This window comes from Phaenicophaeus curvirostris, chromosome 7, assembly GCF_032191515.1.
Source record: "Phaenicophaeus curvirostris isolate KB17595 chromosome 7, BPBGC_Pcur_1.0, whole genome shotgun sequence".
Taxonomy (NCBI): Eukaryota; Metazoa; Chordata; class Aves; order Cuculiformes; family Cuculidae; genus Phaenicophaeus; species Phaenicophaeus curvirostris.
This window is the reverse complement of record NC_091398.1, coordinates 1,955,345-3,094,710: the sequence shown is the minus strand read 5'-3', so window position 1 is coordinate 3,094,710 and position 1,139,366 is coordinate 1,955,345. Positions and strand designations below refer to the sequence as shown.

The 1,139,366-nt window shown below is 45.3% G+C and overlaps 3 protein-coding genes across 15 annotated transcripts; 2 read left to right on the top strand and 1 right to left on the bottom strand.

Annotated features, from left to right (window-relative positions):
- Nucleotides 1–159,811: 159,811 nt before the first annotated feature.
- Nucleotides 159,812–183,865, bottom strand: LOC138722419 (sperm-associated antigen 16 protein-like). The gene is made up of 8 exons (XM_069860493.1): nt 183,719–183,865; nt 183,206–183,301; nt 178,030–178,157; nt 172,246–172,383; nt 166,638–166,745; nt 165,263–165,380; nt 164,126–164,195; nt 159,812–159,936 (listed from the first exon to the last, which is right to left on the bottom strand). The coding sequence occupies exons 1-8, from the start codon at nt 183,863–183,865 to the stop codon at nt 159,830–159,832; spliced, it is 912 nt and encodes a 303-aa protein (XP_069716594.1). The 3' UTR covers nt 159,812–159,829.
- A 50,389-nt stretch (nt 183,866–234,254) lies between these two features.
- On the top strand, nt 234,255–358,342 carry IKZF2 (IKAROS family zinc finger 2). Of its 10 annotated transcripts, none has more exons than XM_069860609.1 (9): nt 234,911–234,944; nt 238,198–238,233; nt 239,529–239,577; nt 240,290–240,394; nt 303,746–304,012; nt 314,840–315,007; nt 341,246–341,383; nt 349,753–349,896; nt 356,945–358,342. In XM_069860609.1, exons 3-9 carry the CDS (start codon nt 239,544–239,546, stop codon nt 357,667–357,669), a joined length of 1,581 nt encoding a protein of 526 aa, XP_069716710.1. In that variant the 5' UTR covers nt 234,911–234,944; nt 238,198–238,233; nt 239,529–239,543; the 3' UTR covers nt 357,670–358,342. The 10 variants fall into 10 exon arrangements, with proteins under 10 accessions (XP_069716707.1, XP_069716710.1, XP_069716708.1 ...); XM_069860607.1 differs by having other exon boundaries at nt 240,287–240,394; XM_069860612.1 differs by lacking the exon at nt 234,911–234,944 and adding an exon at nt 237,726–237,791 and having other exon boundaries at nt 303,746–303,934.
- Nucleotides 358,343–474,177: 115,835 nt separating this feature from the next.
- Nucleotides 474,178–1,074,980, top strand: ERBB4 (erb-b2 receptor tyrosine kinase 4). 4 transcript variants are annotated; one of them, XM_069860561.1, is made up of 28 exons: nt 474,178–474,288; nt 726,173–726,324; nt 813,446–813,632; nt 899,817–899,951; nt 920,426–920,491; nt 928,934–929,052; nt 932,715–932,856; nt 934,760–934,873; nt 935,350–935,476; nt 938,750–938,823; nt 939,315–939,405; nt 940,837–941,036; nt 945,714–945,846; nt 948,459–948,552; nt 949,979–950,133; nt 956,631–956,705; nt 973,670–973,802; nt 975,685–975,807; nt 977,152–977,250; nt 993,269–993,454; nt 1,049,452–1,049,607; nt 1,053,410–1,053,485; nt 1,055,575–1,055,721; nt 1,057,367–1,057,464; nt 1,059,170–1,059,340; nt 1,069,135–1,069,182; nt 1,070,467–1,070,758; nt 1,073,349–1,074,980. In XM_069860561.1, the coding sequence occupies exons 1-28, from the start codon at nt 474,198–474,200 to the stop codon at nt 1,073,783–1,073,785; spliced, it is 3,921 nt and encodes a 1,306-aa protein (XP_069716662.1). In that variant the 5' UTR covers nt 474,178–474,197; the 3' UTR covers nt 1,073,786–1,074,980. The 4 variants fall into 4 exon arrangements, with proteins under 4 accessions (XP_069716662.1, XP_069716663.1, XP_069716664.1 ...); XM_069860562.1 differs by lacking the exon at nt 956,631–956,705 and adding an exon at nt 956,466–956,510; XM_069860563.1 differs by lacking the exon at nt 1,069,135–1,069,182.
- The last annotated feature ends 64,386 nt before the right edge of the window (nt 1,074,981–1,139,366 follow it).

Sequence of the window (1,139,366 nt, the reverse complement as noted above, 5' to 3'; positions counted from 1 at the left end):
GAAAACTCAGTTTATTTTTGATTTGGCAACTGCAGCGCAGCTTAAAATGGATCCAGGGAAGAAAATAAGTCTGTTGGAAAGATAACAGGTAGTGTATTTCATATGGATTTGGTTATTTGATCTAAATTATTACAATGCTTTACTATTTGTTGAATATCAAAAAGTATCTCTGAGTTTACTGAAGTCCCAGGAGTAGATTAGTTAAATAGATTAAGTCTGGAGTTCAGAATTAAAATGCAACAATGGGGAGAGGAATCATACCCTGTGTGTGTGCCTATTTCAACCGTGTGTCAGAACAGACAGTTTGCAGAGACAAACGCTTATTAAATCAGAATGAGAGTAGAGAGAAACGATGCTAAACAGCCAAATGGGAAGAAAAGTGAGGTCTTGGAAGGCACACTATTATAAAAATCTCTTTTTTAATAATACCTTTCTCCTGCACTGAAATTATTTCATAAAATTCCTAAACCAGAACCACAGCTTCTACTCTACTGGGAAAAATAATTCCCTCTATCAAATCCATGCTAAAAACATATTTATGTCAATTAGATTTTCATCAGCAAACACATCTATTTTCTATATTCAGTTTAAGGCACTGTCTAGGAAGATTCCTACAGGTTCACCACTCGAATTCATCTACTTGACTGAGGAGCAGATGGATTTTACCCATTCTCTAGTTTCTTAGAGAGAAAAAGAATGTTTTCTATAACTGCCTAAAGAAGAGAAACTTTCTTTGCATTTATAGGCAGAAAAGAGGAGAAGGGAATGATGCCATTTAAATTCTCCAAAGATGCACAGAGAGCAATTGTATCATTTAGTTTGGCCGCAACAGATATCTAGAAGAGCAAGGAGGGAATAGAGATAAAAGGAGAGGATTAACGGCTGAAAAAGAAGGAATGCCAGTGGCCTGCAAATTACAGGATGAGAACAACTGTCCCAGAATCCCTCTAACACACCAAAAATCCCACTGCTGCATTCCGCAGCACACATAGGCTGAGGACTGCTAAAAAGGAGACCAGCTTCCCAGAAAAATGAGTGGGTTACAACTTATCAAGGTAAATCCAGCAGGGCTGCTGCACATACCCACTCTTCTCTTGGCCTCTAACAGAGAGGACCTGACCCACCAGCACATATCTAGACATGCACCACACAGAAGTGAGACCAGTGCACGAGTGTCTTTTGCTTGCTAGCAATAAGATCCTGAGCTCCTCTGGAACCTCCAGGGGAATGGCAAGGGAAAATGGGAAAAACCAAAGAGAATTAGATTCAGGAAGACCAGGGAATAGGATGCCTGCTGCAAAACCCGTGACAGCACAAGCTGCTGCAGGAAGCTTAATCAACGACTCTGGTCTGTCTAAGATGCAGTTATAAGACTGAATTCTTCTGTTTGGGAAACAACTTTGTCATTGTGTTATTTGGAGAAAACAAACCAGCAAACAGGGCCATATGGATACAGCTTTCAGTCTTCTATTAAGCTATTGCAAATACCCTCAGTTCTTCCCTCCAGATATTTCTGCTATTAGCTGAGTGCATGCCTGCTGTGAAGACTCTCCATCAGTTCTCTCACATCCTTCTGCCTTCTCAGTTCCCAAGATGTGTCATGCAGTCTAACTTAAATCGTCTCCATCCCACCTTTCATCCAAAGCAAAGTTAATCCCACTGACTTCCTCCAAACCCCAGCTCCCTTTCCAACTCTCCTTTCCCACTGGCTTGGCTGCAGCTGCCTACAAACGCGAGTTACACTGTCATTCATCCTCAGCTCCCAGGAATAATTTTTCCATCTTAAACCCTCCCAGCACACTTCTGGTCCACCTTTTGATACGTCCAAAATACTTCAGTGACAAGACCTTCCTACAGGGCTTTGAGACAATCCATGAAGTGAATTTCATCCCAAAGACAATATCTTGCTGCCAGGCCCACAGGTCTATTTTTCACAGGCTTTTCTTTTAATTGCAGAGCTCATGTGAAACGCTGCTGCTGTCCAACATCTCTTTTTTTCCTCCATGCCATTTTACAGGCACACAGTGAACACTATTTAATTAACAGCAAATTTGTGACATAACCACTGTTGAGCTGCTTCTCAGAAAGGGAAGCCCATTCATCCAAAAGGCGTTCTATATGCAGCATTAATTAGGCACTCTTGTCTTCAACTCTGGCAATCCAGCATTGTACAGATTTTTGCTTCATCTCTGCTCACAGGGTCTAATTATTTCCAGCACAGAAGACTTTGGGTAGATGAGAATGGAAATCAATAATGGAACATGTGTGATAGGAACATTAGTTTTCTCCTCCTCCTCCTTTGGGATAGAAGTGGGATCAGAGGAGAATCAGCCAAGGAAAAAAAACCAACAAAACAACAAAAAACTCCCAGAGATTTCCTGCTGTTGAGTATATAAATACTCATGTTTACACAACTCGTTCTAGCATTAAAAGCCATTCTCATCTCTTCAGCACTTGCCATGGTAGATATATAGCATTCCCAGAAACTTGCTTTCAAAATAATCATCGATTATTTTAATTTATTTTGACCAAGCCATAAATAAAAATATGATATCTGCAGATTCAAAACACTTTCAGTCTCAGCATGTACTACATTTGATCATTTCACACCAAAAAAATCAACCTGCAGGTTAAGAAGCGTTAAATCCAAAGCTGCATCACCTTCACTGTGTGTTTAATAAAAACACTGCATCACACTGAGGCAGGAAAGATCTCCGTTAGATGTGAAGGAAAACTTTGTAGCAATAAGGTCTCTGAAACACTGGAACCGATGCCATCAGCCATCACGAGCCTGTTCTCAAAGCTCTGGGCACACCTATCACGAATTACCTAGCTGGATTGCTTCCATCACAGTTAGAAGAACGGACTGGTTGGTGCCTGGAGGTTCCTACAAGTCCTAAGGTAGCAATGTTCCTACTGAGCCCCAGTTCATTTGATGCGCAAAACAGACAACGGCAATAAAAGCATCACCTCAAACCTCTGCTAAGGGAGCTAAACCCAATCTTGCACACGCATGACAGCAAGACATACAGAAACTCCTACAATTTTAAAGTTATTTTGGTGACTAAAATATTTCGCAAAATCACCACATATTCAGCCCTCTTTAGTAGCTTCTTACAGATCTCAGTAGACGGCAGGAATAGCAGGAGCTCAGAAATAAAAACCTAAACTAAATAGCCTCAAGATTAGGCACTCTGAGAATGAAGGATGCAAAATTCATGACCAACTTAGTCCTCTAAACGACTTATCCACTCTAACCCAATTGTTCCGTGGCAGAAATAAAGGCAAAATCCAGTTTTCTATGGTTTCACAGATAGGATTTACACAGAAACGTATGTTCTCAATATAGACAGCATTTAGCTGCCCAATTCTAATACAGCATTGTACTGAATATAACTTGTGATATGCAATTTTTAGAACTTCATGATTTGATCAAATTTATTTGCATCCCCGGAAACTGGCAAAGAGGATTGTCGTTAATGCCAGTCGCTGCCTTCAGACCAGAAAGCTCTTCTCCTGGATTTCTCACTCCAAAATGAGAGCAGCAGAGTTCCTCCAAGATTAAAAAATGAACAAACACATTTTTCTTAGTCACAGAAACATTTTAGCTAACCTTTCCTCACAAAGAAATCCAGCCTTACTCATAATACCTAGCATGGGAGACTTTAGCCTGAGCAATTACATTTGGGTGACATTATAAATGGCTGAAAAAATTAGTTTTACAACAGACATTGTTGGGAGATTGCAGGAATTTCTTCCTCTACCATCAGGCTTTCTAGGTGTGTTGGAATGGAAGAGTAAGGTGTGGTTTGAAGGTAAAGATGAAACAGTCTTTGTGAACAGTCCCTCCCCAGCTTTCTTGTAGCCCCTTCAGGTACTGGAAGGTCACTATAAGGTCTCCTCGGAGCCTTCTCTTCTCCCAGCCGAACAACCCCAACTCTCTCAGCCTGTCCTTGTATGGGAGGTGCTCCAGCCTTCAGACCATCTTTGTAGCCTCCTCTGGACCTGTTCCAACAGCTCCATATCATTTTTAAGTTGAGGGTTCCAGAACTGGACACAATACTCCAGATGAGGTCACAGAAAACTGCTGGACTGCACCCTAAAACTTTTTTTGATTGCCAGAGTTGGCATCATCTATAAGGCAACAGACCCACCACCATCCAGCCCGGTCCCAGCTGTGGGACTGCCCGTGGAAGATCCGTGTTGCTTCCTCACCTCTGCAACTCCAAGAATATAGAATCATAGAATCACCAGGTTGGAAGAGACCCACCGGATCATCGAGTCCAACCATTCCTATCAAACACTAAACCATCTCCCTTAGCACCTCGTCCACCCATGCCTTAAACCCCTCCAGGGAAGGTGACTCAACCCCCTCCCTGGGCAGCCTCTGACAGTGCCCTGTGATGCTTTCTGTGAAAATTTTTTTCCTGATATCCAGCCTGAACCTCCCCTGGCGGAGCTTGAGGCCATTCCCTCTTGTCCTGTCCCCTGCCCCTTGGGAGAAGAGGCCAGCACCCTCCTCTCTCCAATCTCCTTTCAGGTAGTTGTAGAAAGAAATATAATTTACATCCTAGGTCAATGTCTAAAATGATGACAAGCAAAGTGGTAAAGGACCACCCAAACCCAAATCCGATCCATAAAAAAGCCGATGATTACCTCACGCTGGACTGAAAGGTGACAGCTGCCAGCCATGAAATCCCTTCACTTTACAAGCAGAAAGGGAGCGACAAGAAGAAGGTTGTAGAGAGGAGGGTGCTGGCCTCTTCTCCCAAGTGACAGGGGACAGGATGAGAGGGAATGGCCTCAAGCTCCGCCAGGGGAGGTTCAGGCTGGACATTAAGAAAAAATTCTTCACAGAAAGGGTCATTGGGCACTGGCAGAGGCTGCCCAGGGAGGGGGTTGAGTCACCTTCCCTGGAGGGGTTTAAGGGATGGGTGGACAAGGTGCTGAGGGACGTGGTTTAGTGTTTGATAGGAATGGTTGGACTCAATGATCTGGTGCATCTATTCCAACCTGGTTATTCTATGATTCTAAGAAAACATGGAGCGAGTCCCTTGGTTTACAAAACCTTTAGGCCCATCTCTTTTTTTCATAAATACAGTTCTTATCGACATAAAGACTGAGTCAGGGAGGTGAGAAACAGAAAATACCAGAGACAAAGAAGCATTTTGTGGAGGGTGTCAGTGAGGGGAGGTGGCAGGGAGCAAGGGCAGCGGCAGCTTCTGTCAGGAGGGGAGGGCAAAGACGGTTCCCACCGGCTCCGCAATGGAGCCACCATCAGATTCAGTGCAGCCCTTAACCAACACTGGGGGTACCACTGGGAAAATGGGATAAAAACAAGAGAGAAAGTGTTGGAGAGAGAGAGAGAGAGAGAAGGTGGGAACAAAAGTAGTGAGAAACATGCAGGTCAGGGAAAACCATGATGGAGCGGCTTTTCCTGACAGGAATTGTGGCCCCTCAGGGCATCACTGAGGGAGGGAAGCAGCAGGAAGGTGCTGCTTTTATTTTTGTCTTTGTTTCTCTTTACGGAAATCTATTTTAATTGCCAAGAAACAAAATCAATTTTCCCCAAATCAAGACTATTTTGCCCACGACAGTGACTGATCTTTATCTCAAGCCGCACTCTCTCTCAGCCTATTTTCTCCTCCCGCCCTGCTGAGGATGGAGAGTGAGTGAGCGGCTGGGTGGGCGCGTGGCCTTCAGCTCACGCTGACCCACCAAGAGATTAAAACCAAACCCACTGGAAGGGTTCAAGGCCAGGCTGGATGGGGCTTGGAGCCCCTGGTCCAGTGGGAGGTGTCCCTGCCCATGGCAGGGGTGGGACTGGATGGGCTTTGAGGTCCCTCCCAACCCAACCCATCCTGTGGTTCTACGATCATTTCACCCCCTAAAACTTATCCCAATGTGTATTTTTTTAACAAGATCTCTCTAATATAGTTATTTCTGCCACCTTTTTTTTTTCTTGGCTTGTGTTACCCAGTCCCACCTGCCAGCACACTACAGCAATAATTATAACCCTGACATGTAATTCAGGGTTTTATTATGCAAAGGTAGCGTAACTGAAAAGCTTTGCATTCCTGTCCAAGGCCTTAAAATTTATCTTTTCATGACAAAATGGAAAAGGGAAAAAAGCTTTTGAAAGAGAAAATAAGAGCTAAAACACACAAACAAAAAGTGTAAAGAAAAAAAAACACAAAAAGAACATAAGTAGGGGAAAACACTCATAGCAGAAATCTCCAAAACTCATATATTTTGTTTTATTTATGTAAATGTCTGTCTGGGAGTCGGTGATAGATCTCACTCACAGCAGTGCTTAAAAATCACTACCCTGCCTACTGAAATTCCTGGCTGCTTCCCAAGCTCCTATGACTCAGGATTTGGGAGGAAGAAAACTTGTTAGGATCTCAGCATACCCATAACCTTCTAGACTGCCCAGCAGATCTGTTTACACCTTAGAAAATAATTAGAAAATAGTCTTCCAGAAACTCAAACCCATATCTCTAAAAGCCAAAAGACTTCATAATTTATAGTGCTAGCTAATTTACTTGTTCACCACGCACACAGAATCTTCAATCTTAGCTGTACAGCAGTAGCAAACATATTTGTTCTGGTAAAGTAGCGGAATAAATTCACACACTTTCTAACTTGCCAAAACCAGTTCTCCCAGAAAAAAAACACCTTTGGGAAGCGACCACTCCATATAACACAGAACACCTCAACAAACACCTGTACTAAACACATTATAACTCACAGGTACAGACATAGCTGTAGTCATACATGACTAAAATCCATTGTGTGCTGCTCTGTCTTTGATTACTTTCTGGTTATCCCTTCTGTGTGCAATTATCAAAACACACTAATTTGTGTTAACTGAGTATCGTATCCTACGGAGGTTTTGCTGCATTAAGAATATGCTGGGCCAGTGTAAAATCATTTTCTTTAAAATGAAGCTTGGCCCTGCATCAAACCTCAGAAAAATCTCAGAACTCTCCTGTTGATCTGTGTATGTTTTAATTAGGTCTTGGATTTCATAGCATATTAACTTAAGACAATATTAAACATAGTCCATTTCAAGATAGAGCTCTTAATCAGATCAGAGAAAAAGGATTTTTCTAGAACCTATAAAATACCATGCAAATTGTTTATGTCATTACAGTTTTGTGTACTGTGAACCTCTGTAACCTAACGTTAAGTCTTTTATCTAGAACAGTTGTAAATAACAACCGGCATGACTCTAAACCAATCTTTACTTATTCATTCCTTCCTTTTGCTTACAAGGTTGTTGATAATTACTACTTACTAAAAAGCAAATCACTTAGTCTACAATGTCATCTGTTACACATTACAGAAACAGCACATCCTTAAGCTGTCCTAAACCAAAGCAGCAGGCAACTAACAGGTCTCCACCTTACTCCACATCAAAATCCACCATTTATTTTCAGACTGCAGAATCTATATGGGGGTTTGGTATGGGTTTTTATCTATTTAAATTGTCATTCAGTTTAGATGATGACAAAGGTGTGAATAAAATGGTAGAGAGATCAAATAGTTTGGGGTATGTCTTTTAAGGCTGAGAGTGCTTTTAAAAAGCCCAAGTAACTCAGGAGTCATTCTCTGTGATTCCAGTAGCTGACAAGCTCTTATTTCATATACAACCTGATCCAGTGGAATGTGTGTCTGCCCATGGCAGAGGGGCTGGATGATCTTTAAGGTCCCTTCCAGCCCAAACCATTCTATGGTTCTAGCTGAATCAATTTTTCAAGTTTAGTCAGCTTAGTAGGTTACACAGTGTGCTTAAAGGAAAAGTAATTAAGCCCAAAGGAAAAAGAGAGAATAAAAGTAGCCACAAACAAGCAGATGAAATTAAATTTCAAAATCATTCACGTCACTTCCTCATATGTTCCCTCTGGAGTGAAAGCTGCCCTTCCTCAACTGAAATGATTTATAGGATGATTCATGCTGCCCATCACCATGTAACTAACTTTTTACTACCGCTTCCTTTATAAAATACGCTAGATTAGTTTCTTTCAGAGAAAGGCAGTCTCCTATGAGCATTAAATTGCAGCATTCAAAATGTTTTTGAAACAGGATTGACTTAGATCTGCACAGTCTTGAAGCCAGTCCTGAAAGAGATCGCAGCTCACAGGACAACAACCAGAGTTTGACCATGCACAAACCTTGATTAAGTGACAGCTCATGTATTTTTACATGCATCTGTGGTTAGGAACAGTTTCACAGGCAGAGAAGCTAAAGGAAAGGCAACATAGGCAAAACTTCTATCTAACCTCTAACAATTATATATATCCAATATATAATTATATATTATATATATCCAATATATAATTGTTGCCTATGTTTTGACCTGTGTATTATGTACTCTTTGGGTACTGAGATAATGGCTTGTCCTCCTTTGTAATGAGAGACGAACTGCTTCTCTAAACCTTCTATAAACTGCTTTCATCGTCACCCTTAGCAATTCCCAGCCTTCTGTTGCACAGCAGCTTTTTCACAGATGAGTAGGAGCAGTGTTGTGGTACAGAAGAGTTTGGAAGGAAAACTACTTGAAATTTTGCCAGTTGGTAAATTCTGTTTAATTTTCAAGCTTGATAAGAGAAAATATTTGAAGATGTAATTTGCAATTAAAGCATCAAACTGTCAACTCATATCTAATTTAACAAGAAACCAAAGCATTAACTTTTTAAGGTCAGTTGGACCAGATGATCCTTGAATCATAGAATCATAGAATAACCAGGTTGGAAAAGACTCACCGGATCATCGAGTCCAACCATTCCTATCAATCACTAAACCATCTCCCTTAGCACCTCGTCCACCCGTCCCTTAAACCCCTCCAGGGAAGGTGACTCAACCCCCTCCCTGGGCAGCTTCTGACCGTGCCCAATGACCCTTTCTGTGAAGAATTTTTTCCTAATATCCAGCCTAAACCACCCCTGGCGGAGCTTGAGGCCATTCCCTCTTGTCCTGTCCCGTCACTTGGAAGTCTTCTCTTAAACTTGTCTTAAACTAAGCAAACTCAGTTCTCTAACTTCTTTAAAAAGTCATGACCACACATGGATACAATATCAGAGAATCATAGAAAGGTTTAGGTTGGAAGGGACCTTTACAGGTCATCCAATCCACCTCCCTGCATGAGCAGGGACATCTTTAACTTGATCAGGTTGCCCAGAGCCCCATCCAACCTGACCTTGAACATTTTCAGGGATAGAGCCTCCATTCCCTCCCTGGGATTATGTCAACCCAGCTCTCACTAACCCTAATTTGGAATAATTAGGTAGAATTATAGACAGTACATCCCTCTTTGAACATTCCAGAATTATATTTCCTTAGCTTGTAACAGCAATGCGTTGAAGACTTCGTTACCCATTTTCTTCTCTTGACAGGTATTCCCTATCCTGCATTTGTGTTTCTGAATTCTTTTTCCTAAATATCACATAAGGCATTTCACTTTATCGAGTTTCATCTTGCAGATTTCAGACCATCTCCCTGATTTGTCTAGTTTATTTTGAATTCTGATCGGATACTGAAAGGTGTTTGCAGCTCCTCACAGCTTGGTGTCATCTGCATATTTTATAAGCTGCTCTGTATTCCATCACCCTCACTGCTAATGAAAATGCCGAGCGGAACTGATTTCCTAAGCAAATCCTAAAACTGAAACACAGGCTGTGGATTTCAACCGAGAGGTTCCTGTGCCCAATCCATTACACTGGTCTGTACTAAAACTTACCCTTTAGAAAGGCACACAATACATACTTTAAAACCTTAAATCCAAGAAAAGCCACCATTTGCTCTGCTGAATTATTGCAGTACTTAATTATTCTCTTTTTATTTCTGCAGAACCCTATAATCAGACCACCTTCACTCTCCAGCTCATATTATACTGTTTACTATATCAGAGAATACTCATAGAAAAGATTGATTTATAGCATTATAGACTTACTGACTGATAGATTCTACCATAACATTCCTTAAAACTTTTATGGATTAATCTTCGCAGACAGTATTAACTGAGTTTAAGAATTCCTGCAATGTTGTGTGAGACTTGAACGAAGTAATGTTGTTCCAGGAGAATCAAGTCATATTTTTTGTTTGCAGTTCCTGGCTCTGCTATGGAATTATGTACAATCACTTGCAGAAAATTATTACCCTACCGGGCAAACCTAAGCCCTTTAAGACTATGTAATTTCTAGAATATTTGCTATGAGATATTTGGCATATTTGGCAAATCCTCTCCCTGCCTGCCCCTACAATTTGCTGTCCATAGGCATTATGGGGAATGAAGCAGAAAGCAAAAAATCTTCCATACTAGAAAACAACCTTAGAGAGACCCAGATCCACATTTCTTTGTGAAAACTAGAAAGGGGTCTCAGGATTCCCCTCAACTTCTAGCATATGCAGCGAAAAACAGGTTGGGATAGAAGAAACCATAGACATTAATTCTGGTACACAGACACACACACGTACTGAAGACATATTCCAAGTGCCATCAGAGATTAAAAAAACCCAGAACAGAAGCAAACTAACAGCAAAACAAAACTTTTATCTATTTTGTAGCAGTTGTGACATTTATCCAGCCCTACAAAGCATAGAAATGGGGCAAATGTCCCAATTTCTTGAAGGCCTACAGTTCTTCAGTGTAATACACACCTGAAAAAGTGGAATGGAACCCAAACATTCCATTGAGGTGGTCAGGATTCAAGTAACATTTCGGTAACAAGAGTGTCTTACATGAAAAGAGGGTTGGAAATGGATGATCTTTAAGGTCCCTTCCAACCCAAACCATCTTATGAGAAGATAATCATGATCAAGTCTATCGTGATGTCTGGACAGGCTGTGCTGCCCTCACTGGCATGGGAAGGTGTAGGGCTGCTTTCCCACTTTTCTCTCAGACTATTCCATTTCTACCATTACCAACCTAACGTTTTAGCCATGAATGTATCATTTACAGTTTGACAAGTCCCTGAAAATATTCTTTGTAACGCATATTGACCGCACACACAATAATAACCTTCATGGTTGAATCTCCTGATTGCAACATATCTCTCTCTCTACATCCTCCTAGAGAGACTGACAGAAGAATTTGAAATAATAAACAAACATATTAAAAATTACTTCTGGTACACATGAGTCTCTCTGATACACATCAGAGCCTTATAGTCAAGCTGCAGGAGTTCTCTCAAAGGAGTTATCTGAAAGTTGTCTTCATGCTATTAAAAATGCGATGCTTTTCAAGGCTTACTGACATCTACAAACCAAACCTCTGAAGGCTCAGAGCCATGCAAGATATCAGTTTTCGATTCAATGTGTATTCAGAATAAAAAGTCTTTTCCCAAGTCACATCCAAATGAAAATGATGGAATTCCAGATTTCAGCTTTTCATCTTTCTTAGCGTTCTTACAACATGCTACCATTTACAGAGCCCAGCTGCGTGCTCAGAAGTGGTTCTAAATCTCATGATGGCCTCAACAACCTAAATCTTCTCCTGTGCCATGGAGCGAGCCTATTAACTCAACAGCTACCATCAGCCTCCTCGAGCACACTATCATAAAGCATCAAAAGGAATTTCTAGCCCTCTGTGTAACTATTCTGTTAGGTGTTACCATCTGTACTAAGCATCCAAAACCCAGACTCCTGCAAACACTGTAAACTGTGCTGGAAAACGAAACCACACAACTCAAATGATTATTTATTTGCAACAAGCACAAATTTATAACAATATGAACCTCACGGCTCGACTTTTATCCTGTGTTCAAATGGCTTTTGATGCATTTCAAACTGGGCTATAATGAAGGATAAAGATCAGTCTCAAAAGAGAGCTACTGCTTTCTTCAGTTCTCATTAATGAGAAGTAACACAAACGTACTCCTAATGTACACTGCACAGTCCTGCTTCTGGAGCAGGAAAGAGGGAGGAAGTTGCCTTTCACAGAGCTGTGAGAGTCGAAGTCATTACTGCAACGAAAAGCAGCATAGAGTCCATTTATAGAAAGACATACGGCTTTCTGAGTGTTTGCCATCCTATAGCCGAGTCTTAAAAAGAGCTAAAACCATCTTGGTTTCAGCAGCTCTGAAGAGAAGGATTTGGGTGTGTTGGTGGATGAGGAAGATGCACGTGACCCAGCAATGTGTGCTTGCAGGAAACCAACCGTGTCCTTGACTGTTACCCAAAGCAGTGGGACCAGGAGGGTGAGGGAGGGGATTCTGTCCCTCTGTTCTGCTCTGGTGCGACCCAACCTGGAGCCCTGTGTCCAGTTCGGGAGTCCTCAGCACAGGAAGGACATGGAATTGTTAGAGTGAGTCCAGAGGAGCCCACAGAGATGATCCATGGGCTGGAGCACCTCTAATATGAGGACAGGCAGAGAGAGCCGGGGTTGTTCAGCCTGGAGAAGAGAAGATTCTGGGGAGACCTTAGGGCAGCTTCCAGGACTGAAAGGGGCTCCAGAAAAGCAGGGCAGGGGCTCATTGACCAGTCTATATTTTTCAGCAGTGCTGATATGAGCGACATTTATATAATATTTCCAAAAATTCCATGCAAGTTTGGGGTTTATTTTAAACCCCAGCTCCTCTAAACACAAAATATATTGTACCACTGAAAGCAAATACTGTGTAGAGTTAAAAACCAGCAGCCTAAAAGCCAGTTATTAGAATCATAGAATAGTTTGGGTTGGAAGGGACCTTAAAGATCATCCAGTTCCAACCCCCCTGCTATAGGCAGGGTCACCTCCCACTGGATCAGGTTGCTCCAAGCCCCATCCAACCTGGCCTTGAACCCCTCCAGGGATGGGGCAGCCACTGCTTCCCTGGGCAACCTGTTCCAGTCCCTCATCGCTCTCATCGTGAAGAAATTCCTCCTAATGTCTAGTCTAAATCTGCCCCACTCCAGTTTATACCCATTGTCCCTCGTCCTATCACCACAAGCCTTTGTAAAAAGTCCCCTCCCAGCTTCCTTGTAGCAACTTGAGGTACTGGCAGGTCACTATACGTTCTCCTCAGAGCCTTCTCTTCTCCAGGCTGAACAACCCCAACTCTCTCAGCCTGGCCTCATATGGGAGGTGCTCCAGCCCTTGGATCATCTTTGTAGCCTCCTCTGGACCTGTTCCAACAGCTCCATCTCCTCCTTATGTTGAAGATTCCAGAACTGGACACAGGACTCTGGATCAACTTTATGAAAACAGCAGATCAAGTACAGTATATATGTTGCGCTCACACGTTCTGCTTTAAGAGCTGTATAACAGCATTTACACTGCAGCCTGCTCCCCTCTATCAGGGCTACTTCAACCTCAGTTTTACTGTGAATTTAAGAACTGCTAGGAAACAGAGAGCACAACAGAACTCCTAAGCCTATTTGTCATATTAAAAAATCATCAATATGGTAATTCTAGAAGTGCAAAATGCAGTTTAAAGACCAATGTTGGCAATTTTTTTATTCCATGCAGTAGGAAAACTAATGAGGCACATCTTAGATTAGTTTTGTGTAATACTAAAAGCAGTAAATAACGCTTCCTATATAAGTACTTTAAAGTAGGCTGCTTGAAGTAAAAGCAACAGAAAAGATTCTGTTGCAACATGACAAATGCAGAAACACAAGAGTGTAAATCACCATTAAATCAGGATTACATGGACTATTTTTATTACCATTAATTACTCCAATTTGGCAGAATACGTCACATCATATTAACTTCAATTTCAGTATGAATGTTGTTTCATTTTCTAATTAAAAACCATATAACTAAAAAAAAATACCACAAACAAATAATAATGTCCACCGGAAAGAAACATAAAAAAAAAAAAAAAAAAAGGATTTTAGGGGAGCCACTCTATATAAAGCTGTAAATCAGCTCCCCTACCATAAGGAGTGAAAAAGGAAGCAATCCGAGCATGAATGGCTTTAACTCTCTAGCTTAAAATAGCAACTGTATGGCAAAAAAAACCCCTCATATAATAGCTACAGAGAGCCAGAAGCAGAGTCTCAGTCAGTAAAAGAGCAACACCAGTATTCAAGATCTGCTTGGCCCTTGAAGGAGACGCTGCTCTCTCCCACATGGAACTGGATGGGGCTTTAAGGTCCCTTCCAACCCAAACCATCCTATGACCCAGCAGTCTCTTCACAGCTCATAATTGGTCAGCAAGAGATATGCTTTCAAAGCAGTGTTTGCTGCTACAAACACAGGAAATCTCTTTAACATCAACCGATTTCTTTATGAACCATAGTATTCTTTTCCTTTGCATGTAACATAGATATAGTTTTGCAGCGTTCATGCTTGAATTCCTCCAGCCAGACTAAACTAACGCAAATCGATAGAAATCCTTTGTTCATTTAACGGGACTTGTACAGAGAATGGCTTAGAAGAAAAAAAAATACCATTAAAGTTCATGGGAATCTGGACTGACTTAGTATTTCAGCCTATAGCACTCTGCAAACAGCTGCTTAATGTGCTCGGTTCTCGCTCTGTAAATGCCACTGATCGGCTGTGTGTGCCAAGCTGCAGTGCAAGAGGAAACAATACCCTATGTCCTATCCCATGAAATACCTGCACGTACAGTAATGAAATGGGGATTTATAGGAACATCTACTTTAAACCGTTTTCAAAGCTTCTGAAATTTATCTGGTCTAGTTTATTTTACCCCTGCAAACCTGTACAAATAAATGTACTCAGGCCATTAAGGCTTTACAAGACAAAAAATACAGAAGGTAGCTGTACCATAACATGTCAGTCTGTTAAACCAGACCTAAAATCCCTCTTGAAGATGATAAATCCATCATATGTTATGCATGTACATGAGCATGTAACAGCTGAGCTTTATAACGCTCTATTTAAGATCTACTCCTGCACGTATAACAAGCTGAACAGAGGAATTTGGGCTCTTCGGAAAGAGCAAACGCAGAAGAACAAGGCTAATGGAGGGGGATAGAGAAATGGGATGTCATTATGATATCTTAAAATATGATCCTGCATTGCGCTTTAAGTTATGATTGCAATGAAGTCAAACACTTATGTTACATGCCTAACTTCATGCACACAATTAGCTCCACAAAGCAGAGCTGAGCCACAAACTAGGGCAATTTCTTTTGGCGTCAGAAGGATTAATTACATCCTTAAACTTAACTGCTGCCCTGTCTACTTATATCACTTGTGCAGAAGAGCAGTTGAGATCAACACAGCACTCCCCACTTAGGAGCCCCTATTCCCAGCTCCCTCATATCGGTTGAGCAGTTATTCCAGTTCTTGTCCGAGTTATACATGGTGAAGAAAAATATGTTTTATGAACCTGAAAAATAATGCATCTTGCCCTCGTTATTGTGTGTCTGTGTGTATATATATATTACCCAAGCTTGCTACTGCAGCCGGCCTTTGCATTTGTATATAATAAAGTGGAATATTGAGAACAAGTATCTGTGTAATTAGCACATCAATCATGTTGTTCTTTAATATAAACGAAGTATTAATTCACTTCTCCATAAACTCCCTCGCCATAACTAATGCAAATTCTTAATTAGCTCACCACAAGAGAAAAAACATATAAAGAAAACCACTACAAGTACACAGGTTTCCACAGCCGCAGCTTAGGCAGCGACCACCGTCCCACCAGGTGTGGTTGTGCTGAGGCATGCGGCACACGCAGATACATTTGGCAGCCTCAGAATCATGTTGTGTGCTTCCTTACCTGCTGATGCACAAAGTTCTCTGAGCTGTGATTCCCTGAATCATAGAATTGTTAAGGTTGGAAAAGACCTCTGAGATCGTCCAGTCCAACCATCAACACAACCCCACTGTGGCTACTAAACCATGTCCCGAAGCATCACGTCTACACCTCCAGGGATGGACAATCTACCACTTCCCTGGGCAGCCTCTGCCAATGCTTCACCACTCTTTCAGTAAAAAAATGTTTCCTAGTATCCAATCTAAACCTCCCCTAGCACAACCTGAGGCTGTTTCCTCTCCTCCTATCACTTTGTTACACGGGAGGGGAGAAGAGACCAGCACCAACCCCACTACAATCTCCTTTCAGGGAGCTGCAGAGAGCAATAAGGTCTCCCCTCAGCCTCCTTCAGGCTAAACAACCCCAGTTCCTTCAGCTACTCCTTATAATCCTTGTTCTCCAGACGCTTCACCAGCCTTGTTCCCCTTCTCTTGATGCTCTCCAGCCCCTCAATATCCTTCTTGTAGTGATGGGCCCAAAATTGAACACAGAATTCCAGTTTCAGCCTCACCAGCACCGAATAACTACTGCTATACTACTATTAAGAACTCTCATCTTTCTTGTTACTGAGCCAAATATTCCTTTTCCACAGGAAGGGAGAAAGGCTTAAGATGCGTCTTTAACATTTTTTATGAGGGCCCTGTGATGGTTCCTGCAGGAATACCATACAACCATCTTTCTAAAAGGCTTTCTTAAATTCCTCCAAAGCTGCTGAGCGAGGGCATTGGGCTTCCCCGCAGGTAACACCAGGGCTGCATCCAGGAAAGGGAGCAACTCTGGAGGAAAACCAAAAAAAGGAAGAGCAAGACTGGCACAGACACCCAGCACAGGTGACATGTGCTACACAGTCCCACTGATCCAGTGCTTAAATAGAGACACTTAGAATCATGGCATAGTTTGGGCTGGAAGGGACCTCAAAGTCCATCCCCTGCCTTGGGCAGGGACACCTCCCACGGGATCAGGGGCTCCAACCTGGCCTTGAACGCCTCCAGGGATGGGGCAGCCTGTTCCAGTGTGTCACCACTCTCATTGCAAAGAAATTCCTCCTTCTGTCTAGTCTAAATCTGCCCCTCTGCAGTTTATACTCATTGCCCTTCCTCCTATCCCTACAAGCCTTTGTGAACAGTCCCTTCCCAGCTCTCTTGCAGACCCTCTTCACTCAATTTAATGACTTGTAAAGCTCCTGGTTTTGTAGCTGCAAGAACTGTTCGAGCACCTTGCCTGAAACCCCTTCCTTCACCTCCTCTGTGCTGTGGCAGAACCCTGGCTGTGCCTCATGAAACATGCAGGTGGATGTGGGACTCAAAGCTTTTCTAAACACAGATGCTGATTTGCTGCAACCCGCACGGGAAAGGCATGATGGTTTTTGCCATTTTGTTCCACTGTCCTTGATGCTTAATTACACAAGTGTTTCTCTACCTGATAAATGCAAAAGTTGTCCTAAGGTGAGATGAATGCCTGAGCTTCCTCCTCCTTGCATCTTTCCTGAAAAGCAAACAAAACAAACGAGAGCAGCTGAGTACACGGAGGACGACCAGGGGCACCTGAGATACCAGCCCTGCGCTGTGTTCAGCTCTGACTTTGAGCACTTCCACATCGCAAGCGGATACCAACTGCAGGGAGGAGAGGAGTACAAGAAGAACAAGGAATATAGTTGCAGGAGCAGAGGTAAAACGCCGGTTGGCTCGAGAGATCATCATTGTAAAGGAAAAAGTAATACTAGTTTTGATGCTGTGCATTCACAGAATCATGGAATGGCTTGGGTCAGAAGGGACCTCAAAGCCAGTTCCAATCCCCTGCCATGGGCAGGGACACCTCCCACTGGATCAGGGGCTCCAAGCCCCATCCAACCTGGCCTTGAACCCCTCCAGGGATGGGGCAGCCACCCCTGCCCTGGGCAACCTGGGCCAGGGCCTCCCAACCCTCACAGGAAAACATTTCCTCCCAAGATCTCATCTCAATCTCCCCTCTTTCAGCTGAAAACCTTTCCCCCTCATCCTATCCCTGCCCTCCCTGATCCAGAGCCCCTCCCCAGCTTTCCCAGAGCCCTTTTCAACGCTGGAAGCTGCTCTAATGTCTCCCGAGAGCTTTCTCTTCTCCAGGCTGAACAACCCCAACTCTCTCAGCCTGTCCTGTCCTCATAGGAATAGTGCTCCACCTCTCAGACCATCTCCGTGGCCACCTCTGGACTTGCTCTAACAGATCCATGTCCTTCCTGCGCTGAGGACTCCAGAAGTGAACACACAACTCTAGGTGAGGTGACATCAGCAGCAGCAGGAGGGATGCTGGAAGCACAAAGAGTGGCATTTGGGTGGGTAAACGGGGCAAGAAATAAACTGCATGTGTTGGAAGAAAGAGGAACTGGGAAGGGAAAGGCAAAGCAAGGGTAGCAAATTTCAGCTATAACAAGGCGACAGGGCTGTGAGCTACTGTGCTGCACTTCACAAACATCATCAGTACATGCTGTGAGCACAGAATCTGTTGTCACAAACTAGGAAGGCTTCTCTGAGGCACCTTGCTGTAAAAATCATGAGGTGTCTCTACTGAGTCTCTGAAGGTTGAGCCCAAAATCACATCACGAAATGCAGTACAATATGCAAAGAAGGACTTATCAGCAGAAACAAGGGGACAAGTAAAGAGATGGTAGGGAATCCCTGCCTTGTCAAAGGGCCAAGTTCCATCCAAGCTGTAACCCCACAGGAACATGAGCAATCACCAGAGGGCAGAATTCACTTACTAAAAGGAAACCTATTCCCCACACCTTTCCAAAGCGGAAAGGGAGCAGATAAGCACACAAGTTGCTCACCTACCACAGTTACTAGCTAGGGACAGAGAGCAGCTGGAAAAAGGGAATTCAAGGTGCACAGTGCTATCCGTATCTAATTGCATTCTGTACTATGTACTCCTGTTCATACACCCACAGCTCAGTCACTTCTTTCTACTCATGTTCATCTGTTAGCTCCCTGCAGGATTCTACATGATGCTTCCACACAGAAATATATAACACAAACCAACTTCCAAAAATCTCTTTTTCCTTCCCTTCTCAGATGTGCAAAACAAAGAAATACAGTGAAATACTTTACATTTTCACCTTGGATTGGTTGCAAGAAATTCTGAACAAACACCAAAACCTGTTTTGCAAATCAGGTCTCTTCTGTTGTCAGCTTTCAAATTACCAAATGATGAATGTTCAGGCAATGGGGGGTGGGTTGGCTGGTTATTTTACAATTCCCTTTGAAGGGAAAAGGCTCAGCACAAAGAATTCTGTGATTAAACCAACGCTGCCATTTCTACCTGCCATTTTTCACATTTTCCCACGTCGAGCATGGAAGAAACACTGGCTGTTTAGACAATTTTTGGTATCATACCCCAAAGGGTGTGAAGAGGAGTTGTAAAGCATCCTCTCCCAGCGAGAGGATTCAGCTTCCTCCCTGATGCAGAAGTAGCAGCTACAACACAGGGAGAAGGGAGAAGACAAAGTGCATTTGAAATACAAAATGAAATCTATGTGCAATCAACACATAAAGGACGCCCTGACAGATACTTGAGCAGAAAGAAATTTTTTTTTTTCAAACAAACAAAACTATGACAGCTTTTTTTTTTCAAGAAAGAGAGGAGGAAAAGGTAGGCCCAGCAGAATAAAGACAGGAAGATGGAATCGTGTTTCATAGTGATTGACATGGGAGATAAATGATCACAGGGGGAAAAAAATTCTCAGAATGAGAGCTACAACAGAGTTGTCTCTCCTGTACACTGACACTGCTGTAACAGCTAATTACTCTGATAAAATATTATGTTATTTATACATATAAATATGCACACACAATACGTGCATATACACAAGAAATTATCATCTACTAGTGGCTTTGCATGAATTCAAAACACAACAACACACTTCAGTACAATCCATTGACACCAGAGTAAGCAATCCCACAGACCCTTCCTCCTTTCATGCTAGTTTTACACTTAATTTTACATATCCTACAGGAGGAAAAAAAGAAAAAAATGAGCATTTTTGCATATTGTCTATAGGGCAGCTTGTTACAATCGCATCACTCCAAACAACAGGATACTCTTAAAATCAATGTGCTTGCGTCAGAGAGAAAGAGAAATTAATGTAAAGGTTTGGATTCTGCAATGAATGTTCTTTTCAACAAAGCGCATCTATGCATATGGGTTGTTTCCAGCCCGTAAAAGGGCTGTGTGGCATTTTTTGCCCCCCATTTATTGATACTTGATACCTGATCGCTGCTACAGTGATGCCAGAGCTTGACAACGGTGCCACAGAGAGAGCCTGACACACAAACTCGCGGTGCTGCCTGGAGAAAAGAGTTTGACTGCACGTGACACACAGAGAGGATTCCCTGCAGGCAGAAGATGAGGAAGATGATGGTCTAACTCCTGTGGGATACAGGCGGCCTTGGAACCAGGCAGCACAGAGACAGTGGAACTCTCAGGGCAAGAAAACTGATACATCACACTAAATCTGGGACAGTAGAGAGATATGAAGAGAAAACATCCTCATATTTCACACAAATTGGAATCGGTTTCTCCTGGCTAACGCTTAGGGGTTTCCAGTGTCAGGCTTCTTGCAATTCCTTATGCCAGGAGAGAAGAGACAGGCAGGATTATCAATTTCTTGTTGATCTGTAAACTTTAAGAAGAATTCAATTGCAAATTGGACAGGAAACATTTCACACACAGAAATTTGTGTTTTCCAACTGTTCTACAGCACCTGGAGCTGTAAGTTGGTGTCCTACACATTCGATAAATATATAAAAAACTTCAAATATTTTACTTCCAGCAAATCTTTTTTTCTGAGCCTAACACAGTAAATTTTCATTAATTTCTCCCTCTAGGTTAATAGAAACCAAATTACACTTCAGAAAACATTAATGGAATTTCCCTACAGTTCCTCCCTTATGTGCTGCCACCTGGAAATGCTGAAATTTCATAAAAATACAGAAGTAGGGTGAGACAATAGATAATTTATTCTACTGTAAGCACGGTGATGTATAGGATGGATTGAAAACATGAAAACAAGTCAGACCTTTTAAGCTCTCTGAAAGGTCTAGTAGGCTCAATGCAGCAGTTTGTTCTGTCCTTAAAAGAAACGTTGGAGTAATAGAAGCATTAGACGGGGTCTTAGAATCATGGAACAGTTTGGGTTGGAAGGAACCTTAAAGATCATCCAGTTTCAAACCCCTGCAATGGGGAGGGACACCTCCCACTAGATCAGGTTGCTCCAAGCCCCATCCAACCTGGCCTTCAACCCCTCCAGGGATGGGGCAGCCACCCCTGCTCTGGGCAGCCTGTTCCAGTGTGTCACCACTCTCATGGTGAAGAAATTCTTCCTTACATCCAGTCTAAATCTGCCCCTTTACAGTTTATAGCCATTGCCCCAAGTCCTATCACTCCAAGCCTTTGTGAACAGTCCCTCCTCAGCTTTCTTGTAGCCCCTTCAGGTACTGGAAGGTCACTATAAGGTCTCCTCGGAGCCTTCTCTTCATCTTAGGGTGTCAGAGCAGAAGCGTGTGGGGATGAAGGGCTCAGTAGAGAAAAGCAAACAGTACCAAGTAGACAAATAACATCAGGAAGACAAAAGAAATAAGGTTTGGGGTGGTTCATCTATAGCAGAACATGCAGAGGAGATCAGTGACAGTAAATTATGAAGGCCGGTTAGTACTTGCTGCTATAGAGATGTAACAGGGCACGATATCATGTTGCATTTAAAGAGGATATAGTTATGTTCCTCCAAACCTTGGGATAAACTACTGAGTCACTACATGACCCTTCAGAATGAGCTCTCTGTGTTGTGATAATACTGTCATCTATTTTTTACATTTTCTATTTTGACACATCCACCCACGACAAGAATGATTGCTAATAGATAGCTAAAATTAAAAAGTAAAGCAGCTATCTTCAAATGTACTTTGTGTTCTTTTTTGACACTCTCTAGGATTTTAAAGCTCCTCATTTCCATTTCTTGTCCACAAATGACAGTCAGGAGCACGAGTGTCAGGCTTGCAAAAGGAGGTTTCCCTACAGGTGATCAAGGGCAGAGGCTCCAGCAGCTTTTCACGTGGCCAATATAGGAAGTCTCCTGATGACTGGTCAGATCTTCAGTGAACCTGAAGAATTTTGTTTCAAATGGCACCTATTTGTAGCAGCCCCTTCTTTTCCCTGGTGCTCCAAGAGGTAGAATTTCCTATAAGGATCCCTAAGGGGCAGCACAGCTCCACCAAAGTGCAACCCTCTAGACCAGTGACAAACCCATTTTACAGGGATCCTTTTGTTCTGAATCTTAAAATACCAGCCAGTTCCCAGAGTGATGCTGTTTCGGTTCCCATAGGCATGACACAGAATCCCTACCGTACACATTAACCAGATCACGCTCCACACAAAAACTTGTTGCGATGCATTTCTTTGTGTGCTATCAAACAATAGTAACCCACTTACTGTCACTTAGGAAAGACAGCCAAGTAGGGTGAGTATTTTATCTTGAAAAATAGAACTAACAGAGTAAAACAACATCTTTGTAATATTTCTACTAATTAAAAGGAGAATTCTGAGAGTCCAATGCTCATTTCATTGCAGTCCAAAAGCAACTTCGATGAATTCAGTTATATTCTGATGCCAAACAAGTACTCATGACATACAAGAGAAGCTCCATTGATTCAAGATTTAATACTTTCCAGCAACAAAGAGCCCATAACAACTTCCTTGAGACATACACAGTAACACTGAGTCTGGTGCTTTCTTGACTGCAAAGCTATAGTCTTCCTTACAAGACAATCCAGAGTATTTCCTCACACTGGCTTGGAGCAACATGTAGGACTGGACACAGACTGTACAGCTCCTCATCTGATGTTCTTGCATGCCTCCACCAGTCTGGGTATTGTTAATGACGCGGGCAAAGGAACTCCAGCTTATTCCCTGTGTTCAAATGGCATTCCTATCCCGCTTAGAAACCAGCCTGTTACTCTGAAACATGGATTTCATCTTGGTCCATGGTTGCTTGACAGACAGTTTGCCTTAATGCAGAAGGAAGTGATCAAATTATGTCCCTCATCCTGCTCGCATTAGTTAGAGCAGACTTTTACTGACCTCCCAGCCTTCACAGAGGGACAGGCTCCCTCTGTCAAGTGATGCTCAGGATGCAAAACTACTCAAGGGGGTGTGTGTATCTATTCACCGACATCTGCGCACACACACACACTTCCCCCTCCAACCAGGATCCACCCTGTATACACAGAATCAATGAGGTTGGAAAAGACCTCCAAGATCATCCAGTCAAACTGTCAGCCCAACACCACCATGCCTGATAAGCCGTGTCCTGAAGTGCCATGTCTACGCGCTTTTTTAACACCTCCAGGGATGGTGACCCCACCACTGCCCTGGGCAGTTCCTGTTTCAGTTGCTTCGCCGCTCTTTCAGTACAGAAATGTTTCCTAATATTCAATCTAAACCTCCCCTGGCACAACTTGAGGCTGTTTCCTCTCGTCCTATCGCTTGTTGCTTGGGAGAAGAGACCAGCACCCACCTCACCACAAACTCCTTTCAGGGAGCTGTAGAGAGGGATAAGATCTCCCCATAGCCTCCTCCAGGCTAAACAAGCCCAGGTCCCTCAGCCACTCCCCATAAACCCTGAGATCTAGCCCCTTCCCCAGTTCTGTTCCCCTTCTCTGGACAATCTCCATCCCCTCAATGTCCTTCTTGCAGTGAGGGGCCCAACAAAACAAAACAGAATTCAGAAAGTAGAACTCTCCCAGGAGATTTATGAGTCTCAGTTCTGCTCTTCTGTTTTCCCCTACAAACACCCACATTTCAAAAGCAAATATAACAAAGGCAGAACAAGTTATAGAGTTCAAAGAGTTGGGTCTGGAACCTTGTTTCAATTTCAAAGACAAAAGTTGCAATCGAACTGGTTGTAACACAAAATCATTTTTACCGATGCAGAAAACAAAACTATTTGAATTTGTATTTCCTTGCTGTACGGGCCATAAAGAGAATCCATAGAAAAGAAGGTATTTTAAGACAGAATGAATTAACACTGCTTACAAAAGCCAATGAAACTATCGAAAAAACAGTCAACATGCCACATTTTAAAGAAATTGTGTCAATTCAGTACAAGAAAACTACTGGCTTACTTATAGTTAAATTCACTTTCCTTTACGCTAGGGCCTTTTCTGCCTTTCGTAACACTGGCACATAAATTACATGCTATTTCCCACCCCCCATCCAAAAGAACAACATATCAGATTGTGCAACTAACGTAAAAACCTGCACTTTTTTACGGCTGAAAAGAAAGCCACAAAATTGGATGGTTCACATCTACAAACATTAACATTTCTTACACCAGATTCTGGAAGTAAAATTATGGATTACAAATGCTAAACTCTGTTTTATTAATGTTAAAGCTCAGCTGAATTCTTCAGGCTTTCTGAGCTATGTTAAAATAGCAAATAAAAAGTTATTAAAAGATAATCATAAAGCAGATAATGGGCAAGATACAGTGATAAAGTACAAATTCCAAGAAAAGAAGAATGGACAGAGTATGGAAATGGGTATGGAAATATCTGCCACTTATAATGCAAAATTCTTGGCAGACAAGGAGCTAAAAGGCTTCCATTAAAACTCACACACGAATGCTTAGTTTTAAAAATTCCATTGCTTTCACCATCACTCCCACAATACAATCATAGAATCACAGAATGGTTTGGGTTGGAAGGGACCTTAAAGATCACCCAGTTCCAAACCCTTCCCATGGGCAGGGACACCTCCCACTGGATCAGGGGCTCCAAGCCCCATCCAACCTGGCCGTGAACCCCTCCAGGGATGGGGCAGCCACCACTGCTCTGGGCAACACGTTCCACAGCTTCACCACCCTCATGGTGAAGAAATTTCTCCTTATGTCCAGTCTAAATCTGCCAGTTTATACCCATTGTCCCTCGTCCTGTCACAACAAGCCTTTGTGAACAGTCCCTGCCCAGGTTTCTCGTAGCCCCTTCAAGTACTGGAAGGTCATTATAACATCTCCCTGGAGCCTTCCCTTCTCCAAGCTACTAGCGTGACTGAGCCTTGGCTAAACCTACATCAAAAGCTTTGGACAGAAAGCCGTGAGTCTTCTCAACTCAGGAAAGAGAAAAGCTTGGTGTGAAATTCTGCCCCAGCTGACAACCACAGCAACACCTCCCACTAACCTCCTTGCAGTCGGAATTGCCCTCCAACTGCTTTTGCTTGGGAACTGAGCAGCTCTGAGTTTTTAGAACTTTGAATTCTAAACTAATCCTTTAGGAACCCAATCCAGGCGATGAGTTTGTTCTTACAAATATTTATTAGCACAAATCTTCCTGCTCACGTGGATAATCCTATCAGGTTCAAACCCAGGAACAAATGCTGTGCTGCAGTAAGGTTCTTAAAATGGAAAATAAAGGTGGTCACACAGCAGTGGAGGTAAGGAAAACAGAGCAGAACTGGAGAAAGCAGGAGAGCAGAAGGCTACAGTGCTGAAGGAAAGAGATGAAAGCCTGAAATCACTGACAAATTGGTCACGCAGCCCTGAGAGGGGGAGAAAACGACAATTCTGGCAGCAATGTTTTCTTCAGATGGCAAATTGGGAGGGTATGAATGAGGCGATGAAAAGCCAGGATGGCAGTGGTTTTAATTTGCACAAATCTGAGTATTAAGACCCCTAACTGTTGTCAGACATCATTGTCAGACATCAGCAAATCTTCAATAAATAGGACAGTCTTAATGGAAAAGAAAAGGGAAGATGAGGTATCAAGGTTGGGAACAAACGTGGAAGTATAATGCAAGATTTATTAAAAAAGAAAAAGCCAAATAGATGCTTATATTTAATATAATGAAAAAAGCTGATCTTTTTCAGATAGCTACAGCTCTTTACTAGTGCCATGAAAAATAAAACAACACAGTTGAAAATGCCAGCACTGAAAGGAGAATTCTGGAGCCGATGTGAGCAAAGACATATACCAAAACTGATCCCTCAAATTCCTCTATTTTCTAACATGGTTATTAACCCCCTTGAAATACCAGTTAGGTTCTGATGATGTGCATGACAAAGCACAAGAGAAAAATGTACGTGCATCCTGTTCCAAGGTCCTGCATTTCCACAAGGAAGGTAGGGAAGAGATGCACATGGAAGAATGTGGATGTTTTAAGTTAATGTTTAAGCAAGTCCTATGAATAATACTTCACAGAGGTGTAAAATTAAATAAATAAATTCAGGAAGGGCTCGATGAGATTCAGAAAGTTTGATCAGCAAGAGAAACGCAAGGTTATCTGTTGCAATTCAATACACCTCAAAGAAATGGCAAAAATTACCAAAAGGCAACTAAACACAACCACAGGGACTGTATCTGTATAAACCCAAGTCAAATATAGATTAAAGACAACGAGGAAGGTAAGAATTTCAAGTGACTGTTTAAGCATTGCAGTCAATCAGGTTAAACTGGAGTCTCTCTTTTTGTCCCCTGTGTCTCCTCAGTATCTTATTAGCTGCAATTATCAGCTGATTAATAACATCCAGTGAAGCGGACAACAAAAGGCTTGGGGTTTTATTCTGTTTTCATATAGGCTGATAAATGCAAGCATTCTCATCGTACCACGTACAAGCGCCACTACACACAAGTACAACAAGAGACTGGAAAAGACGAAGTATCCTGAGCCCCCTTGATCTGATCAGATCCTGATCCACCCCAGGATGGTTGGATCACTTCTACATCTCCTCCCTGCCAGCAGCACAATATACCTGGGGCAAATCAGTGCCTGTAGCTACATATAAATTAGAAGTCACTGAACCCCCCTTTCTATAACAACACAAGTTGATAGCTATGTTGGGCGTCCAGGCATATAAAAGCACCTTCTGCCCTGTTCTACACCATTTCTGGTACACTCATTCGAGCACCTTCCAATGAGATCACGTGCAGAAGCCTGATCAGTGCAAACTCGTTTTGCCAAGTATGTCAAGAATCAAGAAAAGGCCAAATGTGTCATCTCAAGGAAGTACCAAGACACTCCAGCAGGAGTAGGGAAGGGATCATGACCCTGTGCTTGGTGCTGGTGAGGCCACACCTCAAATCCTGGATTCAGTTTTGGGCCCCTCACTACAAGAAAGACATTGAGGGGCTGGAGCGGATCCAGAGAAGGGAACGGAGCTGGGGAAGGGGCTGGAGAACAAAGGTTATGAGGAGCGGCTGTGGTATTTGGGTTGTTTAGCCTGGAGGCTGAGGGGAGACCTCATTGCTCTCTGCAACTCCCTGAAACAAAGTTGTAGCAAGGTAGGCGATGGCCTCTTCTCTCAAGTGACAGTTGATAGGAGGAGAGGAAACAGCCTCAAGTTGCACCAGGGGACTTTTAGATGGGATATTAGGAAACATTTCTATACTGAGAGAGTGGTGAAGCACCGGCAGAGGCTGCCCAGCGCAGTGGTGGACTCCCCATTCTCTGAGAGGGTCAAAAAGCTTATAGATGTGGCACTTCTGGACATGGTTTAGTAGGCATGGTGGTGGTGGGTTGATACTTGGAGTGGATGAGCTTAAAGGTCTTCTCTAACTCAGTGATCCTACGAACATACAGTCATAGAGTCACAGAATCATTCGGGTTCCAAAAAGACCTTGAAGATCATTGACTCCATCCATAAACCTAACACTGACAAGCTCCCCACTAAACCATGTCCCTAAGCACCACATCCACATGCGGGATGTGCCTCACCGTGGTGGGTTCCACTGTCCGTGTGCCTCTTCTGTGAGAAGCACACAACTGGCAGGGCAGGTTCCACAGTTGTGCCACAAAAACCTTGGAGAATCACATCTTGGCTGACAAGCCCTGAAGTCTCTGCATCACAAACATTCTTTTTGAAGTGGTTTGGGACCTGACTGGCCACTCCTTTGTAGGGCACAGTGCTCTTGCTCTTCATTGCAGTCACGGAGCTCATAAGTAACGAGAGGGGAGAAGGAGGAGCACTAGGATGGGAAGGAAAGACGGGAACCGGTTGCTTAAAAAGTCAGTCTCACAAAAGGAGCTGCCCCTTTCCCCTGTGATACCTGAGGTTACTCAATAAAGGTCTGCAGAGTCAGTGCTGGGGCATGCGGCTTGTACAGAATGACTGCTAATTAGATCCTTCTCCAATTGTAACGTGGTAATCGTAACTGCCTCTGGTTTTTTTAAAGCTCCTTCAGCTCAGTGGTAACGTGGTAATCGTAACTGCCTCTGGTTTTTTTAAAGCTCCTTCAGCTCAGTGCTGGGGGGCTAAGAAAGTTCAGCGAGAGCTGGGTCTCAACCGTCTTGTCCTGAAATATATATATGCATGTATTAAATCCTCCGGTGTTTGCACCTCCTTCCTTAGAGAGTAAACTTATTGTTGAAATCTTGTTATTCCAAATTGACTTTGCAAGCACGCAATTTAACAGACATTTCTTTCTTGTATATCCACGGGGCACAAGAGATAATCTCAAAGCGAAACCTTTGAAGGAGCTTTATTAAGATTTCACATATTCTGACTACTAATAAGCTAATGAGAAAAAAAATAGATTACTTAAAGAAGTTCCTCCTATACTAGAAATTAGTGATAAAAACGCCCAAAGAAAATCAACATTACATTCATCACGATGCAACAACAGCCAGACTAGGGATGAATTTGGCTTGAAGGCTCAAGCATTTATAAGGTTGCGTGTCGATTTAGAAAGGACTTCTGAATGTAATCTCCTTCCCACAATACAGGCAGAGTTATAGTTTTGCTTAGAGCCAAACTGTCATAAAATAGTTCATCCTAACGCACAACCATTTGGTGACAGAGTTATGGGGTGTTACATACCAGAGAATAACAAAAGAGTATAATCTTCTCACCAGGACACTGCAGAATCAATTTTAAATGTTACACCTGAACTGCCTGGATTTAATTAGAGCATTGCAGTCTCTCAGCATTGCTGGTAATAACAATATCACCAGTAAACAGATACCGATAGTATAGGACCCAGAAAAACCCTACTATTTACTGCTTCTAACTAATCACAACGCAGAGACAGATACACGCTATTTAATCACCCTGCAAGAGGTAACAATTTTCCCTGACTTGGAAGCAGGAGTTACTGCTTGCTCGTACACGGAACCATGGAATGCTTTGGGTTGGAAGGGACCTTAAAGATCATGCAGTTCCAGCCCCTGAGATGATCTTTAAGGTCCCTTCCAACCCAAAGCATCCTATAATTGAGTTCCAGCCCTCTTGCTCTGGGCAGGGACACCTCCCACTGGATCAGGGGCTCCAAGCCCCATCCAACCTGGCCTTGAACCCCTCCAGGGATGGGGCAGCCACCCCTGCTCTGGGCAACATGGGCCAGGGCCTCATCACCCTCACAGCAAAATATTTCTTCCTAACCTGAGTTTTTTCCAAACTTTTTATTGTTCTTCTCCAAAGAGCTGAAATAATTCATGCATTTTATAAAACTATCATTCCCTCCTTCTAAAATAATCACCTTCTTTGTTATCTTTTTTTGTGCTTTCAGCAATATTTACTTTCCGAAATACACATTTGTAAAGGTGACTGATTCTGAGGGGCAGCACTGCCAAAGCAGCAGTAGCCTCAACAGTTTGATTTGCAAAGCCACAACTCCGAAATCCTCTCCCAGCTGTCACTACTTCAAACCTAATATTAATCATCAGCTTGAAAAAGAAAACATTACATTTCTCTAAATGAACCACTATTTCATAAATAATTACTAAGGAAACTAATAGCAGAAGGGCAACAGTAGCAGTTGTTGTTTGTTTTCCTTTAAACTCATCCACCTTTCAAGCACAATAGAAGTACAAACGTCATACCTTTAGCTTAATAACACTTAGGCTAATATTTGTACTAAGCCTCTGAATCTGCCACTGTAAACATGGCTTTTCCCAAATCTGCAACAATCTGACGACACTTCGTGCTTGCACAGTTAATAAACCTCCTCTCGATAAACTTGACTCCAGAGTTCTCGTTACGTCTCTACAAGACACTGTGGAGCATTTATTTTAATCAGCATTTAGATGAATGGAATCTCCAAGAAGCACATTCTGCCTACCTAAAAAAAATACCCAGCTCCCCTTTCTCCAAGTGTTTTTTACGTCTACATGATTAATGCCAAAAGAATCCTTTAAAATCAGCATAATTTATCGATATTTTTGAACACTGCCCTGATTAATTTTACCATAGCTGACATTATTCATCTGTCAATAATGGAATATTAACAACACTGGAAGCTGTGTAATTAAAAAGAAAAGAAACACCTGCCATAACATCAGAATACTGCTGGCTGTGTGTTAGAATTTCAACTCACTCATCAGATAAAGTACGTAAGCACAATTTTATATAGAATGAGCTTCATAGAATCATAGAATCACCAGGCTGGAAGAGACCCACCGGATCATCGAGTCCAACCATATTCCTTAGCCAATCACAGCAATTGCAATTAAATGTTCACATAAAGCAGACTCCCTAGGTTTGTGACCAAGGTAGTACAGATTCACCCCTGTTTTGTAGACAAGAACTTATCCTGAAGTAATGATTAATTTTTGAATGCTAAAACACTAGAGCTTTCCATGTTTGAGGATATTTTTTCCCCATAAAATCACAGACTGGTTTGGGTTGGGTTGGGTCTTTCGGTTGAAAACGTTCCCCCTCACCCTGTCCCTGCACTCCCTGATGAAGAGCCCCTCCCCAGCTTTCCTGGAGCCCCTTTCAGCACTGGAAGCTGCTCTAAGGTCTCCCTGCAGCCTCCTCTGGACTGTCCGAAGACAGCCAAGACCAGCAGCCCCTGTCACACACCTGGATACCATTCTGCTTTTTATATATGAAAAACACCACTATCAAGACTTCCCTACTGGTGGCTTCAGTACAAGACAGAGAAAACTCCTTTTTGTTTGGCTAAGCTGCTTCTTGCCTTGTTCACACAGAGCTGATGCCACTGGAAAACAGAGAAGAACAGCACAAGAAAGGCAACCTCAGCCTGGGGAGAAGGTTGAGGGAAGTTCTTTGGGCTTTCATACAGATGTAAAGAAAAACACATTTTTATGTGCAAACGGTGAGTGTTTCCAAATCTGAACATGATCTCCTCACCCTCAAACCTCATTCCAGCCCACGTTTACACAGTAACAGACTGGAGGAAGCGAGTAAACACAAAAATGCAAATTAAAACTAATGAGATCTGAGAAAACAGGTAAAGCTGAAGTTGTGAAATGTTATCCTTCTCTGGCATAAAAAAATGCAATATATCCCCAAAGAATCAAATCATGCGCTCCTGGAGAAAACAGATAAATAAACAGTGAGACGATATAGAAATATTCCCAATTAATATTCCACTCAGCTCTCGCTCTTACCTAGGAGAGGCAAGATGCCCGGTTTCCAAAGGATGTCAAACAAAGAACTCTCACAGGTAACAATCAAGTTTTCACTTGCATTTCAACACACAGGGAGAGAATCAGCCTATTGTTTCCCTGAGAGAACCTTCTAGATTTCTTAGTGATGACAGCTGACACATTTTAGATGGGCAAACTGTAATAAACTTCAGGAAGAACTGCTATTTGCTATGTATTTGCACAGCAAAACAAACAAACAAATCTAAATTTTGTTCCATTAGGCTTTAAATAATAATAAATACAATAATTTATTGCTGAATAAAGCCTTTGTATCCTCTGTACTGAAACATATACTGAAATTAATACGAAACCTACCTCATGAATTTCAACAAGGCCAAGTGCAAGGTCCTACGGCTGGGTCAGGCTGAGAGAGTTGGGGTTGTTCAGCCTGGAGAAGAGAAGGCTCCAAGGAGACCTTATAGTGACCTTCCAGTACCTGAAGGGGCTACAAGAAAGCTGGGGAGGGACTGTTCACAAAGGCTTGTGGTGATAGGACGAGGGGGAATGGGGATAAACTGGAGAGGGGCAGATTTTGACTAGACAGAAGGAGGAATTTCTTCACCATGAGGGTGGGGAGGCCCTGGAACAGGTTGCCCAGGGAAGTTGTGGCTGCCCCATCCCTGGAAGTGTTCAAGGCCAAGTTGGATGGGCCTTGGAGAACCTGATCCAGTGGGAGGTGTCCTTGCACATAGCAGGGTGTGGGACTGGATGGGCTTTAAGGTCCCTTTCAACCCAAACCATTTTGGGATTCTATGATTAAAATGGTAGGGGAAAATATGGGTAAGCTTTTGGAGAAAGATGTTTCCTTTCTTCCCTTCCGATACAAAAAAAATGGAATAAACACCACGTGACCAGTGAAAATCAGTCCTCAATCAAGTCAACTAATAGTTTGCTTATACACCATAAATAACGATTACGACTATCGCTAGTATAGCTGCAATACAGTAATAGAAATGCTACTGTCATATTTCTCTGAAATAGCTCATCACAGGTAGTAACAACCTTATTCTAGGTGGAGGAACTCCACTCTTGGAATAAGTCCTTGGCTTGCGTACAAACCAAAGCTGGATCTCCTTGATTGAATTATAAAAACACCAGCACCACTCTATAGCTTTAAAAGGTGTTTTTTCTGCTTTTGTGCTGCTGAAGGAATCCTTTATCAGGTGCTCTGAGGCATACAAATTGCTGCACATTGCAGCAAATAGACCTTGGCCAAGCCTTGCCACTGGAAGAAACGCTCTAGAGCAGAATGGAAAAATTTAGCTTTGATCAGCAGCTCTAGCAGACGTCATCGGTGACGTGGTCAGCCAGGTGAGCAGAGCTTCACGTGGTGCTCACCCCCAAATTTATATACGCATACCCAGGACGTGCCTATGTCCCTTGTATATGCTGTGACACCTCTCTCTCTCTCCCCCCTTGCAATTTTAGGCTTAATATCCTCTTTTCCCCCTGGCTTCTCAGAGGTGTTTTTCCCTTCTACAGAGGAGCATCGTTACACTCCTCTCTCTCCAGAAGGAGGCCCAGTGTGGCCCTTTCCCCACTCAACAGCTACTACAGCTCTGAGCAGAGCCAGAAGAAGTAACCCAGCATTCCATTTCATCACAGAACCCAGTTAAATCTTTTATTTTACCCACCACTTCACTTGAAAAGAACTTTTATTTCTTAAAAGCCCAGATCCTTCTTGCTCCCCAAGGCTCTCGGTTTCTACCAACTTTTAGGGTCCCAGCATTCATGCCAAGAAACACCTACAGGTGCAGATACTTTTGCACATATTTTTCTTCTTTTTTAACTACACCCTGCATTTTGGCTGTTTAATAAGCTTCAGAAAATGCTCCATTTCTATAGGGAAACAACGTGAATGCAAACCACACACGTTCTTAATGATACAAAAAGTTACCTAAAACCCTCAGTGAAAAAAAATACTCCAGCCAAGACTAGAGGAAACTGCTATGTGTTGACCTTCACTGATAGCCTTTTAAAACCTCCAAACGGTTGCAGCTGCCACACTTGCTTTTACGGGTCAACAACCTTTTTTGATTAAGTGTTAAAAGAACCCTTCTCATTACTTTCGGAAGACAGGATTTCTCCAGGGTTTGTTAATTTAGATGAACATTTGAGTTTCCCTCTTTTAAGGGCCATTATTTTCTACATCCATTTTCTGAACTTAGAACAGAAGATCCCTTTAACTCCTTTAATCTCCTTGTTAGCCAGACCCATCTGTCCTTGCAAGAATCTCACAGAGCAGCAAGGAACGCAGCTGGCAATTTGCAACCAACATGTAATCATTAGTTTCAAAGTCGCATTGTAAGATCTTCAGCTTTAGAGAAAAACCAGTTTTTCTTCCCTTGACTTTCGAAACTTACTTTAATTCTGACAACACCGGAAACTGTGATTACGCTAAAAGCATTTAGAAAGTTGAAATTAAGTGCATTAGTAGAAACTCTGGTCCAAACATTCCTCAAATCAAAGAGAAGGTCTGGAGGGAAAACCCATGGAGAACATAAGAAAGGAAAACATTAGAGGCAAACAAAGCAGCACAGAGTTTTCCTGTCCTTTGTCTTATTGCAAAGAAGCAAAGAGAAATTGTCTTGGTACAATAGCCACTACTTAGCTTACTGACATCAACATAGAATCATTCGGTTGGAAAAGACCTCTAAGATCACCGAGTCCAACCATACCTGCCTGCTACTAAACTGTATCTCTGAACAACTCATCTGCTCATCTTTTAAACCCCCTCAGGGATGGGGACTCCACCACCTCCCTGGGCAGACTCTGCCAAGGCCTGAGAACCCTTTCAGTGAAGAACTTTTTTCTAATAGCCAATCTAACCCTCTCCCGGCACAACCTGAAGCCATTCCATCTCTTCCTATCCCTTGTTACGCAGGAAAAAGTTTCACATTCATTTCTACCGACCCAGGAAACTTGTGAACACAGGAAAGAGCATCAAAAACTCTGCTGGCAGCACGACTGGATCCACTGGCTTTGCAGGGTTGCAGTTCAGGGTATCCTCATCCCCACTACAGCTTATCTTTTTAAAAGAAGAACTGACACAGCTCCTTGGGTCACATAGTCCACCAGCAGTAAAAAGAAAGCAGAGCAACACAAAACCCATTGGCATTTGAGACCCTCGCTGTTTAAGACTGTGCTAAAGCCACTGAGGGGCAGCGATTTATCAGGCAAAGATAACAAATATCAAGTAAATGTGTTTTGTTTTTCATGAGAGGTCTGTGACTGAGCGAAGGATTTGGCGTGTAATCCAGGCAACAAGACAGAATGGTATAAACCAGAATTTACTAATGAACCAGCAGATGATCCTGTTTGACCCCAGACAGGAGGCCTCTGGCCCTAGGAGAGACCTGTCCTGCATGAAACCACAGGCGAGCTAATGAGCACGGTAGAGGCTGGGAGAAGGCTGCAGGTCAGCAGTGCTTCACAACACAACTGATCTCCTCTTTGAGGAGGAGTACGGGCAACTAGATATTTTAGAAAACAGAAGCAGCACGCAAGCACATACAGCATGTATACTGTACAGAACTCACGTGCCATACTTAAAGCATGAGGTGATATTTATAGCTTGTTTTGGAGTAAAACCCTGTGCCCTGCTGATTTTTATACTAAAACTAAAAGAGTCAATGATGTTTTGTCTTGATACTTTCTTAACAAACTAAATATTAGCTGAAGTCCTCTATTAACTGGATTGTTGCACCACAGGCGAAATTTGCTTCTCATAGAATCATAGAATCACCAGGTTGGAAGACACCGACCGGATCATCAAGTCCAACCATTCCTATAAACACTAAACCATGTCCCTCAGCACCTCGTCCACCCGTGCCTTAAACACCTCCAGGGAAGGTGACTCAGTTGACAAGCTACCAATAATGAGGGAAACTTTGTCTTCGCATATTTCTTTACCACCTCAGAAGAATCCATTTATCGAAGAAAGACCAAGCGTCCTGAGAATGCACAAGTTCCAAGCGATTCGGTTTCATTCTGGCTTAGGACAAACCAGAACAAACTCTGGGATGGTTTCCAAACAATGCATGACTATAGGATCACACAAGAAAAATCTATTTTACATCACAGTGTTGCTGATTGTAGAACAATAGAATGGTTTGAGTAGGAAGCAACCTCAAAGCCCATTCAGTTCTGACCCCCTACAGTGGGCAGGGACACCTCCCACTGGATCAGGGGCTCCAAGCCCCATCCAACCTGGCCTTGAACCGCTCCAGGGATGGGGCAGCCACCACTGCTCCAGCCAACGTGGGCCAGGGTCTCCCCACCCTCACAGCAAAATATTTCTTCCTAAAATCTCATCCCAATCTCCCCTCTTGCAGCTGAAAACCCTTCCTGTCCCTGCCCTCCCTAGTTAAGAGCCCCTCCTCAGCTTTCCTGGAGCCCCTTTTCCTGGAAGCTGTTTTAAGGTCTCCTCAGAACTTCCTCTTCTCCAGGCAAAACAACCCCAGCCCTCGACAGCCTGTCCTCATAGGACATTATTTAGCAACTACTTACCTTTCAGCCTCAGAACGAGTGACAGTAAAACTAAAATACATTCAATATTTCTTGTCTTTCTGTAAGATTACTCAGATCTGTCGAGTACATTGTAGGACTTCAACAGAAAATAAGCCCAAATAACACCCTCAGTTAATTTAACTACGCATTAAAGTAAAAGAACGTGTTAACTAAAAAACAGGTGCAGAAATACAAAATCAGATTTACAAGCAACGCACACAGCTCAAGAAATCACAGCAGAAAGCACGAGCTGCGTGCTAGCGGCACTCTTGGCTTTGACTGCTCCACTACAAATCAGAGCCTGCAGACACGGAGAGCTGTGAGTGATGACGGTGCTGCTCCAAACACACCTACAGAGAGGTAATTCTGAACGCAGAAATAAAATACTGATAGCATTTGTATTGGGAGAAACTTATTGGAAGCCCAAACAGCTGCGTCCCTTCAAAAATATTTTCCCTTCACAGAGATAAACTGAAATGTTCAGAACTGCACAAATTAAATTACAAAAATTAATTGAAGTACAAATGCAAATGAAGGAGCCGTGTGCCGATACAGTTATTAGCAATTTGCAAAGCTTCCTCTGTGAGCTGTATACACCGAGGAAACATGTTCTTTGACTTATTTTTCTGCTGATTCTGTTTAAGATTTGTCTTCCATGCACACTTTGTTAAATTTAATCAGCTGCTAAGTAACAAAGTAGATTGCTCTGCGTTGTTTCTTTTTTTTTCTTAGAACCACAAAAAGAACCACAGCTCTCTAGTCCTGCTGGAGGCAGGAGTATCACCAACAACAGATCAAATCAGCTGTGGCTTTCTCTAACTAGCTCTTGGGAACCTTTTAGAATAGGTTTTCCCCAACCTCTCTGGATACCTGTTTCTGCACTGCACTGTCATCCTGGTGACAGTATTTTCTAGTGTCCAGCCTACCCCTCCTAAGCTACATCTTGTGGCCACAGTCCCATTTTATCATCTGCCACTATCAGAAAAAAATTGGCTTCATAGAATCATAGAATCACCAGGTTGGAAGAGACCCACCGGATCATCGAGTCCAACCATTCCTATCAAACACTAAACCATGTCCCTCAGCACCTTGCCCACCCATCCCTTAAACCCCTCCAGGGAAGGTGACACAACCCCCTCCCTGGGCAGCCTCTGCCAGTGCCCAATGACCCTTTCTGTGAAAAATATTTTCCTAAAGTTCAGCCTAAACCTCCCCTGGTGGAGCTTGAGGCCATTCCCTCTCATCCTGTCCCCTGTCACTTGGGAGAAGAGGCCAGCACCCTCCTCTCCACAACCTCCTTTCAGGTAGTTGTTGAGAGCAATGAAGTCTCCCCTCAGCCTCCTCTTCTCCAGGCTAAACAACCCCAGCTCTCTCATCATCTTGTAACCCGCCCAGAGTAGCTGTAGGTCAAAGTCCTCAGCCAGTCTCATCTTGGAGGATACCTCAATAAGACCAGCTCCCTCAACCTCCCTTTCCAGGCTGTGCCCCCTATGACCCGTGCCCCCCCACTTTTGGTAACCACCTGCTAGACCCTCTCCGGTGTCTCAAAACCCATTTGCGCATGAGAGGCCAAAAGCTGGATAAAATTTTTCAAGTGTGGCCTCAGCAGCACCAAATGAAGGGAAGACAACTGCTTACCTTGGAGCTGCAGGACACCGCCCTCCCAGCGGCACCCAGCAAGCTGTTTCCCTCCTCTGTGATGACCCCACATGGCTAAATCATATTCAGTTGTGTCTTTTCCAGCAGGGCTGTGATTAACCTGGCTTCCAGCTGGAACCAATTTGTAGGTAATTTACCCCAGGACAGAATTTCAACCCTGACAGATACGTCTCAAGGTTTTGTTGTTGGTTTATCCCTCACTCATACCAGTTTCTTCTCTGGCTCCCCTGTCCCACGCGATTCCCTCATGCATTATTTTCAGATACCTTCATACATCCAGAAAGATGATGAAGATGCATTACGCCAGGCAAGGAATTCCTTTGTTTTTTTCAAGTATGTCTGAACACTGGGTTACATGAGTACATAAGAGAGAGCTAGCATATATTCATCATTTAAATCACCTGGAAATGGTCACTGATCACCTGGGTAAGTTGTCCCACCTGCCTCAGGCAGCACTGAAACACAAACTGATGTGAGTCAGTAAATGCTTTTTATTGACTGCTACTTCTGTATATTCTTCTTGCCATGCCTAGCACTACAGTAACAATATGGAATATAAAATTATGATATTAAACCAGTTTATTTTGCCACCATTTTAATGGATTAAAATACTCGTTAGGCACACCTCCCTGAAAACTAAAAACAGTTAGGAAGGAGGATATTTAGGAAAACAAGGAAGAAATCTACAAATGGGATACTGAAATCAAGTTCTGGATTTCTTACGTCACTGGTTTGGGGACTTTCCATTTCAGGAACCAAAATGAACACAGCGATAACCACCACAAAGCCTACGAGTCTGAAGCCATCAGTCTAGGGCCTGAGCATAGATTTTATTTTGTAATTTTATACACACTTTACAACTTGCTGCAGAGGTTCCACCCTATTATCAATTCATGTTCTGAGCATCAAAGAAATAAATTCTGCCAGTTATTTGAATTTCCATCACAGTATCTGGATGAAATAGTATTAAGACTGAGCTCAAGAGAAAGGTAATGAATTTTTGCAAGACACTAGATCAGTGATCATCTTCACTAAGCAGAGCAGATAGGTCAGAAATATGTCAAAAAGAAGAGTAGATCTTTCATCCAAGCTGCAATTCATCTTTGTCAGCATCGTAGGGATTTGTTGTCTGTTGGCACCAGTGACAGGATTGCTCATTGTAACATTTAAATTCAAAGCAGAGCATTCACTCATTAGGAGGAAAGCTGGTTTTTTCAGTTCTTCAATTCTTTCCTTCGGTATTTTAGGTGTTCAAGGCCAGGTTGGATGGGGCTCGGAGCAACCTGATCCAGTGGGAGGTGTCCCTGCCCATGGCATGGGGGATGGAACTGGATGGGCTTTGAGGTCCCACCCAACCCAACCTATTGCATGATTCTATTATTCTACAATTTTAGATCTTTGGCAAATAAATTCCACTCTTATTTTGAAAGCCAGAGCTGCCAGTGCTGGCAGGAGATGGAAAAAACCCATAAATCAACTACCACCTCCGCATTTATGCGCTACACAAGAACACCACCAGTTCAGCCAGCCTTCCCAAGAAGACAGATAAATGGAGTAGAATCAGTCTAGCATCCAGCTATGGTTAATTACACAAGTAAATTATCCCTTCTGAATATGACTAATCACTCTGAGACTGGAACTTGAGCCATTTGATGCAGTGTAGGTCCGAGTACACAAGTGTGATGCATTACTGGCCCTTAGAGCTGTACATCAAGAGAAGCTGCGTGGAACCGGGGAGCTCAGGGGTACGCACTGTAGCACTACTGGACTGTATAAAGGCAGACAGACAGTATTTTTGACAGCAGCACTGACTGCAGATCTCATTTATCAGTTTTTATTGAAAAGCAGGGAAGTTTTGGTGCATTTTTTTTTGAAAGCCAAGTGATCTTACTACCCATGTAAATGCTGCCTGGTTCACTGACAAATTCTTTGGCTAAATGAGCTTTCTGCTCAGCTGATCTGCCGTTATGTGGGCATTCCTCCCCTATGGATAGATAAGAGATACTGTTTGTGTAACCTGGTGAGTCCTCCATTGATAATCCTTTGCTTTTCAGGTTACAATGAACTATCCCTTCCGTGTTACTACACGTTTGAGGGTTAGTTTTCCCAGTTTCTTTAGTGCTTCTTCTTTCTGCAGCGTTAGATGTATGATAAAATTATAAAATCACTAGGTTGGAAAAGACCTTTGAGACCATCAAGCCCAACTGTACCTGCCTGCTATGAAACCAGATCCCTGAATACCTCTTCTACCGGTCTTTTAAATCCCTCCAGGGATGGGGACTCAACCACCTCCTTGGGCAGCCTCTGCCAGGGCCTGAAAACCCTTTCCTCATTTCTCAACCTCTCTAGACTGCAGAGATAATGCTTCTCCTGTTCCAGCCACCTTTAATGCAGGCATTGACATCTGCAATGCCAAGAAAGCTGCTTCCAGTTACAATGCCCCCTCTCAAGGCAAGAGGGCTAGAAACAAAGAGGATCAAAGGTTCCTATAACTCGTCCTTCCTTTTGGATATATTGAGATATATTATCCACACCGTTTAACAGCAAAGAGTAGAATTGTGGAGGCTCATCCATTTCTGACAAAGAAAAGGCTTACCGTGCAGTTACTGCAACCATCTGTCCTGCAGAATGGACTCCTGGGCTATCAAACGAGCTCGTCCTTCACAACATCTGGGCCCCCTTCCAGCTTGCTTGCTCTACTCACCCCATCAAGGCACCCATCATTTGGAGACAGCTAGCACGGCTTTCCAAGAAGTCAAACCTTCCTTTGCCTTTTCAGTAAGCCCAACGGTGAGGTTTGTAACTTCCCTTAGGAGGAAGATCGCATCCATGTCTGATGCTGTAATCCAGTCAGTGCAATAAACTGAAGTATCAAAACACGTACCATTCTTTGCCTTTCTCCAAGCTGCGCTAAGCAGATTTCCACTCCAACAGTTGTAGTATTAAAATCAGATCACAGCAGGAAAACACCACCAGTGTGCACCTGACAACACAGAGATCAAAAAAATAAAGTCTAGAAATACTATTTACCTAAGAAACTGACGTTTACCATACAACCGTTTTAAGCATCACTGGGAAAATCATAGAATCGTAGAATGGTTTGGGCTGCAAGGGACCTCAAAGCCCATCCAGTCGCACCCCTGCCATGGGCAGGGACACCTCCCACTGGATCAGGGGCTCCAAGCCCCATCCAACCTGGCCTTGAACCCCTCCAGGGATGGGGCAGCCACCACTGCTCTGGGCAACCTGAGCTAGGGCCTCGCCACCATCAGCATGAAGAACATCTTTCTAATGTCTAGTCTAAATCTTCCCCCATCCAATTTAAAACTATCTAGATCTAATTATATCTCACAGAAAATCAAGTGAAAGCCAGCCATTTTGAACATTAAAGTGGTGGCAACATTCATTCTGTGATCTTGGTATTATGGTAAACTATAAAAACACTTCAGTTTTTGTTTAGTGCTTTTCAGGGTGACGACAGAAACCTCATAACAGGGAGACCCAGTGAGGAATCTATTGCCATCTGTAATTAGCTGCAGTGAGAACACCAGAGTACAGCGCTTCCATTAAAAAAAGCGCTATTCCTGTATAGCCAATCAAAAAATAACCCCCATTTTATGGATTAAAGAGCAACTAAGCTGGGGAAAGGGCTGGAGAACAAGTCTTACGAGGAGCAGCTGAGGAAATTGGAGTTATTTAGCCTGGAGAAGAGGAGGCTGAGGGGAGACCTCATTGCTCTCTACAACTACCTGAAAGGAGGTTGTGGAGAGGAGGGTGCTGGCCTCTTCTCCCAAGTGACAGGGGACAGGACAAGGAGGAATGGACTCTAGCTCCACCAGGGGAAGTTCAGATTGGACATCAGGTAAAAAATTCTTCACCAAAAGGGTTATCAAGCCCTACCAGAGGCTTCCCAGGGAGATGGCAGAGTCCCCATCCCTAGAGATATGTAAAAGATTTTTAGATGAGGTACTTAAGGATATGGTTTAGTGGCAGATAGGTAAGGTTGAATTCGATGATCTCAGAGGTCTTTTCCAACCTGGTGATTCTATGATTCAATGATTCAAATCAGCTGGGACATCTGCTGGGTTTTGAAGCAGGGCTTCACACAGTCAAGAGCTGTAATTTGCATTTATAAGAAATAAAGGCATCATTTTCTTACTTTGATGTGCTAAGTAAGAAGTTAACAAGCCAGTCACTTCAAAGATACCTTATTTCCATGAAGGACCTTCAATTATGCCATCAGCTGGACACCATTCCTCTGCCCAGCAGTCTCTGGTTATTGGGTGACACACTTCTCAGGCCATCGGTGCTCAGAGAAACCACACAGCCATTGGTGGAAACAAAAGTAAGAAACACACGTTGCCAAGGAGGTTATCCTGTAATCAATTTTTGTTCCTCCTCTATTTAATGCAGTTGTTTTGATCTTGATGTTTCTGTAGAGAATAAAACACCTTTACCACCACTGTTTATCTCATATAAGCATATTCCAGTTAAACTCACAAGAGACAGTAATTTTGGCATTAGTGGCCAAGAGAAAAGCACAGGAGTCATGGGCTGCTACATCTTTTAGCCAAGTTATTTTTCCTGTGGTCACTGAAGCCAAGGAAACAAAGGATCTAGTTCTAAGATGGCTTTATAGAGACAGACATGAGAAAAAGCAATTCCTATGCGCAATCCAGCAATGCAGAGAAATATAAATCCTAAAGGAATGTAGATTGAAAGTTCTAAAGAGTTCTTACAACCAAGGAGGGTTAAAATCCATTGTTTTCAATTCTGTAATCTGCACTATTGTAATTCGGTTTTTATGTTAAAAGTCTTGAAAAGTAAAAATTATACTTCATAACATTTAAAATCATAAATGGTGCACGGTGAGATCAAAGAAGTTTTATGGATTAGTGCTGTTACATAATACTTTATTATAGCTCTTTGGGTTTTAAAGTATTAACATTCATAATCATTTTCCAATCCGTTATTTCTCATACGTGCAAGGAGTCTAACCTCAGGCTGCTGCGTCATCTGAATTAACACAACCAGCAACTTTGGGTTCTTCCATCCCATGGCAACCTCGTACCTGGAGAAATCATCTTAGATGACAATAAGTAAAAATATCCTATGGTCATGGACGCAGTTCTTACTAGCGAGAGGTGCCTGTGTCCTCAGGGAACAGGACAGAAAATGGGAGAGCAAAGTCACCTCAAAATGCAACAGGCACCCTTACCCACCCCAAAACAATTCACCATTCCGTACACCACGTGGTCACAGTTGCCCAACTTACAATTTTAGGAGATATCTTACGATAGAAACTTTGGTAACAGTAAAAGCAGAGTTCTATAACTGCACCCCAAGAGTTAAACACAAGGCTTTTGATCAGGGAGTGCAGAGACAGGGTGAGGGGGAAAGGTTTTCAGCTGGAAGAGGGGAGATTGAGATGAGATCTTAGGGAGAAATATTTCCTGTGAGGGTAGGGAGGCCCTGGCCCAGGTTGCCCAGGGAAGCTGTGGCTGCCCCATCCCTGGAGGGGTTCAAGGCCAGGCTGGATGGGGCTTGGAGCCCCTGATCCAGTGGGAGGTGTCCCTGCCCATGGCAGGGGTGGGACTGGATGGGCTTTGAGGTCCTCTCCTACCATTCTATGATTCTAAGGTGACATTTACCTCATTTTTTAATTTTTAAAGAACATACAATTTTAAAAGTTGTTTCTGAAGGATCTTCTTTTTAACGCCAAGATGAACAGTTGGGTGTGGTAAATTCTGTTAAACACTACATGCATAATTCAAACATCATTTGAGGTATTCATCTCCAAAAACTATTTTTCACCCAAAGAGAAGCTCTGACATTATTCCTCCAGACTAAAATGGATGTTTTCAGATGGAATTTTCCTGGGGAAACAATGAGAAATGAAGCATCTTTCAGCCAAGCCTTATGCTCGCTCTCCGTTTTTCTGCTTGAAATAGCCAAGACTCACATACATTCCATCCCAGTCATGGAAAGGGGTACATGTTTCACGACTCAACTGCATGAGAAGGTGTGTTACATGAGCGCTGATTTTTAATAGACATCCTTAGCAATTTACCTTGCAGTTCATTTAATAATTATTCGCAAAATTAACAGAATAATAGAGATTCAACCAAGTCTTAAAACTAAATTACTTCATGTTGACAGAAAAAAAAGGCTGCATTGTTAATTACTCCACTAGCCTTTAGAATCGTAGAATCATTAAGGTTGGAAAAGATCTCTAAGATCATCCAGTGTGACCGTCAGCCCAACCCCACAGTGACCACTAAACCATGTCCTGAAGTGCCACGTCTACACGCTTTCTAAACCCCTTGAGGGATGGAGACTGCACCACGGCCCTGGGCAGCCTCTGCCAGGGCTTCACTGCTCTTTCCATAAAGAAGTTTTTCCTAATATCCAATCTGAACCTCCCCTGGTGCAACTTGAGGCCATTTCCTCTCATGTCATCACTTGTTCTTCAGGAGAATTAATTACTCATACAGTAATTGCAAAAAAATTGGAAATACTCTATTTTCTTATAAAACAAAATGCAATATGTTTTCATTTTTCAAAATTCTTGCACATTCCAAGCTTCCTTCAAAGCAACCCAAACCCCAAGAAACTATGACTGATTTTTACAGCGATACATTTTCTCCTGGAAGCGATGTCTGTACTCTCAGATACCATAATGGGAAAGGTAAAACTGTTCTCTGCTGCTTTCTTTTAAAACCTCCCATTTTTCACGCAAAAAAAAGTGAGGAAAACTTCTAACAAAGTTTGTAAGAAAACCAGTTATAAAAATAAAACAAATTTCACCTGCTCTGCAATGGGTTATTTTTCATTTTCAATGCTTTACACTAATGTAAATCTACCTGCTGTAATTTAAGCAGCCAGAAAGTTTATATCAATCTGACAGCATTATTGGCCTCAACAGGAAGGGAAAACAAAGAGGAGGGAGGTAATATGAGGCACATAAGTTTTCTGCATCTTTCCCTTACCTTACCTAGCTCCACCTCAATATTGAAGGACTTTAGGACTTGTAAGAAAACCTGATTAACTCTTATAGCTTCTTACTTGTGTCCATTCTGAGGCCATCTTTAAATTAGTCAGGCTCTTACACAAATGTTAAACACTGTTCTGGTTTAAAAAAGCTAACAGAATAATGGGATAATAGGTTCTTCTCCTTGTGTAACCTGATTTTCTCTATTTTGTTCATTATAAACAAGTATAAAACTAACAGAAGAAAATGAACAAGGGAACTTCTTGGACTGGAGGTCCCTTCCACCACGGCACCTTATGATTCCATGGACTTTTTCATCATAAATACATTGGTTTCTCCATTTATTTACACACAAAAAAAAGAGAGCAGCTGCTTCATTTACCTTCTCTGACCTTCCTTGACTTTCTCTGATTTTCCTTGGCCTTCTCTGACTTTCCTTGGCCTTCTCCAGTTGTACCCATTGCTTCATGCTCAGGAGACACTGTTGTCTGTGAGGAGTTGGTCATTAATTCACACTCTTGGGATTATTTACCAGGAAAAAAGGGTTTATCTCCCACCTCCAGCCAATAGTCTTTAACCAGCAGTTATACATAGCTTCATGGCCTCCAGTCATTCAGGAGTTATTACATTTATTTTTATTTCACCTCCTAAATAAATGAACAGTACTATTATTAACAAGTAATTATTAATTATTAACTTCCCAGAGGAGGAGAACTAGGCCTACAACATAATAACCTCAAAAATTAAAATGAGAAGCTATTTTCAGGCCAACAAGGTTATTTTCAGTAACAGATACTATGAAGTCACGTTCATGATCTTTAAGTCGAAGCTCCATGCAGCTGAAGGAGATAAACACAACACAACCTTAATTCCTTTAACTGAGTGATGTCGGAAAACTACAAACACAAATACAGAAGCTGCCCTGAATTGTTCCAGCTCCATTAATTTCCACTTTCCACCTGGAAATGTTCTTACCTTAACACTTAGATAGGAATGTCTGCTTTGTTTCTCTCCTTCTGAATTTCAAACAGCCGCGCTGCTGGTTCAGGCATCACATTTAATGCAAATTCACTTATTCTCATTTGATCTGTTAAAAACGAGCATAAGCTTCTGTAGTCCAATGCCAATCTGTCTGGGGTTTGATTTTCTAAAATATAACTATAATGCTACAATTTGCAAATTCCTGAGCTCTCCTTTCTTCTTACTAATAGCAAAGGCACCATCTGAATTAAGCACCCTGTTGGAAAACCTCAAGGTCTATTATGGCGCAGGAAACATTCAGCTTTCAGTCACTTATGAAGATAATTAAGCAAAAGTGGTGAACCTCCAGCATGAGTTCATCATGAAGGAGGACTCAGATCACTTCCTATGATATGCAGATTATGTCAGACAAAGAAAGTAAAAGCAGCAACATTACTTATATTAATAAGATCTTGTTATTTAAAAGAAACGTGAAGAATTCATGCAGCCTGCAGTGGACAGATGAAAAATACAGCAAGATACTGCTACTGCTTTAAAGAAAACCTGTTGGAGTGAAAAATGATACTGCCATTCTACTTGCACAGATGAAAATAAAACACATCTTCCACGCATTTACTGTAGAGCCTTCTGTGTGCAAATGAGAACATGGCACCCAGGCAGTCCCAAAGAATCACAAAACCATAGGATAGCCTGGGTTGGAAGGGACCATGAAGATCATCCAGTCCAACCGCCCTGCACCGAGCAGGGACAACTTCAACCACAACTGGTTGCTCAGAGTCCCATTCAACTTGGCCTTGAACACCTCCAGGGATGGGGCATCAATGATTTCTCTGGGCAAACTGGGCCAGTGTTTCATCACCTTCAGCAAAAAAAAAAAAAAAATCTTCCTAATATTTCATCTAAACCTCCCCTCTTTTAGTTTTAAACCATCACCCCTTGCCTATTGCTAGGTTTGGCACTGCTTTCCGTTCACATATCTCCACGTAATTTAATTTCAGCAAGTGCATTTTGTATATATTATCATCTTTATCTTAACAATTATGCCTAAAACCCATTAAAGTATATTTGTGGAGAGAAGAAAAACCGTGAAGTATTACTGATAACGATTTAAATATCTACGGTGTCTTAATAGCATAAAAACTTGCAATAAAAGAGGACACAGTAACAACTAAGTTCTTGGCCTTATCTTATTAAAAAGATTAGACAAATGCTGCACAGATGGCAAACAAAAGAGATATTTATGCAAGAATATGCAAAAAAGTCTCAAAGCACAAGATTAAGAAATTAAATTTGAAGGGAGAGAAGTATTTGAGAAAACATGAAAGGACAAAGAAAGAAATACCAAGAATAGAATAGTTAGGAAAGCATTTTAGAGAATTAGAGGAAATTAAGGCAGACTCCTCGCTCTGTAAGAGATGTCTCAACAGCTTTTTAGGTGAAAAGAGCATGAAACCGTTCACTGATAATTTGGAACAAATACAGAAGTTCTACTCCGGTAAGCAGAACTGGCTCAGAAAAAGGTGATGCCAGTGGGAGTGGCTGGAATGGAGGAGACTAAAACCACCGATGGTAAGGAAGGCAAGTAAAATAATAGACGAGTAACTTAAAAGCGTGGCTGAAGAAAAGCAAGGAAAGCAGAGAGAGCTATAAGGAATCTAAACAGAAGTTTGAAGAGGAAAAAAAATGACACCAGAGACACACATTCGAGATGATGGAAGAGATAACGGTGACATTAAAGCTAGAGCAGAAGGATTCATAACTGAATGTGTCCAGATAACAAACATCAACTGACTGCGGATGTTGTTAATATGATGAGGGGAGGATAAAAAGCGAGGGACATAAGAGAGTTTTGTAGGGGGAGATACAGAGCTTGGCTCCACCTTTGTTATCACAAAGCTGTCAAGCCAGAACTGCTGAAGATGCTAGATGAAACGCATACTGAACAGAGGCAAATAAACCGTGGGCTGACAAACGGATTTGTAAATGATCTGCATAAAAATAGCACCTGGCCACGGATGAGAAGAGGAGGTCAGTCAGTGATAAGATTCACAGAGAGAAGACAGTCAACAGCAATGCAGCGTTCCTACAAACTAAAGAGAGGAACAAGGAAAATATCAACAAAAACGATGCTGCAAGAAGCTGGAGTGGTAGCTGCAGAGAGAGAAAACTCTACAGTGACAGAAGAAGCAGGAATTATGAAAGAAAGGTGACTGAGTGATCAGCATTACTAAAAGGTACAAGGAGATCTATGAGAAAGCATGAGTCAAAGCTTGTGATCTTTGATCAAGAAATCGTTATTTTAACTTTACTGAAACAGTTTGTTGTTAAAAAAACTAAACTAGTGTGTAATTTGGAGTAAATTTGAGGAGCACAACATTTTTACAACATATTAATATGGGGGAAGGGGAAAAAATGGAGTAGAAATGTAGAAATTGATAATGAAAAACAGAACTGAAAAACTTAAGTGATATGGCACGTTATAAATTTAGTTTCTAGGAGGATGTAGAGAAATCTGTGGCAACTAGAGGTTCAACCATGAAGGCTATTATTCTGTGTACGGTCAATATTCATTAAAAGAAATATTTTCAGGGTTTTGTCAAATTGTATATGTTGAATTCATTGCTAAAACGTTAGGCTGATAATGGTAGAAATGGAACAGTCTGAGAAAAAGGTAGGAAAGCAGCCATACACCTTCCCATGCCAGTGAGGGCAGCACGGCCTGTCCAGATATCACAATAGACTTCAACACAGTATTGTGTCCAGTTCTGGAATCCTCAACATAAGAAGGAGATGGAGCTGTTGGAACGGGTCCAGAGGAGGCTACAAAGATGATCCAAGGGCTGGAGCACCTCCCACATCAGGACAGGCTGAGAGAGTTGGGGTTGTTCAGCCTGGAGAAGAGAAGGCTCTGAGGAGACCATCTCAGGACCTTCCAGTGCCTGAAGGGACTACAAGAAAGCTGGAGAGGGACTATTCATAAAGGCTTGTGGCAACAGCATGAGGGGCAATGTGTATAAACCGGAGAGGGGCAGATTTAGATTAGACATTAGGAAGAATTTCTTCACAATGAGAGCGCTGAGGCCCTGGCCCAGGTTGCCCAGGGAAGTTGTGGCTGCCCCATCCCTGGAGGTGTTCAAGGCCAGGTTGGATGGGGCTTTGAGCAGCCTGATCCAGTGGGAGGTGTCCCTGCCCATGGCAGGGGGGTTGGAACTGGATGATCTTTAGGGTCCCTTCCAACCCAAACCATTCCATGATTGCCTTGTATGCAATACATTCTTGTCACCAAAATGTTACTGCAGCTATACGGGATGAGGAGATGGACTTGAGCGGGAGCAGCTAAAGCCTAAAGAAAAGTAGTAGCAGTAGTTGTTCCTCAGAGCAGACGGGAGACAGTAATCTCCAGTGAATTGTAAAAGTAAATGGATGCAGAGGCAGACACTAGCACTCAGCTGGTTCTGGCAGGCTGGTGGAAACACATAAGCCATGAACGAAGTATTTGACTGTGAAGGAAGAGAAACAAAATCGAAATGCAGGTACTGGGGAGCCTGTACGCTAAGAACACTAACTTACCTCCGTGAGAAAATCATAGTGGCCTTGGAAGAACAGCACTGAAAGCAGCTGTGGAGGACGAGTTTCGGGTCTAGGAGGAAAGTGGGAGAAGCAAGTACAAAACTATTAACTGGACCATGCAAAGTGAGGAAGAAAGAACCAAGAGATGACCCGAAATCAAAAAGATTAGTGATTCATTAAAAGATATTCTATTCATTACAGATTAAAGAGAGGAATAACTATGAAAAAAAATTTGAATCATGAAAAGAAAAAAAAGTCTATTAGCGCAAACAGATGAAACCAAGAGAGAATTCTATGGACATAACAAATCCAAATTATGACATCAAACAATGAAGGTGGGAGCAAAGGCTTAAACTGTCAGATAAACGAAGATGAGCGATTAAGGACTCATCCTAAAGCCAGAACCTGGCTAGGCTCTCAGAAGACCCAGATGCCCTCTGGAGTTTCACATCACAATTTCTACCAGTGGCTCAGGGAGATGACGTGCTCCATCGGAAAAGGGAAGGGCCCAGGTACAGCCAGAAGTCAGTGTGGCTCTCATATTACCAGACTACAAGAGGCAAGATGACATGATCAATTTGACTCATTAGAGAGTTTGTCTTTAAGATTATGCAAGACCTCCATGTGTTAACTGTGGTAAATCTGCTGAAATGAGGAATGCTACATAGATTGCAGGAGGCAACACCCAGTTCCGTGTCTCCTAACTCGTCATCCTGTGATTCTGTCATTCACCTTCTCACGCTCAAATCATGTTGTCTGGACTGACAATACAAACTTCTTCCTTCTACAGCATGAAATCTGCTCTTTGGCACAAAAACATCCTGCTAACAATAATGAGCCTATAATTTACACATGTTCTCCAGTCCCTGCAGTCAATGCATTTTCTCATTACCTAAGCAAGATTTATTACAATAACACTTCATTAATGAGCCTCAGAAAGGATACGCAGCATTGCAAAGGAGAAAGCCTGGAGCTTAGGATCCCTCAGGTGTTCTTCTGAATAGCTTTTGTGACTCGTTAGTCAACATGCCTAAAACACGCTGGCTCAGACTGCAAACTATGAACCTACCGACTTTCTCAATATTATGAAGCAAGGTGCTATTCAGCATGAAAAGGAGTCAAATATTACTGCAATACTTGTATTAGTGCACTGCTGCAGCTCCCTCCCACCAATGGGATGGCCGATAAACTTTAAGAACAAATAAGTTTTCAAATAACTGATTACTTGCGACTACAAACTGAAAGCTATAAAGTCAGTGATAGCAGTTCTGGAGCAATTCAGTGAAAAGTTTCTATTACTGATTCTAAAATGAATCAAAATGCATACTGGTATTGAAAGGCATAACATTTCTATCTCATTTTGCTTCCTTGGTAGCAGGCAATTTCTCTTGCCATTATCTTTTCAAAAATATATTAAATTAGCATCTTGGAAGCTTTGCTGTAAGCTGATACATGGGTTTTATACGCTACAAGAACAAACATCTAAAACCCCGCAGATTTCTCTCCCATTTCACTAAACACATAGAGCTCATCTCTATTATGAGTTACGCAAACAGTAACGCTTAAAAGAAGCCACGAACAGCTTGATACATGAAACTTTAATCAAAACCCAGAAGCTGTAGATTTACTCCGGTGTAAACGAACCTCATCGCTTGTTCAAATCACTTCACTGGAGAGTAAGATCGTGTTAATCTCGAAGCAGGAGAATAACTGAGCTCTCTGTGGCTGTTTTCACTCTGTGTACAGTTGTTTTGCATGACTAGAGCAGCAGAAAACTACTGGCGCATGCTAGTTAATCTGGCTCATTTATTTGTTTGTTTGTTTTGTCCACTGTAATTTGTTTCACAACATTTGTACTTTAACATAATTCTATAGCAAATGTAATATAGAACACTCCATCAAGTCAATAAAATCAAGTGGAACACGAGCCCTCAGTACAACATCCTGCTGTTAAACCTTTGTTAAACAGCAGGAAGAGAACGGCACGACTTGCATGTGGTAATTACAACGCGAGAGTATTAGCGAGGTGTCGCTGTAACGCGCAGGCTACGCTCAGCAGCTCCTGGGCGTTTGCTTCCATCATGAAAAGGTTTAATTTCCTTCAAGTCAGGTTTGCTTTCTCAGCATCCTGTTTTCCTCCGCTATCTGTGGACTCTTCAGTTAGAATAAAACAACACTGAGAATCTATAAGACACTCTGGTTTTCTTCTTTTACTACAGCAGTAGTACCTCATATCTAACATCAGTTAAGTGCCACCTGCTTTTGGCTCATCAGTAGGACCCTCTTCCAAGACAACCCCTAAACTCTCTCAGAAAGCAGCCATCTCCGAGCACTATTTCTCTCCTTCTCTCTCTTTAGAGTCCATTGGAGCAATCAGCAGTGGTTAATCAAGTTTAAAACATCCAGGATACTCCTGTAGCACAGTTATGCGGTAGGCGGAGATGAGTGACGAGCCGTAGAGTGGTGCTGTTCAGAAAGGCTCCACCACAGCCATCAAGAGAAAAAAGAACTCTATTGTTTCACTGACAAACCATAAATTGGACTAAGAGAATTAAGACACCATTTCTGTGTAAGGGTGTGCCATAGTTTTGCAGGTTAGTGTAGACTACGACGCAAAGACATACTTGATGGAAGGATCAGAGTAAAGGTCATGGGCTGTGTTACACATAAATACACGAAGGGCTGTTCTTATTCAGATAAGAAAAGGACTTCTAAGACGTCTCTGAATACTGGAGTCCTCAGCACAGGAAGGAAATGGAGCTGGTAGAGCGAGTCCAGAGGAGGCCACAGAGATGATCCAAGGGCTGGAGCACCTCCCGCATGGGGACAGGCTGAGAGAATTGGGGTTGTTCAGCCTGGAGAAGAGAAGGCTCTGGGAAGAACTTAGAGCAGCTTCCAGTGCTGAAAGGAAACCTGCAAGAAAGCTGAGGAGGGGCTTTGGATCAGGGGATGCAGGGAGAGGAAGAGGAGTAATGGTTTCAAGCTGAGAGAAGGGAGGATTTCAATTAGACATTAGGAAGAAATGTTTTCCTGTGAGGGTGGGGAGGCACTGGCACAGGTTGCCCAGAGCAGGGGTGGCTGCCCCATCCCTGGAGGGGTTCAAGGCCAGGCTGGATGGGGCTTGGAGCCCCTGATCCAGTGGGAGGTGTCCCTGCCCATGGCAGGGGTGGGACTGGATGGGCTTTGAGGTCCCTTCCAACCCAAACCATTCTATGATTGTATTTTTACAGGCGGCAAAGAAATTCCTTTCACATTTAAACTACATGAAGGGGAAAATTATAATGTGTGACTACGAAAAAGAGATAATTCCATAATACTTTGGGAATTAAGTGATCAAGCATGTTGAGATCAAATTACTTCCATCTCTTACTGAAAACCAGATAGATAACTGCTCCTTTCCCTCCCCTGCCCAAATACATGCTATTGCTCTGCAAAAAACCCACACTGAAACCAGAGGGAAACTACCAAATTAATAAATCAAATGACACACTACAATTATCCCAGGTGAAAGCTATCATATGCTTTATAAAAAAAAGCCTTCTGGCTTTCTTAATTTCAATGATTTGGGAACTGTTTTGTTAAAACTTCAGTGCTCCATTTAACAATAAATCACTGACATATTTGGGAAAGAGCTTGACTCTGCCAGGGCTTGTTTAAAGTAGATTTTATTATCGATTCACGGACAGATCTGCTCAGGATGGGTGCTGTGATACAGTCCCGAGACAGGGCTCCTGGCAAACTGATCTGTAAGGACAAGCCTTTCTCCAATATAGAATCATAGAATGGTTTGTGTTGGAAGGGACCTTAAAGATCATCTACTTCCCCACTCTCACAGTGAAGAAATTTCTCCTTATGTTCAGCCTAAATCTGCCCCTCTCCAGCTACTACAGATGTCCTCTGGTTTCAGAACAGCATAAAGCCAGGAAATTTTGGAATATATCTTATGGTAAACACCGGGGGAAAAATTACTTTTAAATACACATAATGGAATAATAAGATTGCAGTATATGGGAACTCTGGGAAGTTTGAAATGCTGTGTGCTGCTTGGCTTAGTGACCTGTACAAGAAGTGCTCTTTGGGACAATGAGACGTGCAGATCGGGTGCAGCAGCTGTGCTGCACTTGGAGAGTTTTACTAGTAACCCTACAGCATAAAAAAAAGATATTTAGAGGCATCTATGGACCCACTTGGCAGGTTGCCCGTGGCAGCATCCCTACCGTCCCCCACGGAGCCAGCAGTATCTGCTTTCCCACACTAATATCTCCTATACCGACTTCTCCTGCAGTTCTGCACTAAACAACGATTACAAAAATCCTCCAGGGGAAACATGACTTGGGGTCATCCAGAAGTTTGTAGGATATCTTAAATATCCCTTTTCAGAGCCACAAAGCACTGCAAGCAGCAGAATGAGCCCAGCCTGGCTGCAGCCCAGCTCATCCCCAACCGCAATTTGTTTAGATGCCGGCTGGAAAATAAGCAATTTCTCATTCTCTATTGTTCCAAAGACCTTTGTAGCAGGCCAGTAATTTCTTCCAAGTTTAGTCTAATTGAAACTGGAACTCAATGTAATTGAGAGCCTAATCCAAAGGCTTTAATAAAACTGGTGTCTTCAAGGTGGTGCTGCTGGGAAAGCACTACCCACCAATTTAAAAGCTGCAGTCCCACCCCGAGGTGATCAATCAGAATTTGGAGGTCTCAACTATTAATTGTCAGCTGCAAAGCGTTCACTTTCAAAATACACGCATGATAGTATAACGTCAGCACGCGTTGCCTGGTGACTAACCAAGAATTATGAGGTGATGAGGCAAAAATGCTGCGCAATTCCCCTACCTAGAAGAGGAGACTGGTAGGTGGGAACAATAAACACCTTTTACCAATAGTTCTCTCTTCTCAAGACTGAACATCCCCACGCCCCTCAGCCGCTTCTCATAACCCTTGTTCTCCAGCCCCTTCCCCTGCTCCGTTCCCTTCTCAGGATGCACTTCAGCCCCTCAATGTCCTTCTTGGAGTGAGCGACCCAAAATCCTGAACCCAGGATTTGAGGTGTGGCCTCACCAGTGCCGAGCCCAGGGACACAGTCACTTCCCTACTTCCCACCCCAACCTCTCTTTTCTAATTTCAGTGCACTATGTACCCCTAACAAGAAAATTATTATGAAAGAAGGTTTTGTTTGGTTTTGGTTTTCCTCTTTTCTTATCAGTTTAGAAAAAATTAAAGCAATTTAATCCTAAGAATATACATATTAGAAATTATTATGTAGATGCCAAGGTGTAACTGCAGCTTTCTAGTGTGGAAAACCAGAAAGACATCACAAAAGACTGGAACAGACGGGTTCATTCTCAGTGGAGCCTTGTGCTCCATTTAACCCATCGCTTCCCCATGCATACTGGCAATCTTCTTGCAAAGAAACAACACCGTAAAGGGACATTTGTGAAATGTCCTGTGTATTTTCTCCAGTCTCCAATTGCTAACTCCTCTGCCTACGGAGAGCCTCAAGGATGACTCTGGTGGGTTTAGAGATCGACATGGAGTGAAGAACAGGGCTTTTATTGCCTCATGCAAATGGAAAAGGCAAAGCACCTCAGAAAGTTATAAAACATTTGACGTACGACACTACCACAATGCACTTTAATTACTCGAGACTTATTCCAGTTGGATCTTGGAAACTTCCAAGATTATAGACTGGTTCCTCTAGACAACCCCTCCCAAGGCTTCACTGTCTTAATGGGGAAAGAGGTGTCTCCTTATATCCAGTCAGACTTTGACCTCAGGAACACAGATGCCCTTCATGACCTGCATTATGGAATCCTTTCACAGAAAAGGAGAAGGGCAGCGCATGAATATTCTTTTTCCCAGTTCAAAGGCCAAAATACATTTTGTTGGCTGGGACCTCAGGACCCAGGTTCCAGTTATTTGCATGCAGGCAGCTCTTGAGGATTTCAAAGGTAAAAATACTTCATGCTCAAGAGCAGGATATGACTGGAAATGACTAACTCTATTTGACATTAATATCACAATTACAGTTCAGGCACTGTAGCGAGTCAATTCTCTCAGCTAAATTACTTCATCTTATTTACTAATCATCTGGAGTAGGATTCAGGATTTTATGATGATGGCAAAATGGAGATACAAGGGTGTCATTAACTTTGCCTCTATTTTCATTTATTTTGACGAAGCGTGCTCAAATTTAGAGAAAAAAAATTAACTTGGCATATTTGATAAAAAAAAAAAGTCCTAAGCACTAAATCACTAAAACATTTCTTAAGGAAAGAAAAGATTGATTTTAACTCAATAATTTTAAGGTCAATCCAGCGGGAGGTGTCCCTGTCCATGGCAGGGGGTTGGAACTGGATGATTTTTAGGGTCTCTTCCAACCCAAACTACTCTCTGATTCTATATTATTTCCTATATTTACAGATGAGTTATATTAAGCACATGCAGTGCAGACAAAAATGCTCTAGACAACACAGACAGAGTTACAGACATCACTTTCTTATTGACCTAAGCCTTTCTAAACACTGATGGTAACAAAAAAGCACATATAGTTTCTGTTTAACCAGCACTACTGGTGCTTGGGATCTGAAGGTGCCTCATAAACCACACAGGAGGTGTCAAAATGCACCTCTCTCAGGGGAGAGATGAGATGCTCAAATCAGTCTTCTCCAGTCTTAGCATGAGCACGCACCTACAGAGCAACTCGTGTAAGGTAACCAGGACACCCTGAGGAGCAGAGAGCGAGTCAGTGATTCTGAAGGACATAAACCCTCTATAGTAAATATTCCTATTAAAATTGTAAAAATCTATTTTGCCCATATGCAAAACACGCTGTACTTTGCTGCTTCCTCTCTTAGCTGAACAACAGATAGGCTGCCTTAAGCTGAAAGAGGAAAGGATGGTACCGTCTGCCTGTTCAGCTCTCACATGCTGAAACCTGCTTATTGACATGAAGCTCCAAGTCAATAAAGATATCAAGGGGAAATGATTGCTCCCGTAACAGCAACAATGCAGCACTAAGAAAATGATTCTGTGATCCTGAACAGCAAGAGCATACCAGAACAAAGCACATTCCAAGGCACGACCATCCAACTTTCATTTAGAGCCTTTGCAAAGGCGCTGAAGAAGCTGACGACATTGACAATATGCCAGTAGAACACCTTTATTTCTCTCCGATGGCCCCCTACCCAAATGTCACGTTGCTCCCTGTAAGCAGCATCCATGCATCTCGCACACCTGGTGAGCACCATCTCTGCTCTTTCCATTCCTCTGTGATACATCTCCACAATTCTGCCTTAACATTGTTCCCCATTCTAACTGTGTCAGGCTTTCATTCACTTTGAAAAATACCAAGAGAATGAGTTGAGAATGTCAATACAAATTTATGGAGGTGGCAGTGCAATGTCAAATCAAGAATATGGTATCAAGATGAAATACAACAGCGTCAGGATAAATGTACCAAGCTGACAGCACAAAGTCAAAATGGAGCAATGTCACTGCAGATCTACAGAAACAACATTAATCTGTCAAAACAAAATCATGTCATCACACATTAAAGAGTAGCTTAAATAAACTGGAACACAAAACCATTTGCTCAGATTAGCAAATCCTACCCACGCTCTCTTCCCGACAGGGAAAATCCATGAGTGTTTGGCAGAAGTAGGCAAGTAAACCTTAACATGGGACTTAAAGCCCCAAAACCCATTATACTTGGAGCAGAAAAGCACGCTAGTATAAGGAAGCCTCCAAGCATGGGCCAACAACCAATGGTCAAAGCACCAAAGCAGTGGCCAAAAAATGACCCCCAAAATGAGTAACAACATGGAAGCATCTGTGCTTAGTCAGCCATCTCCAGAAGAAGGCTATGCTCATTCTGCTATGGTCAATATTTTAAGTGGATCCTCAACCTGTGGCCATGAACACAGGGTAGAAAACTAGAAGTTGCATTTATACCCTCCTAAGACACTTCATTGTACTGACTGGTAATTTAATCTAAGTGTGTGTATGAAGAAACTGAGGCTCTGACCTTCAACAGAGGCACTCAACTCTACTGGGTGGTTTCTGAGGCAGGACAAACTAGGTTTCTCCACGGGGATGGTGACAGCACTTGAGATTAAGATTCAGACTTCTTCCTTTCCCCAGAGTTTCAGAGACTGAAAGCAACTGAAGTTTAATCTGGATTCTTTCCTTGGAGGGGTTGTTTTCTCAAGCAACATTGATATGAGACAACTCACATTCCATTAGTAACGCAGTGTTATTCCTTCATCTCTCCATCCAATGTGAAGCTAATAGAAAAGCCACTAAGATATTCCAACAGTGAAGAGTTAAAACCCTGTAGACGGGTAAGAAAAGGTGTACAAATGAAATATTTTAAAAGCATAAATCCACACAATTTCTGTCGATTGAATCACAGTCACAGTAACAAACAAGAATGTTAATCTGAGGCTTTAATTATTTACTCCCTTATGTGATGAAACATCACAAAAGCAGGAAGGCGAGCAGCATTAGAATGATTTATTATGTGAATTCTTTCAGACAGAACTCGACTACCTGCTACCTATCACCAAAGACAAGGGAAGCTATTTTTTACAGTATCAGGAATTCTCTTCCTCCTTTACAACCATTTCTTTTTAAGTAACAGCGTCTCACTTTTCACCAACATGCTATCTGATTCTGGGACCAACAGGAATCAGCAGGGGAGCTTGTTAAATAAAGATGAGACTCTTGCCAAAAAAACAGAGAATTTGTTAGGGAAATAAGCACAATGCATAGACACAAACACAAAGCCTCAGAAACCATGTTCTCATATGGTCTTTCAAGTAGAGAGAAGACCAAAGTAACAAGCTATATTCCAAACATACTCCTACCTCTTGGCTAACACCATTATCTAACCCGTCCCTCCTACAAATCCAAAACCTACTTCCCAGGAGATACTGAATCCAAAACCTACTTCCCAGGAGATGCTGAATCCAAAACCTGCTCATCATACTCAGTCTCTAGATAGCATAGAAGCCTTCATTTCCACTACCATTTTGAGCAGAGGATCAACAGAGTTCAGTGACTCCTTAAGACATTCCCAGAAGCTCTGCCTAGCTGGTACCAATTCTTCCTAACTCAGGTTAGGCAGAAATGTTTTGCTGTGAGGGTAGGGAGGCCCTGGCCCAGGCTGCCCAGAGCAGTGGTGGCTGCCCCATCCCTGGAGGGGTTCAAGGCCAGGCTGGATGGGGCTTGGAGCCCCTGATCCAGTGGGAGGTGTCCCTGCCCACGGTAGGGGCGTGTGAACTGGATGGGCTTTGAGGTCCCTTCCAACCCAAACCGTTCCATGACTCTATGATTATGAAGTATGATAATAATTTTCAATAAGTTTTGGTTCCCAAAGTTAGCAGTGCATATAAGTTTTAGCGCTGCAAGAAATGTGAATAAATTCATTTACATTACAGAAACCATTACTTATTAATAATCTGGTCGGAAAGATTGCTTTGTGTTTGCCAGTTCAAAGACACAGTCTTTCAGACTCACTGAGCAGCTTCAATTCATGCACAGCTTTTGCGGTTTGCCTTGATATCACACTGTGAAATGGCTACCTGAGACTTTAAAGTTACGTATTACTTGGACATTTCTCATGTGGAACAAATACAAAAGAGAAGAGGTCACTACCCAGACTAAAGAAGGTGTGTGTGATCACGTTCTGCTTAAGAATTCAGAAGAACCAGTTCAAGCTGCTCAGTCTGCCTTTTGGTTTCCATACACAGGCTGCAGATGGCCCTGTCAGTACCAAGTAGCTCGGTTTGCACGGTGCTGGGTAAACAGGTAAAAAAGTGCCTGCCTTGAGAGCTCCCACCTTAAGATTATGAAAAGACACAAAAGACAAAGCAGAGAGAAGGCAGAAGCAGCAGCAAGATGAATATCATGTGCATAATAAGCAATTCCCCTAGTGCTACCAACATTTCTACTGAGAGGAATTATGATGAGCTGTTCAACCCAAGCCCAGAGCTAAGCATGGAATGAGAAGAAAAAGCCTTTCTTTCACAAATCAATTATCATATTTGTTGAGGAAACCGCGGGTTTTATTCATTTTCCCCCAGCTTCTTTAAATCTGAACAGCCCATGGGAGCAATATCAACTTAGCAAAGTTCTGCTGAAAACCAGGAAAATCCTTGCTGGATTTTTAATTCTTTCCTCCTACCTTGCCCACCAAGTTCCTCAGTGCCCTGTCCACCTGATGAAACACTGGCGTCTATCTGCCCCTCCACAGCAGCCCCAAACAGTTCTGCTTTTGTGAATTCCATAATCTTGGCTTTCCTCTTAAAACCAGTTCAATCTAACATCCTGAAATACTGATACCCTTCATGATCATAACTTCATTTTTATTCTTTACTCCAACGCTAATTGTGCCTCCACACAAATCAACTCGTGAAATAGGAATAAGCAATGAATTTAAATTCCTGCATTGCAGATCATCCCAATGGTTTAACTCTAGAGAGGATCCACACAGTGGTTGTGTCTCTTTTCCATACGCATAAAAGAAAAGGCGTATTTATGACATCTAAATAGATTTTTAAGATAACAGCCATTCTGAGATGTTTAATGGTCTGTACAATAAATACTTGTTCACGTAAACATCTTCATTAACCCAAGTCGACTGTAGCTTTCCTTGATCAATGTGCCCAGCCCTAATCAATGTCAAGTGTAGATCTTTGTTGAATAGTCTCCTTCATGGGGCAGCTCCATTCTTGAAACCAACCTAAACTGCTAGACCATCAGGTGCTCCACCTGAAAATGTATCGGCAAGGAAGGGGGAAAGGTATCATACAACCATAGGATGCCAGGTTGGAAGGGACCTCAAGGATCATCTGGTCCAACCTTTTTAGGTGATCGATAATTTAAAGGAGATGGCCCAGCACCCGGTCAGGCTGAGCCTTCAAAGTGTCCAGGGTAGAGGAATTCATCACTTCCCTGGGAAGATTATTCCCACGCTTTACCGCTCTCGTGGGGAAACATCTTCCTTTGGAGTCTAATCAGGATCTCTCCAGGAGCAACTTGTACCCATTACAGAGCAAACCTAAGCTCTGCCTAAAAACATCCCAGCAACGATAAGCACTGTAAGGAGCCCCAGCCCACACAGACGGGCAGTGGAAAGGTACCAAGGGGAGAGGAAAAAGGTGCTGCTCTCAATTCAAAATCAATTGCAAGTCTAATACTTGCAAACCAAGCAAATAAACTGAACAGATCGCTACCAAAGCTACCGTGAAAATAAATTGTATTCATTTTGTATATTATCATTTTATTTTTTTTAAAATTGTACAAACTTTCAGGGTATAACTGCTATTGTTTTCATTCTGAGTATGAAATACAGGTATTTTGGCTGAATTGCTGAGTGTCTGGGGATGGCTCCAAGTCTATATAATCTCAGTGTGCTCTTCAGGAGGAATTTCTTCACGGTGAGAGCGGTGAGGCCCTGGCCCAACAGGGAAGTGGTGGCTGCCCCATCCCTGGAGGTGTTCAAGGCCAGGCTGGATGGGGCTTGGAGCAACCTGATCCAGTGGGAGGTGTCCCTGCAGGGGGTGGAACTGTATAGGCTTTAATGTCCTTTCCAACCCAAACTCTTCTATGATTCAGTGTTGAGTGTACACTTGAAATTACAGGATTTAGTTGGTGGCAGGTTCTCTGTTTTGTATTGTGCATGTTTTCCACACAAAGCCCCAACAGCACAGCCTCTTCTGCTCAGGACACCCTCCCGTCACCCATTTATGAGGAATGAGGTGAATTGCACTCTTTTCTCAGGTCCAAGTTCTTTACACCACATCCCACAGAAGGCAGACCTATACCAGTCTACTCAGGGAACCTCCCCCTCTTCATCATCAAGCATCATCTCTTTACATCTTAAGCTGCAAGATATTTTTCCTGAACAATTAATACATGTGTAATAGATGGTAAATATGCTACAAGTCTCCTTTATATAGTTCACAAACATGTCAGAAATATCTTTAGGGAGATATATATCAGAAGAAACCATCTGCTAAATAGCCCATATAGCAAAATAACTGACTTCGGCTATTGATAATGGGGTATGAAAAAGGCTTAAGATACAGCAGTTGTTTTCCTCATACTTGATACAAGAAAACACAATTTCATGACACTGCTTTTAATAAAGAACATCTGCACATTTTGTTTTCATGACTGATATGAGCCCCTCATTTAAAGTGTTACTGCTTCCCCTCTCATTAGGATCAAGTTCAGCCCCTGCGAACTGCCAACTCCATAGAAGATGCTTTACACAAGGGAGGAAACAAAACATGAAAGGCCAGCTGTTCATGGGATAACGTCTTCACATTGCCATTTTGCTGTCAACAATAATTAGAAGAGCTTTGATATTTATCACACATTTGGGCGAACTTTGCTTTCACTTCTGCAAGAGCGTGAACAACTACACCGATACGGAAAGTGCAAGTCACTTACGATCATTTAAAAGCGTGTTAACTTCTGTAAACTAGTAGCCTGTGGTTTGTTTCTCACATGAAGTGTTGGGTGTTGATGTTAAAAATTACAGCCTACAGATACTGGAACTCCAGTCAAAAGCATTTTCTTGACGGGGAGATTTATCGTGTGCTTAGTAGTGATTCTGTGCAAACATACAGCTCAAAAGCTGCAATGTAAAGCATTGAATTGCTATCACTTCAACCACATCACTGTGCATTTGAATGCCTTCTCCAGCAAACAATTGAAAGTTTCTTGAGAAATGCTTCACCTATGACCATTGTTGCTTTCTGATGGCTGTTCAAGAAGAAACATATGGAAGTTGGCATTGTTACCACTTGCGTCGTGATGCTCACCTGAGCTCAGACAGTAGATATCAGATGTCACTTAGCCAAGACTGTTGGTAGCCACCCATGCTCTCCTGGCACTTTACCTCCTTCATTACCGCAGGGCACCTCTGTCCAAAATCTGACACAGCACAAGACAAAACAGACAACCTGGCACCAACTAAATCCTGTAATTTCAATTGCACACTCAACGCTGAATCATAGAATCATAGAAGAGTTTGGGTTGGAAGGGACCTCAAAGCCCCTCCAGTCCCACCCCTGCCATGGGCAGGGACACCTCCCACTGGATCAGGGGCTCCAAGCCCCATCCAAGCTGGCCTTGAACCCCTCCAGGGATGGGGCAGCCACAGCTTCCCTGGACAAACCTGGGCCAGGGCCTCACTGCTCTCATCGTGAAGAAATTCCTCCTGAAGAGCACACTGAGATTATACAGACTCAGAGCCGTCCCCAGACACTCAGCAATTCAGCCAAAATACCTGTATTTCATACTCAGAATCAAGAAAATTCCAATTATACCCAGAAAGTTTGTACAGTTTTGACAAAAATAAAATGACAAACACATTTTTAGACTAGATATTTGGAAGTATTATTTTATCAAAATGGTTGTTAAGCACTGGACCAGGCTGCCCAGGGATGTGGTTGAGTCACCATCTCTGGACAGATCTAAGATGTAGACGTGGTGCTGAGGGACATGGTTTAGCGGTGAACCTCGACTTAATGATCTTAAAGGTTTTTTCCAACCTAAACAATTTTATGCTTCTGTGATTTAAATCCAACATTCTAACGTCAAAGGACTTCTTTTTATCTCATTGCTTGCTTTTAAGAAATAAGACCAAGAAAGTAACACAGTGGATTTGGGAGATACTGCTCCAAGCAGCTTGGAGCTTCTAGTCACCAAAATCTCTGTGCCTACTAGAAACCCTGTCAAGCATTAAATTACATTTATGTATTCCATGAGAAGATGACCGTGAGGTAATACAGTGCTGAGATACCTTTAAATGATCATGCAAAAAAGAAATAAAATTCATAAATAATATTTTAAAGTCTAAACAAGGTCTGTATAGTTTAAGCGATTAAAAAAATGAGCAAGAACTTGGTTTTGCAATGCCTCTGAAATCAATTACGTTGCAAGGAGATTATGTCAAGGATGAATATTGTTAATGTATTTACTCAGCATACAGATTGTCTGTGGTTTTATGTAAAAATGACTATGAAACAGAACCCAAACAGTGTAAGAAATGCAGCTGCGTATACCATACATTATCCTGGACACTGAAACCTGCAGAGAATTGGCCTGGAAAAGGATAGTGGCAGAGGCGCAGTTATGTCAAAGCAAGTTATGAGCACGGAGTGAAGGTACAGAAAAGGTACATGACTTGCCAGCTGCCAAAGAGTAAAAATGAGCAGTCAGATCCATGAATCCTTACTCTTCACATCAGCCTCGGTAGCATCAGCATTTCACAACCACACTGAAATCGGGAACTAGAGGCAAAATCGTACGAAAACTTAACATTTTGGATTTACGTTCCTATTAGTTGTCCTTCATGCCCACGTTGCCTATTGCCACCATCTCCTTGGCTATGCTTTACCATCCATTTTTGGCATAAGCAACAAGTAAAACAGGTAGAGACTGAAGACATGCTAAAAACAGCCTGGAGAGCTTAAAAATAAAGAGGCAGAGACAGAAATTAGCAATGGCATGAAAACATAAACCTCTTGTGTTGAAAGCACAATGCTCAGACAGAGCTACTACAAACGTTTGTGGGTGCCAGCATCACATACATCTACCCTGTCTCTCTGAAGACTTAATTTATTGATTCTCTTGCAATTTAAGTGTATGTCTGCACCCAGATATGATGACGCTGGCATAATGACCTGAATGGGCTTGGCGTATACACAAGGCACGGCAAGTTCCGCAATCCAATTTGGGGCTCTGACAGTAAGTTTTTCAAAGGAGAGATGTTTTCCTGCCTGTGTAGAGTACCTGCTTTAATGGGGCAATAGCACCACGCAGGGTCTTATCAGGTCTCATAATGCAAAGATGATTGCATTAGTAAATCAGTGCTGTCTGGCGTTGCCGTCTGGATGAAACCACTGAGAAATGCGCCCATCCTGTCAAATCAGAGAAACACAACCCAGCAACGTGTCAATTATGCATTGCACCCAGGTTAAACGCTAACAGAGGCAGCTGCAGGAGCTGCTAAAGAGCAGGAAACACAATGAAAAGAAAAGAATGAGAGGATCTGCTGTCAGTCTGATAAAAGAAATAGTGTGTGATATGTGACACCACAGATCCTTATTGTTGTTTTACATCTTTAATCCGCAAGGGGCTGGGTCCCTGCTTTTACAAACATGTTATTGCTGTAACCCTGATGAACCAGCCGCTCTCCAAAGCTGCTCCCTGCTCAAGCACAAGCGCTAAGCTCACTCTTTTCCTCCGGAGGCTTCTTCCTCCTCAGCTAGTCATTACAAACAAGCTGCAAGTCTGAGTTACGCCAGCCTGCACAGCCGCTGGGTCTGTTTTCCATCAGAAACCAAGCATGTAAAACAAGGCAACCTGACTGGCCAAGATCCCGTGGCTATGATCATTGGGATGAACGGCTCCAACTGTGGAGCCCTCGCTATTACCCTCTCAGTTCAGGTTTCGCATTATCTGGTTTGAAGCCTCGCACTAACACAGCAAGATTCCAGCGTGAGAACTGTCACGTTAATTCACTCCTGCTTATGCTGACAGCCCTCCGTGGCCCCACGCCAGGCAGCAGGCACAGATTAATACATTTTATACCTGCCATCCCTAAGAAAGGCTCCGCAAACATTCCACAGACTGCAACTCCAATCCTTAGTTTTCACTCATACTCAGCCTAAGAAATTTCAATTAAGTTTAATAGAATTTTGACTAAGAAATTACTTTAAGAGGAGAGTTCCCTCATTGTATGCAGGGTGCTGAGTACCGAGAGGTAAAATTAGTTTAAAAGCACCTTTAACTGCTCCGATCACATTGAGTAAACTCTGATTATGTGTACGTTAAGGGTGTGTATGTATACAAGTTACGTATTCTGAGTAACACAGTCATAGTATGGAATCATAGAATCACTAGGTTGGAAAAGACCTTTGGGATCATCAAGCCCAACCATACCTGTCCAGTTCTAAATTATACCCCTAAGCACCTCATCTTTTAAACACCTCCAGGGATTGTGATTCAACTGCTTCCCTGGGCAACCCATTCCAGTGCTTGAGAATCCTTTCGGTGAAGAAATTTTTCCTGATATCTAGTCTGAACCTGTTCTGGCACAACTTAAGGCCATTTCCCCTCATCCTATCACATCGGCAAAGAGACCAGCACCCACCTTGCTACAAGATCCTTTCAGGATCAGCTCTAAGACAACAATAAGGTCTCCCTTCAGCCTCCTTTTCTCCAGGCTAAGCAACCCCAGTTCCCCCTGCCACCTCTCATAAGACTTGTTCTCCAGCCATTCCCCAGCTCCCTTGTTCTTCTCTAGACATTCTCCAGGACCTCAATGTCTTTCTTGTAGTGAGGGGCCACACAAAGCAACACAAAACCAACTGGTGCAAATACATGTACATTTGATAAAATTCTTCTTGAGGCACTGAAGTAGTTAACAACAGACCCACCAGATCTAATAAAGATGCCCAGCTGACATATCCATGGGTGAGCTTGAGCAAAATTCAGGTCTAATTACAGATGCAAAGCTGACAAATCCACAGGACAGCTTGAGCAGAACTCCTGGCTCTCGAGGTGTTCTCAAACTAGAGTTTGAGAGTTCTAGACATGTCTTATGCCAGAATCAAACAGCATTCTGAGAAAACGCTGCAGACCAACTCTTTGCTTCTCTCCATCCCCTTCCTTGTGTATAAGGCATTGTTGGTGTAAGACCTGGACAACAAGCCTGGTTTGGGGAACTTGTCTGTGTTAAAAATAACCTGATTTCATTTTACTGGGCTCTTTTTAACTTGTACCAGCCAGTTCACAGTGCAGCCATATGAAACTGCCCCTACAGGCACGAGAGCAGGGAGAAGGCTGGAAAAGGAGCTGAGAAACAAATTGGTCAAGGTTTGTAGGCAAATACAACTCCTCCCCTTTCCAAATTTCCCGTAGCAAAACATGCTAACCCTGGAGTCACTAGGAAAGTGGTTTGAGGTAATACTGAGGTTTGTCCTCCAAGCAGCTCAGCTGCAGTAACTGCACAGAGCCTTCTTGCAGAACGCAAATCTACTTCCTTTCTTCCAGGTGCTCGTTCTTACAGGGTGAAGACTTTGAATGGAGAACAGGTTTTTAGACGATTTCTCAGCACATTAATAACTCAAACAGTGTATTGGATGTACTTGTTCCATGGGACAGGGGATACTCTTTGGACATTGTTTTCCAGAAACAAAAGTTAAGAAAAGCATTGAGAAAATACTTTCTCTCTGTGGGACATAAGAATGAGGGGCAAAAAATCCCCCAGATAGCGAAGATTCAATCCAATAACTAACCATTTCATCTGATATTGTCCCATCACAGAAAAACAGAAGGGTAAATAGATTCTTGCTGCTCAATCTGTTCTCTGAAATTGCTTCCCTCCAGAGCTTTTGTATTATCTCTGAGCAGCACAGGGCTTGGGGGCCAGTGCCACAAGACTACTGGGTTTCTGAAGGTTTCTAATTTTTTTGCAGCTTGGAAATTCAGGCACAGGCCTGAAAAGGAGCATGCTGATCTGAAGATGTCCTGGCATTACCCACTGCCACAAAAGGGACCATCTCCAGGATAGCAATCACTCATTTTCCCTATGAGGTGGACACAAAGTCTTCCTGCTACAAAGCAGACTCTGTAATATCGTTCCTACACTGCCAAATCATCAGAAGTAAACAAACTGTAAATTCATGTCTTCCCATCAGAGCCTTCAGCCTGGGAGTGCTTATTGAGCCCTCTTAAGATATTAAAATTTAGAATCATGGAAGGATTTAGGTTGGACGAGACCTCAAGGCCCATCCAGATCCACCCTCTGCCATGGGCAGGGACACCTCCCACTGGATCAGGGGCTCCAAGCCCCATCCAACCTGGCCTTGAACCCCTCCAGGGATGGAGCAGCCACCACTGCTCTGGGCAACCTGGGCCAGGGCCTCCCCACCCTCAAAGGAAACCACTCCTTCCTAAGATCTCATCTCAATCTCCCCTCTTTCAGCTTAAAAATGTTTTCCTACATGCTATCCCTGCCCTTCCTGATCAAGAGCCCCTCCCCAGCTTTTCTACAGCCCCTTTCAGCACTGGAAGGCTGTGGGTTACATTTATCAGTGCAGATCAAGAAATAAACCCTATATTTTCAAGCATGATCCTGCAGAAAGCTGCTGCTTAGAAAGCTACTTTCCAGTAAATCTGCCTGTCACAACTCAGAACTGAAGTGATTTTTTTTCAGAGAATAGTTCTGTTCCAAGATACCAGTAATTCCCCTCCAGTATAAAGATATTTTCTGTAATATTCCACGCATGGAAGATGCCCTTGAATCAAAAGGGAAAGAGATCGGGTACAACATCTGAAGCTCGCTTTGCATGCTAGCTAAGTGAATCACAGAAGTTATCTTGAAAAGCAAAATGCATCATCCATGCAAAAGCAAAGCACAGTCTACCACGCCGGGAATTATGGAGCACTGATAAACTCTTACTGTAAACGTGGTTTGGACATGAATAGCTACGGGCAAAGCCACTAGACAGAAAAACCCAAGCAAACAACCCAGGAAATAGGCATCTCTTCCCATCCTTGTAACGTGATTTCTAATGTAAGATGCTTTTAGCACACAAAGACTGAACTCAGCAAAGTACACATTTGCAAACCACAAAGAGAACAAGTTCTCTAAAAACACCCACACTGGCTGAACATGAGGAATAACCTGACAACTGCAGGGTGCCTTACCTCATTTTAGAGAGCTTGGGTGCCTTTAGGGTACTCTAATCCTGCTGTGTGCCTACAGCTTTGGCCTAAATGGCACAGACCTACATCAAATATCATAGAATCGTTTAGGTTGGAAGGGACCTCAAAGCCCATCCAGTCCCACCCCTGCCCTGGGCAGGGACACCTCCCACTGGATCAGGGGCTCCGAGCCCCATCCAGCCTGGCCTTGAACCCCTCCAGGGATGGGGCAGCCACCACTGCTCTGGGCAACCTGTGCTGGGCCTCCCCACCCTCATCATGAAGAATTTCTTCCTACTGTCTAGCCTAAATCTTCCCCTCACCAATATATAGATGTACAGCCATGATTTACCTGGGCTGCAGTGTTTCCGTGGGGTACTAACTTGCATGGATTTTTTCCTATATAGTTCCAGAAGTTCTTTTTGAGCTCGATCTCAGCACAGGATGCCAGCGTCTCCCTTCCCCTAGTGTAAAGGCAGAGAGCATACGGCCACAGCACAATCATCCCTCCAGTGCAGCAGCTTCCTCCTCATTTAGAGAGCTTCTCCCAGGCACGCTTGGACTGAGACTCATTCCTGAAGAAGTCAACACTTCAGATTCAGGTGGGGAATAGGACTGGATGAGAGCTCTAATTTCCACACAGATGAGACACTGCAGTGCATATTAACTCCATATTATCGCGCTCCTATGAAGTCAATGATCTCTTCAAGCCCCATCCCTGCAGCTGCTCAGAGTTCAGAACCCAGCATAAACAAAATTAGGAGCTAACAACTAACAAAAGAAAAACAGTTTTAGTGCTATTTGTTATCTTCTCAGTTTGGCTTATGTTTGCATCTTATGTGATTTTGATTGCTAACAAAACTGAAGTCACAAAGTCACACTGCAATCATCTCCCGAGGGAAGTGGTGGATTCCTCTACCCATGCAGGTTGCTTTAAGATCTCCTCAGAGCCTTCTCTTCTCCAGACTGAACAACCTCAACTCTCTCAGCTTGTCCTCACATGGAAGGTGCTCCAGCCCTCTGATCACCTTTGTAGCCTCCTCTGGAATTATTCCAACAGCTCCATCTCCTTCTTATGTTGAGGATTCCAGAACTGGACACAGGACTCCAGATGAGGTCTCACAGGAGAAGGACAGAGGGGCAGAATCCCCTCCCTCGCCCTGCTGGCCACACTGATTTTGATGCAGCCCGGGACACGGTTGCCTTCTGGGCTGTGAATGCACATTGCTGGCTCATATCAGGCTTCTCATCAACCATCACCCCCAAGACCTTTTCCACAGGATCTTAAATGAACATTTAAAAAAATATTACTGAATAGTTCTTAATTAAATTACTGAGATTTTAAAAGTACTCTGCTATTTCCTCTTCCAAAACAAATACTCAAAAGAAGACCATACTATATTAAATATGATTTACCTTACAAAAAGACAACGTTACTTTCCTTCGTATCACAAATTCACTTATGTAAAAAAATAGCTGATAGGTTCTCAAAGTAAAACAGCACTTAAGAAAATAGGATGACAGCTCTTTTATACAGAAAGTAATTTGAGCTAAGCATGGGCAACTACTGAAAAGAAAACGGCAACTGGCTAATAAATATTCCTTTTAGATGAATGGTTCTCTATTTCTTTCCATTTTGTAGCTTGAATATGATGATTCACTACTAAATATTTAACTTAAATGTTAGTACTAGATTAATTTAAAAGAATCAACCCTAGGATTACTTGTGAATAGAGTTAATATATAAGTTCAAGGGATACCAAGTCTTTCGTTGCATACGATTCAACACAAACTGAAAATGCTGCCTCAAGTCATCTGACTTAGATCTCTGCTAACCCAGCTTTGGCCTCAGACGTGGGATTGAGTCAAGAAAAAACTTGCCACTTCCAACACCAAGCTCAATGGAGCTCTGGGATCCCATTTTGTTCTTATGTGATCTACTGACAGGGGTTTGGAAGCACCATCTTAATTACTGGAATTTAGAAGTCACAAAGAATTTCATTTGGAAGCTGATGAAGGGGAAAAAAAATCCCTCTTTTCCCATAGCCTAGGAGAAGGAACATAGAAGTGGAAGTGGCTTCCTTGCCACAGGAGAAATTTAGGAAGCAATTGAAGCTACAGTGAGTGAGTTGGCTTCGCTTCAGATTTGTCACTTGGTTTGAGCAATGATTTCCCAGAGGACACAACAGTTGGGTGGGTTGGCTCTACTTTTTCTGGCTGTGGCAACTGCATTTCCCACGATGCCTGACTGCAGTTCTGCAACGCTACCGCAACATCTTGCCGACCATAAGGAACTTCAGAAGCTTACCAGCTTTCATCAGAAGACAATCTTTCCCTCTCAACCCACTAGGGTGGTTAAATCGGATACTAAGATGATGTTATAGGCTTAACCCCATAGAGATCATAAAATATAAACAATATTTTCCTTAAGGGTACTAAAACCCACCTCTCTATTATAGACCACAGAGAAAATTCAGCATTTTCCACACCTGTAGAGCACACCAGTCTTGCACTTCTGCTGCATGAAGACCTGGTTACTTTCTAGCTTTAAGAGGACTATAATACCAAGCAAAGCCGCAGCAGCCTCCTAGCAGTGACTCCACATCAGCCTCACACCAACAACCTCTTCAGCTCGCTGTGTCTTGTTACAGTACTGAATATCTAGCATTTGGAATTCTTGCTTGCCTTCTCAATCCAGGCCAACACAACAGACCTTGATTTAGGAGCATAAAGCCTTTAAAAGTCTCAGAACATCCTGCATCAGAACTGAACTGGAAGCCTCAGCCAGCACAGACTTAAATGTCACAGAAAATGAATGTCTAGCAGTGAAGTGGAGGCCTCACTCTTCTACATAATAACTCCCCTCTCTAACCACAAGCTGTAGAATAGAATCACAGAGTTGCTAAGCTGGAAAAGACCTTTGAGATCGAGTCTAACTGTACCTGTCCACTACTGAACCAGCTCCCTGAGCACCTCATCTGCCCAGCTTTTAAACCCCTCCAGGGATGGGGACTCCACCACCTCCCTGGGCAGCCTCTGCCAGGGCCTGAGAACCCTTTCAGGGAAGAAACTTATCCTGGTGTCTAATTCTGAGCCTCCCCTGGCCTCTACCTGAGGCCATTTCCTCTCGTCCTATTAACTTGAGAGAAGACACTAGCACTCACCTTGCTACAACCTCCTTTCAGGTAATTTTAGACAGTGATAATGTCTCCCCTCAGCCTCTTTTTCTCCAGGATAATCAATTCCAATCCCCTCAGCTGTTCCTCATAAGACTTGTGCTCCAGCCCCTTCAACAGCCGCGTTGCTCTTCTCAAAATAGTATTAATTGAGTTGTCAAACTTCCACATTTTCTGCACTGCAGCTTTTAATATCACCGATGCATCCTCCCTCTCAACACGGTGAGGGCAAATGGCAGAAGGATGGTTTGGTTTCTGAGAAGGAAAAAACATGGATATGACATTACAAAAGTCCTTGAGGCCTTCATGACCCTTGTAAAATCATGGCCCCAGTGGACACTCAGCTCATAGGAAAAGTAAACAAAAAGCATGCAGGGTGAATAATCACACCTCTGCAAAAGGATCCGTTTCCCTAGAGACCCGTGACATGACTTGGGTCCACATAGGTGCAAAAAACAGTGATTAACACTGTTTTTGAGTGTGTCAATTAATAAGAACTCGGAACTTGCAGTCACAGTTGAAGCCTGCTTTTCCTCTTTTTACACAAAACACATTCACAAACCTTGAAATAATAAGACAAAAAGAAACAGAGGAGAGAAAATTCGAGTTTTGCTTTCTCAAATTTAGTATGCAATCCATCTGCTTTGATATGGAGTCAGGCTTCTATTTCCCCAAACAATAATAGTTAGAAACATCCCAGCTACGCCAATAAGATACATAGGCACATCCAATTCATAACATATTTTAAGTTCTTCCCTACTTTATTCTCTCGATATTGTTTGCTTCTCCTGACTCATTATTTCACATCTAAAATAATGTTGGAAAGGTTTGTGCATGGCAAGCGTTCTGTGCTCTGTCTGCAAAGCACGAGGCATTTGAAATACTGTATTAATAACACCCACCGCTAATAAACACAGAGAGACACTCGGGTTCAGAGGAGGTGGCAGGTATTGATTGATCCAGGAGGCAGATTAGTAAGGAAAGTCAAATCAGATTTAATTAACAGCTACTCAAACATCTGTATTGATGGAAAAGATTTACTCTGTCTTGTGGTTTGGAAGCTGACACAGAGACGGCGCTGACAGAACTCTATTTTCAGCTGTCACTTAAATATCATCAACGTGACGCCAAGGGAATGCCCCGGCAGCCAGGCTGCGGACTCCAACGCCCCGCAGCAGCAGGGGTTTGACATGCACATTACTTGTGGCTGTGTCAGACGTTATCGTTCCCTTGACAATTCAAAGCAGGTAATACTCAACAGCATGGATGGCAATAAATGTGAATGTACCTCAATGTTTCTTAAGTTGCAACCCAAATCTGATTGCGCTAATGTTCTTTTCCTAAACTCCAGCTGAGAACTTGCCTTACCACCATTTATCAACGTTATAGGGTCGGTTATGCAGGCATAATCCCTGATCCAGAAGAAGTTTTAGAATTAAGAAGTTATAGAATGGTTTGGGGCAAAAGAGACCTTAAAACCCATCCAGTTCCAGCCACTGCCATGGGCAGGGACACCTCCCACCGGATCTGGTTGCTCCAAGCCCCATCCAGCCTGGGCTTGAACATCTCCAGGGATGGAGCAGCCACCCTGGGCAACCTGGGCCAGGGCCTCCTCTCCCTCACAGGAAAACATTTCTTCCTGAGATCATATCTCAACCTCCTCTCTTTCAGCTTAAAAAGGTTTCCCTACATCCTATCCCTGCCCGTCCTGATCAAGAGCCCCTCCCCAGCTTTCCTGGAGCCCCTTCCAGCACTGGAAGCTGCTCTAAGGTCTCCCTGGAGCCTCCTCTTCTCCACGCTGAACAACCCCAACTCTCTCAGTCTGTCCTCGTACTGGAGGTGTTCGAGCCCTTAGATCATCTTCGTGGCCTCCTCTGGACTCACTTCAGGTCCCATGTAAGAGCACATAAACAGAATAGCATACATCATTTTGGCAACCAGTAAACCCAGAGTCAACTTTTCTCTGTAATATAGATGAAACAGCTGCAGAATGATTCTAAATTAACTAACCAGAACAGCTTTATGAGGATCCCTGGCCTGACTGTTCATCAGGAGATAGTTTTCTACCCACACCATTATCTATTTCCACTCCAGCCCCACTGCTTATTTACTGTGTTGCTAGAAAAATAGGTGACTTGGATCTAGCCTTAAAACTGGGGAGGGAATGTATCTACATCATGAGTCCTTTAGAGGCTGTGCAAGGCAAACTAACCCAGAACAAGAGGTTTGATCATAAAATGCAGTCTGCGTACTCAAGAATAAGAAATAATCTAGAACAAAAACTGGCAAGAGTAGACTCTGACAGAATTAAATATGTGCTATTCATCGAGAAGTACTAAAAATATTAATTTTACAATAGAAAGAAAAACAGAAAATGAATAAAACTAAAATGTGGTTTTCGCAGAAGGGGAAATAAATTATAAATATGTCTTTTAATAAAAAAATCTTATTTCAACTCTAAGACCATTGTGCTCTAAAAGGCACAAAATTTGATTTCTTAAGTTCTCTGTATAGACTAGATAGAGACTATATGGAAACATTAAGGCTAACGTAGACGTAAGATTATAGGAACACAAAACGCAGGCTTGCACCACAGCTTTAGCCCAGAGGTGCAGCTCCATGCGGAACACAGAACTGCTTTCTCAAGGCAGCTCTGGGAAGCAAAGCAAAGGATATTTGTGTGACTGATGTATCTGGAACCATTATCGTATTCAAAGAAATAGAATATAGAATAGTTTGGGTTGGAAGGGTCCCCAAAGCCAACCCAGTTCCAACCCCCTGCCATGGGCAGGGACACCTCCCACTGGATCAGCGGCTCCAAGCCCCATCCAAAGGACAAAGGACAGTACCTGAAGGGGCTACAGGAAAGCTGGGGAAGGACTTTTTACAAAGGCATGTAAGGATAGGATGAGGGGCAATGGTTATAAATTGGAGCAGGGCAGAATTAGACACCATCCCTGGAGGTGTTCAAGGCCAGGTTGTATCGGCCTTGGGCAGCCTGATCCAGTGGGAGGTGTCCCTGCCCATGGCAGCGGGCTTTTGGAACTGGATCATCTTTAAGGTCCCTTCCAACCCCAACTATTATGTGGCTCTATGACACGGCATTCCCATTTTCCATGCAGCAGCCTGCCTCTCCTAGACATTTTCCAAGTATTAAGACATGCCTGTGGGAACGTGGATACAGACACATAAAATATAACTCCTAGGACATTAAGGAATAAACAACAAAATGTTCCCAGCTTTTATTTAGTGTGTAAGACACATAACTTGAGGGTATTTATGTGAGAGAGCGCTAAGAAAATAGCTCATTCATTATTTAAATTGGGGAATGGACTCAGAGGTTTTATTAATGCTCAAAGAAGTAAAAAGCCAGAATCTCCTTACGCAGCCCATATCTGTCTAAATCCTGTTTACAGCACTGGCGTTTGACAACACTATTGAAGTTCTGAATTATTTCTAGAGCATAGCAGTACTTTAGGTAATTTTTCCTGCCTTTTTTCCCTTATGCATTAAAAACAATCATGAAAACATCCTTCCAAGGTCATTGTACCCAATTCCTCATATAAGATAAAATGACAAGTCCATAAATCATTGAAACAGGAAAGTATTGTAAAGCATATTCAGAGTTCAGTCCCACAACTTGCAGTGAATCATCTTCAATCAATTAACAGATTACCTTAATTCAGCAAAATCCAATACCTGCGTTTTCTTGATTAATACTTCTTATGCATCTTAGTAATTATTGCAAGAAGTATCTACTGAAGCTAAAGGTGGATTATACATTTGTGGAGACAGAGTGTGCAAGCCTGCGAGACCAGCAGAAACCTCAGTTAAAAAGATAACAGCAATAGTCAGAGCTGTGCAAGTTAGTTTCAAAATTAGGGTCCCCATACAGCTTGAATGCAATCATCTTCTATTCGCTTTGAAGGCTTAGTACCGAGATTCCTAAATTGTACACACACAGGGTAAACACACCAGCATGGACTCACAGTCATGATGGTTTCTGTTTGGGATGGGGAATCCCAGCGCAGAGGTCCCTACAGCTCTGCTAACCTGTCCAGAAGTCCAACAGGATTGGTCTGGGTGCAGATACTTCTTTTAAAACCCCCAAATTCTAACTCAGTGACGTTCCAGTACCTGAAGGGGTTACAAAAAAAGCTGTGGAGGGACTGTTTACAAAGGTTTGTGGTGATAGGATGAGGGGCAATGGGGATAAACTGGAGAGGAGGCAGATTTAGACTAGACATAAGGAGAAATTTCTTCACTGTGGGAGTGGTGAGGCACTGGTCAAGGTTGCCCCGGGAAGTTGTGGCTGCCCCATCCCTGGAGGGGTTCAAGGCCAGGTTGGATGCGCCTTGGGCAGCCTGAGCCAGTGGGAGGTGTCCCTGCCCATGGCAGAGAGGTTGGAACTGCATGATCTTTTAGGTCCCTTCCAACCCAAACTGTTCCATGATTCTATGTTAGATGGTTGCTTCTGCAGAACAAGCTCACCTCTCACACACAACTTGGGATGACAAGAGGCTCCAGTCGGAGTAACTGCAGCCTTTCCATAGCCATTTCTTTGCCAAACCTTCCTAGAAGTTCCCAAGTTAAAAGGTCTACAAAAGGATCCAACTGCTGTTCTGCAGGGAAACAACAGCTGTACGTTCCCAAGGAAATGCCGATAACCTGTGCTGAAGATGGCGTGGCAGGAGCTGAACACATTTCCATGAATAAGACATGTGAAGAGAGACAGGAGCAAGGTGAGCAGAGCAAGGTGGAAGGAACTCAAGGCAGCAGGAGGGGAGCGTTCGGCAGTGACAATGTTGGAGGACGGCAGCAGCACCACGCACAGACAAGCCTTCCTCGGTCCTGCTAACAGCACAGCACTTGACTCATGCTCATCTAAAGCTGATGAGACGATTTTCTTCTGCAGACTGTGATTAAGTCTCACTATAGTGATATTCGGGACAACATCACCAGCATCTAAATAATCACCCAGCAGACTAGAAACAATGGTTCTTGTAGATAAATCGAGCCTGATGCTGTACCTCCCAATACCAGGTAGCAGCCAGGACACTGATGATGAAGATGATTGTGATGATGGCAGTGCTGTGTGAAAACACCAGGGCTCGTTTCCAACTTGATTGTACAACCTGTAATTTCACTTTAGCAGTTTAGAGATGGGTATAGCTGCAGCCTAAGGACATTCACGGTAGGCTACCCAAGAAAATGGATAACAATCAAACACTTATCCCGAGCTAAACTTCACACTGCCGGAGTTCAAGCTAACTACTTTCACACAGTTTCTCCTAAGTGTACACAATACAGCAATCACTGGAGGAGGCGTAGGTGTAGTTTTAGTTATCTGTGATTTCTAGCTTTACATTTAATAGGAAAAGTGTAGTTATTCTAAACTATACAGCAAAATACACTAAAATAGCTACTGACTCCTACAGTGACCACACAGATGTCTGAACAGCACTAAGAAAACTCCAGCAGGTGCTGTTATTTTACTGCAAAATCAGATGAGCATTGTTAAGATTCAGAGCACAAGTTAGTTCCCAGATAGCATTAATGTGTACAGGAGTTTCAATGTCCCATAAAGATACCAAACTAGAAAGGAAAGCTGGGGAGGGGCTCTTGATCAGGTAGGGCAGGGGTAGGATGAGGGGGAATGGTCTGAAGCTGAAAGAGGGGAGATTGTGATGATATATCAGGAAGAAATGTTTTGCCGTGAAGGTGGGGAGGCCCTGGCCCAGGCTGAACCCTGGAGGGATTCAAGGCCAGGTTGGATGGGGCTTGGAGCCCCTGATCCAGTGGGAGGTGTCCCTGCCCATGGCAGGGGTGGGACTGGGTGGGCTTTGAGGTCCCTTCCAACCCAAACCATTCTGCGATTCTACGATTCTGACAAGCTCCAGTATAGCAGTGGAGTTAATAAGAAAGGTGAAACCACAGTGTACTACAAAAACTGTTCACTTTCATGCATGAAATTTGTCTTGGGCAAATAAATAAGAGACTTTAAAGTAAACAGTAAATAAATAGAATTTTTTCTAATTGGTTAGACTTCTAGGTTTTATATATTTTTCCTACCCATAAAAAACCTCACACTAACAAGGCTATGTACTATCAAAACAGCTATAGCAATATTAATTACATGAAAATAAAAAGGAAATATAACATTCTAAAGTCTTAGAAGTTATCTAAGCTATAACTAAAATTGTATTACCCTGCTTTAATTAAGATATTATACATGCATTTTCCTAGGATGCCCACAATCATAATTACTGCATGCGTGGGTGAGCGCTGGAATTACTTTTAATAGAATTTAGCATGTGTACTGGTTCCCCACAAGCAATAGCATATTAATAAAAAAGCCACCTCCTGTCAACAGTAAAAGAAAAGTGAAGATAGAAGCTACTTTTCAAAAAAAAAAAAAAATCCACAACAAAACAACTCTGAAGACAGAAGTTTAACAGAACTTAACTTGAAATCTTTTTTCCAATATTTTATATGGGGCTTGGAGCCCCAGATCCAGTGGGAGGTGTCCCTGCCCATAGCAGAAGGGTTGGAACTGGATGGGTTTTGAGGTCTCTTCCAACCTAAACCGTCCTACGATTCTATGATATGACAAGCTCAAGACTTTTGAGGCACTCCTCATGCTTTGCAGTATATAATTTTCTCCAGTTTCTGAGCAGTTTTGCATACAGCAAAGACAGCTGTATGCCAGTTGGTGCTGTTGGTAAAATATGACATCAGTTTCTTTAACACCTGCAAAGCGAGCATGGCAGGATCTTACAGGAGCACACGCTGCTGCTAAGTCTCCTGTCAAAACAGCTGCCAAGAGGAGGAGATGATTAAGCTGCCATTATTCACATTCTTACTGTTTCAAAGGAAAGCCAACAAGAATTACAGTAGTAAAACCCTCAGTACCGTATATAATAGACTTAAATACACACGCCTACAGCAGTATGTGTATTTTAAGTAAGGAAGTATATGTAATACATATCTGTACACAGATGGAAAAGCAAAGAAGAAAACAGCACGAACAAAGTCTCCCACTGACCACCAGACAATGAATTCTGTTGTCTCCGAAGGCAGAAGATGTGACTGCCCTCTGACACAAGGTGGCTGCAAGAGGATGCAAGGGAAAAGAAAAACCAAGTGCAAGGCTGTCTTTCCTTCCTGCATTTAGCTTGGTTAACAAAAAAACCACTCCACACAAATATCAAAGCATTAGCTACAAAGATGCTGGGTTTGAAAGGCTGTCAGGAACGTGGACTGTAAGAAACACAGGAAGGCTTGTACACCTAGCAGACTGAGCCATGGCAGATTTCTGATGCTCTGACATCTGAACAGTTCTCCCACCTCTTCTACTCTGAGTTGTGTCAGCTCCTTCAGCACCAGCTGGGCTGTGTGCTCCATCACCTTGCTGTTATGTCAAACTTAACCTGTTTACTGCTGGTCCCTGGAAGAACATTTTATTCCTGGGTCTGTCTAAGAAGAGATTTACAACGTCCATCACACCTTCTGTGCCCTCAAGAAGTTCTTTAGGGAGCTTAGATATTTAGTCCCAACATCCCAGGTTTAAAAACCATGAATAACAGTTCACTCCCAGTCTTATTCCCACATTAAAGATTAAAAAAAAGAAATCTTTATTTAAAAAGCTATTTGTTAAACATAAGGACTGAAAGAACGCAAAACAACATTGACTTCACTTACCACAGTTGTAAAATATCTCAGAAGGGACACAGGAACTTTGTAACACATTGAATGCCTTCATCTGCAGGGCCACAAATATTTCTCGGGCAGTTAAGCTGAAAAGGAGTCAGCACCTTCAGCAAGCATGATGATTGAGTGTATATGGCCAGTTACTTGGGAAGAAAACCTTTGGGGCCACAATATTCAATGACAACCCTAGAATCCTGGGCCACCTCAAACTGCATTTACTTCCATTGAGCGCAGTAAATGGATTTGTTGTTTTCAGCCTTTAGAGAACATCAGATACTTCTGGAAAAAGTTTAAGACCCAAGCAACCAGAAGAGGATGCTTCAGAATCCTTCAGGCAGGGAGATTTGAGGAAAAAGCTGAATTTTTCACATGTATCTAATGTTTCTTCCTAGAAGCTTCCACTAAGACAAAGGAAAAAGCCTCTTAAGAGGAAAGTATCAGGACTGTTTCCCTAAAAGAAACACATGCTACTGTTTAAAGAACCGTGATTATGAGCCCCTTTCACTGCCTCACTCTGTATCATTCTGTCTACCAGATAAGGATCACCTTTTCTTGTTTATACAGTGTTTTTTGTAGCTGAACAGCAGATAAAACAAAAGTATCATCACAATTCCTGAACTGGACATACACCCACATATTCTGGTTTCTCCACGTTTTTAATTGTGGAATCATTACTCAGTTGCATTCTCCTCTCCAATGCCCTTGCCTGAAAGAAAAAGGCGTGGGGGTTCTGCTTCTCAATTTCTTCTACTAATGTGGTAATTTTGCAAGATATTACCTTAATTTAGCACAACACAAGGTGAGCAGCTGTCTAGTTCTTCATGGAGCACGTCACTACCAGACTGATGATGGCTACATGTGTCACTCCAAAAATTTTGCAATTGATATTGCCTTTCCTCTGATTTATGAAGTTGTTTTGCTTCAAGATCATGATGACTGATTTAACGGTGAGCTTTACTCCTTCATAAATAAATAAATGTTACCGAAGCTGATAAAATATGACCACTACTACCAACAGGAGAACTTCAAGAGCAGACAGGACCTCGACACAAGCAGAGGAAGCTCCACAATCCAACACGTACCACATTTATACCAGAAAGGAAGCTCACAGCCTTCAGTTCTTTGAGAATTTCAATTCAAACTTCATCATAGAAAACTAGCACTAATACCTATATTAAGAACATTAACAAAGCAATAAAGCTCTCCAAATATTGAATCACTTGCCCAACAAAAATACTCTGTAGATTTTCTATAAACCAAGATAAACAAATGAAGCACGTAAAGCCAACCATTTATAAAGGTCCTTCAGGCAGAGAGATTAAAGAACACATACAACGTCCTAGAAGCACAAGGACTGCTAACCATTACCAATTTCTCTTCGCTCCTAATACCTGCAATTCCAAAATGTATTTACAGACCATCAGCACAGGAAGGACATGAATCTGTTATAGTGAGTCCAGAGGCCACAGATAGGATCTGAGGGCTGGAGCACCTCTGCTATGAGGACAGGCTGAAAAAGTTGAGCTTCTTCAGCCTGGAGAAGAGAAGGCTCTGGGCAAACCTTAGAGCAGCTTCCAGTATTGAAAGGGGCTCCAGGAAAGCTGGGGAGGGGCTCTTGATCAGAGACTGCAGGGAGAGGAAATGGGGTGGAATGATTTTAAGCTGTAAGAGGGGAGATTGTGACGAGATTTTAGGAAGAAATGTTTTCCTGTGAGGGTAGGGAGGCCCCGGCCCAGGTTGCCCAGAGCAGGGGTGGCTGCCCCATCCCTGGAGGGGTTCAGGACCAGGTTGGATGGGGCTTGGAGCCCCTGATCCAGTGGGAGGTGTCCCTGCCCATGGCAGGGGTGGGACTGGATGGGCTTTGAGGTCCTTTCCAACCTAAACTATTCTATAATTCCATGCTTTTGGAAAATGAGTATCTGCTCATCATAGGCCTCTTCTCCAGTGATTAAGAGTCAGTTTTGAAGACCATCAACTGTTGGAATTGCTTTCCCCACCAGGAACACAAGAGCAGCCTACCCTGTCAGTGCTGGGAGGAATCCCTAGCAGCTAAGGAAGAGAAAAGGCAGCCTAGGATTTGTGTCTCCTCAGCACTTGGATTAGCTTTTATATTCCACAAGTTTTATGCATCTCCATTTACTAGCTGAAAAAGATTGATTATAGGCTAATTCTTGCCAGTGATGTCTCTAATTATCAAAGCCAGGCTGCTTTACTAAGTGATTTTTAATTTAATAAGGCCTTTCCATAGGTAGTAATCATCTCATTATGTGACAGCAACAGCGATACTGTGCTTGACTCCCATGCTAACGTTAAAAGGAAGGAATAGGAATTGTCACTGTGCTTAATTTCATACCTCTAAAACCTAGCTTGAAAGGGTATCATTTGTTTAAATAAAGGGGAAAAAAGCATTTGAGTACCAACATCCCCCTGTAAAAATGTCTCATTCATCAAGGCAATAGAAGTGCTGACTTCCCAAAGTTTGTTTTCTTCTCTAACTTGTATTTTCCCACTTGAAAAACAGCCAAAAAATATCCCCATTCTTTCCATGGGAAGTGAAAGCCCTTGTGATGTTTTACATGTTCATAATTTCAGTGCATACAAGGGAACAAAAGTTGAAGAAGAACTCAAGTGTTGAAGCCGGCTCTAAGAATACAGCGCTAATGAATTTCCCAGGTCGGTTTCAGCACTTAAAAACCAGGAAAAAATTAAGAACTGCTGCAATTCTGAGTATAGGATCCATCAGCCAGAGAACCCTCAGCAGAAAAAGCAGTTTTATGGGAAAGTCTCTTCTTGTGAGCCTCAGGTTCGAAGCCCATTACATCCCAAAATCATAGTGGTCCTCTTGGTGCTTCCATTATTTCCAGGTTGTTACAGAGCACAAGAGAAAGACGAGCTGTGGGAAAGAGGTCACAACATCGCCTGCTTCAGTTTTTATCCCCACTTTAATTGTTGAATCAATAATAATTTTTAAGGGAAACTAAACACACGTACAGCATGAACTATGATATTTGAAACCATGATATTTGAAAGATGCTTTCTTAAAAACACACATAAGAACAAAATTTCCAAGGTAGTATCAATATCTAAAATTTTAGCAAGGATTTTGTTGTCTCACCTTGCTCTGGACTTTGAGCTACAGTAGAGAATGGGCTGGAAAGGCTGAAATCAGGTGATGTCTCCCTTTCTTAATAAAATGTCTTCCAGGAAAGAAAAAGATAGGAAGGAAACAGGGGAAGAAGGAAGAGAAAAAGGGACAGAGAACTATTATGATTTATGTATTTTCTTCAGGTTAACTCCAAGGTAAATTGTTAACAGTGCTATTTGTTCTTTGAAGAGATAGCAATGGCTGGTTATCTCTGTTGATTACATTGCTCATGGAAACTGATGAACGCATTATAGGGAAAAATCCAGTAACTGCCCCATGAAAAGGAAACTCAAGTTCTGGGTTCAAAAACCCCATTAAGGCAGGAAAAGCACTGGCTGACTTGGAGGAGATGTACCCACAGCCCTGGCAAAGTGCCCCTACAGAATCATAGAATGGTTTGTGTTGGAGGGGACCTCAAAGCCCATCCAGTCCCACTCCTGCCATGGGCAGGGACACCTCCCACTGGATCAGGGGCTCCAAGCCCCATCCAGCGTAGCCTTGAACTCCTCCAGGGATGGGGCAGCCACCCCTGCTCTGGGCAACCTGGGCCAGGGCCTCCCCACCCTCATAGGAAAACATTTCTTCCTAAGATCTCATCTCAATCTCCCCTCTTTCAGCTTCAAACCATTCAGCCTTGTCCTCTCCCTGCCCTCCCTGATCAAGAGCCCCTCCCCAGCTCTCCTGGAGCCCCTTTTAGCATTGGAAGCTGCTCTAAGATCTGCCCAGATCCTTCTTTTCTCCAGGCTGAACAACCCATGTCCTCCCTGCATTGAGGATTCCAGAAATGAACACAGGTCTCCATGTGAGGTCTCATGAGATCAGAGATAATACTATTATGTTCTCAGAGAAACAGATGTCCTTGTATAGCAGGTAGCTAATAAAAAGAAAGTTATTAATGAAGGCTTTTAAGTGAAGAGTAATTTTTCACAGTAACTGCAAATGTAACTGAGAACTATAAAGACCAGAAATAAGTCTCTAAGGCTTCCTATTCCTCACTTTTCCATTGCACCAAGTACCCCACATTTCTTAGTGTGTGCGTGAGCGGGAATCCTTTAACACTCACCCTCACTTAACTTCACTGTAACACAATAAAAGCCTTGCAGTCTTAGGTGCTGTTTTGTTATATGCAGATTAGTTTACATGTGGGTAATTTATAATTGAATTACTCCATAATAATTGGAAAAAGATCAAATGATTTCTGCCTTTATAGATGAGCTAATTAATTGTTATTTCTATGGTAATTTGTCAAGGCACAGCTGGAAGAATTAGACAACTATTCAGCTCAAGTGCACATAATCATTTTTGCATTAGCATAATCTGAACGACACAACTCTTTTGGCAGTTGTTGATCGCTGCAGGAATCCTTCCCCTGTCCACTGACCTCAGGTGGGTCGATGTTGCTTAAGATGTTCCAGTGGGCACTTAGAGGGGTTATCAGCTCACCTAAACACAAAATAAGTGAAAGCAATCCTGTGATTATTTAAAAATTGAAACTGCAGCACTGCGGTGCCAGAGAGGGAAGGACAGACTGCAGAACTGGAGAGCTAGGCTGGATAACAGGCTGCAGTCTGCCAGCAGTAGATCCTGTCCTTTACCATCTACCACATACAAGCCTTGACAAGAAAGCTTTCTGACTACCCCTGTTTGTAACAAATGTATTTGGCACAAAGATAAGCTCTGCGACATCCTCCCTTGGTTCCATTTTAACCTGTAACATGCTAGGAGTTTTTTAAACACTAGCCTTGAGAGAAGGAGGCTGAGGGGAGACTTCATCACCCTCTACAGCTGCCTGAAAGGAGGTTGTAGTGAGGCGAGGGTTGGTCTCTTCTCACAAGAAACAAGCGATAGGATGAGAGAAAATTGCCTCAAGTTGCACCAGCGGGGGTTCGGACTATGCATTAGAAAAAAAAGTCTTTACTGAACGAGTGGTGAAGCCGTGGCAGAGGATGCCCAGGGCAAGGGTGGAGTATCCATCCCTGGAGGGGTTAAAAAAGCATGTAGACATGGCACCTTGGGACATGGTTTAGTAGGTACAGTAGGGATGAGCTTAAAGGTCTTTTCAAACCTCAATGGCTCTATGACTTGCTAAGTAGAATTGAATTTAAGAAGGCAGCTGTTAATTTTGTCTTCTGTGCCAAGGCAAATATATTAACATGCCAAAAAGTCACCTTCAAGTTAAAACTAAATTTCAATGATCTCTATATATTGTTTTTTCTCCACTTGATTTTCAAATGAATCAACCAGAGTTTCTTTGTTTCAAAGATGCCCCTGAATGAGTTTGCTGAAAATAAAGTAAGAGGGGGGGGAAAAAAAGAATATCTGAGTCATGAAAAACACAAACAAAACTCATTGTTTCAACCTGGTATACTAATCACACCAGACTGAGCTAAACTCTACCCAGGCCAGGATCACATGGGTTAAAAGCAATAAACCTACTGTCGCGCTTCGCTGTACACGAACACTTAATACATGGCTTCTCTATAGCGAGGTCCAATTAATTTTGAAACTACTTTCTAGAAAGATGACAAGTATTATTCATTTCCTCTTGTGTCAGAAGATTTACAGTATTCCATTATGAACGGGGGGAAAAGGCAGTGCATCCAAATTAAGTTTTCCAGTTATTGAATTTACAGCACCAAACCCAGGCACTTGTAGAGTCCTGTGGAAGATGAGACTTTGGACTCTTAAGTTAGTCAGGTGTGGAATTTGAGCTTCACCCAAACACACCATTTATGACTTTTTTACTACTGTAAGCAGCAACACGCACGATTCACCATGAATTTCATCTTAGAATTATAGAATGGTTTGGGTTGGAAGGGACCTCAAAGCCCATCCAGTCCCACCCCTGCCATGGGCAGGGACACCTCCCACTGGATCAGGGGCTCCAAGCCCCATCCAGCCTGGCCTTGAACCCCTCCAGGGATGGGGCAGCCACCCCTGCTCTGGGCAACCTGTTCCAACTTTTTCTTTGAATTGCATTTCTGGAATTAACTCCTCTTCTAACTTTCTTTGTTGTTTATTTCCCATCAGCTCCTTTTACTAAAAGCACTCGATAAATATCATAGGGACATATGTGAGTGACACAATGTACAAGAACAATCTTGGGAAGGCAATATATTGCTTTTTCACTTTTACAGAGACACAAATAAATGGTGATGAATTGATCTGCAAAATGAGGACCCTATATTGAAATAGGGAAGAGTTATGATAATGCAATTTTTTCCAGGTCGAAGGCACTTCATGCTGGCACAACATTACAGATCTGGCATCAGTATCTTAAATCCATACACGCTCCCATACTTGTGTCTATTTATAACACGATTCATTTATAATACAACAGCCACTTATACTTCTAAGGTGTGCAAAAACTCAACAAAACAGCTGTCAAGCAAAAAAACCACCAAGCTAAAAACCAAAATCACTCACATTATGCAATTCCTTAGGGTCTTCGCATTTGAAAACATTTTATCAGAGTGACAATTATTACTATAATGCTTTTTCATGCCCATTTGTGGTGTGACTGCATATTAAAGCTGACTGCCAGCTGCTGTATTCATGGGAATCCAATGGCCAGTTGGGCCAGGGATTCCATCCGGAATAAAAGAGCCACGACAGGCAGCAACATCCCCATCCAGTTTTCAGTTAAACAGAATTAGAGGTGTTTGACCCATTCTAAGGGACTCTTAACTAAAAGCACAATTAAATACTTTGCTAAAGCAAAGATTTTCCTAAGTGAGTGTATGCCATGCTATACGATAAACTTAAAACAGTATCTGCTAGACAGGGAAATCTCAAAGAAACAGGATGTGAGGAGACACATGTTGGGTTGTACAAATCATTCATCTCATAAGTGAAAAAGTTCACAATAAGAATAAACTTTTATTCCTTCCTTGAGCCCCAGCTATACAAATTCTCATTCAGAGTGGAGTGCAGCCCATCAAAGAAACAAGGTTGAGGAAAAAAACAATTTGCCTTCAGCCTAGAATAACAAACCTGCTGGAAAAGAAAAGGTAAACTCATTAACTAGGATTTTTAAGAACACTAACCTTGGTCCTGTCTGTCTGGAAAATAGCAACTCACAGTACAAAAAATGCTTGCAGTGTAGTTAAGGCAGAGGGAGCATCTGGGCCATTCTAAAACTCAATGTGATCTTGAAAGCATTAAAAGCTTTGAAATAGCTTCTACAGAAAACAATAATCAAAATACAGAAGTGTTTGAACAAACCCCACCGATTTTACCAAACACACTGTTCAGAACTCATTCAGCAAGGCAGGAAGCGTTGAAGGCAACGCTGGTCAAAGACCAGCTGAGGAGTCAAATAGTATTGGGTGTTCCCATACACAACTCTCACACGACTACTGGTGTCCAGTGAAGATCATTGCAAGATGAGACTGCGCTGCCAGCACAAACTGGAGTAATAAATCTGGATGTCACAGTGGGTCAAAGCAAGAGAGAGGATGTAGTTCAATACCACAGACCGAGAGATGATTTAACTGTCTACAATAATTTCTGTTAACTTCTGGAGACACTAACTGCTGGAAGTGAACAACATAACTTAGATGAAGAAAAGCTGTGTAACGTGACCATGGAAAAGGCTGCCACTGTCTTGGGCTGTAGTTTCACAAACAGCTAAATCAAAAGAAGTTTATCTTAACCCCGTTTCTACCTTCCATGTTCCCTATTCTTTCCTCACCAACTCCAGGCCATGCGGTCCTGCCTATTCCCTCTAGCAGGTGTCTCGGGTCCGTCCAGGACTCAATTCGACACACTGCTGCAGTGGCTTCTTTTGGTACCACAGAAGCAGAGACTGTTTGAGGTTGGACAGGAGCTTTGGAGCTATCTGGTCCAACACCCCTGCTCAAGCAGGGCCAGCTGCCCAGGACCGTGTCCAGACAGCTTTGGAAAATCTCCAAGGATGGAGACTACACAAACTCTGTGGACAACCTGTGCTACTGCTTGGTTGTACTCACAATGAAAAAGCATCTCAAGTGTTAATCCATTATCCCGGGTTTCACACAAACAGTATAAACCAAAGCTAAGCAGAGCGAGAGGAGCAGGACCTTCCTCTTTTAGCAGCAGGAAGCTACTACATTGGCTCATCCCATCTGAGAAAATAAAGCCTGGAACTCTACCAGATGAGGAGGGAGCGTCACTCACAAAGCCTCGAACCCTCTTTTAAAACATACGTAAAATTCTGGTTACTTAAACTGAAGACTAACTAGAAGAGAAGGAAGGAATAAATGGTAAAGTGCACAATGAAATGGATGCTGGGGTTACAAGAGACTTAGCTCAATAAACCAAAGGCTGAAGGAGACACAGATTCTTGCATTGTTATCCGGATTAAATTATGAAAGCAAGACAACAACGCTGTAAAATAAATAAGGTGTAGCTCCTGATTAAATCTGAAAAAATAGTGAATCATGGACATGAAATTAATTTGATTAAATAATTTAAAACCTTGCTTTCAAAAGAAATTATTGTTAAGTTGCAACATGGAAGTACCAACCTCTGTGACTGCCTGTACCAATACTGGAAAGCAACCTGAACTCCTCCTCTGTGTTCTTGATCTCACACTGTGCTCACAGAACAAGAACTGCAAGGCTGTGTAAAATTACAAACAGAACACTAGCTACCTCACACATCTCCGCAGCAGGCATTTTCCAGGGACTGATATAATCTCACAGAATGTATTATAAAAGTTTCTCTATTGAAGCACATATTTATTCTCTATACGCAGAGATATGAACTATCTGTTTGTGACCTTGAGTTTGGGGAGGTTTCCCCCTCCCTTTCTGCTTTTGGTTTTGCTCCTTTCTCTACCTCCACTGTTAGTCACCATAAAAGAGAGCATTTTGAATCTGATTACCATTCCGCAGTCCTGAATGCCTGAAAAAACCAGAGTGAAGCATTTAGTTCGAAACCCTGCTCTTTCTGTCCTTGCTGAACAATGCATTCTTGATGCACTCTGGGCAGATGAGATCAGATACCCCTTCCACAAAACTCAGCATCCAATTACTAAGAAGAACAAGAACTGGCACTCGGGTTTCTCCCTAACATATTAATCTCCTCTCCAGACAAGTGGAGCTGCGAGAAAAGCAGCAAGGGAGAATGCGGCTGAAACAGTTTCTTTTCACAATGAGATGGAGTTGGAATTTCCTTCAGGTTGTGAACTTAAGGGCTCAGTTTATCTTTTGTAAACGAGTGCATCCTGCAGTCGAATTGGAGACCCATTGCTGTAAAGCATGCTAAATTCTTAGGAGAGCAGAGCTACACAAATATCAAACTACTTCATTTACACAGCAAGCCTGTATACTGTTGGCATTTTTGGTTAAAGCCATCAGAAGATGAGGACACAGGAGCACAAACCTAAGACTTCCAGCTCAGTCGATGTTAGTTTTATGTTTCCACGGTGTGCATGAGATCAATATGTGCAGTGCGTAAACTCAGCCCTTAAATTCCAGGGAACAGAGTAGCACTTGTGTGGAATACTGATGACTTCTCCACGGGTCTAAGAAGATAACACGATTGTGCCAGTTCTCTTGTGATCCAGCTAGTTTCAGTAATTTAAGTAGCATCATTACAGTGAAATCCTGAAAGTACTTATTGTTATTATGCTGGTTTACTTTTTTCCTTCTCAAATATACCTGTTTTTAAACCTATCACAGAATTTATGGATGATGTGATAACCTGATCCACACACAAATTTTTATCTCAGACATCTCCTCCTTCCAAAGCAAGAAAAAAAAAATTATTCAAGCAAATAGCTTCTGAAACTGTGGTAGCTTGACATAAAACAAGCATTTCCTATTCAACAAAGAATGGCTTCCTGTTCCAACTCCCTAAAAACACCTTCACAGAAACATGAAATAGCTCTGTCAACCAATTTTAATTCCTGATTTATTTTTCCTGTATCATTTCTTGGTAAGCTGTAAAACCTTATCTGTTTGCCCATGACTGAACTTGCTGATAATGTCAGGGAACAGAACAACTCCCGCTTTTCCAGTAAGCCCTCGATATTTCAGTGTCCTTGTTCAAAACCTGTCTTGGTCAGTCATGACTAATTCCATGGGATGCATTGTTGAATTGCAGAGTACCTCATTTCTCTGCATCTGAAACAAAACTCTCACCTGGGAACACCATCTGTGAGCCAGTTTGCTGACAAATCTCTCTTTCATTATAATGTCCCATCATTAAAACAGAGATGGACTATTTCAGATAGGACTTTGTATCCAAAATGCATTTAGGGAGCCAACCAGATGCCTCCTCATCCTGCCCAAGTTAAATACTCATTTTTCTCCTTACTAAATCAGAGCAAAGCAGAAGCTCATCAAAACTTTACTTTTTTCACTCTAACTGAAAGGAAAGAATTGGAGCCTTATTCCTAATAAAATATCTGTTCATTAATTTCCACTTACAGGATAACCTAAAATAAAGCTGTTATTGCTGATACCTTAATGAATCCATCTGTGCAGGACTGGCAAAGGCAAATAAATGAAATTCATGCCTCTCATTTTCTGCTCTCCCAAAGAGAATCACACTTGTGGTATTTTAGGGCAAAAGCTTTCCTCTTAAGTATTTGGTGGACCCTGCTTCCAGATTCTGAAAGATTTCATAGATTTATTTCATAACTATGAGAAATCAGGAAAATTACCTAGTTAAGCTTGCACACTTCCCATGTATTAATTAGTTTTTCCGCTTGGTTTGAGGATTTAACACACAAGCATGTTCCACAGCAGAAACACGGTGTCAAATCAGGATGTTTAAGCTTTGCAGTCAGTATTAATTATAGCATAGGAGAATTAACAACATCTTTATTAATGCATTAAAATACTCTGATGCATTAACGCATTTTGATGGGAAACTATCAAAGGCCTGAGCTGAACTCATGTACTTTTCAGACACAGCCTGGAGCTCACTTCCACAGTTGAATAAAGATCTTGCAGAAGTGTTTCTGGGCTGATGAATAACACATTTTCACAGGCACACCCAGGCAGGTCTTTGGTACAGAGAACACTCTAACAACTGAGGTTGGAAGGGTACACAGGAGATCACCAAGCCCAAGCCTCTGCACTAAGCAAGGTCATTTCAGACCAGGTTGTTTAGTACCATTTCTGTCAGATTATTAACATGCCCAATGTTTGTGGGGACTCTGCAGCCTCTATGAGCCCCTACGTTCCAGCTCTTGAACATGCTCAGCATTAAAAGGTTTGTTCTGCTGCCTAAATAGAAAGTCTTGTATTTCCACGCGCAGCCAGGTTCCCAAGTCTGACTGTAATTCAATTCAGCTCCTTTTAAAAACATTCCTGCACAACTCATTTGGTAGCCTTGAGCTGATTATCAATGCAATGAGGTAATTTTTGGTCAAAGTTTCTTCTACAGTGCTTTTTGAGATCATATTGATAAATCCCACTTCTGCATTCAGCCTAAGACTGATGGTATTTATCATCAGTGACAGCCTTGAAACTTCCCTATCTGGGAAACACCAGTTCATTAGGAAAAAGATTTCAAGCTGTAATCATGAGCGCTGTCAGAGCCTATATTTCAGTGTAGCTGATAACCAAACAGAAAGGTTTTTAAATGCCTACTGACGTTACGGGCTCCCACTTTCCCATGCTCAGGCAAGGCAGAGTTCTTGCTTTTGCACCTTCACAGAGCAACTGAAGTAAAGAATACATGAACTTGGATACAGAAAATAAAATTCATAATTGACTGAGTGGATTAGTAGGGCTGGTTAAAATGTCTACTCAAAATACTTAAAGATTTTCTGCCTGTCCTCCAGCTCAGGGGGCTAGAGACCAAGCCAAACATTTCAGAGCACTTATTTGCCACACCTAATACAACCACCTGGATAACGTAAGTCCTGGCAGCCTCCCAGTACTGAAAGGAGCTTCAGGAAAGCTGGGGGGAATCTTGATCACAGAGGGCAGGGAGAGGATGAGGGGAAGGGTTTGAAGCTGCAAAAGGGGAGATTGAGATGAGATCTTAGGAAGAAATGTTTTTCTGTGAGGGTGGAGAGGCCCTGGCCCAGGTTGCCCAGAGCAGGGGTGGCTGCCCCATCCCTGGAGGGGTTCAAGGCCAGGTTGGATGGGGCTTGGAGCCCCCCTGATCCAGTGGGAGGTGTCCCTGCCCATGGCAGGGCTGGAACTGGATGGGCTTTGAGGTCCCTTCCAATCCAAACCATTCCATGACTCAGCTGCAAGGTATTCAATGAAATCTCTTGGTTCACTATTAAACCTTCTTAGGAGTTTCCCTTGGGGACAAAGTTTTGTAGTTCATATGGGATATTCTGAGTCACCATAAAGCATAAGTAATATAAGTAATTAGACAATTAGCTCTACTTTTCATGCAAATTCAGATGACAACTTGGTGAACACTGCTTCCACTGCAGTAACTAATAAAGAAGCTGGAAGTCTAATTGCTAATACACTTGCACTGCATATTAAAAAACCCCAATCTGTCACACAAAACACTTCTTATAAATCATACTTTCAAATATTCAGAATGTATTATACAGCAGTGCAAACATCCCATGATAATATTGTATTCGTGCAGAAAGTTAAGTCTTTCATCAATAAAAATCTCAAATTTCATTACACTTCAACGTCTCAACAAGTGAATTTGTCTACAGAAACATTCTTCCAGTCTCCACTACTAGCAGTCAAGAAGAAGCACTGTCCTTCAAGTGCCGACTTCCCTGCAATAAAAGGAAATTTTATTTCTCCTTTACTCGGTTTCCTTGCAGTACATCAGGATGTGAGACAATAGTTATGCTGCTATAATTAGATTTTCCCTTGATTCACAGCATACTTCAGTCAGATGTTGAGAGCTCAAAAGTGAGGACACATTAGAAGATTGACAATCCTATTTTTAAACCTCTCCTGCTAGCTATGTACTTCTCCCTAGATGTATTGCAGTCAACGTTAAAAAGAAATGTATTTGGATTACAAAGGCAACACGCCTGGCTCTGTCAAAAACTCCTTGGTACAAGTCTCTCTTCCTGGCAGGTAAAAGCCTTCAAACTTCCAGATGCAAATGAAACAAGGACCCTGCAAACCATCATTTACTGTCTGTTTATGCAGAGAGCAAATCAGCCTATACATTCTGTTTGCTCACAGGTTCTGTAAAGAGATCTATATTATAGATTAATTATAAACAGAACTTCTAACTCTTTCTGGACAGGACCGGGTTTGTTAAATAGAAACATGCTAATAGAATGCAAATGGTATTTGTATTCCCATTGCAATCAACAATAAATTGAGAAAGTACAATTTTGCCCCTTTACTCTGCTCTGGTCAGACCTCATCTGGAGCCTGCATTCATTTCTGGAGTCCTCACCACAGGAAGAACACGGAGATGTCACAGAATGCCTTCTCTGAATTTCAAGAGGAGAAGCCACATTTCAGAGAGCCTGACGATTCCTTTGCAGCAAATACTTGGCATTAAAGCAAAGCAGTCCAAGCATTTTGTTAACACTTACCTCCTAACTCTCAACCAAATGTGCCATTTTAAAGCTACAAATGAAGAAAAGTGAAATATTAGACATTAAGAAACTTGCTCCCTTTCTCATTCTGTAGTCTTTCCTACCCAGCAGACATTTAGCATTATAGGAAGGAGAAGAGGAAATGGAGCAAATAATGCAATAACAAGTGCAAAGTCCTGTGGCAATTCTTCTGGTTCCGGCATCTAGAAGTTGTTTTATCGACTCCTTCAGCATTCTGAGCTAAATGTAAAAGAAATCTCAAATCACTACCACCATTCAGACTCAGAAAAAAAACCCAGAAACCAACTTAAGAGTGATCAAGGTAGCTGCCTAAGACCTCATATATGCAACAGATGAATACAGCCAGCAATGACAATTTCTCCTTGCCTGGAGGCTTTCCAGCCTAATATCTCAGTTATTTTGTAAGTTGTACTGGGAAATAAGGCCCCTTTGTGACCATTACTCCCTGCAGAGAGTTACTGAGATGGAACAGCGTTTGAGAGGCTCAGTTATGAAAGCAACAACAGTTACATCTATATCACACACTGATACCTTTGCAAAACAAGTGACCAACTGGTGAGAGGCGTTAGGGCAGCAGCCACACAAAATGATACAACAAAGCATAAAATACTTGTTATTCTTATCCTCACCGCACAGAAGGCCAAAAAAATACCCCCACAAAATTAAATAAAACATAAAATATTGTAGGAAGTGATCATATTTTTAAACGATTGACACCATCACTAATGTAAGACATAGATATGCTTGCAGTTCAGAAAACCAGCCTGCATCTTGGGCTGCGTCAGAAGAAACGTAACCAGCAGGGCGACCCCTGTGCTCTCATGAGACCTCACACCTGGATTCCTGTGTTCAGTTCTGGAGTCCTCAGCACAGAACATGGAGCTGTTGGAACAAGTCCGGAGGAGGCCACAAAGATGATCCAAGAGCTGGAGCACCTCTGCTGTGAGGACAGGCTGAGAGAGTTGGGATTGTTCAGCCTGGAGAAGAGAAGGCTGCGGGGAGACCTTAGAGCAGCTTCCACTGCTGAAAGGGGCTCCAGGAAAGCTGAGGAGGGGCTCTTGATCAGGGAGGGCACGGAGAGGATGAGGAAGGAACAGTTTTCAGATGAAAGAGGGGAGATGGAGATAAGACATGAGAAAAAATTATTTTCCTGTGAGGGTGGGGAGGCCCTGGCCCAGGCTGCCCAGAGCAGTGGTGGCTGCTCCATCCCTGGAGGGGTTCAAGGCCAGGTTGGATGGGGCTTGGAGCCCCTGGTCCAGTGGGAGGTGTCCCTACCCATGGCAGGGGTGGGACTGGATGGGCTTTGAGGTCCCTTCAGACCCAAACTATTCTATGATTCTACAAGGAACTGTATTCCCATGAAAAAAGATACCTAGTAAGAGAGGTGAGGAAATAACAACCAATTATTTCAATAAACTCTATAACTAAGGACTTAGGATATAATCAGGTGAACTACACAGCAGCACTATAAGCCATCAATGAAAAAGCTGAGTCTGCCTAGTCAGAGTATTTAACAAAAAAATCTGTTTCCCTGGCTTCCCTACCAGGATTATGTAAAAAGCAACAGCCTTGCTCTGTCCTGCCTGGGTCTGGACACTTGCTGGAATCAAGGTCAGAAGATGAAATGACTTCTGAATGTTACTGAGAAACTCTGTTCAGCTCTTAGGTCACAGCTTTATGATTAAAGTTGGAAGAACAATATTTTCATGCCCTTTTGATTTGTAGGTATTTTTTTCTTATTTTATCATGCACAAAGATCTGTATTTTGTAGCACAGAAAAATGGCATTAAAATTGATGATCTTGGGTAGACAGAGGAGGAGACTGAAAATGAAAAACAAAAAATGGAGAGGGATTTTCCATATGCTAACATTTCAAAGAGATCCCTCTCCTGCTGTAAGCATATCAGCGTTTTCTTATTTAAAGAATGTCATTGCCTGCAGGAAAAAAAATAAAACAAAAAAAAAAATCCTCCTGAAAAAAAAGCCAGCTCTGTGTAATCCATCAAATGGTTTGGGTTGGAAGGGACCTCAAAGCCCATCCAGTCCCACCCCTGCCATGGGCAGGGACACCTCCCACTGGATCAGGGGCTCCAAGCCCCATCCAACCTGGCCTTGAACCCCTCCAGGGATGGGGCAGCCACCCCTGCTCTGGGCAACCTGGGCCAGGGCCTCCCCACCCTTACAGCAAAACATTTCTCCCTAAGATCTCATCTCCGTCTCCTCTCTTTCAGCTCAAAACCTCTCCCCCTTGTCCTGTCCCTGCCCTCCTGGATCAAGAGCCTCTCCCCAGCTTTCCTGGAGCCCTTTTCAGCACTGGAAGCTGCTCCAAGTTGTCCCTGGAGCCTTGTCTTCTCCAGGCCAAACAACCACAGCATAACAACCACTGCCAACTTGGATGTCAACGTCAGAACTACTTAATTTCAGAACTTGCCAATTAAACTAATGCCAGCCTAGTCCTTTACGTTCACATGCCAGCAACAGCTGTTTGCACTCATAGTTCGTACCCATAGCACACACAGGTATTAATACCAAAACTTCCTGCTTAGGTATCTTTATGCCACCAATCATGCAGAGAATTACTAAACACTCTAGGTAATTAATAATCATTTGAATTTTGCAAGCAGACATAAATGGCATAATAAATTATGTTTTATCTTTAACTACCCGAACAGATAGGACTCTCTGCAGAAAGTTGCGTTCAGTCAGAAGTACCAGCTGATAAGTAAATTCTAAACGTAGTGAGAAAACTGAGTTGGCAATATAAATACCATTCCAGCAAAGCAGAATGACAGGAATATTTGTTACGGAGCACTTAGAGCACTATGGGTATTGAACTTCACTCCTTACATTTTAGAACTATGGGATCTTGGAGATCCCTTAGGCTGGGGAAGGGGCAGGTTTTATGAGGAGCAGTTGAGGGAACTGGGTTGTTCAGCCTGGAAAAAAAGAAGTTGAGAGGAGACCTCATCACTGTCTACAACTGCCTGAAAGAAGGTTGTAGTGAGGTGGGTGCTGGTCTCTTCTCCCAAGCAACAAGCGATAGGATGAAAGGAAATGGCCTCAAGTTGCACCAGGGGAAGTTCACATCAGACATAAGGAAAAATGTCTTCATCCGAAGGGTTCTCAGTCCCTGGCAGAGGCTGCCCAGGGAGATGGTGGAGTCCCCATCCCTGGAGGGGTTTAAAAGATGGGTAGAGGAGGTGCTCAGGGATCTGGTTTAGCAGTGGACAGGTAGGGCTGGACATTATGATCTCAAAGGTCTTTTCCATCCAAGCAATTCTGTGGTTCTATGATGAAATTACCAGATGCCTGCAAACACACACTTCTGTCTACACACATACACTATGTTGCATTCCTCTATCTTCAATCTAAACACTCACTTTGTATCCTGAAAATAAAATGCTGGCACCTTATCTTGTTAAATGTAAAAAAGCTGTTGTAGTCATTATATCTCTTGCAGCAAGGCCTGTCACATTTCATTAAACAATATAATACTGTGATGGGCTTAGTAATAAAAACCCAATAAAGTTTCATATTTGCATTTCTTCTGTGGAAGATGCTTATGATTTATGTGGCTTCTCCTACAGAAAGTGACACCTAATGGAGCACACAATTGATGTATATCAAGAAGGCCAAACTGTCTGGTTTTTAAGCAGCTTATTTGTGTAAGGATATATCTTAAAATCAACAGTTTACTTAGGACTGAGATTTACAGAAGGTTAAACAACATCTTTTTGGCACATAAACTATAGCTTATAAATCTTGACGTTCTTTCAAAGATTTGCCGTCAAACTTCATTGGTAGTTTAAGTTTGGGGTGTATTTATCAGTACTGCTCCATCTAACAACTTAATAGACATGAAGAAGTTGAAGACAAAAATATGTTCTGACTCCATTATTTACATACAACACAAAACAGAAATGTGCTGGATCCACTGTAACCCCCTACTGACATGGAACACCTGAATCACTTGTGTCTTTCAGACACATCAGTGCCAAGACAACAGCAAATCTACCACTGTAGATCCTCTGTACTCTGCTCCTGGAGCAGAGATGTCCACAGAATGGCTTGATTCTAAAAGACCTTTGAGGTCATTGAGTCCAACCATACCTGTCTACTACTAAACCAGATGCCTGAGCACCTTATCTACTCTTCTTTCAGACAACTCCAGGGATGGAGAGCCAACCACCTCCCTCCCTGGCAGCTGTTCCAGTGCCCAAGAACCTTTCTGTGAGGAAATATTTCCTAATGTCCAATCTAAACTTCCCCTGGTGCAGCTTGAGGCCATTCCCTCTCATCTTAACACTTGTCACGTGGGAGAAGAGCCCAGCACCCACCTTGCTACAACCTCCTTTCAGGGAGCTGCAGAGAGCAATGAGGTCTCCCCTCAGCCTCCTCTTCTCCAGGCTAAAGCACCCCTGGTACCTCAGCCTCTCCTCATAACCCTTGTTCTCCAGCCCCTTCCCCAGCTCTGTTCCCTCTTCTGAATGCGCTCCAGCCCCTCAATGTCCTTCTTGGAGTGAGGGGCCCAAAGCTGAACCCAGGATTCGAGGTGCAGCCACACAGGGTGGGGTGCAGGGCCATGATCCCTTCCCCTGCTCCTGCTGGCCACACTGTGTCTGATACAAGCCAGGATGCCATTGGCCCTCTTGGCCACCTGGGCCACCGCTGGCTAATATTTACACTGCTCCCTTAGTGCAATCCTAAAGCTAAATGATTGTACAAAAAAAATAAGAAATGCAATCCTTCTTAAGACAGACTTCAGCTTCAATAGTTGTTTCAGATGTTTCCTCTACTGAGCCCAACGTTTTCATTTGTTTGATACTCCTCCCAGTGCACGTTAATACAAGACAGCCAGAGTTTTATACTCCAAAGAAGTTTGCATCTCACAGTCCCAGCTGCTTCCCACTCAGTGCCATTTCACTTGACATACTATTAATAAACATTAATTTTGTTACTACAACATGTTTGAAAGCTATTCAGTGAGCAAGAAAAAAATGCTGTTGGTTGCCACCATGCCCTTTCGTAAAGCGATATTTGATAGCAATCGTTTGCATATTTTGAACTGAGAATTATCTCTACTGCAAGATAACAGCGACTGTTTTCACAGCTCCTCAGACACAAGGATCTGTGGGGTTTTTGACTCTTGCTGCTGATTCCACACGCTACACATCCAAGCCCAAGTGAAACATGGGACACAAAAGCTACTGAAGACAACTTCAAAGCAGAAGCGTGATGGCACTCATAGAAGAGAAATCACACCAATTTTAAATTGATTTCTTGCCTAAGTTGGAATACATTAAGGAAGGCAGTAACTCTGTCCAGGCACTGTAGAAGTATCAAATGTTGAAAAGGAAACTCAAAGCCTCCCTCAAGCATACAAAACATTTGCCCAGTAGGCAAGAGACTAACAAGCCTTCGTGATTCCTGGCTATCCTGTATACTGTACAACTCAAAAATTCCTTGAGACCATCCTAATTAATGCCAAACTGAGTACTACACAACCCAATTCTTCTTCATCTTTCTCCATAAACATGTATCAAACTTCAAGAGCTGTCAGAGTAACATCAGTAATTTGTCATTAACGCTGACCACTGGAGCAAGAGAAATTCAGGGGACTCAGGATGCCAAATATCACCTCCAACTTCTCCGCCCTCTCTCTGGAAAACAGATATCTTGACAGAAATAACATGAATTAGTTCTTGGCATAATACTTTTCCAGAACAAAATGTTAACAGTTCTTTAGAACCAATAACAACCCCATCATTTTCCCAAAAATGCAGGCATATACCTGCATGCATACAGTTAAACGGGTCAGGACCTTCCCCTGGGCCTCAGAAAGTTTAAACCCACCACTCACAAGGATGTGCCATTCTGGATACTACTGGCAAGACCCCATCCTGAGCTATTTTAGTTAATGGTTCTCTTAATACGCATCTCATTGCTTCACCTTGAAATAATTTGGGTCCATCCAGAGCAGCTGCTCCAGATCTAGCACCAAACACACCACTGTGGTTATTCAGATCACCAACATCTGCCTCTCCTTTGTGCCCACAACTGCTGCTGAGAACCTGTGCCACACAACAGATCTTGGAGAAGGCTAAGAACCTACTCCCCTTTAAAGAGCTGAAATTGCTCACCACCACTGCCATCAGTCGGAGAAGAGCTTACCCCCATCCCATACATGAGCAGCACTTCAAGGAAACGTCAAACAGAAGAAAACAGAAGAAAAGAGAACAATAATTTTATGCTTGCCATCAACACTGCTGTACCAGCCGCCATGCTGTAGCCATCAATAAAGTAATCAGTCCCTGGTTACTTGCAGATTATAACGAAACACTTATTAAACAGCTATCATTTAACTTCATCAGTCTGCTATAAGCCAAAAGAATGAAGAAATTATGAAAATAACTTCCAATCACTTTCTAATGTGGCAGCGAGCACCAAACCAATGCATCTTCTGGAGACTGACACCTGATGATGGTTTACTTCCAGCCAATTACTACTTAATGAAGCGAAAAACCACAATGATGAAACACACAAGGGCAATTGCAGAGTACATTTTCAGTAGCACATCATTGAATAATTAATGTTAAGATAACTTCCTGTACTATTTCAGCATGGGAAATACAGGTAACCAGGACTTACAATAACACAACGCCTGCTTGCGGCATAATAATGATTAATTTGGTTTGCTCCAGTGATCAGTGCTTAACCAGCACTCCTCAACCACCAGTAACTCAAACACGCTTCACTGGGAAGTTTTGATTGCCAAGGGATGTATTGACATGTGTGCTGACATCATTTAGCAGTTCATAGCTATGAAATGAAACCCACACTATGACACTAATTAACTGCATGTCACTTAAAGTCCTGTTGGAGATAGACATTTTACAGAATGGCCAGACCAATAAAAATCTATAATGCTTGCTTAAACTTTTCGTAGAATCATGGAACAGTTTGGGTTGGAAAGGACCTCAAAGCCCATCTGGTCCCACCCCTGCCATGGGCAGGGACACCTCCCACTGGATCAGGGGCTCCAAGCCCCATCCAACCTGGCCTTGAACCCCTCCAGGGATGGGGCAGCCACTGCTCTGGGCAACCTGGGTCAACCTCCCCACCCTCATGGTGAAGGATTGCTTCCTAAGAGCTCATCTCCATCTCCCTTCTTTCAGCTTCAAACATTCCCCCTGTCCTGCACTCCCGGATAATATTTGTAAAGCTGAGGAAAGGGCTCTTTAATACACATCAACATATTAATATCTCACCAAACATTAACAGTGATTCTGTTTTTTCCCTACAATTTCTAGCTCTTTTGGATTGCTAAAGCTATTTATCTTTACAACAAGAAACAAACAGCAGCTCCCATTAAGTCACAACCATTGTCCTGCACAACTACCTCTGTATTCCATTAGTCAAACTTCTGACAGCACCCAGAGACAAAGTTCTTAAAGTGAACCCAAAAAGTGAATAAAATGTCAGGTTTGATGTATTTAAAAAGCAAAGCTGCATTTCTTTTTAAGTCAATTGACAGTAAACAGACTTGCCTGTCTATCTGTCTTTGTCTAACTTTTTCCAGCTGAATAAACCCAGTGGCTATTAAAGTTGACAAAAGACAATGATATTATTAATGAAAGCAGCTACATGATGTTAGACTTCTCATTACAGGCTCCTAGTAAGTTTCAATTAATTGCTTGGCTGCAATGCCTGAAACGGCTGCAGACGAAAAGAAGGGTTGGGGGCAGGGGAAGTAGGTATTTTAAACTTTTTGCTTTAAGCAAGGTGTTCAATCTATCATTTTCCTCCTCAACTGTAAATAAAACATTGCTTCAGAAAAAGCCTCTTTAAATGAACCACATGTTTTCTTCTTCTAAGCACAATCCATATTAAATTGCACATCTGTATTTGCCAACTACTCGGACACCTCCAGATACAACGAAGGTTTATATTCTGCTTCAATGATATCATGTTTGGGTAACAGATTTAATTTTGTACAAAGCATTTCTGAATAGAAGAGAGAAATTGCACTATCACTGCCACCCACGCGCTTAGGAAACCTTTACTCCTGCTCTGCTGTTTCCAGGATGCTTTTCCTCATCACCCGAAGGCATTTCCTCTGCACAAACATTCAACTTAGCAGCTGGCAAAAGCAGCAAAATCATTGAATCGGAGATTGCCTTGAGCTGGAAGGGACCCAACAAGGACAACTAAGTCCAACTCCTGTCCTTGCCCAGGACACCCCAACATTCACACCGTGTGGCTGAGGGCGTTGGCCAAACCCTTCTGGAATATTGTCAGGCTTGGTGCCCTGACTGTTTCCCTAGGAGCTGTTCCAGGGCTCCACTACCCTCTGGAGAAAGAACCTTCTCCTAACATCCCACCTAACCCTCCCCTGGTGCATCTTCCTGCCCTTCCCTCAGGTCCTGTCCTTGGGCACCAGAGAGAAGAGCTCAGCGCCTGCTCCTCCTCCTCCCAGTGTGAGGAAGGTGCAGAGCACAATGTGGTCTCCCCTCGGTCTCCTCCTCTCCAGGCTGAACAGACAAACAACAGCTCTGCTTGACTGAGTAGTTCATAAATTACTATTCATTCACACTGCAAATCCTCTTTCTCACCCAGGAAGGCACCGTGAGTATCTCCCTATGAATGTTTTCCATACACTGTGCTGTGGGCTTCCTTTATACATCCACATCAGTAATTCACACAGACATATAAATGCAATTAATCATCACGCTTAATTACAGACTCTTCATTACCAACACATCCAAATTCAACTGCACTTAAAAATCGCTGCCCTTCTACCCTCTTCTTTGATACTTATCAACAGATATCTAAGAGAAATCACATCTAATATCTTGCTCTTTCAGCACAAACTCAGGTAAAGACTGAAGAAATTAAGGTTATTTCTTGGGTCATGGACTCCATCCTTTGTAACAAGGGCTACGGTTAACCTGTCCCACTCCTACAAATGTTAAATCCAATTGTCTCTTAATTAAAGTAACACGGTGAAGCTTCGATAGCTTCTAAGAGCACTATTCTTTCCTTCAGTTAACCTTACTTGTAGGTTTGTGAATTTTACCTTTTCTGCTAGCACAACCTCATCCATAACGATCTTGCAGTGACCTCAGACCATCTTCTAAGTTGCACTTGATGATTCTTACATAGCTATTACCTTTCACCAAGCATTCCAGGCCCAGAACAATTTATTGATAGAGAGACCACTTCTGTCCAAACAACCAGCGTGAACAAGTCATTAACTCTCGCTTTCTTTCTCTATACCTTTTCATATTCATCCCACTTTGAGAAGGCCTTTTATCCTTTGTACTGATTTTCATTACAGTCTTGCTGAAAATGGGATGCTACAGGCATCTTCAAATGTCAAATTCTGTTCTGCCTTGAGTTTCATTTACCACGCTCTCCTTTCCATCACTGATTTTTATTCATCCTGTCTATTCTTATGAGCAGGTAAGAAGCAGTAGTTCAAAGTTCTGTACCTCAAGGGCAGGAAGGTTGGAACTGGATCATCTTTAAGGTCCCTTCCAACCCAAAATATACTGTGGCTTTATGATTTGCGCAGTTGTATTAATACTGTCGTGTTCTGTGGCTTGCATAAGTTCAATGAGTTTTAGCTAGCCTTACAAAAAACAACCATCAATTATGTGTCCCAGTGGCCGAATCTAAAATTGTTAACTCTGCCTCCACTCACATTCAGCAGTTGGATGATCCAGTGTTAAGGAAAAACCACCTCAGACTGAAGCCTTTAAGAGTTCTTCAGGAAATATTCCAAGAATACGTAAAAACATTTAAACCATGGATGGTGTCTGGAAAAAGAAAGGTCTCCACGCATGCGTGACAATCAACACTTCTCAGGAAAGGTATTTGGCTACTTGAGTGCAACCAGAGGAGAGTAGAGCTGGGAAAGGTTCTGGAGAACAAGTCTTATGAGCAGTGGCTGAGAGAAACTGGGGTTGTTTAGCCTGGAGAAGAGGAGGCTGAGGGGGAGACCTTATCACTGTCTACAAGTGCCTGGAAGGAGGTTGTAGTGAGGTGGGTGCTGGTCTCTTCTCCCAAGTAACAACTGATAAGATGAGACAAGATGGCCTTAAGTCAAACCAGGGGAGGGTTAGATGGGATTGTAGGAAAAATTTGTCTACTGGCAGAGTAGTGAAGCCCGGGCAGAGGCTGCCCAGAGCAGGGGTGGAGTCTCCATCCCTGGAGATGTTGAAAAAGCATGTGGCCATGGCACTTGGTGACATGGTTTAGTAGGAACGACACTGTTAGGATGATGGCTGGACTGGATGATCTTGGAGGTCTTTTCCAATCTTAAAGATTCTATGATTCTCTAAATTTGATTTCACTCTCTCCTTTTGGAAACACATACAAACGCTCACATACACAGAGATTACACGAGCAGCTCTGAGCAATGAAATGAACTGCACGTTCCATTAGTAAATGCTGAGAGCTGCTTAGTGCTGCTGTCTGCAAACCACAGCTTACACACACGAGTTCAGGAGTCATCTAACAGTGTCTCAGCTTCTCAGTTCTGAAAGCAACGCTCTCATCCTCAGTTAATGCTTATGAAATCCCCCATGAAAAGACACCAGTGAGTATCTTTGTAACCTTGCAGAAGGCAGCAGGTTGCTCACGAGCCAGTTACACGTACCAGAATCTCTTATTTTGAGGAAAGAATATCCAACTGCAGAGAACAGATTTTTATTTTCTGCTTTTTTTCTCCTTTACTACAGTGTCTCTGCTAATTTACTTTTGAATAAATCACTCAGGCCAGAAATACTATGCTGATCAGAGAGGAAGCACAAAAAGCAAGGCTAAGGGGAGCTACCTTCTCTTATTGATTCCATTATTCACTGCAAAAAGAGATGAAACTAATGAAGTTAATGATGTGGTTCTAGGAGGGGGGTTCTGCACACACTACCCACCAGCTCTCCCACGGTCCAGTATAGGAAAGCTGGGGAGGGGGATTGGATAAAAGGGAATGGTTTTCAGCTGGAAGAAGGGAGATTGAGATGAGATCTTAAGAAGAAATGTTTTGCTGTGAGGGTGGGGAGGCCCTGGCCCAGGGTGCCCAGAGCAAGGGTGGCTGCCCCATCCCTGGAGGGGTTCAAGGCCGAGTTGGATGGGGCTTGGAGCCCCTGATCCAGTGGGAGGTGTCCCTGCCCATGGCTGGGGCTGGCTCTGGGTGGGCTTTGAGGTCCCTTCCAACCCAAATCATTCCACAACTCTACAATTCCATGATTCACTAAAACTACTTTTCACAAAAGCCCTAGGGAACTGCTGTTTACATATGGAAAGCAGGCAATGTTTAGAAAAAATGCTAAGACAAATGAATTTTTTTTTCATGTCTTTAAACAATTTGATTTAACTTTGAAACCAGATTTTTACGACAGGTTGGACGGGACAACCTCTTACGATCCTTTCTAGCCTAAATTATTCTGTGGTTCAATAATAATCTGGCCACAACAAAGGGCTTTTCAATAGCAATAAAGGTGTCTAATGCATAAACTGGATGAAATACAAAAATTATAAACATGGTTATTTCCTTACACAGGTAAGCATCATTCATTTTATTGCATGCACATCTGCTCTTCTGTCATTTCTCTGGGCTTTCTTAAACCTTGTCATGTACATAATAGACTAAAAACAACACTGAAAGCACCCTGAAATATTTCATTCTAATCATCAAGAAAACTGGTCCTTTCCAAACCACAGTGCCGCAGTTGTTACACCTTAACGTTTAGACACACGATACTTTAAATCTTAACAAAGTTGTGATACATGGAATGCTTAAATAGGAGATCACATATGGCTCTCAAGTTAAATTAGCTTTAGGAAATACTTAAATATTTATATGTAGACATGCTAGTTACTGAATAAGGGAGATAATCTACCAGAACCACTGAAGTACTTCCAAAAAACCTCCAACAAAGGGATGTCCTGCACTGAATCCGCACACAGTGCAAGGTAAATCTACATTGCTACCTTATCCACCTTACCATGCCTCAAGGAACACAGAGCATGGAGTCAGTTCTTATCTACTCTTTCAGAAAACAAGATGCAACAGAGCCATGCAGGCTCCTCACACTTGCAGGAGACAGGATCTTAAAGGATAACACTAGTGGCTGGTACAGCAAGATAAACACCATCCCTGAAGGGGTTCAAGACCAGGTTGGATGGACCTTGGGCAGCCCCATCTAGTGGGAGGTGATCCTGCCCAGCACAGGGGGCTGAACTAGATGATCTTTAAGGTCCCTTAAGCATCCTGCATTAGTGAGGCCACCGCCTGGCCAGAAGTGAAACAAGGACAATAACACACACCCCACTTCTGTTTCTTTCTGTGCTCACCACCTTCCCAGCTCCTAGAATTCACTTATTTGAATTTCCTGGGTTTTTGAACTCAAAACAGGAATTGGCAAGGCTCTTGTACACACACTATCCCCCCACGTAACTTATATTCCTGCGACTACTGCTTGAATAATAAAAGTACTTGTGATAATAAGCTTTGTGCCGAGTGATTCTGTGTGCTTAAGTGTTCGAGTGGAATACAAGAGAAAACAGAAAGCATTAGCACAATGTCATCTTTTCGCACTTCTGAATTTTATTACACAAAGTCTTAGCGAACGTGGGATAAGGACAGCACAGCTCTGCAAAAATAACATTAAAAGCTTTCAAACTGTCCAAATAGCACAGTTAATAAATGTTAGCACAGGTCTACATTTTGATAGGTTACATTCAATTTCCTGTTAAACAAGCATTATATTACCATGAGGAAGCTAGCCTTTTAATAATAGGGAGTGGAAGACATATAAATGGTCTATTAAAGGATACAAAGAGGAAATGAAATAACTGAAGGTCTTTTAAATCACTTGTGTGCCATTCAGATGCATTCAATGTGGTACTTACGTTAAACTCTTTATTTCTTAAAGTACACCAAGTTCATGAGTGAAAACAAATTCCCTAAGAGAATGAGTTTTCTTCTCACCTGTTTCATCACCAACAGCAAAGCTGTGGGATCAAAAGATGTTACCTGAAACTTGCTAACTCTTATGCTAAACGACTTCATTAGTGAAATTCCAATTCACAATCACAAATAGACTTTGCTTAACAGCTTTAATGATTGCAGGATTGAACGAATAGATTTTAAAAGACAGCAATTAATAAAACTATTTAGTGATCCTTATGGTCTATAACAGACCTGAAAATGAATTTACTAAGAATGAACTCAATGTATAATATCCTATAGGTCAGCTGCTAATCTGCCTAAAATTGCATGCATATGTTGTAAATTCACAAAAAAAATTGGTCTTTGAATCAAGTTTTGTGGAGTTTCATGTTCAGAACAGAAGCAGTAAGCCCATCGTTCCCGCCAACATGGCACTTCACCTGATGATCAATAGAAATCAAACTTATGCAGGAATCCTTAAACTAATTTATTGAGTAGTGAAAGAACATTTCATTTCTATCAGGCTGCCATTTCATTATTTCAGATTTAATGGTATTATAATCACAACACCATCCTTTTCAAAGGTGGGCATGGTGCTCTCTGACAATCAAAATTTCAGCAACTAAACCTCCATAAAACTTTAAAATATACTTATACAGAAAATGCAGTTACTTTATCCAGTTAAAGCAGTTGCTTAGGAGAGCCACTAAAAGGTGCTGAGACTCCTGAGAGCCTATTCAGATGCAGCTCTTATGGGGAACTTGGAAAAGAAGCCTACAGGCTTACTTCCTACGTTTCAGTCATGAAACATGTTGGTATTTAGAGTAGAGAGCTACACACTGGTATCACATCACTCAACTTTTCCATTCATGAGAAAAAATGCACAAAACCAAGAAACAGAATATTCATAAATACCTGTCTGGAGAGAGAGATCATAGAATGGTTTGGGTAGGAAGAGACCTCAAAGTCCATCCAGTTCCAATCCTTTACCACGGGCAGGGACACTTCCCACTGGATGAGGGGCTCCAAGCCCCATCCAACCTGGCCTTGAACCCCTCCAGGGATGGGGCAGCCACCACTGCTCTGGGCAACCTGGGCCAGGGCCTCTCCACCCTCACAGGAAAACATTTCTTCCCAAAATCTCATCTCAATCTCCCCTCTTCCCCATCGTCCTGTCCCTGCACTCCTCAGTTTTCCTGGAGCCCCTGGCAGTACTGGATATATCCTGAAAGACCCATCGGGAGAGACAGAAGTGCTTCCCGCAGCTGTTTGTGCATCGGGGGAAAAAACCTCAGCCTTGGACCAAGAAAAGAATTATGATTATTTCATTCCACAGTTTTGTTTTCTGGGTGTTTTTATCACCTTTGATCTCATATTATTATTGCTTGTATATCACGAACATTCCTCCATTTCCATTGGGTTTTCCTTAACTGTTCTTGGAGCCCAAAAATATGACTTGTGGAAAGAAAAACTTTATTTTACAATATATACTTTCATGTTCTCAGAACTTTCTGTACATCTTCAATTACTACATCTCTTAGTTGCTATGGAAAACATGTTTCTTAAAGAAAAACTGTGGAGTTAAAGGTTATAAAACAGGAGGAAAAAACAGAAGCCTGAAGTGTAAGTTAAATTGATTCTCAGACTTAACAGATTCAAGACTAATAGCAAACCAGCATTAATGATGAAAACAGAATTCCAACTCCCAGCTTGCACTTGCCCTCTTAAAGCTAAGATTTTGCTGCTCTTCCATTGTCAAACTTTCACTATTAAATCATAATATGATGTTTACTAAATATCCAATGCTAAATAGTTGCTTATAAATACAGGTTACTAATACTCACACACCAGCTACATAAAGGAAAAGGTATCTTTTCATGATTTCTTCAAACTTGAAAGTGTTCCTTTACTTGAAATAAATTATCTTATGCCTCAGTAGGAAGATTAATAACGGGTGTGACTGATACAAGCCAAATGCACAAACCTAGCAGACATTTTTGTGTTAAAATTACATCAAGTGTATAATTGTTCATGCAATTTTATACATATATACATAAAATCTTGAGCCTCTGCATACACCAGATTCTTACTATTTAGACAAAAATATGTCAAATTAAACAAAAATGAAAGCATCATTTAAACAAAACACCAAAGCAAATAATTAACTTCTCAGTATTGACTGAAGTGATATTTTTCAGATCATAAATCCCAGCCTGCCAAACTGAACTGTAAGTCACGGTCACTATAAATACCTGTTATTCACCTACAGCCTTTTTCAGCCTTCACAACACTTGTCATTTTCAACTCAGCCACTTGTGCAAGGGCCAGTAGGAAATAACCTTATTTTACAATTCAAAAGTAGGCACAAAGAGTAAATATTTACAAAGTAGCTCAGCTCTAACAATACCAAACTGCACCTGCACTGAAAACTACCAAGCTTCTAAACCAAACAGAATTGATACTGACAACTGGGATGACAACCCTTGCTTCTGGACATGAAAGCAAACACAAAAATTACCCTAAAACACAGCCAAAAATTGCATCCTGTATGAACCAAATGATTTCTGTCATGCCTTGCCTCACCTCCGAAGCATTACACCTCCTTCTCCTCTTAGGCTTGGACTCCAGATTGTGAAGGTGAAAAAAATAAACTTGTGAAACTTAGGTTACAAACAAGAAAACTTTGCCAGCACATGTTTCCTTGAAAAAGGTAGGAGAGAGGAGAGATGCAGATAGAAGTGAAACTATAGGGTCAGTACATAAGCCATTTTCTTAGCATGAAAGTAGCATCTTAGCATTACAAATTCACCTGCTGCTCTGTCAGGATTTAGAGCTGATCAAGGAACAATTTGGATTTTAGAAGCCAACCCACAAGCAGGCACTGCATCTCCTGCACTTCCACAGGCGCAGCCGTTGCTGTGCCACACATGGGTTACAGCACTGCATGCTGAAATCAATCATCTCACTTTCTAGAATGTACTTATCAGATGGAATAGCAATGAAAAGCAAAAAAGGAATTGGGAAGATTGAATAAAACACAAGAAGAACATTGAAAATGCGATATCATTTCAGAATTCAAGAGAATTCGATTCATATGTGGTCATTCCACCCAGAACAGATGAGCTACAGAGGAGAAGATGTAGTAGATATAGTTGGCATTTAAAGCAGGAAAAAGATAGAATTTTTAACTGCCTATAGAGCACCAACAACAGCACAAAATAACATACCTAAATGTGAAATGGGCTTTGCCATATTACAAACTGAGTTCCCTGGCCCCATTTTTAAGGTCAGAAAACCACTGGTGGCGGATAAACAGAAGAAGGCGGCGTAGCTGTACTACTGTAAAGAAAAGAAACAAACCTTTCAACCTGGTTTAAGGAGAAACTCTCCTCTGTGTTCCCATTTTTCTTCTGTGAGACAGCAATGAACTCCCCATGGAGAATAACCACTGATGAAAATGATTTTTAACAGTAAAGTTTTACAACATGATTTACATAAAACAGCTGTTGAAGCTGCAGGAGTAGATGCATGCGATGATAAAAGAGTCACAGACACTGCGATTCTAACAGCACTTGTGAATCTAGATAAAAAGAAAAAGCCCCCTCAGCTCCACCAAGCTATAATTTTGCTCTTTAAGGCCAGAAAGATGAAGAGCAGACACCTACTGCTGTCCGTGGGGCTGTGTCAGTCCCCAGGTATCACACGGGGCTGGCTCGTCCTCCGTCCCCTTGTGTTTGCACCAGACATAAGGTTGAGAAGCCACTTCAAACCATTGTCTCTTACCCCAGAAGTCTTCACACTTCTGGATTTTGGCCACAATTGTCTCTCCCAGGTCAAACTCTTCCAAGGCACATGTATGAGTTTGTCCTGCTGTAACATTTACGATCACCACAACAGCATCACTGCAGTGCACCATCCAGTTTCATTGCATGCAGCATAATCCAGAAGCTGCACAAAAATAATTACAGATTCTAATTGATTTTCTCTCAATAGACAAGAGCCTAAACATTCTGTACTGAGTTAAGGTCAGTATCCTTTTGTCAAAAATTACTCTGAAGCACAGTAATTTGCTCATAATTATCACACACACAAAGCTCGGAATTCAATTTAGCATACTGGCATGCTCAACACAGGGTTGGATATTCATCATATAGGTTTTTTTTTTCCTTTAAACAAATGTTGTCTGACCAAACAAACCTTTACTTAAAAGCAGTTGCATCGGGTCATGCTGTCAATCTTATCACAGCAGAAACAGCCAATGCATTTCACACAGTTTCAGAAGCGCTGATTATATCAACTTACCTTTCTTCCTACAACAAGCCAGTGCTGACCTCAACTACACTACTGAAAAATCTTAGTTCACACATTTAAATAAGAACAGATACTTGACTTACAACAGTTATACCATCTAATAATTCTAGTATGATTCACACAGACGGAATTTGTTATCAATATAACTCCGTACATGGCAAAACTACAGCCCCGCAATACCCTACAGGGACACTACAGAATCATAGAATAGTTTGGGTTAGAAGGGACCTTAAAAATCACCTAGTTCCTGCCATGGGCAGGGACACCTCCCACTGGATCAGGCTGCCCAAGGGCCCAGGGGTGGGGCAGCCACAACTTTCCTGGGCGACTGGAATTTATCATGGGCAACCTGTACTGCACTTGTGCTAGGGAGAGGCAGCCCACAAACTGCTCCAGCCCTGCAAGAGCAATGCTACTAGCCTGCAGTTCACATAGTCCCTAAATGCAGTATCAAGAGTGGATCTTGAAAGTGATTTCCATCTAAGCACATCCCTGATTTTCTCATGACTACACTGAAGTGATACAAGTACATTAAGGAAGTTTTCTATAATATCTCTTAAAAATAAACATTCATTTCAGTAACAATGAAGAACACACAAGATCTATCACTGCCCAATTCATGCAACAGGATGAAAATCCACTGAGACAATTACTCAGGGCTTCTGCAAAGCAGGTCCCAGTAAAATACCCATGACCCAAAGACAAAGTATCAAATTATTTATGTTGCACATAATCATTGCAATACTTGAACCACCTTGCCAACAGCAACAAAAAAGACTACTATAAGAAAAACGTGCTAACAGAACACCACCCGATGCTACTTCAGGACTCCAGGAGCGACTTGGAGTCTACATACAAAGCTTCTAGACAATATTTTAACACATAAGCATCAAAGGAACAAAATATTAAGACCTAACAATTCAGCAATGTGATTTAGAGTGCCTATTGAACTGCAACGCAGCAGAAAAAAAAAACAAAACCAAAACCATATTGTGACAGGAAGCTTCTACTATCTTTGGCCACTGGGCCAGCAAGCTCCATTCCTCAAGCTACGTCCTTCACACTTACTGAAGAAAGTCACTGCTTCAAGATGACATTCCAGACCTCAGAGTAATTTTGCAGGTATTCAGGCTTTAATTATGAAGTCAGACAAACATAAAATCAGCTCACCTTCACTACAAAATGAAATGACCCAGCTGGTGTTCAGAACTTGGGCCCATCATCACCAGAGACTCCCACGTTACCTCAGTCGGGCCACGTTGGACACGCACACGCTTCTTGCTTCACTGGTTCATTCATCTGTACTCCTGTTACTCATCTGTAAAGGAGAAACAGAAAAAAGTTCCGTTTAAAACAAAATTGTTGAAATGTTGTGCATAAGTATATCCGCTGGTTTGGTCAACCCTGCTGAGTGGAAGAATTTCTGAAGTGGTACGTGAAAAACTACTTTAAGTCAACTATCAAAGCAACACCAAAGGGCAAATGTGTGTTTAAACACATTTAGTAAGGGTCACTTTCTCAGAAGCTTTCCTTCAGTCTTAAAGGAATATTTGTATACAATGCCAAATTCACAAGTGCCTGTAAATTTTATCACCTGACGTACCCAACTAACTGCAGCCTAACTCAACTGAGCCTTACTGATACAAAAAAAAAGTGACACTGAAAATTCCAGTGTCTGACAGAGTAGACAATCTTAACAGACAAATGATTGCAAACCAAAAAGAAAGGCTGCCTTGAAAACCCATAAACAGGCACTGTAAACGTCAAAGACCAAAACAATAACTCAAAACCCACCCAAAAACCTTCATAGTCTTCTGAACATCAGCAACCATTCACAAAGTGAATAGGAAGAGGGAAGAGGAAAGTTTATTTTCTCACCTCGTTGGACAAACAAGTTTCAATCTGAGAATAAAATCAGCTTGAAGATGTATTGTTAATCAGTCCTCCCCCTGTTGCTGTTTACTCTACAGCATCCAGCTGATTTTGCCACCTTTACCCCCCCCAGGGATCTTGAAACGCTTTAGATAGAGCTGGGTCTGGAGTCAGAGCAGTGACTTCTGTAGAGTTATTAGTGATGAATATTCCTTTCTAAGGAATGTTCATGTTCTCTTCCTTCTTTAATTGGTGTCTTTGCGGTCAGAACATTTAATCTCTGGCACCTCAGAGTTGTTGTACACGGCTTTTTCATCCAGTGCTAAGTAATTACATTCCATGCACTTCCACAGTTTGGCTTGTTCAAACCCAGAAATTTCATCTTTTATGCGACCTTAGCAGATGTGGTTTGGTCATTATTCCCCGAAGCCTTTGAATATAAAGCACACTTAGGCTCATTTTCATCATTCATCTTTGCAGCAGGTGAAGTTGAAGTCTGCTCTTTTAATCCCACAAAAGGCCTTTTTAACAGCTTTTATATACAAAGTCTGTGCCATTGAACATCTAACACAAGATTTATGGAAGAAGCAGGGCTACAGAACCTACAATACAACACTTTGCATCACTTGTGAGGTTGTTAGCCTGCTGCGCCAGATGTCAGTGTCCGGGACAGGGACACCTTGCAGCGGTGACACTTGTAGATGTTGTTCCATACTGTATCTCCTAGTGTCCCCTTGACTTTAGCATACAAGTATTTCTTCACTGGCTCATGGCTATCAGAAGACGGCTACCTGGCGAGCAGCCTGAAGGAGTTAGCTTGGGCTTATTTCTCCTTCCTTTTATTTTTGTGTTCAGAACAAAATCAAGATGTTCAAATTTCCCCAAGGCAGACAAAAATAATTAGATTCAGCAGCTGAAAAATAGCCACCGAGATAACTGAATTCATTCTTATTAACCAAAATACTAGCGGCATAGACAGTTCATTTATGTCATAGCACAATGACACGTACAAAACGCATCGACTATGATTCAGCATACACCATTTCTGTAGTTTTTACTAATTTCGTGACATTTAGAAGATGAAGCGCAGGTATGGAAAGGAACCCACATCACTTCCATAAGCAAATGCACATAAAGCCAAACCATATCCATTCTAACAGCTGATATATAAAAGGCAAGCTTCAGAAAGTGCTGGTTACAGCTCCTGAAGTCACTGGAAATCAGATGAACACACAAGAAATAGCGTGGTACTGAAAAATAGAGTTTTTCATTCCTTCCTTGCACAGTAATAGCTGAAATGTCAGGTAGAAGAAGGCATCCAAAATACAACTGCACACACTGGAGATTTTTCATCTACAATTGCGATTAGTTCTCGATCCTAGATACAAGACACTGAAGGGAATCATGTGGAAATTCCTTCTGAGGTCTGAAAACCACGCTTCATGAGTCATTAATTGGACTTGACTTGTACAGCAACACGATTTGTGTGCAGCACAGAAAACTGATACCTAATTTTTTAAGAAATAACCCTGAGTGCCCCAACCAGGCATGTTCTGCCAAAAATCTAAACACCAACACAACGTGGTTTTCACCAAAATACATCAATAGACACATACACAGGTACAGGCCAGAAGCTGTTCAAGTTCTTCAAGACAGGTCACTTTTACTTGCTGAATGTCAGTAAATAGTTTCCTTTCTTTTTCTGTGAACTTCTACATCAAATATAAAGCTTGTAAAAATTGCAGCACTTGAAAAATAAAGATACAATTATTGAAATACTTCAACAGGAACACAGCACAGATAGAAACAAAAGCATTTCCAGAAGCAAAGGAATTCACAAAGCCTACAAATGCCCATGTCATCACTGACTGAAAACTGACTCCAGTTCCTTCCAACTTTTCTGACATTAAGAGAAGTCATGGATTCTGTCATCAATAAATGTAGGATCACAGAGCAATCTCTCCCTATTTCTGCACTTCACATGATCTCTTTTCCATCTATTCTTGTTTTTATGTGGCCGCCGATTTCTAAAGTGACTACAGTAACAGACACTCTGTTTAGACCCAACATTCCCACACATACATCAAGTCATTTCATACAACTCCTTTTCTTCAGGAAATAAAAATAGTCAGTACAATACTGCCAACAGAATCACATTACGCACCACACCCAAGTTTATTTCACCTTCCCTCCCAATTTTTTTCCTCCTCCGCTTGCTTACTCTTTCAACTCTTGCTAAGAAGAGAAATGAAGCCCTAATTCAATAGCAAACAAGCAAAACAAAAAAATCTAGAGACAGCTCATTAATTTCACAAACTCAACATCTGATCAAATAGCTATATTCCCATGAGAGTACACTGCCATTTTAGTAGAAAGGATGCAGGGTGCTGCCCTCTATGAAGCAGCGGTGTTAAATCAGATGGAACAGGAGATGATCCATCCAAGAGTCTGCCCATAGGCCTAGTGCTGGTGTGGTAAAAGACACCAGCAAAGACTCAATGTTTGCTTTGGGGCAGCTGAAGGCTGCATTGTTTCTGCCTTTTGCATCTCTGAGCTCCCTGCCTTTGCAGGACTCACCACATCCCATTTCAGAGCAGCAGATGTCTTCAAAGATGACTTGAGCCTGTCCAGTGCTGCTCTAAAGAGCTGGCTTAGACCTGTCACCTCACCGAAGCAAGGAAAGATAATCCCAGTTACTTGGTATCTTGTCCAAAACAAGATTTTGCCCCAGGCAGTTTTACTTTTAGGGTGTTATTTCTGTCAGCATTATAACCACGGGTAGTAACTCAAAGTATGGTCACATTGCAGAGTAGTGGAAGATCTTCTAGTCAAGCTCCATTCTCCAAGAGGAGGAGAAGCACAGGAGCCCACTTTTCATCAATAAAAAAAGGTATTGTGAATTAAGTCAGGACTGTGACTTTATTTTAATGCAATTACTTGTTAATTTAATAACCCTGAATCATTATTGCTCTAGGGCTTTTGCCTGTAACTCCATTAATTCTTCTCATTTTATAGAGCTCGTAGCATACTGAACTATACTAAGCTAATGGGGAAGTTGCAATTATTTATTTTGTGCATTTCCTGCTGACTGAGGTTATTGCACCATGCAAGAAATGTCAACATGTTCAAATAAAATACAGATAATGGCACAACATAAAAGTAAGAATAGACTGCAGTTCCATAATTTGTCACGGAGTTTGTGCCTTTTGGGTAAGCAGAAAGGCATTAAGTTTTTAGAGTGAAAGCACAGCATCACTGAAAGCCTATCCTTAATTTTCAACAAGAATTAGATGTCTTTTTTATTAGTCAAGTATTCCAAATACCATTTAATTTACTTAACTATGAAATGCGTACAGTTAAGTTCTTACTGTTTAATCCAGCAACAGCTAAAATGTTTATTACAAACATGTTCAAAAACTTCAATGCATAGAGGTTCATAACAGAGATTAAAAAATTAAACCACTTCTCTGTTAAAAACCTAAATTAAATTATATTATTTTGTACTACTACATTATTTAAACATCAATAATATGAAGAAGAATGAAGGAATAAAAAAGGTCACACTGCCCCGTTCTACAGGACCTTTACCCAAGCTCTGTAAGGGCAGGGCCTTTCAATGAAGAAAGATTAATAATTAAAAAGGAGTTAAAAGTGAAGTAAGTTTTTGTGTGTCCACTGATTAGCATATGACAATTCATCACGCTATAACATTTTATCCAAGCCAAATGGTGCCTGAGGTAAAACTTCTGTGAGAGTCACAGGATGGGATTGCTCTCTGAAAAGTCACAAGGTGAACACCAGAACAATGTTCTGGCCATCTACTCAGGCTATAATTAAACTGACTCCTGTGGTGCCAAGGAAGTTGCTTATATTCAGTGTTGTTTTTTCTATTTTTATATATATTTATTTATATATTTTATATGTTATTTATATTTATATTCAGTGACCATATCAATACATCAACACCACCTTACAACCTCAAAACCCTCCACCCTATAAAACGCAAAGAAATGAAACATCAAAGCCAAAAACCCCAAACCACCACCAAGCCTTGCATAGATTAAAATATAACATGGATCCATAAGAAAGAAAAAAAAAATGTTTACTCAGGTAGGGGGGAAAGAAGAAACACATAAAATGCTTAAAGGAATCAACAGAAAAAAAGCCAAAGGCCAAAAGATGACATGGAAGGCTCCTGCACAGATTGAGATGAGATCTTAAGAAGAAATGGTTTCCTGTGAGGGTGGGGAGGCAGTAGTGGCTGCCCCATCCCTGGAGGGGTTCAAGGCCAGGCTGGATGGGGCTTGGAGCCCCTGATCTGGTGAGAGGTGTCCCTGCCCATGGCAGGGGTGGGACTGGATGGGCTTTGAGGTCTCTTCCAACCCAAACCATTCTGTGATTCTCATGCATTTGGTCACAATCAGTCACACAATATGACCTAAACCAACAGAAAAAGACAAAACCCAAGACCTTTCCACAAAAGGTGTCATGTAATTACGAGTCCCCAACACTGCAGCTGGATTACTACAAATAATCCCTGGAGTTCAAAGGGTTGATACGTTGTAAGTAGGAGAACAATGGTTGGGGGACTGCATATTCCCTACTCACACTGCTGAATGACAGAACAAACTGTTCTGCCCCTTACAGTCACTGTCACCACTTAAAAAGCAACAGATATGTGCATGTGCAAAAGCAAATCTCCAGATATGACTCCAGAGGACTTGATTGGATAGAGGCATTATAATGCTTATTGATATGTAAGATCCGCTTAATTTCATCTCATTAAAATCATTCTCCCCCTCCAAACAAACACCCCTACTCTACAGGCAAGACGTTCCTTTCAGCAAATTTGTATAAATCTGGATAATGAAAACACGAAAGCCTCTACGGCCAAAACTCTCCTGTTAACAGATACTTGATCACCTGAATTTTGTAAGCTTTCCCATTTTCTCAGGATAAAAAGTCACGATTTTTCAGCTCATGGACTTTTTGTGCTGTTTAATTCACAGAAGTTCCTAAACGCCTTGAACATCCAATTTTTATAACGAAAGCGCTTTCATTTATCATCCAATCACCTTCCACTAACACTATTCTATTACTTTCAAATGCAGCAAGAAGCATAAAACACTCTGCAGGGCTTGTAACAGCACAGAATGAGAACTGGAATAAAGCTGGTGCCTCTTGACCCAGAAAAAAAATACTCCCCAACTGTACCTTTCGCTCAGGGTAGGAGCTGTCAGTCACTTTGCTCAGCAAAAGAGCACATCACTCGGGAAGCAGCAGGTATTTAGGACTTGCAAAAGGTTTGGAAACATGTGAATTTCACGGCAAATTAACATCTGAAATCAAGTTTAAAACTGGGTTCATTACTTTGAAATCCAAAGGTTTTGCTGATGGTACCAGTGGGCCACAAAATCAAAGTCAATGTGAAAATTGAATTCTAAATTTGGTGATAAAAGTTAAACTGTGGTCCTAAATTAAAAGAGTACGAAAGTTACTGACAGCACCCGAGAACAGAGCTCCATAAAGCCTTTGACACAGTTGGACTTCAGCAAAGCCTTTGACACAATTTCTCACAGCATTCTGCTTCGGAAACTGTCACCTCTGGGCTGGACAGGCACACACTCTCCTGGGTGGAAAACTGGTTGGCTGGAGGGCCCAGAGAGTGGTGGGAAATGGAGTTAACTCCAGCTGGAGGCCAGTGAAAAGTGGGGTTCCCCAGGGCTCAGTGCTGGGTCCAGCCCTGTTCAATGTCTTCATCAATGATCTGGATGAAGGCATCGAGTGCACCCTGAGCAAGTTTGCGGACGACACTAAGCTGGGTGGAAGTGTGGATCTGCTGGAGGGTTGGGAGGCTCTGCAAAGGGATCTGAACAGGCTGGACCGCTGGGCAGAGTCCAACGGCATGAGGTTTAACAAGGCCAAACGCCAGGTCCTGCACTTGGGGCACAACAACCCTGTGCAGCTACAGACTAGGAGAAGTCTGGCTGGAAAGCTGCCTGGAGGAGAGGGACCTGGGGGTGTTGGTTGACAGCGACTGAACATGAGCCAGCAGTGGCCCAGGTGGCCAAGAAGGCCAATGGCATCTTGGCTTGGATCAGAAACGGCGTGACCAGCAGGTCCAGGGAGGTTATTCTCCCTCTGTACTCGGCACTGGTGAGACCGCTCCTCGAATCCTGTGTTCAGTTCTGGGCCCCTCACCACAAGACGGATGTTGAGGCTCTGGAGAGAGTCCAGAGAAGAGCAACAAAGCTGGTGAAGGGGCTGGAGAACAGGCCTGATGAGGAGCGGCTGAGAGAGCTGGGGTTGTTTACCCTGGAGAAGAGGAGACTGAAGGGAGACCTCATTGCTCTCTACAACTAACTACCTGAAAGGAGGTTGTAGAGAGGAGGGAGCTGGCCTCTTCTCCCAAGAGACAGGAGACAGGACGACAGGGAATGGCCTCAAGCTGCACCAGGGGAGGTTCAGACTGGATATCGGAAAAAAATTTTTCACAGAAAGGATCAATGGGCCCTGGCAGAGGCTGCCCAGGGAGGTGGTGGAGTCACCTTCTCTGGAGGTGTTTAAGGCATGAGTGGATGAGGTGCTGAGGGACATGGTTTAGTGGCAGATAGGAAAGGTAGGATTCGATGATCCAAGAGGTCTTTTCCAACCTGGTGATTCTATGATTCATATGACTTCATTTCAGCAGATAAAACACAGTTCAAAGGGTGAGCTTTTACCTAGAAAAGATGGCTTTCAAACTGATAAGCATCCATCAGTGCATACTCCAAAGTACAGCAAAGAGAAAATTTCAAAGGCAGGAAGGACAGCAAAGAGCAGCTCCCAGCGCAAAATTAGTGCCAGGGTGCTCAAAAAGCCCACAAACCTGACTCTGTTCCTAATAAGGCACTTGAAGTTGTTACAGCAGCACGTATCAGTGCTCCTTGTTCTCTGTGGAACAGTGTGATGCTGTCTCAGAACTGGCCTGACCTCAATCAGAGAGAAAAGCAGTTATAAAGGAAGGACAAACAAATGAATCTGCTCAAGTTTCTTTAATTTACCTGTTTAACCGTTGTTTACCCAAACAGGACAGAACCTACAAAAACATCGCAACCAAAAGGGGGCTGCAGAAAGAATCAAAAGAGGTTATACACCAGAGAACTCCAGAAACATCTGGTTGGAAAAGACCTTTGAGATCAAGTCAAACCATACCTTTCCACTACTGAACCATCCCTGAGCACCTCATCTACTCATCTTTTAAACACCACCACAGGCTGCAACTCAATCCCATCCCTACGCAGCCTCTGCCAGTGCCCGAGAACCCTTTTTATGAAAAAATGTCTCCTAATATTTAATCTAACCCTTCGCTGGTGCAACCTGAGGCCATTGCATCTCACCTTATCCTTTGGTACTTTGGAGAAAAGATCAGCACTCACCTCACTACAACCTCCTTTCAGGTAATTTTAGATAGTGATGAGGTCTCCCCACAGCCTCTTCTCCAGGCTAAATAAGCCCAGCTCCCTCAGTCACTCCTCATAAGACCTGTGCTCCAGACCTTTAATCACCTGAAACAATCAGCAGGTAGAAAAGTAAAAAGAGGGATAATGTCTTCAAACTTCATTCCGAATTAGACCAGAATAAATGAAAGTGTTCAGCACGCATTCAAGTATGGAAGACTTGGGTCATCAAAAATGAAAACCAAACCACCTTTCAGACTACCACAGGGCAAAGTTCAGCTCCAAACTTCAATGACATGCAAAGCAAAAGATGAGAAGTACGCATGGTGGTTTGGGGATGACAGTTGGACTGGATGATCTTCCAAGTCTTTTCCAGCCTTAATGATTCTGTAAGACTTGGACAATAAACAGCAAAAGTAAAGACTACAAAATTAAAAACATGCTGTAAGACATGCCTGTAAGCATTGCTCAGGTATTCTCCGTATGTCAAAAATTTGACATTAACTATACTACTCAGTTTTTCCAAAGACAACAGTGATGACTGATTGGAAGTGACGAGAGCACAGATCAAGGCATGATTAGAGTAATGTGGATGAATTTAAAGATCACATCAACAATTCACAGTCTATTTAATAGTAAATTAAGGATTGGAAGACTGCTTAGGTTATGACTGGTAAAGAATACTAATTCATTCTACGGTTTCAAGTGATAATCTTCCTGCAAACATGTTGAGTCAATGCAGAGGTCAAAGAAGTCTAGATCACTAAGTTACCTAAAAGTGAGGAGAAATCCAGTTCTCTAAAATTACTATAGGCCCAGTTTCTTGCTCAAACTGCCTCTGATATCACTCAGTCTGTCACAGCCTGCTCAAGACCAGTGCTGATTTGATCCTCATATCCAAGTTATGAAGACTCCCTAACGTATGCTGGAGGACTTCTCTTCCTGGGCAAGTTTTACTTTATCAGTTGTTCTATGATTCTGTCTACCTGAAAAGAAGTTGTAGCAAGGTAGGTGCTGGTTTCTTCTCCCATGTGACAGGTGATAGGGCAAGAAGGAATGGCCTTCAGTTGCACCAGAACAGGTTCAGGTTAGACATCAGGAAAAATCCCTTCACTGAAAGGATTCTTGGGCACTGGAAAGGTTTCTTCACTGCCCAGAAAGGAGATGGAGTCACCTTCCCTGGAGGGATTTAAAAGACAGGTAGATGAGGGGCTCAGGGATATGGCTTAATAGCGGACAGGTACAGCCGGACTCGATCTCAAAGGTCTCCAAACTATCAATTCTGTGACCCCTTTTGGGCTTTATTTCAATATGTTTCCCTCCCATTTCAGTATTTCTAAATCACCCTGTTATCTAAAACAGCATTCTATTTTGTGTAGATAGGGAAAAATAAAATGAGTGTAAATGGTGGTTTGTCTTTACCATGCCTCTTGTGAATTTCTGTCCTTCCCCCATCAACAGATAACATATAATGTAGTAAACTTTGGCGTAATTTAAAATAGCATTCATCTCAAAAGTCTAGCAGATCTCTTGCATTTGCAATGTTATTCTTCAGGGAACCCATTAATCTTCACAAAGAGGGCTCACAGGGCTATATTAATTAACAGATCCAAGTAATCTACAAAAACTGAACTACTGCCAAGCCACTCTGCACGTACTCCCAGCTCATTAAAAACACCAAAAATCCTCAGTTTAACATTAAATAATTCCCACAGGACTTGAAAAAAGCTTACACAAGTGTGATATCTAAAAATTGTTTTAAATGCTAGGGAAATTTACTATGATTTATTATCACAATTATACATAATAAGCCTTTCAGAGCAACGGTTCTGACATAGTTATAACTGCTGCTCTACGATAACGTCCTTCATCGGAGTGTCCTTCCCAGATGGATTTTGTGCTCCCACTCTTCCCTGCTTCTTCTAGAGCGTTTTCTTCAACCTGTCCCAAAGAAAGGGACAGGCAAAGAAATGGTGAAAGAAAGCAAAACAAAAACTGTTTCTGTTGCTTCTCTCGTGCTTGAATTTCAGTAGCTACCAGAGCCACTCCTTGCACTTGAACGATGTTTTCCTGTGCCAGTTGGCATACTGAGGCAGCTACAGGATGTGCTGTATTAAATAGTTACAGATCCCTGGGAAATGACAACATAGAAACAACTCACAGTCCTTTCTCTGTTCTTGTTCCTTCCCTCTACAAAACCTTTACTAATCAATAGCCATGGTTATTTCATAGAATGATTTGGGTCAGAAGGGACCTCAAAGCCCATCCAGTTCTACCCCAGTTACATGGGCAGGGGCACCTCCCACTGGATCAGGGGCTCCAAGCCCCATCCAATCTCGCCTTGAACCCCTCTAGGGATGGGGCAGCCACCCCTGCTCTGGGCAACCTGGGCCAGGGCCTCCCCACCCTCACAGCAAAACATTTCTCCCCAAGATCTCATCTCAATCTCCCCTCTTGCAGCTTCAAACCGTCCTCCCTCATCCTGCCCCTGCCCTCCCTGATCAAGAGCCCCTCCCCAGCTTTCCTGGAGCCCCTTCCAGCACTGGAAGCTGCTCTAAGGTCTCCCTGGAGCCTTTTCTTCTCCAGGCTGAACAACTCCAACTCTCTCAGCCTGGCCTCATATAGGAGGTATTTGAGCCCTTTGATCACCTACATGGCCTTTGTTACAACCTGTCAAAGATAAAACATGTCTTCTATTTCAGTTTAAGAAAAAACAAACCACAACCAAAAGATGAATCCAGAACTTACAAACTTTGTCTATCCCTGTTTTCGCTGGCTTTCCTATTTCCTACTTCTTGGACGCTGTCTTGACTTCCTCAAGAGAAGGTATTGACAGCACCTCTTGGCCTGCATTTTACTAAACAGTCTTTGGGCTTGTCCCTTCTGCAAACACACACTTAAACTTGTATGAGGGAATTCAGAGTAACTGCAGCAGTGCAGAATTTCTCACAAACATTCACACAAGAAGCACAATCAAAGACTCTGCCATAAAGTAAGTTTAAAATGCACAGATCACGTATTGTCAAAGTGCATCATTACATCGGGTATGACACGCTCTGCACTGAGACACAGAATAATTTCAACGTCTGAAACATCCACTGCAGTGTTTTGCTTCACCCCATCACCATATGCAAAAGTAAAGGGCAACATTCTAGTGTTAAAGGTGCCAACTGTAATACAAGCAGCATTAAACATTCACTATCAAGCAAGTGAGTTAAAGTCAGCCCCCAAAAAGTATTAAATCAAGCACTACTGCTTCATTTTCTGAGGCACAAGGAGCTCCACACACATTTAACTGCTTGCGTGGACATCAGGATACAGCGTTAAACCAATATTTTTTCCCATTTCTTCCTGACGATAGAGAAACTCAGAGAAGGTATTTTTAGACAAAAATCTCTCTGATCTCAGAGGCTATCAATCTTTCTTCATTTACTGTTGTCTTGTTTGTCCTTTCCCTGCCACCATCTGTCTTGTGACAGACAACTGATGCATTTAAACACTGTTGAAAGAACAGAGAGGTTTTATTCACCTCCCTAACCATGCCCAAAGCCAGCCAGTAACTCTGCACTTAATATTGTACTTTGGTGTAATTAAAGGATGCAACACAACATGGTTTAAAAAACTACACAGAGCTGCAGCAGAAACAGTTCCGATTGTGTGAAACAACAAGCACTACTCAATTTCTGGTTGATGACACCTCTGCTTTGGAAAGCAGCTATACAAATATGCACATATTTTACCAAGAAAGATGTTTTTATAAGGAGGACTACATTAAAATAACAGTGCTTGAGAAAGCACTATAATATTTGGAAGCCATCGATTCCTGTAAAATTTTACCAACCACCTTAAAGATGTCTTAAAAGTTGATTTACAGTTGTTTAGACAGCAGAATTATGAGGTTTGGTTTCCTAGTACTCTCCATCCATAACTCTGAAATACATGGAAAAACCAAACAAATGCCCAACAGAAGAATGATGTGTAAGCTGCGATAGGGGAGATTGAGATGAGATCTTGGGAAGAAAAGTTTGCTATTGAGGGTGGGGAGGCCCTGGCCCAGGCTGCCCAGAGCAGGGGTGGCTGCCCCATCCCTGGAGGGGTTCAAGGCGAGGTTGGATGGGGCTTGGAGCCCCTGATCCAGTGGGAGGTGTCCCTGCCCATGGGACTGGATGGGCTTTGAGGTCCCTTCCAATCCAAACCATTCTATGATTCTAATGATTATATATCATTAAAATGAGATCAATAAATTCATCAGTCCAACTGGCAACAAATGACCCATTATTAACCAGAAGTTGGTGTTGGAACACAATCTGCATTCACCTGCTGATCATTTGATGTGCATGGGTGTGCAACTTCAAGTGATATTCATGTGTACTGAATAATCTCATTGAGCTGCGCATTGGAAAGACCTGAGCTTCCCCAAACCAAATCCTTCAGGGGAGGACCTGAAATATTGTTTTAAAAGTTGACACAAAGTATAGAAATTAAACCACTGGAAAATGAGGTTTTCGGAAAAAGAAAGTCTAACTTTGGAAAAACACTCCAAACAAAGGATGCTCTGTCGCTTGATTTTCTGACCAATCATACTTGGACATTTTATAGCACAACACCTGCAAGTCCTCCAGGGAGAGAGTTCTGCAAGGTTAAGAATGGAAATTAGAAACAGAAACAAGAAAGGAGTTGTACTGAGAACAGGCCAACAGGTGAAACAAACTTTTACAAGTCAGTATCAGCATTCCAAGTCATAAACCCAGGGGAATTCACTCTCTCCTCCCATAGGACTGTGACATGTTTTCAACATTTTTAAAACTTCACCTTTCAAACAGAGTTGAGCTCTTGCTTTTTCTATCAATCTTAGGCACAGCTCAACGTGTGTCAATACTAATATTTTGAAGATGTACCAGAAAATACTGAAATTAAAATGGAATAAAAAGAAAAATAAAATCAGGAGTGGCAAAAAAAAAAGGGAAACCAATTGTATTTTTTATGAGTCCAGCCAACACGTACACTTTGCCACATGAGAAAAATGAAATGGGAAAAGACATAGCCAATCCTGAAGACAGGACAGAAGCGGAATCATAGAACTGTGGAATCATTAAGATTGGAAAAGACCTCTAAGATTATGCAGTACAACCATCAGCCAAACCCCACTGTGCCGACTAAACCATGTCCCCAGGTGGCACCACCACAAGTTTTTTGAAACCTTCCAGTGATGGAGACTCCATCACTGCCCTGGGCAGCCTCTGCCAGGGCTTCACTATCCTTTCAGTGAAGAATTTTCTCCTAATATCCAAACTAAACCTCTCCTGGCTCAACTTGAGGCCATTTCCTCTGGTGCTATCACTCATGACTTAAGACAAGTGTGGGGTCATTCCCATAATCTGATTTACAAAGAAATCAGAAAGGCAGCATTTAGCAATTATATGAGATGTTTCCGAACTTGTATATCTTCAATTTCATCCAATTATAATTCTGCCTTCAATGCACAACTCTACAATACAGCTATTTTCAAGTGCAAGAGAAGTAGCACTTGTTCAAGAATGCAGAGCCCAAGATCCTGAAGCTGTAACCTTGGAGATGCTTTGCCTGGGCAGCTCAGATCACCCTGAAGTGTGAAACCCCAAGGGAGTGTTGCTTTACCTTCTCTCTCAGGCAGGCACTCCTGGTAATTGTAAAGAAAAAGGCTCTCCCCATTATTTTAAGCACATAAAACTTAGTCCTGTGTCCTGTCTGTCCCTCACATGGAGCATACAGAATTGGCTAAGATCATTTCTTACGCTCTGTCTTTTCCACTGTCCTAGGCAAAAATTTAGAACATCTGTCTTTGTGGAAAAATCCCAACCATTTTGTGACAATTTAAAGGTTATCCCATGATATACAAGACCATATCTGCAAAAGCTCTATAATGAATATTAAAGCTTAAGCTTCCTCTTAACAATATTGAAGCACAAATGACGTGAATGTCCTGAGGGAATACTTCTATCATTCTTGCAGTGGCTCCATCAGTTCAGTTTTCACAGGTATTTCTACTTACACTTACTGCATGCAGAAACTTTCATCACTGCAGCCAGTCTACCCACAACCCAATAGTTCTTCAGGGGCTACTGGCTATTTACTCTCTCAAACAAAAGCGTAACTGAACGTGTTTTGTTCTGTGTCTCTCTGGCATTTGTCTTGCTTTCCTTGATAGCCACTGCACCTACTACAGTGCACGGAGTACGTTCACTTGAATAATTGAGATCTCCTTTAAAATGACTTAGAAAGTCAAAAAAAACCCCAAAGATTCTTCTTAAACTTCAGCTATTAACATCCCACAGGATGAAACATCATTGTGAGATTTTCCAAGCCAAAGTGATTAGGAGATAGAGTTACACAAACAGACACTGCTGTCTTTGTGTACCTATGAGTTAGTCTTGTATCTCTAAATCATCACAACCATAAATACCCAAAAATCTTCAGTTATTTTACAATCAAGTTATGAAACGGGCCTGCAAATGAATAGTAGGTGAGTTTCTACACCTTCAGCCCATAAAAAGGGAAATATTCATAGAGTAGGTTTCTAATACACGCACAATGTCTTTTCCTGGGTCAGACTAAAAATCATGGAATGGTTTGGCCTGGAAGGGACCTCAAAGCCCATCCAGCTCCAACCCCTGTCCTGGGCATGGACACCTCACACTGGATCAGGGAGCTCAAAGCCCCATCCAACCTGGCCTTTAAAAGGAAATATCAGCAGCATTACCCTATCAATTTATAATTTCCATAAGACAGTCACAATCAAAGAGAATGAGAAGGGCTTTATGGTGTTAATTGCAATGCATTAAATGTTTTGGAAAATAGAATTCTTCATTAACATACAGCACGTGCAACCTCACACACTTTCAGAGCAGCAACTGATCTCTTTACATCATGCATTATTCTTGTGTTTGTTACTTCTATCTATTAAGAATACATTTATTTTACTTCAGTATTATCTTCCACTTCGATTTTCTGTATCACAACATATTAACCATCGAACATTGGTTCTCAGAAACACCATTCATCAATGCTCCTTATTTTCCCAGAAAACAAACTGTTTCGCTGTAGGCTAACAGTGTATTTGTTGCTGACTCTGATATTTATAATGCCATGATGTCAGTGCCTAAAAACTTTACTTTTTAAGAAAATGTACTTTTCCTAGAGATATTTCTTTATATGGAAAAATTAATTGCCAAATATATAAAAACTTTTAAATTGACATATGGAATCGAGACAAAGTTATTAGATAAACACTTCCTTCTGAATTTCTTAAAGAGTAGTTCTGAATGGGTGCTAAAAATACAATAAAAATGGAAATGGACTTTCAATTTACAAAGCTATTTCGGTACTGTACATTAATTGAGGATCTTTTTGCAGGTAGCTGTTAGAATGGTATCCAAGCCAATCAAGCATCAAGACAGATACTATTTACCTTTTGGAAATCCTCAGGTTCAGCATTTTCTATTCCAAAATAGATTGAGCCTTTCAAAAAAACAACCAACTATGTTTCTACAATGTAATTTCCCCCTCAAATCACTATCTTTAAGCTCACAAAAATACTTCATTTTAAGAAAAACCCAACACCTTACTTACACTTTGGAGAAGAGGAGACTGAGAGGAGACCTCATCACAGTCTACAGCTTCCTCAAAAGAGGAGGAAGAGCAGGCACTGAGCTCTTCCCTCTGGTGACCAACAACGGGACCCCAGGGAATGGCAGGAAGATGTGCCAGGGGAGAGTTAGGTTGACATCAGGAAAAGGTTCTTTCCACAGAGGGTGGTGAGGCCCTGGAACAGCTCCCAGGGAAGCAGGCACAGCACCAAGCCTTACAACATTCCATAAGCATTTGACCAATGCCCTCAGCCCCATGATGTGAACGTTGGGGTGTCCTGGGCAGGGACAGGAGCTGGACTCAATGGTCCTTGGGAGTCCCTTCCAATTCAGGACATTGTGATGCTATAAATTTATTTTCAAAATAACTTTCAGTTAGCACTTCAACCTATCTGACAACTGTCAAAACAATATCAACTTTATTTATTTTTTTGTAAATGACATTTGTTCAAAATAATCACAGTGCTATTGAATATTTAGTTATTATTGCTCTGAGTGTTCAGAATATTTGATAACCACACACCAACTGTTGTCAGTTTAACACTTCTCAGAAATTTCCCAACCAAATCTAATCAACCACTTCCTTGTCCATGAAATATTTGGAATAAAAGGAAAGTAACCCAAATGTAGAAGAGCTGACAGTTACCTTTCAGCGTATGGAGAATATGCAGGAACCTTAATAAAGCAAAGGCAATATCTTTTTACAACCATGGTTTTGTAAACAAGCACTTACAGGGTCTTCTGCACAGTCTGCTTCAAAAACTACAAAAGGAAATCAGTTAAAAAAAAAACCAACCCACACACTCTATGCTTCTGCTGATCTTCCCTGAAAATTGCCTGGTTTTCTCATCAAGATGCTTGTTCACTAACAAAGTTCCAGCGATACCCAGCTCATTTCATGCGTGCATCATAAAAACACAATACGACTTCACGTTATGACTGCTGCGGTTCCAAGCTGCCCGTTAAAGCGATGGCCAAAGCCTTCCCCCAGGAGTAAGCACTTGTGGCCAACGTTGCAGACAAAGCTAATGAGAAATAAAGCAACTTCTTAAGGCTATGATAGCCAGAAGCTTATAGAGAGTAACGGGAAGGAACATTTACCAGCGAAAAAGTGAGTAGGGGAAGAGGCAAATGTGGAGCTAAGGGAACCATTTACTTCTCTTATTATTACTGTGTTAGGCAGAGAAAGCTACAAATGAAGTTGAAAGGGTCATAGCCAGGAGCTGTGCATTCATACCGACACTGCAGCAAGGCCTCACAGAGCTTATCGGAGTGTGATCCACACAGCTCGTGCCGATTATTCACGGAGAACTCACTTTTTCTCCTTATTAAACTGCATTACAGGGAGCTAAACTACATTTGACATTTTCCTGTGAGTACTTCTTCCCCATAAACTGCATTAAAGCTGTTACAGAGACTGTACGATAATGAGCAGACCGAAGTCCATGAAATAATCTCTCCATTACAATGTGGACCTTAATACAGAAAGAAATTAAGAACTTAATTTCTATCGGAAACAGCGATACTCTGAAATCGAAGGTTAAAGCGCTGAACTGTGACTTGGAAGACATGAATTTAATTTCCAGATTTTCCACTTAGGTAACCTTGCTGGAATTATTTTACAGGAGGATAATGCTGCCTCGTAGGACTGTTGGGGAGATAAGCTCGTGCGTCAAGTCTCAGCTCGCAGGACAGCCAGAGCCATACAGGCACACACACAGATATAGATGCCTGCTCTGTCTTTACTGAACATTAGATCTAAATTAAATCTGCGCTGCCCACTGCAGCCTGGCACTCAGCACACCCTGACTCAGCTTTTGAGTTCCCAATCTGGTGTTTGCTGCTTGGGCTGCAGGCATCCACGTCTGAGAGCTGCTCGAGCCCAGTCAGCAGCATGGACATCTTCAACCACATCAAGTTGCTCAGAGCCCCATCCAGCCTGACCTTGAATGTTTTCAGGGATGGAGCACCCACTGCCTTCCTGGGCAGCCTAGGGCAATGCCTCATCACCCTCACTGGAAAACATTTCTTCCTTATATCCAGTCAATATCTCCCCTTCCTGAGTTTAAGGCCATTACTCCATGTCCTGTCACAAAAAAAGTCCCTCCTCAGCTTTCATTTAAGTACTGGAAAGCCATTTTAAGTACTTGCACTTTATTTATTTGCAGTGTAAATATATCTTCATATTTCTCATTAAGGCCAGGGAAATGACTTCTCAGTCATGAGAGAGAGACACATTAAAGTAAGGACTTATGGAAGCAAATCACTCAAACGCCCCATATTGAAAAGATAGATATAACAAATTTACTATTAACCTTAATATTAAAATACTTAACAAGTTACATCAGATGAAGATAACAGTTTAAAACACTGCAAAATAAGCTTGCTGATTCTGAGCTGGCTGGAGTAACCCAGTCCAAGCTGCTCCTTTCCCTCTTGTGCCAGGAGGATGCACTGAGTGACACCTGTTAACATTTACCTGCTTCTTGCATTAGCTCCTTCAAACACATTCAAAGCTTGTTCAGGTAGAGAGAGTAGAACAATAATAGGAAAAATAGTAATTTCTTTGCATGCATACAAGGAGATGAGGATCAATCCAAGCTGCCACTCGTATTCCTTCTACTTTTGACCAAAAAAAAAAAAAAGCAGAATTTGAATATTTAAAAAGAGGCAGAATTGAGTATTTGAGTATTTCAGCACACACAAAATCATCAAGTCCAACTGTACCTGTCCACTGCTAATCCAGATCCCCGAGCACCTCATGCGCTCACCTCTAAACCTGTCCAGGGATGGGGACTCCACCACCTCCCTGAGCAGCCTCTGCCAGGGCCTAACAACCCTTTCAGTGAAGAAATTGTCCTTGATAACCAATCTAAGCCTCCCCAGTGCAATTTGAGGATATTTCCTCTTGTCCAATATGCAAGATACAAAATACAGTGAACAGAAGAAACCCCAAGTGGCTCCTGAATCACTGAAGTTGTAAGGCAAGGATTGTCATGCTGTCCCAGCAGTCAATGGAAAACACGCTCCCAAAAGCTTCAAAATCTGCTGTGCTGGAGCTAAACTGATAAAAACAGCTACAACACAAGGAATTAGGATATGCAGAAGCTACTGTTCTTGTCATATTCCTGTAAAAGCGGGTATAATTTCCACAGGAAAATTAAGCTGCAGCTAATGTTGCTAATGCAAATCTCCAATTTACTGTGGCCACTCATGCAAAAAAATCAGCACACAATGGCACAATTAAAAAGTTTTACTGTTAATGGAAAAATGTAGTTTAATACAAAAATATCTTCTCTAATGCTTTAGGGAGGCAAGAAGACGGTTTAAATTATTAATAAGGATTTTCTTTACCTCCATTTCAACAGGAAATTTCAGCACATGAATTTTGGACTTGGAATCCTCCATTTTATAGCTGGTGTTACACGAGGGCATGATACGATTCATATGACTGATCACCTCTTGGTAGACGGACCATATTTTGCTGGGTGTTGTTCAGACATGGAACTAAATGACATTACTTCACCATCTCTAAGACAACAGAGAGGTGGAAATAAATGGGCAGAACACAGGAAAGGAGATGGCATTTGTCAGTCTGACAGGCAGCAGCCTCAGCAAAGCATCGGGGTAACCCTTATCAACACTCTACAGACACTGCGACAAAGAGGAAAAGCAAGGAGCAACAGGAAAGACTGTAAGGAAAGTTAGTAAGCGAATGGCAGCAAGATGTGCAGTGGACGGTTAGGTTGGACATGAGGAGAAGGTTCTTCCCCCAGAGGGTGGTGGAGCCCTGGAACAGCTCCCAGGGACAGTGCCAAACCTGCTAACGTTCCATAAGCGTTTGGCCAACACCCTCAGCCCCACGGTGTGAATGTTGGGGTGTCCTGGGCAGGGACAGGAGATGGATTCAATGGCCCTTGTGGGTCCCTTCCAACTCAGGGCATTCTATGATTTTATAAAAGTTGCTTTGAGGTGTTAATACAGAGTTGTCTTCAAATGGGAGGGGTGACAGGAAAAAAAACAACCAAAATGTTTGCTAAAAATACCCTACACTACTTCTGTGACTGTTGATGTGCAAGACAATCTCAACGGGCTGCTCTTCACATAAGCAACACTCTGAAATCAGAAGTATCGGAATGAAATGGAAAAATGGACTAAAATAGAGAACAGCTCAGGAATTTTGAATGACAAGAAAATGCATGATTCTTCCCTGCTACTGTCAAGTCCTTCACCAGAAAAGGGAAAACTTGAAACTGTGGAGAGACAACACAGACCAGTATCTTCTTTTTCCAGCAAATGTGAGGCTATAAGCTATTTCAAAATAAGTTCCTCATGTGATTCTATCCCTCTGTTCTTCTCTTGAGACCTCACCTGGACTGTTGTGTCTAGTTCCGGAACCCTCAACATAAGAAGGAGATGGAACTGCTGGAACCAGCCCAGAGGAGGCTACAAGGATGATCAGAGGGCTGGAGCACCTCCTATACAAGGACAGGCTGAGAGAGTTGGGGTTGTTCAGCCTGGAGAAGAGAAGGCTCCAAGGAGACCTTAAAGCACCTTCCAGTACCTGAAGGGGCTACAAGAAAGATGGGGAGGGACTGTTCACAAAGGCTTGGAGTGATAGGACAAGGGGGAATGCCTTTAAACTGGAGAGGGACAGATTTAGACTAGACAGAAGGAGGAATTTCTTCACTATGAGGGTGGGGAGGCCCTGGCCCAGGTTGCCCAGAGCAGTGGTGGCTGCCCCATCCCTGGAGGTGTTCAGGGCCAGGTTGAATGGGGCTTTGAGCAGCCTGGTCCAGCAGGAGGGGTCCCTACCCATGGCAGAGGGTTGTAACTGGATAGACCTGAAGGTCTCTTCCAACCCAACTATTCTATGACTCCGTTAACATTCAAAGAATGCTCTTCCCAGCAAAGATCATTCCTCTGTGAGTGTGTCTGCATCTGTGTGTGTCAGCATATGCATCTGTTACAAAGAAGAAAAAGTAGCTGAGGGAAACTAAATAAGGGAAGAGTACAGAGTTCTACAATAATTCCTACGCAGCCTTACATCCATAACTTTGCAGAAGACACAAGACTAAGTTTAATCTCAATTTGTGAATAAGTCTTATATAATCACCTCCCCCATTTTATACGGTGAGGCAATTTGCATTCCTCCCAAGGACATAAGATTTTAAAAATCTTCTCTGGAACCCACTGATAACAAATGGGGGAAACGAGCATAATAAGATATCCTGATGAATTAGTCCCTATAGAAAAAGTTATCTTTTACTGAGCCCATCAGGAAAGCCTAGATAATCACTAAATATTTTGTATTCTCTTTTCTTTATTATCTCCTGCTTTGTGTTTTCACTGTGCCCAGGCAGAGTGTTTGCGATTCCCTATCTTTTTCTTTTACCAAATGGTGAACAAGGATAAAGGACTTGGGAACATCAGGTACAGGTAAACAAGAATCATGTATAATACTTTTCTATTCATACAGGTTACTTAATAGGTAAAGCATTCATTTAAAATACTAACCCGTCTGTTTTATGAATTCTACCCACAGAAGTGGCATTTTTACAGCAATTACTACATGATAAGCATCAAATAAGCTTTAAGTAAAGAACTGTAACCTGTAAGGCATGGAAGGAAAGAAAGGGGTCGAGGCAATATCTTATAAAATTAACAAGAACAGAAAGGTGATAGAGCCTTCACTCATGATTCTGCTTAAGTTAAGGGGTATTTAAAAACATCACCATTAAACAGCAAATAGCCAGTATTTTCACAACAGTAGTTTTCTGATCTGAGATGTAAACCAGAGAAATAAAACCACTTTACATCTACAAAAAAAAATTAAATTACATGCCAAATAAAGTATATAATATATTGTACTAATTCGAAACTCCCATGCCAGTTCCGCTAATTTTTTAGCTGCATCCGAGATAAGCATCGCCAAAATAATCCATGACGTTTTCCAGTGCTGTACTAACAACGAATAAGGCCCTGAATAATGTTTGCACGGGCATCTATCTTTTCCCCAGTGAAGAAAACATAAACCACAACAGCTGTATTGCATATGGTGACTGTGGAAACACTCTCCGTGGAAAGCCAGGCAGAGCCCTTGGCGTTACCAGAAAGATGTGGAGAGCAGGTGGGAAGAAAGTGAACAGTAAACAAGAAAGGCTGGGAGATCGTTTAGGCTTTATATAACAGATCTTACAGTGAATCTTGGAGGCAGAGTAAGATTTACAAGGATATTTAAAAGAACACCAGAGAAATGTGAGCTTAATGCAGACAAGGAACACCAAAATGCGATGATTTGAAAAGCAGGAAACGTTCAGCTTAGCAGAAAACAAACATGATTCCCCAAGGGATTTTCCCTCTTAAACAGAAGTTTTGATGGATACCAATGAAGGGCTAAAGAACTAACTGACAGCAGCATTAAAGCATGTAAAAACTGAATTTAGAGTTGCAGGTGCTCCAATTTCTTGAGTAACACAAAGAAACCTGGTAGTATACATACACAAACCAGGTTCAGTTCTGATCATTTGGATACACTGGTTCTGTTGAGAAAATCCTAGCTCCTAAACCCGCCAATTTAGTCTTCTAAGTCAACAGAATGTTTCCTATCTCTCTTACGAACTACAAGAAAGAATAAATTCTCATCCACTGGATTTTGATTTCCACCTTCTGTCTGAAAAATCTAATAGACAATCATAATGACTATCAATACATTTAGTGAAAGCTCGGGATTTTTATAAATGGGCCATTTTTATTTAATTCTCTATACAGATAATTTAATCTAAGTCACTCTTACCTGAAAAATCGCAATTTATGGGTTTAATAACCTTTTGGACTTCCAAGGAAAGCCAGATTCAGGACTCAATAGCCGCTGTGTCAAACTAAAAATGATAACCCAAGCTCGGTGTGCATCAGCAGTGCCTCGAAACTGGATGCCACAGCATCTAATAAGGCAGGAGCTCCATTTGAATCCCTTTCACAAAAAGAGAGTATTTTCAACTTCTGTCTCCTCTTTGAATTCTCAGCCACCTGCAGCCGAGTGTGTACTAAAAGTGACCCTTTCTTCAACTCTGTTTCCTTGAAACACATGGAGCCTCAGTACTTACAAGTCCATTTTTCCTCTATCAACCTTGTTTGAAATTGGGCAAGTGTTAAACTGCAGGACACGCTGTCAATAAAAAGCTACTTTCAGCAAACCAGGCTTTAGTATTAACAAGGAAAACAAAAGATCACTGATTTTAAGTACTGGTATTCAGATAAGAAAACATCTTTGTTAGTTGAAATGAAAAACTTGTAAATGCTGTTTTTCAAACACTGTTGGACGCATGGAAATGATGATCCAGCATGCTCACAAAGATTTTAAGTGAATGAAAAGTTCAATCGCAGTGTTCACATTTTATCACAGGCGGTTTAAAATCCTTATTTTGTTCTTCACCTGCTTTCATTTTTTCCCATTTTGAAAATAGGCATTTCAGTTAATTTTAGAGCACTATCCTAGCCTCTCACTTTCTTCAAAGCATTATCTTAACATGAAAGCTAATATCATACTACCAGGATATGAAATTAAATACACATCCTCGCTGCCTTTTTTCCAGTTTAGTTGCTGTTTCTCCAAGCAAGTTCTAAAGTGCTTCCAAATACATTTAAAGGCATTGAATTTATTTTTATTCCAGTAAATTGCTTTAAGGATACAAGGCATTGTATCCTTAAGGTGTGATATCCAGTTATTAACTGTAGAAAATAGTTACAATTCCCCAGTACAGGGTTTTTTTTCCAGCAATAACCAGAAGTGCTGGATATAAGGATCTACAATAACACTTTCGGTAAGGCATAAATAGAATTCAAGAAAGGTAAGGAACACAAGGAATAGTCTTACATGAACAATATTTAGCTGTTTTGTTCAAATATAAGATAACAGACAAATTTAGGTATGTGTCCTTTCTTGACTACCCAATGAGCATTTATTACTTTCCATTATGTGTTATATAATTTAATACACAAATCCTTTGCAACAACATCTAAAAGTAATTTGCAACCCAACCTGGCTTCTGGCTACAATTAAAGGCAAGCTTAAAGCAAACTTTCAGATAAACCATTACTTTAGACTTGCCCCTCTACAGTCTGTCACACATGCAGATGCCAGATGACAGAGCCAGTAAATGTGACATTTTTATCATTATCCCACCTGGTCCACTGAAAATCTTGTGTAGAAACATCTTTCTCCTCCAAGCTGTTTGGCTTATTTTGGTTTTGGAGACTTTAATATTATAGGGGGATTCACTGCAGCCTCCTCAGAGAGGCAGCACAGAGATGCCATTTACAAGCTTTCTTTCACGATTGGACCAAATTTAACAGTCCGTACAAGATTAAATTACTCAGAGTATCACCTTAAGAATAGGTTAGGCATCAGCCAGACAGAAAGCCAGAACTGAGTGTGAGAGACTAAGCAGAAACCAGTCCAGCTCAGTCAAAATCCAAAGCAGTACTGCGGGCATGCGTTGCAAAATGCATGCAGTCATAAAAAGAACAGACCCATAACCACTACATTGTCATCATTAAATATGTAAACATCATTTCCATTTTCACAGACAAAATCTACCTGACATGGACATCAGTGTAGTTTAATTTGTGCTGCTGCTTTCCTTGGCTCCAATTCCCTGCACTGTTTCTACAAGGTACCACTCCTTCTGCACAACACTGATGTTTCCAGCAAGTCAACCAACTTCCCAACTCAAACTGCCTGAGAGTTACATAGCTCAAGCCCTTGGACTCTTAAAGCATAACTACTTTGAATCACATTTGTCCCATCCCTGGATCAGGATCAGGTCAGATGGGGCTCTGAGCAGCCTGATCCAGTGGGAGGTGTCCCTGACCATGGCAGGGGATGGAACTGGATGATCTTTAAGGCCCCTTCCAGCCCAAACCATTCTATGATCGTATGTTTCTTCAACACAACAAGTAATTAAGCTTCTAAAATTAAGAGTAGGAATACAGTTTTTCTTTAGGGTGGTACCTCCAGAAGCCATCTACTGGCAGTCTGAGTGCAGCAAGAACAGCATCAAGCTACATAAGTTTTATCTTAGAGGCAAAAGTAGGGGTTATTTTTAAAATGAAAACATTGTCATAACTAGACAACATGTCAGAATTGTCTGAGTTTTGCTACTAGTTCTAACTGTTTTAATATATTTATGCTTATTCTTCCTAGCAAGCCTGGAAATGTCACTGCTTACAGACTATTTTCACCATCAAGCTAATCTAAATTTAAACTCTTCTGATTTTTAACCCAAGGGAATAAACTGCAATCAAATCCAAACTGCAAAAATATTCAGCATTATAATTCAGTTCCCCGAAACCTGAGTTTATAATCTGCTCTGGTTCCCATTTTTATATCTATTAACCAAATCCCACCCTTCTTACATAAAAGATCAATCTCAGCCTCTGTAAAACAGTTCTGCTCTGGTGTTCTACTGCATTTACGCTCCCGCCAAATATTATGATCCTTTTCTCCACCTTCACAGCCTTCAGAGAGGATGTCCCCCAACTGCTACAGTGTTTTTTCAGAAATGTACTTAAAGCAAGTGTTTCTCAATGACCTGTTGAAAAATAATACTTAAGGATGAAATTAATGTGCTGTTAATGGTCCTACCAGCTCACTGCTAAGTCGTGCCCTTTCAAAACGCTTCTCAGTTTATACTCCTCAGATTTCAGGGGTTGAGTATATTCTTCAGCACAAGGTCTGGGCTCACACGGAATTTTGAGGCCTGAAAGAAAAAAAAAATTATTTATTCTCAGAAATGCTGCATGAGTTCATTCTGCGTAGTAGAATCATAGAATAGTTTGGGTTAGAATAAAGCGTAGTCCTACTACTAAGCACAGCACAGTCCATGCTGTAATTACTGAATCCTTAGCTAAATTAAACAATTTCCACTATGTTATAAATGGGTAAAATCATAGAAAAGAAAGAAGAAGAGGGTTGTGTATGCACATAACACAAAGCAAAGGAGAGAAGCTACAGGTAAAAAAACCTTCGTCCTCCTCTGGCTTCATGTATCCATGCAGATTTAGAGCATAACCCCAGATAGTGTTTCCCAAAGACCACTTGGATAAAAAGATCTCTTTCTCTACTTAAATACAGACTGAAGGACCAGTTTCACACAGGCCATATCACCCTCAATAACATTCACCAACACAGTAACCCTCATTGGAGAAGGAACTGGAACTCCCGGCTCTAGATCAGAAGAGATTGTCCAAGTCAGCTGCTAGTGCTGTTCAACTGCACTGACTACACCAGCAGGCAGCTCCAGATTTGCAGCTTTTTAACAGCTTCTCAAAAGCGGCAGCCTAGGGAGGCAGCATCTGCCTTGAATCTGTTTGTCAGTAGCTGCACATGAGGGTATGAAATACATTTGAGCATCAAGGTATTACTAACGTTTAATAATGTGCTTGAAAATAGTGAATGGATTCTCTAGATCTGGAGAAAAACCTACTGCTACGGAACTGGATGATAAAGTGACCTGGAACAAATTAAATGGGTGAGGCCCTGGCCCAGGTTACCAGAGCAGTGGTGGCTGTTCCATCCCTGGAGGAGTTCAAGACCAGGTTGGATGGGGCTTGGAGCCCCAAATCCAGAGCAATGTGTCCCTGCCCATGGCAGGGGTAGAACTGTGTGGGCTTTGAGGTCCCTTCCAAACCAAATCACTATGATTCTATGTGAAATGCCAGTATTTTTAGCACCGAACACACAAAGTCTCTGACCTATCACAGCTCACTGCACAGCCCGAGCAGAAGCAGGTCAGCCTGAAGCCACAACTCCTCTGTCCCCTGGGTCTTGCCTGTGCACGGTTACATGTCCCAGTAATGGACTGTTCAAGTATGATCAAGCAGTAAGAAGCTGCAAACATCCAAGTCTGCTGGCTTTACAGTCTGCTCCAGGGATATTCTTAGGAGAGCTGAATAAACTCCCTTGCGAGTTCCACAAGTGAATTACATGCGCTTATAGCACAATGTAGTAGAATGTACCAGTTTAGGTGGGATTAACAAAGATCTACTCCAACCCGAGACTCGAGAAGGTGAGGGCAAGGACAAGAAAGCTTCTGGGAATGCCAGGCAGAGAGAAGCAGCTGGATAACAACACAGCGCTAAACTGTACAGAAAGAACATCTACAAGAAGCCTCAGGATAAAAACTGGATAATAGAAATGGCATGGTACTGACATAAAACACCAGGCTAGAGCTGGGAAGAAAGGCTCATATCAGCCCCCCCTGTGTGACATGACTAGCATGGGCAACTCCCCACTTCTACAACGCATGTATTTTTCTCCACCGCCCTTTTCCATGCAGGTGAGCTCTGTGACCGGCATCAACAGGCAGATCTATATTCTTCAAAAGACTTTTCTGGCCAGTACAGTGCTGACATATATGAACAGTTAACCTTGCAGCCACATCTTCAATCAGTGCAGTCTAAGATATTTCCTAAGATTAGTCAGCAGCCAGGGAGATTTATTACTAACTCTAATTAACCAAGCTAAATGGCTTTATTAAAAATACATTGTCATTAAAGAATGTAAGAAGGGGAACTGTGCACTATATATTTTAAGAACCACACTAGACATTACAAAACCACTTACAAAGCTGATACAACTTCGCTGAGGACTTGGCTGATCACTCATGTCTGCAACATTTTCGGGACATCCCACTGTGAGAAGCTTTAAAGGAAAGACTGAAATTACCGTACACTTTAAAATGCCCATCAACCACTAAGATTACAAATGGAATAAAATCAATGTATTTTAATCTGAAAATGCATGCACACAGCAGGGATAACCACTAACTTTTTTCTCGAATTGGTTTGCACTTAACTTGATGGCAGCCATTCCGTTAATTTGTAGGAAGGAGTGTAGAGCAAGTTTCAAAACTACAGACTATCAAGAACAGATCACTTTGTTTCCCATTTGAGAAGCTTTCAGCACTTCATGTTCTATAAGGATGCTATTAACCTAGCCAAACTCTTTAAATTATAACAAAAATAATTAAGCTAATGGCTTTGTGATCAGTGCAAATGCATCTATTACAGACCCAAGTCCTAGAGGATATTTTTCAGTGGACTTGGCTTCAGTCACATATGTGATTGAAAACCACTCTGAAAGCTAGCGTTACACTTATTTAATTTTATACTTGATTATAAAAATGCAATGATCCAGTGGGAGGCCCTGCCCATGGCAGGGGCTTGGAACTGGATGGGCTTTAAGGTTCCTTCCAACACAAACCATTCTATGGTTGTATGAAAAAAAGTAAGACTGGGTCTGACAGAAGCTGGAGATGTTCACTGCTACATTTTGTTCCATCGAAACCGTATTTAAGTTTCCTCTTTGAAGCTAAGAATCTACATACAGAGTTTTGTTTGCAAAAAAACTTCTCACTATTATTACTCTGTGCAGTTATTTTGGCAGCTTTTAAAGACAGGCAAAGCTTTATTTTCAAACCACCTTCATGATGCTCAGAGATCACATTCTCAGAACACTGGACTCAGTATCCATGGAACGGTAAGGACTTAGAACAGTGACTGATGTAGCACTTCAGCCTGATCGTTGCCCTCTGACTGGAGAGGAATACAAAATCTGGGAATGACACAGAGCAGATGATTAAAATCCTCCTGTGTTGTCTTAACTCAAGCATCAGCAAAATACCTCTACCTTATACTAAGATGTTAACTAGCCACGTCTTGATCTACCCATTTCACACAGATGAACCACCTCTTTCAACAGTTTTCCACATGCTTTTGTGTACTTTGGGGTGCACTGAAAAGCAAAGGGAAGCCCACAAAGAAAAACAGCCTCAAATAAACACCTAAACTCCTAAAATTCTACTTAAAACATGCAGACAATTGTTGTTACAGAATTAAAAAATTTCTCTCACAGAGAACACAGTTTTAGAAAGAAAGGTTAACTATGTGGAGAAAAAAGCTAAACAAAACCTGAGGATTAGGAAATAAATACATAAACTATATGTAAAGATAAAAAAACACCTCGCATTGTTATTGCGGAGAGGAAGATGTACATTTTGATAGAAACGCACGTCAAATTCCAATTGTGTTTCAGCCATAACATTCCTGCAGATCTCCAAACCCAGCAAACAAGTCTGCAGCATTTACACTGTACAAAGTAAAGAGCAAAGAGGTTAACTGCAACTGACATAATCCCAATATATGCCACTGCCTTCAGGCCAGTCTTGGAAGCTTTATGCGCGTCCTGTCTTAAAGTTTTACCTTTTGAGAACTAAATCTGAACAACTAGAATTATTGTGTTAAAAACACTTACAAACTACATGCTTTTACTTAACTTAACTCTCACTCATTTCCTAGAACAAACACAATTCCTCATTGCATTACTCATTTCACAGTGAAACAACTCAAGGAAAGCCTGAGCGCTCTGAACAGAATCATGGAATGATTTGGGCTACAAGGGACTTTTAAGATCATCCAATTCCAACCCACTGGATCAGGTTGCTCAGTCTCATCCAACCTGACCTTGAACACAGCTCATCCAAGAAAGAAGAAAACAATCTACCTATGAAATAACAAAGATCGGATTTCTTTTTGTTCCCAGATACAAATGTTTATCTCTATCAAATATATGTGGTATCTTTATCCTAAAAAGTCACTGCGATACAAAGCTAATACAAAGATAGCTCTCTTCCCCCCAACAAATTTCTGCAATGAAGTCATTATTTCATCCTTATACTATTATTTTCAATTGCCAAGTCCTATGGGTAACTACCTCTATTCCATACATGGAGATCTTGCATCACAAGGCTTTGTAAAACATACTTCTCACAAATATTGATTGCCAAGACTGACACTGCTGCAGCACCAGCAATGGTAATTTGGTGCCAAAATCCAAGGAATGCCCATGCTGAGGAGACAAAGCGATCCGTTATGGCTATATTCACTCTTGTATCTGCAACGTCCCAAACACTCCTACTATGACGAACGTAAAAAGCTATTAAGTTTTCCTCTTACATCAGTACAAATGAGAAAATAATGCATTTCTTACCTGTGAAATTAAGCATCATATTACTTCAAAGGCAAGTAATCTTGCATTGGAAACAGTGTCCTAGGAAGGATCTGCAAAGCACAACTATTATGAGTGAGTGTCCTCAGTCATTGGCAATGTTATATACAAACAGCTCATAGTCTCTGCCCAAAACACCATTTATAAACTACACTCAATGTTATCTGCAGCTACAGGTAGGACAGACCGTCAGCCACTCATGAGAAGTCAGGCACGACCCTCAATCCATTTGCGTGTAGTGTTCCCATAGCTCTCAAAAACACAGATGGGAGACAGCACCGTCGTCTCCTTTTATCGCACAGAGAAGACTCAAATGGTAGGTCCCTGGCAAAGGTAATAATACCAACACACCTGCACCCCCAAGAAAAAAAAGACATCTGTTACTGATTCTGATGATCTACCCAGAGAGACCTGCAGGAATCCACAAAAGCATCGCCAGCCCCAAGATCTCATGGGTTCATGTACAGAAACAAACCATAAGAGCAGAGGAATGCCTCTTTTTTTAAGATCCTGAACCACATAAGGATTTAGTGATTTATCCCAGATCAAGCTGCAAGTCTCTAGGAGAGCTTGTAAACCAAACTCGTATCTTCAGAACTACAAATCATTATTCAGTTCATCATAGTAAGACACATATCTTGATAGACTTACCCCTGGAGGTGTTCAAGGCCAGGATGGATGGGCCTTGAGCAACCTGGTCCAGTGGGAGGTATCCCTGCCCATGGCAGGGGTGGGACTGGATGGGCTTTGAGGTCCCTTCCAATCCAAACTACTCTATGATTCTATGAAAATGGTTACACAGTTAAGACAATTTACCCTTAAAAAAATCTTAGGAATCTACCGTAAAAATTCAGGACAGGAAAGAAAATTATTTCTTACAGCTTCTGATAGCAGGGCTCTTCAGAGTGAGTCTACAACTTTCGTTTTCCTTGAGGAAGACACAAGAGGCTCATTTGTCAAAACAGAGAAGGCAATGAATAGATAAGTGGAAGTGATCTAAATCATCCCCCAGCTGAGAAAAATGTAGTACAGTTTAATACAAAACAGAAAGCATCCAAATCAGTTGATCTAAATCACAGCTCGGCCTTGTCTAGACCATCATTACACAGTTCTCAGTTTCTCTTTACTCAGATGTCAAAAATGGAAATCAAAAAGACATTGCTTCGCTACACAACTGCGAGCAAGCTCAAGCCTTGTTAATTTCTTTCTAAGAAAAAAGCAATCTTAACTGAGGCCAAGATCATCAGAGAGGAATCTGGTGATTCATCCCCTTGAGAGAGGGAGGAGGAACAACAACTTTTTCTTTGTTGGCAAAACTCGATGACTCTAAGCAGCAGCAACTCAATGGGGGAACTATCAAGGTCACTCTAAAACTGCACTTAAGACACTCAAAAGGGAAACAATCACAGTCTCACACACTGGTCTCTCCATACATTCAATTTAAAAAGCAAATGTTAAATATTTTATTCAGAAATGAGAACAAAGTCAAGATAACTAAATGCTTCTTAGGGCAGAGCTACTGTATGTGTCCAAAATTCAGCAAGATGTCCTGACCTGTATCACTAAAAGATTTCAAGGAACTAATCTATCCTCTATTCTCACCCTTCGTGTACGTGGAAAAGTGCTGCAGTAGACATTAACAGACACTTATGTAACATTACCTCTTACTCAGAGTTTGCAAGGAATAGCTTTAGTAGCTTTCCCCAAAAGTCTAACATGTTTCTATTATAGGAGATATATTTTATTACTTTTTCTTTTTAGATTAAACACATTGCAGTATCTTGAAATTAGCATACTTGAGATCTTAAATATCAAAAGCAATGCCATGAAAATCAGTACTCCAACTCAGAAACTCCTTATATAAATACATAGTTCTCATAATAAGTTTTTTGGTTTACACTGTATCTCAGTTCTTGTCCAGACTCCCACAGATTTCAAAATAATCTCAGGATCACCAAGAGCCTACATACTCAAAGAGAATTTTTTGAACAGAAGTACGTAAGAAGGAAAACAATCCTGGCTGTAATGGCTCACAAAGAATGAATCTTAATCATCAAAAATAAAGTAAATCAAGTTTGTGAAGTAAGCTACAAAACAAGCATACTGCGGTATGAGATGTCTAAACCCTATTGTGCTTTTCCTCAGCTTCTAGTTTTCACAAGAATCTGACAATTCCTGATGAAAAATGTGAACAACCACCACTATTAAGATGACCTAAGATTCTGATTTATTTTAAGATCCAAAATAAGTTTTTAAGACAGATTGAAACCTGATCCTGATTCTCTTTCTCCCATGATGAAAATCATGCTATTCCACACTGTTCCCCACGTAGCTCAATTTTGGTGCAAGGAAGATTGTTGGCTTCAAAAGGAACCAAATACTAAACAGGAAACTATTGCTTTGCTGCAAGAGAGATATGGAGTTAATATCAAATATAGTAGCCAAACCATCAACTTTTTTTTTTCATGTTTTCTGTGATTAAAGGAATAAGGTATCCCTTTCTAGCAAGCTATGAAAAAAAAAATCAATGAAGATACTTTGTGCATCCACTGAACAGAATGCCATCAGCAGAACACTCAGTAGCCAATGCCATATAACTATTAATACTGAAACAACTCAACTCCAATATATTCCAGTGTCCATAGTAACTGTAGTACAACACACTGGCGCTTTATTGTGCTATTTTAATCACCATCACAATTATTTTTTTCAAACATCTGATTTCTAAGGAAGGCAACTTGAAAGCAAGCACAGGAGAGCACAGTAAAACTTTTACTGCACACTGCATCTTGCTCAGCATGCTAATAAAAAACAAAAATCACCTACAAAGGCTGCAGCCACGTAAATCCTCCTAATTCAGTTTATAACCCTGAAAATATTTCAATTTTTTTCAAGTATAAAATAAACATGAAGATAAAAATGTAATCGGCAGTAAAAGATCAATTAAAAAGCGGTGGTAGAAGTGTTCTGCCTCCACATTCAGGGCTAGGGTAACCACACAGCCCTCCAGACAGCCTGTGACCTGGTGCCAACAGTAGATTTAAAAAGGAAACTGCTCCTGACATGGTCAGTTTTAAGGGTCTGTCAAGTCAAGTCTCCCTACAACCATAGTTTATGCAATAAAGAAACTAGAAGTAGTATGTACGATAGGAATAGTATGGTAGGAGACTTTAGAGCAGCTTCCAGCACTAAAAGGGGCTCCAGGAAAGCTGGGGAGGGGCTCTTGATCAAGGAAGGCAGAGACAGGATGACGGGGAACAGGTTTTCAGCATAAAGAGGGGAGATTGAGATGAGATCTTAGGCAGAAATGTTTTGCTGTGAGGGTGGGGAGGCCCTGGCCCAGGTTGCCCAGAGCAGCAGTGGCTGCCCCATCCCTGGAGGGGTTCAAGGCCAGGCTGGATGGGGCTTGGAGCCCCTGATCCAGTGGGAGGTGTCCCTGCCCATGGCAGGGGTGGGACTGGATGGGCTTTGAGGTCCCTTCAGACCCAAACTATTCTGTGATTCTATGAGTGTGGCTATTAAGACCATATTTCTAAATTATTAATAAGATGACGGCTTTAAAGAATACAAAGAAGCTGACAATTATAACAAGATGAATCACTGAAATGTAATCACTTTCTTCGGAGTTTTAGTACTACAGCTTGTTTAACTTTTATTGCCACCATTTCAGAATATATAGGAAATCAGTATAATAGGAAAAACATCCTCTATGCAAAACTAAGTGCCCAGCCCTAAAGAAATAAAGCAACTTTAACACTTCAGCTTCTGCCAAAACTTACAATGTTCTTAGCAAACACCGAAGTAAACCACATTCCTTGGTTTAAAGCAACATGATTGTGGATGGTGCTGGAAGAAATAAACACACCACCCAAATGTTGGGACTATAACGCTATTTGTACTCTAGAGACAAACGGAAACATTCACTTCAGTGTTTAAAACTCAAGTGAAGCACAGAAAGAGAGCAGGGAACCAACAGGCACAACAGGCATCCATGGCATTTCAGAATATTTTGCTAAAGAAGTCCACATCACCCACAAATTATTCTATAATTCCATGATCATAGATCTATACCTAAGTACAGGACACCTGGCACACACAGCGACTTTGCAGCCTGATGAGCTGTATAGTTGCTTAGAGGCCCGAGAGCCTGAAGTCTCAGGGAATCACAGAACAGCTCCTTGAGCTGCTCTAGACTGACCACAGAACAATTCATAAACTCTGTTCCCTCACTAAGACAAACACAATTACTTAGAAAGATCAAGAGATGATTTTTTCCAAAGAAAGAAGAGGTTAAAAAAAAAAATCACTATTTATCAAAGACCTGATCTATCTTCAAAAGGACATCTGTGATGTGCAGAAATACTACAGGCAGCTTTTCTTCCATCACTTCTACCACCCCAGCTACTTCATCAAATGCATTTTAACCCCTTCTTTTGATTAACCTAGTCTGCTACTGGATGCAGCATGACCAACAACCTCCACTGAGTCAATGAGTTAAAGAGTCCTGGTAAAATCATTCCAGTGTTTGAATGTTCTAATAATTCAGTGATAAATTCCTTACAGTCTCAATAAAGTGATATAATGATCATCCAACTTTAATTTACTACTCCTTGATGGTGGGAATTTAACTTAAAACATGCAATTAAAATTAATTTCTTAATTTAAAATTAAGCAATTCAATATTACAACTCTAAGGTACAAAATCTATACTCGTACTGATACATGGATTTTAAATATCTGCTTCTGACTACCATTAACAGGACTCACAAATGTAAAATTATGTGGAAGAATTAATTCAGCACCACTGTACGCATACCACTGAGCTCTTCTCTCTGGTGAAGAATGACAAGACACAAGGGAATATCGGGAAGATGCCAGGGGAGGGTCAGGTTGGACATTAGGAGAAGGTTCTTCCCCCAGAGGGTGGTGGAGCTCTGGAACAGCTCCCAGGGAAGCAGGCACCACACCAAGCCTGACAATATTCCAGAAGCGTTTGGCAAATACCCTCAGCCCCACAGTGTGAATGTTGGGGTGTCCTGGGCAAAGTGAGGAGATAGACTCAAGGGTCCTTGTGGGTCCCTGCCAAATCAGGATGTTCTATGATTCTACCAGTTCTGAAGTGTGGACCTGATCTCTGTTAACCACAGCATCTTCACGTCATGACAACAGAATCTGCTCCTGTTGGGTTTTCAAAACGCTATTACATTTCATATAGAAAATCAACCCCTTCCAAGGCACAAACCAGTATCTCTGTTACTACAACACAGATGTACAGCACACCCACATATATTTACTTAATTACGCATGAAGCAATGAAAACACCATTACAAAACTCAGCTTGATCATTTGCCAAGGAGAAGTAAGACAAGACGAATGAAAAAGCTGCAATAAATTATGATTCAAGGCATGCACTCCATTGTCTGGATTTTCATAGCAGTTCCGTAAGCCACAAATAATCATGTGATACTTGCAAACGTGTTCCCTATCCCTTCCTTTAGAAGGCTTATACTTGGAAATGCAACCACATTTATGATCAACATTAAAATAAACAATGGTGCAATAAAATACAGAAACTTCTATCAATTATAATTTTATTTTTTATATTTAAATTTTTATGACTGCAATTGAACTTTAACAACATTTTCAGTTACAGCAGCACATGCTGCATGTGCCAAGCTATTCAATTCAGCATGTTAGAGGTAATGCCAATTACACAACAGGCATCAAATTACTTCAGTCTTGTGAAGCACCTCAAATATATATATTGTCCATATATTTAAAAGCTGTTCATAATAAGTAATATATATTTTCCCTACTACATAATGATAGAATGGTTTGGGTTGGAAGGGACCTCAAAGCCCATCCAGTCCCACCCCCTGCCACAGGCAGGGACACCTCCCACTGGATGAGGGTCATCAAAGCCCTATCCTCAGCTATTGGGCACATTTACCATGATGCTCAAAACCCATTCAAACAAAAACTACTGCATTCCAGTACCTAGCATGCAGGGTTACCAGCCAGTTAAGAGACACTTTTCACACCATCTATGTAACCTAAGCAGCAGCATTACAGGTGGTTAGAGTCTCAGACCTGTAAGCACTGTCCCTGAGAGGATGAAAAAGTGCCAGAACATCCCGAAAATATCACATGAGTGCAAGCAGCACCAAAACAGAGGACAAATGCCCTAGAAGTCTGTACAAGATCACTCCTCCATTTATGGATGTTCTAAAGTAAAAGTCATCCCAATTCATTTCGATCTTATTTCTAAAGCATGCAATGTAAAGAGGTTTGGAAAAACTTATTTTGGACATAATTTAGTCTGATATTATCCTATCTTGCACTTGTAATAAGAAAATCTATCTTCTCCTCAAGACTCTTAAAGTAATGGTGTTCAATATTGATAAGAGGCTCTCATAAGTTTCTCATTTACCAATTCTTTTACTAATGTAAATATTAGTGAATAAGCTGAAAGCCTCATCTCTGCTGGCAGCTCCCATAAAGGAGGTTGTAGCAAGGTGGGTGCTGGTCTCATATCCCAAGTGATAAGGGATAAGATGAGAGGAAACAGCCTCAAGTTGCACCAGGGGAGATTCAGATTAGACATCAGGAAAAGTTTCTCTGATGAAGGAGTGGTGAAGCACTGGCAGAGGTTGCCCAGGGCAGTGAAAGAGCCATCATCCCTGGACAGATTTTAAAGATAAGTGGACCAGGTGCACAGAGATGGTTTAGCAGTGGAAAGGTATGGATGGATTGTATCATCTCAAAGGTCTTGCCAACAAAATGATTCTGTGATTTTTCCTCAAATACATGCTCTGCTTTTAATATGCTGTCCAGAGCCTCAAAGCCTGCATTTTTAACTTCAGTATCTAGTATACAGTGATTTTTTTACATGACTGAAGTACAAACTATAATCATCTCAGTAACTGCTACAGGACGCATCAGGTTCACAAATGTCCGTATATCACTGCAATGAACAAGTAAACACATCCAAGTACCATTAGCTATTGATTTATTTGCAATTATCCTTTGCAGATGCTGTCCATATTACTCCCTTTTGCATTTAATCATATAGATTCTTTTTGAGGACAGGTAGTAACCATTATTCCAAGCTCCATGTAATGATAAATAATGAAAACAACGCTGTAAGAGTACTTTGGCATGCGAGTACTAAGCACTCAAGTTGCCAATACTGAAGAGTAATGGATTCTCTATAAAGAAAAGCTAATTAATTGATTACTGTAGTTATTAGCAGTAAGCACTATATCAAATAGTGAGAACGCTGATTATCTGTCACTGTTAACTCAACACAAATGTTTGCAGCGCCGCAGGAAGCGGATACAACAAAACACGTAAGTGAGGCACTGCCAGATGGACTTCACAACCATGCCAGCAGTGGAACCAAAGCTGCTAAGAACTGCCTGAAGGTGTAAGGAAGCCTGTCTGTTCCACGTTCATCATGACAGAGACAGATGACGAAGCCAGAGCAGACAGCATCTATACTTGCACCACTTAAAACCCAGGCCGTTGCACTTTCCTGAATTAATTTGTACTTGAGACAGACAGAGCTTTAAAAAAGCCATGATTCAGACATTGTCTGTTTTTTCAAGACTGAATAGTTTACTGTAACTGCTGGTACATCCGTGAAATGCCCAACTACATTCTCCATTAAAGACCAACACTTTGTGTCTAACCCAGAATGTCCTTAGACTCCCTTTTCCTCTACAGAATGCTGTTCTCCTTTAGTCTGCTAAGTAAACACTCCTATTAGGAGCATACTTTGTTCCTCCTGTAGATAATCGCAGTCGATGATGGTGAGACTCCTTAATTTTTTGAAACTAAAGATTGCATAGTAGGACACTCTTCAATTTCTCACTAGCCTCCTATTCTCTACGCTGATCATACCATCACCATAGACAGAAAAAAAAAATAACTTGCCTACCTATCCTCAATATTTCTTGCCTTAGACCTGCATCTCTTGAACCATCTGCAATATTCACCAACTCACAGAATGGTTTGGAAACAATCTTAAAGATCATTCAGTTCTCCACATCCTCCTCACTTAATACTAATTCTAGAACTTCCTAAAAATCTCATCTCCATCTCCCCTCTTTCAAATTAAAACCATTTCTCCCTCATCCTATCCCTGCCCTCCCTGATCAAGAGCCCCTCCCCCAGCTTTCCTGGAGCCCCTTTCAGTACTGAAAGGCCGCTATAAGGCTGCAACAATCCAATGACTTACAGTGATGTTGAAATATATTTGGCTTGGAAGAGAAAAAAAAAGTCTGTTTTTCCTTATTTCCTCCTATTACTTTTGTTACAGTAACTTACTTCTGACAGAAAATTCATGATGGAAGAACTCCATTAGGAAAAAGATTTTTAAAAGTAAAAGACGACCAGGATTTGTAATATTATGAACACTATTTATAGCTCCAAAGACTCCAAATAAAAACCCTTCCTGACATTCATGAACTTAACAAACTTTTTGATTCCAAAGAAACAAAGAAGAATTGTTTAGGAGGTATAAGACTTGAGATCATTAAGCACAGCCAAGAATCTGATACAGCAGAAGAAGAATAGCCTCCTACACAGGTGTTAGCAGGTTCTAAGGTCCCAACCACAACACAGACACCAACAGCCTCTTTCACAGCCTCTGAAGCTGGCAGCTCATCCACATCACCAGATGGCAGCTAGGAACTCACCGCATGTGCATCCTGATGAGAGTGGAAACTAACTATGTACAGATCGGAAAAAGCTCCTTGCTCTGATTCTTGGACCAAAAAAATCATTTAACTTAGCACCAAGGTTAAGAATAAATGCAACTATATTCATTGGTTTGGTTGTGTTTTTCTAAAGAATCCTGGAGTTACAGAATACAACACAGGATTAACTTTAAACATGTTCCAAGCATTGTCAGCCTTCCCCTCTCATTCTTCTTAACATTATACAGTTTCTAAAATAATTAATTAGTACACAATACTGTCTGCCATTAAAATTAAGCAGAACTATAAACAAACAATAGTGCCAGCAAAGCCCTATCAGCTTCTCTTCATTGTTTTTTCCATAAGAATCTTGGCCTGGGTGGATTTCTGAGATCAAAGCAAGTCTACACACACTGGTTGTATAAAGCTTTGTTTGCAGGCTAAAACAGGCTGTGAACTATTAGTCTGCAAAACAGAGGAGAAGCTGGAGAGGCAAGATCAGAACAACGAAGCCAGGGAACACCAGATCAAGGGCAGCAGAAAAAGCTGCCAGAGCCTTAGACCTTAGAATTCCAGGGAACATTTCTTACAAATCACAGCTATGCTTGGACAGAAACAATCACGCAACAGACTTGTTAAAATTACAAGTACAACACACCCAAAACGACGGTTTCTTTTTTTTCCAAAGGGTAATCTTTATAAATAAAAAACAGCTCCTATGTAATTTCTATCTTCACTACTCTTTCTTATTTGTCAAAATGCAAAACCAAGAACAACATATTCACACTAACCAACCCTGTCATCTATGCTTAAACACGTAGTTGGGGCATTTTCCCTATTAATATTAACATGGACAAGTACTGCTCTATTTTATCTGCTGGGTTCAAGCCAGGGCACAGCAACCATTTTAACATCAAGCATGAAGGATAAGGCTTGTGAATTTCTTGACTATTATAAAAACCTTTGACAGCCATTTTCTTAGGCTATGGGCATGCAAAAATGTATATTAACAGCTAAGAGACACTACAGCTCTGTGAATCTTTCATAAATTACCTATAAGAGCTAGGATATTCTAAACGAAAATTAAAACCTAATAATCAGTATGCATTAGAAGAGTGAAAATTGAGTGTACGTAAAGAATTCTCACACTTGCAAACACCACTAGTACATGTGACTAAACTTTTAACAACATTATGTGTAGTTCATTGTTCTTCTACTTTTTAATCACTAAAATTTTTTTTTAAATTGCTCGACAGATTTGAATCACAGCAAACAATTTGGTTTTGCTGTATTGCTTCAAGAGAACAATTACTTCGCAGAAGCTACAGAAACATTGGGCAGTTCACCTGCTCCCATGAGCGAAACATTCCTGCAGAACTGAAAAAGAGCCTCAGATGTGCAGGAAGTTAAATGTCTGATTGGCTGAGCTGCTTTGGGTGATTCACAACATATGGCACATGATCTGAACTGTACATGCACAAGAAAATAAAAACTTGTAAATCAAACACAGAAAAATGGTAAAGGATACAAGAGTCACCAACTGAAACAGTCTGCTGAGGGTATGGTAATATTACGACCGCTGCTGCATGGTTTGGGCTGTGTTTTGAGTAACAGAATTCCATTCTTATTAAATTACTGAAAGAGCACCTTAGCTGAAAGAATTAAGTCTTTACAAGGAGAGCAGAAGTAGGAAAGAGAAAGAGAGCTGTTAGGGACAAGAAAGTAGGATTGAAAGGCAAGAAAGAAATTTATTTGAGATGAGATGTGAAACCATTTGATGACCAAACAAATACATTTTGCTTTTGCCTCCCAGAGACAAAACTCTGAGATCACGGCCAGACTCCACAGTAAGACATTAGACTGCAGTTGCATAAAAATCAAAATACCTTTGCAATGTAACATGGAAACATCCTTAATGCATACACAAGACTATTTTTTGTTGTCAAGTGCAAGATATCTAGCAGTTGAGCTCTACATAAGCAGTTGTGTTCAGCCTCAGCAGCAGATTTGATCCACCGTTTTCTTGCTTAAACATCACTCGGATGTTATTTCTGTTCAATTGGCATAAAACCCCACCTGTACGTACATCGCTGCAGGTTAGTTTCCAGCAGAACTACTTCTCCAAGGACCTCATACTTGACAGGACTGAAGGTGTTACCATTTGACATCGTGCAGCGATCTGTGTAAACCAAGCTGGTGTTAAGAATAAAGAAAGGACAAATCAGGGTGGAAGGCAGCAACCTGTAAGGGTCTGAGACACCATGCAAAGGCCAGCCAAAGCTTCTCTCCATCCCATCTGTGTTTCTCCTGAAGACTGAGAGATGACAGATTTTCAGTGCTCTGTCAGACACCAATCTCCTCACTGAGTGAGATTTCACTTTGGTTAGTGTGTGTAGATGATGATCAACAATTCCACACTTAAACAATGAGTTTTAATCCTTATCAAACCTCTCAGGCCTAGATTTGAACTGGAAATTCCATTATGAAAAGTCCTGCAACCCATTAACACTATCTCCATAGAATGTGACACTCCAGTGAAAAATAATTGAATTTCCTGAAGGAAGCGGTCCGATTATTAATTCATTCACTGCCTGCACTACAGCCTTAGCGTTTTACTTCATTTCATTGTATTCGAACAAAAACAATTAAGACTTTGCTTTGTACTCCCAGAGGTACCGTTTGGATATACAAGACAAACAAGGCTAAATATGATGAGCAGTGTGTTCCTACCACAGTACTTAGGTTATGTTTGAGATTCGTTACCATGAAAACTAAATGCTAACGGTGAATTTAATTTTTCTTAAAATGATGTTTACATATGCAAAGGCTTTGTTTAAATATTAGCAAAGAAGACTGAAACACCAAAATACATAATTTTGTATAGAACAGTTAATTTTAAGTATAAATACCCCGGTCAGGTGAGCACCTGAGCCTTCCTTCCAGATTTTAGGTGTCTTTGAGTGCTTATTTTGTATTTCAATCACATCTCACTAACTTGAAAGATCTTGTTTTGTGCATGAATAATTTACGCTGAACTACACTGAAATGGAAAAACACAATTAGTACTGTTAACTTTTACCTCATTTGAGGTCCTTCTATTTCAGTTGGTGTATCATGCAGTTGATCACACACCATCCACCCTTTTAGACACATTCCTCAAGCCCAGCATAAGGCAACTGCTAGCTTTTACACTACAAAAGTTGCTTCTGCAAGAATAATTCTTCAAAAATAAAGCTTTGAACATTCCCCCACTTCCATACATTTACTGCATGGAAAAGACAAATGGTAATGGGTACGAGTTGCTCCCAGGGAGATTCTGATTGGATTCTCTAAGTGTTTCCTCATGAGAACAGTGAAACATTGCACTAACTTCCCCAGGGAAGCAGGGGATTCCTCTACACTGGACACTTGGAAGGCTTCACATCACAGGATGCTACACATTGGACCAGACGATCCTTGAGGTCCCTTCCAACCTGGCATTCTATGACCATTATGAACCTTTTGACTTGCAATTGTGTTCTGATGACAATTGACTAATTCAGATTTTATGTATTTCATCAATACCCAAAAAGCACCAAGTGACTCTACTGGAAACAACAATTACATGCACAGGCTTCCAAAACTATCAATGACTCCTTCCACTCCCACCTCCTGCATTATATAATTATTAGTAAACAAGTATTAATAAACAGAATTATAACTGGAAATAGACTTCCGTAGAATTCAGATTTTTCCTCTCACAAAGAAAAAAAATCTCATTCTTAAAATCAACCAACATTTTCCAATCATAATGCAGTTTGCACCAATAATAGCTTAACCAAGGTACACAACCAACGGTGCGCTACTCAGCAATTTCCCTTTTCTCCAGCAGAACAAACAAATTGGGAAAATCAAAACATTCTGAAGAGCACTGCTATTGCAAGGTTACAGAGGGAAATGGCATCTGCAGAATTCCAGGTGGTGGAATTCCAAAAACTGTACCACAAACACCATACATCCGTTGGTGAAAGGACAACTACAACTGAGCCTTTCTCCTCCATGAACCCTCCAAAACTACCAATTTCCAAGAGAAACTTTAAACGTCTTGATACTCGAAAGAAAAGGAAAACGAAGTGTTATTCCAGAGCTAATGCAATCACTCAGTTATAGTCCTCGAGCCCATCAATGCTGACAGAGTGTTGTTCAAACATGAGTTGCTCACCTGCCGCGTGTGCTTTGTACATAGGCCCTTGCTCAGTTGTCAGATTCCATCTTAAATCACACAAAGTCAAATCCCACCACAAAGCCCTAAGTGAACAAGGGAAAGCATTGCACGGACTCCGGTGGGATGTGGAAACCCTTACGCACAACACAATTCCCACCTCGCTCCATTTGACAGGAGCATCTGTTCTGCAGAAGACAGCAACAGCAATCAATGAAAAAAAAGCACACATTTTAAAGTCTTTTTTTGATATTTACATAAATTACTTGGTTTTTTTACACTTTCTCAGCAAAGTTACTTCTTAAATTAATTTCCAGCAGATCCTTTTTCTAGCACAAAGAAGCATTTACTTATTAAAAATTTGCAATTTTATGATAAGTAGTGTTTTCAATAATTCTAGTGTGCAAGATTCAGTCTTGCAGAAGACAAGCTATTATTCTAAAATCTGTCACTATTTACACTCAACCGCAGAAAGAAATATATGAATATATGAAGCAAATACACAATCAGACTTAGTCAAATGCATCTTACTTGCCAACATTCTTCCGTATTTCTTTCCAGTCTCAGGGGCCTGTTATTTTATTATTCTTAGCAGTAATGGCTCAAAATAAGCCATGTTCTTTGGCACACAAACTCCTTGGATGCTCTGCAAGGTAATTTTATGAAGGACTAATGGCCTCACATATCAAACAATCTATTTGTAGAAATGCACAGCTTTTGGTGTCCCTATTAAAAAAGGAGCAATGATGGACGAAAAATTATTTTTATGTTGTCTTTCACAAAAATGTATTAACATTTTTATGTACAGCTTGATTTGTAGGTAACATTATTAAGCATTTCCTTATTTTTCTCAGATAGATCTGTCATTCCGAAACACATTTAGGCAAATCCTAAAACTAAAGCCACCACTCACATCATCCATTATATATAGAAAATAACACACAAATTAAAACAAAAGCATGGATTTACTCTAAACAGAAGCTTTTTTCCTTTCTGCCATTTCAGTCCATAGTAGTTTTTTGAAAAATAGAAATACAGCCTAACAAATTACACAATTCTTTTCAATGAAATCCCCTCAAAATCGACTAAAGAACACTTTTTAGCTTACATGAAGTTAATCTTGGATCATATTCTTAATACTTGGGCCATAGAACATTAATTCCATAAGTAGGAATAAAGAGATACCATATTCTAAAGATACACACGTTCTTTGCTGCTTAATATCCACTATCATGGCAGTAAGGCTGGCTCCCCCTGTGTACCTGGTGACAGCCCCACTGCACAAGAAGCTGCATGAGCTGTATTTGGTTCTAGAGCTACAACCATGCTCATTGCTTCCCAAATACCCGTTTACTGACTGGCACATTTCCTAGATGCTTCCTCAATAGAGCAGGCACATACATGAACCTCCCCCTTGCCCCAGCCTAGTCTAACAGGAATTAGGAGAAACTTATTCTGATATTGCTGTTCTTTAATAGAAAGCAAAAAAAATGGCCTGTTATTCTAGAGCAAGGCAGAAAAGTGTTTTTTCCCCCCCTTAAGGGCAACTTGAGGGCACAAATGGATAATAATGACAGCTAAACAAATCCTCTGCTGGTCAATCAGTATGTTCCCAGTCCCAAGGGGACACCGCACCTATGTTATTCCCCAGAAAAATGAGTACCCTATTCCAGTAACACAGAATTCCCAGGCAATATATTCATAGAATCATAGAATGGTTTAGGTTGGAAGGGACCTTAAAGATCTTCCAGCTTTAGTGCTACTATTCTATCAATACTCGATTATCCTAGTGCTATTCCATTCACTGTACTTACTTTCATAACTCTTATTATGGAATCTTAACCTTTCTTGTCTGATCTCTACTTTTACTTCTAAAAGTTTATTTTGGGGGTTTGGTTTCATTTTTTTAACCAGTAACCCCCTAGTTTTAAGGATGTCTCCCCTTAGCACTCTTTAACCACATAATTTCACTCTTCACCTTTATAGTTATAGTTATGCGTCACAGACTTCTAATGATTCTTATCACACTATCATAGATGCTCCACTTATCCCCTGAAGAGCTGTGACCAAAGTGCACACAGTCCTACATGTCATCTGAACAACGCAAGAGGAACATTCCACAGGCAACATAACTCCATACAACATTCTCTGTTCGCATCACAGTACGGTGTTCAGGTCCTTTGCAACTGCTGGCTCACGCTAACCTTGTTTTGCACAACACACGCTAGAGCCTATCCTAAATAAAAGCTGCTTACATCAACTGCTTCTAATTCTGTTCTGTATTTGCGCATCTGATCAGTTCAAAGGCAGAATTTGGTGCTTTTTCCCCCACACTGGTATTTCTGCAGATGAATCCTTCCAGTTTCGAATTGCACCCCCATCCACAACTATACTTGCAATTCACTCCCCACCAAACTCAGTTCACTTGGTCTGCAAGGCTGATCAACATATTTTCTGCTCCATTTTCCAGATCATTGAAGAAAACAGATCCCAGCAGAAGCGTATTCAATGTATTTCCTTGTTTCCAATCAGTTTTCTAGGAATTAGGGAAGTTTGTCAGGCCAGATTTCCACAGCTGCTGCTATGAATGATTCATGAGACAGGATCCAAAACCTTATTAAAACAAAACAGCTCTTAGCATAAGAGTGAGATAAAGTTACAACATTTATTGCTTCTCTTCTATCCCTGTGAACTTTTATCCTCTCATGGATGCAATTTAGACTGGATTGAAACATTTTTTCCTTGAAAATCCATTATCACGATTAGTTCTTTTCCTGGTTTCTTCCAGATAGCCAATAAAATTTCACTTATGCCCTACAAATTTCTTCAGGGATTTAAGTTACACTCTCTAGTCTATAATTTCTTAGCTTTTACTTTTTATCTCATTTGAAATAGATGTTGTATTTCCTTTTCCCTTCTCTAGACTGCAGCCTTATATCTTTGTAAGTGGTATTAAGTCTGCCTGGACTTTTACTGTCCCAGTGAAGGGCTGCAGAAATAAGCATTCCCAGGATGATCTGTCAGTCATCTCTCTATACTCACTATCAATCAGAGATTCCTTAGTAGCCTTACTAAAAACAAAATGATTGCCTACTCCATTTACAACCCTCCCTACCTATTTTGGGATCTCATCTTTCTCATCCTGTACTAACATGCTTGGGCTCATTTATATTCAAACTCCATCCAATTAATTATTTGGTTTTAGCTTCCCTTCTCTTTGAGAGCACAGAACAAGTAGTTAGTTTTGCACACTTGTCCACAAAACTGCAGAGAAAATTGGGGTTTATACATATACACAGTCTCAAAGTATTATCAATTACCCAACCTATTATGTTTGAATGATAACAGGATTTTATTTTTTTTACTATTCCATTGGCCATAACTACACAAACCGTTCCACAGAAATCATGCTTCAAGTCCAGAAATGTTCAATATAGATCTTTTGATAAAGTTTAACACCAAATAAAACCTCAGAAAATGAAATCACCTTGTAATACATACATGGAAATAGAATTTACCAAAAATAAATAAGCTGCAATCGCTCTGCTAATAAGTAGTAAACGATAGAACATAGATCATATTCTGTGAGCAAACTAAGGGAATAAAAACACAATAATAGGAAAACGATTTTTCAATAGGATAATGAAAATCACATTATCAAAGATTCTCAACAATTTTAATGACCTGTGAGTTCATTTGAATTCATTTAAATATTTAAAGCAGTGTTCTATGCACTTTCTTAATCTAAGAATATTTATGCCATTGATACTGGCTTATTAAGGGCTAGATATGTAAACAGCTTAGCCTAATTGCTTGTTATTGTGTAATTTAATTGAGTCTGGTAACAAAGATTTTAAGATCAGGATAATACATCCTCGCTTAGAAGAACTCCAGTCACTTTTTCACTGTTTTGGTGGCAAACTTCACATCAAAGGGACCTGAGGTTTAAATTATGTCTCAGCTTTTACAGGATATTACAATAACGCAATATATGTCTGTCCTTGAAGTAGGTGTTCTAGCTTAGCTATGAGTCATATTTGCATCTACTGAGCAGCAAAAGCACAGGTATTTGTTAGATCACTATTTAGCTACATGACACAGAAATGATTTTAAATCATTTTCATGACCATAGTTCACTCCTGTGTATCAGGGCAGTTAAACATTTATCATTTTGTCTCAAGGATACAATTTCATTACAATAATTTGTTTTTTACTGAACGCGATATAATCCAAAAGCCTAAATTCAAAAACTGGATAAACTGTTCAACTCTGAATTTTTCGAAGCTTCACACATTCACTTATCCTTACTGAAAAGGGCTAAACAATACCTGACAGTGAATTTCACCTAGATTTCCCACACTTTGTTCTCATTTTTCCTATTCAGTCATAAACACATTGTTTAAACGCATGCTTTTTATCTTCCTTTATTTCTTTTATATTTCCCTCACCTGAACTCCGTAGAACTCACCAATTCATACTCTGAGTCAGACTTCCTTCATGGTATAAAGAGAGTGTGCATGTATTAATATTACTACGACACTTCAAATCAATTTAACTTCCCTCCAAATAAACAAGTGAAGGTTTTTTTTATTGTAAATAAGACTTATTTATAGTACACTCCTCAATAAAGACCTTGTCCTGTTGAATCACTGCAAGAAAAAAAAATATGTCATAGTCAAATTCATAAGATCTCTTGATACAGGTCAAAGGAGATGAGGCAAACAGAAGTGTGAATCCACAAGTCACAAAATGATCTAAAGAAGGCAAAGGCACTCATTTACACCTAATCCTTTCGACTGGAATAAACATTCAGACAACTAAACTGTTAATTAAAAATGAACTATTTCAAAAACGTGATTTAAACTAGAACTGTAGTTCAATAAACACATACTACAGGACAGAGTTCTGAGAGTATCTTTGTTTTAAACACAGCTCTAACTCACCATTCCCTCTGCCATTTATTTCAAACAGCCAAAAAGTTAGACAACTCACAGTCAAGATCAAGTAGCACAACAAGAAAATATTTAGAAATGATAGCTCCAGGAAATTTGAAGTGGAAAAATGGTTTTGTTCCATTGCTGGAAAGATCGTTAGTTACACACCTCGAGTTCTAGAATTGTGCTTAGACATGGTAAAAATACAGTACATTCAAACACAACCATATTTTCTGATGTCTTATTTCTGGAGCTATTCCAGTTTTCTAATCCATTGATTAAATAAATACATCGGGGCCTCTGGTAGGACTCATTTGGGAAACATAAGAGCTGCAGAAATACAGATGCTTGCCAGAACCAGTCAACTAACAGTGCTCATGAATTTCAGAGATCAAGAAAGACCCAGGCAGGCTACCTGTGCAAGGTTTACGTATTCTAAGAGTGAAAACTCCACTGAAGTTTACTATAAAAATCCTGATGACTTCAGTAGAAACAGGAACAAAAACAACAAGATTTCATATGCCAAGAAATAATCAACTGTTCTCAAGCTAGAAGAAGAGTTACCTACGAGAGTCTGAGACAGATGTTTCTAACCATTGAATGGAGAACAGGAGAAGTGTGGATGGGCTGAGCAGCACATGACTCAGTAACACTCAGATACTGACAGGTAGGAAGAGAGCACAAAATTATTTCTGATTTGTGGTGAGAAGCGTTTCAGAAAACACCAGAGCATACACGATTTTATTATTGTACTATTTTATTTGGAGGTTCAGGAGAATGAGAAGTGATGAAAACAAATAAAACTGTGTTTTTCAGAGGAGAGGTGCACTGCTGGCATCACACAGAAGAAATGCCCTTGCAAAAACAGACAAACATACAAAAAAGTTAATCACCACAGACATACACCCGTGGAGAGAAGGAAAGGAAAGATTGAAGCCAATTCCAACTACTACAGCTATTTTTTCTTCCCAAAAAAGTTTAAGCTGGTTCTTAAATAAAATTAGGCCTGTGTAACAGCTGCAAAGCAAATTCAGCAATTAAATTCATTTAGGTATTTATTTTGATTTTGCACAACTTCCAAGCTGAAACAGCAACACCCCTTTTACATCATCAAGTTTAGAAACCTTGATTGACTACTAAGAAAGCTGTAATTTATTGCCCTTAGTCTCCCAGTTGTTACAGTTGTTCAGACTTAGCTCAACCAGACAGGTTGAAAGGCTTTAGACATCTGCAAGCACCAAGGAATGGGTCAGGGTTTCTCCAGTTACAAAAAAAAAAAAAAAAAAAACACCACAAAGCAACAAGCATTTAAGGCCAATGCTCCTTCTCCAGTGTGTTATCTCAGGGTCTTGAAAAGGAGCTTGCAAGCTTCAACTAATCAAAGTTCCTCTTATTCGCTGAAAAATTTGTTGCAATAGTAACTCATTAAAACTAAAAGCCTGCTACCTACCTGTCCTATTTATTTTTACCAACCACTCGTGGCTAGATGACAGGCTCCCTGCTTCCATATTGGACAAGTGTTTTTCACCACAGCTTAATAAAATGTTTAAAGTGGACTTTGGATTAGATACTAAGCAACTGCAAATAATGCTGCATACCTTTGGGTATCTCCTACCATCTTCCCTGTCTCTTTGAATCATTTGAAGGGCTTTCGGCCTGAAGGATTTCTTTGCTGCCTGGCTTCCCGAAGAGCTCTCTGGGTGGGACCTTCAAACTCCTCCTTCCTTTGACATTCGTGGCCTACTTTAATATAAAACCAAGAAAAATATCAGAGTACATTTCTTACTCCTTTGAAAGACGGCTTTTCACTTAATATTAGTTAGAAAAGTGAAACTCTAAAAGAAACACCTTTTCAAATAAAAAGGTATTCAGGTTACTGTGCCACGCATACAAAGTATTCCAAGAGTACAACGATTTTGAATCCGGCAGTACAGGAAACTTCAAGTAAAATGGATGCAATTCTTCCTTCAGACACAAGGAACATGATCTTGCTGCATACCATCCAATATCTACCACCGATGGATTACTCCAGTGGACAGCCTGTGTTGCCTTTCGCTTCACTGCACTTTCTCCCAACCCACCTTTCTAGTTATGAATAGGTAACTCCAAGAAATGCTGAGCACTAGCATCACTTTAAGCCATCAAGGAAAGCTGAAAGGAACAGGAGGAACAGTACAACACACATGGACCACCATACAAGACATGTGCCCTGATCCTACAGAAAGGATTCTACACTGACAGCCTTGGTGCTGGCAGCTCACGCAACTTAAAACAGCCCCTTGCGATCCCTGTATCTCCTTACAGTGTGTCCATGGCTCCACAGGAAAAAGAAAGGAATTCTGATTTCCATCACTATTTGGCCGCATCTTTCTTTTTAGTTCTGTGAGAAAATCTCCGGTTGAAAAACAGCATTTTATACAGGTAAAATCTTGATGAAACAAACGTACTTTGCACTGTAGATTTCCAAATGCTTGCCCCTGTGAAATAGTTGTATTAAGACTTGGACATCAAAACGTAAGCTTTCTGACTTCAAGGGGTGAAAAACCACCCTCTCCACTCCTGAGAGGGGGGGGTGAAGCAGATCAAGCCAAGGTAACATTCCTGTAGAGCCAACATGAGTCAAACTGATAAAAACAACTGTGCCTGGTCTAACAAAACATCTATATTCTCACTGCTTTAAGAGTCAAAACTACTGCCGCAAATATCCCAGATAACAACTTACTCTGAAGAAAGTGTATACAGCAAAACTGCTCCGTATGTCAAATCCTTTCTACACTGCTACCCACTCACGTTGCTCACAGAGCATTTGCTTAGTTGGTGCTTGTGAAATGCACATAAACCAACGTTATGACAGCTGAAGGGCTCAAAAAGTCAGCAACCATTAAAACAACACAGAACAATCTAAAGAACTGTTGCCATTGCACTAAGATGTCAATAGCTCGTGTTTTAATTTCCTATTCTCTTAGACAGAAAGGAGATAAGCAGGTTCAAGTAGTTTGGTGCATTTTAAATTTCTTTTTGCGTGACCTTCTAACAGCAATTACATCGGATCAAGGAAAGGAAAAGCACAGTTAACAGGCTTAGAAATGAGTTAATTCAACCATGAGTAAAGAAACACATTGAGTTCAACTTCTGAATATAATTGGGTAATAAATAAGCAGCTGTTGTTTTTAGAAAATACAAGAAACATACTGAGCAAGGAACAGTTCTAATACATGCTTTTAGAGCCAGCTGTTATAGCAGAGTTCACTAAAGTTGAGAAGCAAGCCGCGATCAACACTGCTTAATTCCTTCAGGAAAGCCTTTTTTCAGACCACCTCTCAGCACTGGCTCAATCTGTAAGTAAGGGTGCACATGCTCAGTTAATACACACCAAAAACAACTAAAAACCATTTCTCTTGGATAATTAAATCTCTATGTATGATCTCGTTACCACATCAAGGAGGACCAGGTTTAAAACAGAAACAAACCCAGTTAATGAAGATACAAAACATCCAGTCCTTCTGAAAAATAAGCTGAACTTAAAATACAACTTTTCTTTCAGAGCTGGCTTCTGAGTGAACATGACAGGGACAGAGAAAGTGCCTACAAGATGACAGAGTCCTAATCCTAATAGGTGTTAACTAGTTCCTCCCCAACTATTAAGTGTACTTTATGCTGACTACGCACCAGAAATTAAGTGATAATTCAATTAATTTATGATACACAGTGTATGAAACAAATTAAGGCTTGTACAAGCACGTGAGCAGCTGATGAGCTTAATTTTTATTGGAGACTAAGTCATATTTTTTTCATACTGTTATTTATATAGCGCTCCCCTGCTTGTCACTTTTTTGTATGATAAATGGCTCTTGAGCTTTTTGGAGAACAAAAAAGTACTGTGAACAGCCGGAGAGTGGTTTTTAGAATTGCTCAAACAACAAATGAAATATGAAAGAGACAGATGGGGCATCTATACTGTAAAACACTAGCACAGAGGACGAACCCACACTATATATCCTCAAGCCAGATAATGAAAAGCTGAATGCTCTATGCCCCAAACTAACATAAAATAAAAAGCCTGTTCTCTATCTCCCTGTGTGAAGTGGATGAAAATGAGCACTGTGCTCTTCAGTGGGGCAGAGGTTTACACTTGTAGTTTTAACAAGGTCTAAAGACTACAGCAGAGCATATCCAGCACATGAGACAACAGAAAGGTACTTTGGGGGCTTGAAACATGCCTTGCTGAGGAGTACAATACTAATTAATACAGAGAAAGGCAGCAGAAATCAAAATCAGAGAGATAGTGTTAACACTGAAGAGACTTGCTGCAGTACTTCAGTATTGCACTGCATTAACTCATCTCAAGTCTGTATTTACCAGTGTTACTGGAGTAGCTACTTGCTTGTACAGAGAACAAAAATTATAGCTTGGTTCATACTGGGTAAGACCACAGAACCCTTCCAGGTTCTGCCAGACAGTAACAGCTACACCCTTAACTACACAGCAGCTTAGAAACCCAGCAGGGTGTGCTCCAAGGAACTCCTCAGCTATGAAAACACAGTTGCATAGAAACCAAGACCTCACCTATGATGAGGGGCTTTTTTCAGACAATTAGATCCTACTCCGTCTAGCACTCATGACATTACAAGACAATTTAGGAGACCAACTGCTTCAACCTACATTAGATAGAATTTGAAGGAAAACATTAAACTGAATGTGCTGTACTTATAATAAGCAGAGAGTAGCAAATGGTAGTAGAAATATCCACATTAAAAATAAATAAACCATCTCAGCAGCCAAGGAAATGTTTGTGATCCTCTTCACTCAACTACAAATCCAGAAAGCAATCAGAAAGTACATGGTTACTGTTGTCCTCAGCCTCCTTTTCCACATGAATTGCATACAACAGAATTAACTCCATGAAAGTGGGAACTAATGAAGCTCTATGGTCAAAGGCTGGGGTAATTTAATGCCTTTTTGCTTGGTATATATTAGCTGTGAAAAGGAAAGTTTATGGCTTTAACATGCTGGTAAACACACCCCCACAAAAAGAAAAACATAAAAATGTCCTAATTGCAACAAACGCTTCACCTGTAAGTTGTATAACACCTGGTCACTTATGTGGCATAGAAATCTGGGGTTCTTGAATGTCAAATAAATTGCCATCTCTGCTTGGAGTTCTGCTCAGAACTACGGCAGGTGCAATACCCTCTTTTCACATGAAGACTGTTTTCCAATCAATTACGACTCCTTGTTTCTCCTTTTTCATTATCCCATTTATCTTCAGGAGTCTTAGAAACCACAATTTATTTGAGACTTAACTGTGAAACATAGCTGAAACTGAAAAACAGGTTCAAAATTATTAGTGGGAGTGATGCTCAAAGAATGTGATAGCATGGGCTTCCTTTATTTCAGAACAGTAAATTTCATGGAGTTAGATGAACAATTCAATAATTATGCATTTATTTAAAACACCAGGGAAGTAGTGAAGTACCATACAAATAAAGATATTATTTCAGCAGGGACTACATAACCTTAGTAGCCTCCTGCAAGTGAGGCACATTGAAATAAGAGGCTCTAATTCATTACACCCGTATTTTCAAAGTGTTTCCCAACCACCATATAGAGCTTCTTACCATGAGCTGACACTTGCATGAAAATAAGAGGATTAGCAGAAAAAAACCAACAAAACCAGATGTAAGATAGCTGTCTAGGATGAAGTCCTTCCATAGTTCCTCACATACTGCCTCCAGCAGCCTCGCTGTCCTTAGTGGATACAATTTTAGAATAAATATTCAAATGATCACTGTTGCTTTGTCACCAGGACACCTGATGAAATGTTTATAGCACAAGTAGCTTTAATTTACTGTTACAGCAGATTTTGAAATGCATCACAAAAACAACCAAAAACCTCATACCCAGTCTGAGCTTGGCAATGGGAATATTTTACCTTTTCTCACAGGAATCCCATGAGCACGTTCGAGGTCTAAGTTACGCAGAGTAGCCAGCAAATCTGCAACCTTATTTCATAAAGGAAGAACAAGAAGAGGTGACATGAAAACGCTGCTTTTGAACTGCCTCTTCACAACACACAGCATTTATGCCTACATTTTTAATACTAAATTGCATTCATAATTGTTGCATTTTTTCACTGCTGTCTCTAAGTTATAGACATGACTCCTAACTCAAGATTTTGGAAAGGACTAGTGAAATAATGGCACACAAGCCATCCTGAACCTCTCAAAATGCCTTTAAGCTCTATTAAAAGAAAGCAGACATTGACTACCAAGGCTCTCACTGCTTTTAACCACTGCACCCATCTTGACCTTAAGAGCACAAAACAACATACAGCTGTGACAAAAAAAATCAAGACAGGATGTGTTACAAAACCATCATCAGCAGTTCCTAACTAGATCAGTCTTACAAATGTTCCTGAAATTCCATAGAACTGGAGCTGTTTTAAGTTCTGAGCTCCTGATTCAGCGTAACTGCATGTGACAGCAACATGTCTTTTTCCACAGATTTTTACTCTTTAATATCTCAAACACATCATCCCCAGTCTTTTATAAGTAAATTCTCAGTTGATGTAAAAAAATTGAAGGCTGAGGAAAAGAGTGAGGGAGAGTTGCAGGAAAACGTCACCACCTCAAAGCCAACCTGGAGGATCTTGCAGCAGCTCAGGCGGTGGCGACTGAGTTGCTGCCCTAACCATTGTGTACAGCAGGACGATAGTGGAAGGCATGAGGGTGTGGAGGAAGTTGTCTGCGTGCTTGCAGAAAATGAACCATGTTGAATTCACGTGTTTGCGCAACTGTTGACAGAGCAATCATAACCGCTTTGCAGGGTGTCTTGGCAGAGCCTCCTTTGTTTTGCAAGCTCTCCTGCTGCCTGTCCTGAGGTGTTGCCCCGGTTCAATATTAACATTTCACCAATATTGATGAACATCATTAAAATGAGACTTGCTACAATGCTTTGCTTCAAACTCTTGCCTAAGTGAGTTGCTTTAACTGAAATACCCTAAATAATTAGCAAAGTAAAAACCAAAAGCACTCCTTATAGCTTTGCAAGTAGCATTCACCAGTTTTACCTGCCCAACTGCTCTGTCTCTCTCCAAACTAACTAACATCTTCTGTCTCAGTGCAGTCTGGTATTTTTCAGTCAAACGGCTCAGCGTGGATTCATAAAATTCACCATGTGTCTTCAGCCTGAGAAGAAGGACAAAGGATGCCTCAAAGGTGAGTTAAAATCAGAGGCCACATAACACTTAGCCTCCTCAAATAAATGAATTAAAGTGCTAAAAGATCAACAGAGAAGAGAAAGTTATTTAGGATGCAGCCACTCAACTGGAATACCACAAGAAAAAACAAACATCGGAAGATGAATCAATAAGATGTTTCATAGATATAGTCATATCTTTTCAAACAATCCATCTAGTTCCGTCCTCTTATTAATCCTTCATACATACATTGCATATTATTTGTACTTAATTTATGTTTCCCTGTAGATGAACGATACGTCATTGGAAGGAAGAATTACAGCTATTATCCGATTATCAGCCAAGATCCTAATCTAGACTAAATAGTCATAACGTAACTGCTATTTATTTTTTCACTGCACATAACATTTAGAATACTTAAACACTTCTTCATAAGAACTGCAAGTGTATAAAATACAATCTTTCGAAAGACACAGGACAAAGCTTCAAAAATGGAGTATTTCATGTGATGCTGATGGAAAGGTTAAGCCAGTGGGCAGAGCTCTTCTGCACTAATGTGCACAGGTTTTAGAGTTTAAGATGTACAACATGCAGTTGCTACCTTGTTTGGAGCCACAAATGAAAGCCACTTCCTAATGTTATTTTAAAACAAGTGCTAGCATAAACATGAAATTCTTATTTCAACTCATTCACTCAGACCAGTGAAGTTTAGATTGACAATAGTTAAGTCCTACTTGTGGAGGGAAAGAAGCAGAAAAGTTGCTAGCAAACTTAGAATTCCAGAATGACAGAACTGCAGAATCAAAGATGAAGTGAACTATATTAATAAGCTATATGAATTAAGAAAAAGCCTACAATGAAACTGGGGAGGGGCAAGGAAAGAATAAGAGGGAACAAATAAAAGCTGAAAGAGGGGAGATTGAGATGAGATCTCAGGGAGAAATGTTTCCTGTGAGGGTGGGGAGGCCCTGGCCCAGGCTGCCCAGAGCAGTGGTGGCTGCCCCATCCCTGGAGGCCAGGTTGGACGGGGCTTGGAAGCCCTGATCCAGCTGTGGTGTCCGGCCCATGGCAGGGGTGGGACTGGATGGGCTTTGAGGACAGAACTGCTATACACCAGAATATTCACTAAAAGCAGCTAACCTCATCTTAGTCCTTTCACTTCCACAAAGTTATCTCATCAGCAGTCAACACTTGAACACATTAGAGATAGCGTTACATGTACAGTAATTAAAAAACATTTTTTTACCTTCTAATGTCTTTAATAATCCCATTTTTCTCCTGGACCACTCGCTTATGACGCATTCGATGGAAGTCACGTTCTTTCTGCATTTTTAGAAAAGCCTCTTTCGCTTGGCTATATGCAAACAGAAAATGCAAGAGAAGAATTAGTCTCCTATTAATTGGTCATTAGGATACATTGAGCACAGATAGAATTGATTTTCAGATACACAAGCACCTACTGTATCGAAGTCATAAATGCAGTGCTGGAGAAAATGTACTTTTGAGGTCTTCTGGTGGTGCAGAAAAACCATGGGTACTCTTCACCACTATCTTTGCTCAGTTGCTTTAGATGGAATCCATAAGTATTCTGGCATTATGAATCTGAGGTGTCAACCTTACTTTAAGATCAAAAGATCTTGTGGTGGTACACATTCAAATGACAGGTGATTAGAAAACAGCACTCATGTGCGTTTCAAATTCAACATGAAAATGTATTGCCATGCTGATTTTCCATCAGCTGCATCACGTCTGGAGCCCAGTGTAATGGTACTCGCTAGAAGGTCACACAGAAGTACAACTGTGTCCTCGTCTTGCAAATATACACATTTAGAGGGCTTCCAGGAAAATACGTGCTAGAAGAGTTCTAGGCTTTGTTCAATCACATTTGAAGCCTATTCCCAAGTCTCCTGTACATGACAGCAGGAGGCAAAAGGAATCCATTTTGCAAGCATGATAGTCTGTCATTCTTTAAGTACATTCTACAGAATCGGGGGACATCCTGAGGTACTTTGCTCCATAAACATAAAAGACTCTTCATTCCAGACAGTTTCTCCTTGCCTTGATATGGGTCTGACAGGGAAGATTAGGAGGGTGAATTGGTCAACCACAAAGAAAGATTGAAATTATATTTTGCTGTATTTATTCCTTAGGCAGACTACCATATTTATGTGTGAATTGTTGTGTGTAGCTGCAAGAGTTAGAAAGACCTGCAGAAGAGCACAGTCAATTAATACCAATAAACATCAGTCAAAGCAGAGGAAGAGCTAACAGGGAACTGAGCGCAGACAGGGCTGTCCCTGCAGTAACACCGTGAAGACCTCCAATGAGCTGCAGGCATGCCAATGGTTTGTGAGCACATGAGCACAAACACCAGCAGTTGCAAAACAGCTATTTTAGGGTGTTGGGATACCAAGTACAGATCAACAATCCTGCTCAAGCTCCTACTAACAGTGAAACATCTGAATCCGTTGTCTCAGGCTCGTTCTGCACAACATACACATCGTAACATCGCTCACAAAAATCTGACTTGCCATCAATGATTACAAAACCTCCCCCTTCACAGCTAAGCAGATGGCTTTTTCAAAGAATAAGAGATGCTGCTACAGTCACAGCAAAGCCAATGCCCATTTTTTCTAGTTAAGATACCTGTCAGACCGCAGGTCTCTCCATTAAACTTCTCAAGCAAGTAGTTTCATAAAAACAGCAGAAGAGCGCAGGGCACAATAAACCAAAGGGATTTTCAAAGGTGAGTTACATGCCCTGTTCCCACTGAATTTAGGTGGGACTTAATTACCCAAAATGCTGCAAGCTGTAGCCCTGAATTTTTAATCTAAATAAAGAGTTTAAGGAAATAAACTCTTAAACTTTTACTCCATCTAGCTTACACAGCTTTTAGCAGCAAGGTTGTCAGATCCACCACATAAAGAGATGCATTTACATATGGTATGCAATACAAAAAGGGGGCACTGCCATTTTTTCATGGTGTAAGTGGAGAAATCTGTCCTGAAGTCTAACCATTGCTACACATCAATAGGAGATCAGCTGAAGATTTTATTGCTGGTGACAGCACTAACAGTAATAAACATGATTTCCAGGACTGCCTCATATTTTGACTGTTACTGTGACTAAACTAGGTGCATGTTTGTGAGTATACTTCAAAAAATCAGGACAAGTTACCTATCAAGGTTGGAATTTCCTGACTAATGTTTGTGAATTCAGTTACAAGCCTCAGACAAGAGCCACTCATGACTTGCATCCCATCTACCTAATAAATGCCTAAATGTTTTAAAAGTTTAAAATGCCTCTTAGCAGTCCCAGTGATTCACACAATCTTAAACCTGACACATTGCTGCTTTGTCTATCTAGATGTTTAAATAAAAAAAGCAGTAAAAGTGGTCTCATCATTGTAAGACAGCAAAATATATGAGAATCAAGCTATTTTAAATCATCAGATTGGCAGAGTTTAATACAGCTATGAAATTATGATCTATTATTCAACTCAAGCAAATATTACTAGAATATTAATTGCTTGAACGACAAATCATCACTGAAAGCAGTGAATTTAAAATAACCAGTCTCCTGGAAGAGTTAATAATTTTCAGAGATCATAGAATCACAGAATAGTTTGGGTTGGAAGGCACCTTAAAATTCCATCCAGTTCCAACCCCCCTGCCATGGGCAGGGACACCTCCTACTGGGATCAGGGGCTCCAAGCCCCATCCAACCTGGCCTTGAACCCCTCCAGGGATGAGGCACCACAGCTTCCCTGAGCAACCTGTTTCAGGGCCTCCCCAGCCACGTTGTGAAGAAATTCCTCTGTCTGTCCAGTCTAAATCTGCCCCTCTCCAATTTATACCCATTGCCCCTTGTCCTCTCATCACCACAAACCTTTATGAACAGTCCCTTCCCAGCTTTCTTGTAGCCCTTTCAGTGACTGGAAGGTCACTATCAGGTCTCCTCAGAGCCTTCTCTTCTCCAGGCTGAATAACCCCAACTCTCTCAGCCTGTCCTCATATGGGAGGTGCTCCAGCCCTCAAATCATCTTTGTAGCCTCCTCTGGACCCATTCCAACAGCTCCATATCTGTCTTAAGCTGAGGATTCCAGAACTGGAACTTCAGACATGGGACAACCAATTAAAACTACATACTCATTGTGTACTGACAAGGAAGCCAATTGTGATTTTCTCTTTAAATAAAATGCCACACTTCATGTCACCAGCTTGCAATCCACTCCCTTGGCCCTCCTGCTGGCAATGCAATCATGCAAATTCTATATTAAAATGCCCAAAACACAACTACAGTTACCTTCTAGACACTGAATCTCTTACACTAATTGCTAAACAACATTAGAGCAAGAGGTAATTGGCTTGCACTCATTTATCCTGGGCTCCAACACCACCCCAGAACCAAACATCATCTCTTTTGTGCAAGAGCACTATCAGGAGTACCAAGCTCAGAAATACAAAATGTAATTAAAAGCTTTCTTGTAATACACTTCACAGCACGGTATCTCACAACGAAAGTTTTCTGATTAATCCAAAAAACACAGGGAGACTTTCTTTGCTCATAAATCCTTGGTTTCTAACCAGCCAAATCAAGTTTAGCCCTCTTAAGCATTTCATTTTCAGCACAAACTTGTGAATTCTCTCTCAATACCTGAAAACTCAAATTGTTCTTCAGGTAATTTTGGCTCCTGCTGGAATATTTGCCTTATCACAGTAAGAGTACTGACTCCTGTTATTGAATGAACAAGAAAAAACACTTTCAGGAGTCACTGCAGTAAATGGATTTAGTGTAGAGTATTATGATCTGTTTCTCTGAAAGACACAGGAACACTAGCACGTGGTACATACAGCAGAAATGCTCAATTTAACCCATTATTCCAGAAATGTTACTGATTTAATTCATAAATTCTCCAGAACAAATCAAATGAAATCAATGTCACAGAGGTGCTGAACTGTAACATCAGTACGGATGAAAACTTTGAAAGTTATTTGAAACAAGAGGGTTGAAAACTAAAGCAGTGGTGATTAGTAAAACCAGGTTTTACATCTACGTATACTCCACCCTTATATTAGCAGAAAGACAACAAAAATAAAGCTCATGCTACACGTGAGGAAAGGAGGAATAGAGTTTTAACAAGCTACACACAGAAGTAGTGCAATATTTAGCAGCTAATGCCAAAAAATAGAATCTGCCCACCTCTGCTTTGTCTCACATGGAATTGCCCTATACCTGACTGGAATACCAAACAGGTGACACAACTCAGTCATAAGCCACCAGGGCACTGCTATTCCAGGTTTTATCACACATTGCAGTGTGAAAAAAGCCAGGCACAGTTCATGGATTTATTTTTAGCATAGTTAACTTGAGCATTGGGGATTTTATTTAACGGATAACCTGTAGTAACCTGGCACATTGACAGTCTTTCCCCGCTCCTGCTTTCTTCCTGTTGCAAAATATCACATCATCTCAGCCTTTCAACTAGACATCTGCTATTAAAGAAATGTTCTGGCACCCTGTAGAGCATATAGACAGTCTTACAGGGAAAACCCAACTCACTCATCACCACAGTGAAATGGTTTTGAGCTTTATGTTCTTAAACAACCATACAGCAAGGCAGCAAACCCATGAAAACTCTTACAGAGTCGTAATGTACTCAAATTATCTTGTTGTAGTATTCTATTTCATCAGGAGGAGAAGAAAGATAAAAAGGAAGACAAGGAATGGAAAGCCTGTTTTAACTTCTACCAACAATAATAAACTTCAGAAGGGCTAGATTGTGTCTTTCTTGTTCTTTATTGCTTCTTACTTTCCCACTCAAGTGAGAGGGACAATCCCCAACTCTCAAATATCCAGAAAAGCCACAACTAAAGTACAAATACGTTTTCTAGATGGCCCATCTCCCAGCATGACAGTGTATCTACACAACACAGTATTCACCTTTATTATTAAAGCTCTTCACTTAACTATTAGCCTATGAGCAAATAACTTAAAAATCTAATAAATCATTATTATAAGAAAGAATTTGATAATCATTATAATCAGCTGCAATCTTTACATAACAAGTCACTATCTTTCTCATAAAGGAACAATCCATGTGAAAATTAGGAGCTTGAACAATGTTGAGGAAAATCAAGGAGATGGAGTAATTGTTTTACAGCTCCATATTTCAGTACTATGCACTAGGAGAACCAAAACGAGTACATTATTAGTTCTCAGACAATTCTCAATAAGCAAACCCACCACAGCTGCACTGCCCTTCAGAAAACACTTTGTTACATGGAGACAGTGCATCACTGCAGCTCAACATTACACCGCCTACCTATATTAACTCTTAACACTGATGCACAGCCAATTCTTCAAATCACCTTCTACAATGTACACAAGTACGATCAGTGATGATTATTTGCACTGACATCCCATTTACCAGTAAGGCCAGAGCAATAAGGCTTTTTGCAATTAAACAATAAATGCATAGTGATTTTTCCTATGCTGATGTTTTGTGGTAGCTGTAATTTATAGTACTGTATTTTAATACAAAACACACAACCATTTATTTTGTAGTTCTACATATTATACGCTTATGATTCTTCACAGTAATTTGTTGTGATTATTGAATATAGAAAATTATCTTCTGAAGCCCAGTAAATACAACTAAAAGAAATTAAGATTTAGGTTTCTAAGAGAGCTCAGAGAAAATTGAATTTTAATTATAAACGTCACCTAGAAGTAAAAATATGTGCAGACAGCATAACAAACAGGAACTTATTATTTCCATTAAGTACTTGAGTTTACTTTAAATAGCAATTTAATACCGTATATCCAAGTCTCATTAAGATCAAATAACATACTTGGCAGCAAGTTTATAGTCTTCCAAATCTTTCCTCAAACGCATAATCTCATCCTGAAGTTGCTGGTTGTGGGTGTACACAGTTGGAACCAACCCATTATCTTCAGCCTTTAACAGTCCTCTCTGTATGAGTTCATACCTAGTAGAATAAACACACATTTAATTTCATGTTTCTTTTTTCTTACTTTATCCATGTCTCCATTCCAATGACAGCATTTACCTAAACTAGAATCACAAAGGTTATTCATTAACAATTTGTAGCAGTACCATCTTGCCAGTGTTCTACTTACTGCTTTTCATTCCAAAACATATAATTGTGCATAATAGTCAGAAGACATGTCCTGTTAAACACAGTGCTTCAATCTAAACAATTGTTCTTTTCCTTTACTTCCAAACTTATTAAGCAAAAGACAAAAAAATACTATTGTTCAAGTAACATTGGTATATACTCAGTCCTTTTTATCACATATGCTTAAATACACGCAAGACTTCAAAGACTGAAATATGAAAACAAAGCTGTTGATAAACTAGATGAACAATTCTATGAGCTGTCTTCAACATGGAATACTGTTTACATGTGTTGCCTTCTCCTTATTTAATTCTATTTCCCAATATTTACTTATTTTACCAGCTCCTAAGAAAACATGACTCCATGATGCAGAAGCACAAAGACAGCTTCAGTTAAATAATTGCACAGACTAAGCTTGCATTTTGCAATGTAAAAGAGAGCCTGGAGCAGCATCTAATGCTGCACAGCAGCCTGGGGTCCTCTATAGCCCCTGGCACTTAAGTCTCTTCAGTCAGTCTCATCTTTTACGACTATCCAGCTTTCAGTAGGTTGTCAACAAAAGGAAAGAATATTTTTAAAGGCAGTAGAAAGGAGGTAGGCATTGATGCTACTCATTTTAGGCTTAATTTAAAAGCATTTAAGCACTGCAAGGACAAAAAGAACAGAGTGATGTTATGTTGAACTCAGAAAAGCTAAATCTGATTAAAAAATGTGACGGTCACTACACAAAATAAATGCTTCTGCAGATCCATGCATGTTGAAAAAAATGCTTATAAGTTATGACTTTCTATCAAACTATTTCAAGAGATCAAGACTCAAGTCTACGTATGCAAGCATAGGATGTTGCTGTGCAGACATTGCAGAGGTGATTCCAGAAGCCAGTACACAGACATACAGAACCTTTATTTCTTCATCTATTTCTGTACTAGAAGACAAAATAAAAAGACCTTCAGTTGTTACAAACTTTTATAGACCCACTGAAGAAAAAGACACTGTGCACTTCTGTAGCTGTGGTACTGGTTCAGCATGGGTACCACAGAGCTATAAATAATTTAGATCAGACAAACTAGAGCCCTACAATCATCTTCCCACTGACCGTGACTACAGCTGGACACAAACAGCAGATGTGACGTGTGTGTAACATAAGAGATTCTTACCTGACAAGCAACTCTGAACACCTCCCAAAAAACTTGAGGGGAATGCGGGATACTCATGTCCAAAGAGCTTCCTACAGCCAGCTGCTGATCTGCATTCTGTGGATATTTCTCAGAATTCTTATCCCTATGATCTAAGCTGTCACTCACATTCACCACCAGCAGATGAAAAGTTTTCGAAGAGTTAAAATGAACACGTCCAAAGCAAATTTCATTCTGTCAGCACTTCGTTTTCCTAAGCCAATTACAGTAGCAACAGGTTTTAATACCAAGAAAGAAGCTCAGTCTTTTTTTCCATATGAACAGACTGATGAGCAGGTACTATTCCTATTGGAAACAGAGCAGATAAGGGCACTTCTCACTGCAAATGATCACACCTCTACAAACTCGCTTACTGGAAAAAATTCTCCACTGACTATACCTCATGAAACCCATCACATCACACATGGATAACCGATGAAATTGACCTCCAGCAGAGCTAAGAACTCCAAAATTCAATTTTAATGAAATACAATTAACATTAATAAATTCACTACACCCTTGTCTAAGAACACAACTAAAATAAAGGCTCTTGTGTGTGTAGCAGGAATGGAATAGAAAACCACACAAGAAGATTGCATTGTGAAATCTCAGTGTCTTTCAGCAACCTAGTCCTCTAAAACTTAGAGAAGCCCTACATACCAAGCCTGCTGCTAAACAGTGATTCTCACTTCTCTCCATTACCAAAGGGAGCTGTGACCCAAGTTAAATCAGTTCATCCGATGCACATACAGGTAATTTTTCTAAGCTTTTCAGGACAAGAGTTATATTCTTGAATCACTATTTATAATTAACCAAGAATTTGGAAATCTAAGGAACATATACTCAACTACAATTTTGATTTTATGATCAAAACCCAGAGCAGACTGACTATAAATAATGTGTTTTTATCACGTACATGACACTGAATTCAAGCGTAAGAGTTCTAAATAAATCAAGTTGCAGAGAGGCCCTGCAATGAACTGAGACATAGCTTGAGATAATCCTTTATCAAGAGGTAACTCCCCTAACCTAGAGATGCATTAAGAACTCTAGTTTCAAGTTTTAGCTCTTGCAAAAGCTTCTAACTGAAAATGATCATTCTAGCTGTTAACCTCTTAAGCAGTTTCAACAGAAGGCTAAGAAATAGGCATGGAAAAATAAAGCGCCTCTTGGGCTTAGTGCACTCCTCCAACATATTGGGGCATATAATCAGAAAACTTACATTATCGTGTTGTGTTTGTTACAGAGACAAGAAGGTAGATATGTTCACATGGCTTCTTGCAAATCAGACTTATTTCCTTTGTATCCTGAGCCAAACCCACTTTTTTTTTTTTGCATGAGGCTGTCCTAGAATAACCCTCTTTTCTCAGCATTTATTAAGTCAGAAGACAACACACATCAACACGACCACATAATTTCCAAGCCAGATGATACAGAGCAAAGAAAAGTTACATTCTCCTGAAATAAGCCAATCGTTTTCACTCTTCAGCAAGTTTTGACATGGAGAATCACCACCTCTACCCATATCCTTCATTTTGCCAAAAGGAATTTTTTGTAATGAGTCTACATTTATGCTTGGAAAAGTCCTAGCAGTTTTGTTGCATGTGCTCACAGACTCTGTTTTAAACCTTGCTTGGTTATGTAAGATTATTCACAACTTAAACCGCAAAGAACGAAGTATTTTCAAACCATGTTTCTGTAATTAGTCTGCAGCTCTCCTTTCACTCCCAAAGTGAAACACCTCCAGGTCTCTAAGAATGTTTAGCCAGAGGTTACCAGCCCAATGAGCAAACCAAACAGCAATGGCCCTCTGTGAACTGCAAAGGATTCAGCTGCTCAGACTGGCAACACTGCCAGCAGCAGCAAGATTTTTTGGGATTAGGGTGTAGAGACCAATAGACACATGAAGCTACAGGTGATCAGCCCTCACACTTCCAAGCTTCCAGTCCGGTATCTTTAATAAGCAACAAAAGCACTATCAAGCTCTGTGCATGAAAGGAAAAGAAAATGTAGCAGTACCTTAGACACCCTAAAGATAATCTAAGTCTAATTTTTATTTTCTTAAAGTGTACCTGGAAGAAAAAACTGTGTGTGCAAAAAAAGCACTTAAGTGAAAAAAAAACACTACAAGTGTGATAGAATTATTCATCACATAACAAAAAACAGGTTTGGCTTAAAGATAAAACAATCAATGATTTTTTTATAAAGCTGGACAGCATAGCAGACTTTTCTCAAGCTCTGAAATAAAAACATAACTCAGTCCAATTTCAGTGACCTTTAGATCTCAGACAATTATGTCAAAGCAAGGCTTTTGATAAATTTTCTTTATGTTAATTAATTTCTCATTTTAAATTCCATGAGTACTTGATAACCACAGCATGAGTGCTGTGTCATCCCAATACTTAATGAAGAACTTGAGTACACTAATCTGCTCTCACTTTCATTAATATTGTAAATTACCTCTTTCAAACCAACATGTAACATTTTGAAATAAGGTATTAATGCAGGAAAAGTCTCAATACAGTAAGATTAGATCCTGACATCCTGAGCTCATTTGTAATGCTAACGAAATTAAAAATAATACTTAGAAAGAAAAAAAATAGACATGTAGCTAAGGATTTACAAGATAGAGCCTGCTAAGCTCTGCTCTTGCTCTGTTAAAAAGCAATTTGGATTTTGCCATTGATATGAATTCAGACTCCAAGTGCTTCAAAGAAAGATGAAGTTTCATAAAAAAGGCACTGTTTGTGTCTATCTAGTATTAATTATCTTTTTCCATAAAAACCACTAAAAAGAAAGCTGGAGTATCATTAAAACATCCCTGTTTGTATCTATCAAGTATTAATTTTTTTTTTTCAAAAAAACCACTAAACTTCTTGGAAGTTAATGCTATTTGTACCTGTTCTTTTCTTGAGAAAGGATACAGAACTACATTACCTCTTCACCAAGGAATCTTTTAAGTCACATTTTTATGCTATCAAAAAACACATAATATTGAGGCAATAAGGCAATCCCTGATTGGAGAGCTCTGCACTAACACAACCACAGCCTTGCAAACAACAGCAATTACTGCCCATTAGAGAATATTTCTAGGAGAAATTAAAAGCTTCAAGGCTTTTTTAAGAAAAAAAAATAGGGTGTTTCTAACTCTGCAAGTTGACTCATTTTCTAATTAAACAATTTTAAAAGACCTTATTAACAAATGTCTGGACCTCTGATGTTTAAAGACTGACAACTTAATTCAGGGAGGTGCTTCCACTTCTCAGAACCCTTCCAAGATGATTTGCGCATTCAAAGCAAGCTTCAAACTGGATATATGTCAGTACAACTTCGACAAGCACAATCTTTTGCTCCATAGCTAAAGTCTTGCAGCACTTGTTGCATATAATTCTTAATCAGTATCGGAAAAGTCTATTCCCCATGGAATTCCACATACGAAGAGAGTGATGGAGGAAGTCAAGTATGTAGACAAAGCAATTATTATGTACAAAGTCTCCCCAGCCTTTAAAAGACAGGGAAAAGATGACAGCAACAGCTCGAGAGTGAAAACTCTTCTGATTACTATGAATTAAGATTTTAAAATAAAATAACCATAATAAAAAATAAATAAAAATAAAAACCAAACCAACCATACTGTTTTGACAGATGTACCAAAAGCTACTGAGTATATGATTATTCTACTTCAAAATACAAAGCTACTATGACAAACGTCCAAAACCACCCACAAGTAAGGTAAAAATATTATGTCATACTACAGAAGATTCAGTTTTTAAGCAAGCTCCCGGGTTCTGGAAAAGCAAGACAATTATAAAGCCACATCATTTCTCAGCACTGCTGAAATGAAACGCCGGCCTTTTTGCATTGGACTCCTCTGATCTAATTACTTCAGTGTGGCAGCTGGTTTCTCATTTTTGTTAGTGAGTGGAGAGCAGAACATACTTCAAAAAATATAACTGAACTCATTTCATCTTAAAGGATGGGAGTTAAACAAGTCTGATGAGTTGCATCCTGAAAATAATAATTTCTCTTCACTGGTCACAGAAAAGGCCCAAGGTGACCAAGTCAGGCTTATGAGTGTCTGGAATTTGGTGAAATACACACAGACCTTCAAAGGTACCTGTTTAGGGGATCCTCAGAGTCAGCTTTCTTGAAAGTCTGTCCTTTAAACAATAGTTTGCATATATTTATTTGGTAAAACACATCATATTTAAGAATTACTTGTACTCAGATCAATATTTCAGGATACATTTTCATAATATTGGAAATGCATGAATGTTGAGCATCTATTTCCTAACTCTCAAGGTAATATAGTCACTTTTACCATTCTGTTTGGAAGCAGTCAAGGGTTCTGGACATTCCCAATCTGACCAGGAAATTGCAGACAAAGTCATCCACTGCTTCAGGTATTTCAGACACCGATTTCTCAGAAGTCAGAGCTGGCTGCAAAGCCTGAAATTCAAGTTGGACAATTGTTATTAAACCTACCAGACAAATGTAATTATCCTAGCTTCTATTTCTGAAGTAATCTAAAATCACAGATCTACTGGAGCACAGCTGGCTCTTCACCCATCACATCTGTGATTACTGATCCTTTTAAGGTCAAGGTCTATAAAAGGTTAGAGAAGTAACTAAGATATCACCTGATGTAAGCAAGTGCTCTGAACCTGATGAACTGATAGGGACCTGAAACTGTTCAAACTGATAGATAATCTTCTACCACTGATCAGAGGGAAATGTTAGTTCTACTCCTGCACCTTTCAAAACCACTGATGAGAAAAATCAGTACTTTATCTAGAGAAAAAAGCAGAAGTCCAAGATGCCAGAATGGCTCATATCGGTTTTGTAATGATGCATGGAATGGGGACACTAAAAGAACTGCGTCTCCATCTCCTGGTCTCTTAAGAAGTCTCCCAAAGATCAATTCTTCCTTTTCTTCCCAACATCCATCTGCAGACACTGAATGAAGCTGCCAGGCAACACTGCTACAAGCGTTAGCAGCGTGCAGATGGTGCTCCAAGGCTTCACACACTGCTCCTCCAGCACTATCAAGACAGACAGCTATTCAGACAAGATCAGTGCATGGGTCAAGCACAGTTTACAAAAGCAAAATCAAAACAAATCAGAGCAATCCTACTATGAAGGAAAAAAAATCTTTCACAGCTTTCTGTTGAAATGCAAATTTCTCACCTTCACCCAACCCTGCTCAGCCCACTCCCTACACAGCTTGATACTTGAGCTCTCCTAGAGAGATTTCAGGATGCAAGGAGACATGAGAAAAGCTAAGTATGACCCAGATCAAAATGATTTCCCCCCTCAAAATGCATTTAAAGATTATCAGATGAGAGAGACTGCCATGACTTGGAAGCCAAAGAGACAGCTTTAACTCATCCATTCAAAAGGATTAGTGACATGTGACATCCTTAAACATAAAGCTGTCAGCATTTGCAAACTCTGCATGGGCACAAAGCTACAACAGAGTTACTCAGCAACACGGGCTGCTGTGACAGGATACTGCACATGCCTGTCCTCTGGGTGAGAGGATGACAGAACTAATCTTGAGCTCAACAACTATCACTTACTGCACTCTTGAATGAGACTCTGATTCTGCGGTAATGTGAGCTACGTAGTATTAAAAAAAACACTTTAGAGAACCAAAAGCCGCTTGCATACATGCCTACCTTTCCTTCATTTCAGTACTAGCAAAACTGAGAAAAGCCCAGTGAGATATTCATCAAAACAAAGGCTGTGACTGCAAATTATCTCCTCCATCCATTTAAAAAACAATCTGTATGCCAGGAATCTTTGATAACTCCATCCATTTATGGCTTATTCATGTCCTTAGTGGGAGCTCTATCAACACAACTGCACATATTACCTGGAGATAAAGGCTCTTGATAAAATAAAAACACGCAGTATTCCCTACATGGGAAAAATCTCATTGCCATTTCGTATCAGACAGAAAATGTTGTGTTTCATCCAAACAACCTATCTAATATGAACAGAAAGAACTCTACGCATACCGTATGTAGATCAAGGCCATGTATAACTGTTATGAATAACAACGTGCCAAGTGCAATGTAATATTTACGGTATTTTCATTACTAGATACACAGTACATCAGACAGGTCTATTTACTAATTGTAGTAATATAGGAACTGAAGAGTACATCTGCAGACATGCAGCTGCAGCCTTTCACTTGCTCCTCTTCCTTCATTATTCCGAGTGAAGCGAATGCCTAATATTGTTGGGTATAGTTTCCCAAACACACCTATGAAGGCAATCTTAAGAAGAAATGACACAGCTTCATTCCCCTAATAAACAGAAACACAACAGGAATTCATTTCAGCCGTGCAGAAGAGAATTTATTAGCTGGATACTAACACTGAGAATCATTTCAGGAACAGAAGCTCAAGCAGGGAACAATATAGGGAAAGTGAACGCCGTCTAGCAGGCACAGCATTGAAGCAGGGCCTCAGGAAACCAGAATTAAATGCCCCACTCTTCTGCAGACTTCGTGAGCAATATTAGGCTAACCACTTCATTTAACTTAATCATAACATCTTGGATGACTACCCAGAGATTACCATAACAGTAACCCTTTTTTACATATTTACATATGTAGAAATGAGTAAAATACAATCTATTAACATGGTGCAACATGTTAGCTACATAGACAAAAGCACCTTATTAAAGTATTCTGACTTTAATTCTGACATTAGGTCCAAATAAATCAACTAAATACTTGCTTTGCTCAGTATTCATTAAAATTTCCTTGTTTAATTTTTAATTAAATCTTCAGAACATTTTTATTTTTAAGACTGCAAATATGGCCAGTAAAATAACTGCTAAGAGCTTAACCTTAAGGACTCCAACAAACTTGCAAATATTTCTTGCCAATGAAGAAATATTAACACCAAATAAATTAATTTCTCTAGAAAACAAAATAAGATATCTTCGCAAAACTTAAACTAAAAAAATTAAAAAGGCAATTCTAACATTTTTAACAGGATCAAACAGGTTATAAATCAAACCTACATGAAATAAGGCTGATCAAGGGTAATGATTTCAGAGTATCATTTGGGATATTAAGAACAAAGATCCTGGAAAGAAAACTTAAGAGATGTAACTATTGAAAAAAAGTAAATAAGCCAGCTTCTGTGTGTGTGGTTCTCAAGAAGTTGTACCCTTTCCCTAGGGTCCCCCACCAGCTGAATTTTACTTAATATGCAAAATGTGCTGTTGCTTATGTTTAAATATAATTTATGTTACTTAAAATTATCTCAAAACAAAGACAACAGAGAAAAACCCCACAGTTTGCAACTGAAGAGGTTAAGTTACATTCAGAACAGGAACAGCAGGCAGAACCACTGCTCCCCAAAGCAGGTTTGGGATCCAAACAAAAACTTGAACAGTAACTGGTGAGAGAGCCCCAAACTCCCTAAAGCCCAGTAGTTTTGCAGCATCTATGCAGAGATCCAGAAGAAAAGAAAACATCACAGTAGGCCCTGCAGAAATATTGCTTTAATTCCTCCATACCAATTTGATTTAAAGAATAACAAAAGGTGAATAGCACCATCTCTCACATGCTTATGTTTGCTCTTCTTCATTTAGTAATTAATGCCAATTACTTCATAACAAAGTTTGAAAATAAGCATTTTACTTAGATTTCTGCTGGTTATACTTGACCTTTTTTTGGGGAGTAAGAAAACTGCAGTTACTATAAATATCCATAGTTCCTGAAGTGATTCTCTGCATTTGCCAAATGGCCTAAATATTTTCGGATGCTCACTTGACCTGGGCCTTCTCTATACAATTTAATTTCTTAACCAAGAGACTTGCGTCTCATATTGAAATGCAATCTTTAATATGGAATTAGATACACAAGTTACTACAGCAACAAATATACATAAACATTTTTACCATAGCATAGCTATTCCAGGACACTATTTAGCCTATTTTAGCCAACATTTTTTATCATGTGATGAAAACAGGATTCCACTGTGCTTCTTAGCACAGACTTTAGATATTAATTCATTACTAATTCACAGGACACAGTGCTTCTAACTTGGGTCACCAAAGCATTCGCTGCAGCTCTTGGGGTTTTTTCCAGTGAATTAGCATCAAACAACCTAGTCAGCGAACCTCACAAAACACACAGTAAATCGTTATGAAAGCTGCCAAAGAACCTACAAGTGCATTAAAGCTTTTTCTATTCATGTCTTCCTGTGTAAAGGCTAGAAATATTATTTCAGTTTCAAAATTACAACTCAAGACAACTGGCATCTCCTAGCATAAGCACACAAATCAAAGAGAAGTTGAGTTTAAGGACACACAACCTCCTTGTTTTAAGGGGAGGTAACACCTCCTCCAGTTTGATTAAATGCGGTGGATGTTAGCACATTGTTTCCTACCACTCAGCATTCAACAAATGAACAAAGAGAGGAACAATCACTTAAATAGAGCAGTGCCAAACAATCAACAGATTAAAAATACTCTTCCTTGCTTCGCTTTTAATATGGATGTCAACACTTGCAGTAACACATAAAGAACTTCAGTTAACCCCAAAGAAAACTAAGCATTTCCACTACCTCATTAATATAAAGCATGTTCAGTCATAAACTTCTGCCATCTTTCTCTTAATTTTCAGGCACACTCAGTTTCAAAACATGTAAGACTCCATTTTGAACATTTTCACTCCAAGTTTCACATGAAAACACCAACCTTGTCTGTTGATACACACCAGGGCAGAAGAAAATGCACATCTTACTCCCATTTTGATCTAAGAATCACGCAGATAATTTCATCCTTTCATTATTAATCATTTGCTTTCGCAAAACAAAGACTATGACAATAGCCTACTGATGAGGCTAGGAGATAGCAGTGATATTAGAAACACAGCAGGGAAAAGCACTTCTCCATTACATTCTTATAAGCAAGTAAATTCAGGTAAATTATGTTTTGGAAAATGCAATATAACAATCCCATTGTGTAACTCTGCACAACTACATGACCCGTTTGAAAAAAGGGTGTACATGTCAGAAGTTATAGTTTTGCGCAATTTCATTAATATTTTGATACAACAGTTTAACAGCCCATTCTTTAATTTTGATAGATGAATAAACTTCTTCAGTGAAATAATAAGAAACTCCTGTGGGTCCTAAGCATATGTAGTTTCTTTCCTCTGCCAGGGATCACACCATCTAAACAACAAACCCTAAAAAAGATGCACTGTAATAACATGGATATATTTTAAATCACCTGTATCTATTTCTTACACATATTTGCAGTGTCAGGTTGTTTGTAGAACAAACTTAGACGAAGAAAAAATCCAGGTAACATAAGTTGCCTCTTCCATTGCATACATTTAACTCTAGAAAAATCTAAGAAATAAGCAAGTATCTTCCCCAAACAGATATTTCATTACTAAAATCACTTATGATGTATAAATTTAAGCCAGTAATGACAAATTAGCCTCATAACATTTAGGAAGTTCTTACCAAAATGCGGGCATCCTCAGCTTGCTCTTGAACAGTCTGCAAAGCCTGCGACAGATCCTCATCTTCGTGAAGACTCAATTCATCACCTGTTGAAACCTAAAAGAAGTTCAAGTTCAGTATCAATAAATTTCATACATCTTTTGCAATACAACTGCTTCCACTCCCAGTACAACCACTTAAAAAAAAAAAACCCTCACTCTCACTAAACTATTTCACCACATTTAAATAGAATTTACGTTACTGAAATATTCATTACAGATAAGCTGAGACATCTAAACAGACCTAGTTGCATCTTGAAAAATGGATTTAAAATTCAAATGTAAGGAAAATATAACCAATCAACTGCATGGAATCTTCTCTTGACAAATGAAGTTACGCCTGGCATCATTGCACTTCATAGGAGGAGATTCATGTCATTGCTCCTAGGATATTTTTGACTGATGAAGTAAAGCAAGAGAAGGAAACATGAATACTCTACCATTTCTATGAAAGACTATCTACTCAGTAAATTACCTCTTCATACTGATAATCATCATTGGAGTCATCTGTTAAAACAAGTTCTGCAGATTGTGTTAAGTCTGAAACAGCTGATGCACATGTTCTAACTTCAAGGTTCTTAAAACAACGATCTACAGATCTGTTCTCCCCACCTTTGCCCATGTTCTGCACAATACAGGATTTTATATGCCCAAGGCTTCCTTCACTGTTCAGGTGAATATGCCCAGCCCCAGTGAAAATTATGTGAACAAAGACAGAATTTGGATTCAAAGTGTTCATAGCAGGTTTAAACATCATTAAAATTTGCCTCCTCAGATCTGTCAAATTTAGAGGTCAAGTACTGCTCTGAATTAAACAGCAGTGAAGTTCTGCTCTCACCCAATCATCAGTTTTTACAGGGGTTTTACTGCACTGAGACTTACACAGACTTCATGCTTCTAAGCGGAACTAGACACGCTTAGAGAACAGCATTTTTAATCAAATTCAGATGCACAAGTTCAAACACTAACATCTGAGATCAAGCACTGCATACCAGAGGACCCTTTAATGAAGCTGAGACAAGTGCCTTCATAATTACAACACAGCTACAACAAAAAGATAAGGAACTTTCAAAGCTTAAAAACTCATTTGGCAATCATCTACAGTTCCTCCAAATGCTTCAGTCAAACTTTTCATTAAAAAGAACCACAAATGATGTAAACTTAAACCCAAATAAACATTTTTCATCCATTAGCCTCACGGCTCATGAAAACTTAACATAATGAAAATGATTTTAGCAAGATGCTCTGTTGACAGTTTTGCTTGGAAATCAGTTAGCCTACAAATGACCCATGTAAATAAACCAGAAGTTATCTTCTGAAGAAAAGCCAGCAATTCAGTATTTCACACAAAAATTTAAATGGTAACTTCTCTTTATAGAGAGAAAAAAAAAATATTTTTCAGCTTTGCATGAAGTTGTCTAAATCTGAATTATTCTCCTAAAAACCAAGTGTTTTGCTACAGTACTGAGTACAATGAACACACTTTATTAAAACTATCATCTGCATTCAAGGCCCCACCCTCACAGCACCAACAAAGCTAACAGTTAATCTGCAACCACCTGGAAGGCAAACAGCTGAAGATCATGTCCCAAAAAAAGGATAACCACCACATTTCTCATAGATGTGAAGTTTGAGATAAAAGATAGAGATGTTATTTTTGTCTTGTAAACAGAAATAAATAGGGAATTCATTGAGTGAATGAAGGCAAGTTTTTCACTAACCAAGTCAAAGCGCACCTGTGTACCCCCAACTGCAAAATAACACTACAAGCTTACTATAAAAGTGCATAAATTAACAGCCAACTGGCACAAACACTTCTTAAGAATCTCCTGTCTAGGCTTAGTACATGAAAGCAAACATACAGGCTCCTAAGTTTGCTTCCTAAATCACCACACGCTGGACTGCAGAGGTGGAACACAGGACTTAAACTCAAGTGACCACCTCCCTGCATCTGAAATTTTGTTCTCTGCAGAAGCTTCATCTTCTAAGCTGAATGATCGTGGAATGCTCAATTCTAAAATCTGAACTATGCAGAAACTTCTCTCTAAAATATCCTCACTATTCTTTCCTACATAAGGGAAGGAACCAAAGGCAGGAGCTCCCAGACCATTATGTTTAACAGTCTTGGTCTGTTCTCTATCACACCAGAAGAAACCTGACTTTAACAGGAGGACAGAGACTGTGTGGTTCAGCAAATGCTCCTTTTCTCAGCACGGTACTCCAGGAGCACATGCAGATCCCCTAAGGTAAGCAAAGAGATAAGGGATGAATATCGAGCACATCAAGACATGAGTTTCAAGAACTCACCCAACAGACCTGAAATAACGATCAGGGACTTGGGCATCCATCCACCTCTCAAAGGTCTGCCTGCTCCCCAGTACAAAAGGAACATCTCTATCCTAGTCAGGCTCTGACCATATCTTAATAAAACGGCACTTAAGTCCTGGCCTTTTCAAATCAGAGGGAGAAAAGCTCACCAGAAGCTTTCCAGAAAAAAAAAGGGAACAACAGCAAAGTCTGAGTGCAAGGCAGGAGGAATAGGTGTCCTCTAATGCTTGAAAAAGCAAGAAGAATGCCTGCAGCAGGGAAACCATAATAAAAGACAGTAACACTGATTAGTTAGGGTAATGTCCTAAAAAGGCCCTATTTTTAAAGGCATCCTAGCACCACACATTCCTTCTTAAAAGAAGGAGACTTCTCTAAGTGTGGTCACGTTTATATTGCATGAACAATTACAACATTGTTTGTACAAAGCAGGAGGCAGTTTCCACGTACAGTAGTAATTAAAGCACAAACTGAACTGCATACTCCTCTAGAACCCTTAAGCCACTTCATTACTTGACAGCACCGCACTTTAAGTAAAGACTCATTTAAATAAAAGTAGATTTTAAATAACATGCCCTGTGATTTTCCACACTGCATTTAGTGATTTGATCGAAGACCACATTTTTCCTAAAGCTACCTTTTGTATGATGCTCCCCCCCAACTGCTAAAAGCCATAAAAAATCATGCCTAAGTTTTTATTTCCTCATCTTTACAACTCAGTCACACACAGCACTGAAGAAAACCATGGACACCTACAAAATTACTGGGGGAACTTTCAGGGTCACATGGGAAGTGCAAGCCTTACTGCTAAGTTTTAATCATCCATTCACAGGTATTTTGCATTCACTCATCATCCACTGGCAGAAGTGGCAAGAAGAGTCCTCCATTTTAGCATTTTAACCCCTCCTTCGGCTGCTCCATCTGCAGGGGATAATAAACCCCCCCTGCTTTTGATACAGACAACACCAGCAAATAAATTCTAATACTTATTTTGGAGTTTTAGAAAGCAAGCACCCTTTATCAGACCTGAGCAACGTGCAGGAATGAGCTCCATCAATCACGTGCAGCAAGACAAGAGCTGGGGCCAGAACATATTTCCCATTTAAATGCACATGCATAAATTTTCTCAGTAGTCTTACACTTATTCTATTATTTTAAGGACTAATTTTAATGCTATTATGAAGTTCACAGCAGTCAAAATACTTGCTGAGTTGGAGATTGCTCCAGCTCTGCTTGACCCTGCATTTGATATGGGGATAGACTGCAAACAGGGGGGATTACAGAAAACAATGCACCTGTTCCACACAAACCAGACTTAACACAAGACATAACAGTGTCTAGAAAAACACTGCTTAAAAAAAAAACATGCTGTCATAGGGACATTGTGTCTTCACTTTCAGAAAATACAGTTATCTGGATGAACTTTGCTTTAGGTTAAATCAAATTATTTCACTTTTTGTAGCAAAAACTAATTTTGTATCAAGCTATACCCCTCTTTTTCTAAAAGCAACTATTTTTTATCCAATCATATCCCCTTTTCCAATAGAAACTACGTAACTAAGCCTTTTATCAAACTATTATCCCTCTTTTTCCAAGAGCAACTACTTTTTACATCATATTATATTCCCCTTTTTTCTAGTACTAGCTACTTTTTGTAACAAGTCATATCCCCTTATTCCAATAGCAACTACTTATTGTATCAAACCATAGCCCCTTTTTCCCATAGAAACTACATTTTGTATCAATTATATTCCTCCCCCCCTTTTTTTATTTTTCCAACAGCAACTACCTTTTACACCAAACTAGAGCCCCTTTTTGCAATAGAAACTACTTTTTTATATCAAATGAGAGCCCCTTTATCCAATAGCAACAACTTCTTGTAACAAACCAGAGCCCCCTTTTTCCAATAGAAACAACATTTTGCATTAATTATATTCCTCATTTTTTTTCTAATAGCAACAACTTTTTACACCAAATTAGACCCCCCTTTTCCAATAGAAACTACTTTTTTACATCAAATAATAGCCCCTTATATCCAATAGGAACTTTTTGTATCAAACCAGAGCCCCTTTTTTCCAACAGGAACTACTTTTTTATATCAAATGAGAGCCCCTTTATCCAACAGCAACTATTTTTCACACCAAACCAGAGTCCCTTTTTTCCAATAGAAACTTTCTCTATCAAACCAAAGACCCTTTGCCCGATGACAACTACTTTTTGTACCAAACCAGAGCCACTTTTTTCCTATAGCAACTACTTTTTGTATCAAGCCATACACCCCCCCCCCCTTTTTTTTTTTTGCAATAGTAACTACTTTTTCTATCAAACTAAGGCCACTCAGGGACTAACAGCAAAGGAAGCAAACAGCACTAAAGCAGGCAAAACCCTACAGGTAAAAAAAACCACAAGTGAGACCTTTTTAGCCTCCCAACCCACCCCAAGGTGGGGTTTGATGCTTCCCCCCCCCCCCCCCAACCCTCTGCAAAGCCCTTTGGCAACACGCAGAGCTGCTGCCGCCCCGGGAAAGGCTGGAAAGCTGAGGGGACAAGCTCAGCCTGCACATTTTCCCCTCAGAAAAAACCCAAGAAGACAGCTCTCCTGAGGAGGAAAGGATACTGTGCAGGCCGAGGGAGCCCCGCGCCTCCTCCATGGCCGCCGCCTCCTCGCGTCCTCGCGGTTGCCGGGGGCGGCAGAAGGGTGACCACGCCTTTCTCCCCCTTCCCCTCCCGCTCAATTAACTCGAGATCGTGTAATTGGGAGCCGCTCACGCTTCTCTGCCTTCCCCCACGTCCCCCAGCCCCAGACAAGGGTGGTTTTTCTGTCGAGGGCGAGAGTTCCAGAGCCGTGACCCCTCAGCCACCTGCCCCCATCACGTTCCCCTCAGGGGAAGGAGAACAACAGGAAAAAGGGAGGGTAAAAAAACCTTCCAATCTCCCACAAAGGAACTTGTTTCACCCATCTTTAAGTTCCCTTCCAACCCAACCCATTCCATTCTATGACTTCTTCAGAGGCAAGACTTTTGTAGCTAAAATTAGTCTTCGCTGGCTCACCTGAGCTCAGCCCTGTGGGACTGATCGAAGCAGGGATAATTCACCTTCAGGAAAATAAGAAAGAAAACCCACCATTTCCCAGTGCTGAGGGTACTGTGTTATAGTAAAAGAGGCTTAGAATCATTTGGTTGGAAAAGACCTTTGAGATCAAGTCTAATCGTACCCGTCTACTGCTAAACTAGATCGCTGAGAACCTCATCTACCCCTTCTAAACCCCTCCAGGGATCGGGACTCCACCACCTCCCTCAGCTGCTCATTCCAGTACCAGAGAAGGCTTTCAGTAAATAAATCTTCCATACTATGGCTCTTGGGAGTTTGAAAGATGTTAGATTGAACAGAAAATTCTAGAATAGAATCATAGATTAGTTTGGGTTAAAAGAGACCTTAAAGATTATCCAGTTCCACCCCTGCCATGGGCAGGGACACCTCCCACTGGATCAGGGGCAGCAAGACCCATCCAACCTGGCCTTGAACCCCTCCAGGGATGGGGCAGCCACAGCTTCTCTGGGCAACCTGGGCCAGGGTCTCACCCCTCTCATGGCGAAGAAATTCCTCCTTTTGTCTAGTCTAAATCTGCCCCTCTCCTGTTTATACCCATTGACCCTCATCCTATCACTACAGAATAGAATCATAGAATAACCAGGTTGGAAGAGACCCACCGGATCATCGAGTCCAACCATTCCTATCAAACACTAAACCACGTCCCTCAGCACCTCTTCCACCCGTGCCTTAAACCCCTCCAGGGAAGGCGACTCCACCACCTCCCTGGGCAGCCTTTACCAGTGCCCAGTGACCCCTTCTGTGAAGAATTTTTTCCTAATGTCCAGCCTAAACCTCCCCTGGTGGAGCTTGAGGCCATTCCCTCTTGTCCTGTCCCCTGCCACTGGGGAGAAGAGCCCAGCACCCTCCTCTCTACAACCTCCTTTCAGGTAGTTAGTTGTAGAGAGCAATGAGGTCTCCCCTCAGCCTCCTCTTCTCCAGGCTAAACACCCCCAGCTCTCTCAGCCGCTCCTCATAAGGCCTGTTCTCCAGCCCCCTCACCAGCTTTGTTGCTCTTCTCTGGACTTGCTCCAGAGCCTCAACATCCTTCTTGTGGTGAGGGGCCCAGAACTGAACACAGGATTCGAGGAGCGGTCTCACCAGTGCCGAGTACAGAGGGAGAAGAACCTCCCTGGACCTGCTGGTCACGCCATTTCTGATTCAAGCCAAGATGCCATTGGCCTTCTTGGCCACCTGGGCCACTGCTGGCTCATATTCAGTCAGCTGTCAACCAACACCCCCAGGTGCCTCTCCTCCAGGCAGCTTTCTAGACCACAAGCCTTTGGGAACAGTCCCTCCCCAGCTTTCTTGTAGCCCCTTCAGGTACTGGAAGGACTTTGTTCCTTTTCCTTTAAAAATAACCTTAAGAGGTCCCAGCCATGAATTTCCATTGAGTTCATGGGCTTTGTGTGCAATATCAATTCATCTCTACTGGCAAGCACAGCTGATGAATATTATAAGTTAATACCACAACAGGTTTGCTCTCAGCCACTACTTGAATAAAGGTTGAACAAAAGGCTAAGGAGCACCTATTACTTCTCCACTCCACTGAGTGGTTTTTTTCTGTCTCTGCAGGCCCAATCTCTCACTACACATTTTTCATAAGACATCTCCATCTCACTAAAAGACAGAAGTCTATGATACCCACAATTGAAGAAGGCTGATGAAAGCTTAAGAAGGGGTCAGAGATGTGCTCCAGGGAAGATTAAGAGGGGAAAACAATTAACACTGAAAGGCAAAAGGATCTCAGTCTTCTTGGTTTGTTAAAAGGAATAAACAGCTTGATCAAAGTGCTGAGGTAATAGATTTGATAAGAGGGGTCATGCAAAGATAGAAACATATCCAACCGTATTGAGGTTTAAACCAAGATAAGTTACAAATAAAACCACAGAAAAATTTTTACCTAGTTGGATAATTTTCAAGTTCGATGGAAACTGTTCCTAGACAATCTTAGCAATGACAGATCTTCATAGTAGTTATGCTCCACATTGAGACACCAGCTAGCTGAGGATGTCTTATGGCTTGCATTTTCAAGTAAGTCAGATACTGTGGTTTCAGTGGTACTTACTATGAAAGCCAAAGAATATTGACATAAGATGACAGGTTCTACCCATTATTTACATGGATTTGCCACTATCCTCAAGGACCCACAGAGTTTATTTGCTTTTAAAGAAGAATTAGTTGGTCACTTATTTTTCCAAAGGTTTAAAGGTTTGTTTGGAAACAGTATTTAGTTGGCTACTTCTAAACTGTTTATGCTACCTCATTGTGACTATATAAATGACCTGACAGAGCAATAATTCTCTTTCAAAAGGCATAAGCCAACTAGTTTCTCCCTACCTTGTTGAGAGCCACCTACCATAAATACATTATATTTGGTTATTGCTCAGCTGAAATCCAAACACCCGCTTCACCCTGCTTTATAGCCTCATAACAGTCCGAGTTATAAATGATTATCGTCTCCTAAATGGCAATAACCAATGTTGTTACTGTATCCCATAACTTCTCATGAGAAAGACACAGAAGCAGCATCTGCCATAGCGCAAACATTTCATGAGAGGGGCTGTTTATTTTTCTGACACAGCAAAGGCCTAGCCACACACCTCAGCCACATAACAGCCAGACAAGTTATGGTATTTGAAAAGATAATTCATGAGAATTGGGTAAACTGGAAGGCTCCCAAGCCCTAAAGAACAGATATTCTTCCAGCTTCATCCCACCAGCTGAAGCATTGCAAGACTATCCTCTTCTTCAGAGCAAAATACCTCCTCCTACTGAATTCAACAAGCAATCTGACAGTAATTCTGACAAGTTGGTTAAAAAACACAGAACATCCATCCAAACTGCTTTCAGTGACTTTCTCTTTTCTGCAGGAAGACTTCCAAAAGGCCCAGTTTATGCACTTCATTCCAACAGGCAAGCAGCCAGCAAAGAATTATCTGTCCCACTGATTTTATACATCCGTTCCTGATTACTCTTCAGTATAGATTTTGGGGAGAAGGGACAAAGGAATGTCATCAACTCAGCTTCTTGAATGAGGATATTGCCTTCATAGTAGCAGTCAAGATGCCACCATCCACATGGTCATGGTGGAGCACAGGACCACAGCTGGAAGCCAGACTGAGTTGGCAAACATCCTGCTCCAACTTCTGCTATGCCATCTGCCTTCCAGTGAGGTGACTGACATTAAATGTATTTTCTCCGTATTACCATCTGGCAGCTGCTTGTACAACAACAGAGGAACATGCGGAATTTGGCTAACAGTTACCCAAGAAACAAATCAAGGATTCTTGCAACAGACTCTGAAATGAGGGGAAAAAAGGTTACATGCAAAATTTCTTTACCTGATGGCATTATATGTGCAGAGTATAGAGGGTAGGGAACAGGGAGTGCGAAGTTACACACCCTTACGTTTCACATGTATTTATTTTAGAGTTCCTGTAAAAGTTACTAAGGGAGGGGTCACAGAAGTTTCCAGAGGGCATGAACATTTTATCCAATGAAACATCCCTTCTTGAGAAGTATCAACACTTCTACCGCGTTATAGAAATACACACTTCTCCAGATTAGAAGAGCAGGACTTTTTTGCTGTAATGCTGAACACGAGAGTTAGCTCTGGTAAAGAAAGCAAATTAAAAGAGTTGATTAGAACAAACAGTCTCTAAAAGATGGTATTTTAACAAAAAAATTATATAAAAATGTAAGGATGGCTAAATACAGCGTAACTACAGCATTGAGGACAATGTAATAGCTGTAATGCCAGGGCTTTCTACTTATAAAAGTCACATTTGCAAGGCTTAGGAGCCATAGTAACCTCACCAGGGTTTAATTGTAACAAAACAGGGTGCTTTAGAAATGGAGTGGGATTTTCAATACATACAATCCCATGACAGCTTAAATCGGTCATTTCTCTACCTCCTTCTGTTCATTCCTGTCTTTCCTTGCTCCTGTGCTGGTGCTGATACTCCAGTAATGTAAAACCTAAAAAAAGCTAATTCAGATCCAGAAGTTCTAGGAAAAGCACTGCTAAAACACTAGACATTCGACATTCAGAGTTAGGGTGGAATTATAAAATGTAGTACCAATGTCTATAGAATACATTAGTTTCCACTATGTTTCCAGATGTTACTTAATATATCCTAGATCCAATACGTAGCATCTGAAAGGAAGGATTTCAGACTGTATGAATACAAGAAAATATTTTTTCCCAATGCATAGCACTTCTGATGTTCGTTCTCCTAAGAATTTATTGAAAGCCTAAGTAGCATTACCTGGAACACTGGTTATGCTATTTAATTACTTAAGCCAAATGCTGTTTTGACATGATAAATTCCTAAAATTTAGTCTGGCTTCAGCCTCACACAGCTCTTTCACAGGAAAGACAACGCACTGTTGACAACCATGAGTGCAAAACAGGAGCAGAAAGAGATTTGACTGCATTTAGAGGAGAATTTGGGAGTGGAAGTTCAAGTATTTTGTCAACAATGCAAAGTGATATCAGTACAATGCAATCACAGCACAGGGCTTACAAGGCACAGGGCTGCGAAGTACAGGTTTGCCACTGCAGACACCGGAGTTGTGATGTTTATTGTCTAGCCTATCCACTGCAAAGTAAAATAAGAGTTATTCCGTCCACACTGATGCTGCTATTTCCCAGAACTACCGTCTCCATGTCTTCTGCTGTTGTTGCCTTTGAAAATTCTCAAGAGCATTGGACAGATGGTACATTTTGGCTCTCCCTGTACCAATTCAGGAGCATTTCTGCATCACAAACAAGAATAAATCATGCTAAGAGAGAGAAGAGAGGGGGCACAGTCATTTTTTTTTCTTTTAGAAGTGTAAATGACCTGTGTTCTCTCTAAGCTCCAGTTCCATGAGCACAAAGTTACTTATGCAGCTTATAGGCACTAATGATCATCTGTTCCTGATAATGAGAGCCTTTTCATTTCGTATGTTCTTCTCTTTGAAATTCAGTTTAGTTAATATGCTTTTCAAATTTGAGTAACTTTGACCACAACACAGCCAATACACGCCTACTTCAAGCTAAAAAAATTCTTTATAACTGTGACAGTTGTAAAAACGAGACATGAACACGAAAGATCAAAGAAGACAGTGCTGTGTTGTCCTAATCCATGTTTAGTAACAGAAGCAAGAACCAAGATGCCATCAAGTCAGAAAACAAAAACTGAAGGACAAACAACAGAAAAGCTAGCAGGAATTATAACTTTTGTTTATTTTAGCATGCTTCCAAGCAACCCACGGCTTGTTACATAGGTAATGTAACTCCCATTGGAATTCAGAGCCTCATACTAATCAGCACATACTAGTATCATTTTAGCTGTCTCCCTGCTTGATTTTTTTTTGTTGTTGTTGAGAGAGCAAGCATATATGTATGCACATTAAGTCCTAACACAACTAACATTTTCTCTGTCAAAAATCAGCTGAAAAATATAAAGGAGGCTATCTAGCAAAAAAAATAATTTCCTGAAATGGCTGGGTGCTTGAAAAAATCTTTTAAATCTGCCCCCAGTTCTCCCTCTGTTAGCTCTATCTGAATCTGCTCAGTACAGAGCACTTAATGTCCTTTCACCCTTGTTGCCCTAAAACGCATTTGTCTGCTCTTTGCTGCTCTCCTTGCTTGGACCCATTGCTTCCTTCTTGCTTGGATTTTCCCTGTTCTGATGAGCCTCCTTTAAACCTGACCATTTCCATTTCTGTTTTTAGCAGGTTTGACAGTCCTCAGACTTTTCCTCAGCATGTATCTTCTCAAAAATAGCCCTAGAAGATGCCATGCATCCCTCTTACAAGAAAAGAGACTAGAAATCACAAAAAAAAAAAAAAATGGCCTGAAAGAGGTCACAAATGCAACATGGGCAAGGACTAACAGGTCATTTACAGCCAAAAGCAACATATGCCACTCGAGTACTTAACCAAGCCTTTTGCCAAATGCTTAAAGCCAGCCATCGATCAAGACAAAGCAGGGAATTTCAGCTTCCTCCCTACATTAATTTCTGTTCTTAGTGCAGCATCATTTTCTCACAGACAAGAGGTGAAGATGTAAGTAATAAGGAGTCAAACCATCCACCTTCTATCTGTTTTAACTCAGCTGAAGCTGGCAGTGTATACTACATTCTTTATTAATACATGACTGAGACTGCACACATGTCCATCTTCCAGTTTCATTATTATAAGCCGAGATATAGGACTCTGGCAACAATTCTGTAAAAAATCCACTATTTTCAATAAAAAAAATCTTCCATATCCACTGATTGCCGTTTGTGATGTGCACGACACATTTTGTGGGTTTCTGTTGCACGTATCTCTGATGGAAGCTGTAGTACAATATTGATACCCTGCACTTAAATGTCAGAGCTTGCTTTGTGGGTTCTCTAATGTTTTGTTTAAATATTGAAGTGCTACAAAATTGAAGTCTGAAAATGCTATGTTTAAGTCCTTTGCTTTTACCTTCATACCGCTTACAGCACAGCCACAGCTTTTGCTGGGGAGCCATTTGCTCATTTTGATATAGAATAGAATGAGTAAATATTGGTAACACAGCTCTTCTTAAACAAAGCTAAATCTCTGGCATGCTGTGTTATGTTTGAAGATGCCCAAACTGGTTTAAAATGTGCTCGCTCACACACTGCAAGCTTAACTTAATATAAACTCTTACTGTTATTCATGCTACTTTATACTTCAGAGATATTCCCAGTAATTTAGAGCCAAATCCCCAAGATAAGCTGAGAATCTAGAAAGGCCTAAAGGGATCCAGGCACCTGAAGCCAAGAGGAAAATCTCTAGGTCTTCACCAACTGTGAATCCTTACAACTGTCTCTGCCAGTTCTTTCCCCCTCTGAAAAGGGGTGATAGCAGTGCAAGCGTCTAGAAGACACCTGCTGTCTATGGGCTGCCTCTCTTTTCCAGTCCACTCCCTCAAGCCAGTGATGAGGCACTCGAGCCCTCCAGAAGGATGCCATTTCAGATCCAACTCTTCCCAAGGCTGAGTTTTAACCAGATGAGGCAGTTCTCCACTCTGTCTGTGACTCTACTACCATCCTGAGGCTGCCAGCTGTCCAAAACACGCAGTCTGAGGGCTGTTGACTCCTCTCCAGCTCATCAGGAACAGCAAAGCGTAGCCTGACCTTTAATAGCAGTTTACCCCAGTGGAAGTTAAGATGCTACAGCTTTTGGAGGACCACAAAACTTATCTGTTTAAATTAACCACTTGTTTTTTTTAACAAATACTTCTCTGTAAATGCATTTCTTGCCCTCCAAAATATAGGGCTGGTTCAGAATAAAAGAACCAGAAATCTCTTCCCTAAATTCACCTCTAAACTTCTGAACAGGTATTTATACTTCACTGGGACATAGCCATCATCTCCCTTACAGAAGATCCTTGCTGCACTTCATGGAGGTGAAATGGTTCTATTAAGAAAAGACTGTTCATAGAAATATAGAGTCATAGAATAGTTTGTGTTGGAAGGGACCTCAAAGCCCATCCAGTTCCAAGCCTCTGCCATGGGCAGGGACACCTCCCACTAGATCAGGATTTTCCAAGCCCCATCCAACCTGGCCTTGAACACCTCCAGGGCAACCTTCCCTGGTTAACCTATGCCAGTGCCTCACCACTCTCACAGTGAAGAAATTCCTCCTTATGTCTAATCTAAATCTGCCCCCCTCCAGCTTACACCCATTGCCCCTAGTCCTATGGCTGCAAGCCTTTGTAAAAAGTCTCTCCACAGCTCTCTTGCAGACCCCCTTCAGGTACTGGCAGGTCAATACCAGCTCAGCAATACGCAGTTTCCTTTCCCAGAGCCAGAAGAGTCCAACCCTGCATCAGAGACTAGCTCCTTATAGTCCATTCTGGATGATAGTGAGAAATCTGAAACTAAGTATGAAGAGAAGGAAAGTAGGCTGAGCAACCCATACATATCGCTCTTTACATTTCCATCATAGATGTGCAATTTTCACTTCCTATGCTTTTTTCCAAGTTTTCCAAAGCAGAAGGAAATGTTAGTTTTTACAAGCTGGGGTCAACAAATCAGTGTTTTGGCACATAGGGCAAGCGACCACAGTTGTAATTTCCACTCCCGCAGAGGGCAAGATCACTCACTTTCACTGCAGAAAAGAAAACCAAACAACGCTGTAGACAAACATCTTTACACATGAAGCTATGTTCTGAGTTGTTGGAGATCATCCATATTCCTCCTCCCTCTGCTCAGGGGGGAGCACGCATGTATGGTGCAATGCAAAGTATACATGTCTTCAGCCATCCTAGTAGGTTTAACATGATATGAGACCACTGGTGTCCCATCATCTCAAGCACTTCCACCTGCACAGCCTTTTTTTTGCACTCCCATTGGCAAGGCAGAGCATCCTGCCAAGCCTTTACCCTCCTTAGCCCATGCCCAGTGATTTCACAGCAAGACAGCAATTACTCAGACTGGCATGTGGTCAGGTCATGTGTCAAATACATTTATCTCATTTACAAGCAGAAGACTGCCCAATGAATAATTCAGAAAGAAATAATCACCTTCATGGCCTGTTTTTCCCACCTAAGGCTTTGTCTCTAACAAGCACCCACTGAACCTAGTGAGATGTGTTGACTACAGAATTACCTATTTGAAAATCCCTGGTGTACCTTGCATGCAGACCTCACTCAGTGATTTTTACCTCCTGCTAAAGGCAAAAAGCAACCTATTGGCCCAATCCTCAACGAAATCACATGAGATTTTTCCATCAATTTAAGATGAAGCTGGACTGGATCTAATAAGCTGAGCCCATGATGTCCATCATTCACAGGCTCTCATCATCACAAGTTAAATCACCAGCTTTTTGGAAGCTACTCATTATTTTCAACAGCCAAAGGGCACTTTGATTGCCACAAAGCTTATAAAAACAGCAATAGCCACAATATAATATTGCCCAACAAATCTAAGGCTAAGGAAAGTGAAGCAGATGTCAGCAATGTTTTCTTCATCCCTCCTCTTTTAAATGAAATTTGCCATACTTTGTAAACACATAGTTAAGTCTGTTTTCTCCCAATTTGTGCACAAGTCTCTATTATGAATATATTAAGGCAGCACAGAGATGTACTTCTTACATCTGTCTAACATCCCCTGGGTTACCTTACCTTGTGCAAAGGAAATAGCTGAAGTTCTGGCAATTAGATTACACAGGAAAAAGATAATTTGTGTTAAATAGCAACTGCAATGAAGTGTAAAAACATAACATTCCCCTCCAAACCCAAATCTCTTTGCATGTTTCGAAAGGCCAGCAAGATCAGGGCAATTGTGATGCTTATCTCAAATCCTGTTGCATCTGAAGGATGATAGGTAGAGCCAAATGTAACTCCAGTTTTTCCTTACTGCATCAGCTAATCTAATTAATTAACTCCTCCCAAACTGTGCCTAAAACCCAACAGTTTTAAACACAGGAGGAACGTCAGCTTTGCCCACAAAAGTTCCCTGTTTTGTCTGTAATTACATCAGTGAAAATGAGGGCCCTGAATAGGGATATTTATAGTCTTTTTCTGTACAACCCCCAACTCCTTAGACACTTATAGTGAAGACCTTTACTTCTGTACAAGGATTTGTCTTCCAACTACACCATTTCCTCTAAAAGTATACTGGCTGATCCTTTATTATTGGAAAGCTTCAAGATCTCTTAAAATTATGGGAACTATCTCATGGGGGCAAGCAGTCTTTGGGTTAGGTGCCCGTGAACACATTTTTCTCCTGACAGGGTCCACTTCCAGAAACCACACATTATTGAAGCAACCCATTAGTAGCAAAAAAATTAAATACTTGCAATTCTTCTCCCATCTCATCTTCTCAGTTGTCACATTACCTTGCCTCCTGTGGCTGTGACAAACCACGGCCACCACAGACACGCGCATTGTCCACAGCTGAAGGAGAAACAGTGAATCTCTAACAAAATGTTTCTTTCCACCAAACTTTTCAAAACTTCACCATTCATCACACATAGTCCTTTTGTTTCACAATAATATAGGTTTTTTTAAAATATTTAAATGAAAGAAAAGCATTTTCAAATTCTCAGATAGTTTGGTCTTAATTGTGAGGCCATCTTGCAGCTCATGCCTTGAATTCATTGTGGTGTTTCCCCAAGGAGGTTGTGCTGCCCAGTTTTTCTCCCAACCAGCAACTTTACAAATTGACAAATTATAAGAAGGGCTCCTGCTACAGAAGGAAGAATCAATAGCTGTCTACTTGAATGGCCTCAAAAAGTGCTTAACTTTTAATTGAACGCTGGAAAAGAAATTGCAAAGCGCAAGAGCTCAAAACAGCATGAAGCCTGCATAATTATCTTTCTCCTTGCAGTTCCTTAGGTAGACTGGAGACTAATTAAACACATGTGCAGGCTAAAAAATGATTTGCAAAGATATATCTTTTGTCAACCTGCAAGGGGACCTAACCAGAAGGAAAGTGCTAGCAAGGAACAGGAGCCACTGCCAGCTGTCCTAGCTGTCTTATGCTGTCTTTTTCACTAGGACCTTGGTTTTTAATTTCATCTATCCAGAGCAAAGATAAATTAGATTTTGCATCTGCTTTACAATGAGATGAAAAAAGTCCAGGACAACGGATAACTCATGCCCTAGGCTTCAAAAGGAACATAAGCGCACGTAGTTTTAAATCATATTGGTTCAAGCTTAATACCCTGTACGTTATTTTTTTCATTATAAAGCTACCTACTCCAACATGACCCACTTACAATATAGAAACAAATTAAAACAAGCATTTTTCTTCCTTCTGTTGCAGAAAGGGAAAACCAAGTAAAGCCTTCAATCCTAAAATCCATTCATTAGTATTTACCACACTAACAAAAAGGCCTAAAACATCCATTAAAAACACATTTAGTTAAGTATTTCTCCAGCATACAATCAACACCTACCTCTTCTCCTTCCTTTCCAAAAGAAAGAAACAACTCAGCCTCTTCACCGGGGCCTTAAATCAAGTGTCTTCACATCCAAAGTGAAAGCACCTGCTCAGGCTGGCTCTCAGCTGGCAGGATTGAATTAGAGCCCAGCAACCATTGCCCTAATAGGAGGCAATATTATTAACTTTAATTCATTCACATCAGCATTGATCAGAAGCAGTTACTGAGTACCAGGAAGACATCGGGATGTCAGTACGTGGCATTCAAGGCCAGTGCAATTACCACAGAAACGAAGGATGCTGCGATCAGTCCAAACAAGCCTGTGTAATTATAATGGAAAATTCTGATCTTCTGTAGTTTCCATCCCTCGTGCACCATCTGAAGCCTCATGTTGTTCAAAGGGCTACGGTTTCTCTGATTCTAGAGTCCAAAAACAAGTCTCAGCTGCTCCAAAAACTGTAGCTGGTGAGAACATTAAGGTGATGACAGCAATCTTCAAATGATATTTCCCACCAGTGAACCACTGTAAGGCAGGAGAAAGGAGAATATGCTGCTCATGAACGGTGCTGCCGCAGGTGTTCAAACCCCTGTGCAAATTAAAATGAAATTTTAAGTACGTTATGGCACTGCATGGATCTGGCAGAGTAGTTCAATGCCACTTTGGGATCCCAAGAGGGCCCAGTCTCTCCAATAAAGCATTAGTTTTAGATATCTGAAAGCCTAACATCCTACACACCTCCCTGAAAACCCATTTGGTGCGAGAAAGGCTGCGGTAGAAGTTGGGAGCGGAGCAGTTTTCCAAGATGAATGATCATTTCTCATCTTTACCAACCCCACCATCATTTTTAAACCTCCCATGTAAGTAAATGCACTGCTATATCCTGCCTCCAGTTCTGCTCCATTTTCCCGGCTCCTTTCCTCCTGCCAGACGCCCCTTTTATACTTCCATGCCTGGGAAGCACAGGATGGGCTGGGGGGACACAGCAGATGACTGATCTCTTTTGCTGTCCCTCAAGTGCCCTGTGGATGAAATCCCTTTCATTAGCATCACTGCCTCACTGGGGATGTGCACCACCTCAGAGAGAACCTTCTGTCCCTAGACTACATCTGTCCCCTTTCCAAAATACTGAAAGCAGGAGATGAGAAGGCTGGTCCCTCACATGTGTCCTCACTATGGCAAGTATCACGCTCAGGTTCAGCTCGATGAATACCAGCTGGCCACATGTGGCTGCCTGGGGCCACTTAGCAGAATCATAGAATCATAGAATAGTTTGGGTTCGAAAGGACCTTAAAGATGATCTAGTTCCAGCCTCCCTGCCATGGGCAGCAACACCTCCTGTCCAATCAGGCTGCCCAAGGCCCCATCCAACCTGGCCTTGAACACTTGCGAGGAGGGCGTACCAACAACCACCCTGGGCATCCTGTGCCAGTGCCTCACCACCCTCATCATGAAGAATTTCTTCCTAATGTCTAGCCAACATCTTCCCCCCTCCAATTTAAACCTATTCCCCCTCATCCTCTCACTCCAGGCTCTTGTAAAAGGTCTATCCCCAGCTTTCCTGGAGCCCCTTTCAGCATTGGAACCTGCTGATGTGTCCCCAGAACCTTCTCTTCTCCAACCCCAGCTCTCTCAACTTGTCCTTATAGCGAGGTGCTCCAGCCCTTGGGTCATATTCATGGCCCTCATGCCATAAAATATCCCAGAGCTGCCTTCTAGCTTGCATGTGGTGAAACATCAGCTCTGGAGGAGCTTTGCAGTGGTGTGTGCACTACTGGAATGCTTTGTGTCCCCACGCACAGCTGGTTGTGCACTCCCCTGCTTGCACAGCCCTTGTTTCTCAGCACCTTTAGCTGGTGCAGGATGCACAGCTCCTGCAAGTCCCCATTGCGCGGCCAATGCTGCCACCCAAATGCAAACCAAAGAATAGATCTGCAGCAGGTAGAAAGCCTCCATCCTCGTGTATGTGCAGAGCCCATGACGGAACCACGCTGGGGGCACAGAGCTGGGGGGTGTTTTATCTGCTGATTTTCAGAGAGTTAAGAATAGGCGCAATCAGCCTCCTGCGAGGCGCAGGGGTTTATCCATCCCTGGCTGGTAAAAGGGATGCGCAGCGCTCTAGGTGCTGCCCTCACTGAGGGAGGGTAGGGAGAAGAGACATCACTTGCCCTTCTCAGAACCTGCATGGCCAAATGAAGGCTAAATCATTTCTCATATGGTTTTTCTCACAGACGTCTGATGTGACAAATTGTTGAAAGGAACCTTAAAAGATTGTCCAGCCGAGCATTAAACTGATGGGAAAAGACTTAGCACTGTCATTTTTATCCATCTGAGTACATTAGGTAACTTGAATATTTTATGAAAGCGCAGAAATGTGCAGAATAGCTAAAATAATAGTTTAATCTTTTCTCTCTGTGGCCATTTCCCTAATTCCTCCTCCCAGGTGTCCCACTCCCGTCAGGCACAAGGCAATGCTGACATCTACTGTCGGCAGCAAAGAGTCTCTTGGTGCCATGGAGAGCAAGGCTGGCTGAGGGCAAACACCCCCAGGAACCCAAGGCAAGGCAATTCATCCCATGCTGTGCCACCCCAGGCAAAGATCCCACCCGCGGATGTTTCCAGAGGGGTGAATTGCACTCAGCTGGTTTGTTCCTGAGCTAAGGTACCGACAAAATATCCATACTCGGTGCACGCAAAGATATATTTTCTTTGGGAGACTCGCAGGACTTTTATGTGTTAATTCTTTCCCCTTTCTGGATTTGTGTTTCCCAACAGAAGAAGGAGATGGAACTGTTGGAACGGGTCCAGAGGAGGCTACAAAGATGATCTGAGGGATGGAGATCCCATGCGAGGACAGGCTGAGAGAGTTGGGGTTGTTCAGCCTGGAGAAGAGAAGGATCCAAGGAGACCTTAGAGCAGCTTCCAGTACCTGAAGGGGCTACAAGAAAGCTGGTGAGGGGCTGTTCACAAAAGCTCGTGGTGATAGAACGAGGGGCAATGGGTATAAACTAGAGAGGGGCAGGTTTAGCCTGGACAAAATGAGGAATTTCTTCACAATGAGAGTGGGGAGGCACTAGAACAGGTTTTCCAGAGCAGTGGTGGCTGCCCCATCCCTGGAGGGGTTCAAGGCCAGGCTGGATGGGGCTTGGAGCCCCTGATCCAGTGGGAGGTGTCCCTGCCCATGGCAGGGGATTTGGAACGGGATGATCTTTAAGGTCTCTTCCAACCCAAACTATTCTATGACCCTGTGATTCTATTTTCTCTATTAAGTTTTACACTGTTTCTTTGATCCAATTAATACTAAAACCATCTTTCTTTTCATCACGGTGCATGTAGGAAACATGTTTTATTTTCTGCAGCAAGAAAGAATAAACTCAAAAAAAAAAATTACAAATGAAGCTTTTAACAGTGTCTGTGCCTCTGCTGCAGCATTCGAGTGCCGGGCCTCCAGTAACATTTAAGTGACATTCAGGAGCCCCTTGCTGTGTGCATTACAGGAACCATCAGCTGGGGGAGGAATACACCTTCAAGCTGCAAACCAAACGCAATACTGAGAGACGCTGGCAATTAATAGAAACAGAGAAATTGGCTGTGCATACATTACGGAGGACAAGCAGAACCCACCTCCACGCATGGCAAAGCAAGCAAAGCAGCTTTTTTAAGTGTGTTAAAAAGTGGTACAAGTTTGTTGTGAGGTGAGCTGTTCCTAATTCCATTTTTTGAGAGCATTCCCAATGATAAGCAACTAATTTATTAAAAAGCTGGTACTACAGCCTTTCCTGCTAACATCTCCTTGATGTGTTGTGCACAGCAAGCAGCTACTGGTGTAAAATACAACCTACTTCTGAAATTATTCTGCTATTTCTGACGTAGCTCATCAAAAGTCACTTGGAAATAACAGAACCTCGAGGCTTGTCTTTCCTCCTTCATCCTGATCAATATTCAGAGCTGGTGTGAGTGAGGCCCAGCTGTGGTGCATTGGCACGAAACTGTGTAAGAACAACACCTGATGAGCATTTTAACTATAATACAAGGTGTATTTAAGCAGGGGTGATGGTTATGGTGAGGCTCTAGGGAGGAAAACAGCAGATGGGTTGTTGAAAGACTTCTTTATGAGAAGAAACTTCTCAGGCAGGTTGGTAATGGTGGGGCTCTCTGGTATGCTGGAGTGCTTGAGCCAAGCCTCTCTGTTGCTCAATTTGGGCTCAAATCTCTTTTGTGCTTCTTATAGTGTTGGTTAATTGGGAGGAGCACTGTTTTTTCCACTTATTTCAACAATGCTGAGTTCTTTTCAATCAGAAAGAGAGAACCTCAAAAAAATAAAAAGTTTGGGTTTATTTTTTTTTCAAAGAGGGAAAAGTGATATCTCTTTGAGCTGTTCTCTAGCCTAGTATTTATATTGCAACACCATCTGTCTCTTGCAATGTGTTTGTTCTACATATGTACCAAAAAGAGCTGTTTGCTTGGTGGATGGATGCAGCCAGGCCAGTGAGGTCATGGTTTTGCTTCCACCCTAGTTGTAACTTTGTGATTAGCTCTGATTTTCTCCTTATAGGAGGCTTTTATGTCCCTCCTGCAAAGAAGTGTGATGTCTCCTGTGGCGATGCTCATTTGTTTTGGGGGAAACGTTTGTAGAGCTTCGCTTTATGCTCTGGATATGGAGCAAGTTGAGCTCCTGGGTAGGTGGTAGGGAGGAGGAGGAAGGACTTTGTGAGCCAGCAAGTTGGGCTCCAGTGTTCTGTGGGATCCTCATGGATCAGACTGTTCTGCCACCACTCAACAATGAGGATCTGAGCTAACAAGTTGCCAGCTTGACTGAAGTTACTTGGGGGAAGAAGGGGCTTGGATAATTCCCAGGAATTTGCAGTGTAGGAGGTCCCACCTGTGACCCCTGAGCTAAGGGAGACTAAGGTCTTTGTGAAAAAGCTGCTTTGAGGGAGATGCATTTCTTTCCAACACAATAATGAAATAAAATCCTGCTGTCTCTAAATGGAAAGGAAGAAAAAGCATGGAGAGTGATGTTCCTCTGCCCTAGGTCAGAGTGTTCAGCCCTACCTGCGTGCCAGGGTGCTAAAAGCGGTGGTGCATCAGCAAATTGGAGACAATGTGGTGCTGGCCTAAAGCTGTCTGCTCGAATCTGGCTGTCTCCAGGGGGTTTGGGACTGCCTACACCTTCTAACTTGACTAACATTTGAGGGAGAGTAGGGGAAAATGTTTTGAAGTAATGATATAATTCCTCTTTTTTTTTTTTTTCCAATGCATGAGGTAATGAACATTTTTAGTGCTCAAAGGTGCTGTGAGAAGCTGCAGGGCATGTGTGAATGCCAATGTTTTATGGAAGGGGTGGTTTTACTGCCAGCAGACTTAGAAAAAAAAAATCTTGCAGTTTATATTAATAAGACTGGATGTTATTGCGTGTCAGAAGTTATTGTGATTTATAAAGTACTTCTTACTTGGTGTGTAATGAAAACACTTGGCGCTCGGTCCTAGTCACTAAGGGGAGATGATCGTAGCTTTATCTGCAATAGCCAACTTGACCTAGAACCTTCCATCATTTTTAATGATGTTTTAGTGCTGCCTCTTGCTTCCACCTGAGCTTAGGGTAACCTCAGCTTTCTGACTGTGAATAAATAATAGGATCCTTCTTATAAAAGAAGGAATTCAAGAAAAATAAGGGAGGCAACGGCACTGCTTGGTATTAATGCCCCAAACAGCCCTGTTCCTGAGGGCAGGTCCTCAAGGTGCAACACTGCAGGGCTGGTCCTTCAGTAACACGCTCTGCTTGCTGTTCCCAAGCCTCCAGTTCAGGACTAATATTCATCTGTTGAGAATTTGGCACATTAGAGATGCCAAAAATATAACAGGGAGAAAGGGGTGGAGATGGGTGTAAGTAGATGGATGGGTCCAGAGCCAAATAATTGTTCCTAAGTGTGCTGCTTTGAAAACTCCCCCTGTGTTTAACAGCAGAAGTGTTACTTGCAAAATAGCTACGAGTGGACAAAGTTCCCTTTCATGAGGGAACTAGGTAGAACCACACTGGATTTTTCTTAGCCCAACAAGTGTGTGTGTGGAGGCATGAATTTCAAAAAGCAAGAGAGCTGAAGTGTACAGGGCTACCTTGCTGCTACCCTGTTCAGCTGTTCTTTAAATGGTTAGGTATGGATATAACCTGATAACTGGGGATCAGTAGCCCTGTGAAGGTAGGGCTGGCTCCCAAGATATTCATAGAATGCCAAGTTGGAAGGGACCTAAAGGATCATGTGGCTCAACCTTTATAGGTGATCTACGGTTTAAATGAGATGGCCCAGCACCCATTCAAGCTGAGTCTTATACGTGTCCTGTGCAGAGGAATCTACCACTTCATGCCTTCCCTTGTCGGGTCCTATTGTCTTCCCATACAGCAACAGGCTGAGAGAGTTGGGGTTGTTGAGCCTGGAGAAGAGAAGGCTCTGAGGAGAACTTATAGCGACCTCCCAGTACCTGAAGGGGCTACAAGAAAGCTGCGGAAGGACTGTTAACAAAGGTTGGGAGTGATAGGATGAGAGGGAATGGGTCTCAACTGGAGAGGGGCAGATTTAGACTAGTCTTAAGGAGGAATTTCTTAATTGTGAGGGTCATGAGGCTCTGCTGCAGGTTGCTCAGGGAAGCTGTGGTTGCCCCATCCCTGAAGGTGTTCAAGGCCAGGCTGGATGGGGCTTGGAGCCCCTGATCCAGTGGGAGGTGTCCCTGCCCATGGCAGGGGTTGACCTAGATGATTTTTAAGGTCCCCTCTGACCCAGACTCTTCTAGGATTCTATGAATGCAACCCAGTATAAAACTTTCTACTTGTGCATCATCTTTGCAACATAAGCTATTTCAGTATATGATATCCCTAGGGTTAGAGTAGATGGGAATTACTGGGAAGTCAAAGAGCTCCACAAATTCCTTGTGTGTGGAGACAGCTGCAGCCTGAGAAAAGCCTCAGTACATGCTAATGCTGCACTGGCTCCATCTCACTGCAGGAAAAGTTTTATTTAACAAAGAATTGGAAGAAGCAAATATATCCTGCTGGTCTAAATGCAACAAAGCTGCTTCATCCCTCTGGGAGTAGCCATAAAGCTGGGCACAGAGATCCTCTTCTCCCCCAGAGCTGCATTTCCTCACTGCATGTGGCTGCAGGTACAAGGAACCCTTTCCTTCCCTGTCCTGCTTGCAAAAAAAACTGTCCCTTCTGGCAGAGAGCCTGCAAAAAGCATGGTGCTTGGGCTGCTTGTAAGCTGCCTACTGGCAACAAGTGCAGTGTAACTTAATTCCAGGGGTAGGGAAAAGCTTCCCACCTGGGGGGGTGAAAAAATTATTTGTGGTCACTTTTGGCAGTGGAGAGGAGTGATGTCACCTGATCTGCTTTGCATCTCTTGTCTTGTCCCTGAGCAAGAAGGGCCCCATCCAGCCTCCCACTGCATGGAAAAAGCTCCCATCAGCCTCTTGCTCAATTTCCACCCCTACAAAACCCCATGAGCTCTTTCACTGGCAGCCAGAACATAGGATGGGGCCAAACTGAGAAGCTGGAAACACCTGGGTGAAGGGAATTGCTGCTAGAAATATTGTCCTTGTGCTTGGCAATCCAGTCTTCCAGGATGTGCTTATTTTATAATGAAATGCAAGACCGGGTCCAAGGCAGAAATATGATATAAAAGGAGAATAAAGATAAAATATGCTTAAGTTTAGGTGATGAATGCTGTCCTCCTTTGAGATAGGAAGGCATGCCAGGGAAGTGGCAAGGGGTAGTCTTCTATAGAATCTCTGAGCGGCCACAAGAGCTGAGTACAGGGATGGTACAGTTAGCTTAGAGCATGGTGAGTGTTTTACAGGCAGCCTCAGTCTGAAATGCGGGTGGAGAATGACCACAGATGCTTACTGGAGACTTAATTGTCCTTGCCAGCAAGGCTCATTATCCATACATAAACATATGTGCTGCTTCTTAACAGCACGATGCACGGGTTTTTTTTTCAAGAGAATATTTTAAATCTGAACTGCTTGAGTGTCAAATTAGTTGAGTCTGGCTTGGTTTTAATTACCCCAGCCATTGGATTGTGCAGGAGGATGAAGCATGTGCTGCTTTTGGAAGCAGAAGAAGATAGGTTTGCAGAATTACTACCTATAAAACATTGCTCCATCTTTCAGCATTGCCACTGGAGCAGTGTCAGAGGTCAGTAATGAGTCCTGGTGCCTGTTTCAGTGGGGTTTTGCCGGGGGGCCTCAGCCAGGGTTATCTTTTAAAGAGATTTCTGCCTCATTGATTGAAACTGTGAAGTGAGAGCTGCCCCTTTGGATCTGTTGCCCTACACCTCCTGGGGTCTCTTATACCAGAGCAGGCAGGTGGAAAACGCAGCCACGTTAGACTAATAACTTGTTAAATTCTCCTCTTGCATTTGTGCAGAGCTGGGCCCCAGGGAAACAGGCAATTTCCTGCAGGCTTTTAACAAGGTGTGGCAGGAAAGTAGGGAGAGGGCACCAGCTCTGGAGGCAAAACTGCCAGCAAAGGGGTTTTCTGTCCTCAGGTTCCATTTATAACCCCCTTGCTGGTGATGAAGATGAGGCCCAGGGACTTCAAAGCATGAATAATGTTGGGAGTGGGCTCAGAGAACAGCCTTTTAGGCATGAATTGAATAGTGGGTTGGGGATGGGATGAGAGGAGGGAGTATCCTGACAGGTGGAGCAGGTTGGGTGAAAGGAGGGAGGGGATGCTTTTCCATGGTATTGATGTTAAACAGGAGAATGGTTCACATCTCTTCAGTTTGTCTAGATCTTTCAAAGAATAGTGTCCTGTGGCAGTACTCAACCTGCTGGGTGTTTTAGCGGGTGTAGCTGGTGGCTGCTGCTCACTACACTTGTCATGTCACTTATGGTCTGGCCTGAGTCCTAATTTGGCTCTCCAGCCATGAGCAGAGCATGAATAAGGACAATAATATTCCTTGTCTGTGCCAGTTCGGATATTTTTCTCACCTTGCTTGCAAAGACACAGCTTGTCCAGCTTTCTGTGGTCAAGCAGAAGCACTTGGTTTTGTGCACCACAGGGCCCCATCTCAGCCCAGTTATTTTCTGGGTAGCCAAGCCTCAATCATGTGAACAAGGTCAGAAATCTTCTCCAGCCCCACACTGGGCTGATTGCCCTTTCTGAGGAGTTTGCTGGGAGCCTCTGAAATTGCTGGTGTCTCCCACTGTGTGTGGATCAAAGGGAGCAGCTTTCTGTGATGGAAGTTAATGCTATCAGGACATCAACAAATAAATTGAATTTCTGGCTGAACTGTTGGAGCCTGTGAATCAACACAGGGTGGGTGACAGCCAGGCACTGTTATTATTTTGGAAAATATCATATCTGAGATGTTATCCCTTGACCCTGTTCTCCCAAGGGCCAGACGCAAAAAGTCTCTGCCTTGAACATCTTTCTGCTTCAACAGGGTTGCATGAGGAGGAAGGGAATTATTCCAGGTTACAGGCTTGGGGCACAGCTAATGACAGACATGGGCTTTTCCCCTCATTGTCCTAGCAGAGCTTGCACACAGTTCTTGCAACAGGAGTGGGCTGGCAGCTCCTGTCATCCATGCAGGGGAAGGAAACCCTGTGAAAATAATCAATAGTTTTGCTTTTCACCCTTTCTTGCTCACTTTAATATTTCCCTGAAAATACCCAAGCTGTCATGTTTGTGCACATGGCACAGGCTCTCTCGAAGTCTCATCCTGCTGAATCCATCTCCCATCAACCGTTTCCTCTGCTCTCCTTCTGCACTCCTTCCTGGGAAGCCTCTGCACCTCCTCCAGGTGTGCTGCCTGAAAAGGCTTTGTGTGAATATTCCATACAAATTTGCTGCTGTTGAGGTTTTCTTTGTTTTCCCTTAGCTGAATTACTGTTAAAACATGAGTTTAGTAAGAGAAGAGCCTTGACAGTGTTGGCTTCTGTGCTTGGGGAGGGAGCGTGCTGCTGCTTCTAAGGTTTTCCTAAAAAGTGCACGTTGCAGAAGGTGAACTTGTGTAACTGTGGCTGGCAGCTGCCTGCTTGGCTCCTCCTGGCTGCACTTGGGATGCTCGAGAGCTGTTTCAGGACACACCAATGTTGTGTTGCTGTGAGCCTGCAGAGAAAGGCTGCTCTGCGTGGGTGACTGTTTTCTTTCCTTTTTTCCTCTCCCCCACCCCAGCCAGAGCCTTGGCACAACTTCTGGATCTCCTACATTGCCATCTGACTGTAGTGAGTTCCTTGCACAGTGCTTGGCACTTGCAGAAGGGCATCTGGGGCGTTTCTGCTGGTGAGGAACCAGCTGCACCGTGTGAAGGATGCTGTGCGGCAGCGTGTGGCCAGCGCTGCGTTCACACACGATATTCCTCCTGGGCCTTTGTCTCACTGCCCTAAAGGGGAGATCTCCTCTGCAGAGGAGAGAGCAGGGAAAGGAAAGACAAAACTCAGGCTTCTGCAATGCGTACTGTGCATGACCTACCTTGCTTTAAGTGGTTTAGGGGGATATCAGCTTTGTTTTACCTCTTGCTTCTTTTGGAGAGCAGGCAGAAGTCCTTCCTTGTGTAACATAGAATCATAGAATAGTTTGGGTTGGAAGGGACCCTAAAGATCACCCAGTTCCAACCCCCCTGCCATGGGCAGGGACACCTCCCACTGGATCAGGCTGCACAAAGCCCCATCCAACCTGGCTTTGAACACCTCCAGATAGGATGCATGACATGCATCACTTCCCTTCCTCCCTTAAAGATGTTACTTTAAAGACCAATTTTTCTCTCAAGTAATAGCAGGAGGCAGCTCTCATTACTGACATGTAGTTGTGTTTTAACTGTATGCATGAGTGCTTCTGACTTTGCTCCGAGGGCTGTGATAATCCCCAGATCTGCTACCGAAGCCAGCCTGGTTTTCCCATCCTCTCCCCAGTGAGCAGGTTGTGGCAGCCTGAAGTCTGGGGGCACTCTGGGATGGGCAATCAGCATATTTAAATGTTTCTCCTAATTGCTTGTAAAGGCCAGGGCAGAGATATAGTTTCACCTCCTGTATTAAGGCTGGGGTGAGGATGCACATGAGGTGTAAAGCCCTGGTTGAGGGACCTTGCAAGCTGGGAGGAGGCTGATGGTATTTAATCCCCAAATATCCCTGGTCTGTGGATCCAGCTGTTAAAAAAGAGTGGTAAAGGTATCCCCTGCTCTGAATGAGGCTAAGAGAAGTCTTAGCAGACTGTTTCTTATAGCTGGATTTTTCTTTTTTTTGGAAGAAGCAATCCCAACTCTCTTAAAGCATCAGGACTTCAAGTATTTTCTGCTCCTGGCCAGAAGAGGCTTCCTGCTCAGGGCAGAGCCTGTTCCTGCCTGAACCTGGCACGCCTGGGGTGGTGAATGGAGATATGGAGCTTCACCAGGTGCCTTTGGGGAAAGCATTGCCAGGCTTGGAAGCTGCCAAGCCTTCCCTGTGGGCAGACTGGAGGTGAAAAACAAGCCGGTGTGTTCCACGCTGAACATGCCCACGTCTTGTCGCACAAATGTGCAGCATGGATGAAAACAAAAAACAAGCTACAGATGGACACTGGCAACCTGTTGCTAAGCACAAGCCTCTAAATGCAAAATAAACATAATGCAGCAGCTCATGTCTTCTGAATGGGATCTGCTGAATTTCCATTGTGGGTTCTGTAGCGTCCTGTTAGTTGTTAAGAATCAGGGCTTCAACTCAGAATTCAGGATTTGAACTCAAATTTTATCAGCACGTGGAATTCCTGAATGTGTCATGAATTTTTATATTGGTTTTTGGTGCTGTAGGGGGGTGACTTCTGGAGGGCAGGAGCTGAGGGCAATCCTGGGAGGTAGTGGTGAAGTCTTCTCTCTGGAGCTGCGGCTCCTCTGGGCTGGCTCCCAGACAGAACTTTTTTTCTGGAGGCACTTAAGAGGCTTTAATTCGAGCTGCTCGCTGCTGCCAAGGCTTTCTTCTCCTACCCAAGGAGATAAGAGCAGCTGCGCTTGGCCAGACCTGAGCTCCCTTTTGCCTGGTGTTTTTCTTTGAGATCAGAGGTGGCTGTGAAGAGGGGAAGACAGACGTGTTCCCTTGCCTGACCTCCCTGCCGGCAGCACAATATGTCTGTGGCTCCTGGAGCACCAAAAACCTCTGTGCCCACCACTCCCTGGAAGGGGCTCCCAAACAGGGATGGGGAAAGGTTCTTGTTGATAGCAGTGGAGTCCTTGCAAAGTTCACAGAGCTCTGAGTAAATAATTGTGGTGCACACGTGTCTCTGTGTGTGCCCAGAGTAGTTAACTGAAGTGAAATGCATGTATTTCCAACCTTAAGTGCTATGGTTAAGATAGAAATGAAGATGATGGTCAGATTGAATTATTTCTTTATTACCAAGGCTCAGGGACATCTCCATAGCTATGTAATTAATTTTAATTGTGCGTAGGAGCAAGTCCTATCAGGGTTCCAAGTGAGATGCTGCATCTGTATCCCATGAGGAAGACAGTAACTCTTAGTGTATAGGGAGGTATATGGAGAGGGAAGATTAGGTGACCCATTTGCTTTTTGTGTTTGAAGATTTTCATGCTGTGGAAAACAGAGAAGCTTCTCCCTCTAACGTCCCTCTTCACCGATGGACTGGCGGAGGGGTCTCTGCACAGCAAAACAGAGCTGACTGTTTTATGCTTGGGTTTACACAAAAAGAGACTGAAAACACAATTTCCACTCTGCTGCTGCAAAGATTTTCTACAGAGCTCCAAGTGATGCCAGTGGTGCCCCAGTGGGATGCAAGGACCTCATAGATGCTCACACTTCACCTTGCTTGGACCATTTGGGTTTATGACCCTGTCTCTGCTCCCTGAGGTGGTGTGTAGCCTCCAGGTATGCTGAGGAGTCCCTCGAGTACCTTAATATGCACGCAGAGAGCGAGTTATGGTACAGGAAGGAGGAGAGGCCATGGAAGAACTTCATTTGGTTGTTCTCTCTACCATGAAGTTGCTGAAAAACCTGGACCAAGCCAGCAGCAGCTTGATGGCTTTCCCTGCTTTTGAAAGTTGCATCACTTCAGGATCCCCATGGCATCAGGTAGGGATGCTCCAAGCTTCATTAGGGAAGTGTTATTTGTGGATAAGCAGATGGAGGAGATGGATGTGTGAGTGTGACACTATTAGAGATGGGGTCAGGGAATGCTGAAATGGACAACTCGGGCAAAGCAAGGCAAGTCCTGTGCTTCTCTCGCCTTGTGACACGAGTCCAACCTTTGTGCGACACAGTTGTTACCTGCAGAATAATTTCACTTAAGCTGCTTTTAGAAGGACTAAGAGCTAAAGCACAATTACAAAGTCAAGTCTAACCATTATCGTGGTGGGGAAAGCTTTGATGCTGTCTTAGCTTTCATTTGCTGATGAAATACCATGTAGGAACAAACCAACCAAAAACCCTCTCTAGCTATGTTACACCTTAATTGCAGCCTGGCTTTAGATCAGATGTGTATTTGGGGGGTGGAGGGAAAGAGGAGGACAGAGAGAAATGGGGCTTTGTTTGCGTTCTGTGTTACGTTATTATTCAGTAAGCCCTAAACCACAAAAGCTCCTATGGGTAGGTTCATTATTGCATTAAGCATGAGCTAGGGAGGGGATGCCTTGCTGGCAGTTGCAGACTGATTCCCTTTTGTTGGGTTGGTCCTCCCTCCCCTTTGGGTGCTGTGTGCTCTAGAGAAACAGTTTAAGACACAGTTGGATGGAAAAAAAAAACCAAACACAAGAAATGCAGAAAGTGTTAAGTGACTGCAGTATGAAGTGCTGTTTTGGCAGGTCGGAGATTTCTAATGGCTCCCATCTGACTTAAAAACCCCTTTGGGTTGATAGGCTCCCCAGTGAGAGATGCTGTGGTGCTCAACATCCCCCAAGGGCATCTCCTCATTCCCCTGTGGAGCAGATTTCGCCACAGAGTTGTTCAGATTGGTAAAGACCTCTAAGATTGTCCAGTCCAACTGTCAGCCCAAGACTACTGTGCCTACTAAACCTTGCCACAAAGTGCCACATATACATGTTTTTTGAACCCCCTCTAGGGAAGCAGATTTCACCAGTGATCTGAGCAGCCCCTGCCAATGGTTCATCACTCTTTTGGTAAGGAAATTTTTCCTAATATCCAAAGTAACCTCACTCACTGCCCCCTAGAGCAACTTGAGGTCGTTTCCTCCTGTTCTGTCACTTGTCTCTTGGGAGAAGAGACCAGCACCCACCTTGCTACAACCTCTTTTCAGGGAGCTGTAGAGAAGGGTGAGGTCTCCCCTTGGCCATCTCTTCTCCCAGCTAAACAGTTCCCTCAGCTGCTCCTCGTACCCCTTGTTCTCCAGCTCTGTTCCCCTCTGGATGTGCTCCAGCAGCTTAGTGCCCTTCTTGTACTGAGGGGCCCATCTGCCCCGGGCATCTCCACCCTCTCCATCTGGTTCTTTCTCCTCCTGCCTTCTGACAGCTTGTCTTGCTTTCTTCAGGGAGGTGGGCGGTGGGGAGGGTGATGGCTCTGCTCTACTAGGTGAAGGATTTTCTTGGGAGAAGTGCTAGTGGAGCACCCAGTTTTCCTTGTTACAAGTAATGAGGATGGGAAAGTATCTTCCTCTGTGAATTGCTGGTTTATGGTGGCTCAGCTTGCGGGAGAAGAATCTGAGCCAGCCATGGGGGGAAAAAAAGGAGCTGAGTTTTTGGAAACTTCTCAACACCTGCCTTGTGACAGGAGGTTCCAGGCACATCGTATGGGACGCTCGCTAATGAACAGCCTGGCAAGCGGGGTGGGTTTGTAATAAAAAGTGCAGGCTATGTTCTCAACGTGATGATTTCTTTTTTTTTAATGTATTAAAGCCCATTTATTCCGCTTTGAAAACTGAAATCCATGCGACAGAGGCCCTGCCTGGATTGTTCTTTTGGTTACAAAACCCCGTTCTTCCTGCGAGGGAATTCCGCAGTTTCAAGACTGACTGGTTCCCTAATTTGTGTCTTTAAAAGAAAAAACAAAACCAAAGATACATCACTTGCGAGTTACATTTTATTGATGTTACTGTAAAATACATATTTGCTTGCATTCCTAATTGGGGAAGCACAGATGGCAGTGGCTTCTGCTGCAGCGATATGCTCTTTAAAATATCTGGTAGCATTACAACAAAGTAGAGTCATTAAAATGAATGTCTGCTGTGCGGAGAGGAGTTTTGTTCTGGGGAGCAAGGCTCCTGTTTTAAAGGAGGGCTTGGTTTAACCCTTCCCTGGGCTGGTGCCTGGCATGGCAGGGTAAATTCTGGATTCCTTGACACAGGAGGGACATGGAGCTGTTGGAGCAGGTCTAGAGGAGGCCACAAAGATCACCCAAGGGCTGGAGAACCTCCTGTGTGAGGACAGGCTGAGAGAGTTGGGGTTGTTCAGCCTGGAGAAGAGAAGGCTCTGGGGAAAACTTAGAGCAGCTTCCAGTGCTGAGAGGGGCTCTTGATCAGGGACAGCATGAGGGGGAATGATTTGAAACTGCAAGAGGGGAGCTTGAGATGAGATCTTAGGAAGAAATGTTTTCCTGAGAGGGTGGGGAGGCCCTGGCCCAGGTTGCCCAGAGCAGGGGTGACTGCCCCATCCCTGGAGGGGTTCAAGACCAGGTTGGATGGGGCTTGGAGCCCCTGATCCAGTGGGAGATATCCCTGCCTGTGGCAGGGAGTGGAACTGGATGGGCTTTGAGGTCCCCTCTGACACAAACCATTCTGTGAGTCTATAAAATCCAGCATGGTTTGCCCGAGTGGGGTGGTGCTGTAATTGCTTATGGGAAAACTTGTCCTCTTTGCATGGAGTTGTTCATCAAGGGGTGATGTGCCTGCAAGGTCTGAAGCTGGTAGGACTTGCAGATAAATGTGTTTTGGTGTTGTGTTCTGTGTGCGATAACAGGGAAGATAGGGAGGAGTGACCTGCTCCTTAAAGATGCATCAGTGCTCATGGTGTCTTGAGGACTTGGTCCTCTAAAGGGTAGCGCTGCCTTGGAAGTAAGAAAGCAAGAAAAGGCAGAATTGGATGCAGGTCATTCACCTTCCTCAGAAGGCTGGTTTAATTCTCCCTTCTCATCCAAATCAAGCTGTCACGACAACTGCAGAGCAAGTGAGCGGTGTTTTGCAGAGCACTTGCAGTGTGTGTTGGCAGCAAGCATGTGCTGGGACAGCAAGGGAAGCTTTTTTGGTTATTTCACCTTAGGAGTAGTTTTGTGAGGAAGCTGCCAGCAGGTACCTGATGCTCCTTGAGGGGCATCTCTTCCCCCACTGCCCTTCCTGCCCCAGAGAACTCATTGCAAACAGGGTCTTTTACTACTGACACCTCAGCTTGGGGGTGCCTCTGCATGTGGCAGTGCCCTTATACCTTCCTTTATTTAACGAGAGTTGAAACAGCTCGTTAGGAGCTGGAGTTTCATTAACTTGATGTTTTGAGAGGCTCCACTCCAGCCATGTGTTTGTGTGCATACCTGGTGTTACTGGTCTTAGAATCACCAGGTTGGAAAAGACCCATCAGATCATTGAGTCCAACCATTCCTATCAAACACTAAACCATGTCCCTCAGCACCTCGTCCACCCGTGCCCTAAAGCCCTCCAGGGAAGGGGACTCAACCACCACCCTGGCTTCTTACTTGTGAAGTCTCGGTCCCCACCAGCTGAGGTGGTTTTGGGTTCCTTCCTGAGCCTTTGCAGAGCTGCATGGGTTGTGGTGGGGGGGACAGAAGAGCCCCTTCTCACAGCCAAGAAGGCAGCAGGTATGGTGAGACTCTTGAGACATCAGCTCCTGTGGTTTAGCCAGAGTGGGCTGACAGGGGGAGGGTGCAGTTGAGTCAAGGTTAGCAAATGGGATGCTCATCTACAGGAAGGGCCAGAAGGATGATCGGGGGAGGTCCAGCCCTGTCAGGCTGACTTTGGTGCTGGGGAAGGCTATGGAGCAGAGGGCTTTGAGTGCCATCACGGAGCACATGCAGGATACCCAGGGGACTGAGCCCAGTCAGCATGGGTTTGTGTGACCAACCTGATCTTCAATGAACAGTGACACACTTAAAGGATGAGGGAAAGGCTGTGCATGTTGTGTACCTAGACTTTAGTAAAGCTTTCAATGCCATTTCCACAATATTCTCCTGGAAAACCTGGTTGCTCCTGACCTGCACAGGCAGATCTTATTGCTCTCTACAGCTCCCTGAAAGGAGGTTGTAGCGCGGGGGGAGCTGGGCCCTTCTCCTCAGTAAGAAGAGAGAGGATGAGAGGGAATGGCCTCAAGTTGCGCCACGGGAGGGTTAGATTGGATATTAGGAAATATCACTTCAAGAAGGGGTTGTCAAGCACTGGAAGAGGCTGCTCAGGGAGGTGGTGGAGTCACCATCCCTGGAGGGATGTAAAAGACATGGATGTGGTGCTTAGGGACACGGTTTAGTGGTGGCTTGGCAGTGTTCGGTTTATGGTTGGACTTGACGATCTTCAAGGTCTTTTCTGTGGTAAATGATTCTGTAGTTCTAATTAGATGCCCTAACTACCCCACTCGCAGGGCCGTGCAGTCAGGAGGGCCTCCAGATCATTGTTTGCTGTGGAAATGAAGGTTGGCTGGTAAAAATCCAAGCCTGTGGTACAAGAGAAAGTGAGGAACGTGATGGCCACGTGTGGAAGCGAATGGCCCCTCCCTGCCTGCTCCCCTTTGTTTGAGTGGAAAAAGTTGCTATAGGGTGATGTACAACAGCAATAAGGTCGTGTTATACCTTCTGCTGGCAAGGTTGCCTTTTGCTCAGTTGAAGCAGGATTGAATGAGCCACAGGGAATGCCAGGGATGTAAATAGGTCTCAGTGTCTTACACAAACGGTAACTAATAAGTTGTTCTCCCCCACTGCCCCTGTTTGTGGGTTGAGGCATGTGAGGATTTGGGAGAGAGGGAGAAAAGCAGGTGGGTGAAACTGTTAGGAAGAGTTTCTCTTACAGCAGAAACACCTTCATGTTTGCTGTCTGGAGAGGGTCATGTTTGTAGTGCCCCAGACTGGTGAAGCTGGGCCAGCTGATAGGCTCTGAGCTTCCTACAAGCTACCCATGTGCTGTGAGGGAATAGGTAGCAGGGAAGATGATGATGCCTCTAGCTCCCTGCTCTCCCCAGCAGCATCACCTGTGGGATGGGGACTTTAGGGGAGCGCTCCAGCATTGTTTAAGTGTTCACACAGAGCAGGGAAGCAGCCGTAGCTGCGTGCCCAGCGCTGGTTTTATCTAAGGTATCGATACACCTCCAGCCAGGTGAGTGCAGGGAAAAGGCAGGAGAGAGGGGGGCAAGGGACCCGCTGTGTGGCGAAGCCTCATTCCAAACCCTATGAAGTCAATAGAAAAATCATCCTTGACTTTGATTCACTTCAGTTTGGACCTTTTAAGTCATGTGAAGACATTTGTGTTATTAAATAGCAGCAGAACAGCACTGTTGGTTACATCTGCTTTTATTTTTTAATGGCAATGGTAGGTTTAGCCTTGGGCTCTATCAGAGCCTCATAAATAACCCATGTCGAGTGTAACACACCTACTGAACAGCCACGGAGGACAGAGGACTTGGCTGTTTATCTCCCTGCATTTTTCAGTAACGAGCCACTTGTACATCAGGAGGGGTAGATGTCCTCTAGCATTCATTAATAAAGCATCCTTAAACAGCCAGGCTTCTCCTTGATCATGCAGGGCTAATGCGATAAATATCTTCTTTCCACACTCTCCTGACAAGCGAAAGACAGGAATGCAGTCTAACTTACAGCGTCGGGTGGGTGAGGACGTTACAGGACTCGTTTCTCGTGCGCATGTGTCCCAGGGAGGTGCAGCACCCGCTCGCTGCTGCGATAACCAAGCGAAGCAGGGAGGCTTTCTGGAAAAGCATTTCCAGCCCATGCCCGCACATCAACTCGGCTGCCGCGAGTACTGTGTGTAGATGCTTTTGTTCTCCCTTTTTTCTTTCTCTTCCCACCTCTGCCACCTGCCACTCCATAGCCCAGCAGCTTCAGGGATGAAATGTCTGGGGAGTGTCTTTCCTCCTGTTTCTTTCTGTTGATTTAATAGGCAAGGCTAGGGCTTCGCTTTTAGGACACTGAAGATGTTTGGTGGAGAGCAGCCTCCCATAAGCTGTGTTTGCTGTTAAACCAGCAGGATTACTGGGGACACCGGGTCTGGAGCAGCCTGAAATGCTGATCTGAAGAGTGTTTGTTTCTAAGCTTTTTAACCCCTTAAAAAAAGAAAAAATGAGGTCAACCACAAAAAGGAATTTAATAAATGCAGCTTGTGCATAAAAATTTGCTTTGGCTCCCAAGTGCCCGATTTCCTCTACTTTCTCTTGTTCAAGAGGGATACCCATGGGATGCCCACAGCTAAAGATGTTTCTGTTTCCAAGCTTTTTAAGGACCTTATGTCCATGCAGTCTGCACTGCGCTGGGGAGAGGGGACAGAAGGGACCTGTGTCTGCAGCAGCAGCTCTTTGAGTGGGTAGAGGACCAGAGGAGAACCCTCCATCTCTCCCATCGAGTTAACTGCTTTCCTCCCCTCCCTGCCCTCTGACCTGGCAGCAAGCTGAGGTCCGTATGGCTCTTCCCTTGCGTTGGGAGGGCATCCACCCTATCCTCAGGGCAGCCAAGTTCACTGAGGTGTGCAGTAAAACAGCATCTCTTGAGCAGTGAGGGTCTTTTAAAAGAGGCTAAAAGGCAGGCACTTTGCTGCTTTATCCCATGGCTTTGGATTTTCAAAGGAATTTGAGTATACAGAAAGGTTTTTACTCTGGGAGGCATTGTGTTCTCAGAGGCCTCCTTTTCTCATGCTGTCTTTTTATCTCCCTGATCCCTCTCTCCCCATCAGTCTTTCCTGACACCGAAGCCATGAAAAAAGACAGTTCAGGCATTCGACTTGTTTTCCTTGATGGGACTTGGACCTGGAAGTGACAATCCTGAAAAGACTGAAACCTTAGCAAAATGGTTCCCGTTGCTGCTGCAGGTTTGGGGTTTGGTTTTGCTAACCACAGTGCAAGTGGAAACAGCCTCGTAGGATACAGTTGCGCGGCGAGCTGGCAGGTGTTAAATAGCACACCCAGCGCTCCAGCACCCTCTGCTCTGCAGCTTTGTGGTGGTTTCTGACTAATAGGCACCAGCTTCATTCTTGCCTTTGAGAGCCTTGGCAGATACTCGCTAACCCCCTGGGGCACCAGCCCTGCGAAGTTAAAGCCTTAGTTAAACCCTCGGGGGCACAGTCCGTGCCACAACCCCAGGTATTAAATGTGGCTGCTCCATCAATGTCTTAAAAGCAGCTTTCCACCCTCTTGCATGTGGGCAGAAGCCCCAAACACTCACAACATCTATGTGAAACCACCGCTTTCATGTCGAGCAGTTTCCGTGCAAGACATTGAACTGAACTTTTATTCTGAGGTACCACGCGTACCTGAGGTTGGTTTCTTCCCGGGGCAGGGGGTGGTTGCTGCCAACCAGCGAGAAGCTGCTATGAGATGGTTGCTTCCATTTTCAGCAAACAGATCTTGCTCAAAGACCAGTTAAACATCTCCCATCTCCCCTCAACTTCCTCTTTCCACCTCCCCATCTGACTTGCTGCGTTTCCAGCCCCAGCTACTCCAGTGGGACGTGTGCCAGTTGGGAAAGCCAGACCTGGACCTGCTTTGTTTTTACAAAATAGGCAGTTGGCTTGAGCTCACACGTGATCCTGTGTCCAGACTTAGCACGTTCATCACCCTCCATGTGCAATGTGGCTTAGTGCAATGAGTTGGCTACTGGGCCTTTCAAGATCAGGGATGCTCTGAGTTACCCTTCTAACTTCTAGAAATAAATCATAGAATCACCGGGTTGGGCAAGATCCATTGGATTGTCGAGTCCAACCATTGAGACCCAAATGGAAAAGCCAGGAAGCTTCTGATTTTGCCAAATCTCGCAGCATTTCAGTATTTTGACAGTTGTTTTTTCCCATGCTCTCATGCTTCCATCTGAGAGGCTGAGTGCGAGACCTCTGTGTGTGCCAGAAGCCCAAACCAGAGTGATAACAAGGACCAGGAGCACAAACTGAAGATGCATTTCTAGGTGGGTGAAGGGAGAATGGTCTCCTCCCTAGTCCTGGCAATTCAGAGCGATGTTAGTCCAAATGCAATCAAACCAGCATTAAATACAGGGAGAAGGCATCTCATCCCCCCCGGCACTTTGCAAGGGGGACTCAGCCGAGGCAATGCCAGCTCTCCGGCCTCAGTGCCATGAGCAAGGATGGCTCTGTGTGCTTCTCCTGCCTGTCTCAGGTATAAAAACTGCTCCTTAAAAGCAGCATTTCCTACTGAGTGCCTCACCCTGCCCCGTATCTCCCATCTCCTCACCCTTCCCCCTGTACACCTGCCTCTCTCTTTGGTTGGTTGGCTTCCTTCCTCTACCCACGTGCCTTGTTGGGGCATCCCAACAACACGCTTTCTCCCTTTCCCTCTCCCCCCGGAACCCCCCTGGGTGCCCCCAGCGGCGTTTTAGCCGTGTTTGATGGAGGGAGAACCACGGTCAGAACAAGCAGCGCGCTCTATTTTCATGACTTGGGAGCACCTAGGGAGAGGGGAGGCTCTTAAAATGCCTTGGGAGGGGAAGAGGTGAGCACTTTAAGTGCTGTTAGTACAGCAGTTTTGCATTGGTAGATTTTCTTTTTTAAACAGGGGACTGGATTTTATCAAAATGTCCCTTCTTGCCCACCTGGCAGGAAGGAATGCAAGAGACTGGTGGTTTTTTTTCACCTGCAGACAGAATGTAAAGGAATTAAAACCTTTCTGCAGATCCTAAACCCTTATTACTTCTGCATTCACTCCGAAGCCGAGCGCAGAGTTTAATTTTAAAGCCCTTTTTCGGTGCCTTTGAAACAAACACTCTCTTCCTTTTGATAAATGATTAAAGTACCAGCAATTTATTTTTTAAAGGAAAAGATCACAGGAATTTCTAAGCTCCACACCCTGACTCAGGTATAAATTTGCTCTCACCAAGGTGATACTTGGTACTTTCACCGTTGTGCACTTCCCACCAGAGTAAGACAGGGAGCAAAAAGGTGTTGAGCCAAAATAATCCATCCAGAGACAAATTGTGGCTTTAGTTTTCCTGGTGTGCTTGATGTTCTGATGCCCTATGGTGACTTTGTGGCACTGAATCCACTAATGGTGAATTTGGCTTTTCAGGGTTATTTTTGGGTGCTTTGGCTTTTTAAGAAGTTATTACAACCTATGTTATGGACAAACCCGAAGGTGTAAGATTTTATTCTCCCTCTGCCACCACAGATAATGAAGTTTTATCAACTGCCTTTTATTATAGTAATCTACAACTGTATCCTGTAATAGGGTCATAAACATTTAATGAAACTCGATGCTGTAGGGATAAAAAAAAGACAGAGAAAGAGAGAGAAGCTTTAGGGTGGACAAACAGAGAACAAAAGGGGAATCTGAGTAGCTTGGGTGTCTCTAGACCTGATCCTCCATCCTCAGCTCTGGGCACTCTTGCTTAATTCCTATTAGTGGGATTCTGCCCCGGCATTAATCTTTGCCATCCTCAAAGTGATGAGCTGAAGCGCAGCCCCCATTTTATGACTTTTTGGGGTTTTTCCTACTGTTTAAACCTTTTCTGGTATGTTCTGAGGGGGCTTTTAATGTATTGTTTCATCACATACTTAAAACGAAGGGGATGTTAATTGCTCTGACACCAGGAAAAGCGTAGCTACTGCCTAACTGACACTCGCCGTTGCATTTCAAAGAGCAGATGTGTGTTGTTACAGCATGGCAGTTACACTCGCTCTGTGCAATGACAATAGGAAAAACTGATAATAAATAGCAGACTCCTCTGCCTTTTACCACAGAAAAAAAAAGAAATTTCAAGCGTAGTGGAAAGTTTTGGGGGTTGTTTTGTAAACTACCCCTCGCTTTGCTGCTCTAAAACCTTTTGCCATGGTTTTCAGGCTGGAGAAGAGAGCAAGAAGCCCATGCAGAACCTAATGCTCCATCCTTGGAGAGGTTCAAAGCCAGGTTGGATGGGGCTTGGAGCCCCTGATCCAGTGGGAGGTGTCCCTGCCCATGGCAGGGGTGGGACTTGATGGGCTTTGAGGTCCCTTCCACCCCAAACCATTCTAGGACTAACGTGATACACAGTGATGCGATGGCAATGTTATTCCTTACCTCCAGAGGTTTCCCTTTAGGAATATCACAGCTGGGATTTTTTTTTCCCCCCTCTTTGTTTTAGTGAAAACAGGGAACGTCGTTGTGAAAAGGGAAGCATTAAAAATAACGTGTGATCTGGAAGCGTGAGCACATAAATTATCAGAGCCAACTTTCAAAATATGCATTTGCAAGTGTTACTATCAGACACGTTTCCCAAAGTAAGCTGTAGTAGTTTTAAGATAAATGGCTCCCCAGAGGAAAGCAATAAATAGTACAGCCACACGCTTACTGCGCCTGGGCTGTGCATTTCCATTATTTATGAAAAGGTAGAAAGCAAGCCACAATTCCAGAAAGCTTTTTGATCAGTGTATTTATTATCTTCAAATACCTTTAAAAATAATAAAAAATCCTGAAGAGAAGAGTCAGTGAAAGCCTGGAAACCGGCTGCGGATTTTAAATCTGTGAGGAAGGGCAAAAAGTTGGGATGAGTACACAATTTCTCTTGAAACCTCTCCCTGACATTCATGATACTGCAAAAAAAGTATTAGACCACTGGAAACCAGCTCTTTTTCTGCACCTGATGTTGCCTTTTCTTTCTCTGTCCTTGCTTCTTCCTTTGAGTGGTGTCCCTCAAGGGTTTGTTCTGGGACCGGTGTTGTTTAATATCTCCATCAATGACACAAGTGATGGGATTGAGTGCACTCTCAGCAAGTTTGAAGATGAGTGGTGAGGCTGACGCCCCTGAGGGACAGGATGTCACCCAGAGGGACCTGGACAAGCTGGAGAAGTGGGCTTCTGAAAACCTCATAAGGTTCAACAAGGCCAAGTGCGAGGTCCTGCACCTGCGTCAGGGCAACCCAGGTACCAACACAGGCTGGGGGATGAAAGGTTTGAGAGCAGCCTTGCCAAGAGGACTTGGGTGTCCTGGTGGCTGAGAAGCTCCATGTGAGCTGGCAACGCGTGCTCGCAGCCCAGAAATCAACCGTGTCCTGGGCTGCATCCAAAGCAGCGTGGCCAGCAGGGCAAGCAAGGGGAATCTGCCCCTCTGCTCTGGTGAGACCCCACCTGCAGATCTCGAGTAAGCAAATACTCAGGAGGGTGAGCAGGTGGGTCCTTTATCAGAAATTGCTTGGGAAATTAAAATTTGAAAGCTAAACAAGGCAAGGTTCGCCTATATCAACAACTCTCTCCCCCAGGAATCCTGCTATACAGAAACAAATCTAGTCTGAGCAAGGAAAAGACTGTTCAACTAGTAGCCAGAAGAGGAAGCAAATCGTTTGTGTGGGGACTGACCCCTGTTCTCACAACCCCATCATTACCTAAGGCGTAGCCTGAAAATCCCAGGAATCTTTATTGAATGCATTTTTTTCTCCCTTCCTTTTTAACATAAAAACCAAGTTACTGACAAATCATTCTGATGTATTGGATTTTTGCATGCCTGAAATCATGGCTAAGCTTTAAACAAGAGAAATCAATAAATGATGTGTAGCCGTCAGCCATGTGCACGGCAGCGTAGCTTAACTTTAATAACATTATCACTGCCGATGGAAAGGCAGGAGAGGGATCTGCTGCCTCATTCCAGGGCCGAGCATGACCCCTTTCTGCAGGGGGAGCTCAGGGAGCCCAGTCCCCTTTAGGGAAGCAGCAAGGTGTCCCCTCTGTCCTACCAGCAGCCACCACCTCTGGGAAATGGGGATATCTGGGGCTCTTCAAGTAACCACCCCATCCTCTGGCCCCGAGGCCAGTTTTAGTTTGGGAGAAACTGTAATCCAAGCAAGACTAGAGACTAAAGTGAGATGCAATAAAGAACATTTGTACTGTGATGGCCAGAATCCCAGCTGGTGCTTTCTTTAATAACTCTGCTGAAGCTGTCAAGCCTTCCCCGTATGCCTGTTCTTGGATGGGACCTTCCCTCCAGCTTCTTCCTGCTGCTCCCAGTTGTCTGGGCAGACGGGCATCTTCGATACTCTCAAAGAACATTAATTGTTGTGGCCACAGTGGTTTTGTCTTGTTAATCCAGACCCATGACTTGCCCCTCACAGACCCTGGAAAGGTTAATGCTTTGGAGCCAGGTCTGGACTAACAACAAGGCTGTATGAAAGCAGTTGGACGCTTGGGAAGTCAAGGTGGGATCTTCCTCCCTTGTAATATTGACACTGGGTATCCAGCCTTAAAATCTTCGTCTGGTTCCCCTGAGGGCACCGACAGAGGTATTTGTGAACAGCCCGGCCTGGGAGCCAGCCTGTCCTGAAGTCACGCTACAGGCAGGAGGAATGTGTTGAGGTTGAAGCGGATATAAATAGCATCAGGGAAGTAACAGAGCAACACTGTGGCCTCTATTCATCTCAAAGAGGTTGCTGTCACACGTTGCCTTCAACTTATTAGTTAACTAGCTATTCAACATCCTCAAATAACTCTGTAACTTCACTGAGCTCCTCTAAAGCAATACAAGGTGGTGCTTTGCTCACCTGGAGAAATCAAAAGCTAACAAAAGCGCTGTAAAATAAAGCCGCAGTATTAATTTATTTTGAGGGTCTTCAAAAAATATTTCAATTATTAGAGGACCTTGCCTGTTCCTGAAAACCCTGGTGAGATGATTAGAATGTGGGAGTGTTCAGAAAGGGAAAGCAGAGTTTACCCTGGTTTCCTTTTCCCTTGAGGCAGAGGCAGGGAGAGCGTGCAGGGATGAAGCTGCTCAGTGATGAAAAACATCTTCCCTGCTTAACGACTTGAGTTACCTTGCACTGCCTGGAAACTGTGATAAGAAACAGGACAGCGCTTTGTAGATACCATGCTTTATATTTTGAATAATGTGCTACCGCGATGTTTAAAACAGCTAAAGTGCAAACTGATCACGCAGGCATAAAAGGGCACGGTGCTTACATCAAATATAATAATGTACCCTTCAGCAGAGTGACATGTTCCATGCAGGATATAATGTGCTGTATGAAATCAGTAACACGTAAGAGAGCAGAGAAGTGTTTTAAAGACCAGATGAGGGCGAGGAATAATATCAGAGAGCAGCACATGATGATAGGTGACACGTGGAGGAAACAAGAGAATTGGATCCGACCTTGGGGAAGAGGGAAGTTCTCCATGAGGGGAGAAATATAATCTAAACCAAAGGCACTTGGTAGGAAGGAGCTGCTTGCAAGGCAATTGTGTTGGAAGTGCCTAAGCAGGTAGCAAATCAGATAGGAAGCTGCGATGCGATGTGAAAATGAATGTGTAAATGCCAATATGATTCTGGCCTGTGCTGTGACAGGGAGGCAGACAAGGATGCTGCTGCACACAGCACCCAGGCGTCAGGACTTGGTAGGAAACATTACCTGTGGGAGCCTTGATGATAAAGCTCCAGCGATCAGAGGTGACAGCGTGACAAGGAATGCGGACACCGTGGAGAAATTGGGGACGCGGAAGAGCCAGACCTCCACCGGAGCAGAATTGAGTGAGTCTGGCTGAGTGGCAACCGGCACATGGATGGCTGCTCGCGAGCAGCTGATGCAGGGAAGCGTGCTGGACCGTGGGCACAGCAAGCCGGAGACTGATCACATGAAATGTCATCCTGAATCTCAGGGAGGAAAAGGCCAGAGAAGGCCGTCCATCTTCCTACAGCAAGGGATGGGAGCCCTGCCATTTGTCATGGGCAAGGGGGTGATATGAGTGATTCCCTAAGCAGCAAAGGCGAGCCCGAATTTTACATCATGCATCCTCCCAGTGCACGGCAGTGGGGTTTGGGGGCTGCCACTGAGAGGGCTGAGGTCAACCAGGAGCTTGATCCATCTCTAGTTTCTCCTGCTCTGCCCCGAAGCAAGAATTGCTCAACATCTCAACGTGCTTCAAATACTGGGGGTGGCCAGTGGGTGTCAGTTGTGCTCTATGAAGCAGCTGATGGAGCTTCCCTTGTCTAAAGTAACAAACCACCTCTTAAAAGAGGCCGTGGTAAAAAAAAAAAAACATTCCCATGGAGAAATGTGAGGTCAGCCCCACAGTTTGGCATTTTGTGTTTGTTTATAGCTCTGTCTAATTCAAGAGAAGCCACAGATAATAATTCTTAGCGAAGTCATCATCATAGTTTTTCCTCTCTCGGTATCTCCGATTGTAGGGCAAGGACAATGCACTGGGGGGTTTCTATAGAGCTCTTCTGTTTTACGGAAGAAGCATCATCTACAGCCAGACAAACACTTTATTTCAAGGGGCTGGCATGTGCAAATGTGCACAAGTCTTGCAGGAGCCACCTATTGTAACCTCACTGGAGGGTCATGATTTTGTTGGCAGCCAATTAAGACAACTCGATATAGCGTGGAAATCTCGTTGGGGTCAAGTCAACGCTACAGACCTATAGCCAGTGTGGATACAATTTCCATCTTCAGATTTTAAGGATCGTTTTCAATAGCTATTTTTAACCAAACTTGAGGGCTGAATGTAAAATTATACCCTTGTTGAATGAAAACCCATCCCAACAAACCCAAACCGGCAGCAAGCCACTATGAAAAGCATTTGCCTTTCTAATGCCATGAGTAAGCCGAGTCCTTCCACAGGGTTTCGTAATAAACTCTGTGAGCATGAGGAAGGTTTTGGTATGAGAACACTCTTTAGGAGCGCACAGAAGCAATAAACTGGCACAACCAATTCAGAGAAGAATTAATGACAAAGATGATGATGATACCTGCAAAGAATTTTCTCTTCATGTCCTTACTCATAATGCTGTAAAATTTGCATCTCTATTTTTTCTTACTTCTGTAGATTTTAGACGGGGTCTTATCAGCTGAAGTCAGTGGGAGAATTTCTACTGATATCAGTGGTATAAGCTCCAGCCTGTGCAGTGAAAAAAAGATACCTGGTGAAATAACACCTTCTTTAGCCATTGTTCCACTATCCAAAATCTTAATAAGAAGAATCCCTCATGTTGTTAATAAACAGAAAGTAATGTTTGTTCTTCCAGATCTTAGAAGAAAAATGACAGTGTATAGGAGTAGCCAGGAGTAAAAGATTGTCTTTATGTTAAAAAGAGTCCGAATTATGTCTTCATTGATTTAAATCTCTGAAGAAATAAAAAATGGCAACACCTCCCTCTTAAAACCAAACAAACAAACAGGGAAAAGGAGGCATTTTCAAACCACAAGAACGAAGTTATGTTTTCTTTGCTTGCACAGTTATGTGCGGGTAAAGTCTGAATGCAGAGAAATGTTATTCCGTTCCTGGAGTCAAATAAGAATAATAAATAAAACTCTGAAAAATAAAGAAACCCTTTACTAGTGAATGAGCCAGTCTCCTAAAAAAAGGCTGTGGAGCACAGCATCAGCTCTGCTGCTGGAGTGAGACAGCATAATGCTTTGCAATAAAAATTAACATGCAGCTTTAAAAGGCTGTGGTCAAACGCTGTTTCATTTAACACCGACAGCAGCATAAGAAGATGCTAACATTTTGGTTTTATGATCTGAATTGTTTGTTGTGGTTAATCAAAGTTAACCTGGCTCCACTTTAGAACTGATTATGTGGCCAGTTAATTGAGGTGATTGTTTTTACTATCAAACCCCCAGGACACGTCTCTGATGACACTTTGCTTATGGGCACAGAAGAGGCCCACAACTCCCTTGTTTTTCAAACATCTCTCTCGCACGGCCTCCGACACAGCTGAGACCATGTCCCTGCCCCTCTCACCGATGTGTTCCTGATTCCCAACACAGTTGACAGAGGAGAAACTGATGTCTACCAGCTCCTGCTGGCAAGAGCATTCTCAGTCAATTGGACCATCTAACTTTGTGATAGCGTCTGCTATGTGTCTCCTCATTTGAAAACTCCCACCCATAGCTCTTTAGAGTTGAAGCTTGGCAATGTGAGGATGAGGACCCTCCAGGGACCTTAATGACCCTGCCCAGCCTCAGCTGGGGCCTCCACCCCCACATGTGCTATTGGGCCAGGAGCCTATTTAAGCTCACCCCTAGGCTTTTCTTGGGCTACTTTAGGGAGTGCTGTTCCCCTGTTTGGTTGTAGTTCTGTGTCTGCCTAGCTATGGACGTTATTAATCTTGACCAGCTCCTCAGGGAGCCACTGGTTTCTGTTGTGCACTTACAGGTAAGCTGGATACGAAAAGAAAATGTCCTTATTCATCAATTCTTTGCCAAGCTTGGAAGAGCTGTAGTGGAAACTCTTTTTAGGTTCAAAATTGTATGCGTAAGGTGGCCTTGCCTATTTTATATTTCACCCAGGATAAGAATTGTGATTATAGCTGTAGCGTATCAGCTTGAACCCAGGAGGCTAAGTGTCTGAAGCCTTCCAAGACCTCCTCCCATGATGTTTGTAAGCTACTTTGGCAGAGGTCTTCTGTATTATAGAAGCTCCTTCAAACGTAAAAGGCAACCTTTGACTTTTTTGATTCAATCTTCTTCTTAATAGAGGAATGGAGGAACTCCATTCCCACCAAATGTTCAGACGTCGCAAAGCCACACGCCTGGCTGGTTGTTGCTGAACGTTCACTGGTACTTTGCAATATTCAACAGAAATGACACCTATCATTTTGCCAAATTTCAGCTCAAATAACAACTATCTATTTGCCTGAATGTCTCTAGCAGCTCCAGTAATTCAAGCGGATCCAGCACACTTTTGCATCAACTGCTTCATGAGCTTGAGAGTTCCGTGTGGTTCACGGCTCAGTATGGGGTGTACATAATTCTGTTGCGACTGTGACCTCCAGCCACAAGCATAGCAAGAGTTAATTCTTATTTTTGTTGAAGTACTAAGCGGGAAGCTAGGTCACGCATAAATCCTCATTGTGCTAGGTGCTGTACAAGCAAAGAATAAAAATGATCCCAGGCTCAAGGCTTCTCTGTTAGGAGCATGTGTCATAATTACATTTTGTTAGGGTGCTTTAGAATTGCCCTTCCTCATAAATGATATATCCATATACATTTATATCTCCATAATAAAAGAGAAAACCTGTACACTTTTATTATTGATAATAAAAGAGAAAATATAATGCTGTTTTCCAAGTAACTCTGATATAGCAATGGCAATACACAGGGGTGAGGGAAAGGATCTTTGTTTCTTGTGTTCTTTTGGGTTGCATACACCTAAAGTTGTCTGTTTTATAGAAGTATTTGTTTTGAAAATCATCTCACACAGAACACACTGAATTGAGGTGGAGATTATGGAGCAGGAGCCGGTCTCCTTTTAAGAATCAAATATTGTGTCTTCATGAATAACGCTCTAACAGTGAAGACAAGAGAAGAAAATACAGCAACCATGTGATATATCAGCAGAATGTTTTACACAGTCCCCCACAAAGCATCCGCTGCTCTTGAAAAGCTGAACAAGCCCAAGTGAGAAACTATTCACAAATTTAGTATTCAGATTACATACTCTGCCTTTTCAACTGCTCTCTGTACAATGAATGCCTGTACAACTACAGTAACAGACACAGATCTACAGTTTCTGTGGCCTTTGAGCTATTATGAGTATTGTGCCTCTCCATAAATTACATCTGCATGTCCTGAAAATACCAACTGTTTTAATAGGAATTAATCTATAGGCTTTTATCTTGGTGAAATACAAGGGGTGCAGTATGTTGTGTTCCTTTTAAAATTAATAGGGTATGCTCTGAAGATATTCAAGGATGTTCATTATTTTCTTTATAGGTCCCTTTATTGATGCATACAAGCATAAAACAGTGCTTTATTGTAGCGAAGAGGAGGGGCTGGCATAATGAACAGATTACTGCTTATATGGCTTTTAGATTGCCCAACGCACAGTTAAGTCAGGAAAGGTCTACGTTTGTCCTCTTCAAAGGATGTTGGGATTTGATCCAGTTTGCCTTCAAAGTGCCCCTTCAGTGCGCAGAGCAGAGAGGGATCGGTCTAAAGGCAAGGAAGCTGACACAGGGGTCTGCGGCTCGGTGCTGTTCATAGCTGTGCAGGCAACAGTGCATTAGAGGTGTCTTTTTAAACCACTGAAGTATAAGTAAATCTGGAGCTTATGCCGCGGTGAGCTGCTGTTTGTGACTACTTAACGGGAGCATTTTGGAAGTGAACTCCTAGAATACCTTGACCTGATAGAAGCACATAAAAAAGGAGAACTAGATAATTTAAACCAGGATTTACATAAAAGCATTACGGTTGTTATGAATACTAATTCTCAGATGCGTGCGTGTGCATACGCACACCTCTACAGGGGCTAAATGTTTAAATATTTCAAGGAGAGCAGGCTGAGCCCATCCCTGACCTATCAAAGCATGTTACTGACAAGCAATGAGGAATTAAATCTTCCCTGTGAGATGGGGGAGTTCTAGCCTCTCCAGCAAACAAGAGGAAAACTGAGGCCCGTGGAGACTGACCTTTCCTGGAGGAACGTCACGGGTCTCAAGAGTAGGTGGCTGTTGGCACAGCCTGTGAAATCCCAGGGCGGCTGGGCTGGTGAGGCAGGATACCGTCCCAGGCCAGGCAGGGCCACGTGAAGGCTGCTTGGGTCTTGTTAATGGAATTGGAGGGGCAAGGGGTTCCTCGCTGGGCTCACAAGAGCTCCAGAGATGTGCTGAAGTGACTTCTACAACGAGGCAAAGCTGAGAATGACTCTTGGGGCATTGCTTGGCAGGAGGAAACCTCTCATATCCTTATTCACTGCATTTCAGAAACGGAGAACTGAAACGCAGAGAAGACTTGGCTGAAGTTATGTGGAGGAACTCTGACCACGGTTGGATGTGAACCCCAGTCTCCTGACCCCCAGACTACTGCTTGGTCCACAAGATCATCACAGCTGCTCTGCCAAACATCATTTGGTGTATGGTTAGTGTAAACCCCCCCAGAGTCACTGCTGCAGCCCCCGAGAGGAGTTTTGCATCGAAACCAGCGATTCACCTCCATGTCCCTACACTGAAGAGGCCCTCGCTGCTACAGCCCTTAGAGTTAACCAGACTATTTTTAAAGGCAAACCCTTTCACTTTACTCCCCGTCCCTTACTTTTCCTTTGGTCGCTCCTCCTTGTTTTCACAGCTTCATTTGGTTTTGAAAGCTTATGGAGCAGCAGGATTAAAAAACGAGAAATAATTACTGGAGAGGATGGGTCTGGCTTTTCCCATCAGCTACCCTGGTTCCAGCAGCTTTGGGAGAAAAGCTGTTAGCTATTAAATTATTACCTGTAAGGAGAGCCAGCTGGAAGCTTTCAGTTTTCAACATTTTGATGAAAAGCACCATAAAAAATCTTGACAACAAAACTTGTAGCACTTCAATGACATGCTTTGCATTTGTCCCTGCTTTTCAGCGGTCCGTAAAAGTGATCAAAGGCTTTAAAACACCACTGAGACCCGCACCTCGGGAATTTTGACCCCCCAAAATGAAGAGGGAGGAAAAAAAAGGGGAAAACCCAAAGCGCGTGCTGTGAGTGAATTCATTTGGATGGCTTTTGGGAAGTTATTTCCCACTTGGAGGAGAATGTCCGCAAGGAGAGTTATTCCAGCATAGACTGTTCTAGTGTAATCAGGCAGCTATAGCTGTGCCAGTCTATTTTCTGGTGTAGGCAAGCCAAGTCTAGTTGTCGAAACGTAGGTGTGGGAAACAAGAATTCTGCTTTCTAGGCTCAGCTGAGTGCTCTTTGTGGCCTTGGGCCAGTCCCCGAACCTTTCTGCCTCCTTCCTATGCAAAAATGAGGAGAGTTAAATTAACCCACTTCACAGATGTGGCGCAATGACTAATTGGCTAAAGTCTGCAGCGCCGGGGAGAGTGCTCTCTATTAACTTCTGGCTAGCTGAATAATACAATTTTAAAAGTGGGGTTTGTGTCCCTCTCTCTGGACAGGGCAGCTCTGCCACTGCAAAGCAGAATGCTGCTTGATGAGAAGCGGCCAAGCCAATAAAACTTGGGATTTACTTTCCTGCCTCTAACAGCAGTGTTGCACTCGCACAAAGCTGCAGCAGGAGTTAAGGCTGTAGTGTGTGTTATTCCCTTTCACAGAACCTAGATTTCTTTGGTTGGAAAAGACCTTTGAGGTCATTGCATCCACCTGTACCTGCCAATTCCTGAAACAGATCCCTGAGCACCTCGTCCACCCATTTTTTGAACATCTCTGGGGATGGGGACTCAACTGCTTGCCTGGGCAGCCTCTGCCAGGGCCCGAGAACACTTTTGGTGATGAATTTTTTTTTTTAATATCCAATCTAAACCTCCCCTGGCAAAATTTGAGACCATTTCATCTCGTCCTATCACCTGTTACTTGGGAGAAGAGACCAGCACCCATCTTGCTACAACTTCCTTTCAGGGAGCTGCAGAGAAGGATGAGGTCTCCCCTCAGCCTCCTTTTCTCCAGGAAAAACAACCCCAGGTCCCTCAGCTGCTCTTGATAACCATGGTTCTCCAGCCCCTTCCCCAGCTCTGTTTCCCTTCTCTGGACCCACTCCAGCCCCTCAACGTCCTCCTTGTAGTGAGGGGCCCAAAACTGAACCCAGGACTCAAGGTGTGGCCTCATCAGCTCTGAATACAGGGGAAGGTTGCCTTCCCTGTTCCTGCTGGCCACACCGTGGCTGACACAAGCCAGGATGCTGGAGGCAACTTGCCCACCTGGGCCACTGCTGGCTCACGTTCACCCGATGTCAACCAACACCCCCCCATCCTTTTCAATGAGGCAATTTTCCAGCTGCTCTTCCCCAAGCCTGGAGCGCAGCACAGGCTTGTTGTGTCCCAAGTGCGGGACCGAGCACTTGGACTTGTTGAACCCCATGCAATTCACCTCGAGGGCAGGACCCCACACTGAGCTTTGCTGAACCCCATCCCGCTGGTGTCAAACCCAGGATTCGGGGTGCGAAGCCCACAAAGGGTTTGACAGGCTAAGAGAAGGATGTGGATTGTGTCCAGAGAAGAGCGACGGAGTTGGTGAAGGGGCTGGAGAACAAGTCTTACGACTGAGGGAGCTGGGGGTGTTTAGCCTGGAGAAGAGGAGGCTGAGGGGAGACCTCATTGCTCTCTACAACTACCTGAAAGGAGGTTGTGGAGAGGAGGGAGCTGGGCTCTTCTCCCAAGTGACAGGGGACAGGACAAGAGGGAATGGCCTCAAGCTCCACCAGGGGAGGTTTAGGCTGGACATTAGGAAAAAATTCTTCACAGAAAGGGTCATTGGGCACTGGAACAGGTTGCCCAGGGAGGTGATGGAGTCACCATCCCTGCAGAGGTTTAAAAGATGGGTGGATGAGGTGCTGAGGGGTATGATTTAGTGGTTGATAGGAATGGTTGGACTCGATGATCCTGGGGGTCTTTTCCGACTTAGTGATTCTGTGATCTGTTGGAGCGAGCCCAGAGGAGGTCATGGACAGGCTCCAAGGGCCGGAGCGCTCCTGCCATGAGGACACGCTGAGAGAGCTGAGGTCGTTCAGCCTGGAGGAGGCTGAGAGGAGACCTCAGATCAGCTTCCAGGACTGGAAGGGGCTCCAGGAAAGCTGGGGAGGAGCTTTTTATGAGGGTACGGAGTGATAGGATGAGGGAGAGCGGCTTTAAATCGGAAGGGGGAAGATCTAGACCGGACATTAGGAAGAAACGGTGAGGGCGGCGAGGAACCGACTGTGCGCAGCAACTGCGACTGCCCCATCCCTGGAGGCGTCCCAGGCCGGGTTGGATGGGGCTCGGAGCAACCCGATCCAGCGGGAGGCTGGAGAAACGGTGAGGCGGGCGAGCCGGGGGGGTGTGGGGGGGTGTGGGCACTCGCGGCGAGGCGCCGCCCCCCTCCCTCCCTCCCGCCGCGGAGCGCACGCGGCACTGAGTGGCCCGGCCGGGCGGGCGGGCTCTTGTCCTCTAATCGATTGCCGAGCGTGCTGAGCGCGGGCACCCGCTCTCCGCTCTTTCCCCCCCCCTCCCCCCCCCCCCGCTCCCTTTCCCGCCCCCCCACGCTGAGGGTGAGGAAGAGGCGGCGGGGGCGGCACTCCGGGTCGCTCTAATCGATTGCCGAGCGCGCCGAGCGAGGGGTGCGGGTGGAAGGGGGGAATGAATGGGAGGAGAAGGAGAAGGAGCAAAGGGGGGGGTGGGGGGGGGTGATGCGCTCAGTCCGTGTGTCCGTGTGTCCGTGCGGATCGGTTTCTCGGGGTTTGACCAGCTGTCCCGGGCTAACCCTGAAGATGGAGGAAGTAAAAACAGGATTACCCTGAGCTCCGGGGCTCGCGCTGCCTTAGTTCCCGGAGCCAGGAGCCGTGGCACAAGCACCGCGCGCCCGAGCTAATAAAACACACACACACACACACACAGAGACACACAGAGACACACAAAAGGGGCATGGAAGTGATTCACTGAGGTAACGCCGCGCCTGCCTGCCGCCTGGGGCTGCTGCTTTCCCCCTCCCTGCACCCCCCCATCTGCCTCCCCCCCCCCCCCCAACCTTCCCCTCACGATTCCCGGGGCGGAGGGGGGGGGGGGGGGCTGGGACAGCGGGGTTGGGTGTCTGTCTGTCTGTCTGTGTCTGTCGGTGTGCGCTTGTCTCTGTGTGGGAGGCAGATTGGCTTGGGTTGGGTCGGAAGGGACCTTAAAGATCATCCAGTATACACCCGCCCCCCCAATATGTGTGTCTGTGTGTCTCTATATGAGTCTGTCTGTGTGTCTCTATGAGTCTGTCTGTCTGTCTGTGTGTAAATCAGGTTGGTTTGGGTCGGAAGGGACCTTAAAGATCATCCGGTTCCAACCCCCCCCCCCCCACATTTGCATGTCTGTGTGTCAGTCTGTGTGTCTGTCTGTGTGTCTCTCTGTAAATCAGATTGGTTTGGGTCAAAAGGGACCTTAAAGATCATCCAGTTCCAATTTCCTCCCCCCAAAATGCGTGTCTGTGTGTCTGTATGTGTGTCTGTATGTCAGTCTGTGTGTGTATGTCAGTCTGTGTGTCTGTCTGCATGTCTCTGTGTAAATCAGAATGGTTTGGGTCAGAAGGGACCTTAAAGATCATCCAGTTCCAATTCTCCCCCCACCTTCCCCCCTAAAAATGCGTGTCTGTGTGTCTCTATGTCAGTCTGTGTGTCTGTATGTCAGTCTGTGTGTGTCTGTGTGTCTGTATGTCAGTCTATGTGTCTGTATGTCAGTCTGTGTGTCTGTCTGCGTGTCTCTGTGTAAATCAGAGTGGTTCGGGTCCGAAGGGACCTTAAAGATCATCCGGATCCAGCCCCCCAATATGCATGTCTATGTGTGTCTGTATATGTCCGTCTGTCCGTCTGTGTGTGTCTGTGTCTGTCTGTCTGCGTGTCTCTGTGTAAATTACAACGGTTTGGGTTGGAAGGGACCTTAAAGATCATCTGGATCCAACCCTCCTGTATATGTGTGTCTGTGTGCATGTGTCTGTCTGTCTGTGTGTCTCTGTGTTTGGGTCGGAAGGGACCTTAAAGACCATCCGGTTCCCCCCCCACCCCATAATATGCGTGTCTGTATGTCAGTCTGTGTGTGTGTGTCTGTCTGTGTAAATGATAAAATGGTTTGGGTGGGAAGCGACCTTAACGATCATCCGGTTCCAACCCCCCTGGATATGTGCTGTATGTCAGTCTGTGCGTGTCTGTGTATATCTGTCTGTCTGTCTGTCCGCGTGTCTCTGTGTGGAAATCATAGAATGGTTCGGGTTAGAAGGGACCTTAAAGATCATCCAGTTCCAGCTCCCCAATATGTGTGTCTGTATGTCAAGTCTGTGTATGTCTGTGTGTCTGTATCTCAGTCCGTGTGTGTCTGTACATCAGCCGGTGTGTGTTAGCCTCTCTGTGTCTGTCTGTCTGTCTGTGTCCGTCTCTGTTTATCTGTATGGCAGTCTGTGTGTCTGTATGTCTGTGTCTGTGTGTATCTGTGTGTGTGTGCGTGTTTATATCTCTGTCCGTCTGTCTGTGTGCATGTGTATATGTGTATATGTGTGTGCCTGTCTGTGTGTCTGTCTGTCTGTCTGTGTGTTGGACTCGGTGATCCGGTGGGTCTCTTCCAACCTGGTTATTCTATGATTCTATATGTGTGTGTCTGTGTGTCTGTGTCTCTGTCTGTGTGTCTATCTGGGTGTCTGTGTCTCTATTTATCTCTGTGTGTGTGTCTGTCTGTCTGTGTCTGTATGGAGGCTCTCCCAGTAAAGCGCAGCCGTGCAGCATCTCCCGCCCGTGACTTGTTGCTGTTCACCCAAAAGAGAAAACAAAAAAAGAGGAAAAGAGGCTCAAAATGTTGTGGGGTGGGTGTTCTGTGAGGCAGCACCGGCTCCAGCTGCCATTTCCCTCTGCCACCTGTGGCCGCCGGGGTGGAGGGGGTGGAAGGGGAGGGATAATATGGAATGAAAGGCGAGGCAGAGCTCCCGGGACTTTGACAGGTTGTGGGACGGGTGGGGAGAGGGTGGGATGGGGCGTGGAGTCACCCAGGGCTCTCCTGGGAAGTTGGCCTGGGGTTCCCTGTGTGGGGTGTGAGCGGACCCCATCCTTCACCTCATCCCTCTCCCTGTATCCCTTTCCCTGCATCCTTCACCCCATCCCTCTCCTTGCATCCCTTTCCCTGCATCCCTTTCCCTGCATCCCTTTCCCTGCATCCTTTACCCCATCCCTCATCCTGCATCCCTTTCCCTGCATCCTTCTCCCCTCATCCCTCCCTGAGTCCCTCATCATCTCCCTGTCCCTCATCCTCTCCCTCTCCCCGCATCTCTCACCCCCTCTCACCCCTTCCCTGTCATCCCATCCCTCTCCCCGCATCCCTCTCCCTGCATCCCTTACCCCATCCCTCACCCCATCCCTCTCATCCTGTCCCTCTCCCCATCCCTTTCCCAATCCCTCTCCCCACATCTCCACTCCATCCCTCACTCCATCACTCTCCCTGCATCCCACCTCCCTCCATCCCTACCCCATCTCTCCCCCCATCCCTACGCCACCTCCCTCTCCCCAATCCCTCACCCCATCCATCCCCTCCTCTCCCTGCGTTTTCCTCCCGGTTTGTAGGGAACCGGTGGATCAAGTTTTTCTTTCTCTCTCTCTCTCTCCCCGCTGGTTAATCGCATTGCTGTAGCACCGGCTGACCTCCCTCCCTCTCCCTCTTCTTTTTTTTTTTTTTTCTGTTGTTCTTCATCTTCCTTCAAAGTATGTGCCATTCCTGAGCGAGTTTCCCCGCCGGCTCATCCCGGGGCTGCCCGACTCCGCATGCCCCACCTGTAAGTGCCAGGGGCGGGTTGCTCCCCCCTCTCTTTCTCCCCACTTTCCTCCCTCTTTCTTCCTCTCTTTTTTTTTTTTAAACATTAATTTTTTAAACTTTCCCCGGCTTGCTGTGTCTCCAGCCTGAGCAAAACTCTCTCCCTTCGTTACGGAAAGGGAGGCTTAGCCATCACCAGCCTAAAAACGGTGACCAAACTTTTTCCTTTCCTCCTCCTCATCCCCCCCCCGTTGAAGAAATAAAACATAAAACCCAATCCCTGTCTTCATTTAGCTTATGGATGTTTCTGCGTTTCTTTTTTGTCTTTCTTTCTCTTCCTCCTCCCTTCCTCCCCTCTCCTCTCCTTCCACTTCATTGGCTGGGATGATCTTTCCCTGTTGCTTCTGATGTTTCTTTCTTTTTCTCAGTGTGTGCCTGCCTACCTGGACTAGGGGGAAGAGAAGGTAATTTTGAAAGGCTTGAGGAAGCGGATTACCTCTTTGGAAAACTTTTTATTTGGGGAGATTTTAAAGAGTTGTGTGAAAAATCAGGAATTGGAGAGAGTTGGGTAGCAGCTGGGCAGGTTGAAATTTAAGTGTTATGTGCTGAATGCCTTGGGAATTCGATCTGCTTTATACCAAAGAGCACAGAGAAAAGTATTTATTTATTGGGGGGAAGGCGGGTGGAGGGGAGGGGGGAAGGAAAGCGGGTTAAGGGAGGGGGAGGGAAGTGGTTTTGGAGACAAGAAGTGAAGCTGCCTGTTTTCCAGTAAGTAATGGAGAAATTCCAGGAGCCAGGGCTAAATATACTTGGCGATCAATACAGAAATGGCTCATTGTGAATAATTTAGCTGCCTGGTGCAGTGAGAGTTTTGAAACTAAAGGCAAAAAAGAGGCCGTGGAGGGAGAGAGGAAATAAAATTCTCCTCTGGTCATGTCAGATTCTTAACTTTTCCACTTAAAAGAACATAGTTATGATTATTGATCTCTCTCTGTCTCTTTTTTTTTTTTTTCTCCCCCCTCAATATATATCAAATGATAGCTAGGGGGTGTCATTCTATACAGTTACTTGGGTTTCTGGAAAGTAATAGCTTGTTCTGTGTCAGCAAAGTGCTTCCAGAAACTTTAAGATTGCTTCACGCCACAAAATGCATGATCTGGGAGCATTAAGTGTGACGTTGGGCCCCGTGCTGTGGCAGATAAATAGGGTTAGCGCGGGCAGGTGCCTGTACAGGTGTGTGCGTGCGCGTACCGCGGCGCGACACAAAGAGGTGTAATAAGGGGACCGGGCACGGGAGGGCTTTATTTTCGTTTAAGATCAGGATGGAGTCTCTCGGAGCGCGTGTGAAAAGAGCAATTGTTGATTGTATCCATCTCCTCAAAGTCTGTTCTGGCTGCGAGAGCTGATAATTCATAAAGCGTTACCATCCCGGCTTGAACAAAACAAGTCGGGGGGGGAAAAAAACCCCAAACCTCTTAGATCAGGTAAAAAAGCAGGTGGGGACCAGGGAGGGGTATGGTCAGACCAAGCTGATCCCAGTGCTCCCCACCCAGGAGGCAGCTGGATTTCCATCCTCACGTAATTTGCAGGAAGAGCTCAGGGATTCGCAGTCGAGCACATGCAGGAGGCTCGTGTGTTTCTCTAGGCAATGGTTGCAACAGCAGCAGCATGGGCAGCGACTCAGGGCTGGAAGTAAGTTTAATCATTTAATGGTTGGTACTGACAGGCGTCTCTGAGGGTGTGCTTTTCTGCCTTGCAGCGCTGCACTTTGACTATGGAAGCAGAGGCTGCTGATGGATATATAACATGTAAGTAGTCATTTCATTTTGATTGTTCTGAATTCTTTCCTTTTTCCCCCACTGTCCTTTCTGTAACGCAGGCACCTGAAACTTTAGCTTCTTTCTGTACCATCTGTGCTTTGAGGTGATGCTGAATGGGAAGCGATTAAATGTAAAAATGCATGGAGATGGGTGCATGAGCCGGTATCTGGAGGTTTAAATCTTTGCTGAGGATGGGTGAACTTTGCAAATGAGGGAGAGTTCATCTTCAGAAATTCAGACTGCAGCAAAAAACTTTTTATGCCTGCCACCGTGCATTTCTCCTGGTTTTTTTTTGTGTCAGAGCAAAGCATCTCAGTGTGTTTGAGTGTTTTATTTGATTGTCAGTTAACTGAGAGCTTTGTGGGGAAGGTCAGTGTGGGGAAACACTGGTTCAGGCTTCTGCCCAGCCCCAATTCTTGGTGTCTGCAAGTGGAAAAGTAACCCTGACTTCTCTTGAGACAAAGCACCTGGGGCAAGGTTTGTCACGGGTGTGTGTGTAAGATTAGCGACCGGGGGCTTGAGGGGGCTCTTAAAATCAGCCAAACCTTTACTTGTGGCCACCGAGAGCCTGGTTTGCACAGGCTGGGGAGGACCCCACCGGGAAAGGAGGGAAGGGTGACGGGAGGAGGGAGCGAGTCATACTTTTTAATTGTGATGAAGGGGATGGAGACTTACGGGGGCCCTTCTTTTGTGAAAGCAGGTGACAATGAGTTTTCGCCCGAAAGGGAGCACGCCGGCATGGCCATTGACCTCACCTCCAGCACACCCAACGGGCAGCACGCCTCCCCCAGTCACATGGCAAGCAGTAAGTCTCCTCTCCAACCTCCTTCTCCCTAGCAGCGGGTCTGGGTTAGTCTGCTCCTCCGGGTCCTCGGCGTCCTTACTGGGTCTTAACCGCTGCTGTGGGCGTTGCTCATCAGAGAGGAGAAGGACAGAGTAGATTTCTTTTTTTTTTTTTCTCTCTCTTGTTCATGCTGGTGTCTCATCTAAACATGAACGGGATTACTAGTCTGAACTATCCCAAGGTGGCATTTGAGAGCTGGTCCTTACCTGTTCCAGGTAGGAAAACACTAGGCTTGACGTGTGCTGGTTTTGTTTCACCGGGTTTTCAAATCCAAGTGGAAATTGTTGTTATTACTATTATTACTTTGCTTCCCAAACAGCTTGAAGTAGCTTTATTTGAAAACAAACACATTTTATTTACAATAAGCTTTATTCTGGCAAAGTATAAAGTTAAAATATCTGGGTTTGATGACAGGTTGTATTTTACTATTCCAAATGGTAATAACTTCCGAATTCCAAATAGTAGTAACTTCAGCATCCTTCATTGCCTCAGCTTTGCCTTGGCAATTCCTGAAGTGGCTAATGGGATAGCTGGAAGTTTATGGCACTCAGTAGTTGCCTCTTACAAACTGCAAGGATTGGGTTTTAGAATGTCAGGGAAGAAACTGAGAAAATGTCAAGATCTGGGATTCTGCTGTGAGTGTCAAGTGCTGATAATATTTGTGTAATTATTTTCATGCCGTATTCTAGAGGTGGATCCGTGTAGATCACGCATTTCGTAAACCCAACCCTTTTTGCTGTGTGTGCAAGTGCCATGGCTTGTTTTACTGCTGGTTGCAATGTTACATCAAGTTATTTACCTTAAAGTACCTCTGTACTTACATTCCAAATAATGCGAGGTGCTTTGCTTCCGATATACTTTCAGAGGGTTCCTCTCTGTGATACTCAATTTTCTCTCTACTGCGTGTCCTATAGATCCGTATTAATCTTTTTAAAGTGTTTGTGTGATACCCCACTGAAAGCTGTGAAAGAAAAAGCTTTTAGGGTTGCTTGCTTTAAAATACACTGTGCGTTGCCTTCAAAGTCTTTCTTACTGAGAAAAAGATGTTACTTTCCTTTTAAGAATTCTTCTTTCCTCTTGCAAATTACGAGTAAAACGCAGGTTTTATGAGCCTTTAAAACGGAGGGTTATTATGAAGATCTCCCAATTATATACATGTTGCTAGAGAATATGATTGCTAATACTCTGGACTGAACTTTATATGACAACCGATCATAATTCAGCATCTTTAGACAATTCCAATCCTTCTGCGCTGGGATTCTGATATATTTTATTATGTTGTAAAAGTTTTACTACTCACTTTCTTCATTTTCTTTGTTTCCTTTTTATTAATGGGAAGCCTTCATTGGAAGGGGAAAAGAGCTCCCTGTTTTAAATCTTCTTTATAATCTAGACTAAAAACCAGAGTGAACTTAGGGAATAAAAAGATCTAGGATGAAGTCATGCAAAAATACTTTAACACATTCAATATTTTTGTGCTTACTGTGTTAACATTTTCAATGATTTTTAAGCTTCGTTAGCTCTCGCATCACACGTGTTTCTGCAGCCTGGGTGAATATCTTATTTTTTTAAGTGTTTTGTGGTATCTCACAGGTGTCTCGGCTGCTTTCATCACTGCTTCTCAGTTTTAAACGTGTGCTGCCGTTGCAAAAAGAGGGGCTCTGAAGCCCAGCAAAGCTCGACCTTCTTAAAATTGTTGCAATTAATTTACTCCTTGCAGGCACAAGAGTGTTTTGCGGAGAGGTGGTTTGCTCTGCCTTAAACATGGGAGGTATTGATTGGAGGTTGTTGGCTTTTGTGGCAGCTGATGCCTTGGTTCTCTTAAGGTTTTTGGCCAAATCTTGAATCTAGCATGTGTAGACAAAATCTCCAGACGGTGCTTTAAAGCTTTCCACCTGTTTTGCAGGGTACAGGAAATCCTTTTAAAGATTTGGTAACCAAGGGGCCCATGACCTCTGGGGTTATTTTTTAGGGGGGGTTGTTTTCTTTTGAGTGTATTGGGTTGGGTTTTTCTGTAGGATAGGTGGAGGTGGGAGAGGAAGGAGGGGATAGCTGTTCAAAATATTTTACATGGATGCGTTAGCTCCTGTTGGATCGATCCGTCATCCTTCGTTGTTGGTGGAGGCAGTGGCTGTGTTGTATTTCAGTGTGGTTTAGTTTTCAGCGGAGTCGCCGCAGCTGAGCTGCTGTAGCGAAGCTCAAGGCACGGCGTTTTGGCTGGGTGGGATGTGGTGATGGAGGAGGAGGAGGTCCCTAAGGTGGTACAGGGCTCAGACCCCAAGTGTTTCACTCCTGATGTGCTCAGCACGTGCACCTGCAGGGTGGAGAGCTGTGTTTGGACCTTCATTCATGAGTCCCACTGAATTGTTTTGAACCACAGCACTTTGTTTAGCCTTAATTTGTGACCAGCTCAAACAGAGGCAATCCGTAAGAAGCAAATTTGTTGGATCCGTACCGAAATGTCTGAGCAGTGCTCTCCCAGCAACAGTAAAATTATGTGCTAGGTAGAGAGTTTTCTATGTTCATTAGCCCCTGGCAATCCATGTTAGTAGGAGTTCTGGCAGGGATACTGATGTTTTCAGGTTCTATTCCAAAAGGTTTCAGGTTAAATATTTTGGCTTGTGTTTGAGAGGTGTCTACGGCATCCTTTAACCTATTATATTTTTCAGGTATTTAGATGGAATGTATAGGTTATGGATGGGGCTGACGCTCAATTTTCCTTGTCAGTGAGGTGATCTTGAAAGATAAATCGCAGTAAATCGCCTGTGATAGCTAAGTAATGATCTTACACGTACCTTACGGTACGTATCTGCTTTAGGCAGAATGCTGTATGTATGTTGGCAGGTGCTCTGTTCTAAAACACTTTACTGTAGTTTTATGTAAGCAAAGATTTAAAATACGTGTAAATAGTCAAACTGAGTAGGTTGAGAGATCATCTCACTTACCTCTACAGCAAAAGAAATTAGCGCTGTGCCCGCTGAGTACAGATGATACGTTTACATAGCCCCAAAATCTGGAAGTCCGGGTTTTCTTCTGATCTTCCATAGAGAAACTCTTCCAAAGGCTGACACCCGGAGCTGGGTATCAAAGACCAGCTCAGTTAACTTTGTGCTGTAGCAGAGAGCTCCCTGCATGGCCCCAAGCCCCGCTGCAGACCCCACTGTGTTCAAGAGAGTCTGTCTTGTTGCCTTTGGTGAATGTTGAACTGGGCTGTAAGCGATCGGAAACCTCTGAATAGGAACCAGTGTGCTAATTAACGGCTGACTGGGAATCCTTTATAAAAGACTCTTTAAAAAGAAATAATTCTTGGTCACTTCCTCATAATGCCACAGAGTTCTTGCTGTAAATATTAGAGAGGTATATTATTGTTTTTCCTGTAGGTTAAAATGGATTTGGAAGAGCATCCCCTTGAGAAACTGCAGGGGCATGATTGTTGAAATAGGTGACTCGATGACCGCTTTGTGTAGGATGGAGGATTCTTCTCTAAGACCACGTACGGAAAATAACAGCAGCTACCAGCATCTGACAGTCAGTGACAGAGGAAACTTCCTCTTAAATTAGAGACTTTACAGTGGGTGTCCTAGATAACTTTCTTATCTCTGCTTTCATAGACAAAAGGAGCCCTTAAATGAAATGGAGTCAGAACAATCATAAATATCAAACCCAACATCTGATGTTCGAGACTGATTAAAATTGTGGTACGCTTTCAAGATGTGTTTATAGTAGCTTAAAGCGTTAGTAAGTTATGAGAAATAGTTTGTTAAGGAAATAAGGATTGTTGATTGCCTCGGTTGCTGAAATGAATGAGGCGATTGCATTTTCTGCGTGATGGGGAATGATTGCACTGTCAACATAGTTGTTGGGACAAGAGTAGTGAGTGCAAGTGCTTTCAGTGGCAGTATCTAAAGAGAACGCTAGCAAATTTGTCCTATAATGTAGCCAATATTTGTGTTTGGGTTAGATTGGAGTGGACTAACAGTTGCCCCCTTTTTCTTTTGTAATTTCACGGCCCCAAATCTTTATTATTACTTTCATTTTTCAACTCTGAATTGTCATACGAGTTCTGCTTTTTCACGGTTGTGTTGCCCCAAGCAGAAAGTTTCATGCACCACAGCTGTATCTGCACCACATCCGTATGGATAAAGAAATGTAACCATGGAATCTGCCTTTTGGAATTAAATTGGGTAAAATGAGGGGTTGCTTCATGTCTCAGCTACGTGGCAAACAAGTCTTCCCATCGCCAGAGCCTACTGGTCAAGCACGTGAGGCTGGATCTTGTACTGGGGTTCTTTCTGGCTTGGAATGTGTTTTTTCAGTGGGATGAGGTGTTGGAGGCCGAGCTTCTGCAGGATCTTTTCTTTAGAGAGGGTGGTTGGTGGTTGAAGCTGGGGCTGGGCTGCGGTGAGGGGACTGAATTAGTGCTTTGGGGCAGTCACTCCCCTGAGATGTGAGCTTGGGCATGAGGAGTTCTGGCAGCCTAAGTGCTGTGTCTGAAGTGGAGATTCAGGTCTCCAGTTCTTCCAAGTATCTTGGAAAGTGTAAAATGCTGCATATGATGCTAAAACCTCAGACTGGATAACCTCGAGATGCTGAGGAATCTCTGCTCAGCGGTCTTTGAGGACCAGGGTAGGCAACATCTGTTGGTTGCGGGCACCTTTGAGCCTTCTGAGCAGGGAAGTGGACTTGTGGCAGTCCTTCTTTCTGGCAGTTGAGATGTCTTCCAGTCCTTTTTGTCTCACTTTCCAACCTTGATAGTTTGATGTTTAAAGAGCTCAGCTCTGGATGATGCCCAATAGAGACATACGTGTGGTTTACAGGTTGAAGAAGATGCACTATGTGAAGGTGAGCTTAGATGTGAGGGGTGGGCTCAACGTGTGGCAAGGGACTGGTAAAAAGTGAGCTACTTTGCTGCTTACAGAAGCAATGACTTCACTTCAGCCTTTTAACCTCAGACTCCCTGAGAATTCCCGGGGCAATAATAGTCGTGAAAGTTTTAGCCGATGGGTTTAGCTTTCTTGACGTTTAAGGAGAAGAACTAAAATAATAATGAAAAAACCCCAGACTTTAAACAGAAATCTAGGGTTTTGTTCACATGTATCTCCCTGCTCCCCAACAGTGGAGTTGGAACTGGATGGGCTTTAAGGTCTCTTCCAATGCAAACCACTCTATAAAACCAAAGCTCTGTAGTAGCGCTACACCCTTCGTTTCTTTTCTTTTTTTTTTCTTAAGAAATAAAGAAAAGGTTACCTGAAAATGAAATGCCTCTGGAGTGCATGTTGGATTGTTGTACCTTCATAGACATCCGCTTAGTTTTTTCACTCTGGTGTGGTTAAAATCATGAAAATAGTTCCTCTGCTACAAACTCTGCGCGTAGATGCAGCCCGAGCAGTCACTGAAACTGCTGGGTGTTTTAGTAACTCCTTTCTCTAGCTCACTCCCCGGCGGCGGGGAGTTCTCCTGTCTCTTTTGCATCTCTTCTGTCCTGGTGTCTCCAGCATTCCCTACTGGATCAGGTACTCGGTTGCACAAACATTCCTCGCTCTCGGCGAGCGTTATAAGGAGGGTGGAGCGAAGCGATCAGTTAATCTCATTAAGTAGGTTTTTATTCGTTCTGATGGCAGTCTCTGGAGAGGTCACCCGCCAGGGCTTTGTTGCAGCCCACACCTTTCTAGGGGAGCTCCTGTTGTTCTCTGGGACTGTCAGGTTTGGTTAACTTTCCTCGGTCCACACCCTGTTACAACACTCGCTGCTCTTGCAAGCTTTGCAGTCAGCAGGTTTTCAATGTTTGCTCCTGGAATTTCAGTTCCTTTTCAGGCATGCCAACGAAAAGAACAAGGCTCATCTTCCTTGACACACAGAGCTTGGGTAGCAGCAAGATGAGGAGATAGAGAGCTCTCTGCCTTTCCCATCCCTGAGTCTGAGGGGAGGTGCCACCCCTGTTGAAATGGATTAGTATTTTCTCCTGGGAAACTGGATCCAGGGCTTGTTTCCCATTCCTGTGTGCCGCTGGCTCGAGTCCTCCGGCTAAATGACAGCTTGCAGGACTGTTTTAAGGATGAAAATGCAGCTACTTGAGTCATTATGGCTGGACTCGATGATCCGGTGGGTCTTTTCCAACCTGGTGATTCTATGATTCTGTGATTACCAATGGTGAGCAGTGCTCAGTCCCCTTCCAGTGCCATGAGGGCATCTTGGAGGAGCGATGTTATTTTTAGTCAGGAGGAAAAGGCGTAACCACCTTCTGCTTTGTCCTCAGGAATTCCAGAGAAACTCCTTGGATGATCCACCTTGAAGCAGCTCTCTAGAAGGCTGAGAAGAAGGCTCTGCCACTGCTCTCTGTAGTAACAAAACCTGTTGCCAGCTCAGGTGCGGAGCCTGGGCCACGGCTTGTTGTCCCTTAGCTAGAGCAGTCAGAGCTTGTTGGGGGTCCAGGTGCTGCATCCCCACGGAAGGAAGCAGAGCTGCGACGATCACTGAGAGGCAGTGAGGTTTGACAAGTACAGGTCCAGGCTAGGTGACCACAGGCCCAATTCTTCTCCAGACTCTTGTCATAGGGGAGTTCCTCCATGGTTTTGTGCTGCTTTTTTTGCCCTGTTGCCTTTTGTTCTGAATCACAGATCAGTCAGGATGGAGGCTTGGATGGCCGTGTCAAAAGCAGGAATTCTATGATGATAGCTGCTTTGCTGGGGGATTGTTTTACTTTTAATTTTTGCAGCCCTACAACGTGATGCTTTAAGAAGTCCCTGAATACCAGTGTACTTTATTTCCTGTCCCGTGCAGAAATAATTGTGGTAGTCCTAAAGCGCCTTGGTCTGGTGTGATGACATTAGAGCAACCACAATGTTTTAACTCTTCCCAGACAGCTGAGCATTACCAGGTCTCTGTGTGGACAAGCCCCTGTTTACATTGCCCAGCAAAACCTGCCCTTGGTGCAGAGCCAGGTCTGCATTACTGGCTTCTGCTGGCACTGCTGTGTCAGCCGGTGGCTTTGAAGAGCTCTAACCCTTCCCAGATGGAGAGATGCTGGCAGAAGGTCCTGCTTTAAGCATAGCTCTGGTTGGCAGGGTCCCCTGCAAGTGGTGTCTTCCTGGGAAAGCATCAGGTTGATTAATCTCCCTCATTTCTATGCTGATAGGTCATCTAAACTTCTGTGAACAAGTTCAAACACTGACTTTTGACTTCTGTCAGTTAAAAAACCTGACTTGTGTTTTCTCCCCACCTTTTATTTTTGGCCCTGGTTTCCAGTTTGGGGTTTGTTCCTTCAACACCGTGTGTCCAAGGCATAGCACCACAGAGATGATGGGCTCCATGTGCACCCTACCTGCTCTTCAAGCTCATGGTTGGCCTGTGTTCAGCCCATCCAGAGAGGTCACGGGGCTCTCGCTGTCCTCTCTGGCAAAGCTGAGATTGCTGGTGGGACCTGTGTGCCTCCTGGGGAATGGGGAACACCTGTAGGTGGTTGGAAGTCAGTCCTAGGGCCAAGCTGCTCTCTCAGCTGTGGTGTGGAGGGACGGAGTATCTGCATCTACTGTCAGGTGGTGAGTGAGACAGACAGGAGGGTTCAAGTGCATCCTAAACTGGTAGGAGCCCCCCTTCTTAGCAGGCTGTGGGTTGTAGGTAAGGAATGAACTGAGGAATCTGATTCGCTGCGGGGTGACTTTTATTATCTCCACCATAGCTTCACGTTAGCTTGAGAAGCTGCACAGATCTGTTTGGTTGTTTTTTTAACCCGCTCTTTCTGCTGATGTATTGGTACCAGCTGTGAATCGGTCCTGCACCCAGGTGTAGTCACTCACAGGGAGAGAGAAAGGGAGGAGTGGTGGGAATATGAGTCCTTTTCCTGACGCTAGGCTGGAAAAGGACTTCTGAGGGTTGAGTTCTACTAGGAACTGTCTTTCTGTTGTTCTCCTATGGAGATTTGTGGGGTGGGAATAGAAGACCCAGTGATGTCTTGGTGCTGCCAGTGTCAGATCCTGTGTCCTGGGGAGCGGAAGACTGAAGCGGTTTCCAAAGAAGGTAGGACCTACTGAAGCACAGAAGATCCATTCACCTTGTCTGTTTGCCTTGTCTATCACCTTTTTTCTCATGAAGTTTCTTCTTCTGTGAGGAGGTAAGATAGTCCATATTTTATCTCCAGCTAATGGATGATCTGGGCAGGGCTTTACAGTAGAGGTGCTCCACTTGCAGTTAAACCCCATACTTGATGAAGCTTGAGTTTTTGGTGAGGGATGTTTTTGTATTTATCCCTTTTGTTCCTTCACTTGAACAAAACAAGTTACCTCCAACAGTAGGCTGGAGTCTTCTCAGCTCTGTATTAGTCATGTTTCCGTTGCGTTCCCCTCCCAACCCCCCTAATTTCTCTGGAAGAAAGTGTTTTTGTCCTGTTTTTTTCTCAAGCGATGTGTTCCGTCAGTCTGTGAATGTCCAGAAGGGTGGCTGGAGATGCAGGTGATATGCTTAAGTCTATGTTAATTTTTCTCTCATAATTCCTTTTTGATTTGGGAATGTGTGTGTGTGTGCAGTCATGGAAGCATTCACACCTTCTCTTTCTTAGTCCCTGGCTTAGCCTTTGCATGTTTTATGATTCCTTCTGCGAGGGATGCACTCTCTTAGGTAATGATTTAGCCATAGAACACGAACTGAGGGAATTTTTGGTAACCGTATCTGTACATCCTTTAAACTTCAGCAGCGTGAATTCAACACCTGCTTCTGTCCAAAGAGCAGGGAACAGGACTGCATGAATTCCCTTCTGAAAATGAAAGAAGTTGCCTCTTTCGGTGTGAAGATGGCAAGTCTTTTCAGGCTGAAGAGGGCCGAGGTCTTTTCATTTTGGGGAAGAGCAGCTCTTCTCTTTAAGTCATGGATAGTTTAAAAGTTTTGAGGGAGGAGTTGCTGTGGAGTGGAGACCTTGTTCTGCTCAGCAGCCAGGTCTGTGATGGGGGAGAAGGCTCAGGCAGAAGAAGAAAACGAGGTTTGGGTTTGGTGGGTTTCAGTCTTGCAAAACTGATATCCTGCAGTGCGTGGTTTGCCTTGTCCAAATCATAGCCCCTGAAGGGGAACAAATCTTATTAATTAGCTGTTTTGCATACTGCTTTTAATTGTCTGTTCCTCGGTAGGGTGTTTAGTGTTGTGGTGAGGGGTCTCTCTCTGCATCTCGATCTGCCAGGGTCTGGCTCTGGCACCGTTTGCCCCGGTACAGAAATACTTCAGAATACACCGTTGGGCCTTAAATTCCCAGCGTGCCTTAATCCTCATCACCTTTCAGATGTAGGCATGTCCTAGACAGAGATGTGTGTAATAGTTTTAAGGCTTAATCTCCCCAAATTGGGTCAACTTGAGCAGTTGTTTTGACCTTGTTACCAGCACAGGTGGTTCCTGGGTGAGTTTAATACATCTCCAGGCAGCTGCATGGAATGAGCAGGGGCATCAGCTTTACTTGAAATCCCCTGCTTGAAATTTTCCTCTAGCTTCAATACACAAACCTCTCTCTCCACCCCTGTTAGGTATTATCCTTGGGATAATCCATTTTTCTGGAGTGTAATGTGATAATATCTCCTTGTTATATCATGCTTTTTCAACAGTGAATCTTTAAGAGCTTCACAAAGGGTGTGAGTTGAAGAGAATAAAAATGGATGAATAAAATTATAGCCTGAAGAGGCGGAAGAAAATTGGAGAAATTAGTGTTAGTATTAATATGAATTCAGCCTCTATAGGTGGGAGGCAGTCATCATTTGTGTGTGTGACTTCAAAATGTAATAGATTATAGGTAGCTCTCGAGTTTGGAAGAATGATGTCCTGATTGTGTGTGTAAGGGTCAAGTAGTCTGGTGTTAGCAGATGCTGAGAGCTCTGCGAGTTTATTCTTGTGTTCTCTTAAATTTTCTTAAATTTGGGTTCTATCAATTGCACTTTTTCTTTATTTCTCCAATATCCCATGTGAATCCCAAACCAGAGTGTGCTCGGTGTGTGAGTGTTATCACCAGTCAGCTGCCCACAAATTAGTTTGTTCCGAGTAGAAGAGGTTGACAGCCCTGTCTTATGACAAGGTTGTGCATGTGATGTGTGTGTAAATACAAACTGAAGGCACTTAGAGTTTTGGTCAGATATGATGGATGTACAGGCCTGACAAATATTGGAATTGTGCAAGTCTCAGAAAGTAAGGAAGCCTGAAAAAGGAGTGTGACTTGTGCCTGTGCTGATTAAAAAGCTGTTAAGCAAAACCCTTGTCAAATGCATGGGGGAAAAAGTTCTTAGAAGCCAGTCTCTGCAGAGCCTGCTGCTTGCAAAACCTACTTCTTGTAAGACCTTTGTGCAAAATCGCCTCGCTGGTTGGGCTGCGAGACCAGATGTGACTTGGGGTATCGGCTTGTAGTATGGTTTTGGGCTTCTGTCTCGCTGCTCCTGCATTAGAATGCTGTGAAAAGATATTTGCTTTTCTCTTACGCTTTTAAAGTGCTTCGTTTAGTTAATGTCATTAGCACTATTATTACTTAAATTCAGCTTCAGACTGGTAACCGTTAAATATTTATAGGAAAATCAATAGTAGTGAGATTTTTGCAATAGTGACTATATATCGTGTATGGATTCAAAACTAAAGCAAACTGCAGTGCATTCCAGGAAATAATCCATTATGATGCTCTGGAAAGTACTTGCTCATCCCTGGAGGGGTTCAAGGCCAGGTTGGGTGGGGCTTGGAGCCCCTGATCCTGGGGGAGGTGTCCCTGCCCATGGCAGAGGGTGGATCTGGATGAGTCTTTCCATTCTGAGGTCCTTTCCAACCCAAATCGTTCCACGATTCTCAGTTTGGGTCTCCGCATCGTTTTCTCATGCAACCGTTAATGGGTTTGGTCCTGGTAGACCATCAAGGAGATGACCTGAATGAATTGTTGTGGCCAGGTGTTTTGGAAGGCAAAAGCTTCCTTATGAGCTGGTGATGAAATTTCAATTTATAATTATGACTGTAGTTTATAATAATAATTCTAATTATATATATAAACAGTTTAATCTACTATAAAGTACTATGGTAACATTTGCTGAGCTTTGGCTGCATTCAGATAGTGAAAATGTGCTGGTGGCTGCTGGCTCCGGTTCAGAAACGTTTGTCAAAATTTCGTGCACTATCTGAACAACAAAATTTTGTGTGGATTAAGCAATTATTAATTCTCACCATTATCCATCAGCTAAAACTACCACTAACTCATTAACCAAAATTAATTGTAAATAAAGGCGATCCGTTGTTGAGGAGGCTAATTAGAACGGTAATTGTGTAATGACAACGCGTTTAATTTCAAAATGCAGATTTAAAAGCTTTTGGCAGTGCCAGAGCAAGGTGTTCTGAAGTGAAGCTGGATGCTTATCGCTGTCGTTGTCCTCTTAAGTGATGCCACCAGGATTGCTTGTGTTTTCAGTCTTATTAGTGTCCCCGTAGAGCACCGGGGAATGTCCTAATCCTGCTCCCATCAAAGCCAGGGCTTGAAATGTGTTTTCACCTCTACGAGGGGAAGGTGCTGATGTAAGATATTGCATGCTCCTGGTTTTATTCCTGTAGCAGCGCAGCCACCTCTCTGAGCTCTGGGAATACTGACTGCGCTTTGGGATTTGCCACCGGCTTGCCATGGAGATAGATCTGGAGTTTCGGGCCAACAAAACTGAATGGTGACTCAACGTTTTAAAAATGATTGAGTGAGTAATTTTCCATGCGGATTCATTACAGCGTCTTTTGTCCCAAGGATTATTTACTGTCGATTAACTTCCAGCAGGTTTTCACTGGTGGACGTAACCTGGAATTTTAATAAGGGAGTTGTTTGAGTAGAGGAGTGTGTTTTAGCCCAAATTGCCCAGTTCCAACAGTAAGCTCTAGTGAAATCAGCAGTTTTACCACTAGCCTGGATGCACGATTGCTTGATATATTTGTTTTTAATCTGTTGTCAAAACATGTTAAATGCTGTAATGGGGTGTTGAGGTTTTAGCACAGTGTGTTTTATTTTAACAAACTCCCATTTGAATCATTAACAAAGAACTGGCCACTGGACGCAGAATATATAGAATCACAGAGTAGTTTGGGTTGGAAGGGACCTCAAAGCCCATCCAGTCCCACTCCTGCCACGGGCAGGGACTCCTCCCACTGGATCAGGGGTTCCAAGCCCCATCCAACCTGGCCTTGAACCCCTCCAGGGATGGGGCAGCCACCGCTGCTCTGGGCAACCTGGGCCAGGGCCTCCCTGGTCTCATGGTGAAGAATTTCATCTCTTCATTTGTAATCACTATTGATTTTTGTCCCTCTGACTTGATTTAGAGGGAATTACAGAAATTAATCTTGAATGTTCCTACTAATCAGTCCTGAAGGGGTATTGAGCATTAATACATTTTACCTATTTTATTTTTAACTTTTCCTCTGTGAGCTTTTGTGTTTTTGGTTTTGTTTTTCATTTTTTTTCCTTGAGCTTCCTGGTTCAAGAGGAGAAAAACCCTCCAAGCATGTTTTAGTTACATCACTAATATTAGAAGTGAGTAATCGGGTGGCTTTGGCAGCAGTCGCGTTTATAAATTGTTGGTGAGCAGATGGCTCACCGAGTTGGCATGCCAACTCCAAACTTTCTCAACCATGAGTCAAGTTCTACAGAGCAAGATTGCCTCGCATGCCATGAGATTTTGTGTGTTTGTTTAATAAATATAATTCTCGATGTGCCTTTGCTTTCCTGAGCTGGGTTTTGCACTGAAGCGTGGCTTTCCAGCTATCTCCGGGTTTGGGAATGCCTTTTGTTCTTAATTTAATGGAAGTGGAGATTCCTGTAGTCATTCATCTGAAAAAACTGAAAAAATCAGTAAATAGCGAGCCAAGAGACACAAAGGTGAGAGTGGGCAATCCTGGCTAATGTCAAATAGTTCAGATGGTTGAGATCGTTCGTATTCTTGGGCTTTTATCACCTTCTGGTTTGTGGCACAGTGACTTGCTAGGAATAATTTGCTGGTGTCTGTAATCCTGGATATGCAGATCTGTGCCGACGCGGTTGTTTCCCCGAGTGCAAGGCTTAAGTCCTTAGGCAGCACGGAGTACAAATGTTGGGTTTGGAAATGCAAGAGTGAGTATTTTCACTAAGCAAAATGTAGCAGTAAGGGAAGAGCTGCGCTGGATTGCTCGGCTGTTCTGTCTGTGAACGCAGGGAAGCTCCAAAAGGGTCAGGTCTTGATGCACTGGAGGATTTGGACAAATATTGCTTGAAGGGTTTTTTTTTTTTCCTCTGTTTTTGCCTTTTAAGCTGTTCCTTTGACTAAAATTAACATGCTATATGTGGGTTATAATGCATTGTGGGACCTGTTACTGGATGGTAATTAGACCTTATTTCTAAATGATTCCACCTGAAGTGTGCTGTTGTAAATGCTAAACAACCCCGTTTCATCCCTAATCTGTAATTGGCGTGTGCAGCTAATTAGTGTGCGTTCAATTTAGGGCCAGATTTTTTGGAAATGGCTCCTGTTCTGGTCCTGATTTAGCAAAGCTCTTAAACAGATGATTAACTTCCATTGGCTTTAATAGGACTTAAGCACATTCTTAATCAGGGCCATTGTGTCAAACCATGTCTCTTGGTGACAATCGGAACGACCTGCCGGAGCCAGAGTAAAAATATTTGTAGGTCCTCCTTAAATTCAGATTGATCATTTCTGTGACTTGCGAAGCGTTTTGTTTCAGAATCTGAAACTCTGTGTAGATCTCTCTCTCTCTCTCTTTCTTTTTTATAACCAAACTGTTATTGTCACAATGTAATTGTATGTGTAAAGTTTAAAGATTTTAACTAGCTTGGCAGGAGGCTGTTTACATCAAATCTGCTCAATACACCTTTGAGATGGAGAAGAAGAAAATATGCATCTGAGAGCGCCTCGCTGGAATATAAATGTCAGAGCTGATAGATATCTATGATAGAAAATTTGTGTGGGAGTAATAATTTAGTAATAAAATAGGTCAAATTAATTCTGATGCTGAAGGGGATACCTTACAATAACCGTTTTGTAATTTTATGTTTGACAGTTTGCTCGGCATTATGTGGATAGGTGGAGCTGGGATAATGTAATCCATTTCCAATTGTAAACAAGATTGCTTTAAGAGCTGCTGGAGTAAGATGCATGTTGGCTGACTTTAAGCTGAAAGGTAATTGCCTCTGAATATTAATGTGCATGTGGGGATTTTGTTTTTAATTCTGGGATTTCATCTCTGCCCTATAGCAGCTCGGAAGAGGCCCCTCTTTTCCCAAGCCCCACTTCGCTGCTTATTGAAGCTGATGGCAAGTGATGTGCTCTGGGCCCTTTGCTTTCATTTTATGTGGCCTGTGTACCTCGGAGAACGCCGCTTTCTCTCTTTGTGTTAACCCCCTTTGGAGGAGATGAGGTTTCTTTGGAGATGCTTTTGCTGGGAGCAATTTCTGCAGTATCCAGGGACATTTTAGAGCAGCTTCCAGTACAGAAAAGGGCTCCAGGAAAGCTGGGGAGGGGCCCTGGATCGGGGAGGGCAGGGACAGGGTGAGGGGGAACGGTTTGAAGCTTCAAGAGGAGAGATGGAGATGAAATCTGAAGAAATGTTTTGCTGTGAGGGTGGGGAGGCCCTGGCCCAGGTTGCCCAGAGCAGGGGTGGCTGCCCCATCCCTGGAGGGGTTCAAGGCCAGGCTGGATGGGGCTTGGAGCCCCTGATCCAGTGGGAGGTGTCCCTGCCCATGGCAGGAGTGGGACTGGACGGGCTTTGAGGTCAAACTCAAACCATTCTTTGATTCTATGGTTGTAAGTTGCAGCATTAATTGAATTGTAGACTCTTGGAGAAATGAGAGTTAAGGTGCTGTCTAGCTGGAGAGTCTCCTCAGGAGTCGTTTAGGACCCGTCCAAAGCCCACAGCACTTTGTGGGAGATGTCGTGTCTAGTTCCACGCACTTTTGGAGCAGCCCCATGCCATGGTTAGGAAATCATAGGTAGTGACCAGCTTAAGTCTAGGGGAATAGTTGGACTCGATGATCCAAGAGGTCTTTTCCAACCTGATGATTCTATGAATATCAAATGCACGCGTTAGTATATGCAATTGTTTTAGGCATGGAAGGGAACGGCCGGATGATAATTCGGCTGTACCTTGTCTTTCCATTTAAATTGGCTTCTATGAGCTATTCTGTTACCCACCACTTAGAGCGAGCTGTATTGGAGTGGTGTTGAGTAGAGTGTAACTTCATCTGTGCCCCGGAGAAAGCCACAGTCGAACAGCACTAGGGGAGCCTGAAAACCTGCTCTGTGCCGGGTTTTAACCTGTGTGCGTTTCAGTGGCACTGGATGGTTGGGCTTTATTGACTTAGGACTGTGTAAAGAAGTTAGGACTAGCAAGTGGAGGTGATTGTTCCCAAGGCAAGCATTCCAAGCAGAGTTCTGCCTGCCTCGATCTCCGTGACAGTGCCAGCAGTTGGTCTAAAAAAAAAAAAAAAGACAAGCCAAACACCAAAAATAGAGTATTTTTAGTTTGGATCGATTCGGTGATCCAGTTTACTGTGCAGTCTCTCATGGTGTGAGGTTAGGGTCTGAGCAGGGGTGGAGGGTGGAGGAAAATGTAAGCTAGGCTGTAACGATGCTTGGAGCTAGAGCATCTGTACGTGGTGTTGCTCAAGGAGGCAGCAAACTTGTTTTTTCTGCTGTCTCTGCCCCAGCCACCTCTTGCAGAGAGACGGGGCCAGCGGCTGAGAGGTACCGGCTTCACAGCCAACCTGTTTGCAGGTCACCTTTAGCTCGTGGCTCACAGTTGGACTATAACCCCATATAATGTCTCTAGTTAAACAGTGGGGTGAAGCTAGGTGGTGTTATGGGTGGGAACCACTAAACAGAGACAGGCTTGTGTCTTCCACAGTCTTGCACCTTGCAGAAACTTGGGGATATTGAGTTTTCTATTGCCATAGAATTAACTTCTTTTCAGGTTTCCATAGTGCCCCGTCTCCCTTGGCTTGATGTGACGCCTCCTGTGTCGAGGGGGGTCCTTGTGGTAATTCAGTCATTTTTGCAAAGCGATGCTGCTTGTAGCAAAGCTGTTTTACAGATGCCTTCGCAAAGAAATTATTTAGCTACAGAAACATTTGACTGTAGGCTGGTAAGCAGAAAAAGTGAGGGTGTGTGGGTTTGTGAATGTATGTTGCCCATTAAGGAGTCTCATTCTCTGCTGGGGCTGCTTCGTTACTATGATAAAAAAATAACAGAAAAGGATTATAATAGCTAATTAACTTGTTTATTAATGGACTGAGCATTGTCTTAAGGGCAGCAGTTTAAAAGTGTGTTTAATGGAAGCTGACTGGAGGTACAGCCTGTGACTATTGCAAACTTTGTTTTATAATAACATGTATTTTTCAGTAGCTCCTTGCTGTGCTGTAATGTGGTCGGAGTGGGAGAAATAGAGAACTGGCCATTTCCTGGCAGATAGGGAGAAGTTTCTACTCTGTCAGAAAGCTCCGAACGCTGTGATAGGTTTATAATTATTATCCTAAGATTGATGGGGTTGGGGTGGGGTGGGGGGAGGGTGTAAATTTGCGCAGCAGTAGTCCATTAAGAAATCAATAATCATTCTGTCCTGAAATGCAGCTTCTCTACAACATTATAAATACACACCAAAGATTTGAAAGTCTGCTTGTCTCCCATTCTCCGCCCCCCTCCTCCTGCTTCCCTCAACTCCAAATTCAGACTCCTTTGCTGTGTTGGAGAAGCAATCATCTGGTAGGACTCTTCTGTTGGAAAAACAAGGCTGGTGGTATTAGCATAATCGTGAGAGCCAGTAAGACTTTTCAGTGTGAACTTTGCTTTCTCCCCAGCTCATTTTTGATCTCAGGGAAATTCCCACTCTTCTCTGCCTGGGTTTCATCCCTGGTAGTTGGAGACAGCGAAGCTTCCTGCCCTGTTTCTCCGTAGAGGGCTGTGGGAGAGGAAGCTTTGTGTAAATGCGAAGTCGCGGTAGGTGTACGTTTCCTCCCTCCTCCTCCTCATTCAGCCTTGGCTCCTCACGTAACCGTGCAGAGCTTTGGCTGTCGGAGCTTCGCACATCCTGCAGGACTTCCCTTTCTGTTCTGAATCCTCCCCAGTTGGGCAAACACGGTTTTGAAATGCTGCTATAAGTTATCCTCTGATCTGCAGAGCTGAGAACCTGCTTTATCTCGGAGTAACGGCGTTTGTAGCTGATAAATAACAGGCTGTAGGAGGGAAAAGGAGCGTATTACTTGCGCTCCTTAGTGGAAGGTTAAATAATATGGAGAGAGGTGCTGGGCCCGTCTGGTTTTGTTCTTGCAAACAAAATAGTGAATGGGCAGGGAGGTGCTGTTACTGTAGGAAAAGCCACAAAACGTGGCATACTTTAATATTACGTTTCCATGTGTTTTATTTTCATTCTTCCTCTACTTCCTTTTTATGACAGCAGGTTGAAAAATCAGTTTTAGTGGAGAATACCTTCATTTTGGCATTGGGCACCGTTAGAGGCTGCCCAGGGAGGGGGTTGAGTCACCTTCCCTGGAGGCGTTTAAGGGACGGGTGGACGAGGCGCTGAGGGACATGGTTTAGTGATCGATGGGAGTGGTTGAACTCGATGATCCAGTGGGTCTTTTCCAACTTGCTGATTCTATGATTTTTCTGTTTGAGTTTAAATTACTATTGTTTTTAATCAATTTGAGAAGTGGAGTATTCTCTCAGGGTAGACTTAGATCTTATGTATTTGTGGTCCAGGTCTAACTTCAGTCCTGTTTGCCCATCCGCCCCAGTTAAAAGCATGTTTGGCTTAGGATGGATGTGATAGCTCCATGCCTGCCTCTTACTCTTGTGAGAACGTTATGATCTAGTGCTTTCCAGCTTTTTTCAGTGAGTTCAGAGAGGGCCACAGAAATGATCCAAGGGCTGGAGCACCTCCTGTTTGAGGACGTGCTGAGAGAGTTGAGGTGGTTTGGCCAGGAGAAGAGAAGGCTCCAGGGAGACCTTAGAGCAGCTTCCAGGGCTGAAAGAGGCTCCAGAAAAGCTTGGGAGGGGCTCTTGATCAGAGAGTGCAGGGACAGGACAAGAGAGAAGGGTTTGAAGCTGAAAGAGGGGAGATTGAGATGAGATCTTAGGGAGAAATGTTTTTTGAGGGTGGGGAGGCCCTGGCCCAGGTTGCCCAGAGCAGGGGTGGCTGCCCCATCCCTGGAGGGGTTCAAGGCCAGGTTGGATGGGGCTTGGAGCCCCTGATCCAGTGGGAGGTGTCCCTGCCCATGGCTGGGCTTTGAGGTCCCTTCTAACCCAAGACCAGAGTATTCATCAGACCTCTCCTTTTGCAGATTGGGAATCTCAGGTTATGTCCGGAGGACCAGCAAGTGTAAAGCGTGGGTTTTGCTTCTGACTTGGCACCTGTGTACCTTGGGTTACCTGAGCAGGCTGTGGGAATACCTACACAGCTAGAGTTGTCCATGTTTTTCTGCATTCACAGGCTCTCATCTTAGGCAGGATTTATTGAAGAGCTGGTGATGAGTGAAAATGGACACTTGGAAGCCAGACACTGTTTCTCATCTGTTTGGTTGCTCTAAAACAGTTTCAGGCTGCTGTCATGGTAAATTCCCTCACTGTAATCCTGCATGGGAGAGCTTTCATGCATGGCTTAATGGTAGGACAGCTTGATTTCTACTGGTTTGCAGTGGAAAGCATGAAGCTGTGATGCTAACAGGAAAAGGCCCAGATACCATCAAAAAAAGTGGGTCTTGTCGATTGTGTTCACTTGGTTTCCATTCAGCATTGACTTTGTCTGGTGAATTGCATTTTTTCCTTCTTTAAGGCCACGAACCCCACACTGGGTTGCTTTCCCATCAGTGAAGAACACGTCTTCATTTACCTAAACCTGTCCTTCCTGCTCATATGCTGGTAGTGTATGAATTGAGCGAGGAGTGGGGCTTTGTGGAGTTTGGCTCTTGTTAATTCAGTGCCTTGTGTCACTTCTCCGCTGGCCCACGTACCGATCAATGGGTTTTATATGTGAGCACAATTCTTCATGTTGAAAAAACACTTTATTTTTTTTTCCTCTGGTCAATTTGTGATATAGAAGCAACAGCTGATTGACAGCTGATTGTTCAGCAATGATTTGCTGAAGCGTTCATGCAAATGACATGTGGCTTTTCAGCGAACTAGCAAGACTTTATCACATCTTTTTGCGTTTTACCCATTACCATTTTTTTCCAGTGGTTTGTGAACTGGGGAGTGTTAAAAGCCCAATATCAGCTCACAGGATGCTGAGGTAACAGATAGGGCTTTATTAGCTCTCAGCTGCATGTCTTTACTTCACAAGTCTTTATTTAGAATTACCTGTGAGTGGTTATTTCCCAGTGTGGTTTTCCAAGACAAACCTTTTCTGGTTTTTTTTGTGTTGCTGCTCTTTTATTCAAGTACAAAAAAGCTCATCACCATGTCCATAATGCCTATGAGCATGTACACACTCACTGATAGCTTGAGTGGCAAGTTACAGAAATTAGTGTGAGCGGCTCTTCGGAAAGAAAATTCTTCAAAGAGAAATATTTAACAAATTGAATAGCTAAGAGCTGCCATCTTAATCAATAAGTTGGAGTTAATTGGCTGTGTACAAAGCATTTTTAAATGACTTCCACGAAGATTCTGCACGTTAGGCTTAGAGCACCACTCTAGTGAGGCTGGTTTCTTCTAAAAAGTGCGTATTTTCAGTTTATTTTCCTCATTTCCGAACCCAAGCCCATCTTGCTTTGCGGTTGTGGGTCTCACTGAGTGAATTTAAGACTGTTTGTAACAGTTTTATGGTTTTTCTGTTCTGTGTGTGCCCACATAGGAGTATCCCATGCTGTAGCGCCTGCCAACGGCTGCTCTAGAAAGAGTGACTGGCCACCCTCAGCCCGTGGGCAATAACGCTGCTGCAAACATAACTTATTTAGGTCTCTGTGTCACCTCCTTTTTCTATTTCTGTTGCTGTGAGCATTATCGAAGTCTCCCAAGTGCAACACGTTGACCACAAGCCATGTGTTAGGGCCAACACTCCTAAACTGCCTGATCAACTTTGTGCTTGTAGACATGGCTTAAAACCTATTGGAATTAAAAGGGAGAAGGAACCCCAAGCCACTTATTAATGCTAGGGGTGATGGATAAGGTTCAGAAAGTGTATTTCATCCAGAAGTTTTGGAGTCCTTTTTAAGGATGAACAAAGAGCATCCTCTGTCTGTTCAGAGAATGGTGGTAAGAGAAGAGCTCATGCTCTCTTTTAGCAAAAGCTGCCTGGCTTTGGGGTGTCTCACTTGGCATTTTGCAGGCCTGACTTTTAGAGATGGTGTGGTGTGCTAGACTGTTGAGGATGTATCAAGCTGGACTCTTCAAGAGTTGGTCCTGTATGTTCATGACAGGCAGTGAGTGAGCGACTGAGCCACAACCAAGCTGGGATGCCTGTCTTCCAGCTACAAGTTCAAGGCACCAGACCAACATTTCTCACTGTGTTGGTTGTGTGGAAGGTTTAAACATGTTGAATGAAGCTCCCTCCTTATTTATTCTTCTTCCTCCCCCCCCATACCACCTGTAATAAGTCAAGGTAAACTGTAAGAAAGAAAGAAAGAAATCCTTACCATTAAATCAGTAGAATTATGGGTGAGAGGGAGTGGTTTGAAGCTGAAAGAGGGGACATTGAGATGACATTGAGAGGAAACGTTTTGCTGTGAGGGTGGGGAGGCCCTGGCCCAGGCTGCCCAGAGCAGTGGTGGCTGCCCTATCCCTGGAGGGGTTCAAGGCCAGGTTGGATGGGGCTTGGAGCCCCTGATCCAGTGGGAGGTGTCCCTGCCCATGGCAGGGGTGGGACTGGGTGGGCTTTGAGGTCCCTTCTGACCCAAAGCGTTCTGTGATTCTAAATAGTTTAAAACAAAATGTTTTCTCTTCCTTAAATACTTGTCCTGGAAATTCTTATCCTATTTTGTCCCACCAAAGGTCCTCACCGGGACTCGTACGCTGCAGAGGTCTGGTAATTCTCAAATCATTTGAGCAATGCACCGTATCCAGTGGAGAAATGTTAACAAATCTCGTTCAGGCTATTTCTCCCTTGCCTGGTCAGGAAAAAAAGGGGGGAGTAAATCATTGAGTAGGTCTATCTCCCATTCAGCAGGAGCTGCACATGATGGGATTATTAGTATTTCTAAACTAAAGCCCCTGACAGATCCTTGGATGCTTAAAGCTGTTGTGATGCTTTACCAGATGGTTCAGAAACTCAGACTGGAATATCTCATTGGCTGGTGCTGAACAATGACATTTCAAACCCACACGTTCATTTGGATTTTAATTTTCAGGACGATTAAAGCTTTTTGGGATATGGGCTGTCTCTTTTCCATATATATATACTCAGCACCTTATGTAGTTTAGATGCTTTTGCAGAAGAGTGGCTTTGTGAGCCATCACATCACTTAAGAAAGAGCAGTTTGAACTGTTGCATGTTTTTAGCCGCGTACCTGGAACAGCTGAGTGTGGACAGGATCAGTGTGGAAATAGTTGCCTCGCTAAAAGCAACGAGCATGACTGCAACACTTTGTCTTGTATCTGTGTGCACAGGTAATGGTGCCGAAACATCCCAGTTTCGATGCTGCATCCATCTGTTCTATTCACTTCTCAAATCTTGTCTTTGAAGCCCCCTTCCTGCAAATACTAACACGTTTGTGTAACTTGTACGGAGAGGAGCGTTGATGTTTATCCCTGCAAGGTGCTGGGCTCTTCAGTCCTGGCTCTATGAGACACTTTGAATGAGACCCCACTGCTCTAGCGGAAAGATCAGGTGGAATTGGGTGGTTTTCTCTCCCTTCCAGTGCTGTGGCATTTTGCAAGCAGGATGGAGTGCTCCTCTGGCAACATTTAAAATGTTTTATGGGCCTGCCAAGTTCAGCAGTACTCCCTGGCTGCCCTCACGGTGTTCTGCTTAGAACTAGGACCTTTCTGCTGCTTCAGAACTGCCCTGAAGCAGGGATGGGAGTATTACTATTTAATTCCCTTCTAAATTCCCTAGGGCAAAGATTGCTGTTTTGTTGTGTGTAGATATATCGGGTAGGTTGCTGTGCAAAAATGTGAATGCAGGGGTCATTTTGGGATCCGGGGAAGGATTTGGAAAACTTAGTTATAACACTTGTTGAAACAACAGTGTTAACGCACGTTTTACAAAGCAACAAACCGGGATGCTGTGCTGAGAAGTCTGTGAGGTTTTGCTTTCTTTCTCCCTGCTCTTATCCCAAACGTCTCTATTAAGAGAAAAGCATTGCTGGGGAAAGTTTGCTTTTCTTAGTGGTCAAACATTGGACCAGACTGCCCGGGGCAGAGGTGGAGTCTCCTTCCCTGGAAGTGTTTGAAAAATGTGTGGCTGTGGCACGTGGGGACGTGGTTTAATCGGCACAGTGGGGTTGGGTTGATGGTTGGACTGGATGAGCTAAGAAGTCTTCTCCAACCTTAATGATTCTATAATTCTCTTCAGTGTTAAGAAGAAAAAGGACATTCTATCAATTATTTTCATGTGTTAGACTGGTAGATTCAATCTCACGGTTCTCCATGTGATTCATTCCATTTGTACACGACTGTTGCATGGTATTAGATAATAAGAATTTTTTTTTTTCATTTGTTGAACAAGTATTCCCTCAGCTTGTCACAAAAAGCTGACACATGTTCATTCCTCACTTGGGGAGTTCTGCATCTGCTGGCACTTCAGACGTAATCAGTTTAAATTTCAGTAGCTGATTAGTGCTCACCTCTAACCAAACTGAGAAGCTGCTCCTCCAAATGGTAACAAATAATATCCTAATTAGTCCTCTGCGCAACGATAGCGGGAGTCTTAGCTGAAAGCTACTGATCTCGGAGGCCTTTCTGTTCTAGTCCACTGGCTTTACAGACTGTTGTATCAGCGTTTATGCTGAGCTTTTATTCCCCCTGCCTCAAAATGCCTTGCGGAGCAATTAATTATGCACCTGAAGGTAGACATTAGGCACACAACAGTATTCCACGCGCAGTTATGAACGTTTCATTAGTGCCAGTCAATTTATGTGTGATTATGAAAGCAGGAGAAGGAATGCTGGGCAGGGCTCCAGGATTATCCTGTAGCGTGTAGATGCTCGGTGTCCCTGGGAAGCTGTTTGACCTGGGCAGCTGGTGCAGCCGAGTGCGGCTCGCGCTGCCTTCAACGCTGGTTTGTTCAAAGCAGGAGCCCGCAGAGTGAGCGGAGCAGAAAATGAAGGGAGGAGGACAATACGGAGAGCGACTCCCCTGTGCTCCAGTGACTAGTTGTGACAGCACCGGGTTTTACCAGGAAGTTTTAAATGGGTTTATGCTTTTCTGAGTCTGATTAGCTGGTTAGCAAAACATGCCCATCCCTGTCTATTAAACTCCCTGTACTTCCTCTTAGCTAATACTGTTCTGCACAAGCCTGGGGTTTTTTAAATAAATTCCCACAAAGGCATAATTTAATATAAATACCACTCACAGGGAGGGCACAGTAGCCACTGGCATCTCTCTGGACAAAAGTCATGTGAGCAACTATAGCTGGATTAGCGTGACCTCAATAGGACAAAGAATTGAGGAAAGAAAAGGAGAGAGAGTGAGGGGGAAAATGCCTTAAGATGCCTTTGGGAACATAAAATTGTAGAACGGTCTGGGTAGGAAGGAACTGTGAAGGCCGTCCAGTCTAACACTCTTGCAGTGAGTAGGGACGACCCGGTGAGGTTGCTCAGAGCTCCATCCAACCTGGCACTGAATGGTTCCAGGGATGGGGCCGCCACCACCTCTCTGGGCAATCTGGGCCAGTGTTTCACCATTCTTGCTGTAAAAATTTTTCTTCCTGTTATCTAGTCTCTTTTGTTTTAAAATTTATGCAACCAAAGTTGTCCAAATGCAGGGCGAGCAAGGTAAACACCAGAGTGCAGAAATATCTCATAGCTTGGAGAGGAAATTTGACAATGTCAATTGGATTTTCCGGTTTGATTCAGTAACTTTATAAAACCCTGCTTAAGTTGCAAATTGAGAACCTATTTTAAAACATAAATCGCCTGTAACAGAAACATAGCCTTAATAATAGCAAAAGCACTGCCTAAATAGTTGCTGCTGAAATGTTAGAGTACCTAGCTACTAAAACTTGGGGTGTCACAAAATCCGTGCCTAACAGGAGAGCCTGTCACTGAAAATGTGGTGTTGTTGCTTTTGCTGTTAGTACAGGGATATTGGTTTATTCAGAGTTGAGTCAAAACAGGTAAGTCAGCTCGGAGGTGAAAAAGCAGAAGGATTTGTCCTCTGCAAGCTGGTAAATAAAAACTGGTTTGAGAGGTTGAGGCCAATTCCAATTTGCATTCAGGTTAAGGTTGACATAAATAATAAATTAAAAAATCATCTTGGAAGTGAAGCTTTTAATTGTCTTTAATATATTAACATGTAAACCAAACGTGTGGATAAATGCATGTTAAGCTTTTTAAGTAAGTGCATGGAATATCCCCTGAGGTAGTAAAAAGGAGCGCCCACTATAAAGCTTAGGTCTATTTAAAGAGTCACTGCTCTCTCTGGCTAACAGTTCATGTTTAGACAACAACTGAGAAGTCCAAATGCAGGACAGGGTTAAGCTAAGTATTTAAACTGAAGTTTCCTGGTTGCTTTTTTAGACTCCACCTTTAAAGGGTAATTAAATCACTTGGTTATGAATTGATTCACCAGCTCTTTCTCTTCAATAAAATACATTTATCTTAAAAAACCAAGAAACACAGTATAGCTAATCTGTCTGTGTTTTGGTAGAGTGGCTGATAAGCTGTTGTGGAGAAAGTTGTTAGTTAAGTTAAGAAGATGGAAATTGTTGTGGCTATAATAAAGCGCAGGAGGAAAGGTCTAAATGGAATATCATGGCAGGCTGTTATGGGTGGGAATTATCAGGCTACGAGAAGATTGCAGGCTCCTTCTGGTTCGGTCTCAAAACGGATTTGTTTCAAATATTCATTAATGAATTGCCGTTAAAAATGAGGAGGTACTGACTTACCTTCCAAGTTGAATCAGAAGGCGGCATGAAAGAGAATCGGAGAATTGTACAGGAGGAGCTGATGCACTTGGGCTGGAGCAATGGAAATAAGATGAAACGTGACAATGTACAGAGCAAGGTTGGACACATGGGGACTAATAAAGATTCTGTTGTAGTCTGCATGTCTGCAAATGACAGGGAAGGAGAAAGATCTGACTGCAGGTGACACCAGGCATCTTGTCAAACACCAACATGATAAAATTACGGATCAAGCCCGTGCCATGATGTGATATTGCAGGTAAAGTGTTTCCAGTGGAGAAGGGAAATGTTGACGCTGTTTCACGAGCCTGAGAGCCAGGGTAGGTGAGCCCACGCAGAGGGCTGTGCTGCAGCGACTAAGACTAGTCTTCCATTTCGTGAACTTGCTTTTAGAACTAGTTCTGTATCAAGAAATGAAGGGGTGTTCTGCCACGTCTAATGAGCCCAGTGAGTTAAAGGGCACGGGATGGGGCCCATTGAAAAGTAAGGGAAGAGGTGAATTTTGGGGAGGGTGACAAGCTGTTTAAACTTACTGAGTTGTCACAAGAAGCAGCAGACAGTGAATAAAGCCAGGTCACCATTTCACTCCTGCCAGAACGAGGGCAAGAGTCAGACACATTTCTGAATGGGATCATATGACGCGACAGCCTGATGGAGGAGAGCTGAGAGTCACGTAGGGCTACGAGGCACCTTTTCATATTCTAGAGGTCATCGATGGTGTGGCCTGTCTGGATCCTAAGCAACGCCTTCCTCGTCTTCTCAAGTTCTCACTCAAAGGCTGGCGGCATTCCCTCTCTGCTCTGAAGCCCAAGCCAAGGCCAGCAATGTCTGTGCATGTACACAAGGTCATCCTTTTCACAGTTTTATTTTGAAAGAGGGGAGATTGAGATGTGATCTTAGGAAGAAATGTTTTCCTGTGAGGGTGGAGAGTCCCTGACCCGGGTTGGCAAGAGCAGTGGTTGCTGCCCCATCCCTGGAGGTGTTGAAGGCCAGGTTGGATGGCGTTTGGAGCTACTGGATCCAATGGAAGGTGTCCCTGCCCATGGCAGGGGATTGGTACTGGATGGGCATTAATGTTCCTTCCAACCCAAAACCTTCTGTGGGCTGCAGTTCAATTGTGCTGCAGCAGCAATATCATTTCCATGTACTTGTGATTACTTTCTGCAATTCTAGTGTGAGTTTGCTAGTAGAGTGGTCTCTAGTAGGAAAGCCAGGATATTTCTTGGCGAGACCTGTACTAGGTCTACAGAAAAGAACTGGTTGCCTACGAGAAGTCTCAAGATGCCTGAGGAATGTGTATGAGATCCCTGTAGTTGGATGACATGTTCCATGTTTTACTAGAGAGCTGGGGAGCTTGGAGTTGGTTAGGAGTTGAGTCTGTTCTGTGCTACAAGGCTATGCCAAAATTGTAATCTTGAGACATTTGTGTTTCCTCCTCTCATTACAAGAAGAAGGTGAAAGAAGGAAAGCAGTCTCGCTGAGCAGCTGTGGAAGATGTCTAAATGAGGTGGTACTTTGGCACTGTTCAGTGTTGCTCTTTCATTAGCTGTGGGAGCAAGGTGACTTCATTTCTCCTTATTAACCCTTGCTATCCAAACCTGAGGCCAGCCATGCAGCAACCTAGATATTTCGAGAAGGGAAAGAACGAGTAGAGTAAAAGAGTGCTTTAAACAGTATGTCCCTATTCCTTATAAATGTCTTTGAAAATATGTAGTTTCTAGGCTGACATTTTCCTCTTGAAAATTATGCTTCATACCTCTCATGTGCGTTTTAACTGACTTTCATAAGATTTTCTATACCCCTATACTTAGACTCTAATCTTGAGTACAAAGGAAAAGTTAAATGGAAAGAGTACGTCTGCGGACTGTGTGTTCTTCATGGGTGATGGTACATGTGGAGTCTGAAAACCCCGTGGGTTCTGTTTTCCACTTGCTTTGCTGAAGGCAAGTTTGGGCCCCTCCTCAAGTTTAAATGAATGGGCAGTGGCAGAAATTGTTTATTTCTTCTTAAAAATGTGTCCTTGTTTTTATTTATCACAAAGCTTGGTAGCAAACCGTTGTTGGGTTTCTTTAACCATGTATTTATCATCTGCAGAGATGGAATGCCGTTCTTCTGTAGTGTGTTTGAATTCCTCGAGTGCACCCTGAGCAAGTTTGCGGACGACACTAAGCTGGGTGGAAGTGTCGATCTGCTGGAGGGTCGGGAGGCTCTGCAAAGGGATCTGAACAGGCTGGACCGCTGGGCAGAGTCCAATGGCATGAGGTTTAACAAGGCCAAATGCCGGGTCCTGCACTTGGGGCACAACAACCCTATGCAGTGCTACAGACTGGGAGAAGTCTGTCTAGAAAGCTGCCTGGAGGAGAGGGACCTGGGTGTGTTGGTTGACAGCCGACTGAATATGAGCCAGCAGTGTGCCCAGGTGGCCAAGAAGGCCAATGGCATCTTGGCTTGTATCAGAAACGGCGTGACCAGCAGGTCCAGGGAGGTTATCCTCCCTCTGTACTCGGCACTGGTGAGACCGCTCCTCGAGTACTGTGTTCAGTTCTGGGCCCCTCACCACAAGAAGGATGTTGAGGCTCTGGAGAGAGTCCAGAGAAGAGCAACAAAGCTGGTGAAAGGGCTGGAGAACAGGCCTTATGAGGAGCGGCTGAGAGAGCTGGGGGTGTTTAGCCTGGAGAAGAGGAGGCTGAGGGGAGACCTCATTGCTCTCTACAACTACTTGAAAGGACGTTGTAGAGAGGAGGGTGCTGGCCTCTTCTCCCAAGTGACAGGGGACAGGACAAGAGGGAATGGCTTCAAGCTCCGCCAGGGGAGGTTTAGGCTAGACGTTAGGAAAAAATTCTTTACAGAAAGGGTCATTGGGCACTGGAACAGGCTGCCCAGGGAGGTGGTTGAGTCACCTTCCCTGGAGGTGTTTAAGGCACGGGTGGACGAGGTGCTGAGGGATATGGTTTAGTGTTTGGTAGGAACGGTTGGACTCGGTGATCCGGTGGGTCTCTTCCAACCTGGTTATTCTGTGATTCTGTGATTCATGAATTCACTGCAGTGATCACTATTCAATTTTATAATCGACCTCGCTTCTGCTATGAAATAAGATGTCCCTAAAGTCACTTGTCTGACAAACAAGGTGTGCTGCCCCGATAGTAAATGAGACGAGGGATTCATCAGGGCTGGCTAACTGGGATTTTAGGCAATACTTGGCCAGCCGGTGTCGTCCCATGAAAAATAAGTTATAACGTCTTTGAGAATTGTAAATATGCATGTTAATGCCAAACAGGCTGGGATATATTTTCAAAGCAGCTTGAAAAGCTAATTAATGTTGTTAACAAATAGAATCATAGAGTAGTTTGGGTTGGAAAGGACCTCAAAGCCCATCCAGTTCCAACCCCCCCACTGGATCAGGGGCTCCAAGCCGCATCCAACCTGGCCTTGAACCCCTCCAGGGATGGGGCAGCCACAGCTTCCCTGGGCAACCTGTTCCAGGGCCTCCCCTCCTTCTTTGTGAAGAAATTCTTCCTTACATCTAGTCTAAATCTGCCTCTTTCCAGTTTATAGCCATAATAATGGAATTTGTGCATGTACCTCTTGAGAGCTGCTTTGAAAACATACCTGTAAGTGTCAGAAGTTTTCTGAATGCATGTTGAAGACTTACTGTATTCTTCACAGGCTAAGAATAGGGGTTTTCCAGTAGTGTCATTTTGTATTGTGTCTAAAGCACGTACTGGAAGAAACTGCTACAGGTGATTCTTTAAAGAAAAAAAAAAAGCCCACAAAACAACCCCAAATCTACCTCAAAATTATCTTTTAATGCAGAATGGTTTTGAGCTGCATGATGTGACAGTGAAAGAGGCTTGGCTTTTCTAGGAGATAAAAATGCTCATTATATTTATGTATTAGTGTGTATCTCTAGTGCTATTCAGGAGAAAGGCTATTCTAACCACTCTTGCCTCAAGTTATCTTGTCTGTCAAGACTGAACAATAAGAAATAGTGCATGTATCCACACTGAATATAATTTTGGTGTTTTGGTGTTTTCTTTGGCGGGGTAAAAGTCACCACATACGAGTACCTGAGGTTGGTTCTTGGAATATGATAACTCGTTATCTCATGGGCAATTTGGAGACAAATAGGGATCGGTTGCCGCAAATTTGTTTCTGTGTCTACACCTGTTTCATAGAATCCTAGAATGCCCTGAGTTGGCAGGGACCCACAAGGACCATCCAGTCTAGCTCCTGTCCCTGCCCAGGACACCCCAACATTCCCACCGTGGGGCTGAGGGCATTGGCTGAACTCTTCTGGAATATTGTCAGGCTCGATGCTGTGCCTGCTTCCCTGGCAGCTGTTTCAGGGCTCCACCACCCTCTGGGGGAAGAACCTTCTCCTGATGTCCCACGTAACCCTCCCCTGGCATCTTCCTGCTCTTTCCTCAGGTCCCATTTCCCCTGCTGGGTTGCTGTCTCTACGAGGGCTGCTGGACAAGAGGAAGGAAAAGCACAGAGGTGAAAAGTGTCACTCAGCGAGTTTTTGCCCATTTCCTTTTAAATGTGAGCATAATGCATTTCCATTTTGTAAAAGAACCTGTTTGCTGGAGCCAAGCTGAAAAATGGCACCTGAGAGTTGCGTGCACAGAGAGACCTCGGTTTGATACAAGGTCCTTCGCATCACCAATGTTAATAAGACCAAATAGGTCCAGGTTTTCTCTGTACCCAATGCAGGCAGTAAAGCTGAAGAAAAGCAGAACAGTTGACTTGAGAAAATTCAGTGTCTAAGAGCCAGGCAACAGAGAAGCGTCTTCCTCTGTTCTCATGGTAGTTCTGCTGAATAATCACTTGGCAGACTGCCGGGACACGTTAGAGAAGCTCACGGCTGCAGTTTAGGTATAGGATGTTTTGAGACGCTAACGCTTAGCTGGATGTAAGACGTGCTGTGCGATAAGAACCTTGTTTCCTCTTTTTTGTGAGCCATGTCAGTGATCTGCAGAGTTTGAGGTGCTTAGTGCAGACGATCAAAGCTGATTTTGTGTCTGCCTGATGGTGGTGGAACTGGCAAAATTGAGGGCATTTCAGGGAGAGGAGACTGTCTTGGGGATAACTTTATATTTTTTACTTTTCTTTGCTGAAGAAAGTATCATGTGGCCTCTGCTCCCTGTCTTTTATTTCTCCTGGGCTCCTGGAGTTGTATTTTTGTTGTTGGCCAGCTTTTCAGCAGAGACTGGTCCAACACAAACCAGCTGATCCAGGAGCTTAGGTGGATTTGTCCAGAGCTGCTGTTTAGTAAATCTCCTCAGTTAAAAACTTCACTTTTCTTCTCCAAGTTATGTTTGGCCAAGTTAACCAGGCTTTGAAGCAAATGTGTTTACTTCTGTTCCTTTTTTCACACTGCCCCTTCGTTTCTCGACCTTTTACTCCTGTGAAACAGTTGGCATGTGAGGGATGTCTGTCCCTCCTGTACTGATAAAACATTTCAAAAAGGTCTCCTAGAGATTGTCTCGTCTGCTGGGAACCAACCTGCCTCCCTCAGTTGTTCTTCAGAACGTGTGGGGTTTGGCGTTTGCCGTATCCCTGGTTGTTTTTCATTTAAATAATAAAATGTTTTTGAGGAACTGAATTGGGATTTATACAAGTTAATTAATATGAGTAATTAGCAAGTGTCTTTAGTCCAGCTTTGGTAGCATGGAGTTTAGCTACATGCTTGGTTACCTGTGAGCTATCCTCTCCCCAACGCAGGGTTTGAAGATGCTGACAGACCCTTTTGGCTTGTACAGGATTTGAGGGCAGACTGAAGAGCCTTGTTAAACGAAGCCTTCTACAAGAATAACCATGTACTTTGCTATTTTAGTTGTTCCACTGTGTGGTACTAGAATTTCTCAGCCATGTTTCTGCCGTGATCCCCAGTTGAGAATGGAGGAGCCTGGCTGACTTTAGCCATAATAGAGGCGACTGTCTCTCTTCTCTTAAGCTCCATCTTGAATTTATCTGGACTTTTTGCCCCCACCCCTCCTAGACCTTTTCTAGTTTCCAGAATGTCTTTCTGACCCATATAAATGCAGCCTACTATTTTTTTTTTTCTTGACCAATGCAGTGGGTTGTGATGGTGAGTACTCGTGTACGCCAAGTATGAGCCACTTAGGCACGCATGGCTCTATGTTGATGAAGCTGCTTCAGGCTCACCTATCAAACTTGACATATGATGGCCCTGTTCCTGCACCGATCCACTTCTGTTTCGATTTAGTTTGATTCCTTTGCTTTTCAACAACTGTAATGTGATCTGCAAATGTGAAACACTAAAAAGTGGAAGGGAAGAGTGAACCGAAACCACGTTATGGACTTATGTCAAACATACATAGTCTTTTTCTTACCCATTTATAAATAAATGAGTACTGATGGTTTTTTTTGAAAGAGGTTTAAATTGACCTCTGGAGTGATTTTCTGATTTCATTCCAACCTGAAATATTTTCACTTTGAGTACCCTTTGCCTCCTGCTCTTAATTCTATTTACTGTGCAGTCTCCTACTTTTAGATCTTCTTCCAAAACTCTTCGCCTCTAGCTGTTGCTGCCTGGTCCAGAATCTTGTGAAATGCTTTTTAGCGCTCAGAGTATACAACATCCCCCAAAATTCCTTCATGTGACTGCAGAACCATCCCCAGGGAATTCCTGAGCCTTTGTTGAGCGTGACCTCTTCAGCCTCACTCCAGCTGCCTCATCGCTTTCTGCATTTTCCTGGCATTTCATCCTTTATGGCACGCAGTTTCCAAAAGTCTCTCCCTGCAGTTGATTCTCAGCTTTGTGGCTAATAATGTTACCACTTATCTCTGACCTGAGATGAAGCAATACTAAACCGAAGGCTTTTCTAACGTAATTCACTGAAGATTAAACCTGTGTTGTACAAATCATGGTACAGGATCATTTGTGCGACAGCATCGTTCTTGTGATGGGGTAGAGTTAAGTCCCTTCCCGTATAAAAAGCTCATATCAAGTTTTAATATGAATAAAAGAGTTTTTTGCTTGTTACTCAGGGGGATGCGAGTTTGTAGCCTGCCTTGGTTTTATTTTCTTTGGATGGTATTATCTGAAAACAACCTAATATGCTTATTTCAGGTTTGCAGAGAAGGCAATTTTAGAGTGAGCTGACAGTGAGCCAAAGACTCTGAAACTTTAACGTTGTGGTTAGCAGCCAGCCAGTCTAGGAAATTAGGTCACCATTACCTCACTACTTTATTTTTTGTTTCCTTAAATCCTATAGTTGACACTGTTGCTGTCTGACCAGTGACACCCCACTGGTCAAGTGTGTTGGATCCCTGGCTGGCAGCAGGAAGGAGACCTCAGAAAGGGTCGGAGGCTTCCAAGGGGTGAATTGAGTGTGCGAAGTCAGTGTTAGGTGTGGAACAGCAGTGAAAGATATGTAAGCAGCTCCAGGAAAGATGGGAATAGGCTCTTTATTCAGGAAGTGCAGCGATATGATGAGGGGGAATGGTTTGAAGCTGAAAGAGGGGAGATTGAGGTGAGATCTTAAGAAGAAATGTTTTCCTGTGAAGTTGGGGAGGCTCTGAAACAGGTTGCCCAGAGCAGGGGTGGCTGCCCCATCCCTGGAGGGGTTCAAGGCCAGGCTGGATGGGGCTTGGAGCCCCTGATCCAGTGGGAGGTGACCCTGCCCGTGGCAGGGTTGGAGCTGGATGGGCTTTGAGGTCCCTTCTGACCCAAACCATTCTGTGATTCTATGTCTGGCTTGTTTGGGACGGCAGGTCTGAGCAGAAGCTGATCTTTGACACCGTACAAGTTGGGTTTGGGGATCTGGGTGGTTTGCAGAGCTTGTGCTAGGAGATGCTTCCCAGAGGACCATGGCTTGGCAGAGAGGAGGCCAGGCACGATCATGGTCTTCGGCGGGGAAGCAGTTGTGGGGCTCTGCCTGCTTGAGTGGGTATTTGCCTCTGCGCTCTGGGCTGTTGCTGCCTCCACCGCAGCAGAAATCATCCCCGTGTGGGCTGGTGGGATGAGGTGGGAGCAAAAGTAACTTGAAAACTCATACCTATTTATATAGATAGAAAAAAAAATTTGATTTTTCTTCTCTTGGAAATGCTATTAGCGGAGTCTGGGAGTAGCTGAAAGCTTTATTCCCATCTGTTACACTGTGCATGGCTCTTCTAAGGTGTGACCTTATCAAAGCTGGAATCAAAACACAAAAGTATAACTCAAGGCAGGCTCGATCTAGTTGAGATTCCCTTCATTAGACCATGGCAGTGGGCAACAATGGACGTGCTGCTGAAGTTCATTCTTTGCTGAAGTGTGGGTTTATCGGCAATTAGTGTGTAAAAGTAACTAACACTTGTTGGTTTGAGGATCCATCCCCCTGCTTTCAGATGTGTATTTGCTCATTTTGCCTAAAATTAAGGGAGGTTTCTGCTCCAACCATGGCCTTGACTGAGCCTGCGGAGTCCTAACTGCCATGTTAGAAGATCAGGTGTTTGTGCCTTGGTGGTGGGATTCCTTGTTAAGTTCCAGCTGCAGAACCTTTGCTGCTGGGTTTCCTTCGCAGAGCAGGAGAACGATTTAAGTCTTGGATTAGTCTTCCAAGCCCAGGAAAAAAACATGGTTTCAGAGCAAGGGTTGTATGGGCTTTGGTTGTTGTTCAGGTGTGCTTCAATGCTTTGTGAGGGCTTTCAGTGGGAATATCATGACTAATCTGATCAATGAGGGGAAGAAGAGACTGAGAAGGGAAAGGAAGAGACCAGTGGGCAGATTTTGCTATTTGTGCTTGTCTGTGGTCCCCTGACTCTAGAGGAGTAGCAGGGTCCTCGAGCAGACAAAGGTAAAATTGGCATCGCCCCTGTGAACTCGGGTCTCTCAGCTTGCACTGAGTTTCTAGGGAAAATGTTTGACCCCAGAGGTCTGGTTTTATGGAGAGTGAGTGGTTGTTCTGAGGGAGGTGGTTCTCGATGCGCATTGGAACGCAGGAACTATATTTTCTATTTACTAGATTAATTCTCAGGACCTGAAGCATCAGCCTTTGGGTTTTTTTTTTACCTCTTCTTTTTTTCCCTGCTTCACCTGCAACAGCCTCACTTTGCAGACTCCATTCTTCTTGTGGAATTTTTATTGTGTGACTGTTTCCTTGTTTAGTAATACAGTGGCTTGGGAGGAAGCAACTTTAGACTTTTGATCTAATTTTAAACCTGCAGAATAGGTCATTCACTCCTCCAAACAATTTCTAAAGATTTTCAAATAAGGCATAAGTTGATTTAGAAGGTGAGGAGTAAAGTGTCAGGGCCAAAACTTTGAAGGAGCTTTTATGTGTAACTTTATTGGGATTTTTAATGGGCTAAATAGGGCATTGTAGGCAGAAGCTGTAAGCTGAGAAGCTCTCCATCTCAGCAGATCCTTGGGGATATGCCCTTGGGAGGGCTTCCGACTGCAAGAAAATGTGGAAAAACAAGAAGATTGCTCTGCAGGGATGGACAATAATGCAGGGAGAGGTTGGGAAAGATAAATCCTTCTGGCCCCCTTCATTATGAGAGTAAACCGACACTCTTGGCTAGAGGCCAGTGAAACCTGGGAGATCTAGGATGGTGCAGACAGGACTAGCGACAAGTTTTGTCAGGGAATGGATTGGATGAGTGCAGATCTGCCTCGGCGTTGTGGTTTTTGTTCTGAATACAGAGCATTAACCCCTCCGTTCCTGCTGCTTTCCAGAAGCAGAAGCGAGGCAGAGGCGCTCAACCCTCCCCCTGAGAGCAGAACGGGGTGGGAGGGGGAATTCGCAGTGGATTTTAATTAAACTTGGAAAAACAAGCGGAGGTAGAGGAATGCTCTGACGGGAGGTGTAGGATGGTTGGAGGAGCGTGTTGTTGTGATGCTGACCCGATGATACAGAGGTTAACCGCAATCCTGTCTTCCCATGCAGTCAAAATCCTGCAGCTCCATGGAAAGGGGACTGCCAGGCAGATTTACTTAATCACAAGGAGCATTCAAAAAAAAAACAAGTGTATTTTTTAGCAAAAGAAACTGAAAATTGTTTTCAGCAAGAAATGCTGCAATCCGTCATCCGGAAAGGTGGTGATTTTGATTTAACGTATTGACACGCCCTTTCGGTTTCACCGATGCTGGCCCACCGAGGTATGGCTGAGGTGGGGCTTGAACGGAGATGGGGAAAATGCCTGTGATCTTGAAGGCCTAAACCCTTCAATAAGGTAACGTGCAGCGCCTTTCTTATGTCTGTGGAAACACATTTTTCTGGAACTGTAAATTTGTCAAGTCTGTGATAAATGAAAAAGTTTGTCTTTGAAATCCATCACCATCAAGGGATAGATTATCACAAGAATTCGGGGTCATAGAATGGTTTGGGTCAGAAAGGAATTCAAAGATCATCCAGTTCCAACCCCCCTGCCATGGGCAGGGACACCTCCCACTGGATCAGGGGCTCCAAGCCCCATCCAACCTGGCCTTGAACCCCTCCAGGGACGGGGCAGCCACAGCTTCCCTGGGCAACCTGGGCCAGGGCCTCCCCACCCTCTCAGCAAAACATTTCCTCCCGAGGTCTTCTCTCAATCTCCGCTCTTTTAGCTTAAAATCGCTCCCCCTCATCTTGTCCCTGCCCTCCCTGATCAAGAGCCCTTCACCAGCTTTCCTGGAGCCCTTTTTAGTACTGGAAGGCAAGTGAATCGTTCTGCTCAGGCACATCTGTGGTGTAGTCAGGGGTGTGAAGGCAGCTCCTGCATCCCAGCAGCACTGGGTCCTGGTCCCGGCTGTGGGCACTACGTGTGCCCCACTGGTACCCAGGAGAGCAGCGAAGCCACGGATGCTGCCAGAGAACAACCTCTAAGGTTGCCTCTGGCCGGGTTGAGCACGCCTGGGAGCCCGTGTGTGTTTGCACGATCTCATCATCTTCAGGGAACGGCGTTTAATTTTTTTACAGGAGCTGCGTGTAAACACGAGAGGGTAGAATTTGGCCTGTAAATAGGATCTATTTGGGAATAAGCCTTTTCCAGAGCTATATAATGATAGTTTTCATTTCTTCAGTTAGAAACAAATGAGGGCTGCAATCCTAAAAAGGTTTGCATGGAGGCTTTATTTTAAGATTCACCAAGTACTGAAATTAGCCTGTTGCTCCAGGGCTTTTAAGTTAAGTCTACACTTTTCCAGTGCTTCTGGCCATAGGGCGTTTCACCTTGGAATATTTTTACGTTTTCAACTGCTGTAAGTCCAGACATGAGATCTCTCTTTTTCCAGAGCCTAGCTTTTATTTCAAAGTCCAACTTTTTACAAGCAGCAGATAGCAAGGGGCATTACATTCTAATGATGTGAGGTAGAACGGGTTGGTTTAACACAGTTTTTATTTCTAACTAGAGGTATTAGCAGTTGTGTTTTAGGAGTTCAGAATGGCAAAAACCCCAGCGAAGGATAACTCTGAACTCCCTGGTATCGTTTGAACACTTCAGCAACCAAAACCCCTAGGAAGCAGACTTCACAAGACTGAGGGATGCAAGGCATTTAATTTGGTTTTAAGGGACAATACTTTTTTTTTTTTAACCCTGAAACTTATAACTCATTTTTGCTGCAAGAAGAGGGAAAAGGAGGGGAGAGCGCGCTGAGTTGCTGGCTGGGTGTAGTACCCGGGATTCCTGAAAAAAAATCTGAGCTCCTTTTAGGTCTGAAGGCTTCTGAGGGCACTGGAGGAGAGCAAGAGGCTCTTTGCAGTCAGGTTGTTGGGTTTGGCACAGCACCTTAGATCCAGTCCTAATTTTATCCTTTTACCTACTGGCTTTTGCATATCATCAGTTATAAATCACAGCGAACCTTTGAATCCTTGAGTCATTTTTCCCTGTGCCTTTTCCTCCCCTGTGGTATGAAGTACATGCGTGTTATCTGCTCACCTGGAGCAGATCTGAGAGGTGGTGTTCTCTGCAGGAATGAGAACTGGGCTGGGAGGCAGGAGGTGGTGAAATCCAGTTTTGGCTCACAGGGCAGACTTAAGCAAGCTGCTCCACCTTTCTGTTTCATTTTTCTCCCCTCTGGTAGGAAAGGGGTAAGGACGTTTCCCTGCCTGCCTCTCAGGATGGGTTTTGAGTAGAATGCTGATGAAACCACACCTGAATCTTTGGATACCTCATCTTACAGGGCATTAACATCCTTTAGTGGGTGTTAACAGAGGTCTGATACCTGGGGTGCTCTGTCCTTATTTGCTCTGCGGTCGCTCCATGCGGTGCTTTCTGCATTCCTCACCGTGGCTCTGAAGAAGATGTAGGAAAGGTTCATCTGTCTCCACGCATTTTAGTACAGACCAACCCAAACTCTGGGTTTTTGCTGCGGTGCCTTTGTGCTCCAACGTACGCTTTGGTTGTTTAATGTGGCCAAAATGTCTGTGTCCACCAAACACAGAGAAGTCGCATAGGGCGATCCTAGCTCTTGCTTTCTGCTCTTCTCCTGGTTTTTTTACTTTATAAGCACCTTTCTTCCAGCTGGGGGAAAGGCTGGCAACCAGCCACCCTCGCACTGCCCGCCAGGACCACACCTTGGGCTTCCCAAGAGTCAGAGCAGTCTGGAATTTATTGCAGGAGTGCATATCTGCTTTCCAGCTCTGCTCAGGCAGCAACCAAAGAGCTTGCACTAACTGGTGATGATGCCTAGTAGAATCATCTCCAACCAGACAGCAGCCCTTCTTAGTATAAGCCAAATAGTTGTTTTTTTCCCCCTTAAGTGGCGCAGAAAACACGTTCGTCCTCTGCAGTTTCACTGTAGGAAGAAGTGATTCTTTTTTTCCAAGGGGAGATTGAGGTGAGATCCTAGGAAGAAATGTTTTCCTGAGAGGGTGGGGGGGCCCAGGTTGCCCAGAGCAGGGGTGGCTGCCCCATCCCTGGAGGGGTTCAAGGCCAGGTTGGATGGGGCTTGGAGCCCCTGATCCAGTGGGAGGTGTCCCTGCCCATGGCAGGGGTGGGACTGGATGGGCTTTGAGGTCCCTTCCAACCCAAACCATTCTGTGATCACTCAGATCAGCGTCCAGGCTCGCGCGGTGTTGCTGTTGTTCCAGCAGCAACGTTACTGGCCACAGGGAGAGGGCAGGACCCTTATCCCTTGCCTGCATGTTCCCCTGTCCTCTTTACCACACTACCTGCTCTTCTAGTTGAGTTACATGTGACCAGGCTGTGCTTTAAAAATCAGGAGAAAACTTGGAGCTGTGAAAAGCCCGTGGTTAAACCAAAATCCGATGTGTTTTCAAGAGTGTTTTTTAATTTATAATTTTTATGTTGTGGATCTGGTTTAGAACATAGCTGGTAGAACTCTTCTGAGTGCCAATTTTCGTAAAAATTACTTAAATTTTAGAAAGTTTTTATTTTTTAATAAAATATTTCTCTTTCCTCATTAATTTTCTTTTTTTTTGAATGTCCTAGACGATATTTGAAGTTAGCTAAATTATCAGTCTGTTTCTTTCATTTCATATTTTTTTTTCCCCCTTTGAGGAAACCTGTGGGTTTTTTTATCCACTTAAGTTTATAGGTCTCTTCAACGTGATTACCTCTCTCAGGGAGGGTGGGGAGCTGTGTGAGTCAGCTTGCAGGACTCCTGCCCTAGCAGTACTTGTGGAGTTAGGAGGAACTCGAGCTTCTCTTAATCCACTTTTTTTGCAGCGATATGCTCTGATAATGTGCTCAGAACCTGGGGTTAAGCCTTGCCTGGTGTCCTGGCTGGAAGCTTGTTGGGATGGAAGACCTAGCGTGGTGGACAGCCGAGTGCAGCAGTGTGTCCTGGTGTTTTCAGGGTGGGTCACAGCATGCCTGTAGTGAATCCTGAGTTAATTACTTTAGTCGCACCATTAAGAGTTCAGGACTGTCCTCGGAAGAGCTGTGTAGGTAATGTGCTTGTCATTTACAGGGGAGTGAAGTAAGTGGATAGAAACCTTGGAGTAAGATGTGGCTTCTGGGTAGGCATTGGTAGGAGAAGCTCTGTGGGGAAAGGGGCCAGACTAGAACATTATCACAACCTCATCTTACTGTGTCCGAACCCTACCTGGTTCTGGACTTCTCAAACCACCCTACCCATTGCATTATTGCTAGTTTTGCTTTCGCTATTTGGCAGTGACTTAACGGTAGGTTCCATCTCATGATGTGATGCTTTGCATCGATCCCTGTAACCTCGTTGCAGGTTTTCAGTATATGAAAGCTTTCAGAGGCGAGTCTGTCTCTCCATGTTCTTCCACTCCTCCTGTTTCTCTGCAGTTGGTTCTCCCGTGAGAACAGGGGAAAGAAGAGGGTTTGGTTTTTACAACTGTAGAGCAGAAGAGGGAATTTTGTATAGGGAATTCCAGTAACGTATAAAATACAAAACTTCCTCAATCCAGAGAGGGCTTATCATATTGTAAGAACTTGACTTTAGCATCACATGGAAAACATGGAAATGAAGGCACGGGTCAGCCATGTCCTTTTAGGTTTTTTGAAGGGATAAAAGGGGTGAGGATGTAGAACAGAGGCAGTGGTGGGGAATCCCAAGTCAGAGGTCAGGCAGGCAGAGGGTCCAAACTTGCTAATTACATAGGGAGGATGCCTTGCTCTGACGATCCTTTAGGCCTGTTGTCATAGTGCTAAATAGTTTTAGCTGAAATCGCTGGTAAAAGATTTTCTTACTTCCATGGAAGGGTCTGTGAAGTTCTGCACTGAAGAGGCTCTTGTCTGCATGGAGTTCTTCTCGAGGAACTTGAGCGGTGCCGAAGTGAGATACCTAATCCAAACTAATGATTTCATTTTATTCTGTAGGCTCCTCCAAAAATCAAAATCTCACACAAGTGGGATGAAATTATTTGCCCTCTGGAGATGTTTATTTATTTGGATTGACTTCACAGGGAACCTAGACAGTGCTAGCTGGGACTTGGCTGAGTAGTTGTTAGATGTGTAAAGTGAGGTGGCATGAATTTGCCCTCACCGCAGCCAATGGTGAGGTGATAGTTAAACTCACCACGGGGTAGGACAAAGATGGGAATGTGTGCGCAAAACCAGTCTGCAATTTGAGCATGGCAAGGACATCTCTCATGTTGGTTTCTTTAAATACAGTGGTTGTTTTGATATACTCTGTGCTCATAATGCCGATGAGCTTTGTAGCGTCGCCCAAGGTGCTGTCTGCTAGTGGACCTCATGTGCAGCGTAGAGGGGAGTTTGGTTAAATACTTGCACTGCCAGATGATTAAACCAGGAATAGATGCGAAAGATTTCTCCATTACTCAAATAACAGAGACCCAGCAATTGCTGTGTAAGCTGGATGATACTGTTTATTCCTTCCGATATTCCTGTGGTACCGGGAAACCTTACAGAGGAGCAAAGTCCTAAGGAGTATTTATTTAACTTCGTAAGTAGGAAGCGCTTTCGCTTTTCTCTGCTTACTTTGCTGATCCGACGAGCTAAACACACCATCTCCGCTAGAACCTGAACACTCCTGGTGCAACACTTCACTCGGGCTTGTTCCTCCACCATCCCCACTGCCCCTCTCCACTTTGGTTATTGAGTCTGTGGGCTCAATAACAGGACAGGGAGTTCCCTGGGATGTTTAAGAAGGAGCAGGGGGAAAGATTTCAGCCTAGAAGGGGCTTACACTTATATATCATGGTCAGAAACATGTCAAACGTCGTCCTTGTTCTTGCATGGTCCCCGAGTGGGACCTGCCGTATTTTGTCTCCACCAGGAACTGACAGAGCAGCATCTCCCCTGATGGCTTTTGGTTCCCTCTCTTGGCTAAGAGAGCTGGATGGATTCAGAATGGTTTTAGGCTTTGTCTAGAGCGGGGCTTAAGTGCCTGCTTCTGCATCCGTAGCTGAACAGCACGGCTGCTTTGCGAAGGGCTGGCCTCACTGGAGGAGCCTGTGTGGATTAAGATCCAATTTAGCATTTGTAAGGTGGTGACAAGTAATTGTACAGCCTGACAAACAGCGTAGTCAATAAAATAACGCAGTCCCTCTATGTACTGTAGTTCTCTGCTCTAGGTGAGATGTAGAGTCCAATATTAGAGTTATTGGCTCTGAAGCTTCTCTTGTTTGCTCACCTGTAAATTCAGAAAAATAGCTTTATTGAAGGCAGTAGGATGTAGGCAGCCTGTGAGAACTGCTGCTAAGCCCGGGCTCACGAGTGTTGGTCCTGAGTGTGAATGACAGATAGAGAGAAAGAGAGATTTTGTGTTTAGTTCATAAATGCGCCCTGCTTTCTGCTGCCGATAACGATTAGGCTTGCTTTTTTCTTTTCTTTTTAAAGAAATTTCTGCTGAAAACATGAAAAGTTTGAATAACTGATGAAATATGAGGCCAGTCTGTTATCTGCAGCGCGTTCCCCGCTATCTCTGTGGCATCTCCAGATAGGCAGCTTTGCAGGCGAGCTAGATCTGTCCCTCCCCCTTGCCCTCTAATCCACCAAACTCTGTCCAGATTGCTCCAACTCTGAGGTTTGCTGTTGTTGCTGGTTTTTTATATCAAAAATTGGGACAAGTCCATATTCTTGGTAACAAATACCCCGAGCCCCAGCCAACGCAAGTCTAGGGCTGGCTACTGGTTATTTATCAGTTGCTGTAACCTATTTTTCATGACGTTTCCTCCCTCGATCCATAGTTCCTTAAGAAAGCAATTGAGTATTAATCCAGAGAGCAGAAAGCAGGCAGGGTTCGCTTCCAAGAAGCTGCTGCAGCCTTTGACCAGCAATTTGCGGTCTTGATAGCATCTGTTGTACGAGGATGAGGATTGGAAATGGCAAGGCCAGTTTTGGAACAACTGTATCCTTGTTTCTCTACCCTTGAGGACGAGGGTGACAAGTGCCTACATGTGTTGGATTTTGTTAGCTGGATCCAGTTGCTGTGTTGAGTTAATGAAGGTCGTGTTAGTCTGCAGAATGCTGGGAAAGCAGGAGAAGCCGAAACCGAGCTGGCCCATCCCCAGGCAAACTGGTTTTAACCAGGAAAAAGTCAGAGAATGCGAAGAAACTTCTTGTACATCACCTCAGGCGGTTATGTATTCTGTTTCCTAGTTACATTTTTTTTTTTCCTGGTATCAATTCCAAAACAAACAAATGGAGACAGAGAGAGAGAGAAAGGCATTCCTTAAAATAACCCTTTAACATCTTGGGCCAAATTCTCCTCTTCTTGGGCCTGATGATACAGTCTGTCCGTGCTGATATTGGTAGAGAGCACCCCAGATCAATGCGGCGATGATCCTAAAATGAGACTCTGCTCCCTTTTTATTCATTCAGGATTAAAGTTGGGATTGTAGGGCTGCAGCCTGTACTGTAGATGCCAGGATAGAGCAGTATGTGCTGCAGGTACAGAGCTCCTGGCTTTCTGCTGTTGCCTCTCTTTCTTATCTGGGGTGAAGGAGAGCTCTGGGACCCTGGCATTATTTTTGGACCTGCAGGGGCACAGCTCTGGTGGAAGGGGTTGTGGTAAGTCTGCTCAGACAGCAACACGAATATTTAGGAGTTGAGCACGAGTGTTTCCTGGGAGAAGTGACACAGCAGAGCACGGCTCCCCAAGCGCCTCGGTGAGCTGCCCCGCCTGGTGAACGCTGAAACCTCAGGCCTCCAGTCCTGGCTGCAGATTTTTCCCTTCGCTGGGGCATTTGCAATGCATGATTGTCACGCTACAATGCTTGAATAAACCTTCTGGTTTTGTCTGTGGGTGATTGCATCCCCTTTCCCCTCCTACTCTGTGTTATTCTAGTCTGTCAACTCACTTTTTGACTCCAGAAATTGAGGGAGTTTATCAGCCCCATTTTGGAACTGACCGTTTGGTCTGCTTGAGAGCAGAAGTAGGAGATGTTTCTCGACTTCCCTCCACTGCTGCCCTTTGTCATCCTGTTTTGAGCTCCTCTACGCATCTCCGAAAGCGCTATATAAGGTCCTGAGGAGTATCGCATTGCTTGGCTCGGTGCTGAAGGCAGCAGGGCACACGGTCGCTTTGGTGAGCTCCAGCAGCCAGTGGAAACAAGGGTAAGCCAGCTCGTCTACATCTTAGCTTTGGCAAGGATGATCAGAGCCGTAGCTCAGCGAGAAATCAGCATTCCCTCTGCAAGTGAAAGGTCAGGAATGCAGAAAGCTCACTGCCTTTTTAAGAAGGTTGAATGTTTGCCCTGCTATTTCTTTCCAAAAAGAGGGCAAACAGAAAGATAACGCTCCTGTTTTCTGGTTTGTGTTTGGCTGAGGATGTGTCATCTGATCTATTTAAGGAATTGGTCACGTGTAATGTTTTGAAAAGTTGGTAACCTCTGGGTCAAATCTGTTCCATTCAGTCCTGCCGTTTGCTTGACTCACTAGTGGCCGATGGTGTTAGGTGTCCAGCTGGCATCCACGTTCTTTCCTGCACCTAAATTTTCCAGCCAGCAGATAAAGATACGGCAGAAACAAAACCTACGGGCGTTGGTGTTTCCTCATTGAAACCTGTGGTGCTGGGCTCTGGGGCAGACGGCGTTCCAATGAGGTTTGGTGCTGTGTTCAAGCAAGGGCATCCAGACCCAAGCGAAGAAGGGAGCGTAGCTTCACCAGCAGAAGCACATGCATGTACATGTACATGTGTGCCCTTTTTCTATCCAAAAGCACAGACACAAATGTGCTGTGATCAATCTGGCTGCGAGAGTGGGTGGGAAACTATTCAGAGAAGCTTTTTTTCTCCCCACTGGAAGCCTTTGGTGTCTAGAAATCAAAGCTATCTGCAGATGTGTGTAAGTTTGGGGTCTAAATGGGGAAGATTTCTAAAATGCAGCTGGAATTTCTGATGAAAACAGGTGTCTGATCAGCACCCTTGCCAGCGTAGAAGTTTGGGACTGTAGCAGTGCCGTGGAGAGCTTGGGCTCAGTCAGCCTGGGCAGATGCTCAAGGTGTTGCCGTAGACCCTGGAAGGGTAGGGTTCCTCCCTCTGCTTGAATTGGGGTCTGCCTCATCGTCATGAGGACAGGCTGAGAGAGCTGGGGTTGTTCAGCCTGGATAAGAGAAGGCTCCGAGGAGATCTTGCAGCAGCTTCCAGTACCTGAAGGGGCTACGAGAAAGCTGGGGAGGGGACAACTGTTCACAAAGGTTGGGAGTGAAAGGGTGAGGGGCAATGGGTCTAAATGGGAGAGGGGCAGATTTAGGCTAGATATTATGAAGAATTTCTTGAAAATGAGACACTGGTCCAGGTTGCCCAGAGCAGTGGTGGCTGCCCCATCCCTGGAGGGGTTCAAGGCCAGGTTGAATGGGGCTTGGAGCCCCTGATCCAGTGGGAGGTGTCCCTGCCCGTGGCAGGAGGTGGATGGGCTTTAAGGTCCCTTCCAAACTCACCCTGTTCTATGATGATGATTTTCTGTATAACGAAACTCTTCTTTACACTAACAATCTGCTGTGTTTATAGAGGGGGACAATAAAACACATGAAAATATCGATAGGGTTTTGTTTCATGTCTTCGAAAGTAGATATTATTTTAGTAGACACAGTTACTTTTTCATTCCAAATCACTATTCATGACATATTATCCATTATTTTAATTTTTTTTTAATCAATATATTCTGTTTGTAGTATAAGAAAAACTTTTATCACAGTATCCAGCCATACTTTTTTTTCTAGCACGGGAAATAATGAGTCATGGAATCAACAGCACGCGCTGTAGTCTTTGTGAAAGACGTCTTGACTGGCATGGGGTCAGGTTAGAAGACATTAGCATTAGAAATTTCTTCCCACTCACTTGAACAATTTCTCTTTTGTGAAAACATGTGCAAGTTTGCCTGCCTTTTTCTTACAGCCTGTGTTAAACTTCTGTTGTTGCTTGAATTTATGTTCCAAGCTTTTCTGCATCCATTTCCTTGAACCCAACAGTAGCAAACTTAAAGGATGTATGGAGATATTTTTCCTGGAGGGCTCAGTAAGAGGCAGGCTGCTACTACTGGCTTGAGCCAAAACCTGCGGAGTGAGAATTTGAGCAAGTTTCTTTGCAAGCAGATGTATCTGGTCCCCGATAGGGAAGACTCTGGTTCGACAAATGCTGGGATTCCTATAAGCAGCATACATTGCTCGTGCTGAGTTAGGATTTGTTTCTGCTGCCGTTGACCTTAGCACATGAAATTTATCTCCAGCGCTAATAAATTTATTGTTGCTGAACTCCCATAAGGTAAAGAATTAGAGTCTCTATTTTGTAGATAAATTGAGTTGCAAAGAGATTTAGATTCCTGTTTCATCATGTGTTTAGGCACCTAAGGATGCACCTAGATGCCCAGTAAGGCTTTTGGAAGTGTCTTAACTGGTTTTGAATGGAAATTCAGGGCTTGGGGAAGTGAGCAAGTTTCATGAAGTCAGCCAGGCACTGGAGCATGTATGGCAGTTCCCTGGTCTCAGCTGTGTTTGGGAGCAGAGCTGGAGCCAAACCAGACTTGTACCTCCTTGTAGGCAGAAAGTGCTTGCAGGAGATGAAAGCTGGGTCCCTGAGGAGCCCGCAGCTTGGGTTTAGGGGCAGCACTACATGCACAGATGGGCAGTAACTGTCTTCCCATTTATTCTCAGCCTCATGCTTCTACCAGCACAGCCCCCTCCCCATCTTGGGCTATTTGTCAGCTGAATCACTTCCAGACCCAACAGAGGGTCCAGGACCCGCAGAGGTGCAGTGACCGGAGAGTTCCTGTATCCCTGTTGTGGCTGGGTGGCCAGGAACACAGTGAAGGCTTCCAAATTGACCATCGGTGGTGAAGAAATGGATAGGAGGCACAACTGTGTTCATGTTCTGCTCTCCAATGTATTATGTCGCTACGCCATCATACAGTTGTGGATGTAATGAGGTTTCAAATGCTTGCTTTTTATTTATAAATGTTTTTCAATTAGTTTATTTAGTTTTACACAGTTGCTATTTCAGAATTTGCTTGGTTTAAACAAGTTCAGTGCTTCCTTAGCTCCTGATGCAGAAGGTTAACTCGAGACCGCTTTGCGTCCTTCAGCCTGCTTGGGACCGACCTCGCTGTGGAAACCAGTAGGTAGAAATGGCAAGTAATAAATTTGTCAAAAAGGGTAGCTTGTGAGCAGGACCAGAATGAAATCTGAGTCAAGTTAGATGAAAATGTTAGGGGAGAAGACGTTTCAGCAACGTCAAAATGGCTTTTGATGTTTGAAAGTAGAAAACGTTTCCCTGTTTGTTTCCAAATGTAGTTCAGCTCAAAAGGACCAACGCTTGGAAGGGAGAGGTTATACAACCTCAGAAACACTTTACTTTCTCTTTGCTTAAATAAATGTCTCGACAACTCAAATTATTGTCATAGCAAATGCAGTGTTTCTGTTTGTTTGACCCATGTGATTGTTTCTTTTTGTCTTCAGTCGTCACTGCAAAAACTGTTTTCCTTATGTCTCCCACCAGAACTGAAAGTTGGAGACTGGACTATTCCACCTCCGTGTGTGCGGGTTGCAGCTGCCTAAAATAAATCTCCAAGCTTTATGCATCTCAAGCTCTGCCTCATGGTAGATGCTTTATTCTTCCCCTCGAGTGAGAATCCCCTGTCGATGATACCTTTAAGGAAGGCAGTGATCCCAAAGCCCCAGGTCAGGACTTGACAACAGAGCAGTAATGAAGCATTGCTCACGTGAACAAGTCGCTTTCTCCGAAGGCTGTTTAGCATATATGCAGGAATAATAGTGGTTATGAATGTTCGGGAGTGTTAAAGGAAATCAATGGATCTGCTTTGCACATGAAAGCAGATAAATGAAGCATCGCACTTGATATATCAAATTATGTGCCCTACCTGGGTGGATGTGTTCTGCCTTCCAGAACAAATTTGGCACCGGGTAGTTGAAGCTGACACAGTTCAGATTGTAGCCTTTGTAACTGGAATTGTGCGGGTGCATACACTTGATGAGCCTGTGACAAGAGAAAATTGAATGTAAAGTCCGCTAGACAGCCAATAAATTTGTTTTATGTCTTTATCTTTGCCTTGCTTGGCAATTATTCCAGCAGGTGCTGAGCTACTTCCTGCTCGCTGTGAGCAAGGGTACTCAAACGACCTACTGTAAATTCTCGTTCTTCTCTCTACTTATGAGAAGACATCCTCGTCTGAGGAACCGGCTTGTTTAGTGTGGATTAAGACAGTTTTTAATGCTTTTTTTTTTCTTAAAAGACCAAGATTAGTCATAACCAGTGGTAGGTTACTTGGTGCTGTACAACTGAATTGTGTTTGTATTGCCACCAAGCCCCTGTTACCTGTTTTTAAAACAGTGGAGTGGGGTTGTCACTTGGGTCCTTCTACATTATTTGTTGCAATTCAGTAGCCTGCTAATGACAGCAGATTGCTATTAGGCTGTAGCCCTCCTGGGTTATGGGTTTTAGAACGGTAAAACAAGAATTGCAGGGCTTCAGTGGTTGATTACAAAGATAAGTTTATTGTTATTTCTTATACTTAAATCTGCTAGGTAAGTTAAAACAGACGAGTAGGAGGTCTGGAGTAGCAATGATGTGCAGATAAAGGCTGAAAAATCTCTGCCTCTCCCGTACAGGAGAGCTATTAAAACTATCGCTGATTGTACATTAGTATTCTGCGTCTGTTATCTGCAATGCTACCACAGGCAGTAGTTTGAGCAGGCTGTTACCGTCCCTGACTTCATGCTACGGCGTTCTCGCTTGTCTGCACAGTTGACCCGATCCTGTATGTCATCAGGGAGGAGATGTTTAACTTGTGACACTACTAATCCTTTCCTGAAGGCTTTTCGTTCTTCCTGCACGTTGTCCTTTCATTGCTTTTGTGAGCTGGAACATGCTTGCTCAGCCCAGTGATGAATTCATGTAATTACCTATGTATGTACTGAAGTCCTGTTGACTTTAACGTTCAAGATCAGTGATTGCTTAAGTATTGCACTGAATCAGGACCCCCGGGCGTTTTCACATGCCCAAGCAATCTTGGGAATTGGTGCACCTCATTGTAGTTCTCCACCGATGGGAATGAACAGCAGGATGGGGACACTCCCACAGCCCTGGCCGCCACGGCGAGCTCCTGCCTTGGGAACACAGCAGCCTGACTGGGTGCTCCTCCACCCCCAGGGAGATCTGCCCCTGCGTTAATGCAGGTGGAATATGCGGAAACAAACCATGATGTTAGACAGCATTCAGAGTATGTATTCGGTTAATCCAATTCTAGGAAGCCTCATTAGTCTGTGTGCAGGTAGGAGTTATGCAAAAGCACGTCCCTGTGCCAGGAATCTCCATCTCGGGGTAGCTCTGTAGAAACCCTGTTTGTAGGAGCTCACGGCACAGAGTCCTTTCTTTCTTAGCCAAGTCTTCACGCGAGGATGTGAATCGTTATCCATGTGCCTCTTGAATGTGCTTGTCTCCACGCTTTTATTTTGCTGATCTAAATACACCTAGGACACGGCAGTAACGCTGTGTTTTATAGAGAAGGCTGCGCTGCTGTCAGACTCCAAGAGTGTGAGTTGGTCTTGCTGTATGTAGGCATCAAGCCTTCAGAAAATGTTTGTCCTGGGGTCTGCAGTTCATGTGTTGTCATAACCCACTGGACTCTGCTCTCCTGAGACCTCACCTGGAGTCCTGTGGAGCTCTGGAGTCTCAGCAAAGGAAGGACATGAATCTGTTAGAGAATCCACGGGAGACCACGAAGATGATCCAAGGGCTGGAGAACCTCCCATATGAGGACAGGGTGAGAGAGTTGGGTTGTTCAGCCTGGAGAAGGCTGCGAGGAGACCTTAGAGCAGCTTCCAGTGCTGAAAGGGGCTCCAGGAAAGCTGGGGAGGGGCTGTGCATCAGGGAGGGCAGGGATAGGACAAGAGGAATGGCTGTAAGCTCGAAGAGGTGAGATTGAAATGAGATTTTAGGAAGAAATGTTTTGCTGTGAGGGTGGGGAGGCCCTGGCCCAGGTTGCCCAGAGCAGTGGTGGCTGCCCCATCCCTGGAGGGGCTCAAGGCCAGGTTGGATGGGGCTTGGAGCCCCTGATCCAGTGGGAGGTGTCCCTGCCCACAGCAAGAGGGTTGGAAGTGGATGAGCTTTGAGGTCCTTTATGACCCAAACTGTTCCGTGATGCTCTAGACACAGTACATATTCCCTGGAGAGGCTCATTTGGATCCTTTCTAACAGCGTTTGTAGCCAGACTAACGTTAGCCCTTTGACAAGAGGGGAGATGTTGCCATTGGTTCCAGTCTGGGCTTCTGCCGGTGCTGTGTGGCATCGCTTTCCCAGGTTGATGATGGAGTGGACTTTAGCTTTCTCCATCCCTTCGGAAGCCATCCGTGCTGCTTCCTCCCTGCTTTGACATTCTGCCAGCCAAGGGAGGGAAGAGCCATTTATAAATATTTCTGGTAATACAGTAAGTACTCTCACATGTTTTGCTCGCTCATTTTCCGTATCCAGAAATCTATCCGACCAGAATCGGTTCACTCTCTTTTATTAGCAGAGATAGATCCACAACAATTAAAATTGATTTAAACAAAAAAAAAAAAAAGAAAAAGAGAAGCAGCAGCAAGCACAACATTGTATTGACTGCCTGTGTGTATATTCACACTGACTTCCAATCCATGGATAATTACCCCTCAGAGATTGTGTGCTGTGTACAGTACGGTGATGGAATTATGCACTTTAAAGAGCTTTAGTGAGGCTCTTAGGATGCCAAATTCTTTCCTTTTCTTTTTTTTTTCTTCCCTCCTCCTCTTTTCATTGCAGTGAGTAATGATTTTTAAATGCACATGACCCATCCTCAAAAACAAAGTAAGGCAAAGCTTGTCAGTGATGTCTCGTATCTCTGGATCTCAGTTTCCTTGCATTGACACAAGAGAATGTGCATTCAGGAGATGAAATTTGGAGCATGGTCTGAGGATTTCTTGGGATTGCTTGTTCAGGTTGATAGTGGAGTGGACTTGTGCTTTCTCCATCCCTTTGGAAGCCATCCGTGCTTTGATATTGAGGGTAGAGACAGGTGGAGCTGAGATGTTAGTCATGGTTTGGCAACAGGTACCTCAGTTGGGATTCCTGCAAGGGATGAGGGCTTGAAAGAAGCTATGGGTACAAATCCATGGAAGAGCAGGCTTTGTTAGTTTGGCTGGTCATGAGTCACCTTACTTGAACACTAGGAACTCGGTGGTGGTTTCTCTGACCTCTTTGTCAGAGCCAGTTGAGCTATTTTGATTTGCGGTTTTCACACAGAAACTTTAAAATATTGCCCATAAATTTCAGCCTAAATTGTTTCTGGCAAAGCGATTAGCAAGTAAAAAACAGGGCCTCCTCGTAGGAAGTGTCAAGCGATCTTAATTTTAGGCAGAGATACCAGCTCCTCCTAGAGGAAAAGAGCCAGTACACAAATAGCTCCCAACAGATCCTTCACCCAAAGAGACAAAAGGGTGACGTGCTCAAGTTGCTGTGGATGCCAGATTTAAGCTTTCCGATGGGTGCACGTCGCATACGCAGTGTTTGAGTTTGTCCGTAAGATGTGACCTGATGTTCAGGCAGGAGTGTTTATTGATACTCTGATGTTTTGGAGGTATTAACAGCTCTGCAGACTCTCTGGAGATCTTTGGAGAACACCTCCAAAGGTGCTACCACAGGAGTTGGAAAAGGATGTGCCTTTTGAGACATTGCAATCAGGAATGCAGTTGCAGGGCTGCCGTACTCCTCTGTGGCAGCGCTTGTTCTTTGACTGCGGCTGTTTATGGGGTTTTATCTCTTGCTGATGTCAATAATGAACATTCAGTAACAGCGAGCGGTGCTGCATCCCGTTCCACCAGCCTGGACCGCTGGGTTGTGGTGTTAAAGGGAGGCTCCCAGAGACAACTTTTCTTCTCTAACTGGGACAGACTGTAGCAGGTCCTGGTAGCTGTCCTGCTCAAGGATGGCTAAGAGGGGCTGGGAATGCTCCCAAGGGTAGGTTTGTGTGTACAAGCAGACCAGCCAGTCCTCTCTCCCATCCCAGAAGGAGCCGTGTCCCCACTCTCTCTGTATAACCTGGGCTGCAGAAGCTAGAATGAGGCAAACAAGGACCTTCTGTGATGCTGTCCAGCCTCAGCCCCTTAATAAAACAAAGGAGACACTGCTTCACAGCCAGCTGAAGGCAAACAAAGGAGATGGTTCTGCTGACCAGCAGGGAGGCTGTGTGCACGGCTCGCCGTGGTGGTTGGGTGTGCGGCTTCCACGGAGCAGACGAGTCCATGGGATGTGTTTGGGAGGTCTGCACGTGTCTCTCTAGGAAGTATCAGATGCTTCAATCTGAGTCTGTTGCATCTTCTTAGTATATGATAGGAATAGTTGGACTCGATGATCATAGAATCATAGAATAACCAGGTTGGAAGAGACCCACTGGATCATCGAGTCCAACCATTCCTATCAAACACTAAACCATGCCCCTCAGCACCTCGTCCACCCGTGCCTTAAACACCTCCAGGGAAGGTGATTCTATGACTCTCTGATTGATCTTCTTGGCTTTTTACTGATGGTGCTCAAAGCTGCTTACAGCCTCTTTGGGCTTCTTGGGTGGTGGTCCTTGGTGTGGCCTCCTCAGCAGCCTGAGATGTTTCAGCTTAGGGCTGGCTCATCCAATCCTGAATCTGTTGCCATTTCAGCAGTTGATGGGGGTATCTGCTCAGTGCTGTGGTGAAGCGTGGTGGGTGCTTTTGGCGTTTAAGTGGTTGATGTAAGAATATATGTGCGTGTGTGTGTGTGTCTCCCGTCTTATTGTTTTCATCTGACTTGAGGAAACAATCATTACTTGTTAGATATGTAAATTTTTAGGTACCTAATTATCTCTTTTACTTGCCAACTCCTTCTAGCCCCTTTCTTCCATGGTCCCACCACCCTTTTTCTTTCTTATTCCCTTAAATATGTGCAGATGATGAATAGCAAATCTTCTCATAGAGTTCTTCAGGAATATTTACTGTAGGGTTTTGCTTTTGTTTGCTTTTTCTGGTGACTTGGAGATGGCATGGTGAGAAAAGAAACATGTGAGCTAAACCTGTTGGTTTGAACATTGTGTCAGAAAATATCCATAAATTGCAAGTTACTACACAGATGTATAGATTTAATGAGACTGTGTAATGCCATTTATTTATGCTAAAGAATCTGACACATACGGTACTGAAAAAAAGTTAATACTCTAAGAGTTATTTTATATTTTTCCATTGCCATCTGTCACTGCCTACATAATAATGATACAGGTGAAAGCCTAGCAGTGCTTTAAAAAAAAAAATCAGAATGAATAGTCATTTAAATATCTTGCTGCTTTAATAGCTGGTGTGTTTTAAGTTGTGGGAAGAAGGCAGCAGATACCCTTCCCCCTTTTTTAGTGTATTAAATTTTGGGTATAAACAGATTTAGATTGTTGAAGTGACTTCTGAAAGTGGAAAATGGTTATAAGCTGTTCTGTCCTAAACCAACTCTGCCATCCTTATAACATACTGTCAGTGCCTGGCTCCGGGTAGCCTTTTTGTAGAATTATAGAATGGTTTGGGTTGGAAAGGACCTTAAAGCCCATCCAGTCCCACCCCTGCCATGGGCAGGGACACCTCCCACTTGATCAGGGGCTCCAAGCCCCATCCAGCCTGGCCTCCCCACTCTCATCGTGAAGAAATTCTTCCTTATGTCTAGTCTAAATCTGCAGTTTATAGCCATTCCCCTTCGTCCTATCACTCCAAGCCTCTGCAAACAGTCTCTCCCCAGCTTCCTTGTAGCCTCTTCCAGGTACTTTTCATTTGTGTCTTGAGATGTAGGAGATCTTTTTGTGCTCTTGGTCCTGCCTTAATGTGCTCAATTCAGTACTGCCAGGGCCACTGAACTGTGAGCAGGGCTGTCCTGCTCCCAGACCCCCAAATCCTGTTCCTTATTGGCTGTCTGAAATCAGTAAATTATAAAAACTATGTAAGGGAAATGCACTTTTTCAGCTGTCTCGGGTGGAAATCCACGTCTGAAAGCAGCACCGACAGAACTTGGCATTTACAGGCGCTGGCTTTTAAGAGTTTTCCTTCAATTCTATGCAGTCCTGCTGTGATTAGGCAAAGTTGTCATTTTTTTTTTTTTATTTCTCATGACAGTAGAGTCCAGCACAACAGTGACTGAAGCGCATAGTGAGAAATCCTTGTGCTCCAGCATCGGCAGGGACCCAGGGCTGCGAATGGTCCTGTACCGGGGGCTCTGCCCATCCCTGTGCATCAGACGTGGGTGCAGACAAAGCTTTGCCTCAAGTAAACACCACGGAGTTTGTTTTTAATCTCCTTTTTACAATGTAGTGACAAAGACAGAAAATATTTTTGTGGCAGGTGCTTATCCTATAGTTTTCCATGGGCTGATGAGTCAGGGGAGGTGCCTCCTTCAGAGGAGAGGAGGATGTGGCCAGGTCAGATTGCATTAAGATGATTTAGAGTTTATATAATTGAAAATAAATACATCTTTTCCAGAAAGCTGTGAATGATCCAAAGGTGTAACTTTGTAATGAAAGCCTTTTACTTAAAATAATGTTTCTAGAGGTAAAAATGCCAGAAAAATGAAGCAAAGTACCTGGTCCAGACCCAGGGAAGCCATTCCATTAGCCTGAAACAACTTCTTCAGGTGTTTTTTCAGATATAGCGTAGATCCCTAATGGAAAGTTCCTTATAAATGAAATAATCATTACTCTTATAATTACTCCTCTTTGCATACGTTGGAAAGCATTTTAGGAAGTCGTGCACTCTTTAAGCAGCAGAGATGACTGCGAGCAGTGAGGGTTTGGTCACTTTAAATGGATGTTATAAATCACTTTATTTTTGTTGATTAGATCCATATTTAGCTGTAGTTTGTCAGCATTTTCCATTACAAACTTCTAGTTTTGAGTACCATATAGAGCTCTCGGCAGCATCTTAGAAAATCCACTTAGAGGTGACTGTTGTGTCATTGCTCAATGGGTGTGTGGTTTTGGTCCCTTATTGGAACTCAAACTGGTCTTAAAACTAAAAAGCTGTTTGTGTTCTTAGTGTTTTGAGAGACAGTGTCAGGTCTGAGCCTGATTTTCTGCTTTCTCCTCTTCCTAGCGTACATCAGGAGTTATTGAAGTGGCAGAGCTGTGGTAGGAGAGGAGCCTGATTGTATTTAATGTGCACGTCGCAGAAAGTAGGAGACCTGATGCAAGGGGAAGGGTTGCCAAAGCCCACCCGCATTGCCGAGCGCTGCCTCCTGCAGCTCCTCCTGACTGTGAAATTGGAGTTTGGGGTGAAAAGGGGCCCTGGAGAGCACCTGTAATGCACCACAGCCCCCCCTCCAAGCATCGCTTGCCTGTGTGACACACGTGAAGTCGCGGAGACAAAGGGAATGGTTGGGTGGTGGTTACAGGAGGGAGCAAAGGGGCTGACCAGGAATCGTATAAAGGCAGAAAGCTTGCTAGGTGACATTTGCTCCATAAAGTATATTTCAGGCAGCAGAAAAAGGAGAGGAAGTAAAGAATCCTTCTCCCTCTCACCCCATCAAAACAGCCCCAAAATCAGCAGGATAAATAAATGGGTGTTCAACAATTGCTCCTAATTTGACCTTAGGGAAAAATCCATGGGACTAAGCCGAATAACTGCCTTAGCTGGACCATCAGTAGAGGGGACAGCAGCTTGGAGCTGGGCACTGCCACATTCCGCTCATCTTGCACAGCGGCCAGTTTCTGGCATTGCACGTGGATACGGGAGGGTGTGAGGAAGCTCTTCCTTGCACCTATGGGCAATTGGCATAAGCCTTGTGTTACGTTAAGCACAGTGCTTGTTGCACCATAATTACTTTGCAAGCACAGGCATAAAAAGCAGGGGGAGGATGGGTCATCCAGAGTACTTTTCCTACCCTGGGATACGAATATACGACTCTCGCTTGTGTAAGTACGAGTTGCATAGATGCATTTGTGGGTGAAATTTGGCCTGAGGTCCTTCTGGAAAGGAATCTTGCGACACTGAGCAATCATACATATTCAATTAGGAGATTTTACTCTGCATGCAGGTGGTGAGCAAACGGTCGTGCCTAGAGGCTGGGTATCTGGGGCAAATTCTGGTCTAGGTACTCCCATCTTTACTTACACCACGGTGCTCCTTACTCAGCATCTCAGCCTTTGGACTTCAGCAGAGTTCTCATTGAATGGGATTCAAAAATCATTGAAGCTATCAAAATTCGGTTCTATGAGAGAAAAGAAATTTTAGGTTGTGTTGCTGCACTTGCTGGGATGCTGGGTGCTTAAATAGAGCCCTCCTGACTGTAACTGCGGACTTTTCAGTTTCAGTGTAAGCTTCTACAGCCATTTGAGCATAAAAGTTGTTCCACAGGTTCCTCTGCTGCAGTCTTCATTCCTTGTGTCTGGCCGTGGACAGCAGGGTTGGGAGAAGCCGCCTGATATTTTGAAACCATTGCTCCTGAAAGCACACAGGGACACCCAGCGTGCTGCTTCCCATCGGCCAGAGCCAGTTCTCGAGATAGCACGGGACTCCTGGTCAGGGGCCTGACTGGTTGCTTTGTCTCGGGAAGGTTGGTTTTCAGCCAGGCTGGTTTGTCACCCAGTTCCACACGCACTGGTGCCAGTATAAAAAGTGGAAGGGGCGGGAAACGTAAGGACGGCAACCACAGTTTGTGTCAGCTAAAGCCTGACTGAAGCTTGGCTTAGCTTTGCAACCACATCCTAATTTAAACTAAACTTGGGTGTAACAGACCTGTTAGTCTACACTTACTGCACACACCACCTCCAGAAGACATGAAATAAGGATTCTGTTGCGTTTAGCGAGTGTTTAAATTGACTTGGGAGGTAGCAGGCTTAAACTGCGATTCTTCAATGTGAAAACTAAAAATTTCTGAGGATGCCTAAATAAGCTGATCGCTTCTCGCTGCATTTTTGGCGTATTAACCATCTCCGCGTGGGCTTGAAGAATCCCGTTTGTGCCGAGTTCTTTTCTGCATGGTATGAAGCTTCTAAATCTTTTCTCTCTTTCCTCCTTTGTATTAATTATGAAATAATTGAGCTGATTTAACTGTTAGAACTGGACGTAACCCTGCTGAGGTCATCGCGATGGCGTGGTGTCACCATCGAAGCCTTGTGCTTGTTCCCTGGCCAAAAGCTAAACCTTTGGCTGTTTGCGATAATCAGATTTGACAGCCGGCATCGGGGATGTCCATGTGTAACGTAAGAGGTGCTGCTTCAGCTTCTGTTGCTTGACTTCAGAAAGGAGTTGGGTAATTCCCCTTTCTTTGCAGGTGATGTTCACCCTCACTTGTTCCATCCAGATGCAGCTTCACTTGTCTCTAAATCTCCTGAAAGCCTCAATCTACCATGAAAGCAGAGCTGGCTCCTGTGAAATACACCTTCCTAACCCCCAACTGAAACATTTTCCATTACAGCACTGTTAGGGCAGCTTTGCCTGCAGGTGTCATTTCAGAGACGTCTTCCTTTCTCCTGAAAGATCACTGTTCTCAGCCCCAAAGCAGCAGATGTGCTGCCGGTGCCTTGTGCAGACCCGACTCTCCTTATTCCCCAGCCTCACACCTACGCTGCTTTGGAACGATACCTGCTTTGCACCAACGCAGCACGAGGAGAAGTTTGTTTCTCAGGAAGGAAATATGATTTCCAGCTAATCTGCTTTTTCATGTCAACCCGTTTGCCAAGTGCTTTGAGGGCGACAACAAAGCAGGTTCCCTGCCCGGTTCGGTGTCGCCACCGCTTGGCTTGCGTTCTCACCCTTTGCACACTTGCCTTTTGAAAAAGGCAAAATTGGAAAAATGCTTACACATTAATAGATCACAATTAAGCCAACGTGGACTTGAAAAGCCTCATTAATTGAGAGCCAAATTCTACCAGCAATGAGAAACTCAAAGATGAAGTTTTCTTTTCACCAAACCCCCGTACTATTCCAGGAGGAAAGTATGTTTAAACATGCATTATAGGCTCACTACACTTCTGGAGTGGTGTAAACAGCCTCCTTAAGGACCCTTTTTTGCTCCCTAAGTGCTCTTAGGCTGAAAAAGACTCAGTGCTCATTGTTTCCAGTTTCTGGCATTTCTTACTTATGACTTTAAAAATCGTTCAGGACCGAAGGGTTCTCTCTCCTTCCTTTTAATTTTCATTTTACAAAACACTGGTTTGCAGTTCCAGTTTGTGAAAGTAACTGTATTCCCCTCCCCATCACCAAGAGTTTTTGCTAGTGTGGAAACGGGGTGTTTAATAGCGCAGCGACACTCCTCATCCGAGCCTCGCGATGTGTACGGGCGAGGTACCCAGGTTCAAACCGTGCAAGAAGCTGGGTCATTTTCTATTTGTCTTTAGTTGCCAATTAGCACTGTCATTAATCCACTGCCGAGGAGAAGCTGATGATTAAAGCAGGCAGTGTCACTGACCACTGACAGGATGATGTGTGGGAGGTTGTGTGGTCGCTGCCTGTCATTGTGCCGGGGTGGCTGGAGCTCGGTCTCATTTTCCAGAGGGAAGGAACAATATCTTACTTTCTTTGCGTTCTGCGGTAAAGACAGACACGTAATCCAGGCTTTGAATATTGCATTAGCCTGTGTCCTGGATGGGGAATCTGCAGGAGACCCTGAGACAGTTTGCACCACCTGCCCCCCATTCCCAGAGGCGTTTGGCAGCCGACGCGGACACGACGTCTTCTCTAACCAACGTCCTTCGCTTTCTTCGCCCACAGAGCCACCCCAAGGCTCCTCGGGGGTGGCAGATTTGAATTTTGCCTCCTCAAGGATGAGGAGCTGAAGTTGGGCCAAAGCTTTGTTTCCTGCTGGCGAGAGAAGAGGGCTGGGGGAAGAGGAGTGAGAAGGCTTGAGGGGTCAGGCTTGCTTTTTGTGCTGCTCTGGGGGCAGCAGGAAGAGGCTGGTGGTGGCTGGCTGCTGCCAGGAAAGGCTAACCTCTAGCTGGAGACCACAAACCCTTGGTGACAGTGGCCAGCCTGGCTTGCCAAGGCCACAGATAAAATAAGCAATGACCTAGGACAGCAGACAGTGGAGAAGACAGCTTAGTCTTGCTGCTTGTTCCCTGGTGTGTTGGACGGAAGGGTTTTTGTCCTGTAGTGGGAATTATTCTCCTGCTTGCTTGTTAGCTCACTGAAGTGAAAAATGACTAGTGCTTTACTTTGCACCCCAAATGGGATCAAATCTCTCAGCAAGACAGGAAGGGTTTCCTCACCCTCCGCTCTAGATCTCACTTTTGAGGGGAAAAGAAACTTCGGTGAAAGAGGATTAAATAGTAGGGATATTTTTCTTAGGTGGATCTAACAACTTCTGGTTTGTAGCTGCGCTAATTTGTGGGTGAAGGAAATACTTTGGTACTGAAAACTTGCCAAAATGCTGTTTAACAGGGAATTGCAGTTTAATTAGCACTTGTGAGACATTAACAATAATTGTCTTCAATTTGGCCACTCAGGATAAAGTATGATTCAGGATCAGCGGGTTGGTGCTCGAGAAGAAAAAAATAGGAAAGAAGCATTGCTGTGTGGTCTGGTGAAATGTGAAATGTGTTTAAGTGTACGTGTGTCCTATTCTGTTAGGATTGAGGACTCTGAAAGTCAGTTTGTAATTGCTACAGTTTAAGTGCCATGTGCTCAGTGTCCATAGGTAGTGGGTTTTAGGGGTGTTCATCTCTCTGTTCCCATACGGTGTTGTGCTGGACTAGGAAGAAGTTGAAGGAACTTGTCTTAACCTGGGGGGGAGTAGTTTAACTTCCCAGTGAGCTGGGTTACAGCTTATCCCTTTTGCTGTGATTTTTTTTTTTTTTAGGAAAAGCACCAAAAACTTTTAAAAATGTTTCCACTTACTTAGTTCTGTTTTGCTTTGCCAAAGAAGGAGGAAGCCCTTTGCTTGTGTGAACAAGAAAGGCAAGGGAACTTGGGGTGAAATCGGCTGTGGAGACTTGTGGACGATGCTCTCGGGGTTTGTGGCTGTAGGTGAAAACAAAGACGGTGCCACAAAATGTGGTTTCAAAGGCTGAGAGCAGGGAAAACCATCTGTATGGAACTTAAGCACCTGTTTGTATGCAGGGTAGCACACAGCCCTAATACATCCACCAGTCTGATGTAAGGGAGCAGAGATGACCTGATTAGCAAAGCCCTCGCAATTAGCTGAGGAGATCCCTGCTGCACCAGTGCTCCGCTCCTTGGAGACTTGTGGCTGGTCCCAGCTGAAGGAAACCTTTCCGCAGCAACAAGAGCGAGCGGATGGTTGCTGAAAATGGTAACAACGGCGCTTGGTCTGGGTGTACAGGTGAGAGGAGTAAGAAGAGTAAACAGCCTGACCAGCTCTGCAGCGTAGCTGGGATATTGGGAAAGATGCGACATGAAGAACACAGGAAGGACGTGGAGCTGTTGGAGCGAGTCCAGAGGAGGCCACGAAGGTGATCAGGGGGATTGAAGCACCTCCCATACGAGGACAGGCTGGGAAGCTGGGGTTGCTCAGCCTGGAGAAGAGAAGGCTCTGGGGAGATGTTAGAGCAGCTTTGAGTACTGAAAGAGGCTCCAGGAAAGCTGGGGAGGGGCTCTTGATCAGGGAGGGCAGAGATAGGATGAGGGGAATGGCTTTAAACTGGAAGGGTAAAGATTTAGATTAGACATTTGGAAGAAATTCTTCATGATGAGGGTGGGGAGGCCCTGGCTCAGGTTGCCCAGAGCAGTGGTGGCTGCCCCATCCCTGGAGGGGTTCAAGGCCAGGCTGGATGGGGCTTGGAGCCCCTGATCCAGTGGGAGGTGTCCCTGCCTGTGGCAGGGGCGTTGGAACTGGATGGCCTTTAAGGTCCCTTCTGACCCAAACCATTCTATGAATTACTTTCTCTTTGAGAGCTGTTTGCAGTTGTGGAGCAGTGTGTGCTTGGGGAGGTTATGGTTCAGCTAACGACTCACTCTTTTGTTGTGCTGTTTGTCCTGTTGGATGAAAGCTGTCCTTTAGCAGGAAGAAACGCTAGGGTGAGATGAACTAATCAATCTTCCAGTTGGTAAGCTCTTGTAGCCTTCTTTCATATGTGTTGAGCAGGCAGACATCCACAGACTTGGATGGGAACTCATGCTGCTCAGCACTTGTTACAGTCACGCGTTTATTACTCCATATCAGAAAAATAGAGGCAAACGTGTGTGTGTGTATATATAAATAAAGAGATGTAAGGTACAAGGTTTTCTCTCTATCTTATGAGTAGGTATAAATACACACAATCGGTATGAGGGCGTTTGGTTATTTTGTGCATCGCTGCGTGTGAAGAGTGCACAGGCTTGTGGCAGAAACCCAGGCTCTGAGGTGCGGAGCACAGGGCACTATTTCTGGCTCTGCCCTAGCTTCTTGTGTGGCCAAGTGTATTAAATCTGGCTCCTGAAGACAGCAAAGTGTTTGTTCGGGCTTCATTCTTAGACTAGCTGAATATACCCCAAAAGGCTGCTATTATCAGAGGGAGCTGCCGTTCCTTAGCTCTGAAAGCGAGCTGTCCATAAACCACCAGTGCCTGCTTTCTGCAGGGAGATGGAACTAGGACCTTGGCTTTCTCCCTGCTGGCCCATGGAGCTTGCAGAGCTCCTCCTCTTCCATCCTTCTGCTCAGCTCCTCCACCGAGGGTGCATCCTCCTGGTGATGGGGTTGGTGATGCCTGCGCCACCTTGGGCTCCTCACAAGCATCAGATGACTTCCCGTTGCTTTTCTTCCTGCTGTGGTGGGATAGGCCCCTTTGTGCTTTTCGTGTCTCCTCTTGACCAGTTTCTACCTATCTTCTCCCTTCACTGAGGTGATGGTGGCCTCGCAGAAGAAGCTGTTAAGAAAAATGTTTCTTGTCCTTGGGGAATGATCTGCAATTACATAAGGTTTACAGCATCCTTTTCATTGCCAACAAGAGGTTGCTTTCATCCCTGTGTTTGCTCGTGCATTGGTACCAGCGTCAGTACTGTGGAGCACAAAACTGTCCCCAGGGGCCAGCGCTCTGCGATCACTCTGGGGGCAGGTGGGGATGGGCATCACCAGTTGGGTGCTGCCCCCGAGGAACCGGCTGGGGCCAGGGAGTGGTCAAGATCTGGGTCCATGCTTTTGTTGCTCTTTTTAAACAATAAACGCATCTCTGTGGCACCAAAATATCCATTCCCTTCTATAAAAGAAGTGCTTAAGTATTTCCAGAGGAGGCCATGAAGATAACGTGAGGGCTGGAGCACCTCTGCTATGAGGTCAGGCTGAGAGAGTTGGAGTTGCTCAGCCTGGAGAAGAGAAGGCTACAGGGAGAACGCTGAGCAGCTTCCAGGACTGAAAGGGGCTCCAGGAAAGCCAGGGAGGGGCTCTGGATCCAGGGAGTGCAGGGATAGGATGAGGGGAGTGGTTTTAAGCTGAAAGAGGGGAGATTGAGGTAAGATCTTAGGAAGAAATATTTTGCTGTGAGGGTGGGGAGGCCCTGGCCCAGGCTGCCCAGAGCAGGGGTGGCTGCCCCATCCCTGGAGGGGTTCAAGGCCAGGTTGGATGGGGCTTGGAGCCCCTGATCCAGTGGGAGGTGTCCCTGCCCATGGCAGGGGTGGGACTGGATGGGCTTTGAGGTCCCTTCCGACCCAAATCATTCCATGATTTGTTCTGTGATTTTGTAGCTACTGATCTTGTGGTGGTGCCTGATTTGATCTGATCTGGCTCTGTCCTTGCTCTGGATGAGCTTTTCTGCAATAGTAATTCCTTAGTTCTCATGAGCTCTGTGATGAACAGGGAAAAACGTGTTTTAACAATATTATGGTTAAAAAGCATCATCTTACTAGCGTTTGCTCTCTGGTGCCTTTCCCTGCTCGTTATGCTTTGCCTTGGAGTAACAGCAGTGATTTAGAGGAGTAACAGCAGTGATTTAGGGTTGCAACATCAACATCAGCCTCTGAACCTTGTGTTTTCTTTAACCGTAAATTCTGGGAAAGGAGGTTGAAGGAGGAAATCTAAATAGTAGGGTTCATTCTTCTGACATTTCCAGGCCAGCTGTTTGAAACTGCGATGCCTCACGGCGATCAGACACATTTACTCTAAACTCTCTCTTGCTGGGTTCTCAGACTGTCTCTCCTTGGGCAGCTGGAGCGCTCCTGGCTGGGGTTTGGAGACACCGGCCGGGCCTCTGGCACACGGTTGCCGTCCGGGTCCCCTGCTGTCACCAACACTTGTGCTAATGGCTTTAGCACAGAGGTCAAAGACTGCTTAGATATGAAGGCTGAAGCGCCTCCGTTTTAAAGCCCTCAGCAGGATCAAGGCTTAGGGAAGCAGGCACGTGGGCTCTCCTTCTGGCTGACGGTGTGGATGGAGAGAGTGGCTCTGGAAGAGACCTTTGGGCAGTCTCGACCCACCAGTGAGGCACTGAAATGGGGCTGTGTGGGGGTGAATACACCTCTGTGCCAACTCCCCTGTGTGAAAAAGGCGGATGCAGCCGTTTTCTTTGAAGATTTGCTATCACACAAGCTTTTGCTGCTTAGAGGAGGTTTGTCCGGTGACCTGGAGATAGTGAAAAGCAGTGGTGAGCCTGTCAGTCTAACCAGGCAGATAGGAAAGGTCTTCAGCTGTGCTTACTTCACTTGCAAGTGTAAATAAGCCAGCAGTATAGGTCTCACTTCAGACCTGTTTGCCTTGGCAGCGTCCCATCTAAATGAATTGGAAGGTGATAGCAAAGCGCTGGAGGCACCTGGAGCTTGGTCTTCCCTCCATCAGGAACCTGTCCATGCAGGCAGGCTAGTCTGGAGATTCCTGGCACAGCCATAAGCTTGGCTTCACCGGGTCCCTGCGTTTTGAGCAATCCTGCCCGTGAACGGTGCTTGTTTCCGTGAGCTGTGCTGGTGCTGTGTCCTGTCTTTGGGAACGCTGCACTAGGCAGGAGGGGCTTGGAGGAAGGAGCTGGAGCTGGGTCCTTCAATGCTAAGACTTTAAAGGTTGGGTTGGATGGGGCTCTGAGCAACCTGATCTAGTTGAAAATGTCTCTGCTCACTGCAGTGGGATTGGACTGAATGACCTTCATGGGCCCCTCCAACCCAAACCATTCTATGATTCTATGACTTGGGTTCTTCAAAGGGAAGGAGGCTCCTGTCTTTCAAACTGAGAAGCAGAAAGTCACTTCTTCAGCCTGCTGCATCTCTGTGACTTTTGGTACCCTCTGGATCATGCCTTAGCATCTAGGCTGTAAAATAAGGATAGAAATTAGGAATTTTTTAAAAAAAAACAGCAAACAAAGCCTCGAAGAAATGCTTTTTTAACTTATGGTGCTTTCATGGAATCACAGAATGGTTTTGGTTGGAAGGGCGTTAAAGATCATCTGGTCCCAGCCCCCCTGCTTGTATTGGTTTGAGCTTCAAGGCTGTGCTTCGATGTTGATAACAGTAGAAATTTGTCATGATGTTAGCGATTGGGAACTTAGAAAATACACGTTTTTACTTATTTTTTGAATTTTTTTGTTTTTATTTCAGCAAATTCAGTAAAGCTAGAAATGCAAAGTGATGAGGAATGTGACAGGAAGCCCCTGAGTCAGGAAGATGAGATCAGGGCTCATGATGAAGGAAGCAGCCTGGAAGAGCCCCTCATTGAGAGTAACGAGATGATGGATAACAGAAAGATCCAGGAGTTATCAAGCGAGGGAGGAATCCGGCTTCCGAATGGTAAACTGAAATGTGACGTCTGTGGCATGGTTTGCATTGGGCCCAATGTGCTAATGGTACATAAAAGGAGCCACACTGGTAAGCAGCTGAAAGAAAATCCAATGACTGCCTGTGGCGTCTGATGTTGATATTATCTGACAACTCTCCTCTCTTCCCTTTTCATTCATGGGGTAGCAGGAGGCCGGGAAGGGGAAAGATGGGCTTTTGTTGGTTTGATTCTCCCCCTGCTCTCCAGGCTGTGGTGATGCTGTTTCTGGCAAGCATGGTGCTTCCGTGACATCGTTTTCCAGTCTTTGGTTCTGAAAAACACCACAGAAATCTGGAAGTTGCCTTTTTTTACTGTTCTTGACCAGGGGCAAGATGATGAGAGTCGTTATCTGGCGTGGAAGGGTGTGCGTGTTTGTGTGCTTGTGTGCACAAGGCTTTTGAGTCTTCAAGGTGGGTCTTAAATGATCTTCCCTTAGAGGTGCTCCTAGATAGATGAGACCAGCAGCTTCCTGGGAGTCTCACACCTCCTTTGTAAGTGGCTGGAGATGATGCTGGTGGCCCATCAAACCTGGGATTAGCAAGCCTTATAGGGCAGGCACTTTATCCAGTGATGCTGATGCCAGGATGGGCTTGCTGTTCATGACCCAACAGCTCCATCAGGGAAACCTCACCAGAGCAGCTCTCGTGGGCTGGTGCTTGGCTCCCCCTCACCATCTGGGTACCATTTCTGTGGGACTGCTCAGTGCTTGCACTCCCTTATAATTTGTTTTTCTTGCTATTAGTACTGTTGCTGTTCAGAGACCAAACCAGCTTACTAAGTTAATGGATTTGAGAGTGCAAGAGGCAGCCAAAACCGTCACTGTGTGGTGATTGAGCAGGTCTTTGGGGCCTGAAAAATGAGGCCTCAAGTTCAAATCAGGGAATTTCAGGGGTGAATTGGGGTGTCCAAGAGACTCCTGCTCCTCACGTGGGACTAACAGTTAACTCCAACAGAGATGGTGTCAGAAGACAGTGCCCTCCCATCTTGCAGAGGTCTACCTGGCAGAGCCTTTGATTCAAAAAACTACTTAAGCGCGTGCTTAGCTTTTATGAGATTTAGACACATGTAAGGCACTTGAAGTGCTACCATATAGGCTTAAATTAAGATACGCACTTAAATCTTAAGGTTAAGCACAGTTTTCTGTGTTGGAGCCTCAGTGGGTGTTTGTTCTTCATCGTTTTTGGAGAAAATGAAAGATAGTTTGGTTTTTATCTTTCTCTGCTATTATTTAATGAGGTGAGAGACTCGCCCTGACTGCGAGATGTCTGCTAGGGTGTAAAAAGAAAAATGAGGATTTAAGGTAGAGCAAGACAGACTTTGTGTAATCACTTTGTAAACCTGGTAGTTTGCAGTCAAGTAGTGTGCACTTGATGGGATAGAAATCAATGAATTCCTGTACGGAGGAATAATAAATATATATTACATAGTTAATGCACTGTATATAAGTTGTATTGATAATAACTTAACATAAATGTATAATAGTAAGCTTTGCAGCATCGTTTATGATGCCGTCATGGTTTTAGACAGCAATTATGACAGGGGGAAAGCATTAGGTGGAGAGGCGAAATCTCGATTAACAATTTGACATGCTATTACTAGGAAAGGGAAAGAGAATAGAGAATGTAACAGACTGAGTCCCCAGCTTTCAACCTCCCTGGAAGTTTTTTTTCATTGGCACTCACGCATATCTGAGCATATGTATTGTAGGTGCATTGGAATCCACGTATTTGAACTTGAGCAGCTAAATTACACCAGCTAAATATAGATTTAGGTACTTAATTAAACGGTCTGCATCTTTTGAGATACTGAACAGCCAGCGCATCGTTTCAGTGCAGGCAAGCTGCCTTTTTCGTGTCGAAGACAACGTGTAAATTCAAAGCGAAGGGAGCACGGTCTCATCTGCGGGCAGGCAGGATGGCTGTGCGCACGTGGACGGGTAGGAATTGCATAACCGGTTGCTTTCTCCTTCAGGCTACTGCTGGTTCCTCGTCGGGCTCTGACTCTTCTCCCATCTGAGCCGAGGAGCTGTGATGTATGACTCTATACAGATGATTTCAAGCAGATAGAAATGGCATTCCTTTCAGTGTGCAGCTTGGTGCTCTGAACCAGTTGGCACATTTTGCGGGGGATTTTTTCCCCCCCCCCCCCCCCCCCCGCTTTGTTTGTTTGTTTTTTAATACGTGCTGCTACTTCACTGCCCACAACAGAAGGAGAAGTTTGCTTGGATTTCCACATCCTTGGTTTTAGGAGTATTTTTAACGTACTGGTATCTATCTCTTAAAGCGCAGCGCTGTCAAATACATGGCTGCGTCCTCGGCCAGGCGGGTGCGATGGGCTGGCCCCAGCTCTGGAATGAGCCCTGACCTGCAAGGAGTCTGGTTTTGCAGCCCAAGGGAGAACGGTGGAGGGAAGGGAGCTTGTCCCTAGTGAGCGGAAACGGATGATATTCTTTATCAGCTAATGCAACTGGCACTTAAATCCTTACCTCTCAAAGCCAATTTAAGTGAGTTCGGGAGCCGAATCCTGCCTTACTCTCCTCTTTATCCGCACACAACCATAACGTGGTCTGGCCAGTTGTTTGCATTGGCAAAAACTGAAGTCCTTGTCCCTTCCCAAGAAATCGGACATTATAAATCATCTGAAATGCTGCAGCCCATACTAGAGGCTGTAATTTTCATGTGCACTGGGAAGAGAGTGTGGCTTTCCTTACACTGGGGAGACAGGATTTGCGAGAAGCCGTGCTATATGGCTTTGGCTGCGTTGCGCATCTAGAGAGGTGTAGCTTCTGAGAAGCAGTTGTCTTCCCGTGACACACCATGGTAGTTTGGTCAAATATAGGGATAGGGGAAATTAATTTTTGCTGTGGATTAGGCCAGAGTAGATGAGCTCAATGTCCCAGCTTTCTCATTCTCATAGCAAGGTTTGAGTTGGAAGGGACCTCAAAGCCCATCCCGTTCCACCCCTGCCATGGGCAGGGACACCTCCCACTGGATCAGGGGCTCCAAGCCCCATCCAACCTGGCCTTGAACCCCTCCCGGGATGGGGCAGCCACCACTGCTCTGGGCAACCTGGGCCAGGGCCTCCCCACCCTCACACAAAAACGTTTCCTCCAAAGTTCTCATCTTAATCTCCCCTCTTTCAGCTTTAGAATGTTCCCCTCATCTTCTCCCTGCACTCTCTGATCAAGAGCCTCTCTCCAGCTTTCCTGGAGCCCCTTTCAGCACTGGAAGCTGCTCTAAGGTCTCCCTGCAGCCTTCTCTTCTCCAGGCTGAACAATCCCAACTCTCTCAGCCTGTCCTTGTAGGGCAGGTGCTGAAGGATCCATTTTCTCTGCTGCCTGCTCTGTTAGACTGAGCCAGGGGTTTCCCGTTCATCCTTTGGGTTTGCAGAAATGCTGCCTTGCACGGTTGTGCCAGTGATGCTTTGGTCCACAGCAGCTCCATCGCAGCGCCCTTGAGGTTGTGCATCACATGCTACCGAAAACAGCATTTCTTTGAAACCCTGATAACGCAGGTGAAGTGGTATCGTAATCTGCGTGGCCATCAGGAGAAGGCCTCTCTATTGATTTAGCATCGCTGACAGGAAATAAATCAAGTGCTTCGTGTGGGAATGAAACATGGTGCTCCCCGCTTTAGCGAGCAGGGTAACCCCACACCCTCTCCCTCCTATGCCCTGCCCTCATGTCAGGGAAATAACACGTGGTGTCAGGGTTGATCTGTTTTCCTCCTTGTCCATATTATCTTCTTTTGGGTCTCAGACCGTGTGTCCAGAGAAGAGCAACAAAGCTGGTGAGGGGGCTGGAGAACAGGCCTTATGAGGAACGGCTGAGAGAGCTGGGGGTGTTTAGCCTGGAGAAGAGGAGGCTGAGGGGAGACCTCATTGCTCTCTATAAGTACCTGAAAGGAGGTTGTAGAGAGGAGGGAGCTGGGCTCTTCTCCCAAGGGACAGGGGACAGGATGAGAGGGAATGGCCTCAAGCTCTGCCAGGGGAGGTTCAGGCTGGACATTAGGAATCAGTTTTTCACAGAAAGGGTCATTGGGCACTGGGAGAGGCTGCCCAGGGAGGGGGTTGAGTCACCTTCCCTGGAGATGTTTAAGGCACGGGTGGACGAGGTGCTGAGGGACATGGTTTAGTGATCGATAGGAATGGTTGGACTCGATGATCTGGTGGGTCTCTTCCAACCTGGTGATTCTATGATTCTGTGAGATCTTGGTGAGGGAATAGAACTGTATGATCTTTAAGGTCCCTTCCAGCCCAAAACATTCTGTGATTCTCTGATCTTTTATTGGATTTTAATACCATAAAGCCAGTGAAATGAGAAACACGATGGGCCCACGAGAGGCATGTTCAACTTCTGAGCTAGCATCCCTCACGTTATAACTGAACATATGCAACACTGGAACTTTGAATGCTATTTAATTTTTTATTTTCATGCAGAGTTCAAGTTTTTGGGACGCAATTAGTAAATTAGGAAAAACCCAACCATGCTGTTCAGTATAAAAGACTTTTATGTCTAAAGAAGCAAACCAGGAACAAATTTAAACAAATGGTCCTATTAACACATTGCAATTAACTCCCTTGGGCTGCCAGACTTATTCTTCTAGTGGAAAGGTTTTATGTGGTTTAATTTGTAACCTAGTGCAGACTCCTACCTCTTGCTGTATGACTCAGTCTGGCACCAAGTCAAGAACTGTAGGGCCAAATTTCTACGCGTGACGTTTTCTCCTTAGGTTCCTCAATCCAACTTTTCCACGAGTCTCATTTTCTACTTAAGCATAAGGAAGGAGAGCTCATATTTTTCCAGTCGCTGTGTAAGGATATTTTACTTGGTGACTAAACTCTTCTGATGTTTTATACCAATTCTCTTAGAGAATTTTTTTTTCGGTGTAGAGAGGAGACTTGGAAAAATCACCCAGGATTTCCCAGGGATTTTCCATGAGAGATTTGCCAATGTTGGTTTATAACGAATTGCCTTATCTGAAATTAAGTTTTTCCCAAGAAAGAGAAGGACAGTGAAATCATTGATTTCAAGGGATGCGGAGCCTGTTAAGTGTATCTGATAGAACAGTGAGTAGGCATGTAGAGCAGGTGGTTCCTGGAGTAACACCTGCAGGAATGGAGCGAAGGCGGCTGCTCCGTGTTCTGCTTGGGGAAAGGCAGGTTGCAACTCACTGCCTGCCCAGCCACGATTTTATTTGTGCTCTTGGGACAGGGCAGGGATGCGATAGTTGCAAGATTTGATGAATTGGGAGGAATGCTTCAATTCAGCTAAGTGCGAAGAGGGGTGAATGTCAGGTTTTTTTTTGAGCAAGCACTTCCCGATGGTAGCACGGGCTCAGGTATTTTGCATTAAGAGATTAAATAAAAATCCTGTTGGAGCTGGTCCAGAGGAGGCAATGCAAATGATCCAAGGACTGGAGCACCTTTGCTGCGAGGATAGGCTGGGAGAGTTGGGGTTGTTCAGCCTGGAGAAGAGAAGGCTGCGGGGAGACCTTAGAGCAGCTTCGGTGCTGAAAGGGGCTGCAGGAAAGCTGGGGAGGGGCTCTTGACCAGGGAGGGCGATAGGACAGGGGTAATGGTTTTAAGCTGAAAGAGGAGAGATGAAGATGAGATCTTAGGGAAAAATGTTTTCCTGTGAGAAGGAAACCAGGTTGTCCGGAGCAGTGTTGGCTGCCCCATCCCTGGAGGGGTTCAAGGCCAGGCTGGATGGGGCTTGGAGCCCCTGATCCAGTGGGAGGTGTCCCTGCCCATGGCAGGGGGTGGGACCGGATGGGCTTTGAGGTCCCTTCTGACCCAAAACGTTCTATGATTCTAAGTACTTGAGCCATCGTTTGTATATCAAAAGCATGCGCGGAACAAAAAGGCTGAGGTCTTTACATATTTAGCCAGGACAAATGTCAAATATAGTTCCTCTGGACCTAGTTCTACTATGTCGAACTCTATCCTGGTTTTCCTTCTTATCGTGAAGAGATTTTACAACCAGTTGTTTTTTTTTTTAAAGAGGTAATTAAGAGTTTTGCAGGAAGACACTGGAGCGCTGCTGTAGAAATAACCAGGCCTCGCTGTTAACGAGGATTAGCCCGTTATTTAGTGAGTTGCTCCCTTTGATTCCTAAGGGATGTAAGTTGCCGGCTGAGGGTTGTGAAAAATCTACATCTCCTTGCTTGTGAGGCTCTCTGTCCTCAGTTAAATTTCTGTTTTGATACAGCAGATATCACTGATGTATTTTGCACCAGTGTGAGATTCGAAGAAGGATAACTCATACCGAAACTTCTGCGCAGCACTTCCGTGCTGAGGTGGTAAAGGAGAATTACTGCACAGGGAAGCTTCCAATTAAGCAGAAAAAAGGTTTGCTTTCTGCAAGAACATTTGACATAAACGTGGTAAAATATGAAAGCTCTTAGAAGGAAGTTAAGCAGTTGGTTCACCTGGTTTCGGGTTGTATCAGCTTGGCACCATCGGTAGCTTGTGCGATGAAGTCTCCGGCTACCATGTATTAAAGATGTTTGTGAAGGACGGTGTCTTGCTAATAACCTCAACTCCCATGTTCCACTGAACCTCTCGACTCAGTGTTTTTTAACAAATATCAAGTTAACTTCTGTAGTTTACTATCTGATAGTAATAGTTCATTGTATTTTTTTTCCTGGAGGAGAGGCAGCTGTGATGGCTGCATGTTAAACACTGAACTGTGAAGTTTCAGCAGTATTTTACTGGAATTTAGGGGTAAATATTGGAAATCATACCTTATAATTCATACTTCAACTCTAAAATTATAAACCTCATGGATTTTTTGATTGAATTTAATTATTGGAGCTGCTCCCTGGCACAGGGCCCCTCTTTCTAAGCCTTTAGGAAAGGCAATACTTTTCAGCTCTGGCTTACCTTGCTTTGTCCATTCCTAAAGTAACTTTAAATAATTAAATTCCCTGTGCTGGCTTTTTAGGCATTCTTGCTTTTGTCTGATTTTAGATCTTTCAATCTAGAGTTGAAAAGAAACATCCTTTTTGTTTGCTTAGCTGTTCCTCCCCCTCTCCCAACTCAGAAACAATTCAAATCGCTAAGGTTCCAGAGGTTTTTGCCCTGGGTTAGCTCTGAAATAAAGAAAAGTTTGAATAGCTAAAATGGACTAAAAATATGTTGCAGTGTATTTTCCACTGCTGAGAAGCTAAAAGCTTGCTTAGTCACATTTCAGCACGTGTCCTTCTTATAAAGAATTCTTTTTTTAATAAATTGGTGTCAGTTCAGAGAGTAAATGGTAAATCCACAGCTAGTTAGAAATGCTTCTGATTGTCAGCAGCCTCTTGTAGTCAGGTATATCACTTGTTTGATAGGTCCATCAAATATCTTTACTGCCATCACCCCAAAGGTAGGAAAACATTTTAAACCCAGTCATGGGCTGCTGTGTAGAGAAGGGATGTGTTCAGGTAAAGACTTTCCATGAGCAGATGTTTAATTTGAAGTGCAATTAATTTCACCTATGAACAGAACCTCTTATTTTTCACAGAACTGCTAGGGGAGTGAATAAGAATGTCAAGGCTGTTATTTTGTTATTAGGAAATAATGATACTGGAAAACTGCTTATAAGCCTACTAGGAAAAGGCAGCAGGAGGAGTAATTGGCAAACAGTCTTCTTAAGGCACTGAAGTGATCAAGAAGGTTGTTTGCTAGTGTCCGGAGTGGGCATCGCACAGCAGAGTTCTTGCAAACCCAGCAAAATGTTCTTATTATTCACTATTTGCTTTGTGTTTGTGCCCTTCTGTTGAATTATTGTCTCTCAGATTAGCTGTGCTAGACATAAAAGCTGCTAATCAATAGCGTGAAGGTGGGACTGGAATTGTGGTCACCCCCTAAGCCAGCAGCTTAAACAAGGAGCAGGAATCAAATGATTGGGCAGAAGTATAACAAACAGATCAAAGCAGTTGTTTACCCAGACTTAAGCCAGTAGGAAAAAATAATTCATGCTGGCTTTAAATAGATACAAAGGCTATTTAAGGTAAGGTGTGCAACTGCAGCAGGTTCTGTCTGTTGTAAGAGCCAGGGCAGGCTGGTGGTGACTTTGTGGTGGGTATTTTTGTGTCATCTTTGCCACTGAACTTTAGTGCAGTGTTTGAGTTCCTAACCAAAGGCTTTCAGCATCTCATAGAATCATGGAATGGTTTGGATTGGAAGGGACCTCAGAGCCCATCCAGTCCCACCGCGGCCATGGGCAGGGACACCTCCCACTGGATCAGGGGCTCCAAGCCCCATCCAACCTGGCCTTGAACCCCTCCAGGGATGGGGCAGCCACCCCTGCTCTGGGCAGCCTGGGCCAGGGCCTCCCCACCCTCACAGGAAAAAAAATTTCTTCCTAGTAGCTCATCTCAATCTCCCCTCTTTCAGCTTTAAACCGTTCCCCCTCATCCCATCACTAGACTCACTGATAATCTCTGTTGAGCTGCCAGTTTATCGAGGAATATCATCTGTGGTGTAATATGATCTGTGGCCTCCCAGGGTACTGAATTTAAGTGGGCGATGTAGTGGGTAAAACACACTATCTGCATAATTTTAAATACATTAAAGGTAGAAGGAAAGTATTCGGACCTGGTAAGAAACTCACTACCCGCTTTAATGTTGTCATCCCGAAACTGAAGCTATCATTCCTCAATACTGAGAAATGTGTCAAAGGAAGGGGTTTTGCCTGTTTTCTCAAACAGCGAAAGCAAAACAGAGAAGAAAAGCTCGTATTTTTTTAACTGCAGTCTCTTTACATCTCTCTGTTATGGGCATTTTGAAATGATATAAAAGAAGATAATGGCTAATCAGATCCTTTAAGTATAGTGTGGGAGTCTAAAAGGGAAACCACAAACTCTTATCAATTCCAATGAGCTCGTGTTCAGTCTATGGGAAGGTGAGTTTTATGCTCTGATTTTTTTTTTTTTTTTTCATCGTTACTCCATAACGTTCTTGGCAAGGTTGTAGAAACCTTAGTATTTTCTTCAGTGCAGCTGCAATGGTTTCAGGTGTAGTTTCCACCTCATGCACATGAAGTGAAGTTCAGATGTATGGCAGCTATACACGGTGTTTGTATGGAACACCAGCCTTCTGCTGCCCCCCATCTACAGATGTTTGTTGGACTTTACATGGGCAGAGACGTGACCTACTTTGGTAAAAACATAGTGTTAATTCTGTCCAGTGAGTCCAGAAGAGGCCACAGAGATGATCTGAGAGCTGGAGCATCTCCCTTATGAGGACATGCTGAGAGAGTGGGGTTAATCAGCCTGGAGAACCTGGGAACCTGGTTCAAGAACCTGGGAAGAACTTCAAGCAGCTTCTAGTATTGAAAGGGGCTCTGGGAAAGCTGCAGAGCTTGATCAGGGAGGGCAGGGATAGGATGAGGGAGAATGGTTTGAAGTTGAAAGAGGGGAAATTGAGGTGAGATATGGGGGACAAATGTTTTGTGATGAGGTGATGAGGCCCTGGCCCAGGTTGCCCAGAGCAGGAGTGGCTGCCCCATCCCTGGAGGGGTTCAAGGCCAGGCTGGATGGGGCTTGGAGCCCCTGATCCAGTGGGAGGTGTCTCTGCCCCTGGCAGGGGTGGAACTGGATGGGCTTTGAGGTCCCTTCTTATTCAATCCATTCTATGATTCTATAATCATTTTGAAACAACTGAAAAAGGCTTTGGAGCGATATGACCAATCAAAGATCATGTCTGTTTTTAATGAGGTCTGTGTTTCAGAGCAATGAATTCAACCTCCAAGTCCCACCAAGTGTTGACCAAGGCTCTGTAATAGGCAATACGCTAAAAAAATGAATGAGACCACATGTACCTGAGATCTGATGTTCAAGACTTTTTTGAACTGGGACCCTGGCTGGTGAAAACATTTCAGTATCTAGAGCCCTGCTGCTTTAAAGCACTCGGGCAAGCGGCCAGCCCGAGCCTGGGCTTGTGCCCTATTGATCTGCCCTGTTCCTGGTGGGACACAAGGAGATGATTAGAGCTGCCTGTCTGCGGAAGGATGCTGCAACAGACCCAGTGGCCTCAACAGCCGTTGGCAGAGTACAGTTTTGATAAGGTTTTGCAAAACCCTTGTGAGGTTTTTCATGGGGGTTCCTCTAAATAATAATAAAAATATCAAATGTTGTGTGTTGTTACGGTCCCAGTCCCCGCTGTCCAGGGCAAATATGAAGAATTAACATCAAAAGGAGTTTTGGATGTGTGTGTTTGAGTGCATGGGCTACAGGAAGAGGGTAAAGTATAGAGTTTCTCTGCAGAATTTTTATTCATCAAACAAGTCTTTTTATTTGGTTTTATTTAGAGCACAAATTTGCCTCTTTCACGGTTTAACGGCGTAAGATTTCTGTCAGCGTTTGCTAGTGCCTGAAGCTTGTGGGCCTGGTCCTCGCTTGCATCGACTCTCTTGGTACCACTTTAACAGTGCTAAGCAGCCTTTAAAAATGGATTTCTGTTCAAATATAATGTAAGCAAAAGATTTGGTTTGAAGCCAAGACTTTAACATCTGTCCAAGTCTAATTGTTATGATTAGTTCTAAATATCCATATGGATTGGACCTATGCTAAAAATAAGTGCGAAACCATAGAGATAAATATTACAAAACCACAGTTATGGATCTGAATTTTGAGCAGAGTTCATCTTTTCTGAAGGGTAAAACCCCTGAGGTGGAGAAGTTTAAGACAGGCTGCATTGATCACCTCTAGGAAAGAGCCTCAAATTGTTGTTGGAGGCTTTGTCCAAAAGGAACTGCCTTGGACTTGAGCAAGTGCTGTGGGTGGTGGGGACCGTGCCGATGTTGTATGGCACTGTGGCAAAGAGTGGGATAACAGGTTCTGTCCATCTGCTGATGTTTCTTGACAGCTCTCTCCTTTCCATTCTCCTTCCAGGCGAGCGCCCCTTCCACTGTAACCAGTGTGGAGCTTCTTTTACCCAGAAGGGGAACCTGCTGAGGCACATCAAGTTGCACTCTGGGGAGAAACCGTTCAAATGTCCCTTCTGCAGCTATGCCTGCCGACGGAGGGACGCCCTCACAGGACACCTCAGGACGCACTCTGGTGAGTCCGACTTCTCCTCCCACTCAGTTTTTGCTTTGCTGTTACCCTTCCAGTGAAGCAGGTTGTGAAAATAGCTGCGTTCCTGGTGCCTCCAGGTCTGCACCGTCCTCTTCAGAGAGCACCGCTCTCAACTTTGGGAAAGCCTTGATGCGAGTCAGAAAAGTTGTGGTTCAGCCACGCCTCTCCTTTTGTGTAACTGAGCTCTTCTAGTGATTCTATCAGGCTTCTGAGCTCCTCTGGTGATGGTATCAGGCTTCCCTTTGAATGTCTCCTTGGGTGTATCCAGGCTTCGCTGCCAGATTGTTTTGACACTCAGCCCCGAAGAGGCTGTTGAATTCCAGAGAACTCTGTGCTCTTTGCAGTTCATACCCATTTCTTCATCTAAGAAATGCCACATGCTGATGGAGTTGCTTTTTATATTCAGTCTTGCTGTGAAGTCCCGATTCGTGGCAGCCACAGCACCTACCCTAAAGCAGAATGTGACAGAGAGAAATTTGGTTTATCTCACCTTGCAACTTGATAGTGTCGTGTCTATATCACCTCTACTTGGTGTTTTCTTGATACAAGAAATGCCAATCGCTTAACTGCATGTTAGTAGTCACGTTGGTAGCCCTGATGATCAGATGTGTCTCTAGTCCCTGTGTGCTACACCAAGGGGCCGCATTCTGCCCACTTACTCATTTGTGTAGGGCGCTCGAGTCAGATCTTAACTTGCTGCATTTTTTATCTCTGAGGATCTTCAGTTTTTGTGTCCAGGCCATTATAGGAGACTGTGATTTTCATTGTTGAGTGAGCAGAGATAATTGGGCTGGTTACAAGTGACAGTGTTGCAGATGAACTTTTTTGAGGTGTTAGCAAGTGTGTGGCTACTGAAACAGCGGTTGAAGTGCAGCTGCAGACAGAAACTCTGCATGTGAAAATGTAATTGTGGAGCTTACTGGCTCGTTATTAGTGTTTCTTATATGAGGTCAGCGTTGCTCTGAGGTTTCTGTTCTATGAACATTAGGTTGGTCTTTAGGATACAGAGTTGACTTGACATTTCCAAGAAGTGGAATCACAGAATGCCAGGTTGGAAGGGACTTCAAGGATCATCTGGTCCAACTTTTTTGGGTGATCTATAGTTTAAATGAGGTGGCCCAGCACCCTGTCAAGTTGAGTCTTCAAAATGTCCAGTGAAGAGGACTCCACTGCTTCCCCAGGGAGGTTATTCACTGTTGTCATCAAAAAATTTCTTCTGGAGTCCAATTGGAATCTCCCTAGTAGCAACTTCTACCCATTACCTCTTGTCTTTTCCATGTGACCCCTTGTAAAAAGGGAGTCTCCATCTTGGTAGACACCCTTTATGTAGGATGAGCTGGTGGGCTTCTCCAGGTGGGCTTCGGAGCAGACAAGAGGCTGTATTGATGCAAACGTACTGCTGACAGCAGGCACAAGCTTCCAAGGGAGTGCAACTGTGGGATTGGACCAAGAGCATTTTTTGAGAGCTGTCAGCTGAGAGGATTTGATCTGAAAGTCAGAAGGGAAGATGTCTGTGGAACCGTGGGATGCAGTTTTCACACGTCTGACCATAACTGCAGTTTCAACTTGAAATTTAGTAAAACAGAAAAACACGATAAAAATATTTGCAATTAAAAGAAGAAAAGGGAAACGTGACATAAAATAGCCCACAAGACAAAACATTGATCATTGCAGCTGAAGATTGTTTTCATAACATGAATATAGATTTTGTTACCTAGATACAGCCATTGATAGAGATTGTTCGTTCTTCCTGTGTGAAGAGTGCATGGCCATTGGTTCTGCTGCTTGCCTGAGGATGAAACGTGAAGGTGTGGGGTTTTCAGAAAGCACCTGAGCTGCTTGGAAGGACACGTTCCCCTGGAGCTCCGTCCCTAACACTTCGCTGTGCTTGGCTGTGCTTAGTTTTTATTGTGTTCTGTTTTCAGTGTAGAAAGTATCGCCCCTCTAGGCAGTTTTGAGCAGAGGGCCAGCAGGAGATGATTAAAAGATGGGTAGATGAGGTGCTCAGGTGTAGTAATGGACAGGTACGGTTGGACTTGATCTCAAAGGTCTTTTCCAGCCAAGCGATTCTAGATTTCTGTGATTCCTATACAATCAATTTCCGCTTTTATTGAAGTGTGCAGCAAAGTCTGTAAGTAGATCTGGAAGGTACAGCAAAAATAGTAAACTTCATTGCAGATCTTTTCCAACCTCAATGGTTCTGTGATTCTGTGAATATCGCATCTCCTGCCATTTCTGACTAGAGTAGAAGATATCAGATAAAATACAGAAAGATGAGATTGAAAGCTCGTTTGAAATATGAGACTTTAGTCTAGTTTCAATCTGATATAATGTCTAAATTGAGGTGAATCTGAATATGGTTTTAGAAGAGGAGAGCTCTTCCAATCAGATCCATGGCTGATCTAGTTTGGAACTGCATCCCCTATGCAAGCAAGTCCTGCTGTTTGCATCAGCTGAGGATCTGGCACATGATTTCATAAATGCAAGACCAATTTCCTTTTTTGTTTTATGTCTTTTTCCTCCTTAAGTAAGCGAGTACTATTAACCAAAAAAACATCACTGGTTTTTCCTTCCCAAGAAGATTTTATATTACTCTTTTTTTTTTTTATGGGAGGCAGAGCATGCAAGAAAGAAATTGAAGGGCTTTTATATATATATGTATATATTTATATATATCTTTTTGTTTCTCCCAGCTAGTTTGATCTGTGTATTTGGAAATGCTTTGTTTGTGTCACCACTTAGAGAGTTACACCCTCTCAGTGCTGCCAGTTACTCAGTTTTTCCTGTGCTTGGTGCAGGGTTTTTGTAGAGTAAGACAGGAAAGGTGAAATAATAAGGAAATGTTATTGCAGAAATTAGCAGAAGCATCTCAGAGATACTTGAAATAGCTCAAACTACTATTAACTTAACTAAATATTTTATGATAGTTTTTCTTTTTTGCTTTGGACGGATTGTTGGGATTGTTCAGCCTGGAGAAGAGAAGGGTCCAGTGAGATCTTAGAGCAGCTTCCAGGGCTGAAAGGGGCTCCAGAAAAGCTGGGGAGGGGCTCTTGATCAGGGAGGGCAGTAATATGATGAGGGGAAACAGATTGAGGCTGGAAGAGGGGAGATTGAGATGAGATCTTAGGAAGAAATGTTGTGCTGTGATGGTGGGGAAGCCCTGGCCCAGGTTGCCCAGAGCAGGGGTGGCTTCCCCATCCCTGGAGGGGTTCAAGGCCAGGTTGGATGGGGCTTGGAGCCCCTGATCCAGTGGGAGGTGTCCCTGCCCATGGCAGGGGTGGATCTGGATGGGCTTTGAGGTTCCTTCCAACCCAAACCATTCCATGATTCTGTGATTTTTTTTTTTTGTTTTGTTTATCCTTTTTTGTATGATTTCCTATCTATTCAAAGATGTTTCTAAGCCTCACAATGCATGTTTTGCTTCCCCTTCTTATGCAGAATAATATCTTACTATGTAAGTGCTACTAGGATGAGTGCTTAACAAAAATATCGCATTGCATCTGTACTGCTGCTGCTATTTAACCCTAAATAATTAAGGACTTGTCTTGCAGTGATTTACTCCTGCAATTATTTACCTTTTACTGACATATGGAGTTCTGATGAACTTTGTGTCTGTTTTCCTCCTACACGCGGCTTCTTTGATTTCAGGAATATAATGATGCCTTCAGGACATCAGTAGGATAATGCCTGGGGAGAGATTCATGCACAGAATTACGCTGAGTGGGCATGAGCCTCGAGGTACTTAGAGGACTTTTAGATGTTGTTATCAGAATTAACTCCATCGTTCCGTAATGCAGATAATCAAGGAGAGGTGCCTGCGTGGGCTTCCAGGACGCGGGTGTAAGAACAGGCTGTGGAGGGCTGGGGCAGTGGTTTGTAGCCCCCTCCTGCAGCGATTGACTTTCACCTTGCTGGTTTTAGAGAGGAGAACATCCAGGCAAAGCCCATCTCCTCGTGGCAGTCACAGAGTACCTGCTTTCTCACCCTTCTCATCTTCTCCATCAGCTCTCAAACTGCACGACAGGACAAAGGCAGGTACAGAGCACCTGAATCGTACTGTAGGCCCTTAATGAACAGAACGCAGACGTTTTAAGGAGGACAGTTGATCTGACCGATCAACCTGATGGTTAAAGCACCTAGATTTTGATCTCCATACTTAGATACAGCCTGATGCTCTTTGACCCTGAAGAGCCAGGTGTCCTCAAACGGGCACGTAGGATTAGAAATTATGTTTTGACATGAATTTCTTTTGTGTCTAAATTGGAGCCAAGTCAGCCCTCCCCTCATAAGGCTTTTGTGAACATAAATGCTTCTCAGAAAAGTCAGGGCTGTGGTGATGAGTGACCTGGAAAAGCTTGTAGAAGACATCAGTGCATTATCTCTCAGAGCAGGGCTCCGGCAGTAAGCCGTAAATGAGGGATGGGATCACTTCCTGAGGGGAAAACAAAACACAGACTAGGTTTTGATTAAGTGAGAACTGTCCATCCATCCTTTGCGCTTGACAAGGATGGTCTTGTGAGCAAATTGGTTTGTGAATTTTTTGGTCGAAGACTGTGTTGTCATGTGTACACACCAACTGGCCACGCGAAGCCTTCCTGGGCAACCTGCATTCGGGATTTTCCCCTATTTTTCTCTTTATCTTAGCAACTTCACTTGGTTTCCCTTACTGTGAGAGTATGTAAGTGTTATTCATATATGAAAGCAGCTTTAGTGTTTATTTCTTCCTAAAAACAATGTAGTCAGATCATTATTTTTTCCTGTCACAGAAGCTTTTCCTCACAATACCTTTTAAATTTTCCTTCCAAGCTCTTTCTTTCCTGTTTAGAAATATTCTTTTTTTTCTCCTTTTAACAAATACTTGTCTTTTCCTCCTCCTCTTTTTCCTGTGTGACTGCTGTGCATCGTTACTGCCCAGCTCTTCAATAGCACTGAACTAATGATATTTTTTTATTTGTAAAAGAAAAGCAGCAAAGCATTTGTTTTGAGAAGAAAAGCTTAGGCAAAAAAAAAAAAAAATCCCCAAAGCACAATTTTAGCAAAGTGTACAATACACAGGATAAAAAGCATGTATAATTAAAAAGGTAAGCGCTCTGTTCATGGAAAGGTTGTTGAGGAACTCTGTTTCTTGGATTGTTGAGGAACTCTGTGTTTCTTGGACTGTAAGACTTTCTCATCTCCTTTTCTCCATACGGGGTTTCTTCTCCTGCGAGGTGACGAGGCATTCAACAGGTCCTGCACGTCTGCAGTCGGTGGGACTGACAAGTGATATCTGTGTGTGCGACTCTGCTCGGAGGCAGTAGGAACCTGGTTCCTAATTCTGGCAAGGTGCCTGCCTCAATACACCTTGGGGAGAGTCATCCCACCTCTGAGCATCTCAGCCCCACTGAGAACAAGCACAGCGCTGAAAAACACAATGCCCTGTGTGAAGTGCTGCCTGTCAAAAGCCAGTAAGAATTACAGAAACGGTAGCAAGAATGATTATCCAGAATCATGAAGAGCCGATGTTTTAAAATGCTTTTTTAATCTTAGAATCATAGAATCATAGAATAACCAGGTTGGAAGAGACCCACCAGATTATCGAGTCCAACCATTCCTATCAAACACTAAACCATGTCCCTTAGCACCTCGTCCACCCGTCCCTTAAACCCCTCCAGGGAAGGTGAATCAACCACCTCCCTGGGCAGCCTCTGCCAGTGCCCAATGACCCTTTCTGTGAAAGATTCTTTCCTAATGTCCAGCCTGAACCTCCCCTGGTGGAGCTTGAGGCCATTCCCTCTTGTCCTGTCCCCTGTCACCTGGGAGAAGAGCCCAGCTCCCTCCTCTCCACAACCTCCTTTCAGGTAGTTGTAGAGAGCAATGAGGTCTCCCCTCAGCCTCCTCTTCTCCAGGCTAAACACCCCCAGCTCTCTCAGCCACTCCTCATAAAGCCTGTTCTCCAGCCCCCTCACCAGCTTTGTTGCTCTTCTCTGGACTCGCTCCAGAGCCTCAACATCCTTCTTGTGGTGAGGGGCCCAGAACTGAACACAGGATTCGAGGAGTGGTCTCACCAGTGCCGACTACAGAGGGAGAAGAACCTCCCTTGAGCACACTTTTACCATTATTAACGTTTCCACTCTCAAAGGGCCTAGTACCTACTCTGTTGTACCATGTTTTTGAGGATGGGAGCATCATCCTTAGAAGAATCTTGGTACCTGAAATTCTCGTATTATTCTGAGCTTGGCCGACTCAAACATTGTGAATGGGCAAAAAACCTAAATGTGAGCAAGTAGGATCCTGTCTGTGAAAAATGAATCAAGTATGAGAAGAGGCACGGGGATATTTTGCATACAAATCTGCAAATAGGTTAGCAAAGAGCATCTTCCCTCGTTTGTGATGAGCCAGTGGACATTTATTCTGCTGATCTGATACTTAGAGCTCTTTTTAGTCAGGCAGAGCTGCTTTTCTTCTCAGGTTTTCCTGAACTTAAACTCAGTGGAATTAACTTCATCGCAAAATCAGTTTGTGTTTTTCTAATCCGGGTTCCAAATTGTTGTTAGCATGTAAACAATCCTGCGGCAGCCCTGCTTTCTCATTAATGCCTCCAGTACCTGGAGGGCTTCACTCTCTGTTGTAGGGTGTCAAAATATTCTGCTTTCTGCGTTGTTTCTCTGTGCCTTTTTGGAAGGTGAGACCAGAATGCGTACAAGGATAGGGGTTTGATACGCGAGGTCTTTCATCCCCTTAGCATCCTTATTCAAAGCTTAATCCTCTGTAAAGCCAACTTCACTGAAGCCCCCTCTGAACATGATCCTTGAAGTGCTGGGGTCTTCTTCCCCTCCAGAGCACTACTGTGACAAGTCTTAATTGCATCTAGATGAAACGATCATCTTTTATATGCCCAGAGTTAGCTCCGTGTACAATCTTGGTCATGCTAAGCCTTTTTTACAGCACATAATTGTCACTGCAAAACCATCTTTGAAATAAAGATGCTGTAGGGTCGTGTTCTCTGCAGATAAAGTGCATTTAGGCATTTTGATCTTGGAGGTGGGAGCTTGTAAAAAGATACAGTTCCACCCAAAGCAATAAGTGTTCACTCTGAAGACTTAGAAGTCTTGAAATTCCGTCAAGCTTCCCTCTTATTGTGGTAGTTACAGATCAGTCTGATAATTCAACCCAGAGATCTGTTTCTGACAGATAAGATGGAGAATAAGGAGAAGTGGTCCTTGCAAGTGAAGGTAGATGTGCTGTGTCTTGCCAGCCTCATGAGTCCCTCTGCTAGGATGAGCTATCAGCTTTTTTTCATGATTTTTTTTTTCATTTTCTGTTTCTTTCTCTTGGGGGAGTGCGATTGAGTTGAGACAGGATGGCAGAACTGATGTCAGGTTAGTTCCCTAGACCCTTACTTTGTGTGAAGGCAGGAGGTCCCTTGATAATTTTGACCAGTTCCTTTCTTCCTCGTGGGGTGCCAAGATGGTGTAGGACTTCTGATGTCCAGTTTTCTGCATGTTTTCTGTCTCATCTCCACACTAGCAGTTCACATCCTGGCATCACCATCCAGATTCTGTTAATTCTTGTTGCCTTAGTCCATGTGCAACCAGAGCGAAGCACCAGACCCTGCCCCGTGGCCCTGCTCCTGGGAGAGAAAACAGACCCTTCCCTAGTGCTGGGAGTGCTGGTTCTTTTGCCAACCAGCCTGCTCTGGAGGAGAAAACAAGGCACAGACTTTCTTTTTCCCCTGGGCTTTTATGCTGCCACAGGGCTCTGTGTGAGATTTCACTGGCATCAACAAAGCAGATGAATGTGATGAGACTACTGCATACAGAGCATCCATCCTTCTAAAGAGCACGCCTAACCTCATCTTAAAACATCCAGAGAGGCTGTGTTGCTGTCGCCTCCCTAGGGAGACAATTCCACTTCCCATCTGCTTTTTATAGCTGTGACTCTCATCCTGATATTTAACCTAAACTGTCCTTTCTTTCGCTGCAGATTATTGCTCTTCCTAGCACTGTCTGCTCTGACTGTGAGTAATTCCTCTGCTCAGTTTACACTGTGAGAGGCTGTAGTCATACGTCTGGCATCGATTCTGTTCTAGTCTGTCTTTATCTCCCAATCCTCTCATCTTTAGTTTTATTACTAATTTTGGATTTTTCGCTACTCTTATTCACTCGTTTACGAGGGACCTAAATTGTGAAGTCACTTTATGCTTTGGAAACATGGGCCAGTACAGATGCGGACCCTTAACCTCGTCTCTACCTGACAGTGAAATCGAAATAAAAAGCACCTCTCAACCTTGTCACCATGGGGAGAGGGCAGGATGCACAAGCAATTGCAAGGCACTCGCGGTTTGCTGCATTGAAGGTCGTGTCAGTGCATAGCAGAGTATTCCGTACGCCCTTGCTGCATGGCATTGCATATTATCTCCTTAGTTTTCCTTAGCCTTTGTGCAACAGAGAAATGAGATAATTACGAAGTGGAAGGAATAATAACTTTGTATTGTTCCCGTAACCACTGAGGTATTATACCCCGATACCAGCGTGATTGCCTTCAACACAATAGTAAGGTGATTATTAATAATGCTAAAGGACTTGCTACTTAGCCTGCAATTTTTGTGCCTTGTTTCTTTTATGAACCCTATCTGTTTCATCAGCCAAAGCCTGCGTGAAGTGGGGATGTGTTGTTGCCCCGTCATTATCCAGTTTTGAGTGATGGGAAGTGAAATAGATAAAAAAAACCCTATGAGACTCATTTTTCCGATACAGGTACCAAAGCACCAAGGTCGCTTCATGTGATTTGTTTGTCTTTGCGCACTGGAACTGTCAGGGACGGGTTGGCAGGTGAGGATGCAGTAGTTTAGCTATTTCATAGAGTCATTAAGGTTGGAGAAGACCTCTAAAATCATCCAGTCCAACCGTCAACCCATTTGAAGGCCAGTAAGTCCTTTGCTCCTTGAAGTTCAAGCTAGAGAGGCCTCTTTCGGCTTTGCTTTCCTGGTCATCAGGGATTGCTTAACAAATCAAATGTTTTTTTGCTTGAGTTGCCATATGTACATACAAAAGTATAATTTAAGGTGCTACTGCTGTAAGCACCAATGCTGCACGGCCAGGCTCCAGACTGTCTCTGGGAGTTGGCGTCTCATTGCAATAGGATAAGCTTGAGGGACACCCCTGCTCATGGCAGGGGACTTGGAACTGGATGATCATTCAAGTCCCTTCCAGTCCAAACCATTATATGATTCTGTGCAGAGCTTCAGGAGTCCTTCTACTCCAGAGGCAGCTTTCTGAGGTAGCTACAGAACAGAGGTCCAAGGGATGACTGAGTGCTTCCTTGTGCACTTGAGAGGAGAATGTGGTTTTGACTCAATGAAGCCAACATAAAAAGCATCTAAAGTTACTGGAGAGCATCCAGAGGAGAAGCTGTGTGAGGAGCAGCTGAAATTCCTTGGTCTGTTTAGCCTGGAGAAGAGGAGTCTGAGGGGAGACCTCATCCTGCTCTGCAGCTTCCTCACACAGGGAGGAGGAGGAGCAGGTGCTGAGCTCTTCTCTCTGGACCCGAGGGAATGGCAGGAAGATGCCAGGGGAGGGTCAGGTTGGGCATCAGGAGAAAGTTCTTCCCCCAGAGTGTGGTGGAGCCCTGGAACAGCTCCCAGGGAAGTAGTCACAGTGCCAGCCTTGACAATATTCCAGAAGGGTTTGGCCAATGCCTTCACCCCCATGATGTGAATGTTGGGGTGTCCTGTGCATGGACAGGAGCTGGACTTGATGGTCCTTGTGTGTCTATTCCAACTCAGGACACACCATGATTCCATAAGCCCCGTCTCAGCAATACCGAGAGCACTTCTTGCACAACATCTCTTTCAGCAGCAAAATACCACAGCAGCTATAAGGAGGAAAAAAACATTTTCAAGGGAAAAAAAGCATTTGCCTATTGCCTCTGAGGAAAAGAGAGCGAGCATTTAGAGCTGGCTGTTGTTGGAGGGGTTTGTGAAACTTTTCAGCTGGAGGAGGCTTGAGCTTGGAATGAAGCGGTGGTTTGAGACCATCTTTCATTGCTATCTTGGAGATGGTTTATGGGGCAGTGCGAAATGGAGAACTGCCACGGATGGTTTTGATAACATATGAGTGCTTTAAGGTGTAAGAGAGGTATTTTTGCCATTTGTTAAGGAAGCCAAGAGAAACTAAAGGGGAAAAAAATAACCCGGTTAAGGCCGTACCATAGCAGAGCTGCAGAAAGCCAACTCAGATCTATTCTCCCGAGCTCTCAGCAACCTGTAATTATGAATTGGCTGGCAGCTAAGATATTGATGGATATCACTCAAGAAGGAAAATGAGAATGTCTAGCTATTTCTTTTACAGTGAACCCGTACTGAACTCTGTGTGACTCCCCTCCTATTTATAACCCTGCCTGAAGTTCAAGGAAACTTGTCCTGGAGGTTTCCCATGAGAGGGAACTGTGTTTTTACCTGACTAAAGCTCTCTGGATATTTTCCCATTTTTTATTTGATCTAAGTGTGAACTTTCTCCACCCTCTGCCCCTCCTTCCTTTCTGGAGTGGTTAGCGAGGTTGATTACAGCCAGGATTACACAAGAGATGCCAGTTGCACACATGTTTTGCATAACTCTGCTGTGTTGATTTCAGACAGGGTGCCCCAAGTTCCCTTGCAACAGAGAGCGCCGAGATCTCTATCTTCATTCCTGAAGCTGGAGAAATGCTGTTGAGGCCCCTACCTATTGAAACGTTGACCACGAGCACCTGGCTGGGACGCTCCCCAGCCACCCAGTTATCCGTACGCTGCAAAGCCCTCGCTTTCGGAAAAGCCTTTACTCAAAGGTTAGGTGTTCTTTTTGTATGGAGTTCCCACTGTGGGAAGCGCTGCGAGGGGTCAGTGGGGCACTGGAATCGAGTAGGATTTTCAGCGTAAGGCACGGAGTTTGCTGGGATGCTGCAGCCACTCCAAGAGTCCTCGTGCCGCAGAGCCAGATAGGATGGGTTAACGATGGGGGAATGCATTCCCTGGGCATGTGTCCCTTCCTCCCTTCCGAGCGTGGATGCTCTCACACGCTTCGGGAAGGTCAAGGGCCTGCGGTGAGGATCCTGTCTGCAAAACTAAAACGAGTTCATCTTCATTCTGATTTTGATGCTAGTTCACCATGGCTCTTATGTTCGGAAGTGCTGGCGTCTGCTTGATTTTGGGGCTTCGATAGGTTGGCTGTTAGCTTGTGGTTCTGTTCCTTTTGCTGGGAAATAGGTACTTTGTACCTCTTTGGTTTGGAGTGGAAGTCTAGGACAGCACAGTGTCCGTCCCCATCCGAACAGGACCGTGGCACGGTGCTGTATCGTGGATCTCACAGGCAGGACGAGCCCAGACCGTTCAAGGGCTTCAAGCTTTTCCTAGGAAATAAATCACATGCAAAGAATCTACTGCTGCGAGTCTGATGATGAAATTTTTATATAGAGAAGCGACACGGGCCGTAGACTCACTCTCACTTGGATACCCTTGGTGTGCGTGCATTTTGCTCGTCTCCTTGGAGACAGTGGCTTGTCTGAGAGCAGCTACCCTTGGCTAGGAAAGGCCTGACATTTCTGCTTTGTGGGCTGAATCTGCGCTGCTGAGTTTTCCAGCAGCTGCAGAGGCTCGATTTGATACGAGCATAAGCAGTTCTGCGTGAGGTTATCGAGTGAGCATCTCTCTCTAATACCTCGCTGGGGACAGCGCTCGGGTCCCCGGTGTTTGAAGACCGATTCAAAGATCCTCAAGGAGGTCCAAGCGATCCCCGTCCCTGGGATATCAGAAACATCGGTGAAATCTCTCCCTTCCCTTTCCTCCTTTTCTGAAGAGCTGAGTCAGCTGGACTGGCATGTCTGGAACTCTGTGGCACCGCGAGCAGGCAGCCTGCCAGCTGCATTACACACCGCATCCAAGGGAACACGTCACTCCTCTCTCTCTCTCTCTCTCTCTCTCTCTCTGTATTTTTTTTTTTTTCCCTTTGCAACCTCCACCCTCTCTCCCTTTTATTTTTCCTTCTTGATCCGTGCATGTGAGTCAGAGAAACCTGCTCATCCACAACCTGTTCCTTCTTGCCAAATCCTGGAGCAGCACTCCCAGTTCTTGTCAAGTGTCAGGAATAGGTTATGAAAACAAAAACTGATACGGGCAGCGTTCTGGCTGTAGAGCCCCTACTGTAAATGAGAATTAAATGCACGGTGAGTGTGCTACTTAAAATGTGCTCCTTGTAGAGTGATGTCTTCTGTAGGAGGCACTTTATCCTATGATTCATATATAATATCAGTTTTCTCCCTATAAACCATCAAAATGGAACAGCGAGATGATTTAGGGTGTAAGTAAGAGCACTTTTAGGGAGAAAAATCGCCTTAATTCCACTGGATTTTTAAGCAACAGGAAAGGGGGTGATTTCTAGGAGGAAAACAGGTGGTTTGCAAAAGTGTTTTTGAAGAAAATGACTGAGCTTTTTCTATCAGCTGTAGTTGTACTGATCTCGAGAAACTCCAGTGATACTGGCACGATTACTCAGAGTTTAAACTACTGATGTGTTTCTAACCCTAGGAATTAAAAAGTCATTAATCTGAATTAGCTGGGTCGTAGACGCTTAAAAATGAGGAGAGTGAAAGGTGATAAATTTGCTTTTCTGTTTACCCTATGATATTCATTTCACAAGTGGGGATGGAGTAAGGAAACGCACGACCTAACTTTTCTTTCTGGTTAAGTGTCTTAGGAGCTGGAGATGAAGGCAAGCACAGCATCATATATGACACAGGGTGACAGTGGAGGTGCTGGTAACTCTGTAGGAGAAGGTCTGTCTCCATATCCATAGCTACGTTTCCGCTGAGCAGCATCAAAGGGTGGATTTTTGGCATGTTTAGTTGGAATGAAGCTGCTCGGCTTCAACGAATAGATCATCCACCAGGAAAAGTGCTTTGTTTGACTTTTGTTTGCCACAGTAAAATGTTGGCGTTAGCGATATTGTGAAAAATGTATCCATTATGCTCATATCATTAGTCTTCTACCAGCGATGAGTTTGTCCCAGGGGCTAGTAATGAGCCAACTTCGGGAGACTGCAAGTACGGTTTTGGTTGAGATGGATGAGATTTCTGATCGGCATGAAGACCAGGATGGGTTTGACCTGGCTGACGTGCAGTCCCTTGCATAGGATCACGCCGTTGGTGAAGAGAAGGGTAAAGGACCATTTTGTGTCAGATAATATGTAACTCATAGCGAGACACAGTCATTTCTCAGATTGTTGAAGCCCAAGATAAGATGACAGCAAGGTTTGCTGCCCAACCACCTTCTGCAGGGGGTGAACCTGGAGTGCAGACAGAAAGAGACTTGTCAGAGGTGTTTGAGACATCAATGTCACAGATAGGAATGAACCCAGATGTCCTAAATCCTTGTCTGCTGAGTCGACTACAAGACTCCACTCACAAAGAACAGAAATTAGAGGTAGGAAAATGAGAGAGATTTTTCTTCTCCCAGGTTTTGAGAAATGAGATTGTTTTTACACTCCATCACTCTCGATTCAGACCTCTCAGGGAAATCGCCTCTCTTTAACAGCCTCATGGAACCTTTGGTATGATTTTTTGTTTGGATGTATTTCCATCAAGGAATGCAGTTAAGTATGTCCAGAGTTTCCTAAATTCTGTGGTTTTACAGGAAACCTCCTAAAAGTGCTTCTGGATGTTTAGAGAGCTGTTTTGTGTTCTCTAGCTCTTCTGTCTTCACTTTCAGCTCAAGAAGTTACTTTTTTAGTTCCATCTTTTCTTTTTCTTACTTTTGGTTTAATTTCACACCCGTATTTAATTTCCTTTCATATTGTCTACCTTCTTTTCAACCACGATAACAGTTTCTGAGTCTTTCCGTGGCTTGTAGTGCAAAACTAATTGCACCAAGAAAGAAACACTCTAAAACCTCAAATCTTTCCTTTCCCCCCGTCTTCTCATTGTCTCCACTGAACAAGCTTGAAAAATCCTGAGCTTTAGAGTGTGCTCTGGAACTGTCACTATTTTTTGTGTTACAAAAAATACAACCAGGAAAAATCTTGATGCTAACAGGGATCACTGAATTATATTACCTAAAAGATTAATGTAGCTTCAGGGTCAGACACGGGCACGTGAGGTAGAGGTCTGTGCTAGAACAGCAGCTGTTCAGTATCCCAGGTTGATTTCTCATTTGTTAAAGGATCACATCAGCCTTCAAAAGATCTCTTTTCTGTTAATTATTGTTGTGCTAAGAATTGTTTTCTTACAAAATGGTCCTGATTCCCCTTGCCCCACATACTTTGACTAACTTTGGATGTGGAGCAGTGAAGACCATGAGTGTCAGTGAGGAGTAAGGTGTCTGTCCAGCCCTTGGTGGCCACAGATTTGTTGGCCTTGATGAACCTGGAGTAAATGTTGGGCCAAAAAGCTTCATCCTGGAGGAGCCTTCAGCGTATGAGGCTTTCTGAAGCCTGGAGCACAGCTTGGCTCAGCACTGCTTGCTGGATAGAAGTCCCACCCTTATTTCAAGCTCCTTGGTAAATATCTATAGTGTCAGGCAAACAGCAACAGAAGGACAGAGGAAAAATGCCTGGGTAAAAGGAGTCAGTCAGCTCTTCTGTTTGACCTCATTTGACGTCTCTGCAAGAGATGACAAAACCACATGCTCGAACAGCAGATCTTCACGACTGACACGAAGTCATGGGCCACACGGGTGCTTGGGCAGTAAGGAAAGCATGAATAAAAATTTCATGTCCCAAAGGAGCCCATTAGTTTCACAACCTGACCTGTTTTTGGAAGCAAGGCTCCCTTCGCTGTTAGCCTTGATCAAAATAAGTGAAAATTCCCAACTTCAGTGGTTAGGAAAGGAAGAGTAGCTGTCAATATTATCCCTCCCATGTGGCTATTATCTTCGTGACAGCTTGCTGTTAGCAGAGTGTTTCCAAAACTTTGTTTCTGACAGTGACAAAAAGGGGGAAAACTTATGTAAAGGAAACTGGAATGCATTCTTCCTATCTCCTAGTATCATATCGTGGCTGCCCCATCCAGCCTGTCCTTGAACACCTCCAGGGATGGGGCAGCCACGACTTCCCTGGGAAAAACCTCATAGCAAAACATTTCTTCCCAAGATCTCATCTCCATCTCCTGTCTTCCAGCTGAAAACTGTTCCCCTCATCCTATCCCCTGCCCTCCCTGATGGAGAGCCCCTCCCAAGCTTTCCTGGAGCCCCTTTCAGTGCTGGAAGCTGCTCTAAGTTCTCCCCGTAACCCTCTCTTCTCCAAGCTGAAGAACCCCAACTCTCAGCCTGTCAATATGTGACATAGCAGTGAAAGATGCCAGGCGCTAATAGAAATACTTGGTTTTGTGCAATAGCCACGTAATTGGGAGCTCATTGCTATGGGGTGAGAAGTAGTGAGCGAGGGTTAAGGGCTTGTTCAGTTTTTTTATGCAGAAAGAAATTATCTAGTTCTGTAGTGGAAGTTCAATGTCATGTATTCTTTCCATCTCACTTTGTTTGTGTAGTAGAAAACACCTGGTAATTCTCTATCACTGCTTGCTTCAAAAAACTCGTAGATTCTGTTGGCTTTGTGATGCGAGAGGGTTCTATGAGATAAGTGAGGGGGCTGCACTTGCAATGAATATAAACTGAAAACACCTCATGGGAGTTGCCTTCAGGGTGTTGCTTCCAGTGTTACCGCCTATGAATTTGTCCCAACATCTGCACTTGTTTTACCCAAAGCTAAGGGGGGAAAAATAAAAACCCAACCCAAACAGAAGCACTTCTCAAGGGAGTGTTTGTCCAGCAGCATTCCTGATCTGCTCCGAGGTACCCACACCCTGCACGGTGCGCGAGCTGTTCCTGTCCACCTGCAGTCCGACCTCAGCTCGCGATGACGTGTGGATCTCCAGTCACCTCCTTAAATTCTTGCTGAGCTGTGGCACCGATGGGGAGCGGGCAGGACAGGGCAGAGAACAAGAGGCTCACGGAAACTTGTTTGCATTTTTCCTGCTCACCCTGTCACTGGAGCAGAGTTAAAATGAAGAGGAGAGAAGCCAACGAGCGTATATCGGGAGATTTGTTGTGTGAACCAATTAACGCTCCTCTTATAAATTTAACTTCACTGTAACATTAAAGTGGAGTGGAAAGTGTGGAGCTGGTATGTACAGTTAAGGTTTAACCTCTGTCTTAAGCCAATTCCCATCCACATCCAGGTAGTGTGGAGGCATTCCTTCCTAAAGTCACCTCCTTCATCTTCGTTGCAGGGCTTGTCCCTTTTTAAAAGTAAGTTGCAATAAACTTGACTGCCTTTAAGTGATTTTGAAGCTAGCCAGGTGATAAAAACACCCTATTATTTTGTGGACTTCCTGAGTTTTGTTAGTTTATCTCACAACTGGCATGCTGTGTAAACAGAGTCCCTTTTTAATAGCGTTTAACCATTTTGGAGTCGGTGTAAAATTCCTGGAAAGGCCACCAGTGCCAGGGGTGCCTGGAGGACTGGGACAGGCAAGGACAGTCCGCCCAGCTCAGTGGCCTCGCAGCACAAGCTCAGAATATTGGCACTTGAGATTTTCAGATGTATATGAGGGATCTTAGAGCTCCTTTGACATTAATAGAAAGTAAAATATGAACATCGAGTGCCGTTTGCAAGCCTTGAGGCTCTTATATGGAAGAAAATTAAGGTAGGCTAAGAGAGATACACGAGGAGAGCTTCTGTCTGTTACCTGTTGCCATCTCTTGAACTGTGTTCAGTTTTGGGCTCCTCACTGCGAGAAGGACATTGAGGGGCTGGAGCGTGTCCAGAGAAGGGAACGGAGCTGGGGAAGGGGCTGGAGAACTAAATAGACCATTAGCGTTGTTATCTGTGTTTTCCTTGATTTACGTATTTGCATGGTTTTGCATAGACATCTACATTTTGATTCGTTTATCACACATACAACATGAAAACTTACAAAGCAAACTGTCTGCTGCACTGCGAAGGAAGAAAATGAGGCGTAAAGTTCTTGCTCTTCTGGTTTTAATTATTTAATGGGTGCTGAGAGGCTGTGGCAGGAGCCCTGCGAGTATCTGGACAGTTGAGGAGCTTTCAGTATTGCTGGGTCTGTGCCAGTGGAACAGGAGTTGGTTTGTTTGCCTGTTTGTAAAACTTTTGGCACAAAAAATGCCACCTACTTACTTATAACCCCTGTGACAGATTGGAACATTGTTTTATCTCTAAAATCCTGCAGATCAGCTAATAAATAAACACAATCTGATGCATCAGATTAAATAGCAGAGCCATGAATTGTAATAAACTATTTAAGCAATAAGGGGCTGCAAACAGAACCACCTTGAAGGTACAAACAAGCATCCCAGCCCCTAAACTGTTGTACACAAGCATTGATGTTCGTTGATTTACGCCATATTCAGGCTCATGGTTTTATATGTAGAGAGACATCGATGCTTGTGAGTTAATCCTGTATTTACTTCTTTGCCACTTCCGCACATGCCTGTTTTCGTGATCGATTCGAGCCCAAACGTAGCATGGATGAAGTCTGCAAAGTTTCTCTCTAATGTGATGTTGGGTATTGCTTCCCGCAAAGATCAGGTAAGGACTGAATGCTGGTACGGTATTTCACCGCTAGCCACTTATTTTACAGCACCGTAAACAACCGGCAGGTAGATGCAGGTGTCAAGCTGGTGTTTTGTGCCCTGGAGATATTTATAGCCAAGGCAGGCATGCCTAGAAAACAAAGGGTGCGTAGGTGCAGTGTTTTGCCATAGTTTTACTGCGTGCTGATGTACTCTGAGTACCTGGTGGTGTTTCATTGCTGGCTGCCTAGGACTCCTGTAATAGTATGTGGTAGTTGTCGACAGAAATAATTTATCGTTGACGGCCGCTGTGCAAAAAGTCAGGACAAGCCATTTTTCGTTTGCTGGGAAGCTCACGAGAAGTTGAACAGCCACAAATATGTCGATAGACAACAAATAATAATCTTTAAGAGGCATTGGACCACGAGGTTACCAAGTTCAAGCTCCAAGTCAAGAAAGTACTAGTTGCTTAACAGCATGTATGTAGGCTTCTCTTCTTTTAATGCTGTGTTTTGGGGTTTGAACCTTTTGAGGTGTCCAGAAATGTTTGTGAACACAGATGTAGCTGTGTGGTATTCTCTACCGGGAGATCCAGTGAAGCTGCCCTTCACTGCTTGTCTTCATGAACCCTAATAGTTGGCCCAAAATAATAACAACTTTAAATGTATTTTTTGAATGGAGGCATGAGAGCTCCGTGAGGTCCAGAAATGTATGTGCATCCCACGAAACGTATTCCAGGCATTGCTGCCTGCGCTTGGACTGGGAAGCATTAAAAGTTGAAGGCAAAGTTTTCATGATGTGCTAAGAGATTTGGTTCTTTCTCAAAAACAGACGGCTGTAAGATGTCACAGGTTGGGTGCTCAGTAGTGGAGGTGCTTGAGGCTGCGTGTCGCAGGTCTGTGTGGTTGTGTGCAGTGGGGAAGCCCTGGCCCAGGTTGCCCAGAGAAATCAGGGCTTACCCCATCCCTGGAGGGGTTCAAGGCCAGGTTGGATGGGGCTTGGAGCCCCTGATCCAGTGGGAGGTGTCCCTGCCCGTGGCAGGAGGTGAAACTGGGTGATCTTTAAGGTCCCTTCCAACCCACCCCATTCTATAATTCTATGTTTACGTGTTGTGGCTTCTGCATGCAGGGTGTCTTGGAGAATGTCAGGTTGGCTGTTATTTCCGACCTCCAGTGTACGCCGATTATTGTGTGTGTGTAATCTCCTAGGCAAAAAAAAATAAAAGCAACAAACCCGAGATCCCCCATGAATTTCAATGAACACATTTACAGTCATTAAGCACAGCAGCGCGGTGCAGCATCGGAGTGGGAGGCAGTTTCCTTTGCAATGTTCCTTGCTGCTCAGCGCCAGCATGGGCTTAGGTCTCCCTTTAATTTTTTTGGTCATTAATTTGTTCAGGGGTCTGTTATTCATGTAAATATTTGTGCGTGTGAAGCTCTGAGCTAGGCAGCTCTAGGAAAGCCAAAGTGCACTATTTAATTACAGTAGTGAACCGCAGGGTCTGTGTGTCACGTCCCCACAGCCTCAGCCCTCCTACTGAAACCTCAGCGCTGCCTTGGTCCTCCCTGACTCCTGCAGTCACTTCCTCGTCTCGGGAGCGCTGGAGGTGAGAAGAACCACAGCAGCTGTTGTATCCACCTTTTTGTGACTGTTGAACGCCCTCCTTCTTTCTCCTGTGTTAAATGTCACCAAGCCAGGGGGTGTTTTCATAGAATCACCAGGTTGGAAGAGACCCACCGGATCATCGAGTCCAACCATTCCTATCAAACACTAAACCATTCCCCTTAGCACCTCATCCACCCGTGCCTTAAACCCCTCCAGGGAAGGTGACTCAACCCCCTCCCTGGGCAGCCTCTGCCAGTGCCCAAGGACCCTTTCTGTGAAGGGTCTGTTTTGCAGAAGGGTCTGTTTTCTGTTTTGCATCGCCCTGGACCATTTCATGGCCCGAAAGCGCACTGTGCTTGCAAAGAAGAACATTGAGGGGCTGGAGTGCGAGCAGAGGTGGGCAACCAAGCTGGTGAAGGGGCTGGAGAACAAGGCTTATGAGGAGCAGGTTGAGGGATCAAGGGTTGTTTAACCTGGAGAAAAAGAGGTTGAGGGGAGACCTCATCCCTTTCTGCAGCTCCGGAAAGGAGGTTGTAGCAAGGTGTGTGCTGTTCTTTTCTCCCAAGTAACAAGTCATAGAATGAAAGGAAATGTTCTCAAGTTGCACCAGGGGAGGTTTAAGTAGATTATTAGTAAAAATGCAGAAAGGGTTCTCAGGCCCTGGCAGAGGCTGCCCAGGGAGCTGGTGGAGTCCCCATCCCTGGAGGGGTTTAAAAGACAGACAGATGAGATGCTCAGGGATCTGGTTTAGTAGTGGACAGGTACAGTTGGATTTCATGGTCTCAAAGGTCTTTTCCAACCTAAACGATTCTATGAAATCACCTTTTATGACACCTGCTTTTCTTCTGATTTGATTTTCTTATTCCTGCTTCATTCCCTACTCGCCTAAATATCAGCTCCTACTCTTTAATATTCACTCCCTTATCTAATAAAATCACGGTGTATTAAGTCCTTAATTTCTCAGCAGAGATACGGGCCATTTTTTTCTGTTTCTGCCTACTTGTGTGAGCTTCACCAAATTAGCCTCCGTGCATCTCACAAAGTGCACGGATTCATTTACATGCAATGAAGAAGGGAATTATTACCTTAATCATACGTATGAATAATTGAAGCATGGGAAATGGGAATAACTTGCCTGCAGTCATAGAATTTGTAGCGTAACTAAGAGTTGAACCCTGCACTGCCTAGTCCCGACCCAGGCGCCTTAATCGTATTAATCGTTAAAACTGAGCTTACTGTGATAACTCCTGTTTGAGGCAAAGGACTGCTTGGTGGTAGGCGCTGAGGAACTGCGGATCAGCTCCCCTCTCCCAAGCAGCTTCCAGTTTTAAGGGAGAAAGAAGAAATAATGGATTAGATTTAGAATTCTTAGGGTTGGAAGGGACCTTAAAGCCCATCCAGTTCCACTCCCTGCCACGGGTAGGGACGTTTCCTACTGGATCAGGTTACTCCAAGCCCCATCCAACCTGGCCTTGAACCCCTCCAGGGATGGGGCAGCCACCACTGCTCTGGACAACCCTCTCAGGAAAACATTTCTTCCTGAGATCTCATCTCAGTCTCCCTTTTTTCAGCTTCAAACTGTTCCCTCTCATCTTATCCCTGCTTTCCTGGAGCCCCTTTCGGTACTGGGACGTCTCCCCGCAGCCTTCTCTTTTCCAGGCTGAACAGCCTCATCTCTCTCAGCCTGACCTCATACAGGAGATGCTCCAGCCCTCAGATCATCATCTTAACGCTGGTTATGATCATGTCAGACAGTTCTGCAGTCTCCCCAACAGGTGTATCGGTCCAGAAGAACATTAACTTCTCTGATGCTGCTTCGTAAAGCCTCATTTGGGGAGTACAGGGGTTTCCTTTGCGAGGGGCCAAGAGGGAGGTCAGATTATACAGAAAGAAGTCGCATTTGATGTGTTGCTATTGGAGGGACTTCCTCAGACTGAAAGTAGCTACGTCAGAAGGCCTCATAGTTCAGAAGTCTTGGCTGACATCCCTAACAAGGCCGTGGTGGGGCAATAATGCAAAAATAATAAAAGTCTGGTACAAAGCTCAGTGCAAAGTGTCTAGTCCTTGGGTTGGGCTGATGTACATCACACGGCCCTGGTAATGCCCTTTCGTGTATGAAGTGGTTGTGTTAGCAATTGAGTTGTCGTAGGGACTCAGGATGTGGGGACCTGGTTGGGAAGAAGTTCTGCTCTGCACTCCTGCAGAGAAGAACGTGATGCCTGAAGTGGGGGAATGAGGGAGAAGCTAATCCTGACTGCTGAAACCGCTGCTTGTTTTGTCGTTGGTCTTAACTGAGGGCAGGATTTTAGCTCAGCAAAGTGTGGCGTTGCTCTTGACCTGTTCTGTAGGACTTTCTCATGTTACATGCTTATGGCAAGGTATTACCTGGGATGCCTTCTTATTTCCCTTTGACTTACTTTGTATTCTGCTATGCACTCTCAGGTCTTTGGAGAACAAAATGCTACGCAAATGCCTTACGGGTTCTTTCTCTTTCACTGACCTTTTTTTATGACTATGAAGAAGTTTCCCTCTGCCCAAGTCTGCTTTCTGTCTTGAATCTTGACCTTAGAGTTACACCATCTCGCTGTCGCCGCACGCAGACTCCTCAGCTATCAAAGTTCACCTGAAGGACTCAAAGTATTCCTAACTCTGAAACACCTGGCCTTTTAAGTCTTCCTCCTCTTCCCCCTCCTCCCTCCATGCGAGCGTTGTAATTTCACAAGCAAACTCCATTTTTCTGTGATTTTGACAAGTGGTTTACCTGTTTCATGGTAAAAATTATACTTCGTATCTAAATGTCTTTTTCACTGTGACTGTCATAATATTTTCCATTTGAGGCTGTGACTCCACTGTGGGTTTTCTTTGCCACTCTGTCGTCTGCACAAATCAGAGCTTAAATGCGTGGAAATTCTGACATATGAAATATAAAGCGGATTTTTATATTCTCCAAGTGAGCTGTTTCATAGGCCTGGCCGCTGGGTTTTGCCCAGTGCCTTGGTGTTTCTCAGTTCAACAACAGAGCAAAGATTTCGGGCTTTTTTTCCGTTCATTGTATTGTGTCGTTTCTAAGAGAATGAGTGTTGGTAATTTCTTATCTGATTGGTTTCCCTGAAAAGGTGAGAAAGGATTAATTACCCCAACAAGGAATTTCCAAACTGACTTTGCGTTGGTGCCACCACCATTGGCAGAGGTGGTTACGTACAGTAAGCGTGGTGGCTCTGTACCATAGGCTACAGTGAGGATCTCAAAGAAGGCAACTTGGATTTGACTATTTTGGAGGTCTTTTCCAACCTTAATGATTCTGTACCAAGCAAGCTGAGCCAAACTTTGAGTAGCTTTGCGTAGGAAACGGCTCCATGGAGATGGCTCTTTGATGGAAAGAGGTGCCTTCAGTGGGCCAGGGCCTCCCCACCCCTCACAGCAAAACATTTCTTCCTGATGTTCAATCTAAATCTCTCCTTCTTCAGCTTCAAACCATTACCCCTTGTCCTGCCTCTACGCTCTCTGACAAAGAGCAAATGTTTACTAGTAAAATTTGCTTCTTGTACAGTATTTGAGAAAGGCTGAAATCTCTCTTGGCATTCATGTGGTTTCACATGGTGGTTTGATACGTGGAACATCGCGTGCTGTTGAGGAGATCACCAGAACTCAATTATTATAGACAGTTCTACATCTTTCTGTGGACTAGTCTGAAATATGGAAAAGGGGCACCCTTCATGTCCAAAGCCACACACGCACACATATATGTATTTTGTCAGGCGTTGCTTTGAAAATACAAGGGGAAGTTTGCAGGTGTTTCAATCACTTGACATTTGTCACAGCCACAAGGTTTCTAAAATCCCAACTTGGATCATAATTCTCTGATCAATTGCTCAGCAACCCATGTCAGGCCAGTTTGGGTAATTTTGTAGTGTGAATCAGATTTTATATGTATGGGGCTATGACGCGATTGCATCTGTAGAGCAAGGAGATGTCGTTTGGGAATGAACCCAAGGGAGTTGTGTTCAGTTCTACTCAACTGGAGCTCACAAACTTTGTTCTCCACAGTTGCATCTCAGCAGCTTCCAGTTGTGTATTAGGCAACATGACTAACATTTGTCACATGTTGTTTATCCTCTTATCCTTTCCCTGGAGGAAGGAGCGTGTGTGCTGGAGAATTTCTTTCCTTAGGGAGTTATGTTCCTCAAATCCCCTATCGCGTATGGAAATCATGCATTTATCATGAGGTTTTACCATCTCTCTGAACCTTGACATTTGATGGAATTTGGTTTGCTGACCATTATTGGAAAAGCTCAGCCTTGATGTGTGTGAATAGCTTGTGAAATTCTAGCAGTGCAGGGAGCAAACTTTTGAAGAGGTGCAAGACCGACTATTTTGATTGTTGAATCAGTTTTCTGTACTGAATGTTTGGATGGGAGTATGTTTATCTGCGCTAAACCATAATACATTTAATTAATTGTAGTAACCTCTGGAATAGCTGAAAGCAGTCATCCCTTCCCTTTGCATCTTAGTTTTTCTAAGTTGCTTGATCATAGAATCACGGAATGGTTTGAGTTGGAAGGGACCTCAGAGCCCATACAGTTCCTCACCTTTGCCACATGCAGGGACTGCATGTCCCTGCCCTGTTCTCCCCTCAGCATTCTCTTCTCCAGGCTGAACAACACCAACTCTCTCAGTCTGTCCTCAGGTGGGAGATGCTGCAGCCCTCAGATCATCTCCGTGGCCTCCTCTGGCCTCGCTCCAGCAGATCCATGTCCTTCCTGTGCAGAGGACTTCAGAACTGAACACAGGGCTCTGGGTGATAATCTAGTGTAGCCGAACCAGGTGGGCCAGTTCAGCCCTGCTTTAGCTTGGTTGACTTAATCCCTTCCAATTGCTTTGGGTTTTTTGATTAGATGCCAAGTTAGTTTGTAATAAAGGTGTCAGACTGGCAGGCATTGATGCCATTTAGATGCTTGGGGAAGCATTGTAATGGTGATGATAGAAATCTCTCTGTGCTAAAGGTGTTTTCAGAATGAGATGGATGGATTGTGCTTGAGCTGAGGCTTGATCTGCATCATTCACATCAAGGGCAATTACTCTGGGAATGATAACGAGCCTCACTCTTGGCCTCCATGGAGATTCCCGGTGCCAAGGCTAGTTATGGCAACACTGTAAGCTAGTAAGTGCAATAAAATAAAGACCACAACAATTTGGTTGACATGATACTTTCCTGGGGATAAGCCTTATCTCTAAATAAAGAGAAAGAAATTTACACTTCGAATTCTTATTACAAGCGGGGAGGTGGGGAGGTCCCTGGTGGAAAACTTGGTCTTATCACAAGAAGTTTGAAACTTCTTGACCAGCTTGGGTAGCAGAGGCTTAGGCTTTTTTGTCTTCCATCACACAGATGATATGGGGCACACCATGGGGTACGTACAGGTCCTGCAGAGGCCCCAGAGAGTTTCTCTCGGTCCTTGATGTTTGAAGCTCCAGCCCCTGGGCAAGAAGCCTTTGATCTGGCTTCATGTTGGCTCCAGATATCCCCCCTGTGCTCTTCCCTGCATTTCCCATCCCAGTGGTGACGGTGCATTTTGGCTGCAATTGGTACAGCTTGGATTTCATTAAGTAAATGGCTATGAAAAGCTCTCAATATTGGGACAAACCCAACAGAAACATGTATATTGTCCAGCCGAGAATGTTCTCAACTTCTTTGGCCAGGAACTGAAATTCTTACCTAAGATTTTCAAAACTCTGGAAGAAGTTGGACCTTGCCCATCCCTCAGCCAGCTTTGAAAATCACAGCTGGCGATGTTTTACTGGACTTGCGGTACTGAATTAATAGCTCTTTAGTTATTAGAGAATAAATGTTTGTGTTCTACAAGTTTAAATTATATTAAAAACCTTTATTAGCACGGCTTGGCAAAATACGCTTCTGGCCAGCCTTCTGGCCTTGGGTTAGGCCACTCTTGTGGTTTCTTAATGACGAACTGCAAAACGGATTTGCTTTATGAGAATCCGGTGCCAGGTTTTGCATGTATTAAGAGGCATTTGCCATTTGTTCGTAATGCTGCAGAGTGAAACAGAAACAAATTAAGCGTTGGAGTTGTGTCTTGCGTTCGTTTGGCCTGATTTTCCTTGTACATAGAATCGTAGAATGGTTTGGGTCAGAGGGGACCTCAAAGTCCATCCAGTTCCACCCCCTGCTGTGGACAAGGACACCTCCCGCTGGATCAGGGGCTCCAAGCCCCATCCAACTTGGTCTTGAACCCCTCCAGGGATGGGCCAGGGCCTCCCCACCCTCCCAGGAAAACATTTCTTCCTGAGATCTCATCTCGATCTTCCCTCTTTCACCTTCAAACTATTCCCCCTCATCCTGTCCCTGCACTCCCTGATCAAGAGCCCCTCCCCAGCTTTCCTGGAGCCCCTTTCAGTGGTGGAAGTTGCTCTAAGGTGTCCCTGGAGCCTTCTCTTCTCCAGGCTGAACAACCCCAACATGGCCTTTTGTATTTTGATATGTATTAGCTGTATTTGGTGGCTCAGTTCTGCGAGGTAACAGTGCTGTTATCAAAGTCATTTCCTGTTGTCTTTCCTTTTCCGATGTTCCCTTGGTAGTTTTGGCAAAGTTGTCTCAATGGAAGAACTTCTCTGGGCCAGGTAATGTGTTTCCCCACAGCTGGGAGCAGAACTAGGCCAGTTGGGCAGCTCATTTTTGTGAAGGCAACTGTTCCTACCATGGGCACGGTGTCTCAGAAGTTTCTTTCCCACGAATCGTGGTGACACACGGGTAGTGCTGGGGCGTGATTCAGCTGTTTGGTTTGGTTTCCCCTCTTCTCGTCTGTTTATTTGCTTTGCAACCAACAAGTCTGCCTCTTTTTCCCTTCTCGTAGTGTGGAAAATGGATGGGGTGAAGTAGTCGGTGGGTGGGAGGAGGTCTGTGTGGTGGGAAGGTGGGGCTGGGAACCAGCTCTGGGATTTGAGTAACCTTTCTTTGGTGTCTTTCCATTGCAAGAGTTGTTTGTTGCAAAGGTGTGAGGTTTTGATCGCCGAAAGTGGGTTGCAGTGGGTCTGACCTCGTGCTCTCGTTCTTTCCGCAGTGGGGAAGCCTCACAAGTGCAACTATTGCGGCCGGAGCTACAAGCAGCGCAGTTCGCTGGAGGAGCACAAGGAACGCTGCCACAACTATCTGCAGAATGTCAGTATGGAGGCTGCCGGGCAGGTCATGAGTCACCATGGTGGGTGGAAACTGCCTCTTGAGGTCTCCTGGACTTGGAGCATCTCTTGCGGGTTGTTTTTTTTTTTTTTTTCCATCTGTTTTTCTTCCTTCCCTTCAGCTTTGCTTCACCTCCATCTTATAGATTGCTTATGCTCAGATACATGGGAGGAGAATACATGGGTTAAATCCTTCCTCTGCCCAAGTTAATGTTGCTGGGTTTGCTGATTTGTTTTTTTATGTATAAATATGCAGACGTGAAAAAAAAGCAAAGTCACCTCTGTGAAGTTACCCTAAAAATGGACTAAGCCACATATAGAATGTATGATTCCCTCCCCTTCCTTTCTGATAATTATGAAAGAAAAGGGTGATGGAGGTATTCCATCGTTATTTCTGCTCCCTGTAATATTATCTTGTGTCCCAAAACAAGGAGGGGAGCTGGAAGAGGGCAGGTTTAGATGAGATACTTGGAAGAAATGTTTTGCTGTGAGGGTGGGGAGGCCCTGGCCCAGGTTGCCCAGAGCAGGGGTGGCTGCCCCATCCCTGGAGGGGTTCAAGGCCAGGTTGGATGGGGCTTGGAGCCCCTGATCCAGTGGGAGGTGTCCCTGCCCGTGGCAGGGGTGGCACTGGATGGGCTTTGAGGTCCCTTCCAACCCAAACCATTCTATGATATAAACCTCTCCAGTGCAGAACGGGATTCAACAGTGTTGATGAAAGTAATTATAACTAAAAGAAATGTTTATATGCATTTACACATGTTAGTATTAATATGTTAACTAACACTGCATGTGTTAATATACATAAAGACTGAAGATTGCCAAAAAGATTGTTGAAACAAGAAATGTCAAACTCCGTGCATTTGTTTTCTAAAAATTTCCGTCGCTATTAGTATGGATAATGAGCAGAATGTCTCAGCCTGCAGGGCTGTAGGCTTGTCTGTAGCACGAAATACTAAATGGTAGCTGTCAAAAACTTGTCGTGATTTTATTCAAAATCTGCATTTCAGAAACTCTTATAACACTGAACATCTTTTAACTTTTAAAAGTTGTCTTTGGATGTTTGGTACTTGAAGTATTTAAAATTCATTGCTAATGAGAAAACATCAAAATTATGTGTTCCGTTTGATTAAAAATTATCACAGAATACCAAAAAGTTTGATTGTAGGCAAATGAAAAGGTGAAAGAATGTTTCCTGGGGTTTTTTCCATTCAGCTTTTCATTGTTGAGTGGAGTCAGATGGCTCCGTTTGGAAATCAATTATGCAAAAGTTCTGAAAGGTCATTTCTAAAAACCTAAAATTACAGCCTGAAATAAAATCTGTTCTGCATTTCTAATATGGGCTGTATTTTTGTGAAAAGACAACCACCAACAAATTGTGAAGAGTATTTTTCCATGAATGCTCTAATCCTATAAAGGCGTTCTAAATGTATTTAGTGTACCTATTGCCAAAAATTACTCTAGCAAGTAATTGATATCTTTGTGGACAAGCTTGGAGACTAAAATCAGCATCTAAAATGTAAGGGATTACTTTAAAGCCATTGAAGTTACTGATGATCTGCTTTACTCTTGTAAAAGGCAGTGGGAAGACTGATTGTGGGGCTTTGCAGGTACCTGTTGAGCGCTGGGTCTGTTAGATGGAGCACTTTGTTGATAGCAGGAGTTTAACCACTAGCTCGGTTCCCAACAAAACTCACACTCTTCCCTCTGCAAGGGTGTCCTTGTCGTATTAACCAGCAAGGTGATGCTTTCAGTCAACCTGTCCTTGTGCGAATAACAGGAGGCTCATAGAGTTACGACAGCCAGGTCTTCCCAAACTCCACTCAATTCTTGGTTTATTATGCAGTTATTTATTAAATCGGGGTTTACTCTAGTCGATAGTGTACTTCTGAGGAAATCAAAGCTCTTTCTAAGCTACTTAATGCTGTGACAAGAAGGGTAAGTCCTTAACCTTGTCTATCCAAAGAAGCTGGAAGGGTTGACCTTGCATTGATTTTTCTTCCAGCTGAAGTTAAACCAGAGCAAACCCCATGTGGACAGTTCTTTTATTTACAGCTCGACCGACTTTGCCTGAGCTTAAATAGAAATGTTCACACAACCACTTTACTTCCCTCAACAAAATTAGCTTAAATCGGCACTTTGAATTCAACTATTGCCTCTTTCTCCTCTGAGCAAATATGCCTACGTCTCCCCTGGTGAACGTTTAAGGGATGTTTGATCCACCGGCTTCGTTGCCCTGTTTAGTGAGGGCACAGCGAGGACACGCAGCAACAACCAGCTCCAGGTATTGGTGGGACCAGTAATAAACCTCACGAGCACCAGTGAAGCTCAGCGTGGCAGTGAGGGTCATGAGCACCAGCCTGTAGAGGTTTACAGCAAGGTCCTTCTTCCTCAGACTCTAAGGACACCAGGGACAACTATGTAGGTGATTACTCAGCTTAAAGTTAGGTCTTAGACCAACCCTGAAAAATGCATTCATTTCCTTCTCTCGCTTGGATGGAGTATTCCTGAGTGAGTGCATCCTTTGGAGATCTTGATCATTGCTGTATTTTGGATCACATTGGGGTTAAGTTTCCCTGATTCTATTTCCAAATACATTATAAGTATTTTCTTCTCCCTGGGCGTTTTGAAGCCTCTGAATGCATTTTGGTGTGACTTGTGATCGCAGCTTTACCGTTATGCACAGACTAGATAGAAGTGGTAAGTGGGGAGTTCCAGTTCTGGAGTCCTCAGCACAGGAATGACCTGGATCTGTTGGAGCGAGTCCAGGTGAGGCCACAGAGATGATATGAGGGCTGGAGAACCTCCCGTATGAGGACAGGCTGAGAGGTTTGTTCAGCCTGGAGAAGAGAAGGCTGTGGGGGAGACCTTAGAGCGGCTTCCAGTGTTGAAAGGAGCTCCAGGAAAGCTGGGGAGGGGCTCCTGATCAGGACTAGGGTGAGGGGAAACATTTTTCAGCTGAAAGACAGGAGATTGAGATGAGATCTTGGGGAGAGATGTTTTCCTGTGAGGGTGGGGAGGCCCTGGCCCAGGTTGCCCAGAGCAGTGGTAGCTGCCCCATCCCTGGAGGGTTCAAGGCCAGGTTGGATGGGGCTTGGAGCCCCTGATCCTGCAGGAGGTGTCCCTGTTCATGGCAGGGGCTTGGAACTGGATGCTCTTTAAGGTCCTTTCCAATACAAACCATTCTATGATTTTCTTATCCCTACCAATATCCTGATTTAAGGATGCAGGTGGCCATGCTGACTCTCATCAACATGGTCCAACGTTTAACATCAGTCTAAATTATTTTTGCAGAGACAGTTTTTTTCTAGAAACTGGAGGCAGCCCCTAGAGAGATAAGAATTTTTTCAAGCTTTGTGCTCAAGTTGATCAGTTTGTAGACATGTACTTGGGTGCTTTTCCCTTGGCCCAATGAGGTCTTTGATTTCAATTATCTTCGCCTTGCAGTTGGCTAAATCACCTGACTAAAGCCACAAGGGGAAGTGTGAGGAGAGGAAGGAGGGCTGGTTTCAGTGTGTGGGTAGGAATCTACAAGTCTCCGTGTCTCTCTCCATTCCCTACAGGGACAGGGGGCTGGTTGCTTGCTGAGTTGCCCCTCCTTGTGGTTAGGTCCTGGTCCCTGTTCAGCGTGGCAGCTGCTGTGAGAGAGCTCCCGGGACTTAGTTGTTGGCAAATTCTGGCTAAGCCCAGCTGGCCCTGGAGTTAGAAATTTGTCCGTGGTCTCCTTGGTTTCTTCATGGTGTGTTGGGGGTGAAAAAAGTGAATGCCAAGAAGACGACCTTTGCAGGAATGAGCAGGGAGCAAAGTTGAAGGCTAACTGTGGTTTACATCTGATTGTATGCTCTTCTCCATCTCCACAAAGGAAAAAGTCCAGAGAGATTCTGGAAGTGGAGTGGAGAAGGGTACTTCTTTAGGAGAAAGAAACCCAGCCCTAGTCTGCCTGAGGTTCGGATGCCAGCTTCACATAAAACACAATGGCCTCATGCCCTTCCCTCTTGCATAGCTGCTCCAAACGGCGTTAAAATGCTGGTCCCACAGGAGACTTTGCACCAGGGTCCATGGGATTATTGCCTGTCATTTCTCTGCACACACATGCTTTTTTTAAAGAGCAATATTGTGAGCTTAGGAAAGGAAATTGAGGTTGATGGAGTAATACTAATTTATACCAGCTGAGACTTAGCCCAGAGCCTGCTGTCTGCACACCAAAGTATTTATCAGCAAAACGTGCACTGGGGAGGGTTTTTTTTACTTCATTTTTCCCCTTATTTTTTCCTCACTGGTACACTGTAAACTTTTTCAGTTGTATGTATGGTTTCTTACAAATTAAGAAGCAAAAGCTAAAAGGTAGGCACTGTAAGCACTATGACTGAAAGAACAGTGTCTTCAGGAAAGGCTCTGCTCACATGAGACCTCCCTTGGAGCCCTGTGTTCAGTTCTGGAGTCCTCAACACGGGAAGGACATGGAGCTGTTGGAGCGAGTCCAGAGGAGGCCACGGAGATGATCTGAGGGCTGGAGCACCTCTGCTGTGAGGCCAGGCTGGGAGAGTTGGGGTTCTTCAGCCTGGAGAAGAGAAGGCTCCGAGGAGATCTTAGAGCACCTTCCAGTGCTGAAAGAGGCTCCAGGAAAGCTGGGGAGGGGCTGTGGATCAGGGAGCATGAGGATAGGATGATAGGACAGTTTTAAGCTGAAAGAGGGGAGACTGAGATGAGATTTTGGAAAGAAATGTTTTGCTGTGAGGGCAGGGAGGCCCTGGCTCAGGTTGCCCAGAGCAGTAGTGGCTGCCCCATCCCTGGAGGGGTTCAAGGCCAGGCTGGATGGGGCTTGGAGCCCCTGGTCCAGTGGGAGGTGTCCCTGCCCGTGGCAGGGGTGGAACTGGATGGGCTTTGAGGACCCTTGCAACCCAAACCATTGTATGAAAATACAGGCTTTGTTATGAAGCCTGTCCAGGTTTGTGTATCAAGAGTTTGGGCTGAGCAACCACATTTGATGTTGAGTTGAGGTCATAAACACTGTCAGAGAAGGTGAATGTTTACATAGGTAGCCTAAGAGTGCACCCTGATCACTAATTAAGAACATCCCTGAACCAAAACACACTCAAGTGTGGGCTTTTCATGCATAGACACCTGATTTTTACAAGAGAAAGGCCTTCCTAAACTGTGACTATAAATTCACAGCATAAAATGAGTGGCTGTATCGAAGCCAGATACAACATGTCAGCTTTTCTCTGGTACCAAGGTAATGAAGTACAATGAAATACAACAGAAAGGAATTGCATTTACTGTTGAGTAAATGTGTACGCATGAGCTCCTACCATGGAGCAGCTGATTTGTGGAAACTGCTGCTTGTGTGTGATTTGGGGGGGGGGGGTGTCCTCTTTTTTATTTTCTTTTTCCTCAAAAAAAAAAGTGCAGGCTGGGATATTTGCTTTTTATTTGTACATTTTTAAATTGCAATGAAAATGAACATATCTGGAATTCACAATGTGATCTTTAGCTTAACTCTTTGGGGTTTTAAAATGTGGTGTCTCACCTATTTGGTCTGATTTTCCATGTGGTTTAAATGGGTTCAGAAATGAGGCTCTTTCCATCTCTCCCTTCTCAGAAATCTACCTAACAAAACACATTCCAGTACCTTATTCCCTTCCTAACCCAAATATTGGTGTTATTCAGTGATTCTGTTGCGAAAGAGCCATGTCCTGGATTGAAGAGTTGAGTTCTGAGGTGGGAACAAGGCATTGCAGCGTGAAAGGTAGAAAAGAAAATGCTTTTGTTGGTGATGATTTTACTTCTAAAAGGAGTGCAAGCAGAATTTTTGCCTGACTTGGAGAAGAGCAGATGTCTTTTTTAGCACTATTCACTTTTCATGGAAGAAAGGTTTCAAATTCCGTCTAGGAAATTTTACACGCAATATGCCCAGCATTAGAGTTATTTAAATATTACTTAATTGTTATAATAGAAGACACATTTCACTACATTTGGGGCTAAATCAGATGGCCGTGGAAGTAATAAGGTGGGTTTCAGCTCATTTTGTGGGCAGGTGTGGTCCACCAAAGCCAGCATTCCTTTAGGGAGGCTTCCTAGGAGGGATGTTGAACCCTTTGCAGCTCCCGAGGTCCTTGCCACCAGCCTTGTGTCCTGCATGCAAACACCTGGCAACTCTTGAAGAGTGCAAATCTGACCCAGGGTTTTACACAGAGTGTGCGCGTGTGCCACACACGTAATTTTTTGGTCAGCCAAAGGGACTGGTGGACACCAGTTCCCGTTCAAAATCAACAGACGTTGTCTTTCCCTTCTTCCCAACCTCTTCAGTTCTGCTTGAGTCCTCCTAGTGCAGAGAGCTCCGGAGCTAACACAGTGTTTAAATCACCTTGAAAATACAGCCATGGCTATTAAAGCATTCCAGACCTCCCAGTCCACACCGAGCATTAATTAGGTCACTCGAACACTGCATCTCGTTTTGTTGCAACATTAGATTCATTTCATATTTATGCTTTTTTTTCTTCCTCTCTTTCACTGATGCCAGCAGGAGCCGCCTTGTAAATGAGAAACCATTGTGTTTCTCAGGGGGAGCATCCTGTACAAATAAAAAAGCAGCAGCATAAATCACTTTATAGCATATGGTAGGCTCTAAGCCTCAAAGTACTCGGCTTTCCTTAGCTGCAGAGGCACAAATGGAATCAAATGAATAAATTGCCATGTTTTCTTATTATGAATGTCTGAATTGAGAAGCTCACCTGAGCAGATACTTTGTTTTGTAATTGCCTGGTATTTGCTCTTCCTTACTACAAAGAAGGCAAAGACAAGGCTTTTATCACTCCATTTTTCATGTATGATGTGCTAGGAAACAGCTGCTTGTTTAAAAACAGGGCAGTGATTATTCCGTATTAGGATCCTGAAGGTAGTAAAGTTAGGTGGGAGGGAAGTAGGCTGGTGGTGTTTGCTTATGGCTCAGTCCCACGGTATCTGCTACACGAAAGTCTGCTGCGATGAGAGACCAGAGGAGGACTCGCAGGAGATGTTGGTTTCAGCCCTCCTCTGCCGCCCCTGCAGTACCACCCGGGACTTTTCTGGAAGGTTTCTCTAACACAGAGAATGCAGTGGGTTGCTCACAGTTTACGAATCGTTGGAACTCTTGACAAGATCATCGCAGTTTCTATTTTTCTGCCATCCTTTCTTCTCCTCTATTTTTTTTTACACCTCCACCATCCCTTTAGTGCATGGACTAGTGGCTCAGGTTTCTCTTGCTACCTTATGAAGGTGAATGTGGGACAGTCAAGCCACATATTAAATCCATGGCAATGGAGCAGTGGGAAGAGCTACACATGGAATCACATTTTTGACATATATTGCAAGTGACTTGGACTCTCTGAGCCTGATCTGCAATGTGGTACCACGCTTCTTGGTGTTTGTAAGAGGATGCTCAACACAACCAGGGAACTCTGAAGGTATTTAGTGGTCGGCTATGTTTTATTTATGACATAAAACCCTGTGTAATCCGGTCACTACACTTTTGCTCCTCATTCCCTAATCCAACATGCAACAAAGAGTGTGAATAAGTCAAGGTGGAGTCATTAATTTCTTGTTGTTGTCTCAAAGGTGGTGTATGAGCATTCCCCTAACATGGTTAAGCTCAGGGATGCTCCCTGCTGATCCCAGAAAGTGGGAGGACAGGCACAGAACACCTGCATTCACCAGTTGTTTGGTCTCCATTGGAAGGGATAAAATATTAATCAAACAATGGATAGTTTCTGCAACTGGTTCTGAAGGGAGATTCCATGTGCTATTAATCCTGTAATTCCAGTACAGCGTGTGTTGATTTTTCAGTCTCGCCTATAGGAAGAGGAAACGCACTTTAACAAACAGATCCTTCATTCCAGAAGCATTTGTTTTGGGGAATGCACAGCCGGGCCCAGGAAACACAAGTCATCAATGCCTTGTATGTTTATTAGTCATTGAGATTAGGGGGGAAAGAAAATAAGAATGGTAAGCATGCCATACGATAAGCTGAAGAGGGAGTACACAAAGAAGGATAACTGCCAAGTTACGTGGGCAACAGGTGACCGTGTTGAAGGGCGAATAAAGAAAATGTCATTTACAGAGTGAGTTTGCAAAAGCATCTCCTCCGCACTGGGGATCTTGAGTATCCGGAACAAAATAAATCTTCTAATAAAAGCTTAAAGCTGGGCTTCTGCTAAATAAGATGGTCCCAGACTGAGGCGTTTTGTCAGTGTGGCTCTGCTCAAAGGTGAACGCTGTCCTCATTGATACCCAGTGTGTTCTTGCCCCTCGCTTTATTTTGTGTTGCACGTGTTGCGCTCAGCAGGGCTTGACTGCTTTGTGTTGTCTGTGAAGTGTAGACCAGACTTGTCTGATCCAATTTTTTGGTTTTATGTAGTACCTCCTATGGAAGATTGTAAGGAACAAGAGCCTGTGATGGACAACAATATTTCTCTGGTGCCTTTTGAGAGACCTGCTGTTATAGAGAAGCTGACAAGCAACATGGGAAAGCGTAAAAGCTCCACCCCACAGAAGTTTGTGGGTAAGCTTGAAATACGCCTTTTATTATTTTTAGTGTGTAGGTATAGGTTATTTGTTATTTGTAACAGCCAAGAGGACAAGCAGCACACTCAGAATTTGGTTGTGATGGGGAGGGGACAATAGTGGAGGTGGATAAATCACAGCAAGCAATTGAGAGGAGTTGGAACTGGATTATCTTTGCAGCCCTTTCCAACCCAAACCATTCTATGATTTTAAGAAATCATGAAAATTACTGAATTACTTTTACCAATGCAGAGGTTTCAAAATCGAGGTCCTCACAATCGTGAAAATGATGCCACCAGTTGGTGGCAATGGTTTAGAAAGTGGTTTAGAAAATGGTTTAGAAAAATCTTAAGCTCTTTACTGTGCCTTAGACTGTTTTGGGTTTTTTTTACCTTTTCTCTGTCCCTGTTGACATTTAGAGTTGTCATTCTTCCTTCTACTTGCCCCAGCAAATAAAAATTAAGACTCTTGTATAATTATCTGTCTGCATACGTGTGCATGTTAAGAAAAACACAAGTATCTCAAGACATGTAATTATCTTAAATCCTTGAGAGCTGACAACAAGTGCTCTGATAATTCCAGCACGAGGAGGTAAAATCGCATCATTTCTGTTGGAAGAAGTGCTTGCTGCAAGAGCACGTTTCTGCACACAAACCAATTCACACGTGAATATAAACCAGCATGGGGTGACTTTTAGTTACCAAATATAAAATCCTGGGCCCAGAATTTATGTTTTGCTCTGGGTCCTGACATCTTTAAATTGCTCAGCTTCCAACAGGAGACGGTATTGGGAATTTTACTTGGTTTGAGCTGTACCTGAAAGCTTCACTACTACTGGGGCAGTGCTAAACTTCTTAGCAGGGGAGATGGGACAGCAAATTATTTGGGGTAAGTGCTGCTAGACTCCAAAGTCATGTAACGCACGTTTTCCGCACTCACTCCCTGGAAGGACAGCTCTGCGCATTCTAAGGGTGTCACATACTCATTCACCTACATTGAGGACACTTCTGGAGGAGATAGAGACTGTAAGCAATTAACAGAGCCATTAAGAAAAGTCATTGCCACTCAGCTAAATGCAGTTTCAGATGGATATGTTAAATTGCTGCAGAGGGTGGTTTAAATCTAACCCCCGTGGTTTTGAATAGCAGGGGGGGAGCAGCACAGCAGCTCACCTGGGGGGCTCTGACACACTGACCTGGCTGCTCGCTGTCGTCTGACCATTCCGGAATATCAGTGCTGAGCCAAGGTTAGGTCAGGAACAATCTGACCCACAGGGAGGGATGCTGGGAGGCATCCGTGTTTCCTTATATTGTTATTAGCCCTTCTGAGACAAAAGCTTAATTGTTAAACTGTTGTCTTTGAGTGGTCTGGCTGAATTATTGTATAGCTGATAAGAACTAGAAGCTTTATACACTGTTTTAATTTACTGCTGTGACAACAGTTGGGGTTGAAGAGGGTGGAAGTGGGAGCAGAACTCTCTACTGACAAACCAAATACAGCTTTATGAGAGTGTACACATGGCCCTATCAAAGCAGGTTCCCCGGTGTTGTCTCAGCAAGCGCTGTGTGTTCTTGCATGTTGTGATCTACCGCGGCAGTTAACCATGCTGAGCTTCAACTGCTGCGTCTGGGCCTCAGAAACTCTACGGTCTCCTACAAAAGGAAGAAAGGCAATTCATACCTCTCACTCTATTTCCACCCAGGTTGCCCACAGGCTCAGTCAGAGTAGTGTTTGCAGTACTTGTCAGAGTTTATCTTTGCAGGGGCTAGAGATTTTATGTGAGAGGGCTGGAGACCTTCCTCCTTTCCCTGACATCCTGGTGTGCCCATGCCTGTACCCATCCCTCTCCAAGCAGCGTGCTTTATTCATAACTACACCTCACAACTGAGCCAACACACTTTTTGGATGGTATACAATCACACTGGGTTTGGAAGCTTTAGATTATGATCTCTTTTTTTAGACCAGGAAGGTTATTTTATATGTCCACTCGCATGCATTTGACCATATGGCCTTTTTGCCTACCAAGACAAGTTTACTGATTGTAAGTCCTTGCCTGGAGTCCTCGGCATAGGAAGGATGTGGATGTGTTGGAACGGGTCCAGAGGAGGCCATGAAGGTGATCAGAGGGTTGGAGCATCTCTGCTATGAGGACAGGCTGAGAGTTGGGGTTGTTCAGCCTGGAGAAGAGGAGGCTACAGGGAGACTTTACAGCAGCTTCCAGTGCTGAAAGGGGCTCCAGGAAAGCTGGAGAGGGGCTCTGGATCAGGGAGGGCAGGGACAGGACAAGGAGCAACGGTTTGAAGCTGCAAGAGAGGAGGTTGAGATGATATCTTAGGAAGAAATGTTTCCCTGTGAGGGTGGGGCCCAGGTTGCCCAGAGAAGTTGTGGGTGCCCCATCCCTGGAGGGGTTCGAGGCCAGTTTTTTGGATGAAGCTGCTCCAGCAGGAGGTGTCCCTGCCCATGTCAGGGGGGTTGGGCCTGATCTTTAAGGTCCCTTCCAACCCAGACTATTCTGTGATTCTATGATTGTACAGGTAGTAGCAGATCATTATTCTCTTCAGTTGGCTGTATTACTTGTAGATAGATAAACCTATTTCTTCTATAGGTGTAACAGGTTATTTTAGTATTCTGTTTTTCTAGGGCTACCAATTCAGTGTTTGATGTGACATGCAGCTTTTTATCCAGATCCAGCTCTGAGGAGAAAGAGTCCTCTTTCATATTTACTGTAACTTATCTTTCTGCCTTTTCTGATCTCTCATGGCATTAGAGTGTTTGAATTGAGAAACAGCAGTCTCTGCTTTGCTACTTTTCTTTTTTTCTACATGACCTTACTTTTCTTCCCGTTTTCACCCCGGTGAAATATGGTTCAACTCTATCAGGAAGAACTGGTAATGGTTCTCTAGCTTGCAGGAAATTTTTGTGTGCGTACTGCAAGTGTGGCAACTGTCCAAAACAACTTAATGGTGTTTATGAGAAGGTCACGTAAGCATAAGCTGAAATCTTTGCATGCTACATCTATCAATGCTTTACTGCTCTTTCTGATCAGTAATCTCCAAGGGACCTTGGTTACGGACCACAGCCTCTCTCTGGCTGAAGTTTGAGGAGGAAAGGAAGATTCTATTGCACGCAGCAAATAGAATTAATTTCTGAGTGTGAGACTTGGTTATACATCTGCTATTGAGGTGCTAGTCTTAACAAACCTGTTGAAATAGTGGAGGCAGAAAGCTTAGCTTATGATATGCAAGAGTCCAAGTACTTGGTTTTGCCTCTCCTCAATGAAGGGAGAAGCCGACACCAGTGAAATGGAAAGAAACCATCTCCAAGTTGATCGCATGAAGGCAATTAACATATTTTCGGTCTGAACGTGATGCTCACTCTCACAGGGCATCACTGAGGTTAAGAACTGGCAGGATACAAAAGGAGACGTTTATGAGGCTTACGATAAGACCACAGTTGTTACTGCAAGAAGTAGAAACACACAGGCATCTCAGAACGAAGATCAACCAGCTTCAAAGTTAGAGTCAACTTCTAGTTAATGGGGGTCAGGAAGAAGTTTACCCAGCGGTGATTTCTGGAACTACTTTCCCAGGATTTATTGCAGCTGTCTCCCAAGTGTCAAGCTTTGCAGTTTCTTTAGATATTCGAGGAGATGGACTACAGGTATCACAGGACAACTGTGTTGGTGAGCTTTGGGCTAGCTTTAGATACCAGCTTTGAGGGCTTTTTGAGTGTCATACAATAAGATGACCACAATGGTAAAAGCTTCTTATAGTTCACCAGTGTAGGGCAAAAATAGATAGTATCTCAGCTTGAAAATTCAAAATTATGAACATAACTATTTAGTTTTAAGTACAGATTTGACTAAAGAGGAATTAAAATAGAAAACCATCTTGAACTGGTTTGTTAATGTTTTTTTCTGAGTACTGTTTTATGCCCCCTCCACCCCATGTTGTAATTTATTTTACTTTTCTGTGTCACATCACATTGCAAAGGCTCTGACATCTTTGGAACAAGTTCGTAATGTATAAATATGCAGACATGAAAAAAAAAGCAAAGTCACCTCTGTGAAGTTACCCTAAAAATGGACTAAGCCACATATAGAATGTATGATTCCCTCCCCTTCCTTTCTGATAATTATGAAAGTGAAGGATGATGGAGGTATTCTATCGTTATTTCTACTCCCTGTAATATTATCCTGTGTCCCAAAACAAGGAGGGGAGCTGGAAGAGGGCAGATTTAGATGAGATACTTGGAAGAAATGTTTTGCTATGAGGGTGGGGAGGCCCTGGCCCAGGCTGCCCAGAGCAGTGGTGGCTGCCCCATCCCTGGAGGGGTTCAAGGCCAGGCTGGATGGGGCTTGGAGCCCCTGATCCAGTGGGAGGTGTCCCTGCCCATGGCAGGGGTTGGGAGTGGATGGGCTTTGAGGTCCCTTCCAACCCAAACCATTCTATGATTCCATGATTTCTTCCTTCCCACTGTGCCAAAGACACTGTGTGCCTTGTGGAACTCTTCTCCAGTCCCACTTTGGCCCACCTGGGAAGGAGGCACTCCAAGTAAACCACCTGCCGTTACAGAGTTGTCCATCCTAGCAGTGCCAGGACAGCTGCCACAGACAGACAGACAAACACCCAGCCCGCAGCAGAAACACTGAAAAGGGGATATGTAGTAGCAAAGATCATCCTCAGGTCGTGTTAGATTACAAACACCATCACTGTGGTAGTTTGCTTCTTCCTTCCCTATTTTCTCCAAATGTCTAATGTGTAACAAAGGAACAGTTTCCTACATTATTTTTTCTTTCGGTAAGCTGTAAGCATAACACAGCGGGCTGTAGGGAAACATAGTGAGGTATGTGAGCGTTGTGTCTAATGGGAAGCGTGTGAGCAGAACTGCTGAAGAGAGCAGGAATATTCACATGCTTCACTCTAGGTGTACATTTAATTACCTTGCTAACCGAAGTGATGCATCATCTCCGAGGATATCCGGATTGTTTCATGGGTAATATAAAGTTATTTCTCTCTTTATGCATCACTTTAAGATATGCCACCCTAAGCAGAGTGAATTATTATAGTCCAAAATAAAATGCTGAGTGATAACTATGTTGAAATGTACTGATGCTATTTGGAAGAGATTTGGGATTAGAGTTCTGTTCCTTTCTTATGGTGGTTTATACACATTTTGTTCCAAACAGTTTTGGCAAAAGGTGATAGAAGATTCTTGAATTGTTTAATTCTTGAATAGCCGAACCAGCTGTATGTAGTGACTCTTCAAATTCAATTTGACTTTTGCGTTCAGTTCTGGAGTCCTCTGCACGGGAAGGACATGGATCTGTTACCGTGAGTCCAAAGGAGGCCACAAAGATGAACTGAGAGCTGGAGCACCTCCTGTATGAGGCCAGGCTGAGAGAGTTGAGGTTATTCAGCCTGGAGAAGAGAAGGTTCCGAGGAGACCTTAGAGCAGCTTCCAGTGCTGAAGGGGGCTCCAGGAAAGCTGGGGAGGGGCTTTTGATCAGGGAGGGCAGGGACAGGATGAGGGAGGAACGGTTTGAAGCTGAAAGAGGGGAGATTGAGATGAGATCTTGGGGAGAAATGTTTTGCTGTGAGGGTAGGGAAGTCCTGGCCCAGGTTGCCCAGGGCAGTGGTGGCTGCCCCATCCCTGGAGGGGTTCAAGGCCAGGTTGGATGGGGCTTGGAGCCCCTGGTCCAGTGGGAGGTGTCTCTGCCCATGGCAGAGGGTGGGACTGGATGGGCTTTAAGGTTTCTTCCAACTCAAAGCATTCTTTGGTTCTATGATTCTATGAATTTATTTGTCTTCAGTATTGAAGAAAAGTGTGGGTTTATGTACCAAGGCAGTGAAAAGTAACACAGACAGTGAAAATCAACCATAATTCTTTTTCAGACTTTGTAAAATCAGGTTCAGAACTGTTAACAGTGAGCTAATATTTGTGTGTGTGAACACACGATAGCCTGTGTATCTTATATCTTATAGCTATATACATATAACCTTTACTAATGCAAAAGGAGAGTTGTTACATGAACTTGTGCTGGCCCTCTAAAGCAGTTCTTGGAGAAGCCGTGGTGCTGAGCCGAGCCCTGATGTCAGTCCTGATAAATTATTAACTTCAAATGAGAGCTGCGATACGCAGTGAGCCCTGTGACTAGCATGGTTTTACTAGTGTGTGGTTCTGGTTTCACCTATCTGTGATGCCATTGATTTAAAAAGGTTTTGAGGATGTGAATTTGGATTCACGCAGTGATCAATCAGCCAACTTCATCATTAATTTGTACTTATTTGTCCTGTGTCAAGAAAAGTTTCTTTTGCCTTTCACTAACTGGAACTAAGCTATACCTGCAGTTGTTTGTGTTTTCTTCCCTAAATAGACACTGGGGGGGATCTTTCATTCTCTGTTTGAAACATTGGGGTAGAGTTTTATTTTTTGAGATGAATTACAGAGATGTTATAGCCTGAAGGCCATGGTCACCCTCAGTGCCCCTGGCAGTTGTCCATTCTGTGGCTGCGTGCAGTTATTTTATTGAAGGGTTTATTTATTGTGGCTCTAAAGGTGACTCTCTACCAGCCCCCTGTACCTGCTGCTTTGGTTTCTCACTGTTGTAAGGTACATACGAGGGACCCTGGAATGTGGAGGACGTGGTACTGCCTCTTAATTCTGGGAATGAGTCTAATGGTCTAAATCAGCAGAGCTTCATTGATCTCAGTGGTTCAATCCCATTTTCTACCAGTTAACATGTATTTCCTAACTTGGAGCACAGTCAGGTCCAGTGGAAGGTTTGGTATCAGTCTGGATGTCGCTGCAGCTGCATGCTTCACCCGGAATAAAAAAAAAAAAGCTGCTGCTGAGGTTGCTGTTTTACCCATCTCAGGAGAAAAGCTTTGTAGGAGGTCAGTAAACAAGTAGAAGGAGCCTAACTTTGGACTCTGAAATTAATTTCACCCCAAATCAGGGGCAGTCTGTCCCTCCCCACCCCTTTTATAGGTAAACCTTGGAGTGATTATGTTGATTTTTCTCATTCATTTGCTTTTGTCCCTTAGGTGAAAAGCTCATGAGATTTGGCTATCCAGATATTCCCTTTGATATGAACCTAACGTATGAGAAGGAGGCTGAGCTGATGCAGTCTCACATGATGGACCAAGCCATCAACAATGCAATCACCTACCTTGGAGCTGAGGCACTTCACCCCCTGATGCAGCACACACCAAGCACAATTGCGGAGGTGGCCCCGGTCATCAGCTCAGCTTACGCTCAGGTCTATCATCCCAACAGGATAGAAAGGCCCATTAGCAGGGAAACAGCTGACAGTCACGAGAACAACATGGATGGCCCGATCTCCCTCATCAGACCAAAGAGTCGAACCCAGGATAGAGAGGGCTCCCCCAGCAATAGCTGCCTGGATTCTACTGACTCAGAGAGCAGCCACGAAGACCGCCAGTCCTACCAAGGAAACTCTGCCTTAAATCCCAAGAGGAAGCCAAGCCCGGCTTATATGAAGGAGGACGCCAAGGCTTTGGATGCCACAAAAGCTTCTAAGGGCTCTTTAAAGGATATCTACAAGGTCATCAATGGAGAAGGGGAGCAGATTAGGGCTTTCAAGTGTGAGCACTGTCGCGTCCTTTTCCTGGACCATGTCATGTACACCATCCACATGGGCTGCCACGGCTACCGGGACCCACTAGAGTGCAACATCTGTGGCTACCGAAGCCAGGACCGCTATGAGTTCTCGTCGCACATAGTTCGAGGGGAGCACACATTCCACTAGGCCTTCTCATCCAAAGGGGACTCGTATGAAGTAGAACTGCACATGAAGAAATACTGCACTTACAATCCTCCTTTTCCTCAGACATTGAGACGCCTATTTTGTTGTTGTTGCTGTTGTTGTTGTTGCTGTTTTTTAATTATTATTATTAACCCTTTTTTTTCTTTTTTCTTTTTTTTTTTTTTGTGGACCCAACCTCATTTGTTCTGCCCAGCTTAAGAATGGAAAGGGATAAAAGAGGGGTTTGTTGTTGCCGTCACTTGGTGGTGAGCGACCCGCCTCGCTTTCTGGGGGAATGGAAAGGCAGTCGGTGTCTGTCTCGAGCAGCTGTACGTCGTGTTCTGATTTGGGCTATCGCTCAACCCTGCTAGGTGCTTTACGTCCCAATGAGATGCCACTCATTTATGATATCAGACAAATAGGTAGGAACACTCCAGAGAGCCTTTTTTGAATGTGTACGTACGATGTGGGGGTTCAGTGGCTGTTGGAGGGGACTTTATTCTGCAGAACAAACAATTCTTTTGAAAGCAAACCTGTTAGGGATTTAGGAGCGTGAATCAAAGTCAATATTCCTTTCAGAATCGCTGTCTAGGGTGAGCTGTTTTCCTGGGTTCAGTGTGTATCGCCCTTTTAGAATGTAAAAAAACCCCAATAATAATAAAAATGGAAAAATGAATTGTACGTCTTAACACTGTACCACGTTACAACAGTCTAGTTTCATAAGTCTGAGGGCCTTCTGTGGTAAGTCTGAGGCTTCGTATTTTTTTATTTTCCTTAACTTATGAAGCACCTTTTTTAGAATTGTTGATTTGCTGTTACTCCATGCCTGTGTGGTGACTCACCGGCTTCTTAGAGACCCTCGGGAGCCTTACTTACTTAGTTGCACCCTATGTTTTAAGAAATAACATTTAGAAATAACATTTAAACTTGCTTCTAGGACAGTAAGTGGCCTAGGAGTGGGTGAGAGAGTCTGTAGTTTACTCAAGAGGTTCTGCTGCTCTTCTGATATAATTTTGTTTTAAAACTATGGATTTTAAAATGACAAAAGTACTCGTAGCAAAGTGTTCTTTAAATATAGGTATATAGAGATATATAAATACTTTCTCATTCTATTATCACAGTGTTAACCTCTTGGCAACAGCCTAAACTAAGACTTGCAGCTGGGAAAACTCTAGGAGCCAGATCCTTGGCCAGCATTAATCCTCTTAGCTCCATTGAATTTAATGGAACTACTCCAACTACTTCAGCTGCATCAGGATCCGAGCCTTGACTGTTCTTCTCTTGTTGACATCTTATTTGCTAATTTGCTGAACCGCTGGCTTCCATTTGGTTTTAAGCATCAGTTCTGCTTTAGTTTAGAGGTGGAGGTGTTTACAGGTTTTGCTGGATAACCTTTGCTCTTGGAGAGCGCCAAAGCCCTGCAAGGGATCAGATTGCATACGACCTTCTCCGCTTCTTCAGAAAGTGGTATGTGGAGATGCAGGTGCTGTGCTTCAATTTTGGGTTTCATTTTTATTCCAGATTTATTCATTTCACTGTATGGAAAATAATTGTAGAAGCCAGCTCCAGAGCATGACCTTGAGCTGCCCACTGGACAAGAAAAAAGCCCCACCAATCCATTTTGCTTCCTTTCTTTCTCTCCCAATAAATAACAAAGCCAGCAACCACCCCACAAGCTGCGGGTTGCATCAGTAAAAACTGGGCTTAAACCTATGTGACAGATTGCCATTGAAACCCAACTGTTTGTACCAATCACAATTGAAATGTTGTTTGGCAACAAGAGCGCAGCTTGAGAATGGAGAGATCTGCATGGGTTTAACCCCCTCCATGCACATGGTCTCCATGCGCTTGGCGAGACCTTTTCCAAAGTATAAAGTTACTAAAGTATAAAAGAGAGAGCAAGATCGGGCCATAATGAATTCCCATCTGCTCACTTCAATCTGCGTCCTCGATGCATTTGCCAGTTTGCTGTTCGTTTTGAGGGTACTGGTTTTTATTTTTTTTCTTCTTCTCTTCCTAGGCCTGGAGCGTTTGAAAGTAGGAGCTGAGTGGTATTGATTGAAATCTTTTTATGGTGACATTCTTGGCAGCTAGAACCTGTGTTTAGAAAGGATACAGTAGATCATGGCCAGATTACCTGATGACTGCTTCCCAGCACTGAAATGCTATTAAGTAGGAGCTGGTAAAGTCTTGCAGTAGCCTATTAATTATAATACAATATGGAGAGAAATGTCATCTCGTGTAATGTGAGAGCTATCAAGGCTGGGAATATACGGGCTTTGGAGAGACAGATTTAAAGACTTATTCCCAACATTGTTCTTAATGTCGTTGGGTTCCTCCCCCTCCTTCTTTCTTTGTCGTAATGTAGAGGAAACTCAAGCAAATTAACCACTGCCACCCTCCAGACCAGTCTCGTTTGCTTGTGCTCGGTGCAGTCAAAGGAGTTTGTGCAGGAGAAAAACAGGAAGGTGCTGGGGGGCATCACTTTTATTCTGTGTGGCTGTGAAGGTTGGTTTAGGAGGCAGCCGGGTGTCTTCTGCATCGGGGTGTGCTTGGAAATTCAGAAAAGGGGGGGGGATTGCTTTTACAGCACGCCACAAAAAAAAGGTGCCGTGTCTGAAGGTCACTAGGCTTGCTTGGGCCACCAGAAAGACACGTGCCTGGGCCAGAGAGAAGAGTTGCCCGCAATCCCTTTCAGTCTCTGGGGGACAACACTCCCTTTTCCCCTGTGTGGTCAGCAGAAAGGGTATGGACTATGGTTTCTTGGAATAGCTAGTGCTAGGGAAAAAAAGTGTTCAAAAATTCTGTGTTTGGGAAAACACCAGAATACAGGAAGGGCAGAGAATCTCTTGTGTATCCGGAAATGAGTTGGCTGCAGTTATATCTGCAGTTCGTTTAGTCTGCACTTTGATTCATTGATACCTCTTGCAGTGTATATTCTGTCGATGGTTAAAAGAGCAGGTGGGGAGACTCAGTGGTTTTGTAGCTCTGCTTTCTTGTCCCAATGGTAGCACTTGAGATCTGTATGGGAGCACGGCCTTGAGAGGTCTGGGGAGGCAGCATGGGACACGCTGGTGTAGTTATCTCCCAAAACCTGCATTTTTTGGAGAGCCAGAAACTGAGGGATTACATTATTTTTCATTATCCATGTCCTTTACCGACCACTGACTTAAGTTTTTCATCCTAGAGGTAGGGAAAGGAGAAAAATCCAGTTTGAGTCCAGATTTTCAACAAAGTGTTGGACTAACATTTATTTTAGCATTCGCTTCCTTCTGAAAATTAGTGGAGTCTTCTTATATAAAGCACTTTGCCCCTACACAAAGTGTGCAGAATGGGGCTTGGAGAGTGGTAATTTTTTTTTCTTGCTTGCTCTCTGCAGATTTCTAAGAAAAACTCTTGAGTTTGGTCGAGTTCATTAGTCATTCACAGTGTACTGGGAATTTCAGTAGGTAATCCTTGGCCTGCAGATCCATTTGTTCTAAGTATTTGGTGCTGGAAATTGAACCTGGCTGATCTTGAAATTCTTGGAATCGGGGTTCCAGTTAAAAACATGCATTTGAAAATTTAGAATTGGTTTCCTGTGAGCTTTCCCCATTTTCATTAAAAAGAAAAAAAAAAAAAAGCAAGCCGTTTCTGTGCATATCTCTGCCAGTAAACTCTCTCTTTTTTTTGCTTCAAAAGTGGCAAGATTCTGACTCAATTTAGAGGATTACAAGCCTATTAATTGAAATAGAAGTGTGACTGCTTCTTCTGCTCTCGGTATGATCCATATTCTTGGAGCAAAGGGCATTATCTATCTATCTGCTGTTACGGCCAATGAATTTTACAGCTGCCTCGCTTTGCAGTCAGTTAGGAGAACGCATCGAAAAATATAGCATTTTTCAGTAAAGCCAGAGCTCTTCTCAGTAACTAATGGGATTAAAACAATTTTATTCTCCTTAAAAAGCGCTTCTATCTATGACGTGATGTGAAAGGTTTCTTGGCGTTAACCTTTATTGGTCTGTATCAGAGAGCAAGAGTCTGATTGTGTTAATCGGCCTGATTTTTTTGTGGGTTTAATAGCGATAGCGTCTACAGTGTGAGGACACAGCTCACAAAAGAGTATATTTAGTAAAAGGTGAAGAAATTCTCAATGGTAAGAATTTCCAAATTTATTTCTGTTTACAGGGTTGCATTGGGGCTGGCAGGCAGAAGGGGAGGCCACGAATAGAACCAAACCCTTCGAAACTGGCCTTTAATAGGGCAGTATTAGTGTTTTCTAGGTCCTGAGCTGGCTTTTTCATCTTTGAAAGAAGCCAGAGAGCAGACACTCCTTCCTCCAGAAAGAAACTTTGGAGGTGATTTAGGGAAAGGTGCCTAGTTCAGCCACGAACGGGAGCTGCAGTAGTAGAGTTCCTTCCCTAGATAATATTCCTTTCCTTAACTCTTGTTGTGCTTTATAATGTAACATAATTATAGTATAATGTATTGAGGAGGAAGAAGGCAGTACCTGAGTACTTGAGTCGCCTAAACTCAGTGTGGGATTTTAGGAAAAGTGTGATGAAATTGGCTTTTGATGCTAGAAATCTGCATCTTAGCTTGGCTTGTTATCATTTCAAAATAGGAATGGGTGGTAGTAATGGCTCGTGGTCCAGGGCAGCTGGAGATGTTGAGGAAGTAAGTTTCTATATCTGGTATCGTATAATGAGATATATGCTTTATCGTCTATGTGCCTTTTTCAAATGCATTTTGGAAGTTCGTGATGTCGTTCATGATGTCCTACCGTACCCTTTCAGAATGCACGACAAAATGCAACCCAAAGTAGCCATCCCTTCTCCTACGGGGTTGCGAGGCAGATCCCACTCCCGTTCCACACCCTTCTTGGCAGCTTGACTCAGAGGGAGGGCCATCTGAGTGCTTTGCTGTGAGATTTCCCGGAGTCAGCTGGCTTTTGGGAGTGGGAAGGGCTGAAAATCACCCTAGCAAAGTGCATTCCAACTATCCAGCCAGAGCTGGTCTCGGAGCTGGTCCCAACCAACGCGGCGTCCCGAGACTCGCTGCAAAAGCCCTCGGCAGCGCTGGGGCAGGTTCCCCTCCACAGCTTTAAGTAAAGCACTCTCAGAAATGGACTTTATTGTGCTTTTAAGTTCCCATTGAGGGACAGGAACAGACTTCAAAGCATCTGCCGCTTGCTTCAAGCTGGTTAAAGAAATCGGGCAAGAACAAAAGTCCTTTGGAAATGGTGTGCAAGTTGGAGTGTGGTGCTGCTGCTGCCCTAATCTGTGAAGTAGAGATGAGAGAAGCCCATCTGCAGGAGATGCTATGGGGCTCTATGAGCTGGAACGCTTTGGTGAGAGGCACAGTGTTGTTTCGGTACTTTCCCAGCTGGTTGGTGACCTAGTTTCAGATGGAGCTATTTACCCTGCGCGGGCGCAGCGTCTCAGTGTGCCGGCACGGCATGAAGCTGCCGGCGGGGATAGGTGCTAGGCCAGCACGCCTTCGGTCAGACCCTCGGCACCCGTCTCTCTGCAGCCACAGGGAGCTTGGAGGAGGAGAAATTGGGTAGAAATTAGGCAGTTTGTAGTGAATCTATTCCCTTTTATCCCATTAAGGCTTGTCCTGACTTATAGGCCGAGGAGAACATCACTGGTTTCTGCTTCAGCCTCCTACAGCCGTGCCTGGAAGCGTGTGATTTCTGTCCATCCCCTCAAGCAAATAGCAGGCAGTGTCTCTTTATGTGATCCAGCTTTTCTGTTGATCGTGTAGGCAAGCGTTCCCCATTCCTGTTTGCTTCCAGCCTTTGGAAAGGTGGTTGTCAGTATGTTCATGTGGATCCTCATTTGGAAGGAAAACTGCCCATGCTCTCTCCTTCTGTCAAAACTTTTTCTTTACATACAAATCATGAGAGCTGATTAATCAGTGGATGGAAATGACCGTTTTGACAAGGACTTGCGTTGCTGTAGTTGAACCTAACATTATTTACAGGTACGACAGAAATACTGTGATGTGTTTACTAGCAGTACACAAAGTATTGTAGGTGAGTGAATGACAGCAAAGTGAATCGGATCATGGCTTGAGAGGGGCTTGTACGATGCGTGGAATGGTTGGACTCCATGATCCTGGGAGTCTTTTCCAACCTAGTGATTCAATGTGCTCTGTTGGGAGAAAGGGAGCAGCTTGACCCAAAGCTTAGGCTGATGCTTCCTCCCTGCGGCACACGTTGACTTTGGCGACTGCGTTGCAGCCCAAGAAAACATTTGAGCCCGTGATTAGCCTCCTGCCATCCCTTTGATTTGATCTGGAAGTCCCCAGGAGCTTTGCAATTAACCATTTGCATTATAATTCCCGTTATTGATGAGATCAGGGCCTTATTTGCTCATTGGTGCAGCACAGCAGCTCTGGGGAGGTCTGGGTTGCCAGCCCTTGGTGGTGGGGCTCTGCGGTGAAGGCGCGGTCGCTTACGGTTGTGTAGTAGCCTTAATCCCTTGCACTCGGTGGTACGTGAATGCCGGTAGCCTCTAGTCGGTATTCCCAGTCACAGATAAAATACGGATGCTCCTTCAAGGTGCAGCGGAGAGCATGACTCCGTTATTGGCACGACGAGGCCAGTTTGCAGTAAATTGGGCCATTTCGGTTTTACCTCAAGTGACAGCGAGTAAGAAAAGCTTCTTGAAGGGATAGAGGTCACTGAATCCCCTACTATGCACTTACTGGGATTCGACATTGCTTACTGGAAATGGATGTTCGATCCTGAACACACAAGGGAAGGACATTTTGGGTTGTTTTTGTAGATTCTGAAACTGTGATCAATTATTTGACGAATTGTCAAGTGTCCTCAGAGCTTGAACACGTCCGCGTCCTCTCGGTCTCCTCCGGTTTGCAGTGGGTTTCTCCTCTCTCCCCCTTTTCCTTCTCTGAGCTTTAAGTCTGGGCCTGCTCTTCTCTCCCGTAGCTTTGGGCTGTTGAAGGGGTTCGGGGGTTGTTTTTTGGGGTTATTTTGTTCATTGGCTGTACAGTCTGTTTACATATTTTTGTACTCAAGTGTAGTTTTATATTAAAAACAGGAAAAAGAAAAAAAGAAAGTTGATTTGAGGGAAAAAAAAAGCAAAACCCTAAGGTACGTACTCTTTGAAACACTTTAAAGACCTAGGGTACCTTCCAAGATGACTCCACAGTGATGTGATTATAATACTGTATATTTGCCTTCCTCTTTAGTTGGTCTTACTTTCTGGTTGTATTTTTTTTTTCCTAAAATGTATATCTTTTTATGAGAAACTGGAAACTTTTAATGCAAATGTTTAGAAAGATTTAAAATTGTAAAGTTAAAAAAAAAAGACATAATTTTTTTTTTCCTTTTGGAAGAAAATGCTTTAAAAAAAAGTTTTACTACTGTTGTATTCCAGGGTGGGGGTTACCAACCCCAAATTTGCTTCTTATGGCTTCATTCGTGGATTCTGCTTTCTAAACATGCTCTTTACAGATATGGATTATTTGCTTATATTAGTTTAAAAAAAATCACCAACAAAATCACCTTTTGGGGTTATTTTTCTGTTCAAGTGCAATACCTTCCCTGACATCTTATTGATGTACAATGGTTTCTTTTTGCTTTCCTCACAAATCAGTGGAACAAAATGCTCTGTCTTAAATACATTCAAAGATAAGGTTCAAGTAACTGCGTAAATTAAGATTGTTGCTGACAAAAGGTGAGAAACTGTAAGTTAAGGCTAAAAGCCCGAACCTTAACTCCTGCTTTCCTTTGTCATTGGAACACATCCAGTGCCGGAATTAAGGACATACCTGCTCTTGACTCTTCCTTCCTTTTGTTTTGTAATTGAGGCTTTCTTTTTAAGAAAAGCACTTAATGTTGATGTTCATCAAAAATAACAAAAAGAAAATATATTAAAAAAAAAAATCACTTGGTCTGATCCAAAACCCACTCAGTGGAGGCTCCTGTTGGCTTTGATGATGGATTTTGGATTAGTCCTAATCCCTTAGCTAGGGCAAACCTGCCCTTTGCTCTAATGGGAGAGATTTGCCTGCGTAAGAACGACCGGACTCGTGTCCTTTATCTACCTGAGAGACCAGAAAAGCTTCTTTAGAGTTGTCCTTGTCTTATATAAGTTTAGATGGGACTTGTTTTACATATCATACATATTTATATATAGTGTATTTTTAATGCCTTTTTCCTCCCCGCCCCGTAGACTGAAGCCGCTGTTCTGTAAATATGCATTTAGGTACGTAATAAAATAAACAAAATCCCATTGAGGTTTCTTTGAAAGGCAGTTACTGCGCATGCACAGTAGCCACTTTTGTCCTCTAAATTTGTATTTAAGATATTCCTCTTTAATAGTAACAAAGTTGAGAAGACTGTAACCCGTTCTGTTTGATTGCCAAAATGATTTCCCAGACCCTCAGCCTTTGAGTTCAAAGAGAAAAACGCGTTTGGTGGGTGGCTCTCAGGGTCAACCACAGATTCATACTCCTAGGGCCAAATTCTGGTGACCTCGTATAGGTTGTTCAGGTCCTCCCACAAAAAAAGGATGGTGCTGCAGCAGTGGGATCGTGGCAAAGCCCACACCGTTTTGTGAGTAATGGGTCTGACCCATTTGTTACGACCTCTTCCCAACTCGTAGAGTTGCGCTCTGCCCACTTCAGTGCTGTTTTCCTGAAGCCAGGTGGGTGACCTGGTAAATGACCGTTTTCTCCCAAGATTTTCTTTAGTTCTGACACGTTATGAGCTGAAATTGAGGAATCCTTTAAATTAAAACAATTAAATTTCAAAAAGAAAAAAAAACAGTTCATTCCAACAGCCGGTGAAGACGCTGGGAATTGTCCCATCACTTCATGAGGTCATTGGAACATGCTCTTATAAAAGGAGTTGAGAAATGATCACTGTGACAGTGGTGCATGTGAGCAACCCTAATGTAAGCCCGTATTCCGTGCTAAAAAAGGTTTTGCCGCTGTAGACTGAACTATGGGACTTGTCTTTGGGGTTTTTTTTCTCTCCTTAGGATACATGCATACACATGGTTCCGCATCTGTATGTGTGTACTCTGTACATGTGTGAGTGTTGTACAGCCACGTGCGAGTGTGAGTCCGTGTGTGTGTATAAATACAAAAAAAATAAAAAAAGCTGCAGAAACTTTGTAATACTTTGTGAAAAGGATTATATTATAAAGGTTTGTACTGTCTTGAGTGCACAGCTACTGGAATAAATGTAGGGAATCTCAGGAACAAGCATATAATTTGTCCAAGAATTATTTCTTCTCAGAAGTGTAAGTGCAGTTTTTAATTCTGTATATTATTTAATATTTTACCAATAAAAATAAACTTCTGACATGAAAGGGGTTTCCATTCAAGCTTTCTGGAAGCACTGGTGTATGCATATATTTTCCTTTCTTGCAGCAGGAAACACGCATGACAGTTTTGCACCTGAAAGGAATTACGTTTCTACCTGGTATCTGCTCCTGTGAATTAATTAGAGAGTCTGAATGCGTTAGGAGTTGGGATTATGGGTTATGAGAGTGGCGAATTGGGTGCAGATCCACTTTAAATATTCATTGAAGCAAGTGGCGTGCTTTTCATCAGCCTTAGTGTGAAGTATTCCCACCTAAGGTGTCCTACTGTGTCAAATGGTGGCATCGGTCACCTGCCACTTGGTCAAACATGGTTTAGAAATGAGTTAATGGCCCAAGGTCCAGTTTCTTTCTTTCAGATCGCATAAGCAATTCCACTGAATCCTTCCATCAGCGTGAGGTTTGGGCTGAGTTTCCCTCTGTTGTACCGAGAGGTCATCTTCCTCTTAGGGATTTATTGAGTAGTTCACATCATCTAACTCGTTATTTCTTTCGTAACGCAGCTATCAATCTGGTAGCATTCATGGTACAAGCTCTTCAGAATAAAAGGAACATCTTACGAAGCTTCTTAAGTTGTTTGTTGTTTGTTCTAAGAGTCTCTTGTAAATTCTTGGTTAAAGATTAACCAGCCTCTCCCATAATAAAAGTGTTCATCATTGACACAGGAATGGAAACTCCTTAAGATATCATCTGAATAAAACTTAATCTTCCTTTAAGTCATATTTGATGTATGTTGTCTCCAAGGAATGCTTGTGTTTGATAAACCCTCTTCCTTCAGTCAGGATTGTGAGATTACTGGTTTGGCTTCAAAAAGACCCAAGATTCAACTGATGGGACACTCTGAATATTTAATGCATAGAGGAGAAATCCCGTTGTGCTGTTGCAAGATGGAAGTGGCTGGTTTGAGTGACTCCAGGTCCTGTCCCGAAACTTTACTAGAGACAATGATGCTCTTTTCATTGATGTGAGAGAAGGGTCTGAGAAGTTGAAGGGGAAGCTTGTAGGCAGAAACTAAAGGATGGATGTTAATTAAGGCTGCCGAGTCATTTGCAGGAGTGAGATTCTGTGCGTGGCCTCGTGTGAGGTGCCCAAGCATGTGAGGTGCTTGGGCATGTGATTTAGTAGTAGTTAAGTGTGATTGGAGTGAGAATCATAGAATAGTTTGGGTTGGAAGGGACCTTAAAAATCACTTAGTTCCAACCCCCTGCCACGGGCAGGGACACCTCCCACTGGATCAGGCTGCCCAAGGTCCATCCAACCTGGCCTTGAACCCCTCCAGCTGACAACCTCTAAGGTCTTTTCCAACCTTATGATTCTATGTTGCTATGGAAGAGAGTCTTGGGAATCTCCTGCCTGTGATTCACGGCCTGTGTGCTGTTTGTGCTTGTTGAAGCGTCAGGGTGGAAGTCACACCGTGCTGTGCCATCGCCTTTTTCTCTACATCACCCTGTCAGCAGCTACAAGCAAAGGGCACGTTGACCTCGCCCGTTCAGCTTTATCTAGGCAACAGGGCATCGTGCCTAATCCTCCCCCTGAATCACTTCTGCTGGGAAGCTCCGGCTCTTGAAAATTGTCCTTTCCTGCTTTATAGAGGCTTAAAAATTACTCCAGTGACCAGCGTCTGCATGTGCTGTGATTTTTTTAGTCTTCAGGTGGTGTACGGGAGGCAAAATAAGCAAAAAGGGCCTGCTGGTTTCAAAATATTCAGTGATTTTCTGGTACATGAAGGGGCTGCGAGGAAGCTGGGGGGGCTGTTTACAAAGGCTTGGAGTGATAGAACAAGGGGCAACAGGGATAAACTGGAGGAGACAGATTCAGACTAGGTGTAAGGAGGAATTTCTCCACCCTGAGGGTGGGGAGGCCCTGGCCCAGGTTGCCCAGGGAAGTCATGGCTGCCCCATGCCTGGAGGGGTTCAGGGCCTGGTTGGATGGGCCTTAGAGCAACCTGATCGAGGAGGTGTCCCTGCCCGTGGCAGGGGGGTTGGAACTGGATGATCTTGAAGGTCTCTTCCAGCCCAAACTATTCTATGATTCTGTGGTTTTTCTCTGTGACTGGATCAAATGCTGGAATCGCAGTGGGCCTGTTAAGCTGTAGCACCAGCCCTTATGTCAGTGGACTAGGTTAGTCCAGTAGCCAGGTAAGTGATGTCTCTCTGTTTGTCTAGTGCTTGGCATTAAGCTGAAATACCCCTTTTCCCCAACAGGCAGTGTAAACACGAGTGGATTTTGAGCAGTGCCTTCTCATAAGTGCTTTACCAAAACCACTGTATTTTTCCCAGTTACTATAGATTAGGAGTTGGTTCCAGGCTTCTGCTTCTACAGTAAAACTCTGTGTTGCTAATATTTCTATCTTTATGCAGTACTTTCAAGGAATTTCTAAAGCTTCATCTGCGGGTGAGTGTGTGTTTGTGAAACGTGGTGAATCAATAAGGAGGAATTTCTTCACAGTGAGGGTGGGGAGGCCCTGGCCCAGGTTGCCCAGAGCAGGGGTGGCTGCCCCATCCCTGGAGGGGCTCAAGGCCAGGCTGGATGGGGCTTGGAGCCCCTGATCCAGTGGGAGGTGTCCCTGCCCATGGCTTTGAGATCCCTTCCAACCCAAACTATTCCATGATTCTATGTTTTTCTCCCATCTCTAAGCTCGAATTTAATCCCAGCCCTCCAATGAATCATTTCCCACCAAGACACTGCAGAATAGATCACAAAACCATGTTAATGGGAGACACCAGTAGACCCTGAAAATCACATTATGAAACTCACAATAACCAAGGAACTAAAAATAAACTTTGCTTGGATTGCAGTTTGAACATGCTTGATTTTTTTCTCTCTTCTTTTCAGTCAGTCCTAATGTAGTTAGTCCCCAACAACCCCAGCTTTATCCTTCTGCCCTTCAGTGCTTATTTTTGTCTCTTCTCGGTGCATCGTATAAGCATGTCATCATTTCCAGCTTGCAATTATCAGTGTTTATTTTTCTTTCACAGCCGAGTACCTTAGGAGCCACAGTGACTTCTGGATTCAATGAAATACGAGTTGAAAGGATTACTGTGTAAGTACTCGGGTCACTTAAAATTGAAGGCTAAGAATGAAAGCTCTTTTCAAAGGAATACACTAGTGAAATAGCTTCTGTGTGTCCTATTAATTCCTAGTACAGAGATTAGGGATGGAGTCCCAGAATATGACATTTCCCAGGGATTTCTGTCAGTGGAGAAACCGAACCTCTCTAATAAGACTATATAAATACTCAATATCATCTCATTATTTTTCATTAATCCGCGCACACCAGCCCGCCTCCACACGCTGTAATTCCATGTTACCACCCATGTTCACATTAAAATAGGAACAGCTTATTCAAGACTCCCACACAAATCGTGAACCTCTATCCCTTCTTATCTGTCACCGGCCGTCCCTGGGACAGAGGAATCTCTTCCCTAGGCAGGAAGAAGTCTTTAACCCTGGCAACCCGACCCGTCAGAGCTGAATGCCTATTTTTATTCCTGGCAAACGTTCCTCTGGCATCCAGCATCTGAGCCCGGATGAAACTAGCCTGTCAAAACTGATTTTTAACAGAAAATTGCTTTTCAATGAACCCATTCTCTATGGAAAGTGTCTGCTTTTCATAGATTTGGGAGGATTTAGGGATTTTTTTTTTTCCTCAATAAGAAAGCCTGAAACTCTAAACCCTTCGAAGGTTTCTGGGCTATTTTGTTTGGTTTCAAGAGGAAATACTTCCCTGCCCTCAACTCCTGTTTTCATATCAGTTCAAATAATGTCAAGGCACCATTTGCTGCTCTTTCCCATTATTTTTTTTACTTTTCCTGTTCCAGACTGCCTGTGTGTAGCTTGTAGGGTGTGGTGAGGAATGCAAATTATTATTTTCATGTAGGTGTGGTAGCTATTCAGTTGTAAATCCTGTTTGCAATCCTCCTGACTATTTTATTTGTGATCTGTAATATTGATCTGTCTTCAGGGCCGAGAACGCTGCAATCTATCAGGAGCAGGGACTTTATCCCTTGCTGAAATAAAGCATTCAAAGCACTCTCAGAAATCTCTGAGATGGAAAAAAAGAGATCTTGCTTGAAGCCTTTCTCTTTTTTTTTTTTTTCCTCCCTGTTTGAAATGAGTAGAGAAATTTGTTTCTGTGGTTGATTTGTTTTTATCAGTTGGCTGCAAAGTCTGACCGGCCTCCCTTTTCAAATCCATCTCCCGTGGTTGCCTGCCACTGGCTGTTATTTGATAACTGACTTAAAAAAAAACCAACAAGTTTAAAGGTTCACCTCTGAATGTGATTCATGATGGGGAAGAAACAGAACTAATCTACAAACGAGAGCTCCGTGGCTGCTATTGGGCTCGGGTGAAGTTGTGGAGCTGTTTCCAGTTCCATGCAAGCTGTAGCAGATGTGCCTGAAACAGCTGGGGTTTTACACAAGCCGTGAAGAGGCATTTTTGCAGACGCTCTGGCTTTTCAAAACTGGTTTCACAGAATCGTAGAATCATAGGATGATTTGGGCTGGAAAAGACCTCGAAGCCCATCTAGTCTCAACCCCTGCCATGGGCAGGGACACCTCCCATTGGATCAGGGGCTCCAAGCCCCATCCAACCTGGTCTTGGACACCTACAGGGATGGGGCAGCCACCCCGTTGTGTCTAAGGACATCCATAGTGGTGATGTCTGTCTTTCAGAAACTTGTGCAGGTGTGTTAACCAGCATTTTTGTACCCAAAGACTTTTCTCCACATGTTACTCCTCTGAGCTCTCTGGGCTGTTGTGCCTGCTTTTATGGATATGCTTCCACCTGTGCCTATTCCCTCATGGGTACCTGTTCTCGTGGTGGGCATTGCAACCACCACAATGGGTGATTCTGAGCCAGTATCTTCCTGGATTTGTGCAGCTTCGCTTCTGGTTGTCAGTTCAGTCTAGATCTCCTTTATGGATAAATCCAGACATCTAGGAGTACCATCCTTGCAGGGGAGGGGGGTTTATTTCTTTGGATGATTAGCTTGAGGTGCGTTGAGTCCTTGTGCCTGAGGTTGTGGCTGGTCTCAGTCATTGGTTTCCATGTAAACCAAAGCTGAAGTATCGCATGCTGCATACTCAAAACCCATGGCCACGCTTGACTGTGCTGGCCAGCGTCCTATGAAAAATGTGGAATATATATTTGTCCTTGGATACCTCTGTATATTGTTATCTGTCAAAGAGATGTTTCAATGGCTGACCTGAAAATAACCCAAGTCCTGCCAGCTTAAGGAGTTTCTCCTTCTACTGAAGAGGCAGGAATGTGTAATGTTTGGGCAACGGTTGCATTTCCCGAGCAGTGAGTGTGCGGTTCAGATGCCTGCAGTGCATGCCGAGTGTTCTGCTGCTGCGTGGCCATGAGAAGGCATTTAAAGTGCTTTTTCTTGGGAGTTCTTTTTAAAAATTCATTTCTTCAGTCAAACGTTCTCCTTATTTGCCTTCAACTTTCCCCCCCTTTCTTCCAGTAAGGAAACAGAAGTTGTCAGTAGGCACTAAAACACAGCAAGGTTTAAATCAATCCAGATTGTTATTGATTATTTGCATTATGTTAGTTCTTAGAAGCCAGTCAGAGCTAGGTGGTGTTCTAGCACAGAGCAAAAATAGGTCCTGGCTAGCACTAATGGTTTTGTCGGCTAATTATGAAAAGAAACCAAGCTGCTTTTCATTTTCAGAAGTCCAAGGACATTTTTGTAGCGCTTTTCTGACTCTTTTATTTGTCCAAGTGTGGATAGCAGACCTGGAGACAGTTTCCAGTAACTTGTCCTCTAACATCTCGCTGCTTCTTGAGACCTTCCAGTACCTGAAGGGGCTACATGAAAGCTGGGGAGGGACTGTTCACAAAGGCTGGTAGTGATAGGATGAGGGGCAATGGGTATAAACTGGAGAGGGGCAGATTCAGGCTAGACATAAGGAGGAATTTCTTCGCAGTGAAAGTGGTGAGACACTGGAACAGGTTGCCCAGAGCCGTGGTGGCTGCCGCATCCCTGGAGGGGTTCAAGGCCAGGCTGGATGGGGCTTGGAGCCCCTGATCCAGTGGGAGGTGTTCCAGTGGGGCTGGAACTGGATGATCTTTGAGGTCCCTTCCAACCCAAAGTATCCTGTGATTCTCTGACTTTTCCCTGTGTACTTAACGTGGATGTATGCAGGGATATCAAGGGATAGAGATACATAACCTCATGTTCCGATGAGTGGCTTTCCAGTGTTTATAGAGCAATGAGCTCTGCTTTCAGTTGTGTGTTGCAATTTTACATGATGTTTAGCCAGCCTCTGAGCTTTGGCTAAATCACGGCTTTTTAGAATATAACTGCCTCTCCTTATACCTGTGACCAGCATTGCCAGTCCTCCATCCTGAAGCTGACATGTACTAAAACTCGTGTTGGTCAAATGGATCCAGCTACCCAAGAGATGCGGATGGCTTTGGGTGACTGACATCCTAACCTTTATCATGCTCTCACACATCTGTGAACGTTGCTGCCTCTATTTCTCTGGTTATTTTGATAGATCTTTCGATAAAGTGTTAACCAATCTGGTCAAAACCAGATCGAAATAGGACCTTGCTAGAAACGCTGGGGGATGCTCTGTTCACAGTTCTGTTGAAAACTCTCTGGTACGGAGGTGGGCTGTGATACCTTTAATATGTGAGCATTGATTTTCTGTTTTCTCCCGAGAGGAGGAAAACGATAACGGTATCGACAGGGTACTGGTTTTATGCTGGTCGTATCTGCTGGGAAGGAAGTTTTTAAGGTGAAGTTGGTGCGATGCACCCTGTGCGAGACACTTCAGCTGCTCTTAGGAGACAACTTAATGTAACAGATGAAAGGGGAGGAACTTGCTGTGTTTGCTATGGGCTCGGTTAGAAAAGAAAAGTTAAGCTCTTAAGGCAGGAGTGGTTTTGAAGACAGCATCACTACCCAGGTCATTCATGTGAAACCAGCAGTAGTTTGGTGACCTCTGCCTCTCCTGTCCTGCTGAATTGACATGACTGCAACACTGCCCACATACTTCATTTCATCTCCTGTATTGCCCCGTTTCTAGACCTCTTGAGGCTTCTTTAACACAGAGCCGTTTGCTGTTATTTCAGGCTGATCTGGACAAGCCTAAGTGAGGCTGAAAAAACCATAGGCGACCTCTGATGCAACTTTATCTTTAGTCGTTTGCCCTGGTCCGTTACCAAGGTTACACACAAGATCCCCTAACCTGGAGTTTATTTTTAGGGGGAGATGAGGATGGAGTAAGCCAAATGGTGATATTATAGCAGCACAGTTCTCCCACTGCTGCTCTCTTGGGGTCCCCTCTAATTCATCACTTTGCACCACTTGGCTTATTCCGTTCCACGCTGGACCAACAAGAAGGCTTAGTGCAAAGCACTGTGTGTCTATCTCAGGAGGTGTTTAGTCAGGGATATTCCACAACAGCTATTTTGGGCTGTTTCCCCACATAGAGAAGCTCTAGTGCTTATCTCGATGGAACGAAAGTCAGGCCTGTTATTCTAGATAAAATGCTTTCCCCTCCAACTGCCTGATGGCTTATCTCTGGTCTTGCAGCATCACTTGTAACCCTTCTCCTGACCCACTTAACTTTCTGCTTTTAGCAGAGCTGGGGTGGGGGTAGGGAGACTTGATTCATGAATAATATTCACTTTCTTTTAATGTGAAAAACTCTTCAAGTTTTCCACACTCATATAATTAGGAGAGGAATCTCCACTCTTAATCAGCTGATAAATTATCTATGGCCAAAGCTTTAAGAATGTATTCCTATTAGATTTGGTTCATATATGTTATTGGGTTTTAAGTGGTTTTAAGGATCTCCTAACAAAGAAAAGAACTTTAATAATATCATTTGACACTTTTCATCTTGTTTTCTTTGCCTCTTCTAAAAGAAAAGAAAACAAAACTGTGTTATCTCTTTTCAATATCCAAAGTGATTTCTATGTAATCAATATTTTAGCAAGCAGAGCAAACCAATGGAGCCTTTTGAGCCTCAAGAAGCAGATAAGGACTGTATATAGATAGTCAAGGCAGTGAATATGTTGTCTCTTCAATTCCAGTTTCAGCAGGTACAGATGATGCAAGCTTGTTTGTTAATCTATTTGGAATTAAGCTGGTAGTTTTAATCCATTTCCTAGTGAATGATTATCTATCAAAATATTTTAATCAGCTGAAGCTGGCTGGTGTTAACTCAGATAATTCCTTGTAGGGACACCACATGTATAGTTAAGCAGAATTCAGTCCGGTTTCCTACTAGAGTGTTAATTTTTGTAAATGCCTCTGTTCTACACAGCGTGGCAGGGACTGCTCAGAAACTGCTCTCCTCCCTGAAGCTGCGTGCAAACAAATCCAGTGGTGGGACAAAGATGATCCCGTCCGTGTGTTGCCACTGAGTGATCTGGTGAAACAAGGAAGGATAAAAATTCAGGCAGCTGTGAGTAAGATGATTAAATGTCAGGACTTTGGTCCGGCCGGGACAGACTGCTGGAGAGAAAACCACGGATCCGGCAGCTGAAAACACGACTATGGAGTGGGACTGACAATAAGGTTTCCCTCTTCCTCCCAAAAGCAATTTAAGGGTCTGCCAAGGTGCAGGTGACGAGATGCTTGGTTGGCTTTATAGTTTCACCTTCAGGGAGAAGAAGGGGGGGAATGTAATCATGTGCACATCCAACTTCGTTGGGAAATGGCAAAACAAGCAAGCAAATAGTTTAATGAATATCTTCACGTGGCATGCAGCCTTTTGGGCTCATGCATTTACCTTCATTGCTTCCGTTAGTAGTATGAAGTGTCACCATTAGACCCACCACTTCCCAAGGGCGATTTCACCATATCACTTTTGATTTTATTATATTTTTTCCATGCATTCATTCATAGGTGGAGAGGAAAAATGAAACCTGCTTTACTTAGCCAGTGTGGAGTTATGGTTTCAGTACAGGCACAGATCTTGTGATCTTGTCACCTCCCGTGTTCTTCCTATTGCCTGTCATTTTGAAATTAATTCGTGGCCCATCACTCACTCAACTCAGATGTCACGCATATTCTTCTACTCGGTGCTACTTGGTGCTCTATTTGGGGAGGATGGAGAGGGGTAAAACCAAACCCCAACGATCATTCCGGGAGCCAGTATAACTAATGTATCCCTTATGTGATATTTAATTTAAACAGGATTAGTGGTGGTGCTGGGCTGATGGTTGAACTTGATGATCTCGAAGGTCTTTTCCAACCTTTATGAGTCTATGAATGATGAAGCTAGCTCTTTGACCAGAGAAGCAATATCTTCCTCCAAATACTGCAATGTAAGTTTGTCTACACAAGGGAGCAGAAATAGGAAAGGTCTCAAACCTTTCTTTCCACATTTGTACAGTACCTTTCCCGGGAATTGGTGGATGAGTGGAGCAATCTGGTATTAACACCATGCGAACTGTAGTTATATTAAAGAGGAACCATCTTCTCTGTGTCATCGCCCAAGTTGCTTTTGGTAGCTGTACTTTGAGTCAGACTGGAGTTTTCTGAATCACAGACCACTTGAGGTTGGCAGGGACCTCGGAAGATCATCTGGTCCACACGCCCTGGTCAAGAAGGGTCACGTAGAGCAGATTGCCTGGGGCTGTGCCCAGCTGGGGTTTGAGTATCTGCAAGCATGGGGTCTCTGCAACCTCCCTAGGCACCCTGTGCCTCTGTTTGACTGAAAATGTGTTTTTATTTCACAAAGATCACAGCCGCGTTGGGAAACAGGATGCCTGTGTGGAGCAAGGCGAGGTGCTGCACGCGCCAGCTGGATAAGATCAGGGCAGAGCTCCTTTTTCGGTTGGTGCCAGTTGCTGGGCTCCGCTCCCTGCTTGCAGCATGAGGAGCAATGGGGAGCCACCTTATCTCCCAGCCCTGAGCAAGGAAGCCTCAAACCGCAGCTGGGAACATTTTGAAAGAGATTTTTGTCACCTCAGAGGAAACATTATGGGGGAATAACAGGCTTTTGTAGCTGTAAACCAGTGATGACAAGATAAAGACACCCAACTCATCTTTTGTACATATCTAATAGCACAACAGCAACTAATTTTTATGCCTTTATTTCAGGATGGGGAAAGAACAAGGATATTTCTCTTCCTTAGAACTTCTCGCTGGTCTGTTGCCCAGTGTAATGTATGTGTACACCTATTTTTTAATGTATATGTAGGTGAGTAGCTTCGTAGAACGGTTGGGGTTGGAAGGGAACTTTACAGGTCATCCAGTCCAACCCCCATCAGAAGCAGGGACTGCATTAACTCAATCAGGCTGCTCAGAGCCCCGTCCAACCTGACCTTGAATATTTCCATGGATGGGGCCTCCAATGACCCCCTTGGCAACCTGTGCCAGGGCCTCCCCACCCTCATGGTAAAAAATTTCTTCTTTAGATCCAGTCTGAATCTCCCTTCCCTTGGTTTAAAGCTATTCTCTTTCGTCCTGTCACAACAGGCCTTGCTATAAAGTCTGAGCCCATCTTTTCTGGAGCACCTTTCAGCTCTGGAAGCTGCTCTAAGGTCTCCCTGCAGCCTTTTCTTCTTCAGGCTGAACAACCCCAACTCTCTCAGCCTGTCCTCATACAGGAAGTGCTCCAGTTCTCAGATCATCTCTGTGGCCTTGTCTGGACCTGCTCGAAGAGATCCAGGTTCTTTCTGTGCTGAGGACTCCAGAACTGAACTCAAGACTCCAGGTGAGGTCTCACAAGAGCTGAGTAGAGGGGCAGAATCTCCTCCCTTGCCCTGTTGGAGGCCTGGGAGTGGGTATGCACGTACAGAGAATGGGATATGCTAAAATGGGGATCATTAGTATGGAGTTTGAGGAAATAAAACATCAAGAGTTGTGTGGAACATCTTAGGTGCCACTCAGAGACATGGCAGTGATGGCTTTGCAGGACTCGGTTGATGTACAACCTCAAGCTGAACTTACAGGAGTAAATTTGGACCCAAAGCAGTACCTTTCTCTGCTCAAAGGATGCCCTGTGCCTGTGGAGCACTTCCAGGAAAACACAGACTGTGTGAAATGCCCAGAGAGAGCAAAGTTGGTTCAGAAAGGGTTGTTGAGAAGACAAAGTGGGTTGATTCTGACAGTTGTCATCAGGTAATTGATTGCCATCAATGCTATCCTCATTAAAATAACAGATCGAGTATTAAATCTCCATGAAAGAGTGAGAGAAGGAGGGACAGAAAATCACCCACAAGTGGAATGGGTTAATATAAAAAACTCTAGTATTCCAAGTAAAATTGATCCACTTGGCTTACTCCTAAATAAGCACCTGAATCAGTAAGAATCAGTACTAATGGAATCGATAAATGTAGCTCTATTTAGTCTAGTTTAAAATCTACTTCAAAGGAAAACTGAAGGTAGCATCTCAGAAAGCGTTTTCTTACACCGATGCATGAAAACTGCTGTCAGATAAATTCAGATTATCTCAGATGAGGGTATTATAACACGGAATGAAAACAGGCAGCAGAGATATAAAAGCAAAGAAACTGTTAGTGCTGATTTATTGGGGACTGTCAAAAAGGGCGATGTGAGAAGCAGAGATGTTGAGGTCCCAGCGCCGGCTCCCATTTGTGTGGCTGCTGTTGGCTCTGCACTTCTGCAGTGGTAAAAGAGATTGAGCTCAGACTCCAGCAATGCCAAATAATACCATTTTATTGAACTTCTTAGATTTTACAAATAAATGAGAAATATGTCTTGTTTTTCTTCAAAACTTAGTCATCTCCAACACACCCGGCACCACTTCTGTTTCAAAAAAGGTCGTAGCGTTTCCCAGATTGTAATGACTCCTGAATTCTTTGAAACCTAGTTGCGAAGTACGTTAATCTGTTTTTTTTACTGAGTTTTCTAATGTGAATTGGTGTCAGTGCACGTTTCTGTCTGGTTTGCAACGTGTGCCACCCAAAAAAGATGAAGTTAGTGTGAAAGCCAACCAGAAGCTGAATTAATGAAAAGGTCAAATATATTATTAAGCATTAAAATTCTGAGAAGTCCCTGTTGCACAGGAGACTGTAACAAGAAGAGGAAATAGCACAGCATGAGCGATCTCTCATGATAAAGATCTGGTGAGCAGAGAAGAGCGGAGGAAGTGGAGCACGTGTGATGATTCCTGTTACAGGCCCTCCTCCTCCTCATCATCAGGTGTCTGCTTAGGCTTTTGGCTGAAATATGCTGGAATGTGGTTAAACTCAGAAATAATGTTACCTTTTTGCTTATTTTGTCAAGAAAATGGGAAAGTTGATTTTTCTAATTACAGAAAAACTTCTGAGGCTGGAGTTTTCTCATCCCAGTAAAGCAGCCTCTTCTCTTCTGGCTCCCACGGCACCTTGGACCTGACTTCAAGGAGTGGGTGCCACATCTCTCCACAATCATCATCTCTGTACCATGCCTCATGTGTATCTCAGAGACCTGTTGGCTGAGACCTGGAGTGAGACTACTTGTGCTGTCCCATTTTGGCACCAATCAGGTTGGTGCCCAGTTGCCAGGGCTGGTGACAAGCAAGGCCACAAAGACTCCACGAAGTTCTTCTCGTGAAAACCTTTAAAGGTTTTAAAGCATAAAGTTGTTGTAAGGCTTGAGCGAGTTGACAATATTTAGACACATCATCTAAGGGATGAGCAGAAGTTGATTAAATGACCTCAAATATAAAGAAATAAGTTATTGTTACATCGCTTAGTAGTCTGCTGTGTGTCTTCAGCATGGAAGTGTGGTTTTCCTGTCACTTCACGATTAGCATCTACTTTTACTTGCAGACAAACCTGATGAAGAAGGCAAGGTCCATCTATGCCCATCTCAGGCGTAGCCGTGGTTCATCCAGCAACGTACAGATGCCAAGTCTCAGGGGATGGAATGAGATAGCACAATCTCTGAGGGTCTCATCCTCTTCAAATACCCTGCCTCAAACTGGGCCTGGGCTTGGCTCTGCAGGTGAGTGATAGCTCTGTTTCTTCCTCTGATGAGGATGCTGACCAGATTACAAGCAGGATGCTCTTCGCATTGCCAGCACACATTAGGTTTGCTCCTAGGGTTTTACAGCCCTGCTGAATTGCAGAGCAGCACTGGGGGCTCTGGTGTTTCTTCTTTTCTCCCATGTAGGCACAAGAATTGAGGAGAGGAGGGAAAGAGTCAAACTTGTAGAGAGGAGGGTGCTGGCCTCTTCTCCCAAGTGACAGGAGAAGAGGGAATGGCCTCAAGCTCTGCCAGGGGAGATTTAGGCTGGACATTAGGAAAAAAAATTTCACAGAAAGTGTCATTGGGCACTGGCAGAGGCTGCCCAGGGAGGTAGTGGAGTCACCATCCCTGGAGGTGTTTAAGGCAAGGGTGGACGAGGTGCTAAGGGGCATGGTTTAGTGTTTGATAGGAGTGATTGGACTTGAACCCTGGTTCTATGCTTAATCTAAAAAAACATAGTTGATAACCTTCTTTCCAAAACCTAAAAGCTTCCTTCTACCTCCTTCAGAAGGCGAGGGCTGTTTTTAGGTCAAGAACCTGCTTCTGGCTTCAGGTGGCAGCTTGTCAGGCAGGATTTTATTTTAATTTCTCTTTTTGCCTCATGGATGAATGATTGGCCTAATTCAGGAATTCTAAAATTATTATTATTCACTCTGGGCATGAGAAACACACCTGTAATTTCTCACGGAATATGCTTTGTGGCAGAAAAATCACATTCCCTCCCGCGCCGATGCGTGAAATGCATCCTTATGTAAAGAGCAGCTTAGCTCATCTGTTTATTGCTCCATCAGACGCGGCGGCCATATGCAAGTGCTCGGCGTGTTTGTTTGTGCACCGGTGGTTAATGCTCATTAAGCGGAGCGACTAATAGCACTGCCTGGAGCCAAGCAAAGTGGAAGGCAGTTGCCATACAAATTTCCCAAGCTTGATTTGGCAAGCACGGGCGGCGCTTAACCTGCCTGCGCCCCTGCTGCTCCGCTTGCTGGTGCCGACTCTGCGAGCTTGTGCCAGAGCCCAGGATGGTTTTATGAACAGCATCTCCCTGCATGAAAGGTGCTGATGATCAGGGTCGGGAAGCGGTGGGCGGCCACTGTATGGACAATAGCGGCCTTCCAGGACCTGAAGGGGCTACAAGAAAGCTGGGGAGGGACTGTTTACAAAGGTTTGGAGTGACAGGACAAGGGACAATGAGCATAAACTGGAGAGGGGCAGATTGAGACTAGACAGAAGGAGGAATTTCTTCATGATTTGGCTGGGGAGGCCCTGGCCCAGGTTTCCCGGGGAAATTGTGGCAGCTCCATTCCTGGAGGAGTTCAAGGCCAGGTTGGATGGGGCTTAGAGCAACCTGATCTAGTGGGAGGTGTCCCTGCCCATGGCAGGGGGTGTGGAGTTAGATGATCTTTAAGGTCCCTTCCAACCCAAACTATTCTATGGTTCTATGATAGTGATGCAGGCATCCTAGCAGTCCTGCTCCATCTGGGTTTCCTCTGTTTTTCCAAGCTCTAGTGCCCTCTTCTCTCCACTGCTCCTCCCACGCATCCTCCACTCTGTTCCTTTTGGGTTTTGCTGGCTTATTTTTCCCTCAGCTTCTTCCCTTGCTCACAGGGGATTATCTATGTCTGACAAGACTAGGGAAACTGAGGCACCTGGCTATTTAGCCTGGAGAAGAGGAGGCTGAGGGGAGACCTCATTGCTCTCTATAACTACCTGAAAGGAGGTTGTGGAAAGGAGGGTGCTGGGCTCTTCTCCCAAGTGACAGGGAACAGGATGAGAGGGAATGGCCTCAAGCTCCGCCAGGGGATGTTTAGGCTGGACATTAGGAAAAAATATTTCACAGAAAGAGTCATTGGACACTGGAACAGGCTGCCCAAGGAAGGGGTTGAGTCACCTCCCCTGGAGGTGTTTAAGGCACAGGTGGACGAGGTGCTGAGGGACATGGTTTAGTGTTTGATGGGAATGGTTGGACTCGATGATCCGGTGGGTCTTTTCCAACCTGGTTATTCTATGATTCTATATCAGATACACCAGCAGTAGTGTAGCACTAAGTCATAAGCAAATATCACCAGGGCAGAGGAAGATCAGGGTGCTGATAGCTTTCTGCTCTCTCCAAACAGAGGAGACAGGCCAAGGATGAGCATTTCAAGGATGAAACCCATGGGAGAAATGGGTTTCCCCAAAACCTGTTTGCATCCTGTGCACTTGAAGAAAAGCTTTAATTAGAGGAAGGTGAGAAGCACTTTGGTTTTGTCCTGAAGTTTGATTCTCAGGGATAAACAAGCCTTAGGTATCCAGGACAGATTTTTTCCCCCTAAAAATTGAACTTGTAAAGTGGGGATGTCCGCTGAGCTGGCCCGTATCTATCCATATGCGTGAGAACGGCTGCAGTGAGAGGTGTCTGCGGAGACAGTGCCCAGGGGATGTTTCTTATCGAGGGCATCGGATCCCAGCTCTGACAGCTATGAAATCACCTTGTCAGCTGTGGTGGGTGGGTGAAAAGCAGGACAGACCCTGCAAGGGAGCTAACGTGTTAGGTGGTTATCAGGGAGCCAGGCTACTGTTTCTAATGTTAGCTTTTTATTAGAGTCCTCTTGTTCCAGCTTGGCAAGGTTTGAAGAAGTCTTGTCTTGTGACAGGCAGGATTGCAGGTGTGCGCGGCAAAGGCTGGAGTCTGGCTTCGGGCGTTGGAGGTATTGAAGGTAAAACATAGAATCATAGAATACTTTGGATTGGAAGAGACCTTAAAGATCATCCGGTTCCAACCCCTGTGATGGGCAGGGACACTTCCCTCTGGATCAGGCTCCCAAGGCCCATCCAACCTGGCCTTGAACCCCTCCAGGGATGGGGCAGCCACCACTGCTCTGGGCACCCTGGTCCAGGCACGTTCAGAAAACCACGCCTGGGTGCATACCATGCTGGTTAAAAAAATAGCCAATTAAAGAAAAGCTGATGAGTCCTGGTGGGTGGGATATGGGATTCTGCCATCTGTGGAGCATCTCGTTTCAAGTCTCTTGGGATAAAACCCATCACATTTTTCTCTTGTAGAGTGGGGAGGATCTGAAGTCCATCAAGAATGACTCTGCTGAGTGCTCAAAAAACACACGAAAGAGGTCTGAAGGGGACTGTCCCCCATGCTTGTGGTGAAGTAGGTGGTGAAATGGAGACTCTGAATGCTAGAAAAACTAGGCAGTACTTACAGCATCCATAGGTTGTTTCTGCGATAAGCTGTGGCTGGGGTGTTCGCAAATGACCAAAGGATTTGGGCACCAGAATCACTCATTTTGACTGACAGCTTTGGGCTTCACAGCCCTTCTGCAAACATCAGTCTAATCTGTCTGGATGGTCAAAGATTACTTTCAGGTTATTCAAATAATTTTAAGTCTCACTACATGATGGTGACTGTGTAAGGAAGAGTTGCCTTTTCTTCTGAATGAGTTAGTCGTCACTCCAGTCTGCAGAAAAGACGCGTCTGATCTTCAGACGCAGGTTGAAATTAGGTCTCTTGTTCAGTGAATATACTTTAACCAACAAGATACTGAATGAAAGCTTTTGCTTTTTGCTTTTTTCCTTCTTTTTACTTATTTCCTTCTTTTTTTCTTTTAGAAGATGCAGCTCTTTGTACCCGTTAGAAGACACACAGCTCTTCCTACCCATTCACGAACATGGAACATCTCCATCCACTCCAGACTCTTGATTATTCTGTGAGGACCAGCCACTTAGGAGCTCTGGTAGGTCTCAAGACTATGGCCCTTCCCTCCCTTTCTCAGGAGCTTGACCCAGTAAAGTTCATGAAAGTGTAACCAGAGCTTCTGAGAGCCTTTGGACTCATGTCTATCTAGAAGAACATCCATAAGGATGCAAAATATCCTATCACTCATCTCAGTCTGGAATATGAGTTGATTTATTTTAACTTAACTTAATACATTTTCTTATTCTAACTTAGAAGCATCCAGAAAAGCTCTTCTAGTTGATTTTCAAGTGTCAACAAGCTGTTTTTCTTGGTCTCACAAATTCGTCTTTGAAATGGGAATAACTTACTCTCCCATATGGTGTTGAAAGCTACTTTATAGCAGAAATCTCCTGTATATTCATACAAAACTTTTGAGGAGCAGGTGGAAATTATCTGGCAATTAAAGTTAGTGCTACGGAGCTAGGACTTGGACTGACATAGTCAATCTATTCAAAGTTCACTTCTCCCGCTGTCAGCAGTTAGTTTTGTGACTGTTCCTTGTGCTGCTTCTCGGGGCAGGGGGAAAGGCCCCTCAAGAGATAAAAATCAGTTGAACTCTTTTGCCAATGACTGCATCAGAGCAGATGATTGCATTTACCTGAAAGGAAATGGTTATAAAGCAGTTCTTTACCAGTTCTGGCTCTGACGTTGTTCTGCAGGCTTATTGGGTTATTAACAAAGAAAAGTAGCTTTCTGTGAACGCAGGAAGAGACCTCCAATAAAGTTTACAAAAATTCACAGAAAAACGGACATAAAAAGGTCAAGACTCTCCTCAGCCATTCATGTCTAATTTTATTCAACAATATAGGACAGTCACCACCATCCTGAAGGGGAGATGTTCATCAACCTCTTGCAGCAGCAGCTAAAGGTGTATCATCACCATTTTTCAGACTTGCACGGTATTTTCATGACTATTTGTAGCTGATATTAGATCACCAACAAAATATTTTTCTCCATTGCAGAAAAGGCAAATTTTGGGATTTTGTTAGGTTTCTCTGTCTTTTTTTTTTTTTTTTCAGTTTACATAGAACTAATTATTCTTTTAACTCCCTAAAAGGGTTTGTTCAAACTTTCCAGACTAACTTCACTGGAAGCCGTGATGAACAATTCAGAGAATCATAGAATCATGGAATGTTTTGGGTTGGAAGGGACCTTAAAGCCTGTCCAGTTCCAACCCATGGACGTGGACACCTCCCACTGGATCAGGCTGCTCACAGCCTCATCCAACCTAGCCTGGTATCACCAGAAAACTCGCAGAGGGTGCCCTCAATCCCACTGCCTTTGTCTGCGACAAAGGTGTTAAACAACACCAGTCCCAATCCCAGCCTCATCACTGATTTCCATTTGGACATTGAGCCATTGATCACAATTCTTTGAGGGTGACTATCCAGCCACTTTCTTATCCATCGAGTGGTCCACCTGTCAAGTCCATTTTTCTTCAATTTTGAGATAAGAATGTTGTACAGGACGGTGTCAAATGCTTTGCACAAGTCCAGGTAGATTATATCCCAGCCCAGATGAGACCTGAAGCTATTCAAGGCCTGATGCTCAAGGAGCTAAGAGCTTTTTCCATCCCACTGGGGCCAGAAGGTGACTGGGAAAGTCAGCCCTTGGCACGAGTGGTCTTGGAAGAAGTGAGAGCTTAGGTGGCTTAAAATGAAGCAATGAAAATTAAAAAAGAACACAGTTGATCTCAGCTGGAAGTTGGTGCATTTTAAATACAGGGTGGTTCTTTATTACAACCTGAATAAGAGTTTGCTAATGCCCCTGATTTATTATAGAAGCTGGAAAAATAGCTTCGCATAGCAGGATAAGCATGCATTTGACTTGGTTCCAGATATGACAATAGCTAAGAGCCATCAAAACTAGGAAGAAAATAGCTGCCAACAGTACTGTCTGACTCGGATGATCCTGATTTTCTACTTGCTCTGTCAAACCCTGCTCCCTCATTCCTTCCTGATGGAGCAGAATTTCCCTTCAAAAGGAGCTTTTGTTCCTATCAACATTAACTGTGATTTCTCTGCAGGATATGAAGAGCCTTGGAAAGAAAACTCTCTCCTCTGCCTTCCTCTGCTTCACCGGCAAGAAATGCTGGGTATCGAGCATCGAGAATACACGGGATGGAAAGAGATTGGACCTCTAAGGTCCAGAGTATGCCAGCAGACAGCAGCAATGCATCTAAGATGATATTCAGGAAAGCCTTCCCAAAGAAAAAGATTTGCCATTGGAAGTTACTGATGGAATATTGCCCCCTGCTCCTGTCTACAGCACCTGGAAATATCAAGCCACCAAACCATCTCTTTTTTCCCCTCCTCCCTGAAAACAACAGTGAGATGCCAGGTAAGACTTCCTCCCACCTTGGCAAGCAAATATCTGTGCTGGGGAAATAGGTCTGTGTAAACTGGGTGGGTGTAGGAAGATGTGCAGAATTAGGGTATAGGATTCTGTTTGAAGCAAACCCAGAGCCTGTGTATTTGAGGTTTTCTGACAAGAAGGATGAATATATTTTTCAACGTGGTTTCGCTGGGGATCGTGTGTGTGCTCTGCAGTTGCAGTGTTTGGTCTTGCACGCTCATGTGGCATTGCAACTGGAGTTTCATAGAATCATCGAATAGTTTGGGTTGGAAAGGACCTTAAAAATCATCTAGTTCTACCCCTTGCCATGGGCAGGGACACCTCCCACTGGATCAGGGGCTCCAAGCCCCATCCAACCTGGTCTTGGACACCTACAGGGATGGGGCAGCCACCCCGTTGTGTCTAAGGACATCCATAGTGGTGATGTCTGTCTTTCAGAAACTTGTGCAGGTGTGTTAACCAGCATTTTTGTACCCAAAGACATTTCTCCACATGTTACTTTTAAGGAGAATTCCCCTGGGTGTTGCAGTTCACACTTGACGTGACTTACTAATATTTGGTTTTGAATGCAATGCATCAGCTCAAAGAGGAGGCTCTTTAATGTAGAAAAACTAAAATTCCAGTGAATTTGAAGCTGGATCTGACCTAGATTTCTGTCCAGAAACTCCGATCAGTGTAAAGCAGCTACTCTGAAGTTCTTGCCCTCCAATTAGGGAGATGTCAGTGAGCACACAGCTAAGCATCAGTCCGGTAAACATAGGGATGTTTCTATTAAACAGCTTTGGGATACAGAATTATTTATACTGACCTTGTTTTCCAGCTCTTCAGAGGCCCAAGGAGAAAGCTTGAGACTCTGTAAGAAGTAAGGCTCCTTCATTATACTGCTTCCCATCTGTTGGGTTAGCTTTTAGGATCTATGTGTATTCATCTCTGGGAGCGATGGGGAATTCACAGGCAAGAAAATGCATGAATGAAACTTTATCAATGAAGGATCTAAGAGCGCTTTCTTGTATCATATGGACAGAAGTTAGAGAGGTGAATGGGTCGGTCCTGTGCAGAGCATGTAACCTGCAAGTGCTGTATCCAGAAGCATGGGTGGTTGGGGGTTACCAAGTGGGACCTCAGGTTTGTGTGTGAGGGAATTCCCATTGCGGTTTCGATGCAGGATGGGGGATGATGTGATTGAGAGCAGCCCTGCGGAGATGGACTCGGGGGTGTTGGTTGATGAGAAGCTTGACATGAGCTGGCAATGAGTGCTCGCAGCCCAGAAGGCCAAACGTGTCCTGGGCTGCATCAGAAAAAGTGTGGACAGCAGGGTGAGGAAGAGGAGAGACCTCACCTAGAGTCCTGTGTCCAGTTCTGGAACCCTCAGCATAAGAAGGAGATGGGACTCTTGGGAAGGGTCCAGAGGAGGCTACAAAGATGATCAGAGGGCTGGAGCAGCTCCCATACGAGGACAGGCTGAGAGAGTTGGGGTTGTTCAGCCTGGAGAAGAGGAGACTCCACGGAGACCTTATAGCGACCTTCCAGTACCTGAAGGGGGCATACAGGAAAGATCAGGAGGGACTTTCTACAAAGGCTTGGAGTGATAGGGTGAGGGGCAATGGGTATAAACTGGAGAGAGGCAGATTTAGACTAGACAGAAGGAGGAATTTCTTCACAATGAGGGTGGTGAGGCACTGGCACAGATTGCTCAGGGAAGCTGTGGTTGCTCCATCCCTGGAGGAGTTCAAGGCCAGGTTGGATGGGCTTAGAGCAGCCTGATCCAGTGGGAGGTGTCCCTGCCCATGGCAGGGGGGTTGGAATTAGATGATCTTTAAGGTCCCTTCTGACCCAAACCATACTATGATTCTATGAATTGAAGCTTTGCTAGACGAAAGAGAAGTAAGGTAACCTCTCCCCTCAGTGTCTGTGATGATGGTTTTCTAAAGACATCGTATAAGTTTGCAATTCTCTTGACCAGTTGAGGGGATGTCAAGCTCTAAGGACTCTGATGTTATAACCAGGGAGAGCAATGCCTAAGCTTGTATGAAGGGTGTGATTTTCCCAAGCACTTAAAAGACTCATTGTTTCCACTCCAATATGATCACTTAAGGGCACGTGTTCCTATTTTGCATTTTTTGTGCCCTGTTAAATATTCCAGTTAAAGGAGGAGCAGCAACATCTGAAACACAGAGTGCCACGTGCATTTGGCCCCCACTGGGGTGTGAGCCAGGTCCTGATGAGCATCAGCCGGGCAGGAGGCTGTGAGGAGCAACCTGGGCTCTCCAGATGTGCTGTGGCAGTACGAGGGGCTTCGTGCGAGGGGTGACGTGACACCAGGTTTGATGAGCGAGTGCCTGCCAGTTCGTGTTCACTTTAATGGAACTATTTATTACCTGTTGGAAAATGTAATTAAAAGTGAAATCACCCATTTGACATATGGTTTATTGGTTCCGTCTAATTAAAGTCTGCCAGGGAGAGAAGCGCTGTGGTGAGAGCAGGTGGGATCTCAGTGAAATCCTACGCCTCAAGTGCCTTCCCAGGGCATGTGCAGACCAGGGGAAAGAAAGATGGAATCAAAATAAATAACAATGGCTGCAGAAAACACGTGAAATGATTTCCTATTACATCCAGTTTTCTTCTGCTCATTGTCATCTTCAGTGAATAGAGGCAGGAGAGGGGCAGTGCTGCACATGAGACAATCCCCAAGTTGTACTTTGAGCTGGCAAACATAATGAATTTTTACCGTCCTTCCTAGTGGTAGGACAAGGGGCAATGGCTATAAACTGGAGAGGAGCAAATTTAGACTAGACATAAGGAAGAATGCCTTCACGATGAGAGTGGGGAGGCCCTGGTCCAGGCTGCCCAGAGCAGGGGTGGCTGCCCCGTCCCTGGAGGGGTTCAAGGCCAGGTTGGATGGGGCTTGGAGCTCCTGATCCAGTGGGAGGTGTCCTTGCCCATGGCAGGGGCTGGAATTGGATGGGCTTTGAGGTCCCTTCCAACCCAAACTATGATTCTGCACCACAGAGGCCCCACATAGCTGTTTGCCTCTTGCCTTGCTGTTGATAGTCTCTCAGGTATATTCTTGTGTGTTTGGGAAGCTAGGTCAGTCCTTTGGAACTGGAGGCAATCTCTCTGGCACTTTTGCTCGGTGTTGGTGTTCGGCAGGTTAGAACATGCTCAGAAGTCAGATGTGTTGATGGTGTTTTTTCCCCATGCAGGGACAGGGAGGCGCGTCCCTCTTTGCGCGGTGTGGGAATTGCGAAACCAGGCACCTCTGGCAGCATTTAGGGCCAGCTCTAAACCTTGCAGCAATTATGGTGTCCTACAGGAGGAAGGTCACTCAGAGTGTGTGAACAGCATTGTCTTTGCTGCCTGGATGAGCTGTCAGGCACTTAGTGGCATGGGTCACGTCCTCTGAAATCTGGTTGCTGGAGGCTATGCTGGCCTCACTGCCTGTGCTAGCTGGCTTGAAGTGAGGTAGCCTGTCTGCTTAAGATGCAAGGACCTCTGTGTGCTGCGGTGTTGCTGTTCTTGACCTCTTTTATTGAAGGACCTTGAAATAAAAGTAACTCCCGAGTCCTTTAGAAATAGACCCAAGTAAGTTAGGAACTGGCATCTTCAAAGAAATCCGTATGCATCCCATTCTGTAGCTTTTCCTACCCAACGTGGAACACATTATACGAGTTTAAAAAAGCAATGAAGGACATGGTGTGGAGCCACGCTCAGGGACGTGGAGCCCCTCTCCATCAGCCTTTTCCTCAGCACTGATTTTTATTTCAGTATTGCCCTCACAGGGTTTTTTTTGCTGCTCTGTCAGTGCTTGATATTTCAGCTACCAGCTGGCTTCAGATAACTGATGGAGCACAGAAGACTTCTGCTCCTGTTAGAAGACACAGACCTTGTTTAGGTGGCTGCAGCTGCACCCAGCCCTGTGCTCTGCATCGTCCCTGCCTCTGCGTCTCTCCAACCCCTTTGTCCTAGTGCCTCCTGAGCTGCACCTGGATCTCTCCTGGACCTGCACCCAAGTGCAGGCAGGGCATGTCCCTCAGTTACTGTGCACAAGTGAAAGCCTTGAGAAAGCAGATGAGTAACCTTTCTTCCTCAGTTCATGAGTTTTGAGGCAGTGTTGGGATTCGTTGAGGAGCAAGTTGTTTGTCAGCTTTTAAAAGCTAAGAGAGTTGCTCCGCTTGGAGCGATGATGATGTATGCCCATCTTCTTAGAGGCAAAGCACTTGTGGCATCTCAAGCTCCAGTACCAAGCCACACTCAGCCTTTCCCATGCCTCCTTCCAGTTCTCCATGGCCAGGTAGATCTAGACTGAAGCAAACCTCGGAAGGAGGTGCCTTCCTTGAGCTGGCGAACGAAGGAGAGCTCTGCAAAGCTGCCGTAGGGAAGTGGGGAGAGCTTTCCTTCTGCTTGCTGCGGAGCTGGGCTTGTTGGCACCCACCATTTATTAACCCTTGCTCTCACACCTGTTCTCACTCTCGCACCTCCAGAGCTCTGGAGCCACTTCTTGCACCTCCCACAAATGCACATGCTTTTGCTCCAAGAGCCTCTCTGGATTTCGGACCTGTGTGTGATCAGAATGAATTAGACTTGGCTGCGGCATGGGATTATTGCAGACCTGTCACTTCACAGTATGTTCCTGTTACAGCCCACACTCGTGTCTGCTAGTATTTTAAAGTAAACTTTAATTAGCATCTTCCGAAGAGTGTGAATAAATTGTTTTGTTGTTGTTTTAGGTTTGGTTTTCTTTTAAGGAAAAGAGTGTTTACTCACCGGGGACATGTTTCCAAACTCTTCATCCATTCGAGTCCTGGTTTTCTGGTCTCTTGCAGTGTGTATTGCTGTGAAGCTCGGCATCAGGCTGTTGGTGGGAGCAAGGTTGCTCAGTGGTGGGGTAGGACAAGCTGTAGAGGCACATGGAAGTGCTGGAGTAGGCTTGGGCTGTGCTGGAGCAAAGCTGTCAGACTTCTGATCACCAAGTGTCACCCATTCACTAGCAAACTAGCCCAGAAGAGTCAGTCTAGGCTAAGCAGACCTGTGACTGGTTTGGGTGGGTGTAGCAGCCTCTTTCCCTATAGGAAAGACAGGCATGGCTTGGGCTCAGTGCCCTCAAAGGTGTTCGAAGCCAGGCTGGATGGGGCTTGGAGCAACCTGATCCAGTGGGAGGTGTCCCTGCCCATGGCAGGGGGTTGGAACTGGATGGGCTTTGAGATCCCTTCCGACCCAAACTATTCTATGATTCTGTGATTCCGTGTAAAAGCTTAGGATCCTCTAAGAGTGCTGCAATCCGGTAACACTGCTGAGAACCCTCCCCTTCTTGTAAATAACCAGCCTGAAATGCTCTTTGCAAGGAGTGTCGAGCGTATTTTCCAGCTGTCACTGCAAAAAGGATCAGTTGGGTGTCTGATGTGGTCCTGAAATCTGCTCAAAGGCAGCAAAGGGATGCAGAAGAGGTTTTGTACATTTCTAGATTCCTATGTGTTTACTTTGCTGCTGAAATTAAGTGTCTTAATACTGCGTAAAGGTTTCTACACACCCAAGCCATTTACAAGACTGAATTTGTGAAAGTGGTGGAATAATGGATTGGAAGGGGATGAGCTGAAGACCTGTTTGAGGAGAGTGTTAAGGAAAGGCTGAGAAACCAGGCTGGGACTGGGGTGTTACCTGCTGGTGTTGGCAGGAGTAGCAATCCCCACCCCATACCTTCTGTTTTAAAGAGGGGGGTGTGATGTGAAGAAGGTAACCCTGCTGCCTGGAATACTGGAGGCAGGAAGGAGTAAACTAACATAGGGGGAAAAGGCTCAATTTAAAGGCCTGATTGGTAAAGAAGATTTTTCAGAGGAAAGATGTTGACTTGGGTGAGCTGTGAGGACTCCATTGGCTTTTGCATTGCAAGGAAATGTACTTGAGCAAATGTGCTGGTATGAAGTATTCAGGCACATAGATTGACTCCTTTTAGTTTCACTCATGCATGGCTTTGGTTCCACCCATCCTGTTTAAACAAACATACTTGGTGGGGATAAGGCAAGGAAAATCCTGTTCTCCGCTTGTGTTTGTTCTTCCCTCTGCTCCTCCAGCAGGGACACTTGAAACACAGATGGAGCACAAGGCGTTAGGTTTTAACAGATCCAAATCAATTTAATGTGCCCTTAAAAAATCCCGCAGTCATTTCCAGTGGCATCCGCAGAGCTGCTAACAGCCGAGCGTGTGCCCAGTCACTAGCTGTTGCACGTATTGGTTTTTTCGTACTGAGAACTATTTTTTTCCTGTCATGTGAAGGCTTCAAGAATGGCTTTTTGGTGGCATCAACACAAGAGCATCTTTAGAAGTTACTAAGTGGCATATCTGGAGTACCGACACGGGAGCAGTGGGGTCATGGAAACCAGGTTGCTATCTTGTTTTTCTAAACCAGTTGTTCCCAATTTCCTAGTGAGACCTTTGTCATTGAGTGCCATATATAGACATTAGGAAGAAATTCTTCAGGATGAAGGTGGGGAGGCCCTGGCCCATGTTGCCCAGAGCAGTGGTGGCTGCCCCATCCCTGGAGGGGTTCAAGGCCAGGTTGGATGGGGCTTGGAGCCCCTGACCCAGTGGGAGGTGTCTCTGCCCATGGCAGGGGTGGGACTGGATGGGCTTTGAGGTCCCTTCCAATCCAAACCTTTCCATGATTCTTTGATTCTATAAAAGGGCTCTCTGTCGGCAGTCAGATAAGGAAAACATGTGGGAATCCAAACATCCAATTCCCTGACCTGTGAGTAGTGAAAAAGGGCTATCTGTACAGCTCAGCACGCAGTCCCTTCCAGCAGCTTTCCAGAAGGCACAATCCACTGGCCAGAGGAGGACCCTCTGCTTACTGGGAAGGAGAAGAGTGGCTCCCATTGCTTCCCAGTAGGAGATGGAGTGGGACACAAGGGACCGGGCAACCTGTGCTGTGCTTAGCCATCTGTGTATGGCATAGACCTTTCTTTGCATGGAAATACACACTTGATTACTTGCAAAAGTGACAAGATCTGTCAAAGTAAGAGGGATTATTATACTGAAGCCACTTCTGCCTTGTTCCTTACACCAAGCTCTCCCATGCCAGATCAGATGAGCTGTGGCTTGACTATCTGAAGCTCAGTAGCTGCTGTGGAAGAAGATATCACCACCTCTCTGGGAGAGCTGTTTCTGGTCTGTGATACCCTCCTAATGCAATTGTTTGGTTTTTTCTTAATATCCAATCGGAACCTCATAAGCCACAATATTGCCCCTGCCTACCAAGAAAAGTGGCCCTGTCATCATTGCAATTCCTGTTCAAATCCTGTGAGCAAGGGCCTGACTGTTCCCCTTTGTTATTGATTTTGTGTTTGGGAATGACTCTTGATTCTTCTTGGCAGTGGTACTGGAGGAGAAAGCTGTTTTCTGCGACCTTCCCAGCTGGGGAAGAACTGCACCAGATCCCAGCCCTATGGGAGAGGTGGGAAAGTCCATCACATGTAAGGCCATAAGACAAACTGTTTCTGTGAAGAGTTCACTTTCTTTCTTCCACGGCTTATTCTAATGAAATGAAACAGAGAGAATCTATTTGACAGCTATTCAGTAACATTGATTATTGGTATAGAGGATTATAAGAGGCTGAGGTCTGATCAGGAAGCTCAGATGCAAGTTCCCAGTCTTCCCTGTTATCTTCTCCTTCTTCTGACTCACCTGATCTGGTTGCTGCATGTTGCTCCATCCCGGGGGAAGCGGAGCGCTCAACACATTGCTCACCTCTCCTGTGACCTCTCCAGTGCCGCACCTTTGTTGGATGACAGCAACAAAAACAGCACAGAGAATTCCCAGGAGGGTGAGGACTCCTTAATCCCTTCAGAAAACCAACCCGATACTTCATGGGTGGGTCCCTGCTAGTCTCAGAGTAAGTTAACCTCTCCTTCCTCATCCACAGCTCGCTGCCTTTCTGATCACACTCTAATGCAAGAGCCTATCCCATGCTCCTCTCGACAGTCTGCCTTCTTGTTTGCAAAGGCAGTACCTCATGGGACAAGGTCTTACCCTCTGAAAATCCCAGCTCTTTTCCCTTTTTCTAGTCCCACGTATGGCTATCTAATCATGGGTCAAGTTGTCTGCCTAGCAACCAGTGAGAAAGTCCCCTCCTCACTGCTGGTTTAGATCGGTTGACAGTTTTGCTGCTTCTTCAGTGACCTCCCTCAGTTTTTCCCATAATTGTATTTCTCTTTGGACTGAATCCTTCATCTATTTATTTAGCATCTTGCTTCCGCCCTGTGTTTTGTACAGTCACATCACCATGGTATCAAGACTCCCTGTGGTCAGTATTAGTAACCATTAAGATGTTGGAGAATTTTCCTGCATTTTCTAGGAAAAAGGCTAAAAAATATCAGTTGTCCAGGTTACAGGACGGATTGCAGTTGAGACTGGACTCATGGCCCCCATTCCTGCCTAGATAGACCATCCTTTCCATTTGGTACTTCAAGACAGACACAGAATCATAGAATTGTTAAGGCTTGGAAAGACCACTAAGATCATCAAGTCCAACCTTGTTCCGTGTGGCAGACCCAACTCACAATCCCTGTGTTAAGAAATCTTGACGTTTTCCTGCCTTTCCCTGGATTTGTAAGGCTGTGGTTTGTCAAGCAAGAACATAGCAAACCAACATCTTGTTGTACAGCTTCACCACAGGGATGATTCATATGGACTTCTGATGGCATCTGGCGCCGGGTTTTGGCTGCTCTTCTGGAAACACTAAGCCCTTTGTGGATATCTGGTCATTAGATGATGAATTTTTGTTTGCTCTCACTTGAACTTAATTCAGGCTCAGGTGCCACACATCTTCAGTAATCCTCTTAGCCGTGATTTGGTTGCACCCTCTTACCTGAAAGAAAGGAATTTGATAATGCACCGATGAAATGAGCTGCAGCGATCTGACATTCAAACCCAGACAAACAAAACTCTCTTGACTCGCTTGGAGAAAAACCACATCAATTACACTGTCAGTTGTATTTACCTTGCACAGTCCTGAACCATCCCGAGGCCGAAACCTGTGCCGTCAACATCTGGGGTAATGCTTCTGTGCTTAGGGACGTGCCCCACTGGCTGGGGTGGACATGGGGCACGGCACGCAGAGGTGCATCCATGAGCTGAAAGAAGCTTCAGGAACAGCGAGGACCACAGTCTCTGACACACATTTAGTTCAGCAAAGAACATTTTGTAAGCTTGGGCTTGGTGACATAAATAAAGGAAAGGCAAAATAAAAAGAATCCTAGAATCACAGAATCATTGAGTGGTTTGGATTAGAAGAGACCTTACAGCTCATCCGGTTCCAGGGGTGATGTGGGCAGGGACACCTCCCACTGGATCAGGGGCTCCAAGCCCCATCCAACCTGGCCTTGAGCCCCTCCAGGGATGGGGCAGCCACCCCTGCTCTGGGCAACCTGGGCCAGGGCCTCCCCACCCTCACAGCAAAACATTTCTTCCTAAAATCTCATCTCAATCTCCCCTCTTTCAGCTTAAAACCCTAATCCTGTCCCTGCTGCCCCTGATCAAGAGCTCCTCCCCAGCTTTCCTGGAGCCCCTTTCAGCACTGGAAGCTGCTCTAAGGTCTCCCCGCAGCCTTCTCTTCTCCAGGCTGAACAACCCCAACTCTCTCAGCCTGTCCTCCTGCGGGAGGTGCTCCAGCCCTCTGATCATCTTTGTGACCTCCTCTGGACTCACCCCAACAGCTCCATCTCCTTCCTGTGCTGAGGACTCCAGAACAAGACACAGGACCCCAGGTGGGGTCTCAGGAGAGCAAAGTAGAGGGGCAGAACCCCTTCCTCTCCTGCTGCTCCCACTGCTTTGGATGCAGTCCAGGACACAGTTGGTTTTCTGGGCTGCGAGCACGAGTTTCCAGCTCATGTTGAGCTTCTCACCCATGGAACCTGCTGGAAAGTGGTGGGTGGGGTGCTTGCTTTGTTTCTTATGCCCCCAGACTTTGCTTCTTGCTCATGCCCAGCAATCTGCACTGTTCAGCAATGCCTTTCCCTCTGGTTCCTGGAGTTAGAATGGAAATTTTACTCCTTACGGTAAGCCAGGAAGAGCTGGCTGTGTGCCCGTGCTGGGGAGCAGAGGGCAAGCGCCGTGCTGAAGCCCTGGGCTTGCAACACCCATCGCTCTTGTCTCTGTTCCCAGTGCTGCTGGTGCATCCACTTCTCTGAGCTCGGAAAGCTGCCACCGCAGCTCTCGAGAGCCACTCTCCTCCTGAGGCCGACGAGCAGTGAATAAGGAGGGTATTGTTTTGCTGTCGTCTTCCTCTGCACATGCGATGGGGAAAATTAAAACAGACACATGAGCGGATTAGGTGTCAGAAAACGTCTAATTATGGCTTATAAAATTACTGGCTCAGTGGCTTATGAATGGAAATGTGCAGGGGAACCCCGTATCAGTGAAGTCTCCAATTTATCCCTGAAAGCCTCATCTCCAGAGAATAGGGAAAGGAGGAAACCTGCCAGAGCCATCCTCTAAGGCTGTGCAAGATGCAGCCAGTCCAGATCCCATCGTGTCTGTTTCTTTGGGAGTGGTGTGTTGCCTGTTTCCTGGAGGACAGCTAAAGATGCACTGCTATTCATCACGCAGGTCCTCTCTGCCCTCAGCTCCTTGGGGTGCTAACATGGTTTCCTTTGTTGTTTTTGATGGACAATAAGGTTCAATGCTCTTTGTTGCACCACCACAGTGCTTGGAGTCCGTACCTGTGTGCGCAATGCTTCAAGAAGTTCAGACTGAGGCCTTTACCCCTCCAAAATTCTGATTTGATGGTTTAACGGTTATGGCTTAATGATATGTAAGGTTTTAATACTTCTCCCTTTTAACCATTTTCCATGATTTTACGAAATTCTGCATGACTGGTGCTGTTTAACTTCTTTCTTGTGGACACGGACAGTGGGATCGAGGGCACCCCCTGCAAGTTTGCTGATGACACCAAGCTGTGTGGTGCAGTTGACACACTGGATGGAAGGGATGGCATCCAGAGGGACCCGGACAGGCTTAAGAGATGGATCTGTGTGAACCTCATGAGGTTCAACAAGGCCAAGGGCATCCCAAGCACAATTACAGACTGGTCTTCCTGGAGCCTTCTGTTCTCCAGGTGGAACAAGCCCAACTCTCAGCCTGTTATTCTATGGGAGGTGCTCCAGCCCTCTGATCATTTTTGTTGCCTCCTCTGGGCTTGCTCTAGCAGATCCATGCTCTTCCTGTGCTCTCACTAACCAATATCCCATCCTGGGTATGTCACATCAATCTTCCTGACTGCTCAGAAGCCAAACGCAGATTCTGAGGGCCAAACCTTGGATTGGCTCAGTTTGGTACCATATAGGCCATACACACATTGGCTTTTCCTTCTAGTGACTCATTAAAATAGGTGTGCCCTCAGTGTCTTTTGGAGCACATAAGTGGAATAACTCAAATGGAGAGGGAACGCCTTACACCTTGCCTTGTGTGCTTGTGTTGGTGTTGCCACAGCACTGGTGACCACCCAGAGTTTTAGTCCCACCTTGGTGTATTCTGGGCTCAAGGTTGCCTGGGAAGTCGTTCAAACTGGCTTATGTTTTACAGGAAATAGCGTTTGGTCATTTTGTGTTTTAAAATGAGTTGCAAAGTGTGTGTATCCCTGGGCTGTAAATCTCTATCTTTTGACTATTTACCTGTGCAAATCTGATGAGTGTTTTACTCAGCTTTTGTATGCAATTTCCTATAATGCCTTAATTTTGTGACCAAGACTACATTGTCAGAAAACCCCTGAGCTACTCCAGTAGGTACACAACCCAGATTGCTACCAACCTTGGCAGTAACACTTGATGCTATAGGTCAGAAAATCATAGTAATTTTAAGAGAAAAGGTTTGTAAGAGTGGGTGAATGAGGGCAACAAAGTAGGTGAAGGCTCTGGAGCACAGGAGTTATGAGGGGCACCTGAGGGAACTGAGGTTGTTTAGCCTGGAGAAGAGGAGGCTGAGGGGACAGACACCTCATCACTCTCTGCAGCTCCTGAAAGGAGGTTGTGGTGAGGTGGGTGCTGGGCTCTTCTCCCAGGTAACAGGGGATAGGATGAGAGGAAATGGCCTCAAGTTACACCAGGAAAGGTTTAGATTGGATATCAGGAAAAATGTCTTTCCTAAAAGAGTGGTAAAGCACTGGCAGAGGCTGCCCAGGGCAGTGGTGGAGTCTCCATCCCTGGAAGGGTTCAAAAAGCGTGGAGAGGTGGCACTTCGTGACGTGGTTTAGTAGGCATGTTGGTATTGTGTTGATGGTTGGACTGGATGATCTTGGATGTCTTTACAACCTCAGCAATTCTGTGATTCTGTGATTAAGCATACAAGGCTCTCCAACAAAGCTGGTTACCCTGAATAAATCACCATGATGGCCAAGATGGCTAGGGGTGCACATACCCAAAACATTCATAGGCTTGGACTTGTCTGTCTTCTACTTTGTCTCCATATTCACTCAAATTTGCCCAGGGAAGTTGTGGCTGCCCCATCCCTGGAGGTGTTCCAGGCCAGGTTGGATGGGGCTCGGAGCCCCTGATCCAGTGGGAGGTGTCCCTGCCCACAGAAGGGGGGTTGGAACTGGATGGGCTCTAAGGTCCCCTTCAACTCAAACTGTTTTATGATTTTATGATGCAATGTTGCTCCACACGCAGACCATAACCTGGAGAGTCAGTGCGAGCGTGTGAAGGTCAGTGCCACTTGTGGTCAACACCATACAGGAATCCTGACCCCGAGGTGGTGAAGAGCAAAGTTCTTGTGGGGCTGAGTTTTCACAGGGCTCCCCCAGAAATACAGCTTGTCGTATTTATGGTGCAGCTTCCTCTTTTTCTTTGGTACAAAGTTGGAATATTTTACTAAAAATGACCTTTTTCATGTGCACATCTGCTCTCCACCCCAAATCCTCGTGTTTATATATTGTACTACTGACAACCAAGCTGTTCTGGCTGAAAACCAAAGTATTTTTGTGCAAAAAAAAAAAAGGCATTAACATGTCTCATGGGAATTGTGGGTTTTGGTACCTTCTGCTTCTGTTCTCCTATCTGGGCCAAGTTTTGTTGCAACTTGCAGCTCCCAGGATGTGTGTGGACAGGGAGAGTGTGCGCGCTAAGCTAGAGATGTCTTTTCCTTTCAGGGTCTTATGAATTTCAGTGAAAGAACTAGGGTTACAAAACAAAATGTGAGGGAGAAAAAAGGCCTTAAGGGACAAAAAGTGAAGCACAGTGACACATTTTTGAGCCATGGCATTTCACAGATATGAATTTCATGATATTTCACCTGAAGATCTGTGTTCAGTTCTGGAGTCTCAGTGCACGGAGGACAAGGAGCTGTTGGAGTGAATCCAGAGGAGGCCACGGAGATGATTTTAGGGCTGGAGCACCTCCCGTACAGGGCCAGGCTGAGAGAGTTGGGGTTGTTCAGCCTGGAGAAGAGAAGACTCTGGGGAGACCTTGGGGCAGCTTCCAGTGCTGAAAGTTGCTCCAGGATAGCTGGGGAGGGGCTCTTGATCATGGAGCACAGGGAAAGAATGAGGGAGAGTAGTTTTAAGCTGAAGGAGGGGAGATGGAAACGAGATCTTGGGGAGAAATGTTTTCCTGTGAGGCTGGGGAGGCCCTGGCCCAGGCTGCCCAGAGCAGGGGTGGCTGCCCCATCCCTGGAGGGGTTCAAGGCCAGGTTGGATGGGGCTTGGAGCCCCTGATCCAGTGAGAGTTGTCTTCCAACCCAAACCATTCTATGATGATATTTTTCATAGAATGCCTTTTCCTCCAGTTTTCAGCCTTGTCTCCTCCTATAACAAGAAAAGCTTTTGCTTGTAATTGGCTTATGTAGGATTTTAACAGCCCGACTGACAGCATTAAAATCCTTCAAACTATTTCATTGAAAAATTCTCTTGAGTTTCATAAGTGTTGCCCAGCGCCCTGAAATTTGGGGAAGTATTTTGATACCTGAAAAGTTTATTTGCAGAATTACTGAGTTGGATGTGTCGCTGGCTGAATTCAATCTAGCTCCGTTGACTTTAGTGCTACAGTGATTTACAGCAGTGGTGAGTGCCGCTCGGTGATGTGAGCTTGCAGTTTGCCCTGCACAGAGCTGTCAAAATCAGGGGCTGCTCAATACACCCAGCTTTCATTTCTTGTTTTGGGAAAAGTTGTATAATGTGGCTGCAAGTGTTTGTTTAAATGTGCTCATTTCCATGAAGGGAAACGGGGATGTTTTACCTGGAGAAGAGAAGGCTGAGGGGAAACCTCATTGCTCTGTGCAACTCCCTGGAAGGAGGCTGTAGTGGGGTGGATGCTGGTCTCTTCTCCCAAGTAACAAGGGATGGGATGAGAGGAAATTGCCTCATGTTGTGCCTGGGGAGGGTTAGGTTTGATATGAGAAAGAATGTGCGCTATAGGGGGTTCAGATTGGATATTAGGAAAAATTTCTTTACTGACAGAGTGGTGAGGCCCTGGCCGAGGCTGCCCAGGGCAGTGGTGGAGTCTCCATCCCCGGAGGTGTTCAAAAAGCATGTAGATGTGGCACTTGGGGACATGGTTTAGTGGGCACAGTGGTGTTGTGTTGATGGTTAGACTGGATGATCTTAGAGATCTTTTCCAACCTTAACAATTTGATGATTCTATGACATACTGAGAGCTGGGTTTACGTTAGTCCCATCTAAGAAAACTGTGAGGTTTTTTTCATTTAAAAAGCTCTTCTTGGAGTCAGTAGGCAATGCATTCAGCTACACCAGTCCATGGAAAGCGCTGGTTGTGTTTAAACAGCAATTAAAGGGGGATTAAAGCCACTGTGGAGCTCAGCACCCGGATCCCATCCCCTCCCTGCACGCACCGGTGCCTCCAGCCCGGGGACAAGGTGGGTCGGGAAAGTAGGAGAGGGTAGTCTTGAGTGAGATTTAAAGAAAAATAACAAAAAAGGAAAATGAAGAGGGTGGGGAAAGGAATGATAGTTATTTTTTCTTTTTCCAAAGGTGTTTTCCGTGGCCATCCTTGCTGCAGGGCAGCGGGGAAGGGAATCGTCCTTTCCAAGTGCACCCTGGAAATTGTCCTTCAGGGCACTGCTGTGAAAGGTGCTGTAAGAGCATGTGGGCAGAGGTTGTCCTTGCCTTGAAGGTGCTGACTTAGCGTGAAGGACTCCACTTGGAGGTGGCATCCTGGGGGCCAGAGCTCCTGCTCTGCTCAGAGTTCTCGTCAAACCTTCACGCTGGGGATGGGGTGAATCACAGAGGCGAATGCGTGTCTCCTTTTCATCAGGATCCCTCGGGCTCTGTGCGGTGGGAGGGCCACCAGCAGAGCCGGATTCCTGCTCCCCATGGAAACAGCCTCTCATAACGCCCATCCCTGCCCAGACAGCCCTAATCCTCCCTCCTCGGTCACCCTGAGAAGCTTCCCAGCTCTCTTATCAGTCAGGATCTCCCTTTGGCAAATATTTACGTGAGGCCACTGTGCAGGGTGGGCGGTGAGCCAAGGCCAGCGGCAGGGGCCCATGCAGCAGAGAAGATGCTGGTGGGGACAGGACAGGGAGCACAGCAGGGCTGTGGGGTCCCTGTGGCGTGTGGGGCCACCGCAGCCCCCCATCACCCTCCTACGTCGGGGAGACCTGGCCGTGCTCCTCCACGTTGCAGCATCCCCATCTCTGCTGCCATCAGGAAGCCTTTAAAGTAAGTGTCAGGGTGAGTGCCAGCAGTGGAGATGATCCCCTGGTGACTTAGAGCGTGAGTGGAGGTGGAGAGATGTGGGCTTCTGCTCAGAAATGAGGAAATGGCTTTTCTTGCAGAGAGCGGAGGTTTAGCAGGGATGGGGAGCCCTACTCCATGCTAAGTGCAAGCCCAAGTGTGGAAGAGCCACAGGCTGTGGCTGAGAGGCAATGGCTTTGCAGTGAAATGCTCAGACAGCTCCATTCTTGGCCCTCGGATATTTCTTAAAGACCCACTGGAAAATGAAATCCAGCATTTATCTTCACAGGCAACGGATGGAGAGTTGTCTAGAAAACATACCTTCCGAACACAGCAAGGAGCAGGAGAGGCATTGCTCCCTCCCCAGTGGCAGGTGTAGATCCAAACCCGTGCAGGGCTTACCCTGATGCTCACACGGGTGTTTGTTTCCACAAGTAAATGTATTTTCACTTGCCTGCCAGGCAGGAGTTTGTTTGGGTGATGCTGTGGAGCTGAAGCCCCCTGAGCAGAGCCAGCGGGTGGAGTGGGAGAGCAGTGCGGCAGGGATTTACAGGCCTGATGGGAGAAGGACTCGGGTCAGTACCAGAGAGGGGAGAGGGAGCTGGGGCAGAAGCAGAAGAGGTCTAGGGGCTAGAGATGAGGATGCAGCGCACACACCATGCCACCGAGGTTAGACACAGCGACTCAGTGAGGGGCACTCTGAGAAAAATTTGAGCAACTGATGAGAGGTGATAAATTATAGAGTAGTTTTATCAGAAGGACCTTAAAGGCCATCCAGTTCCATACCCCCTACTATACCTCCCACTGGATCAGGGGCTCCAAGCCCCATCCAGCCTGGCCTTGAACCCCTCCAGGGATGGGGCAGCCACCACTGCTCTGGGCAACCTGAGTCAGGGCCTCCCCACCCTCACAGGAAACCATTTCTTCCTAATATCTCATCTCAATCTCCCCTCTTCCAGCTTCAAACCCTTCCCCTTCATCCTTTTCCTGCACTCCCTGATCAAGAGCCCCTCCCCAGCTTTTCTGGAGCCCCTTTCAGCCCTGGAAGCTGCTCTAAGGTCTCCCTGGAGCCTTCTCTTCTCATGATCCCAGCAGTGGTGTCGTGGACAGACCAACAAAATTCAAAATGAGTCACAAGGCGCTTCCTGCCCAGCCTCTCCATCTGCGAGAGGTGCGTGTTGGTACAGAACAGGACCAACCCCCAAATCTCTGTTTCTCTGAGTACTCAGAAGTGCGGAGCCAGGTTTGTAGCTGAAATTCATAATGAAACCGGTGCTCACCCCACCCACAGAGGCACACGAGGCTTGGGTAATCTCTCCAAAGAACAGAGAGATCTTCAAAAGAATTGAAAAAGAAAACACCACCACCAACTAAAAAAACAATCCCAAAACACAGGCTATGGGAAAGTAGCAGGTTCTGTCCCAGCTTTTGATCTGACCTTCGTCATGGCACTTATACCACAGAAACACCAAATCTGAGTGCCTCGCTCCTAAAGACAGAATTGTAGAATGGTTTTAAGTGCTGGAAGGCTGCTGTAAGGTCTTCCTGGAGCCTTCTCTTCTCCAAGCTGACCCACCCAAACTCTCTCAGCCTGTCTTCATACAGGAGGTGCTCCATCCCTCGAATCTTCTTTATGGCCTCCTCTGTGCTTTTTCCAATGGTTCCATGTCCTTCCTGCGCTGAGGACTCCAATATTGACCACAGGGCTCCAGGTGGGGTCTCACCAGAGCAGAGCAGGGGGGCAGAATCCCCCTCCCACCCTGCTGCTCCCACTGCTTTGGGTGCAGCCCAGGACACAGTTGGTTTCTGGGCTGCGAGCACACATTTCTAGGTCATGCTGGGCTTCTCATTCACTACTACCAAGCCCTTCTCCTCAGGGCTGCTTTCAATCCATTCCCTGCCCAGCATGTATTTGTGCTTGGAATTGCACTGACCCAGGAGCAGGACCTTGGTGAACTCCTTGAGGTTCTCACAGCCCAAGCTGGTCCTTGGTCCATAAATAGCTGTGCATGGAGATGTAAGCTTACCGTTTCTTTATTTTTCCTGTGCAGCATGCAGCCAGTTGGGCTTTACAAAGTAAAAGGTGAATATGAAGGCTGGAGGAGCTCTGTTACCCTGCTAATGGTATGTAAAGTAAAAGAGGGCCTGGGAACCACTGAGCTGAAAGCAATAATCAGCCTGTGTTACAACATCCTTCTCCTTGGACAGGCAGCATTGAGACCAAGTGTGGAAATGAGTTGACACTGCGCAGCACAGCACAGTAAGTGAGATCTGAGGCTTTTGTGGCATTTATTGGCTTTTTACATCTCCCTGTATTGTTCTTCTGCTCCATGAAAACTAGTTGGTGGAGAAGGACATGTGCCTTCAGTTGTGCAAAAGCACAAACTCCAGCAAAAGGGAACAGCCAAGGGCCACTGAGGTTTTATGTTGGTTCTGAAGCCCCTTTGCACGTGCATCCCATGTCCCTTGTAACAACAGGGCAATGCTGGTTGCAGAGGTGACACTTAGTGTCAAAAACCCCGGCAAACTAAAAAATGACATCTTCTCCTTGGGTTGAGCCTCAGCTTTGTCTCCTCTGCCTGCAGAAACCCAGGCGGTGCCCAGCAGACTGCGTGGCTTGCAGGGGCATCTAGTGGCTGAATGCTGTACGAGTGCTCGGGTACTGCGATGCCTTTTTTACGCTGCTCTGATAAAGGATTCTGTCAGCCCTCGCATCCCGAACAGGTTACTGTCCATCAGTCATGTTCAAGGCCAGGTTGGATGGACCTTGGGCAGCCTGATCCAGTGGGAGGTGTCCCTGCCCATGGCAGGTGGGTTGGAAGTGGATGATCTTTAAGGTCCCTTCCAACCCGAACTATTCTGTGATTCTATGATTACAAATATTCAGTCAACACCTGGAGGTCAGAAGAGTTCCCAATAACCTGATTTAAAAGACACTCCTCTCACCATTCTGCACCCCTCCTTCCCAAATACCCATTTAGGATAAGAAACAAAACTTTGCAGGTGGTTTCAATCCTCTTCCTGTTGAATGTGTAGAAATAACGCTCAGTGGCAGCAGCATCCCTTCATCCATCCCCATGGCTTCCCCAGGGAGCTGCTGTGAGGAAGCCTGGGTGCACATATCAGTTTGGAGGAAGCCTGCTAGGACTCCATGAATTTTGATTGCATGATTTATTTAGCTTTGGCATAGCTTAAAAAGACAAAAAAAATCAATGAATTGGGTGGGAGTAAGGAAAATCATCACGTGCCATCTTGCAAATCTGAAACTTCTTGGTGCTACAGATGTTCAGGACCAAATGTGCCTCTGCTCGCAGTGAGATGCCCAGGAAGAGCGTGGCATGGCACTGCCTGGGGCTGTCCCCAGCTCTGGAGATGGGAAGGGGACAGGGAGGAGCCGGGGACACTGCAGTGACACTGAGCGTTGCGTTTGCTTTCTTTCAGTCTTCAGAGGATGATACCTGTTGCAAACACTCCCTGAAAGTAAAAGTGCAACATAGCATGTTCAAGGCTGATAAACAAGGCTCTTTTGTAAGGACCAGTGACTCACATCTCCTGGATTTTATAAGAAAATGCACCTACAAGTAGTTACTGGGCTGTGAATTATTTTGTTTCTTAATGCCTGACAGTTTTGACAGTTCCTAGCTTGTTATCTATCACAAACTCTCTTGATCTCCCAACTTTAACATGACTTTTAATTACACTTTTATATGAGTAAAAGGACAGACAATCTAGAACCGAGTTTCCCTTCAGTCTAACTTATTTAAACAATAAGAGAAACTTTTCCCTCTGGCAGGATGAGAAGGAAGATTTGGTTGTCTAATGTGGTAGATATAGTTTAAAAAAATCACAAATGGGTCAGAGTTCTACATATGAATGAAGGGTGGATCAGTGCATCAGTGCTGATGAATAAAAAGCTGAACATGAGTGAGCCGGGAATGTGCACTCGCAGCCCGGAAAGCCAACCATGTCCTGGGCTGCATCCAGAGCAGTGGGAGCAGCAGGGAGGGAGGGGATTCTGTCTCTGCTCTGGTCTGGTGAGATCCCCCTTCGAGCCTTCCATTCAGTTCTGGAGTCCTCAGCACAAGAAGGACATGAAACTGTTGGAATGGGAGCCCACATACATGATCCATGGACTGGAGCACCTCCCCTATGAGAACAGGCTGAGAGAGTTGGGGTTGTTCAGCCTGGAGAAGAGAAGGCTGAGGGGAGACCTTAGAGCAGCTTCCAGTGCTGAAAGGGGCTCCAGGAGAGATGGGGATAGGTATTTTAGCAAGGCCTGTTCTGACAAGGAGTAATGGTTTTGAACTAAGGGAGGGGAGATTTAGACTGGATGTAAGGAAGGATTTTTTTATGCTGAGGATGGTGAGGCACTGGCCCAGGTTGCCCCGAGAGGTGGTGGGTGCCCCATGAACAATGTGATTGAGTTAAAACTGCCCCTGCTCCTGCAGGTGGGTTGGACTGGATGACCTGTAAAGGTCCCTTCTAACCCAAACCATCCTATGATTCTTTCCTCACCTTCCCTTTGGAGCTGCTGGGAAGCCTTCTCCTCCTGGCCATGAGCTTGGCGAGCCTTTACTGTGCCGGTGTTTGCTGACGGAGGTTTGAGTTTGGAGTGCAGCTCCAGATGTTGTTCCCAGGCAGTGTCCAGTCAGGGAGGGGACTCCTTGGAAGAAGTGGACACGAGGAGGTCGCTGAGGGCTCAGCTCCACACCAGATAGAGCAGAGCTACAGGGGTTCTCATGTGTCCCAGGCTATAGGGAGGCTTCAGAGCTCTCTCTGGAGACTCCAGTTTAGGGTAAATTTATTTTCATGGTAGGAGGAAAATGTCTTTTGGTGAACCTGGTAGAGTTTTTGATTTCTCACCTAATCCCAACCATGTGCACGATTTATCAGTGTAACAGCAATTGCTTCCAAAAATTATCACAAACCCAGCTAATTGCTCTCCGTAGCTGAGAAAGGAAAAAACTTTAAATTGAGAATTTAAAAAATAAGAAATAATTTTATCACTACAGGCCTGAGTTATCGATACTTTTGTGATGCATTTTGCTATAAGGGCAGTAAGCTGCACTACCTCACCTAGAATCACAGAATGGTTTGGGTTGGAAGGAGCCTTAAAGATCATCCAGTTCCAACCCCTCTGTGTGGGCAGGATCACCTCCCACTAGAAGACCCTTTTCCTTTCCAAAACACAAGCTTGCCTTCCCTGTCCTGCCAATGCTCAGCAGCATCGTGCATCTTGGTCCCCATGGCCCACATTCCTCCTGTTTAACCCCTGGTCCAAGAGCACTATTGTTAAAGGCCAGCGCTGAAAGGCTGGATATATTAAGGATTGCAAAAAGCATGGAAGCTATAGTGATAGCCACCACACACACCAGAAGAGGCACAATGTCATCTGGAAATAAAGTGTAAATCAAAATTAAGAAGTCTATGCTGTACTTACAATAAAAGCCACAGTGAACAAAGTTACAAAATAAGTTCACTGTATTCTTCCAGATCAGTTATTTAAAAGTCAGGAGGGATCAGGGTTAGGGATGCTTGTACAACACATTTTTTATTACCTTGTGTACATGCATTAAAACATGCTCTTTAATGACATCATCGTAGAACCATAGAATGGTTTGTGTCGGACAAGACTTCAAAGCCCATCCAGTCCCAACCCTGCCATGGGCAGGGACACCTCCCACTGGATCAGGGGCTCCAAGCCCCATCCAGCCTGGCCTTGGACACCTCCAGGGATGGGGCAGCCACCCCTGCTTGGGGCAACCTGGGCCAGGGCCTCCCCACCCTCATTGTGAAGAATTTCCTCCTTATGTCTAGTCAAATCTAGCCCTCTCCAATTTAAAGCCATTGCCCCTTCTTCTGTCCCTACAAGCCTCTGTAAACAGTCCCTCCCATCTTTCTTGTAGCCCCTTCAGGTACTGGAAGGTCACTATAATATCCCCTTGGAGCCTTCTCTTCTCCAGGCTGAACAACCCCAACTCTCTCAAACTGTCCTCATATGGGAGGTGCTCCTGCCCTCTGATCATCCTCGTAGCCTCCTCTGGACCTGTTCCAACAGCTCCATCTCCTTCTTCTCTTGAGGATTCCAGAACTAGACACAGGACTCCAGGTGGGGTGTCATAAGAGAAGAATAGAGGAGCAGAATCCCCTCCCTTGATGTGCTGGCCACGCTTCTTTTGACGCAGCCCAGGACAGGGTTGCCCTTCTGGGCTGCAAGTGCTCATGTCAAGCTTCTCATCAACCAGCACCCCAAGTCCTTCTCTGCAGGGCAGCTCTCAATCACATCATCCCTCAACCTTTTTTGAGACCATGGATAATACAGGAATCATGAATTAATTTTTCCATATGACCGTATAAGCATCTCTTAAAATATTGGAGAAGAGCAGCATGTATGACTAGGCGGCCTCTGGAGTTGTAGAGATATTAAATAGGTCCCATACATCAGTTGTTTGTTGGTCTGTCTAGTGACAGGCTGCTGTTTATCTTATGATAAAAAAGCATGGTAGGGAAATGCCTCTCTCGATTGCATTTCTATGGAAAGCATTTTTGCAGAGAGAAAATATAAAGAAAAGGTAAGATGAGAAAAGTAAAAAAATAAAAAAAAAAAAAAGGAAAAGTAACTTGAGAAATTCAGGGGCAATAAATCACCGCACCAGATGGTATTCATCTGTGAATGCTGTGCAGAGCTATCAAATTAAAAACGTGCACAGGAGTGTGCCATTAAAATGCAGACGGAATATCTGCCCCCTTCCACTGCCAATCTTCACGGTGTCTGGGCAGGTAAGAGGTGACTTGCTTCCACCTGCCAACATCTCTAGGTGCCTTCAGAGTCCACCCAGCATCCCTACTGCAACCTTGTAACATTAGACTTGGTGGATCACGTGTCTAGTTACTTACTAATTCTCTTAATTATAGTGAGGAAGTGCAACTACTACTTTGAGGAGGATGAGTCTAGGGAAGGCTCTGGAGCAGAAGTCTTTTGAGGAGCAGCTGGGGGAACTGGGATTGTTCAGCTTGGAGAAGACAAGGCTGAGGGGAGACCTCATTGCTTTCTACAACTACCTAAAAGGAGGTTGTAGCAAGGTAGATGCTGGTCTCTTCTCCAAAGTAACAAGTGACAGGATGAGATGAAATGTTGCGCTATGGGGGGGATTCAGACTGGATATTAGGAAAAATTCCTTTCCTGACAGTGGTGAAGCCCTGGCTGAGGCTGCCCAGGGCAGTGGGGGAGTCTCCATCCCTGCAGGGGTTCAGAAAGTGTGTAGATGTGGCATGTGGGGACATGGTTTACTGGGCAAATTGGTGTTGTGTTGATGGTTGTACATGATGATCTTGGAGGTATTTTCCAACCTTAACAGTTCTATGAACTAAATAGATGTATTCTGAATATTATTTAAAAAAAAAAATCCATGAGATATTGATTTACCATGATCTTTCCGCCAACTTATACTTCTGCAGAGAAAAATGCTTTATGTTGAGCTCACATACTTTTTGTCCTAGGTTTTAGAGGCTTTTGGATGTGTTGGCTGCATGTATGAGGAGATAACCTGCAACACACCTACGTGTGATTCTGAAGATCAGGAATGAAGTCTCATGTTGTCATCAATGTGTAATCCAGTGGAGGCTGCTCTTGCTGCCAAGACCACTCTACAGACCCATCCTGGTCGCTCTGAATGGAGTTTTTCAGGTAATTCCCATTGCTGGGGTAAAGTGGGTAGGACATAATGTGTCTTAATGCCATCTTGTGCCTGCAAGATAGAGCATCATCAACGAGAAAGCATCACCAGCTGGGCAGTGGGAGCTGCCTGCTCTTCCAAAGAAAAATGCTATGTAGGGACCAAGCCATAAAATACTATGAGAGTGCAATCAGTACCAGCTATAAGGAAGAAGAACAGTTTTATCTAATTTAGCAGTAATTTGGTTGGCAAAAAGGTGAATGTAAGGCAATCCAGGAAAAGATGCAGAAGAAGGTAGCACACAGATTATGAATCATAGAATAGTTTGGGTTGGAAGGGACCTTAAAGATCATCCAGTTCCAACCCCCCTGCGATGGGCAGGGACACCTCCCACTGGATCAGGGGCTCCAAGCCCCATCCAACCTGGCCTTGAACACCTCCAGGGATGGAGCAGCCACCACTGCTCTGGGCAACCTGTTCCAGCGCCTCACCACTCAAATAGTGAAGAAATTCCTCCCTATGTCTAGTCTAAATCTCCGCCTTTCCAGTTTATACCCATTGTCCCTATCACTACAAACCTTTGTAAAAAGTCCCTCCCCAGCTTTCTTATAGCCCCCTCAGGGAGTGGAAGGTCACTATGAGGTCTCCAAGGAACCTTCTCTTCTCCATTGAAGCTCACATTGAGAGCTTGAGAAGTTACAGTCTGCATAAACTGAGACTTCAGTGACATTAAGTAAACCCCTTCATCTCCTGAGTCTGATTTTCTATCATCCTTACCTTGCAGACTGTGATTTGGGGATAAGTTCAGTAAAAGATCTGAGGATAAGTTCAGTGGCGTGCTTGTGTAAAATGAGGGAGACTTGGCACTCAGGAACCTGCGATGCAGTCATGGCTGTCATTTATGGTTTGGTGAAGAAGGGGAACATCAAGGCTGGTTGGGAAGCCGTGGTTGTGCCAGTGTGCAAACATTTCTGGTCATTGCAATCCGAGCTCCGTGCCGTCAACATGGGTTAATAACTGGACTGAGAAACGGGGCCCTGGGACAAGCTTTTGCCTGTTTGGGAGGGAGGACAGAGAGATGTGTACATGGAGGGATGCGAGGCGACCTAGGTAAGCTCTCCATACTGACTTGTTACTGGGAAAATATTTCCCCTGTTTTAGATTAAGGTGGGAGATGCTGGCATCATGCCTTGTGAGCCCTGTTTAGAATATATTCAGAGTATGGGTACTTTTCTTTTTATAGTTAATAAAGAAAAAAAGTGTTGTTCTATCGGCCAGTCCTAAAATGATGATTTGTAAAGAAAAGAAAATTGATTTAAAGGCCACAGGAAGAAAGGGAGGGGTCAATTTTGACTTTAATTCCAACAATTAATTAAGGAACTCTTCTGGAGAGGTTTGTAAAATGAATATTGATCTCGGAGCTCGGGCACTCTGCAGTCATGTCTCCGTCCTGGTTTTTTTATCCTCCCATTTTGATTTATGGATTGAGTTTAGCAGTAGTGGAGCTACATGACAGGGCTGCTGAGCAGCACTGTGCAGGCACCCATCCTGAGAGCACAAAGCTCATTGCAGTCATCTGCACAGTGAGGCTGAAGTGTTTTAACAGGGTGAGCAATGTATGTGTCACGTTTAGTGTGTGCTTTGATGACCAAGAGTCCTCTACTGCTGTCCTGCCCCAGCTCACCCTTGTGGCTCCCAGTAAACATTCATCTGAGCAAGAATTTTGTCCCTTACAGCACTGTAAAACAAACTAAATTCTGCATTGTTGGGAGGGCAAGGATGCATGTCATAGAATCACAGAATGATTTGGGTTGGAAGGGACTTCAAATTCAAAGCCCATCCAGCTCCAACCCTGCCATGGGCAGGGACACTCCCCTCCGGATCAGGGGCTCCAAGCCCCATCCAACCTGGCCTTAAACCCCTCCAGGGATGGGGCAGTCACCACTGCTCTGGGCAACCTGGGCCAGGGCCTCCCACCCCTCACAGCAAAATATTTCTTCCTCAGATCTCTTCTAAATGTCCCCTCTGTCAACTTACAACTGTTTCCCCTCATCCTTTCCCTGCCCTCCCTGATCAAGAGCCCCTCCCCAGCGTTCCTGTAGGCCTCCTTGGGTCTAACAGATCCATGTCCTTCCTCTTCTGAGGACTCCAGACCTGAACACAGTGTAATAATAATAATAATAGTAATAATAATAATAGATAACAAACTGAAGACCTAATCTTCTAGGCCAGCTTTACAGGGTTGTCTGGGAGCCAGCTAGACATGGGACACTCCATGTACCTCTGTGCAACAACAAAATGACTAACACAGAGGAGAATTTTGCAGCAGCTGTGATAAGTGTCCAAATACGTGGATAAGTTCAGTCTGCTGTACATGGAAGGAGAAGCATTTCTTGCCTTTAGTCCTTCCAGTTCAGAAACCCAGTACACCTCGGGGAGGCCTGGAGCAGGCAGCAAGCTGGGCTCTGCTTCCAGTTCAAACTCAGCTTGCTGCCATTGCCACACAGCTGAGCGACTTCAGCAGCTGATGCTGAACACGCTGTCCCTCTCTACTCCCTCACTGGATCCTTCCACTCCTCCTGCACCATTTGTTGGGGCGGCCCCTTGTTCAGGGCTGATGGAGACAAGGAGATAGTGATGAAAGGCTTGGAGTGATAGGACGAGGGGCAATGGCTAGAAACTGGAGCAGGGCAGATTTAGACTAGACAGAAAGAGGAATTCCTTCACTGTGAGGGTGTTGAGGCACTGGAACAGGTTCTCCAGGGAAGCTGTGGCTGCCCTAAGCCTGGAGGTGTTCCAGGCCAGGTTGGATGGGGCTTGGAGCCGCTGATCCAGTGGGAGGTGTCCCTGCCCATGGCAGGGGGCTTGGAATTAGATGATCTTTAAGGTCCCTTCCAAGCCAAACTATTCTGTGATTCCATGAAGAGGTGCCCGTTCAATCCCAGCCACTAAATTCTAACAAATCATTTGTGTTTCTGTGGCACACAGCCAGAAAAGTTGAACAAACTGAGAATGAAGTAGCTGAACTGCTAACAAATATGCTTTTTAATGATAAATTACGATTTCTCCAGTGGAGGGGCTGGAAGAAGGCCAGGTCCATATCAGTCCTTTCAGGAGGAAATAATGATTCTCCCAGGACTCCCAATCCCTCCCCACCCTACCAGGAAAAACGGCAGCAAAGATCCTTAGGGAAAGCTGTAGAGCCTCTCGATGAATATAATATGCGAAGGGCGAGCCAGCATGAGCTTTGCCAGGGAAAAAACCCACCACTGTGCCCTAAATAATAAGAATTTACTGAAAGGAGAAACGAAGTAATGGTTGAGAGATAGGCAGGAGGTATCATATGGGGTCTCAAAGGAGCTTCATCTCAAGTGCCCCAGAAGACTATTAACCCTTGGAACATGAACTGGGAGCGTGTGCTTTCAGTGCTCACTTTCAGTTTTCCGCACGGAGGGAATGCTCAGCGTGTTTGCCTCCTGATTCCCCATTTTCATAAATGGATAAACACACACGCGGGTGCCTCTCTCTCTCTCCAGCACCTCTTCTCATCTCTGCCTGCTCACAGACTTTCCCTCTGATACTGGTTTTGATGCTACTTAAAAACAGAGAAGAGGAAGTTTTTACAAAGGACAAGGGAGAATGGCTGTAAATTGGAGAGGGGAAGATCTAGACTAGAAATTCTTCATCATAAGGGTGGGGAGGCCCTGGCCCAGGTTGCCCAGGGAAGTTGTGGCTGCCCCATCCCTGGAGGTGTTCAAGGCCAGGTTGGATGGGGCTTGGAGCTCCTGATCCAGTGGGAGGTGTCCCTGCCTGTGGCAGGATGTGGGACTGGATGGGCTTTGAGATCCCTTCCAACCCAAACCATTCTGTGATTCTACTCATATAAATCAGGAACAAGCCTGCCTGAAGGATTATCACCAACCCCTGACTCTGCAGATAAATCCCCCTTGCAATGAAATGTGATTGAGTCCCTACAACCACTGTGTGGGTTTTTTTCCCCCGTTGTTTAATTCTGAGCAGTCCTTTATTGCACAATTTTTAATCATCCTGAAATACTCGGTGCTTCATCACTTATAGTACGTGAGCGGTATTGATCTCTGCAAGTTTGTCCTTTCAAATGGTTCCCATCAAGCGCTGGGAAGTTGACCAGTTTGAGCTGTGCAGCCCATCTACAAAACTCAGGATGAGATGATTGTGAGAGCTCGGAAAATGGGAGTTCGCCTCTTTTTTTTCCAGAGGGAACCCAAGTGCTTGTAATGCTATTAACACACTATGTTTGCATGCCCTTAAAAAAACATTTTATAGCTGTAGTGAGTGCCTCCAGCATTAAATATGTTTTATAAGTAGTTGGCTAACTAGCTGGGTGTGCTGTAAATGCAGTAGTAAATAAAACAATGGGGCTCTAAATATTAGCTCTGTTTTTCAGCTCTGCAGTAATTCTCAGTGTTAAAAACCTTGATTTTTACTTTTTTATGCTACACTGTGACTGGAATTCACACCTAATGCTTTAAATTATGCTAATTATCGCTCACCTGTTAATCTGATTATCCTCCTGCAAACATGGTTTAGACTGAGGAGGTAGGACTCTTTTCTGGAGCTGGAGATCTGCTTCCCAGGTTTCTACATGCAGCACTGGTGTTAAACCTGATGTGAATCCTTTTAGGTCCGTGTAACGCAAGAAGTTTGTTTCATGTTATCACTTACTGTAGGATTGCAAGTGTTGCGACATTTTTTGTATCACTGAACTTTTTCTTGGCAGAGGCGATTTTCTTGGCAAACTTATCTCGGCTCAGCTGGAGAAATCCATGCTTTGTAGTCAGTATCAAGGGCATCCGCAAGAAGGGAAACTGGTAAAGTGCCAAGGGCAGCTGCTCAGATTAGCCCTTCCTAAAATTTTCTGTTTAAGGCACAGCAGAAGTTGACAGAAAACAGAGTTATGTCCTTCACCTCAAATCCATGCCTCTGGAATCCGTTTGCTTAAGACAAGAGCTCACAGGAAGTAGGAAGAAGAGGGAGAAAAAAGGTAATAAAAGAAAAAATATCTCCTTTGTGAGAGTTTTAATTTCTTTTTTAAGTATTTCAGGATTTTTTTTTAGGCAGAAAGAGGGGGGATTGAGGTCCTGGGGAGAAATGTTTTGCTGTGAGGGTGGGGAGGCCCTGGCCCAGGCTGCCCAGAGCAGTGGTGGCTGCCCCATCCCTGGAGGGGTTCAAGGCCAGGTTGGATGGGGCTTGGAGCCCCTGATCCAGTGGGAGGTGTCCCTGCCCATGGCAGGGGTGGGACTGGATGGGCTTTGAGGTCCCTCCCAGCCTAAACCATTCTATGATTCCCTAAACAACTCTTGCTTCTTTGCTTTGGGGCACTACTTGCCCTATCAGCATGGGTGTAGAAATTAGAACAGAGAGACTAATGACTCCTCAGTGTCTTCTCTGTGAATCCTTCCTCTCCCCTGGCATTTACAGGTTTTTTTCCCATTTACCTCAGCAGAAATATCACAGTAAAAGAAGTAATGACTCCATGCTGCGCTGTCACATGTAGGAACGCTACCCATGCTACGCTAAGTTTATACACCGGAGTAATGCAACAAGCCCTCTGCCAGCTCACATCTGCGTGTACCTCTGGACAGGTAATATATAGCACACATAATGCTTCCTTGCGTTAACAGCAGGATGGGCAAATAATACAGGACAGCAAACTTTCTCTCCTGAGATTATTTTGCTGGTGCAGGCACCAAGACTGAGACATTTAAACGAGAAGATACAGATCCCTGAGGCTGAACATAAAATATTTATATGACGAGACCATGGACCAATAAATTTCAGTTATAAATGTTTACAGCTGAAGGTAGTGATAAATAACCTTCCAAAAGCAGTATTTCAATTTGCACTTATTGTACTTGTACCACACATTATATTTTCAGGAAACAATAATAATTATAACAGGACATGGAATTAGCTCATGTTTAATGAATGATTACCCAGTTTAGTTGTGATCGTTATAACATCAGGGCACAATTAAAACTGTGAAATGTTGTTTATTCTGGAGAGATATGGGGCTCTTTCTCCGTGGGTACCATTTATATGTCCAACCAATGCATAATCTGTTCATTAAATTGTGACAGATGTGGGGACACTTTAATAAATTTGTCAGGTGACTCCTAATTCTCAAATTCCCTGTTATCTACCCTCACACAGTCTTTAGCAACAGAGAGTTAAATCCAAGAGAAAATTTACTCTTCAATGAGCCTAATGGCCATCATCTGCTGATCTGCAGGAACCCAAGTTCAGCTCATGGCAGGTCATTCTCCTCCTTCCCCTCCTGCATTCTGACTGTTCCCAGCATGGCTGCTTTCTCCTCATTACTTCAGGCAATGCTGTCACCTTCTACAGCCTGTGTACCCCTTGTAGGGCAAGACATCTTTATTTCAAGTTGTCATCTTGCAATTAAACACTTGGGATGGGTTTTAAAGAGGAATACCTGGTGACACAGAGGTAAATACTCTGTCAACATCTGTGTTGGATTGGTCTAGCTTTGTCTGGTGCAAGTGGAGTGATTTGTGCTATAAAAAACCAAGTCACTGTTAGTGCAAGGCTAATAAATTTAGTTTTCTGTCATCTCATCTCTTGGGGACTGCAGCCATCTCATGGCAGGGACCAGTAAGCTCTTTCCAGAAGTGCTCTTGGGTTTTCTGTCTGGCACATTAACCCTGACTAGAGAGGGAGACGATAAGTTTGCATGCAAGCTGGAGAATTCTTTTCTAACTCAAACCTCTAACCTTCTAACCTCTGGCCTTCACCTTGCGTTAGGAATGGCAGCTGTCTAAAACTTCAGTGTCTGGTCAAGCACAGTCCTTAGGCTCCTGTGGGCAATGCAGAGAGAGGGAGAAGCTTCTTCTGAGGACAATCTACCCCATCTTTGTTATAGGAGGCCACGAGTCCTTTCCTATGGCACCTTATTTCTTGTTGTGGACTGTAGACAGTGCTCTACAACTCTCTCTGATCAGCTTTCTCTAGACAGACAGCTCTTGGGTGGCTGGATATGATGAGATGACATCTGTCCTCTCTAATGTTTTTGTTATCCTCTGAGTGAGTGTCTCCTGCTTCATTAGTTGCACACTGATAATTTTTCCCATCATTTGATTTCTGTCTGTCTCTGACTTTCCCCAGTGCTTTGTGTCTGGCTGCCTCCATGTCTCTGTGGAGAAAAAACTAACTTTGGCAGGAAATATGTTCTTAGCCTTTCCCGGAGAGGACACAATTGCTGCAAGGATAGATGGGAGCTGTAGATAGGCTGAACCGCGCTGCAAGGGGCCTCCAAAGCCCTCTAGAGACAGGTTTCAGACGTGTCTTGGCCAATCTGGTATTCAAGACACCTCTCAGTACATCAAGATGCCTGAGGGGTGATGTCTTAGAAGTGAGACACTTCTATAACTTGAAGGCATGAGTCTTCATGATAGTGGCATGATGGTGTTGGTTCAAAGATATGGATGAAACAAGGTCTGCAAGGATAAAGTAATGTATTGAACAAACCACCATAGCTAGCAGGAGAAAATAGAGAAGCTTCAGGTCACGCAAGCATGAACTAGGAACAGCTTGTTAATAAAACCAGCAAATTTCAACGCTGAGTGCAAGCTGAGCACCATTCCTCCAAGTCTAGGTAGGTATGGAGCAGGTTAGCCACAAGAAAATGTGATGGGCACACGCAGATGAGAGGAGATATTTAGTGTGGGGGAGGTGATTAGTTGGCTTTCTCCTAAATGAGAGGTACCAGCAATTTATAACCTGGATATCTTTTTACTGGTTTTAATAAATGTTGTGTTTATTTCCCAGGCAATGTCTAGATCTGCTTGGTGGCTGTTGGACTTCTTCACTTGCTTCTGATGAAGTTTGACATCAATGGGAAGGCTCTTTTGGAGCTGGGAAGGAGCAATGTTGGATAATGGTGAGGCAAACTTAACTTTTCTTACACTCTCCCTGGTCTAATGCATTTGGTCAGCTGCCGTCTCTCTTTTCTTTTGTAAGAGGCTACAAGAAGGCTGCCAAATTTCCCCCTCTTGGTCTACATCTCCCCTAATAACCACCTGTGATAAATTTTGCTGGGAAAGCAAACCGGTTGGGTTGCCTTTTGGGGGGAAAGCAACCAATTTGCAGGCTTTGATCTTTGCGACGACATTTGGAATGTGCAAAGAAACAGAAAGAGGAGAAGCGGGGAAATAGTTGAATACAGCCCTCCTTGACAGCAAGCACTCTGCCCAGGGACCCCTCAGAGAGTGTTCGGCTGCATAATTATAAGTGGCCCTTAAACAGGCAGATGAAGATAGCAAAGGTGATTGTAGAAGTAAGGACATGTTTGCTAAGGATGCACAGCATTTCAGTGCTCCCCCTCCACACTTCCAAACAAGGTTGCACCCTCATACACCCCCCAAAAAATACTTCAGGCAATTTTTTTTTGCATTAATGAAAGCAGAAAGACTATTTCCAAAAGCACGAAGGTGGTTCTGCTGCCATCAGTGAACTCCTCTTGCTCTTAAAGCCAAGAGCACGGCTGAATGCCTTGGTGTGTTGGGATCTTGGAGTAGATACGAGATCATCCACTCTGCACCTGCCTTCACAAAATGCATCACTTGGGCTCTTGTTCAGCTGCTTAGCGGTAGCTTCGTGCAAAACATCCAGACAGATGGAAGAATGGGCAAACTTTGACAAAATGATGAAAATATTAATAGATATTAAGATTCCCATTAATAATTTAATGACTAATTCAATCATTGAAGAATCATTATTAATATTTATAGCATCTAGATTGGTGATGATAGATTAACCGCAATGGCATAATTTAACAAATAACATTTCCACCATTTTTCCATCTTAAAATAAACTGTTAAGGGTTCATGAACATATGTGATCTTTACTGATTTTAAAATATGTTTTCATATATTTAGTTTTTATTATGGATTGCTTTATTGGAGATTTTATCCTCAGGTTATTTCCTAACAAACTACTCCATTCACTAAGACAGAAAGAAACCTATGGCAAAATAAGCTTATAGCAACAGCACTATAAATCTATGGTGTAAGTGTAGTAGTCAGTAAGTGCATAATATGGCTCTGTTTCTTTTTACCGATTTCTCCTTCTGAAGTCTCTATAACACAGTGATTGATGTATATAAAAACCATTTATCACATATTAAACTCGGGAGTAAAATATTACTTTAAAGTTTTCAAAGATACGTTGATCCAGATTTATGTCAGAATCTCCTGAAAGGTTATGTTGGCCCACGTTTTGCAATATTCATTTTTCACTGCAAAAGTTCCTGTGTGACATCTTCCACGGCAGTGATATTGCAGTAAAATTTAATATAGATACGTATACCAAAATCACAGAATCAAAGAACCGTGGAATGGTTTGGGTTGGAAGGGACCTCAAAGCCCATCCAGTCCCACCCCCTGCCATGGGCAGGGACACCTCCCACTGGATCAGGGGCTCCAAGCCCCATCCAGCCTGGCCTTGAACCCCTCCAGGGATGGGGCAGCCACCCCTGCTCTGGGCAACCTGGGCCAGGGCCTCCCTGCCCTCACAGCAAAACATTTCTTCCTAAGATCTCATCTCAATCTTCCCTCTTCAAGCTTCAAACCATTCCCCCTCATCCTGTCCCTTCCCTCCCCGGTCAAGAGCCCCTCTCCAGCTTTCCTGGAGCCCCTTTCAGTACTGGAAGCCTTCTCTTCTCCAGGCTGAACAACCCTCTCAGCCTGCTCCAATTCCAGGAAGAAAATTTCTGAAAGGAAACAAGTGAGATTTACAGTTTCTGCAAAATACCAGGTTTGTAAAGGCTTGTTTGGCCTTCTTTGTAAAAAATGGCTAGTATTTTCATCACTAAAAGGTTTATTCTATTAAAAAAAAAATCATTTTAGGGAGATCACTCCACCTGATCTTAAAATAAGCCTGTACTTGCCCCGTCTCGAGGACCTCTTTCAACTGATGTTTGGTGTGTGCCATGTTATAATGTTTTCTTGGAAGTATTTAGCTGTACTTCTTAAGGAAATGCGATTCTTCCATTTCCTTCACAATAACATTATGTCCAAAATAGACTTGGGATCTCATTATTTCTATTACTGGAGTACTGCGTGGCCCTGCCTGAGGACAGCCTGTTCTAGCAACAATAGAGTACCAAATTACAGTGGGAGATGGTCTATGCTCTGAAGAACACTCGAGGTAAACAGGACAGACAAGGAGAAGACAGCAGATGGAGCATCCTGAAAGTGCACGGAAGGGGTGGAGCACAAGTGGCAAACCTAACCATTTCCCAAAGTATTCCACCATTTTCTGTTTATTCATCCTTCCTCCCCATCTTTCCTCTCTAGGGCCTGGGATGTGCTCCTGGTGACAAGAGGTAGAATATTCCTTTTTTGCTTCTGTGATTATACTGAAGAGTGAGTTTATTATCAAAGCAGATCTAGAAACACCCCAGGTTGTACCTTGTAATAACTCAGCTGGAGATGAGCTGACAGGGAGTGAGGATGACTAAATCTATTCATTCTGTGGTTGAACTTTCCCATCTTGCAAACCATGATGACTGATCTGTCATAAAAAGTTGGGCTATTAAACTGCTGTTTAGCAAAGACAAACTGAAACACCTCCTGTACATCTGAAATGATGCCTCTTCGCAAGGTGAGTCAAGCTGGGGTCAAGCTGGCCCACCTGCTGGTGCAATTGCTTTAGTTACCCCTTCATGGGCATGGCTAGTGAGGCTGGTCATCTATCCAGAAGCTCAGAAAGGAAGCAAGCTTACATGTTCATTTTATTTAAATTGGTCTGTCATAGTCTAATTATTTGGGGGAAAAATAAACCTGAAAATGTGCAGTTTTCCCAAAGCATCAGAGAGAGTTTCTCATTTCTTTGCTAGTGCCATTCCCAGGATGCACGTGCTGCTCCACAGGAGTGCTCTGGACTTCAATTTGTCCTGCCCTGGGTCATATCACAGCTATAATCTCTCTGCCATGAATTTACTGGAGAATATGTAGAGTTTGCAAATAATATTTCCTTGTCTAAAAGACAAGAGGATGCACTCTTTAGCGGCTGCTGGTTTTTGAGCTTATCCGGGGGCTTTGTTGGCAAGCAAGCTTTCTTCAGCATTCTGCTTTCTCTGATATATTGGGGGCTATTTCTTGGCATGAAGCAATTAAAGGCAAGGCAATTTTACAGCAGAAGGCAGGGGCGTGCTTGCTAATCACGACCCTCTCTCTGCTCAAGTGCTGTGCTTGCTGAAGAACCCCTCCTTGCGTGAGCCAATTGTGTTTTCTGGGGCAAATCGGGTCACTGTGATCTGCAGGCTTCCTGGTGGCTAATGCAATAAGCAGGAGCTCCAGGAGATACCCTTCCAGGACAGCACTTGCTGTGGGTGAATGTGGACACCCTGAAAGGCAGTGGTCATTATTTAGGCTGTGATGCAAATGCAGATGCCTATGATGAAGTAATGAGGAACCTGATCCAGTGGGAGGTGCCCCTGCCCATGGCAGGGGGTGGAACTGGATGATCTTTGGGGTCCCTTCTGACCCAAACCTATTCTAGGATTATCTGTCTGCCTGGCAGAGTTAGGGGATGAGAGCTGATCTCATGGTGCTTTCATTTGCAAAGAGGTGCTTGTGTTCAGCCAGGCATGAAGAGAGAACAGGCAATATCTTCTCTAGAGCAGGAGGCTTTGCCAGCAGAGTTTGCGCTCCATTTGAAGGGAAGGGATCTTTCGCACCATCCTGAGTAGCCTGGGGGAAAGCAGAACCGCATGAGGTTGTCATGTTCCATGGACAATGATGGTGTTCCTCAAACCACAGATCATTTTAGAAAGCCTCTGAACAAGCAGGATGATGGCCTGAAGTCTTTTTACTGTTGACTGCAAATGTAAACAGAGTTTCATTGTACAGGAGACAAGGGAAACCCAGATGTGACAGAACTAAGTGTCTGAAGAGCATGACCTGTTTAGCTCTCTCCACAGTTCAGGTCATGATGATCCTCCAAAACCGAAGCTCTTTTCACTTTGACATGTGGAGCTTGAAACTGCTTCTTGTCCACAGCCACAGGACCACAACAGGGCTGTGTCATGGGAAGAACTTGTTTTCTACTGGGTACTTTTGTAAGGCGACACAGTTTCTCCAAAGAGACAGCAGTTCCATTCCTCACCTTTGTCAAAAGAGCTGAAACCCAGAATGGATTAGTTCATTTTTTTTTTTCCAAGTATTAGGTTCCTGCAAAGAAGTTTCAAGTGGAGCTTCAGTTGGTGGGACTCCTCCAAATGGTCTCATTTCAGATTTTCCACTGAGAAGCTGCTGGTTTTATCCTGCTTCCCTGCTTGCACAGATATCATTGATTCAGCTCTAGGGCATAGCTGATGGACACAACTGTCTTTCAAGATGTGGAACTGCTCAAGGACAGATGCTTGACAAAACAGCAGTTTTCTTTGCCAGGAATTATGGCAACAGTGGAAGTTGTTGTCTGTACCAGAACAGGTTTTCCTGCTTGTACTTGTTCGTACTCTCCAAGTTAAAAATCGAGCATCCTCGCAGGACGGGAGCAGTGCCCTTTCCTTTACTGGTAAAGTCACTCCTGGCAAGGAGAGGAACCAGAGAGGAAATGGTTTTCCCAGAGAAAAAAAAATGTCTTTCCAGCAGATGGCTCGGCCATCCAGCAAGGATTACAAACCTCTCTGGAAATCCTTTCTTTATGGCTAGTGAGAAGGTGATATTGCTAGTGACAGCACAGAAAGACTGGCTGAAATAAAATAAAGAGGTTTCCATGGTGATCCCTTCATATCGCAGTAAATTTCATCTTGCAGTCAGCTGGGTTGTGTTTCTTCTGCCTGAGGAAGAGTCCACCGTTCCCCCCTTGTTATTAGTTGCTACTGGTGCTAATGAATGCCAGCAGACCCCAGGAAAAGCCCTCGAGTGGAACTCTTTGCGCTGGCCTCATTAATTATCCCAAAGAGGTCAGGCTGCCCAGGCAACTTGCAGGTGCTTTGGAAATAATCCTGCCTTCTGTTTTAGCTGTGAGGAATAGATATAAAGGTATAGCTGTGGCTAGAGATAAGAGAGGGAAGAAACAGGTTTCTTTCCCGTTTTACAGCTGGGGAAAGAACCGTAGTCAAGTCGTGTAGCTGTCCCAAACCCAGAGCTCAGCTGCTGTTAGAGAAGGGAATTAAATGTGCATTTTCCAAACTGAAGCATGGAAGGTGCCTTTTCTCCTGAGGTTAGTGCCAGGGAAGGCACTGACCTGCTGAGATGCCACTGGTGGGAGAGGGAAGCTGTTTGCAGTTGGGTGATGGGTGCAGTATCACCTACAGGAGTGTAGAAAGGGAAGAGGTGAAGGGTCCTCCCAGGTTGTGTGCTGGCAAAACCGTCCGATAAAAGAATCGACCTTCTTGTTGTGAGACGAGGAAACCCCTCCAGCTGTCAGAGCTGATTACTCACCAGTGTGACATAAGCGCAATCTCTCCTACGGTGCTGAAGAAATGAGCAGCCGCAAGACGTGTCTTGCTGTGGGTAGGCTCAGCGGCGAGCTTCCCGGCTCGTTACTGGGATGACAGCATCTTTCCATCTGTATCTGAATTCGAGAGTCACCAACACAGTGCTAGGCAAGCTTTGCCACCCAAGACGTGCTTAATAAGAAAAGCATTTCCCTAAGAAGGTGTGGCATTGAATGCAAATGAATGTTGCCTCCAGGTCACATTAATTTATGCTACAGAGCAAATCTCCTTTGTCTGTTTAACGCTCTCCACAGCCGAAAAAGCATTGACCTACCCGTGGCCACATTCAAGCCGCTGTTAATGAAGTGTCTTTGGGACCATTTATTTTATATTATGTACAATTAAAATAATATGCTGGAGACTTGAGAAGTAAAGAGGGATGTGTGGGATGGATATGCTGATCGCTGCTAGGTGTAACGGCTTAGAGTTGGGAAGGTGGCTTTTGGGGGAGCAGAAGGTGCATGAGCGTGAGCTGCTCCTAAATGTCAAAATTGCTGGGGATGGCTACCACAGAGAAAGAGAAAATGAAGCTTCTTCAAGCCTTTTTCTTTCTCTTTCATTTCTCCTGGAGTTAATCTTTCTTCTGGAGCTTGGGAAAGCTCAGATTTTTTGATCTTGAAGCTATTGTGCTCAGCTTTAGCAAAGTGCTATCGCTGGATTCCCACCTTCTGCTTTCTTATTTGTAAATCTGCTACTTGTGCACTGCCAGGAAACTGGGAGCTGCGATTGGAAAGCCCCAGCTCACCCAGCCTGGCAGACAGACCGGTCCTCCTGCTGTGTGCCACCCAGGCTCTGCACAGCAGCCACAGTGGCCAAGGGCGTGATGGTGAGGGGCTGCTGGCCACCAAACCACCTGGTTAGACAGGCTGATGCACTTGGAGGTAATAGTTGGTGCTTGAACACATTGTACCTGGAGCTTTGGAGTTAATGTGCTGAAGTTTGTTTAGCCCTGGCTGCTTTTCAACATAATCTTTCATCAGGTGGGCACATTTCAAGGCAACCTCAATCAGATGGAGCTGAGAGCGAAGGGGCTGCTTGGATGATGGGAGCTTTTTGTTGGACTTTTTCTTATTTTGCAATATTTGGAAGAAAACTGTTGCTTCCATCTGCTGGAGGACTGGATCAGTGCTCCACAAAGGTGTCTTTTGGGAGGACCCAGGACAACTGGGAGCTTTGGTAAGGAAAGGAACTGGCATGAAGTTGCCACTCTGAGCAAGAAAGTCATCCCAAGTGCTAATATCCTGCTGTTGGTGGTGTGAATTTGGGCTGAACACTCTAGCTGGCAGTAGTGCAGCTACAAAAACATGTTTGGCAGCCAACTTTCAATGTACAACCAGTGACACTGGTATTGTTATGTTTAGGGAAAGCTGTGATCCTTTCTGCGAAGAAAAGGGCTGTATAAAAAAACACCCACAGAACACAATGAGAGATCGAGCTGCATGCTGACTGACTCTGCAAGGAGAGCCTGCGATAGTCATACGAGGCAAAAAAAATGACAGAGGATGTGATTGTTACCCCAGTTGAACGCTGTGGAACTGCAGCGCCTCGGCGTCAGCCAGGCAACCTGCTCAGAGAGATCACTCCCATCTCCCTTGCTTCTCCCCAGCAGTGGCACGTGTGAATTACTGGGGTAAATTTGCTTTGCAAATCTGTCTCTGTGTCTTCAGATTAGCTTTATTTGTGCAAGGATTTGGGAGGTAATGTGGGGGAATATTCACGCTCTTAATAGTCAGAAGTTCTGCTTCTTGTTAACATCATACCAGCTTGTCAGTCAAGGCAAGCCCCTAAAGTGGGTATTTTGGGATTACAGATGTGGTTTTTAGTTTGCTTTTCAATAGTTTTGATTGAAGTTACCAACTTCATGGGTCACAATGCTGTGAGTAGAGCTTAGATTGACCACTGGCTCCTGCTTTTGCAAGGTGGGAGTGCTGCTTAGCAGCAGAGCAGACAAACCCTGAGCCCGGAACGTACCGTACAGTCATCTAAGGACACACGTAAACGTGAACACTAAGCTCCACCTGTGTTAGGTGTGCTTTTGTTTTCTGGTGCTCTCTGCTCTGCCTGCACTGCTCAGAATGCAGCCTTCCTCTTCCTGCAAGCGCCTCACAGAAGCACATCCTTCTGCTCAGAACCCAGCAGCCAGATAGGAGTACACTGCGTGGTCTTTTGGCTGTGAAAGCTAAACATTTACTTGCTCTTCTGAGCAACACAGCATGAACTTTGAGGATTATATGAGAAACAGAAGCTGATCAGCTGTGCTTTCAGAGCAGGAGAGGTGGAAGCAAATGGTCCTGGGTGATGTTATTTAGTTATTTGCCTGTGCAAGAGGAGCCTTGTGATGCTCTCCCACTGGCCAGTTTTATTCCTAGCAGATTGGTTTATTGTAGGCTTCTTTATTTAAGGAGCTGGTCTCTTCTCCCATGTACTGAGTGTTAGGACTAGAGGAAATAGCTTCAAGTTGTGCCAGGGAAGGTTTAGATTGGATACGAGAAAAAAAATCTTTATCAAAAGAGTGATGAAGCACCAGCAGAGGCTGCCCAGGGCAGTGGTGGAGTCTCCATCCCTGGAGGGGTTAAAAAGCATGGAGAGGTGGCACTTCATGACATGGTTTAGTAGGCACGATGGGGTTGAGCTGGCAGTTGGACTGGATGAGGGATTTTCCAACTTTAATGATTCTATGATTCTGTTTTCTGATGTCTCAGTCCTTGCAGGCTCTGAAACCAGAGAGAAGCTCTATTACCATGTCTGTTCTTCTGGAGGATTCTCTGCAGGCCATGGACACGCACCCGATCGGTGTAGGCGCTCCTCCACCAGAAAACCTTTGCAGCACACCTAGAAGTGGCACTGAGGTAGGCAACCACCAACTCCAATACTGCGGCCTCTGCAGGAATTTGTTACTCTTTCTAAAGTAAAAAAAAAAAAAAAGGTGATTTTTCTTTATAATTCCCACTTGTTAAAAACGTGCAAGCACCTCATTAACTCCGATGGTACGACATTCTTGGCTAGCCGCATTGCTAAGCATGTGTTAAACTCTGATGAAGTGCAAGAAATTACCTTTGCAACAGCAGTGATGTCTTCTGAACGCAGTTAGCGCCTCCCCAGCGCCGAGAAGGTGCGAAAAATGATCTTCCCATCTACAGTTGTGTCAACTGAATGCAATTAGCACCTCTACATGTGTTTAAAATCATGACCGCAGGTTATATGTTTCAGTGGGCTGCAATACATTAGCACTTAATCCCATCTTTGTGAATCGAGGGAAAAATCGCTGCAAAACCAATGCAATGAATACAATTAAGTGCCATTAACATTCCATTAACTATTTTTAATGAAGTAAATCCAATCCCAGATTGGTGAACAATGGACTAGGGGCTTTTCGTAGCTCAGGGACAGTAGTTGCGTGCTGTACAGACATGTGTCAGAGGAAGATCTCTTCATTCTTGCTACATAAACAGCTCTGTAGAGCTGGGGGGCAAAGCCAAGCTTTTCCCTTCGCTTCTAGGGCAGCCCAGGATGCTGCAGTGAGTGCAGGATGCTCCTCCTAAAAACGCTGCCTTCCCTGGTGAGAAAAAAGTGAGCGAAAGAGGGAGAAAGAAAAAGCACAGCAGGTATTCTTTCCTTTGGTGCAAGTAGACAAGTTCCAGTGTATTGATCGTTCATTATAACCTTTCAGGCTATTAATCATGTCTCTAACTGCACTAAAAGACATCCTGTCTGTGTCTCTGCATGGAATTTTCTCCATGTCCAAATAATTATTGTCAGCAGCCTCCAAACTCCTCCTTTTCCTGCTATTTTCCTTCCAAGTGTGACTGACTAAAACTTAGTAGAGGGAGGATTAAAGTGACTTACACAGAGCGTCAGCAATTTGTTCGTGCAGACACGGTGTGCACACAGAACGGTCATCTTCAAGTGTCAAATACTTATGCTTTTCTTATGAATGTTTAAACGCTGTAAATCATAGAATGTTTTGGGACAGAAGGAACCTCAAAGCCCATCCAGTCCCACCCCTGCCATGGGCAGGGACACCTCCCACTGGATCAGGGGCTCCAAGCCCCATCCAGCCTGGCCTTGAACCCCTCCAGGGATGGGGCAGCCACCACTGCCCTGGGCAGCCTGGGCCAGGGCCTCCCCACCCTCACAGCAAAACATTTCTCCTCAAGATCTCATCTCAATTTGTAATCTAAATAAGAAAGTAATGCAGGCACCTCAATGGGATTGAAAAATACTTCCATCCTAAACACACCTTTTCAATGTCTATGGAAGGAATGATTTTCTTGGCTGGGGTGCGTATGGCCCCTCTTTGTCTAAAGCTGTGCTTTTCAAGAAGCTTTGCTGAAATCGCTATTAACACCCCACAGGAGTGGGCATCCTTATGCTGGGGCTTGGGATGGACGCAGGGCACCGCAGCAGCAGCTTCTGTATCTCACCTCTATTCTTTTTTTAAAGCCGGCTATTGATTTTTCACTTTCAAGAGGGATCTGCAACAGCTGTGACATTTTATTTATTTTATTTTATTTTCCTTTATTTTTTCACCAGATTTGTAATTGAAAGGCAAAGATTTCTATCTTGGACTGCTGGCAGCAGTCCTGAGCCAGGAGAGGGCTGTGTGGAGACTTCATCGTGGTAGGGCAGAAGGAGACATCGTGCCCAACTCGTTTCACTCCATACATAACACAGGACACAAAGCTTTATTCAGTGATTCCTGCATAGAGCCCAGTAACTTGTGGCTGAACTAGGGCATATCTTTGAGAAAAATACACTCCATCTCACTATAATTTATTCTTGACCATCTTTTATTTTCTCTGTATTTCCACAATGCATGGCCCTCTGCACGGGAGTAAATGCTCTGATAAAGATTAATATCTGAAAAGAGTTCTGAGAGAGCGATATCATCCCAGTTCTGAACCTAAATCCAAACCCTATCTCCCTTATTGGAAATGTCTATGGTGAGTTGAGGTGTTCATGGTGTTTTTCTTTTCAATGATACAAAGGTTGCTGCTGCCAGTGTGGCCAGGAGGTTGAGGGAGGGGGTTCTGTCTCTCTGCTCTGCTCTGGTGAGACCCGACCTGGAGTCCTGTGTCCAGTTCTGGATTCCTCAGTACAGGAAGGACGTGGAACTGTCTGGGTGAGTCCAGAGGAGGCTGCGAAGATGATCTGAGGGCTGGAGCACCTCCTGGCCAAGAACAGGCTGAGAGAGTTGGGGTTGTTCAGCCTGGAGAAGAGAAGACTGTGGGGAGACCTTAGAGCAGCTTCCAGTGCTGAAAGGGGCTTCAGGAAAGCTGGGGAGGGGCTCTGGATCAGGGAGGGCAGGGAAAGGGTGAGAGGAATGGTTTTTACCTGAAAGAGGGGATATTGAGATGAGATCTTAGGGAGAAATGTTTTGCTTTGAGGGTGGGGAGGCCCTGGCCCAGGTTGCCCAGAGCAGGGGTGGCTGCCCCATCCCTGGAGGGGTTCAAGGCCAGGTTGGATGGGGCTTGGAGCCCCTGATCCAGTGGGAGGTGTCCCTGCCCATGGCAGGGGTGGGACTGGATGGGCTTTGAGGTCCCTTCCAACCCAAACCATTCTATGATTATATACTATATATATATCCGCGCGTAGCCTTACTCTGCAGTGTCTCAACCTTATTTTTTGCTAATCTTTCTGCTGAGATCTGCAACTTTCATCTGTCAATGCTCCTTTTCTTGGGGCAATTCCTGCTGGCTCCAGGCTGAAGGAGTCATGCCAGCTGCTGCAGTGAGAGCTTCTGGGGGGAACATCATCCAAGCAAGATGAGCTTGCACCTCATAGGCAACGCAGTGCAAAGGTCACTGAAAGTGAATTTAGGGGACAAAGTGGCTGTGCTGGATTGTTTCATCCTCATGCCTCTGACAGGCCATGCAGCGTTGTGGTCAACAAAGGAGATAAGGAAGAAATGAATCAGTTTTTGAAGAAAAGTCCTGAAGCTGGAGGTGAGAAGAGACAATTCAGCATCATTAAATCTAAGTGGATTTGGGGCCGCGTGCCCGGCTGGGACTCATCGTTGCTGCAGCAGCCTGTCGCCTGGAGCCGGAGCGTTCTGCAGTCCCACTCGGATGCGGCTGGGAGGATGTGGCGCTGACAGCCATCCATTCTCTAAATTAAATTTCACTCCCCTCAGTCATCCTCAGCTCCTGGCCCTGCTCACTTGCCAAAGGATTGCTGAGCGTGCAGATTATTATGGGCTGAGTCCAAAACCTGTGAGATCAGTGAGAAAGACTTTGGCAGCCTAGGAGTGGGTTTCAGCTCACACGTTGCCTGTATCCGTGGGCGTCAGGGGTAGGAGGGGAACGGGGACCTTCTTGTGGCCAGGAAGCTGTGGGTCAGCCCATCAAATGTTTGATGTTATGGGATGCAGAAGCTGAAGGTGGCTGTTGTGCTGCTGTGAGCGGGATAGAATCATAGAATCACCAGGTTGGAAAAGACCCACTGGATCATCGAGTCCAACCATTCCTATCAAACACTAAACCATGTCCCTCAGCACCTCGTCCACCCGTGCCTTAAACACCTCCAGGGAAGGTGACTCAGCCACCTCCCTGGGCAGCCTCTGCCAGTGCCCAATGACCCTTTCTGTGAAATATTTTTTCCTAATGTTCAGCCTAAATCTCTCCTGGTGGAGCTTGAGGCCATTCCCTCTCGTCCTGTCCCCTGCCACTTGGAAGAAGAGCCCAGCTCCCTCCTCTCCACAACCTCCTTTCAGGTAGTTGTAGAGAGCAATGAGGTCTCCCCTCAGCCTCCTCTTCTCCAGGCTAAACAACTCAGGGACAGGTTCCCCTAGAACCTGCCTGGCTCCCCATTTTCTCAATCCCAGCCTGAAACCTCTAAACAAGGACTGAACTCTGGATCAAAAGTAATGGGGGTTACGGGCGGCAAGGGATTTAAGCTCAAAGAGGCTGAATTTAGGTCTTAAGAAGGTGTTTTTTACTGTAAGGGTGCTGAGAATTTGTTACCCCTTGTAATTGAATGGACCAAAGAACCCAAACTGTCTTGTTCAAAGCAATGAGAGCCAACTGGAATCAGCTACAGGGTTAAGCATCTCTTCTTGAACCAGGGTGCAAATTCATGTTACGATGTCCCACCCCTGTGGGCTGAAGCCCCTGCGCTGGGGAAAGGGAGAGGAAAATGTGAGCAGTTAACTGGAGCTGGGAGAGGACTGCTGCGTCGGCAGGGTCTGAGGGACCCTCTAGCCTCAGAGGCAGAAAATCTCCCCTCTAAAAATGCATGATACTCCATGATTGTGACTCCTGCTGGGTCTTCAAGTGAAATGCTGGGTAAAAACAGCCTGTTCAGGTTATTGCACAATGCAGATATTTATAAAATGGTATCTCTTTAAACAGCGGAATGTGCTTTTTCCCAATGAGGTCTCTGAAAGAACAGCAGTATGTCACTTGACCCAGGCCTTTAACTGGAACTGTCTTGGCAATTTAATGAAATTAAATGGCTGGACTATAGGGAGTTCATTAGTAAGTAATCCAAAGGCTAAAGCTCTCTGAGCTAGTTCAGCTCTCAAATGCTTATTTGTGTTTGCCAGATTCAGTAAAGCGAAACCCTTTAATAGGAGTTGGCAATGTTTATAACATGCTCTCCTCTGATGTGGAGACAGCGACACATGTACGGGGTGATTTCATACTGCTGCGTGAGATTTCAAAATACAAGAGCACCTCCAGGATGGCCACAGGGTCCCCTGTGTTTCACTGGGACAGCTCGGGTGTATTTATCGTAGAATGGTTTGGGTCAGAAGGGACCTCAAAGCCCATCCAGTCCCACCCCTGCCCTGGACAGGGACACCTCCCACTGGATCAGGGGCTCCAAGCCCCATCCAGCCTGGCCTTGAACCCCTCCAGGGATGGGGCAGCCACCGCTGCTCTGGGCAACATGGGCCAGGGCTTCCCCACCCTCACCATCAAGAATTTCTTCCTAATTGCCAATCTCAATCTTCTTCTTTCCAATTTAAACCCATTCCCCTCATCCTCTCCCTGCCCTCCCTGATCCAGAGCCCCTCCCCAGCTTTCCCACAGACCCCAATTTTTGGAGGTTCTTCTGCTGCTGATGTCCCAAACCTCTTCCTTCTGGCAAAGCAAGCGCGGGAATGTCATTTCTTTCCAAAAAAACCTTTTGGAGATCACTGGTGATGCCAGCAGTGCAAGACAGAACCTGCGAGGGACTCTGGCTTTATTTTCACGCTGGGCCATGAGCAGGATTATGAGCTGGTTTATTCTGTGCCGTTTGTCCAAGGGGGGACACCACGGATGTAAAATGTCTCTAGGATTTTGGTGTGTTGTAAAAAAATATGTTGAATTGCCACTTATCTCCTTTGAGTGGGGGTACAGAGGAAAGTGGCAAGGACCTTCCTCCTGCTGCGCACAGATTTCTTCGTAAACGTTTCTAGCTTTCTGGAAACCTAGAAACAAAGTGAATATCCTTAAATATCACACTCTTTAATTCAGTGAGTATAAACCAGATTTACAGATAAGTGAGCTGCAGCATGGCTAAAGGTTTGGCAGGGAGTTCACTACAGGGGGCTTGAGACCCTCAAAGGAATATTCTGACTCCAGTCTCCGGAATTTATATTTTAAGGCAGTATGTAAAGACCAGCCAAACCCTGTGGTGGCCCTTACGGGTTGTCCACCACGACAGCCCTCAGGGAAGGCTCTGTAGGCCATGTCCTAGAAATAGCATTTAATTCTTAAAAGACTGATTAAAACTTGTTGCTGTGTGTTAGGTAGAAATCCAGTGCAGCCTTGGGGCTGCAGTTGAAGGGCTGTGGGTTGGGTCCACACAGGAAAACTTCTCTGGCCTGAGATAAAGCTCATCACATCCTAGGAGGAAATGAGGTTTTTCTGTAATTGCAACCTATTTTGTAGAAAAATTCTTGCTGAGCTCTAGTGTAGCTGCTGCACGGGTTCTTCTAAAAGTAAACAATGCCATCTGCCAGGTGTTTCTTGCAAAGAAATTCCAGTGTGAATATTACAGAGGGAAATAACATCAGGGTAATAGATATCCCAAATATTGTCAGATCTGCAGAACTTTCAGAAGTGCAGTTTTTGTTCCAGAGTGTGTGAAATGCCCCAAGAATCAAGTGAATTTTAAAAGGATGGTCCCTGCCAAACACACAGGGGACCTGTGGCATTTTATTGGGGGAGCCTGAACCTGTCCTGATTTACACCAAGGTGCTGCATCCCTAAAAGAACTCGTGCCTTATTAGGCATCGCCACACACAACTTTCATGTTTTAAATTTACAGTGTGGAAAAAGACTGGAGGTTTTATCCAGAGGGAGGATGTGAAAGATGGTGTTGCAGCTACAGGAAATCTTAAGTTCTGCCAAAGCCTATGTTGCAATCTTGTCTTCTCTTCTGCTGCTAACCTTTGCAAGCACTTCTTCACCTTCCAGGCTTTTACTAGCCTGACTCGATGAAGTCCAGGGGCTGACAAAGAGCCAGAATTAGCCACAGCTCTAAAAATCTCCATACTCGGCACGGTGTTGGAAAAAGCAGTCATGCTCCCCTCTCCACGGGTGCTGTATGAGCACAGGCTTCCACACTGCAGCTACCAGGGGTGCAGTTTTAGTCCTAAACTCTTCTTTCCATATAAGACAGAATCCCAGCAATCCCATCCGAGCCGTCTTTCTGCACTTGCTGTGGCTACCCAAGACGGCCCTGCCCTTGAGGTCCAAGCAGGACAAAGCCCGTGCACAACCCAGTTGTGTCTCAAGGTGCTGCTGCCCGTCCTGGGTGTCCAGGCTGTGGCTGGGGAATGGGAGGAGACCTAGGGATGGTTATGACCCACGGAGATGAATACCTAGAGGAAAACATGGGTACCTCTCTCCCAGGCTGGTATTTTAGCAAGGGACAGGTCAGGTCTGTAACTTCATCAACGTCGAGCACGTTGTTTTGCTGGGCGCTGAAGGAAGCCTGTCCCTAAATTTCACAACAGGCATGGGGCGATCCTCCTGAGGAAATAGCCTGGAGCATGCAAGTTTGGGGTTGGATGGGGAAACTGTGCATTTGCCTGTGAGGGAAGCAGGGACAGGCAGGAGGGACAAAAGTGGCACTGCAACGACATCTTGTGATGCGTGGTGATGGCTGCATGCGCTTGCTGGGAGAGCTGAGCGCTGCCAGCTGGGAAGCCCTTGTCCCTTGTCCTCGCTGGGAGTGGGGAGCCAGCAGACAGGGGGAGATGGTCCCAGTGTGCTGTGATGAGGCAGAGGCACAGCAGGACAAGGGTGGAAGGGAAAAGCCTACGAAAGAAGTACTGCTTATTGTATCCTCTTTTTTTTTCTTTTTTCTTTTAGTATGGCACAGCTGAACTGAAAGCTCAAGTGCTCTGTGGAAACCTGCGCTCCACCTACCTGCACATACCTGCTGATACACAGGTACACAATACATGATATCTGTGGATTGAGAGCTACCTCGAGGAGAAGAACTTGATGTGCTGCTGGAGGAGAAGCTCAGTGTGAGCTGGCCATGTGCACTCGCAGCTCAGAAAGCCAAGCATGTCCTGGGCTGCATCCAAAGCAGCGTGGCCAGTGGGTGAGGGAGGGGATTCTCCCCCTCTGCTCCACTCTGGTGAGACCTCACCTGGAGCCTTGCATTCACTTCTAGGATCCTCAGCACAGGAAAAACATGGATCTGTTGGAGTGGGTCCAGAGGAGGTCACAAAGATGTTTTGAGCAACCGGATCCAGTGGGAGGTGTCCCTGTCCATGGCAGGGGGGAAGAGCTGGGTGGGCTTTCAGGTCCCTTCCAACCCAAACCATTCTATGATTCTGTAGGTCACGTTTAATTTGCTTTCTGCAAAAAGTGTGCAAATACAACATCCTGTCTTGTATATGAGGATACCTGTGGCAGAGAACCTGCATCTCAAGATGCAGGGATAGGATGAGGGTTTTAAGCTGAAACAGGGGAGATTGAGATGAGATCCTAGGAAGAAATGATTTCCCGTGAGGGTGGGGAGGCACCTGGAGGTGTTCAAGGCCAGGTTGGTTGGGGCTTTGAGCAGGCTGATCCAGTGGGAGGTGTCCCTGCCCACGACAGTGGGGGTAGAACTGCATGGGCTTTACATTCCCTTCCAACTCAAACTATTCTGTGATTCTGTGATTGGTCTCGATCACCTCCAATGTCTGTGTGGATGAGGGTGCAGGTGAAGAGTGGGTGTGATTTTTTTTTTTAATTTCTTTTTCTTTTTCCCTTGCCCCTGCAGATCAAAGCATCTGCTGTGTCACTTCTCAAGGGCCACCAGCTGTTCTAAGCAGTGCTCAGGGAGGTCCACAAGCGCTCAGACTTGCTCTCAGGATTTCAGGGACAGCAGAAATGAATGAATGAAGACAGGAGAAAAAAAGGTAAAGCTGTGAATTGGCCTTGGTGCATAGAGCGTGATGGAATGAAACAGGGCTTGGCTGACCCTGGCACACTAGTTGAGGAGATGCTTATCTGGGTGCAGTGGAAAAAACTTACAGAGTGAAGTGCTCGTGAACTATTTTAAGGCTGTAGCATTGGTTGGCTTACAAAGATAACATGTCAAACCACTGGGTGCCTTGTGGATTTATAATCTCTTAAAATAGGTCCTTAGGTGCTAGGTTTTCTGCTAATTGATGCACAAGGTAGTGTTGTATCATCATAAAATACATCAGCTGATATGAAAGAGGAATTGTCCATCAAGCTACAAGCTCTGTGCCACACCTGGTGCTATGATTTTCATAAATAAAGAGCAGTCTGGTGTCCTGATGGAACCACTCCATTGTTCCTGGGAAGACGTGACTTTGTTAGCTGATTTCTGTCACATCTCATAGTTCCTTATGAGAAGCTGGGTGAAGCAGAGCTCCCCACAGAGGGTCCCCAGGGAAGGACAGGCTCCTGGAGCAGGTTCACTGACAAAATCAGTAGCACACAAAACCAGAGAAGAGGAGACTTTATTCATTTTGTGGAACCAACTCCTCATCTTGACTAGCAAACTATTTGTACAGGAGGAAAACCCCGCTCAAAACCTCTGTGCTGATTGCCATCTATAAAAAGATCTTGACAACCTCTCCTGTGAACAGCTCTCACACCTCCGCTCTGCAGAACGCCTCTGATGCTTTAGCAAGTGAGTAGTCCTCAGGCTCCTGAAGTGCCTTTCTTTTGTCTTCTCTGCTGCTCAGCGCCAGCCCACCTGTACAGAGAGGAGGTGGACCCATCAGGAGCCCTCACTTTTGGTGGTGTGGGAGCAAGGAGATATTTGGGGGGTGGGGGGATGTCCTTGTTTTGCTCAGGTACCACAGGTTTATTGCCTGCACTGTATAGAAACAGGGAATAGTTTGGGTTGGAAGGGTCCCTTCGAACTGGATGAAGATCATCCAGTTCCAACCCCCCTGTCATGTCCCTCCCTCTGGATCAGGTTTCTTAAAGCCCCAACCAACCTGGCCTTGAACCCCTCCAGGGATGGGGCAGCCACAGCTCCCCTGGGCAAACTGTCCCAGTGCCTCACCACCCTCATTGTGAAGAAATTCTTCCTAATGTCTAGTCTAAATCTGCCCCTCTCCACTTTATACCCATTGACCTAGCCCTGTCACTCCAAGCCTTTGTAAACAGTCCCTCCCCAGCTTTCTTGTAGCCCCTTCAGGTACTGGAAGGTCACTATAAGGTCTCCTTGGAGCCTTCTCTTCTCCAGGCTGAACAACCCCAAAACGTCCTGTAGATCTTCCAATTTCTGGAGGAGGAAAGAAAATACTTAGCACTGAAACTAAGCTTGGGCCAAATTCTCCATCCTTTTTTCGGCAGGGGTTCAAGAGCGATTTCTTCTTTGCTTCTCAGTTCCTATTTCATATTTGACTGATAGAAAGGAAGTGTCATCCATTGGTGTTATGGGATCATAGAAAAACAAGGCATGAAATTATTTTCCTTCTTTTCCAGATAAATCCCTTGTTGTAAATTGAGTAGTTTACCCATTTCGCTACAGGTGAATTACTGATGCCTGCATGAGCCTGCTGTTAATAAGGAGAGAGATTATCTAGGACAAACTTTCAGACCTCTTGAGTCTTTCTTGCTAATGATGAAGTAATGTTGAAGTGATGTCAGAGATTGTCTGACACCTGCCAAGGTCTAGTTGATGCTTCCCAAATCTGCACAGCCTAGCACCTCTGGAAGCTCGCGGGAACTGGTTTTGGGGAGCGGATTCCCTCCCCTTCCCCATCCTTGTGCTGCCTGCAGCGTCACTGCTCCTAAAGCAGAGCCCAGAGTCGCTGTGTGTGCTTGGACCTCTGATCCCAGCAACATTGCTTCTTGTTAGCAATTCACTTGGATTAAGATTGTATTGGTTCAGGTTCTTGGGGAGTTCTGGTCAAAATTGGTGTTTTCCTTTAGATGTGGCTTACAGACTACTTGTCTCGTGGCTTGGCTGAAGGTCTAAAGGTGTCCCCAGGCAGATTTTTGGACTAAAATGTTTCCAAAATTCCTTTAGTTTCCAAAATTTTTCCAAATTTTCCAAATTTTTCCAATGTTTCCAAAATTCCTCTTAGGCTATTGAGAGTACAAACAAGGTTGGAGACAGAAGAGATGTGCAGGTGTTGGCTTTGGGGGTTTAAGGCAGCTTACACTCCCTGTGGGAAGGGAATTCCTCTTGGGCATTGACATGGTGTTTGGCAATGACTTCTGCAGGATCTGCAAAGGTGAGGAAAGCCCTGGTGTGCTGTGAGATCTTGTCTTTCGTACGTGTCCCAGGACACAGTTTTAGGAGATCTTTAATTGCCTAGTGCAGAATAGCTGCTGAAAATTCATGTTTGGATTTCAGTGGGTTTGTTGTCTCCCAGTTGATTCAGCAAAGGGGTCTTCTTTGCTGTTGCTGTGGGTGAGGTGGGTTTCACAGCAGTGTGAACTGTGCAGATTACTGCAACTAACCTTTCCTTTCTGGAAGCAAAAAGATTAAATATGAAGAAGAGGCAATAAGTTAAGACTCGCAATCTTGTTTAGAGGAATAAGGCTGAAGCAAACCTTTGTCAGAGTCTAGACCTTAATGCTGATATTAACATTTCTTCCCTTTGGTGACATGGATGTTGCTATAATATATATATAGATGATAATATACATACAGATGATCTTTTAGGTCCCTTCCAACCCAAGCTATTCTATCATTCTATAACAGCCTCATCTGCAGCTGAAATGCCCTCCAAGAGGATCATGCTTACAAGAACTAGGATGCTGAAATTACAGCCTGAGAGATTTAAGTTAAGCAACATTTTTCCCATTACCTAAGACATTTTTGCTTTGGATTGGGAGTAGAATTATTTCCATGGTTATCACCAAAATAATGTCATGTTTCTGCCCAGATTAGCAAAAAAATGCCAGATTAGCCCCCTAAAACCTCCCGGGTGCTATAACGTAGCTCACAGAGGATTCGGATCCAGCTCTGTAACAAACTGCGGTGGAAATCCTACCTCACTGCCTCTGACTGCTTGCAGATCATTCCCTGCATCTCCAGCTTAATTTGATCTAACTGTAGCTCGCTGGCAAATGACAATTCATGGTTAGGTGATTTTCAAAGTCTAATTGCTCCAGAGTTTTCTCAGTACTTCAGAATTTCTTAATTGTATTAGCCAAGGTGAGGATAATTGCTGCTTTCATATCCTTGAAACTTCTCATACAAAAGAGGCTTATGCAAGAATCTGCTTATTCTCTCCAATAAATGATCTCTCTGTTATTAAGGAGTGTGCACTGGGGGACTGCTGGGAAGCATTCCACTGCACCATTATGTACTTGAACAAAACGCGAAACTTGCAGATACAAGACTAAATTATAGTCTGGGGCAATCATCAGAACACACTTCTTTCTTTTTTTTTTTTTTTTTCCTGGAAGTTGCTCTTTCAGAAGAGGCAGCAGCCCCAAATCTACAGATAACCTGGTATTTTGCATTTTGGGGATCTTCAGGGTGGAGGAAATCTCCTATTTACAGGTTACTGGTGCTCTGACACTGTCCCTGGTCACAGATCATAGAATCATGGAATGGTTTGGGTTGGCAGGGACCTCAAAGCCCATCCAGTCCCACCCCTGCCCTGGGCAGGGACACCTCCCACTGGATCAGGGGCTCCAAGCCCCATCCAGCCTGGCCTTGAACCCCTCCAGGGATGGGGCAGCCACCACTGCTCTGGGCAACCTGGGCCAGGGCCTCCCTGCCCTCACAGGAAAACATTTCTTTATGTACCATAAAGCTACTCCAGCAGAGAATTAGACACACTGTCCTTCCTTAACTTCTGGCAGTTTATATTTAACATATAGTTTATAAACATATATTTAACATATATATTAGAAGCATATATTTTATATATGTTTATGTATAAACATATGTACACCCAATAAAATGCTATGTGCCACTTGTGAGACTACAACTACCCCCCCAAAAAAAGGATGAACCATGTATTTTCCATCATGCCAATTCGATAGTTTGCTTGCGGGAAGGAGACATGCAGCAAGTCAAACGCTTAATCCAAGTTCTACACAAATTGCTGATAAGGTAGGCAAATTTCATAGCCTGTTCTGGGGAAAATACTACATTTCATGGCGCTACACAGATGACAAGAAATCCTGTTAAAATCCTGGTAAAAAATATGTGTACAAGTTAATGTGGATATTTAAAGCGATCTGTGTTTTTGGATGCAGGATAAGAAGTGAAATGAGCATCTCTTTGGGATAATAGCAAGTGTCACAGAGGTTTTAAGTGGGGTCCTTGGTAAGAAGTAGTTTTGTTATAGCTATAGGACCAATTTCTCTTGTACCACAAGAAATAATGCTCAGAAGTAGTCTAAGTATTTCTTTCAATTGCTGGGCAAACTCCAGGGATAAATAAGACAGAGACTCTAACGCTGAGCGTTTGAAGGACTGCAAGAGTATCAGACCTTTCAGGTAAGCTGTTTCCTCCCCCCAAGGCTTTAAATCAAGGAAGGCTGTGCCATCGGTTTGAGGCAGCTGAGCAGTAATTTAGGAGCTTTTTCTTTTTACCATGACTGGCTGAAGTACAATGATATGAGCTTTGCAGAGGTTTAAATGATTGCTTTTTGAAATCAGATGCTAGTGCTCTGACTGCAGAGCTGCACAGATGCATGAGAATGTGTTGCCTACTGTATCCCCCGTCCATTTGGACATGAAGAACCCATGGTAGGGTGGAACTAGATGATCATTAAGGTCCCTTCCAACTCAAACCTTTCCATGAGTTAAGTGGATCCACACCCATCGGTAGGCATCTTGGCAGATATTCCTTTTGTGTCACATATTTTTGCTACCCATACTTTCAAATGTTTCTTTTGGATTCTGTCTCTCCAGGACTAGATAGGTCTTGAAGTGTTTTGAAATGTCTGATAAAAAGGTAAAATTTATCCAGATCAGGAACTGGCTCACCCAGGGTGAACCTTGCTCTGGGAATACATCAGCGTGTTTTCCCTCATGATGTTTCCTGATCATGTTTGCTTTTCAAAGCACCTCCAGCATAAGGGTTGTAATAGAATCTGATTTCTGCAGAAGACAAGGGTAGGCTCTGTAGCAGAGTCCTGCTGGGAACACCTTGACTTGATGAGAAGTTCGACATGAGCCAGCAGTGTGTGCTCACAGCCCACAGGGCCAACCATGTCCTGGGCTGTATCAAAAGCAGCATGGCCAGCAGGTCAAGGGAGGTAATTCTGCCCCTCTATTGCTCTCTTGTGAGACTTCATCTGGAGCACTGTGTCCAGTTCTGGAATCCTCAACATAAGAAGGAGATGGAGCTGTTGGAACGGGTCCAGAGGATGTTACAAGGATGTTCAGAGGGCTGGAGCACCTCCCGTATGAGGACAGGCTGAGAGAGGTGGGGTTGTTCAGCCTGGAGAAGAAGTGGCTCTGAGGAGCCCTTAGAGCAGATTCCAGTACCTGAAGGGGCTACAATAATGCTGGAGAGGGACTGTTCACAAAGGCTTGTAGTAATAGGATGAGGGGCAATGGGTATAAACTGGAGAGGGGCAGATTTAGACATAAGGAGAAATGTCTTCACTGTGAGGGTGGGGAGGCCCTGGTGCAGGTTGCCCAGGGGAGTGGTGGCTGCCCCACCCCTGGAGGTCTTCAAGGCCAGGTTGGATGGAGCTTTAAGCAACCTGACCCATAGGGAGGTGTCCCTGCCCATGGCAGGGGCTGGAACTGGATGATCTTTGAGGTCCCTTCCAACCCAAACTGTTCTATGATTCTGTGACTTCCAGTGAACATTCTGCTCCAAGGGAACTTTGCACTTCACTTCTCTTGCATTAACTCCTATAGTTGCAAATCTGACTTCACGAAGTATCGTATCTCCCCTTAGAGGAACTCCTTGTGGTTGCCACGAGTGGAGAAACCCTTATTCTCCTCTTAGTGCCATGTGGTGACCCACCCGAGGAGTTCTGCTCCTGAGGGACAGGTGTTTGTAAAGGCCGTGGCAAACATTTTTGGTAAATTTCCTAGTGCTTTTTGGCCACAATGTGATGTCAAGTGAGAAACTTTTTGAACACTTTGAATGAGAAGGTAAATACGGAGCCAACCCAGCCATACCACATTCCTTGTTATGAAACAGGTACTGCTGAATTCCTGCATTTGTCTGTTTTAATCATAGAATCACTAGGTTGGAAAGGACCCACTGGATCATCAAGTCCAATCATTCCTATCAGCTGCAGTAGTTGCAGAAATGTGAAAAGGTTTTGAGGCATGAGTCCTAGCAGTCTGACAAAAGACCCTAGTAGATGAACTAGATGGCTCTATCTGCCATGGATCCAGGAGAGTGTGATTTCCCACAGGCTCATCCTGCACCTTGGCACGTCAACATGCTCCAAGGTCCAACCAGGAGCTGCTGCTTTCCCGTGGCCCAGTATGAAACCAGTAGTCTGGAATAATTGGTCTCGGAAACAACGCCAACTTATTTGCTGCTGAAAGTCAATAAGAACCATCACTTCTTCATTAGAGTTAAGTACTGGGACGTGCTAAAATGGTCATAAGTGACCTTCTTTAGTGAAGGATGACAAATGATTATCTTGTGGGGGCTGTGTCAGTTATCAAACACCCGGAAATATTCGAGGGGAAAAATTGCCTCCAAACACAGATTAGGTACTAAAAATAGCGCCGGGGATTACTCTTATGTCAGATGGTGTGAAATGATGTAAAAAACCAAAGCCTTCTTGAGAGCTTCTATCACAGGGGATGTATAGGATGCTGCTATAATAGTTATTTATATGATTGCCTGCCAGCAGGTCGGTATATTTGTAACTGGCAGTGAGTGTCCACTCTCTTGGAGGGAATAATGTTTGCCCTTAGGCTCTGACAAGATAGCTTATCCGCTTTGGAGAGGGTCTCAAAGGAGAATTATATTCCCAGTTTCTTGTTTTGCCTCTGAAAGCTCTTCCAAGAGCATTTCACAAGCCAGCTCGGCTCCTGTGAGGTTTCTTGGGGGGCACGTTGACTTTGGGAGTGGGAAGAGGACATGAGGTTTCCATTTGACTGTCAGTGTTCAGGTGTGAAATTCTAGTTGAACACCAAGAGATGAGACAAGCTCACACGTGTGTCTTCTCAGAGGGAGAGAATCTAGAAAGACAAAAAAGAGTTTTCGAGCAAGAATAACTTAGAACTGCCTGGGTGTGGTGATGGGGTCTAGGAGGGAGGTGAAGGTGGCTCATCCCCAGTGCGTTGTGGTACTGGAGGAGCAGAAGGGCAAGAAGATGCCAACAGGGTGCGGTAGCTGGAGGGAGCCTGGATAGCAAAGGGTCAGTGCTTCCTCACTGTTTTGCCAGCACGGCTGCTCAGCTGACCCCTCTATCACACCAGGAATGTGTTTTCATTAAAAACAAACTTTTAAGAAGAGAAATTCTTCCTGATTTTCTTTTTCTAATCCAAAGAACTAGAAAATCACCTCTGATAAGGACAAGAAGACTTGAAACAATTTTCAGGCATGAAACTACTTGCTATCCAGGTGTGAAACCATACGGCTACAGCGGGGAAGCATATTTTGATTAATATTTTCAACTAAAAACCAGCTCAGTGATGAGAGACAGGATGAAACACCACATTTTGGTTCTCAGCTCTGTAAATACACATGATATTTGCTTGTCTACACAAGGCAAAATGATGAGGGTTGTCGTGAAGTAGGAAAAACTGGCATGTGCCTCTGGCTATGGGACCTGTTGCCGTTATTATTCAATAGGAAACCTTAGGAACTCTTGTTGCTCTCAGGATATATGATGTCTGCTCTTACAAACATGCTTAGAAACGTGTTTGTATGAAGTGCAAGGGGCAACTGTGGGAGAAACCGTAAACCTCATTTTAGAGGACTCGTTCCCATTTTCCAAGAGAGCTGAGCGCAAAGCAGAACCAGGGGAGTTTTGTGACCGAGTTTGGCTCCCAGCTTGCACTCAGGAGCCAACGTTGGTAATCATAGAATAGTTTGGGTTGGAAGGGACCTTAAAGCCCATCCAGTTCCACCCTCTGCCATGGGCAGGGACACCTCCCACTGGATCAGGGGCTCCAAGCCCCATGCAACCTGACCTTGAACCCCTCCAGGGATGGGGCAGCCACAACTTCTCTGGGCAACCTGTTCCAGGCCCTCACCACCCTCATAGTGAAGAAATTCCTCCTTATGTCTTTACTGAGATCAGCTGATTCAGTAGCAAGGCACAAGATTTATGGGAAACCCCCTCGCTGTGCCTGGTTCTGGCAAACAAAATGGATGGGTTCATTTTCCTGGGACCAAGACCCTAGACTTTCTGTCAGGCATTTCCCTGTGAGTCTTGAGAAATTTCTCAGGTGTAGTTAGGTGCCAGAGAGGCTCTTCTGGCTCCCCCACCAAGAATGCTGAGAGCTGGTGATGTGGTTTAAATGAGTCGCAGCTGCTGTCTCTAGTAGAAGAATAGGAAAGGCCAGAACTCCTGAAGGGGAGCTGGTTGCAGGTGAACACAGTTTGGAAATTACCTAATGAGAAAGGTCATGTGTGGATAAAAGGGGAAGGTGGGGTTGTTCATTTGTTCTTAGTTTTCTGTGTGAGTTTGTAATTGGGAAATCTGGCTGTGTAACTTTTTTATTTTCTTGTTTAGGCTGTGATCTAAGGCTTTACATCTCTTCATAAGTGATCCCCAGAGCTAAGAAGAGGTGCCTTCTGAAACAGACGTTCTTCATCTCTTAAAATGCTTCTTCTCTCCCATGGGGGCAATTCGAGCAGAAGAGGATGAGCTGATGTGGACCTGGATTTTCCTGACAGCCACCTTGGAAGGAGCAGCCATAGAAGAGGGGACATCTCCTGATCTGGTATGAAGTCTTTCCGATGTTGTGAGGATACAGATTTTCCTTCTGTTTCTCCTCAGCCCCAAAGTCTGGTAGAAATACCGTGTTCTGACTTGATGCTGTTGAGGGAAGCAAGTCCATATCATCCTTTATAGAGGTACCCTTGTGGGGCTTCCAGCAGAGCTGGGAGCTTGTGGACAAGAGCACCTTGAGTGTCTCTCTGTAAAGCTGTGATTTGCACTGCTCTGTGATGTTTTGGAGGTGCTTAGATAACTTAATGGGCCCCTTATGGCATCTGAGGAGACAAGATTTGACATTCCTTAGCTAATGCTTTGATGAGGAGAACATTTGTGTTTAATTTATGCAGCCCTACAGTGATGGGTATGAGGCTGTGGAAAGCTGAGTGGGGATGAGAACCATGTTACTCAACTCCAGAAATGCAGAAAGAAATTATTAGTTTAACGGGGCATGAAATTATCCCTTCTGTTTTCTTCAAAGTTAATCGTAGTTCACAATATAGTCTGCTGTGCTTGACAAAGCCCTGTCAGGATTGCCTATGCAAGAAACCCCAAACTATTTTTTATCAGTGTAGGACTCTGATGTGGAGCTCTGAGGACTGTTTGCAGATTATCTGCCAGAGACTCTTCTCTGGCAATGCTCACCTGGTCTTCTTTTTCTGTTTAATCGTGTTCTGTGGCAAGGCATTTAGAACATTGCCCAGAACCAAGTATTTTTATCAAATTAATAAGTTTTCTGCAAGGGGCAGCGGGTTCAGGAGGGGTGTGCTGCACATGGCTTGTGGTGGTTGTGTGCAAGAGGGAGGAAATGCTCTCTGTTCGCTCCAGGAGTTACAAATCCAGATGGAGAATCCAGAAAAATGCTGGAATTGGTCCCTGACATAGCTAATCATAGAATGGTTTGAGTTGGAAAGGACGTCAAAGCCTGTGTAGTTCCAACCCCCTGCCATGGACAGGGACACCTCCCACTGGATCAGGGGCTCCAAGCCCCATCCAATCTGGCCTTGAACACCTCCAGGGGTGGGGCAGCCACCACTGCCCCATCTAACATGGGCCAGGGCCTCCCCACCCTCACAGGGAAAACATTTCTTCCTAAGATCACATCTCTATCTCCCCTCTTTCAGCTTAAAATCATTCCACCTCATCCTCTCCCTGCATTCCATGATCAAGAGCCCCTTCTGCAGCTTTCTGGGAGCCTCTTTCAGTACTGGAAGCTGCTCTGAGGTCTTCCTGAAGCCTTCTCCTCTCCAACTGGAACAATCCCTATGCTTAAGACACTGGAAATGAGACATGTCATGATGTTCTTAGAGTCGATGGGTGATAATTTGTAGTAACTTGATGGATGACAATAAAATTCTCTGAGGAGCTGGTTTTGATTCTTCCCAGGGAGCAAAGCTGAGATGCTGCGTTGTTTTGAGCATACAGATGGGAATGGGACAACAATTTATCTCCAAATACTGCACAGACTTCTGCATCCTCACTTTGTCCCATTCAAATGGTTGGAAATTTGGCCCAGCCCAAAGCGGCTTCAGAGTACGATTTTCAGTGTCCAAGAAGTCTTAAAGTGTAGTTGACAGCATGAATAGTTGAAGATCCAGTGGTGAAGGAGCAATAAAATAGTGAGCAGAAATTCCCCCAACTCTCCCAATCCAGCCAAGAGCGAAATCTCAGACCCTTGCAGTCAACTTGTGTCTGAAAATGAAGTCAAAACTCCTTTCCAAATACTGTTTCTTTTAGCTCAGCTTTGAAAGCTGTGCTGTTTCAGTTCTGTTTTAAACCTTTCCTGACTCAGCATCCTTTCTTTCTGTGGTATCTAGGCTGGGTTCCTCAGCAGAAATATGAGTCTACATGGGAATTTATTTCTTTTGCTGTTGTGCAGATGGAAAATTGGCTGCTCAACCAGTGTTAATTAGATGTGGCTATGTGGCAAGTGGCCCTTTTCTGAAGCACCGCTATCCCGAGAGATGCTGTTGAATGTGATAGAAAGGGGCAGAACCCTTAAAGTTAAAATATAAACATAAACCACTTGCAAATACATAGCAGTTGGCTGAAATTATGGCTGTTGAGGGCTTACACGAAATGATTGAGAATCTGTTGCTTAACCAGCCCATCAAGTCTCACAGTAATTGTTCTGGCATTGAAATCGGTGACAAAGCTGTCGCTGATTTCCTGGGGACTGGGCGAGAACACAAACACTGCCTATTAGGCAGAGACTTTAACTGAATTGTGAACTATGCTTTAAAAAGAGGGAATAAAAGCTTAGGGCTGAACTACATATGTTTTAACACAATCATTTGAGTTGCGCTGATTTCTACTTGCCTCTGATATGGGGAACTTACCAGCTTGTAGTTCCTCAGTGGTTTAATGATCTTTGGATTTGGACACCTTTTTCTGAATGATGTCTTTAGGCAGTAGTGGGATGGCTGAGGGCTTGTGAACAATTTTATGCAGCCTAAACTAGCCTGACTATTAAAAAAAACCTTGTGATGAGAGAATAGCCTGCAGAAGGTGGATAAGTTCTGCGTTGCTTGGTAGCGGTGGCTGCAAAACCAAAGACACAGGGCTGATGACATTTATAACTCTTCGCAGGATTGGGTGCTTTGCTTTAAAAAGCAAAAGGCTGACACGGTCGCAGCTTTCCTTCAGCAGCACTTTGTTCTGATCATGCATTTCTTGATGTCAGTGGGAGCTGTGGCCATAGGAAACAGCTCGCTCAGTGCTGCTGACAAGGGGCTCCTGCCATGGTTTAAAAATAAGCTCTGTGTGGTTTCTTCAGCTCTTGCAGTGTCTATCTGCTGGGTTGCCTTCCTCACCCCCTAAACTGTCTGGATTTTTCAACTGAGACTGGATTTCACCAAAACGGATTGATATTTTGTCCAGCCATATGAAGATGATTTATAGTTGATTGTTTGATTTATTGTTTCCAGCCAATGCAACAGTTGAAATATCAATTTATATTATGGTCCCTTCAAACCTGTATTAATAGAGATGCTTTGAGCCATTGCTGAAAAAGCGAAACAAAAGGTGGCTGGAGAACTCTGTGGTCACCTGCTGTGGGGACACCAGGCTCCGGAAGCCACAGCAGAGTGTGCTTCCCAGGGTGGTCACCTATTTCTTAGGCAAAACTTCTTCTTTGTTTCAAAAAGCTTTTTAATCCTGTGTTAAGAAGGAAAGCAATTACTGTTTCCTCACTTATCCCCTATCCTGCTCATGCTGGGTCTGCCCAACATACTATTTCCTCCCCAAAAAAACCCTCTATTAAATGTGAGCGGTGGATGCCAATCTCCCTCTGCATGTGTTGGGATGCTAAGTGATTAGATTTGCTTTGACTTGTTCAGACTGCACTGATTCAAGGCCTGGATGCATCAGGCTGGAAGAACACTAATGGCTTTCCAACATTTGAGACAGGATGGATCATCAGATTGTCACTGATAGTTTTGGGTTTTGTTTGTTTGGTTGGTTTTTTTTTTCATTCTTCAGGAGGTGGACCAGAAAAATTGGACAGGCTTTGTCTAAAACTAATCCATAAGTGTAGTCGTATATTTGGCTGTGTCGTTACCAGCTATCTGTGAATTGCAGAGGTCCTCAATATATTCTTCGGGAGGGCAGCTTAGCCTTGGATTTAATTTCAAATATGAGTATATCCCTGTCCTTTCAGTAAAGTTTTACAATTTTCCGTAGTTGCTTGGAATCTGGATGACCTTTGCAGCACTTTGTTTATGAATAGCGACATAACAAGATTAGCATTGATCTTTCTGCAGTAAAGGTGCTCCCCTACCTTTCCCCTGAGGCTCGTATGCTGCTGTTGAGCGCAACCAGCACCACACACTTGAAATTCTATTTTGAGCTTAATACATAGGTAGCCGGGGGGGAAAAAGGGAGTATTTATTTATTTTGAGTCATACCTACTTGATGGCACCCAATTTCTCATTCAATCAACACATGGAAAGTGAGGTAAAACTTGTGTACTGGGGGACAAAAGATAACACGACACCTACCTTTAAAATTTGTAGGTGGTCACCTTTATTCTTTTGTTTGGTATTCATTTATAGGCACTTCTTTATCTAAATTAAGAGGACTCTGCATGGCAAGTGAAAATATGTTGTGGTTGTCCAGCACGGAGCACCTGTGATGGTCAAGGTTGGGCTGCACCAGTGTGGAGCAGAGTGGGACAATCCCCTCCCTCACCTGGCTGGTGACGCTCTGCTGGATGCACCCCAGGACATGGTTGGCTCTCTTGGCTTGACTCGTTTGATTCTCTTATCACTTAGTTTCAGAAACTGTTGATTTTCTAATTCAAATCAAAATGACTGGTGGCTGTCCTAGTTGCAGGAACTAAAAGATGAAGATCCCAGCCTCGGTTAATAAAGTTGGCACGTTTGAACCTATTTTGTTATTTGAACTAAAAACCAGTTCAAGATCTTAGTAAAATAGCTTCCAAGACAATTAGGAAACTTTCCCATATAGCTAAAGCATCCAATTTTTTATTCCAGGTCAAAACCTTGATGAATGTTTAATTATGTAGAAAAAAAGGTTTCAAAGAAATGGGTATGTTTGCTTCTTTAAATTAAAAATTCTTGGCTAGGGCTGTTAAGAAGCCCTTAGCAAATACAGGCATAGTTTTTTGCTCTAGATAATACTGCCAGGCGCTCTCTGAAGTGGAATTAAGACACCTTTGGTGTCATGCATCTATTTGTGTCTCAGCTCTTCTTCAAATTACTATTTCCATGCAAAACCAGAGTGGGGAGGGTTTGGAAATACAACTTGCTTTTGAAAACCTTTTGACCACCTGCTGCTGTTTGACTGGGTCTTCAGCACTGGTAATCTTTATGCCTTTATTTATTTATTAGTAACTCTTCATGCACCGTGACTGGGAATTTCTGTAAGTGTAGGTAAAACACTGACATCTAGTGCCAAAAACAAAGTATCCAGGCATGCTCTGCATCTCTGATCTTGTCTTTTTGTGCTGGATAGTGACTGTCCTGTAATATTATGGGCTTGGCAATGTCATAGGTGTTACAGAAATACTATGGTTTGGCTGTGGATGAGTGAAATGGAGTTTTTGTGCGATTGAAATCATGAAATGTAGTAGGAGGGTGGTTGGTGAGACATTATGGGAGGTGAAGGTCTTTGTCTACTGGGAGCTGGTTGTGCTGCGATGCCGGTCAAACAACAAGAAAACCAGACCTACACGTTATCTCTTACTGGTTTGGAAATGTATTACCTTTCCAGATCTGAGAGCTGGAAAACCCGCCTCTTGCTAAGGAATCACCAATTCCCTTCACCCAACACCTTGGGCAAGGTTCTTCCTGTTACCAACTTGGTGCCTACCATTGCGATGGGCGATGGCAAACAAAATACTTGAGAAACATGCAATTTTTTAGCAATGGCAGCTGATAGTGTTCCACTTCTTGCTGGTTTTGGTTGTGTTTTTCTTCTAAAGCCACCCAGATATCTCGCTTTTGTTTCAGCTCAGTGTTTGCCAATGCCTCACAGCGTGGTGGTTTGGGTGCTGGTGGCCCCATCTGTCAGAGGCTTTTTCTGAACCACCACAAAATTCAAAGTGAAATCCCTGTTGAGGCCCGCATGTGGGAGGGATGTGAACCTAACGTGTGGCATCATAAGTCAGAGTGCCTGTATGCATGTGCTGTCATGGGCCTCAGTGAATAAATTTGGGTTGTTGCATTGTGTTGGCTCAAAAACTGGAGCTGGTTGGAGTCAACCCTAACTAGAAATAGCTGATGTCAAAACTGATTATCAACTTTTCCTCATTTTGCAGCCTTGTTTCTGTATGCCAGTTGATCAACAAGGGATGTAAAGCTAGTTTGGTCTCAGCAACCAGCTCTCCTGGCCTCCTTGCCCAGGAGGAAAGACTTAGCTCTGTTCCCACATGAATGCAAAAAAGAGAAAAGAAATGCTTTGTGGTGCCTCTGGTATGTTACTAATTTGGTTGAAGCAGCAAGGAAAACAAGACCCCTTTTATTGATGGGAATGGTTGGATTCGATGATCCTGTGGGTCTTTTCCAAACCAGTGATTCTGTGAAACCAAGAGTACAACGGGGCTGGCAGGTGCTTCCCTTGCACTAAAGCCCAACTGAGCTAAAATGTTTGTTGGGTGTGTGGTCTAGAGCCGCTGTTTCTTCATTGATGTCGCACCAGCTGTTAGAACTTTGTGTTGCTGGTCCTGGTTTGCAAGTGGTCAATCCTTGGATTGAGGGCAGTAAAAGAATGTCTGTGTTTGGAGGTGTAACTAAGCAGGGCTCAATCCTGGGACAGTTTGCTCAAGGTATTGTTCCGCTTGAAGCATTTAGTGTGTGGGAGTATGCAAGCAAAGAGTTAGAAGGTTTGTAAAATCTGGGGATATCTTCAGGAAGTCTCATATCTGGGTGGCGGGTGAATGTATGCAGAACCTGGTCACAAAGCACTTAGTCAAAATTCAAGATAAAGGCTGTGTTAATTGATGTTTTTTACCAGGTATAAGCATTAGCATATCCCTAAGTGTCTTGCGAGTTTTAAAGTAAGCAAACAAGGTGTCCTCCCAGGCTGGTCAGTGGCACATGACTTCTCCTGTAAGCAGAGGTCCTTGTAGCCAGTCTCCACCAAGGAGATTCTTGCATAGCTGTGTCAAGCCCCGTGTAAGAAGCGGCTGTCCCTTCTGGCCTCTATTATTCCTCTTGGAGGGCTTCTCCGTAAGTAGATGTTGCTATTGGTTCTCTAATAAGTTCCTAAGCTCAAACTTAAGTTATTCGTTGGTATCTAGACTGGCTTGCTCTTGTGCCATTGCTAATCTTCATTTTCTTTAAAAGCCAGAAGGGCCTGAGCTGCTGCTTCTATCACCAGCTGACAGAAGCAACTCCTTGAAGTGAACTGTCTCACCAGGACACTCACGTCTTTCCCATCTCCTCCAAAAAAAATAAAAAAAGTCTACTGATCCATTTTGGAGATGTTTCCCCTTCTTGGTTGCTGCTGGCTGATGGACCCTGCTAGCAGCAGAGCCATTATTCACTGCAAAATACATTACTTAGCATGTTATGCCTTTCTTATTATACAAGTCCTTAGAATTACATATTTCCACCACTCTCATCTTGAAGAAATTCCTCCTTCTGTCTAGTCTAAATCTGCCCCTCTCCAGTTTATACCCATTGCTCCTCCTCCTATCACTACAAGCCTCTGTAAATAGTCCTTCCTCAACTTTCTTGTAGCCCCTTTCAGGTACCGGAATCTCTAAAATCAGCTGAGAAACTAGCTCAGCAGCCTGGAATAATTATAGGGCATTTCTCACTCATTTTTGTATAATCCATTAAGTATCTCCTAGGTTTATTTTCCTCTTTCTGTCTTTACAGGTCATTTGCAGTTTCTAGTCTAAATAACTATATTTATGGGATTAGGCAGCAGACAGGCTGATGAGATTTGGTATCTGGGCTCTAAGCTCAGGTGCAAGGATTCATTTCAGTCTGCCATGAATAACCCATTTTGAATTGAAAGAGTAAAAATATTCTCGATACTTTTTGTTTCTTTCTGGCTGCTAAAATACAGGATTTACAGAAACTTTCTATGCTAGCCTGTCTTTTAGGAAACCTGAAATAGTATCTGAGTTATTAAAGTTTAATACCCTTCGGGGGGAGGTGGGGTAGTAATTACTTCCCATAACATCTTTCTCTATCAAGGCTTTTGTTGTAACCCTTGTGCAAAATTATTCCACTGGCATTATAAACCGTGGTGTAATGTCTTATAATGTCACCTCTTACAACCACGGAGAAAACTTTTATGTTATGGCTTGGATTATACATTCATAACCAAAAATGAAGATGAATGTAATGAAAGTAGATAGCTCATGTGTCAAGGTGGCATTTGAGCTGAGAAACTGAGGGCAGGGGAGAAAATATATATGGGAGAACATGAAATTAATTAGCCAGATTTTTGTCTTGCAAAAAAGCAGCCAAATTTGATTATTTTACTAATGAAGTAAGGGAAGTCGTTGTGTCCCTGCGCTCGGCACTGGTGAGGCTGCACCTTGCATCCTGGTTCAGTTTTGGTCCCCTTGCTACAAGAAGGACATTGAGGGGCTGGAGTGCATCCAGAGAAGGGAACAGAGCTGGGGAAGGGGCTGGAAAATGGAGGTTATGAGAGGCAGCTGAGGACCCTGGCGTTGTTAAGCCTGGAGGAGGCTGAGGGGAGACCTCATTGCTCTCCACAACTCCCTGAAAGGAGGTTGTGGTGAGGTAGGTGCTGCTCTCTTCTCCCACATGATAGCACGAGAGTAAGACAAGTGTCCCTGTCTGTGGCATGTTGTTTGGAACTGGGTGATCTCTTCTGACCCCAACTGTTTTGTGATGCTGTTCTTTTATATTTTCTGGTTAAATAGCAGCAGTTACATTATCATAGGTTGTTTGCCTCACCGAGAAGTTTCCTAATGCCTGTCACGGAGACAGGTTTCTGACACACGCAGTGGTTCTGCTGATCGTATTTCAAGTGACCCTTGTAATTGGTGAGCATCAACTGGCAGTGAAGTTTCACCATTAAACTTTAACTTTGCTCATTTGGGGTCTTAATTGTGCTTTGAAATGTTTGATGGCTTGGCTGACCTTTATCTGGATGAGCTGAAGACTGAGATTTGTCTGCCAGGAGAGAAGCTGCTGAGGAAACCTTGGAGCACAGCCCTTTATTGGTTTCAATTAAACAGCGTGGTCTGGTATCTCTCGGTTTAGAATTGCCTCTGAGCTTTTTATGGGTTTTGAATGGAGCTATAGGTGAAAGGAGACACTGGGAATGCCAAGAATTTTACAAAGAGTAGGCAATGAATGTAAGCTGAAGAGCTACTTGTGTTAAATGCAGGGATTGGATGCCGTAATCCCTTTTTGTATTTCTAAAACATTTCTAGACTTTCCTTTCCCTATAGGAGGTATCCCAGGAGTGCAGTGGATGCCACTGCTAGTGGGAAATCAGGCATTGCCATCTATGCCAGACAGCTTCCCTGCCACCGCTGGGATGGGTGCCCTGGCTCTCAGCACCAGGTGAGGCCACTCTGGATGGGTCTGGGTTGAGATCTTTGCTGAAAAGCCTTATGGTTTGCAAAGAATCTCCTTTTCTTTCCTGCAGCTGTTTCAGAGACCCGCAGTTTTCTCCAAAACAAGCAAAATTTATTTTTTGTGGAATCATTTGACTGGAAAAGACCATAGAGATCATTAAGTCCAACTGTACCTGCCCACTACTAAACCAGATCCCTGAACATGTCATCTGCCCAGCTTTTAAATTCCTCCAGGCATGGGGATTCCACTGCCTCTTTGGGCAGCCTCTGCCAGGGCCTGAGAACCCTTTCCGTGAAGAAATTTTTCCTAATATCCAACTTGAATGTCCCCTGGCACGGCTTGAGGCTGTTTCTTCTCATTGCAGTGCTAGACTTACAAGATCCTTTTCCTGCATTTTTGTTATCACTATCACTTGTTCTTTTGGGAGAAGAGACCAGCACCCACCTCACCACAACCTCCTTTCAGGGAGCTGCAGAGAGCAATGAGGTCTCCCCTCAGCCTCCTCTACTCCAGGCTAAACAGCCCACACTTGTTCTCCAGCCCCTTCCCCAGCTCTGTTCCCTCCTCTGGACGTGCTCCAGCCCCTCAGTGTCCTTCTTGGAGTGAGGGGCCCAAAGCCAAACCCAGGATTCGAGATGTGGTCTCACCAGTGCTGAGTACAGGGAGAGGATGACTTCCTCGCTCCTGCAGGCCACGCCGTTTCTGATCCAAGCCAGGATGCTGTTGGCCTTCTTGGCCACCTGGACCACTGCTGGCTCCTATTCAGCCACTATCAGCCAGCACCCCTAGGTCCTCTGCCACCAGGCAGCTTTCCAGCCACTCTTCCTCAAGCCTGTTGGTCTGATTTTTATCTTTTCTTTAGGTCCAATTCAACACTATGTCCAGGGACATAGGAGGAATGCAGGTATTGCGCGTGTAGATTTTTCCTGGCCCTACAAACTCTTGATTTCCATGCTGGCCTAATAGCTCTGTGCTGACATTTGTTCTGTTGGTCCCTGTGGAGCTCAGCACCGGTGCTGTGTCCTGAACCGCCCAGTGGGGATGTGGCCCTCGTCACTGTGTAATTAGTCTGAGAGCCACAAGACAGTAGAAACCTTGCCTGGCCCTGTTTGCGCAGGAGGTGAAGGGCAATGTCAAACACATAAGGTAAGCAGTGTGACAGGCAGCTAAATTCAGCCTGGGGGATGATTTGGGGCAGTGTGAATAACGAGGGGGGCTCCTTTGAGGGGGCTGTGGTGCCTGCTGTGTCACCAGTGACCAGGAAATAATGTCACTCGAGATGCTGCTCTTCAAAGGTCTGTTCTTGATGGTAAAAGGGAATTTGATGCCTGAAAGAAAATTCTCTGGAGTCCTGCAGGAAGGATGCACGGGCCTGTCCCAGACTGCATCCCAGCCTGCAGGCAGCACCCACTGGACCTGTGAGCTCTCTAATTAGCAGGACCCATGGGCTCCGGCTCAGAACCTAACAGGGAAGACAAACTCAAGAGGAGGAGGAGGGCAGGCTTCCTTCTAGCCACCAGGAGAAAGGAGACTCCTGTGGTGCTGGGAATGACACAGGCAGCCAGGGATGCCGCATGTTTTGGTAGAGACAATGATGAAACCACCTATTATTAACCTCGATGCACACGATGTTGTCATTTTACCCGGGGCTGCCCAACAATCCCGCTCTTGACATAGCATCCCTATTTATTTACAAGTCCTCTCCCTTTGGCTGATACCTTGTTAAATATTGGCCTCCTATAATAATGTTTTGTCTTGTATTTATAATCCAAGAGCACTGCAAAAGAAATACTGAGACGATTACAGTCGATTACCTTACCTTCATCCTCCAGAGCATTGGGTTAAGCCCAGCCACTGAATAATTGCACTTGCAAAGTAGATTTTAGTGGAAGAAACAAGAGTGGCAGAACTGCAGCTGGTAAAGATCAAGTTTGGTTGCCTGTTTAAAACTGTTTCAAGCTTCTTGGCTTGAGACTACATCGTTAGCTTAAGTTGGTGGCTCAATGTGAAGTATGTATGCAGTAGCAGACTGTTTATTGTACAGTTTAGTCTATTTTAATCCATAATCTATGCACAGTAGGTGCATTGTAGCCAATACTGAACAAAACTCTGACCTGTGCAGAAACACCTCTTGACCTTTTTGCTTGCCTTTTATTTTCTTATCAGGAATGAGTCCTGGAGATCTCAGTCTCTCAGCAAACCCCTGCCAGTTGTTTTTCCTCCTCTGGCAGCCCTTGCTCCTCAGCTCACCGGTGATTCTCTGCTGAGATTTGGATGACAGTTAAACAGCAATCGGAGCCAGTGTGGAGAAGTGCAACGACGGTGGCTGATGAGCAGAGGAGTGTGGAACCAGAGGCCACAAGTCTGCAACTAGAAGGTAAAAGTTGGGGCTCCAAGTTTTTAGTGAGTCTTGTAGATTGGGTAAAAAACTGAAGTGGGGAGGCTGAAACATCATTGAGAATGGGTTCCTGGTCAGCTGGCAGCATCCAAATGCAGTCTACACTTGTACTTGCCTGTTTTATTTCCAGCTCTGTAATCTGAGCTGTGCAGCGGAGATGTTGTACGATCAATTTTTCATAGCGTCTTGCACCTTTTTGTTGTTTTGGTAGCAGTGCCTGAGGTGCCCAGGGAGTTGTTTGCTTGAAGAGTAAATCCAGGGGTTGCTTCTACAGAGGAGAGCTGTGAGACTGGAGCTCAGGGGACATGGCTGCCTCCTGGGGATGAAAGCATGTGGTTTCTAGCATGTGTAAACTAAAAACCGTCAGGTATGGTCATGATTGGTACGCTTGGGCCAAGGTAATGTGCATGAGCTGGCAGGAAGGAGACTGAGCAGAAGAGAGACCTCTTGGTCCTCAGTGGCACGGCCAAAGTAGGGTTTAAACTTGTGGTCAGTGTAGGGGAGAGGCCACACAGGGGGAGAAGGATGGACAATGTCACAAGTGCCTCTGAGCCCTTCTCGGTGCCGGGGTGAAGGGTTAGGGAGACCTTACAGTGTTTTTTACCCTCTGTGCCCACTCCCTACACACCCCAAGCCATCCTTCAGGGGCCTGGGCAGCACCCAGCTTGGCTCTCCTGGTCATCTACAGGAGCAAATCTTGCTGCCTTGTTATCTACTGAGGCCACTTGCTCTGGGCAAGCATCTCCTTTCCCTGAGTTCAGCACCAACTGACCCAAGCGAAGTTTTTGTGTGTTAAGAAGTAAAACTGTCCCTTTTCTGTTTGCATGGTAAGGTCGAAGCAAGCAGATTGCGTGTCGGCAGCAGTCGCTGTGGAGCTGTGCTCTTCTGTGTTTATGATTTATGGTGTAAAGCTGGGGAGAGAAGGTGGCATCGCTCAGTTCCACGTGGAAGCAGGATGCTGCGCCACAGCAGGCATCGGGCGCTTGGCTCTCCCTTTGGCTTCATCCCCCTTTATTGGTGATGAAAGGCTGCAAAGCAGGAATGAATTCACCCATCCCACCTCCAGCCTGGGGCGTGGATGCTGGGATGCAGGTGGCTGCAACCTCTATAAAGCGAGGTGCATCCCCAGCGATGCTGGAGCTGTAGAGGGGTATAACCCTAGGGTTTTAGGTCAGGATTTACCTGTGTGTCCCCGTAAATGCTGCCTTTCTCAGCAGAGGGGCCGTGAGAGGGCAGTGTTGTATTGCAGGAGGAGGATGCTGCGAGAGCCGGGGGTTGGGGGGCAGCTCTTGCGGCATCCCCAAAGGCTTCCAGGAGCATTTTTGAGTGTGTTTCGTGGTGTCGAGCCGTGGTGCTTCGCAGCAGGGAGTGATTGCAACAGGCTTCTTATTGAAAAATTAAATTTGGCATTTAAAAGGTGTGAGGAAAGCCATATTTCTGTAGCCAGCGCCTGGGGCTGTACAGCAGCGCTTCCAGAGCACCCAAGGGCTGGAGGGTGACTATTTATCAGCTGAACATCCCTGCCATGGGTGGCTCACGGGTGGGTGGGTGCCCAGAGATGCCCGCAATGCCCTGCAGCATCTCAATTCAGCATCGTGGCCACCTCTGCTGCCTGCCTGCTGGGGTGACCCTCCGGCTGCCAGGTCCCAGAGAAGTTAGGGATGGGATGATGTCATCCAGAGGGACTTGGACAGGCTGGAGAAGTGGGGCTGTGAGAACCTCATGAGGTTCAACAAGGCCAAGTGCGTGGTCCTACACCTGGGTCGGGGCAATCCCTGATTTCAGTACACAATGGGGGATGATGTGATTAAGAGCAGCCCTGAGGAGAAGGACTTGGGGGTGTTGGTCAATGAGAAGCTTGACAGGAGCTGACAGTGTGAGCTCACAGCCCAGAAGGCCAACTGCATCTTGGGCTGCATCAAAAGCAGCGTGGCCAGCAGGATGAGGGAAAGGATTCAGCCCCTCTGTTCCTCTCTTGTGAGACCTCATCTGGAGTCCTGTGTCCAGTTTGGAATCTTCAACATAAGAAGGAGATGGAGCTGAGGGCTGGAGCACCTCCCATGTGAGGACAGGCTGAGAAAGTTGGAGTAGTTGAGCTTGGAGAAGAGAAGGCTCTAAGGAGGTGTTATAGCCACCTTCCAGTTGCTGAAAGGGCTACAAGAAAGCTGGGAAGGGGCTGTTCATAAAGGCTTGTGGTGATAGGATGAGGGGAAATGGGTATAAACTTCAGAAGGTAAGATTTAGGCTTGATATAAGGAAGAATTTCTTCACCATGAGAATGATGAGGCCCTGGCCCAGGTTGCCCAGGGAAGCTGTGGCTGCCCCATCCCTGGAGGGGTTCAAGGCCAGGTTGGATGGGGCTTGGAGCCCCTGATCCAGTGGGAGGTGTCCCTGCCCATGGCAGGGGGTTGGGACTAGGTTCATCTTTGAGATCTCTTCAAACCCAAACTATTCTATGGTTCTAAGTGGTTATAAGACAGATTAAGAATAAAAAGCCTCAGTGGCAACAGCAATTTAAACAGGTGAAAATATGCCGTGCCACTCTGTCTTGCGCAGTTCAAAGCTGCCTGCTTCCCTATGCTGCTTTGCATTATCTCTTTTTTCAAATGCTAAGTGATTGCAAATTATCTTCTCTTATTTGCTTTCTTTTAATTTCCTGAAGTTGGCAACTTTCAAGAGGTGCCAACTGTTGCACCTGACCCCGCATGGAAGTGAGCTGCCTTCACCTTTATCTGATGCTGTCAGACAGATGAATCCATGCTACACCAGAACGCTCACAGATTAATTACTTTCATGAACATTTACTTATTGGTATAAATTGCATCTCAAGATGGGAAAACAGGAGTTCAGCTACCTCACCTTTCTTCCACCAGGTCAGACAATGAGGAGATGAGGATTTTCTTCTACTATTGTAGCAAAGCCACCAGCTCATTTTAGGTTCCTACTCTATATGACAAGAATATTAAGAGTGGGAGAGAAAGACAATGTTTTGAGGGACCAGCTCTGCCCCTCACAGTTGATGAAGGGGTGCTCACCAAGTAGGGGTGGAAGTATAGGTCTTGCCAAGGCAGACATCTCTTTGTGCCCCCCCAGACTAAGCAGGGTCCTTAATGTTGAAGCCAACCTCCTACTTCACTGTGATTTTCTGCATTGTGGAACATTTCCTTAATATGTCAAAAACCTAAAGGACTCAACAGCCCTAGCAGTGACTGGAATGGGAGTCATTCCTCATATAAACCATTACCTGCTGTACCCCTTTCTGCAACACTTGTCAGACCAACACAAGGTGACAGGTTTGATTTCCCCCCCCCGACTTCTTTAGGTTGAAGTTTTGAGAGGATAAGGATTATCTCTGGGACCAAATCTTGCTGTTGAGTTGACTGACCCACCGCAAGCAAAGCTCTCTGCTCCCTTCACACCCTCCGCTCCCTCCAGCAGCAGAAGACACGTGCGAGCCAGAAAAGCAGCCAGCAGCAGCTGTGTGTTGTTAAACATCATTCATCTACAGAAGCAGTGAGATTTGTGATATTGCCTCTTAGCAAGGTAGCTCTCACGTACTCTGGAAAGCTGGGGGCATGTCCTGCCCTCGATGGCTCCTCAAGCCTTGCTCCTGTGACTGAACTCAGTGCTGAGAGTGAAGATCAGGAAGCTGGTCAGAAAGAAACCCCTTCCAGCACTGAATTTTACAGTGGTCCAACTGTAGGTAGGTGTAGTTTCTTTTACCTGATCTCTGATGGTGGAAGGTTTGGTTGCTTTGATCTTTAACAAGTCTAGAATATTTAAGAACAACATGATCCACCTGTTCTGCATAGTCAAAAAAATATCCACCTCAAAGCATGATGGAGGGAATGTTTGTCTGTATGCTAAACTGATGCTGAACTGGCATTTCAGCCCATTCCCTTGGACAACTTTTCCCAGGTAGTTAAAAGAAACGGTGGTATTAGAATGCTACTTGCTCGTGGCTTTGTTAAGCATGGAGATCAATAGAAGTGAATAAATAACATTTATCTTCCCTCCTGAGCCTGTGAAGAGAGGGTGGGTTAGTTTAACGACTCTCTATTTTTATTGAAATCCATCTTTGTTAGGATTTACAGTGACTAATTCCTTTCCTACCACATCTCTCTATCAACAGAGACAACTTTGTTTACAGGGCAACGTTTTTCACCTGCTTGTCAGCCTGTGTCGAGCACCAACGAAACAATCTCCTGAATCCCACAGCTGATCACTCATTCATTTAAACGTTCTGTGGTGTCAGAAACGGTATCGAAGATGGGTTGTCACAGCAATGCTGCTGCTGCCTATGGAGAGATGGAGATGTTCAGAGCATCTACCAGACAGGCGCCACCACTTAGAATCATAGAATGATTTGGGTTCGAAGGGACCTCAAAGCCTCTGTAGTTCCAACCCCCCTGCCATGGGCAGGGACACCTCCCACTGGATCAGGGGCTCCAAGCCCCATCCAGCCTGGCCTTGAACCCCTCCAGGGATGGGGCAGCCACCACTGCTCTGGGCAACCTGGGCCAGGGCCTACTCTCCCTCACAGGAAAACATTTCTCCCTAAGATCTCATCTCAATCTTCTCTCTTTCAGCTGAAAACTGTTCTCCTCATCCTGCCCTCCCTGATCAGGAGCCCCTCCTCAGCTTTCCTGGAGCCCTTTCAGCACTGGAAGCTGCTCTGAGGTCTCCATAGAGCCTTGTCTTCGCCAGGCTGAACAACCCCAACTCTCTCAGCCTGTCCTCGTATGGGACGTGCTCCAGCCCTTCAGTCATCTCTGTGGCCTCCTCTGGGCTCCGACAACTCCATGTCCATCCTATGCTGAGGACTCCAGAGCTGGGCACAAGGTTCCAGGTGAGTATAGAGGGAATTCCTTCTTGGTGCTGGCTATATTTTCTCACAGTTAACTCTGGATACACTTAAAAAGAAAGAAAAAAAAAATCTGGCTGGCTATTAACAAGTTTGTGTCATGTTGATAGTGGCAATTTTCAGTGTAGTGAGAGGCACAATCTACTTAATGTCATAGAATCACAGAATCACAGAATGGTTTGGGTTGGAAGGGACCTTAAAGCCCATCCAGTCCCACCCCTGCCATGGGCAGGGACATCTCCCACTGGATCAGGTTGCTCACACAGCAGAGCAGGGTTTCAGCTCACGTCTCTGATACACACTGGCAGCAGAGGTTCCCCCAGATATTGCCTCGGGTTTCATTTCTGACAGAGGTTTATTCACAACAAAAGAGGAAAAATTGATCAACTGATGCACAGAAGGGAAAGAGCACCCTAGGGGCTAAGTCACGAGAATTAAGACGGGCAAACAGATTTCTACAACTCGTATACGCAAATATCTGTGCCGGGTAGATTTTAGCTATGTGAAAGGTCTCATCTTTTTAGCTGTTTTTCTCCAACCCCCACAAATATTTCTATCCGTTGGAAGAGGAGGGAATTTCATTTTTCATAAAAGCTCTACAGTGATCCCGTTATTAAAAACAGAGGGGAAAGATGTATCGGCAAGTCAAAGCAGTCGCAGGCGCATGGTTGTTTTCAATAATCTAGTGAGTCACTACATCCGAGCTGCCTTTCATTTCTCCCCGTGGTTCAGACAAAATTGTTTATTAGAATTTTTGTGCATTATTTAAAAAAAAAAAAAGGAAATTGTAGCTCTTTATTTTAAAGAGTGCTGCAATAAAAATTCCGATTATTAGAATTTATCAAGTGCATTGTATAAGGCAGTAACTGCAACTATTTTTCTTAATACTGCAAAATATTCACTGGCTTTTCCGACTCATTCATAGTCATAAACAAGCGGGCTGTTTACAAGACATTGCTACAGGGAAGAGGAATATTATAAAAATGAAAACTTGATTCAGCCAATGGCTGGAATTGGAATGAAAGACCTAAATGGAAGGTAAACACTGGCTTAATGTAATTCTTTAAACATAATTCTTGAAAAGCTATGAGTATTAACTGCAAAGGGGGGCTGCACTTCAGATCTTCACCCACAAAGAGGTGTGGAACAGCAACACAGCTATATGCTAACAATAATACACACGAGAGCTGCCAGAATGGACAAGCACAAATAGTTGAGATATTTCACTATTTCTTCTCATAGCAGGGTAAAAAAAAAAAAATCATATTGGGACCAGTAACTCAGGTGCCGGCAGCTGCCCCACCACCTCGCTCCTTGCCTTTGGCTTCTCTCCTGCCATCAGAGGGGTTTTTACCCCCATTTATGCGCTGACTCAATATTTGCATCATAGAATTGCAGAATGCCCCGAGTTGGCAGGGACCCACAGGGACCATTGAGTCCAGCTCCTGTCCCTGCCCAGGACACCCCAACATTCACACCATGGGGCTGAGGGAGTTGGCCAAACCCTTCTGGAATATTGTCAGGCTTGGCGCCATGCAGGGCAAGGGAGGAAAATGAGAACAAATGGCTTTTTAAAACACAAAGATAGTGAACTTGGTGGGTGGGGGGGCGTTCCTGGAAGTGGGACAATTTTAAAATAAAAGGAGGCTGGCAGCAAGCATCCCAGAGCTCTACGGGGATTTCTTGTGCCATTTCAAGGGAAGTTTCCCTGTGTTCTCTAACATGTAAATATTGTTTGGGGTTTGTTTTGATTTTGTTTTTTGCTTGCCAAGCAAATTGAACCCTACAAACGTAATTAGCCAGGGGCTGAACATTTAATCTTAAATTCCAAGTCTTCATTAAGTCTTAATTTAAACCTCAGGAGGGAAGTGCACGACAGTTCCTCGCTTGCAGGGATGGATGCGTTTTGTGGCAGGTTTTTACGGCAGAAGAAGGAAAGCAGCCCAAGGAGGAAAGTTCAGAAAAGCTGTACTGCAGCTGGTGAGTGGTCAAGTGGTCAACTCATGGGTAGTGGGACCAAGATCTGTCCTGGAGTCGCCTCTTGTGTGATCAAGCAGGCTGGTTAGAAAATTGAGAGTGATATGGGAGGGCTTGGGCTGGAAGGCAAGGGTTGTCCCTTCGTCTTGGGGTTACAACAAATCAGGGTGGGGTGTTTTGGGGTTGGTTGTTTTTCAACCTCTGGAGGTGTTTAATCAATCAATCTCTCTGGAGGTGTTTAAAAGCCAGGCAGACGAGGTGCTCCAGGATCTGGTTTAGTACGGTTGGACTCAATGATCTCAAAGGTCTTTTCCAACCAAGTGATTCTATGATTCTACGATCTTCCAACAATGGTATTGTTAATTCTACCTAAAAATATGGAAAACAGTGTGAATTTCTCCATTTTGATCATTTTTATTCTGTCTATTGATGTTAATTAAAGTGCTATTGTTTGCTCAGGGACATGGTTTAGTGGCACATAAGAAGGGTTGGACTTGATGGTCTAATAGGTCTTTTCCATTCTGGTGATTCTATGGTTTAACTTGAGATAAATTTCTAGACTAGAGATGAGGGGCGGGAACTGGAGGGAGGGAAATTACTTAAAATGGGACCTTACATTTCCTTCTGCAAGTGATTCTACAAGCTGAGAAATCATGGAGAAATGGGAAGGGACAGTGATTTATTTTTTTTTTTCTACACTTCCCTTTCAGCTTTCTCAGTGATAAGAGGCATCAAGCAGTGTCTCTCTGAGGAACCTGCCAGGCCTTCTCCACGTAGAATAAAGCCCGAAAGGCAGCAGAACTAATTCCTGTGAGTGTTCATGCCAGATCTGTTCTTCTGTTTGTTGTTGTCAGGGTGGTGGGACCTTTGTCATAAGTTGAAGTGGCCTTCTCTTTTTTTTTTTTTCACCCTGCCAAATATTCAGAAAATCAGCAACAGAAGCTAAAAATAAATACAGAAATAAATTTAAAAATGAAATTAAAATATTGGTATAGGGCCTAGTATTTGCTGGTAGTTTATTTTTCTAGTGCATGCTCTTAAAAACAGAAAAAGCAGTGCAAGAAGAGAGCATTCGCCTTGCAGGTGGCTGGATTCCAGGAAAAAAAAAAAAAAAGAAGAGAAAAAAAGGCAAAAAAGGGAAAATTTGGGCAGAGATTTGCACAGTTGCCGGCAGAGAAGGCGAGCCACTGGCCTGCTGCCTGCTCCGGGCCTGCCAGCGGAAGTTTTGCCCTTGCCTTGGCAGCACGTGAGCCGCCTGCCAAGCAGCTCCCCGAGCCCCAGGTACCACCTCAGCATCAGCCCGTGCAGCCCCATCGCCTCCTCTTTTGCCACTTCGATGAAGACGTGTGATTTTGTTCGCTGAATTTACAACAAGCTAAGGTTTTAAGTGCGTTTTGGTGCAGCTTGCTAAGTCGTTGAGTGCTCCTGCTCACTTCGGTAGCTTCGTGACACCTACAACCATATGGAAAATTAAAAATTAGTGGAACTATTTAACACAGGAACAACAACCTGAGAAGATTTGACTGATGCGGTCATTCCTACAAATAAACTTGATGTGAGTCTGTGCATTCCTGCTTATATGCAAAGGAAGCTGTGGCTGCCCCATCCCTGGAGGGGTTCAAGGCCAGGTTGGATGGGGCTTGGAGCCCTTGATCCAGTGGGAGGTGGCCCTGCCCATGGCAGGGGGATGGAATTAGGTGGACTTGAAGGTCCCTTCCACCTCAAACCATTCCATGTTTCTGTGAAATGGACATCTTGTACTTGGCACATTAACAACCAAGCTTGAAATAACTGCGATTATTGGAAGCCGATTTTGATAACAAGCCTCTATTTGTAAGGTATTTGGAACTCATAAAGCTGTCGCAGTCCTGGGAGTGTCCTTGTCTTCAAGCACAATGGAAAACTCTTCTCGGCAGGATTGCTATAGAAACAATGAATTATGGGGCAAACGGGACCGTCCAGCAAATTGTGCCAGACTAGGGATGTGCACTGATAACGCAGCGACGTTAACTTTCCCTATTTTGCTATAAGTAGAGCTTGCATTGCCTATAGAAATGTAAAGAGGCAGGTGAGCGGGAGTGTCTATTATTTATAGACACATTCTGTGCCGTATAAATGAATTTTTCATAAGAAAACTTTGTACCAAAAAAAGGCTTTAGAAACTGCTTCATAAATAATCATGATTGGGAGCTTCAAATGTGCTTTGGGAAATGGGTGGATATCCTTTAGTTCCCCTTAAAATTTTCCAGATGCAGCCCAGAACGTGTTGAAAACAGCGAGGCTGCTCTGACCCCAGAGGAGAAATCCCAGCATCGTTACTGTTAGCCTAGAGATAGACAATTTCTCTTTTGCACCAAGCTTGGAAAATGCTGAACCACAGCTTATATCACCTTCAGTTGTCTTGCAAAATTAGGTGGAACGTTAGGAGAAGGCTCTTCCCCCAGAGGGTGATGGAGCCCTGGAACAGCTCCCAGGGAAGCAGGCACAGCCTGACAATATTCCAGAAGTGTTTGGCCAACACCCTCAGCCCCACGGTGTGAATGTTGGGGTGTCCTGTGCAGGGACAGGAGCTGGACTCGATGGTCCTTGTCAGTCCCTTCCAACTCAGGACCTTCTATCACTCTATGAAATTTGAGTTCCCCACAAGAAAATGCAAAGGTTAGTGTGCTGCACTGTATGGCTTGAGAAGTGATAGATCAGGATAAGACTGAAGTACAACCCACCAACAAGAAGAAACTCTTCTGGTATCAAGTGGGTGATTTCTGATTTATCTTTACTGTACTTTGCTCAACGTCGGTTGGGAAGAGGCTCTTTTATTTTTTCAAAAGAGAGGACACGAAATATGCAGGAAATCATTGAGCTGTGAGGGGCTGCCTGCAGATGTGAGACTCACCAGCAGGATCATGAAGAAGGTCGAGGAGAAGTGGGAAAGAAGGAAGAGTGCGAGAGGTCTAGGGAAGAGGATGCTGTATTTGGTTGTCATATATGAGACTGTTATGAGAAAAACACAAATGCACTCACCTTTTTTGCATGTGGGTACCCAAAAAAGAGCTGCATCTTCTAATGGGCTGAGAACCAGAGCACTTTAAGAGAAGGAGCTGTGAAATCTAAGTGAGGCTCTTGGAAAGGCAGGTTACCAAGGAGATGGATATATACAGGAGGACCATAAAAAAATTAAAACACCCGAAACAATATGATGCCTTAATTCAGAGAGAACCTTAAACTGAGGTCTCCTTAAATTGAGTGGACTGCAATCCTTTTGCGATGAACAGACATAGACATTACTAAAAACCAAGCAGGGTCTAAAATATTTTCTTGAACTCATTCCTTATTTCCAGAAAATACAGTTACAAAGTCTTTGTTGTCTTGACGATTTGTTGTATTGATTAGTTCTTTTGGAATTTCATATTTCAGAGTTTTTCTGCAATCTAACTGGCAGGTCTCTTTCAGGTTCCCTAATACGCTTCTTTGTGATCCAGGGGAATTTTTGTTACTCCTCAATCAATATTTCTGAAAAACACTAAGACAAACCAGTGCTTTGCACCCCCCCTACAAAGGGGCCAGTGTTGATGCCGAGTTAACTGGCCTGGTGAACGGCTGAGCTCACATCACAGCCTGCCTGGAGCTCCACTCTGTCTGCCTCTGGGGTTATGATATCATCTCTCAAGTCCCACAAACACAGCTGAGCTCCACACTGCTCCCATTGTAGGTCCCACTTCTCTAAACGCAGAGCTGGGGGTCTCAGCCGAGCGGCAGAGCATCTTCTCTGCAGGAGATGGAGGAGGTGGGGATGCCTCTGTGCCACTCTTCCTCCCCCACAGACCTTCACCGCTATTATCCGCAAAGGCAATGCACCTCCAGAGCGCTGCTCACGTGGGTGTGTGTATGTGGATCCTATATTTATTGTCCTGCTTGTCCATGTGTGAAGGGAAAAGCCTGCACCTATAAAAAACCTCTGTAATTAACTGTCTCAGCCTCAATATGAAGTGAATGAGTAGGTATTTCCAAGCATTCTGGCTGTCCAGAGGTGAGAACCCATCTTTTTCTTGCACAAGCTTTCATCTTGCACGAGGTTTTGGCTGTTCATCACTCAGGAGTGAGGCTGTGCTGGTGTTGAGGGGAGGGTCCTTGAGTGAATGCTTCTCTCATGTAATGCATTTACTTTTTTTTTCAGGGCTGCCTGCAACTCTGCTGAGTGCTCTGTGTGAAGATGCTCTCCTTCCAGCTTCATGTGCTCCAGCACGTGTCGCCTAATGACCAGGGCTTCTCGTTCGGCGCGGCTGACACGGAGCGTCTCTGTCACCACAGCTGACACACGCTTGCTTTGTTAAATGACATAGGATGCTGCTGTGCAAGGCACAAGTTCTCTCCTGTGCTTTCAGCTAAACAATTTACCACTGTGATGTGTATATATATCCTTCTCCAGCCCTGCAAGCAGGAGGAACCAGGAGTTTGTTATGCATTTAACCCATGTTGATCCCTGCCACTTCCACAGGACTGTTAGAAAGGGATTGGCCAGCCTGGCCAGCTCCATCCCATTTGACATTGCGAGAAGCGATGAACGTAAACTGATGCATTGACCTCATGCCTTACAAGGATGATTCAAATCTACTCTGCATGACATCTCCAGAGGTGCTTTGCACTCTCAACCTGCCTGCTGAGGTTTAGCCCAGTGCAGCATTTTTGCTACATCCCAGCTTCTGTAACCCTCCTGCCTCTGCACCAGCCGGAGCGTCAGCAAACCCAGGGGTTTGGGAAGCGCGCTTGTCCATGCAAAGCGCAGTATTTTCTGCAAATCAAAAGCTTATCAGCAACTGGGAAGGTAACCAAAGAGTTGGGGAGGAGAAGAGGAAACCATGCTTGATCCTGCAGAAACCACAACCCAAATTTTGCGTGGAAGGTAATTAGCCAGGCAGTTATTTGGTCAGGGTGGCTGTGCTACTTTGTAAACTGTGACCTTTTAATGAGCTTAGGTCTAGATCTGGGTGCTGGATCTGAGTTTCTGCTAGTCTGTACCAGCAAAGGGAAAGCACCGGTGATAAATTATTACTAGGAGAGGGGAGCAGGGATCAAGCAGCAGTTTAAACTGGCTCTGTGCACACCCAAGTCCTGCTCTGCATGATGGGACCATGTGCTCAACCCTGTGGCATCTCACTCAGCCTCCCTCCCAGAGCCACCAGGATGCTGTGGCATCCTTGGATCGGCAACGCTGACTCAAGCAAAAGGTCCTGTGCCTGCTCCCTGGCACTGCTCTCCCCCAGATATTTCACAACTAGATATAAAAAGTCTTAGTTAGATGTTTGCGGCTGCACTCCCTGCATAGGGAAGCCGTAAAAGTGTGATTTATGCTCTGAACCACAAAAGCTTTTTATTGCTTCCTTCTTTTTTTTTTTTTTCCCAATGTATCTGTCTTGCCCTTAAATGTCTAATCCTTTTCAAACAGCCCTGTGGAAGTGGTAGGGCTCCCCACGGGTTAATTGTGCTCTTTTTCAAATGGAACAAGGTGTTCACCAGCTCTCCAGAACCCCACTTGTCCTGGCATGGGTGCTTCTCCTCTTGGAGATGGAAGAAGGGCAGCAGCAAGCTGTCTGATGCCTTCATGGTCTAGCACACGCTCTCCCTCCCATCCCTCAGCTTTCTGGGGTTTTTTGAGGAATATTCCATCCCTTGGAATATTCCCTGTCTTTCTGTTTGTGTCTTACTCTGCTGAGACAGTCACGGGAACTGCTGTTCCTTCAGGGGATGAAAAAAACCCACGCTACTCTAAGTGAAATGGGGATTTAGGAGTTTGACTCCAGGCGTATACGTTTAAAGATATTGCCTAATTATTTCTTCATTTTTATTAATTACCATTAGTCATTTATGGTCCCTCTTTAATTCAGCCTTTCAAGAAAAATATTCCTTTAGATAAAAAAATGTCGTTTCATGAACAATTAGGGAAAGCTACAGCTGTGCCATAAAAGAGAAATACTTGGGGGGAAGGAATGTTTCAAATCGACTGGAGCATGCAAGTTGCCAGGTGGATGAAAAGGCAGCCACGATCCTAATGAAAGGGATGCTGGAGAGGGACGATTTGGCCAGGGGGAAAGATGCAGCCTGGCAGTGCTGGGTTCGTTACTGGCTTTATTAATCATAGGTTTGTAGGATGGTTTGGGTTGGAAGAGACCATCAAGGTCATCCAGCTCAACCCCCCTGCAGTGAGCAGGGACATCTTCAACTAGATCAGGTTGCTCAGAGCCCCATCCAACCTGGCCTTGAATGTTTCCAGGGACGGGGCAGCCACCACCTCTCAGGGCAACCTGGGCCAGTGTTTCACCACCCTCAGCATAAAAAATTATTTGGAAGCGATGAGAAACATATTAATTACTTTGGGAGATGACATTACTTTGGGAAGAGCTGAAACCATCAGTGAGGGCAGAAGAAAGATGGGAGAGAGATGCAGGAGGGCTGCAGATCGGAGCAGAGGGCTGGGGAATATACCGGCAGGGTTTTATTTGAGCTCTGAGGGCTTTTCTATGCTTTGTCCCTGATGTAAGAGCACCGATAGGGTTTGTGGTTATGGTTTAGTAGTGGATAGGTACAGTTGGACTTGATGATCTCAAAGGTCTTTTCCAACAAAACGATTCTATGATTGTGGAGGTGGAAGGGGGCCCATGAGAGGTTGGAGAGGAGGGCCTGGTGAAGGCAGGACCCACAGGAGCCTTCCCACTGCCCTCCGTGGGGATGGAGCCTTGCCTGTGCTATTGGCCATGCAGGGTCGAGTTAGAAAAAAAAAATCAATTAGCTCCGAGGGGCAGCTGATTTCCGAAGTTCTGCCTTCTTTTACATTAAATAGTGGAGAGTCATCTAGCAGGTTTAAAAGAAAACGTGAGTGCTGCCAGGTTCACACATGGCTCTGCCTGCTGTGCAGCCAAACTGCAGAAAGGGGGAGAAAGAAGAATCCTGAATCCTGCTAAATTCAGAAATTGTGTTTAACGATAATCTAGAGAAACTCTAGGGCAAAATTGAGGGAGGGAGCGAGCTGCTATCAGCTGGCAGGGAAGAAACTTGCTGCCCACCGGATGCCACTGTTGCTCAACACTAAATCATGCAGAGAAAACCCCTGTGGCAAGAGAATATTTGGTAGTTAAAGACACACAGTGGTCCAGGCACCCAAACGTTGCCCTTCAGGAACACGCTTGCAATTTATTTGGTGGCAGAGTTAAATCTTTTTGCAACTCATCATCCTGGAGGTAGGCAAAGGAGGCAAAGCCAAGGACGAAGGACTGGAGAAAGTTTTGCTTCTACTAATCGGGCTCTGAAAAGCCCAGGTAGAGTTTTATTGTACGGCTCCTTGGGCTGACAGTCTCCATTAACCATTGTCGAATCCTGCAGAGTCAGAGTGAATGCGGTGTCGTGGCCCTGTGCTATTAGAAAGCGTCCTTCGTCCCAGCAAAAGACCTCGGGGTGAGAATATTTTGCATGAAGAGCATAAGAGCTGAACCTCTTGGCTCTGCATTGTGGTTGGCGTGGCGTGCACCATCCCTCCACGCTGCAAATAAATCTACAATTTCTCAGCTGGGTGCCTTTGGAAGCCACACGCTAATACGCTTATATGGGAAGAGAAACCAGACAAGGTTCAAATAAAGAGCTCATGTAATAAATAAACATGAGGTCAGTACGGGAACAGCAATAATTGCTTTGTATGACAAGATTTGCATAGCAAACATTTGTGATTAATGTACAGCCAATGTTAGGTAAGGAGCCTTTGCTATCATTGCTCCATCTGCACCTTCCAGTCTTGAAGCTACGGCAGCTCCAGCCAGAGCAATTAGTCACTGTTTACTGAAAGGCAGATAGAGCAAAATTTTTCTAGTTCAATATTTGAGGAAGTTTCGTCCCACAGCCTCCCATCGGATCCATTTCTGCGACAGAAAGGAATTAGGGTTTTTTTTCCCGGGGCTGGTAAGGAGGGGAACTATTAGCATTGCTGCCAATTCCATTGGCAAGGGCCAGTTCCCAGCCTTTCCCGGCTGGTTTAACGCAAGTGATCTTCTCAGGGAAAACCCTAAGGCAGATGCTAAAGACCCTGCTCATCAGGACCCTCCTTCCCCACTGCCTTTTCTTTCTCCCGCTGCTGTGCTGCCTCGTGGAATCAGGAGGTGGAATTAGCCTAGAGAAAAGGAGGCTGAGGGAGACCTCATCACTGTCTACAGCTCCCCCAAAGGAGGTTGTGTTAAAGTGGATGCTGGTCTCTTCTCCCCAAGAACAAGTGACAGGGTGAGAGGAAGTGTCCTCGAGTTGCACAAGGGGAGGCTTAGACTGGACATCAGTAAAAATTCCTTTACTGAAAGAGTGGTGAGGCACTGGAATCGGTTGCCCAAGGCGGTGGTGGAGTCTCCGTCCCTGGAAGTGTTCAAAAGATGGGTGACCGAGGTGCTCAGGGATCTGGTTTAGTAGTGGACAGGTACAGTTTGACCTGGTGATCTTGAAGGTCTTTTCTAACAAAACAATTCTATGAATTGCCACTTTGCCATCGCTGATGTGCGCTGAGCTGTTGCGGGGTGGTGAGATGCAGTGCCGAGAGCAATAAAACCTCCTCCTTTACAGCCTCTTTTCTGAGGAGCCCAGCTAATTATTTTCAGCTGAAACTTTTGGCTCTTTGGTGAAGGAACCGTAATCCGCCTTGAAATACCACCTTGATTTGGGGATTTGAGTTTTTTGAAAGTCAAGCGAGCCTCAGGCTTCACTGGAAAAGAGGCTCTTTGGTGAGAGGGGCTGGGGTTGATCCTATGAGACTGAGCTAATTCCTATGGGAAAACTCTTACGTTGGAGCTGGCTGGAAGGAAGACACTGCCTTGTTCTTCCACTAAATGCACTCGGGGGTGCTGGTGAAAGCCATCGGGATTGCTGAGGAGTGGTCTAAGAAGCATCGTACACACCAGATAGGAGGGGGTGAGGAGAGCTCCTTCTTCTTGAGGAGCTCCACAAGGGCTGAATCGGGTTGAGCAGGCGGCAAAAATGTGACTCGGAGCACAGATATAAGGGAAATAAAATGAAGAAGCGAAGACGCTTCTTATGTTCTTCTGTTGCACACTTGCAGAGTTCAGTTCAGCTCTGACTGAAGCTCTGAGGATGCCAATCAGCTCGTCAAGAGTGATAAATGGCAGGTGCTGTCTCGAACCTGGGATGAGATGTTGAGATTTTCAGTCGTTGTCTTGCTGAGATGCCAGTCCCTGGACCTGTTAGGGATGTCTGTCGGCGTTCTGATAGTGAAGGGGATGATGTGGGGGCTCGGCTGGTGCTTGCAGGACCCCTGCACTGCTGCTGTCCCCACCTGAGTGCATCTAGGAGGCACCACCAGGCTGGCAGGGGCCATCAGGGTGGTGCCCAGGCAGTCTCAATGGCTTCATAAAGCTCCTTCCTTCACTGTTTCCTGGGATACTTAGGAGTTGTCCCACCTGGGCAAGGACCCTCATGGCCATGGGATGGTGGGAGAAGGGCCAAGTTCCCCTGGGTGACTTCCTGCTGTCCCTCAGCCCCCACTTGTGATATTTCCATTCTCCCTCCCCGTTTGGAACTATCCCAATTTTTGTGTATTTTTCACACAGAAAAGTGCTTGCGCACGCTTGCTCTGTATTGTCGGCAGGGAAAGTGAAATTGGAGGCTGCAGCACCTGCTTTTTGCCCCTCGTTCCGTGCAAGGGGAGAGAGTGGGAACGCGCATCCCTGTGGGTTTGGACAGGCGTGCTTGGCGAGGGCACCATCAGCTGCTCCTTCTCCCTACCCCTCTCCTTCCTTCCCTCTCTCCCTCACTCCGTTCTGTGCTGGGTGCGGAGGAGGAACGTGGTGGGGGGATGTCACCATCCACCGCCTTCTCCCTCCACCAGTCTGTCCTTCCTTCTCTCCCTCTCCATCTCCTTTCCTCCCATTCTGCGGAGGGAGAGGGTGCTTGGAGGGTGGCACCATCCACTGCTCCTTCTCCCTCTCCCTGTCCCCCCTTCTCCCCTCCCACTCTTCCTCCTCTCTCTCCATCTCCCTTCCTCCTGTTCCTAACTGCTCCGCGGGCTCAGAGGGGGAGTGCAGGAGTGTGTGTCTCCACAAGCTGCTCCTCCACACTTCACCCTCCCTCTCTCCCTCCTTCCTTCTCTCCTTTTCTCTCTCCTCCCTCACTATCTCCCTTCCTCCCATTCTGCGCCACTTGCGGTTGGGTTGGTCCCACAAAGCATCACCCGCCACTCATCCTCCTTTCTCCCTTCTTCCCCGGCTCCTTCCCGCTCTGCAGGGGCAGAGAGGGGGTGAGCAAGGAGGGGGCATGCTGGGGCGGTCCTGCCATTCTTCCCCCCTTCTCCCTCCCTTTCTCCCTTCTCCCTCTCTCTTTTTCTGCCTTCTCCCTCCCTCTCTCCCTTCTCCCTCTCCCTCTTCCCTCCTCTCCCTTTTCTCTCCTTGTCTCCCTTCTCCCTCCTTGTCTCCCTTCTCTCCCTTCTCTCTCCTTGTCTCCCTTCTCTCTCCTTGTCTCCCTTGTCTCCCTTCTCTCTCCTTGTCTCCCTCATCTCCCTCCTCCCTCCTTGTCTCCCTTCTCTCTCCTTGTCTCCCTCCTTTTCTCCCTTCTCCCTCCCTCTCTCCTCCTCCCTCCTTTTCTCCTTTCTCCCTCCTTTTCTCCCTTCTCCCTCCTTCTCTCCCTTCTCTCTTCCTCTCTCCCTTCTCTCTCCTTTTCTCCCTTCTCCCTCCTTTTCTCCCTCCTTTTCTCCCTCCTTTTCTCCCTCCTTTTCTCCCTCCTTTTCTCCCTCCTTTTCTCCCTCCTTTTCTCCCTCCTTTTCTCCCTCCTTTTCTCCCTCCTTTTCTCCCTTCTCCCTCCTTTTCTCTCTCCTTTTCTCCCTTCTCCCTCCTTTTCTCCCTTCTCCCTCCTTTTCTCCCTTCTCCCTCCTTTTCTCTCTCCTTTTCTCCCTACTCCCTCCTTGTCTCTCTCCTTTTCTCCCTCCTTTTCTCCCTTCTCCCTCCTTGTCTCTCTCCTTTTCTCCCTCCTTTTCTCCCTTCTCCCTCCTTGTCTCCTCTCTCCTTTTCTCCCTCCTTTTCTCCCTTCTCCCTCCTTTTCTCCTTTCTCCCTCCCTCTCTCCCTTCTCCCTCCCTCTCTCCCTTCCTTTCTTCCTCCCCCCCTCCCTCTCTCCTCCCACTCCGCAGGTGCGGAGGGTCCCTGATCTCCGCGGGCTGGTATTACCGTTCTCCCTCCCCATCTCCCTTTTCTCTCTCTCTCCCTCTCCTCACGGCTCCGCAGGTGCGAAGCGGGGATGGGGGCTGTCCCATGGCTCCTCCTCCCTCTCCATCTCTCTCCTCCTCGCTCCGCAGGTGCGGAGGGTTGGATGTTCCACAGGGGGCTCCTGGCGGTCCTACTATTCCTCCTCCCTCTCCATCTCTTTCTTTCTTTCAAGCATCTCTCTGTCCTCGCTCAGCCCCGCTCCGCACCTGCGGAGCGGGGCTGAGCGAGGACAGAGAGATGCTTGGGGGGGGTGGGGGGTGCCGGGGTGGTCCCGCTGTTCCTCCTCCCTTCTCCCTCGCTCCTTTTCGCTCCGCAGGTGCGGAGGGTGGATGCTCTGGGGAGGGATCACTCCTATTCCTATGGTTCCTCCTCGCTCCGCAGGTGCGGAGGGGGGATGCTCGGGGGAAGGATCCGTCCCACAGTTTCTCCTTCCTCCTCGCTCCGCAGGTGCGGAGGGTGGATGCTCTGGGGAAGGATCCACAGTTTCTCCTCCCTCCTCCTCCTCCTCGCTCCGCAGGTGCGGAGGGTTGGATAGTCGAGAGGGAGGGATCCGTCCCACAGTTTCTCCTCCCTCCTCCTCCTCGCTCCGCAGGTGCGGAGGGGTGGACGCTCAGGGGAGGGATCACTCCTATTCCTGTGGTTCCTCCTCGCTCCGCAGGTGCGGAGGGATGGACGCTCAGGGGAAGGATCCCCAGTTTCTCCTCCCTCCTCCTCCTCCTCGCTCCGCAGGTGCGGAGGGGTGGACGCTCTGGGGAGGGATCACTCCTATTCCTATAGTTCCTCCTCGCTCCGCAGGTGCGGAGGGTTGGATGCTCTGGGGAGGGATCCGTCCCACGGTTTCTCCTCCCTCCTCCTCCTCCTCGCTCCGCAGGTGCGGATGGGGGATGCTCTGGGGAGGGATCGCTCCTACGGTTTCTCCTCGCTCCGCAGGTGCGGAGGGGTGGACGCTCAGGGGAAGGATCCACAGTTTCTCCTCCCTCCTCCTCCTCCTCGCTCCGCAGGTGCGGAGGGTGGATGCTCAGGGGAAGGATCCACAGTTTCTCCTCCCTCCTCCTCCTCCTCGCTCCGCAGGTGCGGAGGGAGGATGCTTGGGGGAAGGATCCGTCCCACAGTTTCTCCTCCCTCCTCCTCCTCGCTCCGCAGGTGCGGAGGGGCGGACGCTCAGGGGAAGGATCCCCAGTTTCTCCTCCCTCCCCCCCTCCTCGCCCCGCAGGTGCTGCGGGCGGATGCTCGGGGGGGGGGGGGGGGCGGGGGGAGGGCTCGGGGCGGTCCCTCCTCCCCTCTCGGCGGCTGCGTGCGGCTCCGCAGGTGCGGAGGGTGCCCGCTGGCGGCGGGCCGGTCCCTCCCCGCTCCCCGGGCCGGTGGGGGCGGCGCTGGAGGCGGCGGCAACTTTTTTTCGGTGGCCGGCGGGCAGCGGCGGAGGCTGCGCGGGGCGGGATGGCAGCGCCGGGGCCGGGCAGGAGGCGGCAGCGGCGGCGCTGAGCGAGGAGGACGGCGGCGGCGGCGACGAGGAGGACGAGGAGGAGGAGGAGGAGGAGGAGGCGGCGCGATGCCGGCGGCGGCCGGGGGGCTGCTGTGGTGGGGCTGCTGCGTGCTGGCGGCCGCCGGAGCCCCCAGGGTCGCCGCCGCGGGGCAGGCAGGTGGGTCAGCGCCGCGGGGACACGGACCCTCCGGGGGGGGGGGGGGGGTCCCTGGGCCCCGGTCCCCTCCTTCTGTGGGGTCCCCAGTCCCCTTCTGTGGGGTCCCTTCCTCTTCTATGGGGTCCCTTCCCCTTTTTGCGGGAGTCCCCGGTCCCTCTCATCCCTTGGCGGGGTCCTCATCCCCCTTTGCGGGGTCCCTTCCCCTTGCAGGGGTCCCCATCCCCTTTTTGTGGGAGTCCCTGGTCTCTCTCATCCTTTTGCGGGGTCCCCATCCCCCTTTTGTGGGGTCCCTTCCCCTTTTGCGGGGTCCTGATCCCCCTTTGAGGGGTCCCTTCCCCTTGCGGGGGTCCCCGGTCCCTCTCATCCTTTTGTGGGGTCCCCAGTCCCCTTTTGCGGGGTCCCCTCCCCTTTTTGCGGGAGTCCCCGGTCCCCATCCCCTTTTGCGGGGTCTCTTCCCCTTGCAGGGGTCCCCATCCCCTTTTGGCGAGGGTCCCCGGTCCCTCTTATCCTTTTGCGGGGTCCCCATCCCTTATTGTAGGGTCCCTTCCCTTTTTTCGGGGCTCCCTATCCCCCCTTTTTTTTGGAGGGGGGACTCCCCATCCCCCTTTTTCTCTTCCCCCCCCTTTTTTTTTTCCCCATTCTCCCCTTTTTTTTTCGGGGCTCCCCCGTCCCCCTCTTTTTTTTTTCTTTTCGGGACTCTCTATCCTTTTTTTTTTCGGGGCTCCCACCCTTCTTTAGGGACTCCGCTCGGGTCCCGCCGGGCGAGGAGCGCTCCGAGGAGCCTTTTTCCCCCTGGCAGCTCCGTGGCAACCCCTCCATCCCCCCTCGCTTTAATTTTGATGATTAATTACCCCGATACGGAGCGGTGCCCCCCGAGCAGCTCCCAAACTCGGCGAGGGGGAAGCTTTATCCCCCGTTTACTCTGGATTTAAGGTGTGTCCTTAAACACAAACACGGCTCCAGCCTGTTTGCTCACGGGGAAAAACGAGCAGGCGGCTTGGAAGTTGCAGCCAGCAAAAGGCTCCTTTTCCCCCGGCTCGCTCTGCCCCGGTTTTTTAACTTTCTAGAGGGAAAACTCGCTGGGTTGGCTTGGTTTTCTCTTTTTCCTTGGCATCTCTGCCGCGCTGGGAGGGCACGGGCATCGCCTCCCGCTGCATCCCCTTTGCTCTGAATAAAACATTAAAAGGAAATCACTCCCATCCCTATAAACTTATTTTTTTTTCCCCCCCTTTTTCTCTTTCCCCCTCGCCGTTGATGCAAAATTGATGTTGTTTGGGCGGTATCGCTGCAACAGCTCCTCGTTCTTGCAGCTCAGTTTATATTTTAGGGCTTTATGTAACGGGGATGCTGATCTATGGGATGAGGAGGGGAAGAAGCGCGTCCCGGCTTCGCTCTCCTGGTTAAGCTTCGCAGGCAGTTTAGATCTCAGAGCACAGTTACTTTTTTCTGCGCCTGGTTGCATCCTAATCCTTGAAGTCAGGGTGCCCGCTGCTGCGTTCCCTTGCATTTTCTCCTCCTGCAGTTCAAATCCGTGAATCCCAGCTGAAGGAGCATCGCATTCCGTGTTTCCCAGGCTCTGCTTTGCTGTATCTTTTTCCTTGCTTGGTTTACACGCAGCCTCTCGCTCCCCATCACTTGGTACTTTTCTCTCCCTTGATTTTCCCCGGAGCCTGGTGGGATTTGGGGCTGCAGCCACCCCGCTGCTCCCCATCCCTCTCCCCCCACCGCTCACGCGGGGCTGTTGGTGTGGAACGTCACAAAGATGCTCTCTTGCTGGATTTATACCCCAGTGAAAATAAAAAAGCATCGGTCCAGGCTCGCTCGCCTGCCTTCCTGCCTGGATCTGTGCTGCGGAAAAGCCTCTGTACCCTGCACCGTGCAAAAAACCAGAAAATGTGTTTATTAAAATAACAGAGTTGCAGTGACATTTTCTCTTTGGAGAGGTTTGGGTGCTGCTGTGGGCAATGTTAACGATTGACTCTTGCTGCTTGGCGCTTGCTGAAACAGTGAGGCAGGCTGGACAGGTGAGCTGTGATTCCCAAGTCTTTAAGACACCCCAGAATCTGGGCTCCCCTGGCTTTTGGGGGTGTTAGGATGGAGGCTTAGGTTGCCCCCTTCATTTCCAACGCATCAAGGGTGATGAAGGTGCCTTCGCTGGCTCAACCGAGCTGTTGGCTGAACTTTTGATGTTGCTGTGCCGTGTCTGTCAGCTGAAGATGCAAATACGTGAATACGTTGGGTTTTTTGGGTTTCTTCTAGCTCCATGCTTGGGCAGATAATGTTTGCAGTGCACAGCTCAGCCAGGGTCACGTGAGCCGAACAGCTTGGGCTGTTGTTACCTGGAAGCTGGCGAGTCTTTGTTCTGCTTGGAAATAGCTGATAAATTAACTCCTTTTTTCTGATATATGGGGCTGTTGAGTTGTTAAATAATTACCGCCAAATTAACTTAGCGCTGTTTGAAGTATTCAGCTGCTCTGAGAAATTAATTGTACTTCAAGTATCTTTGCAGAGTAGCTTTTTTTTTTATTTTTTTCCAGCGAGGAGCGCGTACTCACCGAATGTGTAAGGCTTTAATTTCATGCCCTTACTCCTCTCGGGGCCGCGTCGGATGGGACGTGCCACATGCCTTTGGAGAGATGCAGCTCCTCTCTGCCTCAACCCTCCTTGGCACCTCTCCCGTTTATCCCGCCACGACGTCTATTTGATGGTTAAAATTAGGCTGAGCTCCGAGTGCCTTCGCAAAGGCACGAGAAATATTGACCGGGAGGTTCAGCCTGGAGCTGCCGTCGAGTGACTCGTTCCCTGCAAAAGGATGTTCCGTCTCAGCCCTTTTTCCAAAGAAGAGCGGGCGCTGCAGTTCTGGGCATCCCTAGGGAGCTGGGGCAGCACCGCGTAGCCTGCGTGTGTGCACCCACCTTGCTGAAACTGCCCTGCGAGGTGCCCCAGGGACTTAATTCTGTCTTTATTTCCTTTAAGAGATGGTAATTGATGTATTAATGTATAGGTTCTGGCATTATGGGCTGCACTTATAATTAATGTGAAAATAGTAATAATAAGGACATGAAATATGTGTCTGCAAGAAAACTGAATGAGACTTGGTGTTGGCAGCTCTCAAAGGGAGCAGCTCCTCTCCTGAGCCCGCGGGATGGGCAGGTGGGAAAACCACACTGGTTCCCCAGCATCCTGCAGGCACCGGGCTGAGCTGTGAGTGCTGCCCGGCACTCCTGACCTTAATTTATCATGCTGAGTTGTTCTGAATCGTGCCCTCTGTTTTCTAGCACAGCCCTTAATTTCCCTACATGTTTTCTTCTGGTTTTCAGGGGATGTTAAAGAGTTTGTTTGGTTTTTTTTTTTAATTAACTAAATTTAAGCGAAGCGCAGCAAGTTCACTCGTGCCATAGGTGATCAGAGCGGGCGTGCGGTCAAAGGCTTTATGGAAAAACACCTTTATGTGAGGTGCTGGTGGGGTGCTTGGTGGGTTGTGCGCCTTCGCTGTGGGGTGCGATGGGGTGCACTGGGCGGCGTGCCCGCAGCCTTGCTGTGTGAGCATCTCTAGGTGGCAGCAGCCCCCAGGAGCTCCCAAGCAGCAGGAGTTGGAGAAGGGATTTCCCAGGCTCTGGTCCTGCTGCTCAGCATCCTTCCACACCCCTCTTTTCAGCTGGGGAGAAGCTTTCTGGGTTCCTCGAGGGGAAGGGGGTGCAGGGAATTGGCTGTCCCTGCAGCCCTGTCCCCACCTCCCACGCCTTTGATTGCAGAATAGCCGAGGTGTAATAATGATAACGCACTGCGAGAGTAACTTGAACACTGTGAAGTGCTCAAATGAGCGACTAAGGGAGCTCAGGTGATTTCAAGGAGAAGTTAAGGATTGTCTGATCAGAGGGGCTTAAAACCAGCAGCAGATTTCTGGGTTTATAGTCTAGAGGAGCCGTTAAGCTAACCAATAAGTCAGGACCAGATTGATGACTGGGTACTGAAGGTGAACGAGTTCAAAGTAGGAATGAACTGCATGCTCGTAGTAGGATTGTGGCAAACTAGGCAAGAAAAAAGATAGCCTGTCACTCAGCACTCAATCAGATGGTTCTTCTAACACCCGTGCACTTGCTCAGGACGGCATTGCCCATAGGTTTTTTTATTTTTGCCTTTTTTTCAAATGTATGTTCATTCTGGTCATCTTCCCTAAATGCAGGCGCTTTGGCACCACAACAAACCCTCTCCTGCTTTCTTTAGCACAGTAAGGTGGCACGTGGCGTTTGGGTTGTGGTGATATGATGGATCCGTAGAAGCTTCTGAACTTGCTTTGCGTCCTGCCGGCGCGCGCAGGGATTTAACGCTGTGCAACCAGAAATTTATAGTCTTCATTCTCCCGGTAAGCGAGGGCAGCTCTGTAGGAACAGCTAAGCCAGGTCTGTCCCCTGGACTCGGCCGCTCTCGGCGCACTGAAGCGATTTTGGCAGGAGAGGAGCAGGGGCTCGTTCCTGGAACTGACTTTTTGCCGTGGCAAAGGAGGGCGAGGGCAGGAGGGAGGTGGCTGGCAGGGCTGTTTCCCGCGTGTCCCGTGTGCCGACAAGTCCTTGGGCTGTGCAGCAGGCTCTTGTTTTCACTGACTTCAAGTTTTTCCTTTTGGCGAACAAGCACGGGCTGCTCGTGGGTTTTATGTGTCCCTGACGCTGAATTATCCCACGGGAGTACTGGACTCTGCCAGAGAGATTCATCATTTCAGCAACTTCAGTTAATGTTTGTTTAGCGACTCCTTGCTTTGGAGGAGCAGTTTAAGCCGTGCTTGGTTGCAGCTTCTCTTTACATCCACGTGATAAATGGTCTTGCTGCCCTGTCCGCTACCTCTGCTGGGCATAGGGGCACGTGCCAAGCCTCCTGAAGTCCTTGAACAGCTGCTGCTATATATATCTCCTTGATTTTTTTTATTTTTTTTTCCTCTCAGCCTGTCAGGGAAACTCGTCCTTCTTCCCACTTCGAATAAAGGGGATGCAAAGTCTGGGACAGGTGAATATTTGCTTGTGCATCAGTGATACCTGAGGGTCTGACCCTGGGCACCGCCATTCAGACTACAGGAGCACAAACCAGCCACGCTGTAAACTTGTACTGTAAGAATACCAACACTGTAAATATGTACAAGACTGGAAATTCATCCTGTAAGAGTATTGAGAAGCACTTTTGTTTTCTAGCGGTAACTGCTTTTTATTTCCATGCCTAAAGCCTATAAAATCTAACCCCTGGGAAAGGAGGAGGTGGGAATGTAAAGTAAATAAATGGCAAAATAAGCCCTGAACTTGTAGAGGATGCAGCTCTTCTCAGAGCTATAAAAAATGATCAGTCGTCATGTACTGTTTCTGTGAAGTCCTTTTTAGAGGTTTCTAAGATAGACACGTCTTGTGTTGGGTTCCTCTTTCTCCTGATGCGTGTGCAGCTAGGCATGCAGTAACTAAACGGACGTTTATAACTTGATCTTTCTTAATCTTTTCCTAATAAATCAACACTGTCTCATAGTGACATGACTCCTGGATCTCATCACCAGCTGACGGTGAGCTTAGAGAAATACAGGGCTCACAGAAATCTTCCCCAAAACCCCTCTGAGTGGGCACTGGCCCTGGGACCGTCCCGTAGCTGAGGCTGGGGAGTGGTGAACCCTTCCTACCCAGGGGTCAGGACTGGTTTCCAGCCACAACAGGGTGAGGCTGATGTACCCTCACCTCCTAGCAGCTCTGACCTGCTCCATGGAATACCTGGAGCTGGTTATGTCGCTGCTGGTACGTGCTGTGGCAACCTCCCCATCATAAACCTCAGCACCTCTGGTTTTTTGGCTGGGGAGGATGCAGAGCTGTGGGATGTACTGCTGACAGCTTTTAAATCCCTGTGGCGAGGCTACTGTGCCGCTGCAAGATATTATGTGACTCTTTGCCTGCAGCTGCTCAACTAAACTGCCTAATAAATGTCTATTAAGAGTTGTTACATGTGACCCCTCTCTCTTTTTCACCCCTCCCCTGAGTTTTGTGGCGTTGTGATTCACGAAGGGAAAGGATTGACTCAGAGTGGGGGTTGAAGAGGTTTGGTAAGAAAAGGAACCCTTTTCTGAACAATGTTGTGTTACGAGTAAGTTGTAGAAGCCCAAAGCTGTGTGAAATGGCAATGGGTTGGTGGCAATACACTGGGTAAAGCTCTGAAATCTGTCCCTGTCCTACAAATTCTGGGCATGGCTTGACTCCTGCCACTCTTCTGGGGCTCTCGGAATGGTGCTTATGGAATCATAGAATGTCCTGGGTCGGAAGGGACCCACAGGGACCACCGAGTCCAGCTCCTGTCCCTGCCTAGGACAACCCCAACCTTTACACTGTACTTCCAAGCCTCCATCTCCTCTTTTGCTGGGAAAATGTCTCCTGTGGGACAGGCACCTCTTGTTTCTACTTGCTGAGCTGCCTGATCAGGTATTGCTGGCCTGCTTGCATGTTTTCATAGAATCACCAGGTTGGAAGAGACCCACTGGATCACCGAGTCCAACCATTCCTATCAAACACTAAACCATGTCCCTCAGTGCCTCATCCACCCGTCCCTTAAATCCCTCCAGGGAAGGTTTTGCTCTTGAATACCTTGGTGTGAGGAGCTGAACGTGCTGGAAAGAGATCTCCAGCAGCGTTTTGTTTGCTTGCACCTCAGTGAGCTGCTGAGGACCTTCTCCTGTGGATGCAGCTCCTGTGGTGGAGCCAGCACCAGTGAACGGAAAGGAAGAAAAATCATTGCACTTAACTTGATGCACATCCTCATGTTCTATTTCCATTAATTGAAATTACGTTGAAATATTGAATGCTTTAAGCATAAAAGTTTATGTCCCATGGTTAGTGTGCTAATGGAATATTTTAGTGATCTTTTAAGGTTAGTGTCGCAGCCAGATGCAGCGATAAGCATTTGTTTGTAAGAGTTATTTTGCTTTAACCCCTTTTTCAAGCGTGTCCCTGTACTCGTGCCTGTCCATTGCTGTGCTGAGGCTGCCACCCAGCTATAATTTTAAGATCTTTTTGATCCGATCCGCTCTGCGAAGCTGAATTGTGGATATTTTTGCTCATTATCTTTGGCAGTAAAAATGTGTATATCTAAATTTAAAATGCTGTTTGCTGAGGCTATGTGACAGTATTTAGAAGTCAGTATTATTTTATAATCTCTTTGAAAGGATAAAAAAAAAAAAAGGCTCCTTTATTTCAAGAGATATTTCTGTAGCGCGTAAAAATACCAGCGAAGTAGCTAACGTTTTCCAGTTGTTGACTTCAAATTTAGCAACCATTGTCCCTGTTGATATATTTGATGCTCTAAAAATGTGCTTGCCATTAAGTAGGAAGCTGAAGTGATTGGTAGGCAGATAATATTCTTTAGTAGCTATTAATAATGCTCAGAGGACGGACGCATTGGAGTGGATGGAAAAAGCCATGGAATTGTGTAGGAAGAAGGCAAAAATAATGTGTACGGCTGCTTTATTTGAAAGCCACCTTTATTACTCTTATCTGGATGTACTGCAGCAATTGCTGCCTGAATTAGCACATCGTGAGCAGGAGAAACCGATACGCAAACAGAATGGCGTGCAGCTAATTTTGTTTAGCAAACTGCGATCCGATCCCTGCGATTTCACGCCCTCCGCGAGCTGACTCAGGCGCTCCGTGCGGCGTCCTGGTGAAACGCTCGGGGACCCGATTCTGCTGGGGACTTTGGCGGGGTAAGGAGGGAGATTTTCCCCCTCCCAGAGCCAGCGGAGCTCCTGAGAACAAGGGAATTAATATCCCAGTAGGAGAAAATGGAAATTTTCAAACCTAGTCTAAAGCCGTTGTGGCTTTCTCTCTCTTTCATCTATTCCTTGAGCCAGAGGAGGGCTTTTGTGCTGATGCTGATGCGCCCCAAGTTGCTGCTAGTTTCTCGCTGGGTTTCTCTGTGTGCAGGATTTCTCTTTGTCTCCTGGAGTTTTAAGCTGTTCTTAAAATCACGCCCGTTTGTGTCCTCTCATGCTGCACGTTTCAAACTGCTGGGGGCTCGCAGAGCCCTGGTGTCACCCAGGGGCTGCATTCCCTCTTGGGAAGATCCTGTTGGAAAACACATCAAATTATTAGTCTATAAATCTACAAAGTGATAGCTTTTGCAGCATTTACATCACCTTTACGCTGCATAATGCACAAATCATGGGCTAGACTTGATTGTAGTTTTGCTTCAAGTTGCTGTGAAACCTGGTTCTATTGCACTCTAACAAGGAGATGCTGCGTGGGTGGTGGGGTCTCTCTCCGGAGTCCCTAACAGTTGCAGGGATGCTTTATGTTCCCTGTGGCTCCATCCAACTTATAGAATCATAAAATAGTTTGGGTTGGAAGGGACCTCAAAGCCCACCCAGTCCCACCCCTGCGATGGGCAGGGACACCTCCCACTGGATCAGGGGCTCCAAGCCCCATCCAACCTGGCCTTGAACCCCTCCAGGGATGGGGCAGCCACCCCTGCTCTGGGCAGCCTGGGCCAGGGCCTCCTCACCCTCATCGTGAAGCAATTTCTCCTTATGTCCAGTCTAAATCTGTCCCTCTCCAGTTTATCCCCATTGCCCTTCATCCTGTCACCACAAACCTTTGTGAACAGTCCCTCCCCAGCTTTCTTGTAGCCCCTTCAGGTACTGGAAAGTCACTATAAGGTCTCCTTGGAACCTTCTCTTCTCCAGGCTAAAGCTCCTTAGAAAGAAAACAAAATCAGGTCTGTGCTGAATGTTTCTGGCTGCCCAAGGGTTGTGTTGTGCAGCTCGAAGCTTTAATAAAATAGCTGCCTAATTAGACTTTTATTAGCATTAACTTTCTTGTAGTAATTAAAAATCAGGGACAGGAGAGTGGTTTTTTTCTGTTGGGTTTTTTTTTCTTTTTCTTCTCTTTTGGGAAGATTTACAGATATGTTCACCCAGAGTTCTTGGCCACAAATTTCTTAGTATTAATTTTATTCTAATAATGGAATGGTTTGGTTTGGAAGGGACCTTAAAGCCCCCCCAGTTCCACCCCTGCCATGGGCAGGGATGCCTCCCACTGGAACAAGTTGCTCTGAGCCCCATCCAGCCTTGTCTTGAAATATCTTGGAGTTGTGACATCTTGGTTTCCTCATAAAGACGAAAAAGCATCTTTAGCTGCTCAGTATGCAGAGAAAAGTTAAAATCCCTGTAGCTTAGGAAACGGGGGGAAAAGTCTAAGAATCGGTTTTATAAGCCATGGTTTTTAACTCATTTGTAAGATTTTACGCAAGGGGCTGGTTGACTTACACTTTTGCAACGTCTGGCAAATATTGCTGGTGACTTTGGAGATGGAAACATGGGTTTATTAAGACTCTTAATAGCTTTAGTCCAATTGCTGCCATGACATGTGGTTAAGGCATTAGAATTTATGGGTTATGCCTCATGCTACAGGAGAGCAATTACCGGGTAGGTGTCCTTTGATACTGGAAAATGCTCTTGCCAAACTTTTGCTGTCAGCTTGAATAATCTCAGTCTTGCTGAAGCAATGAGAAAAAAGCATTGTGAATAGTATCTTTCTCCAAGTTAGGCTGTATCTGGGGGTGTGATTTCTGTGGGTCCTGTCCCAGATGGATCCTGTCCATTTGGGCTGAAAGCTTCTGCTACGAACGCTACCTACCCTGGGCTTTTCCTTAGATTTCCGTAGATAATCCTTAGATTATGCAAGAATTGCTGTGATACTTGTTCTTATTTTGTTTTTTAAGCCTAGCACCACTGTTTTTTTGCAGTGATGTGATAACAGGACATTAAGTACCGGTACATTAATGACCTCGGTGTTTGTAAGAGCATCCTTTTTGGCTCACCGATGACTGGATCCTTCCTCCAACAGGAGGCTTTGGCGTTGGGTAGTGTCTGTCAGGTTTAGATTTTTATTGCCTTCTGGGGCCAATTGAAGGTTTATTTAGGGCTTTAATGATGCCAGTGCCTGCCTGGGGCACGGATGGTGTTTAAGCACTTTAGGGAGGCAGTGCTGCTGTGGGCTCTCGGAGGATGAGTGCTGGAGCAATGCCAGGCCAGGGGGAGGAGGCTGCTGCCTGGGTTGTCGCTCATTGATTTGGGTAACGCTGATGCGAGTCCTGGGGTTATTGGGATCCCAGAGCACACCCAAGATCACCGAAGTTAATTTTGTGTGTGTTTCTTAAACCAGTCATTGATTAAAATTCTCTGAGAACTCAGATGGACTGGAAAGTACCTGTGTTTCAGGGAATATCTGGAATAAACTCCGTGTTTATTTGGTTGTATAGACTCAGAGGATTATTATGCTAGGTAAGATAAGGCTTTCCTTTTTCTGGTATGAGGTGCTGGAACAGCATCACTCCTCAGATCACACAAGCCTGATGTAGTAATATTGTGAAGAGTGTGTCTGGGCGCTAGGTAATCGTAGAATGTCCTGAGTTGGAAGGGACCCACGAGAACCATGGAGTCCAGCTCCTGCCCCTGCACAGGACACACCAATATTCACACTGTGGGGCTGAAGACGTTGGCCAAACCCTTCTGGAATGTTGTCAGGCTGTGCCTGCTTCCCTGGGAGCTGTTCCAGGGCTCCGCCACTCTCCTTCCCCTCTGGGGAAAGAACCTTCTCCTAATGTCCAACCTGACCCTCCCCTGGTGCATCTTCCTGTCCTTGGTCACCAAAGAGAATTGCTCAGCGCCTGCTCCTCCTCCTCCCTGTGTGAGGAAGCTGCAGAGCACAATGGGGTCTCCTCTAGGCTGAACAGACCCAGTGACTTCAGCTGCTTCTCACACAGCTTCCCCTCTAAAGCCTTCCCCAACTTTGTGGCATCTGGACACTTTCCAGTAGTATTATACTTAGTGGCATGTGGAGATCTGATAAACACAAGCCACAAGGTACCAAAGCCCCAGGAAAGGGCGGAGAGGGGAGCAGGCACTATCTCAGATTCTCTCTGTGGTCTAACTCTCGGTGTGATCGATTAAATGCAGACCTGAGGGCGTCGGAGTTGCTTTTTTGTAGGTCTCTACGAATATATGTGTGGCTCAAGGGCTCTGAAATCAGGTCTCTCCGCTCACACGCATCCCCAGGAGCTGGCAGTTACTTACTACCTGGGCGATAGTCTTTGTTTTTAACATTTTCCTTAATTTCTTTCCCACCAAGTCTGGGTTTCCAACAACATGATTACTTATGGATTTGTAAGTCAGAATACCTTGGTAATTGCTGTATTGCTTTCCACACAGTAGCAACAAGCGTCTTAAATTTAATGCATCATCCACACAGAAAATTGATGTTTGGCCAAAATTCGAGGCCTCTGACAGCTAATCTTAGAGAGCTTTTGGTTGACAAGTAAAATAGAGACTTGTGGATGACGTGCACGGGGAAATTGATGGTCTCTAGGATTATTCCATAAAAGAAAAGTAGTCCTTATGATTGGCTGAGAATACTTGAGGATGATGAAGTTTACGTGGAAGTCTCTCTGTAGAAGCAGCAATGGAAAGATCTGGGACATGAACCACTTGGGTCAATGCGGAAAAACCTGTGCCACCTTGTAATTGAAAGTTTTAACTGATCTTCAGGGTTTTTCTGATGAAACCACACTCATAAGCTGCTGACCGGCTTGCTAATAGGTTTCTTTTAATGTGCTTTTATTTAAAGCACTGACTGAGTAATGAGGGGGATGGGAGGAAATGGCCTCAAGCTGCTCCAGGGGAAGTTTAGATTGGACATGAGGAAAAGTGTCTTTACGGACAGAGTGGTGAAGCCCTGGCCGAGGCTGCCCAGGGCAGTGGTGGAGTCTCCATTCCTGGAGGGGTTCAAAAACATGTAGACATGGCCCTTGGGGACATGGTTTATTAGGCACGGTGCGTTTGGGTTGATGGTTGGACTGGATGATCTTGGAGCTCTTTTCCAACCTTAATGATTCTATGATTATCCGTACCAATCGGGCAAGGTCTCTAGCATGCCTTTTGCACAGTGATGAATTACTGTGCCACAACCTGTATTTCAGGAGCGTTTTTCATCATCCACTTGGTTTTCACCCATTGGAAGTGTCCCAATATGTGTTAAGTTCCAGTGGGAAAAGACACTTTTTCCTTCCATTCCGGCATCTTATTACTAACGTTTATGCAAAAACACGCAGCACTTAAAGGGAGGACACCAGTAGAAGGAGAAGGTGCAACACAACGCATCTCTAGAAGGCTGTGTTTTCTACCATGAATATCATGGAATCACCAGGTTGGAAAAGACCTCTGAGATCACCGAGTCCAACCATACCTATCTGCCACTAAACCATAACCTTAAGCACCTCCTCTACCTATCTTTTAAATACCTCTAGGGATGGTAACTCAACCATCTCCTTGGGCAGCCTGTTCCAGTGCAGCAGGAACAAGCAGGATTCTTTGCAGCAGCCCAGAGGCCTCACAGCAGTCAAGGGGCTTCGCAATAGCCCATTACCCTCAAAGGAAGGTTCTTGCAGCAGTCAAGTTTGCAGAATTGGTTAATTTTGCATGCAAATGGACAGTTACACATCTAACTGACCATTTGTGCAAGCAATTACACGCGTGATTACCTGATTGCATAATTGTGTGGGCCTAATTTTGGAATTGGGTCTTACATTTTTGGTTGAACACAAGCGCTGTGTTTAATAAATAGATATTGAGTAGTTTTGAAGCAAAGTCATCCAAACCTACTGACTCAAATTCAAATATTGACAAAACACACTGGAATATGTATTTGCCCCAAAAAAGAGCATCACGTCACCATGGTGTCAAGTGGCATGCGCCCACCAAACTGAGCCACAAGTTTCTCTGCTGAAACTTTTGTTCTTTGAATTGCGATTGAGAGCAAAATACATCATAGGCTGGACGCGTATCTGTACAGACGTGCCAAATATCTTCATCAGAAACACTGCCAAGTTGTGCATTGTTATTTTTTTTTTCCAGAAGATGACTTATTCTTGGGTGTTCTGGCTGCTTAAAGTTCTATTGTAGGGCATTTCTCTATCCAGCCATCAGTGGTTTGTTGCTGACTCTTGTTAGAGATAGTGCTGTGCTCTGTGGCTGCACAGTGCGATTCTTGTATGATCCTTGTATTACTTCTGCAGTGGATTTTAATAGCATAGAGGCAAATTTGGTGCTGTTATCAGTGTAGTGCAGGCAGGCAGAGCAGTGGGGAGGAGCCCAAGGGGCGGTCTGTGTGCCAAAGGCTTCTTGGTTTGGAGCCAATGATGGACAGTACAAGATGTGATGCCGAGGTGTGATGTGACACATCTGCCTTTGCACGAACTGGGGGCTGAGCACTGAGCAGCATTGGGCTCTTGTGAGTAAGTCCAGTGCATTTGGGTTTTACTTGCACTGTGGTATTGAGCTCTGGATCCATGGCTGGTGATGGAAGGGTCATGAAGGGAGTGCATTCAATTCAAGACCTAATAACAGGCGCGCAACCTCATTGCTGTGGAACTTACTGTTTTGAAAGCATGTAAGGTGATGCTTTTGCAGTGGCAGAAGCTGTGGCTGCCCCATCCCTGGAGGGGTTCAAGGCCAGGTTGGATGGGGCTTGGAGCCCCTGATCCCATGGGAAGTTTCCCTGCCCGTGGCAGGGGGTGGAACTGGATGGGCTTTGAGTCCCTTCTGACCCAAACCTTTCTATGATTCTATGTATATATTTACAAACACGCTTCAGAGTTGTTTTTTTTTAACTTTGTATTTGTCTGGTGTGCTGCCAAAGTATTTCTTTTTGGTGGACGTATTCGATTCTCTAACCCCAAGAGACACACAGTGATGGTTTGATATCAAAATCCGGTGCTGCTTCCAAGGAAGGAGGGCTTATTTGTTCCTTTAGAGAAAGGCATGCACTTATGCCTCTCTCCGGACTGGAACGGAGGAAATACTGTTGTCCAAATTGTTTCCACAGAGTGGGGAGCCGCATTCCCATCCAAGGCATTGTCCGACTGCACTGTGCTTCCCAGTGCAAATATCCCATGCGCATGCCTGTTGTAGGGCTTGGTGTGGCAGCTGGTCATGCGTGAGAAGGTGGATTTGGCAGAAATCTTTAGGATTTGTTGTCTGGGACCCTGTCTGGGAGCTTTGAAACTCTGAACAGAAGAAGACACAAGCTAGCAAAGCCTTTGGGCCTCACCTGGGGCTGTGGGGTGAGTGCAGGTGTGCGTTAAAAGTGAAATATATATATTATAGAATCACCAGGTTGGAAGAGACCCATCGGATCATCGAGTCCAACCATTCCTATAAAATACTAAACCATATATATGTATTTTCTTTTTCAAGTACTTTGGATGAAGTTTTTCCTTGCAGCTTCAGTAGCAGCTGTGCCACTCTGCTTGCCTGTGGCAGGATGGGTGCTCCTCTGCAAAGCGCCCATTGCTCCTGCGTAGATGGGTTGAGAAGCAAAACCAGCTCACATCTACCTCCTCATTAAAGCCCTTTGAGCCCAAACCTCCTTGAAAACCAGTTACCTGCGCATCAGATCTGCGTTCCGTGCTTTCCAGCATCGTGTTGTCCATGAATGGATGCAGCTGCCCTCTTCTCCGTGTGCTTCTAGGGCTGTGCAGGAGAGGGGTTGGTTGGCAGCCCTGCGTGCTACCTCTGCCGCTGCGGCAATGTCAAGGACAATTCTTTTAAATGCTCCCTTCCTACAAGGGATTTTCCCCAAGGAGTCACACGGTGTACGCATGGGATGGAGGGCGAAGTGGCACCTTGGTTTCACGCTGGGTTGTCTTCCCAAAGTGATAGTGTGCTGAGCCCAGGAAGGATTAAGTGGGAGCGTATTAAGGTCACTTTTTATTCCTGAGCAAGAGGTTTATGTCCTCTGTGCATATTAATTTCACAGCTTGGGACACGGTCGAGAGGAGAGCAAATAAGAGCGCAGGCATGTCGGGTAGCCTTGGCAGTGGGATTGGGAGAGAGAGCTCAGGCTGAAAAGCTGCCTCCCTCTCCCACGCTGCATTAGCACGACCGCTGCAAAACGGTGAAAAGATCCAAGCCCAGACCTCCAAAGTGACCCACGTGGTGTTTTCATTTTGTTTATTCCTGTGTGGCATTTAAGTAATTTGGGCTGGTGTTTGTGGCAGGCTACGGGGAGAAAGAACTGGGAGTTGCAGGTTGCCATATGCAGCATTTACATCTTTCATGTCTTACATGCTCACAAAATTAATCCTTGCGCCTTCCCAGTAGCTTTGAGGATTACCTGTCAATGGAGAGTGAAGGGAATGGCATCAGAAAAGCACAGTTTGTGGCTGAGCTGCAACCAAAAACGCAGGTGAAGGATTGCCTCGAGGTGATATTTGAATCAGGCAGCCAGGAGCAGCGTTGGCGCACGTGAGGCTTGTCAGGCTCTGTCTTGGCACAAGCTGATCAACTTAAAATCCTTTGACTTCTTGTGGGATGTACAGCCAGTCTTTCCAAATGCCGGTGCAGGTGATAATTGCACCTTATTCATTCCTCTGTGTAGGGCCCATCAGCCTTTGGGGAAGAAGATGGGACCTCGATAGGGCATTTGTAGGCAGAAGCTGGTGGCCCCTTGGCAGTTGCTGTGGGGTTGGTGTTGCTGGACCTCATCTAGACGTTGCTGGACCTCATCTAGACGTTGCTGGACCTCATCTAGACGTTGCTGGAAAGGCTTTGGTGGCCATCAGGACTGGGTAATAGTCTTGGAAGACTTGGGAGCTCTCCAGAGGCCAGTATTTCTGGTCTTGGTTCGGGCTGATGCGATGGACAGCCTTGTGAGTAAAGGTATAAATCCATAAAGCATTTTGGGACAGGGAAGGATAAAAGGATGTGCTGTGGAAATTATAGTACTAATTATATCATCAGCAGAAGAGCTAATAGCTGTCCTTGCTCCATAGCAACTGCTATGCAGTTACTGCTATCTGTTACAGATACTGCTGCAAGAAAACACAGATGAAAGGGTTAAAGTGTGTTATCCAGTGATAACTGATGTACAGGAGGATGTCGGACCTATAGGTCCCAGGGGTAAGAGTCTTCTGGGTGACTTCCAAGTGCTGTGAGGTCTGTGGGTCTGGACCCCGCTGCGGGGTGGGAGCCTGCAAAAACCTTTTGCGTGTTCCTGTTTGGAAGCAGGACACCCAGTTGGGTTGGAAACCCAACTGCCTCCTCCTGAATCACCACTTCGACTTCCACGGCTTCTCGTACAGACCCACTTATCTCTTAATCTGGCTGTGAAATAAAATATTAGGGGTGAATTAAAAGATCTTTTTTAGTAAGGCAGTTCTAGCTTACTGTTAGCGACCTAAAAATAGGCTGTGGATATTCTTGATTTTTTGAGGCATTAGCTTACCTTGAAAAAACAAGTAAGGAATGTGGTGTTTTATACACAGCTCTCAGCACTCCATGAAAAAAAGCAGACTACAAAGTACAGCACAGGAAAATTGATTTATCATCAATTTATTGCTCGGAGCTCTAGGCAAACTCATCTTGAGACAGAACAGAGATCTATAAAATCTTTTCATCTGAAACTATGAATTAAATTGGAAGGAACTGCTGATGAGAGACCTGAACCAACCCTTAAACCAAACAGGCTTTCGGGAACGGCTCTCCTGGTGCAGCGAGGGAAGTTGGAAGGATGATGCTGATTTACACTAGCCGAGGATATGGAGCTTAATTTCTTATTACCCTGTTTCTTTCCTTAGTGGGAACCTGGCTTACGCAGGAGCAAGCCTACAATACTCCCCCTTGATTTCAGTATAAATTTTCTTTTCTTTGTCAGCGCGTCTTGTTAATCTTGCAGTTTCTTTTCCCAACATGTACTCTTTTCTTCTATTGTGTGTGTGTGGATTCTTAAACCCCCTAATAATAGGGTAACTTGCCTTTTTCAGCAGGAAGCCTCTGCAAACAAGCTGATGCATCTCTGTTGTCACATCACTATATAAATAAATAAACCCCGTTCATGTATTCTCTTGAAAGAAGGCAGTTCTGAAGAACTCTCTGCTCTCCTTTCTTTTTTTTTTTTGCATTGGGGAGGGGAGAGGAGCTGTATTATGTCAGCGACCTGTAATAAATAGCACTGCAATGAGAAGCGACAGCCTCATTCACCTTGCATCCATGCAGAAATAACTAAGCTCTCTTCCCATGCCTTGGGAAAAAAAAAAAAAAAAAAGAAGAAGAAAAAAGAGGAGAAAGAAGAGAATTAAATAAAAGAATTGACCTTGGCTTGCTGTCGCTCCTGTACTACCAGGGAACAGTCTAGCAGCCAGAGACTGAAGTTGCGCTGGTTATTCTTGCAGGCGGCGTATTGCCTGTGTTACTCCAAGCTATTCAGCCCCAAGTGCATGGAGGACGGTCCGTGGCTTTGCCTGGCTGCCTGGAAGGGTAGTTAGCTGAACTCTTAATTGGCAAAAGACAGAGGTTTCGAAGGCTTAAATATTGCAGTGGGGAAAAGAAAAGAAAGGAAAGTTTATACAATAATGGAGCACAATGTAGTCAGACCGCTTCTCCGCAGTCTGTTGGTTTTTTATGTCCTCGATTTGTCACAGTTTATTATGAAGTTAAGGTAATTTGGAAGCTTTCTTGTAAATTAAAGTAGATACTGAATTAAAGGGGGAAGAATGGAAAAGAGCCTAGTGGAAGGCAAGATGATAAAAATGTGCTTTTGTGCATTTATCCGTTTGCAAAACTTTCTGTTAATTCCGCGGATGGTTTTCTTTATTGCTTTCTCATTGGGGTGTTTGATTTCTGAAGTTTGCGAGAAGCATTGGTGAAAAAATGTTACTTTTTTAGGGTTATTAGGTGTTGGTTATGTACGGGCTGATGCCTTCGCTTTCCCTGTCTGGCCTCTTTGGCTCTTTCCTCTATACTGGGATCAAAAGCAAGTTTAAGAAACACCAGCAGTATTGCTTTCACACTTCTCCTTCGCTGCCTGTGGAGCAGATTTGGTGGCTGCACAAGCTCCATGGCTTTGACATCCCCTCTCTGGATCGGAGTCTGGGTTGCTGTGTGGGATGTCTCCGGCACCCCATGTTCTCCCCTTTCTGGTAACCATTCGTGGGAGCTGCTAATTCTCCAGTAACATCGCAGCTTTTGCTGGAATCCAGCAGGTCGGGATGACTGAACTCCTCCTTTTGGTTTGCCTGGGAAAGGCGAATGGCAGCTGTCGTATTGTTTTAGCATCAGGTTACTTCTGAGCGCAGCGCCGGTGTTATTTTTAGTGCGTGCGTGTGCGTGTCCGCCTGTGTTGTCCGTGTCTGACTGCACGGGCGTGTGTTGGAGACAAGGGAGAGCAGCTTTTGCCTGCAAACATGTGGTTTCCCCTGGCAAGGTGAGAAGGGTGGAAGGATGCAGTGGGAAGAGAGCAACAGGGGAGAGAAAACACACACACCAGGTTTTAATGCTATTTATTTATTTTTTTTTTAATGAGCCCTTTTAGGCAAGCTGTGCTTGCTGAGCATCATCAGTAGCTGGGGTCATCCTGTAGTAAATACAGTTATTGGCCCTGGTACTTGCTGTGCAGAGGAGGTGGAATTGCACTCGGTTATCTCCCCTAGCAGTGTGCCTGGTCAAGGCTCCTCGTGGGATGAAAACGCAGGTTTTGCAGCAGGAAAGCCTCGCTTGGCACCGCTGGGCAGGGCTCTGGTCCCCTTCATCTTGTTCGAAGGAATGGATCTGTGCATCCCATCAGCAGCTGCATCCTTCTGTGAAGGGCATCTTCTTCACTGGCAATCACGGAATCATAGAATAGTTTGGGTTGGAAGGGACCTTAAGGATCATCCAGTCCCACCCCTGCCATGGACGGGGACACCTCCCACTGGATCAGGAGCTCCAAGATCCATCCAGCCTGGCCTTGAACCCCTCCAGGGATGGGGCAGCTACCACTGCTCCATCCACCGTGGGCCAGGCAAACGGGCCTTTGTGACAGAAACGCAGGCAGGAAAATAGCAGGATTTTAATAAGTCTCTATATGAGAAGAACAAGACACTTAACCCTTTCTTCTTGTGCTTTCCCACCTTGAGGAGATGGGAACATGTGTGGTAAAAGCAGTTCTCCTGCTTCTATTTCTTGGTGAGGTAAAATTTCCTTGTAGCAGTTTCTTTACTATAAATTCATTTGCTATTGGATCTATGGGCAGTAAATATAATGAAGCCATTTAGTATTCTTGGGGATGCCACGTGTACTTCTGAAAGTGTTTAATTATGGTTCAGAATTAATTAATGGATGCTTGCAATAACCCGTTATCCACTCGGGTTGCCTCTCATTGCTTTCTACTAAGTGTTTTTCTCCTTTAAGAGAGAATTCTGTGCTGGTTTGTCATATAATCATAGATGAGGTTTCCATAATTACAAGGATCATTTTGAATGTCTGAATTACACATGTTGGCTTTGCTACGATAAGAATCCTAAAATGTCCGTTTCCTTGGTGGCTTCTTTTAATTGTGAGGTAATGAATGCTTTTTCTAGTAACAATTAGATATCATAGAAGGGCCTGAGTAGGAAGGGACCCACAAGAACCATGGAGTCCAGCTCCTGTCCCTGCCCAGGACACCCCAACATTCCCGCTGTGGGGCTGAGGGAGTTGGCCAAACCCTTCTGGAATATTGTCAGGCTGTGCCTGCTTCCCTGGGAGCTGTGCCAGGGCTCCACCACCCTCTGGGGAAGAACCTTCTCCTGATGTCCAACCTAACCTAAGTGACCAAGTGACTTTCAGGATAGTTCATATGATGGTTAAAACATCATAGGGCGGTAATTCACAGATGAAAGAGGATGAACATGTCTGTTACTTTCTAAAGGAACTCGGCTGAAAATAAGTAGAAGAGGGTTTTTGTGTCTGCCTGGTATTTTTTCTTCTTTCCTATACAATGTTTTTGGCAGGTCAAAAAGCTATTTTTTTTTTTAAATCTAGCCACTCTTTCCAGCATTTCATTGTTGAGCATTTGTTAATTATCGCTTAATGACTGGATGATGATAGAACTACAGGAGTCTTATCTGAAGGCAAGGCAATTGGCAAACACATTCATTATGATCGGAGCAACTCTAATGAGTGTTAAATTAATTCATAATAATGTGACACTTATAATCAAATTTTAAGCATATTGTTAATAACTACGGATGCACTTTTACCTGATACGCTTTTATTATTGCTTCTTACTCTGCGTACTAGAGGGCCAGCTTCCTAGTACCTTTACATTGATAATTCCAGGCCTTTCTAGCTGCAAATAGCTTAATTACCTATTTGTCTCATTTGCAGTAATTAGATACATGAGTGTGAAAGCTAGAAAGTAAATACATATAATTTATTATGGAGATTCTGTAACTGCAGGTTGTTACATAAAAATGACAGTGTAATTAATGAGGGTGGTCTCTTGCTTCCCATCTTTCATGGGAGAAAAAGGAAGGGAACACATCAAACATTCCCACACTTATGATTAGTACAAAAATCTGTGGTTAGTTATTGCAGTTATTTGAGAATGCAAAGCGATTACTTTTCAATAAAGTTATATATTCGATACCTGCCTTTAAAATTGTGCCTGGAACCAGTTTTGTACACCAAACCCAGCTCGGAGGTGTTGTGTTTGTATTTGTGGCTTTGCAGCTATCTTTTCCTTTTTGTTGAATTAGTTTTCTTGTTTACCTGGTGGTTTAAAAATGGCAATGCTTTAAATAAATCTAAAAATGATTGTCCTGCTATCTGTGAGATGCAGTAGTGGCAAGTGGGAAGTCAGCAGGAGCATCCCCAGCAAGGTGAGGCAGGACAGCATGCCTCATCAAATGCTTTCACTGTTTAAAACCCCCCTTGCACCTTGCTTTAGGACTTATAGGTATTTATTAATACTTGCTGTTCCATTCAAAGCCCTTCCACTGATTCCAAAGTACTCCTGGTGAGGCTCTTTGTCAGGCAGAAAGCAGTGATGGATTTGCTGTTGTCATGCTGTGCATGAGTGCCCCTCTTTTGACCTCCAGAGTCAAAGAAGGTGGTTGGATTATCTCTGTGATGATCCAGAGGCCAACAGGGTCACTCTCAGGGTGAAAGCAAAGAGCAAAATTTGTTCTCTCTTTGACCAACACGAGCAGACCAACCAAGTCTAATGCACGGCTGAGATGTGGGGGTTGCAGAAAACAGGTTTCAGTCTGCTCAGAGTACGATCTGACCCCAAGGTCACTAGGATTTGATCTGAGAGACACTGATACCAGTCAAGAAAACACAGTAAGATAGAGGAAAGAGAGGGAGAATGGAAAAGGAATGGGTCATCACTCCCATGGGCAGCAGTTCCTCGGGAATGTGCAGTCTCTCCAGCAGCAGCTTCTTCCAGGCAGCGTGGTCCAGGCTGATCCGACTGGAGTGATGGGTGCACAGTAAGTGGCTCCTCACAAGTTCTTAGATAAAGGCTCCTCCGTGCCCCATCAGCACGTGGAGCTGGTCTTGCTATTCGTGTGCAGAAGCTCCTTCAGGAGGGTCCGGTCGGGGCCAGGAGAAGGGGCAAAGCTTGCTGCTGCATCTCCTCCTCTCACAGCAGCAGGACCAGCTCAGCCAGGAGGAAAGGGTTGTGGGGAGCAGTGCTTATTCCTCCACCTCCACTCCCCATGAACCCAGCACCGGCAAGGAAGCCCTCAGGTGATACTCTCTGGGGATCACCTGCTGCTGCACCCCCTCCACTATCCATGGCAGCCACAACAAACATGGTCCTCAGACAATACACACGTTTGAGACAGACTAAACAGTAAAGTCTGTTTTTCCAGCTGTTCTCTGTATTTCCCAGCACAGCTTGTCCTGGCTGCCTGCAGACAGGAGGACAGTGCTGGAAACAGCAAAAACAAACGTAATCAAAAATTAAGTGGTATTTTAACATCGCTAGGAAGAGGAGAAAGTTTGGTGCAGTGTTGAGGTTCCAGTGCATCATCATTCAGCACAGGAAGGACATGGATCTGTTGGAACAAGTCTCAGAGGAGGCCACGGAGATGATGTGAGGGCTGGAGCACCTCTGGTAGGACGACAGGCTGAGAGAGTTGGGGTTGGGCCTGGAGAAGAGAAGGCTGCGGGGAGACCTTAGAGGAACTTCCAGTATGGAAAGGGGCTCCAGGAAAGCTGGGGAGGGGCTCTGGATCAGGGAGTGCGAGGATAGGACAAGGGGAAGGGTTTGAAGCTGGAAGAGATGAGATCTTAGGGGGAAATGTTTTGCTGTGAGGGTGGGGAGGCCCTGGCCCAGGCTGCCCAGAGCAGGGGTGGCTGCCCCATCCCTGGAGGGGTTCAAGGCCAGGCTGGATGGGGCTTGGAGCCCCTGATCCAGTGGGAGGTGTCCCTGCCCACGGCAGGAGTGGGACTGGATGGGCTTTGAGGTCCCTTCTGACCCAAACCGCTCTGTGATCATGGGTTTCGTGCTCTGCTTTATGTGTAACTCTCTGTCAATATGCATATTGAGATTGAATTGGCTGTGGTGTTGGTGCTGGCTGTGGTCCCGTGCAGGCCGTTGAAGCAGAGGTTTCTCAATGTGATTTTATCTGGCCCAGGGAAGTGATTTTATAGAATCATAGAATCACCAGGTTGGAAGAGACCCACTGGATCATCGAGTCCAACCATTCCTATCAAACACTAAACCATGTCCCTCAGCACCTCGTCCACCCGTGCCTTAAACCCCTCCAGGGAAGGTGACTCAACCCCCTCCCTGGGCAGCCTCTGCCAGTGCCCAATGACCCTTTCTGTGAAAAAATTTTTCCTAATGTCCAGCCTAAATCTCCCCTGGCAGAGCTTGAGGCCATTCCCTCTTGTCCTGTCCCCTGTCCCTTGGGAGAAGAGCCCAGCTCCCTCCTCTCCACAACCCCCTTTCAGGTAGCTGTAGAGAGCAATGAGGTCTCCCCTCAGCCTCCTCTTCTCCAGGCTAAACACCCCCAGCTCTCTCAGCCGTTCCTCATAAGGCCTGTTCTCCAGCCCCCTCACCAGCTTTGTTGCTCTTCTCTGGACTCGCTCCAGAGCCTCAACATCCTTCTTGTGGTGAGGGGCCCAGAACTGACCCCAGGATTCGAGCAGCGGTCATCACCTTTGCCTTGTGTTGCTGTGCTGCAGCCACGCTCTGCTGAGAGCCGGGGCCGGTGTCTGTGCAGGCTTGCTTTGAAACCCCCACCAAGAGCAGAAGAATGTGTTTTTTTAGGAAGTAAAAATTCTGTTGGTGGAAAATAGTGATCAATAGTAATTAACTTGCACCTTCTCCTTTCTTTCCCCTCTGTGGGGAGTATGTTAGTGCTGGCTCTGCAGAGCTAATGCTCTTCTTTTTCTGAGCTTGGGCAGTCGAACCTCTCCAGGAAGGTGGCTGTGAAGCCCCTCGAGTCACTGTCATGGCAGAGCGGTGCCTTGGAGGGGTGTTTCTATTTTATCTTCTTTTTCCCCTCCTGCCAAGGGTGGTGTGGAAGCAAGCAGGAAGGCTTCCGTGGGCTGTGCCTCCAAAGGTCATCTAACACTTTGTGTTTTCCCTGACATGACACAGTGTGACAGAAGAAAGTATTTATCATGTGTACTTGTCAGCTCCGTTCTGCCGGCTCCGCGATGATGAAATGCTACCGAATATGCTGCTGCTTGTTTCCTTTAGGGACTCGCGCTGATTTGTTTAAAGTGTCGTCTGCACCCAGTAAATGCTTCATTTATTACAGCTGACACCTGGAAATGTCTGAGGGAAACGTAGCAAGGTAGCACGCAAATATTATTTTCTTTATTTGCCGTTGTTTACTTATTTCCTAATAGAAATGCGGTCTGTAATGATGAATTGTGTTTCTTGAGGGTGCCACCCGTATGTGTATGTGCGTGTGCGAGGTTTCTGGGGACGCCTTTCCATCAGAAAAATGAGTTTTGACTTCTGATGGAGCCGGCTTAACTGTTAATTATTGCGGTGAGTCACTAATGAGCTCTTGCCTCAGGAACTTCGCATGGCCTCTCCTCAAACTTTTCCTCCTTAACTTGTTCTGATGCTTAAGCAAAAATAAAAATAGGTCTCTTGCAAATTGGGTGCGGGGAGAAGCAAGTGTTTGAGGTGGTGATATGACCCTGGTAATTATAATATTTGATGCAGAGGCTTTCAGATTTAACTCTGAGTCTCGTGTTAGGCTTCCTGGGTGATTATATATATATATTTTTAAATTTTATTTTTACATGAAGCACTTCTCCATTGTCCCTGAAGGATAACGGAGAATCCAAGTTCCTCTCTCAGCAAAACAATCAGTGCAAGAATAACACACATCAAAGAGATGGAGGGAAGCAGTTTGCCCACAGTACTAATTGCTAATGTTATTGTGTGTCAAAGGAAAGAATTAAAATGTGACTCCGCATTCCTAAAAGTGCACTTGCTGTGGGTTTGGGAGCTGTGGGTGGTGCAGGGAACAGCTTTGGTGCCTTTGGTCCTCTCTCCTTTGAGCAATCCCGGTGGTTGTGTGGGGTAGCAGAGGTGTGGGTGGCACTGGGACCTCCTGCAGTTCACCGAGCCCCTCTCATTGCTGCTCCAGTGCCACAGCTGTATTGGGGCTTAGAAAATACATAAAACAATGTGCCTGTTTTTTCTTATGTCCTATATGTGCGTACCTATACAGGATACAACACGTGCATGCATCAAGGCATCAGATTGGTGCTGTGTGCCAGTGATGGAGCCTGTATTTCGGGTGCCTTATGATACTGAGAGAGCCCCATCCCTTCAGTCTTCTCTGCAGGTTGTACTGCAGAGGTTGGGTGTTCTCTGGAAAACCACCAATCTAAGAGAAAAATAAGCATATTGGTAGGTTTTTCATCCCTGAGGTGAATAAACAGTACTGGGGAAGCGATGCCCTCTCTGTACGAGGGGAACTTGTAAATGGCAAATACATTGCATGCTTTAATGTTGTTTTGTTTTACAGCGATAGTTACAATTTTAATTAGTGAAATTAGATTCCTTGCTCGAGTAGCATCCTTGTTTTAATTTACTGTAGTGTGCCTTCCACTCTGTGTAGGCAGGGTGGAGAGGAAGAAGGTCTCCACTCCTCCTCTGATGTGGTTTCTTGCTGTGGCTTTGGACAGGGCAGTTGAACAGGGCTTTGCAGCGATGCTCAGGACCTGGTCCTGGGATTCCTGGCATCCTCCAGTACTGGTGCTTTCTCCTCCACCTCATTTTCCACTCCCTTCTCTGTTTTCTCCTTATGGAAAGGTTTTTGGATGTGAAGGCTGTTTTGTTTCCCATGGGGCTGTGCACAGTGCCTCCTAGGCTTGGGGTGCTGGGAAGACAGGGAGACAGTGGCCACAATGATAATTTAAGGATAAATCTCATGAAGATGGAAGCGAGGAGCACGGCTACTATGAAAAGTGTATGTTGTATTGAGCAGGTTTTCTGTTGTTTTCTGCTGGGCTCTGTTAGGTGTGTCCCAGAGATGGTGACTTCAGGTGCTCCTCATCTGCATTTGCTTCCAAAGTGTGAAAACCTGGGGTGTGGCTGCTGAAGTGACCAAATTTCTACCCCAGCTGGGGAGGATTTGGCTTGAGTGGGAATTGTAAAGAGATTTAAGAAACCACCCAAGGTGTCAGGCTGCACTCATCGTGTCTGGAGCTGTGCTGCTTGTCCCTGGACAGGAGGACTCGTGTCCCTGGCAGAAGGGTGACTCCTTACTCGAGTCAGTGAGAGCTGAGGATGCCAGTCCCATTAAATTGCTGGTACTGGGAAGGTCTGTCACAGGTAAGAGATTGGCTTTATGCTCAACAAAGTTTGGCAACATCTGTATTTTGGTTCTTTGAAAAAGAGATTGCCTTCTGTCGTGGGGAGAGCTTCAGTGAGGTGGTGAAGTGTCCACTGGGATAAGGCAAACTCCTTAAGAAATAATTGGTGTCACTCATCTCTATGTTAATACTTCACCGCAGCTAATTCAGTGAACAGATGGTGGTCTGTATTATGGCATATGAGTGGGTCCTTTCCCTGGGCCAAATGATTACCTCTCCAGTTTTCAATTAGCAAAGCTTGCCAATTACCTGGAGTGGTTTTCCTTTTAATTATGCAGCTATTAGGGCAGGTAGGTAGCCAGCCTGGGGGGAGGAGGAGAGAGCTCAGCAGCATGGGCAAATGCTTATTAGGAAAAGCCATAAAAAGAAACGAGAAAGGAAAAGCCAGATGATAGGAAAGAAGACGAGATGTGCAACAGGGCAGCGTGATGCACGAGCCCTCTTCCTGCTGGTGTGAACACTGATAAATAGGTTTAAAATGCCTGTCTGGCAGGTTGTGGCATGTAGGAAGGGCGAGGTCTGGAGGATGCTCTGGTTTGGCGGTCTGCTGGCTGTACACTTATTTTTAGCTCGATGGAGTTGACTAGTTGAACAAGACAAGCCAAGAAGGGAAGCCAGCCCCCAAGCAAGCTGCAGGATCCCACTGACTCCCTGTGCTGGTGGCACTGTGGGCGGGTGTTAGCTTAATGCCAAGGAGGGCAACACGCAGAGCTGGCTGATTCATGGAGTCTCTGGTTGTAATCTTGTTTCCTATCCCAGCTAATAACAGTCCAGGCAATAAAAAGATACTTTGTTCATAATTATAGACGTGTCATTTTCCCTTTGAGCCCCATGTTTAAATCATCAGGCGTCCTCTTCATCTGAATTGTTTCCTTGGACTTAGCTTCCTCTGCGGATCAGTCTTTTATTGTATTTCATTTTGACGAGACAGTTCATCTTCCCTCTGCTCTGCTGCTACCAAAACCCGTTCCTCCGTTGTCCTTGAGGAGTGGGGATGGAGATGGAAGAGGCTTTGGGCTTGAATTAGCTAGTGATGAGGTTGGGTCTCCTTTGGGATGGAGACATTAATGCAGCATCATGAAATATGAGGTCTCTTCACTTTGGGTGACTCTGATAATGAAAGAATGTAATTAATCATATTTGGCTCTGCGGAGGATATGTAATCTGGGAAAAACACCTGCCCTAAATAAAGGTGGCAGGAGTACACGAGAGGAACAATGAAATGGGAAGAGGAGCTGCAGCAACCCAGGCTACTTCTGAGTAGTCACCAGTGTGTGTGGAAACCTTTAACAATAAGATTTTGTTGGAAGTATGTCCCAGGTCCTCTCTTTGTTGTTGCGTGCAGCCCTTCAGCATGCATCCTCCTCAAAGGCTCCCTCAGCCGAGCAAAAACCTGTTACTTGGTGCAGTTTATGGCTTATTAAAAAGCAGCATTTTATTGCTGAAGTGCAAATCTGGGTTTGTGCCACTGCAGCGTGCACCGTTGTGTTGCAAACTAGAGGAGCCCCTCTGATTCTCTACTGAGTCAAAAGCAGTTGCTTTGCTTACTCAAGTAGCTGATTCAGCCCCCAAATAATTATCCTTTATTAGCACATTAAAATAACTTTGATTAGGTTTTCGTACAGTATCTTGAATCTTTGGACTCAGAAGTTTTCTCGCTGATAACTTACAAGTCAACCCTTTGGTGTGTGGTGTTACAGCTCCACAGATTATGTGTGCAGCTAATTAAGTAATAACGATTGAAGTGCAGGGTATTTCCTTGGGATTAATGACTGTCTGGGAGGAGTTGATGGCCCAAGGTGTAGCCAAGGGCCATTAACACCAGCCAACTATTAATTCCAAGAAAATGCCATGTGCCAAGGTCATTACTGCTATTAGAAGGTGAGGGCAATGAGGAGGTAGGTGTGGGGGGAGAAGAAGGAACAGGGGAAGAATATGGATTTTGAGCAAATGTAGTATGGTTTTAATGGATATCTGCACGACAGACCTGTGGATGAGCCAGTCTGCTACTTCTCCATTCCTCACTGTTCTGTCCAGAGCTTAATGGCGAGGATCGCGGTGAGCGAGGCTGATGCTTTTCTTGTCTGGTGCCCTTTTTCTTAATGGTGCCTCATATTTTGTCTGCTTTAAAGGACACTTTATGCATATTACTAATGGTATTTTTTCCCCTTCCTTTTAGGGCAAGTCTTAAAACCCCAGACTTGCGGCAACCAAAAGCATTGAGAATGTCATATCTTGGTGGGATGAGATTCCAAGCTGTCTGTAGGAGTAAGAGGGAGAAGAGTGGTACTGTTGAAAAACCCACAGGTTAGCCGAGTGCTAGGCCAGGGTTAACCCCAAACAGTGTGCCAAGGTACGTGTTTCTGTAGCCAAAGGACTATATTTCAAAGTCAAACTGTAGTTGCAATGTGGCATCCTGCACTTTGAGATTTTGGTGGATGGCTGAAACCAACTCCTTTCCAAGGGCTGTAAGTTAAAGACAAATCCTTAAGTGAAAACCTTAAAAAACTTGGATTCATACAACTTGGATTGTCACAATTGTTGCTGGAGTGCAGTTACAATCTTAGCATCTTTGGCAGAGAAAGACTTACATTAAATGTTGGATTTTTTTTCTTCAACTTAATATTCCTAGCACCAAAGGAATAGGGTGTGTGGCTGCGGGGGGCTGTTGTCCACTGGGGAGTTTTCTGTGTGCTTTTCCCTTCCAGGGTAGACTTTGATAAGAGTTCTTGCCTTTTTCTCCCAGTCACTGCTGATCTCCAGCTGCTGACACCTGGATTTATTCTTTTGGGAGTTCAGAGTTACAGGATGCAAATTGCCAAAACTGGTGATTTTGGGGGCAATTTGGAGGAGCCTTTTCCCAAGTGATGGATATCCGATGGGTAGAAGCTTTTAATCGCCTTTATCCCAGCGTGGTGATTTGTGTGAATGAGTGACTTAGAGGAAAATAAGTATATTGAAGATGAGGGCTGTAGGAAAATGGCATCGGAGGGGCCATCTCAGCTGCTAAAGGAGGGAGATAGTTATGTTGGTGTCCATGATGTAAACAAGCAATTACTCCCTCACACATCCCTGGCCTTTGCCATAGCAATGCACTTACCTCTGCTTTAAAATTAGGTCCAGAATGCCTCTCCCAGTTGATTTTTCTGGTTTTAGTCCTTGTGAGCCCTGCCTTTTGGGTGTTTTCTTGTTTGGCTGGAGCTCAAGAGGAATCTTTTAGAGGCAGAACTTCAAGGTGTCCTTTTCAGAAGGCTTTGTGGAGTTTATTGTGGGATTTGGACAGGCTTGGAGTTGAGCATCCTCCTGTCCCTGCGTGAGGCTCCCAGCAGCTCAGGTGAGTGGCAGTGCGAAAGGTGCCTTGGAAAACTCCTCTCTGCTGGCATCCTCCTGCAGTCTCAGTCCTGCCCAAAATCAACATGCCTGGATAGTGAAATGTGTTTTTTCTTATTTATTTCTCTTAAGTTTATGAGTTTAGCCATTTAAGAAAAGTTAGGAACAGAGCAGAGACAGACGCAATTGAAAAAAAACATGTATTTTTCTGAACTTTCTAATGTTCTTACACGTCATTGTGATACTAATAATGATAAATAATCTGTTAAAAGCAATTATGGCCTGAATAATAATCTGAACTAATAAACAGAATGTACTGTGTAATTTTGGTTGTTTTCAGCCATCTGGCTCTGGTCTCCCTAATTGACTTAAAGCATAGTGACAATGTCAGCAACATAGAGTGTTCAGCTCTGCTGAAATTCCTGAGCAGGCATTCCTGACACAAATCCAGAGGGTTTTTTTTCTTAAAGAAAAAAAAAAAAATCAATACATCAGAATTATTACTAGCTCTGTTACAACAGCGCAGATCGTGAATACATCAGTGTTGTCTTCCGCTGAACTCAAAAAGTGTTATTTATAATGATTCAATTGTCTACGGTTTCATTATTTTCTAGTGAAACTGCAACTGGAGGACTTTGAATGTATCCAAGTATCTAAATTCATGCTGGCACTTACTTCTGAGGCTGCCAGAATTTAAATGCTCCCAGTGCTGGCCAGACTTAAGGCGTCTCTTGAGACTCCAGCACTCCCTTTTGTTGGTTGCTATTTGTGGTTTGGGTTTTTTTTAATTAACGCCCGTCGTTGCTAACAGTTCTGAGGTTTGCACTCGGGTCTTTTGGACCCCCCTTGCTTTCATTTGTTGAAACAAATTGGTGTGTCCACCTCTGTTTTATTCAGGTGCTGGGGAGGCCCTGGGCCAGGTTGCCAGGAGAAGTCGTGGAAGCCCCGTCCTTGAGGTGCTCAAGGTCAGGTTGGGGCTTGGAGCAACCTGATCCAGTGGGAGGTGTCACTGCCCATGGCAGGGGTGGAACTGGATGGGCTTTGAGGTCCCTTCTGACCCCACAAACTGTTCTATGGTTCTATAATCAAAGCTGCTCTCAAATCCTGGTCCTGTCCTTTGATGTACATCAGATGTGTGTCATCAGATAACATTCACCTGTTGGAGGGGATGATTGCGGTGTAGGTTTTCAGTAAATAGTGATGTAAAAGAGTTGGTAAGGAGGAAATCTTTTCTGTGAGATCTGATGAGGATGCAGATGTAAGGACTTGAAGTTCAGAGGGTGCTGAGCAGTCAGATTCATAATTTTGGATGCTTGTTTATTTATAGAGCTAGATTAATTGATGACTCATACATCCCAAACTTTGAAGCCCTCAGAAGGGGAGCAAAGAGCTGCTTTGGCTTAAGCAAAGCCGTTGGGTAAAGGCTGGTGTGGGGAGTGTGCCGAAACCTGGGATGAAATGTGTTGCTGAGGCATCAAGATGTTTTCTGGAGGTTTTTTTCAATGGCTTATGAGTTGTTAGTGAACCAGTCCTCCTCGGTGTGCAAAGAAGGGTGGTGGGCTCCTTAAAGAAGTAGTCTCTTCTGTGTTTTGTGGCTTTTTTTGGGTATTGGGTGGGGGTGTTATTTAGTTTGGTCTTTTTGTTTGTTTGGTTTGGTTTTTTTAGGAAGCCCTGCAAAACTATTCCCTGCTTGAGGAGCTAAACTTGGTGTGTTTCTGATCGATGGAAAACCAGAGATCTGCTGGGATTACTCTATCAAAATAAATATCTATGTATATTTTAAAAGAAGGTGTATTTGCAGTACTGAGCACTCTGTGTCATCTGATGGCTGATAGGGAGAAGCTAAAGCCCTTGGTTGGGTTGATTGCCTTGATGATATGCTCAGTATGAGTTAACTTGTTTTCTGTACCTTTATACTATTTCATTTTGTAGTAGAAAATAATGTATAGATGTAGTAAATGTAATGTCTACTGCTGCTTGATTTTACAGGCCAGTGAATAAATGAACTTCCTCTGACATTCTGTATCTCCTCCTAGTAAACAGAAACGCCGCAGTGGGAGTGCATGTGAGTGACTGGGAATTACTTATCTCTAGTTCGTCTCCTTAAAGTTGTTCCTCTCATGCGCTTGCATGTTTGTGGTTTAACGAGAAAATAATTTTTGACATCAGCTTTAGGATTGCTGATGAACGGCTGAATGGAGGCTCTTGCCCTTGTGATTGTTGAGTTGGAGTCTGATTCTGCAGTGCTGTAAAGTCAGAAGCATTTGAAGTCTTACGTCTAATTGAATCTATTGAAAATAAAAATTATGAGAAGGAGTTAGGAGTATTCAGTGTTGGATAGTGAAGGGAGGAGCAGCGACAACTTTTTAGATGCTTCTTGACCATGCACTGCCTCTTACAAGTTTCAGTTCTTTTCAAAACGTGTAGTTTTGAAAAAAAAACTTTGGCGTGGGAGTCACTAGGGAGGCAGAGACTGAAGTTTTTGATGCATTACAAAACCTGTTGTCCTCCCTATGGATGCCTTCCCTTCTGCTGCCTGGGGAGATGTTGGAGCGGGGAGCGCCCTGTGTTTGCTTGCAGAGTCTGCTAGGAAGCGGAGCGATGCCTTGTGGTGTAGATTAAAGTTAACAGAAGAGGGAGTTGGAATGGCTTCATTAGCATCACGCGTGTAATTGGTAATAAATTCCATGTGCATGAACTGGAGTCTCTGGGGCGAGCACGCGGTGCAGCGTGCCCGACCTCGGTGAGCCTGCTCAAGGAGAAACCTTGTCATGTGCTACTGTGGCTCCTCGTTGGAGCAAAGAGCAGCAGCGATCATCGTGGGCACATAAGCAGTGACAGGACTTGGGGAGAAACCTTTTGGGATTAAAGCTAAAAATATTCAGGTAACTATCTGAGCGCTTGCAGTCCTTTATTTTTCCTGAGGCGCGGCAAGGAAGGAGATGAAGACTCCTCATCTGGTTGCTGTCCTCCTAGCACAACCTGCCCGCTGAATAGCTGAGTGACGGGCAATCTGGCCTATCCATATGACCATATTGTTTTCCTCCCCTAATTAGCCTGGTCCTTACTGTGCTGATGAGGAAACAGATGCACGGAGCAGCAAATTACCTTCATCTCGCCTCCGAACAAAAAAGACACAGCACTTAATTGACTCATTTGATCTCTGGCAATTCAAAGCAAGTAAAGTGGAAATATTTAAAAGTGGCACTTCATTTCTGAGAAGGCGGAAAGTACACTGGGAGTTTATATACGTGCGGTTCCGTATGCAGAAGAATTTCTAGTGTCTTGTGTGGGGGTGATGCTGAGGGTTGTGCTGTTGCTATTTGTTGCCTTTAAAGAGAGGCATAGAGCATCTTCTTACCGCAAGGAAAAAGGGTCAATCCCTTTGTCAACAGCAAAATATTTGCATACTTAACTGCACCAATGTTTCTTTACAGTTCCTTGGTAGTAAAGGTTCCTTCTTTGTGCTGCGTGGCACGCTGCACGTACTGGCAGCTGAATCGGCTCATTCCTGCATCCCCAAGCTCCTTTCTGTGCCCCTGCCTGAGTTGCAGGGCTCATCTCCAGTTATTTTTTCTTACATTTATAGAAATATATTAATTCTTTTTACTTTGCTAGTTTGTTTTTTGTTTCTAATACCAAACACCCATATATATTTATATTATAAGGTGCTGCCGAAGGGCTGGAGGAGCAGGCTCAGTAGCTGGTGCCTGATGTGCACCCCAGCCCTGGGGCAGGTGCTGTGTCCAGGAGCTCCTGGGGACACTGGGAAGGTCTTGGCAAAGTTACACCTTGCATCTTCCCAAAAATCTCACGTGGATAACAAGGATGCGTCTAGCGTGGCGCAGTCCAACCTTAAAGGCTGAGAAGAACCGTGTCTTTTGTTTTACAGCCTGTGTGTGTTCCTGGCTGCAGCTGCATTGTAGGTCCCCAGGGTGAAAGTCACCCTGTCATGGTGAATGGTCTCTCCTTGAATTTACTGGCTGTTGTGGCCAGACTTCTTCCTTAGTGCCTTAATCCATCTCTCCATGGAATGCTCTGCAAGAAAAAAATTGTTTCCTTAGGGGCTGTAATAGTGGCCATCCCCTTCACTGGGACACTGCTATCTCAGCTGTTACGAAGGGATCTTTAAGGTGAAGGTGTTTCTTCTCTTCCTCTGCCCTAACTTGGCTTTCCCCACGTATGATGCTCATCCCACTTGTCCCTCTGCAGGGCTTTGGTGAAAGTCGTCGCCCAGTCTGCCTCCGTGTCCATTTAACTTCTTTGGGGTGTTTTAAGGTTGCTGTCAGTGCGTGTACAAGGGCTGCTCAGAGATTTGCAGTAATAGTACCCCGTTGCATGCTATTAGGACATAAATGAGTATTATTCATGCCAGCTTGCATTTGTCAGAGAAGGGATTTCTTTGATTTTGACACCTAACAATAGAGGAATATTAAGATTTCTTTTTAAATGACTCAAATTACATATTTATGTCTGCAAGGTGATCACTGAGATGCGTTTAGGCACTACTGACTTCACCCAGTGGCCTTTCTCCTACCCTGCATCATCTGCTTTTCCCCCTTTTCGTAAGCTTTCCCTCTGCTGCATTTATTACAAATACCTATTCCATAGATTGCTATTGGGCTTAGAGTTTTTTTTAAGATTTTTTCTAGTTGCTTCCCAGTTGTAATTTTATTATTTTCCTCTTTTTTATAAAGTGTAAGCGTGGAAGAAAGCTGTTGGACTGCAGTGGGCTGGTTCAGTCAGGAAAGCTCTCAAGCATGCACCAGCTCGAAGGCGCTATGCTAATTCACTAATCGAAGTAAACTGTGCTGTAAAGAAAGATGAGGGTTCCATAATTACAAGGACCATTTTGGATGCAGTGTGAATTACACATGCTGTATTTGCTGTGATAAGAATCTTAACATGTCTGTTATCTTGGTGACTTTTTTAACTGTGAGGTAATGAATACTTTATCTAATTAAAATTAAATGTCATAGAATTGCAGAATGGCCTGAGTTGGAAGGGACACATAAGGACTATGGAGTCCAGCTCCTGTTCCTCCCCAGGACACCCCAACATTCACACCGTGGGGCTGAGGACGTAGGCCAAACCCTTCTGGAATATTGTCAGGCTGTTCCAGGGCTCCACCACCCTCTGGGGGAAGAACCTTCTCCTGATGTCCGACCTAACCTTCCCCTGGTGCATCTTCCTGCCATTCCCTCAGGTCCAGAGAGAAGAGCTCAGCTGCTGCTCCTCCTCCCAGTGTGAGGAAGCTGCAGAGCGCGATGAGGTCTCCCCTCAGTCTCCTTTTCTCCAGGCTGAACAGACCCAGTGACTTTAGCTGCTCCTCACACGGCTTTCCCTCCAAACCCTCCACCAACTTTGTGGTCTCCTCTGGATGCTCTCCAGTAGCTTGAGATCCTTTTTATCCCATGGTGCAAAAGCCAGGCACAGAACTCCAGGTGGGGCCATGCCAGTGTGGAGCAGAGTGGGATGATCCCCTCCCTCAGTCGGCAGGCAGTGATGTGCTTGATGCTTATTCCGTTTGATTTGAGCATAAACCTCCCAGGGGAAGAGAAGGAGGTTCAGGCATTCACGTTGGTGTCATTCTTGCAGGTATATTTTCCAAGCTGTTTTTCCCTTTGATGCAGGATTTCTTACACCTGAGCAGCACAGTAGTGTCTAGATAGGGCTCAGATGTGCCACTGGCTATTAGCAAAGAAAGTGGAAACAAACAATTATTGAGCTACAAAAGGCAGAAACTACTTATTTTACAAAAGCAAGGACAACACTACCTGTAAAACAAGAATAAGGGCAAGTTCACTTTAATTACTGATACAGTAAGTGGCACTTTTTTATCTAGCATCATATTACTCTCCTTTATTTAATTATCTGTTGCTTTTAACATTCCATGTGCTTTAGCAGAAATGAGTAAGTGAATAACTGCATTTTCCATTGAGTCAGGGTGTTTGTTGTGAGCTGCTCTTTGGATTTTTAGTAGAGCAATAATCCCACGGTTCGTAGTAGCAGTTAGAAATTCTGAATTGGAGGCAGTTTGAGCTACAGTTGGTATGTTATGTATGCGTGTGCTCACCATGCGTTCTTGTGAGAAAATCAAGATAGTAAGCAATGAAAATAAACCTTGCTTCTCCTTGAATCGGATACCCTGTTTTGGGCTGATGTATGTAGAAGATAAGACAGGAGTGATGTGTAGGACTGCCTCCAGTTTGACTTCCACCAGGAGGGTTGACCCCCAGGTTTCTTCATCCACTTGATGTAGCACGATGTCAATGCCTTCACAAAGCCATGAGCGTTTATGGGTGAGCATACAGCAAGCTGCAAAATGCAGATGTCTCTTCTAAAGTCGATGGGCTGGATTGTTTAGGTGTTCAGTGGATAGTTGGTGCTGCTGGGCTCCAGGAGTGATTGCAATGCCAGCTTAAAATCACAGGGCAATAATGCACAGAAGTCTGTGGAAGTTAAAAGGAGCTTCCTTGCTGACTTTGCGTTAAGAAATTCATAAAGCTCCTGCCAAGTGGCAGCCAAGGAGGTGTCCTCTTCTTGGCAGAGCTGAGCCTCCTGCTGCCTGCTGTAAATCAGAGGACTTTGAATGTTTCTGTGGAACTGGTGTTATGGGCAGTTAAGGTTTTGTGCCAGAGAGGTGTTCTGCAGTGGGTCTTGAGCACCTCCAATATGAAGATCAGCTGAGAGTTGGAATTGTTCAGCCTGGAGAAGAGAAGGCTGCAGGGAGACCTTAGAGCAGCTTCCAGTGCTGAAAGGGGCTCCAGGAGAGATGGGGAGGGGCTCTGGATCAGGGAGGGCAGGGACAGGACAAGGGGGAATGGTTTGAAGCTGCAAGAGGGGAGATTGAGATGAGATCTTGGGAGGAAATGTTTTGCTGATGGGGTGGGGAGGCCCTGGCCCAGGTTGCCCAGAGCAGGGGTGGCTGCCCCATCCCTGGAGGGGTTCAAGGCCAGGCTGGATGGGGCTTGGAGCCCCTGATCCAGTGGGAGGTGTCCCTGCCCATGACAGGGGTGGGGCTGGATGGGCTTCGAGGTCCCTTCCAACTCCGAGCATTCCACGAATGCTGGTGTGGGTCTGCATTTTGTTGGTCAAAGGAAGTGTGGAAAGTGTTGGGGAGACACGGGGAAGCTTGTGATTACAGGCACAGCATGTTGCTTGGAGATGAAAACTTACTTTGTTCTTGTCTTTCAAAATTACTGTCAAGATTGTAATTTTGGCTTTGTTTTTTTTGGTTGGTTGTTGTCTTTTTTTTTTTTTTCTCTATTCTTTTGCTGTTTTGGCTGGTGCTGTTGAGCCTAACAGGCAGATGCATCTCCCTGCTGCTGGGGAAAGGCAACGCTTTGCAAAACCAGGGGTGGGATTTCTGACCAAAAGAGCCCTCGAACCTATCTGGTTCCTCAGTCCTGCAAACCTGTCCTAATGCAAGCAGAGTTGGGAGACCCTGGGATGCTTCTGGGTGCTGGTTCCTGTTGTCCAGCAGGGTTGGAGCTGTGTGGGCAGGTAGGGCGAGTCTCCTTTTGAGGGGTCAGTGAAAAGATCAGGATCAGTATTCTTTGAGTTGGTTTTGCTGTTCTCTTTGTTGTCCTTCTCCTCAGCTCAGGAGTGCCCCGAGCATCCTAAAAAGTGACTTATTCCTTGAAAGGCACCCAGATCTGTATGTTCACCCGTTGGGATGGATAAATGCAGGAGATGAAGGAGTTACTTAATAACATTACAAAGCAATGAAGAAAGGTTTAAGAGCAGAGAAAAAGAAGCTGTTAGCCTGAAAAAATAACAATCATGATAAAAGATGCCTCAAAGGATCAGCTTTTGGGTGCAGTGGTGACCACGCTGGGTGTTGCTGGCAGTAGGTCATCATCAAACTGTTTTGGTGCTCTCCTGCCTTAGGTTTTGAGTGCTGAGGGACAAGTGTTTGTGTGTGCGCTACAGCGCCGGGTCGGTTATTTCATTGCAGAGTGGGAAATTAATTGTTCCACTGCAGACGAGATCTGAATGCTGAGTACCCTCCTTCTCCTCCTCCTGCCTCCCTGCTTTTCTTCTATCAATATTAGCCAAGGCAGCTGAGCTTAAATCTAAGATTTCCCCATGTCTCTGCATACATCACTGAGGAACTGTAATTCCATAAAGCAGAATAGGCCTCAATTAATCACCTTTTGAACTCCGCGATGCAACTAATTGAATGAAACTTGCTGGGAAAGACACAAAATAATTAGTTTGTGTCTGTTGGGTTGTCAATGTGTGGCTATTGTAACAGAGTTTGTCTTTTCCCTCCCTCCCTTTTTTTTCCTCTCATGACTAGAGTTTACCTATTTTTAAAGTATAATTAACATGGAGAGCTAGAAAATGTTTTCTTTCTTTGTGCTGAAAATGGCTAGTTGTCACTTGTCAAGATAACAAGATTTCAAGAACTGGGAGATAAATACTGCATGTTTCCCAGAGGGCTTCCAAAAGCATTTTCAGAGTGATCTGAAGGAGGGTAGTTTCTCAAGGGCTTGGGGAGGTGGTAAGACTGGGGCAGGTGTGGTAAGACGGGGAGCACCTCGGTTACATTATTGTCCTATTTCTTGGCTGTTGATGAGAGATTTTCCCTCTGCGAGAGGAAATCTTGTTTGTATGTTCCCTCCTGTTTTGTTTCAAAGAGGATAGTGATAGGAAGAAATTAGGATATTTGGGAGAAATTAGGATATTTGAGAGAAATTAGGATATTTGGGAGAAATGTTTTGCTGTGAGGGTGGGAGGCCCTGGCCCAGGCTGCCCAGAGCAGGGGTGGCTGCCCCATCCCTGGAGGGGTTCAAGGCCAGGTTGGATGGGGCTTGGAGCCCCTGATCCAGTGGGAGGTGTCCCTGCCTGTGGCAAAGGGCTTGGAATTGGGTTAGTTGAAAGACCCTTCTGACCCAAACCATTCTGTGGCTCTGTAATTAAAATGAGATTTCCTCATGTTTGCAAAGCATTTTGAGGTTTATGGGTGAAAATCGCCCTGATCCAAATACTACTCATGATGAAATGTGGTCTGAAGTACAAGCATCGTGGTTCTTGAGTAAAATGCCCTTGATTCACTGGGAGGTAATAAGAAATGCACGGTGCTGTTTGTGGCTCATGGTTCCTAGTGTTTTAATCAGCAGAAAAAAATATGGAAAACTTATAAAATATTGTGGGTTTTTTCTTAATTGGGCATAGAGATCCTGTCCTGGTGCTCACTGCTGCAGGAGAGCACTTCAGTGAGCAAAACATCCCAACACGTGCTGGCTGCAGCACACAAAACGTTTTCATCTGTATCTGTAGGGCTCCAAATGCAAGTTCAGAGGATTTTTTTTTGGAAAAGAAGGATTTAAGGAAGAGGTTTTTTTACCTTACTGGTAATGCATTCCATGCAAGTGAGTTATCTTGTAGTTATTATCAAAGCTCGTGGTAAATCGCAGCGTTTGGAGTTTGCTGTTTTCATAGAACCATAGGACAGTTTGGGTTGGAAGAGATGTTAAAGATCATCCAGTTCCACCCCCTGCCATGGGCAGGGACACCTCCCACTGGATCAGGGGCTCTAAGCCCCATCCAACCTGGCTTTGAACATCTCCAGGGATGGGGCAGGGCAATGACAAGAGATAGGTTTTATCTGTTGAGCCAGTGAGGGGGTAAATCCTCTCCTTGCAATCCTACAGGGTACTTGGCGTGGGCTGCCTGTAGCCGGGACTGCCCTGATGGCTTGTTCTATCCTGCTGTTTCTCCTCATCCGACTGAAGTGTGTTTGCTCATAATTTGATTTCTCTTTCTTTTTTTATGGAACAGTTGATCTAATTCAGGTGACTGCCCTGACCTTCGCACGTGCACACCTGAAAGGTGAACACCTTGTGGTGGTTTGCAGTCCAGGTTTGCGCTGTGCAGGATGCTCGGGGTTGATGTGCACCTGCAGGGTGGCACCAGCATGATAGAGCCAAGCTGTCAAGAAAGTAGTTATTTCAATCATTCGAAAATAGGTGCCTCTTGTATCATCTGGCCTCCAAAATGATTTCTATGTTTGCTGGCGGGTGCTCCTGATGGGTCCTGAGCCCCTCCCAGCGGGCACTGCCGCGTGTTTGCTTGTTTGCCTCCTAGCATTTTGGTCCCCTCCACCTTCCCTCAATAGCACTTTTCTTTGCAGCGTGAAAGCGCTGCATATTAAGGACCTCATAGCGCAAGAATGAGTGTTACTTCCTTTTCTTTCTTCTTTTTCTCCTCCCCTCTCCCCGTTCTGCTCTCTGCACCCACAGTTTTTGCTCTCCGCTGCCAGGCCAGCAGCTCTTTTGTTCTGTCAACAGGGCTGGCCAAGCTGGGGGCCTGTAGCCCTCTTTTACCCATGACGGCTCACCAGGAATATGTGTGTGTTTGTGTGTGTGTATCCCTTTTTTCCCTTCCCATTAGCCTTTCAGAGTAATTAGTGTGGCTTTATGGCTGGAGTTGGTGAGATCTGTCTGCACTGAACTGCTGCAGAGGCTTTTATTAAGCTGACAATCAAGGAAAAAAAAAATCAAAACAGAGGAAAATAATGAATTCCAAGGGAAGTTAACAATTTGCTCCACGTTTCATTTGTGCAGGACAGCAGGCTGCAGAGGGGTCAAACCCTACCTCCTCGTGCATCTCTCATCCTCAGCAATTTGGGGCTGTAAGGGAGGGGGCTGCACGTGTTGCCTTTGGTCCATCCCCCATTGCAGACCTCTGATTCCTCTCTCAAACATTTGTTTGCCTAAATTTCAGTTCTCAATGTCACACAGAAAAGTGCTGTCAAATATTGTATAGAAAGCCCCATGTTCCATTACAATACGGGCTTAGTGAGAAAAAATAAAGATACCCTGGTGAGACTGGACTTGTGGAGGATTTTGACTCTCCCCCTTCCCTCTGCGTCTGAGAACCTATTTGTGGGTCAATACCAGCTTTTCCCGCGTTGGTGGCCCTGGATATGAAAACCAGTCTGATATCTGGTTGACTTTATACTTAGGTGACTTTCTTGTAAAATACTTAATTCTCATTAGCTTTTTTATTAGACTCCTTTTTGCCATGTAGGGTTCCATGTAATAATAATTAGACAGGAGTTGAACAAATGTGAGTCAGTGTTTCTCAGCCTGTAAAGCACTTTTTCATTTTTTGACTCCTTTTTTTTTTTTTTTTTTAAACATTTGCCTGTTAAATGATGCAATGAGTCACTGCACTGTGGGGCTGAGCCTCACTGGGTGGGGTGGGAGAAGGGATGCTGCACATGATTTCTACAACTGCCTTGAAAGGAGGTTGGACTGAGGTGGATGCTGGTCTCTTCTCCCAGGTAACAAATGATAAGATGAGAGGAAATGGCCTCAGGTTGCACCAGGGAAGGCTTAGATTGGATATTAGGAAAAATTTCTTTACCAACAGAGTGGTGAAGCCCTGTCTGAGGCTGCCCAGGACAGTGGTGGAGTCTCCATCCCTGGAGGGGTTCACAAAGCGTGTAGATGTGGCACTTGGGGGCATAGTAGGCACAGTGGTGTGGGCAGACGGTTGAACTAGATGATGATTTTAGAGGTTTTCCAGCCTTTAATGATGCTATGAAGATGAATGAGGGAGAGAGATACAGGGTTCCCTGATGTAGCCAAGAAGGGCTGTTTGCTGTTGAGTGGTTGGATGCTCAAGAGTGATGAGCAGTCAGCCTGTGTGTTTTTATGGCCTTGAATAAATTAATGCCCAGAAATCTGGATTTAAAGAACACTGGCTGCCTTTTTCACTCACTTTTGTTGCCTGTTAGTCTATTTTGGTTATTTCTGGAGCTAGGCAAACTTTTTCACATGAGTAACTTTCCCTCTAAGAATATCTTGCTGTGTTTAAGTCAAAGTTTTCTAGAAAACTACTCTTCCTGGGTTTGTTTATTTTTCTCCTCTACAGATGACTTATCAGACTGCCTTAGCTTAATAATTGGAAAGAAACTCTTAATTTTGCTCCTTCTCAGTCAACTTCTTTGTATCTTTCTTCTTAAAAGATACTGAAATAAAAAATCTTAACATTCTGAAGTGGACAGGCAAATGTTTTGCAAAATTAGAAAGCAAGTGGTATTTCAAAGTAAACTGAAAGGGGCAGCTTTTCAAAAGGGAGGGAAAAAAGGAAAAGATGATCTGTGCTTCTAAAAGGGAATTCCTTGTGGAAAATCAAGCTTTGGAAAAGAGTTCTTTCTTCTTTCTCTGCTTTTTGTTTATGGTAATATTCTGCAATAAAATCCCTAATACCTCTGGCTGGTTTGTTTGGCAGTAAGGGAATAAATGAGCAAGGTTGCATCCACTGACAGATGAGGAGGATGTGATTCAGCTCTGTCCCAAGCAGAAAAAGGTGAGATGGGTGACAGTGCTTGCTCTTTTAAGGCAATTTGAGGTGTTCAAGGCCAGGTTGGATGAAGTGTTGAGGTACCTGATCCAGTGGGAGGTGTCCCTGCCCATGGCAGGGGTGTTGGGACTGGATGGGCTTTGAGGTCCCTTCCAACCCAAACCATTCTATGAAATTGAGGCGATTTCATTGTGGGGAGCAAAATCTTATATGATAAGTGCATCTCCATCAGGTGCTGCTGTGGGAATATTGCTGGTGGCTCTCTGGGCCGTGTCCCACCTGTGGTCTGCATGGACCTGGGGCCGGTCCCAGGAGAACTGGGGTAAAACTGAGATGAGCTGGGGTAGTCAGTGTAGTTTGTGGTCCAGATATTATCCATTTCGTATATTCTTTGGAGCTTAAATTTAATTGCTTCATAAATTTGGACAAACAACTAACCGAGAATGACTTGTTTTGAGGTGTGTGTTTAATAAGATTGTTGAAAAGCCACGAGAGTTAAACCCAGATTTTATCAGCAATGTGGACTTGTGGTCTGTTTCTGCTTACCTTTGGCTTTAAAAAACCTGTATTTATTTGTTATCCAGCGACCCATCTCCATATGGACTGTGTAGGGTTGTGGGTGATTTTCAGCACCTCCCTTATAAATGAGGACTTTAATGAAAGACAAGAAGTTATTACAGCACTACCACTGCATGTAGTTAGGGAAAAAACGAGTAAATAAAAAAACCCCAAGTCTAGCAACCCTCATCAGTCTGTAGGAGTCGGGATGAAAAGAGCTAAGGATTGGTATCGAAGTGATAAATGGGTGAGAGCTGGAAAGGGCTGTGGCAACAAGAGAAGACAGATGAATGCGGAATGGCTGCTGTCTGCCTGCCTTTCGTTCTTTGAGGAATATTATGATTAAAGCGTATTTAGCAATCTAGCTCTGAACTTGGGTCTAAATGATGTTTTGAGTAAGACAGTGCAACAGTAATAAATTAGAGCAATTAGTGACTATGCATGGCTTTTTCATATAGAAGCGGTTGTGCCACGATCTCATGTGGAAAGGGAGAACCTGGTTGTGGAGCGCGAGATGAGCACGTGTTTGTGGGAAATCTGCATTGGGATGTCCTCAGTGAGTTGCTCTGTGGTTCTACGGTCTCCGGTGGGTGGACTTGGCATCGTTGTCCATGGGAGTGGGGTTAGGAATAACCTATGTGGAATCCTCTGTTACTGTCCTGCTAGAAGGTGGCTGAAAGGATTGGAATGTGGAGCCTAGGGAGAAACTTTGATCAGATGTGACTGCGTGCATTGGATTTGCTGGTTTTAGGCTGTTTTGGATGGTAATGATCTTATTCAGTTGTGAACTGGCGTGAGAGTGAACCTATTCCTTTTTAAAGCCAAACTCGCCCAGTTCAATGAGGTTCTCCAGAGGCACCTAGCAAAGCCTCCATGGCACATAAGATGATGCTTAAAGTTCATCATAAGTGCTTTAACGTGGAGGGATGAGCTTAAGTATGTGAAAAACTCCGTGGGATTGGGCCGCAAGCAGGAGATGCATGTGCCCTTTTCTCCTGGAAAGGTCACTGACTTGGTGGGATCCTGCTCTTGCAGATGCTATAACTCTTTCTTTTCTTAGATTTACCTGGAGCAATGTTTCTGGAACAGAGAGATCAGATAAGATGTCTTGGCAGCGTGTGGCATTTGCATTGCATGCTGCCTGGTCCTATCAATACCAGTAAGAGGTGTGGGACCGCACTCATCCTGGAGGAGAGTTGTGGGTCATCTCCCTTGCTTGGTCACCGCTTTGGAAATTGCCTCTTAGGGCACGTTGTTATTTCCTCCAGATTGGGGTGTCAATAGCTCTTGGCCTTGTTTTCTTCTAACAATAAATCGTGTTGAAGAGGTACCTCCTACTTTTCAAGACTTGCATAAATGGGTCAGCCAATGAATTTTAGCTAAGAAATGCAATGCTAAATTCTATATGCAGTGTCAGGGGTCTTGTCCTGTGTACTTTTAATAAATTAATCGGTCCACGAGTCTTTCCTTAAACAGTTAAATTCTGGAAGTAGGGAATGTCGTGGGGTTTGATTCTGTATATCAGTTATTCAACTTTATATAGCAATATCTAGGTTAAGGCTTTATAAAACTTCTGCTAATGACGATCATAAGCGCTAATTAGTTGATACAAATTTCTTTTAAACTCCATAGCTGCTTCTCCAATTGAAGTGAGTCATTTCCTTAGATAAGCTCTGATGCTGTGCTACTCTCCTGTCACAGTTCCCAGTTTAGCAGCAGCTCGGTCTCACCGCATTGGCAATGATCTCCATCATGCTCAAAGTAGGTATTTTGATGACTGCCAGGGGGAAAAAAATAAAATAAAACAGAAAGCAGGTGAGTGCTGTATGGGGACTTTTTAGTGTTACTGGTCACTATGGTATAATTTTGTCTACAGTTTGGTTCTCTCAAGTGCTCAAGTTGCTCTAGGGGGAAGGTTTCTATACCCACTGTAACTTTAGATGATCCTCCTATTGTTTTCTTAAATTTCATCTTGCATGTGTAGCAGTCTTCTCAAAGCTCTTCATCCACTTCTTGCCGCTTCTGTGACCTGCAAGTGGGAGTGATTTTGAGGGAATTAACAAAAAGATGTTCGTTTTGTTATTAAAATGAACTCATGCAAATATACAACTGACTGTTACATCTGTCTCAGGACCCATATAGGAACACTGAATGCTTTAGGTTGGAATGGACCTCAAAGCCCATCTAGTCCTACCCCTGCCATGGGCAGGGACACCTCCCACGGGATCAGGTTGTTCAAAGCCCCATCCAACTTGGCCTTGAACACCTTTAGGGATGGGGCAGCCACCACTGCTCTGGGTGGCATTCATATCCAGTAATGAGTTGGTTTCTCTATTTTCTTCAAATTTCTCATTATTTGAAATCACTGCAGATGTGAGTGCATCATGTAGAAAAGGCATAAATCCACTTGTCAGCATTTATTATCTTGTGGTATCCTAGAACGTGTGAGAGTTCCTCACCCTTCAACCAAGAAAAGAGCTTCCCTGTCTGAAACTTGCTGTCTTTTAAACAAATTCGTGTCTTGGAGGGGTCATGAGGATGGTCAAGGAGGTGGTAGTCTGTCTGACTAATAATGCAGGTAAAACTCTGGGAAGAAGCCCTGGGGCAAAAGACCATGACACCTTGGCCTCCTTCTGAGGAGCAGATGGATGGGGACTACCTGGAGAAGTGCATGAAGGCAGGTGGGAGATCTGAACACTGGTTAGGAGAAGAGTGTGTTGAAGGAAAGGCTTTGATATTTGATTAGGTGTAGGCAGCAAGATGGGTTGGGTGATGCTAGAAGGAAGGAACTATTGTCGAAATATACTGTTTAAATTAATTAAATCAAAATTGTTAAAAAAATCTTGAATAATGAAGTGCATGTTTCCATGTCAGAGCTTGAAATATATGATCATGACCTTTCTGGAGCAGAAGGTCGTACGTTGAGTTCCTTTCCCACACCTGCAATGTCCTTCTCTGTGCTCCATCCAGGCGTGGTCAGCTCTGACCTTCCTTCCAGCAGGGAACAGTTGGTGAGCGTTGTCTCTGCAGCCTTTTCAGGACTGAGGCCCCCGATGTGAGCAATTATCTCCTTCAGGGTGATGTTGTGAGACTCTTAAATTAGAGGCATCTTATTAGCCACACTTCACATGCCAAGCATTAGTTATAAAAAGATGCACCTTGCTGCTAAGACGGAGTAATTAATTTGCAAGCCAGTGAGCTGTTAGGTTGTGCTAACAATTACCATATTTGATAGATTAAAGCCTGCACTAGGATATCTGTTGCCCTGGGAGTTTATTTACAGTTCCTGATCTGTGGCAGGCAAAGAATTCGTGGGGTGACAATTACTCTATAATGTCTTGATGATCCCATCACATGTAAAAATAACATCCAACCAGAAAATGTTGCCCATCTGTTTGTTATGCAGGGACCCTGCCCCGCCAACCCTTCTCGCTGAGAAGCCTAGCTCCTTCCTACAAGAAGTCATCAGCCAGATGTAGGTTGCTGTGGAATTCTGTGAAAATAAAATGAAGGAACTAGGAAGCTCATGTTTTGCCCTGAAATAAAATGAAGATGTGATTTTTATTTTTTTTTTTTAGATTATAAGTTCATATATACTGTGACTCTATTAGTATGTGTGTAAACTATATATAATTTATAGTGTACACGAGAATTTTTTTAGTTTTTCTTGTTGGAATTGCTCCACATTGGCACCTCAGGTGCTTGATTATTTATGCAGATAAAGAGCACAAGTAACTTTCTGGTCTGGTGGTCAGAGTTTCATATTCTTAAACAAGAGGATAAAACAAATCGGGGCAAAAGACGAGGGGAAGGAAGTCACTGCCTCAGTGCTCTTTCTGATCAGAAATGCTGTCATAGAATCCTAGAATGTCCTCAGTTGGCAGGGACCCACAAGGACCATTGAGTCCAGGTCCTGTCCTGCACAGGACACTCCAACATTCACACCGTGGGGTTGAGGGTGTTGGCCAAACCCTTCTGGAATATTGTCAGGCTGTGCCTGCTTCCCTGGGAGCTGTTCCAGGGCTCCACCACCCTCTGGGGGAAGAACCTTCTGCTGATGTCCAACCTGACCCTCCCCTGGTGCATCTTCCTGCCATTCCCTTGGGTCCTGTCCTTGGTCACCAGAGAGAAGAGCTCAGCTCCTTCTCCTCCTCCACGCAGAGTGAGGAAGCTGCAGAGCACGATGAGGTCTCCCCTCAGTCTCCTTTTCTTCAGGGTGAACAGACCCAGTGACTTCAGCCTCTCCTCATGTGGCTTCCCCTCTAAACCCTTCACCAATTCCGTGCCGTCCTCTGGACGCTCTCCAGTAGCTTTAGATCCTGTTTATCCTTTGGTGCCCAGAACTGTCCCCAGTGCTCAAGGTGGGTCTGCACCAACACGGAGGAGAGCGGGACAATCCCCTCCTTTGCCTGGCTGGAGGCGTCCCAGGACATTGTTGCCCTCTTGGCTGCCAGGGTGCACAGTTGGCTCATGGTCAACTCGCTGCTGACCAGAATCCACAGACCTCTCTCCAGCCTCTGGCTCCCCACTCTGTATGGATCCAGGGTTGCTGTGTCCCAAGTGCAAAACCCAGCGTTTATTCTTGTTGAACTCCATGTTGTTGTTGGTTGCCCAGCTCTCCAATTTGGCCTCTCTCCCCTCAAAAGTGTCTACAGCTCCCTTGAATTTCATGCCATCCCCAAACTTAGTAAACCTTCAAGTCCTATAAAGTGACAATAAAATTCCCATTGCTTTCTTTTTATACAACCCAGTATCCATCCAGCCAAGAGCTATTGCCCTTTCTGCGTCTTGGTGTGAGCATTGCAACTGATGTTAACAACCCTCCATTGCAGGAGACAAAAATAGACCTTCTGTAAATCACCCATCCCTCCAGGAGCTTTCTGACCTGCATCCTTGCTTATGTAAAGTTTTCATACCTTTTATCTCCCTCTTTTCCAAACAGTTTTATTCATTGTGACTTGTGATCAGGCCCTGTTTTAATAACTCATGAGCCCCTCTTGTCCCTGCAAAGCGCAGAGGAGGACTCTGCACGTCAGAAACCTTTAGCCAAGCGCTGCGCATGAAAGGTCATCGTCCAGCCAGTGTGATTTATGGGCCCTGGGTGGTTGGGGCACTTCCCTCCTCCTCCTCATTCCCTACATACCTTTGTGCCCATGTCATCGCTGGGCACTCTCCCTCACTCCCTCTGTGGTATTATTACTAATTTTTTTTTTTTTGAATGTCAAAATGAATGATGGTAACTGCTTCCTATAAACAAGTTTTGGGGGGTGGGGAGGGGGAAGCGATGTGAACTCCGGCGACCCAGGCGATGCACGGGGAACAATGTTGTCCTTGTCCTTCTCTCGCTTGTGGGCATCCTCAGCTCGCCCAGCTCCAGAGAGCAGGCTCCATCCCAGGGATGCAGGCAGGCGTGAGGGAATGGGTGCTGCGCTAACCGAGGCCTTGCAGAAGCTGCCATGTTCCTTGGCATCCTTGTGTCCTCTGCTCAAGTTTAGTAGCCACGGTGCTTCGATGAATCACTTTGAGATCATAGAATCATAGAATAACCAGGTTGGAAGAGACTCACCGGATCATCGAGTCCAACCATTCCTATCAAACACTAAACCATGTCCCTCGGCACCTTGTCCACCCGTCCCTTAAACCCCTCCAGGGAAGGTGACTCAACCCCCTCCCTGGGCAGCCTCTGCCAGTGCCCAATGACCCTTTCTGTGAAAATTTTTTTCCTAATGTTCAGCCTAAACCTCCCCTGGCAGAGTTTGAGGCCATTCCCTCTTGTCCTGTCCCCTGTCACTTGGGAGAAGAGGCCAGCTCCCTCCTCTCCACAACCTCCTTTCAGGGAGTTGTAGAGAGCAATGAGGTCTCCCCTCAGCCTCCTCTTCTCCAGGCTAAACACCCCCAGCTCTCTCAGCCGTTCCTCATAAGGCCTGTTCTCCAGCCCCCTCACCAGCTTTGTTGCTCTTCTCTGGACTCGTTCCAGAGCCTCAACATCCTTCTTGTGGTGAGGGGCCCAGAACTGAACACAGGATTCAAGGTTTGGTCTCCCCAGTGCCGAGTACAGAGGGAGAAGAACCTCCCTGGACCTGCTGGCCACACCGTTTCTGATACAAGCCAGGATGCCATTGGCCTTCTTGGCCAATGGTTTCTGTTGTTTCTGGAGATGGTTTCTGTTGTTTATTTGCTGTTTTGGGGCAGTCCGGGAAACCAGCTGGGTTTTACAAGATGATTCATAGCCATTTAGTCTCCGTCATCGTCGCATCGATTCTGCAATCATCACTACGAGATCTCTATTACTGCCTTTTCCTTTGGCTTTTGGTAAATTTTCTGCCTTCTGCTCCTCATAAAGTCAGCAGCAGATGACAAGAATGCTTTGAAATTGCATTACAAGGACCGCAGCTGGTATAAATAGGCTTTACCTTGTTGGAGCTGCTCTGATTTACATTACCTGAAGATCAAGCTTTCACTGTTTGTTTAACTCTGGTACTTCTGATGAAAAAATAGCTCTCAGCGATAAATTCCCATTCATTAGAAGAGAGAAGAACGTAAATGGAAAGGCGAGCATCTTTCCACCTTTGACATCTTGTAGACAGAAAGGACTTTTTTTCTGGTTTGAAGCTGCATCATTTCTCACTTCTGTAACAAGGGTTAACATTTTTATCTTCACCTTTCTGTATTATATTGGAAAGGAAACAGAAAAGGAGCTTGACCTTGCAGGTAGTGCCCTTAGAAGGCTTTTTGACCCTTCCTGACGTGCAAGGGCTGGGTTTTGGTACTTATATTCAGTATATGGCTTGGAGAGCGTTGGCAGACCCACTCAGATGAATGAGGATTTTTATGAGGCAGCTTCTTCGGACGCAGATCAAAATCAGCTCCTTGGTTTATAGTGGTTAAGATGATAACTAGGATGGATTTTCAGTAGGGTAATTGTGATTGAACAAGAAATATGCTTATCAAACGCAAATGATGGAAGAGAAAGGAATTAATGTGTGAACACAGGTGTGGAAATTGCTGAGTTGCTAGTGCAGAAATTTAAATGAAAGCGGTAGATCCTGTTGTGTGATGAGCCACACAAACAAACCAGTCTCCAAAGAGTGCTGCTTGGGTGTTAAATACACCCAGCTCTTGCTGTTTTGAGCTTTGAGGTAGGCAGCTGGCTCAATGCCGCTCAGATCGTAGGGATTTGGAGCGAGCTATGAAAACAGCAGGACAGTGTTTGTGAAAATAGCAGAGCGCTTGGCAGCATTTAAAGCAAAACTGATGGAGTTCCCGGTGAAGCTCAGCGTTTCCATTGGGAAGATTGGTTTGTTAGGAGACTTTCCTAGTCAATGTTTTGAACAGATCACCCTGCGGTCTGTCTCCTTCCCATTAAGACATCGGTTTTCTCCAGGGAGAACTGTCTGGTCTGTGAGAGAACTAGGTGCCTGACACAATGGTAACACCTATCATGAGCTATTTGTGGAGAAACCAAGAGGAAAATCACATGGAACAGGAAAGGGGAATGGAAAACTGGGTGGGGATTCTTGATGTGTGACAGGAGAGGAGGGAGCTGGGCTCTTCTCCCAAGTGACAGGGCACAGGACGAGAGGGAATGGCCTCAAGCTCTGCCAGGGGAGGTTCAGGCTGAACATTAGGAAAAAATTTTTCACAGAAAGGGTCATTGGTCCCTGGCAGAGGCTGCCCAGGGAGGGGGTTGACTCACCTTCCCTGGAGGTGTTTAAGAGACGGGTGGACGAGGTGCTAAGGGGCATGGGTTAGCGATTGATAGGGAATAGGGATTGATAGGGTTAGGGATTGTTAGGGAATGGTTGGACTCGATGATCCGGTGGGTCTCTTCCAACCTGATGATTCTATGATTCTAAGATACAGAGTAGAGGTAAAAAAAGAGGACTTATACTAAGATTTATCATTATTAGCAGTTATAGGGCTAATGTTATTGCTAATAAATTTCTATTAAGTAATAAATAAAGATGTGAGTACAAGCACTGATTTCTCCTCCCTCAATCTGAACCCTCTGGTGGCGTTGCAGGCTTTGCACTGGCACGTTGTGGGCATTCACAGTTGTTGAGGGAAAAAAAGGGTGGAGATAAAATCGGAATTTGGACAGAAGAGGTGCCTGTGGAGAGCACTGTCATATAGATTTTGGTATTAAAAATCATTTAAGGTAATCAAGTTAGGCAGAGAAGTGAAGGAGAGGCTATAACTTCAGTGGCCACCTGCTACAAGGAAACAAGCAGGAGGAGGGTCGGGGTAGTGCAAGATGAGCTGCAAAGCCTCTCCACTGGGCTTAGCAGGACTTAAAATAAATGGGAAAATAATAAACAGTGCAGCAAATAAGAGAGAAAAGGAGAATACTCCAGCGCTGCTGAAGAGGTTAGCCAATGTCTGCTTTAAAAGCTGTGATGAGCACTCCCTTCTTCACTGAAATTGTGCTTTGGGGTCCTTGTTTTGTCCCAGGATGCCACACAGAGCGTATATGGGCTGCACAAGTGAAGCTTCTTGGCTGGGGTTTCCCTGTTGCAAAGCAGGAATTGCCTCGGTTGCCCTGTGAGTGCAATTATACTGGCTTCTTCACGACACATGCTTTTAGATCCCTTCTATAAAAAGCTGCAGCGAGGCTTGAGGAGATACCTGCCTGCACCCAGGGAACATTTGGGAGCTGAGCTGTATCCTCTTGAAAGCATAACCCCTATTTCTGTGCTGGTGCTGTGCCTGCAGAAAGGAGGTTGTACCTTTCCTGAGAGAGGTGATTTTTCTATTAATTCTCTGCAAGGAGAACACAACAACATTTGCAGCGTTAATGAGATTGTCTATCTGAGCAGGACTCGTAGCATTATTAATCACAGATCCTTTTTTTCCTCCTGCTTTTGCTTTGGTCCTCAGTTGTTACACCGATATTTAACATTTGTCATAAGTTCATTTTAGCTCTGTCTCGCTCCGTGTGCTTGTTCCTTGCTTTGTTGCTGATTTTGAAAAGCACTCCCGAAATCACAAGGATTTTTCTGGCTTCGTACCGTTCTTTGAATTATGTGTTCTAGGAGATTTTCAGGCATCACAAACTATAGTTTTTTTGGCTGTAAGTCAGAAAAATGTTGCTGGGGATGATGAGGGTTCGCTTTTTCACCAATTTGCTTGTCTCCCAAATGCAACAAGAAGCGTTTTTGTCGGGTAGTTGATTCCATCCTCCCAGTCTCTTCTGGCTTAAAAAAAAACCCCAGCAATTACCTGAAGTCCACACTTGCCTTGTCTACAGGTGACAAGCTATCTCTCCAGTGCCTGGTGGGATTTGCTCCAAATGCCGGCCAAATGCCGGGTCCTGCACTTGGGGCACAACAACCCTGTGCAGCTCCAGACTAGGAGAAGTCTGGCTGGAAAGCTGCCTGGAGGAGAGGGACCTGGGGGTGTTGGTTGACAGCGACTGAACATGAGCCAGCAGTGGCCCAGGTGGCCAAGAAGGCCAATGGCATCTTGGCTTGTATCAGAAACAGAGTGACCAGCAGGGCCAGGGAGGTTCTTCTCCCTCTGGACTCGGCACTGGTGAGACCGCTGCTCGAATCCTGTGTTCAGTTCTGGGCCCCTCACCACAAGAAGGATGTTGAGGCTCTGGAGCGAGTCCAGAGAAGAGCAACAAAGCTGGTGAGGGGGCTGGAGAACAGGCCTTATGAGGAGCGGCTGAGAGAGCTGGGGGTGTTTAGGCTGGAGAAGAGGAGGCTGAGGGGAGACCTCATTGCTCTCTACAACTACCTGAAAGGAGGTTGTGGAGAGGAGGGAGCTGGGCTCTTCTCCCAAGGGACAGGGGACAGGACGAGAGGGAATGGCCTCAAGCTCCACCAGGGGAGGTTTAGGCTGAACATTAGGAAAAAATTTTTCACAGAAAGGGTCATTGGTCCCTGGCAGAGGCTGCCCAGGGAGGGGGTTGAGTCACCTTCCCTGGAGGTGTTTAAGGCACGGGTGGATGAGGTGGTAAGGAGAATGGTTTAGTGTTTGATAGGAATGGTTGGACTCGATGATCTGGTGGGTCTCTTCCAACCTGGTGATTCTATGATTCTATGTTGTGGGACGGACTGGCTGCACCCAAAGCTGGGGTGGGAAATTGCCTTGGCTGGGAAGGACCTCAGAGATGGACCAGGGTCCAGCATGCTGAAATGATCCCATGCTTGCCTGTGAGCCCACAAGGAGTGGTTGTGTGTGAGTGTGTACATACAAAATAGGTGGCTATTTGTGTGTGCATGTTTGGGGATCGTGTGCTAAAGCCAAAATCTCTGTGGTGCCTCTCAGAGCTGCTAGCAGTGAAGGTCAAGTGCCAGGTCCTGCACTTGGGTCACAACAACCTCATGCAGCGCCCCAGGCTTGGGGAAGAGCGGCTGGAAAGCTGCCCAGCTGAAGAGGAGCTGGGAGTGCTGGTCGGCAGCAACTGAACACGAGCCAGGATTGACCCAGGTGGGCAAGAAGGCCAACAGCATCCTGGCTTGGATCAGCCATGGTGTGGCCAGCAGGAGCAAGGCAGGGATTGTGCACCTGTTCTCGATGCTGGTGAGGCCTCACTTCGAATCCTGGGTATGGTTCTGGACCCCTCCCTGCACGAAGGACATTGAGGGGCTTGAGTCTGTCCAGGCAAAGGGGAATGGAGCTGGGGAAGGGGCTGGAGAACAGGGGTACTGTGGAGCAGCCAAGGCAACTGGGGCTTTTCAGCCTGGAGAAGAGAAGACTCAGGAGAGACCTCATGGCTCTCTGCAGCTCCTGAAAGGAGGTTGTGGTGAGGTGGGTGCTGGTCTCTTCTCCCAAGTGACGAAGGATAGGATGAGAGGAAATGGCCTCAAGTTGTGCCAGGGGAGGTTTGAATTGGACGCTGGGAAGAATTTCTTTCCTGAGAGAGTGGTGAAGCCCTGTCAGAGGCTGCCAAGGGCAGTGGGGGAGTCTCCATTCCTGGAGGGGTTAAAAAAACATGTAGAGGAGGCACTCTGGGACATGGTTTAGTTGGCATGGTGGGGTTGGGCTGACAGTTGAGCTGGATGAGCTTAGAGGTCTTTTCCAACCTTAATGATTCGATAAAGCTTCCTACCACCTGCCATAGTGCTGCTTGGGGGTTAGGAAAATGTAGTATATTAAACAACAAATAATAAAAAAGGGATTTTCAAGCGTGCCCAGCAAGCTCAGAATTTATGCTTGATTTCTGCCATGGGGCAGTGTGGGCTCTTTGGGGAAGCCTTTCTCCTGAAGGCACTTTGGGTTTCAGTCGCTGCACTTTTGGTTCAGCTTTTCCCAGCTGCTCTGAACCAGAGGTCAGCACACACCCTGAAGCACGAGTGTTTGCATTCCTTCCAAAGCTTTTAATCATCCTGGTGGTAACCCTAGTTGGTCTCCTTTTAATTTGTGGATTATTTGCATGTAGTAGAAAAGGCAAAATGCGGTGAACGAATTTTTCATGAGTTTTGTCCAGGGTTATCACTCGTAAAGATGCGGGCACAGTGGCAGCATCGTTGCTTGGCTGACATGTAAGATGGAGGGAAAGCCAAAACTTTATAGAGTTCCAAATGTCTGTCTTTTTATTGGTCCTATTTTTAGGCACGTAGAAGGAGCTGATTTAGAATTGTGAGTAATTTAATTTTAATTAGGTCTGCTAAAAGCTTTATTACTCTTTCCCATTCTCTTTCCATGAACGTGATATAGCAAGGCTAAGGCCAATGTTTGTGATCCTGAGTGCTGTAAGAAGGTGCTGGACCCTTAGCGTCTCTGAAATTCTTTGTGATCCCAGAAGCCTGCACTTCTCAAGTGCTCAGCTCTGCCCAGAAGAGCTGTGGCAAAGAGAATTCATGCCAGGCGGTGCAGGGAATGGGTTCAAGTCATTAAAGAATTTGTTGTTAAGGTTATTTTAGGCTTTGTTTCCTCCAGAGCCTTGTTACATGCAGATAAACAGTATCCGTTATCTGTAGGGCTTTGAAGTTTTCATGCAGAAATGAAGGAATAATAAGAAAAATCCAAACTACAACAAAAAAACCCAAGTGAAAACCCACACAACTGAAAAAAAAACCCCAAACCAACCACAACCTGAAAGTAAGAGTAACTGCTTCCTCTCCTTTGGCACCCACAGACTGATTTTTGGTGATCCCCCAGCTGTTGTTGGCTCTGTTGATGGGGGCGAGTGGGGGATTGCTAACCTTTTGGGCAGCACTAGGGAACGGAGCCACTTACAGAATCATAGAATGGTTTGGGTTGGAAGGGATGTTAAAGCCCATCCAGTCCCACCCCTGCCATGGACAGGGCCACCTCCCACTGGATCAGGGGCTCCAAGCCCCATCCAACCTGGCCTTGAACCCCTCCAGGGATGGGGCAGCCACCCCTGCTCTGGGCAACCTGGGCCAGGGCCTCCCCACCCTCACAGCAAAACATTTCTGCCTAAGATCTCATCTCAATCTCCCCTCTTCTGGCTTCAAACCCTTCCCCCTCATCCTATTACTACAGTTGCAAGTTGCAGGATGTGGCAATCCATGCTGGTCGTTAGGCTGGCTCTGCAGAGAGGTTAGGTCCTTCCCAGTTCTTGCTCCTTCTCCCAGAGCTTCATGGCAATTACTCTGTGCAAACCATTATCATCAACCGCAGGACAGGGACTGTGACTGCAGGAGTGCCCAGGAGCTGGTGGTGGTTGCTGGAGGGCATTGTGGGGGGTTGTCCCAGAGGGCAGGGAAGAACATGCAGCTTAAAATGACTTTTCTGAGGCTGTGGTGGCCCTCTCCTTGCCTTGAGGTTTTGTGCTGTTTTGGGGTTAGCCTGTAGACACTATCTGACGTCCTTGTGTAGCTGCTTAAAAGCTTCTGGGTTCCGCAGCAGAGCTGCTGCAAAGTCAGATTTACCTTGTTTGTCATCACCATGGAGCAAAACATGCTCATGAACATCTCTCTTTGGTCCTCTGATGATGGGATGGACCCTCCCAAGGCCCCAAGGTGCTCACCTGGTGGGCTGCAGATTACTCTGCTTGGGAGGTAGCCTTGGGTGGGCATCCTGAGACGTGGCTTTGCTCGAGTTAATGATGGCTTCTGTCATTCCTACACTTAGTTTGACTTTCTCTGTGATTTTCTCACCGACGAATTGGACCAGGGCAGATTTGGTCCTGAAATAACCCCTTCATCAGTTATTTGTATCCCTGCAATTGCTGGGGGATGGTGTTGGAAGGATAGATGCTTTGCTTTTATTGCTTCCACTGTTATTTATTTGTAGTGGCAATACCGCATGTCCCCCTCCCTCTTTTGTTGTTTGTCCTATGAACTAATTTTTCATCCAGTTCTTTTGGGGAAACCCTTTGAAGCTCTCTTGCCTGATCTGATCTGCGGTGCCGCTGCCGCCAGCCTCCCAGGGCTCAGCCCTTACAACCAACCAAAAAACCCACCCCGGAGCCGACCACTCGTGTTTAATGAACTCGGTTGCACAGCGTGAACATGCAGCTCAGCCGAACGCCGTGTTGACTTTAGAAAAACAACGGCAAAAAGAAAAAAAAAAATAAATCCCTAATTGGATTCTATCAGGTAATCTCTCAATGAAGCAGCACAAGTGCTAATTACAGCTATTGGTGACAGGTAGAGTTATGGAAGCAGAATGCTGCTTACAGATTAAATTAAAAAAAAAAGAGAAGGATTGTATTTACAAAAAATAAGTTATTTAACACTCAACAGGGTGCATCGCAGAGACCGTTGCAGTGCACCTATTAAATTTTTAGTGCCAGATTATGATTCACAGCCAGGGTACAGAAGCTGCCGAGCAGCATAACCCAAGCAACAATTATTAATTAATCAGGTGCTGCAAGTGCTTAAAGAGCGAGCAGTAGGCAAATGATAAGAGCCTCCCTGGGACACAATACGTGTTTTCTCTTTTCTTTTTTGACTGCAAATTAGTTAAAGTGTATATCATAATGTGATGTCCCCCTAGCAGATATTGCTTTCATTATTCTTTCTACCCATATTAGCAAACCCGTTGATAAATACCCTCATTCTTTAGGCTGTTCCCAAAGATGATTTGCCATCGTTAAACCGTTTAACTCGGCAACTGAAAGGAAACTTTGAGAGATACTGTAAATTATTTTGACAGATTTGAAAATGCTGTTTATATCCATTAGTCTCTGCGAGTGCCAAGTTGTGATTTTGATTTTCGGTATCAATTTGACTGCCTCATTCTTCCTTCCTGAATGAGGATGTGTTAGATAATTTAAGTCAGTAAAGAATGAGGAAAAACTTAGAATCATTGAATGGTTTGGGTTGGAAGGGGCTTTTACTGGTCTTTTAGTCCAACCCCCTGCAGAGATCAGGGACATCTTTAACCACATCATATTGCTCAGAGCTCCATCAAACCTGTCCTTGAATCTTTCCAGGGACTGAGCGTCCCCCAGCTCTCTAGGCAACCTGTGCCAGTGCATCCCCACCCTCACATCATGAAAAATTTGTTCCTAATAACAAATTTAAACTTCTTGTAGGGAATAAAAGAAATCATTGAGAAATCTGGAAGCATCTTGCAGAGCATGGTGCTTTGTGTGCCTCCCCTGGGAGGGGAGCGATGCATTTTCCATAGGGACAAGAGGTGCTGGGGAGCCAAGCCAAGCCAGGGCTGCCAGAGCTTGGTGCACTCATTGCATTGTAAATACCATCACATGACAGGATGGATTTTGCAAAAAGAGATCTGATTTTTCAAGCTTCCCAGTCTTATTTGGTGCGAGGCACAGTGTATGTGTTGGAGCTTATTAGCACATCTTGAGTGGTCACTCTTGGTGTCATGCTGCATCTGTTTAGCTCATCATTTTCAGTGTAATTAGTTTGCTTTCTGGGAGGGCTAATGCATGTGCTTTTAAGAGTGGCTTGACCTCCTCTCAAATTAGTTTTCTTTTTATTTAACCACTGAATCGAGAGTATAGGTAGGAGGGCAGGGGGAAAACCAGGACGCTGAGGGAGAAAGTCCTGTTCCTAAAGAACAAAGCAGCATCTTTGCGAGGATATATTAAATATCAACTCTGCTAACAGCAGCAGCGCCGTTGAGGCAGAACACAGTGTTATTATCACTCTCGCTGGACATCTGTCAGGGAGTTTATGACTGTCCCGTCATCCCTGTTGCACGCAGTGCTGTTTCTCCTTGCTGGGAACGTGCTTTGAGCAAGCAGCCTTGCCGCAATGCTAGAGCACAGGCGAGGTGTGCTGCTGTGCTTGGAGCTGGGGACGTCCTGCTGGAGTCTCTGTTGCAGAAATGCAGGAAAAAATGAAATCTCACTCAGTGCATCATCATAAGATGCTGTTTTATGTTTTAGGGTTGGTTTGGTTGCATTTTGGGTCTTCGGTTATGACTTGCACGTTCTTGTCTTGTGTCCATGCAGCTCTGGCAACTTGATGGATGAAATAAGTGAGCTTAAAAATAATCTTTTTTTTTTTTCTCTCTTCTTTTGTTGGCCACGGTTGTAAGCAAGTAGACCAGGATAGGGAGGGATAAATTCAGCTTTGCCATTAAACACCTCACGTCATGGAGCTGGAGACATTCCACCTTCCTTCCCTGTTGGAACTGGACTTGGTGATTGATTGCTGCTTAACCAAGGGCTCCATTGTGGCTTTTTTGGTACAAAGTGAGTGTACTAGTGGCAGCTCCTAGTGCTTCTTTTAGCCCATCAGCTGTGCCCAGGTTTAGATTGGACATTAGGGAAAGCTGATTTACTGACAGAGTGGTGAAGCCCTGGCAGAGGCTGCCCAGGGCAGTGGTGGAGTCTCCATCCCTGGATGTTCAAAAACCGTGTAGACATGGAACTTTGGGAGGTGGTTTAGCAGGCGCGGTGGTGTTGGGCCGATGGTTGGACTGGATGATCTTAAAGGTCTTTTCCAACCTTAATGAGTCTATGAAATGCTTTGTTGTGATACATGAAACTGAGCTGGGAAACCTGCTTTGCTGAGCTGGAGGTAGGCTGGATGTCACACTTGCTCTATCATCAGTAATTTTTGGAGCCTGGTCATGAAGTAGGTGGAGTTGAAAGCTGTTGTGGTTTGATACCTGGGTTCTCTGCGTGGAGGCCCTGGGAATGGCAGTATGGTCAGTGGTCATATCTTTACTATCCAGCTGTCATTCTTGCTTTTCATTTGCAAATGAAGATGCCAGTAACCTGCTTTTTAACATATGGACCATTAGCTCTCTCCTTCTATTCAGATGGTAATGCAGTGGACCACTGGTGATTTAGCACTCTGACTTCTTTGGCAAATAACAGATTGTTTACGCTGGTAATTGCACTCATTTCCATATCAATCGGTCCAGCTAGACCAATGCCTTAAAATGAAAACTTATGGCAGGACAGCACTTACCCAAAACGGATAAAGGAAAAGCATTGTGTTTATCTTGAGCATCACTGTGAATTGTTGGGGAACCAGACAAAAGGAGAAAAGGCTGTTATGGATGAATTATGTATATAAGGAGTGAAGACTACAAAGTCCCGGCAGGCACAGTGGATGTGAGGAATTTGATGGGGCTGAAAAAAAGAATGACTTTGAAGGATTAGTCAGAAAATACTGTTCTAGATCACTAGCAGATAAAAGTGGGCTGGGGACTCGTGGGAGCTATATATTTTTAATATGTACAGGGTTTTTGGCCTCTTGACTTCCCTGGAGATGCGATGATTCATACTAGTTGAGTATCTGAACAACTCCCATGAATTATTTGTGTAGTAGCCATGGCAGGAGCAGCAGAGATCCTCCTGTGCACAGTAGTCAACAAGACTTTGTCATCAAAACAGAAATAGCTTTTTTTTGGAAAGGTTGAATGATAGGTGGTTTATGGTGATTGCAAGGATTCTGGACCTGACCTTGGCAGTGATTAGGTGGCTTGTGAAGATCGCACTTGATGCTGCTAAGTGAGAGGAGGTTGTCAGAGTAGGTACTTCCGAGAGGTCAACATCAGCTGTTAGTTGACAACATCAATCCATCCAACCCTTTCCCTGCTTGGACACCTTGAAATGTGGAGTTTGTATTTGTGTGGAGCCCATGGACTGGTCAGATGCATATTAAATGACCGTGCGACATGGGACTGCTGGGCATAGCTTGTCCATGGAGGTGCACCAAGGCTGTTACGGAATATCAACTGTTGGACCGCACGTTGCCACCTGATATAATGCTTGTGAGACTTCTTGTTTGGTTGGGGTTTTTTGTTCTTTTGTGGTTTTCTTTTTTTTCTTTTTGATCTGGTAAACACGTGGCAGATCTTGGCCCAAGCACTGCTCTCAGTAGGACACGAGAGTGTCCTGATGGGAAAGGGCAACTGAGAATAGTGTGAACGGGAGCAGCCAAAATAATTGAGGACCTAGGGGATACGGTATTCCATGAAAGCTGGTTGCTCAGCGTAGAGAGGAGAAGATAGACCTGGTGACAGCTTTGAGGTTGCTGCAAAGAGGAGGAGATACCCACACTCCGAGTAGTCAGGAGAAGTGGGAACAGCCTGAAGCAGCAGCAAGGGACCATCAAGTTGGATATTGGGAAATACAATCTATTGGAATGAGGAGTGGTGTGTAGGAAGCCGTATGTTCTGCAGGTCCTTCACATATTTCACATGAAAATTTTAGATCCTACTGGACTTTCTTTGTAGCGTGGGGTATTATCTTGGTGTCTCTTCCAGGTCTGTCTGAAATTATTCTGTTTGTGTTACTTTACGCTTGGAAGTGAACAATACAAAGAAGGTGTGAATATTTCTCTGCAAGGAGTTAGGGAATGGCATGGGAACAGAGTGGTTTCCAGGATTTTGGTGTTACAATTGCACTCCATTATACGGAAATCCAAATTCTCCTAGCAGGTGAGAAGAGGTGAGATGGCAGACTGGAGGGAGGAGAGTTGGTAACAGACCAACAAGGGATTCCAACATTAGCAATAAGGAAAGAGGAATAGAGCCAGGGAGCAGCACACAGCCTGGTTTTTCCCTGAGCAAACAGCCATGCAGAGCTTTCTGCCTGCTACATCATACACTTGCAAGAGCTGCTGGGTGGGAATCTAGTCATGTCTTCAGTCAGTCAAGCTGGTAATGGTGCAGGGGAATTGATGATTATTTACTTGAAATTAATTGTAAATGAAATAAAGAAGCGAAGAGTAACAAAATGGGCCCACAAAATCACAAACTGAACTTGCAACTCAAATTGTTCAACCGGAGACAATGGGCAGAGCTACTGCTTGGCAGGAGACGGAGATGTGTAAGGGACAAAAGAGACAGTTGTTGCTGTGACTTTCTTGTACATTTAGTTTCCCTAAGACCCTAGGGCCACTTTTATTATGAGTCTTATATTTGTTCCGTACTTTTTAATGCAAAATGTAGAAATTGCATATGTATATTCCAAATGTGATAGGCACATTTTATTTTGAAATGAAAATTATCTAGAAGAGAAATAATAGAGAACAAATAAGTATTACAGGACAACTGCTACAATTACCGTAACATGCTGTGCAGAGCTGTTTCCCTCTCTTCCCCAATTGGCTTCACAGCCATTTTCGGGAAAGGAAGATAGTTTCTCAGACTGAATGTTATTATGAATGGAATCGAGACACTTTGTTATTAAAAAAACCCAATAGAGTACAGTTGAAATATCGATAAACATTTCTCCGCTCTAATGGCACAGGGGTGTACTTTGTAGGTGTGCAGAGATGCTGTTTACTATTGCAAATACAGGAGCAGGTTTTATTTTGCAAAGCACTCCGACATGCAGCATCCATCAGCGAACGCTCTGTAGTAGAACATCTGGTAATTTGTGGAGCTCCTTAAAGACACAGCTCAAAGTTTGGAGGTGTATAACACAACTTCTTTGGGCTCTGATTTTGGTTTTGGGTGATACCTGTTGAGGAGCTGTCATCTCTAATCTAAATAGTGTCAGACTGGAAGAGGTTTGGTGAAGCCAAACACAGTAGCACAGGTTGTGGTGAAGGTTGGGATTTGCTTTCACGAGGTGATATGATGTTGGATCAAGCATCGTAGCTTCTCTGTGTCTTGTATCTCCTCTTATCCAGGTGAATTTGAAGGACGTTGTTAGAGAAGCAGCAGAACTGAGAAAGGGCTTCGTATAAAAGGCTCCGTTAACTACAGCTAATTAAGTGAACATCCAACCTGCAAACGCTGCTGCTGCCTTGCACCATAAATTTAAGATCTAATATGGGGTAGGGGAAGGAAATGCATTCCTTAAAATGAATTACTGGATAAATAAAGGACTTGCTAATCAGGGGGAGGTGAGACAGTTGATTAATATTTTGTAAGAAATATTTTTTTACCCGTATATTGACTCTAGTAGAAAAAAGTCAGATGACAATTGGGTTTTAGGAGCACTTGGATGGTACTTTCTGTGGGAGGTGGCATGATGGAGGGAGATTAATTGTTGCATCACAGAACAGAAGGCAAATTGCACCACATAGTAAAAATGAAGACAAATGATGAAAATGGATAAAAATGAAAGCATGAAGAGGAACAGGCTGCCAGACAGAGATGATAGCCTACAGCATGAGGATGCACTAAGGTATCTTACCAAGGATTTACTCTGACAGCTTTCACTTTACCTTCATCCCTGGCTCAAGCCTGCCACAAAAAGCTTTCCTGTACTTATCACTAAACTTCTTGCTTTTCTAGGAGGAAATCTTGGCTGCAGCTCCTTGTAAAAAGTAGCCCGTTATAAATAATGTAAAGATAAGAAGTTTCAAACGGTCTGTTTCTCTGATTACATGGTGGAAAACATGCAATTAAAGAATCTGTATCTTAAGGAGAATCATAGCATCACCAGGTTGAAAAAGACCTCTGAGATAGAGTCCAACCATACCTATCTGCCACTAAACCATATCCTTAAGTACCTTATCTACTCATCTTTTAAATACCTCTAGGAATGGTGACTCCACCACCTCCCTGGGCAGCGTCTGCCAGTGACTGATGACCCTTTTAGTGATTTTTTTTTTTCCTAATGTCCAATCTGAACTTCCCCTGGTGCAGGTTGAGGCCGTTGCCCCTTGTCCTGTCACTTGGGAGAAGAGACCAGCACCCACCTCTCTACAACCTCCTTTCAGGTAGTTGTTGATAGTGATAAGGTCTCCCTTCAGTCTCCTCTTCTCCAGAGACACTGTCTGTACAGATAAACCTCATGTATTCCTTTACCTTCTCTCAGCTCACTCCTCAGGAGCAGCCTAGCAGAAAGGATGCACCCATTTCACTGCCATCTGCAGTAACCAAGTGCAAAACCACTCTGATTTCAACCTCACATAGCAGGCAGTCACAAAGGAACCACCCTGTGGAGCTTGTTATGGGCTGACTCACACATTTCTGTGCTCCTTTAATGGGGTTTTGTAAGAACATTTAAAAAAAAAGCATGTTTAATATAAATTATTAGTCTTCTGTAACCTTTCTGCAGACATTAGGAATGAGGATATTGTGTGTTCAGTGCTATCGGGTATTCAAAAGGAGATTAAATCGGGTTTAATACTCTTTAAATTGTCGCAGCGAACAGTCATAACCATCAAGTGCCTTTCTCATCGTGGTGTTTGCAGTGTTGGTGGGACCTCAGCGGCGAGGCTGGATGCTGTGGGATCTGTGGGGCTGCTCAGGAATGCAGGAGCAGCCAGCAAACAGGGCCATTTACAAACCCTGCATCTGCCTTTTCAAAGCTATCAAGGAAAGGCGATGAGGAGGTGTAGTGGGAGTTACTATGGGTCTAGATAACCTTTAAGACACAATTGCGGAGCTCCCAGTGCGATCCACAGCTCTTTGTATCTCCACTAAGTCCCTTCGACATTATCATGAGAGAATTACAAGTTCTTTTAATTTCCCTGTTAGCACAAATAATGCTCTATTTTTCTCCTGCAGCCTTGCTTTCCCTGCAGGAAAAATAATCTGCGATAAAATCTTATCGGGACTATTCCAAGCACTGTGTAGACCAGAGGAACCTGAAACAAATCCAGCTTATCGTTTCTGGTTCGGAGTCAGCAAAGCACAGAATGCCAATATGCCGATTTTTATCTCTTGCATTAAAGGAACTGGGAAATGCTGCTAGAAAGCAGTTTTCTCCAGCCACTGTTTAGGAGTCGCATTTATCCAGACTTTGCAGTTTCAGTTCAGGTGACAATACCGTGGGAGATTGTTGGACCCTTTGCCTTCGGATGCAGGTTTGTGCTTGCCCAACGCTGGAGAACAGCGTGGTAATGGGTTTAGTGGGATATTTTTAAGCCCAGTGCATTCTGCAGGTGCTTTCCTAGTATTACGTGGACTTGTGTTTGTGAACGTAACAGCTCATGTTAGGAGTGCTGACCACACGGGAGAGGCAGCAAATGGGAAAACCAAACATTCGACAGGGAATATTCCCTTAAAAATATTGAAATTCTGTTGGAACATCCCCCTGACCCATGTTTTCCTTTCTTTATGGCTTCTCAGTGTCAGACCTTTCTGTGCCTTTAGTTTAGGGCTTGTTAATGCTCCCTTTCTAGGAACTAAGCATTTCAACAAGAATAGAATTGTTTTTTCCTTTATTGTGTTACAAGAGCTCTTTTCCAGGATGAAAGGCAGCTTCTCGATCAAGTACCTATATTTTATGGTCAATTAATACCCGCTGTGCATTCATTGCAGGTATTTATATAATCTCTATCAACAAAGGATGCATGATATTAATTTCTACATGCACCAAGTTCAAAGAAGGAAATATTTCTGCTCAGGTATTAATACAGCTACGTGAAACTCGCTGCGAGGTCCAGCAGGAGCCTGACCTTCAGTGGAGCTGCTTTTGCCCAGAAAAGTTGACACCGTTGGGGCAGAGCCAGGGATCACACTGATTTGATGGGGCTGCCTTCATCCTATGGCTTCTTGCTGTTTTTTTTGTTTTAAAACTAGTTGTTCTAAACAACAGGCATGTAGGAGAATCAGCTGAGCATTGGGAAGGTTAACCTGCAGCAGGATGGCCACGCAGACTTTTAAACCAGCATCCATTTGCTGTGGCATCGCGGCATCACTTGGCATCACTGTAAATCCTTTCAACGTGCTTCTCGCTTTCCAGCCGTATAAAGTCGTTGGAAAATGAAGTAAAAAAACGCTGCCCTGATTTCTAGTAACTCTACTCTGCAGGAACCAATTTTGAAGCATTTGAGTGCAGATTTGCAGGAGGATGGGAGCATGAGCGCCGCAAGGTCTCTAGCAGTACATTTCCTTTTAAATACTGTAATTGGAGCCCTGAAATGTCTTTAAGCACTTTATTTTAGAAATAGCTGAGGCTTTGGAACGAAGTCATATAAAGTTATGGCGGCACTTCACAATTTTAGGAGACTTTTACCCTGCCAAATTGGAGCTGCGATATCGGTATGCATGGAGCCTCTTCCTTGGCGCGGCAGCAATCACGCCGCCAAACTGCGGGCTCTAAATCACAGCTATCGGCTAGAGCAGCGGAAAATGAGAATACAGGTTTTTATGACCTTTCGTGAAACAGGACTGTGAACCTGTCACTTGTGAGGTTTTACAAAACATCCCCTTAAGAAAGGGAGTCGCGTTGGTGACATTTTATGTGAGCAGATATCATTAGCGAACTTGGCTGCTGGTGGCTTGGGGAAAGCTCTTAGTGTTCTACATAGAACTGAATTTCACTGAATGCTGTTGGCATTTTCCCACTTACATCTTCCTCTCTTACTATCATAGAAGCATTTGGTTGGAAAAGACCTTTGAGATCGAGTCCAGCCGTACTTCTCCACTACTAAACTAGATCCCCGAGCACTTCATCTACCTGTCTTTTAAACAATTCCAGGGTTGGGCATCCACCACCTCCCTGGGTGACCTCTCCCAGTGCCTGGGAACCCTTTTGGTGAAGAAATTTTTTCCTAATGTAATCTAAACCTTCCCTAGCAGAACTTGAGGTCATTTCCTTTCCTCATAAGACTTGGGCTCCAGCCCCTTCCCTATCTCTGTTCCCTTCTCTGGATGAGCTCCAGCCCCTCGATGCCGTACTTGCAGTGAGGGGCTCAAAACCCAACCCAGGATTCGAGGTGCGGCCTCACCAGCACCAAGTACAGGGGAAGGGTGACTTCCCTGCTTCTGCTGGCCACGCTGTTTCTGATCCAAGCCAGGATGCTGTTGGCCTTCTTGGCCACCTGGGCTACTGCTGGCTTGTGTTCAGCCACTGTTGATCAACACTCGCACATCTTTTTCCACCAGGCAGCTTTCCAGCTGCTCTTCCCCAGGCCTGGAGCTGCATGAGGTTGTTGTGACCCAAGTGCAGGACCTGGCACTTGGCCTTGTTGAACCTCATCCTGTTGGTCTCAGCCTATCGATCCAGCCTGCTCAGATTCCTCCACAGAGCCTCCTTGCCCTCAAGCAGATGGACGCTTCTGCCCAGTTTAGAGTCATCTGCAAACTTACTGAGGATGCACTCAATCTGTTCATTCAGTTCATTGATAATGATGATAAACTGGCCTCAACACTGAGCCCTGGGGGACGGCACTTGTGACTGACCTCTAACTAGATTTAACATCATTTACCACCACTTTATTATTACTTGGGTATAAGCACAGGAAAGCAGATCTTGAGGAGCTGGATGTTTGTTCTTCTCCATATCCCACCCTGGAAGTTGCCACTGTGTGATTCTTTTATGGCTATTACCTTAAACTGCTGTTTTCTCTTTTTATTTTTTTTTTTTTTTTTTTAACTTATGGGAAACTATTACTTGCTAATAATTTCCCCTGACAGGGACACCCCACCCAGCGCCACAGGCTGGAACTCGTGCCTGGGACTATAATTGCACTGGGGCAGAACTCGGCGCCGAAGAATATCTGCTTGTCTTTGGGTAAACACAAAGCAAAACCTTCATGTTCAACTGTCATTTGTATTTCCTGCAATAAATTAAGGACTTCATAAATTGACAAACCCCTCACGAAACCAAGGCTCTGTTGACAGAAAACAAATGAATTGAACGCATCCGTCGCATCTTTTCCTTGCGCTTCATGGGGAGCAGAACAGCAAATAAATGCAGTGAAGACCCAGGCTTACGCGCGAGCTCCCTCCCGCAGGTGTGTTTGTATCTGGAGGGAATTCTTTTCCTATAGGATGGGAAAAACAAATATCAAATCTGAGAGAAAGAATCAGCAGCCAAAATGTGTTTTTAATAAAAAAAAGCGAAGATATCCCCTCAACCCAAAGGATTGGTTTGACTCTCTCTAGTTTCTAAATGCTTTTCGGTCTGTAATGACTTTGCCAGCCTATATGCAGGGATATATCTGTCTCCTCAACGTTTTCCATTAGCAGGCTTGGTTTTCCTGCTATGCTGTAGCTTTTGGCACACGTTATGCTGGTATGTCTTCCCTATATTTCATACTCCAATCGTGTTTGGGTTCAGAGCGGTAGCATACGAGTTGGGCTCGATGATCCTTGTGGGTCTCTTCCATCTCAGGATTTTCTTTGATTCCCAGTTTTAGGCCAGATCCTTCCAGCATCCTCACTTACGGAATGCCAGTTTGAATCACAGTGTGTCCTTGGAGCAGGTATCCTAAATTTCCTTTGTTGGAAACGAAGTCTGGTGCTCTATTTCAGGCGTGCACCAAGTGATGCACTTCCCGAGAGACCAAAGAGACTGAACCAGTCCTGCAGGCAACCTCCCATATGGAGTCAGGTTAACGGGCTTCCGCACCACCCCAAACCTGAAATTGTACACGTGTTTGGAGGTTTTGACCTGCAGATCAACTCCTGTTGCACCAAGTGACTTATACGTGTGGGTATAACCTCTGCGGTCCAGGTTAGTTTTCCTAATTTCTGTCTGTTGCTGTCTATTTAGCACGGTAAAAGGAGGGGGAGGGCCAAAAAGCCCAGCGTGTCATGTTTCATCTCTGATTTATAAGGCAAAAGTGTCTCCCAGTATGCGCTGTTCAGATTTTTAGGGATGATGATGATGATAAATATAGCAAAGCGTATAGAACGGGGCAAGGTTCTACCTGGACATGCCTTCCTTCTAGCGAGCTGTCAAGGAGGAATGAAACCTATCGATGTTTTATAACCCAAAGTCTTCAAAACTTTCGTTCCAAGGAAAAAAATTAGGGTAATTTGACATTGCTTTCTTGAACCAGGATGTACGCCCTGTGTCTGGTTGTCTGGCTGCAGCGCAGGAATGTGAGAGCATCGGATTGATGATCCGGTTTACACATCCTCTCTGTGTTTATGGATAGAGACTTTTAAGCCATACGGTTTAAATTTTCCTATTGATGAAAATTTCGGGTGGCTGGGTTGCCCACAGCGGAAGAAATCAGGTCTGAATTATCCTTGGCATCTTTAAAAGTAGCCAGGAAGGTGCATCGCCACGTTACTATTTTTCTGAAGTGTTTTATTTCATGACAGTGCTGTGGTTGCTGGGTTGTGTATCTCTTTTTCCTCTTTACATAGCTTTGCTTTGATGGTCAAAGAAAAATGATAGGAATGTAATTCTATAGTAGAAGTGACTTCAGTAACTCATAAAGCCTCTTCTCTTTTAAAAAGAGGAAGGGAAACTTCTCTTCAAGAAAAATACCAAGCCTTATTTCTGTGTATGTCATACTTGGAACACTAAGGTGTCTGTTCCTTGAGGATCAGTAGCTGATGTCTCCTTGTAATCAGAATGATGATTTCCTGTTTTTGCAAAGGTTATAAAGTTCCTTTTTCTAGGTTCTGGTGGGTTCCAGTGTGCATCTGTTCTGCGTTTTCCAAACTGAGGGCAGCAGATTCCTTGGGAAAATGTCATTTAAAATGGGCAAAGCAGGCAGTGAAGCTGTGTGGAGTGCTGGGAAGGTGTCAGTGGGAACAGCAGGATTATGGTAAGGACGTATATGTTCATAGCTGATGTGAAAGTTAGAGTTGTTCAGCCTGCAGAGGAGAAAGCTGTGGGGAGACCTTAGAGCAGTTTCCAGTGCTGAAAGGGGCTCCAGGAAAGCCGGGGAGAAGCTCTGGATCAGGGAGGGCAGGGGAAGGGTTTTGAGCTGCAAGAGGGGAGATTAAGATGAGATCTTAGGGAGAAATGTTTTCCTGTGAGGGTGGGGAGGCCCTGGCCCAGGTTGCCCAGAGCAGTGTTGGCTGCCCCATCCCTGGAGGGGTTCAAGGCCAGGTTGGATGGGGCTTGGAGCCCCTGATCCAGTGGGAGGTGTCCCTGCCCATGGCAGGGGTGGAACTGGATGGGCTTTATGGTCCTTTCTGACCCAGCTCATCCTATGGTTCTTTGTGTGTGTGTGTGTTGCGGAGGGGGAGTGAATCCCCTTCTTCAAGTTTTACACTCCTTAGATTTTTCTGTTTCTTTTGTCTGGAGGTTCCAGTGTTGGCCCAACCCACTTCCCACACCTCTTTTTATTTAAGCAGAGTTTAGCCTGTGTCAAGTGTAATCTCTAATGACCTTGCTAAATCATTCACGCATTAACTCTGCTCCTCCTTGCACATAAATTTCATGTCTAGCTTTTGGGGTAGGAGGGAAAGGAGCACAGTATGCTTGTTTAAAACAAGCAAATGCCCTTGGGCTGGAGCTTTTGAGCTGGCCTGGTGCTAGGAAACATTCTAGGAAGAAATTTGCAGTGCTTTTGGGTGAGGCTGCTGGTTTGGGGAACCCATTGGGATGTGTCTTCACATACAGTGCCTGGCTGTTTATTGGCCAAAGTATGTCTGATGAAGGAGAGCATCTCACCACTTCACAGACTTTAGATCATTAAAAAGATCTTTAGACCCATTGTGGTTACATTTCCTTACTTATTCCTTCCTTCTAGAGTATGTGGTTTCAATATAGGATGGGGGATGATATGATTGAGAGCAGCCCTGTGGAGAAGGACTTGGGATGCTGATTGATGGGAAGACTGAGAGAGTTGGGGTTATTCAGCCTGGAGAAGAGAAGGCTCCAGGGAGACCTCAGAGCAGCTTCTAGTGCTGAAAGGGGCTGCAGGAAAGTTGGGGAGGGGCTCTTGATCAGGGAGGGCAGGGATAGCATGAGGAGAACACTCTAAAGCTGAAAGAAGGGGAGATTAAGATGAGATCTCAGGCAGAAATGTTTTGCTGTGAGGGTGGGGATGCCCTGGCCCAGGTTGCCCAGAGCAGTGGTGGCTGCCCCATCCCTGAAGGGGTTCTAGGTCAGGTTGGATGGGGCTTGGAGCCCCTGATCCAGTGGGAGGTGTCCCTGCCCATGGCAGGGGGTTGGAATTATATGATCTTTAAGGTCCCTTCAAACTCAAGCCATTCTGCCATTCTAGCTGCCGACATTTTCAATACTGATTCAATACACAACGAGGCTCATTTTTCACAGAATCACAGAATAACCAGGTTGGAAGAGACCCACCGGATCATCGAGTCCAACCGTTCCCATCAAACACTAAACCATATCCCTCAGCCTGACCCACCACCCCCATCTGATTATATTCTTTTCAAAAGATGAAGGATATAGAGTGTATGAGGTAGACCTGGCAAAGGGATGCTGTTTCTGCTCTGCAAGTTGTCTTTAGATATTAAGCAAGGCTTCAGAGTTGGAAAGGAAATGCGGTGTTTTGAAAAGTACAGAACAGCTGAAAAAATAATTTGGAAATAATCATTGGGTATGTATAAACAGAATAGTATTGAGTAAAATAAATAGAAATATAACTCAATTTATATACAAGTCTAAATAAAATGACAGTGTGGAAACCGAATTGCTCTGCTCTTACTGAGCAGAACTGTTTTGACAGTATTGAAATGAAAAAGCAGAAACAATTTTCTTGGAATTTTACCCATTATTTTTTTTCTTTAAAATTACTTATTCCTTTGAAATTCTTATGTTTTTGCAAAGGTGGATTTTGCAATGGGTCTGATAATTATTGGAGAAAATTTTGAAAATGGTAGTGGAGTTTTAAACATTTTTGGTTTCTCAACGTTCTGCCATGGGTATGATAAGCCAGGGCGGCATAACTAGAGAGTCTGTGCTATTGTAAAATGAGATAAACGGTTGTCATTACACTATTAGTATCATAGAGTGGTTCAGGTTGGAAGGGACCTCAAATCCCATCCAGTCCCACCCCTGCCAGGGGCAGGGACACCTCCCACTGGATCAGGGGCTCCAAGCCCCATCCAGCCTGGCCTTGAGCCCCTCCAGGGATGGGGCAGCCTAGATAGATATATAGTGTTTCAAAATAGATGTAAACATATAGAATATATCTATATCGACCTTTATCTGTATTTATTATATATATTTATTATATATTTAATATGTGTATTTATGTGGTTTAATATAAAACAATGTAATATATTATCCAGTATCTGAAGGGGCTACGTGAAAGCTGGGGAGGGAGTGTTTACAAAGGTTTGTAGTGATAGGACAAGGGGCAATGGGGATAAACTGGAGAGGGGCAGATTTAGACTGGACATGAGGAGGAATTTTTTCACGACGAGAGTGGTGAAGCACTGGCCCAGGTTGCCCAGGGAAGCTGTGGCTGCCCCATCCCTGGAGGGGTTCAAGGCCAGGCTGGATGGGGCTTGGAGCCCCTGATCCAGTGGGAGGTGTCCCTGCCCATGGCAGGGGTGGGACTGGATGATCTTTAAGGTCCCTTCCAAGCAAAACTGTTCTATTCTATATTATATCATTATATATACTAATACATAATTATAATATATTTAATAGAGATATAAACCTTTTGTGCCGTTTTGCTTACTCTTTGCCTACTGGATGGTGAGGTGCTTTGTGATAGGGGAATTCTTAAATAGAAAGAGAAGAGTTGCTATACAAAAGCATTAATTACCATCAAATCCTCAGAGTTTGGGCCCAGTAATGCCTGAACAGGCACACATTTGTTTGCTCTGCTTTGGCACTGAAAAGATGCTTTAGTATCTGTCGTTAATAACCAAGGAAAATAGTTGGTTTAATGTTTGGGGAAGAAGGAACAGTGGAAGACGAAGGTCCAAGAGCACTTGCCAAATTTCTTTCAACCCAATCAGCTGCCAGTGTGTGGTGTGAATGAAGAAAATTGAGATTGGCAGCTAAGGCTTAACTAATGCAGCCCTCTTTGGGGCTGCAAACAAAGGCTTTGGCCTCCATTCACGGGATCCGACCTTCCTGTTGTAGATTAAAAGCTGAAATGATTGCGGGATTCAGTTTGACCAAGAAGGTACCGAGAGAGAGAGACAGAAGGAGGAACCCTGGCCAGGTGTTGCTGAAAGGACGCTTTGTTTGATGCTGGGAAAACAACGAGCTCTCTTAATCCGCAGGTGTAATTTATAAGCGGACTGAACAAAATCCTTCAGGATTTGGTAGGCAGTGGTGTTCATCCAGTTCCACTGGCCTGCTGGGCTGTTAAATAATCCCCATCCCTGACTGCCTTAGGAGTTATGACCCGTTGTTATAACTTGCCCCTAGCTCTGTCTCTTGGGCGCATCTTTTTGCCATTAGCAGTTATTCATATGAAGAGCTCTTGGGTCTCGTCCAGTGTTAGCTCTTCATTTTCTCTTTTGTTGGATGCCCAAGGAAAGGCTCTCCAAGAGGGGTCTTTATTTGCTGTATTCACAGGCTGCTCTTGGCTGACTGGCTCGGAAATCCACACACAAAATAAGGGAGCCCATCTGTTCCGTTAAAACAAGTGATAGTAAAATCAGCTACTGCACTAACGAGAAAATAAAACTAAATTGGTGGTCTGCAATGCACAGGTATGAACGCAAACCTGCCAACAAGCCTGTTCAGCCTCGTGGTGATGGGCAGGCTGTCCCAAAATCATCTGAGACCACATTACAGGCTTTAACCCTTTGGGCAAAGAACTAGAAATAATGTTCTGGGCATGGCCTGAAGGCAGATGGACTGCGGCATGTCTGTCCAAGCGGAGGTTCTCGCGTGTTCATTGAAATTAGAGGCAGCAGGGGTGAACTTGGTTCTGATGTTGGGTCTGAAACGGGACGGTTTGCCAACCGTGTCCTGGGCTGTATCCAAAGCAGCGTGGCCAGCAGGTCCCTCTACTCCGCTGTCACGAGACCTCACCTGGAGCCCTTCGTTCAGCTCTGGAGTCCTCAGCACAGCAAGGACGTGGAGCTGTTGGAGCGAAGCCAGAGGAGGCCATGGAGATGATCCAAGGGCTGGAGCACCTCCGGATGTACAAGGACAAGCTGAGAGAGTTGGGGTTGTTCAGTAAGTTGTAGACTGTAATGAAGTCTCTGCTCAGACTCCTCTTATCTAGGCTGAACAGACCAAGTGGCTTTAGCTGCTCCTTATACAGCTTCCTCTCTAAAGCCTTCACTAACTTTGTGGCCAACTCTGGACGCTCTCCAGTAGCTTATTTAATGACAGCAAACTACTGCTTCAGCAGTATTTCAGTGATGGGGTCATCCCCTTTCAGTCAGGCTGTGAGTTGTCCCATCTATACTTGTCTCCTTCCTTGAGCAGGTCCTTCCCTGGATCTACCTACCTTGGTGCTGATGTTCCTGGGCTGTACGGTGAACTCTGTGACTGGATGTTAGCTGGCATGGGGTCTCCTTCAAGAGAAAGAATTGAGCAAGAATAATTACCCTGTACCTGGTGAGGAAGTAACTACTAATAAAGAAAAATTGTAAATAGAATGTGTCCTGGCTGCAAGCAAGTAATAAAAAATCCGTCTGCGTATTTAGTGATGCAGCATAATGTTCAGAAAAGATGAAACACCATCTCTTTCTCAATTCTTGCCTTAAAATGCACTGTTTGTGTGGGCTTCCCCTCCATGCTTTGGTCTAGCTTTGCAACCATTCCAGCTTGGAGATCCCTTTTGCGTTCCTGCAAAACCATCAGGGAAAACAGTTTGACAGAACTGACGGGTGGCTCCAGTGGTCAGGCAAAAGGCTTGAAAAATGAACTTTTATTGACTCAAAAGTGCATGTGTCCTGCACCCCCTCATTCCTCTATGGTAGACCTGCTCATGATGGGGGACTCTCCTCTAGAAGGAATCCATGATGCATTGCAGACCTGTGTCAAGGTCTGAAGAGTTGGGTTTTGAGGTGGTTTTGTTCTTTTTTCTTTTTACAGAATCAAAACCTGTTTTGACAGGAGAGGGGGGAAGTATTGGCTGCCTGTGTGCTGTTTTGGGTTTGACTCATGGAAGATGATTTTTTTGGAGTCTCCTCAGACGCCCTGAGCATCACAGGAGGCTCCCTGCTAGAAGAGAAATCAGATGGCAGAGCCTGAGCCTCCGTTCAGGGTGGAGGCAATGGGTAGAGAGATGAAACCAGGCAGGAATGCTCTCGGATCCTTGCTCAAGGAGGAGCGAGTAGCAGCAGTGAAGTCTTCTTGAAGATGTACTGTGAGAAAAGAGGCAAAGCTTTGCTTCAAATCAAGTTGTTTGGTGATTTTTTTTATGCTATTTGGTATTTATTTTGAAACATCTTGGAATTTTTAACACTAGAAAATATAAAAAATGCCAAAGGCTTGAAATTTATATTTTCTTTTTCTTTAGCTTTTGCTGTTCTTCCTTTTTCCCAGAGACAAAAATAAGAAAGAAGTGTTAATAGTGAGAAGCGTAAATTTGATATTTGATTTTTCCATGTAGAAAACCATAAAAAAATTTCTCTAGCCCCTCTTATTTTCCAAGATCGGATTGCAAATACTACTCAGCATTTTTTTAGGTACATCCCCTTAAAGAAAATGATCATACTTTTCATAATATCACTGTATTTAGGAGTAGTGCAAGATCATTTCATTGTATTAAATGTTTTCTGAGATCTCCGGGAAATGAGATGCTTGTTTAACTGTACCACACTTACTTCATTTGCTAATTGCTTGTTAGCTTTTTTTTTTCCTCGCTCTATGACTGAAGATCTAGGTTTTAAAGAGTTGGTAAATGCACGCACGCACGTGCACACACACACACAGACACTCGCATGCCAATCTGCTTCCTACACGCTTGCCTTTTTAATGCCTTTTTTTTGTTGTTGTTTGAAAAATCATGTAAGCATAATAGGGATAATTAGCTTTGACTATGAGCAAATCTGGCAATAAACCACATTAGCTACAGCTTTAAATCAACATCTCAGCCTGCAGCCTTGACTTAACTCGGAGTCCCAGTAAAATCTAATTAAAACTGAAATGATCATTTAGGCATTTGATTTTAATTGCGTGCGTGTGTGTTATGTGTGCGTTTGGCTATTCGGTCTGTGCAGCTGAGTTTCTTGAAGTAGGTGAATTTGCTGGGAGCTGCTTTGAACCTTATGCTACCATCGCAGTCGAGAGGCTCAAAAACTTAGCAGAGGGATGGGGATGAAGTTCAAAGCCTGCTAATGCTGTTTGAAAAAATGCTCCTACAGGTAGGCGTGTCTGTGTTGCATTATTAGCTACCCAAGAATATTGGTTATGCATTAGCTTAGACTTTAAGAAATCAGGAGTATGTTTTTAAAGTCCGTGTTCCTAGAGCAAGAAAAATATACCAGTAACTTGAGCTGAAATGTGTAATATCAGAGCCTCAGCTTTCCGCTGTTCTTGGAAGAAGAGCTCTGGGTTGACTTTAGCCATGAAAAAAACATTTGTAATGCAGATTCAATCTGTTCACGTGGGGAATTTGTAGGGAATTAGGAATGCATCTGAAATTCATGCTCTGGCTTACTCGGCACTGATTTCACCTTGTAGACCAACCTTCCGTCTCAATAAAAGCCAGTGGGGGTCCAGAAAGCCTTGCTGGGCATCTCCCAGTACCCCCAGTGCCTGATGCCTTTGGAAACCCAACCTTAAGGTGCTCCCCTCCTGTAAATGCGTCTGTGCCACTGATTTATTCTGACTGAGAATGTGACCTCGGGTCTCTAATGATAAAAACCAAGAGAGCGAGTAAAAACTATGCAAGGTGGTATCTCGTGGACTTGCAGAAGAACAAAGCCCAACACTTCTCGTGCAAGCCCTCTGGAACCAAGGGAATTGTCTTTCGGAGTCTAATGCATCCTTGGGAATCTTGGAAATCTCCTGGGGTGTTTCTGGACACCCCAAAAGCACACGAGACTTATACAGCCCCCAGTGTTCTGGATTTAGGGAAAATGCAGCTTAAAACTGAATGCAAGGGAATAGCTGCTGGCAGGGGAACGTGGTGTGATTTCAGTGAGGCTGTCACTGTTTAGCCCTGGTCTGGCCAGGCTGGGGGAGCTGGGGCTGTTCAGCCTGGAGAAGAAGGTGTGTAGGTAGGAAAGCTCAGCTCAGCTTAAATCAAGGGATGAGGTTAAGGTGGGTGTGGGGGATGCCGATCTCCACCACAGAGCTGGTCTGCAGTGCTGCAGAAGGAGGGACGTTGATGGGCATGGGGAGTGAGTTGTCTTTTAGAGTTACTTTACCAAAGCCAACTGTTTGGAGCATTTCAGCTGATGGTGCCCAGCTTCCCCAAAGAAATGGGGGAAACTCATCACCTAAAGCCGGCTTCAGTGTGAATGCTAATGATAAATGACTGGAGATCCTGCTGGTCTTGGAAGCATTATAGGTAAGTAAAGGCAGTGGGCTGGATAAAAGGTCTTAAATCAGACTAATGTTGGCAAATGTCGCTTGAAAGAGAGGGATTTTTGTGGAAAAAAAAAGTAAAAAGGGAGAATAATTCAAGAATAAATTCAAAGGAGGGAAAGCAGACGTTTCCACAAACTAATAAAATCTCTGCAAATGAGAAAATGAGCCTGCTCAGATTGAAATTTAATCACAGAAAGGATTTTATTGTAACAAGGAGAATTATAATTACCACTTGAAAAAGGAGAGCTTTTTCTGCCTCTCAGCTGGCACACAGCCGCCAGAGCCCAGCGACGAGCAGGAGGGACAGTACTGGGGAGGGAAGGAGAGGTCACAGCAGTTGTCCTACCAGTAATTAATAGAGTCTCTGTCAAAATTAAACCAGATTCATTTAGAGAGGCAGTTGTGAATGTTTCGTGTGCAAGTACCGTGAAAGCATTGCTCTATCAGCGAGCATCTGTCTTCCCCAGCCGTGCAGCACTGCCCAGGGATGGTCCCCAGGAGGTCAACGTGGTGCTTCTCTACCTGAGCTCAAGAGATGGCTTGGGGGAGGCTTTGGGGATTGGGAACCCCTGTGGGATCGTGCCGACGCTGTAGTTACACTTCAGAGTCATTTAAGGCCACCTATAAGGTTACTAAAAGCAGAAATGTGATGCAGTGTAAATACAGAAGCCTTTTGGTGGCCAATAAGAGTGCGTGCACCTTGCATTTCCGATGGAAAATTAGCAGGTACTGATAACTCTGTTCCAAGAAAAAAAATACCTGAAGAGTAATGATAAAAACCCCACCTGTTGTTTGTATTTTAGCAGTACGAATCCTTTCAGGAGCAGGCTGACCATGCAGTTGGACTGTTAGCTTTATTTAGAAACAATTATAACCTCCTCAGACTCAAAATGTGTCCATAGTTTCTCTTTAACAAGTCAATATTTTCTCTGCCGTTCCCCTGCTGAATAAGTTGTTGTTTGCTGCCTTATTTTTGTAATAGATGCAATTCAAGCTGGGTTGGTTTGATTGATATGTTCTGTTTCTTTTCTCTATTTATGGTATTGAGCTCCTGGAGTCTCCACTGACTTCATTAGAGTATTTTGGAAAATAAGTATCCTCAGCATTATTTCCTCTCCCTGTCCTACTGGGGAAAAAACCAAGTACAATAGAAAAGCACATTGAGTGATATTTTAGAAGAAATAAAACCCACGTAGTTTGTACGTACAGCGGAGTGAGGGATAATACCGACAACATTTTACAATTTCGTTTTTAGTATTCCATCAACTGCAAGGTTTTAAAAATAATTCAAGATTAGCATAATGACAGCTTTTACCACGTTTAAAATTGCTCCTGAAGTGCTCGGTGGGCAAAAGCCGCGTTCTGCTTCCTTAATTTGGTTTCTTAATAATTATTTGACATCTACTTCTCTCCTGCTGAATTTTAGAGATGTCGTTCCCTTCATCTGGAATGCTCTGGTGGCTGATCGTGTCAGGAGGAGCGGATGAGGTTCAAATCGTGGGGAACGAGCATTAGCATGCAGCCGGGCCAGCCGCGTGATGCGGAGCGAGCAAGGAAGTGAATTATGATCGTTGCTGTCAAAATCCCTACAGTCCCGTGGTGATGGGTGCTCTGAGTCCTCCCCTGAATCACAGAATGGTTTGGGTCGGAAGGGACCTCAAATCCCACCCAGTTCCACTGGTAGGGACACCTCCCACTGGATCAGGGGCTCCAAGCCCCATCCAGCCTGGTCTTGAACATCTCCAGGGATGGGGCAGCCACCCCTGCTCTGGGCAACCTGGGCCAGGGCCTCCCCACCCTCACAGCAAAACATTTCTTCCTCAGATCTCATCTCTATCTCCCCTCTTTCAGCTTCAAACCATTCCCCTTCATCCTCTCCCTGCCCTCCCTGATCCAGAGCCCCTCCCCAGCTTTCCTGGAGCCCATTTCAGCATTGGAAGCTGCTCTAAGGTCTCCCTGTAGAGAGTTTTTTGAAGATGGTCCTATTAAGCTTCAAAAAAATAAAAGTTTAAGAGGAATACATGTCTTTGTGTTGGCACTGGAAGAGTTAATAAGATCAGGCTTAAAGATAAAAGAATTAAAGCTCTTTATTTGGCCAGATTCTGCAGCGTAGACACAGCTCGTGCTATGTCTTGGGCTCTTTGTGCCAGCAGAGGCGTTTGGACCGTGGGAGTTAAGCAAAGAATTGTGCAAACATTGGGGAGCGTTGCTGAAATTATTCAGCAGTCTTTTTTTTTTTCTCCTTTGCTACTTTAGGATTAATTTGTAAATTTACTCTTGACAATCATTTGTAAAATAGCTCTAACCCTGAAATATTTCAGGTTGTGGCAAGATGGTGGTTTAAACACATTGAGCTTGGTAAAATGAAAAGTCAATCAGAATAGAAACATGACTTCTGCGATGTTTTATATTCTTTTGAAATGATAGTTTCGGATAATGAAAAATGAGAAGTGAGTCTCTGGCATTTTACATTTGCGTGTAGTGCCAGTCTATGACCTGCACTTCTAGGAACTGTCTGAGAACTTAAATACATCATTTTGGGGCTGTGTTTTTTTCGTTACTATCTGGAAATGCTACCTATTCTAAAATTATCTCAACTCTTGAACAAAGAGCAGTGAAACATGCTTTTATAGCGTAGTTTTTTACAGTGAAGTATTTAAACCGGCCCGTTGAATAATTTCATGCTGCATTAAGTTCAGTGAGATCTTTTTGCATGCATCATTTTTAGTGCTTCCTATATCTTTGGCCATAAGCTTTTTAATTACCATGTGAAGAAATGTAAAATGAAATGTAATAAGAAATAATTTTTTGGTTCTTTGGCTTCATTTGACGCAGTATTTTTCAGAGGATGGATTTGATGTTGGTTGCATGTTTGTTTGGAAACCACCAGTTGGCTGGTAGAGCAACTGGCTTGGGTTGCCCAGAGCAGTGGTGGCTGCCCCATCCCTGGAGGGGTTCAAGGCCAGGTTGGATGGGGCTTGGAGCACCTTGATCCAGTTTTCGGCTTTCTGAGGCCTTTTTGCTCTGGTTTTGACTAAACGTCATGATATCAAAATTATGGGCGTTCTCTGACAGTGTTTCTCTCAAACCCAGCATGGTTGGGTTTTGAGGAATCAGCATTTTCAGCAAAAGAAAAAAAACCAAAACATTTTGTCAAAAAGGATTCCTGGGCTGCTCCAATTTAGAGCTGTAGGTTTAAGGTGGGCAGTGCTGCGATACTTTTCATGGAGCTGTTTTTTAGACTAGACCTTTCCGTAAATACTTAGAGTTACAATTCTAATGCCAACGTTCCTGCCGCCTTTATGAATACAAATAACGCGCTTATAAATTCACCAACAGGGAAACAAAACCTAATGAGCCTGTCATATGTCTTGGAAAGAAAAAGGAGCACAGAAGGTGAGCTGAAGATGTGGTTTTCCTCCAGCTTTGAGGTGCACGTCTCCTTATGCCCGTTTCCAGCCCCTGCCCTTGGAGCTGCTGCCTAATGGGCAAAGGAGAAAAGCTCAGTTATTTTACAGTAAGATCAGGGCTCTGCTCCTCGGTGTTTTGCTATCAAATAGCTTCCACCCCATTTTAAAGATTTTTAACTTGATATATACCCATATTTAAATTATAATTTCATTTATCCATTTTTAATGGTGATAATTTGAATGATTACCCATTTGTGTTAATTTATTCAGTTATTAAAATACTGTATTTGACTTGTGCATCACTGCTAAGCACTATCTGTTTATTAACCTAAGCTGGTGTTCTATCTAGAAAGCCTTTTTGTTTTGTGAATTTTGGTGTTTGTGGATCATGTGTACATTTGAGATCAAAATTGAACTCCAGTCTTGAATTTGCAAAGTCTTCTAGTGGCCCCTGATCCTGCAAACCATCTGATGTTGAATCCTGGGTTTGGTTTTGGGCCCCTCAATACAGGAAAGACTTTGAGGGGCTGGAATGTGACCAGAGGAGGGAAACGGAGCTGGGGAAGGGGCTGGAGAACAAGGGTTGTGGGGAGCGGCTGAGGGACCTGGGGGTGTTTAGCCTGGAGAAGAGGAGGCTGAGGGGAGACCTCATCGCTCTCTGCAGCTCCTGAAAGGAGGTTGTAGTGAGATGGCTGCTGGTTTCTTCTCCCAAGTAACATTTGATAGGATGAGAGGAAATAGCTTGAAGTTTCACGGGAGGTTTAGATTAAACATCAGGAAAAAAATTCTTTCCTGACAGAGTGGTGAAGCCCTGGCGGAGGCTGCCCAGGACAGTGAAGGAGTCTCCATCCCTGGAGGGGTTCAAAAAGCTCTGTTGCTGTGGTACTTCGGGACACAGTTTAGTAGATGCAGTGGGGTTGGGCTGGTGGTTGGATTTGATGATTTTAGTAGTATTTTCCAACCTTAATGATTCTATGATCCTATACCCCAGGAATTCATCTGTGAGGATGGGAAGTCAGAGGTGCTGTGTAGGTGAGCAAGCCTCACCAGGTCTGTTAATGTTCCTTGGGAATGGAATAAGGTTTTGCAGATTGTCTCAGTTGAAGGTGCATGCAGATGGCTCCCCTGTTGCCTAACTGTATTTTTAATTGGATAATAGCAAAAGGCTCTCATTTTGGCAGTGCATTTGCTCACTGCTAAGCGTTGTGGCTGAGATGATGAAGAAACCAAATCTGAAAAGGCCACGTCCTCCTCAGGCTGAAATTGATGCTGGTTTGGTGTTCAATACAGATGTGAGTTGCTGAGCCTGGAAAAAATTCAGTGAGAACTAGGATCTTCTCATTGCATTATGTTTTTGGAGGGATCTGTGAAAGCATTTTGGTTGACAAGCTGACCGAAAGACTAGGGGGCTTCAAGGGGCCTTTGTTTTACCTGTGCTCTGGGACTTAACCGTGTCCTGGAGGATTATAGGTCCTATTCTGATATCGTCCCCTTCCTATCCTCAAGTGCATGTTAGAGAGGAACCTGTGGGACCAGGAATAGTTTATTTTCTGTGTTGAATATTAAAAACACAGGAGGGGATGAAAAAGCCCAGATGGGTAAGACTTGGAGGCTTGGGAGGTCATCACTTAAAACATGGGAAATTAAAACTAAGCTGTGGTTTTGAGACTGGAGGTGGGTTATCCGGAGTGTTCATTTCAGGTTTTTGGAGTTGCCATTTTCCATCGCTTTACGGTCCCAGACTCTGCATGTACCCCAGGAATGTAAATCTCTGCTGCTGTCTTTGTCTCTATGTGATCAATGCAGTGGTTTGTTGGAGACTTGCTGGGGATGGACAGACATTGGTTGATTCCCTTTCTGCGGTTTTTATTTTGTTGGATTTTTTGATTGTTTTTTTTTTTTCTTAATTCCAGTTCAGGTGGGTGGAATATTCCTTTTTCTTTTATTATAAGGTAAACACAATTACTATGATATATGTTCTCCAATTTCTGCAAAGACTGGTCTTTGAAACTGTAACCTATTTTTAGCTCAAAATCCTTAGAGAAAGTCTAAGAAGCCAGAAAATGCTTTAGTGGGAAAGTGATATGTTCAAATAAACCATACAGAGATAGTGCACACCCAGCAGATGAAAATATTAAGTCTGGAGATTGTTAGGCAGAAGAGTATCTCCGAATCTCTCTTTTTCTTTCTACCTGAGGTAACGTGATTATCGCTGTAATCTCTTTTGCTCCGTCGGTTTGAGAAGACAGTATCATCCGTCATCCTGTAGGGAAAAACAACACCCAAAATAATCATAGGCAAAAGCAAATATTCTTTATTTGAGTTTTAGTTTTAAAATGAGAGTAATAGTCGTAGAGCCAGAAGTGTGGGGGTGTTATATGTGTATATAGGTATAAATAAAAGAAGGCCCTGCTTTTTGTGAGCAAAAGCCTGGGCACAAGCTTTATGCTCTGAGCAGTTTTGGCAGGAGGCATCTGGGCTGTTGGACGATTACCTACTGGATGTTTATCTCCTTAGCAGAAACCTTCAGCAAAGGGGCACTGGCGCTGCCTCTAAGCATGTGTGTGCCAGCACATACATTTATCTTCTAGAAGTGGACCTTGACCGTGCGTAGGACTAAACTGCTGAAGAGTACTCAGGAAATATGAGATCATAGAATGGTTTGGGCTGGAATGGACCTTAAAGCCCATCCAGTTCCACCGCTGTCATGGGCAGGGACACCTCCTGCTGGATCAGGGGCTCCAAGCCCCATCCAGCCTGGGCTTGAACCCCTCCAGGGATGGGGCAGCCACCCCTGCTCTGGGCAACCTGGGCCCGGGCCTCCCCAGCCCTCACAGGGAAATGTTTCTTCCTGAGATCACATCTCAATCTCCCATCTTTCAGCTTCAGACTATTTGCCCTCCTCCTATCCCTGATCAGAAGTGCCTCCCCAGCTTTCCTGGAGCCCCTTTCAGTACTGGAAGCTGCTCTAAGGTCTACTTGGAGCTTCCTCTTCTGCAGGTTGACCCCAACTCTCTCAGCCTGTCCTCGTATAGGCAGTGCTCCAGCCCTCAGAACATCTTCATGACCCCTTCTGGACTTGCTCTGACAGCTCCATGTACTTATAAATAAGTATTTTATAGAAGTGAGTTATGTCTTGTATTCTAGGACAGGAGGAAATGGCATTAGGATGAGAGGAAATGGCCTCAAGTTGTGCCAGGGGAGGTTTAGGTTGGATATTAGGGAAAATTCCTCTATTGACAGAGTGGTGAAGCCCTGGCAGAGGCTGTCAAGGACAGTGGTGGATTCTTCTTCCCTGAAGGGGTGCAAAAAGAGTGTAGATGTGGCACTTGGGACATGGTTTAGTAAGGATGTTGGATTTATGTTGATGATTGGACTTGATGATCTTGGAGGTCTTTTCCAACCTTAATGATTCTATGATATCCCAGTAATTTCATCAAAAGCTTAGTAACGGACATGTCTCTAAATACCTTCTCCATCTCAGCCGTGAGACTTTTAGCTGTTAACTGCTGCAGGGTAGAAGAGTGATATGCATAGAAGTTATTTCATTTTGTAAGAAAAACTTTATGTATCTTTGACTTGCTCCATGTTTTTTCCCCACCCAGTACAACTGGATTTGCAAGTGACCCACTACAACTCTCAGACAGACCTTTGTTAGGTGTTATCAGTTTTTCAAGTCACGCCTGCTCTTTCTTTCCATCACCTCAACAGAGCCAAAGCATACAGAGAGTGATAATAATCATAATTAAACAAAATCTAACTTTCAGGAGCTTAAAACTCAAAGGATACAGTTCCCCAGGGGACAAGGGATTATAACTAGTTCTGTTTCGGCTTGGTAGCCAGTTTTGCTGGAGGTCTCTATAGGCTGCAGATAATAATGTCCCTAATTTTCTTGGCTGGTGTTGGTCTCTCAAGACAGAAAGCGAGCTCTCTCTGCCCACCTTTGAGCATCTGTCGTCTGGAAAAGGGCTGTCAGGTACCAAGTTGGTGAAGGCTTTAGAGGGGAAGCTGTGTGAAGTCTGAAGTCACTGGGTCTGTTCAGCCTGGAGGAGACTGAGGGGAGACCTCATCACACTCTGCAGCTTCCTCACACGGGGAGAAGGAGGAACAGGTGCTGAGCTCTTTGGTGACCACGGACAGGGAGACACACCAGGGGAGGGTTAGGTGGGATGTTAGGAGAAGGTTCTTCCCCCAGAGGGTGGTGGAGCCCTGGAACAGCTCCCAGGGAAACAGGCACAGCTTGACAATATTCCAGAAGGGTTTGGCCAATGTCCTCAGCCCCACGGTGTGAATGTTGGGGTGTCCTGGGCAGGGGCAGGAGCTGGACTCCATGGTCCTTGTCAGTCCCTGCCAACTCAGGGCACTCTATGAGTCTATGATTCCTGGAGTAAGTGTGATGTGTTGTTTCTGGTCTCAGTTTGTTTAAAGAAAACCAAACAAATCAAAGTTGTCTTTTCTGACATCATGACACTTAAGCCAAATATTTGCAGTGCAATTTGTTATTAATTATATATGAATTAACAATGTGGCATAAATTTAATATTCAAAAATATCCAAACATGTCACACTTCCTTCATTTTCTCCTTTATTTCCCAGCCCCAGCAGACTGGTAAGATTGGCAGATGCAGAGTCTGAACGAGGTAGTTTTCGATTCAGTGGGTACGGCTTGAATTCCTTCATCAAGAATGGTCTCTCTCATTTTAAGCTGTCAAAATAGCACTTGATTGAGGCTGCAGTTGTCCCAAGTGCTGTGTGATGCTGGGGGTTTGGCCCTGGCCCAGGCTGCCCAGAGCAGGGGTGGCTGCCCCATCCCTGGAGGGGTTCAAGGCCAGGCTGGATGGGGCTTGGAGCCCCTGATCCCGTGGGAGGTGTCCCTGCTCTTGACAGAGGGCGAAACCAGATGGGCTTTGAGGTCCCTTCTGACCCAAACCATTCCATGATTCTATGATTGTCACTCTATTGTAGTGATGGGGAGTTTCCTAATAAAAACTACTTGTGTTGTGATGCTCCCTCATAACCGATCGATGGTGTTAAGGTTGTTGACTGAGCTGAGCAGTGGGGTCCATTGGGTTGATCCCAGGAGACGTATTGTGTGAATAAGGAAAGGCACATCACCAGCACCAACACAGTTAAACAGAGTGAAACATTGACAGTGTCTAGCCATGCAATTAAAAACTAGCTGGAGACAGAAATCCTGTACTGCTACCTTGAATCTCCGCTCTAATATCTCAGTGATTGGTATTGCACTTTCTAACAGCCTGCAGTAATGAACTGCTGATCCTGCCCTCTTCATAGTTTAGCTTTTGTGTTTACCTAAACAGTTAGGCTTCTTTTTAGTGTTTTGTAAGCACAGTCACTAGGTCCTGTGCTTTGCTAAGGAAAAGGGAGTAAAGCAGTGTGTTTTCTTTGCTGCTTTGTTTGTTTTAATATAATTAAATCCAGTGTAGCTGAGTCTTAGGGTTCAGACTTTCCCCAAGGAATTGGTAAGACTGGAAATTCTGAATACTTTTTTTTGTGATTCAAATTTGTAATTTTCATGATTTTCAAGATGTGAAGGTTGTCAGGAGTTTTGCTGCATACATTGGGAGCAGGAAAAGGAAGCTCCTTTCAAGGGATGCTGTGCTAGCATTGACTTTTCCTTCAGGACTGCATTGTAAGAACCTCTTGTGAGGTGGAGTTGTCCTGGTGGTGCTCCAGACTGGAGTATATTTCAGTGTACACTTCCCTTTTCTCCCTGTGAACAACACTTGATTAATAGACTCATTCCCATAGTTAACTAAACCCATGTTTTGCTGGCATATTTTTTCTGAGCTGAATTGTAGTGTGACATTTCCACAGACCCTACTAAGTTCTCTTGGGAGGATAAATCACGTTTAATTGTCCATTTTGTTACTGCTGCAAGTATCTTAATCTTACCATCTCGTGTCATCCACAAGATTTGCTTCCTGCTCTCAGACAGCAGGGAATCCCAGAAGTTCACATTTGTTATGTTGGGTGCAGTCATTCTTGACCTGAAATTTCCATGCCTGTATGAACTCCTTGCCTTGAAAGCTTTTAACCTGGGGAAGGTAACTAAGAACAAGCTTATAGTCAGAGGGCTTTGAGGTGATGCTCCAGAAAGAAGATCAAGTACCAGGTAAGCATAATAAATATCAATGATTTAAAGGAATTTGCCCACAAAGACCTTTATGCCGCTGCTAACCAGAGGAGCTCTATGTGAGATATTGTAGGACTTGTGGCTAATAGGCAATTTCTATTATAGAGTAAACAGGTTTTGCTGCTTGTAATGAGGGAGAGGTGTCCAATATTTTGTTTTATAAGGAAGCAAACTGTTCGATCAAGAGAGGGCTGTAGCGTTGTTCAGGATGGTGAAGAAGATGGAGAAATAAGGCAGGAGGAAGAAAGGAAAGACGAACTGATGAGGTCTTTTCTGCAGTCTTTCTGAAGTCTTAAAACTTTTAATACTATTTTCTCCATACAGTTTTTAGAGTTTGTGACAGAAGTGTGCAGCCATGAAATTAGCAGACAGGCAGCTCTGAACTGTGCAGTGGATGCATAAAGAATATTGATTGGCCCAAGCTTTCACTAACCTTGGTAATAAAATACTTCAGAGTCCAGAATTGCAAATGGACAATGGGTTGTTCAACCTTTTCTGCAATTTACTAATCAAAAACTGGCATTTCTTCAACAAAAGGCATCAGGATTTCTCTTTCCAGCAGCCTTTTTTATTAAAGGGATTTGGATGTGGTAGAAATCTTTTGTTTTGGCCAGGCTTGAGGTCTTTTCTGTGCCCCTGTTCCCTCTAGGGTATTTATTTGGTTACCTGGAGTCTTTGGAGGGTGAATCTTAGGAAATCTGGTACAGTTAATGTAACTTTTTATTATTTTTCTTCTCCATACTAATGGCTGTTATGTAACTGTTGTGTTATCTAGATTAATTCTTTAATATACATAAGGAAGAACTGTTTTCATTTATTTCCCCTAAGAACAGAAGAGCATCGGTGTTTTTGTGAGGTGCATTTGTGCTCTGGCATAGTGGAAAAAATGCAAAGTTACGGTGAAAAAGCAGTATTTTCCTGAAGCAGTGTAGGAATTCCCCTCTGCCAGGTTTTAGGCTTATATCCCATGCTTTTCCATGCAAGGTGCATTCTCATCTTTAGCTCCAGTAGTGTAAAAAGAGCTAACTGAGTAGACCTGTTTAGGTCAAAACTGTTCTACAGTTCCACACAGCTTTTCATCATGGATAGAAGGAATTGTGGGTTTTGCAGCAGAAACACACATGAATTATGGAATCATGGAATGGTTTGGGTTGGAAGGGATCATAAAGCTCATCCAGGTCCAACCCCCATGCCATGGGCTAGGACACCTTCTGCTTCAAATGAGTAATGGGTGCTTTGAGAAAACCTTTATTTAGTTGCCAGCTTGGCGCTAGGAGGTTTTATGCAGGACACTGGGATGTATTTTGGTGTCAGAAAGGGATTGGGGAGAGGGAGTGAATGCAACAGTGGTTAAATCACACACTGCAAAATGTCTTGCAGGAAGGTTGTTTCTCCTGCCACCGCCACCATGACTTGCCATGCCACGCGTCTGTCCTGGACCGTGCCACCTCAGAGGCACTCTGAGTTTCTTTCCTGCCTGAGCTGAGTTTGGGAATTAAAGGTAGGGAAAGGAAGCCTTGTTTTCTGGACAGGCTGGGCACAGGAGCGTGTCTGAGGGGTCACGGTGCGTTCCTTCACCTCAGGACCAGGATTGGCCAAGCCTCTTCTCAGTTGTTGTGTTCCCCGAGTACTGAGGTGCTCTCCTTGGAATTACCTGGCAGATGTTTCCCATTCGGGACGTTGGTTTCTGTTGCCACCTAGAAAATTGACCTGAGGTGGAAGTGAATATTGCAATTATATCATTTACTTTTGCATAAATTAGTGTCATTTTCTCTTAAATACCCTGCTATTTTAGACACGTGTAGTTTATTAAAAATTTAGAGTAACTGTTTGAAAATCGTAATTTCTGAGTTCAGGGAAGGGTTTTTTGAACACACGTGGCTCCCAAAGTGATGTCCTGCTGTTGAGGGAGGCATCGCAGTGTCCTCGGAGGGTCAGGCAGCATCTGGCAGGAGCAAGCCAGGCTTGAACATCCAAGGATGTCCTTTTCCTCTGTGCTCCCGTGGTCAGCTGGGCAGGGAGGGAGAAGTGGAGGTTGAGTGGAAGGTACAGAAAGCAATCAGAAGGCACAGCTTTGTGGGGAGTCATCGTTCATGGGAGCTAAATGCAAGTACATGAGGGTTAACTCGAACTATGTAAAATTCTTAATACACTACTAGATGTTTTCTTTAGTAATCATGAAGCATGTAACATCCTTATGTTCTCCAAAGGGTTTATCTGGCAGCCTGTTAGCATCTCGCTGTGACATGACTGAAGGAGGAATAACCAAAATAACAAGGAGGGGGGAAAGAAGGCAGCAGTCACCAAATTGGAATAACAACTTCATAGCATAGTACCTTTGAACTCTTGACTCCTTTTTCCTTTCCCTGGATGGGTAGCAGGGCTTAATGCCCTTGAAGACAACATTATGCCGGTCAAATTGTGATTGGGAGTCAACTAATTTTGCCTCAGGCTCCCAGTCGCTGCGAGGTTTCGTTTAGTCTGATGATGAGCCGGTCCATGTGATCCAAAGCAGTGTTTGCTCTTTCATTTTGGTCTTCTGCAATTACCCAGATTTTAGGCTGAGAAGCATCTTTGCGGCTAACCAGGAGCAGCATGAAGTTGTAGAGTAAATATTTCCGACAAAGGGAGAGGAGATGCGTGCTGCTGGTAAAGATTGTTGCTTGTGAAGAGACTGTACTCAGGGTAAGAAAATAAAGGAAAAGGGGCGGACAAAGTAGAGGATTAGGATATTCAAATAGCTGGTGGATTAGCAGGGCAGGTCTTCACTCTCTTGATTTAAAAAACAAAACACCTTCCAGCTCTTCTATGATATTAGTTATTATACAGATACCTTTAATCCTATAGTTTCCATTTTCAGAGCAAACAAAGATGTGTTTATTTTTCTAATAAGCCTTTTTCCTATCCTCCATGCAGTAGTTTTGCAGCTAATGACCTAGATAGAAGCCAGAGGGAAGTAGGAGCAGGGTGTTGATGACAACTTGTCGAAGGCAGCTCCAAGCCATGGGCTGGGTTCCCCCCACCCCTCAGGGGAGCATCCCTGCCTGGTCTCTGTGGAGGGAGGGATGAGGGATGCTGAGATGTAGCGTGGTCCCTGCGCCTTCGCACAGGTACGCACCGGCGAATGGGCTACCCTAGACTGCGCATACTTGGGGGCATATATATCTATTTATATTTTATTAAAGAAGTAACCACTTGGCTGTCGTTGTTGGGATGTTCCATGTCTCTAATGGAAATGGCAAACCCATAGCCCATGCCTGGCAGGTGAGCAACTCTAGTCCCTGCCAACACATTGGCCTCTCTCTTTATCTTCAAGGTTGTGACTTTGGGATGCCCTCTCTCTGGGAAGGGTGTTGCATTAGCAAAGACCAAGGTAGGATGCGGTGCCACAAAAGTGATGCTGTTCATAGAATCAGAATAACCAGGTTGGAAGAGACCCACCGGATCATCGAGTCCAACCATTCCTATCAAACACTATTTATTATGTAAAACATTATTATGTAAAATGTGGTACGTGTTTCATAGAGGAATTCCAGAAAGAAGAGAGGCTGTAGGAAGTGGTGGGAACCATGGGAAACCTTTTAGCGTTTTCCCACTCCTCCTGCTATTCTCTTTTATTGTAAATGTTTTTCTTCCTCTTGCTTTGCTGTGTTTTGTTTTGGGGTAGCTTTCTCCTCCTCTCAGCTTCCTAGCTTTATCCTAGCTCTGTTAGATAAGGGATTGGGGAACTGGATGCCACTCCTCCCTTCTAAGCCTTTCTTTCGACAGCTATGATTTTTCAAGCCTGCATCTTTTTTTTCCTAGCTTTAACATCCCTAAAATTAACTCAAAGATTCAGTGCTTGCATGTCTAAATATATCTATATGTGTGTGTCTGTATGCATTATGTGTGTATAAATATAAGTACACGTGGAATCTGCCCAGTCAAAAGAGTTTCCCAACACGTCTGTTGCTGAACAGATGCTGTCTGTATCGCAAGGTTTGGCTGTTGCTGGATTTCTGTGGTTGATGCTAATATGAATATCTAAAGAATAATGAAGATCTGATTGCTCTGGTTTAATGTGATGCAGCACAGAGAATCCTAAAGCTCTGAGGAGTCGCACCTACCCCTAAAAGCACATGCAGTTGAGTTCTCTCCTTTAAATGAAGGAGTCAGATTGGTGACTTTGCAGCTGATCTCAGGCTGTTTTAGGGGGATGTGTGTGCAGATTAACCTCTGTCATTTGAAATGTTGCCTGGAACTGGTGGGTAGGCAGTATTTATAATAAACCAAAACAGTATGGTAAAATAATATGGTTATACAAGAGATGGGTTGTAAGAATCCAGATTTTGCAATGTTTAAGAATGTTATACATATCAAGTAGTTACTTCCCTAACTTCTGGAGGTCTGCTTTATAAATCCTTTTTAGAAAGTAATGTTTTTATAGAATAATACAATTATCCTTAGCACACAGATTTGTAATGTAGAGATTCTTTGAAATGTTGTTAATTAAAGGTGATGTATGAGTAGTCCTGCTGATGCTGGTGGCTCAGATGCGGTTCCATATTCATTGATCTCCAGGAGCTTCACCAGGACAAAGAAATACCAGTGTCCTCAGCCCATGGCTTGTCTTTACAGGGAGAAAGTGTCAAAGAAGGGAAGCATTGCAAGGCAGTAACTGCTGGGAGGGCTCCAGCCTTGGGTTTGAGGTTTGCCTCTTTATTTACTGGTTGTTATATACAGCGAGCATGTGTGTCAGCATATATAAATATATATATAAATATGTACCTGCTGTTCCAGACAGAAATCTCACAGATTCATCCCTGGAAAAACGCACTCCTGACTTTAATCTCTGCAAATACTTAGGTTTGTAGTACTAATGTTCATAGCATAATAATTAGCCAGTCCCTTCCCCCAACCCAATTATTTTATACAGTGCCTCAGCTGATTTAATCCGAGCCCTTTCTAGCAAGCCTGTCCTTTCTGGATTTCCAGCAGGATCAGGTTTTCTTTCTGACTCTTTTATAGCTGGTTTCTTTAGAGATGATTTAATCGCTGTAAAACCAGTCTCTGTTCTTGCCATTCTTGATTATATTGCTACTTAACAAGCTGTATTAAACGCGTGAAAAAATCGAATCAGAAAATTGAGGACTAGACAGTAACAAGGGAAACCTTGTGCTGTTGCCACTGATGGGAAGTGTGTGCAATCAAGTTATCTTTGAATTATCTTCAAGCTGGGAGGAAAAGAAAACTTACGATAATGGATAATTTGAAAGTAGCTACACAGAAGCGCTGCTAAAAATGATAGCCCATAACTTTATCTTGAACAGTTCAGTCCCTGCCTTCTTGGTGGAACCCCATGTGCACACGGGGACCTTATTTGGATGGAGCCTGTCACAATGTGGAGGTTTAAAGGTAGTTTGAATGAAATGGGTGCTTTGGAAGGGGACTTTCCTTGCTCTGATTGTAGCAAATCTTGACCAGAAATGGCAGTTATAGAATTGCTACAAACCTGCTGTGGGCACATGGGCTGGTGGGCAGCTGCTAGTGCAAGTTTGGGGTGATTTTAAAGCTTTAAGAAGTGGCTATAGAAGAATGAAGAGCAGTGACATGTGGCTCTAGCAGTGTTCTCCAGGGAGGGGAGCCCTCCCAAATCACACCAGGTCCCTGAGAATGGAAACTGGGTGCCTCTTGAGAGCCAGAAACTACTGTAAAGCTTTGTCCTGGTATGGCTGAAAGCAACAGCGAAGCTCTTGAGGCTTCCTCAGTATGTGGTTGAGGGCTGGAGAACCACAACCTCTTTAGGCAGCGTGCGCTCAGCTGCTAAATAGAAATGCTTCTGTCCTCTCATACGGTCCCTTCTGTGATCTCTGTTGTTCTTCTGCAAGGGGAACAGTGCTGTAGAGGGGTTGGGTGCTCAGGGCTCTTGGGTGCATCCTCTGGTGGGAAGGGCTGATGTAGAAGGACCGAGTCCTGTGTGTCAGGTGGGATGCAGGTTTATGGGAGAAGGTGGACAGTGCTGTGCAAAGGTGTCATTCCCTGGGCAGGAACACAAGCGGTACCGTCAGGACATAATAACTTGTTCAGAAGGAAAGTTTCTTTCTAATGTCCGTCATTTAATGGTTGGCTTATGCCCTTGAAGGGAGATGTCTTATATCCTTAATGCAGCCACGGTAATTTCGCTCGAAAAGTACCTTATTTGATTAAGAACCAGCCATGAAGGCAAATATCAAATCTCCAGGTGCAACTTGGCCTGGCAGGAGAGGATGAGGAGCTGCCATTAAGTGGGGCCGGGCTGGAGCGTCCCCCCTGACCAGGGCTGCCGCGCAGCACGGCCCATTTCTCACGGCAGGAATATCAATTTGTTTTCTATTACTGACATGTATTTGTCCTTTCCTTTATTGCAGCAATAATTTCTTCAAAATACTTTTTGGAAAAAAAAAAAAAAAGAAAAGGGAAGCATTGAGAACATTGAAGTTTAATCTTAATTTTGTCCTAACCTTTATGAAATCGATTAAATTACTCCTGAAAGGAATACCAGTAACTTTGCTTACCCTGAGCAGTGATGGTCCCTTGGCACAGTTTAGCCCAAGCCCGGCCAATTCCAGCAGCTAAAGCCAATCAGTTGGGCTCCCAATTCCTTATTCCTCGCCCCAAGGGAAAGGGAAATGAGAGGAGAAGGCTTATGGCTTGGAAACTAGAACAGCTTTAATAAAATAATAAAGGTAATTAATAATTCTATTAATAAGAAAATAATAAAATATATGCAAATATATGAAATTTGTTTGTATAAATAGGTGGAACTAGGGAGCTGGGTTCAGAACTGGATGCAGGAACGCATGGGTCTGGGATCGGGGCCAACAGACAGACGAGGTCCTCACTGGACGTTGGCCATTGAAGAAGAGAGAGGGACCTTTGTGATCTCTATTTTATACCAAGTATGAGGTGTATGGGATGGAACGCTCTGTTGGTCAGTTTGGGGTCACCTCTCCTGTCCCCCCCTCCCTGCAAGTGTCACCCTTTTCACCCCTTTCACTTAGGGCTCCATGAGGTCAAGGATGGTCTTGGTTTCTGCTGGATTAAGTGTAAGCCTTGGCTTCTCTGCATCCCAGTGCTCTGATCACTGCTAGAGAGAAACACTGTCCAAAACGCATGCTGTGAACTGTCAGAAAATGAAGTTCCTTTTTGAGACTGAGCTGGTGAGAAACTGGTTCTACTTTAGCAGCCCGGGATACAGTTGGCAAAAGCATCTAGAGGATGTGTTTGCTTTTGCCAGCTGATCAGAGGCTATTAAATTGGAGGTAGTGGTGGTGGTAGGCATAAGAATAAAGTTTTTATTTTTTTTGAGTCAACTCCCTTCAGTAAACCTATGCCTGTTCAAATAAGTTGAATTATTTATATCCTCTGTTGCACCAAACTGTAGGTCCCGTGCGTGGACCGTAGCGGCTTCTGGGTCCTGGGGAGCCGCTTGCAGTGCATTTTGTTTGGTGTTGCATCTGATATACGCGGTGGGGAAGGTCGGGGGAGGTGGAGTGCTGTGTTTGGAAGCTGAGTGTCATATTTAAATCTTCTGAAGGTTACATATGTGTGATATCAAGCTGATAATTGTTAAACTGCTGCATGACTGACCTCTCCCTGCCTTTATAGGCTGATGTTTCCTGGTTTTGTGGTCTGCTCCTGGCCTTGCATCGGTGGTTGTCTCATCAGAAAAGCCACATGACTCTTCAGATAACAGTCTTGGTCCTGTTTCCACAGTAGAAGAAGCCACACAATGCTTCTGCCCTCCTCTTAACCTGCCACAGCATATTTGCTCTAATAAATTGGAGTGGTGCACTGGTGCTGAGGGAGCTGATTCATCTGGTTTTGCAGAGAAAAAAAGAATTGCTTTTGTTTATTCTTTTATTTTCTTACTTTTTAAAGGGAAAATCAAAATAGGAATCTCATGGGAGAACGTGTATTTGTTCATCAGCCCTTTTAGTTTCTCTCTGCAGTGTTCCACCCTCTCTCCACAAGCGCAGGGTGCCCCACCTGCCAAGATGCTGACCCAGAGGCTGCTTCAGTAGCAGGAGCTGAAAGGCTTGAGGCAGAAATCCGTGCTGTTGTTTGTAATAAACAGAAGCAGGAGCTCTACTTGGACCCCCTGGGAAAGACTATTTTGTGCACTCGTAAATAATCTTGGGCAAACCTCCCTGTTCTTGGGAAGAAGGCACAGGCAGCAGTGTTGGGGTTGGCCTTAGGAAATGCTGAGGAGATGGCAGTTCCAGCTTAGGTGCTGCTTTCTCAGTCCTTCTTCAAGAGGCTCCACGATACTCGTTTGGCTCCTTCACTTTAGAGTCTGGTTTTAAGCGTTTTCTATAGAAAAAGTCAAGCTCTGTGTACGTTATTAAAAATGGGTCACCGGGAAGTTTTACAGCACCATGAACTGGTGGCTTCCCCTTTTCTCTTTATCATCACTCATCTTCACTTGTTTGCCTTTGGAATAAAGGACTCAGAGGTACCCTCTGAGCAGGTATTGCTGTTTTACTGAAACACGCTGTGTGTGGGCACGCGAGCTGGTGGTACACGTGCAGTATTTTGAAGCTCTTCATCACTCCGCTGTTGCTTCATGCTTGACACGTAGAAGCTGGCAGGCTGTGATTAAAACCACGTTTGTATCTATGTCAAATGTCCCTGGCGTTGATGCTTGACTATTTCTCCTGCCTAACTTTTTAAGGAGGGATGCTAACAAATAAACTAATTGTTCAAAGGTGCAAAGTGAGGGGAGTGGGCAGAGAGGTAGAGGTTGAGAGGTGTTTTTCTTCATCTTGCTTTGCAGTTACGTGTTGTGGTCCTTGTGTTGCTCAAAAACTGATGAAGATGGGACTCAGTGCTACCCACAAAGGGCTGTTCATGCGTTTTTCCTCATCTTACAATAGAATATTTGTTTGTATTATCCACATATAAAGGTGCATGGACATACTCATCCAGGTCTTTCCAAGAAAATGTTTTTTTCAGCACTTTTGCAGTGTGTTCAGCTGATGGGGCTCCTTCCTCATCTCACCCTGGGAAAGCCTGAGGTGAAGAGCTACAAAAGGAGGATTAGGAACACGTTGGGCTCTGCCGTGGTGCTTTTGCTTGAAAGCAGGAATTGGCCCCAAACATGCAAAGACACAAAGTCCCGCTGGCTCTTCCAGGAGAGTCTGCTTGCCTGTCTGCAGTGAATGGCAGGGGCCAAATTAATCTCTAACAGGAGTAGGCACAACTCATCGCTGGTATCAATCACTTATTTATGGTGGTGACAGCTTTAAGCCCAAGTTCCTGAGTTCATTTAAACACCGCTCAAATTGATGACATGTTTTGAAATATAGCAAGTAACACATTCATGGAGGAGAAAGCCTCAGAGGGTTTTTAAATGTGGAAAACCAACCTGGTTCTGGGGAGGTCCCTTGCCATGGGTCACTGGGGACCAAGGGGTTAGAGATGATCCAAGGGCTGGAGCAGCTATCCTTATGCTGAGAGAGTTGGGGTTGTTCAGCCTGGAGAAGAGTAGACTCCAGGGAGACCTTAGAGCAGCTTCCAGTACTGAAAGGGGCTCCAGGAAGGTTGGGGAGGGCCTTCTTAGCAAAGCCTGTTGTGAAAGGACAAGGAGCAATGGTTTTAAACTAAGGGAGGGGAGATTTAGAACAGATAGAAGGAAGACCATTATTTATAATGAAGGTGAGCATGCACTAGCCCACGTTGCCTAGGGAAGTGGTGGAGGCGCCATCCCTGCAAACATTCAAGGTCAGGTTGGATGGAGCTCTGAGCTAACTCATCTGGTTAAAAATGTCCCTGCCCATGGTAGGGGAATTGGACAGCATGTTCTGAAAAAGTCCCTTCCAGCCCAAAGCATTTGATGATTCTGTGAATGATGGTATCTGCTCCAAAGGCATCCCTCGACTTCATTGATGTCAGAGTCATCACAACAGGGTGAAGCCAGCTGAGGTTTTTCACGTGCCTCCTTGGTGCCTTCAGTGCAGGTTGTGGAGTTGGGTGTTCCCCATACTCACCCTGAGCCCCTGAGGTTTCCCCACACAAAACCAGCTTTCAGCAGATTCCTTATCTGCTATCAAGGGAGCATTTAGAGCAGCTAGAGCTCTGAAGCGCCTTGTCTCAGAGAGTGATGGCAATAATTACAGCTGTGCTTTCCAGCCTTCTCTTCTTCACTGAATTGCAATGGGGTTGTGCCAACCAACACAGGAACCCAGGAAATGCACATTCACTGATTTGGTGTGTATTATTTCTTTGGCTTGTTAGGACATCCTTGCTGCTGGATGCAGGTACCTGGCTTGTGAAAACCTCCAGGTAGGGGGGAGAATTGCCCAACAATTGTAGATCATATTTTTGTTTCCTTCTGTGCTGTAAAAAAAAAAAAAGTGCATCATTACATGATGTAATTTAATCAACATAACATCCCCCATGTGTTGATCTAAGAAATTAGGGGGAAGAGTAGTGGGATATAGTCTTTTGGGGATATAAATAAATAAATAATGAGCCAACCGATTTCTCTTGTGCTACAATTATGGATGAAATGGCACAAACCGGCATCCCAACGTGGAGATCGTAGCTGGTAATCACAGTGATACTAGGATGGGGTTTTCTAGAAGTGCTGTGAAATTGTGCAGTAAATTATGTTACACGAGATGTATTATTCCCTGGTTTAGTAAATAATCCCCCTGACAGGAGGCTTCGGCAAGGCAGCTGCAGATAGCTTCACCGCTGAGCTGGAGCTGGGACTTGTCACTGTACGATGTGGCTCTGACAGTTTGGGAGCGAAGTGCTTCAGGAGATGCTACCAAGGGCTTGCGTGCTTGCGTGGCTGCTCTTGTCCTGTTTGCTGTCTTTTCTCTTCAGCTGGGCTCCATTCTTCTTTCTTCATGGCTTGTTCGAAGTCTGGCTGTGTTTTATGGTCCTGCATCAGCTGTTCCTGCAGGTGAGCAGGGACCTCCTGAACACCGTGTGGTTCAGTGCCCCTTCTGAAGCTTGTGGTGGATGCATGAAGGATGTCTGGCTCTCTGATCCCTTCATATGCCCATGGCTTGGGCTGATCCCTGCTCAAAACCGTGCCGTGCTTGGTGTGGGCAGCGTGCTTATGTCTCATCTGTCTTGGACAGAAGACAAGAACTGCTGCTTCTAGGTGTGTCTGAGGCTGGATCCTGGGGTATGGCTTGATTTTTTTTTTAACCTGAGAGGAGTGGATTAACCATTAAAGAAACTAGACTAAGGCTATCAAGGTCCGATCTCAGGATAAAAATAAGACAATTAGCTCTGAAAGCAATACTGCAATGAGAGCATCCATGGCCAGAGCCCCAGAGTGGATCGGGTGGAAGCTGCTACCTTAGCCAGGGCCTGTAGCCAATACCCAAATAGCACTAAATTAATAGAAGAGGGGCTCACCCCACTGTGAGAGCAGCTCCTTGCTCCTACCAGGAGAGGGTAAGCGAGCAATCTTGCTTACCTGTTCTGTGTCTATGTGCCTGAACCTGTTCTGTACTATCCTGTGGGTAATCACCGCTGCGCATCGCCTCCCTGGCAGTAGGTGCTCTCCAGGACCCGAGGGATGGGATTATAATCGCTTCAAGAGGTTTAATGATAGCCTAACAAATACGATCAATATTCAGTTGGCTTAAAATTTCAGTATTCAGCTGTAGCATTTACACAGAGCAGCTCTCTTCCTTGTAATAACTGTTAGGATTATTGGTTGTGGCATCCTCTTGGTACTGAAACCTTGGTCTGTAGTTTGCTGTCCGAATCCCATTTTCTCTGAGATGTCCACATAAGCAACGAAAACAAATGTAGTGATGTGCTGATCTGAAGATTCCTTTAGTAAGGAGGTGTTTAATGAGCACTTACTGATGTAAACAAATCGAGTTCCCTGAATCACAGCTGGAGTTGCAGCTTTTTCTCCCTTGATTATCAAGGAATATATTCTGCATGGAAGAATTTGCAGCTTACAAAGACATCTGGTTGCTAAATAATGTAATTAAACTACAAAAATCATAACAGAGATTTACTCCCACGTCTCTAAAGAGCAGAAAGTAGGGTTTTGGTGAGGGAAGTGCATTAGCTGGTGGAGGAAAGGAAGAAGGAAAGAGCAAAACCAAAAGCTACGGGGGAAACCAGGGAGGAGAAAAATGAATGGAGGAGAGGAGTTTGTAAGAGGGGAGATGAGAGCTGCCTCTGTGCCAGAGCCTTGAGTGACATGATGGCCAGAGGCCGTTTGCTGCCAAGGCAGGTGGTGGTGGTGGAAGTAGCTGGTGGTGGTGGGGCATTTAGTGGTAGACTTGGGTTCCTCAAAACGGGTAGGACACTGTCTTCTGGGGCATCTAGCTGTGCTGCTCAGTTCAGAGGCTCTTCTTCTCCCTAAGTGATTGTATAAAAGGGCATTTTTCTTCCTAAGTGATCGGCTTTTCCCCTTTTCTGTTTTTTTTTTTATAATTTTGGAGAGTAGAAAGGCAACTGTCAACAAATTGCAGAGCTGCTGCGTTTGGTTGTTGAAGGCGAAGTGCTCACAGGAGGAGCCAGGTAAAATGTTTCAGTAGTCCTCCTGGGGAGCTCTAGGAAGGCTATTCCAGCAACAAAACACGCGGAGGTAGGATTTGGATTCATTTTTTAACCTGGGAGGAATGGAGGAACTTTCCTCGCTCTGGCTTTTGGACAGCGAGCTGCTCAGACCAACACAGGAGAAACAGGCAGAGGATTCACTGTTTATCTTACCAAGACAATAACCACACTGCCAAATAGCATCCTTGTGTTCCCAGGTGCCACACGCCTCCTTGCCACAGAGCACTGCTTCCCAAGAGGAGCAAACCTGAGGAATTGAAGCTTTTCTTACACATTTTCAAGTGCACAGACCACACGCTGAGTAGATTCTCTCTTTGCCTGTGTCGGCGTTGAAACCTTTGCGTGAGGAACTGATTGATTTGCTGCTTCAATGTGTAGAGCCACGAGCATACGTGAAAACAGATGCGAGAAGGAGAAAGGTGTAGGTTTTATGTTGTTGTGTTTTTTGTTTTTTTTTTTAATGGGGTTAGTTGGCCCCGTAATGGAGAGCATTTGTTTACATGGTGTTCTGATGGCTCTGCGAGCTGCACGGGAAAACAATTTGCCTTTGGGGACAAATGCCTAAACACAAATTAATTTCTTGCAGTGTTCATACCTGAGGGGTATGAAACCTTGAAGGCTTCAGGGAGACCTTGTAGCAGCCTCACAGCACTGAAAGGGGCTCCAGGAAAGCTGGGGAGGGGCTCTGGATCAGGGAGGGCAGGGATAGCATGAGGAGGAATGGTTTTAGGCTGAAAGAGGGGAGATTGAGATGAGATCTTTGGGGAAATGTTTTGCTGTGAGGGTGGGGAGGCCCTGGCCCAGGTTGCCCAGAGCAGGGGTGGCTGCCCCATCCCTGGAGGGGTTCAAGGCCAGGCTGGATGGGGCTGGGAGCCCCTGATCCAGTAGGAGGTGTCCCTGCCTGTGACAGGGGTGGGACTGGATGGGCTTTGAGGTCTCTTCCAACCCAAACCATTCCATGATTCTGTGAGTCACAGAGACATGGAAATCCATTATGCTGCCCCCAAAAACTACCCTTAGGAAGTCAGCGTCTGCTGCAGAGGAGGATTTGGATGGTGCTTCCAGGCTCCTTTTCAGCAAAACTCTGAGTAAAGGGTAATGTAACAGAAAAGAAACTGCAACATTAGGGTATTTTGAGCCTGTGGATGGCACATGGGGGGCATTTCCAGCCCTGGTGGTGCTGGGAAAGGAAGAAATTATGCTTTGCAAAGCCCTAAGGAGCTCTCTGAGCCCCTGGCACTACACAAGCCCTCTTTATTAAATGGGCAGCCTTACGAGTCCTTTAGACTTATTGTAGTTATTGGCTTTGTAGCATTAGGTGGCCTTTTTCAGGTAGTTACTTTTCCTTTGTGTCTATGTTACAGAAAAACGGTGGAGAAGGTTCCGAGCAGAGCAGGTAAAGTGGGTGCCTAACAGGGAGGGGAGCCACCTGCCGTGGTTGTGCACGTCCAGAGTGCTAATAGTGTTTCCTCTCATCTCCATAGGTTTTTCCAGTACTTTTTTAAAAGCTAAATTTGGGAAAAAGTGACACAGCAGCCACTTAAGGGCTGCCGAAGGTTTTCAGAGGCGTAGAGCTTTGCTGTGAAGTGATGTATCGAGACAAACACCAGTCCTGGAGCTGGTTTAAATTTATCGCCATGTCACAATAGATAGTTAAATTTAAATGTGTGTCCAGTACTTGCCATTTCAGTTGGTTGCAATCAGCTTGAATTGTTATTACCTGCATAAATCAAAGAGCTGTATAGTGCATCCATTTCTTATACAACAGAGCAGCGCGCATTATCCAAGCTCGATGCTGCAGTATAAAAGGATAAATACTGGTATAGCGAGGGCTCCTCCAAAATGGAAAGTCCTTTCTGCTTCAGTCTTCAAGCTGTAGTAATTAAAAACCATGGCCAATTTGATGTGGCTGCGTTCAGTCTTGAGACAGGTCAGCCTCAGGCAGCACCCAGCAGTTATGCCTCCCTTTTCCTAGGGAAAAGTTTTTTCTTTTTACTGTTTCAGGTTACGTCTCGAGTGTCTTTTGAAGAGGATTTCTTGACTGTCCGTGCTTACGGGTGTCAAGGGGCAGGGTTTAGTCATGGATGGGAATGGTTGGACTTGATGATCCAGTGGGTCCTTTCCAACCTAGTGATTCTATGATTCTACAGTGCTTGGGTTCTTGCTGTGGAGCTGCCCACACTGAATTTCTTGGGGCTGAAACTCCACTGGATGATGTGCTCCAAATCCCTGTTAAGGCTCTCTGGTTGCTCACAAATATTCAGTCCACGGGGTTGAGTTGGATTTGGGCTGCATTAAATTCCCCAAGTGGCCTGGGTGCCACCTGGTTTCATTTTTCACGTCCATTGGTTTTGCAGAACTTCTTTAGGCAGCACAGGGGAACGTGCATGGAGCTGGGTAGCTCCATACTCAGTCTGATTTGGTTATTTTAGAGGGAAAAGAACTGCTTCCCATCTTAAAGCTCCATCAGTTTTGCAAAGTCTTTCTTCTTGTCCAAGTTTGCACTTCTTCTTACAGACGTGTAGGGAGATAATCGCATCTCTGCTTTCCTCTTCTCTTTTCAACCCACCATGAATCTTCTGCTGTTGTCCTGCCTCATTTGTTTCTTTCTCTGATTCTCCTCATTAAATAAATTGCAGCCAGAATGTCCTGTCAGACGAACAGTAAATTAATGTATTGCAGCCCAAACTTCAAAAAGGAAAAAAGAATTTAATTACAATGATCCACGTCCTTATCCTACCACGGTCAGTGATAAAATGGCTATTGACTTAATTGGGAACAAGGCACTGCTCACCCTAATTTCATGATGCTTCTCTATTATGATTAATAACTCGGGTTTCCCAATTTGTACGGCAAGCAGTCATGCTTGTTGGCCAAAATCTTTTCTCTTTGTTGATACAATTATTAGGGAGGTTTTGCAGCTGTTGGCCAGCAACCTCCTTGATTGAGCTGGTACGGGGAAGAACCACCTCCGTTGGGGGAAATCCAAAGAAACTCCGCCGTATCAGATAGGAAATAACATACTGAGTGGAGAGAAAATGCGTTCATTTGGCTCTGACAATTTGTTGTTGAAGTTTGAAGGGAAAGCCATATGGAGATGATCTTTCTGTTTTATATATTGAAACACAGGAGCTTGGGGGCAGAATTGTAAATGATGCGGTTATGAGTTTACTCTGCACTCCTAGGTATGTTCCCTTATCTTGTTATATGGCTGCTCCTAGGAATCAAATATTTAAGTTTACATTGCACTACTTTTGATGGCTGAAAGCCTTCGGTTTTCTAGATGATGCTATACATCAGGTTTACAGTTCTCTAACAGTTAAAGGGAAAGAGAGAACATGCTCTTATGACTTTCAATAAGACCTTAAAACTCTCCAGCCCTCTCTTTTCCTGGAGGACAAGACATATTCTGGTCATCTACGATCGTACATTCTTCAGTGACTGCAATTTTTGTGCTGTCTGGAAAGCAAAGCTTTCATTTTGAGAGAGAGAGGGTTTCCATCCTTCTTGACTTTAGGAAAACGAAAGAAAGGAGCCCTTCAGTTCTGTTTTCCTCTTCAGCATATACACCACATCATTATACAGCATACGTGTTACTCCCTTTTGCTTCTGAAACACCTTTTCCTTTCAGTCGCTCGTTGCTGTGGAAGTGTTTCTGGCACTACACAAGGCAGCAGCTTTGTTCTGCAAACAACAGAGGTGATGCTGGAGCCAGATTTCAAACCCTCCCCTGGAAAAAGGAAAGGGCAAACTTTATACTTGTATGGTAGCGCCTGCGTCATGATCTAAAGCACATCACAAACAGCATTTTCATTTGTTTGTTTTTCTATCCTGCGTCCTGGCTTTGATTGTGCATTCATGATCTGTTGGAGTAGAAATGAAGATGATGTTGTGTATCTGGAGGGCTTTTGCTGTACACCTCATCACCTACCAGGAGTATTACAGTACCTCTTTTTATGCCACTTCTGTCTTTCCAGGCATGTTGAGCAGCTTTCTGGATTTCAGGGCATCGTGTGTCAGCCCAAGCTTTCTTTTGCTGCCCTGGAGGGTTAAAACAAGCAGTGCAAGGTGGTACCCACCAGGCAGGCAGCACCCCCGCGCTTCAGAGCTCGTACTGGGCTCTCAGTGTGCTGTATATTCAGACTGTGTGATGGAAAAGTCATTTTGATTGTTTGAACGTGTTGCTCTTGCTGCCAATATTTGTGTATTTCTGTCTGTGCTTTGTTTTTGCTGGGGTTTATTCTGAATATGAAAGAACTGGTGTGTGCAGCTGTGCCACAGGTTATAGATTTCTTGCCAGGGGAAATGCTATGTCCCCACAGAAACCAGTGCCTGCTGGACCGCAGCGGAAGGGGGGTTTGCCAGCTGAGTGGGGGTTATTTTATGGAGGAAGAGCAACGAGCTGCAGCTACGGGTATATCATAGAATCATAGAATGGCTTGGATTGTAAGGGACCTTAAAAATCACCCAGTTCCACCCCTGCCATGGGCAGGGACACTTCCCACTGGATCAGGTGTCTCCAAGCCCCATCCAACCTGGCCCTGAACACCTTCAGGGATGGGGCAGCCACAACTTTCCTGGGCAACCTGGGCCAGGGCCTCCCCACCCTCATGGTGAAGAAATTCCTGCTTATGTCTAGTCTAAATCTGCCCCTCTCCAGTTTGTTATAGCCATTGTCTTCATGGCCTATTTGTCACCCTGAGACTAAAGCAAAAGGGTGAGAGCAAATTAATAAATGTTAAAATATGCTAGTTTAATTGAGAAGCACTGTTTTCATCAACTGCTGTTTGAAGAACAGACTTAAGTATGTTTGTAAGCTCAAACAAATGTTGGCTTTTTAAAGCTGTTGCACAAATACAAGGATCTTTCCACCTTTAAAGAGGTTTAGAGCTGTGAACTGTTTAGAACCCAAAATCTATGGGTGAATAATGCAGCTGGGATTCAATAAAGCCTATTAAAGATTATGTTTTCTACTCGGTAGCTTAAGTAAAGTCAGCCTTCAAATCCTGACTGGTGTACCTTATTTGGTGGGTCGCTCCAGCACTGCACCACCCAGCCTTCCAATTTATTTGGTGATTTCCATTTTACTTCTGTTGTCACATGCATGAATACGTTTTCCCTCCAGTCCTTGCAAAGGCTTCACCTCTGGTTTGAGAAGCAGGAAGAGTCAGGCTCATTCTGCATGTTGCTGAGGGATCTGGGCGTTCCTGCTGCTCTCCTCACCACCTCCCACGCGAAGGAGTCTTGGGACAAGGGACCCTCACGTGGAGAACTGCCTTAAGTTGTGGTGTCCACAGCCCAGGAAGGACATGGAGCTGTGAGAGTGGGTCCAGAGGAGACCATGGAGATGATTCGAGGGCTGGAGAACCTCCCATGCAGGGACAGACTGAGACTTGGGGTTGTTCAGCCTGGAGAAGAGAAGGCTCTGAGGAGACCTTAGAGCAGCTTCCAGTGCTGAAAGGGGCTCCAGGAAAGCTGGGGAGGGGCTCTGGATCTGGGAGGGCAGGGATAGGATGAGGGGGAATGTTTTTAGGCTGAAAGAGGGGAGATTGAAGAGATCTTAGGCAGAAATGTTTTGCTGTGAGGGTGGGGAGGCCCTGGCCCAGGCTGCCCAGAGCAGGGGTGGCTGCCCCATCCCTGGAGGGGTTCAGGGCCAGGCTGGATGGGGCTTGGAGCCCCTGATCCAGTGGGAGGTGTCCCTGTCCATGGCAGGGGTGGGACTGGATGGGCTTTGAGGTACCATCTAACCCAAACCATTCTGTGATTCCATGGTGTTTACATGGCATAACATAATCTCTGAAAGCAAAACTATGAGTTGTGTTTAAAAATATTTGAGAGGAGTCCTGCTTTTCCAGGGAAACTGCCTTACACCTCCTTGTGTCCTGAAGCTCAAGTGACATTTTAGGTGAAATCAAGGTTGTTTCTGTAAATTAATTACACTTGAGAGGTGAAGTGCAATTTAGAAGTTATAAACCAAAGCACCTTTTCAAGATAGGTGGAAAAGTCTGAAGGCTGTGGACCTGTTTTTAAATGTAGTCGTGGTCACTTGGCTTCTGTCTTAGAGAAAAGTTTGTGCCTAATCCTCCAGTCAGGTAGGAAAGATAAGACTTATTAGCTATGATGAATAGCTGGAAAACCTTGAACCAAGCGTATTTTAGGAAGGGATGCGTATTAATAAATAAACACGGCTTCAGAAGGTGAGTTCGTGCACAGCCGTGTGCATTCTGAGCATTACTGCTGCTTTCCCTGCAAACCCAAAATAGGGTTGTTTCTTCAGAGTTATGGTGCTCAAGGTATGGGAATTAGGATGTCCTTGAGTTCAAAGTGAAATCCCTGCTTGAAAGCAGGATATGAGGGTCCTTGTGTTCTAGTTAATTACATATTGTGATTTCTTATACAGAAATGGCCTGTTCCTTATTTCATCAGCAGCAAAATTAAAATGTGGCCCCTGCACCGTGTTGAGAACAGTAAGCTCGTTGTGATATGCTACATAGCACCAACCTTGCTTAAGTATAACCACAGATTCTGATCTGTCGCATCAGTCATAACGCGCCCATTATGCTGCCCGAGACCTTTGCAAAGCAGTTTTCTCTAATTGAGATAAAATGTGGAAAAACAGACTCTCCTGTAGCTCTGATCTCCCAGAGCGAGGAGACAAGTATTCCTTGTCGCAGGGCCAGGATGCTCGGGGCGATGCATTTATTTGTGTAGCGCCTTCCCCGCTCCTCCCTGCCTCGCGCAGGGTTTATTTTAACCTGCTCGGGGTTCAATAGTGAGTTAAATCTTTAACGTGTGAAGCGCGGCATTGAGCCCCTGCCGCCGGCTCTGGGTCTGGACTGACACGGGCTCTGTCTGAGCACAGAATGCTATTGATTTGGCTCTCACAGATGTTGATTCACGGGGAAGGGGCTGCCTAACAGCACCCACGGCTGTGGATTGTGCGGGAGCACCCAGGGTCGATGTCCTTCCCCTTGGGAAAAATGAGCCACTTCAAAGGCGTTTGTATATCAACCTCCAGCTGAGGGGCAGGGAAACAGAAACCTGAGTATGGGAGCTTTTTTGTTTCAAAAGCGTGCAAGAAGGGGTTTTTTTTGTGACTCTGGGCAGATTAATTTCACTTTTTGTTGTTTTCTTCCCCTCCCGCATTTAGTAAAGTTTAATAAAAATCATAGAATCATAGAATCACCAGGTTGGAAGAGACCCACCAGACCATCGAGTCCAACCATTCCTATCAAACGCTAAACCATGTCCATCAGCGCCACATCCACCCGTCCCTTAAACCCCTCCAGGGAAGGTGACTCAACCCCCTCCCTGGGCAGCCTGTTCCAGTGCCCAAGGACCCTTTCCATGAAAAATATTTTCTTAATGTTCAGCCTAAACCTCCACTGGTGGAGCTTGAGGCCATTCCCTCTTGTCCTGTCCCCTGTCACCTGGGAGAAGAGGCCAGCTCCCTCCTCTCCACAACCTCCTTTCAGGTAGTTGTAGAGAGCAATGAGGTCTCCCCTCAGCCTCCTCTTCTCCAGGCTAAACACCCCCAGCTCTCTCAGCCGTTCCTCATAAGGCCTGTTCTCCAGCCCCCTCACCAGCTTTGTTGCTCTTCTCTGGACTCGCTCCAGAGCCTCCACATCCTTCTTGTGGTGAGGGGCCCAGAACTGAATGCAAGAAACTCCTGGATGTGGTCATGCTGCGTTAGATATTTTGGGCAGCTCTAGCTATGACCAAACGTATCTGTGAAACTAAACAGGGTAAAGCACTCTCTCTATATAGAGACTAATGGCATCTCTCAGAGGTAGTAATTTCCAAGGAAATAATCCCGTGTAGTTGCTTATTTTTATCACAAATAGCTTAAAGAAACCTTAGAAGATTTATCAACCTCATTTCCTTGGTGCTTTGATGTGCAGGATACAGATAAAAAGAGGAGGTGGAGAAGCAATCGAATGTGTGTTGCTTTTCAGGAATCACAGCTTTTCTTTCTTTGGTTGTGTATTTATGTTAAGTAAATGTTATTTATGTATAAAGCACTTAGGGTGGAAAGAAAATCTTTACAACAGAAGATGATAGAAATATTAGATGGTCTTCTAATGTTTGCAGATAACACCAAGCTGCAGTGCTTAGGTATTGATTCTGGTGTAAGAAGAGGTAAATCGGAGGCTGGGGATGGTTTCTCTAAATGCATGGGGAAGGTCTCATTCCGCTGCCTGATGAATGAAACAGAGTTGCCTTCTTAGGAAGATTTTGATCATGTTTCCACCAGCAGAGAAGATGCACAGGACCAGCTCTGCAAGGCAGGGAGGATAGGATGTCTCTTGCTCGGTGCACACAGCATTCAGTGCCAGAGGATAAAAGAGCAAACGCTGGCGTAAATTAAGTAAACAGGGTGATGTGGACCCTTGAACAAAGCAGTGATTAAAATTTGGAGGCTTAGAAGGGTTGTTTTCAGCTAGGGCAGCGTGGAGAGCCTGCATGGTCTCCTTGGCAGGGGTGGTGGTTAAAGGGGATGTTTGGGAGGAAGAGTGAGAGGCTTTCAGGAAAGCAGAGCCACGTGCAGTTTTTGGGGAGGGTGTTGGTAAAGAGAGAAGTGAGCTTTAGGGCTGTAGAGCTTGACAAGTACTAGGAGCCGCCTGCCACAAGTGCCCTACAGAGAGCCGTGGTGGTTATTTTCCCACTGTTTTTTATTTGTCATTCTAGGAGCAGGAAAACGATGCCCAAAGTCTAACACAAAATAAAACAGAGCGGTTTTTGATTGCACCATGCGGTCGAGTGGAAAAATGCGATAACTGGGACTGCAGTTGAAGGCACATCTGAGCCAGAGCAAAGGGGGGCTTGGCTCCAGGTCGTGTGGCAGAGCCACCGGGGCTGCCTTCAGGAGGGGAGTCGAGCGAGGTCTGCTGAGCAGCATCCAACAAGGGAAAGCTGGTCAGGAAAAGGGAATTTTCTGTAGACATTACAGTGGCCAAGCTGTTTTGAATGGGCCTGAAGTTGGGCTGCTTGTTAGGGTGATGGGAAGAGTCCTAATCCTTTCCTTACCAGAATTGCTGGGGCTCATATAAGATTAACTGTGCTGGTGCCGAAGATGTTGTCTAGGTGAAGATAAATTGGCTGATCAAATAATAGATTATTTTAGAAATGCTGCTAGGAAAAACTTCCTATATTATTTTCCTTCCTTCAGCCCTGAATGAGTCAGGGTGCCCATGTAATAAAACTGAGTCACAGTGTTTACTCCTGTGAAAAGTAATGCTGTTTTTTCCCCTCCCTGAGGTTATGTTTTTGCAAAGGCCGACGTGTGAGCATTACTTGCTTCTTCAGCAGCTCATGGTCCTGAATGGGAATGTGTTAGTAGAAATGACTGGGGGAAATAGGGGCTACTCGTTCCTCTGACAGCCGCCCATCGCATAGAATCATAGAAGACTTCTAAGATCATCCAGTCCAGCTGTCAGCCCAACACCACGATGACTACTAAACCATGTCCCAAACTACCATGTCTACATGTTTTTTGAACCCATCTGGGGATGGAGACTCCACCGCTGCCCTGGGCAGCTTCTACCAGTACTTCACCACTCTTGTAAAGAAAGTTTTCCTAATATCCAATCTAAACCTCCACTGGCACAATTTGAAGCCATTTCCTCTCATCCTGTTGTGCAGTGGGGAAACAGTGAGGGAAAGAGAAACTTCTCGCTGTGAAGACTCTGGTCGAACTTTTAAGTAACATGCTGTATTTACTGATCTTCGTATAGAAACAGTTAGAAACAGCAGGAGAACCAGTATTTTCTTCCAAAAAGCCAGATACAGCTGTACGTGGAGCTTGGGAACCAGCTGTCCTCCAGGAGAGGCTTCCTAGAAGGCGAGTCCAGTCCAGCCCAGCACGACCACTGGCTCTGCACTCTTCCTCAGCTTCTCTGAAGAGCGATGGCACATCCCTGTTGGCAATGCAGCACTGCTTTGAAGTCCAAGACCCTGCTCAGATGTGAAAACTTGTTTTGTAAGTTGATGGATGGTCCCACAGACACACCTCAAATCCTGCGTTCGCTTTAGGCTCCTCAGTACACGGAGGACATAGAGTTGCTGGAGCACGTCCAGAGGAGGGCAATGGAGCTGGAGAATGATCTGGAGAACAAGTGTCATGAAGAGCAGCTGAGGGACCTGGATTTGATTAGCCTTGAAAAGAGGAGGCTGAGAGGAGACCTCATTGCTCTCTGCAGCTCCTGAAAGGAGGTTGTAGTGAGGTTGGTGCTGGTCTCTCCTCCCAAGTGACAACCAGTAGGATGAGAGGAAATGGCCTCAAGTTGCACCAGGTCAGGTTCAGATTGGACAGCAGGGAAAATTTCTTTACCAAAAGAGCGGTGAAGCCCTGGCAGAGTTTGCCCAGGGCAGTGGTGGAGTCTCCATCCCTGGAGGCATTAAAAAAGTGTGCAGACATGGCACTTTGTGACACGGTTTAGTAGGCACGGTGGTGTTGGGCTGATGGTTGGAGTTGATGATCTGAGAGGTCTTTTAAAACCTTAATGATTCTGTGGGCACCGTCAGCATCTGGCAAGTTGTGCTAAACTGATGCTCAAAACGAGGTCTGGCATCAGAACTGGGCCAAAACTAGGGATTTTTTTTGAAAGACACTGAAAGAGAAGTGTAGCAATTACCAAAAATGATATCAGAACGAAGGCACGGTGCCCTGGTCAGGGCTGGAGGGCTTTCAGAGCTGGTCTCCCAAAACATTCTGGACCTCCCCAGTTCTTGGAGAGAAACAGGGTGCTGTGCACAGGAGCCTCCCCACAGGTATTTGTAGTTGTATTTGTGTCTTCTCGTCTCAGCGCTCTTCCTTCGTTCCCTCTGTCAAATCATCCTGTCTGCTGCACTTCTTGCCCACTCGTGTTGTGCAGCGTTACTTTAGTCTGCGGAGAAATTCAAGGGAACAAAGTGCCCTGTTTTTCATGAGAATATAATATCCTTTTTTTATAGCAAGCTACCTAGTAAGGATGCTGCATCGGACGCAGTGGTTGTTGGTGAGGCGGGTGATCCCCAGAGGCCGGCGTTTTCAGTGTTTCTGAGCACCCAGACACGCTGCAAACCAACGAAGCTCAAATCCATTATGCAACTGCTGACCTTGATCAGGTTCGAAATAATCTTAAACATTAAACAGTAGCAAGCATGACTTTTATTGTGGGAAGTATTTTGTGCTGCATTCAAGCATGAATGCTGTAGTCTGGGGTCCGGGTTTGACTTTATTACGCTCCACGTCTTTTAAGTTAATTTATCAAAATGACACACAGCTCTAGGGGTAGCTCCATGGTGGATGATTGACTAAATAATACTCTGAATTTCTGGGAGGCTTTTAAAGTTCACTGCTTTCACACCAGGTGTATTTGTTGTTCTAATGCAGGTCACCTCCTCTCGCAGTCGCACCATCCTCCAAGCAGAGCCTAACGCAAACAGTTTCTAATGACAGAAATTGGATTGCGGGGTTGAATATCCATGTCTGAAAGAGGTTTTTTTTTCCTCCTCCAAATGCTATCGAGACAGTTGTTTTGTTTCCTTTTGACACACACATCCATTTTCAGATGTGATTAACAGATTAAATGGTGAAGTTTGGTAAGAGGTTTGGAGGCAGCCGTCATTTTGTGGAGTGGCTGCGGGCATCGTAATATCCTTCTCGCTTGATTTGAAATTCACCCATCGCTTTCAGTGGGAAATAAAATAACTTTTTAGACCTTTTAAGTATTATGCACGGCACAGTAATTCTAATTGTTTTCAGTTCCTGGCTACTAATGAAAGAACATAAATTTTGAGTATCCTGTTATAAACATATTTGTATTTCAGAAAGATGCTGGAGAGGAGATATAGCTTGGGCAGCAAAGCAGGGAAGCCCAGTTCTATTATTCAGGCACCCTACCCTCCGCACCATGTAGGCTTCTCTTGATCAAACCATGTTGGGTTGGGTTTTTTTGAGAGAAACAGTTGTTTTTTGAAGCCAGATGTTTTCGGAGAATCATAGAACGATAGGATGTTCTGAGTTGAAGGGACCCACAAGGATAGTGAGTCCAGCTCCTGTCCCTGTGCAGGACACCCCAACATTCACACCGTGGGGCCGACGGCATTGGCCAAATGCCTCTGGAATATTGTCAGGTTCAGTGCTGTGGCTGCTTCCCTCGGAGCTGTTCCAGTGCTCCACCTCTCTCTTATGCTTAAGAAAATACAGAGTTCTTGTGTTAGGGAATCTGGCAGGAATTCATTGTCCTTTCTCAGTGCTCCGTGGTTGCTGCTGCGCTTCGCAAAGTGATGAAATAGTTGTAAGCAGGGATTTCTTCCTTCCAAAACCTACTTTCTAGTCTTTTTTCTAGCAACCTACCTCAAAAGAGAATAGTTACCTCAAGAATGTCCCATAAGGACTGAAGGAAGTAGAAAGTCAGAGATGTCTCAGGAACAAAGTAGATTAGATTGGAGGGAGACCAGGCTTAGAGGTGTGGGAGTGGAGCTGCCTGAGCCACGGTTTCCTTTTTTTGCTCTAAAGTAAAATTCAGAGATCGCGTTATGTGTTCTGTGCTCCATTACCAGACGACGCGCTGCAAGCATTGGCCACGTCCCGTCGAAGGTCGGCACAGCTTGATGACCGGGCGAACAGCTGTATCGCTGTAACGATTTCTATTTCAGAAAAGATAATGAAGCGTTTGTGAAGGCTTGAGAACAAGGTTGAGAGGAGAAGCTGTTCACGCCAGGCGATCTGCTGAGCAATAAAGGAGCGTGGGATACGGTGACACGCTGCTTTCAAACCTCCCCAGAGCCAAAATGAGGTGGTGAGAGCGCTTGGCACTAGGACGTGATTGTCTCAGTTTGGAGGCCTGTGATCATATACAAGTTAACTTGGATGTGAGACGAGGTGATGCGATATCATCCCTGCCTGAGTGAATACATCCCATGTTTTGTAACCTCAGCACGCGTACAAAGCCAGGATTTCTATCACTTGCAAGCAAATACATGTACTATAAACAAGAGTAAAACAGAAGCTCTGTAAGAATTGTGGGAGTATCTTTTGAGGACCATGTGTGGAGATTAAGCTGGCTCCAGCTGACATTAAGAGGAGGGGTGTAGTAATTCTTTTCATCCCTTCGCCTAATTGCAGATGCTTTTTGAGATGTCTTGATGAAGATGTTTGCAAACCTCCCGAGGGTGACATCTGTTCCTGGTAGGAGGCTCCGAAACTGTAGGTTTTCTTTACTGCAAGCGTGCTCGCTGGAGTGTCTGCTAAATCTGGCTTGCTTAGTCGAAAATGGGAAGTTTTAGTTTGGTGGCTGGAGAGAATTGGGATTGGTGATGTCATTGAAGGAGCCATACGTTGCGTCAATCATACGAATGTCTTTGCTTTTTAAAGAACTTCTTGATGTCTGTGCCTTCCTTACATCTAAAAGTCAGTGCCTTGTGACGTGCTCCACTTAGGCTCCTTTGGCATTTGCACTGTCTGCAACTGCTGTAGTAGATTAGAGCGTATGCTACTCAACCGGGGAGCAGGGCTAATCTGACAATAAATGTGTATTTTAAGTGTAGCTGTTGCATTGCATTAATGTTGTTTATCTTGCGCTGGTAGCCCTGCACTGGCACATGACACGAGCAATATTAATGATGTGTGAAAGGCAGGGCTTTTTAAGGGGCCACGCTGGTGCAAAGTCGTGTGTGGTATAATTAGAGCAGTATCTGGTCTGCTGATAAAATAAAGGCAGCTAATTGCCAGGATTTTCAGTTTCTTAGTCTCTCTTACTCGTCAAAAACTGTGCTCAACTTAGTGAATGTATCCCTTTCAGAATAAGGTAACTTGTGTGAAAGCATTGACAAGATTAATTTCCTCTTATTCTCAAGAGAATTAGGGAAATAAAACAAACACGTAGATTGCCATGATTTTTTTCAGGCATGTTTGCCCACTGGGGCCGTTTCTAAGATGCAGAAGCAGTAGGTCACGTAAATGTAAAAATAGAAAGTCTTCAAACTGTCAAAAGATAAATGCAAACGATCACAGAATCATAGAATAGTTTGGGTTGTAAGGGAACTTTACAGGTCATCCAGTCTAGTCCCTCTGCCCTGGGCAGGGTCACCTCCCACTGGATCAGGGGCTCCAAGCCCCATCCAACCTGGCCTTACACCCCTCCAGGGATGGGGCAGCCACCACATCCCTGGGCAACCTGGGCCACCTTCAGCATAAAAATTTTCTTCCTAACATCTCTTCTAAACTTCTCTTATAGCTACAGGCTCTGCTAAAAAGTTTGTCCCCATCTTATCAGCCCCCTTTAAGTACTGAAAGGCTGCAGTAAGGTCTTCTTGGAGTCTTCTCCAAGTGGAACAACCCCAACTCTCTTAGCCTCTTTTCATAGGCGGAGGTATTCCAGGCCTCCACATGCATCACTGAGAGAGAAGAATGCCTTTACAAGGGCTTGTAGTGATGGGCCGAGGGGCAATGGGTATAAACTGGAGAGGGGCAGAGTTAGACTAGACATAGGGAGGAATTTCTTCACTATGAGAGTGGGGAGGCCCTGGCCCAGGTTGCCTAGGGAAGCTGTGGCTGCCCCATCCCTGGAAGCGTTCAAGGCCAGGTTGGATGGAGCACGTAGTGGGAAGTGTATCTGCCCACGGCACGGGGGTTGGAACTGGATGATCTTTAAGGTCCCTTCCAACCTAAACTATTCTGTGATTCTATGATGAACCAAGCTGTGTCTGTGGGGACTCCAGGTGACCACTGTTTTGAGATGAGCCTGTCTACAATTAAGCATCTCAGGATGCTGAAGCCCATTGCCAAAAGATGCAGGCACGTGGATCTCATTCGAGGGGACCGGGAGATGTGGTGTTAGATCAGGGGAGTGATGCTGAGACGCAGCAACGGCCACCTCCTGTTGACACCCTATAGACAGGCTTGACCTCTGGTTCTCGAGAGAAAATAACGTACGGCGCGGCACCGTGGAAAAGCTGCCAAGCTGCGGCGATGTCAGGTGCAGATAAGGAGCCCGAGTGAATGAAGCCTCTGTGTTTGTATGAAAAAACCGTGCAGCGTGGTGAACAAAGCCAGCCTCTTCCCACGTACAAGGCCCATTAGGAAATTTTCAGCTATCGTTTCTTTAGACAGGAAGTATATTCTCCTCTTACAGTAATTTATTGGCTGATTTATAAAGGTTGCTAGTTAAATTTGTCGGAGTGGGAGGACCGAAAAATGGAGACGAGCAAGCAGCTAAGTGCAAAACCAGCCCTTCTCACGTGAACCATGGTCCATACTGGTTTCCAAGCAGGAGTGTTGATAACAGAGTCAGTTATTCCTGTGGGTTTTTTTTTCTTTCAGCTTATTGGAAGCCACGTGGCTCCTGTGCTGCTCCACATACTCATGTGGAATTCCTGAATCCTCTGCTAGTTAATAGAAATTTTGATGTCTGTTAATGTTGTGTTTGGGAGGATTCATAAGCTTGGGTTTGGAGTCTGTTTAGAAGCATAAATTTAGTAGGCTAAAGAAATAATGATTATACATAGAAGAGTACTGGTGTGTGGATCTCATGGATTTGTAAAGTCAGTCCATTTCTATGGAAATAGCCCAGCATTGTTAGCATCTTCCTCGAAGACTGATGCCACAGTGCTGTTATTTACTAGATATTTTTTCCTTTTATTTAAAAAAAAAAAAAAAAAGGATTTTTTCCAGCCGGTATCACATTTAAGTCATTAAATCCCCCCTGTATCTCTCAGAGGCAGAATACCAGAGGCTTGGAGGAAAGCGTTAAACCCATGAAGCTGAGGTATAGGAGAATATGGCCATAGGCTTCACCCTGATCTCTAATAGCGAGAGACTGCCTTTGCCACCAAGGTTTGCAGTTTAATATAGCTTCTGAGATACGCTGTCATTAACCATGACTTTGGTAGTAAATCCTTTGTCTTGTTTTATCTTTGGGATGCTTTGAGGGCTTATGGTATTTATAGGCTGGAAAACCAGAAGTTTTCGTGGCGTGGCAGAGATTGCGGTCACGTCAGGGCATTGATTCTCGTTCTCTCTCAGCTGCAGTGAGCCAGCAGACCTGCATCCCTTCTTCCACACTGCTACTGTGTGCTGGAAACACCACAAAAAGTGGAAAATCTAGAAGCCACGGGGAAAATTGTACTGCTTTTAGTCTGGGCTATGAATTCATTTCAGGGGGAGGCACAATTTCTCGCAGGTCTCCATTGGAGACCTGCGAGAAATTGTGCCTCCCCCTGAAATGCTGTTGTGAAAATGGATGTTGTTGACTCTCAGGGACGTATTTCAGACCTTGTTCTGTGGTCTCTCCTTCACGAGAGCCTATGTCTTCCCTGTCATAGGCTCTGCTGACCCGCTGGATATGTCTAAGAAAATAAGAAGAGCCACAGAATGTTATGGAGCGATGATTTCTGTCTCTGTGGAGCTCGCGTTATAATTCTCCCACCCCTATTCAATCTTTTTGATTGTGAGAAGAGTAAGAGCATGAAGCAAGTATTTGGGGGGTGGGGGGGATGACAACAGGCTTGAAACTAGGAGGACAACTTGCTAGGAGGCAAAAGAAGGACAGAAGTTTAAGTTTTTAGAAGTTTTGATTTTCAAGTGGAGCTTAGACCTCAGCCTGCCATGAATGAAGGGCTTTTCCTCCTGGGGAATCACAGTGGTGGTGATGGCTCTTTTCACTCCTCCTTTGCTGGGGAGGGACTGTTAACAAAGGCTTGGAGTGATAGGACGAGGGGCAATGGGTATAAACTGGAGAGGGGCAGATTTAGACTAGACGCAAGGAGGAATTTCTTCATTATGAGATTGGTGAGGCTCTTGAACAGGTTGCTCAGAGCAGTGGTGGCTGCTGCATCTCTTGAGGTGCTCAAAGCCAAGTTGGATGGAGCATCTAGTGGGAGGTGTCCCTGCCCATGGCAGGGGGGTTGGAACTGGATGATCTTTAAGGTCCCGTCCAACCTAAACTATTCTAGGATTTTCTTCCACGGAGAAGCAGCGCTGGTGTGGTCTGTAATTCAGCGGCTCAGTGAACATTAATGTTTGGTCTGCCCTTATGTGCCCCCCATAACTGACTAGGAGGGGCCGAACCTTGGTTAGAATGGAATGAAAATTTTGCACGTGGAGTTCTGCTGGGTTTAGTAACATTAACAGACAGGAAAATGAAAATAACCTGCTTGTGTAAGCTAGCACCTGTGACAACTGTAATTTTGCTCTGGGCATCAGATGATCACCATTAACAGGCCTTAACTCCAGCTTCTAATTTTGTAATTCCTAAGCAGTTGTAACTGTCAGGTGAACTCAGCACAGGCTTTGTATAAAGCCTTGCTACACGGCTGGCAGAGGCAGCTTGACAGTGCCAGTGGACGCTGGAAGAGTAAGGATGTCTAACTTGCATCTCAGATTTATAACTGCCTCAGACCTCTTAATAACCTTCCCATAACAGATCGTTAACTGTTTTTACTCAGGAATGCACTTAGGCTTGTGCTTAGCTTTAAACACATTTGCAAACCCAACTGAGTTTTATAGGAATTAAACATTGCTTAACTGCTGTGTTCATCTGAGACCCCGGTTCAAGGGCCAGCCTTTTCTAACCACGCGTTTTTTGCACTGTGGTCAGCTGGATAATGTTATATCTTTGGTTCCCATCTTCAACAAATGCCCGGAATCCTAATACAGGTCTACCAGACTTCTTGCTCCAGGTGTACCTTATTCTGTCTTCGCTCACATAGGCCACGATCCTTCAAGAGAAGCGAGGTTTTCCTCAAACTTAGTTGCTGCTGATGTCTGTGAGGAGCCTTCGCTGGTATATATGGAAGGCTTTTGCTCAGTAACTTCTGGGTTTGGCTACCATCTCTGAATATTTATACATTTATACACACAGATTTATATATGATATAGATCTACATATATTCATTTACACATATTCATATGGAAACACCTACACAAACATATGTACACGTACTTAAACATATATGTATTATTATTGTTTGGCAAACAGCATTTCTTTTATATGTTTCTGACCACAAGGACTAGAAATGTCCACTCCAGCAGGTACCAACTTTGAGAGACTTAATATACAGAGGCTATAAATTATATATAAAGTGTGTGTTGTTAAATTGTGACAAACTTAGCTATGGGGAAGCAGCTGGTGCTTTATTGTGTACGGATGTCTTTGTGTTTCCCTAAAGCTGTAGCCAGACAACGGCACATTTATAAGTTTTTAAAATTAAGTGTAGAGTAGAAAGAGCCATGTTGGATTTGAGATGTGAGGCGCTCCAGCGGGATTGCCTCTAGGTCATACGGCTGGTTATCCATCCACTGAAAGCCTTTCTCACTCCTTTATTGTCTGCTTGGATGTCTCACTTAGCCTGGAAGAGAACAGTATAAATGAGTGACCCTAGCAGAGCAGCTCAGCATCTCCAAGAAAAATGGATAAGCCTGGGAGTGGAAATGCCCGTTACAAAACTATTGGTGATTCCCTTTCATGGACCAGTGGTGGCCACGGCCGTTTGCACTAAGTAACTGCTAGACCTAACCATTGCTGTGGAGCTCCTGCAAATTCTCCTACCAGCGTTTTCACTGCTCATAAAAAATATGCAGAAACATTCTTCAGTCCAGAAAAAGACATTTTGGTGCAGCAGAACTATCTGCATTATTACCAAATTCCATCCAGTTTGATCCTGAACTCACTATATTTTTATTTGAATTCACTTTTTTAAAGTTAGCGTAGTTTCTCTTTGCGTTTTTGGTAAGCCATGGATTTTTGCGGTGTCTACATATGACAACGTGGCAGAAGTCTGTGGTTGATGCTCTTAAACAGAAAGAAGACATATTTTCAGAGGTGCCTAAACATCTTCCAGTCATTAAAACATGAGCTAACAAGTCTGGTGTTGCAGCAGCAGAGGAGCGAGCCACAAACCAAGTAGTTGCTCAGACCAAAAAGGACCTGGAAACTGGTCCTGCGCCCCTTGAGACGTGAGCTGATGATGCAGCCGTGCTTCTATTTCTCCTTCCCTCACAGCTGTAGGACAACAGCATGATGTTTTCCATTAAAATGCTCAGAAGTGAAATGGCTTATAACGTTGTCATTTAAAATACCATCAGTAGGTTGGAGTTGCTGTGCCTGCCTTAGCGCCGTGCCTTTAACCGCCTGTAGATCTGAGAAAGATGCTGTACCCTGAACTGTGGGAACTGTCTCATCTCTGTCCTTTGATCCTTCTCGTGTTTCTGCCATAATAATGGTAAGATCATAGAATCATAGAATCACCAGGTTGGAAGAGAGCCACCGGATCATCGAGTCCAACCATTCCTATCAAACACTAAACCATGCCCCTTAGCACCTCGTCCACCTGTCCCTTAAACCCCTCCAGGGAAGGTGACTCAACCCCCTCCCTGGGCAGCCTCTGCCAGGGACCAATGACCCTTTCTGTGAAGAATTTTCTGTGAAGATGCCACGTCCAGTCAGTCTCCAGCTTGTTACTGCAGTTTTTGACTTCATCGTGAGGTGGAGAGCTGACTGGCACAAATGCACTTTTGACGCAGACCTCCTGGTGCTGGGCTGGCGAATCTGCAGTGTTTTCATGAAGAAAAACAAGGCTAATGTGAGGACGAGGCAGCCTGTTGGTTATGGGAATCACGTGCCTGAAACACACTCTTAAAATGAATATTTTATGGTGCATCTTCAGCATGCTGCTAGCAAGCTCTGGAAAATGCTCTGTTTATTCCAGATTCAAGATCTGTGTTGACATATCCTATGAACTTGCTAATGGCTCTTCAAAGGCAAAGAAGAGGCCACGTGTTGGTGTCTGTCAAGTACTATGTTTGGGTGGGGTTTGCCTGCTCTTTTTGTGGTGGGTGGCTGTAGAAATTCAGGCAGGGCTGAGCAGATAGACAGTTGTTGAGTCTGGGGAAAAGAAGACTGAGGGGACACCTCATTGTTCTCTACAACTACCTAAAAGGAGGCTGAATTGAGGTGGGTGTTGGTCACTTCTCCCTGGTAGCTGGTGATAGGACAAGGAGAAATAGCCTCAACTTGCTCCAGGGGAGGCTTAGGTTGGATATTAGGAGGAATTTCTTTACTGGAAGGGTTCTCAGGCCCTGGCAGAGGCTGCCCAGGTGGGTGGTGGAGTCCCCCTCCCTGGAGGTGATTGAAAGAGGAGTAGACGCTGTGCTAGCAGACATGGTCTAGGGGCAGGCTTAGCAGGGCTGGATCAGTGGTTGGACTCAATGATCTTCAAGGTCTTTTCCAACCAAACCCATTCAATGACTTAATCCTGAGTAGTTGATGGATGCAATCTCTAAGCCAGGCTCCCTTCTGTGACCAGTTCAGCTTCTTTGTGTCAAGGAGAAGGCTGGAGAAATTAGTTTCGTGGCAGGGAGGGTGGATGTGCCCTTTAGGAGGGCTGCTCAGCTGGGGGCAATTGCTTTAATTGGGGTGGGGCTGGAGAGCCTATAACCCCACCCAGTTGGACCAGATGCTCTTAATTATCAGGGCGGGAAGAGGCCAGGAGATGTTCCCTAGGAGAAGGGAGAGACTTCTCTGACTTGCTGTGTGCTTTGAGGATTGTTCGGGAAAGCAGGGAAGGGTCCAATGGGACGTAGACCGCTTGGATTGAAGGTAAGTCCTGGCAGCTACAGAGCTAAGAGCTCTGTGGGGAATAGTTGTAAAACTGAGGAAAAGGTGGTTTCTTTTTTAGCTTGTATGGTCATGAGCTGTCTGTATTTTGTGTTGTGGTTACAGAAAACAGTGCTCTGCCCATAATTTACGGGTGATGAAACTGGGGGCAGGGGTAGAAATGAAAGCAGAACTTTAGGACTCCTAATTTTGGCCTCTGGCTTTGCTATCAGCAATTAAGTAGGAATAAACCTCCAGCAAATCAAACCACCCTACCTCAAAGTCTACATTTCCTCTTGAGTTAACTTCATGAACAGGTTTTTCTCTCCTTTTGAACTGGGCCCTTCATTAAACTGCCCTGCAATCCCTCACGGGCACTGGGTTTGAAGTCTCAAGGCTCAAGTAGTTTTTTTTCAGTGGTAAGAAATGGCAGGCAGTGCAGTAACCTTCAAAATGTATGAGTAACACCAGCTCCTTGTCAGAAAGCCGTAGAGCTGAAACTGCTTGGCCAAAGTGCCTGGAGCCAGACAAAGCGTGGTTGCTCACAACTCAAGTTTTATAGGTGTCTGAAAAGAATGGAGCTCTCTCTGATGGGTTTTAAAGGCTGGTGGAGTGAGTTACTGACAAGTCGTCTCGGTGCTACAAAAAACAAGTCTGGAAAATGTCTCTGGAAGGGGTGAGTCTGTTTTGAAATGCGTTTGCGTTTTGACCAGCTGTAAATGAACACGTACCCGGCTGCCTGTGGGGAAACGTGATACAGAAAAGGTCGCCCTGAAGGCATTTTTAAGGAGAATGAGCTAGATTTTGCCTAGTAAATTGAGGGTTTCCATTTTATCAAGGCAGTATTTGCCTTTTTCTTGGGACAAAAACGAGGTTGTAGTGGTAGAAGTGGTAGAAGATTGGAAAAATCTGAGCTGCCACCTGACTGGGAGAAGAAGGCTGTCCGATTTAGAACCTGGTTCTTGCAAGTTGTTGTATCCTGTAATCCCTTCTGTAAAATTTATCGTGCCCTGCTTTGTAGCACTAGGTTGCCCATTTTTGCTTTTGCTCCTGCTCTGGAAGGGTGGTTCTGGGATCCCTGGGATGTTAAGGTGTTATTGCTAACCTGAGCCTGCTCTGCCTACATCCCTCTTGTTTGTTCTGGGGCCAGCATTGTATTAAACAAGTTTGGTTTGGGGTTTTTTTCTTCATTTTTTTTGTTTCTTTTGTGGAAATATATTCCATCTCCTTGGTAAGGTGTGTAGTAAACAACTTAATGCCCTCTTAACCTTTATTTTCTGAGTCTAAATAAGTTTGGTTTCCGAGTCTGCCTTGTGAAAGTGGCTCCCTGGTTCCTCTGCATGCCTGACTCTAAGCCTCTCTCTGTTTGAAATCATCTGTAAGGAGGAGATTCCCATGGCTCGCGCACCAGGCGCTCACACAGATCTTTCTCCATCTCTGGAGACACCCTGCTTGCAATACTGCCTGGCTGCCTCCAAATATTATCATGGAGAAAACCCACCCCCTTCCTCTTCACTTCTTCCTTGTAATTTTGTCTTTGCTTTCTCAGTGTGCTCCCCTGTGCAGCAACTTTCCTCCTTAGTTCAGTTTCTTGTTTTCCTGGGTAGTTTTTTTTTTATTCTGTTTGGTGCCACAGGTAGATTTTTCTTGTGTAGAATCTGCACGTAAGTACCTGCAGGTCTCAAATTGTCCACGTTGTCTCTCTGCTATCGTAGCTTTATTCCCACTGTCTGAGCTTCAGCATTATTCCCAGCTCCTGCTCAAATTCTCGTGCCATTTTGATGCCAATCTGTGCGGTACGCTTCGGGCATCATTTCTGCCATATATTTACTCAGTGTGCATCCTTAGATCCTGTGTCCTTTCTTGTCTGTTGTAATTCTCAAATGCTTTCTCAATAATAAGTCTTTTTTTCCCCCCTGTACTGCTCACTTATCTTCAGAGAGAAACTGAATATAGTCCTCAAAACTCCCTTATGAAATGTCCCATTTTGCTCTCTGAAAAATCTCAGATTTCTTGGGTTTAAAGCTTTTTCTTCTTGCCCTCCTGCTCAGCCACTTAAGCTCATCTTGGAGCTCAAAGGAGGAGGAGATGCTCATTTACTAGAGAGTGTATAGCCACCTCCAGCAATCTCCAAGCAGACAGCACAGGCTTAAAGCAGCAAAATCCAACCGTACAGCAGCATGCAACATTCATCCACACCAAAGGAATAAAAAATTAGGAAAGGGATAAGTCCTGAGAAAATTCCCTTGGTGATTTTGTTGTTGTTTTCTGCTTTTTAACTTCTCAGCAGGGATATTGGCTTTTTTGCATTCCTGCCTGAAAGCCAACAAAGCCACGTAGGTAGTTTCAGGTTTCTGTTCCAGAGTGAGCCTGTCTGTGCCTGAGAGGAGCCTTAGGAATCTTAGCAGGTACCATCCTCGAGACGTTTATGGCTATATGTCTTGAGTTCATTTCAAAGTGTCTTCCATAATCCAGATAATAATCTACCATTCACAATTAGATGTAGTTCCAATTTCTTGAATGCTCAAGCAATCATTTTCTTTGGTAATTGAGTTCCCTGTAGAATTCCACTATTGTGATTTCCTGCTCAGAAAACTAAGCATGTTAATTTGAAAAGTTGCATGAATGCCTGGCCAGGATAATGGCAACAGAATAATTGCAAGGAAATCTCTTACAGCAGGCTTATTTTCATCTAATAAAGCTTTCCCTGATGGCTACGTTGCATGTCATGAATATGATAAGAGCTGTGAAGCGTCCATGTATGCGTTTGCATGTGCAACTGAGTTGAATTTTAACATTCTTAGAGCCATTTTTGTTATATGTTTAATAAATGTTTAAAGATATATTTTTTTTCCCAATGTTTACCATTCAGTATTTCTTCTCATGGTGAATTTTAGATGTTTAAAGGAAGGGGGATGAGAGGAGAGGTGACACCTACATGCAGGATTTACTACATTAGAGTAAAAGTTGTGTTCCAGACTCCAAATGAAGTTGAGATGGTATTCTGGATGGAGGGTGAACACTAAGTAAGGGACCAGAAGCCTTTACAAAGACCTTGTAGCTCAACAAAGGAGAGGACAAAACCAAGTTACAGAGGGATGAAGCTACCCTGTTGGATAACAGTGAGTCCAAACTTTGATCCATCATGTCAGTGATGATGCTGTCCGGTTTGCCGTAAGAATCTGGTTTGACTAGGTAATTTAATTTTAGTTCAGTGATTTAAGATGAAATCCAATACCCTTTTTTCTCTAGGGGTGGCTGCCTATGAGGAATACTTGTGTATGTTCACACCAGGTAGCAGGTGCGATTATCATGCAAGATGCGTCTAAAGAATGGTCTTCAAACCTTGAATGCTACCTTATTAATTAGTGCCGTTGAGCTCTGGGCGTGCAGTTGGTGAACAGTGGCCCTGCTGTGTTTCACATGGCTGGAATAGCTCTATTTTCATTTTTTGGGGGAGCTGTTGTTCCTCTGTTTCACCTACTGGAGTCTTTAGTGAATTGGATGCTTAAATAACAGAATACGTGGAGTAAGGTATTTAACAGGGGTCCCTGATGGGTAGAAGGAGTTGGTGCTTGTCTTGCATTTCTAGATAGGTTGTTTTTCCTCTCATCACAAGGGCAAGCAGCATAGTCTCGTGTTCTCAGAAGAGCTGGGTGACCAGCTTCCATTGAAGTTGCCTGCATTACGTGAATCTCTATCTCTTGAGACTCCCAGATGCATTTTGGGCCCATTATCCTTTCATGTGTGTTTTGTAGTTTGACGGACTTAATGACATCTAAGGAAGCAATAGAAGTCCAATGGCTTGACTCAACATAAGAGCAAAGACATCAGAAAACGCCCCATAGTGGAGCTGCAGTACTCTAGGGATGCTCAGCTAGTTAGGGATGAAAGATCTGTCCTTTCCAGACTTGCTTCATCCCCTGCTTTCCATAAAAGATAGCGCAGTCTGTGGATGAATGCCTCCATAAATATTTGGTGTATGGCAAGTTATGTAGCATAGTGGTGTTCGCTTTTTATTTACAAGTGGCTGCTGTAGAGGTTTTGCACAGTAATCCAGTAGCTGGAGCATTTCATACAGAGCTTTTACATCCTGGCAGTCGGTTGATTGATGTTTCAGATGTCGGATTTTTCAAAGGAGAACTGGACATGCAAAGCCCTGTTCAGGGCTCTCCTTTCTTCTGCCAGTAATACTGAGCAGCTGAATTTTTTTCAGAAAATAGTCTTATTTTTGTAGTAAAAATTTATTTGGCAGCTGAGAGGGGTCTTCCTTGCTGTTGTCCCTGGCACACGGGGCATGGGCAAGCAGATCCCCTGACTGATCAGAGGCCTATAGAATAGGATATTTCTGTTACGAAGGCGTGAAGTGATAAGACTAGGAGGAAGGGCTATAAACGGGAGAGGGGGAGATTTAGACTAGACATAAGGAGGAATTTCTTCACTTATGAGGGTGGCAAGGCCCCTGGAACAGGTTGCCCAGGGAAGCTGTGGATGCTCCATCCCTGGAGATGTTCACGGCCAGGTTGGATGGGGCTTGGGCAGCCTGATCCAGTGGGAGGTGTCCCTGCCCATGGCAGGGGTGGGACTGGATGAGCTTTAAGGTCCCTTCCTACTCAAACCACCCTATTTCTCTATGAATTGGAAATGATCTAAAATTATTATCTTTCCAGCTGCCTGACTGCTTCAGGACTGACCCAAAGTTCAAGCACGGTACTAAGAACGTTGCCATTTTTCTGTGGAAAATGCTGTCTGTAATTCCTCAGACGGAGTAGGTAGGATCTGGGTGTGCCTGCTTCTGGAGTTTGAGTGTAGATGTTAACAGCACTTTGCCTTGTAACACAAAAGAGCTTCTTTCAGATGTCTTGATGTTTGCCTTTGTCTGCTGTGGCACTTCCATACAGCGATGTGCATTCATCTTGAGCTGTATTTGCAGTGAGGTAGGGAACGGCTGTGTGTGTTTGCTGGTGATGTGGGATTTTGCATGGCAAGAAAGCAAATGGGGATGTCAGCCTGTCTAGCTGAAAGGGATCAATTTCCCCCCAGGAAATGCTGGAAAAGGAGTCTCAGTGTTACTAACTGGTACAAATTTGACTGTATGCAATGGCAAATTCATGTCTTTAGCTAATGCTTTTGCCTGCTGCACCGATCTAGGTACCACAGTGTCCTGAGGCGCCGCAGGACCAGAGGCTGAAAGCAAAGGACAAAAGATCTTTGTCAGATATGAATAAATAAAAACAAGGAAAATAAGGTGTAGGTACCTAGCCACAGCCTCGCTGTTATATTTCTATTTCCACTTGCTAGGTTGGCTTAATGTGATGTAATGGCAAGAGGCTGAATGTCGAGGCACTTTTCTTCTGCTTCTGTCAGTGAAGTCACTTTCAGATCCTGCCTTGCCTCCCTTCTGCTGTCATAAATGTCCTTGGCAAAATCACATTTATTACATGGACAAAAAGCAACCCATCCCTGGCATTTCCATTTTCTGTTTCCTGCCTCACTTTATTGGTTGGTAGTTCCCTCATTAGCAATGCTGGCATTGTTCTTGGTGCATTCCAGATCACCTCCCTGTTAGTATAGGTGATCCATTGCTACCAATCTTTACTAAATATTTTTGTGGGAGGATGTATGTGGGGTTTATTTTAATGGAATCTTTATTTTTCTGGACAGTAGTATGACTTGCCTCGCAGAATGCTCTGAAGGTGACAGTGATCTTGAGGTCTCTCCTGTTTCCTTGTGCCCTCTCCCCCTTGCTGGCCCAGCTTGGGAAGGGGGCATCGTGCTGAAACACCTTCCCCTCTGACAGCACAAGAAATCTGAGGCAGCTGTCTCTGCTCCTTCCCCACAGTCGCCTTCCTCCTTCAGCAGGAGACATCTGGGCTGCTTGGCTGCCATCCTCTGTGCCAGCTGCTGACCTAACCCAGAGCCACCAGCTCCTTACCCACAGCAGCACCCCACGGCTTCCCTTCCCTTGCCCACTGCTTTTATCAGAATTAACCTTTTGAATATTTTAATTCTGTTCCTGCACGAGTTGCAGTCATGCGTGCGCCTGTGCTACATGCATCTACTTGGACATATGGTTTTTGGCTCAGACTGACAATAGTGGACTCAAAACCCACATGCAGAGCAGTTCTCTATGGCTCTCATATTGAAATGGGAGTTGGCATCCTACTTGGAGAAATTCCTGTGATTCTGTCCCCAAATTAATGGAGGAATGAAAGGTTTGTGCGTTTTGGACTTGTAGGCTCAGAGGTCACGACATGTTAAGAAAACTTTACGTTTCTTCCATCCTGTCTCTAATGTGTTGACCCCCAGAGAGCAGATGAACCGTGTCCTTAGTGCCGGCAGCAGCAACATCCTTTAAAAGAGAGAATTCCTCTTTCTTGTTTTTAAGAGCTAGATCAAGTAGGTCACGTAGGAAGGGGCATAGCTGAGGAGGGGAAGAAAGGAGGAAGTTACATGTGCTGATTAGATTTGATGTTAGAAAAAAATTCTTTACTAAGAGAGTGATGAAGCACTGGCAGAAGCTGCCCAGGGCAGTGGTGGTGTCTCCATCCCTGGAGGGGTTTGGAAAACATGTCAATGTGGCATGTAGGAACGTAGTTTAGTAGACACGATGGTGTTAGGCTGATGGTTGGACTGGATGAGAAGTCTTTTCCAACCTTAATGATTCTGTGATGCGGTCTTTTCTTGTTATACCACATCAGCTTTACCATGGACTGGGTGAGCTGAGAGGTCTTTTCAAACCTTGATGATCCTATGAAATAAAGGGACTAACAAGATGAATCAGGCCAGCCGGGAATTCTTTGATGTTGTTCATGGCTGTGTCAAACCTCTGTGTAAAACACTTGAACTTAGTGAAGTGCTGTGGATTTCAGTTGAGTGTTTGATTGGTTTGTTTGGGTTTTTTTTTTCACTATTTTTTCTTTTATTTTAACACACAAACGTTTGTTATAGCAAATGCCAGAAACTGAATATGTACCCGACACCAACAGAACAGATTTGTTAAAATAATTTGGCATTCAGAAGTAATCTGTGTCATGTATTGATTATCTGCTTTCCACTCCACTGGCGAGTCCAAGGAAATGGCAGGACATTGGAGAAGCATTGATTTCTAGTGCATGTCATTAGGAGTGCACGATAATGCTTGGCACAAGGTTTGTCTTAATTTGTCTTTTCATATCCTTTAGAGAAAAGAGACATGAGTGATGTTAAATCACCGAGTACCTCTCCTGTTCCAAGATCCCACACATGGGTGCAAGGCGTAGCTGCTCTTCCAAACCTGGATTGGTGATCAAAAGTGAATTGAGCCCCTGTGCTTCTAGCCATCTGCTGACTTTGTCATCTGCTGGGGTGAAGGATGGCCATGGGACGTAACTTCCTTTACTTCTTGTATGACAGGGAATGTCATCTAGCTCCTTAACGACAGGTAGATGTTGATTTAGCTGACTTGACTTTCTGTATTCTAACAGAAAGCACCATGAGTGTGATGGAAAGAAATACAGCAGTAAAACTGAAGGACAGAGTGGGCTGGGGGGGTTGGAAAGAAGTGTCCATTACTCTTAGAAATTCACTTGTTTTGCTTTGGCTAAATGAGGTTTAGTGGGATAAATCTTACAGCATTTAAGGAGATAAATCTTTGGAGCTGCTGTCTTTGTCATGGTGCTGCCTGGAGTGACGTGCTCAAACTTAACCCTGTTCAGTCATCTGAGGCAACTCAGGTGGCTTTAAAATCAAGTTAATTCAGACCTGTTGTTTTTTATTTGTATTAACAGTTTTTTTCCCCCAGCCTACCTTGTGTTTTACAAGCTGTTCCTTAGAGGTCTGCTGCTTTCAATTACTTCTTGCTTGATACGTAGTTGTGTATTCATTTTTTCCAGTCTGAAGATGTATAATATGTCATTTCTTCCTCGCCTTAGACAACCAGTGTTGATATCGGAGTCGCCTTCTCACTGTGGCAAGTAGCTAACATCAGTCAGATCCTGTATCGACAAGGTTATTAGCCGTGATGTGTCAATACTGACATCAAAAAGAGGATCTTTGCACATCAGTGTGTGTACAAGCATACATTTCATGTGTGGAGGTATGTAGGATAAATGAAATGAACATTTCAAACAAAGAAAATTGAGGCCACGCACCTACCAAGGGATCTGGGCAGTTCTTTTTATAAAGAGACAAGCTGTTCTTAATTAGACTTGTAGCCAGGTGACATGACTTAATTTTGAACAGTACTTGGCTCTGTAGATTCCCAGCAGTTCTGATTCAGAGCTTATGAAAAGACAAAGCAAAGGTCTTTTGTCGCAGTATATAAGGTTGGAGCTAGAAATTTCTGGAATGCCACAGTTAAAGAAAAGGCATATTCAAGCTGTTAGTAGCTTGAAAAATCATAATGCCTGGGGCTATATAACCTGTTAAACATCAACATCCACTTTCAAACCAAAAAGAAAAATATCCCGCTCCTCTTTAGAAAGAGGCCAAGCTGGGATGCTGAATGAAAAATGAATTTTGGGGGCATGTTTTTAAAAATAAATCAAAGGGCCTGAATTCTTCTGTGGCACTTAAAAATTACCCTATTTTTGTAAGGATAAGCTAGTTGCTCAGTTCCTGTCCATCAGCTGACACTACATACTCCAAGCAAGCAATTTCTTTCCATGCTTTATTGACAAATCACTTTTATCCAAATGCCGGGGGCAGTGTGGGTGCAATTCTGAGTGAGAGTGATAGGGAACTTGCTCACGATCACTGGGGACTCCAAGGTAAATTCGCCTGAAAGCATGTTTCAGTGTGAGTGAGAGTTACCATGCAGCTTGTGTACACCGAGCAGGAGAAATTTAATGATAAAAGAAGGTGTGTGAAGTGGGAATTGGAGTAAGTATTTGCTTGCTGCAAATATGCTATCATTGCATCTGGTGAAAGGCACAACTTTGGAGAGCCTGGATGTTTGTCATAACAAGAGGCCAGCCAGCTAATTTCCAGCAAAAGAAGTGGTGTTGGTGTCAGGATTCTGTTTTCCCAAAAAGTTGAGGTGCAGTGCAAATCATTTAAGTGCTTTAGTTTTCTGAGCAAGGCTGTGAGCACAGTGTTTGTCAACAGCTTTTGCTTATTTAAAAAACTGTCATGGCAGTAAAAATAGGAATTCATGAGCTGGAGTAAAGAAGTTGGGTAATAAAATATACATAGAGGCCTCAGGGGACTTTGTGTCTCTTGTAGAAGCTGGGTCCAGCTGGTTTGTGCATGTTCAGAGTTGATTCAGTTTGTCGCTAACTAGCGTACACGACTGGTGCTACATGAGCAGGGTTAAGTGTTGTTTCCCAGTGCTGGGGCTAATGTACAGACCTGAGTTTGATTCTGCTCCAGGATGGGGAGCTGAGATGAGCTTAGCTGGAGGCTCCCTGCTCTTGTGCTGGTGGCAGGTTGGAGAAGCCTTGGGGTTGGTGTCTCATACTTGTATGAAGGTTGTACCATGCAAGCATGGGCTGTATGAGAACTGGATACTATGGATAGAATGATAGAATCGTTTGGGTTGGAAGGAACCTTAAAATTTATCCAGTTCCAACCCCCCTGCCACGGGCAGGGACACCTTCTGCTGGATCAGGGGCTCCAAGACCCATCCAACCTGGCCTTGAACACCTCCGGGGATGGAGCATCCACAGCTTCCCTGGGCAACCTGTTCCAGTCCCTCACCACTCTCATCGTGAAGAAATTCCTCCTTTTATCAAGTCTAAATCTGCCCCTCTCCAGTTTATACCCATTGCCCCTTGTCCTATCGCTACAAGCCTTTGTAAACAAAGGCCTCTCTTGTGTTGGTCACATGGAGAAGTGGCATTTGGATTGATCTTATGCTGCATCAATACCTATTGAAACGTTCTCGATTGATGAATAATTATAGCTCCAGTGATGATTATGGATAATAAACGGCCACGGTTAAACATTGGAACAGGCTGCCTAGGAAAGTTGTGGAGTCTTCATCCCTGGAGGGGAGCTTGAAGTATTTTTAAGCGAATTTGGACACTAGAAACTGGGAATTCAGAGACGGGATGCAGCCTTTTTCAGAAAAGTCTGCCTCTCTTGGGCAAGTTTCATACCCCAAACTGAAGTCATCCAAAATAACTAGACACTGAAAATGTAAGTATTGTATTAATCTTGAAAGCCTTGAAACACAATCATCTTGAAGAGAATTATTGCCTCTTAGTGACTCTATCAAAGACTGCGTTATTAGCTGAATGGTCTCATTTTTGCTAGACATTTAACCTTAGATACATATAATTTATAGTGGATTAATTTAACAAGTCTTCAAACTTCCAGAATAGAACAGGAGTTGCAAACCTGACTGCGAACAGGCTTTATTCACATTTTCTCTGCTCCTTCCCTTTCATTGTCAGATGCTTTTGTGACGGTTTACAATACCTCCAGCGAGTGGCTGCCCCTGAAAGCCTGCAGTGTGCTTGTGTAGATTAGCTAGGTGTTAGGTGACTGTCTCCCCAGTAGCAAAATGTATAATTTGTGCTGTATACTCATTCCTCAAAGGCCCAGGGCATCCGATCCACATCAGATCCGGAGCTCATCTCTTCCCAGTTAGCCCTTCACTTACACCGTTGCTTGAAAACTGAGATGGCCTTGATAGTTTTCATTGTCCTTGAAATATTCTGTGTTTTTATGCACGTGTGGTTTGTTCCTGTTGTCTTCCTTGGTGGAAAGCAGCTGTCTTTTGATATGCAGGAAGCAGAGAGGTGAACAGACAAGGAAAAACAGGGTTTGTTGTGGAGGAGATGAAGAAATGCCCGCATGGAATCACTCTACCGTGCTCCCAGCAGGGGAATTTAATTTCTGGCAGTACCACTTTGCATTGACTCCAGCTACTATCTGAGGCCTGTTGCCTCTAAGAAAGTAGTTTTTGTGGTAGTGGGTCCTTCAATATCCGGCCTATTCTCTTTCCAAAATGCCTGTTTTCTCATTGGCATGCATGGCTGGGTCCTGTGACAGAGCTGGAAGCCGGCAAGAACACCTCCAGCCGTAAGTAACCCCTCAAAAACCTGCAAGAAATTAACTCGGATTTTCTGTCTAACTCGCATCATTAATTAATACTATCTCTGCTCCCATTATACAATTAGAAATATTGCTAGTGTCCAAATGTGTGATTACTACAGCTGTTAGGAAAGGGAAGAAACAAAAGAATTAATGTTGATGATAATTTATACTGACACACCAAGGATGGGGAAAGCACTCAGGGCACTGAAGACCTGGCTGGAGATTTCATCTGAACATTTGGAACGAGCTGACGATTTGAGCACATTTGGATATTGTTCTTCTATTGTTCTTCTTCTGTTTTAACTTTGCCCTCTGCCACCCGGTGAGCCAGAAGACTTTTAAAGTACGTTAGTGTGCTGTTCACGCATCAGCGCTGGAAAATATTCCAGAGCTTTGCAAAGATTTGGTTAATGGAAGTCTTTCAAATGTAGTTTTCTTAATTTTTTTTGCTTTTTGGAAGGACCTTACGAGATCCTTCTGTCTAGTATCCTGCATTTCTGTCGTTGTCCTGGTGGTCCAGCCAATGCCGTCTTCTGCTCTTCTTCATTGCATAGTACCCCCACCATCCACAGTTGTTTTGGGGATGTGTGGACCTATTGCCCATGAATTTTTCCAACCCCTTTGGAGTCCCCTGTCACCACCCAGCTTTGTGCAGCGGCAAGTCCCAAGCGTTCACTACCTCAAGTGCAAAGAAATTATTTCTTTTCTCTCTTCTAAATCACTCTCTCCCTACTACTTGTTCTGCAGCACGTAGCAAACCACTTCCTTAAGCTTATCCCCTGCATCCTTGGTTTTACACGCCTTAAGACAGCAATTCTTCTTCAGCTTTCTTCCCTCAAGACGGGTCTCTCCTTGTGCAAGGCAGCAACTCCGTCCTCTTTGTCATATGAGTTGCTGTGGCCAAACTGCTGCCACCTTCCCAAGCCCCGGACTGCATACAGGGTGGGGACATGCCAAGGGTTTGTGGAGTGGCAAAACAACACCTGTTCCCTTCACAGTGTCCCTCCAGATGATTCACGGCGTTTTGTCGGCTATTTATTTTTTGAGGCCACTGCACAATGAGCTGTTGATTTCAGAAAACTGTCAGTGACGACTCCAAGACCTTCATGTTGTGACTCTTCCAAGTTCAGCATCATGTAGGCATGGTTTAAGTTATTATCCTTACGTGTATTAACTTTTAAGCTTATTTAGTGAAGCTTAGCTGCCTCTTCCTTGTCTGTGCAGCTTGGTTGTAACTAGGTGATTTTTAAGGTCCCTTCTGACTCAAACCATTCCGTGATTCGCCATTTCAGTGCCATTTGGCTACCCAAAATGGTTTAGTTTGATCTGCAGCCTCTGAGATTTCATGTTATCTCCTTCCTCCAGGTCTGTGATGAAGGTATTGAATGACATCTTCATACACCTGTATCCCTGGGGGACCCGGGTGCTAGTTTTTCTTCATCCCAAAACCTTTTGCATCCTAACTAGCTTTTGGTCCATAAAAGATTTTCCTTCAGGCTCATGGCATCTTAATTTCTTTCTTTATGACTTTGTTAGTGGCTTTTTGAAAATCCAATCCCTTTCATTCACATGCCAACTGACCACCTCATGACTCCAGGTTATCAAGGCAGGATTTCCCTTTACAGAAAACATGCCACTTCTTTCCCAGCAAGATGCTTCTTATCTGTGACCCACGTGTTTTTATTCCTTGTGCTTGCTAAACCCTGCAACCCTGCTAAAACCATTCTAGCAGGGTTGGAAATTGGATTGGGTGGTCTCCAGCTCCCTTTGCATCTGTTTTGGAGATGGGATTTGCTCTGGCCAGCTCTTGTCTGGCACGGGAGCTGCTGGTGCTGAGGATGCACACTTTGGTCCACTGGCCTGTGTCCACCACTCTGCTCTCGTGCTGCCTGCAGGCTTGTTTTGCCTTTGCCTAAGCATCTCTTGATATTCCTGCTGCAAAGATGCCCCTGGCTCTTCAAGGGGTTGTGAGGAAAACCCTCATGGAGGAGCTGCAAGCAAGGATGAAAAGGAGTTGCCCAGCTGCAGGGGTGGCTACCCATTCTCCTCAGGAGGCATTTTTGGCTCTAAATAGCAAGGGAGATGTTTAGATCCTCCAGCAGTGCCTGGCTCATGGGTGATGTTTGTTTTCTGGAGGGTTCCTGGGCAGTCCTTGGTTGCTGCCTCTGCAGTAACAATTGAAATATTTTCAGTCTATTCAGGCCGGGGATGCCCACCAGCTGGGCTGCTCAGGGAAAATATGGGGGTGAGGGTGAGTCCTGGAGGAGGAGAAAAATTGTGGGGTAGTCTGAGGGGTGGGGGAAAATGGGGGAGAATCCCACCACCTTAGGGAAGGGCAAGACTGTGAGGATCAGCTCATGCAATGTCACCTGGCAGCCCCCTCTTCCCGAGGGGAGCATTGCTGTGGCTGGGTGTCCGTGTCCCCCACAGGAGGTTTTGGGGCATTTAGACGTGTTTGTGTCCTGAAGAAATCAGGGAGACCCTAGGATTGGTTTTACACAGGTTGGAACCCAGTAACAAAACCACACATAGGAGGATCACAGAGTAATTTGGGTTGGAAGGGACCTCAAAGCCCATCCAGTTCCACCCCTGCCATGGGCAGGGACACCTCCCACTGGATCAGGGGCTCCAAGCCCCATCCAACCTGGCCTTGAACCCCTCCAGGGATGGGGCAGCCACCCCTGCTCTGGGCAGCCTGAGCCAGGGCCTCCCCACCCTCACAGGAAAACATTTCTTCCCAAAATCTCACCTCAATCTCCCCTCTTCTGGCTTCAAACCATTCCCTCTCGTCCTATCCTTGTGCTCCTGATCAAGAGCCCCTTCCCAGCTTTCTTGTAGGCAATGTTTATCCACTGGGGAAAGAAGCTTTTTGAATACATCCTGGAGAGCATATATGGAATAAAATTATTAAAAAAAAATATATCTAAAACCTCCCAGAGGTTTGGAGAAAAGAGATTGTGTTTCTTCATAGCTCTTTCTATGGCTCCAGGAAGCACGGGGGCAGAGCAGAAGTTGGTGTTCTTGAAACTTTGGGGAAGCTCTAGTGAAGCATCACCAGCACGGTTGTCATCAGAAAAAATTCAAATGTGTGGGGTCCTGAGTGTCAGGAGCTCAACAGGTGCTACTGTAGAAGTAGTGTCCTAAACAAAACTAACACTGCTTAACACAATGGCGTTTGGATAAAGGGAGATGCAAATTAAAAAAGCGTGAAAATAATGTCATGATTAATGTATTCTTTTAATAGGAGGAGGTGGTGACTCTTGAGTGCCCTAGTGAGTTCTGCTCGTCCCCAGTCGATATGAAAAGGGCTAATGTGGGAAGGTTTACTGTGCTGCTCCCTCGCAGTCCTTTAAAATACTCGGTAACAAGGCTAAGGATTTGTTTAGACCATAGAGAGCAGGTACCTGTTGTTTTACTGCAGGCAGAGCGTTTCATTACCTTCCCACTAAAAGTGGCTCGTGGTGCTGTGCTGGACTGTGTATTTGCTGTCCGTGATGCCCCCGTTGCCACTGTGCCTGTGGAGTTTGGGCATCGGGGTTGTAACCTGCCTGCAGCGACGCTTGTGCCCCGTCGCCCCTTTTTTTTCACAAGGTGCTCTCTGTTTTCAGTCTGGGAGAGGGGAGGAAATCACGATGATGAAAGATACTGTACTTTCCTTTTGATTTTTCATTTCTCCTTATCAATAACTCCTCACAATGCTGCGGCAATACATAGTCCCTATGAAAAATTAATAGCTACAGGCTCCTTGTTACTGAGACAGCTTTCTGATGCCCTGACAAGGGAACAACATAGCAGCTAGCAGGCAGTGAGCTGCTGTTTGGGATCAAGGTATTCCTCTTGATGTGGAAGATGGCTGGCTGTCTCACTGGTTTTTCTACTTTAATTAGCGCATCAATGCTACATGTGCTTTTAAAACTAGAATACAATTTCATAGCTAATAAATGCAGCGTCATGGATTCTTCCAACAGTTCCATCTCCTTCTTATGTTGGGGATTCCAGAACTGGATACGACTCCAGATGAGGTCTCCCAGGAGAGGAATAGAGGAGCAGAATCCCCTTCTTCACCCTGCTGGCCACGCTGCTTTGGATGCAGCCCAGGACACTGTTGGCCTTCTGGGCTGTGAGCATTCATCGCTGGCTCATGTTGAGCTTCACATCAATCAGTTATCTAACCTGTTAGTTAAAACTACTATGGTACCTCATTGTTATTAAAATGTACACATGCTATTAGATCATATGTGTTCTTCACTGCTCTACGTACCAATACATCTATTAAGCCAACCACACTATATTTTGTCAATTGATGAATACAGCCTTGTGTGCTCTTACAAGAAATTGATGCTGCGTTTGCTTGGCTGTAGTGTTTTTGCTATATATGTTGTTTGCTTTATAGGTGAATTTATTATGTACAGAGCTGAAATGGAGCTCATTGAAGTAGATTTAATTGGCGTAGCTTTTTTGTTTCCTTCCTTTTCTTAGTTTCTATTCTGAAAACCTGCAGTGAAATAAATGGGTACTGAGGGGCATGGTTTAGAGATTGGTGGGAATGGTTGGACTCGATGATCCGGTGGGTCACTTCCAACCTGGTGATTCTATGATTCTATTAACACTACAGAATACTTGTTTCCTTAAGCTCCACAAGAACAGACCTTTCGGGGCCGTATTTTTCCTCTTAAAACAAGTCTGACACTGATCCATAAAGCATTTCCTATTATTAGAACAAAGTTGGATACCTTTGTTCCAACTGAAATTCTGATCCATGAGACTGTTCTTGATTTTTAGATGGAATACCATTGATTTTGGTGTTGCAACGTCCCAGTTGCTTCAGCAGTAAGTTGATGGGAAGGTAGGCAGGTCTCTGTGGGTTTTCAAGGATTAAGGAAATATTTTCCCTTTCACTGGTGCTTGTTTTCTTGTTCCCATGGTGATGACCATTAGTGGATGGACCCGCTCTGAAGTTCTAAGTAGTCAAGTTGTGTTACATACTGCATGGTACAGTAGTTTAGTAATAGATTTTCAAATATATCTGCAATTTTTGGGTGACTGGCTGGAGCATGTGAAGAGATGTTATTTGCAGGGTCTTGGATATGGTGCAGATTTCCTGAAAGGAAATGCCTTTAAGGCTGCTTAAAAATCAGACCTTCCAAGCTTGCCTATTTTAGTTTTTGTACGTGATGTAAGCTTGCAAGCAGACACATTTGAAGTTCTTCAGGTTTTTTAAATCCTCTTGCAAAATGCAGCGTTTGGGGGAAGTTAGTCAATAGGAGGAATTATTTAGAGCAAGTGTTTTGCACATCTATCACTGTATGTGCTGCCAGACAAAGCGGCTATTTTGGAAAGGGGGCATTTTATTAACCTCAAACAGATCTACAATCTGTCAGATGCCACTGGCTGTTAGCTGTGCTGCTGGAGAGCCTGTCAGGAACAGCAACTTGGTGACTGAGACTAACTCGCTCGCTCTGTTCAGAGCAGTACTTGCTGTTCAGAGGGTAGGGAAATATTTAGGCACTCGTTAACATAAATAGTGACATTTATCTTGAAATGCTGAGTACATATGCTCAAATTCAGAATGGCAGCAATCGTCATGTTCTGGTATATCTGTGTCCCTGCTTTAAGCATCCTGAAAGGCAGGAACTGCATGTGTTGTGTTCAATTGTTGAGCACAGGGTATTTTTTTCTTATTCCACTACCTGAAGGGGCTACAAGAAAGCTGTGGAGGGACCGTTTACAAAGGCTTGGAGTGACAGGACAAGGAGCAATGGCTATAAACTGGAGAGGGGCACATCTAGACTAGCCAGAAGGAGGAATTTCTTCATGATGAGGGTGGTGAGACCCTGAAACAGGTTTCCCAGGGAAGCTGTGGCTGCCCCATCCCTGGAGGGGTTCAAGGCCAGGTTGGATGGGGCTTGGAGCCCCTGATCTAGTGGGAGGTGACCCTGCCCATGGCAGGGGTGGGACTAGATGATCTTTAGGGTCCCTTTCAGCCTAAACTACTCCATATTTTCTGATGAAATAGTCCTGGTTTCCTAAGGAATGTTTGTGAGGGGAAAGGAACGGCGTAGCTTTTGAATTTGTCAGGTAAAATGTTGATTTGTTTGATGTCCAATTAAACTTTTTTTTTTCCCCCGATAAAGAAAGTGAGTAGTAAACTAAACCTGATGCCCCATAACTGCAGCTGGTGTCTTCACTGCAGCAGGAGCAGGACTAAGTGAGCCGTGTGGGATATGTTCTTTGCATGCTGGAGAGAAATTCCCCCCTGCAGCGTTCCCCACATGCATCCCCACAAATCCTGTCTCGGCTTCGCGTTGGCAGCAGTCAAGGCTGTGATGGATGGTTGCCTTGCTGGAGAAGTCAGTCGTGGATGCCCTTCACCCGTTTCATTCTTTAATTACACCGCAGCCTGAATGCCGGGCAGTAAAACTGCGTTTTCACCCATTGCTGATTTCCATTTAGTCTGTCATGTTAATAGTGAAATAAATTGCACTAATTGCCTGCAAACTTCATCAAATTCATATTTCTTTCCTTCTTTTTTTCATTGAATATTTATTAAACTTCATGTCATGTCTTGCTTGGTTGGTAGAAGTGGTCCAGTATCTGCATAACATTATGCTTTAAAATACAGGGTGTCACGTTTTCTCTCTTCTTCTTGAATTTTAATTTAGATAGTGAAGTTTTGCACTTGTGCTCATGTTAATCATGCCATTTGAGGAAAGAAGAACGAGTCTGCAAAGCATCTTTGTCTCTACTCAACTTATGGTTCTGATGGAGCCTCTTGTTTAAAGGAAGAAGCCCCTTGAGGACACCAGTTTGGTGTCCTCCAGGAACTTACGAGAGAAGTGATGCAAGCCTGAAGCCATTCTGGATTTGCTCTTGGTTGAATTCTTGGGGGTGTGGAGTAAGAGGAGATTCCCATTTGGGCATCCTTGGGAAAATCACAGTGTCATGCTTGCTATTTTACAATTAAATGTTTGTCTTGTCTGATGTTAGTTTCTCCCATTCTGGTTTTCATGCATGTTGTCATATTTAGTTTTCTCTGAGAATCTTTGCTTATGGATCTGTTTATCTACTTGGCAATCTCTATTACCTCCTTTTCTTTTCATTTCTTGCAAGCAATTTTTGAACTTCACATTCGTGGGGAAGATGTAGTAGAAGTGAAAATGAAAGGCTTTAAAAACACAGGGCAAAGAAAAAATTATTAAGAACTAAACCAGTGTTTTCAGAGTTTTTCTTTTTACTAATCTCATCATTTCAGGCTCCATTTGAGTGCTTGCTTTATTTATTTTTTTTAGCAGCTTGACTCCTGGTTTGCATAATGTGTGTATTTGTTAGACTGTGACTTCAGAAACCTCTGAATAGCACCATAATTGTTGCATAATGCTCAATAATGTGCGTACTTTCTCCAAAGATTGAAGAAGTCAGACAGGTTCAAATATTCAGGGGTAATTTTAGGTACTATAATTCCAATTAAATCTTTGCCAAAGGGGGAGGGTAAAGCAACTAAGTTCTCGGAGCGAAGAGGATGCTGTAGTGGTTAGAGCATCACTTGGCTGCTTTGTAAACTGCCTTTGGTTATTGGCTCCTCTGGAATTTTTCCTTTTTCTGTTTGGGTACAGTACCTCTCTCTTGGTTCTTGAGGATGACAGCACTTCTCTGCCTCTTGGCTTTTGGACGATAAGTGCTCACCAGCTACTTTTCACGCACTGATCATCAGATTCTGGGAACGGGGTCCAAGGCACCATCAGCTTCGTGCTGCTGGGCAGGTGGGTGCCCACATGGGGAGATCTTGCTTCCTCGGTTTTCCTTCCTAGTTGGGCTTGGAGCAGTTCTAAAAGCAGTTGCCTATTTATGCTGCATTCCTTAGATGAATTGTTGTGTCCAAATCTGTACTCGCATCACTGTATTTTGCCTCCCTTGTCAGTTTTGTTGCTCCCAAAACTCCCAGGAGGTAAAATTCAGCTTGCTCAGTCTCGGAGCAAGGCGCTTTCATGCCAAGCAATCCTTTTTCCAGCTGTTTGTAGGTTGAAGATGATGCATGCCCTTTTCCTACTCTGCCATTTAACCCTGGAAAACATATCCTTACAAATTAGAATTAACTATCTCTTTCTTTGATCTTTCTGTTTGTTCATTGTTTTGGGTTCATCCCCAATCCCCCTGAAGCTTCTAACTACAATAACTGGTATTTTTTGTGGATATAATCGAAATGTGGTATTTGTACATAAGCAAAATGCTGAATTGAGAACGCATCTTTGTTGAAAAAAAAAAATATATATAGCAATTACGCAGACTGTTGATGAACTCAGGCAGCAAATACATTTAAGAGGGTTTATCTCTGTGTGAAAGGCTTTTGTCAGAAGACCCGAGGTGTCATATCTAATGGCTTTATGCACCATTCATAGTGGTGGCGTTGTGATGACAGATTTGCTGAGAGAGTCCTAGCCCATTTAATTAAAAACAAGTAAATTAAAAGTATTATTTGTACTGCAACTAAAGAAATGTCTAAGTACTGATCAACAGGCATGGCTTTCATGTTTATTCATCCAAGGACTAGCAGCACATATTTTAGCATCTGAATGATTATAAATATGTTTACCAGCTATCAAAATCAGAGCTATTTAATTTGAGAGTAACAATTCATATTCAGATGTGCTTTGCTTTTCACTACTAGTATTAGTTATTGTGTTCAGCATTCATAGTTCTAGCGTTCATTATTTTCAGTTTGCAACATATTTAGATGTAACTGAGGACCGAGGTTATGGGTTATGGGACATGGTTGTATGTTTTGATTATTCTTACCCAACATATCTTGTTGTAAAAAGTGGGTAGATACATTACAAATATCTACAGTTTTACCCACCGTGTCAGAAAGGCAGTAGTTTTTAGTTTTTATTGCTCCAAGGACTGCAGTTATCCAAGAAAAAATGAGCAAAACCTGGAGTCCAGCAAAGTTTGCAGGCATCAGAGGAAGGAATGGAAAAAAGAGATGGAGAGGGAGGCCAGCCCAAAGCTTCCAGGTTCTGCATTAGGTCCCAACAGGCTTTGAGAGTAGCCTCTGAGGGAGGCTATAACCAACCCGTTGAAACCAGGAATATGAATGCCCTTCCTCATTTTCCAGGAGTGGGATTTGCTCCAAGACTTGTGATTTACCTAAATTCTCATTTTTCAGAAGTTAGAACCAAAATGCTGTATGTGAATAGCTCTGTCTGGGGTATAATTCCATCCGTCCTCCCTGTCTCAGTCCTATCTGCTCTCTTGTCTTTCCTAAGCCCTCTAACAGATCATTATAAAATATACATGGGTGTAATAATAATGTTTTAGCAGCTCACTTTCTCCTAAGCCTCGGGCTTGCCTCGCAAACCAGAAATTGCTCTCAGATGATTGCACACTGATTTGTGAACATCACTTTTCATTTCAGCAGCTCTGTGCTGGCCTCCGAGCCGCAGGGTCTTGGCAGCTCCTGCTACTCGGGTGCCGATTTTCCCATTTCTTTGGAACCTGGTGGAGTTGTAAGAATTTGCACCGGTGTTTATGGAGTCTACTGTGGGCTACCCTTTATGTACTGAAGAATACCTGGAAAACAAGCTCTCCCTGAGATTTCAGCGGGCTGAAGGGTCACTCAAATTACTTAGGGAGCAGCTTCAGCTTAGGAAAACAAAAACCGAACTGACTGTGAAGACTTGGTGATGTTTAACTGACATCCTTCATAACTTAGGATAATACACTAAATGCAGATTTTTTTTTTTTGATCGTGCTCTTCTGCCTGCACTGTAGTTACATTTTGTCCCTTCTGTTTTTTTTCTACATAGAAGCATTTTGGTGTCCAGAGGCATGTTAGTTGCTCCCATGTGCTTCCTCTAGTAGTGCCCATCTTGCTAAGGGGGGCAGAGCAGATTTTCCTGCCCTTCCTTTCCTTGCTTGCCTTTCTACATCTTGTACTTTTCTTTCCTGGTGTCTGGTTCTTCTCTTGAAACCTTTCTTTGCTACTAATGCAGGTGGCAAACTCTGTGGTCTGCAGATGTGGGTAAGGGTTCTCTTCCATACCTTAGACCTGGCGCTGGGTGTCACTTGAACCCTTATAGCAGGGTTTGAGGTGAAATTAGTTTCCCTTGTGCTGATCTTCTGGCTATATCGTCTATAATTTAAGTCCTTCCCATTTCTTGCAGTTCTTGGAGATTTTTATGGTGCCACATGGTTTTACATCCACTCAAAATTAAAGGACGGGTGGGGAGAGCAAAGCAATGGGAGAGTTTTCCTGTATTATACAGCTAAAATTCTGCAGTTCAATAACTTTTCTTCTTCATAAATTTGTTCTTTCTTACCAAGGTCCTGCATTAATCATTGTGTTTTCCAGTGTGCAATATCCTCCCTCACGAGACTTTTCACTTCGCTTGCTTGCAGACGCTCTGGTTTTGTATTTTGTGTGATGCCAGCAGTGGCTGCAGGCAAATACTGTTAATTTGAAATCAAGGCGTGCTGTGCGAAGGCGAAGAGAGGGGAGGGGTGTTCCAATATATTTGTTTTCAGAAAAAAAAAAAAAAAATGGTTGTCTGGGGAAGTTTTTTTTACCATGCATTTGTTTAACAGACTGTTTGGGGTTCATGTTTTCGAGTGACTTGTGGTTCACAGATGGTTGTTGGAGCTGAGTTTACAAAAGCACTTGGCATCCCGCTGCTCCTGTAGGGAAAAGCTGTAATCACTGGGGTGCCCCCCACTGGGTTAGGTGCAGGAGGCTCACCAGAGCTTTTTCTCTTGTTACCTTGGGTATTCCATGCGTCAGCCTCTAGTATAACGTCCTTCTAGTGACGTGTGGGGAGATGATTCACTTGATGTAAAACCCCACGTGGGTAATGCATTTAAACAGCCATGACTGCAGTGATGATATAAGTCCACTGGAGTCAAAAGAAATTCAATTTGTCCCTTATCATTCTCCCAAACTGCTGTAATTGATAGGAATGGCTGGACTTGATGATCTAAGAGGTCTTTTCCAAGCTAGTGATTCTATAATTTCAATACACTGAGAATTATTCAAATTCAGTAGTTGTTTAAGACGCCTCCAGGTGAGAGGAGGGCTCGCTGCGGGGGGGGAAGCCTTCAACTTGGTGATGATTTTAATTCACAAGAATTGTTGTTTTGCTAAGAAGGCTTTCAGCATGTTTTACAAGTTCTATTTGTCCTTTAAAATCATCTTGAAACTGTAATAGTGCAGTGAAGTGGTGGTTTCCCAGAAAGATACCTATTTTATGTGGTCCTGGCTGTCAGTTAACAGGAAAATTGCCCATAATGTTGGGCTTTAGCTTCCTTTTCAGATGAACCTGGTAGTTTGATCTAGTTAGCGGTTCTGAAATGCGCAGATACTCCCAAATCCTGAAACACCCACATTTGGAGACACCTACAAGCTATCTGCTCTATTTGTTTTTCAGGCAGGGGTTCTGTGGTGCTTTCTGGAGATAGGTGCTTTTGCTCTGTGTGGGTTGAAGTGCCAAAAGCAGCTGCTACCATAGAAAAAAATTGTTTTCTTTGATATTGCTACTTGAAAGGAACTTTCAGTATTAAGCTTTAGTAATTCTGCACTTATTTACTTTTTTTTTTTGATGGAAAAAATGGGAGGAAAGTATCCAGCTTTTGTAGAGAGATATTTGCTGTATTCTGCCAGATACAGAGGCGTGAAAGAAAGCATTATGCATAACAAGATACTCTCAGGAGATCTGTTTAGCAGAAGGGCACAGTGTTAGATGTAATTTGTTTACTGACAGAGTTCCCAACAATGGTGCAATGGACCAGGAAACATCGCTAAAGCAATGAATCCTTCCCCTTTTTAAAGTGATTATGTTTGAACAGCGCAAATTAACCTGCTTTTTGAGGCTGTGGCTTGGGTGAAACAATTTGTGGATGTAAAACTGTCCCCCAACTACTCCAGCAGCTGAGGTAGAAGACTCTGAGACGAGATGATATCTGTAAATCAAGTAGCAACCAGGCTGATCTAATCTAGGACCTATCATAGTCAAATGGTGAGGCTAAACCCAAGCATTGTGTATGAAGAAACTACTGTAAATAAAGTTAGCTCAACTGGAAGAGCGACAGCCTTCCTGGGGGGGGAGAAAAAGAATTACTGCAAATACTGCCTGATCTCTTCAAGCAAGAGCAATGCCTGCCAGCTATCCCTGCTCATTTGTGCCCGGAGCCTGGGATTTCTGCAGCCCCACTGTTCATCCTCATGGCTCGCTGCGGCGATCACACAGATATTATTGGGGGTGTTGTCTCTGAATAATGTGGTGTCGTTACTGCTGTGTTTCAAATGCCGTTTCATGGAGCTGGCAATAACGATCTGCGATTTGAGCTCTGGGGGAGAAATGGCTCAATATCTTGCGGAGAGCGTGCAATTAATAAGTGAACATATCGCAGGTTTTAAGCAGATGCCATTTGTTGTTTGTGCTTGACAAAAGCAGAGATGCGCATTATGGTATTTCTAGCTAGCCCTGACCGTGATCTGTGTGTAGATGGTCTCTCTTTTTTGCATTGTGAGGTCTTGCTTAGTGATGAATATGAATATCATGGGCTCATCTGAAAATGAACTCAAAAGGAATATTTGGCAGGCCAGCATAAAAAGTCATATGGGAGACTTACATGTCCCCTGCTGAGAGTTAGGCTTGAGAATCAGTCAGAACCCAGTGCCCAGCTGCCATTTGTCTCTTTTAAAGGAGTCTTCCCACAGAAACGGTGCGTAATAGTAAATTAATCTAACTTTTTTCTTTCATCTGGTCAGCTGAAGGTTCCTCTGAAGGAAGAGTGTGGCTTGTCCTCTAGAAAACGCTTACAAAATGATCTGAGCGTGTAGTTTTGATTTCCTTAACTACTGGAGGTGGGCTTGACTAAACCCAATGCAGAGTTACGTAATGCGCTTGAGTCTTCTGATGGAGATGTCTAACTCAGCCCTTCAACACAATGTTTTGGTAGGAACTACTGTGCCTGCTGGTTATAAAGCCAGGAGGTGCCGTTCGTTGTAATGCAGACGCCTCCTTGGGGTTATTGAGTATCCTCCGGTGAGACCTACCAACTTGAAATGATTACTGGTTTATGAGAAACACATCTGCCTTAATGACTTCCAGTATCTCTTGCTTAGCTCTTTCAGTAACTATTTCCATTTCAGTGACTAATGCTTTTAATAACTGTAATCAAACTTCTGTGTAAAGCCATCCTCTGGTAAAATGAGTAACACTGCTATTTTTGTTTCCCATTGTTAATTTTTACATAGAAAATAGGTTTATCTGTGTATCTATTTCTTTCCACAAAAGAACAAAGCTACCCAGGATTAAGCACTACAGCTTCTACTTCAGTATTAGAAAAGACAAATATTAACACACCCTTGTTTCCTCCTCTTAGCTGCGTTGAAGAGGAAAAATCGGAAAGCACATTAACCTCATGCGAGTGAGTCTTTGAAAAGCCTTCTACTTCAGGCTGAACCCAGTTTCTTCCAGCTCCTGGCTTTACAGACTATGATGACCTCTCGGCAGCCTTCGGAGTATTCAATGATATTTAATTCTCAATTTACAAGATTGTGGTTTTTTTCTGTTTGCCAGCAGATGATGTATCTGCAGATTTTCCTGCTCGTAGCCTATGGGCAAGCTAGGGAATACCAGACAGCATCAGAGCGTTAGTTTTGGCATTAGGTGTTGTGAGCCCCTGCGGCTGTTACGTTTTGAAAACTCATTGCTAATCCTGTTCTTCAGATTTCCATCATTTTTGTAGCTTTCATATTAGCTGGCAAAGAGCTATGAATTAAATCTGTGAAAGAACCAGGAAGCTGGCAGGATAAACATGCAGGAAAAGAGAAAGATGAATTGTAAGTGCACGTTCAGTCATTCACTACCAGGTCTAACAGCTTGTTGTGATCATGTGTGAGCAGAACAAGCACAGTCATAGGGATTAAAATTCAAGAAAAAATGCCGTGACACTTCCAGCAATAGCTAACAGATCTTTATTTTGTTCTACTCATGCCTCTTACTATGAATTTCCCTCTATCTTGCCTTTTGATAAGAAAATCTTCTGAAGGCTAGATGCTCGCTGGATTTCCTACCCTTATTCTCAAGTCTGTGACACGCAGCTCTTTGTTGTGGTTTTTTTCCTCCCATGGCACAGCAGTTTGGGAACAACACTTAACAAGTCCTCAAGAAAAGCCAGCTCATTCAGAAATGACTTATTTTGGGGAAGAATGTTTCACACAGGCTTCAAAGTGCTGTTTTGTTCACAGATTCAGCGGAGGTCAACAATGAATTATGAATGTGATAGATATCTAGAAAATTACCCTTGTTTCCTTTCCTGGTGGTGATGGTGTCAGCCGGGCTTTTGAAAAGCGCCGGTTAAGTGTAACGGCGATTTTTATCTTTGTGTCTTGCAATACAAGCGCTCCAATTCCTTATCCACTGAACAGTCCACCCATCAAATCCATATCTCTCCAATTTAGTGAGAAGGATGTTGTGGAGCGCCGTGTCAAAGGCTTTACAGAAGCCCAGATGGATCACATCGTTGTTTTTCCCATGTCCACTGACATTGTCAGCCCATCATAGAATGCCACTAGGTTGATCAGGCAAGACTTACCCTATTTTTTTAACCTGAAAGTTTGATATCTGTCTCTTTTTTTTTTTTGTCTTTTTAAGACAACTGCATGTTGTGTTTATTTTGATGTATGCTAAATTGCTTCTCTCAGGCGATATCAAAGCTCCTTCCAATTACTGATGCCACTTCTCTTTAGTGGTAGCTTATGACATAACAACATAAAAGTGGTATCTTATATTAATCTGTAGTAAAGCTGTTCAGCTGCCAAGGGCCTAAACAAAGTACATTTCTTTGAGTTTGATCACTTCTCACTTCTGCGTGCAGAAAGATGAGGATAGGGAACCAGTTACAAAATATTATACATCAAAATATTTCTTGCTATTAAAAGCAAGACTTCAGTAATAATGGAAGCTTTGAACTACTTTGTGTTGTTTCCTTATTTAAAAAGAGGAATATGAGATGACATTGAACTGCTTATCAGTAAAGTTTTTAAAGAACAAGCGCAGATTGGGCAATTGGTCATCTATTGAGTCTTGTCAAGTTAAGGATCAGTGATTTGGTGGTGGCACTATGTGACCTTTAAAGGTTTCCCAAACCATTCTGTGATTCTATGATCTTGATCTGATGTTTCATGGTGTTGGCAATTGCAAGGACAATGCTATAAAATGTGATTTGTACTGGATGCAAATGTTATTTGATTTTCTATCTAATTTACCACGTTTGGTAGCTGAAAAGGTGGCAGTATCTTGTTTCTTTGCCTCGGTCAGGAGCTGTTTATTAGGGGGCCATCTCATAGGAACTGATGGAAGCTTTCAGCCTTCCCTCCTTTTTCTTTGCATTGGCAACTTGGAGTGAATCTACAGGTACAAATTTCTCTTCTGAACGGCCTCAGTATCCTGTTCCAGACTATGCCAGTTCCATGCTAAGAGCTGGGTGGAAGTTGGTGATCACACACTCTAACATGTGTGCAAACCCACATCTGGCTCCGGAGGCTGGGATTTCCCTGCCCATCACAGTGGGGTTGGTGCTAGATGATCTTTAAGGTCCCTTCCAGCCCAAGCTATTCTATAATTTCCTGGGAGGCTGCTGTGATGGGAGAGCTGTTTGTTTGCTATGCTCCTACGCTTCTGTAGGCATCTGTTGAGGCTGTGATTGGGGTCCAGACAAAGGCTAGCAGGCCCTTTTGTCTGACCCAGGTCAAGCAGTAGTGGTGCTTGACCTCTGCTGTCGCTGCTTTCTCAGCTGTACCACGGCCTTTTCTAGTGTGCGTGTTGACCCATGGGGACTAAGGACTGGTAAAGCTTCAAAAGAATGCGATGGAGTATGTGAAACTGCTTACTGGAGGTTTTACAGTCATCCAGGAATTAAATCCAGCCCTGAGTGCAGGACTGATGGCTGCTCCACTGGTTGCGGGAAGACTGGATGGGTGTCTCTGCCTATGATTTTAACTAGAAGGATGGAAAAATACCCAACCCAGTCTCCCAGGAGTAAGAAAAAAATACAGCAATGAAATCTATAATCATCTGTTTGCCGTGAATCCTTTTTTCCTTTGTCCCAAGTAGTTAAACCTGTTATGGAGTGGGACTGTTGAACGCTTTCCTAGGTGGCGTAAACAATGGACCTGTCACTTGGGCAGTTGTTCAGGCTGCTTTGTTGCTTTAACTTCATAGCTAACGACCTCTGTAGTGGTCACACCATCGAATGTCACACTCAAAAGGCTGGAAGTCAATGAAGCATCCGGGCCACTCAATATATCAGTGTTTAATTGACAGCGTGCAAGACCTGCTCGTGATTTATCGCCCAATAAAGGGACACACTTTTTATGTTCTGCCAACACAATTGGCAGAATTTTTTAGGCACAGATGGCACATTAGCCTTGGACAGCTGGTTCCCTCTCTGCTGTCACATCCTAGGACCATCTAACTAATGCTGTCACACACGACCCAGTTCACTGGGTAACCGAGAGGGGTTCTCGCGCGTGGCTTTCTGTCAGCCTGAAGGCACATGAAAATCAATCTGCTAAAAGGCTGCCTCTGAGAGGTTTCCAAGACTTAGCACCCTACTATGCCCTTCTGGCTGTTCGCTTGCTGACCTCTCTCTTTTAGCTGCGTGAGTGCAACCAAAGAGTTCCTGGTTGTAGGACGCACGCGTGTGCAGCCCGCAGAGCGCGCTTCTCTCCTTGTAGTGTCCTCTACTCCGCATCTGTACCAATGTGGATTAAAACAAAACAAGCGAGAGGCGAAACACCTACCTTGCATGTATTTCTTTAAAGCTAGAGAAGGAGGAGGGATCACTGAAAGGTCTATGTTTTGAGAGGTTTTAATGCTTTGCAGAAAAAAAACCTCAAGCATACATGGGAGAGAGACAATATATAGTGACGGGGTAAATTACACGTAGATGATAGCAAGGATAAAAGAACAAAGGATGAAGTAGGACTTCAAATGCTTTCAGGAAAGAAAAAAAAATCTAAGCGTTTTCTGGAGCTCAGTCAGGCAGGGAAGGTCTGAGGTGGAAAGCTAAAAGCTATGTTTGTCGGTAGATGAAACACATTTTTCACATCAGAAACTTAGTATTTCAAGGTATGATCCCAATAAAAATACAGCAGTTTTATTTTTCCGAAGTATGGGAAATATGAGGTCCATAATTTCTTGCTGTTCTATCAGAGCTTCCCTGACTTCACGGCAAACAAACTGCTGTGCAGAAAGCCTTTAAAATATATTTTGTTTTACGACATCAGATACTGAGTCTAAGAAGTGGTGATGGGATTAGGAGCAGCTTTTATTGATGCCAGGCAACTGGACCAGAAAAAGTGGAGGCTTGTGTTTGTGTTTAAAACCATAATTTAAATAAAGTATAATACAGTTTGTTGTAGACTAGCGCCTTTGGATTGTGGAGGGGTAACCAACCAGGGGGATGCGTGTGCACTGTGAGGGAGGAAATATCACCCGAGCCAGGGGAGCACTGGGAAAACACCCACTTGTCTTGTCCCCCATCTCCTCTGTGAGCAAAGCTTCACGTCTGCGTCTGGAGAGCAGCTTGCTTTGTCTTGGAGCAAGGAAGATGTGGATGTTTGCTTGCAACGCGATGCTCACGATATCAGAGGGGTGAGAGAAAGGTGGTGTCTTGATCCCAGTCCCATGTAGCAGAATTTTGGTTAACTGGAGCTCCAAACCATGTAGGTGTTTCTTTTGAAAAGTGGGTGCTTGTTTTGAGGCTAACGATACCAAAAGGTAGCCTGAACAGCCATTCAAGGTCTTTTTTTTTCTATACTAGGACTACAGATAAAGGCTTTGGTTTGTATGTTTCTTACAGAATTATCTACTGTTTCCATGAGGGTTTATCCCTAAAGATGAGAATCTCATTGGGCTGGGTGAGGGTGCAGTGGAGTAAACTCCTGCATCAATGTACTAGGAAGTTCTTCACTTAACATGGGATCATAGAACAGTTTGGATTGGAAGGGACCTCAAAGCCTTTCCCAGTTCCATGCTTCATCCCCCCCTCCCCAGCCATGGGCAGGGACACCTCCTGCTGGATCAGGGGCTCCAAGCCCCATCCAACCTGGCCTCGAACATCTCCAGGGATGGGGCAGCCACTGCTTTCCAGGACAATATGACATGATAGCAGTAGTTTAGCTCCACTTTAATTGGAATCGGTGTTCAAGTTCCTATCTATAGCAGTTGTGGGGAGCAGATTGAGGGCATCTCTGAGCTGTTCTGTGTTCCATGTCTCTGTGAAAGTTGCAGGCTTTCATTTTGATGGATTCTTGAATATTTCAACATGGGATGTGTAAAGATGGGTTTGGCCGTGGCATCGAATTTCATTGGCATTTGAGTTACTTGCAGGGAACTGCAGACAGGATGGAAAACCAGCTGCCATATCTGGTTTTAGAGGCAGTGAAGTATATATCTCTCAAAGATTTCCAGTATACATCTCTTGCCTATTTTACTTGACTGACCAACTGTCTCTAAAATATAACATTTTTGAAGGCTGTGTCAGGGTCAGGTAACCTTCTAGAGACTTGGTGCTGTAAAATACATGAGACTGATTTAGTATCCCATAGGATTTGGTGATCAATAGCTAACAAGTTAGTGCCAATCAACAGCCTGTTTGGACATTAATGATCAATTAGCTCTGGCATTGACACTGATGTGCTTGGAGTCCTGGAATGTCATTAACCAGCTGGGGACCTTGGTGCAGGTGGGTGAGAGAATAGGCTGTGGTCTCTGGGAGCAGGGGAGACTAGTCACCCCCAGGTAGGAGTTAATAAATCCTTGGTTGTCCCCAAGCTGGGGAATTGTGTGTGTGAGTCACCTGTGTGTGTGCCACCTGGGAATCCTGTGAGTGAAATGATCTTCCCTCCCATTCGTTTTTCTATTTTGCTCCCTCCTGCTTCACAGAGAACATAAGCAGGGGGGGAAATGCTGAGCAGCCAGCTCCATCAGATGTGAGCTGTAATTTCAAATCAGGCCATTATCCAAAATTAAAGCATATGTGGCAAAGAAATTAGCAGTCTGCCACGGAGCTGCAGGTCGGTACTGTACACCTGGAGGTGTTTTCTGCCTTTTGTGCCTCAAAATTAGGCAGCGGGTATTCTGAAATAAGCATGGATGTGGATGCAACACATATTTCTGAGCTTCTTTGCTTACTTCTGATGCTGAAATAGTTTATTGATGCTGAAAGCTGTATGTTCTGTTTGGTTTAATTCCATAATGGTGCTTCTGATTGTATGTGAGCCATGGACAAAGCCATTAGCAAATGGTTGAGCTCCTCCCTGCGCTTGCTGGCAAGATAAATACTGTTTCAACTCATTCCATCATCCTTCCAGATCATCTAAGTGAATGGCAGAGATCATGAAAGCACTTGTCCTGAGCTTTTATTTAGCAAGCTGTTATTCTTCTTATTCTCAATGAAGGTTGATAAGAACCATGCATCTAAGTGACACGCTTCAAAATGCCAATGTCTTACCGCTCTTAAATTTGAGCACAAGTGGATGAGTAATGGAATTTCCATTTGGTGATTAAGGAAAAGTTTACTTAACTTTAAGAGTGGGTATTTTCCTGATGACATTTCATTCTGAAGTTACTTAAACCTTTTATCATACATTTTCCATAAATATTGCAGCTTATAAATGAGAAAACAAACACCATCCCTTGAAAAAAAACCAAACATAAACCCAAAAATTAGTTGAAAAAATACCTTAAAGCTTCAAATTTAGAAAATTAAAAATAATTTACATGAAACATACTGGCAATTTTATAATTCCTTCCTCCCCCAACAAGAGCTGTTCAATTAATTCAACTTGAAATTGTGCTTTTCAGCTCACTTTTGGTGAAGCTAAGTGGAATTTTTTCTTCTATTTCAGTGGCTATAGTAAAACTGTTTTTATTAAATGTTGCAACTTTAATGGACTGGCATTGGTTTTGGTTTTGCCTTGCTATATTTTTTTTTCCAAATTGGACAAAATTGAAAAGGAAAAAATCCTTCCCGTGGCAGGGGGCAGTTGGAACTGGATGAGCTTTAAAGTCCCTTCCAACCATTCTATGATTCTTTGGGATGAAACTGAATTTCTGTTTCTAGAGGTTGTTAGTTATCTATGGGAATGTTTTTATCTCTAGGTGCTTCTGAGTGTTTTTTTCCCAGTGTAATAAGAGTGTTGATTGATGAAACTAGTCCTCCCAGATTATTCTGGCAAGAATATTTTTACCGTTTCGACTCTGGACTTGCCGGTCAAGACTTTATATAATTGGTGCGGTGTCACTGCATTACACTGACCTGTCCCTGCAGAGGGGTTTCTTTTTGTGTAGGGTTAGAATTAATAATTTTATGTGTTTTTTAATAATTTTATGTGTTTTCTCATAGTAGAGGTTCTCCAGCCCTCACATCATCTTTGTGGCCTCCTCTGACCTGTTCATTTAGTGCAGCAGCCAAGTCTTGGGCTTTGCCAGGAAGGACCTTTGCACCCTCCATGAGGGGTTCCATGTCCTCTTACTCTCCAAGGCTGTCGTGGTTGGACTGACGGGGCTGCTGGAGATTGTACAGACTCTGGCCTCTGGCATATTGCAAAATATTGCCACCCTTTGGTCTCTAACAAAGGAAATATTCGTACCCACGTTGGCGCTTTGGGAATATCCTGGGTTGCCCTGTGTTAATAGAGCAGGGAACATTTCCCTTCCTAAGGGAAAAACGCTAGACAAGAGTTGACTCCAGCTTAGTCGTTAAGATTTTTGGCAACGAGGAGATTGTGTATTTAATGGAAGTTCACTCCAGGTGAAACTTCAAAACAGTATTGATCATCTCCATGAGTTTCAGACAGACTTTTTATTTCCTTGTGCTACGGTAGTTGGCTTAGGAAAAAGAGTGATACGTCGGGGTTTGTTGCGTTACAGTTGGATGGCTTAGCCAAGTATTCTTTTCAGACAAGAAAATGAAGTGAAATCCAGAGTAGACGTAGAGCAGTGGGTAATGACAACTTTAAATCACCGCTCTAATTAGAGAGCGCTCCCTGGGGACTCATTAGAATTATAAAAGCATTATTGTCAGTTATGCAGTGGCTGGAACACGTTGAGTTTTGGGCAGTTCAACAATACCACCTTGAAGAAAAGAGTTTTGCAGCCTTTAAGACTTTCCTGTAGTTTGGGAGAAAGCACAAATTGCAGTGTCCTAGAAATCCTTTATGAATTGAGGCCTTATGTTCGCTCTTGTAAATAAAGAGGGGGTTTGAGTTTATATGCCACAGTCTAATAGGTACACAGTGACTGCTTAATGGGATTTACATTCACTCAAACAAAATTGGGTTGGTAAAAGACAATGCGACATGCTGTAATGTAAATGGGACTGACGGCAGAATTAAGCGTTTGTGGAAACAGGGCAGCAGATCTATCAGGAGCTAATTAGGCAGAGAGTTCAGAGAGAGACTTGTGAGTAAACAGCACCGACAAAGAGAGGAGGAGAGCAAGAAAGAGAGAAAATGGAGTCTTTGTGCAGCGATGAAAAGGAGTTATAAACAAGGTTATTTAAATTGGAAAGTCTGATGGAGCCTATCCCGTGAGAAGGACTTAGTCTTATCGGAACCTGTTGATCAACACAAGGTGAATGGCAACTTTGATAACCCCTTTTGTGTGTAAACAGTTCCTCTTTGCTGCTGTTTGCTGTTCAGGGTATCTTCCCCCAGTTGGCTTTTTCATCGCAGTGTGATGTTTCCATGTTTCCATTTGCTGTTCAGCCTTTCTCTCAAACACCAGTTGTTTTAACAGAGTCTTTCCAGCAGCCCGAGGGAGTCTAGAGAATCGCACCAGAGAAGACAAGAAGGTTTGGGTCTCTCCTGTTCCCTGGTGGCATGTGTTGGGGGAGAAGACACCCCCTCAGAGTGGGATCAGGTGAACACGGTGGCACCAGGGCACCTTGGCACGGCAAGGATCCTGTTTGCCTGTTGTGCCATCAGCTTTGTCTTCGCCATTATTGCTCTTGGCACAGCTTCTGCCTTCCGGAGGCTCCCTTTGTCAGGTGGAGGAAGCAGTATCGGTTTGAATAAAAAAGCCCGTGTGTTTAGTTCACGAAGGCCGGTTCCTAAATCCAGTGGGACCAAGGATGGATTAAAATTAATTTATTGGGAAATGTGCAAAATCACTAATACGTTGCTGAGGTATTTCAATAACTTCTGTTTAGTCGTCTTAACTTCTTTCTTCAAACTTAGCTTAAAAAAATTCTCTGTCTGGATAAGAAAGAACGTGGCAACTTTTTTGTGACTTTCCGTGTCTGGTTCAGGGCAGGCCAAGGCATTTTAGTTGTTACCAACTTTATTTGGGCTCGTTTTTGTTGTTTTTATTTCTTTGCCCTGGAAATAGATGAGCCCTGCTGAATTTTGCTTGTGGAGGTAGCACGGTGATATACTTGGAGGGGAGCAGAAAAGCCCTTGTGCTTTATGGGTTTTGTTTAAAATGGGAGAATCATCCTCTCTCTTTTGACAGCAGAGCTGGGATTATAAATGTGTGAGAGCTGGGACCAGGAACCGTGCTGCTTTATCTGACAGAAAGCGTTATTCTTCAGAGTCATAAAGCCCCGTTAGAAGTGGTTGGTGAAGCAGGGAGAAGGGAGTGGCACGTTTCAGGGCTTTTCCCTGAAACTGGAGTACAAATTTCTGTCTGAAACCAAATCCACTGACTCCGAAAGCCAGGTCAGGTAGGAGCGGGGTTCTCCGACTGTGCAAAGTGTCTGGTGAGGTAATTCCAGTTTCAGCTGAGTCTTGTTTGCTCAGAGGTGCTGACTCTGGTAGGAAGTATCATTTTACTCCCCAGGGCGTGTTATTTGATAAAAGATGTCCGGGTTTGTGACAGGAGGATGGAGCCTGTGCTGGATCCTGGGGCTGTGGGACAGGGAAGACTGCTCTCCAGCTGCAACCCTGGCTCAGGCTGGAGCTCCTGCTCAGTGCAGGTGATCCCACTAGGGCTACTCCAGCAAATCCTCCTGCATTTCCTTCCTCTACCCTTAAAGGAGGCAGGAAAAAAGCTGAGGACAACATACTAAAGTCCCAGAAGAGCTGGGTTCTCACCCAGCTACCGAATCTTACTAATTTGAAATACAAGCTTTCGTGTCTTGCAGACACCAGGTAGACCCCTCAGCAGGCAGAAGAATGTTTTCCTGGAAAGGATGGTTATATGTACTGCTCTCTTCTTCTCTGAAGGTTACAACACACTTCAGTTATGATGCAGAATGCAACCAAAGGGTGGAGGACAGTGGGAAGAAGATATTCACTGGGGCCAGTCCCGCCCACCACGAGCTAATACTCCTTGGTCATCACTGGGAATGACAGATTCCCACAGATGATGATCTGAATGGAGCCCTAGCTTTGTAGGGTCTGGGGAGTCAATTTGTCTTGTTTCCCTTGCTCCCCACATCTCAGTACCACCTCTGCATTGGTAAGAATAAATACTGGGACACAAAATGTGCCCTGTAATAAACTGGTCTACAGGAGCTGATTTTATTTGATAACGCTTTTTGATTGATTAGGGCTTTTTTTTTTTTTTAAGTAGCTTAGTGGTTTGGTTGTGATGCTGAAAATCCCTACTGCTTAGTTCAGGTTACACAAAATGTTACAACCATTTCTTTTTCTTGGAGCAGTACTGCTACGAGGTTCAAACTTGTGTTGTTTTTGGTCCATCTGTGCAAAAGGCTTTCCTTACGAAAGGAAACCTGTTCTGGGCGTAGAAGCTACGCATCAGAGAGTTAAGTTCTTCCCATAATGACAGTGCGTGCCATAGGTGGTTCCTTTGCCTTTGCTATGGCAGAGCAGCATCCTTGTGTTTGAAAAGGTCTGTGGGAAACTATCAACTTTAATGTTCATTTGATTACAGTTTAAGAGGGAAGGGTCTTCATTTCTGTACCAGCAATAAAAGCACAAGGATGTTTCTGACCCCATCTCTTTGGTCTCTGATAGAAAGGGAAAAGTGAGCTTGCATGTTTGAGAGAGGCTTTGATGGGATGGGGTGCAAGTCTGGTGACCAGGGGCTACAGGCTGGTGGAGAGAGGCCACCTCTAGGATGTGGAGGTCATGCATTCACTTTTTCCAAGTCCTTGGACTTGAAACCCTATTCAGGGAAGGGTTCCCACACTTGAATGGTGGGGAAGAAAGAATCCACAGGTAAGAAGCTGAAGCTTGTGATGGAGTGAATGTGACACCAATCTCTTGCTGTAGTAGTAATAGTTTGTAAAAGTGGATGATACTCATTGCGCAGCATGAATCTGGCAGAAGCTTTAGCATATGTTATTACTTTGCTTCTGACTGACTGTAGAAGGTAAAAAAATCAGCCCCACTTTTACCTTGTTTCAGCTCTAGTAGAGCCCTTGGTGAATTATTTTCTCGTTTCTTCGGTTTCAGCTGAAGAACACAAAGCAGCAAGTCAAAATGTCTGAGGGCATTTCACTACAACTACATTTTTTTCACTGCAATTTGCTATTTTTTGCTGGGAAAACATGGATAAAAATATTAGTGCTTGAGAAATATGACTTGGTGGTTTTCCTCGCTGGTTTTTAGGAAGAGCCAAAATTTTACAATTACAGTTTCGTAGAAGAAATTACTACCTCTGAACTTGGGGTGGGATGAATACCTTGTTTTGCTTGCTGTTTGCTGGCTTTGCTTTCTTGATATTGTCTCATGCTGTGACTCTATGACAGCTTGCAGGTCTCACACGTGCTTGAGACCAGCTATGAAAAGCAGCTCCTGCTCTTCACATTTCAGCTCCTTAGCCAGTGCTGTAATTGATGAATGTTTTATCTGAAAGCAATTACTTCAACAGCCCTGTCTGAAATGTGAAAATCCACAACAGAGGTGGTGGTTGTAGACTTTTGGCTTCAGAACCCAACCTTGATGCCTCCAGTTGATTTCTGTAGAAGCATAATCTTTAGTCTTTGTCCTGTGCTGGGTGTGACCTCTTTAAGGCTGAAGTAACCTCTGGTTTGGTTCATTCTGTGAAATGGCAAGCTCCGTCTTGTTCCTGCAGGGATGTGCTTTGAGATGGGGGGCTCTGCTCTGAGCATCGTTGGTGTCCGCACCCACAGTCCCTGCCTGTAGCCAGGCTCCTGGGGACTCTCCAGCTGGTTTATATCTGTGCCTTGAGGTTTTGTATGGATTGTTTGTGTGGGATTTACATATTAGCCCTAAAGTTTCATCCTTCTCAGGGTTATTTTTTGTACATTGAGAACATAATGAAATGCATCAAGAAATCATATGGGTTTTTATTAACTTTGTGCTGTTATTTATGCCGTATAATTTTAGCGCAGAGATAGTTTTCCAACGCGAGGTCGCTTTTTTATGTCTGCATAATTTTATTTCACGGTAGGAGAGTTCTGCAAAGTAAGAGTCAAGTCTGGGATGTAAAAATCTGCCAGTTTGAAAAATCTGCCCACTTCGAGTTCCGACTTCGCGACGCGGCGCTGTGCCGAATGCCTGGGTTGCTCCACCATTATCTTCCGTGCTGTTCTACTAATACAAAACCGCATTGATTGATTATAGTTGCCAGATGCGACTACTGTACAGGCAGACTCTTGTTTTAAAATCTCAGGTGTAAGCAGATTTGAGTCCAGGGCTTCTCAGCTCCTTCTGAGCTCGTTTCTTGTCCACCCCCTCCCCCCTAGCATCCTCGCCGGCTCCCTCACGTGATAAATAACGCTGTCTTATCAAGGTCAGTCAGAAAGGCCCTTTTTACATATCTCATAAATTTTAGCCAGGTGCCACCGATGTGAGATTAATGTAATGGCACTACAGCAAGCACTCAGGCTTGTCTTAATTATGCTAAGGTTGCCGGTTCACCATTTCTCTTCATCTGTCTCCTGCTTTAGGGAACACTAAACACTATGTCATTAGATTGTCTGTTCCACAACATTGGCCCTTTGCATTTACAAAGTCATCAGATGGCTTATGACCTAGCTTTTCTAAGAAATTAAATTAAATAAATAGTGAAAACAAAAAATTAAGCAGAAAAGGAGCCTACCCGGGAGCGAGAGCAGAAGAGGAGAGCAGAGAGGGCTGGGGGAAAGGGCTGAGGTAGCTCTTCAGGCTTTGAGGGAGCAGGACCATCGGTTTTGGGACGCTCTGCAGGGCACATCTGTTTCCTTTTAATGGTATAAATGCACATGCCTTCATATGTATCATGGGCTCTGCGTTGGAAAGGGTTTCAAGCTTGATTTTCTTCCTGTGTTATTAATTTTATTTTATTTTATTTCTCCTTTGGAAGTAAAAAATTCTGTACTGCAGAGTCAGTGCTTGGGGAATCTGGTCCCAGGGGGTTCCCATGAGTTCCCTGAGGCTCAAACCAACCTTGGATGTTTCTTCTCTCAGCTCGGGGAAGGGAAGAGAGAGGGTAGCAGAGTCCTGCAGCAGTGGGCCAGTGATAGCTTCACATCCTGCTGAGGTAAAGCTCTTGTTGGGGCAGGGAACCCTTCCCTCCTACATCTAGGAGGTTGTGGGGATTATTTTTTAGGCGTAGTTTCTGCAGGCTCTGTTTAGCAGCATGGGAAAGGCTGATTTTATTATTTATTTTCTTCACTTTGTGCTTTATGGCCATATTGAGCGAGACTTTAGTTTCTTGTCTGAGTACCCTCTGCTAACTTGCCAGGGAGGAGAATTCCAAGAAAAACAGATGGGAGTAATGGATGTAAGATTTCTATTTCTATCTATTGATCAAAATAAATGCCTTCAAACGGACTGAAAAGGCTTTCTGTTGGAGCAGTTGGGCTTGTTGGCTTTACCAGGAGGGGGGGACTCAAGCTTCACCAGATACCTGGTGTCTCTTTTCTCATGGTATAGTTCTGTAGAAGCTACCTGGGTGTGCTAAGATGCTTTCTCTAGCAGTATATTAAAAATAACATGGCTATTGCAGATGAGCTAAGTCTATCTGTTGATTGTACGCTCTGAGTACTTGTCAGTTATGTACAATTCCTGTAACCAGGGCTAAATTAGAGGATTGTGCTCCCTAAGAATGTTTTCAGAAAAAAAACCAAAAAGCATTACTCATCATGGAGGGCATTATGAGTGGCAAAGAAAGCCAGGCAGAGCAAAGCAGTCATGCTCTGAATAACACACAGGGCCCGCTCTCTTCCATGCCCACTAAGCAAAGACAAAGGACCTGATGAAGAGGTAATGAGAATAATTGAATTTTTTCCAGTGTTGTACCCAGAGCTGCTGACTTATGGCACCCATGTGCTTGTGGCACCGGCCAAAACCCTCCACGAAGAAGAGAGTCTGCTTGTGGCTGAGGTTCAGATGGGAGAGAGTGAGGAAGCACGGTGTTCTATCAGGGACTTCTCCCCTGTCGATGCTGCTGCCACGAGAAGATAGTCCTATACAAACATCATCTCCTCTGGCTGAGTTTCCTGAGCTTCCCCTGCTGCATTTGTACCTTGATTTCCTTGCTGTCAGTAATTAACACAACTGCAGTGTGTAACACAGTGCTTTCCTGCTAGGAAAGAAACCATGGGTGGTGCATACCTGACCTCTGAAAAATCGAGTGCAAACCTTCAGTTTTTTTAAAATATTCCAAAGCAATTGGAATTCAGTCTAAAACTAAAATTGCTGAAGGCTTTCCCCTACAGACTGTGAAGCACTTATGGGTTGTTCCATCAGCCAGTGGTGGCTCCAAGGCACAGATCAGGTAGATGTCACTCTGGCATTTAAGTGTTGGGCCAATAAGGCAGCCCAGTGGGGTGTTACCAAGGTCCAGCAAAGTGAGAATTGATGCTGTCACTTTATTAACATCAAATAAAGATGGTATTGCATCCAGTTATGGAATCCCCAAGGTAAGAGGGCTACAGAACTGCTGGAATGGGTCGGTCCAGAGGAGGCCATGAAGATGATCTGAGGGCTGGAGCACCTCTGCTATGAGGGCAGGCTTCAAAAGTTGGGGTCGTTCAGCCTGGAGAAGAGAAGGCTCCAGGGAGACCTTAGAGCAGCTTCCAGTGCTGAAAGGGGCTCCAGGAAAGCTGGGGAGAGACTCCTGATCAGGGAGGGCAGGGGCAGGATGAGGGGGATTGGCTTTAAATTGGAAGGGTGAATATTGAGCTCCTAGGAAGAAATTCTTCGCGATCGTAGAGTCACCAGCTTGAAAAAAAGCTCTGAGATCGAGTCCAACCATACGTATAATGAGAGTGGGGAGGCCCTGGCCCAGGTTGCCCAGAGCAGGGGTGGCTGCCCCATCCCTGGAGGGGTTCAAGGCCAGGTTGGATGGGGCTGGGAGCCCCTGATCCAGTGGGAGGTGTCCCTGCCCGTGGCAGGGGTGGGACTGGATGGGCTCTAAGATCCCTTCCAACTCAAACCATTCCATGATTCTAACTTTAGCCAATAGACTTTCTATAGTTGACTGTCCAACGCACACTTGTTTTTTAACCCTTAAATATTTCTTTAAATCCAACTGCAGTGTGCGTGTAGGCAGCTTCCTTGAATGCGTTTTGCAAACAGTGTTATCACCTCTGTTCAGGTTCAGTCTCCTGCCAGCTTAATTCCAGTGAAAGCCCCTGCCTGCAGTCTAGTTGACTAGCAGGTCCCAGACATGATAACTGGAAATGTGGTATCTGGGAATGATCTGTGCTGCTGCATTATCACAGCATTAGAGTGAAAATAGCTCCTGTCACCACAGTGGGAAGCGCATCTATGATTGCCTCTAAAATATCTATGAGATAAACATGGCTATGACAAATCCAGCCCTAATGGCACTTTTTGGTGCATGGAAGGTCTGGTGATATCGGCTTGTCTTAGCGGGAGAAGATTTCATTTAAAAAGTGATTTATTTAGGTAAAATTCATGTGCTCCTACCTAGCTTGAATTTCAGCTTTGTTTTGGTTGTCTGCTGGAGGAGGAGAAGTGCCACTTGCTTGTTTCTGTGAATAATATTATTGCACAAACATTTAGATGACCATATTCTGGTGAGCATCCCAGTGGAAGCCTGACCCCCCTGTGCCCTACTAGCAGAATTTTGGGCTGGGATATCTTGTGCTCATCATAAATCCCGACTACAAGAGAAGTTGATAAATGTGTACATCTGTTCTGGGACAAAACTGAAGCAAAACCATTTACTTCATAGCCTGACATACCCACACTTCTCAGAAATGAAGGGTTAGAGGAGGAAAAAAGCTAGAAAAAGTAGTTGTAAAATGAAAGGGAGATCGTGCTTCAGTAGAAGCTGAAATGATTAAAAATCAAGTGTGAATGCAGTGTGGGCAGATGTGCTTTAAACACTATTTCTCACTGAAAAGTTTTGGTCTTGTGGGGGTTCTGTGTTACCCAACTAACTTACTGCTGTAATTGCATGTTTAAAAGAAGAAAACTGCTTAACTTAAACTAAAGTTTTATCTTTGTATCAAAAAGGTTGTAAGCAAACTGGGGGTTGGTCCGGTTCTTTACTTTGACTGGGGCTTTCAGAGCTCCTTGCCCTAACAAATGGGAGCTCCTCTCCCCAAACCCCCTGCTGATAAATTCAGCCTCTCCTCTGCTGCCACGTCTTTATTCCAAAAGGGAGAGTGGGAGAAGACACTGGTGGAGAAGCCACCAAAATACTTGCTGGAGTCCACGCTGCCTTTTTTGGCTCTTGGAGTGAAAGACGTGCCAAGCTTGAGTGTTTGAAAGAGGAGGGTGGAGAGGAAGGAAAGAAGTGGCTGCAAGATGATTTTGAAAGTGCGTTGTTTATTTCGAGGGTGTTGGAGTCAAAAATGAAAATTGCTTTTGCAGCAAAGTGCAACATAAGGTCTGCAGGGACCAATTAGCACAACGACGCCGTGCCCTATATGGTAAATGCTGCTTCAGTGGTTACTTTAAGATAGGATGTGAAGGTGAGAGAAGTTAAGAGTTGCTCGAGCCCCTGTGGTTCACTGTTACCGTTATATTAAAAAATAAAAGAGCTCTAATTTTGCATAATTGTTGAAGACAGTGATCGGTCAGTCGGACAGTTTAATGCAGAGGTGTTGTTGTCGAACTTCATGAGGCACTTCTGTGCAGCTGTGACACAGGAGGCTTTGTTTTCTCTTGTTAAGTTGTGTTTAGTCGAAACTATCTGGATGATGACCTGCTTTGATCCTTGCGGTCCTTGGGTGAGGTGGTGAAATAACCTGGAACAGGCTGGAGAGGAGCAGAGGCAGCAGGGTTCTAGCTGTGGGTGCACGTTGCTGCATCTGTTACGGGCAGGGAGTCTTCAGAGGCTGCTGTAGTGTGTCCTGGTACTGAGGGCAAGCCCTTCAGCCTGTCAACAACTTGATTATCCCAGATGAGGTCCCGAATACCACTGGTAACTTCCTTCATAGAATCATGGAATGATTTGAGCTGGAAGGGACCTCAAAGCCCATCCAGTCCCACCCCTGCCCTGGGCAGGGACACCTCCCACTGGATCAGGGGCTCCAAGCCCCATCCAGCCTGGCCTTGAACCCCTCCAGGGATGGGGCAGCTGCTACAAGGTCTCCCCACAGCGTTTTCTTCTCCAGGATGAACAATGCCGATTCTTCTAGCCTGTCTTTGTATGGGAGGTGCTCCAGCTCTTGGATCATCTTCATATGTATTTTTCTGTGAGCAGCTTGTCATCTCTGGTAGCACAAATCTGTTTTCACTTGCTGGGGAAGATCAATGTTTGTTTCCTTTTGGTTTTGGTAAGACTGAATGAAGCACCACAGAAAAGCTCTTGTCTTGGACCGGAGTTACCAAAAGCAGTGACCTCGATGCTGAGTTCTTGCTGATTGGTCCAAGCTAAAAAATTGCCTCTTGTTCTTAAGAGTTTGCGTTTGCCTGCAGATATAGAAAAGAGGAGGAGTTGCATCATTTAGAAGGACCTTTTGTTTTAAGCAATATGTAGAGTGTCTTCCTCGTTGCTCACTCTTTTAATCAGACAACTTTTTTTTATTCTTATTTTGACATTTGTGTTGGAATTAACGTGGTTGGCAGCAGAATCCAATAAATGAGAATTTCCAAGGTGTTCCTGTGCCACTAAATGAGCCTTTGCCTGCAGTTTGACTTGGCAGCACTCGTCGAGTTCTGCATCAGCTGGATTTTATTGTGTGGGGAGATGGGTAATCAGAAAGGGAATCGCACATGCCTGCAAATTAAACGTTTTGTTGCTTGCCATTGAACAGCAGTGTAATATCAGGGAGAGGAGGCGGGGGTACGCCAGCCCAGCGCGCCCAGCGCTAAATGCCTCGTCGTGGAAAAGCACAATGGCAAACGTTCAACAATGCAGACGTGTCAAAACAAATCGGGTCACGAGCCGCACCGGCTTGTTTTGTTTTATTTGTGGGGAAGTTTTTCTCATCCCTGCCTCGTGATCAAAGCTGCTGATAAGCGCAGGGAGAGTTCCTGTGTGTGGCTACCGTGTGCTTTAATACTTGTTTGGATATTCATTTCTTAGCAGAGGTGGTTTTGCTGTTTAGCTCTTTGCAAGCCTCCCAGAATAAGCTGTGATACTGCTACAGCAACGTTGGAATTGATTTAATTGTGCCACTATGTGCTTCTTTTTTCCCTGCCTGTTGCATTCAAAAGGAAGGCATTGCACTGTGTAGAGAAGAGATGGACATGAGCTCTCTTGTGCCAGGCTAGGAGCTTCAAAATCAGTGGGTCGTGCTCTTCTTTTGGATATTGAGCCAGTCCTATTGCAGCATGCAATGCTAATTTCTCTGATAATATGTTGGGACGACTCTTCCTCCTCCCACTCCCCTGCCTTGATAGACCTATTGATCTTTTTGTTGTGATTCTGTAATTTATACACTTCAGTCTGGTCGTTGAAGAAAATTATCTACTAAACAAGCTAATTTTCAGTGTGCTTTTTTTTTTTTAAAATACTGTGAGGGTATGGGCTACAGAGTTTCTCAATTGTGTGTGATGGTAGCTGGCGTGAGCCACATAGCCACCAAGTCTGTTTTGGTGTGTAGAAAATGTTTATGGGGATGAGGATAGTTGGCTTGTGCATGTGTGTGAGAGTCAGCGACTTGCAATCTGTTTGGTTTTATTATGGAAAATGTGTAAAGCCAGCGGTGTGTGCTTGCAACCCAGAAAGTCAACCCTATCTTGGGCTGCATCCAAAGCAGTGGGATCAGCAGGATGAGGGAGGAGATTCTGTCCCTCTGCTCTGGTGAGACCCTACCTGGAGCCTTTTGTCTGGTTCTTGAGTCCTCAGTGCAGGAAGGATGTGGAGCTGTTGGCGCAGGTTCAGAGGAGGCCACGGAGATGATCCAAGGGCTGGAACACCTCCTGTCCAAGGACAGGATGAGGGAATTGGGTTTATAAACCCTGGAGAAGAGAAGGCTGTGTCTTCACTGCAGCTAGTCTCGCAGAAAGAATTACACATTTTTGGATAGTTTTGAGTTTGAGTGTTGTTTTCTGTCACTTCTGCTTCTTAGTAAAGTGGTTAACTGTTAATAAAATTAATGAAATAACAAAGTGATTGTGATGCCACAGCTACCTAAAAAGCTCCAGGGCTTAAGAATATTTAATAACTTTGGAGGTATTTGGCTGAGTCGCAATTCCTTAAAACAAACAATGTTTAAATTTCATTAGGGGACTCCAGCCCTCCTTGCTGCTGTCATATTTGGAACATGGTGTTCCAGGAAAATGCCAATAATTGTTGTTGCAGCCTCTCTTGGGACAGGACCAGAATGGATGACTCACTCTTTGGGTGGTTTAAGCTGGCAGCGGTCAGTCTGTAGCCAGAATTTTTTGCTGTATTTCTGGAAGGCAATACTTCTTTTCCTGAAGATACCACCTTTGCAATTACCTTCCAGAATAACTCTGTGTTTTTCTCTGTGGTGGGTAGATCTGGAAATGGTAATATGTTCTCCTGCAAAGTTCTAGTCTAGAAGACTGAGGGAGCGACTTTTGTCTGCTGCAGACTGGTACCATCAGCCTTGCTTTGGGGAAAAAGGATGAGGAACTTGGTGTTGTTTGAGTAGATGAGGGCTTGGATGTGAAACTTGGAGGTGCTTCGAGGCAGTTACCAGTGAAGTGCTGTACATGATCCTATTAAATGTAAGGTAGCACTGTGTGGGTTCTTCAAGAGATGCTGCACGGATAAAAGGTCTTGGCTGCTGGATGCTGCCCTGATCTCCTTCTTCAGGCTGCCTTCCTGGGGCACCCCTGCTAGGAGGAAAGCAATTCAAGGTTCATCACTACAGTTGGTCACATAGCATTCACTGAACAGGTTAAAGAAGGGGTGGTGAATCAATAAATCATGCCAGGATTTTCCGTTATTTTGCTTATGAAGTGGATGTAAAATAAATAAGTATGTAAGTAATAGAATCACGGAATGGTTTGGGTTGGAAGGGACCTCAAAGCTTATCCAGTTCCCCCCACCTCGCCATGAGCAGGGACACCTCCCACTGGATCAGGGGCTCCAAGCCCCATCCAACCTGGCCTTGGTCACCTCCAGGGATGGGGCAGCAACCACTGCTCTGGGCAACCTGGGCCAGGGCCTCCCCACACTCAGTGTTAAATATTTCTTCCTTGTGTCTAATAGAAATCTTCCTTCTTGCAGTTCAAAGCTATTTCTCCTTGTCCTGTCGCTCCATGCTCTTGTAAAAAGCCCCTCCCTAGCTTTCTTACAGGCCCCCTTCAGGTACTGGACCTCTGTAACATCTCCCTGGATCCTTCTTTTCTTCAGATTGAGATAACAAAACAAATGCACCCCACCAACCTTATTAAAAGAGCATCAGGGCTTTAGTGGTGAGCATTTGGAAAATATTTGAGGAGGTGCCTTGATCACGGAGCTTTTGTTTGCCTTTTCTTCAAGTGCGAGGAGGTCTTCAACTTGGTTTTCTCCCAAGAAACCTCATTCTTGGCCAGGCTCTGATTCAGCAAGTCATTAACCCACTGTCTAGACACTGGTGTGCGCATGTGTCTGTCTAGAGAGTTAGAGACATCCTAGTGATGCGCAGCCTGCTTACACAGGGTCTGTGATGAAGAACTTTGTTATAAGGGTTATGGTTCTTCATTTATTTACATGCACTGTTTATATGCACACGCTCACTCTTCCATTCGTCCATCAAATACTCTGAAATAATCATTCATAAGCCTTCGCTGAGCCCAGACTGGAGGCGTCTCCTGAGTGGGACCAGGAAGGCATCGTGGTGTTTTTGCTTGTCACTTTGTCATGACGAGTGCTCTTTACAGCGGGAAAAGCAAAATAAAACAACACAACACATGCCATAGATTGCTTTTAATAGCACTGTTTCATTAAAAAACATATAGTGAATATGAAATCACATCCCAGCACTCTCTTAGCCAATGTTTTAGTTACTTATGAGGCAAGAGGATTAAACACCATCCTTCTTGCTGCTTTTTTTCTATAAGCTTGCAAGAAAAAAACATAAATGGCAGGTGGCAAAATATAAACTGAAGCTGTGTCTTGCTGTCTATCCAAACAAGCAAGAAGAGCAGTCTCAAGGAAAGCCCTAGATTTGAAATCTGAATTTTCCAAATGATAAATAATATATTTAGTCTGGCCAGGAGTTTCAGGTATCATGGGCAGGCTGGGCTGAGCTGGTGGGCAGAACTGAACAGATTAGACATGTGGACAACAGGAGCTGCAAAGAGGATTTCATCTTTTCTGGGGTGGGGGGGTGGAAATCCTTCATCAAATGTGTAAAATTTCTTTAATAACTAGATCTGGCAGGGATGCGCATGGAGTTCCAGCAGTGATAATCACTGCTTCAACACACTAGAACAACCAGTGAAGCGAAAGATTTGCATTTACCTAATTCCTCAGGACTTCAATGAGTGAATATCATTGCGTTCATGCCAAATACAAGCACATGAAAACAAAAACAAACCCAAAACCAAAAGAAGGGCTGGATTATGTCTGATTTTGTGTGTGTGTGTGAGGTTTAGGGGCTGCTTTACACAGATCATTTTCTGTGCCCACCTCTCAGAAGCCAGTGTTTATCCCAAATCCTCTTTCTCCCTCTACTTTAGCCCAAAATGCATGCCAGCATGTATTTAACTCCTGTGCCCACCACACCCAGTGGCATCCAGTTGAACTGGTATTTGTAGATCCGGGCTATAGGAGGTGATGTGTCACTGGTCACAAGTTATTTTTCATCTGAACTTGGGCTTTGCTGCAATGTGTGAATCCCAAATACATGCGAGTTGTACCAGCTTTCTCTGTGACTTTGGCCATGGTGGTGAGTTTTATCGATCTCTCAGTGGATGAAAGCTGGCTGGAAGCCTCCTGCATCCACTGCTCTGTCGCTGGGAGGGGTCTACTGGGAAAGAGAAGGTTGAGGGTGCCTGCTTGTCAAGGCTGGCTGCACTGCAGCCCTGGTGCAAGCCACAACCAATCTTCCTCTCCACTCTGTCAAAACACACAATGCAAAGGTTTGTACTTGAGCAAGGAAGAGCTAGTGTGGCCAGCAGGCTGAGGGAGGAGGTTCTCCCCCTCTATTCCACTCTTGTGAGACCCCATCTGGAGTGTTGTGTCCAGTTTTGGGATTCTCAACATAAGAAGGAGATGGAGCTGTTGCGATGGGTCCAGAGGAGGATGTGGAGATGATCCCAGGGCTGGAGCCCTTCTGCTCTGAGGACAGGCTCTGAATGAGCTCCAGGGAGACCTTAGAGTGACCTTCCAGTACCTGAAGGGGGCCTGCAAGAAAGCTGGGGAGGGACTTTTTACAAAGGTGTTGGGATCAGGGGCTATGAATTGGAGAGGGAAAGATTCAGACTAGACATAAGGAGGTATCTCTTCACAATGAGGGTGGTGAGGAACTGGAGCGGTTTGCCAAGGGAAGTTGTCGATGTCCCATCCCTGGAGGTGTTCAAGGCCAGGTTGGATGGGGCTTGGAGCAGCCTGATCCAGTGGGAGGTGTCCCTGCCCATGGCAGGGGGTGGAACTGGATGAGCATTAAGGTCCCTTCACGCTCAAACCATTCTATGATTCTAAGAGCTGTGGCAGATGCAATTATTCACTGTCTCTGCTGCTGTTGGGCTTGGGGGACCTCAGGAAGAGCATTTAGTGAGGAAATTTCTGAGCTCCTTTTGGAAGGAGTAGTAGGTAAGAGGGACTCTTGAAAGGGGGCCTGAGCTGAGCTGCGGTTGGGCTATTCATACCGCAGCCTGATCTGGGAAGCAAGCAGGAGCGCAGTTTCTCTCTAGCCCCTGCAGATGCTGCGAGGAGGCTGTTCGCTGTGCAGAGGGTAGACCAGACCTCAGATTTAAAGGCAATTTAGAGCTCCATTGACTTGTAAGATAAAATGGTGATTTGGGTTTATTTCATTCCTCCCGTGACTAAGGGACGGTGAGCCACTGCGGGGGAAATATGAACTGCTTTAACCCAACCACAGTCTTTACTCAATGCTTGAAGGCAAGCCAGCACTTTGCTGTGCTTGAGGGAAATATCCTTGTTCACGTGTAGCAGGGTGCAGTGCCAGGAGGTTTTAACCTCTACTAAAAGCAGTCGAGATGACTCAAGGGGCAAATGGAAGTTTGCAGGAGAGAGATTGTTCCAGACTTGAAATAGAATTGTAGGAGCAAGAACATGGTGGGGGAAAATTGCAGATACTTTGAAAAAGGTTTATTTTGTGCTCTGCTTGACATTTCCCTTGTTATGGATTTGGGAGAACTTGGCTTCTTTCCTATGTGTGGTGTCACTGTGTTTGTTTAGTTTTTTCTTTCTCAAGGCAAATAAAAGTAAACCTCGGCAGTGGCTCCAAAAATCCTGGGCTGTTGGATGTTGTTGAATCAATAGTATCCCTGCCCTCCTAAAAATTATGAGCAGCTTGATTTGAAACAGCCAGGCAGTCCAGCATTCCTTGGAGCTGCACAACAGGGACTCGGAGCAGTACGTGGTCACCTTTAGACAGCCTGGGGCTGGGATGGAGAAACACCACCTTCACCAAACCTTTGAGCCTCAGCAGAAGCCTCCTCTGCTTTTATCCACCCTCGCAAAGGTACAGAAAGGGGTTTTTGTCGGTGTTGCAAGGCTGCTTCTTCTGAGCTGGCTTGCATGATCCCATGTCAACCTTTCCTGTAATAACTTGTGGGTTTGTTTGCCACCAAGTTCTTTTACGTGGTAGATGAACCTGGGTTTGTGCGCTGGATTCCCTGGATGTGCACAGTGCTCTGTAACCTCTGCCTTTGTCACTTGTGTAGGCTTGAGGTTCAGGCCATTTATCTTGATAATGAGTTCTGTTTCACACCTCTTCAGACAAGCACAAATGTGGAAGCAAATGCCATTAGGGAAGGAGGAGGATCTGGAGGCTGAAGTCTCCAACAGATAAACAGGGTTTTTTACCTCTGGCAGTACATGGAGGTCTTTCATTTTAACACCTAGCAAGCAGCTTGTGTCCTTCCTACCAAGGAGGAGATGCATCTTGTCTTCTGCTCTTTCAGACAATACCCAATGTCCGTTGCTGGCCCAAAGGCTGTGAAACACATCGGAAGGGTAGATCTGTCTTTTGGGGGTTTTTTTTTGTTTAGAGCATTTTAGAAAGCCACGTTTTAAAAGGGAGAGCCCTTCTGCATGACATGTTTTAGGCTATACCCAGAAAATTCTGCAAATCAAACAGCTTGAGCTTTTTTTGTGCGATGAGGCAGATTTCATTTGAGCATCTCCAGAGAGCAGCTGCTGTTCCTGAGTTTCGAGGAGATTGTGTTGGGGAAGAGAGTGGCAGGAAGGGTTGGAACGAAGCCCTTGTTTACTTGGGCTACATGTTCTCCTTTCAGCTCTCAGAAGCTGCACCAGAAGCTTTCAGGAGGACAGGAGCCACCAGAGCAGGGCTTTGCCCAGAGCTGCCAGCATCTCTTCCAGGAAAGGCTGATTTAGAATCATAGAATAACCAGGTTGGAAAAGACTCACCGGATCATCGAGTCCAACCATTCCTATCAAACACTAAACCCTTGGTGTGGTTTTCTCTGGGAAAGTGCTTCCACGCGGCTGTGTCAAACGCTTCTGCTAGCACTGGACTCTGAGACAGATTTCTAGGAAACCTGGGTTATCATTCCGCTTTTATTGTGCTCTTTGAAGCATTTATTGATTCATTTCTCTTTATGGTAGGAGACTTCTGTTGCGTCGGCTGCGTTGTGGGTTGCAGTGCTGGTGCCTGATGCTGCAGAGTTTTGTTCAAGGGACTGATCCCTTCACATCAAGGTCTTGCTTACAGCACGTTAGTCCCATAGTTAGACTTAAAGCTCTGTAAGGAAGGGCTTTGGGTGTATCTGTGTGCTTGAACGGGGTGTAACTGGCACAGAAGAGCTGTGATCTGGCTTTGAGTGTGTAGCTGTTGCTGCAGTGGAAATGACAGCTCCTGCCTATGGGAAAGCTGCGGAGGGGCTGGTGATCAGGGAGTGCGGGGACAGGATGAGGAGGGGTGGTTTGAAGCTGAAAGAGGGGAGATTTAGACAAAAATCTTAGGAAGAAATGTTTTGCTGTGAGGGTGGGGAGGCCCTGGTCCAGGTTGCCCAGAGTAGGGGTGGCTGCCCCATCCCTGGAGGGGTTTAAGGCCAGGTTGGATGGGGCTTGGAGCCCCTGATCCAGTGGAAGGTGTCCCTGCCCATGGCAGGGGTGGGACTGGATGGGCTCTAATATCCCTTCCAGCCCAAACCATTCTCCACTTGCAAAAGCAAGACATGCACGAGTAAGTATTTATGCAAGGAGGGCCTGATACTACATCGTCATCACCCATTGGCACGTCTTTGCTGTGTTTAAAAACTTCAGTTTACAGTGGATTGAGAGCATACTGCTGGCTGCAAGGGGCTGAAAACTGGTCTTGGCGCTTGTTTACTGTGTTCAGCTGGAAGCTGTGGAGGGACAGATCTAGTATTTTGGGAAAGCTGCACAGCCTGTGCCTTTGTTTCCCCAAGGAGGACAAGCAGCCCTGTACTGTGCTGCAGGGGAAGATACAGCCTTGCTTTAAGGACTGAGCTGTGAAGCTGATCTGGGAAGGAAGGATTCTGAGCACTGCAAAGGTGGGTGGATCCTGCCCAAAGTTGCTTTGTGATTTGGCTGGCGTTGCATCTGCTAGAAGTACTAGAGATGTGGGCAGTTCAGAGATCCATTTGTTGTGGATGTTTCCTCACCCAGAATATGCTGCGTTACCAGACAAAACTGTGCCTTTTTAGGAGAAAAAATAACTGGGGTCTTTTACTGGCACTGTGCTGGTTGTAGTCATCCAAGAGTCTCCTTTCCATGCAAAGCAGGACAGCGGGGTCCTGGGGGTCCTGGGGTGTAGGAAGCTTTGTTCTTCTCTGTGTAAGCTATTTGGCCAAGGTATTTTTTTCCCCTAATGCGTTTTGTTGTCTTCCAGGCAGCAAAACAGAGAAGGAAAGAAGGAAAAAAAAAAATTGCACTTTAAAAGCACAGAACCGTGAACATAAAAGTCAGGGCACTGACACCCTTCATACCTCAAACTGAGTAGTTTCAAGCTGAGGCTGATGCTTTTTAAAAACACCAAACAGCTCTGTGTCAGTGTAGGGAGACTAAAAGAATTTCCAGGGTTTAAGCATAGCCATTAGCTGTCTCCTTTTAAATGAGCCATTTCAGGGGGATAATCTCTCCCTATCAGTTCATGATTTTGAGCAATTGGTATCTCTGATATTAGCTTTAAACTTTGCTGTGTGGGCTCATTAAGGTGGAGAAAACATACATAGGGGAAACCACACAGTCCTCATCTTCAAGCGAGGAAGTCCTTCTTCTTCACAGTGTAGTATGATGTGGTTTCTCCTGCGTGAACATCCTGGAATAAATGAGGTTCATGGAAGATCAGTGTCCAGTGTCCTCGGCTGGCTCCAAGACTGTCACCTGCAGGCTTTGGTTCACTGTTGATCTGGACTGAGCCAGCAAAAGCGAGCAGGTCAGGGGAGGGGAGAGTACAGCAAGGAGAAGCACGATGCTTACTGGTATTGCTTAAAGGGTGATTTTTAAGGAAAAAACACATTTGGCTTCTGTTTCCTTCTTGCCAGGATTTCTGCTGGCAGATCTGATGTTGCTGTTTGCATTTCACCCTGATCTGCACAGCGTTGATCTGGGTTTTTAATGAGGGGATTGGTGTGAAATCAGGCTTCTGGACAGGGGCTTAGGAAATACAATAAGCAGCCACTCTTCTAGCCTGAAGGAGTTGTTATGAATTTTTTATCATTGGTTTTTGTGACATCCCATTCTGACAGCATTTGGATTTGTAGAAAGGAAAAAAACCAAACCAAAACAAAACTCACTTCCTCAAGAAATTTGCATTTCAGAGGTTTACATGCTGCAACAACTACTACCTAATTGGTGCTGGGTAAGACTCTCTGTGGTTATGCAAGCAGGAGAGACAGACACTTGAAGAAATCATAAAATCATAGAGTAGTTTGGGTTGGAAGGGACCTTTAAAACCCACCCACTGGATCAGGGTCTCCAAGCCCCATCCAACCTGGCCTTGAACCCCTCCAGGGATGGGGCAGCCACCACTGCTCTGGGCAACCTGGGCCAGGGCCTCCCCACCCTCAGTGTGAAAAATTTCTTCCTAATGCCTAATCTAAACTTTCCCCTACCAATTTAAAGCCATCCCTTGTCCTATCCCTATACACCCTTGTAAAAGACCTCTACAGCTTTCCTGGAGCCCCTTTCAGTGCTGGAAGCTGCTCTAAGGTCTCCCTGGAGCCTTCTCTTCTCCAGGCTGAACAACCCCAACTCTCTCAGCCTGGCCTCGTACGGGAGGTGCCAGGTACCTTCGGAGAGCTGTCTGTGAGCAGGTTTCAAAACTGTTGTTACAGAAGACTTGTAAAATGAAAAGGAGCCCCTTGAAGAGAGTTCTAGATCAGAGGGTGAAGCCTCTTTAGCAGGAGAGCTGAAGGGGAGCAGAGGCAGCCCCATTCTCCAACTTCTACAAGGAGATTACTTGTGCTACGGGGACACGCAGTGCTGAGATGTGCACAAAATACAGCCTGGGAGGTAAATAAAAGGGGAAGGCAGAGCAGGGAGAGGGAGAAGGGGTTGCCCCAGCTCCCAGTGGTGATGGGACCATGGGACCCTGCATGAAGGGGCTGACAAGGCTGTCCTGCTAGCAGCCGTAAGCTTACATGCACTCAGCTTTGAACTCTCCCCTGTGGTCTTGCCCTGTCCCACCAGGTGCTGGTGATGCTTGGTGGGCTCTGGATGTATCCAGCTACGTGTCACGCTGCCGCGGTCCCGGTACGCTCCTAAGCGTTTGTCCAAAATGGGTGTAAAATGCCAGAAAATCTCTTTGCATGGAGTTAAGCAGCTGCCCAAGGGGAACAAAGCAATGTGGAGGCAGGAACGGAGCTCGCAAACACCTGTACCCATATGTCCAAGCAAAACCTCCTCATTCTTTGCTGCTCAGGGCTTGGAGGCAGGAGCTCTGGGCAGCTGTGGGGCTGGGTTGCTCCTGGCACTTGCTGGAGAGCAGAGTCTGTTGCAGCACAAACTGGAGAGATGTTGGTCTGCTATTAAAAACAGGTAATGGGCCATGACGTCCACCAAATGAGGTCTTGTGATAGTCACAACAAACCCAGGGTTTCAGGCAGATGAACATAATTCTGTCAGTGGGATTAAAAGGAAATGTTGCAGAATTACACAGATGGTTTTCAAGAAGGCATAAAAAGTTAATTGAAACGGGTTTTTTATTAGTTGTGCGCTATGTTGCCACATAGCACTGGGCATGGGGATTGAAAGGCTGTGTGGAACTTGAAGGAGATGAGGGGGAGTGGGAAGGACTCTGTGGGACCTGCTGAAAAGAGCTCAGGGGAGGGTTTTGCTTTCCCCATCCTGTAGCTTTGCATCTGCCCAAAAGGAAGAGTGTGCTCCTGTTTCTACCTTTGAGTAAGGGCAGCTGAAAGGGAGAGGCACGAGCGTGCCCCGTTGGTGGATGCGGGGATGGGGTGGGCACTGCAGCCAAAGCGCTCAGGGCAGCCAAGGAACAAATCCATTTTGAATTGTGTTTCTTAGATTCGCGCCTGGCCGGTGCCGTTTCGCTTGTGCCGAGGAGCTGGTCCAGCACGCAGCCTCTCTGGCAGCTTGTGTTGGTAGTGATGAGGTCCAGTTTGCCCAGCAGTTTGACTATGAAAAATTAGAATATCCTGAGGAAACTCAGGGCTTTTCAGCTCTGAGGGCTTCAGCTCTTCCAGTGAGCTGTGGGCCCTGGCTTTCAGCCTCCACAGTCAATTTGGTGAAAAACTGAGTGCGTGTCACGTTCGCAGCAGAGGTTTTAACAGAAGAAGCGAGGGTTTCTTGCTGACAAGGTGTGCTCGCTGCAGGGGTCTGTGCTGGAGATGAAATAAATGCTTGCTGCTCCTTGCAGGGCAGGAGTCGTCTGAAAGCTTGTGGCTGCTTTTGTTCTTTGTTGCAGATCCAAGCGCTGCGAGTGGGTAACGATGGTCGAGAGCGACTGTGCTGCCTGCCTGTAGCATGATTTTTGGGATTCTGGTAGGGTAAATGCACAGAATTCAAAATCTGATTTATTAACTGTTTTCTAAGTAACATGCAAGTGCCCCAACTGATACGTGAGCTTCTTGCATAGGAGGAGATGGTGTTCATCTAGTCAGAACTTGAACCAGAATCCAGAGGCACAGAGTCTAGGCAATTTGCCTGATGTCTCAGGCAGAATTTGACCTTAATATCTGTGTGTTCTGTTGCATGGATGAAGCTTTTGGATTCTGGGCACCCTGCAAATGCTGACATGGGGAGCTTCATAGCTGTGCTGAGGGGACAGGGCTGTTTCTGTGGAGGCTGCCAGCGTCCCACAGACTGTCCTACCATTCCCTGTCCACCCCGTGTTCATGGCTCAGGGGTTCAGTATCTGTGAGGCACGTGCCAAACTTGTGTTCCCTCTCTCGCTGTGGTTAGCAGGGGCTCAAAATGGGAAGATCTCATGGCTCTTGAGTCTTGCAGAAAGAGCAAGGAACAAGCTTTTCCTGCTAGATGCCCAGTGCTGGCATGTGTGAAATGCTGATATTGATTTTTGTGAAAGTAATTGATGGGTTGACTGTGAAGCAGGAAAGTTGGGAGATCAACAGGATGGGAACAAGCTACGTACAGCGAGGTGAGGAGGCTCTGCAGCCACGTTCTCTGCCAGTGCCAGCGAGGCAGGCTGCTGCTGTGGGGTTCAGCACGGCTTCAGGCATGTGTCCCCAGGCTGAGAGGGTTCAGACTTCCAGTATGGTCCAGATGAGACCCGTGGATCAGCCAGTATCTGTGTCTCAACTGCTAGTAGGAGTGCATTTAGAGACCAAGCCTGAGTGTTGTTGGTAGAGGTGGGCAGCCTCCCTCTAAGCCCCTCTTGACCTAGGGCAGAAATACTTTTCCCTGTAGTTGACAAGTTACCAAGGAGGATGGGTTTCATCTCCATTCAGGCTGCAAAGACATCCAACATCCTCCCGTGTTCATCGCCTCGAAGGTGGTGCCGTGGGCAAGCTCAGTCTGGTCAGTGAAACATTTTTGTCTGTGGAGCTGCATCTTTATTTAACATTTCACAGTGACCTCCTCGCATGTGGTTTTGTGCAGCCAGTAAATTTGTGTGTGGCGTTACAGAGCTTACGTCTTGCGGAGAGATTTTTTGGCTTTAAAGCCCTACATGGGGAAATAGGTTTTCAAAGGCTTCCAAAATCTTACAGCGTACAGCTTCTACGGTATCAGAGAGTTAATGTCTTCATTTAATCCTTACCTGACATTGCTTTGCCTGTTGTACAGCTGTGGGAAATGCTGAAGAGATTTGCATTGTATTTCTTTGGCCCTGCCGTGTGACTGGTGGGATCAGATTTTAGTGAGTTTATCAGCCTGTCAGTGTGCATCATCATCTCTCGGGGGAAATAAGTGATCCGCTTGCCTTCCCTGCTTATTTCACATTTGACTCGATGCTCCCACTGTGGCAAAGATACCCTGAACCCTTTTAATCGTGCTCCTTTGGAGATGGCGATTAAAAAACCTGCTCTCTGAAGACATTTCCTCAGCCTGCGGGCTAATTGGGGCCACCGGTGATTTGAAGTAAGCATCATTGTAAATGAGCCCCTGACCAGGTTTTGCATTTCTGTCTCACTAGTCTGTCCTTACTTTTGAGGGGGTTTTAATCATCAAGGCCAGGTCTGAGGCGCCAGATCTCGGTCGTAGCTGTGCTTAAAGCAAGGCTTTTTATCTCTCAAGCAAACTCTCCTAACTGTAAGCAGATAAGGAGGATTAATGCTAGTTAGAAATTTGTCTGTTGCTCTTGAATACGTTTGTAGCCCCATGGGGACACACGCTGACTCAGAGGAGGCAAACAGCCAGATGAACAAGGCAGCTGGAAGGCTCAAGTGGGCCTAGGCAAGAAATGCATCCTTGGCCCATGTTCAGGTACTCATCCAGGCTTCCTTTTGGCGTGGTAGCTTCCAAACCTCCTGCTCCAGCAGCCCCACAGTGGTTCTGCTGGAAACTGTTGAAATCTGCAGCTGAACACTGACAGAACTGCACTGCTTTGTCAGAAATTCATCCTTGGAATGTTCCCTGCGTCCATGATGTACCCGGGGGATGAGTTTCTGATTTCCCATCGTAATTTTGTCAGATTTTCTTTATATGAACTGCTTTGAGACTGAAATGGAAGACGTGGTCTTGTCAGACGACTTGTTTTGTGATGTGAGCTTGTTCCAGCCTCGGTTGGTCATGGAAAACATCGCATGAAAACACCCTACTTGAGTCAAGCACATAAAAATGCAGGATCGAAGCGGCACCACGTCGCGTGCTGTGGCTCCCGGGCCACTGGAAGATTCGCTCAGGCAGTGTCTGTGTTGTGTAACCTTCCGAAAGCGGAATGCAATGCAGGAAAAGTGTTCTCACCAAAAATCTTGGGAACTTCACAGAATAAATGGTCTAATTAAGGCTGAAGAGTACTTTGGTGCTCTGAAATTCTCGTGAAGTGCTTAGTAGAGTGGGAAGAAACTGAAAGAAAGAAAACCCAGGGTTTTCTTTCTTTTCTATTCTCACATGCAGATGCCGGCAAAATCAACGCTTTCGTCTTTGCAGAAATTCAGGTGCCAGTATGCACAGTCGCAATCAAAACACTTCAAATGAAAAATAGCCACAGTTAATAGGGGCTTTTTAAATAGAGCAATTGGCAGCTACCTGCTTCGTTTGAATGATTTTATTAGTCTAAATTAGCCATTTTTCTTTCAATTTCTTCCACTATCTTGTTACACATTTATGCACGACGCCCTATATATTCTTGTCTGTTTAAGATATTTAAAGTGGATATATAGAATCCTTCTCTATTCCTGACAGCTTGAGCAATTAGTTGTAATTTGCTGGTGAAGAGAAGGCAGCTTCCCTGTTCTCCTAGCGAGAACTGAGCTTGCTGCTTTCTGTGATGTTGAGCAGAAGCTGCCTCTCTCAGCAGCGACTGGAGGTGACCCCTCACTTGGATGTCCCCTGGTGGTGCCAGTTTGCTGGGCTTCAGTTGTGTGGAGTAAGAACAGCTATACTGGGTCAAACCAATGAATCCATCTTGGATTTGGAATCCAAGGTGATTCCAAAGCACCTTGGTGTTCATTTTTTTAATTACTTCATGATTCAAGCTCTCAAGTTAAACTTTATTAATAATCCTCCTTTCCAACGTTAGTAGTCTTTTCTGTTTTCCAACGTAGATCCTCAGCCTCTTGAATAGCAATAGCTGAGCTGGGAGAATGCTTGAACAGTGGACAGGAAAGTTGAATGATGGTCAAAAGCTGCATAGAAGAAGTGATTATGGACGCTGAGTATTTAATTCGGCTGTTTTCAACACTAGCTGATCCTGTTGTTTTGCTGTGCTTTCTGAGATGACCCTGCTCTAGCTAAGCTGTAACAGGACAGTTCTAGGGAGCCCAGGAGGCTCTAAACGGGAATTTAAACAGCTCCAATGGGGTAATGTGCATTGGAGGAAGAACAACCAACTGATAGTGATTATATTGAAACAGCAATTAAGTTGTCTTGGTTCGCTGTTGTGGGCCAGTGCTTCTTCAGGTGTTGGAACAGAAACTCAGCAGCCATAACCTCAGGTTGTGTCCCTGTGATCGTTTTTCCTTCCTTTGTGCTTCCATTCTGGGCTTTGCGATGTTCAGGCAGGCAGGGTGCCTGGTGGAAACCCTTGCCCATGTGCCTCGTTCAGCCTCCTGCACAGATTGAGATTATTTTGATTGCTTTCTCTATATCGTGGAGCACCACACGTGGTCTGGTCACTTGGCCATCTCTCTCCGATGCTGTCCTGGGCAATGTGCTGCCTCATGTGCTTCATCTGTGTTGCTGGACCCTTTTTAGCCCTATACCTTTTTGGTTCCATACTGGTATTTTAAGGAGGTAAAACATTTTGATTGATCTTCTGCTGTGGTTGATGAAACCCTCCAGAGGGTGAGTGGAAGAGGAAGAGTGGCTGGCGCTGACGAAGCATCCTTGAGGACACCGTCTTTATTCTGACTAATGTTACTATGGGGAATGTGCTTGTGGTTGCTTTTCCCCTTGTACCCATCGTACTTCTCCTTTTAAAACAAACACAGGCTTTGCCTGCCTTGGAGAATGTGGGCCAATTACAGCTAATAGTGGGCAATTAGTTTGAATCCAGCAGAAGCTCTGCTATCACAAATTGCAGCTTAACTTTTCTTCCCTTGCTCTGCTGTAATTGGGTCAAATGCTGCAGCAGGAACAGGATCGCTCTTCCTGCGTCCCTCTCCTCACTCTTCCCGTGTCGCTCTCCAACCACCATCCAACGCATCTCAAGGCAGATGCTGGGTTCCAAGCCCGTGCAGGGCTGGGACCGCATGTGGCACTGAGTGGATGTAGCAATGGGAATGGTTTTATGGCCACTCGAGGAGCGGGAGGATGGAGCACCTGCTCCAGGGTTGCTTATTTGCTCTTCCCATGATGTGAGACGGCACCGGTGAAGAGGAGAGGGCGCCTGCCTCGTTAGCTCCAGTGCTTCAGCGTAATTAGAGTCCACCCCTGCTCTGAAAAATTTATGGTTTTATATAGGTTAAGTGGGAGAGAAGTACAAATTGTTTCCATTTTTGCTGATGGGGGAACTGTGAGAGGGAGCAGTGTTTGACCTGCCCACATGGCATTGCTGGCATTTGGCACAGCGAGTGTTTTGAGCGCAGATTTGCTTGAATGTCAGGCCAGTGCCCTATAAACACAGGTTGCCTTTTGTTGTTTGCTGGGCACCACTGCTTGGGAGAAGCAATAAAGAGGCTCTGTAGGCAGGGCGCTGAGGAATGCTTGCTCCATTTACATATGAAAACATTTATCCTAATGCTCAGAGCTTACACAGCTACCAGCAAGAGGTTTCCATGGGCCTGAAGTCTGGCAGGAAGAGGGTCACACCACCCTCTTCAAATGAAATGCTTTAGTTTTAATTAAGTCCGCTACCTCCTGGGAAGTTGCAAGCTCCCAAATTTCTTAATTACCTACTGTGCAGCTGAAGCCCGATTGTAATTTAGGACTCGGGGATGGTTTTTTCAGTCCTTTTCAGTCGTAAACAGCAGCAGCGAAGGAGCGTGTACTGCAGCGGATGTGCTGGCAGTGATGGATGAGCCGGTGCGGCGAGACAGGAATAACATGGTAGATTGGCTGTGGTTTGTGGCTGTCTAGGAAGGGAGCAGAAGATCGCTGCCCGCACACCATCTGGATGAGGCAGCGAGAGGTGGCGAGCTTCACGTGAGCGCGGGAAGAGGAGGGTGCTTTTCACTTGTCGGAGATGAGAGCTGACACTTCGATGCGTTCAGGGTGCCATATACCCTGTCTAAATATTTATTTCTTGTGCCGCGCACGGTCTAATGCAATCAGACTACAGTGTGGAGGGCTGCCATATCCTTTTAGCTCTGAATTTGTCTTGCAGGAAGAGGCTCTGCTGCCCCCAAACTCCGCGTGCGTATTGCAAGCGAGGAGGAAAGTTGGAGCACCAGCTCGCGCTGTAGCACCTCGCCCATTGCCTCTCTTCTTGCTATCAATTAGATCCGACAGAGCTTGCTGTATGGGCTGCCTCAGGGCTTGTTGTGCAGAGCTAACCGAGTTACATGTGAGCTCGATTCCCTTTATATTAGTGGGAAGATAAATTAGCTGGGATTTTCCTTTGAAACATAAAAATGTAAATTGACTTCTACTGATATTAATTTGCTTTAGTATTTCCACTGAAAATTGAACGGTAATGCACTCTGTGTGTTTTCCATATATTCCCACCAGTTGAAGAACAGCATGATGTGGCAAAACCAGTCTGAAGAATCTCTCTGCTAAGCAGAAATGTGGTCAGTTTGAGAATGCTGCCCCGAAGTGAAATTATTCACTGCACGTGTGCTCCTCTACCCATGCACAGAGCATCTTGTGAGGGTAGGCTGGCTTGGGAGAATTTGGGGTTGATTTTAAGAATTCCTTGTGTTCCCTGGACCTGGGTGAGATGCAGAGTTGGATTTGTTGAGCCTAACACACATCCTGGTCCCCATTATCATCAGTCCTAGGGTGCCTGTCAATGTGGTCAAGAGCTCTCTGTAGTAGACTTGTACAGAATTGGTTGCATAAACACACACCGAGTATGGAGGGTAAATAGTATTTGACTTGGAAGAAGAGTGCTTATTCTGCTCAGTTCAACCTTGATTGTGATAGGTTTGATCCTTCACCTTCCAGAGTTGTGGGGGTTTGGGTTTTTTTTTGTTTTCCATTTTTTGCATTTTTGAGAAGAGGATGGTTAATTTGAACTTGCCATGCTGTTATGTTTGTAGTCCAGGCTAAAATGAAGAGCATGGAGAAGAATTTTTTGAGCCTTTCAGTGTGGAAGAGCTCAGTCATTGAGGAATGTTCTTGCCATGCTGTGTGGTTACTGCAGCATGGAGAGAGGAGATGTGGAAATACAGTGCAGAACTGGCTTGACTCCATGTAAGAAGTGCACTGTTAAAATGAGCCCTTTCCCCACTCTCTACAAATGGTGCAGGCAGTCACAGAGATTTGTAGCATCCTTGGGCAAATCTTATTTATGGGTTTGGAGAGAAATCCCCAGAAGCTAAAACTGCTTCTGCTGCCTCCTAGACACTGTAGGGTGGCCCAGACACTTGCTAAGTGCTAGTAAATGTGAGATTGGACCTGTAGAAGACCTTCAGGGACTGGAAGAGGCCAGACAAGGTGTGTGAGAGTCCCCATGTGCTGATGTACCTGGGTATCACCTGAACTTTCCTAGCTGCATTGTGACTGTGTCCTCGCAGAGCATCCTGGTTGCCTTCATGTGCCCTGAGGTCTGTGTGGAGGATTGGTTCTACAGCTCTTTCCCCATGGCTTTGGTTTCCTCTACATCAGCTGTAAATGCTGTAGGACAGAGAGATCTTTCTCCATGGAGGTATGTGCCTACCAAGCAGTCTGCTGGTACGCCGTGACCAGGATCCAGCTCGCTCTGCTCTGCTTGAACAGGGCTGTGTGGCAGGACTCGTGTGTCTTCCCTTTCTCTGGAGCAGTGAAAGTTCAGAAATTACACTGAAACTAAAAGTATTCTGATTTCTTTTTAAAGAAAATTTACCTCAATATAGTTTTATAACCCCTCTTTATCATCTGTCACAGGCATTTGATTTAATAAATATGGAAAAATTGGCAGAGAAGAGATACTCTCCAGTTTTATAAGAGAATTACAAGAGCACTGCCTGAAAAAATGTGTTTGCGTATGTGGACGTATAAATAGATTTTCATGGTGATATATAATTTATACTTGGGTACATAGATTCATTATGGGAAATATGGTATTTAGTTATTAACTGTGTTGAACATCCTTTAAGTTGTGCTTACAACTGAATGTTGGATGAGTAAATAGGCACCCTCAAAGGCATCATCACCTGAATGCAAACTGGTGAGCTTGGCAGAGAGGAGAGGGCATGTTGGCTGGGACCCTGATGCGTGTTTTGTTAAGGTGGATGCGTCCGTGAGTCTTGAGAGATGAGGGGCACTGGGTGAAAGATTGTCTCTCTTTAACACTGTCGTCTTGCAGCCAGTAATTCCCAGCACAATTTTTTTTAAGATGGCATAGGATTGTTTTTGTTTTAATATTGGAGGATAACCTCTGTAAAACAGCCAGGTAGAGGTTGGTGCCCACCATCAGGTCGAGGCAGGTTCCTGGAGGGGCATCTGCTGCAGGACAGCTTGGCAAGCTCTGAGAGTACCTTGCTTCCTCATCCTCTGGTGAGAATGAGGGTAAGAGATGGTGGAAGCAAGAGTTCTACTTAATTAAAAGATATATTGTCGTCCCTTGTCTATATTTGCCACCGTGTATAGTGTAATTAGCATTACTTTAAAGATGTGTGGAAAAACACCTACTCCTCTGGGGACCCGGTAAGCTGCTAAAGGACTTTGTGAGCAATGCCTCCTCCTTTATTTTTATGAAGTAGCTAAATGGAAAATAGATGTTGAAGCAGAGCAGGGGAGCCCATTGTGTTGGATAGCACCAGTGCGTACAAAGTGGTTTGTATTTGTGTTGAGGTTGGACAGCCTGTGTCCTTTTCTCCAGAGCAGCTGTCTTGGATGATCTTGTAGCTATGCCAGGTCCTTCGATGATGGTGGCAAGACGGTTCCTATAGTGCCTTGGGTGCCATCCTTCCTCCCCAGTGAGTCAGTGCAGCCTCCAGGTGCTGCATCCCACTTTGCCAGAGGCTCTAGGACTGCCCCAGCTCTTCAAGTCATCAGGAGATGGCATGGAAGACTTGCTCTATGTTCCCCCTTCTCCTTAGCCAATAAAACATGGAATCGAAGAAGGGAATGGGGCGGCTTGAGAGGCGAGGGAGACTTGCATGCTGCTGTGTGGTCATTTGACTCACAGTGCTGCTTTAGCCTTCAAAAGCACAAGGTCTTCTGCACAGCCTTTATAGCTGCAAAATGATCTTACGTATTTTTGAGGTTGTGCAGTTGTTATTGCTTAGGTCGTAGAGAAATCCTCACCCCAGAGCAAATGAAGCTCTTGGGGTTTATTCCTGGAGCCTTTTGTGTAGCTCCCCCAAAAAGCTGATCACTTTATTTGCAGGTACTTTACCATTCCAGCATCCTTGTATTATCTTTGCTTGGTTCAGCCCTTGGTTGTAATTCTTCGCTTCGTCTGCACGAGGGGTATCAAAACAAGTGTTATTCCTAGCTCTGCATGAGCTCTCCTTGTTTATGAAACCCTACCGGCATGAGACGCAATTACCACAAACAGTCGCCAAGAGTATTTGCTCTAAAATCTAAACTTAACTTTCTGGTTATTGTTGGCAATGATTTTTACAAACCGAGGTTGTCTGTTTAAGGCTGAATATTATGTTTTTATGCTTGGTAATGAGGTGCTGCGACCGTGCACGACAGTAACGTTTTATTATTCTTAAGTGGGATATTATTTCATCTAAGATAAAGAAGAGTGAGGTTTGGGTCCTTCAGGTGATGGGGACAGAGCGTTTGGGAGTCACTTCATCCTTCAGGAGAGGTGCCACAGTGGTTAAAAAAACCTACTTCTAGAAAACCCTGTGCTTTCTGACAAAGGAAACTGAAGACGATGGCCAGCAGGAGCAGGAAAGTGATTGTGCCACTGTATTTGTTGCTGGTGAGGCCACTTCATGAACCCTGTGTTCAGTTTTTGGTCCCTCAGTACAGGACAGATGTTGAGCTACTGGAATGTGTCCAGAGAAGGGGAACAGAGCTGGGGAAGGGTCTGGGGTACAGAAGTTATGGGGAGCGGCTGAGGGACCTGGGGCTGTTTAACCTGGAGAAAAGGAGGCTGAGGAGGCTCTTTGCATGGTCCCACAAAGGAGGTTGTAGTGATGTGGGTGCTGGTCTCTTCTCCCAAATGATAGGATGAGAGGAAATGGCCTCAAGCTCCACCAGGGGAGGTTTAGATGGAATATTAGGAAAAATGTCTTTACTGAAAGGGTTATTTGACACTGGCAGAGGCTGCCCAGGGCAGTGGTGGAGCCTCCATCCCTGTAGGGGATCAAAAAGCGTATAGGTGTGACACTTCGGGACATGGTTTAGCAGTCACAGTGGGGTTGGACTAGATAAGCTTAAAGATATTTTCCAGCCTTAAAAATCCTATGATTCTAGGATGTGATCCAGTGTCATGAGACTTTCTTTGTGGAATTACTTAGCTATCTGTGGTGCTGCTGGTGGTGCGATGGATGCCTTGTTCCTCTGATGTGGGATGGGTGAAATTGTTGTGGGGGGCTGCAGGAGTGCTGGGCTGTTAGTAGGAAGGATAATGCTGCTTATCACATTCCATGCGGCAAAGTTGGTTGTTTCTTTCAATTTTAGTCTTCAAGAACTTAATTTCACGTAGACAGTGATATTTTTGATATTTTTATCAAAATAAAAAGTAAACTACTGAGGCCAAGGTAAAATTTTTGGGGCTTGATTTGGAAGAAAATTATAGGGTTGTTACTGCAAAATATTGCTGTGCTTTTCATCAAGAGTATCATAGGGCTGTAGGGGTGGGGTGAGGGATAAGTAATAGGAAGGATAAGAAGGACTTTCTGTTAAAGCTAACAGAAAGCTCTGTTTCCCTTTGGAAACAGAGGATGTGACAGGGCGATGCTGCTAATGACAGACAGCATGGAGTCTCACCCATCAAATCCATCTACTCAGGTGAGAAACCTGTGTTCCTTGAGTATTTGGGAGATGAGGCCCTGCTCTTTCATAGAATCACAGAATGGTTTGGGTTGGAAGGGACCTCAAAGCCCATCCAGTCCCAGCCCTGCCCTGGGCAGGGACACCTCCCACTGGATCAGGGTTCTCCAAGCCCCATCCAGCCTGGCCTTGAACCCCTCCAGGGATGGGGCAGCCACCACTGCTCTGGGCAGCCTGGGCCAGGGCTTCCTCACCCTCATCGTGAAGAACACCATCCTCTTTGTGGAGTTTAGCCTGTTTTCTCTGATACAGTAAAAACTGGAAGGTAACAGAGGGCTGTGCTGCATGGGCTGGGTGCTCGAGTGCTGCCCTGTGTGCTCTGGAGATCAGCAAGCAGCAGAATAATGCCTCACTGTGCTCTTTCACGGGCTTCTGGCAGGGAATCAGCATCTCAAAGAGTTCGTGGCTTTAATCTCAGTAGCATGTTGTTATCGTTTCCCCCAGTGGCTGGGGTATGCTTTTATTTTTAGATAATGGATGCTGGTGGGGCTGGTTTTCCCACCACTCCCTTCCCTCAGGAAAACGTATCAGCTTGTCAAAACTGCCATTAAAACTAGGGCTCAGTATTTCCCACAAGAGGGAATTTACCCTGAACTGTTATTGATGAGTGAAACCATCATTGGTAAGGTAGGATTTCGGGAGGGACGCCGATGAAAATCAGGGAGATGAGAAATATTGATTGTCGGGGTGGTGGGGTTGCTTTGTTGTGTTCTGTGGGGGATCCAGCTCCTCCTTCAGGCACCTTGAATCCTGGCTTCAGTTTGGGGCCTCTCACTACAAGAAGGACATTGAGATGCTGGAGCGCCTCCAGGGAAGCTGGGGAAGGGGCTGGAGAACAAGGGTTGTGAGAGACAACTGAGGGACCTGGGGCTGTTTAGCCTGGAGAAGAGGAGGCTGAGGGGAGACCTCATTGCTCTCTACAACACCCTGAAAGGAGGTTGTAGAAAAGTGAGTGCTAATCTCTTTTCCCAAGTTGTAAGGATGAGAGGAAATGGCCTCAAGTTGCACCAGGGGAGGTTTAGACTGGATATTGGGAAAAATTTCTTCACCGAAAGGGCTCTTAGGCACTGGCAGAGGCTGCCAGTCTCTGCACCTGGAGGTGTTTAAAAGACTTATAGATGTGGTGCTCAGGGATCTGGCTTAGTAGTGGACAGGTACGGTTGGACTTTATGATCTCAAAGGTCTTTTGCAACCTAAGGATTATATGATTCCATGAAAGGTGGTGATTGCTGGTCCTCCTATCGTGAGAGCAGAGCTGACATGGTCATTTCACAGTCAGACGTGTTCCAAACTGTTTGAGGAAAGGTTTGGATGCTGTGAGGATAAATGTTTCTGTAACTTTAACTAACCATGAAGCAGAATGGCTGCTTCTTTATCTGAAGTTTATTTCTGAGACACCACATGTGAGCTCTTCTTTAACCATGCAAAATCATCATGTAAACTGCTGTTCTGCCATCCCAAAGCATCAGCTCTGATATTCAGATGCTGGGTATCTGCAGATTCTCCTGACTCCAGCTGGAATTGTATTTCAGCTTAAAATCAATGTTATACAGTTTCGCATTTTTAAACTCCAACATTCCAGGAATTCTGTGATTTATGAGAATTTCAGCTTTGATATAAAGAAAATTGGAGAGCAACGGGAAAAAGTAAACATTAAGTGTATAAAAGAAGCCAAGGAAAACCGCAGCTTTTATTTCTCTGTATTTATCTACATCTGTGTGCATGTGTGTATAATCACAGAATGATTTGGGTTGGAAGGGACCTCAAAGCCCATCCAGTCCCACCCCTGCCACAGGCAGGGACACCTCCCACTGGATCAGGGGCTCCAAGCCCCATCCAACCTGGCCTTGAACCCCTCCAGGGATGGGGCAGCCACCCCTGCTCTGGGCAGCCTGGGCCACCCTCACAGGAAAACATTTTTTTCATAGATTTCGAACAGAAACGAATCTGAGGAAGTCTGTTTCATGATTAATTTTGGGTGCTGATATTGTCAAATTAAAAACGTAACAAGGTCATGTGTGAAATTCATTATTCACTGAAGAAGATACCTTCACATTAGAAAACATGTTCTCTTGTATGTCTATAGGTATTTCCGTGAGTAGATTTCCAGGACGTATCTTTTCTCACGAATAAAATGTAGAGACGCAGCGGGATGTCCTCAAAAACAATTCCTTTGTGAGGAATCAGTAACTGAATTTACTGCAGAAATAGCATTACTTACTGTCAGAAATACGGCAGATGTGTGCTTTTGGCTGCTGAGGCAATTGAGAACATTAAAGGCTGATCCTGTTTGGCATGAAACGTCGGGCTGGGTGCCTTGTGCAGCCTTCTTGGAAGTCCCAGGGAAGGGAAGGTGCTGGGGGTTCTCCGGGGCTAGTCTCTAAACGCACGTTTTCTTCTGTGTTGTTGTGGGCACTGGGGTTGTTCTGTTTGGAACTGGCGGATCAGTTAACAGGTAATTTATTAACTGGTTGATTTTCTCCTCTTTTAAAAGCTCACTCTATGCCTGTGCACGTCCGGGTCCCGTTAGCTCCGAGGCATTCACACATCTCTAAACATGTGAGTAGCTCCCAGGAATCAAGGGCACTGCTCACATGCTTTGGGTGATCACAGGACTCAGACCTTAAAGGAAACCTGGTCTAAATAAGAAACAAGTTTCTGAGGCCACTTCTGTGCATGGTCCCATTATGTTGAGTTTGTACAAACGCCATTGCAGGGTGAGGCTCAAAAAAGAGGGAGGAGAAAGGCTGGAAGTCTGTCTGGTGTGCTTAAAAATAGCATTTGATTTGGGTCTGTGGGTACCACCTTGGAGCTTTCCTGAGCACACCATGAGCAAGACATGGAGCGTCTTCCATGTGTTCTCTCTCCAACTCCCTGAAAGGAGGTTATGGAGAGGAGGGTGCTGGCCTCTTCTCCCAAGTGACAGGGGACAGGACAAGAGGGAATGGCCTCAAGCTCCACCAGGGGAGGGTCAGGCTGGACATTAGGAAAACATTTTTCACAGAAAATTTTTCATTGGTCCCTGGCAGAGGCTGCCCAGGGAGGGGGTTGAGTCACCTTCCCTGGAGGGGTTTAAGGGACGGGTGGACGAGGTGCTGAGGGACATGGATTAGTGTTTGATAGGAATGGTTGGACTCGATGATCCAGTGGGTCTCTTCCAACCTGGTGATTCTATGATTCTATAGAATAGAATCATAGAATATGTTGGAGCCTGAAGGACTGCGAGGCAGCAATTGCTTCTGGACACTGTGGCTGGAAGGAAGAGGGGACAGGGATGGAGGAGAGCAAAGGTTAAGAGCAACAAATGGTTTTAGGCAGAGATTGAATTAAGTGATGGACAGTTTTCCCTGTTTTCACACAAGCTCTTCATCACTGTAATAACACAACTGGTGTGGCACGGCCTTTAGCTGGAGCGGGCTGGCAGGGAGCCACTGCATCTCGCTTTTTTTTTGCTTTGACAGTGCGATGTCAAAGGACGTGGTGGCTCATCACTGTGAATCTCGCTGCTATTAATCCAGCGCCACCCTGCACAGATCTTTAGGCAGAAGTCATCTTTCATAAGGAGTTTGTTATATACTGACCAGTAATCCATAGGGCCTGAGCCCACTTCTCTTCCATCTCTAATCAACATCAAAAGTAGGTCCCGGTGTGATGAGCAGGGATTTTTCCTTCTGCTGCTGCAGTTAGGGCCGTAGCGATGGGAAAGCAGAGCACAGTTCAAAGATCTGTGTTACTGAAATTGCCTTGTAATGCTTTATTCATACCTTCGATACAGCCTGATGGAAGGCAAAGTTGTTTGTGCTATTGCCTGGCTGAGATAGAGAGTGTTAAGTCCTAGAGTAAGAGGAGTAATTTGCAGAGCTGCTGTTAAAGCCTTTCCCTGTCATTTTTGGGCTGCAGAGTGGCAGGAGTGCCAGCAGAGGGGTCCTGTGGATGTCACCAAGCTCGAGCTCCTGTTCCAGGGAGGCCACAGCACCAGAACAGGTTAATTATGTTGGTTCAAGAAGCATTGCTGCATCTAGGGATGAGGTCCTTCTTCCCCTTGGGACAGTAGGTGTGGGGAGTTGACCCTGGTGATCCTGGTAGCCCTCCAGCCCTTCTCTGTGAGGCCACTTGCTCCACTGGTCACTGCAGCATGGTCGTAGGCAGAAATTGGCCCTTTTCCATATCAAACCCCACCAGATTTCTGAGGGGCTCTGTCCTCAGGTTTGCTGTTTCTAGTGTTGGGTTTTAGCTGTTTCTTAGGTTGCCATCTCCCATGGTGTGATGTCTCCCGCAGACTTGCTGAGGACGTGTTTGGTGTCGGCACATGTCGCTGATGATGGCCCTAATATTGATCCAATTTCATCCTCATCCTTTGCTGCTTGGGGATGGATTCAAGGAGGATGGGCTGCTGGGGAACTCACCCAGCACTCCCTGTGCCTTCTTTTCCCTGATGGGAATCATCAATCCTTCCCCAGATGGCCGGGACCTCCCGTGATCACCAGTTTTTCACAGGTGATTTTCCAATTTTCACTTCTACAGGTTGGATTTAGGCTGTTTTTTGTTTTGGGTCAGTGATGTGACACGTACGCAGAGGATCTGTGACAAGCTGTGAGGTTTTACAGTGCATCAGGAGCGGAGGCAAGCAGATCTCGCTGGCAGCAAGCATTAAAAATGAAGCAGGTTTAGAGAGGATTATTTCTGCCTTTTCATTTGGAGAAATAATCTCCATTTAAAAGTTAGTTACTAATGTGCCCCACGACTGTACATTCATCTCTACCCCTAATACTGGATTTTATCGTTAATACGCATGCATTTTCACTTATGTTATAATCCAATCAGCAGCAAATCTCCCTTTTTTAATACAAGGTATTGAGCAAAACAGGGACCTTCTGAAACTTTACTCTTGCATAAGATGGTTCAAGCGTAGTGGAGCAGCTCAAATGTTCACGGTACTGTCTGACAGAGCAAAAAGCGACTTCTGCTCTATGGTTTGTGTTTTCATGTGTATGGTGGGGATGTGTGGAATGAGTCATAGAAAAGTTTGGGTTTGAAGGGACCTCAAGGAACATCCAGTTCCAACCAGGGACACCTCCCATTGGATCAGGGTTCTCCAAGCCCCATCCAACCTGGCCTGGAACCCCTCCAGGGATGGGGCAGCCACCACTGCTCCGGGCAACCTGGGCCAGGGATCCTCACTGTCTTTGTGAAGAACACCGCCCTCTTTGTGGAGGTTAGCCTGTTTTCATCTGCCTGCTCACCGTGAGCTGCTCTTGAACCTCAGGGTCTTCTACCAGTGCTGCTGGAACACTGAGGGCTTGCTTGGGTGGCACAAGAAGGTTCTGGCTTTCCCTCTGGTGCAGCCCAGCCGGCATCCCCCCCGAGCCCAGCAGAGCTTCTGGCCTCTTCAGCTGGCAGGGGAGGCTTGGCAGACGCTCTGGAGGAGGATCTTCAGCTGGATGAGGTGGTTTCATTGTGAACAGAGATTTTGGTGGGCTTGCTCCCCCCAGTTCAATATCAGTGAAGTTTGGTGGCTTGTGTGTATTTTTTTTCCCCTAGTATTGATGATGTGTCACAAATATTGGGCTTCTTTAATTGAGTTTTTGGTTTCACTGTGACTTTTTTCTAGTAGAAACCATTGCTTGGTCTGGGGTCCCCAGCCTTATTTTCACTTATGCTCAACTGAGATGTTTTAATTACTGCAAAATGGTACTAAAGGTCACTTCTGCAGCTTTGGGGTGATATTTTTTTTCTCGCTGTGACTCTCTCCCTAGTGTTACAGTATTCAGCAGGTCATGAAAATAAATTCAGGAGTCACGTTTTGACACAACAGCCTGAAACTGCTTTTCTTTTTCCTCTGTTATCTGCCACTCTGGTATCGGTGATGTTTCCATCTTAAAGTGCAGCTGGCAGAACAGACAAAGCTCGTGTAGCCAGTGTGGAAGCTGAGGAGAACCCTGGGAGCAGAGCTCATCCCAAGGGATGGAGGGATATTGCTGTGCCTTATGGTTTCCAGCAGCTCAGACACAGCGCGCAGTCAGGACCCTTGAAATGCTTCACAGTCTCAATTGTGGTTCATTAAGTGGTGATAGAGGAGAGGAGTAAATGCCATTGAACGAAATATCTCCTTTTATTATCTCCCCTGACCTTTCTGACCCTGGATTAAGCCGAGGTCCAGAGAACCAGGTACAAAGCTTATTCCCTTCTTGCTTTAACTACTGAGCACAGAAATGTGGCTAGCAGCGGGCAGAGGTGGTAGCAAACCCACTAGCCCACAAAAAAGTCCAGGAGGTCACAGTTTCCCGAAGCGTGGCACCTCGGTGTGCCTTAAAACTACAGATTGGAAGCGGAGAAGGGAAGAGCCCAGCGCTTTGGTTTTTATGCACCTATCACGTGGCGCGCAGGGGGAACCCCTGGCTGCTGCTGCTGCTTCGTTAACAGATTTGCATCTTATTCCAAGGCACATGCAGGAGGGCCCGTCCATCACAGCCACCCTTCATTCCACCTCTCCAGCTCGCCACGGTCACTGACTCTCCCACCGCCACGGGTTAATGGGCCCCACAGAGCTACTTGAGGGCTGATTTTGCCTTTTCTTTTATTATTGTTCCTCACACAGAGGCTGACGCTTGGGTCTCGGTTCCCCCCAGTTTTTATGCTGCCTTGTGCTGAGCTAACAATTTAAGGTCATTTTATTTTTATTTACACCTACAGCCTTGGCTTTATCGAGTTGTTAGTCACCGACTAATGGTTTGAGTCGAAACGCTCAGGTCTTAGAGGAGCCCCTGGTAGTGTTAGCTGGATGGGATGGATAACTGGATATCCCATTGTCTTCTCAAGTGCAGGTTCTGCTTTAAAGCCACTGGTGCCTGAAGAGTGCAACCAGGCGCAGAGCTGGTACCAGACCTCGCTTATAGGTGGGCTTTGGGTTCACCGGCTCTGTGACTCGGGCAGCGTGTGTATGCTAGAAGGTGAATGAGAAAGCTTCATGAGCCCAAAGTGAGAATTGTTGAAGTATCCAGCTCTACAGGAAGCTGTGGGGAAGTTGTCCTACAACTCTTGTACCTCCTGTTAAGGGTCCTGTTCCTTGAGGAGCGTGGGGTGGTGAGGGTCCATGTTCATAGAGAATCATAGGATGGTTTGAGTTGGAAGAGACCTCAAGGATCTTTTAATTCCAACCCCCCTGCCAGGGGCAGGGACACTTCCCTCTACATCAGGTTGCTCCAAGCCCCATCTAACCTGGCCTTGAACACATCCAGGGATGGGGCAGCCACAGCTTCCCTGAGCAACCTGTTCACCCTCACTGTGAAGGTTTTTCTCCCTGTATCTAGTCTAAATCTTCCCATCTGCAGTTTAAAACCATTCCCCCTAGTTCCATCACTCCATGACTTTGTAAACAGTCCTCCCCTGGCTCTCTTGTAGGCTCCCTATTCAGGTACTAGAAGGTCGCTATAAGGTCTCCTCGGAGCCTTCTCTTCTTTAGGCTGAACAACCCCAAGTATCTCCAGCCGGTCCTCGTATGGGAGGTGCTTCAGCCCTCAGATCCTTGTTTTGTAGCCTTGTTTTGGGCCCATTCCAAATAATATCACCTGGAATATCTTGGGAATGAAAAAGGAAACCTAATTCCCCAGTAACTCACGAAAGCCTGAAGGTGCAGAGGAGGAGCTCAGGGCAGGGAGTAGAGTTTGGGATTGACCAGGTCACCCAATAGGATGCTCCTGTTAGGTGGCTTGTGCTGATGCCTTTTGGTTTGTGGCGTTCAACAGAGCCCCAAAACCTGCTCTGTGGTGAGGGACCAGCACTGACAAAGAGCCGAGCTGTGCTAAGGCAGATGGACTCATGCCATTTTACACAATGAGGTCAAAAATTGCATCCAGGGAGGGTGTTCAGAAGATGGTAAAAATAAACCTGCACCGTATTTGGATAAACCTGTAGCTGCTCAAAATGGTGTGGCTTGATTATTTGCCTTTGTCTGGTTAAATGCTGTTTTTTTAATCTTTTGCTGCCAATTGACTGCTCTCCCAGAGACTTACAGTAAAAAATACATATTTAATTTGGAAAAACTCTTGCAGGGAAGAATGTATTTCTGCTGGTTTGCACAATAAAAGGGCAAACCACTTTTCATTCCTGCCTGATTTTTTTTTTTTTTTTGAACTGGAAACGGCAGCTTTCAAAGACAGAAAATTGTCATTTTGCCATGAAAGGCTGTTTTTGCTGACACAATTGGTAGTTTAGCTCAGCTTTAATTTCCTCTTCTAAATATGTTGTAAGATTATAGGATACATCCCAAGAAATATTCAGCATTTTTTTCCCCTTTTGAATTGCTTAAAAATTAAGAGAATTATTATGAACGTGGCGTAAGATGCAAGATGGTTATTTTTTGGTTTTTTTCTCTGCTCCTTGACATTCCCTGTGTGCGCTCTTGAGATGATATTTCATTACAGGACATTGATTCCAAGAAGATATTTTAAGCTCATTAGCAATGAACTGAAAAATAAATGTAAGGCTGGAGTCTCACCTGGTGTAAATCAAAGTCTCTCTGGTAAAGTCAGCCCAGCCCTGCCAGTGTTTTCCCAGTCGGAGATGTGCCCTGTGGTTCTTTTTTTCAGTTGTCCATAGGGCAGAGCTGGTTTTTATGCATCTGAGGCAAAGAAAGAGGAGTTCAGTAATTTGCAAGTGTAAAAGAACTCAAAAAGTGATTTCAGCGCTTGCATCTTCAGCATAAGGCAGGGGCTACGCTAAAGAAGAACTTCTGTTTTCTTCCCCCCACCTCTCTCTGAACTGATAATGATTGTAAGAAATAAAGGTATCATCTAATGAATTGAATTACTGGGTATTTCCTCCATGGTTTCCAAGCAATATAGAACTTCTATCCAGCTAGGGAGAGACCCGTCTCTAATTCGAATTGACCTCTGCTGGGAAGAGGCAGTTGGTTTGTCAGTGTGAGCTCCTGCTGTGTCCTGCAAACCCTGGCTCACGAGCACAAAGAGAAGTGGCCAAACCAAGGCTTGTTAAATGATTGAGCCCCCTTATCTCTTCTGCAGCTGGTACTCTTGATTCCCTGCCTCGCCAGTGGTGAGGGTGGAGATGCCCTGGCACAGGTTGGATGGAGCAGTGGTGGCTGCCCCATCCCTGGAGGGGTTCAAGGCCAGGTTGGATGGAGCTTGGAGCCCCTGATCCAGTGGGAGGTGTCCCTACCCATGGCAGGAGGTGGAACCAGGTGGGCTTTGAGGTCCCTTCCAACCCAAACCATTCTCTGATTCTATGAATTATTTTTACAGCCGCAAAACACATTTTTCCTCAAACTGTTTGTGCAAATGACAAACCTGTTTTGGTATTTCCACCATCACCCGTTCAAAGGGAGGAAAAAGAGGCAGGTGTCCAGTAAGGGAGGTGGGAGGCTGAGCAGCACTATTGGATTCGCTCTTTTACCAGGAAATGTAGAGCAGTCGTAGAGTCAAGGTGGAGGCGCTGCCCTGTCTGTAATCCCTTTATCGCTGAGGCATTAAATTAACCTTGAGATTTGACAAGTTCATTACGTGCAGCTGTTTACAGCTGCTTTTTACAAGAGGATTTTTATTCGGGGAGAAATCCGTGGTTGTACTGTGTGGTTTTTTTTTTTCTTTTTACTGGCAGGCAACCCCTCGTGGTCAGCGTTGGGTTTCTTTTGCCTGCTCATTGATGGCAAATGCTTGCAAAAGGCGATACGCATCGAGAAGTCAAAAAATACTGCTTGTATATGTGTGTGTGTGTGTGTGGACTCACTATAGCAAATGTCATGTTTGCATATTTTGAAATTAAAAATCAATACGCCATTATGTATCGAGAGAGAATATTTCAGAGCATCTGTTGGAAAAAGGTTATGGATTTCTTCATTAGTGGCTTCCTTGTAGTGGAGCTGAATGGGAAGGAGCGGGGCTAGAGCCGTTGGGGCTGCGCTGGTGCTGCCAACCCCGGGGTTTGGGAAGCTCCTTGCTCTGCTTTGGGGCAGTGAGTTGCTCTCCGAGTTGGTGCCTTGCGTGTTTGTTTGAAAGCCAAATCTTGAACTGCTTGTTCTTGTCGTACAGTGAGTGTCAGGTAGGGGATTAATTCTTTTCTTCTAAGGAGCTCTTGGTGCAAATCTTTCAGGATAAATCCAGAGAGGGTTGAGTCTTAAATCCACGTCAAAAGAAGAAAAGTAGCACAGACTGGGAATAAGAACGCTAAGAAGTGAAACCTTTTCTTTTTTTTTCTTATCTTTGTTTAACTAGTCAAGACAACTTAGTCTTACCAACCTACTTTGCTTTCATGGGGATTCCCTGTGCATCACTCCACAGACGTGGTACGAATCGGAACCCTAACTACGGCTGTGCAGCATGTATAGAATCATAGAATCACCAGGTTGGAAGAGATCCACTGGATCATCGAGTCCAACCATTCCCAGCAATCTCTAAAACCAGATACTAACAACCCTTGAAGCAAAAAAAAAAAACAACCAGAAATAAGTTCTTGCTGGGGAGTGAATTACTCTTCTGAATGGTGATAATGTATTTAAGTAAGAATTACCTTATTGTTCCAGGAATAGTTATATTTGGTGGGCAGCACATAATGTTTATGGTCCAATTCACCCATTCATTGCTTTGGTTTTAAGAGCATGAGTTTTGTAAATGATGGGCCAGTGAATGTAGGACTCGCTAGCCCTATGTTCCCTGTTAAATCAATGTATATATGACTAATTAATCATCTGGCGTATAAGCAAGTTTCCTTCATTAGTCATAAAGTAAAATGTTTGGGGAGTACTGTGTGCAACACCCAGGCTGCTTGCAGGCTGCTTTTCCAGTGTTACAATAAGCTCTGGGAGAGCTCCATCACCCCTACGTGAGAGCTCAGAGCTCTTGGTTGAGTGAGAGGAGGGAAAAGAGCCCAAAGAGTCATGGGTTTTACTCAGAGTTGCCACTACTCAGTTATTTCTGTTATTACAGCAGTTTGTTGTGGTTTGAGACTGTGGTGGGCTGGGTCCTCCACAAACGCTGGATGAAAACACAGTCACTTCCTAAAGATCTTGAGCCAGGCAATTAAGTCCTTGATTTCTGAAGAAATGGTCGCCTAAAAAGTAGGGTGAAGTAGATTCCAGGTGGCCGTCTGGCTTGTCAGCACTATTGCGCTGCTAGGTTTGTGTCTTCTATTTCTAAAATTATTTGACAAATCCTATACAAGTGTAAAAGCGTGAGCAGTTTGTGTTCTTTTGAGATGTGTTACCTCAACCTGGAGACTTGGCCTCATTTGTCAGGTTGGGTCACTCCTTTTCTCCATGGTCCTCACGCTATGGAAGCAGGCCAGTAGGCTAAAGGAGTGGGAGGATCTACATTGCCCTTGGAGACTACGGTGATGGTAAAGACATCTTTTTTTCAGTCTGCACCATAATGATTATATCTTTTCAAGGGGACAGAAAGCAGAGATGGTTTAGATATGTGTATAAGGACTCATGGTTCCTTATCAAACAGTTTTGAGTAGTGAAGGACTGGCTGAGACTGCCCGGGGCAGTGGTGGATTCTCCATCCCTGGAGGGGTTCAAAAAGCGTGTGACTGTAGCACTTCAGGACATGTTTCTGTAGGTAGAGCGGTGTTGGACTGGATGATCTTAGAGCTCTTTTCCAACCTTAATGACTCAACCAATAAATTCCTAAGCTCACCTGTCATTAACTTATCTTATTGGTGTGAGTCTATACTTCTGGAAGATTAAAAAGTATTAAAACTACCAATCATCCAAATAAACAGACAAAAAACCCTACTGAAAAACAAGCATGTAACTATTCTACCAGTTGTTTAACTATACATTGTGTAAAAATCTAAAGGGAGAAGGTCATTTATTGCTTTTCCCCTGGAACAAAACACAAAGCATGGTCATGCAAGTGGTTTTGTCGAGGCAGAACACTCTGTAAAAGGCAGAGAGGTGGGTAAAATGCAAATGATTGTTACTCAAAATGCTGCTGGGAAGATAAAACGGCTGTGTGTGTGAATAGATGGCCGCAGAGTAAAGATCTATTGTGTGCTAAGTCCTCTGGCGATAAAGATGGGCAGATAAATGCAGGTCAGCAGAGAAGATAAGACAGGCTATATAATAACGAGCCACCGATTGAGGGAACGTATAAATCCATAAAAGCCTTTGCAAGAGATGACGTGAAAACTTACAGCACAAGTGTTTTACACACAACTCCAGAACCAACCTTTTTTTTTTTTATTAACTGCGTTGAACTTTAAAATTATGTTATGACCAAAAAATCAATAAAGAGAAACTGATTTAAGTTCATCCAAGTGTGAAGGGGTTTATTACCAGCGCTACATCAATCTAATGATGTACTCTTAAAAATTTGTTTTTGTGATATATTACATCTATTATTACTAAAAGGATAAAACTGCAAAGCAACACTGGACATTAATAAATCAATTGAAAGAAAAATGGGCAGGTAGCCAAGGGAAAATGCAATCCAATTTGCAGTTTTTAAACGTTGTGCAATTGTAATGTATGCAAATGGCACCCGCAACAAAGCCATGGGGTTTCAGTCAGTAATGGGATTCTCTCCTGGTGCTGATTGTGTTTGTTTGGTGCAGGATCATCCTCCTTGGTAGCTGCGCTGTGCCGATAAGTCATATTTCTAAAGCTGATTTTCTCACTTAACTTTCTAGATAGATCCACACTATAAAAACAGCCCATGGGGCTTTGTTGATCGGGTTGCGTGAAGCATTTTGTGGAGTTGTTAAAATACAAAACATCTGTCTTCCTGTCTCTTCTTCCATCGGAATTTATTTCCCTCATTGTAGTGCGAGTGTGACGTGGGGAGGTGCTGAACTGGTGCTTGTGAATCATAGAACCATAGAATCACTTTTGGTTGGAAAAGACCTTTGAGATAGAGTTCAGCTTACCTGCCCACGACTGAACCACGTCCCTGAATACTATGTCTGCCCATCTTTTAAACCCCTCCAGGGATGGTGACTCCACTACCTCTCTAGGGAGCCTCTGCCAGTGCTTCACCACTCTTTCAGTGAAGAATTTTTTCCTGATTTCCAATCTAAATCTTCCTTAGCGCAGCTTGAGGCCATTTCCTCTCATCCTATCACTTCTTACCTGGAAGAAGAGACCAGCAGCCACCTCACCACAACCTCCTTTCAGGGAGCTGCAGAGACTCATGAGGTCTCTCCTCAGCCTCCTCTTCTCCAGGGTAAACAATCCGAGTTCCTTCAGACATCTCTCATGACCCTTATTCTCCAGCCCCTTCCTCATCTCTGTTCCCTTCTCTGGATGCGCTCCAGCCTCTCAGTCTCCTTCTTGGAGTGAGGGACCCAAAACTTAATGCAGGATTCAAGATGCAGCCTCACCAGTGCTGAGTCCAAGACCACAATCCCTTCCCTGCTCCTGCTGTTTCCGATACAGGCTGAGATCGCATTGGCCGCCTTGGCCACGCTACAAGAGTGAACCCAACTGCCCATTCTGGTCTGTGTTTCAGCAATATTTAGGTGAATGTTTCTGAAAAGCTTCAAAAGAAAGGGTCATTTACAGAAAGGGTCATTGGGCACTGGAACAGGCTGCCCAGGGAGGTGGTTGAGTCACCTTCCCTGGAGGTGTTTAAGGCACGGGTGGACGAGGTGCTGAGGGATATGGTTTAGTGTTTGGTGGGAACGGTTGGACTCGGTGATCCGGTGGGTCTCTTCCAACCTGGTTATTCTGTGATTCTGTGATTCTGTGAAAAACAATGTGCTTGTTCTACCCAGCGGTACACAAAATAAATTCCGCAGTGGAATCTATTTTTCACAAAGCAAACTTTGACTTTCAGCTGGGAAGCATTTTTTGCTACATCTTCTAATGCTCTCAGACTGTGTTCTCCGCAGAGAATTACACGCGATCCCGCTTTGCCTGTGACCTTTCTTATTCTAATGGCACCTGACAGTGAAAAATGCTCGGATTTTCAAAGAAGCCTGGGAATTTAATTGGACATCCACCTCTTTAAAGCTCTTTTAGCAAGCCAGCTTATTTATTTATATTAATACTCTCCTGACTTCAGGAGGGGGCAGTACAGCTGAAACCAACCCGCACAAATAATTACACAGAGTTTGTGAAACAGGAATTAAAATAAGTCAGCGGTGACTAAATATACTTTTGTCAGCCCCGTTCTAGAAGCTTTCAATCTACGTTAAGTCCAGGGGCTTCTTCATTAGGATGCTGTTGTGCATAGAGAAGCGATGCTCTGACAGCGACAGTGTCAAGCTCTGTGTTGATTATTTCCTAATGATTATGAAATGTTCATTGGTCTAGGAGGAGAGGAAAGAGGTTTGTATGTTGATGTTTCAGGGTTTAACCTCCAATCCTTCATCGTCACCTTGGGAGTAGATGCTTTGCGGTGAGATGCACCCTCAGGGGTGGCTCTGGCTTGTACTGACCTTGTGGATTAAGCAAGGAAGATAAGCTGTGAAAATATATTTGATGTTTTTTTATACACAGAACATAAGGCAGGCTGCAGAAGTTGGGAACACGTCCATCGATGATGGGTATCTTTGTTTGCTGAGTGCTGGGCATTATTGTGAGGGGGCTCAATGGAATGAAGCGATTAGGGACAGAATTTTTGCATAGGGGCTGCAGTTTCCTGTGATGCTAAAGTTACTGTAGCATCCACTAAATGCTGCCTATAAGCTCAGGGCAAGCTGCATAGAACACAAATGTTTTGAGGAGTTGTTTTAAGTACCAAATAAGGCTGTTATCTTTGCTGTCTCTTACGTTGCTTTACCATCGTAGAATGGTTTGGGTTAGAAGGGACCTCAAAGCCCACCCAGTTCGACCCCCTGCCACGGATCCCACTGGATCAGGGGCTCCAAGCGCCATCCAACCTGGCCTTGAACCCCTCCAGGGATGGGGCAGCCACCACTGCTCTGGGCAACCTGGGCCAGAGCCTCCTCACCCTCACAGGACAGTATTTCTTCCTAAGATCTTATCTCACTCTCCTCTATTTCAGCTTGAAACCATTTCCCTTCATCCTATACCTGCATTCTCTGATCGAGAGCCTCTCCTCAGCTTTCCTGAAGCCCCTTTCAGCACTGGAAGCTGCTCTAAGGTCTCCTCAGAGCCTTCTCTTCTCCAGGCTGAACAGCCCTAACTTTCTCATCCTGTCCTCCTAGCAGAGGTGCTCCAGCTCTCAGATCATCTTCATAGCCACCTCTGGCCTCATTCCAACAGATCTGTGTCTTTCCTATGCTTGGGATTCCTGAACTGGACACAGGACTCCAGGTGGGGTCTCATGAGAACAGAGTTGTGGGGAAGAATCAATTCTGAACCCTAAGTAATCTCGAGGTTGTTTGCAGCCACTTACATTTCCGATATGAGTTTTTAATCGTGTACATTATTAATGTACAGTGCAGACTCTGGGAGCAGGGAAGTCAAGATGCTTATATCCTCAGGAATGGGATCGAGTGATGATTTTTGGAGAGCCAGGGGCTTCCAACTACAACAGCGCACAGATCACCTTCAGGAAGCTGGAAGCTAAAGGGAAGGCAGCAGTCAGCAGAGACATCACGAAGCTATTGCAGCAGGATCACTACAGTGATACTTGAGCACACATCTTTATTAATATTGAAATGTCAATGGTATTTTTAGCCCGGCGTTTATTAGCCCTTTGAGCAGGTGCCTAAATGAATCCAAATGTCTTGATAGATGTCTTTCCTTGGTGACTGCCCCAGAATAGTTGGGAACCAAACAATAATTACAATCACTTCTATACAGGCGAGAGAATGATAATCTCGGATCTTGCAATTTTCTTCTGTCTTTAGCTATCATACAAGTCTGTCATTCTTGCAAGTTTTAATTTCTGGCATCTGCTTGGCAGGGGTAAATTAGCTTAATTGCTGTAAGATTTTTCAGAAAGTCTTCCAAGCGTTCCTCCGGCAGATAAATTGTTTGCCTCTCCATAAAGAAAAGCAGCGATAGTACGTGTCCTAGAATGTATTACATCCACTTACGACCAATTTCCCTGCTAACCTCGCAGTCGGAGTGCTGGTAAAGCACGGCTCTGGAGAGCAGCGGCGACGTTACCGAGCAGAAAACTGAAGTCTGAGTTAGGGAGCTCAGTTATAAAAGCAGGAGAGGTGTTTCAGTTGATTAAAATGTGATGACACTACAGGTAATGGAAGTACCAGCTCTCTATGTTCCGTGAAGCGTTGGACTGCTGCTTGCTGCCAGGGATGAGTGATGAAAGACAAGTAGATTCAGTCTTTCCCAAACCTTTGGGATTTTGAAGCCTCTCTGGGACCTGCTAGTGAGAACAGAGCAGCGAGAGTACTAAATGTGTCCCTGTAGGAAGAGGCAGTCACTCATCTGCAAGAAATGACCAAGAAGTCTGGAGCAAAGTATATACAAGGGCCTGTAGCGATCGGATGAGGGGAATGGCTTTAAATTGGAAGGAGGAAGATTTAGATTAGGAAGAAATTCTTCATGAGGAGGGTGGGGAGGCCCTGGCCCAGGTTGCCCAGAGCAGGGGTGGCTGCCCCATCCCTGGAGGGGTTCAAGGCCAGGCTGGATGGGGCTTGGAGCCCCTGATCCAGTGGGAGGTGTCCCTGCCCGTGGCAGGGGTGGGACGGAATGGGCTTTGAGGTCCCTTCCAACCCAAACCATTCCATGATTTAAATACACCTGGGGGGATCCTGGTTGTTGTGTCATTTCAAATTACTAACATGGGTGGTGGTTTCAAAAAGAGTGCTCAGTCTCCCAAGTCCTCTGCATGAGCTCTGGCACAGGGCACTTCCAGGGCTAAGAAAAAGGAATGGTGTCACATGTGGGATTATTGCTGTGCTGCCACCTCTGCAGTCTCTGGGAGGATTTAACAAGACAAAAATGGCAAAACCTAAACCTCATCTATGTTATTGTTTTACACTGTAAAGGAAAAATACATCTGAAAGAGCAAGAGGAAATAATTTTATTTAATTTGCAATTTCTGTTTACCTGCTCCTCATGGCTGAATCGTTCATACGTGAAGGGTTTGTTATTTTTTTCATGATGGAAACTATTTGGTTGGGAGAATTAATTTAACAAAGTGTAATAGATATAAATGCTGTGTTTTTCAGTAGCATGGACAGAGTTTCAGTAATTCCTCATTTCTCAGGATCTAGAAATTCAGAATTGGAAAATCACCCTTGAGCTTGCGATGGAAGCCCTTCTGACATCTCACCTAACGCTCTCAGCCTTCAGACCTAACACCATTCGTGTGCACCTATGGTTTGGTTCTATCTGAGTTTGCAGCTGATGAAAGTATTTATTTTCATTTGATATCTTTTAAATACCAAGGTACAATTGGAACCTATGTCCTGAAGGTATATTTTAGATGTTGGTTGAGCTTTTCCACCACTGTGCAGTGTGTAACAGTGCTTCTTCGGGGCATTATTTTTTTAGTGCTGTCTTTGCGTAGTCCATGTGGTGCCGTCTGTCCAACTGCAGTCAAACTGTGAGTTGCCAGAGGGCAAAATATGTCCTGTCCCTCTCCTGATCCACAAGTTATTCAACTTCTTGTAAGAGCTGGGCGTGAAACTTTCATCTCCACAAAAAACAGGCAGCATTCCTTTTGTCTAGAATGTGGCCACGCTTCATGCTATCTTTCAAAACCCCAGAGCTTCCAGCAAATGTCAAGTGATTGTTGGCTGTGCTTGAGAATCTGTTGGGTATCTGTAGGTTACAGTCCCTATTTCATCAGTCCTTTTTCCGTACGCGGTGGCTCTAAAATTGATGATAAAAGCAAAGTATCTAAAGGGGTGAGATAGTTATCTCACGCGAGGAAGAAGGAGGGTGGGTTGTTCTGTGTTATGCAGGGCTACAGCTTGATAAAGACTTCTTTTCTGTGTTTGTTTCTGCAAGGGCATATTGAGTGAGAATTAGATGGAGCCAGTTTGGCTGGATTTATATTGGCAGGAGATAAATACTGTGGATGAGAAACATGTTTTTCAGGGCCAGAAACCTGGTGTTGCAGAGAACAGCCCAGCGATATTCATTGACATCCAGTTTTCTTGGCAGAAATGGGTGCAGTTTCTTCTTTCAATCTATCTTCTTCCTGGGGTAACTTTGCATGTTGGCCTGATGGTAGCCAGTTGGTGTTAACAGACGCCGAGTTCAAAGTCATCAGCTGCAATGAGCTCAGAATAGAGTCAAGATATATTTAACCTGCGTTCTGCCAGATGTAGGTGGTAAAAGGTAACGTTGTCAGTCAGATAAAGCATCGCCGCTCGTCGGATTAAAAGCCTGGTGGTTGTGGCTGGCAGGTTAAACTGAGCTGCTGATTTGGTCACTTCTGAAAGGACACGTCCTCTTGTACTTGAGAGATCAGAAAACCTGTACATGTCGTCCCTCTGAGCCATAAAGGTTTCTTCTTTCTTTCTGTTCTAAACTCTTAAAAGCCCTTCAAAAGCTCTTCAGGCTTGTGTTGTTAGAAGTCTCTTTATCTGTCGTTTTGTTTAAGCTTAAATACTTCACGGAAAGATGAGACTTCCACAAAACTTTTCGGAAGGAAATGTGCTTTCACAACCTGGATAACAGTCTGGGATAGAAGGGACCAGAGTTTCACTTTCTGCCTTGCCTGGTTTGGCAGCCTTTAATGGTTTTTTTTCTTCCCTGGGACTACACAGCTCGCTGTTTCCTTAAGGAATTCCTGGTGATGTTTCAAAGGAAATGCTTGGTCTTTGGAGTGGAAAGGTCTTTGTTCTAGTTTATGTGACCAGGTTTAATCAAAAGTGTCTAGGAGGAGTTAGTTATTACGTTTGGGTGTTTGGACGTGTGAAGGAGGTGAGGGGAGCCTGGGGGCAGCGGGTGAGTGTGGGACCCCCACAACCTGCTGTTGGGATGGGGTGCAGGACTGGATGTGGGCTGAGGCGCTGTGAGAGCCGAGCCTGTCCGGCAGGGGCTCTTCTAGTGATTTCTGGGCTGGGGGGCAGCTGAAGCGAAGCCCAGGGGCGCTGGGATTCCTGTTGTGGTGGCTGCGGCAGGAGGGGAGCCGGGGCTGGAGGTGGACGGGGCTGACTTGGAGTGTGAGGTTTCATAGAATCGCTTGGTTGGAAAAGACCTTTGAGATCATTGAGTCTAACCGTACCTGCCCACTACTAAACCACATCCCTGAGCACTTCATCCACCCAGCTTTTAAACCCCTCCAGGCATGGGGACTCCACCACCTCCCTGGGCAGCCTCTGCCAGGGCCTGAGAACCCTTTCAGGGAAGAAATTTTTCCCAATGTCTGATCTGAGCCTTCCCTGGCACAACCTGAGGCCATTTCGTCTTGTCCTGTCGCCTGTCACTTTGTCCGCCTTCTGAGGCTGCTGTAAGCAGGAGGTCCTGCAGAGCCATCGGGGAGGTGGTCATGGGGCAGCCCTGGCTGAGGAGAGGAGGCAGTAAACCCGTGAAAGGGGGGGACTCAAGGCACAGAAGTAGGGGGCCAAGAGGTGTAGAGGCCCTGGTGGCCAACAGGGAGAGAGGGCGAGGACACTGAGCAGTGGGGAGAGGCTTCAGCAGGGCCTGAGGGCTGAGAACATGTCCTCTGGGTTTTAGTCTCTGAATACCCTTAGACCAGCTTCCAGTAGTGAAAGGGCTCCAGGAAAGTTTGGGAGGGCTCTTTACAAGGGTGATAGGATGAGAGGGGATGGCTTTAAATTGGAAGTGGGAAGATTTAGATTATATTTTAAGAAGACATTCTTCATGATGAGTATGGGGAGGCCCTGGTCCAGGTTGTCCAGGGAAGCTGTGGCTGCCCCATCCCTGGAGGGGTTCAAGGCCAGGTTGGATGGGGCTTGGAGCCCCTGATCCAGTGGGAGGTGTCCCTGCCCATGGCAGGGGTGGGACTGGATGGGCTTTGAGGTCCCTTCCAAGCCAGACCGTTCTGTGATTCTGTAATTCTATTTTCCCAGAATTCTTGTCCAGGAGTTTACTGGTGGTTGTTGAAGAAATAAGGAGTGGTGAGTGTCCGGCCTCCTGAGGAGACCCAGGTCAGAAGCGGCGGGCTCAGGACCTTTGATGGGGAGCCCCTAGCACTTGAGCAGCCCTTCAGCCCTGACCTCCACACTGCCCAGTGCTTTCCAGACTCCCACAGGTGAAATCTGTCTGCTGGTTTTAGTGCTAGTCCACAAAAGCTCTGTCAGTGGAATGGTTAGAAACAAGACTTTTTAACTATCAAATAGCATCACCTGCCATTGCTTGTCCTGACCTCATCCCTCACCTTCTGTCCTGACCCCTCTCAGTTTTATATCCCAATAAAGCAGCTGCACATCTTACAGTTTCTGCCTGCTGCTGCTGCTTCAGGAAGTTTATTAAGGTCTTTTAAAGAATTTATAGTTATTTCTTTAATGACCTTTCACAGTTCAGTGTTGATTAATTACCAGGCTTGCAAACTGGCAGGACCAGAGCCGGCAGTGTCTCTTCTGCCTTGCTGGCCAACCAGGGCCAACATTGCAGGAATTCTTTTGGTGTCTGACACCGTGGTTTTCAGCACTTTCATAGAATCGTTAAGGTTGGAAAAGCCCTCTAAGCTCATCCAGTGCATCCATTAGCCCAGCCTCACTGTGCCAACTAAACTGTGTCCCCAAGTGCCACATCTACACGTTTTTTGAACCCCTCCAGGCAAGAAGACCAATTTCTAATTTTTATTTCCTCTAGATTAGGCAGATAATACCAGTAATCGGATGTTGCTGACATCTTTTCATCTTTAAATTATAAGGTATTCGAACATCCGTCATTGGAGGTGTGCAGGGGAAGAGTGTTTTATCCTTGGGATGTAGCGTACCTTCGTGTTTGACCCCTGGTCTTCGAGTTTATTGGCCTTTTAACTGTAGGTACTCTTGGTGTCCAACTTAGGAAGGTAAAAAATCTGAAAAATGCTTTTTTTTAAAGCAAAACAACCAGCAAGGATTTTGCAGTTGGTTGCTTTTGGCCAAAGTCTGTTGACAGAGGTGACGTTGTTTTCTCAGGACAGAAAAAGAAGTTTAAAGAAGCAAAACAGAAGGCCAAGTGTTTAATAACCTGACAGGTCTCATGTGAGATCTGCGGGGAAGTTTTGTTTTTCCGTATGATTAGAATAAGGCAGAAATTATGTCTGTGGGGTGTTTTGTATTTTTTTTTTCCCCTCTTCCTTTAAGCTGGTACTGCATGGCAGAAAAACAAATATCGTTCTGCCTTGATCTCAAGGCCGACTGATGCCTTGGCATCGCTCCAGACCCAGTCCTGCCAAAATAACCTGGCTAGGACACCAAAGGCAAGGCCCGCGGCATATCAGAAAGCAAGGACCGTCTCAGAGTTGGGATGATGAAATGATGAGGACTGTGTGATTGCAAAGAGCTTTGCCATGATTTATAGTTCCTATGTCATCTGCGCTCTTATTTGTTCCTTTTACTCTGGTTTTCTTCTGAATTTTTGGCTAAGTTTTTGTGGTGACTGAGGTGGACTTGGCGAGGCGCGCCGGGGAAATTAATCTTTGACCAGACACTGGGCAGACAGATGGAGCAAGCTGCAAGTCTGGAGGCAGGAAAGCTCCCAGGAAAGGTTTGTGCAACCTTTTAGACTGCTTCTGAAGCTGTCTCTACTGTACCTCTACCCTGGCCCAGATGCAAAACTGACCTGGGTTTAGGAGTCCTGGACAAGTCTTTGTGTGCTACCTAACCTCTGGGTTGCAAGAGCAGGGTTGCGATGTAGAATCATGGAATTGTTAAGGTTGGAAAAGATCTCTAAGATAATCCAGCCCAACCCCACAGTGCCTGCTAAACCATGTCCCAAAGTGCCACCTCTACACGCATTTTGAACCTCTCCAGGGGGGGAGATTCCACCCCTGCCCTGGGCAGCCTCAGCCGGTGCTTCACTACTCTTTCAGTAAAGAAATTTTCCCTAATATTCAATGTAACCCTCCTCTGATGCAACTTGAGGCCATTTCCTCTAGTCCTGTCACTTGTTACTTGGGAGAATAGACCAACGCCCACCTTGGTACAACCTCAGGGAGCTGCAGAGACCCATGAGGTCTCCCCTCAGCCTCCTTTTCTGCAGGCTAAACAACCCCATATCCCTCAGCTTCTCCTCATAAGACTTGTGCTCCAGACTCTTCACCAGCCTCACTGATGGTGAACTGCATGATGGAGGTTTGCCTGCCTTATCTAATGAAGTCTGTGGGTGACAGCTGATTAAACCCACAAGCCTGGGGAAATAAAAATATAATATCTGTCGTCAAATAACATCTTTTCTCTGATGATAATCAGTGTTTATTAAAAAAAAGCTTAGGTAGCTGGCCCTGAGACCTTAGGATTGTGCCAACGTGTGCTGTGCGATGTCTGCAGCACTTCTCCATGGCTTTCTTGGGGCAATGGGATGCAATATGTGCTGTTCAAATATATTAAAAGATCTCCTTGGGTGTATTCTTTCCTTCAGTGGTGGGCTTGGAAACATATAATACAGGGCAGTAAGTATTCGCTGGTCTTGGTTAACTGTCAGCAAGCTCGGAAAAATGCTCAGTAAGCATCCATGCAGGTTTTTGCAGATTGTCTGACACTGAACTGCAAGCTCTAAAGGAGGACAGTGATCAAACACCACACCATTTATTGATCTGGTGCGTTCGCTAGTCCTGGGATACAAAAGTAATGAGAAAATGAGGCATTTCAGGGGTTTATGTGCCAGGATGTGTTTGACGCTGGCTGTGTGCCTCACTCATGCTACACTGAACACAAGGCAGAGGCAGTCACAAGCTGGCAGCAGCTGACCAAATGCCTCTATTTCCTCTCAAGAGCAAGACAAGCTCTGGTATGTTAGCAAAAGTGTGCGTTTACGCGTTAGTGCATTCCATTTTTGCTGTGAAGATCATAGAATCATTGAATGGTTTGGGCTGGAAGGGACCTCCAAGCCCATCCAGTCCCACCCCTGCCATGGGCAGGGACACCTCCCACTGGATCAGGGGCTCCAAGCCCCATCCAGCCAGCCTTGAACCCCTCCAGGGATGGGGCAGCCACCCCTGCTCTGGGCAGCCTGGGCCAGGGCCTCCCCACCCTCCTCATGAAGAATTTCTTCCTAACGTCTCATCTAAACATGCCTCTCTATTTTTGTCAGCCTTATAAGTATAGGTGTCTGTTGTAAAATCCTGCTGATGGAAATACTGCTTCTTTCCGGGTTGTTTTAATTGAAGTCACTGCCAACAAGCTCCCAATTTGACTTGTGCCCCTTTTCTATTCCTGTGAATTAGTTAAAATAGAAGAGTTAGCATGGTAAGTGAATTAATTAATGCCAGTTATTCTAATACAAAAATGAGGTCTGTGGTGCTGCAGCTGCTTTGCGGCAAGCAGGAAACTTCATTATGTGTTTTGCAACGAATCAATCAAGATTGATCACAAATCAAGAATCAATATATTTATTGCTCGTCTACTTTTTGGCATTAATCTGAATGCTACGTGTAACAACGGATCCCGTCTTGTCCAGAGCTGTGCAAAAGAGAGGAGTCGGCCAGCCCAAAATCTTAATCCAGCCTCCTTTTTTTTTTTATTATTCTTTAGAAGTTTGGTTGTTGGGAGGTCTTTCCCAAACAAGACCAGAATCCAAATGAATGGTGTCAACCTTTGTGCTTGAGTGACTGTCTCAGTGCCCTCCAAAGTTATTCTGGTGCCATGCTTAGCTGTCATTTTGTGTTCTAAAGCGGGGAAAACTACTGCACTCCGTTGGTTTTTATCATTTTAAGGTAATTTGATGTAGTAGGAGCTACATGTTGGTTAGCTGATGATAAAGACAGGAATTAATCAACAGGCATTAGATACCTACATATTACGACAAGTGAAGAGAGAACTTGTGAAGAGAAGTCAAGGGCTTGGAGCCCCTGATCCAGTGGGAGGTGTCCCTGCCCGTGGCAGTGGGTGGAATTGGATGGGCTTTGCAGTCCCTTCCAACCCAAACCGTTGTGTGATTAAAGTAAGGGTGATGCCGTGTGATGACTGGTGCTTCAGCCGTGGTGATGTTATGGAGTACAGGGATCAGGTCGTTATTAGGAGCTGGTGTTTGGGAGAAGATGAGATGCTCTTCCGCAGTTCTTCATCACCCCTAAGTCCAGCTGATCACGCTGCAAAGCCACAGAGTGTTTCCTGCTCAACTGCTTCATGTTGTAAAGTGAATATCCATCCAAATTCCTTATTTCCTGCAGGTCTGTGAGGTTTATGTGATTTGTGTTTTCGAGGTACTTTGAGACAGTAAATCTACTATTGCTGTGCGTAACACAGCATTTTATGAAGCGCTATTCAGTTTGCCATTTACTCAGTCTCAACGGAAAATAATGGTATCCTTAGGTATTAAAACACTTCTGGACTGAACCCTGCTTTCTTCAAAGCCCATTGGAAAACAGAGCACAATGGGGCAATCAGCTGGCAGGGGATAAGGCGGAGAAAGGAGGTAATTTGGGGGTTTAGTGCTGTTTGATAACAAATCAGGGATTTGGAATCACAGAATGTTCTGTCACTTTTAGTGTATTCCTTAACTGTGCATTTATAGGAAGACCTTGAAAGGAGGAAGGAATTTGGTGTGGTGCTTTTCAGTGGTGTCAGCCAAATGGAGAAAACCAGAAAGCTTGAAATGTCTTAATGTCAGCCCCATGGAGTGAATGTTGGGGTGTCCTGTGCAGGGACAGGAGCTGGACTCGATTACCCTTGTGGGTCCTTTCCAACTCAGGACGTTCTGTGGTTATTGTGGTGGAAAACCAACACTGGAGTGCAGAAAGAGGATCTATATCTACTGTTTGTGCTGCTCCATTTCTAGATGCTTCCAAACACGTGTGTGCTTTTCTAAGAGTGATACTATATACGCAGAATTTGAAGAAGACTTGAGGATCTAAAATACTTGTCCCTTCATTGAACAAGAATCTAAAACCTGGAGAAACATTCCCTGGTGGGACATGGCATGAAGCCGTCCAGGTGTTGGATGGTAAGAGGAGGTGGCAAAGCCTCATGCTTTGCAAGCATTGGTTCTTGTCCTGCCGTTAGGAAAGGCTGAAGTGCATCAGGGTGGATGGAATACGTTCCATGAAGTCCTTTGGTGCTGCTTGTGCCTCCTTGGTGTGGTCTCAAAGCAAGTCTAGGGACTCTCTGAAGAGCAAGGAAGGGAGAGGAGCAGCTCCAGGTATCCGTCCTTTGCTGAATCACAGTAGCAACCTGTTTTCCTCCTCCTTTTTATGAAGGAGAGGAGGGTGAGGGAAGGACTGAGGGGCCAGGGGAGTTGTAACCATGTGAGCGCTTATTGCCTGGTTCGGTTGGTTTTGTGTTTCCGTGGCAACGTGCCCTGCGTGGCTCACGATCTGCGGTGAAACGGTACCTGTTGTGTCTGTGAGGGGCTGGGGCATAAAACAGGCTTTGTGAAGCTAATGAAAAATAAGTTGGCTTTGGGCAGAACTTGATTTTAACCTGCGTGTACCTGATGGGCATATGGCTTATGTGGAGAGCATCTGATGGTTGGGTCTTGGTTCAAGTGACATCAGGAGGGGAAATAAAATAACCCACTTTAACTACTTTTCCCAATAAACTAATAGAAGTGCTATTTCTAATGCTGAATTTTAAGCAAATTGTTATGGCTGAGGGCTGCGAGTGAAGTACTTCTGGGAGGAGGTTGTATTTCAAGAGAACCAGTGAGACAAAATGGACAGGGACATTTTGGTTTGTGCCTTCCATTATCAACTGGTTTTCCACTTTTTCCTGCTGTTTCAGCCAGCCCATTAAAGGCTCCTCTATTTTTACTACTGGGCAGTGCTGAAAACCTCAGCACACAGTACTGAGTTCAGGCTGAACAGCTACTCAGCACCCATTAATTCACTTTAACAAGAGCTGAGTCTTCAAAATTGCACGGCTCTCAGCACTGACGAGATCTCAGATGGCCCTCTGCTAATAAGGATTTCTTATAAAAAACACAACTCTCTGTTCTTGTGCCTAAATAGGCATTTAACTCATCTAAAAATTTATTCTGAAATGCTTTTTCCTAGCAGCGTGGGGGGGAGAAAGTAAAATTGTGTGCTTGCAATGGGCTGTGAGACTCTGCACAAGATGATGAGGAGCTGTGAGCTCGGTATCACAAACTCGGGCATTAGCTAAGCTTTTATGCTGTAAAAGAGAGATTTTTAGTATGATTGAAACCAAAACTACCTCACGCAGCAGGGAGGAGGTCATTTGTTGTCTGATCTGCATCTGTCTTGGATTTCATAACCTGCCTCTCTGTGTGCCACCTGCAATACCAAATGAGATTACGAGGTCTTTTAATGCCAGAAAGGTGGGCTTGTGATCTTCCCCACCTCTTGTAATCACATTTTTTTTACTATTGGACGAGTCATCTCAAGATCCACTTCTGCGAGCGGCTGGGAGCTCCCTCTGGTGCGTTGGCTGCCTGGTGTCAGCTTCCCGGCGGTGCCAGGAGGTCATCTCCCCAATAAGTTTCTCTGGTCCCATTTCTGGACAATTTTGCCTTGTTTTACCATCCTGAAGCTCCTTTACCTGTGATTACTTTGCATTCCCAGACACTGAGCTGGCAGACTGGTTGCTCCCCAAAATATTGATCCCTAAATCCCTCCTATACCACCAAGTCTGAAGCAATTACAATCTTTTCCTCTCCTCCGCTAATTAAATTCATTTGCAAGCAGACGTAGCAGTCTCAAAGGAACGTCCTTTTAATTTCCCTTCCGCGTGCAGCAATTAGCCGGGGGTTGTTACTGCCTGAAACAATGAGAGCGCTGAATAGGTTGGTTTGTTAACTACAGCGAGGAAGTTGTAGGGATCTACTGGGCAAACCTGGTGTGTTGTCAGCCAGGGCTTGACATAAACAGCTTATTGTCAGGTAGGAGATGCTTGGGGAAGCCCTACCCCTCTGGCACACGCTAATGGGATCCCCCTTTCCTCAGCTTTTCAAGGCGAAGTGGATTTATTTGTGTTTTCCTTGCCCTCACAATGTGTCAGATCCCAATCCCAGGTTGCCCTGGGGAGATGAGTGTGGGCTTTTTCAGGGCTGTATGCAGAATTTCTATGATGTAAGTAATTTTTGCATTGTCTGGGTTACTCAGTTTTTCATTTTAAAACTTACATCTATGGCCTTTCTAATGTCTTTAAAAAAAAAAAAAAGTAGTCTTTATCGCTTGGCAGGGATATAAAAAGTTAATAACAGATTTATAATTTTATTAGCATTTATGCTGCAAATGCAAGAGAGTTCCCCAACCTAAGTTTAATGCATCTTTAAAGTCCTTTTTATTAGCTTGTTAATTCCCAGCAGGACTGGTTTATTGAAATGCGTATCACATTTTTTTTCTAGAGGAGAAACAGTGGTTTAGATCCAGGCGATGGAAACACAGCGGGGTTTATTGTTTTGTTTCTTTGGTTTTGTTTTTACAGGGAGAGGAGGTAATTCTTCATTTTACTTCCCCCAAAGTGACTGTTTTACTGTAGTGTTGTGAGTACTTGTGACAGAGAGAGGTGACAGCACAAGGTGACAAGAAGCAGGCACCCTGGGTCATCAGAGAAACGTGGTGGGTTTTTCTGTGTTTCTTAGGTCTGTCTGCAGAGTAGGTACATTTATCGTGATACATCATGGAATCCTGGAATGGTTTGGGTCAGAAGTGACCTCAAAGCCCATCCAGTCCCACCCCTGCCATGGACAGGGACACCTCCCACTGGATCAGGGGCTCCAAGCCCCATCCAACCTGGCCTTGAACTCCTCCAGGGATTGTTAACAATACATTTTGACTGACCTCAACATTTTCATACCCCAAGGATGGAGAATTTTATAAGAAACTTTATTTTCAAACTGAAAATTAAATTACTTTGTGGGAGGAACTGTGCATATATTTCAGCATATTCCAGCTGCAGGATTGTGCCCGTGTTATTTTTATGGTTCATTCATAAAATGGACAACATGGTGTTAATTAAAGGTGTGTGGTCGCTGTATAAGGTCTCTCTGCTTTCATAGTCATCCACATGGGAGCGACTGAATTTGTGTCTGTGGTTCTGTTTGGCACATCCCAGGAGTTGACAGCAGACCTGTGCAGTTAAACAGTTCTCAAACAGTTTTCGTATCACTAATTGTAATTTCCAAGGTTTCCTCTGCGACAGAGAGTGCAAAAAGGAGCTTTAGTAACAACTGTCATTACCCTCGTGGATCAATGTGGTTTAGGAAACCCAAAACAACTTTGGTTGTTTAAAAATAGGAAGCACCGGGGGGGTCCCACCTCCCTGCTGAAAGCAAATCACAGGATTGATCTGTCTGCAGCGTAACTGCAAAATTTGCAGAAAACAGGTGAACTGACTGGGAATATAAATAGAGCTGCTCTGCGAGCTGGTTCCTGCCTTGTTCCTGGGCAGCCCACGATGGATCCGCTGGAAATTAGACAGCCGCTTGCTTTTAGGAGAGTAGGAAAGGAGTTAAAGCTAGCCACTGGGTGCCTCTCCCAGCACAATATTGTTATATTTCTCTTTCTATTGATGTTTTCTTTTCACCTCACCTGCTATCAGAGCAGAACAGTTTCTCAGGTGAGTCGCAAGCCAATTTCAAGAAATCCACCTGTGAACACAAAGAGAGCAAGCCCCCAGCTGAAATGACACTGGTAGCCCAGCTCTAGGTCAAGGAAAATGCTGAGGAATAAAGACAGCTGACCTTGTGAATGGTTAAAATATGTGGAATAGTTTTCTGGGGCTCGGGAAAGTGCTTGCCAGGTAATTCGCTTTGTCATTTTGGAAATAATCTTTGTGAGTTTTACCTCTATTTAGTCATTGAGGTTAGACTTTTGCATCCTGCCATGAAACACGCTTCCCCTCCCCTCTTTACAAACCTGCCCCCAAAATGACTGTAGGCTTCTATCAGGGTCAGGAACACGGTGTTATTTTGGAGGGTGACTGTTCGTCTGTGGCAAAGCAGCAGAAAGCCCTCAGGAATTGTCCTGTGACCCTCTCTGTGATACCCACATTTGAATATTAACATCTGTTGCGTGCACTCTATGCACCATGTAGTAAGAGCCTTCCGAAGATAACAGCTGTAGCATTTGCTGGGCTTTTCGCGGATTAAGGTCCGTAGACTTTCTTTCTGGTATTTATTAATGAACAATTTATGAAGGCGAGCGCTTAGTCCTCCACCGTTAACTCCCTATCGTGTTACATTCCTCCCCAGCCCACAGGGGTAGTTTTCAGGGAAAAGGCATTGGGGTTAGGACAAGAGCAGCACTGGTTTTACTGCAGGAATTTCTCTTGAATGAATGCGGCGTAGGTGCCTACAGAAATGGGAATCAACTGGATGGCACTGGGCACATGTATTTTCTTGACCATAACCCGCTGGAACCAGTTTCTCTTCTAAGTGTCTGTTACTTCCAGGCAAGGAGGAGTTTTTCCACTGTTCCCCTTGTTCTATTTCTATCTTGGCTTGCCAGTACTGAATCTGCAACTTACTTTAACTGGTATTTTAGCTTGCCAGTGGAATCCCAAATTAAAAACATCAGGGTGATGAAAGCCATCTTTGTCTTGACCGGGAAAGAAACTCTGGCATCCCAGGACTGAAAAAGTAAATTTCTGTGGGCTGAGCACATGTCTGAGAGAGTTTATTTACTGAAATACTGGCCAGTCTGAATGCAGGATTCCTCCCCGTCTGGTCACCAACGTCAAACTAGTGCACTAAATGAACTTGCGGGGAAGCTATCCTTACTTAACTGCAAATCCAGCTTGGGAAGTTCTGTCTGAAAGATGCTGACTAATGCTATGAAATCAATTACAAATGGGTATAAATCCCTAATAAATTCATTAAAGCAACCTATCTTCCATGCTGTTTGTGGTCCTGTGCAGATCAGTTCAGGTGCTCAGTAGCTGAGGATGCGATGAAAGGCTGATGCGTGGGCTCAGCTGGTGCTGCTAGGGGCTGGTGTATTCCCAGCAGGACAACCTCCCTCCAGCCAAACCCAGCTCTCTGCTGCATATGACTTTGTAAATTGTTGAGGGGAATAAAATGTCTAGATGCATGGTGATGCTGCGGCATCACAGCTGGATGTCGCGGTTTGAGTCCTGGCCATTGCAAGGAAGAATTGAAATCTAAATACACCTGTATTCAGAAGGTAGGATGGTTGACTTCCATGGCTTTACATTGGAAGGGGGAAGATTTAGATTAGACATTAGGAAGAAATTCTTCACTCTGAGGGTGGGGAGGCCCTGGCCCAGGTTGCCCAGAGCAGTGGTGGCTGCCCCATCCCTGGAGGTGTTGAAGGCCAGGTTGGATGGGTCTTGGAGCAACTTGATCCAGTGGGAGGTGTCCCTGCCCATGGCAGGGGTGGAACTGAATGGGCTATAAGATTATTTCCAATCCCAACTATTCTATGATTCCATAATTAAGTTTAAAAGATGAAGAAAAATTATTTTCTTAAGTGCTAAGATAGTGTGCCAGGCTCCCTCTCTCATCATTGGATACCTCTAAGGGTGCTTTTTCCCCACCCTAGACAATCATTTGATGTTGAATCTCCTCCTTTCGGTAGGATTCTCTCTCTGACTATAGACAACGCTCACTAATGGTCCTGTGTTGCCTTTTTCGAGGACTAGAATTGCATAGGAGTAATCCCCCTCTTCCTATTATTAAGATCTCTCCGATTGCATTACTGCATTTTAGGAACCACTGGCTAAAGATACACAAGCCGGCGTGACCACTTAATCCGTAATTTACCTCGGTACTGACGGCTTTATGTAGGTTATGATAACATATTACAGGGTGTCTGTGGTTTCTCAAGGCTTAAATATCGTTATCTCCTGTTATGTATTCAGTGAGTTCATTGGCGTTTGTGTGATACAGAAGAGCTGAGGGAAATGCTCTTCATTTGCAGTCTAGCATCGTTCCCTGGAAGCTGCCGGGGTTTACAGCTGAAGAAGATGGTTTAAACCTCCTGTTTTTGTTTTGTCATGTGTGTCCAGGCCATGCTGTGGGGTGTTTCTAAACGCTGCAGTGTGGTAGTTCTAGGCAAAAATTCAGGCTTCTGCGTGTCTTTGAAGGCTCCACAGATAAGAAGTTTTGTGTGCCATTAGGAAAGAGATCGTAATTCAGATAGGACTTCTGTAGATATCAGTGACGTCCTAAAGATGCTTGATGTAAGCACGTCTCATCCTGAAGGTCCAGTTATCATGGCATCAGTTTTCACCGAGTTGTTTTAAAATATGAAATGGTTACTTTTCCTTTTCTTAACTTTTCTTTTTCTAGTGAAGGGCAATACATATTATTATTTCATAATTTTTTTTCCTTTTATTCTATCATAGTTCCCCTCTTGCTCAGTTTGAGCGTGGTTTTGCATAAGAAACAACAAAACCACGACAATAACAAACCTATATCTTACAGAGTTTTTATGCTTTTGCAGTGACTGTCTGAGAGAAAGGAAAGATGATGTTTTAGTCGTACACCTTTAGATTCCACCATAAATACTTGGAGGAGAAGCCCTAAACTGGAAGTGTTTAATTTAAATTCTTAATTTCAGTAAAATCAGTTCTATTTAAGAAAGAATAGAAAAGCCTGGATTTTAATAGTGGCATCTGAACACAAATGTGTGAACAGATGCTTTGTGCATCCATCCTTGGGTCAAACACGGCATCGAAGCTGTAGGGCTGGTTTTGATGGGGCATAACACTCAGTGCACCTGGGAATCTGAGCCTAAGCATGCACCTTGCTTAGAGCACTTTGAGTCACTCTGAAGCACATAATCCCACAAACTTCAGTGTAAGCACATGCTGGACCACCTTGTTGTCCTGAGAGATCAACGTGCTGAGTTTGAGAGCTGCCCTCAGCTATAGTTACAGTACGGTAGCCAAATTCTTTGTTTCTTCCAAACAGCCTCTGTTTGTAGTGCCTTTCATGCAAAAATACGGTATCGCAGCAAGAAAATAATAGCCCAAATTAAATCTTTAACAGTTCCTCCACAGCTGGGAGGGTGGGAGATCTTCCTCTTGGCATGCTGATTATTGTAGTGGAGCGCTGGAAGAGACAGGCGAGTCCCAATATTATCAGCGATTGCAGTGTATTATCTGAAATAGTCAGAGAGCAGCTGTGGTGTTTTGACTATTCCAGGCTCGATTGTGTCAGCAGAGATAGATTTCATTCTCTTTTTCCCAGAGAACATAATAGTCAGATGAAGCCTGGCTAACTACAGCCTTGGGGCTGAGCCGGCGTTCTTCACCTGAGCCATGGCTGCAATTTTTGACAGAAAGACTGATGCATGCTTTATTGATGTGTATTTAAATCTGATTTGGGGGTAGAGGGAGAGAGAGCATTTTATTAAAAATGGAAGGAGAATAACTTCTTAAAATATTTCCTATGGCTCCTCAGGCAAGGCTATGGAAGAGAAGATGGAGAGCTGGGCAGTGCTTTTAGACATTAGGAAGATATTCTTCATGCTGTGGGTGAGGAGGACCAGGTTGCCCAGAGCAGTGGTGGCTGCCCCATCCCTGGAGGGGTTCAAGGCCAGGTTGGATGGGGCTTGGAGCCCCTGATCCAGTGGGAGGTGTCCCTGCCCATGGCAGGGGTGGGACTGGATGGGCTTTGAGGTCCCTTCCAACCCAAACCATTCTATGATTCCTTTTGTTTTAGAGGGTTTGGGCACCCGAGAAATGCTCCTGTAACAACTCGAGCCCGTATAGACTGTGATTAAGCGAGACCATTAACTGAGGGAGTAAATCTGTCCTCGTTCAGCAATTCTGTGAAGCTGTGAAGTTAAGCACTAGATAAATTACACCTACATTTTGCAGCAGAGAAGATAAAATGCTGACATACCCCTGTCCAAGCAGCTTGGAGCGCAGTGGAAGGGTTCTTGAAGGCTCATCTCTGCATGTGAGGTGAGGCACTGACTGGCTGTGTTCCGTAAAAGCTGTGGCGCAAACCTGGTTGAGCTCCTACTCCTTGAACAATCCCGCCTGCCTTCCTTGGCAAAGTGAGTGGGAGATGCTCCTGGTTGCAACAAGAGCTGCAGCACAGTTTCCTTCTGACTTCACAGGACCTCTGGCAAAGTATGGTTTTGTGATTCTTTTCTCCCATGTCTGGAATGAGGTTGTGGTTTAGCCCAGCAAAACCTTTTAGGAGTCGTTGTTGTCGTAGTCTGCGCAGGGAGAGATCGTTTCTCCTGTGGAGTCTGAGAGGTCCAAGACATCTGACGTTGCCACCACCCAGAGTGGTACCTGAGCTGAGCTTCTGAATCAGTTAAGAAATTTCATGGGGGTTTGGGGAAACAGCTTTGCTTGTGGTTACCTTCTTCTGGAGAACATCTGGCTTCAGAGAGAACAACGGGGTTCAGGGCTTTATATCCTGAAATAAACATCTTCTATTAAGGTTATGTACATAAGTGCAATACGCAGGGACAGCGTCCCCGTAGACAGCCCAGGATGCTGTTAGAACTGGATTTTTAAGTTGCAGTCGATCGTCTTGGGGGCCTGTGTGCTTTTTCCTAGGGGGTCTCTAAAATACAAGTAAGAAGAGAGGATTTACTGTTAACAGACATAAATATTCTGTATGTAGTTGCAAGCTTGCACCATGAAATTTCTGGAGCCCACAAACTGAAACAGATTAAACCCACATTTTGGCATCTCTGTCTTATATTACAAACCCTTGTGAGAGCCCTGGGTGTGAAAATAATGGTAATAAATAAGAAAGAATGGGCATAGCAATTCCAGTTTGGTTGGCATGGGTGGGAGCAGGCTGTCTTTGCCTTGGAGGTGCATGTGTACAGGAGCTGAACACAAGTGGCACCGACCAAAACCGTGGGAATGTTTCTAGATTTTAAGTATTTGAAAGTCCGCTAGGTCCAGTAAAAGTAAAATACAAATCCTATGTGACTTGACAAGATGGGAGCCGGCATGAATCATCGCTGAGCCAGACGTGAGCTATCAAAGTAAATGGACTTTCAGCAATTTACGGCTCGGTTCAATCGCCGGTTGATACCCTCAGATCTGTAAGAAGCACTGTCATTCCTTGGGCTTGGGAATAACTGCAGGAGCACAGGCAGTTTGCCAGCTTTTTTTCCTGGGCTTGGAGTCCCATTATTGGTCATAAAAAAGAGTTGTGAACTTTTCAAATCTCTCTCTGTATTTGATTTTAATGAGAGAAGGTGGCTGGGGGTGGGCAGGAGGGGACAGGCAGCACCTTGCACCGTTTCACACTGTTTCTATCTCACTTTGCAAGGTTTTGTCAGCCCTCAAGGCAGGGTGACCTTTAGCAGCCTCAAAATGAAGGAGCGTCGAATGATTTCTCATTTTATGAGATATATAATACAGATGGCTAATAAATATAATGCTCTGATGGGCAGAGAGCTCATCTGGCAGCAAGTGAAGAGCGTGATCCCAGCTGAGAGCTGCTCCCTGGAGAGTTTGCAGTTCCTTTCAGCCTCTTCCCCGCGTCTGTGTGTTCCCAGAGGGTAATGTAAAATAAGGTATCACTGGTAAAAACGTAAGGAGAGAAGAAATGAGTGTTAGAATATCAGCCCTGTCCTGTCTGTATCTATCGCCAAGAGAGCAGTTGCCTCCTGGTGAGGTCCAGGTGCTGCATCCGGGGTGGGAAGGTGGGAAGAGCTCTGTAAGTCAAGGCTAACAGGGATGATAAGCTGCAAAAATCCTTTGCAGTGAAAGAAAAAAGACCTTTGTGACCATATTGAGAATGGAAGGTGAGATCTCATCCAACTCTTCACAATATTATATGTGTTTATTGTTTTACCCATCATAAACCCTTGTCATTTATCTGTAGGTCCTCCTGGGTTTACATTTACATTTTCCAGGCAGGAATTGTAGGATTCTTCACTGTAAAAACTGCCACCAGTTGAGCGTTTCATGGATAACTCTGGATTTGGCTGCTCTGAAGTCACAGGGGAGTGTTGTGGGTGGACGACGTTAGGCTGGCTTTCTGGAGCCTGGCTGGAAACCGTCGCTCTCGCTGGAGCCGAAGACATCAAGGAGAGGGGCCAGCTGGCAGGTCTGGAAAGGAGAGGTTAAAATCTAATCATTAGCACTATTTAGTCATGCATTTTCAGGGAAAATAAGTAGAGAAATACTCAGATTGCTACCGTGGGTGGGAATAGGGGTATCCTGGATAGAGTGTGCTTGTAGGTGTAATGGGTTGGAGAAGAACAATGCCCCTGTTCTGTGTGAAATCTTGGTGCTACGCTGGATCTGACTTATCCACATCCGTTGCCTTTGAGCTCTGTGTCCCCCTTCTGCTTCATTACCTGCAGTTTTCAGCTTCTGGCAAAGCCCATTGGACTTGCTGGAATTATTCCCCCCTCCAATTGTCGATGCCTTATAAACCAAACCAAAGTGCGATGTCATTTCTGTACGATCTGGGTGTTTCAATGATGGGGTAAATGCTCACCCTAAACATCCTTTTTCTTGCCTGTTGTTTGCAATCCGGCTGTTCGGTGTTTTCCTTCAGTCCTGCTTGATTTCAGTAATGATTATGGATGGTTTTGATGTCTGGGGTGGTGAGGCAGACTTCTTGGTAACAGCCTGGCACCGTGAAAACTCCTCTGTAGGGTGCCTGCTGCAGTCAACGTTTCTCTTTCATAATAGTGATTAATGAGTAGCGCAATGTTAAATTAGTTTTAGAGTTATTAGTAGAGCTGCCTGGGTGCAAAAACATTTAAAGGTGTGTCATCACTCAGGAATCAAATTTACGATTGTAAATTGAACTTGCGTTGTCTTTCAGTTATGCGACCACATAATTTGCTTCAGCTCGCTAGCCCCGTATTTGCTGCTCCTGCAGAGTTGGTACCTGCTCGTTGCAGCTCCTGCTGTCGGGATTAGTAGCTGGTAGGATGTTGTTTGGTCCTGTTGGTGTACAGGAATCTGTCCTCTATACAGCACCCTGTCTATAGCCTGGGAATACATCGAGCAGAAGCTCGAACAGGTGCCACTGCCTACACTGCAAGCAGGTCATAGAATCATGGAATAATTAGGGTTGGGAAAGCCCTCTAAGGTCATCCAGTCCAACCATCAGCCCAAGCCCACCGTGCCTGCTAGACTACGTCCTGAAGTGCTGCATTTATGCCCTTGTTGAACCCCTCAAGGGATGGAGCCTCCACCACTGCCGCGGGCAGCCTCTTCCAGTGCTTTACCACTCTTTTAGTAAAGAAATGTTTCCTAATATCCAATCTAAACCTCCCCTGGTGCAACTTGAGGCCATTTCATCTCCATCATTTCGTCTCCATGTGTGTCATTCTGAATGGGGGTGCAGCTGAAAGCCAAAGCAGCTTATTGTGGTCACCCTGAGCAGGGCACACCGTCAGGGCTTCCCTCCTGCCAACACAGGTCTGCTTCCCTTGCCGGAAGGGAGGCACGGTGCTTTTTTGGTTTCTGCTTTTATTTCCCAACACGCTGCGTTGTTCCTGAGCCATAAGCTTGGTTCCCATCTCCCCATTTCAGGTGCCACGAGTACATTTGACGTTAACCCTGGCAACGCGGTTTTTTGAGCTCTTTAAAGTCAATGGACAACTCTGTCCAACCTGGAGAGTCTGGTTTGGTAAGAAGAGCATAGAGGACAGCATCCTCTTTCAGAAGTATAGAAAGGAAAAAAAAAAGGAGCGTCTATATGTGTATTTTCCCTTCCTTTCTTCCCCTTCCCTTTTTTCCCCTTCCCTTTTTTCCTCCCTTCTCTTAGCTTGGGAGCCTGCAGGCTCTCTTGGATGATTGTTGGCTCTAATTAGAAATCGAGTCCCTTGCTTTTAAAATCTTTTCATAAGACTCTCTCCTACTTCATTAAATCATTAAATGAGTTTAGCAGGTATTAGTTTTGAGCTTTATTAATTGTGACTTGTTTTTCATTACGAGATAATTGTCAGTCACGAAACATAACTGCTGGAACATATCTGAGCAGACAAAAGTTTCCAGGAGGCAGAGAGAGAAGAAACACAGAAAGGTCGCTTGCATAGCAACTTCTTTAAATAAATTCTTGCTGGAGGTATTTAAGGATTCCTGGGAGGTGCTGTGTAAACCCAGCACCTTAAAAATATCTCTAAAGCATCAGGACCTCCAGCAGGAATTTGATGAAGAACGTGATGTGTTTACGGTTTGGATTGACTATGGATGTAACCAGTCCTACCCTCATGGAAATATTTCCAGTTTCCAAGCTTGCTTGGTTGGGTGGTTTTCCAGCGTGGCAGAGCTCTGCGGTTTCTTGAAGGCGTTGCAGTTAACTTTGAGAACTGGGGCTGCTTGCGGCCAAAATTGCTCTTTATTGACCCAGGCTGCACAAATTCTGTTTCCTATGGGTCCCCTTGAGGTGCTCAGAACTGCTCCCGGTGTCAAGGATCACAGAAACATGGGCTGAGGGGCTCGCAGCTCAATTTGTCTTGAGCTGTTTTCCAGGGGCTTCTGGAAAACAAGCTGTGCATCATCTTAAAGATGCTTCCATGAAACAATTAGGCTGCGTTAAATTATTTCTGTCTTGGTGTAAAGTGCTTCCTTGGCGTAGACAGACCTTGAGGGACAACTCCAGGGGATGGAGAACAAATCCAAGCTGCAGACCCTGCTTGGCAAATACTTTGTATAGTTTTCTGGAGTCTCGGTTTTTAATCTAAACATAACTCATCCTTCCGCTCGGAAGGAATTACAGTTGTAACACCAACATTTGCAAGCAGCAGTGAGTGATACTGGTAGCCTCTGAACACCCATTCTTTACTGAGAATAGATTTACTCTTGCCAAGCGATGATATAAAATCTTTTCTGCAGATGATGGCTGCTGGAATATAAAAAAAATATACAGTTTCTGAGAATCCTGAGAATAAAAGATATGTGGTCTTTTAAGGGCTGTGTCTTAGAAACTACACGACTGCTGTGATTTCTGGAGCCTGGTATTTCATCTGTTGTTTAATGGGCTAACGGAGTAAAATATCACCCTGTAATGATTCTTGAATGTGTGTGGGTTTCTTTATAGCCTTTCACAGAGACACAGGCTTCAATTTTGTCCTGAGGAAGCTCCTAATATAAATGGGTAATAGGTCAGTAAATCAGATAAGACCTGCTGGTGGGGGATGGAGGGATGGAGCTGAGGTGGAGAGGAGGCAAGCGGCTGCGTGTCACGGAGCCCTTGTGGCCAGCCACACCGCTGCTTTCCACTTGTTCTTCCCTCACCAGACCCAGGAGCCCCTCAGCTGGTGGGTGAGGGAAGGCTTGTTGATTTTTAGGTGAGGCTGGAGGAAACCAATGCATCATCTCTAAACCGAGTAGCTTGAGCGAAGCGCTCCTGGAGGGATTCACCTGGTAATCTCTTTATCTTCCGTTCTTTACTGTATTAATGGAAGTGGTACGTTCAGCTCCTGCTACTGCAAATATGTTCAGGTCTAAAAGCCATTGCATAGGGCAAATGTCAGAATGGGAGCATAATCCTGTCTCTGGCAGGATCTTGTTGTAAAACATCTAACGCTTTGTGTTGAAATGGATGTGAAAGCCAACAATTTCCTTGTTCCAGCCATTAATACTGTTGAGGTTACATGGGATCATAAGCTGAAGGTGAGACATGAGCTCCTGCAGAGAAAACTTGCATCCCATTTGGTTTATAAGCAAAGTTTTTTACAAGGGGACGTGAAGTCGCCCCTCAGCATCACACCTGGTTTTTGGCAGACTGAAAGCAAAGGAGGAAGAAGGATGAGAAGTTTAGCGTAGAAGAGACCTAGGATGGAGGGAAGTAGTTCACATCATATGTGTGAAAGAGTGCTGCGGAGAAGGGTGTTGGGTGCACCATGGTCTTAAATACCAGCATGGACAGCAGTTAGGTATTAGGAAGAATCTTTCTAATGCTGAGGATGGTGAAGCATTGGTAAAGATTAACTGGAGAGACTGTGGGATCTTCATCAGTGAAGGAGATTGGGAGCATAGGATGAGCGATAGGATGAGAGGAAGTGGTCTCAAGTTGCACCAGGGGTGGTTTAGCCTGGATATCAGGAGAACTTTGTTCACTGCAAGGGTTCTCGGGCACTGTCAGAGGCTGCCCAGGGAGGTGGTGGGGTCACCATCCCTGGAGGGGTTTAAAAGATGCATGGATGTGGTGCTCAGGGACATGGTTTAGTGCAGATTTGGCGGTGTTAGGTTTACGTTTGGACTCAATGGTCTTAAAGTTTTTTTCCAACCTAAATGATTCTGTTTAGAGTTGTGGTTTAAATAGGGCTATTTTTTTTTTTTGTCTGGAGATAGAGGATCTCTATGTTGTGAACCTGCAGGGGTGAAGGTGGATTAGGTCCAGCTATATGGAGTCTGTGCAATATGTGAGCTAGAAAAGACTGCCTCTCACTGCAGGCACAGTAACCATTGTCATGTTTCTCAGGAGTCACTACAGGCTAATAAAATCATTTTTTAATTCTTCTAACGTAGCCAATGAGCATTTTTTGAAGACATGATTTGGTTCTCATTCAGCAAGTTGGTGTCAGAAGCTGAATTACTAGGTCAGGAGTTTTAAAAAAGCCTTGCTTTGAATCTTGTAGTCATTCACAAGCAGATTCAGTTTTTTGTGTTAGAGCTGATATATATCTTTTGCTTGCGACCCCAGGAAGAGAAACGGATATTCTCCTGTGTGTGCTTGGAGAGTGTCTACCACAGATTGCGATTGACTGCACTCAGTGGAGTTGGAGATTGTGCAAAGCCAAACAGCTCTTTTATGGAGTCAATGGAAATGTTGTTTTTAGGACTTCTTTTATCTAGCATCTTCCTAGGCAGAGTCGTCATTTCCCTCTCTGCTTACAAACAGCTCCAGGAGCCGAACGTTGCCTGCTGGAGTTAATCAAAGGCTGGACTTGATGGAGTTCCTGTCATCATCTTCAGCTCTCCCTGAAGGATGAAGACGGCAGCATTTAACTTAGAGAGAGGAGAAAAAAAGAGCAAATCCTGCGTTAGGGTTATTGTCCAAAAGATCTGCGCAACTTGGCAGCTGTGTTTGTTTATAATCATGTTGTGAGAGAGTGCGGCGAGTGATCTGGCTGCGGCGCTGAAGCCGCTCGGAAGGATTATTGTAATGAGTGGAGGTTGACACAGAGAGCTCTCCCTCCCGGTCTCTCCACACAACAACTGTGAGGGATCCCCCCAAAATATGTTTGCTTCTGGCTGGCTGTCAAATCCAAAATGAAACACCTGTGTGTGAGAGAAATCTGTGCATGTGAGTGCTGGCTGCTTGTCTGTGGTACTGCCCGCCTGCCGAGCTTTAGCAACTGGCATTTATTTGTGTGCAGGTCTGTTTATTTTAGTGCCTTTTTGTGGCTGTTTGTGTTATGTTTTATTTATTTATTTTTATCCTGAGTCATCTGCAATAAGGGCCAGGCAGTGCACGAATATATTGTTTGTGCACAGGGCATTGTGGCAGGGAGTGGGGGCTGTATTCACTCGTTGCCTATTCACCTCTAATCTAGACCCCTCTGCTTGCTTTTCAAGCAAGCACCTACAGTAGTTTTGGACTTGCCAGCACCTCCCGTGCAAAGACAGGCTGAGAGAGTTGGGGTTGTTCAGCCTGGAGAAGAGAAACCTCCAGGGTGACCTTAGAGCAGCTTCCAGCACTGAAAGGGGCCAGGTTGGTTGGGGCTTGGAGCCCCTGATCCAGTGGGAGGTGTCCCTGCCCATGGCAGGGCTGGAACTGGATGGGCTTTGAGTTCTTTTCCACCCCAAACCTTTCAATGGTTCTAATATTTCTGTTTCTATGAGCTTGGGCTTCTAAAACATCTTAAAATCATTCCCTCCGTAGGTACTCACTTAATCTGGATGCCCCTCCTTCACGCGAAGGAGAGGATTCAAGGTCAAACTTTGATGGTGCTACCTCATTTTCTGCTCGTTCCATTAGCATTCACAACTCTATTGTCTTTCAGTACTTATCTCCCTGCAGAAATATATAGGCTCTCCATGAAGATAGGATTCGATAGGATTCCATATGTACCGCTTTTGGTGAAATCTGTTTGTCTTTGCAGTTGGCCAAGAATAAATAAAGCAGCCTTATGGTTCCCATGAGTCTACACTATATGCCTCAATAATTGGTGCATTATATTAGGAGCAGATGCTACTTTCCCCCATCTAAAAGGGAAGGAGATTTCTGAACAGTAAAATCAAGTTTTTTGCTTATACGCCATAATTATCACCATTCCTGCATTCCAAAGGCATCTGTCTGACGTATCCTAATTGTGATGTCTTGTATTACCATTTGCATTCTATTTTATGCCTGAAAATAACAGTGACAGTGATGGTTAAGGTTGCAGGAAGGTTTCTGTTCGGTTCAGGTGATCCCTGCTGTGGTATTTTCCTTTCAGCTGGAATTGTTTCAGGCAGTTCTCCTGAGCCAGCCCAGACCCACTGGCTTCAGGCTGAGTGGTTTGTGCAGCTTGGGAGCTGCCCAGGGCAAGGAGCTGGACAGACATAGAACTCGGGCAGCTCCAGACACCATCCAGTTCGCTTTTACTTCTCTTGAATATGTTACCACCGTGTATTTTGTCTCTATAAAGAGCTTCATTCAAGTAAGCTTTGTTCTCAAACTACTTGACAGAAACATTAAGGTACTTGGGGTAGAATTAAAAAAAGAGGTGAAATTGGGACAAGCATTTCTGCTGACACTGGATGCTTCATGTCAGCTATGGTATGAGATAAAGTAGGCAGGTTTCAATAATCTTTCCAGGTTTCCTTCCCAAGGGAGATAAACTTGCTGTTTCACCTTAGCCTGCGTCTGTGTCTACGTTCCCAGCTCCGGCACGCAGGAGTGTTACTCCTTGTCGCTTGCAAAGCCGAACTGAGCTCTGCTCTGCAGCTTCGTCCTTTCTCTATAGGCAGCGCATTGGTAACACCACGTATTTCAGATTCTTGCACCCATAAAACTCTTATTTATAGACTTCTAGCCTCGGCACACTTCTCCCTGACTTATTCCAGCCCCTGGGAGATCGGCTCTTGGTAATATTTCATGGTTCACCTGTGTCCTATGTGAACTCAGATATGGTGTTTTCCATTTGACTTGATCCCTGTTGCCTTTTGTGGCTTGAACCTTACTGGAACGACCGCATCCCTTCTGCATCCCTCTTGGCGCAAGGGTCGATGTGATGGAGGCGGCTTGGCAGAGGGACAGAACGGGGGCTCGAGCCCGTGAGTGGCTTCATCCCCTCCCAAACCTGCCAGGTAGATGTCGTTTCCCCGAAACCCCTCTGGTGAGTCATCTTTGGAGATGTGTTTCACTCTAATTCCCTGCCCTACCTGCCGCGCTCAATCAGAACGGCGGCAGCGGGAGGCTGTCTAATAGCAGCCCTTTGCGGAGACAGGCGGTTAATGGGAACAGTAGCAGACCCCGAGGTGTGTTTATATAGTCGGTCTCGCTTCCTCCGCTCCTGTGATATATTAACTACTTCGGAAGTTTCCCAGCTGTTTCAGGGGATAAATAATGGCAGTGGGAGCATATATTTAACCTACACCGTTCAGCCTGCGTGCTTTGTAGTCGTCGTCTTTTATCTCCCTGGCTATCTGGGAATGACTTCAGACGCCTTTCCGCTCCCTGGGCTGTGCTTTTCCCCCTCTCTGCCTGCTGCTGTGTACACGGGAAGGCAGAGCCGCTTGCATTTGTGTCGGTCAGGGCACAGCTTCATCCTCCGTGTTTATAGCTGCAGTTCAGGTGGGAGGCTGCCTCCCCCGCAGCGGTCACGGAGCTCCCCGAGGCTCTTCTGGCAATGCCCTTTGCATCCTTCATCTCAGACTTATTTACTCGGGTTGCAGCCCATCACTCATTTTTGTTGTGTGCTTATTTTCCTCTAGCTCAGTGACAAATAAATAGAGGTGATTTGGGTTGTTTTTCTTTATTTTGGTGAATTATAAATAGAAGTAGCTTGTGTAAATAGCAGGGAACGTCAGCTGTGAGGTTCTCTACACCTCTTACTCTCCACAAAGGCTCCAGCCTGGAAAAGTCCTTGCCTGGCAGGAGAAAATTTAAGGTATTAGCTGTGATGGTGTTGCTGGTGGCAAACGCATTGAGGCCAATGCAGCTATGCTGAGGCATCTTGGTGATCCCTACTTTCACCCAAGTGTTACTTAGCTGGGATTAAGCTTTATGGTTGTAAATGAATGGAAAAGAATTAGTTGGATGAGCCATGTGGGAGGGTAAACTCCCCCTGGATAAACCCCTGTGGTGGCTGTGGGTGGGACTGTCACTGCACAGCAGGACTTTGAGGAGCAGGATTTTGGGTTGTGGGTCTGAAGCTGTTAACAAATACAAACTCATTTGAAATAGAAAGAAAAAAAAGTGTTTTCATTTGCATTCTTTTGGACCACAAAGCTGTCCTTGCATATCTTTACCCACCACAGAGCCAACAAAAGAGAGGGCTGTGGTTGGCCACAGAGAGCTGGGTGTGTAGCTGGCTGCTGGTCTGCTGCCCTTGCTGACCTCAAGTGAGGAGCTGGGCTTGGCCCTGTAGTAGATTTTGCCTTTCTGAACATTTGGTTGGGGTTGCTGGAAAGAGGTGAGGGGTGTTGACACGCACCATGAGTGCAAGGCATGTGGCACCTCTTGCCCTTAGCTGCTGCATGTGATCTGTAGTAACAAGTGACCAAGATTCAGTGATCAGAGAAGCAGGAGAATGTTCTGTTCATGCTGGAAAGAAGTCAGCTGTGGACAAGCCAAGATGGTGGGGTGGGGAAGAACAAGCAGCATGTTCTCCTTCACATTTACAGAAGTAGAGAACTAGTTTGGTTACCATTCCTCTTGCTGTCATGTGCTGTGCGATGGTAAAGAACCGATGGAGGGAATAGGTGCTGTATAAATAATACGTTAAGTCCTCGAGATCTTGCAAGCATAGTAGGTAGGACAGCAACAAGTAAATAGGGGCAAATGAGATGGGAACAGAAGGTGGCAGGAGGCCCGTGGGATGGATATGTGCATTGTAGCAGTGGCCTCAGGTGGTGGCCATAAAATGAACTACATCTAACAGTCATCTTGTTCTTCGTAAGCATGTGAGAATACACAGAGAATTTTAAGTTATGTTAGGAAGGATTACATGGCTGGGCAGAGGGATGAGCTCTGTGACCTACAGGGCCTCTTCTAGACCTGCTCTTCTGATTCCATGATTGAAAGTTTCCTAAGAGTTATATGTCTGCAAAACTCTTTTGCTTGTCTTATTTCGTTCTGTGTAGGTCTGTGTCCACCCAAACAGCCTCTTTAACCCTTGCACCGAGTGCTTTGGTTCCCTGCATTTCACCAAGGGCACCAGCTTAAGGATTTACAAGCCAAGGCACACACACTCTTATGAAAGCACGCTTGACCTTTAGGGTCATTCGTAAGATACAGTAGTTGCGCACTTGAGTTTTTGTCTGAATCTAAATTTCATAATGGAAAGACTTTGCGTGCAGTGGTTCAAGGGTGCTCACCTTTGTTATGTTCAGATTGACTTCTGTCCTTGGTATGGAGATGAGTGAGCTATTATTTCCTCGTGTCTCTGGCTGGGATTCTATAGAGTTGTTGTTGCTGACTGTAAATGATATCCTTGACTATAAACAGTACTGGGTAGTTTCAAGCTATTGGGTTTGGAATAAGTGCGGTTTATTCAAAACCAGTGTTGAAATCAGGTAGTTCAGGATGGACATCTTCCAGCTAGATAGATCCTCTTACTTAATGAGCTCATGGGACAAGCAGTGGAAGCAGTGATTTACTAGGAAATAACCTGAAGCAAACTGATAGTAGAATACAAAGAAATAAAAACTTTCTTCTTGTTTGCAGTCTGTCTCCCCTGAGTCTCTTGGCACTATCTGGCAAGGGAAGCTCATCTCTGAGTGACTTGTATGTGGTTGAATTCAACACAACACTTCATTATGGTTGGCTTTAGGCATTGCTCCATTCCTAGTGACTCCAGTGGACCTGTGCAAGTATTAAATGAAAAAGATCTCTCCCTCAGTTGGAAACAGAGGAAGTTCTGGAGTCATCAGCACAGAGAGGACATGGATCTGTTAGAGAAAGTCCAAAGGAGACCTGGAAGATGATCCGAGGACTGGAGCATCTCCCAGATGAGGGCAGGCTGAGAGAGATAGGGTTGTTCAGCCTGGAGAAGAGAAGGCTATGAGGAGATCTTGGAGCAGCTTCCAGTGCTGAAAGGGGCTCCAGGAAAGCTGGGGAGGGGCTCTTGATCAGGGAGTGCCGGGACAGGATGAGAGGGAAGGGTTTGAAGCTGCAAGAGGGGAGACTGAGATGAGATTTTTAGGAAGAAATATTTTCCTGTGAGGGTGGGGAGGCCCTGGCCCAGGTTGCCCAGAGCAGGGGTGGCTGCCCCATCCCTGGAGGGGTTCAAGGCCAGGCAGGATGGGGCTTGGAGCGACCAGATCCAGTGGCAGGGGTGGAACTGGATGGTCTTTGAGGTCCATTCCAACTCAATCCATTCCATTATTTTATGTTTCTTTGCCTTTTGTTCATTTACCAGCCATTCCCCAAACAATTCTATGATTCTGTGATTGAAAACAATGTCTGTGTTCAGTTCAGGAGCACATCTTCAATAGCTTTCTACCTTATTTGAGCAGATTTGTTGTCCAATCACACTGGCATCATCTGTGTCCCCTAATCACTCTGGTAAGCTTGTCTGAGGAAAAAAACAGTCACTACTGTGTGTTCTTTTCCTTATCACATTCCCTCCTAAACAGACAAAAGTTGGCAAGTGCCGTTACATCACCCTTTGGGTGTTGGCTTTGTTTGACTCCAGAGTCTTTGATAGGAATGGTTGGACTCGATGATCCGGTGGGTCTCTTCCAACCTGGTTATTCTATGATTCTATGATTCAGAGGTATTGCAGTGGAGGATACCTGTTCTGTTTAGATGGAGCACTCCAAAGCCATTTAAAACCCTTGGAAACTCGATAGCTGAACAGGTAGCTCCTGCTGAGGTCTGCAAAGCTGCCGCTGCTCTGTCCTCCCCCCTGCGCCTGGCGATAAGGCACAGCTTGAATCTTCAAATGCCACTGGGAGGATGATCAATCTCAATCCAGCCCTGTCCTTCTTCTCTCCCTGAGACAACTTCTAGTGAGGAACAGAGGAAAACATAAAAGCAGCATCTTTAGGGCGTGGGAATGTGGAAGGTTGATAGAGTTAAAAATCAATCACAACCAACAACAAAGGGCTTGCAACTTAATCTTGGGGAATGTTACTGCTGTGAGATCCCAAAAGGAGTGAAAAAAGTAAATGCAGACAAAAGCAAAGATGAAAATTTTGGTATTCTTCCTGTTGTTATCCTCAGTGGAGGAAAAAGTGCTTATCCTATCCTCTCACTGACAAACTGCAGTTAAAGAAGATAGAGGGGATCCTGCTTATCTGATGTTTGTGACAATGCTGTGCACATGATTTACAGCAGGGAGTCCACACAACACAAAATAAAACCTCCCATTAATCCCCAAGAAATGTCTTGCACAAGATGCTCTGTATTTGAATTAGGGAGTGGTTTTTTAGTGGTATCTTTTGGATTTTTGTCTCTTTTTTTTCTTTTTTTTTCCACTAGTTTCAACAAATGGAAGATTTTAATGTGTTTGCCTAGTCTAATCTCTTCTCTAAAAGGGAGAAAGACTTCATGTTTTTAGGTTTGAGGGCTTTTCTTGATTTCAGAAAGGTTGACCCCCACGTTCCCTCAAAGCCATCCTTTTGTATAGATTTTGCATCACATTTGCACCTGTATCACTCTAAGATCTGACACTGAAAATGATACTTTAAATATAGGCCTTTAAAATCCATATATTAGCCTTCTTTCTGTCAAAATATATTTTCAGAGTAACCATGCTTTTATGTATGGGACACAGCTCTTAGCATTACCTGAAATCCAGGTGGTGATTAAATGCCTGACTGCTCTCTAAGAGAGGAGCAAAGGCTTGGAAGTTTGAAAATTAGGCAGGAATTCTTACTGGGAGGTTAAATTAGTTGATGCTGCTTAAAATAAGCAAAGAAACTATGTTGCTCCTACTGATTGCCAGGCCTGAAGGTGTTCCAGGCCAGGTTGGATGGGGCTTTGAGCAGCCTGATCTAGTGGGAGGTGTCCCTGCCCATGGCAGGGCGTTGGAACTGGATGGGCTTTGAGGTCTCTTGTGACTCAAACCATTCTATCGTTCTATGAAAACCAGTAACCAAAATGTTTTTATTTCAGCCTTGCTGGAGTCTTGCTCCCTCCTTACCTTAAAGCCATGATGCCATCTTGCTTGCTTTCTATCGGGTATTCCTCTGGCTTTTACTTTCCTCTGTGGTTTGGCAGATCCCTCACCTTTGACTATTTGATATTGCGAATCCCACGTCTGTACCTCTGAACTCCTTTCCAGGTGAGGATTTGGGATATGTGAGGCTCCCCTTTGCAGTAGCTTTCTCTTGTCTCTGGGTTTTGTACAGCTTTTCAGTTCAGGGCACTTGAAAATGGTGCCACTCCAGGAGCAAAAGTTGATTTCAGCAGCCAGGTGAGCCATTTAGGGAGAGAGCTTGGAGTTGGCACAGAGTTTGGTCCGTGGTTGGATGTTGTCGTCTTTTCCTGATACACATAGAATCATAGAATAGTTTGGATTGGAAGGAACCTTAAAGATCATCTAGTTCCAACGCCCCTGCCGTGGGCAGGGACACCTCCCACAGAATCAGGCTGCCCAAGGCCCATCCAACCTGACCTTGAATCATCCAATCTGGCCGTGAAATGCCTGGTCAGACCGTGCTCCTGAATTTTAACATGGGAGAAGGCAAAATGCAATCAGCAGAGGTTGTTGACCCAGAATACACCTAAACCCAACCAAAGTGTTACCAAGGGTGGTTTCCCTTTAGCAACAGACTCTTTTAGGATGGGTAATAACAATGATCTGATGGAAAATGAAGGGAAAACATCTGAATTGCCAATTAAGCTTCTTCTTTATTAAACGCAATGGTCTGAAAAACATGGGATTCCTCCTCCTGTCTGCTTTTACACCAGAGTGAAAGCTTGCGCTCTGAGTCTGCTCTTCGCAAGGTGATTTATCTGTGTCGCATTTGCTGCGTGTCGATAAAATTGGGAGCCCGGCTGAGTAAATTGGAACTGAATGAAAAGTTTTTAGTCTGGGGACCAATGAGATAAATCCATCATAAAAAATGAATCTGAATTTTTGCCAGGTAGCGCTGCTCGTTGTTGTTTCACGTTTTCTCTTACAAGGCTTTATAAGAATTGTAACAATTTCTCCCAGCTGGGAAAAAAAAAAGGAGATTTTTCTGAAGTTTACGCACTAACTTTTTTTCAAGACAAACTGAACCTTTATAAATGACGGCAGTGCCTCCAGATCTAGAAATTGGTTCTGTGCTGCTGTGGTGTGCACTGTCACTTGTAGAGGTTTTGTTTCAGGATGATTAAAAAGTACACGTGCTTCCCCCTGCCTGTGCTTTCCATCTTTTGTGTTGTGTCTTGGATCAAACATTGCAGTGCATTTGGAGGGTCTCACAGTAGAAATGCAAACCAGAATCTTTATCAGTTTAATTCTTAGTTGTTTCTTTAAAAATTAATTTCTTTCCTGGAATTTCTTGGTTGGAAAAGGCCTTTCAGATCATCAAGTCCAGGTGTACCTGTCCACTACTGAACCAGCTCCCTGAGCACCTCATCTGCCCGGCTTTTAAACCCTTCCAGGGATGGGGACTCCACCACCTCCCTGGGCAGCCTCTGCCAGGGCCTGAGAATGCTTTTGTTGAAGACATTTTCCCTAATATCGAATCTAAACCTCTCCTGGCGCAGCTTGAGGCCGTTTTCTCTCATCCTATCACTTGTTACTGGGAGAAGAGCCCAGCACCCACCTCACTACAACCTCCTTTCAGGAGCTGCAGAGAGCGATGAGGTCTCCCCTCAGCCTCCTTTTCTCCAGGCTAAACAGCCTCAGGTCCCTCAGGCACCTCTCTCAACCCTTGTTCTCCAACTCCTTCCCCAGCTCCATTACCTCCTGTGGACGGGCTCCAGCCTCTTAATGTCCTTCTACTGAGGGGCCCAAAACTGAACCAGGATTCGAGGTGTGGCCTCACCAATTCTGAGTCCAGGAGCACAGTCCCTTCCCTCCTCCTGCTGGCCAGGTCAAGATGCCACTGGCCTTCTTGGCCACCTGGGCCCTTTCCTGAAGCTGAAATTTGAAATTGGCCTCAATTACAGTAATTCAGCTGATGACCTCTTAGCTCTTCACAACGATGAAGCAAGTTAGGAAACCTTCTACTGCTTTGCCTTTCTGTGGTTGAGAATTTCATTGATTTTTGCAATTACAAGGTTGGAAAAATGTGACCAACATTTGCAGACAATGTAATAGCAGCCTGTAAGGGCTTGAGGGGGAGGGAGATGGTCTTGTATAAAATCAATCCTTTCAGTCACAGTTCGGCTCTATTAAGTGAGTTTTGAACACTTGCAATTGAATATGTGGTTCTGTAATTTGCTGAATTGGTGCCTTGGAGCCTGATCCTGCCAGGAGTTTCTGATTGCAGGCAGCCCCAGCGTGGTGTTTGAATTCCTTTCCGAGGGAATGGCCTCGCAGGCAGAGCTCTGCCACCAAACAGCACTTTATAGTTCAGATGTGTTGGGTCAGTTGCTGTTTCTCTTACCTCATTTTGGTGGTTTGGCCCAGGTTGTCCAGAGCAGTGGTGGCTGCCCCATCCCTGGAGGTGTTCAAGGCCAGGTTGGATGGGGCTCGGAGCCCCTGATCCAGTGGGAGGTGTCCCTGCCCATGGCAGGGGTGGAACTGGATGGGCTTTGAGGTCCCTTCTGACCCAAACCATTCTGTGATTCAGTGGGAAGTGTTGGGAGTGGAAGCAAGGATGATAAGGGAGGCAGCCGGATAAAGAAGAGGCATTGCTATGGCAAACCTTGAGAGCAAGGACCAGGTGATTGCCCTGATGGATAAAGTTGTGCCTGGAGTCCTGCGCATAGTATCACCAGAGCAACAGTGTGGACCCTGGGCATCATGTGAATATAGAACCTGGTTATCCCAGCCCATAGATGGAAATTATTTGCTGAGCCAACAACAGAAAAACACCTTGCAAGGTCTTTAGATCCTCTGTGAATCATTCTACTATTGTTTTTCCATCACCTTTGGTGGTGTTCTCTGCAAGGTAGTACAGTAAACAGAACAATAGAAAGGAAATCAGAAAAGGCAGGGCAGTCCTCGAGGGTGCACATGTAACCCTGATGCTTTAATGAAGCCAAAGTAGTCTTCCTTTAAGAGAAAAATTTGTTTTTTTCAATTATGTTGGATAGCAATTTGTTGTTACCTAATATCCTATATGCTGGAAATAGCCAGTGAAGGAGTTGCAGCCCCTTTTTTCCAAGTATGATTTTGGGTTCTGGGGCTTAAGAACATTTCCACAAGGAGAAGATTTCTTAGATCAGGGAGAATTCCATCAGTATTCATAAAGTCTATGAGAGGCTAGTTTTTTTAATCAAGTTAGTGCCTTACAGTAAATGGCAGAAGAATATCACCGAGAAACCTTCAGGGAGCAATAGAGAGCAATGAGGTCTCCCCTCAGCCTCCTCTTCTCCAGGCTAAGCAGCCCCAGGTCACTCAGCTGCTCCTCGTAACTGGCCACACCATTTCTGATCCAAGCCAGGATGCTGTTGGCCTTCTTGGCCACCTGGGTCACTGCTGGCTCATGGTCAACTGCTGTCGACCAGCACTCGCAAGTCCTTTTCGGTGGAGCAGCTTTCCTTCCTCTCTTCCACAAGCAGAATTACATTTTTCCAGAAAGCTTTTCATGATTCCTCTGACAGATGGCCCAGAATTGGGGAGGACAGTTTTGTATCCAGAAAAATGATACCAGAGGAGCAAGGGAAGTAATTGGAAGAAGACTGGGAAAGGGAGGAGCTGCCTAGGTGGAAATTCACATTTCATAAACCCTGTCTTACTGTGATGCGTTCAGATTTTGTTATGGGGCTGTGTGAGTGAGTAAAGCATGGAAAATCCATGTGCTGACAACACTATGGAAGGGTAAGAGCTTTCGAGAAGCTGCATCAGTCTGACAGCAGGGGATGTGCTGTCATCCCAGGTGGGCAGCGCTGTTGGTAAACAGGGTGGAAGGAAGATGAAAAGGAAAAGTAATTTTGGCACAGTCATTTCCACTTCTCCCGTTACCAAAAAATCATGAACGAGATCTGCTTTGAAGGAAAAAGCAAGCAGCTGTATAGCTATGTATAGCTATTTCTACATAATACCTGCAGAAAGGTTCATGATGGAATGAAGCTGCCACAGAGAAAAGCAGTTACAGCTGTGGAAAAATAATCTCGGTGCTTTTCCTACTGAAATCCAGGGATGTGGAGGAACCTCCCAGCATGGCAATGAGGTGATACTTGTCATTTGGGTGACAGAGACAAATTAGAATCCAGCCCTCTCAGGGTGGGAGCGATTTTCGTGGAAATTAATGACTTGATTAGAAGGAGAAATGAAGCTTCTTCAAGGGGACATGCAAATAAAGGAGGAATCACTAAAGCTGTCACCTGATGTAAAACGAACATTACACCAAGAAAGATCGGTGGGATATCGTATAAAGACAAATTTGATGCGATATTAATCTTACAGCACTAGAGAAGAGGGAGAGGAAGGATTCAGTGCAGTGCGTGTCTGACTCAGGGTGGTGTTTTCTGCTGAAACAGGGGATGAACCTCCCATTCCCAGGTGAGTCCAGGTGCTTTCTTAGCATTCCTGGGCTGGGGTGCCATGCTCAGATGGGTTGGTCAGGCCCTGTATTTTTTTGAGTGGTGCTTCCCACTGTCTCCGAGGCCAATGGAAGAGATTTGCCTTCTTTCATCTAGAGGAGAGGGTAATACAGAACTATTGATTTCAGCAAGTCCCTGTAGTTCTCCAATGGTAATTGTGCAGGTTATGGTGGTGTCTGTGCTGAGTGATACCTGCAGCTTCTCAGGAGGAGTTAGGGCCACCGTATTTTAAATGTCAAGCAGGTGTCACCTCTGTTTGGAAGCAGCAGATCAGGCTAAAACTGAGTATTAAACTGGATTAGGTTTGTTTCATTACGAACCAAATCTGTAAGGGCAATCCGTTTTGAGTTCAAGCCCAACCGTACCTTCCTAGGGAGGGAACACCTTTGAGGACAAGCAAGGCAGCTAAACCTAAAGGAGTCTTTTTTTCTAAACAGGAATTTTACCTGCATTAATGACTACAGATGTGCAAGGAGTATATTCATGGAAGACCTTGGTTTGAGTGGTCCCTGAGAGATTTTTTCTAAGTCCAAGTGATCTGTAAGGTATATTTCTCTTCTACTGCCTTCTTTCCTGTCTATAACTGTCTGAAAGGAGGTTGTAGCGAGGTGGGTGCTGGTCTCCTCTTCCAAGTGGTGTGATGCGAGGAAATAGCCTCAAGTTTCTCCAGGGGAGGGTTAGTTTAGACATCAAGAAAAGTTTCTTCACATAAAGGGGTTCTAAGGCCCTGGCAGAGGCTGCCCAGGGAGGTGGTGGAGTCTCCATCCCTGAAGGTGTTTAAAAGCCAGGCATGTGGAGTCCTCAGGGACCCGGTTTAGTAGCGGACAGGTATGGTTGGACTCTGTGATCTCTAAGTTCTTTTCCAACCTAGTGATTCTGTGATGATTCCTTGCATGTGGAGAACCATAGACCTTTCAGCCTGATGTAGATAATGCAGTAGGATCCAAAGCTATTAAACAAGTGCTGTTTTTTCTCATCCAGCAAGTACCAGTGACAAAGAGACAAACGCCCACCCTGTTCTCTTGATGATGTATTTCATCAAACTTAAGTTTGGTGGGAATTTTTCAGGGCAAAGTGAGGGATCTTGCAGAGACCCAACAGAGAATAAAAGTCTAGTGCCGCGCTCTGGCTGCACGTGACAAAAGGAAGAGCAGAGAGAAGCTGGGAAGCTCGTGATGAGGTGATCTCTGTTTCCTTGGTTGCTGAGCGTTAGGTAGCACAAATGACTTCGAGTTCCTGTGCTGTCAGGATTGTGGTGCTGGGGACGAGTAGGATGGATTTGTGCTGCTGGGAGGCGTTTTTTTGGCCTGTCTATCTGCAGGCTCTGGCAGACACCATGGAACAGTTTTCATACATTGAGACACGTTTTCATAACAATATGGCTTAGATTACTTAAATTATAAGACAGCGTATGTTACTGAGCAGATGACAGCTTTCTCCTGGGAGGCAGAGCTCTGCCAAGGTAGGATTTGTTGCACGGCTTTGTGGCAGGAGCCGCCTTCTTTCATTTTCAGTTTTAGCCCACGTGTTCTTGGTCTTCCTGCTTTAGGAAATGCCATTCTTGCTGATGGTGAGGAGCCTGAAACACTTGGTTCTGTAGCTGCATCACACCTGTATCACAATAACCTCTGAACATATTCCCTCTTGGCCACCTGGAATTCCCTCTGCCCGCAAGATGGCTCTGGAATATTCTCTTTTGCCAGAAAATACATGAGCTTTACTGCTCCGTACAGGACATTTATTTCCCTCAGATAGGCACAGTGGTTTCATGCAAAGCCGTGAGAAGCCTTGTGAAAACCACCCTAGGCAGGGGTGTATCGCTTCACCCACTCTTCAAAATGCAGTTCAGAGGAGGGAATGGAGCTGGGGAAGGGGCTGGAGAACCAGGATTATGATAGGCGGCTGAGGGACCTGGGGTTCTTTAGCCTGGAGAAGAGGAGGCTTAGGGGAGACCTCATCGTGCTCTGCAGCTCCCTGAAAGGAGGTTGTGGGGAGGTGGGTGCTGGGCTCTTCTCCCCAGTAACAAGCGATAGGATGAGAGGAAATGGCCTCAAGTTGCGCTAGGGCGGGTTTAGGTTGGATATTAGGGAAAACATCTTTACTGAAAGAGTGATGAAGCCCTGGCAGAGGCTGCCCAAGGTAGTGGTAGAGTCTCCATCCCTGGGGTGTTCAGAAAATGTGTAGATGTGGCACTTGGGGATTTGGTTTAGTCAGTGCAGTGGATGCTCTTTGAGGTCTTTTCCAACCTCAGTGGTTGTATGATTTTAGCTTGGACACATATTTCTATGCTTATTCATGCTTTCAAAAGTGGATTGTGAAAGGTCACTTTATCCTTTTCTGTCTGTTCATTGATATTTAATAAGACCTATCCAGCCCTTGCTGTCCCTCCAGCAGCCGGGAAATTCTCTGTTAACGGCAGAGTCATTCATTCCCCAGCTAAGCATTTTCCTTGTTCTCCAACAAAAAGCTTTGAAGCCTCTCCTTTTCTCCTCCTGTTTGAGAGTCATCGCTGGGACTGTCTTCGTATTCCCCATGTATATTTAAACCCAAATTGCATCTGACTGCGGTGACGCTAATTAAGGTGGAGGCACTCAGATGCAGCCCGCACGGCCAATAAACCCGCCGTGACTGGCAGGTGCTTCGACCGCTTTAGACAACTGCAATTTCATAACGTGTCCTTCCCCTTCTCCTCAACAAGGAAGGGACTGCAAAGCGCTCTTCAGGGCAGGGACCGCGTGGCTTCAGGGCTGGCACCTCATGCACCCCCAGCCTGCTGGCATCTCCCTGCTCTGGGGTCTTTTCAAGCATTTTTGCTGTAAACAGGGATATTCCCCTCTAAAATATGAGTGTATTTATGTTATCCTGGTGATTTTATAGCATCCCAGTGATTTTATAGCATCCTGGTTGATTTTATAGCGTCCCAGCAATACCTTCCTGGGATGTTTGACCAAATAATATTAAACCTCTGCACGGGTAACAATCCTGCAGGTAGCACGGTGCCTGTCGGTGACTTTGAAATCATTCAGTCATTTTACAGTACGCTGGAATTTCAGCGTCGCTCAGCCGCTCAGCTTCCATTAACTTTGCCTGGGATTCCTTACGTCCGAGCACACCAGTGTCAAGTTTCTCCTTCATGCTCCAAAATGCCACCTGAATCTCTATTGCGCGGTGGCTAATTGTTATTAATTAAGCTGTTCCTGGCTGGTGTGAGTTTTGTGGTTGTAGTAAAAAGCGAATTCCTTTAGCAAGCACAGGGAAAACAAGGGAGCCCTGCTCCTGGGAACTTCTCAGTGCCCTGCAGGATTGTTTTGGGGTGGGCACGTGAGTTTTGAAGGACGGGGCCACCACATCGGCAAGCGATGCAGATCCAGGCTGGTTCCCATCAAATTAGCTTTGCTGCCGTTCACCCGTCACAGGCAGGCAGCTTCAAGGACATTTTGCAGCAGGTAGGTTTGCAGGGAGCCTCTCGGGCTGCTCGTGCTCTTGCATCACTTAAGCTCGGAGCTGTAGCCAGAGCCCCCAGCACAAGGTTTGGCTGGGATCACGTGCCAGGTGCCCTGTGCCCTCTGCCTCCCAGGTTCAACTGAACCGGATCATCGCGTGGAGCCAGCAAGGGGAAGGTATTAATGAAATGGGGACCCTGGGAGCAACCTCCTCGTGGAGGGCTTGCGTTGGGAAAATTGCTTCTTGGCCTTTTCTTCTTAATGAGGCTGCTAATAATGCGTCTGTTGGTCCTACCTGTGATGAGGAGAGAAGTGCCTGTCATTCATCCACCTTTTTCTGTGTTTTATGAGAATAAAATCAGGTGGGGAGGTCTTCGGGCAGAAACGCTGTCATCGTCTTGTGAGAGGCAGGAATATTAAGCTGGTTTTGATCTGTAGGAATATATCACCCACGTCTCCAGAAAACCCAACCAGCCATCTGCTCTGTCTTTTCCTTCTTCCCCCCTCCTTGTCTTGGGTTAAGAACCAGAAAAGAAATTGCTTTGGCACATCCCTGGGACGTGTTATTTTAACAGTGAGCTAATGGTTACCATCTGCAGGATAAAGGTGCCTGCAAATGTCCCCTGAAGAGGTCAGGAATGGCCTTGGGAGTTTTCAGAGCTGAAAAGGGTCAGGGAATGGGTTGTTACTTGTGAGAAGAGACCAGCACCCACCTCACCACAACCTCATTTTAGGGAGTGATGAGGTCTCCCTTCAGCCTCTTCTTCTCCAGGCTAAACCACCCCAGGTCCCTCAGCCTATATCCCTTGTTCTCCAGCCCCTTCCCCAGCCTTGTTGCCCTCCTCTGGATGTGCTCCAGCAGTGTCCAACTACATGTGCCTTGCTTCTACTTTCTCTGTAGTGTTGGCAGCCAGGGGAAGCCTGTGGGATCACGCTTTTACTTCTGACTGTTCTGTGTGATGGTGCAAGCACAGACGCACGTTCTCTGTCTCCGCTTTCTCCACCAAGGGTCTGCGGTTGCCCGAGCCCACGGTTTGAAGGGAGGCAAAGCAACAGCACCGGTTATTCCGGTGATGAACCAATCCTGCTGTTGCCAAGTGGAGGTTTCAGAACTAATGGTGCTTCTGCTCCTGGGAGTTACCATTTGGAAGTTACTTTATTGCTGTTCTGTGACATTTCTCTGCACTTTTATACTCATTTATACAACTGTTTTCTTTGATTTATGGCAGGTTTTCTTCATGTAGAACAATGTCATAAATTGTGCAGCCCTGCTTCCGATAGTTATGAATTTGAGATATTTGGTAAGCTGTGGGATGGGGGAAAAAGCCTTTTGAAGAAGCTTTTGATCACAGCCCTAGACAAAATAACCTGTTCTCTCAGTATGAATCTGAAGCAAGCATCAAAATGAGTTGGCATAGTCTTTTCCTTGACCAGCCCGCTGATTGTGAGTTAGTTTTAGTGCAAAATATAAGTAATTAATGTGTGATAAAAAGATGCAAGAGGCCAAACCCACATGGTGGTGACATTTGTGTGGCAGTCCCTGGGAACTTGGTTACTCGAGGTCTGCAGAGGTTTTCAGAGCCGCAAATTGATGTTGTTCTTTTTATAAACCAGACTTTTTCTTCTCTCTTTCTCTTCATAAACCTGCCTTTTTCACATATTATTTTCTAAGACGCTCAGACTTCCAAGGGGTTTTCAGTGGCCACCAGAGCTGCAAAGCCTATCAAAGGCGCTGGTCAGGGCAGGGAAATAAAGACCTTGGGTTCTGATTTTCATGGCATCTCGCTTTGTAGAGGGAGAGAAACAGATCATTTAAAAAATGTTTTCTGAGTTCAGCTGTTGGAGAAGCTTTCTGTTGACCTTTACAAATTGATACCGTCACAATCAATGGACAGAAGTTTAAGGGCAGCCTCTGTGGAGCAGGGAAGAGGGGGTGGAATAAACCCAAATGTTTATAAAATATATATATAGAGTGAATTTTGAAAAGCCCAACAGAAAGAACAGACAATATTAAAAGGGAGCATATTTGAGCAAACTGATCTATGAAGAATTCGTAATACATGATTTTGACAAGTATGGTTACTTAGAACTTCCCTTTTGGGGATGGTTTTTGAAAGTATATGAACCAAAACCCAAGAAATAAATATGACTTGGGTAAGTCCAGTGCAGCGATGAGTTGGGCGAGGAAAACAATGCCAGAATTGACTGCAAGGGAAGCACATTGGAGGAGCAGAGGGAAAGGACGAGAGGAAATGGCCTCAAGTTGCACCAGAGGAGGTTGAGATTGGATGTTAGGGAAGAATTTCTTCACTGAAAGGTTCTCAGGCCCTGGTAGAGACTGCCCAGGGAGGAGGTGGAGTTACCATCGCTGGAGGAGTTTAAAAAATGAGCAGATGAGGTGCTCAGGGATCTGGTTTAGCAGTGGACAGGTACAGTTGGACTTGATCTCCAAGGTCTTTTCCAGCCAAGTCATTCTATGAATTTTACAGCAACTTTGACTCCCCCCATACCCCTCTTGCAGCCTTTGAAAGGAAAACCATTTGCAAAGGCTCAGCAGGAATTGCATGAAGAGGCACAAATCAATCTGAGACTCCACTTATTGGCAGCTCGTTTGTAAAGAATCGATGAGATGAACCAAGAAACCCCTCAAACACAGACACGTGGTCCTCACTTCCCAAGTGAAACAGGTGGGAACTTCAGCACTGCAGGCATTTGCCCTGGATATGCTGCTCATATCCAGTTGGGTTATCAACTCAATACAAGTCCTTCGTCTGCCCCCTTAGTGTCCACGATCTCAGTGCAGATTAACAATAGTCCCTTGACTTTATTAACCACAGGAGAAACATCTCAGCAGTAGAGGAACAGTGTTACGCAGAAAACTTAATTGGTGCTACGTGAAGGATTTATTGGCTTAGCACGTGTGAAGAATAGGCTGGTTTTATTTAGCCTTTTTATTATGTTTAGTTTAAATTGTGTGCTCCAGGACTTAGTTCTCGATTTGAGAAGGTGGGATGCCGGTGCTGGTGTGCCCCTCTCCTCCCAAGTGTGATGGGCGGTGATCCCATACATGCTCAGCAGCTGCGTGGAAGCTGTGATTGTGAAACGTGCACGGTCTGCAGCAGAGGAAGAGCTGTCAGGCAATGCTGGTATGATGTGGATGTACATTTTTATGCATAGCATATAGAAGTAGGAAGGCTCTTGTATAGACTTCAGTTATTGCAAGTTTGTTTTCCCTGCCTATATGATTTCCGAAAGCACTTGGTTTAATAACATATGAGTTTTATAACTTGGTTTAGCCATGGGCAATTAGGAAAATACAACTGTTGGTTTAAGGAAGGCTTGCGTAAGAGAGCAGTTTAGATTCTAAATTCTTTGACTGGATAACCTTAACATATATGACCTTAACCACAGACCCCAGGACGTGGTCCCTGTTCTCAGGTCCAGTGTGTTTTGTCTCCGAAGTGCAGCGTCCACCCTAGGGGCTGGCCAGCCTTAGTGTGTCCCTTGTCCCTCTCTGTAAGCTCAGCTCTGTTCCCCTCATCTGCAGTACTTCCAAGCTGAAATAATTACCATTTCAGCTGTCTTACACAAGCTGGATTCTTCTACCTGCTTGACAAGGTTATCGTGTTTCTTGAGAGCCTGTGATTTTCATCAGTGAAAAATAAACTGCATGCGGGTTCGACTTAATAGCCCGACGTGTGTTGGCTAAAATAGAGTAGGTTCTTTAACCACATTCTGCTGCATTTCACAGTCTCCTTGAAGCAAGGAGGCAAAGCAGCTGTGAAATCTGGCACTGGTTGTTGGGGGCACCCTGGCCATGGAGATCTCAGGTGCTCCCCGTGAGGTGCTGCCGGTCTTTATTTCACAAATAGTTTTTCCAGGGTCTTTTTTTCTTGAAGCTCTTCTGCAGTTTTGTCTTGCAGGGTTGCCAAAATTTGGGGAGGTTGTTCTCTCCAAAACAGCCTATTTCTTTGTATTTAAATTTCATAGTTATTTTAATCATTAAAATGGGTGGTATTTGGGTTATGCGATAATTGCTAATGTAACACAAGAACAATTTCTAAGGCAGATCTTGGGGAAATACCTTATTTTTATGTCACAAGTGGGTTGTGCTTACCCTGTAACGACGCGGTGGCTGCTGTGTGCTTTGGTGGTGACTAATTACCCACAGTTTCATTAGCAGACATAAAAGTACCTGTCCCACCTACCCTGTCTGAGCACTATCTTTTCCATAGGTGGTGCCTAAATAGCAGTAAGTGGGATTTTAGGGCTTGTGTGCATTTTGCAGAGTGTATTTTAAATATTGGGCAGGCAGCGAAGACTGCGATCCCGTTCCCATCGCAGCAGCTGCCAACGCTCCCGCTGGATTTCTCGGGCTGAGAACCAGGCAGGAGCTGAATGAATGTGCTCCCTTGTGCACGCACAGGCTCGGTGTGTTTGTACAATGGTAATTAAAACGCATTTAAGTGGAGTGAATGCTTGTGGTATTCAGGGGCCCTCTGGGGAAGGGAAAAAATAGAAGTAAAGTCAGGCAGGCAAAGGCCCTTGTCTCTCATGGAGCTGCGTGAGTCCTGGTGGAGTGGCAGGAGCTGTTGGGGAAGGCAGCCACCACCCCAGCAATACGGCAATGCTCCATGTGCTGAGCAGAGCTGAGCACCCCAGGGTCACCAGGAGAGCGCTGCAGGGTGGGAAGGAGCCCGTCGTGTCCCCAGCAAAGCAGCATGGTTTGAAAAAGCAGCATTTGGTTGGAAAAGACCTTTGAGATCATTGAGTCCAACCATCCCTGTGCACTACCGAACCAGATCCCTGAGCACTTCATCTGCCAGTTTTTTAAACCCCTCCAGGGATGGGGACTCCACCACCTCCCTCGACAAGCCCGTTCAAGTTTGTGAGCTGGGAAGTGATTTTTGGGTCAGCCTCGCAGCAGATGTTACTGGCATCCCTCGCTAAATGTCTTTGTGTTGAAGGCACTTGTACAAAACCCAGCCCAAGTGCTTGGTCCCCCCCTGCTCCCTCCCTACGTGTGTTCATTTGGTGCTCGTGGTTTGTGCTCCACCATCTTCCTCTGGTGCTGAAAAAGCAACCCAACTCCTTCCCTACTGAGCCCTGTAGAGATTTCTGCCACTTCACCCTGGAGGGGAGTCAGGATACACTGTGGTGCAGTGATGGAGGGAAGGAGGTTGGATTGAACCGTTACTGCTGCGTTTGAGTGGGACATGAGAAGGATGAGGACTGGAAAAGGGAGAGAGCAATATTTGCGAACTCTTACGCCTTCAGCTTGGCACTTTCCTCTTGTGTTTAGCTGCCCAAGAACGTGTGGCCTTGTATTACTCATGATGGTTTATCTACAGACTTATTAATCTTAGAGGGCATTGGTGATGATCAGTGCTTTGTCGCTGTAGGGGAGGATTTCAGTTCTTGGCATTTGAGGCTGCACCTCGAATCCTGGGTTCGGTTTTGGGCCCCTCACTACAAGAAGGACAGTGAGGGGCTGGAGTGTGTCCAGAAAAGGGAAATGAAACTGGGGAAGGGGCTGGAGAAAAAGGGTTGTGAGGAGCAGCCGAGGGACCTGGGGTTGTTTAGGCTGAAGAAGAGGAGGCTGCGGGGAGATCTCATCGCTCTCTGCAGCTCCCTGAAAGGAGTCTGCGGTGAGGTGGGTGCTGGTCTCTTCCACTAAGAAGCAAGCGATAGAACCAGAGGAAATAGCCTCAAGTTGCACCAGGGAGGTTTAGATTGGGTATCAGGAAAACTTTCTTTACTGACAGAGTGGTGAAGCCCTGGCAGAGGCTGCCCAGGGCAGTGGTGGAGTCTCCGTCCCTGGAGAGAGGTTCAAAAAGCATGTGGATGTGGTGCTTTGGGACACAGCTCTGTGGGCACGGTGGGATTGGGCTGACAGTTGGACTGGATGAGCTGAGAGATCTATTCCAACCTTAATGATTCGATGATTCTGTAGGAGTTAGATTCACAGACTTAATTTTGCATGCTGCACTCAGGTGGCTGAACTGGAGACTGGTGCAGGAATAGCTGGTCTGTAGTGGTCTTCTTCAGCAACAGGGAGATCGATTCCTCCGTGTGATGGTTCAGAGCAATACCAGTGTTTGCGTGGACTAACTTGTGCTCTGGGGTTGTATTTATTTTCCTCGGGGAGGGAACATAGATCAGTTGGAAAAGGGGTTCTGGTGATATTCTTGATTGTACTGGGAGACCCAGTAAGGAGCCCCGACTGGAGAACTGGTAATATAGAAGGGAAGTTGGAAGGCAGAGGAGACTGGTGCTGTATTTTTAAGACCCTTTCAGTGTTTCAGAATGAGGCCTTACCCAAACGACGCCAGGTGCTGGAAGCAGTGACTGCTCAGATCTTCCTTAGATAATGCCTAGGAATTGCTTCTTTCAGTTATGTGCTTCATTGGGAACAAATCTGTAGACGCTGAAGACATTTCAACAAACCAAGTTATTTTTTGCATCCTGCATCCAGTAGGAAAATCCCACACTCATCCTAAGCTACCACACCATGTAAGCGTCTGTAAAAGAAGCCTTTAATTCCAAATGCTTTTCTATCACAGCTTGCATGCCAGTAATTTGCCAGTTTGACCACTGGAGCCAGCGAGCACCTACTTGGAGCTGGCACGGTGTGGGTGATGGTGAGTAGCACGGGGCCACATGTCACCTCCATCCCTTGGGTTCTTCACCAGCTTGAAGGCTTATCCACTGCTTCCTCGTCAGAGTGAGCGCTTCCAGCTTCACAGCAAGACCTCAAGGAGAGCCAGATGATAGAGCAGATGGCAAATGACTAATTTGGCAAAGTTAGATGAGTGGAAATTGTTTGCTTTAATTGCTTGTCAAGTCCGGTATCTACATTATAGTTAAGAAGCAACTATTTACCCTCAAAATAGAAGGAAACAAGGAAAGAAAGTGTGTGTGTGCACGCTGTGAAGAGCAGGGAGGAAAAAGGGAAGAAGTACTCGGAGAAAAGAATTTGTTACGGAGGCTTTGGGGGGAGAAGAACCATTGGCAAGGCCTTGTGTATTAGTTTCTGCTTCTTTATTTTGTGATAGCTGTGTGATATGGGTCCTGCCGTACATCTTTCCCATTTTGTCCTTTCCTGTCGCTGTATCCTAATTATATACATGAGGAGGCTGAAAGAAAAACAGTGCTGGAAATACTGGCATAACACAGGCAGATGACAAAGGTTTGACATGGTCAGCACAGCAATTATCCTTGAAATGGTGCAGTATAAATCTAGTCAACATTTTGATGCCCTTTTATTTTGGTTGGTACGAATAGCAGTGCTGCATCAGTAAAATACGCTGCGTAGCATCCACCAAGCAGATTTTGGAGAGCTCAGTGCAAGGAGAGGGTGCCATCAGCTCAGGAAGGTGTTATCACACATAAATCATCCTTCTTGATGAAGTTACAGTCACTGTTAGTCTTTACTGTGCCTGTTTGTGTTGCTGTTTTTTAAAACTGGGAAAAATCTTTGCAGGTGGCATCTGGTGAGTCTCTACTGAAATGGGACCACCCTGATAACACGCATCCCTGACTCTTTTCTGGAGGTGATGAGAAGCTTTTACAAGGCATATGAAACAGTATTTGGGCATTAAGTGAGCAAATTTCAAGGAATTAATGCTTTTGTTTGTTCAGCCTTGAGAAGAGAAGGCTCTGGGGAAACCTCAGAGCAGGTTCCAGTGCTGAAAGGGGCCCCAGGAAAGCTGGGGAGGGGCTCTTGATAAGGGAGGGCAGGGATAGGACAAGAAGGAACTGTTTTCAGCTGTAAGAGGGGAGATTGAGATGAGATTTTAGGGAGAAATGTTTTCCTGTGAGGGTGGGGAGGCCCTGGCCCACGTTGCCCAGGGAAGCTGTGGCTGCCCCATCCCTGGAGGGGTTCAAGGCCAGGCTGGATGGGGCTTGGAGCCCCTGATCCAGTGGGAGGTGTCCCTGCCCATGGCAGGGGGTGGGACTGGGTGGGTTTTTAGGTTCCTTCTGACCCAAACCACTCTATGATTCTCCTCTCCTTGCCGTGTGGCTGTCCAGGGGTTCATGGCACTCAGACTGATTGCATAAAACTGGATTCAAATGGGATGGTAATTTTCTAGTGTAGAGCGGACCTCACGGAAGGAAAGCACTTGTGCCAGCTCGGCTTCTAATTAAGAATACAGAGAAAATTACGCTCTCCTTCATGACATCCTCTCGCCTAGGGAAAGCAAGCCTCTAATTTTAAGTCTCTCTCCAGAACCACTGGGTTTGCAGGAAGGCGGGTGATGACCTCAAGGAGTGTTTTGCCTCCTCCAAGCCTGTAAGTGCAGGTGGTCCCTCCCTTCATTAGGACGTGCTTAATTGCAAGAAAATTTGAGGCTTTTGCAGTTCATCCAAGGAGAACCGTGAAATAATAATGAAAGGATTAAAAGTGTGTTTACCCCTTCTCTGTGTGCGTTCGTGACAGGGCCCAGGCTGTTGTGGAGAGCACGAAGCACAATGGAGTGAACGGAACCTGCTGCACCGTCGCTGGTAATTAGTGGTTCCTTAAGGGGCTCAAGCATTTCCCCCCATCTGGGGGCCTTAACAAATTGCCACGAGTGTTTGCAATTATTAATAACCAGTTAAGTGAGCTGCCTTTCAAGAAACCCTGATGGCAGCCCTTTCTGTAAAAACACAGCTAATTAAGTAAATAAGTGGGAAGAACAGGAAAAGAATGTGTTAGGAAGTGGTGCTGGCTGGAGTTGGGCTTGTCCTGTCTGGGATGGAGGAATGTGTGATTCTCTTTTTATTAAATCGTAGAATAGTTTGGATTGGAAAGGACCTCAAAGCCCATCCAGTTCTAACCCCCTGCCATGGGCAGGGACACCTCCCACTGGATCAGGCCTCCCAAGACCTCATCCAAGCTGGCCTTTTCATCAACACGCTCCTGAAACCAATGAGTCCAATATTTAAAGCCTCCTTGTGCTTTTGGCCCATGTGACAAAGCGATTGTGTTACTGTTTAGCCCCTGCCCAGCCAATCTTGGCAGCTAAAACGGAGCAGTTGGGCTCCCAATTCCCTTCCTCACCTGCCCCAGGGAAAGGGAAATGAGAGGAAAAGACTTGTGGGTTGGAAACTAGAACTAAAATGGCTTTAATGTAATAATAAGAAGAATAGGGAAAATTCTGTTAATAAGAAAATAATAAAATATATAGGAAATTGCATCCCTACCCCTCCTTTTTGTTACGGCTCCACCAGCTCAAGGATGGCCTCAGTTTCTGCAGGAATAAGTGTTAGCCATGGTGTCTCTGCATCCCAGTGCTCTGTGTTATCACTGCTAGAGAAAAACACTGTCTGAAAAACATGCAGTGAACTATCAGAAAACAAAGCTGCTTAGAGGAGACTGGGATGAAGTGAGAAAGTGATTCTGCTTTAACTACAACAGATGGACAAAGGGAGGTTGTGCTTCATTCAGGTGTGAAGTAAACGCACCATGCCTCCTCATCCTTACCAAAGAAGTAATAATAGTTGTTTTATGGTTCAAAAGAATCTATCCAGATGCTCAAGTTAACTTCCTTGGAGTTGACAGCGAGGATGCCTCATCGCCGCTTGTCCGAACACACTTTCAGAGAGGAGCGACATTGATATTTCAGGTGGGGGTGACCATGCCAGAGATGATGAAATACCCTCTCCTGAGCGACTCCAAATATAGGCAGATCTGGAGACGGGTTGAATAAGAAATTAAAGGAGTTTATGTGCTTCCAAAAGTTAGTTCATTCATTAAGCTGGGAGGATTATTAGGAATATTATCAACAGGATCCAGTGGGAGGTGTCCCTGCCCATGGCAATGGGGTTGGAACTGGATGGACTTTAAGGTCCCTTCCAATCCAAACCATTCTGTGATTCTATCCTTTGTTTCTGTGATTATAAAATCCATTAGTATGACAAGAAACAGAAGTAGATGGAGTCACATGTGATTTCTTAATTTAATGTATAGATTTATCATCAACAGAGCAGAGCAAAATAACGGCCTGAAAAGCAGAAGCTGAAGCACATTTTAAAATGCCTTCATTATTTGCTACCTTTGAGTGAGCATCCAAATGATTTGGCTTTTTTATGAAAAAAAGTCAATGGGAAATTAATATCCAAGTCATGTGCATGAATGTTGATGAAAAACATAAATTCAGTTCAATACAGATGATTATTGTTGCAATTGGGGCTGAAGCTCTTCTGCATCAGTTTAGGTAGCTGAGAATGAGTAAACAGCTGAATGTGAAATGTGAATGTGTTCACCCCTCTCCAGGTGTTCAAGGCCAGGTTGGATGGGGCTTGGAGCCCCTGATCCAGTGGGAGGTGTCCCTGCCCATGGCAGGGGGTGGGACTGGATGGGCTTTGAGGTCCTTTCCAACCCAAACCGTTCTGTGATTCTATGCATATGGAAAGAGATGGAATGGCCAAGCGTGTGTTGGTGGAGAGATGTGTTAGGGAGCTTCCTGGCATGCTTGTAACCTGGTACAGGTCATTCATCTGCTCACTGGGGTGGCTTCCGTCAGAGAAAAAAACATGTAAGGAGGCGTCAGGTTTTCCTGGGCAGGCACTGAAGCAGTGTGGAAGGGTTTCTTTCATTGAGCTGCCTCTGTCAGACCTCAGGATGTCAGGAGTGTACACGCTCAGAGCTGCTCAACGGTGAGAGAAACTGCAGATTGAGGCACATCTTAAGCCGCTTCTTTTTTCGGCCTCTGTTTGAGGCAGGGGTATTGGTATTTTTTATTAACCTGGAGAGGTTCTTCTGCAGGGACTGCTTTTAACGCTGCATCTTCTTGCTGCTCACTGGTTTCTGGGGCTGTATAAAATAATGTGTCTAACGATAGGTAACGAAGTGCTTTGGAGAGAGTTTATGGAACATAGATTATGGTGGCTTTGCATGGTGTGACAAGGAAATACATTTTGTTTTGCTCATGTTTATTCTTATGTACGGCTGGAGCATCCCTGAAAATATATTTTATTTTGGCATTTAATATTAAAGAGCCACTACATCACGCAGACGCCTGTTGCTGCTCCAAGAGATGAGCAGGAGGCTGAGGGATACGTTAGTGCTCTGTGTTGAGTTTGGGGGCAGATGGGCTAGGGATGCTGTGCAACCCTCGCTCAGCTCCCACCTCACTTGCTTTAGTACTTCATGGCTGTTTTGGTGTATCACACCCAAAATGATTATGTTTTCCTTGGAGCAGGAATCACCTCCTATGGCTGAAAGTGGGAGCTAAAACTGGTTATGAAGTACTAGTTCACAGTCTGTATTCTGCCCTGTGCCACTCATACGTTTGGTTCCCTGGCACCTGCGGGCAAATAGGAGCTTCTTTGTAACTGTACGTGGCAGCAGCTTTTCTCCCTTAGGGCAGGAATAGCTTTTTTCACCCTGGCTAATTGCATTTTGCCTTAAAATCCCATCAGCATATCCAATCTCTCTGTTTCAAAAGACTCTGTGCGAAGGATGGAGGTACCATCCCAGCTCTATTCTCCTGTGACTTATAATTGATCTGATCTGCTTTTCTTAAATACTTGCGTAGGTTTTTTTTTTTTGCATTTTGAGTCTGGCACAATTATTAGTGCATCAAAAGTGTGCGTACGGAACTTGTGCTGTAAAGATGAGGCGCTCAGAGATTAATGGCTTGTTATAATAATGGGTTATTAGCAACCCATGGTGATACCCACATTCATAGAATCGTTAAGGTTGGAAATGACCTCTCGACTCATCTAGTCCAACTGTCAATTCAACCCCACTGTGTGAATAAACCATGTCCCAGAGTGCCACAGCCACATGATCTTGAACCTCTCCGTGGATGGAGAGGCTGCTCTGGGCAGCCTCTGATGGGGCTTCACCACTTTGTCAGGAAAGAATTTTTTCCTAATATACAATCTAACCATCCTCTGGTGCAGCTTGAGGCCATTTCCTCTTGTCCGATCGCTTGTGACTCCTTACTCGCTTTGGGACTTGGCTCGTTCCCCACGTCAGGGCTGTCTCCCACTCCAAGTCCTGTTTCCCCCTACACAGTGGTTTGGAAGGTCGACGTTGGGTAGTGACTGCTCCTGATTCCCCAAATTTTGTGGCAGAGGATTTCAGGAGGAGAGGGGTTGCATGTACCTTTTGCCACATATCTCACAGGCAGCAGATTCCCACGTGAGCTGGAACCTAGAGATGTTTTGTGTAACAGAGAACCAGGGGGTATTTCTTCTTTTAAGACAGAAATTAAGCACCTGGAATTACCATGTGGCACTGGAACAGGCTGCCCAGAGCAGTGGTGGCTGCCCCATCCCTGGAGGAGTTCAAGGCCAGGTTGGATGGGGCTCGGAGCCCCTGATCCAGTGGGAGGTGTCCCTGCCCATGGCCGGGGTGGGACTGGATGGTCTTTAAGGTCCCTTCCAAGCAAAACTGTTATATGATTCTGTTATTTCTACAGCAATATCAAAAGCTGGGAGTAGTTACTGTAAATATTACTTGAATAAAACCTGCAGCCCTGGCTTGTATCTGGGCTGGCTTCTCCCCCTACGTTGTTGCATCCTCTTGCAAGAGCCGGCTCCAGGTGTTTGGTCTCCTTACAGCCACAAACAGCTAAATTAGCTTTCATGGAACATTTAATGGATGTGCAACATGAAATACCAGGGTTGCAGTGTACGACTTTATTAGCTGAGCTGCCGGAATTGTTTTCCGAGCTATGCTGATCCTTAGCACCGATTGCAAAATGGAACAGGAATTATTTATTAGTCCTCAGGAACCTTAAGACAGAATAATACTTATTCGGCTGGAAACACAGTCAATCGTGGTGTTATAGATGCTGCCGCTGCTGCTTTTAAGGAGGAAACAAACCAACTGATTCTGTAATTGGTAACAAAAATTTCTGATTCTCAACCTTCCCCTTTCCAATTTAAAGCCATTCCCACTCATCCTATCAGTCTATGGCCTTGTAAAAAGTCTCTCTCCAGCTTTCCTGGAGCCCCTTTCAGGACTGGAAGCGGCTCTAAGGTCTCCTTGGACCTAAACTGGGAAAGGGCTTTGTATTTGAAAAAGAAAGGCGTATCATCCCATAAGAGCAGTGGTTTATGCTTCCCGGTGTTCCCCTAGATCCATCAGGTCTCAGTGGGACCATGTCTTTCCATCTTGGCCATCCTCAGAAATGGCTATTAAAATGTTGCAAACAAAATCTCTTTTAGATCTATTTTACTCTAAGATGTAATGTTTTATGAGAATAGTTTGAAAATGGGAATGTTTGTTCTTGAAATTAAGCCTTAAACTGAGGTGGTAGGTTTGATTTTACAACCTGAGCAAGCCAACCAATTCTAGTTTTCAGCAACACCGTAGTGGGGAGGTACAGTTGAACTCGATGGTCTCAAAGGTCTTTTTTAACCAAGTGATTCTACGATTCCATAATAAATTTATGTCAGATATTTCAAGTTTTTAAACTCAGCAAGGACTTAAAAATTTTACTTCTACCAGGTCATAGAAAGAAGTAAAGTACATCCCTTATCATCTCTTTTTCTGGTCTCTAGACCAAATGTGTGTTGGGAAAAGCAGTCCTACATCTTTCCCGTTCAGCTTTGGTCTGGGTTCTTTAGCTGCTGGCAATACAAAACCTGAAAACTATCTGATAAACCCTTCACCCTCTGAATGCTCCCCATGAAACCAGCCCCCGGTCTCCATCCCTGGTGAGGAGTTATGGTTCAGGAGGACCAGGTTTCTGTTGTTGTTCTTAGAGCAGAGGGAGTTCTTCTGGGAGAGGACTTTGCGCAGTTGATGGGTTTTTGGCTGCCTCCTGAAGCCCTTCGCTGAGAGGCTGCTCGGAGCTGGAATCATCCTGGCACACGAGCAGATTGCTTTGCAGCAGAGAGACCACAGCAGAGAACAGAGATGAGGATTTTTCCCATTTCTGTTAAAAAAATAAGGGGAGAATGTAGTGATTAAACAGTCAATAAGAGCACTCAAAAACCTAATTACTTTTGATATTTCAAAAAAGGACCCACATCATTCAAAAGAGCATATTTTAGCCAATTTGACTGGTTATGCCTTTAGTCATGGAGAGTTTTGTTTGTATCGATCTACTCCAGGGGCCGGAATGGCTCCAGGAACGCTCTTGTGGTCTGGCTCATGTTTTGCAGAATATAATGCCAGTTTCAAAAGTTTGCGTATGTTCAGATTAATTTGCTCACAGATAAGAACAACCCTTAAGCTGTTGGTAATCACAAAATATAAGTGCAGGTAGAGAACCCTGGCCTCACTCTTGACAGGTTAAGCAGTATTGTTGTCCTCATAGGCTGAGCACGGTGTGAAGAACTCCTCTTTTAAAATGCTGCTGCTGTCTTTCTTATCCATGTTCACTTTTTTCCTACTCGATGCAGGGCCAGCTAATGGCACGGGATTGAAACTGGGTCATCTTTAATGACCCTTCCGACCCAAACCATTCTGTGATTCTAATAGACTGAGCAGAGCTGTGATTCTGCGGGAGCTTTGAACCAGGTTTCAACATTTAGAACAGCGTAGTTTAATATTAAAAGGCACTTTTTGAAAACCAGGTGTATTAGGATGGTGTTTCTCAACTCATCTGACACGTCTCTACTGCACAGTTAGTTCACAGTCTGGTCACATGGGGAAAGATGGTATGTTTTTTGATGTTTTCTTTCTCCTGCTTAATTCCATAAAGCTGGGAAGAGCTGAGGTCTTAAGGAAAGTCATGGGGGAAACAATGTTGGGTATAAACCTTCCAGTCAGGTTGCTCGTGGGTTGTCCAACAGACCGTTCCAAGCATCAGCTGACAAGGGAGAATGTTGCATTAGCCTGGTCAGCGTGGATTCACGGATCTCACCAGCCTTACATCCTTTAGCCTGTGGCTGACACGTTTGTTCAGTGTCTGATTCTGTCAGTGGCAGGACTAGTAGGGACTTTGCTGAGACCTGGGTTTGGCCCTTCAGGTGCTGAGCTCAACTGGTCTTTCATGTGCTGAGTTCAACTAGTTTTGCATTTTTTTTTCTGCTTTTCTTTGTTTTTCAACCTTTCTGCATTTGGTTGTGAATACTAGCACTTTATGGCATTTGGGAAGATGTTTTGAAATTGCTGACGTGATCATAGGTGATCATTTGATGGGATGATCATCTGTACCTTCCTCTCTCTACTTCTGATGTTCCCGTAGCTTGTGCTGGGTTTGCTTTGCAGGACCCAATCCTGTGAATAGTGTGGGATTTTTGTTACCATCACAAGTTGTCCCCGTATCCAAATTCTATTTGCTGCTCTGCTCCCGTTCCCTTCTTCCACACTCATCCCGACCGTTTGTTCTGTGGTTTCTTGCAGTTTGTGCTGGCACCGAGAACAAGCTGAGCTCCCTCTCTGACCTGGAGCAGCAGTATCGAGCCCTGCGCAAGTACTATGAGAACTGCGAGGTAGTTATGGGCAACCTGGAAATCACCAGCATTGAGCACAACCGAGACCTGTCCTTCCTGCGGGTAAGCGAGCTTCTTTTCTTCGTTCCTCTGTCTTCTGATTTTAGGGAGCAGCTCTGGGTGCTGGGCTGGAGAGAAGCGGGTGTCTCTCCCACCAGCTCCACTGCAATATAAGAGGATAACAAAACGTTGCAGATGCACGGAGAACAAGAGCAATATCATTGCTGTGACAGATGCTCTGAGTATGTGTCAGCTGGATTTATCCACTCCTCGAGGGAAAAAGCCATGTTGCTACGTAGAAAGGGGACACCTTGCAGGTCTGTCTTGCTGTGTGTTCCAGCAGACAGGGAGAAGGAAAGGTGAGGTTTAAGAATCATGCAGATAAGCACTGGAGGCTTGGAGAAGCTGGTCCTGATAAAACGCTGTGTGTAGACTGGTTGATTGACAAAGCAAGGGAAGAACTCTGGGCAACACTTGTGGAGCACTTGGGAGAAAGGAAAAAAGGTGATTGCTGAATGAACGTAAAACTTCTTCACGTATGAGCTGGAGTTGTGAACCTAATTGAATCTCCAGCATCCAGGGGAAGTCTGTGATAGATGGAGGTTGACTGCCACCATGGAGCTTGGGTTGAATGCTTCTCCAGCTCTCCTTACTGCAAATTTTTAGTAGAAGTCATGCTTTTGGGTTTGTGAAGGAACATTTCAGTGTGGTTTGTGCATTCTCTGTTAGCACATTAGGAACCACGAGGAAAGAAAGGTGGATGCCATATTACAAGAATTTAAGCCCATTGTTATTTGGCATTTCCAAACTAGTTATGTTTGATGAAATATCCCAGTAAATGAGTGACCCAGTGTGGTCAGGTGGGCATCTGAGGGTGCTGCAGGCCTTGTGGTTGCAATGTGGAAGAAGCTGAGGTGTAAGGACGAGGAGCACGGTAGAAAAAGGCAGCCGGAGGCAATGTGGTTGTGGTCTGTGCTGGTCATACTCGGCAGTGGAAGTTAAGCTGTGGCACAGATAAGGGTTTACACTGCTTGGTTCATATGGTTTCACTCCTGTACACTTCTGCAAAATGCTGATGTCCCATTTCAAGATACGTGTTTGTATGGAACTGGTGTTATCAGGAGAAGAACGTTGTGGGAGTGGGAGGTTTAGATCCAGCAGCAGGAGTCAGCCTGGACAGGTTGTGTTACACTGTTGTTCAGTTCGCTGCATCTCAGGTGATCCTGGGGCTCCGTTTGAATTAGTGGAAATGTGAATTTTCCATTCTGGGTTCTAACAGTGGCAATGCAGATTTTCCAACAGCACGTTCAGCTTTGCGTCATGTTAGGTTTATTGGGGATTTCACAAGATTTCCACTCTCTACGTCAGCCTGTATTTACTCAACGCGTACACCAGGCTGCCAAAAGATCTGCAAGCAAAATTCAGCCACCAGGCACGTCTGCAGTGAAATTTGGGGGTGCTAATTGCACTGAGACTAACAGGTTGCCTGTTAATTTGAGCGACGAATGCCTAGGAAGTAAATGCTGTCTATACATTTCACAGTTGTGACAGGTGGGGAAAACACATATGCTCATGCTCTGAAACAGATACAGCCTTGGGGCAGCTGGACTAACGCTTCCCACCACGATGGGCAGGCGGTAGATGCCTCCTGTGAGGGCAGCGCCCCTGCTCTGCTTAGGGCGTTGGTGGAATTTTAGATGCCTCCTGACTGGGCCATCGTGTGTGGCTTGAATTCATCACAGAAAAAGCTTTGGCTTTTCTTCCTTCTTATGCTGCCTGCTGGTAGGAAGGGAAAGTGATGATTTGGAAATCAGGGAATGGCTCTTCCTTGTGGAGAGCTGCCACAAGCAGGGTGAAATATTAGGGGAGAGCGGCTAGTTAAATCACTAAATGAGAGGAAGAAAGAAGAGACCTGTGTTGTAAAAGGAAGCGGCTCGGTCACTTGTGCTTTTTGGTGACAGTTACTATCGCTTTCTTTATTAGCTTTATGATTTCTCCTGCCTGAGATTGTCCTCTCGCAGATGTCTTGGCAAAAAGCTGAACTTGAAACAAACCCCAGTGAACGGGGAGTCCTGTTAATATGATAAATTGCAGTCATTAAAATAGAAAATTAACCAGAGGGGAACACGGTCTTGGTGAGGCAAATAAATAAATAAATGTTGGCATATTTACACCGATAATTCGACATTCATTAGTCAGACAGTGTGACTTGTTTTATCGTTTCAAAAGTGGTTTTAACGGCCAAATGAAGGTGGCAGATGGGAAAAAACTGACAGCGAAGCTGTTTGTCTCTCTCAGATTTAAATATGGTGAGCTCGTCTTGCAAGATGATGTTCCTCCAGCCTGTTCCAGTTTTCTGTAGTCTCTGTTGTAGTAATCACCCTCTTTCTCCACTAAAGGGACTGCAGGTAGGCAGTTGACCTGGGTTATTTGTTCATCTGGCTGATGAATCATAGAACCATGGAATGGTTTAAGTTGGAAGAGACCTTAAAAGCCATCCAGCCCATGGGCAGGGACACCTCCCACTGGATCAGGGTGCTCAAAGCCTCATCCAACTTGGCTTTGTGTGCCCTCCTGCCTTCCTTCTAGTGCTCAGCTTAGCTGCGTAGCCTCTCATTCCGGGACAGAGGGAAGACCTAGCGAGCTGTGCACGCTGAGGCTTTTTATCGTGCAATAATAAATACCATAAATGAATTGAAGTGAAAAAAAGCCCATAATTTTATTTACCCTGCAGAGGAGCATTAAAAGATCAGCGTCTCATCTCTCATATTTATTTAGACATTTATTCCCTGAGTAGATTTGCTTTATGTTTACACATTAGCTCTTGGAATATCTGCTCATCAAGACTAAAAAGGGCTGCCGATCCCCTGAACAAAATCCTCCACCACTTAAACTTCCAGGCCCACAAGTGAGTACATGGCTTTGAGGTTATAAGGAGCTTCATTCATTAAGAAGGAATTCCAGATACTCATGTTCTTTTCCTTATCATTTCCATACATGTGCAGAACAGGAGCACTAATCTGCTGGTTTTACATTTTCTATTTTTGCTTCTGGTTGTGTTATAGTGTTGTTTTTTCTTGCCCTGGGTGGCCAAAACAATCATGGATTGGTTTGGGTTGGAAGGGACCTCAAAGCCCATCCAGTCCCACCCCTGCCATGGGCAGGGACACCTCCCACTGGATGAGGGGCTCCAAGCCCCATCCAACCTGGCCTTGAACCCCTCCAGGGATGGGGCAGACTCTACGTGGGGTCTCACAAGAGCAGAGAAGAGGGGCAGAATCCCTTCCCTCACCCTGCTGGTCATGCTCAGCCACGCTTTCTGAGTTACAAGTGCACATAAACTGAAAGACCCCCTTGCACCACCTCTCTTATCATCTTTTTCTTTCCCTGCCAGCGATTCCACACCAACAAGCCGCGCAGATCAGCTCTGCGGTGGAATTGGGCTTTGCCTGTAGCTGAGACGTACTTAAAGGCTCTTCAAGCTGATATTCCTCTGCTTGAGTTAAATGTTTAGCTTCTGCAAAACAAACATAGAAGAGAATTAATATAGAATTAATCCTCAAGCTGGGCTTGCCAAGCCATGACCAAATACATGCGTGTTAGCTATTGCCTTATTAAGATAGCAGTTATTTTTGGTGGGTTCGTGTGAAAGCTGGAGTGTAAATAACTACTTGTGTTGAGGAGGAGAGTCGTGTGCAGGGGAATTCCTTGTCATCTCTCTCGCAGCCACTGCCTGCATCCCTGTCAGCTGAGGGGGAGCATCCTTCACCTGCATCCCACGTGGAGACGAGAGGTAATGATTTGAAGTCCAGGATGATTAAGGAGTCTCTTTAAATTATCTTTTAGCATTTCCCTCTCGGCTCCCGTTGTATGGGAGGCGCCCACCTCTGGCCGCCCGGGAGGCCTCTCTGATTTATGTGCGTGGCAGCAATAGCAACTCTGGAACCGGAGAGAGATGAAAGAAGCCTGACTTAAATTATTCAGAGCAACTCAGACCCATGCACATGCTCGAGATCAGTAATATCCTTTTCAGTTGCCATCCCACTTTCATGGTTGCTGCAAAGCCGCCCTTCATTTTAGGAAGAGAAGAGCCTAATGTGGAGTGGCTCCAGTGATCCTTTTGACAGAGTGAGAGTCGGTCTGTCTGTCTGGTTCTGCTGAACCTCTACAGCCCTCTGGCAGCTTTTGGATTCTGTGGAGGAGTCTGCAAGTCCAGGTGGGCACGGGAGCCTCTTGTGATGGGGTGCCAGCCATGGCTGCAAGGGATGCTTGTCCTTCAACAATATTGCCACCCGCTTCCCAGCCCCGTTTCTTGGGAATTTTGAGATGCAAGAGGCCTTGGTGCCAAAAATATGGCTAGGATTTGAGGTTCCCCGGTCCTGGTGGAGTTCTTCCAGGTCTGGCAGAGATGATGTTGTAGATGAGCAGCACGTGGAGGATGTTAATGGTAGAAGAAAGTGTTTGGAGGAGCTGGTGAAGTCTATAATCATCCTGGCAATGGCACGGAGAGGTCTGGTGACTCTTTTGCTTTAACTGTTGAGCAGTCTGCGAAATGGAGGCTTTGGTCGTGTAGCATCAGGAATAACCAGGAAGCCCTTTTTCTTCCTCCTCTCTCACACAGATCTTGTTCCCTTCCTAACAACCTGCTCTGCGAGGCTGTATCTGAGGGCATGTGCTGACTCTAGCCATCCCCTTCATGATCATAGGGTCATGGAATCATAGAATGGTTTGTTTGGAAGGGACCTCAAAGCCCCTCCGTTTCCAACCCTCTGCCATGGGCAGGGACAGGTCCCACTGGATGAAGGTGCTCCTAGCCTCATCCAGCCTGGCCTTGCACACCTCCAGGAATGGGGCAGCCACGACTTCATGATCAATGTGTGATGCTGAAAGCTCTGGGAGTGTTTGCCAGAGAATTTCAAGGTGTAAGTAAACCTCCTGCCTGGCTCTGCCCTGTGTGGGTCCAGGGTCGCTCCTGGGCCAGTGCTGGCTCCTTGCTTGTCCTCTGGATGTGCACAGCCAGCCACGTGCCTGACACGTGCTTTCCAACTGGTTGTGGCACCCAGATCTAAAATGCATATCAGGAGTTGGATTCTTAACATGAACAAACCAACCACTGAGATTCATGGCTCTGTCTAGGCTTGTGGTTGGTGATTTTGTTTGCTTGTTTTAATTAAGTATTGACTTGTTAATTTATCTCTTTTCCTGTTGTTCAGCATCTCATCAGACTCTTCCTTCTGTTTGTCCGTAAAGGGTTCTGACGCTCTCAGCTCCTGCAAAATCCATGTGGCTAAACCAGAACCACGAAGCTGCTGTGCTGGGTGCTATAAAAACCCTGGCAGTGGAGGGGAGGACATTCTTGGAAATAACACTGTGCAAACCTTCTTAATTAGGTGTTGTTTCTCTTAGAAGCTGGTCTCCCCTCTAGGCCAGTGAAACCAATTATGTCCTCTCTTTCAACCACCGTATGCCACTAATGATCTTCCTCTTGTAAATGTAAACCTCTCCCCTACTGATGTGATTGGAAACGTGGCCTAATTGAAGCTGGACTAAAACAAACAGCAGGAGAAAGTTAAACTAACTAACATGAAAAAACTAGTTGCAAACAGTTGTAAATTATAAATGGGTTTATTAGGTTATAAAGTAAATAATTATTTCTTTTTCCAGACGTAGAAAGAAAGGTTATTTGGTGTCAATGGTGAGTGCAGTGGGTTTTCAAGACTCATCTAGACCCTAGCTAGGGGATGGCATGAACTCCACTCTTTCACACTGTTCACTGGCCAGTTTTGCTCTGCTGTTGTTGGGGCTTGTTTGTTCTCTTTGTCCACCAAATCTTTCTGTGGAGAGAGATGGAAGTCTGGAGGCACAGATGAGGTTTAGATACTCCGCTCTTGTGAGACCCCACCTGGAGTATTGTGTCCAGTTCTGGAATCCCCAACATAAGAAGAAGATGGAGCTGTTGGAACAAGCCCAGAGGAGGCCACGGAGATGATCCAAGAGAGGGAGCCCCTCTGCTATGAGGGCAGGCTGAGAGAGTTGGGGTTGTTCAGCCTGGGGAAGAGAATGCTGTGGGGAGACCTTAGAGCAGCTTCCAGTACAGAAAGAGTCCAGGAAAGCTGTGGAGGGGCTCTTGATCAGGAAGAGCAGGGAGAGGATGGGGTGGAACAGTTTAAAGCTGAAAGAGGGGAGATTGAGATGAGATCTTAAGGAGAAATGTTTTCCTGTGAGGGTGGGGAGGCCCTGAAACAGGTTGCCCAGAGCAGTGGTGGCTTCTCCATCCCTGGAGGGGTTCAAGGCCAGGTTGGATGGGGCTTGGAGCCCCTGATCCCATGGGAAGTGTCCCTGCCCATGGCAGGGGGTTGAAACAGGATGATCTTTAAGGTCCTTTCCACTCCAAACCATTCTATGAATCTATATAGATACACATGTAATTGTGTTGTAGGGAGCCTGTGCCAAGTGGGAGCATTTTGTGCTTTCCTTTAAGTGATGTTTTTCAGTTTTCCTGAGCATTTAGGCAGTGTGTTGCCAATTTTTCCTCCTGCTCTCCCTCCCTCCAATCCCATTTTACTGTGGAACAAAATGAAATTAAACAAACCGTCAGAGCACTGAATAATCTTGCATTGTATTACACTGACTCGGAATCCTGGATCAATGAGCTTGAATTGCTGCTAAAAGACATATGAAAGGGAAAGCAAAGTCATTTGCTGTAAGCTGTGTCAAGGGGTGGAGGAGCAGAGGGACCGATGGAGGCTTAGCCAACAGTTTTTGTGCTAAACTGGATCAATTTTAAAGGTTTCCTCTGTAGATGCCTGCCGGAGGGCTTTTATAGTTCAGAAATGTCAGCACAATTGTGCTGATTGCAGCGTTCAGCACCCACCCCAAGCCTGGTACCACCACCGGGACATCTAATTATGGCCCAGAGTGTATCATGCAGGCATCCATCCACCCAGGAGGGACAGAAGGAGACATTGGTCTTCCTGAACGTCCACCTCAATATTAGCGTGCACAGGGAGCATTCTCAGGGATGGGTCCTAGCCAGAGCTGCTCCCTTGTGTGGGGGGAAGGTGCCAGGGGGTGGTAGTAGATGAAGAGTCTTTCTGGGACTGAGGATGCATTTATCCAACCCAACACACACAGCCGGCAGGGTTAACGTCTCCGTTAACCGTGTACTGTCTCCAAGTATGAAATCAAGTACCACTGACTTCTCAGGTGAGATATTCCCAATGTCAAACATCGTTATGGAAAGGTGGAATCAAGGGGATTTGGTTAAAGCGACAAGGACGTAATTCAAAGCAGTATTTCTGTAGGTGGTAAAGCTCAACTTGTCTCGCCGACTTCTCATATTCGTGTTTGAAGTTAAGTAGGAGAGTAATAGCATCTACACGCTGTACTGAATAGCACAGTGTTTCTTTTCCCCCTTGGACGATGATTGGTCTGACCAGAGAGGAGGATTGAAGTGCTCTGAGGTACTGTCTGAGCGTAACAAACTTGAAAATGTCAAAAGGTGAAGCAGAAATATCACCTGATTTTGACAAACCTGCTCTGTTTTGTGGAGGAAAAATAGTAGTGATAACTTAATGTTGCTCGCTGGAGAGAGAGTTGTACCAGAAGTACATTTTGCAGGAGAGTTTATGCTCATGCTTTAAGAAAGCAAATCTTAACAAGCCCAAGATGGGTGCAAGAGACCCTCAAATCGAATGCTTTTTGACTTCAGCAGGATGGAAGGGATGTGGCCAAGTGGTCCAAGAGCTTAAATGTCGGCCCGAGCCTGACATCACCGCTCATTCTGCTTTCTGATGTTTTGGGATTGATTTGGATCTGAAGTGCCAACAAAGGAGCTGTAAAGCATTAGAAATTGCTTTTTAATTCTGGATAAACGTAGTGATTGTGGAAGTGCCTGTGAAAACTCTGACAGGGAAAACGCGCTGAAGCCCAAAACTTCCTTCAAGTATGTTGCTGCCTTCAAACAGGAAGGTCCGAGGTATGAAGCATCATTGCTTTAAATCCTTTTCATACCAGTGTTGCTGTTTTACACATAGAAGGAGCTCTCTTGTCTTGAACTTGGAAGGGGTCTTCTACAAACAGCCCTCCAGCTCCTTACTCATTGGCTTCACCTCCAGAAAGAGCCAAAGCGTGGGGGAGAGTGAAGGCGCGTGTCGTATTGCTGCTGTAAATCAGAAGCAACAACCCCGTGTAATGCATAGCTCAGGAATAATCATGACAGCTCATCCTTCAAAAGTACAGTGCAGAATGGAGGCCTGAGACTGGAAAATCCATGATGAATATCAGGAAATTAATGGCTGTCTGTAAAAGTGTGGAGTAACCTCTTTGGGAAGCAGAAGATATTACTAGATTCCTTTCAAACCCACTGAGTGCTCAACTGGAAGGCAATATATTTCTCTTGCTTTGGTATGGATGTGGAAAACCTGACCTAATGGGTATTATGGATTGCTGTCATTTTTGAAATACCATCCTTAATTTTTGTGGGGCCCGATGAATTTTTAGGTAAAAGGAAGGAGGAGGAAGATGTGCTCTGCAAATGGGTTACCCTCCCACTTATTGAGCTGGCAAACTCGATGCCGAACATCTCCACTGCTGTGGTAGTTGGTCTCTGCAGCCTGTTTGTGTGCACATGGTTGTCCTTCATGGCTTTCTTTCCAGAGAAAGGCAGCGAAGCTGATGAAGGCGCTAGAGAACAAGTCTTATGAGGAAAGACTGAGGGAGCTGGGGCGGTTTTGCCTGGAGAAGAGGAGGCTGAGGGGTGACCACATCATTGTCTATAGCTCCTGAAAGGAAGGTTGTAATGAGGTGGGTGCTGGGCTCTTCTCCCAAGTAACAGGCGGTAGGATGAGAGGGAGTGGCCTCCAGTTACACCAGGACACGTTCAGATTAGACATCAGGAAAAGTTTCTTCCCTGAAAGGGTTCTCCAGCCCTGGCAGAGGCTGCCCAGGGAGGAGGTGGAGTCCCCGTCTCTGGAGGGATTTAAAAGATGGTCAGATGAGGTGCTCAGGGTTCTGGTTTAGCAGTGGACAGGTGTGGTTGGACTCTGATCTCAAAGGTCTTTTCCAACCAAGGGATTCTACGATTCTGTGATTTGTCTGCTCTCCAACCTGAGTTATCTCAGGATGTTGGGAAAAAGCTCTTTTATTTAGAAGCACAGAATATGATTAAGGAAAAGGAAACTGCAAACCTGTCCCTTCCGTGTGTTTCTGTCCCTTTCATGTGATGTTCTTGTGAGCAGGCGCTACCTTGCTTAAAACAAGGAGACCTATTAAAGCAGCCGTAGGAGCAATCGCTACGGAGGGCACTGCAGAAAGGGATGGGGTGAATTTTGGTTCTCAGTTATAGTCAGAGATGTGCAAGCAGGGAGAAACAAGCAAGAAATATTTGCAAATACTTGATGCGGCGTTAACACTGGTGTAGAGAGCGGAGACAGCCACACAGCTTCAACCTAAAATATGTGGCTGGCATTTGTTATTGCCATCACAGTTATCTGAGTGGCTGGGTATTCTCCTTCCCTGCTTATTTATGCCCTTGGAATGCTGCTGTTTGTAATTGAGGCCAGGTGAGGTCCATCCATTTAGCATTTGGTGAGCTGCTCCCAGCCACGCTATCAATTAGCTCCGGTGCCCGGCATCAGCGTGGCCGGGGGTTGCGGCCGTGGTGCCTGGTAATGACGGCGGCTGCTGAACCGCGCTCCCTCGTCAGCTAATCATTTCAGCACCCAAGTAATCATTTGATCTCCGCAGAACAGCTGCTTTTAAACTACAGATTATCCACTACTTCATCTCCTCACTTAGCTGCAGCGCTGATTTGTTTCAGCTATAGATCAATTATAGCCCCGAAACAACACTCCGTTCACTCTTATCATGTGAAATGAAGATAAAACGGGTTCAGGCGCTAAGGATAGATCTCCCATTACAGACCCTTCATCCGTGCACATAAATACCCATCAATGGGGAGTGAGCGTTCATTCATTCCTAGGAGCCAGTTGTGCTCATTTCATTAGGATACAATGAATTCTTTTAGGAGAACAATTCACGTATAAGAACAAAACCGGGTTAAAAGGACATTTCTTTCTTAGGCTGCCTGTAAGTGCCCCAGTTGGGTGACACCAAAATCACTCAAACTGATCAACTGTACAGTCAAATATGTATGGTTAGAGCCTATCGGGAAGCATTGTGTGCAAGGAAATCCAGTCATTCATAGAGTCCCAGAATGGTTTGGGTCAAAGGGACCTCAAAGCAGATCCAGTCCCACCCCTGCCATGGGCAGGGACACCTCCCACTGGGTCAGGGGCTCCAAGCCCCATCCAACCTGGCCTTGGACCCCTCCAGGGATGGGGCAGCCACTACTGCTCTGGGCAACCTGGGTCAGGGCCTCACAGGAGAACATTTCTTCCTAAGATCTCATCTCAATCTCCCCTTTTTCAGCTTAAGCGTTTACATGTGATCTTTTCCTCAAAGTTATTATGGCCTTTTGATCAAAAATTTCTCCATTACTGGCCAAGGAAATAGAGAAATTTGTTTCTTTGCCATGAAAATCCCCTCACCTTGCGAATCGATCTGGCACGTGCTTCACCAACGCATGTCTGGACTGTGCTGATGCAACAGCCAATTCCCCAAATCAGGAAATAATGGCATCACTACAGGTGTTCCTAGTAGGCAAGCCAGCATTTCCTTGGGCAGGGTAAGTCCAGCACGTTTCAATCTATACCAGCATCAATATGTTTGCATCTTTTGCAGCAGCCCTGCCGTTGCCTTCTATTGGATCGATGCAGCGTGTGTCGAGGGACGTGCAACTAAGTGTAGGGCTAAAGAGAGCTGGCTGGAAGGGTTGATAAAACAAATTTTAGTAAAATGTTGAAGTCCTATTTTGCATTGGCTTTGTAATCCTGGCTTTTGAGCAAAATGTGTTGGTTTTATTAATAGTAGAGGGAGTAAGTATGCTTCTCCCCCAGTGGGTTGCACCACTGGAGGTATCATATGTTGGTTTCCATCAGAAAGTTCACCAGTTCTTCTCTTGCAAGCGTTCACCCTGTATGCTTGTGTCCTTGGATGTTCCTGAGATGGAGTGAAAAACTTCTTCAGCATTGATGAGAAGTGCTGGGTTTATGGCTCCTTTATCTCAATATTATGTTTTCAGCGCACAAGGTTGCACAGGTGCTTTAGTGTGTGCTCAGCTTCACGTGCTTTTGGTCACCTTCTGCTTTTCCACCTTCTGTTAGAAATGTGCCGCTTGGGAATACTGTACAAGGGAACCTAAAGATGAGGTACCAAGGCTGGCGTGTGTGATCTGTCTTCCACCAGCCCCAAGGACTGGATGGAGAGGGGATGGCTAGAAGCAGGAAAAATCCCTTGTCATGCAACTGTTTTGCGCCTGGTTTGACATTTCTTCATATTTCTTCTTGTTAGATTTCCATCACAGCAACATGAGAGATGTGATTTGAACACTGGAGATCCCACTGTGGCCCCATTGCCTGCGCGTTGTTGGGTACCAGGGAGGAGTAAAACTATCCTCGTGTATATTGATTTTCTGAAAAAGGGTTTTTCAGGTGGCATTTGGGGCAACCTCTGTTAGGAAGTTTTCTGTCTTGAGCGATGGGAGAGGGGAACATTATAAGGGTGGTTTCTTATGACCCTGTGTTGGGAGCAGCAGTATCTAAGAGACCTTACGGTCTCATTTGTCCTGGGGGTGGTGTCCTGAGCTCAACTATTCTGCTGATATGAATGTAGAAAGACCAAATGGAAGCCATTTCAGATAAGACAACCTGTACACACTTGCACAACCACGTCAAGGCCAGGAATTCTAAAAATCCCATTTATTTAAATGACTTTATGTAGAGTTACACAATCCCCAAGATTTCAGTTTGGAAAAGAAATCACTTTGATTGAATTTCTGCACCTCAGGTCTTCCCATAAAACATCACCGATCTCCAAATGTGCCTTCAGATTGTCTGACCTATCCTTGGTTTTTGGTCTTAGATGTTTGTTAAAGCCCTTGCTGAACTGCTGTACCTCAAGTGCTGGGTTTTAATTCTGACCTCTGATAGTAACTCGCACATCTTCTTATGCCTAATTAGGGCTGAAATTTGGTTAGGTGAAGCCACTGGCAGTTTTATGATGTCCGCTGCCTGTAACTATCCCTGCAACTGCGAGAAGTGCAAACCAGTGGCTCTTTAAGCACTTTTTGTGATTTTTTTCTCCCATGAAATGTTAATGCTGTTATCCATGCCGTGAATTCATAGTGGATGCAAATATTTATCAGCTGTGCTACAGGCAGCGCCCACTGGATGCTAATTTGCCAGGAGGATGAATCCTGTTGTGTCTGGTTAGTAGGGACTTCTCCGCAGCACGAGGACGCCTTCGCCTTGGGTTTCAGGAAGGCTCCCAGTGAAGGCTCCTCATTTCCCTAAAGAAATGTCTTCAGCTCCATCCTCCAGAGGCAGCTCCAAGTGCCCCCCTGGGGCTCTCTCAGAATAAAAAGGGTTCTGGTGTGATAGCACTTCAAACAGGCAATGATTTTTCTTAGCCCTGGCTTGACTGGTGGGTAATCGGCCATCATCTTGCTCGATGCAAGGCTTTGTTTTTATTTGTTTATTCTTTTAATTGAGCTAAATGCCTCTCCTGCTTTCCCTGCTGCCTCTGATCTCTGCTGGAGAGAGCAAATCTTAGCAGCCTGGAACATCACACGTTTCTCTGATGGCTTTCAGCTCCCATATGCTCTCCTTCAGTAACAGTTTTGACTGATCACTGTGACAGCAAAACACCTTTTTTTTATTTAAGCTACAGCTTTCCAGAAATACGTCTTTGGGCTTAATCAACATAACCTTCAGCAGTTCTTTGAAACCCAGGATCTAAAAGCCATGAATGTCAGAAACACTTTATGGCTTGTGGGAGTCTTTAGTGCTTCTGACAGATAAAAGTGGAGGAGGGAGGAGGAAGCCGTCAAAAAATACACCGAGCGCAGGCTGGAACGGGAGTTTTGCTGGTAGCTGACGGTTGGGCCCGTGCGTTGGGAAGGACGGGCTATGGAAAGAACAACTTAGGACTGAGGAACCGAAGGGTGATGCAGAGCTGAGCGTGACGTGGTAGCACCCTGATGGGTTTTAAACAGAAGATGCTCTGTGAGCCGTCCGTGCGTGCTGACCTTAAGCACCCCGTGCTGGCAGAAATAGCCCCCTGCTGAAAGGTCTTTTGGCCACGAGAGCTGCCACTTTATTATTAGACTAGGAGTGTTGTTATTTTTAAGAAGAGGAGAAAATGAGAATAAATTACAGTAAAATGTCAGCAACTGCTGAAAATAGAGGAGCAGCAGCAGTGCCTATCTGACATTTTCCCAGCCAGGCAAGCACGTGCAGCAGGAACGGCTCCAGTGTGTGAGTTCCATCGGCTTCAATTACCACTTTTGCCTGGTTTTAAGTATTTAAAGTTTAATGTTTAATTTTGAATGATGCTGGATAACAAGAATCAAAATATGAAAATTCAGATTAAGTGTCGATGGCAGCAAGTGTGTATCAATAATGTAAACGGGACGGGACTGAATGGTCATGGTATTCCAAGAAATCTTTTCCATTTCTCTCATGTTCCCTGTCTAGACAAGATTTATTAAACAATCCTCTGAAGGGATTGTCCTTCTCCACTCCCCTTTATTACTGGTGGGAGCCAATTTGATGCTCTCTCTGTTGTGCGAGGGGCCGGTTCCCCGTGCGATTGATGAGTGGGATGGGAAGCAATCAGATGTTTACAAGCCCAAGTTGCTTGGAACAATATTTCCAAGTTAAAGAAAGGGCTGTTTTTAAAATTTCAGATCCGTTACCTTTTATTTCTGCGTTTAGGTTTCTCTTTTTTCCTCTGCGGTGTTTCCTCGTTTTCCTGGCTTGCTTTGCAGGATGAGGAGAGAGTCAGTGGAAGATCCACGTGGTGCAGGCAATAGAGGAAACCATAGGAGGAGAAGCTGCTCGCTGTTGCGGACAGTGCTGCTTTTTTGCTTTATTGTTGTTTTTTCCTGAAGACTGATGGTGATTTTCTCTTGATGCGCTTCTCCTCAGAGCCTTTTCTTCTCTCCAGGCTGAACAAGCCCAACTCTCTCAGCCTGTCCTCATACGGGAGGTGCTCCAGCCCTCTGATCATCTTAGTAGCCTCCTCTGGACCCGTTCCAACAGCTCCATCTTCTTATGTTGAGGAATTCAGAACTGGATGCAGGACTCCAGATGAGGTCTCACAAGAGTGGTGTAGAGGGGCAGAGCAGTTACTAAATCTCTCCTTGGGTTGTACATGACAACAGCCAAGCACGGGCTTTTCTCCCAGGGATCCCAGCAAGCATGATACCTGGCTGTGCTTAACAGGCAGCTTTGTAGGGTCTGAAGGCCTTTTCAAAGGCAGAAACCCAGGTCTCCCCATCTTGCTCTGGCTTTCATCCAAGCTACCCATTCACCCGTAGCACATATTTTTTTTGTCTTACATTTAGAACTCTGCTCCTTCTCCTGTTCTGAGTGCAGAGATTTTCACCTTAGAAATATAGGAAGGCACATAATCATCCTTGCCTCTGAGGTTCCTAATTTAATTCCTCTTGTTTTCATTCAAGGGTTTTGACCTTTTTTTTTAAAAAGACTTCCTCAGGAGACCTCTAAAACTAATCCCCTGGAGCAGTGGCAAATTTAAATCAGATGAGTGCTTTGGTTTGGCACCTCTGAGGACCAGGGCTGCAGGCTGAGGCACTTACAGTGCACAGCAGCAGGTATTGTGGTGACCAGGGAAATCCCACTCCCAATTAAAGCTAAATGAATTATTCCATTTAGCTTTAAAACTAAACTCTTTATGCACATGCCAGAGCCTCAGCGGGTATTGGATGAAAATCATCACTGAGTCCAAACCATGGTGATACCAAGCCCTGTAGCTTTGGTCAAAATCACACTGGAGAGATGAGCGTGAGCACATCTCACAGCTTTCTGGCATCTCTCTCGTGTGATTTAATCTTGTTAAGCTGGAGCAGAACTTGGGGTGTGGGTGCTCTTTTGATGGCACTAGAAGGATGTTCTTAAGAATTTCCATGGTTCTATGAATCCTTAAGGTTGGAAAGCCCTCTAAGCTCATCCAGTCCAACCATCATCCCAACCCCAGTGTGCCTGCTAAACAGTTTCCCAAAGTGCAATATTTACATGTTGTTTGAACCTCTTCAGGGATGGAGATTCCACCACTGCCCTGGGCACCCGCTCAAGTGTTTCACCACTATTTGTCGTGCCGTACGTGATAAAGCTTTTGCAATAAGGGAAAAAAGGTAATGGATGATATTTTATAATGAGAGACCTAATAGTGTCAGCAATCACCCTGATGAGCGAGGATGGGAAAGGAGGATTTTGGACCATAAGAAGTAAGCTCCTCTAATAGCTGATGCTGTGCAAACATTTGACATGTCAGCTTGCTGACTGGACTGGGAAAGAATTTTAAGTCATTCTATTTGATGCAAGTGAGAAATCTTCTCTTTTTAGAATAGTAAAATGGTTTGGGTTGGAAGGGACCTTAAAGCCCATCCAGTCCCACCCCTGCCATGGGCAGGGACACCTCCCACTGGATCAGGGGCTCCAAGCCCCATCCAGCCTGGCCTTGAACCCCTCCAGGGATGGGGCAGCCACCCCTGCTCTGGGCAACCTGGGCCAGGGCCTCCCCACCCTCTCAGGAAAACATTTCTGCCTAAAATCTGATCTCCGTCTCCCCTCTTTCAGTTTCAAACCATTTTCCCTGGTCCCATCCCTGCCCGCCCTGATCAAAAGCCCCTCCTCAGCTTTTCTGTAGGCAATGAAAATAAAAATAACAGAAAATACTGCCTTGAACAATTGAATTTCTTTTATTCAGCTCAAAATTCATTATTTGTTTTAAATAATGTGTTCTGGTAAACTAAAAGGCGTTGAGCACCTTGATTTTTCAAGTGTATTTATCCTTCCTCTTCCCAGCTGGAGGTGTTTGCCACATTCCAGATTAATATTCAATTTACTTAGGTCAACCAAAAATGGATCTTTGTTTTCCCCCTGCTAGTATGTTTGTTCTTTTGAAAACTTTCTCCAACTTAATAAGAATAGATTTTTTTTCATGGCATTTTGTCAAATCTGCCTTCTGTTGGCTGGGTTGAAGTTTGATGGAAACAAGTTATTCATAAAAACACAGATGAGGAGTTGTTGTACTGAAAAGAGCTCTTGCCTCCGTAAGAAACTGGATAAATGAAACGAAACAAAGATCATAGATGTTGTAATAAAATTAGCAAATGTGTGTTATCATTGACCTTAGTTGCAGTCATTGTAGCTGGTGCTGTTGCATTGTTTAATTATGTACAATTAGGCCAGGAATGGCCAAGTCCCTGCTGCAGCCTTTCCTCTTCGATTTACAGTTGGTTATGGTGCAGTATTTTTCTCATTACTGTTGTGGAGGCTCTACTTGAGCTGGATCCAGTCTCCCACACTGACTAGTTTTCTGCATAGAAGAATAATTTATTTGAATACAAATAGTTCTTCTTTGCCATTTTTAACTGCAGCCCGGAGCAGGCATAGAAGGGGTGGTGGAATTTAGAGTGCGTTAAAGCATTTTCCGTTAAGTGTCATCTATGAAACCGGCTCTGGGCATGTAAAGCAGGAAGAAGATAAACGTAGTTTGGGTGAATCTTGAAAATAGTCTTCTTGTGGCCCACAGCTGGCCAGTACCGTGAAGCTCTGGGGAGTTGTGCAAGAGATGTCGGTGATGTTAATTAGGATTTTCTTATGTGTATGCATATATGTTTATTTATTTAAGCCTGACAATATTCCAGAAGGGTTTGGCCAATGCCTTTGGCCCCATGGTGTGCGTGTTGGGGTTGTCCTGGGCAGGGATAAGAGCTGGACTCAATGTTCCTTGTGAGTTCCTTCCAGCTCTGGACGTTCTAGGATACGTATGTATATCCACATTGAGAATCCGACTCCAGAAAACCTGGGAAGTGCAAGATTTTGGGTCTGCTTCCAGCAGGTTTTATGATTTTTGGCAGGGAGCTAAGAAAGAGCCGGGAGCTGCAAAGCGCAGCAGAGAGGGGCTGCGCTGCTCCAGGAGCCTGCGGGCAGAAAGGCGTGTGGTGCATCCAGCCCCTGCAAGGTGGAGCTTGATGCTGCTGCGTTTCCCAGGCAGGGAAGGTGGCAGAAAGCATGGCAGGTGGGAGAACTCAACGTTTATTTCCAACCTTAAATTCCCCAAATGCTAAAGTAGAATCCAGTCCTTGCAAAGACTGCTGTACTGATCTGGTGGACCCAAGGATTTTGTCTTATTAAGCATTTCGAAGCATTTGGGGGTTTCTTCTTATTGATCATCCAAGCTCAACCCGCTCAATAATATGATAAATAATTTATTTGCTGACGCTTTTCCCAGCCTGCTCTGTATGCACCTCACATAAGTACGATGGGAGAGCTGAACGTGTGAGGTTAGCTTTGCAGGCAGGGAGGGTAGTGAGAAACAAACACAAAGTTCAGCTGAAGCGTTTCCTGCAAGCTCGAGTGCCGAGGAGAGGAGTCTGGATCTGCTGCGGAGCCTGGAGAAGGTGTTGGGTGTCTACTACTAAATCGTATCCCTAAACACTTCATGTTCTAAACCCCTCCAGGGCTGGGCACTCCACCAGCTCCCTGGGCAGCCTCTGCCAGTGCCCAAGAACTATTTCAGTGAAGAAGTTTTTCCTCGTGTCCAATCTGAACCTGCCCTGGCACGGCTTGAGGCCATAACCACTTGAAGTCTTTCTTTGCCCGTTTATAGATACAAACTCGGTGGAGTTTAACTTCATGCTATATTCAAGGAGGTTGGTACAATGGTCTCACTTCTGTCAGGGACCAGTTTGAGAACTCTGGGTTCACGCCTGGTTTGACACAGACTGACTCACAGTCCTGTGAGGCAACTAAAGGTGCTCCCACATCAAGCAATCAGAAACGTGAAAAAAAGGAGCTTTTCTTGATTGGGCAAGGAACAAAATTATGGTGCGTTTGAATGTTTCAATTAGCACGGGAAAGGGGAAGGGAAGAGGAAAGATGGAGAGGGAAAAGAGAGAAAGAAAAGAAGTAGAAAAGATATCACCACCCCAGAGTTCTAGCAACAACATCTTCTTTGCTAGCAATGGAGTCTTCTGCATCCTGGGTCCAGGAGGCAATGGAAGGAAGATGGAGCAGAGGGAGAGGCAGTAGCCAAATTGGACAGCTTTTCTCTTTCCCAGTTCTCAAGGGACCGGCAGTTAGGTGGGAAGTGATTATCCTTTTCATTTAGGCCTTCTTGGACATTCTGGAAAAGGGTCTGATGATTGACAGACCCAGTAAAACTTATCCTTTTGTCCCATGCCAGATATTTAATCAGCAGATGGGTTGCTTCAGGGTGGGAATCAGGGCTGGAGACAGGATGATGGTCCACACTCCCTACCAGCAGCTCCCCTTCCTCCCTTTTCACGTGTGGGAGCTGCAGATAAGACAATACCCCACCTCTAGTAGAACTTGTTCCTTATCAGCAACTCCCCTTAGACACCTTCCATTCACTTATCAGTCTGGGCGTCTGGGTTGGAGACCCAACAAGCTCCCATCTTAAGTTATTTGAGGCAAACCTGCTTATCAATTCCTTACAATCTCTGTGGACCAGGAGGTGTCTCTGCCTCAGCTCCTTTATACACCTTGCTCCTAAAACATGGTGTGAGATGGAGTAAGAGCACACCGACAGCTGCGTTGATGCTCCCTGGCTGGTGCGATACCTGTGGATGTTCTGGAGCTGTCTCAGCAAACACTGGCAGCGCGCAAGTTCATTCAAAACTATTTCCATCAGTGGAGGAGTACATTATTTATGATTCCATTTTCCTCTCTGTTTGAAGAGCATTTATCAAATCAATCAGAGAATTCATTAGGTAATTATTGTTTTTTCATTATTTGCCTAAGCCTCAGTGTATTTACCCCATACAAACAGAGTAAATGGGATCATTTTCCCCCCTGCAGTGCAGAGGAGGAGCCCAGCAGTGGCTTCGTAGTGTGACAGCGAGCAGTGAAGTTGTGATACATTAGACATAAGGAAGAAATTCTTCACAAGGAGGGTGGGGAGGCCCTGACCCAGGTTGCCCAGAGCAGGGGTGGCTGCCCCATCCCTGGAGGGGTTCAAGGCCAGGCTGGATGGGGCTTGGAGCCCCTGATCCAGTGGGAGGTGTCCCTGCCCATGGCAGGGGTGGGACTGGATGGGCTTTAAGGTCCCTTCTGATCCAAACCATTCCATGATTCTATAATTAGTGCAATAATTGTATAATTTTATTCCCCTTCTCATCAAAGTTGCTGTGCACAGCACATGTATTAAGTGTGACTACTGTGCGGTTTCCCAAGGCAGCTGCTGAAGAGGAGATGAGAAGACCTCAATAGGCTGTTCCAGTTAAACATCTCCTTTGCAAAATACATACAAGCTGTCTTGTGAATAAGAATGAGATTTGCTGAAATCATTAATTAGTGTGACTTTTTAAAAGCAAACTGTAAATGGAGTAATTCACCACATACAGCATCTTAATTTTCTTCCATGCATAATAGTTTTCGTTTTTTATTATTTACTCCCACTTGCTGTTAAAAGCCTTGCCTAAGTTCAGAACTACTCCTTTGGAGCCTCTCTCCTGGGTTTTTAGCTAATCTCTTTTGCTTCCCTGTCATCTATCGTCCTGCTCTTGGGTTTTGGATAGAGGCAGTATTATAATTCATAGAATCACAAAATGATTTGGGATGGAAGGGACCTCAAAGCCCTTCCAGTCCCACTCCGGCCATGGGCAGGGACACCTCCCACTGGATCAGGGGCTCCAAGCCCCATCCAGCCTGGCCTCGGACCCCTCCAGTGATGGGGCAGCCACCACTGTTGTAGCATCTCTGCTTGAAATCCTGTCAGTGATCTGGAGCCCTGGAATCCCAAAACAGGGCACAGAAAAGCTCTGGAGTCCTTTGTGTTTGCCCAGTGGCTTGTGTGTGTTTCTTTTCCTTACATGGTTCCATTTGGAAACTTAAAATGCAACTCATAGGCAGATTAAAGTGGTAGATGGAAGGGGTTAAACTGAACTTCAAAAAGAAAACTTTTGCGAGGTTGTTTCAGGACGAGGTTTGGAAAAAGAAAGTTGGGTGGTTCGGTCTGGTAGCTTTTCCTTAAAGCTTGGAGCAATTTGCTTAAACGTTGATTTTAACATTTATTTTCCTACTGTGTTTTTTTTTTTTTTGCAGTGGCTTCATTTCCATTCCTTGTCTGGTTTGCCTGTTAATTTTGCACCCTCTCACAAGCCTAATTCTTCTCTGTTTCAAATGAATATCATATAAATTAATTGCCATATGATTACCATGTAATTACATTGTGACTCATGACAGTTTAGACAAAGTATCATAGCTGCATTTTAAGGAATGATAAATGTTTGACTAATGTGTCAGAAAAATGTAAATATATTGTGATTATTGTGGCGCTTTTAAAGGCATTAATTCTCTCCCTGATTTCTGTAAGCTGTCAATCACACTGTTGCAAAGTGCAGTCAATCCCAGCACCTAAATTTATCCCTGTGGAGGCAACATTTAGCGTTTGGGAAGGTTTTTGCACCAAGGGAGAAGGAGAAGGTAGGTGGTCTGAGTTGCACCGTAGGATCCCCTCACTACAGAAAAAGAATTTGAGGGGCTGGAGCATATCTGGAGAAGGGAACAGAGCTGGGGGAGAGGCTGGAGAACAAGTCTTGTGAAGCTGAGGGAGATGGGGTTGTTCACCCTGGAGAAAAGAAGGCTGAGTGGAGACCTCATCGCTCTCTGTAGCTCCTTGAATGGAGGTTGTAGTGAGGTGGGAATTGATTTCTTGTCCCAAGGAACAAGTAATAGGGTGAGAGCCAATGGCCTCATGGTGCACCAGAGCAGGTTCAGATTGAACATCAGGAAGCATTTCTTCACTGAAAGGGGCCTCGGACACTGGGGGGAGGGTCCGCAGGGAGGTGGTGGAGCCCCCATTCCTGGAGGGGTTTAAAAGCCAGGCAGACGAGGTGCTCAGGGAGCTGGTTTAGCAGTGGACAGGTATGGTTGGACTTAATCTCAAAATGTCTTTCCCAACCAAGCAATTCTATAATTCTATGATTATGCATGGCACTCAAGACCTCTACCTTCCAATCAAGCTGCTTATTAAACGAGTTGATCCGGTTAAACACTTGTAGCTGCCTTTTTCTGTACTTCATAGCAGGCACGCAGTTTCATTCCATCTCAGTGTCAGGACTCTCAGTTAGTTTGTGTCTGTCTTGGGGTTCTCCTACTCTGCCTTTGGTGCTTGCTGGGGCATCTCTGCTACATGCGACCTTGATGGTGGCGACGGGATGGAATGTGCCATCAGTATTAGTGCTTACAGCCATTCTGTCTGTGTCTTTCCCCATCCTTCACTCTCTTCTCTTCCCCAGAGGTGCAAAAAATTATAGATAAATAGTGTTTAAGCATGCACCTTGGTCCGTGGCGGGGCACTGATTGGACACAAAGCCCAGCATTTCTCCTGCAGGAAGCCCTGTGGGCTGGGATGGGGCTGGTACCTGGCTGCTGTGGGTTTGGGGATGGAAAGGGATGCAGTGATCTACAGGGATTCCTGCTGCCTGGCCGTGGAGGAAAGGGAGTGCTAGGAACGTTCCAGCTGCCGGCGCTCACAAAGGCTTGGGTGAAACATGGCTTTGGCTGTCCAGTGCTGGTGGTCCCGTCTGACACCCGGTAGCGGGAAAGGGACCTGTTCTACTAAACATCGTTAAGTGAGAATCGTCGGTTGTAATTTAAGAGTGTTTCTCATTGTATTAATAGAATCACAGAATGGTTTGGGTTGGCAGGGACATGAAAACCCATCCAGTCCCACCCCTGCCATGGGCAGGGACACCTCCCACTGGATCAGGGGCTCCAAGCCCCATCCAACCTGGCCTTGAACCCCTCCACGATGGGGCAGCCACCACTGCTCTGGGCAACCTGGGCCAGGGCCTCCCCACCCTTATTGTTAAGAATTTCCTTCTAATGACTAATCTAATTGTTCCCCCTTCCAACTGAAAGCCATTCCCCCTTGTCCTATCACTCCATGCCATTATTAACTAGGTTTCTGCGTCTCATGGTCAATGTAGACAGTTACAAAGCTTTTTAACTGCTGTCGTGAGGTGTCAGACAGGCTCCTATGGATTTCAAAAACATGTTTAGCATCAGGTTGCTTAAAATAGCATCTTTGCTTCCCATTGCTCTGAGCTCTGTAAAGGTATTAGGAAACATAACAGCCATGCCAAGGAAGTCACTGAAAGCCAGATAATGGATGTTTGGTTTCAGTTATGAATAACTTCACTGCTGATCTTGTCTTATCGCTTAGAGTGAAGTGTCCTCAGCAAGACAGCAAGATTACTAAAGAGCACTTTGCTGTTTTTCAGCTTTCTTCTGCACTTGGATGTCACCACTGTGCAATAAAGTCAGGATAAAGCATAGTTATCTGGACCTACAGTGGTGCTGAGGGCTTCTTGTCTTCACACGTTGCCAGCGCAGTGTCACAGGGATTCAGGCTGGTACAACCATGTCCTGGGGTATGTTCAGCACAGCATCGCCAGCTGGGAGAGGAAGGGGATTGTCCTGCTCTGCTCTGCTGGTGCAGCCCCACCTTGAGCACTGGAGGCAGTTCTGGGCACCACAGGATAAAGAGGATCTCAAGCTGCTGGAGAGCATCCAGAGAAGGGATGCTTGCCCAGAATTTAGAAGGTCTTCCCAAACAATTTCAGTGTGAGACAGATCTGATTATAGGTTCCCCCCCTTGATGCTTTGCCCTAGGGATTTATTTTTGTCAGGTTTAGCAGGCTGATTGCTGTTGCTTTTACAACCAAATTAAGCAGCCAGCAGTTGCAGGGATTCACTGAACCCAGCCAATGGGACAATGCCCTCTACTCATTTAAGGTCCTGGTGCAAGCCTGGTAGCACTTTATAGCAAATAATCACGCAAATCCATTAAGAAAAGGTAAACCATAAAGGCTGTGGAGAAGGGGAAGGGCAAGGGAGGTATTTATAGTGAATATTCAAGCTGGAAATGATCAGTGCCATGATTGAGAATCCCTGTCCTTGATGATGAGTGACAGTGGAGTTATTCATCCACCTCTGATGGGCTTTAAAAGGTAGGGACCGCAGCAACCCAGGCTGCAGGGAGCTGGCAAGGCTCTAGGCATTTCTGACCCACCTATTTAGAGCCTTCCAGCTGGAAACCAGTTTCCCAAAGCCCCGTAAACCTACCTCTAGAGAACGTGCTTGCAATCTGTTAGTAAAAAAGAAGTCAGGTCACCCTGATTCTAGGAGGTGCAAACTTCAAAAGCCTACACAGAGCTCATTTAAATATTAACAGTTTTGAACATGGGCAGATTCTTTCCCCTTCCTGGCTCTCATTTTATTAGCTGAGAAAAGTGGGGAAGAAAATGAATTGAAAGACTTGGTTAATGCAATGTGTGACATTAGAAATTGCCTTAATAATGAAATGCGTGATTAGACCAATTAGAGAGGTAGGATGGAAACGCTGCGTGTGTAGGCAGGTCACGCTCAGCATACACAGCCCTTAAGAACAGAGCTGATACCCGTCAGGGAGCCAAGACAAGAACCTTGTGTTTTCTTGTCTCCAACACTCTGGTTTGATGGCCTTTGCTGTGGCAAAAGCGAGGTAACCTTTGTCCTCTGACTCTATAATTTGTGCTAGGATTGCTGATGCTCTTCTCTCCTGCACTGTTCTCACTGTAAATCTTGCATTGCAACCATTTTGTGCCCCTTGGATTTCACCTTCATGGTTCTCCGGAGCTCTGGCAACGTAGCCCTCAAACTCCCTTTAATGGGAAATGCAGGGACGGGGTGAGGGGGAACGGCTTGAAGCTGCAAGAGGGGAGATTGAGATGAGATCTTAGGCAGAAATGTTTTGCTGTGAGGGTGGGGAGGCCCTGGCCCAGGTTGCCCAGAGCAGGGGTGGCTGCCCCATCCCTGGAGGTGTTCAAGGCCAGGCTGGATGGGGCTTGGAGCCCCTGATCCAGTGGGAGGTGTCCCTGCCCATGGCAGGGGTGGGACTGGATGGGCTTTGTGGTCCCTTCGGAGCCATTCTATGATTCAAGTGAAGTCCAAGGGGCAGATCCTTGGCTGGTGTGGGTGAGCACAGGTCCCCTGGTGTTTCCAAAAGTGTGTGGACTTGCCATGCCTGATCATCAGTTAGTCCTGCTCCTCACAGTTTCGTGAAAGATGATAATTTACATCATCTCTGCTGCACAAGAGATAATGGGCAATACCTCTCCTTGCAATCCAGTGATGCATTACCCTTCCTCGACCACCGTTCCCACGTTGAAATCCTTATACTCACAGATATTTTCAAGATGTATGGTAACGCATGCTTTCTGGCATTAGTGCCAAGTGTCTTAAAGAGATTTCATTTAGATAAATTATCAACCAGATATGAATAAGTAAGGAGCAATAAATCACAGAAAATCAGCTCTTTGCGCCAAACGGGGTTTCAGATCTATGGTACAGTCCAAAAGGAAAAATGTGATTTGTTTTTTTAATTGAATGAGAAGGTGGTGCTAGTAAAGACATACCCCAGACCATGTGTTTAATTACAGTTTTGTGAGCTAAGTTCTTCATAGAGTCATAGAATGGTTTGGGTTGGAAGGGACCTCAAAGCCCATCCCGTTCCAACCCCCTCCATGGGCAGGGACACCTCCCACTGGATCAGGGGCTCCAAGCCCCATCCAATCTGGACCTTAACACCTTTTAAGTTTATTTTTTATCTATAACTTTGAGAAAAGACATTGCTGTTTCAGGGAGTAGACTGGAAAGGAGCATTTTCTGTAACTTTTCAGTCTTTGCTACTAAATTTGGTGTATAACTTCTGGAAGGTTTAGGCAACATCCCATGGTTCAAGCCATGGATACATGATCACAGCCACGTGGCCCTGAGGTCCAGCAATCGTTTGCATGGGTCGCAGTGCTCACAGAATATTTATCATAGAATCACAGAATGATTTGGGTTGAGTGAGACCTCGAAACCCATCCAGTTCCACACCTCCTCGTGGATCAGGCTGCTCAAGGTCCCATCTAGCCTGGCCTTGAACACCTCCAGGGATAAGGTGCTTGGAAAGCACATGCGTGTGAATTCCTGCTGCAGAGCAGCTTACCTGTCCCATCCTGTAGGTTCCCCCATCTCGGCAAACTTTTTAGACTTGATGATCTCAAAGGTCTTTTCCACCCTAGGGATTCTATGATTCTATCAATCTCCTGCAGTCATCATTTACTAGATACTTGAGAAACTCTGATGTCCACCTCCGAGAGCTTTATGCTTCTCATCCTGCTGCAGTGAATGTGTTTGGTTTCACCAGTCAGTGTGGATCCTCCCCAGCAAAGGCCTTCTCCATCTCTCCTTGAAGAGTCTTCCCTCTCTTTGCTTCATTTTCTTCCCAACTGCAGGCCATGTACTCAGAGTCACTTTCCCAGGTGCCGTAGAATCATTAGGTTGGGAAGGACCTTGGAGATCATCACCTGCAACCGTCCCTGTCTACTGCTACGCCCACAGCTCTTTCCCCAGGAGGCTCTTCCCAGTCCAGGTAGCTCTTTCTGTTTCCTCTCATGAAGGAGGGAATTAGGGATTCATTAAACTTCTCTTGTTGTTAGGAAATGCTGGTTTTGCCAGGTCAGCATCTTTCCCAGAATCCTATCGACACGGCTGGGGATTTTGTGCCAGTGCAGACCGGGAATTGATTTTTTTCCGTCTTTGGTTGAAAAATAGAAACACTGCTTTCCAGGTCTGTTCCCGTTACCTTATGTGAACACACTAGCACGAACATCACCGTAAATGATGTTAAAATGCAATAAAAGGCTATAAAAGTTAATCTGGTGAGGTATTCAAGGTAGCTTTTTTTAATGTTGCTATTAGCGTGCATGATGTGAAATACACTTCTTTCTCACTGTAGGCAAGATGCAGAAGCTAACAACCAAGGAGGAGGGAAAAGTTAAACTCTGGGGCAGCTTTTAACATATCCCTTTGTATTAAATTGGAGGTCTCAGAGTGTACAGCTACATGCTTCTTACAGTCTTCCTGAACACGTTTTTGGAAATGCCTTTTCTCAGTGTAATAGAATCATGGAATGGTTTGGGTTGAAAGGGACCTCAAAGCTCACCCAGTTCCACCCCTGCCATGGGCAGGGACACCTCCCACTGGATCAGGTCCTTGCTTCTGTGCAACCTCGAATCCTGGGTTCAGTTTTGGGCTCTTCAGTACAAGGACATTGAGGGGCTGGAGTGTGTCCAGAGAAGGGAACGGAGCTGGGGAAGGGGCTGGAGAACAAAGGTTATGAGGAGCAGCTGAGGGACCTGGGGCTGTTTAGCCTAGAGAAGAAGAGGCTGAGGAGAGACCTCATCAGTCTCTGCAGCTCCTGAAAGGAGATTGTGGTGAGGTGGGTGCTGGTCTCTTCTCCCAAGTAATAGGTGATAGGACGAGAGGGAATGGCCTCAAGTTGCACCAGGGGGAGTGCACTAGGACTGGATGTTAGGAAAGATTTTTCCACCGAAATGGTTCTCAGGCCCTGGCAGAGGCTGCCCAGGGAGGTGGTGGAGTCCCCATCCCTGGAGGGGTTTAAAAGCCGGGCAGATGAGGTGCTTAGGGATCTGGTTCAGCAGTGGACAGGTACGGTTGGACTCGATTATCTCAAAGATCTTTTGCAACCAAACGATTCTATGATTCTGTAGGATCACTGTTACAAGCCCAGCACTCATGGCAAAGGTCTCCTTTCTGCAGTTTTTCTCTTAGAGATAGTTTAGCATTTTGGATATTTCCTACTGCGTTGTGATGCCCGGCACTATCAGTTCTCTCTCTGTTTCTACGATGGCATTTTCACATACAGGTGGGTGTTGGTATCTGCTCGAGGACTGCTTTTTCGATTGCCTGGGGTGATGCATAAGCAGGTGTAAACGAAGATGCTGTGTAGAGTAATGTGATGTTCAAGGGCCTCACTTCTGATTTATAGTGGTGAATGAAAGAAGGGTTACGGAACAGAATAGACCTGGAAGTCGGCTTAGCCACAAGAAAATACTTGACACAATAGAAAAGTAGGGAATTAAAAGTAATGTGCTTACCTGGAGGAGAGTACTTTGTGTGCAAGAGCTGGCGATTGTTTAAATAGAAGGAGTTTAAATTATCCTGCCATTTGGCACAGCAGTACTTAGCCTAATTTTTTCAATTATAGCATAAACCTGTCAGGGTGAATGCTGATGAGGGGCCGCTGTGTGCCCAGGGAGTGGCATGGTGGGTTCAAACAAGTGCTAAATGCCTGGTTATTGGCATTATTAAGTGGAATGTTTTCCTTATAACGGTGCCCAAAGGCTCCCGGCAAGCAGTGCGGCGTGCGTGCACCTCCGTGCATCCATGCGCTCACACAGTTTACTCGGGAGATCTGGGTGAAGGTAGGAAGTCAAGTCTGGAGGGACCAGAAACAAAGTGGCCCCCACTGCTTTGGTTCTACTTTCACATCTGCGCTGGGATGCAGTTCCTGCTGTGCTGCCTGGAGACCTATAGCGACCTTCCAGTACCTGACGGGGGTCTACAGAGAAGCTGGGGAAGGACTGTTTATGAAGCCTTGTAGTGATAGGAGGAGGAGCAATGGGTATAAACTGGAGAGGGGCAGATTTAGACTAGACAGAAGGAGGAATTTCTTCACAATGAGAGTGGTGAAACACTGGCCCAGGTTCCCAGGGAAGCTGTGGCTGCCCCATCCCTGGAGGTGTTCAAGGCCAGGTCGAGTGGGGCTTTGAGCAGCATGATCCAGTGGGGGGTGTCCCTGCCCATGGCAGGGAGGTGAAACTGGCTGGGCTTTGAGGTACCTTCCAACCCAAACCATTCTATGATTCAATAAGAAATTTTTTACCGTGAGGATGGTGAAGCACAGGTTTCCCAGAGAGATGGTATTAGCCCTGTCCCTGGAAACATTCAAGGTCCAGTTGGACAGGCCTCTGAGCAACCTGATCAAGTTAAAGATGTCTCATTGCAGGCAGGTTGGCCTAGATGACCTTTAAGGTTACCTTCTAACTCTAATGATTCGATGATTCTATTTCCCAGTTACACTTATTTCTCTGGAAGTCTCTGAGGGTTTAGGCAGCCCTGTTATGGTGTTTTGCTCAGCACTTGTGTCCACCTCCCAGCTGCCTGTCCTGCCAGCAAAGTCCCCTCAGGCTGTAGCTTCTCTGCTTTGTTGGCCAACACTTGATTGGAAGCCACCTCCATTGGCAGCTTAAGTCAAGAGCCTGCATTCTCCACCTGGGATGTGTCTGGCCCTCGGTCACCTTCTGCTCACACCGCTGCCGTAGGGCCATAGCGCAGAAGGGCTGGCTGGACACGTCCAGAGTCTCAAACCGACTCAGCAAGACTGACGAGGGGCCATCTGTCACTACCCAAAGGGCTTTTTCTCTGAACGCAGAAGGAATCAGAGAAGGTAATTGCTTTAGTTACTCTTCCAAGCTTCACCCAGCAGTGGCTGCTCAGCCCAGCATGTTCCGTCCTTGCGTGGGGCTGGGCTTTTTCCAATTTCAGGGGTTCTTGCCTTGTATTTCTGCTTCTTCTCACTTTCACTGGGGTCTTCGGTTTCCCACGCACATGCTGTCCCTCACCGTGCTGGCAGACCTTCCCCCCGTGCAGCCGAGACAGGGACACGCCTTTTATTTCAGCAGCATCTGCCACGCTCTGGTCATCGGCCACTGTTGCTTTTCCCATTTATCCCAAAGGAGGGGAGTGTCTGTCCCCACTGGTTTCAGCGTTTATTATCTCCAGGCCTCCTTCCTCTCTCGTGGCAGGAGCTGGAAGGTACCACGTTGGCCAAGGCACGCGGCCATGCCTTAAGTGGTGGAGATGGGAAGAACTGCCTGACAGGGACAGCTGCCTCTTCTTCCAGCTCTCTGCGCAACCTCGTAGAGTTGATGGGCGTTGAATTCCTCTGCCTTGGAAAACAGCAGTGTCTGGCATGCTAGTGAGGCCTCCATCTTCTGGTGGAAACCATGCTAAGTGCTCTGCATTAGTGTCTGCATCAAAACGGTTGAGGGTTTGCCTGTGTTTTTTAATGTGCTGTGTAAAGGGTGAGGATTCTGCTTAAAATTAATAGTACTGTGAGGTGGTGTTGAGGAAATATTCTCTTTGCATGGCAGATGCAAGGAATCCCCCTTCTCCAGTGTAGGTTATTGGAAGGAGTTACAGAGGGAGAAATAAACATTGTCCCCATGTATTATTTCATTCATTTCTACCCCTCAGTTACAGCTTTACAATTAAAGGTAGAAGCCATATCAACATTGCTTTTATTTCTTTCAGGGCTGAGCATGTGAATATGTACGTGTCATCTTAGGAAACTGCATTTGCTTGTTTAATCTTGGCATGAAGGCGGTGTGGGGCTCTCTTGCTTGACCACAGCCATTGGCCAAGAAATGGTGCCATGGCCGAGAAACTCAATAGGCAGTTTATGCTCCTTGCAGATAAAGGAAGGAGTTGTACAAGGAGCAATGTTTGGGACGAGGGCGCGTTTCATTGGCCACTTGTCACACTTGTGTCATTGCCAGCTATGCAGCTGAAGGGCTGCCAACCCCGCTCTTTGCTGAACTTCTCTGCATGGAGTGCTTTCTCCTGCCTTATTGACCTGAAATGCAGTCAGACAGTTCTAGCGGTGATTAAATTCGGCGTTTTTAGCCCATTCTTGTCCTTGCTTTGGTTCATTTATTCCCCTTGAGACCTTCATTACAGGTAGCGGAGTTGCTGGAGCGTGGTTTGGTTGCCATCAGTGCTGGGGAAACCCTTGGAGGGCAGAGCTGTGTGGTGGTTTGGGGAGGCACCGGGCTGCCTGTGTTTCTCCTCAGTGGGCTGATAGCCCAGGCAGCACTCCAGGCTAAACTCATCTTCTGGGCGTATTGGTTCTGAGGAACTGTAGGGTGGCTGCGCTGAGATCTTCAGTGAGCAGCATGAAGACTCTGAAGCCCAGCTCTCATGGTGTATCTCTATGTGCCTTGATTAATCTCTAGTGCCTTGCTGGCCATGGGGACATCAGCCAGGTCTTATGCTGGTGTTTCATCTGGAGGGAAATGCACAAAACCCCCCAAACTTACTGTTTTATTAAGATACTTCTAGTGTGAGTTGCAACAATTGAATGTTTCCTAATTTTATTTGTGTGTCTCGCAACTCCTGTCTCAATGCTGCACAAATGGTTGGACTCAATGATCCCTGGTTGGACTTGATGATCTGGTGGGTCTTTTCCAACCTGGTGATTCTATGATTCTAAATTAACTTTGCCCAATCTAAATAATTCCTAGAACCACAAAACCACGTATCCTGAGTTTTTTTGGCTGTACGACAGCCCCTGTGGTGATATCAATACTGGGCATACCAGCTTTGTCCAAACGAAATGACTTTTACCTCGGGGTGCTAAAGCTGCTGGAAATGACCTGAGCCTGATGGGGGCCAGTGATGCTGTGCTGGGGTTTATCTGCTAAGAAGCTGGTTTCATGGAGTTGGAACCCTTCCTGGATGACCTTCATGGTACCTTCAACCCAAACCATTCTGTGATTCAGTGTGATTTTAGAAGGATCACAGTCCCTGCGCGTCTGTGGGTGCTCACACCCTGCACTGACTTTTTCCTGCATGGTGTCCAGTGGGTGGGTGAATACGGAAGCAAAATTAAGCGTGTAACTTGTGCATATGAAGGTACCATTCTTGAAACTACCACCTTCACCAGGAGCAATATCCACAGCTTTGTGAAATTCAGTGGAAAATTGCTTTCAGAGAGTATTAGCTCAGGTTCTTGGTGGATGGCTGTCTTCTTTATTAAGAGAGGAGAAAAAAAGATGAAAAAGGATGCCTTTAGATACTGAAGTCCCTTTTTAATTTTCCCTACAAGTTGGGATTTGTACTCAACCTGGGGTTTTCTATTATTTTATTTATTGCAGCTGAGGCAGAACTAGATTTGGGCCCAGTGCTGGACTCCAGATGGATTTTAGGTGGTGATCAGGTTTGCAGTCCTAAAATTTGTGCGCGGCTGTTTCCCCCTCTGTGCCTTACAGCTAAACCCTGCTCTCTCCATTGCATGCTCCTGGACGTGCTTTATGGTGTTTCACAGTTCCTGTGAAAGAAAAGATCTTTCTGTGCAGAGCCTTTGGCAGGAGTTTTCTGTTCTGCTCTCCCCCTACCTTGAGCGCTGGGAGCAGTTTTGGGCACCACAGGATAAAAAGGATCTCAGGCTACTGGGGAGAGTCCAGAGAAGGACATGGAGATGGTGAAGGGTTTGGAGGGGAAGCATGTGAGAGGAGCAGCTGAAGTCACTGGGTCTGTTCAGCCTGGAGGAGAGGAGGCTGAGGGGAGACCTCTTGGTGCTCTGCTCCATCCTCACACAGGGAGGAGGAGGAGCAGGCGCTGAGCTCTTCTCTCTGGCGACCAATGACAGGACCTGAGGGAAGATGCCAGGGGAGGGTTAGGTTGGACATCAGGGGAAGGTTCTCCCCCCGAGGGTGGTGGAGCCCTGAAACAGCTCCCAAGGAAGCAGGCAGGGCACCAAGTCTGACAATATCCCAGAAGGGTTTGGGCAACGCCCTCAGCCACACGGTGTGAATGTTGGGGTGTCCTGGGCAGGGACAGGAGATGGACTGGATGGTGGTCTTTGTGGGTCCCTGATAACTCAGGACATTCATTCATTTTAAGGTTGCATGGGGCCACAGTTCTCCCAGGTTGCCAACAGGGGTGCTCAGACACCTTGAAAATCAGTCATCACGCCCCAATGGCAGCTCAGACCAGCATTGGAAATGGGAGTGATACTTTTTAAAGAATTTGGTTTGTGTTTTATTCTGAGTCTTATGATCTTGGGCTGATACTCTGCTGCTCCAGGTCAATCTATGTAAAAAAGCAAGGGACCCTATGTTTCTTCTCCTTGGAATCTGGAGCTCCTTCTGCTTCTCCCATGCCCCACAGTAGGGGAGAGCCGGGAACTGTAGCTCCGTCCCTCTCTGCTTGGAATTTTACACGAGACTGCATGTGAGAGCTACCAGCCAGCTTTTTACAGAAGACATAACACAGCAGTGTCGGTGAAGTGCACGGAGGCAGGATCTACCCATCCCACCCATCTCTGTTCCTGTAGCATGTGTTGCAAAGGGGTGCACACCTGCACGCCCTGTTTATCATCAACACCTAGAAAACCTATGTTGTTTTAGCAAAAATATATATAATGATGGAATGTTTTGGGTTGGAAGGGACCTCAAAGCCCATCCAGTCCCACCCCTGCCATGGGCAGGGACACCTCCCACTGGATCAGGGGCTCCAAGCCCCATCCAACCTGAACAAATTGTTTCTTGAAGAGAAGTTTAGGTTACCAAAAGCTCGGGTACCGATGATGAAGAGCATGAAGAAGCACATGTCTCGTCGACTCTTTGTACACTGGGTTTCAGCTCAGTCCTGTTAAGCTTTTCAGTCTTTGCATCTGCTGTATTATTTTCCTTTCATTTTTAAAGTGTTCTATGTACAACTAAACCCCCATGAGGACGATCTGTTTTTGTTTCCTTCCAAGGCAATAAGACATCTGGCTGCTAGCAGCGTGGATTATCAAGTTGCATCCTTTTAACCCTCCTCATCATTTTATTTGTAAAGTGCTCACCCGCTGAGATACCGGGGGCCATGTGCAAACAGTTTCAAACAACGTTGGGAACTAAACAGCATGGGCAAAACCGATGAGATAGTTTTTAACGCCGCAGAGCTGCGAGCACTGAAAAAAACAAGCTCGTTGCTGGGGAGCGGGGAGAGAGGTCAGATCAGTCCAGCGGAGCTGCAGAGACTGAACCTGACCCTGCTTCCAATAATTAAGCGTTGAGTTCAGCTTTTCAGCCACGGGTGGTGACCCCAGGAGGCACTGGGATCTGGGCGTAAATCTTGTTCTGAATTTAACCAATAATACAAGAAAAGCCGCATCCCTGACCGTGTGGGATAGGAAACCCTGATCTAGTGCAACATGTTGGAACTGGATGATCTTAAAGTCCCTCCCAACCCAAACTATTCTATGATTCTATGACCGTGTGGGAGAGCGGGACCCCGCGCTGCCGGGGTTGGGGGGATGATCACTGCAGGGGAAGACTGGGAAACGTCTAAAAGCCGAGCTTTTCTTCTGGAGGCAGCTGGTGGAGGGAGCTTGGCACGGAGGTGCCAGGTCTGTTGGTGGTCAGGATGTGCCTGTGCCAGCCCCGTGTGCCAGGGCAGCCTTTCTGGCAGCTCTGCAAAACTCGGCATCCTGGTAACACCACCTGGCTGGCTGAGGCACGTATAGTGCTCATGCAGGTTCCTTGGGGGATGAGTAAGGATGAAGGCTAAACAAATGTGCTGGCTGCCTGTTTTTGTGTGCCACATCTGCCAAATGGCTTTTCTTTTTTTTTAATATACTGCCAAAAAAAGCCTGAAACAACAGAATGTTTTCAAGATGTTGAACTCTCTATCCCCGCTCCGGCAAATGGAAACATCAAGAAAGAAGAAACGCCACGCTGATTGCTGCCTGTTTGTGATGCTCCCACTCTCTCTTATCTGTGTGCGCGGTGACTTGCATGCACCTAGATTCCAACACCTGCCCCAGGTTCCTTCAGGGTTGGCGTGGAGCTCACCAGGCTTGCAGAATGAGAGATGTGAGCAGTGTTGGGACCTGTATGTGTAGAGGTGGGGCCACGGGGTTCATCAGCCCCTCTGAGCTTCTTTTCAGCCACTGGTTGTCTTGCAGTGCTGTCTTGTGCTCTCGCAGCATCCCTGGAAAGAACTTTGTAGAAAATAAATAGGAGATATCATGGAAAATATGAGGGTGATGAAGCAAGTAATGCATCTTTGATCTGTCTGATTTAAAAATAACTTAAATGCAGGGCAGTTGCCAGTAGGTGAGAAGAAACTTTTAAAACTGACCATGGGTTTGAATGGTTGCAAGAGCTGATCTGTCGGTCCCTGTGTCTGGGATTAAAGCAGCCTGTCCCGAGCACTGTGGGAAGCAGCAGTAACAACAGAGAGGATAAATGCTGATTGTGCCTGGTGTTTTCCCATCTGACAAAGTCTCACACCTTACCCAGAAGCTTTAAGACCAAGGCAGGGAGGAGACGCCCTTGCTGAGAGTGTGGAAACCCATCCCTGCTCCCAGGAGCAAGAGCTGGAGTGACAGAGATGGGCACGAGCAGAAGTCAGGCACAATACAGGGGGTGGATGAGGATCACCAATCAGTGCATCATTATTAATGAGGTGGGTGCAGGTGGTGCAGAGACAGGGAGTCTTCCAGAAAGAGTCAAAAATCCATCCTTCATGCCAACTTTCCATCCTTTGGATGCTTATTCAGGTGCTGTACATTTTTATTTATGCAGGTCTAGGGGCATTCTACAACTATATTAAACTGATTTTAGCCAGGAAGGCAGTAGGGGAAAGGCTCTACCATAGCGTAAGGATCGCTTGCACTGATTGAAAACCAAATGAGCCGTTTTCAGCTGCAAAAATCAAGGGAGAGGACAAAGCAAATGCAGCCTCCAAGGCAGGCTGATAATCAAGAGAAGTGTGGGAGATCAAAAGTCAGGCACAGTGTTATTGTGGACCTTGCAATGTTTGCTAGGAGGTTTACTATAGGATGTGGCCATGCTGCTGTGTAGACTGAGCTCAGATGCTTTCTCCGAGTTATCAATCTTTGTCTTCAGGATGTTACCAAAAAAAGAGAAAAAGATACTTATTTTCTCCTTCAGGTATAAAGTAGCATGAATATTGAGATAGAAACAAACCCAATTTTTTTCTTCTTCAATTTCTTCCTTATTATAATTCCACAATGTGGCTCAATGTGTTTAAAAAAAAACAATTAATGAGTCATTTATTTTTTTACACAAATATTTTTCTGACACTTTCCTTTTCTAGGCAGCTTTTGGTAAACAAAACCCAGTTTGAACTTGAGAGGAAAGAAGTTTCAAATATTTTAAACAAATTATTGTCTCCCAGGACCTGAACGACTGTTCTCTCTTGGAATTTCAAATGGAATTGTTTGAATAAAGTATATGAGGTCCTTTTTAAAAATGGAGGGGAAAAACAACCTCTGCAGCACAGCAGAGAAAAAGGAGATAATAGCGCTTGGAAAGCAACCTCTTGGCAGAGAGGAACAAGAGCAGTGGAATAATTTAATTGCTCATCAGCTAATTATACAGTATTATAATGTTAATGTGTCTTCATCATGACAATGTAATAGGTATAGATTGAAGGATAGAAAAAAGAAAGTGTTGATGCAGTAATTATAAGTAAGAGCAGAGCTGTTAGAGTAATTATAACGCTTCATCAGGTAATTAACGTATTGTTCAACTTGAGACGGAGAACAAAGAGTGAAGAAGTTAAATATTGAAGGACATGCCTTCCCCACTCTGGGGCTGTTTTCCTGCATCTCCCGCATGGATCCCGGTATTTTCTGATTTCCTTGTACGGATTTTATCGAGTAGGGGGATGTTGTCAGGTTGTGTGCAGCAGAATAGCCCGGCAGCGTGGTGATCGTTATTTTAAGATGTTTATACCTCAGATCCTCCCGATCCTCCTTTCAGCGGAGATGATCACTTTGTGGATGGAGATCTAGTCTGAAAGGGCAATGGGCAGTGCTGCAAATTAGCCTCCAGCCCAAGACACTTACTCACGGGCAGAATTGCTAATTGGGGAAGCAAAACCACTGCCCAAACTGCATTCCAGTTGCTCCTGTCCGCCCGTGCGACTGTTCCTGCGGTGCTGGGTGATGCTGAGGGCATCCCAGCCAGGTTGCGGAGCTGTTGCCCTGCACTTCTGCTCTTCCTGAGCACACAACCTGCTCCTGCTGCCCCAAATTATAGACTCATAGAATCTTTAGAGTAGGAAAAGACTTCTCAAATCATCAAGTCCAACTGTCAGGCCAACCCCGATGTACCTACTAAACCATGTCCCCAAGTGCCGTGTTTTTTGAACCCCTCCAGGGGAGGAGGCTCCGCCGCTGCCCTGGGCAGCCTCTGCCAGCGCTTCACCACTTTTGGTAAGGAAACTTTTCCTAATATGCTATCTAAACCTCCTCTGATGCAACTTGGGGCCATTTCCTCTTGTCCTATCACTTGTTACTTGGGAGAAGAGACCAGCACCCACCTTGCTACAACTTCCTATCAGGGAGCTGTAGAGAGTGGTGAGGTCTCCCTTCAGCCTCCAGGCTAATCAATCCCAGGTCCCTCAGCTGCTCCTCATAACCCTTGTTCTCCAGCACCTTTCAAAGCTCCGTTGCCCTCCTGGATGCATCCAGCCTCTCAATGTCCTCCTTGTACTGATGGGCCAAAAACTGAACAGCTTTATTTCTGTCCCCCCATCTAAAATAACTAAGTAGGAGTTTCTGCCTGCCTCCAGCATCCCAAAGGAGTTTATCCCCTGTCCTTGGGCCGTCCGGACACCCTCAGCACCGCCGTCTTCTGCAAGGCTGCAATCTCCATGCCTCCCTGGAGAGCTAATGACGCCGTTGACAGCATGTTCTTTATTTTTGGCTCCGCTTCCTTCCTTCACCTTAGGGTAGTTTTCCGCTGCAAATCAAACCACCTCAGACTGATTGTCATCATCAACAGCGTGATTTCAGATCAAATTAGCACAACGGCAGGACTGGTATGGTCAGTTCACCGAGCTATGTGCTGATTTGTGGTTCGGTTTTATGCTTTACTTTGATTTATTTAAGCGTTGCATCCTTTTGCAGGCTTGATCAGCAGAACGCTGTAGTCTCACACTCACTTGAAGTACCGAGGGTCTGGTCGTGAAGGCACAAATGAAACATTAAAATGTTATTTTAAGGCAAATAATGCTACACAGCAGAAAAGAGGAAGATGTACTTTTGGTGAAAGATGTGGAAATAGATGCTGTACGGCAGCAGAAAGGTGGGATCAGTGAAAGCAGGTGAGATTTTGATGAGCTGAGATGGTAGGAGATAGGTTGCAAAGTTGCCAGTACTGCATGCTTGCTGGTAGCAAGCCAGGAACCAGTTTGGTTGAGTCCAAGTTACTCAGGTATAGTAACAAGAGGGCTGAAGGGAAATAAGGTTGTTGGTGGAGAAGGAAGAAACATAGAAGAGCAGAAAGAGTTATGATGGCTAAAAGTGCTTAGGTAGGTAAGGGTGAACAGGCTGACTTTGGGTTACAGAAAGGTGTGTGTGTATTGGAGAGTGGAGGTTTTGGAGCAACCTTCTGGTCATAATGACAAGTGGAGTTTCAGGTTGGAGAGGTTGGAGCTGGATGGTCTTTAAGGTCCCTTCCATCCCAAACCATTCTATGATTCTATTAACTTTATAAAGGGGATTTGGTGCCATAATGTCAGCAAGAGGTGGTTACTTCAGGTCCTGCCCTCAAGGGACTTTATTCCACCTTGATCTAAACCAGCCCAGTTGTGTCCTGCTGACAACATAGGTGGTTGTGATGGGGCTGGAGCCTGTAGTGACTGTCTAGGTGTGCTAAGCTGGTACTACCTTGGGAGCAAAGGAAATAAATGTGAGTAAAGTCTCTTACATCTTCATTTGAAATGGCACCGTTCAGGCTTTCAATTCATTATGGTTTAATAATGTGCTGTATACGAAGTTCACATCTTAGTGGCATGTTGCAATTGCAGTGAATATATACGAACCCGGCGCTGCGTGTGTTCCGACTGAGCAGGCTTTCAGTTACTCTTACAAATGAATGAAAATCAGGCACCTACGTCTTTTGAGGACCTGTCAAAAAATTAGCCTTAAAATAGAGTTAAAATGACACATCCTGTATGCAACAAATTGCAAGCAAAGTGGAGGAAAGCTATTTTATTTAAAAAAAGGGGGGTTTTATGCAGTTGAACTAGTATTTACTAGAATATATTTGCTGTGGTCTGCAGAGACTACATGTATTGAGGAGAAAGATGTATTCCCTTGGTTGGCCCTGTTGTATCTTAGGAGTTTGGGAAGTTGATTCCCTGATAAAAAGTGCACTCCTCGGTCTTGTAAGGATTTTGTTGTATTTCTGTGAGCGCCTCTGTTGCAAGTATAGAAACTGTGTTATTTTAACAAATGTGTCTGTTTAGGCTTCGATGTGGAATACGTTCCTTCCAGTGCCATGGGAAAGCTTATCCCGTGCTTGCAGGACTTCACCCAAGTCGTTCAGGAAATCTTCAGGGGTTTGCCCATCGTGGCTGCATTCATGGAGATTTTCTTTGCAGGTAATGACAGGCAAAGCATTTCCTTTTTCTTTCTACCTTGCGTTCCAGACATTTTTCCTCTCATATGTGGAGTTTAAAAGCTGTCGGGGCATTTCTGTGTTGAGGCAGAAATACAAACACATTGTTGGACCTTATTTCCTTCTCTTGGAGAGCATCCGTTCTATTATTGCCACCAAACCCATGCCTCACTGAATTAAAAGCTAAAAAGCAATTAGAGGAGCCCCTTTGGAGAATGTCATCCAGCACAACCTTGCCCTAATATTAGTGTCCTCCTCCATAGCAGCACCATGCAGCTTTTAATTTCTTTTCTTTTCTTGCGAGTCATCCATTCGCATTGCCTGGGAGTGGAAAACAGAGTTATTGACTGTCTTTCCATGAGCTGTCATGAAACAGTAAATAGAAGCCAAAGACAAATGTAGGCACATCCAGGGAAAGAAAAATCATAATTAATATTTCAGTAGAATAAAGTGCCTCTATAAGGACATGAGTGGAAATAAAGGGAGAAAGGGATATTAGCTTGACATAGATCAACGTTTTGGCTATCTTACATATATATTGAGATAAATCTATGCTGTGATTGTTCCTGGTATGCATGTTCGACTAATGGGGAGCATAAAGGCAGTACAGAAATGAGGCCTTTGAATGAATTCTTAAGGAGTTTCCATCAGTTGTCAGAGATGGGGCTAAGTCGTGGATGTCAAAGGTTTCAGAGGGTTTCAGAGATTCTCACCATCACAGTGATCATGGAAGCTCACAGTCAGACGTCCACATGTTTCTCATGATATTTCTGGAAAGAAATATCCTGGAAGATGCAGATTCCCAGGAGGAGCGTGAGGTCTGGAAGGTGAGGGGTACAGGATAAACTCAAAACATCTGCCTTCTAATTTATGTAGATCATCTGAAAGTGTAGACCTGAGGCCTAGAGCAGATAAATAGTGCCTAAAATATCCAGTAAGCTACAGCTATTACATGGCTACTGTAATTGGGGGATTTCTTACAAGATAAGTGTCTTGCACAAGTACAGTTACTATACATTCAGTGGTTGCTGCAAATCATTCCTTTCTGTATCACATACCAACTTGGTAGCTGTTTAGTGCCAAATTCAACTTATGTTAATAAGCCTAAGGCAAAATTAGCTCAATACCGCATCATTTAGCAGCATCATTTAGACATGAAAAGCAAATTGTTCAGTTGTGCTCTACTTAGGTTTACTGTAGTACAATGAACAAGTTGATCCCAGAGTGTTAACCTGAAAGATATTTCTCTCTGGGAAAGATTAGTCAGCAACCAAGGGGATGAGGTTCAGCAAGGCCAAGTGCCAGGTCCTGCAGCAACAACCCCGTGCAGCTCCAGGCTTGGGGAAGAGTGCAACAAGGACATTGAGGAGCTGGAGAGCATCCAGAGAAGGGAACGGAGCTGGGGAAGGGGCTGGAGAACAAGGGTTATGAGAGATGGCTGAGGAACGTGGGGCTGTTTACCCTGGAGAAAAGGAGGCTGAGGGGAGACCTCATCACTCTCTGCAGCTCCTGAAAGGAGGTTGTGGTGAGGTGGGTGCTGGTGTTTTCTCCAAGGTAACAGATGATAAGCCAAGACGAAATGACCTCAAGTTGCACCAGGAGATGGTTAGATTGGATATTGGGAAAAATGTCTTCACGGAAAGGGTTCTCAGGCTCTGGCAGAGGCTGCCAAGGGAGGTGGTAGAGTCCTCATCCTTGGAGGGGTTTAGAAGTCGGGCAGATGAGGTGCTCAGGGATCTGGTTCAGTGGTGGACAGGTATGATTGGACTCGATTTCAAAGGTCGTTTCCAACCAAACAATTCTATGAATCCGAGTCTACGCTGTCACAGAGACCATGGGTGTGGATGTTGACATTACAGGAGGTGTAATGGTCGCAAACTCTGCACCTCTGAGCTTACAGGAAAGAATTCAGATGGGAATAATATGAGAATATTGACAGAATATTTCTTAGGAGTCCAAGAAGTGTCTCAGGCCCCTGTTACAACTCAATAATACTTCGCTAAATGCCAGCAGCCATTGCCTCTGGCAGTGTGGGGGCTTAAGGACTTAAAGCTTAACGTGATTTAGAAAATATTGTCAAAGTGTAGCCTGCAACACAAAGACACTACAAGGAGCTCTTTCCTCCTTCTAAGGCCAGCCAAACACTGTCTTTGATTATACCTCTGAGACCCATGGACGTTGGACAGCATTGTTTTGTTCTGCAGATTCTGCTGTTCTCAGCAGGACTTCCCATAGCTGGACTCGTATCCACTAACGCTGTGGAAAATGGTTTTAGAAAGGGTCATATGAATCCCTTCAGTGGCAATTTTCATTCTCAAAGCACTTAGGAGAACAAATGCCCCTCAGCTGTTTGTGAAACCTCATGGGCTGCAGCACTCCCATGAGGTTATTTTCCATGTTCCCTTTGAGCTGCGTCTCCTGTTGCTTCCCAGTTGGCTGCTGCACCAAGACCGATATTTCCCCTAAATCCTATGGAGGATAAATGCATTTTGCTTAAACTGTGTCTTTGCTTGGTTTTCAGGAGCTTGGAGAGCAAGCTTCTCATTGTGCATCTCTATATATGCCGTTAATTGAAGATAGAATCGTAGAATCATTAAGGTTGGAAAAGCCCTCTAAGCTCATCCAGTCCAACCGTCAGCCCAACCCCATCGTGCCAAGTAAACCATGTCCCCAAGTGCCACTTCTACAGGCTTTTTGAATCCCTACAGGGATGGAGGCTCCACCACTGCTCTGGGAAGCCTCTTCCAACTCTTCACCACTCTTTCAGTAAAGAAATGTTTCCTAATGTCCAATCTAATCCTCCCCTGGTGCAACTTGAGACCATTTCCTCTTGTCCTGTCACTTATTGCTCAGGATAAGAGCCCAGCACCCACCTCACCACAACCTCCTTTCCAGGAGCTGTCGAGAGCAATGAGGTCTCCCCTCAGCCTCCTTTCCTCCAGGCTAAACAACCCCAGGTCCCTCAGACACCTCTCAACCCTTGTTCTCCAGCCCCTTCCCCAGCTCCGTTCCCTCCTCTCCAGCCCCTCAATGTCCTTGCACCACTCTTTCAGTAAAGAAACATTTCCTAGTATCCAATCCAAACCTTTCCTGGCAGAACTTGAGGCCATAGCATTCCCACTCCCATAAAAACTAGAAAATGGCCCAAACTACCTTTTTCCCGGGTAAATCAGCAAAGAGCTCGCTCTAGTTCACTAGGTATCTGCTGACATACACTAACTGAGGATCCAACCTGGACCTTCTTCCAATCAGATGGGCACGAGGCTGCCTGCAGGACCTCGATTGTCAGTGAAAAGCCGATGTTAGCAATTTTCATCAAGGCATGGAAATTAATTAGCCCAATTTTATGGAAATTAGCTCATTATAAATAATTTTAGCTGGCCCATTCACAAAGCACTTTTCACATTAGGAAGGGGAGGGGGGAAGGGGGAAGGAAAAAGCAAAGCTGTGTGAATTGGATGCTGAAAAAACTCTTTCTCCCCTCTTTCTAAGCCCACAAATGGGTTTCAGCAGCTGGGCCATTTGCAGGGGGGCGGCGGCACCCACAGCTTGAGCCTCCAGACTTCACTCTCCCACTCAGCGCCGAGAAGAGCAACAGTGAAGGATTTGTTAGGCTGGGCATTGTTCAGGGCTGCAGATGTCCCAGCGCAGCCTGAGCTTGCACATCGTGCCGCTGCTACCTTTGGGTTTGGCCAAGGGAGGAGGTGGGGAGAGCACAGATGGGCATCTCCACTTTAAGCCTAGGGAAGAGGAGGCTGAGGGGAGACCTCATCGCTCTCTGCAGCTTCCTGAAAGGAGGTTGGAGCAAGGTGGGTGCTGGGCTCTTCTCCCAAGTGATAGGACGAGAGGGAATGGCTTCAAGCTCTGCCAGGGGAGGTTCAGACTGGGCATTAGGAAAAACTTCTTCACTGAAACGCTTCTCAAGCACTGACAGAGGTTGCCCAGGGAGGTGGTGGTGTCCCCATTCCTGGAGGGATTTAAAAGACAGGTAGGTGAGGTTCTTAGGGATGTGATTTAGTAGTGGACAGGTACGCTTAGACTTGATGATCTCAAAGGTCTTTTCCAACCAACTGATTCTATGATTCTATGACTTTCTAGGCTGTAAGGTTTCATCTTGCGGGGCGGGAAGGGTACCTGAGTGCTGAGGGGTCTCGTGTTTTGGTGTCTATCAGCCTTAGAAGGTCTCATGTATCAGCTCAGCCCTGTAGCAGATGGTCCTGAGGCTGCTGTGTTTTGATCTGCCTCTATTTTAAGCATTTAGATTAGACACTAGGAAGAAATTCTTTCCAAAGAGGGTAGGGAAGCCCTGGCCAAGGCTGCCCCGTCCTTGGAGGTGTTCAAGGCCAGGTTGGATGGGGCTTTGAGCAGCCTGATCCAGTGGGAGGTGTCCCTGCCCATGGCAGGGGTGTTGGGACAAAATGGGCTTTGAGGTGCTTTCCAACCCAAACCATTCTATGATTCTCTGATTTCTTGATGCTGAAGAGGATCCAGCACAAGGTCTGTCTACCTTATCAGTTTTTGTTCCCTTCAGTGCTTTTGCCAAAGGAGATTTTTAATGTAATCTGTCTTCAGTCATGAAATATACAGGTCGTGGAAGGGAAGAAACACCTTCACCCCATGCTCAGTCTCAGCTCTATCACTTCTCTTGGGAGTTTTCAGGATTTACTGATCTTCACAGTGTCCAGGAATTTGCCTGGGGCTCATAATTTTCCTCTTGACTTACAGAGCATCTTTGCTCAGCAATCAATTTTCTCCCAGCCTAGGCTGAATGTCCAGTTGAAAAAGTGTTTTTGCTTCTGAAAGTGTTATCTCTCAGCCCCAGTTTCGATCTCAGATCTTTATGGTTTTTGGACTCCTCTTTTCTCCCTTTGGCAAATGCCATTCTTGAAATGCCTCCCACTGGATCAGGGGCTCCAAGCCCCATCCAACCTGGCCTTGAACCCCTCCAGGGATGGGGCAGCCACCACTGCTCTGGGCAGCCTGGGCCAGGGCCTCCCCACACTAATCGTGAGGAATTTCTTCCTAATGTCTAGTCTAAATCTTCCCATCTCCAATTTAAAGCCGTTCCTCCTTGTCCTATCACTCCATGCCTTTGTAAAAAGTGTGACAACACACAAGAAGCACTCACTCCAGTAACACGCGTTTCCAACTGTTGCTGTTTAGAGGGAATTTTGCCACAGAAGGTGCTGCTTTGTTTTAAAATGTGAATTTTAAATAAATCTATGCTGAAAGAATGTTTTGGAGTTAAGAAAAAAAATCTTTTTTGCGAGTGACAAGATCAGAATTATTACTCCTCCACAATTTGCTTAAGCAGCTACTATAAACAGCTACTAATCAGGCTCCCTCAGCATTTAGTGGTATCTGTGGATTGATTTTAATTAGATTGGCATCTCTTTGTTAATTCTATAATGTTTGTTTGCTTATAAGGTAGAGTATTTGGGTGCTGTGAAGCTGTTTGTTTAACTTCTTCAGTTAAATTCGAATTAGCAGGCTCTTAGACGTGTTATTTGCTCTGCCAGTGGGGTTTTGCAAGAGATAGAGTGTCAGCTGGTGTTTTTACCACCTGAACTGCATATTTATTTGAAGCCCCTTGGGCACCTCCACTGCATTTACTGATGTTTCCAAAGGAAGTGTGGGAAAAGGCACAGGCACTAAAAACTGTCACTGTTTGGGTGTCTTACAAGGGAATTTTTTGGTGGTTATTCCAGAGCAACAGGTTTATGGTGTAAGAAAAATCGAAGGATGGACTGGCAAGTTGCTTCAGACCAGGTAGTTCCCGGCTCCAAGTTTTATCTGGAGCGCTCCCGTTCAGCTTTCCGTGAGCACCCGTTTGCTGCTGGAGCTGCCTGGATGGGCTGTAGATCTTGGAAGCGACTTCAAGGTGGTTTATTCCAGACTGAGGAAGGGTCTAGAGCTGTGTCAGCAGTGAAGATGCTGAACCTACACAAACTGAGCTGAGCCTTTCAAGGTTCAGAGTTGTTTTTTAATTTTTCTTCTTTCTTTCTTTGGCATGAAACTTTTTCTCTGCAGTAAAAGCTGATTATTTCTGATCCTCAGCCTTTCTATTGTGTTTCATGTTGATGTACCTTGATTTGAGTTTACTTCTTGTGGGTCGTTATGGATTTTAGCCTAATTCCCACAGGTTGTTGGAGCTTTACCTATGCTGAACCCGTTTCTGTATGAGGACCTGAGGAGGCCCCAGTTTTGATCCTGAGGTCACGTAGGTTGCAAATTGGAAAAGGAACTTTAAAATAAAGCCCCCAAACTGGAGACTGTTCCCTATGAGAAGGATATTGGTGACTGAAAGACACTTGTGCTGCACTCCCTTTATAGATTTGGGCTTAGAAAACCACCTTTGGAATGGTTTGGGTTGGAAGGGACCTCAAAGCCCATCCAGTCCCACCCCTGCCACGGGCAGGGACACCTCCCACTGGATCAGGGGCTCCAAGCCCCATCCAACCTGGCCTTGAACCCCTCCAGGGATGGGGCAGCCACCCCTGCTCTGGGCAGCCTGGGCCAGGGCCTCCTCACCCTCACAGAAAAACATTTCTTCCTAAAATCTCATCTCAATCACCCCTCTTTCAGCTTCAAATCCTTCCTCCTCATCCTATCCCTGTGCTCCCTGATCAAGAGACCCTCCCCAGCTTTCCTGGAGCCCCTTTCAGCACTGGAAGCTGCTCTAAGGTCTCCCTGGAGCCTTCTCTTCTCCACGTTGAACAACCCCAACTCTCCCAGCCTGTCTTCGTACGGGAGTTGCTCCAGCCCTCGCATCGTCTTCATGGCCTCTTCTGGACTTGCTCTGACAGATCCATGTCAGATCCAGTTTATCCCTGATGTAATCAGGCTCTGTATCGTTGCATCTTCCGTGACCTCTGTGCAACCAGGCTGAACTTGTTTGAGACAGCCAAAACCATTAAATTTAGAGTAAAGACTGGACCAGAGGGAAAGTGGCTACTGCTGTTCAGCGTAGTGGTTGGGGTGGGTGTGCTAACCCAGCCGTAGCTGCGAAGGAGCCCCGATCCCCTTGGGGCCCTGAGCAGAGGCCACGCAAAGTGTGGGACAGGAGAGGGACGAGAAGGGGCTGCTAGAGCAAGGTGAAGTGATCTGTCAGGACACCGAGGGTGTAAGTCTTACCTCAGGGCTGATGGATGGTTAGGGTTATGTTTCCAGAAAGGGGAAAGTGGAGACCTGCAATGAACGTGTAGCTCAGGATGAGTTCCAAGAGGCAAGGGAGGGCTGTGATCCCCAACATGCACCATAAACCTTAGTTAGGGTTGGGGTTCAGCTGGCGTGATGCCGACACTGGGAATGGTGGGCTCTATCCACACCAACACTGCATAACCAGTCGTCTGGCTCTTTCTGGTGTTTATTTTCCTCTAGCAGAAGGCATCAAGAGAACACAGATGCTGGAACCAAGCCTGGCCCCGTGGAGCCACTGATGTGTTTCTCCCAGAACCTTTGTGCAGTTATTTTAAATCTTCTTTGGGTTTTAGTCTTTTATCTGGCATCTCTGCCTTTCATCCTAGAGCTTCTCATGTCTTCTTGATCTCAAATCTGATGACAAAAACAAAACACACTTTCTCTGGTTGCAACAAGTATTTAATTCAAAGGCTAGTTGAAGATGGAGAGAAGAAATTTCACTTTGTGCTGGACTAGTTGGTCCAAAGGAGGCTCAATGTTTGTTGGGGTTTTTGGGTTTCATTATAATAACTGAGATAATTCTCTTTGGATGGGAGAATTTGGGTTCTAGAATTTGAAAATAAAACCGCTCAAAATAACACAACTCTACAACTATCTAAAATGAGGTTTTAGTCAGGTAGGTGCTGGTCTCTTCTCACAAGTAAAAGAGGAAATGGTCTCAAGTTGCACCAGGTGAGGTTTAGATTGGATATTAGGGAAAATCTCTTTACTGACAGAGCCGTGAAGCCCTGGCAGAGGCTGCCCAGGGCAGTGGGGGAGTCTCCTTCATCTGAGATGCTCAAAAAGCGTGTAGAGGTGGCACTTGGGGACATGCTTTAGCAGACACAGTGGTGCTGGGCTGATGGTTGGACTTGATGAGCTTAGAGGTCTTTTCCAACATTTTTGATTCTATGAAATCCTTATTGCAGAGTTTCTGTGTGCTTCTATAACTGGGATGAAGGGGGAGTCTTTTGCCTTGACCCAAGCAGTGCCTGTGGCTCGTGATTTACAGCCTAAACTGGTTATTCAGCAGCAGGCAGCGAAAACTGAGGAGAAGAGGGGTCTGTCAGCAGCTCTGTTGGGAGATGATGAGCAGCAGAGAAGGTTAGCAGGCATACCTGGATGTGGGACATACATACTGCCTCCCACGGGAGGAGATTACCTGTAAGGAGGCTGTAATAGTCTGACTTAAACCTCTAAATGCAATTAAATCCTGAGTTAATCCTGAGAAATTTGACCTGACGTTGTGCCTTTGACTCATGGCTTTTAGTGTTTCAGTCTTAGGAGGAATATGCTGTAACAGATCCTACACTCGAGAGGCTTTGCTGGAATAGCCGGGGTGAATTAGGGACAGAGCCTCAGGCTGGGGTTTCAGTCTCTGCCATTGGTTTCGTTTTCTTAATGTGCAGTAACGTCTGACAGCTGAATGTGTATCTAATGAGATTTTACAAACCACAGGGGTTCGATCTGGTAGAACAACTTGCCATGGGAGAAGGTGCTTGTGCTTGTGCTTCTGCGTAGCTGAACGAGTTGGGAATATTAACTTGCTCCAACACTAACTGCGGCTGAAACTCAGCTTGTTATCAGGAGGGATGCAGTCCCCTCTGTGCCAAAGTTCTGCTGAAGGATGGCCCCCCGTCTGCTTTAAAGGCTCAAAAATGTTTAGTTAACCTCAGTCCTCCCATGATTTCTCGCTTTATTATGCTGTATACTCTGCCCTTCCATCCAGATGTCCTTTAGCTGCTGCCTCCCACCTGTTTGGTGGGAGAGAGGCTCTTGATGAAAGCCCAGAAGCCTGCAATCTCACTTCTAATCTCCCTATATCACCTCCAGAGCCATTCCCTCAGCGCTGGGAAGTGTGAGCTGTTTCTCCCCAGCTGGTGGTGCTTTTCAGTTTCATCCCTGAGCTTTCCTTCTGCTGGATCTCATGGTTCTCTTATGTCTTTGAGTTTGGTTCTCAGTTGCCCAAGGGAGAGGCTTTCTCTTTGCCTTGATGTTGCTCCAAGCTGCTGCTGCAGTGCAGGTAATAAATACAGCCAGAACCACAGCACACAGCAATCGGCTGGAGTGGAGGGTTGTTTTTTACATCTGGGCCTGTCAAAACCACCAGCTATGGTAAAACATGTCAGGAGGACCAGCAATACATCAAAGATTGCTTGAGCATGGCTGCTGCTGCAGCCCCTCAGGAACAAGAGGCCAGGGTGATTCAGGTGAGCATCAAAACTGCAGGGATTTCTCCAAGCTTTGAACAGCTCCACGGCTTCCCTGTTAGCCACGGGAATCAGGTTTCAGTGGAGTAAACTTATCCCTCATATAGGAGCACAAGCTCGTAGCTGTTTCTTTATCCCTGATGTAGGAGCACAAGCTCATAGCTGTTTGTTTAAACCTGTCGTTACTCAGGAATGCTGGAGCTTTGCAGTTATGTTCAACATCTGGAAAGGTCCCAATTCTCCTCCTGGATGAGAAAGCACAAGGAAGTGGCTGTACAGCAGGTGAAGCACAGTGTCCCGTGTATCGGTTTTAGTAAACATTCCGAGGGGCCGGACTAAAGGAGAGCAGAGTGAGGTGATGTGCTGTTCCTCTCCCATTCCATGGTTGTGATAAGGGCTGCTGCGTTGCGTGGTCACAATCCAGGCTGCTTTTACCAAAGAGAACACCGTGCAGGGGGATTTCTCCATTAATTCCTGCCGTGCCTTTAGATTTTGTTTCCTTTTCCATGCCCCTGCCTGTGACTGAGCTGGTTTAAATCCATTTAGCTTCAGTGAGAGGCTGGTGCCTCAACAGACACCTCCATCCAGCCTGATGCAGTTTTAAGCCCCACCAGAAATATTGGTTTGGGGAAAGAGTCAGTGGAACCAGTGATGAGCTGTGAGCTACCAGATTCGTGCAGCAAGCAAAAGGTAAATAATATCTCCCGAAACACTGCTGTCTTGAATAATTCCTTGTACTTGTCCTCTCAGACTGTTTGTTCATTCTGTGGAAGCTGGGAGTGAGATCCCGAAGGGGCTCCAGGAAACCTGGGAGGGACTTTTTCCAAAGACCTGGAATAGTACGATGAGGGGGAACAGCTTTGAATTGGAAGGGGCAAGAGTTAGATTAGACATTAGGAAGAAATCCTTCACTTTGAGGGTGGGGCGGCCCTGGCCCAGGTTGCCCAGAGCAGGGGTGGCTGCCCCATCCCTGGAGGGGTTCAAGGCCAGGTTGGATGGGGCTTGGAGCCCCTGGTCCAGTGGGAGGTGTCCCTGCCTGTGGTGAGGGGTGGGACTGGATGGACTTTGAGGTCTCTTGCAAACTAAACTGTTCTATGATTCTGTTCTGCTGAGGACTGTGAGCAGGTGGGTGCCCAGCAGCTGCCTGAGTGCAATGAGCGGGATTCCTCTGGCTTTATAAAATTTCTCTTTGTCAGAATCATTGCTCACAACACGGGATAAAAGAAGGACCTGATAATTGCAGAGAACTTGTGATTTGAAAGGTGGTGTTTTCCCAAGGCAGTGAGAAAACATCCTAGCTGCGTCGCGTAATGAGGAGGTGATCACCTGTTTCTTTCAAGCACTTAAATTTTATCCTTGCTACAATGGGTAAGAAATATTCATCGAAAGCGATGCATTTGCTCATTTTCTTAGCTCCTGTGAGAGGGCAGGAGCAATCACAGCAATGGGTCAATTATGGGTGGTCACGTTAAGCAAAGGCAAGGGCTTTGTTTACACTTTGGTGATGGGCAGTTGGGAAAACACGTCACAGGGTTTCATAGTGCAGGCAGCATTTTTGAATATTGATTTTTCTTATTTGATACAAACTGGTTTCCATGGTTTTCAGCTAAAGGGTAGGGAAGAGCTTTCCAATTTTTTCCAGCTCTGGGTCTGCCAGAGACAGCAGATGGGGATGGATGGAAGGCAGCACCGTCAACCATGGCACAGCTCAGCATCCCCAAAGCAGCTCCTGTGCTTCAAGCTCATTGAGAGATCTTGATTTTAACAACCAAAATAAAAGTAGAGACTCTCCACCTGGGTGATTTTCTTTTTTTTTTTAACAGATGTTTTCAATGAAACTATTTTACAACAGTTTCCATGCAGATCCTTTTGGGTTCAGACTTTGGTTTTGTGAAATGAATATTTAATTTCACTTTTCCTTGAAGGTTTTTGTGATTTTTAGGGGCGTGTGTTGTGTCCTAAACCTGGCATTTCTTTGCCAGCTGTGGTTCTGGGGTATGTCTGCATTTATCAGGTTGAAAGTTGCTCAAATCAAATCAGATTTCAGAAATGAAAGTTCCTGAAGATGCTGGGATTTTTAACCCTTCTTGTGATTTTCTTGTCAATCGCGGAGCTGGGGCAGGGGGATGAGAACCAGCCTTCATTTGAAAAATTGAATTTTCTGTTATTTTTAGCACACACACACTCTGTATTTGCTTGTTAAAGGTAGGACCTGGAATTTGGTTCCCTGAAAGCCGGGAGGGTAGCAAGAGATAGAGATCCCGGTTGTTACTGTGGCACGAAGTGATGCTACTTGAACTCAAACCTGCCTTTCTACATTTAAAAAAGCATCTGTGTGAAGATTTAATATGTTTTTACTTAATTTTGTAGCCTGTGTGACTTTATTTTCATTTTTTTTCACTGTGTTTTTTGTGTGCAAGTCCTCAAAGTACTAGAAAGTTTCTTCGTAGATGCTGAAAGTGTATTGGGTCCATGGAAAACTCTGTGACGGGGTTTAGGAATCAGTTAGGAATGTGTCTGCCGGAGATAAGGGCACTGAAGAAGTCTCCTCAGAGTCCTGCTTTGAAGTCCCTGGAGGTGTGATGAGATCTCCAGACAGGTTAGAACTTGTGTCAGTGGTAACAATCAGATTTCAGTTCATACCTGCAAAGTCCAAGTCCCCTCTCAAAAGAACCCTGAAAAAATGTGATAAGCAGAACACTGACCGCTCGAATCTCCACAGATTTTAAAGCTAAGAAAATGGAAAAAACTTTGCCTGGTGATTTTTATTTTCTTCTTCAAGTGTCCTGACCCAAAGGCTGTGATAAGGCAGGCAGAGTTTTTCTGGAGAGTGATAAAAATGTTTTTTCAAAACCTTGTTTAGCTACGGACAAAAATCTTTAATTAATGAAGTGGTTTTAAACAATTTTATAGTCCTCTGATCCTATGTTTGTATCAAATCTGCTGATGATTTAGTTGAGGAGAATCTGACATCTGTTTTTGCCGTGTACCACAACAAAGAGGGCAGAGGGTACTGACAGGAGCAGATACCAGTTCCTTGGTTAGGAGCTTGTTTTCTTTGGGGAAAGATTCACGCCAGGTGTGTCAGATTGTGTTAGAAAGTTTGAATATCCTTCAAAATATTCGGGTTTTTTTGGGCTTTTCTAATTTCTTTTATTTTTTTATGATGTTTTCGTGCCCGATGCTGCTTTGATTCACTCTTGAATCAGTTTGCATTCTTAGGGCTTACTCAGAGATCCAATTCCAGTGGGCACTATCGGTTCAAAAGCTGGATGATCTTTAAGGTCCCTTCCAACCCCAAACGATTCTGTGATTCTGAGAATAAATAAAAGAAATAGAAAAGCTTGCTTGATGAAGCCACCACCAAACAGTTGCACAACGTGCTTGACTGCGCGAGTGGTTTTGATGTGATTTCTTGCCTGGTCTCAGAAGGCTGCTCTGGTCAGCACAAAGCTAATCAAGGCAGCCCTGTTTCATGAGGGCCAAGCCAAGTGTCAGCTCGGACGCAGATCTCCTCCCTGGAGGCCGTGGTAGCAGCTGGTCTTTTATGGGGTGAGGTTGTGGGAGCTGCCAGCTGTGCCTCGGAGGCCAGAGCAGTCAACTTGGCTTCTTCCAGTTTGCTGCGAATGTGGCAAAAAGGGTGCTGGGGTGGCTGCGGGGACTTGCCCTCAGCTCGAAGCTCTGCTGGAGAGGGCACGGGCTGCGTTAGCCTATGCTCTCTGGTGGAGCCAACCCTGCTGACCCACGGGCTCGGTCAGGCAGTGCGGGGCAGCCGGCTCTGTGGGTTGGGAGCGGGGAGCGAGCGCCGGCTGAACCTGCTGGGGGTTTTATTCTTGTTCCTCAGGTTCTGAGGGAAGGTACGTGACTGCAGGCACTGCCCGGGTGTTTTACACTTTGAAAAGCTGCCTTATTTTCCACTTACCATCCCTGCTGGTTTTGCTGGCTTTCGCAGTAGAAAAATGAGTTTGTATTTCTAGGCAGGGCAAGGGCTTAGGAGCATCTCGTGCCTGTGCTGTGCCATCTCCCAGCTTCAGTGGCCTCTGCCTGGTTGCTTTTAGTGACAGCTTAGAGCTCAGCACCCACAGCAGCATTAACTATCCAGTACCCATGGCTAATCATGTGGTATTTTAGGAAAGATTTCTGTCTTGGTGACTTTATTTCCCTTTGCCCAAGCAGGTAGCTCAGGTAGCATCGTATTTGGATTACAACCACTCAATCTCCCCTCTTTCAGCTGAAAACCATTGCGTCTTATCCTTTTCCTGCCCTCCCAGATCCAAGACCCCCTCCTCAGCTTTCCTGGAGGCCCTTTCAGTACTGGAAAGGGGGACTGGAGTACGTGTTTCACTATGCTAAATAAAGATGAACTTAAGCACTTGCTTATTTAAGATAATCATTTTGTAATGGTCTGTGACTTCTGCTCCTAATGTAGTTAGCAAATTGCTGATGGCCAGTTTTATATTCTTCACACACTTTGGGTATTTATAAAAATTTCCAGTGTACTGTACTTCAGAAACATAGTTCCCATATCGTGAGTGTGCAGTGAACTACTCTGAGGGACGTTGCTCTGTGTTTTGCTGGTGAGGTGTGTTCAGTCACACCGATCCTTGCTACCGTCTGCATCTGCTACCCTTCATCACTCCTCTCCCTGGGGGACTGGAACTGTTTAATAAACCCCTTTTCATGAGACACTAAAGGCAAATAATATTTACCCTGTGAATCATCAACTGGAGGTTCAAGCTAAAATTCATGTACCTGCTAAGTATGCAAGTAGTTCTCTTGGCATTATTCAAATAGTCTTAAATCTTGACTCAATAAATGAAAGTGAATAAAACACATGGCTATGATTAACAGAATTACTTGCAAACCTCATTATATATTTAAGCTGTGTCCACGGTTAGGAATCATAAAGCCAAGTTGGAAATTGATTTCCGGAGAGCTGTGATAAGAAGCGATCATCAGCTGCTTTTGTGCTTTGCTGTTTATGCAGCTACTGTTTTCTATCCTGTGATTCCAGTGTTGTTCATCACTTTATCCCATCACTGGCTGCACCTTAATGTGAACTCTGCACACACATGTTTTATATGTATCCACGTTGTGCAAAAGATTTGTGGCTGGGCATGTTTGCTGCCACACGTAAATGCTGATGTATCAATGGAGCTTGTGAAAAGGCTCTCTCTGAGCAATCTGGTATGGATTTGGGGAAGGTTTTGTGAAACAACTGAAAGACCTCAAGACTGAAAAACCTCACAGGGATTCCCAGGTGCTGGAAAGGGATTTGTCAGGAAAACAGGATGGCTGGGGCTGGCTGTGGTGTGGTGGGAGCAGGGCTCTGTGCAGCCCTCGGAGAGCGGCTGAAGAAGCTTAAATTTGGGCTTAGATTAGATATTAGAGGTTTTGATTCAATATTAGAAAAAATTTCTTTACTGGAAGTGTAGTGAAACACTGGCAGAGGCCGCCCAGGGCAGGGGTGGAGTCTCCATCCCTGGGGGGTTAGGTTCGAGAAGTGTGTAGAGGTGGCACTTTGGGATGTGGTTTAGCAGGCACAGTGGCATTGAGCTGATGGCTGGACTGGGTGAGCTGAGAGGGCTTTTCCAGCCTCAATGATTCCATGATTCTAAGCTCCCACAGGGAAGATGTGATGAGGTTGAGAGGGTCGAGCTGGATTTGTGTGGGGCAACTGGTCTGGGAAGAGTTTTAGCTTGTCCCGTGTGGGAGGAAAGGGTCAAAGCTGTGCCAAGGCCACATACTTAGGAATATACTGAAATCATATAATTTCAGTGTATTTTCAGTGTCGTATTTATGAACACACTAAGTTCTGGCAGAGCACTTTGGAGCACAGGCACTCACAAGCGCATCTCACTGGTGTGGGCACGGTCCCCACTAGCAGTGCTCGCACAGGTTGGTTCATCTTTTAACTGTGCTTTGCATGTGAAATTCAGTAGCTTCTCAAATTGCTCCAGTCCTTAACATTTCAGTGACTTTCTAGAGCCTGTAAACATTGATTTAAATGCCTCAGGTCATCTCTTGCGTTACAGACCCTGTCTTCGAAATAATTCTGCGCGGGCAGGGCAGCAGAGCCCACCAGGGGTTGGCTACCAGCCTGTTATTTTTTCCCAAAAGAGAGTTGCCACAACCAAATCTGCCAGACTCTCTCCTTAAGTCGGTCTGTTCAGCTCTGCATCCAAGGGTGACATAAATATATGCCTGGCATTCACTTGTTGCTGCCTGGATAATATTGAACCTAAATCTTAACATTCACAGGGTGAATAAATTATGGATGCGTGAATTTTATGCTGTTCCAAACTTGCTGGTAGCGATCCCATCGTCTTGCACAGCTGTTCTGCCTTTGTCTTGTTCCACCACAAGTGACACCCAGTGCCTTGGCTCATTATATTCCTCTCAATCACTTTCTCCCTCCAGCTCTTTTTAATTATTTCAATCTATTTTGGCTAGTCTTGTGCAGAACTTCATCTTCCTCACGTTCTCGCCTCTTCCAATATGTGGTATTCCTCTGCAAGCATGCGGTACTTTTTGGGAATATCCCTTTGGCCCTTGTCTAGGCCTCCCTGGTGGCTTGACTGAGAGCTTTCTTGAAGAAAGGTGGGTGAGTAAGGCCCAGTGATGGTGTTTACAGCTGTATCACCTATTTCTGGTGAGGAACTGTGGTTGGGGAGCCATGTGGAAGCAGAAGCACAAGACTGTCTGCGTAATTGTCACAGTTCCTTTTTTAATGCCGTTTCTACTTGACGGAAGGACTCTGAAATCCATTTGTTTCTTGCAATCTCATTAAAGACTGATTTGGAAAGCTGAAAAAGAGATACCTATCTTGGGTTGATCTAACTACAATTTAAGTTCTTCTGGGGGTCGAGCTGGCCAGAAGCTCTCTGTTTCAGGTCAGTTCATCAATACCTTGCGTTTCTCTATGTTCTAGCAGTCAGAGTGGAGCAAGGAGGTGAAGAGAACAGAATTATTCTTTCTCCTGACACAATAAGGCCTTGATAATTCTTGCGTGAAGCAGATTTTATTTATCTCCCTGAGCATTTCATAGATTTTCTTCTATAACTAAGGTAGAGGTGCTTTCTCATCGTGTCAAAACTCATTCCTCCTGCCATCACCTTGGAGCTGATTTTCACAAGCTGCAGGGTCAGCAAGACCAAAGGGCTTTTTTCTTTCAGTTCTCTGATCGTTCAGTCTTGGAGGGTTATTTTGGGTTTGGTTTATTGTAAGCATGCATTGCCAAATGATTTTGGATGAGAAGCTATTAAACAGCAATTTAGACTTCTCTGCTACCAGTAGGAACGTAGAGTGTAGGCTGAATACCACGGCGGTGTTCTTGCCTGATGGGAAAGTTCTTCTCTTTGAACATTTTTAGTAATCCTGTTTTGGGATGAGAGGTTAAGACATCTGGAAATCCAGCAGAAAGAAATGCTCATGCAGAAACATGCTGGCTGTGACAATATGGGTTGTGTTGTGAGGTGCGATGCTACCAGCTACACTGGGCTGTTGTCTGAGCTGCAAGTTCAGCTTACAAACCAGGAAAGCTGCAAATCATAAATGCCATGAAGCAACACGTTTGCAGGTTAAGGATGAACTGAGCAGAAACAGGGAGTTCCTGTCTAGCTCATCAGGAATATTTTATAGCATCATAGAATTACAGAGTGATTTGAGTTGGAAGGGACCTCAAAGCCCATCCAGTCCCACCCCTGCCATGGGCATGGACACCTCCCACTGGATCAGGGGCTCCAAGCCCCATCCAGCCTGGCCTTGACCCCTCCAGGGATGGGGCAGCCACCCCTGCTCTGGGCAACCTGGGCCAGGGCCTCCCCATCCCCACAGGAAAATATTTCTTCCTAAAATCTCATCCCACTGTCCCCTCTTTCAGCTGAAAACCATTCCCCTCATCCTCTCCCTGCACTCCCTGATGAAGAGCCCCTCCCCAGCTTTCCTGTAGACCGCAGGTTTTAGGTAGCAGAGACTGTAAAATCTGTTTCGCTCCACTTCACACCTACCAGCAGGAAAATCTCTCTCAGAAAAAGATCTTCAAATGGAAAAGTCACAATCCTCGAGGCCCTGCTGTGCCGGGGTCCGCTCTGTGTGTTTGACACAGTGTTAAGAGGTGCTATGAGCTTCTGAAGCAATTTTCATACCTAGCATTTGTACGCTGTCTTTGCAGCGGGGTCACTGCTTCCCAGCCTGCAGGACTGCCAGCTCTGACGGGATGGCTTTGGGAATGATATTTGCTTTGGGGACAGCACAGGGTGCAGACACATCTCCTTTTGCCCTGGCTCACAAGCCTTTGAAGATACATGGGATGTACGGCTCTTGTTTTCCAATGGAGTCAGGCCTCTTGAGGGCAATTGGAAGATTCATAGAATAGTTTGAGTTGGAAGAGACCTTAAAGATCATCTAATTCCAACTCCCCTGCCATGGGCAGGGACACCTCCCACTGGATCAGGGGCTCCAAGCCCCATCCATCCTGGCCTTGAACCCCTCCAGGGATGGGGCAGCCACAGCTGCTCTGGGCAACCTGGGCCAGGGCCTCCCCACCCTCACAGTGAAGAAATTCCTCCTTATATCTAGTCTAAATGTGCCCCTCCCCAGTTTATAACCATTACCCCTCATCCTATCACTCCAAGCCTTTGTGAACAGCCCCTCCTCAGTTTTCTTGTAGCCCCTTCAGGTACTGGAAGCTGCTCTAAGTCTCCTTGGAGCCTTCTTTTCTCCAGGCTGAACAACCCCAACTCTCTCAGCCTGTCCTCGTACGGGAGGTGCTCCAGTCCTCTGATCATCTTTGTATCCTCCTTTGGACTGTTCCAACAACTCCTCCTCCTTCTTATTTTGAGGATTCCAGAGCTGGACACAATACTCCAGGTAGGGCCTCTCAAGAGAGGAAGAGAGGGGCAGAATCTCCTCCCTCAAAGGGTTATTTGAGTTGTAATTGGGGAGTTAGCTCTGAAAATCAGATGTAATACCCCATGTAATTTTAGGCCTGTAGGAAGAAGTAAGCACTTGACGTGAGTTTGCACTGTACGGTCTCTGTCAGTAAAGACATTTTCCCTAATATCTAATCTGAACCTCCCCTGGTGCAATTTGAGGCCATTTCCTCTCATCCTACCACTTGCTACTTGGGAGAAGAGACCCGCACCCACCTTGCTACAACCTCCTTTCAGGAAGCCGTGGAGAGCAATGAGGTCTCCCCTCAGGCTTCTCTTCTTCTCCAGGCTAAACCACCCCAAGTCCCTACGGGGTCCTCCTAAGACTTGTTCTCGAAATACCAGAGGGTTTGCAGAGACACTGGGATGAGAGTGAAGGGCTGAACACCCTCTGTGGGCATCTGGATGAAGAAAAGATGCTAATTTACCACTCCTGGCCTAAGGGCACGGCTTTGGAGAGACAGAGAATGACAGCTGGGGGAGAAATTACATATGCTAATGACTTAAAAAAATTAATTAATAGGTATTAATTATTTTATCACAAGATCAATTAGCGTTATACTGAAAGTCATTTTAATTAAAGCAGTCGATAAAAATCAGATAAACCATAGACACAGCAAAATTATGGCAAAACTCCAAAATTAGTCACTAATAAGAAATGAAGGCCCAAACGGTTCAGCACTGAGATTGAATTAGCTGTTATTTTTATTAAAAAATTAGAGCCCACGGCAAAAACATGAAAGTAGAAGCTTGTTTGCGAAGGAAAGGAAAGCTTTTGTTGTTCATGAATGAAGTTGAAAAGGGCAGTAATAGCTATAGGGTTTTTGTATCTATCTGCATATCTCTGAGATAATTTTCACCTTAAAAAAAAAAAGAAAAATCACCATTTTCAGAATTTAGGATAATGTGTAAAGGGGATGGTTGCCCAGAGCAGGGGTGGCTGCCCCATCCCTGAAGGGGTTCAAGGCCAGGCTGGATGGGGCTTGGAGCCCCTGATCCAGTGGGAGGTGTCCCTGCGCATGGCAGGGGTGGGACTGGATGGGCTCTGAGGTCCCTTCCAACCCAAATTGTTTAATGACTCTATGAAAAAGGATTGAGGAGATGGTGGCACTCAGCACTGCTTCATTGGCATATGTGGTGTTTCTGCCTCGCTCACACCTGACAGGCACAGAAAGAGGCTTCTGTTATTTTTTGGGATGCCAGTCTTTCCGAACTGGATAATGGTGAGAACAAAAAAAAACTGGAGAACATCAGAGGCATAATTAATCCGCTGCCTTTGCTTTTGAGTCATTGTGTGTGGTATGCGGGTGGGTGGAAGTTTGCATTAGAAAGGAAGATGTTGTACTGCTGTCGAGAAAAGGACACGGGTATTTGGTGTGTGGCAGAAACTTGCAGGTGGTTTGGATGCTGGGATTTTGTTATCGAATTATTTGTTTGCTGATTAATGACAGCAGCCAGGAGAAATGGATCCGGGCTTTCCGGAGCACGGCTTGTTTTCCCAGGGAGATGGGTGAGCACTGTAATGCCTGCGTCCAGCTGAGCCACGCGGAAGAACATTTCTGTTCTGACAAAATAAAGGCTGCAAAAGTGAAGTTATCTGGATTTTTTGAACTCATAAGCGGAATTTAATGTTTGGGACTTCATTGAGTAACGCACAAAGCAAAGTGAGTAATGAAAAGCTGCTCTTTGTCAAGCGAGAAAACAAGAGGCATTGATGGAAAAGCTAATTCATTTACTCTTTTATGGAGAGAACAGGCTTTTCCCCAGTTTGGAACTGACTGTGCTGGTACTGATGTGTACTCCTGTGACTCAAAGGGCTAATGAAAGCACTCACACTCTCCCTGTGTCTCCTTTTTGTGACTTTAAAGTGCAACCTCAATGCTCGGCTGTAAAGGAAGGGCTCGGAAGCATTTGGTGAGCCGTTGTCAGTGTAGCCATATGGTAAAAACTTTCATTTTTTAAGTCTTTAGTCCTAGAAATAGCTTGTTTCCAAGTGCTGAGTGATAAACTGGCTGCAAGGCGTTTGGTGATTGCTGACCCTGTCTTGACTCTCCGTGTCCTGCCCTCTCCTAACGCCCTGTGCACGCCCTCCACTGCCACGGCACTCTCCAGCAGGATCTCTTATCCCCTACGCAGGGGCAAAAGAAAATTTGCTCCTTTTTCATCTCTTTGGCGTAACAGAGTAATTGCTAGAATTTACTGTGCCCCGCGTCTCGCAAGTAGTTCTGATGCCATCACGTATTTATGGGTCTCCACCTGAAGTCTTGCTCCTGATGTGCAATTGAGGAGCAGTTTGATTCATAATTCCTGATTATAGGTCCTTGTAAAATTCTGTTATGACCCGTTTAACATCCATGTGTGGAAATACCAGGCGAGTTGTGTACTTGAGGTTACTAAACTCAAGTCCAGCTCCCTAAGATCTGTGCCCGTGACCTGATGACAGCAGGCTGGCTGCCCCAGTGTTGCTTTGTGTAACTAGCAGTGCAGATTCCCTATAAATCGTGAATTTTGCAGAAGCTCGATTGAGGATCTTTGATTCTACCCTTCTCTGTGCCACAAGTCTGCACCGAGGTTTTAAGCTGCTGCTTTTGTGCAAAGCCATTAAATAGAAGGTGTCTGGGGTCCTTTTGCTTAAGAGAAGGGAAATGCAATTTGGAAGGTAGAAGGAGAGAAGGGAAGGAGATGAAGTTGGGGGATTTTGGTGGCCGTACTCTCCTTCCTACCCTGATGACTGATGATTTGAATCCTCGCTCGATCCCCTCTATACACCTTCTCTATCATCACGTCTGTGAGCTCTTGTTGCTTCTAAAGCTTAAGAAGTTCTGTATGTGAAAACAAGGCTGTCATAATCTGTGTTAAAAAGTATTGGCTTCATATAAAGACAGAGAAGTCTTTGTGTGAAAATTTCACAATACCAGCAGTCCTGTCTGTGAAATCAGTGGGCGATTTGCCTGCAAGGACTTTAGGCTGTGGTCCTGTAGAATTAATCTCCCCCTGGACAAACTCCTACGGCCACATACGGAAAATAGATGCCAGCTCAACAGTATCCACGTATCCATACGAGCACTGAAACAACCCTGGTGCCTACGGTCTAAACTATGTTCATCCCACGGGCATTTCTGGTAGAGCTGGATCGCATGCACCCTTGATGGAGTCGTGGAGACCTCCGCGGGAGGCTGCCCACACTGGAAAACCACACTCGTGTGTACTGGGGGGAAAGTCTGTGCCGACTCCTACACGCCGTGCAGCTGACTGGGCTGAAAGGGTCGAAGAAAGAAGGGTGGCAACGTATCTGTGTAAAACACACTAATGTGATAATAGCGCAGTGTTTCTGTGGACCTATTAAAAATAAAACGGCTTTATACTGGAAGGGGGAAGATTTGGATTGGACATCAGGAAGAAATTCTTCACGCTGAGGATGGGGAAGCCCTGGCCCAGGTTGCCCAGAACAGGGGTGGCTGCCCCATCCCTGGAGGGGTTCAAGGCCATCTTGGATGGGGCTTGGAGCCCCTCATCCAGTGGGAGGTGTCCCTGCCCATGGCAGAGGTGGGACTGGATGGGCTTTGAGGTCCCTTCTGACCCAAACCGTTTTTGATTTTATGATCTAGTTAGTTTGGACTCCCCCTTGGAGTCCGCCGTCTGCCACTTCAGTGCCATCCCAAGCTGAGATCAGAGCGCACCACATTTTGCTCATTGCTTATCCAGGTTGTTTTCATGCCACCTACCCAGAAGTGAGAAACCTCTCCCTCTCTCGGTACCCTGAGATCTGCACTTTTTTTTCCAAGAAAAAAAAAGCCTTTTCTAAGAAAGGTATGTTTAGAGCTTTCTCGTTTTCTTTTACACTTCACATGGTGTTGTTATCGGTGTCTTGTTCTGTCATGTCATGCAGCATAATGTGAGAGGACAAGTGCAGTAAGGTGTTTGCTGCGGAGGTGAGAAATCTGAGGAGATGGAGTTCTCTCCACAGTACGGCTGGGCTCAAACCATAGATACATTTATTTTTCCCTGCTTTGCTTTTTTCTGAGGCCGGTCTGTCCACAGGAACGTGACGTTGCTGTGAGAGATGCAGGCCAATAGGCACGTACAGCAAAAAATAAAATTCAACACCAAACCAGCCCTGCTTGTGCTCTTGAGCAGGCAAACCCAGCCTTGAAAACCTCCAAAATCCTCGCTGTGGGTGCGTCAGAAGAGGCAGAATCCTGCTTGGTGTGTATAGAAGCATCCCTCATCCGAGGTTCACGGGCGTTGTGCAAAATCCTTGTGTTACGGAGAGGAAACAGGCAGAGCTGAATTGTTTTGACTGAATATTTGGAGAAGGTGAGGCTCTAAAGTGCCGCTTCAGCTCCTGGATTTCAGGCATTTCCTCGCTAGACTGTCACCACAATGTACGTCTGAACTGGTCTCTTCCAGAAGCAAGTCTGGCCTGTCTTTGATCGATTTTTCATGAGCTTTGTGCAGAGGGTGACTCATGTCCAAAACATGAGCACATCTGTTTACTACTGATGCCTGCATGTACTTCCCAGAGGATGTTGTCTCTGTTTCCATGGATCTGGCAGCGCTTGCTTTTATCCATGGAAATGCTTGTTCAAAAGGTGGAAGGTTCTTCAGACAAAGCGTTCAGGGTGCATGACATACTTTTCTTTATTATCAGAGCTTTGCACACCTTGACTTGGGAGCATTTATGATAGCTTTCTGTATTAAATCCATTTAAGATGGAGTCAAGCAATGGGCTTCTCACTACAAGAAAGACAATGAGCTGTTGGAGTGTGTCCAGAGGAGGGCAGTGGAACTGGGGAAGGGGCTGGAGAACAAGAGGAGCAGCTGCGGGACCGGGGGCTGTTTAGCCTGAAGAAGAGGAGGCTGAGGGGAGACCTCATTGCTCTCTACGGCTTTTGAATAGGGTTGTAGTGAGGTGAATGCTTGTCTCTTCTCCCCAGTAACAAGTGATAGGAAAGAGGAAATGGCTTCAAGTTGTGCCGCATCGGATATCAGGAAAAAATGCTTTACCAAAAGAGTGGTAAAGCACTGGCAGAGGCTGCCCAGGGCAGTGGTGGAGTCTCCATCCCTGGAGGAGTTTAAAAAGTATGTAGATGTGGCACTTCAGGACATGGTTTAGTAGACAGGGTAACATTATGTTGATGTTTGGACTTGATGATCTTAGAGGTCTTTTCCAACCTTAACGATTCTATGATTCTCCAGATCCCTGGGTTTGCACGTGCAGTGCTGTGACTTACAGAAATGCTGGGAGTCTTGTTGCCAGAGTGGCTCGCACAAGATCACTGCTGTTTCTCTAGCATCTTGCTGTGTGGTCGTTGCCTCTTAGCAGTCAGTGGTTGGAGAGCGTTTCTGTTGAATATAAGGCAACTTTTCCTGTGTGTTTGGACTTCTCATGTGGCTTTCAGCATGGTGGTTCAGCAGGCTGAAGGTGTATTCTTACAGAAACCTTCTGGTGGGTCTGCTGGTCCAGGAGGCAGGAGCTGAAAGGCTTCGCTTTGCAGCAGCCCAGCCTCAGGAGCCCTGTTTATAAAGCGCTTCCTAATGAAGGGAAAGGGAGCTGGAGAGTGATTTTCTAAGACTAAAAATTCCTTTATAGTTTTTTGAAAGCTACTTTGCACAAACGATCGCTTAGCATCTGGCAGGCTGGGCTTTTGCCATGTGTGGCAGAGGATACAGTTTGTGTAGTTGCAAGCAATCTCCTCAATAAGCTTTTGTGTAGTCCTGGAGCCCAGGAACTTGTTAATTTTGAGCAGTCATTTTCCACATTTAGCCCCATTAGAGACTCTATTTTTGGTGACCTAGTTTGAGCTCTTTAAAAAATAATCAAGCAGCATTTTTCAGATCTGATTTGTAATGGGACTGTGGATTTGGTTTGCAACTTGAAATGAAAGTTGGGCGGCGGGGGGAAGGATAGAAACTGCTTTTTATCTGCCTGGTCCTTCAGAGCTCTCATTTGCGATTGATTTTATAAGGCCTCTAGGAAGGTTAATCTGACAAAGACTGTGGCTTGGCTTCCCCACTTCAAGGGTTATTGTTTGACACGCCGCTGGGAAAATAATAGCATAGTGAGGTTAAAATAATACTTTCTATCCGATAACCTCCAGGAGTGCTACCAAGTATTACTGGGCATGGTCCAAACAGCGTTAAAGCCCATGGATTCACTCCCTCCCCAGTGCAAACAGCAGGTTTTGGAGTAGGGAGTGAGCAGCTGGGGCAGGTGCCAAACTGGCTGGCCTTGGGTTACACAGCGACTCCGCTGCGGGAGAGCACGGAGTGGGGATCGGACCCAAAGATCCTGTTTCCATGCTCCACCTCGGCTGTGGGAATTCATACCAGGCAGGAGAACAACCGTCCTGTGGGTATTTGTGACTGCAGGGGGGTGAGCCTGGGCAGTGAGAGACCTTTAGCCCTTGTAAGAGAGGGAGGATGCTCACAGAACTGGCCAGGGCCGAGTGCCAGCTTGCTCAGACGGGCAGTTGTGAGCGATTCCAGCAAAAGGAAAGCAAAGGAAAACACCTGAAAATAAAATCTCTGCTTGTAACTTAACATATACGAATTGGTTTTGTATTTTGTGCCAATGCACAATTCCAACCCTAAATATCAGGTAGCCCAGAGTGGCATTGCAATGGAAACATACTATTTTAACTTATTTGTCCTTCATTTTTTCCTGGATAAACTTTTCCCACACTGTGGCCAGCAAACTGCTTGGCTTGGGGAGCATTCCCAACTTCAGGCTCCTTCCTTGGACCAGGCAGCACAGCCTGGCAAAGCTGGCATTGCAAGGAGGAGCACAGAGTGATCCTTTGAAGCCCTACAAAGAATCTCTGGGATATCTTTTAAGGATCTGCAAGCGTCAGGATTAAATCTGCTTGACCAGACAACCCCCTCTGTAGGAGACACAGCTGGAGGGGGGTTGTTCCTGGCATGGAAAGGCTCAGAGATCATAGAATCATGGAGTGGGTTGGGTTGGAAGGGACCTCAAAGCCCATCCAGCTTTCCTGCAGCCCCTTTCAGCACTGGAAGCTGCTCTAAGGTCTCCCTGCAGCCTTCTCTTCTCCAGCCTGAACAACCCCAACTCTCCCAGACTGTCCTCACAGCAGAGGTGAGGTGATTGTTGAGGTCCTTGTGGAAAATAGGTGCAACCACAGGGCGTTATGGATGTGTGCACCTCCCAGCCATTATCCTTGAAAGCTCTTCGACGGGGTACATGGAGAGTGAACAACAGAGTAGAAACCTGCAGAATTACTGCCAAGCTTGAAAGCAGCTGCAGGACACATGGTTTGGCCAACTGGGCTCTCCTAATAGGGAGGTCAAAACTGGTCCTTTGTCCCCTGCTCCCGAGACCCACCTTGTGTGGGGCTGACCAGGAGGACCCAACTCTGCTTCCAATTGGAGTTCCTTCCTGTTGGATGCTCTACGCCTCTGTTTTCTGAGGGTAAATCACTCTTCCACTGGCCAGGAGTTGGCAAAGGCGATCGTATAATTCAATTGAGATCAGATTGTTTGTAATTAAAAATGTCTGGCCTATTAGAAACGCCACACTCCTGTATATAATTTATATTTAAAAAAAGAAGGAAATTAGTAATTTACCCATTCCTATTGCCATTTTTATCTTGCCGTAGCTCAAATGTATCTTGATCCAGCAAATGAGATATGGCAAACATTCTAAATACTGTTTAATTTATTTTTTTAACTGAAAAAAATATGTAAATGCCTGAGAAATTATACTTTGAAAAGTGGCTAGTGCAAATTAACAGCATTTCACATGGATCTTACTTTGCATTTTTAATACACATAATGCGTGTCCCAAATTACATGATTTGCATGCTAAACCAGAACGGCTCCTGTGTCGCTGCTGCTGCCCAACAGTCGAATAACAAGGCTTTTCTTTCCAAACTGTATAAATACATATTTACCCAAATGATGCAATTTAGGGCTCTTTTATTTACACTTTTCTGGTCAGTCAATCACGCTGTCGTCTTTTATAGTCATTGCTTTTTAAACGTATCCGAGTCAGTCTAGCATTTGAGGACTGGAAGTGCCAGGCGTGCGCTGGAAGGAATCGTTTTGTTATTGTGCTGGCATTTTGGCTCCAGAGTTGGTGTCTGCTCTGTCCCTGTCCTCGATTACTGTAAAATGTGGTGTTATCATGTGGCATCTTCAGCCTTTCTGTGGCATTAAGCGTAGTGTCAGGGACACTCTGGCTTCTGGGGCCACTCCTGTCCCAGGTTTCACTTGTGAGTGGGCTGGCACACATTTCATTAGGATCCAGGATACTGAAAATGCGTCTGTCCAGTGTCCCTTCATCCCTCCAGGCACTTAAGTAGTGGTTTGTTGCCTTCAGAGTCTTCCTCCTCCTGGTCTTGCCTTGTTTCTCCAGCCTTCTGCTGTCTGAAGCATCTTGAGAGAGTTGGATTACTTCCATCACATAATCTCGTCACCATCAGCGCTGTCAGTTGTTCAAAGCCCTGACTCAGGTCTCCCACATCTGTTTCCAGTAGGTTTCTGGGATTGCTGACCCTCGTTGTCCAAGGAGATTTCAGTTTTGGGCTTTATTCCCGCATTGTTGGCATGGTGTCCCCATTGCTTGAATTTCATTCCAGGCTGGAGGCCAAAATCATAAATGATTTTGAGGTAGCTCACTCCAGTACCTGCTTGCTTCTGGGTGAAGATGAGGAGGGAGAAGATAAATGGGTGGATGAACTTACTGTTTGTTTAGTTCTTACCCAGTCCCTTCACAGACAGGTTTCTTAAGCATCCAGGGGTTATGTGTACCTGTCACTTGGTCTCCTTCCCTTTTAACTTGCCTTGTCTGGTTTCAGCCACATTTGTCAGACAAGTAGAGTTTTCCGTGATGTGTTCTAGCAGGGTTTGGGAAAATGATCATGGTGGAGATGGCAGGGACCCAACCTTAAGGATTCTATGATTCTAGGTTAGTCATGGCAGACGAGGTGAATGTAGTCAGCAGGACAGTTTAGAGATCTCTCACTTAAATGAAACAAATCCAGGGAAGGGTAGGAGGTGTATGTTTTGTCATAGTACCTAATAAACAAGCATAATATCTGCTGAAATTGGGAACCTGCAAGTTTAAGAGTTGCCTGAATCTAAGAGCACTGAGGAGTTGAATGCAGCCGTGTCCGCGGCGCCAGCACTGCTGACGACATTTGCTGTCATTTTGCTCTCTGCTGTGCTCTCTGTAGAGGGTCCCTGTGATTTTCTACGTGCCTAGGAATTAAATGGTAAGTGCAGGTAGTGGTTTCATGCTTCTGGCTCCTCAGACAATCCGTCTTGTGGTTATAGCTGCATGCCACCAGCCTGTGGGGCGTTAGATGTGACTTACAGACCCGGCTGTGAGCAGCCCCACTCCTAACTTTCAAGGTGATGGGGCTGTGTTAGAGTCAGCGCTGCAGCTCTGTCTGTGGCTCCTGAAATGCTTTTCACTTACAAAAAAGACTTTAGGAGGAGGGGAAAAGGCCACAAAACTCAACGTAGCTGGAACGCCTCGGACCTGAGGCTTTTCAGATACCAGAAATATGATTATGACAAATGATCAAAGCAGCAGCACTTTTTTTTCTTTCCTAATAATATCTAGCCAAGTGAGGAAATCCAGTAAATGCCTGTGGTTACCTGGCTGTGCAGGCAGGACGCATGCAGTGCCGGACAGTGTCACCCGCAGCCCCTTCTGCTCCGGAAGGATCAGGGACGGGAGCTGGTCGACGTGCTGGCTGCTCAGGGAGTTATTTACCATGCAGGAATCATGGATGGCTGGTGGAAAGCACTTGGCTTTGTGGGCGAGCAGCAGCCTTTCTCTTCCATTAAGAGAGCTGAGTGCACCCCGAAAGGAAGGCAATGCAATCGTGCTTTGGGTTTGCCAGGAGCTGTCTCAGGAGAATTAAAGGGAGCTATCGCGGCTCTGGCATCAGGAAGTGAGAGGTGTGCTGGGCAGTCTGTCTCTTGGGGATTGCCAGGGCTACCTGTCAACTTCAAGCAACGATCCCTGTTGACCCAGCAGAGGATCAAAGCAGGTTTTCCAGCACTGTCCCCCTGCTGATCGCCTGCGTTATGCAAAATGAGCAGATTTTCAGATCACTCTCGGCAAGCATCAGAGGTTGTTTTTGAGAAACAAAAGCCACGCGCTGCTTCTAATCGACATTTTCATGGTGTCTTATTTATCGTGCTGGTCTCAGTGTGGCATTGCAGACTGGAGGGGTCTTGTTCCCTGGCTCTGTCTCCTTTTGCTACTTTGATATTGCATTGGTGTGACCTTCTTATTCCCTGCGCTCCACTCCCTGAACCACGTTTTGCACCTAGTGGTAGTTGCAGCCTCCTAAAAAAAGGCTGTGTGCTGTGTTTCGTGCATATGCTAAGCCTGTGTCCTTCTGGAGGGGGTAATTAAATCCATAGCTACCAAAGTGGGACTGCACTGTGGAGTTATCACTAGTTATATCCCTTTTTTTCAGGACAGTGGGAACTGGGCATGGTCCCCCATGCTTTGCCCTCAGTCTTCACCTGTGATTTGGTGAGCTTATCTGCTGAGTGATCCTCTGGATCAGTATAACTCTGATCCTCTGGAGCCGAACCATCTCAGCAGTAGCACGCGTGCCCCTCAGAAGTCATCTCTGAGATGAGGAGAGGGTGGGAATAGCAGCAGTGGGATACTGAGAAATTGGGAATTGAAGACACGTAACACAAACAGCTCTTTTGCCAGCTGAAAACCCAGCAGGATGATGATAAAGTGCACAATGTTTATTGATATCTAAATGACTGTTTGTTGCCAAAAAAATGCATTTTAGAACTTAGCATAAACTCAGTTATCTGATTCTAGCACGGCTTAGTATTTATTAGGAAATATATGGCTTTTTTATAGCCATTGTTCACCTTAGGGAGAAAATAAAAAAGTGGAGAAAGGCATTTTATTTTAATAGCACTGACTTCCTAATCTAAGCACCCCCTACTAGCAGCTTGGTTGTGGAGTGGAAAGAAATAGTGGATATTACCATTTATCCTTTGTTATGGAACACTATCACTGCTCTCTATCTCCATCAAGAAAGCCAGGCGATAATTTACTGCTGCGGACGCTGAGGGATATCAGCTCCCAAGCCACTCCAGTTCAGGTAGTTTGTCATCATGAGCTTTAAAGAAGGTAAATAAGTTGATTAAGGGGGCGTATTTGTCAAGTCAGCGTTTTTGCCCACCTAGAAAGCAAATATCCTCTTTCCCTTTCTCCTTATCCGACCCTTGCCTTTCTTGCATTGAGTTTTCTTGTGCACACAAGTATCTTTGATAAAGAGTCACTTTCTTTGCTGTGCCTCAGAAATAGCAAGTGTGATATATATGGAAATGTAAATGATGTTGATTAGCCAAGTGCCATAGTTTGAGGAGAAAAGTTCAATCAGAACATGAAGAGCAAGAAGAATATTTGGTTGCTCCATGCACGATCAGCTCTTCAGCAGCTGCCGGAGAGGATCCTGCTAATGCTCAGAAGAGCAGTATATAGGAGAGACAGTAACTTTTAAAGATGAATTCCTGGTGTAACACTGTCTTTCTACAGTATTGTGTTCACAATTGCTCAATCTCTTCTGACGGTTCCCACATTCTGTAGTTCATCTCCAAAAATTCTTAAGTCCGCTGAGTAAAGTAAGTGGAGGTTGGATGGGGCTTGGATCCCCTGATCCAGTGGGAGGTGTCCCTGCCCATGGCAGGGGTGGGACTGGATGGGCTTTGAGGTCCCTTCCAACGCGAAACATTCTATGATTAGGATACTGAGAGCACTGAATGCTGTGTGGTGATTTCTAGAGCTGGTCACTCTGCAGTTAGGCTTTGAACAAGTCTTCAGGGCAGACCTTGTGGCTCTATTTATTTACAGACACTTTGGGCCATAGCAAAACTTCATCATCCGCCTTGATCTGCTTCAGGTGGACCCTCACTGGCTACAACCCACCACAATGTGCTGCACTGCGCTGTGATTCATTTTTGGTTTTCAGAGAATAAGGCAATAGTCAAGCACCTAGTAAGTTACGTTCTGGAGATGGGAGACTTGAGATGCTTCGTGCCTTCAACCAGTGCAGTGCCATCTAGACTCATCCAAGGGTTACAACAAGAATTTCTTTGTAATAAAGCAGGAAATGTGACAAGGCAGTAAGGACATAACCCAAATGGGATTCTGCTGAGACCCTGGCCTCAGAACATGAGCCAGCCAGAGTTTTACGTGAAGCCCAGCTTCAGAGAAAGAAAGGTAGCAGAACTTTTTACCCAAAGATGCTTGTCTGGCTAAATCATTTTCCCTTCAAAATACTCTTAGCATTTTGAAGGATGATGGAGTTTGACACAGTAACATTACCCAGGGAAGACATCCTGAGGCAGAAAAGAAGACATTTCCATCTGTGTTATGACAGCAGCAGCTGCCTGTGGTCATGTACTTCGCAAAGCAGAGACAGGCCCACTACTTGCATGGTTTGGAGCACGTTCTGAAAGGCAGAATTCAGAAAGCATTTAGGCACACGCTTTTGCTTACAGAGCAAGGCTAAGTTCTTCCAGCCCGTGCCCACGCGGATGTCCCTCCATCCCAAATTGCTGGAGTTTCAGTTCCAGTCTTTTCTTTGTGAAAACCTGAAGTCTCCTGGCTGTAGCTGGCCTTAAAATGGTTCTTTGTTCTCCTGCCTGAACCAAGAGCAAGCCTCTGCCGAGGAAGAGAGGCATCTGTGTGGGGGAGCTGGCTACAGCTACGGTGAGCACGGCAAAGCCTCTGGGAACACGAAAGGGAGTTCCTGATGTTTTGCTGCAGTTCAGGAGCTCCCCACATCAGCTCTGAGCCCATTTGCTCCTCTGAAAGTCAAGCAGTTCCTTTTGCTCAGCGTGTCACATAATTGCTAATATTGAAATACACATTCAGTGTTGACGGTACAGTTAAAATTAATCCCAGCACAGCTTTCCTAGAAAATACCTGCTGTGAGGAGCTGTGCAAGCAGGCAAAGCTCTTTGTGCGTCTGCCTTTTGCAGGCACACATACGTGCACACCTACAGTCCCATCGTGGGCTCTAACCAGTCCTGTTCCTCAGGTGTCCTGCACTGCCAAAAGCGTTGGCTTGCTCCTGAAGATTTTTGGTTCCATGAAAGGGCATAGCAGGAAGATAATTATTTAAAACTATTGGGAGTTGCTTTGAAGCAGCCTGTGATTAAATGTAAGGATTTCTTGTGGAACAATGAGGTAAATTTGGCCTCGGGTATCTCCCGCCATTTCTTGACCCCAAGGGGGGGATGATGAATTTCTGATTTAGAGCGATGCTTTGTTAGAGTTCTGTCTGGTTTAATTGATTCAGCTTTAGTTATAAAACTCATCAAGAACAGCCAAAACGAAGGACACATGTTAATTTGTAGGTGTCCCATGAGTTAACTTTGACTCTGGTAGAAAAGGGAAAAGCAGTTTGCCTTGTTGTTAGGAACACCAGGACGTGAAGTGACATGAGAATAAGCCTCTGCCTTCCAGCTCTTTGTCTCATCTGTGTCTTCTAATATTTAAAACGAGGATGGTAAAGGCAACGATAGTGAAGTTTCTCCAGTGGATGTTATCCCTTAGACCTTGATGCCATGTTGAGAGCCAGGAGACCCTTCTTTGTTCCCTGAATGTTGCTGTGAATCAGATCGTTTGGGTTATTTGAGTCCCTTGTAGCCATTTGTACCCTTTTGATAGTGTTATGGCAAGGCAAAGCTGTTGGAGCGTCAGTGCGGTAATTATCTCTTTAGATAGGGAGTGCTTGCTGATTCTCAGATGCTGATGAGGTGGATTAACCTTAGTCTTCGAGCTCCACGTGAGCCTGACATGAATTGGTAGAAAGACAAGTTGGAAGAACCAGTGAACCTTCACTGGAAATGCCAGGATGACTGGGATTTGTCATGCAGGGTGTGCAGATGTTAACACGGGTTCTGTTTTAATGAGTAATTTGAAATAAATGCTTACATGGAACAGCCACTTTCCACCTCTTTTCACTAAGCTTTAAGCCTTGACTTGCAAAGATCACAGCCATTTTTCTGTAACTACTGATGATTTGTGTTTTACTCCTGACTTTGTGACTCCAGTTCAGTTAAGAATTCTATTATGCAGCGTAAGGACATCGTATGACACAGACCTTTCCCTTTTCTGGAAAACTAACAGCCTAAGTGGACAGAAGAGGGGAAAAAACCTGGCAATTTTATGAAGGCAAAGGAAAATTTCCTACCTCCTCTCTTGGGCATTTTATCAGAGAAGCAAAGAGGTGAACTACTAGGGAGGGAATAGAGAGCCTCTAAAAGAAGAGGAGCTAGAGAATCTGGGCTTGGCTACTTGAATGTAGCAAAACAAGACCTCAGGGGTTATGTTAATTGCTGTCAATACCTGGGAGCAGTTTGAACTAAAGGACAGCACAGAAGCAAATGTAAGGTAAAATAAAAACCTTTTGCTTTTGAGGAGGTGTGGGCAGGTGATAGTTCCCTTCTTTCTTTTCAATAGAAGCCAAAGCCCAAAGATATCACTACAGACTTTTAATGTTTGCACCAGCAAATGTAATTAGGGTCTGCGAGGGTTGCATCCTGGGTGGAATTTATCCCCTGCTTTGTAATGCTTTAATTTGGTATCAAATATTCATGGACCAGCAGGGTCAAATAGGGCTAGGAAAGTGCTGTGACAGACCTTGGCGACGTAGGATGCTAAAGTATTCAGCCGAAAGGTCAGCCATCCATGGGAAACCCATTAGGAAAAATACCGTAAATACCTCGCTGCGTTTGGGAGTCAGAGCTGAACGTGAGCCTCTCCTGCCCCCGGCGTGTGGGACGCGCGGAGTACGAAGTGGAACACAGGCAAGCTGGCTCGCTCACACACGCTGTTGGGAAAGAGCAGACAACCAAAGTGCTGGGATTTGGCTGGTTCTAGAGTTACAGATAGAAACTGTGTTGAAGCCTGGAGGTGTGTCATGCACCTAACAAGTCCATCATGGGTTTAAGGGAGAGAAAAGGCTGGTTTTGAGACATCTTGGCAATGTCTGTGTGATCCAAATGATATTTTGGGCTCCTGAGAAACTTAGGACACGATTCAAAGTGTGTGGTCTGGTGGGAGGTGTCCCTGCCCATGGCATAGTTCGGAACTGGCTGGGCTTTATGGCCCCTTTCAAGTCAAACTGTGCTATGATTCTATGTTTCTATGTTTGTTGGCTTCGAAGGATGAAGGCTTACACCGTCCAACTTAATGCTGACAAAACAAATTTATTCTATAAATGAAATTATTGAATTAAGTCAGTAAAACTGGATGGATCCATTCATTCACTAAGATGCTTTTGAGGTCTGAAGGGTGTGTTCGGTGCGTCTGGTGGGCAGTTGGGAAGAGGGAGTTAAAACGCAAGGGCAAACACAGCCTTTGGCCAGAGGAACCATGCAAGTATAATAACTGAAATTCAGAGCAGGGAGTAACGAGCTATTGGATATCAAAGTGTCTCCTCTCTCTAGGGCTGTGAGAGGGAAGAGGAGGAGAAAAATCCTTGGGTAAACAGGCTGTGGAGCAGTCTGGAGAGAGCAGTTGTCTGGTGGCAACATCTGGGAACGGGTGGTAGTTTAGGAAATCACATGTGTGGATCCAGGGGCTGTCACGGAGTGTTCCAGCTACGTGCTCCATCTCCAGGAGTAAGACACTCCTGACCTGCCATCTTCTGGTTTCACAAGCACCAGTTACTACAAGAAGAAGAGAAATGGGTAAAAAATAAAAATAAAAGTGCTTTGGAGCCAGACATGCCTGCAACTTTAACATGTTATTACACCTGCTGGTTGAGCCCTGAAGTCAGGCTGGGTGCTGTGAGATTGAGAACTGGTTGTGCTCAAGTGAGAAAAAACTGTCATTTCAGCCTGGATTTTTCTCTTTTCTCACAGCAGTGTGAAATTCGGTGAGAAAACTGCCTGAGGATTGCATCTGTAGACACACAGACTATCTGAAGATAAGATATTCTGTAGGAATACAAACACACAGTTCTTTGTTGGTTTGCATATAGGTATATTTGTATATACATATAAAAACTACCTGTATGTGTGCGTGCATACACACACACAGGTCATGCAGAATATCCAATGACATCCTGGCTTGGATCAGAAACAGCGTGGCCAGCAGGAGCAGGGGAGTGATTGTGCCCCTGTACTTGGCACTGGTGAGCCCACACCTCAAATCCTGGTTCAGGTTTGGACCCCTCACTACAAGAAGGACATTGAGGGGCTGGAGTGCATCTAGAGGAGGGAACGGAGCTGAGGAAGGGGCTGGAGGACAAGGGTCACGAGAGGTGGCTGAGGGACCTGGGGTTGTTTAGCCTGGAGAAATGGAGGCTGAGGGGAGACCTCATCACTCTCTTGCTCCCTGAAAGAAGGGTGTAGAGGGGTGGGTGCTCTCGGGTAACAAGTGATAGGATGAGAGGAGATGGCCTCAAGCTCCACCAGGGGAGGTTTAGACTGGATATCAGGAAATATTTCTTCACCATAGGGTTCTCGGGCCCTGGCAGAGGCTGCCCAGGGAGGTGATGGAGTCCCCGTCCTTGGAGGTGTTTAAAAGCCGGGCAGACGAGGTGCTCAGGGATCTGTCTGGTTTAGTAGAGGACAAGTACGGCTGGACTTGATGATCTCAAAGGTCTTTTCCAACAAGCGATTCTATGATCTGAAATTTCTGAGGGCTCCAGAGTGGCAAAACCTAATTCTGCAAAATCCTCAGGCTCCTTTTTAGAGTTAAATTAATACTGGTGTAATTAAAATGGTAATACTATTTGTTAAAAAAAGAGTCTTTAAATAATTCATTTTCCTATTGGTTATGTGGGGTGTGCTTAGGTTCAGCAATTATGTGCTCAGTAAAAGCAGCCTCTCCTGTAATGATTTCATGATAATCTGACCTTTGCTGGTCCCGGCTCACAGCAGCTGGCACTTTCGGTATAGTTTACAGACTGTAAAGTAATTAATGGCTGTGAAATACCACTGCTGGCCTTGTGATGTAGTTTGGTCCTTGAGTGCTCTCTTTCTCCTGAGCCATCTTTTCCTTTCTTTTGTTCATGACTATTTAGCGACAGACACATTTTCAGGGTTGCTACCAGCCAGCTTCCAACTTTGGGCAGAGAATGTCCTTGTTGGAAGAGAGATCTTTACTGGGCATCGTAAAGCCTGTCTCGGGTGACCATCCAGCCCCCTGCATCCTCTTTCCAAGGCAGGATATGTCCCCAGTGAGGTCAATGGGTATGGTGAAGTCTGATCTTGGATGACCTCTCAGCCCCTTGCATCCTCTTCCTGAGGGAGGATATGTCCCTAGTGTGGTCAATGAGGATCTTGAAGCCCAGTCTTGGAGAACCACTCAGCCCATCACGTGGCCTTTCTGAGGGAGGATACATGTTCAGTGTGGTCAGTGGATATGGTAAAGCCTGGCCTTGGATGACCATTCAGACCCTGTGCCCTGTTTCTGAGGGAGGATAAGTCTCCATTGTGGTCAGTGGGCATAGTAAAGGTCTTGGATGACCTCTCAGCCCCTTGTGTCCTCTTTCTGAGGGAGCATACATCTCCAGAGTGGTTAACGGGTATGGTAAAGGCAGGTCTTGGGTCTTAGATGACCTCTCAGCCCCTTTTGTCTTCTTTCTGAGGGAGGATATGTCCCCAGTGTGGTCAGGGAGCATGGTGAAGCCTGGTCTTGGGTGACCACTCAGCCCCTTGCATCATCTTTCTGAGGGAGGATATGTCCCCAGTGTGGTCAGTGGATATGGCAAAGGCTGATCTTGAGTCTTGGATGACCTCTCATCCCCTTTTGTCCTCTTCCTGAGGGAGGATACGTCCCAAGTGTGGTCAGGGAGTATGGTAAAGCCAGGTCTTGGATGACCATTCAGCCCCTGTGTCCTCTTTCTTTTCTGAGGCTCCAACCCCAGGTTGCTCAATGGTGTTAAGGAGGCAGGAGTGCTCAGGTTTCGCCCCCTCAGCCCAGACTTTGCAATTTCTATAGTTTTTGGACGCAGCCTTGGCTCCCTTGGGTGCAGCGCTGTGTGTCACCAGTGGATCATCAGGTTTTGGGGGTCTGGAGCGCTCCTGCTGAAGGGCATATCCCAGTGAGGGACGTCCTGATGAGCACCCTCCATTTAGGGGTTCCAAAGACATAATTGAAAATCTGCCATGGTTAATTTTATTTAATATTAACTACAATAATACCTCTTGAAAAGCTGTCTTTCAGGGAAAGGTAATAAGGGTATTAATAAAAACAGGTGAAGAGGGAATGCTTTTTCTTTTAGCTCAACGTATTATTTTATCATTGTCAATCAGCCAGGAACTCCTCTGAGATTATTCTTGTATAGTTAATAACGTTGTTTCTGTGATGACTTTAATGACTGAACCTTTCTTCCATCCTTAGCTATGACAATAACCACTCTGCTTCTCCTCGTTCAACAAGTTATGGTAGGTGGTTCAGTACATTAAGGAACATTATTAAATACAGAGGTTTCCTCTAATTAAGCCATTGGCAAAAGACTGCTTGTCCAATCATTTGCTGGTGATAAGTATTGAAGGAAATAATGTTGTGTGCAGTGTTACACTTTTCTTACCATGTTTGCCCTAAAAAAACCCCAAAATTATATAAAAATAAAGCAGTAAGATTGCAAATTCAAGCACTCAGAAATTAGATCATACCACAATGACAGCTGCCTGAATCTGCACTAGGAAAGACGTATTCTGCCGTCTCTGTTCCTCATCACCAGCAAGTTCTCCTTTCCTCTCTGATCTCTTGCCCTGTTCCCCATCTTTCCCTTTCATAAAATTACCATTTCTTGCAGACTCTTAATTTCTAAGCTTTATAGAAATTTTATATTGAGAGCAAACCACTTCTAGTCCTCTTGCTGGAAAAGAGAGTAATTGTTTTTTATAATTTTTTTCTAACACCCCCTCCATAACCTCGCCTGTAATTTAAACAAGAAGAGTTGTTTGTCAGTCTTGAGGGAACCTCAGTTTATTCATTCAGTAACAGCATGTGGGAACAATATTGTATTTAAGGTGTTTGGTTATTCTCAGGGTGCTGGTCAGACTGGATATTAGGAAATATTACTTTATCAAAAGGGTGGTGAAGAACTGGCAGAGGCTGCCCTGGGTAGTGGTTGAGTCTCGTTCCCTGGAGTGTTCAAAAAGCACGTGACCATGGCACTTGAGCGTCTAGTTAGTAGGCATGGGGATTGGGCTGACAATTGGACTGGATGATCTTGGAGGTCTTTTCCAACCTTAATGACTGTATGATTTTTAAAAAAGCCTCCATCTCCTGTAAGATTGTGTGTCTTGCTCAGTTCAGGAACCACACAGGAAATGTAATGAGTGGGAGAAGTTTTTAACATGACTTCTTGAAGAAAAGGAGTGGAGTTAATGTAAAGGAAAATCTTATCTTGCTGATAGTTCGATCACTGCAGACTTGAGATTGTTTTCCTGGTTGGTGGCACCCTGCGTTATCTCCAAGTCTGGAGTTTACGTGTCCTTCCTAAAGAATATTTCTGAATTTGAAAATTGGATGCCTTTACTAATTGCTTGCATCTTATAAACTGTGGATCTATCCTTGAAGAAGACTTTAACAATTAAAGCCTGAATAACAGAGCTATTCTCCAGCTTCTCGATAAACAAAACAAAACCACAGCTTTAAAAATTACAAGAAGCCTCTTCACTTTTTATCTTAATGGAACTAAACCTAATCAAAAGCCAGCGATTAATGAATCTCTCCAGGGTTTCTGTTCTTGAAAAGATTAGAGTTACAAAGGCTGGAATAGTTTCAATAGGTAGGTGTGATGTTGAGCTCAGATGATCCATTTGTGTATGCTCAGCTAGAAATAAGAGCCGCTAAAATCCAGTATCGGGATGAAGATTCTCCTCTTCAATGAAACCTGACAAACAGTCATTACTTCCTCCAATATTCACTAATTTCTGCGTGCAAAAATGTCCTAGAGTGCCAATAAAGTTGGTTCCTTGCAGGAAATACATTTGAAATCTTTATTAAAGAGTGGTTGTGGCACACGTGAGACAAACTAAAAGTATGTTTTAAGGGAATAGTTTCTTGGGAAAGGAAAGCAAAGCTCTAAAGCTAAGCTAACCACATTTTGAGGGCTGTGCAGTCTGTTATTTGCTTCCTACAAAGACCCAGAAGTCCAGGCTGAGGTTGTTTAGCTGAAATTTGGCAAGGTTAATAAATTTTCACTATGTGTAGTTAGTTCCTTCGTCCAAAAATAGAAACAGCCCTTTGATTTCAGGAGTGGCTGGACACCTTCACCTGCAATCTGAATAGAAAAATAGAGAAGCCTTGTTGATCTGCTCCACCTCTGTACCAAATCTGTGGGATGTTTAATTCATTCTGTCTCGCTTCAAGGAAGGGAAATCATTCCAACCAAGGGCTCCCATTGCTTCCAAAGTAGATGGTGGGGAAATTTTAATAAATGAGTTTAATTTATCTGGCTAACTATAGACTTTGCTGTGATTTGTACCAACTAACCTGGCTGTGTACTAGGGAAAAAGAAATCCCAAAGTCTGATGCCCAAAGCCTGTCATGCATCGTATATTAAATGAACAAACAAAACCTCCTTCTACTGTTAAATGCCCACAAAATATTCCTAGGATCTTTGCAGGCAGCTTACAGCAGTGTGTAAATCTGTTTTCTAGCCTGCACCCTGTTTGTCATATGTATTCTTCCATTACAATTCTGATCAGTTGCTTGACCTTTCATAACAGTCGTGGGAAAGACATCCTTTGTCTCCTCTCTGTTTTGTTCCCTGTGTAAAACTTCATCCACTTGCTGTCTCAGGTTGCGTTTTAAGCTGGAGAAGCTGCGAGTGCTTCTGAGCTGGGAGAGAATGTGAGCATCAGTTCTGCTCCTCCTCCTTCTCTTCCATTTTCTTTCTGTGGGAAGGAGACTTGGACGTGGATGGGCACCCTGGCATCCTCCAACTAGTTTTGTGATCCAGAGGACTAAGTTAATTGGATATTAGGAAAAACTTCTTTACTGAAAGACTGGTGAAGCATTGGAACAGGCTGTCCAGGGGAGTGGTGGAGCCTCCATCCCTGGAGGTGGGTATTTAAAAAAATGTGTAGACGTGGCACTTCAGAACATGGTTTAGTAGGGACGGTGGGGCTGTACTGATAGTTTAACATGATGATCTCGGAGGTCTTTTCCAACGTTGATGATTCTGTGGTTCTAAGTAAGTGCCCCCCCAAGACTTAATTCAACTTAGACACAAACCAGAGTATCAGGGGGATTTAGTGCTACAAGTTGGCATGATAAGGATCTGAATGCTTTTGTCTTCTTTTGTAGATGATATCTTGTTTTGCCAAAAGAGATACACCAACATGGTTCTGTCCACTGACATCTTGGGATGCTTGTGGCAGTGCAGTCAGCACTTTGTGTCAATACCAACATGATGCTTTGTGCAGTGAAGGTAGGAACAGGGGTCAACGCTCCTTGCTTGCATTGTTAGGAAGGCACCTCTGCTCTGATAACAATACTGTCTCACTGCAAAAAAGAACTGCTGCCCCGCTCTGCTTCTGTAAAGGAGTTTCTGGCGTTGGTTTGGTAAGACAGCCCTTCCTTTGTGAAAGTGTCTCAAGACCCTTGAATGTGCTCACAGCTTCTCAGAGGCTTTGGCTGTCTAAGGCAAATTGATAACAGGGAGTGTGTTTTCCCATGGTTATTACTTTCCTAAAATCCTTTCAGTGCTTGTATTACTTTGTTTATGATGTAGCAGTTTGTGCAATTTTATATTGCCTGGAAACAAACCGTGATTTACTTGATTGTAGCTCCCAAATGCAGAGAAAGCAAAAGGCATCCATCTCTCCGGGTGGAAATTCTGTACCTGGGCAGCTACGGGCTGATGCGCTTCGAGTTGCTGCAAAATGTAGCTGCTAATACACAACACAAACGGTAAAGCATTTTGAAACAGCATGATGCTCTTATTGTAGTCTTTCTAATCTAGTTTATGACTAAGTTTTTCCCTTGGGAGATGATACAGTAAGCCTTTCTGGAAATCACTCTGCGAAGAAGTTGAAGGCCAATCAGGTATTAGAGACATAATGTCAAAATTCTTATTGGCTTGCTAAATATGTAGTCGTCTGTAGCTTTCGTTGGGACAGAAGGATGCTAGCTGTGAAGACTGGGTTGTTACGGACCAGAGACTTTGTCTAAGTCATAACGTTTCTCAGTATAAACATCTCAGGATTTATTGTGCACTGAGGCAGCTCGCGTACCTGAGAGTTAGACACTCCCTAAGCAGATACACAAACAGAGGACTGATGTTTTTGGAAAGCATCAGGAGGACTCTCAGATGTTTATGTGATCCTGATCAGCTTCTCTGTTCTATGATTTTTAACTGAAAAATGGGCAAAGACATGGTGCGAGCTGACTCCTGAGCTTAAATCTAGCTCAGTCAACATGGAGAGTTCTTAGATATGTGTTTGGAAACTGTATTTCAAAATCTGAAAGCAAAGGAGGAATTTTTTGGTCCTGTTATTTACTTATTAATTCTATTAAATGTTCCAGTTTCCACATTATTTTACTATTGTTTTATACTTCGTGTCCCGCTTTGTTTTCCCAGAAATACTTCGCAAATTGGGTCAAGATGTGTATTTCAAAGGCTTCCTGTGGTTTTGTCCATCACCATCACTTATGTGTTATTTATGGGGCTTCCTTTCCGAATGCCAGATTTGGGTACTGATCTACAGTTTAATGGATTCTAGTCTGGCATTTGTTTTGCCTCTAAGCCCTCCCTAGACCCTTCTGTAATGTCAAGTAGCTCAGACTCATCCTAACGTGCCACATGTATGCAGCACTGTGATTCCTACATCAAACTCAGTAAATAAATAACTACACAGCTAATTTTACTTAGCGTACAAAAAGATCTGCTCTTGCAATAACAAAATGTAAAGACCAACCATTCAGAAAACAAAGCTTTAGTTCAACAACTCCCAAGGTGGATTCTATAAATGATATGGCCAATTCTTCACTTAGAAATTTCCAACGGTTTTAACAAAAGATGCATCAGGCTGACTGCTACTTTGTGTTTGAGGAAACACAGTGCACTGTTCAATCCATTGATCTGCTGCTTAGGATATCAGTGATATCATATTTTGTTACCGAAGAAGACTGAATCTGTGTGCATGAGTATGATTTAAAGGTTCTATCAGCTGTCTTGGATACGGAATCACAGTTCCATTCTGCAGTCATGCAGCAGCACGAGGCTCTTCATGTACAGCTCTTAACAAAATCACAACCCAGCCCTTCCCTTTGCCATCCTAAAGCAAACTTAGAGACTAACAGAATTTTTTTTTTTTAGTGTTCATGGCAATAAATCCTCTGCAGCTACCAGGGCAACTTCTGTTACGATACACCACTTGCGTCTGGATCAGGCACCAGAAAAGTGTTTTTCACAATCTGTGTTCTGATATTCATCAGTGTGCTAAAACTTGAGGGTTTTTTATTGAAGCATGTACAGTGTATCAGAAAAACCACTGGTGCTCAGAAGGGCTTAACATCACAATTTCGCAAGCGTTGACATAATTGAAAGATGCACACCGTGGAAGGAGACAAGGCAGGAGCTTGTTGTGGAACAAAATTCCTTGTGTGCCTGCTCTGTGTTAGGTTTGACATTGTCTCTAAATGGAGTGGCCTCTTAGGCATGAGAAACGTCAGCATGTACTATAGATTTCTCATGGTTATTGATGGGGCTTGAGAAGCTGGAGACAACCACATGCCTGCATCCCATAAACGTGTCTTCTGAATTCCTTTGAAAATATCAGTTTATTATGTAATTAAAAATCTCTAGGTATCAATGAGCAATGCATGGAAGAGATAACTGAGCTCCATAAATTGCAAGAGGGAGGTTATATCCACATTTTGGATATTAGTGTTTCCCTTAATGTTAGCACTGTAAGTGTTGTAGCTGCTTAGAGGCCACTTTGTGATTATTCAGGAAATGCTCATTTTTATTTGTGACAATGAAAGATGTATCGCATTGCATGCAAAGTATGAAAAAATAATGAAATAATGAAAATTAATTGGTGATGTTTTAAATTACCAGCACATTTGCAAACATACCTGACTGAATTTAGGGAATATGGATATTTTTATATTGTATTATGATATTATATATGATATAGGTAGATATTATTTTGAGGCCCTGGCCCAGGTTGCCCAGAGCAGTGGTGGCTGCCCCATCCCTGGAGGGGTTCAAGGCCAGGCTGGATGGGGCTTGGAGCCCCTGATCCAGTGGGAGGTGTCCCTGCCCATGGCAGGGGTGGAACTGGGTGGGCTTTGAGGTCTCTCTCAACCCAAATCTTTCTGTGATTCTGATTGCCCTGAGAATTTTTTAAAGTCAAGCAAAACCTGTCTTTGCAGTATTGCCTGGTTTCCTCAGAATACGTTCAGGAAACAAAGTTGGCTAGTTGGGTGTTGCACACTTCTAGGTAGATATAAATGCATACTTTTTGATTGATCAGAAAGCAAAATGTGAAATGCTCTTTTCAACTCAACTGGAGATGTGAAAGGAGACAACAGGGTAGTAATTATTTGCATTCATTCTTTAAATTGTGACTTCGCTGCAGCTGTTAACCTTTGTTAAGGTGGAGAAAAGGATGTTGCACTTAGGAAATATTTTTCCTGTTGTATCACTTAGACATCTGACTTTCTTGTGACCTGGTGTAGTGTGACAAATTGCACAGTTCATGTTGGAGGGTCAGCCTAGCTCCTTGGATCAGAGTCAGGAGACGTCTGTTATCTGCCGGCAGCTGAGTCACTCGAGGAGCCTTGCTGCTGCCTCAGGAAATGGATATCCCCTGAAAATAGAACTTACTGTATTCGCAACAGATGGGATGAAAAGTGTCCACTTAGCTTATTCCCTACAGATATCTAAGTTAAATTTCCTTACCCTTTCTGTTACCCTTCTTGTGCTGGAGCAAGAAACCCCTTCTTTATGGAAACCCTTCTGCCTCCTTTCCCCAGTAGCTCTCTGTCTTTCCTCCCCTGGGGAAAAAAGGAAATGCAATTGAGTGCCAGAAAAGCAAAAACAGAATCACACAGAATCACAGAATAACCAGGTTGGAAGAGACCCACCAGATCATCGAGTCCAACCATTCCTATCAACCACTAACCCATGTCCCTTAGCACCTCGTCCACCCGTGCCTTAAACCCCTCCAGGGAAGGTGACTCAACCCCCTCCCTGGGCAGCCTCTGCCAGGGACCAATGACCCTTTCTGTGAAGAATTTTTTCCTAATGTCCAGCCTGAACCTCCCCTGGTGGAGCTTGAGGCCATTCCCTCTTGTCCTGTCCCCTGTCACTTGGGAGAAGAGCCCAACTCCCTCCTCTCTACAACCTCCTTTCAGGTAGTTGTAGAGAGCAATGAGGTCTCCCCTCAGCCTCCTCTTCTCCAGGCAAAACAACCCCAGCTCTCTCAGCCGCTCCTTGTACGTTTGTCTTTGTCTCTGGAGTGAATACACTGAATATATAGAATCATAGAATAGTTTGGGTTGGAAGGAGACCTTAAATTCCATGAAGTTCCAACCCCCTGCCGTGGGCAAGGACACCTCCCACTGGATCAGGGGCTCCAAGCCCCATCCAGCCTGGCCTTGAACCCCTTAGGTCTTATTTTTTTAGTGTTTGGGGCTCAAACTCATTTATTGGGTTATCTTTACATCCTGCATTTGCGTTTATTGGTTCTTTCCAAATGAGATCAAGGCAGACACGAAGCATGTTCAACTGTTTTGGAAAAAGGCAAAATGAACCTAAAAGATAATTAACGAGGGTTCCACCCGCGGGGGCTGCTGCAGGTTGCTGTTGCTCTTACTCCCGTGCTGGAGTCAGATGAGGCAGGATGGGGCTTTGCCGGCTCAAGTTCAGTGACTGGGTGAGGAACGTGTCTGCTGCTGAAATAAAACCCCCCAAGAGAGCTCTCATCAGTGCTTCGGCTGCGGTGTAACCTTCCCAGGTGGATGCTAAGAAACCTTGGTAGTGTTTATGAGAAACATCAGCTTCCCTAATCATTCATTGATCTGTTGTTCTGGGCAGACTGATGAAGTTTTCACTGTGATTTTGCTCGGCTTCGCTCAGATTTGTTTGACTTGAGCCGAAAGACGATTTAAGATGACAAGGAACAATCTTGCCTTTTGCTCCTGCCTGACAGGATAATTCAGGCTTTGCGGTTGGGAGCTGAAAACGCTGTACCTATGCTCAGCTAATAGTCATTGTAATTAGGGGAACAGCTTGTCTAGAGCTCCTTTTTGCAGTTCATCACCTGAAAAAGAATCTCTGAAGTACTTTTGGGTGTCATTTTAGGGCCCAGTGTCTCTGTTTGCCTCACTGCCCGCCCTGAAAGGACGGCCCTGGCCTCACTGAGGGGAGGGCGGGTGCTATGAGGCAGCGCCTGGTGGGCAGCAGCCACCCTGGGCAGGGCAGCCGCTGGACGTGTGGCCTTGGACGGGTCCATTATCATCAAAGATAGGTTTAGAACTAAAGAATTGCCTGTACTGGGGCTAGCAGAGGCTGTTAGGAGGCTGATCTGCAGGCTACTGTGCCTGTTTTTAGGGACAGCAAGCTGTGGAGAACAACTGCTCATCTCTGGTCCAAAAATGTACATGAAGAGCTTTTCTGTGGTAAATATTTCAGACTTGAGTCCTGTGGCTTGGTGTGCTTGTAAAGCACCTCTTGAGGCTTTTGATTTGTCAAGGATTAATGCGTATTCTGGGCTTTTTCCCACTCCTATTCCTGCTGGAGTCAAGCCCTTTCTTACTTGAGGATCTGCTACCTGACAGCCTCAGTCAGACGAGCAGACATGGCTTTTGAATCCTCAGAGGTACAGAATCATAGAACAGTTTGGGTGTGAAGGGACCTTAAAGATCACCTAGTTCCAACCCTCCTGCCATGGGAAGGGACAAGTCCCACTGGATCAGGCTGCCCAAGGCCCTTTCAACCTGGCCTTGAGCCCCTCCAGGGCCGGGGCAGCCATCGCTGATCTGGGCAACCTGTTCCAGGGCCTCCCCGCCCTCACGGTGAAGAAATTCCTCCTTCTGTCTAGTCTCAATCTGCCCCTCTCCAGTTTATACTCATTTCCCCTCATCCTGTTACTCGAAGCCTTTGTAAACAGCCCCTCCCCAGCTTTCTTGTAGCCCCTTCAGCTATTTGAAGGCCACTATAAGGACTCTTCGGAGCCTTCTCTTCTCCAGGCCGAACAACCCCAACTCGCTCAGCCTGTCCTCGCATGGGAGGTGCTGCAGCCCTCAGATCATCTTTGTAGCCTCCTCTGGACCCGTTCCAACAGCTCCATCATCTCCTCATCTGCTTCCGAATGGTCAGGCAATCGCTTGGAGGGCTCAATGAGCAGTGTCCCTTGTTGCTTTGTGCCTGGGAGGCTGGGGTTTTCAGCCTTTTCAACTTCAAATCTGTACCATCCTTCCTGCTGCTGTATCCAAAGAGCTTGAGGGAGCCCAAATGCATTTACTGAGGCAGCAGGAGTGCTCTGGGAGCCTGAGCCTGCCCCTGCCTTGCCTGATGGCTTCTTCAGTTAACAGGTCACGTCTCGAGGGCTGGAAAGGTGAGGAGGAAAGGCAAAATTATGCTGGACAGGAATTCTCAGTCAGAATCATGCTGTAACGGGAGCAGCTGCAAAATCACAGCAGTCAGAAATCAAGATTGGAGGGTTCCAGATTTCATCTGGTTTTCCTTATCAGAAACTTTTGGTTTTAACTCTGATGGTGATTCATCTGCGTCTTCCCATTCCACTTATAGGTTATGGGACTTGAAAATTAGTTATTTGCGTCCTTGCCTCCCTTTTATTTTCCTGTGGGACTGACTCATGGGAGATGTATTTTTGTGAGAACTTCCAGCCCAAGCAGGAGAATTAAACCAGGAGGTAGGTGATGCTCAAGCTACCACCGCTCTGAGTTGCTCCACCTCCTTGGTGGGACGCAAATTAAGGCTGAAGCAAAAGCAGCTGAAATAGAGCACTAGGATACCTGAGCTTAGCCCGGAGCGTGGGATACCTGAGCAGGAAAGTGTTCAGCCTGATATACAAAGGATGAAAAGTTCAAATCATGCCTAACCTTGGCACGAGGTGCAGAGGAAGAGATCAGGCTGTCTGATCCTGTCTGGCATGAGGATTTGCGAGTCTGCGTGGAAGCCAACAGGCATCTTCGCAGTGACTCCAACAGGGCTTGGAGAGTGCTCCAAGTGGGCAGGTATCCATTTTTACTAAGAATCATGTCAAAACTTGCAGTGACTGGCAAAGTGACAGCGCTGGCCAGGAGTGGCCAAAACCTGAGCTGCTTGCTGCACTTTCAGTATGTTTTTTCAAGCTGAACCAGTCAAAAAAAACCCCCCACCATCCTGCAAAACATTATTGCTTGTCCTTTTTCAATCAAATTTGGATTGAAAAAAAACAATAATCCCCCAAATTAATATAACAGGCTGTTAGATTTGGTCAGTCAGGTGGCTATGTGATAGTTAATTAGAAACTCTTTGGTTTATTTTCATAGCCATACTTTGCAAGGCTTAATGGGGCAGTTTCTCCAGCAAATAAATAGGTGTTTTAATTTGATGGAAACTGTGTGACTGAAAAGGACCCTCTGGCTTCTCAAAGTACTTACCATAATTTTTCATTTCAGTTGGATAAACCAAACAAATAACGTACAGGACTTCTTTGATATGAAGCTTTGCTGCTGAGTGTGTGTAATTTCACTGCCATGGTGAATTTGGGCCCTTTCAGGTGGACTTGCTGTTTGGCAGTAAATAAGACATACCCTACAAATAGAAAACGTGGTTATAGGTGACAAAAATTGACAGGGAGGACTTGGTCAGATGCAGTTTTGGAACTGGTTTTAATTTTTTTCAAGTCATTTCCAAACTAACCATCCCTTTAAATTAATTAGAGCAATCACAATATCCCTAGAATGTCAGTGGAGAGATCGAAGCTGTGAGCATAATGTTAATGTTTCCTAAATTCTGAAGAGAGACTAAAAAAGCCAGGGTAAGTGAGTTTATTTGTACAATGAAAACCAAATTCCTGACCAAACTGGCAAAGCTGAAATATCTGAAAGCAAAGAGCTATCATGAATGTGCTGGAAAGCTTCTGATTATAATGGAATCAGTGTCCCGGGGTATAATGCAGCTCTACATTTAATATTGAGCTACTGAACCGTACTTCTCAACCTAGCTCAACTCACTGGGTTCTCATCAAAGTCCTGTAATGACTCTGTGCTCGATTTAGATGCCAGGCAAGTCTTGAAATAGCTCCAGAGCTTTTTCAGCAGCATCAGCTGAGTACAGATGTCTGACGTAGAGCCTGGAGCTTGTGGCATATAAATCCTTCCTTATGCATACTGCCACGCTTGTTAATAATCTTACGAGCTTTTGAAAACCTAATTAAAAGGGTCTTAGAGTCATAGAATCATGGAATAGTTTGGGTTGGAAGGGACCTTAAAGATCATCTAGTTCCAACCCCTCTGTCATGGGCCCCTCATGCCCACCTCCCACTAGAATATATGTGTATACAGTGTTTTCAGGCTGTTGCAGGCATGGAATTAGGTGAGATTTGAATACTGTGTTTGAGAGACCCTTTCCTACGTGGAGGTTCTGTTTCTGGGAGCCTCCTTCAGCCTGTGCAAAGTCCTGATGAGGATAGTGGGGCTCTATGCAAGTGTTGAAACAACACACTTTTCAAAAGCATTTCAGGTTTCTAGGCTGTTTATTTAAATTACTTAGAATGAACTTTGTTTTCTAAATCAGCACACTTAAAAATATTTTTTTTTTCCTAAAAACATTTTAGATCTGTTAGCCTTTTTGACTTTGAAAAACTGTTTCTAGTTAATGGGGTGCTTTTTCCCTTTACAACCCAGGCAAACAGTTCCTTAGTACGAGCAGGAGGGTTTTTGAGTTGTCCATCTAGAGCAAATAAAGATTTCAGTCAACACAAAGGTGCTACAGTCATTTTGCTCAAGGTTTTGCTGCTGATTTTGATCAAAGTCTGGGATACACGGCATGTATGGTTCTAGCACTTCAAAACAAAACTTGAAGTTGAATCTTTGCAGATATTCAGTGATTGATTTCCTTTAGAAGTACAAACCTGGATGTTCATGAAGATGTGCTTTGTCTTTATTTATGCTCCCGAGCCTCCCGTTTCTGTCATCTGATCTCGTTTGATGGTGAGATCCTCCAGAGATGCATCTCTTACCCCGTGTTGTCTCCCTTCAGTCTCACCCTGGAATATCCCGTACAGCAGGGAGGTATTTGCAGGCAGAGAATCTTATCTGAATGTTGGCATTGCCCCAGTGCATTCTGCCCGTGTCCCACGGAGGCCTTTGACCTGAGCTCTGCTTTGGGTTCTGCAAAGTCATCCTTTTGTGCATTTTTAACACTTGTTGTGGATTTCTGCTCAGGTTGATAAAATCGAGAAGAACGGCAGCTATTTTTTTTTCTGCTTTTTAAATAACTCTCTCTAATAAACTCATTTAAATTGAAACAGAAAAGTACTTGAAATCAGTAAGTTGAAAAAGAATTTCTTTTCCAAAGTTGTGGTTTTTTCTTGGGTATCAGCATCTCGTATTAATACAACCACAGTGTGAGAAATTCAGAAGAATTTAAAAATGGACCCTTTCTAACCTGTGTTTCATTTTTGCCTTCCAGTCTATCCGAGAAGTCACTGGCTATGTTTTGGTGGCTTTGAATCAGTTTGAATACCTGCCACTGGAGAACCTGCGCATCGTTCGTGGGACCAAGCTCTACGAAGAGCGATATGCTTTGGCGATATTTCTTAACTACAGAAAGGACGGTAACTTTGGACTCAGGGAACTTGGCTTGAAGAACTTGACAGGTAAGTGAAGCTTGCGAATGTGATGGATTAATTGCATGAGGAAAAAAAGAGCTCGTTGAATATTTGCCCCAGTGAATTTGCAGGTAACGGAGGTACCACAAGAGGCTGGCAGTTGTACGTTGTTTGAAGGGTTTGTCACTACTTTTTTTGGTTCACAACTGTAGTTTTCTTGCTACTGATTAAAGGCTGTATGCGGAAGTCATGCCATGGGCATATTTGAAACAAAAATGTGTGTAAAAAAAGTAGATTAACTCTTTTCTTAATTTTGATATCGTGAGCAGGTGGGTTTCCTTGTGATCCTGTGTTTTTGCATGCATGTTATTGTTTTTCTGCCAAGTTAGCTTGGCTTTAGCATCTCCCTTGTCTCTGCTTCACTGGGGGCTGGGGAGAAGGAAGGAAGTGGTAGGGAGAGGCTGTATCTTTCGTGTATTTAATTTTGGAACTCCCTTTTCTAAACAAAAATAGTGCATTATATATAGTGAGAAAAGTGCTTATTTTCTTGAGACAAAAATATTAGTCAAGTCCATGGTTTTGTGTTAGTCTGTAAGTTCAGGGCTGGATTGTGATGTGATGTAGATGAACATTTCACTTCTGCTGGCTGAGGAACTACAGTCAGTGGTTTGGGAGATTAAAAACTGGCTAAATATCACTGGTCCGTGACTCAGTATAGTGCAGGTAGTTGCAAACTCTTTTTAGGGAGTTCATTGGAAGTATTTTATTTATAACTGGTTCCTCATCAGCTCTGATGTTTTCTACCCTACGCTTTGGTGAATGTGAAATGGCCTTATTTCTGCTGGTGGCTAAATGCTGCCTTAAAATCACTGACCTGAGCTGGCTGTGAAGTTTGAACCCGAGTGCAGAGAGCTGGGAGCCTTCTGAACTATATTTAGGCACCCTTCACTCTGCTTTTTTTGTGTCACGGTATTCAAAGTGCTTACAGTTCCCCGTTGTTCAAGCCTTGCCATGCTGTACAGCTAAGCTTTCAAAAAAAAGGAGGGAAAAGAAGAATGAAACAGTTTTGGCTGACTCTTTCTGATCGTCTGTTTCTTCTGGTGATATTTTTAATACTTTTCTTTACTGGGACTACCATATCGGAGCGCTTTCCAAGGTCTCTAAATCCCTGCCATCGACTAGTTCTCTCTGTCCTGTCACAATCCAATTACTTCCCCTTCTGATTCCACATTTCTTTGTGATTTAGGGTGTTCACTGTGACTGTCTACGCCTGCATATAATGCAGAGCCACAGCAGAAGGTAATTACAGTATTATCTGTCTCTATGTATACTTTTTAGTGTTTGTGGGTCTCAAAATGCTTTATTAAAGACACTAGGTTGGATGAACCTCAGACAGGTGAGATGAGGCCAAGGCCGGAGGAGGACTGGAAATCTTTCCCTTTGAGTCTGTTGTTCCGCTAAGAAGCAAGGTTTATGTTTTTGGTGCTTGCTTAGTTGTGGCTTTGCTGCTCAGTAAGGTAGAAAAACCTTATCTTGTAGGCTGCAGCTCAAGATTTTGTGTTTGAGCCGGCTGCCCTATGTACGCCAACAGGCAGTTCATCTGACTCCGGAGAGTCTCACTGGAAGCTGCTTTTATGCGATAGGAGCAGCACCACAACTGCCTAGCAAAGGGCTTGGCTTTCTTTTCAAGCTTCACAAGAAAACCTGCTTTAGCTCAGCCTCTGAATCTTTCCTGAGATGAGATCATCAGAGCCCCTTCATCTGATTTAGGTGTTTATAAAGTCCTCTGATGGGATTATTTGGCTCAAAATGTATTGTTGTCTCTTGGAAGAAAAGTGCCCTAATAACACTATCTTGTCCCCACTGAGCACTTAAAATAGCTTCTGGGTGCTGAAAATGAGCCAGCGCGTGCTTCAAAGTACCCTTAATATTTTCTAGATAGCGTGAGCCAGGGCCTCAGAAGCCTCTTCAGCAGCTGCTCTTTGACCAGTTTGGATAGTGGTTAAGATGCACCTGGCTATTTTAACCCAAACCCCGCTTCTTGTTGCAAACGCCCTCCCTGAAGCATATTAGTACTTGATTTTCCTCACACATCCTTAGCATTAGTAGCTGCATAAAAATAACTGGTGGGTGTGGGAGTCGGTGATGTTGCAAAGGTGGGATGGATCTAAACCCATCCAACAGCTCCATATTTACATCAGAAGCTAGTGGTTTGTTATTAAATTCAAGACGAAGGTTGCATCCTTCAAACTTTCTAGTCCACTGCAGACTTCAAGCGATGGACTTTGAATGGTTTGTCAGTGAAATATAAACATAACTCTTGCCTTGCACGTGAAGAACTGTCTTCTGTGGCCTTACGCCTTGTTCAGAGAAGTTTGGGAAGTTCTGTTCTTATTTGTGCAGTGGCTGGATGATGGGATCCTGAGGGCATTCCTGCCCAGTACTGCACAATATACAAATACAAACACTACTCCCTATGTTCGATGGATTGAAACTGCTCTCACCTCACCTGCAGGTTATCCTCAGAGGTAAGCAGAGACAGGGTTTCAGCTTCCTGTGCAGTACCCTTGCGAGTGTGGTGTTAACAGCTGTGTTTTTATTGTCAGTTATGTCTTATCAGGTTTTCATATTTAAACTGAACTCCAAGTGCTTTAATTTCCTCCCTTAACCTATAAAAAAATGACAGCTACGAAGGCAGTTTTATCTTGGACCAGAAAACATGATCTAGTTCTCACTCATGATGTCTGTTTGTGTAGCACAGGCCAGGGCCGCGTCCTAAAATCCATGTGACACTTGCAAAAAAATCTTACCTATAAAATTTCTTTTGTTACAAAACCTCAGTCGTCAAAGGTTCCACGGAAGTGTCAAAACCAAGCAGACATTGAACTAATGAAGTGACTGCTGCCATCTCAGCTGGGCTCATCTCAGCTTGCAGATTCAGCTGCCAAGCAGCTTTAAAGTAGAAAGGAAGGTTTGACACACTGAGCATATTATTCAGCCTGAGATTAGCAGAATAACTGAGTCTGAGGGGGAAGGTATGGCACCTTCTTCCCTTCATTGCCCGTGAGCTGGTGCAAATCGCTCCTGTCTTCCCCAGGTAGCCAGGCAGTCAGCCTTAACTTCTCCAATGAAAGGGCAGAGTCATTGTTCACACTTTGAATGCTCCAAATATAGAGGATACCTGATGGCTGTGTTTCGTTGTGGCATTTATCTTCATGAGTGGGGAGAGAGGGATAACTTACAAGTGCCAAAACCACTTACAAAGTGTCCCATATTTTCCTCTGAGTGAAGATGAATAAGAGAGATCTACAGCAGATGATGCATCTTTGACTGAGCAGTGATAATCTCATCTTCACTATTGGTCCTAGGGATGGAGGTTTCCCCTGCCTGTGGCTGTGAAACCCCTCAGTTCCTTTAATAGAATGAAATGGACTTGGCAGAGATGATTTCAGTAACCCCAAAAAAGCAGCAAAATCTGCTATTTCTTTTTGCTTCTTTTTCAGGAATGCAGCTAAGTGATAAATTACAATAGCTGAGGTTCAAGTGACAAATGTGTATTGTCGCTGAAAGGATTTGGTCAGCAACAGCCAAAGAAAGGAAATCGAATTTGATGGGCAGGAGAATCATAGGGAAAGGATGATCTTTACGGGGTGTAGGAAGTGATCCATTGCAAATTCCCTTTAATACAGATGGTTGTAACAGGTTCTATTTATTTAAAGTTTGATTAAATTTATTTTTAATTCTTCTCTAAAACAAAACTTTAAAGTTCTGTGATTGTTTCTATAACATTTTCAGTATCTTCTGCCCCGACAAGAAATCAGAAATGCTAACGGATGCTTGTGGGGGCAAGGTGAAGAATGGCATCTCTTAAGGAAAAGGTTGCTTTGCAACCAATTTCTTGGGTTTGTTTTTTTTTTTAGCAAGGGCTGCTCCTTGACTATAATAATAAAGCTCAATCAGGTTGGAGGGGAGGGCATGAGACAAGGCAAATCTCCTTTAAGTTTTGTTCACTGTGCACATTTTTGATCTACAACTCTTCTGGAAATCTAATTTATATACCTGCTCAAGCCCTGAGCTCCCTCAGTGTTGTGTGACTGCTCATAAAGTATTTCTGTGGCAGGGATTAGGACCACTTCCATTTATTAATTTTTTTTTTTTATTTCATTTATGCCCCCGTACTCAGCACTGGTGAGGCTGCACCTAGAATACTGTGTTCAGTTTTGGGACTCTTGCTGCAAGGAGGACATTGAGGGGCTGGAGCGCATACAGAGAAGGGAACGGAGGTGGGAACAAGGGTTGTGAGGAGCAGCTGAGGAACCTGGAGCTGTTTAGCCTGGAGAAGAGGAGGCTGAGGGGAGACCTCATGGCTTTCTGCAGCTCCATGAAAGGAGGTTGTGGTGAGGTGGGTGCTGGTCTCTTCTCCCGAGTGACAGGGGACAGGATAAGAGGAAATGGTCTCAAGTTATGCCAGGGAAGGTTTAGGTTGGATATCAGGAGGAGTTTTTTTCACAGGAAGGGTTCTCAGGCCCCGGCAGAGGCTGCCCAGGGAGGTGGTGGAGTCCCCAACCCTGGAGGGATTTAAAAACCAGGCAGATGAGGTGCTCAGAGATCTGGTTTACTAGTGGACAGGTGTGGCTGGATTCAATCTGTAACATCTTTTCCAACCAAAGGATTCTGTTATTCTATTGTTTGGTCACAAAGCCCCCAGCCTGTGTCAGCAAGACCTTTCCCTGGGCCACATGCACGACACCGCTGAGTTCATGATGTTCAGAGATGCAAACGCCTGCATATGACCCCCGGCCTGAGCGGACGAGACTGGGGTTTGCTGATTCCTTAATCACTGCGGCATCTTACTGGTGGGGCAAGCTGTGAAGAAAGCAATATGTAACTTGCCTCAGGCTTCCTATGCAACAGGTGGGCACCGAATCGCATCTCTAACCTCGGAGAGGTGTTGCTAGGATACATGGAGGAATGAGGAATTTGTTTAAAACTCCCTCCGGTCTCCTTGCGTGCGGGGCTGCTGCAAGAGTTTCCTGCCCTTCAGCAGCTAGCTGTGGGGGCTGTGTGACTGCCCAGGAGTCCTTTCCCTGTATCCTCAGAGCTGCACGGGCCACAGGGGCATTTGTGTCCCAGCACATCTCTGCTGTGGGCAGGAGAAAAGGGAAAACACCTCGAGATGTCTGTGCTTCCCTTGGGAAAGGAGGGATCTTCTGTGTGGTGGCACAGACTGCAGGAGCCCAGTGCAGGACCTGCCGTGGGTTGCGTATCCTCACCTCGTCCCAATGGAATCATAGAATCACTAGGTTGGTAAAGACTTCTTAAATCATCGAGCCCTACCATTCCTATCTGCCATTAAAGCATGTCCTTGAGCACCTCGTCTACCTGTCTTTTAAATACTTCCAGGGATGGTGACTTCATCACCTCCCTGGGCAGCCTCTGACAGTGCCCTGTGATGCTTTCTGTGAAAATTTTTTTCCTGATATCTAGCCTGAACCTCCCCTGGTGCAGCTTGAGGCCATTCCCTCTTGTCCTGTCCCCTGTCACTTGGGAGAAGAGGCCAGCACCCTCCTCTCTACAACCTCCTTTCAGGTAGTTGTAGGGAGCAATGAGGTCTCCCCTCAGCCTCCTCTTTTCCAGGCTAAACAACCCCAGGGTCAAGGCTCGTGGCTGTCCCCACACTCATAAATGCAAGCGTGCCTGCTAACACATTTCTGCCTCCTCTCGCCCAGGATTAGCCTGTTTCCTTGGAAAAAAAAATACATTGCCCCATTCCAGCTACTGCTCTTCTCAGATATTGTAGGCATGACTTGACAGCCGGGAGAGACCGGAGACCGATCTCAGCTGGCAGTCGGTGCGCAGCCCCCCTGTGCTGAGCACCGAGCAGGGATTCGGGCTGCTCCTGCCAGTTGGCATCAGAGCCTGGGAACGCTTCCAGGTGCTCCTCAGCTTTACGGCTGCAGATGCTGCCCCAAGGAATCCCAGATAAGGGATCCAGGCTGAGGAGCCACTGCCTGGAGCAGGCAGAGAACTGCTCATGGGTGGCATCAAGGCACCTTGGTGTATTGTGTAGGGCCAAAAATAAATACTGGTTTTGAGCCCCAGGAGATGTACGCTCATAAATTGATTGTGTTCAGTATCAAGAGTGGGATGTTGTTCTTTAAACTTCAGTTAGGATGGAATTTTGCACAGGCTCTCTGAAGGTTTTGGGTATGCTTTTGTCATGCTAAATGGAATAATGAATGTCTGTGGTGCTTCACAACCTATTGATCAACAGTTTATGTTCTTTCTGTATTTCGAAGCACTTACTGTTTTCAGTTCTGTCTCTGGTGCTGGAATGTGCAACCTTGTTTGGAGTGATTACAGCAAGGAATTAGACAAAAAGCTTACCATAATAATAGTGTATCGGTAAATGTTTTTAACTGAGAATTCTAAGGATCACTCAGAAAGCTGATTCCTGATGTCTCCCTGCCTCCCAGTGTTTTCACATACACTGTGAAATGCAGAGTGGATTGCAACTGGTCTAAAAGAATTCACTGAAAGCAATACATAGAATCTTTGCCATCAGCCTCCAATGCAATGCAGCAGGATAACTGCGCGTCGCACAGCTGCTTCTGCAACAAAACAGGGCTTAAAATCCTGGGGAGAAGAAATCAGGCCAAATCCTTAGCTGGTGTAAATTGACTTTCTTCCTTTGACTTCATAATGAACTGTAATTTAAATTGCCCTTTACTTCTTCAGTGGATAATTTAATTCATGCTTTAATTTAAAAGTTAACTAGTGCCTAACTCCCACTTAAGCCCTTTTAAGGATGCTGTGTTCAGGGTGCTCTGTCAGGATTAATACCAGCTAATGAGAGGGGACTCCAGGCACGTCTGCACCACGCAGCGGGGCTCTGAACAGGGGTCCCTGAGCTAGCATTGACCCCAGCCAGCTTTAGAAATGGTGTTTACCACACTGCTTGGGTCCTGTGCACACGCACAACACCGCGACAAGGTGGACACAGCAGACTGCTCCTCTCTAACTCTGGTCTCTGCAAATAGAAGCCAATCAGCCTGGTCTTTCAGGGTCTGAATGATGTGGCTGCTGGGTAAAGAAGGGCAGTGGATGGGGAGGAAGGAATGAGGGCTAGAGCAGGCAGAGGGAATCCTTCCCAGCCCTGTGGTGTAAACTACACCTCTGTTGATTTCTGTTGTGAATCATCACTTCTATAACACAGCCAGTAACACTTGCCTGCTGTAATTAGACTTTTGAGACTTTGTTATGAAAATGCTACGTGGGAGGATCTGGCATGATGTAGAATTTAACTTTTAACACTGATAAAAATTAGTTTAAATGTCATTGTAAAATACATCCAGATATACTGATAATGCCACGTGAAATAATGTCATTTGTTCACTTTTTCTCAGCAGCTTCTCCTCTTCACCTCTCTGCAGTAGTCCTGTCTGTGCGTTTTTCAATCATGAAGTAAGAAATTCTCCACGTTCCAGAGGTGCGAAACACTCTTTAGCTTTTTAGAAATATGGGCAATCAAGATAAATCCAGTAATCCCGAAGGCTCCTAGTAATGGAGGAGCTTTGCCTTACTCCAGTGACTCACGAGTTTTAGCAGCACAGGGATTTCTTCGGCCACAGGCTTCGCAGGGAGTTAAACATCTGAGCAGGGTAATCCCTCCATTTCAGTCACAGGGGTCAGGAATGGGTGGCCTTTCAAAACATCCAGCTTTGGTAGACAGATCTGCATTGAGCTGTGCTATAACTTAAGTAAAATGCAATAGGCATTACAGTCAGGAAGAAATTGTACGGTTTGTAGGGACAGCACTGCAGAAAAAAGATATTCCAGCTCCTCACCTGCTTGAAAAGGTAAGAGTTGGGCTGTATTGCACAGCCCAGGCCAACTTCTGCTCTTGACTAGGGATTTTAGAAATTGAAATCCTTGTTACTCCAGTAGTGTGTCTTCCTCAGTTCAGATGAATGAAAGGAGCATTAATTTCAGTGCGTTTTTTCCTTCTCCTTTCCCCTCCTCCCCCCTCTACAGTCTTCTGAGTTCATCGATTTTCTTATTTCCTCCTGACAGGCTACAACTGACAAGGAATTTGGTGCTTTTGTAAAATAATTAAAGTCTTGTGTTACATGGGGAGTGGAGCCCATCAGCTCTCTGGCACAAGACAGGTCACTGAGCATGCTGGTTCAGCCTCCGCGGGGCTGTGAGCTCTCCCCATATGCACAATGGGGCTGAGAGCTCTGAGCCACTGCTAGGGAGAGGGACCCACAGATAGTGGTGTGGGGCTGGTGATGTCCAGGGCTTCAAGTGGCCTGGAACTCCAGAGATCAGGTGTCAAGCTTAGTGCCTTTACTTAAAGATCAGCAGAGCTCAGCAAAAGCATTTTGGTGGCTTTGCAGTGTGTGTCTGCAAGGTGGCCTATGTCTACAAGGCAGCATGTACTTACAGACCTGGATTTAAACCCAAATCCAAAAGTGAATTCCCTTTTCTAGCTTTTCTTGCCCAGCCTAAAGGAGCAGGGAGTTTGCAGGTACGCTGTTTATTGCAAACACAGAAGTTCCACTGAGTTCAAAGAAGTCTGGGTCAGACCTGTAGGTTTACATCTTGGAAATAATTGGTGTTCCTAGGCATTTCCATGCCTCTTCATTTTCATTCCATTTACTGCTGAGGGAAAATCCCTAGAAACCCGCTGTGGAGGGACTGGAGAGGCAATGAACCCAAAACTGTTTCATTTACTACATTTAGCTCCAGGGAAGGCCCTGCAGTCAGAGGAGAAAGAACTCCTCCCAGACACTGGGCACAGGGGCGAGACTGTCACGTAGCTTCACTGCCTGCAGGCTGACAGAGGCAAGGGCTCCCCTGCCTCCTGGCCAGCTCCATCATAGAATCATGGAATGGGTTGGATTGGAAGGGACCTCAAAGCCCATCTAGTCCCACCCCTGCCATGGGCAGGGACACCTCCCACTGGAGCAGGGGCTCCAAGCCCCATCCAGCCTGGCCTTGAACCCCTCCAGGGACAGGGCAGCCACCCCTGCTCTGGGCAACCTGGGCCAGGGCCTCCCCACCCTCACAGCAAAACATTTCTTCCTAAGATCATATCTCAATCTCGCAATCGCCCTATCCCTGCCCTCTCTGAGAAGAGGCTGCTCCATACACTGATTGTTCCTTGCCTGCACACAAACCTCTTCCCTGCAGCGTCTCAGCCTGGGCAGCACTGGGACCGATCTCATCAGGATGACCATGGGCAGTCTGGACGTGGATGGGCTGCAGCAGGAGATGTGCGGCAGTGCAGGGCCAGGAGCGAGCAGCAGCTCATTCAGAGTTTGTCTGAAAAGGAGTTTGATCACGCAAGCTTCCTGTGTTGGCATGTGAAAGGGAAATGTTGTGTTATGAGGCTGTGTGGCATGTTAGGAAGAAGAAGTTCCAACAACTCCAACATCTCTACGGTGCTGCACTGGCAGATCCTACCAGCAATTTCCAGGGTGAGGAACACTTCTTCGTTAGCTTAGCAACATGAGCACTGCTGCTTAATTGGCACATGGGGAACAGCAGTCCCTCATGTGGGGCAAGGAGTTTACTGTAGGAGCTTTCCTGATGTGACTGAGAGAAGTAAAAGGGACTGACAGTTACAGTTGTCTCTGGAGACCCTTCCTGGCCTGCCCCATTTGCTCCCCATGAGAGTGGACGTGATGGCAGGGGTGCGTTCAAGGGCAGCGACTCTGGGCGTGCTGTGCTTGTGAGTGTGCTTTGTACACATCGAAACACGCAGCTGCCTGCCTCCCATCTCTGCGGAGCAGGCAGGGGAAGGTAACCTTGAGGGGAACATGAAAATAGAAATGCAAGGCTGTAGAAGGGAATTTGCTGTGCGAACAGAAGTGAGAAAGTGGGAATCACGCAAGCACTCGCCCCACAATCTAATGGCAGAGCAGGAGGACTCGCTGAACCGTAGCTGCGTTACGGATGAAGGAGCAGGACTGCGTCTGACAGAGAACTGCTGGAGTTCTCTGGGACTCCCTGGTCGGTCCCACCCAGCTTCACAAGAGCTGCTTTCCATATAAAATGAACCGTGATTGGTCTGAAGTGACAGCGTGAGGTAATCAGCACGGGAGGCAGGTAATGCGTGTGGACGCAGAGCTGTCCATGAGCTGCAGGAGCCTTTTGTGCATCACTAGGAACGTGCCTGCAGGCGTGGAGTGGGGGAGCAAAGGTATCAGATGAGGAGAACACGCTGGAGGCCTTTTTCTTTGATGTTTGGAAATCGCTCAAGGGCCTGTCTCCTCTGAAACTCCTTTTGCCTTCCTTTTTTGTATTCTTTTTTTTTTTATTTCCCCTTGGAGAAACTTTCCTAGGTGTGCTTTCATTTCTTTAAGGCTTAGAAGCGAGAGGGTGTCCATCTAGCCAATCATCGCACAAACACGGTGCGCACGCTGGCATTCCCACGGGAGCCGGCTTCTGCCTGTCAGAAATAGCAGAGCCACGTGCTTTGGGTTTGAAACACGGGAGGAAGGGCAGCATCAAAGACGGCTCTGTCTGATGTGCCAGAGAGAGAAGATGGTGGTGGTGGTGGTGGTTTTGAGGGGAGGGGATTGTGCTGTTGGTTTTTAACTGGGCAGCTGAGCATGTGTTCAGAATGATGAAAAGTCTGGGAGCCGTTTCCATCGCACTCAGCTTTGGAAATGGCGCTGGGGCGCGGGTACCTGAGGGCAAGATGCAGAAGCCGAGTTTTACACGGAAAGGTTTAAGGTGTTCTTGCCAAGACTGTTGCACAGGGTGAGAGAAGCTCACCTGCTCCAATCTTCTGTATGTGGCCTTCAGTTAGAGCTCATAGCAGAGATTTGGGCAGCTTCTTAGAATGGAAACGTGTCCGAGAGGGAAATTTTCTGTGACAAAGGAGTAGTTTAAAAAGCCAGAGGCAAGAGCCAATATTGTCAAGTATCATCTTTCATTCAGAAATGAAAATGTATGATTTAAGATATTAAACAGCTTTTCATGCTTTCTTCTGCAAGTTAACTCACATTTTCAAATGAAAACACCACAATAATTTGTGTTGATCGAACAATAATTGTTAAATCTGCTTTGGACTGAGTTTTCTTTTCCATTGGACTCCAGTTTGGTGAAGTATCTGCTCTTGGCTTGTTCACCTGCTCTAGGAAATGAGAGGTTTTCCAAAACCTTAAAAAAGGTCGAAAAGTTGTTTTCTACTCGTATTTCATCCCGATATCAGTCAGAAGATACTTCCTTTGTTGTAAATGTGTGTCCAATGGAACACAGATACACAGAGCAAGTTGTAAGTGGATCAGCTCAGCTGCTGGTGGTGGTGCAGGGCTGTCAGTTTGGTTTGACGTGAGCTACCTGCTTCTTGGCAGGGTCAATACCCTTTTTTGAAGAGCTGCTTGCTGTGATGTCTGAACTTAACCCAGTACAGCAGCTACACGTGCTGGGGGTGTCCCTAAAGCAGGCAGCAGCCACTTTTGGGGTTACACTGGCTTCATAGCCCTCATTTCTGCATCTCTGCTAAATTGTAAGCAATATAACTAACTCCAGGCTCTAAATTTGTCTCTGTGTGGTTCTGGAGCAGAGAATTAAATGCAGGAGCATTTTATGTCTTGGAGTGGTTCCTTTGGCTTACTGTTGTCACAACTTAGTTTCATAAAAACAGGCAGGTTTCTTTTTTTTTTTTTCTTTTAAAGCTAAAAAGCCAAAGCAAGTCAAATAAGTGCACCTTAATCAGTAACGAACTTTGTGGTGTGCTTTAGATCATGGCAGAGTTCATTCCCTGTATCAAGGATCCATCCAGATCCTACTGCAATTGCCGTTTAGCAGCTCTGTATGAGAAGCAAAGTGGATGTGCAGTGCAGGAGATGGGTTTCTCCTTTCTGCTGGAGTTGACAGAGTTTCAATTCCATGAAATAATAATGATTATCTTCCTCTAATGCTGAAATTCTTCACAAGCCTCAGCCAGTTAAAGATCCATTATCCGGAGCACAGTGTTGCAAACACTGATGAAAAGTGCAGAAGAGGAACAAACGTTAACAATAATGAATGGAGGAAAGGGTAAGACAAATGCAAGGAAGACAAAGGCCAAGCTCCCTGTCCCTGTGTGGACGGGAAAGCTGGGGTGGACTGAGCTTACTGAGTGTGTCCTGGGCTGTGGAAGAAGCCCATGAGAGCTGACTGCAGGTTTTTCCATGTTTAATCAGTAGTTAGGAGCTTTGTCCTGGGCAAGTCAGGCACAGATCAGCATTGACGGGACACCCAGAAACTGGTGTTTCCTAGTGTTGCTGCTCTGCCAGCCTCGCCGGGACCAAGCAGGAGTTGCATTTTGTTCTGCGATGGTGATACTATGCTACCTAACTTGTTTTTTACTCCAAGAAAGGAGCGCCTTGTTGGCTCTTTTCACGGATCAAAGTGCTGTTTGTTTATTCCTGTAACACGGAGACGTGTGCTACTCTTCAATGAGATGTCAAAGCCCCATAGCTGAAGCTAGCCCTGCTGGCGTTTGCTCACAGCAACACGCAGGAGCAGCCGTCTCCAGGGAGTGCTGATGGCTCAGGTTGCCAGCGTGGCTTGCGAGCCCCCTCTCAGGCTCAGCAACAGCGGTCCAAGGTGGAAGGAATTATTGTTCTGAAACGCGCCACGAACAAGATGAACTGGGTGGAGCCGGACTCTAGTCTCCTTTTTCTTTTTATTCCTTTGCCTACACAGGGTGTACAGGAGTTCTGAAATGATGTTGCGACTGCAGTGCTGTGCTTTTCTTTGCTCCTGCTGTGTTAACTGTTACTTGTGGTAGCCGTGCTTCTTGTGGGCACACTTAAGCTCTGATACAGGCCAGTTCCAGGTGAAGGTGGCAGCTGGGAAATGCTTCAGCACTGGCTGGGCTCGGAGGCTCTTCTTTAGAGAGTGCTGAGCTTTAAGTGAGACTTGGCGTCTTAAAAGAAGGCACCGAGCTAAAATATGCATAGGGTGAGGTTGCAAGGGCAGCATCTTCCTTGCTGTGTGGCAGAAGAAGAGCTGAGAGGAATATTTTAATGGCTGTGACTGCGTAAAAGCTTAATCCCATGGGCTGTGCAGTTAGCCCCACACGAGCTCAGTAAATCTCACAACAGCCCCTGTTTCATCCAGGAGCAAGACTTCTGGATGTTCAGAACTGAGTGGTTTTGATTTAATATTCAGAAGCATTCAGCTTCCCAAATAACGATAATAGTTATGCTAGTTGAGAGATTTATTAATATCTTAACATGGCCTCAGTTTTAGCCTTTTACTCCTCCCTTTCTAAAAAAATTTCTTACTGCAAACAAGCCTTGTAGTTTGGAAAAGTAATCAAAGCTCTGCTAAGCAAATTTGTCTGTATGGGTAGGTTGAATGAGCTACAACCTCTGCGACCTCATTCTGCTCCATTTCCCCTTCAGGCTGGTAGCAGTGGCTGGAAGTAAACATTCATCTGTTAATTTACCCTCTGGTATAAATAGAAAAACCCTATAATTGCTATCATGTTTTGTCAGTGGACTTATCCAGCCTTACTGCTTTGCTTCCAAGGAAGACGTGGCTGCCTGCGTGCTTCACCACTCACGGGACTTTCAGTCCCACAGTATTTGGATGGGACAGGTTATTGCCTGCTTGTCACTGCAGGAGGGACAAATGTGGCATGGGCTTCCTGGGCACGTATCCTCCAACCTCCCAGTCCGCTATCTCTTCTTTCTTGCGTCCTTCTCAGGATACAGCTGCCCTCCATCCTATTTGAATTTGAGTGTTTCTGGGAAGAGATGGAGTTTGCTGGTATGGAGACAGGTTGTGCCAGTCTGAGGAAAGAAACTATGGGACATGGAAATAACATCTTGTTGTTGAGGACTGGAAGGGACTACCTTGAGTTCAGATAAGCATTATAGCACATGTAATCCTTTCAGAACCTTCTCCAGGGCCAGGTATGGATTTATGGAGGGGAGGAGGGAGCTGGGCAAGTGGAGTCGCAGCTTCCTTCCCACTTCCCAAGCAGAGGGGTGCTGAGTTTGTGTGCTGTGTGGCACACATGCCAGCTGCATGTCTGCAGAGGCCGTTCTGGCTGGGGTTTGTGTCTCCTGGTCAGCACTGGCTTCCAGCTAGGTAGGTGGATTGTTTGCTGATGCTTAACAGAGCGGATTCAAACCCCTCTGTTGTTGGTTGTTGTTGGTGTGCAAACTGAGTCTGAGATCCTTCCACGAGCAGCGTGAGAAAGCTGCCTTGCTGCACAGCCACAGCCTTGAAAACAGACACTGTGCTTTTTGCAGCATCTCAGAGGTTACTGGAGGAGGCCCCTGGCTCTCTCTTGGCATCAAAATGTGAATGGTGTTCCCATACCTTGGTGTTGCACGACCCGGTTTCTCTGTTGTGGTTTCTCTGACCCGGCAGTGGGAGGTTTAGGAGATGAGGTCCTGATGGCTGGTTTCACATCCACCTTCTGTGGGATCTGATGCAGAGGCTCAGGGTTTCCTGCACAGAGATACAAGGGTTGCTTTCCTCTGGCCTTTCTTATGTGAGTAATTAGTGTCATAATCTAGGGTTTAAGGATAACCAACCAAGAAACCTTGCTTGGGTTTAACTAAAATTGCTCCTTAACACGACTTGTTAAATTGAAGCAACCCACGCACAAGTGTTCTTTAAATCCATTTACAAGTGCCTTGTATCGATTTAGCCAACTTCAGTAACTCAGATGAGCTCAGCTGCTGTCTGTGCACTAAGTTAAGTGCATTCCCTTGGGATTTCATACCTGCTCAACTGACTTGGCTTCAAAACGGATTTTAGTTAAAACCAGTGCAAGCTTTGTGTGAAAAACAGGCCTTTCTTTGTTGCTACCGGTTTGACTGAGAGCAACGTGACAAGCTGGGGGAAAAGGTATCGTTTGCTCTGCTGACTGTAACGCTGAAGTGCCCTACTGACCTTGTCCCTGATTTTGCCCTTGGAGTGATACTGGCATGGCCTCTTTCTGCAAGGCAGCTGTTTGAAAAAGGCTGTTTATTTAATCTTTTTGCTCCCAGGTGCACTGTTACCCAGTGTCTGGAGAAGGGAAGAAGAATAAAGGGCTCACAGTCCTACTGCTGTACTGTCCTGCCTAATATCTCAGCCCTCTCGAGCCAAACAGGAACAGTTAATAGCCCTTAAGCAGTGGTTTCTTTCCCTTCTCAGACAGTGGCTTTCCCTTTGGCTGAGCTCGGGGTCTCTTTATGCTGTACCAGCGTTCCTTTGACCGTTAAGCTGACAGGCTCTTTTTATCTCAGCCACCAAAAGCTAATCTTAAGTGCCCAAACTAACACTTGGGACCAAATCTCTTCTCCAGTGACAGCACGGAAAAGGATTGAAACCTAACCCATCAGCTTCCTGAGCTGCCCCTGGGCCTGCAGCGAGGGCCGTGGGGTCCCTTTAATCCTATGTCAAGATGGGATGTGAAATGCTTGCAGGCTTGTGAATCTCCTGAAACTACCCTCAATAATCACTGAACTCAACACCTGTTGAAAAAAGTGTTCATCGGTGGGCATTTCTAAACTAGGGGCTGTGTTCGTGTTTTAAGTAATGAATTTGCAAGTAAATGTAAACTTTTGTAAATGTTCATTTGTAGACCTGAGCTACGTTTTTCTAGAACGCAAGAGTCATCAGTTTACTGAGGACTCGTCTGTAAGCAGCGCTTCCCAGTCATGGCTCAGAAAGTCATGGTAAAGGAGTGGAAAAAACTAGCCCCTGCCCAAAATAGCACAGGAGGCTACCAGTGGACCCAGAGAGGTGAGTAAAGGAAACACAGGGAGACAGGGCTGCTTCTTACAGGGAGCATCAGTTCTGCACATCCATAGCTACCAAGACAGCCAAGTTTCGCTTCTGTATGACAGCAAAGAAGATTTGAGGGGAAGGATTTGAAAGAGGTCAATGAGACAGCTTGCTGGACGTCCACTACATTGAGAAAAAGCACAGGGGAAAGAACAAAAAAATGTTTGAAAATGTATCTTGTGTTTGATGAAAGGTGGCATGATGGGCTTATTGAAGACGAGAGGAGTCATTAATAGTGTATGGGAGTATGATAGGCTCCGGAAGATCCTGAAAGTGAATAACATTTGCTTTTATTTGATGTGATGAGGAGGTGTGAGGTGGCGGGAGAAGAAAAAGTCATGTGTAGAGTGATGAGCTAGAGATGTACACACAGGGTAGGATTTGGAAGGAAATAGAGGAGGGTGAAATTGTGTCTTAAAGGAGAGATGCTGTTGTCAAGACATGAGAGAAGCCTGGACAGGAGCTCTAGATGCAATGGCAAACAACAAAGGCTGTGTTAGAAAGAGAAGAGAGGTGGCATTAGCTGTGTCACATGGATTGAGGCTCTGGAGAAAAGGTGAAAGGAGGAAAGACTGATCACTGGAGCAGTTGGCAGCACCGGCCGCAGAGGCAGGGGTGGAAAGAGTGAGGGCCTGGGAGAGGAGGCACAGAGTTTGCTCTCTGCCACAAACATTTGTGGAGTATCTAGAAATGTATTGTCCAGCTCTGATCTGTGATCCTCATCTCCAGGTGCACCTCCACGTGCTAAAAATCTCCTAGGAGGGTTTTGTCAGGAGCTGCAGATGCTGAGCAGTTGGGGAGGATTGTCCAGCCTTATTCGCTATCAGGGTCTGTGTTGCTTATGTCAACAAACCATCATGCACAGATGTCACTGGGAAACAAATACTGGCTTTGGTAGCACAGATCCGTTTCTGATGAGACACATCCCCTAGAAGGGAGATTTTATAAATGCACCAGAAGCTGCGGCCATTGAAGTTTACATTGTGGTTTTCTTGCTAACACACTTGGTGTATTGTCTAAAGGGATCTGCAAGTGAGGCGGTAAAACAGGGATTTTTTAATTATACATCGCCCAGCAAACCAATAAGGCAAGCAAAGAAGGCAACCAAATAACCCCGGCATGAACCGCTTGGAAATAATAACACAGCGAGAACAATGGAGGGCAATTCACGGCTCCCTGAGAAATGTGTGCAGTTCAGAGGGGGTGAGATAGCAAGCAGCTATTGACTGTTTTCCTTTCATGTTTTCCACCTGTCTGCCATGTGATTGGGAAGAACATTACCTGAATCCGTGCGAGACGTTTTCGCACTGTTGTCTTAAAAGCCTTGCTCCACAGGGAACGATCCTAATGGAAAGTGAGCTGTGGATATGAAAAGCATTCGGGAGGTCAAAGGAGGGTGGGCTGTAATTTAGGTGTAGCTTAAATCCTTTACAGCTTCTGTTACGTGTGGATGTACAGGGGCAGCTCTGCTGTTTCCCTGGCCTCTTGGGGCTGCGAAGGCACCGCAGAGGGGGATGAACTGGGAGCTGAACCCCCCAGCACAAGGGAGCGAGTTCCCTTTGGGGTCAGGCACCTTCCACCAGCGCCAAGGCTGGGAGGCGGCGGGGAAGCTGGTGTGAGCTGGCACCTTGCTTAGCCCAGCGGCCAGGTGCTAGTCCAGCACCACGCAGGTTTCACCCAAGCTGAGGTTCACAGGCATGTGCGGTTGACAAAGATATTTGCTAACCACCAGAACATCGGGCGCACACAATGCAGGTTGCTGCTGCCTCACAAAGCACCAGGCTGGCTGAAAGGTGAGAGCGGCAGCCTCGGTGTGTGAAGAATTCGGTCACTCTGTGTCCTGCTGGTGCAAGGTGGTTGCGCTCTCTGCCTTGAACTGAAGCACGTGTCTGCACTGTGGAAGCCTGCGATTTAAACTCCAACTCGCTGGGGCTCTTGGCAGCAGAGCAAGGGGAGCAAAAGCTTCCCCGGATCCTAAATAAACATTTGGGCTGCAGCCCAGGAAGGATCTCCGTGCTGCCCAGGTGACACCATTCACAGCGCGGGATCCAAGTGATCTGACACCAGCCCGCAACAGTGACTCGAGATACCGTGATTGCAATACAGGCATAACCTTTAAATAAGAACAAGACGTTTTGGAATCATAATCAGCTTCAAAGTTGTTTAGCAATTCGTATTTGATCTGCAGTCCAAACTTGTTTGTTGTTGTTTCAAAAAGTGAATGAAGAGCTACAGGAATTAGCTCTCAGTGAGATTTCTTCACCTTGAATTTTGGCATCTTTCTTAAGAGAAGAACCATTTGTGCGCCGGTGAGATTTAGCAGAAGTATTCATTGAGAATACACTAAAGCCTGGGATGTGTTTTTAAATACCCAGTGGAGTAAGAATCCTGACTGAGTCGTGTGTGTGAAGGCACACATTGCTTGTTTTTATAACAGAACAAAGAGGATTGGCTGCCAGACAAAGCTGTCACAGTCTAGGGTTTGTAGGAGTAAGCTGGCTATTTGCCTTGTATGATTTTATGCCACATGCAAGAATGAGAAGTATTCATTTTTAGCCTTTAAAGAGCTAAAAATTTAGTAATATATAAAAGACTGGCAACAATGAAGTCATTACATGTTCGGACTTTGGCTTGATTTTGGTGTTAGAGAGGTTTAGAGGAGCAAATTCTAGTGCTCTGAACACAGATAGAAACACATTTAATCAGCATATGTAAGAGGATGGGAAGAAGGAAGTTTTCTGGTTCGTTACTTCTCTGCATTTCTCTGTCTGTCCATCCTTTCAGCTTTCCAGCTCCCTCTTCTTTATTGCTAACGTGGCAGTACTTTGAGTGCGACTTTCAAAAGCCAAAGACCTAAGATAAGAAGCCCTGTTTCCAAATGGTGGAGAGGGTCACATGTTTATAGAGAAGCATCTCACTCAAATTAGTTTGAGTCAGCCACCTAAATACCTCTTAAAATGTTATGCACTGGAGGAAGATGAGTCCAGATTGGGAAGGGTGTGGGACATAGTCCTGAAGTCTCAGGTTCCCGTGCTACTCTGAAAAAGAGACCGAGCATCTTGAATTGCATAGACAGGTTTGAGAAAGTCAAAGCCTTCGATGTTTAAGTTTCGTGATGGCTTGTGCAGTTCAGCTTCCATTTAAAGACAAATAAATCCATTTCCAGCCATCACAGACTTGGAGCAAAAAATGAAAAATGGGAAACCTGAATTCTCAGGAGCTAGAATACACATAGAAAAAATAACATTGAATAATTTTAACATCTCAGCATTTTTTTTTCTAGTCATGACTTCTCGGGGCTGACTGGGATCCTGGAATGCTGGGGGCTGAGTTATCCCAGATCTGTAAAAATAGCACATGTCTAGCAAAGGCAAAGAAGCTGAAGGACTTTGCATGCCACCTTTTATTGTGTGCTTGCAGGGTGGGGTCATATAACATACTTCTGCTTTTTTTTTTTAGACAGTCCAGGTGCTTATTAGGAACTGCACAAGTCATTTCTGTTTCTGTGAATATCTTGTAGATGATGAAACTTTCTGGTTTTGGCCACTCGCCAGCCAGCACTATCTGTTCACTACAGGCCGTCTGTGGGAATGGAGTCATAAACAACCTCTTACTTTGGCAGAAGCAGAACAGTGATCACTTTTGTATTAGCTCCAATAAATCCTGAGAAAGTAAATGTTGTGGATTAAAAAGATAATAATGTGCTGATCCTTTCTGTGGTCACTGACCGTTTTAAGCTGTCCCATCTCTCATGCCTGATAAATCCTGTGGCTCTTGATGAAAGGCTTGATAGTGCGGTATGTACGCACATCAAACCCTGGACTCGTTATCAACACACGCGTTTTTCTCACTAGATTATTATTGATCCACTTTACTGTCAGTCCAGGATCTCACTTGTCCTCTCCCACCCTTGGTCTTTTGTCACCAAGGCTCCTCGTGGCACACTGCTCAAGAGGTGATCTTACAGACCTTGGCTCCTGGCTGTGGTGGGTTTTCAGAGACACGGGGATGGATAAGCCTGAAGTGATCACATAAGGGATCACATTTTATAGGATATATGGATCAATAGCTGAACAAAAGAGTGCTGTGGACACACTCTGATACCCATTTAAGTCAAGGGAGAGGTTCTCTGGCCTTAAATGGGATTCAAATCAGTCTTTGCTGGAGCGGGCTGTGTCCTCTGGCCTCCAGTTATGCTATATTAGAGCCAGGGAGGAGGAGACAGAGTAGTGATACAGCCGAAGACTTGGAAGTGATGCAATTTTCAAACATATCTCAAATAAATCCCAGCTTGAAAGCACTTCTGGCTTTAGGAAATTCAGTAGCTGGTTGTAGAAATGTCAGTCGCAGGTGCCAAGCTGAGACCTGAAGGTGAAAACATTCTTGAGAGCAGTTTCTGCCAGTAATCTCCAATAAATATTTCTAACGAGTATATCAAACAAAGCTACAGTGAGCGCCAGCATGGTCTGTAAGCTGTTACTTACATTATATGGCAGTCAGCACACTTCTGATTTTTCATTTTTGGCACTGGGAGCAGTGTTTTTCTTTTGCAAAGTGAATATTGTTCTTTGCAGAGAAACGCAGGAACCGCATCGTACGTGGAAGAAGCAGTTGATTAAAGATTAGAATTGTAATGACTGTTTTAAAGTGGAATGTACTTGCATAATTGATTAATTGGTTCAGTCTAAGCTCCTTGCAGAGTATTACAGTCATTCTCCATTAAATCAATCTCTGTCTCCTGTCCAAGCTTGGAGACTGAGAGCTGAAAGGCATCAACAACTTATTAAAGTCATCCAGATCGGTTCTACTCAGTGCCCAGGATCCCACTGGCAACCTGATGCTTGGGCTGGATCTCATGCTTACATTTCGGCCATACCACAGGGTTGCAGGCAGGTAGAAGATGAAGTCAGTAATGCTCTTCTCTTCCAATAGCTCACGCTTGCATTTCTCTCACCTTGGTGCTGCATTCTTCTTAAAAACAAACCTGTGATCTCATTTAGAGAAGAAACGTCACAATGACATTTTGATTAACGTGTTCGTCCAAGGGAGTATAAGATTGCTGTGAGAAACTGCACTCTGGGATGGGAACCATACATTCCGTAGCAACACAAGAAACCCAGAAAGGGATTACAATTAAAACTCACATAGCGACTGATAGCCAGAAACTTGTTGCTCTGAGGTAACACCAGAGCAGCAAGGTCTGTGAAGCAACACCAAGTTCTGGACTCACTATTGAGGACCAGGGAGAAGAACGAGACCGGGTAGGACGGGCTTCCTAGAGAACCTGGTTTATGAAAAGCTTCTGTGTCCTAACTTTAATAACTGGCTGTTTGTAAGGAATGATATTTTAGCTCCTTTCAGGGCCCAGTGAAAGAAGAGTCAGGGAACTAATAGAACACTAAAATGGATGGCAGATGTGGTGTGTTTCCTGAGTTTTCTTTCAGGCTTTCAAGGTCCTGTCTTCTGCTCTTTCAACGTTCTGTCTCCTGCTTTTCCACTTCTGCTCTCATCTGGTGACTGACCCCAAGTCAAACAGACAGAACCTCACTGTGTGTGCATGGACAGTGTGTTTTGGGGATGTAGGACAGTTAACAGCCACTCAGAGAAGTCTTGGATTTGTCAAATGTCCTAGAGAGGTCAAGGAGGCCTTCTTCTGGGAACATTCCTCCTCAAATTGCTGTGAAGAACTGCAGCTCTTGGCTCTTTGTGCCATCTTTCTCCCTGGTGACTCAGTCCTAAATGGATATTTTGGGCATCAAATCTATTTATCCTACTCACAGCTGGTCAGAAACGGTGAGTGAATCTTTTGGGAGCATTGAAAAAACAGGAGCTGGAGGAAGGTAGACCCTTTGATATATAGACAGGGTGTTGAACCATCCCTGGAGTAACCAGCATACTCTTTTGTTATTGGCTTAGGAGTATTTCAACAGGCCGTGCACCTAGGGTTTAGAAGACTGCCTTCTGAAAGCAAGGCACTGACATAAAATAGTAATTTCCCAAATATTTGGAGAAGTGCTTGTATAAACATTTGCTGAATTAGGATCTGGAGTGTTTTGTTTGTTTTATATCCTACAAGTATGCAGTTGTTTCAATACCTCTTTTATTTTGATGTCTAGACATGACCTTTTAGGATGCCTCCTTTCAGTTGCTGCTTTAAAAATGGGCTGTCTCTCTAGCTTTTTATTCCGTACCCAACCTAAAGCACTACCAGAACCCAATGACATAAAACATCGACTACTGTTAGCATCCAAAAATTACAGCTTAATATCCCACCATGAATATTGAGAGTTGAGAGCCCATAACACTGTAATATGATAAACACCGAGGCTGGAGGCTGCTGCATTCACTTGCATAAGAACCATTTATTATCAGCAAACATGGTTTTGACAACCACTTTGAGGCAACGCTGCTCTATATCAAATATCAACAGAATTAGCATGCTTTTTTATGTTAATTACTGTAGTGCACCGTGCTGTGTGATGGCCAGGGAATGCAACAGGGAGGTCTGGGCTTTGCCAGTCACTTGCAATGTAGAATTCAGCTAATGTGAGTTTATTAGCTCTGAGGAACGGCATTTAATGAGCTGCTATCCTCGCGATAGGCCTGCTTTCCAAATGGTTAACGGGGCCTGCCAACTCATAAGTATTGTATGAGAGAGAAGGAGGACACAGCAATAGGTTTTTGGTGTTCATTAAGCTGGCCCACTGAAGGCATAGGTGGCAAAGTAGGTGACCCTGTGGCGATCTCTTAGAAAGGGAAATAAAATACATAGTCCACTGACTGGCTCTGTAGCAATTGTATTTACAGCACGATTAACCAAAACTTATGGGCACAAATCAAACCATGCTTTATTTTTAAGCTACAGGGTTTATTTGAGAACTTTATGAAGGTTCTGTTCATTAATAGCAGCCTAAAACCATGGGTGTTTCCGTGGCCAGATAGTCTTCTGTGACGTAGGGATACTTGTAAATTAATAAATCAGGTACTCACGTTCTTAGAGAAAAAGAAAAATCCTCGATGGTCTGCTCTTCCTCATGAGTATGGTGTAAATATACATAACAGCATCACCGCAAAACATCAATTTGAAGAGTACTTGGTATAGTATTCAGAGTAAACTCTTGCTTTCTTGGTGCTGCCCTTACTTTGATTTATTGTTCAGTTTTGAGCCCCTCTCTGCAAGAAAGACATTGAGGGGCTGGAGTGCGTCCAGAGAAGGGAACAGAGATGGGGAAGGGGCTGGAGAACAAGGGTTGTGAGAGGGGGCCGAGGGACCTGGGGCTGTTTAGCCTGGAGATCGCTGTTTACAACTCCCATAAAGGAGGTTGTAGTGAGGTGGATGCTGGTCTCTTCTTCCAAGTGACAGGCGATAGGATAAGAGGAACTGGCCTTAATTTGTACCAGGGCAGGTTTAGATTGGAATTTAGAGAAAATGTCTTCAGTAGAAGTGTTCTTAGGTACTGGCAGAGGCTGCCCAGGGAGGTGGTGGAGTCCCCATCCCTGGAGGGGTTTAAAAGCCAGGCAGACGAGGTGCTCAGGGAGCTGGTTTAGCAGTGGACAGGTACGATTGGACTCAATGATCTCAAAGGTCTTTTTCAGCCAAGAGATTCTATGATTCTATGGCTGCTAGCTCTGACTGGCATAACTGCTTCTCCACTCTCTTAACTGATCGTCATGTTGTTTTTTTTTTTTATTTTAATCAGGACTCTAAGCCACACTGAAAAAGGAAAGGGAGCTGTTTATGTGGAGACAGGCAGTCAAATCTTTTATCTCTGGTTCTTTGGATGACTGTTATTTTTAACATTCTCTGATACCGCAACACTGATTGGCAAGAACAATTTACCACTAAGGCATAATAGGGGAAAATGTAAAGAAAGCATCACCAGGCACTGCTCATTTGCAGTTGTTCAGCTAAAAAATAGATTTCATAAAACTTAGGTGAACTTGGAAATCACCTGAACACATTGCTTCCAAGGTTTATGGCACAATAAGCCTCTATGTATGCTCACAGCCACTTCAGAGTCCTGTGACAATTCATCTCGACTGCAGTGAAAAACTGTGCAGAGGGTTGCGATCCAGTGTGTCAGGGAGCATCTTGCAGGTGGCAGACACTGGCCTGAAGTTCTGGAGATGTGGGGAGTGGGTGCAGGCACCCCATTCCTGTACCATCTTGCTCCTCGCTATTGTGTCTTATGCTGTCCATCCTTGCTCACCCAGAAGAATCAATTTAGCCTCTAAGTTACTAAAAGCAGGTTTCTAGTGAGTCATGTAGGATGTAGAAGTAGCAGCCGCATGTGGACCCTGACCACCCTTCTTTTAGACAATTATTTAGTGGCCATGGTTTGTTTCCTTCACGGTGCTCCTGAATTTGTACTGCCACATTTATCCCATCAATCACATCAGGTGGCTCCCAGCTATAAGAGTTGTGCCCCCAAAATATGCAATGATATACACAACCTGCCTCAATTACTGAACCAGAATAAATGTGGCCCTATCGGGGGGTTACAAATGCACAAACAGCTCAACACAAGTTTAATCCAATGCTGTCCTACCTCCCACCTCCTATATTTTAGTGCTGGCATCTCAGAGTATGTGCTTCTCTTCACTAGAGGGACAGAAGTCGCATCCCTCCTCAAATAATCTGCTCAGGTCACTGCTGTGGGAATTATTCCCCGGTGCTGTCACTGAGCAGTGCGTTCCATCCCAGAACAGCACTGAAGTTGCACAGAAGTAGTGAGGTTTCTTGCTTGTGGTCTGGTTTAGATGTATCACCGTCCTTACTGTTGGCAGAGAGATAACTTGCTCATTTCTCTTCTGCTCTGAAAAGGCAGTTTCTCACTTCTGTCCACTCGTGGGCTCTGTTGTGGGAAGCTGTGCTGCCTGTGGCAGGAGGAAGGTAGTGGCAATAATTGATAAGGCTTTCCCGGAAAGGGGATGGGTAGCTGAGCCCCACCCTAATGTTTCATTTTCTATACCAATAATAGAATTCACGTTCAGGTGGAGCTTACTTTTAAACTTGCTTTCAACAGGCATAAAGTGACTGCTTACGTGCTTCTGCCCTGGGATTGTGCGGATATCAAGAATGGAGGAGGCGTTTTGTGGTCAGAGATGTGATTTTCATCTGATCCTGTCTTTAGACAGGTGCACTTCTAGCCTGTTTCTGTGTTTGGTGTAGTAAAGCTCTGCGTGGTTCCTTACAGCATTTGTGTATTCAAAAGACTTGCTTGCTTTCCAGATTTCTTTTGCATATTACCTTAAACCTCCCGTTGCTTTACGTAGGGTTCTTTATGTTCCTACAGCCTTTGGGACTGCAGCCATAGTCAGTGCCCCGGCATATATACGAGCTCATTACCTTCCAGGTTGCTGCGCTAACTTTAGAGAAGCCAGTTTGAACTGGGATGGATTTTGTGTCAGGAACTCGCTCATTTACTAGCCTGTAAATGGCCTGAATCCAGCTTGAACCTCTTTCCATTGGGCTTGGGCTGGACTGATTGCACCAGCACTGCCTCCTGCCCTCTTCAGCCACCCTGCCCTCTGTTTCTTCATCGGTGGCAAGCAGTGATCCTCAAATGGAGCAACATGTCTGAGATAAATGCACACCAAAATGAAATCAATTGACTTTCTCCCTTGACTTTGGAGGAAACCTTTCATCATTAGGCTATTATAGATTTTAATTTCATAAATTGTTTTACATTTCCCATGACAAAAGAATGATTTGAAATGGAAATGAGGGATTTCCTTATACGACGTCAGATCCTTTAGTGCTTTGCTGTGTGAAGATTCTGCATTATTACAGCGGGAATCAAGTAAGATGAACAATTGCCTAAAAGAAAGGCTTGTGTTTGTGTGCCCGCACTCGGCTTAAAGCCACAGATAGTGCTTTAAAGGTTTTACTCCTTACTGATCATGCATAAATTAAAAAACATACAAGTATTAAAAGCATCTGTGTGCTTTATGTGCAGTATTTCCATTTTTCAGCATATATTGTTTCTGGAAGCCCCAGGTAGGTGGGATGTGGAGGCTTTAAGGTTGTGCTCAGAAGGGGTGGACACCTGGTATTTCCAGAGCTGGAGAGCCCCACAGCTCGCCGGTGTCCCCGTCCCTTCTTGTTGTAAGTATCACTGCTGTTTTATGAATAATTTCTCTTGTGAGAAAGCTGCTTTCCCTGTTTTCTGGGTGCTGTGATGGGTGGGATGTGTCTGGGAATGCGCGTGGCACCCACGCTATGCCCCTGCCAGCCACCCCGTGTGCCGTAGAATCATAGAATCACCAGGTTGGAAAAGACCCACCGGATCATCGAGTCCAACCATTCCTATCAAACACTAAACCATGTCCCTCAGTGCCTCATCCACCCGTCCCTTAAGCCCCTCCAGGGAAGGTGACTCAACCCCCTCCCTGGGCAGCCTCTGCCAGTGCCCAATGACCCTTTCCGTGAAAATTTTTTTCCTAATATTCAGCCTAAACCTCCCCTGGCGGAGCTTGAGGCCATTCCCTATTCCATGAGGATGTGCCTCCCTTTGCATTAGGTAGGACTAAGCTTCTCAACCTCATAGCTCAAAAAGGCCTCTCTAAAATCTGATCGTAGGAAGCGAAGCATTTATTTGAGACTATTCCTGGTGAGTTATTTTCAATGGTCCCTCAGTATACATTTCCGTTATATTTAATGTGATGAGCCCGAAGAGCAAAGAAGGTGGAGTAGTGTTGGCTTGCAGGCTCAGGTTGCTCAAACACCAAGCTGAAGAGAGTTGGGTTTAAATGTTTGGTCAAGTGGCATCGTGTGGGTCCAACAGGAATTTCCAGAGCGTGGAGCTGGGAGATGCTTCCTTTCAGTTCCCGCCTTGTGCGGATGCACTTGTGTGTGTAACCATACACAGCACGCAGCCCACGGTAAATGTGATCCGAGAGCTTGACACTGGGCTCGGAAGTAAAACTTTTCAGAGCCAGTGCCCAGCATGACTTGGATAAGCTTTTAAATTATTGGAGATCGAGTTGCAGAGGACTCTGTGATCACTGGGATTGCAATAGGACAAGGGCTTATTTAACAGATGGAAGCATTTCCTATTTCCTTAAAGTGAAGACATTCTGTGTATACTGGTGTGAGCCCAGCTGTGGAGATGGTGCTTTGATCTGCTTATATCACCTTAAATTCATCCCTCGGATGGTGCTAGCACAGCGATGCTACCCTGCCCGAGTACTCTGTGACACAGCTCCACTAAGCGTTAGTTTTTAAGACAGAGAAAGCCTTTTTGTTGTAAACAGGGATTACAAAAGAAATGGTCGCTGTTAAAGCCACAGCTTAAGTGAGATGCAAAGTGAAATATCGGGTGAATGGAAGTTCCTGTGGGCTTCAAACATAAGGAGGTTTTCCTAGTGTTGTCGCAGGTTTATAAATATTTGCAAGTGATAAAGCACTGCGATGTCGGGATTGTTCAGGTTTCCAAGAAGACCTTATAGCGACTTTCCAGTACTTGAAGGGGCTACAAGAAAGCTGTGAAGGACTGTTTAGAAAGGCTTGGAGTGATAGGATGAGGGGCAGTGGGTATAAACTGGAGAGGGGGAGATTTAGACTGGACATAAGGAGGAATTTCTCCATTATGAGAATGGTGAGGCACTGGAACAGGTTGCCCAGGAAAGCTGTGGCTGCCCCATCCCTGGAGGGGTTCCAGGCCAGGTTGGATGGGGCTTGGAGCCCCTGGTCCAGTGGGAGGTGTCCCTGCCCATTGTAGGGCGATTGGAACTAGATGATCTTTAAGATCCCTTCCAAGCCAAACTATTCTATGATTCTAATTTGGGGCTTTGATTCCAGGACTCAGACGCTGGGATAGTTATTTGGGTGCAGATTCAGGGTTAGGTAGGGTGAGAAACTCTGGAAGGAATCTCATGTGGAGATACTCCTGATTCCTTCATTCCTTTATGGGATCTGCTAAATAATAGCCTTTTTGATCTAGGAATAGCAATTGCAGTTTGGTGCTGGCCAGGCAAAGGTTAAGCTTTACTCCTGGGATATTTTTAAATGTGGCAACAACTGTCTTCAGTGTTTGTAATCTGTCCAGAAATAGGCACCACTTAACATGAATGCCAAGCAAAGAGAAGGGCCTTTTGCAGGAATTCTCACTCTTCACGGGCATTTCATATTCCAGATCACTTTCAGCCCAAGGACACTTGAGGCTGCTGGTAGTCAGATTGGTGACTCTGGGTGCTGCCCGAGCAGGAGCCGCAGGCGAGAGCAGCACCTTCTGGAGTGCAGGCTGAACCACAGTGGCTCGGGGAAGGGACGGTGCATGAAAACCCACTCTCACAAAAGCTGAAGGGCTGTACTGACATCAGGAGGAGGGGGACGTCCCCCAAGGCCAACTGGAGCAAAGCCAGAGTGCTGCGTGGACGTACCACCCGCTGTGGAGTGGGTGTCTTGCTCAGAGTTCATGTATGCGTTTTATCGCTCATGACATGTTCAGCCCAGTCACTTATCAGATAATTCCAGTGCGAACAGCAGTTCTGTACTTCATTGACAGGTCCTGTTAAATTCAGACCAGCCGAGCCAAACTCCTTGTGTCAGGGAGCAGGAGAAATATATCTACAACTGCAAGACTCCCCCAGCTTTCTCACCTGCTTCAAAGCAGTTCACTCTTTTGGGGGTTTGATGGTGTTTGCAGAAAATGCATCTGCCTTTCCTATTCCTCAGCACGTGTCTTGGCTTATTCTTTATACTGAGCATCGGGTCCTGCTGCGTTATGTACCGAGATCAGAAATAGATTGTGGAAAATGCGTGCGGTCAGCAAACGCCCGGTTCCCTTGGTCACTGCCTCTGATGGGAGATGCATCTTAAGCAGATGCTTGCAATAGCTGCGTCCCGCAGTGGGAAGAGCCAGACTTCTTGTCTTCAGGATCTCTGTGTCCGCCTGCCCAGGCAGTTGCACTCTGGAGCTCTAATTTTAAGCAAGCCATAAGCCTATATATACGCACATATATATATATATGCATACAAGGCTGGATTAAGAATGTTTTTGAGGCTGAAAGTACTGTCAGCTGCCTTTCTAAAAACGTGTAAGTCTGGGAAGGTGCTTAAGTGTAAAACGGGGCAGTGGAACTGAAGGGTGGGTTTGTACATTCAGCCTGAAGGGACCCTGGCTGCTTTTCAGCCTTGATACCACAAAAAGTTGAGGTACCCTACAGAGGCCCCAGGCAGAATGTGAACAGAAACATTAAAGGCGCCGTCTTGACTTCTTGACTCTGATGCACGTTCTGCCTTACTTGGGCAGGACTGAGCTCTTTAAGATGTTGTTTTCCTCAGACTAGCAAAGTGGCAAATCTTTATTTAAAAATAGAATAGAAAACAACTTGGTGTATGCAAGACATTGTCAGTTGCCAGAGACATCACTGGTGTTCCAGCAAGGAATAGTACTTTTGGCAGCATTGAGAATGTGTTTTTCTCTGCCAGGGGTTGAAGATTACAGCTGGCTGGGATTTCTGTAGCTGATAGTTCCGAGCTGTGAAGGGGGCAGTTCATTCTCAGCCAGCTCCGATATGTGAGAAACCTGGGATCTGGGTTTAGAATATCCCTGAAAGCTTAATTTGCAACACCAAAGGGACTGCACTGTGTGAGCAGGTTAGCAGGTAGAGCAGGACCCAAATTACACAGACCATGGTACACGTGAGCTTTTAGCTACTCTGTTCTTCGCAGGAGGGCAAAGTTGCTTTAGCAAAATTTGGTGGCTTGGTTTTGGTTAACCAGTCACAGGATTGTCCACGTATAATTTAATAATGAGTTTGTTACAGCATATTTGTACTTTGTGTTGCCGGTCAGCGTTCATCCCTGTGTTTATTATATCACTGGATACTTAATACAAGTGGAAAAACTGACTTTCAGATTAACTGGACTTCGAAACAAAGTTATGGAGGTGCCAGGGACTGATGAAACATCCATGAAGCTTAATATTCCTGTGCACCAAGGCCCTGTTTAAGGAAACCAAATACAAAGCCCTGTATTCAGTTCACTATTCTGTCGAGGGCAGAGAGTTAAATTCCTGCTCCGTGGCTGTGTGATGAAGATAGAAGTGACTGGCTGCATGAGACAAAGTACAGGAAGAGAGAAATGGAGAGGAAGTCATTATGAATTCTAATTGTGTTAGTAGAAAACCATAAATTAGGTAATGATTTACTTTTCTCACCTTTCCTGTTTTGTAATTTGATAAAAAGAATAGTTTGGGGAGGGAGAATGTTGAGGAGAGAAGGGGGATGTCACCATGGCAAATGGAGGACCTGATGTCACCACCTGTCCTGTCGCTGCAAAGGGATGTTTCCCCACATAAGCAATGTATCTGTGGCACTGAGGTGGAGCCGAGGCTAAGCTGGAGCTTGAGAGATGGTCCTCACTTCACCCTGTTGCGCATCTGGGGGAATGGATAGGCAAACTGGTGGTTCTTCTGTGTTGGTTCCTTGCAGTTCTCCTCGTCACTGTAGTTACACATCTACCAAGGAATGGGGCGCAAAGGAAAGTTCCATGTGGTTTTCCTACCATGGGGATTGGTGAACGTAGCGGATTTGACATTGAGGGAGTTGTGCAAGTACAAAGTTGTGCTTGGTCACCATAACTTAGGCATGTTTCTTTGCATTGACTGGAGAAACTGCATCCAGGTAACACAGGGTGAATTGCTTTTGACAGGCCTGTGTAATTTGATTTCCATTTATGATGATGCACAGACGCTTTGTAGGTGATCTGTTACACCTCTGCTGGGATGGATCAAGTATTGATCCTTGGCTGAGGAAGACCTCCTCATTTCCGAGGGCTGCAGGCACCGGGAGGTATCTGATGAGTGGGCTAAATATTGTTCCTGCTGGAAGCCACAGTGTGTTCTGTTTAAACAAAAGAAGTTTTAGCCAACTGTTAGAATTGTTTGAGGTGAAAAAACAGCCCCTCGAAGCTGCTGGCTCCTAAACGGAGCCCATTTTGACTTTCATTGCTGGCTCCAGCCGAGCACTAAAAAGAGCAGCAGTAAGTTGAGATGAAGAAATTACTTCTGTTAGGTCAATATGCTACACTATTAGTTTTTAATTAGGCCGTGACAGCGAGTCTCTGCCTGTCGTGCGCTGATCATATATTCAAAGATCATCCGGAATATGCTAATGTACGGCTTTTAATATCCTTTTAGGGTTACATTTGGCATATTAAAAGCACACTCTGAGCATTAGCAAGATGTACGGTGCTGGTGGTTCACAGTCAGCCAGCCCTGGAATTGACTCAGGCCATGACTTTTTCTGTGTCCTGTAAATTATTACTGTGTATATTCTTTAAATTGAAAGCGGGTCTCTGTTTTCCTTGCTAATTAGGGCTGGAAGCTTATTTCACTGTCCCCATCTGCTTTAATGTGCTGCTCAATAAAGTCTCTATTCTTAACTGATTTATTCAAAACGTATGGGCACTTCTTACATTCTTGGAGGTCTTTTTCCATCAAGGCAATCATGATTAAGTAGTCATAAACAGGCGAGTTTATAATTAAGCCACTGTTTGGCAAATATATGGATTTTATAGAAGTTGAGGCCAAAGGGAATCACTGTGTCCACTGGTCTCTAGCCGCTGGCTGTGGAGCCTCTCCCAGTGATTAAGACCTACCACTCAGGATTGCAGCGGCCGAGGGGGACTCAGTCACTCCTCCTTCACTGAAGGTAGGCAAATGTTTTCCCTCATCTCGGAGTGAGTAGCATTCCCCTAGGACTTCTCTGGCTCCTCGGTGCTGCAGGGAGGGCTCCCATCCTCTTTCCATCCTGTTTCACTGCTGACCTGGAACAGACCACCTTTGAGTGAGCAATGGCTAACAGCAAACCTGTGTGAAACCAGCAGGAACCTTCGGAAGGATCTCTTGGAAGTAGGAACTATTTCATATTGGAAATGGCAACAAAGTTTGTACAGGTAGAACTCATTGGATTATATTAACATTTTCCTATGCACCTGCTCCTGGGATTCCTCTTGGCTGTGAGAGCTGGTGTGAGGATGTTAGAGGGACAAACTTTGGTTATTCATTGACTTCCAGCCCAAATTGGCAAATGGTGAATTTAGTTTTCCAGAAGAGTTAGGAAGTTAATGGGAAGGGGTGTGGAAAAAGAAATCTCTCCTGTCAGAGAAGTAGCTGGCCTCCCATGCTACCTTATCGTGGGTGGTGGTTGTGCGATGGCAGCAGATGGGTCACCAAGCCCCATGCACTTCTGCTCCCGGCATCCCATACTCTTGCTTTTCCTTTCTCTTGTGCTACCATGACCTACTGAGAAGCTGTGGCTTCCTCTCCTCTGGAAATGCTTTCTGAAGATGGGCATTTTCTTCCCTTTTACTCTGCAATATCGTGTGAGAGGCTGTGCTGCAAGGCTGTTCAAACGCTGTTCCTTGTTCACACTTTTGAAGGAGTGTTTCCAGAGCCAACTCAGAACAGGACTCTAAAAACTGCTGGTATTTTGTAGAATTAAGTCATTTCAAAATTAACATAGCAATTTGCATAAATTACTCTGTAATCGCTTTAATATTTTTTCAGGCTCTCCAAGGCGATGTTTTAAGGCGTGTTCCGTAGTAAAAGTGGGATGAAAACAAACGACTTTTTGTGCACCTAGGGCAGGATTTTCTAAACCAATCAATGTTGGTGGTTTGCCTGGCAGGATTTCTCTTCACTCTCAGTGTCAGTCTCACTAGATGCCTGCAGAAAATCCTGCCTGTACAGTGGGGGGATGTCTGGATGCTGCTCTCGCCACGTGCTGCAAGCTACGAGCACAAGGAATTTGCCTCTAGGAGTAGATTCATACACTCCATTGTCATTATTTGTCTATTTACTTCAAATGCTCAGGCTCTTTAGAGGACTGTGCCACATTTGGCCCCGTGGTTTCCAAAGATCATCTGACTATGAAGCCTGAAAAGGGTATGTGATTGTGTGGTTACATCACATGCATGGAACAACCCAGAAACATCTGTTATTTCACATGGGCAGGGGCCCATTGGCCTTTTGAATGTAGACTTACGTGCAGGAGCTTTGCCTCAGCTCTGGCTGTTTGCTGGGCTGGCTGAAACTTTTCCTTGCAGTATTTCTTGCCTGAGTTCCTGTAAGGTTGCTTGTCATGGCCAAGAGATTTGTCTGCTAGGACGAAGAGCCTTTTCCTGTCCAGCATCTGTTCCCTGTGGTGTAGTGTGTGGATTGTGATAAGGTCAGTGCTTAGCTCTATTTCAGAAAAGAAAATATTCAGAAGCCTTTCACTATAAATCATGATTTCTAATCATTACAGCTTATTACTGAACCTTATTCAGTTCATCTTTACTTCGGTTTTGTCACCAAAAGTGGACACATTGCTCACAGGTCCTGCTGGGCCAAACACAACAGCTACTCATCAGCCTTTTCAGCTGAAGCACTGACCAGAGAGCCTGTGTTGGGTTCCTGCATTGGGAGCCTGGCTTCCTGCAGCCCCCTCTGTCCACAGAGTCCTGTTTCTTTGACAGCTTTGACGCTGTTAAAGCTGTTCATTGAACCATCCTGTAGGCTTTGATGTGTGGCAGAGTGTTGGGTGTCCAGGTGGGGCCCAGCGCTTTGCAGCCCCATAGATAACGTTCTCTTCTGGTTAGGCAAAAGTTGAATGGAGCTTTGTCAGAAGGGACAAAACAATTACATGCCGGTGTCGCTTTGCACTTGGTAAGTGCCATGTTTAACTGCTGTCTTGTTTAAATTGCCTTTTTCTTTTTGGTGTGGCTCAAGAAATGCATCTTGAGCACTGTAAAAAATTTCCTGTATGCAAATTTGTTTTGGAACGGATTTTGCTGCACACCAGAGGAGTTATTGAAGATGATCAAAGTCGTACTAAGCGTTAGAGAAGATTACGACAATTATTTCTTTATTTCATGTGGAACTCTCTTGTTGTTCTTTGTTCTAGCTGTCTCTTTTATAATCTGTGTATTTTCAAACTGGTTTCACCATTCTGTCACTGAAGATTCAGCTTTTTTAGTGAACCATCAAAGGATCAGTTATTGACTTTCTTTCTGTCTTGGCAGCAGAAGTGCTTACCTTTCAGCTTCTTCTCTGTATAACAAATCTACTTCATTTTCCCTTTGCTAGGCTTAAAAAGAGTACAGTTTGGTAGGGACTCCTGTGCAGTAAATTAATTTGAGGTTGATATTGGGTACGCTTTCAACAGGAAAGAAATTTTATGAGTAAGGGTTACATATCTGTATATGCACTTCTTTTGACAGTAGAAGTGTGAAATGCATTTCCCTTGCTTGTCTTCTCAGAAAAGGAATTGACGTTAAAATCATTATGGGCCAAATTTTGGTGGTATTGTTTATACTGATGATGTTTTTCGTTGTGAGGATTTACTGGATCTTAAAGAAAACAAAGTGCTAGCATGTTGTCTTTGGTGACTGGCAGAGCTGATTTGAAATCATTGTCATCAGAATTCATTTTAAACACAGCTAGTACAGAGTTTATTTTTGGACAGGGGCTCATGCAATTCGGGGTATTGTAAAGCTTGAAAAAGCCCCGTGGGAGAGACATAAAAATCATACAAGTTAAATAAGTACTTCTGTGTGAATTAAGTTTTTGTTCGCAACTGGAGAAGAGGGGAATCTGGGAGGGGAACAGGAAATTATCAGCAAATAAATAAATGGGAGAAAGTGGAAGCGTTTCTGTACGTGCTTGATAGGATCCATGTGAACAACTCTTGTTTCATAAAGTGTGTTCATTTATGCTGTAGTCCAAAGCCTGCGAGGAGGAGCACGTATCTCCTGTAGATTCAACGTGGTCCAGCACCACCACTATATATTTTTAAGGAATCATTAAGTATCTTTGTTCTTTGTGCTGCTCCATCCCTGTGCTCTGGTTCTTGGCGTAGCTCACACCCATTAATTGGTCATTTGCCATGTCATTTCTCTGAGCAGACCTTAAACATGCTATTGGCTTCTTTTCTTTGTTGGGGTTACTTTTAAACCTCAGATACCAGCTCTTGGCAAACTTTCTGTTTTAACCTCAAAAGAAATAGGATTTAGGTAATGGAACAAGCTCATCTCTTTCTTTATCCCTGGAAGAGTTACCGCGTTGGGCAGTGTGGAATTCACTGTGAGGTTTGTGGGTTGGTGAGGTGGCTCCACTGTCAGTGTTTTGTGCCAGGAAAATCTTACTCAAATCCTACCAGCAACCTTCCCTTAACATCTGCAGGCGCTTTCATTCTTCTTCCAAAACAAAGCAGAAAGTGAGGGGAAATCAGAGATGTAATTAAAACAACAAGGCGTAGGAGGCAATAGACCTCATCATCATCAAACTGTAGTTTATACAATTCTATAATGTAAAGCTGGCGCTTGTGAAGGTGTAACAGCAAGGTAATTAAACTGGTTTTGTAGTTTGGTCACTTTGTCTGTTATCTTGCTGATTTGGGTGGTATTTTATTAATGATCTCTCGAGGGAAAGCTACTGTAGCTGGGAAATTAATGAAATATTAAAAACAGCCAAAACGATTTGGAAAAGCCTGACTTGAATATGCTCTGCACTTTCTGTGGGCAGAAAAGTCAGAAAAAAGGGACAGAGCTGGAAATTTGATTCAAAGAGGTGGAATTGCACAGAAGCCCATCCCGGTCCTGAGAGGATGGAGGTACCCAAAGTCAGCAGGTTCTCCTTCAAGCAGCTTCCCTGTTGACTTTTAAAAATCCCTCTGCTAGTGCTGAATCCTTCCTTTCCTGGTGTGTTTATCGTAGGATCATGGAATAGGTTGGAATGGAAGAGACTTCAAAGCCCATCCAGTTCCACCCCTGCCACGGGCAGGGACACCTCCCACTGGATCAGGGGCTCCAAGCCCCATCCAACCTGGCCTTGAACCCCTCCAGGGATGGGGCAGCCACCCCTGCTCTGGGCAACCTGGGCCAGGGCCTCCCCACCCTCACAGGGAAACATTTCCTCTTAATATCTCATCTCAATCTCCCCTCTTTCAGCTTCAAACCGTTCCCCTCATCCTGTCCCTGCCCTCCCTGATTATGAGCCTCTTCCGATCTTTCCTGGAGCCCCTTTCAGCACTGGAAGCTTCTCTAAGGTCTCCCCACAGCCTTCTCTTCTCCAGGCTGAACAACCCCAACTTTCTCAGCCTGTCCTCGTATGGGAGGTTCTCCAGCCCTCGGATCATCTGTGTAGTCTTCTCCGGACTCACTCCAACAGCCCTGTGTCCTTCCTGTGCTGAGGACTCCAGAGCTGAACGCAGGGCTACAGGTGAGGCTGAAGGTGATCTATGGAGGTTTTCCCAGTTTTCAAAGTGAAGACACTGGACAAAAGGCACTTAAGCAAGGGATGGATTTCTGCAGGGCTTTATGCACACGCAGCCATTAACTCAGTGAATGAAGCTGCTGAAAAACAAGCCATCGCCAACATTGCCTCTTCGTGTGTCTTACAGCCAAGTGCATTCAGCGGCTTATTGACTGGTGAGGTGGAAATGTTCTCTCAAACCAGGCATTCATAATTAAACCAAGATCAAATACCCAGCCTTTACTCTAGTGCTAATGATGTGGAATATCTTCCTTTTCTTGTATAATTTTTTCATGTTTGTGTGTGTGTGCACGCGTGTGTATTTTTGCAGCAAGCTGGAAATGATATTTTTAGTCAAGAGGACAAATTAATAATTCATTCATGAATAATGATGAAAGTAGCTGATTAAAATGTATGTCTAGCTTCAAAAGGAATAATCTTTAGAAGTTTTAAGTGTTTATAAAGTCCATCTCGCCCTCCGTCTTCTCTTCCCAGCCTCTGTGCAACAGCTGTTGTTTTTCCCGTTCACAAGTATAGAATCATAGAATGGTTTGGGTTGGAAGGGACCTTAAAGATCATCCAGTTCCATCAGGTAATAATTATATTGGGGACTATGATTCAGAGTAATCTGGTTTTCTGAGGAGGTGGGCAGCTCCTGTTGACTTGGCACGGTTGGTGCTCAGCCACCCAAGCATGGTAGGACGCTGGCTCGCGTCTCCTGATGCTCAAGGAGTGGGACCATCTGGTATCACGTTAAATCTGAACATCCCCTGATGCAAGGGAGGTTCAGATTGGACATTAGGAAAAACTTCTTCACGGAAGGAGTAATCAAACACTTAAACAGGTTTCCAAAGGACACGTTTGAGTCCCCATCCCTGGAAGTGTTTAAAAGATGGAGAGATGAGGTGCTTAGTGATCTGGTTGAGTAGTGGACAGGGACGGTTGAACTTGATGATCTCAAAGGTCTTTTCCAACCTAAGGATTCTATGATTCTAAATGTCCTTGACTGACAAGCAGGCCTGCAAGTGACCCACTGCAATTATAAGAGGCAGAGATGTGAGGGAATCCAGTAGCAAACCTTCCTGTGGCCTTGGTTTAGTGGGACTGTGCCCCACCTTTGAGTTCTTCAGTGTCAGTTTTTCTGTCCTTTAATCTTTCTTGGGAAAAAAAACCAACAAAACCCTGAAAACGCAACACAAGGAGAAAAACTAAAAAGAGAAGAGGGATCAAAGTCTTTTGTGAAGGTAGTGTGTGTGAAACCACCTGCAGGGGCAGATTTGTCATGGTATATTTTTGCAAAAATCATTAGCTTGTCATGGCAGAATGGAAAAAGTAATAAAACAGCAGTAAAAACAAGTTAAATTCTGAGCCTGGAGGATCTGCTTGCCTAAAATAAATGGAACTTTTTTAGGGGTCAGCTCTTACTTTCTCCAGTTCCTGTGCAACCATCAACCATTTTCCTTTTACTTCGGCCCTTTACCAGGCCTCAACGTTTCTGCAGTATTTTGTATTTGACGTGTTGAAAAACACTCATTATTACCCTCTGCCCTCTAGCTGATCTTTTCTTTCTTCATCCTGGTGATGTAGTGGTGGCATGAAATTAAAGCTTATTCTACAGGCCTGGTGCCTTCTGCTGCTCTCAGCTTAGAACCTCAGCTTGAAAGTACTTGGAAAAGAGCATTGACTTGTGAGATTGCTGGGGCCTCTCCTGTTGTATCACGTCATCCTGAATGGAGAGTCCTTATTTTTGTTTGTGCAGATATACTTATCATAGAGTCTTGGAATGGTTTGTATCGGGAGGTCAAAGCCCACCTGGTTCCACCCGTGCCATGGGCAGGGACACCTCCCACTGGATCAGGGGCTCCAAGCCCCATCCAACCTGGCCTTGAACCCCTCCAGGGCTGGGGCAGCCACCACTGCTCTGGGCAACCTGTTCCAGGGCCTCTCCATCCTCACTGTTAAGAATTTCTTTCTAATGTCGTATCTGAATCTTAGCCCTTCCAATTTAAAGCCATTCACCTTTATCATACCACTCCAGGCTCTTGTAAAAAGTACCTCTCCAGCTTTCCCGGAGCCCCTTTCTGTACTGGAGGCTGCTCTAAGGTCTCCTTGGAGCCTTCTCGTCTCCAGGCTGAACAACCCCAGCTCCCTTAGCCTGTCTTCTTAGCAGAGGTGTTCCAGTTCTCACATCATCTTTGTGACCCCCTCTGGGCCTGTTCCAACAGTTCCATCTCCTTCTTATGTTGGGGATTATAGAACTGGACACAGAACTCCAGGTGGGGTCTCATGAGAGTGGAGTAGAGGGAGAGAATCACCTCCCTTGACCTGCTGGCCACGCTGCTTTTGATGCAGCCCAAGTCACATTAAATGCACAGTTGGCAATGTTCAAGTCCACATCTCTCAACTGTGTTTGCATTTGGAACCAAATGACCTGAAAAATTGTAGGTTAAAATGGAAGAGAGAAGGGAGGGGAGGGCGGGGGGGAGGACGCATTCGAAAGAAGTAAGGTTCAGGAGTGCATTTAGAACTGAGAAATCTTAATTTTCCAGCTCATCTGAAACTGGAACTGGAGTTGAAACTGCCGGAGTAGATGTTCCTCTGGCGTAACTAGACATGGTTCACTGCTGTAAGGGAGAGATGCAGTTATATCTGCTGAGGATGCAACCCACAATTTAAAATCATAGAATTATAGAATAGTTTGGATTGGAAGGGACCTTAAGGATCATATAATTCCAACCCCCCGGCCATGGGCAGGGACACCTCCCACTGGATCAGGGGCTCCAAGCCCCATCCAACCTGGCCTTGAACCCCTCCAGGCACAGGGCAGCCACCACTGCTCTGGGCAACCTGGGCCAGGGCCTCCCCACTCCCATGGGGAAGAAATTCTTCCTTCTGTCTAGTCTAAATCTGCCCCTCTCCAGTTCATACCCATTCTCACTCCTTCCTACAGCTCATTAAAAAACATATGGGAAAAGTGGCATTTAATACTACTACAGGCATTTATGGTTAGTGCCATTGCAAGTTAGAGTTGCTCTTATTTATTAATTGGCTGCTTTTTTTTTTCCTAATATAAAGATTTCTGTTTGTGAGAGAGTGGCGAGCAGATGGTGCGATATAATGGCAGTGCTGGGAACAAGCTCAGGAGCCCACAGACATTCGCATGCACAAAATCCATCCCCTCCCCTTTAAAAACAAATATGTTTTCCTGTTCTTTTGCTGATTTCTGCCCCGGGGGTGAGGCTCCAGCCTGTACTCCTGCAAGCATTGGTTCTGCATCCCTTGAAATTCAGTTGCAAAGCTCCCCTTTGTTGCTGAAGGAGCAAATGTTACTCCTGCATTTCTGTATTTAGTCCCTCTGATGTGGTGACATCTTCCCTGTGCTCTGTGTGTGATGTGACAGGCTAGAAGGTGTTTGAAATTGTGTCGTGGTTTTAACGTATTGGAGCTCCAATGTGTATGGAAAAAAAGCTTTAGGAAGATCTCAGGAACAACAGAAACTTGTGTTCTGGGGTTTGGGGTTTTTTTTTATTCAATATAAAGCAGTTTTCTTTGAACAAGTGGTCTTCTACTTGTGGTTCCAGCATGCATTGTGGCTTTCCTGATCGTGCAGAGGTGAAGTGAGCACCCTTTGTCTTCTGGGTGAGGAGAGGCAGCAGAGACCTGAGGTCACCAGGGGCCAAGAAGGTGATTTAGACCATGGGCAGCGGTGGTAAACACGTGCGTGTGTGTATTTTAAAATGCAAAGGTGACATTTCTGTGGAAGATGCCCTTTAGCACTGAGGGTGGGAATAAATTTAGCTGGTTTGATTCAGGAGCCTGAGATGCAGGAGCAGACTCCTAACTGATGAGAACAGCTTTTTACTAAAAGTTGTAGACTAGTGTTTGCCATCAGTGTTAACCATGGGTTTTCTGTCCCGAGCTTGATCATTTCATAGAATCATAAAATCACAGAACTGTAGAATCACAGAATGGTTTGGGCTGCAAGGGATCTCAAAGCCCATCCAGTCCCACCCCTGCCATAGGCAGGGACACCTCCCACTGGATCAGGGGCTCCAAGCCCCATCCAACCTGGCCTTGAACCCCTCCAGGGATGGGGCAGCCACCACTGCTCTGGGCAACCTGGGCCAGGGCCTCCCCACCCTTGCAGGAAAACATTTCTGCCCAAGATCTCATCGCAATCCTCCCTTTTTCACCTTCAAAGCTTCTCCTTCATCCTATCCTTGCATTCCCTGATAAAGAACCCCTCTTCAGCTTCTCTTCTTAAATTGTCAGACCTGGATTCAGTCCTCAGCCACCTGCTGCCCATCTCCTAGTCCCTGAACGAGCTCATCTTAGCACTCTGATGATGTCTTTGTGAAAACAGCGCTTCATCAGTTGCCAGCTCAGCTCAGTTTTGGTTTTAGCTTCTCCTGCCCTGTTGATTAGGCATACAGACTTTTATTTTCATCTCTTTTCTGGGTCTTGCTAACGAAGCAGCCTTGGCTGGTGTAATAGGCCAGTGGTCAGATGTGGTTTTGATGTCTGTCAATCCAGCAGCTCTCTCAGTTAAAACTGTAACCATCAGTCTCTCTGTGTGAGAAATTAAGCGTTTGCAGGCATATGTAGCAAAGAAAGCGCATTCTTATGGCTTAGAGTTTTAAAGCAAAACTGAAATTTGCCTTGCATCAAATGTGCTTTTGCATTTTTCCTTCAATCACGCTGCTAGATTTTTCTTTTATTTCCTTGAACCAATTTCTCCTCCCTTCTCAACATCTCCACCCTTTTTATTTCCCAGCTTTCCTTCTGTTCAAGCTTCTGTTCAAGCTCGAATTCCCCTTTTCTTCAGCGGTGATCCTTAGGTGGCCATAATCTGGAAAATGCTGCTACTGCTTGGCATTCTTTCAATTATTAATATTACAGTGGTTAATATTCAATAGTGACTCATTATGCAAAGTTTATATCATCCTGAAGAGCCCCAGCTTTAGCAGGGTCCAAAGCACCAAAGGTTTCTCCTGCAAAAAGAAAAATTTATGATATTTACTGGCAATAAACTTGTAAAGTAGAATTGTATCAGCAAGGGGGCAGGAAAGCAGAAAATTGCAGACTAAGATGTGTGAAGAGCTTACAGAATAGCAGGGTTAGTTAATTATTTATTGTAAATGGTAGGACGGTGTAAAATCCACAGATAACAGTAATTGGGGTGACTCATTCTGCATTTGCTTTGGTAACGCTTAAAAAGAACAATCTTTTTTTTAATCGAAAATTGGACACAAGTAAACCGCTTCCATTAGTTTCATTTAAAAGACAGAAAACAAAAAGCGATGAGGTCGGCTGTTCCTTCCGAGGAGGCTGCCCGTTTATTCCTTTAGTTGCGATTTAACGGGCTCAACGCAGGCTGCACTCAGACCGCCTGTAAAAGCACGATGTTCATCAAGTCACGGCGATGCTGGCACAAGACACGAGGCTTTTGTCCCCTGCACTAGATCCACCAGCCCTGAGTTCTCTTTATCTGCATAAGTGGCTTCATACAAGATCATGACGTACCCCAACGATGGGGCTGGGGCTCCACATTAGTAGGCATCCAACCTGTTTTTGGACAAATCCTTGGGAAGGCTGCTAGAAGCCTTCTGGCACAAACTAACAACGGAGTTTATGGTTCTGCACAAACCTACAAACTCCTGGCAGAAGTTAAACGCACCGCGTTAGCAATGGTATCGTATCTTGTCTTATGACAGGGAGGGGGATGTTGTGAGGAATTAGTAATTGGCGTGGGAGTAGGTTTAAAATATGACACACTTGGCAAATGGCAAAAACTCTTATCAGTGGTGCATTATTCCTACTGTGTTTTAATTTTTAACACCTTTGGTCTTTACATATCGAAAATGAAGTCAGTAGACTGATACTTGGCATGATTTTCTGTCTTGGATTTGCCAAATCCACAGATTCTCACCTGGGGGATCCTTACCTTCATTGCCAGGCTTGACATCACAACATTGTCTTTCCAACAAATAGTGAACCAAGTAGGGCATCTCAACTCTTCCAATTTCAAAGTGCCAGAGGAATTTGACTGCTGGTTGATTTTTCGTGATCTGCACATTAGGTGAGGTGAAAATGTAGAGGGTGTCACAGGAAGACAATTTCCTTCATGGCCTGTGTTCAGAAAAGGTTTTCCCTGCATGTTTTGATGTTGAAGGCTTTGTTGGTGTGCTGCTGGAACAGGGAGTCACATAGCCATGGGTTTGCACACAGGATCCCTCCATAAGATAGTACCAAGTACGCAGGTCTCATTGCTGTAACAGCCCTGAGGTCAATAAAGAGGGAATGGCAAGCCCTCAAACCCATTCCTAAAGCCAACTGTCTCTATGAGCTGTACCAGCATGCCCATCCTGCTGTGTTTTGAGATCTTTCATTCATCTTTCCCGTGTTCTTCACACTTAGTCCTGGTTTTATCAAAGAGAGCATTTTCTATTCTCCCATCCATAGTGGTTTTTTATCTCTTTGCCTCCCCTTTTTATTTCTTCCCTCTTTCCCTCATGTGAGGCAATGCCAGTAGTCAAAAAAAGGAATCAGAAAAAGGGAAAGAAAGCATGTTTGTGTACTTTGTGTTCTGCAAACGTATTCTTTAAGACAGGCATATTTTATCCATTAAGGAAGAGAATATCTTTTCTTCACCTGGAAGCTGCTGTGGGGTGATGGAACAAGCAATTTCCAGGTATGGTAAAATCATCCATGTAGAAAACTAGACTTCTAAGGGTTGCAGACATGACAACATTTCAAACCCCTGACCTGGAGGCTAGTGAATAACCGGTAATTTTGCGACCACCAGTTGTTTGGTTGAAGAGAAAAAAATACATTGACCTGTTGCCTTAAAGGGATGCTGTGTCCCGGGGGTGGGGGTGGTCCCCATGCCAAGGCCTGTCAGCACCCTGATTGAGGTGAAGATATTCTGTACAGTTTTAACTGCAGCTGCTTACCAAGAGACTAGAGTAAAGAAAAGCCTTGGCATCAGTCAGAATTTCTTAAGGTGCTCAGCTGGTATAGAATCATGGAATGGTTTGGGTTTGAAGGGACCTCAAAGCCCATCCAGTCCCACCCCCTGCTGTGGGCAGGGACACCTCCCACTGGATCAGGGGCTCCAAGCCCCATCCAGCCTGGCCTTCAACCACTTACACTGCTGCCTGGAGGGTGTCTGTACTCTTCTGTGGGTCAGTACGAGTCTGCTTTGCTCGTACCTACAGCTGAGCCTGAGCTGTCTCTCACCAGTAACACCATGGTGAGGTATCCATCACGATACATTAGCCCGAGTCTGGCGCTGTGCTGAAGCAGCTGTACGGCTTTTTGGTAACTCAGAGCATGGATAAAGCTCATTTGTCTGTGTCGGAAGAGTACCTGCTCAGAAAAGTACCTGAACTCGCTCAAAAGGGACCGGCTCAGCTACCACCCACAGCCCAACTGTTGCAACAGAGCAAATGACCCCATTTGAAATGCCTGCCAGCTTTCCATGTCCACGAATGAATTCTTTTGCTGCCAGCCCTGGGGAGAAGTGGGTGTTTCTGTGTTGTTTGAGGACCACGTAGTCTTTTCTGATGTTTTGCAACAGCGAAAAAAACATTTGGTGTGTTCTGCACTGCTCGCTGCAGATATATGAGAAGAGCTTTGGGAGGCGTTTGTCGATGTGTTGTTGAGTCTCTTGGGGAGAGTCACGGGGCTGCCAGGATCAGGCCTTGCATCAGGCATCCAAAGACTGTGGCAGTTGTGTCGCCTCTGCCACGTTCACCCTCTCTGCAATGCCCTTTTACACCTCCGTGCCATCATTGCACCTGTCTCGTCCCTCCTCTGGGCAGAGACTGTCATACATAACTCTATGTGCAGTAATCAGGTCTTTATGGAAGGCAGAGGAGCTAATTTTATACTATTATTGACATCTTTTTAATCATTTGATCTTCTTCCCCTCCTATTGGTTGGGATTATACTGTCTGTTAACCTTTAAGACATGGGACTAATTTGCTTTATTGCTTAAAAAACAACGTGAATTTCCCTGAGGCTGTTCCAGAGATTGCTTGCTTTGTTATCAAAGGATCGGCAATTCATTGAAGACATCTGTTTTTTCTTTTTTATACCCAGTGCTATTCTAAGACGAGAACATCCCCATGTGTATAAAAAACAACTACTGAGGTATCTCAGAAAGTACTGCTGCTCTTGTAACACGCTATTCACAGGGCTGTGCAACATTCGTACTGTCTTAGGGGCTGGAGAACAGGCCTTATGAGGAACGGCTGAGAGAGCTGGGGGTGTTTAGCCTGGAGGCTAAAGGGGAGACCTCATTGCTCTCTACAACTACCTGAAAGGAGGTTGTGGAGAGGAGGGAGTTGGGCTCTTCTCCCAAGGGACAGGGGACAGGACAAGAGGGAATGGCCTCAAGCTCTGCCAGGGGAGGTTTAGGCTGGAAATAAGGAAAAATTTTTTCACAGAAAGGGTCATTGGGCACTGTCAGAGGCTGCCCAGGGAGGGGGTTGAGTCACCTTCCCTGGAGGGGTTTAAGGGACGGGTGTACGAGGTGCTGAGGGACATGGGTTAGTGTTTGATAGGAACGGTTGGACTTGATGGTCTGGTGGGTCTCTTCCAACCTGGTTATTCTGTGATTCTATGAAATGCTCACTCATCCCTAGAATGGTGTGTCTTGGGCCAGGCACCTCATACAAACCTTTGCACAGACGCTGAAGAGTTGTGTTCAGTTCTGGTGTGTGCTGTGAACTGAGCAGACCCAAGGAAGTTGCACAGAGGAGGAGAGATTGAGATGGGATCTTGGGATGAAATGTCTTCCTGTGATGGTGGGGAGGCACTGGCCCAGGTTGCCCAGAGCAGGGGTGGCTGCCCCATCCCTGGAGGGGTTCAAGGCCAGGTTAGATGGGGCTTGGAGCCCCTGATCCAGTGGGAGGTGTCCCTGCCCATGGCAGGGGTGGGCCTGGATGGGCTTTGAGGTCCCTTCCAACCCAAACCATTCTGTGACTCCACTGGAAACACTGGGGCAATCGTTCGGTTTAGTGATGGCCCACGCGAGCAGACAGACTTTAACTCTCTTGTTGACGGGCTTTCATCACACAGATGAGAAAGGCTGACCCTGCAAGCGTGAAACAAGGAACAACAAATACCCCTGTAGCCAGCTGGCTGGGTCGCTGCTGCGGTCCCCGTGCTGGGGCGGCTGGCGGTGCGGGCAATGCCTGCTCTCCCCACAGCAGCGCAGGAACATCCCACAGCTCCCCGCTGGTGGGAATCCATTTCCGTCACAGACAGACATCCTTTCAAACACCCTGTGGCAACAAAAGGCAGAAGGACTTAGGAGAAAGCCTAGTCTGAGCTGGGTTGATTACTTTTGTGCTCATGTGCTTCTCGTGCTTTATCACCAAGTTTTTGCTTGTATTTGTGTTTGACCTTCTAAGCGTGCACCTTTGACTCTGGAGCTGGGTTGTTTTCCAGAGATATCTGTGGAAGCAACAGTTTGGGTACAAGCTCTTCTTCCTGCCTTTAGATTTATGTTAGACAGAGAGGTTTTTCTGCCATGAAATACTGTCCTAGGTTCACTGAAGGCATGTTGTAATTAGTTCATTTGTTTGACACGGTACTTTTAAACTACCTTCTGTGATAGCTGCAGCCTGCAGTTGTCACCTGCTCCGGTCTGCATTGGTTACATTGCTCTTCCTTTTGTTCTCCCTCATTTTTATGATTTAATTGGGATTCAGCAACGACCCTGACGGAAATGAAGAGAAGATTCAGGCAGGAGAAAGCAAAGTACGTGAAAATGAAGCACAGGATAAAGGAAGTTTTTGTAAATTGGATGCCACGGAAGGTGAAATCTAAGCAAGTTAGTTTTCCGGGGAGCAGCTGATTTCATTCTTTATCTGCTTACTATACTTAATGAGTGTGACTGTCATTAACACCGAGGCTATTTTGCATGGCCCATTTTTTCTATTGTGATACCTCTGGGTGATGTCAACTTCTCTGCCGGGGCAAAGAGGCTTTCGGAGACCAGCTTTCACCCTCCCTGCTTGGACTTTGTGGCAAGAACAGCTTGTTGGGTCAGGACCGCTACTACCCTGCATCTCCTGCAGTGCTTTTTGCTCGTGTGGCTGCTGCTTTTTGGGTTTAAGAGCGTTTTCCAGCTTGCAGGGGCTTAAGAGGGCTGCGGGAGCGGAGGGCAGCGAGCGGCAGAGCTGTGGTGTGTGTGCAAGCTGACCTGGTGCACATTTAGATCTCGCCGAAATAAGGATGAAGTGGGTCTGAAGTGCTGCCCAATTGCCTGCTCCCCGGTCATTGCGGAAACAGCTACTTAAGGGGTCAGGAAAACGGAGCGGCTGACCCCTTGATGGACTTTGATTGTCTCCTTATTGATGTTACTGTAAAGCAGCAGAGGAGGAAATGGCACAGGCAAAGGGAAAATGAAGCAAAAGGGGACTTGCTGTGTCTTCTGGGGTTATGCAGGTGAACAGCTAGCACTGCAGTGGAGGAAACATGCATACTAAAAGCATTCGTATTGTCTGTCTCCACGAGACAGGCGGCGTAGCGCATTAGGTACCGATGCATCACCTCTCACAGAACCCAGACGAACATTTTCCCTTGATGTGGCTCTGCCATCCAGTGAGTTCTTTCGATGTTCCCTTCTGGTTTAAGAGACTGGCCCGAAGCCCCACATTCCCTTATGTGAATCCTTGCAGCTGGAGCGTTAGCTGTGCCAGGGCATCCCTATCTCCCCTAACAATTTAATGAAGAATTGTACCTGGTTGTGCTCTGCAAACGATCCACCGACCTAATTGAGCAGCCCTGATGTGATAGTCATGTTTCTGACAGTCTGTTTTACATATAGTTTGCAAAAGTCTATAGCCTTCTTCAGTTACATTCATGGAATAGATTAAATTTTTAGCTAAAAAATTTAACTATTTTTGCAAGGCAATTTTTTACAAGTAATAAGTACCTTACAGGGCCTGTAAATCTTTCTACAAGTGACAGTAATAACCCAGCAGCTGGAAAAAAGGGTACAATTTTCATCATGGGAAAGAAGTCAGACTCCGAGCTTATTGAGTTTAGCTCATCTTGGTTTGTGCCTACTTAGAATGATTTTATCAAAGAGCTCTTTCCTTATTTGACAGATTTTATATATATGTTATATTTTACATTTATAAACCCACAGAAATATGTATATTTAGTTCTAGGGTTCACTGTTTGAAAGCAAGCCTTCTCCATCCTCCCTGTTCATGTTTTCAGCTATGGAAAGAGAAAAACGTCTTTATTCTGCTCTTAGCAGAGATATCCACTTGGAGACTTAAGTTCTTTTTCTAATTCAGTGTCTTTCCATCTTCTCAAACAAACAAATGGGAAGCAAAAACAAGCCAGAAGAGAGTTACAGCACAGCAGTAGTTTTTTTAACTGGAAGCAACTTACAAATTATTCCATCTGGCTACACTGACACCTTTTTATAGTTTATTGCTCATTTGGAAACAAGACTCTTGGTTCCCTGGTGTGGAATGGGCTGATCCTGCTCAACAGAAGAGCTGACAAGAAAGCCCGGATCTCCCAGGGCTTCGGGGCAGCTCTCTGGTGGGCGAGCTCTGGCGTGTCCCTGCCCTGTGGCCAGAAGAGAAATGGCCCCAGGAACAGGGTGACGCACTGTGCCCATCAAAGTATACGTGCAAAGACAAATTTTAAGTAGATTGAGGTTAACTTTGGTCATAGAATGGCAGAACGGTTTGGGTTGGAATGGACCTTAAAGCCCATCCAATTCCACCCCCTGTCACGGGCAGGGACACCTCTTACTGGATCAGGTTGCTCAAAGCCCCTGGTCTTGATGGATTTCCCTCATTTAATTGAGGGAATTTAGTTGTTGTCACCAAGTATTTTAAATTAATAAAATGAGCGTCACCCAGAATGACCTTTCCTTTCAAATATGTTGTTGTAGTGGATTAAATGAAAATGCTAATAATCTTATTTCAGGTTAAACTTGGTATCATTATTTCTAAGTTCTGTATTTAATAATCAGTCTTCTAATTGGCACAAAACCTTTAATCACGTTAATGCTGTATTTTTGGGAAATGTTTAAAACCTTCCTCAGAAATCTCTACTCCAGTATTCCCAGTTGGTAGTGAGTTCCAGGAGGCAGCCCTGGAATAGAAGTGGAGGTTTTCTCAATGGGAAGAAGAGGGTACATCAGTGTCTGAGGAGCTGGAAATAGGACTCTCCACTTTTTGAAGGGCCCTAAGAGCATCACAGCTTAATTTTGTAAAGAAACATTTCGAGAGCAGCGTGCAGAGCAACCAAGGCTATGCCATTTACTGCCTCCAGCTTCTGCCCTCACCTCAGGTCACAAGGGACTTCTTCATGGACAGGCAGAGGGACCCCCCTCGTACCCTGCTTGATGTTCTCCAAGCGAATCATAAAACCACTAACCTAGTCTGTCTCAAAGCACTAAAGAGAGTGATACAATGTTAATTAGATTAATTTCTGAGCCCTAATTTGCAGATTATCCCAGCCATTAAGCCAGTGCCATCTCTGGCCTTCTCTGATCGCACACAGCGAGCTGTTGAGTGCTTGAACCTCTTTGTCGATGCACTGAGCAAGATAAGAGCTGCTCGAGGGCTGTCTGCTAACATCAGAGTAGCAGGAGAGACAATCACCCAAAACCAGAACCCAAAAGAGAGAGCCAAGTCCTTTCCCCACACCCATCCTGAGCATGAACTGCTCATGGAGAAGTGGGAGCTCCCTCCCGAGTCTGAAATGTGTCTGTACCTCCAGACCTGTAGTTGCATTTTCAAACAAAGTTTTGATTTAACCAAGTTGGCATTTCCCCAAGAAAAAAAAAAAAATTCCTGGGGTTGGAAAATTTCCAAGTAGCTCTGGTGGAAAACAATGTGACTAAATTTCAGACTTCTTGTAAATCTGAAAGATTGGGGGAGGAAGGGGGGGAATGCTCCCAGAGAGGTGCAAGCAGACACATGGATTTGCTTTAAAAATGGAGTTAAAGTAGGAACTCATTTGACAAGTACTTATTAAAACCATAACTGCAGAATCTCGCATTCTGAAATTAGCCTCCCTGCTTCAGTAGAAATGTCTTTGCACCCTGTCTCACCTGTCTCCTCCTTACATCTCTACTGGAGCGGTCTTGGGCAGGTATTTCTAACCAGTTCCCCCACCCACCCCTATTATTTCTATATGTTTTTGGGCAAAGAGGACTTTAGCCTGGGGATCAGATGATTTACAGAGCGGAAAAATATTGCTTTATAATAAAAGGAGGATATTGAATAAAACCCAGATGTAATACCCAACCTAACAGAACACCCTGATGAACGTAATTGCATTTTAGGCATGCTGATTGAATTTTTGATCCATGCTGCATTTGTTTTGCTTGTGAATCTTTTATGAAAAAAAAAAAAAGTGTCTGGAGATTAAAGGATTACCAGGTTCTTAAGAAGCCCAGGCAGCTGCTAAAGCATCTGAATATTCTTGCCTAAATGAAGGGGGAATGCTATATTAATCTTGCCTATTCTAGCAAGCAGTATGTCTTAAGCCAGAATAGCCCCAGGGAACTAAAGAGCGGAGGTGTAAAGGACAGTGTTCTCCTGTACTCAGTGCTGGTGAGGCCACACCTTGAATCCTGGGTTCAGATTTGAGTCCCTCTCTTCAAGAGGGACATTGTGGGGCTGGAGTGTCCAGAGAAGCTGGGGAAAGGTCTGGAGAATAAGTCTAATGAGGAGCAGCAGAGGGACCTGGGATTGTTTAGCCTGGAGAAGAGGAGGCTGAGGGGAGACCTCATTGCTCTCTGCAGCTCCTGAAAGGAGGTTGTGCTGAGTTGGGTGCTGGGCTCTTCTCCCAGGTAACAGGCGATAGGATGAGAGAGAATGGCCTCAAGTTGTGCCAGGGCAGGTTCAGACTGGACATCAGGAAACATTTGTTCACCGAAAGGGTTTTCAGAGGCTGCCCAGGGAGGTGGTGGAGTCCCCATCGCTGGAGGTGTTTAAAAGATAGGTAGAGGAGGTGCTCAGGGATCTGATTCAGTAGTAGACAGGTATGGTTAGACTCATTGATCTCCAAGGTCTTTTCCAACCAAGCAATTCTGTGATTCCTACAGATGAACAAACTGCCGGGTATTAGCAGGAGCTGGAACAAAACAGTGCTGGAAGTCAAAGAAGAGTTCATCTGAAATGATTTCGGGGGAGGATGTCATGTTTCTTTTATTCTCTATTTAAATTTTTCAGTGAGGTGGAAGGAGTGAGCAGCAATTTGCATACACTGGGATCATGAGAGTCACTCATTTCTGTTCTCCCTTAGCAGTGAGGAGTGTGGGCAACGTGCTGGAACCTTGAATTCCAAAAGATAAGGTTCCTCTAGGAGACATGGAGACAGCAAATGTGTTTGAAAAAGAGGTTTCAGCAGCAGATGCAAGACTCCAGCAATCACAGGCAGTAAGTGATGGATTTAGCCAAGGGAAGAAATTGAAGTTATTTAGGGTCAGGTTATGCCTTTAGGCAAGATGGAGGGCAAGTGGCTCCGATTTGTACATAAACAGGCACAGCAATGGGGAGCTGTGAAACTGCTGTTTGCTATAGAATCGTAGAATCATTTAGGTTGGAAAGACCTCTAAGCTCATCGAGTCCAACTGCCAGCCCAGCCCCACCGTGCCTTCTAAACCGTGACCCTACGCGACATGGTCCAAATGGTGGTTGCAGGTCCCAATGGTGATTTGAGATCCAAATGGCCATTGTATGTGCATGTAAAAATGCAGCAAATAAACTTCTTAGTGTTGGCTGCACACAGAAGCAAAGTCGTCGTCTCCCAAGGGCAGAAGAGATCCTAGCAAGCACTGTGAAATCCAGGGAGGTCCTTCAGGCTGTAACAGGCTCTCCCAGACTGTAGTGTGTTTTACCAAGCTGGCTGCCTCTTGAAAGCTTCTCCCAGCTGAACAAAACCTCAAAGCATCTCTTAAGAAAGGACTTGCAGTCTGATCAGGGTACAAGATAACTAAAAGGCAAACTCAGCGGGGCCGATGGGGAATGGCTTTTGGCTAGTGGTGTTTGATCTGTGTGAGCAAGAGATCACCATGTGCTGCTGTGGCTGGAAGGTGTTAGCAAAACAAAGTGGTAATTGTTTTCTTGTCCTGAAATGAGACAAACAATATTTATTTCCCCGTGTTCCAAAACTGTAAATATAATATTTCATAAGTAGCACCACTTTAAAGTGTGCTTAGCATAATTTCTGTGCTAGTCAAAGCTCCACAAACCATTTGAAAGGGAGAACAGAACTAAGGAGATGAATAACAAAAGCAGCATTGGGAAAAAAAATGCCTAGGGACAGAACTTTTAATTTTCTTTGCTTTCTCTGTAGTGCTTTTGATTGCACACACAACACAGTGCAAGAGTACTGAAAGGGGCTCCAGGAAAGCTGGGGAGGGACTCTAGATCAGGGAGGGCAGGGAGAGGACAAGGGGGAACAGTTTTCAGCTAAATTAGGGGAGATTGTGATGAGATCTTGGGGAGAAATGGGCTTTGAGGTCCCTTTCAACCCCAACCATTTTATGATTCTTTGTTTCTGTGGGGTTTTGTTGAGGCTTTTTCTCTAATGCTGGAGCGGGTGGATGATGTTGGCTGATATTTCAAAATGCCGGAGTTTCCAAATCCACTGGAGACTGTGTCCTCCCCAGACGCTACAAGGTCCCAAGTAATTTTGTTCAGGACAAAAAAGCCCCTTAGGCATGGGAGCAGGGATAGGAATCTGTTAGAAACATTGCGAGGGGAAAATCTTGAAACCTCAAGGTTGGTTTTAAACCCACCTGCAGTGAAGCATTTTTAGCCCTCTGCACCATTCAACTTGTGTGTAACCCATAAGCAGAGCTGCAGGTTCATGTCTGTTCCTCCGTTTTCTTCTTACAAATCCTGTGAGGTGTTTAGAGTTGGATTGAAGTTTGGGGTTTTGTGCATAATGGAGGTAGTCGTTCCCGATCCACCTGCCTCTGGGCAAGTTTCATATCCCTGCACTGTGTCATTTGGGCTCCTTTGGCAGTTTGTGGCAGCAGAAGCAGAAAGATGGATACACCCAGAACAAAGGGACTGCTTTGGTTGTAACCAGCATCTTCACTGCGCTGATTGTGTGGTTGTCTTGGTTTCTGTGGACTTTACAAGCCAAGGACAAGGATTTAAAATGCCTCCCTCTGCATGCTCTCAGTCTTGAACCGAGCTGAGCCTGTGGTGTGGATGTGTTGCAGGTATTGTTGTATCTCACCTGCTATCTCCTCCTTGCTAAAGTGCACTGGCACTGGGATGCTTTATTCGTGCTTTTATCTGTAGGCAGCAGAGAGTGGGGGATGCTTTGGAACTGTTCGCACCAAACACTGCATCAAATGAAAGGGAGCAAAGGTCTAGCTTTGAGATTTGATCTGCCAGTCTCATCCACAGCAGAAATGCCCTGGCCCAGAAGTTGACATCTTCACCATTCACATTTCTGCCATCAAGGCCTTCTGGATCAATCCTTTTTGGCTCCATTTGGATCCATTTGGGCAGTTCTGGATGCATTGATGTTGTTCTTTTTTGAAGTTGTCGATGTTTGTGAGCAATCAGCTCAGAAAACATCCCTCCCTCTGGCCTCCTGCACCATCTTTCCTGGGACCAAATAGAGCACAGTTTGTTTTAAAAAAGAAGAAAACCGAAATTGGTAACTTCTCTCTTTACATTTTCTCCTCCTTATTATACATTCTCCTTCCAACACAGGGGTGAAGCTGCCTGGTTTTTACTGACCAGTGTGCAAAACTAAGGCAGTACAAAGTCAGAGCTCTACAAATCATTGAGAACGCATTTGTGGATGGTCACAGTCCTCTGCTGGGCAGCAGTAATTCACATTTGGATTTGCTTGTGTCTGGCATTGCTTTGCTTATGATGATAATGCTTATGGAGATGGAGCTTAGTATCTTTTTTTTTTTTCCTGTGGGAAGAAAAAGATCCTTAAGCCCCATGTATTCAAATGAACTCGTGTAATTCATAAGAGCTAAAGGATGAAAAAAATCGTAATTATTTTTGCCTAGAAAAAAAAAAGGCATTAATCCTACCGTCCCTTCCCTGCCAGTGGCAGTCACAAAAGCAAATCACTGAGGCCCTTCAACAGTAATTTTCTAGTGAGCTTTCTGCACTTTCTTGACCTCTTCTCAGCTCTGCTGCGAGGGGAAAGAAAGGGCAGAAATGGGGGATAACTGAGAGCGTTGCTCCATTCTGGGAAGTAAATATGTGTGAACCGAGGTGTCGCTGTCCTGCTCAGAGCCCAGGCGGGTGGGTGATCTCTGCTGCGTCCACGGGTGGAGGAGCCAGCGTGCTTTTCGAGGTCGCTCTGTTTGCAGCAAACAGCTTCAGCTCATCATCTAATTCTGATGGGTCAGACAGGTCTGATTCTGAAACAGCCAATTCCCTTGTTGTCAATTTGCTGGTAATAAGCCTTTTACAGTGTAGAGTGGTCAAACATTAGAACTGAACCCTTTTCCCATTCAAAATAACACTGCACTTCCTAGATTAATGCTGTGTGAAATAATCATTAATAGGTTCAGCGTACACATTTGGCACTGTGACACATATTAAAAATTAAGGTTTGCCCAGGCTAATGTTCTAATGTTAAACTTCTAAATACCATAAGTTGTTTGTGCTAAACCAGCAAGGAAACCTGATGTGTGATTCGGAGTCACGGATCGTTGGAGTCGTGAATGTGTTTGATAGGGCAGCATGAAGGTTGGAGGGAACCACGTGGGAAGGGCACCCAAATAATGCAGTTTTTAAACAGTGTAAATTCACCTCAAAGTTTGCTGTAAGAAGATTATGAAGTTGGGTAGTGATAGGACGAGGGGGAATGGGTGTAAACTGGAGAGGGACAGATTTAGGTTTGACATAAGGAAGAATTTCTTCACCTTGAGAGAAGTGAGACACTGGAACAGGTTGCCCAGGGATGTTGTGGCTTCCCCATCCCTGGAGGTGTTCAAGGCCAGGTTGGATGGGACCTGATGCAGTGGGAGGTGTCCCTGCCCATGGCAGGGAAGTTGGAACTGGATGATCTTTAAGGTCCCTTCCAACCCAAACTATTCTATAATTCTATGAAAATACTTCCTGAAACCAACCCTTCTACTTGTTGCCTGGAGCCATTTTTCAAACCTGTGTAGTGGTGGTTGGGTTGTGATCACAGCGGTGATGCCCGAGCAGCAGCTGTTGGGCTCTACTGGTGATGCTCAGCTTTTGGGTTAAAACCAAGAACAGGCTTTGTGGGGCAGAAGAAACAGAGCAACGCACATCTCAAAGGCTCAAAAACCAACGTGAGAAACAGACTCTGCCTTCACTGAAAGGACAAAAAAAGACCAAAGTCAAACCCTTTGAATTTTTGAACCATTCATGGGAGTTTGGGGGCCTTTTTACACTGAAGAATTTAGCTTGGCCTTGCAGACCCTCTTAATGGATATTGCTGCTCCCTGGGCTTATCATGTGTAGCAGGAAGGGAGGACATGCAGCAGGACAGAGAAGGAACTCCGTAGGAGAAGGGGAGGGAGCTGCAGCCTCCCTGGGAAGGGACGAGGTAGCACTGCCTATCAGTTCTCTGCAGATTTGATGCCGACTGTCAAAGGCAGTCTGAAAGCTTCAAAACATCAGCTTGGTAAAGCAACCTTCCTTCAGAGTGACCTTCTCCTCAGCTGGGGCAGGCAATGCCGCGTTCGTCCTTTTTATGTCTTTTTAAGTCACAAATTATAATACAGTTAGAGTAAAAAGAAAGAAGAACATTTAATTACTGGGAAATAATGAGCATCGGGGAATCAGAATATTTTAAGAGTACCGGTCACTGTTTTACAGGAAACTAGTTTCTCTTTTAAAGCTTTTGTTGCTTCTATAGATGCAATTAATCAGACATCTTGCTCCTGGACAGGTTCCTTTTGCTTCTATGATAACTTGCTTCAGTACAAACTGTGCTCATAAGAGCTCCACAAGTAGTATGTTTTCTCCTAAATTTAATTTAATTTACTTTACAGGAAGGATAAAAACCTTCTATGGGGAGAGGAGGTCTTTGGAGCTGAGCCCACATATTCTCAGGAGCCAGCCTTGATCCCCTGGAAGGGTCCATTATAAACAGTTGAGAAGCAATTATGCGTGGGTAGGAAGTCCTGTATGATTTCCTTCAATTACTGCACCTGAATTGTATTGTGATATTGCTGTCTATCACGGGCTGCGGCCCCACTTACCTTGAGCTTGCTTATTTGATGGACCGGTTTTAAAAGTGTGATTTTCAAAACTGTTACACCTGGAGTATCGGCTGTTCACCAGTCAGGATGGAAGGCAGGTTTGCAGATGATTTTCTTTCTTGTTTAGGCATGTAAATAACAGCTATTCTTTTCAGAGACATCCAGCAAATGTCTGCTGTCATGAAGCAGAAAATGCGGCTTTTCAAATGCTTCAACACACTGACCTGTTTTAGGCTTCTGTTTTCATAAGGTTATTTCAGTTTTGGAGGTCTGAGTTGACATTCCTCAAAGCAGTTTGTTTTTCCAAGAGCACTCATTATGTTCCCACTGAAAATAGGTCCCCGTCTCAATACGTCAACTTACCCCCTTCCGTTATCATTTATCATTCTTCAAAAACATAGAATCACAGAATAGTTTGTGTCAGAAGGGACCTTAAAGCCCATCCAGTCCCACCCCTGCCATGGGCAGGGACACCTCCCACTGGATCAGGGGCTCCAAGCCCCATCCAGCCTGGCCTTGAACCCCTCCAGGGATGGGCAAGTCTTGGCCCAATGGGATAAATTAGAATTCTTTGAAATCTTGGCTCTTAGTAGAGGCATTACATGATTGGGAAGTGTTTGCCTTAAGCTCTTCTGATTACAAAAGACTTTAAGGAGAACAATTCAACCAGTCAAATAATAATTAATTGAAACTTGAATAAAGTGGAAGGAAGAAAAAGACATCATTGCTGGTGGCTTTGAAAAGTCCTTTTAAGCAAGAAACTCCTAACAGGCTCCCTCTTATTTGTAGACACTTTTCCAAGTGCCAGTTGTGCTGACTAAGGTGTTGAACTTGGTGTGTGTGACATTGAGGGATAGGAATTCCATACTGTAAATAATGCCCTTCTCGAACCAGCTGCTTTTCCTCCAGCTGCGGAGAGCTGCTGTTGGGATTGGGTCCCTTTAGGGTTGATAGTTCCCCACAGTGACGTGAAGGCCTTGACCCAACGTGTCAGAAAAGCTGCCGTAGGTGTGCATCCTTCACTTTGGTTTGGCTCATTGTGTTATCAGCACATGCTGACACCCAGATAAAACAAGAAGGAACGTGTCACCTGGCTTTGCCACTCGGGTTTGGTCTCTTTCATTTATACATGTCATGATTCAATGAATCTTCATCTTTTGATGGGTGAGATTTCATTCACTGCAAGCGCTGTTTTGCTTTAGATGTGCTCCACTTTAAGCTGAAGAGGATGGGAAGTTAAGTGTTTCCCGTCTCCAGAGCACACCTCTTAGCCAGGCACTACAAAGAGGGTTGCATCTCCTGGGCAGCAGAAGTGGCTGGTGGGCTGAGGAGGCACCACGTACAGCGAGGTGAGTGATCTGACAGGTTGCACAGCAGAAATCACCGTGCCAGCATTGCAAACGAAAGCAGCTCTTAGTTCCCTTACCTCAAGGCAAGGTAGAGTTGGTCCCCGCGCTTCACTTCTCCTGAACCCTTCCTCCCTCAGCTCTAGCTTGTTACTCCATGTCAATTCACCATGATCAGGGGAGGAGATCATTCCCCCTCTCTTTGCTCGAATGACTTTTATCGCCTTCCTCCTCCAGACTCTTTTTCTTAGACCAAACAACCCACCTTCTTTCTGCCTAACTTGGTAGCTCGCTGCTCACTTCTCATTTGTCCCCCTCTGCACTTTTTCCATGGATCCACCTCACTTTGATGTGCAGGGCTCAATCCTGGGTAGTGTTTGAGCTGCCATCCTTCAGGCCAAGCAGCGTGAAAGGATTCTCTCATGAATCTGCTCTGTGCCTCTGCGCACCGCAGAGTGGTGTTCTCTGCTGTTTGTGACAAGGCGTCACAGCTGGCTCGTGACAATGTCTCAGGGCTGTGGATCAAAATGTTTTTCTGGAGAACTTCCCTCTCTCCTCTTTTCTCATTTGTTGTTTGTACAGTGGATTATTTCTGTCTGAGGGTTGTCCCTGAGAATTTAGTTCTTTCCAAAGCATTTTTTTCAATTTTCAGGACCATTTGAATTCTAACTTTATTCCCCCATTTATTTGAGATCCTTCAGGGCTCAGTGTTGTCTGAAAACATAAGAGCAGGTATTCTTGTCCATCACTGTAGCCATAGAGAATCAGACGGGCTTCTCAGCATTGCTCCCTACAGGGCTCCGTCCTGACCTCAAGCCAGTGGGTGCTGTTCCCTGCACGCAGCTACTCAACCAGCTTTCAGACACCTCCAGCTTTTCCCAAGATTGTCTTTCTCTAAGGGCTGGAGCATCTCTGCTGTGAGGCCAGGCTGAGAGATTTGAGGTTGTTCAGCCTGGAGAAGAGAAGGCTCCAGGGTGACCTTAGAGCAGCTTCCAGTGCTGAAAGAGGCTCCAGGAAAGCTGGGGAGAGACTTTTAACAAGGGCGTGGAGTGATAGAATGAGAGGTTCCCCCTTTAAATTGGAAGGGGGAAGATTTAGATTACACACTAGGAAGAAATTCTTTATGGCGAGGGTGGGGAGGCCCTGGCCCAGGTTGCCCAGAGCAGGGGTGGCTGCCCCATCCCTGGAGGGGTTCAAGGCCAGGCTGGATGGGGCTTGGAGCCCCTGATCCAGTGGGAGGTGTCCCTGCCCATGGCAGGGGGTGGAACTGGATGGGCTTTGAGGTCCCTTCCAACCCAAACCATTCTATGATTCTAATTTTCTATGAGAATATTAGCCAGGAGAACCTTATGTTCCATCTCAAGGAGAAGAATGTGTATTTTCTACTAAGGTGCATATGTTTTTTAAAATTTTTGCCTTCTGGAATGAGCCAGGAGCTCCCGAGGTGATCACCTCTATGGTATTTTGTACTCTCCTGCCAGGCTGGCTGGTGGGAGGCAGTGCTTCAGCCACAGCAGCTCTTCCCACAGGTACTTAGGGAGTGGAAATGCTCTAATCAAGGCTGAAGAAAGGAGCACGTTCGTAGAGTGACTGGAATCAGCACTTCTGATCTCCCACAGAGCAGCAATCCTAATTCAGGTGGCAAGAGTGATTTGACAGACCTGAGTGGGCACACGTTTGGATCTGTGTGAGACCGTGTCAGGAGACATCTGTGTAGGGAAGGACACGTCATGCTGACGGCAGGCTTTTGCAAAGGCCTTGTGCCAAGAGCTTTGTGGCACCTCTTCCTGCACAGATAGAGATGGGTTGGAAGAGATCTTAAAGCCCATCCAGTTCCACCCCCTGCCCCAGGCAGGGACACCTCCCACTGGATCAGGTTGCTCAAAGCCCCATCCAACCTGGCCTTAACTTATTTTGAAAGGTGATGACTGCTTTTTCTCCTTTGATTTTTAAAAATAACCCTTAAATGAGATTAAACATGCATTTATTTTCTAAAATACCTTTCTGTTACGCCTATCATAGGCCACACACAGGCAGGTAATCAACCTGTTTCAAAAGCAATAAATCAGTGATTTTGCTGTAATGGCATTTAGCTTTAATCAAATCTTCATAACATTAATGTGGTATTAAAAGCAATCGCATTTGCCTCCACCAAACAATGTGGGTATAAATAAAGCAGTTTCTTAGGGAGCTGAAGAAAACACGATCCCTCCCAGGGTGTGGAGCCAAGGTGCACATTAGTTGTTGAGCCACTGAGCGAACTTGCAAGTTAATAAGAGCACTTAATAATTCTGTTTTAGTGCTGAACCTCTGTTCCTCTTGTGGGAGCAGCCAGGTCTCGAGACGCTGCGGTATTAATGCCCCGGCACCCTGAGGAATATCCAGCAGCGAAGATGAAAGATCTTCCCCAGAGCCGCTGTGGCATGCTCTTCCAGAATGGAAGCAGTAAATAATTAGTAGGTGGTTCCTGTATAGATACCAAAATGCTTCCTAAAGACCAGGAGATGGGGTTTGTTCCCCAGCCCATCACACACACAGTGAAAGGTTGTCTCTTCTGCCGGACCTTCAGTAGCCTCTGGAACAGCCTTTCCACAGCCAGACTGTGGAGGAACGCTTTTTGATTTGAGGTTAAGATAATGTTCTTTGTTCTCCTGGCCCCAGGGAGCAGTTGCACACTTTGACAGAGGGTTTAAAATGGGGCCTTCCAGGCAGGAGGTCGGTCTGTGCTTCTCTGTTATTTTATTATGTACTGGTGTCGGCTGACAGATGATCTCACAGTTGTTAATGTCTGTGGCTTGCAGCATCCTCTGAAGCCACAGACTTGCTGCTGTCTCCGTTGCACCAATGGCTCTCAGGACAGGGGTCACTTTTAGGAACTTTCCTTAGCCACCCTGCCAGCTGTTTTGGTTTCTCTCCTCACTTCAGGGATATTGAAGACAGGTAGCAATGTTCTGAAAATAGCGTCTCCTTGAAAACTTGAAACCCTGATGTGTAAAACTGTTGTGCATTATCTGTAACAGGTGGCCTGGAGTTTACCCAGGTTGGACACGCCAAACTTCCCTAAGATGTGAAAGTTTCAGCCAAATATCATGAGCACCACCTTCAAAATCAGAATTTATCTCACCGTGTTGTCATCTCTTGTCTTAAAGATGACGGGAAACCCTTTCATGACCTTTCCTGTGGAGATGATGAGGAAAACATTTCTTGGCTTTTCATGCATTGCTGATCAGTCTGGCAGTGTGAAAAAGCAGTTGGCTCCCTGATTTCAGTCGTCTCTTCTTGTTTCGTGCGTCTGCTAATATCTCGCTCATCATCGTGTTCTCCTGTCAAGATTTCAAGGCAGGAGGGAGCTTTCTGACAGCACAACCTTACTATTGCCTGGGGAAGCTTATTTTTAGTTTCTCAAGAGAATCTGTGTTTTCTTTTTTAGATTTCTGCATATTTTGAGACAAGATCTTAATTAGAATTTGTTCTGAACATGATGAAAATGCAAAGCCTGTTTGGTTCAGGTTTCATACACTCCATCTTTTTTTTGCAAGACATTTTGAATACTGAAAACCAGTAAGAGCAGAAAATGCTCTTCTAATGAAGTAATGTACGTAATAGACCATTTGCAGTAACCCAGTTATCGCTCGTTTTCAGTCTCGGCTGGGAACACGTTCTTCTGTTCTTCACTAAGCCCCAGAGAGTGTTTTTAGCTCTATGGATGGCAGGACTCATCTTTGCAGGGCTTGTCCTGCAGATGTTTTTAATGCTTCAGACATGTCTAAGTAGGACCTCGCTGGGAAAGCTGCGACCAAAGCGTGTTCAGTGACAATATCTGCCTCTATCAGAACAGAAAGGATTTTGTAGAGGAGGCTGTTCCAGCAGAAGTTACATTGGGGATTTCCTCAGTCTCCCAAGACAGCTCTGATGATGAACTATTTCAGCTTCTCATTTTAAAATTATGTTTTGCTTTGAATGTTTTCCTTTGTAACATATATTCCATTTTTCTCAGGGCAAATCAAAAGGAAATATTTACTTTTGCTGAAATGAAATGCTTCCAGTAATCTGAGAAAGAGATCTTTTTGCCAGAGGAATTTAAATTTTTGACTTTCAGCTTATAAGACAATGAAGTCAGACTTCAGACTTTCAAATCCCCTGGAAACAGCTCTTGCAGTCTCCACGTAACACAGTTATGAAACCATTTCCCATGTTCTCTCTCTGTGGCAGCTCTACAGCTGGATTAGTTTCTGATCTAAAACAACATGTCTTCACTTACTGGTTCGGGAAACTAGGCCAGATAATACTAATGATTTAATCCCAAATCAAAATATCACTCACAGATTTATCTCCATCCTGCAGCAAATCAACCCTGTGCAGTGGAGATATTGCATTGGCCAGACTAGGCAGTGCGGAAACCAGTATCGGGCAAACAGAATTATCACAGCAATTTTGGCACTCTGGGAATGCAGCAGGGTTTGTCACAAGAGCTTGTAAATATTTCCTAATGATAAAACATCTCCCGTTCCTTCAGGACTCTGGTCCTCGTGCTGCACCACACTTGTTGGGGCTTTGGCCAAGCCCACATTGCCAAAGGGTTTTAACTCAAGCGAGCGCTCTGGAATCGCACAGGGTGGGCAATGGTAAAACTAACAGCGCAGCCGTATTCCTTGGTGGGATGAACAGCCTGGGAGCTACTGGAAATACCACCCCATGGAATTCCTGCACGGGTTTATTGCTTTGGCCAAATCCTCGCGGAGGTTTGTGTGGACGTCCCTGCTTTCTGTTCTGGTGTTGTAGCACCCAGCGGTCAGTGTAGCCCTGTGCCTGGCTCTGTAATGTCTCTGTTCTTTCACTATAGCTTTACTGTTCTCCCTGTAAAACACCCAGAAGAGGACCCTGCTTTCTCATTCTGTGCTGCCGTAGTACTCAGAGATGTGCTACGTGCTGAATATTGGTTGGTTGCTGATCAATCACTGGTGAGTGCCGAGCTAATAAATAAAACACCAGTTATCAGTTACACTCTTTTTGAGAATTCGACTGTCTGCTACAAATGAGCAGAACTTGCTTTCCAAGATTCTACTCATGGTTAAGCCAGAAGAGCAGCACACCTTGCCCTCGGTGCCAGTTTGGTGTTATTGATCTCACCTGCCTTACACTCTGTCTATTGGTTGGTTTGGTATTTGTGAGGGGATCCAGCTTCTGGCTGAGCGTTTCACCACATGCCTGTAGGTATGATTATGCCTATTTATCAGCGTCTTTTTGCTTTTCTTTGTAGTTTGTGGAAGCATTTTTAATTTGTCCCCACCAGTTCTTGATGCAGAAGGAACTTTCTCTTCTAAGAGAGTTTCACATTTCCTGTATCAATTTTTTCCCCCTTCCCAGTGTTATAATTGATTTCATGAATTAATCATCTCAATGTGCTGTGCTATCGGAGTGATTTGTTGGATATGAATTTTCTGTGATGTAACACTGAAAAAGGGAATGAGGTGCTCATCCCTCATGCTTTGAGGCATTGGATGGACCATCAGATCCAAACCTGTGTCTCCTAATATTGTGCAGGATTCCGCAGGCATCCAAGAAAAGCATTTTCATATTACCAGCCGCTTGACTTTTCCCACAGCTTTTACCACAGCTGGGCACAAGGCATCCTCACAGCGTGCTCATCCCTTTTTTGACTCTGGAGAGGCTGAAACTCTGACACTCTGCACAGCCCCTTTCTCCAATCCACCTCAGATTTCACCTTGTTCTTCCTAAACTCCACAAGGACAGAGACTACGGCGGTTGAGCTTTCCCTCTGGTTGGTCTGGGGGCTTGTTAGAGCCGAAGCATCCTGCAGCACTAAAATTAGGCATTGGTGATCACTTGACAGGAGCGCTCTCTCTCCTGGTTTATTTCTAACACCACGTCATCAAAGCTCTTCTGAAAAAACATGCACTCAGGTGGGAGCAGCAGTGTGTTCTCAGTACACGGGCAACGCTTCTGGTCCTGACGTGCTGTGGGTTTTGTTCTGGCTCCTTATAAGAAACTGCAAAGGCAGCAAAGCTGCCCTTACAGAAATGGGGCAGCAGTGGGGAATGTTAGAAATGCTTCGTGTTGGTAGAACTTTTCCAACTCAAATAGAATCTAGATTTGGAAGGGCTTCAGTTTTGCATGAATTATTGGGGAGGGCTGTGAGTGCAGCAGCACTTAAAGCTTAGCTTGTTTTTTTACTGTAATTCAGAAAGATAAAGCCCAGGCGTAAGGAATGAGCTGTAACTGGAAGGGACAGAATAAATTGGGCACAGAAAAATGTTGGTAAGAGATTTTTTCCAATAATAAAGCATGCCTAGGCTATCATAGAATCATAGAATGCTTTAGATTGGATGGGACATTTACAGGTCATCCAGTCCAGCCCCCCTGCAGGAGCCGGGACATCGTGAACTCTGTCAGGTTGCTCGGAGTTCCATCCAACCTGACGATGAACGTTTTGAGGGATGGGGCTTCCACAACTTCCCTAGGCAACCTGGGCCAGGGCCTCACCACCCTCTTTGTAAAACATTTCTTCCTTACATCCAGTCTAAGTGTCCCCTCCCTTGCTTTAAAGCCATTACTCCTCATCCTGTCACATCAGGCCTTGCTGAAAAGCTCCTCCCCAGGTTTCCTGGAGCCCCTTTCAGCACTGGAAGCTGCTCTAAGGTCTTCCTGCTGCCTTCTGCTCTCCAGGCTGAACAACCCCAACTCTCTCAGCCTGTCAGATACAGAAGTGTCAAAAATTCTTTGTCTCCATTTACTTGAAGTTAGCCCAGAGGGTGGACTGTTAGGAGTGTTTATGCAAACTCCACCTTCTGAATGTCCTGTCCGTGCAGCGCTGCGTATGAAACCCGTGCTCATCCAGAGCAGGATCTTTCGACATTCAGTCATGGTGATCAGTCAACGTTTGTTTTCCAGAGATCTGTTTTTGCGAGCCATTGGGTTGATGCTTATTTTGTGCAGCCTGTTCTGTTGTAAAAAAAAACAGAGCAGTTCCAAGCAGAGTATATTGGAAACGTGTTGAGCACTTCCCCCGATGAGACCAGGTATGGTTTAATGCAGTCCTGAGTCAGAGTCCACTTCCAGACTGAATGCAGGGAACATCCAGCACGAAACCTGCTTCATTACAAGCATCTCTACAGGGCAGTTGGCATTTATCCTGCCTGAGCTTCTTCTGGAGTGGCGACTTGTGAGCTATCACAGAGAAGGGCGAGTGCATGGGAAGGTTGAAATATGTGCTTGAAGGGCAAAGCAAAAGACGTAAGGCTGAGCCTGCAAATCAGCGCGGCTCCACGGGCTGAAATGTGAACTTCAGCTGTGCTAAGGTTCCACCACTTATAATGTAAGGGCATGTGGGTCCTCCTGGTTTCAGAGATGCTCTGATTAAAGCTGCGTGTTGATGGCCTCCCGTGGGCTGAGTGGTAGCCAAACCCTAGTGAGCCACAAGAGCAGTCTCCCCAACCCTTTTATCTGGTGATAACCCTCACCAGGGAAAGGTGAAGGGTAGGGCTGTCCTGGGAGCATTAATGCTGCACGAGGAATCCCTGTGACGGAGGAATCCGATACGCGATAAGAACCTCCGCGAGGACAGCCGTGGCAGCCAGAAGTGTTCAAGGGCGACCTAGACACAGAGCAGGAGGGTCTTAAAATAACTCTCTGGGCTTTGCAAGCCAAAGTTCATTGCTTCCCAGCCTCGTGGTGTCAAGACCACGAAGTGTCAACTATAACTGAAGTGCAAAAGCCAACTTTGAGGTCTGGAGAGAAGTAAGTCTGTTATTGATATTTTGCTGTCCCTTTCCAGTTTGATGGTACCAGCTCTGGGGCACACGGGGAATGAGAAGGTGACAAGGGTCTTTGCTCATTTTTATTTAAACTTCCTTTTACATTGGGGCATAATTTCTGGGAGAAACTTAACACCCCTTGACCCTTAGAGGAATGGAAACCTCAATTAGGAGCAGCAATATCAAGGGAGGAAATTGAGAATGCAATATCACATCTTCCAAGTGGCAAAGCTCTGAGAGCAGATGGCTTCAACTCTATTTTACAAGTACCTACCAAAACATCTGGTTCCTTGAATGCATCAGCTGTCTCACCTCTGTCTGAACTGCAATAAGTTTTCAACTACTTGTGTTGCTACCTCACATATCCATAGTCCTAAACAAAGGATAAAATCAATGTGCGAGCTATAACTACTTATGCCTGTAAATAATCAAGAAATTAAGATCTTGCGAGTTACAATCAGCTTCATTTACTTCAAGCTTAATCTGAATTGTGGAGGGAGAAGGGAAGTCCTGTGTGCAAACTGCTCTTTGTAGATTTGGGGTGTTCTTTTATGATCTTGAAGTTTGAAAGGGGAAGATTTAGATTAGACATTAGGAAGAAATTCACAGTGAGGGCGGGGAGGCCCTGGCCCAGGTTGCCCAGAGCAGTGGTGGCTGCCCCATCCCTGGAGGGGTTTAAGGCCAGGCTGGATGGGGCTGGGAGCCCCTGATCCAGTGGGAGGTGTCCCTGCCCATGGCAGGGGTGGGACTGGATGGGCTTTGAGGTCCCTTCCAATGTAAACCACTCCATGATTCTATGATCTTGTGATCCTGTAGCTCCAACTGATTTTGCTGTTCATCAGTGTTTGCTATGAAATAGTAAGAAGGATACTGGAAAGAGATGGTGGTTTTATAGCAGAAATTGCCTTGAAGTGGTTCTTCTCACCAAAATCTTGTTCTTTGGAGCAGAAATACCATGGGCAGACTGCTGTCAGCTTTGACTTCTGGTCTACAAACCTCACAAATCTACAAAAGCCAGCGTTAAGCAAAAAGCCTTACACTGTCAAATCTTGTAGCTGTAGCTTTCTTGATTTAAATGTGCTGTCTTCGATGATGCTTGGAGTGGATTCCACATCTCCCGGGGCTGAGGTTTTGCTGAGTGTGTATAAGGGAGAAGGAGAAAATAGGACATTTTATGGGTTTTGAGTTTTGTTTTATTTTGCTTCACTTTATTACCTAAAAACCTCTGGTCATAAATAAGTAGGTTTGATGTTTGATCCAGCGGTCTGGAGAAAGCAGGAATCAATGGGAGCATCATTCTGGAACTGCATCTGAGAGAAACACGTGGAGAGGATGCAGCGTGTTTGTGGTGAGCTGAAAGTACTTGGTGTTCCTGGCAGGGAAGCAGAAACCGAGCCGTTCATTATCGACTGTGTTATTGACTCCAGCACCTGGGATGTGTTTCAGGGACTTTAGATTTTATCTCGGCCTTTTAAAGCTAATACTCTGTGTCCAGTGAGGAAAAGGCAGCTCCCACTGAACACAGAGCCTGCACACAGGAGTGTTTCTGCACAAACCAGTGCCTCAGTCATTTGAGTCTCTGCTCCCACTGCTGGAAACGTGCGGAGTGGAGGGAGGACTTGGGTAACATGGCAAAGCTGGTTGGGTGCCAGGGTCCTTGGTTGGCAAGAGAAGCAGCAAATTAGATCAATTATCTTGTATGGTTCTGTTTACATTTATGGGATGCAAATGGGTCCTTCCTGATATGATGTATTGATCGTGTAATCTGCCTGGATTACAGGGAGGAAGGTGTTAGAGTTTGAATCCTTTGGGTTTCCCTGTCTGCATATTACAAACGTGGAGTCGGTCAAACCTCCGAGTTCCTGCACAACTGCTCTTCTCTCTCCCCTTTCTTGTAGATTCATGTTGCTGTTTGTGCTTGTGGGTACAAATAAACTGAAGAAAAGCTCAATTTTGGATTTTAAAGGCTTAAGTATCATCTTTAGTTTGCATATTTGATAAAAGACAAGGTCTGCATCCTTTGAATACTTTTAGCAGGGCATACTTTTAGCAGGGCTTATGAAGCTTGTTTTTTTGTTGAGCAGTGCTATTCACTATCTGAATACAGCAGAGCACTGGGTTATTAATAATACAACCAGGAACGGATCCAACAGTTTATGAAGTTAGAAGTGCATTTCATCTCGTCCTTTTGTTACAGCAATTGTGACATCTTAAACCAGAGAGGTTTTGGCGGAGGTTCCCGAGCGCTGGGTGTTTCCTTGTTTTGTTGTTAGTTCTCCATGTGTTTTTAACGACAACCTCTGGCACAAGGACAGACACCTTCCGTTCGCTACTCCAGAGAGCAGGCCTGCCCCTCGAGAGCTTGGCAGCTCAAGAAAGTGGATCTGTGGTGGGTGCTGGAGCAGAGGACAGCGTATCTGCCCCAAGGTTATCTCTATACTATGCATCCCTTGCAGAAGGAAAGCTTTGGAGAAGACCACGTGCATGCGCTTACCAGTAATGAGCACTTAAACCCATGCCTTAGGCTGCTGTCCTAAGTAAACTGGACCTTGTGTGTTCTCGTGTCATTTTACATCTTCGACAACTTTTAAATTAGATAAAATCTGTTTATTTTTTTTCCTTCTATTTGCTTAGAGATCTTAGAAGAATGATTTTTTCCTTCTTCTCAGGCCAGCTGAGTTGGAAATGGACTTTGGAAGGGTGATGCCAGAGATGGAGAAAAATGAAGTGTCAGGCTCTGGTTGATGTATATTCCAGTTATTCTGGCTTTCTCTGTGGGAAGCTGGCAAAAGGCCAATTGCAATAAATATTGAATATTCCCCGATGAAAGCCCACGACTTCACTGGAGTCCAGTAAAGTTCCCACCTCTGAGACAAGGCGCAGTGCTAGTGGGTCACCAGCGGTGGTGTAAAATCCATCGTAAATGAAAAACACAGAATGGTTTGGGTTGGAAGGGACCTTAAAGCCCATCCAGTTCCACCCCTGCATGGGCAGGGACGTCTTTAACCAAGTCCGGTTACTCAGTGCCCCTGAGTAACCCATGCACAGCCAAAGCAGGGACTTTTCACGTTCATCTTTCCTGTAGGCCTCAAAATACTCTGTGCTTTCATTGATTTGTGGATGTGCTAAGTTTTCAGAAACATGGGAGAACAGAATTTGATGTCACTGAGAAAAGGAGAACAGTTTCCAAAGAGCTTGTTCTGACTTATGGATCCTTCCATTCATTTTCCACCTGCACCAGATCTGGTCTGTGAGATGGCCACTAGATAGTCAGCAGCAGTTTTTAGGGAGAGGCAACTGATACTTTCTATAGGTTTCACATCCCATAAACTCTCTCTGGGATTTGTCATTAACCAAGTTGGCATTTTAATGGGAACTGCTGTGTGCATAAAGAGATGGAAGTCCCTATAAACTGAACTACGTTTGGTAAACATGCTGAGGCTCAAACGAAATCAAAACAAATCAACTCTTTTGTGGTTTAATAACATGCTACCTAGCCCCTTTCTAGTTTTTTCTCCTTGATTACAGGCGTTATCTGCTTCATTAATTTAAGTACCGTTATTGTGTCAATCAAGCACATTGCCAGTTTCTAATTGCTGGGCTGGGAGCTGAGGCACAAGTTTTTCGGCTAAGAAACAGTTCAGGAGTGACAGACTCCTGGGTATTAATTTGTTTTCCTAAAGGGTTTGATTATTTTAAAATTTAGATGAGTTTCATGTATTTTTATTTGCCTTGGAGCGTTTTATTGGCCTTTAATAGAGTCACCCCATTCATTGGCCTTTAAGTCCATTTTATACTAGTAAGTAATTTGTTAATAATACACACAGGCACTGACCCATTGCAGCAAGTCAGAACTTCTGTAATGGAAGAAATATTTTCAAGTCACACAGGATTATTTTATATTTGTTTCAAATTAGAATAATAGAATGTCCTGAGTTGGAAGGGACCCACAAGGACCATCGAGTCCAGCTCCTGTCCCTGCACAGGACACCCCAACATTCGCACCGTAACTTGATTTTCTCTTTCAATCAAAAGTAACACCCAAGTTATTTTTGCTGATAGGTTTAGCCAGGACGTGCCAATAAAACCATTGCAGGAGAGTTAAATCCAGTTGTTATTTGAAGGGCATGGTGGCTTGTCAAGCTGATCATGGCTTTCATTTCTGGTCCTTGGTGGAGAGATTGCAACCCCCCTTTGCAGGGAGGGACATGTCAGGTTATCCACAGTGATTTTTCTGGTTTAAAGTGATCAGTGTGGGTCTGTGAGATGTTCTGGTTTTCTCTTGAACAGGAATTTACTTGCACAATCACAGCAGGTAAATAAAACCATTTGGGAGCTACAGCAAAACATGTTTATGGTGTCTGAGAAATCTCACTTGCAGGGAGAGTGGAGAAACTGTAAACCTAAAAGCTAATTTTTCATGCAAGAGGTAAGGTTCACTACAAGTTGCATCTCTTACATGTTACCACTATTTAGTACCACACAAAAGTCGTAAATGTTTGTTGTAATCATTTGTATAATTAGGCCAGGCTGTGGTTTTTGCTGTTGCCAGAACAGTAGTGTTTGAGAAAGCTGTTTTATTTGGAAAAGTGCTGACACATACACAGGATTTTTAGCAATTCATTGAGTCATAAGCATGAGGTTAATTACACAATGAATCAACAAACAGCGACTTCTGAAGGCATCCTTCCACAAATACATCACAAGGTTAGACGTTAAAGGCTCCGCTCTGGTTCTTATGTATTTTTTAAGAAGGGAGGGAAGAGTATAGAGAAATTAATCTTAAAATTCCGTCTGCTGGACCTCCTGTCCAGCTCAGCAGGCTCCTCTGAAGAGCCCAGTGATGCGTTCATCCCAACCAAGTGCTCATCCTACCCCTTAGCAACGGGGAGCGCATCAAAGTTGTGCCAGGGGAGGTTCAGATTAGACATCAGGAAGTATTTCTTCAATGAAAGGGTTCTCGGGCCCTGGCAGAGGCTGCCCAGGGAGCTGGTGGACTCCCCATCCCTGGAGGGGTTTGAAAGACAGGGATCTGAGGTGCTCAGGGATCTGGTTTAGTAGTGGACACAGGTACGGTTGGACTCAATAATCTCAAATGTCTTTTGAACCAAGCGATTCTGTGATTCTATGAAAGTCCTCCAGGCAGGTTTGCACTCTTTCTCTTCAGGGTTTTTGTCTAGTTGAGTGTCTTGCTTGCTTCAGCAAAGGTTGTTGGTTATTTAATGAATAGTTCAAAATTACTGGAAATATTCTGAGGTAAAGAACAGCATGTGTTTGGGATCCCTTATGGATAGAACACTGTCTTCTCCAGCTTCTCTATATCCAGGGTACTTGCATTGAATTAATTTTTGAGACAGGCATTACTGGAATGATAATAATACAGCACAGCGAGTACCTCAGAGGGAAAGACCTCCTCCTTGGATTTGTCTGCATGGAACATCATTCTGTGTTTTGTGGAATAATGACACGTGGTGCTGATAAGCAACACTTTCCTATATCACGGGATGTTGTTTTATCATTTTCTGATAGGCACAGTAAATTTGTGTATCTGTGCTCGTAGCTGATTGATAGCCTGCTGTAACAGCTACACCAAGGGAAATGCTTCTGCCTAGGGTGGCTTCTGCTTTATTGGATTTTTAAGTTATAAATTTAATAAATCTCAGTTTTAATTAACAAAGTAAATATAAAACTGAGTTATGACTTTAAAGGAAAAATGTACAGGAACCCCATGACTGAACAGAAGATCTGAGGTTTTTTTCAGCTCTGAGATTTATTCTGTCTCCTCTTTATTCTTGGCTGGCAAAAAACATTTTTGTATGCTAGGAAAAGTCAATTATTCCTGAAAAGGAATCAAAATCACCAAAAAAAGAAAACTCCCACATTTGTAATGATAGTGGTTGTTTCATGGTCGTAAGATGAAACTTAATATCTTTATGTAGTTCTGTTTATTCACTTTTGGGCCCCTCAGTACAAGGAGTGCCTTGGAGCTGGTGCTCTAGCAGTTTCATTTCTCTGTTGAATCAGCTATTGTTTGTGTCAGATTTAGGCAGCTGCGAATGGAAACTTCAGGTTCAAACTTGTTTGGACTTAAATCACCTCTTCCATAACTCTGAAGCAGGTGAAGAAGAGCAAGTGCAAGAGAGGTGTCAGCTCCTGTGGCAGCAGCCATCAGGTCCTGACAGCATACTCTTAGCTGCTCCGAGCTATATTTTGCATCCCAGACCAGTAAATGTGTGAATCCAGAGATCCCAGAGTGCCTGCAGGTACTTTGTCCCTCTTGTGACAAGTGCTGGCAGGCAGTCAAGGACATTTTCTCTGTTCACATCGTGGTGAGCTGACGGGCATGCAGGGGGAGTGCTTCGCAGGGCTGGAGGAGGGAGAGGAGCCTGAGATGAGCTTGATATCTGAATTCTTGCTCTGGCCCAACTCTTCCTTCCCCAGCCATTCAGCCTACCCCTCCGAGACAGTCTCACACGAGGCAGATTCGTAGGAGAGATGGATGTGGTTGGAGATGATGCTTTTCTCTTGAACATCCTCAGCCGGGATCTGCTCTGGTTTGGACTTGTGCAGCCTTAGCACTGAGCCCTATCATAAAGAACATTCTCCCCCTCATCAAACCATGGTATTTCCCTGGGGAAGGGGGAGTAGGAATATTGCTTGGTGTTGGCTAAAATTCCTTCTGCTGTTCTTAGCAATCTTGAGCTCCCCTGGAAAGCTGCTGGTGGCTTTTGAGTGAAAACCAAACAGACATCTAGATATTGAAGGTCAAAGTTGGTGCAACTCTGACACATGGGTCATTCATAGGACTCTTTGCTAAGAATTTGGTTTTAAAATGATGATGTAAAAGAGGGGGGAAAGGGAACAGCAAGATCCACATGTATGTTAAAAAAAGAAAGCTGGTCATTAAAATCATAGACTAGTTTGGATTGGAAGGAACCTTACAGATCATCCAATTCCAACCCCCTTACGATGGGCAGGGACACCTCCCACTGGATCAGGGGCTCCAAGCCCCATCCAACCTGGCCTTGAACCCCTGCAGGGATGGGGCAGCCACCCCTGCTCTGGGCAACCTGGGCCAGGGCCTCCCCACCCTCATATTGAAGAAATTCCTCCTTACATCCAGTCTAAATCTGCCCCTCTTCAGTTTATAACCATTGCCCCCAGTCCTATCACTCCAACCCTTTGTGAACAGCCCCTCCCCAGCTTTCTTGTAGCCCCTTCAGGTACTGGCGGGTCGCTAGAAGGTCTCCTCAGAGCCTTCTCTTCTCCAGGCTGAAGAATCCCAACTTGTAACGGGACAAGGGCAGCTTTTTATAGGGTAGGTAAGACAGCGGTGCTGGTGTTTAACAAAGTGCATCTCTGCAGGCGAGAGCACCAGGCTTCTGCTCTCTGTGGCGGCTCAGAGGATGGGCAGAAGCGGGCTGGGTGATGCAGAGGAGGGTGCTTTGACCGCAGCGTGCTCCGCGGTGGAGGCTGCAGTGGGACAGCGGGAGGAAGGCTGCAGCAGGAGGAAGATTGCAGTGGCAGGAAAGCTGCTTCCCTGAAGGGCTTTGGGACCAGCTGAGAGCCCCCAGTGTCTGTGTCTATGTGCTTTTGGAGGGCAGGGCTGGCAAGGCAGCTGTGAGTGAGCCCTGAAGCAGGAGAAGACCCTGGAGAAATGCGGAGAGCTGGCATACATGGAGATTTGGGATGGGAAGGAGGACATTTTCCTATTGAACACAGCAGGGAGGCTCCAGGATGCAGCTCCTTGTAGCCACCAGAGCTTGTCAGACCTTCAGAGATGGACTGGAAGAGGCAGACAGCCTCTACCCAGGGGTGGGGAGGGCGATTTGGAAGGCATTTTGTCTTCTGCTCCTGTCACTGTGTCCATGGAATCTTTAGTGGCTTCGAGCTCCTGCGCGGGCGCTCAGCGTGCGGGGAGCTGTGTCTGGGAGCCTGGCTAGCAAATTTGACAGGCTTTTTATTTTCTTTATTTTCATTTAAACATTTACATCACATCTCATTACCTTCTCTGGGCTGTAATTAGAAATCCTGTGGAATTAAGAACCATTACATTCATTGAGATTTCAGCCTTGGGAATTTGCCCAGAGGCGCAGAGCTTACAGGCCTTCACAAGGCTTTGCTTTCCTGGAGCCCTCTCCCCCTCCCCTGCTGCATCCCAGCCTTTGTAAAAGGGAAGCATCTTTTCAGTTTTGCTAATTAATTGCTCTTGCCAACCAACAGATGTTTTGTAGCCTTTGAAGACCGGGAATAGCCAGGTATAACTGCTGCAGCCTCACCCTTACTGCCTAGGCAATTTGAGCAACCATTTCTGAAGCTCAACAGAAAGTCAAGCCATTAAAAACAAATAAAGAGTTACAGTAACTCAGAAGAATATGGGGTTTTCTTTCCAGGATATTTGATTGAATCAATATTCCTTTCCTTTTACCAACATTTGTTCAGTTCTGGGGCACAGCATTCAGTGAACTGAGGAAGAAACTCTCATTTAGGATATCTCTTATGACAATTTATTGATTGTTGTCTAAGATCACCATAGAATCACAGAATGGTTTGGGTCAGAAGGGACCTCAAAGCCCATCCAGTCCCACCCCTGGGCAGGGACACCTCCCTCTGGATCAGGGGCTCCAAGCCCCATCCAACCTGGCCTTGAACCCCTCCAGGGATGGGGCAGCCACCACTGCTCTGGGCAACCTGGGCCAGGGCCTCCTCACCCTCACAGAAAAACATTTCTTCCTACACTCTCATCTCCATCTCCCCTCTTTCAGCTGAAAACCGTTCCCCCTTGTCCTATCCCTTCCCTCCCTGATCCAGAGCGCCTCCCCAGCTTTCCTGGACCCCCTTTCAATACTGGAAGCTGCTCTAAGATCTCCCCGCAGCCTTCTCTCCAGGCTGAAGAACCCCAGATCTCTCAGCCTGTCCTCATACAGGAGCTGCTCCAGCCCTCACATCATCTTCAAGGGCTCCTCTGGACCCATTCCAACAGCTCCAGGTCCTTCTTATGTTGGAGATTCCAGAACAGGACACAGGACCCCAGGTGGGGTCTCATGAGAGCTGAGCAGGGGGGCAGAACCACCTCCTTCACCCTGCTGTTCGCACTGCTTTGGAGGCAGCCCAGGACACGGTTGGTTTCTGGGCTGCAAGCACACATTTCTGGTCCATGTTGAGCTTCTCATCCCCCAGCACCCCAAGTCCTTCTTTTCAGGGCTGCTCTCAATCCATTCTCTGCTCAGCCTGTATTTCTGCTTGGGATTGCCCCGACTGAGGTGCAGGACCTTACACGTGGCCTTAGATGCATCAACTTTAAAAGGCAGCGGTAAGAAAAGCCACAAAGCCAGGCACGGGCAATGCCAGAGCAGAGATTCAGGCTTGAACCCTGCCAAGCCAAGCCCCGAAGCCGGGAGAAAAGCTCCTTTGTTTCACCCTCAGTGACTCAATTCACAGCCCCTGGTCCATTTGTGCGCTCTTCCTCTCTCACATAGGGGTTTTTGGGAAGCTCTTTGGCAAAAAGCATAAGACCGGTTCATAATGCTAAGGACAGCATTTAGTCCAGCAGAGTTGGTAGGTCTGGGCACTTACTCTTCCCTCCTGCTGTCTGCATTATTAAAAATGATCTCACAGAAATAAATACCATCAATCAGTGCCAGCTGCAGTTTAGCTGGAGTGTCGACAAGGACAAACTGTGCGCTTTTGCTGCCTGCAGATGGAAACTGTTTGGGTTAGTTTATCTGCAGAGCAGTAGAACGCTGGAAGCAAACGGGTCCGTTTTCCAGGAAGAAAGTGTATTCTCTTATCAAATATGACAAGGAAAGCAACCCTCATTCCTCCCAAGGTCGCACGTGTGCAGAGCAGGAATGAGTTAGGAAAGGGGAAAGTGCTAACGGAGGGATAGAGCTCACTGCAGCTTCACTTCCATGTCACTTCAGGCCACTGCATCGCTCTTGATCTACTGCATCATAACTGGGAGCCGTTCGGGTTCGGTGGAATTCATCTGCTGAGAAAAGAAAGAGGTGTTTGGGCTGCGGTCAAAGTATTGATGGGAAGAAAGGAGAGGATGTTTTCATTGTGGCTTTGAAAAAGCTGGATGTGTAGGATGAGGTGTCTGAAAAATGAGGATTGATGGGAGATGGGAAGGGTTCATATTTAAGAGGGCAGAAGAACTGGAGAACAGTTAGGAGGTCTTAAATAAATGAACTAACCCTGACCTCTCTCTTCTGCTTGGGCCTTATCACCATTGCTTTATCTCCCACTATCCAAGGTTGAGTTTTGGCATGGATTCACGTGTGTTTATTTGTCTCACATAGGAATCTGTTTTGAGGTGAATAGTTCAAGGAAAATTGGCCTGAATTCTAGATTTTTTTCATGTGAACAGCTGCATTTTAGTTGTTGCCACTGTTTCACTGCTGCCTTATAATGGTAGCACAGAACAGGAGCGTAATAAAGGTCAAAAAGGATGTGGTCAAACAATAATCACCGAGTTTATGTGAGTTTTGGGGAGGGAGAACAGTTAGCAGGAATCCATCAGCTGTGTTTCCATGAGGTCAGAGGCTCAGCAGCACCAACACGTTCCCTGACATCCCTGACATCCCGTCGGATTTGAAACCTGAATTGAGTGTGCGTGCATGAGAAACAAGCCTGAGAGTGACCTCTTGGCAATGACAGAGTAAAAGGGGAAAGCCTGTGAGTTGGGATGCTTGAGGCTCAGATCCGATCAAACTCATTAACGTACAAAGAAGGCCTTACTGATTGCTGTGATTAACCTGCATGTTTCTCAGTTTGCAAGCCTTCCTTTGGCTATCAAGCAGTCCCCAGACACGGCGCTGGGAGGGCACACACGAGCCTTATGGCTCGTAGGAGCCAGAGAAGAGTCACTTCCCAGTCCTCTGTGCAGGAGGAGGGTTTTCAGCTTGTCATTTACACGAGTTCAGTACCAGAGAGCCGGGGAAAGGCACAGGCACTTCCCACCTTCGACAAATTTCAATTAAAATTCCTCCTCGAAGAGTTGACACCGTATCTCAGGAGAGGTTAACAACGCGGCATAGAAATGTGAGAGCATACTTGAACAGATCCCATATAGAAATTCTAAGCTCAGCGGACACAGACTCCTCTTTCGAGCCCAGAAGAAAGATTAGTTAGGTTATGCAATTGCTGGAGCTGGCAGAAAACCAGCTGCATGCCAATTAGCAGCCCATATGCAAATGCTTGTACTGAAACGCAGGATGCAGCTGGACGTGGGTCTGGGCACCCTTCCAGGATTATTCCAAGCCACATTATGACAGTTTTGAAAGAGAAGGGCTCTATGGAGCCAATAATTTTTTACAGCCTTTCAGAAAATGGAGGAAATTACCACTACATCCAGATCTTAACTAATTTTTTTTCAAAGGGAGAAGGAATTTCTGCGTGTTGATGCCAGTCAGGATGTACTTGAGGCACTGGTGCTCCAAGACAGAAGGCCATCAGTCTGTTTGCCAAGCGCGGCCCGAGTGCCAGATGTGCTTGGGATAGAAAGCAGGCTTCTTGAATTTGTCGGTGGTTACATGAAAAGAATTAAAACATATACCGTCAACTAATGCCAGAGTTGAAACTCCTGGTGAAGCTACAGGGAAACCCTGCTCTATTCAGATGCCCTTGGCCCTGCCTGGAGCCCCTCTGCTATGAGGCCAGGCTGAGAGAGTTGGGGTTGTTCAGCCTGGAGAAGAGAAGGCTACAGGGAGACCTTAGAGCAGCTTCCAGTGCTGAAAGGGGCTCCGGGAAAGCTGGGGAGGGGCTCTTGATTGGGGAGTAGAGGGATAGGATGATGGGAAATGGCTTTAAATTGTAAGGGAGAAGATTTAGATTAGACAGTAAGAAGAAATTCTTCACAAAGATGGTGAAGAAGTGCTGGCCCAGGTTGCCCAGAGCAGTGGTGGCTTCTTCATCCCTGGAGGGGTTCAAGGCCAGGTTGGATGGGGCTTGGAGCCCCCGATCCAGTGGGAGGTGTCCCTGCCCATAGCAGCGGCCTGAAATTGGGTGGGCTTTGAGGTCCCTTCCAACCCAAACCATTCTATGATTTTTTGATTCTGTTCCTGCTGTTGCTTGACTTCCACATGCAAAGCCCGCTTGGAGAGGGTGCAGCAGCAATAGCAAACATGCAACATTTACTCACAAGATGCCTCTTATAAAGAGCTGATGCCAGGAGAACGGGGATACAGCAGTCTCACAGTTACATATCTCAGCAGATGGAAGAGATAAATTGAGACCTGCCACCAGCAGACATGAAACATTACAGGTTTGATCAAAATATTATATAGCAAATGTCCTGCCAAGAGAGACACACGCATTTTAAATGCTTCTCCTTGTCAACACAGAAGTGAATCAAAGTGTGGAGCCTTATCCTGGGTGGAGAAATGATACAAACATTGGATGAGGAGAGAACCAAAGCTTAGGGGGAAAATAAAAATAAGTGTTCTCAGTGCCAGTTTTCAAATTTGGCTCAGGCAGATGCTATGAAGTCTAAGGCAGCCTGCAGTGCAGAGCCCGTTTCCTTAGGGATTCAGTTTGGCTCAGTGGATTTCATGCCGATTAGTTGGCTCCTAGCACTAGTTTCCACTTTTTCTGATCTGGAATAGGACCCTCTCTCTGCTGCTGCCCCATATTTCTCCCTTGATTGTAGCTGCCTGCCCTTGAGGTCGGGGACAGGAGGTGGGATGAGTCCCTGTTGGAGCCGTGGCACAGAGAGGTTTAGGTCCATATATCATACACCAGGGCTCTGAACCAGCAGAAGAACTGGTCAGAGCCAAAGGAGGACAGTTGGAAGATCAGTCCACAATCTTACCCCCAGGAAGCCTTGACTGGTGGTTCTCAGTGGAGTTTGTGGGTGGGTCTGTAGCTGATGGAACCATCCTGGAAGCACTAGGTAACTCTGCTGGAAGCCACTCGTGTTGCAGTAGGGCTGGCAAATAAACATAGTGCCCTTCAGAAGCAGTAATCATTACTGGACAAGCACTTCGATCACAGCAGGAGCTCTAGAGAAATGAGCAGGAAAACTGGATTTGAAACCATCTCAGTGAGCCAGGATGGGTGGCTTGGTTTGCGTGTTGTTGCTGCACCTTTGCAGAGCCTGATCAGTGTGACAGATGGAGGAGCTGTTGCAGCTGTGGGACATGGGCAGCATTTCAGGAAGGCAGAAGAGGTGACACTGGGGTCACTGAACAGATTTGGAGGATGCCTGACATGGGAAGCGGGGACTGTGTCAAGAAAGATGGTGAGGCAAGCGCCAATAAAGCTGGTGTGGGTCATTGTACCATCCATTGCCCCACCAGATGCTCACCATAAAGGTGACCAGACAGCAGAGATGAATTCCAGTACTGGAGTCAGAGCCCTCAGGCTTTCTGGAGCCCACTGGGACACCAGGGAGACTCTGATTGCCCTGTTGGTACCCGCAGTGTGATGCACACCATCTCTCCTTCTGCACCTTCTGCTGGTTTTCTGCCAAAGAATAAGAACGGGGCGGAGGGGAGATGATGGATTTTAGATTCAGCAGGTTTTGTGAACTTTTGAACGATGAGCTTGCCCACAGCCGTGCTTCCTTGCTGAAATCCACGCTCAGAGGAACGGGTTTTGGAGCAACAGTGTCGTGTTACTGGGGGACTCACCGGGGAGACACCACAGAAACGCTCGCCTCTTCCTGACGGCGCAGTTGCTGCTAACTGGGACGCAGATAACCCCATCAGGTAGCGCTGAGCCACCTGAATGTTAAGTCACGGCTCCCGAGAATGAAATGACTGCTCATTTCTGATGGTTGGCATATTGCTGCGCTCTCTGAGCTCGAGAGCGTGCCTTCTGGGGCGAGCTAGCTGCGTGTCATGCTCTCCATAGACGGCAATTTGAAACTCATCAGTGATTCATTACAGTGACTTAAATGACTACAATTTTCTTTATGCTAACAGAAATCAGCAGATCAAAGGGCAACAGTTCTTTCCTTCTGAAAGCTGCAACGTTTTGTAGTCCAGATGTCCCCTTTGCATGAAATGGGGTACGATGACGGTGATGAAGGTTCTGTATTTCACATACAGTAGCGTGTGACGTGCCTTTAAATATATGTTATCTTCCAGATGGGTGTTTTGCATCAGCAAATGCTTATCGGTAGCTAAAAGTTTAAAATGAAGTATGCTTTTATAGAAATGGAGAGAATGGAGTGCTGGTGGAGGGTTGTAAGCACTGCAGTGGTAGATGATTAATAATCAGAGAAGGAGGAAATAATTGGGGTTGGAAGTGATATCTGGGGGTCATCTGGTCCAACCTTCGGCTCAGAGCAGGACTGACTTCAAGCAAGGATCAAGTTGTTCGATGTTTATTAAAATTTCTAGAGCTAGAGATAGCACCACTTCTCTGGTCGGTCTGCTCTGTGCTTAACCGCTCTTGCTGTGAAGAGTATTTTCCTCATGTCCAATCAGTGTTTCCATGTTGTATCTTGTACTCGTTGCCTCTTGTCCTCTGGCTGTGCAATTCTGAGAAGAGTCTGGTGCCATTTTCCCCTGTATCTCTCCTTTAGGCAGCGAGAGTCTGCAGTTCGGTGTCCCTGCCCTCCAGTCATCTATTCTTCAGGCTGGCTCTGCTGCGGCAGCCCACGGTGCGATCACCCCGCATCCCTGCGCTGCCATCATAGCACCCACAAGGAATCATAGAATGGTTTGGATCGAAAGGGACCCATCCAGTCCCACCCCTGCCATGGGCAGGGACACCTCCCACTGGATCAGGGGCTCCAAGCCCCATCCAGCCTGGCCTTGAACATCTCCAGGGATGGGGCAGCCACCCCTGCCCTGGGCAACCTGGGCCAGGGCCTCCCCACCTTGAGAGGAAAACATTTCTTCCTAAGATCTCATCACAATCTCCCCTCTTTCAGCTTCAAACTGTTTCCCCTTGTCCTGTCCCTGTACTCCCTGATCCAGAGCCCCTTCCCAGCTTTCCTGGAGCCCCTTTCAGTCCTGGAAGGGCAATAATGCTGTGAGAAGGAAGACTTCAGGGTGCATGTGTGGAGAGTGGAATAATCCAAGCGGATAAGAAAGTCTTACTTGAGTGTGTTTAATCTGGCGGAGCCTGTTGGTGAAAGAGACACTCCCTTTTGGGAGATGGCTGAGAGAAGAGCTGACCAGAGTCTGTTGTCCTTTAATGAATCAGCTGAATGATTCACAAGGACCCTGAGAGCCCTTCTTCACACACATTGTGGTGAGTGGTGAGAAGGTACCTCAATAGACTCAGTGGAAGGTAATCAAACGACTCCATTTTTACTTAACCAGCAAAAAAGGTAGCCAGATTTGGAAGATTTATGCTCTGGTGCTACAATCCAGTGCTCTTAGTTATTCAGCAGTTGGAAGTACAGACCCGCAGGCTGCACGTATCACTGATTGCTTTTGATAAAAATAAAGGATATCGTGCTGTTGCCATCAAGCCTTGAAACTGACTTCCAGCTAATGACCCAAATAATCTTTACTTGAAATTGTATAACTGAGATCGAAGGCTGTCTGGGGCTTCTAGCGGGTACACAGATTCCACATCCATGAGCTTTTGAGTATGGTCATTGAGCTGAAATGGAGAAGGTTAAAACTCTCGTTTTCATTACCAAGCTCCCCCCATCTCCCAATCCAAATGTGACATTTCAATTTTACACAGTCCAACTCTTCTTAAATCATCTGTATAAAAGCTTCAGATCTTGATTGATGATGGACGAGCTATTGTCTCCGAAAGCGCCCGGTTCTCATTACCCTTTAAGACATTGCGTATTAATGATGGACCTGAAGTGCTTTCCTAGTGGGTCATCAGCAATCAACTATGCTGAGAGATCAAAAGACTCAGTTTGGTATGAAATTTCCAGGTTAAAGCCAGTTTTGATAATGCATTCAGCATCTTGGGTGAAACACGACAGCGTTTGGAGAGCGATACAGCATCTGACAACAGATCCGCATCGCCTGGCTGGGGATGGCGAAGGGGCAGCAGCGTCAGCATGCAGAGGTCCTTCATCTCTCCTGGAGGCTGACCTTGGAAATTAAGGTGTCATCAACAGGCATGATATACTCTGTGGGTGCAGAATACGTACTGTATTGTAAAAGCCAGCTGTTGCCTTAGCGGATACTCAGCTTAGAAAGTATAAGAAATCTTCTCAGTTACATTTGAAACAATTACAGTGGACATGCCCAATAGTTTTTCCTAATGAACTTCTCCTTTCTCAGTGCACTTTAGAGCTGGTTCTTCTCCCTCTTGCTATGCCTTCTTCCAGTTCATGGTGCCAGCTGGCTTCCGAGCACCAGAGAAGAGGTTTTCATTTGCAACCTTGAATAGCAGTGGCAATTTTATAACCGAATTTATGGCCAGTTTAGAACCAGATTCAATTGCCTAACAGGTGCCTGCAGCTCCTGATGCGTATTTTATGTGCCCTTCAGGATACGTTGGAGAACGTGAACACGTTTTGCCACTTTAAACCACATTAGGAATTAGATAACAGATTGGGAGGGATTACACTGCATACAAGACAAAGGCAGCTGAAGAAAGCACCCTTTAAACAGCCGGGTCCATTAACATCTGCGATCTAAACACACTTGCAGAGCTGGTGTCCCTTTGTCTTATTTACCTTAGGGATCCAAAGCTTCTGATGGCTGCTATGGGCTTTTCCCTGACTGCAGTAGAACTTGTTCTCTTAGAGCAGGTGTTACAAATTCAGTCCCTCCTTGAATTTAGCAGATTAAGTACAAATGGGGAAGAGTCTAGAAAGCAAGCCTGATGAGGAGCGGCTGAGAGACCTGGGGCTGTTCTGCCTGCAGAAGAGGAGAAACCTTGTGGCTCTCTGCAGCTCCCTGAAAGGAGCTTGTGATGAGGTGGGTGCTGGTCTTTTCTCTCAAGTGACAAGTGATAGGACAAGATGAAATAGCCTCAAGTTGTGCCAGGGGAGGTTCTGATTGGATATTAGGAAATACTACTTCACCAAAAGATTCTTAAGCACCAGACCAGGCTGCCCAGGGAAGTGGTGGAGTCACTGTAACTAGAGGTATCTAAAAGCTGTGGAAATGTGGAGCTCAGGGACGTGGTTTAGTGGGGGAGTTGGCAGTGTTAGGTTTGCAGTTGAGCTTGATGATCTTCAAGATCATTTCTGACCTAAAGAAGTCTGTGATTGTGTGGCTTTGTGAAACTGTGTGTGATGCGCCTCTTTGTTCCGTGGCATTTTATGGGAAATGTACGGTACTCGTGTTCCATGGTTGCTAGACCTGTGTTGCCATTTCTTCTGCTTGTGATTTTCAGTGTTGTGTGGCAGGTTACTGAAGTTATATGGTAAGGGTTCTGCTCCGTCACTGGGCTGATGGAAGCAAGAAAACAGCAGATATTATGGATGATACATTTCTAATTTAACTTCCTGAATAAATAAGCATTTAATAGAGTTTTAATAATATGCAGATACAAGTTCCCCAAAGTCATTTGGCAGCAATAAACAAAATAATGACAGAAGTCAGTGACAAGTGCACTTTCTGATTTATTTTCATATAATTTTGGTTACAGAATCATCTGCTTTTAAGCTAGTAAAGTGGCTCTAATAAGGAAGTTGTAGTTTTGCATTTCCTCCAGACTCAAGTGGCAAAAGACCTGGGAGCAAATTCTTTCCTCAAAGCACTGGCTGCAGTCCTGATGCCCCTACACATGATGCTGCTGAGGCCACACCTCTAATCTTGGCTTTGGTTTTGGGGCCCTCACTACAAAAGGAACTTCGAGTTGCTGGAGTGCATCCAGAGAAAGGAGTGGAGCTGGGAAGGGGCTGGAGCCCAGGGGTTTGGGGGAGTGGCTGGTGCACCTGGGGCTGTTTATCCCAGAGAAGAGGTAGATCCTGGAAGGAAGTTGTAGTGAGGTGGGTACTGGTCTCTAATCCCAAATAATGAGTGATAAGATGAGAGGAAATGGTCTGAAGTTGCACCGGGGATGTTTAGATTGGATATAGGGATCAATTTCTTTACTGAAAGAGTGGTGAAGCCCTGGACTAGGCTGCCCAGGGCAGTGGTGGAGTCTCCATCTCTGGCTGTGGCACTTTGGTTTATGGTTTATTCAGCACGGTACAGTTGGGCTGACAGTAGGACTGGATAAGCTCAGAGGGCTTTTCCAACCTTAATGAATCCATGAAAGTGAGATGTTGTGATACTCTTAAAATGTGACCATAAGTACTTCCCAGGGAGGCATCTGAAACCACCTGACATCATTAAGAAGCCTTTTCCCAATGAATGCCAGTGGGACTTGTGCTTCAAACTCCCTTCTCGTAACTCTGTGCCCCTGAGCAGAGTAAAAGTCCCTGTGTCCTATTTGCTGCTGGTGTGGTGCAATAAGTGTTTCACCGGCAGGTAGATCCGAGCGCTCTGCCTCCTGCGATGGGCAGCAGTGTTGTGCTCAGACTAATGTTCTCTTATGTCACAAAAATTTGGGTTAGAAGTAAATAACACTCCCCCCCAGTGGAATTTAAAATGTATTCCACTGTGAGCTGTGCTTTTTAGGGCTTCTTCAGCAGGACCTTCTTTCTTGTCAGTGGAAATCACTTGCAGCAAGTTCTCTGGGGCACTTGTCGTTCCCTTTCCTGCTCCAGCCGGGTGAAGAGCTCTGGGAAGAGGCACCACGCACGAGGAGAAAGTGGGTTCTGCCTGGTTTCCTCTGCTGGCTCCACTGTGGAGGCAGAGCTGCCCGCCTTTCTCCTCCTGTTTATTGTTTAACTTTATCTCCCCCTTTCAGTGCTGTAAATTAAAAGGAGTTGATAACTTAATGGTGATGAGTTCATTATAGAGTGCCTCTATTGTATATTGATTGCATTTGTGCTTCATTTGCTTAACACGTGCTTGGGTTTATTAGGTCTTCCCAGGCATTGTTCTTGCTAAGAGGGTGGAGAAGTGCAAAATGTAGTTGAGTTAAGGCGGTGAAGCCGATGTATCTGTGCTGATTTACACGTGCTGAGCACTTGTCATAACGATAGAATCGTGGAATCCCAAGGTTGGAAAAGACCTTTGTGATCACCAAGTCCAACCGTCCCTGTCCACTACTAAATCAGATCCCTGAGCATCTCATCTGCCCGGCTTTTAAACCCCTCCAGGGATGGGGACTCCACCACCTCCCTGGGCAGCCTCTGCCAGGGCCCGAGAATCCTTTCAGTGAAGAAGTTTTTCCATAGTCCAGCCTGAACCTGCCCTGGTGCAGCTTGAGGCCATTCTCTCTCATCCTATTGCCTGTCACTTGGGTGAAGAGACCAGCACCCACCTCGCTACAACCTCTTTTAAGGCATTTGTAGGCAGTGATTAGGTCTCCCCTCAGCCTCCTCTTCTCCAGGCTGAACAACCTCAGATCCCTCAGCTACTTTTCATAATCTCTGTTCTCCTGCCCCTTCCCCAGCTCCGTTCCCTTCTCTGGACACGCTCCAGCCCCTCAGTGTCTGTCTTGTAGTGAGGGGCCCAGAACTGAACCCAGGATTCGAGGTGCAAAGTGGGATAGCAGCTGGGAATGGGAAGGTAGAAAAAGAATGGATCTGGATCCCAAAGAAGAGTCAAGCACAAGTGATTTTGAGATCATACTAAACATTGAACTCGGGCGTTATTTAATGTCTTCGATATTACTCAGGTTTATTAGTGCCTCACCACATTGATAGACCTTTAAACTTTAATCCTGTCACCCGTGAAAGGTGGTGCAAATAAAGACACTGCACTGTGTATTTGGGGAGGGGCAGCAGGTACGATGATTTTTGCTCAGTGATTGGAGATATCAGAGCATTTCCAATGTTTGCTTTCAGTAAATCACAGGAAAAACCACCAGCCTTCCTTGCAGTACAGAGGGGACGGGTTCTGGTTGCCTTTATGCTCAAACAGCCTTTCTCCACAAATTGAAACAAATAGAATTCCTTGTCCTGTAAGCTGTTGCATGCCTGCTGCACAAGAATGCATCGAAGTTGCTAGCAGAGAAGAAAATGTGATGGATGTTGTCATGAGTGAGTGCTCCAAAACCCAGAAGTGATGCAGTGGCAGGGGTTCAGCTGTACCAGCCCATAGAGACACTGGTTGAAGTTGTCTGGAAGTGCTTAAGAAGCTACAGATGGAGCTTTTACAGTATTTTGTTGCTTGTTAGTTGCAATTTTTAATCAAAATGTGGGCCATAATGGATCAGGTAATCTTGTGTGGCTGGGACAATGCAGAAATCACTACTGAGAGTGGTTTTTAGTGTTCTCCTCAGTTCCACCTCCTCACTAGAGCAGAATTGCCAACAGATGGGGGTTTGAGGGCTCATAATAATATCCCGCAAACAGATCATAGCCATATCTCTAATCTGGACTCTTTTCTGCTTAAGATTATTATTATTGTTCTCATTTTTAAGCCCCTTTATAATGAAAAGCCAAGCCTTTAAACCAGAGGTTTCTAGGAAATAGATAATAATAATATGAACTGATTAATATGGTGGAAGGATTTATTTACAGATGATCCTGTACTTAATACGTCCTTTTCTTGGGGGCTGCCTCCTTTACCTGCTGTGGCCTGTAAACCTGGGCAGTTTAAATAAAATATGCAGCAATTCCTTCCTTGTTGTTTGTCAACATTAGCCTTCCCGCTACAGCATCTAAAGGTTTTCTTGGGAGATGAGGATGATCAGATGACCTTAATCATTGCTGTGGAGATTTACTCTTCATGTCTCTGCGAAAGTGTGACACTCGTGGCTGCACAGCACCACTTAATGTCAGTCTGAGGTGCCATTAGCAACTCGACTCCAACATTTCTTTGCTGAGGCTCAAACCTCTGACACTAAGGGTGCAGAGGGGTTTAGCTGCGCAGCTCTTGTTAACTTTAATGAGTCACACGGATTGTCCTCTGCTTTGGAAAGAGAAGAGCCAGGTTAAGAAGAGAAATTGTGAATTTGAACAGGAGATTGGAGGGTCAAGGAAGAAGGTGTTGTTCCAGAGGAAAGCCTGGTGCTACAACCAGAGACTGTAAAATCATTTTTATGTTTAGGACTGACAAATCAATCCATTAGTGACAGGGCAACAAACCAGTTTTTAAAACTCATAAGCTAAATTTGAAAATATGAGAAAGCCTTAACTTTCCTCTGCTTAGAAACTGTCTCCCTTTGACGTAAATCTCCCAGAAAGGCATGTGGTGGTTTTGGATCGTAGTATTTGAGATTTGGATCCTAGATACTGAGTACTGAGTATTTTGGATCATGGTATCACGGCAGCACAGCCAGATCAGAAAACATGCTTTTCCAGACTTTGTGATGACCAGATTCTTCTCACGCACTGTGGGCTCAGAAGATTCCCACTCCACTGGAATGTGTTCATTCTGTGTTTTAAGGTGGAGGTGTTCAAGGCCAGGTTGGATGGGGCTTGGAGCCCCTGATCCAGTGGGAGGTGTCCCTGCCCGTGGCAGGGGATGGAACTGGATGGGCTTTGAGGTCCCTTCCAACCCAAACTGTTTTGTGATTCTATAAGCACGCGCTGCGTTTCATTAATACACATGAAGTGTGGTTGAGTGCTTGTGTTTGCAAAGCCACTTAAGTCTTGAAGGTTGTTTTACCCACAAGTAGCGATATTGTTCCACACTTGATTACTCTGGAACAACAGGTAAGCTCTGTAACTCATCTAACTACTGTGTGGCTGTCTTCATCAGGTTTCTCCTGCATACAAATAATAAGTGATTCCTGTTTACAAATACAGTGAGCTGCTTGCCCTCCAGTTTTCATATAATTAAGTGAGATTACAGTGAGATTTTTTTTTTTTTGCATTCAAATTTTATGCCCTCTCTCTCTCTAGTATACGAAGCGGCAATAGATTTAATCAGCTGCATGTCTAAAGTCTTACAAGTGTGTTCTCTTGTTCCTTTATGCAGAAATACTGAATGGAGGGGTGTATGTCGGCCAGAACAAATTCCTTTGCTTCGCAGACACCATTCATTGGCAGGATATCGTGCGTAACCCCTGGGCCTCCAACTTCACTTTGGTTCCAACGAACGGCAGCTCAGGATGTAAGTACTGCTTTTATTCTTAGCCTTGTCATCCGCTCAGCGTGTAACAGTATGAATATGACCACGAGTTTTCCCTGATCCTCTGTTACGGAGAATTTGTCTCTGTAAGTTTTCCCCTTACGCCGCATTCTTCAGAGTTTGTGCGCCGCTGGTTGGAACACGTAGTCTCATCTTAAAAACACTTTGCCTGTAGAGAATGCTTGTGAGCATCGTACATTTTCTTGAATATTCTCGTCTGTTTTGTCTTCTCTGAGTATTCTTTTCCTTATTTATTGCTAACGCCACTGTGCTGCCCTGGAAGCGCAGACGTTATTGTTTGCTTTGCAATTGTTCCTGCTGCTCAGTCTAGTCCTTCAGTCACGATGATCTGTCTATGGTGTTGTAATTAGATGCTGGAGTAATTATGGCACAAGCTCATGGATATTCTGACTGTAGATGAGAAATGAACCTCCAAGAAATTATTCTGTTGTCTTATATCTATGAAGAGAGAGTTTGCTGAGGATGGGGTGCTCTTCACTGTACAGCCAATATTTATGTGATTTTAGTACGTTCTCTCTATTTTAGCACTCCTGATTTCAAACTTCAAGTATCTATGTATTCAGATTCATTTATCTGATCCATTTCATAGAATCATTTAGGTTGGAAAAGGCCTTTAACATCATTAAGTCCAACCATAAACTTAATGTCGACTTTACCACTAAACCATGTCCCTAAGCACCACACCTGCAAATATTCTGAATCCCTCTGGGGATGGCGACTCCACCACCGCCTTGGGCAGCCTGGTCCTGTGCCTGACAACCTTTTCCATGAAGCAATATTTCCTAACCTCCAATCCAATATCTATCTGTCAGGATGAGATATCTATTCTTATATCTAATCCCCTTGAGGATGTGCTTTGTGGTCCAATAGATTTTGTATAAGGCTGACTTGCTTTTGTATGTCTCACCTGCTTCCCTCAAAAAGAGAGCATGGCCGCTTGAGATCCATGTTCCTCTGGGAGCCTGAGGAACTCCCCTGCTTCTCCATCTTTCAGCTTTGGAGCTGAGGCTCATCTCTCCTGCCTTCTGGCTGGAAAGCTGACACAGTTCTAACACAGCCATCTATCTTATTTGCATATTAAAAAGACTCCCTGATCGCTGGTGAAGATCAGTTCTAAGCAGAACTGATGAAACCTTTTGAAGGTTAGGGAATGCCTGTACCCTTTTATGAGTCATTACTTCAACAAGAAAAAGTCTGGGTTGTTACTCTGTTTTCTGTTATTGGGTTTTCTTTTAACCTCTGCCAGCTCTTCAAGACAAATGCTTCTGCACCACCAAGGTAATAAGTGCTTTTAAAGAAGCAGCCAACATCAATACCATCTTTTTTTTTTGAGCTAGCGCAAGTTTTGCTGGTGACTCCAGAGGAATCAGAACAAGATCAGTGCTGAGTACTTTTGGAATCAAATCGTGAAAGTGATAAAGGCAAATATTAGCTCCCATGGCAGCATGAATGAATGTATGTATCTAAGTCCAGGTATTTTAAACCAACTTTTCAATTCCTTCTGAGTGTTTTTTAAACAAAGAGAAGGAATGATTTGTTCTTTGCTGTTTGTACTTGATAAACCTGATAAACAGCATTATTTTGATGGTGATTGAGGGATAAGGTAGCATCATTAAGGTAGCCACACAAATTTTATTTTATTTTACCCTCCTTGGAAGGGAGCAGAACCCAGTTGGGCTGTATTTAATTTAAGAAATATCTTCTTGAAGAAACTGGATTCCATTTCCATGTTCTTCATGATTCCTGCAAAATCTGATCAGATTTGCTAATCCAAACCATTTTTGCCTTTACAATTTACATGGGTGAAAATCTAAACCATGTTATACAGGAAGCCAACGAATGGCTAAAATGGTTTGACAGAAGCCTTTAACCTCTGGGAAACAAAGGAAATCACAACTTAGAAGAACCTAAACTCAAGTAGCTGTCCTTGTGTGTGTGCGCCTATGTAACACACACACTTGAACACATGTAGGGATGTATTTATGTATGGCCTTCAAATGAAATCACTCAAATGTGGAACCTCATTGCTACCTGTCTGGAGGGAGGACAAAGGCGATGAGCTACACTGGTGGTTTATGAAAGAATTAAGACAAGTTGTTGCTACTGGTGCAGAAAGGACTTGGAGAAATGAGTGTTGAATTATAACCCTGGAATGGAAATTGGTGCAGAGTATCATTAGCTAAGGGATACACTTCTTGAATTTGTCTCACGTTGCTTTTCGTAACCTGACAGCAGCGTGGGTGCGTGCTGGGCCTCGCCTTGCTGTTTTTCCACTGCTGCACATGATGCTCAGTGCGTTTGTAAGTCTTAGGTGCTTTTCTGCACCGACTACAACTCATGTATTTCTGGATCCAGCATGTATATGTGCTTGCTGTTTATTTTACATGACTGTGTTAAATTGCCTGAAGTCTCGGGTCCCTTCTAGCAAATGCAAATCTTGGCAAAGTCTTTTGGATCCGAGTAAATACACATTGCCCAGCATTGCTGAGAAATCTCAGTGGGAGAGATGTCAAGGAAAGCCCGCTGGGACTTCCCATGTCAGAACATCTTAAACAATGAGTAGGTTTTACTGCTTATCTAAAAACCTTTACAGGAAAAGGAGAAGGTCTCTCAGAGAGCCTGCATCCATCTGGAAATGTAAACCAACCAAACCTCCTGTGTCAAGCTCCACAAAGCCTGTACTGGCAGTAATTTACATGAGTGTGTAAATCACAGAACGGTTTGGGTTGGAAGGGACCTCAAAGTCCACCCAGTCCCCCCCTGCCATGGGCAGGGACACCTCCCACTGGATCAGGGGCTCCAAGCCCCATCCAGCCTGGCCTTGAACCCCTCCAGGGATGGGGCAGCCACCCCTTCTCTGGGCAACCTGGGCCAGGGCCTCCTCACCTTCATTGCGAAGAATTTCTTTCTAGTGTGTAATCTAAATCTTCTCCCTTTCAATTTAAAGCCATTTTCCCTCATCCTGTCGCTCCAGGCCCTTGTAAAAAGCCCCTTCCTAGCTTTTTTTTTTTTTTGAGCCCCTTTCAGCACTGGAAGCTGCTTTAAGGTGTCCTTGCAGCCTTCTCTTCTCCAGGCTGAACAACCCCAGCTCTCTCAGCCTGTCCTCATAGCAGAGGTGCTCCAGCCCTCAGATCATCTTCATGGTCTCCTCTGGACCTGTTCCAACCATTCCTAAATGGATGATCAGGTGTAACTTGGATTGATGCCCTTCAGTTGTGACTGGTGGGACTGGGGTTGCATACCCCTCAGGAATGTTGAGCCTACCACCTCAGCAGTGCTTCCTGGCAGAGAATATTTTGAGGCCAAAAGGCTGTGAGCTGCAGTGAGTGTCAGAATCGGACACTTCATCATTCCAGCAGGTCCTAAAGCCTAAACCACAGTTGGTTGCTTGTAATCGCTAGCACTGTTTCCAGTCATCAGTAGCAGATGTAAAATCTCCCCACAGGTGTCTGCATGTCTCAAGGAACGAGGGCCTAGCATTCAAAGTTTGCCAGTTTTGCTGATGCCAGAGTGGACTCCAGCAGGTTGTTATAAATGCAGCTTTGTACAGGGAGCACCTGATCGTCAGGGCTCAGCCAAGCTGACAGGGCAGCTGCTGGTGCTGCTCTCTGCCCCAGCCAGACAGAAGAGCTGATAATGGTCCCACTTCAGGGATAATTTCACTTGCAACCCTCCCTGCTGCTCGAAGGCAATCAGTGGAGGAGCAAGACAAAAGGGCGGAGTGAGATGAAGATGCTTTGAAATGAAATGGGTTCCTTGCCGCAGTGCTTGTTTCATATCTTGGATCTGCCAACTCTGGCAATCCCCTTCATTTACATCGGCGCTAGACAGAAGAGAATATGACCAGTGAGCTCTGGGAATAAAGCTTTTCTGATTCTCTTCTTCGTGGGCTTTCATTGTCACATCGGTGTTAAGAAGCTGGTTGAAAAGGCCGCGGCGTATTAACTGCTATGATAGAAATACTGCAAGTGTATGAATCCTAAGTACTGCTGCTTCTTTTCTTCTTTCTCTTTAGCCTGAAATGCATTCTACCTATTGCTTCACGTTCTGATCAAGTGTATGCAGAAAAGCCCCTGTTAGAGGCCTTTGAATTACAGGGGCTCACTGTTAGGATAATTGTAGGCAGTGGCTGCTGGAATGGGATAAACAAATGTACTAGGGGCCACGCACACTGCGTCTCTCCCGGGACGGAAACCTCTATGCTGGCACTTTTGACTCATACACTGGGATAATACTAGCAGTTACTGTGTGTGGAGCTTTCCCCTCCTGACAGCTCATAGCTGAATCTTTGAAAATTAATTGTAATTTAAAAGCAGCCTTCTCTTTAATTTACCCAAATCCGACGCTATCAGCCTGGGGTTTTTCAGCTGGACACCTTGCAATGGGAATCTCAAAAGTGCTTAACTGTCTAAGGAACCAAATTTTCCCTTTTGGTACGTTTTACTGAATTGGTTTCTGCACTACTAAAAAACTGGTTTCTCTCCTTCCTAACCTAAGCCTTCAAGCATGAGCCAAGTGTGCTACAGCCACGATTTGCAAGAGCAGATTCCCCTGTTCCCACACAGAATGGTTTGGGTTGGAAGGGACCTCAAAGCCCATCTGGTTCCACGCACCACCCACTGGGTCAGGGGGCTTGTTGGATTTAGTTCCTGAACTGGGTAACTGGAGCTCTGCCCTTCAGAGCTGGAAACCTGAGGTTCCGTTCTCGGTAGTGGTGCAGGAATTAGAACAGGAAATAAGGATTAGACTTCTTGTCTAAAATGACTTTGGACAGGTAGATAACTTGTCTCCAACCGGCTGTAGGGATAGCACAGTGAAACCTCAGCTGTGTTCTCAGTGTCCTCCCAGGTTTGGAAGGTGTCGGGGGCTGGAACAGAGCCCTTTTGCGGGATTCAGAGTTTTTGATGGAGCTTGGCTTGGAGAGTTTGTTTCACAGCAAAGCCTGAATGGCTTGAATTATTGCGCCAAGGTTGTATGTGTAGCTAATAGCATAGGTTCAGATAAATCCATAACGATTTAAAAATACTGACGCTATATGGATGCATCTTCATGATGGAGCTGGTAACTGGTCAATAAAAATGAACAAATTACATTCAGTTTTCAAATTTATTAAAAAAATAAAAATCTACTTCTCAAGAAATTATTCAAAATCATATAGGGCTGTGTGTCAGCGTGTGCCCAGAGTTGTGAAAATAGAGCTCTGGGGAAGTTAAACCCATTTTCAAGTGTTGGCCTGAACTGAAATTTATGCTCAAACTCAGAGGTGCAGTGAGGTTTGTGGGAGAATTCCCATTGAATTGATCTGGCTTTTCGACTGTGCCCTTGTCTGCTAAGAAAAAAGGTGAAAATTTGGCACTTTGCAAGCAGAACAACTTCAGTTACTCACTATTCAGAATCTGGAACTCTTCTGCCATTGCGTTGTGTCTAATTCCACCTGGTAATATGGACTCACCCAGTTTCTGAGCTGCACGGAAGTGCTGCTGCGTGGTGCACAGGAAGGAAAAGGTTGGTCTTAGGCTGTGTAACCATGCTTCAGTGCATCCTAGGATGCATTCAAGGGAAACGCTACTTTACATGGTGGTTTCTCTCTTTTATCTATTGCTTCCTGGCTTTTTCAAGGGCAAGAGAACCCTTGAAACATCCTGAGCTCTGATTTCCTGTGTGTGGAGGCCGTGTGTGAGGCAAATCCAAGAAGCGTATCCCTTCGCTAAGGATGCTTTGTACTGATTTCCATTCTAGGGTTATAATTCAATGTTCATTTCTCAAACTTCCCAAAGCACAGCTCATCTTCTAGCCCAGCTTTGGGTTTCAGAAGCAGCCCCAGCTGGATCTGGGACAACTCTCTGCGGGACAACGCTACGTGGGGACAACTCTGACCCTAAGCCTGATCCTAACTATAGACCTAAACTAACCCTAAGCCTGAACGGATCTCTGCTGCTTCCTCACAGAGTTTTTTTCGTGGAGAGTTGTGACTACAGAGAGTTGTCCCGTGGAACGTTGTCACACCCCAGCGAGGCTGGAGCTCCGCAAGTGTAGGACTTTGCTTCTCCGTACACTCTCCGACACTGTTTTGAAGCGTCGTGTAAGCACAGCTATCCTTCAGGAAGGCGGTTAATTCCCTGGTATTGAGAGACAATGCTCAGAGTCTTTATTTCTAATCTGAGCTCAGTTTTCAGTTGCAGATGGTGTTGCTTCTTGCACCTTTTCCAGCGAGCTCAAAGAGCGCTCTCGCAGCCAGCGTTTTCTCCCTGTAGAAATAGCACGTACCGTGTAATCAGCTCACCTCTTGATCTCTTTGTCATCAGCTAAGCAGAGGGGCTCACGTCTCTCACGGTGAGGGTGAGGAATTTCTTTCTGGCCCTAGAACAATTTTAGTTGCCCATCAGTGTCACCTGTATTATTGCATGTGCTTTAAGAGGGTGGAAAGCAAAGTGTGCGGAGCGTTCTATAACTGATTTAACCACTATCCTAAAGAAGTAAAAATTACCCTTTGTGTTTCAGCTTCACCCAAGGAACCTGGCATTCAGGCAGTTCTGACATCTGCATGTGATAGGGAAAATGCAGCCTGCATGCTTTATTCCAAAAGATGCTCTATTTGTATAAAAGCCCTTTGGTGTGGGTGACCCCAGTTTACCCAGCAGCCTGGCTCACCCTCCCATACTGGCTGCTCTTCCCTGTAATTTGCTGGGATTTCAGTCTTCCTCTCTGTTTTATTGCCTGAGATTTGTTAATAATTCCTAAACCTTTGGCTGGGATATTAAAAAGCATCAGTCCTGCAATGATCCCGGGTAAAACACACCCCGATTGTGTGCTAATTGTTCCTCCAAAGTACTCCTGGAGAGCCCCCAATTAGCTGGCTCTTAATGCATTTTTCATCTGTGTTATTAATAGTGAAACATAGAGACAAATCTAATTAAATGTTTACTGTTTAGTCAGAGCTTTGCATTTTAATTAAAGGCACAGAAAATGGACCAGCCAGCTGCACAGTCGTTTATGAAATCAACTCTGTTCTCTGGCACAGACAATCCAGGCTTTCATTACCTTACCTGGGTGCAGGTGTTTGGAAGCATTATGGCTCGGGGGGATGTTCTCCTCTCTGTAGAGTGTGTTTGGTTGAGGTGAGCTGGTGCTGGCTCCGTATGCTTTTTATTTCCTTTCTTCATTTTTGTCTGCCAGATTTTGCACCTGAGACGTGGCCACCCTGGATCCATATGGACCGGGGAGCGAGAGGCTGGAGAGCTGCCCTGAGGAGAGGGATTATAAAATCACAGAGTGGTTTGGGTTGGAAGGGACCTTAAAGATCATCCAGTTCCAACCCCCTTGCTATGGGCAGGGACACCTCCCTCTGGATCAGGGATCTGGGGGGTCTGGTTGACAGCAAATTGAACGTGAGCCAGCAGTGCCCTGGTAGCCAGAAGGGCCAACGGTGTCCTGGGGTGCATCCAGCACGGCATCGCCAGCCGGGCGAGGGAGGGGGTTGTCCTGCTCTGCTCGGCGCTGGGGCAGCCCCACCTTGAGCACTGGGGGTAGCTCTGGGACCACAGGATAAACAGCATCTTAAGCTTCTGGAGAGCATCGAGAGGAGGGCACAGAGTTGGTGAAGGGTTTAGAGGGGAAGCCATGTGAGGAGAGGCTGAAGTCACTGGGTCTGTTCAGCCTGCAGAAGAAGGGACCGAGGGGAGACTTCATTGTGCCCTGCACCATCCTTACATGGGGAGGAGGAGGAGCAGGCGCTGAGCTCTTCTCTCTGGTGACCAAGGACGGGACCTGAGGGAATGGGAGGAAGATGCCAGGGGAGGGTCAGGTTGGACATCAGGAGAAGGTTCTTCCCCAGAGGGTGGTGGAGCCCTGGAACAGCTCCCAGGGAAGCAGGCACAGCCTGACAATATTCCAGAAAAGTTCGGCAAGTGCCTTCAGCCCCACAGTGTGAATGTTGGGGTGTCCTGTGCAGGGACAGGAGCTGGACTCGATGGTCCTTGTGGGTCCTTGCTAACTCAGGACATTCTATGATTTTCTGTTACAGTCTTTTGGTGAGTGGCTTTATTTAGGTTCACCTGCTACCCCACTGGTTTCAATAGCTGAGTGCTTGTTGAACTGCATTCTACTGCAAGCTCTCTGCATGACAAGTAAAGGAGTAATATAGATTCTTAAAAGAGATGTCTTTAAAAATGCAGAAACGGGAACAATTTGGTAGAAACTTAGTTTAGTAAAAATATCTCTTTATATGAGATGAAGGCCAAAAGTTCCTTGTGTGTATTTAAATCGCTATAGGAGAAAATAAGCCGTGTGAATACACATCCATCCTGTTCAGCACACAGAGTATGTTCTTTTATTGAATTTCATAAAGAGTGTAAGTTGTTGTTTACATAGGATGTTGTAGAAGTGATAAGCTTTGTTCTCTGCTGGCTGCTAACAGCCCTTGTTTGGAGTTGCTGGACAAGGGTGGGCTAATTTGTGTATGGCCATTTGCTGCAGGTACAAAATGAGGTTTCGGGGTGGCCAGCCCCTTGATTTAATATTCAGGAATGGCTTTGCAATTCTTCACAGGGCACAGTAGCTAAATTTTTGTACCAGCAGTTGCGGTATTAGGAATGGATCATTTTTACACATAAGGACTTATCGGGGAATTTATACTTTGGTCAGATCATTGGGTATTTAATTCTGAAGTATTTCTGTGATGGTTATGAACAACAGGGATTCCTCAGATCCCTGCTGTCTCTCCCAGAAGTCCTACATTTCCACCGATTCTCATTGGCACTGTGGCTAAATGATGTAAAATTCTGCATGTGCTCACCGGTGTGCTCCACTTGGCCCATCCAAGCCAGGCTCTGGTACAGGACCTGTCCTGCTGCAGTGAGGATGTCCTGCTGGTGAAATGAGAGTCTTGGAATCAGAGTGGGAGGGAGAATAGTCTTTTCTTGCAGTAAAAACGTTGTCAGTCAGTAAAAAATCAGAAGAGCTGAATGCAGTACAGATATTAGGGCTACAAAGATGATTAGAGGACTGGAGCAGCTCCCATGCGAGGACAGGCTGAGAGAGTTGGGGTTGTTCAGCCTGGAGAAGAGAAGGCTCTGAGGAGACCTTCTAGCGACCTTCCAGTACCTGAAGGGGCTACATGAAACCTGGGGAGGGACTGTTCATAAAGGCTCGGAGTGATATGATGAGAGGCAATGGGTGTGAACTGGAGAGGGGCAGATTTAGGCTAGGTATTAGGAAGAATTTCTTCACCATGAGAGTATTTTGTCCTTTTTCAAAGCACAAGGCCTTTGCTGTACAAAAGCCAGCACAACAGCACTGTATTTATGTATGGTGGCTAAAAGAAAAGAAGGAAGTGACTAATTCACGCTTCAAGCCAACCTTCAGAGTAGCTGGTGTCTCATTTGTGGTGTGCATCTAAATTGGAAACTACCTACAGAGAAAATGGCATTCCAGAAAGTGCACGCTGAAGACATTTGTTATTGCAGAGTTTGTTAAATTATAACCTTTCATTGAGGTTATTACTTGAAGTTCAATTAACATTTTAAGTGTATGTTTGGAGCCCGGCGAGCGGGGTCTCCGCAGAGAGGTGGCCTCGGTAGAGAATATGTTCCCTGCCGCCGGTGTCACCGGAGCAAAGCTGGGAGGAGAAGCTGTTCTTTGTGATAAAAAGCCACAAATAACTGAGCCATTTTGTGAGAGCTCCTTCCACGTGGAGCACGCTTCAGGGGCTGCAGCGTTGCATTTTCACAGCGGTTTCACAGATACCTCGCTTGGAGGAGAATTTGTATCGAAGCTGAGTGATCCTTCTCAGCATACGTGGAAGTTGCTTTCCCTGCTCTTTAGGAATCTCTAGTCAGGGCAGAATTTATTCACCTGGAATTGAAAGACAATGCAGTAAGAGAAGAGACTGATCTTTGGAGAGGGAGCGTTTACAGAGGCGTGTTTACAAAGGCTTGTAGTGATAGGATGAGGGGCAATGGGTATAAACTGGAGAGGGGCAGATTTAGACTAGATGTAAGGAGGAATTTCTTCCCTGGAGGGGTTCAAGGCCAGGCTGGATGGGGCTTGGAGCCCCTGATCCAGTGGGAGGTGTCCCTGCCCATGGCAGGGGTGGGACTGGGTGATCTTTAAGGTCCCCTTCAACCCAAACTGTTCTATGATTTTAGAGAATAGGTTTCTCCAAGCCTGTCTAACAGAAGATGGAGGAGTACATGAAATCCAGTGACAGAACTTATTTTGCATTAGTATGGCAAGCTGAGCTGCATGAAGTTGCCTGTAATGTTTTTCCTCAGCCCACAACGGTGTGTTTTGAATAAAGGGAATCGGTTTGGTTTCCTAATAAATACCTTCAGCCACGTTTTCAGAAAGGATTTGTCAATTGGTGAATGCCCTTGAAAAGGGTTTGCAAGGCAGGCAGGCAGGAGTGGTGTTTAATGGAAATAGCGCACCTCTAACAGCTGAGTTCATGGAATAAAAAGTAAGTAGCGTACACGCTATACCTTGTGAATAGGAAGGAGTAGTGCTGTTGGGAATGAAACTCCTTGGACTGCCAGAGCATAGGCCAGGGATCTCCAAGAGTAGTGGACACAGACAGGAGGGCGCTGAGAGAACCAGCACTAACAGTTGCTGAGGAACATCTGACCCAGGCATCTCTTTGTGGCGAAATACATAGTTTTCAACAAGATAAAGATAAAATACCTACTCCCCAAACCAACCCTGTCCGAAGTTGCCCTAATTCTGTAGCTGCAGAAGTCCTCCCAACAAGCAACAGATGAAACGGCCTCAAGTTGCACCAGGGGGTGTTTAGACTGGATATTAGGGAAAATTTCTTTACCAAAAGAGTGGTGAAGCTCCAGCAGAGGCTGCCCAGGGCAGTGGTGGAGTCTCCGTCCCTGGAGGGGTTCAGAAAGCCTGTTGATGTGGTGCTTTGGGACATGGTTTATTCGGCACGGTGGGATTGGGCTGATGGTTGGACTGGATGAGCTTAGTTGTCTTTTTCCATCCTAGTGATTCTACGATTCTATTAATTAGTGCTCCAGGTAGCAGCATGTGACAACTCTTGGTTAAGTGCTTGCGTTTTAACAGGAACGGGGGTTGTGGTGTATTACCCAGTGCCACCTGTTTGTAAGCAGGTTGGTGTTTAAGCAGGATGTTGCACAAGGGAGAGGCTTTCAGCTTAAATGAAAGCATCCCTTTCCATTATAAGCAGCTTGCCGTATCAAAACCACCAGTGGTTCTTGAGAGTAGGAAATAAACCCCAAATACTCCGAATATTTAAAGCAGTCTAATTGAATGGTAATTGGCAGATTTGTAGTGAGTGGGTGGGTGGGTGGAATTGGTCTTTGGCAGCAAGCTCCAGCTGCTCTAGCGAGATGCCTTTGAAGAGCTGCTTAGGGATAGACGAAGAAAAGAAAAACTACAGCCGCGTAATTGCATCTACTTGTTCTTGAAGCTGCTGTGTGCCTCCCACCCTCCCAAAAATGTCTCTTGTCAGATCTGCAGGGTGCAACTTCATACTGAATTCATTATAGTACACCTATACGATAGTCACAGAATGTCCACATTATCTACTCTGCGCAGATCCCAATAGCTGAAGGTTATCCAGGAAATTGTAGTCTGAAATATATGAGTATGATTGTTTTCATTAACTGGTTTTGGACAGCAAACACTGAATTTAAATATCAGAGTATAAGTTTGAGCATTGTTTCCCAACAGTGAAAAGGCTTCTGTTGTCAAATTATTGTTTTATTGTAATAAGATTTGTTTCAAATAGCCAGAGATACGTTTGAATAAGTATGCGGTGATTCTTATCCAAAGCTTGTCTTAACTGGACTTCAGTTTTTGTAGCAACAGGAAGTTCCTTTCTGCTGTTTCCATCCAATTGAGTCAAAAGTTGGTTTATACAGTAGCACACCTAACTGCATCCAGCCAGCCTCTAGGGACATTACGTGGCATCAAGAAAAAGTAAAGTGAATTTTAAAAGCAACCTCAATTTCAACTTCTGATTTCCTTTCTTTGAGGTTATTACTTTGTTTAATAAATGAAAGATGTATGTCCCTCTGTTCAAACTTTATTACTGCTTTGGCAGCATTACAGGAGCATTACTGCAGGACATTAGTTTGACTTATGGGGTATTGACTGTTTGAGGGGCAGGGAAGTTGGTGTTACACAAGCACAAAATCAGCTCCAGCTTCAGCCTGGGCTTCTCTGTGCATCTTGGAGTTTGCTGAGAGCCTCATTTGAAAATCTCCTCTAACAGTGCCGAGGTTGGACGGTGCTTGGAGCCTCTGATCCAGTAGGAGGTGTCCTTGCCTGTGGCAGAGAGTGGGACTGGATGGGCTTTGAGGTCGCTTCCAACCCAAACCATTCCATGATTGTGTCCAAAAAAGAAACCTATCTCCGCATCTGTCAGTTCTCAGCCAAGAGAACGCACCAGGTAGCAAATCTGCTGTTGCACCTGGGGACAGAGATGTGGCATAACATTTCTTTCAAGCACTGATCCGGGTGTGTGTCTGACTGCTTTGCTCAGCAGGAGTTGCTGCTGTTCATCTTGTTTGTCGTGTTTGATTTTATGTGTTGTCAAACCAGCAGCAGAAGCACCTGGGCTGAGAGCTCCTGGGCAGTGTCCCAGGACAAGGGAGGGTATGGGTGTCACAGTGTTAGGCATCTCAATGATTGCTTTTTAGAGATGAAATTCATGCACTTCTGGGCATGCCCATGCAGAGGAGGGAGCCCATTAAAATAGTACTTGCCAGGAGCAAACTAGGGGAAATTAATGTTGAAATGAATATAAAGGCATAGGAGAGGTTGGCTATTTACGGTCTCTCTCTGCTGGTAAGCTGTGGTGCCTACTTGCCTGCTGCCTTCCCCTCACAGAGCTGTCTGTTGCTCCCACTCAAATCTTTTCAGTAAGAAGGACCTTTCCTCCCTGTTATGAGATACATTAAAGCTTATGAGTTTGGCAGGGAGGAGCAGGGTTCTGTTTTCTGCCTTGCCTGAAGGCATTCAGATCTGTACCTGCCAGCTCCCAGCAGAAACTGGCCCAGGTTGGTCTGAGTTGGGCTCTTTGCTAGTCTTTCTGTTGAAATTCTGAGTATTAGATACTCATCAGATAAGATACAAAAATAGTCCTAGGGGCATGGGCTGACCCTTAGATGTGTTGCTTCTTCAGTGATCGTAACCATCGAGCTGGGGGGCAAGAACCCAAGACTGGTTGCATGTCAAGTCCATCGTTCTCCTTTCAGGGCCAGCGAGCTCCTCGTCTTGTAGGGAGAGATGGCTGGTTGCTCTCCGCTCCTCTCTGCTGGGGAGCAACAGCCTGTGCACTGTTTCTGGAGTTGGTGTCCTGGGAGGCAAGAGTCTTCACCCCAGGGAACAAAGGAGAAAGCAGGATGCATGATCCCACGTCCCAACTGAGCATTAACACCTACAGATGGTACAACATCACCTTCCTCTTCTGTACAAAGAAAAGCAAAAATAAGAGCTACCCCTGTATTTGTAAGGGGCTTGGGCTCGTTGTGGTCTGTGTGCTGTGGGGATGGTCCACATAGAATCATATTTAGGTTTAGGTTGAAAGGGACCTCAAGGCCCATCCAGTCCCACCCCTGCCATGGGCAGGGACACCTCCCACTGGATCAGGGGCTCCAAGCCCCATCCAGCCTGGCCTTGAACCCCTCCAGGGATGGGGCAGAGACCACTGCTCTGGGCAACCTGGGCCAGGGCCTCCCCACCCTCACAGCAAAACATTTCTTCCTGAGATTTTATCTCAATCTCCCCTCTTTCAGCTTCAAACCCTTCCCCCTCATCCTGTCCCTGCCCTCCCTGATCCAGAGCCCCTCCCCAGCTTTCTTGTAGCCCCTTTCAGCACTGGAAGCTTCTCTAAGGTCTCCCTGGAGCCTCTCTTCTCCAGGCTGAACAAGCCCAGCTCACACGAGGGAAGGCATTTGGTTGTGTAGCCCCCCGTTAGAGGTGGGTTCAGCTCCTCTGCTGTTCCAGCTTGCAGGCAGGTGAGGATCTGCGGTTTTCTGGGGCTCACTGGAGAGGAACACATTTCTTTAACAGTAATGGTTACAAGGAGAGATTCCTGAGGGCTTGTTTTTCTTGATGGACCTGCCAAGCAGCAGGTATGGCTTGACCTGTCCTTTTAGCCTTCTAGCTGTGTCGCCCCGTTTGCTCAGGATCCCTGTGCATGTGTTGAGAGGAATTCGATGCTGACTGGAACTAATTCACCACCTGAGTAGTGGGAATTCACTTACATCGCTCTGTGCTGACAGCTATAAGCAGTGATAATTAATAGCTCCTAATTGCTTAATCAGTGTAAAGTTTTAGACTATGTCATACGTGAAGGTTTTTATTTCGTGTGGAATGACTAAACCCCCAATTAATGCATCGAGTCACCCAGCTTTACCAGCACTGTCTGTTCCAGGTGGAGAAAAATAACCAGTGTCTTCATTACCCCCTCAGGTCCCTTTCTGTAGTCGTTGCTGTGGCCTGAAGACATTTGTCTGTAGCAGCTAAGTAACGTTCCAGGGAGCTTCCTATCGGCTCAGAGCTGTCAGCGAGAGATGTGCATCCACCGCCCTGCGCCCAGTCGGTGCTGCTGACTTGCTCTTCTTACCTTCCCATTTATTTCTTTCCCTCTGATGGCCAATCTCTCTTAAAATCAGAAGTGCCTGCCACCGGCGTATCTAGCGACACTCTGTAATTCTGCCATTCTGCACGTGTCCCTGGTCCCTGCGCGCACGCCAGGGTTGTCTCCAGCCCGCATTACTCAAGAAAATGAGCACCCCTTTGATAATCAGCTTTTGTTTCCTTTGGTGCTGCTCAGTTTTATCTCTCCCTGGGCTTGTCTTTCAGGGCGTATCTCTTTGGTTCTTTCCATTTCCCATGGCAGTTTCCTTTTAGCTGCCTTTGCCGGAGTCCTGCTCCATTTGTGTGTCTCTTACCTGCTGAGAGGGAGATAAGGGCGTGGAATGGCAGAGCTGGAAGGCTCTGCTGGAAGCTGGGTCCAAGGGGAACTGGCTTTCACCATTGCTGAGCCCCAGAGGTCTCTGGACACTGGCAGTGGTGGAGTGGGCGCTAGACAGCTTTGTCTGAGGATGGTGGTAGATCTACAGAAGACGCTGTGCTCTTCCACAGTGTGATATTCATCATTGATGAACGCTGTGTGAGTTTTCACTGTAAAGCTGATATAAAAAGTAGTTACTATTGCAAAAGTATTTTTGTTTATTATATTTTTGTTTAAAGCTGAAGTAAAGTTTCATGTAAGTAATTGTGGTTTTTTGACAGTTAGACACAATGTCCCTGTTTTCTTGAAAACTGTTTTTCCAGGTCCCGTTCATTCTTTGAAGATGATAATGCTTGTGTTCAGTATGATCTGCACTGCACAGATGTGTCTTCTTCTGTAACCCCCTGTTATTTGCAGTGCTTCCCTGTCTCTAATGCAAGGTCAGGCAGAGCTCGAGCTGGCTCCAAATGAGCAAGAGTTTTGACTGGTGTGAAGTTCATAGTAATATTAAAGTTAGTCCTTGGAAAGGAGTAGAAAATGCATAAGATTCCTAGGAAAGCTTATACACATGTATGTAAGTTGGAAATACAATCTGTCCCCAGCTCTTGTCTCACTGCCTGTGATTGATGGAGATCACTCCACGTGTTGCCCAGGCCAGATGAAAGATTCCTTGCTTTTTAAAACTCCAAAACTAGTCTTAGAGAATTTTAGTTGCTGACATTTTTGGTATGCAAGCGATCCTGTTAATATCTGTGTAGGGAACCTCGGTCAGGCAGGGAGATGTTGGGGTAGAAGCAACTATACAAATACGAGACAGGACAGGTTGGTTAAGTGCTGCCGTTTATCACAGTAGAAGTAAAAATATCAGTGCAGATATGTCTTGTTAAAAAAAAACTTGAATTTTATGGGACTAATCCCATGTTGGAAAACTGTTTGGTGGTGATACATCCCGAGGTGAACTCCTCTGACATCAGTGAAGAAGAGTTTGATACAGGTAGAGGAACTGACCCTGAGATTTCTTTCTGTCTCCTAGAACACTTCTACAGGGAGGAAGAGAGCACAGGCTCTAGATATTTCTATAAGATCCTTTCTTCCTTTGCAGAAGGTTTTGCTTTCTCTTGTGACACGTGTCTCTCCTGGCATGGAGAAAGGAAATCCTGAAAACTGTGAGTCTGTTAGGTAATTAACTTCCAAATCAATAGAAGGGATCTGAAGGCTATGGCAGGGCTGGTGGAAAATGCAAAATGATTTTTGCTCAACAAAGGAATGTGAAGGAATGAATGTGTGACTATAGGAATAGTCAGACAAGGACAGGGAAAGCATTAGGGCCTGATAAAGGCAGAACAATCCGTCACAACAATGGTATCTTTAATTCTCGTTAATGCTGTGCTGAGGTGTTTGCATTGTATTTCTATTTTGTTATCTGTTCATACGTAAATCTAAGGAGTTTTAGCTGCCTAGAAAAGTAAGGCATAAGTGTATTTAAATCTTCTGTCCCACCTAAGCAGTGGAAAGAAGCGTCTGGGACTCTGACCATGAAGCGTTCCTGGAACTTTGTGGACCTTGGGGTAGTTTTGTCTAGAAAAATCTATGTGGCATCTCTATCATTTTTGCAGAACTGAGTTTTGTTAGGTGGAAGGATGAGTTTGTAAGCAGCTTACAGAACCTAATAAATGATTTATAGGTGTTTGGATAGTTAATCAATTATTTTAGACTGCTAGGTAAGTAAAGAGGCTGCTTATAAGCATGGCTTGTAACCATCAAACCCACTTTATTTTGACAGTGTTTGTTCACTCTTCAGTATCAGTGCACTGCAGATACGCTAACATTTATTAATGATTTATTAACCTGGTAGAATCCATCTCTAAATGCAAGCTTTGTGCAAAGTGAGACCATTTCTCCTCTTATTTCTGCTTCTCTTCTCCTACTGAGCGAGGTCTGCTTGAGGCAGCTGGCAGGGAAGAAGCAATGTTTCTTCTCTGTACTACACTCAGCTTAGAGCTAAGAGGAGGACTTCATTTTTCTTGTCTTGTCAGTAACTTAATCCTTTGCGGTTTTACTGTTCATGAAATAATAAAGTCAGTCTGGAGCCGCAGGAAAGCCCTGCTCAATTCTCGGGGAAGCACAAGGATGAAGTAACCTTGGTCTTTCCGAAGCTTGTCACCAAGCGGTTTCTGCTGGTGACTTTTCCTGAGTGGAAGAGAAGAAGCATCTCTTGTAAATTAAACTCTATCCTGGAAGTTACAACAACGATTCTCTGCACCGGAGCGCATAATGAAGATCTGTTGTGGTGGTATTGGCTTAAGGGAAGGCGAGCCCAGGAGACAAGCCATTGGATTTCTATGTGGAATTTGCCAAAGCAAAATTAATTTTCCTGTTCCAGTGGGAATCTGCCTTTTCTAAAACTTAGATTTCATAGCAGACCGTGTAAAAATTATGTAAGCCTCCCTTCTACTCCTTCCCTCCTTCTCTGCAGTCTCACAAACAGAATATCATCGCATACATAAAACCATGCAACTATTCAGGAGCAGAAATGTACTCGTGTGTCACATCTGTAACGAGGCGGGAGACTTTACCAAGTTCTTCCTCTCCAGATCTGGTTTGGAAAAAAAAAAAGTTTTACTTACATGCTATCACTGACGTGCAAGAATTAAGTGAACGGGCAAGGTAGAGCCCTGCAGAGATTGGATTTTCAGACAAATTCCAGCTAACTCTTGAATCCCGGTTTGAAGGCAGTTTGAACCCCGCGGTGATGGGCAGGGACGTGTCCCATTTGGGCAGCCTGATCCAGTGGGAGGTGTCCCTGCCTATGGCAGAGGGGTTGGAACTGGATGGTCTTTGAGGTCCCTTCCAACCCAAACTTTTCTATGATTGAAATAAGGGCAGATGTGAGTTGTTACAGACGGGCTGTTTCACTGCGGCTGAGCGTTCCTAGGTCCCACGGACTGCTACCAGGACTTTAGGACATGCAGCTTCTTTTGATGTCAAGAGCAGGTGGAGGAGATCGTAGGAAGGAGTTCTGCCTCTGTACTGCCTGCTGCGTCAAAAAAAAAGGAAGAGCACTTCTGCACTTCGGTGGTTTGCCATTTTTCAGTAGACATTTATTTTAGCCCCTACTGCTGCATGTTGGAGGGGTTTAGAATATTTGAGACACAAGGAATAATGGGAATAAGTTATTGTATGCCCAGAATGGTTTGATGATTTCTTTTCTCAAATCTGTTGGCTCAGCAGAATCTAAAAATGCCAACAAATCTGTACAGAAAGATCCGTGAGAAGTAATGGGATTATTTCAAGGACCTCATCAATCTTAGGGCCAATACATTTATTATTGACATATAAATCTATCTGTAAGACCCACTCCTCATTCAAATGCTCCTTTTGCTTCTGGCTGCTTACGTTGACTTGTGTTGGTCAGGGATAGCCAGTTTATAAAACCCTCTTCCTGGGGATCATTTTTATTCAGCTGGATGTCCACCAAAGCCAACAAACAAACTTAATTTTACTGAGTCTCCTTGCTTAAAATTCTTCCTTTAATTTGCTGGTTACCTCACCTTCTTTTTAAACTTCCTTCTTATAAATTAATATGGATGTATTTGCTTTCTGCACAGGGTTCCAGGAGTCTCTTAATAATCATAATAATTGTTATTACTGATTAAAGTTGCATTATCCATAGCAGATGGAGTCCCCTTGCTGTCAGCCAGGATGAGTTTGCATTATGTAGTTACAGTGCATTTGTGATCTACAGAAACAGATGGCAGAACATGACAGCAAATTATGGGCTGGTGATGTCAGCAACAACGCTTCCCGAGCGTAATTGCTTTAAATGAACACGAATGCAGGAAGGAGCTGGTAGTTTTAACAAGGTAGATGGCAAACAGCGTGGGGATCATCATCCAATCTCATCTCAGGAAGGCTGTGTGAGTGCTGGCTCTGGAAACGTAGGGAGAGAAGGTCCACGGAACTGTGACAGTGGGTTTGCTCATCAGTGCAAATATCATCCTTATATCCTCTGGTATAAGGATCTTGTAGATCCTTATACCAGAGGAGCAGAGTGCTGTTTGAGAGTGATCCAACCTTTGCTGAGAGGCATTTTGTGCTTTCTCCCAACACTGTGTCCCATCAGGGTGTGTGGGAGGTATCTGATTTAGTCTGGAGGAGCAGTGTTTGCAGGAGCCACTGTTAATGCAGGGCTGAAAGGTAAGCCTCCGGATCAGGTTCAAAATTCACTTAATAGATTCTTGGCTGTGTTCAGTGATGAATGAAAGTTTAATCAAAAATGAGGTTTGGTTCCTATGGTCAAAAGAGCAGCGGTAAGGATTGTGCATAGGCTTCAGTGGTGCTTATGCTGGGTTTCTCAGCTCATCCCTTGAACTCGGCGTAAAGGGCTCGGCTGCCTCCCCCTCAGGATTTTAGCAGCTGGGTTGCAGTGAAGCAGCCTCTCTGCGTGCACCATGGAAGCGTTTAGCATTCAGGAGGGAGAAGCCCAAAGAGCAGGAGTGGGACTGAGCTCTGGCCACATCTGGATGAGAGCGGTGGAATGAGGTCTTCACTCGCTCGCAGTAGGAACTGGCGTGGGACTGAGTGTTTTCTCAAGTAACGTGAGATGCAGCCAGAGGAGAACATGACAGGCCTTCTGCCTGCTTTCTGTTCTCTCGCGCCACGGTCAGCACTGAGCCATGAAATGGAAGCTGTGAACTCAACTCCCTCTTCAGCTCAAGCAGGTTTCAGCTGCTGTTTACTAAGTAGTTTGTAGCAGTTCATGAAAATTGCCATTGCTATCTCTTCCTCCTCCATCTGCATTTTACAATGGAAGCTCCTACAGTTCCTTTTCTCTTGAGAGCCTATACCTGTCGACCTGTGGAAGCACGATGTGGAACATTACTTTTAGGTTCTGAAGGAGCATGAGATTCCTTCAGAAGCACAACGACCCGCAAATTGAGCATCAGCAGTTGGAAATGGAAAGGTGCTATGTGATTTGATGGAGTTGGGTGGTTGCACAGGGCCCCTTTCCTTTGCCATGAGAGTAGACGTGAAGACTGTGCAAGGTTTTGGGGGTGGGAGTGGCATTTAGTCAAGGGGACCGAATGTTCAGATTGAATTGAACCTGAGACAGAGAGATGTAAGTCCTCTCTAGCACGGCCATCTCTTCCGCTGTGGAGGAACAAGTGGGTCCTACCTAGGACAGAGAGAGCAGCAGTGATAGCAGCAGGTGATGAAATTGTTCTTTGATCCTCCAGACTTGTTCATCTTTTTTGTTTTAAAGTGTCCTGGTCGTTATACCAGATTCTGCTATCTGCCTGGGCCTTTTTAACAGACCCTCTTTCAACCTTAATCAAGTATAAAACCCCTCCAAAGATGAGATGGACCCTCCTCTTCAGCACCTGCTGGATGGTGAAGAAGTGAAGGAAGCCCTGTTTCTCATCTCCCTCTCTTTCTGTCTGTCCTGCAGGTGGTCGCTGCCACAAGTCCTGCACAGGCCGGTGCTGGGGACCCACAGAGAATCACTGCCAGACCTGTAAGTACGCATGGCTGAGAAACAAAGGGCTGAAAAGTGATGTATCAGGGTTCCTACTTCTCTTTAATTGTGAAGGGATACTATAAATCCTGGTTTTTGAATAATTCTAAAACAGTTGAAGTTTTTTTCCATATATTGTTACCAACAGATGCTCTGCTTTTTCCCTACCTGTGTGGGGAATAAATATCAATTATTTTCTCTTCTCCCTTGTGCTTTCTAAAAATGCTTAAGCTCACTTGAATTTTCTTTTTGCTGCTTGGCGGCAACAGGGAGCGTGGCTCCTGAGAATATTGATGGGTTTTTTGGAATACACCGAAGTGAATACTGTAGGAACAGAAAGAACTACAAGGCATATTTGGAGATGTTTAATGATGGCCTGACGCTGCAAAGTTCCTCGTGCCAAAATACTCCGCTAATTTCAGTGGGATCCTGGGAATATTAGTTATCTTGCGGAATTGTTCTCTTTATAATAACTTGGAATGTATTTGAGCTGTGGTGAAAGAGAGAAGAATAGGTTTTCTGTGAAGGAAGTCCTAAGTGAAGGGCTGTTCACAACGTCTGTATGTCCTCTTGAATTTAGAGAGCATTAAAATGAATTAAAAAACTATATTGAGAGAGTTTCTTCCTTCGGTGCTTCCAGTTCTGTCAGGCAGGCACTGAAGAGCTGGAAGTGCAGTTGCAATATTAGCAAATACTAAAGAGGAGGAAATTGGGAGTTTTTTTTCCTACAAGTCTTTTCCTCCTTGCGGGAACAAAGCTCTTCCTCATGTTTCCATTCTTATGAAATTCAGAAAAGTGGAAATAGGTTGCGTTTACTGGAAATGAAATGGTTGCTGTCTCCTCAGGAGAGCCCTGCTCTGGCTCGTGCTTGTTTCCTCGGCGAAGTTGTAGATAGGAGGAAGGGATTGTGACTAATTAGCCGCTATCAAGTGAGCACACCGACCAACTCACTCGGCTGGTGATGGCCCAATGTCATCTGCCTTTTCTTCTGGAAATATCAGGAGCAGTGCAACTATGCCTCTCTTTTTTCTCTTGCCTACTCGGAGCAGGAGATAAGAGGAAATTAGAAATGGCAGACAGCTTGACATGAGCGTTTTACAGGTGAGCACGAGCAGGAAATCCAGCTGACCTCCTGTCCTTGGCAAAGCGAGGAGCAGAGGAGATGGAGCTGTGCGCCTGCAGAGGCTTTGCCACCCTGCCGGGTGCTGCTTTTCATTCAGGAGCATCACCTGATGCTGCCGGCAAAGCTGATGACAGCTAGAGCTCTGCTAAAGTTAGCGTTCTTATATTACTGTTTCATATTGAGCTTTATCTGCGGGTGTGATTAAAAATGCTTAAGGACAGGTTGTAGGAGTAACTGCATAATGAGCCGGGTACAGTGGTGCTAAGCAGGTTCTGCTTTATCTGAATTGAGCCAAGACGTCGCCCTCCTTTGCTTGCAGTCTTTATGAAAGCCCCAAAGGAGTCGGTGCTTAGCCAGCTTCATTACATCGAGGCTACGTGCTGAAGTAGATATCAGAAAGGGACTTGAACCCAAGCTAGCTAGATTTTTTTACATCACAGCTAGCTTAGAATTAATGCCAGTTCATTCTTAATCCTAACAAGAGGACTGTTTGTCTATTAAAACCAGTAACTCTGTAAGAATCTGGGTAGCGTGTCCAGACTGGATTACACTTGTTCAGGCTTAAGGTGGTTAGTTTATCCAAGGAGAAGACCTCTAAGCTTATCCAGTCAAACCATCAGCCCAACCCCACTATTCCTACTAAACTATGTCCTGAAGTGTTATGCCTACATGTTTTCCAAACTCCTTTAGGGATGGAGACTCCACCACTGCCCTGGATCAGCTCCCGAGGTCTCAGCCTCTACAAAGTTTTGTGCTCCAATCAGTGAACTGATTTGGTGGATGAAAGTAGTAATACCAGAGGGAGAAAAATCTACCTGTGGTGTTGGGAAGTCAGCTTAGCAGAGCCACACGGTGGGTTTGCTCCAGGAGTGGCAGCTTTCTCGCAGCAGTGACTGCCCTCACAATCCAAACAGGGAAGACAGGCTTAAACACAACTATGATTTTAATATACTGAACTATGGAAGGACGTCTGAGTTCCAGGGAGATACATAGATCACATATCTCTAATTTGAAATAGCTGCTCGGTGGCCTTTTACCTCCAAGCCTGCTCTGCTGCCTCTTGATTGTTAAGGATAGGAGTTAATTTTCTTCCTCTCCACCTCCCTGACCTCTCTGCACGTTGGCTAAACAGCAGGATTTAAGGAAAATCCTGGATATTAGGCCGGTGATAGGCATTTCTTCATTGCACTCTCTCAAAATGTCTTTTTCTGCAAACTTTTTGAAGCAAAGAAAGCAAGTAGGGACTCAAAATATAAAAATAAAAGCAGTGTTGTGCTTTCGCTGCCTTCATTTCTGACTTTAAAAAACATGCCTGGCTTTCAAAGTTGTGAATGTTATTCTTCAATACAAGCTGGAGATGGGATGAACTGTATCACTAACGTAGTGTATACCTTAACCCGGTCACCTTGGGGATGCGTGTCTTTCAAACGTGCATAGGAAAATGCCTCAGTGCTTCTTCATCCCCGTGTCAAACAGGTTTGTTCCTAGAAACAACTCCAAGGTACGTCTGCATTTTAATAATTTTATCTTTTTTTATTGAGTCTCTGAAGCAAAGAATTCTAATGAGCCCCCCTCCCGAGATAAGACTGCAATGATTTTCCTGGAAAAGGATAAAAAAATGAAAGATCTTAATCCATGTCTTTCATTTCAAATTACATATGGAAAAAAATCAAAATCCTTTCATTTTTTTGCATGAATACAATCTACCCAGCTTCTCCTTATGTTGCCTTCAAGCAATGTCTCTCTGTACTCCTGGCTTTTTCTGAAACGCCACCTGCATCTGACTCTGTCCTTACGTCTTTCTTGAGGCGACAGTAACGTTTAGGTGTTTCAGAAGACAATTAATATGAAATTTAAATAAGCTGTTCTCTTAGGAGATAAAGAAGATGTAATTTCAGGGTACTGTTTTATTCAGTTCACAATCCATTTTCTCTTTATAATTAAATTATTAGTAAATATTCATATTGAACATTACAAGCTAGACAGTGTTCTTTGTTTCGGTGTCAGGAAAGGCTAATGTGGAAATACTTTATGAAAGAATCTATTTTTCAAAGAGTATTGGGTACCCACTAAATAGAATGTGAACCACTTAAGCACAAGAACAATCACTTTGGGAAGTTACTAAATGAATTTGAAAATCTGTGGTCAGCTTCTTAGTATTTTTGGTGTCTGTTGAGAGTTTGGGTTTATTTTACTTTTCATATGAAAAGAAATCGAAACTTTTACAAATGGAATAGGTTATTTTATTGTAATGACCGATGATGCACTTTGTCCTGGAGGAACGTAACTGAAATTGAAGAGAAAAACCTAAATTAAAATATAAGCCCAGCAAAGGGAATGCAAAACAGGCAAATGGCCTTTAAATCAAACCCGAAACACAAATGTTCAGCCAGTGTAAAATGCTCTGTGACTGTGTAGGTGTACGGGTGTTTGTCCTGAGCACAGATGTGTTTGTGCAGTCTTTGTGGAGCTGATGGTGCTGAGAAGAGGAAGGTGCCGATGCAGTAGGAACCCAATTAGCGCAGCAAAAGGCAAGTGGGAGCCTGGTGGGGGAGGCGGAAAGAGCTGAACCAGCAGCTCAGATCAATCAGGGTAACCCAGCATTTGTGCTTGGAGCCAGCATCTTTAATTAAAATCCTTGTATTTATCTAATAACTTTGCATGTTCATAAGACTTTTTCATTGATTGCAGTTTCTTCCCATTTTTCCCTTCATAGATTTATAGTGCCCTGACATAATTAAAGATTAAGGGAAACAATAAGAGAGAGTGATTAATTGCACATATATATGAAATGCCCGTTCCACCCTGTCCCCACCAGAGTTTACTGCTTTATTGCAGTGCAATGCTAGAAGAGATCGACCGTGTCCTGCATTCCCCAGAAACCTATCCCAACGCATGGCACATGTTTTCCAGACCTTGGTGTTTGCCACTGTCTTTTGGTGTCCTGGCCCAGACTGTGACAGTTCAGTGCATCCCAACTCTCACATTTCTTGGGATGCCGCAAAGTAGGCATCAGGGCAGGTAGTTGTGCTGGTCCTCAAAAGTCTGGGTTGAAACCTGGGGCCTGAGCTGTGATTAGTGAAGGCTCACCTCTCGCTTACATTGGGTGAAGAAACAAGTATCCGGCACCTAGCATTCCTCTGAGGTTCCAGCCTGGAGCTCCTGGATCTCCTATGTGTGTCTGGGCTGAGAGGAGGATGCGATGAGAAGGCTCCTGATCACCCTGGGCACCAGCTCCCCGTGTGGACGGTCTCCACGCCAGGGAGCAGGAGGAGGTCAGTATTGCTCCACTCCTCTCTCTCTTGGCTTGCAGCAGGGTTCCTCTGGGTTGGCACTGCCTGTTTGCAGCCGGTGCCCAGTTCCCTACCATCTGTCCCCTCTCTCTTCTTGGCACCATCTCAAGCCATGTGTCCTCTCTAGGAGCCACCCATCAACATCTATCAACCTGAACGTATAGTTTGGTATTTTGGGTAATATTTACCCTTACGTTTCACTCTTTCCGATAGGTCTTGAGGCACAGATATAAAATGAATTAATTGCATTTGAAGGAAAGATTTATTTTGGGGTTTTTTGGGGAAAAGCTCACAATCTTTTTAAATCAGTGCAGCCATGAGTAATTTCTGTAGGGCGCCCACATGGTAGAGATTGCAGGAAGCTGAACTGTTGAGTTAGGTTTTTGGAATCTGAATGATCAGATTGTTCCAGGGCTTCAAACAATACCTGGTAATTCCTTGTGCTTTTTTTGCTTTGGGGAAAGCCCTTCATTGCAAGCTATCTAGAATAAGCATCCTGAAAAACTTTCTGAGCCCTCTCAGCTCTTTTCTGGCTTGGCGTGTGGTGCCCCTGGAGATGCCTGGCAGGTCAATAGCACCAGCAGCAGCTATAATGCAAATGCTGCGTGCAGCCAAACACAAGATAAATATGGCTTGTTGTGGCCTTTTCCTAGAATGAAATGTTGACATTTCTGTTGGCGTTATTTGTTTTCTGAGCAAAATAAACAATTAGGGAAGGACAGGGACAAACCTTTAATGTAACTATACATTTCGCAAAGAGCTTCGTAACTTCCTGGTCTTCGGGAAAGCTCAGAATGCTTCCTACCCTGCACAGCATTTAGGCTCTCATTAAGGTAATGCCTAACCATAAGCAAGATGTGCCTTCTGAAGGCACCGTGGCCAGGACTGTGCTGCCACAGAGATGATGTGAGGGCTGGAGCACCTTCCATATGAGAGAGTTGGGTTGTTCAGCATGGAGGCTGCGGGGAGACCTTAGAGCAGCTTCCAGTGCTGAAAGGGGCTACAGGAAAGCTGGGGAGGGGCTCTGGATCAGGGAGGGCAGGGAGAGGATGAGGGGGAATGGATTTGAAGCTGAAAGAGGGGAGATTGAGATGAGATCTCAGGAAGAAATGTTTTGCTGTGAGGGTGGGGAGGCCCTGGCCCAGGTTGCCCAGAGCAGGGGTGGCTGCCCCATCCCTGGAGGGGTTCAAGGCCAGGCTGGATGGGGCTTGGAGCCCCTGATCCAGTGGGAGGTGTCCCTGCCCATGGCAGGGGGTATGAATTGGATGGGCTTTGAGGTCCCTTCCAACTCAAACCGTTCCATGATTCTATGAAACAGGGCTGCAGCCCTGCAGGTCGGTCCCAGTATGGGGCTTTCTGGGGTGAATTATTGCAGTCTAAGTTAAGGAGTTTTTTGAAAAATGATGGTATCTGAGCCTTTTCACATTGCACAAGACTTATAGCAGGGCTGTAGTGGAGAATGAGTAATTCAGATGACTTTGTCTTAGCCGCATAGTGTGAAAACAGCTGAAAAGTTGTCAGTGAATCGCTTAAATCTGTGGCTGCTGTTGGAGATGGTTTCCCACTGCTGTTTAAGCCACACAGCCTAGGGAAGTGCTTTTATCTGCAGCTCAGCTTGGAAGAAGTGTGTAATCCTGTCAATTCAGGTCCTGGCTCGCTAGAAAGAAATGCTTCTGAGCTGATGAGACGAGCTCGCCTTTTTGGGGTGGTCAGTGTGGTTTGTGGGCCCAGGAGAGGCAGGGCCCTCCTCCCCTCCAGGCAAGGGATTCACCCGCTCAGGGCTTGTTTTTGAGGAGACGGTGGTGGAGGATTCCCAGGAGCTCTTGCAGCCCATGGTGTGGGACACGCTGGTGGGCCCTGGCTTCTTCACCCCTGTCAAAGTCTGCCAGGAACCATCCTCATGGGGAAGCGATGGTTGTGTGGTGGTGGCAGACACCTTAACCCGCTCTCAACAGCAGCTGATGCTGAGGGCAATAAATGATAATCGAGTTAATATGGTGGCTCGTGCTAATTGTCTACACAGAGCTGCTTTACGTGGAAACTTCCCGGGTTTAAGTGAGACATTTGTACAGCAGCAGCGTGGGATGCTTTTTAACAGTGTCCTGCCAGTGAGTGACCGTGGCGTGGGGTCACGTCCTCTTCTCATTGATCGTGTGCAGCTGGAGTTTGTCTCCTTGGAGCTCTACCTCTAGGGCAATGAAAAAGGGAAAAGAGAGAAAGGATCGGTGCTGCTGTGACTTGTTAGGGGTGATAGGTGGGATGGGGCCACTGAGGGGACCCCCAACGCTGTCTTCTGCCTGTAGAGCTTGCTTAAGGGGGCACCAAGCATGCATTGGGGGGCAGCAGCTGTTTGTGTGCCCCCTGCTGCCACAGCTGGGGTTCAGTGCGTGGTCACGAGCAGACGCTGTGTCAGAGGGAGGCAGAGGGCTTGCGTGGTGCCCCCTTGGCTCGGGGGCATCGCCTTGTCGAGGGGTGATGCAGGGAAACGGAGGGTTTGGGTCATGGGACGGAATGAAGTGAGCGTTCTCTACCTCTCCGCTGATGGCACAGGGGGGCCTCTAGCAAACAGGGGTGTCGCTTCCTTGTGAGGTGAAAGCAGAGGGACTGGTCTGGTGCAAATCGAGGGCCAGTGTCTGGACTGGCAGGGGACGATGAGCAGTCACTGACCTAACGAGACCTTCGTTCATTTTCATGAGATGAGCCTCTGTCAGCTCCTGGCATGTACGTTGTGCTTCACGTATCCCGTTTCACGTCCCTGTCCTAATGTTTATCAATGCTGTTACTTAAATAATCAAATCCTTCTAATCTGTTTCTCTAGCAATGTTGACAGCAAGTGCATTCACCGAAGTTTCCCGTATCTCTTCCATCAGCTTTCATAAGGCACAAAAGTGTTCGCTGTCTGGGGCTTTGCCTCTGGCATCAGCAAGGTGGAATTACTCTGAAAGTGTCTTGCTGTATGCTGTAGATTATAAATGATGATTTCTCCTTCATTATTTACATTTTTATGTCCTAAATAAATCCTGTGTGCGTCAGGAAGCCTTGCCATTACCTTAAGCGTTTCCAGAATTTGTATTGGAAAGTACTTAGAAAGGAGTTACAAATATGTTAAGTAGCAGAATTGAGCAGAAAGTTGGATGGAATTTTTGTGTTCTCTGGCTTCTCAAAAAGTCTTTTCCACTGAGAAGTCATTAAAAGCTTTTAACAAAATAAATGGTAAAGGTTAATTGCAGAAGAGTAACATCCCTGGTTTTATCTGGACAGCTGACAGCCCAGTTTCTTGGCATTCCATAGGCAGCAGTTGTTATAGTCCTGCGGACAATATTAATTTCATTTTTCAATAAAATAAAGATACAGGCTCCAGCTGAGTGAGGGGAGGGAGGTGCTCCGCTTGCTGACCATTCTTTGCAGAGGAGTAAGCCCTGAGGTACAGTGATGTGGTGCCACTTAAATCCATGCACTTTTCAGTTGGTAGAATATAGTTGTTGCCCTGTGAACAAAGGGTGGATTGTGTTGTTTAAGAAAGGTAAGTTGGGTTTCCAAATGTGTTCCTATCTGCAGGTTATATTCTGATCTGTTGCCATGATGAAGAACAACATTTGTTTCTGAGATTGCCAACCTCACTCTGCATTTCTCTCATTTATTCGGCATCACTGTTCTTTCTGGGGAAAAACTCACGTGGAACTGGTGGGCTCTTCTGTTATTTTGTGTGTGCGTGTTTCATATCCTTCCATCAGCTGTTTACAAAACCTAATGACTTGAAAATAAAATTCCACTAGAATTTCCCAGGGTAGGAGCAGACTCGTTAAAAATTCTTCCTCCTCAGTCCTTGAGCAACATCTCTGTTCCTGAAGAGGTTGTTGTGATGGTGTCCAGGAGGACGTGAGTGCCCAGTGCCGTTGAAGCAATTACCTTCAAACCTAAGGGGTTCTTCAGTGTGCTCTTGAGTTTGTTGTTCTCGGTGTGTAGTTGAAAAGCATTCTCCTTACCTCTGATTCTGACGTGTTCGTTTCTCCTGCTTCCTCCTAGTGACGAAGACCGTGTGTGCAGAGCAGTGTGATGGACGGTGCTACGGGCCCTACGTCAGCGACTGCTGCCACCGGGAATGCGCTGGAGGCTGTTCCGGACCTAAAGACACTGATTGCTTTGTATGTGTGAGACGTAACTTATTTCTTGTGCCTGGCAGTCACACTGCAAGCTCTTAATGCTTTAATCCATGAAATTCACAATTTTGTCCCTTTTAATGTATTGTATGCACACTCCCAGATTTAGACTGCAAATTTTAGCATTTAATATTTTTCACATTATATTAACATCGCTTATCTGCTTAATATTACCCATTAACAGATTTATGAGATTTGTAAATACAGATTGGGCACCATTAATATGCTAATCTCTGATTTTTATCTATTGCTTTTCTAAAATTAACCTTTAGAGGTGATGGGGAATTTTTAGACCTATTTATCATTACATTGGAGCATGGCTTTCACTCCTGCTCTGTGTGCTTTTTATTTGAAAGTCAGGAAAAAAAATTAACTGCTCTTTGAAAGGTGTTCCCTATTACTGCCAGACTTGATTTAAATTCAGGTTTTTTACTGGCCATGCTTCTTTGTGGAAACGGAAGGAAAGTGGTTTTGAAAATACTTTACCTCAAATGCCTGCAACTAAGTTGAAAAGAGGAAAAGGCTCACTTTTTCCTTAAAAAAATTGACAATCTGAACATACAGGCCTTTAGACAAATTGGTCTTGTTTGTAATCCTTTATTTATAATAGTGTAAGCAGCTTCAGAACCCAACACTGAGCTCAAAAACTGTGTAGCTCATCACACTGAGTTGCTGAGACAAGTTTTGCTTGTGTTTCCAGGGGAAACAAACCTAGATCTCAAGAAGCCTGGAACTAGAACACGCATGGAGAGGTGGATTCTTAAAGGTGGAAGTTTTTGTTGGCTTTGGGCCAGACAAATGGGAAATTAACTTTCTTTCCCATGTCATGTACAGTCTAAAAAGGAAAGAAGAAAAATGCAGTTAGTGTTCCTGTATGACTGTTGAGGAACATCCTCAAGGCCAATATGTTGATGTGTGTCTGTTTGCAAAGATTAATCATAGAATCACAGGATGTCCTGAGTTGGCAGGGACCCACAAGGACATCGAGTCCAGCTCCTGTCCCTGCCCAGGACACCCCAACATTCACACCGTGGGGCTGAGGGTGCTGGCCAAACCCTTCTGGAATATTGTCAGGTTTGGTGCTGTGCCTGCTTCCCTGGGAGCTGTTCCAGGGCTCCACCACCCTCTGGGGAAGAACCTTCTCCTGATGTCCAAATTAACCCTCCCCTGGTGCCTCCTCGGGTCCTGTCCTTGGTCACCAGAGAGAAGAGCTCAGCGCCTGCTCCTCCTCCTCCCCTTGTGAGGAAGCAGTTATTTGCAGCGTTAGCTCCACAGTACTGCAGCCTGAAAGAAAATGAATGAGACTCTCTGCATTGTGGCAGTTATGGAAATCTGTATGCTAAAAATCAACTAGCGTGTTTGTTCTGATCCAGCAGAGAAGCACCCAGGGCTTTATTCTCATTCCCTCCTGGCCTGAGAGCCATGTCAAAGTGCGGCGGGGGGCTGGCAGTTTTCAGGCCTCGTCATTGCTTGGTTAGAACATGCTGCGCGAGCAGCATAACCCTCCAGGCGATGGACACTGTGCTCAGCTGAACGCTGAGAGACACAGCTTTGTTTTTTTACCCCGTGTTTTCCTGTGCTTTCGTTCACAAATAGGCGACGTTTAGCACCGAATGCTAGAAGTTTGCATATATTATTGAAGCAATTACAAATGTATACAAAGCACTTTAGTTATAAATTAGAAGTTCCCAAATCTTGCAGATGAGCTGGAAGTGCCATCTTTCCGAAGAGCATTGGTGCGCTTTACCTTATGAACTTGCTAAACCGTTATCAGATGGTTGTCATGTACATGATAGAGTACCTTTTAATTCAACAGCAGATGTAAAGAATGTGTTGAAGCAACAAAGTAAATTAGTATTTATTAATAAGTGAAAGTACAGTCTACGAAGCATCACAAATCCTTTAGCGTATTATGGCAGCTTGCAGCAGCATCCTGTGGTAAATATGGTTTGAGTATTTCCAGATAACATTAATCCATCCTCCTCCATATGCTGCCATAAAATCATTTGCATACTCAGTGTCTAATGAGACTAAGACAATAATCATCATCTGACATGACTGCAAGCAAGCATGCTAAAACACAGTTTTAGAGATGTTCTTATCTTGTATTCAAAACCAAACTGGATCTAAAACTTGAAATGCATAGGAGAAACCTGGCTGAGTGTCCAGTGGCTACGGAAAGGTGACACAACCCTATTTGTAGGGTGGACTTTGCATTGAGTTCTTAGTGATGATGTAACTGACTGAATTCATCTTTGTAAGGAAGAAAAAGAAAAAAGATCTAATTCTAGGAGTAACAGACAATTTCTGTAACTTGCATTGGAAAGAACCAGAAAAGACAGCATCAGCGACTGGGCTTAGCTCTTGCTCCATGTAGGACTGTGCCTTCATCATGGCACTGCCTGTGCATTTCAGAAGCAGATTTTACCCTTCTCCCGTTGTTGCATTATTGGAATTTCTGTTCTCAAATCTTTTGACATGATGAGTAACCTCCCTCTGTCCCTCTGGTCCTGAACCAGGTGGAGATAAGGACTGTTGTTTGAGTAAAAGCTGCAGAACAGAGAGATTTTCTTCACTTTTCTGCCTGTCCCGGCTCTGGTGGGGAGGGGACTTGACACACACGTCGGTACACGTGTTCATTCTTTTAAAGGCTGAAAACAGTCTGTATTTTTTACAACCTGGTAAAGGACCAGGAGGATTTATCCCTGGACTAAGATTTCTAAATCAACTTGGATTCTGGAAGACAGATTAGTGGGGGAGCGCAATCTGGTGGCAGTGGTTGCTTGAACTGCTGGAGGGATCCAAGCCAGGCTGCAGCTTTCATATTCATATGAAATCTGACATTTACGGTACTCTTTGTGAGTATTACTCCCAACAGTTTTTTATAAGCTGTGGTTAAAACCATAGACACGATATGCGGTGATAAGGAATGTCAAAATCAGTAGGGTTTTTCTACTACTAATTATCAACCTTGCATGGTCAATTATTTTCCCTGTATACCATTACTCCCTTTATCCACACGCTTGCCTCTTCATTTGTCAGGGCCCTGTCCTCGGTCAGCTGCGGGTGGCTGAGCTTGAATGCTAAGTGATACAAAGTCCTATTTTCTTTTCTCAGTGTGTGAAGCAACTGACCTTGTTAAACTTGCCACTTAGGGAAATGATCCCCTCCTGTGCTAACTCCAAAGGAGTCCTTATTCCTCTTGCTTTCTAATTAGGAATTTCACTTTTCAGCCAGGCGATGGACGCATGCTGTAAGAAATCTAAAGATTGCACCCCCGAAAAAGTCATTAGCATTTGTTTAGGCTGACTATGATAAATAGCAGTTCACTCTTGGCAGTTTCAGAACGTCCTATCGAGTTGTGAATTAGTTGATTGTTAGTAGTAACAACAGTTATGAAACCAGTTACAGTGGTGTTATGTTTTTGGAGGAAGTGCTGTAGCAGCCAACTGTGTTTCAGATTAAGTCATGTATTTGCCAAGATCCTAGCAAGAAATCTGAGTAGCCAAAAAGAAAGTCAGAAAACTATGTATCACATTCTTCGCTGTAGCAGCAAGTCTGAACAATCGGGAGTCTATTTTAAACTAAAACCCCCCAAAAGCAGCTATGAGATTTTATTGAATCTGTTTTTCTCCCTTGTTTTACAGGCCTGCATGAATTTCAATGACAGCGGTGCCTGTGTCACGCAGTGCCCCCAGACGTTTGTGTACAACCCTACCACCTTCCAGCTGGAGCACAACCACAATGCCAAGTACACCTATGGGGCTTTTTGCGTCAAAAAGTGCCCACGTAAGTGCTGCGTTAGCCGCCGTTTCCTGCAGCGATGGAAAGTTTTAAGTTGTGTTTCAGGAACCTTACGCAACAGTGAGAGAATGAGAGCTAAGTGCGTAGCGCAGTAGCTCAAATCACTCCACGTGTGCTTGCAGCTGGTAATAACTCAGCTTTTTTAACCAAAGGCAGTGACGTTCTGAGTTGTTGATGCTTTCCAAGTATCCTTCACTATAGTGGTTTACTTAAAGAAAAAGAAGTCGCTACATTTCTGCTTTCTTGGCCACCATTTGGTATGTTCATGCTCTAGATTAGCACTTGACCATCTCAAAATGAGCTCTTAATATAGTGCCAAAAGGCTGTATTAGTGGGATGGTAAAAGAAAAATAGCAGTCCACCCCCAGTGCTCCCTGGCACCGAACGCGTTCGTCATACTGATGTCCTTTTCTTAACTTGGAGTAACGGTGGCTTGACAGAAAGTTACCATAAATATTTTCTGAGCGGCTCTGTCCCAATGGGGAAGAAAAATGCAATACTGGTAACAATGCAGTCTGAAATTCCAGAGTAAAATTAGAGGGGAGGAGGGAGTTAAAATAGGAATAATCCCTTGGCTGTAAAATCCACATGCTCTGAGATGCCAGACAGATGATGGCAAGTAACAAGAAAATGTAGAGGGTCATCGCTTACAGTCTTTGATCCGGCTGGTTTAGTTGGAAAGGAAAATAGGAGAGGCAGTATTCTTGCTCTCTCTTGCATTCCCAGCAAGTTTACAGTTCTGTTGAGCGTTAATTATTTCATACATAAATTACCAATAAGGAGGATGAGTAATCTATAATAATTGGAAGCATAATTCAACCCAAAGCAAATGCCAAATTTGGAATCTCTGTGGGGCAGTTGATGTTGGCAGCAGACTGAGGCGCTGACTGTCGAGGCTTGGTTCTGTCTAACAGAGCGGTGGGGTTTTTGAAGCTAGATAAGATTTATTATAAAACTGATGTACCATGTGCAAAGTAAAGGATATGATTCTTTGTCCATGTTCTTCCTTGAACCTTTTTTCCCTTTTTTCCCTCTTTCTTGACATTATTAAGCTTTCAATTAGGTAGCATCGGTCTGTATCCCCTTTGGCAGTTGTTCTACATGGCATAACTGAAATACTTGTCTTGTGCAGTGCTTTATCCCAGATGTGTGAATTTGTGTATGTATGAAGGTTACAGAGCAGAGCAGAGCATCTTTTGAATTTTCTCCGATTACTGTAGCTTTTTCTTATCACAAATAATGATAAAATCAAATTGAGTCAGGAGGGAGGATCAGGTCTGACAGTTCATGTATTTTCATAAGTCTACAAAAACATGGCCTCATTATCTCGCTTATACACTTAGAATCATAGAATCATTAAGATCTTCAAGTCCAGTCATCAACACAACCCCAACATCCAGTACCTGAAGAGACTACATGAAAGCTGGGGAGGGACTGTTCACAAAGGCTTGGATTGATAGGATGAGGGGCAATGGGTATAAACTGGAGAGGGGCAGATTTAGACTAGACAGAAGGAGGAATTTCTTCATCATGAGGGTGGGGAGGCCCTGGAAGAGGTTGCCCAGGGACACCCCATCCCTGGAGGGGTTCAAGTCCAGGTTGGATGGGCCCTGGGCAGCCTGATCGAGTAGGAGGTGTCCCTCTGCCCATCACAGGGTGGTTGGAACTGGATGATCTTTAAGGTCCCTTCCAACCCAAACTTTTCTGTGATTCTATGCCTATCAAACCATGTCTGCTTATGAAAACAATGAATGTTAAATGTTAGTGTCAATGTGGAAGTGCTGAGATAATTAATAATATGGATCAACGTGAAAGTCTGAAAACAAGCATCTCGATACTATTTAGTCCAGTGGTTCACCTCCTGCCAATATCTTCTTTTTCTCTATAGACAACTTCGTGGTAGATTCCAGCTCTTGTGTCCGTGCGTGTCCAAGCTCCAAGATGGAGGTTGAAGAAAATGGCATTAAGATGTGCAAACCCTGCACTGACATTTGCCCTAAAGGTAGGCAAAAGGGTGGTTCAGTCAATGCAGTCTATGCAGAGCAAAGCAGGGTGTTATTTAGCATGAAATACACAGCTTTTTTTGCTGTATAAGTGGAGTGTTCCTATCAAGCTCTTGGCCTTACTGAGTTCCTGCAGTGTGTAGGGCACAAATAAATGGCACGGCCACCAGGCTGGTCTGAGCTGAGTTACCAGCTACCTGTCTGCAGCTGGCTTGAATGGGATTTTCTCTGGTTCATTCCTTTAGATTCAATGTGAAATACCGTGCTCTGTGTTCCTTTCACAGAGGTACTTTAGCTTATTGCTTGGTTTAGATTGGCACATGCTTCTTCGGGAGTAGGGATGAAGGGTGCCATGGTAACACCTCTCCGCTGCTTTATCACTGAAAGAAGTGAAGGTTCCCATCTAGAAGGCCAACATGTTCTGGTTTAGTAATCGTTTTTCCTAGCTCTTTACAGAAACTCCTTGTTTTGGCAGCGTGTGATGGTATTGGAACGGGGAGTTTAGTGTCAGCTCAGACGGTGGATTCCAGCAACATTGACAAGTTCATCAACTGTACCAAGATCAATGGAAACCTCATCTTCCTTGTTACTGGGATTCATGGGTAAGTGACACAACGTTTAGATGTTGCTTCACGGTGCCAGCTGGAACGAATTACTTCCACCTCTTAATGATGGCCACAGGCTGCTTTTCTGGAATAGCAGATCCAGGGTGAAATAGTTTTCTGCCTTCCATTACGAGGGAAACTGTTACCTTGATTCTTGTGGTTCATCTTGTAGGGAAAGAAAGGATGAAATGGGCTGTTTGCATTAGAAAGAGTCAAGACAACTGTGATCTTTGGATATTTTATGAAATCCTCAGCACTGGCTTAACATAATGGCTGATTAGACAATAGAAGGGAGAAAGGGAGGTTACCTTGTGTTAGTTTGTTGTATGTTCCATGGGATCAGCAGCCTGGTGTGCGGAATATGCGGGGGGAGTGCCTCACCTAGCATAACGTGTCACTGCCTGCCAGGCTGTCTCTGCACATGCATGCAATAAAGCTGCCCTCTTGTCAATACGATTTGAAATATATATCCCAGTTTCAATTGCAGAGATGTGCGGATCGGGATTTTAATGCAGTATTCTGGTCTAAATATGACTGCATATTGAAGAAGCCTTAGTTGAAGATATGGAGTAACGGAACCAGTATTTAAGAGTCTCGCAGGTGTCTCCTTCTACAGGAAGAGGATCCAGCCAGACGCCAGTGCCCTGATGTTTACAGCGTGGTGTTCTGTGCGTTTGGTGAAGTAGCAAAGGTGAATGCACGGTGCTGGTGCTGCAGGGGGCAGGATGTGTCCAGGGATGACACGCCTGCTCTCTTCTGATGGTCAGCTGAGGTCCAATGCCACTTTCTTGTCTTGATCCTTTCTGTCATTGAGAGAACACTAATATAATTGTATCTTCTCACTCATTCAAGCCTTCAAGTTGTAATCAGCCACGGTGAATTACACGTGGCATTTTGAGCTATTTCAGGACTTATTAAAGTGAGCAAAATCCTCAAAATGCACAAATAAGATTAAACCCTTTTGCCCTTTTGTTACCGTAAGCATGCAGATATTTTGTGGTACATTAACAGTGTGAAGTACTCAATTGCTTCTACCGCTGCATAAGCTGCAAATTTTAACTTGATTTTTAGGTTCTTCAGCACTTTCAACATTGCTTGCAATTGTTTTTCAAGATTTGATATCTTAGATACAGTTCCCAAACCAGCTCCATGTTTGCAGCTTTGTGGCATAGTGCAAACGTGATTAACTGATCGTCTGCAGGTTGATCTGGAATGGAATTCTGGCGTGAGTAGTGCAAGCAGATATTTCTTCAGTCTTTCTGAAGATTCAGAGACATTTAGGTTATAATGAAGTGGTTGATACTCAGCTTCCTGGCTCACATTTCCCTGCTAGGTGAGGTGGAAAAAAATGATTTCTTCCTTTATTGGATGTAGTGTTTGGTTATAGCACTTCACCTACAGCTTGACTCCAGCCGTGAGAAAGAGTTGAAATGCACTTCAGTGGGACCCTACAGCTCAGTGGTTCTCAAAAGGCCAGCAAGTGCGAGCTTTGGCTGTGTGGTTGGTTGTCTTGTCTCCCCAGCAGGGAGTACAGTGAGAAAGGTTCATGTAGCAGAGGTGGGAAGAAGGGCTTTGGTTCAAGTGGTTTAAGGAAACGCTGCTCCGAATGAGTCAAAAGCCTGGAGGTCACTCAGGAGTCAGTGTCACCCGTTCTGATCCGGCCAGATGACTGACCAAGAGGCTGGGTGAGAATCTCCTCAGCCTCACAGGGCAGGGATTACTTCAGTAAATGCAAGAGAAGCAGCTAGAGGACATGAGCAATCTGGTGTGGATTATTCCAGTGCATTATGTGAAATGTAATTTTGAACGTTAGAACTGCTTTTGTGGCAAAAGTTTTATTAGCTACCAAATTATCAGTCTCATTAAAAAAGTACATCTAAATTAAAGAGACCAAACCCAAACTTGAATAAAAACATTAATCTCAAAAATATCTAAATTGGGGACTAGAAAGCAGAGGGTTAAAATATTTTATTCTATTTTATTAAAAGAATATAGGCCTAGAACATGTGATGTTGAATCTGCATTGCAGTTTGACTCTCATTCTTTGTGAAGAAATCTCACTCCAGCAGGTGTGAAGTATGAGGACGCTGAATTCTGCGACACTGAATTTTTCCACAGCATAAAAACCAATAGTATACGTAAAAGAAGAAGATTTAACAGTGAATTGAAATAACTCTATATTTCTGAACAACTTTTTGTTTAAAATTTGTTACTTTCAGCGAGGAAATTTTAAAAATGATGCTGGCTACACAAGTAATTTATTCTATATAAGGACAGCATCGAGAATCATAGAATGGTTGGAGTTGGAAGGGACCTGGAAGCCCATCCAGTTCCACCCCCTGCCGTGGGCAGAGTCTACTTTGTCTTAGGATTTGGGGGTGAAATTCAGCAACCTCATGTTTACTGCAGGCGAGGATTTTCCTTTTTCAATAGTAATGTATTTTCAAAGTCAAGTGCTGTATATCTGTTAGGCCATCACAACTTGTTATCTGGTTTTCTGAGAGCTCCGCTTTGTTAAAATTAAGTGTTTAGGATGCTTTTGTGATTCACTGGGCTTTATGTTAAGGTTCAAGAACTCATTTTGTTGCTGCTGACCTGTGGTTACTTCCATCAGTCTGTCACTGCGTAGACTTGTGAGGCACGTCCCCAAAGACAGCCGGGTTGATAAACCTGCATGTTCCCGTTCCAAGAATGATGGCTTTTGGAAAGCAGAAGGAGAGGTGGAAATGCATGCTCCACATCTACTGAGGATGTTTCCTGTCCTCAGAAAACCCACAAAAATGCTGTCACGCAGTGTTATAGAAGAATCTTTTCCTGCATTTTAAAATTATTTCTGTTTGGCTTAGGCTTCTAGTCAGATTATTAAATAGTTTGAGTCTTAACTCTTTTAAAACGAGGGGAAAAAAATATTTACTAACTTATGGCACTCAACACAATTATGTTGAAAATACATTTTTCCTTTAGGGAAGTCACCCATGGTTGTTTAGGATCCCTTAATTTTCCACAAGCATGGATATTTGCTAAAACATTTGAGTCTCAAAGATGCTAACCACCATTATTTTCCTTCAAGATGACTTTGGAGAAGTTTAGATGCAGGTTCTGCAGGAACAACAGTCTGAAAAAATTGGAAAAGATTATGAGGAAATCTGAAGAATATACTGCCTCAAAGCAATGTGCTGACCTCCTGAATGCCGCTTTCTGTATGGTACAGCTTTGACAACCTGATCTTTTTTCATTCTGAGTATCACGTTTCGTCCTTTTGTCTTTCAGGGACCCGTATCACACAATCGCCGCCATCAATCCGGAGAAGTTAAATATCTTCCAAACAGTGAGAGAGATTACAGGTAATGCTCCGATTTCCTATAATCTGAGCTTCTCACTTTGTGTTTGTGGTTGTCATTGCCTGGGGTTTTGGAAGAACACAAGGTGCTTTTTTTAAAAAAAAAAATGTCCCAAGTCACCGGCACATTTTAAAACTGAATGTTCTTAATTAAAGGAATTCTTCATTTTTGTCTGCTGCTGCTGTTTAGAAAAGGGTGGGAATCCAGGCTCTTTAGGTCCAAGGTGGCTGTTAAAAGGATGTGATGGCACTGGGACGGTTAGAGTCCTCCTTTGCCTTCCTGGAGGAGATGGTGGTGAGCAGGCTGATGAATTCGAAGCCATTAGTCTGCAGCATTCATTATCTGTTTAATTCTTTTTCTGATGTGAGCGCTGTTGGTTTTTTTTTGTTTTTTTTTTTTTAATGGTGAAGCCTCTCCTACTTTCAGGTATGTGCTAAAGCGATCTTTATGGCTGGAATCATTGACGTTCACGTGTTTACCTTTTCTTCCTTCAGGGTATTTGAACATACAGTCATGGCCTGAGAATATGACAGATTTCAGGGTGTTCTCTAACTTGGTTACTATCGGTGGAAGAGCTCTCTATAGGTAAGGTCCTTCCTCCTTTGGTGAAATTGTTTTTTTTATTAGTATTCAATGGATCTTTGTTCAGCAGCAGTGAATGCAACATCCTTTGGGAAGGGCATCGTAAATTGATACATTTGTCTGTGTTACTAGGGTATGCATTAACAATATCTCTGCTGATCAGTTGTTTAGAATAGGTAATACCTTTAGAAACTAATGATTTGATAAAAATGAATGTCTTGGTTCATCGCTGTAGCTGTTAACTCATTGTCTGGAAAGAACAGTTCATGGTTTAAAATAACTCATGAATGTGAAGTGCAGCACAGAAGAAGTTAATAGCAGAACCTGGCCCCATTATCAGGAAGTTTCTCTGGTTTCAATGGAAGTGCCCGAAGGACAATGTGGTTTTAAGAAGCGGTAAAAGATAAATACAAGGATGAATACACTAAAATGGCTGAGGTGCCTTGCAGGCGGGGTGTACAGAGCTCTGTGCTGCCATTTGTACCTGAGCTGTTTCCCTCTGACAACTCACGCAGAGGAATTGGTTCAAAGGGAAGGAAATGTGGTGAGGAATAATGGGGGAAGCACAAGAAGAGACCTGAATGATGCGAACAGCAACGTGGGTTCCTGGGTAAATATGGTAAATTGGTCCTGGGAATCTGCTGGCATCTAAGCAGCAACCCAAGCAGATTATGACAGTGAAACCTTGAGGTTGAATTACAGCCCAGCATCCTGTTTGTAAGCAGCAATTTTTATTTGGAACAGCTGGAAAACAATTACAATAATTAAAATACAATACAAACGGATGCCCAGACCCTGGATATTGTCTTCACTAATCTTCAGTCATAGAATGTGTGCAGTCATTTCTGTGTTACACAGACAATCATTTACCACTCCTTTGATGAAGAAAGGAGATAACGACATATTATAACAAAAGAAAAATGAAATGCAGAAAGTGGGCTGGAAATATTTCCTTGAAAATAACAATTTCTCCCTGTATTGCTATAAATGACATTAATTTGATGCCTGACAGAAGATGTTAAAACGTTTTGCGTGACTTTGTCAGCTTCTGCTTTCTGTATAAACTATCAGAGCATTAATTCCGTCATCCTAGAAAAAAAAAAATCTGGGTTTATTCAGTTTTCTTAACAGCACTTTATCTCGAAAAACATGTTAATGGATGAAATGGAACTGGCTGAGGGGCTTTGCCGGCCCATTTGGCCTAGAGCCGAGTGTCACAGTGTTTGTGATAACACAGGGCTCATCACTTCCTAGGCAACAGAACTGGAAGTTGGCTCAGAAAATTTGTGATGCCCCAAAATAAAAGTTTTTTGACCAAATTTCAGTTTTGCCTAAAAGATAGGAACTACTGATAGTGGGAAAATTCCAACCAGCTCTAGTGAATTCCACCTTCCTCAGCTAATTCCTGTTCTCTCTTACTTTTGCTTGTCGCAGTGGCCTTTCCTTACTCATCCTAAAGCAACAAGGCATTACGTCTCTGCAGTTCCAGTCCTTGAAGCAGATCAGCGCCGGCAACATCTACATCACAGACAACAGCAATTTGTGCTACTACCACACCGTCAACTGGACCAGCCTCTTCAGCACTCCCAGCCAGAAGACAGTGATTCACCGCAACAAAAAGGCAGAAAACTGCAGTAAGTATTGCTGCTCCCTGCAGACATTCTTGACTATGGCTGACTCACCTGGGGGCAATTCATAGACTCATGGAATGGTTTGGATTGAAAGGGACCTCAAAGCCCATCCAGTTCCACCCCTGCCATGGGCAGGGACACCTCCCACTGGATCCGGTTGCTCCGATCTCCATCCAACCTCCCCTCCAGGAAGGGGGAATCCATTAACGCTGACATGATAGAGTTTGGCAGAACTCTTTTTTTCTCAATAAGAAAGATAAAGATAATGGATTTCAATTAGTGGAAATGCTACAGAATTATCTGGCATGCAAAATATCCTTTGTGCTCCTGATATCATTGATTATTTCATCTTGTCGTTTCTGCCACTTCTTAATAACATTAAAATAGTCACCAAATATTACAACCGCTTTGAGATGGCTTTTCCAAAAGCTGGTTAAAAGTCTAGAACAGACTGCATTTGTGTGTAGAATATTGAAAATACAGGAGCAAAACGTATGTTTTTTAAATTTAAAAAGATGCCCATAAACCCCGCAAAGCTCTACTGCTTTGTGTTGTCTTTATAATATCATCCCATGCAGGGCCAGAGAGGGGTTGGGTACCTGGAAGGAATGCATCCCCTCTTCTCCACCTTCCCTGGTAGAAATGTCCATGTCCAAGCTTGTATACGCAGGGAACATAAAACATCAAGCCTTTGATGCTGAGAACTTAAGAAAGGATGGTAGGAGGTGATCAGCAGCAAGATGTGATCATCAGAAGGCCCTAAAGGAGGCCTGAGCTTGGGGGCTGGTTACAGGAGAAAAGCTGAGGGCAAGGCGCAAGTTGGGGCTTAAACGGTTGTTGCACCTGTAGCACAGTCTGATAGCGTCTCCCGAGGCTGTTTAAGAGTTCAGATGGCAAATGGGCACCTACAAACTGATAAGCTGAGTGGGAATCAGTTGGAGAGCATTTATCTAAAATACAGTGCTCTCATCTAATGTAGGCTTTTAATTGTCTACTTCTATCAACTGTAATCTTAAACACAGTTTGTGTGTAAAACTCACTTTATGAACATTGTCAATGCAGAATGAGTGACTCTAAAGTTTATTGCTAAAGTAAGTGCTCTGATAGGTAGATTTTACAGTTGCTCCTTGCTGTAGTTATGAAAAGCCATTTGACAGATCATTTTCTGTAAGGCTGTTGAGGACCTCCATTATTTTTTGTTTGCACACCTTCTAACAAAAATATGGGTTCCTTTGAGCTTGATTTCTGGGGAGAGGGAGCCAGGTTTTGCGAATAGGGTGGGTGCTTAAGCACAGGAATGTGAACAACATCCTAACAAGCTGAAAACAGCTTCACAAAGTGCTGTGGGCTGGTTCGGTGTCTTGCTGGGAGCTCACTGCTCACTCTTGCACGCTGACGTTTTCTGTCCAAGGGTAAGGAAACATCTCTAGTCGAACATCCATCCACTTGCACCGAGTGAAGCGATTGAGCTGGGCCTTGGCTCACGGTGACAGGTCAGAACATCTTCTATACCCATCACTTTGTCTCTCTCCTCCCACTCTTGGTTCCGGAGCTCTAGGGTCAGTCTCGGTTTTTTTTGTGATGGACCCCATATGAGTGCACACCAAACAAATGTAGATAAAAATGTTCTTTTATACAAAGTTATTTAAGTAATTACTTTCAGCTTTAGTGACACCTGCAGTGAAACCTTTACAGGCAAAGGTTGTTCGAAATGTGATTGTTATGTATTATACCAATTTAGCCACCAATTAACAACCTGAATAAATGATTACATTCATTATCAGGCATGATACAATGCTAATTGAAGTCTGCGGGAGCTTTCCTGTGGAGTTCATGGAGGTTTGGTTCAGGCCCATAAGTGTGTAGCCAAATCACAATAATTTTTCCTTTTTTAGGCAGCTGATTTTCTTGTGTCCTATCCAGGTTGGGGAAAAACACTAAAACCTTTCTTCCTCTACCTGTGTGACCCCATTAATAAAGAATGAACTCTTGCTCTACAACTCCAGATGAAAATGAGATCCTGTCTAAACTGTTATTGTTCTTGCTTACCATGTACGGCCTTGGGATACGCTGGAGCTTCTGAACATACTCAGCCCGTGGAAATGCCAAATAACGTATCTAAAATGGAAGCATTACTTCCACCATCCCTGTAATTACAGAAGAAGAAGAAAGACAAGCATAATGGGTTTTTATAAGCTGTAAAAATGCCAATCCCTTCTTGCCAAGGTTCATTGATGAAAACTTTTCTGTGACTTAGAATAATAAGAATGAAATAGTGTTGGGTTTTTTCAGATGACTTTTTTCATAGACTACAGGCACAGTGTTGGCTTGATTTCAGTAGGGCAATCGTGATTTTCTTTCCTGAAAAGCTGTCATTTTATTTGCATAAGGTTACCCGGTCTGTTTTCTGAGCTATCTTGTGAGAGTATCACTCGCTGTCTGAAGAGGAATTTTAGTGCAACGTTGTGCTGTGTGTTTAAGTAAATTCTGATCCCGAAGTAGTCCAACAGCTGAGAACAGCGAAAAGAAAGGGAGTCACTAGTAATAAAAGCACAATTTCAAGTTACAGAAAAAAGCCAGAAAGCAAATAGGAAACTGCCTTCCAATGTCTCTGTTTAAAACAGAATTGGAAGGATTTATGAATATTCTTGAGACTGAAAATAAGAACAAAGGGATCCACTCAGCAGGGTGGTTTTCTTGTGGTCTGACAGGTAAAGCGAATCACTGGCTAGAAAACAAAACTATTTCTATAAGAAGTCTGCTTAATTAGAACTGTGATAGTTTCTGGGTTGGGTTTTTTCCCTTGTTTTTTTCCATTTGCTGGTACAGGTTGAGCCTGGAGCTGTCTGTTAACCCCTGATGTCCCTGCAGCAGGAGGCAGGACTCACAGAGTTCTCGGTGCAGGGTCAGTCACCCGTCAGCACGAGGCTGGGTGGCATCAAGGGAGACAGGGGAACCAGACACAAAAGGCTGGAGTCTATTCTGAGGGAGCCCCAACGTGTGCTCCAAGCCCTAAAGAATAATCGGGGTTCCCTTGTGATAACCAGATGAAGCACCCAAGCTTTATTCTGGGGGGTGTCGAAAAGGCAGGTGAAAAAGGAATCTGGATGTGCTACACACATAGTGTTGCTGCTGCAAAGCTTCCACCTGGTTCCTTTGATTTAGATGAAGTTTAGTCAGTGGCAGCGGAGTGGAACTACTGACATAGGATGGTTTGGGTTCGAAGGGACCTCAAAGGTCATCCAGTTCCATGAGCAGGGATACCACATAGTTGTAACTACATCTGTTAGTTGTTATAAAAATGTTATGCTTTAAAAAAAGCAGGGTTAGGGCAATAGGAAAAAGCAGGAGATTTTTGTCTCTCCTTCCGTGGGCTTTGTGTGATTTGGTTCCTTTGACAGCAGAAGAATGGCTCTTGAGTTACAATGGAGCTCAGAGAAAGAGAACGAGACCTCTCTGTAATGGTGTGGTAATAGCTCAGGTCTCTGAGAATTAATATGCTTTTAAGGAAATTAATTGAACACCTGGAATTACTCCTAAATTAATTATTTTATGTTTGCCTGATCTGAGCTCTGATGTAATAGAAGAGCCAAGAAGATACTTCTGAACACCCTTCTGGCTGGTGTCATTAAGGAAGTATATGTGGTATTATAAAAAAGAAGTACATGTATTCAAGCTTTCCAGCCTTGATAAGCCGTGAGTGAGCAGGCTTTGTGTTGAGGTGATTGTTTATCTTGGGTGCTTTTGAGGGCTCTTTTGCTATTTAGGTGCTTTTGGAAGAAACAGTTTTTAAAAACGCAGTTAATGGTGACTTTCCCCTCACCATCCGTAAGGTTTTTATCAGGGAACCCTGCATTCAGAGGCAGTGTGTTATCCTTCAGTTTAATAACCCTTCTGGGGATTTGGACAATTGATTTTACAAATCCTTTACATTTTTGGCATTTACCATGTCCTGTGTCAGGAAATTCTGCAGCTTGATCTATGCCTTCTATGAAGAAAAATTTCTGTTTTGAACTCTATTGGGTTCCTGTCTCTTTGAGTGCCCAGGAGGGACTTGGAAGAAGCAATGAACAATTGTTTCATGCTTACTTATCTTCTTCTTGTCATTCAAGGTTTTACAGGCCTTTATGATGTCCTTTCTTACTTATTTCTAAGGCTGCTCCTCTGTTTATTCCTGATTTTATCACCGGTGAAGCACTCTTCAGCCTCATTCTAGTATATCCTTTCTGAATAGAACAGACCAGATGTGCATATCATATTCAAACTGGGAGAGCACAGGGTGTTGTCTGCAGTGGGATGGTGATAATTTTCTGGGTTTGCTGTACAGTATTTCTAGAACATCTGAACGCTCAGTTGACTTTTCTTATTGTGGCAGAATTGTAGAATCATGGAATGGTTTGGGTTGGAAGGGACCTCAAAACCCTTCCAGTCCAACCCCTGCCATGGGCAGGGACACCTCCCACTGGATCAGGGGCTCCAAGCCCCATCCAGCCTCGCCTTGAATCCCTCCAGGGATGGGGCAGCCACAGCTTCCCTGGGCAACCTGGGCTAGGCCCTCCCCTCCCTCACAGCAAAACATTTCTCCTCAATATCTTGTCTCAATCTGTCCTCTGTGAGCTCCAAACCCTTTGGATTTCAGAGAACTATGTGAATTGATGATAGAATTCTCTCTCTCTGCAGCCGCTGATGGAATGGTGTGCAATGAGTTATGCTCAAGCGATGGCTGTTGGGGCCCAGGGCCAGACCAGTGTCTCTCCTGTAAGCGCTTTATCAGGGGAAGGACCTGTATCGACTCTTGTAACCTGTATGATGGGTAAGATATTTCCATTCCACTATTTCCTCAAGGACTTTCACGAATAAATTATTTTGGGCTTACATTAATCAATATATGATTCGATTGCCGATATGATTGATTTCAAGTGAAATATATTGCAGGAGAAGTTATAGGTCTTTCCAAATCTGAAGTTGTGTAGAAGGCTTTCCCTCATATTCTGCTGCCTAAAATTTTCATGCAACATCAAGAGGTTGTTGCATCTCTTGCATTTCTGAGGGTTGGTACATTTTGATTTAGGTGGAGACCAAAAAACCCACCATTTAGCACTACTTGAATATTGACACCCTTTTTCAGAAACACATACAATTATGTTCTTTCAGATTCATTAGATTTAGGCAGCTGATAAAGAATAAGGACACCAAAGTAGGAAAACTTGCTGTCTTTTCCTAGTACGCTATGTACGTGTGCACACAGAAAAATAGTAAAACCAACATGAGTTCTTCCCTTTCTTTCTCCCACTCATCATCTCTGGAGGCTATGGTACCTATGTACCTCACTCTTGTAGTGAGGTCACGAGGAGGCTCTCACGACAAGCCCTCAAATCGGGATGTTTTGATCTGTATCTATTAGTGACAGCAGTTACGTCTTCCACAGGCTCAGTTTCCTAGTAAATATGTGATTTGTGACCTGGGCTTGGGGAGAAGTTGTTCTTTTATTTGAGAGCTGTGCACATTCACCTCTCCAGGCATCAAACCCCAACAGAACAGCTCTACCTTCAAAGCCAGAGAAGGGTGAACTCACTTGCTGTGGTCAGGTGAGGTGTGCCTGAGCTGTTTTGTTGAAATAGACCCTGAAGGCTGTGGAGGAGCAGAGAGAGAACATGGGTAAACTAAGCACAGAGACCTTCATCTGTACCAGAATATTGCTGGAATCCACTAATATGCGTGTGAAGCACATCTTTACTTGTTAAGTGCACATAGTTTCACTGGGTGATGCAATAAGGTGGGATCCATGTGCAAAGCTGAGCTGTCCATTCTGAGCTAGTGACATCAATTCCTTCTGTGTTAGAGGGAGGGAAGCAGCCCCTTCAGGTGTTATCTCCTCTCAGCCTAGAAGAAGGTGAGATAAATAGTGTTAAGAAGGCACTGGAGGCTTTTTGTGAGTGGCAACTAGAAGCTGAAATGGAATACCTGGTGTTTAATGGAAGAAATCCCACTATCACTGCTTTTCCCCGCCTTTTAAGTTGTTAATAAAAAACTCAAACACTTGGGTGATAGTTTCTTGTGGATGCCTGAAATTAATGAGCAAAAGGATTTGTTTTGGCACTTTATAGATTCAGCCCTCAGTCTAGAACTGTGGTTGATGAAAAACTTATGAGCCTTGTGGAGAACAAGCTTTAAATCAGGTGTGTGCTCAGAGACTTAACTAAACCAATAAGAACAGTGCTGAGATCAATGCTCCTTCTAAAGCTTTCCTCTCTGATAGTGATGTCTCACATAGAACAAGTGGCTTCCAGAATCTAAGCTATGAGGGATAATTCCGTAGAGAAAAATTGAGAAATAAGCTGCTTTGTCCTGTTAATGAAGTCCGTATTTCTGAAGGGGAGAGGAGAAGAAATGCTCTAGTTTTCATAGAATCATAGAATCACTAGATTGGAAAAGACCTCTTGGACCATCGAGTCCAACCATTCCTGTCTGCCACTAATCCATGTCCCTGAGCACCTCATCCACCTGTCTTTTAAATGCTTCCAGGGATGGTGACTCTACCGCCTCCCTGGGCAGCCTCTGACAGTGCCCCATGACTCTTTCTGTGAAAAATCTTTTCCTGATGCCCAGTCTGAACCTCCCCTGGCACAGCTTGAGGCCATTCCCTCTTGTCCTGTCCCCTGTCACTTGGAAGAAGAGACCAGCACCCTCTTCTCTACAACCCCCTTTTGGGTAGCTGTAGAGAGCAATGAGGTCTCCCCTCAGCCTCCTCTTCTCCAGGCTAAACACCCCCAGCTCTCTCAGCCGCTCCTCATAAGGCCTGTTCTCCAGCCCCCTCACCAGCTTCATTGCTCTTCTCTGGACCTGCTCCCAGCATATAGAATCCTAGAAGGTCTGGGTCAGAAGGGACCTCAAAGCCCATCCAGTGCCACCCCTGCCATGGGCAGGGACACCTCCCACTGGATCAGGGGCTCCAAGCCCCATCCAGCCTGGCCTTGAACCCCTCCAGGGATGGGGCAGCCACCCCTGCTCTGGGCAACCTGGATTAGGACCTCCCCACCCTAAACGTGAAGAATTTTTTCCTGAAGTCTCATCTACATCTTTCCCCTTCCAATTTAAAGCCATCCGCCCTTGTTGTGTCCCTGCACACCCTGATCAAGGGCCCCTCCCCAGCTTTCCGGCAGCCCCTTTGGGCACTTGGAGGAGCCCAGCTCTGCTGATCAAGGTGTTTGCTGCTCACCTGCCCCTGGGTGAGGTTGTTGCCGGGCGCGGCTTCCAGGGCTTGTTAGGGGCGGCAGCCTCGTTAGCAGAAGTGCTCTCAGGTGGTGCTGCCCGCCCTTCACGAGGCTGGAACCATCTCCACCTGCTGAGGGAGCGGCCATTTTCTGTCTCACCTTCAGTCTCCTTCTAGCTTTCTCCTGACCTGCCTGCAAAATTTTCTCTCAGGGAGTTCCGAGAGTTTGCCAACGGTTCCGTCTGCGTGGAGTGCGATCCCCAGTGTGAGAAGATGGAGGAGAACATGATCACGTGCTACGGGCCGGTAAGGACGCCCTTTGGGTTGGGATGGGCTGAATCGTTTGACTGCACTAAAGCACAGGTGCTTTCTACTATAGACTGTAACGAAGGCAATGAAAATGAATGAAATAATAAATAATAAAAGCTGAAAATACTCGTATTCTGCACGTAGGGAAAGAGTTCTTGTGCTGAGAATGAACTGCCTCAGATCCCCTTCTTTAAGAAAGTGGCTTAAAGTGTTTTCCTTTCCTCTCATAAGTTGTCTAAATGCTTCAGCAGTACAAACACTTGTAAATGGTAGTTTGTGTGCAGTTGCGATGCCGGTGCCCTCTTCTATCCCTGGTTTCATTCTTAATGTTCAGTTCTGTCTTGGTCGTTTATGTTCAGTTTCCTTTTTACTCCACAGGAAAAGTGTGTGTTTGTGTCAGTCTCTTAGTTTAGTTGGTTTGTTTTTAACTTGTATTAGCCTTTTAGATTGTTTTGATAGATTTTTTTTATGCGTTCTGAGTGGAAGTTACCTGCAGCTCTTGCCTTTGGAATGTCCTGTGAGTCTTCTTTCAAAGATTATTGCTCTTTTGTGAGGGAGTAGTGGTCTCTTTCTTTTAGTCTTTTGTATATTGCCAAGATTTAAAGCCATAAGTAGCCTGGGCAATGAGGAGTTGTATTTTAGGCTGTTTGTCGTTGAGAAAATTCAACCATAACTTATTGCCGTATTTCTTTGACTTATTTGCTGAATGGGAAAAAAAAGGCAGCATCAAAACCATAGCAGTGCTGTGTTTTCTGCAACACAACCATAAAAAAAAAACCCTAATGTTTCAAATGTTCAACTCATGAGGAAAATTTGGATTTGTAGCAGGGTTGATGGACATAAAATCCTAGACCAGTGCCCAGCCTGAACACCCAATCTGATTGTACGCTGGCTTATCCTCACAGCTTTAAAATTTCACTTTTACGTTGTCTAGGAGCCTTGGTTTATAGTTCAGAACTGTATTAAGAAGAAGGAGACCTTGTAGGTCTCTGAGATTGTTGTGACCAGGTGCCATGGGGAGAATGCAGTGTGGAAAATAACTGTGGAGCACAGAGGCGGGGATCTCTCTGAAAGGCTGTTGCTTTGTGAATGTTCAGTACTGAGCAACATTGCAGGAAACCTCTCAGAGTTAATTTTGGGCATGAGGTCCTTGTGTTAAGCACACCAGTAATATTGAGAAACCTATTTAGAAGCTGACATGTAGACTGACAGAATGGCTTTGTGGCCAAGAGCACCATGATTTACGTGTCTGCTACTCCTTAACAAACACTAGAACTGTATAACTAGTTCACTCTTGACTGGGGAAGGAATGTTTCTACAGTTATTGGTGAGCATGCTGTCAGTCTAGGACCTGCAATTCCAGTGCAGCAGAAGAAGATGGAGTAACTTGAGTGCACTGCATTTCTTTCACCCTGTTTTCCAGGGACCTGACCACTGCACAAAGTGTTTCCATTTTAAGGATGGTCCAAACTGTGTGGAAAAATGTCCTGATGGCTTACAGGGCGCCAACAGCTTCATTTTCAAGTACGCTGATGAGGACCGTGAGTGCCATCCATGTCATCCTAACTGCACCCAAGGGTAAGTGCAAATGCTGTGAAGTGGACCATCTTATTTCCTATTGGTAGCACATGATGATTTACATACAGTTTAGATTGGTAAAGCACTTGTCCCATTCCTGAAAACAGAAAGTGCACAGTGGTGAGGTAACCTTAGATTTTTCAAGTCTCTTGTGACATTCAGGTTCCAGTCATGCGTGTCCAGCAGCTTATCAGAAAAAAAACCGCTTCCATCCCTTTGAAAAACGATAGAGAACATCTTTCTGCAGCAATGCTCTTAGCTTTCCTTCTAGCTGCCACTGGTTTGTAGCAAATGTAGCCATTGACATTTAAGTGTAGGCCAGCACAATAACTGCATTTTTTAGTATTGACTTGTTGGCAGAAATTTTCATCTCTGCTCCTTTGTGTTGGCGAACTCATCCAAGCAGCATTACTGTGAGACATATATGATAAAACCCTGTTTTTCATATGGGGACTGGTGCAAAGGGTTTGTCTGAAACCAGACTTTGTACAGGAACATCTATTTCTCAAGTCCCCAGTGCCCCAAAACTCTTGTTACATTTGGACATGTGCTGCCCCTGTATCTGAGCCAGAACTAAGAATCCGTGCAACAAAATAATAGTAGTCACATGTGTGACTGTTGCTTTGCACGGGCACGTAAATTACAAATGGCTTTTTGATGAGAGGGTTCGTGGTGTCCAGCACACAAAGAAAAGGGAGAGGCAGCCAGGGAAGAAAGTAAAGTCTTCAGCCAGTGAAATAATCTTCTACAAGAAGCTTTTATTGTTTAGCAGCGAAAATTAAACCAGGAAATTATTCAATGTAATCTCGATATCAACAGCTGTTGCCGTTCAAAATGAGACCTTTTGCTGGTTTTGCAAATCTAATTACAATAGAGCCATTAGGGAAATGGAAGTGAGATGGCGAAGAGGCAGCCAGGATCTCAGACCCTTTGAGTCAATTATGCAATAAGAAAAACACTGCTACCGTGGAAGAAGAGCATAAGAAGAAGCAATATGAAGAGATGAGTTCACCTCGAGAGCTCTGGTCCTTTCTTCAACAGATGGTGGAAGTGCCAGTTCTGATCACACCTGACAAGCCCAGCTACAGGTGGTAGATTTACTCTCCACCCTGTGTAAGAAGTGCCTTGCAGCTCTGCTGGCCTCTCCAAAGACCGGGATGTGACATTCCTCTTCCTCCTCTTTTCTGAGGACATCTAACTGGTACTAATCTTCGTGGCACAACTGTGTCTCTCCTAGACCAAGAAAGGAGCAGAATCTTTTCCATGCCTTTCCACATCTTCATATGCATCAGTGTTTTGCAGATGGCTGGCTGTTTTTATCTCCCTGGACAGAATCATAGAATAACCAGGTTGGAAGAGACCCGCCAGATCATCGAGTCCAACCATTCCTATCAAACACTAAACTATGTCCCTTAGCACCTCGTCCACCCGTGCCTTAAACCCCTCCAGGGAAGGTGACTCAACCCCCTCCCTGGGTAGCCCATTGAAGTGTCCCACGAGCCTTTCTGTGAAAGATTCTTTCCTAATGTCCAGCCTAAATCTCCCCTGGCGGAGCTTGAGGCCATTCCCTCTTGTCCTGTCCCCCATCACTTGGGAGAAGAGCCCAGCACCCTCCTCTCTACAACCTCCTTTCAGGTAGTTATAGAGAGCAATGAGGCCTCCCCTCAGCCTCCTCTTCTCCAGGCTGAACTCTCTCAGCCGTTCCTCATAAGGCCTGCTCTCCACCCCCCTCACCAGCTTTGTTGCTCTTCTCTGGACTCGCTCCAGAGCCTCAACATCCTTCTTGTGGTGAGGGGCCCAGAACTGAACACAGTATCCTAGCAATGGAAATCCAACATTCTAGTTCATAAACAAATAGGAAGGACGTTTGGCAGCTGTAACTGAACTTAACAGTATTTCTTTGCAGCCGTGTGTGAGACGAGGTTCCTTTGTGTGGAGTTACGTTGTCATTTAATCCTTGAACTTTCAATTCAGCCTTCTTTTCATTTTCAACAGCTGATTAGGTGAAAGAACGCCTCATTTAACGTTGTGTGCCAATTCCCAGAGAAATGACAGCCTGCCACTGATGAGCGGGCCAGAGGCTTCACTGGGTTACTCACATAAAGGTTTGCTTATCTCGCAGATGGGCAACTACCCCCTTGCCATGAGTAAAATACTATTCCTCATAGTAATCCTCATCCCCTTATTGAAGAGTTAATGAGTCTGTTCTTAGGTATTTTGTTACCTCTCACAAAAACATCTCACCACCACTCAATCAAGGTAAGCATGAGCATTCTTTTCTGATGTTCCTTAAGACTTTTTGGGATGTCATTACGTCGGTGATACTGTTAATGGCTTCTTCTGATGCTGGGGCTTGTAGATTGTCTGTCTTCTAGCCAGTGTTGTTAGGGGCTGAATATGTCCACCGAGAGAATGGAAATGAGTTACGCTCTCTCCTTTTCTCCTTCAGTACTGAATGTTCCAGTTCATACCCTTCCTTTAGAAATTAATATTTAATTTCACTTCAATGAAGAGCTTTCCTTGAAATAGGTTGAGGAGGGAACACGTCTTGATACTTGGCTCAGAACTTGATGGTACAGAGAAACCATAACTCTACTTTATCTAGTGTGTCTGTTCGCTTTTCTGTCAGATCAATTGCCAGAATAAAACCAATACCGTCGCTGTGCAGCTTGGGTACTCGTCCAAAAGTGTGGAGCTGCTGCAGAGCGGTGCTCCCAGCGCGGCATTATCTCGCTCCCGCAGTGCTGCTCTCCTTGAATCAGGCTGCTTGCTGAAATGGGTTGTTAATTCTCAAAGGCTGTTTCTAGGCATCCTCCTCTCTGTTGTTGTCACCAAGGAAAGGATCTGTCCCACCTCTGCGTTTTCTGCAAGCGTTTTGCCTCAGTTCCATCATGACATTCACAGATGATTGCTTTGCACCCTAGAAATTGGTAACGCTATTCCCTCATTCAAATATAATGACAGTTTCTGTTAATATGTGTGTAATTATCCAGCCCCGTTAATGATCTGACGTTGACTGAAAGAACTATCAAGGAGTGACTTCCTTGGATGCAACAGCCCTGCTCTTGGCCTTGGATGCCCATGATAAATAAAAGCTATTTGAAGCCAGTTTGGAGCAGATCTGAGGCACTCAGGACAGCTATCGCATTTAATTCAGGAGAGTCAGGAAGCGTTTGGCATCTCTTCTTGCAGAGCTAGCCAAAATGGAACACTTTCACAGAAATAAAATACTAATTATATAATAGCATTTGACAGTCGGCTTCCTCGCTGGGCGAGACGTTAACAGGAGATCTCACTCGACACCTCTCCTCATCAGAGAAAGGCACTTTCTCACACGGCTTTTTGAAGGAAGTGCAGGACTTTTCACCAAAACTTTTTTTCCTCGAAGTCAAGACCAAAGAAGTCGGAGAGCCTTATCAATACACGTGTTGTCCAGAAGGGATTTGAAGTACTGCCTCGTTCCTAAAGCTTAGGTGTGTTTTTAGGAAGGCATTATGAAACAATAGTGCAAATTCAATGGGAAAAAACTGAATAAGATGCTTATTATTTTGTGGACGCAATATTTCCTTCTGCCCCGGTTCAGCTTTTTTAATAACTCAGCATTAGACGTGTCGTGTTAGCTGAGTAAACCCTGGGTTTGACTTGTCTGGTTTTATCCGTAGCGAGAGTTGGATGACGAGGTCATCGCCGTGACTCAGGTTTTCTCCTGTCCAGAGATGAGGCATTTATGCCATTGTTTAATTGCTTTTGTTTGATCTCAGTGACAAAGGTTTTTGAGGATTCACCTGACTAAAATTGGCTTGGCTGTTCTGCATCTGTGAACAATTAAGGCCCCACCTTACAGTCAAGGAAAATTGATGGAAGACACTATTTGCCACAGAGGAAAAAACAGTCGTTACACCAATTTTCAAAGCTGTTTTATCTCATCATTTTCTTTCAAAGGATGATTACGCTTGGATCTCATCCTAGCTTTACAGCTAATTTTCTGTATAAGCTATATTGGACTGCTCTGAGGTACTGAATATATCATTAATAATTTGGCACGTATCAGTTAACCAGTTCATTTTGCAGAGCAAACTTGGAAACGAAACTGTCATCCAGGCTCCAAGCAGCAGAAGGAGGAGCTCTGGGGGTGATGGATTTACCAGTGTGATGGATCGTTGTGTCACGCTTGTACTTACAGGTGTCAAAACGCCTGGAACCAAGGAAGATCTTCCAGAGGAAAAATAACTGATGCCTTGGTGGTGCAAATCAACTCGTTAACAGATATTACCATTACTCAGTGTTGTACTTTACTGCGTGTAATCAGAACAGCCAGTCAGGGAGTAGGGAACTGTTCTCCACCACAAGGAGTAATGGGAATTGCATCTAAACAGAGCTCTCTGTTTGCAGCTGGGGAATCCACCGAAGAAGATTACAGGTTTAAATAAAAATCAATGGTATTTCAGCTTGGAATGGGTGAGGTCCAAACAGCTCCATCTTCTTGCATTCAAGTCCTGTTCTCCCAGTGTCTGAGAGAATAAATGTTCAGATGGGAAATGACTCCGAGGCAAGAGGCTCTTTGTGTTAGTCTTCCAGTTATCTGAACTGGTAATGGGCTCTCAGGCCTCTAATTTGGAGAGGGCTTTCTTTTTATTTATAGCAAGAGTCTGAGCTCAGCTTCTCTTGACATGCTAGCAAATGGAAGAACCGAACAGGTTTTTTTTTTCAACCTCCTTCATTACTGAACTGGTTTTCTGTAAATTGCTGAGAATGCCATGAAAGGAAGAAACATTGGATGTGTTTGAGACCAGTTGGATTTCAGATAGTCCTGGATTCTGAAGTCCTGAAGCTCAGCACAGCTGAAATTTCAAAAAATACCCATCAAGAGTTCTCTCTAAGTTTTTTAACTCCATTCAAGTCTGCTGCTTCGATTCTATGCATTACCTCACCACCTGAGTGTTTAATGAATCCCTTTTCTGTCTGCGCATTTGCTGAAGGAAACCGTTAGTGAGGAAATCCTTTCAATTTGTGTTTGCGTGTCACAGTTTTCATTTAAAAATACAAATTCAAGAAAACAAGAGGTAAGATTTGCTATCGTTCTGCTGTCCCTGATGGGCAGGTAAGGGGAAACTGAATTTGCTGAACCTGTTTTCTAATGACAGTGTGATAGCTAATTTAAATGCAGCAGTCTGATGAGTGGCAAGTGATGGTGAAATGGAAAGAAGATCTCATGGGAGCGTATTTGAACTTTCAGATTTCTGACATGCACGTCCCTTTATCAAAGCCAAACTGAAAGCGGGAGAGACTAAAAAGAGTTGGGGATCATACCTTAAATTTAAAATACCTCAACAGACGTGAGCTTCAGTCTGGTGCTGTGTCAGATCAGCTGCTTCTGTAACAGCCGTTCAGCCAAAGAGCGTGTTAGTCAAATGCCTCTGAGAGCTTGTTAAAGAGTTGAAATAGGGGGGGTTGGTTTCTTTCAAACACTGAGGGCTCGATGATCTTTGCGGGTACAAAGGGACCAGTTGGGCATCTGGCACTCAAGGGCGTCGGGTTGTCGTAGCCCTTAAGCTTAACTTTTCTCATCTGTCTCTGTAAATGTGGGGATTGCCTTGCTATTTGAATGCGAAGGACGTAGGATGCCACTTCACCTCCTGCTCTTCATGAGAACAAGGAAAATCCACTCTATATCCATGTTTTGCAAGCAAACTCTTTGCCCATGTTGTGCCTTAGTGCCGCTGGCTAAAGCGATTCCCTGCGTTTCCATCGCCTGTGGTGAGCACCTGCCGACTTTGTGAGTGGAGGACTGCCGGCAGCATCTAAGGAAAGCAGGATAAAATCAGCCAACACCATTTTGCTCTGTTTTTTTGTTGGTGGAAGCTCATCTTTGAGCTTTCCTGATAAAAGCGTAGTCAACTTCCAAAATATTTCTGCAGTTGCCCTGGCTGGGAGCTGAGAGCAGAACGAGCAATTTGCATCAGTTACAGGAAGAAACAGGTTTAACTTTCTGCTCTTGGAGGTCTTGCCTCGCATATGAACAGCTTTTGTGTGGTAATCACTGGTTTGATGGTTCAGAAAACATCCAGAAAAAGCAACTCTATTGTCAGGCCTCCTTCATGCGCAGGTGAAACCGGCCTCAAGTGTTGGTGGAGCCAAGATGCATCCAGCCTTGGAGCGCTGTTGATGTTGCAAGCTTGGTTTTGTCACAAGCTGTAATTTTGGGGTGACTTGGGTCTCTCTCTCGAGTTACAATTGAGAATGTGGCACAAAACAGGGGCTCCTGCTTCTTGAATTCATAAATAACAGCTTTCTCTCTTTCTCTCCCTGTTTTCAATGTGGATTTGCTGCAGGTGCCTAGGGCCGCGTATTGAGGACTGCATCGGCCTGATGGATAGGTACTTGCTGAGTGAGCGTTCCCTGTGTGTCTTCCATCCTCCACGTGTGGACAAGGGCGCATGAGGCTGCATGTCCCTGTGAATGGCAAATGACATGTTTTGTTCTGTAATTGCCTGCAGGTGTAGAGGTCCTGCTAGTCATGACTGCATTTACTATCCATGGACACGCCAGTCCGCATTACCACAACATGCTAGGTAACATCCACCACTTCTCCATTTTTGTACACAGGGGCCTTCCTCACCTGCCATAGGAATGTCATACTAGCCAGCTTGTTCAGAAGCTCTAAATTTAGGAATGATGTAATTTTGTAGAATGGTTTGGGTTGGAAGGGACTTTAAAGATCATCCAGTCCCACCCCTGCCATGGGCAGGGACACCTCCCACTGGATCAGGGGCTCCAAGCCCCATCCAACCTGGCCTTGAACCCCTCCAGGGGTAAGACATCCATGAATTCTCTGGGCAGCCTGGGCCAGGGCCTTCACCGTTCTCCTGGATTGAGATATGCCTCTAAATATCCAAATTTACTTTTTCCATTTGAAAGCCAATTTAATAGTTTCATTATTTGGCTGACTGGAAAATACCTATTTATTTTAATTTTAGGCCAAATCAATAAGGACTCAATGGTGAAATTTTCTGCAGAAATACACTTTTTTTTTAATGTAAGTAAACATCGTGAAAACTCTGGTCAAAATGGAACTTACCTTTTTTCCATTTCTTGGTTTCTTTGTTGAAGGCAGAGCTGAGAAGCAAATGAAGCTTTTTTTTCCCATACTTCACTGGAAAAAACTATTTCAGCCAAACTTATTTCTTCCTTAGTTGATATTACACTGTGATTTGATATTTTTTTTCGTTTTGTTTTAAAATAATGAGTAGTTATAACACTGTAGCAGTTATATTTTTCAGTAATGATAATGGAAATGAATGTAGGAAGACTATCAAAATGTTCTGGTTTTGCTCTGTGTTGTTTTTCATGAAAGCCCTTCCTTTCCATTGAATTTCAGGGCCATCGACATTCTTTATTTTTAAATTCAAACTGGTTAGTATGACTTCCAGGCTCTGGGATTACTGTCAGGAGCTGAGACTGGATGAAAAATGTATCATTTCAATCAACTTCACCTCATTAAGGATTTTACTTTGCATTTTTTTTTCTTCTATTGTCTCTAATAAGAGGTTTTAAGGTTGTTTTTCTTTCCTAGTTGTGTACCTAATGTGAATATTCCTGTTTCTAGCTGTTGAAGGAGGACGTGTTTATACTTGAAAAACAGTGCTCTATGAATGCTGTCAAACGGTTAATTAAATCAATGTCTGTTCTGACTTAATTCATAGACCAAATAATAAGTAATGGGGCCATACAAAGCTACAGAGAACAGAGGCCACGCTGAAGTGTTTTGCTTTAGTAACCAACTTAAAAATAATGTGTGTTTCATTAATTGGAGTTTTAATCAGCTTTTAAGGGAGCATGAAGAGCTTTCTGCTAGGAATACAGCTTGTTGGCTGCCATGGAACTCTGACAGCATTACAGGGAGCTCACTCTGGCTTCCTTCGATAGCCCCAAAGCCAGCCAGGCCCTGGTCACTTGTTAATTCAAGTGGTGTAACTTCAAAACTTACTTCTGCCTTGAAAGTGCTCAGGTAGAAGGAGGTCTCTGGAGGAACTGCCAAATACCCGTGGAATTTGGTGGAAAGGCTCCTGTTAATCCCAGCGGGGGTTAAATTGGGCCCTGTATAAGCAGAATTAAAGGAGTGGCACCTCTTACCTGATGACATAACACTTTAAGCTCTGTTAAATCAACAGGCAATGCTTATTTGAGGTTTTATGTTGTGTAAATCATAGTTTTGTCTCCTTGAAACTCCTGTCAAGGTAGTAAAGCAAATTATCAAGGTAGGTAGAATTTAAAGCAATTGCTTTACTTTGCTCAAGTGAGTAATCCTTACTCACTTGAGTAAGTGAGGGGTGTGGGGAAAGATGTGCAAATGTTTCCTTTAGTTTTGATGTTATGGGGTTTTCTTCGTTTTCCAACTTCACCAAATTTATTTGAGGAACTGCACTGTGTTTAAATGTCAGTATGTGTTCTTTTGCTTTCAAGCCCAAGAAGGAGATTTCATATCTGTATATTTATTAGACTAGTGAAATTGTGCAATAATTTTTTTTTGTGAAAATGATTTGTTTTGTTTGGGCTAAGGACGAGCAAAACTGCACTGGCAAAAGTGGTACTTTTAATTACAGTCAGGGTGTAAATCGATGGTGGATGTGCTTCACTTTACATAGAACCTTCTTCATGTCCCGTTAACAATTATGCAGCCAAGACTTACAAAGTTTAAAATAATTAATAATGAGCTTTACCCTTACCCATTGATTAGAATTTCTTCCATAGCTGTGAATTAGCACCGAGATGAAAGGCAGGGCTCTCTGCTGCTCGGGGAGTGGAAAGCAAGTGCAGGGCTCTGACCGCAAGATGCGAGCTATTTCTCAACATCACCTATTTCCATTTCCATACTAGTGTTACTTTTCTTTCCAGTTTAGTAGTTTGCGAATTGGTTTTGCCATGATCTGTTGCCTTGAGGGATTTTGTCAGTCTGGTGGAATAACAAAGGAATTCTTCCTGTCAGGTTTAACACAGATAAATCACGTGCCGCATTTTTTATGTGACTGATGAAACTTCACTTTTTCTGCTTGTGTTTTGGTCCTTTGTGTCTGTGGAAAGAACCCCTTACTTCTGGTATGTGTGTCTTTCTGCATAGCTGTGTGGTTTTCTAGCTTCAATTGATTTCTGTCCAAAGGGATGCAGGAAACCCTTTTCTTTACCCATTCCCAGCTCGGTGCCATGTACACAGGCTATTTTAGCCCTTTTCTGCTGGATTATTTGATAGATTTTTACTTGCTGCATCTCGTGTCTTTTTTTTGTCCCTGTGAGGACCACATTTATTTTCAATGTGTTCAGTTTATCCTCATGAAGGCTTTCATTGTGTTCTTAACTGCCAGGAAAAGGTCAAACTATAAAGGAGTTGGAAGTCATGGGAGGAATGAGTGCCTCTTCTGCTGGTGGTTAGTTGCAGATTCCAATTATTGTTATAGCTCTTGATTTATTGTAGTTGAAATCCTACTGCAGGGAAAGCCTTTTATTTGTGACATATTCTGTCTGTCTTTATATCATGTTTAGTTTGTTGTGTGCATTGTCTGATAGACATTCGTGTGCTACACTGACTCCGGTTGCTCAATGGGTGTTTTGTGAACGCTTCAGGCTGCTCGGGTAGCAAAGAGCCTGAAGGTACGGGACAGGCTGGCAGTGAATTCCCCAGCCAAGGTGGAGTCCTTAGCTGGCATGTAACCAACATCACTGCTTCTTTGTCTTTTTTTCTGTCTCCTTCCTTCCTCCCTCCCTGCCCTGCTGAACGCGTCAGCCCAGGGAACGGAGCTGAGACCAGAGCCTGGCGTTTGGCTTTTCTTGGGTTCTCCCAGCTCTTCCTGCTGTTACTGCCTGGGCAATGAGGTGTATGGGATTTTTAGTGTAATGCTTCAGTTTGGGTTCTCCCTTTTATATCAACCTTTAAGTTGCCAAAGCAAAGATGGGAAGCAGATGGAAGCTGGAGTTTCCCATGGAGTTAGCCGTCCCCCTTTCCCACCCCTTCCTGGAACAACACTCCTCCTTTCATTACCTTCTGACAGTTGTAGTCACTGGTTTCTTTGAATGAAATAGCGTAATCGGTAGCTCTGGAACAAGAAGCACAGGAGCAGTGCACCTGCTTCAAAGATTTCGATAACCGTTGCCTAAATTGAAGTCTGAAGAACTGTACAAATACTCTGCTGTTCATTACGAAAATTACCTGAAGCAGTCACAAAAGGCTGGTTCTTCTACACTCCCTTGCTCCCAAGTATGTCAAAATGTTACTAAAGCTAGGGCGTGGACAAAGATTTTAGTTAAAATATGAATTTTAAATATCTTGGTCTTCTTACAATTTGTTTTGCTTAATACTAGGGAGAGGAGATCATGTAAGGAGGAGTGAGTGAGGTTTCTGTTTTCCAGTGCGTAAGAAATTCCAGATCTGAAGTGATCAGAAGCGTGTAGGAGATATGATAGGAAAGAACAAGCACCTTGATGTCATTGGTCTGAGTAAGCTGATGTCTCATTCTATTTATATTCGAAGAAAATATTATTCACGCTTCCCTTTTAACTAACAAACTAATTAGCCACGGCCACTGTTGTCTAGCCATAACATAAAATGAAGGGTGGATGTTAACTCGAATTACAATCCTAATGCTAGCTTTATCCCAGCAAAGGATGTCTGCTCAACAAATCATTGCTTCCTAAACCAAAAAGCTGGTTTATACACTGTGTGCAGAAGAGCTAATTAACAGTAAACCCTGTGGAATGCAGGGAAATCCTTGCCGTAGCAGTTTCATACCCCTGCGCAGTACGACAGCAATAGGATCGCACAGCAGCCCCGAGTCAGTGGCAGGGAAGGGAAACCACCTCTAAGAAATTGCTAATGCTCATTGCTTTTATGACGCTCTTTCTGTCACTTGGAGGAAAGCTTTACGTATGCTCTGTGTTTTCGTAGAATAAGTATAGTCATTCTGGAGGGGCAGAGGATGAGAATCTGTATAGAACAAGAGGAAGAGAAGGATCTGTGAATACAAACTAAGCTACATTACTCGATTGGTAGAAGATGCTACTCTTGAGAGACTTTTAATAGGGAGATTTCTGATGCTGTATCAGAATAGAGCGGTTAAAGAAGGCCTGGAACACCTTCCCTGTGAAGAGAAGCTGAGGGTTGGGGTTGTTCAGCTTGGAGAAGAGAAGGCTTTGGGGAGACGTTATTGCAGTACATAAAGGGGGCTTAGGGGAATGGTGGGGAAAAACTTCCTTAGCAGGGCCTGTTGCAATAAGACAAGGGCAAATGGTTTTAAACTGGAAGAGAGGTTTAGACTATACATTAGGAAGAAATTTTTTTATCTTGAGGTTGGGGAGGCCATGACCCAGGTTGTCCAGAGCAGTGGTGGCTGCCCCATCCCTGGAGGGGTTCAAGGCCAGGTTGGATGGGGCTTGGAGCCCCTGATCCAGTGGGAGGTGTCCCTGCCCATGGCAGGGGTGGGACTGGATGGGCTTTGAGGTCCCTTCCAATCCAAAGCATTCCATGATTCTGTTTGTCTGCACTGGTTTGGCTGCACAGGTAATATATGATGCTGAAATAAGTTAGTGCTACAAAGAAGTGACCTTATTATAGAGCAACAGTGTGTATCTTGCCACTCCCCAAAGGGTTACTTTTATGGCTTGAAATAAGGATTTAATTTAGATTTAATGTCATTATAAATTAATTATCTATTATTAAAAATACATTTGTAGAGCTTTAGAAATATGTGAGATGTAGAGTTGTTTAAACCTCAATGAATGGTTTCTTAATAATTCATTAATATTTAACACATAATAAATCAGAAGTAAAGCTTGCAGTCTTAGTGCCAATCTACCTGCCTAATGCAGGATTTGTCGCTCGTTCCTATTTAGACAATTTACGTAACAAATTTGCTTGACTTTAGAGTCCAGCCAACACTTAATTCTGTGTTCTGACTTACTTGTCTTTGATAAGACATTTCCCAATTTTACTAGCCTGTAGCCTGGAAACACAGTAGTAAACTAGGAATCATAGGATCATTAAGGTTGGAAAAGATCTCTAAGCTCATCTAGTCCAACCATTAGCCCAGCTCCACCGTGCCTGCTAAACCATGACCTCGATTGCCACAGCCGCATGCTTTCTGAACCCCTCCAGTGATGGGAGACTCCACCAGTGCCCCGGGCAGCCTTTTGCAATGCTTCATCAGTCTTTCCTTAAAGAAATTTTTACTGATATCCAATCTAAACCTCCCCTGGTGCAGCTTGAGGCCTCAGCCTCTCATCCTACACTTGTGAGAAGAGCCCAGCACCTACCTTGCTACAACCTCCTTTCCGGGAGCTGCAGAGAGCAATGAGGTCTCCCCTCTGCCTCTTCTTCTCTAGGCTAAACAGCCACAGTCGTCCCAGCTGCTCCTTATAATCATGTTTTCATGATTTGTAAAGATATGAAGGGGCTTTTTGTGTAGGAAATTGTCTGAAATGCTATCAGCCTTTGAAGTACTGAGTGTGAACTGTTTCCTCAAATTATTTGCCCTAGATTCCCAATGCCCCGCCTGTGACATAGCCTGTCCATTAGAAACACAGGCCGGCAAAGCAATGCACCAAGGGGATCTTTGCCTCTTAAAATGCTTGCTTGGATATTTATTACACCTCTTATTTTACTCACTGCTCCGTTGCAAGTCCTGGCTATCAGCTTGTAGTAAACCTGATATGTTTAGATACGTCACTGGTACTAAATAGCACAGATATTGCTCAGAAGGCACAGATGCTGAGTGACAGTGGAATAGCAGAAGCAAACAGAAGGACAGAGGGTGTGGGTTTAATTATTTGTTTTGCTTCAGTTAATGCTGTTAAGGTTCAGCCAAGTTGGACCCCTGGGCTTGATGTCAGTGTTGCCAAGCGTGGTCTTACAGGTGATGCTGAGGAGGAGATATGACATTGCGATCCCTGCTGTTGGCAGTAGAGCACGGTAATCTGCAAATTGATCTGAAAATAATGCTGGGAGCACGGACCATGATGTACAGATCCAATAGGGTAGGTGGCTAGAAGCAAAGAATCAGTGATATCTGGTAGACTGGAGAGAAGAGGATGAGCTCTAGTCAGGCAATTCACTAGTGTGGCAGTGGCCAAACTGGTCTCTTCTAAGATCCCAGTAGGTTTGACTGAGCCACTGAGAATTGATTGTCCCTTACAGTGGGCTCTGTGTCCGTGGGTGTTGCTTTGTTTGACCAGATAACCTCCCTGAAAGGAAATCTGTGCGGTTTGGAAACGAATTCCCCCTTCCCCTGCCCCTCATGGTGTGATGCAGGGGGAGAAACAAAAGTAGAAAGTACTCCTGCATTAAAAACTCTAGTTGTTAATATGCATAGTTTTGATCACGGTAAGGATAACAGATAAAGAACAGATTGAAGAGATAATATTGTAGCTTTAAAACAGTCCCATCTCCTGTAGATATGTTTTTTCCTCCCTCCTGGCAGCGATTCCGTCTGCATGTCAATGACTTGGAGACAGGCCAGGTTCAGCGCTGCCTCACCACCTCAGCTTTGCAGGAGCTCTCTCTGATTTCTGTGATAAACCCTTGGATCAGGTGGCGAATTCCAAACATTGGGATGTTTGAGTCGTCTTTTAATCAACCAATACTTTAAAGTAAAGGAAATCTTTCCCTTTCCAGGAAAATTCTGGTGAGAGAAAGGCAATTTTACTAAGAAAGTGAGGCAAAATCTGTAGCTGTAGCAGGATGTTTGTTTGTACTCTCTCTACCTGGTCTCATCAACCTTTTTCTGCTCTTCTTGCATCATACGTGTGTATTTTTGAAGTGAGATGAGAGGCGATCTCTTCTCTCCCTTTAGACAGAAGTGGGGGAGAAAAGATGTCTGTGCATTCGCTCTCGTTGTTTGTTTGAGCCTCGCTGAGCCTTTGAGCCTCGGAAGCTGTGTGAGTAAAAGGCACAAGTCAGCAGGATCCAAAGCTACCAGAGAGGCTGGCACTGAGGTTGGGGGGTTTGCTGGCAGGGGCAGAGGGTGGAGTTTGTGGCTGAATGAGGAAAAAGAGATTTTTAAGGTAGATCAGCATTTCCCTAGATTCTTGGCCAGCTCCAGTCTGGGAAGAGTATTTTTAACATTTGGAAGTTGCCTAGGTAAGGAGGTATCTGCAATAAATTCTGGGATGTTCTGTGGCATTGAAATCTGGGAGAAGGAAGAGCTTTACCGAATTATCTCGTGCCTCTACGTGGGCCATACTGTACTGCAAAATAATCACAATAAACCAGCTGTTGTAGAGTCTAGGTTACTCGGAGCAGGATCCTCACCATGGACACAAGCTGTTTTTCTAATCAAGTCACATCTGTGACTATTGAGATGGTAGGAGGTTGCTGTGTACATAGACAGAAAAAGTCGTCAGCAGAGCCAAGAATGGAAGAGGAGGATAATCTTCACCAAGCCTGGTTTCCTTCTGCTCGCCTCACAGCTGGTGAAGTGGGATAGGTTCCTGTGGGTGGCTGGGGTTGGAGCTTCAAAGTGGAACTTTGCTTTTTTTAATGCCCTTTTGGGAAATGCTGGCGGTGGGATGAGGACAGAGGAGTTGCAAGAGACACCAGAGTGTCTCTCCACTTCTCTTGGTCGTATAGGAGCTACAGAGAGATAACTGATAAGTTAAGGACACAAGAGACTTTTTGGGCATGTTATCTCACAGGAGATGGCCGTGTATAAGCCTTGTGTCAGAAGAGGGAATCTCAGGTGTGTGAGTTTTTTCCCCATAATCAAATGGGCTTTTCACATGATTGACTTAGGTTGTGTAGGGCGTGTAGTTGGAATGCTATCCTTGGAAAATAACAGTGATAAATCTGATCTTATACTCTCCTCTCTATCTGTCTTGCATTTTCCTTGATATTTATGAGCATTGGCTGCATTTATTCCCTGCTATGCTCCACTAAGATAAATTCAGCATATTTAGAACTCAAATGAGGAGCAGCTAAAAATGTATGTTGAAGTTAACAGCATCATGGTTGTTAGCATTATTCTAATAAATGTCTGAAATGCTTTATTTATATACACATTTATACCAGCGTGGAATGAAGTGTTGCTGTTTTGAAGTGTTACTGGTTTGATTTGGACTTTGAAGTATTTTTTTTTTTCTCCATCATATGTATGTATCTACATTTATGTAATACGAGCACAATATCTGGGTGCATGTTTCATAGACTCATAGAATCCCTTGGTCAGAAAAGACCTTTGAGATCATTGAGTCCCACCATACCTGTCCACTGCTAAACCAGATCCCTGAGCACCTTGTCTGTGTGGCTTTTAATCATCTCTCAGGATGGGGCCTCCAGTCCCTCCCTGGGCAGCCTAACACTTTCTTCTACAAATCCTCAGTGCACTCTAACTTTCATCTCAAACATAGATCCAAAAGATGCTTTAAGGCCACTGCTTGCTAAAAAAACTCAGCTGAAACCTGTGTAATCTCTGTATTTATCATTAGACAGATGATTGGATATGGCAAGAAACTTGGGAGATTGGGAACACAGTGTGACACTTCTGTTCTCATCAGTTTATTCTCTCCCATCTTGTTTTGATGGGTTTTTTACCAACACCCAGTGCTGAAGCTCAGTCTGCCTCAGGGGAAGAGGCTTGTTCACCTTGGTGAGGTTGGTCATGGGTGTGAGGATGCAGAGCTCGACCAGATATGGTCTGACAGAAGTTAGGGCTCTCTTCAATGTACAGGGTCTTTTCTCGCAAAAGAGAAACACAAAGTCATAAAGACTTCAGAGGGAGTGAATCCAGGACAGAATCTAAATCCTGGTCCCCAAACACAGTCCTCGAAGGTTCCGTGCTGTCAAATGCTGGAGCTTGTGAGAGCAAACCCTCGCTACCCCATCTGATTCAAAGCTGGAACAGGAAAGAGTCCAGTGTTCACAACCACGGAGACAAAAAATCTGCTCTATGTTCCTTAAATCTTTTGAGTGATTATTCTCAGGGAAGACTGGCATTACAAAATATAATCAGAAGGGGCAGGATTAAAAAGAGCGTGATGCATTTTCAAAAGAAAGAAGATTTGTGGAATAAAGTAAAAATTAAGGCTTTGGGGTAGAGAAACCTTTCTCTTGCAGCTCCTTAAAAGTAGGCAAACCACCTGTGGGGTCCTACAGGGAAGCAGTGCATTTCTCTACACTGGACACTTTTAAGGCTCAGCCTGACAGGGTTCTGTGCCATCTCATTTGCCTGAAAGGTTGGACCAGATAATCCACAAGTTCCCTTGCAACCTGGCATCCTGTGGTTTTGTGTAGTCGTGTATGAGCTTTGATAGTTCATGTGTTGAATAGCTGGATTTCAGAAAACACTTAAGTGGAACTTCAGTGAATTATAAGCACTTTCCATGGTTGAATTCGGAAAGAGTTTAACAAAGTAGCAGAATGAAGGGCACAGTATTCAAAGAGGTTCATAGACTCACAGAAGGTCCGGAGTTGGCAGGGACACACAAGGACAATTGAGTCCAACTCCTGTCCTTGCACAGGACAATCCCAACGTTCACACCATGTGTCCGAGGGCACTGGCTAAACACTTCTGGAACATTGTCAGTCCCATTGGTTATTTAAAATACTCTCAAACTTTCTTCCCTTTCCTCTACTCTTCATGGTTTGATTTACTACCCGGCTGAATTGAATAACCCACTGCGTCCTGTAGCAAACAGTGGGTACCAAGAATTTTAGAGAGCAGAGTAGCGAATGCCTAACTCATCATGAATAAGTGTCCTGAGAGATCTGATGGTCCTTCTAAGCTCTGGAGCATGTACTTATTGGTGTAACTATTTCTTAACTGTGGGGGCAAAACCAGCATGGATTAGAGTGGATGGAGCTGCAACCAAAATGTTAATGCATTCCTGTTAATACTGACTGTGTTATTTACTTTTCTGGGCTGTCTCTGGTGGAGCAAACCTGAGGGTGGGTTGAAACAATTTCTGAGCCATTTCGGCTCAAGTCCAGCTTTCTGCTTGCGAAGTCGTGCAGGCTGTAGGGTGAAGGTAATTGGCCTGCCCACGTCTGCCAGAACCTATAATAGAGCCCAAAAGGTAGCAAGGAAGAAAATATAAAGTCTGCCCTTAACACCTATTGTGGAGTAAAGAAATGTTCCTGCTCAGCTTCAATAGCCAATTTTATACTAGGATTTGTATTTGCTATGTGACCCAGCTCCCAGTGAGTATTTTGGCTGCCTACTGATTTAATGTGGGCGCTGCCTTGTGTTTCTCCAGCTCCTCTAGTGATGCAGGATGCTCTGCCTCGGGCCGTGCCTCTCCATGGCACTTTGAGATTTGGCAGGGAAGGAACGGAAAGCAGGGCCACCAGACAACGTGGTCTCTCAGCAGATGTCATACGCGTGAGATCTTGGTTATTAAAGGACAACGTGCTTTGTGTTTCTATCTAAGAAAAGCATATTTTCTTATTAACGGTTTCACCTCCCCAGACGTAATCGCAGGGTTTGTTGACAGCAACTGGCCAAGGAGAAATGGGTAGGTTTATTGCTCCTAACAGGAATGCTTTATGCAGAGAGAAAACTCTCTAAGCGAACGCTGATGGGTTTCGTTTCAGAGCAGTCCATCAGCGCCCATGGTCATTACAGGTCTCGTATTCTTTGTTTAGAGCAAAATATTCCTCTTCCCAAAGAAAATGGGAAATATGACAAGTTTATAGAGGACTGTTCTTTTACTTGATGAACTGGCTTCACCTTTGAGTACAATCTGTTGGATGTAACTGGCTTTCTGTTGTCGATAAATCAATCTGCATTGTATGGAGCCTGACTTGGCATATTTTAGAAGGAACGTTAATCTGTTTACTTAAAGCACAAGCCTCAAAACAAAGTCACTGAGCAAGTTCTTAACAATAACATTCCTTTCTGTGTTGTGGTAGAAGAGAAAAATCTCAGCCTAAAAATACCAGGTCTGCAGGAGATGTTTGGGCTTTTCAGTTTTATGGAGAGAGAGGCTCCTGCAAAGACCCCATTATTGATGCCGTAATCCTAGAGATTTCAGTGTTTATTCTGTCAGCTGTATTAACAGGGAGTTAAAATTGAGAATTCTTAGTAATTTATGGCAAAAATGGTATAGAAATGTAGTTGTTCTCCTAAACTATAACACTCGTATTTAAAAACTCCGAATCCTTTGGGCACTGCATGTGCTTAACTATAATAAAGATATCATAAATTTATAATCCACGTATAGTAATGTGTAGAATTCCAGGTTATATTTCTTTTCAAAGTCATAGCGAATATCTTTTTTACTGTGTCCTCATTTATTTTGCTGCGTGACGTGAGGAATCCTACTTTTTAACTAAAAAGAGGCATGAGTAGGACTCGCATTTACAGTTTAGGGAATGCACAGAATGGTTTGGGTTGGAAGGGACCCTAAAGTCCATCCTGTTCCGCCCCTGCCATGGGCAGGGACGCCTCCCACTGGATCAGGTTGCTCAAATATTGAAAAGTTGTGGCTACCAGAGTTTACCTGCAGCCAGCTGACAGTACGATGTACAGGTTGCTCATATCTAGATTAAAAGCAGAATTGGTAGTAATCGTGGGATTGGCTGTGAATTAAAATCTGCAATTACGCAAACTCCTGATCTGTACACAAATGATGGCATTTGTCAGGGTTCAAACACCCTCAGAGGAGGTGGAGAAAGGGGGAAGGGAGCCTCGTTCTCGGAAAAATAAAGCAAAGCACATCTTAATGTGACTAACATGAAATTAATGATTCCCTCCCCACCCAGAGCAGAGATTCGTGAATACCAGGCGCTCTGGAAGTTGTGGTTGTAGAGCTCTGCTGGGGAAGAGCTGCACAGCAGAGAGAGGCTATTAAAGCATACACAAATTTGCTTCCCAGTCTGGTTGTTTATCTTGTTGATTTTAAATACTAAGATTATGGTTCCAGGATTAGCAGAATCCTTTAGATCTCCAAAAGCGCAGCTTCAAAGTCAGCTGAACTCCCCACTGATGGAAGGTTTGAGGAATGCAGGACGCGTGAATTGTCATAGAATCCTAGGATGCGTTGGGCTGGTAGGGATTTGACCAGCTGCAGCAGGAAAATATAATGCCTCGATAACAAAAATTTTTGAGAAATGACTACTTCGCAAATATTCACGGTTGTAATGAATCCTGTTTGAGCACATAGATAAAACTCAAGGGAGGGGAAGGTTGAGGCAGGAACTTAAAGCCCTGTAATTGCTTGGCTTCAAAGCTTAATTTATTTGTGTATCATATTAGGTGGGTTGATGCAACAGATAGAAAAGCAGGTGTTGTTCTTCATCTTTACTCCCTGGACCACAATTCTGTTTCCTATCCCCCTTCTGCTGCGCTCTCCAGTCAGAAGTATGAGACTGGGTACTCGTCTCAGCCGGTAATTACGCATTAATACCTCATCTCAACGCACTGTGGGAATTGCAGATGTTTTGAGGTGGGTGGGATGGTACAAGCACCCCTGTTGAGCATCCTTGTCCAGCTTGGAATACTGACTTTGAATTGTTTGTCTCAGTTTTGGCATGTGGGAGTGAGTGTTCCGTGCTTTGAAATATGAAAACACGGTACTCGTTTAAAAAGAACTATATATTATTCATTTCTCCTGAGGGAATACTAGAGCCTTACATTCAACTCTCAGCTGCAGACACGCAGTTTCCAGTTTAAAGGGAGGGTTTTTCACATGTTGTGATTTCTTCCCTCCCACTGCCTCCCCTGCTGCCGCCTTCTCCAGTCATTAATTCAGCCTCGTGTCCTCAGCCCAGGCTGGGGTGGGGAATAGCAAGTTAATTATATGGGGTGAATTATCATTCAGAGCCCATATTTCTTGGACTGCTAAGTCTGCTTTGATGAGCATAGAAGTCCAGAAACACTTAACAGATTCGTTATTTTTTTTTTCACGCTTTGGGGTAGATTTTGAGTTTTAAAGGAAAGTTATGGCTGTATTGGGAGTTTCCTGCTGGTGGGTTTGTAGTGGAACTGAAAATGTGAGCTGGAATTGAGGTTTGGCTGCTCATTGTTTGTGCTGGATAGGCAGGACTGACATGGAACTGCCTCTCTTTGCTTGACTTTAGCCTTTCTGAGTCTTAATGGAAAATGGGGCCTCCACGCTTTTAAAAATTACTTTAAATGTGGTTTTTTTGATAGCAAATTTATTGTCTCTGCATCGCCATCCCTGGAGGATTTAAAAGATGGATAGACAAGGTGGTGAGGGACGTGATTTGGTGGCAGGCAGGACTCAATGATCTAAGAGGTCTTTTCCAACCTAGTGGTTCTATGATTCTATGAACGTTGCTCCTGTTGACTTTCATGAAATCGTTTTAAGTGAGCTGTAGTCTGAGATGGGCAAATGTAGTGAAATACATTTACAGAGGTGGTTGTGGGACAACAATGTCACAAAAAGTAGGTGGATTAAGCTCTTAATGCCACTAGAGATAAGGAGGTTTGTGTGTCCAGCTGTACGTGAAGCTGAACTGTTGGTCAGGTGTGCGTGCAATGAAGGGATTGGATTAAAAATGCCAAATAGGCAAAAGGTTTTGTCTTCCACAGCTTCTCTGAGGTTAATCAGCCTTTACAATTATGTAAAAGAAAGGTAAACAGCGTGTTAATGCAAATCACCAGGATATAAGACAATGCAAACAAGGAAACAGTAGAGAAATGGTGCTGGGGACGTAAAGATGCTAGCGGAATAGATAGAAACACAAACTCAGCCTAGCAAATATGAGTAAAAATCATCTGAATGAGGTCGGTGACACACAGAAAACCAGGCTTAGAAAATCACTGATGTGTAGTTGGAACAGCAGCAACCTACACTGATGATCCCAGAAAGCGCTGGAGGCAGTGGTGTGGGATGGGGTATTGGAGCCAATAACGCACCCGATTGTTGACTAGGAGGCTTAGCTCAGAGCAGAGCGAGGAGAAGCCATATGCTACGTGGTCGTGTCCGTTTGGGTCTGTGATGTTTGAGTTGTCATGATCTTTATGTGAGGATAGCAAAGGGAGTTCCTTCCCTGGCCCGTGGTGGCCTCTCACTAGACCAGGTTGTTCCAAGCCCCATCCAACCTGGCTTTGAACCCCTCCAGGGATGGGGCAGCCACCGCTGCTCTGGGCAACCTGGGCCAGGGCCTCACCACCCTCATGGGAGAACATTTCTTCCTAAGATCTCGTCTCCATCTCTCCTCTTTCAGTTTAAAACTGTTCCCCCTCGTCCTTTCCCTGCACTCCTTGATCAAGAGCCCCTCCCCAGCTTTCCTGGAGCCCCTTTCAATACTGGAAGCTGTTCTAAGGTCTCCCTGGAGCCTTCTCTTCTCCAGGCTGAACAACCCCAACTCTCTCAGCCTGGCCTCAAAGCAAAGGTGCTCCAGCCCTCACATCATCTCCATGGCCTCGTCTGGAGTTGCTCCAACAGTTCCATGTCCTCCCTGTGCTGAGGACTCCAGAGCTGGATGCCGGGTTCCAGGTATGAAAAGAGGAGAATCCCCTCCCTTGACCTGCTGGCCACGCTTCTTTGGATGCAGCCCAGGATATGGGCTTCTGGTTGCTATCTGGAAATCCATCCATGTCTTTTGCCTTGAGACTTCTCTGAATAAAACTGCAGTGAGAAGAGACAGGCAGGACAGTTCAGAGATCAGCTTCAAAATGGTACTCGGTGGTAATGCAGGTGCACCTCAATATATCAAGCTGGGTTAGATGGTAGTGCTTCCCTCTGTTGCGCTTTGTGGTAGGACATAAAAAGAAGAATAAAGGTTCAGATAAATCAGTTTACTATTTCTGTGGGAGACTCTTTTAAATTTTCAATAGCTTTATGGTACGTTTTTATTGATAGGCCATAATGTGTCTTTCATCGTCGTTCAGACATAACCGAGTGAGGCTGTTAAGGCACAGTGATGGTATTTCCACAATCTTGACAATAGTTAACCTATTTCTTGTAGTTATCAGACAGTGATTTCGGCACCATTTATGCTCTATTGTTATCGTGCTGTCTCTTTTTACTCATCTTTTCAGCTATTGTCCAGCATTGGCAGAAGGGTGTTAGATGCTGTCTGTGTGTTTAGGCACGAGAAGGGGAATGTAGCTGGTGAAGGGTCGGGAGAACAAGGGTTATGAGGAACAGCTGAGGGACCTGGGGCTGTTTAACCTGAAAAAGAGGAGAACTCATTGCTCTTTACAGCTCTCTTAAAGGAGGTTGTGGTGAGGTGGGTGCTGGGCCCTTCTCCGAAGTAACAAGGGATAGGATGAGAGGAAATTGTCTCACATTATATCAGGGCAGGTTCAGCTTAGACATCAGGAAAAAAATCTCCACCAAAAGGGTTCTCATGCCCTGGCAGAGGCTGCCCAGGGAGGTGGTGGAGTCCCCATCCCTGGAGGTGTTTAAAAGCCGGGCAGACGAGGTGCTCAGGGATCTGGTTTAGTAGAGGACTGATACCATTGGACTCAGTGATCTCAAAGGTCTTTTCCACCCACGTGATTCTATGGTTGTATGCTAGTAAGATGTTGATGTGCTGTGAAAATGCTTAATGTAAGGTTTTGTTTTGAAGGCTGTTTCCCACCCTTTAGAGGCAGAGCAGGGAAACAAACAATGCAAACTGAGTCAGAGCACCTGTTGCTTTGAGTTTTTCTTCGAAGGTAGCTTTCTTCCCTCCGCTGACTGTGTAAGCGGTCTCTGAACGTGGGCACCCAAGTCAAACAGAGCAGCTCTCTGAGACAGTCTTTTTGTTTTGTGCTTGTAGAGTATCTACCGTGATGCCAGCCTACTACATCTTATATGTGGAAAAAGAGATTAGTAATTATAGCTCAGGCTGCTCAGGATCCTGGAAAGCTGAGAGAAATTGTAGGAGTAGTGTCTGGTGCAAAGGCTGGGCCTTGGTTGGCATTGTTCTCAGGAGTTTTGGGTCTCCAGCACACCAGTCTCTTTGCCTGGGATTTAGCTGTGCTGAAAACCCACAGCAAATCCAGATGGGTGCAAGCAAAACATTTGGATCTAGTAGTAATGAACAAGGAATTCCAGAGGGGACATGGTTCTAGTAATGAATTATATTGTTAAGATATAAATATCCCCTACTTAAGGAGGTGTAAAAACACAATGCCTCCAGATTTGTCTATGAAACACCATGTTTGAAGTTGCCTCTTGCTTTCTCTCTACTCAGGAAGGCACATTGTATTGGGATTTTTTTCATTAGTTTTCCTCTAAATGCACCACCCCATGAGTTAATCTTGATGGAGCCAAAGCACAGTTGAAGCTCCTGCAGGTACCTGTATCCTCATTTTGCCATTGCAGATTTGCATTTGCCATCAAAGTGCATGTTGTGTCTCCTTGTCCACACGACTCCTCACATGTGCATGGTGGTTTGAAAACAGTGAAACTGGAATATTGAATAAAAAGAAAAGTCATACCCTATGTTAATATGTTTCCCCTGGCTTGCCATTTGAACTGCCTTGGAAATTCAGGTCTTAAGAAAGATAATAGGCTTTCCAAGTGATTGTGTTTTGTGTACCCGACTGTTCTTTTGTCTTCCCCTCAATCTAAAAATAAAGTGTCTGCTTCTGATTGGTAGAACCCCTCTGATTGCCGCGGGAGTTATCGGTGGCCTCTTCATCATCGTCATTGTGGGCCTGACGTTTGCTGTGTACGTTCGGCGTAAAAGCATTAAGAAGAAGAGAGCTTTGCGGAGATTCCTCGAAACTGAGGTGAGCATGCGCTGCTTCTCATGTTTGAAAAGAACAGCAGAGCTGTTTTATATTCCAAATGTTCAGGTCTTCAATCCAGTTACCAGAGAAGTTTGTAGAAACCCTTTTGCCAGCTTCTGCAGGACAAAACTTGTGGAATTAATGAAGCTATTTCTAAGAATGTCCTGAGTTGGAAGGGATCCACAGGGACATCGAGTCCAGCTCCTGTCCCTGCACAGGACACCCCAACATTCGCACTGTGGGGCTGAGGGTGTTGGCCAAACGCTTCTGGAATATTGTCAGGCTGTGCCTGCTGCCCTGGGAGCTGTTCCAGGGCTCCACCACCCTCTGGGGGAAGAACCTTTTCCTCACATCCAACGTAAGTATTCCAAGGTATTAGTTTTCTGTACATCTGTAGATTCATGGCTTTTGAAGACCAAATAGATACACGTGCTCACGAAGTCGTGTTACACCAGATTTTTGAATACCCATCCTGCTCTCAACTGAACTGACCAAGGTCTCACAGAACATGCAGGCAAGCTGTTGTCTTGGCTTAGAAGCCAACAATTAAATCAGGAGCATCCTGAGCTAAACACACATAACTTCAGCTAACGTCTCTGTTGCTGGCTGGAGGCTGTCACAGACCAGTTCCTTCTGGAGATCATCCTCAGTAAAACCCTACAATCCAACACCTCTCTGCCATACCTGCAGTGGTCGACTGTGACGCAGAAGTGGTTTTCATCCTTTACAAAGTGAAAATAGAGAAGTACAGCCAGTCTGTATCCTTTTCTTTTACAGTAAACCTTCTTTCTTTTACCATGTATATGCTCAACATCAGAAGTTGGGAGGAGAAAAGAGAAGTCACTCCAAAAGAAGTCCAGCTTACAAAGTGTTTCTGTGATAGCCTGGCTTCTTGTTGCTTGGTTTTGTTATGCTTGGTTTCTCCAATAATTTCCAGATACCAGTACTTTTTACTTGAACCGTAGTAGCCTGGTCAACTAATTAATCCATTTGTGGTGCTCAAAGAGTTTTCAAGCTGCAGAGCATGGTGCTTTTGGCCTCGTCAACAGACAGCTTTGAGATACAGCAGGGGCTTCAAACAGATTTGAGCAGGAGCAGCCCTGAATAATTTTCCTTATCCTGTGAAGGAACAGACTGGTTTTCATTGTTGAGAGTATTATCCTTTTCATGTATTCTTAATTTAGTTTTAAAGCTGCATTGTTTTTCTGGCAGAGACCATATAACGTTGAGATCTGAGTGCATTTTTAACTGAAGGTGCCATTGTGGCTCATTTACAAAGTTTCTTGGGACATCTCAAGCAATTTGTTTAATTGAGCCTTTTTTTTCCCCACAGTAAATCAGTGTCTGTTATAAATTAGTAGCGTGCTACAAGATGTTTGCTCCTCAAAGCTCTCCTCCTGTGCAGTATAACAGAACTTGAGAAAAACAGTCCCTTCTCCAAAACAGAATGAGAACGTGATGAGCCATTAAGTCAGGGCTATTAAAAAGAAATATGGCCAGTTTAAAAGGCTCTAAAATGGGCAAAAATAGAATGTGGTGCACTGATAATAAATGCTGTATTTCTGTCATGTAGAAAATATTTATACTGCCTCCATTAGCGCAAGTCCTTGGGTGGCTTGTTGTGACACCAATTCAATTTCCAGTTTGTAATTCCATCATGCCATTCCTGGTGGGAATTATTGCATGTTGAATGAGGATTTTCTTTATCAGGTGTCTTGGTTTCTTAGCATTGCATCTTTAATGTTGAAGGGAGAAATCCCTCCACAAGTTGGCAGGTCAATAGACTCTGCCAGCGTCTTGTTCCAGTGCTTGGTTGGATTGTGTGTTTTCTGATGTGTCTTCACTTTTTCGATTCTTAAGACTGTTGGATTTTCTTTTGTAGCTTGTGGAACCCTTGACTCCAAGCGGCACGGCTCCCAACCAGGCACAGCTTCGTATCCTAAAGGAAACCGAGCTGAAACGAGTGAAGGTTCTTGGCTCTGGAGCCTTTGGAACTGTATACAAGGTAAGAGTCTTCGCTCCACAGCAGTGAGTTCCCTCACTGAACTTCGGAACAGCCAAGTTCTGTGTTGCAGCAAAGCACCCTGGATGGGTTCCTGAGCCCTGCGTATCTGGGAAACTCGGAATAGTAGGATTGTGTGGGAGGAGCACATCTTGAGGCTCAAACATTACCTTCAGTTTTAATCAGACATGCAGATATTATTTCTTGATGAGAAAAGGAGTGTCAGCCACGATTATCCTTGCACGCAAGATGACTACGCCAGCTAGGTTGTGTTGATATTAAAAGGCAGCTTTGAAGTTTGTCAATCTGCCCTTTCATAAGGGCTTTACAGTGCTTTTGGGGAAAGCTCGATAAACCTTGTCTCTCATACACAAGTGTCACGTGGGTCTTGTAAGAGTAATCCTACCTTGTAAAACAATATTAGCTACCACCAATCGTACTTGTTTCTTCCATTTAAATAAAAAAGATGAGTTATGGCCGTGCCTCCTTTATCAACCAGGATGTACAAGCAGAAACCACAAGGGGAAAAATATTTCAGTTTGAGCCTCTAGTTTAAGGACTGTTGGTCAAATCCCAAAGGCATGAAGTGTAGGGCTTAATGAGCAGACCCAATCCATCGCCCAGCCCTTTGGGAGCCACTCAAACCTGCCGAGTGGAGGCGGTAGGTCAGAAAAGGACAGGTACTGCCTTTATCTTCAAACCAGGGAGGAGATGGAGGGGAACAGACCGGGTCACTACAGGTACAAGGTCACGGGAATACAGTTAATAATCAGCTTGAGTACGCTTAGACAATAATACAGTGTTAGAGATGGGTACTGCAAGTTGCCAAGAAGGATGGGGCAGTAGCCCAAGAGACACAGAGAATTTTAATTTTAAAGTTTACTTTTTACCCATCTAAGGTTTTAATTCTTGGATATCTATAAAGTAGAGAAATAACGACGAGCTGTTTCACTCTAAATACCTTGTTCTCAGGGTGTCCTGCTCCTACACGGCCTGGTAATAGTCAGTTTTGAGAGCTGTCTGATAGCTTTGGTGAGTTCAGCATCAGAATCCGGAACAGGAAATCTAGATTTTTGTTTAATTTTAGGAGCATGAGTTATCAGTGGAAAACACATTGCATCGTGAGCATGCTGACATCGCTCTCTAGAAACCTGGTTGTGGACAGGAACATCAAGCATCCCTGATGAGAATCTTCACTGATGTTAGATCTTTATTTTTATGTAAGGGCTTACTTCTGGTGTAAGAAGGATTTTTTTAGGATTTTTATTATTTTAAAGCTTACTTTATGTCTATTCTCAGTTCTGAGAGGTTTTATTAATCTTCTGTCGCTTTTTCTTCCCTTTCTAGGGTATTTGGGTCCCTGAGGGAGAAACAGTAAAGATTCCTGTGGCCATCAAGATCCTCAATGAGACCACTGGTCCGAAAGCCAATGTGGAGTTCATGGATGTAAGTAAGATGATCAGTGTCTTTGAGTTTGGAGAGGGTGGGGATGTCTTTCTGTAGTCCATGGGGATTGAAAAGGAATTTCTGCAAGTTTTCTTTCCTTAACTAGTAGATGGAGGTTTGTGCTCAGGGTCAATATAGTGCCCTTGTTCAGCAAGCGTCCCTAGGAGAAATCAGCTGCTGAGGTTTTGTGTGCAGGCCCTTTCCATCCTTCCCTGAGTCTTTGACAAGCAGCCTCTGTATTAACATGTATCCATAGCTTTCTTGCTTGCAGCAATGTTCAAACAAAACCAACCAACTGAGGTTACTTCTGAGTTGTGAGTAGGTCAGTGCTGCTTCTCTGAAGCTGTAGAGCTGGGCAGATCTCTATGAAACAAACCTCTGCCCCGTTTAGTTTATTGCATGTAGATCATTCTGATCTGGAACCGTATGTACATGTTCTACCAGGGCAGTGGGGGTGCCATGGTTTTGAAGGGCTGGGTTTTTCACTGTGTAGATGTCGTGGACCTTAAGATGCTTCGAATTTTCATTTAAATGGTCTTCTCATCACTGGAAGGCTTGAAACTCCTCTGTCTCATGTGTCAGTTGTGTCTTTCCATGGGAGAGAAGCTAGAAATGAGAGAGAGGAGGAGTTGCAGGGGAGCATCTTACCATTTATGTGAATCTTTGCTGGTGCAGAACTCACAGGAAGAGAAATTAGCCTCAGCTCTGTTCTGCTTCAGCATTCCTGGGAACGGAGCACTGGTGCTGGGAGCAGTGAAGGGTAACAGGGAGGGGAGAAAAATAAAGTATGTTGGATTTTAGAAGCCCTGTTGCTTTCACTAATCTGAAATATTGTTAACAAGAGGTGAAGACAATAATTTTTATGAATGTTCTGTGTTCACACGAACCACGTGCTCAGTTTTCAGCTGCATGTCAAGACGCAGCCTCATCTACACTGGGAATGTGTGTCCTACCCAGTGACAGTTTTGGGCAAATCATAGACATTTGCACTTTTTGTAAATCTCTCTTTTGAAATGGAATATAACATCAGACTTTTAAGTCCTGAAGATCTGTTCAGTGTGTAGGCTTAATTCAGTTAGCGTTAATGAGCCTATAAACCCCACAGCAAATGTACTCCTGTTATAGTCTCTTCTTCCATCTAGGAATGAATAGAAATGTGCAGTTATGGATTTAGCTATTTCAGATAAATTATCACGTGTGAGTTCTCAGGCAAGTAGACAAAGGCTGCACAGATGAAGGGGTTTCCTGTGCTTTTTACAGAGCACTGCCCATTTGTTGATGCTATTCAGTAATAATTGTGCACAAATTAATAAAAAGAAAAAGGAAAAAGCCATTTTGGCTCTGTTTAAAAGGAATGAATTGCACTAGAGGAGGAAAGAGGATTAGATGTTTGCTTTATGGCCAAGAGTACTGTTAATGGTGGAGCTCCAGAAAGAGGAGAGCTGGGATCCATCATCCTTTTGAAGTGAACGTGCAGGGAGTGCAAGGGTGCTGAATGTGACCTGTGCTCTGTGCGTGATGCTGGGCGTCAGTGATGGAGAATCCAACCTCAAGAGGAAGGAATTGCTATCGCTGTAGGAAAGTCATCGAAGCTGAGCAGCTTGGAGAAGCTGAGGATGATAGAGAAATAACAGCGATATCTCCTTAGAATCAAAGAGAGCTTTGGGTTAGAAGGGACATTTATAGGTCATCTAGTCCAGCCCCCCTGCAGGAGCAGGGACATCGTTAACTCAGTCAGGTTGCTCAGAGCTCCATCCAACTTGACCTTGAACGTTTCCAGGGATGGGGCCTCCACTACCTCCATGGGCAACCTGGGCCAGGGCCTCCCCACCCTCATTTGTAGGGTCCTTCCCAGATACTGATTAACCTTGAAGCACTCTACAAAGAAATGTAAAGTCCTTGTTAAAAGACAGAATTACTTGTCCAGCTCAGCTTGATCAGCTGCCTGAACTCACTGGACCGCATTTCCCTCCAGTATACGCATAGCGACATCCAATAAATGGCTCGGAAATTAGGAAGGCTTTTTGAAAACTCTAAGGGATTTTAGCCATGCAAGGTACAGCCACACTAGGAAAGGTTTCTCTTTAGCAGTTTCTCATGAGTCTCCAACCCAATGGTAACAAGATGAGGGGAAAGTTACGGCTCTTTCTTGTCCTAGGGGTTAATAATAACCTAAACGTTGTTTTTCAACCTAATGAAAAAGAATTGGACATCGTCATTAGTTGATATAAGTGACATAAGGAGAAATAAGATGGTCTGTGTCAATGCTGCATTTGATGTATGTACAGTGGTCTCTAACAGCCTTTGTCGCACGGCACTGATGAGGATGTAACTTCATTCCTTTGAAATAATTGCTCATGCAGTCAGACGGGTGTTCCTGCCATCCCCACCTCTTAACTCACTCATTTATTTCCTGACACAAGCCACTTTTTTAAAGTGGATGACCTAGGCATTGTTTATGGCTTTAATGTGACTGCTCGTCTCTGTTCCAGAAGGATCTAGGACAACGCTCCAAGTACAACTCTCAACTTTTTAACATTTTAAGGTTTTATGAGGAGATAACTTAAAATTCTTTCATTGACAAGTAAGTTATAGTAGAAGAACATATTTTACTCAGTGATGCTTCAAGGCTTAGGTCAGTATAACAATCCTGATAAAACTTGGTACTGTTTAATGGCGTTATAAGGAAAAAACTAAGGGTACGTATGAAAGCGGAATGCACTGGTTGAGAATTTGGCAAAAAGAGTTTTATGAGTAGTTGTTGATTAAAAGCAGTCGTAGCAGACTTGTTTAAGGTCTTGAGTGGTTAAATGCCTTTTGGATCATAGCAGGGGTTCATTCATTCTTCAGTAAATGCCTGACATGCTGGTTATAAATGGGAAGAGGAAGTTAGTGGGCAGGAGGGGTCATTTTATGGATCCCACCCTTCACTTGAGCTTTTTCTCCTACTTGGTCAAGCCTGGATGTGCTTTTGTCAGCAATTGCTTCTGATTTGGTTGCGTGTGGCCTTGTAGTTGCAAGGAAAACTCAGCGTGCCTTTTTGAGAGGCTCTGGAAAATACAAAGCCTCATGTAAACAGAGCTTCGTGAACAGAGAAGGCACATGGGACACTTCAGCCTCTACAGAGGTAGCGTTTTGGGTGTTAGTGGCATTGTCCATTGGCTCTCGTTAAAACCTCTGATACTGGCAGGATCCAAGTCTGAAAGTGCTCTGCAAGTTCCTCAAATTCTGCTAAATGTTATGCTAAAAGAGTGAAGAAAAAGAATTTGGCTGCTGGGCTGTCATTTTGGCACCTTGAACACCCACTAATGGATCCGTAATGACTATAATGATATAATGCCTGATGTTAGCACCTGCTATGGCCAAACACCTCCCACTCTCCTCCCATCAGGAGGAGTTTTTCTTTGGGAAGTTGCAGCAGAGTCTATTTTCAGGGCTTTCTCCACATGTTCCCAACTACTTCTTTGGCTTTTAATCTGCTCCCTGCTTTCTTAGGTGTCTTTTTATCACTGCAGTGGTCCATGTCTGTTAGAGCAGTGCAAGCTGAAATCTGCTAAGTAACCTGTTCCACCTTCTAAAGGGCAGAAGTACAGTGTCCATCGGGGCTTCAGTGGATTTGCTTTCACCCTGCAGAGGCTGCTGTTCTGTAAACTGTAGCTTTACCTTTTCCCTGCTTATTTCTGTATGCATGTTATCTCCAGAATAATTTCACAGTCTAAAGGGTTTCCCCTCAAGTGTTGAAACGGTTGGGTGCTTAAGTTGTGGGGTGTGGATTCTTCTCACTGCTTGGCTGGTCACGCTTAATTGTCCACAGAAGGGTGCTAGAATCAGAATTCCAAATTCTTGCAGGTGTACTTGCGGCTGCTCTGCCTGTGAGCGTCTCTGGAAGGGGAGTCACATGGGGTATCAGGTGAAAGGGACACCCTGCTCCTCACCTGAAGGCTCGTAACAGAGTTTTGTAGAATCGTGGAATGGTTTGGAGTGGAAAGGGCCTTAAAGCCCATCCAGTTCCATGCTTTGCCACGGGCAGGGACACCTCCCACTGGATCAGGGGCTCCAAGCCCCATCCAACCTGGCCTTGGCTTGGATGGGCCATCCCCTCCAGGGATGGGGCAGCCACCACTGCTCTGGGCAGCCTGGGCCAGGGCCTCCGCACCCTCAGTGTGAAGAATTTCTTCCTAATGCCTAATCTAAATCTTCCCCCTTCCAATTTAAAGCCAATCCCCCTTGTCCTGTCCTTGCAATCCCTGATCAAGAGCCCCTCCCCATCTTTTCTGGAGCCCCTTTCAGCACTGGAAGCTGCTCTAAGGTCTCCCTGGAGCCTTGTCTTCTCCAGGCTGAAGCACCCCAACTCTCTCAGCCTGTCCTCATAGCAGAGATGCTCCAGCCCTCAGATCATCTCTGTGGCCTCCTCTGGCCTCTTTCCAACAGCTCCACGTTCATCGTGTCCGGAGGACTCCAGAACTGAATGCAGGACTCCAGGTGGGGTCTCACCAGAGCACAATAGAGAGTTTATGAGGGCCTTGAATTTTAGGGAGGGAAGAGAGGTTTGTTGTGAGAAAAAAAAAGGCAAATATACAGCTAAGAGGCTTCTTGATGGTCAAATGGGGATTTACACTGTGTCTTGTGAAAACTATTTTCCCTCCTCAGACTCTTTGGCCATTATAATTGTCTGATGAGTCAAGTAGCCATAGGCCTGATCAAACCAGATGCTCGAGGGATAACGTAATGCGTTCCAAAGTCATGCTGCAGTGGAAAATCATAGCAGACCATCTTCGATGCTAAAAAAATTACATCTTTAAACTAACTTGTCATGGGGAAGCAGGCAATTGATGAGGGCCTTTCCTCTCTAGCCCTCTAAGCTTGGTGTTTCCGTGAAGAAATCCTGCGAGCTGTGATTCTGGCCGGGGTTTTCATCCACTTACAACTTTAATCTATCCTCGCTGAACTTAAATGCTCCATTATCTGTTAGAAAATAATTAGAGGCTGCAAGCACAAGTCTGCATACACCGAGTTCCTTGGGAGTCCCCAAGCTCATTGAGATGAAGACAGTTTGACTGATGTTGGTCAGATGATATTGGGCCAGGAGCTAATAATAGAAAGCAGTGCTGCTTAGCTAGGTGAGAAAGTTAACTTGGGAAAAATTAAACTGAAGGGTTTGGGATTTATGGTTGGAAATAAATTTCCCCTGCTCATTTGTTTCCCGGTAAGAGAGCTTCAGAGGCGGTTGGTTTCGTTATGGTGTTATAATTAAGATCTAGGAGGCTTCTTGACTTCGCCTGGGTTTGCTGTAGTTCCCTGCTGTCTCCTGGAGCAGCGTTCCGTGGGCAGCAGAGCATTTGTCAAGCCAAGGATAAAGGTAATAAGTGACAATGACCTCCACCAGGCATGCAGCTAACAAATTAAGGCTGCAGATGGGGGGCTGATGCCCACATCTTTAATTTATGTCTGCCCTAATTAACTAAATTAATAAAGCAGTCAGATATCCTGCAATGCAAAAAGAAAGAGAAACAGCTTTTCTTATATTGTAAGCCTTGTCTTATAATAAAGATAACTTCTCAAGATGAATCAAAATTACTTCTGGTTCAGATAGGAAAAAAACTGTGTAACTGACTGGCAAAAGAGAATTTCCTCTCCTGTTCAGATGAAAACCTGCAGAGGTCCGGACAGGTCTAGATGCCTTCCTTGTTTCTTCAGGTATGCTTAGATGCCACCGTGGAAAGTATTCTGGAGAGACAGCCAGCTGCTCAGATGGGGAGGCGAGGGAAGATTTACATCTTCTTGGATTCCACCATTGGCATTAGACATAGGAGGGATTCTAAGCTGAAGCTTTTGGGTTCTTTCTCTGGCCAATGGTGGCCTCTCACTAGACCAGGTTGCTCCAAGCCCCATCCAGCCTGTCCTTGAACCCCTCCAGGGATGGGGCAGCCACCACTGCTCTGGGCAACCTGGGCCAGGGCCTCCCCACCCTCATCATCAAGTATTTCTTCCTAGTATCTAATCCAAATCTTTACCCTTCCAATGTAAAGCCATTCCTCCTTGCCCTGTCCCTGCCATCTCTGATCCAGAGCCCCTCCCTAGCTTTCCTGGAGCCCCTTTCAGCACTGGAAGCTGCTCTAAGGTCTCCCTGCAGCCTTGTCTTCTCCAGGCTGAAGCACCCCAACTCTCTCAGCCTGTCCTCATAGCAGACATGCTCAGCCCATCTTCATGGCCTTGTCTGAACCCATTCCAGAAGTTCCATGTATTTTAAGTTCTTGTATACATCTCATGCTCCCCAGCCAAGTGTGTGACTCAGGTCTTCAACAGTTGGTGTAGATGCTTCTGAGAGCCTGAAAAGACATTCCTGCCGACAACAGCTGGATAGTACCCCACAGTCATTCCACTGGCTGCACAGCTGCTTGGGAAATACAGTTGAGTTAATCCTGAACTTTGGTTTAAAGGGCAGCTTTAGGATCATATGAAATTCTTTATGGCAGCAGTGAGACATTTTTCCTTATCCTCTTCTGCTGTCGTTAGTGTAAACATCCTCCTTTCCAGCTGGTGGAGGGGTCTCTGTGAGAAGAGCTGATAAGGAGCAGCTTCACTGCCCTGCCTAGCACTGCGCTGCAGCTGCCATTCAAACCGGTTTGCAGTCCACCACATGGAGTTGCTGCAGGTGGGGGACAGGGGTTGACCTAACTCTTGATTGTAGATCCCCTTTTGTGCTCTCTCCCCTCTTCCTCCCACTTAGGCACACGGTAAGAGTAGCCACTTAGGAGAGGGAGCTGTTTGCCTGTCAGTCCCAGGCACAGAAGCTCACTGTGATTGCAATTACCGTTTCCAACTTGTCCAGAGATGCCAGAAATCAAGCTGTCCTTGAGAGCTCCGCATACCACGCGCAGGTCCCGGGAGTGATCAGCCTCTACAGAAGCTGGAAATCTGATCACTGCTGAAAGCTGACTGCTCTCCATCATCTGAAGAGTAACTCTTTAGGGGCCACATTCCTGCTATTTCCGTCTTAAGTAATAGTTTTCTCTTTAAATGCTTACTCCAATAATGTTTTGTTCCGTAGTATGCAAGGATAGGATGTGTGTGAATGTGTAAGGGGTGTTTATTTCCGTCCACGAGAGCGTGTGGTGGTGCAGAGAAGGTGTGTACAAAGAAAGGATGGAGTACGAGCACAGACAGGCAAGCCAGATTGTTTGGAAGCAATTCTTTTGGCGTAACTCCGTAACTGGAAGATACTGAGAGTTCGCCTGCTACTGGCGATGGGGGAGATCTGAGCCTTGTTGAAATCAATGGTAGCTGGGAAGTTGCCTGTGAATTTAGCAGGACCAGGACTTTACCTCTGAAGTCATCCTTCCCAGGAGTTTATCACATGTTTGAGGGAAAAATCACGTGCTTTGGTGAGTGAATGATGTTTTAAGTTATTGCTAAAGGATTTAGAAAGCATATTCAGAAGTTTTTTGTTTATGGAGATGGTAGAAGTCCTTGTTTAAAGTTTACATCGCATTATGACTTAAGAATCCCGTGAAAAGGCGGGTAAATCTGCAGGTGGGGAAAAGATCATAGAATCACAGAATGTCCTGAGTTGGAAGGGACCCACAGGGACCGTCGAGTCCAGCTCCTGTCCCTGCACAGGACACCCCAACATTCACACCGTGGGGCTGAGGGCAGTGGCCAAACCCTTCTGGAATATTGTCAGACTTAGTGCTGTGCCTGCTTCCCTCTGGGGGAAGAACCTTCTTGTGATGTCCCACCTAACCCTCCCCTGGCATCTTCCTGCCATTCCCTCAGGTCCAGAGAGAAGAGCTCAGCACCTGCTCCTGCTCCTCCCCGTGTGAGGAAGATGCAGAGCGCGATGAGGTCTCCCCTCAGCCTCCTCTCCTCCAGGCTGAACAGACACAGTGACTTCAGCCTCTCCTCACACAGCTTCCCCTTTAAACCCCTCACCAACTTTGTGGTCTCCTCTGGACCCTCTTCCGTAGCTTGAGATCTTTTTTTTATCCTCTGGCATTCAAAGATTAAGAAGTGTGAGTTTATTTATAGCTGTGGTTTACTTGAATTCTAATCCAGTTCAAGAAGTAGTTTTGGCTGTGAGGACTGTGTGTGTGGAGGAAACATTTTGAATTGGTGCCTTGATTTAGGATTTCTATTTAAAGGTGTGAGGTGCACCGTGACATGGTTGGTAGTTGTTGCTTTGGAACTCGAGCTTGGTCACTGGAACGTAAGGTCAATTGTTTGCTTGGCTATTTGCATTATCGTTGCAAAGGTCAGGATCCCTGAGCTGACACTTCCATCAGGACACAGGAGGACACAACAGGATTGTGAAAGACAGAACAAAGGAGGTAGAGAAGAAGGGGATGGAGGAAGAACTGTAGGAACTCTGGAGAGAATAGTAGGCAGCATAATGTTGAAAAGAAGGAAGTGCTGTAACACAGGAAACGTGAGGCAGCTTTTGATGACTTTGTGGTTTGCTGATCCCAGCCTGGTCAAAGGAAAATATCTAACATTGAACCAAACAGCCCGATGAAAGCTTTTCTATTTAAATATCATCATCCTTGAGTCCTGAGTGTGATGCTCGTACGCAGCTGAATGCAGATGAGGGGAACCTGGAGATGAGTTTGAATTCTCAGTTGTGACGGATGAAATACCTGAGTTATGGGCAAAATGTAACTTTGATTAAAACAACTCTCAGTGTTGTTAGAACACTTAGTGAAATGAGGTTTCAATCTGATGCTATCCCTTTAAATTGATCCTGAAGGAGGGAAAGAGTGTTGAGTGTGTCATTAGGGAGTCAAGCTTTCCAGTGATACCAGAAGATTTTGAAGCGATGCCCTGAGACTCTTCAGAAAGGAGTGATAACATGAGACGTGATTATTTTTTTTCTGTCACTCATTCTTGAGGCCTTGCTGTCACTCATCTTAAATCACAAATTAAAGCAATAACTCCCTCCTCCTCATAGCTAAGGCTGAAAATATTTATAAGCTGGTCTGTGGTAAGGCCTGTTGACCCTCCTGTTCAAATAACGCCATGCAAGCGTTTTTCTTAGGCTCTGCATTTAAAACTTAGAATGTTTTTTGCTGGTTACATCAAGAGTATATAACAAATCCTTTTTCACAGACCATTCTGAAATAACGATGTGTGCCACAAACTGTAAGTAAAACATTTGTCACAGGGATGTGATGTTTTTACAAGGAGGTGTGTGCACGGTGAAACCACTTACCCTGCATCTGTGGTGGGGGTGACCAGTCTGAAACCCACTGGGACTTCTCGTGATGACTTTCACTGGAAACGTTTCTGGTTGCTGAGGTCCAGGACTCTCTGCCACTTGTGCATAAAATGAGGTAGAATTTGCTTTCTTATCACCAGAATCAAAGTTTCAGGCAGAGTCCACAGAAAGGCTGGTGGGAGTTGTTGCACAACTGGATGTTTGATGTAAAGTGTCCACATAGCTTGTTGTGCATTGGAGGTGAGATCCTTCAGACCTGAGGTTCCTCCTCCACTGCCTCGCACAGGCTCTGATGAACTGAGAGTCTTAAATGGTCCAAAGTCACCAGGGAGGAGTAAGCAGCATATGGTGTGAGGGTTCTACACAACTTACCTCCTACTCTTTCAAAGGTTTAAGCCTGTGCTTCTCTCTGAGCCCTGTTGGAGTCAGCATGGCTGCCCATGTCCTCAGAGTTTACAGGACAGGGATCACAGTACTGCTTTTTTTTCTTTTCTTTGTGTTATTTTCTGTTGCTCCAACATGGTGGGCCAGATCTGCCTCTGTAAGTGCTTGAAGATATCTCTTCCTGTGTGAATATGACTTACTGCTTCTCTAAGGTGGTCATGGAGTGTTTGACCCAGCAGTCTTGTAAGCATCACCTTCTTGGAGAGTTTTCAAACCCCTGAGTTCTGCTAGTTTCAAGTAAGCATTTGGAGGAAAGTGGGGCACCTCTCTCATGCTTTGCAATAGAAAGAGTTTTTTTAAATTCCTTTCTTCATTTGCTCCTGAGTCCTGCTGCTTCAGAGAGAACTTGTACCCAGCCTAGGGGTCTCTTGGGAGGAGGGTACAGGGAGAGAAACCTGTTCAGTCACAGGACACGGGATGTGCTCCTGTCCTCATGTGAGTGAAGTGTAAGCACGTAGCTCAGTCCTGCAGGGGCAGTCTGAGGGCTGCTTCTGCCCTTGCAGCATTCACATGTTGTTCAGTGTGTTACACAGCAGTAAAACTGGTGTTGGAAGCCCTTGCCGTAAGACTTGTGCCTGCAAGTGCCCTGTTAAACGTGTCTGCTCTTAATGGCTATGAAACGGTTCCTGGAGAACCAGCCTTGCCAGCTGATGCTGTTACTGGCCTCCGTCTGTTCACTGTTGTGCCACAGAGGGACTCTGATGTCCTTTGTTGGTCCCTGTAGCTCCATCTCTTGTTTCACTTTGGAAAATGGATGAGATGTTTCAGCAGAAGCTTTCCAGACAGTGTCTATCCGAGTTGGGAAAAACCACAGCCCAAGGGCTGGAAGTATCACAGTGCTGGAAAGCGATTGAGGACAGCCTCGTGCGTAGGAATCCCTGGAGGTGTTTAAGGCACGGGTGGATGAGGTGCTAAGGAGAATGGTTTAGTGTTTGATAGGAATGGTTGGACTCGATGATCCGGTGGGTCTCTTCCAACCTGGTGATTCTATGATTCTATGAATTGCAGGGAAGATGTAACAGTGGGTGTCATTGTCATCTGATAAACATGGGTAAGGGTTCTCAGGCCGTGGCAAAGGCTGCTCAGGGGGCTGGTGGAGCCCCCATCCCTGGAGGGGTTTATAATATGGGCAGGCAGAATGCTCAGGGATCTGCTTTAGCAGTGGACAGGTACGGCTGGACTCGATCTCAAAGGTCTTTTCCAACTAAACGATTCTCTGGTTCTGTTCTATGTGCATTGTTGAGTTTGTATTGTGCTGTCTCTCAGCGTAAGTGATTGTGCAGGCTGCAAAGGCGAAGTCAGCTATAACGTTAAAAAAATTGTAAGCCCTTGCAAAGCTGTTGGGCTGTAATTGGATCCGCCCTGGAGCAGGTCAGATGTGCGTTCTAGGCAGGTGTTTGCTCGAACCATTAGAAGCATTGTAAAATTAATGTAAAAAGCAGTGTGTTTGCTGTTGCGTATCTCCTGTTAGCACAGCACAGCTTGTGCTTGCAGAAAAATGCAAGCACAGCATGGAGTCAGCTTTTTAAGTCCATTTATTTACTCGATAATGATTAGGAAAAACAGGTGGATTGTTCTTTCCTGGCTTATTTTAGTTTGTTTGAGGGCATCTTAGGGTGAGAACAGTTAGAAGCAGTGGGTTTGGAAACCAAGGATTTTTCAGACTTTTTCCCTGCTTACTGATCTCTTTATCATAGATAGGATCGTGGAATGGTTTGGGTCAGAAGGGGCCTCAGAGCCCATCCAGTCCCACCCCTGCCATGGGCAGGGACACCTCCCACTGGCTCAGGGGCTCCAAGCCCCATCCAGCCTGGCCTTGAACCCCTCCAGGGATGGGGCAGCCACCCCTGCTCTGGGCAACCTGGGCCAGGGCCTCCCCACCCTCAGAGTGAAGTATTTCTTCCTAAGATCTAATCTGAATCTTGCCCCTTCCAATTTAAAGCCGATCGCCCTTGTCCTGTCCCTGCCCTCCTGATCGGGAGTCCCTCCCCAGCTTTCCTGGAACCCTTTTATGCACTGGAAGCTGCTCTAAGGCCTCCCCGCAGCCTTCTCTTTTCCAGGCTGAAACACCCCAACTCTGTCAGCCTGTCCTCCTACAGGAGGTTCTCCAGCCCTTGGATCATCTCCGTGGCCTCCTCTGGACCTGTTCCAACAGTTCCATTTCCTTCTTATGTTGGGGAATCCAGAAGTGGACACAGGACTCCAGACTGTGGTCTCATTAGGGAGGAACAGAGGGGCAGAATCCCCTCCCTCGTCCTGCTGGCCGCGCTGCTTTTGACGCAGCCCAGGACACGGTTTATCAGGTGCAAATGTTCATCTGGCTCAACTGGAGCAGTAACAGTTACCAGGGCCGTGCTAAACTGGAGCGGCAGATCTGTGATACTTCTCTGGAACAAGGAGCATCTTTCTCCTGCCCTGGCTCTGAGGAACAACACGTGTGTGTGAGCACTGGACTGCAACATTGGCTGTATATAAGTGAGCTTCTGCTGGTGCTCCCTGTGGTATGGACACTGGCACTCAGCAAACTCATACATTCAGGAACAAACCTTCCGAACGAATATCTTTTCCCCTCTGCCAGACATTTAAATCTGGTATAAGGAGATAATAAATATTGCTTTTAATGCTAATTGTCTTGTTAGGTGAGACCTTCAGCACTGTAATGACACAACCTGTTAACATATGTCAGAGCCTCCGTAAGCAGCTGGACTCGACAGAACAATGGCTTGGTCCTGTTCTAGGACCCCAGGGATCTCAGGAGTTCTTTGTATGCTGTCTCTAGCATCTTGTAACAGCCTCTCCATGGATGCTTGGCCACGTACTGAATTGTGGAGGGTGTGTGCTGGAAGAGAGCTGTGTGCTGGACCATTCTGGGTGGAGAATGAATGTGGACATGCCCTCCAGCGGGAGGTGTCCCAGCGCTTCACTACTGAGGTTGTGCTTTTCTGTGTCTCTGTTTCCTCTCCGTTACGTTAGAAAAGGCACAAATTAAAAATCATTTGTGTAATTGTGCTGATTGGGTTCCTTACATGATTAAGTGTTAGGTGATTGAATTGGGAACTGGGCAGCAGGATACTGAAGTGCCCTGGGGGTTGTGGCTTTAGGGTCTTTCATGTCCAAACCGATATTAAAATGGGGACTCATATTCCATATTTGATGAACAGATTTTTTTAAAGTGCTACCAACTCATAATGTTTCTGCTGTTTTTTTCTTTTTTATCTAATTAGGTTTTAGCAGAATAGTTGTCATCTCCTTCACTTTGCCTCTATGCTGGATAGACAGAACCCTGAATTTAGTTCTCCTATTCAATAAAAATAACAATACTTTTACTAATGAGAATACGTAAGTGAAGGTAGGATTTGTGCTAAATTCGTATCCATTAGTGACTTACATCTCTAATGAAGGTTTGCCTGCACTCTGTTGTGTCTCAATTCATTAGAGCAGCCTGTGATATTGTATTAACAATATTTCTGTTTTTTTCTGGAACCGTTGTCCAAAGCTACTGGAAGAATATGTGCTTTCCCGTAACATCAGAATGAGACAAATGGCCCTGCTTGCTTTTGTTATTGGACAGAAGTGTCTTTGCTTTGGACTAGGATAGGCTTGTAAATGGCAAGGAGCTGGAAACTAACGGAGCACGTGCTTCTAAGCTTTCCATCTGGTCCCTTGGAGAGCAAAAATAATGCATTGTCTGTGTTTTAATCAGTCCTCATTATAAAGAAAAGTATTCCTGCTCCAAGTTCCTGGAGAAACTCCAACCTTTACTTGAAGAGGGAGGGCAAAAAGTGCTGTCCCTTGCAGAAGAGAAATGGATGGGGTAAGGGGAAATAGTGAAACAGAGTGATTTTTTGCTCTGAAACTGGGTAACACACCCATTAACAGATATTTGTCCTGGTGGCCTTCAGTGACGGCAGCAGAGAGGCTAAAAGGGGTTTAAGGAGATCCCTATAAACACCAGGTGAGTGAGCAAGAACTGTATTGATTGGAAGGTGAACAAAATGACAGCAGTGGCCCAGGTGGCCAAGAATCCAATGGCATCTTGGGTTCAATCAGAAACAACATGGCCAGCAGGAGCAGGGAAGGGATTGTGCCTCTGGACTTGGCACTGGTGAGGCCACAACTCAAATCCTTGTTCAGATTTTGGCCCCTCACTACAAGAAGGACATTGAGGAGCTGGAGCGTGTCCAGAGGAAGGAACAGAGTTGGGGAAGGGGCTGGAGAAGCCGCCTTGTGAGGAGAGGCTGAGGAACCTGAGGCTGTTTAACCTGGAGGAGAGGAGGCTGAGGGGGAGACCTCATTGCTCTCTGCAGCTCCCTGAAAGAGGTTGTGGGGAGGTGGGTCCTGGGCTTTTCTGCCAAATGACAGGCGATAGGGCAAGAGGAAATGGCCTCAAGTTGTGCCAGAGCAGATTTAGATTGGCTAGTAGGGAGAAGTTCTTCCCCAAAAGGGTTCTCAGACCCCGGCAGAGGCTGCCCAGGGAGGTAGTGGTGTCCCCATCCCTGGAGGGGCTTAGGAGCCGGGCAGACGAGGAGCTCAGGGATCTGGTTTAGCAGTGAACAGGTACAGTTGGACTCAATCTCAGTTTTTTTCCAACCAAGCAATTCTATGACCAAGATCCCTTTTCTAGTTTGTTACATTGGAATCTTCCTCAGAGCTCCTCCTCCAGTCATCCCACCAACTAGTCCCTATTTATTCATTTATTTATTTTATGTCTTCACACACATTTATGAAGAAAAAGGAAGGAGATGCTCCCCCCGATGGAGACCATCTGCTCTTTTCTTAGTGGCGGGAAAACAACCCTACAATTAGTGTCTTGTTCAGCTTTTCGTTGTAACAAAAAAAGAGAGGGAAAGAAAAAGAGAGAACTATTATGCAAATACTCTGCAATTTGGTTTCAAATATTCTTTGTACTGTGATGAGCAATTTCCTTTTAATACAAACTCAGCCCACTTGCCAGGACTTTTTTTTTTTTTTTGTCTCCTTAGTATAGGGAAGGGGGGGAAAAAAACCCTCAACTTTTATGAGTTGGGGGGGTTTCTGAGTTCCTCCAATGCCAGCTTTTCCTCATCCTTATTTTCTTTCTTTCTTTGGCAGCATTACAGCTGTTACTCTTTAAGTTGTCAGGAAGATGTCGTATAGGGTTTTTTCGAGAAAGAAAGAGAACCAAAATAGCTTTAGAAAGCTGCAGTTCCATCTCACTTTTCATTGTTCCATTGCCTTGATGAAGTGGTCATGAATTGGAGGATGCAGGGTGTTGAATGAGAGAAAAGCTTTCTCCCTCCCCTTTTGAATGCCAGCTGCTTGTGGTGGCAGCATCACCTCTAAGAGCTGATATGGAGGGTTTTATAGGAGCTCCTGGGCTGTTTGTCAGTGGTACAAACCTTAGGGCTGGATAGTATAGCCAAGGTTAAGTTCTTCTGGTCCTTGAACAACCTAGATAGCTGGCTGCAAATTATGAGAACGTATGATCTGGAAAAGATAAATATAGAAGAAAGGAAGGAATATTATTTCCTTTTTGTTGTGTGGGAAGCTGAAGCGTGGAGGAAATCATATAACTGACCCGAGGTCTGTTGGTAGAGGACTTTGGAAAATGGGGCGTGAGGGCTCAGATTTGGAAAGCTGCTGCTTTGTGTAGGACACAGAAAGACCCAGGCAGGACTGTGACTGCAGCCGCACCATCGCAGCCGTAGGTTCAGGCTGTTGCTGTACAACAGTCAGAGGCAGCAGCATGGTCATATCTGAGTGGCTTCACACATCTCTGGACCAGTAGGACTTGTTTGGAAGGCCCCCACTGCACCTCCTGACTCTTAACCTTTTGCAGGTTGGAATCTGGGAAAGCTTCAATTAACGTAGAAATATTGCTTATTTAAACCTGTGAAGGTATTTTAGCACAACTTAATCAAACACCTTGCCAGAAAAGGCAGAACTGACTATCTAACTATTCACAAGTGGTATAGTTTGCTTGCATAAACATGCTGATGCCTCATGAATTGACCACAAACTGGGAAAATATATTCAAGAAACCAAATTGGGTAAAACAAGAGCAATGAGACTTTTAAGCAAAGTCAAGTGTCGCACATAGTTCTTGAAATGGGACAAGGGATAGCAGACAGTGCAGAGTTTCTAATCTGAGCCTTCACTGGATCTGTTTGGATAGTGTGACCTGTTGCTCGGGACTCATTGCATCAAGCGTATGTTATATCAGCTGTGATTTTGCTCAGGCATGCCCACCACGGGATAGAAAACGTGGGAATTGATGGTACCTGGGGGCCACTGATCCCTTTTAGATGCTCTGTGGGAAACAGGGAATATCTGCACAGGGCCTCTGAGAACCCTGGAGTCACCAGGTTGCTGTTTTTGTTGCAGGAAGCCCTGATCATGGCCAGCATGGACCACCCGCACCTGGTGAGACTCCTGGGGGTCTGCCTGAGCCCCACCATTCAGCTCGTCACCCAGCTGATGCCTCACGGCTGCCTCTTGGATTACGTACACGAACACAAGGATAATATTGGCTCCCAGCTTCTGCTGAACTGGTGTGTCCAAATAGCAAAGGTACGTAGTGCACGTTGTTCTTTTTGGGTCATTTTCATAATGAACTGAAAAACTTGCCACACTGTTGTGGTTTGAACTAATTTAGAGTCAGTCTCATCTATGCAACTTTGTTTTCTGTATGTTTCTCGGACAGTTTCTCTCTAGAAATGATAACAGGGGACATTGGTATGCAGAAAAGCCAATGCATATACGAAAATAATGAGGTTTGGAGGTTTTGCTTGTGTTTTTTCATCAGGTGTGGTTTTGTTTTCAAGAAGGATGGGTAACTCTTGAAATACGCACTCTTTTGGTTGCTTACAATATTACTGATTATGTGTAAATGTGTAAACCAAGTGATTTTCTTGGCTGTCTTTCCAACTTTATGTTAATGGCGGGTCTTTCAGAGTGGCAGAAGCCCCCATGTGATATCTGAGGCCAAGAACAGGGTAGCCTCTTCTACCATTCACTGATTTAACCTGATTGTAGTTGTCAACCTTCCTGAATCGGCATTGCCAGTTAAATTCTGATATGCCATCTACTGCCTGCCCCCACGCTGCCGAGAAGATCAATATTCACTTCATGTCACTCCTTTGGGAGCCACTGCGATTCTGCTGTGTTTAGGACCTATCACAACAGCCGAGGCTGGCAGGTGAGATGGCTCATCTCTGCACAACGGGGACTCTGGAGGGTTGGATCCTGCCTCGCTCATCGTGGCGTAATGCTCGCTGCCTTCCTGTGGGGTTTGGGGTGTGAGAGTGAAGCTGTTGCCACGCGGATACCCCCTGGGTTTCAGCCTGGAACAGAGCAGAGGTCATAAAGGCAGCTCTGATGGAATCCTTGCACGATATTTTATGAGTATTTTTAGGTGTGTGAGGTGTTCAGTGTTGTACTAAGAACACATTATTGGTAACAAGATCTGGGAGTGTTGAGGGCTATAGGTTTTATCCAGATTAAAGGGTGTTTTGTGCAACCAGAGCTGTGTATAAGGATGTTACTGCAAATGAGAACCTGGAACCCACTTTTTATTTGTAGTTATTTACAGTTTTAGCTTATTTTGGTGAAAATTTTTGTTGTGCGCACGAACAACCCTTTTCTATTAATTCTGCAGCCTGAAGTGAATTTGCTACATCTATGACAACATTTTGATTCAAGTTGTAATGTTAAAATTTTAGTGATGGAGAGAAACCTGATGATTCAGCAGTCGTTTCCCTGGGCTGAGGAGCCATCAAGTAAACATTCCTTTTGAAAAGCTTCAAGTATTGTCTCACTGGAGTTGAGAAAAGTGAGAGATTTAGCTAGACCTGATTTTTTTTTTCAAGGACAGGAAGAGTTTGAGGTTCACTGTTAAGAAGGACCATCTTGTTTCTGGGATCAGATCTGCTGGCACACCTGCCTGAAGGTGACAGTAGGTGACGTGGCCATAATGCCTGGTGGAGGGGTTGTTTGGAGGAGGGGTGGGGGAATCCCAAACCCATGATCTGATGTTGCAGCATTTGGTAGATGTGTTAGTAACTGTGATTGTGCTGGGCTGGAGTGGTAAAGGAGGTGGTAAAGGAGGCAGAGCTGCCCAGAATATTGGAACCCACTGATGATGATTGCTTGTAACTGTAGATCTGCAAGGCTTAATTAGGGCTGACACCAGACCAGGGAAGGTAAGGGAGAAAATACATATTCCTCTTTGAGTCCTTTCTCTCAACACAACCTCCTTCCCGTCTGTTCTCTTCTCTCTTGATTTGTAGTGGCTGTTATTTATTACAAAACAATTACGTGTTGGCAAATGCAAAAAGACAATCATCTTTATTTCCATTTTATGCATGAATGTAGCCATTAACTCCTTGGGCTGATGGCTGTGCCTGCTTTGCTGTGGAGTTGGTGTGAGCGGCGGATTTAGTGAAGGGAAGAGCCCCATCATCGTGGAGGCTTGCAGAGCCGACAGGTCCATGGGAGGGTCTGTGAAAGGCAGGTCATGGTTTCCCCAGGATACTTCTTACCAAAGCGAAACATGTTCAGAACTGATTTCATTGTAAATGGTTTCCAGACTGGATTTAAGAAACAGTTGTCTGAAAATCATTGCCTGCTGGTTTTCTTGATCATGTATGATCTCGTATGATGTGGGAGGAGAAGATGAAGTCTTACGGATATTTGAGTTCTGAGCTGGTGGGTAACCAAGTGGTGCAAAGAAGTGAGGTCATACACACGATTAACTGACAGAGTGCCTGGAGGAGAAAGGGGGGTTCTTTATAACAAAAGGCTCCTTGTTATTGAGGGGAGGTGTAGGGAAGTTATTTTATTTTATTGAAGTTTAATCAAATTCACTTTTTTCTGCATCACAGTTATCTTGAGGTTGATTTTGCCTTGGCTTCACATTGTAGCATGATGCTCATCCCCTTGGCTGCCCGTAAAGGGGGCAGCAGCAAGTTCAAGCTCAAAGAGGGAAGGTTTAGGTGAAATCCTAGGAAGAAATGTTTTGCTGTGAGGGCTGGGGAGGCCCTGGCCCAGGCTGCCCAGAGCAGTGGTGGCTGCCCCATCCCTGGAGGGGTTCAAGGCCAGGTTGGATGGGGCTTGTTGGAGCCCCTGATCCAGTGGGAGGTGTCCCTGCCCATGGCAGGGGTGGGACTGGATGGGCTTTGAGGTCCCTTCCGACCCCAACCACTCTGTGTTTCTATGATTCTCTGCTCCATGAAGCAGTTTCTGGAATCTTCTGTTAGATACACCTTTTTACCCTCCCCTTCCTTCTTCTTATGATGAGAATTTTCCACCGCAAGAAGATGACATTAGGAATTGGAAATGCCTGCATTCCAAAGCTCAGGCTGACTTTTACGAATTGTTTAAAACCAAGTTGCTGCTGCGGTATGGTTCCTCCCTGCTGCGCTTTTCTCCATCTGCCAATGTGCAGGCATTTATTTATCGAAGTCATTGCTTTCAGAGTTCACTTGTTCTGCCAGGCTGTTCATTTCCATATGTCTCGACTTCTGTACAACTCGATGCAAAAACTAGTTAGGCTCTCTGCCTGCTTGCCAGCCTGCATATGGCTCTGGAGCTCATTGCCCAAGGTTGACGATGGGGCAGTTATTAAGTGTTATCTACTGCAAATTGAGGGGGAAAAAAAAGCTTGGATGCCTTTTCTTTTTGCTTATACAGATTGTGTTGAATTTATTCTGACTGTTAAATCATTGTAGGGTAATTGTGTTCTTTTTCCAGAAGCTTTAGCTTCTTATTTTATGGATGAAAGTTATAAAAATAGAGTAGCCCCCGAGCGTTCTGCATAAACCATGGTTATTAGAGAGCAGCTGCATCTGAGGGGGTTCTTCCCTTCCGCTTTGCAGATACACAAGGCGTCTCCTTGTGTCTCATTTCTGTGTGTGCTGTCTCACTGAGGGACTGAATGGTTAACCTTTTCGCTCCGAGTTCAGCACCGTGACTTTATGTGGAATTTGATGTCCAGTAAAGCAGTAAACACACTCATGTGTCAAGATACTTCCCAGAGTGGGAGCAGGAGTGACAGGCCTGGTGGCCTTCGAGTGTGGAAGGATGAAATAATGCTTCAGCCTGGAGAAGAGAAGGCTCAGGGGAGACCTTAGAGCAGCTTCCAGCACTGAAAGGGCTCCAGGAAAGCTGGGGAGGGGCTCTGGATTACAGAGGGCAGGGATGGGATGTGGAGGAATGATTTGAAGCTGCAAGAAGGGAGATTGAGATGAGATATTAAGAGGAAATGTTTTGCTGTGAGGGTGGGGAGGCCCTGGCCCAGGTTGCCCAGAGCAGGGGTGGCTGCCCCATCCCTGGAGGGGTTCAAGGCCAGGTTGGATGGGGCTTGGAGCCCCTGATCCAGTGGGAGGTGTCCCTGCCCAGGGCAGGGGTGGGACTGGATGGGCTTTGAGGTCCCTTCCAAATCAAACCATTGCATGATTCTCTGGTACATGAATGCCCATAGTATTGGTTACTTGAGGTATGCATCAAGAATCCAATTTTGCAAGGTTAGCACGAGCCTACAAGTTAATTCTCAGCAGGTGAATTATGTCCTTGTCAGCCAGTGCATGACAGGTACGTGTAAATCAGGGAGATTTAAACCACCTTCCAAAAAAATGTACTGCGTGTGTTGATGTTTCAATGTGTTTGATGTAACACACTCCCAGAAACTTGGAAGTGTGTGGGTAAGGATGCTCTTATGGAAATGCATTCGGGAAGAGAAGAAACATCTTGAGTTTTCTAGTCAAAAAGAGCTGTTATTCCTGGCAGGCGGTGAGTGAGGCTAACTCTAAGGCAGCTATGTCTGATGCCGTGTTCTTTCAGTGTTACTTGAATGGACGAATTAGCCTGAGTCCTGCTGGGTTTATCAATGCTGTGCTCCCTCTCTCTCAACGGTGTGGAGAAATGCCTTTTTGCTTCTCTAACTTGGCATCCACCACTTGCTAAATTCAACATAGACCTTCAGCGCAGGCAGTCCTCTACTGCTTTACTGTATTTTCTGGTACATTTATGGTTTCATTGTGTCTGCACCAATGTTGTTGAGCAGTGTTTGAATGCAGAAGAGCTTTTCCTGCCCGGAAGACAAGACAGGAAGAGTGAGAAGGAAGGAATCTTCCTAAACCAAAGCAGCTTGCCTTCCATCACCCAGCCTGTGGAGAAGAGCTCAGCTCTCCTGGGTCTTAGGCCACTGCCCCATTGGGTTCTGCCCCACATCCCCCAGGGGCTGCCGGACCTGGTTGGTTTGTTTGTTTGCTTTTTGCATTCCGTGCTATAATAATTCATTCACAACCGCTCAGAATGCTAATGAGGTAAAGTAGAAGTAGGTTGATACAGTGGAATGTCATGGAGGGATAGTCAAGTCCTTCAGGGGATTACATTTTATACCCTTTCAATATAAAGGAATTCTCAAATTGCCTTAACTTGAGCCCTGCACAGCATCAGTTATCCAGGTGTGAGGGAAAACAGGGCTGGAAATATTCTATGAAAGAAAAAGAGAGGAGAACTCACGGGTTGTGTGAAATTCACAGGGTCTGTGTTGATTTACGCAGCCGAGAAGCTGACCCAGAAGCTTGTACAGCGCTCACCTTGCGTTCTGAACGGGAAGGGTTGCAGCCCACGCTCCTGGTGTCCAGAGGGAGGCAGGCAGGGTCCCCACGACTGCTCCAAGAGGCAAGGAGCCTTCCTCCTCCATCACGACTCGATGGATTAGGAATGACTTGGTAGGGACAGCTTGTGTTCTTCTGCTGCAGGTGGGATGCGAGGGGAGCTGTCTGAAGTGGGAGGAATTGGGTGTGACTGGACAGGTTGGGAAGAGGTGCAGGAGAGTGGCTGTGGTTGGAGGCCTTTCTCTTCCATTAAAGCAGCCTACCCTACAGCTCGCTGACTGTTCCATCATGGAGTGAACGAAGGAGCTTAATGACAGTCATCTATCAGCTGTCCGCATTTTGAGCTTCAAGATGTCTCTATTCCCAGAGCTCCTTGCCATGACAAGGCTAATTGTACAATTATAATGCTATACCAACCCCTCCTGACGTGCTCACACTGGCAAGGACCGGGGCTGAGGGCTGTGATAATTATCGCTGCAAGCAAGTATATTAGCATAAATGTAGTTTACTAATGGGGCTGCTCTGTTACGAAGCGCTGTGTTAGAGAAGAGTAGGATCTAAACCAAGGGCTATGAAATTAAAGCCATATTGAAACAGGGCTTCAATTGTGTGGAGGGGCAAAATCAAAATATGTAGGGAAAGTGTTATTTTACTTTCCCAAATCCCTCTGGACAGTTTTCTTTTCTTATTCCCATTCGTCCTGACTGTTTCTCTTACTCTGCTGGAAAGCCTCAACATCCACAGATGGAAGATTGAAATGAAGGACCATTTTTCTGGTGTCAGTGGAGAGAGCGTGCTCAAAGGAGATGCTCCTCATTTGTACCCTAACGATGCATTTGAGTTTGAGGGGTTTAATCCCAGCTTATGACTGTATGAACCCTGTGATTGTTCTGGTTTGTGGAGAGGGCTGTTTGAATCTGGAAGATTGCATCAGAACTGCAGCAACAAATGTGTAAGAGTGGCTTATATAAAAACAATAGAGATCTCTTTCTTCCAGCTTTATTCTCTGACCTCTGATTCTGTAAGGTTCCTCTGCATGCTATAATAACCTCAGTACGATGGCATCTGGATTGCTCGTGGTCTTCACCGTGCGCGTGTGTGTATATTTGGCTATTAGCTGTAGAGCTGGGTGGAATGACTCAACCTTGGAAGGTGACTAGTTCTTTCCACTGACTCTGCTGCCTCGAAGACAAGCGTGGGCTAGACTGGTAGCTTTCTGACAGCTTAATTTGCAAGGGATAAATGTGAAGGGTGCAGGTGATGACAAGGACACGCAGGGAATCTGGGACAGAGCAGATACTGGAGGACTAAGGTAAGGTTGGAGCTACGAACACAAGTGTGGCTGGATTTCTTTCCTGCATAGCACTGTACACGCTGCGTTATCAAGCTGTAGCCGTCTGCACTGCGTGAGGGCCTGGGAGCAGGGATGTGAACTTGCTCACAGCTTCTCAGTGACCTGAAAAGGTGTGTGGTGGGTTGTGATAATCCCTTTTCCAGCCTCCCTCTGGATTAGCCAGGCTGCTTCTTCCCTTCCCCTCAGAAATCCCATGTTCCCACCGCCAGTTCTGTGGTTTCTGGTTGTTAGAAGCAGATTTTTCAGCCGTTCACAAATCACATCAGCCTTTGCAAAGGCACAGTAATGACCAATTTATTGCACAGGGCCAGGCAAGTTATTGTTTTGTTAAATGAAAGGTGTGCTTGGCGCTGACATTTATAGGGTCTCTGATATTGGGGACCTGAGAGCCGCAGGCTGCAAGAGCCCCCGAGGCTACCTTTGCCTGCACATCCCAGCGTTGTCATCAAGTACAATGAGGGGGGAAAAAAAAACATTAGATTTTTCCTAGTGGTCCCCAACAGCCTGGCTTGGGAAGGCATTATTGCAATCCACTCCTAAATCAAATTCAAGATAAAATAGGAGCACCTACTGGGGTCTGTCAGGATTTCCATTATAAGCCCATATTTTTCAGGTTTATAACTCAACCATAAAATTCTACTCTGGCCTGTGACTTGGTATAAAATGTCTCTGCCCAAAACATTTATTTATTATTATTATTATTCAAGAAATATATATGTATTTGGCTATTTTTAAGTTGCTGGAGGTCAGAAAGAAAAGCTGGGCTTCTCTCTCTCCCCATAAATTCAAGTGCTTTTTTCCCTAGTGAATGCCTTTCTTTCAACATGTCATTTTGTAACAGAACTTATCCTGCTTGGATAACTACAAGAAATGCATGACCGAGGCATTGATGCTTCAAGTCAGACCCCACTGCTTTTTTGCAGAGTAGCACGATATGCACGTGCCCCACCAAAACCTGCTCCTAAACCAATGTAAGAGTTTTCAGGAAGCTCTGCAAGGCCATTTGCAGAAGAATCATAAAATGGTTTGGGTTGGAAGAGACCTTTAAGCCCATCCAGTTCCAACCCCCTGCCATGGGCAGGGACACCTCCCACTGGATCAGGTTGCTGCAAGCCCCATCCAACCTGGTTTTGAAGGTTCTGGGCTTTAGAGTATGTGCTAATGTTAGATTAGAGCTTAGTTTCACTGTTGGCTAGATCTCCAAGTTCTTCTGTGGAATCCACTGCTCAGACAGAAATCGAGTAGCCTTTTGTGCAAGAAAATAATAACTGGCCTGTTGAAAGGAGAGGGAGATGTTGAGCAGAAGCTTTTCCAGATGAGGGCTGTGGTCTGTAAGCATGAGATCAAACCTAGTAGCTGTCTGCTAACAGAAGAGCTACTGACCGTGTCCCAAATCCACATGTGTCTTAAAAAAACCAAAACCATCTATTATCCGTGTAGAACTGGTTCTTTATTCAAGTGGGAGCCAGGAGTAGAGGAGAACTGCAGTGTCCTGGTGTGACTTGTACTATGAAAACAGTGTGGGACAAACAGCCACTTGATTTCCTGTTCTGAAAACTTGCTGGGGTATCTCTTATGCCACAAAAGAGACCTAAAGAGGGCACCTTACCTCCTGCGACTTTGCTGATACATTCCTTCCATCCCAAAGTCAAGTCTCGTGGAAACACTGGAATGGGACAGGCAACACAGAAAATCGACGGAGATGGAATTTCCTGGAGACGCAGCAATGAATGCACCCAACACAGTGAGCGGCACTCAGAGCACCTTGAGTGAGAAACTGGGGAGAGCAGGGCAGGACAGCTGGAAGAAGGGGTGCTGTGGGATCTTTGTGCGACGCAGAAGCCCAAGGTGAGGCTACTTAATGAAATGCGAGAGGCGAGGGGGCAGTTGCAGGCGGCTGCTGGCACCGTTTCAGATGCCACGGCAGCCCTCAAACCTGCAGGGTCAGCTGGCAGTCAGGTGTCATTAGTCAACGCGCTCCCGCTTTCCCACAGCCCATCTGTTTCTGTCCAGCCTGTTGGTGCAAATTAGCTCGCAGTATGCAGCAATTCTCGCTGCGGTTCGGTTTTCTTTCTTCATCCTGTGACCTTCGTGCTTCCGTAAACTTTCTCCTTGTCTGTGGGCCAGAGTAAAACCCTCACCGCTTCTGTTTTCATTTGCTCGTGGTCCGTGTTAGCACAGAGAGAGAGGGGAATGTGTTCTGCACAGTGAGAGACTTAAAACTGAAGCCCTGCAATGCATGAATGCCTGGTGAGGCCGCACCTCAAATCCTGGCTCAGTTTTGGGCCCCTCACTACAAGAAGGACATTGAGGGGCTGAAGTGCCTCCAGAGAAGGGAACGGAGCTGGGGAAGGGGCTGGAGAACAAGGGTTATGAGGAGCTGCTGAAGGACCTGGGGCTGTTTAGCCTGGAGAAGAGGAGGCTGAGGGGAGACCTCATCACTCTCTGCAGCTCCATGAAAGGAGGTTGTGGGGAGGTGGGTGCTGGGCTCTGCTCCCAAGTGATAAGTGATAGGATGAGAGGAAATGGCCTCAACTTGTGCCACGGGAGGTTTTGACTGGATATGAGGGAAAAACTTCTTTCCTGGTGGAGGCTGCCCAGGGCAGTGGGGCATTTTCCATCCCTGGAGGGGTTCTGGAAGCACATGGCCATGGCACTTGAGGACATGGTTTAGCGGGCGTTGTGGTGTTGGGCTGACGGTTGGACTGCATGAGCTTAGAGGGCTTTTCCAGCCTTAATGATCCTGTGATTCTATCTTCTGATTAGAGGGACAACAGGATTGGGTTATGTACCCCAAGAAAAATATTGAGCATTAAATGGACCGCATTGCCTTGACCTGAAGCAGTTCTGAAATTTCCAGATCAAGATATTTTTCTAAGACACTTGAAATGTCTTTGGATTTATAAAAAAATACACAAAAAAACCAGTGGACTTCCCTAACCTTTTTTGTTCCATCTGTTTCCAAATGTTTTTTTCTCAGGCTGATTCGCACATGGGAACAAAGTCAGTTAGAAAAGGAAACTTCATTTTTCTAAGAAAATTGATTTCAGCAACATTTCCTAGGAACCTGTGTACCTAACTGAAATGCTACACCGTAATATATTTGGGGTTGTTTAGGCTCAAGCTGCCAATGTTTTCTGGCACGTTGCTGCCCACACGCGTGGGTGTGTTAAGTCATGAAAGAGCTTTGCGGGTCTGCGGTGGGGCTGAGCTGCAAGCAGTTCTGGATGTTGCACTTAAAGCAGCTTAACTTGGCAGGGTCTCATCCTGTGCTCTGCGTTATCACTGTTGCGCTCCTCTGTCACGCTTGGGCGCTCTCAAGTAGTAACATCTTCCCACCTTGCAGTCCTAATACTGGGGAATCTCAGTGTGCTACTAGGTCAGAATAAGCTGGGGAATCTCATTGTCCTGGTAGTTGAGGGACAGCAGAGTCAGAAGTTCAGGTGACATGTCAGGACTGAGTTTGGAGCAGATGTCTTTATTTTCTGTAATTTAGGGTTCATTTCCTAGCCTTTGAACAGCCTTTTCTTTCCCCAAAGCATAAATGCTGTTTATATACACAATAGGAAAAAAGGATTTGAGGATTCTGAATTGGAAGGAACATTGATGGCTTTTTCTGCAATTGCTTTGGTTTTGCGGTTTGGTTGGTTGGGTTGGTTTTTTTGCACGTTTTCAGATTTAAATACAAACATAGGTGTCCTACATAAAGATAAGTCTAAAATACACCAGCTGGGTCAGTTTTGGTAGAGGCAGGACGTGTCGTTACCGCTATACAAAGCTCTGACTTTACTTTCTCTTTCATATTAGTGAAAAGCATCTGCTTGTCCCCAAAAAGTGAAATCAAATTGCAGCAGATGTTGTGGTTTGGGGATGTGCAAAGTTCATCATACGAGAAGAGATTAAGTGTTTGGGTATATTTAGTTTGGCTAAATGAAGCTTTGTGTGCTGAGTGGTAGCTATAAATTTAGCATGGTTAAATACCCAAGAGGAGAGGGAGTATGCGAGGTAAAGGACAGCACTGGCATGAGAATGAATAAGTCTTAACTGGCTATGAATACGTTTCGAGTGGAAGGAGGTCCTTGGCCACTCTCAGTGGGTGGGTTCTCAAAGCTTCCAGTAGAAACAATGGAGGCACAATGCAGGATGGCTTCTAAGATGGTGCAAGTTTGGATGGAATGGTGCGGTTGCTTTCAAGGGCACAATTTGATGACACAGTTGCTTTTAGTTCTCTGGAAACTGAGTAACAGAGAAAGGATAAACAATGAAAGGAAGGGTTCCCATGCTTTGCTGGGAGCCTGCCTGGGTCTGACATCTGGAGCTTCTGGAGACAGAGATCGAGTTGTGTTTTGCCCTTTGGATTGCTACTTGGGTTTGTGTTTCTTATTCGTTCACCTTACCCATTCTTAATTCAAATTAAATCAGATTCTGATCCCATTAGCTGTACTGAATAATGCATTGCTCTGAGTTTTCATTGAAATCAGCCAGCCTATTCATGGAGTGATGATGCTGTTCTGGTGAGTAAACATATCGGAATCCATCTTGTGTCTGCTCAGCCTACTTCACCCTAAACTAAAAAAAAAATTCACTTCAGCTGTCTTTTTTTCTTTCTTCCTTTTGACTTTGCCTAGGGCTTGCTCTCAGTGATTCGTGGTATGGGTACAGCAGGTAGAAAACACGTAATGGAATTATATAATGAAGACTTTATGACATTTAAACCTACTGGTTTGTGTTGGAGACTAACAACCTGCAACATTTCTTCTGTAAAACTGGCTGTTGGGGGAAAACGAGAAATAACAATGTCTTTTATTGTGACTACACTTAAAAATTATGGAATCACAGAATGATTTGGGTTGGAAGGGACGTCAAAGCCCATCCAGTTCCATCCCCTGCCATGGGCAGGGACACCTCCTACTGGATCAGGGGCTCCCAGCCCCATCCAACCTGGCCTTGAACCCCTCCAGGGATGGGGCAGCCACCCCTGCTCTGAGCAACCTGGGCCAAGGCCTCCCCACCCTCAGCGTGAAGAATTTCTGCCTAATGTCTAATCTAAATCTTCCTCCTTCCAATTTAAAGCCACTCCCCCTTGTCCTGTCACTCCGAGCCCTTGTAAAAAGCCCCTCCCCAGCTTTCCTGGAGCCCCTTCCAGCACTGGAAGCTGCTCTAAGCTCTCCTCGGAGCCTTCTCTTCCCCAGGCTGAACAACCCCAACTCTCTCAGTCTGTCCTCATAGCAAAGGGGCTCCAGCACTTTTTTGTAGTTCAGAGCTCATCCACCTGGTCAATATTTCATTGCAGAGAGAATTCATTACATGATCTCCGAGTCTTTTCCCAGCTCTTGCCTTCCAGCTATCTCTTTCTCCTGATACATTCAAAATTTGGGCTACCAGTATTCAGAGAATAATGTCTCTTATTTTGTCTGCCAAAGTTCTTGCATCCCTCCCATTAGCCATGAATTCTTTTTTACTCTGCTTCTTACAAGTACAGCGTGTTACCTCCTTCTCTGTCATCTTCCAATTTTGCTCTTGCTTTACTTTCCCATACACTACTCTTCTGTCTTTTTAAGTCTAAAATCTTAATAATGGTGTTATTCTCTGTACGGTTGTGTGTGTCTTGAATTGTAAGACTAATAATTCTTTTTACACCTCATTTTGAAACCGCGAATGTCAGAAAGAAAGGAAATTTAATCATAGAAACGGTAGAAAAATGTTATTTTGACAGTTCTCTATTAGAACTATGCTGTGGGGTTTTTTGCTTTGCCTCCCAAACTGAGGGAAGCGGAGATTTAATTTGTGACTTTTTTTTTTTTCCATAGAAAATTACAAAGGCATTTGTAGTCATCACTGTGATAAACAAAGCAAAACAACCCGCTTTTCTGAGTTGAGTGCTGTGCTTCTGCAGGAGATCTTAACAGTTGAGATGCTGTTTCGGATCCCTTAGTACCTTACCCTGACTTGGTCTTGTTGCTTGATGTTGTTGCTGAGGGACTTTGTCATTATGGAGCTACACTGAGCGGTGCTGTCTGAAGGGCTGGGATTCAGGGTTCTTTCCATACACGTTGGTTAACTGAGCTACTTTTTCTTTAAATGTGTTTCCTATAAACAGAAAAAAAAAGAAGGAAAAAAGGCAGAAGGACCGTTACGAACAGGAAGGAATGTTTGGTACCTGTGCATTAAACAAAGCCTTAGTAACATTTTACAGCCTTATTCGGAGATTGGTGACGGATGAAACAGCTTTTTCTCATGAAACTGTTCTCTTATAAACCAGGCACTGTGGATTCTTCCCCAATCATTAAGCTCTTCCACTTTACCAAGTTGGATGTTAAGGAGCAACAGGGCGTTTATTCAAAAAGTGGTATTTTCATTTCATTCATGAGTGCTTCCTTTTATTACTATGTTTGTTAAATCACAGATTCAACTCCAGTGCATTAGTTAAATCATATTCATTTCTTTTTATACCTTACCTATCTTCCCGTCACTCCTTACCGTAGTCTTCCTTGCTGTGTGGTGACAGATTTTATGCAATTTTTGTTTTGCATCCATGGAAAACTGTTTTAAGACAGTTATTTGGAAGCAAACTGAGGACAAGGCTCAGCTACCCATCGACAGCCAGCCTGCCTTTGCCTCTCCAGGCTCCTCTTTTGCATCAGAGAAGTGGTGTTTGGGCTTTAGTCGCTGTGTAAATCCCAGCCCCACCAGCGCTTGCAACTCTCAATGTTCCTACCAGGAACGTTGCTTGGCAAAGTCAGAAGTGTTCAAGCCAGAGACAACAGAAATACTGTGAGTAAGGACAATTAGGAACACAGATCTGTATCGGTGGAGTTGCACCATCTAATTTAAACCTATGGCTTTCCAGATGCTGTTGACACAGGTACCACCGCATCGTTTATGTTCTGTTGTGGGTTCATGAAGCCAAAGAAACTTTCTCACCAGAAATGGGTGGTGGAGACTCATTAAGCAGTCTGGTTTGTAATTGATAATCTCATCCTTCCCTTGCCTGAGGAGAGAGAGCTAATGGGTGTTTGGGCCCAACAGCAGATTGGAGATAGTTAGGAAAGTTTTATTTATTTTATTAGTATTTTAGCTTCAGCAGATCTGCCACGCACTCCTTATTCTGAAGTTTCTTGTAGTCCGTGCAGGTTCAATAATGGAAAACACATCTCTGTGTAGGTGGCTTCTGCACAGTTCCTGAAACAAGAATTCCTGGCCCATTGCCAAGCGCTTTTTGTGATTCTTTAGGGATAAAGTTGAAAAAAAACCCAAGCAGAAACCCAAAGAGAAGACAGCCCTTGGTTTCAAGCATCAGCCTTCTGCAGAAGAGTCACTCATTCTGCTGTGCCATGTAACGAGTCTGGTAATCCTGCTGATGTGCTTGGCTACCAGGTGGAGCTGGATGGCACCGCTCTTCATTCTGGTTAGCAGTCAGAGGAAGGTTTAATCCTAATGTTTATTCCAAGAAGTGGATTTTCTCACCACCCATATTTTTTTGAAGGTGTCTAGGCTTACGTATGGCTATCTAATAGCAGGGATGGAACCTAGGAGCCCAGGTAAACGTTATTTAATATAATCTCTGCTGTGTACTGACATCTGTCTACAGAGCGCTTTCCTTTTGCCATCCATCACCTTGCTGATGCTCATTTACCTTGGCATTTTGGAAAAGCTTCTTCTCGGATAACATCGCAATTAAAGAATGAGTTCTGAAATTGGACCAGCCTTAGTGGAAACTGGTCAAAGGGGCTTTAAAACCCTTTCATTTATTAACACGGCATGTCACGTAAAAGGAAAGTTATAGATGGCTTCCCAAAGCTTGCCATTTCTAATTAGCTTTGCTGTGATTTCAGTCTTCAGTCTCTTGGCCTTGAACCCCTCCGGGGATGGGGCAGCCACCCTGCCTCTGGGCATTTCGGGTGAAGTAAAGAGAGTAAGATAATGCAGTCCCAGACTGAGTAATTCTGACTGCTTAATACAGGGCAAGCAAATACTTCTGTAAGGGAACATTATGACAGCTACAGAATAGCTTCTAAAAAGTACCCCTGTTCTCTCCTGCCTTACCTTGGCTTGGCCAGCTGAACTAGTGATCTTTAATCACCTCACCCTGACAGCAACCACGTGCAGAGCACGCGTCTCAGAATGAAAATTAGGCAAAGAACAAGTGAGGAACAGCGAAAAATCTAAGGACTGAATATGCACGTTTTCATGGGAAATGTTATTGTCTTGGTAGAAGCTTTAATTCCAAGGATCAGCTTGTAATACCTCTGTTCACACACGTGGAGCAAAGTGCTGTGTCTGTCACAGGAAGTTATAATGTGGCTGCCAGGGGCTTTGCCCTGATGTTGGAAAGGGGGGCAATCACCAGAATTCCTTAGCTAGGGAACAAGTCTTATGAGGAGCAGCTGAGGGACCTGGGGCTGTTTAGCCTGGAGAAGAGGAGGCTGAGGGGAGACCTCATCGCTCTCTGCAGCTCTTGAAAGGAGGTTGGAGTGAGGTGAGTGCTGGGCTCTTCTCCCAGGTGACAGGGCAAGAGGGAATGGCCTCAAGGTGCACCAGGGCAAGTTCAGGATCAACATTAGGAAATACTTCTTCACTGAAAGGGTTCTCAGGCCCTGGCAGAGGCTGCCCAGGGAGGTGGTGGAGTCCCCATCCCTGGCGGTGTTTAAAAGATGGGTAGATAAGGTGCTCAGGGATCTGATTTAGTAGTGGACAGGTACGGCTGGACTCGATCTCAAAGGTCTTATCCAACCTAGGGATTCAGTCATTCTGTGTTTCGATTTTGCCACTGTTCAGCTTTTGCAAAACACAGCATCATCTCCCAAGGAAGATGCCCTCATGTTTCTCTTCTGCATCAGGTGCCCCCTCCATTTGAAGTGCAACCTTCTCAGCGCTAACAGAACGTCCTAAAAATAATCCCCCTCTTTCTGCTTTCTGGGTTGTGATTACGGGTCCCTCCTGCTCTGAGTGCAATAGGCTGCATGGCCTGAAGGGAAAAATTAAGAGTGCTTGAGTGATGCAAAAAGCCCAGGAGCTATAGGTCACAAGCCCATCCAGAGGTACTTGTTCAGATAATGGTCATAAACAGCATTTTCTGAAATCTCCTAAATAGTAACTAATGGGATCTCTAAGGTAGGAAAGTCACTCAATTGCAGTGTTCTAAGCATTAGTGAGTTCTCGTAGGTCCTTTGCCTATGCGGTTGAAAAATGTATATGCACATTGATTTCAGTTTGGGAAAGAAGAGTGCAATATTCTTCCCTGTGTATTTGCCCATCCTCCTTCCAGAGTTAATTAAAAACTACAAGTGCTTGGTAATTCAGGAAGCCTTTACTACCTTTGTTCTTCTGGCCAGCGGCTCCAGGTGATGCTTTGGAAGCAACTACAGCTGTGTTACCTTCGGACATGGAGAACATTTTGTGTTGTACTCATGATGAGGGGGGAGCGTTCTGGGTAGACCTGAGCACAGTGGACAGAGCGTATAGCCTGTTAGATTAATTAGGGCCACCTCCCGTCCCACCTTTCTTGGCTGGATGGGGCTTTGAGCACCATGATCCAGTGGGAGGTGTCCCATCCTGTGGGGTTATAATAACTGTTGCATACTTTGGGGAACGAGTTTTTTAATTGAATTTTGATTTAAAATGATTTCTCTAATCCTAGAATCATAGAATAGTTTGGGTTGGAAGGGACCTCAAAGCCCATCCAGTCCCACCCCTGCCATGGGCAGGGACACCTCCCACTGGATTAGAGGCTCCAAGCCCCATCCAACCTGGCCTTGAACCCCTCCAGGGATGGGGCAGCTGCAGCTTCCCTATCCTGCCATTTCCATTTATTACGTAAAGTTTAATTTACTTTCTGTTGCTATTCAGGTCACCAAAATACTCCGTTGTGTTTCTTGTTCTATTTTCCTTCATATAAAAATAAATGTCAGGGTGATCATTTGAATAATCTTTTTTTTTCTGCCTAAAAGGGTAGGTACTTTCCTTTCTGTAGTCTCCTGTGTGCCTTCCTTCTGGTTAATGGAACCTTTCATAGATTAAAAAGGCAATGATGTTAATAGAATTGCATAATTGTCAACAGATAATGTTCTCCTGGTGAAATATAGCTGGTGAGGCTCAGCTAAAGCATTTATAGGAAATAAGGATGCAGAAACAAAACAAAGATGTTTATTTTCAAGGCGACACATCTTTGCCATCCTTGGATACATCGTTCAGTCATTGCAGGACTGGGGGCCCAGGGTTCCCAGTTCAGTGCTTGCTCCTGGTAGATGTGGCCAAGCCAAGCGTGCGCTGGTAGCTTGAAATGAGGCGAGGAAGGTGTCTACCTCTTTCTCTGGCCGGGTAACGCAGAGGTGCTGTGACCAGGGTTATTATACTGTTGCATACTTTTGGGAACGAGTTTTTTTTTAATTGAATTTTGATTTAAAATGATTTCTCTAATCATAGAAGGGTTTGCGTTGGAAGGGACCTCAAAGCCCATCCAGTCCCAACCCCTTCCAGGGACAGGGACACCTCCCATTGGATCAGGGGCTCCAAGCCCCATCCAGCCTGGCCTTGAACCCCTCCAGGGATGGGGCAGCCACCCCTGCTCTGGGCAGCCTGGGCCAGGGCCTCCCCATCCTCACAGAAAACTGTTTCTTCCTGAGATCTCATCTCAATCTCCCCTCTTTCAGCTTCAAACCATTCCCCCTCATCCAATCCCTGCCCTCCCTGATCCAGAGCCCCTCCCCAGCTTTCCTGGAGCCCCTTTCAGCACTGGAAGCTGCTCTGAGGATTGGTGGGTTTTTAAGATAAAAGATATACTTTTAAAATTAATAACGCTGATCTGTTATTCAGCCGTGCACATGCTGTAAGTGTATGTATAATCAGCTTTCTGTCAGGAGAGTTAGACTTGGATGTGTGGAAAGGCTTTGTGCTCTCAAGAACACAGTGGGATGAATATGCAATGTATTCAGCATTTACTGAACTTCCTTGGTTTCATTCCATACTTCTACTGTCAAGAAGCAAGTGCTGGATGTGGTGCCGCTGCCTTGTAGTGCTTGTGTTGCAAAAAGAAGCTGCATTTATGCTCCCACAGGACCAGCTGGCCTGTATTTTTCGTAGAATCATAGAATAGTTTGGGTTGGAAGGGAATTTAAAGCCTATACAGTCCCACCCCTGCCTTGGGCAGGGACACCTCCCACTCGATCAGGATGTTCAAAGCCTCATCCTACCTGGCCTTTTTCAGGGGAAACTCTTAATTTCCAGAACTACTTGCAGTCCCTTTGAAAAAATTCTGTAGGAATAGTGTTGTGGTGTTTCAGGGGGTTGGCAAATCTTCTGCCTGTGTCTCCAGAAGAGGAGAAAAAGCAACTTCTGATGTGCTTCAGCAGCCTTGTTCCGAAGCTGCAGCCGTTGAAAGGCAGGGATGCAGAGGTGTGCACGCATCTCTCCAGGGGTACAAGCAGTTATCAACACAGTAAAAATGCTGTCTTAAAAGATTTTAGCATGTTCTAGTAAATAAATTCAGTCTCAAATGCAAGTTTCTCGCTGCCTTAGAGAAGGGTGGTTGTGGTGTAACAGGAGGGACGGTGCCAAGTGCTAGGGTTGTGCCCCCAGCCTGTATTAGGAGGATTTTGCATTTCGTACAAAGCCTAACAATAATAATATGAGGTTGCATGAAGGTTAATGTTGTTTAGGCAGATGGTGAATTGCAGATTCAACCTGTTGTCACAATAATGAATGTGTTGGAAAACACGTTCATGTGGCAAATGGGAGCAAAATGAAGCGGAATCCACACACGCATGCACGCACAGAGTTAGCATTGCTGCCTGCGACTCATCTCTGCACACATATATATGGACTTGCTCAAGGATTTGGTATTGACCCATTACCACAAATCAATGTGAGAAGCAGGATTATAGATTCAAAAGAATGCACCATTAATACTGATCCGCAATAATTTTGTCTGACAGCAACGACAGAAGCATTTGATCTGAGTCAGGCAGAATTTTATAGCCCTATTAAATGTAATTTCCGCTCCCCTCCACCATGTGCATTTTTTACCTTTCTCTCTTCTTCCCTTTTATAGCATCGTAGCAAAGTAACCTACAAGTTAAGTCAGTTTGGCTGGGGCTGGGAGGGTTCAGCCAAGAGTTTCTCCCTTGCTTTGAAGCTCTGTTATTCTTCGCTCCTTGGAAGCTGTTGTAGGTGATGATGTGGCTTTACAGAAAGCTGAGAATGAAGTTTTATCTTAGCTTTCGAGCCAGTCCAGAGGAGACCACAGAGATGATCCGAGGGCTTGAGTACCTCCGGTTCAAGGACAGGCAGAGGGAGTTGGGGTTGTTCAGCCTGGAGAACAGAAGGATCTGATGAGACCTTAGAGCAGCTTCCAGTGCTTGAAGGGGCTCTAGTAAAGCTGGGGAGGGGCTCTTGATCAGGAAGGGCAGGGAGAGGGCAAGGGGGAACAGTTTGAAGCAGAATGAGGGGAGATGAGATGAGATCTTAGGAAGAAATGGTTTTCTGTGAGGGTGGTGAGGCCCTGGCCCAGGCTGCCCAGAGCAGGGGTGGCTGCCCCATCCCTGGAGGGGTTCAAGGCCAGGCTGGATGGGGCTTGGAGCCCCTGATCCAGTGGGAGGTGTCCCTGCCTGTGGCAGGGGTGGGACTGGATGGGCTTTAACATGCCTTCTGGCACAAACCATTCCATGATTCTATGATTCAGTCAGGTATTGAGTCAAAAAGTATATATTGAAAGCTTTGCCTTTTATAAACGTGAGCGAATTCACTGTAGGTGCAAATCTGTGCAAGTCAAAGCATCAATGGGGATTTATTCAAGCTAAATAAAAGCACCGTAGGAGGTCAGCCCTATCAATGGTGTTAAATCATTTTGCTTCTTGTGAAGAGCACCGTGTTTGAAAGTGATTCGTGATCAGATGTACTTGATAGGCATTCATCCACATTGTGCTGGTTGTCAGTACTTGGTTCAAGACCTTCTACCCAAGAATTCTTGGTGAGGTTGTTCTATTGTAGGCTTGATGCTCCGAGGAAAATTGGTTCTCCTTTTGTCATATTTAGATATTTGAGTATTAAGATCGGGGCTCTACTGAAGTCAGTGACAGAACAACAGAGATCAACATAAATTGGCAGAAAGGGACACAGTCCACTGCTTCAGAATTTATATCATACATGAGGGCAAAGGGAGATTTAGGATCTGTCAGGCTTTTTCAGGTTGTATCCGTTGAACTGGACATTAGGAAAAACTTCTTCCCCAAAAGGGTTCTTGGGCCCTGGCAGAGGCTGCCCAGGGAGGTGGTGGACTCCCCATCCCTGGAGGGGTTTAAAAGCCGGGCAGATGAGATGCTCAGGGATCTGGTTTAGCAGTTGTGGACAGCTATTGTTGGACCTAATGATCTCAAAGGTCTTTTCCAATCCAGGTATTCTATGAGTCTATGAATAAGTCCCTGTCGCATCTATCTGTTTCAGCGAGTTTCACTCAAAGTAAAAGACTTGGGGACAAAATTACTGAGTGTCCAGGAATCACGTAGAAAATGCCCTCTGTATTGGTACAAACCCACCATCCAGAGCTGAAGAAAAATGTCATTTGCTGTAGGCAGAGACAAAGAAAAGATAGAAAGGAAGAACTCTTAATGCAGCCTTTGCAGGGACTGCAGCTCTGTCAGGCAAGGTTATGTGTCTCCTGCAGAGGTAATTCTCCATTTGGACATTTAAGAGGTTTTAGGCTTTTTTTTACCCTTCTTGCAACCGTTCAGTGTCAGAATTAAAAATACTTAGCCCTTCTTCTGCTAGCCATTAAAAAAGCCTCCCTTTTTTTCTACCCCTTCTTTCTGAATCTGCCCGTGAGGGGCTGTCACTTTCCATCATTTCTATTTCCTCCAAACTGTGTATTCAGCTCTTTTTAAATATTCATTTTTCCATTATATTTTTAACCTCGCTGTGATTATCTTTTGCCTGGTTACTTACCTGATTGCTTTCAGCTCTGTCCTGAGGGGGAGCGCCAGACTAAACCAGCAGTGTCATGAGATAATGTCTTGAAATTGAGAAGCTAGCGATCGCTACCAGGGACCCATCAGGCTGCTTTGGAGAATGACAGTTATCGTAATCAGGAGAGGCTGGAAAAGCATGGGTTTTGTTGTTTTTAATTTCCCCCTCATTTATTCCTGCAGCATGGCATCGGCATTCCGTATGCTGTTGTGCTTGCAGGAAGCATTAATCCGGATCTCAGAACATATGAATCAATGCTGCATTTCTGCCTAGCATTTTCTAGAACAAAACGTGTGAGTAGTGGTAGAGGATGGGTTGTACCGGTGTCTGAGAACCCTGAACCACGGCCTCTTGCGCTGTGTTGCACACAACCTGAAAGACAACTTTCACAGGAAAATTTCTGATCCCATCCTTTCCATTTTCTCAGAGAATAAACAGAAAGGCTGAGAGAGTTGGGGTTGTTCAGCCTGGAGAAGAAAAGGCTCTGAGGAGACCTTATAGTGGACTTCCAGGACCTGAAAGGGCTACAAGAAAGCTGGAGAGGGAATGTTTACAAATGCTTGGAGTGACAGGATATGGGGCAATGGGTATGAACTGGAGAGGGGCAGATTTAGACTAGACGTAAGGAGGAATTTCTTCACGATGAGGGTGGGGAGGCCCTGGGCCAGGTTGCCCCATCCCTGGAGGGGTTCAAGGCCAGGCTGGATGGGGCTTGGAGCCCCTGATCCAGTGGGAGGTGCCCATGCCTATGACAGGAGGGTTGGAACTAGATGATCTTTAAGGTCTCTTCCAACGCAAACTATTCTATGATTCAGTGAATAGCAATTGTTACATTTAAACTTTCAGCTCTCTGCTTTCCAGCTGCAAATATTTACCTCCAGTACAATCCGAATGTGCGGTGAATTGGAGAAGCAGAGCTACGTTAGCTGTGTAGATACCACTGCTTAGTTTCAGAGAGCAAAGTAAACAACCTGGAATGAAATCTTGGGGAAGGAAAAAGTATTTGTGTTCATCAACCTCATTAGCAGTCTGAAATCTTCGCTTCTGTAATTAATCACACCTTTTGTGAAGGGATTTCTGGTATTTGTACAGGTACAGCTGTGACAAGCAAGATATCTCTCAGCGTTCCCGCATTTCCAGCAGCTCATATCGAGTAGGGAGGGAGAGGGAGAACAGCAGAGATGTTTCTTGCTTCCTCAGGGAATCCTGGCACTTGCAATACAGCACGTACTGCTTTGTTCCCATGCAGTAAGGAATTCTTGGAAAACTCTAGGCAGGAACCTTTATGGTCAGTTCCATGTATATATTTTCAGGCACGGTGTTAATTAACAGGGTCAGTCTTTTATGAGTGATTGACAAAGAATGAGTTCAATAACAAACGTCACCTAGTGAAGGATGAGTCTAGACCGGTGCTGGAAATTTGTCTTGTTTCCGTTGGCCTGGAATTGTTGATCCTTTTCCTAGGTAGCAGGGCTGCACCCCACTGCAGGAACACTGCTCTGTGCTGCAGTCAGACCTGAAACAGCAGTCCAACATGGACCATTCGCCCTTGGATGCTGTAGCACTGCCACTTTCATCAGATCATTCAGTGCCTGTCGGATCCAGCAGCTCCTGTAAAAGCATTGCTCTTTGGGGACTTGACTTGGTAAAATCCTACCTTTCCTGTGCGAGATGCTTGGATTTTAAATACTCTTTTTAGCAGGGATGCCTAACACACATCTGGCTTCATCTGGTAATGTGGATTTTGAGAGTTCATGCGCTCGCTTCTAAATCTGAGCAGCACATTATTTGGCTTGATGTGTAACAAAAGGAAGAACAAAAGCACATTTAGCTTGGAGTGCATTGTCACGCCTTTTTACTCCCCACCACAACAAAGAGGGGAGAGAGAGAGAGAGAACAGGGCTGTTACGGAGATTATCATCATTCTTGTGAGACGTGACGGTATTTTCCCAAGGAGGCAATGACATTTCTTAATTATTCTCTTCATGGGTAGCCATGTGTAGAGATTACCAGAGGCTCAGCAGCGCATTGTTCTGCTGGAGCCTTGGAGAATGATAATGCTGACAGTACCACGCTGCTGTCCCATGCTCTTCTCCTTTTGCTCGCTCTTCATTACACCAGCTAATTATTTCGACTGCGGGGGCTGCGCGGCGGCGCCCACCCCGTGCAGCCCAGCAGCCCTCCACTGTCAGAGTCGTTTACAGCAATAGCACATCGTGCTCTGGCTGCTCGAGCTCGGCCCATGTGGAATTACAAGGCGCCGTTGTTCTTTATTCAAGCTCGGCTGCTGGATCAACAGCATTCCGAGTGAGTGGAAACAGCGGAGAAACACAGAGGCATCAGTTAATACTGGTGACTCCGTGGTGTACCAAGCCAAGGTCTGCAGGGAATTTTGTTTCTGCCTCTGCCTTAAAATGTACGTGCATGCATGGGTTTGGGTTTGTCTCTCGGCTGTTCTTCTCCGTGCCAGTACTAGGATAAGAGTAGGCATTTTTTTCAACTTCCCACTACTTCAGCTTCATTTCTTAGCTGAAAAGTCTGTGGTACAGTGGAGTTTCTGCTGGTACAGTGGAGGTGTTACAGGTACCTTTTTTTTCACATTTATGGATATATTTTTCTCTCTAAAGCAATGACATGCACAGTTATTTTTACTATATACATAATATATACACATGGACCTGTTTGAGTGAGTCCAGAGGAGACCACAGAGATGATCCGAGGGCTGAGGGTATCTCTCATATGGGGACAGGCTGAGAGAGTTGGGGCTGTGCAGCCTGGAGAAGGCTCCAGGGAGACCTTAGAGCAGCTTCCAGTGCTGTAAGGGGCTCCAGCAAAGCTGGGGAGGGGCTCTGGATCAGGGAGGGCAGGGACAGGATGAGGGGAGACAGTCTGAGGCTTCAAGAGGGAAGACTGAGATGAGATCTTAGGCAGAAATGGTTTTCTGTGAGGGTGGGGAGCCCCTGGACCAGGTTGCCCAGAGTAGTGGTGGCTGCCCCATCCCTGGAGGGCTTCAAGGCCAGGTTGGATGGGGCTTGGAGCCCCTGATCCAGTGGGAGGTGTCCCTGTCCATGACAGGGGTGGGACTGGATGGGCTTTGAGGTCCCATCCAACCCAAACTGTTCCATGATTCTGTGCTGATGTAATGGAAAGGGACTGAGCCACTGATTTTTCTTTGTATCTTTGCAAAGCCCAGTTCCCTCCTCCCTCCCTCTACCACAGATACATATTTCTTTGCCTGTGTCTCTTTAGGGAGGATAACACTAAATCCTACCACTATCTTGCAATATATTCATATTTTGACTCCAATGACAGCACACAGTGATTTTGTCGTGTGATATTGAACCTTCAGTTGATAAGAAGTCTGAACACTGGTATCAGGACTGCATGAATTATGGCTGAAGCTGGGTGTATAACAGAAAAACTGAAAATAGACTTGCATCGAGCCGTGATCTTAACAGCTCGATAGCTGCAGACATAGAACTGAGGTCTTAAGAGCTTGGCAGTTGTAGCATTCTCCATCAGAGTCGTTCAGACATTATATTGATAGGAGAATAATTTTGAATACGTAAAAAGCTACTCAGCCTTCTGGGTTTAAATAAAGTTAAGCCAGAGTGGTTTTGTGACAGGTTTATAAACAAAATATCTGAGTATTTATGCCATGTATATTTATGTAACAGGGTATGATTATATATATGTGCTTACAAACCAAATATAAAAAGAGAAAAATTGGGTTTTTAATATATTCACTGCTTAGAACCATGTTTAAGTAGCCTGTGATTCTTTTCTGGAGATAATCTTGTAAATCTGAGGTGCTGAAGTCTGCTTTATGTGTAAGGCAGCAGTCTCTGTTCTGCTGTTCTCCAAGACACATGTGGCCTCTTGCCCCCACTCTGCAGTCCGGTAGACTTCAGGACATCCCCCCTTTCCTACCATATCCTACTTTTGTCTTCTATAGGATATGGTTTAGGGATATGATTTAGTAGCAGACAAGTACAGTTGGACTTGATGATCTCAGAAGTCTTTTCCAACCAAGCAATTCTATGATGCGATCCTATAGTAATAAATACAGACAGATAGATGAAGGTGTATTTGACTTGTTTAGGGTAACCTGCCACACTAGGATTCAGTTTTGCCCTCCTGTCAGTGACTGGGTGAAGTTCAGGGCTGTGGGGTACCCATCCCTTCCCCTCAATAAGCAGCACAACAGATGCAAATTCCTTTTTCATGGTGGCCTGCGTCCTTTGTACCCATCAAAATTCCGTGATTCCTGAGGAGCTGAGACTCAGTTCAGACCAACTTCAACCAGCATCATCCGTTTGTCTTGTGTGAGCCTCATCCTCATAAATCCAGTCTGGTTTTTGCTTGCTGGACGCAGTCAAGTCCAAGATGACTCACAATGATGGCTGATGACTGAGTCCATCTGAATCATCAGTTAGAAGTGATTAACAAGCCCTCTCACATTTCCGTTCTTCTCAAAGCTTAGACCATGTGGTATATGAGTTCCTGAAGCATAACTCGACTCTGCTTCTCTGCCTTCTTCCTGAGCGGTGAGTAAGGGTTGTTGCTTTGACTTCCAGTCAGCTGAACATGCTCTCAGCTGGCACAAGAGCGCTGCCGAGCAGCTGGAATTCCTCTGGTTTCTTGTCCGTTATTGCTCACCTTCTGTAAGAGTGGAAAGCCGGCATATGTGGCTGGCTCATCAGCACTGGTCTGAGAGCGTGGCTTCATTCCTGTGACCTCCCTTGCCAAACGTGATGGTGTTGTGGCTGCTCTCTGTGACAGCATTTCCCCTCCTCAGCCATGTTGTTACAGGCCTAGAGACTCCAACTTCTGAATGAAGGTTGTCCTGTTGTTTGACCCTCTTAGGATACTACTTTCTCTCAATACCCCACGTATCTACTTTTTACTCTTATTAATGAATAATCAGTTAGAGATATACAACAAATGATTAGTCAGGGACCTTCCAGTACCTGAAGGGGCTACAAGAAAGCTGGGGAGGGACTGTTCACAGAGGCTTGTAGCGATAGGACGAGGGGCAATGCGTATAAACTGGAGAGGGGCAGATTTAGACTAGACAGAAGGAGGAATTTCTTCACGATGAGGGTGGTGAGGCGCTGGAACAGGTCTCCCAGGGAAGCTGTGGCTGCCCCATCCCTGGAGGGGTTCAAGGCCAGGTTGGATGGGGCTTGGAGCCCCTCATCCAGTGGGAGGTGCCCCTGCCCATGGCAGGGGGGTTGGAACTAGATGCTCTTTAAGGTCCTTTCTAACCCAAACTATTCTATGGTTCTATTTAACTTTTAAAGCCTTCTATAGCAACTCTGCTGTGTAAGGACGGCGTATTGGATAGAAGAAAGACCAGGGAATAAGTCATTAATGGTCTTGGCAATTGTGGTGTTAGAGAATTAACTGCCCTTGCACTTGCCTGAGGCTCTAATAAGGAAACTTGGTGGTAATGAGTGATTTCATGGGGACTATTGCTTGATTCTAAAACAGGGATGATGTATAAACAGCTCTGCTGTTCATTACAAAGTCAAATGAGTTTTGGCACTTAAAATGGACAGAGGTGACTGTGAGATTAAATGTTTCAATTCATTTCAACCAAAAATGCTGTACGTAGCAAGATGAAGGAAACGTGAATGATTGAAACAAGGGATTCATCCTGGACAGTGTTTATTTGGTGCATGGGCTTTTTTTTGCATGCTGTTTTGTTCTGTTTGTTTTGGTTTGCTTTGTTTCTTAATCTGATGGCCGTGAGAACAGTGGAGTCAGGCAGGAGGAGAGCAGCCCTATTCCCTAATGTAAAAACTTGAAGCGATACATCTGTTTGAAGAGGAATTTGAATACACTGCCACTTAGCAAAGTGTTAGAGGAAATAAATAAAAAGGGGAAAAAAAGGAGGAAGAAGTTTACAGTCTAATTCATAATTGAAGTCCCCTGAAAACAGCATAAGCCTCCTGTTAAATACCGTTGAGTTGGTGAGTGTGCTGTGAAAGCAGATAGTTATTAAAAAGGAAATTACAGTCTAAATCAAAACCGAGGAGAGCATTATTTATTTATTTCCTTGCTGTAGAAGCAGTTTTGCTGAATGTACAGTCAGTCCCAGTGGGGTTTTCCATAAAGCTGCTCTTTTCATCAGCCTAAACTGCAGTGGTGAAGCCTTGGGAATGTTTGCATGGGTCTCTCTGCGTGCAGGTTTGCGTGTGAGGGGTGGCAAAGAGAGGTCACAGCACGGCGTGCAGCGCTGTGCAGGTTCGAGAGGTTATGGAAGTGGTGATTTGTGTCAAGACCTAAAGCTCTTGTGCCCATGTTTTGAGTCACAGAATCACCAGGTTGGAAAAGACCTCTGAGATCATGGAGTCCAACTATACGTGTCTGCCACTAAACTATATCCTTAAGTACCTCCATTACCTGTCTTTTAAACTCCTCCAGGGATGGGGACTCTACCACCTCCCTGAGCAGCCTCTGCCAGGGCATGATGACCCTTTTGGTGAAATTATTTTTCCTGATATCCAATCTGAACCTCCCCTGGCTCAGCTTGAGGCCATTCCCCCTTGTCCTGTCCCCTGTCACTTGAGAGAAGAGACCAGCACCCACCTCTCTACAATCTCCTTTCAGGTAGTTGTAGGCAGTGGTAAGGTCTCCCCTCAGCCTCCTCTTCTCCAGGCTAAACAACCCCAGCTCCCTCAGTCCTTGTAAGACTTATTCTCCAGCCTCTTCAGCAGCTTTGTTGCTCTTCTCTGGTCACGCTCCAGAACCTCAACATCCTTCTTGTAGTGAGGTGCCCAGAACAGAGAAAGTTGATGCTTCCCAAGGGGTGATAACAACACAGAAACCACAGGCATGCTCTGAGCAGTCCTTTGAAAGGGCCTCTCTGCTAGCTTTGAGGAAAGCAAAGATAGAAGCTACCTTGAAGACAGTGGCGGCATTTGTGAGTGACCTGCTGCGTTAATGGAAGGCAGAGAACCATGTGGTAGAGATGAGGTATAAAGTCATGTTCTCCACAGATCAGGAGTTGCACTCTAATGTGGCTCAAACACTCCTGTAGGCAAGAGGTGGTGTGGTTAGATGGTGACGTCACGGGAGTGATGTCTTTGTCAGAATCATAGAATGGTTTGGATCAGAAGGGACCTCAAAGCCCATCCAGTCCCACCCCTGCCATGGGCAGGGACACCTCCCACTGGATCAGGGGCTCCAAGCCCCATCCAACCTGTCCTTGAACCCCTCCAGGGATGAGGCAACCTGGCCCAGGGCCTCCCCTCCCTCATCATCATTGTCACATTCTTCAGAACACTCTGAGGAACATCTGCTCTGGATGAGTGTCCTTCAGGACCAAGTTTGAGGGGCCAGACTGGTTCTGGCCTGTGAAAGTTAAATTAGCATTCAGGTTGATGTTTACGAGGAGTAACTCCTGTCTTTCCTTCTTAATTTGTATTCTCATTGCTTAGTTTTGTTATAGTTCACGCATTAATTAGTTATCTCTTGGAAAAGGAAACAACACCACAGTAGGACAGCAGGGCAGAAAGAGAGGACATGGCACATTAGCAAATATGAGCAGAGCGAGACTGCATGTGTGAAGGGAAGCTGTGGGGTTCAGTTTCATGATGTGCAGGGTCACCTACTTTGGTTAGGTCTTTCAGGCTGAGCAGAGAGTGAAAATTCCCATTCCCTCCTCTTTTCCAAGTCATTATGTGGTGCTGCTCAAGAGCTCTTTAATGGGTATAAAAGAGTCTCGTTCAGCACTTTGAAGCTCTGCATCCTTTCTCCTTCTCAAGCGTTTCTTTACTGGCTTGAACTCTTGATATATAAAAGTACGACTCCTCCTGCTGCCTTTAAAGACAAGTGGTAGGTGAACCTCTGGAGAAGGTGCTGGGGCTTTGGCAACCCATGTCAGAGGGGTCAGCATGGCTCTCCTGTAGCGCAGCCGCAGGAGTTGGATGGAGAAGCAGAGACCTGGCCATGATCTTCCTGTCTTTTGTTAGAAGATGCCGGCACGGTCCGACTGTTATTATTGAACAGCACGTTGTCTTTTCCAAATTTCAATGTGACAATACCTATTAATTTTGTGGGAATTATCATAATCCTCATACATATCCTGCTCACCACAGGCATCGGGCTATGAAATCGGTTTTGTCTGTTGCTATTTCTATTCTTTTTTTATTGTTGCACAGTGCCTGATTTTAATTGAGCCGTACCAGACACCGAGGAATGCCAATGAGATCTTTTCCTTTAAAAACCTGCAAACCAGCAGCAGCTCGATTCGATGCCAACCACTCAGGCTGCTCATGGTCACAGCCACTGTTCCTAAGTTCCACGCCTTGCTGTGGGCAGGGACACCTCCCACTGGATCAGGGGCTCCAAGCCCCATCCAACCTGGCCTTGAACCCCTCCAGGGATGGGGCAGCCACCCCTGCTCTGGGCAACCTGGGCCAGGGCCTCCCCACCCTCCCAGCAAAACGTTTCTTCCCAAGATCTCATCTCAATCTCCCCTCTTTCAGCTCCAGAATGTCACCCCTTGTCCTGTCCCTGCCTTCCCTGATCCAGAGTCCCTCCCCAGTTTTCCTGGAGCCCCTTTCAGTGGTGGAAGCTGCTCTAAGGTCTCCCTGCAGCCTTCTCCTCTCCAGGCTGGACAACCCCAGCTCTCCCAGCCTGTGAAGCTCTGCTCTGTTGTCTCGTACAGTGAGCACAGTAAGTTCTTAGCTACCGACAGGCTATTGCTCCTCCGGCATCGGATGCTGAGCCGTGCACTTCCTGAGTTGCCCCCACAGCCACATTTTGTGGGTTGCCTCACCTGTTCAGAGATTATGAAAAGTATTTGTGTTCCTCCAGAGCCTTTTTTGCACCAGCATCGGTGGGAACAGGATAAATGATTGACTGTTTGCCATGTTCAGTTGTGTCTGGGTTAGTTCCATGAGGAATGCAAGAGATCAGTTACATGGATAGCAATTAATGTGGAATTAGACAAACTGGATGGAGTAGCAGTGCACCTCTGTTTCTTTTCCTTTCTTTCTTTTTTTTTTTAACTTAATGAGGCCTAATGTTCTCATCCAGCCTGGTGCACAGCACCTTCAGCTAAAACTGTCATCAGTTAATGAGGCTTTTCCAGCGTGCTTAACCCTAAGGCATGAAAGAGGAGCACAGCTCTGTCAGTGTTCCCTTCATCTGAGTGTATATTCTCTGCATTCGTGAGTGAGACGCTTTGGGTGCGAGTTGGTTTCTTTGATTCAATATAATGGATTGCTTTTTGCAGTATATTTATGGCACACCTTGTCTTTCTGTTCCACCTCCCGCAAGCCGAGGCACCCGGCGAGGCCCGTGCCCGCGTGCGGCTTGGCAGGCGGCTCGCCTGCTCCTTCCCCACGGCTCGGGGAGGGAGTTTACCTTCCAGCGCTCCTCCGTCTCATTACATGCGGGATCAGGTCTGTGCCGTTCCAGACTCGTGCGCCGCGGCTGCAGCGGGGTCCTCAGGAGAGCTGTCAGCTCGCTCATAGCTGCCAGTCTGGTTGACAATGCAGTACATGAAGTTATGAAGCATAGAGCTCTGCTACCTTAAGGGTTGGGTTTTTTTTTTCCTATTTCCTATTCTAGTTTGGTTTTTGTGGGGGAGAATGTTTAGCAGGTTTTCCCTTTTCTGCTTTTTTTTTAATTCTATTTTTTTGCTAGAAGAAATATTTTCTCGAGAGCAGCCCCTTTCTTATTCACTTGCAGGTTCTAAATTACCCAAGGCTTAGAAAATCAAATTGGTTTTAGTAATAAATCCCCTGGTGCATTATCTGTCGTTCGCAGTGTTTCATGTATACAAGCTATTCATCTGATTCTTCTTTACAAATCTCATTTTTAATCAGTCAGTCGATATCATTGACCTTCCCAGGCCTTTGTGTATGATGATAACTTCTTACAGGATACTTTTTGTATCCATGAATATGGTAGGCACCCCTCCCACCCAACAAATAACCATAAAAGCCGACATCCATATGCTCTTTCACATCGAGGAAAACACTAGTGCCAGCAGCCAGACACCTGAAGTTATTATTATTACTATTTGGGGAGCGCTTCCCCCTTTTCAAATGGAACGCCAGCTAGCACAACGCTCCCTCTCTGTCATTCCTGGGTTTTACCTCTGGGTTTTGTCCTCTTGGAGGGCTGTGTGCTTTCCGGTGCGCATTTGTTATTTGCTGTTCATTTCATCCGTGCGACTAAATAGAATTAATAGTGGTTTGTCTCTCTTTGGGCAGCCTCCTGTCTGCTGTGCGGCACTTCAGTTGCTCCTAGAGATTTATGTTGGCGATGCAGGCTCTGGGCTAGGCAAGGGGTTCTACGGGGTCTTCACAGAGTGCAGGTGCTTGGGACCACAGTTCAGTGATGAACAGAGAGGAGGGGAAGATGCTAAATGGAGAAAAGCTCTTCTCTCTGGTGACCAATGAAAAGACCCAAGGGAATGTCTGAAAGATGCCAGTTTGGACATCAGGAGAAGATTCTTCCCCCAGAGGGTGGTGGAGCCCTGGAACAGCTCCCAGGGAAGCAGGCACAGCCTGACAGTATTCCAGAAGGGTTTGGCCAGCACCCTCAGCCCCACGGTGTGAATGTTGGGGTGTCCTGGGCAGGGACAGGAGCTGGACTGGATGATCCTTCCATGTCCCTTCCAACTCAGGATGTTCTACGAAGATGCTGGTTCATATGGTGATTCTTTGCAGAACTGGCTACTTAAATGGCTCGGGTTTGTGCAAGGCAAACTCAGAAGCTGTTTTGGGTTAGGCAGCTGCTCAGGGAGCCTGTTAACAGAGCATCTTCTTCCTGGGAAAGGGACAAGCATACCCAATATGATGCTATTAAAATGCATTACTGCATTTGTGCTGAAAGCTTATGTAGGGGATGTCAGCTAAAAAAGCTGTGTCTTCTCCCCCAAAGTGTAATTGTGATAATGGCCGGGTTATCTCAGCCTCTCCTTTTCCTGATCCTGCAAATTGAGGTTTTTTTTAATTGGAAACAGAACAAAACTTGAATTGCTAAAAAACATAAAGTGAAATCAAGGCTTTGTCAGATCTCACTCTTACTGTTGAGTTAAACCCCAGAAACTGCAGGGACCCAGCAGGCGAAAGGCAGACACGATTGCACTCACAGGCTTCCTCTGCTCTGACTCTCTAACTTCAGACCCAGCTGAGCGCAGCTCATGAGGTCGAGGACGCAACAGACACCGCTTCCCTGCCCTTAAGTGCTGAATGAGTTTGTTCGGAAGACCTCAGAGCTGTATTACAGCTGCACATGAAGTGCAGAGCATAAAAGCAGGTATTTTCTCTTTCAACTAAAATGTTTTATCTACTTAACTCCTTGTAGTGCTGTGAGGCACCTTTTTTACCTACCACAAAAAGACTGCTGGCCCTTGACTCCTGCGAAGCGCAAGCCATTGTGTTGAAGAACAATGCTGACTTCTAACGGAAAAGCACTTCTGTGCAAAGGTTTTGTAACATCTTTCTCACAGGCTGCTAAGTCTGCCTTGCTGAAATGTGGAGGGGGGTTAATTGTTCATGGCAAGCTGGGAAGACACCTCCCACTTTATGATCTCCCATCCTCTTGCAGGTGACTCAGCCTTGCAGCTTTCAGTCTTTAGCCAAATGTCACGGGAACCACTTGTGCACAGGTCAGTACTTCTGCAGGGCAGGGCTCCCTGGAAAAGGGCATTGACCTTTACTATAGAATCATAGAACCATTAAGGGTGGAAAAGCCCTCTAAGCTCATCAAGTCCTACCGTCAGTCCAAACCCCACTGTGCCCACTAAACCATGGTCCAAAGTGCCATAGCCACATGGTTTTTGAACCCCTCCAGGGATGGAGACACCACCTCCCTGGGCAGCCTTGGCCAGGGCTTCACCACTCTGTCAGTAAAGACTTTTTTCCAAATACCCAATCTAAACCTGCCCTGGTGCAACTTGAGGCCATTTCCTCTCATCCTATCACCTGTGACTTGGGTGAAGAGGCCAGCATCCACTTCACCACAACCTCCTTTCGGGAGCTGCAGAGAGCAATGAGGTCTCCCCTCAGCCCCCTCTTCTCCAGGCTAAACAACCCAGGTCCCTCAGCTGCTTCTCATGACCCCGGTTCTCCAGCCCCTTCCCCTTTTCATTGTTCTCTGGGCGTGCTCCAGCTAGATCTTTGTTTGCTGTTGCTTTCTGGAGGTCCTCATTGCTTTTCACTATATTTTTCTTTCAAGGAAAAGTCCTCAGAGGCAGAAAGCTGTAGTGCCCTGCAGAGTTCACATTTTCTCGGAGCAAGCCACCACTTGGCCAGTACGGTTCCTCTCTAACAGGTCCAACTTTCCAACAGGTTCCCTCTGTGAAGTATTTAATCACTGTTTGCTGATTTAAGTGTCAGCTTCATTTTTGATAGCAGGATGCACAAGCTTACTGCATAGACATGGAAAGTGGGTTCTTGGCTCAAAATAAGAATGATGAGCTGACACTTGTTGAAGTCCAATGCTGACTATCACTGCTTTGAGTCAGCAGCTGTTGTTTTTCTGCAGTTCTCTCACTTGCAGTAACCTGGGCTTTGCAGTATTTCTCTTTTCGTAATCCAAGTGCTATCCAAGTCAGCTTGCCCCTGCAGCCGCAGGACACTTGTCTCTTGTCTCTGGCACCTCTCTTTTGGTAGTGGAAGTGTGTGGTTATAATTCCTCACTGGCAACCTCCTCTCCAGGCTAGAATCATAGAATGCTTTGCTTTGGAAGAGACTTTTACAGGTCATCCAGTCCAACCCGCCTGCAGGAGCTGGGATGTCTTCAACCACGTCAGGTTGCTCCAAGCCCCATCCAGCCTGGCCTTGAAAGTTTCCAGGGATGGAGACTCCACTGCCCCCCGGGCAACCTGGGCCAGGGCCTCCCCACCCTCAGTGGAAAACATTTCTTCCTTATATCCAATCTAAATCTCCCCTCCCTTAGTTGAAAGCCAGTACTCCTTGTCCTGTCAAGACAGACCTTGCTGAAAAGCCCCTCCCCAGCTTTCCTGGAGCCCCTTTGAGAACTGGAAGCTGCTTTAAGGTCTCCCAGCAACCTTCTCTTCTCCAGGCTCCTTGTATTTCATGTAGTCCGTTCCTCTCCTCGTCTCAGCCGCCCGCTGCTGGGCTCCCTCGGATCTGTTGACATCTCTCTTGTACCGTACGTGAGGTTTCATATGCAATTTCAAATAAGATGAAGGGAATAATCTCTTCTCTTTGGCTGCTGGTTATTTCTTGCAGGTACAGCTCAGTGTGTGCTGAAATCTTTCTGACGACAGCGGCGCATTGCTGACTGCCCTTTGATATCGTGCTCAAACGTACGCAACAGGTTCCTCCTATCTAAACCAAGTATTTTTCTAAATTCCCACTTTTTTTTCAGCTTGGCATTTTTTTCCATGGGAATTTTCCTTCAGGTGAGAATGCGCAAAGGACTGTGAGTTTGTGTCTGGAGGCCGTATGTGCTCTCCTTTCATCTGGAGGGGAGAAGGACCATAACAATGTGGCAGAAATAGTGCTGGGACGCAGACCTGATGGTGAAACCATCTTACCAGCATATTCCTTTGTGTATCCAGTGACTGCTAGCTACAGAACACAAAAGAGAAAAGTAAGATTAACTGTGCTTTGGCACGTTTTGCTATGGCAAAGGGAGTGAAAAGCCAGAGGGTTTGGAATTGTTGTTAAGTTTAAATATTCATCCTCTGTCTAGTGGTACGGGAGTGCCTGGTTGGAGATCCCTGGCTGGCTGTCCAGTTTTGATGCCTTCTCCAGAGTCAGGCTTCCAGTCAGCGTGGATTTTAAAGTAGAAAATGGTATAGGAGCAGGAAATTGCCTGCTTTTCGGGTAATATTCTATAGAGTTTAACTTTATTCTTCCTGGTAAATGAAAAACTTCATAGTGCAAAACCCCACTGAAGCTGAATGTATGGCAGAGACTGAATTATTTCTGTGCTCAACTTTTACAAGATGCCAGATTCCACAAAGCCAGCTGTGTCTGCAACTTCTTCTAAACCTGGAAAATCAATGTCGTCGATAGTTTCTTTATCAGCCTTGATCTAGCCGCCTCCCGAAACAGCGTGGTCAGATTTACCGTCTTTTGAATACGTCTGCAGCTCTGCTCAAGTAGCTGTTGTGTGGATTGTTTTAAGGGAGGGGACTAAACTCCCAATTCTTTAAAAGACTGATATTCCCGCTGTTGATTTCATGTTGTTTATGTTGTGCTGGATCAAGAGCAGATAATGATGTTCTGTGAGCAAGATGTCCAACCAGGGCTTACAGCACAGGATTGGGAACGGTGTTTCTGATTAACTCGTGGGCTTTCTGTCTCACCTTCTGCAGGGCTCCTTATCCCTCCTGTGTTCTGTGTCCCGCTCTGGGCGATGCTGGTGGAAATCCTTACCTACTTAATATATAAGCATAATGGAAGTGATTTATTAGGTGTTCTTTTGTTCTCTGAACTCATTTGAGGAAGACAATATAGGCACATAGGATTGCTGCCAGGTGAAATCATCCACAGTGTGTTTTAAAATTAGAAATATTTGGCATCTTGTCTCAAAACAAATCTTCACTGCATGCACCCAGGGAACAAAAGGGCTGGAGCTGGATCCCCGGTTCATCCGGGTTGTCCCTCACTGTTTGGATCAGTCGCAATGCGTAGCTCTCTGCCTCTGCCACTTTCTGCTAAGCCACTAGGTGTTTCATATGGGGGACTTTTCCCAGCAGCAATAAACATCTGGCTGGCGAGGTGGCTGTAAAGAGGAGGAGAAGCGAGTTCCAGTCCCAGAACGCGGTTCTGCACAAAGCCAGAAACAGCGAGTGCGTCGGGAGCGTTCACGTTGCTGAGGCCCTGGGGAAACATGGTGCTGTCGTTATCTTAAAGGTGCAGGTGGTTTGGGGGTGCTATGCTGTTAGGATTGTGATATTTTTAAATAGGTATTTTCCTCCTATTATTTTTGGTCAGAAAAGTGTAAAAAAAAAAAATCAGGAGCAATTTTTTTTCTTTCAAGCTTAGCACAGTCAGTTGGGTTTGTGTTGATTCAAGTGCTCTTCCTCAGTGACCTTCATCTCCCCATGCCTGTGATATGTGAAAGATGCTGTTGACACAAGCAAAGGCTCAAGCTCCCTCAGCTCATATCCCAGGCACCGCTTTAACATGGCATGTTTGATGCTGCATATTTCTGTCTCGCCGACAAAGTGGCAGTGAAAGTTATTGCATTCATCTGGGGAAGGGAATTGAGAAGAATGAAAAAGACAGTAATCAGCAATCGCTCCCTTTCTTCCTTGTCCTCAAGTCTCTGCCGTACCTCCTCTGAATGGAGGAGGCAAAAGAGAAAGGTCTGGGCACCTAAAACAAGGCTTAGAAGTGCACCCTGCAAAATTAAATCAGCAGGTGCACACTGCAAAAACAATCCTAGGTCTTTATTTGCAGGAGTGATGGTTTCTGCATCCATACTAAGAAGCCCTGGTGAGGCCACACCTCGAATCCTGGGTTCAGTTTTGGGCCCCTCAATACAAGAAGAATGTTGAGGGGCTGGAGCACGTCCAGAGAAGGTAATGGAGCTGGGGAAGGGGCTGGAGAACAGGGATTTTGAGCAGTGGCTGAGGGACCTGAGAGTGTTTAGCCTGGAGAAGAGGAGGCTTGAGGGGAGACCTCATTGCTCTCTACAACTACCTGAAAGGAGGTTGTGGAGAGGAGGGAGCTGGGCTCTTCTCCCAAGGGACAGGATGAGAGGGAATGGCCTCAAGCTCCACCAGGGGAGGTTCAGGTTAGATATCAGGAAAAATTTCTTCACCAAGAGGGTTCTCAGGCCCTGGCAGAGACTGCACAGGGAGGTGGTGGAGTCCCCATCCCTGGAAGGGTTTAAAAGCCGGGCAGACAAGGTGCTCAGGGATCTGCTTTAGCTGTGGACCGGTACAGTTGGTCTCAATGATCTCAAAGGTCTTTACCCCCGAACAATTCTGTGAGTCGATTCTTGTTGGGGGGAACGTGTGCAAGTTAAGTAAGACCACAGAAGGAGGGGGCTGCTGGAATAACCTGCCCAACTGGAAAGCATCAGAGCTTCTCCATTCGCTGTAGAAACCTGCCACCGGCTGGAGCTGCGCATCCCTCCCTTCCCAGCTCACGAGCTGCAAACCTGGAAGGTGCATTCTCAACAGCTCTGCTGGGTGAAGTACAGAAATATTTTCCCAGGCCAGCTGGTAGGAAATCCTGGTTATAAGTCTACCAGGGAATTACAGTTTAATCACAGTCTGAAGAAGAAAGGCTGTGCTACTGTTTAGTATTTTACATGAAAGGCTGCTATTGAAAAACTGTTACCCCCACTTCAATAGATCTTTGCCACCACCCGCAAGCAGTTTGAGCTCTGTTTGGCTGGCAGAGCTCATTGTTGACAGACTGAGAGCTGCAATTAAAATGTGTGACAGTGCATTAAGGAAACACGCTAAAGGGGATTTAAAATGTAGTCAAAGAGAGGCAGACAGAGAGGCGGGAGAGAGGAGAGCAGGCAGCTGAGCTGCTGAGTGGCTGCTTGGGCTGCAGGGGTGGCGGTGGCAGGGAAAAGAATCGCACTTCTTTCCCTTTAGAAAACCAATTTTTAAGCAGCTAGCAAACGTTGATGGAATTCTTCTGCCATCCAGTCAGCAAAGACCTTCAACAAAGGCAGGGGACAGAGCAGCTCAGGTGGGTCTCACAAGCCCTGTGAGAACTGGAACTCTTTTTATTTGTGATTGCTTCTGCCATTCATCCTAAGAAAATAAAGGAATGGGGCTCCTCTGGATCCTTCCCCTCTAACGGGGCTCCAGAGGACCCCTCCCCACTGAGCAGTGGCACTTACCATGGTCCTACTCAGAACTGGGGCAAGGGAAGAAGCGGAGGTCGGTTGAGATGAATAAGTCCTGGTCTGTCAGCCTTTCCTACTTGCTTGTTCAGTGTTTAAATTCCCTGTTTCCATGTTTGTTAAGGAATAGCAGCTCAAACCAGGAACATGAAAAACAAAAAGCACGTAACATGGAAATGGTCAGGGAAGGTACTTGCTGCGTTCATGTTTCTTGTCAGGTGCCTGGTGTCGTGTTTGTTCCCAGTCACGTGCGGTGTGTCTTGGGTGGGTATAGAGTCATAGAATCTTCTGTTTGCAAAAAAACCTTTGAGATCATTGAGTCAAACAGTACCTGCCCACTCCTAAACCAGATCCCTGAGCACCTCATCCGCCCGTCTTTTAAACCCCTCCAAGGATGAGGACTCCACCACCTCCCTGGGCTGCCTCTGCCAGGGCCCAAGAACCCTTTCAGTGCAAAATGTTTTCCTGATGTCCAGGCTGAACCTGCCCTGGTGAAGCTTGAGGCCATTTCCTCTCATCCTGTCACTTGTCACTTGGGAGAAGAGACCAGCACCAAACTCGCTACAACCTCCTTTCAGGGAGTTGTAGACGGAGATGAGGTCTCCCCTCAGCCTCCTCTTCTCCAGGCTAAACAGCCCCAGGTTCCACAGCTGCTCGTCATAACCCTTGTTCTCCAGCTCCTTTCCCAGCTCCGTTCCCTTCTCTGGACACGCTCCAGCCCCTCAATGTCCTTCTTGTAGTGAGGGGCCCAGAACTGACCCCAGGATTTGAGGTGTCGCCTCACCAGCACTAAGTACAGGGGCACAATCATTTCTCTGCTCCTGCTGGCCACATAGTTTCTGATGTTCCTAGTTAAGTCTGTTCATACCTTTGAAAATGCCCTCCATCTCAGATATGTAGCTTATCTGTCGTGTTATCAACGTGTTCTGCCATCAGTGGGTTTGTCAGCTTGGCTTCTGTTGTGAAAGCAGCTGAAGAAGCGAGCCTGAACTAGAAATGAGCCCAACTGGGGATCCTTATCCAAACTTTCCTCCTGTTGAAGAGCTGTTTGGAATCAGAGTCCCAATTTCTGCTCATTATAGAAATCGGTCTTTTCTGCACCATTTAGAGCTGACATTTCCCTGAACTTTGTCAAATTAAGGTGTGGGGATGTGGTTTGAAGTCATTGTTAGGACAGTTTTAAGGGCTTCCTTCTCCTGCAGGCTGATGGGATGCAGTTAATTTCCATGAGTTTAGGCTTGGCCGAGTGAAAAATTAAATCCCTACCAAATCAAATCTGATCTTCACCAGAATCTTGCTTTAGCGGCTGACGTGTCTGGTTTGTACTTCATAGCTCTGTGTTAAGATTTGTATTTACAGTGTCATTATGCACAAAGTTTTCCGTAGAGAATTCTTTTCCTTTCTCATAATTAAAACAGTAGGAATTAATGACAGGCTGTGGAGGCTTGCTGTTTCTGCAGTAATGAATTGAACTACTTTGGGTAAGGGAAAAAGTGTTAATACAGTGATTATTTTTGTCTGAACCAAGTCATAAAAGATAAAAGTATTAAGCTGGCATTAGACATATAGAAAATCACAACGCGGAATAGTAAACGCCTTGGAACTGTGTAAGTAGCATAGCTTTGATTCTAATGTTCGGCTAATTACAAGAGAAAACATAGTCATTGCCCTTACCTGGGGTCCTTTGAAAACTGGGAGCACTGCCCTCATAAATTCACCTCCTTCTGTCTCCCTTCCCATTTTTGTCTGGTTTTCTGTTTGCCTAGGAAATTTTAAATAGAAGTTACAATCTTTTCTGCTGGCTTTACCGACCCACATCCCTCTGGCCACGTCAAACAGTGGGTTCTTCCCCTCTGTTCGTCTGCCAGTTCTTCATCTCTCACCATTTCAGCGCAGGAAGGACACGGATCTGTCCTATCCCTTGTTAGTCGGGAGGAGGAACCAGCACCCACCTCACTCAAACCTCCTTTCTGGGAGCTGCAGAGAGCTTTGAGGTCTCTCTTCAGCCTCCTTTTCTCCAGATTTAACAACCCCAGGTCCCTCAGCCGCTCCACATAACTTTTGTTCTCTAGATTCTTCCCCTTTTTATTGTCCTTCAGCAAACTGAATCCCTTATCGCACCGTACTGAATGAAAACTGCTTCTCACTCCCACCTGCTTCCATGTCGTTTCACGCAACTCCTGGAATAACATCATCCATTCTCCTTTCTCACGGTTAATTTTCTCTTAAGAAATGTGCAAAAACGACTTCCTACTTAAAATACATGCAGCAGGATGTTTCCAAACCATTTGGTGTCTGCTGGGTCAGCTGCCTATTGTGATTTACCCATTGTTTGTTCGACACATAGGCAGGCTCTGCTGTTCAGGTGTTGAAAATGTAAACACACACATTAATATTGGCCTGGGATTGCATTTGCCTTGGCAGATGAAGGCTGCCAGGCACTGCGGGGCTAGGAGATAGAAATTATAAATTGATAGGAGGAATACTGTGGGATAAATTATAATGGATTTAAAAGATGAACTAAAATTTAGACGTTTCAAGAAGTTGGAGTCGGATGTTTGGGGAATGCCTTTCTCTAAGTCTTTTTGCACATATTTCTTCTTGCCAGCGGTTGTGTTGGGAACCACCATTCCTCAGGATACGCCGAAGACTCCGGCTCCAGTTAGACCTTCCGAGATTTTCTGCTTTCATTAAAGTAAATCAAAGAATGGCTGAGTGTGTGTGCAGGGCTGAAGAATACTCTGATTTCTCAGAGGCCAGAGGGCAAATAAGAACAGAACCCCCAACTATTTTTAAATTCAGAATTTAGGAAGTAAATATCTTTTCCTTAGAGACTTTGGCCTTGATTTTTCAGTGTTTGAGGTTGGCGTTACCATGTCTGTTATGCTGCCTGTAATTCCTCTGCACAGCTAGGCATGAGTCTGTAAGAGGAGGCCACGGAGATGATCCGAGGGCTGGAGCACCTCCCATACGAGGACAGGCTGAGAGAGTTGGGGGTGTTCAGCCAGCAGGTCTCCAGGGAGACCTTAGAGCAGCTTCCAGTCCTGAAAGGGGCTCCAAGAAAGCTGGGGAGGGGCACTTGATTGGGGAGGGCAAGGATAGGATGAGGGTTTTCAGCTGGAAGAGGGAAATTAAGATGAGATCTCAGGGAGAAATGTTTTCCTCTGAAGGTGGGGAGGCCCTGGCCCAGGTTGCCCAGAGCAGTGGTGGCTGCCCCATCCCTGGAGGTGTTTGAGGCCAGGTTGGATGGGGCTGGGAGCAACCAAATCCCATGGGATGTGTTCCTGCCCAGGGCAGGGGGTGGGACTGGATGGGATTTGAGGTCTTTTGCAACCCAAACCATTCCGTGATTCTGTTAAATTTATCCATGTGATATGTGTATTGATGAACCTTCTGGATTGATAATTCCTTTTGTAGTGGTCTGGCTGCCAGAGAACTGTGGTATTGCTGCACTTAGGGGAAAGAGAAGATAGATATCCCTGGTAAAATATCCCTGGATGTTGCCCAGGCTTGCTGGCAGGGATGTGCCAGGGAGGTGGTGGTCCAGTTTGGGATACAAAGATGTGTCTGCACAGTCTTTGTCCTGAGCAGTAGCTTTCAGTTCAGATGAAGCAGGCGATCGCTACCAGAGCTATGTCAGGTTTGCCATCCATAAAACAAGGCCCAAAGTATATTTATGTTGTTGAGGCTTTTTCCCCCTCAGGATAGGGTGCTAGTTTTAAATCTCCTTTAAAAACTGGAAGGGGAGCTATTTTCCATTGAAAGAAAAGAATGTCTAAGGGCTTGAGTTTTCTTAGAAGTTTGTGGACTTGGCTGGTTTTCTGGGGAAACTGGCTTCATCACCATCCCCATGTCTGTCTTCTGTTTCCCTTGCAATAACTTTTCACGCTACTGCTTGAATTTATTCAGATTTGACTGGGGACAAAAGGTCTCAATGATATTATCTTTGTATGAGTTTCATAAAAATAAGCATCGAGACAGACGAGACTGTGATTAGTGCTGCTGCTGCAGGAAAAAACAGCATCGCAGGCTCAACCACATTATTAAACAGCTGAGAGTCCACGTGGGAGCAGGCCCTGGAACACCACCTGCCTTCAGGCTGTCTTGGAGTCATCCCTGCTCCTGCTTCCATTTCTGCTGCCACCCAGATTGCTCAGCAACGCAGTGGTAAGAGCAGCGAAGTAAAGTGAACCTGAGTCTTTTTTTCCTGAGCACGTGTCGCTTAGCAGCACAAGGGAGAGGGGGTTCAGCATCCCATGGATAATTGTGTGCTGGTCTGCAGGTCCCCAGAGCTGTTGCACCCACTCTGAGTTTTAGTTGAGATAAGCGTATGTAAATAGGGCTGCATTTTCTCCTCCGGTAGAACTTCATGGAATTTGTGATCAATGAGGCCCCCTGGAGCTCTTTAGAAAAGCAGTTTTATGAGCAGTAGAGCTGCTGAAAGCTGGTTGCCTGTGATTTATGTCTCATGATTAGGTTATCTGGAATTTAATATGTTCCTAGTGCTAGTTAAGGTATCCTCAATAATGTCTCTGTCTTCCGTGAGGTCTCCAGTGCCCAGGAACGGCTGCGGTCACAATCGCAGGAAAAGTATCTGTGTCTTTCTCCTCTCCTTGCCTCCCTACTTTCAGGAGACTCCGAAGAATGCAAAACTTTTGAGACAAGTCTAGTGCCCAGTAGGGCTGAAAGCACCTGAGGGGTGGCTCAAAAGATAAATATGCACCCATCACGATTGCACCAGCCTCGTTTCTTACAGAGCCGAGCTGAAGTACATGAAGTGGTGAAAAGAAATCTAGGTAAATGTCAATTCTAATGAAAACAGAGAAGGCCCACTTGGGAATTCTTGTGATATAAAGGAATTGCAGTCTTTACGTCCCATCCCAACCCACCAGCGTGACCCGTAGCAGATGCAGTATAGATTTAGAGAAGCCGTTATCACCATTTGTTTTGTATGGACTTAGCTAGAAACCTGTAAATGGATTCTGGTGTTTAAAGCAGCTGGGATGGGAGGTGCCCGTGGCCTCTGCTGTGTGTCCATGTACTAGAAGTCATTTGGGCATGGAGGCCCTGGCCCACGTTGCCCAGAGCAGGGGTGGCTGCCCCATCCCTGGAGGGGTTCAAGGCCAGGCTGGATGGGGCTTGGAGCCCCTGATCCAGTGGGAGGTGTCCCTGCCCATGGCAGGAGTGGGACTGGATGGGCTTTGAGGTCCCTTCCAACCCAACCCATTCCATGATTCTATGATTTGCATTGTGTTGTGATATGGAGGAGCTTCCTGGAGAGGCAAAGCGAGGATTCTGTATGTGTGTGTCATGTTCTAGTAACAATCTTGTGGGCAAGAAGTCATTTGATAGGTGCCCGCATGTGACCCCAGGCATCCTCACCCATCTCGGCGCCTCTAGAAAAGAAGTTCTTTCCGTTACAGTCTGTCCCACCTGGTGATTGTGCAGCATTTATTGACTTGGGGTTTTTTTTATGATTTCCTCTCTTTGAGTCTCCTTGCTGTGCTCCCGAAGAACCCTTACTGGAAAGACCTTTGTTAAGGTATTTCTGTTCAGGGGTGCCTCTGTCTGTATTTTAATCAGTGTATTTCATTCAAGAAACAAAAACATCTTAAGCCTGGTGCCAGTTAATTTTAATTGAAGAGGAGAAAAAAAAGAAAGGGCATGATTGGGTCCTTGGGGAAATGGTGAGTTTCTACAGCTGAGCCTTTGAAATATGTAGGCAGTTCAAAAGAGAGAGCGAAGTAACTGGGGATGCGGCAGCCAAGAGATGGAGGTATGGCTGAAAAGTCCCCGCCAAGAGACATATGGAAACTGTGCTTGGAGGTTTCTTGTATGTTGAGATCTGATCCAAATGAACCAAAACTGATAAAAGACCTTCTCCTTTCCTTCTCCTTTCCTTTTCCTTTCCTTCTCCTTTCCTTCCCCTTCCCCTTCCCCTTCCCCTTCCCTTCCCCTTCCCTTCCCCTTCCCTTCCCTTCCCCTTCCCTTCCCCTTCCCTTCCCCTTCCCCTTCCCTTCCCCTTCCCTTCCCCTTCCCTTCCCCTTCCCCTTCCCTTCCCCTTCCCTTCCCCTTCCCTTCCCCTTCCCTTCCCCTTCCCTTCCCCTTCCCCTTCCCCTTCCCCTTCCCCTTCCCTTCCCCTTCCCTTCCCCTTCCCTTCCCCTTCCCTTCCCCTTCCCTTCCCTTCATAGTTGGGGAGAAAGGTGAAATGTGACTCTCCTCAAAGAAGCCTTGGGATTGTGGAGGAGCCCAGGGGTGCCAGGTTTCACGTGCTTCGCGTGGAATTACTTTGCCATTGGTTAAAAACCATCTCAGTTCATTTTGCATGTCCCAGGGTGCTGCGCAGTGCCAGCAGCACTGGCCTAGGGCCTGAACCCCTCTCAGTTGTGATTAACGGGAAAGCTCCCTTTAAGTTTGGTGACTCAAGAATTGAGTTTTGAGACACTTGAATTGTTACTGTCAGTGGAAATATGCCTGCCCCAATTCCTCTTTGTTCTACTTCAGGTCACCTGTTTCAGCTCAGCAGTGCTCAAAATTTCCAATGTATTTGCCCACCCACATGCTCAAATCTCGAGATGTTGACGTCACTAGTCTTTTTCTTTCTCTTTGAATAAGTGATGGCATCCACTGCTCTGGAGATGACAGCTTGACAAAAATATAGCTGTAACTGAAGTGTTTGCTGTAGCTGGGAATGAGCAGAGTTCAATTAAAATGGCCAGTTCTTGCTTGCTGAGACGTTCCTCAGGTTGGGAACTGAAACTTCCAGCGCTAGGATGCGCCTTAAGAGTTAATGGGTTTTGGAAGCTTGAGTCAAACCATGTTTAGATGTTCCTGGGATGCAGGCGAAAGGATGAATCAGTTTTGTTCTGAGGACATAAGGAAGGTTTCTTTTTAGGCATTTAGAGCTTCACCAGTAGTTTGTCCTCTGTGTAGGACTGTGGTCCCTTGGCAGAACCGCAGAACCACTTTGCAGGACGAGTGAAATGGTGTGTAGCACAAAATATTACTGCAGTCAGCGCTCCATAATTGCCTGAGTCCATGTACCGAAAGGATAGAATGATACGGTATTTTGTGCGAGAACCTGTAACAAAGGGATGTGACGGCTTGTCTAAATTTGCCTTGGATGCAGGTGAGGTGCTGGAGTCCCCGTCCCTGGAGGTGCTTAAAAGGTGGGTAGATGAGATGCTTGGAGATACGATGTAGTCGTGGTCAGGTGCAGTTGGACTCTGATCTCAAATGTCTTCCAGCCATGCAATTTATGATTGAGTGTGTTATCCCCACATCTCCGTGGAGCTGCTGTTCCTGTTGTGGGGCTGAGCTGAGGGACGGAGGCGCAGGATGTTATAAACATCCCCCCCAGCATCCTGAAGTGAGAAGAAGAAAGCAGCAGGCTGTGTTCAGCAATTAACCCCCCTCCCTCCCAGTAAATGCCATTCCATCTGGATACAGGGATGTAGCAGGGCGCGGTGGCCGTTGGGCTCGTGCTCTGGGGGCCCTCCCCATTGGCACGACGATGCTCTGAACCATCAATAATAACGCAGGGTTTTAGCAGTGGGGAAAGAGTGTCTCTTGAAACTGCATTTGTGTCTTCCACCCACCTCGCTCTAGCATTCAGCTGGGTTTATTGAATAGGGTTAATGGATTATTTAGCAGGTTTCTCCAGCCATTATCACCTCGCACACTCTGTTTGAGTGGCTGCCCTCTCCTGTTCTGTCAGCTGTCCTGAGCTTCTCAATTAGAAAATGGAAGGGGGGAAAAAAAACATGGAGTAGGTAACTATGGTTACCTGTGATGTGGGGTTTTAAGAAGTGCTCAGAAACCGAGTGGCAACAGTTTGGAAGTTCAAAGCTTTAATTTATTCAAGAAGTCTCTTGAATCAGGGTATCAAAAGCATTTAGAATAAATTCAGAACATTTCTGTTTGTAGAACAATATTGCAGCCCTAAGCAGAAGCCATCGTGCATTCCCACTGCTCGCTCTGCTCACATAAGGAAATTGTCGTGGGAGAGGGTGAATGTGCCCTTGGTCCACTCTTCTCCTGCAGAGCCCGGTGGCCCTTGCAGTGGAACAGCTTGGGGAAGTGGAGGTTTCTGGGAGCAGCGGTGCTTCCGTTGTCCTGTGGTGTTCATAGAATGGTTAAGGTTGGAAAAGACCTCTAAGATCACCCAGTCCAACTGTCAGCCCAACCCCACCGTGGCGACTAAACCATGTCCCAAAGTGCCACCTCTATGCGCTTTTTGCACCCCTCCAGGGGTGGAGACCCCACCACTGCCCTGGGCAGCCTCTGCCAGGGCTTCACCACTCTGTCAGTGAAGAAATTTTCCCTAATATCCAATTTGAATCTTCCCAATTCCTATTTACACCAAAAGTATGGTTTGCAAAGTGGTCGTACGGAGCCCTGCAGCTCTGTTTGCCTTTCAAGTAGAGGTGTCTCACCTGGAAATCCAGCACCAGCCACACTATCTGCTGGGAAAAACAAACCTGGGTCATCCTAATTTACTGAGAACACAGGATGGTGCTAAAAGCTTTTAATTGGACCAGAAGTGCTCTACGAAACGTGTGTCTTGAAGTCAAAACCTCCCCTTCTCAAGCGTTTCAGGGCGTGCAGTGCAGTTATTGACACATTTTCCCTTTGTGCAGCAGGAAGCTGCTGTTTCTTCTTCTGGTAGGATTCCCATCAGAATATGTAAGAATGGACACTGAGGTGTTTCCCGTGTGCCCGCTGTCCAAGAGAAGGGGAGAATAAGTTCAGCTGTTCAAAAACATTGTCTCATCTGACGCAGCCGAGCACACAGAGTGCAGGAAAGACCTGGTTTGTCACATAATTTAGTTTACAAGGTGCGTCATGAGGTGAATACTGGAAAATCCTGCATGCACTGTGTGTCGCTGCCAGTTTATCCATGCCCTTCAGTGGAAAACGATCATCTGCTACTGGGTCAGTACTCGTTGCCCAGAAAGCTGTTTGGAAAAGGTGGGTTTGTAACTAAGGGGAGGGAGGAGTTGTATTGGACCAGGATTCCCGAGATCTAGGAACAGTTCCTGGGGGCAAGTCACGTTGTCTTTCTCCTTTTGAAACACAGCTTTGTTTATTATTTCATGCAATGGTTTGGGTTGGAAGGAACATTAAGTCCATCCAGTCCCACCCCTGCCATGGGCAGGGACACCTCCCACTGGATCAGGGGCTCCAAGCCCCATCCAGCCTGGCCTTGAACCCCTCCAGGGATGGGGCAGCCACCCTGCTCTGGGCAGCCTGGGCCAGGGCCTCCCCACCCTCAGCGTGAAGAATTCCTAATGTCTAATCTTAATCTATCCTCTTCCAATTTAAATTCATTCTCCCTCATCCTATCACTCCAGGCCCTTGCGAAAAGCCCCTCCCCAGCTTTCCTGGAGCCCCTTTCAGCACTGGAAGCTGCTCCAAGGTCTCCCCCGAGCCTGCTCTTCTCCAGGCTGAACAATCCCAGCTCTCTCAGCCTGGCCTCCTAGCAGAGGTGCTCCAGCCCTCGGGTCATCTCCGTGGCTTCCTCTGGACTTGCTCCAATAGATCCATGTCCTTCCTGTGCTGGGGACTCCAGAGCTGAACACAGGGCTCCAGGTGGGGTCTCACCAGAGTGGAGCAGAGGGGCAGAATCCCCTCTCTTGCCCTGCTGGTCGCACGGCTTTGGGTGCAGCCCAGGACACGCTTGGGTGATATTTGCTGGATCTGATCTTCATGCTGGTAATTTTGCTTTGTCACAAGACCATTTTCTAGAAAGCCAGCAGGGGAGCCCGTAAATGCTTACCCCAGGTCCTCCCATTTAGCCAACTTGAAACTAATATCATATAATTTATTAAGGGCACGTAAAGTTGAGGCTACTGCGGTTCGGTCGGATGCAGGGCAGCGCCGTGAAAGGTCACAGTTCTTACGGTGGTCTTTGAAGTGCTAGAGAATTTCGAACTTGTTCACGTTGTGGCCGCATTTGTTCTGAAGCTGAGGGAAGGCTGTGCTTGTATCTGTTAATACGGAGGTTCCTTATTAATAGGCTGCACACTTCATTGATTTTTAATTAATTTCTGAAGAGACACAGAGGATAAGTGCTGCAGCCCACAGACATCTCTGTACTTATTGCAGTCCACATCTCTATTGATCGCCTGCCTAAGGAGCAGAAGTAATCCATTTTAAATACACTTTCTTGGAGAGAGTGGATGCGCTACACAATGTACTCTCCCGGTTGGAATTGTGTTGGCAAGAGGTCACTGGTTGGGGTGGGGAGAAGCAGCGCGGTGGTTAGTGTGCTGCTGCCCTCCCCGGCACAGCCTGCTCGACGGCTTCGCTTCAGCAAAGCCAAGTTACCTCCCTCGTGGACAGTTTGTACCTGAGGAGTGTGAAGAAAGCCCCGGTCACCACTCCTTTCTAGGCCAGGTTTAGCCTGCCTGCCTCTGCGGAGGAGGGACCCGGTGCTGGTCCAACTGCGGCAATTAATAAGCGAGGAGAAGAGCGTTCAAAAAGCCCTTTCAAATCGTTAATGCCCTGATACCTTTTTCTTTGGCTGCCACTTTGAAAAGAATCAAACGCTTTCCAGGAGTATGTGATCCAGTGGGAGCTGAAAGCTCAAGTCTCTGAGCACTCCCCAAATCAGAGGATGGGTACGTCCCTCCTGCTGGTTCGCGTAGCACGAGTTACTGGAATCCAGTTTTCAAACAGCAATTCAGTCTTTGTCGTAAGGACTGTTCCTGCCAGCCTCTTAACCGGAGTTACTTGGCAGCGAGTGTTTATTGCCCAGTAAGGAGAGTTTTGCAGTAATAAGTTGGTTATTTAGCCAGTTAGCTCTTATTTAAAGGCTTCTTTTTCAGAAAAAAAGAGGTGTTGACAACACGCGGTTGTGGTTGCAGCCAAACAGTGCTAAATGCTCGGTGCTTCCTGGACGAGGGTGAGTTGTGTCAGCATCAGTGGGCACGCCAAGCGTTGAATTCCAACCAGCAGAGCCCAGGCACTGTGGTAGAGCTGGGGAAGGGCGTCTCTGGAGCGGGACAGCCATCCAGGCCTCAGCGTTCAGTCTTTTTCTTACTCAGGGACCGGTAGGAGATTTCCACCTCACTTCCAGCATCGGGCGATGCTCCCAAAGGGCAGGCTCTGGGAAACACCCGACTGGCCCACGTGCTCACCTTCAGGAGCCCTTGTGAGATGCAGATAGTGCTGAGCTAGCAGGGAGGCATCAGATGCTGAGCACTTTATCCAGGTGCTGGGGGCTGACTCTTTGCCCAGGAGCTCCTGGATTTATTAAGTTTCCGCTATTACAGCTTTTGGTCCTGTTCAGTTCTTGGAGGTTCACAAACTCTCTTGGTGAGTTTCTACTGCAGCAGATATTTGTGCGTCGCATCTCTTGGCCCGGTGAGGGTACGAGAGGAGCTGCAAAGCTGTATCCAGGTTACTGTGTCCTTATCGGCGCTTATTTTAAACGCAGCTACAACGACCATTTCTCTCACTTTTCCAGGCTGTGTAGTGTAAGCTGAACTGTGATTTACTTTAGATGCCATCAGAGAATGTTCCTGGCTTTTTGAGCACCTTGGGAATAGGGAGAAGGTACTGCAAGAGGCTAACATGTCCGCACGCCCTGCTGCGTGAGGACGTGCTGTGGTTGAGTTAATTGCCAAATGGAGAGGAGACTCAACCCCAAAGCTCCCTTCCTGGGGAATGTCGTGCATAAGAACCAACTCTTTTTTCTTCCCATCCTAAACAGCCCATGCAGCCGCGGCACAGATGTGCCTGTGGTGGGACCAGAACGTGGAGGTCACAGCAATATGGGCAGGATAGAAATAACCGGGTTTGCATCTCATTGCTCCTGATACCAAATCTATCCATGTAACGTCTTCCAGCAGAAGAACGTGAAGTGCTTCACAGGCTCTTTGTGTTCAGCACCAAACAATCGAGATGTCTCTGTAAGTTGAGGGAGGCAGGGGGACAGCGTGTGTTTTTCACTCTAGCTCAGACAGAGGGTGGGCTTGATGATGCCAGTGGAACAAAACCTCCTTCTGATGTACTGGGTACCTGGAGCCCTGCGTTCAGTTCTGGAGTCCTCAGCACAGGAAGGACGTGGAGCTGTTGGAGCAAGGCCAGAGGCAGCCATGGAGATGATCGGAGGGCTGGAGCACCTCCCATCTGAGAGCAGGCTGAGAGTTGGGGTTGTTCAGGCTGGAGAAGAGAAGGCTCGGGGGAGACCTTAGAGCAGCTTCCAGTGCTGAAAGGGGCTGCAGAAAAGCTGGGGAGGGGCTCTTGATCAGGGAGGGCAGGGACAGGATAAGGGGGAAGTGTTTTCAGCTGAAAGAGAGGAGATTGAGCTGAGATCTTAGGTAGAAATGTTTTGCTGTGAGGGTGGGGAAGCCCTGGCCCAGGCTGCCCAGAGCAGGGGTGGCTGCCCCATCCCTGGAGGGGTTCAATGCCAGCTTGGATGGGGCTTGGAGCCCCTGATCCAGTGGGAGGTGTCCCAGATCCATAAACCTGTTAGTTCAGTAGTGACCCTTTTATCTGTGCTTTGACAGGATGAGAAGGCACTTCTGATATTTTAATGCAGGATTGCTGTGGGTCTGGGCCTATCGAAATGTCTGCTTAGTCCAGTTTATTAAGTCTTGAAATGTCCTAAGCTGGTGGACTTTCTTGTCCTCTCATTTCTTTCTACTCTTTCTCCCTGTATGAGCCATCTCTCATTTTGGAGTAACCTCCCTTTTTCCTGTAGTTCTTATCTGAACTTCAGCCTCAAAGCCGCTTTCCCTTCCCTCTTGCTTCATGACTTTGTTTTGACCTGTTATGCTTTAGCATCTTCTTTATTTTGTGTTTTTGGCCGTAGCTCAGCAAGGTAGTAAATCAGGCTTTAGGACTCCTATTACTGGAAAACATAAACTGCAGCAGCCACGTGATGTGGAGCAAAGATCTAGCGTAGACTTTTTTTATTTCCAGGCTTGTTCTTTTGTTGGGTAATGGGCTGGTATGAAGCCAGATCATCTCAGTTTTGTGCTTCAGCTGAGTCAACCAGTGTACAGACGCACCCCCATGCATGAGACGATGGAATTTGTACTTCTGGATGATCCACACGTGGAAAGATGTAAAACCAAGATGCAAAATATTGCTGCTAACTTTTCTCATGCAATACTAGCTGGAGGTACTAGTGCAGGAGTTGTATTTGCGTTGATTGTCTTTCCATAGGGGTAATAATCGAGCTGCACTTCTATCCTGCCTCATAAGTCCAATACAGATAGTCTTGAGCTTGCTTCTGTTGGTCTGAAGACATTTAGCAACATCACAGCAGGACTGTGAGAGAAGGGATTTATTGGTAGGAATGTACACACAGCATCCACGCTGCTTCTATCACACTGGCTTGGACTGCAGGTCTAGCAAAGCTTTAGTTGTCTGGTTGGGTGGAGAGGTCCAAGGCAGCTGTAGGAAAATGATAGAATCATGGAATGGTTTGGGCTGGAAGGGAGCTTGAAGCCCATCCAGTTCTTCCCCCCTGCCTTGGGCAGGGACACCTCCCACTGGATCAGGGGCTCCAAGCCCCATCCAACCTGGCCTTGAACCCCTCCAGGGATGGGGCAGCCACCCCTGCTCTGGGCAGCAATTTTCTTCAAGAAGATCAAATCTGAAATAATTGAACTCCTAAATATTTGGGATTACACACTAGAATGGACCTCCCTTACTGGTTTTACTGGAATTGGATGAACCCAAGACGTGTTTGGAGCCCTTGGCTCCGTTGGAGGAGCACACGGCACGATGTGCGAGTCCCTGGCTCATTCTGTACAGGACATTAGCATCATTCTCTCTGCCTTGGCTGTGAGGATGACCTCCAGCCACAGCTCGCAGGCAGCCCTACGTAACAAATCACACCTCTGCAGCTGAGTCAGTGCATCTCAGCGGTGTCAGTTCTTCCCTCCCACAACTATCTCTGGAGGAGCAGCTACTGAGATGATTCTGGTTGCTCCTGACAACAAAGGGCACTGCGTTTTCCTTGAAAGCGTATTTAGCTGCAGGTAAAATTACACTTTTTCCATGGCGTAAGTGGGGGAAAAGATGATCATTTCAAGCTTTCTGTAGTGACTCCTGTTATTAAGGTAGCCTCCAGTTATGAGGATGAAAAGAGGGCACTCCCCAAGGCTGGAAAATTGATGTCCATGGGATTTGAGCTGGGCTGGAAATTTTCTTCGGTCACATCCCTGTTTGATGGATCTGTCCTGTGCACTTACTTTGGTGGGTGGAAGTTATTATCAAAGAAAGGCAGGCTGCTCTTCATTTCTGGATGGGTTAAGATCAACATTCCCTCTGTTTAGGGGGAAAATAATGTTTATTGGAGAAAGCAGCCAGAAGTCACACTGAAGGGGAAGAAAAAAAAGCCTTTCTAGTATGCCTGCTGTCTGCTGGTCCAGCTGAGATCCTCGGGGCAGGGGAAGCTCTGTGTCTTATTTTTCTTCCTTTGAATGGTCCTGCAGAATGAAAGCTTGCGTCTCACGCAGACATATGTATAAAATTTAATTAGTGAGTGATGCACACCTCAGTGCATCTCTGGCAGTCATCCCTAAAGGGCTTTGTGTCTAATTAAAATACGTAGAATCATGGAATGATTTGGGTTGGAAGGGACCTCAGAGCCCATCCAGTCCCACCCCTGCCATGGGCAGGGACACCTCCTACTGGATCAGGAGCTCCAAGCCCCATCCAACCTGGCCTTGAACCCCTCTAGGGATGGGGCAGCCACGAGTGATCTGGGCAACCTGGTCCAGGGCCTCACAAGAGGCAACATCTTCAACAATAATTGTCCTCTGTTTTTTCTCGCCATCTCTGGGATTAAAGTGATGGGTAGAGAACAGAATTCCCCTCAGTAAAACTGCTGATTATTTTCCCCCTAGTGATTTTATGTTAAGGCATCCTAGCAATAGTTACATTTCTAATGACAGTCTCTGTGATGAGGATGTATCAGTGACGGGTAGGTCAGGGCTGATTCTCGTTTTGGTGTGAGATGAATCTGCGCTCAGAGATAATGGGACGACTGATCCTTTATGACTTCGCATTGAAGTTCTTCCTCTCGGTGGTTTCAGCATCTAAGTCTTGCTCTATTGTGGATGTTCTAATACTTACACTAAAGTATGGGGTTTCTTATAACTGGACTTCTTATACTTTGATATTTGTGGGGTATCTGCATAGCTCTAATTTGGACAAGTCCTAAAAGATGTGTAACTTCCACAGGTCACCCCACAAATGGCACAGTGCAGCATCTTCTGCATCGGGCTTTCAAGTGTCATTTTTACAAACAGATCTCTTCCCATTGTCAGGGTCTGGGAGCAATTGCAGGTTCGCTTTGTAACTCTTATAAAATTTCCTCTTAGTGTTTGATCCTGGGCTTTTGGGTGGTGATGGCACCGGCTGTGTAATGCAGAGAGTATTTTGTTGTTATCGTGCTTGTGTGTCCCATCAAAAGATAAGAGATGCGTATAGAGCACTTCTACCAGGTTCAAACCCACCTTTGAATGATAATTCTGGGCTTTGTAGAAGTTTAGACAGTGTTGCTGCAGTGAACGCTGGAGGATTCCCATATGTAGATTGTTTTCTTTCGGCTTGTATAATTTCATTTACTGAAAATATGTACATATATATACCAGTTCTTTTACATGCCCCTGATCCACCTTTAAACTCGATGATGGGGTATCAGGAAAATCGTAAAATTATTGGGGTTGGAAGGGACCTTAAAGATCATCCAGTTCCACCCCTGCCATGGGCAGGGACACCTCCCACTGGATCAGGGGCTCCAAGCCCCATCCAGCCTGGCCTTGAACCCCTCCAGGGATGGGGCAGCCACAACTTCCCTGGGCAACCTGGGCCAGGGCCTCATCACTCTCACAATGAAGAAATTTCTCCCTATGTCCAGTCTAACTCTGCTCCTCTCCAGTTTATCCCCATTGCCCCCAGTCCTATCACCACAAGCCTTTGTAAACAGTCCCTCCCCAACTTTCTTGTAGCCCCTTCAGGTACTGGAAGGTTGCTAGAAGGTCTCCTCAGAGCCTTCTTTTCTCCAGGCTTAATAACCCAAACTCTCAGCCTGTCCAGTCAAACATTTACACTGGGTTTTCCTTAGGGAATTTACATTTTTGCGGGTCACAGAGCTGCAGAGGATTTTATAGCTGTCAACCTTACAGGGGTTGGTTGCAGCTTTGCAGATAACACAGGTGGGAAAAAGCCCCGAGAAGCTCGTTTGGCAGAGGTGAAGTTAACTGTGAGTAGAGCAACGCACAGACAGCCCTTCCTTCTGGATGGAGAAGAAAACCAGGTGTGGGGTTGGTTGGGAGCAGTATTTGAGCTACGCTCTTGTGTAGTGAAAGATGTAGGACTGAAGAGGGGCGCTTCATCCCCTGGAAGGTGGAGGAGGAGGTCGTGAGGTGCAGGAGCAAAGTGTTTGGGGGAAGCACAAGGGCAAGGTGCACACGGCTGGGGCCCTGGCTTCCAGGGCAGCTCTTTCAGGAACTGCGGAGACCCAGCACAGTTTCAGTTGCGTTGTCTTTTGCTGGGTTAGATCTCTTCAGCTGGTAATTCTTGCGCTAAGTCACGGTGCCTCTGGTTTCATGGTGTGTTTGTTGTGTGACTCAAGATTGTTTGACCGAAGAGAGTTATTTGTCCTTTTCCTACAGGTTTTAATTGATGTCAAAACCCATTATGCTTTCAAAGACTTACATTTCTGGTGCTCAACAGCCAGCAATATTGATTTGCAGTTGGCAGGAGGGTGTGTTTGCTCCAACTAGCAGTGCTTTTAGAAACAAATTCCATTTGCTTTGTGCCAAAGAGTCCCTGTGTCCCCTTTCAAACTACCTTCATGTTGACTGCAACAAAGCCTACCACATTAAAAATGAAATAGCGTTTATGCCAAATGGTCTCCCATGTATTTTCAAACCTTTTAGCGGTGTTTGCAGTGAAATTTTTCACCTAAAAGGCACAGCAGTTCAGAGCTCCATTTGATGCTCGTTGTAAAGACGTGCTTTCAGCCAAGAAAGGGCTGCATTCTGGCCTAGTGACGATGAGTGGTGGCTTACCCATATGTATTGTCCTCCTGGTATCATAAAATCATAGAATCATTAAGGTTGGAAAAGACTTCTCAGCTCATCCAGCCCAGCCATCAAAACAACCCCACCATGCCCACTAAAGCATGTCTTGAAGTGCCACATCTACATGTTTTCTGAACCCCTTCAGGGACGGGGACTCCTCCACTGCCCTGGGCAGCCTCTGCCAGGGCTTTGCCACTCTTTCCTTAAAGAGATTTTTCCTGATATCCAATCTAAACCTCCGCTGGCACAACTTGAAGTCATATCCTCTCATCCCATCACTTGTTACTTGGGAGAAGAGACCAGCACCCACCTCACCACAACCTCCTTTCCAGCAGCTCCTTTTCTCCAGGGTAAACAACCCCAGGTCCCTCAGCCGCTCCTCATAACCGCTGGTCTCCAGCTCCTTCCCCAGCTCTGTTCCCTTCTCTACACACGCTCCAGCCCCTCAATGTCCTTCTTGTAGTGAGGGGAGCAAAACTGAACCCAGGATTCGAGGTGCAGCCTCACCAGCACTGAACATAAGGGCAAAATCATTTTCCTGCTCCTGCTGGCCACCCTATGGCTGATCCAAGCCAGGATGCTGTTGGCCTCCTTGCCCGTGGGGCTGTGTGTATGGGGATAGGTGTGTGTGAGCTGCTTGTGCTGTGGAAGGGAGTGAAATCTGGCCCGTGACACCGAGGAATCTGGTTATTTAATCACTACCTGTGACTCTCTGAATTAGCATCTGTATTACGGGATAATACGATCTCTTTGATACTCAACAATGACTTTTTTAAAATGACTATCTATATTATACAGAGCTAATATATCGAGCAATACCTTAAGGGTAATTATCAAGTATGTAATTTCATCTGTAGGTTCTTATAATGATGGTTAATGTCATAAATGCCTTTTAATGAAATTATAGGCTTGTAACCCTGCCTGACTATCCTTTGTGTGCCATATAATTAATAAGACCAAGCTTTGCTGTTCATCTTAGTGTCACACAACATCACATAAACTTCCATAGTGATGGTAGATGGTTCGTCTCACAGAGCAGGAATGAGGTGAAAGCCAGGCAGCTTGAGTTAATGTTACTTTAAAGGCGGCTGGATGGGCTTGTTGACAAAAGCACTTCTAACAGACTCCGCATGCTCATAAAGAAAATGGCCATTGATCTCATGTCTTATTCTAATACTACAAGAGAGTGAAAAAGCAAGTGTGCAGCAGCACTTGGAATCCAGAATTGTTTTCCTTCTAATCCACTGAGGATAGTAAAAATTCGTGTCCAACTTTAAAGCATTTGGAGATGGATAAAGCAGCTTCATCTTGAATTGAAGACACTTGCCTGGAATGCAGAGGAGCTGGGATTGTTTCCCAGTCTGGCCTGACGTCTGTGGGGCTCTGGTGAAGTGCGTTATTTTTATGGCCTTCAAATTTCCTGTCTGAAAAATAAGGGCTGCTGTAGTTGTTTTCTTCGTCTCACGTTTCCAGATTTTAATTTTACTGCAGTGAAGGAAATATCTTTGTGGCTTTTTGTTGGTTTTTTTTTTTACCTTGGGCAGTTACTATAGAATCTTACGGAATTGTTGACATTGGAGCCTAACGTGGTCTGGTCCCACCTCCTGCTCAGAGCAAGGGTGGTGGTTGAACTTCTGCCCTCTGGGCCATTTTTCTTATCTTGAACACTAAGAAAAGAACCATGGATTTTACATGTCACCAGTGAAAAGTAGTTCTAAAAAATCATATGAGACTCATTAAGATTATTTTACTGTTCTTTGTCCTTAGGGAATGATGTACCTGGAAGAGAGGAGACTTGTCCACCGGGACTTGGCAGCCCGTAACGTCTTAGTGAAATCACCGAATCATGTGAAGATCACCGACTTCGGCTTGGCCAGGCTTCTAGAAGGGGATGAGAAGGAGTATAATGCTGATGGAGGGAAGGTGAGTGCTGTACCTGTCTGGAAGTAAATATAAGGTGCTGTGACCAGCCTCCTGAAGTTGTCTTTAGGGCACTGTATCCCTATGGGACTGTTATCTATGACAGAAAGTCTGTTGGGAACCGAGCAAACTGTGCTCAGACAGCACACATAAAACCTGCTCATTTTTTTGCTCAGTGAGTTTCTCCAGGGCTGAAGTATAATTGTGTGAGCAGTTTTCACACTCGGAATTAGGCTTTGCTCACATGGTCCATTTTGTATCTTGTTTTGGAGACTTCTAAAGTCAGTGGAATGAGTGACGGATGTTCCAGGGTATTTCTGCCAAGGCCGTTTCTCTGTTCAGTGTGGACCTCAATAACTTGTGGTCCCATTTTCTGAAACAAGTAATTCTCCAGGAAACAAAAAGGAAGGGCAGGGAACACATTTGTATTTGTAGCATATGAGAGTTTATGTATGCTACGCAAAGAGCCACTTCTTCTATCACATTGGAAGACCCTGCATGTGCTATTTCTTCTGTGCAATAGCATGCTCAATGCCTGGCTACTAAAAAATCATGGAATCATATAATCACTTGGTTGGAAAAGAGAGATCTTCGAGTCCAGCTGTACCTGTCCACTGCTAAACCAGATCCCTGAGCACCTCATCTGCCCGGCTTTTAAACCCGTCCAGGGATGGGGACTCCACCACCTCCCTGGGCAGCCTCTGCCAGGGCCTGAGAACCCTTTTGGTGAACAAATGTTTCCTGATGTCTAATCCGAACCTGCCCTGGTGCAACTTTGTGGCCATTTCCTTTCATCCCATCACCTGTGACTTAGGAGAAGAGCCCAGCACTCACTTCACCACAACCTCCTTTCAGAAAACTGCAGAGGGCGATGAGGTCTCCCCTCAGCCTCCTCTTCTCCAGGCTAAATGACCTCAGGTCCCTCAGCTGCTCCTCATAAGCCTTTTCCTCCAGCCCCTTCCCCAGCTCCGTTCCCTTCTCTGGACGTGCTCCAGCCCCTCAATGTTCTTTTTGCAGTGAGAGGCCCAAAAGTGAACCAGGATCTGAGGTGCAGCCTCAAATGCCAAGTCCAGGGACATGATCCCTTCCCTGCTCCTGCTGGCCATGCTGTTTCTGATCCAAGCAAAGATGCCGCTGGTCTTCTCAGCCACCTGGGCCACTGCTGGCTCATGTTTAGCCAGCTCTCCACCAACAGCCCCAGGTCCCTCTCTGCCAGGCAGCTTTCAAAGCTGGCTTGAGCATAATTTTGATACCAGACATTTTCCCCTATTACTGCGCAATATCCGTGTCGCGCCTCACCTCATTGCTAATGCCTTCGGATTAATGCATTATACAATTCAGAAGGCTCCGAGTAAGGGCTGTGAGTTTATTCTGCTGCTGCCTGCTCCCTGAACATCTTGAAATTCCACATTTCAACCTGTCACAAAATCCCGGGGGGACTCTGCTTCTCCTGTCATTCCTTTCCCTGACTGTTCAGTTTGCTTTCTGTCTGCTTGCTCTCTGTTTTCCTGCGCTCGCTCATGCCCTTGGCTGGGCAGACAGCTGTTCCCAGCGTGTGCTTTTCTCCTCGCTGGGCTGCGACTTTATCCGCGTGGCTGCTGCCCTCGGCAGCTGCTGCATGGATTACATCGGCATTTCAGTCTATGTGGTGAAGAGCTTGAAAGGAGTCACCGGTGCTTCCCCGTTTCCCCAGGAAAGGGACCTTCTGGCAGGGAAGGGGGGGTTTTGGCAGCCTTCCCCAATTCCTTCAGCTCTAATCCTCTCTCCGGTAGCCCCTCTGCCTTTTCCCTCTGTCAGCCAGTGAATGACAGCAAATGAGCTGGTACTCGCAAACCAGCTGTTCCCTGGCAGCTGTTAGACGCTGCCTTGGACTTGGGAGGCCAACCGCACCGCTGGGAATACCAGAGCAGGATTTACACGTCAGTTGTGTCACTTCCCAGCTCCAAAGAAGCATTCTGTGAAATCCAGAAGACGTTGGCAGCTTAGAATTGTTCTAAGACAGATTCAGGCTGGATGAAAGGAAAAACTTTTTCACCGTGAGGAAAATAAAGTGACTGAACAGGCTGCCCAGGGAGGTGGTGGAGTTCCCATCCTTGGCAATTCTCAAGTTCAGAGGGGATAAATCCCTGAGTAGCTTGGTTTGATCTCATAGCTGGACATTCTTTGAGCCTGAGGTTGGCCAAGAGACCTTCTGAGGTCCCTTCCAACCCAAGTTATCCTGTGATGAGCATTTCAGCTTTGCTACTTGCAGTTGTTCAAGTTTGGAGCGACCCAGTCGTCTTTAATGAGAGTGAAGGCAATACACTTCTGCAGAGCTGAGTGGAGGAGGATGAACTGTCTTTGCGAGAGCTAAGCCAACCTTTATTAGAGTGCTATTTTTGCCATAACCGTGCAGGTTATGTTCATTAGTCAACCTCATGGAAGAGCACATCCTCTGCTTTTACACCCACCATCTGTTCAGATTTCACAGGCAGTTCTGCATCTCTCTGCTTTATTCCAGTACATCTTCCGTAGCTCCAAATTAGAGGCAACCCATACAAGTCCACAGCAGGTAAAAATCTGGTTTTAATGTGCGTCCATTAGAAATTAATGGACTCGCAGGCCCGGCTTGGGAATAGGAAACACCGTGAACTGCATTTTAGCAGGAACCCAAGAAGGTGAACCCTTACACCAAGCCTGGGTTTGTGTTTGACATCACGGCTCAGAAGACATGAGCTCCCCCAGGGGTGACTGACAGCCAGAGGCTAACTTGGAGCTTCTGACTTGCTTTCAGGAGCAACTTTTCTCACTGCAGCAGTGATATCGAAAGCTGGGAAAGCAGAGTGTTGGATATTAGGAGTCGGAAATTAAGCGCTGTAACTTCTTCCTATTGTCTGTTTACTCTGATGATGATGATGATGATGTGAACAGTGAAGTATTATGGACACTGCATTATTAAGTAGCCTCGTTAGGGAGCAATCGAGAGAGCAGCATTGGTTTATCAAACTGTTGAGGTAAAAGAGCATCTGTACTGCACTTTCTCTGCTGTACCTCAGGTTTAGGGGGACTGGATGTAATTTTGGCCTTGATCCTATCTTTACATGAGTGTGATGAAAAAATGAGTTGTTCCACTACATCCAAATCAGTAACATTTGGGAGGTTCTGCAGATGACTGGTGTGTAATTCTCCCCTTCAGATGTTTTGTGAGGCAAAGCCCCATTCTGGAGGGGAGGAACAACCATTTTCCGTGCTTAGTGGTGCTGCTTCTTTTTGAGCTTGTGGTTGGAAAAGGAATCAGTGAGGAAGCTGATGTCTACATATAGGATTTAGAATCATGGAATGGTTTGAGTTGGAAGGGATCTCAAAGCCCATCCAGTCCCACCCCTGCCCTGGGCAGGGACACCTCCCACTGGATCAGGGGCTCCAAGCCCCATCCAGCCTGGCCTTGAACCCCTCCAGGGATGGGGCAGCCACCCCTGCTCTGGGCAACCTGGGCCAGGGCCTCCCCACCCTCACAGCAAAACATTTCTTCCTAAGATCTCATCTCAATCTCCTCTCTTTTAGCTCCAGACCTCTTCCCCTCATCCTATCCCTGCCCTCCCTCATCAGGAGCCCCTCCTCAGCTTTCCTGGAGCCCCTTTCAACACTAGAAGCTGCTCTAAGGTCTCCCTGCAGCCTTCTCTTCTCCGGGCTGAACAACCCCAATTCTCTCAGCCTGGCCTCCACGGGAGGTGCTCCAGTCCTCAGATCATCTCCGTAACCTCCTCTGGATCTGTCTCTATCTTTTTATTTTGTCTAAGCTTGCCTCTCTCTTGCCTCTCCCTAGATGCCGATTAAGTGGATGGCTCTGGAGTGCATACACTACAGGAAGTTTACCCATCAGAGTGACGTTTGGAGCTATGGTAAAATCTTCATGTGATTAATTTAACCATTTCTCTCAAAGCACTAAACCAAGTTGTGTTGCTGTATTAAAGACATCCTTATTTCCTAGACTTTTCCTAAAGGAATTTATTCCAATAGTTTTTGCTCTTCCCTGGTTTTTTTGGTCTCTTTTTGAATGTATAACTGTAAACAGCAATTGTTTCTTGTCTCCTGTGTTCCCTGCTCACTAAAGCACATTATGGTGATGTCCCTGCCAGGTGAGAGCCGGGAGGCCTGGGCTGGTGCAGGCTGGCTGATTACTATGACAGAAGAAGGCCTCTTTCAGCTCAGCCACAGATCCATAAAAACACAGCTGCAGGTTATACTTCTCACCAGTCCTTTGAAAATCCTGACTCTAAAAGCCGTGAATGTCAAAAACCATTTTGTGGCTTATGGGGACTTTCTGTACCTGCAGTCAGATAAAAGGGAATTTGTCATAATACAGAGCAAACACAGCAAGAGGAGGAAGGGTAGAGATGAGCTTTCCAAGCTAACACAAACAAGCATGCATTGAATCATAGAATCACAGAATAGTTTAGGTTGGAAGGGACCTCAAAGCCCATCTGGTTCTACCCCTGCCGTGTGCATGGACACCTCCCACTGGATCAGGGGGCTAAATTGGCAGAGAACTTGGGAAGTGGCTACACAGCTCAGCTTGTGTGGACGTAACACACACCAAAAAAGTCAGGTTTGAGAAATGAGATGTTCATTATTAATTCCGTTATCCAGGCGAGCTAGTGTGGCATATCTGCTGAGCTGTCTGCCTGTTTACTAGTACAGCTCCTAGTAACAGGAGCCCCATCCCTGGAGGGGTTCAAGGCCAGGCTGGATGGGGCTTGGAGCCCCTGATCCACTGGGAGGTGTCCCTGCCCATGGCAGGGGGTGGGACTGGATGGGCTTTGAGGTCCTTTCTGAACCAAACTATTCTGTGATTCTATGATTCTGATAAAATCATCTCTACCTCTGTAGATAGAATATTTCAGCACATCCAGGGCTATGGACTCATTTGCATTTCCATTTGTTGTATCATTTTAAAAGGAAAAGGTGCACAGTTCTATTCATTACTCACTTTTACCTGTGGGTAGCAGCAAAAGACATCATTTGCCGTGACTGGGTAGCTGCCCTCTTCTATCCAGCTGAGGAAAACACAGCAGAGTGAAATCATTCATGTAAAGGTGCTTTCCCCTGGTATCCAGTATACCCTGTATCGCTTAGTTCAAATTAGCTCCTGCCTATGAAATGCAGTTGAAATGCTGGCAGCCCCCAATATCCATAATCAGAAAGGACAAGGCTAAAAACAATCGGCAAGTTGTAGTTATTGAACATCAACAAAGAGGTGAAGGAGGGTGAAATAAATGTGTGTTGTACATACAGTAATGTTGCCCATCACCAAAAATAAAAGTTGAACTGGGGTGAGAGCAGCACTGTCACTTTCAGCTTTTGCTGGGGGAGGATTCTGTTCCTTGTGATACCTGATCTTTACTTCCAGGTCCGATGCCAAAACAAATCCTGTGGCTGTTCACAACAAGAATCTTGGGTTTAAAGCACAGCGCTATCGTAACTCATATCCAGGAGGGCATTTAAGGAAACAAATACTACTAGTGGCTGTGAGTGGCTTCCAAGGCCAAGACAATGATATAATGTTACTCAGTGCTCTAACGGGGGGGGAATTGATGCTCTAAGTTAGGCAACAGCTGCAGGTTTTGCCCTTAAAATAATAGAGTACATCAGCCATTCCTTTTCCTTTTTGATAGGGTGAAAGAGTACACGTTCTTTTGTTATTGCATCCGTTCCCTTTACCACAGTTTATTTGTCTGAGACCTTTCTCTTACGCCTCAGATCTATCACGGTGCTTATTGCTCCAACAAAGATGAGGGAAGATGCTTTTGGCGATTAACCCAAAGTGCTGTTTCACCGTTTTCTGCAGCCTCTTACGTGACAGACCAAGCTCCAGTGGTTTCACAGCACTGGGAATGAAGAGATTGGAGTCCAGAGCTGGGCCAGAGTGCTGGGATGGAAGAAATGGTGAATGTGTGACCTCAAATGTTAACACCCTTCTGTTCTGTCCAGGAGTCACTATCTGGGAGCTTATGACCTTTGGTGGGAAACCGTACGATGGAATCCCAACTCGAGAGATCCCCGACCTCTTGGAGAAGGGAGAGAGGTTGCCCCAGCCTCCAATCTGCACTATCGATGTTTATATGGTGATGGTCAAGTGTAAGTAATTGTGGCTTTTAATATCCCTGTGCTCGGTGCTGGGGGGGTTTAGAGCAATTGCATCGGCCGTCTCTGGCCGTGCTGGGTAAGAGGCCAGGCTGCTGCTAAACAAAAGCTTCCACAGCTACTGTAAATTCCATTTCAATACGCAGAAGCTATGAATTTAGCCACGAAGGGTTGAGTTAGCTCGGCTCCTTATTACTGTCAGATGGTATCTCACATTCTTGCAGCGAAGGCAGAATTGTGTGATTGTTATTGTAAACCCTTGTCATTGCCATGACAATTGATTTTGATGTTAAAAAAGATAGTATTAAACATAATTACCGTACATGGATACCCAACCAGTGAAGGTTGTGAGGAGCAACGCTGGTTCCAAATATTGAGGAAAGAGAGCACAATTGTTTTATTGTTAGGAAGAATGATGATTGCTATAAAGGTACAATTAAATTAATACAAGAAATACTAGGGAGAGGATAATTTTTTATCATTCTTAGTCCAGTAAAATAATTTAAGAAAGGAATAAAAGGACAACAGTCAGGACATGGTTTCTTACGCCCCTTTTAACTCTGAGCTATGCACACAGTATCCTCCAAGGCTGCGCTTCTAATTTTGAAAGAATTAGGAATGTCTCTCTGGTGTTTCTGACTTAATTTAAGTGAGATTAAGATAGAGACATCTCATCCATCTTCTGTAGTCCTTTCCCTCTTGTGTTGCACACAAAACCACTAGAAAAAAAGAAAAAACGCAACTGGAAGAGGTCAATAAGGTATCTCCTGCAAACAGCTGTACTGCACGTACAGGTCTGGAGGCTGTCTGAATAATGCAAAGGGTTTGTGTTGGTTCAGCCCAAAAATGTCCCACCTGATAAGATTTCTAATGAGTGTGAAGCGAATCTCAGTGGGCAAAAGGAGGTCCTAGTAGATGGGATGTTCTGGAAGAGAGAAGGTTACACCTGGATGTACAGGCTGAGTCTGGTAATGTTTGTGTGCAATTCCTTACAAGCCACAGCAGCTTTGTTTTTCCTGTGCTGGGCAGTTAAACGGCACGAAGGAGATAAAGCCTGCTTCATTCGGCCTCATTCGGCAAAATGAGAACATGTTCTTGGGAACCTGCCGATAGGATCTTCCATTAGCAGAAGCTGACACTGGGATTAACTACTTGCTGCTGGTGATACCCATTCTACTTGCTTGTTTTGCAGAAAGCATTAGCAGGGATTGAGAAATGTTGTTCCTAGTGAATGTTTTGTGGATAGTGAGGGAGAAAAAAAACCCTTACTGAATTAAAACGGCATCTAATTACAGAATCTTAGAATGGTTTGGGTTGGAAGGGACCCCACAGCCCATCCAGCCACTCCCTTATCGTGGGCAGGGACACCTCCCACTGGATCAGGGGCTCCAAGCCCCATCCAGCCTGGCCTTGAAATCAGTGTAGTATGGAACAATCTAGTCTTCTCTGTCTGAGACCTGGTGTTTTCCATTTTAGATGCATCCTAGAGTTCTACCTTTCTGTTCTTTGGGGGTCCTTATTGCCAGTTTTCTTTAGGCCAGAGCTGTCAAGCACTTCAAGCTTGTGCATTCTTAGAAACTGAATGATGTCTTCTCTTGACGATTAACTGTTTGCTTTCTCACCTTTCGTCTGTCCCCAGGCTGGATGATCGATGCTGACAGTCGGCCCAAATTCAAGGAGCTGGCTGCTGAATTCTCCAGAATGGCTCGAGACCCACAGCGATACCTAGTAATTCAGGTGAGCAACTTTGCAACATGATGCGGGGGGGGGAGCCAATTCTGTCTGTCAAACCTGCCTGTTAGGGGAGTTGCCTTTGAACCTCTCAAGTTCAGGGGGGTCTTGAACTTAAAGCAAGCAGCGACCACAGTGCTGTACGAGAATGAGGCAGAATGGCCAGTGACGGTAGCTCAGTAATAATAATAATAAGATAATTGGTAATTCACTTCCTAGGCTTGTATTCATGAGCACATTTGCAAGATCAGCCTTTGAAAGTTGCTCTGTACTTTGCATCCTCTCACCAAAGAGATTTGTCCGTCAATGGAGAGTGGACCAGCTTTAGACCAAGAACTTAGGATCATAGAATCATTGAATCATTTGGGTTGGAAGGGACCTTAAAGATCATCTAGTTCCAACCCTCCTGCCATGGGCAGGGACACCTCCCACGAGATCAGGCTGCCCAAGACTTGCCTGGTTCTGTGATTACTTAGGCTGAATCTTAGGGAATAATCGTGAAGAGATTTTTCCCTGCACTGCTGAGATCAACCTCCTTTCAGGAGCTGCAGAGAGCAATGAGGTCTCCCCTCAGCCTCCTCTTCTCCATAGACAACCCCAGGTCCCTCAGCTGCTCCTCACAACCCTTGTTCTCCAGCCCCTTCCCCAAGCAAATCAAGAGGATTTGTGGTGCTAAATGTGGACTTTCTCTTGCAGTTTTCCACACTGTGTTAAATTGTAAGCTCAGATACAAATTATTCTGGAAAAATCAATCTGATCAAATGACTTCGTTAGATAGGACATGTTTCCTTATCCCAAATACTTCTTCCCTCCCTGCTTTTCCTCCCCCTGCTGCAGAGTCTGGCAGGTATTTCATCCTGTGAGGCTTTTTTTCCAGCAAAGCTTGCAGTCAATATAGAATCGTAGAATTATTAAGGCTGGAAAAGCCTTCTAAGCTCATCCAGTCCAACCATCAGCCCAACCCCACCGGGCCTGCTAAACCATGTCTTGTAGCACTGCCTCTACACGCTTTTTGAACCCCTGCAGAGATGGAGACTCCCCCACTGCCCTGGGCAGCCTCTTGCAACGCTTCACCACTCTTTCAGTAAAGAAATTTTTCCTGATATCCAATCTAAACTTCCTAAATATAGGCCTCATGCTTCTTGAGGAGAAACGAGGGTAACGCCATTGCACTGGTACCTTTGCCATCGCGACTGCCTCTTCCTCCCCTGATGCAAGGATGGCAAGTTTTCTGTTGAGCTTTTAACCGGTCTGTGTGCACCCAGTAGCAGAGCTGTCATTCCCTGCTGGATTCCACACATGGCATCACAATTCCTGCAGGGTGGAAGGCCGTTCTTTAGCTGTGCAGTTCAGTTTGGCATCATTTCTGTGGGCTGTGAGGTGTTTCAGGCATGGGCTGCCTCTTGTGATGTTCTGTGGCTCCAAGCAAAGCACAGCCCTGGTTTGTCTCTCCAGCTCGTAGGTTCTACTCCAGTAAAAACACATCTGTGCTCAATTTATGCAGTTATTCCATTTCTGTCATTGTATTCCCTGTAAAAAAAAAAAATCCTAATGAATGATGTGGCTGTGGTGCTTTAGAACAAACAAAGCAGCGTGTGTGATCCTTGTGTCCTGGCCACCAGGGCACGAAGAAGGCTGAAGTTCTCTGGAAACTAATTAATTTAAAGAAATTAACTTTTGCTGTTTTCCTCTCTCCATACAACCTATTTAGGGAGATGATCGTATGAAGCTCCCAAGCCCCAATGACAGCAAGTTCTTCCAAAACCTTCTGGATGAGGAAGACCTGGAAGATATGATGGATGCTGAAGAGTATCTTGTTCCTCAAGCTTTCAACATCCCGCCTCCCATCTACACCTCCAGGACAAGAATTGATTCCAACAGGGTAAGAGCAAGCTCTGACAGAAAATACTGTTTATTCTAAAAACACAGGTTGAGACTTAAGCACACTAGTGAAACGCAAGCTAGAGGTGCCTTGGGAATTAGAAGCTCCTATTGTAAGGAGAGTGACCACAAAAGCGTTGTCACTGGGTTCCCTTTTCATTGTGCCTCGGTGTGTTGTAAATTAATAGCTCAGCCTTGAGTAAGCGAAGGCTCGGCTTGACCTGAGGGCAGAGCTGAGGCTCGTGAAGTCAAGCAGTGGTGTTTCTCGGCACGTGCTGCCCTGGCCAGGAAGCGCAGAGCTCTGTTTCTGCCTTCCCTCAGTCCTGTTCTCTCGGCAGGGTTGGCACTGCGGGCAGCTGGCATCTACAGATAATGCAGCTTTTGTGCCTGGAGCCAGATTCCAGCCCCTTTTCCTCTTTATAAGCGATGCTTTCATGGTGCTTCTTCACAAAGATGTGTTTCTACTGAGGGCATTGCAGATTTTAGCATGTTAGTCTTCAGAACATACCTGCCAGGTGAGGAAATGCAGGGGGAGCTGAGGGGCAGAGGGTGTCCTGGTGGGATCCAGCTCACATAACATCGAAGATAGAATCTCAGCTCTTCATCTAGGCTTCACTTTGTGTCATTGGAGAGGGGTGGGTGCACCCAGTGAGTGGTTATTGGTGCCTGTCTTGGACATTTACAGTGGGATAAGTTACTTTCTGGAGGTGTCTTTCTCTATCCACTGACTACTGAGAGCTCCAGGGCAGTCTCAGAGTTGGTGCCTGCGCTCTGGTGCGCTGGATCCTGTCCTGAATGCCTCAGTGCCACCTGACGCCAGGTTTCCAGAATTTCTTTTCACTCCCAAGCTCCCTGCCTGCAGCTCTGCCCTCTGCCTGTTCCTGTGTGTGGCTCCATCCTTCCAACACTTTAGTTGCCGCGGCTTCTCACCAAACTGAGAGATGATGAAACGCGTGATTAATGTGAGGTTATTGACACAAGCATCTGGTGTATTTAGGAATTGGGGACTTGGTTTTGTTTTCTCTCTGTTTTAGTGGAAAAGCACATTTTAAATATTAGGTGGAGGCTCATGGAAAAGTTGGTGTGTATTCTTCATGCATTAGAAACCTTCTGGATGTTTGTTTTTAGCCAAGGTAGTTCCAAAGTCATAGAATCAGAGAATGGTTTGTGATGGAAGGGACATCAAAGCTTGTCCAGCTGCAACGCCCTGTCATGGGCAGGGACACCTCCCACCGGATCAGGTTGGCCACAGTCCCATCCAGCCTGGCCTTGAACAGCTCCAGGGATGGGGCAAAATACCCTGGTTAGAACAGATGACTCCAGGTTGGATGGGGCTTGGAGCCCCTGATCCAGTGGGAGGTGTCCCTGCCCAGGGCAGGGGTGGGACTGGATGGGCTTTGAGGTCCCTTCCAACCCAAACCATTCCATGATTCTGTGCTTCTAACTGTTCTTCCAGTGAAGATCTGTGTTGATTTAAAACAAACTGTGCAGTAGCTCCTTTAGGGTAGCAGCGCCTCTGCTGTGCCCAGCTCGGTACAGATGGGTGTCAGCTGAAGAAGTCACACAGAATTGAAATGCTGTCAGAGCTCCCTGTCTGCGGTTGTCTGGTTCTGTCTCTGTGTTTCCTTTGGATGGGTTGTGATTTATGCCTGTTTGGTGCAGTGAATATTAAAATTACACAAGCTCGTTATGGTGCTGCTGCAGCCGGAGATGCCGAGTGAGTCGATGCAGCTTTGGTGGCTTGTGTTCGCTGTGCCTGGCAAATTGAATTTTATGGGGAGATTGCCAGACAGTTGGGTGAAGTAAAACACACAGACAAGAGCTACGTGATCTTCAGAGCTACGTGATTTTCAGAGCTCAGAGGCATGGAATGCACTGTAGTTCCCGTCTTAGTTGTTCTGGTGGTAGTTTTAGGGAAGGAAGAGTCGGTTCTGTGCTGGCAGAGCTTCATTCTCTTTCTTTGGGTACGTTGTACCAACAGCTTGAGTTGAGTGTTCCAGCAGCGCAGCTGCAGTCTGCAGGGAGAAAGCAGGAGGATCCCACTTAGGTTTTGAAGTTGGGGAATTAAGGAGCATTTATTTTCTAAGGAGAGCCCTGAATTTTCTCCAGGGTGATCTCGGTCCCAAAATGGTTGAGGCTTGCGTCAGACACTGCCTGTCTTCTCCTTCCCAAAAGCTGCGGATAGAGTTAATGGCCCAGAGCTTCAGCCCATGGAAAGAGGGAAGCCTTCCAGGGTGTTTTCAGATTTCCAGGAGGCAGCACATCCTTTTTCCTCCGGGAATTACTGAGATGTAGGATGCTGTGAGGCTCAGACACGCTTCAGCATTTCCATCGCACCTATGCTGGCTTCATTCTAGCGTGTCTGCGGGCCCTGCAGGCTGCCCGCGCTCCAGCCCTCAGCAGTGCCCTCTGCATGTGCCCAGCCTGAGACTGACGCAGCTTTTCAATAAAAATTAGCATCCTAAGCTAAACTGAATTCTTTCATTGCACCTGAAACTCTTCAGTTGCAATTTCAGCTTTGGTTTTTCCCAGCTTTTATTTTCTGTTGTCTAGAGATGTTCTAGAAATATGGAGTTTTAGAAGCTCTGTGCTCACAAGAGATAAGCGGAATCCTTGTCAGTGTTCCCGTGAGCACAGGCCCCCAGCCTAGCGCTGGAGTGTGCTGCATTCACAGCCATTACATGATTCATTCAGGTATTTGTAACAAGCACTGTCCTGCGTGCACAGAGATAATACCTGTACAGAGAGCACTCTGTGTACCCCAGGATGCTTTTTACTCTGAATCCTTGACTAATTCCTCCTGAAAACGGTCTGTACTGTTTATTACTCCCCAATACTGTCTCTGTCATTTTATTCCATATGCTTTATATCACCTACCAAGCCCGCAATTAAGTATCAAGCTATTTTGTTCAGAGATGGCTAATTGATGTGTTCAGGGAGGCTTTCCTCTTGGCTGAAGTGAGCTCTGGAACGCCAAGGGCCAGGGTGCAGTTCCCTGAGCACGATGTTCCCATTGCAGCAATTGCTCCAGGAGTGTTTACTAGAATCATGGAACGTCCCGAGTTGGCAGGGACCCACAGGGACCATCGAGTCCAGCTCCTGTTCTTGCCCAGGACAAGGGGGTGGGACTGGATGGGCTTTGAGGTCTCTCCAACCCAAACCGTTCCATGATTCTATGAAGCACGGCATGTAAATTTATTAAGCTTTAATATAAACTGGTTTAAAATCAAGCAGCTTCTGCTTACTCCGCGAATAGCTGCTGGCTGTGTTAACAGTCAAGAGAGCTCACAGCTGATCCTTTTTCTTTAGGAAAAAAGTCAATAGATGTAAAGAGAGAAAGTAATAAATATTTCTACACTGCACTGATGAGGCATTCTTGGAAAACAGCAAGCTACACAACTCTACATAATTCAGTAGATGGAAAAGTGGACGAAGAGTCAGGAAATAATTATGCAAGCTGGGAGAAAGATTTCTTTCAGTGACTGGATTTGAAGCAGAAATTGTTAGGGGAAAATGTCCGTCTTTGTGATTTTCTTAAAATAATAAAAGCACCTGAAAATACAAAGGGCCCTGATTTGGAACTGCAGCTGGCAGGGCTCCAGGGAGGTGACACCGCAACAGGCGACCGCTCCCCAGCCAGAGGTCCCATCCGTGGGGTCCCACAGAGTGGAGCTCCTGGAATACAGTGGCAGGAGGGCTCTGGAGCATCTTGTACTGGATCCTGTACTTTCCAAACATGCGTTCAATGGGGTTAAACACCACAACAGCTGAAAATGCCCTTTTTTAGCCAGAGGAAAGTCTATCTTTCCTGTTAAATGCTGCGATAGGGGAGGGGAGAAACATTATCAAAGCTATAAAAAGACTCTCCAAAAGATGTAGTGGGGAGAAGTGGGAGGAGACATAGATGAAGTTTAGATTTAGAATGTTAAAAAAGTGATTATTTTATCCAAATCAGCTGGATGGTTATTTCTTCTAGTGTGTTATTGCCACCAGAGCCTCAGCCCTGCTCTAAATCAGCTCGACATTTCATCAAGAAGCCTATTCTTTGCTATAAGAGACCAAGAGTGCACAATTATGGGTTTCTTTTCCCCCTTGCATAATAAAATTGGGAGATTATCATCAAGTTTCTATTCAGATTTTAGGAAGGCTTTTTTATTTTATTTTTAAACCCCATCTTTGTCTGTAAGAGCTCCCTGTTCAGGCCAGCAAGCTGTAATGATTACTGCTGTAAAGGCTTCAGTGGAGATGTGCTCTATTTCATTCTCAATGAGGGTTGATGGCATTTTGAGAGGCCCAGAATATCCTTTGATTACTGTATAAAACAGAGCGGGGAGGATGGCAATGCGGCGTGCGGCATCGGAGGGGGCTGCTGCTCCCAGTGCAGCTCATCAACTTTCTTTTGTGCCTTTTTTTTTTTCTTTTGGTCTGCCGTGTCATAATCACAAATCATGAACCATGTTGTAGTTTTGGCCCTGTCCGCCGTCCTTTCCCTGTTTGGGATGCAAAGCTCGAGGTTTGTACAGAGAAGGAGCTGCTGCTGCCCCTGTGATTTGGGCAGGAGCTACAGAAGACGCTTTGAGCAACCTGGTGGAGGTGAACATGTCCCTGCTTAGTGCAGGGGGTTGGACCGGGTGATCTTCATGGTCCCTTCCAACCGAAAACATTCTATGATTCTAAGATGAGCAGGAGCAGCACCTTGACCCTTCTCTTCCCCGGGGAATGGTTAGAGTAGCTAGAATCGTGGAATTGCTTGCTTGGAAAAGACAATCACGACCGAGGCCAACTGTACCAGTACCGAACCATATTCCTGAGGACTTCATCTACCTGTCTTTTAAACCCCTCCAGGGATGGGGACTCCACCACCTCCCTGGGCAGCCTCTGCCAGTGCCAGAGAACCCTTTCATTGAAGAAATTTTCCCTAATATCCAATCTGAACCTGCCCTGGCACAAGTTGAGGCCATTCCCTCTCATCCTGTCACTTGTCACTTGGGAGAAGAGACCAGCACCCACCTCACCACAACCTCCTGCAAGACAGTTGTGGACAGTGATGAGGTCTCCCTGAACATACCTAGGAAAGGAGATGTTGTCTCATCCAAACTGGGGGATTTGACCCACTGTTAGAAGGTGCCGTTTCCCGTAAAGCATCGTGGAGATTGTATTGAGAAAGGGCTGACAGAAAGCTAGTCATGGGTGACAGGACTGATACGGGAGTGAAAGAAAGGGAAAGATAGACACGCGCAAGCCGGCTCTCTCCCTGCTCTCCTGTCTGTTTGACACTCCCGGGGCGTTAGCACAAAATAATAGGGAAAAGGAATTCTTGCATCTTCATTCTTGTGTCACGCTTAGATCAAGTTACACCTTGTGCCAGCTGAAGGCTGTTTGCCAGCCGTTCTGAGCTTGGAAGGACAAAGGTTTCTGAGATCCGGAGGACCTGAGGGCTTTAAGGTCCCGTCCAACCCAAGCCATTCTGTGTACGAGGCACACATGGAGTGTATTCCAAACCAGTCCAGGGGACAGACACCTCCAGAGTGCTGTGGGTGGTTCTGCATGTGCTGGATGCCACAGGTGCCCCATACCTGGTGCCGAGCCATGACGCTTGGCAATGATGCTGTGGGAACGGCTCCTCATGATCCCAGATGAACGTGCTCAGTGAAGAATGGAGTTTCCCTAAGCTTTTGGGGAGCCTGGGCTGAATGGAGGAGAGAGCATGAGGAATGGCAGCTTTGTGTCAGGTGCCGTGAGCAGCTTTAGCTGTGACAGCCCACAGGGTGTCTAATCCTTTCCTTTTTGCCCTGCTCGGAGCGGGGGCCAGGGCCAGAGATCTCCAGGGCTCCACAAAACCTTCTAGCTCTTACTATACAAACAGCATTTCATTTCTCTTTAATGTTACACAGCGATCTCGTGGTACACGTCTTTTCTTTCCTTTGATTTTTGTCTCAGCCGTGTTTGCTGTGGGCTCCCTGAAGCGGGGCCAGCGAGCCGCTAGCTCCGTGGTCACAGGGAAGCAGGACGGCTCCTGAGCAGAGGTGACTGCTCTCCTGGGGGGGGTCTCTCCTATTTGAATTTCAGATCGGATCAGTTGTAAATACCAGGCTGCTCTCTTGAAATGCAGCTGGAGTTTGCTTGGGGCTGGTGGGACGGCTCTGCCTTGTGTGCTCTGCCTGCGGCCCCACCAGCACATCCCAAACTTGTTATTCAGGTCCACTCGCAAAAATCAGCTCTCCTTCTAGCTAGAGAACTGCTGGTTGGTGATTGTAGCAAGATCTGCTCAGCCTGGGGTGTTAGGAGGTGGCAGTTTGGTGACTTGAGCCTGGATACAGACTTGGTTTTGAGTCAGGAGGATAGTTTGTAGGGGAAGGAGGAAAAGGAGTTATTTTGGGGCCACACAGACTGGGACCAAACTGGTGCAAGGAACTGTTGCAGGGCTGGATCAAAACAGATAAATCCCGAGTTGCCTGAAGCATGGACCATGAGATGCCCCCAAATGGGACCTGTGAGGAGCATCCCAGGGAGAAGGTGGGAGTGTTTCACTCCTGCTGTATGGTTTGGTGCTTTTTGTGTATGAGGAGGGACTGGGGTTTCATGTGGATAGGAGCAGGATCCGAGTGGATTCAAACGTGTCTGTGTGTATGTTGATGTTGGCAAAGCCAACTCTTCAGTAAAGAATTAACACCCACGAGCTTAACAGGCTGCTTAAGAACAAGAAACAGGAATAAGTTTGCAGCCCTGTCAAAGGTGTGAACTCATCTGAGCTGCTGGAACAGGTCTGGAGGAGGCTACAAAGATGATCCGAGGGCTGGAGAACCTCCCATACAAGGCCAGGCTGAGAGAGTTGGGGATGTTCAGCCTGGAGAAGAGAAGGCTGCAGGGAGACCTTATAGTGACCTTCCAGGACCTGAAGGGGCTCCAGGAAAGCTGGGGAGGGACTGTTCACAAAGGCTTGAAGGGATAGGACGAGGGGCAATGCGTATAAACTGGAGAGGGGCAGATTTAGACTGGATGTAAGGAGGAATTTTTTTCACGTTGAGGGTGGGGAGGCCCTGGCCCAGGCTGCCCAGAGCAGGGGTGGCTGCTCCATCCCTGGAGGGGTTCAAGGCCAGGCTGGATGGGGCTTGGAGCCCCTGATCCAGTGGGAGGTGTCCCTGCCCATGGCAGGGGTGGGACTGGATGGGCTTTGAGGTCCCTTATTTTCTCCTTAGTCCTGTAGCACCCATAGTCCCACAGCAGCATCACTTCGCTGAGTACCATGGTTTTTCTTCCACGACGTGTGCTGCGGGTGCAGCTTTGAGGGCCAGCGTAGGGTGAGCAGGGCAGGAGGACACCTCACTCCAAGCACGACACTGGACTGGAATGAAAAGAGACAAGGCAGAGGCACATGCACGCAACCACATGAATACGAGCGGCAGGACTGAACAGGGCTTTGATTTCATTACAGTTTAACACGCAGCCAGAAAATATTATGTCCCTGCTTTAAAGGAGGAGATATTTACCTCTGGGAGATTTTTAGAAGCAAGGAATTGGAAAATGAAATTAATGAATAGAAAGCAATAACACAAGCCAATATTCGCAAAAGTGTTATTTACCTCTCTTTTACCAAGGCTCATTTTACACATATGTTAGCAGCTGTAAAAGCTGATATGCAACTGGTTTTTAAAAGGCCTCCAAAAAGGCTTTTGGGGACATTTTCTTGCTTTTTATCTTTTATCCCTGATGGCGTGTTTATTTCTAAAATGCAGTATAAAGAATTAAATCTCGGGCATTTCTGGTGAGGGCTGCTCGTGGGTGGTTAAGAAGGTTCGGCTCCTTCTGAAGGATGCTTAGAGTTTAAATGTTGGTGGATGCGTGCGCTCCAGAGCTAATGGATGCAATGCATGTTACACTAGCAAAAAGGGCTATTTATTGATTAATCTTCTTTTTCAGTATGCAAGTTGAGACTTTTCTGATAGGTTTATGGAGTGAAGTCTTGGTCCTTCTCGATAAGCTCAGTTGTTTGGGTCAGAATTTTGAGGTCCCAAGTCCAAAACACTACATCTTCTCAGGAAAGAAAGGCAGAAGCGTAGGACATTTTGGGTTGGAAGGGACTTTTACAAGTCATCTAGTCCAACCTCAGACATAGGCTCCTTTTTTCTAGATAGTATTTAAGGTGCAACAACTACAACCAAAAAATAACCAATCGCACATACAAATCAAGCTGGTTTAAGTTCTGCTTGGTAAGGTCCAAATGTGTTTTCTGCTCGCTGAATGATTCGTGTCCTGGCCAATAAGAGCTGGTTGGGGCTTTCTATACTTGGAAGCCTGCAGAATGTGACATCACACTGCAATTAGGAGGCAATTTAAAGACATTTAAACAATTCCATCACTTTTTCAGCCCTGCTAATTGGCACCACAGCTGTTTGCTTTGCCTCCTTTTTATTCGGAAGCGGAGCCACGTGGTATTAATTCATGGGGGAGGGAGTAAAGGATGAAAAATAGCGTGCAGACACCAGAGCCGGGCTGTAAGGTTGTGTTAGGGGTGTTGCAAGACAGCTGTGTTTAGTACAGCACAAAAGGGGAGGCATGAAGACAACCCCCTCGCTGTGATCTCAGCTGGCTGCCAAGGGTCTTGCCAGCCAAAATAGCAATAATTGCATTAATGCCAGTCCATTCTCTGCTGACATCTTGGGACGGGGCTGTTATTGTGTTGTTATAGCTGCATAAGAACTAAAGATAGGACAGGGGGCTTTGGTGACGGGGCAGAGCGCAGCGTGCCCACGGGTAGATAACACGGCCATCCAAGGATGGTAGAGCTTTGAGTTTGATAAGCATCGCAACGTTTACTGGCAGAGGAGCGTAGCCCAGCGTGCTGACACCAACAAGAGTTGCTTTTCTAAGTCACCCTTAAGACATCACTGTGGGCTGGGAACTACAAGCAATTCGAGGCAGCTCTCCCCTTATTCACCCAGAAGCGATCAAAATTTGTTGGTGAAAACAGAGAGATGTAAGTTAAAAGTGTGTGATACAGCACAGGGTGGTACCCAGTAGAAAAGACGTGGTTACAGCCACTGGTTTAGTGTCCGTGAGCAGTGGGCAGCAGCAAGGGTACTTTGAGACTTCTCAGCAAAACTGTGCTACAGAGGTCACCTTGGAAGGTGGGACATGTTGAGAGCAGGACCTTGGCACGTTGGAGTCCTGACATCCAGCAGCTGCTGTGCTGTTGGGGGTTGTTTCACCTCTGACACTTACCTGGCTGTGACAGTCTCACAGTCCTCCACCCTACTAGAATCATAGAATAACCAGGTTGGAAGAGACCCACCGGATCATCGAGTCCAACCATTCTTATCAAACACTAAACCATGTCCCTCAGCACCTCGTCCACCTGTGCCTTAAACACCTCCTGGTTGTCCCTCTCCTGCTTTGTCCCTGGGAACGGAAGCCTTGGCTTGGAGCCGGCTGCTCTTTGCACCTCTCCCACCCTTTCTTTCCTCTGAAGTTGAGCACACGATCTGTCTCTGTTTCTGCTCAGTCTACCTGTCCAGAAATTAGACAGGAGGCTCTTGCCGGGTGCGCAGCTGTCAGCAGGCGGGACGTGGCCCTCACCCAGACAGGGGAGCTCGGTGCCTCCCCGGAGGCTGGAGAGACACACACAGAGCTTCTTGGAGACATTTGCTGTGGCCGAGTTCTTTGGATTTGGGATTCCCTTAGGAAATCTACCTGCTGTGCATGTTTCTCCCCGTTAGCTCGTACAGTTCATATGACTTGTTTCATTCATGTGACCTCTTATTCTGTATCCATCATTCCATTTTTCTTTCCTATTAGAGTGAAATTGGACACAGCCCTCCTCCTGCCTACACCCCTATGTCAGGAGTAAGTATTTCACATTCCACCTTCATCCTTTAGGTTTTCCTCTTTCCTTCACTACGTATTTTCTGTTTCAACCCCCTTTTTTCCTACATAAATGGCCCAAATGCCAACAGTGACTGAGCAGTCAAATAGTGAGGATCTGTACCCTCCGCCTGGATCCCTGTCCAAGCTCTATGGACCCACACCCAAAATTCTGCCAGCTGTTTTTGCAAAAGCATTTAGGCAACAGGCTTGGATGAGCCTGTACATTTTTCCTCCCTATTTATAGGTTGTGGTGTCAACATTTCTTTGCCTGCCCTTGCTGACAAGGGAAGTGGTAGGTCGAGTCGAAGCAGTGAGTTGAGGTACCAGTGTGAAGAAAGGTCACCAGCCTGAAATGCTGCCCAGGGAGGAGGTGGATTCCCCATCCCTGGAAGGGTTTAAGACCCGGGCAGACGAGGTGCTCGGGGATCTTGTCCAGTGGACAGGTGCAGCTGGACTCGATGATCTCCGAGGTCCTTTCCAACCAAGCAGTTCTGTGGCTCTATGAAATGCAGTACCTGATGGAATTACGTAGCGTTTGGTGGCTGCATGGTTGGCAGGACACCACAAAGTCAGCCTGCCAGGAACGAAGAGTTTAGAGATGGTGGTGTCCTCTGTCCCCATCCTCTTTGCAGAAGGAGAGTTCCCTGACACGAGGTTTATGCAGAAATCAAGGGAGATTGCTAAAGCAATAGAAGAGGAGATGCTGTGTTTGCTTCTTAAAGCTGCGTGGATCCAACGTCCACGTATGTAGGCAGGAAACAAGCAGGCTGCAGGACGGACAAGGCTTCTACCCAGTGAAGTGCACCCTGGAGCAACTGGGGCTGTCCAACCTGGAGAAGAGGAGGCTGGGGGGAGACCTCATCGCTGCCTACAACAGCCTGAAAGGAGGTTGTAGTGAGGCAGGTGCTGGTCTCTTCTCTCAAGTTACAAGTGATAGGAAATGGCCTCGAGTTGTGCCACGGGAGGTTCACATTAGACATCAGGAAGCATTTCTTCACCAAAGAGTTCTCTGGTGCTGGCAGAGGCTGCCCAGGTGGAGTCCCCATCCCTGGAGGGGTTTAAAAGATGTGTAGATGAGGTGCTCAGGGATCTGGTTCAGCAGTGCACAGGTATGGTTGGACTCAATGATCTCAAAGGTCTTTCCCAACCAAACGATTCTATGATTCTATGAATTGTGGCAGGCGAGGTGCAGAGATGACTTGCTGTTGAATCTTCTCTCCCGCAGGAGCCTCCTTTTTCATGCTGCCTTCTCTTTTTCAACAGAACCAGTTTGTGTACCGAGACGGCGGCTACGCTGCAGAGGTGCCGATGCCGTACAGAGCTCAGGGCTGCATCATACCAGAGGCCCCGGTCGCTCAAGGGGCCACGGCAGAGATCTTTGAAGACAGTTGCTGCAATGGCACCCTACGAAAGCAAGCGGCAACCCTGGCGAAAGAGGACAGCAGCACCCAGAGGTACAGCGCTGACCCCACTGTCTTCATCCCCGAGCGCGTCGTCCGAGGGGAGCTGGATGAGGATGGGTACATGACGCCGATGCGAGACAAACCTAAAACAGGTGAGAAGATTGTCTTTCTGGAGAAGCTCTTGCTCTAGGCTGGCTGCGTGCTCTCTTTCTCTACACCAGCAGCTTTTCGCCAAGAAAGTGGCTTTATCGAATAACCCAGCAAGGGTGAAACATTCTGACTTGGTTAATATTTCTTTCATTTTTCTTTGCTGGTTTTTCTGCTTTGAAAAGCTCAGATGTGCCAAAATGTCAAGTTTGGTAATCTCCCCTTTAACTTCTCTTTCTGAGAAATAGCAAGAGAGAGGAATGAAAGAAAAAATCCAACCCTCTCTTCTTATCCAAACACAAATCTTCAGTGATTTCCAAGAACAGGATCTATCTTTGGCTACTTTGCTTTGTTTATTGATCTTCTTTATCTCCATGGTGCCGTGCTTGGTAAATGTCATGTTGAGCGTTTCAGAGCCGATGCACACAGCTGGCATTTTGTACCCAAGAGAAGGTTAGGATTGAAAGAAAAACTTTGCTTCATCGAGACCATTCCTGCGAGGTGAAGTTTGCCCAGATCTGTGCCAGCTTCTCAGTTTGTCATCACTCGTTTCTTCCTTTTTAAATAGTAACAGCAGTCATTTAGATGTAAGAGGATGTGTCATTAGTAATCTGCTTTCAAACCTTTGCATTAGCTTTAAGGAAATTAATTAAAGCGAATGTAAATGCCAAGGAACTGCTGAGTTTGCTGCAGAATCTGGAAGCCCTGTGTGTTACACGGTGAGAATGGAGGGGGTCCCGGGGCTTGGCCCACGGCAGCAGCAGTTGTGGGAGCGCGCTCATGGCCCCCAGCAGCCAGAGATTTGATGCTGTGCGTTCGCTTCAGCGTGAGCCCACACGTGTGTTTGCATCCAGGTTTGCCCTGGGGATCCTCAGAGCTCTGCAGGAGCACTCAGATGCTGCCCGAGCTGTCGTTGCTAAAGACCCCAGTGTTCCCACCTTGCTCTCGATGTGGGCACCTGTTCAGGGAGGTTTGAGCTCTGTGGTCAAAGGTACTCGCTAGTCTTGAAGTTTTGTGTTTGTTTTGGCTTTGTCCTGGATAAGAGCGGAGCTGAAGGAGCTGCTGTCCTTGCAGGCAGGACTCTGGGTGGAGATGTCTCAGAGCCCGTAACCAGAGCTGCTGGAAACGGGAGGTCTGGTGTTGGCAGCCCTTGTGCCTCCCTTCACGGATCAGCCCCACCACCACCACCGGCGGTGCCTTGGAGACCCTGTTTTGTAGGGAACCTCTAGGCTGTGAGCTGAAAGGCGGAATTAATACTAGCAGTGAGTTTGATCTGATCATTTTCAGCCTTGAGCGAACTGGACGTTCACTGAAATACCTCCCTGGAGGCGCTTGGGTAGATGAAGTGCTTAGAGACATGAATTAGCAGTGGACAGGTGCAGTTGGACAGGATGATCTCAAAGATCTTTTCCAGCCTAGGGATTCTATGACATATCTTGCTGCAAGGATCCCACCCCCAGCCCCTCTTGTCCCGAGGTCACCTGCGATCCCTTCCCTTGGCAGAACAATCCCAGTGTCAGCGACCTCCCCTCTGCCCAGGGGGGTTGGCTTTGTTTTGCAGTGGGAGAGTATGTGGTTTTAACCTGAGACAGGCAGGCTCTTTGCAGGGACCAGGGAGGTTTAGATGGGATATTAGGAAAAATCCCTTTCCTGATGGAGTGGTGAAGCCCTGGCAGAGGCTGCTCAGGGCAGTGGTGGAGTCTCCATCCCTGGAGGGGTTCAAAAAACCACATAGACATGACACTTCAGGACATGGTTTAGCAGGCACAGTGAGGATGGGCTGATGGTTGCACTGGGTGAGCTTAGAGGTCTTTTTCCAGCTTCAATGATTCTATGATTTGCATTTCTCTTCCCTCCCCTCCTGTCTACCTTTCCATGGAAACTCCACATGCCTTAAAACCTTTCTGCAATCCAGCTACGATTTTTTGTGGTGTTAATCCACAGAAAGTGATTTGAAGCCACCGTAACCTGCTCCAAGCCCTGTCGTGGAGCTGATGTAAGGCTCTCTTGTACCCTTTCCAGGGCTCATTTGAATTATTGTTCTCATAATGCTTTGTCCTTCAGGGATGGAAGGTTTTTAATCAGGCAAACTGTTCTGTTAGAAATGAAGCTGTCTTAGAAGTTAGCCCTCAGGGATAGCTTTTGCGCAGAGAGGCTTAACTAAGATTTCTATAGAGGTTTCTGGATGGAAAGACTGCGGAGCAGAGGGTTTGACTGATACGTCCAAGGTTGCACAGAGAGTCAGCAGCAGAGGTAGAAGTCACTTAGCATGTTTGGCTCCATAGGTCCTGGACTGGGAAGCCCGGGATGAAGGCACAGGCTTCTCAGCAAGAGCTACGGTTTAGTTTGCTGGTATGTTTGATGAGTCACTTCGTCTTCCAAGGTCTTAGTTTTAATCTGTAGAGTCTACTTAAGTTGTAAATTCTTCACCTGTAGCAAGTGTGTGTTCAACATAGTTGGCACCTGCTGCTATCTGGAGTTCTAGGATGCACAAGTCCAAGCTCTGGTACAGTCTGGTAGTAACATGCATGTGGTGCTTGCTGCGTGGATGGATCACTCCCTCTCCTTGCTCACTTATCTTTTATCTTTCCTTAGATTACCTGAACCCGGTGGAAGAGAACCCATTTGTTTCCCGGCGGAAGAACGGAGATCTCCAAGCTGTGGACAACCCTGAGTATCACAACCCTCCGAACGGGCAGCCCAAAGCGGAGGACGAGTACGTGAATGAGCCATTGTACCTCAACACTTTTGCAAACACCTTGGAAAACGCCGGGTACCTGAAGAACAATTTGCCGGAGAAAGCCAAGAAGGCCTTTGACAACCCAGACTACTGGAACCACAGCCTGCCCCCACGGAGCACCCTCCAGCACCCGGACTACCTGCAAGAGTACAGCACAAAATACTTTTACAAACAGAACGGACGGATCCGGCCCATTGTGGCAGAGAATCCTGAATACCTCTCCGAGTTCTCGCTGAAGCCTGGCACTGTGCTGCCCCCGCCGCCCTACAGACACCGGAACACAGTGGTGTAGCGACCGCCGTCTGCAGAAGCGGAAAGGCAACCCCTTCTAGCTGCCTCACTCCTTCTCTCCTGCTCTCCTCTCTCTCCTCGGCCCCCTTCCCTCCCTTTCTTTCTCCCATGAGCTTCCTCTTCTTGCCAGTTCACTCGTTTTTGATGTTTCCAAGTGAAAGGATGTCTTGGAGTCATTTGCAGATTGGGTTGGGAACCTGGAAGGAAGGAAGGAAAGAGACTGAAAGAAGGCGTGTGCAACCTGGCAATTCTCGCTTTCTGCAGCTCCAGAGGGTCAGAAGGTCCGAGAAGCCAGACCAGTAAAGGCCAGTAGCAGCGCTGCCTGCTGCCGAGCTAGTTCTCAGTGATTCAACCCCGCCATGGAGAGGCTGTTTCTTGGAGGAACTGTTGAGAGTCTGTACAGCATTCCTGGAAATCTCATTGCGGTTTCCATTAGGGGGAAAAAAAAAATGGACAATTTTTATATCATGTGTGATAGCATAGTAATTGAGAGTGAGAATCCAATTTCTTTCTCTAACACTTTCTATCCCAGCAACTGAAAATGGCTAACCTGGCTTTTCATAATCGTTCAGATCTTCATCGTGGCTTTCCAAGAAATGATGATGTGACTCTTAATAGACGGCGAAACCCTTTTTCTGAGCCACACCATGATTTTGTGCCAATCCCTGACCACAGAGACTCCAGCTCAGACCCAGTTCATGACACGACCGTTTTTGTACATGTGCCAACACAACACACACAAAAACCCTTTCAGAAGAGAGTGACAAACCCACTCCTCCAACAGGTTCTTTTTGAAGCTACAAGAAAGGCCGAGAAACAAAGATTTGTATGCAAATAGCTTTGCTTTCCTGTTTTATACCTGCTGATACGTAACGAGGCCCAAATGAATTCTTCCCTCTTTTTCTTCTTCGTGATCGCGGGAGGGAGTCAGGGATGCTGTCAGGCAACACTGAGGATGAGCTGGAGAACTGGAGAGTTGGGTCACGAAGCCGGGTGTTCTGTGGGGTGGTGGTGGGAAGGGTCCTCTAAACCAGAAGATAGACACTGGACTGGAGAAAACGCACATAGCAGTTCACTGGAAAGTTAGTTTGCACTTAAGCTCCGATTTTATTTGAACTGTTTTCTGGATTTTTGAATGAAGCAATATGGAAGCGACCAGCAAAATACAAAATAATAATTTTAAGTTAAAAAAAATAATGAATTGTATGTAAAGAATGACTGTGGAAATGCCAAAATGAAGCCAATTGAGTCTTTGGAACAATGTCTACCGGTTCTGCGAGGCCGTTGCCGCTGCACTGACTGCTTCAGAGAATACAGTGACAGAGCAACCAGCTCTGAACGGGCAGCAGAGCAAGCCCTGAAAGGGATCAGAGGAGACAAACACCTTGCTCTGGCTTGCACCGCAGGACGGAATACCTTTTTTACCTAAAAGGAGGATTACTCTGGCACAGAAGATGATGCATATGAGGTCTGAGACGTCAAAACGTGCATGACACGCAGAGCTTTCCGCCTAAACTGTAAATAAGTATGAGTCAGTCTCCCTGCACTTAGTTCTGCTTTCATCCACCTCAGTTTTTAGGTAGACATCCCCACCCCCCGGCCTTCTCCTCCTCTTTGGAAATATCTTTCAGCCAGAGTTCTGGACGTTTTTAGCAACCTGAGGCAGCTGGAGCTGGGAAGGGAGGCGTGAGGGCCAGAGACCCCGGTGACTTGCTCCTGACGTGCCAAAACCCATGGGCATACCTAGTTCCCACCAAAAATCTTAAGGAACTCTTAAGCACCTTTGAAGATCTGCCTGCGTCTCTATCCATCGAGGCTTTTAAAGGGGAAGAAACGATACCTGATGGGTGGCAATCTTAGGCGATACGACAGTATTTCAGTTTACGCGCTTCAGTGCTGTTAAAGTCGAGGTCTTTGGGGGGACCTAACCCGGCAACAAAACCAGTGACAAGCGGTGCTCTGGAAATGGCATCAAGCTCCTCTAGATCCCTGCCATCTCCAAAGCTTGCTGCCTCTAATTGTAGGGAAGCAGAGGAAGGAGTAAGAGATGAGCAATAGTTTCCCAGATCTTGGTGGCCGAGGATTCGGCTTTGACAAAGGTACGAAGGGATTTCAAACCTGGGTCGGTTGTTATTGCTCGTAGAGGGGAAACAAATCCCGTGTGAGCACTAGGTCACGGTCTGGTCAGCCAACAGCTTGTTTCTGGTGTGTTCAGGCCAGCGCAGACCAGCTGCAGGGCGGATAGTAAACCTATAAACGAAGTCTATAACCGAAGTAAGTAGCTGGAGAGTCTGAAAACAGCAAGAACAAGTACAGCTCTTTAAAGCCCTAGCAAGGAGATGTTGGGTCAGGTGGTACCAAGGTGAGCAGCAGAGCACGGACGTGGGGTAGATGGTTACAAACACGTCATGCGTCCAAGAGGCCGTGCTGCGTCTGGTGTCCCCCTGTAACTCCTCCTGGTCTTGGCAGGGACAAGGGGTGGTATGAGCTCCTCCAGGACGCCCCTCCAGTGACGGTTTGCCAGGGGTGTCATCTGAAGCTGCTTGGGGACAAAGACCAGCGCGGGGCTGTGGGTGTCCTGCTTTGGTGCAGAAGCCACTCAGGTTCCATCCATCGGTGGAGAAAGGGGTTGATGCGTCCCTGAACAGAGTAACTCCTGATGGAGAAAAGATAAAATCAAATCCTGGTGGTGCAGTTTAGGTGTTTGAATCCCATGAGGTGCACTCTGGGGCTGGTGGGCAGGAGCACGGGCACCTCCGAACCCGGGCGGGATGCGCTGGGAATGGAAGGTGAGGCCTGTGTGTCGCGCTGGTAATTAAGCCGTCGGAACAAGCCCATGTAAATAATCGTGGGTTTTAACAATTTAACATTTTATTTCGTACCAAACTTGAATTATTTATTCATTTTCATTGTCGGGTGTGATATAATGTATTAAGGGGCGTGGAGGCACAGAGGTTCCTTCCAGTGGGGCAGCACGAAGGCCAGAATGGAAGCACTGGGGCTCCGACACGCATCCAGGCTGTCTCGAGAATCTGGGGGCAGGTGAAGGGTTAATGGACACAGTAATTCCTGACAATGGAAAGGTCTGACTGGTCTGTGGCTGCACAAATGCGTGAGTTTTGTTCCTGAGCTCCTGGTTTGAGTTGCAAAGGCCAGAGAAGGCCCTTGTGTTTGCGTGGTTGACCTTTGTTGGTGCTGAGCGTCTGGTGAGCCCCTCCCTTTCCCCTGGTTTGGTGAGCGCAGCCCCAGAGCGTGTGCACGTGTCCTCGGGAAGAGCCGCTGAGCTGCTCACGTGGGTTTGTGTCTCCTTGCCTGAGAAAGTTCGACCACAGTGAAAGATCGAGAGCAGAGCTGCTTGGCCACTTCAGTCGCAGCAGCAGCAGGAAGGCCTGGGTGGCTCTCGCTCGGTGCTTTGCGCAGCGGTTATCGTGGCTGGCTTTGGGGAGGGGAAATCATGGCAAATATCCAACTGTGATTATCTTGCGAAATCACTGCGAGGGTCAGGCTTTTAATGACCGATCACAGAATCATAGAATAGTTTGGGTTGGAAGGGACCTTAAAGATCATCCAGTCCCACCCCTGCCATGGGCAAGGACACCTCCAGGGATGGGGCAGCCACCACTGCTCAGGGCAACCTGGAATGGGGCCTCACTGCCCTTAACATGAAAAATTTCCTCCTTATGTCCAGTCTAAACCTGCCCCTCTCCAGTTTATCCCTATTGCCCCTCGTCCTATCACCACAAACCTTTGTAAACAGTCCCTCCCCAGCTCTCTTGTAGCCCCTTTCAGGACTGGAAGCTGCTCAAAGATCTCCCCGCAGCCTTCTCTTCCCCAGGCTGAACAACCCCCCCTGTCTCAGCCTGTCCTCGCATGGGCGAGGCTCCACCCTCACAGGTTTGAGGGAAAAGCAGGAATTTCCACAGACCAATTGCATTTTATCACCACAAAGCAGGAGGTGAGAGCCGCAGCCGTGGTGTTTTGTGTGGGGGTAATTAACTCCCTGGTTGCACAGAGGTGCACAGATGTTCCCACGGATCGTACGACGCGCCTTCCTATTTGCAGGTATTTACCTTTCCCGTAGGCTGGGTGAGAGAAGAGCGGGGTCTCACCTGCCAGGAGCAGACGGCAGCCGCTGTCTGAGGCGCAGAGCAAAGCGCTAAATGTGAGAGCGCAGCAGCTTGTGTTTTCCTGCTTCTTTTAGGTGTCATGACACCCCCGGGGTTTGTTCCAAACAGAGCTGGATGCTGGAGCCGATTCACTTGCTCTAATATAACTGAGTGAAGCCAACTACTCCCAAGTTCCCTTCTTCGGCCCTCGGTAGCCAGGAGGGATTTCCCCGCGGGCTCAGCTGGAGCGCTGTTCACAGTTTGCTTGCAGGCAGGTGAGAAGCAAGGGGAATAACTCAGGGCGCGTGCCAGCAGTGGGGCGTCTGTGTCAGGAGCTGCAGGTTGTGTTCATCCCAGTTGTGCTGCTTGGTTGGTAGAAAATGCATCTCCTAAGGGCAGGAATTGGATGCAACGATCTCAGTCCATGGGACTTTGCCCAGAAGCAAAGGAACAGCAGCCCCGGGCTGTCAGGTAAAGCAGCCTAGAAACAGAGCTTGGGGTTGGGTGTTTTTTTAATTGAGGATGGACCCCTGTGGGAAATTCAGATATTAAAGAAATCCCCTTTTTTTTTTCTGATGGGAAGGCTGTGGAGGTGTCCTGTGTGGTGGTGGCAGCTGAAGGAATGAAGGGATTATTTGGGCTCCTTTACGGCAGCCGGGAGATGAGGAGGGGCCAGCACAAGTCAGGCTAAGGCTGGTGGTGATTTAATGCCCCCAGATTGTCCCAGTCAGCCTTGCTTCCCTCGTGGGCGTCTCGGTGGGAAGGGCAGCGGCCATGGAATGATAGTGTCTTGAGTTGGAGGGACCCCCAAGGACCATCAAGTCCAGCTCCTGTCCCTGCCCAGGACACCCCAACATTCACACTGTGGGGCTGAGGGTGTTGGCCAAACCCTTCTGGAATATTGTCAGGCTGTGCCTGCTTCCCTGGGAGCTGTTCCAGGGCTCCACCACCCTCTGGGGAAGAACTTTTTCCTGATGTCCAACCTGACCCTCCTCTGGCATCTTTCTACCATGTCCTTGGCCACCAGAGAGAAGAGCTCAGCGGCTGCTCCTCCTCGTCCCCAGGTGAGGTCCACACGCAGGTCAGGACGGATTTGCCCCTTGCTTTGCACTCACTCACCGGGCTCTTCACCCCAGTTTGCCAACCCCATTTCAGAAGCACTGAGCTCAGGTAGGTTCTGACCTGCTTTGAAGGCCATTGTGCTTGAAGGTGACGGATGGGACAGAGGCTTTGGTGTGAGACTCCAGTTACCAGTCTCTGGCTCTTAAAAGCACCACAGAGGAGAGAGCCTCCCCTTGCAGTCCCTTCAGCCAGTGCTTTTCCCAAGTGCTGGTCCTCGCAGTGATGCGGCGACGCAGCCCCCCTGCATTTCTAGCGCCATCCCTGGGTATCTGGGACAAGAGCTCAGCTGTTGTTACATAAAGTCTTGGATTTGGGGTCAGGTGGGGTTTCTGTTTTAGGCTGGCTGCAATATTCACCCTCCATCCCATGCCAGGAGCCGCAGCCGTCCCACGGGGCAGCCTCGCTCTGTGCGCACGAGTCCCCCTCTTCCATGTTCTGACTCCTGCTGCAGGTAGATAAGGTCACTGCTTGGAGTAAAGAGCAGAAATAAAGCTCTGGGGTTAGAAGCTTGGAAATGGCCACAAATCACATCTCCACCTTTAATTTGATTTGAGCGCAGGGTCACATCCCCGTGTCAGCGCTGTCCTGCTCCTTGCGCTCGGGGCATCGCTGATGGGGCATCGCAGTGGGAGTGCAGAGCCCAGCAGGGAACCCAGGGCCATGAGTGGTTAGGAATCTGGAGTCATAGCTGCTTTGCATTTGTTTATTTATTAATTTTATGAGAGTGCTTGGTGGACCTTGGTGGAGAAGGGTTTTCCGGGCAAATTCCATAAGCAGGGTGAGTAATCGCGTCCCAGTCGCCTTCCCCAGTGAAAAGCCATGAACTCGTGCTCCGGCCGCTGCCCTCGTCGGGAGAGAACACTGTATTGTCCAGAGCAGCCGAAGACTGCGCCCTTTTGGGATCACCACAGGAACAAACTGTGAATGGTATTTTCTAACGCGAGTGTAGATACGTTCGCCGTTCCTTCGGGGTAAGGTACAACGACATATGTAGCATAAACTGGTTCTGCTGTTCAATGGGTCGATATTAACTGAGCAGCTGCGTCGGGGCAGCTAACTCTGAATGCACAACGCGGAGCCCTCGCAGACGGGGGCCGGGGAGCTGCCGGGGAACCTCGGCGCGGGGTTACGGCAAAAGGAGCCTTTTTACAGCGTTTTAGTGTTGGAAATCAGTGCACGTTCGATACGTGGTTCACGGTGGTTTTCAGTCTCTTTTTTTTGCCCAGTTTTTGTAATTTCCCGTCATCATAAACTGGAATTTCTGAAGTGGCAGCAGCCCTAGCGTAGGGAAGGGACACTGAGGAGGAAACAAAGTCTCTTTTTAAAACTGGAGATAGCCAACCTGTATTTCCTGACCTGGTGGTCTTGAACTATCGATGTTGTCTGACCAGGCTTGCGTTCCCAGGCCCGGAGGATGGCATTGCTGTCCCATCAGAAACAAAGGCTGAGCCCCATCTGGGAGGCACCGCAGGAACAGCACCAGGGTGTGTGTGACCCCCAGTTCCTGCAGGAACAGCAGCGAGCGCAACCCCCTGCTCCTGTAGGAAGAGCACTGAAATCCTTGGTGACCCCTCCTGCTCCTGCAGGACCAGCACGGAGCTCCTGGGTGACACCTTGTTGTCGCAGGAACAGCTTCGACATCCCGCGTGCCACCCTGCTCCTGCGGGACCATCATCCATGCCCTGCGTGACGCCCCCACGGGTCCCAGAGGCACCGCAGTTGCCCCCAGCGAGGTGGGCGAGAGGCAGCGGTGGGGAAGGTCTGGGTTTCAGCCGATTCTCCACGCTCGAAGAGACAAACCACCACTCCCCCTGCCTTACCGAGTCCCGTCAGGAGCAGAGACGCGTGGGGCCATCGGGGCGGGCGCTCCCGCCGCGCAGCGATGATGCATTCAGAGTTAGCTGCCTTTCTGAAACAAAAAGAACTACACAACCTACTGTATGTTACTTTGAAAATGTGAATAGTATTTTTATAGCTTGCTGAAGCCACAGCTTAGTCGCATTTGTAAATAAGGATAATGTTGCTTTTATTTTCCTTGTGGCCACCATTCTTTGGAACATAATTGTCCTTAGGGTTGATTTGTATATAGGTAATTTGCTCGTGATTTCAGCCGCTCCTCCCCTTTTCTTTCTCTCCCTTCCCACCCTCCGGGTTTTTTTGGTTAGAAGGTACCATTTTTGGCATTCTGCGTGATTCTGTGTTCTAGCTCTATTGTGGTGTGTTCCGACTCTGCACTTGCTTACACAGTAGGGTTTGCCAGTTGTGTGTGGCGTAATGTTCCTTTAACCTTTCCTTTCTCATATTTTAGCTAGCGAGGATTCTGCACTGTTACAATACTGACCTGGGTTAATATTAGATACATATTTTAGCATAATTTCCCTTCTTTTCATGGTTTCTTGGTTTTGTTTTGGTTTTTTTTCCTTTTCTTTCCTTCCCTCTCCCTTTTTGTCTTGTTTAGAGGCTGGGGAGGAACCTGTGGAGCTCTCTGTGTGGTTCTGTTTCCCCGCCCCCTGCGCGGTCCCGAGTTTCTCCTCGCGGTCCTTGGGGTAGAGCTTTATCTGTTTGTTCAGGCAAATGTAGACTGCGACCCACCTCGCATCACCCCGCGCTCATCCCGGCTCAACAATTTGAAAACTGTTCTGCCTTTTTGTTACATGAATCTGTCAGAAATATATTTTTAATTTAATATAAATGAAATTCAATAAAATATGAAACAAAGTCTCCGCGTGCGGGTGAGATTTCTTGCTTAGGGCTTCAGGACTTCCAGCCCTGCAGGCTCCTGGGGAAGCAAGTGGCCTCGGACCCTGCTCCGGGAGCTTAGTTGCTCCAGGGGGTTTATCCTGACCCGAACCTACACCAGTGCCTCCCTGCCAGAACCAGCCACAGAGGGGTTTGGGCTGGAACAGACCATGAAGGTCATCCAGCTCCACCCCCCTGAAGTGATGGGGACATCTTCAACTTGAGCAGGTTGGCACCCACAGCTCCCCCCACCCCTCACAGTGAGTCGAACTCCCAGCCTGTTGCCTCGCAGGGTCACGCAATTCCACACGGTTCTCTTCAAACAAAGGCCCGTGAACGCTTTGAGTCCCACAACCCAACTCACTCACCTGGAAATAGGCTGTGCTCACCCACGGCTGCCCCAGCCCCATCCAGGGTGTGATTTACTGCCTCATTGCTGGAGGGGATTCTTGGGGGTGGTGCTATGTGTGTGTGTTGCTTATTAAACCACAACAACTCAACGCCATAAACCAGATTACAACAAAAGACCCTCTAACATGTGAGGCAGCATCCTCCAGGCTGCACAACCTCTCCCGCTGTCGCACCAGCACCACGGCTTGGCCAGTTTGGGCTCCAAGCTCTGCCAGATTCACCTTTAAAACCAGGTGTTGGAGAAGATGCAGCTGCTGCCCTCGCCCCACGACTCTGAACAAGCCCCAAGGTGCCACGGGGCTGCCTTACATCCATCCGCACGCGGTCCCAGGCTGCAGCCCAGGTCCCAGGCTCCATCCCCGGCGCGGCATCCGCTTCCAAAGCTGCGGTTAATCCCCTGGGCCCTGGCACGCACTCACAGTCCAAATGCACTGGCTCTCCAGCGAACCGCGCTCCCAGGGCTCTGGAGAGCGCTTTAAATTTATCAAGAAACAGTAAAGGTCACTCGGCTCTTCGAGGCGCATTTAAACTACTCCAATCTCCCTGGATTGCAACTATTTGTTTCACGAGTGACCTCAACACTTTCTAGCCGGGCGCCTGCAAAGGTCGCTGCGCACACACCCGATTCCCCCGACGGGCATCCAGTACGGTGTCGGATGCCAAGGTGTAAAACCCAGTGACACGGTAGCAGCAGCGCTCCAGAACAAATAAAACCCGGAGACAAGTGGCACTAAATTCCCCTCTCCCCTTTGCTCCTTCCTGCCATGGGTTTTACTCACCTGGCTGAAAAAAAAAAAAAAGACTAATCAACCCTTTATTTCCATTGAAACATCACTAATTTAAAGCCCTCTGCTGTTGTTCAGGAGAGCTCAGCAAAGGCTGTGGGGTTCAGGTGTTACAGCTGCTGCTGAAAAGCAGGAGGGAGCTGCTGTGAGTCGTTTCATGCAGCACTGATGGTGATGGAGCCCCGTGCTCCACATTGCTCCTGAACCAGACGGGCACCCGCGTAAGGAATAATTCAAACCTGAGGCCTCTTTCCTGGAGAAAGTTGATGGTGCAGTAAGAGAAAGAGTACAGCGCGGCCTTCGAGCCCCCAGTCCTTCACATCACCCTTCGCCCTATGCTGAATCAGTGCCACAACACCCAGACACAACATCTGGGAAGCAGAAAGTGTTTCATCTTGTGTGAATGGTATAAACCGCTCCCAGCAAAGCTGTGTTTGTCCCTGTGATAAATCCTCGTTTTTCCCTTGCCCAGAAACCTGTATGAAATCACCTCCTGCAAAGTGCTGGGAAGTCAGTGAGGTTTTTAAGAACGAGTCCTGGTGCCCCCCCAGCCACCCCCACATTTGTCCCCATCTCGCAGGACACGTGAGGGCCTCGTGCAGAGTTCAACACAGGAAGGACAACAAAAGGGAAACTTTAGTTCCCACAGAAAAGAAACAGCCCCGATTATTCAGGTTTTTGCACCAAAGTGTGCTCTTGGCAAGGAAGGGACAAGGATGGGGACAGAAGAGGCTGGGAAGGGTGGAAAACAACTGTACTGTATGGAAAGCAAACCCGGACGAGCTGAGGAGGGAGCAGGGCAGCAGGAAGAGAGATCGTTCAAGAAATATTTTCTGGTCTGAATTTGCTATGTTGCTAAAAAGTGTTTGATGGGGTGGTGACGGCTTAGGACCAGGAACCAGGAGCTGTAGCAGGAGCCAGAGACCTCACAGCCTCCCCAGGCCCCACCAGAGCTGACATTAGCCCGGCTCAGACCTGGAATGGGTGCGTATCTCGGGCAGACAGGCTGCCTGTCCTGCCATTAGATGCTCTGTCTTGGCCAGAAGAGAGAAACGAGAGAAGAACTTTCTTTCTCTGCCATTTTATCTGCTCTGTGCAGGGTTGCCAGATTATGCAGAAACACCGAGCAGCAGACAGTGAAATGTTTGCATTGCATTTGCATTGTTTACAGAGAAGAGTAAAACACGCTCGTTTTCATTGAATTTGATTGAACGTTTTTATAACCACAAGGGAGAAAACGATCGTGCATGGAAGGCAGGAGAAATGACACAGTAATTTTCCTGTGCTGCTTGGGGAGGCCCTGGCCCAGGCTGCCCAGAGCAGGGGTGGCTGCCCCATCCCTGGAGGGGTTCAAGGCCAGGTTGGATGGGGCTTGGAGCCCCTGATCCAGTGGGAGGTGTCCCTGCCCGTGGCCGGGGTGGGACTGGGTGGGCTTTGAGGTCCCTTCCAACACAAACCATTCTATGGTCGGCAGCAAAGTGATCGTGGCCCAAGCTGGCCCCCAAGTCTTGAAGAGCAGCAGCAGAACCTGAAGTTAACCCTGGCCAGCCCTGGCTTGCCCACATCCACACCGCACCCGCGTTTACTCACCGGCTGCAGTGGGGTCGCCGTGTTCCCCCGTGCGGGCAGATGGGTTAAGGCGGCTTCGGGGGTGCCAAGCTGTGCACCCCGGCAAGGCCGGGAGTGATGGATCACTTGGGTGGAGAAGACCTCAGGTGTCCTGCTCCTCTGTGCTCTCCAGCTATTTTTAGCCCCGTGGCGTTCCTGCACCGCTGCCAGTGGTGTCCTCCAGCGCTCACACCTGCATGACAAGGGAAAACAATTGAGTCTCTAAACTTTTACTGTTCCCACATCATAAAAGGCTGTTTGCTTTGGTTCTGCAAGTCATAACCAGGGGCAAAAAAAATGGAATCTGTGAGCAAGAAGTTTCATTCTTCTGATAATAATGTCACAAGTGATTAAACAGATTGTATTTTGTATTTCATTGAAATCCATGTACTGTTCTGGCTAAACAGGGGGAAAAGCTCATCAGGCTTTAGTGGCGTGGAAGAAGGTGGCTCTCTGAGACAGTAACAGTTAAAATAAGTCAGACTCCAGATTTAACAGGGCTCAGAACAGCGAAGGTGGTACCTTTGTGCAGGGAAGCAGCTTCAGTTCAGTCAAATAGAGTGGAGAAACAATGGAACAAGTTTCCTGCCACATCAGAAATATTCTATAGCTTTTCATAAAGGCAAAAAGAGGAGGAGGAGGTGAATATTTTAGATGCTATTGTTCGAGCATGGTAGTTTCAAACAGTATCTACAGTAACGTGGGACGAATTTGGAGGTCGGGCTGTGTTTCCTGCTGCTCCATGCAACTCGGGCAGCCGAGGGAATATTAGAAGGCCTTAGATGGTACAAGGGGCTCAGCCAGCCCAGGCTCCAGCACTTTCTGGAACAGCAGTTAATGTGCTTGTGACCTCATCAGCAGAGCAAGGACTAGAAGGACTCAGGAATAAAATCACGAGGCAGGAAAAATGCCTTGCCTAAGCTTCCCTGGCATGGGATATCCAGATCCAACAAATAAATCCTGATGTTCTCATTCCCAGGCTGGGGTCCCTGCTGGGTAAGGGGCACCCTGTACCACAGCCTCGGCATCCCCAGGGCTCTGCTCCCTGCCCGGGCAGCAGATGGGGAGGCAGAGGAACGTCACTTGTGTCCCTCGACCCTCAGCAACCCAGCACCCATCGCTTTGACTCCTGGAAGCTGGTGACAGCATTGATATTCAAAGATCTGCCAGGAGAATGTGAAAGTTTTCTACACTGCTAAGGAGGTGTTCCAGAATAACTGAGGAGAAACAAAGCAGAATCCAGTCCTCTTCACAGAACAGCCTATTGTGCTTACCGTCCCTATTGTCAGATGTGATGGCTGAGGGAGAACAGATTGGAGATGGCCCTGAATTTCATTATATTTTAACTCATTTAACAGAGGAGATATCTCACTGCTTTCACACCATTCTGTCAAAACCCACCTGCCACGCCAACCTCCCTGGCAAATCTACAGCAAGAGCTTCCAGAGAGCACTGGGACAGCGAGCAAACCCAGCCCCACTGCGCCCCGGGCTGCCTCAGCACGAGAAACCTGCCGGTCTTATCACAGAATCATTAAGGCTGGAAAAGAACTCTAAGCTCATCCAGTCCAACCGTCAGTCCAGCACCACCGTGCTGAATAAACCATGTCCCAAAGTGCCAACTCTTCAGGGACAGAGACTCCCCCACTGCCCTGGGCAGCCTCGGCCAGGGCTTCACCACTCCTGTGATAAAGAATTCTTCCCTGGAGAAACTTGAGGCCATTTCCTCTCATCACTTGTTACTTGGGAGAAGAGACAGTATCCACACACCACAACCTCCTGGCAATGTCCCAAGAGAACCAACCCAAAGACTGGAGCAGGAACAAGCCTGAACAGGCAGAGGGTTGCACAGAAGCAAAGGCAGCGGCTGGTTTGCAATCGCCCAGGCCACATTGTCTTGCAGAGCCTCCCCACTTTTGTGCCGTTAGGGGAGGGCTTAGACCCATCTGGGTTTTGTTGCATCCCAGGTTTTGAAGAAAGCAGGGAGGTGCTAATACTAGCCCTGCTAAACCAGATGTGGAGACAGGAGGAGGTCAGTGCCGCAGCCCCTTGCTAGAGAACAGAGAGGATTGTGCTCTTGAAGAGGAGAAATAATTTGTTCCTCGTCTGTATAATGACAGCAGAGGTGTTAGATCTGTCCCTACCTTCCTCCAGGCGCAGACAGACTTCTGAAAGCAACCAAGCAGAGAGCTCTCCTTGCGGTCGTCACTGGCACAAGCATCACCGTGTCTGCAAAACACGTCAGTGTAAACTCATTTCCTCCCTTGCCTCATTTGTGGCAGGAGGCTGGGGTTGCCGCTCGGGACCAACCCAGGGGCCTCCGAGGACACCGCCAACCCAGCACAGCGAGAAGCTTTTCTTCAAGTACCAGGAAAAGCATTTTTCAAGACAAGCGGCGTGTGGGACATTACCCCAAATGAGAATTTCTACAAGGTACAGTGCCTTGGAGGACCTCCAGGCTGGGCTGGAAACAAATCTCTCCCCGGCTGAAAAGCACAAGCGCTTGGACTTGCTCGGTGAGAGCAGAGGTCACTGTGGCCACCCGGGGAGGAAAAGAAATGACTCTGCGGGGTTCCCGGCCACCCCTCTGCCTGGACACAGCACCCAGCTCACAGAGACTGCTGCAAACACCCCTCACTACGGGACAACCAGAGGGACAAGGCTGAACAAAACCTGCCTGTAATGCCACAGGGGACGAGGTGTGATCAGTCCCACACGGCCAAACTGCCCTGAGCCAGCAGTGCTGTCCTCATCCCCCCGTGCTCCTCACAATTGCTCCTCCCGCGGCCATTCTCCTGATCCTTACTCCTAGCCACGTTCCCCATCCTATTCCTGCTACTTGCAGCCGACAGCCTTTGTAGTGGACAGGTACGGCTGGACTCGATGACCTCAAAGGTCTTTTCCAACCGAACAATTCTATGATTCGCAGCACTGGTTTCCACCAGAGCCCACCCGGCCAGAGCCTGAGCTTCCCCACAGCCCCTCTGCGACACGGCGGATTCTGTGATTCTATGAACTTTAGGACTGAGATTCTCCCATTTTGCCCATTTGTAGTTCACAGAATTACAGAATCTTCGACTCTATCAACTTTAGGACTCAGATTCTCCCTCTTTTGCCCATCTCGAGGATGCTCTGTTGACCTCACGGTGGAGAACTGTCCTGCTAGGGCACTCCTGGACTTACTTTAATGGAAGTTCATGCAGTTCTAAACATCTTTTGACTGGAAAGCACAGATTGTTAAAAGAAAAACACCTGGGTCTCCCGGGAAGCAAGAGGCCACCTATTAAACTCATGATTTCTCTCCACGGACATAAACCAGGACACCAGAAGCAACAGCCTGTGACATTCATGCCAGAAAAAAGAAAGCCAAGGAGTCTATTTCCACACTACCCAGCCTGAAAAAGAGAGAGAGAGATGACTTATCAACTTCATTCATAATGCAAAAGCCGAGGAAGGGGCAAGTCACACAGAATCCGGTGTCGAATGTGCCGATAACGCACCCACTTGCGCAAGGAGGCGCCGCTATTCCCCTCCTGCCACGGCGTCAGTCGCCCACCAGGGCAATCATATCCAACTGTAATTGTCTAACAATTGTTCCGCACTGAGAAAATAGTTCTGATTACAGACATTAACACGTTTAGGCATTAAGCTTCCTCACTGTAATTACCCTTGAGCTTAGTCTCACAAATGAATTAATGTGCTGATCGCCTGGACTAATAGAACCAAGCAAAAGGGTGATGAATTGCTTCCAAATCAGATAAAATCAAGCGTGACATCATTTAATTAATTTCAGGGCTTAGGGGGAGGAGAAAGAGGGTCAGGATGATGCTGAGAAGAAATGTTTCTCTCTCTGAAGGATTCCTTCGGAGATAGGAGTGGGCAAACAGGAGAGGATGGGGAAAGGGCCGATGCACACCAGGTGAGAAGGGGGTTGCTGGGGATGGAGCTGTGTGATCCCTGTGCACGAGCATGCAGCCCCGGGTGGCTGCGTGACCGATTTGGGACAGCTGGCATAGGTGCAAGGGATGGATTTCTTCTGGCTATAGGATGATAGAATCACTAGGTTGGAAAAGACCTTTGAGATCATCGAGTCCAGCCATATCTGTCCACTGCTGAAGCAGATCCCTGAGCACCTCGTCTGCCTGGGTTTTAAACCCCTTCAACAGCAAATGGGATGCCAGTTCCCCTCTGCTGCTGACAACGACGACTCTGGAGTCTCCCTGTGACAAGACTCTTCCACGGGCTTTGCAGAGCAGCCCAATATCAATACCCTTTGGCAGCACCCATCACGGACTTGGATGTTTTAATCCAGGCTGTCACCCCAGGGCCGGTGCAGCTTATGGCTCCATTTGTTTGTTGCAGCCTCTCAATAAATCCGGTTAGTGGAGCGGAGAGCGCAGGTGACAGTCCTTGTGATATAAAGTAGATTCCTTATTCCCAGCACCCAATCCTGCAAGGCAGCAGGCACCTCCTGACATGCCAAGAGCATTATTTGCTCTATTCCATAAATGACAAGCAGCAAAGAGCACCAGCAGTCAGGCACTAACTTCAACACGCAAAATAAGTCTGAAGGTGCTGAATCTCCTTTCCTAATGGTGACCCAGCCATATCTGTGCAATCTCACCACTGGAACCATCATGGGCAGTCAGAGGAGAAGCCAGAAGCTTGCCCACCAAGTGCTAAACCATGTCCCCAAGTGCCACATCTACAAGCTTTCTGAACCCCTCCAGGGCTAGAGACTCCACCACCACTGCCCTGGGCAGCCTCAGCCAGGGCTTCTCCGCTCTGTCAGTGAAGAAACAGTTCCTAATATCCGATCTAAACCTCCCCTGGCACAATTTGAGGTTATTTCCTTCTGTCCTCTCCCTTCTTACTTGGAAGAAGAGACCAGCACTGACCCAACCACAACCTCCTTTCACATCCTGAAAGTCAGGTGGGATGAACTCGGAACTTGGTCACAAGATCTAACCATCTGAGCACCAGGGCTTTTTCTGTCCTTCACTTCTCCAGGTGTAAAGGAGCAGCAATGAAATTATTTCCTTCCCTCCGAGGGATGCTTTCTGTGGAAATGTTTATGAAACGCTCACAAACTGTGCTACGGGAAGGGTGCTCTCGTAAGCCTCTCGCAGGGCTCCCTGGCAGCAGGAGAATGTCACAGCACTTTCTAAGTGCCAGACAGGGATTTGCTTTTACAGTATGACATTTGCCAAACAATTCAGGTGCAGAGCAATGTGCTATAATCACTTCTAGTACTAAACACACACAGTAAAAATAAATGTTTAAAAGGCACGTGGGTTTTTTTACGAGCACGGGACACGTTGCTTTGCACGCTGCTCTAGGAACCCTTCCTGCTACCGATCATCAGCTTCAACTGACTAAATCAGATCCCTAAACACTTCATCTATCCATCTTTTAAACCCCTCCAGGGATGGGGACTCCACCACCTCCCTGGGCAGCCTCTGCCAGGGCCTGAGAGCCCTTTCAGGAAAGAGGTTTTCGTGATGTCCAATCTGAACCTGCCCTGGTGCAGCGTCAGGCCATTCAGTGTCTGCATTTCTGTGTGCAGAGCGTTAATATTCATGTATTTGTGTGCTGCCTTGGAGAGCCCAGGGAGCCAGCAAACGTCCTCTAACTGCAATTTCAGCATGGTCAAGGTAACTGACCTTTTTCATTAAGTGCCTCCAAATTTCCAATCTAGCCATGAATGTGAAAAATCCGTGCTAATTACAGGCCTGTCAGGAGGCCAGAAGTGACGAGGGGAGATAAAGGGGGTTCCGAGCATGAATTAAAGGCACAGCAGCAACATCTCTAGGGGTTTTGGCTTGCACTAACACAATGTCCTGGGCTCTGCTATTCAGGTGGGGTGTTTGAAAACAGAGCCAAATATTCAGGAGAGCTTGAGGCTGGACTTGGTGACCTCTAGAGGTCCCTTCCAACCCAAACTATTCCATGATTCTCCTGGGACTCGCCACTGACTCTGATGGCCAAGGTGAAGCTCCTTGCCCGTGCTCAGTAGAGGAGGAGCCACCTCTTCATGACTCCCTCTGATTTCTGACCCAGTTTATTCCACATGCTGAGCGCCTGGTGCCCTCGCATACGGTATAAAAACATCCCAAACTACATGTGCCTAATGCTTACAAACAGTGCTTAAAGCATAACGGCTTATTAATATAACACATACCATTTGAGAAGCGATACGAGCTCCTTCCCTTTTATATCCTTTTTAATAACGCACATTTTGAAACTCACTGACCTTTTTTCTTTCTTTTTTTTTTTTTTTTTAAGCAAGTTCCCTGCCATTACGTAGAAAAACCCAATCAGTGTGAAGTGGAATATAATGCAGTTTATTACCACTAACAAGGGAATGGCCCATAACTCTAAAGAGACAAAGCCTCAAGTGAGCTATGAAGGTCATTTTCTTGCATCCAGAAAGAAAAATGTAATACTGGCTCTGTCATGCTTCCCACTTCAGAGACTATGTGGGCTGCTTTCAGTTTTAGTGTAATAAATAGTAAAAAGGAAGGTTTTTCTTTCAGATGGGATTTCACACAGTCAGTCCTCTCCACTTTGGAGGGAATGAAGGTGAATATCTGTCTGGGTTTTCCTGTGTTATTTATACATCCTTTAGATTTGTTCATGAACTCTTAGGAGACACAAAACCCCAACTGCACACCCAGCTGCTGCTTCACCCTGCTGGGAATACTCAAACTTCTCAGTGGGTAAAGGCTCAAACAGCAAACTCACAGACTTGACCTCCAGCGCTCTCCAATAAAATATTGGTTTGGGTTTTGGCATTTAGGCTCCTCTGTGATCCTTATCTTTGCTTCATGGAGCCCTGAACCTTAGAGCAACGTTAGATGCTGCACTAAAGCCAACCTGGCATCAACAGGTCACTGGAGGGACCACAGTGGAGATCACACACTGGTCAAACGTACAAGGCTGAAGAAGACAGTTTAAGGTCATGAAAGAAAATAAACCTCGATCTCCTTTTCCAGCTGTTACTAGATCAGGGCTAGAGCCCTGCTATCACAAACATGGGGAAGAAGCACTGATCCTGCTCTGCAAAAACAAAGCTTTTTGTCCCTTGCAAACAAAGACATTCGTTCCCTGCTGCTACTCGTGGGTATAACTGGGATGAGATACACTTTTCCATATCCCCGTTCCCTGATCCACCTCTCTACAATCCCTGAGGAGGAGGGAGAAGGGTTGCACCCACCTCCTCCTCTCAGTCCTGAGAGTTTGTCATTTCTGCCTTCCTAAACAGCTCAGGCTTTGTGTTCCACGGCTGCAGTTATTCACAACCCCTTCCTTGAGTTTCAGAAGGAATATCTTCCTCGGGTGAGATGATGCAGGAAAGAAAAACCTAGTGTTTTCCCTTGCATCACCACCTGCCCTTCCAGCTGAAAATGGCCTCGTGTAAAACGGTGTCAGAAAGCGCTGTGGCATTAACGGCACCTACTCTCTTTCTGAGACAACAAATTATGACACTAAACCACCTGATTAGAAGAAGATCCCAATCCCCTTATTCGAGGTAGAAGAGAAGTGGCAAATAAAATCATCAGTAGTCACGTTAGGCTGGAAAGAGAAAAGCACAGAGCGAACAACAAACCCTGAGACGCACGCCGGGTCCAAATGGGAGAGCAGGCTGAGCGCGAGCGAGCAGGGAGCCCGCAGGGTCTCAGCACCAAACACACCACATATTCACAGCCAAAGAACTCTCCTGGGCTCTGATCTTGCTGTTAACACATCAGGAAATAAGAATTCCTTGGAGGAACATAGCTATCTGAGTCCTAACCCTGCCTAAGTCAGAGGGATGCTGATGCAGACGGGTGAAGGATTTGACCCTATCAGTTTGCTTTGATGCCTGCACATCTATTTCTTATCACTAACTAGGTCATCGCTAACTGATGAACATTCAGCCGCTTCGCCCAGCACTGCAATTTATCTTTCCTACTTGAACTGCCAAATGTCATCTCAGCAATGCGTAAACAGCAAAGCCCAGGGAGCATCCTCACAGCTGACTTATAGTGATGCAAAGGAAATGTTGGATTTGGTGGACCCCAATCCTGATTTTCGAAGCCGTCCTTCCAGGCAAGCTTGGCACGTACTCCCACAGACCGTTCCATTCAACAAGTTGTACAAGAATAACTTGTTTTCTATCCTCGAGGGAGAGGGAAGAGATCACCCTCACTACAAGAAGGACACTGAGGGACTGGAGTCCTTCCAGGAAGGTAGTGAAGTTGGTGAAAGGTGTGGAGAACAGGTTTTGTAAGGAGCTGCTGAGGGAGCTGGGGTGGTTTAATCTGAAGAAGAAGAGGCTGAGGGGAGACCTCACCCTTATCTACAGCTCCATGAAAGGAGGTTGAAGCAAGGTGGGTGCTGGTCCCTTCTCCCAAGTGACAGGTGATAGCATGAGAGGGAATGGACTCAAGCTGCACCAGGGAAAGCTCAGATTAGACATCGGGAAACATTTCTTCCCCAGAAGGGTTCTCAGGCCCTGGCAGAGGCTGCCTGGGGAGGTGACAGAGTCCCCATCCCTGGAGGGGTTTAAAAGCCAGGCAGATGAGGTGCTCAGGGATCTGGTTGAGTAGTGGACAGGTATGGCTGGACTCAATGATCAAAAAAGTCTTTAGCAATTAAGCGATTCTATGATTCACAGTGTCCAGTCCCAAGAAGGACATTTCAGAAGAACCAGTCCTTGTTTCACAGTAATCATGATCAGCACAAGACACAGAGGTGAGTGCCAACATCATTACCAGCTTCGTTAGCACAAACAGACGTGAAGAGACTACAGCAGAAACTGCTGAGGATGAGCATTTCTGTGCCTCCCCAGAAGACCTGAACCAGCGAATCTGGGTCTGAGCTAATTCTTCTTGTGTGAAGGCTGGCAAGAGGCAAGGCACAGCTCCAGCCTCCAAACGACACCCCCCAGCCTGTCCCAGCTGGCCAGCCCTGAGCCACACAGCAGCGTTACTGGGCTGTGTGCATCCGAGGAGAACAGCAGCGCTAATTATCTGGAGGCCTGGCCAAAAACTCGTCCCGCTGAAGGCAGCGCAGCACCCCCGCAGACACACCAGGCCAGCACCGAGCTCAAGAAACGCAAGCAGGAGAAAGCTCTGCCCAACCCAAAGCCTTGGCCAGTCTTTCCCTGGTGGGAAAACCTCATCCCTGGCCACAACCCTCATCCCATCCCCAGGTCAGCCTCGACTGACAAGAAGAAACACTAGAGAAGCTGCTTCAATTCCCAAATAACTCAGCAACGCTGTCATGGACTGAAAAACAGTTGTTTTCCTGGTGTATGTAGACCCCCTTTCAAAAAACCACTGCGTGGCTTCCTAGGTGCTATTTAAGATGAGGTTTCGATGCTCTGGGCCAATTCAGGCTGGGATCTGGTTTGGCAGTAATTTAATAGAAAAAAAATCCATTTTTTCCTATAAAACGTTGTTAATAGGTCCCGTCCTGCGACCACTCTGAGACAGACATGGGAATGATTTCCAATACAAAGAAACAACACTAGGACTAACGTTACGGATTGCCAAAGGTCTGTATTTCATAGGGTTACTTTTATATGCTGACATATAGTCATTTTTTATACTTATCTACACTCATACCTCTCTCTGCCCGAAGTATTGATCCAGCACCAAAAATCCATTCTTGCTCTCAATTTTCCTTTTCCTTAGTGAGTAGCTGACCAGGTTGCCTTTAGGGATACCAGAGACATTCCAGATACAAATATGAAGGGAAAAGCCAACAGTTACCGTCCTGCTTCACACAGAGCCAGCCCTACGAATGCTCCCAGGAGGACTGGTTCATGCCCTCAGTGCTTTTCATTTTCATTCTTTTCAATTACTGCTAAGCAAACCTGCAAATAACCTGATGCCCCGTTCCTCCTAGGAAAATCAGCAGGAATTTCACTGGTATGGTTCCTAAAGGAGAGCAGAACTGGGACTGCCACACAAAGCACCAAAACTGGTGCTCCTCAGCTCACGAGCGGTTCCCTTAGTGCAAAAGAAGCAAGCCAAGCAAGTCCAGAGAGCATTTGTACTTGCATTTCTGCACACCCAGCCTGTCTGCAGAGCAAAGAGCAACTAGGCTTCATCATCACCCTGTTCATAGAATCACAGAATGGTTTGGGTTGGGAGGGACCTCAAAGCCCGTCCAGTCCCACCCCTGCCATGTGCAGGGACATCTCCCACTGGATCAGGGGCTCCCAGCCCCATCCAGCCTGGCCTTGAACCCCTCCAACCTGCGTCCAGGAATGGGGCAACCACCTTCATCATGAAGATGCACTGTGCCTGGTCTTCAGCAACACCACATCTTGCTTTGTCAAAGACCTCCACAGCCATCCAATATTAATTTTTTTCACAACTGTTTCTTTTTAATCATATTTCTGAGGAAATTTTGCAGCCATGTGGGATTCTGCACCCAAATATAGACTTCACTGCACCATCAAGGGAAATGTCGCATATTCAAACAGCGAAAGAGAACAAGTGTATCAGATCAAGGAAGGAAAGCAAACATCAAAACAGTCAGAAAATTCCCATGCGGGTTCAGACAGCTTGTGAGTGTGGCTGGGGGCAGGTACAGCGAGAGGAGACGGGGATAGAGAGCAAGGAGACAGACAGACAGCGTCTGAAGCATGCTCACCACTGGGACACAGAGACCCTGATCAAGCAGGACTCAAACACTGAGCACTGCGATCTCCTCTGCAATCCCAGAAGGCATCACAAGGGCTCTGGGTACCTTTCCTGCCCTGCTGGCTGGAAGGTTATAATCAGCTCCTGATGTTTTTCTTCTTTTTCTTCTTCTTTTTTTTTTTTCTCTCTAAGTCCTAATAAACCATCTGTGAGACACTGAGCAGCTATTATCTAAGCATGTTATCTAACATGATAGGACAAGGGGGAATGGCTTTAAATTGGAAGGGGGGAAGATTTAATTAGGAAGAAATTCTTCACGCTGAGGGTGGGGAGGCCCTGGCCCAGGCTGCCCAGAGCAGGGGTGGCTGCCCCATCCCTGGAGGGGTTCAAGGCCAGGCTGGATGGGGCTTGGAGCCCCTGATCCAGTGGGAGGTGTCCCTGCCCATGGCAGGGGTGGGACTGGATGGGCTTGGAGGTCCCTTCCAACCCAAACCATTCCACGCTTCTATGTAACAGCACTACATTCTATACCAGCTCTCCAGCGGCGTTGTCCCAGTGCTGTAAATCCAGCTTTATTTACTTACACACAGCATTTCCCTAACTATTAACATTCCAAACCACCCAAATCCGTCAATCTAATGGAGATATATGGACGATTAAAACATGCACTGGAAAACTACTAGCAGATTGTACAAAATGATCCGATTTAATCAGCTGATAAATTATTCACACCGACTGAGAGTCAAGCGCACTATTTGAGCCTATTTACGGATGTCCGATTAGCACAAGTAATTTTCCATCACTTGACGGCGTTCGCTAATGCATTATGAAAACCATGTTGCGATAACAGTCTGACTGAAGTCGTTCTGTTGTGTGAGCTCATTCCACCCAAGGCCAGGGACACGTTCCAGTGGGCACCAGTTACTCACACACCGCTACGCTCTTTCCAAGGGCTTCTGCAAAGAGCAGAGTTGCCAACGGAGTGGGAATTACATTTAAGGAAAGCCATTACGCTGCCAGGCTCTCTAAGTAGCTCTGCAATAGTTTCAGACACGACTGCCGCTGCGACAAAGTGCGGGATGGCTGCTCCCCAGACCTTGAGAGATGTCTCTGGTGGCTGGATGGGGAACGCAGCAGTAAATTGCATCGTGCTGCGAAGTATTTGTGCAGCAGCACATGCATGGAAGATGTAGCAGCATCACCTAATGGAGTAGTTTGCCAAAGCAAGCCCCTGAGGCTCCGGGCAGACCTCGGAGCCAAAGGAGAGCATTATAGATAGCCACGTCCAACATCCCACAAGAGCATTTCATCCCGTTAGCCTGTCCTGAGGCAATCCTTAAACAACTGCATGCAGCAAAAGTACCAGCCACAGGCAGCACGACAAAGAAAATCCTTGACTCCGTCGCCTCACGCTCTGACAATCCAGGCCCATCATCCATCCAGAAGCAAGGCTGGCACCCCAGCGTGCCCCTTTCATTCCCTTTTCTGGCTCTGGTGTGGGTTCAATGAAGTGCAGCAAAACACAGCATGTCTGCAAGGTCCCAGGCCAACAATGCAGTTCTGGAAAGGACCAGGCAGCAAAAAGTCAGGAATAAAATAAGAGCTGGATGGCATGGTCATAGAATCACAGAATGGTTTGGGTTGGAAAGGACCTCAAAGCCCTTCCAGTTCCAACTGGGACACCTCCCACGGGATCAGGGGCTCCAAGCCCCATCCAACCTGGCCTTGAACCCCTCCAGGGATGGGACAGCCACCCCTGCTCTGGGCAACCTGGGCCAGGGCCTCCTCACCCTCACAGGAAACATTTCTGCCTAAAATCTCATCTCAATCTCACTTATTACAGGGAAGGGCAGTGCGGTCCCCAGGGCCACGACTTCCACGCTCCCAAATTCCTAGCCAGCTATCCTAGCTAAGCAGCTGAAATAGCAGGTTTTGGCACCAGCGTTTTTGCTCTTCTCTCTATCCCTCCTTCTCCTCTGCATTCCAAGCATGATAGAGCAGACGGACCCCACTGCGCAATGCAAAGGGCTGGGGCTGCACAGCCAACCCATCACCCTTCAAATGGACACAGCTCCCCTTCCTCGGTGACACCCCTGCTTGGTTTTCAGCGCTTGTGGAAAGGTGTCAGGCTGACAGACACCCCTTTTAGACCCTCAGGGAATCCTGCGCTCCCATCTGCCAGGAACCAACCTCCAAAAGGTGAGAGGCAGCTGAGTTTCCAGGTGAGGAACACAGGCAAAAGCAGGTGGACAACTAAGGGATGGGGAGCTTCACACCCACCTGCGTGTTGTCTCCTGCAACTGCTTCCAGCCACAAAAAGCCCAGGGTCCCCAGCAACACGATCTCCAGCTGCCACACTGCCCTCTCGGCCACCGCGCAGGCCCACGTCCCTCTCCCAACACCAAGCAAATGCCATTAGAGGCAGAAAGAGGCAGTGGGAGCGAGGAGGCAGGAGGGAAACTTAAGACTACGGAAATTTTCAGTAAAATGAAAACAAATTGCTCTAAGTAAACCATTTGTCACAGTCTGATTACTCCGCTGCCACTCTGGGAACACCAATTTGTCATGCTAGATCAGGAGAACAGCAGGCTGACGGCACGGAATGGCACGCTGCCTTCTGGCTTTTCTCGCTTGCAATGGGCGAGGACAGCAGGGATCTCCCACAGCTCCTTCCCCGTGCCCCAGCCCTCCATGTGGTGCAGATACACACACTCGGGTCCCTGCGGCCAGCACCACACTGCCCATGCCCCGCTCACTCCCACCTTCAGCTCCTGGTACTGCAGCTCCACCTGAGACCTGTTGAATACACAGCTTTTACCCGTCGATCCCAGCATCCCTACCTGAACTGAATTCTGGCACCTCAGTGTCCTCCCAATCCACCTACTGACCATGGAATCACGGAATGGCTTGGGTCAGAACGGACCTCCAAGACCATCCAGTTCCAACCATGGGCAGGGACACCTCCCACTGGATCAGGGGCTCCATGCCCCATCCAGCCTGGCCTTGAACCCCTCCAGGGCTGGGGCAGCCACCCCTGCTCTGGGCAACCTGGGCCAGGGCCTCCCCACCCTCAGCGTGAATAAATTCCTCCTTATGCCCAGTCTAAATCTGCCCCTCTCCAATTTATACCCATTGCCCCTCATCCTATCACCACAAGCCTTTGTAAAAAGTCTCCAGGAAAACATTTCAGCCTAAGATCTCTTCTCAATCTCCCCTCTCTTTCAGCTGAAAACCGTTCCCCCTCATCCTATCCCTGATCTAGACCCACTCCCCAGCTTTCCTGGACCCCTGTCAGTCCTGGGAGCTGCTCTAAGGTCTCCCTGGAGCCTTTTCCAGGCTAAACAGCATTTCTCTGCCTCTAACAGCTCGTCTCCCCTGTTCCCTACGCCGTCACGAATGCTGCAGCTCAGCCCGCAGCGCTTCCTGGCCCGCTCTCAGTCCACGTTTTCCTCTCCCCAGTGATACCTGAAGGGTTTCAACAGTTTGTAGGAGCAGCAATTAAAATAAGACACAGAGCAAACAAAGAATTGCTGCAAGATTCACAATTGATCAGACATTTAAATACTTAATGCAAGGGAGTGAGAACCAAAGAACAGCCAAAATGCATAAAACACAGGGAAATATCAGAAAAAAAACCCCACCAGGTCCAAGAATTAATTCCCTCAGCTTCGCTGCCCACAGCTAATAAACAATTATTGGAAGCTCCATACTCATGTCTCTCTGAAATGATGCAGCGGTTTGTAACGCTGAAACAAAACAAGTAACTCCAGACCAAACAAAAAATATCTTCCAGGCAACAAAAAAAACAACCTCAAAATGTTATTTTGGGTAAAATGCTCCAGTCTTCTGGGCTGTTTCTGTTCACTGAGGGTTTCTTTCACAGCCTCTCCAACACAGAGAGGCGATGGCCAAGCCGGGAACCGACAGCAGGGATGAAGGAGATCTTGGAAAGCTGGGGAACAACCCCTTCAGCTGCGTTAATGGGTTTATTGGGTGGAGATTTCACTCCTTGTGTATTTGAAAAGACATTTAGCAGAAAGGGACGGGTCTGTAGGTATGAGTTACAGCTAAATACTGTAGAGAAGTAATAATCATAAAGTATTTCATGGCAATATTATATGTTATTACATAATAAATTATATTATTATCATATATTGAAATACTCATGATGGCAATTGTACAACTGAAATGCATGGTGTTTCAATGCACGTCTCAACCAACCTCTGGAATTACTTCTAAGGAACCCACAAGAAATAAGAAAGAAAAGCAAAGGCAGATATGCTCTACAGCAGCCAACACGCTTGCCATTTCCAAATGGGTCCACACTGCATATTAGATACAATTGTCAGGGCTCAACAAGAAGTGACTCCCTGCCGATGTAAGCATTGATATTACTGACTGTAAGGTAGCAACAAGTACATGGAGATCACAATTTCCTAAATCTTAACAGCTTTCTTTTTATAAAGTATTAAGTAGCCACTTCTCACTCACTCAACCTGGCCTCGAACCCCTCCAGGGATGGGGCAGCCACCCCTGCTCTGGGCAGCCTGGGCCAGGGCCTCCCCACCCTCACAGCAAAACATTTCTTCCTAATTTCCAATCTCAATCTTCTCCCTTCCAATTTAAAACCCACTCCCCTCGTCCTATCCCTGCCCTCCCTGATCCAGAGTCCCTCCCCAGCTTTTCTGCAGCTCCTTTCAGCACTGGAAGCTGCTCTAAGGTCTCCCTGCAGCCTTCTCTTCTCCAGGCTGAACAACCCCAACTCTCAGCCTGTCGTCACAGACGAGTTGCTCCAACCCCCAGATCATCTCTGTGGCCTCTTCTGAACCTGTTCCAACAGTTCCACATCTTTCTTATGTTGGGGATTCCAGAACCGGACTAACCACAAGAGCTGGTTTCCTCTTCCCATCTCTGGGGCAGTTCCAGAAGAGCAGCCATTCAAAGCAACACAAGTGAAATACCAGCAAAACCAAGAGAGAGAATCTCAGAGGCAGGAGATCAAACTACAGAGGGGATTTCTCCTCCACAGAGACCATTAGCTCCATTACTTTAGCCACCAGCCTAACGCACCAAGTCACCCCCACTGCATTAGTGACAAGCACTTGTCACCAGCGGAGCGCAGCTCCTGGAGGGAACGGGCCGCGAGGTGATGGAGAGAGAAGTGCTCACCATTCAAAGGGCAGGTTCAGCGTGCGCTGCTCTAGTTCAAAGAGCATACAGAGCCTCCTCTTTACCCTGGCCCTGCAAATCCCAAGTCATCTGGAACCAACCTGCATTTTCTAAACGTCGCTGCTGAGTTTGAACTTCAGTGAAAAATCCATTTGCTGGAAATGAAAGTTGCCAATTAAAATCAGGCTGTTTATGTTGCTTTGGGGAGCTGAGGGGGGGAGATAGAGAGAAAGGAAAAGCCAAATAATTCATTAAGTGATCTATATTGTGCCAGTACAGTTGGCAATTATAATTATCCTAATAAGACTTTCCCGCTTATATAAGCCCTTCCATTCAGGGATCTCAAACCACTTTGCAGCCATTAATGATGTTCGCTTCATAACATCCCTGACCTCGCTTACAGGGGAGGGAATTGAGGAAAAGAGAGAAAACAACACCATTTTCTGTAATGGATAGCTTCATTTTGTAACTGACTGTAAAGTTTATACCTGAAACTAAATCACACTTAAAAATCAGGGTCACTTCTGAGCTTTTGAGCCAGCGGTGGTCCTTGACTTGCAGTATGAGTGCAAAAACCCACAATATAAAAAGCCTATTGAGAACTGTGCATGCACACCCTCTACGAAGAGCACTGGGTCACTGAAACACATCGCCCTGGAAACGCAGCAGCTTCAAGGAAAGAGCTTCTGCCACAAATCAACCCTCCTCCTGCTTCAAGCAGTACTCACGCAGAACGAGCATCATCACTGTCCACTTCGAATCCACAGGGTCTGGGCTCATCCTTCGAAAGGAAAAATAAAATACAAGCAACGTGAAATCCTGGGAGAAGAAAAGAAAAATCAAACTGGCACAAGCAGTTGAAGACATCGCATGCACACAGCTAGGAGGAAGCAGGACCTGAGTAGCAGCCACCATGGATTTCTCAAGAACTAGTTGTGTCAAACCAATATAATTTCTTCCTGAGAGAGGGTGACAGGTTTTGCAGGAAGAAGAATAGAAAGACAGACTATAGAATTACAGTCATATATCCTGACTCTAGATCTTGCTTTCACAGCAGTCTCATACTGAATCACAGAATCGCTTGGTTGGAAAAGAACTTTGAGATCAAGTCCAGCTGTAACCGCCCACAGCTAAACCAGATCCCTGAGCAGCTCGTCTGCCCAGCTTTTAAACCCCTGCAGGGATGGGGAATCCACCTCCTCCCTGGGCAGCCTCTGCCAGGGCTTCACCACTCCTTCGGTAAAGAAATTTTTCCTGATATCCAATCTAAACCTCCCCTGGTGCAACTTAAGGCCATTATCTCTCATCCTGCCACCTCTCACTTGGGAGAAGAGCCCAGCACCCGTCTCACCACAACCTCCTTTCTGGGAGCTGCAGGGAGCAATGAGGTCTCCCCTCAGCCTCCTCTTCTCCAGGCTAAAGAGCCCCAGGTCCCTCAGCCACGTCTCATAACCCCTGTTCTCCAGCCCCCTCCCCAGTGCCATTCCCTTCTCTAGCACCAGAATTAAGAAGCATGGGGATTTCACATTGCAGGGAGAGTACAGAAGTGCTTGGAAAGCAGTTATCAATGTTTCAGCATCAAAACGGTGGCATGGATCTGTGTTCCACAGGGAGCTGCCCTGGGTCTAAGACTATTCAGCACTTCCACTAATGATCTGGATGATAAAAGAGAGAGCAGGCTTATGAAGTTTGCAGATGATGCCAATCAAGGAAGAGCAACGCATCCTTTGGATAACAGAACCAGAACTGGAAATGCTTTAACAAATGAGAGCTCCAGCCTCAGCCACTAGAAGGATCTTTATCACGGATGAAGGTTCAAGGCCAGGCTGGATGGGGCTCGGAGCCCCTGATCCAGTGGGAGGTGTCCCTGCCCACAGCAGGGGCGGAACTGGACGGGCTTTGAGGTCCCTTCCAACTCAAACCATCCTAGGATCTTAAGGTTCAAAAAGAAGGGAGAACTGCAGCTTCCACATGGGAGCTGAAAGGAGAATCCAGGCAACACAGAGCAGGGGGAAGGAGGCACCTGCTTCATGCCGAAGATCCAAAATCCACGACGTGCCAGATTTGCAGACTTGTGGAGTTACCACCAATTGCCAGGCATGTCATGGGAAGGTGGGAATGTTTTGAGAGCACTGGGGACAGGGACACAGAGACAACACGAAGAGCAAAACGAGCTGCCCGGCCAGTCTGGAAAGTCTCAGGAACAGAGCTGCTCCCACCCCGCACTGCAAACCGCTGCCCTCCTTTCTGCTGCCATGTAGGAGAAACCGAGGCAGGGCACAGCTTAGCTCTTCATCACCATTAATCTAAAGAGTCTTGAAAAATGTGTTTACCTTGTTACCCCAAATTTTAGAGCTTAACAGAACGAGGATGTTACTTTTAAGGTAGGGAGGAGGACACTGGGGTCTCCAACAAGTTTCTACTGCACAAAGAATTTTATCATTGCAGTGCTCTCAAGGATCTGCTAGAGAGAAGACCCATCCCACAAATCCTCCATTGTGTGGCTCCTCTCCATCTTCTAAAAATGAAATTAACTTTCTCGCTCACACCATTGAAATTCCCTTCACAACCAGATAGCCAAATAATGTTAATACTTACTTTAATTCTGAAAAGCATACAAGAAAGGGGGAAATTTTCTCATTATTAATGGCAGAATAGACCTATTTAACATATCTAAATGAAAAGCATAAGATCTATAACCCGTACAATAGCAATCATGAAAAAGCTACAAGATGGAATTATTCTCTCAGGGCTTTTATCAAGGTAGTTATCACAAGTCGAATGTGAAATCCACCCAGAAATCACTCAGAGAATTCGGTATTCACACATTTCTCTCCTGTAAATAATCCCCTGTGCAATAGTAAAAGTTCTCTGGTTAGGAGTCCGTACTTTAGGCTGCGTCAGCAACTAGCGTCTAAGTTACAGCAGCGCGAGAGCTTTGAGGAGTCAGAGCGAGGTGTGTGTAGAGGGGGGAGGCTGGAAGAGAGGAAAGCCCGGAGAGCGAGGGGTAGGACGGGCTGACGGGCACCGGAAAGGGCATGGGGACCACTGACACGCACGCCTAGAGCATCCTCGGCTGCAAGGGGCTCCTGCCTCAACTGGAAGAAAGGCACAAAGCTGTTTGCCACGTGGAAAGCGCTGCTGTACACTGTCCACAAAGAAAGACAGCCCCATGCAGTCTGTCCCACAGTAACACCTGCATCAGAAAGTATCAGTATTAGTATTTCTGTACCTGTCCTGTTCACAGAGTAAAGAGCAGAAAGGCTCCATCATCATCCTTCCCACTGACTCATGGAATGGTTTGGATGGAAAGGGACCTCGAAGCCCTTCCAGTTCCACCGCCCACTGGATCAGGGGCTCCAAGCACCATCCAGCCTGGCCTTGAACCCCTCCAACCTGCCTCCAGGAATGGGACAACCACCTTCATCATGAAGAATTTCTTCCTAATATCCACTCTAAATCTTCCCCTTTCCAATTTAAAGCTGTTCTCTCTCATCCTGTCAGTCCAGGCCCTTATGAGAAGTCCCTCCCCGGCTTTCCTGGAGCCTCTTTCAGTCCTGGAAGCTGCTCTTAGGTCTCCCCAGAGCCTTCTCTTCTCCAGCCTGAGCAACCCCAATCCTCTCAGCATGTAAATAGGAACAAGAACGGAGTCGAGCCCTAGCTCCCGGGGTGGGACCATGCACAAGGACCATCCTTCAACATCTGTGAATCGCATTAGAGACAATACGACACGAGTGCAGCAGGAGGGATGCACCGATGCCCCTGGAGAGGTTTGCAGGGCGCTGGCGATGCAGAACACCCGTACAATCCAGCTTTGCTGCGGGACAGACTGAAGCTGTTCCCATTATTTGATGCCATAAATTTACCACAGAGAGCAGAAGAGTGGAAAATGGAAGAGAGTGTGTTGGGCAGATAACACACGTCTATTATTTACTTCTAAAAAGCTCAGAATTCTGACACCAGGAGTCTGCGTTAAATAAATGTGTCTCCTTCCATATTCATCAACACAGTTGCTGTTTTCACCACACTAATGATGTAAATTCATTACTACTGCATATATTCTCATGAGCTGATTTCACGCATTGTTATTTGTAACTAAATTAGCAACAACAGGCAAACAAACTCCCAGAACTTGTTAGAACAACCTTGTTTGGAGTAGACCCTGACATCCTTCTTTAAAGCTATTCTCACCTGTAGCGAGTCTAAACTCCACCTCCCACCACAGTGGTGTTGGGCTGACACTTGGACTGGATGATCTTAGAAGTCTTTGCCAATCTTAATGATCCCTTGATTCTAATTAGAGACTTCTGAGGGACCAGAGGTAGCTGATGGCAACAGGAACGAGGGTTCAGGTGGAAGCCAGCCAGATAAATAAGGGCTGCAGAGTCAACTTCACCCTATTGCCTTCAGAAATGTAAACTTGGGTAAGGAAACCACAGCTGAACCCTAAAAGGTTAAGCAAATCCTGCTGGTTTCTAACCTAAGATGCAGCGAGAACACTTCAGTTACCAGCAAGTCCTTAACCTAGTGCACAAAGACATAAAAAGATGCAGTGGCCATGGGACAAGGCTACCTAAATCCAGGCCACATAAAGTGTTATTTGCTTTTAATAGCAAGGAGTAATTAACCAGTGAAACAATTGGCCTGGAGACTTGATAGAAGCACCTGATGTCTTTGAAGTCAGGCACGAGGCAGGATATCGGCCTTCAAAAGCTCCGTGGTAACTCAAAAAAGCTGAACACAGGAATAAGCACTGGAGAAAAGGTTTGGCTGTTTTATTCCCAACGTCAGTCTAAAATCATGGGGCATCATCCTTGAGAGCTGTAATGCACAGGACTCCATGAAGTCTTAGAATCACGGAGTGGTTTGGGTTGGAAGGGACCATGACCTAGCCCACCTCCCCTGCAGGAGCAGGGACATCTTCAACTTGATCAGGTTGCTCAGAGCCCCAGTCAACCTGACTTTGAATGTTTCCAAGGTGGCATCTACCACCCCTCTGGGCAACCTGGGCCAGTGCCTCATCACCCTCAGTGCGAAAACCATCACCCCTTGTCCTATTGCTACACACCCTGCTGAAAGGTTTTTCTCCATCTTTCTTATTATCCCTTTTCAAGTATCGAAAGGCTGCTCTAAGGTCTCCTTGGAGTTTTCTCTTGTCCAGGCTGAACAATTCCAACTCTCTCAGCCTGTCCTCATATGGGAGGTGCTCCGTGGCCTCCTCTGGACTCACTCCAACATCTCCATGTCCCTCCTGTGCTGAGGACTCCAGAACTGGACACAGGGCTCCAGGTGAGGCCTCACCAGAGCAAAGCAGAGGAGCAGAATCACCTCCCGCAACAAAAATCTGTTGGTTCTCCTGCAACTGGTGCTCCTCTAGCAACACATTGTGTTGGATATTTATTTACAAGGTCTCAGATGTTCTGAAGAAACTCAATCTATCCCCATTGCCTACTTGCAGCTGCTTTAACAAGCCACAAAGCCAGATCCTTACCTAGAACACATCACTGCAGTCCCACTGAAGCAGGTGGAGTTTGATCAACTGTGACAAGATGAAGAATCTGGGTCCCTTTCCCAGTTTTCCCACATTGCTCACCTAAATTCCCCTTTGATTTCCACCTAACACTACTGGCTACGAACAGACCCCTCTGCATCTTCATCCCTGAGTTCTGGACTTGCGCTAGTATTGCCTTGATAATTCTGTTTATCCACATTTTGCTGTGTGTACACCTTGTTTTCAGCGTGTTTTGTCAGTGCTTAAAGGGAATAATCAAGCCTGGAGCTAATCAGCAAATAAATAGACTCAGTGAGGCTACGGCGACAGGATAAACAGGATTAGCACTTCAGGAGGAGAGAAAGAACGCAGACGGGCACTCGGCGGGCAGGTTTTGCTGTCAAGCCAAGAGAACCATGTCAAGCAGGGACAGGGGAGCTCTTAATGCTTTTGTTTCCAATCCAGTTTCCTCTTCTCCATAAACAACCCCAGCTCCCTCAGCCACCCCTCATAACCTCCATGCTCCAACCCCTTCCCCAGCTCCGGACACATTCCAGCCCCTCAATGTCCTTCTCATAGTGAGGGGCCCAAAACCAAGTCAGGATTCGAGGTGCAGCCTCACCAGTGCTGAGTCCAGGGGCAAAGTCACTTCTCTGCTCCTGCTGGCCACACCATTTTTGATACAAGCCAAGACGCTTCTACTCTACCTCAATGTTCTCCAAGTTGACAGCCTCACTGGTAGCAGGACAACCAGCAGGAAGAACGTCCTTATCTGTGCAGATTTCCCGCAGAAACAACTAGTGGTGAGGTCACAAAATAAGTGTATTCACATTTCATGGGAAAGACAGAGGAGTAAGAGAGAAAATAAGCACTTCTGGTGCACTCAGTGATTATTTATCTTTGCTCCCTTGTAGCCTTTGCGAGTGCAGTTGCTCTGCTGAGCTTGGCACGTTGCCTGTAGCATCTCGGGACTTGCTGCCCTAGCAAAGCGTCTCTCCTAAATTCATTCCATTCAGAGGTTGGGGCCAAACAAAGGAGACCGCCCTTTTCTATTTTTGTCATCTAAAGAAGCTCACAAGATAACAGTGGCAGAGCCCCTGGTCTTTGAAAAAAGCTTCTGGAAGGGGCTTCCACCCTCCACTCCAGAAATACCAAGGTTGCAACACATCTTGGTGCTGCCATAAAGGTATCTGCATCTAGTTTTTAAATTAAAAATAAAATGTTTGAGCCATTGTCTTTGCTGGGGGTCCTAATAAAAGCTGGACCCTGAATGCCAGACTGGTGTTGATATCATCCCGACAGCATCCCTGAGTCTAAGGATCACCACGCTAAGGAGAAAACAAAGCTAAGAAGAAAAGTGGATCTGCTGCATTTATTTTAAGCTTATTCCTAGTGAAGCAAGCACTCCCTTCAGGTTTAAATTAATGAGAGGAGTTGGTACCAGCTGAAATAAGATCAAGAAATGTAGGAAAGCCTTTGATGTTGCAAAATAGACTAACTATTGCTGTTTATCTAAGTAAATGACACTTCATAAGGAAGTGTGTGCTTTAGTCAAGGCTACTTTGCATGGGAGATGGGCTTTGTTTCATTTTCATTAGCTTTTGCGTTTCAAAACTCTTGCCAGTTTTCTTTTCATTTTAATTATTTGTAGGGAAGTTTGTTGGAGCCATTTGGAGAAAGGAATGGCAGCAGGGGAATGAAAAATTGTAAACTTACAGCATGATCAGGGTTGAAATGGACCCCTGGAGGTCATCCAGTCCAACTCCCTGCTCAAGCAGGGTCACCTACAGCACCAGAATGCGTCCAGGAGGGTTAGAATCCCTCCAGAGAAGGAGACTCCAAACACTCCCTGGGCAGCCCGCTCCAGTGCCAGTTCTTTCGTCTTCTCCAATCTAATTCCTAACAGTTCTAAGCCGTACTATGGCAGAGGAATGCAAGACATTCATGGGGTTAGGAGAACACAGGTAAAACACAACCCTCTGCACACCATCAAACTAATGGATATCTGAGTCAGCAGTGATAATATTTCCACAGGACTGTGACAGGCACAGGAAAAACAGTTGTGGTCACAAATGAGGACCATACAACGGTGTTTTAGAAGGGAAAATTTATTTCCATCTTTTTCTTATGCTCCAGACGTCACACTAAAGAACAGCCTGTCTGGATTCAGACAGTGAAATGAAATACATCCCAGGGATCATAGAATCACAGATGGTTTGCATTGGAAGGGACCTTAAAGATCCTCAAGTTTTGCCTCCTTGCCATGGAGATGGTCTCCTCAGGCTGTCCCTTTACTATGGGGAAAAACTAAACAGATTCACGAGCTGTAACTGAGATGAAGATGAGCTTGCCCACCTTGCAGGGCACTAAGAGGCCTCTGGGCACGGCTAAGGACATGATCATTGCATTGGCACTTTGCATTAAACCCATGTACTCCTCTCAATGGGCTTGTTTTGGAGGTCACCTTAAAACAAGACACAAAACACTGCATTTGAAAATGTTTCAGTGCCCACGGTCACTGCAGCAACCTTAACGTGATCACCTGGTGTGCGGTTAGCGCTCCTCTCGGCTCTCTGCTAACCCGATGCGATAGGCAGCACAGCTCCAGAACACGAGCGGTATGACAAGTTCTCAAGATTGCCTAAATACACAACTAGCCCACCGGCAGTTATTGCAGCATGTCAAGTTCCATCTCTCCACGAGACAGAACTTCCCCTCTCAGAGAGAAAAAGCAGAACAACACGAATACTTAACAAAAAAAATAAAATAACACACACACAGTGAAAGATAAATATCACTTCTTGGCACTTTCTGTTACACCTAAGGAACCTGCATAGCTCAGATCATAGAATTCTAGAATGTCCTGAGTTGGAAGGGACCCACAAGGACATCAGGTCCAGCCCCTGTCCCTGCACAGGACACCCCAACATTCACACTGGGGTTGAGGGCACTGGCCAAACCCTTCTGGAATATTGTCAGGCTGTGCCTGCTTCCCTGGGAGCTGTTCCAGGGCTCCACCACCCTCTGGGGAAGAACCTTTCCCTAATGTCCCACCTAACTCTCCCCTGGTTCATCTTCCTGCCATTCCCTCGGGTCCACAGAGAAGAGCTCAGCGCCTGCTCCTCCTCCTCCCCGTGTGAGGAAGCTGCAGAGTGCGATGAGCCTCCAGATCCAGCACCCACTGGCCTCACACAGGGTTTTTCATGACCTCATGACCCTTTTTTCATATCCTTCTCCCAAATTTCTTCAGTGAGATGCATAAACACCTCCAAAGCAGGCAGGTAAAATCAACTCCAGTGCCAATCCCAGTTACACCAATATAAACTAACAGGAACCGTGCTAAATGGTGTTTTTTCCTTGAACTGCAGTTTTCCTGCATGCAAATGAAGAGCTGACCTCCATAGATGATGGATGCTTACAAGGCCTTGAATTCCAGAGGGTGGCTCCCACCTGAGAGCTCCTTGGCTATTTTGCAAGCTCCAAGCTGGATACAAATTTGAGAATAAATACATAAAATACATGCACATAAATAAATGCATTATACATAAATACATACATACATCTCTAAACCTGTAAATTCCTTGCTGTATCTTGTATTATCAATACTTCACATTAATAACACCTCATTGCCTTCTTAAGTTCAGCCATCTGCCTGCACCCACCGTGTTTTAGGCTTCAATATCCAAATCTTGTAGGCAAGAACCACCTTTCAACCCTTTCCAACCTTCCTGCCTGCATCGTTTCCACCCCAAACCACTAGAAGGCACAATACTCCAAAGAATAACCTCAACCCAACAGCCTCAACCTGCAGGATGCGAGACCACCCAAGGGGACTGAGCAGGCGCAACAAGCAGAACCAGAGAATCGCTTGGTTGGAAAAGACCATCGAGATCATCGGGTCCAACCGTACCTGTCCACTGCTGAACCAGATCCCTGAGCACCTCGTCTGCACATCTCTTAAGCCCTTCCAGGGATGAAGACTCCACCACCTCTCAGGGCAGCCTCTGCCCAGGCCTGAGAACCCATTCAGTGAAGAAATTTTTCCTAATATCCAATCTGAACCTCCCCTGCTGCAACTTAAGGCCACTCCCTCTCATCCTAGCACTTGTCACTTGGGAGAAGAGACTAGAACCCACCTCACTACAACCTCCTTTCATGGAGCTGCAGAGAGCGATGAGGTCTCCCCTCAACCTCCTCTTCTCCAGGCTAAACAGCCCCAGGTCCCTCAGCCACCTCTCAAACACTTGTTCTCCAGCCCCTTCCCCAGCTCCGTTCCCTCCTCTGGATGCGCTCCAGCCCCTCAATGTCCTTCTTGTGGTGAGGGGCCCAAAACTGAGCCCAGGACTGAAGGTGCAACCTCACCTGTGGGTTGCACTCTCACGGTAGAGCAGCTGATCTCTCCAGGACCAGCCACGTGGCACGTCATGACTTTGCACATCATGAGCCTGCAGAAGAGCTGCAACGGAAAGATTTCTTCCACTCCTTTTTTGTCCAGGTATTTGCTAAGATCCTCCCTAAAACACAAAGAAGGGCCGAGAAGACTGGATTGGGCACCAAATGCATGAATACAGCTGTGGTGAAACTGTGACCATGCCCTGCCATACGGGCCAACACTGAGAGACCATCAGCATTTCAATGCCCATGTGTAAAGACTCAGGAAACTTTCCTTCAGTCGCCGATAAAGCCGATAAAATCAAGCTCCAGAGCTTCAGGAACTCCATTCTCTTTAACCTCAATGCAGTCAAGTGCACAGAAAACGGTTTCTACTACATATGCATCATCCAAATATTCCTGCTCTCTCCCTTGTGGATGACACTTTTTCCCCCTAAATTAATTACCTCTCTTGAGGTAAATCAATATTTCTCTCTACGAGGAAAAAAAAAAGAGCTAAAAATGTACTCTGTGCAGAAAATACATTACAAATGTATTGAATAGCATAAAGATAATGATATGTCCAGAGACCGCGGTCATTTGAAAGCCCTGAAATGTAATTCTCAAAATTGCTTTACTGAGTTAATAAAAAGAGATCCACTAAAAAAACCCCACAAAGATACATATTTGTTAAGTACTTTTCTCTATTTTTCCCAAATGCTTAAGGTTTGACCTATGTCTTGTTTGCCAATAATGGATTTTTGAGGTGCACATCACAGAACAGTTACCCGAATGATCAAAGCCAAATAGAACAGCTCTAAACCAGACTGCCTGCAAGCATAACTCGTACATTTAGTGTTATATCTAATAATCAGAGAATCATAGAATGGTTTTGGTTGGAAGGGACCTCAAAGCCCATCCAGTCCCACCCCGGCCATGGGCAGGGACACCTCCCACTGGATCAGGGGCTCCAAGCCCCATCCAGCCTGGCCTTGAACCCCTCCAGGGATGGAGCAGCCACCCCTGCTCTGGGCAACCTGGGCCAGGGCCTCCCCACCCTCACAGCAGAACACTTCCCCCTAAAATCTCATCTCAGTCTCCCCTCTGGCAGCTGAAAACCCTTCCCCATGTCCTATCCCTGCCCTCCCTGATCAAGAGCCCCTTTCAGTACTGGAAGCTGCTCTAAGGTCTCCTTGGAGCCCTCTCTCCCACAGCCACCATTTCCCAGCTTAACTCTAGGGGTAACAATAAATTATTGAAAATATTTTGCCCAATTCCTTTCCTTCATAACCCCAGCCTTAAGAGATGGACACAAGGGAGCCTGGTGTCTGTGGCAACACTAGGAAGAGCCTGTCTCTCCTCACTGCTCTGTGCACCAAGCTGAAAGCAGAAAACCACTCTCTTCATTCCTTCCCTTCCGAAATCCCCAATTTACTACGCCTAATCAGAAGTATCTGATGATCTCTTTGCTGTTGTAAAACTATTCTTCAAAGATTTCCCCTTACAAAGATACAGCCTTGTTTTCGTTGCTGGACCTATATGACACTGAGGGAACTTGTTTGTGAAACTCAGCTTGAATGGAGAATAAACTACGTCAGTCTAGTACGACTTCCACCACAGAATCATTAAGGTTGGAAAAGATCTCTAAGATCTGTCTCCAAAATCCTCCTTTAATCCCTCTCCCAGTATTCATAGAGTTGTTTTGTTAGGAAAGACCTGTGAGATCATCGAGTCCAGCTGCACCTGTTCACTGCTAAACCAGCTCCCTGAGCACCTCATCAGCCCGGCTTTTAAACCCCTCTAGGGATGGGGACTCCACCACCTCCCTGGGCAGCCTCTGCCAGGGCCAGGTCATTCTTCACCCTTTCTCACACCCTGGCAGCAACCGAGATGAAAAACCCTTTCACACTGCCCTATATTTTTAAAACTTCAACACAAACGCAATTACCGTTTCTGCTGGGACGTTAAGGGTGACCCAAGCATCTCACCTGGCACCTGCCCAGCACAATTTGGCTCAGAGACTCCTGATGCAAACTGGAAACTCACACCCAGCGTTTGCCGTTAGGAGGAGACAGATCCCAGCTCCCCTAGGAGAGCCCGTGGACACGCGCTTGGCAGCTTGAAACAGGCAAAAGTTATTAGAGGTTGTGTTAGCGATAAAACACCGTTGGTGCTGGAAAAGGTCTCTCTTTGATTTACATTAAGAATTCATTTCCCACATTAATTTTAAGGCCTTTGTGAATACAAAAACATAGGAATTTGTGTTGCATGTAAGTAATTTAGAGTATTCAACTTTCCTGGCAACTCCTAAAAATGGATTTAATAATCAAGACTTTTTTATTTCCTTGGGTTTTTTTTCCTCTTCTCCAGAACTAAAAGGCCCTGAGAGATCTCAATCTCTATTCTCTTCCTCCCAATTAATTAGGTGCAAGAAAACCCCAACAACCCCTAACTAAACCCTAACTCTTTGCAAAATTATTCCATTTTCATCAGGACTCTAATTCGGTGGCGATCACTCCAAATGTGTGTTTGAGGAACTGGTTTGCATATAGAATCCTAGAACGTCCTGAGTCGGAAGGGACCCCCAAGGACCATTGAGTCCAGCTCCTGTCCCTGCCCAGGACACCCCAACACTCACACCGTGGGGCTGAGGGCGTTGGCCAAACCCTTCTGGAATATTGTCAGGCTGTGCCTGCTTCCCTGGGAGCTGTTCCAGGGCTCCACCACCCTCTGGGGAAGAAGCTTCTCTTTGCCAGTCCCACACAAGAGCAAATCTGCTAAAAGCAAAAGCACATTTTGCCAGACAAGCAAAGCAAACAGGTGAGAGATCCTACACAGTGGAATAAGAGCCCATTTTACTACAAGCTTGCATCTTGTGGTTAGATTTTTGAGCTCTAAGGAGAAATGGGCTGTAAACCAAGCTCACAACTCTTGGATAGCAATGAGGACTTTTCACTGCAACCAGGTTTTGCAAGGGGGAACAGTTTTCCACTCCTTTTCCTTTATCCAGCTGTTTATATTCATTTGGCTTGCATATTGTAGTCCTATATTATGTTTGGAGGCTTTTGATCTCTTGGTAAAGGTTAAAACTGAACAACTTCAGAAATCATTGGGGAACTAATGGCACTGTCCCCCCCGGAGGGGACGTGTGACATGGGAAAGTTAAGAGTCTGACTTCAAGACTCTCCCTGAATCCTTCGGAAATCTGGATCTAGATGTTCCAAGTCAGGCCCAGCCTCATAAACACAAAGCCATGGATCCTACCGATCACGAACACGTGGAAATCAAATTTACAGTTGTGACCTCCCCTTTGGGCAGGAAGGGGCTGTTTTTCCTCCTAAATCTTCTGCTTCACTGCAGCTTGATAGAAACCGGGCACAGCGTCATTACACCCAACCGGAGTGAGCCAAAAGGCAAAAGGTGTATTGACTAGAGAGTCAATTCCTATATGAATATTAAATGTGTTTTCCTTCTTTCACGCTTTTATTTCCACAAGGCTTTTTTTGCCAAGGGACACCATATATTGGATATTCAGATACATTTCAATTCTGTAATGGTTTTGTAGTTGAAGCCATGCATAAAAGGATGGAACACGTAGCACTCTTTACTGCAATAAGGCCCCGTGAGCATCGAGGAGTTATTTTTAATATTCCTAACACACGGAGCCTGTGCTACAAGGCATTTATGTAACTCCTCTTTGTTTAGTACCACCTCCATCAGAAGTATCTGCAGCTCCCTGAAAGCTGCTCTCTCGCAAAAGCAGACGCTACTTTGAACACGTTATGATATCTGTACAAACCTTCCATTTTTTTAAAGGAAGAATCAAGTGATTTGATCCCATTTGAAAGAAATTAAAGAAATGCCTCAATGGGAATTATTTCTTTTTATGGGAATTCAATACCTTCAGCTCCTTGTCAATAAATTGCTTGGATTTCATTACAGCTGCTAACGATGGAATGCTGTCACATCCAAGACTGGAAGACCTCGTTAGACACACAGCGTGGCTTGTTTTATTTTTCCTTATTAGATAGAAACCATTTCTCTAAGATAGTCAATGCAAAATAACAAGTAGTAAGCAGCATGGGGGTCTTGGAGGGGAGGAACATAAAAGGACTTGACCTGAGACAGGGATCCTGCTTGTTAGAGGCCGTACTGGTGAAGTTGGGGTCTGCTGAGTTTCTGGGGAGCCCAAGGCCGGCGTGGGACGGGCTGTGCAGAGTACTGGGTGTTACAGATACCGCATCAACACTCACGCCCTGGTTCAATTTGATAAACCAAACATTTAACATTTAGAGTTAAGATGCAAGCTGGTGCCCATCACCCTGTGAACAGAAGGCAAAGGTGCCCACATACCTGTTTTATAGACCAGGCAATGAGGCATCAAACCATTTCACCCAAGAAGCAGGCACGGAGAAGCAAATGCTTTGGGGAGCACATACTTAGAGATCTCTAACTTTCAAGCTCTCTGTAAACACTGGTTTTGCGCCCGCTGAAATCAACAGCACTTTACACGCTGCATGTCGTTAGTTTACATGTGAATTGTCACCCCAGAGGGGCTCAGCACCCCCAGCTCTGCTTCTAAGACAGCCAGTGGACTTGAAGCCTAAGTGTTCTCCATATGTCATGCCCCAAACCTGGAGCCACATCACATTCAAAGAATCACAGAATGGCCTGAGTTGGAAGGGACCCACAAGAACCATGGAGTCCAGCTCCTGTCCCTGCCCAGGACACCCCAACATTCCCACTGTGGGGCTGAGGGTGTTGGCCAAACGCTTCTGGAATATTGTCAGGCTGTGCCTGCTGCCCTGGGAGCTGTTCCAGGGCTCCACCACCCTCTGGGGGAAGAACCTTCTCCTGATGTCCAACCTAACCCTCCCCTGGCATCTTCCTGCAGTGCCCTTGGGTCCAGAGAGAAGAGCTCAGCGCCTGCTCCTGCTCCTCACCATGTGAGGAAGCTGCAGAGCACGATGCAGTCTCCCCTCAGTCTCTTCTTCTACAGCCGCTCCTCACACAACTTCTCCTCTAAGCCTTTTACTCTAATTCATCTCAAAATTCAAACACAACGTTTCTTGCAATGCACCCCACTTTTCAGCAGCGTGCCCCGTTTTATTTCGAGGCGGTGTTCACTTGCGAGTACAGCCAGCCTTCCTCGGGAGGTGCAAGCAGTACGAGGAAATCTTTTCATGTACTGATCTGAATTTTGATTCTCTAATAAAAGCTGGAACAGGAGACAAAATTGGTTTGATTTGATTTAAAGTCCCTGAACCATGCTGCAAACACAGCCCTCCTTTTCTACTCTCAAACCAGCCCTGGTTTATTCCTGTGTGTTATTTATGCAGATACATTTACTGAATAGTTTATCCAGTGATTTTGAGATTGGGTTTGCTGCTTGGAGTTATTTTACATAAATTGATCACAACTGCTGGTTTATTAACCTGTTAGCATACATGCTGCAAGGAGGATGATCGCCTACAACACACAGGGTTATTTCTGCTCATCAGAGATTCAGAGAAGACATCGCACTGTCAGAAGAAAACTGGAGCCCAAACAGTGATATTCCAGAAAAAGTATTCTGAAAAATAATCAAGGGGTCAGAGCCAGCTTTGCGAAACTTGCCTCAGTTAGCCACACACAGCAGCTTTTACAATGCAAGATAAGAAAGAAGACTGAGATCAGAATCAGGAGTAACAGTGCTTGGCACCGCAGCACCTTCCTCTGAATAAGTCAGCCTCTAGGGCGACGGAGCTGGGGAAGGGGCTGGAGCCTTATGAGGAGTGACTGAGGGACCGGGGGGTGACCAGCCTGGAGAAGAGGAGGCCGAGGAGAGACCTCATCACTCTCTGAAAGAGGTTGTGGTGAGGCGGGTACTGGTCTCGTCTCCCAAGGAACAAGGGATGCGATGAGAAGAAATGGCCTCATGTTGCACCAGGGGAGGGTTAGACTGGATATCAGGAAAAGCTTCTTTACTGACAAAGTGGTGAAGCCCTGGCAGAGGCTGCCCAGGGCAGTGGTGGAGTCTCCATCCCTGGAAGGGTGCAAAAAACATGTAAAGGTGGCACTTTGGGACATGGTTTAGTCAGTGGTAGGCTGATGGTTGAACTGCTTAGAGGTCTTTTCCAACCTTAATGATTCCATGATACTATGATCTCAGTTTGCAAAATGCTGGACATGAAAATGTGGATATGTAGCACAACTTGATTTCTGAAGGCAGTGGGGAGCCCAAATCCCTCTCAGGATTGCCCACGGCCACGGTGGCTCAGCAGAACATCACTGCTGAAACCCGATGGGAATGGCACCAGCCAGCCCTGGGATCAAGGGTGGGCAGAGGCCACTTGACAGGACGCTTCCAAAACCAAGACAGCACACAGAGAGCTCCCGAGAGGAAAAGCACGATCCCTCGGAAAGCTGTTAACCTAAGGGCTCTATTTTAATTATTCAAATTGTAAGAAATATAGAAGGCAAAATGCTACAGAGGCAAGTCTAAAACCTACCGGCTTATGACTCTGAAATATAGAGTACGGAACATTACCGTAATGTGCTCTGAGGAGATACAATGGAAACTATTACAGCTCCAGGAAAGACAAATAAAGATGAGCACTAACAATTACCTGCCTGACAGAGAAAAAGGAAGAAAGGTACATAATTTAGAGTACTGCTGTTCCTGGCTTTAAGACAGATGTATAATGAAGAGTTCTGCAGTCATCCAGCTCTGGCAGAGATATAATGGCAATCATTAGTTATCTGGCTGCAAGGAGGACATGTAACGTGTAGCATTAGTGCTACCTGTCCCTAAAAGAGAGCAAGAAAGAGGGGAAGAGAGAGATTATGAGAAACCTGGGCAGTTACCTGGCTCTGGAAGGCAGAAATTACACAAAGATTGGCTGCTTCCCACAGCTCTGTTTACAGCTATGGAGGGGAAGATGGAGAGCGGTCGGAGTTACACCAGGGTTGTCTGGTCCAAGGCCAGATTTCCAGCTGGCTGCAGCTGATAAAGCTTGTTCACATCTGCTGCAGCTACGCTGACTTTGGGGCTGTGGAGGAGGAACGGGTTGCCCAGAAGAGTGGTGGCTGCCCCATCCCTGAAGGTGTTCAAGGCCAGGTTGGATGGGGCTTGGAGCCCCTGATCCAGTGGGAGGTGTCCCTGCCCATGGCAGGGGTGGGACTGGGTGGCTTTGAAGTCCCTTCCAACCTAAACTATTGTATGATTCTATGATAAGGAGAGGATTGGGGAGATGGAGGCTGCCCCGTGAGACAGAGCCCTCCTAGAGTCCACCTGGCAATCTCCAAGCAGGCACCATTTCTCCATGCAGTCCCAGGAGCAGGCAGGAAGCCCCAGGAAAGAATGAAGTTCAAGAGAAAAGGATGGCAAAAATAGGGGCTGTAAAACGTGGCTTTTGAGAGCTCTGAGATATGGGACACAGAGATGTAATGTAATTACACTTCTGCAGAGAAAAAAGATGCTTGCAGCGATCTGTAGCCCTTCTGTCCCTTCCCTGGACAGGTGTCTGTTACAACAATCTAGCAATGTCTATAATATAGAATCATTAAGGTTGGAAAAGACCTCTCAACTCATCCAGTGCAACCACCAGCCCAACGCCACTGTGCCCACTAAACCATGTCCTCAAGCGCCACCTCTACATGCTTTTTGAAATGGAGACTCCACCCTGGGCAGCCTCTTCCAATGCTTCACTGCTCTGTCAGTAAAGAACCGTTTCCCCATACCCAATCTAAACCTCCCCGGCACAGCTTGAGGCCGTAGCACCCGCCTGTACAGCAACAGCAGACTGGAAAAAGGTGAGTCCAGCAAGCAAGACTGCAGGCAAGAGGGAGAACTATGAGCTCTGTCATAGGAAATAATCATAGCACAGACTCTAAAAGGCCCACCTCTCCCATTTCCACAGCACTCCTCCGCATCATCCTCACACTCAGGCTTTTTTTTTTCCTAGGCTGTAACACTGTCAGGGCTTGAGACGAAACCCATTGAAGTCTGTTTCATTTTAGCTCACTCAGTTTTCAATCAGATCCCTGATTAAATTCTAGGTCAAGGAACGCAGGAGAAACTCCAGCGTGATTCAAATGAATCCTTTTATTCATCTTTTGACCACTATTGGCTATCCATCAGGTGGGAAGATATGAAGTTCAGCTGTAAGAACTGAATCTTGTGGTGATTAATTTGCAATATTTCAAGAAGAAAGACACTCCAGAAACCCCACTCTCTTCACAAACTGCGCGGCCGCTCTATCAAACCACTTCTACAACGCCAGACTCGCTGGAGAGGCAGAGGGAGAGAAACGTGGGCAAGGAAAGAAAAGCAAGGAAGAGAGCACTGAATGGGAAGAGAGCACTTGTCTGTTTAACCTGCATTCAGAACAGTTCCACCCCTTTGTCTGATAGCATCCCATTCAAACTCATGTCCTCCAAAGCAGCAGAATAAACTACACAGCACCCTGAAACTTCTAGGCAGAAGCTGTCAGCCTCCAAACATCCTCCAGCAATACCCCTTGTTCACCATGAATCAATAAACGGTGCCGTTATCACCAGAGCGCGACTATTCCTCAACACGGCAAAATCCAGAGCCATAAATCTGATCCCAGTGTATTCATACGCGTTAATGTGGTCTTTGAACATGGACCAGCCCTGGAGGGATGTAAAAGACGTGTGGATGTGGTGCGTAGGGACATGGTTAGTGGTGGGCTTGGCAGTCAGAGGTTGAGGGTTGCACTCGATGACCTTAAAGGTCTTTTCCAACCTGAACAATTCTGTGATTCTGTGTTCCTTCCTCTGAGGGGGAAGGACAGGCACAAACTAGGAGCGCATGTTGCTTCTGTATCTTCGACATCAACACATTTTGCTGAGCAGGGGGAAAGCTCCTTGTGGTGAGAGCCATTTGCTTCTCTTCGAGCAGAACAATTGGATGCAAGAAATCAGGGTAATTTGTATGTGACTTCAATTTTCAGTCAAAAGTCCAAAGCAAAAAGGATCCATAATTTTTAATATCTTTCTCTGTGAGCCCTAATATTGACCTGAACTGTAAACAATGACTTGATAAAACAGGCTTTGCTGTTTTTTGCCCTGCCAATCAAAGTTTCTGACAAGAATCTCTCCTGGGAACATGGTGATAGCTAAGACACGCAGATCTACAAGCACTCATCTCAGAGACTGAATTCCTGTCTTTAGTTGCATTTTACACTCTTTGCCAGGCAGAAGTGCCGAGCCTCTGGCTTTAACCATCTCTAAGGCAACAACCTCCAGGGATGGGGCAGCCGCCACTCTGATTCTGTGATTCTCTGCCTGACCTTGCATTTGAGAGAGAGAAACGCTGCAAACCTCTGCTCAGAACAGATCACACCGAACACAAGACGTAACGATGTCTGGAAAAACACTAGAAAAAACATGCTTCAAAAAAAAAAACCCCATGCTATCAGAAGGACATTCCGTCTAAATTTCAGAAAACAGTTACTTGGATGAACTTTACTTTAGTTTGAATGAAAATATTCCCCTTTTTGTAATAGTAACTACTTTTCTATCAAACTAGGGTCACTCAGGGACTAACAACAACAGAAAAAAAAAGAAATCGGCTCTAAAGCAAGAAAGACCCTACAGCTTCTACAGGTAAAAAAACCCACAGATCAGCCCTTTTCAGCCTCTGAACCCATACAAAGCAACAATGAGGTAGTGGGGGTTGAAGCTTTCCCCCCTTACTCTCCAAAGCTGTTTCGCAACACGTGGGGCCTGGAAGGGATGGAAAGCTGAGGGAACAAGTTTGCCCTGCAAACAACACCCTCAAGATCAATTCTCCACTTCTGTTGCACCAGAAAGTGATAGAAAGATGCCAGTTCAATACAAAATGTTTGGCTATGAGGGAAAAAAAATCCCATCATTTTCTGTCCAGTTGTCTCCAGCAAGAGCTGCATCCCCCAGTATCGATCAAGCAGCTCCCCGCTGGCTCATACATATGGGAGAGGGGAAAAGAGGAGAGCCTGAATGACCTTGTCATTGTAGGGGAAAAAAGAAATATTCAGGCATTTTCTGCAGCTTTGAAATGGTAGAAAAGCCTTATCTTTAGAGGTAATTGAATTAATTCATACACAAACGTTCCTTTTGCATTCTTATTTTCATTCATTTCCTACCTGGTACCAGCACTAGCAACACTGACCACTGGTACATGACAAAACAACCCAAGGAGACATTTGGTGCGATGGCTAATTCGCGCTCCGTGAATCCCCTCCTCCCAAGCTCTACCCACTGCTCTTCCTGCTTTACTGATGCTTCTTTTTTCCTTGAGACCACCACAAATCCTGCATCCCAAGACAATTCTGCTTCCCCCCTCTAGCCCAGGGCTGCCCAGCCTTCTTCCCCAGCACTACCCACACGGGCAGACCCAGCAAGGAGGGCAGGGGGTGTATTCCTTCCAGTTTTCCAAGGATGCCGACTGCAGAACATGCCAAAGGAGGAGGAGTTGGGATCTACAACTCAAAAACATAAACTTGTCAGCTTGATTGATACTCACGGTCTTTGCTTTTGACCCAACAAGGATGTGGAGATAACGAGACACAGCATCAAGGATGGATTCCCCGGTGCACGTTGAGGCAGGGACTTGAGCCCAGGGATGCTGGGCAAGGAACTCCAGGTGAAACAAATCCCACGAGACTGCTCTGGCTAGGAGTGCAACTCAAGAACAGCACTAACTTTCCATCCAAAGACCTTTTGAAGCCACTTGAAAGCAAGCAACAAAAGGAAGGCTCCCGAAAAAAAAAGGCTAAGTGAATTTCCGCACCCCATGGTTCCTTTAGTGAAGGTTTCACTATCAGTTTAATTACTTCAGCTTCCAACTTTTATTTTTTCTTTTTTATATTGGTTCCCCTGGAAGTCCAGGCAGATGATAAATACTTCCCTCTGCGAGCTACCTGAATGGAGTTTCTAATAATAATACTTCAAACCTGTGAATGCTTCCCTGCCAGCCTCCCCACAGAGCGCTTTCAGCACTCCAACACCCTATATTGCTGTTTACTCAAACCCAGACCCTCTGGATTTCAGCTGCGTTTCTGTAGGAGGCATTCCTAGAATGTCCCAAGCTGGCAGGGACCCACAAGGACCATCCAGTCATAATAATCACAATAAATCAAGTTCTGTTGTGCTGAATACCTAATTATGACAGACTGAGTTTCTGCTTTTGCCCCAAATACATCATGCCCCAAAGGATTATTTCATTCCTGGCACGCACATGCTGCACTGAAACATGAACCAAAGGCCCCGTTCATGGAATGGGATCCAAGAGGCACTTTGCTGTAGACAAGTTTTCCCTGAACCACCCTCTCCTGCTAACTGGAGTCATCTGGAGCTGGAGAAACCAGCGAGCTATAATATAATAAGACTTCTTGTTGTCTGTGCATCTTTCCACCCTGAAGAACATTGCTGGAAAGCATGGATAGCAACTGTAACACGGCCACACACCGTGCCAGCAGCCCTGCAATAAATGGGTTAGGAAAGGGTAATATATGCTCAATAGATGGTCTAGTAAATGCCCAATCAATTGTTATAGACCAGGAGATTGTGTAAAACCATATCATTCTCAGAGGTGTTGAATAAAGGACAAGAAGGAACAGGAATACTGATTTTAAGCAGCAACCTGACATCCCTCACCACCCTGCTCCCCACAGCCTGCGTCTCCCCCGACATACGGTCAATACAGGTTATCTCTGGAAGCACAAAGGAACACTGAAATACCTCCTACATTCTAGTCCTGGGGTGCAATTCTCATTCTATATATAAAAAGCAGAGCACTAGCCTTGGACACATTGCACGCAGCAATGCATCCATCCACATCCAATGGGGCAAGCAGGGAAAGACAGAGGATTGCAGAGAAACATTAGAGCTCTACTGAGCACACAGCATTAGCTATAGACTTGAGTATCTTGAACAGCAGTGGCCCAGGTGGCCAAGAAGGCCAAGGGCATCCTGGCTTAGATCAGCCATGGTGTGGCCAGCTGGACGAGGGAAGGGATCGTGCCCCTGTGCTCACTGGTGAGACTGCAACTCAAAACCTGGTTCAGTTTTGGACCCGTCTCTACAAAAAGGACATTGAGGGACTGGAGCACATCCAGAGAAGGGATAGAGCTGGGGAAGAGGCTGTAGAACTGATGTTATGAGGAGGGGCGGAGGGGCTTGGGATTGTTTAACCTGGAGAAGAGGAGGCTGAGGAGAGACCTCATCACACTCCGCAGCTCCCTGAAAGGAGGTTGTGGCAAGGTGGGTGCTGGTCTCTTCTCCCAAGGAACAAGTGATAGGATGAGAAGAAATGGCCTCAAGTTGCACCAGGGAGGTTTAGATTAGATATTAGGAAAAATTCCTCTACTGACAGAGTGGTGAAGCCCTGGCAGAGGCTGCCCAGGGCAGCGGAGGAGTGTCCACCCCTGGAGGGGTTCAAAAGGAGTGGCACCTGGGGACATGGTTTAGCAGGCTTGGTGGTGTTGGGCTGACAGTTGGACTGGATGCGCTTAGAGGTGTTTTCCAACCTTAACGCTCACCTTCTGTAAATTTTCACATCCTATCTGAACTCCTGCTAGTTTCACAGTCTCCTCCTCCTGCCCAGGCTGCCGCTGCAGTAGGAATCCCTCCAGCAGAGAGGAGGAAGGGCAGGCTGAGGAAGCTGTTCAGCTGCTCAGCACACAGATTTGCTTTGTGAAGGAGCTCTCAGCGTAACCACCTCTTTTATGTTCTAAAATTTAATTCCAGCACACAACAAACGATTGTCCTTTGTGCAGAGGCTTCCCCTCCCCTGATCCCAGCTAATGCACGTAATCTGTGCCTTCTTGCTAGCATCCAGCTGCCTGTAATGCATTTATCTTTTAAGTGCTCCGCTGACGTGGGAGCAGAGCTGTCTCACAGGGAGGAGCGGGGTTATACGGTGCCCAAATCATTGCTGCCTTCATATCCTTGACTTTTTGGATCCGCATGCCCTGCCCCAAGTCAAACACAAGGATTGTGCCGGCAGGAGGAGCACGATCTGATCAGGCTGTAAAACCCAAACCATGCTGTTATCTTCTTCGTCCAGCCATTCTAGCCTTAGTTGTTGAACTTCTCGGGGCAGAGGTTTCTCCTGTGCCAGAAAAGCATTTTAGCTTCTCCCATAAACACCTATACGACAAGTGCACAGAGAATCTGAGACGGAGACAAGCTTACAGACGAGCACAGCCTGAAAGGGGCAAGGAAATAGGCTGAAAAATAGGAAGAATGTAAAAACTTTGGAGAAAGTCATACTTTATTCCCATTATTTGGGTATTTAGAAACAAAGCGGTTTGGAAGCACCCGTTCTGTTAGTCAAAGAGCATTAGTTCAAAAGCAAGATCCTCATTTTCCATGCTGACAGATGTAACACATTTCATTAGCGAGACTTGGCAGTTTTCAGCACAGACATTCAAAGCTGCCAGCCAGAGCCGCTCTCCCACTTTCCCAGCTCCTTTAAAACGAACAGAACGTGGCCATCTGAGTCAGCAGCAGGCTTTGAGCCTCTCTACCTTGAAAAACCACACTTGCCTCTCAGGCAGCACTTTGCGGTGTCCCAGAAAGATGATTTCCCAGCCCTAAAGCAAATGAGGACCTTTTGCATCAGCTCTGGTCTCCAGCAATTAGCATGGTCGATCAGCTCTGATGCCCAAGGAAAGGGGACAGCATCGGTAGCAGATGGGATGTTAGGGTTAGATTCCATCTGATATCAGGAAAAATTTCTTTACTGACAGAGTGTTGAAGAATGGAGTTCTTCAACATTCTCAGAGTGCTGAGAATGCCAAGGGCAGTGGTGGAGTCTCCTCCATCCCTGGAGGAGTTCAAAAAGCATTTAAAGGTAGCACTTTGGGACGTGGTTTAGTGGGCACAGCGGGGTTGGGCTGATGGTTGGACTTGGATGAGCTTAGAGCTCTTTTTCAACCCTGTGCAACAAAACTCCTGTGCCCGTGATGAATGTTACGCGTGGGATTAAGCCTGATTGCTTGTACAGGGTGATTTCCTAAACACACAGGGGCCAAGACCACTTCGCTGACCCAAAGTTGCGCACACAGTGATTTTCAGCTCCACCAGAACGTTCTGGACGAAGAAGATAACAGCATGGTTTGGGTTTTACAGCTCTGAGCGTATGATCACTGTCAAAGATGGCCCTTGCCCCAAAAATCTGTACAGCTGGGGGAAAAAGTTACAGCTTCCCCCCCCGCTCCCCGGAACAGAAGGCAGCCCTGTCTCCATCGTTACCAGCACAAACCTGTGAGGAATGGGCTAATTGATAAGAGAACTCTCCCTGCACACCAGCAGATGTAGAGATTATTGCTTCTGCCCCATCGAGCCCACACTGCCCTCCACAGGGTTCCTGAGACAAAAATCCTTGCTTTTGATATCTGCTGACATTATCGAAGAGATGGGATGGCAGAGGAATGAAGAACTCAAACCATCACAAGATAAAGCCATCAAGGAAACACACAGAGCAAACAGGACCATGATAGCCAGGTTCTTAGCCCTGCTGGGGTAAAGATCAAGCAGATAGTGTCATTTTTCTTTCTCCTGGTGATGAACAGGGAGAGGAAAGCAGGTTAACAACACTTCTTGAAGAGGACCACAGTCCCAAGAGCAGCGGTGCCCTCTGGCTGCTCCCCTTCCAAGGACAGCGCTGCAGCAGGACAGAACCAGACCTACAGCTCCAGCCTCGGTCCTGCTGAAGGAGCCCGGGGGCTCCGCACTGAGATTTAGCTTCTCCTTTTCACAAGGATTGACTTCAACCTGCTCACTTCTCTTGTTTCATCTGACAAAAATTGATTTGGTTTGGTCAAATAAGCAATCCCAATGTTTACAAATTACTGCAGTGTGCAGTGGAGTAAAGCCATCGATCACCAAGCTGGTGAGTGGACAGAATCTTTACCAATCTGTTTATTTTTACAACCTTTGAGTAGTAAATCCTTCCCACCAGGCTTCCAGACCACGTCTGGTGTTGCATCCACAGCCAATAGAAATGCAAACTGAATTGGAAATGGTCTTTCCTTCAGACTGGCATAACACCATACACGTCTTTTCAAGCTCGATACCACGGAGAAAGGCTGTAGGAGTCTGTAAAGGGCATTTTCTCAGCTGCCTGCTTTCAACAGACAGTGATTTTTTCCCTCCAGACTGAGAAATCCATTACGATCCAACAGGTTCTGAACAAATACTGAGTCATTTTCCTGAGGTGCAGCTGCGCTACGCAGGGCAGAGCAGAGCGCATGCAACTCCCAGCTCTGTGCCTGGAAGGAGCTCTTGTGGACAAGGGATGGGTACAGATGGAGAAGCTTATTCCTCCTCTAATCCTCATTTGCATCTTTTAGAGTGCCCAAAGACTTTATTTACTTTATCTTTTTTGAAGCTTGGCCTGAAGGACTGTTCCTAAATTAACAACATAATGGTCTTAAACATTAATAAGATAACACAGAATGATGGAATGGTTTGGGTTGGAAGGGACCTCAAGGCCCATCAAGTGCCACCCCTGCCATGGACAGGGACACCTCCCACTGGATCAGGTCCATCCCTGGAGGGGTTCAAGGCCAGGCTGGATGGGGCTTGGAGCCCCTGATCCAGTGGGAGGTGTCCCTGCCCCTGGCAAGGGTGGAACTGGAAAGGCTTCTAGGTCCCTTGCAATGCAAACAATTCCATGATTCTATGAGTCTAAGATGCTGCTGACCTCCATTTAATCGGTGATACTGGTCTGGACTTCACAACTGCAAGGAGAAGTAAAATCAGAAAATAATTTATTAAAAACACAAGGAAGCACATATTTAGCCAAGAATTTTCTACTGACTCATATTCTAGGGTCAAGAAACCAATAAAAGCTTTCTTCTGTCAGCCCTACAACACGTCCTGCTGCACACGTTACTCAAAGGAGCAGGAGGCGAGCATCTTGATCTTTCTGTGTGCACTGAACTTCTATTCTCCGCTGGTTTTTCATCCCATAAAAACAGATTATTTGTTTTTGTAACAGTTTTAATGTCATGAGAAGGAAATAGAAAATGAGGTTATTAATCTCCCTGTGAAATGAAACCACTAATTATAGCTTCCCAGCACTAAACCCACCCGTTACCTCTGCCTGGGCTCAGCATCAGCAACCGCTCCCCAAGGGACAGCCCAGCTGTTTACCATGCTTATTAAATAACACCCCCACCTCTGCTTATCTCTTCTTTGTAGACAATGAAGTTAGCATTCACGAGAGCCCTGCAAGCTGAAGTGTTCTCATTAGCTCCATTCTGATGAGGAGAACTGAAGTGTGTGTTAGCGCAATATTTTCTGTAGTTGCAATCTCCGCAGACAATCTCTCCACCGCAGAATTTTAAAGGGTTCTGATCATACAGGTTCTAAATACTCTGAGACAAAACATCTTATAATTTACAAAAAAACATGGGATCATTAAGGTTGGAAAAGACCTCTAAGCTCATCCAGTTCAACCATCAGCCCAACGCTACCATGCCGACTAAACCATGTCCCAGAGCACCACATCTACGCGCTTTTTGGACCCCTCCAGGGATGGAGACTCCACCACTGTTCACAAGCAGCCTCTGCCAGGGCTTCACCACTCTGTCAACTAAAGAAATGTTTCCTAATATCCAATCTAACCCTACCCTAGCACATCTGGAGGCCATTTCCTCTTGTCCTATCACTTCTTAGAAGAGACCATAAAGACTGGGTTTTCCTTTTCTTAAATTATGAATATGCCTCAGAAAACATTTCAAGGATTGCTTTTATCATGCTTATTAACTAAGTACATTAAATATTAATAAATTAGAAATTGAAATGAACACCCACAGAATCTTTAAGAAATGCAATACACATTTTTGCTGTCTTTTATAACCACAAAACAATGCAGATCCCTCAAATTCCCATACAGCGGCAGTTCCCTGAAATCCGTTCACAGCTCTTCACAAACAACTGAACTTTTTCTTTTGGGAGGGGTGTGGAGGGAGGTCGTTTCTTCTCTCGATAACTTTTTGCAATCTATTGCCCCTTATAGAACACATCCCATGAATCTCTGAAAGCAATTAATGAAGTTAAAGTGTATTCAGTGACTTGTTTGTTCACTGAGAGGGAAGGGGAGACAACCTGACCCTTCAGGAAAAGCTGTCAATGATCACAGAATCAAATCACGGAATGGTTTGGGTGGGAAGGGACCTCAAAGCCCTTCCAGTCCCACCCCTGCCATGGGCAGGGACACCTCTCAGCAGATCAGGTTGCTCCAAGCCCCATGCAACCTGGCCTCGAACCCCTCCAGGGATGGGGCAGCCACCACTGCTCTGGGCACAATCAGGGCTTCCCCACCCTCATAGCAAAAGATTTTTTCTCGAGATCTCATCCCAATCTCCCCTCTTTCAGTTTAAGAATATATATATGCCTGATAATTTCTAATTTTGATTTTCTTGAAATGAGAAAAAGACACCTCCCACTGGATCAGGTCCATCTCTGGAGGGGTTCAAGGCCAGTCTGGATGGGGCTTGGAGCCCCTGATCCAGTGGGAGGTGTCCCTGCCCATGGCAGGGGTGGGACTGGATGGACTTTGAGGTCCCTTCCAACCCAAACCATTCTGTGATTCTATAATAGGACCATGATTGACTCACTTCTCCTGGACGCTGGGACACCCCAGGGATGGTTTTCATTTGCTCCTGTCATGCCTCAGTCCTGTGACCTTAAGTCCCTGTGACAATATGAACAGGGACAGAGAGACCAGGAAGAAACGGTGAAGATGTAAATGGACTTTCCCACCAAACTCCAGCAGAATTAGAGCAAGGACTTTTTGCACAGAGAGCAGCAAGAAGAGAACGTCCTACTTTTCCTATCTCGCAAGGGCCACAGGAGAGGGAGGGGGAGCAGAGGGCGATTCGCTGGAGCAGCACTGCGGCAGGATTCCCCACGGCCAGGGAGGACGACAGCCGCGGGGCTGTGAGAAGGACGTCTGAGAGGTCCCTGTGTATAAGCAACGACAGGAAAATCCTTCACGAGTGACCCAAAGAAAAACCTCAGTATAGAAGGACACAGAAGCAGCTAGGATGGTCTTATTAAGGGGTATAAAATATGCATATTCAACAACAACAAAAAAAATCAATAATGGGGTTACTGCTGTTACGACCGCCTCAAGGCTACAGTTACTTAAGTACACAGAATTTAGCAAGATTATTTCATTGATACAGTACTCGATCAGTAATTCAATTACCATGCACAAGCCTACATCAAACAGTTCCACACTCAGAAGACATCCTTGGCGTGCTTCCCGAAATTGAACCTTCATGCATCTTTCATATGGCCAATATAATTAAATTTACGTGTACATGTAGCAGAACAAGCACTTTAAGTAATAGGACATCATCCTAACAGCAGTGTTCCCATTTTTAAAGAGGAGGAGGAAAAAAGGACTCTATTCCAAGACCAAAAAAAAACCAAAAAGATGATGTAGAAGGACACAGGAAAACACAGGAGTGAGAACATACCCTGCCCTGACACCAATGAAGGCTGATCCAGAGCCTGCAGTGGAGTGTGAATGACCTCATACCGCACTGGGTAAATTCTTCTACCCCATCCACAGCGCACAGAGCCACAAAATGTCCCAAGTTGGAAGGGACCCACAAGGACCATGCAGTCCAGCTCCTGTCCCTGCCCAGGACACCCCAATATTCACACTGTGGGGCTGAGGGTGTTGGCCAAACCCTTCTGGAACGTTGTCAGGCTGTGACTGCTTCCCTGGGAGCTGTTCCAGGGCTCCACCACCCTCTGGGGGAAGAACCTTCTCCTGATGTCCAACCTAACCCTCCCCTGGCATCTTCCTGCAGTGCCCTCGGGTCCTGTCATTGGTCACCAGAGACGAGAGCTCAGCGCCTGCTCCTCCTCCTCACGTGAGGAAGCTGCAGAGTACAATAAGGAATATCCTCTTTCAAATTATTTTAGTGAGAGAGTTATTATGAAACCTATTGCACCTCATATTCCACCTTCCCTATTAATGTTTTCAGGGGATTTTTGTCTCCGAGCATTTAAACACAGTGGCTCCCCTGCACTGCTATTCCAGCTACTAGAAAGGCAGTAACTGGTTCATTAAAGCGTTTACCAGGATGACCCAGTGGCACCTTTGCCTTCTGCTTAGCAAGGGCAAGGTTTCAGCCGTGCACCTCGCCTCCTGAGAAGCCCAGGGACACTGTATGAAATCTGGCAGGTGAAATGGTGCAGCGTAAGAGCTGCAGCTCCTTACAAGTTCACAAGGTAAGAGCAAAGTCAGTGGCCCAAATCCCCAAAGCTCTGTGGGCAGAATGATGCTCCAAGCTGGGTGAGGTGGGCAACATCCTCATTTAAGGTCCCTTCCAACCCAAACCAGTCTATGATTTAACTGTTTTTTACGGGGCAATGCTGACTTTGAGTCTTTTGCTAGAGGAGAGGTGTCCTAGGTCAGGTTGGATGGGCACCCTGATCCCGTGGGAGGTGACCCTGCTCATGTCACGGGGGTTGGGACTGGATGATCTTTAAGGTCCCTTCCAACCCAAACTATTCTATGACTCTATGACAGAACCAACTGCAGCCCCAAGAGGACACAGGGAGCAGCGAGCAGAGCACTGCAATGAGAAGATGGCCTGCAGAACTTCATTCCCTCCACACATCTGCTGTCGGTGCAGCCTGCACTTCTCCGAGCAAGCCCCATCTCCCATGGTTTGCGTACAGCCCAGCCACCTCAGCCAGTAATACACAAACACAGCAAACTCTGCTGGATCCCACAGAACCCTGGAACGGGAACACAAGCCATAACATTCAAAAGTCACTGGTGATCTCAAACCATCACAGTTTCTGTATTTCTCACTGGACATTTCTTAAGAAGAAAGTGACTTCACGAAGCACAAAGCACTGAGAAGTGGCAAATTGGACATTTGAACTCATTTCTCAGCAGACACATGAAATCCAACATTACTGATAAGAGCATGAGAAGATCCAGTATGCAGTCAGACCAAGACTTTCCTCCCCAGTCCCTTTCTCCAGAAACAGCCACAAATATCTGAAGCCAGGGAAAAATAAACAACCCAGTCACATTCTCCTCCATCTTCCAGCAAAGTTCCTTCAGGCTGTAGTTTCACCAAACAGAGACGCTGACAACAAAACCAGGTGAAGGAGCCTGTCCTCTCTGTCCTGTGTCAGCACATCTTCCTGCTGGGCAGCAAGACCGTCCCAAAGCATTCACAGAGCGGTGCCATGAACAGACAGGAAGACATCCCTCCAGAAGGATGCAAAGAGGTAAGAAAGAGGTATGTTATTTACATTTCCCTGCAGCCTTCGCACTGTGGCACCCCAGCTCGGTCTGCAGTGCGGTGTCACACAGGCTTGTGACAGCAAACCTGAGCAAGGAGCTTGCTGCGATCGAGGTGATGGAAACGGAGAGGGAGCCAGCAGGAATCCTCCAGGTCCATATGGTCCCGGTACACTCTGAATTATGCGATTAAAGCCCTATTTCTTTTACAGCAAGTTAAATCTATGACGTGGCAGGAAAAGCCTGGCCACAAGCAGATAAATGAGAGGACACACAGCCTATGGCATTGATAACTGTACCTGTCAAACTCACACTACAGCAACAAAACATTGACTCTACTCCTGCAAGCTGCTGGGATCCAAACGGCGCCACCTGATACAAAGTCCCAGACAAGTCAGCTATTAACTCACCTCCTAGTCAATGTTACCTTGCATCCATCCCAAGGAAATCAATCACTTGTAAAAAGGAAGGGAAGTGACTCTCTCCTCATGTATTTTTAAAGAATTTACTAAAATACAGCTCAGATTTCATTCAAAACGTCTGGCTGATCCTTAATTTCAGGCTTCCTTGGTGAGCTCCTTGCCTCCCTCCCTGTAGCAGCTGCTCCACGTGGATTTGCAGCAGTGCGGAGCTTTCTGTTGTGCTCCAGCTCACACCTTGCTGAAAAGTGTCCCAGGGCAGGGACACTTTGTTCGGCAGCACTTCCAGCAGTGCCACGCGAGAGGACACGCTCCCAAACAGACAATGCAAAGTCCTCTCCTGCCTGAGAGCACGCGCCCAGCTCTCATATGAAAAGGGCATCTCTGTCTCACCTCCCAGCTCCAGGACTCCTCCCTCACTCAGGGAAGCGCCACTTCTGCGCAAACAATGAAACACTCGATATTCTCTGTTAACAAGCCAAGAATAAACTTAGCAAACCTGGGCTGTCTTCTCTTGCTGGGCCCTGCCTCTCTGCATCACGTATTGCACCGGGAATCGGGACCTCTGCTGCACCCTGGAAAGAAAAAAGGAAACGTCTATTGAGTGTGAGCCCCACTAAAGCATCAATGTGCTGGAGCCGCCAACTGCAAGACAGCGGCCCAGCTGCATTGCTTGCTGACCTTTCCAGGTAAATCAGGATTACAATTTGTACTCCTAGCCAAGGAGCACTGAACCCTTCAAACATTGCACCGAGCCCCATGGCGCTCTATCATCACTCCTGTTTTGGTAGTGCAACCCTCACCAGATAAACCTGTGCCCGTGCTGCACAGCGCTGCTGCGGTGACAGAGTTTCTGGACCGTTAACTGGATGGTCAGATACTCAGCAAAGTGGATATAGAATCATAGAGTCATTAAGGTTGGAAAAGACCTCTCAACCCATCCAGTCCAACCATCAGCCCAACTCCACCATGCCTGCTAAACCATGTCCTGAAATGCCACCTCCAAGTGCTTTTTGAACCCCTCCAGGGATGCAGACCCCACCACTGCCCTGGGCAGCCTCTGCCAGGGCTTCACCACTCTGTCAGTAAAGATGTATTTCCCGATATCCAGTGTAACCCTCCCCTGGTGCAGCCTGAGGCCATTCCCTCTCGTCCCATCACTTGTTATGTGGGAGAAGAGACCAGCACCCACTTCGCTACAGCCTCCTTTTAGGTAATTATAGAGAGCGATGAGGTCTCCCCACAGCCTCCATTTCTCCAGGCTAAACAACCCCAGGTCCCTCAGCCACCTCTCACAACCCTTGCTCTCCAGCCCCTTCCCCAGCTCCATTCCCTTCTCTGAACACGCTCCAGCCCCTCAATGTCTTTATTATGCTGAGGGGTCCAAAACTGAACAGAATATGCATCAGCATAACCTAAAGGAAGAAGAGACTGCTCTACAGGATGCTCAGCAAAGCACGTAGTCTTATCTTAATGTTCTTCCCAGCTACCACCCCTTTAGCAGTTGCTCTTTGCTGAAGGAGCAGAGGAAGAGTGAGATGCTATTTCCTACAAGGTACACATGGGTTACTGCTCACTCAGCACCACACCCACATCCAGAGGCCATGGATGGGGCTGGCAGCCTTATGACTTTATCCTTCCAGCTTCTGCCAAGCAATAACTGCAGCTGCAGTGAGGGAGAAGCAGGTACAACAGGGCTGTAATTCAGTGAGAATCCCAGGGGCCAAGCTGGCAGGAAACACACTCTCACTGCAGTTGTGTTTACCACAAAAGCGAGGGAGCCAGGCAATAAAGCACAGCTCAAAAGGCAATTTCCTTGTAATTAGAAATAAATACAGAAGACTGATTTAGTGATGAGTAGGAACTTAAAAAAGTAGATTTTTCCCTGGGCTGGATTAATAGAAGCATAGAATGGTTTAGGTCAGAAGGGACCTCAAAGCCCACCCAGTCCCACCCCTGCCATGGGCAGGGACACCTCCCACTGGACCAGGGGCTCCAAGCCCCATCCAACCTGGCCTCGAACCCCTCCAGGGATGGGGCAGCCACCCCTGCTCTGGGCAACCTGGGCCAGGGCCTCCCCACCCTCACAGCAAAACATTTCTCCCTAAGATCTCATCTCCATCTCTGTTCTTTCAGCTGAAAACCGCAGGGTTTGTTTTCAGGTCTCTAAACTAACCATCATTCAAAAAATAGGGGGCACCCATTGCAGAGGCGTCCTGCCCCGCAGCTGCACGCCTCCGCGGAGCCCATCACTGCAGCAGCAGGCCCACACGCACCGAGGCTGCATAAAACTAGTGGTTATCAGCAATTACCTCTTGCCAAGGCAAAATTCTTCAAGGCCGCTTTACAACTCGGGACAGATGCAGCGCTCCCAAGTTTAAGCTATAATTTATTCTCAGGCTGGGCAGAACCATAAGGGAAGCACACTGCGCTTTGCACAGCCGCTCATTTAGGCTTCTGAAAAATCACTTTCAAAAGGGGGAAGGAGGGAAGATGAATAGGGACCGAAGGGATGAATAAACTGCAGGCACAGAGCCAGAACTTAATATTCAACAAGGGTGACTAATATCCTGACAGCTTTGCTCCTGAAAAGGTCAACTTTTACTTTTTGTTCCCACCAGTAGATACCAGTATCCCAGATTTCCCAGCTGTCCTGTTCCTTCAGGGTTTAACCACAGGTGATAATCACAGTGTGCAGAACCATCAGACAAAATGCCTGGGGGGGGAAGAGAAGAAGGGATGCAAACCCATTCCCACCTAGGACGTGGAGCAGCACTGAAACCTCTCTTCTTGCTGCCTCTACCATAAAGCCAGTCTCACAGAGGGAACCACAGGCTGGAGAGCCACCACATTCTGCACGATGCACCTGAGTGCCAGGACACCTAGGACCTGGTAAAGTCCTTTGCCTGCAATTCCATCTCTCCCCAGTATCGTTCCAACTCAGTATGCAAAGCCTGGGGCAGAAAGGGTGAGTGAACTGAGACAGGAATTTCTGAGGCAGCTGTTGCATGAGGTAAACCTAGCGTGATTCATGCTGGAAGGACCTCACGAGGTCTCTAGTCCAACCTCTGCTCCAAGCAGGGTCAGTAAGGACGTATGATGAGGTTCCTCAGAGCTTTAGGATGCGCAGTGTCAGGTCAGCATCTCCATTCTGCAAGCTTTCTGGAAAGCAATTCACTCTCTCCTTCCTCACAAAAGGAATCAATGGGATAAGGAGTTTGCTCTCATCTGCTCTCTTTAGAGAAATGTAGACCCTCAGCAACTGTCCAGCCAGCCATAATCTGAGCTCAAAACCCAGATCCCCTGAGGCAACGTTCTCCTCCTGCTCTACAGAAGACCCTTTCTGGTCCCTGTGTGGATTAGGGTTTGTATATTCCTGCTTCCAGGAGGTTTTCCAGCTGCAGAAGCTGATCCGGAACAACCAGCCCAGCAGAAGATGGGTGCACGTGGCAGGAATCACCACACTGATCCCACCGCGGGCATGCAGCGCTTACGATCCACGGTGCATGCGTTCAACCCATCTGCAATGTTAACAAGAAAATCAATAAGGAACAGAAGCAAGAAGACAGGGGATCTAGACACCTTCCTGATGTAAAATTTAACCATGATGTGTTCAGGATCTTCTCTGGGCACTCAGAAACCATTGTAATCTGAGGATATAGAATGATAAGACAGATGGGTTCACTGGTTTCTGCAGGCTTTGGACATCTATAATTCAAACTCCACTGCATATTTCAAGTTGTTTTCCCATTTGACAGAGCACAAGTGAACCCTTCTGTGAGGGAAGCATTGGTCTGAAGCTGTGAGCTTCCCCAGTCCCACCTGTTTGAAAAAGGAACATCAGCGCCGTAGATGCTTTGCTGAAAGCTGACCCCAGCTGAACTCTGTGCACAAGCTCCAGACCACAGCACATCTCTTTATTAGTGCTGCAACGTCACGCACTCAAAGGTCAGAGAGCACCAGCATTAAAGTCTGATTTTCCTCTCGCCCTCATCCATCTCCTCTGCCTGCGCTGCGCAGGGTCCTGGCCAGGTAGGCTTGGGCACTCACTCAGGGGAGTGAAACCTGCCCCATCAGAAAGAATTGGATGTCTTGTGTTCTAAGAGTTTCGACCCTGGGGAGGATTTTCCCTGCTAAAATCAACAGGTCTCCCCACCAGGTACCAAATCTATTCCCCAAGCACCCCCTCAAGCTCAGTCCATCTTCACACAACAGAGCAGAAAGCTGGATGCACCAGCCACCACCGCCCAAACTGTTCAGGGAAAGGGTTTCCAGGATTTTTTAGTACATATGGATCAAAGCAGCGTTCGCAATGCCTTATTTCCAAACCAAACAGGTGAGTAGGCTTGGCTAAATAACAGTAATTTTAGAATCCCAGCCTACCGCTGTGTTTGTAGAGAAGATCAACCCAAGCAATTAAAGTCTGGCAAAATTATCAGCAACTAAAAAGAAGCTTGCAATTTCCAGGAAACCACAGCAAAGAAGGCACTATCTGACACATCTCTTGGAACTCACACAGGTGCTCGCGGTGTTCTTCACCTGCTGGATAAACACCAGAGCTATTTTTGCTCACAAGGGTTTTGTTACCCCTTGCCTACCTGTATCTGTCTCATTTTGGAATGAAAACGAGACAGCAGCTCCCTTACAGGCAACGTGCTGTATGGCTCAGTGTATGTAAAACCCAAATTCAGTTTTCCCTGGCACCAGGAGCAGTCGTGTGCCTTTACAAGGGGGCAAACCACTTTCAGAGAGCTGGAAAAAGGAGAGCAGCTATCATAGAATCACTTGGTTGGAAAAGACCTTCGAGATCATCGAGTCCAGCCGTACCTGTCCACTGCTAAACTAGAGCCTTGAGCACCTCGTCTGCACATCTCTTAAACCCCTCCAGGGATGGGGACTCCACCACTGCCCTGGGCAGCCTTGGCCAGTACCTAAGAATCCTTTCAGTGAAGAAATGTTTCCTGACATCTAATCTGAACCTCCCTGGTGCAACTTGAGGCCATTCCCTCTCATCCTATCACTTGTTACATGGGAGAACAGACCAGCACCCACCTTGCTACAACCTCCTTTCTGGAAGCTGCAGAGTGATGAGGTCTCCCCTCAGCCTCCTCTTCTCCAGGCTAAACAGCCCCAGGTCCCTCAGCCACTGCTCATAACCCTTGTTCTCTTCTATGAAGGGGGCAAGTACCTCTCCCCATGGGGCAGCATGGAGTGATCCTCCTCCCCGCCCCATCTCACCTTCTCAACATGCACCTTGGCAGCTCCAGCACCCCAGGCTATGTGGTGCCCGAGCACCAGCCTCATCTTTCCTCTCCCACGTTGCACGTATTTTCTTGCTGTCTTTCTCTGTACTCTTGATAAAAAGCAGGAGCCAAGTTCCTAATTAATTTCCAGCGGTCCTGAATCTCTCTCACAGGGTCAAACCCTACACAGGATCAAAGATGTTCAGCGTGCCTCTCCAAGGGGGAGACATGGGTCCTGGGAATCAGCCATGGGAATAAGAGGTCACTTATGATGCGGAGGATTTCTCCAGGGGGATGGCTCCACACCCTCCTCTCACTCGCATCACAATCAGATCCCACTGGAATAAGTTTCCCATCTCCCTGCTCTCATATATTCCCTGCCCACATGCTGAGAGCATGGGAAACAGCTTCATAGAACCACAGAATGGTTTGGGTCAGAACAGACCTCAAAGCCCACCCCGTCCCACCCCTGCCATGGACAGGGACACCTCCCACTGGATCAGGGGCTCCGAGCCCCATCCAGCCTGGCCTTGAACCCCTTCAGGGATGGGGCAGCCACCCCTGCTCTGGGCAACCTGGGCCAGGGCCTCCCCACCCTCACAGCAAAACATTTCTTCCTGAGATCTCATCTCAATCTCCCCTCTTGCAGCTTCTTTAAGCCTTCAGGAGTCCAACAAAGTGTTATCAGAACTTCTGATGCTGCCAGTCGCACATCTCTCCCTTGAAGGATGAACAGCGTGACTGGATTCTCAACAAGTTCCCTAAAATAACAAGCTATTTCCTCCCCGATTTTAACCAATTCTAGTGATGAAAAATGAGCTGGAACTGAGCAAAGGCAGACATAGGAAAAGCACTGCGAAAATCTTTCTGTAACTGTCATCTCACAGGGCTGTGGCAGCACTGGAGTTTAAACTAAAGTCTAAACACTACAGCAAAAAGTATTCATCCATGATGGGAAAAAAGAAAAGTCACTCCAGCTCAGACTGGCGCGGTTTCAGAACCTCCCAGCTACACACAAATTCCTAGCGCTGATTCCCACTCTGGAGCCAGGAACCGTGCTGAGCTGGACCCCCACCTTGTCCCCATCTCACCAGAACAGAACAGTTTGTTTTTCCCTCTCTGTACAGGTCCAACTGTATGTTCAGACACAATTAAGATTAATCCTTTCCTGAAGAAAAGAAGAATTGTGGGTTCAGTCTGATTTAACTCCTGCCAAGATTCTGGATCTCCTGCCAAGCCTGTTACGCTGTCAGTATAGACTTTGCTTATAGATTTCAGTACAAGTATGAAGGGACAAACCTGTGGTTCTAAGCTCCAAACATCGAGTTGCTGGACTGCTGCATGTTGTAATACAAGGATTGAATATTTGTCACCTTTTCCAAACCAGGGTTACCACAGAAGCTACTTTATCTATCCTGGAAAGGGTCTAAAATGTCACATTTGCTACTTGTAAGAAGGAAAAAAAACCAAAAAGACAAAACCCAAGGCCAAAGAGTTTTTTTTTCTCTCCCAACCAAGTATATCCTCGTGGTGGTCTATGATAACCAGTATCACAGATCTAGTGTGGATGCCTTAATAAACGAGGATGTCACCCCCCCAGCTCTTCAGCTGCCCCGAGTGCTTCCACACCACAAACCAGATTGAAACAAGACTTGCTCCTTGCTGGCCGTACACAGAGCTCATGTGCAAACCCCTTGGGATGTACGACCTTGGGGTAGTTTCCCAGCAGAAAGCGGGGCTGCACGGCCCCTGGAGCCAGGGGAGAAGCTCACCGGGATGTGCACACACATCGAGGTGACCTCCTCTAACCCAAGGCAGAGCGCGTAGGCCGGGTGTGCTTCGCTCCCCCACTGCGGGCTAAATCCCAGATGGAGCACAGGTTTCTGCATGTGATACACAGCTGGTGGAAACACTCGTGACTTAAAGGGTTAATTTATCACATAAAGACTTTTCAGAAGACACCTTCATAGAATCATAGAATAGTGTGAGGTTGGAAGGGGCCTTCAAGCCCATCCAGTCCCACCCCTGCCACGGGCAGGGACACCTCCCACTGGATCAGGGGCTCCAAGCCCCATCCAGCCTGGTCTTGAACCCCTCCAGGGAAACCATCAAGCTTGGAGGAGAGATCCTTCCCTGTGGACTACCGGGTCCTAAAATTCAGATGTGTGAACTACCCTGTTTAATCGTGATCTGTTCTTTTAAGAACTTTATAATCTCCAGGTTGCAAATTAACAGGACAAGATGCCACTACATGTCATGGAACGGGAATATAATGTTGGCAGGTGCAATCCCAAGAGGTTTCTTCATTCTAAGGAAAAAGTATCTTTGGTTATAATCCAGGAGAACAATGCAGGTGTAGGGGGAACTCATCAATAGCTCTCCAGCCCCATTCAAGCAGGCTCGTTTCATTAATCCATCACGCTGCCTTTCCTTAGCAGGACATGGTAACAATGAGCTGAAAAAGCCTTCTCTGGGTGGGAAACCACGAGGGGAAGGACCAAGTGCTCCCCGCCTTGCTCAGGGGCGGCCAGGTTAGTGCCTCCACCCAGCCAGCACAAGGAGACCTTCAGCAGAGGGAACCAAGTGACATTCTTCTTTCCTAATTCAACCCGACAGCTGATTGATCACAAGGGTTTGTTAGATCTTTGTCACTCAGGGATACCTGGTGCTTGATCGCATCACTGAAAGGGACAGGCCTGCTCTGCAGGGGGATTGGAACTGGATAAACCATGGTCTTTTCCAACCCAAACCATTCTATACTTCTAGGCTTGCGACCCTCCCTTCCCAGGGTGTCTCTAACAAAGGCTGGTGGTCTCGATTCCTCTAGAAAGTTACAGCTCCCACGGTACCAGCCACCAGCCAGAGCTTTCAGAGTTAAAACAACGGATCTCAAAAGCGTGATGGATGCTGGATTTCCTCAGAGACTGGGAATATTTCAGAAAGGCCACCGAACCTTCTAGGTACACACATACAACGGCAAGGAACATGTTGTTTTATGTGTCAGGCACATCTCAAAATACCCGGCAAGAATTCTTCCAGTTGTGAAAAATAACCCCCCCAAGCCAAGGTCTGAGTGCATGAATACATGCTTCAAACCTCTGGAATAATCTCACATCTTGTGAGTCAGATGAAGTCACCCCTTATGAGTCAGCCCTATTGTTTCTAAGCACCATTCTTATGCTTTTTCTTTAGGTTATAAAAAGA

Coding starts and splice junctions, on each gene's coding strand:
- LOC138722419 (XM_069860493.1), bottom strand. CDS start 183,865: ATGGGCAAAGGTGGGGAGAACAGATCTGTAGATCGTTGTTTTAAGAAC. Junction 165,381..166,637: donor ATTATTAAAGACATTAGAAG/GTAAAAAAATGT, acceptor CCTTCTTCTCAG/GCTGAAGACACATGGTGAAT. Junction 164,196..165,262: donor GAGACAGAGCAGTTGGGCAG/GTAAAACTGGTG, acceptor TTATGAAATAAG/GTTGCAGATTTGCTGGCTAC.
- IKZF2 (XM_069860606.1), top strand. CDS start 239,544: ATGGAAGCAGAGGCTGCTGATGGATATATAACAT. Junction 239,578..240,286: donor TGCTGATGGATATATAACAT/GTAAGTAGTCAT, acceptor CTTTTGTGAAAG/CAGGTGACAATGAGTTTTCG. Junction 315,008..341,245: donor ACACCTCAGGACGCACTCTG/GTGAGTCCGACT, acceptor TTCTTTCCGCAG/TGGGGAAGCCTCACAAGTGC.
- ERBB4 (XM_069860561.1), top strand. CDS start 474,198: ATGCCGGCGGCGGCCGGGGGGCTGCTGTGGTGGGGCTGCTGCGTGCTG. Junction 920,492..928,933: donor AGAGAATCACTGCCAGACCT/GTAAGTACGCAT, acceptor GCTTCCTCCTAG/TGACGAAGACCGTGTGTGCA. Junction 935,477..938,749: donor CTTGTTACTGGGATTCATGG/GTAAGTGACACA, acceptor TTTGTCTTTCAG/GGACCCGTATCACACAATCG.